The sequence below is a fragment of the Sorex fumeus genome, unplaced genomic scaffold (assembly GCF_029834395.1).
Source record: "Sorex fumeus unplaced genomic scaffold, SorFum_2.1 ptg000024l, whole genome shotgun sequence".
Classification (NCBI taxonomy): domain Eukaryota; kingdom Metazoa; phylum Chordata; class Mammalia; order Eulipotyphla; family Soricidae; genus Sorex; species Sorex fumeus.
In genome coordinates this window covers 24,003,605-25,157,037 of record NW_026606081.1, presented here as the reverse complement: position 1 = coordinate 25,157,037, position 1,153,433 = coordinate 24,003,605, and the positions used below count along the sequence as shown (strand labels likewise).

Sequence of the window (1,153,433 nt, the reverse complement as noted above, 5' to 3'; positions counted from 1 at the left end):
GTTCTCTCTATCCTTTTGGGTCTTCTGGTCAGCAAAAGAGGCATTGAGTGGCAAACATGTTCAGTCCAGTCTACTTTCAACCTGCATCTCCCCTCCTGGGAGGATCCTCCAAACACCCTCCATTTGGTGCTCTCTTCTCTATCTGAACTGTCCTTTCCCCTAGAACACCCGGCTGGCCTCTAAGCTATGGAGTAATCCTCCTGGTATTGATCTCAGCTATTCTTGGGTATTAATCTCATATTTTGTTATTTTATATCCCCCACATGAATGCAATCTTTCTATGTCTATCCCTCTATTTCCGACTCATTTCGCTTAGCATGATACTTTCCATATTGTACCACTTGTATGTAAATTTCATCACTTCATCTTTTCTAAGAGCTACATAGTACTCCATTGTGTAGATGTACCAAAGTTTCTTTAACCAGTCATCTGTTCTTGGGCACTCAGGTTTCTTCCAGTTTCTGGCTACTGTAAAGAGTGCTGCAATGAACAAACAAGTGCAGATGTCACTTCGACTATACATTTTTGCCTCTCTGGGATATATTCCCAGGAGTGGTATTGCTGGGTCAAATGGGAGCACAATTTCTAATTTTTTGAGGAACGTTCATACTGTTTTCCAGAAGGGCTGAACCAGTCGGCATTCCCATCAACAATGAAGGAGTGTCCCTTTCTCGACACATCCGCGCCAGCAATGGTTGCTTTTGTTCTTTTGAATGTGGGCCAGTCTCTGAGGTGTGAGATGGTATCTCATTGTGGTTTTGATCTGCATCTCCCTGACGATAAATGATGTAGAGCATTTTCTCATATGCGTTTTAGCCATTCAGATTTCTTCTTTGAGAAAGTTTCTGTTCATTTCATTGCCCCATTTTTTGATGGGGTTGGATGTTTTCTTCTTGTGGAGTTCAACCAGTATTTGGTATATCCTTGATATCAACCCCTTGTCAGATGTGTATTTGGCGAATATTCTTTCCCATTCTGTAGACTGTCTTTGTATTTTGGTCACTGTTTCTTTGGAGGTGCAGAAGCTTCTTAGTTTAAGAGAGTCCCATTTATCTATCTCTGTTTTCACTTGCTCGGCCAGTGGCGTGACATCTTTGAAAATAACCTTAATTTCAGTATCATGGAGGGTTTTGCCAAATTTGTCTTCAATGTACCTTATGGTTTCTGGTCTGATGTTGAGGTCTTTAATCCATTTTGATCTTACCTTTGTACATGGTGTTAGGCAGAGTTCTGAGCCCATTTTTTTGCATGTAGCCGTCCAGTGATGCCAGCACAATTTGTTAAAGAGGCTTTCCTTACTCCACTTCACATTTCTTACACCTTTATCAAAGATTAGATGATCATATGATTGAGGGGAGATATCAGTGTATTTAACTCTGTTCCATTGGTCTGCAGTTCTGCCTTTGTTCCAGTACCATGCTGTTTTGATTATTACAGCTTTGTAGTAAAGTTTGAAGTTAGGGAGGTTGATTCCTCCCATTTTCGTTTTCCCAAGAATTGTTTTAGCTGTTCGTGGGGGCTTATTGTTCCATATAAATTTCAGGAGTGTTTGCTCCATTTCTTTGAGGAATGTCATGGCTATCCTTATAGGGATTGCAATGAATTTATACAATACGTTCGGTAGTATTGCCATTTTGACAATGTTAAGTCTCCCGACCCATGAGCAGGGGATATCTTTCCATTTCCTCATGTCCTCTTTTATTTCCTGAAGTAGCGTTTTGTAGTTTTCTTTGTACAGGTCCTTTACTTCCTTAGTTAAGCTGATTCCTAGGTACTTGATTTTCTGGGGAACAATTGTGAACGGGAATGTTTTTTTCATGTAGCTTTCCTCTCTCTCACTGTTTGCATATAGGAAAGCCATGGACTTTTGGGTATTGATATTATAGCCTGCAACTTTTCTATACAAGTCTATTGTTTCTAGGAGTTTTTTGGTGGAGGTTATTGGGTTCTCTAAGTATAGTATCATATCATCTGCGAATAGTGAGAGCTTGATTTCTTCCTTTCCTACCTGAATACCCTTAATATATTTTTCTTACCTAATTGCTATTGCAAGTACTTCCAGTACTATATTGAACAGCAGTGGAGAGAGTGGGCATCCTTGTCTGGTCCCTGATCTTAGAGGGAAGCCTCTCAGTTTTTCCGCATTGAGGATGATGCTTGCTGTAGGCTTGTGGTAGATGGGTTTAACTATGTTGAGGAAACTCCCCTCTATACCCATTTTGGCTAGGGTTTTCATCATAAAGGGGTGCTGGATCTTGTCAAATGCTTTCTCTGCATCTATTGATATAATCAAATGCTTTTTATCTTTTTTTTGTTGGTATGATGGATTATGTTGATTGATTTCCGAATGTTAAACCATCCTTGCATCCCTGGGATGAATCCTACTTGGTCATGGTGTATGATCTTTTTGATGAGTAGTTGGATTCTATTTGCTAGTAGTTTGTTGAGGATCTTTGCATCTGTTTTCATCAGGGATATCGGCCTGTAGTTCTCTTTCTTTGTGTTATCTCTGTCTGCTTTTGGTATCAGTGTGATATTTGCTTCGTAGAAACTGTTTGGAAGTTATTTAATATTTCAATTTCGTGGAAAAGCTTAAAGAGGATTGGGAGTAAGTCTTCTTTAAAGGTTTGGAAGAATTCACTAGTGAATCCATCCAGGCCAGGACTTTTGTGCTTGGGGAGACTTTTTATTACCATTTCAATTTCCTTGATGGTGATAGGTCTGTTCAGGTATTCCAGGTCTTCTTGGTTCAGCCTTGGGAGTCTGTAGGAGTCTAGGAATTTATCCATTTCCTCGAGGTTTTGATGTTTCGTGGCGTAAAGCTTCTCAAAGTATTCCCTGAGGATCCTTTGAATTTCTGTAGTTTCTGTTGTAATGACCCCCTTTTCATTTCTGATTCGGTTTATTAGGGTTTTCTATCTCCCTTTCTTTGTGAGTTTTGCTAGAGGCTTATCGATCTTGTTAATTTTCTCAAAGAACCAGCTCTTGGTTTCATTGATCATTTGGATTGTTTTTTGGGTTTCCATCTCGTTAATCTCTGCTCTGAGTTTTATTATTTCCTTCCTCCTGTTGGGGTTGTGCTCCTTTTGTTGGTCCTTCTCCAAGTTCTTAAGCTGTGAGGTTAGTTTATTTATGTGGGCTCACTCCTCCTTTCTGAGGAATGCTTGCAGAGCTATAAACTTTCCTCTTAAGACAGCTTTTGCTGTGTCCCATAAGTTTTGGTAACTCGTGTCCTCATTTTCATTCGTTTCTAGGAATCTTTTGATTTCCTCTTTAATTTCCTGTCTAAGCCACTCGTTGTTCAATAGCGCACTGTTTAATTTCCAGATGTTTGATTTAGTTTTCTGTTTTTGTGTGTGCTTTACTTCTAATTTCAGCGCATTATGGTCTGAGAAGATTGTTGATATAATCTCTATCTTCTTAATTTTATGTAGGCATGTCTTGTGGCTCAGCATGTGGTCTATCTTGGAGAATGTTCCATGTACGCTTGAGAAGAATGTGTATTCAGATTTTTGTGGATGAAGTGTCCTGTATATATCTATTAAGTCCCTTTCTTCCATTGTTTCCCTCAGATGAAGTATGTCCTTGCTAAGCTTGAGTCTGGTTGATCTATCAAGAGGTGACAAAGTGGTGTTGAAGTCTCCCACTAGTATTGTGTTGCTATTGATGTCTTTTTCCAAATCTATGAGTAGTTGTTTTAAGTGCTTTGCTGGTCTCTCATTAGGTGCATATACATTTATTATTGTAAGTTATTCCTGTTGTACAGATCCTTTGATCAATAAGAAGTGGCCTTCACTGTCTCTTATGACCTTCTTCACTCTGAAATCGATGTGGTCTGATATTAGGATGGCTACCCCAGCTTTTTTATGGGAGCTGTTTGCCCGTAGGATTGTTTTCCAGCCTTTGACTCTGAGTCTGTGTTTGCTTTGACTATTGAGATGTGTTTCTTGCAGGCAGCAGAATGTTGGGTTCAGTTTTCGAATCCATCCTGCCACTCTATGTCTTTTAATTGGTGCGTTTAGCCCATTGACATTGAGAGAGATTATTGTTATGGGATTTTGTCCCATTGTTCTGTTGAAATTTGGTGTATTTGAGGGGCCTGTCTTGCCTTAAAGTAGCCCATTCAGTTGTACTTATAACCATGGTTTTGAGTCTATGAAGTTCCTGAGCTGTTGTTTTCTGTGAAACTGTGTGTTGTTCCTTCTATTATGAATGAGAGTCTCTCTGGGTAAAGTATTTTTGGAGAGGCATTTATTTCATTGAGGTTTTTTACTATGTCCCACCACTGTTTTCTGGCCCTGAGGGTTTCATCAGAAAAATCAGCTGTGAATTTTAAGGATGCTCCTTTGTTAGAGATTTCTTTCTTCGATCTTGCTGCTTTCAGATTTTTGTCTCTGTCTAATGTTTTGGTCATTTTGATAAGGATGTGTCTTGGGGTATTTTTATTCGGATTTCTTCTAGCTGGTACCCTTCAGGCCTCCTGGATGTGGTCACAAGTTTTCTTCAGCTCTGGAAACGTTGTAGCAATGATTTCTTTGACAGTTTCTTCTTCATCAAGGTTTTCTTCCTGTCCCTCTGGGACTCCAATAATTCTTATGTTACCCCTATTGGCTTCGTCATGATCTTCTCTTGCCATCTGTTCTCGAACTGATTGGGGTTGTGCTCCTTTTCCATTTTCTGCTCTTTTCTGGCAAGTCTCTGAACTTGATCTTTGAGCTCACTGATTCTGTTCTCAGCCGCTATTACTCTGCTGCTGAGGCCTTCCACTGAGGTTTTCAATTCGGCTACCAGGTTTTTCAGGTCCGACATTTCCGATTGCATTTTCCTCATTTCTGCCTTCAAATCCTCTTGTCTTTTATTGGCATTGCTTTCCATTGTTTCTTTTAGTTCCCTAAGCATCCTAAGTAGCTCCCTTCTGAATTCTTTGTCAGAGAGGTTGTCTAATGCTACAGTACTGTTGGTGTCTTCTGGGCTAGCCTCATGAATAAGAAAGTTTGGTGGGCTTTTGCATTGCTTTACCATTGTGATCAGTGTGGTTTGTTCCTTCACGTTCACTGTTACTATTCTGGTTGAGTGAGAGAGACTGCCAGGAGCCGTTCAGCTTTGTTGCTGCTACAGGGGCCTCTTCTACCGTTCTGAGTCTGACCTTCTTCTCAATCAGGCGTTATTCTTTGTTTTATAACTGACATTGAGTGAAACTTTTGGAGGAGGTGCTATTTAATACTGAGCTTGTACAGCTATTTTACAACAGGACTTTTGTTGGAAATGGAGTAGGCGAGTGGGATGTTGTTGAATTGTCGTAGAAGAGGTGAGAAATTTTTGGTTGGTGTTAGGTGAGAAGTTGATGAAAAGGATGAAAGGATGAAAGTCCAAATTGCTTGAAGTGAGTGATCTACCTGCGGCCGCATGAGCGGCCACCTGCCAGGAAGAAGGCCACCCCCACTTTTGGGAGGCCACGCCCCCTTCTTAGAGGCCACGCCCCTAGCCAGTCCCAGGCCACTCCCTCCCAGGATCCTGGATGGGGGTGGGGCGATGGACTGCTGGGCCGTCCCGGAGCTGGACACGTGGCGGGGCCTCCGCGCTGTCCTTTGGGGGGGATTGGTGGGCGGTGCGCTGCTGGGGTCAGGGGCGGGTCTCGGCTGGGCTCCTCCAACTCACCTGGATGGGGAGGCCGATGGACTGCTGGGCCGGTCCCGGAGCTGGACACGCGGCGGGGCCTCCGCGCTGTCCTTTGGCAGGGATCGGTCTGTTTGGCTCTTTAACCTCGAAAAACCTCTGCACTATTTTGAGTCGGTTTTACTCACTTGTACTGAGCCCCTCTCCTACCAGGCTTTTTCCTCCTATGCAAGAGGCCTTGCAATTCCTGAGCTCTAAACACATCCTGGGATCAGGAAAGCACTATAAGCATAGCACCCCCACATTCGTGTTGGTACTTGTGTTTCCACTCATGCATTCCCACCCTGGAAGGTGCCTCCTACTCTACTCTGCCCAGCTCCACCTGATCACCTGCTGGCCTTCCTGGAAATCAGACACCTGCCCCCTTAGCCTCTCTATCACCACCTCTTCGAGTATCTCATCCCTGGTGTCCCTTACTTTCACCAGCCCCTTTTAGTAATCCAGGTGCTGGGTCCTTTCTCTAATCGCTGTCTGTATATTGACACTGTCACAAGACTGAATTCATTCCATATGCAGAAGCTATTCAATATATGCTGAAATCTTTAAACTATTATCCAGAGTGCTTGGGGACACACTGATACCAAAGCTAAGAGGAGAAAGAGAAAAGGAGGTCAATGTATGGGTGTAAAAGTGAAGCTATTTTGGAATGACTGGAAGAACATTCTCACTTTTTCACTTGTGGAAAGAAATCACTCGGTACACAGTTAGCAACAACCATTATGAAGGATAGAAAATAGACTATTAATTTGGATGACAAAAAAGTTGATTTTCAAAAAGTCTTGCTCAAGACAACATATCTGGTAAATGGTAGGAACAATATGTATCTACAAATTTGTCACACACTAACTCTAGTGATATTTCCCCTCCCCAATAGAGTTTTAAAGTATCCAAACAAAATAGACTTTTAAAATGAAGAGAAAACAAGTACACACTAGACCATGACGTACCAGCTGTGTCTGAACTTTCAGCATGTAAAAGAAAGTTAGCCAGCCAGAATCCTTTCAAGCATCTATGATGTCAACCCTGTTGAATCTTCCTTGAACATTAATGACTAGACCACAGCTTCCAGCTGCCAGATAATACCTAGCTTCTGGGAAAGGAGCAGAAGCCACTGGAGAAAGTACCTAACCTTCCAGGTACTTCTAAGTCTTTACCCCCTTTCAAATATGCTCATGAGCAAGACAGTTTCTCTTTATTTTGAGTATCTGCCTCCATTTGAACTGAAGATGTCCTCAGATTGACCAAGGGTACCCGCTCCTGGCATTCTATGTTGTCATATAACGCTTATAGTGATTATGGAAGTAGGTAGGACATGCATATGGGCAATGGTAAGACAGGGAGGAGAAAACAGGAAATAAAAAGGCTCTATAATCCCAGACGGAGGCATCAAATCTTGTTTTGTAGACAACCAGGGGGAATTGATTGTGCATGAAGGTAATATTATTCTAAAAGGATGCCACAAAACCCACCAGATAACCATGATTAAAAGTCATTTGTCCTTACTGCCATCCCATATTATATTTGGTTGCAAAATTGGATCTAAATTTTTAATTTAAGAAGTATCAAATTTAATACTATTTGACTTTGGGCAACAAACTTAAACTAGATGCTGATGTTCACGTTTCTTAATCTTAAATACGCACAGAAAGAGTGAAAAATCCTTTCTCCCAGGCCTAGAGTGATAGTACAGCATGTCGGGCACTTGCCTTGCATGCAGCAGACCCAGGTTCAATTCCCAGCACCTCATATGACCTCCTGAGTCCATCAGGAGTAATCCAGGAGTAAGCCCTGAGACCAGTCAGGTGTAACCAAAAAAAGATAAAACAAAAGCCAACAACAAAATGTCCGGTCTCCTATCTTCCTGGGGTATTGTGGACTAAAAGGAATATGCAAGGGGAATACATGCAAAATAAATTGATAAGGAGTCAAATTCTACAGCACAAATATTTTGTACAAAGTTTGTTATAGATAAAAGACAAAAAAAAAAGCATGGGACAAGAAAAAATAAATCTCAAATTTCTAGAAATATTGTAATTCACTCCCTTTTACTTTCTTTTTTTTCATTTTTATTTTTGGGTCACACCCAGTGATGCTCAGGGGTTACTACTGGCACTACACTCAGGAATTGCTCCTGGCAGTGCCCAGGGGTCCATATTGGATGCTGGGAGTTGAATCCCAGTAGGCTGCATGCAAGGCAAATGCCCTACCCGCTGTAACTATCGCTCCAGCCCCACCCTTTTACTTTCAGAATTGTAATCTGCACCATGAGGGTCTTCTGGATGTGCAGAGAGATTCTTCCAGGGATAAGAAAAAATAAATGGTCTTCCAAATGGTCATAATCCAGATATTACACTCTTCAATTCTTGAACAATCTCAAAATCTTGTATTTTGTATGGGGGATCACATTCATTTGGCTGCTGTATTACCCCATGTCATTGTGCAGATCATATTCCTACTCTCCAGGGCTTGCACCTCTCGATCTGCAGCACTCACACAGCTGGCAGTAGTGCTCCAGGGATGGCATCATCTCTTTCAGTGCTGGGGATCTCAGCTAACAGAGCTGCCGGGATCTTTTTTGACCCATGTAAGTGGCTTCAGGCACTGAGCTTGGGGCCTTGTGTTCACTGCATCATGTCCTACTTTCTATTTTCAAGCCAAGTGACTTTAAAGTTTGAAATCAAGATTTCATTAATCCAGAGCCAGAGAGAAGGACCCTGAGTTCAGTTTATTAATCTTTCTGTATGCCCCAGGTAAAAGGATGCCCTCTTCCGGTTCCATGAGAAGTTAGAGATTGGTTCCATTTTCTTGTGTTTCTTGGTAGCCTGAGATCTGTTGGTGAGTAACCAGAAGGACCAGGCCAAGTCTTCAGACACTGGGAAGAATTGCCTCGTACAAAACCCTCACACTTTCCCCACCTTGATCTGTCTTCATTTTGCAACCCTTCCCACCCCAGTTAATCTGTTCCAGCTTTCTGTGTTTCTTTGAGCAATTGAACATGATAGAACTCTTATGTGTAAAACAGAGATTTACATCTCAAGTGGTCATGCATACTACTGACCTCTATCTCTGACTTCGGTCACCACCTAAAAAAGCACAGACTGGCCTGGTGGTGAGTAAGAGACCCTCATGGAAAGAAGCTGATTCATCTTATCATCCCTAGCTCATTTAGAAGCTCACCAAAAGTGCAGGAAGGAGCCCAGCAGAATATACAAATCTGCCAATCCCATGCACTCAGAAGAAATATTAAGTGATGGTTAAAGTCACAAAGTTTTCAGGGAACCTATTTTGCACCAATATTTGCTGGCTACTGTTGCATGCATGGGCAGCCTTCCTGCTGGGAAACCAGCAACAGACACGCTGGTGGTTGGCAAAAATGAAGTAAGTATAAAAGGACAAGACTGGAAATATACTGGGGCGGAAGTTCAAACTTCAGGAAAAGTTCACCGTGCTAAATAAAGGCTGGGAAAAGTAAAAGCTGTGTCTTAGGAATACTCATCCACCAAGAACTTGAGCACTGACCCAGAACTCTCCTTCCTAGTTCTTTGTGAGTCCCTTTTCCGTGTTGAGACCTTTCTCAAGAAGAGCTCTCAGCAGCAAGGAACTTGCACCCCTCCACGGTCTACGAGTAGACCATGACCTACTAGTTTCCACTCTGGTTTAGCCCCCTGCAGGGTGCAGTGACATACATCGAAAGAGTCGTGAAATTGTTCTCCCAAAACATTAGAAGTCCTGTAAACCAACATCAACTCAATTAAAATAACCAGAAAAGAGAAAGAAAATGAAAATCCCCAGCTCCCAGGATCCCAAGAAGCTCTTTGAATAGTTTCTTCTTACAATGATCTCTGTTTAGAAAATCCTCTTTCTTTTTCCTGATAAAAAGTCACTTCACCTCTGATCTAGTCTGTTCTAGTTCTTTGTTGTGAGACATAATGACCAAGATTCTTAGCTCTCAACACACTGTAAATTCACATAAAGAGACACTAGTCTTCAGGTGTTGAATCTGTTAACAAATGGGGGAGGGGGGAAATAAATGCTTTCTATAAAATGATTAAGTATTTATATCTTACTGTTCAGATATTTGGCCTGGAGCAATAGCACAGCGGGTAGGGCGTTTGCCTTGCACATAGCCGACCCGGGTTCGATTCCTCTGTCCCTCTCAAAGAGCCTGGCAAACCACCGAGAGTATTCCACCCACATGGCAGGGCCTGGCAATCTATTTGTGGTGTATTCAATATGTCAAAAAAGTAACAACTAGTCTCACAATGGAGACATTACTGGTGCCCACTCAAGCAAATAGATGAACAATGGGAGGACAGTGCTATAATCTAGTGCTATAATCTTACCATTGGTTCAACGAAGACTCAAATAATTCTGTGATGATGGCCCTAACACCATCAAATTGTCCCTAAAGTCTTCCCAACAAGGCTTGCTGTACACATACCTTTCACAAGGAGTGCTCCTCTTCCTTCTGATACAAAATGAAGCCACATCACATTAAACCCATCACATTTTTACTAGAATCCTATGGCACTGGTAATTTAGACTTTCTGTATCAAAGTCAGTCTGTCCTTCATGCATCACAATCATAAACTTACACTCTGTATCCCTTCCAGTCTACAAGCAGGCAGGATTTGATTCATTCAGTTCCCCTTTGAGCGTGCGCAGACCCCATGGTACACATCACATTAAAGTTGGACAAATATGTAAATTTTAAAAAGTCTTTGATTTCTGGTATTGGTCCTATCAAGTTTGTTCATGCTATACTTAGCCCATGTTTTGTTATTGTCCTGTTTACTACTCAGTTTTGCATGATATTGTGCCTTCTTTCCACCATTTTTCTGATAATGTGATTGTTTTCTTTTGTGTTATCTATGTACATTTAACAAGACTTACCATTGCTTCTCTTTTTTATTATATCTACTATTGTATGCAAAAGCAGGCCCACTGAAACATTTTGTGTATTTTCTTATGGACCTTCTTGGTCTAAGAATTTAGGTCATGTCAAAAGACATAAACACTGGTTTCTAAAAACACCGAATAAATCCTCACCTTCTGCTTTCTGCTGCACCATCCCAGGTGACGCTTGCCACCTACACTTATCCTCTGGCCACCTCTGGAATGGGTGGTAGGACTCCTTCCTACCTGGTGGGCACAGCAGCCCCCACCCCTGATCTGCACCATAATAAGGGTCCAAACCACAGCTCCTGAAGCACACACCCTCCTATGGGTCATGTGGCAGACCTACTCAACAAGTTACAATTCTGTTCCCAGGTACACGTTCTGGTGATTTTGTGAGAACAGGCAGAGAAGACAAAGAGAAACCTCTACCTAATCCCTTAGCATCTTCCAGGGAGGAACTTGGGGGTGGGCGGGAACCTGGGGACAGCAGTAGAGGGAAGAGGATCTTGGTGGTGGGATTGGAATATTGTATGACTGAAACAATTCTATTATGAACAACTTTGTAAACCATGGTGTCTTAATAAAAGTAAAAATGAAATCTGAAAAGAACAGTTAATAATGATACCTTTGGTGGAAAATATTTTTTTTCTTTTTGGGTCACACTTAGCGATGCTCAGGGGTTACTCCTGGATTTGCACTCAGGAACTACTTCTGGCAGTGCCTGGGGGACTGTATGGGATGCTGGGGATTGAACCCGGGTTGGCCTGTGCAAGGCAAACGCCCTACTTGCTGTGCTATCGCTCTGGCCCCATGGTGGAAAATATTTTAAATCCCTTAGAGGCCAACCACAAATCATCCAAAAGAGAAGCACACTGGATGCACTCTCTCAAATGTATATTAACAGGAGAACCACTATTAAAAGTAGCATCCTAGAAACTGTCTTCCTCAGAACACAGCTAAGACATCACTAGCAGTGATCTTGAAGCTGTATTCAAGTCTCACTCTGCTACACCAGCCTTCCCTCTTTTCACAGAACAACCAGCTCTCTAGGACTAGAGGGAGTAAGAAAATGGCTGGTAGAGTTACTATAAGGGCTCAAAAACAAAGTATGTAAGCAATTTATACTCTGAAGTTTTTTCCTTTTCTTTTCTTTAATGTTTCTTGAAAAAGATACCAGAGACCATAAAAGATGCATCTTTGAACTGCTAGTAAAGGCCCAAATCTTTCACAGAAAATGACTTTGCAGGGCTTTTCCCCCTAGTTATTTCTTGGCATTTGTTTCCCCTTTTTTCATTCTTGAACAAGGTCATGCAGTTTCTGTGTTTGGGATGAGTCACTGAAGGATGAGCGAGGGAGGCATAGTCATTTTCTACTACCATCACAATTAAAAAAAATTAATTCAGTAATATTATTCAGTAATTTATTTATTCAGTAATAAATCTGAGACCTACACCCATCTGATGATAGAGAAATATTAATGAGAATGTGCACGCATAGCAGTATTTCATATCAAGGACAGTAACGTTGAATTGAAACCCCTTCCCCACAAACCAACATACTGAAATCCTAACCCCTTCTCTTACCACCATCCCTCAGACTATGACTGAATTGGGAAATGAGGCCTTTGAGAGAGATCTTTCATCTCAAAGAAAGTCATGAGGTAGGTCCTGACCCCATCCAACCGGGTCTAAGGAGAAGAGACACAGGGCTGGGCAAGTGCAGAGAAAGCAGCCTGTGAGGATAAGGAGAGAAAGGCTGGAGAGATAGTAAAGCGGTTACAGCAGTTCCTTGCATGCAGCCAACTCAGGTTCAATCCCCAGCACCTCATAGGGGCCCCAGAGCTTTGCCAAGGATGATCCCTGAGCTCAGAACCAGCAGTAAACAGTAAGCACTTAGAAACTGAGAATCACAGGCTCGTGCTCTCTCTCTCTCTCTCTCTCTCTCTCTCTCTCTCTCTCTCTCTTTCTCTCTCTCTCTCTCTCTCTCTCACACACACACACACACAGACACACACACACACACACACACACGCATGCCCACTTGCCTTCTCTTTAGGCAAGAAGGAAGACCCAAGCCTATCGGTCCTTAATCTTGGACTAATTCCCTTCAGAACTATGGCAAATAGTATTTCTGTTGTGTGAGCCAGATGTCCCCTGGGCTGGAGCGATAGCACAGTGGTAGGGCATTTGCCTTGCACACAGCCAGCCTGGCCGAGCCGGGTTTGATTCCTCCAGTCCTCTCAGAGAGCCTGGCAAGATACCCAGAGTATATATTCAATATACCAAACACAGTAAAAAGTCTCAAAATGGAGACATTACTAGGCCCTCTCGAGCAAATCGATGAACAATGGGAGGACAATGTTTGTTTGTTTGTTTGTTTGTTTGTGCCAGACGTCTGTGGCATTTCTTTATGGCATCCCTAGCAAACTAAGATGGCAAGTAACCAAACAAAGCCCCAGCTTCTATGTAGTCATTTGGATTTTTTCCTTTTACTTAGACATAGACCTTCAAACCAGATTGCCAGTTTCATTAAACACTATTACTAACTGTAGAATCCTAACCGAGGTATTCACAGTCTCTCTCCATCATCAGTAACAGTGACTATTGTGAAGAGAAAATGAGATAATAAACAGGAAAGTATTTATTCAGTGCAATTTCCAGAAGAACTAACAGGAACTCAATAAATTATTCCTACCACCATTGTTGTTCTTATATTAGTAGAACTTGATAAAATCCCAAAATTTGACTTCTCTGTGCAATTCCTATCTTTGTAAGGCTTTAGAAAAATAAAGTGGCAGAAAGTCCCAACTTTAGACTGTTAGGGAGTTAGAAATACGTTCATTTGAATAAGTTTATGAAGGGGGCTGGAAAGATATCACAGTGGGGAAAGTGTTTGCCTTGCATACAGCTGACCCAGGCTCAATTCCCAGCACCCTTTATGGTCCCTAAGTCCACCAGGAGTGATCGTGAAGTTAAGAATCATGAGTATAAACCCTATGCACGACTGGATGTGACTCAAAAACGAACAAAAAAAGCTTGAAACATTTTTGATACCCAAGATCTACAAAACTCTCACAAATCTCAAGAACAAAAGTTCCAATGATCTAACCCACAAATGGAGTAAAACGATGAAAAGATGCTTTTACAGAGAGATCATATGGATGGCTAAGAAGCCTATTAAAAAAAGTGCTCATCTTCATTCATGATTAAGAAAATGCAAATCAAAATAAACAATGAGCTATCTTACGCTAGTGAAAATGACACATATAAAAATGTCCTGAAACAGCCAGTGTTGGTTGGAACTGTGATGAAAAAGGAGTCTCCATCCATTGTTGATGGGAACAGCTGTCTGGTTCAGCCTCAAGGTAAAGCAGTATGAAGATCTATACAAAAATTATGAATAGAACTACTGTACAACACAGTGAAATTACTCTTACCATCTAGTCCTATCACAAATCCATTAATATATACACACCTATATTCATTGCCATATTTAGTACAATAGCCAACATGTGGAAACAGCCAGTGTCTTTTGACACATGAATGGATCAAGAAGTTGTGACATAAAAACACAACAGAATACTATGCAGCTCTAAGGACAAAATCATGTAATTTGCAGAAACAGAGTACATTATGCTGAGTGAAATCAGTCAAAAGGAAAAGAGTAGATCCAGAATGATTCCTCTCATGTGTTGACCTTAAAGAACACAGCAAGGGAGCAGCTAAGGACCAAAAGAATCACAAGGAGAGAGTTCATCCACTTGTGAAGCTTGGCAACAGGCGCCAGAGCAGAAAAGACCTGTCCCTGCATAGCAGATAAGACCTGTGCCTGCATAGCAACCCAGTAGGGAGTGTCTGGGCGCATTTGACAAGCACCAGGTATCCAGCCTTGAGTCTCACCCAATCCCCCAAGAATTGTCACCTACTCAGCCAGCCATTCCTAATTGCAGCATCTAGCCCTAATTGGGATTGGGCTGTGGCAAAGCAGAGTTGGAAAGGTGATAGGTCAGTGATGCTAAACTCCATGGACTAGACCATCCTCTTAAGTCAAGACCTGTGTAAACACAAAAGGACAGCAGCGGTCTATCTCTCTCGCAGCCACTTCCAGTAGTCTCAGGCCATTTTTCCCACTCCAGGGAGGTCGATGGTGATGGTCAGGTGAAGGAAGGAAACGAGGGCCAGGCTGGTTGGTCTTAGTTGCAGTTTATTCCAATCCTCTGTCCATTCACTCCTGTCTCTCCTCTGCCTCCCCCAGCCCTCTCTTACAGTCTCATTATATCCCATAAAAGAAATGTATGTCATGGAGGGTTCTCTCAGACTTATCACCTCCAGGTTCTCTCAGACTGTCCCCCCTAGAAAGCCCTGAAATCTCCTTATATAGATCATGGTACCTCTAAAGGGCGCAATCCAGTGATGAGATCAAAAGAGTCACAGAAAGAACACTAAGTCAGCAAAACATACATTGTTTCTTTACATCTGAAGGCCAATAGTTTTGGCCTCTGAAAAGAAGATACAAAACCTGTACTGAAACCTTTCTTGGGCTACCAGCATTTGGATTTGCATCCCAAAGACTAGACTGGCTAGAACTAGGAATCTACATCTCCAAAATCAGGCCTGGCTAGCACCTGAGATCTGCATATCAAAGACCAGCCAAGTTTCTGTGAGAAAAGGAAAACTGCCTCTTAGAATAAACTGAAATTATTTACTGAAGGCAGTTTGAAGGGGAGAAATGTTCAGTCTCATCCAAACTAGTCAGGACACATAGGAAAGCCACTTCTAGGACAGATTCTCATTTAGCAGAGCAACTCACCCTGGAACGGAATCCCCTGGGTGTGTTTCTCCTCTCCTTGTCCAAGAAACATATAAGCATACATAACATAAATCATTTTGTATGGACACAGTAAGAAATACTTTAAGCTTATAGAATTTCTCTCCTAGAGTCATCTCGATCTCAGACTACAGTTCTCAGGCCAGATAGTCTTTCCTATCCCTAGCAGGGTCCTAGTCTCCTTGTTACTTTCGGATCATAACAGCTTTTGCCTATGATCAAACTCTTAACCTATGGTTAAGAATCGTGGCTCTTTGGCCTGGCCCATCTCCATGCCAGGGTAGCACACAGCTTACCGCTTGCCCTGGTTTCATCCAGTTCCTTGTCGGGACCCTGCTTTTGGAGGCACTAGGAAGTGAGTGCAATTAAGGCTTAAGTTGAAAAAGCAGATGCCCAGGAATGAACAATATTCAAAGGCAATTAAATCCTAAGTTACAAAGCATAATATTAACTGTCTTCCTGTATCTATACAAAAAAACACATTGCATTAAAGTAAACTATTCAAAAGACAAAAGGAGTGGAGAAAGGCTATATTAGTTTACAAAACAAGTTCCGTGTCCTAGAAGAATATGACCTTACAAATTAACAGATTCTGATTAGGGGAAAAGCTGATTAACTGGTTGGGGAAGAAAGCACAAAGAAGTGGTTACAGACAAACACTGACTGTGACTCGGGAGCACTGTGATGGGTGCAACCTGATATGCCTAAGCTCTTGTGGCAAGGGAGAAAAGGACAAATCAATTGTTATCCGACAAAGACCCTCTATAAAATATGTATGTAATTGGCAATAAAGTGAACGGCCATCGGCTGTCTCCCAGAGTGATTTCTCCAAATGCTGGTTATCCTTCACCCCATATCTACCCAGACCTGGTGCACAACGTGTTTGGACACGTTGAGGAAAACTGTTCCCAACACCACCTGACTGATTGTGGGGAGGGTATTGAACAGATGGGCATTTGGGGTCTTGGAAAGAGGTGGGTACACTGGTGATGGGACTGGTGTTGGAATTATGTGCAGGAGAAACTATTATTAACTGGTGCTAGCATTTTCCAAGTATCTTATTGACATTAAACTATAGTACTTGCAATGATAGTATAAGTAGAGTCAGCGATTATTTGAAAATATCTATGATCCAGCACCTAGTAGCAGTGTACAGGTAACACAGAATGTTGTCCTGAAATATGTGACCCCCTTCAAAAGAGTTCTGTAGGAGTTCACCTACACATTTCGTGTTTTGTCACAAACCTGTTACTGTCATAGTAAGATCAAACATGTCAATGACCAGACAATTTCAAGTGAAAGTTAAAATTTCAAGCGTGAGGTCATTGGGAAAAAATGAGAAATAGAAGGAATTTACTTTTAAAAGCTTCTTCTAAGCATTCTGGAATTCAGAGCAGGTCCAAGTTAGTGCTGGATGAAGAGTTTAAAATCAGTATCTTCCTTTACATAAAAGACATGAAGCCGAAAAACAAGGGCACATAATTTTAAAATGTGAAACTGCATGGCATCTCTCTTATTCAGAAAAAAACACTTATTAGATTTATTCTGAAAGCATGAATATGCTTAATTTTTCCCAAATGCTTCAAAACCTTTGTCATTGCTTCCAACCCACCACCCACTGGCCTTTCTTTGCTTTAGGTGAATCCTTAATTTAAGAGTCTGGAAATTGGGTCTCAATAGTCTATTTGAAAATCATCAAATACCATTCACTAGCTGTGTGTCATTAGACAACATTTATAGCTTTTATCAAGTACTCGCCAATGAAATAAGTGCAGTGAAGTAAGCTTACTTGTATAATGAAAATAACTTCATATTGTTGCCTCATACAAGTTGAATATCGAGAACATGGACAGTTTAAAAAATATTTTATAAGCATGAGAGATTGCTATTGTCCCTATACATCTACCCCTGACTTACTTACTACCTTTGATTCTATCACTTCACTTCTAGATACATTTAATATACACATTGGATCCTCTCCCCAAATATATCAATATGTGTTGATTTCCATAGATATTCTGATGTTAGCAAGAACAGTTATACTGATACATGGTTTTGGAGAATACTAGTACTCATTTTCTAAAGTGCTCAGAAAGAAAAATGATTAATTTAATTTAGTTTTGAGATTACTTTATTGACCTAAAGGTAATATAAATAGTGCCACCTTTTGAATGACTAGAATTATTTATAAAAATAAAACAGAACTTGGGGCTGAAGCGATAGCACAGCGGGAAGGGCATTTGCCTTGCACATGGCTGACCGGGGTTTGATTCCCAGCATCCCATATGGTCCCCTGAGCACTGCCCGGAGTAATTCCTGAGTACAGAGCCAGGAGTAACCCCTGTCCATGGCCAGGTGTGACCCAAAAAGCAAAATAAATACATACATAAATAAATAAAACAGAACTTCTAATTCCTTCAATTTGGTTTGGAGAATATACTTTTAAAGTTAGAAGATACTTTTAAAGCATCTTCCTAGAGAGATAAATCATAATAGAGAAAATCAACACCTTAAAAATTGTGTAAAAAAAACAGGTATTTGAAATGTAATATTACTTGAAGCTAAAACCACTGAATTTTCCTGAATTATTTTTACATTATCCTTTACTTTGTAACTTCCAAATTAAAAGACCCATCCCCCTGGGTGCTAGTCAGAAGATCTGGCTAACACATTTCTAATTGTCTTGCACGACTATGTTATGTTATAATCTACATTGTCAGAATTTACAGGAACAAACCACAGATATCTCTAATTAATTTTCAAGAAACTCACCACATGTGTCCTCCTTAATACAGAAATGACCTCTTCATGTCCCTGGTCCCAGTTCTTCAAATAGGCTTCTCTCCTTTCCTGAGAGCTAAATGTATCATTAAATCAACTAAGACATTCATTTGTTCTAAGTTTCAGTTGTAATTTATTTTCTTTTTACTTGTTTGGTCTGCTTTATTTTTAAATGTTTGGAAGACCACTTTTATTCTATTTTTTCCCAGAAAAGAACTCAAAGTACTTAAACTTCCCAGTCCTAGAGCATTTGCTAGCAATTACATTGACATAACTCATATATTTCTAAACAGCACTAAAAAAAAAACATTCACTAAAATTTACAGAATTCTAGTTGGTTATTTAAAATGAAACTGTTTCAGAATTTGTCTAAAACTTTCAAATTAGCTGGATACTATAAGATACAAGATATGCAATCTTTGGTTCAGTTAAAATAGATTCTGGAGTTAATGTGTTCACTTCAGTGTCTTCCACTGTCTGAAATTTTTCCCAAACCCATAACACATAAGATTATGTTTAAGATTAATTAGTTAATATACTTCAAAGACCTTTATTTTTTTCTCTTCAGGTTGCTGTTTTATTTTGTTGGTTTTGAAAAAGACAATTTATTGAATCACCATGAATTTCAAAGTTATAAAATTATTCACAATTGAGTTCCAGAAGTACAATGTTTGAGCACTAATCCCTTCCCTCTTTCAACTTCCCTCCACGAAAACACCAGTTTCCTTCCCGATTCCCCAGCCTGCCTCTCTGGCAGGCACTTTTTTCTTTATTTTTCCCTTTAGGTACTTTGGTTTCCAATACTTTTAAAGTATTGGAAACTCATAAGAGGATCATACATGTCACTTTTTTTTTCTTTTGGGTCATACCCGGCAATGCACAGGGGTTACTCTTGGCTCACGCACTCAGGAATTACTCCTGGCAGTGCTCTGGGGACTATATGGGATGCTGGAACTCGAACCCAGGCCGGCCACAAACACCCTAACCGCTGTGCTATCGCTCCAGCCCCCATGCATGTCACTTTACCTTCGTTCAGGTCCCATTCCTTGTCCAGAAAGGCAACTTCCCTCTCTTACTCTCATAGCTGTACCATCTCTGACCTATCCCCGTCTCCCCAAGTAGTGGCAAACTTTTACAAAGGACCCATTCCCCTGCCCTTTATTTCTATTATCTTTGTTCATTAATTACATCCTTACTATGTTTCTTTATAACCTACTTTCCACCACCCTGATAAGAATCATCAAGAAGATCCACAGGTTTGGAATTTGAGACTATCTGGGTTTGGTTTTGTTTTTAATATTTGGCCCACACCCAACTGTACTCATAAGCTACTCCTGGTTCAGTTCTCTAAGTTCAACTTCTTGCAGTGCTCTGGGGACCAAGCAGTGCTTGAGGAATCGAACCAAGTGGCCTGCATGCAAAACATATGCTCAGTCTTTTACACTGTTCTTCTCTCCAGCCTGCTGAAGCCATCTCTTTAGGGAATGGTTGGAATGGTTGCCTATTGGGGATACAGAAGACACAATGCAGAGAGAAATCAGGCTGCCTTCTGCAATGTCACCAGGTTGTGATAAACACAAAGAGTAAATATTTTAGCACAGTGATGGTAAGTAAATGGGCATTAAAACTAGCAGGAAAATATTCAGTGTTGGAGACAGCTGAACTTGACTAACTAGTCCTAAAGCAAAGTTACCCTGGATTACTTGGCTCAAATGGGATGATCAGAAACATTCTCCAGGGAGGCAGAGGGCGGAGAAGCAGCTGGCAGAGCAGAATTCAGTGGATACAAGAGGGGGTATGTGGGTGAGGACAGGAGAGATCTCCTTTGAGAAGTGAGTAGAACAAACTGAGAGGTGAAAGACCTGAGCTAGCCCAGAGGCTCTTTGAACACAAATTACTAAATTAAAATTTCTCTTGAAATTTTCATGTATCAACTGGCTACATGATAGACCTTTTAGACAGAAAACTATCTTTTGCTTCGATCCAGAGGTATGGTTAAGCACAGAACATGGAAAATTTAGGCAAAATATCCCACGATTTGCCACAAAAGACATACCCATTTAGCATTTTAAAACTCAAACTTGTTCATGCTCCCTACGGTTCTGGTCTCTCTACTGGATCAAGAGTCTGGCCAATGACCTGGCCTCATCCTAAATCTTCATCCTTAGTAGTATTCCACTCTCTTGAGCAAATGGTTCTGGGTGCGTTTAATACTCTGTGCAGTATGAAGAAGCTTGGGCACTGTCTGGAAGTAACTGCATCATGGTGGGAAGTTGGTGGGACTAAAAGGGTGGTGTTGCTGAGGTAGGGGGGACTTGTTGGCCAATTCTGCTCTCTGTGGGCCTAATATGATGGCTAATATGACACAGCGTGTCTACAGGGTTCCCCAGGAAGCAAATGCAAGTCACAGAAAACCTCCACAGACACGCAGGCAGCATTTTATTAATATTGCTGTCACAGGGTTTTCCCAGGTAAGTGGCAAACAAATACACAGAGCAGGGCGGTTATGTCAGAAGACAGAAGTAGACAGCAGCTGTTTTTGGAGACTAACAAACTGCCACTTTCCTTCCATTTTGAACTGGTTCAGCTAAAGCCAAAAAAAACCTTCAGAATGATGAGTGTTCAGGAAATTTCAGATCATTGGAAGTCATCTACTCCTTATGCAATATTCTAAGTGTCCTCCCGGTGTTCATCGATTTGCTTGAGTGGGCCCAGTAACGTCTCCATTGTGAGACTTGTTGTTACTGTGTCTGGCATATCGAATACATCACAGGTGGCTTGCCATGCTTTGCCTTGCAGACAAGATACTCTCGGTAGCTTGCCGGACTCTCCAAGAGAGACAGAGGAATCGAACCCGGCTTGGCTAGGTTGGCCACACGCAAAGCAAATGCCCTATCACTGTGCTATTGCTCCAGTCCAATATTCTAAGTAGTTTTTCAAAATTTAATTCCTACAACTAAAACATACATCTCATTGCTGGTGTTGTTATTTTGAGGCAAACAATGAATTTAATTGGTCATTGAGTCAAGAGTTACTTTTCTGGTGCTTTTTAAACCCACCAAGAGTTAATAGAACAAATCTCATCTTCAACGATGTATGTTTAAAGTGAAATGGGACTCAAAGACAAATCTTTACATACAACATCTGTTGCCTGATACGCTGAATGTAGCTAGATATAGACATTTACTGTAGCATTGTAGCACTGCCCTCCTGTTGTTCATCAATTTGCTTGAGCGGGCCCAGTCACATCTCCATTGTGAGACTGGTTGTTACTGTGTCTGGCATATCAAATACATTACAGGTAGACATTTACTATAGATATTAAATTATAGTCAAGAATTAAAGATAAATACATAAAAGTTTAATCATAATTCAAGACAAAAAGTAACCAACAAAGCCCTAACACAAATCAAAATGAAGAGAAAAAATACCAAGGAAAAGGCTAGCTGAAAATAAGTAAGGCCAAGTTGGCAAAAATACAGCATTTCAGAGAAAATCTTAATGTCAAAAAATAATTGAAGAATGTTTATTCATTAGACGATCACTGTTTTATTTACCCAAAATGAAATATGGATAGAACATATGTCAGCTTCCAAGTCTGTTGAATAAAATATGCCCAGAAACCTACTTAAGAAATTAGAAAGATTCTGAACTATTTGTCTTACTTATTAGTCTTGCAGTCTGACACTACACATCAAAAACTGGGGAGTTGAAAACCCACTTTCCAAAGTGCCAGACTGAGAAACATATGGCCCTTTCCAATCACCAAAGTCTGGTTATTTGTAAGTGGTGAAAATCTATTTGGGAGACTCCAATAGGTTGATGGGAAAAAAAATCATATGTTTACTTTCATGAATTTCAGCAAGAAGAAATTGACTTACAGCATAGATGAAGAGGCATTCCCTCTCTTTATGAAATGTGAGGATCTGCAGGTAATTCTTTTAATATGTTTCTTTACAAAGGACTGGCAGCACAGAACAAAAAGGCTCTTTGTGGGATTTTAAAATATTGAATATCTCACTGCTTTTTGGAAACTTGAGGGAAACTTGTGGTTAATATTTCAGTGCTTATCTCAATGCAAATAGAGTAAATAAAGTGTGCTATTGAGCAACTAGAGAATGAAACTTAAAGAATAACCTAGGGAAATAAGATAATTTCTTGCAACATTTTAAAATCTTGGATTTTTTTTTAAAAGGAGGGGTAGGGTCATACCTGGTGGTGCTCAGGGATAACTCCTGGCTGTGCTCAGAGCACAATAAGCAGAAATGGAGATTGAACCCAAGTCAGCTGCCTGCAAGGGGAGAATTTTATTTTATTTTATTTTTTTAATGTAGGAGTACTGTTATTTATTCAGCCACTGATTAGCTGATTGAATTGGGCATGAACTCCACCTTACTTTTTCTTTTCAGAATTTTATTTATTTATTTTTCTTCTTATCTTTATTTATTGAATCACTGTGGAAAAGTTACTAAGCTCTCAGGTTTGAGTCTTGGTCATGCAGTGATCAAACACCTTTCCCTTCACCAGTACTCATTTTTTACCATCAAGAACCCCAATATACCCCCCTCCCACCCCTCCCAATGCTTGCGAGGCAGATGATTTCCACTTAACTCTTCTCTACATTGATCACATTCATTATTTCGACAAAAGATGCACCATTATTGTTTAGAATTTCCCCCCGCCCCCCAACAATCAGAATTGCTGAAAAGGCATTGTGAAATACTTTGTTCTCTATAGCTGGTTATGAGAATCATATAATCTTGTGTGGCCAAAATAGCAGCCTTACGATTTTGGATTTCTGCAAAGAGCCAGATAATTACGAGATTGGTTTCTGTGCATATGGTGTTATGGCTGTGCCAGAGAGCCGCTTGTGGGGGGCAACTCGTGATCTTGGTAGGGCGTGAAGTACGAGCCGGTATGGCCCCCCCTTCCGGTGGGACTGCAGTTGCCCCATCAACTCCAGTTCATACCTGGCTTTTCAATAAGCTCTGAGGCAGCAACCACCTTGCTGCTGGGGGGTGGGGGTGGGAGGCGGAAGGGAGAAACACCCTTTCCCTCCCAGGTAGGCTTGGAGCTGTAGTTTAATGCATAGTCCATTCAATTTTCTGCCGCAAGCTGCCAGGCTCTGGATTAAGCCCTTTTGCCTCTGGAGCCATGGCAGTGCCAGAGAGTAGCTCGTGGGGGGTAACTCGTGACCTCTTAGGGTGAGAAGGATGAGCCGGTACCGCCCCCTTTCCCATGAGACTGCAGTTGCCCCGTCAACACCGGCTCATACCTGGCTTTCCAAGAAGCTCTGAGGCAGCAGCCACCTTGTATGCGGTCCAGATGCATTTCTGCCCAAAGCTGCTGGATTTCAAGATTTGTTTCTGAGTCTCTGGGATCATGGCTGTTAATTAGCTTGATCAGGAGCCAGAGAGGCCGTTTGTAGGCAGCGATTCAGGGTCTCGCTGGAATGGGGAGGAAAGGACTGGTTCCACCCCCATCTGGTGAGGTCCCGCATGTCTCGTCACTGCAGGCCCAAACCTGACTGTCCAGTAGCCTCTGGAGGATGGTGATCACTGGGCCACCAAGGGGAACAGGCCAAGGCATGAAACCTATTCCCATCTGGATTGGCCCAGAGCCAGTAACCTACTGCAGGAACAGGACACATTTTTGCTAAAAGCCTTTGGGTTCCAAGATTCGTTTCTGAGTCTCTGGGATCATGGCCATTAAACAGTTCGATCAGGAACCAGAGAGGCCATGCCTCCAATTACATAGCTGAGCCCAAGGTGGTTTGTGGGTGTCTCTCACATACCTAACTTTTGGCCATTTACTTTCTTGGTAAACTTTGCCCCATGTTTTTGGGGTCTGACCAAGGCACAGCAGCAATTTTGGGGTATCTGAAAGCCTGATAGTGCCATCAGGCTGCTAATGCACTCACCTCACAGGTACAAATGCTGGCGGCATCATACCTACCCCCCAAGGGGGGAGTTTTAGTCCCTATATAATCTTTCCAGCCCCAGAAAATCATAGTGTTTTTACAGCTATACTTTAAAAATTCTTGTTGTTAGGGTTTTAGTTAATATTGATTTGTTGTCTATTGTACATAGATTGCTTGAATTGAGGAGTTTGAGTCAAATAAATAACTATTGTGGGCTGATCTGTCAGACAAACATTAGTCATAGCCCTACAGTCTTCCAGGGATTCTACACTATACAAGGATGGATTTCAGAGCTAATTACAAGGTTATTATAGAAATATTTTTTAAAAACTTATGAAAAGACCCTTAGTGGATTTACAACAAATTTTAATCCTCATGTATTATGAATCTCATATTTGTCACATAATTAAATAACGTGTATTCCCTGGAAGATAAAGCCCATTACTTATTTTTGATCTTGTATAATGTGTGTCCAATCAATTACTTATTGTCTCTAGAGTGAGTGTGTGGGTAGTTCCTGGTACCAAAGGACCCAAAATGCATAACATCCTCAGGACCTTGCATTAAGCTGTTGGTCTTGTTGGTTGGTGATCTCTGGGAGAGGCTCATAGGATTCCTGTTTGGGAGGAACGTAAGAACAACATGTGAAAAATAAGAGAAGAGTCAAACTTTGAAGGATTCAGGAAGGCATGTGGTGCTGATGCTTTCTGGAGCACACACACTTCTAAGAATTTCTCAGAGGCTCGTCAGAGCGAATCTTAGTTTGCAAGGTGTGAGCTCAGAGCTTTCCGCTGTGGAGACCCACTTTGCTATACATCAGTCAGTCCGGGCACCACCAGGATTTCAACTGTTCAACCTAGAGTTTCTTGGAAACAAGTAATATTCACCTGGTAGATCCATCAACCATTCAATCTTGTCAATACATGTTCTCTATGACTTTTTGAATCTTGTCATTTATCTTCCTCGATTCTGGGAGCACAGTACCCAGGGCTGGGGGGCGGGGTAACCCAAAAAGCTGGAGTGCCAGAGTGCATGCCTTGTATGTGAGGGGCCCACACTCTGATCCCCAGTACAGGGAAGTCTCCGACGCTAGAGAATATGTCCACAGTGCCCCTGTCCCACTGGGCCCAAGCAGCACTGGTGTCTCTGGGAGTGACCCAGCAGCCCCTTGAACACTCTTCAAATAATTTGAGTTCCCCACAAATAAAAATCAGAGTTTCTGGTACATGTAACTTTCAAAATTTTGCATTGATTGGCTGTTTATTATTAATTATTGTTTCTTTCTTCAAATCAGGTTAGTAGTAGCACTCGGAGGAGTGAAAAGTTACTAGATTGCTGACTGTGTTGACATCCCTAATCGTCCTACTGCTCAATTTATTAGGAGATAGAGGACCCTGAGAAAATTAATTTCATCCTTGAGTCTCACTTTTTGCATGTGTGGACTAGAGTGAAAAGTGAAAAGCAACATACTGGTCTGAAGATTAAGTGAAAAAAGCATGGAAAACACATAGAGTAATATCTCATATTATACATTGGTGATTTTTATTATTACTCTGTTATTTATTACTTTAAAAATTCATATTAGCTGGAGCTGGCTTCCTACAATGAAATTATTTTCCCCTCTCAAAGTAATTCTATTTTTCAAAATACTCCAGTGACCATGTATGGCTTGAAAATATGATGGACTTTGAACTGAGTGAGATGTGAACACAGATGTCAGTTTTGATGACTGCTAACTGAGACATCTTAAGCAAGCTTTTAAAATGTCTGACGTGGACTTTTCCCAGTGAAATTCAGAGTTAAAGCTGCATTAATGAGCTGTGAGGATCAAGGGAAGAGGCATGAATAAAATACAAAACTACTGCTGATATTTATTAAATCTTCCTAAGTAGCATCAATTCTATTTATTATATGGTAACTATAATAAGCATATGTTGTACATAAAAATAAACATTATCATACTATCACTATCATGTGCTATAACACATAATGTGCACATGATCCAAGCTAACTGCAGAATATGAAGAAAGGACTAAGAAGCCTGCCAGATTATCACAACTGATAAGCAATAGTTTTGCTTAGTTTTATTTCCTACATTTGCTTTTCTATTCAACAATTTGACCACAGGAGAAGATGTAGATCCACCTATAAAGTTAGCCATTATTCCCTGGTTGATTTCAATTCAAGAGCTATAGTCAAGAGAAAAAAGTCAGAGATAAACACATATCGTTTTAGCAGCCATTTTGTGTAAAAGAGTGAAACACTGGACTTTGAGATAAGGCAACAGGGATAGTTCTTCTGAAAGCAGTCAGAGGGAGGAGGTAGAGGGTGGAGTCTGAGAGGCAAAGATGGAGGAATGTGAGCTTTATTGTGCTCCTGACATGTATGATGCAGGCTGCCTCTATTCATCTAAAGAGATAGAGTTGACTAGATACAAAAAGATTTATACATGGATGAACAAGAGACCAGAGAATAAATTTCAATTCAAATCTCATGAATTTAGAGCAGTGGTTTTCAAAGCAAGGTCTCCATTACCATTATATAAATCCACCCAGGGTCTTGATGGACATTGAAAGTTCTCAGCTCCCCTTTAGCCCATGGGGACAAAAACTGGGAGAGAAAGGAGGTGACCACAACCATCTGTGTTTGAATGAGTTCTTCAGATGGTTCTATTGAACTTCAAGAACCACAAGTAGAGAGAAAAGTTTTATCATCATTCTTCTCTTTAGTCAAACATACATTGTTGTCTTATATCACTGTGAAAGATATAAAGGGACATATCAAGATATAAAAATACAAAGATAAAGGGAAGGTCGTTCAAATGCTAGGAGACTGACAAAGACCTATCAGAAAAATTGGCAAATAATAGATCTGATGTTTGCAAATCATTTGTAGTAAAGTGAAAGTTACCATGTTTTAATTACAGACAAAACATTTTTAAACATAAAAGTACATTATTTATTTATTACTGAATCACTGTGAGATATAGTTACAAAGCTTTTATGTTTGAGTTTCAATCATACAGTGATCAAACACCCATCCTTCCACCAGTGTACAGTTTCCACCACCAATATCCCTAGTATTTACCCCCCATCCTACTCCTTCCCCTGCCTCTGTGGCAGACAATTTCCCCCATTCTCTCTCTCTCTACTTTTCAGCCAAACATCTTCAGACCACACAAGACTTTCACAAAAGAACAGATAGATTCATTCACTGGAATAAATTATCAATCCAAACAATAAAAAGTAAAATTCATTAAGGAAGGAGGAAATGAGGCTTGGTGAGTTGTAAAGTGAACTGCGAATCAGGTGTCTTTGACAGACTCTCCTGGGTCACCTGTGCTCGTGTTAGGGTTTCATCACACCACAGAGGGACATGGTTTGCTAACGCGCAGCTAACCCTAAGCAAAGAGGACACAGATTTTCTGCCACAGAGCTTCTTTTAACTTTTTTCTCATACCTTCACTAACAGCAAAATGACTGGCATTAGCAGAAAAGCAAAACTATACCAAAAGCAAAACTATTTTAGAAAAGCAAGAAGGATTGGAAATTTGCATCGGAAGCCTGGATGAGCACCAGAGGGTATTTCTACACATTGTGCCTCATTTTCTACCAAATAGCTTTTGCACTAGACTTTCTAATGGATGCTATGAAACGCTTGATTTTATTCACTATAACCAGTGACCTACATTCCGAGATGCCCAGTGCTTAGAAGATCAACTTTAAACTCATCAACCAAAAGGGGCATTTTCAATGTTTTTTCATGCATTAATGGGCCTCTGGCCAATTTAGTTCTAAAACCCTTGGTAAGGTGCCAATGAGAAATGCCAGTGTGGGTACCAGAAATTCCAAGCCAGATGACATTTCCTGTGTATTCCATCACATTTTCCAAGAGCATCCAATTCAAGGACAGTCATGGAGGGCGAATTGTACTGCTGCATTCTGTGGACATTGGATACTTGGCCTCTCTTTACATTAGTGGTACTTAAATTGCCCTATAAACTGTGGATGGCAGTTTTGAAACAATCCCTTGTCCATACCAGAATTGAATGGCTTGAAATTAAAAAGATGTAGAGTCTGTGTCAGTAACACAACTAAAATTTACAGCAAAGAACTGAGAATCAAGAACAACAAAAAAAGAGTCAGAGAAAATAAGGGCTCAATTATACAATGAAGAACAGAATGGATCATCAGTGCTTGAAAATATCTTCACAGGTGCCGGTTTATAACAAGGCACACCTGAAACTTACATTATAATGCACTGTTCCTCAATGAAAATTTACAAAAAGGTTAAAGCATTCACAAAACTCCTTGACACCATTTCTTTCAGTGGATTAAACAGGGACCGTAGGTTTTGTTTGGTTTGCGTAGGGTAATACTGATGTGTAGAGCAGGAAGGTTTTTTAGATTTGTTTTCAGAGTTAGGAATAAAGAATCCTTGCAGGACCATCTGATTGTAATTGGCAAGTTAGTTTCTTGGTCAAGAGTGGGTGTCAAGAATTCTTCCATCTCTCCAGTAAGCTGGAACAGTGAAAGTCAAGGAGAAAGCTAAAAAAACAAGGGGACAAATGGGGCATGTTTGGTGGTATAGAAACCCATAGACTCAGAGGAAACCCTCTGGGGAGAAAATGTGCAGAGTGGAGTCATCTGGCTCTACTAGATAAGAGGTTAGTTGCTCTACTTGGAAGCTCTCTTGGCCCCCTACCTGGTCTGGAACCACAGGGAGGATGGGATCAAATGCGGTTGGTTTATTTGAAAGTGGAAGCTGCAAGTTTGGGCACCATTGAGGTCTGCGTGGGCCTCAGGTCCCATCCAAAGCCCCTATTTTCTGCCTGCGTGTTGACACTGGGGCAGTCAGCACATGTTTTGAACGAGAAGAGGCAGGAAGCAAGGTAGGGTCACAGAACACCAACACTGAAGTGCCCTCCAGACTTCGGCTTTGCTGTTTTCTTTGAGGATGGGAAGCATTCTCAAAGAGATTTTTCAGGCAAGACCCTTGGCATGCTCAGCTCATCTCCCCCGCCTTTGTTTTAAGGAATCAAACAGATGGTCAGCGGCAGGAGGACAGAATATAGAGGACTGCGAATGCCCCAGCACGGTCTCTTCTATGTTCCTTTTGCTTAGTGAATAGACCCTGGTTTGACCCACTGGCCAGACTTTCAAAATAGACCTGATGATATCAAGCTCAGGGGTCACAGTCACATTCATGGTCCTCCCATTGTTCATTGATTTGCTCAAGCGGGCCCAGTAACATCTCCATCATCAGACCTGTTGTTACTGTGTTTGGCATATTGAATATATCATGGGTAGTTTGCCAGGCTTTGCCATGCGGGCAAGATACTCTCAGTAGCTTGCCGGGCTCTCCGAGATGGGTGAAGGAATCAAACCCAGCTCGGCCAGGCTGGCTGCATGCAAGGCAAACACTCTACCGCTGTGCTGTTGCTCCTAAATGAGTTTATTCTAGAGCTTGCTTGCTTGCTTGCTTGCTTGCTTGCTTGCTTGCTTGCTTGCTTTCTTTCTTTCTTTCTTTCTTTCTTTCTTTCTTTCCTTTTTTTTTCGGCTTTTTTGGGTCACACCCGGTAAAGCTCAAGAGGTACTCCTGGTTTAGCACTCAGGAATTACTCCTGGTGGTATTTAGGGGACCTTGTGAGATGGGGGGATATAACCCAGGTTGGAAGCATGCAAGTCTAACAATGCTCTACCCTCTATACTATATTGTGGACCCACTCCAGTCTTAGAGGCCGCTAATCTAGGGGATAGAGATATAGTACAAGAGCATTTGCTTTACACACAGCTGACCTGAGGTAGATCCCAAGCATTTTGCGTGATCTCCCAAGCATCACCCTAAGCACAGAACCAGAAGTAACCTCTGAGTGCCTCTGGGTGTGGCTCAAAAGCAAACGAAAAATAAATAATCTTTAATCTCTCTTCTCAGAGGAACAGTGTTATCTTTTTATTCTTTACAAAGTCAATTACCAGAGCAGAAAGGAGAGAGGCAGCAAGGTATTTCAATATCAGAGGCAGCAAATAAAACCACCCATGATGAATGTCCCCTCAAAAAGAATCTTATTTATAACAAATACAAAAATTATCTTCATTCTCCCCATTCTGCTTTATCGGGTTGTGATCATTTGCAACAGAGAAGCCATTTTCATTGTTTGTTCAAACCAGACACATGCAGTTCTCATCTCTGGCTTTCACATGGAGCTGACAGACATGATGATCTCAAAGGCAAGTGTGTCACAATTCTACCCACATATCACTAACTTGGAAAACAGAGAACAGCACCCTAAAACTAACCAGGTTCTTAATGGAGTGCTCAGCTCATACCCCCAAATGCCAGAGGTGTTTTTCTGACAACCAGTACTCCAGAATGAAGCCAAAGGACAAACAGGGAATCGATCTGGCTTGAGTCTCCGAAATAGGTGAATTCCTAGCTCTCCCAGGAATAAATGTCGCTGTACAGGTGAGACCTGAGACACTACAACCCTGGTTACCAAACACAATCTTCATTTGACGAGCTAGAAGGGCCTTTGGAACGCACCCTCTTCACTTTGGTTATAGATTGTGCAGAAGACCTGCAAGTTAGAGTCACACACACCTGGGGCACAGGGTGTCAGGAAGGGTGATGAGGAAAGTGTGAGCCTGGAGTATGGTGTTCTGGCGTACGGGCACAGCCTCTGAGTTTCACAAGAGGCAAATACTGAGATGCCCATTCCACAAATAGCATATTATCTCAGTTTCCCTAACGTGAGCCACCTAGGCATGTCTAAGACCTTTAGTTGGACAGATGACCAGGGTGCCCATGCCCAGGATCAGAGACAGAAACCCCTCCATCCAGGAAGCTCAACAGCAGTCTCTTCAGGAAAGTAATTCTCCTTAACTTATGCCCTCAGCTCACTGAAGCAGGAAGGTAGTCCTTTATGGACACTCTATGCTGCTACATTGGGTATCGGGTCTACTTGGGGAACTGACCACTACTCTAGAGTTGCTCATTCAACCACACCCAAGACGAGTCCTGGAGTAAATCCCATATACTTAGACTCAGTCATTAAAGAACTTTCCTTGGGATCAAACATGTCTAATGTCACTGCTGCATCCTCCCAAACTCTATCCACAAACCCAGATGAAGAAAATGAGTACGTTGTTCTGCTCTGGACAATGACTTCATGATACCAAAGTCTTTGAAAATTAATTCTCCCATCCTGACCCCTTTGACAATTAGCAGGTTCTGTGTCTTAATCACCTGGCTAGAACAAACTTTCAGAGAAAATTCAGCCAAAATGATCAAGTAGTTTTAGGTCTTTAAACACAGTTCAGGGAGCACAGGATAATGAGTAACTACAGTCCAATAAAAAATTGTAGGTTTCCCTTCTGCTTTGCAAATGCCTCAGAGATGTGTTACATCTGTCTATTTCTGGCACACTTCATGGCTTAGATGAAATGGACAAATTATTTATGTTTTAACAGCTCATTTCTCAAGTTGGAATCTGGTTACCACTTCACTGATCCATAGATCCAATGAAGTATCCAAGTTCTAAGTTCTCCACTCAGTTCTTTCTAGCTGCATATTTTGGGTATTTGTTTTTGTTTTGACTAACGCACCTCTTCTCAATGTGTCATTATTCTGGAACCCCTTCTCTCAATGGCTCCACTTGTTACAACACTTGTTCAGATGCATCTTTCTTTTCCCACAGTCACTGTTTAATTTTAAATGGCTATCCTATAGTCTTCTAAAGCTTTCAATGCTCTTGCAAGGTAAATGCATTATAAAATAGAGCCATTAGGACTAAAACAATTTTTATCCACGTGAATGAACTACACTTGATAGTAAATGCCAAGGGGATGTTATCCTTAGCTTAAAAGTCAGTGGGGTTTAGTTCGAATGCTGAATTCAACACCTGTTTCCTGCCAATGGGTATCCAAAGGGAGACATGTGAAACCACATTCTTTTCATTATCTGACAAACAAAAAGTACGCAGACTTCTCTCTGCAGCCTGTGCTACTTCCTGGAATGAAATGATGGAGTTTATGACATGAAATCTTGTAGAAGACCCACCAAATAAACACATCACTTCAATTATGCAATTGGAAAAATTCCAGTCAGACCATCCTTGGCAAAAGAAACAGCAGAAAGCTCAACCTAATGAAAGCATCTGGAAGAGGAGGGAGGAATAGGTAGTGAATGCCTCACCTTCTCAGGACATGAATGGTGAGGGAGGAGATCACCATCAATAGTGAACCCACAAACATCTACTAGAATCTTTCAAATACCAAATTCCTTAGACAAAAATAAGGGCTAGATACCTGTAAGATCTGGGTTCAGAGAAGAAAAAGATCAAGAGTGGCCGAGATTAGTACCAGGAGGTTTGCTCCATGGCTTGGAGGCCAGACAAATATGCTAGGGGAAAAGGGAGCTCAGATAGAGAAGGGAGCACCAAATAACGGGTGCTGGGAGGATCCTCCCAGGATGGGAGAAGCATGCTGAAAGTAGACTATAGACCAAACATGATTGTCACTCAGTGCCTCTGTTGCAAACCACAACACCCCAAAGGAGAGAGAGAAAAAAAGGGAATGCCCTGCCACAGAGGCAGTGTGGGATGGGGGAGATGGGGATGGGAGGGATACTGGGACCCATGGTGGTCGGAAATGGGCACAGGTGGAGGGATGGGTACTTGATCGTTGTATAACTGAAATCCAAGCACAAAAATTTGTAAGTCTACAACTGTACGTCATGGTGTTTCATTAATAAAAGTAAAAAAAATTTAAAAAAAGAAAAAGATCAAGACCTGTGAGAAGTCATTGCTCGTCCATACTGTATCGCAGGATTGCTGTCAGCCTCTGATTACAGTGTAAATATTCTAAGTTTTCAGTTGAAATGAACTTACCATTTGTTTTATTTAATTAGTCAACAATCATGTTTGTTCTCCTAACAAGGAGGGTTTTCTGCTATGATAGAAGTAGAGACTAAGAACAATTGTTTTTCCTCTCCCTGCCCTTGGCCATTTTCTCAGTGAGGGTGCATCTCTCTTCTAAGATGTGGAAGAGATTTTTACACTATAAAGTTTTTTTTTTCACATCTACATATACATTTTATTACACAGCAGAGCCTGGCAAGCTACCCATGACTTTTTCAATATGACAAAAACAGTAACAGTAGCAGATACTCTTCGTGTTCCTGGAGCAAGCATTGGCCTACACTAGCATGCGATTGGGATGAATGGAGACGTTACTGGTGCCCGCTCAAGCAAATGGATGAACAGCAGGATGACAAGTGATACAAGTGATACATTTTATTTATATATGTTTACATATATATTTTATTTCTATTTTTATTACAGTGTAGTTGACATGGCTACAATAACACGATGGTGCCCGTGACCTTGCACCTCTGTTCCTATGTCACCTCAGGTGGTTTCTTCCTTCCTTCCTTTTCACACACCCACTTCTTGGTAATCTGAGTTTTGCAGTTCAAGGCCATGGGGTTGTCATCTTATAATACAGAGAGTGTTTGAAAGTACTTTTGGAGAAGCTTACATGAGTCTTGTTTTTTTGTGTGATGGGGTTTTCTTATCGCTGAAGAGTCTGGGCATAATGCCTCCTAGAGATTAAATATTGAGAATAATACTCACCCAAAGACCTATTGTTGTGAGCAGGAAATGTGCCCTTTATAGCTTCCAAAACCCAGCCTATTGGTTAGATTACTCTTGATTACTTAAAGCCAGGTGAGTGCCAAACAGCTTAATTCAATGCGTATTTAAGTGATACTGAGCTGTTCCTTTATGTAAGAGCTAGCTCCCTGTAAGATTCTGGTTCAGAGAGGAAAAAAGATCAAGACCTGTGAGAAGCTTTCTCTCATCCGTACTGTATCACAGACATCATCCTAGCTCTCCTAACTCTCTGAAAAGAATAGGTGGATTCCATAAAGAAACATAACCAGAGTATTGACACTTGTCTGCATTTTGTTTTAAAATTGTATCTGTTTGATTTTCACCTTTAACCATGATCTAATCTTTTGAATCAACCTGACTTCCCAACAAGACATAAAAAGAAAAAAAGACAACTGATAAACAACAATCATAAATATTGAACAATAATCCAAGACAGGACTGTGATTCCGGAAAGAAGAAATCAAATGTATGACTCCTACAATTGCCAGGTTTGGGCATGTTAGAACTTTCTTGGTGACTGTGCAGGAAAAAAATCTATCCAATTTATGGTAAATATAAATTCTGATATTCACACTCATTTATTTCATCCCATAAGTTAACTTTTTCAGGGGCAGGGTCACACCCAGCAGTTCCCAGAACTTGCTTTTGCTCTGGGCTCAGAGCTCTTGTCTGGTGGTGCTCCAGGAACCACATGCAGTGCTTGCTGCTGAACTAAGGTTAGGTCAAGCCAGGCAAGTGCCTTCACCCATGGACTATTGCTCCACCTGCCAATTTAAAGTTTTTAGATGTAATGCTGCAGTGAAATCAAATCTGGTAAAGGAGAGAACTGAGTTTTCTGTGGTGAACTTACTGTAGGAGATACACAAATGGGCACAGCACACCTGAAAATTACATCAGGCTATGCATGTGACTCCAGTTTTAAAATTTTTAATGGTGGGACTGGAGAGATAGCACAGCAGGTAAGGTGTTGCCTTGCCCATGTGCAACTCGGATTCAATCCCAGGTATTCCCCATATTCCCCAAGTACTACAGGAGTGAACCCTGTAGTGTTCAGAGCCAGGACTGAACCCTGAGCACAGCTGGATGTGGCCCCCAAACCAAAATAATAAAAACAGTAATGAATTTAATTAAAAATGTATATGAAAAATGTTCAAATCCAAGAGGACTTAACATCAGAAAATAGTGGAGACAATAGATGATTTAAAAAAATACAGCAATTGATCGGATTCAGCAGGAAAATTGAAATATCATTCACCAAAGCTCTAAAGAAGTAGTTTTCAATAAGTTTTTAGGAATCAGAGATAGGACAGTGGTGAATGGCTTGCATGAGACAGACAACTGTTCTAGTCGCACCACAGCCGGGTGCAAGGCTTAAGAGAGCCCTGGGCACCCCTGGAAACACATGCCCTTGCATGGAACTATCCCCTAAATGAAGAAAGTATAAATAGAAAGCAATTATGAGGCATTAAAAAGACAGATAAAGTAATCAGTCAATGACATACCTCAAAACGGAGTTATTTCATTATCTTGAAGACCAAAGTTCTTCCCATTCGACTAGAGGTCTTCCATTAGAAGCAGTAATGTAAGACAAGTGTTCCTGTGGTCTTAGCTACAGTATTATTCTCGAGTAAATAAAATGTCTGAGTAAAGTGCTGCTTAATAAAAACCTGCATGTATATAAAAATTATCATTAAAATGTTGTAGATAAATAAGAAAAATCTATGTTTTTAATAGATTCCTAGTATTCAATTCTAAGAGTTACTTTTAGTTCACTGAAAATAAACTCTTCTAGAACAAAAAGTTAATAATATGAAGGGCTGGAGCAATAGCACAGCAGGTAGGGTGTTTGCCTTGCACGCAGCCAACATAGGTTCGATTCCCAGCATCCCATATGGTCCCCTGAGCACTGCCAGGAGCAATTCCTGAGTGCATGAACCAGAAGTAACTCCTGTGCATTGCCAGGTGTGACCCGAAAAGAAGAAAAAAAAAGTTAATGAGATGAAATAAAATATGGAAACTTTGATAAGTATTATTCCTGAGAAGTATAATACTTTTTATCTTACTATGTTCCCAAAATAATTATAAATTGCTTTATTATTGATATAATTACACCTATGTAAGACAAATTACTTATATGCATGCCACATTTCTTTTTTTTTTAATGTAGAAGTTCTGCTATTTATTCAGCCACTGATTGAATTGGACATGAGCTCCACCTTACTTTTTTTTTCATTTTTTATAATTTTATTTATTGAATCGCTGTGAGAGCAGCTACAAAGCTTTCGGGTTTAAGTCTTGGTCATACAATGAAATACCCATACCTTCACCAGTGCCCATTCTCCACCACCAAATACCCCAGTATACCTCCATTCCACACCCTCCCCCTACCTGTGGGACAGCTGATTACCACATTACTCTCTGTATACTTTGATCACATTCAATATTTTGACACCAGACTCACCATTATTATTTGGGATTTTACCCCAACATTCAGATCTGCTGAAAAGACAACAGTAGACAATGTGTTTTCTATTGCTGGTTAAGAATAACATATGATATCGCATGGCTGCAGTAGTGGCTGTGCGAATTTGAAATTCCAAAATTTTAACACAAATCTGGAGGGATTTCTGCCCAAACATGCCAGGTTCCGAGATTTGTTCCTGAGTCTATGGGATCATGGCTGTTAAGCAGTTCAATCAGGAACCAGAGAGGCCATGCCTCCAATTACATAGCTGAGCCCAAGGTGGTTTGTGGGTGTGTCTCCCACATACCTAACTTTTGGCCGTTTGCTTTCTTGATAAACTTTGCCCCAAGTGTTTGGGGTTTGGCCAAAGCACAGCAGCAATTTTGGGGTATCTGGAAGTCTGAAGGTGCCATCAGGCTGCTGATGCACTCACCTCACAGGTACAGATAGACCTGCTGGCGGCACCAAACCCCAACATGCCACATTTCTTAAAGTGGGCAGCACAGTAGAAATTGGGAGGTGCTGGAAAGAATTAAAAAGTGCAGTAGTCTCCATGGCAACTGGGGGCACTTTCTCTTTGTTCACTTAAAGGAACAAATATATTTCCATATATTCTAAGAACAGGCGAAACAAGGGCAAGGGGGACTATTCCACAGTTGGAAGCTTGATATAAGTGGGGTGGGGGCAGCAATTAGAATACAGAAGGGACCAGTATGCCAAAAACAGTTGGAAAGGTTCACTCTGGACAGTGATGAAAAGAAGTAAAGGGACAAACATGAAAACCCCTCAGTATCTGTATTGCAAACCATCAAACTGTCCAAAAGGGGAAAGAGAGAGACAGAGACAGAGACAGCGACAGAGACACAGAGACAGAGAAGCAGAGAGAGAGAAGAAAAAAGAAGTACCTGCCATTGAGACAGGCTGGGGCTAGGAGTCGTGGGAAGGAAACTGGAGACTTTTGCGGTGGGAAATGTACACTGATGAAGGGACGGGGTGTTGGCACTCTGACTGAAACCTACTTATGAGCAACTTTGTAACGATGTATTGGTTCAATTTTAAAATGTTAATAACAACAACAACAATAAAAGGTGGTCTATTTACAGTGGTAGCTGAATAATTGTTTTTCTGAGAAGGGGGTAGAGGTCAAATAAGAGGGTATCTCTGATGTATGCACAGCCTCGTATAAAAGAGACAATAAAGACCACTATATGCATGTCAATTTCTTTTGAGTGGTGACATGTTGAAGTGTGGGCCAGAACTATATTATTTAGTAATCAGTACACTTATTACTTTTGTGATTTCACAAATCAAATAATGTAAACTCATTCAGGACTTCCATAAATTAAAAAAATTAAAGTATTGCTATGCTTGGATTATCATTTACCAGATATTATAATGTTTTATAGTATCAACAAAAATAAGTTAATAATACAAACACATCACCAGAAATTGACACAATATTAAAATGGAAGCAAAAGATACGAGCAAAGCAAAGATTTGATGAAAAACCTATATTTCAGAGGATATAAAAAAATCAATGGCACTTATTTCAAAACACATAAAAAGAGGTGTTTCAACATGTTTTCAATTTGAAAAAGAGTCCCAGCAACAATACCAATTGCTGAAATTAAGTCAAGAACAAGTATCTCATAAACTACTCTGGAAATATAAAGTGCATCTTTTTTCTTGAAAATACTTTAGCAAGATATACATGGAGTCATTAATATTTCCAACTATAAAAACCAGCAAATCCCCTCAAATCTACCTAAATATACTTGAAATTAGCAATAGCACAGCAGGTACAGTGTTTGCCTTGCACGAGGCCAACTCGAATTCGATTCCTCCCCCCCTCTTGGAGGGCCCGGCAAACTACTGATAGTCTCTTGCTCACATGGCAGAGCCTGGCAAGCTACCTGTGACATATTTGATATGCAAAAAAAAAAAAAAACCAGTAACAACAAATCTCACAATTTGTTGTGAGATGTTACTGGTGCCTGCTCAAGCAAACTGATGAACAACGGGGGAGGGGGAAGGGGACAGTGCTACAGTGTTACAGTATTAAAAATAATGATGGCAAGAGCCAGAGATATGGCACAAAGGCTAAAGCACCTTGCACCAGACCATCCTGGTTCAATTCCTGATACTGACAGGAGAGATTCCTGAGCACAGAGGTAGGAGCAAGCCCTGAACACTGCCAGGTGTGGTCCCAAAATTAACAAAAATACTAATAATAGCTGCAGTACTGTTTATCATAGACATAATATCAATCTCAATAGGGCGATAATATATGAAATAATATGAAAACAGTACAGGCTACAGTAGCTTAAAATCATTGCCATTTCTACATTTCTATTGTCACCAAATTCCTTTTTTTTTTTCTTTTTTGCTTTTTGGGTCACACCCTGCAATGCACAGGGATTACTCCTGACTTTGCTCTCAGAAATTACTCCTGGCAGTGCTCAGGGGACCATATGGGATGCTGGGAATAGGACCGGGGTTATACAAGACAAACACCCTACCCACTGTGCTATCACTCCAGCCCAGTGTTACCAAAATCTTGACCTCACAGAAGGAATAGCTTCTAGGTATTTCTGAGCATCTCTAGTAAAAGGCAATTATACAATCTTTTGCTTTTTTTCCATCTTTCTGATCTGTTTACAGTGAAAGTCCTTCCTAAATAGATGGATGAGTTCAACTTTCTGACTTTTCATAGCTCTTTGGTCTGGGCTCTTAGACCTTCCCCAGAGACCTCTTGGACCTATAATTAACACCATGTCCCCAGAGAGTCATGGGCACATTACTTTTGGGCTATACCCAATGGGAGATTGACACATACACTGCAATACCATTTAAAAAACAAAAATACTATTTGGGTGGTTGGAAATATCACATATGAAGTCCTATAAATAAATCAAGAAATCAATGTGTTGATATATCACAGGGCCTAAAATTGATTATCTAAAAATGCTTTGGGTTTTATAGTCTAGACAACCACAGCTTTTGGATTTGGCAATGGGACTGACATTTTAGGCTTTCTGATTCATAGATTAAATTCTAAATGACTCGAACGTTTCACTGCTTCTTGTGGCAGGAGTAAAACTGCAGTGTTAGCTGGAAATAGGGTTTTGTGAATCATGGCCCTCTTGTACAAGGAGGACAAGACATGGCCATTGGCTCATCATTTGGGAAGCTTCAACAAAGCAGGTAGCGAACAGGATTTCATTCTTTGGTTTTTGAAAATATGACTGGAGACGTTACTGGACCTGCTCGAGCAAATCGATGAACAACGGGAGGACTGTGACTGTGACTGGGGGCTTTAGTTCTATGCATGAAATCCACTTTAAGTCAGCAAACTCCCTCAGTTAATGGCTGAATTAAAAACTAAACAACCACTGCTCAAATTCTTTAGTTGCTCACTCTCTGTAGAAAGTGACTTTTGACACTCTGATATTTAATACAAGGATCAAGAGTGTGAGTCAGTAGCCCAGAAAATGACTTGTAAGCAAGAAACCTGAGTTGAGTCTCTGTAAAAGTCAAAAAAGTAAGAGAAAAATGTAATACAAATGCATTTTTAGAGAAGGGGGGAGGTAAGTTAGAGCCAATGACCTTATTATTTGTTTCATTCTTATTTAAGTTGATTATGTTAACCTGTCTCCTGGACCTGAAATTATTCCATCACTAAAAGATTTTAGTTTTTCATAAGGTTTAACAAAACACTAAATATAGTTTAACAAACTGTATATTGTGAAAGATTTCTCTTTATTCTTCCTTTTTTAAATACTTGGTGTTCAGAACTATTCATATTCCTTCCTTAGTGGCTTGCTAGCTTCTCTGAAAATTTCTCCCTTGGTTCCCCCTTAATCATCCGTCAAAGCCTATTTAATTTATGTCCTTTTGCATATGCTTTTCCTGAACTGTGTAATATTCTATGTGTGCTCATTTACATGAGCTAAACTGTACTATAAGCTCAAATATAATTCTTTGGTTCCTGTCCACTCATTTTAATTTTTAGTTATTTGTTTTGGATTTGGGGGCCGCACCTGAAGGTCCTTGGGGCTTACTCCTGGCTTCTGCTCAGGGATTACTCTGGCAGAGCTCAGGGAACATACGTGTTGCCAGGGATTAAACCTGGGTTGTCCACGTGCAAGGCAAGCTCCCTTTACTCTGCACTATTTTCATGGCCCCAACAGTCCCTTTTTAAAAAAACATCCTTCGCTGTGTCCAATTTCCACAATGCGCCTCTGTAACATTCTCCTCAGCCACACTCAGAACATAAGTCTGGGTTGCCTCAAACTTGTTCCTACAAACTTTTGTTTTTACAATGTGAACTTCCTCCCTTATGTGCCCGCACGGGATCAGTGGGTGGAAATCCCTGACAGATATAGCCTGAAATTGAATTGCTTGGGTAGAATAGAGACACATTAACATTTCTAATTACTGCCAGAATGCTCTTTAGAATGATGACACCTGGTGCTCCTCACCCCACCCTGGAGAGGCCATAAACATGCTCTGAGGAAAAAGAGAGAAGAATGAAAGAAGAAGGAAATGAGAAAGCACGTATATATACTACCTCTACAGGTTTTCAAATCTGAAACAATGTCATGTGGGAATAGAAAAGTTATATAAACTAGAGTTTTAAAGTATGGAGAACTGGAATGTGAAAATGTCAAGAATAGGGGCTGGAGTGACAGCACAGCAGATAGGGTGTTTGCCTTGCACACGGCCTACTCAGGTTCAATTCCCAGGTTCGATCCCATAGGGTCCTCCAAGCACCACCAGGAGCAATTCCTGAGTTGAGAGCCAGGAGTAACCCCTGTGCATCGCTGGTTGTGACACAAAACGAAAAAAAAATTGTCAAGAATAATTTTGTTAAAAAAACTTTAATTTCTGATAGTGACTCATAACTAGTTCTGAAAGTTTTGATGGTGGAAGGGTATGATTGATTCCTATTTTCATCTATTGATTCCAGCTCACTGATAAAAGTGTAGATTGAGGGTCAGAGAGATTGAACAGAAGGCTCCGTCTCTCAAGGTAAGTGCAAGGACACTTACCTCGCACTTAGCCAATGCAGTCTTCATTCCTGCACCCCATATGTCCCCTGATATCCACCAGGAGTAAATCCTGAGCACAAAGCCAGGAGAAACCTTTATGTACTTCCCTGTATGCCTTCCTCTACACCCCCGGCCAAATAAATAAATAAAGAAAGAAATTTAAGGCTGGGATGTGTTTCTAGCTATGGAGCACAGTATGTGTTAGGTCCCTGGTTCCATCCCTGGCACTGCCTGGCTGCTTCCTGTTTCCTCAGACAGCTGGTATTATTCTACTCTGATTTTGTCAAGCAATAGGAGAGAAGAATCCCTTTTGGTGATACTGGAGAGTGGAATTTTACTCCTACCTCAGTGCTCAGAGAGGATTATCACATGCTGCAGTTGTACAAACCCTGAGGCTCAAAATGTCAGATGTTGTCAGAGTGTGAAGGTCCGTCTCTCAAGGTAAGTACACTGATGTCAGCTGCTCACACCACACAGCCCAGCTCTGATGGTTTTCATTCGGGCTAAGGCTGACAGCTCAGCCTTCTTCCCATGATGCTGCAGGAAGGACCGACAGGCCCAAACTGGTCCCCATAAATGACACACCACACTTTCTTCTCATGTCCAAAACACCAGAAGCCCATAAAAACAGGAGCAGTCGTGACCCCTCCCGTGCTTGGAAGAGGAAAGAGAACTGGAGCATGCGTGACCTGCAAGCCATAGACTTCGTGTTAAGAGTCCAGCCTTGAGTTCCTTTGATTCCTTGAATGGGAAAAAACAGATAAACAACAACAACAACAACAACCCTAACCCTCCAAAGTCCTTACAAATCAGACAAGTTTTTGCAAAACTGCAAATACGTCTCCTGTGCCATCAGTGGAAAATCTGATCTGAAATCTGCCAGAGAAATAAAGGTCCTTTCAGGTAGCAAGACTTGTTGACACATGTACCAAAGCAGAATTGGTATTTCTGTCTCTGCTCTACAACTGCGCTTGTGGAATAACACCACCCGTCAAGAACACAAAACAACAGTCTGATGACGATTGACATGGAACATTTCTGAGCAGAGAAAGGAGAGGTTGAGATGAAGAGTGAAATCTTCCTCAAAGATGGAATCCTGCACTTCTCAGCAACTGACACTCAAGAGACAAGATACTGACATGCAAAGTGCCTCCATTCTGAGGTGATGGGTGTCTCTACTGTAAAGAGTGATTATCTACCAGCCTGTCATATTCCTTCTCTCTTTCACACTGATGGAAAGAGAAACCTGCAATTCACGTCTGGCTCTGAATTTCTCTGCCCTGATGGTAGTGTTCTCAGACCATAGCTATGTGCTATTCCATCGATCCCTGACGCCCAAGAGAATGTCTCCCACTGCTAGTGAACAGTACTAGAACAGTGGGAATGAATTCTATACAGTTTCCTCCGCAAGATTGTAAATAATGGCTGGTAGCAATAAATTGTGATGCTCTAAAGAATCATCCCAGGATCACTAAGCAGTCAAAATATTTGAAGCAACATTATATATATATATATATATTTGAACAACTTAGCATTTTTGTTTGCTTCACGTCTTTGAACATACACCTGGTAGTGCTTGGGCTTCCCACTATCTCTGAGCACAAGTATGCATTTTTTAAGGGAAGCATTTCAAAATGAAGGCATTCTACAGCATTGCATAGCTAAATATTTGAGAACCTATTTTTTCAGATTTCTCATCCCTTAAATTGTTTAGGTCATATAGCAATTTGAATATGAACATCAGTTTAGACTGCAAATCCCTCTGCATCCAATTGACTGTGGTTTTAGTTACATTTGGCAAGACTGGTTTTTGAATGAAGACACACACACACACACACACACACACACATATATACACACACCCCTTTTGAGATGCTTTCATAATAACTTGAGAAGAAAATATTTTTCCTCCTCAACAATGTCACTTGCAGAGTGATTTCCATATGAATACATTCAGCTTTATCCTAACTTTAAATTGGCTGCACAGCACCATTAAACATTATAATTTATTTATGATTCTTTTGTCAACAGTCATTTGGACCTTTTCCAAATTTTTTGTATTAACGATGGTGCAATCTTTTAAAAATGTAAGGTAGAATTTTAATAGTGGACGTGCTTGGTCAAGGTGTGATAGAGACTATAAATTTGGTTGGCCAGTCGACCTCCCAAAGTTACCCACAACCCTTAGCCCCCAAGAGCCTTGACCTTCAAACTCAACAGCTTAAGCCAATGAAATGTGTGAATATATCATGTTTGTTTTCTCCTAATAACATAGGTTCACCTGTTTTCATTGTATGATCCTATTCATAATTAAAATTCATGTGAATTAAATAAGTGCAATTTATATTTTCTCACTTGTTTGTAGAACTAGGTTACATTTTCTAGAGAGTAACCTCTGTCAGTTAAATGATATAAATATTCATCAATATAAGGAATGTTTGTTTTGAATATGGAGCACTTTCTTATACAGATGTTTACATTTCTGTGTATTCAAGGTTTTTGTCTTTGTTTTGTATATTAATTAGGAAGACATCTCCACCCACTTTAATCCAGTAATCGGCATGGAAAGAAGGAATCAAAGGAGGAATGGCGAGAGGGAGGAAAGGAGGGATGAGGGGAAAGAGGGAGAAGGGGAGGGAGAGGGGAGGGAAGAAGGAAGGAGGGGAGGATCGAGGAAGGAAGGAAGGAAGGAAGGAAGGAAGGAAGGAAGGAAGGAAGGAAGGAAGGAAGGAAGGAAGGAAGGAAAAAGGGAGGGAGGGAAGGAGAGAGAGAGGAAGGGAGGGAGGGAGGGAGGGAATGATAGAAAGAGTAAATGGTACTGACCTTATGTTATAAATTAGCAATTTACATTCCTTTTTGGACACAAGTTTTTGCGTATGCAGGAAGCCTTGATGTCGCTCCCATGGCCAAGATGCTGAGCAGTCCTTCCCCGTGGTCCTTTGGGCAGTCCTGGGTCTTTCCCCAGTTTTTGATAACTACTTTCAGATTCTTATACTTCCATAGATTTGCCTCCTGTATAAAGACAAAAATCAACTATGCCACCTTTTCTATCTAGCATCTAGTTGCCTATATCCTATCTTCTTAAACTGTCAGTCACTACTCCTTATGGGGAATTATTTTAAAATAAAGATTCTTCATAAATTATCAGTAACTATTTTATTTGCATATTTATTCTATATACCAATATATCTGGGATTACTCTAAGTATTTTTTAGGAAAATAAGAGTTGCCAGTGGGAAAATATTAAGAAGATCTGGTCCTGACAGCAATTCTAGGTGGTAGGGATGAGACTGGGTTCAAAAGCATCTTCCTGCATCTTCGATTCCCTGGCCTGCACCCTGGCAGTTCAAAATTTAAAAAATGCAAGTTCCAGATAAACTTCTTATCAGTTATTTCCACTTTCTCCTAGTCTGCAACTTGCCTTTGTAGTCTCAAAAATGTATTATTTCATGATTAGATATAATGAATTTTGATAAAAACCCACATGATAAATTCACTTTTATGAATTATGGTTTTTATGTCATATCTTACCTAAGAAATCTTTGCCTTCCCCGCTGGTATAAAAGTTTCTATTATTTTTAGAAATTTACAGGATAGGTTTTATATAGAAATCAATGATCTAGTTTGACATCTGAGGTATGTAAGTTTGCAGGAGCTTCCATAACAAAATATCATAGGCTGGATGGTTGGACAATAGAATTTTATGTTCTGAGCTCTGGAGGGGCCAAAATAGAAGCATAAAAATGTATTTCTTCTAAGTCTCTGTCCTTGGCTTATCAGCAGTCACCTTTTTGCCGTGCTGTGACGAGAACTTTCTTTTGTGAGCTGCATCTCTGGTGTCCTTGGGTCCCCATCTCGCATTAGAGGAATGATGGGCAGCTTCGATTCAGACCCAGCCTAGTTTCCTACCTTTAATTTTATTACTTCCCTACTGTTCTATGTCTAGAAACCACCATATTCCAACTGATGAATGTAGAGGAACACAAGTGAGGTCATTATTTTTGATAATTCTTAAAAATTTTAACTGATACAAATGATTTTTTAAGTTCAGTTGTGTAGAGCAACACAAGCAAATATAACACTCAGATTTTGATATGGATGTCAATTATTCCACAACCATTAGTTGGAAATAATCTTCTTTCTTCATATTTATGGTGACTGATTTTTCTTATATTCTACACATCAAATCATATTGGCATCCTTCCTCGAAGAAAATTTCCTTTCTCAAAATTTCTGGCCACTGGGATCCATGGTGGTGGGAAATGGGCACTGGTGGAGGGATGGGTATTTGATCATTGAATAATTGAAACCCAAGCACAAAAATGTGTAAGTCTGCAACTGTACCTCATGATGTCTATTAAAAATTTTTTTAATAAAAAAAGAAATTTCTGGCCAGTTATATCTCCTAACACCTCATCTGGGTCTTCTTGAACTTACTTAGATATTTGAGAAAAAAAAATACAATTTTATAATTTCTTTCTTGTTAGGACAGGAAAAACTCTATAGTTTTTTCCAAATTTCTGTAATGATAGTTAAATTTCTTATGTCTGATGATTAAGAAAATTCAGATTCATTTATGTATTGTAATGTTTTATTTGAGAATGAGACCCATTCTCCTGATCCTGAAAGAGCCTCAAATGTGGCACTTTCTAAAATCTCAGGGCTAGGACGAAGGAGACGTTACTGGTGCCTGCTCAAGGAAATCGATGAACAACAGGATGACAGTGATACAGTGAATGTTTTATTTAAAATATTCTTATATTTTAAGATTTGGTCATTTAGAATGTAGATTTTCTTCTTCACTTTATTACTTTTAGCATATTATTTACTTTATTATTGCTCTAAATTAATCTGTATAGTCAGTGACAGTGATTTTTATAAATTTTATCTAGTACTTACTGAATTTTTTTATTGTCTAACATTTTACTAGTTGCTTTTCTTGAATTTTGCACTCTACTTATATTTGGGTTGTAATTTGTAGGACTTATTCTATTGCCATAACTTATGTGTTTTTTACTCCAATTTTATTGTATATATTTTGTTCATAAATCTGATTCTAGCTGTTTTCTCTTTCATAAGTATATGTTGGGCTTGGATTTTCCTATGCTTCATAGAATTAAAAACCTTTCCAGTTTTATGACATATACTTGCAGAAGAGAAACTTTAACTAAACGCCTGATTCTTTTTAATGCTCCTCCTGGATATTTTTTATGATGTAAACTTGTTGGCACATCAGAAATATTTTAGAGAGCAATTCTTTTAGGACATTTTCCAAACTAAATGGCATTTTAAGCATTCTAGGTAAACTTGGAGCTTTTAATAGCACCTTGCAAATGAGGTAATTTGTTGTCAAGTATGAACTCAAACCTGCTAAAAGATTTCAATATCCATTAAATTCTTCCTCTAATATGTTCATTAGATTTTCATATAAGGATAAGTCTATGTTCATTCATTGAATTTGATAGCTTTTTACTTCTAGAAAATTTTATCTAGTATGTAAATTATATAGTCCTTATAAGCTGCTAGACCATTCCAGGTAAATTTTTACTATAGCCAATGCACAGGATGATGTCATGAACTCTTCAAGCTATCTCAGAATATCAATAAGTGAAAAACTATCTAAAGCAAAATTCATAAAACATGTATGAAGTGGGCAAAGGGAAACTGCAGAGATTTTAGAGACTTAAATATCCTTTGAAAATAAAATTAATTCAAGGACAGCTGGGTCCATTTAGTATGAAAATTGAAAGTTTTATGCTCTTTTACTGTTATTTATTTTTAAATCATAGAATTGCTTTAATGAGACAAAGGTGCTGGTCATGCTAGAGGATGGTTTGTGTGTGTGTGTGTGTGTGTGTGTGTGCATGTGTGTGTTTCTTTTTGTAAAAACAGTTTTATGACTTTTGCTTTAGATAAAGTTTTTCACTTATTGACATTTTGAGAAAGCTCTAACATTTCATGACATCATCCTGTATATTTAACACTAAAGTGTGAGTGGAATGCAAGACTCAATATCATCAGATGCAAATAATGGCTAGGAGACACAACAGCAAGCATGTCTGTATCTGAAAAAATGGAAATGATCTCACAGGAAAGCAAAACATTTAAGCAATACTAAATAAGACAGTTCAGAAAAGCATTTTAAGTCAGTCGAATCCACATCCCAGCTTCTGTTTTCTTGAAACAGATGCAGACAAGACTGCATTTTTCAAGTTCTTTATTGTTCTTTCATCTTTAATTTGGGGGGTGGGTTCAGTTTGGGGGTGCCACGCTCAGCTGTGCATAGGGATTGATCCCAGTTCTGTGCTCAGAGATCATATCTGGCAATGCTTAGATGATAATATGTGGTACCAGGACTAGAACCAAGCCAATGGTGCACAAAGCAAATACCTTAGCAGTTGCCCTAACTTTCTAGGTCCATTTCATTTTTGAGTGTGAAAATCTCCAAGATGTTACTTCTTACAAAAAATCTTCTCTAAGGCTGGTATCCCAGGAAACATCGGAGAAGTGGACACTTTTGATACAGAAATGCCAAAGCACATTTAAAGAGCAGATAGATTGGATTGGAATGTCAAGTAGAACCCAACTAAGCTTGACTAATGAAAACATGAACACAGAAGGCTTCACTAGCAACAACAGCTTAGTAAACTCTCAGACAAGGGCTTAATATCCCCATGGTGAGATATAATTTTTACAAATTATCTTTTACTAAAGTATTTTTTCTCATTCCATTAGCCATTTAGTGGTAACAAGCCATATAAAATAAATTATTGTGAGCCTCCTATGGAGACAGGTTTGATGGTGGTTGGGAAAATGGGGACAACAGTGGAGGGAAGGTGACAATGGTGATGTGACTGGTGTTGGAATATCCCAAGTCTGTAACAAATACATCCTGAGGAACTCTGTAAACCATGGTGTTTAAGTGGGAGAAAAAGAAGAACAGATAGAAAGAATGTGTTTGAATTTTTTTTGAAAACTCTTTGCAGTATTTGCCAGCTCATAGTTCAATTAAAATAAAATATAATTTCTAAAAGTGTGATATTAAAATCCATACAACAGGGTTTTGTTCCCCCCAATTCTGCTAATAAAGATTATTTACAGCAAGTATAAATTGAATCAGTGGAAAAGGAGTTTAAAAATAACAATTTCGGTGCTAGATAGTACATCAGGCAGACTGCTTGCTTTGCATGCAGCTGAACTAGGTTCCATCCTCAGGACCATATATGGAGTCATCTTTGAGCACAGACAGGAGTAAGTTCTGAGCATCACCAGGTGTGATCCAAAAACCAAAAGAAATAATTTTCTGTGTTTTCTCTGGTCCTACCAATCTAGTAACAGTAAAGGCCTTGGGATGAGAGCCAGAAAGAAAGAACAGAGTTGAGGGCATATGTCCCCACATGTGCATGACCCAGTTTCAGGCCCAGCACTCCACATAGCCTGAGAACCACTGGCTGTAGCCCTGGTGGTCCCTGGGTATTGCCAAGAGAGTTCCTGGAGGTACCAGAACACCAACAACAGTGACCCTGATGGTGTCCAGCATTATGGGATCCAAACAGCATCATGTACTTGCGTCGTGGCATCCAACTGCTGGCCCCGTTTACTGAAAATCACTGGGCAAGGACCCGGACTCTCTGAGCACTATTTAGAAGGTCAAAGCAAAGCAAAGAATGCCAGATCAGTAGTCCCAGGTGCTCCAGGACAGCACCCGGCCCACCTGCCCTGCACATCTGCTTCCACCTGAATAAGGACCAGTAGAGTTGCTTTACACCCCTCTCAAACGGAACCGCAAGGACCCTAGACCTCTGCTCTCCCAGCGTGACCTGCAGAAGGTTCCCGAGCTCCGAGAGAAGGTGGGCATCAGTTTGATCATGCACCACTGTACCTCCTGCCCCTTTCCAACCCCAGTGGGCCCTTGCAGCTCCAGTTCCCCAGATCAGAAGCTCCCTACGCCCTAGTGAAGGTCTTTCCTGCGCCTCCATCCCGCACTCTTTGCTCCTGAGCCCATGAGAAGCCATCTGTGTTGTCAGTACGCCAGTCTGGGGACCAAGTCTGCTCCGATTGGCTTTTCCACCAGAGTTATTTTTGCCCCTAGAACTCTGGCATGCCACCCATCCTCCTGCACCCCTGATTCCTCTTCCAACAGTCCCGGAAATCATGGTGACATCCATGACCAAAGCATGCACCTTGTTCTCTCTTCCAGGGAAAGACTTTTACTGTGACACCTTTGGATTGCTTCAATACCACCGCTGCCACCCCTCCAAACTTTGCCAGCAGAACCCAAGCTATTTTGAAGCCAAAGGAAGATAGAGCTCAGATAAACTGAGGCCCTCCCTTCATAACATGGAATATCTTTAATCTCCTGGAAAATTAGCAGAGAAAATATGCAATAAGTAATCATCCTATTTGATCAGCATTCAGTGGAAATTTACATAGAGCAGGAACCTGATGGACCATGCGACAGTGATTCATTCTCAAAGCTGACTGATACCATAAAGCAGGAGAGGCGTGTTGGCAAAGTTTATGGGCAGTAACAGTTCCCTCCGAGTAAAATATGGCTGTGTATTCATTCTGGGACATTTACTGCTTTCTCCCATAAATACAATTAATGTGCTGAATTTATTTTCCAAGCACAAAGCAGAGTTATAACTTATCTCAAAGTTTTTCTGTGGAGAAGCATATAAAACAACTTCAAAGGAAATTCTTGGGGATTGGCTTAGTGAAAAATTTAACCAACATCTTCATTTTCCTTTTGGACATCATGGCACACAGACACAGAATTTCCTTACAGGATGTGGCACATTTTCAAAAGCAATAGACAGAAACTGGATGCTCAGTTACTGTTTTTCCTTCACTTTGTCATTTCTATTCCCTCTCCAAATCTGAGTTTGCTTAAATACTGCTTTTATTTTTTTCCCTCAAGAAGCTTTTCATCATGAATAAAACATGCTTATAAGTAACCATAAGCCATGGGAAACTTCTTAAATTAGTTTCCAATTATCTAAAAATATACATTGAAAAGGAAGTGCTCACAAAAGTTTACCTGAAGCCTGGGGGAATTTTCCAAGTACTGAAAACTTCAGCTATCTGCCAAGCTCTCTCCTTGGCCTTTGTCTTCCCTTTGTCTTTTATTTTTTAAATGCAAAGTTGTTGACAGAGATTAAAGCAGTTAAAGTGATAGGTTCACTGTGCCTGTATCCTACACATTGTCTTCCCTGTCTCTCACTCAATCCCATCAGAGAAGGTAGGCAGGTGTGGCTGGGGCCATCAGGCAAGTAATGGGGCATGCAGGCAGGCCATAGACCAAGTACTTAAGCATCCAGACACAACCACATGGCTGTGAATTGCTGTCATTACTTTCCCAAAGTTCCCTGGATGGTGCAGGATTGCCCGTGCAATCCTAATTACAAAGCAAGCTGTAGTAATCATTAAACAAACACTGCAACTTCTGCAGTCTTGAGCAAAGGGCTTGTTTCCCATCCGATAGGCATGTGCAGTATGGAATTAGCAAGCGGAAGGCAAGAGCTTCTATTTGGTTCATCTAACTCAAAGAGAAAGCAGAACTCTCCTGATGCTCATTCTTCTCCCTAGCAGTGACGTTTGCACCCTCATGATTCACCTGAGTTGGAATTTGCAAGAATTCAAGGTAAAGCGGAGGACTCTACAGCAAACTACTCAAGAAATTCGGGGCAAATTCACAATTGAGGATCCCATATGGGTGAAGTCCTTCCCCTGTATCTGTCTTCCCCCGGCGCCATGGTTTGAACTCATGACATAGCCACCACAGGCGTAGTCCCTATAACTAAAGTCTTTTATTTGGACAAGCCCTTACAGATAATTTTTGTTTGTTTGTTTTTTCTGTTTTGGGGGTATTTTTTTTGCTTTGGGGGTCACACCCAGCATTGCACAGGGGTTACTCCTGGTTCATGCACTCAGGAATTACTCCTGGCGGTGCTTGGGGGACCATATGGGATGCTGGGAATCCAACGCGGGTCAGCCACATACAAGACAAACACCCTACCCACTGTGCTATCGCTCCAGCCCCACAGATGATGTTTTGTGTGCCATTTTATTTCCAGAGAGGAAAGTCAAATTTGGAATGACAGTAATGGATGCTCATTGTGTGGGTGTTCACAAAGCATTCTAGATGAATGATTGCCTTTTAGTAATCAGAGTAGCAGGACCAGACAGACAGTACAGTAGGTAAGGCTCAGGCTCCAATGCATGCAGCCAACTCAGGCTCAATCCCCATCGCCACATACGATCTCCTGAACATAGTCAGGAGAGATCCTCAAGCTGACTCAGTTGTAAGCACTGAGCACAGCAGGAGGAGCCAAAATCAAAACGGAAAACAAACCAAAAGTACAGAATGCTTTATCAAGCCACATAATTGCCTCCACTTTTTTTTTTTTTTGGAGAAGGAAGCTGAGCTTCAAGGAGTGTGATTAGTAACCATTTTTCATTTCTAGCTCATGTCAGAACCATGATTCAGCATCATGACCAAATGGTTTTTTTGCAGGAAATCTTACTCTTGCTCTGCCCAGTGCTAGGAGAGGAATTAGGAGAGCCTTCTCAAAGACAATTAAACACTGTTGCTTGCACAGATCTTGCAAAAGTCAATCTAGCCAACCTGCCCCAGGAAGAGCACAGCTATACAGATTTATCACAGGCAAAGTTTAGCTCGGAAACACGACATTTATTTTCACATATTTCCTTGGCACCAAGTTGCCAAGTCCTCCATGAGATGTTGGTGAAACTGAGAAGAATGGGACGTGGTCCCTATGCTTGAACTTCAGTGGACAACTGAGAGCAGAAGGAATAGGCGAAAGAAAGAGGAAAAGGGAAAAAAATCTATAATGGGTGATGGACTTCTCTGATTTTCAAAAAGAAAGATGAACTTCTCCCCTAACCTTCCTCACTCCAGACATGGTCCCCAGGAGGTGAGCAAGACAGTGGAACCCCTGAGAAAATGCCTCACTGACAGAAAGGGGCACGACCTCGTTGCCAGCTGAGGTTTCAAGCGGAACCTTGTGAAGGAGGACACAGACAAAGGTAGACACAAGTCACAATGAAGAACAGTTTCTGAAATGCTACGTAGGTTGGAGGTCCACATAAGACCAAAGTGGACCTGGTAGGGTAAATTGGGACCAAAAGAACAAACATCTGGTGCAGGATCAACTCAGATTTTCAATGTCAATGGGCATTTGATTTCAAATGATCCTCATCTGAAACAAATACGTGATGATTCGGCATTGAATAAAAAAAAAGACTCAAGGTCAAAATCCCTGGGAGAAGCCAGTTCAATGACTGACTCTTTCTCCTGCCACTACTCCTGGAGGGAACAAGAGGATTCAATGCAAGCAAGTCCCCATGGTGGTAGAGAAAAGTCATGATAAATAACAATTTCTGGTGGTCCACCCTAAGACCAAAGTATCCCTGGTAGGGTAAATCAGGATGAAAAGAACAAATGTCTGGTGCAAGATCAACTCAGATTTTCAATGTCAATGGACATTTGATTTCAAGATCCTCGCCTGAAACACATGTAATGATTCAGTGTTGCTTAAAAACAAAAGGATAAGAAAGACTCAATGTCAAAATCATGGGAAAAATCAGTTAAATGAATGCCTCTTTCTCCTGCCACTCATTCTGGGAAAAGCACAAAGATTCTATGCAAGTAGGTGCCCACATGGTAACCGCCCTTCTTGCCTGTCCTTCCAGGCATTTGCTGTGGCTGTACATGAGAGCACGGGCACAGCAGAAGGCTAGATATAGTTACACATCTCACTTCTAGATAACAAGATTTAATCACTGTTCATTTATTTTATTTAGGCGCCATGACTTACAGATTTTCAGGGATTTGATCTGTCAGTGTCCGCCCATCAGTAGCCCAAGGCTCACACCCTCTCCCCATCCTGCCTCCTTATTAAACTAAGTTTTTTCAGATTTGCCTTATTATTGTTTAAGTCCCACATTTACAACAGCATTGAATCTTATGATTTTGATGTACGTAGTAACTTCACCTCTAAGTCTTGGAAACATTCAAGAGCCTGGATATATAAGTGCCTTTATATTATTACCAGTAGAGGACAAGATTATTTTTTTATTGAATCACAGTGATATAAAAGTTACAAAGTTGTTTATGATTGGATTTCAGTCATATAATGTTCCAACACTTGTCCCTTCACCAGTGTACATTTCCCACCTCTCTCTCTCTCTGCCTGTCTCTGCCTGTCTCTGTCTCTCTGTCTCTTTCTGTCTCTCTCTGCCTCTCTCTCTGTCTCTCTCTTTGTCTCTCTCTCTCTGTGTTTCTATCTCCTTTTGGTCTTTATGGTTTGCAATACAGACAATAAAAGGTTATCAGGTATATTCCTTTACCTACTTTAGATACTCAGTTCTTAGGATAAGATTTTTTTTAATTCCATTTATTTTATTTTTTTCATCAGTAATTAGAATGGCACAGCTCATGGTAAAAGTAACAGTGTTCCCTGCTAAATCTATCATCTCCCGAGCCTAGCCACCACCACAATGTGGTACCCACCTCTTTGTAAGGATGAAGCAGACAAGTTCTATTTTCTATCATGAGCCATAGGAGGAGTCTTTGACACAATAGATAATAAACATAAAATAAAACAAAAGCCTCTCAGAATTAAGTCTGGGTGAACTCCCTCCCAGGGGAGCACCGGTAGCAAGCTCAGCTTTGTCTGGTGAAGACTTCTGAGGAGCTGCACGCCATGAAGCCCTGGTGGCGATGTACATTGTGGTTGTCCTGAAATATCCACGGAGCTGCTCTCAACCCCTGCAGAAAATCCAGGTTCTTGCTGATGCAGTTCAGGTACCCGGCCTGCCTCTTCTTCTCTGCCCCAGCTTCTGGATTGCTGAGCAACCCACCCTGAACAGTCCCTGAAGGAGGTTTCTGTGCTGCCACTACCTACAGCCTCCTAGACTTCACTCCCTGGCTCAGTGCCTCACAATGCAGTGTAGGCATCTCCAAGCCCTGGGAGGATGCCTGTAGTTCCTCCCAGAAGAGAAAACTTCATCTGCATAGTTCCATCCTCGTTTAATTCAAGACACTTTCAGACGAGTCCAAGAGATAGTACAGCATGTAAGGCACTTGTCTTGCATTAGGCCAACCCAGGTTCAATTCCTGTCTCCTCTTATGGACCCCTGAGACATACCAGGAGTAGTCCCTGAGTACACCTGGGCATGACCCCAAAACAAATAAATTTTTCAAAAAGAATAGAAAATTATTTATAACCATGTAGAACTCAACTGTGTACCAGATCAATAGCTATCACACAGTTTGGGTCACACATCAATATGATCCTTTCAGAGAAAAAAAATGAAGCACAAAGGGCATAATTCATGTGCTGAAAATGCAGAATGAAATCTTGGAAGGGGTTGAAGGTGGTGGATGGAGTTACTTAGTACTCCACTCAGGGAAATTGAGATCCAAGCTGTGAACTTTCCCCAAAAGGAGGCAATATAAGATTTGCTTTCCAGGCAATAGCAAAAACAAGTTCAAGTGCCCTATCACAGAGTTGCTCAAATAGCAATCTAATTGCTTTCCGAAAGGCAGTCTGCTTTTTTTAAAGAGAAAAGTCTTATTCATCTTAGTGTCACTGACATGTATGCTAACACCCAGCAGGAGACATTCAGTAAGTGCTTGCTAAGTAAAAGAGAAAGATGACCCTCTTTTTAAAGGAAAATTTTACATGTTAATATATATATATTAAATAGCCTAATAAGCAAAAAACTAACCCAATGCTACAAATGTTATCATTTTTTGAAGACTACCTGTTTTGACTAAAATTATTAAAAATGTCATATAAGTGCCAGACAATATGACTCTGGATGTGACAATTTTGACCCGATTGTCCTACATTTATTGAATTGTGTCTACTGATTGCATTGTGTTGTAAAACTTTGAAGAAAGTTCAAAGGAAAAACTACCTTCTGGTGGTACTTGTGTACAGTAATGAACCAGCAGGGAATAAATCTCCATGAGACTATAGTCAAGGACTGTGAGAGCTTTGAAAGAGAACCTATCCTAGCACAAAAATAAATATGGAATCCAGTGCTAAGACGAGACAAATAAGGCCAAAGGCGTAGTGATGTCTGGCCCTGAAACTTGTCCTCAACCAAGAATTCTTGAAGCAATCAAATAGAGTATTGCAATTTGTGCATATGAGCAAAAACAATTTTTAAAAAATTTATTAAAACATTATGATTTATAAAAATTACTCATAATTGAGTTTTAGGCATGCAATGCACCAATTTCACCACCAGTATCAACATTGAATTACAAGTTGGAGACAGGAAATGGTACAGTTTATTTTAATAGTATAATATCTTTATATTATATTGTTAAAATATTAAAATTATTAAGATAAAATATTAATATTAAAAAGATAATATCTCTATCCAGGCATGAAGATATTGGTGAAAATTGAATGCTAAATCATGGTCCTATAAATTAAATGGATTGGGGTAGGGTCCGTTCATCTAGATCAAAGCAGACTAAGTATAATTTCTTGTGCTCTTAAGGTAAGTGAATCTTTAGTTCAAATAGTTTGTTTGTTCCTTGGGGCAGAGGCTGCCTGAGTAATAATATTCAGGAGGCCTTAGGATCACTCCCAGGAAGACTCAACCTTTCTGTGGCTGTCAGTCAAAGCTTTCTGGGGCCACCAGGGCTATGCCCAGTAATGCCCAGAGGATGATAAGATGCTGGAAATGAAACTTAAGCCCCATGTGTCCCAGGCATAGCTCTAGCCCTCTGACTACCTTTCCCCCCCAACAGATTTGTTTCCTTCCCTTCTTCCTTTTCTTTCATTCTTCCTGCTCTTCTCCTTCATTCTTTTCCTTCCCTCTTTCTTTTGCCCTCTTTGTCTTTCATTATTTTTCCTTATTCTCCTTTACACTCTCCCTCCATCTCTCTTTTCATCTTCTCTTTCTCTCTTCCTCTTTCCCACTTTCCCTCTTTGTATCTTTCCCACTCTTTCTTCTGTCTAGTTTTCCAAACAGTGCTCAGAAGGACTGTGGGGGGGGGGGGATTGATCCATGATTCTTGGCCAATTTGGCCAACTTGGTCAACTGGGAAGTCAGTTCAATGCAAAGGCTGAAAGACACGTATTGCCTCTCATGCTGAGGTCTCCGCAGATGCTACTAGCATTGCTTGGACATTTACTCATTATCACAACCACGACCATCCTGTTATTCATCGATTGCCTCGAGCAGGCCCCAGTAACGTCTCCTTCATCCTAGCCCTGAGATTATATTCAAGGCTCTTTAGGAGAATGAGACCCATCATTGTTACTGGTATTTGGCATATTGGGTACGCCACGAGGAGTTTGCCAGCCTCTGCCGTGTGGGCAGGTTACATTCAGTAGCCTGCCAGTTTGTCCAAAGTAGGAATGAGATAATAAGATGTTGAGTGGCCGTGAATGCGTCCGTGCACTTCTGGGAGCTGAGTTTTATAGTCTCTGAGTCTTGGCCGTTGATGGGATTACACAGTGCCAGGGGGCCAGTTGGTGGGTGTGACCCCCGCCTACTGGAATTTGGAGGATCTGGGTGGAGGACATTTGGTACTGGGAATAAAATCTTTGTCAGGCATATGAAATAGTATTACTTCAGCTAATATTTATGAGCAAATGGTGGCTATATGGTAAGATGTCTAAATCACCCGGGAAATTAAAAAAAAAAAGACATACCTTAGTTCTCTATCTACATTCTAGTGTTCTGTGATTACATTCCGAAGAGCGAAGATAGAATGTCTCTTTTTATGAAATATCCCTAGATGATTTTAATGATACATTTTCCCCCAAGCTTTTCATTTCCTACAGTGAGAACAGCTCTAATCACTCTGCAACATTGGCCTTGGCTTTGATGACGGCACAGTAAATTAGAATTCAAGCCATGAGCAAGCCTCGATAAGGCAGGTAAGTCCATCATGTTTCAGGCTATAAGTGGCAGCAAACCAAGTCACAAATACCTTCAAAGTCGAATGTGTTAATCACTGTAGAGAAAAACAGGAAGACTCTAGGGCAGCCTTAGAAACACACTAACTTCTTTGCCACGGCTTTCTGTGGCACATACACTTGTTCTTTTGGGCTGGGTACTCAGGGTAATGGGAAAGCTGAGACAGTTGTGTGTATCGTGAGCAAACGTAGAATCGTACAAAGGAAGTAATTCTGAAGTTTTATCTTGTGCATTTATTTCCTTTTTTATTAAGACACTGTGGTTCTCAAAGTTGTGCATAATAGAGTTCTTTCAGGCATACGATGTACTAAGACTAACCGTACCGCCAATGTCACCTTCCCTCCACCAGGCTGCCTCCTTCACAGGCATATTACAAATTTATTTAATTTTACTTGCTCCAACAAAACTTAAAGGAATTGCAAGCAGAATCATAAGAAGATCGATCAACAAAAGTCAATTTGTGATTGATTGCTATATGATTTTAACCTTTCTTAATCTAGTAGCAGGTGACCATAGGCACCATTAGTGCCATCCTCAAAACCACACATTGGGAAGTTGCTCTATCCTTTAAGAAGCTCTTTTCCTTCCTATAAAGGTAGTTTCAAGGCTATCAGTTCTCTAATATGTTGCCTGTAGATCCAGCTAGATTATCATTCAGATTTGAGGCATAATACAGAGCTTCATGGACCTCTTATACATTTCTTTGTATAAAAATGTCTGAATGAAAAACTTCAACATCTTCAACCACATCTGCCTTTATGTTGATTACAGGCTTTCTGTAAAAGCCCCATCCCAGTGAGGTTACTGGCCCAACCAAACAAGACCCTGTACCAGAATTAACAGGAAGTGGAGCCCCTGAGATCCGGGTTATATTCGAGGAGGGCGAATTGTGCCCAAAGGAGATTCTTAAAGTAACCAAGCAACCCCCACTTGTAGTTAAGGCTGTGGTTGAATCATGCTTGAACCTTTAAATACTCCAAACACCTGTCCCCACAGAACTCTTTGAATGAAAGCCGATTGTGTTAAGAAAGGATGAGATAGTACAGCAGATAAAGCACTTGTCTTGTGTGCTTTATAAATAATACACAGGTTTTATTCCCAGTACTGCAAATGGTCCCCCTGAGCACCACCAGGATTGATTCCTCAGCATAGAGATAAGAGTAAGCTCCGAGCACAGTCAGATGTGACCCCCAAAGAAAAGAAGGCGAAACACCGAAAGAAAGGAGATGAGAAAAATGGATATTTAGGTGGTTCACAAGATATAGCATGGGTATTTGGGGGTCCATGAAACAGATGAGAAACTTTGTTCTCCCCAAAACAAGGTATTAAAAAATCTTGGGCTGAAGTGATAGCACAACGAGTAGGACGTTGGCCTTGCACGCGGCTGACCTGGGTTCGATTCCCAGCATCCCATATGGTCGACTGAGCATCGCCAGGAGTAACTCCTGAGTGCAGAGCCAGGAGTAACCCCTGTGCATCATCGGGTGTGACACAAAAAGCAATATATATATAATATATGTATATATATTATATATATGTTATGTTTTGTTTCTGTGGTATCATAGAGTTGAACCCAGGACCTCATGCATGCATGGCATAAAAATTTACCATTAAGTCACATCCCTGCCCCCATTTTTATATGTATGATGACTAAAAAGTACATCTGTTTGAAAATGACTGTAGTTTCCTCTATAGTATTCATTCAAACAAAAATATTCTGATTGTCTCCCTCCCAAAAATAATGAAATTCTGAGATACTTAGGAGAAGGCTGGGTGCTGGCTTCCAGCAGCAGTGATGGTGGTGGTGGTGGCCATGTAACCTCGTGAGACCATGCTGTGAAGCTCAAGTTCCCTCTTCTCTTCCCCTCATAGACCTGGAGGGTTGGATACACAAAGGGAGGTCTGTTTGATAAGGGGAGGATATTGAATTTGCAGGGGGTTAAGCCCTAATCTGTGAATAATTCATTTCTCTCTTTGGAAAATTCATCAACGAGCTCTTCCTTTTCTTCTTCTTTCCCTTTCCTTTTCCCCTTTCTATCCACTTTCCCTTCCATCCCTTCCCTTTCCTCCCCTCCACCCTCTTTTCTCCTTCCTGTAACTTTCAGAAGTCCTGCATCATGGCTCTTCATATGTATACACCACACCCACTGCTATATCTATCATCTTCTTTCTACCCTCTATTTTTCCTCTTTTACCCACACTATTCCTCTCCTTCCTTCCAACCTACTTATTCTTAAGGTTAAAAAATGTATCACGTTTTAGAGTTTAAAAATGAAGACTCTGTTAAATTTTCTCTAATGCCTAGTGTGTCAATCACCCTTGATGATGCCTTTATAGCATTCCATTGCAACCCTTGATGATGTCTTTATAGTGTCCCATTGTGTCAAGATGAGTATTCTCATGGTATACTTATGTTTAGTTATGAGTAGCTTACTCACTCTATAATAGAAAAGAACTTAATTTTACCATCTCTTTGTCTCTTTGGTTATCTTGCAAAAGGAAATCTGAAATCTCAGTAAATGATTTTTCCGCATGGTCATTTGGTCAAACAATTGGGTTCGTCAGTTCCCACCTTCCAATATAACCAGATATTAACTGAAGAATCCTGAGAAGCCACATTCCTACACCAACAGGCTGAAATGAATCACCTCATCTTGGCTGTTCAATCATTATCCATTCCTCTCTTCATCAGAGTTAAGTGCATTGCTTTTGTAGATTTATAATATATTCTAAATGACACTTGAACAAGCTTCAGGTCATTTCACATTCTTTTCTCTGATCCACACAGCCTGATGGGCAATTTTTCCTTCACTCTAACCATCCCACAGATGAGAAAGCAAATGTCCAGACTGCTTGCAATTGAATAATGTTGTTTGCTGGAACTTACATGTTGAAAGCCAAGACCTAATATGTGTGCTCAGAGAGAATGTTTTTAGAATGTCTGAAAATCAGCATAATATCTGAGTTCTCTGAGTATTAAATTTCATTTGACAGTTCAGCACAAGCAGAAGTACCACCATTTGTCTACTCTTGAAAATCATAATATACAGGGAGAAAAATTAAAACCACAGCAAAGTGAACCCTGTTACATCTTGGTTCATGGTTTTCTAGACTTCCTTTCCTGCCACATCATGTACCAACAAAATTCTGATGCTTTTGTAGCTTATATTTGTATTTACCAATATATGAAGATCATTTTTCCATGTCAATAAATCCCTTTTCCCCTCTTTTTAAAATATCACAGTGGTCCTTTGTTTGAAAGCACTATAATTTGATTAACCAACTGAATTTAGGTGATTTCCAACTTTTGTTATTTCACTGTGTTCCAGTGAATATTCTTGGAGCTCAATCTTTCCCATGTCCTAAGTTATGTTCTTGGGAACGTTTCCCAAAAGTGAAATTACGGTGTCAAAAAAGCATGCACACTTTAAGTCTTTTGATGTATTTTGCCAAATTGGCCTCAAAGAAGGTTGTTCTAAATTAACTACCAGTCCTAAGCTCATGAGAACACAGCTTCCCCTTTATTGCTATGTACCTTACTTATTTATTTGGCTACTGGTGGATTTTCCCTGGCCAGAGTATCTCGTATTCTATATTCTACAAAAGCTCAATAAGATCACACAAAAATATCCTCTTATCAATGGGATTTGAGGATTTTAAAAACAAAATGGTACAGGTCATTCTACATATTATGAGATTCAGATCTCTTAAGGCACTAGCTCCCAGTGTACAGGGAGAGTTTGGTTTTCCAAATCATGTCAATTGCATCTAATCATGATATAATTTTAGTGAGGAGGTCTACATTCTAACAATATAAGCATATGCTTCAATTTATTTAAAAAGACAAAAGAGTGCATTACAAACCACTGAAGACAGAAGTTTAGAAGACTGACTAATGGGTGGTGACTTGGCTCCAGCAACTCCTTCCTGGAGTATGTGGGTGGCAAATAAAGGGGGAGAGGGCCAGGGAAGGAAAAATTTCTCTAAGCTACAGTCCCCAAGAAGCTTTTGCTAAGATATGAAGAAGGCATCATGGGTGCAGAGTCCAGAAGGCATCTTAAATTAATTTGATGTCCAGGTTCATACCATACTTCAGGAACTCAGACAATTTTAGTCGAGGTGAATCCTCTCACGTAGTCAGAATTTTCCTTTTTTTTTTCTTTTTTGTCTTTCACATACCTGCTTCTCTGTGTCTTTCTTAAATAGGGGTTGGTTTTGATTGATAACAAGAAGTCACCCCATCTCAATTGGCCCCACCTTCCCATCAGATGAATCATTGAAATGCCAATACACACAACCTAATGATTAGCCAAAAGGAGCACAATATCAACACATAGATCTGTTTCACTTAATCTCCTTATCTCAGAATCCCAACAAGGCTTCCCACCTTCCCTCTCCCACCTAGAACCCTTATTAAGGGACCATGTATCACTGCAAACCTTTGTGTGCCAAATTCTCATTCACCACAGTGGTCCTTTTAGAAGACATGCTAAGATCACCCATTTTACACACTAAAATACTTGAAGCACTTCTTTGCCAAAAATTACCTGAGAAGCAAAGAACCAATATTTAAACCTAAGTCTTTAGTCTTTAAAGTAGGAAGAAATAAAGAAAAATGTAAAGAAGGGAGAAAGCAGATTAGTGGAGTGGGAGAGGGGCTGGGGATGAAAGGAAGTATTCTGGCATATACAATGAGAGATTAAAGTGAATTAATAAAATATGAATGTGTTTTATTTCATTTTTGATTCTGCCAGGATATAATAAAAGGCAACCCAAGTGTAACAAACATCAAGGTGCTAAAGTTCAAGATACCCAGGTCAGCTGCAATCATTTCATAGGCTGTGGCCTCTCTACATATCTATTCTGCATTTTCATCTCTACACTTCATGACTCAAATGTGCAAGCAAAATCTTAAGAGCCCTAGTGGATACAACCAATTTTCTTCACTACCATTGTTTTCCAGATCAGGAAATGGAACAAAATAAGGCATAGTGATTTTTTAAAAATCAGACCATGGGAAATGTCTAGATATAATTTTTTTAAAGGGATGTTGCAAAATTCCTCAATCACCGAAAGATATGAACTGGGCTACCTCAACTGTTGCTGATCCCTCGGCATAATTCTTTTGTGAATATATTTTATTTTGAAATAAAAAAATTATACGGAAGTAAAATTTTTAAGAAAAGTATCACCAGGTAGATAATTTTTTGAGCTGTGAATTATTTAAGATTTGGAATAAACACCACAAACTGTCCCCAGCGCCATGTAATCTCATCAACGACCAAGATCCAGAGACTATAAAACAAAGCTCCCAGAAGAGAGTGACGCAGAATCTCCTGCCCCTGTGCCAGGCTGTCTTCACCAGGGCCCCTTGAAAGGTGGTGGGTTGAGTTTCCCTCCCCACCCCAAGCAGAAACCCGGCAGCTGAAAACCTCCAAAACCCAGCCACAGCCATGCTCAAGGCCACTCTCCACACACTTGGACAAGCCTCATGCATGAAGGAACTGGCAGAGGAACCCAGGTATGCTGGACCTGTGGCTGAGATCTCCAAGCCTGCTTGGATTGGGACTGGGCCTCCTCCACCCAGATCCCCGTTTTTTCAGTAGCTTGGCAGTCACACCCACAAACTGCCCCTGTCATGTAATCCCAGCAACGACCAAGATCTAGAGACTATAAAACAAAGCTCCTGGAAGTGTGAGGCTGCCTTTGTGGCCAAGTGACCTCTTATAGTCTAGCCCACTGATGTACCTAAAGCAGCACACATGTGTTTGGTTTTAACATACTTGCTTATATTTTCTTATATACGGGCTTAAATGGCCCCAGAATGAAATACAACAACCTTTAAGCACTTTTCTCTTATTGTGGTGGGAAGAGGCTCGCTGGTGGGGTGGGTGTTTGAATATTATCTGTAATGAACTATTGTGAATAGTTCATTACAGATATTGTGAATAGTTCATTACAGATAATAGGGGCTGGAGCGATAGCACAGCAGTAGGGCATTTGCCTTGCACACAGCCAACATTGTGAATTACTTTATGAAAATAAAATTTATAAAAATCACAAAAAAAGATTTGGGATAAAGAGCACAATGAATGAAATGGATTTAGACTCTTCTGCGCAAAGTCATTTTTGTCTAGAAGCAGCTGGTGTGATGTGTCTTACCTTATTCCTGGTTCGTTCTTCCAGCCTTCACTCAGTCTGAACCCATTTTTAACCTTAAAGTACTGTCTTCCACTGTCTTGTTTTTGTTGTTTTTGTAGACCCATGTCCTCTAATTGGCAATGCTACCTTCTTCCTAATATCCTATCACAACGTTGTCAGAATAAGATGTTAGATTTAGGCACGTTAAGTCAGGTTAGGTGGTTCAGATTAGAAAGTAATATTTGTTCCTAACTTAAACATGCAACCGATTCCTCCACAACATTCTGTCTTTTCCTTAGAATTAACTCAAGGAGGTGGCGGGAAGGTCACACACCTGAACAGGAGTATAGACTGAACCAAAGGTGGCTGTTTCTGCAACTTCCTGATACTTTGAGTGGCAAACTTACAACTCCAACCCCGAGAGCAAAATCTGTTAAATGCTTTGATCCTGTGGGGTTGGGGGTTGGGGGTGTTATATGTTCTGTTCTCCCTTAAAAGAGATATATAGTTTTATTTTTTCTTCATCTTGCAACTTCATTCTCCCTCCACAGTCTAATTTTGAAACTAGCTATGTTTTTTTTTTATTCATGGTTTAATTTTCCTATCATGCTTCAAGAGCCAGTAAAATTCTAAAGCAGACAGAAAATGCAAACCAGATGTCTGTTTAAGGCTACGGGCATCAACATACAGTAGACATGGCTTTTTCCCTATAATTTTAGTTTTTGCTTAAGATGGAGCTACAAACAACCAACTCAAACAACACCAAGGTAAATGGTCGAAGAGATGAAGAATGAGTATTTACCAGTGCTGATTCCTTCATTTCTTTATTTTAGTTGGAGAATTATTACAGCTGACTTTACCATGGAACTTTTCCCTATTATCACAAATAGACAAAAGTAAGGTCTCACTGAAACTTTTCTAGGACATTTGGGAGAATACATGAGAATAAAAAAAAATCACCACGTTTTGGAGACATCAGAGCCTGGCAAGCTCCCAGTGGTATATTTGATATGCTAAAAACAGTAACAATAATGGGTCTCATTCTCCTGACCCTGAAAGAGACTTCAATATGGCACCATTGGGAAGGATGAGTAAGGAGTAAGTGCTAAAACCTCAGGGCTGGGACAAATGGCGACGTCATTGGCGTCTGCTCAAGCAAATCAATGAACAATAGGATAACAGTGATACAGTACTGAAAACATACTAATATTCTTCAATCAAATCTAGTGTACCTATCATAAACTATTCAATGTCAGTGTCCAGTGTTTATAATATTAGCATGTCAATTTTCATAATCACATTATCTGTTACTCCCCTAGAACTCCATGACAGCAGTCTCTTCTTGAAGATATTTCCTTTCAAGAGTAAGTCTTCAAAGTACTTATGAAGGTGATGATGATGATGACATATTATGTTTGGCTTGGCCCAGATGATAAAATCTTTCTGAAACTGCTAAGAGCTGAGTTGTGAAATAGAATAAGACTTCCCTAATTCAGATTATTTGTGGGGAAGGCCAACATGTCTTGACAATAAGATTCAAATTGAAATTTAGTTTTGTCATCATGGGACTATAGACAGGAGTCACTACTGACTCGATATCAAAGCACTGCTAGGTTTCCTACAAGGTCTTTAATAATATCTTTAATAATACAATTACATATTAAATACGTTTGTTCCTTTCTTAGCAATCCTTTTCTCGCAGAGAATAAACTCTGTGCTTTAGCCCAAATAACACAAATAATTGTCATTTTATATTAAGAATATTAAAAAAATAAATATATAAAAACATTGAATGGGGGCTGACCCTGCAAAAGCTGTGTGGCCAGCACTTTCCCTTCAATCATGAGGCTGTGAATACAATTTCCTGTAGCACCCCACATGCATAGAGGCCCCGCATCTGAGATCTCCTGTGGGTACCACAACCAATTGTGCAAAAAAGAATAAATCATTATCACCATAATGATGGTCATGGTAAGTGTAGGATCTGGTGTCTAACTAAAGAATAACTCATTCCAATCTTCCAGAGTCTGTCCTATGTATCTTGTTGTGTCCTCTGTATGCAATTAACCCTGAGAATACACTTTGGAGATAAAGGTAAAAGGTAAAGGCCCTCCCATTGATCATCGATTTGCTCGAGCGGGCCCAGTAACGTCTCCATTGGAGACTTTGTTGTTACTGTGTTTGGCATATCGAATACGTCACGGGGAGCTTGCCAGGCTTTGCCCGCTGAGATACTCTCGGTAGCTTGCCGGGCTCTCCGAGAGGGTCGGAGGAATCGAACTCGGGTCGGCCATGTTGGCTGCATGCAAGGCAAACGCCCTACCGCTGTGCTATACTTTAAAAATGATGTTGTCCTCATTCAAACAGGTACCGCGTGGCACCTGGCACCAGAGACCCTTTCCGGGCATGCGCAGCTAACTTGATCCCCCTAGAACAGCCATTTTTTCACCCTTGATCTGCGCAGGATGGGAACTGAGGCACACCACAAGGAAACAAAGCTGAACTGCTCTGGGCATTCTCTCCTCACTCAAACAGGTATCGCCCGGCACCAGGGACCTTTTACAGAGCTGGGGCAACATTAGCGGCCGTGAATTATTCTCCCACTACATATCCCATAGGATCCATAAGTCACCCTCTTAGATGGAACCTACTCTCTGTTAGCACAACCACTAGAAACACATTAGCAAATAATTCATTAAGCCCATCTCAATGCATTCTGCATCTCAAGCAGAATAGTAACAGTGAATGTGAAGGTCTAAACAACACTGGTCACAATGGTAAAGCAACGCAAAAGTCCAACAAACTTTCTTATTGAAGAGGGTGTCCTAGAAAACACCAACAGTACTGTAGTGTTAGACAACCTCTCTGACAAGGAATTTAGAAGGGAGCTACTGAGGATGCTTAGGAGCAAAAGAAACAATGGAAAGCAATGCCAATAAAATACAAGAGGTACCAGCTAGAAGAAATCCGAATAAAAATACCCCAAGACACATCCTGATCAAAATGACCAAAAACTTAGAGGCAAAATTCTGAAAGCAGCAAGATCAAGAAAGAAATTTCCTACAAAGGAGCATCCTTAAAATTCACAGCTGATTTGTGTGATGAAACCTCATGACCAGAAAACAGTGGTGGGATATAGTGAAAAAACTCAATGAAATAAATGCCTCACCAAAAATACTTTACCCAGTGAGACTCTCATTCATAACAGAAGGAACAACACACAGTTTCACAGAAAAACAACAGCTCAGGAACTTAATAGACTCAAAAGCATGGTTACAAGAACAACTAAATGGGCTACTTTAAGACAAGACAGTCCCCTCAAATACACCAAATTTCAACAGAAAAATGCAACAAAACCCCATAACAATAATCTCTCTCAATGTCAATGGGCTAAACGCACCAATTAAAACACACGGAGAGGAATGATGGATTAGAAAATTGAACCCAATATTTTGCTGCCTGCAAGAAACACATCTCAATAGTCAAAGCAAACACAGGCTCGGAGTCAAAGGCTGGAAAACAATCCTACAGGCAAACAGCTCTCATAAAAAAGTTGGGGTAAACATCCTAATATCAGACCACATAGATTTCAGAGTGAAGAAGTTCACAAGAATCAGTGAAGGCCATTTCTTATTGGTCAAAGGATCTGTACAACAGGAAGAACTTACAATAATAAATGTATATGCACCTAAAAAGGGACAGGCAAAGTACTTAAAACAACTACTCATAGACTTGGAGAAAAGAAATCAATCGCAACACAATACTAGTGGGAGACTTCAGCACAGCTTTATCACCTCTTGATAGATCAACCAGACGCAAGCTTAGCAAGAACATACTCCATCTGAAGGAAACAATGGAAGAAAGGGACTTAGTAGATAAATACAGGATACTGCATCCTCAAAAAGCCGAATACACATTCTTCTCAAGTGTGCATGGAAAATTCTCCAAGATAGACCACATGCTGAGCCACAAAATATGCCTCCATAAACTTAAGAAGATAGAGATTGTATCAACAATCTTCTCAGACCATAATGTGCTGAAATTAGAAGTAAATCACACACAAAAACAGAAAACTAAATCAAACACCTGGAAATTAAACAGTGCGCTATTGAACGAGTGGCTTAGACAGGAAATCAAAGAAGAAATCAGAAAGATTCCTAGAAACGAATGAAAATAAGAACATGAGTTACCAAAACATAAAAATGGGGCACAGCAAAAGCAGTGTTAAGAGGAAAGTTTATAGCTCTACAAGCATTCCTCAGAAAGGGGGAGCGAGCCCACATAAATAACCTAATCTCACAGCTTAAGAGCTTGGAGAGGGACCAACAAAAGGAGCACAACCTGAACAGGAGAAAGGAAATAATAAAACTCAGAGCAGAGATTAACGAGATAGAAACCTAAAAAGCAATCCAAAAGATCAATGAAACCAAGAGCTGGTTGTTCGAGAAAATTAGCAAGATCGATAAGCCTCTAGCAAAACTCACAAAAAAAGGGAGAAAGAAAACGCTAATAAACCGAATCGGAAATGAAAAGGGGGTCATTACAACAGAAACTACAGAAAGTGAAAGGATCCTCAGGGAGTACTTTGAGAAGCTTTATGCCACGGAACATGAAAACCTCGAGGAAATGGACAAATTCCTAGATTCATACAGTCTCCCAAGCCTAAACCAAGAAGATCTGGAATACCTGAACATGAAATTGAAATGGTAATAAAAAGTTTCCCCAAGCACAAAAGTCCTGGCCCAGATGGATTCACTAGTGAATTTTCGAAATCTTTAAAGAGAACTTACTCCCAATCCGCTTTAAGCTTTTCCACGAAATTGAAATATCAAAAACACTTCCAAACAGTTTCTATGAAGCAAATATCACCCTGATACCAAAAGCAGACAGAGATATCACAAAGAAAGAGAATTACAGGCCAATATCCCTGATGAACACAGATGCAAAGATGCTCAACAAACTATTAGCAAATAGAATCCAACGACTCATCAAAAAGATCATACACCATGACCAAGGGATTCATCCCAGGGATGCAAGGATGGTTTAACGTTCGGAAATCAATCAACATAGTCCATCATATTAACAAAAGAAAAGATAAAAAGTATATGATCATATCAATAGATGCAGAGAAAGCATTTGACAAGATCCAGCACTCCTTTATGATGAAAACTCTAGCCAAAATGGGTATAGAGGGGAACTTCCTCAACATAGTTAAAGCCATCTACCATAAGCCTACAGCAAGCATCATCCTCAATGGGGAAAAACTGAGAGCCTTCCCTCTAAGATCAGGGATGAGACAAGGATTCCCACTCTCTCCACTGCTGTTCAATATAGTACTGGAAGTACTTGCAAGAGTGATTAGGCAAGAGAAAGATATTAAGGGCAATCAGGTAGGAAAGGAAGAAATCAAGCACTCACTATTTGCAGATGATATGATAACCCCTACCAAGAAACTCCTAGAAACAATAGACTTGTATAGTAAAGTTGCAGGTTATAAAATCAATATCCAAAAGTCCATGGCTTTCCTAAACAGAAACAGTGAGAGAGAAGAAAGCGACATGAGAAAAAAAATCCCGTTCACAATTGTGCCCCAGAAAATCAAGTACCGAGGAATCAGCTTAACTAAGGGAGTAAAGGATCTGTACAAAGAAAACTACAAAACGCTACTTCAGGAAATAAGAGAGGACATGAGAAAATGGAAAGATATCCCCTGCTCATGGGTTGGGAGAATTAACATTGTCAAAATGGCAATACTTCCCAAAGCATTGTACAAATTCAATGCAATCCCTATAAGAATGCCCATGACATTCTTCAAAGAAATGGAGCAAACACTCCTAAAATTCATAAGAAACAATAAGCCCCCACGAATACCTAAAGCAATTCTGGAGAAATAGAAAATGGGAGGAATCAAACTCCCTAACGTCAAAGTCTACTAAAAGTTACTAATAATTAAAACAGCATGGAACTGGAACAAAGACAGTGCTGCAGACCAATGAAACAGGGTTGAATATACTGACATCTCCCCTCAGTCATATGATCTTCTAATATTTGATAAAGGAGCAAGAAATGTGAAGTGGAGTAAGGAAAGCCTCTTTAACAAATTGTGCTGGCAATACTGGATAGCTACATGTAAAAAAGTGGGCTCAGATCTGTCCCTAACACCAAGTACAAAAGTAAGATCTAAATGGATTAAAGACTTCAACATCGGACCGGAATCCATAAGGTACATTGAAGACAAAGTTGGCAAAACCCTCCATGACATTGAAGCTAATGGTATCTTCAAAGATGTCATGCCACTGGTCAAACAAGTGAAAACAGAGATAGACAAATGGAACTATCTTAAACTAAGAAGTTTCTGCACCTCAAAAGAAACAGTGACCAAAATACAAAGACAGTCTACAGAATGGGAAAAGATATTTGCCGAATATACATCTGACAAGGGGTTGATATCAAGGATATATAAAGTACTGGTTGAACTTCACAAGAAGAAAACATCCAACCCCATAAAAAAAGGGGTAAAAATGAAATGAACAGAACATTTCTCAAAGAAGAAATCTGAATGGCAAAAAGGAACATGAGAAAATTCTCTACATCATTAATAATCAGGGAGATGCAGATCAAAACCACAATGACATATCATCTCACACCTCAGAGACTGGCCCACATCCAAAAGAACAAAAGCAACCAGTGCTGGTGCGGATGTGGTGAGAAAGGGACCCTCCTTCACTGCTGGTGGGAATGCCGACTGGTTCATCCCTTTTGGAAAACAGTATGGACAATTCTCAAAAAATTAGAAATTGAGCTCCCATTTTACCCAGCAATACCACTCCTGGGAATATATTTCAGAAAGGCAAAAAAGTATAGTAGAAGTGACATGTGCACTTGTTTTTCATTGCAGCACTCTTTACAATAGACAGAATCTGGAAAAAACCTGAGTGCCTGAGAAAAGATGACTGGTTAAAGAAACTTTGATAAATCTACACAATGGAGTACTATGTAGCTGTTAGAAAAGATGAAGTCATGAAGTTTACATATAAGTGGTACTACATGGAACGTATCATGCTAAGCTAAATGAGTCAGAAAGAGGGGGATAGACATAGAAATATTGCATTCATCTGGGGAATATAAAGTAACAAAATAACAGACTAACACCCAGAAATGGCCGATATAAGTACCAGGAAGTTTACTCCATGGCTTGGAGGCCAGCTGCACATACTTGGGGAAACGGCAGCACAGATAGAGAAGGCAGCACCAAATAAAGGGTGTTGGGAGGGTCCTCCCAGGATGGGAGTAGACTATAGACTATAGACTGAACATGATTGCCACTCAATGCCTCTTTTGCAGACCACAACATCCAAACGGAGAGAGAGAACAAAAGGTAATGCCCTGCCACAGAGTCAGGGTGGTATGGGGGGATGGGGTTGGGAAGGATACTGGGATCCATGGTGGTGGAAAATGGGCACTGGTGGAGGGATGGGTATTTATTTGTTGATTGTATAATCAAAACACAAGCACAAAAATTTGTAAGTTTACAACTGTACCTCTTGGTGTTTCATTAATAAAAATTTTTAAAAAGAATAATTTGCTGCTTCTTCTGTAGAAAAGATTTTGTGAAGGATGCAGGCAAAACTCTTATAACCAACCTCATGATTATACTATGAGATGGAAAGAGGGTTATAATCTGGGTAACTTTAAAATTCCAAATGGTAGTGATTACCTGGAAAAATAATAAAAACTGAAAGATTATTTTCCTAAGGAACATTTTGTATATTAAGCATTAGCACATAACCAAGTTTGAGTCAGAAATATTTCTTTTAAAGCATGTAAAGCAAACAACATTATGGCCATGCCCTATACTCAGGCAAAAGTGGAGACTCACATTTCACATCTATTTTCTGAGGCCAATGTGGCTCCTGGGAACCAATGGTCTTTCCAAAAGGAAAAAATGAAAAATAAGCCTAGAGTCTCTGCAAACCAATTAGCAGAACACGCAATCTATAATGGAGAACAAGTTATTGCCAGTGAGAAATAAATGTGAGTCCTCAATCAGGTAATATCTGCCGTCTTCAGTTTGGAAAACTGCAAAGAATATTCCTGTGGAAGAATTTCTAACTTCGGAACCTAACCTGTCCCTCTTTGGTCAAAGTCTCTTTTAAGATTGAGAGAATAAAAGCAGCACGATACTCATTCATTAATGTACACATAACATATTTCCCTTTATTATCTGGAAAAGTAAAGTAAGTAAAATCATTTGGAAAAATCATTTGAAGGAAAACTACATGCTCTTATAACGAAAGACTTGATCTGATGGGGTTTTTTTATGCGTACTTGTACTAAATCCCAACCTCCCCATCCCCAGCCCACTCCTCACGCACATAGAGCAACAACAAAAACACTAAAGGAAAATTGGTGTCTATGTTCAGGAAGGAATTAAAGAAACATTCTAATGTTTTGGGAAAAGACAAGTTGGTCTTTCAAAATAGGTCTAAGGCAGTTACAAAAGAACCGGACGAAACTGGCAGAGGGACTACATGAGCTCTGAAACAGTCAAAAACTAGCTCTCTCTCTCTCTCTCTCTCTCTCTCTCTCTCTCTCTCTCTCTCTCTCTGTCTGTCTCTCTCTCTCCTAGAGCTATTTTGTAGAGACATAAAACTTTTTAATCCTGATTCCTATTATCTTTGCCCCCTAACTTTATTTTCCCATTCTCTCTGGCTCATGTTCAAACATATATTGTCTTGAGAAGAACTTGGAGCATGCAGACGAGGTCCATGTTTGGAAATGAAAGTGTATGCCAAGGGAGCAGAGAGTGGAGTTGGAGAGAATATTTTCCTGCTTTTCTCTTCTTCTTCTTTTAACCTGAACTTTGCAAACCCGCAAAGCCACAGACAACAATTTTGTTGGTTTCCCCTGAAACATTGTTTGCCTTAATAGGCATAGAGGGCCCCAAAACATAATTTCCAAGGGTTTTAACATTCGAACATAAAACACATGATGAAAATGGAATGAAATTCACATAAAATGTACACAGCTTCCAAGCCATTATTTTTAATTTCACCAAGAAAGTAGAAGCAGTGCTAAATATTATGCAAAAGTCTTTTTTTCATGTATCACCAACACATAATTTATCCTATGCCTTATAACAAAACTATTTTACTTGTTGTCTCAGTCACTGTCACTGTCTTCCCATTGTTCATCTATTTGCTCGAGCGGGCACCAGTAACATCTCTGTTGTGAGACTTGTTTTTGGCATATCGAATATGCCATGGGGAGTTTGCCAGGCTCTACCATGTGGGTGGGATACTGTTGGCAGCTTACTGGGCTCTCCATGAGGGTCGGAGCAATCGAACCTGGGTTGGCCATGTGCAAGGCAAGTGCCCTACCCTCTGTGCCTCTGTGCTTTCGCTCTAGCCTTTTCTATATTTTTTATTCTTGTTTTATGTATTAATTTTATTTATTCTTTTGTTTATTTATGTACCACATGAGTGAACTCATTTAGTGTTTATCTCTATTCATATGACTTCACTCACAAACTATTAGACTCTGTAGATTTATCATGTTTTGCTTTAGTTATAGCACAGTGGTAGGGCGTTTGCTTTGCGCTCAGCTGGCCCGGCCTAGCCGGGTTCGATTCTTTTTTTTTTATCATTTTTTTTAATAGTGAAACACCATGAGGTACAGTTATAGACTTATAAATTTTTGTGCTTGGGTTTCAGTTATACAATGATCAAGTACCCATCCCTCCACCAGCGCCCATCCTCCCCCACCACGGGTCCTAGCATCCCTCCCACCCCCCATCCCACCCCCGTTCCACCCTGCCGCTGTGGCAGGGCATTCCCCCTTGTTCTCTGTACTTTTGGGTACTGTGTTTTGCAAGAGAGGCATTGAGTGGCAATCATGTTTGGTCTATAGACTACTTTTAGCATGTCTCTCCCACCCTGGGAGGGTCTTCACAACACCCTTTATTTGGTGTACTCTTCTCTATCTGAGCTTCCTTTTCACCTAGCACATGTGGTTGGCCTTCAAGTCATGGAGCAAAATTCCTGGTACTAATATCAGCCATTCCTGGGTGTTAGTCTCCCATTTTGTTGCTTTATGTTCCCCAGATGAATGCAATCTTTCTGTGTCTATCCCGCTCTTTCTGACTCATTTCGCTTAACATGATACTTTCCATGTAGTACCACTTGTATGTAAATTTAATAACTTCATCTTTTCTAACAGCTACATAGTACTCCATTGTGTAAATGTACCAAAGTTTCTTTAACCAGTCATCTGTTCTCGGGCACTCAGGTTTTTTCCAGATTCTGGCTATTGTAAAGAGTGCTGCAATGAACAAACAATTGCAGATGTCACTTCGACTATACCTTTTTGCCTCTCTGGGATATATTCCCAGGAGTGCTATAGCTGGATCAAATGGGAGATCAAATTCTAATTTTTTGAGAATCGTCCATACTGTTTTCCAAAAGGGTTTGACCAGCCGGCATTCCCACCAGCAATGAAGGAGGGTCCCTTTCTCGCCACATCAGCGCCAGCACCTGTTGCTTTTGTTCTTGTGGATGTGGGCCAGTCTCTGTGGTGTGAAATGATATCTCATTGTTGTTTTGATCTGCATCTCTCTGATGATTAGTGATGTAGAGCATTTTCTCATGTGCCTTTTTGCCATTCGGATTTCTTTTTTGCGAAAGTTTCTGTTCATTTCCTCGCCCCATTTTTTGATGGGGTTGTGTGATTTCTTCTTGTGTAGTTTAACCAGTACATTGTATATCCTTGATATCAACCCCTTGTCGGATGTGTATTTGGTGAATATTCTTTCCCATTCTGTAGGCTGTCTTTGTATTTTGGTCACTGTTTCTTTTGATGTGCAGAAGCTTCTTAGTTTAAGATAGTCCCATTTGTCTATCTCTGTTTTCCCTTGCTTGGCCAGTGGCGTGACATCTTTGAAGATACCATTAACTTCAATATCATGGAGAGTTTTCCCAAATTTGTCTTCAATAAACATTATGGATTCTGGTCTGATGTTGAAGTCATAAATCCATTTCGATCTTACTTTTGTGCATGACGTTAGGCAGAGATCTAAGCCCACTTTTTTGCATGTAGCCGTCCAGTTTTGCCAGCACAATTTATTAAAGAGGCTTTCCCTGCTCCACTTCACTTTTCTTTCCCCCTTATCGAAGATTAGATGATTATATGTTTGGGAGGAGATGTCAGTATATTCAACTCTGTTCCATTGATCTGCAGCTCTGCCTTTGTTCCAGTACCATGCTGTTTTGATTATTACTGCTTTGTAGTAGAGCTTGAAGTTAGGTAGGTTGATTCCTCCCATTTTCTTTTTCCCAAGAATTGCTTTAGCTATTCGTGGGGACTTATTGTTCCATATAAATTTCAGGAGTGTTTGCTCCATTTCTTTGAAGAATGCCATGGGTATCCTTATAGGGATTGCATTGAATTTGTACAGTGCCTTGGGAAGTATTGCCATTTTGACAATGTTGATTCTCCCCATCTATGAACAGGGGATATTTTTCCATTTCCTCGTGTCCTCTTTTATTTCCTGAAGTAGCGTTTTGTAGTTTTCTTTTGACAGATCCTTTACTTCTTTAGTTAAGCTGATTTCTAGGTACTTGATTTTCTGGGGCACAATTGTGAATGGAATTGTTTTCTTCATGTCACTTTCTTCTCTTTCACTATTTGCATATAGGAAAGCCATGGATTTTTGGGTGTGGATTTTATAGCCTGCCACTTTACTATACAAGCCTATTGTTTCTAGGAGTTTCTTGGTAGAGGTTTTAGGTTTCTCTAAGTATAATATCATATCATCTGTGAATAGTGAGAGCTTGATTTCTTCCTTTCCTACCTGGATGCCCTCAATATCTTTTTCTTGCCTAATCGCTATTGCAAGTACTTCCAGTACTATATTGAACAGCAGTGGAGATAGTGGGCATCCTTGTCTCCCTAACCTTAGGGGTAAGACTCTCAGTTTTTCCCCAATGAGGATGATGTTTGCTGTAGGTTTGTGGTAGATGGCTTTAACTATACTGAGGAAAGTTCCCTCTGTCCCCATTTTGGCAAGGTTTTTCATCATGAATGGGTGCTGGATCTTGTCAAATGCTTTCTCTGCATCTATTGATATGATCATATGATTTTTATCTTTTCTTTTGTTGATATGATGGATTATGTTGATTGATTTCCGAATGTTGAACCATCCTTGCATCCCTGAGATGAATCCCACTTTGTCATGATGTATGATCTTTTTGATAAGTTGTTGAATTCTATTGGCTAGTATTTTGTTGAGAATCTTCGCATCCGTGTTCATCAGGGATATCGGCCTGTAGTTTTCTTTTCTTGTGGTGTCTTTGTTTCCTTTTGGTATTAGAGATATATGGGCTTCATAGAAACTATTTGGAAGAGTTTCTGTTTTTTTTCAATTTTCTGGAAAATCTTGAGAAGAACTGGCAATAGGTCCTCTTTAAATGTTTGGAAAAATTCGCTAGTAAATCCATCTGGACCTGGGCTTTTGTTTTTGGGAAGACTTTTGATTACAGTTTCAATTTCCTTGATGTGAATAGGTCTATTCAGGTACTCTATATCTTCTTGATTCAGCTTTGGGAGATGATAGAAATCCAGGAATTTATCCATTTCTTCTAGGTTCTCTTGTTTCGTGGCATATAGACTTTCAAAGTAATCTCTGATGATCTCTTGAATTTCTTTAGTTTCTGTTGTGATATCCTCATTCTTATTTCTGGTTCCTTCTGCCTGATTTAGGCTCTTTCTGTTGATCCATTTCTAATGTCTTGAGCTGTGAGGTCAAGTTGTTTATGTTCATCGTTTCTACAGTCCTGAGATATGCTTGCCGAGCTATAAATTTTCTCTTTAATAGAGCTTTCGCTGCATCCCATAAATTCTGGTAGTTTGTGTCTTCATTCTCATTTTTTTCCAGGTATCTTTTGATTTCTTCTTCTTTTTTATTAGATACACATCCCTCCACCAGTGACCATTTTCCACCACCATGGATAATATCCCCCCCACCCCCATTCCCCCATCCCCCCCTGCCTCTGTGGTGGGCAATCCCCCTTGTTCTCTCTCCCTTTTGGATGTTGTGGTATGTAAAAGAGGCATTGAGTGGCAAACATGTTCAGTCCATAGTCTACTTTCGACATGCATCTCCCCTCCTGGGAGGATCCGCCAAACACCCTTTATTTGGTGCTCCCTTCTCTATCTGAGCTGCCCTTTCCTCTAGAATGCCCAGCTGGCCACTAAGCTATGGAGTAATCCTCCTGGTGCTGATCTCAGCTATTCTTGGGTATTAATCTCATATTTTGTTACTTTATATCCCCCAGATGAATGCAATCTTTCTATGTCTATCCCTCTCTTTCTGACTCATTTAGCTTAGCATGATACTTTCCATGTTGTACCACTTGTGTGTAAATTTCATGACTTCATCTTTTCTAACAGCTACATAGTACTCCATTGTGTAGATGTACCAAAGTTTCTTTAACCAGTCATCTGTTCTTGGGCACTCAGGTTTCTTCCAGTTTCTGGCTATTGTAAAGAGTGCTGCAATGAACAAACAAGTGCATATGTCACTTCGACTACACATTTTTGCCTCTCTGGGATATATTCCCAGGAGTGGTATCGCTGGGTCAAATGGGAGCTCAATTTCTAATTTTTTGAGGAACGTCCATTCTGTTTTCCAAAAGGGCTAGTCGGCATTCCCACCAACAGTGAAGAAGTGTCCCTTTCCCGCCACATCCACGCCAGCATCGGTAACTTTTGTTCTTTTGAATGTGGGCCAGTCTCTGAGGTGTGAGATGGCATCTATTGTGGTTTTGATCTGCATCTCCCTGATGAGTAATGATGTAGAGCATTTTCTCATGTGCTTTTTTGCCATTCGGATTTCTTCTTTGAGAAAGTTTCTGTTCATTTCATTGCCCCATTTTTTGATGGGGTTGGATGTTTTCTTCTTGTGGAGTTCAACCAGTACTTTGTATATCCTTGATATCAACCCCTTGTCAGATGTGTATTCGGCGAATATCCTTTCCCATTCTGTAGACTGTCTTTGTATTTTGGTCACTGTTTCTTTGGAGGTGCAGAAGCTTCTTAGTTTAAGATAGTCCCATTTATCTATCTCTGTTTTCACTTGCTCGGCCAGTGGCGTGGCATCTTTGAAGATACCATTAGCTTCAATGTCATGGAGGGTTTTGCCAACTTTGTCTTCAATATACGTTATGGTTTCTGGTCTGATGTTGAGGTCTTTAATCCATCTCGATCTTACTTTTGTACATGGTGTTAGGCAGAGTTCTGAGCCCATTTTTTTGCATGTAGCTGTCCAGTTTTGCCAGCACAATTTGTTAAAGAGGCTTTCCTTGGTCCACTTCACATTACTTGCACCTTTATCATAGATTAGATGATCATATGATTGAAGGGAAATGTCAGTGTATTCAACCCAGTTCCATTGGTCTGCAGTTCTGCCTTTGTTCCAGTACCATGCTGTTTTAATTATTACTGCTTTGTAGTAGAGTTTGAAGTTCGGGAGCTTGAGTCCTCCCATTTTCTTTTTCCCAAGAATTGCTTTAGCTATTTGTGAGGGCTTATTGTTCCATATAAATTCCAGGAGAGTTTGCTCCATTTCTTTGAAGAATGTAATGGGTATTCTTATAGGGATTGCATTGAATTTATACAATGCTTTCGGTAGTATTGCCATTTTGACAATGTTAAGTCTCCCGACCCATGAGCAGGGAATATCTTTCCATTTCCTCATGTCCTCTTTTATTTCCTGAAGTAGCGTTTTGTAGTTTTCTTTGTACAGGTCCTTTACTTCCTTAGTTAAGCTGATTCCTAGGTACTTGATTTTCTGGGGAACAATTGTGAACGCGATTGTTTTTTTCATGTCGCTTTCTTCTCTCTCACTGTTTTCGTATAGGAAAGTCATGGACTTTTGGGTATTGATTTTATAGCCTGCAACTTTACTATACAAGTCTATTGTTTCTAGGAGTTTCTTGGTTGAGGTTATAGGGTTCTCTAAGCATAGTATCATATCATCTGCGAATAGTGAGAGCTTGCCTTCTTCTTTCCTACCTGAATGCCCTTAATAACTTTTTCTTGCCTAATTGCTATTGCAAGTACTTCCAGGACTATATTAACAGCAGTGGAGATAGTGGGCATCCTTGTCTCGTCCCTGATCTTAGAGGGAAGGCTCTCAGTTTTTCCGCATTGAGGATGATGCTTGCTGTAGGCTTGTGGTAGATGGCTTTAATTATGTTGAGGAAAGTCCCCTCTATACCCATTTTGGCTAGGGTTTTCATCATAAAGGGGTGCTGGATCTTGTCAAATGCTTTCTCTGCATCTATTGATATAATCATATGCTTTTTATCTTTTCTTTTGTTGATATGATGTATTATGTTGATGATTTCCGAATGTTAAACCATCCTTGCATCCCTGGGATGAATCCTACTTGGTCATGGTGTATGATCTTTTTGATGAGTAGTTGGATTCTATTTGCTAGTAGTTTGTTGAGGATCTTTGCATCTGTGTTCATCAGGGATATCGGTCTGTAATTCTCTTTCTTTGTGGTATCTCTGTCTGCTTTTGGTATCAGTGTGATATTCGCTTCGTAGAAACTGTTCAGAAATGTTTTTGATATTTCAATTTCGTGGAAAAGCATAAAGAGGATTGGGAGTAAGTCCTCTTTAAAGATTTGGAAGAATTCACTAGTGAATCCATCCAGGCCAGGACTTTTGTGCTTGGGGTGACTTTTTATTACCATTTCAATTTCCTTGACGGTGATAGGTCTGTTCAGGTATTCCAGTGCCACGCCGTCAACGGTGTCGCCCGCGTAGCAACGTGCTATGGTGACCTGGGCCTGGCCCAGCCCCGCGGAAAGGGAGGTTCGTGACCTTTGGGTCTATGCCTCCGGCGCCCCCTTTTCTTATCCTGCCTTGTGTGCTCCCGCGGCACTTTGGTGTGTGGCTCTTCTGCATCCCGGATGGAGTTTATAATGGTTGCCTGCCAATTTTACTTATAAGTATAGTTGTCCCTTCTATGCATTTAGGTATTTAGAATTAATAGGTAGAAGTTTTGTAGTTATAGTTTGCTTTTAATCATTGTGAAATCTGTAGGAAACTAAGGAGATGTTAGGTTTGACAAAGGTCAGGAGTGATAGTGAAACCAAACAATAACAGAAGCCAGAAAAACCGTCAAATGTTGTGGCTGAAACAATTAGATTCTTAACATACAGTATAGCCCTTAATTTCAAGCAAGGGCGCCTAACATAAAAGAAAACAATAAGTTAACGTATGAGAGAATGAGGGACATTGTGAAACCTCTACCCCCCATACAAAAACTGGTTTAAGCACATACATCCTGGAGTTTATTAACAGAAAAACAAAGTGTTGCAAACCAATATATGGGAAGGTCTGAGACCCTTCCTGGATTGTGATGTGTGGTTAAGACCCTGTCACAGAAGACAGATGGAAACAAATGTTGCTGAAGAAAAACAATGATAGAGAACTCTGTAAAAGGGGAACCACAGTTAGACATTAAGTCCTGTGTGTAATCACTGTAAAGAATTCATAGGTAAATGTTTTGTCCTAACTTAAAGCAGGAAGTGTACTATGGAAGTGTTTTTGTCCCTCGATATTCTTGGAATATGTCACCAATAAGTAACCACGATATGATGTAATGTCCGATTGTATTCTGGCCCTTTGTTCTATGATTTTGCCTTGACTGTATAAAAAAGGAACTCTGTGCTCAGTAAATTTGCAGCAGCACTCAGCCTCACTTGTGTTGGTGTCTGTCTGCCATCGCCGAATCTCCTGCTTTCCTGCAAACCTTCTCCCCACGCTCCCTCAGCCTGGTGGTTCCCGACCGAGCCAGTCTGCGGCATTCCAGGTCTTCTTGGTTAAGACTTGGGAGTCTGTAGGAGTCTAGGAATTTATCCATTTCCTCGAGGTTTTGATGTTTCGTGGCATAAAGCTTATCAAAGTACTCCCTGAGGATCCTTTGAATTTCTGTAGTTTCTGTTGTAATAATGCCCTTTTCGTTTCTGATTTGGTTTATTAGGGTTTTCTCTCTCCCTTTCTTTGTGAGTTTTGCTAGAGGCTTATCGATCTTGTTAATTTTCTTGAAGAACCAGCTCTTGGTTTCATTGATCTTTCGGATATTTTTTGGGTTTCCATCTCGTTAATCTCTGCTCTAAGTTTTATTATTTCCTTTCTCCTATTCGGGTTGTGCTCCTTTTTTTGGTCCTTCTCCAAGCTCTTAAGCTGTGAGGTTAGGTTACTTATGTGTGCTCGCTCCGCCTTCCTGAGGAATGCTTGTAGAGCTATAAACTTTCCTCTTAACACAGCTTTTGCTGTGTCCCATAAGTTTTGGTAACTTGTGTTCTCATTTTCATTCGTTTCTAGGAATCTTTTGATTTCCTCTTTGATTTCCTGTCTAAGTCACTAGTTGTTCAATAGCGCACTGTTTAATTTCCAGGTGTTTGATTTAGCTTTCTTTTTTTGTGTGTGATTTACTTCTAATTTCAACGCATTATGGCCTGAGAAGATTGTTGATACAATCTCTATCTTCTTAATTTTATGGAGGCATGTTTTGTGGCTCAGCATGTGGTCTATCTTGGAGAATGTTCCATGTACGCTTGAGAAGAATGTGTATTCAGATTTTTGTGGATGAAGTGTCCTGTATATATCTACTAAGTCCCTTTCTTCCATTGTTTCCCTCAGATGAAGTATGTCCTTACTAAGCTTGAGTCTGGTTGATCTATCAAGAGGTGACAAAGCGGTGTTGAAGTTTCCCACTAGTATTGTGTTGCTATTGATATCTTTTTCCAAATCTATGAGTAGTTGTTTTAAGTACTTTGCTGGTCTCTCTTTAGGTGCATATACATTTATTATTGTAAGTTCTTCCTGTTGTACAGATCCTTTGATCAATAAGAAGTGGCCTTCACTGTCTCTTATGACCTTCTTCACTCTGAAATCGATGTGGTCTGATATTAGGATGGCTACCCTAGCTTTTTTCTGGGAGCTGTTTGCCTGTCGGATTGTTTTCCAGCCTTTGACTCTGAGTCTGTGTTTGCTTTGACTATTGAGATGCGTTTCTTGCAGGCAGCAGAATGTTCGGTTCAATTTTCTAATCCATCCTGCCACTCTATGTCTTTTAATTGGTGCGTTTAGCCCATTGACATTGAGAGAGATTATTGTTATGGGATTTTTCCCCATTGTTCTGTTGAAATTTGGTGTATTTGAGGGGCCTGTCTTGCCTTAAAGTAGCCCATTTAGTTGTTCTTGTAACCATGGTTTTTAGTCTATGAAATTCCTGAGCTGTTGTTTTTCTGTGAAACTGTGTGTTGTTCCTTCTGTTATGAATGAGAGTCTCACTGGGTAAAGTATTTTTGGTGAGGCATTTATTTCATTGAGTTTTTTCACTATATCCCACCACTGTTTTCGGGCCCTGAGGGTTTCATCAGAAAAATCAGGTGTGAATTTTAAGGATGCTCCTTTGTAAGAGATTTCTTTCTTCGATCTTGCTGTTTTCAGAATTTTGTCTCTGACTAAGGTTTTGGTCATTTTGATCAGAATGTGTCTTGGGGCATTTTTATTCGGATTTCTTCTAGCTGGTACACTTCGGGCCTCCTGAATGTGGTCACAAGTTTTCTTCAGCTCTGGAAACGTTGTAGCAATGATGTCTTTGACAGTTTCTTCTTTATCAAGGTTTTCTTCCTGTCCCTCTGGGACTCCAATAATTCTTATGTTACCCCTCTTGGCTTCATCACGATCTTTTCTTGCCATCTGTTCCCGAATTTTGAGTCTCTTTTCCATTTTCTGCTCTTTTCTGGAGAGTCTCTGAACTTCATCTTCAAGCTCACTGATTCTATTCTCAGGAGCTGTTACTCTGCTGCTGAGGCCTTCCACTGAGTTTTTCAATTCGCCTACGAGATTTTTCAGATCTAACATTTCCGATTGCATTTTCCTCATTTCTGCCTTCAAATCCTCTTGTCTTCTATTGGCATTGCTTTCCATTGTTTCTTTTAGTTCCCTAAGCATCCTAAGTAGCTCCCTTCTGAATTCCTTGTCAGAGAGGTTGTCTAACACTACAGTACTGTTGGTGTCATCTGGGCTAGACTCTTCAATAAGAAAGTTTGGTGGGCTTTTGCGTTGCTTTACCATTGTGACAAGTGTGGGTTAGTCCTTCACGTTCACTGTTACTATTCTGCTTAAAATGCAGTGTGAGTTAAGATAGGCTTAGGAGTTATTGGCTACTGTGTTTCTAGTGGCTGAGCTAAACTAGAGAAGTTTCCATCTAAGAAGGTAGTTTATGGTTCCTATGGCATATGAAGTAGGAAAATATTTCGCGGCCGCGTTAGCGGCCCTGGCTCCGGAAAGAGTCCCTGGCACTGGGCGAGGAGTTGGGAACGTCTCCTGGTTGGAATGAGGAGCCGTTCAGCTTTGTTGCCCAGAGCTGTGCCTCCGTGCGTGTCCCGCGCAGATCAGGGGAAAAAACCTGGTTTCTAGGAGATGGAGCTAGCTGTGCATGCCCAGAAAGGGTCCCAGGCCCCTGGGGGCGGGCTGTTCCTGGTTGGAATAGGAGCCGTTCAGCTTGGTTACCCAGAGCTGGGCCTCCGTGCCCGTCCCGCGCAAATCAGGGGAGAAAACAGGCTTTCTAGGAGATGGAGCTAGCTGCGCATTGTATCTTTTGATTTCATCCTTGACTTCGTTCCTGACCCACTCATTGTTCAGCATCGAGTTGTTTAATTTCCAGGTGTTTGATTTGGTTCTCCGTGTCAGTGTGTGATTCACTTCTATCCTCAGTGCATCATGGTCTGAAAAGATGGCTGATACTATTTCTATCTTACTGATTCTGTTGAGGTATTTTTTGTGTCCTAGCACATTGTCTATTTTGGAAAGTGTTCCGTACGCATTGGAGAAGAATGTGTATTATTTCATTTTGGGGTGTAAAGCCCTGTATAGGTCTATAAGCCCTTTCTCTTCTATTTCTTCTTTCAAAGCCAAAAATTCCATGCTGGGTTTTGTTCTTGTTGATCTATCCAGAGTTGATAAGGCGATGTTGAAGTCTCTAAGTACTATTGTGTTGGTAGCGATGTCCTCCTTAAAATCTGTTAGCAGTTGTTTTAAATATTTAGCTGTTCCCTCATTAGGTGCGTATACATTTAAGAGTGTGATTTCTTCCTGCTGTACGTATCCCTTGATGAAGAGAAAATAGCCTTCACTGTCCCTTCTAATCTTTTTCAACGTGAAATTAATGTTGTCTGATACTAGTTTGGCCACCCCAGCTTTTTTCAAAGAGCTGTTTGCTTGCAGGATTGTTTTCCATCCTTTGACTTTGAGTCTGTGTTTGTTCTGGCTATTGAGATGAGTTTCTTGTAGGCAGCAGAATATTGGGTTTTGTCTCTGTATCCATTTTGCCACTCTGTGTCTCTTAAATGGTGAATTTAGACCATTGACATTGAGAGAGAGTATGATTATGGCGTTTTGTGTCATCTTTCTGTGCGGGTGTGTTGTGGTTGCAGGGTTTCTCTTGTCTTATAGTAGTCCCTTTAGCCCTTGCTTTAGGTTTGGTTTTGAGTCTATGAAGTTCCTGAGCTGCTGTTTATCTAGAAAATAGTGTACTCTTCCTTCGATTTTGAGTGAGAGTTTAGCCGGATAGAGTATTCTTGGTGAAGCATTCATTTCAGTGAGTTTTTTTACTATATCTCGCCACTGCCTTCGGGCTTGTAGGGTTTCCTCTGATAGGTCTGCTTTGAATCTAAGGGGTGCTCCTTTGTATGTGATTTCCTTCTTTGCCCTTGCTGCTTGCAGTATTGTGTCTCTATCGGCAGCATCGATCATTCTAACTATGATATGTCTTGGAGTGTTTTTATTGGGGTCTCTTTTAGCTGGCACCCTTCGGGCTTCTTGAACCTGAATGGCTGCATTGCGGAGCTCTGGGAATTTTTCAGCTATAATTTGTTTGACGGTGTTTTTGTCGTTGGGATTGTTTCCCTGAGGTTCAGGTAGTCTCATGATTCTAATGTTGTTCCTCTTGGAATCATCTGCTAGGACTCTGATTCTCTATAAAGCTATTTTGAGGTCCCTTGCCACTGTTTGTTGTTGCCTGTTGGCTTGGTGCAGCTGATCTTCCAGCTCACTGATTCTCTCTTCAGCTGCGGTCATTCTATTTTTAAGAGAAGAAACTGAGTTTCTCATTTCATCTACGGAATCATTTAATTGTGACATTTCTGCTCTCATTTCTTTGCATAATTTGTCAATTTTTTCTGTGGTGTTACTGGCTGTTCGTCTGACTGTTTCATTGAGTTGATTGAACATCTTCGTGACTTCGTATCTGAATTCTATGTCAGAGAGGTCCCTTAGATGAGCTGTATCGACAGAATGTTCTGGATTGTTTTCATTGTCCTCCACTTGCGGTGGGGATTTTCTTTGTTTCTTCATATTGCTGAGTAGGTTGGGGACTAAATTCCTTGGGAACTAGGTTCCTTAGAATGGGTAAACAACCTGCGGCCGCGTTAGCTGGCCGGAAAATAGGCCACGCCCACTTCTGAAGCCACGCCCATTTCTGAAGAGGCCACGCCTCTACGGAAACCTGGGTTTGAGATGAGATGGGTGCCGCGTGAGGAGTGAAGCGGGGACGGCAGATGCTCACGGCTGCTTTTCTCCAGGCATCTGCGGGGACGCCTGAGGTCCTGAAGGGAGAGATGGAAGTCCCGGGGCCACGCACCTGTGGCTGAGCTGACCTGGGTTTGAGATGAGATGGGCGCCGCGTGAGGAGTGAAGAGGGGAGGGCAGACGCTCACGGCTGCTTTTCTCCAGGCGTCTGCCGCCTTTTCTATATTTTAAAAAAGAAATTTTTGCTTGATTTTGGGGTTGTCTCAAGACCCTGGCCCTTAATTTTTCTGAAGGGATATTCTTAGAAGCTATTGGAGACTTATCTAGACATATTAAGTTATACAGTTATTTTAGGGAATTTCCTTACTTTTGATGGTTTATTCATCCCTCCGTTGACCAGGTTGTTTTCTCTTCCTGACTTTGTAGGTGAGGGTGCAAGAGACTGGAAGAACATAAGTGAATCACTCTCTTTCTAATTGGTTACTCTGATCTTGGCAGTCCCTGAAACCAGATCCACAAGCTGGCTAAAAGCAAACAAGGGGTTGGAGAGGTAGTATGGCAGGTAGGGTGTCTTGGAACATGATTTTCAAAGTTAATTGAGAGGATGAATAAAATGGAAGGATGGAAGAAAATCATAGAACTGGAAATCTACAAAGTTAAAAGAAACTTAGTTCGTCTATACATGGAAGCTTCCCTGGGTATAAAGAAGGGTACCTGGGAGGGATCCTCAGGACACTGATGGAGGGAGACTGGAATTCTGGTGGTTAGTGTGTATTTAAATATTAAACTGCCAGGTGTGGCCCTCAAACCAAAAACATACACATCGATAATTATAAACTCAAACCAAAGATAAATAGATGCTAAATGAGAATTTTTTTTTTTGGAAAGTTCTTGCCATGTTGGTTGCTTAAATGCCTTTCCAAGTCTTACTTTCTGCTTCTTGGCAATTTCCTGAGTGCCAGAATGTACCACTTCAACAGCCTTCACAGAAATGAGGTGTGTAGTGGGAGCGCCTGTTTGTGGGTTGTGCTGTGACTCCAAACAAATTGGATCATTCCAATAATGTTAAGTCTTCAAGTTAGCAGCAGATCTTTCCAAGCATGAAGCATATGTATGTAGTTAGACTTCAGTAACCTTCAATCACAAAACTAAGTGAACAGAGGGCAAAACTATGTATGAGAGGTCAAAGGAAAGTCTGAACACATTCAGAAGGCCAGGGTCGACATCTGGCTAGGTCATATTCTGAATTCATGTGTGAGTGGAATCCCTGTGCCAGTTGAGTGATCCAACACATGCCCCAGTGGGGGCCAACTCACAAACCCCCTAAACCTTCAAAGTCTGTATGGGTTTTTTTTTTTTGGTATTAGGACCATATCCAATAGTACTCAGATCTTACTCTTGGCTCTGCAACCACGATCACTCCTGGAGTACTTGGAGGACCATAAGGTGCTGGGGATGGAACCCTGGTTGGCTGCATGCAAGGGCAGCGGCCCTCAGATCCTATGCAGTTTATTGTTCTATTAATAAATCAAGTCCCATTCTTCATCTGAGTACCTTCCAGACTGAGTCTCTTTCCTGCCTACCTTCTACTTTTGATAGGTTGTGTAGACTCTACTGTGTTCCTAGAGTAAACAGATTTTTCTTGGAACTAACAAGCAGAGGATGCCCTGAGAGCCTTTTGGTAAATGAAATAGGAAGGGGAAAGAATACACAGCAGGGTTTAACTGATAACACACAAGAGTGGCTTCCTTGAACACATTTCAAAATCCCACCCTAACAATCTATTCCGTTTTGCTACCCTCTGAGAAAATGCTCCTCTTTCATGTCTTTCTCTTCCTGTCTCTCTTTTTATTCTTTTTTTTCCATCTTTCTAACTATGACAGCATTCTGCTCCTCTGCAGCCAATATTGAAAGTAATTCCAGGCAATGGGATGATTAGAGACTGCATCATTACTCTAGGGATAAATGAGAAGCATTATATTGGTCGTTATCATCTTGCCCAAAAGGGAGAAAACACACTTAAGTAACTGCTGAGTTAAGCCATAATCTTCATTGCTGAGGCATTTGCTGTCCAAGCAGAGAGCCTCTCCTCTACTTATCTTCAAATATATATTAAGAGCTTAGTTTCATTTTCATTTCTGGTGATTATATCTAATCAGTAACCATCTCCAAGCCTTGAGAAAGCTATAATCCTTCTTAAAGGCTGATCATTGGGCAGGAATAGGTCTTCATCTATCCTGAATGCCTGTTAAGTATCCGTGAGATGAGGAGGAGACATTATCTCTGCTATATTGAGGTGATGAAATGATTTCAAACACTCCCAAATACTTGGGAATGTTCAGGACTGAGTATGAGTTACTTTTCTTTATGAGTTAAGAGATATGACACCTACTTAGAGACCCTGAAAAAATTGTTCTTGGGACTTCTCATTACTCCCCCAGCTCCTCTTGGAAATTATTCCTTCACTGGCTAATTTTACAAAGAATTAATACTTCAGTATTTAACTTGGGGGTTAAAATATAAGCCTAAATTTTTAAGACTATTAATTTCCCCCGGGAGCTGGATTTTATAGTCTCTGAGTCTTGGCCGTTGATGGGATTACACGGCGCCAGGGGGCCAGGTGGTGGGTGTGACCCCCGCCTACTGGGATTTGGAGGATCTGGGTGGAAGATGCTCGACTCCAGTCCAAGTAGGCTTGGAGATCTCGGCCCCAGAACCCGCGTGGCTTTGTCCCTCTGCCAGTACCTTCAGGTGTGCGGAGAGTGGTCTCAGCATGGTGGTGGCTGATCCTGGAGGTCGTCGACTGCCGGAGTCCTGGTCGGGGCGGGGAGGAAAGCTCAACCCGCTCCCCTCCAAGGGGCCTTGGCGAGGAACAGCCAGGCGCGGGGGCAGAAGACTGCACTGTTCTTGTCCGGGAGCTGGATTTTATAGTCTCTGAGTCTTGGCCATTGATGGGATTACACGGTGCCAGGGAGCCAGGTGGTGGGTGTGACCCCTGCCTACTGGGATTTGGAGGATCTGGGTGGAAGATGCTCGACTCCAGTCCGAGTAGGCTTGGAGATCTCGGCCCTGGAACCCACGTGGCTTTGTCCCTCTGCCAGTACCTTCAGGTGTGCAGAGAGTGGTCTCAGCATGGTGGTGGCTGGTCCTGGAGGTCTTCGGCTGCCGGAGTCCTGGTCGGGGCCGGGAGTAAAGCTCAACCCGCTCCCCTCCAAGGGGCCTCGGCGAGGAACAGCCAGGCACGGGGGCAGAAGACTCAGAAGAAAGTAAACGGCCAAAAATTGGGTATGTGGGAGACACACCCACAAACCACCTCCAGCTCAGCTATATAACTGGAGGCATGGCCTCTCTGGTTCCTGATGAACTGCTTGATGGCCATGATCCCAGAGACTCAGATGTGAATCTCAGAACCCAAAGGCTTTTGGCGGAAATGCGTCCTGTTCCTGCAGTGGGTTACTGGTGCTGGGCCACTCCAGGCGGGAATAGGTTTCGTGCTTTGGCCTGTTCCCCTTGACGACCCGATGACCGCCATCCTCCAGAGGCCACTGGATGGTCAGGTTTGGGCCTGCAGTGACAAGACACGTGGGGCCTCACCAGATGGGGATGGAGCTGGCCCTTTCCTCCCCATCCCAGCGAGACCCCAAGTCACCTCTCTGGCCCCTGATCAAGCTGATTAATGGCCATGGTCCCAGACACTCATAAACAAATCCTAAAGCCCAGCGGCTTTTGGCAGAAATGCATCTGGACCACAGACAAGATGGCAGCCGCCTCAGAGCTTTTTGGAAAGCCAGGTATAAGCCGATGGTGATTTGTAAACTGCAGTCTCATGGGAAGGGGGGTGGTACCGGCTCATCCTTCACACCCTACCGAGGTCACGAGTTGCCCCCCACGAGCGGCTCTCCAGCACAGCCATACCACCAGATGCACAGAAACGAATCTTGCAATTGTCTGGTTCTCTGCAGAAATCCAAAATTGCGCAGCCGCGATAGCAGCCACACGACATTATATGATCTCATAACCAGCTATACAAAATGAAGTACTTCACAATGTCTTTTCAGCAATTCTGATTGTTGGGGGGGGGGGGGAGAATTCTAAACAATAATGGTGCATCTTTTGTCGAAATAATGAATGTAATCAATGTAGAGAAGAGTTAAGTGGAAATCATCTGCCTCACAGGCATTGGGAGGGGTGGGAGGGGGGTATATTGGGGTTCTTGGTGGTGAAAAATACATACTGGTGAAGGGAAAGGTGTTTGATCATTGTATGACCGAGATGTAAACCTGAAAGCTTTGTAACTTTTCCCACAGTGATTCAATAAATAAAGATAAGAAGAAAAAAGAAAAAAAAAAGAATACCCACTGCATACTTTTTCAAAGTTGCTTTTTACAAATTGTTCTGAATTGGGGGTTCTTCTATGTAGATGTGAGTCGTTGTTACCCCAAGGTGGGTTGTAGTCCTGTTTTTTTCTCTTTCCCTCTTTCCCCTTTTTTGAAGTTGTTGTGTCAAGAAAGAATTCTTAAGACCCATGGGTTATACTGATAGTACAGATTGTAGGGCACTTGCTTTGCACATGGCTGACCAGTCTCAATCCCTGTCACCCCATTTGGTCCCATGAAGCCACCAGGAGTCATCCCTAAGCATAGAACCAGGAATAAACCCTGAACATTGCCACACCTGGTTTAACAAAAAATTAAACTAGGGAGGGAAGGAGGGAGAGAGGCAGGGAGGACGGGAGGGAGGGAGGGAGGGAGGGAGGGAGGAAGGAAGGAAGGAAGGAAGGAAGGAAGGAAGGAAGAAAAAATTTCTAAAATCCAGCAAATCATCTTAATGTAATTTGTGCACCCAAGGATCTCACCCAGCAAGCTCCAGAATATCAGAGGTAAAAATTACCAAGTTTGAGATAATAGAGTTAATAATCACGATGGCTTCAATTAGGGACATCCATGAAGAGAAGCATTTCCTTCTGCTTAATCATCTCTTCTTTGCATGAGTAAGTTATTTCTGGCAGCTGCTGCATTTCCCTACTTTATTTCTAAGTAGTTCCACCTGGACTGGATTTGTGAAGATTCATACAAAAAATGAGCCAAAAATATCTTGTCTCATAGCAAAATATTTGGGCAATGAAAGAAATGGAATCCCTGAACATAGTTTCAGTGAAATTCACAGCAGTGGTTCAATATTTTTTGGGAGTGTTCATTTTTTTCTCTTATAAATCAGTTACCAGAGGCATCCTGGGAACCAAGCCATCAGCCTTCCCTGCTACCAGTTTAATTTAAATGGGTTGTTCTGAATTTCATATCATTTTGCTTCATAAAGATAAAGTAAAAGACAACTCTGTCTCATTGCTCAGTTCCAAGATGAAAATCATTAGTCACTGAGATGGTCTTTGACATACTATCAGAAATTACTGCATTCTATCATCATTTTTCACTCATAACTAGTAATTCAGAGCATTTACTAATGATAATGCTTTCATTGATTGCTAATGAAGAAGAGATTTAGCACCTTAAATCTTCTACTTATGTTATATTGTAAAATATTGCTAGAATTTCAAATTTATCATAGCTCCCAAAGTTAGGAATCACTCTTATTTGAATGAAGAGCAGCTTTACTTAAACAGCAATTCTTTGTCTGGAATCATATTTTCATAGTAAATAGAACTTTAATATCAAAATGAATCAAAATAAATTGATTCCAGTCCTCAAAAAAAAATGGTCAGAAACAATGGAGGTTGTGATTCATAACTACTATTGTCTATCTCTGTACTGAACAGAAATATAAACAGAAAATAATTAATATATAATTATATAGGAATATTTCAGAGAAACAATATACTCAAATCCCAGAGTACATACTTACTTATACACTTCAATTCATCTCCAAATATATCCATAATATCACTGCTAGACAAAAATCACTGTCAAGTCTGACTTAGAAATTAGGATGATTCTGTGACATACAGAAGCCAAGGGAAGAGAAGAAACCACGGATCCAAGACCCAGCAACTGCTCCAGGTGGAATTCAAATTTACAGGCCCTAATTTCAGGGAATCTTAAGCAGAAAGAAAGAGAGCTGTAACTTAGTAATTGAAGTGGAGAAACAAAGTTAGGAGTAAATAAACTGCTTGGCCCCTCCCACCTTCCAGGACTGTTCTTAAACAACTAGCAACAAACCGCATGGTCATTCAGGAAAGCAGGAAGTGTGTGTATGTGTGTGTGTATCTGTGTCTCTATGGGTGAACCACGCACCACAACTTTCACAGACACCACAGACCTCCGGCCTTCAGCAACATGGGACTGGAAACTATCAAAGAAATCAGGAGAAACAAAAGCCAAGTAAACAGGCAAAAACAAATAGAAGAATTTACCTCCCTTCAGTCCCTCAAAAAAAAAAGAGGTTCCTTAACAAACAAGAGACTTTGCAGACAGTTGTTACCTTCAGAGAGATGAGAAGATTACTTCCAGGAGAAAGTGAGCAGAAACCTTGCAGTGTTAAAACGTGATGTTCAAAAGTTAAATGAGAGGATGAATAAAATGGAAAGATGAAAGAAAACTGTAGAACCGAAATTCTACAAACATAGTTAAAAGAAACTTAATCGATCCATACTTAGGAGCTCCCGCAAGGATAGAGGAGGGGACTCGGGAGGGGTTCTCAGAACACTAATGGAGGCGGACTGGAATTCTGGTGGTGGGTGTGTAATTAAATAATGTATACAGGAAACTATTACTAATGGTATTGCATATCATGGAACTTCAATTAAAAATAGGGGGGAAAGAGGTATGGCAGTTTTACTAAGAGATCAGAGAAGTTAGATGCAATCTCTCCCCACCCCCCCAACCCCCTTCAAAAAGAACCCTAAAAAATATTTTATATGTTCAAATGCTCTGGGGAGATATGTCCATTTTAAAATCACCTAACAAAATAGTGACGAAATGGTCCCAGATTTCTGGAATATCATCGTCAATTTCAGAATACAAAAAGAAACTGACAAAGCAGAGTGCTGTGTATCTCAGACGTCTATAGTAGTTTATAAATCAATAAATCATATCCACAAAAAAAAATAGTGATAGAAGATCTATAGTCACACAATAAACAAGCTCAATTGAGAAAAGGTATAGACCTTCCTCTTAAATGTACTTAAAAATATATCCTAAGGTTAGAATGAAATCAATAAAAATTTTATTTATTTCCTGAAGTTTTCAGTAACTTTTTCTAATCTGGCGCTGCCTCTCCAAACCACAAGTTTTACTGCAAAATACAGAAGTTAATACAGAGGAGAAAACATGAAATATAATTAGCATGTCCTAGTCTAACATGAAAATCACACACACACACACACACACACACACACACATGACAATTTCTCAAAATTCAAGATTTGAATGGGTCTTCCAGAGATAAAAACATACACACACACACTGGCTATCTTTTCCCAAAGAGTTCCAACAATATACAATATTCTCTTCTTACTTTCTCTATCAAAAAGAGAATATTGTTATATACAAAAATCCTGCATAGAAACCAAATATTTATGATAAACAAACCCCTTAAAGAACAACCACGCTCCCTGACTGGCAATCTCAGGAATGGAACAGAGGGTCCCTCTGATATGACAGACATAATTTATAGCGACAGACCACTCCAGGACAAGAACTCTGGATTCTCTTCCCCTACCACAAAATTTGAAGTGGTTCAATCCTATCAAACTCAAGTTGTAGAAGTTCCTATTGAGAACAGTAGATATGAAAAAAAAAAAAAATCACAGCCAGGCAGCTTTGAAATCAACAGGCCTGGGACTCCAGCCTTTTCCATTTGGTCTCCCTGATTGGGCCTCCTTCTCTAGACTTTCTCCAGAAAATGGTTTTTCAGCTTTATGTGGTTTCTGCATTACAAGAGACAGAAACCTTCAAATTGATGCATGACCAGAATCATCTAGCCACAGCTCATTGATTTTAGGTGAGTCAGAGGGAGAGGGAAGGGGATTTACAACTGAGAATTTGGAAGAAGTGGGTGTTTACTTTCCAACTGCCTGTGTTCCTTGGCATTTGTATATCCTAGAAGAGCTTCAGTACCACATTACTCAAAAAAAAAGGAACAAAAAAGTGCCCATCTGCAGAACAATCACAAAACTTTCAACACTGGTAAAAGAGACATGAATGAAATGGGGGAAAGGCAGCCTTTGAGGTGGTCAGAGAACCTTACACACACATAGGTTAGCTGCGTGAGGGCAAAACTGATGCCATAACCAGCTGCAGCTAACAGTAAGTCTCAACTAGGCCTCAGTTTCTGTTTCCCCGAGGCAGGACTTTCAGTTTCTGGTAAACTTCCAACTGAGAAATTAATCTAGATAAGAAACTGGGCAATTGGATCTGGTCAGTCATGAAGGGTCACCGCACCTTTTTTGGAAAGAACCCCAAACTGTTAGGGCACCCGCTGTCTAATTGCTGACCACTGATGTAATAGTGGTCACCAATTAGATGTTAAAATAGACCTGTATGTAAACTGCTCTTTACTCTGAAACCAATATAAACTGCTTGTGATTTGGAGTCAGGGTCCTTGTCAAGACTCCACTGTGTTGAATGAGACTTGGAACCTAGTTTGAGCTAGCTAGTAAAGACCCTTTGCTTATTGCATCACAACTTGTCTTCGTGTGATTCCTCTGGGGAGGTCTCAGCTTGGTTTAACAGTTGCAGACCTGATGTTCTATATTGTAAATAGGTTGAAAGAAATTTCTAAAAGCATTACCACTCAAAAGTGAGAGCCAGAGTGATAGTAGAGTAAATAGAGTGTATTTGTCTTTCATGTGGCAGACCCAGGTTGAATTCCCAGCTCCTCAGATGGTCCCCCCAAGGGTAAAACGTGAGCACTGCTGATGTGACCCTTAAAAACAAACCAAAAAATTCAAAATTAATCCTATATGATAAATTGAAAGATATACATGATATATAATGTATGATGTACTGTCATCAAATATGACTGCATATTAATAGCAATATAATTTTAAATTGTAGCACAGGAATTGTACCCAAAATTAAGCCCATTCTCTTGGATGATAGATCAAATGCAACACAAAGTTGGGGTTCTCAGTGCAGGTTCCTTGAAGTGTGTAGCAAAGGGACACAAGGACAAATTCATCAAAGCCATATGCTCTTTGAAATTATAGAAGTGGCTCTGTGGAATATGAGAATCCTCATAAATGATGAAGTTGGTCAATTTCTATACTATAAAGTCTGTGCCCATGGTTCTCATATGAAAGAAACACTACATGTTTGTTGATCCATTTGAAAGAAACACTAAGAAGAATGAAGAAATTGTCAGTGTCTGCTAATAATAAAGTATCAATTTAATTAAACTCAGTATCTGAAGTAAAATCACTGAGGAATAGCTATGAAGCTTTCTGAGCCCTGTAGTTCACAAGATAAAATTCTTCCACTTCCTTGATATTTAGTAGTGATTATATTGGTTTAAGTTATACTAGAAAAATTGTTGCTGTTAAGTTAAGGAAAGCATCAGAAAACACAAATAATAGAATTTAAGGGCTGATTAGACAAGGATGTTGGATACATGATAGAAGAATTGAAAAAGTATTTACAGGTACAGCCTAGGTATGACTTACTCAGGTTTTACAAAACCACTCTTAAGAACATGAACAACAACATAAAAGTGCATGAGGAAAACAGGAGAAATATTTTAAGAACAAATAAAAAAGAATATAGCTAGAATGACAGAAATAACTCACAAAGTAATAAAGTACAAAATGGGAAAAAAGCAATAAGAGGCTATAATTTTGTGTGTTAAAACTTAGGCGCAGCCAGAATAAAGCAAGTTGGGATAAAGAGTCATTTGCACTGGGAAGAAAGCTCTCCGGGAGGAAATGATTTGTGATTACAGGTATAAAGTGGCACATACCGGAATACAGAAGCACTCAAAGAGAATTCCAGCATCAATCTTTCTGTTTCAATTTACCCATAGCTATCCACATCTACTTTGAAAATATAGCCATATGCCATGAACATAAACATAGGCAGTTAGTTGCATTCCAGCAAGGAAAATCAACACTTACTTGTGGTTGACTTCAGTTCCAGCACCTACGGTTGACACAGGAAAAAAAGGTTGGAGAAACTAATCCACCAGTGACTCTTCTTCTCTGTATTGAAGTTGGTTCTTCTCCCTCTTCAGTCACAGTTGAGTTTGGCACATTGAAGTTCATCTCTATCCTTACCTTAGGCACAATGATAATTACTATAACCCGAGTTTAAATCTTCTCCCTTCTTCTACAGCCTCCAAACCCAAGATAGCCAAAGAAGATTGAAATCTCTCCAGTATGTTTGGCAAATGTGCTTTCTTGGATTTTTTTGTTTATGTTTTTTTTTTTTTGCTTTTTGGGTCACACCTGGTGATGCACAGGATTTGCACGCAGGAATTACTCCTGCCAGTACTTAGAAGGACCATATGGGATGCTGGGAATCAAACCCGGGTTGGCTGCATGCAAGGCAAATGCCCTACCCACTGTACTATCACTCCAGCCCCGGATATGCTTTCTCCTTATGTGCATCCATGTAATAAAGTGCATTCTTCTCATCAGTCATCAGTGGAAGATGCAAGCCTAGAGCTGGTATGATCAAAGTTTGAAAGATGTGAAGTAGAAATTGAATGGAAGGCAATTGCAAAGAAGCTGTGCTGTCTTGCACTCTCCTGGGGCTTCATCATTATAACCCTTAAACACACATAAGGAGGAATTGAGCATTTGAGAAATCAGTCGACTGACTAACTGCTAAGGACTTTTATTTGACTGTTAATCTGTGTGTTTTAGTGTCCCTTGGAGAAAAAATCGTTACTAACAATCATGCTCTGGAATCTCATTTTTTTTATCAGGGTAAAGACTGAAAGTTGAGACATGGTGTTGAATAAATATTAGTCAAAGGAAAAATCCAGAGAGAAAACAGGGACCTGAAGTCTGGGATCCCAGGTTACATGCTTCTTCCTGCTTTCATTTATACCCATTGCTGATAGTAATCAGAAAGAGTAACTTGAAGAGGAAAGGAAGATTCATAGCTGAGGAAATCTTATCTAGACACTTCCTGTTTTATACAGCAAGATCTGCTTTTCAGGAGGCCCGTTTTCTCTATGTGTTCACTAAAACCACTGTTCTAAACACCACATAGGTCAACATCATTATATTTTATTTTCATTGGGAAGAGAGAATCCCTTTGCAACATCCTTATGAAAGTAACTCAAACAACTCATTTTCTTCAGTGACAGTATACACATGTTTATAAAATTATTTAAATGGATACATTGGGAAGAGAGAATCCCTTTGCAACATCCTTATGAAAGTAACTCAAACAACTCATTTTCTTCAGTGACAGTATACACATGTTTATAAAATTATTTAAATGGATACATAATACAGCAGGAAGGATACTTGCATGTGGCTGACCTGACTTCAATCTCAGGTGCCTCATAAGTTTCCACTGAGCCCCATCAGTAGTGATCCCTGAGTTCAAACCCAGGAGTAAGCCCTGAGCACTGCTGGGTAGGAAAAAAAAGGAGAAATAATGGAATATTAAACAGGATTTTCTTTTGTTGTTGTTTTAGGGCCACATCCAGCCCTGCTCAGAATAGCTACTGTAAGCGCTCAGGGGCCCTGAATGAGCCAATGCGTGATCCTGAGCTTCCCACATGCAAAGCATGCTGTCACTATCTTGAACTGTCTCTGAAGCCTAGCATTCACGTGCACAATCCAACTTTCTTCATTCATATTAGTTCATTTTAAAAAATATTTTATACATAACTATAAGTCACACCCACCAGCTGCTGCCAGCGCCAGGTTGGTCCCATCATTGGCCAAGACGCAGAGACTATAAAACCCAGCTCCTGGAAGCGTGTGGCCACATTTGCAGCCGTGCGACATCTTATTATCTTATTTTTCCTTTTGGAGAAACTGGCAGGCTACCAAAAGTATCCTGCCCACACGGCAGAGTCTGGCAAACTTCCCATGTTGTACTCAATATGCCAAATACCAGTAACAATGATGGGTATCATTCTCCTAATCCTGAAAGAGCATTGAAATGGCTCTTTTAAAAATCTCAGGGCTAGGAAGAAGGAGACGTTACTGGTGCCTGCTCGAGGAAATTGATGAACAACAGGATGACTGTGATTGTGTTGTGTGAACTATAAGTCAAGGACTTTCTTTCATGGTCCGCATTCCCCAGAGAGAAAAGGAACTATTACAGATATATGAGCATTTTGGGCTTCCTGCTTAGCCTATACTGAGACCCTTCCCTCCACAAAGAAAAAATTAGGCAGCCATATTTCTAACATGGGACCCTCAGATTCTGACAAAACTACACGGACCCCTGATTCACGTTGGACATCAGGTATCTCTTCTCCAGGCCTCCAGAAATTTGTACAGAGATGACATAAACTGAGGAGAAGTGACCCAAACCATCATCTTGCTCTTTCTGTGTGCGTAGAGAATGAGGCTAGCGAGATGATGAGAAGGATGAAAGAGAGTGCCCAACAACTGGACAAAATGAAAAAAAAAACAGAAACATAGAGGATTGTGTTTGGACTCCTTGCAGCCTTCAGTTCTTTTGGGCTCTATAGGTTACCGCAGTTCATAAGTCAGAATTCTCTGGGTGTCAAGTGATAGAAATTATCACATTACGAACATCTGCTGAAGAAGAAAAGTTTGGGTTCTTTTATTTTAGGAAAACATGGAGATATCTCACAGAATGAATGGAACCGCTGTAGGAACAAGGGTCTTGGAGCAATAGAATTTAGAACCACCATGTGGCCAAGATGATATTTCTATATGCTCCCAGCTCTACGTGGCTCTGCTCTGCTGATGAAACCTCCTATTTTGTAAACATGGTCATTGGCAACTTCCAAATGAGCAAACCCGTCAATAACGGACCCTTTTTTCTAACATCTGGATTGTCAATTTGAGGCAAAGATTCCGATTGGCCTGCCAAGATCTTTGACATTCACTAAATCAATCCCTGTGTTTGTGAAAACAGGCACTGATGGACCAAATTGAATTCTGCAGCTCTACTGTAATTCTGTGGGAGATTATTTAGGGGGAGAGCGATAATGGCAGAAATCATACTGGGTACTCCTAAGAAATAGCGATGCAATAAAACTCTGGGTCTTCCATTTATAAATCATTGTTTTTGTTTAGAGTAGCTCAAATTGTTTTATTACAACAAAAAGGTTTTTAATTAAGACAACATTTATGGGAGTCAATTAGTTTGAGTTGTATAAAAGTGGCTACTAAATATTTTATTTGTCTAGCTGTTCGCCATTGAATAAAGTCAGAGCTGTATTTGTAATAATATTATCTTGACTTCACCTAGAAAATATTTAATAAGCTTATTAGGCTGTCTTCATTCACTCTTTTTCGGGAAAGTTAAATATGCTATTGTTCTCATACATAAGATAAAGAAGGGGAAAGTATTAATTAACTGCTATGTTCCTTTCAAATTTTAACTTTCTCTGCACCTACAATTCTAACTACATGGTTCACCAGTCCCAATGAAATGCTTTTTATTCTTTTGTCTGTTGCTAATTCCTTTGGTGACTCCAGATTCTCAACTAATTTCTCAGTACAATAATTTCTCCACTGATAGATGAGAACTATAAAAATATGGAAATAGCTTATATAACTACCCCACATATTTATAGTAGAATAATGTGAAATTACTTTAAAACTTGGTAAAGGCAAAGAACATAAACATTAGGATTCGGGGGGCTGAAGCGATAATACAGGAGATTGGGTGCTTGCCCTGTACGCAGCAGCCCAGATTCTATTCCTAATACCCCATGTGGTGCCCGAACATTCCCCCCCCCGAAGTTATCACTGAGTGAGTACCCAGAAGTAAGCCCTGAGCACACCCTAGTGTGGCCTAAAACAAAGGAAAATCAGGATTCAAAAACAAAGTGTAATAAGAAATTTTCTGTATGTAGTCTATTTATTTGTTTACTACCTATTAGGTGTGCAGCATAGTAATATTCTTTAAAAGCTGGGATTCAATAATTCCCATATAAGTCTTTTTCTCATGGGTTGAATGCTCAGGAGAAATAAATAAAAATTAGCAAATATACAACAAAATTAATTCAAGAAACAAGAAATGGTGAAGAGTAAATCACGTCATTAGCAAAGAAAAAAATGGAAGAAGGCTGGTTTGGGGCCATAACTGACTCTCATTCAAGGAAAACTTGCCCCTGGTGTTCAGGGGAATCATATGTTGTTGTAGGGATTGAACTAGGGTTGACTGTGGCTGCATATGATGCAAACATCTTACCAGCAAAATACATTTAAACATTAATTCTGAGACCAGGTATAGCTAAATACTGTTAGAGTGAGCAGTGTGAGGGAACCCCTGGTGGATAGATAGCTGGATTAGGTTTAATCCTCAATGGGTTCACAGGGCTCACAAATAGTTTTGATCACCATAATCAATGAAGCATAATTAGAGAAGGCATATTTCATAGTATTCAGATCCCTCATTTTGGGAAAAACAGCCACTGAGATAACAATAGTTGTAATGGAAAATACCAAATAAAAACCTCTGAAACTGCACATTCCATTCTCTATTCTCTAGACAAGATTATGCATCAAGAATAATGTTATATTCTAGGGAGAAAGGCAAATATTAGTGATACCTCTACTAACTTAAAACATGCAATGTGATAGACTTCGCCATCTCCTTTAAACCACAATGGCCTATCAGAAACCAGAGAGATCCCGAATGACATGACTCTACTGCCAACTCAACCAATTCATGACTGAAGCAGAATATGCTGTGACAAATGCTTTATCTTTCCTAGACTTTGGGTCTAGGATCACTTACATTTTGGGTACATGGTATGTGACTAATGACTAAATGAATAAATGAATATAGATAGTCTTTTGCATTGTTATCAAAGAAAGGTCAAGAATATTCATGGAAAAGAGACAAAGCTTATTGTTCTGACCCCTTTGTGGAATAAAAGAGGTCCTAATCTTGGCTTATAGATGTATCAGTTTGGTCTTTGGGTGAAAATCATAAATAGACTATGATGACAAGTTACTTTCACTCCAGGTAGTCCTAAAAATCAACTGATATGAAATTGTCCTCAGGGCAATAATTTAGGACACTGAATGCTGTCATATCAGCTTCTTGAAAAAGGAACAGATCAAGGTTATACAAAATCATAGAAAGGAGCAAATAGCTATTCGATCAGAGGTCTGGAAAATAGAGTATAAGGAAGGGTTAATTCAGGAATAGGGAGAGTAGACCAATGGAAGAACCTCATATTTTTGTATTACATGGTAATTTCTGAAATTAACTTCTTAAAAATGAGGAAATAAGCATCTGGGTCTAGGGATTAGCTCTTAAAGCACTACGCTTTCAAGTGTGAGGCCCTGGCTTCCATCACTGGCACTGAAAAAATATATAAAGCAACAAATAACTAAGTAAAATGATTTGATTAGTTGAAAAGTACCAGCATCTGGTATAGTAAGGGAAAATAGTACATAAACAGTTACCTTTGTGATAAAAGGAGACAAAGCTTGGAGCTCATTTCCTCAGACTTGTCTAGCAACTATCAGCTTGTTAGCAAAAGAGACCAACGCTACGTCTTCATTACAGCACCATCCCTTGATTTTAGCTAGCCAGTGGCTAGCAAATTGGTGACAGTCACCCTATTTGTCTAAAAAAAAATAACGTTAAGTACTCATCAATCATTATTGGAGTCAAGGCATACTTTAGATGTTCATTTGCTGTCTCTGCTCTCAAGGCTTCATTCAGTACCAAGATTTCACGGGCATGGTCCCTTGACATTAAAACCACTCTCAGTCCATTGGATATACTCTTCAACAGAGTAGAGTTGTTGAGGCAATATCATGGAACTTACTAGAACTGCCAAGAAGTTGCCAGCTTGCTAGAACAATTGTACCTCTTGCTGAAAGTCAATGGAGGTGCCATCTTAGATGTAATCCTTTACCATGGTGGAACCACCTGCTCCAAATCACTGGTTCTGTCACTGTCACTGTGCTCCCATTGTTCATCAATTTGCTCAAGCAGGCCCAGTAACATTGTGAGACTTGTTACCGTGTTTGGCATATTGAATAAGTCACAGGTAGCCTGCCAGGCTTTGCCGTGCAGGTGAGATACTCTCAGTAGCTTGCCGGGCTCTCTGAAAGGGGCAGAGGAATCGAACTTTGGTCGGCCATGTTGACTGCGTGCAAGGCAAATGCCCTACCGACTATCACCCCAGCCCACTATCTATCTATCTATCTATCTATCTATCTATCTATCTATCAGACCACTGGTTAACTGATAGATATCTAACTTGTATTTTTCCTAAGTGTTTAAAATAAGAGTGACTACATTTTGGGGCCCCACAGTTGAGATTCTGTATGGTCTAAAAATTCTGGATCCTCTGGGGCTGAAGAGATAGCACAGTGGGTAGGGTGTTTGCCTTGCACGCGGCCGACCTGGGATTGATTCCCAGCATCCCATATGGTCCGCTGAGCACCGCCAGGAGTAACTTCTGAGTGCAGAGCCAGGAGTAAGCCCTGTGCATCACCAGGTGTGACCCAAAAAGCAAAAAAAATAATAATAATAAAAATAAATAAAAATTCTGGATCCTCGTAGACTTATGTTTTCATTAGGAACATAATAAAAATTACATTGAAGTTTAAATTAGGACTTTTAATTGACATTTCAAAAATTTTGTGTCCAAGGAAGAGGAAACGAAAAGAAGAGTTCCTTATTACAAAGAGCAGTTAACTCATGTCTAAGGAAGAAGATACAGTTACAATCTGGTGAGAAAATCATATCTGGCATCAGGTGGCTATGTGAGGATCCTGTTATACGCATGTGTGATCTTAACAGCAGATAAATTCATGTGATCACCATGACTTTGACCAGAGATTCAGTTCTCTCACAAATGAGCATCTGGATTATCCACTAAGCTACCTACCTAGCAGTCTTCCTACATAATAGTAGAAAAGGGTAGCAATGAGCCTGAAATTCAATTTATTGGCATTATTCTTGTGAATTTTCTGGAGTAACATCAACCTACCCTCACAACCCCAAAGAGGTGCTTGCATTGTGGACCCCCAAATGACACAGAACTTTAGTGGTTCCCAAGGACTTCTCAATAACAAAGCATCCTATCCCCAGCCTTTGGAAGAAAGGGCAGCACCCAATCTATCTTCTCAAGTTTGCCCTTTGGTGAAGAGAGTCTTGAATGGCGTCATGAATAGCCACAGTCCATACTGAGTGTCACGCTCTGCCACTGATTAAAGTCAGTCCCTATGTCCCTATCCCAACCCTTATCCCAGTGGCTCCCTTGTCTCCTGGTGCAGGAGATCAATCTCACTCTAGAACATTCTATGGAATCATATGAGGGTTTCGATATGTTCACAGGGAAGTGCATCTTTTTGGGCTGGTGAGCCAGCTTCCCTCTGAAGCAGTTTCCCTATTAACTTTCTATGCACAGTTCCTACTCCCAACGTCCGATTCTGATGACAATGGAAACACAGACTTGCAGTCTTCCAGCTATTATTTTATCCTCTATTTAACTATAAAACACAGGTAGATGAATGTCAAGAAGCTCTTAAAACTCAATGTTGTTCTTATGCTGCCTCTGTATTTCAAACTGAAAGGCTGTGGCTTCAAAAGCAAAACAATCCTAAATACTGAGGAATTGTGAATCATTTTAGATTATTCACAATTCAAATGGCATGTGTACTATGTTTAAACTTTTTAAAAATGAGTTTTACTAAACCTGACATTAATTCCCTATATTAGTTTAGCCACTGTATGTTGAAACACATACAGTATATAAAATACGGCATCTGGTAAAAGGTTCCCCCCAAACTAATCAACTTTCTGTGAAAACATTTCATCAAAGAATACCTGTTTATCAGAATGATAAAGCATGAATTAAACCATTTGGTATTTTTAAGAATGTAGATAATCTCATATTATTTTTATTCTCCTCTTTGCAATCTTCCCTGAAATCTGAGAGCTTACAGAATTAACATATTTTTAATTTAGACCTTGGAAATATCCATTTATATCTGATTGAACTATATTCTGGCAGAAAATTCTCCTCCACTATCAAACACATTATACAAAGGGAAAAGTCTTTAAAATGTATCAAAAGCTCATACAGCTTACCAAAATTAATATTTTTACATTTCATTACTAATCAGGTATACTTTAAAAAGATCTTAAATGAAATACAGTTACCAAAAATACTTTTGCATAACTTCTTTCTTCTTGAGGGCTTATAGAATTTTTAGCAGAATTAAAACATTTCCAAAGCTCTTAAAACAGGTTTCTTTCCCTTAGGGATAAAATACCATTGTAATATCCAATTCTTTAATATCACAGATGTCTTTGGTAAGTGGAATCATGATAGAAGCTAAAGGATACATTTAAAATGATTATATTCTAGCATATTGTGGAATACAGGAGTCTAATTAATATTTAATTATCCTGAATGTGAACTAGATTGCATCAGAACTAAAGTATTGTGCACCTTAAGTACAGCTGCCCCTTATTATAAGAGATCCTTTGCCAACACATTTATTTCCTATAACAAGTGAACAAAACAATAGAAAGCCTTAAGTCATGATAATATTAATGAGTATTTAATGGGACCATTACTTCAATTCTCTGTATCTGAAATTGGTTAAAGCTAGGTATTTTAAGAAGAAAGGTTGTAGATTGTTCTCAGTTCATACAAAGCCATTTTGTTCAGAAAGCACATTAACCAGTTTAAGCTCCATAATTGAAATGTTGATGTACTCTCAGCCTTTTGCTGAAGGAGAACAATTTTTAGTAGTAAAAACTTCATGATAACTTTGCAGCTCCCTGGTCTCTTTTGGTTTCTGAACAAGGCATCACTTTAATAGCTGTGGGCGCCTTTCACCAATATTGGTTCAGTCGTGATCATTGCCAGTTAAGCACCTCTAGAGCCTTCTCTGTCCACACGGGGAGAGTTCTTTTGTATTTTGCTCTGAATCTTTCTTTTGATAAAGAGAAGCCCTAGGCAAAGATTTCCAGCACCACCATTCTTACTGCCTTTACTTTGGATTACTTATCCCTGGGATGAAGTTATGTCTCAATCTCCATATTCTGAATCATAATGTTGCTCTGACTTGTATGTGACAACAGACCAGCAGTAAATTACCATGATCACGATAAAAAATAGAAACCAACTAGACCTGACTAATATTCAAAAGGAACTCTTCCTTTTGGGTGGATCTTAACAAAAGAGATTTGTTTCCTCGTTTGAATCATTGTGAATAAGGACACAGCTCAAGGACACTGGTCTGAATCTCTTCCAAAATAACCCCATGAACCAATCTTACATGACAGCAAATCTTGTGGCTAACCACAATGCATAGTCCATAACCAGAGGGTTGATCCTAATCACCCTAAAGGGACATTGAAAGTCTGGCATTATCTTTCGGTTGAAGTCACCCTTAGTTGAGTTACTGAGGCAATTATTTCCATATTTGGCAAGGCATAATTAACTTAATGATATACAGAGTTCTGTTTCATTGTAACTGAGGTCTCAATATAAAATACATTGTCATTTTAGATCTCCATAGGATTATAAAATAGCTGACCTTCATCTTATTTGTCCTCTTTGAAAGAATAAACACCAAACACACACACGCCCCAAACACACACACATGTAAATGTGCTGTATAAAGACCAAAAGGAAAAAAAAAAGGATTTTATTTTTTCATGTAATATAAGTAGACTATTTCAATATACAAAGGATAGACATAATAGCAACATAAACTTTTCTCTATTTCTTAAAAGACAAATCCCTTGAAATTTAAAAGTATTGATTGATGCTTGGTTCTAAGCATCAGAAAAGTTTTTAATTCAACTTAATATGAAAAAAACTCCCTGTTTTCAGCAAAGTATCATATCTGCTCGATTTTTAGGTGTCTCATTGAACTTACCCATAGTAACTTCATGAGCGTTTGGAAGCTTTCTGGTTATGAGGCTCGGTACCTTTTGAGGACGGTGGAATGAAAACTCCTCCCCCACCATATGAAGAGGCATTCTATGCCTTGGCTTCAAAACCCAGCACCACAATTCCTCTGCCCTGCTGCCACAGTTCCTTATTTCAGCTCCTGTGGAGGAAAATGAAGTGAGTGGAGACCACGTAAGTTTTTATCTCCCTCTCTGAAAAAGCAGATAGACCTAACACCACTTTCCAAACTGCGAGCAATCTTATGTTTCTCCTGTCAGGCTTACTGTCTTTCTCCAAGTTTCCTGAGCTCGTAGTTTCTTCGGCCTAGCTGGGGGCCTATGTCTTCTTTCTCTGGCAAAGAGGGCATAATTCAACTTATGTGCATTGTCAAGTTTCGCATATGCTAGCACTTCCCCATCACCTTCTTGCTTTCTGGTGTGTATTTGAAGAGAAAAATGAAGCCCGTTGTACAAATATTTAAGAAACACCATAAAAAAATACTTATATTTTAGTCACCAAGAACTCGGATCCAAAGATGTGGTTCCTAGCCATAGGCCATGCCCTTCTGGAAATAATATATTGGATAAGCTCTTTATTTTTTTTTCACTGATATTGAGCCTGTCATTTTGAAGAACTGCTTTGTTCACTTCACCCCTGCTTCATTTTGAGTATGGTTTTAGTGTCAGGTACCATAGCCTATTCAAAATTCCTTTCAAGTGCCCCCTTGTCTGGGGACACTCAGCTTTCCGTCAGCAGTTTGCTCTTACAGGAAGAGCAGTGTGGTGAGTTCTGCTGCTTGAGTGAGGAAGTCCAGGATCCCTCCATAGAAACGTGAGGTTTTGTGGCTTTAAAGATAACTTTTGGCAAACTATGGAGTGGTTGTTGGCACTTTTAGCTCTGCTGACTTGTATTTTTAAGACAGGCCACACAGACCTTCGCAGAAAGAAGTAGTACAAGGAGGGAAGGAAGAAAAAGGGCAGAAAAGCCACAGCAAGGACTGATGTCTCCTCTGCGTGCATTGTTCCTCTAGAATCTTCTCCGCCTTGCAATACACTGACCTTTTCAATAAAACTTGTTTCTCCACTTGCCCTAGTTTGGTTTGTGTTGCATTTTAAAGATGCCAGCCTTGAGGAGGGAGGCTATTGGTGTGGAACCGCGAGACGACTAGGAACCCCATGACTCTCTCTTGCCGCCCGCGTTCAGTGCTCTTGTGCTGCTTCCCAACCTGGTTGGCCAATGCCATGGCCAGACAAAGGAGGAAACGAGGGCCAGGCTAGTTGGAGATCAGTTGCCATTTATTCTATTATCCCTAGATGTCTGTTCCAGTCACACTAAGCCCTCCATTCCAGTCTCACACTGCCCCTCATTCCTGTCTCCTCCTGTCTCTCCCACTCATCTCTGTGCTCCATCTCAAAGACTTGGTCTCTACCTACATCTCTCACAACTGCCAGCATTTGGGGTAGCACAATCAACATATCAAAGCCCTTCCTGATCAGGCTCAAGGGCAAAATACCACCTAGGGGTTTCTCTCCTTTCCTTAGTCCAATAACTTAATTCCATCTTAATTAACATAGTTATTTTGTATGGACACAGTAAGAGATACATTAAGCTGCAAAAGCGTAACTGTCTTCCTGTGTCTATACAAAAAGGACATTGCTCTGAATTAACTATGCAAAGGACTTAAGGAAAAGAGAAAAAGCAACATTTACAAGTTAAAAGAGTCTGACAGGAGATAAAGGTGATTGACCAATTGGGGAAGCTGAGCACAAAGAAAGAGGTTACAGATAAACACTGAGGAATAGGAGCACTGTGATGGGAGTAACCTAAGAAACCTAAGCTCCCTGTGGCAAGGCAGACAAGACAAACCAGTTCTAGCCTATAATTGGATTAGAGGCAGCTCTGGTACGTTCAGACGCACATCTTTGAAGGAGGCCAACTTCTTAGAGACTCAATTCCTCATTTTATGAGTAAGATCCCAGGTGTAGTAGAAATTGATGCTAAAAGGACAGTGCAGGCTCCAAAGTTCAATACAATGGTGCCATATGACTTGGTCGGCCTTCTGGCGAGTAATTTCTCCAACTGCTGGTCAATATCCAGTTGATGGCTTCAAACGTGAAGGTCAAAGAATCTCACTAGGGGATGGAGCAATAGTACTGTGGGCAGAGTGCTCCCCTTGCACCTGTGTTTGATCCCCAGAATCTCATATTGTTCCCTGATCCCGTATCACAGAGCCAGGAGTGAGCCCTGAGCACAGTGGCTATGCCCACCCCTACTCCCCAAACAAGAGTCCCATTGAGATTGTCTCCAAAATGCCTCAACAGCACTACAAAGCCCTCACAAGTGCTTTTCTGCCCACCCAGACCTTTGTCCAAGTGGGGAGGGAGCCCTAAGAAGAACTTCTTGAAAAGTGCTCAGCAGAGCTAAGGGTAAGCCATGAGAACTTCCTGGTGGGGCCCCAACACCAACCAAACAAGCAAAAATCCAGGAGGACATTAGAAAAGAGAGAGTCATGAACTTGAGAACTTTAATTGTGCACAGTCTTCCATACCACTCAAACTCCTCTTAATTGTCAGTGATGGTGTGTTCAGGAACAATGGTTTGTTCTCCAATCCTCCCTAATCCCTTGAGACAATTCTCCAGAAGGTGACTAAATCTCCCGGTGCTCACTGACAATAGTCACATGTTGATGCTTTAGCCTATGACTATAAATAATACATTCCTCAAAGTATTGAACTTCAAAGTAAAAAAATTAATAGTGGGGATTTATTTTTTAAATTATTGCTTCTCATTTTCAGCGTTTAATTTATAACAAACAATACAAAATAAATTATTTCAGTTCTGCTTTGGGGCAGGGGTTGGGGTTCGGGATGAAAACATCCAAAATATGATGGTGGGAAGGTGTAATGGTGGTGGGACGGTGTTCGAATATTAAATGTAACCAAATATTGTGAACTATTTTATAAAAATAAAATAAAATTTAAAAATAAAAAAATTTAAAAAAAAGGAAAGTGCTCAGAACAGTACTTCAGGGTTTAGGGCTTAGAATAATAATGTGTCTTACATCTGGACAAAGTGCTAGCAGAAACTCCGTGGCAATGATGACAGTGACATCTGGGAAGGGTGGGCATAGAGCTGTTTGCTTGGCACTGGTCAGAGGTAAAGAACTGTCACCACATAAGTATTTCTTATCCAAGTTTATCGGGATGCTTAATAGTAACACTCACATATGCTCACTCAAACAAAGCAAACTTTCAACGCCAGCACCTACCAAGAGAATCCAATACTAGAATTCCTAAGGTTCCACCTTGCCTCGTAGCCCTCCCCTCTTCCGATTTCCACCTTTGGTGGTTGGGGGTTGGTGGGCAGGTGGCGGTGGGGGTGGGGAAACTGGGACCAAAGAAGGGACAATTGAGCAGGGGGAAACACAGGCGAGGCACAAACACCAATCAGGGACTGAAGAGTGATGAGGTCCCAGCCTTGCAGGCACAGAGGTCCTGAGCTGGAAAAACACAACGAAGTTGGGAGTTTGAATTTCGTACTGCACTGCACACATCAATAGCAGGTAGTCTTAATGATGGAGGTTATCCCGTTGTCTGTGTCAGCAGGACAAGGCATCAAATCTACTCGATTATTTTTCAAGTGCACTACACACAAACCCTCCTGTGTTGTAAGAAGAAGACAGAGGGAAAATAAAGTTGCTTCCTAGCTGTACCCTGAAATATCCCACTTCTTTCCAATAGTCACATTGATACCGGTCTGAGGATTTCGGACCTGCTCAGCTCAAATGCAGACATACCCAATAGGGTTGCTCAGTGGACTGTGATGTAGAGGGATGGACCTTTTAGGCCTTTCTGCTGGGATTCCCTCAGGAAGAGAAGCTATCTTTTTTTTTAATTGAATATCACTGTGAGATAGAGCATTACAGAGCTGTTCATGATTGGGTTTCAGTTCTACAATGTTCCAACACCCATCCCTGCACCAGTGTAATTTCTCACCATCAGTGTCCCTGATTTCCCTCCCACTCCTCCAAGCCACCCCCCACTCCTGCCTACTTCTATATCAGGCACTCTCTTCTCTCACTCTTTTTCTCTTTCTCTCATTTGGTTTATAATACAGATGCTAAAAAGTTATAATGCATATTCCTTTACCTACTTTTAACGCTCAGTTCTTGACTTGAGTGATCATTCCCAACTAACATTGTCATAATGGACCCTCCTCTACCCCCCTTTGTCCTCCACCCTCCTCACCCTTGTGGTAATTTCCAACCACTGATCACGACGATCACGACCATCCTGTTGTTCGTCGATTGCCTCGAGCAGGCCCCAGTAATGTCTCCTTCGAACTAGCCCTGAGATTTTTTTTTTAAAAGTGCCATGTCAAAGCTCATTCAGGGTTAGGAGAATGAGACCCATCATTGTTACTGTTATTTGGCATATTTGTTACACCACGGGGAGTTTGCCAGACTCTGCTGTGTGGGCAGGTTACAGTCAGTAGCCTGACAATTTGTCCAAAGTAAGAATGAGATAATAAGATGTTGTGTGGCTGTGAATGTGGCCACGCACTTCCGGGAGCTGGGTTTTATAGTCTCTGAGTCGTGGCCGTTGATGGGATTACATGGCGCCAGTGGGCCAGTTGGTGGGTGTGACCCCGGACTACTGGAATTTGGAGGATCTGGGTGGAGGATGCTCAGCCCCGATCAGAGCAGGCTTGGAGATCTCAGCCCCAGGACCCGCATGCCTTTGTTCCTCTGCTGGTACCTTCATGCTTGTGAAGAGTGGTCTCAGCATGGTGGTGGCTGGTTCTGGAGGTCTTCGGCTGCTGGAGCTCTGGTCAGGGTGGGGAGGGAAACTCAACCTGCCCCCCTCCAAGGGGCTCCAGCGAGAACAGTCAGGCACGGAGGCAGGAGACTCTGCGCTGTTCTCTTCCGGGAGCTGGATTTTATAGACCCAGAGACTATAAAACCACTAATCAGTCAGATCAAAATGAATTAAAGACCTCGACATCAGACCTGAGTCCATAAGACACATGGAAAAAAACATAGGCAAAACTCTCCATGACATTGAAGCTAAAGGCATCTTCAAAGATGAAACACAGCTGACCAAGCAAGTGGAAGCAAAGATTAACAAATGGGACTACATTAAACTAAGAAGATTCTGCACCTCAAAAGAAATAGTGACATGGGGCTGGAGTGATAGCACAGCTGGCAGGGCGTTTGTCTTGCACGCGGCCGACCCGGGTTCGATTCCCAGCATCCCATATGGTTCTCTGAGCACCGCCAGGAGTAATTCCTGAGTGCATGAGCCAGGAGTAACCCCTGTGCATCGCTGGGTGTGACCCAAAAAGGAAAAAAAAAAGCAACCAAGATATAAAGACAGCCCATGGAATGGGGAAAACTATTCACCCAATGCCCATTTGATAAGGAGTTAATATCAAAGATATATAAGGCACTGGTAGAATTTTACAAGAAAAATAATCATCCAACCCCATCAGAAAATGGGAAGAAGAAATGAGCAGAAACTTTCTCAAAGAAGAAATTTGAATGGTCAAGAGGCACATGAAAAATATTCTTCATCACTAATCATCAGGGAGACGCAAATGAAAACAACGAGATATTATCACAGAGACTGGCACACACACGAATGAACAAGAACAACCAGTGCTGGCGTGGATGTGAGAAGAAAGAGACCCTCATTCATTGCTAGTGGGAACGCCAATTAGTCCAGCTGTTTCGGAAAACAATATGGACATTGCTCAAAAAAACTAGAAATTGATTTCCCATTTGACCCAGCAATACCATTTTTGGTAATATTCCCTGGGGGCCCAAACACACAGCAAAAACACTGTCTGCACTTCTATGTTCATTGCAGTACTAGTCACAATAGCCAGAAGCTGGAAACAACCTGAGTGCCGGAGAACAGACAACTAGATAAAGAAACTTTGGTACATCTGGAATATTACACAACCAAATACTACACAGTTGTTAGGAAAAATGAGGTCATGAAATTTGTTTATAAATGGATGGACCCAGAGAGTATCATGCTGAGTGAAGTGAGTCAGAATGAGAGAGACAGATATAGAATGACTGCATTTATTTATGGGATTAAAAAAAGAGACAAGCAGTATGAAACTAATATTGGAGGCCAGGGAAAACAGGTCGGAAGAGACACTATCTTATATTTATTTATTTATTTATTTATTTATTTATTTTGCTTTTTGGGTCTTACCCAGTGATGCTCAGGGGTTACTCCTGGCTTTGCACTTAGGAATTACTCCTGGAAGTCCTCGGGGGACCATATGGGATGCTGGGAATTGAACCCAGGTCAGCTGCGTGCAAGGCAAATGCCCTACCCACTGTGCTATTGCCCCAGCCCCCGAGACACTATCTTAAGTGAAAAAAAAAAAAACTTGGCCTGACTCAGTGATAAAGCTCTCAGATTCAAGATTAAGAGGTCATCTGAGTATGGTGCTGGTCGCAAAGATGTTTCTGCTGCCTCATTGGAGAAAAATACAATGAAGGAGAAGGTTCTATAGAAAGGAAAGATCTGTCTTCCCAAATTCCTTTTCCTTGCTCCTTGTCATCACTCACTGTGACTATTAGGGTAGACACTTCTCAGCCATATGACTTACACGGGCAATAGACCATGGGCAGGAGTTATGATGTTTTATGCTTAGGGGTATCAATTTCTGCTGAGGTCTCTAAAGATCCTGCTATTTCCATAAGAACTACACACTGTGGGTAGCTGCTAGACCCAAGGAGAAAACAAAGGGAGAAACCCTGTAGCCCCCAAGCCTAGGTAAGCCCAGCAGGGCCATCTTACAGCTGAACCCATGAGTGAAAAGTCAGTGCCCGCTGTTATCAGGCACAGGGATGTTGGCAGTGTTCCTGGGCAGGACTGTTACAATGGGAAAGAAACCTGATGAATGTTGGAAATTTCTATGAGAACACTGTCAGACACGACACACAAGCACAAAACATACTGGAGTTAGGAGGAAGCATCTCCTCCTCCTTTCTACTACCCAGTGCTCTGGCATCTTGTCGAACTCAAGCACTAGCAGAGGGAGGAGGCCTGGCAGAAACCACAAGTGCCTAGAAAGATGAAAATTCATCCAAAATTAATGTCCAGTGCCTGTTACCTGGCCATGCTCCCTGAATTCTGAGTTATGGAAGAAGTGGGACGTTAGGGCTGGAGATGCTGAGAGACTTATCACTGTATCACCGTATCACTGTCATCCCATTGTTCATCGATTTACTCAAGCAGGTGCCAGTAACGTCTCCATTCATCCCAGCCCTGAGATTTTAGCAGCCTCTCCTTACTCGTATTTCCCAATGGTATTGGAGGCTCTTTCAGGGTCAGGGAAATGAGACCAATTATTATTACTGTTTTGGGCATATCAAATATGCCACGGGGAGCTTGCCAGGCTCTGCTGTGCAGGCAGGATACACTCGGTAGCTTGCCGGACTCTCCCAGAGGCGAGAGACTTATAACAAGTGGAAAGGGGCAGATCTTCTATAGACCGCCATGATGTTTGTTGAGTAAACTTGTGTATGGCCAGACATGATTCACATCCTTTGGAGTCCCCCAGAGTCATCGGTTTCTGTCATAGCATTCAGAGTCAGAACAGTTATAAGTGCATTGTTACAATGGATGTATCACGATCACGATCACGACAACCCTGTTGTTCGTCGATTGCCTCGAGCAGGTGCCAGCAACGTCTTCTTCGTCCTAGCCCTGAGATTTTTTTAAAAGTGCCATATTCAAGGCTTTTTTTTTCAGGGTTAGGAGAATGAGACCCATCATTGTTAGTGGTATTTGGCATATTGGGTATACCACGGGGAGTTTGCCAGACTCTGCCGTGTGGGCAGGTTACATTTGGTAGCCTGCCAGTTTGTCCAAAGTAGGAATGAGATGATAAGATGTCGCGTGGCCGCGAATGTGGCTGCGCGCTTACGGGAGCTGAGTGTGATAATCTCTGGATCCTGGCCGTTGTTGCAGTTACACGGCAGTTGGTGGGTGTAACTGTCTAGTTACTGGCAGGTCCAGTCCCAAACCGTGCAGGCTTGGAGATCTCAGCCCCGGGTCCCACACACCTGGGTTCCTCTGCCAGTTCTTTTATGCGTGAGGCTCATCCAAGTGTGTGGAGAGTGGTGCCTGCATGGACTTGGCTGGGCCCCGGAGGTCTTCAGCTGTTGGGCCCTGGTGGAGACAGTCAGGCACAGGGTAGGAGACTCTGTCTTGTTCTCTCCCGGGAGCTGAGTGTGATAATCTCTGGATCCTGGCCATTGTTGGAGTTACACGGCAGTTGGTGGGTATAACTGTCTAGTTACGGGCAGGTCCAGTCCCAAACCATGCAGGCTTGGAGATCTAATGTATGTATATGAAGAAATGGATGTATATGAAGAAAAGAAAACAATTCTTGGACAAAGGTGACAGCTTGATTGAATGCATTGATAAATAGCTCAGGAAGGTGATGGGAGAGTTTGTAATTTTCTATGGGGCTAAGATTCAATAGTTCAAAGGGTGTGAACATGGTTGAAAATCAAGTGAAACTTCCGAGGATAAACATAGCTTGCCTTTAGATCTGGGCAATCAGATGACCCAAATCAGACGAAGGAAAGTGAAACAATGAGGAAAACTTTCAGGAAATGTCCTACAAGGAGTCCCTGTGAATTATACATAAAACTGATATAACCTTGCAGTGCATTCATAAAGTGAAATGTTGAAAGATGTAGTTTGTTCCCCTGGACTCAGCACTGAGTATAGTATGGGACTGTGTTAAATTAAATCCCACCAGCATTTATTTATCGACTTCATGCAAGTCACTCTGCCAGACATTTGGAGAGAGTTGTGTGAGAACATGGAAAAGCCCCAAAGTTCTACAACCAGGAAGGTCTGGTCTCAAGAAGCTACCACATGAAAGGAAAAAGATAGGCTTGGCGGGGGGGGGGGGGGGGGGGGGGGCTTGATGGGAAAATTTAAATGAGATACTGTCGAACTTTTGAACGCTGATCTTTGAAAGAAAGAATAGACTTGCTTGGTGTGACTCCAGAAATTAAGCCCAAGGAGAACGTCCTACACAAAGTGAAGGGAACATTACAATGAGGTCCACTGGGGAAATGAAGATGGCTTCTGACCAGAGGAAGATAATTTCTACCTCCCCGTCCTCAGTGATAAGGGGCCCCCTGTGCCCCGTGGGGATGAGCACCAGCAGCATTCATACGAGAATTTCCGCTTTACTGAAGCTCCAACCTGCCCACTTGGAACATTCAGACTTTGCCCCTTCAAGAGGGGAGAGTAGAAATCGCCCAGATGGTGTCTAAATAAGCTTGCCTTGGCTCACACATTTGTAATACTAGTGGCGAGATGGGATGGGTGGGTTGATAAATAGAGAAAAAGGGAATGAGAAAAGACTTAGAGGAGAAGGAAGTAGAAAGGAAGAACAGACAGTTAAGAGGGTTTGGGATCTCTTCCTTACTTGAGCCTTCTTCCTTCCCAGTCCATGGGATCCTGGTTTCAGAAAAATCTCCTTAAGTATTAAAAGCGAAGTCCTCAAGCATAGCCTAGCAAATAGGTTAAGCAAAGTAAACGGAATTATTGAGCAAAAACAGTAAGAGGTCAAAGCAGAATGAAGTCAGGAGAGGAACAAGATAGTGACCAACAAGAGAATCCAATGCCACATCCTCTTGCGATCCAGAAGGGGTTTACAAAATAATCATGTTTTAATTATCCTGCAAAGACAAACAAGATTCAACTGTGCAATCTTGTGAAGGAGTTTCATTAGAAGGTGAAACAACATGGATGGTGCCCAGTGGGGGACAAGGCTAGGTTGGGAGGTAACAGAACCGAGGAAGAGTTTGGAGCCTGGCACACACAGGAAAGCAAGCAGAGGCAGTGACAAATCAAATCCCACCAAGCTCCCTGAAATACTGAGATAGAAGCAGACTTTCCCCACAGGGTTTCCTACTTGGGTTACCAGAGTTTCAGCAATTGTATTTAAATGCTAATAGTCAAAGAGGTCCCTGCAGACAAGAAGATTCCAGAAGAAAGAGACCAGGGGCTGGCAACTGCTTTTAATCTTGGGAGAAAACAAAAGGCACAGCTTTTGCAAGAGGGCAGATAAATCCTCCCAGCCATCTTGAACTGAATAAGAGAAAGACACCAAGTCACAGTTTCTATTTGGAAAGTTTGCAGGCCAAAATTTATTGCTAATGAGAACTACAAGTACTTTGAAGGGAACCCAGTAAACGCCATTCATATTTCTGAGGACTTTGCAAAATGAGTTATAGGGAAAAGTGAATTGAATTATCTTATAAATAACTCTCTGTTCTCCAATTATTGGCAGCATAAGCATTATTTTGATTTTGATTATTCCCTGCCTAATGGACAGTACTATTATGAGAAAAAGTTTTTGGATGCCTGGATGAAATTTTAAAATACAGACATCTTTTATCAAAACAATCACTTCTAGTCATGGAAGATAACTTTGTTCTTCAAACATTTTTGGTTATTTTATTTTTTTATTGAGATGCAGTTACAAAGCTTTCATATTTGAGTTTCAGTCATACAATGATCGAATACCCAATCTTCCACCAATGCTCATTTTCCCCTACCAATGTCCCCATATCCCTCCCCCCCAATCCCACCCCTTCTCCTGCCTCTATGGCAGACAATTTCCCTCTTACTCTCTCTCTACTTTTGGGCATTATGCAATAGAGATACTGAGAGGCCATCATCAAATCTGGTTTAGTATCTACTATTTTGTAAGTTATCTTTTCTTCTCAGGTTATCTTATTAATGGTTCTGATAATAATTCTATTTAAATTAAGAGCAACACAAAATATAAAACCAATGTTAGATTTCCAGTAATGAAGCAGCAGATGAAATGGTGTTCATGTATATTTAGGCACATCACTTGGTTTATCTACACTTTTATACTAAAATATTTATAACTAAAGTGATATGATGTTTGGGATATTTTTTAACTCCTAGGAAGAAAAATGGAACATGATTATAGGTTAATGACAGTATGTCATTAACTAACCAAGTAACGAAATTAAATAATGGGTACTTGGAGATTGATTGTATTATTCTATTCGTTGAATGTTCTTGAAAGTTTTCATGGTAAAGAAAAGGTAGATTCTTCCCCTGCAGTTATTAATAGTTCAAACAAGTCAAATGCTCATTTTAGTAAACACATTAAATTTCTTTTGCTGGCTCTCATTGTCTTAAACCACTACTTCCACCAGTGAAGATCCTTGGAAATTTAAGAATCATGTGTAGATTTCATAATTTGTTATAAATAAAATTTACTTAGGTTAATATTATTGTTATTATTGCCAAACTTTTCAAAATCACAAACAGAAACGTGTGCAACTGCCTTGGATTGCTAAGAACTCAAGGAACCAAGGAGAAGAGAGCTTCAGGCTCAAAGAACTTGTTCAGCTGGATTCATTCCAAGATGCTCAGCAGATTCTGGGAAGAGATAACATTGGGCAGCCTCTCTTGTGTCAGAGTGAGGAATTCTCACAGAGACTTGCTTCCACCCAAACCTCCTTTCACATTGCAACACTTGGCTGTCCTCTCTCATACTCTTAAACCCCTTCCTCCCTTGACAGGCAATATAGATATATTCCATAGGTGAAGCCTGTGTTCATCTATAATCTACACTAAGAAGTTGAAAGCAGATATCTTTGTGGTCTCACTCATGACGTGATGATCAATCATAACTGATTTATTTCCAAATGTCAGTCCTTGGCTGATGTAGGTGAAAGGAAAAGGAATTATGTAGGGAATTGTGTTTGAAATCGTTCTATACATTATCCCCTTAATCAATCTGGAGGTCTGAGTAGAGTCTGAGATTGATTTGGTTTTCTTGCTTTCACTTTCCAGGTGATTCTAATTTTCAGACAACTTAGATATCTTCATTGAGAACATTTTAATAAACCCTCAGAAGATTTCTTCTAGGGTCTAATCTATACCAGAATAAAGAAGCACCAATAGCAAGAGAGACATGACTTTGGAACTCACTTCCTTAAAAGGAAACTCCATCCAATTCCAACCTAACACCCGTTTTAAGTCATCTTTTATAATATATTTGAAAATATTTCACAAAACACATGCCCTTCCAGAAAGCCCATTAATTTCACAGGAGGAACTGAGGATATAAGACAAAGCTTTCTCTTCAAGGCCATACAAGGAAAAACTGGCATGAGAAAGTAATAGTTTAAAGTCCTACAGACAGGCAAAGTTATTCCTGGGAAATGTACGCTGGTGGAGGGATGTATGTTGGAACAATCTATGACTGAAACATAATCATGGAGAGCTTTATAAGGGTCTATGTCACAGTAAGTAAAGTAAAGTAAAGGCCCTCCCATTGATCATCGATTTGCTCGAGCGGGCCCAGTAACGTCTCCATTAGAGACTTTATTGTTACTGTGTCTGGCATACCGAATACGTCACAGGGAGCTTGCCAGGCTCTGCCACAGTAATCCAATTAAAAAAAATAAGCAAAGGTTGCTTTTTCATCCTTCTTCTTTTCTTTTCTTGCTTCCATTCAATCACAGAAATGATACATGCTTGACAATATTTCAGAAAAAAAAGATCTTGAAAATGGGAGGATTTCTCCCTTGGCTCACCTTACCTCACCCCTGAAGGTAAGTAATTATGCACTATTTAGAATTTACTTGGAATCCTTCCATTTTGTCTTAGTTCTGGCTGATATGACAAAATACTACAGACTGGGTGATTTAACAGATATTTGTTTTTGACAATTTTGAAGGCAATTCTGAGATAAGAAATATTTTATTAGCTCTGAGATAAGAATATTGGCATGGTTGGTTGCTAGTGAGAGCTCTCTAGTTCTCTATCTGGCTTGCTGATGGCTACTTTCTCACCTCTCATGTGGGAGAAGGAGGTAGAAGGAGAGGGAGAGAAGGGAGAAGAGAGAGAGAGAGGGAAAGGGAAACAGAGACAGAAAGACAGAGAGAGACAGAGACAGAGATAGAGACAGAAACAGAAACAGAGACAGGGAAAAACCGAGCTAGGCTGAATTCTGATCTTTTCTATTCTATCATGATTGCCCTTGGAGAGGCATCTAAATTACCTTCCAGATCTAATTCTCTCCCAAAATTTCTACTTCCATGAGTTTTCAACAAAGGATTTTAGGGAGACACAAGCATTCACTCCATAGCACCTAGTTTCTGTGCTTTTACACATTTAAATAAACATTTTCTAAAACTAGAAATGTACTATATGTACCAGTAAAATAAAGATTTTATTAACTTAAATATAGATAAAAAGCCTGGCAAGCTACCCGTGATGTATTCAATACACCAAACACAGTAACAACAAGTCTCAAAATGGAGACATTTTTGGGCCCGCTCAAGCAAATCAATGAACAACAGGAGGATAGTGACAGGGACAGTAAAATATAGATAATGGATATTTTTCATCCTCATCTGGTAGATCCATCTGACTTGTCAATGATGGTGTGATGATTGCATAATAAAGGACATTTGCAAGATGTATTAAGACATTTTTCCATTGATTGGCATTTAGTTGACTTCTAATTTTCTCTATTTCAAATAATCTTGTAATGAACATACTGGGCCTTATGATCACTGTATCACTGTATCACTGTCACCCTATTGTTCATTGATTTGCTTGACCAGGCGCCAGTAACGTCTCCATTCCTCCCTGTCACATGCTGGTGTAGCTCAATGGCATATTGGGGACCACTTTCAGGGTCAGGGGAATGAGGACCGTCATTGTTACTGTTTTTGGCATATGGAGTACTCTATGGATAGCTCTCCAGGCTCTGCCGTACAGGCGGGATATTCTTAGTAGCTTCCCAGGCTCTCTGAGAAGGTTAGTGGAAATACTGCTGACCTTATGATAATAACATAACAGTAATTATATAAAATGGAACATGGGCCTAGGAGACAAATGAGAAGGGTGAACTCTGTGAAAACCTTAATCATCTGAAGGGCACTGCCAGCTGACCTTCAGAAAACTATCCCACCTTTACTTTTACCCACATGACCTCCTATAAGCAACCTTGATTAACAGATTATTAAAGCCCAGGTTTTACCTGCCATATTGTAAACACACAATGAAGAGTAGTTTGTGATGAAAAAATGCATCCTTTTAATTCCTCTTGCATCATGCCTGTCAGTATTTTGCTTTGTGATTACATAGGATGGTCCTGTATTAAAACGCTTTCTGTGCATGGAGCTTCCTATCAGGAGCTTATGTGACCCCTGCACTAGTACCACCCACGCTATAATTCTTGAAACTCTCAGAGTGCTTCGGGTCAATGAAGACCAACCATCCAGGAGAGCTGGACACGGCCAGTATGGTCTCTGCAATTCAGAACTAGCAGCAGAGCGTTGATAAACCATAATCCCTTCACAACTTTCTCCCTGAGCCAATATACCAAATTATGTGGGTGAAAAATGAGTGCCACTGGATGAAAAAAAATTGAGCAAAATATTAGCATAAAGGAACATCTGCTGTCATTGCACTGAAATATTGGCACATAGACTATCTTAAGATGACTTAACACCCACCAAAAGAAAACTAACATTCAGACAGAAGGCTGGAATTATTACCTCTGTGTACCTGTGCCCTCTCTAGCTGCTTGCTAGGAATCTTTAGCCCAAACCTGTGAATCACTGGGATTCCTGCAAAACTTGCCAGAGGAAACTCAGAGAAGCAGATGGTTCGCGGGGCTTCTGTCCAGATGCCAAAGTCCCAGATGCTTGCCAATCTGTATTTCCAAGAAGGCCCACTCTTCTTAAAATTATATATATTTCTTTTCCTGCCTTGTTCATTCTACCATAAGTAACAAGGTTCTAATATTTCCACCAGAAAAAAAGAAACACCACAGCCTCTTCTTCCTTCTATAAACAGGAAGGTGAAAAGTGAGTGTCAGACACCCGTCCATACTCCTGATGCTTCTAGCACTAAACTGCAACACTATTTGGGGTCAAATCAGTGAACTTTGGCAGTGCTTTTAGTGACTTTTTATCTTAGCTGAATCATTGTATTCCCTGGACTCTCCAAAAACCTCTTCATAGCAAAGATCACAACTCTCATGCCTTTCCAAGGCTATCAGCAAACAAAAGAATTTTTTTCTCAAAGGAAAACATTCAATTGCAGTGAATTGCATGATTACCAGAGTTTTTCATGTTAAGTGAAGTGAGTCAGAAGGAGAACAAACACCGGATGGTCTCACTTATTTGTGGCATTAGAAGAAAAAGAGGAGGAAGGAATGCAAGGTACCAAAGGGCGGAATACCCGGATTACCCTTGACCTAGATCAGAGATATAAAAAGGACAGGAAAGGAAATAAATTGAAGGGGGATAAGAAAGGCAGATCGTAGGTAACAGGAGCAGAGGCCAGGCTTCGAGCACATTAGTGGTGTCCAGGTGAGGTGTATGTATATATCTAAACCATAGAGTTGGGCTGGAGTGACAGTACAGCACAGAGGGCTTTTTTGCCTTACACACAGATGACCCAGGTTCGATCCCCAGCATCTCGTATAATTTCACAAGCACTGCCAGGAGTAATTACTGAGTGCAGAGCCGGGAGTAACCCCTGTACATTGCTGGGTGTGACCCAAAAAGTCAAAAATAAAACAATAAAATAGGGCTGGAGTGATAGCACAGCGGATAGGGCATTTGCCTTGCACGCGGCCGACCCAGGTTCAATTCCCAGCATCCCATATGGTCCCCCAAGCACCACCAGGAGTAATTTCTGAGTGCAGAGCCAGGAGTAACCCCTGAGCATCGCCGGGTGTGACCCAAAAAGAAAAAAAAAAGATTAAAAAATAATAATAAAGAAAGAAACCACAGAGCCAAGAATACTATGAACATGAGTTCTAAACTACAACCATCAAACTTAAAAATTGTGCCGGTCCAGGCCATACGCTCGGGGTGGGAGGGATCCTGGGGACACTTTTGGAGAAAGTCCATGCTGAGAGTGGGACTGATACTGGAATATTGGAGACCCCCAAATCAGCTAGGTATAACCGTGTACATCGCCGTGAGTTCATACTTTTTATACTGTCTTAATGTAAAAATAACTTTATTACCAAGAAATAAACAGCGTTTTAAATTTGCAAAAAATAATAATTTTACATATAATCTAAAAAAATGAGAAAAGCAAAAGGAAAGCCAGTCATTGTTAGTTTCCGGAAGCAGGAAAGAAAAGGGTGAGGATATAGATTCTCCACTTGAGATCAATAGTGGGATGTCTCTAGCCTTCAAGTTCAACTAGAAGATCCCTCCCCCCAGCTCCCACTAGCTACAGCAAAGGGTTGGGGACCACCCAAGAGTATGATCTCCTTAATATCAGCCGCAAGCACTTTAATCAGCCCCATAGGTCACCAGTAGCCCCAAAGATTAAAGTGTTTGCCAAATCCAAGCTGACCCTTGAGGGAGCTCCAGGAGGGCATGGCTCAGAGGTCGCCAGCTGGGGGTCAGCTTTGCTATTGATTTGTTTACTTGTGCCTGGACTGTTTACCACTCAGCCCTTGCAGGGTCTGGCAGCAAAAGGGCTGGGAAATGTTCAGAATTTCACAACAAGCCCTCAATTTCAGCAGCAGTCCGTTTGGCATTGTTAAACAGTGTCACTCTGTCAGGCTTGGAGGCTACCAGTCCTAGACCACATTCTTTCCCAGTCCCAGTAGTCATCATTGCATTGATGCCACTTGGGAAAGCCAACACCCTGCACACCCAACCTTCCAATAAAGCGGAACTTAATTGCTGTTAAGGTTCAGGGTTTGGTGCTAAGGGCTGGTGGGCTAGTTTTATTTACCATCTGAAACAATGGGGTTGGGGATTTGGGGTTGATGGAGGAACTCCTGATGTTTGAGAAGCATAGATGACACTGACTCAGTGAAATATGTGACTGAATCGGCAATTTCAAAGTAAGCATTCTGGCATTTTAATTGCGTTTTAATGATGAAGCCTTGGAAGTGATGCTGATTTGTGTCAAAATAACCTTGGAGCGAGCCTTTCCTGCAGGCAGCATCCTGGATACTGACAGAACAGAAATGGGGAAGAACAAAAAGAAAAGACTATTTTCATCAGGAGAACAACTGGCTTGTGGGTTTGCAATGCTTTCTTTTTGTTTATTCGAATTAGGGTTGATAGCCAGGATAGAAAGAGGCCAGGGGACCTGTGTCAGCATTAGGAAACCATGTTTGCATTTACTTTACAAAATAGTCAACATTAAGGAGGAAGAATTAATGACAAAGATTGTGACACATACTTTCTCTGTCCCTACCACCCCATCTACCCTCACAAGTTCCTATGTTTAGGTTCTGCTTGGACCAAATAACAAACAAAAACAAAGAAAGATAAGTTTGGAAGGATTTTCCTCATCAGAGTATTGAAAGTAGTTTAGGAAAATTAGATGCAAACACTGAAATTCCAGCAGAGTTTTCTTCACTGCAGTTTTTTTCCTTCCCTAGAAGAGATATGAACCCTCCAGAACTATAAATGACAAAAATGTTTACTCTGAAAATCTAACATTAATAAATGCTTAGTCTTAAATATGGCATTTAAAACATTGGTCCTTTATAAGAAAAGAACAGGGTAAAATAAGTACAAGTGTGGATGATGTAAAATGAATTGGAATGAGTAAATATTATGCTTGTGTTTAAAAGAAGTGTTTTAAAATGGCATTTTTTTGTAAATTTTGCTATAAGCTTCCTAATGATGTGTGTTGCTTCCTGAATTTAATGTGCACCACAATAAAGCTTTTCATTTCATAAAGTGTATTCTCCATGCCACTGGACCTTTGAGCATGCTTTTTCATTTGTGGAGAGTCTTCACTCACTTTAAATCACTGACACACAAAGGACTGGTCAACAATGAAGTTTCTTATTCAGAAGGAATGAAGAGAATCCAGACCAGGGTATAAAATAAAATTTTATATTTCCTATGTGGTTATTCAAATCAGTCAGTTATTGAATCTATAACTAATATTGGGAGAATGTGCTAGCTATCTGGAAAATACAGAAACTAGATCCCCTCAAACCCAGACTTCTTCAAAACTATATTCTAGAATTTTAACAGAGATAATGGAAAGCAAAATTATGTAACTATCAGAATATATATACACACACTATTTTGAAAAAAGTTTATAATAATCAGTTACAGTGGAAAAAATATGAAAAAAATGAATAATATGGAGCTCTTAATGTATACTAGAACTGTAATGCTCGAATGCTGCAGGTGAAGTTCAAAATTGTAATAATTAAAACACTATTAGATAATAATTCAATATATATTAAAACAATATTTTATATGTGTGTGTTAGCCATATCCCAGAAATTTTAGTTTGGGGAATCTATAGTATAGAAATTCTAGTACATGTCTAGAAATACACACATACAACTTTTCACTGCAGCATCATTTGATATAGAAATAAAATTATTTTGTTAAATTCAACTCACACAACAAAAACTTGACTGTTATTAAAAATCAGTAAGCATATTTATATTTACCCTGTAGTTACCATGTTATACCAGCATCCATGATCCACTTTTGTGGAAAAGAGACTGTTTCAGAAGAAGATGCAATGAGTACGCTTCTACACAGAAACACAAAAATGTAGTCTTGAAACATAATCATGGCAGCTGTACAGGGACCAGAGTTGCTGTCATAATTATGGATTGCTCCTGTGCCACATTCTCTGAGCCCCTCTTTATCCATCTCCCTATATTATCTCCACCTCGTACATTAATTCCGTATCTTGTGCCTCCACCTAAAATTCCACTATAACCACACTTCTGTTGTTAAGGATCAAATAAAGATTTAGAACTTTTTCAGTATGAGTAATTAAGATGCATAACTTTCACAACTCTGTGTTAATTTCTTACATCCCCTTATAGCATACTATGGGGGGAAAATCATGTCCAGGGCCAGAGAGTTTGCCTTGTATGTGGCCAACCTGTGTTAGATCTCTGTCACCCAATATGGTCCCCTGACTTCACCAGGTTCTATTGCTGAGCACAGAGCCAGGAGTAAGTCTTGAGCTCCACTGGGGGTGTCCTTCACATTCCCCCCCCCAAAATTCATGTGAAATCTTCCAACAATTACTCCAAGTCTCTCCTCCCCTGTGCTGGGACAAGAAAAAGTAGAAGAACAATCCACCAAGGTGTGCCCATAAGGAAGGCCCCTGACACACTCAGGAAAGCAGGCACAGACACGTGATCTGCTGAGAAACCTGCTCTTGTGATGCCCCATGTGTTCCCCATGAGCAATGCCAGAAGTTTTTTCTGAGTGCAGAGCCAGGAGTAACCCGAGCATCACCGGATGTGAACCAAAATGCAAAAAAAAAAAGGCAAGAAATAGAAAAAAAGGGAAAAAGGCAAGAAACACGAAGTATAGAGATAAATAAGTGCATAGGGTCTATTCATACCTACTTACGGGTTTATATTCTTAAAATAACTAGCTCAACTAACAACATCTCAACGTTGAAACACTCGGTAAAAGGGCAAAGTTATTCAAGATCTCTTACAAAGTTTCCATTATGGGTCACTAAAATCAGCTTGAAAACAACAGTGGCATTCTTCAATAAACTCCGAGAAATTTTCCTCCAATTTCCAACTTTTTCTAACTACAATGTTCCATTTCAAATTCCAAAGTTTACAAGTTTAATGTAATTCAGACTAATCTGGCATAGAATTATACTTTGATAGATGATAAAGGGGGTTATACACATATCCAACCACATACGTTTTAGAGATGTTCTGCATGTTAGTGAGAAAAAAGTAGAGTGTGAAAAAAAACCACAGACATATTCTTATCCTGTTATGTAATGCTAAGGTTATTTTTTTCTTGATGAGTGACAGACAGGGGAAGAAATGCTTGTCCAAGTGAAGTTGAAGTAAAAGATTCTCTCTCTCTCTCTCTCTCTCTCTCTCTCTCTCTCTCTCTCTCTCTCCCCCCCCCCCCCCACCTTTCTTGGTGGGAGTTAGGGCTTGGGCCACATCCAGATATGCTTGTGACTTACTACTGGTTCTGTGCTCAGGGATCACTCCCGGTGGTCCTTGGGGTAGCACAGGGGTGCTAGGGGTTGAACCTGGGTCAACCATATGCAAGGAAAGTGCCTTACCATATTGTACTATCTCTCCAGGCAAAGATATATATATTTTTAAATCCTATACGTGTCTCTTAGCGCAGTAGTTCTTGAAATGTGTCCTCTGGGTCAAATCACACAGTGTCAAATCACATGGTAATGGGTCAGAAACTCCAACACTGGGGCCTACATGAGTTCTCTGAGGGGCTCTGATGAGGGACGGAAGTCCTGTTCTAATAGTTGCAGTTTTATGAGCTCTGAGAGGCTCAATTTGGGGTAAATGAACTATTCAGAAAATTTTATTTTTACATCATGTTTCCATTGAGGTTCTTGGGCTCACCGGCCTCCTCAATAACTCAGGGTGCTCAGTGGTTCCACAGAGATGCACAGGAGTATTTTCCAGTGGGCAGGCCTTCACAACATGTAAACCACAATGATGATGGCAGATGTCAGCTAGTTCTCTCCACCCAATATGTAAATAATTAAATGGGAATACTTATAAAAGTATGACATTGAATTCACTGATTTACAGTTACCAAATTTTCTGTTGAGAAATCGCAGTGATTGAACTCAGGAAATTCCAATGGCATAGCTCAGTGGTCTCTGTTTTCATTCTGAAAGAAAGTTATTTGTACTGTCTCCTTGATTTCAATTTCTCTGCCACCACTCCTTGTAACTGTTGAAGCAGGGGATGCCTATCTTTGCTGATGCCCTCCAATTATTAACAGCTATTCCTGGAATGAGCTTTGAATTCACCATAGAGATAAAAATACAGCACCAAAATATTGCAAGTATGTTGGGAATAATAGTCCTCTTTCACAAGATAGTCAAGTTTTTCAGAGTCTCCAAATGTTCAAAACCCTAAGTGAATTTTGTATAAAACTGGGGTGTGAAGTCCATGCTCATATTTCATTGTCAGATAGTGCAGAGAAGGTTAATCAAAAAGATAGGACTCATAAAAATGTACATGTAAATCATGAACAATTGCCATAGAGGCTAAGAATTTTGAAATCACAAATAACCACCGGAAAATTTCTCCCCAGGCAACAGAATGGCCTTGATTATAGAAGAGAAAATTTTTACTCTAGTAACAGCAAGCACTTTAATAGAAACACTAATTGTACTATAATGTCATTGAAACGGGTCAGAAGTTCAGATGGTTGTTTACAGAAGCAAATGATGACAAAAATAACAAAAAACCCTCTGTAAATATAAAAGTATCTAGGACACCACTAAAGTAATTTTCATCTTCTGATTTTCCTAAATTTTCCTCAGTTTAATCTGCCTAAAATGAAGACTAAGTAATAAGATACTCACATAGGTCTCTGTTTTGCCTTGTTCTTCATCAGATCTCTTCAATTTACAGTTTATAAATGCTTTTCATCGATTTATTATTGGAATTCCACATTATGGAATTTCAAAGATTTGGCTTCTTACAACTCTAAGTGCTCATGCCACACCCAAATTCCAGCACCAGCCCCAAACCCAAACACCCTTTACCCATTCCTCCTTCTCCCTCCCCTCCTTCTCCCTCCCACAGCTTTCACCAAGTCTGCGTTGGTTTTATTGTGTTCTGCCAATTCAGTAGCTTTAGTTATTCATAGTTCACATATGAATGAATCCATCCAATAATTTTCTTTCACTTCTAACTTATTTCACTGAGCATTACCACCTCACATTCATCTGTTTTGTCCCTAAAGGGATATTTTTCTCTTTTTGGATGGCAGAATTCAACGTTTTTTTTAATTGCAGAAGCAAATCATAAACTTTACACTATAGCTTAAGCGCTCCACTGAATTAATTTTCATGCATCCTTCGCCTTTAAAGATTCAGTTAATCACAATTTTTCCAAAAGGAAATTCAAAAGTAAATCATTTAGTCATCACAACTAAGTTTTCTTTTAGCTAATATCTCAATCTAAAAATGTAAGCAGGAAATACTATTAATTTGGGGGGAGGGTGTTCTGCATGATTGGGTTTTGCAGAGAGACAGAAGTTCCTCAACCCCAATAAAGGATCCGCTACCTTAGAACAATCAACTCAGATAGGTGGACAAATGGCATAAAGAGATTCCAGTACGAACAAATGTCTCTCTTAATCTCTGGATTCAGCCTGGGTACCTTCTCCTGAAGCAACGTCTGTACTGGAGTCTGCTGGCTGTGGAAGAGGAAACTGCCCTAGAGTTTGTTTCTCCTCTTGGTCCCTCTTGGCCCTGTGTCTGACACCCTGTCCCCAGTAGCTCAGGCAGCAGACAGCTCCCACCTGCTGAGACCCCCAAGTTTGGGATTGGGGTGAAAGAGCAGGTATACCAGTGCCTCCTCCAAGCAGGTGGAGTGAACACAGGCTCTGTGAAATGCACATGCGTCTTTTCTAAGGCTCAATCAGAACACTGTAGTTCAGAGCACTCCCAGAATCCTCCGGGAGCAGAGAAAGCTCTGTCTCTTGCTCTTCCTTTTGACTAAAGGAAAAAAAGGATGAAGCAGACCTGCCTCAAATCCGAACAAATTTGAAGGAAACTCATTAGAAATCTGTGATTTAAAAGCTCCCAGAAGAGAATGACAAAGTATTTCCTGACCCTATGCCAGGCTGTCTTCACTGAGGCACCTTGGAGGGGGTGGGTGAAGTTTCCCTCCCTGCCCCAAACAGAACCCCAGCAGGCAAAAACCTCCAGAACCCAGCCTCAGCCATGCTCAAGGTCACTCTCCACAAGCTCAGATGAGCCTCATGCATGAAGGAACAGGCATAGGAACCCAGATATGCAGGACCCGTGGCTGAGATCTCCAAGCCTGCTTGGATCAGGACTGGGCCTCTTCCCCCCAGCTCCCCAGTTTTCCAGTAGCATGGCAGTCACACCCACAATCTACCCCCCTCCCATGCCATGCAATCTCATCAATGGCCAAGATCCACAGACTATAAAATAAAGCTCCCGGAAGAGAGCGATGCAGTATTTCCTGGAGCGCACAGCTGCAAATGTGGTTGCATGATTCCTTATACTCTAGCCCACTGATGTACCTAAAGTAGTACACATTTGTTTGGTTTTAACCTACTTGACTCTATTCTCTTATATGCAGGTTTAAATGGCTCCAGAATGAAATACAACAACCTTCACACACTTATTGTGGTGGGAAGTTGCTCGCTGGTGGGGTTGGTGTTTGAATATTATCTGTAATGAACTAAATGAACCATTGTGAACTACTTTATGAAAATAAAATGTATAAAAATCGTGAAAGAAAATAAATCTGTGATTTATCCCATGCTGTAAATACCAAATATTTCCATTTCAAAGCCAAAAAAAAAAATAAGGTCAGTAAAGGGAATAATTCACTGAAGCCCTTCCCACAGACCTTCTTTGTCTGCCTGTCGGTTATCTGGCTCTTTCTTTTTCTCTCCCCACTTGACTCACAGACTCTGCTTGGAGTTTGCCAGACTCCATCCTTTCAGTTTGCAGATATCAGAAGCCACATGTCACAGATCTCAGTGTCTAAAGACTCCTCCATCCTTTGGTTTGCTTCCAAAGCAATTTGAAGGGTTTTGTTTGCTTTCTTTGTCTAAAATCAGCAAGTATTACATTAAATGATCCCACCAAGATTTATTTCTGGGTTACTGTACTTAAAAAAAAGTCAATTTAGTATGTTTGGCAAATACTCTTGGAAAAATTCCTTTAAACTGAAGACTCTTTCTTCTGAAAACAGAGAAAAGATAGATGCTGTTTTTAAAGATGATTTTGTTGGGGGTGGAGGAGCTCAGGGAGGATCTGCCCTCTCACCTCCATGACCATGGAAGCTTTTCAATTTGGACACTAAAGAACAAGTCCTCGGACTTGTGGAAGAAGATATCAAAGCTGGACTGAGCAGTGAGGATGGGAACAAGTCTGTTCCCCAGGAGAGAGGAAAGTATGGAGAAGGGAGCACTTTTCTCTAGTGGTTCCATCTCTGCACACTCTTTTTTAAAATTTTATTCTATTGAATTACCATGAGATACAGTTACAAGTTTTCATGTTTGAGTTACACTCATAAATGTTCAAACACCCATTCCTCCACCAGTGCACATTCCCTACCACCAATCTCCCCAGTATACCCCCCCTTTCCCACCCTCCACCTGCCTCCATGGCAGATAATTCCCATATACTCTCTCTATACTTTGGGGAATTATGGTTTGCAGCACAGATACCAAGAGGCCATCACTTTTGGTCCTTGATCTACTTTCAGCACACATCCCCCATCCAGACCGATCCTTCCAACCATCATTTTCTTAGTGATCCCTTCTCTATTCCAGCTGCCTTCTCCCTCTGCTCATGAGGCAGACTTCAAACTATAGAGCAATCTTCCTGGCCCTTGTGTCTACCATCCTTGGGTCAGTCTCGTGTTATGTTATTTTATACTCCACAAATGAGCTCTGCACACTTTCAGCCAAGCTGATGCTTCAACTTCCCTTCCCCAGATGTGTGGAGCAGGACCTTCTGACACGACGTATCCGTAGGTCTGGCATCTATCTTGTTGCATCTGTTACAGCTGGAGTTGACGTGTAGAGCGCCAGGTGAATGTAGTCTGTCCCTTTAATTCTTGCCCACGGAAAGGATAGTCTATCAAACTGGGAGTGAATTGAAATAGATAAGGGGATGGCTGGGGGCAGAGTATGGCAGCAGGTGAAAGGAGGCCCCCAGCCAACTCTCCCTCTCTCTGGACTCCCTCTCCCTGCATCTTTCTCTCTTTTTGCACCCTGCCAGTCAACTGCAGGACCAAGTAGAGCTCCCCACCAGACCAATGGTCAAGGACAGCCAGGCATCAGAAACCTAAAAAGGGACAGGATACATCCAGGAAGGGCTCAAACATCAGGAAAAGTCGGATTCAGGCAGGGCTTGGATGTCAAGGTAGGGACAGATTTTGAGCACAGGGGTCTCACTCCTACACACATAGCCGTGGCCTGACACTGGGAAAGCCAGGACAGGGCTACAGAAACTGCTTCGAAAAGGCCAGGAGATAGGCATCTCACTGATGCTTACATGGCCATAGCCTGAGGCTAAGGAACACTAAGATGAGATGTCAGAGAACTACTGGGATAGAGTCCAGGATAGGCCCAGGGACATGGTTTCAGACTAAGAAAGTGTAACACAAAATAGAGAGCCACGTGGAGATGGGACCTGACCAGGGCACACTGGAGGTGAATAGACCTTGTGGAATGGGGCTGGGACATTGTACATCATACCTGGGACACGGGAGAGGTTGGGACATTTGGGGGGGGGGCGGGGGACCCAAACCCATTTACTGAAACTACACAATAAACACTAACTTTTAACCTCCCGAATTTTATATGCAACCCTTTCATAAACTTCTCAAGAATCCACCTTCTTGCTAACATATCAGACATGGTAGAAATAGTACTAGAAGGGCTGAATAAACAAGCTTTTTTGAAAACAAAACAAACACTGTCCTCCTGTTGTTCATCAATTTTGCTTGAGCGGGCCCAGTAACATCTCCATTTTGAGAATTCTTGTTATTGTGTTTGGCATATCGAATACGTCATGGGTAGCTTGCAGGCTTTGTCATGTGGGCGAGAGACTCTCAGTAGCTTGCCAGGCTCTCTGAGAGGGGCAGGGGAATAGAACTTGCCTCTGCCGGGCTGGCTGCATGCAAGGCAAATGCCCAACTGCTGTGCTATCGCTCACATGTAAAATTTCCACAGAAATCATGGATTGTCATTGTAGGCACAGTAATCCTAGCCTCCTGGAAAGTTGATGTAGGTTCAAAGATGAACTTTTCAATTCTTCTTGCTAGTTCTCCAGTTGATAAATTCACCCAGAATTTGTGGTCTCCATTTTATAACTATAAAACTCATATTTTTTTATTTTTAGGTATCATGCTGACTTGATGCCCTCATGATAATCACTCATGAAAGCCTGGTGGCAACAACAATAATAATGATAATGTAAACAACTTGGAAGATCAGACAAACAGAGAAGAGAGCTCCACTCCAAATATGGATGATGGGTTTGTGTTTGAGTGTCTGAATCTGCTGGTGTAATGATTTTTACAAAAGCAGTTGAGAGTGGAAGTGAATATCTGAAATAGATGTTTGGAGGGGAAATAGCAAATCTTTTGGATCTGGGCCTATTTTCTGTTTTGAAACTTTTTGCAAAGAATGACATAAGCTCCATGAAGCTTCATTACTAGAGATAAGAGTGACTATGGATAGCGACAACTCGCTGTTCACACACTACAAATACTTATCAATGTCTTCCAGTATAAAATAAATGTTGTTGCTGAACAACACTAAGGGACAAATTGTACCTTCATGTGTAGTAACCCTTGTCATAGTCTTAGATCTTTTCACCTAAGATCTCTTGACCTCTCTGCTAGAGCTCGCTTGTCCTTATACTTCCTATTGAGTTTGTGACCTTTTTTTTGGGGGGTCACACCCAGTGATGCTCAGGGGTTATTCCTGGCTCTGTGCTCAGGAATAACTCCTGACAATGCTTGAGGGACCATATGGGATGCTGGGTATTGAACCCTTGGTCAACCGAGTGCAAGGCAAACACCCTACCTGCTGTACTATCACTTCAGCCCCGAATTTGTGACATTTTTTTAGGAAAATGTGTCATTTGTAGAGAATGAGATCACCCTTTCCTTTCCAATAGTTCTTCTCTTTTTGTCTTATCAAATGCTTTGGGTATAGTGTATATGCTCAGGGATCATTCTCGACAGTGCTCAGGGTACCAAATGCAGTTCCAGTGGTTGAAATGGGGTTGGGTGAGTGAAAGGCATAGTCCCTTCACACAGTGTGGAAGTCACAATGAACAGCTGTCTTATTTCTCACAAAGAAGACTTCTAAGTTCCCCCTTTAGTGTGATGCTTGTTGTGGATTACCATTGGTATCTCGTCCCACATTAAGCCTCTTCACTCTGCTCTAGGTGAAATGTTTTGTATTTCTAATTGGTAATAGATTTTGTTATATATTTTATTGCAATGTACCAATGTCAATAATTATATGGGATTTCTTCCTTTAATCTTTTTAAATAACTGTATTATATTTCCTGATGAAAAATCTTAATTCCTAAGATTATCCCCTCCCACCAGCCACACCTTTAATATTTGGCTGCAATTTTCTTGGTATTAACTTACTTTGAGTTTTTGCATCTAGTTCATAATTAAATAACACCACTAAAAGCTCGCCCTTATGTGTTAAAATAATATGGCTTGGATAGCACTCTAAAACTAACCTTGGGAAATTAATTTGATATTTTTTTCATTTTTTGTTTAATCATCTGGAAAATCTTCTGAAACATGAGAATAAGTTTTTAGGAAACTTCATGGCAACCATCTGGCACCCATTCCTCTCTGAGAGGTTTCTGACTATATTTTTGATATGTATATATCAAGCTTCATTTTAAAAGTCTTTGCTTTGAAAGCTGGAGAGATAGCTCAGTGGAAATATGTCTTCATAGTCTTGAAATAACACAAGCACCTTTGGATTTCTCTCACTGTCCACAGAAGTGCCTGAGACTCAGTACCTCTATGGAGTGCCATTTAGAATCAAAGTATAAACTTCATTCAGTACAAAATATATTTTCTCCCTCCATAACCCAAGAGGAAGTAAAGGGCGACTCCTGAGTGTTCTGGGTGACCTTTGCCGCAATGAATGAAAATGCCCCCCAGATACTCACTTACTCCTATGAGAGGGGTCCAAGTTTCCTCAAGTGAGATATTTGGGAATGCTATCCTTTTTCTAACTGTCCCCCCTGCTCACTTACAGGACATAACTAGAACCCTCCTTTTTTTCTTGCTTTATTTATTTATTTATTTATTTATTTATTTATTATTAGTGAAACACCATGAGGTACAGTTATATACTTACAAATTTTTGTGCTTGGGTTTCAGTTATACAATGATCAAGTACCCATCCCTCCACCAGCGCCTATCCTCCACCACCATGGGTCCCAGCATCCCTTCCACCCCCTATCCCCCCCATCCCACCCTGCCTCTGTGGAAGGGCATTCCCTTTTGTTCTCTCTCTCTCCTTTTGGGTCCTGTGGTTTGCAAGAGAGGCATTGAGTGGCAATCATGTTTGGTCTATAGTCTACTTTCAGCATGCTTCTCCCACCCTGGGAGGATCCTCCCAACACCCTTTATTTGGTGCTGTCTTCTCTCTCTGAGCTTCCTTTTCCCCTAGCACGTGTGGCTGGTCTCCAAGTCATGGAGCAAAATTCCTGCTACTAATCTTAGCCACTCCTGGGTGTTAGTCTCCCATTTTGTTGCTTTATGTTCCCCATATGAATGCAAACTTTCTGTGTCTATCCCGCTCTTTCTGACTCATTTGGCTTAACATGATACTTTCCAAGTAGTACCACTTGTATGTGAATTTCATGACTTCATCTTTTCTAACAGCTACATAGTACTCCATTGTGTAAATGTACCAAAGTTTCTTTATCGGCCCCTCCAGTTTTTTTCCAGATTCTGGCTATTTTAAAGAGTGCTGCAATGAACAAACAAGTGCAAATGTCACTTCGACTATACTTTTTTGCCTCTTTTTGCCTAAATGGTTGCTTTGGGGTAGCCAATGACCCTCCTTTGGTGAAAGAGATCCTCTCTTATGTAGGCTAGAGTTCCCTATCAATGCTTATTACATACATGAAATACAAGGAGAAAGGAAAGACATTCCTGGTGTGGGGCCTGAGAGTCCTTGCAGGGACCAGTGGGTCGCAGAAGACCAGAAGACCCACAGACAGAGAAGAAACAGAGACAGGGCGGAAAGCACTGGAGTTGAGAGGGGACCTCTCTGCCTATGACACTTTAGCTTTGAACACACAGTTGGTTTTTGCAAAAAAGCCCACTGGCTTCTTATAGATATTCTCCTTCACCCTGCCTTGGATTTAGATGAGCCAAAACAGGATGAAGTGGAGGGAAACTTTTGCTTTTGTACAAGACTACTGACTTCTCTCTAATTCTGTGAACCTTTGTTCTTAGGGGTGTCAGGCTCGATTCGAAAATTCCACTGATGTTTTGTAAGTCCCAAGGTGGCTATACACATATTATTGAGTATGCGAGGCCATGCATGCTATAAGCATTAGACACAGCTAAGCCATGGAGTGGGTACTCCAGCGTGGCAAGTTCTAGCAAGAACTCAGGATATCTCCACTTAAAATTCCTAGTAGAGATCTCAATAGCTGTTTTTATGAACAGTACAGCTCCTGGAACATTCAATGATCCTCTTAATGCTATGGAATATGCAAATAAATCCATCTGCCTCACCAAGAATAGCTTTAACTGCCATTGGTTTAGGTATGTCAGAGAAACACACGTACAATACTTTTAGTGTTCATGAGAGGTAAAGGACAAGAGAGCTCTTCAAATAAGCTGAGCTAACTCCTCCCCTTCCATTTTTACCAGGCTTTAATTATTTCATTTTGGTATTCCTGCTTATTTGTTGCTGTTCTGTTTGTATTGCTCATTATGCTTATTGCATGTTTTCTCTTTAGTTTAACTTGAGCTGCACCTCTTATAGGGAATGTATTCAAATTGCTCATAGGCATATGTATGGGAGAGGGGGGTGTTCCTAGCTGAGATGCAAATCAATAAACTGATCTCTTTGGGAAGTCCATTAGGGAGTTCAAATGGAAAATGAGATTAACACACACTACAATCTTAAGACACAGCTTTGGTCATTTCAAGTGTGGCTCCAGTCAAAAAAATAATCTTAACAGAAGAAATTCGGAAACTCAATCCAGGATTAGTGGAAATGCAGATGGAGAACAGAGACTAGAGGCCCAAGGTCAGAAATATGTTGTCACTGTTATTGCTGTCTTGGGGTCCCAATGTAGATCCAAGTGTGTGTTGAATGATCCTGAGCTCCACCAACTGGCTCACTAGCAAAAACCTGATTTTGTGAACTATCTATTGTATCCATTACACACCTGTGCTTGAGATCAGCTATCTCCTTGGCAGGCCTCATGGTCACTGTCTGTCCACCAATATTGATCAAAGGCTCCTCTCTTTCTTGGAGTCATGAGTACCCCGATAGTGTGACCTAACACAAGCATGCAGAACAGTGCGAGACTCCAACAGATAGCACAGTTTCATTGCCACAGGGAGGTTGGCATTCACACGTCTTTATTTTTACTAATTGCTCAAGGTAAATATTGGGCTAATTAAAGAACAGACATATATTTTATAAAAGCCTCCATTTGTTTTGTTCAAAAATTCTGTGTCTTATGAACTAAATGGGCAGAGCGATAGCACAGTGGCAAGGCACTTGCCTTGCACGCAGCCGACCCAGGCCGACCCCAGTTCAACTCCTCCACCCCCCTTGGAGAACCCAGCAAGCTGCCGAGAGTATCGCGCCCGCAAGGCAAAGCTAACCATATTCGATATGCCAAAAAACAGTAACAAGTCTCACAATGGAGACGTTACTTGTGCCCACTCAAGCAAATCAATGAACAGCGGGAGGACAGTGCTATACAGTGCTATGAACTAAATATGAATGGTGTGTTCCTTTCATTTAGAAATGGTTCTTGACAAATCAGGAAATAAATTCACACACAAAAAAGTGATTTGTGGATTTTGCCCCAGGAACCACTTCTTTATTTCCAAGATGATTTATATTTAGCAAACTGTATTTTTTCTAGCTAGTTTTTACATGATAATAAGCTATGAGGAGGCACATAACTGAAACTGTCCAAACAAAGCCTCTGACAGCAGATTGTGTGAGAGGGCAAATCAAGGTTGACACACTGTGATCACAAAAGAAAACCCAAAAGACCATGGGCAGCTTTTGTGATTCCCAAAGGAGGAAATATTCTAGTTATATAGGCAATTTCTACATGTCAGGATGATCCCATAACTTTAAAAGGGAGATTATGTGACAGTCTTAGTCTGTGGTCTGCCTATGCATTCGTCACCTCATAATACTGTATAAAGTGGGACAAGGTCCTATAGAGAGGAATGAGCAGGGAGCCAATTCTCTTTTCAAACAACTGAAAAGACAAGATAATAAATTCAATGCAGAGGTATTTGCTCTTCAATCATCCTCCCTAAGCCCTCCAAAGCCTTCTCCCACAGCACCACCAAAGCAGACACTCTAATCAGCTAGGATAGTCATTACATGTACAAGCAAGCTCTTACTCAAGAGTTTCTGTTTAATTCTTATCTTTGGTTTTGTTTTGGAAACCATGGTGAGACCACAAACACAGTCTTATCTACTGGCGATCAGGAGAACTTTTCTCCCCTTTTTAGCACCTTCCCCAGTGCAGCTGCCTTGGATTGTCTTCTCTTAATAAAACATTAAATAAAATGGGCCTTGGGAGAAACTGCAGGGGAATAGATTGTTAAAGTGTTTGAAGGCAGATAGGAGGAATTACCAATTCTTATAGAGTTTGTGTGGTGACACATTTATGTGATAGCTTTGCAGAGAAGATCTTTCTAGCCAGCCAAGCCGACACCGAATTGGATGGAAACACTCCCGGATCTGGGAGACTCCTGCTCTCCTGCCAGCTGGCTGCCTCCCTGCTTAGGGAGGATGCAAAGGACTAGGGGCAGGAGGCAGGGAGGGAGTGCTTCTATATGTCCCTCGAAGGACAGGGCACAAGACCTCAAGGAAGAAAGTCCTCTGGGCATTGTCAAAGGCCCAAACTGCATGAGAACCCCAGCCTAAACTGTTGCACCTTGAAAACTCTCCAGATGTTAAAAAAAAAAAAAACTCATACCCGCAATCTATCACTTCAAGACTGGAAGCACCTCTGTTTCTCACTGAGGGCAGCCATGTTCAGCAGCCCCCTTTTTCTCTGAGCTCTTCCCTAGACTGGAAAGGGGTGGCCATTGACCAAGCACAGTAAATATATAACGAACACCAGCATCATTAGCCAATCAACTATTGGAAGTCCCTTCTACCTAGATTCCAGGAGGAATGGTCTTGCCTCTATGTAAGGAAAGACTTGTGGGGATACAGCAAATATGCCTTTGACCAGAAACTGTATCACTGTCCTTAAAATTAAGGCTGCTGATTCAGCAAGTTCCTTCAAGGCATCCCTATTCTACTTGAGCTGACAAACATCTTAGAAATAGCTACAATTGATTGAGGCGAAGTCAACAAGAGCAGGAAGTGATGGTAACACCCAAACCTAGTAGGTAAGAGGAACATATTTTCTAGGTTCCAATCTGGCTTTGCCAATGACAACATCTGTGAATAGAAGGAAGTCCTTAACTGCTCTGTGACTGAGTCAGCTGGAAATCGCACTACAATAATGGTGGTATTGGATAAACTTAAATGATTTCATTCCTATGGAGTGCAAGAAGCCTTCGGTATTTGTTAGTTGGTGGGAGTAAAGTCCTACATATCCAAATATCTCAAAATAGGTCACTCTGTTATAGCCATGACAATTAGCAGTTGGCATTATAATTGAGTTCCTCTAGCTTTTTGAAAGTTTCAAACTGCACATATTGATCTGCTTTTTCACTTAATGTACAGTGAACATTTTCTTGTGAAATTAAACATACAACTCATTCTATGGCCTTTTTCTGTCAAGCCCCTATTGTCACACAGTTAATTTCTTTTTCATTTTTGTTACTTATAGCTGGAGTGAGGAGAAAAAATATCAATATTAAATACAAACAAGAAAACATTCACAGGAGCCTTTTCTATTTGCTGGTAAATGATTCCTTCCTTTGGAAAACTGCTGAAAAAGTCTCTTGACCTGGAAAAGAGTGATCCCTTGATAGTCTGCAAGAAGAGGAAATGACAAAGAAGAAGGGGTGCTCCCTGCATCAGATAAAGAAGGGAAGTTTGCTTTACTCTGGCTGCTGGGTGGAGGCGAGTACAGGGCATAGGGCATGCGAGGCTTCACAGAGTGGAGTGGGGGACAGGAGGGGTGTGGGTGAGGCCCAATGATCAGAACACATGATGTAGCCTCTCACTGGATGGCAGTTCAACACAATTCCCTTCCCTCCAATATAGGAGACTATTTTCTTTCGTTATGGTGACATTTTATGCTGACTGTTGACCTAAAGCTTGTTCTAAAAACCATGTCATGCAATTCCATTGGTTAACTCTAGACCATTTTTTTTTTTTACAGACAATGCATATGGTTGATGATAATGGGGTTGAATGGGGGGGGGGGGAAGGGTGCTGACAGGTGATTCCTGAAAAGAGTAAGCCATGGGGAAAGGCCTTTTCCATACAGAGAGACTTTCAGGCTCTGACTAAGTCACTCTGCTTCAGTTTTCATCTCTCAAAAGGTCATCAAGTCACTCATTTCATTTATTTGCAGTGTTGTTGGTGTTGTTGAAGACAGAAACATGGGGGAAGGAGAGAGAGGGGCTCTGAAAGTATTCTGGGGGGAGAAAAAATACTATCTGGAACCTAAACCAGCCCCAAACTTAAGGGCTTTGACGCAAAAGACTCTTCCCAGGAACCTGGAAAACCACTGAGATTTAGAATTGCTGGTTAGCAGAGAGGTGAGGTGGCTGGACCCCCGGGAGGAGAGTCAGGTCTTGAACAAACGCCACACAAGACTAACAATAGGAGACCCTCAGCAGCTCCAGCTTGCCCCTAGGCCACCTGTCTTTGTAGGAAGAACTTCTCTTTCCTGGGTTCACACCTTGCAGCTCTCCTTGGTTTTCCATATAGGGTTTGTCTCTTGACTTGCCAGCTGTTAAAAAATGAGTTGGAAACATTTACATGAGCACCTATGGTTTGGATGAAGAAAAAGAGGCTTCACTGCAGATACAGACAAGCATATAGCCCAGGGTTCCCCCTCTTTTCAGCATCCAGGAGACGGTACACCTGGCCATAGCCCTGGACCTGCTAGAGGACTGTCTGAGCCCTAATGGTCTCTTTGTCTCCTGTTCATAATGCATGAAAACAACAGATCACAGTGTCTGTGTGTGTGTGTGTGTGTGTGTGTGTGTGTATTCACACGCTCATGTGCGTGCATTCACAGGTGCTCTCAGGTATACCTTTGGTATAAAAGAGGTTAAAAGAGGGAGAGGACAAAGGGGGAAAAAAGAGGTAAAGGAGAAAACAGTTCAAGTCATGCATGGTAAGGATCCTAGGGATCAGGCAGGTCTGATTAAGGCCCAGATTCCTGTGGTTATATGAGAAAGCTCATGGAGAATCTGGTTCAAGTATCACCCATCCTGCCCAAGGGCAGAAGCACCCAGTCCCATGGGAGGTTAAGCTAGGGAACAGGACTTCCAGGAAGAAGTGGTTTCATTTTCTCATCTTGTTTCTTTTCTAAGTCAACGAGAGCCTCAGGTTACAAGGGAGGCCTTCACAATATCTCCTGAAATGGTGTGGGGTAGCACTCTCCTCCTGTTCATCGAGTTTCTTAAGCTGGCCCAATAACACCTCCATTGTGACACTTGTTGTTACTGTGTTTGGCATATCGAATACGTCATGGGTAGCTTGCCAGGCTTTGCGATGTGGGTGAGATACTCTCAGTAGTTTGCCAGGCTCTCCAAGAGGGGCAGAGGAATCGAAACCGACTTGGCTGGGCTGGTTGCATGCAAGTCAAACGCCCTACCGCCCTACCGCTGTGCTATCGCTCCAGGGATATTTGTAAATAAAACGAATACAAGTTCCTTGCAGGGTCAAAAAGAATAGCTCAGTGATAGTTTATGTCTGCATATATGAAGCCCTTGCTCAAACATCTGTATCACCACACACACACACACACACACACACACACACACACAACACACACACACGGACACATGGACACACAGACACATGGAGCCCATGGGAGGCCAGTGTGATATGGAAGGCTGAAAGGCTGCAATTGAATGGAAGCTATCATATTAAGTTATCAACTCTTATTGAACATGGGCTCATGGTCTACCATCATATGTAGGAATATGATATTACAGTATTTTGAATATGTGAAAGAGAAAGTTATAACCAGTGCAACACTTTTTTTAACAAATACTATTTGGGATAAGTCCAAATGAGTAATATTTTGTTCTAAAATGAGGAGTGGCGTGGTGCAGTGAATTTACTATTTGGTTATATTAAGTAAAGAGTAATGTAAGATAGAAACCATGTAACACATGTGAAAGTGGTCCTAAGTAAACAAATAACTAACATTCCAGAAGCATCACTTTCTGCCGCTGGATGCTTAGAAAATCCTAAGAAGCAGGCATTACTCTATATCCTGTCAGAAACAAAAGTCCAAGGAATCCGGAACTCTCTCTAGATGCAGAGACAGTCTGGCTCCACCATCCTTTGTATGGCTCTGAACTGAAGCTGAGAAGATCAATGATCACCAAAGATACTACTTGGTGTAGGATTGCCCCAAACGCTAACCCTGTGTGATCAACTCTCTCCCACTGAGCAATCTGAGCGCCTCTTACACTGGGCATCATACAAAGCATACAAAGAGGCTCAGCTTACTTCAACCTTCTGGGAAACAATAGCCCAATGCAAGTAGCATTAATGTACCAATATCTTTGTAGTCCAGGGACCTGAAGGTAGTTAGCTCTAAATTCAGCAAAATGTCTGCTAATAATAGGTAATCCCTTGGAGATGTTCTTGACCATCGAAAAGATCAAAGAGGGGAGAAGAAAATCTGTTTGGAGTGGAGACTGCTGCGCTGGCGTCCACTCTGAACTCATTAACCAAGTTGGGTTAGGAAGCCTTTCCAAGCCACATCTGCCCATGAAAGCTTTAAGGGACGAGTGCCAAAGTGAAAATTAAATGAAATAAAGAAGCCAAAATACAGTACCCGGATGAGTTTGGTTTTATATTCACTACACTGAGGCTCTGCATGGTAAAGCAACCCCAGAGAGACATGGCCAAGTTGTGGTGGTTTCCCAGAATGCATTAAAAGCTCAGGTCGTCTCCACCATGTCTGCTAATGAGGTTTGCTTCTGGCTCATAAAATGACTTCTCTTTTAGGAAAAAATGCGTACGCAATCAAGGGTATCTGAGCAAGTGTGTCCCAACCAAGTACATGTGCACACCACATCAGATGTGCAACTCCTAGCACACTGCAACTAGGACAACATAGAAGAGGGATAAAACCTTAACTCCAAAATATACAGTTCCAGAGAATCATATGAACCATCAAAAGCTTTGTGATTAGAAAGGACTTTCTCTGCTCCATTCATTGCCAGTGGAAGGTAGAATCAAAAATCTTTAGTTCTAGATAAGTCTTACTTTATTACTTTTTGCTTACTTTCAATTATTAAAAAATTTAATTGAATCACTGTAAATTGCAAAGTTACAGTAACAACAAGTCTCACAATTTGCTGTGAGACATTAATGGTGCCCACTCAAGCAAATCGATGAACAATGGAAGGACAGTGCTACAAAGATATTTACGAAAGAGTTCCAGGTACATGTTATTTCAACACCGGTGCCCACTGCCTTCCATCAAAATTCTAGTTTCCCTCCTGTCCCCCAGTCTGCCTCTGTAGCAAGCACTTTCCCCCTCTGCTATCGTTCTAGTGTTCACTACCCTAACTTACCCCCTGCCACCCCTGCACCAGTGCCCAGCTTCCTATTGAAAACCAGTTCTCCTGCTACTTGTTTCTATTGCCATTGGGCATTTGGGATTCCCCTACAAATTCCACATATGAGAGCAGTAATTCTGAGTCTGTTCCTTGCCCTCTGTCTGATTTCACTTAACATGATACTCCAGATACATCCACATTGCAGGAAATTGCATGACTCTATCTTTTCATAAGGCTAAGTAGTAGTCCACTATGTATATGTACATAAGCGTTTGAGTTGTTTCCATATTTGGGCTTAGGTAAGTTTTATCAATGCCAAGTTGGTTCAAGTGTTAAAGTGCAAAGGAGTTTAAAAATTACTTCTGTAAGATATATGCAATAATAACTATATTTAATGTTGGAGTAGGATAAATCTACATTGCAAAATGTATCTGCTTTCCCCACTTTTGCTTCTAGTATCATTTTTTTTCCTTTTAAGTCTATGCAGAAATTCAAATGAAACCAAACTATCCCTAGCAACCTGGTTCAGTGGATAATAATAATACAAATTATTTCTAATTAGTTCCACAAAATATATGTAGCCAAAAACAGTTCGCTTGCTGGATTCCAAAGATATTTCTTAGCAAGTTATCCTTTCCAATCCTTGTTCAATGATCAGTAAAAACCTAAATGTGTAGACTACTGAATAACAGAGCTTTTAACAGAAACACTTAGAAAATCTGAATAAAATCAATTTATTTTTAATATACTGTTAACTTTATAAAAGTTAAGGGAGTTACTTAAGGAGCTAAACACCAAGAGGGGTCCACAACCAATATTTTATATGTGTGAAACAAAATACCAGCAATACTATTGATTAAGAATTTGGGGTTTCACGTTCATGTTCATGAAAAGTAGCCCTGGATGAACCCTCATCGACCTTGGAATTGGCAGCTGGTATCGCCTCTATGGGAAGTGGTATGGAAACCTATCAAGAGTAGGAATTGAGCTTTCCATAGAACCCAGCAATTCTTCTTCTTGAAATCTAGCTCAAGGGCCCAGAATGTTAATCTCTAAAGGCAGTTGCATTCTTATGTTCATTACAGCATTATTCACAGTAGCTGTGTAAACAGTTCATGTGTTCTAAGAATACCTGAACAGATAAAGAAACTTTGGTATATATACACACTGGACATTACTGTGAACTGCATTAGTGTGGATAGAAGTGGAGAGTGCCAGCATGAACTCAGTGATTCAGAAGGAAAGGGGCAAGTGCAGAATGATTTCTCATATCAACTGTCAACTGTCCTCTCGTTGTTCATCAATTTGCTTGAACGAGCTCAGTAACATCTCCATTGTGAGACTTATTGTTACTGTGTTTGGCATATCCAATACATCATGGGTAGCTTGTCAGGCTCTGCCATGCAGGCAAGATACTCTCAGTAGCTCGCCGGGCTCTCCGAGAGGGGCGGAGGAATTGAACTTGGGTCAGTTGCATGCAAGGCAAACACCTATACACAAATATATAAAGAAACATCATAAGGAAATGAAAAAGTTATTAATGGTAACAGAACTTGAGAGTCAGCCTAAGAGCTGAACTTGGCAAGGCGGTATAGTGGTGCTGGGAGGGAGGAGACCTAAAAATATGGGCACAGACATGCTGGTGGCAGGGGTGTTGTTGGAATATGATATGCCTGAAACACTAGTAGCAGTTTTGTATATCACGGCACCTAAATAAAAACTGGAAAAAAGAAAAGTTACATTGGAATCATACCTTGAGATTCCAACAAAAAAAATCTAACACCTGAATGGCAGTGGCCTGCCTCCTGAAGTTGTGGCTTTGGAGGGGAAAAGCTTATTTAATCCCTAGTGAGAACAGCTCAAGCCACTAAAACTAAAGTTAAGCAAATTATGCTGAAACTGTGTTAGTTTCCATTAAAGTAACACATGGGGGAAAAATGTACCCAAGCAAGAGTCAGGAGATATAACAACCAAAATTTGATTCCATAGAATTTTAAGTAGTACAAAGATAACTCAATTCTGCATGACCTGCAGTGGTTTGTGGCAGTCTTACTGTAAAACAACAAGAAAGTTATGTTTGTAGGTGTTTGGGAAGGACAATAGTTCAGTGAAACCTAGGTGGCTGTGGGTTTGGGAGAAGGTAGAACTATGGGAAAATAAAGTGATTTTTGTTTTTCTTTCTGGTTTTTTTTTTTTTGAGGCTGCTGCTCCTTTGGCCCAGTTGCTGTTTGGGAGAGCCAACTGAAAGGCTATGAAATTAGTTTTTTTTTTTTTTTGCTTGGGCAGAAATATCCTTCTATGAATAGAAAGTGATCAGAGATTTGGGTGATCTAAAAAGAGGAAGGGAAGAAATTGGGGCCTGATGATTCACTAATTGGATACTTGATGACTTTCTCCTCCAAACCTTTGTGAAATTATGAAGCTACACAGGCAGTTGGTTGAAGGTCAGTGAAAATAAAAGTACTAAGAAAGGCAAAAGAGAATTCTCTGGAAACTCATCTTGCCAAGGAGGAAAGTAGAGTGGTGGAAGAGGCAGGGAAAGATGTCCTAGAGCATAGCCTTGCCTCCTACTTGAATGCTCCAGAGGGATTTGGTGGGGCATCTGAGACAAATGAGAGATAGTCTGAACTCAGCCAGAATTGTAGTCCAATTTTGAGTCAATTTAATTCCTTATTGTTCTAATAGGCACTACCCCAACTCTGACTTCAGAGGAAAGAGCAAGTCCCAGTAGAGGAATCATAATTATAACGTCCCTATCTCTACAACGTAATATACATAATAGTTGGTAGTCCATCAAAAATAACTTGATTTTGGCTGCTACTCAAGGCTTTCCATATTCCTCTCTTGATAATAGAACATTGTTTTCCTAGTCTGTCCTCAAGACCAAAAAATTATCATGGTAACTGCTTTCATTTATTTCTGCGATAGCACAGCAGGTAGTGCGTTTGCCTTGCACGCAGCCAACATGGCCTACCGGAGTTCGATTCCTCCGCCCCTCTCGGAGAGCCTGGCAAGCTACCGAGTATCTCACCCACACGGCAAAGCCTGGCAAGCTACCCGTGATGTATTCAATGCGCCAAACACAGTAACAACAAGTCTCACGATGGAGATGTTACTGGGCCCGCTCATGCAAATCTATGAACAACGGGAGGACAGTGACAGTGACAGTGATCTTTTACTTTTCTTCTTCTATCTTCTTTCACAGATACTTGAGATTTTACTGGTCCTGTCCAGATAATCCAGAATAATCTTCTCATTAAAAAATCCTTAATTGAATCACATCTACATAATCCCTCTTGTGATGCCAGGCCATATATTACTGGGATCCTGGCTTTAGCCTATGACATAGTTGGTCTGTCATTGTTCCGTTATCATACAAGTAAAATAAAAGTACAAAGAGATCTGTTATACAGTGGGTAAAATGTGCCCTTGTCAACAGCAGTTACTAAGGAAAATGCAATAGGAATTTTCATACACTCTTGGTGAACATGTAGAATTTCACAGTCAGTTTGGAGATGATGTTGGCAATATATTTCTTTCTTTACTCTTTTAGAATAAATCTAAATTGTCCTAAAATATTCTTTTAGAGTAAGGTTTTTTTCTAGAACAGTAAAAAATATTATATATGTCAAAGGAGACAGCTTAAAGATAATTATTGCAGCTATTAATAATCATATAAAGGGAAATCATCTGTTTCTTATTAGAAGAAAAGACAGTGGGGCCAGAGAGAGAGAGAGCATGGGAGGCAGGGTGTTTTCCTTCCGTGTGGCCGACCAGGGTTCAATCTCTGGCACCTTATCTGGACCCTCAAGTCCTCCAGTAGTGATTCCTGAGTACAGAGCCAGGAGTAAGCCCTGAATACCTCCAAGTGTAGGTCCAAAACTACAAAAGAAAAAAGGTAAAAACATGATTTATTCATTCAGTGGGATTCTATACCTTAAATAAAATCAGTGAAATAATTTGTGTATATACATTTTAATGTATATATATGTTATGTATCAGAAATTTAAAAAACAGTATGGGTCTCCTGAAAACCCTTTAACAGCCACGGTGAGCCCCACATACCACATCACTAGGTCAAACACTGAACAGTTAGGCCTATGTCAGCGTGACTACCACTAGAATGGGTCCCAGGCTCTTTGAGCACTCTATGGGAGGCCTTCCCTGAAATAGGGCAAAAATGATGTTGTAGCATAGATAAATTTATGAAAAGTTATTCAGTGAGGAAACGGGAGCTAGCCCTAGCAGTAGACTTACATTCTTTGTCATTTTCAACTTCACCATTGTAAGATGAATATCTAATGGTGGTTTATTTTTCTCCAAACTCAAATCTGGACGCATTAAATAAGATCTGGCATTAGTTCCCTCCCTCCCATGACAGAATTTTCTAGTATCTAACTCAGATAAACAATACTTTATGGAATAACCCTCCCCATTTCAACCTATGTTGTCTCCCAAATCCAGCATGGTAATCAATCCTTTACCTTTCCAGAGACTTCTCTGTATGCTGCCTTCAGCTACAGCTCAGAAATTCAATGTAGAAGCAAGGCCCTCTGTTTAATGGCATAGATCTTGTCTCTTTTCTTTCATGATTGATGAAAGGGATAACTTGAGGGACTTCTATATGGTTATTGTGTTGTAAAATCTGTCACTCAAGGTTTGGAAAACCAATGTAGTTTATTTATATCAATTACATTCACAGAGCTTATATAAAATAGCCAGATAACAGCTTAGGGATGGCAATGAGCCGCCCATGAGCTGAATTAGGTCAAAATCTCTTTTATTGAACCACGTAAGCTTCTTTACTGACTGTAAGCCAAAGGGATACTCTGGGAGCCACGGATTTATATTCAGGTTTGCGTCCAACGAGGCCTAAAAGGTTGATCATTTTTCTTATCGTTATGTAGAGTCTGCTAAAATAGGACCATATATCCGTTGGGAGAAACAAGGTTTTTTTGTACATGCCTATATTTTAACCTATTCATTCCTTAGAAAAAAATCCTTTCCTCTTCTCAGGGACTCAAGTGTGTGAGTCCCTGAAAAGAGGGACTCTTTTATTCTTAAGGTTTTACAGTTGGGTGGAAAGTTATCATACTTAAGTCAGACTTTTGCTCACCAGACTTTTAAATATATCTCTACACTAGGATCCTGATAGGCTTCTTATCATCATTTCCAGGCCAGAGGATCAATAACCAAGTTTCCCAGCCACATATAACTGTGAGACAAACCACTCTAAGAACTACACTTATAGATATACCAAAGATCACAACCAAGTTCAGACTTCTGGTCTTTAAACACTATCAAAGAAACTTCCAACTGCGGACTGAACGGTGAACTTGAACATTAACTATTCATATGAACTCCACATGTGAACTGAAGTATTCCACAGCACAGTCTCTTACCAGCTCCTGAAATCAACAGAAACCACAGCTTAGAGCACTTTTCAAAGATGAAAGGCCACTGGCATCAACACATTGCTGAAGCCATTTCTAGAACATTCTTGAGAAACATGGATGGTGGTGTTGATGGTAAGTGAGCATGTTATATGTGATCAGTCCATTTCAAATTCATATTTCACTTTGATCTTTAGATTGCTTCCCAACCAAATCCCTAAATTTCACTCTAGAGACATGGCAGTTCAATAATTTTGATGTAACAGAGTGGCATTACCAGTTCAAAATTCAAATTGGATTTTATGTATTTCAGCCCTGTGACACCATGTCTAAAATATTCTTATCACAGAATAATTCTGTAGCTTTCTTTTATCCTGACCCAGAACTTCAGATTTTGAGCTTATAATTCATTTTAGGTTGTCAGATGTTTAGAAACTAGCATTCCTTCATAGTTTTGAAAATTTCTTATGCTCTTGCATTTGACGGTCTGGCTATGGCCTGGTTTCCTCAAAGAATCCTTTGCAAGTGCTTCATCGCAGGTGAACACAGATGAAAATCAGAAGCTGTTTCACATTGCTTGTCAGAGTCTTTTGAATTGGCTGGGTATCAATCTCTTCAGTTTGAATTCGACCAGATAAGCAGAACCAGGTAACTTCTAATTTACCAAGTCCTGTTTTCTAATTTTGATTTCTGGAATTAGTGTTAGATGAGTCGTGGCTATTAGTTAAAAGCTAAAGAAGCCCATTTGAGAGATCAAGAAACTTGTGTTTAATCAAGACACAGATAGCTGACAAAATGATGAAAGGACTGGAAGAATAGACTGGAGGCTGAGATTCCAGAAATAATGCCCATGATACATCACAGGACCGGTCCAATATAGAAGTCCCAACATTGGCATTTAGACCAGAGTTTCTAGGACCGAGAGTGGTAAGATTTTATCCACATTTGATAACAAGAAAGCTTCTGTACCAGGAATTTCCTAGAAGCAAAGCATCCCTGAGAATCAAATTTTTGAATACTGTGGGAGTATGAATAGTAACATGGATTTTTCCCAGCACCTTCTTTCATGCATTGCTCATTTCTAAACCAAAGTTTGATACCAAGGAGTTTAAAATTTATCTAGGTCATAGGCTGTGTCCAAATGCAAGAGAGGCTGACAAAATAGATTTTATGGTGTCTAGTCTGAAGATCTTAAACATGTGAGTGGAAAATTCTCCAAACAAAAGGACATTTTAAGAAATGAAACATTTTCAGAAAACCAGCCTATATAAGTTGTTTGTTATTTCTCATATGTATACCTATGTTTACAATTTTACTCTATGACCAATATTTTGTCTTTAGATATATTGGATATAAGTTTCCTTTCTGTGGTCTTACTTTCTTTAGGAACTCATGTTTTCTTGCTTGCTTTCTTTCTCCTTCCTCATATTACCATATTAAGTTTTTGTCAAGTGATTTTGCTTTCAGCATTTACATTTATATTAACTTTGAAAAACTGAAGCTATTATTTCTATATTACAATAAAAGAAAATGTTCCATCAGTAGGGTAAGAAATTTAGCCCATATTTATTTATTTTCTTCCACATCTACCTCACACTTTTCATTAAAATATTCTGGAAACTTTACATCAAAATATTGTATTTTCTATCTTTTTCAAACAATGTGTTTTGACCATTATTTCATAACTATGTTAATTTCCTTAATTATTATTTTTGCGTTATTAAACTATTTATATGATTTCTTTCATTGAGTATCCAGGAAAAATTTTCTAGCGAATTTTCCCAGGATGGCTGTTTAGGTTGCTTACTTCCCAAACCACTGTCTACCTGAAATATCCTTGTAAAAGCTTTACTCAAAAAATATAAATTGGGCCAGAGAGATAGTGCAGGAGGTAAGGAACTTATCTTGCACACAGATAACTATGGTTCAGTCCCCAAGCACTATGTATGGTCACCCAAGCACTGTCAGGAGTGATCTCTGAGCACAAAACCAAGAATAAGACCCAAACACTGCTAGGTGTGGCCTCAAAAGCCAACAAAAAGAAGCCAGGAAAACAGAGCAGAACTATTTAGAGAATTACATGTTCTGCTCTGCAGTAGAAATACTATGGGACCATTAAACTGTGGTTCTATAGAGCAAGGACATTCCCTAATAATGGGGGTGGGGAGAAGCCATTAAAAGGATTTGATGGTGAACCAAAGGAGGTCAAAGATGTAAACTGTATTATGAAGATAATAAAGTCTGAAACATATCATCAGTGCTTAAAACATCTATGCATAAGTCTCTCTCTATAATATGGAAAATAAGACTATAAGTTTGTGATCCAATTTGTGATTTTAAAGCTCAAAAAATCAAACTGAAAAAGAAAAATGATCAGACACTGTTCAGTCTTTTATATAGGATTATGAGAAGCACAGTCCTCCCATTGTTCATCGATTTGCTCGAGTGGGCCCAGTAACATTCCATTGTGAGACTTGTTGTTACTGTGTTTGGCATATAGAATATGTCATGGGTAACTTGACAGGCTTTGCCGTGTGGGCGAGATACTCTCAGTAGCTTGCCAGGCTCTCTGAGAGGGGTGGAGAAATCAAACTCGGGTTGGCCGCATGCAAGGCAAACGCCCTACCTGCTGTGCTATCGCTCCAGCCCACTAATTTACTATGTGTTTTATTATTTTTCTAAGCTGCCTTCTTAGTTTTTGTTTTTTGAATTTCTATTTTAACATATTGGATCTACAGGATTTGTCTCCTTAGACTTGTGTTTTTATTTAAACTTTTCCCACTATGCATACTCTATACGTAAGTTTCATTTAAACTTAGTATAAATATTCCACTCATCTTTGCTTTCGTATTATTTCATTTACTATTTCTGTTGTATGTTTCACTTCCATTTTGATTTCTTACCACCAATCTTCTCTCAAGCTCACTGATAATTGTCAATATTCTTAAGAAATCATTTTAAGAAGAAATTATAAAAATGACAAAGGTAAATAAGTGCTTTGCCAGGCATTATTATAGAATTTTGACAATAAATCTGTTGGTCATGAAGCTTGATCCAGCCTGACCATGACCTTCATTGGGAGGCACAGTTGATCTTGATTGAGCTTACCCAAGAGCCTGGAACTCAGGCTGACACTGGATGATTGAGGTGGCTCAATTGTTCATTTTTGCTCCTTGCATCTTTCTCCTCCTTCTGAGGTCAATGATCCAGCTATCAATGAACATTTCATAATCATGGTAAAATTTGAGGCCAGGGTGATAGCCCAAGGGTGGGGAGTGCATGTGTCAGGAGTGACATTTGAAGACCAGCTCAAACAACACCCCAGAAACACGAGGGTATCTCTGGTGGCCTCTAGCACAACTGGTACCTGAACTGCATCACACCAACAGGCAGAGCATTGAACTTGCCATGTCAGGTCCACTTGACATGTATGACAAATATGGAGGGAATGACCCATCCCCTCTAACTTCTCCCCATTGACCTCTTGAGCACTGCTTGAGAGGTCTTTAATTTCCCCCTTTCTTATCCCCCAAATTACAAGAGGTCAAACAGAAACATGCCAGGTTTCTTTAAGGCTGGTGCTGTAAATTAGCTCACTATGGATTCTTCAACTCACATGAATGAACTTAATCCAGGGAAGCAAGAAAACACAATTTTATTAGTAGAAATTACAAAACCACAGAGCAACAGGCGAGGATTTGGAGAGGCAAATCACTCAGATATGTCTCCTGAGTATTCATCGACAGAGCCTAGATACCCAGATAAAAGTTTATGCTTTTAACTAGAATTGACCAAAGACATTTCTAAAGTGTTCTTCTGATTTTTGCACTTTCTGTTCCTCAGAGGAAAATCCTTTCATTGATGCCTGTGATGGATCTGCTTGTTGGAATCTGTTGAAGATGTTTAGTACTCATGATCTTCCTCTCCTCTTGTCCCAGACTGGAGAAGGAGGGGATTTTTTGTGTCATACTGGAAACTGGGTCTGTTCAATTTTGTGTATGTATAAATAAATTCTATTTATTTTTCATATCACTGACACACATCACCATGTAGTTTACAGGATGATGAGCCACTAAATGAACATCTGGGAATACTTGGCACATAGTTGCAACTTCATAATTATCCTCCTCTAATTCCAAAGAGTCCCCTCTGCCTCACATAAATATGAACATTTATTTCAATGCTTCTCAAGTTTGCATCATCAGCACTACTTGTTCACAATGTCTCTTTCCTCAAGTTTTTTTCTTGTTTATTTTTTTGTTTAGGGTCATGCCAGAAATGGTGTCTAGGGTTTACTCCTGGCTCTGCACTGAGGGATCATTCCTGGTGGTACTCAGGGGACCATTTCGGATGCAGAGGGTCGAACCTGGGACAGCAGCATGCTAGGTAACCAACCGCCCTACCAGCTGTACTATTGCTCCATCACCGCTCAGTTTTCTAGTGCACCTCCTCGTACCTCCATCTTCTAGCAGGCTGATAGATACTGAGCTCTCAAGTGACACAGTATTTCAGTTTTTAATTCCATTAATTCCTCAGAGAGCTAAGCTCCTTTATAACTGCTTTTCTTGAGGTCACCAATATCTTCCATATTGCAACTCCACTAACACATTCTTTTGTTTGAAGGATCCTCCCAGGAGGGGAGATGCATGTTGAAAGTGGACTATGGACTGAACATGTTTGCCACTCAATGCCTCTTTTGCAGACCACAACACCCAAAAGGAGAGAGAGAACAAAAGGGAATGCCCTGCCACAGAGGCACGGTGGGATGTGGGGGATGGGGGTGGGAGGGATATTATCCATGGTGGTGGAAAATGGGCACTGGTGGAGGGATGGGTATTTGATCATTGTATAATCGAAACCCAAGCACAAAATATTGTAAATCTACAACTGTACCTCATGGTGTTTCACTAATAAAAATTTTTTAAAAAAACACACATTCTTTCCTCTCACTACTCAATCTCAATATTTTAAATAGTGAATTCTTTCCAGAAACTCTTCTTTTTCCCCATGACTAAGATGATTATTTTCTTTTTATCTATACAGTCATTCAATCCTAACATTGTTTGAAATTTCTTCTTCTCTTTTCAATCTGTAGCACTGTAGCACTGTCTTCCCGTTATTCATCGATTTGCTTGAGCAGGCACCAGTAATGTCTCCGTTGTGAGACTTGTTGTTACTGTTATTGACATATCAAATATGTCACGGGTAGCTTGCCAGGCTTTGCTGTGTGGGCAGAATAGTCTCTGTAGTTTGCTGGGCTCTCCAAGAGGGGCAGAGGAATAGAACCCGGGTCAGCAGTGTGCAAGGTAAATGCCCTGCCCGCTGTGCTATTGCTCTAGCCCATTCAATCTGTAAATAAATTAAGGTTTACACCTGGAATAGTTTTTAATTTTCATCATGCAATTTTTCATTACATGATTTCATAAGTTCCAATGGTGTTAGACAACTTTCAGGTGTTAAACCTCCCAAGAATTTATTGATACCTAAATCTTATAAACACCATATTTTCCCTGCCATAACTACTTGCACGTATCCATGTAAAAAGTCTTGATTCCTACAAATGTCTCCTTTGTTTAATTCTGATAGTCATTCCTTGGAGATGCATCCTAAATTTCCTAAATATCAATTTATGTTATTATATTGTCAATGCACATTTTTAAAAATCGAAATGGGGTCAGGAAGCCAGAAAAGTGGGTAGAGGTACATGAACAACCAAGCCCATCTTCATTCCTCACCCCGATGTTCACTTGAGCATCAGCAAGTGTAACCATGGATACCTTAAAGCACTTCTTGGTGTTGCCTTGTTTGTCTCGGAAGCAACATGGCTTTTGTCCCTTGCATTGAACCACTGACCCCGTTGGCCAAGCATCAACTCTGAACACTGTTTTTTATATAAAAATAACTGGGATGATTGTTCTTCCAATTTAATTGCAGCATGCTTATTTTCTATCCATCTTTTAGCCAGAGTTTCCTGTAGCAGAAATCCTGTCTGCATAGTTTACCATGTTATGAGTAGTTTCTAAAATATTTCTAAATACCTAGTAGTGACAGTAAAACTTCTTTGGATGAAAGAATAAGTGTTTTGTTGGTTTAGTTGAAAAAATAAGTTGAATTATACTTTTTAAAAATCTGTTAATTGTTAATAGTATTTCTTAACTATCCTATCTGCTTTGCAAACATTTTTTATTTAAAGTGTCTCATGGAATAATCATAGCAATGCTGGGGGAAGAAAAAGAACATAGATAAAGTATACTGTGACAAAAGGTTCTTACAGACCAAAGATGAGTTTTTTCTTTGTTTTTGGAATAACACCCTGCTGTACTTGGGTTTTAAACCTGACTCTGTGCTCAAAGACCACTGCTGATGGTGCTTGGGGGACCATACCAGTGCTGGTAAAAATATGCAAGGCAAGTTTTTAACTTCTATGCTAGCTCTCTGGTCTCTGAAGCTGAGTTTTGTTTTTTTTTAAACGTTCATCAATTTTTTTTATTAGTGAAACACCATGAGGTACAGCTGTTGACCTTACAAGTTTTTGTGCTTGGATTTCAGTTATACAATGATCGAGTACCCATTCCTCCACCAGTGCCCATTCTCCACGACCAAATATCCCAGTATCCCTCCCACGTCTCCCATCCCCCCCATCCCATTCCACCTCTGTAGCAGGGAATTCCCTTTTGTTATGTTAGTCTCCTATTTTGTTACTTTATGTTCCCCAGATGAATGCAATCTTTCTATGTCTGTCCCTCTCTTTCTGACTCATTTCACTTAGCATGATATTTCCATGTAGGACCACTTGTATGTAAATTTCATGACATCCTCTTTTCTAACAGCTGCATAGTACTCCATTGTAGAGATGCACCAAAGTTTCTTTAATCAGTCATCTGTTCTCGGGCACTCGGGTTTTTTCCAGATTTTGGCTATTGTGAACAGTGCAGCAATGAACATAGAAGTGCAGATGTCATTTCAGCTATACTTTTTTGCCTCTCCAGGATATATTCCCAGGAGTGGTATTGCTGAATCAAATGGGAGCTCTATTTCTAATTTTCTGAGAATTGTCCATACCATTCTCCAAAAGGGCTGAACCAGTCGGCATTCCTACTAGCAGTGAAGGAGAGTCCCTTTCTTGCCACATCGGCACCAACACCAGTTGCCTTTGTTCTTTTGGATGTGGGCCTGTCTCTGTGGTGTGAGGTGATATCTCACTGTTGTTTTGATATGCGTCTCCCTGATGATTAGTGATGTAGAGCATTTTCTCATGTGCCTTTTAGCCATTTGGCTTTCTTCTTTGAGAAAGTTTCTGTTCATTTCGTCGCCCCATTTTTTGATGGGGTTGGATTTTTTGTGTGTGGAGTTCAACCAGTGCTTTGTATATCCTTGATATCAAACCCTTATCAGATGGGTATTGGGTGAATATACTTTCCCATTCTGTAGATTGTCTTTGTATTCTGGTCACTATATCTTTTGAGGTGCAGAAGCTTCTTAATTTAAGATAGTCCCATTTGTTTATCTCTGTTTCCACTTTGATGGTCCATGGAGTGGTCTTTGAAGATACTGTTAGCCTCAATATTGTGAAGGGTTTTGCCAACATTGTCTTCGATTTATCTTATGAATTTTGGCCTGATGTTGAGATCTTTAATCCATTTTGACCTGACTTTTGTGCATGGTGTTAGGTCGAGGTCTAAGCCCATTTTTTGCATGTGGTTCTCCAGTTATGCCAGCACCATTTGTTAAAGAGGCTTTCCTTGCTCCACTTCACATTTCTTCCTCCTTTATCAATGATTGGATGTTCAGACATCCTGTTCCATTGGTCTGCAGCTCTGCCTTTGTTCCAGTGCCATGCTGTTTTAATTATTACCACTTTGTAGTAGAGTTTGAGGTTGGGGTGGGTAATGCCTCTCCATGTCTTTTTCCCAAGAATTGCTTTAGCTATTCGTGGGCCTTTGTTGCTCCATAGGAACTTCAGGAGTGCTTCATCTATTTCTTTGAAGAATTTCATGGGTATACTTATAGGGATCTCATTGAATCTGTATAATGCTTTGGGGAGTATTGCCATTTTGACAATGTTAATTCTTCCTATCCATGAGCAGGATAATATGTTTCCATTTCCTCATGTCCTCTTTTATTTCATGCAGTAGCATTTTGTAGTTTTCATTGTAGTGGTCCTTAACCTCTTTAGTTGGGCTGATTCCGAGGTATTTGATTTTCTGGGGCACTACTGTGAACGGGATTGTTTTTTTCTGTCACTTTCTTCTGTCTCATTATTTGCATATAGGAAGCTGAGTTTTATTTCCATTATGATTTTACAGAAGCCATAATGTAATATTAGTAGCACTGTAGCACTGTCCTCCCGTTGTTCATCAATTTGCTTGAGCAGGCCCAGTAATGTCTCCATTTTGAGACTTGTTATTACTGTGTTTGGCATTGCCGCATGGGCAAAATAGTCTCAGTAGCTTTCCAGGCTCTTCACGAGGGGCAGAGAAATCAAACTCGGGTCGGCCGGGCCAGCCACATGCAAGGCAAATGCCCTACCACTGTGCTATCACTCCAGCCCCTGTAATATTAGTAGGATTCATTTTAAATCAATTTTTGGAGTTCCACTTCTAGGAGTTATCTAGGAGCTATGTAATGCTGCAAATTGAACCTAGGGTTCAATTTCATTCTTCTGCATGAAGAATATACACTCCTACCTTCCAGGTCACCTTCCAGATATCCCCAGTTTTTGAAAATAATTTTAAACATTTTTGAAACTTACTTTTAATATGACTATGTAAATATCCAATAAAATATCTCAAAATGACCCCTTCCTAATTTCTCCAGTTGCCCATAGTCAAAGCATTAGTTTTAAATCATTCACAGAATTTTGTCGTCATCAAAAGAACACATTCTGTGTCTTTTGCCAATCATATAAGCCCCTTCAAGACTTTCTCCAAAGTAATCTGAATATTTAAAATGTCCAGTAAAATTTTCCAACATAGAAAATGTTATCCATTCTCCTACACAAAGCCTACTACTTATATTTCATTATTTTTCCACAACCCATAAATAGCTCATACCACTTAGCAATTTGTATGCTTAGCTGAACTTTCCATACTGCTTACATTGGTGTCAATAAGTAATTGTACGCTACAAAAATACTCTGGCCAAGCTAAACAAAAGAGAAGTTATTGTAAGTTTTATTGGAATTTTGGAACACAGTTTGAAGGTTGAAGGGTTAGGGTGGAATTTGTGCATTGAACAAACTAGATTGCAACATAGAGGATCAAGCCAATCCACCACCACCAAGATTAAATCTACTTCCAAACAGCCAGGTGGTTTGTCTCATAGATCAAGATGTAAGAGCATCTGACTAAGTCATCTTGGGTTATGTGCTGACCCTTGTGCAGAAACATGAACAATTAAAACATGCATAAGATAAAGAGGAAAAAAAGTGATTATTCAAGAATAAATTGACGTGCTGGTTAAAGAAAAAGTAAATAAAGCAATTATGCTCTATTGACAAAAACAACAAAAAAATTCGAGATGATGGACCTATTAAGAATTTAAAATTGATATACTCAAGCTCTTATACTTCCCACAATACCTCTTTACAGAACATTTTACCTATTTCCCCAAAGAGACAATAAAAATTCCTCTACATGCAAGTCCACAGTTTTGAACATTGTCTTTTATTATTCCCGTTCCTTCAAGATTACACACCAATTTTCCACCTAGAAACTCAATGGAAAATGTAAACCAATTTATAAAACTGTGAGTTAATGGAAGAAAGGGGTACTGGATATGTATTTAAAATCAAAATTTAATGGTAACTATTATTGCCATGATTATCTGACAATACACATAAATATTGCATCTACTACATATAACATATTACAGCTACGTATTGCATACAGATCTCCAGAGCGTTTAGCCAGTAACCCAGCTTGACTAAAGCCATTTGTTCTGTGATGAAGTCCAGATCATCATCTTAGGTGAGTTGAGTGCTACATATAGAACTGCAAGTCTTACATCAACTGTTTCTTCTAGACAGCTTCTAAAACAAACTGGTAGCCTAAATAATCCCCTTCCTTTCTATAAACCACCCTCCATATTCCCATTGTCCAGAGACCTATTTATCTTTGGCAAACAGGATAAATGATCCTATTACTATATGACTCTGTTTTCAACATCTTCCCCAGTTGCATGACAAAAGGAAAAAGTTTAGATGGTCATCTGAACCTCCAATACACTTAGCATGGCATATTCTCCAGTGGAAATAGTCTCCAATTAGAAGCAAAATTAAGACTCACATGGAAAATGTCACGGTGCCAAAAATAAAACATTAGCACCCTCCACTTATTTCTCTTGATTACTGAATCCATATTTTCTGACATTAGGAAAACTAAATTTCCTAAGATGATGCATGTAAAAAAATTATACTTGAATATTCAAGTGTCGATTCAACTATTTTCTGACTCCAGTTAATTTCATCAACATTCATGTGTTGCTTCACTTCTTTGTTTAAATCAAACTAAACCATTCATTGGAAGCAAGGGAGGCATGGATACCACGACAGGCTATAAGGAATCATATCAACATACAGTCATGATGTGAAGTTTGAGCCAATGCAGATTCAGATAAACTGTAGACCAGTGAGTGAAAACTGCAGGCACTTCCAAGTGTAAGGTAAAAGCAGATTGCTGCATGATTGTGGAGGTTAAAGAAAAAAAAATTAAAATCCCTTGTTTCACTTAGCATGATACTCTCCATGACCATCCACTTGTAAGCAAATTTCATGACTACTGAAACTCAAACATGAAAGTCTTGTAACTGTAGCTCATGGTAATTCAATAAAAGTAAAATGAAATAAAAAAAACATTCCCTTGTTAAAATTAATGGCTGCTTTCTCACAAGTTGAACTCTCAATAGAGGTAAGAGTTGCATAGTGAAAGATAAAGCTCTTGAGGACTTGGTGAGAAGCAAAAGCTCTTGTACTCCAAGTTCACCCACCAAATAACTCCTTCCTTTATGAACTCATTGAGGAAGTATTAGGATGGAGGAAGCATCCTGACTGAAGCTGACTGAAAAACATAACCAATATCTGAGCCACAAAATAGGATATTTTTGTAAGAAAATTGAAATAAATTTTTGATAATGGAGGCTCAGAAGAGTTCAGGAGACTATTTTGAAGAGATTTTTCAATATTTCCATTTACACTTCTTCCCACTTTCCAAACATGTGATGAAACTATTAGCTCTTACCCATTATTGAATATTACTTCGCACACCCAAGTAAGCCATCAGTCCTTGCAGGACAAGTTACAGTTCAAAGAGAAGAATTATACAATGGTAGGCTGGTTACTTATTGGAAAGAAAGGAGTGTGTGTGTGTGTGTGTGTGTGTGTGTGTGTGTGTGTGTGTATGTGTGTGTGTGGTAGGAGTGGAGGAGTGAGGGATTGTGCTGAGTGGCAGCTAAGCACTTTTCCTTTACATACAGTCCCTTCTTTTCACAAAAGTTACTTTCTCATTTCTCTTCCAAACTCTTCTTCAGACCACCTCATTTTAAATTATTTTGAATAGTTTCTTAAAAGTTTAAGTCAAAACATAAGAAAAGTGTGATAGTAGACTTTCATTTTGTTATTATCCTATTTTGCTTGCTGGTGTCCCATTTAACTTGTGCATATATGTATTAAATAGAAAAGCTCAAACCAGGAACAGACTATGCATTTGACCCAAACATTTCCTGTCATTTACTGAGAAGCTCAAGAATTGTCATTGAAAGTTGGAACCACATTTCTGTCACTGTCACTGTCCTCCCATTGTTCATCGATTTGCTCAAGCGGGCCCAGTAACATTGTGAGATTTGTTACTGTGTTTGGCGTATTGAATACATCACAGGTAGCTTGCCAGGCTTTGCTGAGCGGGCGAGATACTCTCAGTAGCTTGCTGAGCAATCTGAGAGGGGCAGAGGAATCGAACTTAGGTCAATCGGGTCGGCCACAGCAAGGCAAAAGCCCTACTCGCTGTGCTATCACTCACCATATTTACTTTTCAAAAATAACTTTAGACAAAATTAGGAGACTAACTTTAAAATTTGAACAAGCCAAATCATCAGATTGCTTTTACTATAGTATGGTATTGATTCTTGACTCTTATTGTTCACTATCATATATATGTATATATATATATATATAAAGTATCATAGGATATATAATATATGTGTATGTAATTCATTATAACTTGATTTTATTTTAAAAGGCTTGGAAAAAGAAGGCTTTAAAAACAAAATTGTGGGGCTGGAGCAATAGCACAGCGGGTAGGGTGTTTGCCTTGCACGTGGCTGACCCAGGTTCAATTCCCAGCATCCCATATGGCCCCCCCGGGCACCGCCAGGAGTGATTCCTGAGTGCATGGACCAGGAGTAACTCCTGTGCATCACTGGGTGTGACCCCCCCCAAATAAAACAGAATTGTTCTTAAAATTTCCAGAAATTTGTGCAGTTTATTCTTCACTGACATTCAGATGAATGCTATTTCTAACTATTCTAAAAATACTATCATGTGAACATAAATATGAATAAGAACATTAGTGAACTTTTAATTTTCAATTCCAACAGTGCACTGGAGACAGAAATTCCTTCTAGAAAGAGTGTGATTGAACTTCTATAAAATATGCATTGCATTACAAATCAAGATCACCAGTGGAAGTACATTATTAATCCTGCATAAAAGATGCAACAGTTATTATTGCTATCATGCATTCAATCCTGTCGGAGAAGCAGCTCAAATGCCCAAATTATAGGTCAGTTAAAATATTTCAGTCTACTAAGCATATTTTAATGTAATTTTTATATTTACTCTCATCTCTGATCATTATGGATTATTAATTTACTTCTGGTATTAAGTCTTGCCTTAAAGTTAGTTTTGTGTTCTGAAAAATCATTTCAATAACTGTCTTTATAATAGATTGCTGGAACCACTAGAAAGAAATTACATTTCACTACTTTTCTCTTAAATATTTGACCTGTTTCTAGGAAGGTGAACCATTTTCAAATTCTCACTGATTCAAATCTGTTACATTATTCTGAAATGACTGCGTGGAATGAAAATGGGGGATTTTTATCTATAAAATGGTGACATTTCACCCTAAAATATTTAGCATCTAGAAATGTCTGATTTTGCATATGAAACCTAATAATTAAAGACTTTCAAATAGATTCAATTTATTAAGTGACAATTCTTCAGAATGTATTGAAATTATGATTTGGCTTTCACTTTTATGAAGGGGACAGGGGTCCACAGTTTAAGAAACAAAGAATATAGTCATCTTAAGATAAAATACTTGTCTTGTATTCCACTTCTGCCTACTCCGAATTCTCTCTTGCCAACAAATCATTCACATGCATAGGAAGCAAACACCTTCATCCCTCACAGCTTTTTCTCTAGGTATTTACATCTACATTTTAAAACATACTGCTATGGATTACTCAATTCATACATAAAAGAGCAAGACTGTTACTCCTTCGTTCTTCTTTCCATAAATGAGCACAAAGCACACATATAATCTCTAATTTTCCCATAACTCTAATACTTTCAGGGTTAAATGAGCATAGAACTAAGTTACGTCACAGGTAGTATTGTGCAGTGAAGCCACAGGGTATGTTATGATTACATTTTCTTTCTTGTACAAATATTGATTCCCTGAAGACGTACTGCCTTGTATTCTGCATTTGTTTTAAATTGTATGTATACTGAACACAAATTCATTCCAAGTGCTACAACTTCCTTTAACTATATTTAGCTAAAGTACAAGCAATGGTATTTATTCACTGACTATTCATTTAAAAAAATCCTCTACCTACTTCGAATTGCATTATTTGATCTTCAAAGTTTAACCCAAAAGTTTCTTTAATCAAGTTCCCTGAGAACCTCCTTCATCTTTTCTTGTAATTTTACAAGAAAGTGTGAAGATAAGGGTACATCTGGAGGGGAAATATTCAAGGTTTTACATGTCTGAATCTGCCATTAGTTGGCATTCATGATTGATGTTTGGGGTGTCTGAGTAATGTAGCACAAGTTACGAATCACGGTTTCTCATGGTTTTGAAGTAGAGATTCTGTCTTTTCTAGTCCAGATGAAGGAGGCAGATATTTCGGGTCACAGAAACAGCTCTGTGGACTGAGAACATGCTTTGTATCCAGAAGGTCTAGGTTTTAAACGTGGAGCTGCAGGATCTTCCAGGCACAACTGCAGCAAAACTCAGAGCTGAAAAGAGCTTCCGGCACCACTGGGTTTGGTACCAAATAGCACAAAAGTAAATTAATTCCTGAGCTGGTGGGTTCTCGAGAATTGCGTGAAAGATTTGCATGCAGAACGCAGATGCTTAAGAACTTATTGTGTGTGGGAGCCAGAGAGACACGACCCCAGGTGGAAGACTTGCCTTATGCGCAGCTGGCCCAGGGTTGATCCCTGGTTCCCTGGAAGGTCCCCGAGTCCCACCAGGAATGATCTCCGAACTCAGAGCCAGGTACTGTAAGCGGCACAGCTGGCGTAGCCCCATCCTAAAATGCAGGTACATGTTTATTATAGAGTTTCAGTTGATGGCTCCAGGTCCCTGCCCAATGTCCAGACCTCCTCTTGACTCATGAACAGCCTCACTCACCCTGCCCCTCCATCCCTGGTCCCGATGATGACACCCTAGTCGTGCTCTTCACTGGGCACTGCGGCCTGGACGTTGCCTCCCACCGTCCTCTGTGCAGTTTCTGCTCCCGAGTCTGAGGTGTCCAGCTAGAATGCCGTCACCTGCCCTCTTGTTGGCGCCTGCTGCTCTGTATCCCGTAGGACAGGCCTCTTGGGAATTGTCCCCCAGTGATCCCTGTCCCCTCAGCTCAGTCTCTGCCACAGCCACTTGTCGGTGGGTTTAATCCCTGCTGTTCTCCGGACTGTCTCAATGAGGGGCATAAATGCATAGCTGGGTGTGTGTGTGTGTGTGTGTGTGTGTGTGTGTGTGTGTGTGTGTGGTGGTGGTGGTGGTGCGAGGGAGGGGGCGTATACTTTCTTTTCTCTCCTTCTCTCTCCCACCTCCTATATCCCATTATCTATTTTGACAAGAGGCTTTTTTTCAGCCGGCAAGATTTAAAATAACGGGAGTGGGGGTGGGGGCAGAGCGAATGTACCATGGATGCAGGTACATGTTTATTATAGAGTTATAATACTTGCCTTGCACGTGGCTGATCCTGGTACAACATGTGATTCCCGAGCCTGGCAGAGTGATTCCTGAATGCAGAGCCAGGAAAAACCCCTAAGCAACATTGGGTGGGGCACCCCCAAAAACAAACTCAAATATTTAAAATAGACAATTGAGCCAGTTCTCTAAGCATCCTTCAATTTCTATTGCAGCAAGGCTTCCCCCTAAGAAACACAAATTACAATAACAACAACAAAAACCAAGAAACCGGTATTTTAATTTTTAGGCTAGATTCATTGTAAGGTCTTTGCTTGATTCTGGTGTCTAGCTCAAAGGCAACTATTCTTTGTCAACAAATGGTGGTGATATTCTTGTAACATTTTATTTATAAAATCAGGTCATATTTTGACAGTTCTTATTCAAGATTCTGATGTTATTTAACACAATTATCATTTCTAATCCACTTTCCTTTAACATTATATGTTACTCTGTTTTTCTTCTCTGGAAATTTTGAGATTTGACAATTCTTCACTTTGCCCTTGACATTTGACAAGATGGAGTGAGTTTAAAGTGATATGACCATAAACTCACCTTGACATTTGAAACATGCAGATGATAAACTTGGTTGATTACTTGATATTTCTTGCAGAAAATTAGGTCAATTTTTTCATGGGAGACTCTAGGACAGGGAGCTTCTAAAAAAAAATGGACATTTGGGGCTGGATCAATAAATAATACAGCAGGTAGGGTGTTTGCCTATGTGTATATATACAGATATAGATAGATATAGATAGATAGTCTATTATAGTTTCCTATTTTATTTTTTTCTCATAGGTTATTTTAAAAAAAATTCCATTGCTATCATTGTATTAGGATTTCAGGGAGGTCCAATGTAAACAAATGTGTTAAATCTAACATGTTAATCTAACAAGTCTAAATCTAATTAGTTGGTTTCCCAATTTTAGAAAATTCAGATCAATATTAGATATTTTAAAATTACACCGGGTGTCTAAAACTGGACTGACTAGGCGAGGCTGCTGTAATCTGGGGAGAAGGGGAACTTTTATACACATACCTTCTCCTCCTAGGTGTGGGAATTACTCCAAGGTGGGGAAGAGTTTTGATGGAGACTCTTGAAATTCCAGGAGAAGATTTAGCACTGATGAGGTCTGCCAGCTCCAGGAACAGCCTAGTATTTGTTGCATGTGACTTTTAGCAAAGTCATATTCAAACCATACCAATAAAAAATCTAAATGACTTTTAAAATATCCAAATGATTCATGCAACCAGGGGACCTGACATTTCTGATATAAACAGGTCCCTAAACCCTTAAACTGCAGAGACTATGTATAATTCACCTCCTCATCAGCAGATTCAGAGCCCTCCGCTTGGTTCTTAGTTGATCCATGCTTAATATCTATTGTATAATTAACAAAGTCAATAAAATAATATTGAAGAATTAGCTCCCATTGAGAACTAAACTCTGATTTAATATCATCTTTGTCAGCAACTAAAAACAAAACATTTTTCCAGGGGAAAAAATATCAGCCTGCAACACTCAATAAAAAGATTTCAACCAGTAGAGAAGTTTGATCCACACAGTTCACACTGAAATGAAAAGGTCACAAAATGTCACCATTACCGCAGGTAAGACAGGATGGGAGAGATGGCTTGCTTTCTCCTACTGCCACCAGTGTGCCAATTTCCTCCTTGACAAAAATCGGGAAATTGGTAGATCTAGGAGAGTAATCTAATGGCCAAGACTGTCATGGGGAAAATGTCAAAGGATTATCTTTTCATCTTCCATAAAAGCTAAGAATGAAAAGAGTTGGGATTAATGTTCTTGAAAGAAGCATGAGATTTACAACACAGAGGTAGGCTTCTTTAAATCCTTCCTCTGCAGGGAATTAAGAGAACAAAAGTCGTCTCTGCTTTTGACTCTCTGTCATCCCCTGGCCAGTTTGTCACCTGTAGTGGCTGAGGCATCTTGGATTGCCTTGGCCGTGGTGTCCAGCACATCTGCAAGGGCTGGTTATTCCTGACTTAGTGGCCTCCAGTTAGTTTTTTTTTGCAGAGCCAGAACTCTGAACTCTCCCTTCCAACAGAGAGATTTCAGAGCCAGCCTGTCTGCCTGTTGGTGGCTTGGAGCCCGGTGTAGTTTTCAAATGTGTTCAGGCTGCCTGATGCGACACCGTCCCCATCAAATCACATCAAGACACTCACCTTACAGAACAGGTCAGCACAAACGCCTGCCTTCAAAGAAGGACCTGACTTCCTGCCAATTTGTTTGGCACCACTCATGTTGTCATCAATTTGAATTACTTGTAGATCATTTCAGGAGAGTGTAGGATAATTATTGGCTACTTGCAGAAAGGGTTGAATCCAGCAAAGCACTCACGGAACTTCCCTCTATAAATTGAGGAGCAGACACTGTATATCTTAAAACAATATAATTCATGTCATATTAATGCAGGCAACATTTCAGCTTATATTCTATAGTGCTACTCCTAAATCATATCATAGATCTGAATAATTTATCCAACTAATATTAGATGCATAAAGCCATATTGTATCTAAGAAAGGCTTGAACAGGGCTTTGCTGCATGCTTCCACAGGGGAGATAGCAGTGAATCAGTAACACTGGGTCACATCATAGTCAACAAATACTGGAAGATGAAGCTATAAAATTTACCTTTTAAAAATAAACATGCACACAATGACTGATAATGTAGACATCACCTCTACTCATCATGAAAAAAATCCATTATTTTTCAAAGATTGATTGACTAAACTGCCATTTTCCATAGAAAAAAGTCATAATACTGGACCCCCCACAATCTGGTTCTGTTCAGAAATGAGAGAGTAATACTATCTTCCTTACCATCATGGTACTGTAAAGAAATTTTACCCTTCAGGAAGATCCCAAATCTAAATCTCATCTCCTGTTATAATCTAGCAGGAAAAACTCTTAATCTCCATACCTAATTCAACATCTCAAGGTGCCAGCAGTAAGCAAGCCAAAAATCCCAGTTATCCCCCGAAAATCAAGCTAAATAGAAGTATAATGCAGATTAGCTTAATCTTCCATTGAAAAATGAAATTGTTCCCTAAACTCGCCAACTCCTCTCTGTGGACTTCAGTTTATAGTACAGTTATTTAGACCTCTCCTTTGAATTTGATGTCTCCCCACCTCCGACCCCTCAAATTTCTGATTTTGTATTGGGTTTACCACAGAACCTAGGTGGTCTTTAAAAGCACAGGCCAGAGTCCAATCCCAGAATCCTCAGCATGGCTCCCTGCTGGGAGACAGCTGTCCTGTAGCTTCCAGCCTTTCTGCTTCTCTCTGACAGTTCTCATTATGATATATTTTTTCAAAGTTGCTTGATTGTGAACAACCTTAGACAATAGTCCAAATATCTCTGGAGCAGGGAGAGTATTGATTTGCTGTCCAGTATAATAAAGATGTTTTCCACCTAGGACAGATGTTGTATGGGCTTAAATGGAGCCCATTAAAATGATGGCAATGTCCTCATGGTGGGGGGCGGGGGGCTTAAGCTGAGATACAAACCCACAGCATTCAACTGGATCTTCTGCCTAGAATCCCAGGTAATTTTTACTGGGGTGGGGGAATGTAGCCAACCAAATGTGTAATAGTTCTGTCTGATATGTATGTCCTGTATCTTTGATCCAAGAGTTCCGTGTGCATCCTATGAGAAAGGAATACATTTGCTGAGTGGAGGAAATTTTAGCCACAACTCTCTAGCACTGGCTAGAAAAGTGAGCTTGACAATGAACCAACAGATCTACAGAACACCTTCAGTTTTCACATCTGAAAATTTCACATTAGCAACTGTTTTATCTCACAAAATTGTGGAGCTGTTTATTTAAGATAATGCATAAAACCAAAGTGGGGGGGGGGCTGGACTCAACCGCAGTCAATTTGTAAGCATTTATTCTACTAGGATTTATATATATATAAAATACAGCAGGAAGGCATTTGCCTTACATGCGGCTGACTGGGGTTTAATTCCTCCATCCCTCTCGGAGAGCCCAGTAAGCTACTGAGAGTATCTTGCCCGCACGGCAGAGCCTGGCAAGCTCCCAGTGGCATATTCGATATGCCAAAACCAGTAACAAGTCTCACAATGGAGACATTACTGGTGCCCGCTCGAGCAAATCAATGAACAATGGGAGGACAGTGCTACAGTATAATATATATATACATATATACTATTAGGGCTGGAGATATACTTATTGTATATATATATATATATATATATATATATATATATATATATATATATCCTAGTAGAATAAATGCTCACAAGTTGACTGCGGTTGAGTTTTTACTTCTCATTTTTTAAAACTCTAAAATGCTTGACAGTAAGGAACCTAATGCTTCTCTTATATGTACAATTCATCTTTTTTGAAACTTATCCTCATCCTTTTGTTTTTATCATGTGAGAACTCGTATAAATGCAGAAGTTAAAGCATTATAAAACACAATGGAATTCAGGACCGCCATGCAGAGATATGCCCCGTAGGATAAAGGTACTTGCTAAAGCTTTGCTCTCAGGAATCAAAGCTGTGGGTTTAGTTCTAGATACATAATATAAGGAAGTTGTTATTTCAAAGAGAAAAATCCTAAACAAAAGAAATAAGAGCACCTAATGCAGAGCCTCAGGCACCGGCTGACTCAAGATTCTTCTCTGTGGCCCTAATATTCATCTGGGTCAAAAACTGATATTCTAATCAAATAGTTTGTCTTTCCTAAGATGGTAGTTGAATCTTGACTGGAAGTACTTGGAGAACTTTCGCAGACACACACACACACACACACACACACACACACACACACACACGGCTGACTATGCTTCACCTCTATTTTTTTGTTTGTTTGTTTAAGTGCTATAAGGGAAACGCCTGCATTTGGGATATTAAAAAACAACTCAGGCAATTTTCATCTACAACTATGACGTAAATAAAAGGAGCAGAAAGAAAGAAAAAACTCTTCCTTATGAGTCATCCAAGAAGTTGGGGCACGGAGGTAATTAAACCATGAAAATTAGGACAATAACCCCTTGCAGGGATTTTTTTTTTTATTAAAGTTTAAACTGACAGTTCATTTTGCAAAGATTTCTAATACACAAAAGAAGAGGACTGTGAGAATCACAAGCCCAAATCAACGGGTCTTGCTCTTAACTGGGTTCGGGGAGCCTCCAACCCTTTCCAAGACAAAAATTACATCACGGCACCTTGGATATTTCTAGGTAGATGATTCAAAGCATTGCTGGAGCCAAATATGCTATAGACATTAGTCAGCCAGCTGAAAAGACAAGTCTGTAGCTGAGCCTCAAGTCAGAGAGGTGTGTTTGCTCTGATGAAAGCGTCTTTGTTTCCTCACATCACCATGTTCCACCCGTGTATTTGTAAAACATGATACTATCCAGGGTAAGAACGTCAAAACAGGATTGGTATTGAATCATCTGCAAAATAAACAGTTTCCTCCCAAACAGTCCATTTTAGACCACACATAGGCAAAGGATTTTATAGGAATCCTTCACATTCAACATGAATGTTTACCCCACAAAAGCAGGGTTTAGTCGCAAATGCTGTTTAAAACATGAAAATAACTTAGAAAAGATTATTACTTCAACTTTGAATTTGGAGGTGGGGATGGGGAGATAGCTCAAAGCTCTGGAGTAGGCAGGTGAAGCCCTAATTTCATCCTTGGCATCCTATAGTTCTTTGAACACCCTCCACGCTTGCCCCTGGGGCCCTCTGAGCACTTTTGGCCCCCAGCAGCTCCACTGGTTGTCTCAAGCAGAGTGATCTGTTCTTCACAGCTGGGCTGAACATCACCAAGAGTAGCCCCAGGACCCCCAAACACTGTTCGGGAGGCACACACAAATTATTTTTAATTTAGAAAGCAATTGGTTTGTCAATAACTTCATGATTTTCTCTCCTCCAATCAAAGAAGAATGATCCCATAGCTCATTTGATTTCTTAGTTGTGACATTAAAAGGGATACGGCTTTACTGTCTGTTATCTCCTCTAGAGATGGCAGGTGCTTCAGTGGCATCATTTCGTTCTCATGCCCCCAATGGCCTTTTTCTGTGCTGTTATGACCAGAACACATGGAAGTTGAATTGCCTGGAGGTGTTTACCACCATGTGGGGTAGGAGGGATCTTTCTGGATCTTATGAAGAAATCTCTCTCTTTCCCATGACCTCATCTGGCATGAACAACGGACTCAGCACATGAGACACCTAATCAAGACGATATAAACTGAACTGTGTCCCCAACATTCACGTGTTGAAGCCCTAACTCCAAATGTGTTTAGAGATAGATGTTTGAAGGGTGACTGGGATTAAATGAGGTCATAAAGTGGGTATTTATCCCATATAACTGATCTTCCCATACGAAACAGAGGCACTTGGCTCTGTGTGCATGTGAGAGAGAGAGAGAGAGAGAGAGAGACAGACAGACAGACAGACAGACAGACAGAGAAAGACATAGAGACAGAGACAGAGAGACAGAGTACCCAGAGAAGAGATCACATGAGATCACTATGAAAAGGCAGCCAATTACAACCCAAGAACTGAGCCTTCAGCAAAGGACTGTCCCTGCTGACTCCTTCATCTTGGGGCTCTAATCTCTAGAACTTCGAAAAATCAAATTTTATCATTCATGCCACCTAGCCTATGCAATCTATTATGGTAATCCAAGATGATGAATACAGAAGGATATGACTCTCCAAATATTTTAGATTCCTTCCTCAGAGGTCTAGAATTCATGAACAAAAATAGCAAAGAAATCCCTGGACCAGGTTCTCCTTGGCATAGCAAATGCATCTTGAGCAGGCACAAAATTCTGAATCTTAGTTTGCTGATTTGTTAAATGGAGTTTGGTTATCTCTTCAGCCCACCCCTACAAGTCAAAGGTACTAACACTTTATGAATATAATGACCTAAACAAGCAGAAGGAAATATAAATGGTAAAATTCCAAGTACATGTGACAAGTAAAAGTAAGTAAGGCCCAATGGAGATGTGACAAGTACCCAGAAATAATCAATTTCTTTAGATGGACATGAAAAATATTTACACTATCAAGGCATTGAGTTGAGCTACAGTCCAAGTAGATTTAAAAGAACCTGTTCTAACATAAAATTCAAATTTCTCTGTCAAGTGATGGCTCCCCAGATAAAACTCTCAGACTTTCCTAGAGCCTCTGATTGAGTGTCTGAGGTGTGCAGAGTTATAACTCCTCATTACACATCACCAGTTTTTATATTCCTGGATTAGTCTCCTTCTCCCGGGATTGCTCCTCGACCTGTAGCATATTTTAAGTTTTATTTCTAAGCATCCGGGAATTAAATGTTCTGCATTCTTATTTTAGGTCGACAGCATCCTAACTATGGAAATCAGCACGTCTAACCCTCATGGACAGAGCCTCTTCCTGTCGAAAATGAATTCAGGGGCTATCCTTAAAGATTCCAAGTAAAATAAAGAATGACCAGTTAAATGTCCAGCTCAACTGAACAAAGAAAATATTAGTCTGTGTACGTTCTGTGTTTTTGTTTGCTAAACCTTATGATACTGACCACATATGACTTCAGACACTGCCAGGGTTGTGTAACTACTGAAGACCTAAAATACAGCCCTACCTGTGAGATTACTAATTCTAGATTTTTGCGACTCTAACCCTTCTTACTTCTCCAAAAAACCTTAGAACTTTTGAGTTTGGGAAAAGCTAAAACAGACGGGCCTAAGGTTTGTAGTTTAAGGATGTGAAAAGCTCTCCAGGGGAGAAGATGCCTCATGTTCTTGGCTCTGAATGGGCCAAGACAACACCTTTAGAATTCTTGGTACTGACACAGACCCCCAGCCCCCAGCTGGACTAGATCAGACTATGGAGACTGCTGAATGGAACCTTCTTCAATCTCCTTCACCCTTTCTCAAGCTACCATATCAAAAAAAAAAAAACCAACACCTCTAGATGTAGGATAACATTAGTTTGTCCTTTCAACTTAATTTTGAGACCAACTGCCTTAGTTCAAGGTCAACTTCACTGTAAAGTTTATTAACACAAGGTGGGGAGGAGCGAGAGAATGGAGGAAAATAAGACCAGAGAAATTATGTAAAGGAACTACAGGGCAGAGCTCTGAATAGGGGTGGTGAGAGGGAGAGGAAGGAGGATAGAGAAGAAGGAAGAGGAAGAGGGGAAGGAAGGGAAAGTTGCTGGGAGGAAAATGAGAAGAAGAGAGGGTAGAGGGAGGGAGGAAGAAGTGAAGAAACATGAGAAAGGAGAGGGGAACTTATTTGCTTTAACAGAAGATCACCCAAATAGGCTGGAGCAATAGCACAGTGGGTAGGGTGTTTGCCTTGCACATGACCAACCCGACTTTGATTCCCAGCATCCCATATGGTTCCCCGCGCACCACCAGGAGTAATGCCTGAGTGCAGAACCAGGAGTAACCCCTGTGCATCGTTGGGTGTGACCTCCCCCCCAAAACAAAGATCAGCCAAAGGGTAACAGAACAAAGGGACCAAACCGACTAACCTGGCACTCAAATCCTTGAAGAAACAACAAGTTTAATAGCTTAGGAACAATTTTGTGAAACCAACAGTGCATGTTTTTGGTTTTAATTTTAATTGTTTGCGTTTTTCACTGATCTTTAAATAACACGTCAATAAAATCATCCCCAAATGGAGGAATTTGTTGATACAACTGGATTTTTTTTGTTTGCTTTACTCATTTGTTTTTGTTGGAAGATGTGCTAAAGGCTAGGAGTAGTAGAATTTGAGATGGAGGAGTTGGAGAAAAGACCACTTCATTCTTTTATTCTCTGACTTTGAAAGAGTCCTATAATATACTCCTAGCTTAGGCTAATGTTTAACCTCCAGTTCACCTGACCACCAAGTAATCACGTTCAGACAATACCAATGGACAGACCTCGGTCACCGGCTAGGAGAAATGAGCTCCTGGAAAGCTTGTGTGGGCTAAAAATTTGTGCCAAACACACCAAATTCACTGAACAAAATTCTATTCCCCAAAGTGGTGGCATTAGGAGAGGTAAGGCCTGTGAGACTGATTTGCTCATGAGGGTCAAGTCCTTGGGAGTGGGATGTAAAGGTCCAGGGACCCCCTCACACTCCTTCCTTCTGTTGTTTGAGGAAACATCAAAAAGGTGGACAGCCAGGTGGGGGCTCTCTTCAGACTCGGACTTTCTTTCCATGCTTTGATCTCAAATTTGAGGTCACTCCAGCCCCAGCCTCCAGAAATGTGAGAAGTACAGGCATGCCATTTCGGCCACTCAGCATGCAGCATTTGGCAGGGGAGAGTGGGGTGGAGGTAACAGGGGTCACAGCAACCCTAATGAACTAAAGGACATTCATTATTTTGAATGGGACCCTATTTTACAAGCACATTGTAGAACGCGATTCCTTCCAAGGCTCCACTTGAAAAACGAGGAAGCTGAACCTGAAAAGATTAAATGATTACTCAATATTTTTCAGCTAATTGGATTAGCAGCCTTTGAATTTGCACCCAGTTTCTGCAAAATAAGTGCCCTTCATGTTGATCAGATAGCATTGCCTTTTATTATGGTGGCATTGACCACTGACAAGGGCATTGTTATTTCCATGGCTTGGCATGGTTTCTTTGAATTTGGTTTCCTTCGAAGCCAACAGTCCCCAAAGAAAACTTCTGGAATCATCATTTTGGCTTAAGCTTTGTTTCTGGTTTGCACTCTAGCAAAGATGTTTCAACCTATTTGACTTGTCAACAGAAATTCTATAGATACAATTTCACATAGTAAAAAACTAAAATACTTAAATAAATGATAATTAAGAGTTATAAAATACTTCTCATCTTTAAAGCACTCACATCACTCAGCCTATTAAGTTTCTGAGACTGCAATTATTTTCACAGGTGGCTGATGAGTAATCTTATAAGTAAAGAAGACAGTCATGGGAGAGCTCCCATTATGGGAACAAGTTTCCCACAGCATTATACAGCCTTGTGTGCCCAGCTCTTCACATAGGAAGTAAGGAGATGTGACCAAGTAGACATGGCGCATTAACCTTTCTTCCCTTACTAAGTCCAACTGGACTCAGACTCATGGGGAAGAAGACAGAAGGTGAATGCAATGCTTTCCCCACAAATAAGGAGATCTGATTCTTCAGTCAGCACTCATTTCAATATGTGTATAAATTTTAACACTGTAGCACTCTCTTCCCGTTGATCATCGATTTTCTGGAGCAGGCACCAGTAACGTCTCTATTGTGAGACTTGTTACTACTGTTTTTGGCATATCAAATACGCCACGGGGAACTTGCCAGGCTCTGCTGTGCGTGTAGGATATTCTCGGTAGCTTGCCAGGCTCTCCAAGAGGGATGGAGAAATCTAACCTAGGTCAGCCACGTGCAAGTCAAATGCCCTACCCACTGTACTATCACTCCAGCCCCATGTGTATAAATAGGAAGAAAAAATACCACTGAAATTTAAAAAACAAAAAAGCAAGCAAACAAAAAAACACCCAACTATGAACTACCATAGCAGTAAGTATGGAAACAGTGTGAAGATTTATTGAAGAAGAAATAAGTAACATACGTAGAAATCAAAATTCCTTCATTGATTAGACTTTTGCATAGCCATTGCCTAGGATTACTTGACTATGCTGAAACCATATCCCCCCAAAGAGGAGTTGATAAAAATCAACAGTGGATCAAAAAAAATAAAGCAGAAATGAGGGAATATTATTAATTATACGTTGGTAACAGTCCTATAAGCATGTTGATAAAAATCTAAGCCAAGTATGAAATGAACCTGAAAAACTTTCCCAGTGTTATCACTGACAATTATTTACTTACAATCCAAAAATAAGGGAGCAAAAATACACTATCATCTGTGTAGGCTTAAGTCAGATAACTGAGCCTTTTGCTTGGACAGTGGAGAGTAAGATGAGTAGCAACCAAATGCAAAAGATCCCAAAGGATTAGGCAGATTCGAGAATCATGTGGAATCATTCATCTAATCTCTATATTTGGAACTGTGGATATTAATAAATTGAGTTGCAATGCATATCCAAATCCCAAATTGCACCAAATTTCAATATACCAATTCTCGCACCACCAATATAATATAATATAAAGCCACCAAATGAGAGATGTCACCATTATCTCCAAAGTCTGAGAGTCCAAAGTCTTAGAACTACCCTGAAGTTTGACTGGCACAGGTTCTAGGATAATAGCAAGGTTCATTCCAGAGAATGTCTGCAACTATTTTTACTTCTATGGCTTCTGAGGGAATCTGGAGTATTTCCTTTCTATCATACACGAAACCAGAATATTATGATGTAAGTACATTCTGTATGGTTTTCTTAAGCAAATGAGCCATGAGGATATCTCTCAGAGCTATTCCAAGTTCAAGTCAAACGTAGCAATGAGTTCAAAACTGACCTAGATAAGAAGGATTGTTGTGATGTTTCATCAGATAAATACCAGTGGTTTCAATTCCATGCCAGTTTTGTCCTGGCTAGGCTAAGTAGATTTCAAGACTCGGGCATGAGGATAAATTAGCCACCTCCTTTAAGAAAAAAAAAAAGATACCATACGAAACACATTCCCCAGATATTTATTGCTAAATGCCAGAGCAACTCCAAACTCAATCAAAAGAAAGTTTAGCTGGTTCCAATCCCTTCTGTATTCCAAGGTGGAAGCCAATGAATAAAAAGTACATATCGTTTTAGAATGAAGTCCTGTAGAGTTTGATTAGTTTATTAGGGTGATTGGTTTTGAAAGGGGAACCAAACTGACCAATTTTCCATTCCCTAGCAGGATACAGAGAAGCAAAATTCATGATAAAACGTGTTCACTGCTGTGTCTTTCAAGCAGTGCACTCACCTGTGTTGTTTTTCTCTGCTTTAAAGTACTGTTTTCAGTGCATGTGTGGCACCAATCCTAGTTAATCATGATGGCTCCAAAGCTGCAGGACCAGCTGACACCAACTCTGTCTGTCATTGAATTCAATGGCACTAACACAGGCGAGAACATGGTGCAGCAAGAAGACAGGGCATTAGCAGAGGGCAGTACCCCCATGCTCCAGGGAGCAAAGGCACAACAGCTCTGGGCACTGCAAAGCCCTTAGTCGCAAAGGACCCATCCTGACAACAGAGGTGAACCCTTCAATTTTGAGTTCAATGTACAAAATGCTTTTTTTTTACCCTTTTTTAACTTTTAACCTTTTTTTTTAATTTTAAAAAATGAAAAACTGGGGCTGGAGAGATAGCACAGCGGGTAGGGTGTTTGACTTGCACACGGCCAACCCAGGTTCGATTCCCAGCATCCCATATGGTTCCCTGAGCACCACCAGGAGTAACTCCTGAGTTCAGAGCCAGGAGTAACCCCTGTGCATAGCCAGGTGTGACCCAAAAAAAGGGAAAAAATTAAAAATAAAAAATAAAATAAATTTAAAAAATGGCAAACTCATTTTGTTTAAAATGAGAATTATAACATCCTAATATTTACATTTTCATTCATGTTAAATGTATTAAACATCTAGAGGATATTTTACTGTTAGCCAATAATATTTCATTTGCTGTAATACATTTACTTCCTTTTACTCAGTTTATCCATCCTTCTCCCCCCCCTTTTTTAAGGTTTTGTTTTATTTCGTTAGGGGAACACACCCGGCAATGATCAGGGGTTACTCAGGCAGTGGTTGGGGAACCATATGGGATTCCTGGGACTGAGCCCAGGTGAGCCACATGCAAGGCAAATGCCCTTGCTGCTGTACTACCACTGCAGCCCCAAATGTCTGGGAATCATTCTCGTTAGCAGAGTCAGGAAAAACCCCTGATCACTGCTGGGTATGGCCCCAAACAAAACAAAACAAAATCTTTAAAAAAAAAAAAAGGAATGGGAAATGGATGGGCTCAGAAAAAAAATAATAAATGTATTACAGGTAGGCTGTGCATAAGATAAGTGCCTTCCCCTCTGTACTATGTCTCTGGCCCAAATTTTAAAGATATCTGTAGGAATCAGGAATGTGGTTGAAGTGCGAAGTACAAGTTTTGCATATGCAAGGCTCTGAGTTTAATCCCCTACACTAGATACCAATTACCATTAAATGTAACTCTGGTGACCCTTGAGCTCTGCTAGGAGTGACCCCCCCCAAATAAATTAATAAAGATGCTTGCAAGAATCTGTTTGTTCTATTGAATAGAGAGCTCATGGATGTGGCAAGATATTGGCACATTAGTATCACTACCCATGTGTTATTATTCCCAGATGCCTTTGCACTTTACGTAGCTATGTAGTAGATGACAGAATATACATAGCAGCACTTTATGTACAAGGAACCCTACTCCCAAAAGTCTTCCCTGTAGTTCCTCCTGCTCACTCTCCCTTCTTGTCTCAGAGACACACAGAGGCTCAAGATAAAGACTCAGGAATCACGGAAATGAAAGAACCTGGGGGCTGGAGTGATAGTACAGTGGGCCTTGCATGAGACCGGCCTGGGTTCGATCCCTGGCATCCCAGATGGTCCCCCAAGCACCATCACAAGTAATTCCTGAGTGCAGAGCTGGGACTTAACCCCAGAGTATCGCCGGGTATGACCCAGGGAGCAAATAAATAAATAAATAAATAAATAAACTTAAATTAAATTTTAAAAGTTAGAAAAGAAAGAATATGTATTGTGGAATTACTAAACCAAAGGCTGATAACCTACCAAACATCTGACTGGACTGTGCCATGAGCAAGAACTAGAACTTTATTATGAACCAGCTTTCCTTGGCCAGTGCATGGCTTACCTGAAATGTGCATCTTTTAGGTAAGAATTCAGAGGTTTCTTGCAGCCCCATTTTCCCTCTCTCTCATAAGAGCAACTCTAGCAGGAAGTTCAGGGAGCTATTTCCTGTCTATGCCATGGGGTTTATCCCAAGGCATGGCTTCTCTTGGGCTGCTCCCCATTGGAGCCAGGCTTTTCCTACCTCAGTTCAAGGACTGTCCATCCACAGAGCCTCGACTTCCTAAGACAATTAAGTCTAGAGTTGAACCTTTTCCTGGTTTGGTTGTTTCTCCCTTTCCTAGGTGTCAGTCTGCTTTTCGGTTCCAGAGACTTCCCCGACACCCCCTCCCTTCAGATATTCATGGGTATTTTTTCCAATGAATCTCTCACATCCTCCTCCTGTGAAATTTGCAACAATCCACATTATCTTCAAATATTTAACATTAGGATGAAAATATTTAGGTGTCTTTCTGACTCTCAGATAAAATACTTAAAAGAGATTCTTCAATAGGAACTTTTTTTTTTTTGGCTTTTGGGTTCACACCCCGGCGATGCACAGGAGTTACTCCTGGCTCATGTACTCAGGAATTACTCCTGGCAGTGCTCAAGGGACCATATGGGATGCTGGGAATTGAACCCAGGTCGGCCACGTGCAAAGCAAAATGCCCTACCCACTGTGCTATCGCTCCAGCCCCTCAATAGGAACATTTTTAGATTTCTTAGGACCTAAGGCTAAATGGTGATGGTGATCCCACTTGTCAGCTCTTTGCCCATGTCGATTACCCATGGAAGCATTCATATGACCTCATCCCCAGCAGAATGAAATGCTATTGTTCATAAATAACAAAACCTTTCTTCCTAATCTGAAGTGCAAAAATCATCCTCTCTAGCTGTTTTAGTATGCACTTTTTGTACCTAGTGAGCTTATTTCTAATTACTTATTTGTATATTCCCTGTATTTCCTCTTGCCCGGCTTTTCTCTGATTGCTCATTTGCCTCTTTGTAGGTCTTACTGTTTTTTTCTGTTGTGACATTTATTTTTGTTTGCTAAAATCCCCAGGTCTCCCTTAATTTCCTCTGGAATAAACTTTAAATGAATTTTCAATAAAAATAGAAAAACTTAACAGAAAGTGTTTCCTTATAAGTGCATGTGTTATGTTTGGCTAATGATAAACTATGAGCTGTTCTTAAATCGCACCCTTCTGATGTGTTATGAGTTCTTTCACAGAATGTCAACAGATATTCTTTGGCAAACTTTAAATGTTAACAATACAGTATGTGTAGAAATACCTATCATGGAAAAAACAAAAACCTCTGCTAAAGATACTTATGAAAATGTCAATTTATTTTTCAATAAACTGGCGCCTTTTTTCAGAGATAGCATTAACGCCTGTCCATTGCTTATCTTTCTTGTGTCAAAGAACTAAAATCATTCATAATGGTTCAACTTTTAAAGTGTTTTTACATGAAGAAAACAAGTGAAAAGATCAAAGGTTTTATTCGGAATCCCAACATACACACACACAGTGAGAGAGAGAGAGAGAGTTTCCAGTCCTTAAGTGAACAGATAAAAATATAGAAAATATTATGAACACCTATGCACCCCCCACCAAGCAAAGGAAATAAACATTGCATATGACATCAAGGCCCAGTGTAAAATTTCCACAGCTCTCTCCATTCTCCTCCCAAGCAGAACCATACTTTTATAAACAGGATATTTTCCCATTCTGACCTTGCTTTGGTGCTCTCAGGGCAGGGGGAAAAATATGAAACATTTTTTCTACACTTTTCAAATTTTATGTAAATTGTATACTGTCTCTATACTATTCTATTACTCATCTCTAATTCAAAACTCTTTTTTTAATAGTTATTTATCTTTAAAGGGGAAGCTCTGGGTCACTTGAACTTCTGGGTAATATCTAGCTATTCAAAGTAGTGTCTGTGCATCCTCTGGGGGCCTGTGGGAAATACAGAATTTCAGCTCCCACCCCAGAAATACAGAATCAGAACCCATTGATGATTATACCCCCACATGACTTGGATGCATGCTCAAGTTCAAAAAAATCCTGGCACTGAGTTTTTTTGCATCAAAACTCCACAGTCTAGCTATTACCCACTGGTGGATATTAAACTTAAGAAATGTTTTACCAACTCTGTAACATTACTGGACCCAAGACACACTGCTCAGGGCACCATTTCCCAAAGGTAATTTTGAACATTCACGGGAGCACTATTCTCTCCTGCTGTACAAGCATCACTCCGTGACATGAGGCAGACCTGGAGCATCTTATTTGTAGGCCTGAGACTGACAAAGCTCCAGGACCTCTGGATAGATGCTGGGCAGGGACGTTGAGCTACTTGAAGAACCTAGTGATTCACGTCCAAGTGGGTTCATACTGTGACGACCAATCACAAGGATACCACAGTAAGGAGAAAATTTAAGAAGCAGAACAGAAACCTGAACAGCAGCAAAGCCTGGAGTAAGGAGGCGGGTGGCTGAGCATCTCCTGGGAACTGCTGGCATAGGGAGTCTGCAGCAACCTGAGCTCTTGATTAAGTTCAGATAAGCCAGAGTTGGTGACCTAGAGTTCTAGTAGAGACCAGAGTTACTTCACCAGGGTGAAAAATCTTCCCCATAACTATTAAAAGTTGGGGAGTGGGGGGCTTCTACATCTGGGGATGTGGCCTAGTGACAGAACATGCCTCATACATGTGAGGGTCTGGATTTTATTTCCAGCAGCACTCTCCCCCCCGACACACACACACACACACACACACACACACACACACACACACACCCCTTCTACTCGATAAACTCCACAATTTTAAGCTCTCTACTTCAAATTTAGAAACATCTCTTAGTTTAAACATTACACATTTCTAACTAAAGACTCCCGCAGACCTTCCTTACTTGCCTTAAAGACTGAGTGAGCGGAAGCAATGACATCCGGTGGGAGAGCACACATAATAATTACAAGGAAACCAAAAAAACTAATACATCACTGTTTCTCTGGATGCTTTGCGTTTCTCTTTTGGGCTAGTGCAATCAGTCACTTAGTTTACATGATTTCACTTACAAAGTGTTAGATCTCCAAGACAGCTCTGAAATGAATGAGTGAGTGACCAAAAAAGGCTGTGTGCAGCCAAGCTTAGAAAAACTGAGTGACTTACTGGGATCTCATCATTTTTCTGTCCCTCAACTAAATTAAAGCACCACTCCTGGGGCCAGCACCTCCCTGTCATCTTCCTCAGTGCCCAAGACTTGGGTTGTAAGGTTGCACTGGTTGAATCTGCTGAAATATTCTTACTCACGAACTATATGTTGGAAAATAGACACAGGACAAAAATCTAGTGAAAAGCCTGCCTTGAGCTGGAAGGCCTGTTTCTGCAGAAGAAGCTAAGAATGGGATGCTTCCTCTTTGGAGGAGACTTTTAAAAATATATGGAACCAGCATCCTTATAATCCTGACCACATGCCAGGCCTCGTTTCAAGTGCTTACAAATCCTAAATTCTTTTGCCTTTATCACAGGCCAGAGAGAAAACTCCTAGACAGATGAAGACTTTGAATGTGAGAAATACAGATCCAGAAAGGAAAAGGCAGAGATATCCTAGAAACATAAGGAAAATTAGACTTGGGAAAGTAAGGAAGGGATTCCAGGAGCTCAGCATCAGCTGCCAGCCTGGTTTGCCAGATGCTTCTCTATGGATGCAGGCAATTTGACACGCAGGGCAATTTCCTCTCCTCATCTCTGTTTTAGTTGACATGGGGTGCTCACCAGCAGTGCTCAGGAGATCCAGGATCTCATCATTTTTCTGTCCCTCAACTAAATTAAAGCACCACTCCTGGGGCCAGCCAGGAGTGCTTGGCCAGCCAGCTAGGTGATCCAACACAAGGAGGTGAGGATTCAAAGCTGCTGCCCTGCCCCAGGGCCCCCCATGAATGCTCTGGGGACCCCACGGTGCTGGACTGGGACCGAGATCACGTGGCTGTGAACCAGTTCTCCGCCCGGCTCCCTTTCTTTAGAATTACTCTGCAAGAGCTGGCTGCTTTGGCCATTTCTGTAGCCTGGTCAGCAGTACAATGCGGAGACTCTACAAAGCCACACAAGGCACGGAGGGCATGGCTCTTGTCTGGACCAGCACAGCCACTAACCTCAGCCAAACATGACACCACCACCGAGGGTCTGGGCTGAGTTCTTGGCAGAGACCCCGGCAGAGTCAGCACCAACGGGAACCTGTGGCTTTGCTGACACAGCTTTGCCAGCCTCAGAAGGCTCCTGGGGTGTCTCTGCTTGGAGGGTTCGGACACCCAGGGTTGTAACGCTCTGCAGTTTACAGAACATGAACTTCCTGCTTTGAATTTTGCAGCAAGCAAAGGGGTTCGCGGCGTTGCATCTCTGTCCTTGAGTAACAATTCTCAACTGAGTACGAAGCAAAGCACCCAAGTGGTTAAGCTGTTCTTTAGGCTCCTCAGAGAACAGAGAAGTGACGGGATCAACTTGCCATCACCAGGGCTGCGCTCACTTCCAAAGCCTTTACCGAAATCATCGCTGGCCTCAGATTTCAGATTTTCCCTGGCAGAAGCAAACTAGAAAAAACACTCCTGGTTCAAACTGGGCTTGTTTTAGTTTAATGGCATGTAGAGATTTAACTGGAGGGGGAATTTTATACCTCGAATGTAAAGCAGAGAGGCTCTTGAGCGGTAGCAGGGAAACAGATTGGAAATAGATTGAGAATCCATTATGGACACAGAAACTTTGAGATGTTCTTTGTTGGCTTGTTAAGATATACCAATTTAGAATACTCATTTATTTATTTATTTATTTTCAGTTTTCTTGATGCCGGAACTGCTGCGATCTGTCCAGTTTAGCAAGAAAAACAGTAATTTCATGGCCAAATCCTCATCCTGGGGCAGACACTTGTCATCAACTTGGTTGTTTGATGGAGATTTAATATAGGTAGCATCTTTCTCTTTCTGGAAAGGCATCTCCATTTCAAAACACGGGATCATTTTATGCATTTAAAATCAACCCTGAGAATGTGCCTGCCACGGAGGTGGGGGGGGGGGGGGGGAATAGGGGGGATGGTGGGAGGGATACTGGGAACATTGGTAGTGGAGAATTGGTAGTGGAGGGATGGGTACTTGACCATTGTATGACTGAAGCATAATCATAAAAGTTCATAAGTCTGTAACTGTATCTCATGGTGATTCATTTTTAAAAAATTAATAATATAAGAAAAGAAAACACTGTTCTCCCGTTGTTCAGCGATTTTGCTCAAGCAGGCCCAGTAACGTCTCCATTTTGAGATTTGCTGTTACTGTGCTTTGGCATATCAAATATTCATGGGTAGCTTGCCAGGCTTTGCCGTGTGGGCAAGATACTCTCAGTAGCTTGCCGGGCTCTCCGAGAGGGGCGGAGGAATTGAACCTGGCTTGGCCAGGCTGGCTGCCTGCAAGGCAAATGCCCTACTGCTGTGCTATCGCTCCAGCCCATATAAGAAAAGAAAAAAATGTAAAAATAAATGAATCAAAATAAAACAAAAATGCTACCAAAACAAGATAAATAAATAATTAATTAATTAAAATTTTGGAATAACAGAGGAATCAGAGCAGATTCTGAGGTTCAAATAGGTATCTTGGGACACATTCAATCATTTGATGACAAAAGCCCACCTGCTGGGATTTACGGTGTTTTCATTGTGTCTAGAGACAATTTAAATGGAAAGACTTGAGGAGAAATAGGCAACTTCCAACTCTACAGAATGGTTGGAACAATGTGGGTTTCAATCCCCCGTCTATTCACGAAAGCACCAAGGTGACAGCTGTGGTTAAAGATGGCAGCTGGACAGTGAGTCCCATGTAGAAGCTACCTGAGTGGGGTTTCTTAGTGTCTGCTGCAAATAACCACCCATGGGATTTAAACTACCCATCAAATTCTGCCTTGAGTATTTAATGTGCTCCTTGTAAAATTGTAGCTCTTCTCCCGTATGGATACTCTTGAAGAGTCTCCGTTTATCTTGTCTACTGAGCTCATAATAAAGTCACTCACTCAATTACTCTGACCCAGGGAAGACTCAAGCAGGAAATACAGCATCACTCCAGCAAAGGAGGAGAAAATTTAATTCTAAACCATTGGTGGTAAAATGTCCTTAAACCCCCAACTCAATGAAGAGGGGTGAATGCTGAATGGTTGGAACTTCCCAGCATCAAAGATCAAGATAAATGGTAACAATTAGCCATCTGGCCAGATTGTCCTGTAGATAAGGCAGGTTGTCCCGGCAGGCTCTCAGTCCAACCCAGAGTACAGTCAGTAGAACATTTGCCGTGCATGTGGCTGACCCAAGTTCTATCTCCGGTACCCCATATCCCGCCAGGAGTAAGCCCTGAGCACCAAGCCAGGAGTAATCCCTGAGCACCACCTGGTGTTGTCTAAAAACCAGAACAAACAAATAATTCAGGGAGGAAAAGCATAGTTCCTACATAAAGATGTGCCAACACAGCTTGGTTACATAACAGGATTAAAATGGAACTTGTCTATGAGTATACAGTTTTATTCATCTTTTTATTCATACCCATTACATAAATCTAGGAATTTGTGTCATAATTAGGATGTGGTTAGCAAAATTCTATTCTATAGGCACAGAGGAGGAGCTTGCTCAGAGTAAGGAAGGCCTTCTCCATCATCATACCAATCACCTGGTGGGAGCATGAATTTAAGATAGCTGGCATGACCATACATTTCTTTCTTTTTCTCTTATTGAACATCAAATGCTGACTGTTGGTTTAATTACTGCCTTTTCATTGCACTAGACACTGCATTGTGACTTAACATTGCAGAGTAGTTCATGAAAACTGCAACATTAAGTGAAATGACAGGAAGGAACCAATTCAAACCTAGGCTCATGGGTATCCTCAGAACTTCCTACAGCATACTTTGTGATCACAAAAATATCATCATATTTTTTAAGACTCCAACCCCTGTAATATAGAACAATAATCTGTGCTCTTTCGTGTTTTCATTTTCCAATTTACTTATGCATGCCTAGTAGGAGTTGTAGGTGGCTGGAGTCTCTTCCAGAATCCTACAGTGTAAAGTGGGACCAAGTCCCAGACAGGTGTCCCTTCCATTACATAGCACATCATACGTCACCGTTGTGCTGAGACATGTGACACTCCAGTGAACCTGATGTGCCGGTCTCAGAAGCAGTGATGAAATGTGAGCCCTAGGAGCAAACCCAAAGGACTTGGAGGGGCGGGGGGGGGGGGGGGGGGGATGGACAGAATGTGCAAGTGTCAACAAAGATTCTGGTTGTATTGCAGATGATATTGAATAGAGTCACATTATTCAAGAACCTTCCATATAATACATCTTCCTTTATCTTATTTTATCTTATTTCTTCACTATAATTCAACTCTTCCCTACATCTACATTCACTCTGTTATGCTTCTATAGATCTTTCTAAAAGTCTGTATCCTTGTAAAAGTTGTAGGATTGGGCTGTGTGTATATCTGTATTTTCATTTCATTTTTGTATTTTCAGTTTTGGTAAACATTATAGATCACCCTGCATTTAAAAAATCTTTTTCCCTGATACAATCAGTACTTTCCAGAGTCATAATATCTGAAATAAGTTATAATTTCTGAAATATCTGAAACATGAACACTAGGCAGTAGTTCTAAATGCAAATATTGCAAACCCCTCTTAACTTTTAATTCTCGCCTCAACTATTTTTCTTAGAATCTACTCAAAGTCTTAAAGTCAACCTTTTAAAGATAAAACTACAGAACTTAAAGGAACAGCCAAAGAACCCTAGCCTATGGAATTCAACAGGAAAAGAGTTGGTTAGGGGACGTGAGGCAATATCTGAAAACATTTGTTTTGACTGTTGTGACTGCATCTGGTAGACAAAGATTCAAGAAGTGCCCATGCACAACAGGCCCTACAACCCCAAATGATTTGGTCTGAAATGTCAATAGCACTGAGACTAGAAATCCCGTTACCACAGGATTAGTTTTAGTTATGCAAATGTATTCCTGTTACATAATTTTTGAGATTTGATTTCCTTTGAGTTCCTTGTTTCTGCTTCCTTGATCTACATTTTCTCCTACATTTCCTTCCTGGTCTTTCCTGGTTTTCACTTCGCTCTATTTTGTGCCTCTAATTCCAACTACCTGTTCTGATAGGAAACTCCTTAGCTAATTCCATCTGCTCACCCCAAACCAGATCCATTGGATAGAGTGACTCTCAATCCCAAATCTTCCCTGTCCTCAACATCAGGTATTAGTACTTCTTGCTATAAATAACATGACTTTTTTTTATTTTTATAAAGTTGTTTATGGTTTATTACACTAATATTCCAACACCAGTCATACCACCGTTGCTCCTTCTCATCACCATTATTTCTAATTTTCCCAAGCACTGCCCAAGCCTGCCCCAATAGCAAGCCCTTAATAATTTATTTTGTATTGCTTGTTACGAATAATTCACTTTTAAATGATCAAAAAATTATTCCTTAAATTTACATACAAGTGGTACTACATGGAAAGTATCATGTTAAGCGAAATGAGTCAGAAAGAGCGGGATAGACACAGAAAGATTGCATTCATCTGGGGAACATAAAGCAACAGGAATGGCTGAGATTAGTACCAGGAATTTTGCTCCATGACTTGAAGGCCAGCCACATGTGCTAGGTGAAAAGGAAGCTCAGATAGAGAAGAGAGCACCAAATAAAGGGTGCTGTGAAGACCCTCCCAGGGTGGGAGAGACATGCTGAAAGTGGTCTGTGGACCAAACATGATTGCCACTCAATGCCTCTCTTGCAGAGCACAATACCCAAAAGAAGAGAGAGAGAATAGGGGGGAATGCCCTGTTACAGCAGCAGGGTGGGACGGGAGGGTGGATGGGGGGTGGGAGGGATGCTGGGACCCGTGGTGGGGGAGGATGGGCACTGGTGGAGGGATGGGTACTTGATCATTGTATAACTGAAACCCAAGCACAAAAATTTATAAGTCTATAACTGTACCTCATGGTGTTTCACTAATAAAAAAAATGATAAAAAAATTATTCCTTAGAAGAAGGGGTGTGAAGACCATTGTATCTCAGCCTGGAGCCATCAAGCCCTTCTATAAGAGACTACTAGAATGTTATTAAGGTTGAAAGTTGTGTGCTAATATTTTAATCAAGATGTCTCCTTCTACTCTATGTCCCATCCAATGTGATGTGCTACCCCTGGTACACCAGTACACCAGTACGGTACAGTATTCATGGCCGCATGCTTCAGGAATTCTAAAATTTTAAGTAGGGTGATAGAGATGTAGTTAAATTTTAAAGTAGATGGTGACTTTAGTATCTGGAAACATCTCTGCAGCTTGTTCATCTCTTCTGAGATTTACTTGTGAGTCTCTGAATCATAATATGTGGGGAAGAAATGCTAGTGAGCCAAAAATCTACATTCCACAATTCTTTCTTATTAATTGAACTACAACTTTGTTCCAGATGGAATCCATGGAAGATTTATTCTGATACCTCTTTTTAGTTCTTCAAGACTGAATACTTGGAAGCAGAAACTATTGGGTGAAATTTCCAAAGTGTTCCTTTAAAAAAAGAAGATCAACAATAACCATACTCGGTTTTTGCTTTCCCTCTCTTCTTTCTTATTTCCTCCTGGAGTATGGACATCATTTTTTGGTGCTGCAGTTGCCATGTTTGATCATGAGGCAAACTTGATGATGCAAGTTAGTGGATCAGAAAGAAAAAGATTTGGGATCCATAGTGATAGGGTAACCAAGTACCACTATACCAACCTGGTTCTCATTTCTGCCTTATTTCATGAACAAAATCTATCTTTTTTAAGAATGATCTGAGCTCAGATGAGCCCCTGAGATAGAAGGTGTTGTTTTCAGTGTATCGGCACATAAAATTAGAGCTTTATAAAGCTAAAAGTACTATTGTTCGACCATGCTAGCCTTGTGAGAGAGTCAATTCTCCTCTGGGTATCATTGTTTCTATCTGCCATATTTTTCAGTTGATAGATTCGGAGGTGCCCCACCTCAGACTCTTGAGATTCACACCATTTCAATACTTCAGAACTATTAACCCACAAAACCTTCTAGCAAGTTGCTGTTTTAAAAGGTGCTCAGCAAACATTTCCAGTATTTTCAAATGTTACTTAAGTGAAAATATTAGCAAGAAACATTAACTCATGAACTTGAAAAGATACTGATCTTCAATCTTTGACCAAAGGCACCAAATTTCCAAATTGACTAAGAAAATGGTCAAAAAGTCATTATTGATTTTAAAAGACTATTTTCAGGGGAAAGCATCTTTTGTTTTCCTTGGAATATATTCCAAATGCTTTGCAGTTTTCTGGAATTAAAGGAACATGTGAATTTTATTCAAGGAAATTTTTTAAAAGCTCAGTGTCAGAGGACATAAACCAACAGATGTGCATGTTTGTTCACTAAAGATCTGTTGAAGGATGAAAGATTAACATCACAAAACTTTGCAAAATATCTCTCTTCTTTCCCATAAAAGGAAAAGCACATATATGGCTCAAGCTGAGTTGTGGTGCTCTTGTATCTCTATTTATTCACTTCTAGATTGAAAGGAGGTTGTGCCATTACAGTTTGGCTCATACAAGGCCAATATGAAGGTGACACTGCCCATTTCCATAGGGATATTTTTGATGAGGCTGAATAGACAATAAATGTCATCCAGAGATAACCAATCTCCTAAGAATGCATTAGAAACCCTGAGGTTAAAAATGAAAATAATCCTTAGGACCCTCCAACTGCTGAAGGAAAATCAGCTTCATGGATTTGGAAATACCACTTTCATCACCTTATAGAGATCAGAATAGAATATCCAGTTACCACAGAAAGATTACTGTGTATACATCTTTCATTCCTCGGTTTCCCAAGTATGGAGAAGACCCAGTGCTTGAGAGGCCCTGGAGATGCCTGTCTCAGGATTGGGTGCTGAGTCACTGGTATCACCCAGAGCACTTTCAAAAATGTCTGATCACTGTACAATTTTTTTATATCACAGACATCAAGAGAGAACTTAGAAATAATTTTCAGGAAAATGAAGACATAACTAATAGCATGTTAGTAAGGAATACAGTGTGTATATGCATTCAAATATGTTTTATATATACATATACATATGTATATTGTATAACTCGAATGAATGACTGTAAATAGTTCAGTCACTTGGGAAAAACATTTGGGGGAGATTTCACAATGAGTTCTCAAAAGGCCTGGGGACCACGGCACGCCAGTGATTCTTGGCCAACTGGGTGGTAGTTCAATGCAAGGATCTGGGTTCTGTGTTGCTTGGGCCCCTCTGGTGTCAGGGATTCTGGAGCATCCCAGCGGTGTTGGGGACAAGCATCCAGAGCTACACACAGGAATGTCCAGAGGGCTATCTGGTGCAGGGAATATAATCCAGGTCAGGCATGTGGGAGGCATGGGTCTAATCCTTGTAATATCTCCCAGCAAAACCCCATTCCTAAAGATTTCATTGGAGTGCCTTAAACCCCAATACTGTTGTCCTTCCCACAATATATTTAGGGATCTCAGGAGTTTAGTCTTTATGATTGACTGTGCTTTCGAGTATTGACTTCTGAATTTCACCCCTCTGTTATGACTTTAATGTCCAGATTCTACACTCTACATCACCAAACTGAACATTATCTTTCTTTTTCTAGATACAGGACATAAGTATCTACCTCTTTACAGTGAAAGCAAAATGTCAAACTAGTTAAGTAACGTGCCTAGAGTCACCCAACTATAAGTTAGGAAACAGTGTTTGGGGGCAGCTTGCCATCTGGTTGACGAGGCAAAACATGACCATAACAAGCAAAGAATTAAAACAGAGAGATAGAAGGCAGCAATAGGATCGGTCCTCTATAACAGCATCCACAGACAGGAAAGACTGCATTAATCAGGGTCAAGGCTTGAGAGATACATAGACACTCAAAATTCAGGGGAAGGTGAGGGGAAGGAAATGTGGAAACAAAGACACAGCAGGAGAGCAGGGCAGTAACTTTAATCTCTAAACACGCCAAAGAGGCAAGGCAGACACAAGGATGGAAGGCTACTTTGGCAGAAGTATACCGTGCTGAGTTTAGGTTTTACTCTGCAGGAATCAGGAGGTCATAGAGGATTTTGAGCATGACTGAATTTGGAGGTTATGCAATGGTTGACCTTTCTCAGCTCAGGTTTGAACTACATGGGTCTTCTACACTGACAATTTTTTTCAGTAAATATTGCCAAGGCATGAGCTATTATACCTTTAAATAGACATCTTTCTCACATGATCTTTTTACCTTTTATATATAATGTAACATACAACACTTATGTTGTTTTGTGTCATGTCTGATAATGTTTATGTAGTTGTTTACAGAATATTCTTCTTGCAGACAGATGAACATAAACTTATGGCCATGATCAATATAGTCCAGAACTGTGCTGTACTCTCTCTATTTTCTTCATAACCTTTTCTTATCTTTCTTACTATATGTATTATACAATATATGTTGACCAACTATTCTTGTTACCAGTAAGACTTCTTGTTGACCACAGATTACTAGAACTTACGTTTGGGGGAGTTGAATGCTCTATGTCAACTGTGTAGGGAGTCAGCACCTAACTTTCATGCTGTCCAAGGACGATTAGGATTTGAATAAGGCCTCTACACCCGGCAGTGCTCTTGTTACCCCTGGAAATCCATTATGATGGAGCCTTTAAACATGGGTCTTTGTACTTATCATTGTCCAGCATTGGTGAAGGATGGTGGGAGAAAGCTATCTTTCCTTCCAATTATAAAGAAACCATTCTTTCCCCTCCAAATCTTTAGGTGCAAAGATCGAGCTCACAGTCATGTTCTTACTGATCTCATATACAACCTGATATGGTGAAAATAATTATAGCCCATAGGGGGCTGGAGCCATAGTACAGCAGGTAGGGTGTTTGCCCTGCACATGATTGACCTAGGTTGAATTCCCAGCATCCAATATTGTCCCCAAGCACTGCCAGGAGTAATTCCTGAGTGCAGAGCCAGGACTAACCCCTGTGCATCATCAGGTGTGACCAAAAAAGAAAAAATATATAGCCTGTGGAAGAAAAAAGGTCAAGGTCACCCCACCAGGTCATTGGCCCTTTACTACCCAGGATTCTGGTCTCAGTCGAGCGGTCCCAGTAACATCTCCATTGGAGACTTTGTTGTTACTGTGTCTGGCATATCGAATACTCTCGGTAGCTTGCCGGGCTCTCCGAGAGGGGCGGAGGAATCGAACTCGGGTCGGCCATGTCGGCTGCTTGTAAGGCGAACGCCCTACCCGCTGTGCTATCGCTCCAACCCTGATCTCAGTCAAGCCTCATGATTTCCAGTATAATTCATGATATATTTATTTTCTCTTACTTTTATGGAAGGTTAGTATGGGGAGATGACTCCCAAGCAGTGCTCAGGAACCCCAGAGGCCTCGTTGGTCATTCTCAGCCAACCAGACTGATAGTTCAATACAAGAGCCTGAGGATAGAATGTTGCTCATGTCTGCAGTGTTGAGGATTACTGGGGCCTCCCCAGCTGGGAGGCTCCCAGGATTGCACCCAGCAATGCTCAAATAACTTTACGGTCCAGGAATAAAACCTGGATCCAGAACACACTAAACATGTGCACTAACCACTGTTTGACCTCCTGGCTGTTCTCAGTTCCTTTTCCTTAAAAACCTTGGTACCCAACCAGTGGTCACAGCCTCCCCATGCAGGTGTCTGGGAAACCAATTTACTAGTTCACAATCATCAGTTAAATATATAAAATGCTCTTGAGAGAGAGACTTGCTGGTTCTAAAGCATAGTGTTGTATTAAATATGGTGGAAGTGCTCTTTTATAATTTATTGAAGATGTCACAAAGTTTCTGCCAACTCTGCGCTTTCAAATCCTAATCTCAAATTCAAAACTACAGCACCAAGCAGCAGTCATCTTAAAATTCTTCTAATCACACTGCCATAAGTAGCCTTTCTCCAAACTGTCTAATAACATACAAGTTTTCCTTCAAAGGAAATATTCCAAACTTCATTTCTAATATTTTGTTCCCAAGGCAGTTGAAACTCTTGGAAATGTACACAAGTTTCATAAAAGGAAAATAAAATTACCTTAGACTTTGAACTTATACTGAGTTTCTGAAGTCACATTTCTCCACCAGGATGAGCTTGAGGCAAAAATGCTACCACGGGAAATATTTGTGCATACCCTCTTGGTGAAATGTTTCTCAAGGATGTATATTTGGGGAGTCTGTACCATCATGTGATTGAAGCTGTCCTGGGGTGCATGTCCAAAAGTAATTTTCATCTCGACACTAATTGCTCCACTGCAGATCCTTGTCTCCTCTAGTTAAGACATGGCGAAGTGTATGTGGTGCAATCTGGTGAAACCTAACCTTGGTAATAAATATCAATGTGTTTCCATTCATCAACTTTGGGAGTGAGCAATCTCTGGGCACATAAGTCTTGAATTTTGCTTACAGTGTTTTTCTTTATCAATTATAGGCATGCCTGATAGACTTGAGGGGTAGGAGACAGGAAGTCCCCTAATATTTAATCGCTGAATGATTAAATGAGTACATGATTTGATTCCTCTTCACCCCTGCCAAAGACTGTAAGCTCCAGGAGAGTGCAGCCTAAGCCTGCCAATTCTTGTCACTGTATTTCCCATACAAAGTACAGAGCACATGCATGGAAATTATTATTGGTGGAAAGGAGATTAGATAAAATGGCCTGAAATGTGTTTGAGAGATGGACACACACACACACACACACACACACACACACAATGCCATGAAGAAAGGCTGGAGTGCTAGTCATCACTGAAGCAACAACACACTTGCCTTCTCATGCAGTGGGGCTGGTCTTCAGGCAGGCTCGTCAGGGCAGGTTTCTTGCCTTTGGATAAGATCTCTCAAGGATGCCCTACCCTCTGTACACAGACTTCAGTTAGGACACTCGCCAGATCCCCTGCATGCCTAGAGGTTCCTTAATCTTGGCACTGAACACAGGTTAATTCCTTTCCCATCTTCTCAACCCTTAAGAAAATCGGCTTAGAATAATATTGCTCAAGATCTGAGTAAGGCTTCATGATCTAAGCCAAATCTTCAAGTTTGCCTCTAAAGAGGGGGCTGGTCCAAAATGGGAGGGTAAAACAGAGACAGGAGGGGAGGAAGCTTGCTAGTGTTGCCTCCACAATCTATACGTCCCTTCTTCCAAGTCCTGGGAGTTCATTTGAGTATATGATGGGAAGCCTAGGGTACACACGTTTCCTTGCCCCCAGGAGTCAACAAGGGGCCTGTGTTCTCAATGTAGGAGAAAGTGATTTATGCAACATCTGTGCCATGTGCTGGACATCACAGCTAGAGTTTTCTCGACCCCTCTTTCCACTGAGAGTGACAAAGCTACCCCTACAAAGAAAATAGACAACACCCCAAGGAAAAATGACGAGAGAGGAGGGGAAAGAAATGAATGGGGAAGGGAGATGGGGAGGGAGGTAAAAAATGGAGGACAGGGTAGAATGGAGGTAGGAGGCGGATCAAGTTCCTTTCTTAAGCACTCAGATGAAAATCAACCACAGGCTTTTGTTAGAAAACAATGTTAACGATATTGTATTATGATTGTGAACATTCCTAGATTAGATCTTCAATAATTTCAGCACAAAAAATATATGGTAGCTACATAAAAAGGCAGTGGTGGAGCTGAGTGGTGTAATCACTTCACTATATATGCATGCATCTAATCTCACTACCATCCAACATGAACTTACACTTTACGTAAATTATATCTCAGTCAATCTGGGAAATGGGGGTAAGTTTAAGAAGCAACTGCAGAGTGATTACAAGCTAGATCAACAGAAGCACAAGAGAGCAGGAAGTACTTCAGGGATTTAGGCATTTGCCTCGCACATAGTGGACCTCAGTTTAATCACAGGCACTGAATATGATTCCTCCAGGCACGGCAAGATGTGATCCCTGAGCGCAGATCCAAGAGTAAGCCCTGAATACAGTCAAATGTGGTTTTCCCAAGCCAAACTCAAAAGAGAAAAATAAGACCTGCTCTGGATAGAAGAAATCTCTTTCCTCTGAAAGCCAAAAAACATTTCTGGCTCTCAATCTTCAGTGCCAGGGGTGGTTGTTAATAGATATTCAGGACTCAGTGCACTGAGAGTGTGATTTGAGCAAGGCTTTGCTGGTCATGCAAAGACCACATCACCACGTGGTCTTTCTTTCTTTCACCATGGCTATATGAGGCCACAGTGAAACAAAGAACCTGGAGATCCAGAGGATAGCAGAAATTTAGAAAACAATTCAGAAAAGAGCAGGTTTTTTTTTTATCTTTTACCTTCTAGCCAAAATCTACTGTAGGATACTCTTCTGAGAATGTAAGGTCGCCCGTATTTTCTTACATGGTATGAATTACATATGCATTTTTATAGGACTAGACTAAACTTTAACCTCTTTGTTGTTTACAAATTCCTGTGAATTCTTTTTTATTTTTGCTTTTTGGGCCACACCTAGTGATGCACAGGGGTTACTCCTGGCTCATGCACTCAGGAAATACTCCTGGTGGTGCTCGGCGGACCATATGGGATGCTGGGAATCGAACCTGGGTCAACTATGTGCAAGGGAAAGCTCTACCCGCTGTGCTATCGGTCCAGCCCCAAATTCCTGTGAATTCTATAATGGAACTTCATCAACTCCTATCTCCGAGCTTTCTACTATCCTAATTACAGAAGTCTAAATCAATGAAGTTCACTTTACCTCCTTCTATTTCAACTATATCATTCCTATAAAACTGGTGATACAAACTTCTTTTTAACTTAGTTCTTACTTAAATCAGAGTTTCCTTTTACTTAATTTACCTTTACTTTTACTTAAATCAGAATTGGCAAATAATAAACTTCTTATAAGACCATTTATTTTGATGCAGTTTATAACATTAAAAATGTGATGATTCAGTCTTTGCCTCAACTTCTAATGTTTATGGAAGAGTAGACTCAACCCACAGTTATCCTTCTAAGAGCTTATCCTACTTAAAGTCCTTTATGTCTGCAGAATAAAATTCTGACACCCTAACTAGTTTCATCAATGCTCTTTAGTATGTGATTCTCCTTCAGGACTTTCTGTCCTGATAAGCCAACGTCTTCCAGACTTCCATACTTGCCAAAGTCCCTTGGTATTTGCACATGATCTCTGCCTGGAATTACTTAAGCCTAAAACACTGATACAGGAAATACAACTGTTCTCTCTATTCACTAACACAATTTCCTTTTACTCTCTCACTCTTCAATTATTGTTCTCATCCTTGTATGACTATCCTGTAACCAAATCAAATCCTACTAATTTGCATCAACTAAGTAAAGTCTCACTTTCTTTTGATAGTCTCTTGTGATCATTCCTTGAAGGGTCTATTGCTCTGGTAAATGCACTGTGAGATAGACCACTTGCAAACCATTATAATTTATAAATATGATGCTCCTACTCCTGAAGACAGTGGTTGTATTTTTTCTATCAAGGAGTCCCCATAACCCTACCACCTTCTCTAGTTCTTGCTCCAAAGATTTTAAAAAATGCTGCTATTGTTTGATAAGACCAATGACGAAATAAACTGAGTCAATGAATGGACAAATTATGTCCTACATGGTAAAGAAAATACTTTGGGTTTGAAGTCATTTGTAATCTGAATTTCTATTTTCTGCTACTTTATTTTATAAGTTCTAAACAAGTGTCCAACAATCAAACACTCTGCAAATGGATGCCTTATTTGGTAATCACAGTGTTTAAAAAATGCCTAAATACCTTTAGTTGTGATGTCCACCATCTCTTCAGTATACAATGCCCTTCATCCATTCTTATCTTACTTCTACCACACATGCACATTCAAGTTATTTATGAAACACTTTATTATGAACTTTATTGCACTTTATTTATTCATGAAGCTATCATCATGTAGATGCATTAGATATACATCTATGTACTTTATTCATGAACTTTACAAGTTTATGCACTTTATTCATAAAGTTATCATCTAATCGCATCTACTTTTCTGGACCCTGGTCATTGGTTCCAGTTTCTAAACTTGAGTACACATATTCTCAGTTGCTGAAGTCTTTCCTCCACTTTCCATTGTCCTCTTTAGATACATTTGCTCACATTTCAGTGCTTTTATTTATTGCTCTGGCATTTCCCTTGGTTTCCCCGGATGAGTCTGACATCTGATGTCTTGTGAACTGGCACTAAGCAAGAGAAACAGCAGGGGAAAACTCAGTGGGGGAGTTCTCCTACCTGCACCCGAAACGTAGAATGATTATTACTAGGGCACAAGTACCAGCTCTGATACTCTCAAATGATGTGACCTTCAAGAATTTGTAATTCTGTGTCCTCCTCTGAAGTGGGAAATCATACCTTTCTTGAAGATTTTTTTGGGAAAAAAATGAAATGAGAAAGAATAAGTACAAAAAGATTATGTTGCTTTGGGGCAAATGAATAGTCTTTTATTAAGTTCAATCTTCTTCCAGTTGGTTAAGACAACATAGCTCAAATAACATCAAAGAGCAATAATATGAGTGAACTTCAACTATTAGTCTGCTCAGAACTATTAGTCAATGCATCCTTACAACCACATCCGTAAGCAGATACTGTTACTCTCACTTTACATAAAAGGACATTAGAGTTGAGAGATGTTAAAATAACTGCCCTTCATAATAGATGTCATACTCTAGAAAGTTATGATTTTGGTTACAAGCAATTCAAGTATGTTTTTATCTCTTAAAAGGAATCTGAAAGTGGATAACAAGAGGGCTAGGTAGGTGATTCAACCAAGTGGAAAACAAGGGGAGGGTTATTGGCATCTGGTCACTTGGTATCATTTCCTCTTGGTCAGAAGATAATTACACCAATCTTGTTCTTTCAGAGTCAACACATGAAGATGTTAAGATGGTGACAAAAGGAAAATGATGTTGTTCTGTGCTGTTCTCTAGTTCAGGGAAATAATTCCTAGAACTGCCACAGATGCATACTCTTCCTTGGACTTTAGAGAACAGAACCAGGCCGCACAGCCTATCACAAGGAAGGCAGGAGAGCTTTTTTCGACATCTCTGCAAAGTTGGGAAAAGAAAAGTCAGGTGTGCCACAAAGGTCTCATTCAGGGAAGTAGGGAAAACAGAGATCTGGTACAAGCCTAATGGATTTCTAAGGTCATACTCCTTTTACTGCTTCTCTCAACTACATCTTTTGTTACATAAACTATTTTAAAGAATTTTAACATATCAAATACCCAAACAAGATTTTTATGACCATTCTAAACTCCAAAGAAAGCCTGATTTCCCTCTAGCTACAATGATAAAAATGAAAAAAATAAATATTATAAATAAGCCATTGTACTTTAGGAAATAAGCATATTAACACTCTTGAAAATACATTCTTCCATTGATATAAAAAATGTGAGTGATGTTATAAAGGTAGGAGTCATCAAATTGGCAACAGACTTCAGATATATTTAGAGGAGGATGGATTATATGCTTTTAAAAGATCCATTTTATAGTTCTGATCATAAATTCATGTAACCTAGGTAACTTGTTTCCACTACATCTTTTGACTAAATATGTTTTCAATGATCTCAAATGGAAGCCAGAATCCAATTCCAAAAGGTTTTGTGTGTGTGTGTGTGTTTGAAGATTGAAGTCGCATCTTTACTTTAGTGATTCATTGATAAGTATCAAGATGTGAATATATCAAAGACTAGAGCACTTCAGTCACATTTTTAAAGATAAACATTTACTTATTAAATCAATTTTACTGTTGAAATGCAATTCAGAGCCAAGATTTACTTCAAAGTTAAAATTGCAACTCATACCATTTTGTAAAAAATACTGTAATTGCTTTATTAGAAGTAAATAAGAATCATTTTATCTAAAAATTAGCAAGGAGGAAGAGATGATCTGAGTTCATGGTTTGCATGCATGAGACCCTGGTTTTATCACTGCACTGAATGTTTCCCCAGTGTTAAGTGGTCCAAAATAGAAATAAAGAAATTAGCGAGGATGAGGCCAAAGAGATAGTACAGTGGCTAGGGTGTTTACCTTGTATTCTGAAGACCCAAGTTCATTCCCTGGCATCCCATATAAAACCCAGAGCAGTATCAGTAGTAATCTCTGAGCACAGAGATAGGAGTAAGCCGCAAACACAGCCAGGTGTGATCCCCAAACAAACAAAAATTAGTAAGGACGTTAATGACTTGAGAATACAAGAGAATGAACCCCTTTTTAAACTAAACGTCTAAAAATCACTATGATTAAATACATTAGCTGTCAATGATGAAGTCATTTCAAAATTTACATTTTGATTTATGAAATCACCACCTTGGTTCACAGTATATCAAAGTAGGTGGTTGTAAATATCATGTTTATATTGTTCCTTTAAGTAAAGTAAAGTAAAGGCCCTCCCGTTGATCATCGATTTGCTCGAGCGGGCCTAGTAACGTCTCCATTGGAGATTTTGTTGTTACTGTGTTTGGCATATCGAATACGTCACGGGGAGCTTGCCAGGCTCTGCTGTGCGGGAGAGATACTCTCGGTAGCTTGCCGGGCTCTCCGAGAGGGGCGGAGGAATCGAACTCGGGTCGGCCATGTTGGCTGCGTGCAAGGCAAACGCCCTACCGCTATGCTATCGCTCCAGCCCAATTTAAATTGTTCCTTTAAAGACATTAATAAAAAATATTAAATGATATTATGCAATAGCATGACATGAAATATTATGACATCTTATTATCTCATTCCTACTTTGGACAAATTTGCAGGCTATCGAATGTAGCCTGCCCACAGGGCAGAGTCTGGCAAACTCCCCGTGGCATACCAAATATGCCAAATACCAGTAACAATGATGGGTCTCATTCTCCTAAAGAGCCTTGAATATAATCTCAGGGCTAGGATGAAAGAGACGTTACTGGGGCCTGCTCGAGGCAATCGACGAATAACAGGATGATGAAATGAAATGAAATTATGCAATATCACAGAGGGTAGGGCATTTGCCTTGCACGCGGCCAGCATGGCTGACCCAGGTTCGATTCCTCCGTCCCTCTCGGAGAGCCTGACAAGCTACCGAGAGTATCTCGTCCGCACAGCAAAGCCTGGCAAGCTACCCGTGGTGTACTCAATATGCCAAAAACAGTAACAACAATTCTCACAATGGAGACATTAGTGGACCCGCTGGAGCAAATCAATGAACAACGGGAGGACAGTTGCAGATGCACTATCAACAGAGGTGTTAAAGCTCCTCTGTTCCACAAGACACAAAGGGTCAAAGATATGGATTAATGATAGAAAGCATGTTTTACAAAAACAGGAGACTCTGGATTTCATCTCTGGCCCCACAAAACAAACAGCAAACAAAACTAAGCACACACTTCTGAGGGAGGGAGGAGGAGAGGAAGGCAGGAAGGCAGGAAGGTAGGCAGGAAGGATAGAATGAAGGAAGAAAGAAAGGCAGGAGAGCAGGAAGGAAGGAAGGAAGGAAGGGAGGGAGGAAGGAAGGAAGGAAGGAAGGAAGGAAGGAAGGAAGGAAGGAAGGAAGGAAGGAAGGAGAAAGTGAGGAAGGAAGGACAGATCATAAGCATTCAGTAGGAAAAGTTTATACTGGGTCCAGTTCCAAAATAGTTATTAATCTCAGACTTGATGAGCAGCAAGAGTTTAAGCATACCTTCATTAGAAATGCATCCGGGGAATGGAGCAATAGTATAGCGGGTAGGGTGTTTGCCTTGTGTGCGGCCGACCTGGGTTCGATTCCCAGCATCCCACATGGTCCCCCAAGTACCAACAGGAGTATTTCCTGAGTGCAGAGCCAGAAGTAACCCCTGTACATCGCTGGGTGTGACACACACACACACACACACACACACACACACACACACACACAACGCATCCACCTCCTTGCAACAGAAAAGCTAAGAAAGCTGCACTATACACAGACATCATTTCATACTGCAAGAAATGGAAAGAAGGCCAACAGGGCCAAACATATGTCACCTCAGATGGGATGAGGGACCCATCTTCATCCACATGGTCCCAAGATAGCAGTCTCATCTGCCAAGTAACCAGGTGGAATGAAAAATAGAAGTGAGAGGAACTTTTGCCGGGGGATGGGGAGTGGGGGGGCTTCCAAGTAGTACCTGGGGGACCATCTCCAGTAATACTGACCCAGGTTGTGCTAAAGAGATTTTTCAATACTGAAAAAATGTTTCTTCTTTTTTTTAATTCATTTTAAAAACATTTTTTCTCCGACTTACAAACTTTCATGATTACATTTCAGTCATACAATGATCAAGTACCCATCTCTCCACCAGTGCCCATTCTCCACCACCAATGTTGCCAGTATCCCTCCCCGCACCCCCACCCTATCCCCCTGCCTCTGTGGCAGGTACCTTCCCTTTTACTCTCTCTCTATCTCCTTTTAGGTGTTAATCGTTTGGACTACAGTTACCAAGTGGCCATCATGTCCGGTCCATAGTTTACTTACAAAATTTTTAACTCAATTTCAAAACCATTGATTCTAGAATATCTTCAAGTGAGGAAAAAAAGCTTGTCCTAAGTATCCCTATTCCTTAAAATCCAGTCTTTGAACCGACACAGTTCCATTGCACTTTCCCACTTCTTTCCTCTCACCCCCTTCCCCCCCACACACACACATACTAGATTGTAGGCAATGCAACTCTTGGGACCTCTCCATATCCTGTGGGAGAAGGACTAGGAAACTGTGGTATCACTGACACAGAAGAGTCTTTATTGGTCGCATGGAGAACAGACATCAGGCATGCGCATACCATTCCTCACCCAAAGAGTCAGCTCAGAGTGTCTTGGCTTCAAAAGGTGGTGGCAGAAAGACCATCTGGCACGAGAAGGGACACAGTAGGGTGTCTGTGGAGGTTTAACGATGAGGGAGCAGGAGGTGGAGCAATGAAAATCTGACTCTGGTTAAAATGTGGAGCTCCAGGGGCTGAACTATGCTCCCTGATGGAGCCGCACCTGGGTTTGATCCTCAATACTCTCAACTCTGTGGTCTTCTGAGCATCTATTTTCCTATTTTCTCAGTTTTCTGCACCCCACCAAAGCACACAGACAAGTCCAAAGTTCTAGTGAGTGCACAGAGAGGCAAGTCTCAGTTATCACTGCCATGCAAAAGTGGACACTGCCACAGGTGCGAACTCACTCTTTCTGCCCAAGATGGAAACTGAATTCTGGTTATCAGCAGCTCTGGGTCACACAGCCCTTCCTTTCACGTGACCTGGAGCTGAGAAGGGAGCCTGGCTTTTTGCCCGATCACCACCCGCCCTCCCCCCCCCCCCCCCCCCCACACACACACACTGTGAAGCTGAGCTCGCCTGCTCTGGGTGACAGCAGATGGCCTCAGCATGCCTTCCTGCTTGGTCATATGCAGCTAATCTTGGACCAAAGGAGCAGGTGGCAGCCAGGGATTTGCTCACCTGACTTCCCTCCCCAGGGGTTCCATAACTGGGGTTACAGAAGACTTGAGATGGTCACAACATGTTAGAATCACCCCCTCGGCCTTATTTTTAATAACTGTCCTTCTCCTGCAAATGGAAATGAGGAGCCCACATTTGCTCTCCATTTCCCGAGTGTCAATGAGAGACTCCATAGAATATTTAAGTGAGCCATTGCTCACTTAAATACTCACTGGACAAAAGTAATTCTAAAATAGGACATTAACTCTGCATTTAAAGAAAAATTCATTAAATCTGAGCAGTTCATTACCATGGAATGCATTTGATTATACTTTATAGTATGAGGGAGTTTCCCTAGTATAAAGTATTCAGCCAAATGTTTTACAGATTCAGGCGCATTAAGAATGTAAATTATTCTAAGCCAAAGACAATTTCCTTCCTGGTTTACCCCTGTGCCTGAGAACTCACATCCTCCATGACTACCTGGAGGAAAAAATCCACTTTAGTATATTTCTGCAAAACCGTTAAAATTGCAGAAATACAAATTAGAACCTTAACTTTATCGCCTCCTGTTATTAAAAATGCCTGCCACGGTCAGATGCTGTTCGACAACACCCCAAAAAAGCTTTCCTCTCAGAGTATTATTTGTATTAATGAAAGCCATTTAACAATGAAATCCCATTTCAATTTACCTTCGTGTTTAGATTGTCATTCTGGCCAAAGAAGATAGGGGGGCGGAAAATAACTAATCCCTTCACAAATGAAAATCGCCTTCTTGTGTTCTGGATGAGTTTAATCGAAATTGTTGGCTCTACAGAAGGTGCATTGAGAATGGAGACGCCTCACCCTCCCCAGGGCCAGAAGACTAACAGGTTTGTCTTCCTTAGGCATCTGGTGGCCCAGTTCAGGAGGATTGTGACTCTGGATGAAGCGCTCTGAGCTCCGAGCCTGCAACAATCCCCCTTTATTCAATAAATTCTGCTGTGCAAAACAGTAAGATAATATGCTCGAGCCAGCGGAGTGTCCAAGGTAAATACTGAGCCACAACATAAACCTCTACCAGTTGGGAAGGAGCAGCTGTTCCCCATCACAGGAAGCTGCCTGGAGTTGGAGCAAAGGGACTTGGAAGACAACACCTTCACTTCACCCTGGGATTGCAAGGCCTTCCAAAGCAAACAGCTCTAATCGCAAGGACCACATCTGGTTTTTACTCTGTATGCCTGATGACCAAAATTTGTTGGTGAATTTCAGACTCAGCTCTGCAAAAAACAAACACATGACTGCTCACGTTTTGTACGGGAGCAAAATATTCAGTGGCTATCAGGGCTGGAGCTATAGCACAGTGGGTAGGGCATTTGCCTTGAATGCAGCCAACCTGGGTTTGATCTATTGAAGGTATCCCGCCCACATGGCAGAGCCTGGCAAGCTCTCCATAGTGTATTCGATATGCCAAAAACAGTAAGGACAAGTCTCACAATGGAGACACTACTGATTCCTGCTGGAGCAAATCCATGAACAACGGGAGGACAGTGATACAGTGCTACCATTGATCAGTCCGTCCCAGAGCCGTTTCTCCTTGTCAGCAGAAAACCTCCCACATCCATGCCTTACGTGCTTCTAGGTGAAACAGTTTTATATCTGGGATTCAGAAACCCCAAAACTGCCATTTTCTCAACCCACCTCCAACCTAGGGGACTTTCACTCCTTCTCTTCCTTCTTTATTGAGCTTGTAAGGATATCACAGATAACACCTTTTCAGCCACATGGTGCTAAAAGATCTCCTTCTAATTTGTTCGCTAATTTTAGCTGGGCTGCAGAGAGTCCTGGCGAAGATTCTCTGGTATCTCAACCCACAGGAAACTTCTCAGGCAAGTTTTCTCCTGCCTGAATGTTTGCTGGCTAACCTAAGTGAAACTTCTGTGGCAAGCAAGCTGTAGGGCAGGTGCGTGTCACTCGGTAAACCCCACGCGTAGCAGCAGTTCCTGCAGCTACTGGGAAGCATTCACAGAGCCACAGAGCAGCCAGGAAGAGAGAGCAGTGGGGATTCTTCTGCCTTCAGGAGACACAGCTCACCCCAGGTTGGTGACTAAAACGTTCAACCAAGTGACTGAGTACCAGACAGACACGAAAGCCCTTGGCATGCAGGGCTTGCTGTGGAGAGACTAGAGGGGCTGTCACCTCCACTATGAAGAGTTAGAACTGCAATTGGCTCCAATCCTGTCCTCAGGGGACTGGTGTGTTGACATAGGGTGACCATCTGCGAGCTGTTTTAAGCAGAAAATAAGGTCCAATGCACTCAAGGAGATCGTGTGCCTGATAGCTCCCTTCAGTGAAGTTGTCAATCTTGAAGATGCAGCTGCTGAGAATGGGACTGTGATGGCATTGGCCACCTGGTAAATGTCATGCTGGGAAATTTCTGAAGGTTCCTTTAACAGTCTCCTCATCTGGAGAGGAGTCGATAATACTCCCAAGACTTGTGTGTCAGGAGTCCAGGAGTAAATATAGAAAGCCTTCAGTGTAGCCACTGCTGCCTTAGAAATGTTCCCCTTTTTCCAATCAGATAATCAGCTTCCTCCCCCTATCTGAGGAGGCTGCAAAATCAAGAAGCTTTCCCCAAACATGCTGTAGCTTCATGGCTGGAACCTGTGAATGCCAAGGGCTTGCTTGGAAAAGTCTTTGCTAGGAAGAAAGGGTAAATAAGGTAAGGATCTGGACCATGAGGAGATAATCCTGGATTTTCTGATCAGTCTTATCCCATCATGCGCCTTCTCACAGAAGACATGAATAGAAAAGAAGGGTACAGTGACCACAGAAACAGAGATAAGAGGGATGAGGCCAAAAGTCAAAGGATACTGATAGTCACCAGGTGCAAGAAGAGCCAGGAAGGATTTCTGAAGGGACCCCGACCTACTCCCCTAAGACCTTGGTTCATCAAAACTGATATCAGTCAGGGCCTCCAAATCCAGGACAGATACTTTTCTGTGTCTTCAATGACTAAGTCTGTGGTAACTTATTACAGCAGCTCCAAGGACTGTGACCCCTACCGAACTTCATCATGTTCAGTTTCTCTACCAAACACTGGCCTGCTTCCCTTCAAGATTGCCAGTGATGCCTTAGTCCAGAAAGATGAATCTCTGATGTCAAACATGCTGTGCAGTGCACAGTGATGGAAACACCCTGATCAGCAATGTCTTTTGGCTTGTGCTTCACCTCGCCAATAACAAGAACCTCTTGGAAAGGGCAGGAGACACTTACCACGGATGATGTTGGTACGATATGAGGGTGCACCACTGGACGGTGTATTGATCAACTGTGACCATCATTACACATTTTCCTTCTTAAATAAATATGCTCTGCAAAACATAGCAACTCAATCAAACTGAAAGTCTGAACCAACATGGCAGATGGCCATAGTGAAGTTCATCTTCAAGAGCTTCAGTCAGGGACACACTCCAAAGATGGAAACCTCCATGAAGACCACAAAAGAGCAATTCCCCAAATTCCCAGACCATAAGCTGGGTCAGCAGCTTGTACTTACCCCCAGCTGCCTTCATAGATTCCTTGTAAATTCTTCCTGAAAAACCCAGTGTCTCCTGGAAAGCCACTTCTTGTACCACCTCCACACCAGATAATAAAGATGATCTTTGATGGAAAAAGGTGGATATAATTTTGAAGTCCAGCCATTATCTTTCCTGAGATTCCTGTTGCCATCCTTCTAGAAACACAAGGGGAGTTGGGACCTACATATTCCATGAAGATGAACTGTGCTCCTGCGGCGACCTTGTTCTAATGGTCACTAAAAAGAAATATGTGGTTTAGTGATCTCAAAACACTCAAGAGCCATGTCATTGCAGTAGTTCTTACAGAGAAAGCAAAAGCATGGCACTTTGGTCTAGTAATCATTCTGGTTCGTGGTATATGGTAATCCATCTAGGTGTTGTTCCCTCGAGCCACTATGATAGATTATGACAAATCTACATTACAGCATTTTTGTATATATTAATAATTTTACTCATAGTTAACAAATTCCAAGTGAGTATTATATATGCAGCTACATATTATCCTGTAACTTTTTTTAATTTCAATTATTATGACTTAAGGCACATGTTTAAAATAGTGTTAATGTTTTTGGTTTGGTACAGAGTTACCTCGCCATTACTAAACTGTCCAAGACCCCACAGCAATGTTCCTATGTTCCTTCCAGTCCCTCTCATCATTCCTCCTGCTCTTTCCAGCTCCTGACCCCCAGCTTGGTATACTCAGGGCCAAGGGTTTGATATCATTTGATGCTATTATCTTATTTAGTTTTTCTCTCTCTACTTTCTAATTCATAGGTGAGTGGGAGAAACCAGTATTTATTCTCCTCCTTCTGACTTATTTCACTTAACATGATGCTTTTCAGTTCCATCCAAGTTGCCACAAACTGCATGGTTTCATCTTTTCCATGGCTGTATAGTGCCTACACTTTGGTTCCTCTAATAGAAAAAGAAAACCATTTCTAATCTTTTGGACACTCAGGCTACACTCAGATAAGCAGGGGAAGTGAAGTTCCCCTCAGGTCTCTGTAAAAGAGTTGGTTTTCCCCATTAACCCCACACATAGAGTAAGTAAGTAAAGTAAAGTAAAGGCCCTCCCGTTGATCATCGATTTGCTCGAGCGGGCCCAGTAACGTCTCCATTGGAGACTTTGTTGTTACTGTGTCTGGCATATCGAATACTCTTGGTAGCTTGCTGGGCTCTCCGAGAGGGGCAGAGGAATCGAACTCGGGTCGGCCATGTTGGCTGCCTGCAAGGCAAACGCCCTACCCGCTGTGCTATTGCTCCAGCCAAAGGAGAAAAAAAAAAAAAAAAAACAAGAGATATCATCCCAATAGAGTAATCTTAGGCGAAACTCATCACTGAAACATCAGCATAGAAAACAAAGTCCCATTATAATAAGACACTACTCTTTCTCCCTCCCCTTCCTTCCTCAATTGACACTGGACGTAGGACGTAGGACAGAAGCTAGGTGCTCTGAGAGCAGCAGGCTTGGGGCAGCTCACTCAGGGGATGTGAGTATCTGTGTGCCTGTGCAAATTTCCTTATCCATGAGAAATCCAGCGCACACTATTAGATAGGAGAGGTTAGACCATCATGGAAACTCCTCTCCGTTCCCTGAGGAGCCCATATGCCTTGTCCTTGGCACTCGCTGGCCTTGTTACAGACACCCTGCTTACACCTGGACAGGTTTCTCTGCAGAGACCTTGATGACAGGCCTTTATCACAGTCGGGACCATCCCCAGACTGTGACAGCAGATGGTCCGCTTTCAAATCACCACTTACTCTCTGCAACCTGGGGCAAGCTACTAGGAAGCTATGGTTCTACATCTATAAGATGGGTAGCTATCATGGTAAGCTGATAAATCGTGACAGGATACCCCATTCAGATTTGCTGGGAAGATACATAACCAAAAAGTAAAGCAGCACTGTGTCTGGCCTGGGAAAGTGCTGAGGGTTGTATTTTTTTTGTTTGTTTGCTTTTGGGGAGTCATACCTGGTGTTGCACAGGGATTACTCCTGGCTCATGCACTCAGGAATTACTCCTGGCAATGCTCAGGAGACCCTAGAGGATGCTGGGAATCAAACCCAGGTCGGCCATGTGCAAGGCAAACGCCCTACCTGCTGTGCTATCACTCCAGCCCCAGTGCTAAGTATTATTCCCGCTGCTGTGAGTGTTGACCTGAACAGCATCGTTGAAGTAGGCTGTGAGGTTGTCTCACTGCAGGGAACATTCTCTCCAAAGACATTTGGCAAATGAGACAACCGAGTCTCGGGAAATAATCCAATTCCTTTATCTAGGTTCCCTACTTAAATACACAAAGTCAACATTCTCACTTTGAATTTCAGAGAAGTTCTAAAGTAAACAACACTCTGCTAGAGACAGTGAGGACTTCTATATGCTACTGAGATGAAACCCTATCACAGGAACCTTAGGGACCTACTCTCAGATGCTCTTCTCAACTGGCACCAAAGAACACTTAGCTTTGCCCAGCTTTAGGGCACTAAAACTGCTCTGGAGGGCAGCCTTCTGGAGTCTCTTTGAAATGAGTTAGGGTAAAACTCTTCCTGCATGGTTTTCCATGGTCTGTCTCTCTCCATGCCAGGCCAGAGCCTGAAGAATGAGGAGGGTCTCTGTCTTCCTTGTTCCTTCCCCTCTCCCCCTCTTTTTTTATTAATTTATTTTTTGTATTTCAAATACCCATCCCTCCACCAGTGCCCATTTCCCACCACCATGGATCCCAGTATCCCTCCCACTTCCCATACCCCCCATCCCACCCTGCCTCTGTGACAGGGCATTTTCCTCTGTTCTCTCTCTCTCCTTTTGAGTGTTGTGGTTTGCAAAAGAGTTAAGCCTAATTTTCAGGGAGAAATGTTGGAAGATTTACTTTCCATTTATCACTTTGTATATATAAGGAGATGTCACTTACATGGCCGCGCAGTTTGGAAAAAATGTCCTGGTTGCCGCATGCCTGAGCTATGCTTGTAGAGACTCATGGTCACCCAGGTTCCATCTGGAGTAGGCGGGATGCAGCACCTACCCCATCTGGGACCTCCTGGTGAGATCGGCTCTGTTTGGGACCTGGAGCATTCTCCAGGAGCTGTGGTACCCTCCAGCAGTGTTCTTCTTTGTTGCTCTCTCCCCCTCTTTCCCCTTCCCCCATCCTTCTGTTACTAGGAGCTTTGAACTTACTTTCCCTTCCAGTCCTCCTTTCACAGTCCTGCTTCAGGAAGTTTGGGTATTCCACCAGTTGATGGCCTGAAGGAAACCAACAGTAGGAACCATCTTCAGAGATTCAGTGGGGAAGTGGGAAGTTAATAACCCATTGTAGAGGGTTGGGAGCTAGAATGCAGGGACAGTACAGAAATCCCGAATATCTTAACTCATGGAACGTTTCCTGAGAACCCTTCCAGGTTCTCTGCCAGCACCATTCCGGGATAAAATCATGTTTCCACTAGAAATAAAGCTCTGATTCTGAATAATTACAAAGTATATCTTTTTTAAAAAAAAAAAGATCAGCTGTAAGATGGAGCAATATATTCAAAATAACCAATGAACCAAATTGGGAACAGCATGTTAAGAGGAACAACTGGGAGGCAGATTTCCCTACTGACATGTTCTGGAGTTCACAATCGAGAAGTTGTTTTTGTTGTTGTTGTTTGAACACAATGCCAAAAAGAAAAATAGCATATAAAAGAATCGCTTGGCTAATGGAAGAGTCCTCCTGTAATAAGCCAAGGTAGATCACAAACAGAGTTCAAGATCTTCTATTCAAACGTCTGCTGGTGCCAGAAAGCAAAACCTCTAAGTGTGATATAAGCTAAGTACTTCTGGGCTTCCTCAGCACCCCCCTTTCAAATAGAGACTATTCTATGGACTATCTGTGAATCTAGAAACACAATCACCCCAAACTAAACAGCTACAAATCCCCTAAGAACCACGTGTCAACAGGCTGCAATGTCTCCTAAGAAGTGTACGATGGCTAAAGGCTGAAGGCTAAATGGAGTTGTCCCTCCAATTGACATGGCAGCCACAGGGACATTATTTGATTTTTAGAAACTCAATGACTGTGTCCACACGTTTACTGAAAAAGTTTAACAGGCTCCGAGTCACGAAGAAAACTTTACTGATTCTAATGGTGGGGCTCTTTCTGTCCACAAGGTCATTCATTAGTTGTAATTTGATGAAAATGGCAGGCCTAACTCATTAAAACTATTGGTGTTTTTAAAATGGAAATGGTTCATAGCAGTTTAACAGAAGAAAAAAGCCCTGGGGGTAGGAAGAAGTTTCTTCATTAAAAGAAAATTAACCCTGAATTTGTAGCACTGTGATTTACTAAGCAGTTGTAATGTTTGCCCAAAATATACAAGATCAAAAAAGTACCATATGGCTTGATTATATGCAGTAATTAGTATAGAATTGAAAAGTAATAGAATTTTAGACCTGGAAGAGTTATAACAGAACATTTCAGCCAATCTTTCTCCTTTATTCATCCCAACCTCCCCATCTCTCTCCCCAGAGACATTTGGCAAATGAGGCAACTGAGTCTCAGGAAATAATTCAATTCCTTTCTCTAGGTTCCCAACTTAAAAGCACAAAGTCAACATTCTCATTTTGAATTACAAAGAAGTTCTAAAAAAAAGAAAAAAAACACTGAAGCAAAAATCTGCATTCTATAAGATGAAGAGTTAATATCCTTAATACATAAAGAATTCTCTACAAGCCAATAAAAAGCTAAGCGGCCCAAAGATAAAGGATATCAGTAACTTCCCAAAAGATATTCATAGGAATCCTTGATCAATGTTAAATCAGATTAGAACTCAAAGACTTGTTTGTTGAGATAACAAAATTATAAGTATACCTATGCATTGATGAAGATTTTTTAAAGGAAAAATGTTTCAAATTGCTTTGGGCTGGAGGTGGGGAAACCCTTAAACTCTTCAGCATCATACTGTCATTTCCTTCAGTGGAATAGGGTCGCTAGTTTACATTCCTCTAGCTCCTGATTAATTAGTAATCAGGACAGACTTAGATAGTTTTCTTCTTCAGAGCTAATGATTATCATTCCTGACACAGAATTCAACTTTTGGTAAGCAAGCAGCAAGTACACTGCGGTTGCCATTCTACTCTGCTCTATACTTTACGTTGTAAGGTTTTGTTTGGGAAAAAGAATCCTGGTGAAAACCTTACCCCAAACATACTCTTCTGAGAGTTGTTATTTTTCTTTCAACAGACTCCAATGTTCATAGGAGATATGACTGGCTCTCTAGTGAAAACAAAGAAGTTGCGGAACACAAATGTGTGTCTCAGGGAGATATTAAGCATTTTGAAAATTCAGGTGACGATTTTGAAAAGAAGCAGAAATTTTGAAAAACCAACTTTATTGTGAAAAAAAGATCCCTGTTTTTATTTTTTTTAAAGTCCCTGAAGTACCATGGGAAGATTAAAGAATGCTTTTCCCCTTTTCAGTTTTGAGGATTCTGCAACACTGCCTACGGTTTTTCTAGGGTCAATCCCATAGAGAGTTCTGATGGAAAAACACCTATTCTAAATCAATTGCCACTTAACTTTGGAAAACAAGGAACCAAATTAACAGAATGTCCATTTTCTCCACTCTCATGTTGGATGCTGACAGAATACATAAATAAAAAGTAAACAAGCACACACACACACACACACACACACACACACACACACACACACACATAATCCTGTAGCCCCTGTTGCTATAAGGGGCCTCACAGCAGAAACAGTGGGACCCTCCTGAGAGGCACAGAAGGAAATCACACTCACCGAGCATTGTGAGAACTCTGCCTGCCACTAAGGGCTGGCTTGCCCTGTGGGAACTATGAAAGGAGGTCCCTCTTTAATGACAGTGCCATTCCTTTGGTGTTCCTGGCATTTGCTGCCTTCTCATTAGGATTCTAGGGTATGACAAGACAGGCGGAAGTAGCATTAGTTTTCTTTTTTAAGTACTGTAAGCAATTTAGGAGTCTATGATCTACGTGGTCCTTTGCAAAAATCTAAACTCAAATTCAGGAAATAACTATTCTTGTGTGTGAGAGTGTGTGTGCGTGTGTGCATGTGTGTGTGTGTGTGTGTGTGTGTGTGTGTGTGTGTGTGTGTGTTTGGGCACCAGCTGGCTATGCTCAGGGCTTACTCATGGCTCTATGCTTAGGGTTCATTATTTTGTGGGTGCTCAAGAGACTATACTCAGTGCCAGAGGTGAGCTACACACAGGCAAGTGCTTAAGACCCTGTTTTATCTTTCTGGCTCAATTTTTTCATTTCTTTTGGACGCTGATGTCCCTGAGACAGGGAAGAAAGCAAAAGTGATGTTTTTTTTGCTCAGGAAAAAAACCTCACAGGGCAGAACTACAGGGCCCCTGAACTACAGTGGCAAGTGAGAGACAGAACTACAGTGGCAAGTGAGAGACAGATGACAGCAGGACCATGACTGCTCTAAGGCTCTGTCTTTGAGTAGGACAGAACAAAACACATGTGAGAGCTGGAAGTTTGACACGATGTCAATGGAATTACTGGAAAGTGCTAAGAAGATTTTAAAAAGTCAGGTTGGGATGGGAGTAAAGAAAACAGAGACAGACAGAAGTCTGCACACCTTCCCAAATGTGTCTAGTTGTCCATCTTCCAGAACCTTTCAGGAGTCCCAAGGGTAAACCATTTGACTATTTTTGGTTGACGGAAATCAAATGTAGCAGTGTCATTTCTATATCAGCATTTAGTTGCCAGTAACAGACATTCAAGTTCTCTTTTTCCTCTCTGGCGTAGTGAGTGGCCAAATACACACCTATCCTGTCAATCTGGGCGGGATGATTTACCTAATCCTCTGGATACCCAGAATACACATTAGTAGTGAAAAATAAAACCAGTTTATTTTAAGTCACAGATGTTTGGAGTTGTTAACTCAGCCTAATCCAATATCCAGAGTGATTTATGTGGTGATTTTTAACTGAATAGATCCTGATGATACAGGTTTTATTGGCCAATCAAGGAATGCTATATAAATTATAAAATGTATTTTAAAGAAAGCACAAGGGTCCAAACCACATAAAAAAAAAAAAAGGACAACAAAGTAGTCTTGAATTTGGCACTGGTGTGGGGGCGTGGGGAGGCAATCTACTGAAGAGGGAAAGAGGGATTCCAGAGCTACAAGCATAAACCCAGCCAATAGAAAAATCCTCTTGTTTGCTGCAGTTCATCAGGCAAAGTAAAAACCATCCATAGAATAATTTCTTTTCATAAGCACTGGTAAACAATTTCCTTACTTGTGGTCCATTGTTTCATACAAAAAATGCACCGTTCCATTATTCTGACACTTCTGTTTTATTTGTCCCTGTGAATTACCAATTTAAAAGCTCTAGGATCATGAGTTTAATATATAGATGAAATAAACACACCGCCAGCAAGTTCATCTTTCACCCTAAACCAATACATTACTCAAGAATAATGAGATTAAAAATAATCTGGAGGATGTGAATTTCCATAAAGCACTTCAATATGTCATTCTTTGTAAACAAAACATATTTTCCATACATTTTGAGAGAAATCATTTGTGTTACTTAGTTTTGTGCCTTCTACACAAGAGGGTATTTGAACTGCAACACCTACAATAGTCCCATTTCAGAACTGAAGAGAGGGCGGAAGCCCAGGAAGATTTTGACCAAGTCTTATTTAAGAGGGATCTATTCTGTGGTCATTTGCAAAGTTTCTAAAAAAATTTGATAATCATTTGGTCATGGAGCAAATACATAATGAGCGCCTGTCAGGTATCAGAGAATGGATGAGGAGGATAAGACATTATGGGGGGAGGCAACTAAAAAAACAGGAGGTATTAATATGTAAATGGTTAAATAAAATAGAACATTCTAGGCCTAAAGTTGGAGTGAGGGAGAGATGGAGGAATGGTGACCGTGGCCTAGACAATGAGGTGGATAAGAGGTCTGGAAGCAGAGAAGTGGGTGGGAAGCACATTAAAAATAACCCTGGGGGTGGCAAGGGGTGGAGGGGGGTCTCAGTGTTCTTCAAGCTAGAAGAGTGGTGAGTGAGAAAAGGATGCCATTCAGAGAGAAAGAACAGAACCAAGAGAATATGGACAGGCCAGATTGGGGAAGGACAGTTTAGGTCATGGGACTCTGAGGTCACTTACCTAGCACAGGACCATGGTCCCACCACTGAGACCTGGTGACCTTGAAGACTGGTCCTGACTGTTTTTGCCCCAGTGTCCTCCTTTACCAAATAGGGATCTAAACTGTACATACTCATTGGTTCTTTTGTGGTTCTAGAAATGCTTCAAGAAAACAGCAACTGTTAGGTTGCAAAGAAAAGTAAAGTAAAGGCCCTCCCATTGATCATCGATTTGCTCGAGCGGGCCCAGTAACGTCTCCATTGGAGACTTTGTTGTTACTGTGTCTGGCATATCGAATACTCTCGGTAGCTTGCCAGGCTCTCCGAGAGGGGCAGAGGAATCGAACTCGGGTCGGCCATGTTGGCCGCTTCTAAGGCGAATGCCCTACCGCTGTGCTATCGCGAGGTCAATTATCCAGTATCTTTGTGACTTTGGGAAAAGTAGTTCCATCTTTGCTTTCATATTGCAGGAATCTGAGACACGAGAGAGAAGAGAGATGGCAATTATGGGTAAGTCTCAGGGGGACAGAAAGAGGGATGGGGTCAAAGTGATATTACTGTGGATAGGGAGATTGTCTTACATAAGACCACCCCACATGGTTCCCTGTACCCTGCCAGCAAAAATATCTGAGCACTGATGGGTGTGGTAAAAAAGGGGGAGAAAGAGGAGGAGAAAGAAGAGAAGGAAGAGGAACATGAGGAGGAGGAGGAAGAGGAAGAGAAGAAAGAAGGGGGAGGACAGCAAGGAGAAGGAAGGGAAAGAGGAAGAGGATGGGGTAGAGGAGGAGAAGGGAAAAGAGGAAGAGGATGAGGAAGAGGAGGAGAAAAAAGAGGAGGTAAGGAAGAGAAAGAAAAATGAAGAAGAAGAAGGAGGAGGAGGAAGAAGAAAAGGAGGAGATGGAGGAGAAGGAAAATGAGATAGAGTATGGGGGAGGGGGAAGAGAAGGAGAAGAAGAAAAGAGGAGGAGAAAGAGGAGGAGGAAGTGGAGGAGAAAGAGAAGGAGTTCAAAATTACAAGGCAAAATCTAAAATACGCTTTGATTTTCAAGTGGTGATTTCTTGTGAATGGTTAAGGGCTGGTAGGACATAAATGCTAGGAGAGGGACACAGAAGGTTCAGGAGAGAACGGGCAAATGAACCAGAAGAGGACAGGAAGGGGATCCCAGAGCACAGCTACAGAATAAGAGACTGGAATAAAGAGGTTCTCCCAGGTCCTTCAAGAGTCTTCGGGATGCCTCTTTCTTAGTCAAATTGTTTGTTCGTCAACAGACATGCCACGCGTAAGTTCCCAAAAGAGAAATGAACGTGAATGAACTAAACAGTCAGGGTTGGCATTGATTTTTAGCTCCTCAGGACCAGTACATCCCTAGCCTTCACCGGGTCACCAACAGAGTCACAAATGGCCATAGTTCAAGACGTGCTGGTGAAGCAGGAAGAGGTACAATGCTAGTCACGGTGGAGGCAGAAAGATTTAGCAGCAACCGAGCCAGGAATGCTACACCAAGAAAACATAAAATTCCCAGTCAGTGAACTGAGACGGTGTATACTGATGAAATGAAAAAGAAACAAGTGTCTAGAGAGCACAAAGGTCAACACCGAACCAGAGTAGATTTTTTGCATGAAACATTTACTTGGATAGAATACTGAGCCGTGTGTGTGTGTGTGTGTGTTTTCTAAAAATGTACCATCAGAGCATCCCTGAACCTCTTCCTCTTTGTCCCCAACACTGTGCTGGTATTCTTCCCCTCCCAGGTCAGTTGACCTGTCAGTATTCGAACCCAGGACTTGACTTTCTCCATGTAAGCTCCCCAGGCATCCTCTAGGACCCTGGGACAAAAGCAGCCCTGAGCCTCTTCCTCTTCATGTCCAACACTGTGCGGTCCTCTTCCCCTCCCAGCTAGTACCCCCCCCCACACACACACACCCCAGGTTCCCGTGGTGGCGTAGCCTCTTCAGAAGTGGGCTTGGCTTCTGCAGAAGTGGGCGTGGCCTAATTCCGGCCGGTCAACACTCATGTGGCTGCAGGTAGTTTACTAATACCAAGAAACCTAGTGTAACATCTCAATTCCCATACCTACACACAAACGTGAAGAAACAACGCAAATCCATACCACGTGGGGACGAAGATGAAAAGAGTCCAGAAACCTCAGTAGGTGCTACTCACCTAAGGGTCCTCTCTGAGAAAGAATCAGATATAAAGTCATGAAGATTTTCAATGAACTCAATGAAACAGTGAGACAGTTATCCAGTAAATTAAAGGAGGACATGAAAGAAACAATCGAGAAATTATGGCAAGAAATGAGAGCAGAAATTGGAATGCTACACACAGAAATGTCATGAATCAAAGATTCCATAGATGAAATAAAAAACTCAGGCTGTGCCCTCAACAGTAGAATGACCAGAGCTGAAGACAGAATTAGTGAGCTAGAAGATCAGCTGCACCAAGCCAACCAACCTCAAAATAGCTCTAGAGCGAATCAGAGTCCTGGGAGATGATTCCAAGAGGAACATTAGAATAATTGGAGTACCAGAAGGTCAGAGAAATAATCCCAATGAAAAAGCCATGGTTAAACAAATCATTACTGAAAAATTCCCAGAGCTGGACAAGCAGCCATTCAGATTTAAGGAGCCCGAAGGACGCCAGCTAAAAGGGACCCTAAAAAAAAACAATTCAAGACATATCATAGTTAGAATGATTGATGCCGCTAATAAAGACACAATACTGCAAAGCAACAAGGTCAAAGAAGGAAATCACATACAAAGGAGGACCCCTTAGATTTACAGTAGACATATCAGAGGAAATCCTTGGAAATCCTCCAAGCCTGAAGACAATGGTGGGATATAGTGAAAAAACTCAATGAAATAAACACCTCAGCAAGAATACTTTCTCCAGCAAAACTCTCACTCAAACTTGACAGAATGATACACAACTTTATAGATAAACAAGAGTTCAGGAATTCATAGACTCAAAACCAAACCTAAAAGAAGGACTAAAAGGGCTCCTGTAATTCAAGAAGTAAAACATCCATTAAGCACAACAAACCTTTACAGAAAGATGGCACAAAACCCCATGACAATAATCTCACTCAATGTCAACGGTTTAAATTCACCAATTAAGAGACACAGAGTGGCAAAATGGATTCAGAAGCTGAAACCAACATTCTGCTGCCTTCAAGAAACTCATCTCAACAGTCAGAGCAAACACAAAGTCAAAGTTAAAGGATGGAAAACAATCCTGCAAGCAAACAGCTCCCTCAAAAGAGCTGGGGTGGCCATACTAGTATCTGAAGACATCAATTTCAGGTTGAAAAAGATTAGAAGGGACAGCGAAGGCTATTTTCTATTCATCAAGGGATACATACAACAGGAAGAAATCACACTCTTAAATGTATATGCCCCTAATGAGGGAACAGCTAAATATTTAAAACAACTGCTAACAGATTTTAAGAAGGACATTGCTAGCAACACAATAGTAGCTGGAGATTTCAACATCGCCTTATCACCTCTGGATAGATCAACAAGTACAAAACTCAGCAAGGAAACATTGGCTTGAAAGAAGAAATAGAAGAGAGAGGATAATACACCTAAACAGGGCTTTACACCCCATAAAGAAAGAATACACGTTCTTCTCCAGAGTACACGAAACATTTTCCAAAATAGACCATGTGCTATGACACAAAACATACCTCAATAGAATCTGGAAAATAGAAATAGTATCAACAATCTTTTCAGACCACAATGTACTGAAGAAAGAAGTGAATAACACACAGACACGGAGCACCAAATCAAACACCTGGAAATTAAACAACTCAATGTTGAACAACAGGAAGGAAGTCAAGAACAAAATCAAAAGATACCTGGAAGCAAATGAGAATGAAGACACAAGCTACCAGAACCTATGGGATGCAGCTAAAGTCATGTTAAGGGGAAAAATTATAGCTCTGCAAGCATTTCTCAGGAAGGAAGAAAGGGCACACATAAACAACTTGGCTTCACAGCTCAAGAGCTTAGAAAATGATCAACAAAGGAGCCCAAAGCAGGCAGAAGGAAAGAGATCATAAAACTCTTCAGAAATCAACGACATGGAAATCAAAAATCAATCCAAAAGATCAATGAAACCAAGAGCTGGTTCTTCGAGAAAATGAATAAGATAGATAAACCACTAGCAACACTCACAAAGAAAGAGAGAGAAAGAGAGAGAACCCTAATAAACTGAATCAGAAATGAGAAGGGGGATACCACAACAGAAACCAAAGTAATTCAAAAGATCATGAGACACTACTTTGAAAGTCTGTATGCCACTAAACAAGTGAACCTCAAAGAAATGGATAAATTCCTGGATTCCTATAATCTTCCAAAGCTGAATCAAGAAGATCTAGAGTACCTGAATAGACCATTAACATCAAGGAAATTGAAATTGTAATCAAAAGTCTTCCCAAAAACAAAAGCCCAGGTCCAGATGGATTCACTAGCGAATTATTCCAAACATTTAAAGAGGACCTACTGCCAATTCTTCTCAAGCTTTTCCAGAAAATTGAAGAAACAGAAATTCTCCCAGTTTCTATTAAGCCAATATCTCTCTAATACCAAAAAGAAACAAACTCTCTACAAGAAAAGAAAACAACAGACCAATATCTATGATGAATACCATGTGAAGATTCTCAACAAAAAAACTAGCAAATAGAATTCAACAACTCATCAAAAAGATCATACACCATGGCCAAGTGGGATTCATCCCAGGGATGCAAGGATGGTTTAACATTTGGAAATCATCAACATAATCCATCATATCAACAAAAGAAAAGATAAAAACAATATGATCATATCAATAGATGCAGAGAAAGCAATTGACAAGATCCAGTACTCGTTAATGATAAAAACCCTTGCCAAAATGGGTATAGAGGGGACTTTCCCCAATATAGTTAAAGCCATCTACCACAAGCCTACAGCAAGCATCATCTTCAATGGGGAAAAACAGAGAGCCTTCCCCCTAAGATCAGGGATGAGACAAGGATGCCCACTCTCTCCACTGCTGTTCAGTATAGTACTGGAAGTACTTGCAATAGCGATTAGGCAAGAAAAAGATATTAAGAACATTCAGGTAGGAAAGGAAGAAATCAAGCTCTCACTATTCGCAAATGATATGATACTATACTTTGAGAACCCTAAAACCTCTACCAAGAAGCTCCTAGAAACAATAGACTTGTATAGTAAAGTTGCAGACTACAAAATCAATACCCAAAACTCCATGGCTTTCCAATACACAAATAGTGAGAAAGAAGAAAGTGACATAAAAAAAAAATCCTGTTCACAATTGTGCCCCAGAAAATCAAGAACCTAGGAATCAGCTTAAGGAAGTAAAGGACCTGTACAAGGAAAATTACAAAATGCTACTTCAGGAAATAAGGTGCGTATAAAACCTCAAGGTTTTGCAAAAAAATGAACTCTGACCTCTGTCTACTGCCAAGAACAAAAGTCAGATCAAAGTGAATTAAAGAACTCAATATAAGACATAAATCCATAAGGTACATAGAGGAAAATGTAGGCAGAACTGTCACCCACGACATTGAAGCTAAAAACATCTTTAAAAATGAAACAGCACTGACCATGCAAGTGGAAGCAAACATAAACAAATGGGACTACATCAAACTAAGAAGCTTCTGCACTTCAAAAGAAACAGTGACCAAAATACAGAAAGAGCCTACAGAGTGGGAAAGAATATTTACCCAATACCCATCTGATAAGGGATTAATGTCCAGGATATACAAGACACTAGTTGAATTGTTCAAGAGAAAAAACCTCCAAACCCATCAAAAAATGGTCAGTAGAAATGAACAGAAGCTTCCTCAAAAAAGAAATACAAATGGCCAAAAGGCATATGAAAAAATGCTCTGCATGGCTAGCCATCAGGGAGATGCAAATCAAAACAACAATGAGATATCATCTCACACCACAGAGACTGGAACACATTCAAAAGAACAAAAGCAACCAGTGCTGGTGTGGATGTGGGGTAAAAGTGACGCTCTTTCACTGTTGGTGGTAATGCCAACTGGTCCAGCCTTTCTGGAAAACAACATGGACGGTCCTTCAAAAACTGGAAATTGAGCTTCCATATGACAACGCAATACCACTTCTGGGACTGTATCCAGAGGATGCAAAAAACGCACAGTAGAAATGACATCTGTACCTATATGTTCATTGCAGCACTGTTCACAATAGCCAAAATCTGGAAACAACCCAAGTACCCTAGAACAGATGAATGGTTAAAGAAACTTTGGTACATCTACACAATGGAATATTATGCAGTTGTCAGGAGAGATGAAGTCATGAACTTTGCTTATAAATGGAGAGTATCATGCTAAGTGAAATGAGTCAGAAAGAGAGGGACAGACATAGAAGGACTGCACTCATTTGTGGAGTATAAAACAACATGAGGCTGACTCCTAAAGACTGTAGATACACGGAACAGATAGATTGCTCCATAGCTGGAAGCCTGCCTCATGAACAAAGGGGAGAAGGCAACTGGAATAGAGAAAGGATCACTAGGAAAAAAAGATGGCTGGAGGAATCGGTAGGGATGTGAGATGTGTGCAGAAGGTGGATAAAGGATCAAACATGATGGACTCTCAGGGTCTGTATTGCAGGCCATGATGCCCAAAAGTAGAGAGAGATTATGGGGAATCATGTCTGCCATGGGGGCAGAGTGAAAGTGGGAAAGGGTGGTTATACCGGAAATCTTGGTGGTGGGGAATGTGTACTGGTGGAGGGATGGGTGTTTGATCATGGTGTGATTGTAACCCAAACATGAAAGCTTATAACTATCTCACGGTGATTCAATAAAATTAATTTTTAAAAATTTTTAAAATTTTAATAATAATATGGAAAGTTAAGTACTGTCATGGTTTTTCAAAAACTACATAGCAGCAAGTAAAGACAGCTCTTCACCTCTCTCCCACCCACCACTACTAGGTATCCCAAATAACCAGGTAGCCTTCCTGATGTTGGCAATGTCCTAACAGATTTTTTAAATATTGTTGAGTCCATTTTTTAATTTCATTTCCTTATATTGCACCTGGGGGAAATCATCCAGGACTTGATTTTTTTTCCTTCTCGGTTTACTTTGAGTTCCTTCTGTTTTTCTGCACATGGCAAAATTTGGATTTTTTTTTTCAGCTGAGTACTATTCCTGTGTGTGTGTGTGTGTGTGTGTGTGTGTGTGTGTGTGTGTAAATATATCTGTATCCACTTATCTGCTGATGGGCACTTCAGTTGCCCCCATACCCTAGATATTCTAAATAAGGTTGCAATAAACATAGCCATGAGTGCATTTCAAATCACAAAGAATAAATCCTATTAGGATAACACAAGCATTCCTGTGCAAGCAATTTTTTCTGATATATTGGATACTTATAATTGGACACAAATTTGGAAATCAAATAAATGCTGTGCTTGCTGATATACGTAGGAGTGAAGTCTACTAATATCCCGACCTTATTTGAAATGCATTCAAAACATGAGCTGTTCTGATGGCCGGACACAATAGTTCTCTGGGAGGTATGACTAAGCAAAACTAGAGAATTCAGCAGAATGTGCGTTAGGTGATATGACTATTAATCATTGTTTTTCAACTTTTCTGCCTATTTCTACATTTTTATTATAAAATATGCTCTAAAACTGAAGATTAATCCTTTGTTCACTCCAGTTTTGGGGTTCATAAACTCCCTTCCAGTTTAGGGATTTTTTCCTCAGTTAAAATTTTTTATTTTCTGTCCTTTATCAGTCCATCTCTCACTTTCTTTCCACCGTGTCTTTTCTTCCTGTAAATACTTTTAAGAGATTATGAATGTACTTGCTGGAAATAACAGAAATGTGTTTCAATTAGCCTCAGGGAAACCCAATTTGTGTTACAATTTGCAAGTTCAAGAAACACTGCTAGTGCAATTAAAGCAAAATAGAGAATTGACTTAACTCCAAAGTCCAGTTTCCAGAGCAGAGGGTAGGCCTCTGCACCTTCCTGAGAGAACTAGACCTGGGGGCTCCAACGGTTCCCACTATGTCTTCTTCAACCTACTGCTCTTTTATTCTGTCGGTGCTTTTTCACCTGAGTGAGATTAACTAAGACTCATGAGCATGAAGCAGAGAATTGTGGTATATCTTGCAAAATTGTCATTGAGAATTGTGGCATATACATTTTAAAAACGCCTTATTCTGGAAAAATTCCATTCTTGAATATCTCCTGACAATAGTCATGCACAGTGAAGACAGGAGCTGATAATTAGCCAATTTCTTCGTGCAAATCTAATGGTACCTACACAGTCCCGGGAGTATAGCCTATACCCACCAGAGAAGAACAGGACAAGTGACTGGGCCTTACATTCTTCTATCCTGTGCATCCTTGACTTCAAGGTGATTCTCATGACGTGGGACTTTTATTTCCCTTCTTCCTCACACTCAAACAATTCTTCCTTCCCTTCTTTCTGTAGAGATGCCTATGCCACAGTTCCAGTGATGCTGCTTTTATCAAGTAACTCATGACTTCCATAATGGAAAAGTCAGAAAAAATTTCCGCTCTCATCTTGCTGGCCCACTCTGCATCATTGAACTTTACTGATGACTTCCTTCTTGCTTTGGAATCTCCTGGTGGCAAACTCTGAGACAAGAAGTTAGATTCAAGGGCCACTGACACCCCCCCCAAAAAAAAAATTGTGGGTTCTGTATCTGTAGATGCCACCAATCCTGGATCTTAAACACAGGGCCTGGGGGTAATCCTATGATGACTGGATCTGGTCTGAATACACACCAGATTATTTTTCTACCCTTGCCACTATAAACAACACGCTGTAATAAATAGGTGTTAGCATTTATTTTTTATTAGGTATTATAAGCGACCCAGAGATCATTCAAAATATGAAGAAGACAGTGAGAAGCCATAGGCTAACACTGCCATTTTAGATAAAGGGTTTCTGCACCAGAAGACTAGATATCTGAGAAGGTTCTGGAGTGAGTCTTCCTAGGAATACTTGCAGTACTAAAGAAAAACTATAGTATGCTTGGGGTTGTGGTTAAGAAGCACACATGATAAAGCATCATGTGAGACAAGAAGAAATGCCAATCGAAAGCAATTATCAGAAAACAGCTTTCTGTTTCCATCTGATTGGTGTCAACAGTTCTCCAAGGGATCATCTGGTCTGTGTTTTGCTTCTAAGCCCCTTCTCCAACCTGAAATCAGGAAATTCTAGACAAATCTAACACAGCTACCCAAAAGCTATTCAGGATTCAGATGCTACGTGGGCAAAGGGCTCCTGCTTCTTAACCCTCATTTGTCTTTCTTGTTGATTCTTGTCCAGGTTTGGGGCTTTTCACATACCAGGCTCTTTCACACCTTCTGGTCTCTGCTCAGGTTGTGTATTCCCGTGCTTGGAACCCTCTTCTACTTTCTGATCCTCTATGCCTGAGAGTTTACACTCATTCTCAGTAGAATCCAGTTGCCTGCATCCATGTTCCAGTGCCCCTTGAGAAAACCCTCCTTTGGCACCATCATAGGCTGTGATAGCAACACAAGACATCTATTTTTCCATGTCCCACCTTAGAACAGAAAGATAACCAGAACAGAAGTTCTGTTTACTCTCAGTGAGTATGTGACAGTGAGTAGAACTGTGAAAATATGCCATAACTGACCTTTCAATTCAAGCAAATAAAATTTGATTTAGTGACAAGAATTCCTTTGGGAACCTATCGTCACAAGGGCTACTTATTATAAAATAGCTGGGTTTTTTTTTAACTTTTTTTTTAATTGAATCACCGTGAGCTACACTTACAATGCTCTCATGTTTGAGCTTCAGTCATACAGCAATTGAACACCCAACCATCTACCAGTACACATTTTCCACCACTAATGTCCCTAATATCCCCCTCAGCCCCTGCAACCTACCCCACCCTCTGCCTCTATGGCAGACAATTTCCTTCTTATTCTCTACTTTGGGGCATTATGGTTTGCAATACAAATACTGAGAGGCCATCATAAAATAGCTGTTTACTGCAGGAGGAACTAAGGAGTGCTCTTCAATGCTGTTCAATGCTGGGTGCAGTTCTTTTTATTACAGGAGGAAGTGAGTAGTGTTGTTCAATGCTGTGTGCAGTTCTCTTATTGCAGGAGGAATTGAGGAATGCTGTTCAATTCTAGGTAGAGTTAACCTGAGCTAGCCATGTTCCTTCAGTGCAGGTTCCTGAAGCTGGTGAAGGAAGAGACCAAGAGCCCCTCTCTGAGCTCCTTAGCTGAATTTTCATGCTCTTAGTGAACTTCCTGAGCTTTCCAAAATCTGTCATTGACTTCTGTCCCTAGGCTAAGACTGGATTTTGTAAAAAGGTGCTAAGAACTTTTCTAAAAGGGTTTTTTTAAATGCATTTTTTAAATGTAGTTGATGCTAGGGATCAAACCCAGGGCTTCACACGAGCAAGGCAAGAACTTTACTGTTGAGTTAATTCCTAGCAGGGTATCAAGATTTAAAACTACTCTGTAGCTCCCCTGCCTTAATCAGAGGTAAATTTCTACCCCTGAAATGCAAGCTGATCTCATTTGTTGAAAATATCAGAAAATCTACACTTACCAATATTTTGTTTTAATTAAAAAAAATGAACGAACAATGTCTCTTGGGGCCAACATGTTAGAGCTGGATTCCAAGTAAAGTCTCTCTTTATTTTGTCATTTCTCAATCCGAATTTCTACTGAGAGGTGGCCAATAACATGAGATTCTTAATTATATTTTCGCTGATGTTCTGTAAAAATGTACATATGTGTACAAACAGCACATAAGGAACAAGCCAATTTGAATTCTGGTTTGTCTCTGAACAAGAGATTGGGTCACTATTTGCAAATCAGAATGGCCTCATCTGGGAGTGTTACTGTGTTCCTCTCACATGTGCCATAACTTGTCTTCTGCTCCTGAACATGTTGTCATAAAATTTTCTGTAAAAATATTCTATAACGTACAGATTACTATGACCACCCACCCATTTCTGATTTACTACAAGTTCTCTCCAAGTGCAATTATGCTCACAGCTAAGGTCTTGGAGAGTAGAGAGATCCCTAACAAGGACAAAGATGCCAGGGATAAAGATGCAGGTGAATTCCAGAAGCATCCATGCTGAGACTCCCTTTGCCTCACACAGAGTGCTCCTCCTTTCGGCAGCCAAAACTGTAATAATGTGTGTAATGACCCTTCAATGAATCCCACTGGGCACTTTCCCCAAGATTTTCATTGGGAACTGATTGGTTACACATGAATCCCTGGTCTAGCAACCACTGAAATTCTATATTTCCAGAAATAAAACTATTAGTCAGGGTCCCAAATGGATTAACCAGTTGCACAACTTAAGAAGAGTTTCCCATTTGTTCAGGAATCAAGTTACTAGTCAGGTTCCCACCTAGCCACCCAGGTCAACCTTCTATGTTAGATCATCTAAGTCTTCTACTTGTTGCGCTAATTCTTCCTTCACAACTCTTTTGGCATAGTCCTGATTTTGTACATGAATAAGTACATCTGTAAAACAGGTACTGAGACAGAGAAATGCATCCTCTAAGAGCAGAACATTTCTAATTAAAAACTCTAATAAGAAAACTTCTAATAAAATGTTGAATTTCTAGTAGTCCTCACTGAAGTGTATTCATTTTCACTTCTACCTGCAATGCTGGAGAATGTTCTCCTAAATCCCCAAAAATGTAATGAGACAAATAGTTTAAGACATTTTCCATGATTAAAGCAATAGTCTAGAATAAGGGAGAGGAAACTTTTTCCTGCTCAGTGCCATCTGGATATTCATCACACGTGCAAGGCATATAACACAGGCAGATCATGTGCAGCCAACAGGAAGCATACGTGTCTGCATCATCATGCATCAGGACCAAACCACTGATTTTGTGGATCCTCTGGAGCCAATGAACCAGCCATTCCCCATCCCTCCTTCAGACCAAGGGAATACAGCATTAAACAAGACAGGGGCTCCTACCTCTCTGCTAAAGGATGAAAAGCAGAAAGAAACAAGTGAAGGAGTGAGTAAACCAAGGTATTTCAGATGATGGTCAATTGTATAAAAAAGTAAGTACAATTGGACCAGAAAAATAGATGGAAATAATTCTTGATCTGGGGGTCAAAAAGCTGAATCTGATTAAATGATATCTGAGAGAAAAGGCCAATTGGAAGTGGGGAGTCTCTCTTACAATGTTTTACCAGAGTGGTCAAAGAGAAGAGTCCATAAATCCCAAGCAAGAGCAGGAAAAAAGTTCCCCAAACTAGAATATGAACCAACAACTGTGGGAGGGCCAGTATTGCAGGGGACAAGTCATAGAGCACACCAGGTGCTTTCTAGGGCCATGGGAGAAGTCTTGGCTTTCTCTTGAGTGAAACTTTGGAAAAAGGTGTCATGCATACATTTCCTATGCCCCTCTCTCCCACATAAGATGGATCTTGAGTCTGAAACCCTCCCCAGTCAAGAGCCAGTGAGTTCCGGGAGGTTTATCACCTTGTATGGGAATGTCTTTCCCTGAGTCAGACCCACTCGTGTAGGCAGGTCCTACCATACTGACTCTCTCACGATGCCCGTCCCCTGCGGGCAGGGACAGGGACCTTCTGCTGCAGTACAGGAAGGGCCATGGAGGCCAAATGCCCAGGCTGAGTGTCTAGAAAGGGACACGCTGTCTGTGGAAAACCAGGCAATGAAAAGCAGATCCTGCTCATCCTCATCTCTGAGAGAAATGCTACTCCACACGGGACTTGCTCCAGTGACACCATGGGCAGGAGACAGGGACACCCATAGGTGACAGTGCAGGACATGCACAGTTCAAAACTTAGGCCAGAATTTAAGAAAAAACTTTAGTTGGAAGCTAAAGTGATGGGTTGGTACACTATTGAAAGAATGCATTTTAGAAAGAGGGCTGGGGAGATAATCCAAGGGGCTGTGCCTCGCTGTTGCCTGGTGCCACATGGTCACCACATGGAGATAACCCCCGAGCACAGAGCCAGAAGTAGCCTCTGAGCACTGCTAAATGCAACTCAATTGTTTTTATTATATAAGAAAGAAAAGAGAAGACAAGAGAGGAGCATGGAGAATTCGAGCATCATAGAGATGTCCCAGGTGAGAGGGAGGCAGGAATTGATGAAATTCTGTTAAGAACAATTGTATTAATAACAATCATACTTCATAGCCAACCAAAGTAGCTGAGTTTACACGTGTGTCACTGGGGGCTGAGAGCAACATCGGAGAGCAGACCCAGGTCCTCTCCTGTGTGCCAAACAGGAAGAGAACAAACAACACAACTTACCTAATGGTGCAGAGACTTGTGGTTTAGGAGAGTATAGAAGTCATCAGATACCTACTGACCCAGATTATGACAACGTCTCTAGGACAGCCTTGATATCCCTCCTCTCCAGTTACTATGCCATGAACCTGTCCAAGTTCAGCCATCTTAATGCCTTGTAAGACCTACCTTATACATTAGTCTGCCTGGACTAGGGCCATAGTAATAGTACCACGGCTAGGGCATTTGCCTTGCACACAACTGACCCAGGTTGGATCTCTGGCATCCCACATAGTTCCCTGAGCACTGCCAGGAGTGAACCCTGAGCACAGAGCCAGGAATAAGCCCCGAGCACTACTTGGTGTACCTCACCCCCCACAAACACACACACACACACACACACACACACGCATTACTTCACCTACTCCCTAACACTCTATCAATATCATTAATACCTTCCTTGTCTTTCCCCTCGAGATTCTTCCCAAGACTGTGGAGAAAAACTCTCTCCTATGCTATAGAAAATCTCCTAGGTTAGCTTTGCTTAAGCACCAGATTTTCCACACTATCTTTTGCAGAGTTTGAGGTCCAGAGTATGTTGGGAGAAAGCAGCAAGGTAAGAACTCTGAAAGATTTCTATGGGATCTCTATATAGTTGCAATGATCCCAGAATCTTAGCCTGTAATCCTGGGAAAACAAGTCCTGAATTTAAAGTCAAAATGCCTGGTCTCTGGCTAGCCCAGTGACTCAAATCTCTGAGAGTTTTATGTTTCTATTCTATTCACTAGTCTAAAGTGAATAAAGGAAATGTTAAACTCTGGTCTTCTTTGCAAAATTACATACGTAAAGCACTGAGTACCTGGAGAGGAAAATTAAACATAATGAACTAAAAAAGATACATTATTATTTTTTGACTGGACTGAAACTGTTTTTGTTTTGGGAGGTCACACTTAACACATCTAGCAGTGCTCGGTACTAGCTTAATTTATGTTAACTTTTAACCAACCATCTTCAACCATGCTCCCTTTGAAGTCGGAGATGAGATTCTGATTCCTCAGAAAGTGCCTTGAAACCAACGTAATTATGTTTTACATGGATTTAGATTCTATCAAAATAGGCAACAGAACTGGCATCTGGATGTTAATTTTCCTTCAAGCAGTAGCAAATAGAAAATAATCCCAGATCCAGCAGGGCCTTAAAAAAAATGGTCATTCAAAATTTCCCAGAATAATGAGAAACAGTACAGCGTCCAAATATTGGCAGATAACCATCTAAGACTTTATTCAAGCTATGCAAGTGCAAGTTTTAAATATGACTTCTCAAGAGAACCCAGGCTTGTTAGCCCACATAAGGTAAAGTTTTTGCTGACTTTGAAATGCAAAGAAATCTTTTGTTTTAAAAGAAATAAAAACAGTTCCACTCCTGCTTGGTTCAACATACATTCTTTCCAGCATTTCTCATCTGCTAATGGCAATTTCCTTATACACTGCATGCATCTAGTGCAGTGACAACGCAACAGCCTAACTCTTCCACGCAAACACAGTGATGACTCAGAAAATGAGGGTCTGAAAGCAGGGAGTTCCAGCAGACAGTCTTGCTAGCTCTAAATATAGTACTGGGTCAATTCCTTTAGGTCACTCCCTAGAAGTACTGGCCAATGCAGACAATATCTTTTTTGTGTTGTTGTAATATTTTTTTCCCTGAATATTTTCACCACCTGTCTCCAGGCCTGACCTCTGCAGGCAGTTTACAAAGGGAAGGAGGAGGAAAGCTGTCAAGTCCATCTGCAAAACTAAATCAGATCCAGGAGGCCAAATTCCTTCTGAATCCAAGAAAGGGCTATTTATAGACCTGTAATTAGTGATTAAAACCCCAGGGAGTGTGTTGTTTTTTCCTTTTAACCTTAAACTCCTCTTGCCTTCGAAGTCTCCTCATGCTCGACGTGATGCAGCAATGCTCTGCTGTTTATTAGGACACAGCCCGGTAATTATTGTGGGCCATGTGCTCCGCACAGCAAGAATGTGTTGCCTCCTGGATTTTCAGGGCCCAATTAGTCTTTAAAAATCAGATCATAGCTCCGGTATTCCCCTGTGGACCATCAGAAAAACCAACAATGTCACTCCACGTTGAAATCTGGAGAGAGATTAAAATAGGAAGTGCAACTTCTCATCAGGAGCAATATTTATGCTATGCTAAATGGAAGTCAGATGTGCAAAATGGCCTCTAGTTGGAGAGGCAGAAGCAACATCACTCCATCACTGCAGGTTCTATAAGTTGGGGTGGAAAGTGGGCTGATTGTCCCCTGTTCTGGATATTGCAGGACTATGTGTCTACTGAATTAAAATGGGCCCCATAGGAAGAGACACGTGACTTCTAGCTTTGAGAAATGCAGTCAGAGCACAGGAAGAAAATGGATTCATGCTCCTATGCAAAGAATTCCAAATCATTTGTCTGCTCTCCAGGGGAGAACGAGGGGTGACCTGGAACAGTGGTAGAGGGTCATGGGCACTTTGGTGGTGTTGGGGTGCAGTATCATCCTACCTTGATACCATGTACTTTAAATTAGTTACCATACTATATAATTTAGAGTGTATCATCAAAGAAAAAAGAGGAGCCCTAACACTCACTTCTGAACTGTAGGGTTCCCCTAGGGATCATCTTTCCAAGAGTACTAAAGGCAAGGAAAGCAAGAGTGTTACACTGCAGTAGGCAAACCTGACATCCCTTTCTCAGACCCAAGGGCTGTATCAATAGTGATTACGATGGCTGGCAACTCTGTCTGGTCCCATGTGAAAGGAACCATTCTTACCATCCGAATATTCCCACCACACCCCACTCCCACTATTATGAAAAAGGCAACCCAAACACAAGGAAAAGACCAAAAAGAGGAGCATCCCACGGAATCCCCAAGCCAGGATTGTTCAAAACCATTAAGATCATCAAACACAATTGGAGTCAGAGAGTCACAGCCAAGAAAATACTCATGCGGCTTCTCCGTGGGATGCCACGGGGCCTGACATCAGACCTGAATCAGAGAGGGGACACTAAGCAAACACTAGGGAAAGCTGAATTCCTTGTTGGGCTTGGGTGGAAAATGTATTGATTGTAACAAATATATCACTCTCACACAATATACTGATATTAAGACATACTGTGGGGTCCGTGAGTACTGGCTACTTTCTCAACTTAAGTCTACTGAAACAGCAATAGTAATAGATGTCAGCATCGTTAGGACCCACATCTTGGTCTCTTTTATCTAAAGTCCTTCTAATAAAGGACTGATTATCGAAATAAGCAAGAGGTAAAACACACACAAGGTAAACCACAATGATACATGAACATCAGAAGAATGCAGGGCCCATCTGGAAGAGCTCCTCATGATTGCATCATGGGTACAAAGGATCATTCAACTTTTGCCCCTTGGTGTAGAAGGAAAGCCGGAAGTGGCTTGCAGGCTACTGATGAACCAGACCCAGTGTTCAGTGTTGACTATTTGTGCTACACATCATCCAAAGCACTGTTTTGTGCTGTTGATGTGATCATCTGAACTTTCCAAACTTAGAAGCTACAGGTGAACTTGCCCAAGATCACACAGGGCTCAATAATAAACCAGGTTTTGAATCCTAAGGTCTTGAGTCCATTCTTTTACTTTTTCACTACTGCCATTGATCGAAAGTCAATCTTTTTTCAGATGACAAAACCAAATACAAATATTAGGTTTACTTTTAAACCTGAAGTTTAAACTCATTTAGAGCTTTTTTGATCAGATGGACTTTCCATAAAGAGCTATTATTCCTTCAGTGATCATGATGGGCAAACAACAGCCCCCTAATATGGAAGTGACCAAGACATTTCCTCCAATCTAGGTAGCCGTTGCTGCACTCTTCCTGGAACTGACACTTGCATCCCTGTGATAGCACTGAGTACTTATTCTTCATTCTAAATATTAGAGTGTTTCAACCTCATTTCTTACAGCCTCCAAGAGAAACCACTTCTATTATAAATTGATGAATAAACAGCAACTAAAACCTTGAAGTGAATCCAGGATGCCTCCTGCTCTTCCCAACTCCAATGCAGGAAATGCAGCAAATTCCCTAACTAAATAGGACCCCACCTGGGAACTTCTTGATGCCCAGTAAAAGCCTAAGGAGCAGAGGACACACCATATGAGAGTCCACACTGCTCCAGGCCCGTGTCCTGTACATCTACTATCTGCCTATCATGTGGTTCTGGATTACACTAGCAACAAAAAATGCTTAGCAGCCCACACAGATCTCAAACCAGTCAACTCTGCGACTGGTTATCACAGAGCATCAATACTCCCCATACTACGTTTGTTAAGTGTCAATACTCCTCATAATACTTGTGACCAAAACCCCACAAATATCACATGGTGTGTAGAATAACTTTGGGTTGTCCTTGCTCCCCTCCCCCCACACACACTGCAGAAAGCTTAGGTTTATTGAGTTACTCCCATAACAGTGCCCCTGAGGCACACTCAATTCCATCAAGCACTAATACATGCACATGATGCGTGCTTTTGCCTTTCCTTTTGGTCATTTGCATGGCTTATTTGGCAATGCCCTTTTTGTATAGACAGAGTAACACAGTTCATGCTACGCATTGTAACATGGGAGATAATTGACTCCAAAATAATATTTACTCCTGATAATCCATATTTACTTGACTTAAGCCTCAATTGCCCTTAGTTTCTAGCACTCCAAAAGCAGGGTCCCAATGAAGGGACTGGATGGATCCAGGGCAAGCTGTAGGCTACCCTGGCATCGAAAGGAGACAAGCTAAGCATCATAAATATAATAAATGAAGAGCATGATCATGGGACAAACTCTGTCATGACCCAAAAAGAAGTAACTGAATAAGGATATTGCTGGGGTTAGGAAAGACTGATCTGACCTGAGGACTGTGGTCTGGAATATATAGCAAGATGTCCCCAGGAAGAGGCAACCTTTAAGCTTAATATATCTCTTACTGTGTTCATACAAAATGAGTAGAAATATCATAAAAAGTAAATTCAGTATGATTGTTTAAATGGATTACTAGCTGAGGAAAGGATAAAGCAATATACCCTGAATGGAATCCCAACCATAAGCCCATCTCCTAGTAATATGGAGTGTTAAACCCTCAGGTGAGATTTTTGTCCTTGAGGTAATGCCCGAAAACTTCCCCTGAAGAAGGGGCTTTAACTCTGTTGTTATGATAATGTTCAACCCCACCTATGTGTACTCCCACCCTTCATGATTTCTATATAACTATGCTATAGGTGGGGACTATGATGAAGATAAGGACTGGACGAGAAAGAGAAGGACAATGAGGACAAGAATAAAGGAACTATAATGACTGGGACTACAACCATAACTATGACTATGATTGTGCTGTAAGGGGAGAAATAGGACTACACAGGGGAAGGGATAGAAATAAATCAACCAGCCTGGGGCCCAGTTCCAGTTTCTCCATTCCCTGGTCCTTCACACTGGTGGGTTGTTTCAGAATGTAAGATTCTTAGCCAAGTCTTTCTTCCTTTGGCCTCTTTTCCTGCATACATTCTCACCACACTTTCAAGTTCTTACCTGAGCCGTGTGTCCTGGAAAGCTCAAGTCTGGGGAATTCCATACTAGATGTTTTTTGGTTTTTTTTTTTTTTTCAACTCAGAGAAGGCATTTTCTCTTAGAAAGAAATTCTATTTGAGGCACTGAGTGATTTATAATACCGCTGATGATGGGGTTTCATGCATACAACATGCCATCCCCAACTAGTGTCTGCTTCTCCCCACCACTGCCCAAGACCACCCTCCACATAGTAAGCTCAGCTCAGAGATAGCATTGTTTTTCTATTGATATAGGCAGGTAGACAGGGAAAGGTCCACAGCAATAAAACTTAGGTCAACAGAACTTCTGAGAGGAATATCCTAAGATTGATCCACCATATGGATACAGAAAACCGACCTGATACAACCTTCAGCAGACCCTGAGGAGGTTGGACCCCACCCCCATGAAGTTCCTCAAACCCTTGAACCTCTCATTTAATCTGATTAAAATGTGATCCATCCTCCAGAAAACTCCAGAACTTTCAGATCAAGACAACCAGAAAAGAGTCTATGAAAAACACCTTGAACAAAGGAAAGGCACGCATATGCTGCTCAAGCCCATGAGCTGCTTGTGCCCATGTGGCCGAGCACATGCGGTACCTGAGCACATGTGTTGCCCGCATCTCCCCTCTTGAGATGTGTACTTTCATGCTTTCGTGTCTAATGCTAGGATGTGTGTAGGGACTCTCTCTGCCCTTGGAGAAGCCCACGTTCTCTCTTGAGCATGTTGCTCTGTCTCTCTTACTCTCCACTCTCTCCCACTTTTGTCTTTCTCCTTCCCTTCCAAACACCCTCCAAATAAAATCTCTTGACTTCACTGCTTGTCTCCTCCTCAAATTCTTTTCTGCGAATGAGACAAGAACCCTGAAAACCCTGGGTAAGACCTGGGACTGGTTTCTCCTTTCCTGCAAAGAGCAAATTCTCACTCCAGCCTGAGTCCGTGGCTCCCCAAGAAATCGGGTGGTTGGGATCAATTCCTGTTCCTGGCAGACCAAGCAGACTTCAGGTGTAGCCTGACGGCCACCTAGTGGGGCTGGCGGGACTCAGGCCCATGCTGAGCAGGGGCCCATGGCAGACTTTACTGGTCCTAGTTTTCCCAGCGGGTCTCGGGTGGCAGAGGCCGAGTGGAAGAAGAAAACTGTCCTCTCTTCCTGACTCACATGAGCCACCCATGGGGTAGGCCAACATCACTACCAAATCATGTTTGTTATTGAGTTTATTACTATTTAACTAGTCAACTTTGTGTACAGATATCTGATTTTTTTCTTTGTCAACTATCACTCCCTATTATAGGAAATAATTTTTAGAACTTTCTTTTAGTATGACCATTTGGTTTCTCATTTTCTTTGTAGACATAAACACTATCCATGGAAGAATAAACCAAGAAGCTGAAAAACACCAGACATCAGAATAGGTACAAAAAGTCTTCATATGCTGAGAATATATCTGCGCTCTTCAAACTTTAGCTTCCAGACTCAGAAAGTTTTGTGAGAACCAGGACTCTTACCCAAAAGGCTGGAAAAGCAGCAAACTCACTTGAGTTTCTTATCAAGTTCCAAGAAAAAGGTCTGCCACTCTAGATGATTTATGAGAGGCAGGGAGGAGGCTAGCACATCAGCTAATCATTTATTCTCTACATATATATTATGAAACAATTCATTTGTAATGTCTAGGTAAACAACTCATTTTTCTTTTTCAAGGGGGAGGGGGGAAGATCTGGCTAACTTCTAAATTAAGTCCCCATTTTTGCCGACCTTACAGGAATGAACAGCCATTGGGGGCGACAGAATTTTAAGTAGAGACTGAAACATATTATTTCTAATATTTTCCCAAAGTCACAGTCTGGGGACTTTCACTTCTTATGAGATAACCAAGAAGCTAACCCTGCAGAACTTTCTGGCAGTTTTCCACTCTGGACAGGAGTGGGAAAAGCTAGCCTGCCAATGCTGGAAAAAGCCATCTCCAGGGAAATTGTATGCTTGCCCTGCTTGGTGGGGTGGAGGGGTGGGGTATGCATGCAGGGGGTGGAGGGCAGGTCGATGTGAGTGCAGGGATCTAATGCTCTGCAGGTACTACACAGAGAGGGCTTGTTTCTCTAAGCCTTCCCTACTCTGCCTCAGGCTATCATTAGCTTATTAGACTTTTCTGGTAATTAAATGTCTGTCTTAGGGCCCACAGACACATGCCACCAGGAAAAATGAAAGCTCTGGGAACTCAGCCCCTGGATTTATAGCTGGCACAGAGGAATGGCCAGACAGAGATGGGAAGAGGCCAAGGCAAGGGAAGAAGCAATTGCAGAAAGAATGGGCAGAACTTTTCTGATCCCTTCCATGTCAACAATAAATCAGATTTTAGCATCCAGTGTTTCTCATTAAAACTGGATTATTTAAAAGTCATTCCCTTTCCTGTAACAACCCATCAACCTATTTTAGAAAGGATTAAACACAATGGTAGAAGAGATCGAGGACTTTCAATAGAGTGCTTTTAATATAATAGCCAAATACAAGCCTGGGTTCCCGAATAGAAAAGCCTGGGAAAGGTACATACAGAAAGTGACCAGCCTTAATATTGGATTTTGTGCAAATGATGTTGGGAAAAGTATCCAAACTGTCTCATCGATAAAATTAGATACAAGAATCCCACTTAGCTGCAATAAATTTTTAGAAAAAAAATTTTAAAAGATACAAAAAAACTAAGATTTGGTTGTTTTGTTTTTTTTTAACCAAGGAATTTATAGTCTGATAGGATATTAAAGAAAGCGCATTTTATGGTGAGGTATGGGGAGGAGGGTGTTCAGGGAGCCATTGGTGTTACAAGGAAGAGTACAGGCTTTGTTGAGAAAGCATTTTTGAAATAAGCTATGCAGGAGAAAGAATGTGGGGTTTTGATAGAAAAGTGGCAAGGAAGTGTGTCCAGGGAGGGGAAATGTCTACAAATCAATAGTTATTATAAAAATCAGAAACATTTTAAAAAAAAAGTCACTCAAGGCTGGAGCAATAGCACAGCAGGTAGGGGGCATTTGCCTTGCAGGCGGCCAACCTGGGTTTGATTCCCAGCATCCCATATGGTCCCCTGAGCACTGCCAGGGGTAATTCCTGAGTGCGGAGCCAGAAGTAACCCCTGTGCATCGCAGGGTGTGACCCAAAAAGCAAAAAAAAAAAGTCACTGTATAGAAAAGTTGCAGGCAATAAAATCAATACCCAAAAGTCCATGGCTTTTCTATACGCAAACAGTGAGAGAGAGGAAAGTTACATGAAAAAAAATCCTGTTCACAATTGTGCCCCAGAAAATCAAGTACCTAGGAATCAGCTTAACTAAGTAAGTAAAGGATCTGTACAAAGAAAACTACAAAACGCTACTTCAGGAAATAAAAGAGGACATGAGGAAATGGAAAGATATCCCCTGCTCATGAGTCAGGAGACTTAACATTGTCAAAATGGCAATACTACCGAAAGCATTGTATAAATTCAATGCAATTCCTATAAGGATACCCATGACATTCTTCAAAGAAACGGAGCAAACACTCCTGAAATTTATATGGAACAATAAGCCCCTGCGAATAGCTAAATCTATTCTTGGGAAAAAGAAAATGGGAGGAATTAACCTCCTGAACTTCAAACTCTACTACAAAGCAGTAATAATTAAAACAGCATGGTACTGGAACAAAGGCAGAACTGCAGACCAATGGAACAGGGTTGAATACACTGACATCTCCCCTCAATCATATGATCATCTAATCTTTGATAAAGGTGCAAGTAATGTGAAGTGGACCAAGGAAAGCCTCTTTAACAAATTGTGCTGGCATCACTGGACGGCTACATGCAAAAAATGGGCTCAGAACTCTGCCTAACACCATGTACAAAAGTAAGATCAAAATGGATTAAAGACCTCAACATCAGACCAGAAACCATAAGGTACATTGAAGACAAAGTTGGCAAAACCCTCCATGACATTGAGGCTAATGGTATTTTCAAAGATGCCATGCCACTGGCCGAGCAAGTGAAAACAGAGATAGATAAATGGGACTATCTTAAACTAAGAAGCTTCTGCACCTCCAAAGAAACAGTGACCAAAATACAAAGACAGTCTACAGAATGGGAAAGGATATTCGCCGAATACACATCTGACAAGGGGTTGATATCAAGGATATACAAAGTACTGGTTGAACTCCACAAGAAGAAAACATCCAACCCCATCAAAAAATGGAGCAATGAAATGAACAGAAACTTTCTCAAAGAAGAAATCCAAATGGCAAAAAAGCACATGAGAAAATGCTCTACATCATTACTCATCAGGGAGATGCAGATCAAAACCACAATGAGATGCCATCTCACACCTCAGAGACTGGCCCACATTCAAAAGAACAAAAGCAACCGATGCTGGCGTGGATGTGACGAGAAAGGGACACTTCTTCACTGTTGGTGGGAATGCCGACTAGCCCTTTTGGAAAACAGAATGGACGTTCCTCAAAAAATTAGAAATTGAGCTCCCATTTGACCCAGCGATACCACTCCTGGGAATATATCCCAGAGAGGCAAAAATGTGTAGTCGAATTGACATCTGCACTCGTTTGTTCATTGCAGCATTCTTTACAATAGCCAGAAACAGGAAGAAACCTGAGTGCCCAAGAACAGATGACTGGTTAAAGAAACTTTGGTACATCTACACAATGGAGTACTATGTAGCTCTTAGAAAAGATGAAGTCATGAAATTTACATACAAGTGGTACAACATGGAAAGTATCATGCTAAGCAAAATGAGTCAGAAAGAGAGGGATAGACACAGAAAGATTGCATTCATCTGAGGGATATAAAGTAACAAAATATGAGATTAATACCCAAGAATAGCTGAGATCAACACCAGGAGGATTACTCCATAGCTTAGAGGCCAGCCGGGTATTCTAGGGGAAAGTGCAGTTCAGATAGAGAAGGGAGCACCAAATAAAGGGTGTTTGGAGGATCCTCCCAGGAGGGGAGATGCCTGTTGAAAGTAGACTATGGACTGAACATGTTTGCCACTCAATGCCTCTTTTGCAGACCACGACACCCAAAAGGAGAGAGAGAACAAAAGGGAATGCCCTGCCACAGAGGCAGGGTGGGGGGAATGGGGGGGGATATTATCCATGGTGGTGGAAAATGGGTACTGGTGGAGGGATGGGTATTTGATCATTGTATGACCGAAACCCAAGCACAAAGATTTGTAAATCTACAACTGTACCTCATGGTGCTTCACTAATAAAAATAATTAATTAATTAATTAAAAAAAAATAAAACCCCCCCGCCCAAAAAAAAGTCACTGTCACTGTCTTTCCATTGTTCATTGATTTGCTCAAGCAGGCACCAGTAACATCTCACAACAACTTGTGAGACTTGTTGTTACTGTTTTTGGTATATCAAATACGTCATGGGGAGCTTGTCAGGATTTGCCATGTGGGCGAGATACTCTCGGTAGCTTGCCGGGCTCTCCGAGAGGGATGGAGGAATCAAACCCAGTTTGGCCGCATGTAAGCAAACGCCCTACCCACTGTGCTAGTGCTCCAGACCAAAAAAAATAAGTAATGATTTTTAAGATGAGCGCCTTCCAGCACAGAGATATTAGTCTTCACTAAGAATAGCAAGTTTAGCAGATGAATAAAGAATGCATGTGTGTAAATAAATTTTAAAATCTCATTTAATAATGATGGGCTGGAGCAATAGCACAGTGAGCATTCTGTTTGGAGCTGAGGCTGCTTACCAAAGCTGAGCCTGACTCCTGGACCAGCTGCAGAAATGTGAATTCTTCCAAAGAGATTCAAATAGACAACATGGGTAAAGTGAAATAATGTTCCTGCTCCTTCTCACAAAATCATGACCACCAGGGAAATGCAGGTCAAAATGGCAAAGACTAACTTTCCTCCCATCATCAGAATGCCCATAATCAGAAAGGAGAGAACAAATGTTGGTGAAGATGTGGAGGGAAAAGAAACCTTTGAGCACTGCTGGCAGAACTGTAGAGCCAGGCAGCCTCTCAGGCAAAGGTGGGGAACATTCTGTGTACCAAGTGAATATCTATAACATAATCCCTGGGCCATACAAAACAAGCAAAGAGGGATGCCATAGGATAACACTGTTCTGTCCTTCCTGTATAGCTTCAGGTAGGTTAGGTTTATTGGGTTGCTCCCATCACAGTGCTCCCATTCCTCTGTGTTTATTTGTAACTTCTTTCTTTGTGCTCTGTTGACTTGTAAATATTGTTTTTCTCTTCTCCCGAAGTCCTTTGCATAGTTTAGTCAGACCAATATCCTTTTTGTATGAACACAAGAAGACAGTATATGCTAGGCTTCTGTTAAGTGACTCTCAGTGATATTTCATTCCTGGATATCGGCTTTCTCAACTTTAGCCTCAGTTGTCCTCACTTCCTAGCGCCCCCAAAAGCAGGGTCCCGACGAGGGACTGGATGGAACCAGGGCAAGCAGGTAAGCTATGTGCTACCCTGGCATCAAGATGGGCCTGGCCAAAGCGCCATAATGCTTAAGTATAAGTTAAGAGCTTAGTCATGGACAAATGCTGTCATGATCCAAAAAGTAATAAGTAGATTCGGACCCTGCTAGGGTTATGAATGCTTAATCTGGCCTGAGCTCTGTAGTCTGAGTCTGTGGTAAGATGTTCCCAGGAGAGCTGCTCTACAAGCCTCAATGTTATCTCTTACTGTGTCCATACAAAAATAACTAGTATTGAGATGTTGATAGAGTTATTGGACTGAGGAAAGGAGAAAAACACCTTAGGATGTATTTTGCCCTTGGGCAGTTAGGAAGGGCTTTGGAATATCTTTTAGGTGGTGTTCCCTTTGAACTTGGGGGGCCCTCAGGAAGGGCTTTCTTATGTTGATTTTGCTACTGATTGGGTCAGTGTCAGCTCAGAATGCAGGGGAGTTGGAGAGACTAGAGAGCTGGAGGGGTGTGAAAGCAGGGTGGCAAGATGGACTGCAAGGAGGATAGAGAGAGAAGAATGTAAAAGAATACACGAGCAAGCATGTGGAGAGAGAGAGAGCCCAGGCTGTGAGATGGAGGGCAGAAAGATGAGTGGGAGAGACAGGAGGAGAAGGGAATGAGGGGCCCTGGAGACTAGAATGGGAGGCTCAGAAAGACTGGGACAGGTGCGGGGGGGGGAGAGTGGAATAAACGGCATTTGATTAATCAGCTGGCTTGACCCTCATCTCCTCCACCGTCTGCCCCATGGCCTGGGCTACCCTGGCTTGGGGAGTGGCCTGGGCCCACAATGAATTGAGGCCGGCGAGGGGGAGAGCCATCGGGTCTCCGAGAATTTTTTCAGGATGCCAGTCATTAGCAAGAAGCACTTGATTTCATGGAATACACACAACCCACAAGGTAGACATTTGCTACCCTTCATTGATGGAAAATTGTATGGAGGCTTGTCAAAAAAAAGAGAGAACTATTATCAGATGCAGCAATTTCACTTTTGAAAGTAATGAAGTCATTCTTTCCATTTTATGTTCACAGAAGTGTAATTTGCAATAGTCAGGACTCCATACAAACTAAGTGTCTATGGATGGTTGAATAAAAAACAGTGTGTGTATGTGTGTGTGTGTGTGAGAGAGAGAGAGAGAGAGAGAGAGAGAGATGTGTATGTGTGGTGTGTAAGTGCATGTATGTGTGTGTATACAGACACAATGGAATATTATTCAGTCGTAAAAGAGTAACCCTCAATAACATGAATAAGGACATTAATTTAAATGCAACACATCTATATGATCTCACTTATTTGGGGAATCTAAAAGTTATTTGAACTTATAAAAACAGATGGAGTTTCCAGAAGCAAGAGAAGGGGATCATTTATTCTTATAATAGTTTCTATCCCTATTTTCTCGTTTTAACTCTCTTATTTCAGAAATATCTTGATAGGGAAAACTCAAATCCTTTTATGAGGTAGTTGGAATCAAACAAGCATATGAATATTGTAAATATTCCCAGGTCTAGGAAACAATAGAGATGAAACTGGTTATTTCATAACAGATTGCCTCATAATTAAGGGATATTAGTACTCAGAGATGAAAAAGTTCTAATGATTCTTTCAGTAATTTAATGGCATATATTATAAAATATGCAGAAATAAACATGAGCTGAAAGAACTGATACTTGGACATACGGTGCCTAATTGCCATAATTTACCCAAGTTTTCTGTGATGGGAATGAATAAAATCTTTCAGTGGTAACAAAAGTACCCTTAGTTGAAAAGCAGAGAATAAAAGTATATGCTAGTTCTGATGTAGGCAGGTAGATAGGGAAAGGCTCTCTGCAATGAAACAAAGTCTCATAGAAGAAGAATTCTAGGACCGACCCACCCTGTGGAGACAGAGAATAAGGACTTGATAAGACCATCCCCAGACCCTGCAGATATGGGCCTCCTCCCCATGAAATTCCTCCTTTCCGAAAACCCCCTTTCAATCCGGTTAACTCCAGCGACCCAGCCTCAAGGAGATTCCAGGACATTCCAAGTCAGATGATTCTCGAACCCCCTTTCAATCCGGTTGACTCCAGCGACCAAGCCCCAAGGAGATTCCAGAACATTCCGAGTCAGAAGGATCTATAAGAACCAGCTCGAGAGCCCACTTGGCGCTCTCTCCACCCTCGGAGAAGCCCGCGTTCCCTCTGGACGCGTTACTCTCTCTCTCTCTCTTACTCTCCATTCCCCCGCTTATCTGCTTATCCCTTTCTCTCCCTCTCCAAAAGCCTCCAAATAAAACCTGTTACTTCACTGCTCGTCTACTCCTGAAATTCTTTTCTGCGAACGAGACAAGAACCCCAGAAACCTCGGGTAAGGCTTGGGACTGTTCTCTCCTTTCCTGCAAAGAGCGAATTCTCGCCCCAGCTTGAGTCCGTGGCTCCCCGAGCAATCGGGTGGCGGAGATTAACTCCCGTGCCGAGAAGATCAAGAGGACTTCAGGTGTGGCTTGACGGCCACCTTGTGGGGCTGGCGGGGCTTAGGCCCGTGCCGAGCAGGTGCTCACTGCAGACTTTACCGGTCCTAGCCTACCCAGGGTCCCGGGAGACAGAGGCGGGTGGGGAGAAAGTGACTGTCTTTCTCCTCCCCACTTCACATAAGTCACCCGTGGGGCCCACCGACATCAGTTCCACAGAGATCTGTCGCACTTGTAGAGACAGATAAGGTGATAAGGTGTAGATAAGGTGATAGGATTTGGCCTTGAGTCTGAAGATATTCCCTTTCGTTTTGTCTGGGACCATTTGAGGTTCCAAATCAGTGATGCTAGTGATAGATAATAACCCATCAAATAAAATGAGCTCAAAACTCTGTAAAGAAATGAACAAAGGGAAACTTTGATGGAAAACCTGAGCATTTGGTATTGATATTTCTTCTGACTTACTTTGCTTAACATGATATCCTTTAGTTCCAGCCAAGTTGCAGTCAACTTCATTATTTCATCATTCCTTGCAGCTGCATAGTATTCCACTGTGTCTGTAGCGCACACGTTCATTATCCACTCATCCATCACTGCCCACCTAGACTGATCCTATATCCTGGACAGTGTGCAAATCTGGACTGTAACAAATCTATGTCTTTTTGAATGAATGTTTTTGTGTCCTGGGAGTTGACACCAAGAAGTGGAATTGCCGGAATTTGGCATTTTTAGGAGGAAGAAGAGGCAGATGGAGGTAAGGAGACAGGAGGTAGGTAGGTACCTGGGCACATCAGTGGTGGAGAGGTATGGTTAGATAGATAGATAGATAGATAGATAGATAGATAGATAGATAGATAGATAGATAGATAGATAGACAGACAGATGATAGATAATGATAGATGATAGATAGATGATAGGTAGACAGACAGATAGATGATAGATAATAGATGATAGATAGATAGATAGATAGATAGATAGATAGATAGATAGATAGATCTAAACCACACAACCAACAAGACCAGAAGCAGGAGATCCACCCTACAACAATCAAACTTACAAACATGCCTGTCAAGGAGACAGGCTCGAGGACCTGGGGGAAGTTGGAACTGATGATGGGATTGGTGTTGCACCATTACATGCATGAAACTCAATTATGAGTTACTTCATAAAATGGTGCTTAACAAAAATATAAAATGATAACTAAAAAGCATAATATCTCCGTTTATATCTGTATCTCACAGTTATTTGATTAAAATTGTTTTAATAAATAAATCTTTAAGTATCTGAAAAAAAAACAAAACAAAAATCATTTATTAATTGTAAGAGGGGAAAAAATGGTTTTCTGGTGGAGGAGTCTAGCAGACACCACCCTAACTAAAACAATGCAAGTGAACATCACACATAAGATAAACTGAGATTCCGAGAGCCTCTGAGGTGGCCTTGAAGAGCACAGTAGCTCTCTGAGATGGTCCCATCCCAGAAACAGGATGGCTAAGTCTGTATGCATGAAACCTATGGACTGTTCTAACCCCCGTTGCTACAGTGAAAAGAGACATGTCAGACTGGAGAACTAGCATAGCAGGCAAGGCACTTCCCTTGTGCTTGTCTGCCCCAGTTTGATCTCTGATACTGGATATCGTTCACCAAGCACCACCCCTTGGACACAGAGCCAGGGAAAGGCCCTGAGCACTGCTGGAGTTGGCTCTAAACCAATCCACTCCAACCCTTCCTGGGGTTGGTTCCTGACACTGTGGCACTGCATAAATGACAAATGCTAGTATCAGGATTTGGTTCCTGGCAGAGTACTCCCTGTTTGAGTTGTTTGGTTTGTATAGTTTTGAAGGGGAAAGGAGAAGGAGGGCATATGCTATAAGATTGACCAGATGGAAATTACACCTTTGGTGGTTAGGTGTGATATATATAGATGTTAAGGTGTCACACTGTGTACCGGAAATCCATAGTGTGCCATAAAACCATTATCACAATTTTTTTAAGTTTTGATAATGATTTAGAGAAATGGGAAATTGGAACCTTCCTACATCACTGGTAGGTTATAAACAGTGCAGATATAAATGGTTACATGTAGCTACCACACATTCCAGAAATTCTTTTTTTTCTTTTTGGGTCACACCTGGCAATGGTCAGGGGTTACCCCTGGCTCTTATTCAGGAATTACTCCTGGCAGTACTCAGGGGACCATATGGGATGCTGGGAATCGAACCTGGGTTGGTCGCGTGCAAGGCAAACACCCTACCCACTGTACTATTGCTCCAGCCCCATTCCAGCAATTCTAAACTTACTCAAGAAAAAACAAAAAGGACATCACCACTGAAAGCTTGTAGATGAATGTTCCTTAAAGGCAACATGTGGGGGTGTCATCCTCAGGTTCATCAACTAATGAATGGAAAAAGGAGGCCCTTCCATAACTTGGAATATTATTCAGCAACTAAAAGGGATGATGTAACAAAAAGCGCTAGTGCATATTTCCACAGGACAGTACCTTGAAAACACCAAGCTAAGTGGGGGGAAAAAAATGTCTCCAAAAACCACAGACTATAATTCCACTAATCTTATAGGCAACCAAATAGGCAACAGCAATGACAAAATGCATGTCAGAGGTTACCAGGTTTGGGGAATAGGAGTCGACCACTAGTAGATCCAGTTTCTTTGTAAAGTTATGAAATTCTGAAATCGAGTGAGGTGCTGGATGCAGTTCTGTGTTTATACAAAGTCACCGAATTATCTATTTTCAATGGGTGAAGTGTATGATATATGAACTCCATCTCAACAGAGCTATTAAGGAACATCAAATGAGCCAAGGAAAATAGGCCTGCGGGCTCGATCCCAGCCCCTCCGTTGGTGCCTTTGCTGTAAACTTCTCAGTTGCTAAATGTTGCAGGATGGGCGTCCCATCAGCAAGACCGTGCTACCCTCACAGTTGGCTTTTTCCTCCAAGAACAGGATTTTATTTCTCACTAATCTGGAGCCTTGGAAGTCTAGATGAAGGTGATAGTGTGGTAGAATTTATGTTAAGGCTCATTCTCTTAGTTTGCAGTTACCATTTCTCTGTGTACTCAGATGACTTTATCCTTGTGATATTGGTAGGGGAGACAGAAGGATGAAGACAGGGTTGGAGGAAAAAGGAGAGAAAGAGGGAGAGCCCCTCTGCCTCTTCTCTTCTAGGGCAGTTATCTCACGAGCACCCTACTTCATAAACTTATTAAACCTTCCTACGGGTTTCAACCTAGAAACCTTCAACCTAGAAACCTTTCAACCTAGAAACCTTCCTAGATTTCAACCTAGAAATCTGGGGGCAGAAAAAAGCATCCATTACATAGCAAGCATGAGTTACTCTGTACTTTTAAAAATTTGCTTTAATATTTTTGCTTTTTATTTTCTTGCTTTTCAGTTTATTTTTAAGAGTTAAATTCATGAAACTTCTATTTCCTATAATATGTTTTTATCCTAAAGAGCATAAGTTTCATGAGGATGAAGATTTGTTCAACACTGAATTCCAGTGGTCTGATATACAGAGGTGCTGAAAAATAACTGTGGGCAGAGACATGGGAGTGAATCCCAGAAGACAGCAGCTCGCCGGAGATCTCTCGGGACCCTGCACTGAGCCAATTCCACTAGGGCACCTCAGATGGAGCTGGTGTGCCCTCTCCACCCGCTCCTTCCAGATGCAAACTCAAAAATGCGAGTTCCAGGTCTAAGACTCCAGACCTCGTGGTGGCAGCGGAGGCAGGCGTCCCTTACCGTCTCCCTGCTCACTTGGGGTCCAGACTGTCACATCCTCAATCTGCCTCCAGACACCATCTCAGCTCATCAACAGCCTTGATCCAGAGACTCCCAAATGAATCTCAAAATGTATTAGATCCCTACAGAGATGTCTCTGGACCTCAACCATTTACAATTTTAGAATTCCAAAAGTGGCCACTCCACCTCTCATGATATTCATAATAAGCAATAGAAAATAAATTATCTAGCATCTGCCCCTGCAGGCAGGCTTGAATGGTGGTGGGAAAATTTGAGCAAACCTTAATGCACCAAAGTAGAGAGTATGGGAGAAATTGTCTGCCATAGAGGTCAGGGAAGGGGTGCAGTCGGGGGCGGGGATACTTGGGACATTGGTGGTGGAAAATGTGCATTGGTGGAGGGATGGGTGTTTGATCATTGTATGATTGAAACTCTGTAGCACTGCACTGTAGCACTGTCCTTCTGTTGTACATCGATTTGCTTGAGTGGGCACCAGTAATGTCTCCATTGTGAGACTTCTTGTTACTGTTTTTGGCATATCAAACACACCATGGGAAGCTTGCCAGACTCTACTGTGTGGGCAGGATACTCTCGGTAGCTTGCAGGGCTCTCCGAGAGGGATGGAGGAATCAAACCCAGGTTGGCCATATGCAAGGCAAACGCCCTACCCGCTGTGCTATCGCTCCACCCATGAGATAAAAGAGGCTGAGAAAAGTTAACTAACTTGCTAGAAATCAGACAATTTAAGTGATGATTAGCCTAGCTCTAAAACTTTGCTCTTAAACTGTAGATAACTAGAACTAGAGGGTGAATTCAATGGGCTGACTGATTAATTTCTAATCTATGCAATATAGCCAATATTAAAGTGCTGAAGGACTTAAAAATCACTTGAAAAATTAGAAGAGCTGGTGTAATACTGATCTGCAAGTTTATGTGGCAACAATTTAGATTTAGTGTCTTTTAGAAGGAGCATGTACCAAACATGAAAATTTTATAACTGTATCTCGCAATAATCCAATAAAAGAAAAAACTGTGAAAAGGAAAGAGAGGGAGGGAGGCTGGGAGAAAGAAGGACAGGGGATTAGTGGGCAGGAGTGCTCAGTAAGGGAGAACTCTAGACTCCCAAATTTCACCTTTGTCATTTGGGTGACCTTGTCTGTCAAAGCAAACTTGATTTTAAAGATCAACAGTGGGATGTGGCACAGGCTTCTCCGTTAGGTACACCCATGCCCTACCCGGGCCATCCTAAGTAGCACAAATGCTTCCAGACCATTCGATGCATTCAAAGATCCACACGCTGGGGCTGGAACAATAGTACAGCAGGTAGGGTGTTTGCCCTGCATGCGGCCAACCCAGTTTGATTCCCAGCATCCCATATGGTCCACCAAGCACCGCCAGGAATAGTTACTAAGTGCAGAGCCAGGAGTAACCTCTGAGCATCCCTGGGTGTAGCCCAAAAAAGGGGGGGGGGAAAGTCCACACATTGACTCAGAGATAACCTAGCAGAGGAGGAAGTGGAGCTCACTGGGAATTGAACTGGCACATTAGTTCCCCTCTAGGGACTCTGAAAGTCTGAGGGCTGGAGTGAGAATTGGTGAATGCAGTCCAGGATTTTGCCTGAATCTCGGGTGCCTCATCTAAGTGCCAAGAGAGTGTCAGAATCTTGTGGTAAAGGAGTTCCCCATGCACCATCTAGCGACTCTCAAGATTTACAAAGTCTGTCTGGCCAGGGCACAGTGCACTCTTCCATCCTTTCCACCTCTCTTCCTGTGGTTAACGTTCAATTGTTTGATCCAACTAAAATACTGATATAGTGAGCACTTAGATGATTCTGCCAGCAGATCAAGCGAAGGACTCCACACCTGCTAAATGTTATTTCCAAGAAGCCAACAAACCAGTCAGGTGTCAAAGCTGCACTTTAATAGAAGTAATGCCTCATATCTAGAGAGTTCCTTCCATATTACAAAGCCATTCCAATGTAGCCCCCTTGATCTCCCTGTAAGATGCAGGAAGATTGGCGTCAAGGGAGCTGGGGGGAAAGAGGGGGAGGAAGGGGTGAAATACATCTTTGAGCCAGGTGGAAATTGAGGTTCAAAGAAGAGAGATCATAAAGATAGTGACCATTCAATGCTTACAGGTGCTTCTCCTAGTGTTCAAGGCAATGGATCTATTTCATGCTAACAACCCAGGTAGGAGAGAATTACCACCAACAGAAGAATGAGGAGGAACTAACTGTAATGCCTTGACTCAAGAAGTGGAGAAGCAAACCCACCTCCCAATTGTATTGTTTTGCCCACTGTCCTCATCCAGTCTAGTTTTAAAAGCCATCCTTTTGGATTCTAGAACTTTCTACCCCCTATTAGTCCAGATATGATGGCTAAGAGGGATTTAGCTAAAGTGAAATTTAGAAACCATGTGCATTTAAGGGCTGGAGCGATAGCATAGTGGGTGGGGCATTTGCTTTGTGCACAGCCAGCACAGCCAAGCCGGGTTCAATTCTTCCGCCCCTCTCAGAGAGCCCAGCAAGCTACCGAGAGTATCTCGCCCGCACGGCAAAGCCTGGCAAGCTACCCATGATGTATTCGATATGCCAAACACAGTAACAAGTCTCACAGTGTTACTGGGCCCGCTCGAGCAAATCGATGAACAATGGGAGGACCATGACCGTGCATTTAAGAACAGCAAATGATTTACAATTTTGAGTTTCTGGACCTTTATGTACTAAAACTAAGTTCTTGCACATATATATACATATATTACTGTGTGTATATATATATATACATATATATATATATTATTGCAGCAGGCACCCAGGACCATCTGACAATGTTGTTTTTTCTCTTTCTGTTCATTGTGTTCTACTGGCTCCATACAAGCTACAGTTCTGCAAGACTACGTGTACAAATTACAGTACCAAAGAGAATTCAGTCCACGATAGTTGGGGGAGTTGAACCACAACTGTCCTACAGAATTACAATTGATGGAAAAGAATATACTATCAATCTAGTGCAAAGATTTTTGCTACTATCAAGGCTATATTGAAGATCACCCAAAATCTATGGTCATCCTCAGCACATGTGCTGGACTCAGGGGCTTATTGCAATTGGAAAATGTCAGTTATGGAATTGAGCCCTTGGAGCCTTCTCTTAGTTTTGAACATGTTATTTACCAAATCAAACATAGGAATGTTGGTCTTTCTTTATATGCTAAGGAAGATACTGAATCGACAAAATTTTCTTACAAAACAAAATGTATAAAGGCTATTGAAGAGTTATTTCAGTACATAGAAATGCATATTGTAGTTGAAAAATATTTACTGGGCCTCCTCCACCCAGATCCCCCATCTTCCAGTAGCTAGGCAGTTACACCCACCAACTGCCCCTGGCACCATGTAATCCCATCAACAGTCAAAATCCAGAGACTATAAAACCAAACTCCTGGAAGTGCGAGGCAACATTTGTGGCCTTGCGGCCTCTTATTGTCTAGTTCTCGCTCTCAGAGAACCCAGCAGGCTACAGAGAGTATCCTGCCCACATGGCAGAGCCTGGCAAGCTCCCCATGGCATATTCAATATGACAAACACAGTAACAAGTCTCACAATGGAAACATTACTGAGGCCCCACTCCAGCAAATCAATGAGCAACAGGATGACAGTGAAACAGAGATATGTGTGTATAAATGTATAAACATACACACATATATATAAATATGTGTATATACATTTTTATGTATATACACTACTACTACTACTAATAGATTTCCTTATAATGCTAATTGAAATACAAAGCATATTTATCACTCTTTGGAGGAAAAGTATAATGTGCTGTCATCCCAAATCCCTTTAACAGAGGCCTCTCTGAGAGAGAGCAAGTGAATGGAACCTCCAAATAGGTTATCCAGGTATCCATTCCAAGTGTGGGTGCCTGGACCAGGAGCCACAGCAAGACATGCTCACTGAGCTTTCTATAAATCCTTAACTCTGCTAGCTCTGGAACAATACAAAGAGACCTTCTCAACTCTCTTCGCAGTTCTACAATAAATGGCATGAATTTCATTTATGTATGTGATTACTTACTGCCTTTCATGGGAGAATTTAAGCACTGTGAAAGCAGAAAGTCTCTCTTATTTATTCATGTGTCTCCACCAAGAGTTATGGTACCTGGACACTGGTGGGTACTCAATCAGTAAGAAATTCACACACAAAGGGCACTTTGGAGTAACAGTGAGGTTCCCAGTGGGAATAGCACCTGAATGCTCTAAGGAAAAATTAGTAACCTGACTTAGGAGGAAGGCAGACTCTGGAGTTTGGGTTAGACAAACAAACACTTATAAAATGAAGGTATATTTTTTGTAAAGCAATACAGACACTTCTCAAAAGACTAAGAACTGAGCTTACAGATGATGCAGAAAGTCCACTTCTCCAAGGGCCCAAAAGCTCTATTCAGAAAAGACATCTGCATTCTTGTGTAGCACTATTCACAGTAGCAAAAATGTAGAAGCAGTTCAAAGTGTCCAAGGACAGATGACTAGATAAAGAAATATTGTAACTGTACACAATGGAATACTACTTAGTTATAAGAAAAGATGAAAACTGGCATATCTGGCTCTATTATTCATTAAAACCACCTTTGTCTCTGACCTGGTCCCCTCTGCTTCTCATCCATCTCAGATCCCTGTCACTTCCACTCTTTCACTCCTTCTCCCTATACTCTAGGGCCAACGTTGAACAGGGCATCCCCCATTGAAACATTACATTCCTTCATCCCGTTATTCTAAATACTATATATGAGTGATAGTATTTGTTTATGCCTCTTCTTCTGGCTTACTTCATTCAACAGGATGTCTTCTAGTTCTACGCAAGTTCAGCAAATTGCGTGAATTTATCATTCTTTACAATTGTATAGTATTCCATTGTGTAAATATACCTCATCTTCATGGTCCACTTATCTTTTTTTTTATTAGTGAAACACCATGAGGTACAATTATATACTTACAAATTTTTGTGCTTGGGTTTCAGTTGTACAATGATCAAGTACACATCCCTCCACCAGCACCCATCCTCTACCACTTATCTTTTGATGGACATCTAGGTTGTCCATCTTAGCTTTTGTGTAGAGTGCTGCAATGAGTAATGGTGTGCATATGTTCTTTTCAATAAGTGTTTTTCTTCCCTGAAGATACTTAAAAATGGAATTCCTGGGTCATATAGGATCTAAATTCTGAGTTCACTGTGTACTCTCTGTACTGTTCTCCATAGGGCTTGGACCAGACAACATCCCCGACAGCCATGGATGAGGTTCCTTTTTCACCACATCCTTGCCAACGGAGATTGTTCCCAGTGTATTCGAAAGGTGCCATTGTCACTGGTGTAAACAACCTTGTCCCCAGAGTACAGGGAGGAGATGGAAAGAAAGAGTGGAGGGGAGAAGGAGAAGACACAAATGAGAAGCAATGGGGACCAGGTCCGGAGGGGAAGGAATAAAGGTGGTATGAAGGAATGAGAGAGACAAATATCCAAGGCACAGAGTCAACAACACTGAAACCAAGACACAGAACTCTAAGCAAACTTAGAAAAGGCCTGTTAAGAGGGCAGGTAGGAGGACACCTGCTAGGACAGGAGATGTGTAGGGGGGGACCTGGAAACACGCATGGAGGGAGGTTGACACTGGTGGGGATTGACTCTGCAATACTGTATGTCTAAGATCTTTACTATCAATGACTTTGTAAGTCATGGTGCTTTAAGATAAATACTTGGATAGAAAAAGATGAAACCGTGCTATTTCCCACTATGGGAATGGACCTAGAGGTATCTTGTTGAGTTGAGTGAGTCCAAAGGAAAGGGAAAGACAGAAAACTCTCTGGGGAGTATGGTGCTGCCAGCAGGTCAATCTGTACCTGTGAGGCGAGGCCATCAGCAGCCTGATGGTGCCTTCAGACTTTCAGATTCCCCAAAATTGCTGCAGTGCCTTTGGCCAGACCCCAAAAACTTGGGGCAAAGTTTACCAAGAAAGTAAATGGCCAAAAGTTAGGTATGTGGGAGACACACCCACAAACCACCTCAGGCTCAACTATATAATTGGAGGCATGGCCTCTCTGGTTCCTGATCAAACTGCTTAATGGCCATGATCCCAGAGACTCAGGAACAAATCTCAAAACCCAGCGGCTTTTGGCAGAAATGCATCCTGTTCCTGCAGTAGGTCACTGGCGCTGGGCCACCCCAGGTGGGAATAGGTTTTGTGCCTTGGCCTGTTCCCCCTGGTGGCCTGGTGACCACCAGCTGCTATTGGACAGTCAGGTTTGGGCCTCAGCGATGAGACATACGGGGCCTCACAGGATGGGGGTGGAGCCGGCCCTTTCCTCTCCATCCCAATGAGACCCCGAGTCATCGCCCACAAATGGCCTCTCTGGCTCCTGATGAAGCTACTTAACGGCCATCATCCCAGAGACTTGGAAACAAATCTCGAAACCCAGAAGCCTTTAGCAGAAATGTGTCTGGACCCCGCAGTAGGTTATTATGGCTGGGTCACCCCAGGGGGAAAGGGTGCTCTCCCCTCTGCCTGCTCCCCCTTGGCGGCTCAGTGGCTGCTATCCATCATAGGCCATTGGACAGTCAGGTTTGGGCCCACAGTAACAAGACATGTGGGGCCTCATGGGATGGGGACAGAGCTGGCCCTTTCCTTTTCATCCCAACGAGACCCCAAGTCATTGCCCACGAACGGCCTCTCTGGCTCCTGATCAAGCTGCTTAATGGCCATGAACCCACAGACTCAGGAACAAATCTCGGAACCCAGCAGGTTTTGGCAGAAATCTCTCCAGATTTTAGTGTTAAAACTTCAGAATTTCAAAACCGCGCGGCCACTACTGCAGCCAAGCAACTACATATGTTATTCTTAACCAGCAATAGAAAACAAATTGTCTACTGTTGCCTTTTCAGCAGATCTGAGTGTTGGGGTAAAATCCCAAATAATAATGGTGGGTCTGGTGTCAAAATATTAAATGTGATCAAAGTACAGAGAGAGTAATGTGGAAATCATCTGCCCCACAGGTAGGGGGAGTGTGTGGGATGGGGTCATACTGAGGTTTTTGGTGGTGGAGAATGGGCACTGGTGAAGGTATGGGTGTTTCATTATATGACCGAGACTTAAACCCAAAAGCTTTGTAACTGCTCTCATGGTGATTCAATAAATAAAATTATAAAATAATGGGGGGGGGAAGTAATGTTGGAGTTTACGCCCAATTCAATCAGCTAATCAGTGGCTGAATAAATAGCAGTACTCCTACAAAAAAAAATAAAGACAGAAAACTCTCTCTCTCTCTCTCTCTCATACGTAGGATAAAAAGAGCTATACTAAGGAAACAACAAATTCATAAGGCAACAGAAAATAGTTGAGAACTAGTCTTCAGTAGGAAGTTACCATGGCAGAAAAGAGAGGGGGGAGGAGAGACAGAGAGAGAGAGAGAGAGAGAGAGAGAGAGAGAGAAAGGGGGGTGGAGGAGGCGGGAGTGAGGGGTAGGATGAAGTAAAGGAAGGGACCCCGGGACAATGGTGGAGAAACTGGACACTTTGATGGAGGTGAGAGATGAAAGATTTTATATATAAACCTCCTTAGCATTAACAATACTGTAAATCATGATGTCTAAATAAATTTTTAATGTAGTTGAAGGAAGAGCAGGAGTCTTTCTAATGAGAAAACTTTGAGTCGAGGCCCAATGCAGAAATGAGTTTTGAATCAGAGAATTGGTCATATTATTACATATCATACTTTTTCTTGGCTTTCTCTTTCTATCACCTTATGGAGTCACACAAGTACCTACTAGGATTAGAATTACTCCTTGTAAGTCTGTGACCACAGGTATCATAAAAATTATGCAAATTGTCACTTTTCCATCGAGTCTGCCTAGGTCCTTAGCTTGGAGATTCACTAGCCAGCCAGATCATCTTGAACACAGTTTTTTGTTACTTATTTTTACCAGTAGAGAAATTCTAAAGTGTAGCCTATAAAATGCCACATCATGATTTAAAGGGTAAAATATTCAAAATGGTAAAGTATAATTATGTCTATGATTCTTTTTAGCAAGATCCAATAAGTTTTCTCTGAGTAGAAAATACAAAGGTAGCACCTGATGGACAAACTGGGTAGCCTGACTCTTCATTGTACACTCCTTCTGAAACGTGCAGGTGAATAGTATTGTGTGTTTGTTGTTATTGTTTAAAAGGAGGGGGAATCCACAGTAGATAAATGATTTTTATCTCTGAGCAAAGAACAAAGTGTATAGCTTTCTGGCTTCACAGCTGAAATTACACAGAGATAGCATTCAGCTTCCAACATCCTTGGATTCACAACATTTTATATCCTGAAAGAGAACTGTTGTTTCTCAGCACTGGATTAAGGACCTAAAATGAAAAAGTGACGCTGGAGTCTTTAATGTGATCCAGAGAAATGGAGGCAGAGACAGGCAGTAGAGGAATTGTGTTGGTTCACAAGAAAAAGGAGAATGTCAGAGAAAAGGATGGTGTATCAGTCTGCTACTGTTGCAATAATGCTGCCTAACAAAATACCTCCAAACCCAGGGATCACAGAGCATCAGTTTTGCTTATGTACAGGTGCCTAGTTTGGATTGAATGACTGCCCCAGTCAATGGAAGGGCTCCAGAGCCTAACTTGACACCAGGCAGATGGTTTCCACCTTCCTTGAACAAGTGGACTACTTGAAGCAGTATTTTCCTATCTACCTAAGGACTTTTGGCTGGAGCAATAGCACAGCGGGTAGGGCATTTGTCTTGCACGACCTGGGTTCTATTCCTATGCTCCTCTTGGAGAGCCCAGCAAGCTACCAAAAGTATCCCGCCTGTACGGAAAAGCCTGGCAAGCTACCCATGGCATATTTGATATGCCAAAAACAGTAACAACAAGTCTCACAATGGAGACATTACTGGTGCCTGCTCCAGCAAATCAATGAACAACAGGATGACAGTGCTACAGTACTACCTAAGGACTTTACAATAAATCAGAAATCAAAGGTGAGAAAAACAGACTTTTAAGATTCTCTTGAAAAGAAAAAGACAGATTCTCTCTCAAGATGCCACTCTGTCTAACGTTCATTGATTTAAAGAAGGCCTTTGATTCTGTTGAGAAGGAAGCGGTCATTGGAACCCTAGCCAATCAGAGTATTCAAGCTCAATACATCAAGATCCTCTGTGAGCTGTATTACAGATTCACTACCAGGATCTCACCATTCTACAAAGAAGTAATCATTGATGTCAAGAGAGGGGTTCGGCAGGGTGATACCATTTCACTGAAACTCTTCAGTGCCACCCTCGAGAACATCATGCGACGACTGGAATGGGAAAGAATGGGAGTGAAGATAGATGGTCGGCAATTACACCACCTCTGCTTTGCTGATGACATTGTTTTAATAACACCAAACATTAGCCAAGCAGCACAAATGCTGGCCAACTTTGACCGTAAGTGTGGAAAGGTCGGACTACAGCTGAATCTTATAAAGACAATGTTTCTGAGAAACAGCCTCGTTCCTGATGCCCCATTCGCTCTCAATGGAATGACCGTCTTCGAATGCAACAGCTACATGTACCTAGGTCGAGAAATCAACATGACAAATGACCTGGCACCCAAGCTGCGCAGGAGGAAGAAAGCGGCTTGGAACACCTTCAAGAGCTTCGAAGAAATAGCTAGAGGACAAAGAACCTCCAGCTCCCAGCACATCTCTTTGATTCCACTGTTCTTCCTGCATTAACATATGCCTCAGAGACCTGGGCCCAACCCAAACAGGATGAGAACACTATTCGGGTCTCCCAAAGAGGAATTAAAAGAGCTATGCTTGGAATATCACGTTTCACTCAAATGAGAGAAAGAATCTGGAGTTTCGACCTCCATCAACAATCAAGAATCAGGGACACTGTCTCGTTTGCCAAGGTGTCAAAAATCAGATGGGCTGGTCACGTAATGAGATTTAGAGAAGACCGCTGGACTAGAGCCGTTACCAACTGGATTCCATGGGATGTCAAAAGACCACATGGCCGTCCACCTACCAGATGACCAGACTTCTTTATCAAGATCATGAACGATCGGTTTGAGGCTCTTCATGTTCCTAGAGCGAACAGACGCCATTGGGCTACACTAGCATGTGACAGGGACAAATGGATACGTTACTGGCACCCACTCAAGCAAATCAACGATTAAAGGGAAGTCAAGTGATCAAGTGATGATTCGAAACAATTAGGAGAGAGGGAAAGAGAAGGGTTGTGAGGAGGGTGGGAGAGAGACAAACAGGGAGAAAGGGGTGGAAAAAAAGAGAAAATTAGATCATATGTTAAAGAAAAAAATTTCACTCGCAACTAACTCATTTTCCTAAATTCTCTATGACTTTTCATTACAGGAAATATTTGCATCCTACAAGCAGTAACGCTACTCAGTGAGAGGTGAGGGATGGAGATGAACTTCCAAAGTCCTAAGTCCTTTGCTCGGAGAAATGCTATAATGAAACAGAATTAGTAACATCTCAAAAATCACAACGGAGAGAATTTCTGAATATCAAGAATGAACCCAAAATAAATATGCCAACAGATCCTCCTGTGAAACAGTTGGTCCAAGAAAGGTTTCACTTCGCAGCTGAATTTCATCTCCCTGGGGGTGGTTATCAAGGTGGGGAAACATGTTAGTACAGGAAATCAGGAAGGACATGATTAATTTAAGGAATGAAACTTTTCTCAGAACCGGTTCAGACACTACTAGAAACTAGCCCCACCCTATCCCCCCAGAGCTCTCTCTTTATCTTAACTATATTTGATGGGTGAAGCTTCCTGCAAATTAGTGGGAGGGGTTGAAAAGGGGGAGCAGAGCTCCTTGAGGGGTGCTGGGGGTTTATTTGGCTTCAACAAGTGGCCAGGTGACATGCAGATCTCAGTAGACCAAACTCTTGTCCAACAAGGAAGCTGCGGTGAGCTTTCTACTTGCCCTGGGCTGGTGAGTAGCAAATAAGAAGGGAAGCCCTAGGCCTTGTTTTATGCTAACTATTGAGTAGGAGAGATGCTGCTATAACCATTAGCTTTGCAGAACTGAAGACTCCTGTGTGAAGCTCAGAATCCAAGAGAAAGAGGAGACTCCTAAGACTGCAAAATCAAATTAAGGAGAAGCGCCTGGGGAGCTGTAGACCCACCCAAGTGCACAAAAATGAAGTAGCCTCACAGGACCTGAAAAAAGCAAAAGACCAATGGCATCCTACTGCTGGAAACTGGTTCCCTGATCAGGTCTCCGTCCTCAGGGCCTTCTTTACAAGATGTGGAATGGAGTCAGACTCAGTGCCCCAAGTCGAACCACCTAGCCACCAGTTGCATGGTATTTGGCTATTTTCTTAGTTTTGTTTTCTCATCTGCTTATGAAATGGATGAAAGTAATTAGGTCTTCGCATGCCAGCCCATCTCAGGGTGGAACTTTCCAGAGAAATCAGCCCCACCCCTGAGCCCTGCCCTGTCAACTCTTAGCAGCAGGTGAAGGTGGTTAGAAAACAGTGTGGGAGCTTCTCAGCAAAGAGGAAATAATGAACAGGAAATAAGAATTTTCATCTTAAGGAGTGATTTCCTTCTCAAAAGACATGGCAAGTTATTGTTGTTCAAATTCCCTTGGTGTCCAAGAATGTGGCCTCTGTAATTAGAGCAAGGTTTCAACTTGGTTCCACCATTTATAGTTGCATGATCCTAAATAAGCTACTCATTTAACCCACATTTTTCATCTATGAAGCATAAGTAATTGTAATTTATAAGGTTATAAGAATTAAAGAAAGGTATGTATGTAAAGCTCTCGGCACAAGGTTTGGCACTATGTATTCAATCTGCTCACTATTATCATTAATAGTGGATCATACTCATGTGTTACAGGTTCCAGGAATTTGGAGAAGAGACATTCTCACTCAAGAAACAATGTAGGATGGCAGCAACTTCTTGTGTTCATGATTCATCTGTCCGTCAATCAACTTGTAATCCAGTCATATCTCCCTACATTTATCATCCATCCATCTATTCACTCATCTGCCATGGATCCATACATGTTTCCGTCCACCCAGGAACCTACCAGTCTTTGCTCCTACTACTCTTCCCTTCACAAGTGAACAAAATGTTGACTTCAAATAACAAGGGTTACACTTTCCAAAATTGGATAGAAATAATCACTAGGAGTTCTCATGTAAGGCCACTGGACTGCTTAAATAAGCAGGAAAGAAATCAAAGTTCCTCACTAGCATAATATTGACTTGTGTATCCTAGAACAGGGCTAAGCTTTAATATTGATTCAACTCTCTAGGGAAAAAATGAAAAATGAACCTTCACCCAACACTGAAGTGTACTTTTAAAGAACAAGCTTCCTTTATTCACTCTATAGCATAAGAGTCTACAGTTCACAGCTCATACATAAAAACGACTAGCAAAAGGAAAACCTAATTTCCTTTGAAAATTTTAAGCTAGGTTTCTACCCCTTGGATCTGAAACCTCTCCTCCCCTGTACTCAATGCAGCAAGCTTCCTAAATAAAAATGAAGCAATGCCAGAGGCAAATCTTTTACATTGAGAAGGGTAATAAGTAGTTGAGAAGAAAATAACAGGGATATTGCGGGTAGGAGTGGAGAATCTGAGGTTAAGTTGGTCAGGTTAGAATTAAAACAAAGGGTCACCGAGGACTTCCTCAAAATTATGTTTTAAAGTACCTCGAATTTCAAAGGGGTGCCCTACTAGGCCCAATGGGAAGTCCACAATCCGCAGAACACCTACGGGGAAGGAAAGAAGAAGTCTGGCTATTCCCTGTTCTTCCAGCACCTCAGGGAGGTAACCACAAACCTTGGCGTAAAATGCACATTGAAGTCCATGGGGAGATGAGTGGCAAAGGTTAATGAGACAGTCAATTCAGGAAGGCAACGCTGACCCAACGGTCAAAGAATCACTGAAGGTGAAGTGTGGGAAGGTTGAGAGAAGGGTGAGCAGAGATGAAACCAGAACAATGAAAAGAATGGACTCATGAACAAAGGCCCCTCCATCAAAGATGCCCCGCCAGACACTATTTTAGAAAAAGCAAACCAGTCTAAGGATTCCATTTTTGTGGTAACAAGAACATAGGAAAAACAGTTGATTCAGCTCTGCATGATGCAGCCTCTTTGAAGAGCACAATTTTTTTTGGACTAAAAGTGAAAAATCCCCATGCATTTCCATCTAGCATTTGAAGACTAGTTAAGGACCCTAAATAAACTCCTACCTGAGGACAAAAATCACAGGTAAAGATGAAAGCAACAGCATACTGATGAAAATTAGAAACAACCTCCTGTCCACAAAGGACAAGGCATTCTTAGCATGTCATGGGTTCTTCATTCATTCAAGAGTACATCACTTAATAAAGAAAATGACCCCTAGCCATGCATGAGGGATACAAACCTAAATGAATCAGGCTGTGTCATGTCACATTGCATAGCTCAAGGTTGTGTGTCTGCCTATCTATAAATCCACTCAAGGATGGTATAAAGTATAAAATATGAGTGAGGAATAGCAATAAAGGACTTCAAGAAGAGAGAGGGTCCAAATGATGGCGGCAGTAAGATAATATATAATTATGGGGTATGTCTGTGCCCCTAAACATAAACTGTCTTGGACTAGAGATATAGTACAGTGAGTAATACATTTGCCTGCCTGTACCCAACCCAGGGACCCCTTATGGTCTCTTGAGCTCTGCCAGGAGTGACCCTTGAGCTAAGTGCCAGGACAGGAGTCAACCCAGAGCACTGCTGAGGGTGGTGCCCAAAACATAAACAGTCTTGTACAGAAGTCTTACATCTACCAAAATATGTAGTTTTGTGTGCTATTTTAAGAAACTAGACGCAAGAAGAGTATATGATAGAAGTTGATTGGCATGGGTACACAAGAATTCTTTTTTTTTAAATTTTTATTAATGAAACACCATGAGGTACAGTTGTAGATTTACAGTTTTTTGTACTTGGATTTCAATTATACAATGATCGAGTACCCATCCCTCGACCAGTGCCCATTTTCCACCACCACGGATCCCAGTATCCCACCCACCCCCCAGCCCCCCATCCCACCCTGCCTCTGTGGCAGGGCATTCCCTTTTGTTCTCGCTCTCCTTTTGAGTGCTGTGGTTTGCATTGAGTGGCAAGCATGTTTGGTCTATAGTCTACTCTCAGCATGCATCTCCCATCCTGGGAGGATCCTCCCAACACCTTTATTTGGTGCTCCCTTCTCTATCTGAGCTGCCTTTTCCCCTAGCATGTGCAGCTGGCCTCCAAGCCATGGAGTGAACCTCCTGGTACTTATCTCGGCTATGCTTGTGTGTTAGTCTCCTGTTTTGTTACTTCATGTTCCCCAGAGGAATGCAATCTTTCTATGTCTGTCCCTCTCTTTCTGACTCATTTCACTTAGCATGATACTATTCATGTAGTAACACTTGTATGTAAACTTCATGAATTCATTTTTTCTAACAGCTACATAGTACTCCACTGTGTAGATGTTACCAAAGTTTCTTTAACCAGTCATCTGTTCTCAGGCACTCAGGTTTTTTCCAGATTCTGGCTAACGTAAACAGTGCTGCAATGAGCAAACAAGTGCAGACATCACTTCAACTATACATTTTTGCCTCTCTGGGATATATTCCCAGGGGTGGTATTGCTGGGTCAAATGGGAGCTCAATTTCTAATTTTTTAAGAATTGTCCATACTATTTTCCAAAAGGGCTGAACCAGTCGGCATTGCCACCAGCAGTGAAGAAGGATCCCTTTCTTGCCACATTTGTGCCAACACTGGTTGCTCTTATTCTTTTGAATGTGGGCCAGACTCTGTGGTGTGAGATGATATCTCATCGTTGGTTTGATCTGCATCTCCCTGATGAGTAATGATGTAGAGCATTTTCTCATGTGCCTTTTTGCCATTCGGATAAGAATCAATTTTCTTTAGAATAATGATATAAAAGTGTACATTTCAGTCCACATTTAAATTTAATGATCATTTTCAAAAAGGGGGGGGGGGCTGGAGCAATAGTACAGCGGGTAGGGCGTTTGCCTTGCACATGGCTGACCCAGGTTCGATTCCCTGCAGCCCATATGGTCCCCTGAGCACCGCCAGGGATAATTCCTGAATGCAGAGCCAGGAGTAACCCCTGTGCATCACCAGGTGTGACCCAAAAAGCCAAAAAAAATAATAATAAGAGGGGGGTGTGGAACCATAGTACAGCAGGTAGGGCATTTGTCCTTCACATGGCCAACCCGGGTTCTATCCCCTGAATCCCATATGTTCCTCCAAGCACCGCCAGGAGTAATTCCTAAGTGCAGAGACAGGAACAACTCCTGAGCATTGCTGGATGTGACCCAAAAAGAAAAAATAAATAATCATTTCAATCAAGCAGGATAAGCTTTTAAATAGTGAAAACTACTTACTGAATCAAAGTCAATGATTTGTGAGCAAAACTTAAAGATACTGTGAGATATTTGGGACAATGAAAAGTCAAATGTTTTGCAAATTTTATGAGCAGAAATCATTCTTCACAGAAAGCCTTATTCATCTGAAATGTGTGAGAAGAGGCCCCGAAGGAAACTGAGCACTTTCAATTTATATATTCATTTTCTTGTTAAAGCAGTGCTTGCTGCAAGTCCATGGGTTATGTTATATATAGTGTAGGGCTAAGTATGATGTAAGCCAATCGAGATGGGCCTTCATGAGAGAATCTTCTACAGAACAGACAGGAAGTTGATAGCACCCAGGAGCCTTGTTTATCTTCCAGAAGGTTTGATTCCACCTAAGGATGGGCCCAGGGAAAAGGAGAGACCCTTCAGGTCCTCCCAGAGTACCTTCTCAAGGCATCATCTTTACACCACTTTCTACTGCATTGACTTGCTTGTGATTGCACTAAAAGGAGCCTTGAACCCTTCCTGTCAAGTCCTCCTTCCTTCCCATCCTCTTGCTCTCTAAGTATCACCACTGGGCTTGGCAGTTTCCCCTGCTGGCTCCTGCTTCCTTGCCACTTATCCTTTCATAAGTGTCTTAGCCCCAGCTCCCTGCAGGACCTAAATAGACACAGGAGAGACAAATATTGTTGCCCCAAGAGAACTTTTAATCTATCATAGAAATCATAATAAATCAATTATATAAACTCTGGAGCGATAGCACAGAGGGTGGGGTGTTTGCCTTGCACGTGGCCAACCCGGGTTTGATTCTTCTGTCCCTCTCAGAGGCAAGCTACTGAGAGTATCCCGCCCGCATGGCAGAGCCTGACAAGCTCCCTGTGGCATATTCAATATGCCAAACACAGTAATAAATCTCCCAATGGAGAAGTTACTGGTGCCCTCTCAAGCAAATCGATGAACAATGGAAGGACCGTGCTACAGTGCTTACTATATTACCAAGGAAACAAATATTATTTTTATTTATTTTTATTTTTATTTATTTATTTTTTGCCTTTTTGGATCATACGCGGAGATGCTCAGGGGTTACTCTTAGCTCTGCACTAGGGAATTACCCATGGCGGTGCTCAGGGGACCATATGGGATGCTGGGAACCGAACCCAGTTCGGCCACATGCAAGGCAAACGCACTACTCACTGTGCTATAGCTCTAGCCCCCAACAAATCTTATTTTTAAATCAAGATTATTGGATTTTAACAAGCCATAGTTTACATGACTGTGTTTCACAACTTCTCAAGGCATACCAAAACTACCGAAGCACCGATATCCCTTCACCACATCCATCCGCTGGACTCAGCCTTTCTTCCCTAGGACTCCCTACTCCCTCTGCCACTGGTGCTGCAGTTGAGGTCACAGATCTAGTAACAAGTAACTTTTTAAATAACATTATGAGTATGACCACTGCGAAGGAAAAATAATGATAGCAGAGAAACGAGGTGTGGAATATTTCACAGGGAAATGAAATTGCAGATGAGAGATAGAGAATTGAGACTTCCAGCACAGATTCAAAATATACCACCCCCACCCCCAAACACTAATAAAATTAAATAACCCAATGAAGAATTAGGCTGTGTGATTGGCTCTTTGCTCAACTCTTAACTTCTGAGAGATTAATAGGTATTATTCACACAAGTCCATGTAAGCAAAAATATGGCACGACAACCAACATATTTGTTTATTCTATAAATATCTGCCATGCCATATGGACAAGGCTCACCTGGGTTACAGCACTTTTGGAAAGCAATAAAAATGAAAAAGAGATGAATATTCCCTCAAGGAGCTTAGCGTCTGCAGGAAATTCAAAATTATTTGAAAATTTCTATTTTACGACTTATATTTACAAGTTTTGTAGTGTTTGAAAAGTATCCAGAATAAGATTACATTTAGAAATTTAGGGGCTGGAGCGATATCACAGCGGGTAGGGTGTTTGCCTTGCATGTGACTGAGCCAGTTCAATCCCAGAATCCTACATAACCCTCCAAGCACTGCAAGGAGTGATCCTTAAGCACAGAGCCAGGAATAGCCCCTGGTTTTGAGGTGAGACCAAAAAAAAATAATAATTAAAAAAACTTTTTTGAAAAATAAAGGAAAGGTATCAAATTTTCAATGAAACAGATAAAATGCTCTATGATTACAGAAGCAGCAGCAATACTTGAACTGGACTAAGAGCAGAACAAGGGGTAGCATGGAATATTTCACAGGGAAGGTGGAATTTGAGGTGGGAGAGAGTCTGAGGACTTCAAGGATTTAACATCAGGCCCTACAATGAGAAGGAAGGAACTACGTAAGGTGAACAAAGGCAAGGACATGAGGAGATTGTTAGATAGACACACAAAATTCATGTCTTCTGGTAAAAGGGATAAGTCAGAGATAGAATGGGTAGGGCAGTAGAGGTGAATTGAGGCTGGATTTGGAGAGCCTTGAATGCAACCTAGAAGCATCTTATTTGATATCACGTCCAAGACCTCAAGCATGGAGAAAACGCACAGGTCTTTAACAGTAAACACTAAATTAAAATGTGAGAATTATCTTAGACTTCTGTGTGACAAATAAGCAAAACCTTTTCACATAGTTTGAAAAAGAATAGCCATAAAGGGGCTGAAGTGAAAGCACAGCTGGTAGGGCGTTTGCCTTACACACGGCTGACCCAGGTTTGATTCTCAGCATCCCATATGGTTTCCTGAGCACCACCAGGAGTAATTCCTGAGTGCAGAGACAGGAGGACTAACACCTGTGCATCACCAGGTATGACCCCAAAAGAAAAAAAAATGAATTTTTATAAAGAACACACAACTGTGTCTACTTAGAGATCCTGCTACAGAACCTGAAATTGTACTGAGCTTTTAGAATACATACTTAAGAGGCTGGAGAAGTAGTACAGAGATGAAGGCACTAGCACTGCAGCTGACCACCTGAGCACCACCTGGTATGATCCCTAAACAAAGAACCAGGAGTACTTCCTGAACACCTCCCCCAATAACCCAATGTATTTCTACACATTCTTTCATCCTGAAAGAAAAGTTTTTCAAAAACTTTCTTCACAAAATTAATAAGATTTTTTAATACCTGATGGCTACATGCAGAGAACATAGCATTTATAAAACCTCACTTGCAAGAATTCAGAAATTTATGTGCTAGATAATATTAGTAGGAAGGGTTATGCTCCAGGTGATAGATAACCTCGACTATCTTGTACAACAACAATAAAAATAACTGCCTTATAGAACTAAAGCTTAAAGGCAGAAATTTCCAAAATTGGTTCAACTTAACATCACAACATCTCCATTCAAATCTATGGTGACTTCCTTCTTTCTGCTATGCCAGCCTGAGTTTGCAGTTCCCATTCAGACAGTACAGTTCAATGTGATAAAACGGCTGCCTCACCCTAAGTGTAGACTTTCAGTTGCCAGTGTCTAGCTGACAGATTGCTGTATCTTCTTTCCCTGGGTCTACTTTCATGAACCCAGAACCTTTCTAACGCAAGACTTTCCGTTTCATTTCATCATGCTGTTGCAAGTAGACATTCCATCTGAAGACTGAGACCAATCAGGATTAGCTGTGAACCAATGAGACACGAACATCAAAACCCTCAGAATCTGCTTGTGTGGAATAATTAATGACCCTGGGTTGACAAGCAACAATGCCCACCAGTTTACTGTGACATGTCTATAGGGTTGTTCATGACCTTGAATAGACATTGGGACTCGGAGACATTGGGTCTTCATTTGCAAAATAAACAATTCCTTAAGGTCCACATATTTCTTTCCAATTTGCCACTAATTATCCTGCATGAAAAAGAAAGTATTTTCTTCTTAAAAATTGTCTCCTTTTAGTTGTGGTCCATGTTTTTATTTTGACTTGTTTCATTAGTGAGTGGGTAGCTTAAGGCTGTAAAATCCTTTCAGATGAAATTGTGATGAACAGAAAACAAACTAGTATAAAAAGAATTGCACACAGAAAAAGGGCTGATCTCAGTTCTTTGTATGAAATAAAGAGAGTTCTCTTCAATTAGAAATACAAAAAAAACTAATTTAAAAAATGGTCACAGTATATGAAGAAACAAATCCTGAAGGAATAAATACAAAATGAAAATAAAATGAAAGCATGGCAAGATACACAACATATTTTTAGTCTACAAATATTGGCTCTGCCTGTTGGTAATGCTTATGGTTAGTGCTAACACTACAGGAGAGTTACATAAAAGAAACAGGTAATATTCTGTTATGAAAACAGTACAACCCCAAATCACAATAAGAACAATCTGCTATAAACCACCACCTGCCACCATTTGTTACCTGTTCCACTAGCAACAAACCACCCCTTGGTAATGAGCTATCTGGTCAAACTTCAAGAAAGCAGGAACCACATGTGTGTTGTGTGTGATTTGAAGACTGGAGAAACTTGGCGAGAGGGAGAATTAACTAGCACTTTCCACAAATGCACATGCCTTCTGACCTAACAAGCTATCCAAGAAAAATTGTCCTATGGGGTGCCTATGGGAGCAGAAAAATTCACTGAACAGTTATTGGTCAGAACAAAATAATGGTAACACTTTAGCACATCATTAGAGAATATTTTAAGTGCTCAGCAAACATACAAATAGCATAATCAGGGTAAAAGCAAAGTTTTAAAAGACGAGGTACTAACACACCAAATCTATGTGAAAATATTTCCAAGAAACTCAGTCCAAAAGAATGTGAACTACTTTCACAGGAAAAAATGTAAATATATATTTTATTATTGTTCATATTTATATCAACTATCTCATGAAGGGCAGAAACAGATTTATTGATGGCTGGCAAAAAAATAAGAGGTCACATGTGGGGGAGAGAGTCAAGGAGAATGATTGATTTTCCTTGTGATAGGTTTGTTTATTTTCATTATTTAACTGTCATCTGCTACAATATCATTGTCTGTTGAAAGGTAGAAAATATTTTAATAGGCCAGAGACATCCTACAGGGACTAAGGCCACCTGATTGCTCCTAACCCCAACTCGAATCCTGGCATCTGCTCTGATCCCCAAGTACCAGTAGGAGCAATCCATAAGCAGAGACCCAAGCCCTAGGTACTGCTAGGTGTGGATCAAACACCAAGAAAAAAGAAAATAATAAATTTTTAATGGGAAAAGTGTGTATTTGAAATTAAAATGATGATTTTGAAAGTGATCCCTGAGAATGCGAAAGAAGATCTAAGATTCACCACTAAATCAGTTTATGAAGTCATAATAAAAAACTCAGGTAATATTCTCTAGTATAAAAAAGGCAAGATACATTTTTTGGGGGGGTGTAACACCCAGTGATGCAGAGGGGATACTCCTGGCTCTGCACTCAGAGTGCACTCCTGGTGGTGCTCGGGGGAACATATGGGATACTGGGAATCAAATGGGAATTGAACCCGGGTCAGCCACGTGCAAGACAAACGCCCTACCCACTGTGCTATCGTTCCAGCCCCAAGATAGATATTTCTTATTACAAAAAGATATGGGAGAAAAGGCAAAACGCAACCAAAATATTATCCATCCACATTATTAATTTTTGATCAAATTTTACTCTATTTATTATCCTGCTTGCAGGAAGCAGTAAATAGTTTACTGTGACAAAAAATATATATATACTAACAGAAAAAGAAGGTAGTAAAATGAAAATTAAAAACTTAATTGACTATCAAAACTTCAATTTTGATAGGTATTTTTTCTCATTGAAGTCCCTTAAAAGGTGTCTGCTTCAGAAGTGCTAATCATGATTAAGAACTCATCGGACTCCAATGGGATACAATGTAATAACCAATGACCACAAATCTATATAGTTCCAGTTGTAAGTGATGAGCTCTTTAGTCTATGTTGCTTCTAGAGAGAGCACATGAAGAAATACATCTGTATACAAAGAAAACCCTTGTGGGGGAAAACAAAACACTAAGTGACAAGATAGGAAATCTGAGTTTCAATTATACAGAACAATCCAGTGTAAGAACTCTCTCACCAAGTAGTAAAGCATTTTGAAACTTTAATTTTTATGGTTTCATATATGTTGGCAGCCTCTTGTTTTCTTTTAAACCCTAAAAACTGCTGCAACAAATAGAGGAAGCATCTGGAATTAAATCTAGAATTAAACACTCTGACTTGTTGCATCCCATATAACCAAATAGAAAAGCAAAGTAAATAAATGGCCTTCATCTACTCAGACACTTAAGCTCATGCAGACAATAATGACAGAGAACATAGCTGATAGTCAACAAAATTCTGAAATCAGCCAGTATTTTTTCTTCCCAGTTCTGTGGACAGGAGCTATGTAAGTCACAACAAGTGATCCAAGACATTCCTTTCTCCTAATGAGAATTCACTCAGAGCCACTCAGAGGTAGCTGAAACATGTGATCCATGTGACATCCCAAGTAATGAGAAGAGACAATGCTGGAGGTGAAGGAGGAGTCATTCCTCGGGTAACCTTTATGCTCAGGAGCATAAAGCCATCTCTGTACTTTCTTAGCCCCGTGGGAATGATCACTAGGTAAACTAAACCCCCGGTTCCAGCACTGGACCATCAGAGCAAAGGACATCAAGCTCACATCTTCGACCATCACAGCAAAAGACATTAATCCCAGCAAGCAAGAACAACTCTTCAGAAAGATCATCGCACCAGTTAACTTTCTAATCCAATCCAATCTGCTGCTCTCTCTTTGGACTTCTTAAAAACAACACAGCGTATTAGAAAGAACTCAAGTGTTGAGACAAGATGAGACTGGGTTTAAATCCAGTTTCCACTGCTGGCTCCACTGGGGATTATGGAAACTGAGGATTCCCAAGATATAAGTCAACAAACTAGGAAATCGGAAGTACTGAGAGAGGTAAGTTTCAACTCAACTCCAGCAGATTTCACTTCAGGAAAGTTCAGGTTTTCGTCTGAGTTCCAAGAGGGGGGAAAGGCGGCTGTTCATCTAGAGGGAAATGTTCCCTTCACTCCCAGGAAAATCAGAATTTTTTGTTGTTGCTTATTGTTCAAGTCAGGTCCTCAAATCAGTGGAAGAGGGTTGCACACAGATTAGAGGACACTCTACTGATTCAAATGGTCATCTCACCATACAGACCCTCACAGATAACAGCAGTATAGTTTTGTGTGTGTCTTTATTTGCTTGTTTGCTAGAGCAATAGCACAGCAGGTAGTGCATTTGCCTTGCATGTGGCTGACCTGGTTTCGATTCCTCCATCCCTCTTGGGGAGCCTGGCAAGCTACCAAGAGTATCCCACCCGCACCAGCGAGCCTGGCAAGCTCCCCGTGGTGTATTCAATATAACAAAAACAGTAACAACATCTCAAAATGAAGACGTTACTGGTACCTGCTCAAGCAAATTGATGAACAACGGGAGAACAGTGCTACTATGCTATAGTGTTTGTTTGTTGGCTTTTTTGTCACACCTGGCGATGCTCAGGGGTTACTCCTGCCTCTGCACTCAGGAATCACTCCTGGCAGTGGTTGTGGAATCAGATGCGATGCTAGGGATCAAATTCGGATCAGTTGGCTGCATGCAAAGCAAACTCCCTACCCCAGTACTATCACTCCGGCCCCAACCATATAATGTTTCACCAAATCCCTAAGTACTCTGTGGCACGGTCCAGTTGACGAACGCAGTTTACAGCCCAACTACAAAATCCCAGTGGTTTGTACAGCCATGCTGCTTAGATCAGCACCCAGAGCACTATCTCACAGCAATGGCAGAAATGTGAGAACCTCTTTGCTCATTTTCCACACATGCTCATCCGGAGAGTGAATGAATCCACATCATGTCTGTAGCGACCAGCTGATTAGCCAGAGGTAGCCAGTTCACTAATGGAAATAGACCTGCCTCTTGGATGGGAAACTAAGAAAGCCAACAATCAAATGGCCTGCAGTGGAGAGTGGCAAATGAGACCTTCAACTGTCCTCTCCCTGGGCCTGGCATATGTTAGTCCACAAAGTTTATTGGTGCATCTTTCTCACTCCTTCTAGACCAGGATCACTTAGCATTTTCCAGAAATGTTCACCTCTCTTTGCAATATTTCACATCAAATACAAAGATAACATTTTTAACAATTTGCAAATTGGGGTCAGAAAGTACAAAGGGGGGGAGGGGGTTAAGGTTCTTGCCTTGCATGTGACTGACTCCATTTCAATCCCAAGCACCTCATACAGTCCCCCAAGCACCATCAGGGGGCACTCGTGAGCCAGGAATAACCAGGAATAATTGAGCACTGTTCAGGATGAGCCGAAAAGTCGAAATAATGATGATAAGTAACACAATGCTCTTAATGAGAGAATGCCCTTTCACTCAATCTCTGGAAAGATTTCACATAACAGTTTTATAGATGAAGAAATTGTCGAACTGACCCACAATGCCTATTAGTTCATTTCCCTGAGAGCCTTTACAATCAACTAGGGATGTACGATGTGTCTCAGTAATTTACATCCAATTCTCCTGGCTCGTACTGACTATGTTGAATTTCACCTGCTATTATTTTGCTCAATTAACTATTTGTTCCACAATTATCTAGTCTATTTAGTATGTTCTGGGAGTCTTTAAAGCGCCTATCTCATCTCTGTCCTAACTAAATAATTTATCCTCTGACCCGTGAACAGCCTTTCCTCCTAGCCCCACTTGTCACTGGGCTCTTTGAAAATAGGAACATTTCACCAAGGTCACCAGTTGCCCCCCACGAGCAGCTCTCCGGCACGGCCATGGCCCCAGAAGCACAAGGACTTAATGCAGAAAACCAGCAGCTTGAAGCAGAAAAGCGAACGGACTATGCATTAATCCACGCCATCATGCCTGCCCGGAGGGGAAAGGGTGTTGACCCATTCGCCCTCTCCTCTCTGGAAAGAAAGATGGCGGCCGCATGGGAGCCTTGTGGATAGCAGGTATGAGCCGGGGGTCTGGGGGCGACGAAAACCTCATGGGAAGGGGGACGTTCAGGCCCGTCCTTCACGCCCTACCGAAGTCACCAGTTGCCCCCCACAAGCGACTCTCTGGCACGGCCACGACTCCAGAGCACAGAAACCAATCTCTTAATTATCTGACTTTTAGTAGAAATACTTCCAGGGTTAATAAGTAAAATAGCAGAAATCCAAAACAGCAATAGCAGCCGCGCGACAACATTTAATTCTTGAACCCAGCTGTTGAAAGTAAATCATTTCACAACGCTTTTCCAGCATGTCTGATTGGGGGGGGGGGGGAGGGGGGGTAAACTCTAAATAATAATGGTGCATCTTTTATCGAAACAATGAATCTAGTCAAAGTAGATAGAGTGTTAACTAGAACTCATCTGCCTCACAGGAATTGGGAGGGGTGGGAGGTGGGGTTTTATTGGGGTTCGTGGTAAAAAATAAGTATTGGTAAAGGGAAATGTGTTTGATATTTGTATGACTGAGACCTAAACCTGAAAGCTTTGTAACTTTTCCCACAGTGATTCAATAAATAAATGAATTATAAAAAAAATTTTTGTACAAATTCTGTCTCATGGAAAATTATGGGGTTTGACTCATGCTGCTCCTGTGGATTAAAGAAAAGTATATTCAGTCATCCTTAGTCTAATGACGCAATAAAGTTCTATGTATTTTTAACATACACACAAAAAAAAAGAAAATAGGAACATTTCAAGTCCCAGACTAGAAGCCTAGTGTAGAATAACACTATTCTGTCCTTCCTGCATAGCCTCAGTTAGTTTAGGTTGACTGGGTTGCTCCCATCACAGTGCTCCCATTCCTCTGTGTTTAATTGTAGGTTCTTTCTTTGTGTTCTGTTGACTTGTAAATATTGTTTTTATCTTCTCCCTAAGTCCTTTGCATAGTTTATTCAGAGAAATGTCCTTTTTGTATGGACACAAGAAGACATGGTTTTGTAATGTGATATATCATTCCTGGGCATCTGCTTTCTCAACTTAAGCCTCAGCTGCCCTCACTTCCTAGTGCCCCCAAAAGCAGGATCCTGACGAGGGACTGGATGAAACCAGGGCAAGCAGGTAAGCTACGTGCTACACTGGCATCGAGATGGGCCTGACCAAAGTGCCATAATGCGTAAGTATAAGTTAAGAGCTTGGTCATGGACAAATGCTGTCATGATCCAAAAAATAAAAACTAGATTAGGACCCTGCTAGGGTTAGGAATGATTAATCTGGCTTTAGTGCTGTGTCTGAGTCTGTGGCAAGATGTTTCCAGGAGACCTGCCCCACAGTCTCAATGTTATCTCTTACTGTGTCCATACAAAAATGGCTAGTATTGATATGTTGATAGTTAATGGACTGAGGAAAAGAGAAAAACACCTTAGGAGGTATTTTGCCCTTGGGCAGTCACTAAGGTCTTTAGAACACCTTTTAGGTGGGCCCTCAGGAAGGGCTTTCTTATGTTGATTTTGCTACCTGACTGAGTGCAGTGTCAGCCCAGACTGCAGGGGAGTTGGAGAGAGAGGCAGGAGAGAGAGACAGGAGTGAATGAAGAGAGGATTGGAATAAACTGCTACTAAGACCAACCAGCCTAGCCCTCCTCTCTTCCTTCCTCTGCCTTGGCAAACAGCCATCCTGATCCAGGCCACACACAGCCGCTCCAGAGCACCAAATGAGGGCGGCGAGACAGAGCCGTGAACACACAACCTTCCATGCGCATAGTTTTTTACAGCCAAGGAGGCTGCACAATTAATTTCTTTTCATAGAACAAGAAAGTTTACTTTTCATAACTTGCCTTTTCCCTAGCCCTTGTTTCACTAATCTTTGAAGTGTTTTTTTTAAACTCATAATAGAATTTCACATCTCACCACAATGCTGCCTGTATCTTTATAGAACAAACATGAAGATCTTATCAAGAAGTCAATAGTCAGTTATTATCTTAAGGCAATGTACAAATCACTCATAAAGAACAAAAGATTTTCAATAAAATTTGAATTTTTAGAAAATGATATTTAACATTTCCGTGTGTATGCGTTTTTTAAATTTGTTTTGTATTGTTTTTGGAAACAAACCTGGCAGTATTGGGGTTGCTCCTGACTCTGGGCTCAAGGACCACTCCTGGTGGCATTTCAGTGACCATATATGATGCTGGGCATTGGCCCCAGGTTGGCCACATGCACTGAAAACACCTCACCTGCTATACCATCACTCCAACCCTGCAGAATTTAAAAAAAAATTGTTGTACGACCTATGAAAATGTGACCATCTTAATTTGAAAATCAATTCCTTACCAGGTTAAAATTAGTGTGTGTGCTCATTCAACCAGGTACCTGGGCCAGGGCCCCTTCCTGGGCCTGCGCAGCTAACTAGATCCCCTGAGAATGGCCTTTTCACCCTTCGTCTACGGGGATGGGAATTGAGGCACACCCTGCGAAAACAAAGCTGAACCTCTCCAGGCACTCTCTCCTCATTCAAACTGGTACCCACCTGGCGCCAGGGCCCCTTCCTGGAGCCAAGGCCATGAGTTATTCTCCCACTACATATCCCATAGGAACTACAAGTGACACCTCTTAGATGCGACTTTCACTAGGTTAGCTTAACCACCAGACACATTAGCCAATAATTCATTAAGCCCATCTCAATTCATTCTGCATCTCAAGCAGAATAGTAACAGTGAGCATGAAGGTCTAAACTAACTGGTCACAATGGTAAAGCAATGCAAAGCCCAACAAGCTTTCTTATTGAAGAGGCTAGCCCAGAAGACACCAACAGTAATGAAGTGCTAGACAATCTCTCTGACAATGAATTTAGAAAGGAGCTACTGAGGATGCTTAGGGAGCTAAAAGAAACAATGGAAACCAATGCAATAAAAGACAAGAGGATTCAAAGGTAGAAATGAGGAAAATGCAAACGGAAATGTCAGACCTGAAAAACCTGGTAGGCGAATTGAAAAACTAGGTGGAAGGCCTCAGTGGCAGAGTAAGTTTCTGAGGACAGAATCAGTGAGTTCAAAGATGAAGTCCAGAGACTCTCCAGAAAAGAGCAGAAAATGGAAAAGACACTCACAAATTCAGGAACAGATGATAAGAGAAGATCATGATGAAGCCAAGAGGGGTAACATAAGAATTATTGGAGTCCCAGAGGAACAGGAAGAAAACCCTGATGAAGAAGAAACTGTAAAAGACATCAATGCTACGACATTTCCAGAGCTGAAGAAAACATGTGACCACATTCAGGAGGCTTGAAGGGTACCAGCTAGAAGAAATCTGAATAAAAATACCCAAGACACATCCTGATCAAAACGACCAAAACCTTAGATAGAGACAAAATTCTGAAAGCAGCAAAATCTAAGAAAGAAATTTCCTACAAAGGAGCATCCATAAGATTCACAGCTGATTTGTCTGATGAAACCCTCATGGCCCAAAAACAGTGGTGGGATAGAGTGAAAAAACACAATGAAACAAATGCCTCACCAAAAATACTTTTATCAGTGAGACTCTCATTCATAACAGAAGGAACAACACACAGTTTTACAGACAAAAAAACAGCTCAGAAACTTCATAGACTCAAAACCATGGTGACAAGAACAACTAAATGGGCTACTTTAAGACAAGCAGGCCCCTCAAATACACCAAATTTCAACAGAAAAATGGGACAAAACCCCATAAAAATAATCTCTCTCAACGTCAATGGGCTAAATGTCAGAGTGGCAGGATGGATTAGAAAATTGAACCCAACATTCTGCTGCCTGCAAGAAACACATCTCAATAGTCAAAGCAAACACAGGCTCAGAGTCAAAGGCTGGAAAACAATCCTACAGGCAAACAGTTCTCATAAAAAAGCTGGGGTAGCCATCCTAGTATCAGACCACATTGATTTCAGAGTGAAGAAGGTCACAAGAGACAGTGAAGGCCATTTCCTATTGATCAAGGGATCTGTACAACAGGAATAATTTACAATACTAAATGTACTAATGAGGGACCAGCAAAGTACTTAAAAGAACCACTCATAGACTTGGAGAAAGACATTGATAGCAACACAATACTAGTGGGAGACTTCAACACCACTTTATCACCTCTTGATAGATCAATCAGACTCAAGCTTACCAAGGATATACTTCATCTGAGGGAAAAAATGGAAGAAAGGGACTTAGTAGATATATACAGGACACTTCATCCTCAAAAAACTGAATACACATTCTTCTCAAGCTTGCATGGAACACTCTCCAAGGTAGACCACATGCTGAGCCACAAAACATACCTCCGTAAAATTAAGAAGATAGATCAATAATCTTCTCAGACCATAATGTGCTGAAATTAGAAGTAAATCACATGCACACACAAAGAGAAAACTAAATCAAACAACTGGAAATTAAACAGTTCACTATTGGACAATGAGTGGCTTAGAAAGGAAATCAAAGAGGAATCAAAAGATTCCTGGAAATGAATGAAAGTGAGAACATGAGTTACCAAAACTTATGGGGCACAGCAAAAGCAGTGTGAAGAGGAAAGTTTATAGCTCTACAAGCATTCCTCAGGAAGGAGGAGTGAGCCCACATAAATAACCTAACCTCACAGCTTAAAATCTTGGAGAAGGACCAACAAAAGCAGCCCAACCTGAACAGGAGGAAGGAAAAAATAAAACTCAGAGCAGAGATTAATGAGATGGAAACCCAAAAAACAATACGAAAAATCAATGAAACCAAGAGCTGGTTCTTTGAGAAAATAAACAACATCGTTAAGCCTCTAGCAAAACTCACAAAGAAAGGGAGAGAGAAAACCCTAATAAACTGAATCAGAAATGAAAAGGGGGTCATTACAACAGAAACTACAGAAATTCAAAAGATCCTCAAGGAGTACTTTGAGAAGCTTTATGCCACAAAACATGAAAACCTCGAGGAAATAGATAAATTCCTAGATTCCTATAGATCCCAAGGCTGAACCAAGAACACCTGGAATACCTGAACAGACCTATCACCATCAAGGAAATTGAAATGGTAATAAAAAGTTTCCCCAAGCACAAAAGTCCTGGCCCGGATGGATTCACTTGTGAATTCTTCCAAATCTTTAAAGAGGACTTACTCCCAATCCTCTTTAAGCTTTTCCACAAAATTGAAATATCAAAAACACTTCCGAACAGTTTCTATGAAGCAAATATCACCCTAATACCAAAAGCAGACAGAGATACCACAAAGAAGGAGAATTACAGGCCGATATCCCTGATGAACACAGATGAAAAGGTCCTGAACAAACTATTAGCAAATAGAATCCAACGACTCGTCGAAAAGATCATACACCATGACCAAGTAGGATTCATCTCAGGGATGCAAGGATGGTTTAACATTCGGAAATCGATCAATATAATCCATCACATCAACAAAAGAAAAGATAAAAAGCACATGATCATATCAATAGATGCAGAGAAATCATTTGACAAGATCCAGCACCCGTTTATGATGAAAACCCTTGCCAAAATGGGTATAGAGTGGAGATTCCTCAATATAATTAAAGCCATCTACCACAAGCCTACAGCAAGCATCATCCTCAATGGGGAAAAACTGAGAGCCTACCCCCTAAGATCAGGGATGAGACAAGGATGCCCACTCTCTCCACTGCCATTCATATAGTACTGGAAGTACTTGCAATAGCAGTTAGGCAAGAAAAAGATATTAAGGGCATTCAGGTAGGAAAGGAAGAAATCAAGCCCTCATTATTCGCAGATGATATGATACTATACTTAGAGAACCCTAAAACCTCTACCAAGAAACTCCTAGAAACAATAGACTTATATAGTAAAGTTGCAGGCTATAAAATCAATACCCAAAATTCCATGGCTTTCCTATACTCGTACAGTGAGAAAGAAGAAAGCGACATAAAAAAAAAAAAAAACCAATTCCGTTCACAATTGGACCCAGGAAAATCAAGTACCTAGGAATCAGCTTAACTAAGGACGTAAAGGAACTCTACAAAGAAAACTACAAAATGCTACTTCAGGAAATAAAAGAGGACACGAGGAAATGGAAAGATATCCCTTGCTCATGGATCAGGAGAATTAACATAGTCAAAATGGCAATACTTCCCAAAGCATTGTACAAATTCAATGTGATCCCAATAACGATACCCATGACTTTCTTCAAAGAAATGGAGCAAACACTCTTGAAATTCATATGGAACAATAAGCCCCCACGAATAGCTATAGCAATTCTTGGGAAAAAGAAAATGGGAGGAATCAACCTCCCTAATTTCAAACTCTACTACAAAGTAGTAATAATTAAAACAGCATGGTAGTGGTAAAAAGACAGAGCTGTAGACCAATGGACATCTCCCCTCAAACATATGATCATCTAATCTTTGATAAAGGAGCAAGAAATGTGAAGTGTAGTAAGAAAGCCTCTTTAACAAATTGTGCTGGCAAAACTGAATGGCTACATGCAAAAAAAAAATAAATAAATGGGCTCAGATCTCTGCCTAACACCATGTACAAAAGTAAGATCAAAATGAATTAAAGACCTCTACATCAGACTGGAATCCACAAGGTACATTTAAGACAAAGTTGGCAAAATCCTCCATGACATTGAAACTAATGGCATTTTAAAAGACGTCACGCCACTGGCCAAGCAAGTGACAACAGAGATACACAAATGGGAATATCTTAAACTAAAAAGCTTCTGTACCTCAAAAGAAACAGTGACTGAAATACAAAGACAATCTACAGAATGGAAAAGGATATTCTTCCAATATACATCTGACAAGGGGTTGATATCAAGGATATATAAAGTACTGGTTGAAATCCACAAGAAGAAAACATCCAACCCCATCAAAAAATGGGGCAATGAAATGAACAGAAACTTTCTCAAAGAAGAAATCCGAATGGTAAAAAGGCACATGAGAAAATGCTCTACATTGTTACTCATCAGGGAGATGCAGATTAAAACCACAATCAGATATCATCTCACACCACAGAGATTGGCCCAAATCCAAAAGAACAAAAGCAACTGGTGTTGGCGCAGATGTGGCGAGAAAGGGATACTCCTTCACTGCTGGTGGCAATAAAGACTGGTTTAGTCCTTTTGGAGAACTGTATGGACGATTCTCAAAAAATTAGAAATTGAGCTCCCTTTTGACCCAGCAATACCACTCCTGGGAATATATCCCGGAAAGACAAAATAACATAGTCGAAGTGACATCTGCACTTGTTTGTTCATTGCAGCACTGTTTACGATAGCCAGAATCTGGAAAAAAAACCTGAGTTCCAGAGAATAGATGACTGGTTAAAGAAACTTTGGTACATCTATGCAATGGAGAATTATGTAGCTGTTAGAAAAGATGAAGTCATGAAATTTACATACAAGTGGTACCACACGGAAAGTATCATGCTAAGCAAAATGAGTCAGAAAGAGAAGGATAGACATAAAAAGATTGCATTCATCTGGGGAACATTAAGTGACAAAATAGGAGACTAACACCCAAGAATAGCCAAGATAAGTACCAGGAGGTTTACTCCATGGCTTGAAGGTCAGCCACACATGCTAGGGGAAAAGGCAGTTCAGATAGAGAAGGAAGCACCAAATTAATCATGTTGGGAGGATCCTCCCAGGATGGGAGAAGCATGCTGAAAGTAGACTATAGACTGAACATGATTGCCACTCAATGCCTCTTTTGCAAACCACAGCACCCAAAAGGAGAGAGAGAGAGAGAGAGAGAGAGAGAGAGAGAGACAGAGACAGAGAGAGAGACAGAGAGAGAAGAAGAGGTAATTCTCTGCCACAAAGGCAGGGTGGGATGGGGGAATGGGGGTGGGAGGGATACTGGGATCCGTGGTGGTGGAAAATGGGCCCTGGTAGAGAGATAGGTACTTGATCATTGTATAATTGAAACCCAAGCACAAAAATTTGTAAGTCTACAACTGTAACTCATGGTGTTTAACTAATAAAAAATAATAAATAAATAAGTAATAAATAAAATGACTGTACTTTCAATGCACAAAAAAAAAAAATCGGTGTGTGAAAAATATCTCCCATACCTGTATCCAATTCATTCAGTTTATGTATCTCTTGTTTTCTAGTATCTCTAAATGCTTTTAGTTATGTTTATACTACTAATAATAAAATTTTATATCTCTATCTCCAACTTATGGATTTAGAAATCATATACATGCACTAGTTTGGTATGCTAATTTTTCCAAAAAGACATTTCTTACTTTTTAGGAAACAATAAGACTTGGAAGTGTTAATAGGTCTTCATCCATCGTCATGCAGCAAGAAGGGCACTTAGAGAAAAGGCTAACCCATCAGCTACATGTCCTCCCAGTGTTCACCTATTTGCTTGAGCGGGCACCAGTAACGTCTCCATTGTGAGACTTGTTGTTACTGTTTGAGGCATATCTAATACGCCAGGCAGGATATTTTCGGTAGGTTGCCAGGCTCTCTGAAAGGGACGGAGAATTCAAACCCAAGTCAGCCTTGTGCAAGGTAAAATGCCCTACCCACTGTGCTATCACTCCAACCTGCTGTGCTATTGCCCCAATCATCTCCAATATCAGCTGCATGAGATCCTCAATGTGTTATCCTAACAAAATCATGCAACTTGCCTTCACATGAATGAAACTAGAAGATATCACGCTGAGTAAAGGCAGAGGGGTGGGGGGGAGAAAGGATAGATACAGAATAATCTCACATGTGTGGAACTTAAGATACACAGCAAGGTAGCAGCAAAGGGCCAAAGGCAACACAATTACAGGTATCATCCACACAACTGAATTGGGGGGGTGGGGGTTGAGATGGAGGGGCATTGGAACTGTGTTGATGTAATATACAAGGGAAACTATCATTAACAGTATTGCAAATCACAGAGCCTCAATCAAAAAAATATCTTAAGTAATAAGATGAAAATAAAATGTAGGGGAAAAAAAGAATGTCTTATCCTCCTGGTGGAGTACAGATATGGGCAGGCTTTTAGAAGAATTGCGGCTAAGAGCTGTCTTTCTCAGAAATGATCAGCGCCAAACCTTTGTTATATTTCTCTAACTCAAAGTACCTCTTTCCCAAGAAAATCAGACTTCATATCCTTTTCCCCCACATAAGATAAACTTTCCTCTATACCAAATTTGTCTCCTGACCACAAAACTCAAGTCTCACTGGATGCACATAGGGCTCCAAGGAGGAACAGAGACTTCCAGATCAGAATTTCAGCTCTATGGCTGGTTAACTTCATTTCTTTCTACAAATCCTTCTTCCCTTTGTCTTTTTCTTATCATCTTGAGAAATTCTAGAATAGATCATGATGAATGATCCTGCAACTATCCCAATCTAAATAAGAGTGTGTCTGTGATTTTGTTGGTAAAGGTTATGCTGTAAAAAAAAATATGTGTAAGTCTGCAACTGTACCTCATGATGTCTCACTATCAAAAAATTTTTTAATAAAAAAAATAAAAAATATATATTTTTAGATAAACACCTTGGAAAAATAGTTTATTCATCTACTGGAGGGAACTCCAAAAGCTCTTCCTTCTTCTTCAAATCCCTTAGTAAAAGTGAGTGTGGATGTGGTTTGGTTTAGTGTGATGCCACATCCAAACTTATGCTGCTCAGTTGCTCCTACAAAATTCAACATCTATACATTTTCAACTCTTACAAAACCCATGCCATAAGAAGCCAATGGAACTCAAAGAGAGATAAAGACAATCAATTTAAGACTAATGAATGGTACAAGAGCCACAATCATAAATATACTTGGGCCTGTCTCTTTCTTTCTGCTCGGGAATGAGTTGAACTTGATTAAATTACAGAAATATGATTACAGGGAAGGTCAAGTAAAGGAGGGAGGGAAGGTCAGGGGCAGTGTAGCTCTGAGAAGAGCTGAGAATTTCAGTTCAGGGAAAAAAATAGCATTTATTTGTAAAATTACACGAATCACCTATAAATCATTCTGCTAGACATACACTGTATCTAGAAATTGCCTCTTGGGTTTTATCAAAGTCTTTGATATTTCAAAGATTATACTAATGTGAAAGATCGAAATAACTTATATTATGTAAATGGAAAATTCTGCCTTCAGATGGTAATTTTCTGCCAGAGATCAGCCCCTTTATCATCTGAATTAGATCAAATTGCCTTCCTGGAAATAAGCATTCTTATCAGAGATTGAAGCAGCCACAATACAAAAGAGAAAATTTAAATACTCTAGAGTTTCACAAAGCAAGTTTCTGGCTTCTCACTATTTACTACTTTGACAGAAAAGGAAAGAATGCAGACAAAATAAAATTGAATACATTGTAATGTGTATTCAGTAGAACTGGACTAGCATTCCTAAAGTTTTCTCCTTTGTGTGACTGCTGAAGGAAACTTCGTGAGCAAATGTTCCCTGTGAGAACAGTTTCTCCCTGAACCCGTGAGAACAGCAACTCCCTGAACAATCTTCCAATCTTCTGGGGAATAGGAGAATTGGCAAAGGTTTTCTCCACCATTGAAAGATAACATGCTTCACAGAAAAGGTCCTGATGCTTTTCTCCTCATTCTGCTAAGGAATTTCCCCAGCAAATACAGAATTCAGAGTTAAGGTATACCTCAAGTCGACATTTGAGTGCCATGATTGTTAGATGCTTTTAGGATATCATAGAATATCCTAAAAGCATCATAGGATATCCTAAAAGTTAGATGCTTTTAGGATATCATAGGATAGGATAACATAGATCCGACAAAATGACCCCCTTAACTGAGTCTGCTGAGGCTCAGGGAAGTGAAATAAGTTATACAGTTAATAAATAGCTAATGTCTCTTTATCCCAAAAGTTGCTCCATCATGCTAAAAGATGGACAACAGATGACATTCTATGTTCCAGATTGCCTAATCTATAATAAGGGTAGAAGAGAATATAAATTCCTATACAAAATTAGTACCAACTCTTGATTTGACTTTACCCAATTTTCACATTAAAATTGAACATAATCTTTCTCTCCTAAAATCAAATTTTTCCATTCATTACTGGAGACATGAAATTTTTAAAAAGTGAATTCCCCAAATGCTTAAGGAATCAGATTTTCAACAGAGTCTACAGTGTTTTTATATCACCTCATTATTTACAACGTGTTTATGAAATCTAATAATTATGTCATGACTAGTCAGTTTCCAAAGAGTTCTGGTTCTTAAGTAGCTCATCCAAAGTTCCTGACAGAGAGAAATATTTCTTTCTTGGACTCAGCAAAGTTTCCTCCTAAATAAAAATGCAATTCAGGCTCAGTAAAACAGAACAGGTAGGGCACTTGCCTTGCATGTGACCGACCCATGTTCGAAACCCCAGCACCACGTACATCACTCCAGTGCTGCCAGGAGTGATCCGGAAGCACACAAAGTCAGGAGAAAGCCCTGAGCACAGCCATGTATGGATCCAAAACCAAAACAAATTAAAAAAATAAATAAATAAAAAGGGTTGAACATCAACACACATACTAGAGATAAAGGTACTTCTAGCCCAGGGACTCTCAAAGTGAGTTGCATGCTGGAAGCACCTGAACAGACTTAAAACTGCTAATTCCTGCATCCTCCCCACCCTACACCCCAGATCACAATTTCAGTTTCAACCACATGGTTAGAAATATTAGCAGGACATCCGGGGGGTGGGGTGGGAGTGGGGTTAAGGGCTTGTCAACTGATTCAAGCCAGATTGAAGATTTAAGGACTTCTGTAGTACCCTGTCTCACCCTCATGATTTCATCCTTATCTTCCATTTTTCTCCAAGAAAATCAGGAACAAGGCTCAGGCACATTTCAAAAATACTCTTGCATGTGAATACATACATTCAGGCATACATGCCTGATTAAGTACTTAGTAGAAAAGCTACAATAACTTTCTGCATGTTAAAGCCTGGTGATTATGCAAGTCCAGACAAGATTTTGAGTCATTTACTCTGGGATTCCACAAACTGAATTTCTCACCATTTTCTCTCTTTAAAAGTCTGTGAGTGAAGCAACACAATTATACAGAATGGAGAAAGATGCTTTTCTCCTTACCTTTAAACATAAATAGGCTAGTGATTAGACTCCGAATTTCATAATGAAATTTGCCTCAGGAGAATTTCACATATTCTTGTCTCATCCAGCCTATCCTCAGTCAACTTGAGGATAAATTTCCATGGCATACAGGAGATATTAATTAAAAGGGGGACAAAGGGACAAAGGGATAGACAGAGATAGCTGTGGAGACACAAACAGAAGGAGAAGGATAAAAAGCATCAAGAGCTACCCAAAATACACTGTTAGGGTGCCACTCGAGTTCTGTTAAGGTACTGAATCTCCAACACCTGGTTTAACTACACCCAGTGCAGGCTGCTTCCTGTGTACATAATATCACTTTATTATCATGCAGATCACGTAGAGACAAATTCCCCACAGACTCTTCCTGAAGTACGCTGTCCTCCCTTTCATTGGTGGAAAATCTTGTGAACTTGAGGATTCTGAGAGAGAGCCATGCAACTGAAAAGGAAAGCCCTAATTGGAGTTCAACAGTTTCTTCTGAGATGAGAGAGATGTAGGTTTAATGACTTCTCTTCTCTGGACATCACATACACCATAGAGAACAATAAAGAGAAGCTGACTGGAGGCCTCTTTGTCTAGGAGTCCTTGGAGGGGCACTACAAGAACTTTCCTTTTTGTGTATCCTTGTGATGCTCAGTAAGTTCACCGGTAATAAACGTCTCCTCTTCTACATGCAACACACGATGATGGGCAGAACCCTGCGCATAATTCCAAGACTTGCACTTGATTTCTGAGGACTGTGGAACAAAATATTTTAGGATGAAACAACAAAATCATTGTCTTTGGAGACCAAAAATCCCATCAATTGCTTATTTCCACTGGAGGGTATGGGGGAAGAATCCACTCTCGCCCCCTCTACTTGGTCTGCAGACGTCAACAGATGGTTTCTCCCTCTCTTTGCACTGTCTCCCATTTTCTGTGCATTTCTGTGTCCAAATTTCCCCCTTTTAAGGATGATACCAGGGTGTATTGGCAAGAGGACACCAGGATAAATTTAAACTTGATCATCACTGCAAAGAAAGATAGCCTCTCCAAATAAGGTCATATTTTGTGATATCGGAAGTAAGAATTTTACGAATGATTTTTGGGTTGAACCCAATATATTGGATAGTATTCCCTTAATGTCATGTAGATGTTATGCAAATATTTCTAGACTTAAAGAACTGTGCCACACTTTATGCAGCAGTAACTGATCTTGGTGCCACCAAATTTTAATAAGAGGCTGGTGAGAATCACGGGGTATCCAAATTAGGTCAGGGCCCAATTTCTGGACTCCAAAGCAAACTGATCTCATCAGAAAACTGAATGCACATGCAGATTTTTAAAATAATAGCAACACAGTGTGCTTGTGATGTAGAGTAGGACAGAATTTTGAAAACTGAATTCTATTCTCCCAGTTCCTTTTGATTTTAATTATGCATTTTCCAGTGCAACCCAATCTGATTTATTTCTGCAGCCTCAGCCACAAATGCAGCTATGACTTACTTAATCAGCAGCCAAGAAAAAATAGGAAAAAAAAAGACTACAAATTGCTTTTAGGTATAGTAGAACAATATCTGAGCGCAGGTCTGCTAATATATCAGCAGAACATCTCTGCTAGATTTGCTACCATTGCCATCCTTGTGTTAGCAAGCAAAACAGCTGCTAGCCCTGACAAAAATTCTTTTCATTTGTTTTATTCATTTATCCAGCAATGAAAGTAGATTATAAATTTATAAATAAGGACAGAAACTCAGGATCCTTTAGCTGAACTGGTTAAGATAGTACCACAATTTGGTGGTAGAAACAGAACTAGACCACTGATGGGTTTCTCGCAGATGAAAGGATGTGAACCTGGTATGGGTAGCTTTGCTTTGTGTAATTTGTCAGCCAAGCCACCCCTGATCTAGGCAGCTGCCTCATAAATGTGTTTTGTGGGCCACAAGGGCTATCAGGGAAATGTTATGAGTAAGCCCATAAAAACAATTCAAAATGAGTGTTCTACTAATATTGGGTCAGGAGCATCTAGCCTTCTTCTTCCATGAGTGATATGCTTATAAATTATCTTGTAGACAGCAGCCCAAAAATTGGCATGCTTGTGACCCACTACAGTTCCCAGGGTCTGGATTTGGACTTTACAAATCTACAACAAATCTGCTCCACTTCCATGAGTTCCCATCATATTTTCCTATTTGTATGATCTTTATTCCTCGTAACTGTAAAGAACAAAGGAAGCAAAGAAATATAATGGAACTCTCAGTGGATTGCTATGCATTCACAGTGCTCCTCTTGAAAGTGGGAAGTCATGTATGAGGGAGAGAGCAGGATCCTGTGGGGTGACAAATTAGGCCCCAAGATAAAGCAACAGCCTCAGCATCCCCATAGATGAAATTTCATTTCCCAAATGAAATTATACCCTCCTTTCCTTGGGAGGTGGTTTCTAAGACCAGCAACCAGAGAGATGTGAGACAAAAAATTCACTTATTACTGGGACATGCAGTTCAAAATAATAAATGAGCTATCCACCAACTCATAATTCTGAGAATGGAATGTGTGAAAAAAAATTGGAAAAAGCAAGTGTTGGCATGAGTGTGGAGAAAAATTAATTTTGGTGTAGTGTTAGTGGACAGGCAAACTAGTACAACGGCCATGGAAATAAATGTGAAAATTCCATTAAAAAATACAAATCAATATTTTTTTCATTTTTAATTCCATTTTTTAAAAATGTTATTAAAACATAAAAATAAATTAAAATAAAAAATGATTTAGGAATATCCTTTTTAGATTTTCATACAAAAGGTATTAAGACACAAATTTAAAAAGATTTTTCATCCCTATGTTCATTGCGGCATTATTCACAATTGCCCAAAACATGGGATTCAAATAAATACCCATTCACAGATGACTGAATAAGGAAGCTGTACAATGCATAGCAACCACTCTGCCATTAAAAATGGTGCAGTTGTGCCTTTAGGGGCAAAATGGATAGAACAACTTAATGTGATGGCACTAAATGAAGTCAGGATATTAAAGAAAATTGCCAGCTGGTTTGACTCCGATGTAACAAGCAAAGCAAATAAACTAGAAAGGTCAACACAAACTCCTAAACTTAGTAAAAATAATGGTGGTTCAAGAGGTAAAAGGGGGGGTTATTAGTTTAACTTTGGGATGACACTGGAACCTCGGTAGTGGGACTGAGATTTTGCACAGAGATGTGAAGCTAAACCTGTAAAATTCTATATGTAAAGCAGTGATTACTAAAAAGGTGTGTTGTCTATTTCCCCTAAGTTGAAAGCTAGATGGATCCGATGATTGACTTTGATGCTTATTAAACTTACAACCTGTGTGTTTGTGCCTTTTGGGGATTCAAATACCATGTGCGATTACTATGGGAATGTGTTTGTCTCCTGAACACCCCCATCAATCTTTAGCCTTGTGTTGGTGAGATCATACATGCAGTCCCAAACTTCACCAGATTGAACCAGGGGGAAAAAACCTCCTGAGCAGAAGACCCAGCTGGTTCGTTTCACAGTGGATACCTACACACCAGGTACCCTTTCTAAAACACTACTATACCCCTAAATCCCTTGCTTGGATTCAGCCTCATTGCTACCTTCCCTGTAGCTTATGATTTATCAAATGAGAATCAATAACCTAACCTTTTCTTGACCTTCAGTGGTATAACTAGAGACAATTCGCCATGATTCAAAGCAGTTTGTTGAAAGGGCCATGATTTAGGAAAACAAATAATATTTTATCAGAAGTACATACTACCTTGCGGTTAAAATAAGAATGGGGTGGGGGGGGGTGGAATAAAAGGAGTAGAAAAAGAGAATGAGGAATGGGGGAAAGGAAGAAAAGAAAATGTAGTCAAAGGAGATGGAGAATTGATCATTATTGCTTTCATTAACCATAAAACTCGTTAACATTCTATAATAACAAAATTAACAATTTAATTTTTAAAGTGGGAAAAGACTTTTCATACATCACTCAATTTCTTAGAACTAAAACATAAATTGGTTCTGAGAAGATATGCTGAAGATGTGGGAAAGACGTTTGAAACTGATTTCTATGGAGGGCGTGGACAAGATTGGGGGTACAGCTGGGTAAAGCATCTGTTGCCACAGACAGACGAGGAAGGGTGCTTTTGGTGAGGGTCCGCAGAGGGAAAGAGAGCACTACAGAGAAAGCTTCTATCTGCTGGGAAAAAAAAATTGCAAATAACCATGGACAGAGTACCATGTAGAATATGGACAGGAAAAGTCATTCTGGTGATGTCTCTGATGAAAACAGAAGTGTGTTATCAGTAAGTGCGTTGTCAAGAAGGTGGTACTAGGAACAAGCTGGCAAGATATTGTTTGACTTACATTCCTGCATACTGTAAAAAGGAGGATATGTGAAAGATGAAGTGGAAATTTCACACAGAAATTCCCCAGCAGTGTTAAAGGTACAGTGAGGCTAGTCCCGAGATGCTTACAATAAAATGTGAAAAGGGAGAAATCCTATGAAGAGCAGAATTGTTAAGTAGAAAAAAAAACTAGACTATAAAGATATCTAAAATTCTCGGCATGGACTGGAGCAATAGTAGAGTAGGTAGGGCATTTGCCTTGCATGTGGCCAACCCAGATTCCATCCCCTGCACCCCATATGGTCCCCTAAACCCTGCCAGGAATGAACCCTGAGGACAAAACCAGGAATAAGCTCTGAGAACTGCTGGGCATGTCTCCAAAACAAAACAAAGCAATTCTCAGCCTGCCTGGATGCAAAAAGAAAAAAAAAAACTGCACTAAAGATGTGGCCAAAAGACTATTTGATATGGAGATTCCTGAGAGTTTCAAATGGGCCAATCTTTACACCAACCCCAAGCAGCACTGTTGACTGTTGGCCCATTCCCAAGACAGTGATGAGTGAGCATCAGAGTTAGCACAGCCATACACTCCCAGAGCCTGTGGTCTACAGAAATTAAGTGTCAGGACGAAAAGTAAAGATATTTTCTTTGTCACGGTCACAGTCCTCCCGTTGGGCCCAGTAACGTCTCCATCGTGAGACTTGTTGTTACTGTGTTTGGCATATCGAATATATCATGGTAGTTACCTAATATTAAAACTTTCAGTTCATTATAGCTACTCTACATGTGTTTGTATACACAGCAAGGGAAAACACCAAAATCTAGCAACAGCAAGAATCATTTCACTTTTATTCTCTGCATTATATTGTAAGTATAAAATATTCAAAATTTCTGTTATGTACATTTAGGTAATGAGCAAGATTTCAAGTTTAAAAAAAGTTTAAATAAAATTATCTATAAAAAGATTTGAGATATGGTCCATCCTTCACACCCTACCGAGGCCACCAGTTGCCACCCACGAGCGGCTCTCCAGCACGGCCACCACCCCAGAAGCACAAGGACTTAATGCAGAACCCAGCAGCTTGGAGCAGAAAAGTGAACAGACTATGCGTTAATCCAGACCATCATGTCTGCCCGGAGGGGAAAGGGTGTTGCCCCATTCGCCCTCTCCTCTCTGGAAAGAAGATGGCGGCCACATGGGTGCCTTGTGGAGAGCAGGTGTGAGCCGGGGGTGTGGGGGCGACTAAAACCTCATGGGAAGGGGGGCGTTCCGGTCCGTCCTTCATGCCCTACCGAGGCCACCAGTTGCCCCCCACGAGTGGCTCTCTAGCACGGCCACGACTCCAGAGCACAGAAACCAATCTCTTAATTATCTGACTCTCAGTAGAAATACTTCCAGGGTTAATTAGCAAAATAGCGGAAATCCAAAACCAACATTTAATTCTTGAACCCAGCTGTAGAAAGCGAATCACTTCACAATGCTTTCTCAGCATGTCTGGTTTGGGGGGAGGGGGTAAACTCTAAATAATAGTGGTGCATCTTTTATTGCAACAATGAATCTAATCAAAGCAGATAGAGTGTCAACTAGAATTCATCTGCCTCGCAGGCATTGGGAGGGGTGGGGGTGGGGTTTTATTGGGGTTCTTCGTGGTAAAAAATAAGTAATGGTAAAGGTAAATGTGTTTGATATTTGCATGACTGAGACCTAAACCTGAAAGCTTTGTAACTTTTCCCACAGTGATTCAATAAATAAATAAATTATAAAAAAAAATTTGAGATAAATAGGAGCATTTTCTACTCCCAAAAGCCTTAGTTATATTCTTATTGCTGTATATTTTTGTTGTGTTTATTGCAAAGAGAATACAACTTAAAACAATAATTGATATCATATATCATATTTTAGGAATCTAGAAATATCCAAATGTAGCATTGAATCGCCCAATTATTTAAATCTGCTCTCTTAGTCCAATGTAGGTGTTCTCATGAGTCTTGTTATTAAAACCAGACTTGAGTGCTTACCCCTGCAAACTGCTATCAACTAGGGGTATCTACCTTTTTATCAGTAAGAGTCAATATAACCCAAATGCTCATTTACTCTGAAACAATACTTAAATTCAGCATGATTCTAGGGGAGAGAGAAAAAAAACAAAAAACCTTGAGCCATTGGAATGAATACATTTGAGTACATTTTAGCCCCCCTCTTCTCCATACTCTCATTTCTTTGTTCTTTTCTATCAAAACCGATCCCCTCAGCCCTGACACTTGTTTTGTCCACAGCAGGAGTGCTGGATAATCAGGAGTATGGCATAATCTTGTGCCTAAAAGATAGCAAGCAAAGGATATCACACTTTTGTCCTTGGGAGATTTCATTTTGCCGGCTTCATTATGTCCAGAGTCAACTAGTCTTTTAATATTTATGTCCTTCGATTTCTCAATCAGAAGCCAGTCAAGAATAAAATATGAATTCTTTAGAGCACTTGCCAACACCCAGAACAACCCTTCAAACAGAACTCCAGATGAAAAGACCCATTAGATAGAGAAAAATGAAGGTTACCATTCAAGAGCTTCGGAGCAAAATAAGTCATCAAAGCAGAAGAAATCCTAGCAATCTTAGAAATATGGACTCCTTTCCCTTTCTTTGGGAAGACAAATTTCATTGTTTAAAGGTCCATATTCCATTAGCAGAGCAGAGCTCAGGGCCAGCCCCTTGGTTTAACCTCTTGCCCGAGAAGAACCGGTGCCAAGCCCCATGCTTCAGGCATGCCTCCCGAAAGAGAGAGCCACTTGACTTTGTGCTAATGCTGTGCACGGAGATTGAACCTGGAAAAAATAATGAACCTGATCTGAAGAAACGGGATGAATGCACGACTACCTATTTGACTAGTTTTCCAAAAGTAAATGCTTCCACTACACCACACCAACAGTGCTTAAAAAGATAAGCAATCTCATTTCACAACCCAGGCCAACAGAAGCCAGCAGAATCAAGAAGGTTAACAGTAAATGCTTCTACCGTAATTACTCAGAGGTCATCTAGCAATATTGGACTGAGAGTGAAAGGAAACCAAATTCCCTTCTCAGACACGCCCTCTACTACCTGTGCTAATTAGAACAAGCAACTAGAACTTCCTTGTTTACTCCTGTGGCTTTAATAATCCCTCTCGCTCTGACCACCCTCAAGGAATGGAGATTTGAATAAGAAAATGGTACAAAAGTGTTCTGAACCTCAAGAAGCAATATTCAATGATGATGACTACTTTCAGCTATGGGAAGTTGTTCCGGTACAGCAACTGGGAAAGAGAACCGCATACATTTGTACTCCATCAGCCAAAGAGAGTAAGAGAACTAGAAGAGAATGAACTGCTAGAACGCTCTCTCCTTTTCTCTCTCGCACAAATACACATGCACACACACTTGCACCACCCCTATTAAGCCGGAAGTGATTAAAATACAATATTCCACTTCTTAAATATGCAAATAGAAGTGATCAAATCAGAACTCTACCTCATACCATGCATCAAAATAAAATCTACATGACAAGGGATAGCCTGACCTCTGTTTGATGTGACTTAAACAAAGGAAGAAACAAACCAAAAAAAAAGAAAAAGATATAATAAACATCATATGATTTTCACCTTTGCAAAAAGATATATGTATATATAGACCACCCCACAAATCTACTTAAAGACTCTCAGATTTATCTCTGTGGGAATTATGGACTATTTCTACTTTCTTGTGTATTGGAAAGTATTCTCAATACTCCAATGCTAACGTATGATTTAAATGGTGAAGAATCTAAGTAATACACATATTTTAATAACAGGCTTCCCATACAATTTGGATTCCCTAGCGATTTAGCGATATTAAAGCCAATTTTCATAAGAGGTTTCAGATGATGTGTATGACCACCCAACATTTTAAAATTATGATTATAACCTGTAGGAAACAGCAATGCAAAATGTTTAACATGAATGAATTTAGGTGATAGGGAAGAGACGGCGCAGGATGAATAATCCGTAGACTTCACACAACAGCAGAAAAGCTGCTCTGGGTTTCTTGCAAATATCCAACCCAAGCTGGAAAGACAGCAGAGGGGCTATAGCATATGCTTCCCTTGCACGCAGCCAACCCTGGTTCGATCCCTGGCACTACAAGATGCTCAAAAAACACCAGGATTGGCAGGCTCTGTGCCCCTCAACCCCTAGCATGGTTGCCCCTAAGCATCACCACCATGGCCCAAATAATCAGCCCCAACATCTTAAGAAACATCAAGCCCAAGGCTAACTCTACTGAGGAGGATGGCAGGGATGGCAGTGACTGAAGATGACCCAACTCTAAAGTTCCAGCATCTCTATCTCCACTGGACTTCAGATGACTCTGTAGCTAAACAGCAAATGCACTGGAAAAAAAAAACCCTTCTTCTCCCCACCCCCCAGTCAGAATTTCTACAGGATTTTCCAAAATAGGATGAAAGGAATATAGAGCTTCTGCAAGAAAAGGACAAGATTGATCTAGACCCTTAGTTCCAAACTTTCTTGTGCAAATGCCAGGCCTAATAATGTGGCCCTTCGGGTAGGAGGGAGGTTTAGAATCGGAAAGAACAGATTCCAGCAGAAAACAAAAGCGCAATAGATTACTTTCTGAATGAGTCATTGAGTTCCTGGCCCGAGGCAGGCACTCTGTGTCTAAACAAAAAGTCTGTTTCTCACAAGTTTACAGAGCTTTCAAAACCAGCATTGGAAAGACCAAACATGATGGGCCCTAAGTATCTGTACTGCGAACCATAATGCCCAAAAGTAGAGAGAGAGTAAGACAGAAATTATCCATCATAGAGGCAGGGGAAGGGGTGGGATGGGGGATACTGGAGACATCGGTGGTGGAGAATGTGCACTGGTGGAGGGGTGCGTGTTTGATCATTGTATGACTGAAACTCAATCATGAAAGCTTTGTAACTGTAGCTCATGGTGATTCAATTAAAAAAAATGTCCACTTGCAAATATGTGTAGTAAAATAGTTCTAGAAAATAGACAAGAATGTTCCCTGCATGACATGACCCCCAACACACAAACACTAACAAAGGGGTGCTTGTTCATGGATAGAAAGGACTCTGAAAAGTGGATGGCTTGCACTGCTACATGTGCTCAATGAAATTTTAGGATAATCTAGAGTCACAGTTTTGCCCATTTTTGAGTCAGTCCATACCTTTACCATACTGTTATCTAGAGCACAGATTATGGAGAATACCCAGTATCTATCCTTGAACTTCTGATTGCAGTTAACACAAGATCTTCCAATTCCATGAAAGTTGCAGCAAACTGCATGATTTCATCATTTTTTGTAAGTAGTTAGGATTGCATTGTGTATATTTACCACAACCTCATTAATCACTCTTTGTCCTTGGACGCTGGATTGTTCCCTATCCTGACTATTTACTAAGCATTGCAATGAAGGTAGGTTTGCATATATTTTTTTGGATGAATGTTTTTCTGTCTTTGGGGTAGATATCAAGCAGTGGAATTGCTGGCTCATATAGATCATATGGGTCATATGGTCATTGTTTTAGCCTTTTTGTTTTTTGATATAGATATACACACACATATATATACATATATATATATGGGCTGGAGCGATAGCACAGTGGGTAGGGCGTTTGCCTTGCAAGCAACCAACATGGCCAACCAGGAGTTCAATTCCTCCACCCCTCTCAGAGAGCCTGGCAAGCTACTGAGAGTATCTCGCCCGCAGGGCAAAGCCAGGCAAACTCCCTCAAGCTACCTGTGATGTATTCGATATGCCAAACATAGTAACATTTGTCAATGGAGACGTTACTGGGCCCGCTCAAGCAAATCGATGAACAACGGGAGGACAGTGACAGTGACATATATATATATATATATAATTATATTATATATATATATATATATGAATGATAACATTGGTTTCACAGCCTCAGGTAGTTTAGATTTATTGGGTTGCTCCCATCGCAGTGTTCCCATTCTTCTGTGTTTATTTGTAACTTCTTCCCTTGTGCTCTGTTGACTTGTAAATATTGTTTTACTCTTCTCTGGAGTGATAGCACAGTGGTAGGGCATTTGCCTTGTGTGTAGCCAGCCCAGCCAAGCCGGGTTCAATTCCTCTGCCCCTCTTGGAGAGCCCAGCAAGATACCGAGAGTATCTTGCCCTCATGGCAGAGCCTGGCAAGCTACCCGTGATATATTCAATATGCCAAACACAATAACAAAAAGTCTCACAATAGAGACATTACTGGGCCCGCTTGAGCAAACTGATGAACAACGGGAGGACAGTGACAGTGACTCTTCTCCCTAAGTCCTTTGCATAGTTTATTCAGAGCAATGTCCTTTTCGTATGGACACAAGAAGACAGTATATGCTATGCTTGTGTTATGTGGTTCTCAGTGATATTTTCCTCCTAGGCAACTGCTCTCTTGACCTAAGCCTCAGCTGCCCTTACTTCCTAGTGCCCCCAAAAGCAGGTTCCCGACAAGGGACTGGATGGAACTAGGGCAAGCGGTAAAGTATAAAGTATGTGCTACCCTGTGATTGAGATGGGTCTGGCCAAAGTGCCTAATGCTTAAGTATAAGTTAAGAGCTTGGTCATGGACAAATGCTATCATGATCCAAAAAGTAAAAACTAGATTCGGATCCTGCTAGGATTAGAAATAATTAATCTGGCCTGAGCTCTGTAGTCTGAGTCTGTGGCAAGATGTTCCCAGAAGAGCTGCCCTATAAGCCTCTATGTTATCTCTTACAGTAACAAGTGTCACAATGGACACATTACTGGGCCCACTTGAGCAAATCAATGAACAACAGGAGACAGTGACAGTGACAGTGTCCATACAGAAATAACTAGTATTAAGATGTAGATAGAGTTATTGGACTGAGGAAAGATGAAAAACACCTTAGGAGGTATTTTGCCCTTGGGCAGTCAGGAAGGACTTTGGAGATGGTGATGTTTTTGCCCATGAGCCTGGTGGTCAGAAAAGGCTTTCTTATGTTGATTTTGCTACCAGACTGGGTGCAGTGTCTGATGCATTGGAGAGACAAGAGAGTTGGAGAGATGAAAGAGAGAGAGAGAGAACAGGGTAGAAAGATGGACTACAGAGAGACGAGCAAGGGGAACAGAGGGAGAAGAATGTAGAAGAAGAATACAGGAGCAGGCATGTGGAGAGAGACTGTCCAGGCTGTGAGATGGAGCACGGAGAGATGAGCAGAAGAGACAGGAGGAGATGGGAATGAAGGGAGTGTGAGACTAAAATGGGAGGCTCAAAGAGACTGGGGCAGGCACATGGGGAGAATGGAATAAACGGCAACTGATCAACCAACCGGCTTGGCCCTCATGGCCCGGGCCATCCTGGCTGGGGGAGCAGCCAGGGCCCACCCTGAATCCCGGGTGGTGTGAGGGAGAGCTGCTGGGCCTCTCCCTGACTGCCCCCGGAGCTTTATACATAGTTACTGCTTTCCACATGAGATGAACCAGAAAACACTCCTCCCACCCTCACCCCCCAACAGTACATCAGAGTGCTTTACACCACATCCCACCAATTCAAGTCGTTGGAAGATTGGGCTCATGGGTAGTGAGTGGGATTTGGGGGTGGGAACATTGTATGCCTGAAACCCTACTAAAAACGTTTAGTAAATCATGACATCTAAATAAAAAATTAATTCTTTTAAAGAAAGAAATTTTAGAATGAGAAAATTTGATGTTCGTTTTGTGCTTAAATGGGATTTTTCAAACACCATGCTTTTTAAGTCATTCATAATCACATATTTTTCTGTTTTCCAGCCAGGGCTGAGTACTATTTAGTTGTCTAGTACTTAGGTACCACAACTGAAATAACTACCACAATTCTACTTCCATCTACTTTAAACTATGGGTTGCATGATTTTTTCAACTAGCTTTTGGAAAGAAATTCTGCATTGAAACAAAATTCAAAGACTTCAGTTATAGCTCATCTATTTTATAATAACTGGTCATAAACGGTAATAAGGAACCTTGCCTTTTTCACAGAAAGCCAACATTAAGATGAAGTTTTTAATGTGTTAGAATATCTTGCTTGGTAATCTCCCTGCTCTCTTATTAATAGCCTATCATTTTTTAGTTACACTTGACTTTCTGCCTCAATTCTTAAGTGCAATTAAATATTTACCTTCATTCTGATAGAGTTTAATTTTGTGAAATGCCACTTCTAACTTTTAGATTTTCAGTTCTCATTAAAATAAACTGTTAAGAGAAGCTTTCTTAAGATAATTTACTTTGCATCTCCTTTTTATTACAATGGCCTTGGCTTCCAAAAGGTCTCAAAAATGTATCTGCAGGGTATGTTAATCCTTCTCAATACACAAAATTGCTTATTTTCTGCATAATGGTTCATTTCAACCAAGTAATAGAACTTATATGAGATTTGAAAAAGACTTTGCCAAACTTATTAAATCCAAAGGAATTTCTTTGTATTTATGCAAGAGCCCATAGATAATTAAGACCTTCATTTCATGTCAAAGAGACAAAATATTCTAACCATTTCTCTTTGGTTTTACTTCCTTTCCAAGTGTAGATCAAGCCCATATACAGAACTAGCCCTCCCACTATTTCCAGACACCAATGCCAACCACCAGGCCTCCCCACCACCAAGGGGTTATGTTCATTCACAGGAGGTGGCTGTCACAGGACCAGCCAGCTTTTAGCCAGGAGAGACTTACAGACCAGGTAACATCAGAGCACAGGGTCTTCAGAGAAGCCAGACATTCAGATTTATAAATAGTAATTGCAGGATATAAAATAAATTACTGTGGGCTGGAGCGATAGCACAGCGGTATGGTGTTTGCCTTACGCACAGCCAGCCTGGCTGAGCCGGGTTTGGTTCCTCTGCCCCTCTCGGAGAGCCCAGCAAGTTACCGAGAGTATCTCGCCCGCATGGCAAAGACTGGCAAGCTACCTGTGACGTATTCTATATGCCAAACACAGTAACAACAAGTCTCAAAAAACGTTACTGGGCCCGCTCTAGCAAATAGATGAACAACGGGAAGACAGTGTTTGTTTTGTTTTGTTTGTGGGTCCGCTATGGGGACACATTTGAGGGGTGGTTGGAAAAACGGAGACAATGGAGAAAGAAAGGTGACATTGGGTAGGATTGGAATTGCAGCCTGAATACCTGTTACAAATCATCATGAACAACTTTGTAAATCTTTATGCTTACAGTGTGTGTGTGGTGGTGGAGGGGAGGGGGAGGATATCATTTATGGGGGAGAAACAAGTAGAAAAAAAAACAACCAACTTCTGAGGGCTCAACCATCAAAAGCAAAACTAGCCGTAACCCCTAGCCAGCCACCACATGTTCCCCCCAGAGAAGGCGATTCCTCCAGCAAAAAACTTGACAGGAAAAACACGAATAGTCACAGATACGACAGATCTTAGTTAATGAAGTCAGGGAACGTTGATTCCAGGGCCTGAGAACCAGGACAGAGGAGACTGTTCATGCTTGCAAGCAGCTGGTTTGTTGAGTATCTCGTACCACGCAGTCTCCTCGACTTCCAAGGGTCTAAGCCCCGGAGGCCTGCCCAGTCCCCAGCAATGTCGTGATGGCCCAGAGGACAGCTCACACTACAAGTTCCCAGCAACACTGCATCCTCTGGCCCTTGCACTGAGTCAGTAACTGGCACGTGGTCCTCCCGAGCACCTCTTGCTCCCAAGAAAAAGGTGATAATAAACTAATTGGAATGAAATGCAAAGCAATAAGGCTTGAATCATGGTGATGAGGCGAGTGCTAAAGAAAGAGAAATGCCATTGATTATTGCAAAAGTCCAGATGAAAAGGGAGCAGGAGTTGGGGATTTTCCATGGGGGTGATGTGAATTCTAAAGCTTGGCAGGCTATAGGGGAGCAGAGACTCACAGGACCCGGAGGGAGGAATGATTTCTGAGCCCCAGGCAGCCCTTTCCCTGTAGGCAGACAGCACAGAGGACAGTGGCTAATGTTTATTCCATCCATCAAGTTAACATGCAGCCTGGTGTGCGGCACTCAAACACTGAAGAATCTTACGAGACACAACAAGGAATCAAAGCAAAAGAGGAATTTGAATAATATGGCAGCTGGAGGTTTTGGCAAGCCAATTTCTTTAGAAGTGTGGAGTCACAACCTAAAAAGTTCTCTGAGGACCCAAAGGACCCAGAGAGGCATGCACTGCCAGGTTCGAAGTCCCAGATCCCAAGGACCGCAGTGCCTTCCAGTCCCTTCCAATTACCTTGAGTCTCCTTGTTCCCATTCACACTTTTTTTTTGTGCTTGGGTTTTGATTATACAATGATCAAATACCCATCTCTCCACCAGTGCCCATTTTCCACCACCATGGATCCCAGTATCCCTCCCACCCCCATCCGCCCCCCCATCCCACCCTGCCTCTGTGGCAGGGCATTTCCTTTTGTTCTCTCTCTCCTTTGGGGTGTTGTGGAGACCTACACTTTCGATAATCCGCTTTAGTAGGCTCTATCTTGGGTGGGGTGGAGGGGAAATATTCCCTTACATCTCTGGGTTCCTCATGGGCAGTCATCAAATGAACATCAGATTCATCTGAGGGAAAAAAAATTTTTTTTAGCTATGCATGAATGGAGAGGATATAGATTTGTAAGCCAACGGGCGAAGTGAGGGTGTATATCCTGACACACCCAAAGCAAGGTGTATCGGGGTTCAAGAGCTAATAACCAGAGGTCAAGTTACCTGCCCTGCAAACAGCAGGCTCAGCTTCCATCTCCAGCACCCCATGAGCACTGCTAGGAGTGACCCCAGAAGTAAACCCAAACCCACCCAGGGTGGCCCCCACACAGAGAGCAACCAAACAATAGGATAGAGGGCTTTGGAGTAAGGCAGAGGGCTGGGCACAGTTCTGCAGGCTGGAGAACTGGGCTTAATGCTGGGCACGGCTGGGCACCTACAAACCCAGAGCTGGGAGCACTGTGCCCGGAATAATAGTGTCCACACATACCTGGGCCTTGTACACAGGTGTCTGCAATAGAAAGGTTGTTGCTCATAAAAGTAAGAATTCTGAGCACGACCTCCCATCCCTCACCACCCCTCCCCCCTTCACACACACACACACACACACACACACACACTTTCTTTCTTATTTCCAGTGCTCAGGAGAACTGGAGTCTCTAGCAGAACACAGGAGACCATAGGTGGTGCCAGGGGTCAAACTCAAATCAGCCTAGAAGCCTTACCCCTTGTACTACCTCCCCAGCCCCCGTTTTCATGCCTGTAAGTAGTTGAGGGAGCAACGGCTCTTGTATGAGCCCGTGGAGCCAGCAGGGAGCTCAGCTGCAAACACTTGGGGCAACTTCTTCTGTTGAAAACAGCCTTTCAAAACCTTGCTTTTCCTTCACCTTAAAAAAAAAAAAGTCTTGCAAAATGTCCTCTCAATTATCTTTGAATCTTGAAAAATAGTCCACATTGTCCCAATGCCCTCTCTGCCTTCCCACTTTCTGATGACAAAGGGGAATTTGCAGTCATTCGAATCATCTCTTTTAACGTCCATGGAGGGGTTCTAGGATTGCAGATCCCTGGCTGTGGTCAGCCAGGGCCAAGCTCTCTCTCAAGATTCCATCTAGGTCCTGCCGGGAACTGGCTCCCATCTCCTGCCGGCAGACACTCCCCCGAGCAGGGTACAAGGCCTGTGCCCTTTCTCTGGACCGTAACAGCAGAGCAAGGGTAGGACAAGGAAGCTGCTCCCACTCCCAGTCAGGCGTGACCAGAGAACAGCCCCGTGGCTCACACTGCTCACAGCACCGTCTGCCCAACTCGGTGCCCATGGGCGTTGTGGGGAGCTGGTGAGATGCCTGGGCTGGCTCCCCAGCTCAGTCCTCGCCCTCCACCAGGTTTCTGGGCACAGCTGTTGCAGCTGGTCAGCGGAGGAGACGCTTGGTGTCCCCAGGCTCCAAAGCAGGCATTTGAGACTTGACAGAAAATCCCCACAATTGCCTTTGAAACTTGAAATACAGTTCCAGTCTGAACTTTCCTTGGACTGCTTTGCAGTTTCCCTTCTCTCCAGAGCCCCCAGGCCCTGGCAGCGTCCCCTGGGACCAGGAGAATCACTGGCCCCAGCTGCTGGCCTGGCTCACCCCTCATGCTCTCTAGGTCTGGCCAGCCCTCCCCAGGACGCAATACTGACTACAAAGGCTTGTGAGCACAGGAAATGTTGACAGCTGCCGTCTGTGCTTGGCTGTCTCAGGCACAAGTCCCCGAGTTGGCTCCACACCCTTTGTCCTGGTGGCAGTGCCTTGGAGAACCAGGAGATTCTCTACCCCCAGGATCTCTATGTGATATGGGGGCATATCACATGGGATATGCCCCCATCCCATGTGGAGCTCTCACGGGCACCGGGAAAGGTTCAGCCTTGATGAGATGCACTGCCTTTGACAAGGGATGCTGGAGTCACCTGAAATCACTTTTCTTTGGCTGATCCTCTAGCTCCTCACTCTTTCTGGCAATGAAAACCTTCCGTCTGTGCAGGAGGCTCTTCTGACAAGGTGGGCTAGCCCCAAGTCTGCCCCTAGTACTGTTCATTTGTGTCTTACGAGGAATGAATGATTCTGGAGGACAGATGAAGCGCTGTTCCAAAATCCTCACGTTGCTTCCTGTTTGCCCTGGAGTGTGATTAGGTTAGAAACATCCAGATCTGGTGCCTTTCAAGTTCACCTGCCTGACCCCTCGGCACCGTGGTCCCTGTCCCCGACCCCAGGCGGAGATGCTGGCCAGTTCACTCGGGACCTGAGGCTGTTCAAAAGGTTCACGCGACTCTGAAATCCGATCAAGCTGGCAGTGGTACAGAGATGAATCAGGCGTAGAGGAATGTTCAGCTTCCAGCCGAACTGAGAATGTCTTTATCTAAATTCCATTAAGCCTGGCACCTTTCAGCCAGTTCTCTGACAGGACCAAACCTCAAGCAGCGTCTGCCAAGCTTCCCTTCTCTGAATAACCTTCAATTTAGGACCAGCCTATATCATCGACTTTGGAAAATTACCTGTCATTCCCTTTTTGCTTCATGTGTAATTCAGGTTTTGTTATAGTCAAGTTCAAGTATCATTTACAACGTACCATTAAGATGCCTCTCTGGTCATTATTTAAACCTTCGTAAACAGGAATCTCCATGGAGGAGAACAAGTTTTGAAGTTGAAAAGGCTTAGCAATTGCAAGATCAGCCCCTCCCAAACCAACACAGAGGAACCAACAATAGCACCCACTTCTAAAAAGTGTTTTGAAGCAGGGCTGAAGGCTGGGTCCTCTTTTCATTGAATAAAGGCTCCCTGTCTTAACAGATAAACCGTCAGTAGACGCAGAACAGGTCAAGTCAACAAGAAGTGAGCCACATCACTGAGCAATGAGAATTAAGAGCTGGTCCAAAAGGGAAACGAAAAAAGAGGCATCTTTGCCTGGGATTTCCTTCTTAACCACTAGAATGATTCTGATTACAGCTTCTCTAGCTGCTTCTTTAAACAAAGATTATCCTAATTATCCTAATGATTTTTTCAGCAATTGCTTAGGGAAACGTTGTCTCATTTTCCCAATTAAGCCTCCAAATGTAGGTGATGATTTTCCATAACAGGATGAAACTCAGCTACAGCCCAGGGTCAGCCACGCAGAGCACTGCTAGGCACAGACACCGAGGCTCCTCTCCCGAATCCCGAAAAGCCCAGGAAGTGGCGACTAACCATCCAGTCTGGAACTCACCATTTCATTGAGTTCAAAAACCTAAAACCATGGGGACTCAAAACCCCCAATTAAGCAGCAGGAGCCATGGAAGGGTCCTTCCTTCCCAGTCTCAAACTGAACCTCCTTTGAAACTGCAGGTTCTGTGGCTGGAGTGATAGCACAGCGGGTAGGGAGTCTGCCTCGCACGAGGCCGACCCGGCTTTGATTCCCAGCATCCCATAGGGTCCCCCGAGCACCGCCAGGGGTGATTCCTGAGTGCAGAGCCAGGAGTAACCCCTGTGCATTGCTGGGTGTGACCCCCCCCCAAAAAAAAAAACCAAAAAAAAAAGAAAAGAAAGAAACTGCAGGTCCCTGTCCCCGAGACCTCATTACCTATGGTGGCTAGGAATTAGCAAGGGATTCCACCACCGCCCCCCTTAGTTTCCAGCCTCTGGCTTTTAAGGAACAAGTAGGAAATGATCTGGGCTCACACACAGCAAGCAGGTGCTGGGAGATCTATGAATCCAGAGACTCTCTAAATCTCACACTCAGAGCTAGAATTCTGAACTAGCCTCTGGGTTTCACACCAGCTGCCTGTGTAGGGTGTGCAGAACCAGCAACTGTGGACTGATGCAAGAATACCATGGGGTTGCATCCCCAGTGACCTTGGAATCTGGGGAAACTGCTCTGGGCTAGAGGACCTAGAATTCTGCAGTCTTGGGGAGCGCAGAGGAGGTGGAAACCACCACCCTAGACAGGAAGAAACTCTGAAGAGCAGGAATTGTTCTGGGAGCCTCATCATGGACGAGTGGAGGGTCATTGTCTGTCAAAATGGAGATTTTGTGGGATCGAAAGCAAAATCCTTTCCCTAAAATTGATCCTCTTGTTTACTTTTTCTCCAAACACTTCTCTCTCTCTCTGCCCTTTGGTCCACAGAAAACCCTTGCTGAGCATTTGGTTGAAAAGGCACCCAGACCGGAACTGAGGATGGGAACGTTTGAGTAGAGAAATAGACAAGAGCCAACAGAATCACTTATGAATTTTGAAAGAAGAGAAGGAATGAAAGAAAGAATTGTAGACAGTTTGGCTCCATGACTTGAGGAACTAATCAAGTGCCCATCAGTATTATCTGTGTTTTCAAAGACTAGCTGTTTTTTGGAAATTGCCTTGTCTTAATTATGCAATACTGAAGGTTTTCCTTTCTGAAAATTACCATTCACAAAAACAAAGGCTATCCTAGGAGAAATAAGTGAAAACACTTATATTCTTGGACTAATATGAACTTGGTCTCTTAACTGAAAATACACTGAACTTAAAAGCAACTTTATACATATCTTCTGTCTCCTCATCAAAAAGTGGTTGAGAGGGGAATGACAAAAGCATTCTTTACTCCTCATTCAGCCAAAGCCATTTTCTGCCCCAGGCAAACAATTATTGGCCAAACTGACCTATTAAATTCTCTGATGACTCAGGACGAATTGTCAACAACATAATGCAAATATTTTCAAAAGCTTGATTACCTAAGACTAGCTCATGGATGAGAAGTTCATGGTGTATTTATTTAAAAAGACTGATGAATATTTAGGTTGATCAATAAAATATTAGCGGTGGGCTAGGTTTTCTAAGTATTTCTGGTGCAGAGCAGAAAAACTGTTCTTGCTGTTATAGGGTATTTTACTATTCAAGTCCTTTTACCTGTTAAGCAAGTCGAAGAGAACGTTAGCCAGGCATAAGGAAAGCCACACTCTAGATTAGGAAAAGCCAAGATAAATAAATTTGTTTTTCCTTAGGAACTGGATAGTAAATATTTAAGGGGTCACAGGTCACATGGCCTCAATGCAATCAGCTACACAGCAGCTGTGGAGCTTGGGAAACCACAGACTATAAACAGCAGCATACGTTGAGTGGAGATGCAGTACTGACTAAAACAGGTGACCGCCTAGACTTTCCCATGTGACTCCCCTTTGCAAAACTGAACCCCGGCCTACAAGTCTGATTCAACCATGTTGTCACTATTTCCCTAAAAAGAATGGTATTGAGAGTTTATTCTATCTGCATTTTCTAATTATACTAAACTCATGTTTTCACAAATAACCCGGAATGAAAAACTCTGATTAAGACTATAATCAGGTTAACAGTTTTTCAATAGGTAAGTGTTCATTAAACAAGAATGTGTCACATAATGGTAGGCTATTAGATTATGCTGAAAATTGCACAAAAAAGCAAATAATATTCTGCTAAAGCCTCATAATCAGAACACATTTCAGTATCTTAAAGTAATTCAGAAAGTATAAATACCTTCATTATATAATATTGCTAAAATACAATTTTCAAAAAGGCAAATCATTGCTCTCAAGCAAATAAATGAACATGTGTTAAAGATGTAATTTGACTCATTATTTAATGAGAGAAAAGGCAAGATGCCAAAATTAGTCCCCAGACTGTTTGAAAACAGGTATACATAAGCAATTTAACAAGAAAGTGTGTGGCTACGATTGCTAGGTTAAACTTAAAACAAGTTGATGCCCCAGGGATTATAAACTTAGGTTAAATGTCACGCGAGGCAGATAATTTGCACCTCTCCTTGACAAAAATCTCCAAGTTAACCTCTTTCCTACATAGTGTATTGCCCAGTCCACAGGGAACCAACATTGCACCACAGCACCCCGTAATCTCTCTGTGCTTAGCTCCAAGTTTGAAATCAGTTTTCCTGATCATTTTAGAGGATAACCTAACTCAGCATTTATAATATGTCTTGAAACTAAAAAACTCTAAATATGACCTTGTTGCTTTACATGTTTTCCCATCAAAGCAGAGGACTGGACAAAAGTGGGACCAGGAAATGAAGAAATAGGCAGCCATTCTGCAGGATAACACAAACGAGAGAGTTCAAATTCTCTGAGGAGATTCTGTGCTGAGCCTCTGGTTCTAAGCTCCCCAGCCCAGTATCTTTGGCTGTGCTGTTTGCGCCCAGGATTCAAGCAGCCAACAGTGGACAGCTGAACGGATGATGGTACATTAGCACCACGAATAACTGCAGCTGTTGTTATCATGTTCCAGGAGCATTTATAGGATGAAAACATGTTCACAATATAGCCATAGGTGAAAAACAAGCTAGGAAATGGTGCATGGAGGCATTGCCTGCTGGCTGTGTATGTTCCTGGTTTTCACGTTTGCTTTTATAGTTTTTAAAGTTTACAATTCTCTTCCCTGAGGAAAGACAGCACAGCAGGTGAGGAACTTGCCCTGCATACTTCCAACCTAAATTGGACTCTCAGGCACCGACTATGGTCCCCTGAGCACCACCAGAAGTGGTCCCTGAGCACAGAGCCAGGAGTAAGCCCCGCACACCACCCATGTGAGCCAAATGCCTACCTGACATCAAAAAACTAAAAAATAAAAAAATCTTTCCCATTCTTAATGTAGGCACAATTTCCTTCTAGAGATTACAGTATGGAAAAGGGGGCCAGAAGAATAATTTTACAATGGGAAATACTGACAAAGCACTGTCTCGGCCATGTGGTCACTCAATACCAACAGACCAACGGAGTTGATCGCAAGTTCCACTGATGGCTGTATCGGCATTTCACTGCTGTGGTCTTCCTCCTCAAAACCTCCAATCCAGTCTAATCATGCCAAAAACTCAGACTAAGTCAAGTTGAGGGACAAAATACCTGAACTGTAGTACTACAAGGGGTCAAGGCACCAAAAGTGAGAGAAGTCTGAGAAAATGTTACAACACAGAGATCCGTCAATTAAATGGAATAAAGTCACCTGGAACAGAGAGAAAAGGGGGAAATAAAACATCAGCCTAAAAAGGAAAGGCATATGATGCAAAACAGACTCACTCATCACCACAAATGGATCACACTTACAATGCTAGTGGTGGAAGATGATCCTAAATACAAGAAAGGGAGGCATATATTGGACTTGGAAGTATGTTGACAATTTTTTTTCCTGCAAATCTAAAACTATTTTAAAATAGAAACTCTATTTTTTTAGGTTCAAGATGGTCTATTTTTGCATCATTATTTTTTCGCTTCAACTTCTTTTAAAGTGCTTATTCTGCTTTACCTTTATAAAATATTTTAAACCAGGAAGGTATATTCCATGAACTTATGCTTCTCTATTTTCAACATTGCCTTCTCCAATCTCATAGTCTCCTTATTTAGAAAAAAATGAATTCATCTATATGCCACACACCCATTTTTCTTCACCCTTCCTTACTCACTTGAAGAGGATTCTATGCAAAAAAATAATTGTGACTTTTATATAATAAGATTTAAAATTCTTCACATGTCTCATATGATTGATTTCCTATCTCAAAAACTACCTTCTGCAATAATGTTTTGCTTTATGAATATCTCCTTAATGCCCAAGTCAAATCAATGAACTTGTAAAAGAAAGGAGAAAATGGTAAAATTATTAAATGAAAGGTCTGCTTTATAAACATGCTGGTATAGCCCTGTGTACATCACCAGAATCTGATAGATAATTCTGGGTTAGAGTTGATTAATGTATCTTAAATCTGCACTTAACAAATGTATGAAACTATGCTCCTAAAATACACACAATCCCATAAGCAATATCATTTCAATAAAAGGAAAACAATACATTAAACTGCCTGAGATGTCAAATTATCTGAAGTAACTTGAAGTATAACCTGATATCTAGGTGTGAATTAGCTTGAATCTCTGTTTGACACCCCAGCCGGATATCTGCCCAGCAGAAGGGTTTCATGTTGCCATTACTACCATTCTATCAAAATGTCAGAAGCCATTATGGAAATTTGTATGGGAGTATGTGTTCCTGAGCATAGGAAATATTTGGAACTAATTCTTTTTTGTTTTGTTTTGTTTTTTGTTTTTGTTTTGCTTTTTGGGTCATACCCGGCAATGCACAGGGGTTACTCCTGGCTCTGCACTCAGGAATTACTCCTGGCGGTGCTCAGGGGACCATATGGGATGCTGGGGATCAAACCCTGGTCGGCCATATGCAAGGCAAACGTCCTACCCACTGTGCTATCACTCCAGCCCCTGGAACTAATTCTTATGAGTGAAATAAATAGTGCTCAGGGGACTGGAGCAATAGCACAGTGGGGAGGGCAATTGCTTTGCACATGGCCGATCGGGGTTCAATTCCCAGCACCGCCAGGAGTAATTCCTGAGTGCATGAACCAGGAGTAACCCCTGAGCATCACTGGGTGTGACCCCCCCCAAAAAAAGCAAAAACAAAAACAAACAAACAAACAAACAAAAAAACAGGGTCCAGAGCTGTCTCACCTGGGCTAAGGGAAGCACAGACTGGCCGTCTTGGCTGGAGTATGGTGAGAAGCCTGCTCTCTGCTGCTCCAGGCATCCTGCACTCTTGGCTCCTGGAAGTTCCACGTGGCTCCTGCAAAGTGCTCTTGGCCTGACTCCCAAGTATGGTCTATGGGTCTGCTAGGGCAGTTCCACAGCAGAATGAATCCTTAGGATTGTCAAAGCCAACATCCTTCAGCACTGAGTACGTGTCCTGCATCGGTGGATGGTGGCACATACAGAAACACACATGGTCACCCAGGATCCTCTTATCCACGGGCACAGAGGCTGACCGTCTTGCTGCCGATGTGTGCTCATGAAGAAATGCCCCTGCACCCGACTTCCATTGCACCCAATTTTAAGAGGAAGTCAAGTCACATAAATGCCCTCTTGGCCTTGGCTATGTATACACACACACACACACACACACACACACACACATATACACATATATATTAGTATAATATAATATTTCTATATAATATATAATAATGCATTATTATATATTAGCTGTCAAATATCATATAATATATAATATAATATATTACAATGTTTAACTTTTATGATTTGCATGGATATACTTATCTCACCACTCCCAAAGTGTCCATGACCCCCCACCAGTGCCTGTGTTACACTATTGTAAATATATGATTTATACTATAGTAATAAAATTGGGCTGGAATGATAGCACAGTGGGTAGGGCGTTTCCTTGCATGCAGCTGACCCGGCCAACCCAGGTTCGATTCCTCTGCCCCTCTCGGAAAGACCGGGAAGCTACCGGGAGTATCTCACCGTACGGTAAAACCTGGCAAGCTCCCCGTGATGTATTCAATATGCCAAACACAGTAACAAGTCTCACACTGAAGACGTTACTAGGCCCACTTGAGCAAATCTATGAACACCAGGAGGACAGTGACAGTGACAGTGACAATAAAATTGGGGGGGGGGGGGGGAGGGAAGTAGTATAAGGCAGTAGACACTTTGGTGGTTAGTGAATAATTTTGTACATTCTAACTAAAGATGTTAACATTATTGTAACTATGTTACCTAAACTCCAATAAGAATAGCACTGTCCTCCCATTGTTCATGGATTTGTTCCATCGGGCCCAGTAACATCTCCATCGTGAGACTTGTTGTTACTATGTTTGGCATATCTGATACATCACAGGTAGCTAAAACCTTAAAATAATTATACATTTACAATATATTGAATTATGGCATAAGCCTTCAAAGTGATAGATTTCTTTGTTTTTCTGAAGTAGCAGTTCAGTCACTTTTGGTTTCAAACATCTAATTTATTTTTTAATTATTTTTTTGTTTCTGAGCCACACCCAGCAGTCCTCAGTGCTTGGAGTGGTTTCTGGCAGTGCTTAAGAGACCCATCGGGTGCCAGGGATCAAACCCAGGCTTTCTGTATGCAAATCATACATTCCAACCCTTTCAGTGATCTCACCAGATCCTCAAAGCTTTGATTTTAAACCATGTATCCGGATCACTTTTCAGATCTATGATTGGCCCTGTTTGTGGCTCTCTGCTACGTTCGCAAAATGTATTCTTTAATTGCTCTTAAACTGGAGTGCTAAAACAGGTTTGTATGATCATCTCTGGATTCTCACAGTAATGATTCCATCATTTCCTCCTACAAAGTGATAAGCGCCTTATCTTTCTCTTCCATTTCTGCTTTATACCTTGGGATATAGTCCTATACATTGGGGTATCCGGGATGGAGCAGACCCCACGAAAGGGGAGATGGTTCAGAAATTCTTTCATAAGCAAGTTCCCCACTGAGACGGCTTTTGGTATTTCAGTTAAGAATCCAAACTGACCTCATCTTCTACCATCTATCCTTCATTTTCTCTGCTCACCACATTGCATATTTCTCTGGAAGATCCCCAAAGTCAAGGTATTCATCTGTTGGCAAGATCCACCCTTAAAAATAAAAGCAGCCCTGGGAATTGAGCTCAGTGCTTACCACATGCATGGCAAAAGTTTTATGCACCAAGATCCACTTCTAATGGTGCTCAGTGAGGAAAGGGAGGTCCAACCAGTTCACTCATTTTTCAACCAAAGGGTCTCCAATCTTGCCTTTTGGTGGATAGAGATGAGTCCATGCTTTCCAGGATGGTGCCTAGGACTACAATGACCAGAAACATCTAAGAGAATATAGCATTTTTCTTGTTCTAATAAAAAAAGATACTGCCATTCTGGCCCTATAAATTCAGGTATTTATGAAAAGAACTAGCCAGAAGAAAGTGACTGTTTAATGCTCTCTCTCTCTCTCTCTCTCACTCTCTCTCATATCTAGAAAGTCTTACTGATACCTTACTGATAGAAAGCCTTACCAATACCGAGAGAGAAATGCAGGACACAAAGAGAAACAGAGAGAGAGAGAAAGAAAGAGAGAGAGAGAGAGAGAGAGCTAGAGAGAACATGGGGAGTGGGGGAGTTGGAAATGTCTCTCTAAAGAGCCTTACGAGAAAAAGTCTTGATTTTTATTCTTTAGAAGAAATTCAGGCCCATATCTCTTCTTCAGACTCTTAGGGAACAGAGGCCTTTTGAAACAAACCCTATGTGCTCATACTTTGTTTCTACGATCATATTTTACTGAGTAGTTGTAAGTTTTCAGATTCAGGAATGCCTGCAAAGTTTCTCTCCAATTGCTTCAATAAGATTAAGTATTCAAGATACTATTATTTAAGTTCCTAAAACTTCAAGAGATCTCCCCATAGAAAGAATAGCAGGGGTAGCGCCTTCACATATAGTAAATGGAGCAAAGGCTAATACCCAGGTAAAGTCTATTTTTCAGAAACAAATTCTTCAGTGGCCCATTTCCTCATTTTTAAATAAAAGGAAGGATATCAAAATAACTGCTATCCCCAGGTCAGTCTAAATTACCAAGGACAAGGAAATAGAGATATTCTTAGTTTAACAGAAATGAAGAGAAGTCCAAACAAGTCCAACCTTGAGCAATCTTTTGATAATAAGGCATTATTTTCTAAAGATTTATGCGATCTGAAGAGAAACCAGAGTAAAGGGCTGGAGTGATAGCACAGTGGTAGGGCGTTCGCCTTACAAGTGGCCAACATGGCCGACCGGAGTTCGATTCCTCCGCCCCTCTCGGAGAGCCCGGCAAGCTAGCGAGAGTATTCGATATGCCAAACACAGTAACAACAAAGTCTCCAATGGAGACGTTACTGGGCCCGCTCGAGCAAATCGACGATCAACGGGAGGGCCTTTATTATTTTCTAAAGAATATATTAGTTCAAAGTGATTGGAGTCAGAGAGATAGTACAATGGGTAAAGTGTTTGCCTTGTGCGCACCGAACCAGGATCAAACCCGACACTCAATATGGCTCCCAAGACCTGCCAAGAGTGAACCCTGAATGCAGAGTAAGCGCTGAGCAGGTGTGGCCTCCAAACAAACAAAGAAGTGATCAATAAAAGCCTGCTTGGATATTTATAAACTCTTCATAAAGTTGTTGAATTAGAAAAGGTGTCAAGATTTCCTGAAGAAATTTAAGAGCAGTCTGTTTAGGAAAGAATCACTCCAAATACACCTGCCATATAAAATTTCCAGTGTGAAGTGTATACAGTTGAAAAGCACAAAACACAACACAAGGTGAATGGACCCAAGACACTTGATCCCCTTCCCTTCTCTTTGCTGCTATTGGGATGACCCAAGGGGTGCGACAGTGCTGGCAAATCAACTCACAGCGGACACTCTCTGTCACTGAGCCAGTGCTTGGGATCCCAACCTCAGAGTATTTTGATTGAACCATAAGAGCTGGTTTTCCAATGAGAAATATGAGTTGGAACTAAAAATCAAAAGAATTCTTAGACTTTACTAACAGTCTGCATCTCAAAAGAGAAGTCGTCTTAAGTCTGGCAATGACCAGCAACCACCAATCATTAGTATTAGACTTGAGCTCAAGACCAGCACCTGAAAAGTGAATTAAAAAGGGGGCAGCTGGATATAACAAATGTCAGTTTGAAACCTCCAGATAGCAAAGACTTAAGTTCTAGAAAACTGGGGAAGGTTGACTTCATTGTCTCCCTCCTTTTTGGCTTCTCTTTTTGTTTTTGTTTTGGGGTCACACCCCCACAGCATTCAAGGTTTACTCCTGGCTCTGCACAGGGATCACTCCTGGTAGGCTTGTGGGACCATCTATTGTACCCAGGATTCCCAGTCCAGGTCAGCCATGTGCATGGCAAATGCCCTATCCACTATACTATTGCTCCAGCACTCCCCTTTCTTAATAAAATATTCACATCTTGTCTAATTCCATAGGCAAAACAGCTATAATAAATTTGAAGATTATTTTTTCCTTTTAGTTAAATGACCCTCTTAGGGAAAGAAAATTCTTCAGTAGGTGAAAAAAAGGCGAATGAAGAACCGTGTTCTTTCTTTATCCAGGAACCAACAAGAGGATTATGACTTTATTTGACTATTTGCCAATGATTAAAGTCCAAAATTCCTTAAGTTATTAACTCATAGAGAGCTGAGATGTTGCAAATGATTCTAGTTGGGTAGAGAAGTAAATTGTTTCTGCCCTGTAGAAAAAAATTGCCTCAAGGATTAAGATTTATTGTCTTGTTTTCCCCTTTACAATTTACAATTCTTATTTTAGTAATTTTGTTTGAATTGTCTTTTGGTCCCCATTGGCCTCCTATTAGTTTTCTCAAGAATGAGTTAACTATATCTTGGACTCATTATATATTTATATGGGAATTATGTTCTTAGCTACATATGCAGACTTCTTAGCTTTAAGTTTCAAACTGCAGTTTAATAGTATAATAAAAATGATTTTCAATTGGTTTACATTAATTGGAAAGAATACAATTTTATATGGTACTTTATAGTTACAAGTGCAATTGCTGTGAGATACAAAATTGGCAATCTTGGATACAGATTGTTTCCATGCAAGAATTTTAATTTCTGCATGAAAACTAAAGCCCTGACACCTTATGCAAAATGTCAAGTAAAACATGACATTTCTTTCTTCTGAAATGAATTGCAGTTGAAATGTGTTATAATTATAACCCTAGGTATTCTTTATCAATACTGTTCTAAAAGAATTTAAAATTATGTGATAAGTTAAAAAGTATCTGCATCCTTACAAAAGCTTCTACTTCCTATCTCATAGATAAAATCTTTCATATTTCCCAGTTCTGTTTTAAATAGATGACACTTTAGGGGTATACTCTGTGGCTGTTTCATAAAATTTGTGGTTGGATTTTGGAAATGATAAAATAAATTCATGCAGCAGGACCACAAATGAAGGCTGGGATTCCACCCAGGCCAAAACATCCAACTCCTATTAATCCCACATTTTGTGAAAATATCACATTGTCAAAAAATAGACCTATAACTAACTATATAAAATGCACCAATCTATAAAGACATCGATGTATCACAGTTTCCAACTCTGCTTTTGCTTACCTTACCCTCAAAGTAGAACACAGCAGCCTGATAAGTTATGAAGGAGATCTTTTTGTGTTACAAAATGAAAAACAGATTCCAGCTCAGAAAAATTTAACTCAATTTCAAAGCTTGAAAGATCAGGAGATGATTTAGCCACATTTAAACACGACTTTACCAAATACATAAGCTGTGGAGTCTGACATACTCAAACATATACGATTATATTCACATATTGTTTGCCTTATTATTAGTCAATAGTGTATGTATAATTATAATTTGTCTCATCAGGTATGCTATTGTTATTATAGATGATGTACAGATTTTCAAAGACTGGACTATCTTGCCTTTTTCTCTTATTTCAAAGAGAGTCAACATCTCTCTCCTAGTTGACAACTGACACCAAGGAGATATTAGGCGCTGAGGGCCTCCAACTCTGAAGAATTTCGATTTTCAGCAGATCATGTGCCAAAGGCCTCAAAATAAAAACTGGTGAACACAATAAAAGCAAAACCATACATAACATAATTATACAGCCACACAAATGCTACAGAGCTACAAGATGAGAACAATTTGACTACAAAATGTTATATTTATGAAATTCAAAAGCAAAAGGAGGGGCTGGAGCGATAGCACAGCGTGTCGGGCATTTGCTTTGCACGCAGTGATCCCGGTTGATTCCCAGTATCCCATATGGTCCTCCGAGCACTGCCAGGAGTAATTCTTGAGTGCAGACTTTGTGAATCGCTGGGTGTGACCCCAAAAAAAGCAAAAAAAAAAAAGGAAACACACAACAATGTTTGGAATCCACAAATCACAAATCATCCTGTTATTCGTCGATTGCCTCGAGCAGGCCCCAGTAACGTCTCCTTCATCCTAGCCTTGAGATTATATTCAAGGCTCTTTAGGAGAATGAGACCCATCATTGTTACTGGTATTTGGCATATTGGGTACGCCACGGGGAATTTGCCAGACTCTGCCGTGTGGGCAGGCTACATTCGATAGCCTGCCAGTTTGTCCAAAGTAGGAATGAGATAATAAAATGTCATAATAAGATGGAATTCATTCTAATGTTATTGTTGGTATTAGACTTTTATTTTAATCTTAAAACTATGCCACTGCGAGTGAAGGGAATAATTGTGTAGGCTGGGTTAGAAAACTATATTGTGTAGGAAGACCGTGATATTTTGGAATGAAGAATGAAAGCAGGAACCTGGTCCCAAAACCAATCTAACTGGGGCTGCCGTTGCCTGAGGTATGAGTCTGAGCCTCACAAACAGATCAATGTTCTAAAATTTCAAATCTCAATTCATTCTCTAAAAATCCCCCTTTCTTACTTCTGGACCAAACTGAGACCTTCAATGTCTTGCTGTTTTGATCCTTCACATGGAATGGAGCCTTTCCTGTTCTTTCAGTGTGTCTCTGAGTTTCTTTCTAAACCTCCATTGGCTTTATTTATTGTGTCCCTTGTTTCAAATGTGAGTTTTCATCTTCTTTTACATTTAATCCAATTTATTGTCAACAATATTGTTTTCCAAAAATAGACTAAATCATATTTGGGGGGTTTCTTTGTTTTTCTTTCTGTTGGGGGGTGGCCCATACCCAGCAATGCTCAGGAGTTACTCCAAGTCCTGCAGTCAGGTATCGCTAGTGGTGGTGCTTCAGGGACCATACGAAATGGGGAGGGTTGGACCCGGGTTGGCCCTACCCGCTATGCATCACTCCATCTCCCTAGATCATATTGAATACATGAACAACTAGGGTTTGTGACTTGAACCCCGCAGGAGATGCTGTTTCCAGGCCTTCTCCTACATGCAAGTTCCAGAACAAGAGCTTGAGCCGTTTCTAACAGGCTGACTTGTGATTATCAAGTGACTGTACCTCCAACACTGCTGCTTTGAGACATCAAGAAGAGAGAGTCAGCCTGTGACTTCAGAGCGGGGAACAGGTGCTGAGCCCAGGGCACAGAGAGGTGGGATCCAGAAAACCCCCCCCCCCAACACACACACACACACACACACACACACACACGCACGCACGCACGCACACCCCCTTGGAACCTGAATTTCTGGGTGCATTCTTTTACTTCTTTATTTCCTTTAATCAGGTGCTTTACCCATCCCCAAGCCTTGGAGCCCTCCTTTTGGCTCAGCATTCTACATCCTCACACACGGCTGCAACCGTGTGTGAGTCCTATGCTTGGCAGTCACAGAGATGTACCTGTCTTTTTTTTTTTTTAAATTCTTTAAAAAAAAATTTCTTTGGAGGAGTCACAATCAGTGATGCTCAGGGGTTAGTCCTGGTTTTGCACTCAGGAATTACTTCTGGCGGTGCCTAGGGGACCGTATGGGATGCCTGGGATTCAACCCGGGTTGTCAGCATGCAAGGCAAACTCCCTCCCTGCTGTACTATCGCTCCAGCCCCCAACGTTGCCTGTGTTTAGCCATGTGTCTCCTGGCTCATGTTCTGTTGCCATCAGCGGGATGCTGAGATCCGACCCATTCCCATTGCAGCTCTGACTTTGTTCCCTCACAAGCCCCGACCGACCGCACCCCATATCTTGTGCTGGGCTGTGTCAGCGGAGAGCCCTGGGGAGCCAGCAGTGGGGTCCCAGGTTCTCTCTCTGAGCCCAGAAGACGGCGGGATGGTGATGGAGCACAAAGGTGGGAGGGGTTGGCCCGGGTGTGGGGTCTGGGAAGGCACTGCTGGGAACTGCCCTTTGCTTGAGATGCAGAGGAAGTGATGAGGATGCCGCCTGGCCCTCTGGTTCCCTGTGGATGCCTGAGGTTGGGGCGGGGTTGCTTCCCTGCAGGACAGGGAGATGGCTTCTTTTCCGTTCCGTGGATCTGTGTTTAGTACAGTCAGCCCATGCTTCCCGTCTTATTTCCCCTGCCTCCATTTTTAAAATAGATTTTCCTTCCTTTACAATACTCAAGAGGGTTGGAGTGATAGCACAGCAGGTAGGGCGTTTGCCTTGCTCGTGGCCAACCCGAGTTTGATTCTTCTGCCTCTCTTGGAGAGCCGGGCAAGCTACCGAGAGTATCGCGCCCGCAAGGCAAAGCCTGGCAAGCTACCCATGAAAAACAGTAACAACAAGCCTCACAATTTGTTGTGAGATGTTACTGATGCCCGCTCGAGTAAATCGATGAACAACAGGAGGACAGTGCTACAGTGCTATTCTACCTCCTAGGAAACCATGGCCATGATGCTTGTCTCTCCTGGGATCCAGCTCGCACTGTATCCCACCAACTCTCCAGGAAGGATTCTAGGAGTGGCCTGGCTGTCCCATCTGCCCACCCCCTCCCTCCAACGCACTGCCCCCTTGCTGGTCTCTCACAACCCAGGAGGACAGGGATCACAGCCCTTTGGGTTTCTTTTTCGGCTGGAAATACTTTCTGGAGACAGAAGAACCATGATTTCTCACAGTTTCATTGTCCCAAGAGCCACTGGGGTCACTGAATAAAGATTTAAAATGAAAGAAGCAGCAGAAACTGGGGTGGGAGGGCTGGGGATAGAACTCATCTTTCCTGAGAAATGCAGGAAGTCAGCTGGGTGAGGCCTGGCCTCAGACTTCCTTCCACCATAGAACATCTCCCAGTTGCTGGTGGTAGGACACAATCCTGAGAAATGCCTGATACTTATGGAGAGAAACTAAGAATTGAATTGTGCCGGCTGGCTCTGGGTAGAGTGCCAGATGGCTTCACAACATTAAGATGCTTATGTCCATCAAAATTTGCTTGAGAGTCCAGGCTACTATGCCTTCAAATGGTTCAAAGAGCAAAAGGGTTTTTATACTACCTGTCTATGCACTTTAAAAATGACCATCTAGGGGGCTGGAGTGATAGCGCAGAGGTTAGGGCATTTGCCTTGCACGCAGCTGAACTAGGTTCAATTCCCAGCATCCCATATGGTCCCCAAGCACTGCCAGGAGTGATGCCTGAGTGCAGAGCCAGGAGTAACCCTGAGCATCACCAGGTGTGGCCCCAAATCAAGACAACATAATGGGTGGTGCCCCCTAACTCCAGGAAACTGGAGTTCTCTCTCTCTCTCTCTCTCTCTCTCTCTCTCTCCTTTTTCTCTTTCTCTGTTTGTTATGTCTGTATTAGCTGGGATATTTCAGATATTCATACCTTTATTAATTATTCCTTTTTCTGAGAGTGTTGTGGAAATGATCAAACCAGAAAATGTATAGAGATGACAGAGTTTCCAAAAGTTAAAAACCATTATTTAAGGCAAGAGATCTGACCTTTTTTCCTACTGAAGACCAGATGACCAATGAACTCCTATGCCCCATGGGGATGGTTCTGTTTTCCACAAACACACACATAGGCCTGGCTAGGCCACAGGCCACCCAGGGAGTGAGTCTGGGAAACACAGTAGAAACCCAGGGGCCAAGGATAGCACTCAGGGACAGGGGTCCTTGTTGTGCAAGCTCTGGAGACATAGTAACCCGGAAAAACAGCACCAGACGCAGCCCTCAAAGTCCCCAGCATTTCAGAGTAACCCTGTATTCTCTGCCTTTGCCCTGCATGTGCCTCCAAGATAGCCAAGTACCACCTTGAGTGACCCCCAGGGCCCCTGAGGGCACTTGTGAGCCCTTGAAATAAACCAACCCACCAAACTAACGGTCAAGTCCTCTAATGATCCCAGCAAGCAGTGACTCATGAAAACAGAATTATAACCCACTGCAGTTTCTGTTTGCTGCCTTCAGAACTATTCGCAGCTATGTGAGCAGCATGGGGCCAAGTCAGCCAGCTGGAGGCCACCAATCGCGGCTTTGCCAGGGAAAATGGAAAGACTCCTGAGAACAAACCTTTCCTAAGACTCGGCTTTCAGGGGGGAGCAAGGAGTGGAGCTCCCATGCAGTGCTCAGGAGGTCCCAGGACCCGTCCTGGGTTCTGCATGAGGACCCTAGATGTGGTACCACCGTTACGGCCCCCGGTGGTCCAGGGGTTACTGAGCTCCCCCAGCGACACTCAGGACTGCATCCAGCAGTGCTCAGGGGACCATGTAGTGTGGGGGGATCAAAACAAGGTGGGCGGAGAGTAAGGCTGTTCCTGAGGACTGCATACCCTCTTCTTCTCATGCCCTGCATCTGAGGGACGAGGGACAGAGAGTAGAACAAGAGCTCAGGGTGGGGTGCTGTGTTTGTGCTTGTGCACGGGGTGAGGAGTGGAGGCAACTGCATTTGCTTGCATCCCCTTTGCTGATCTTCAGGAATGTTTTCCACCTCACCCTGAAGAAAAAAAAAATAAGTTCTGCCTACTACTGGTTTTAAACTAAGGGCATTCTCTACTTTGACAAAGTAACTTCAAAGAAGCATTTAGTAGTACAACAAATGTAGAGCAAGTCAGAGTCCTATAAGCCATTCAAGGATTAGACTCTTCTTTGAAATGTATTTTCGAAAAAGTTCGTGCATTTTTGTTTGAAATTTCATGATCATATGAATATGGTCTTAATGTCAATGAGTCTTTAATATTTAAAAGTTATCCCTCAGGACCTGTCCGTGACAATTCCAATTCCTTTTCTTTTCATGTGAGATCAGAGGCAGCTTTAAGTGCCGAGGCTATTTTTTTTTTTGCATCAAAATTAACTTAAAAAAATATTTTAACCTCTAGACCAGAGCAATAGTGCAGCAGGTAGGGTGCTTTCAATGCATGCGGTCGACCCGGGTTTGATTTCTGCCATCCCATATGGTGCTCTGAGCCTGCCACAGGTGATCCCAGAGCACAGAGCCAGGAGTCAAGCCTGAGCACTGCCAGGTGTGGCCCCAAATAAAAAACAAACAAAACAAACAAACATACAACCAAAAACTTAACTTGCTCTAGGAAAAGTACAGGATAGTTGATGTGGTTTTCTTAACAAATAAATCACAGGGGAATGAAATAGAGAAAAGTATATGAAATCCAAGGATTGAGAAGTCTAAAATCATATTAACTGTAATGCGTGTGCCTGACTTAAATCACTTAAACTCACATAAAAATTCAAATAAGTACTAAAGAAAACCATGGTATTTGTGAGATGTTTGGAAATCAGAACACTGGATTGCTTTAAAAAAAAAAACAAATTTTGACAAACTGGAGAGATAATACAGTAGATAAGGCCTTGCATTTGGCTGATCCAAATTTGACCTCCAAAACCACATATGGTCCCCTGAGTTCCGCCAGAAATGATCCCTGAACACTGTTCCATAAGTAACCTCTGAGAACTACCAGGTATGGTCCCCCCAAATAAACACAAAAGAAAAGGAATTTTTTAAATTGTATTAAGAATAATGCTTCGACGGGATGTGTCTTAAAAAGAGGAACTCCTTTTAGAAACACATGTTAGTTTCTAGGATTTGCTTCAAAATAATACAGGAAGAAGGAAAGGGTTAAAGATTTTAGGAGAAACAAGATTGATCCTGAAAAAGAAGCAGAAGGCAAAGCTCCATAATGCCGTTGTTACTCCTTTTACAAACGTCTTGAAATTTTTCATGGTTCAAAACAATATGAAAGTCAAGGTTCTGATCACTCACTGCGCCTTGATATTTGGTAACATTTGTCTTTCCAGAAATGTAGGCTCGCATGTGCAACATTTAAGTGTATAAAAATATAAATCAGAAATAAAATATGAAAGTGTGAATAGAGTCTCAATGTGGGTGACATTCACTGTAGACTGGGATCCTCCAGAATTTGCACGCTGAAACCTGATGCCCAGGGTCTTAGCTGGGCAATGATCGTGGATCGTGTCATGGGTGCTGTGGGCTACAAGATAATATTTTGAGCAGAATTGTTCAGGTTGGATGACCCCAGGCACATTCTGTTCTCAGAATGTCTTACTGCTTCCAACACTGTGAAAAATCAATCAGGAAACTGTGCTGAGAAATTGTTTATATATATATATATATAAAACCATGCTACTTAATAGTTATAAAACCACCTGCAAGCAATGTTCCCATGCCCCCAGTCCCTACCCCTAGTGCCGATGACTTCCCCTCAGACTCCCATTGCGCTCTTGTACTCAATAAATCTGTTTCTTATTTGTCTTTTGGTGAATTGTTATACCCTTACAAAACTGGCCAGATGTGGTACTTGGTAAACTTTAAGAGGACCCTGTTCTCCCCCACCCCCCCCTCCAGCATCTGTCCCTTAATTGTGCACTACAAAAACCAAACAACATTGCAGGCATGTGACCAAGATACCTTCCTCTTCATTCATCAAGGTTTGGTAAGTGTGGGGACATTCTTGAGGGTTGTTTCCCCAATCTCCCCTTCAGGAGCTTCCTCATAGGGATGGCGGAGCTGTCTGTGTCCATTCCATGCCCTACTGGGCTCAGTTTATCAGTTTCAGGGCCATGCCATGGCTTCTTTGATCTCCCCTGTCAGGGCTTCACTTTGTTCTCATCACCGCCGCTGATTAGAGGAGAAAAATTATATGGTGGAACAAGCTCATCAACATGCTAACAAATTAGTAGTCTGGCATCCACATAATCACCCCAAGAGGGGATACCTGTCCCCAATTGCTAGCCAAGTGAGATTTGCAAGCTGGCGATCCAGCCTGAGATCACATGATCCCTTGCCTTCCACAAGGCATGAAATGAGGCAGCCATTAGCTACTAACTGATGAATTGAGAGAAGTCATTCAGGGCCCCAGTGAAAACCCAACCCTTTTTTGATCCAGACTTACTGAGGCCCTAGAAAACATGTTCATCGTAAATCCTGACTTAGTTGACGTTCACACTACATTGCTCACATAGTTAATGAGCGGATTCACCCTGAAAACAGGGAAAATGTATAAAAACACAGTCAGGGAATCACAGTTTTCATAACTGGACTGTTTCCTAGATTCTGCCTTCATGGCCTTAACAGCAGTCCAGTCTGCCAAGGAGCTGAGATTCCCACAGCTCCACAGGTTGAAAAAAAAATGGAGCATGCTTAGAAGAGACATGCAAGACCTATGCAAGGCTGTGGTTGTGACCAGGGTCTTGCAACTCAGACCCCCACCCCCAAGTTCCAGCAACCAAGCACCAAACAGGGGTCCACACACCACATTGATGAGGTCCTTGGAAATGTCCCTGAACGTGGGTATAGTCTGACCCTCCGAAGCCCAGCTAGAGACTTACAGAGAATGAGAACAGAGTCATTTGAAAATGCAGGCTAGTCAAAGCTTTCCTTGACTTTGGTGTTTTATAGGAATAAAGGATTTAGGTAAAAATGAAGGAAAATATATGTGTATGAACAATGTGTGAAGAAAAGACACATAAAAGAAATGTTCTTCTTTATTTTTTGGATGCAGAGGATAAATGTTGATTTCAAATTGAGAAAAGGAAAAAAAGAAAAAAAAAAGAAAGTAAGTTTCCAAATGCTAGGACAAGATGGAAGGAACCAGACAGATGGAGAAGGCACACTTACAGAAAAGCAGGCTTCCGAAGGAATGAATCTTTTGAAAAGAAATTCTATATGATCAGCAAAAAAACAAACAAGACATTTACCACCACTTCTTACTCTGTGATGTGTCACTTATCTCAGGGCAGGCTGGGAACCTTTACGTAACTATACCCTTGCAAGAGGTTTTTTGTTTGTTTGTTTGGTTTGCTTTCGGGGTCACACCCAGCAATTTTCAGGGCTGACTCCTTGCTCTGCACTCAGGAATTACTCCTGATAGTGCTGGGGGGACCATATGGGATGCCAGGGATTGAACCCTGGTTGGCTGCATGCAAGACAAACACCCTCCCTGGTGTACTATGACTCCAGCCCTGCAAGGACTTTTCAACTTCCTCTTGGTTTGTGTAGAGGACTTTACAGGATGAATTGAGGCCTTTTCCACTTAAACAAAAAAATCTTTTGTTGGAACCACACCCTTAAAAATCACATAAGCCCTTGAGTCAGACTGCCTCAATTCTGACAATCAGATGATAACTGGACTTGTCCCCAAAATCACACAAACTATTAGTAAAATCCAACAAATCCAGTATCACTTTCATACTACTTGACACCCCCAGTCTTCAGGTAAGGTACAAAGATCTCACCAAACAATTCAAAGGCTCCTGATCAAATTAATGTGTAAAACTCAGCATTCATGTATTTTCCAGCTACCGGTATATATCCTCAGGGCCAGATTCATTCCTAAAACGTTGCCCTTTTGAACTCTATGACAACCAATCTAACTACAGATACAGAATACAATTACTTAACACAATATATAACATCTCTCCGAAAGGCCATAGATGGCTTACATTATAATGCAAACAGCTATTCCTAATCTAGACTCCTGTCCTTAATCTTACCAGGCAGTTGGATTCTCAAAAAAAAAAAAAAAGAAAAGGTTCCTAGGATAAAATTCTTTTACAACCTGCCTAGATTGCACCACATCAAGTTTTTCTGACATCGCCCATGCAAGTTAAACTTCAAGGACACCCCTTGGAGATTCCTCTGTCAAGAATAAAACCTCCCTCAGGTTCATCCTCATAAAAGCAAGAAAACCACTTCCCAAGCCATACTTGTGAATTGGTAAATGACCTTCCATATTTGTTTCACAAAACTGCCAGGTAATGATTCAATTAACAATTTCTTTATATTTTTATTATCCTTGTCATGCCTCTTGGCATATCATCTGTGGTCCCCAAGCCTGTCTTTTGAATTATAAGACAGGGAACTATTTTCAAGAATTGGAAGTTCTTTCTCTATCCCTCGTGCCCTATATCCAGCCTTACCAAGGAGTAAACTTGACATTTGCTTCATGTCTTCTTAACCTAAACAAGGTGTGTTTCCGCTCATCTCCAAACCCTCCACCTACAGGCTGTGATTCAGCCAACCAACAATTTAGACCTACAAACCCAACATTTTTGTGCGGCTGCCTCACACCACAAGCAACATTTTGGGCAGAGACAGCTCCACGGCCATAATCAAATTGAACAAATTTCGGAAGCCTGGCCATCCTCCCCCTTTTCAGATTTTCATCACTGTCTCTCAGAAGGAAATACTACGGGCTATGGAATAATAATTGGAGCCAAATTGTATGCTAGCTGACCACAGGCACATCCTGTTCTCAGAACATCTTACTACTTTGGGCAGGAAGGAACGTTGCCTACTATTGAGAAACAACAGGAAAATGAGCTGAAAAAATCATTAAAACTGGGTTGCAAATTCATTGCAATACCACCTGCAAGAAACATCCTCTCTCCTCAGGTTATAGTATGCCTCTAGTAACCTACCCCCAGATCTCTTTCATCTTGACTGTTGCACCCATACAGTAGATTCAATAGATTTATTTTTTTCACTTCTTTAGTTTAGCCTTTGGTAAAATTTTTACCCATATGATACTAACCAGCTCCTCTGTGAATAAGTGAAGAGAACCCAGAGGGCTTCCTCGCTTCTCCTCCCACAGGATAACACAGCAAGAAGCTGACTGAAGCAGGAAGCAATCCTCCCCCACAATGTGCCAGCAGGTGAATCTTACTCTGCTAGAACTGTGAGAAGTAAACGACTGTGCCCACTTCAGACTCCAGCTGAAAATCTCAGGTCCTCAGCTGTATTCTTCTTGTACTTGGGAACCTATGACAAAGGCTCACAGAATTATTGAAAACCCACACTCACATTCACTACATTATTAGAAGGAAATGAACAAAGAGACCCCAGGTGAAATCTGGAAGGGTGTGTAAACTCACACAAAGGGGGCACGGCACACAGCGGTGGTGGCTCTATTTCTCCCGCCGCCTGCGTTCGGTAGTCTCACCCTTCTTCCCCCACCCCAGGGAGGTCGATGGCGATGGGTAGGCAAAGGAAGGAACGAGGGCCAGACTGGTTGGTATTAGTCGCAGTTTATTCTGATCCTCCATCTACACCAGTCTCCCTTCTCTGCCTCTGCCCTCCCTTGCCCATTCTACAGTCTCATTATATCTCTCTCCATGAGGAATTGGGGGGACAATTACACATAGGTGCGGTCACAATCAATAGGGGTAGAAATCTTAGTTAGCCTCAGGGAAAGCCGCTCCTAGGACAGATCCTTTCTCAGCAGGACGACCCACCCTAGAGCAGGATCCCATGGGTGTGTCTCTCCTCTCCTTGTCTGACAAGCATATAAGAATATATAATATAAATTATTTTGTATGGATACAGTAAGAAATATCTTAAACTTAAAGAATTGCTCTCCTAGGGCCATCTCGATCTCAGACTACAGTGCTCAGGCCAGATAGTCTTTCCCACCCCTAGCAGGAACCTAGTCTCGTCGTTACCTTTGGATCATGACAGCATTTGTCTATGATCAAACTCTTAAGTTATAGTTAAGAATCATGGCACTTTGGCCTGGCCCATTTCGATGCCAGGGTAGCTCATTGCTTGCCCTGGGTCCATTCAGTCCCTCATCGGGACCCTGCTTTTGGGGTGTTAGGACCTAAGGGCAATTGAGGCTTAAGTTGAGAAAGCAGATGCCTGGGAGTGAATAATATTCAAAGCCAATCAAATCCTAAATTACAAAGCATAATGTTAACAGTCTTCCTGTATCTATACAAAAAGGATATTGCTTTAAAGTTAACTGTTCATAAGGCATAAGGAGAGGAGAAAGGCAATATTTCACTCATACATATAAAATCATAGATTTCTGAGAAATCTAACCTTACAAATTAACAGAGTCTGATTAGGGGGAAAGCTGATTAACTGGGTGGGGAGGAGAGCATAGGGAAGACTGTTTACAGATAAACACAATGGAGTAGAAGTGCCTCAGGAGCACTGTGATGGGTGTAACCAGATAAACCTAAGCTTCTTGTGGAAGAAGGACAAAACAATGTCACCCTACAGAAGGGTACTGAGAATATGCATTTCTTCACCCCGGGTGCTGGGTTGCAATGCCTCCCTGGAATGTGGGTGCATTCACACCCTCAAAGTTCTCCAAACTCTGTTCTTGTGGGGTTTCTATGAGACTTTACCACATAGGTGTGGTCGATCACTAATTCCTAGCCATTCTCCCTTTCCTAGAAGATGAGTTTGGCTTACCTAGTGATTTTCTTCCCCTCTGAACTCACTATGAGTCCAGTGAGAATAACCTCAGTGGAACAAAAGCGATTCTTCTCGCCCAGAATATTCCACAGCACTTAGGAACTTGGGGTCGGGAACCAGGAAGAACAGGTGAACGAAAGACTAGAATTGTTGCAGTGGGGTTTGTGGTCTCATTTCTTGGGTAACTGGCAGGGTTTGGGGAGCTCTGTGCCTAGGCCAGGAGCAGAGACGTCAGCTTCATGACGTCACAGTCTCTGAAAGAATGAGAAGCTAGAGGTCAGCGGCATACAGTGTGCATGAATATTTTTTTAAATTTCACTCAAGATTAAAGATCTTACTTTTATTGGGAATAAAGGGTCTCAAGCAGATAGAAGAAGCCTGGAGAAATGAATTTGTCAGTCATGAGCGTTCTACTATCCCCTCTGTGCATTTCAGAAAATTCAGCCCCCCAAAGTGAAACATTCCTCAATTGTGCTTTCACGGTATCATGATAATCTCCAAATGAATTGCCTAATTCATGATCCAATCTATACTATTGAGAATCCTACTCAGACCAGTCTGATCACCCCATGCTCTGCCTTCACGGTTTCCAAAGAACATGCACCTTCAGGTAGAATGCAGAATTGCCCACTTCTGAGTAAATGTGGAAGGAAATTGTGTTAATTAAGGGAATATTCTTCAAACTTTAAGGGCTCTGCTTAAGCTAGATCGAAGCTTCTCTGCCAGCATATGGCCTCATCTCTGGTGTCTGGGGTTCAGATTTATGCATCTACCTGGTGCTTACACTGAGGTCTCTCCACCCTGGAGTACAGAGAGCCTGGCTTAACTCTGAGCATGCTGCATTTTGTCCAGCCTCAGTAACTATGCTTTTGCCTCTAAACCCCTCTGAGAAATACATGTTCTATGTTCTACCTCTCAGGACATTATTTTCATCCTATCAATACCCCTGACCAATATTAGGTCGGTAAAATCCCATGACTACATATGCACACTAGACAGGAAGGGACGCAGCAGACGGAATTCCATCTTGCACCGAACTGAAAGAAAACACTCAGGTCGGTGTGTCTCCATCCATCTGCTCAATGTGGACACCAAACTGCAGGCTGGACAGAAAAGCCCAGAGAGAGAACTTTATGATCAACAGGTTTCTAGAACAAGCAGTTTTACGCAGCTGCCTCAGGCAGCCGTGTTACATGGCTGTGTATAAAAAAAAAACAATGGGCAGTTTTAAAATAAAATCCAAATGTCAGGCATAAAAATGCATTTTTCTTACTTTACTCTGAAAGAATGCACCAGGGAAAAATTCAGCAAATAAAACCTGTTGAAAATATGAGCATTCCTGCCGGCTTATTTCCAGTGGGACATTAACAGGGCTTGCAGCAATACTTCTATTAACGAAGAGAATGTGTTCCAATGACACACTTACTCATCAGATATTTCATACACTGGGCAGGAAAAAAAAAAGATCAAGGCATTAGCTTCAGATCTTCCTGCAGGAAGGCAAAAAAATATTGTCTATAATATATATATGCCAAAATACCAAAGAAAAATCCATTGTAAAATATTAACTAGTCTTTCAAAGACTCAGAATGAAAGTATCGCTGGGGTAAAGCACATTAGAGAGAACCCCAGTAACAACTGTGCAGAGAATAAAAGCGGGAGATTTGGGGAGATCTTGCTCAGAGGGGACATCCCACTGATGGGGAAAACGGACAGTCAGTTTCAATAAGACTCTACTCCAAAACTCACAATTTCATCCCCAGCCACTGCTGTAGCCACCCTGGTAACCCACAGGAATGGGGAAAGGGCAAGATTAGGGAGACCGGAGAGCGGACCCCCAGCGACCCCAAGCCCAGCGCGCGTCCATCCAGAGCAGCGCGCCCGGCAGCACACCGGCCCCTCCCATCCAGGTGGGTTGGAGGACCCGAGCGGAGCCCCGCCCCTGAACCCGGACGCTCGGCGGGCCGCCCAGCGAGCGCAGCCCGAGGAGGGAGGAGAGCGGACCCCCAGCGACCCCAAGCCCAGCGCGCGTCCATCCGGAGCAGCGCGCCCGGCAGCACACCGGCCCCTCCCATCCAGGTGGGTTGGAGGACCCGAGCGGAGCCCCGCCCCTGAACCCGGACGCTCGGCGGGCCGCCCAGCGAGCGCAGCCGGAGGACAGCGGGGATCCCAGGATCCTGGGAGGGAGTGGCCTGGGATTGTGTAGGGGCGTGGCCTCTAAGAAGGGGGCGTGGCCTAAAAGTGGGCTTGGCCTGCTTCCTGGCGGGCGGCCGCTTATGCGGCCGCAGGTATATCACTCACTTCAATCAACTTGGACCTGCATCCTTTCATCCTTTTCATCAATTTGTTACCTAATACCAAACAAAATTCCTCACCTCTTCTACTACAATTCAACAAAATCCCACTCGCCTACTCCATTTCCAACAAAAGTTCAGTTGGAAAATAGCTATACAAGTTCAGTAGTAAATAGTAACGCCTCCAAAAGTTTGACTCAATGTCAGTTATAAAACAAAGAATAACGCCTGATTGAGAAGAAGGTCAGACTCAGAAAGGTAAAAGAGGCGCATCTACCAGCAACAAAGCGGAACGGCTCCTGGCAGCCTCTCCTCACTCAACTAGAACAGTAGCAGCGAGTGTGAAGGACCAAACCACACTGGTCACAATGGTAAAGCAACGCAAAAGCCCACCAAACTTTCTTATTCACGAGGCTACCCCAGACGACACCAACAGTACTATAGCGTTAGACAACCTCTCTGACAAGGAATTCAGAATGGAGCTACTCAGGATGCTTAGGGAACTAAAAGAAACAATGGAAACCAATGCCAATAAAAGACAAGAGGATTTGAAGGCAGAAATGAGGAAAATGCAATCGGAAATGTCGGACCTGAAAAATCTCGTAGGCGAATTGAAAACCTCAGTGGAAGGCCTCAGCAGCAGAGTAACAGCGGCTGAGAACAGAATCAGTGAGCTCGAAGATCAAGTTCAGAGTCTTGTCAGAAAAGAGCAGAAAATGGAAAAGAGACTCACAGTTCGAGAACAGAGGGCAAGAGAAGATCGTGATGAAGCCAAGAGGGGTAACATAAGAATTATTGGAGTCCCAGAGGGACGGGAAGAAAACCTTGACGAAGAAGAAACTGTCAAAGAAATCATTGCTACAGCGTTTCCAGAGCTGAAGAAAACTTGTGACCACATCCAGGAGGCCCGAAGGGTACCGGCTAGAAGAAATCCGAATAAAAATACCCCAAGACACATCCTGATCAAAATGACCAAAACTTTAGACAGAGACAAAATTCTGAAAGCAGCAAGATCGAAGAAAGAAATCTCTTACAAAGGAGCATCCTTAAAATTCACTGCTGATTTTTCTGATGAAACCCTCAGGGCCCGAAAACAGTGGTGGGACATAGTGAAAAAACTCAATGAAATAAATGCTTCTCCAAAAATACTTTACCCAGCGAGACTCTAATTCATAATAGAAGGAACAACACACAGTTTCACGGACAAACAGCAGCTCAGGAACTTCATAGACTCAAAACCATGGTTACGAGTACAACTAAATGGGCTACTTTAAGGCAAGACAGACCTCTCAAATACACCAAATTTCAACAGAACAATGGGACAAAATCCCATAACAATAATCTCTCTCAATGTCAATGGGCTAAACGCACCAATTAAGAGACATAGAGTGGCAGGATGGATTAGAAAATTGAACCCAACATTCTGCTGCCTGCAAGAAACACATCTCAATAGTCAAAGCAAACACAGACTCAGAGTCAAAGGCTGGAAAACAATCCTACAGGCAAACAGCTCCCAGAAAAAAGCTGGGGTAGCTATCCTAATATCAGACCACATCGATTTCAGAGTGAAGAAGTTCATAAGAGACAGTGAAGGTCATTTCCTATTGACCAAAGGATCTGTACAACAGGAAGAACTTACAATAATAAATGTATATGCACCTAATGAGAGACCAGCAAAGTACTTAAAACAACTACTCATAGATTTGGAAAAAGAAATCGATAGCAACACAATACTAGTGGGAGACCTCAACACCGCTTTGTCACCTCTTGATAGATCAACCAGACTCAAGCTTAGCAAGGACATACTTCATCTGAGGGAAACAATGGAAGAAAGGGGCTTAGTAGATATATACAGGACACTTCATCCACAAAAAGCTCAATACACATTCTTCTCAAGCGTACATGGAACATTCTCCAAGATAGACCACATGCTGAGCCACAAAACATGCCTCCAAAAAATTAAGAAGATAGAGATTGTATCAACAATCTTCTCAGACCATAATGCGCTGAAATTAGAAGTAAATCACACACAAAAACAGAAAACTAAATTAAACACATGGAAATTAAACAGTGCGCTATTAAACGAGTGGCTTAGACAGGAAATTAAAGAGGAAATCAAAAGATTCCTAGAAACGAATGAAAACGAGGACACGAGTTACCAAAACCTATGGGACACAGCAAAAGCAGTCTTAAGAGGAAAGTTTATAGCTCTACAAGCATTCCTCAGGAAGGAGGAGCGAGCCCACATAAATAAACTAACCTCACAGCTTAAGAACTTGGAGAAGGACCAACAAAAGGAGCACAACCCTAACAGGAGGAAGGAAATAATAAAACTCAGAGCAGAGATTAACGAGATGGAAACCCAGAAAACAATCCGGAAGATCAATGAAACCAAGAGCTGGTTCTTTGAGAAAATTAACAAAATCGATAAGCCCCTAGCAAAACTCACAAAGAAAGGGAGAGAGAAAACCCTAATAAACCGAATCAGAAATGAAAAGGGGGTCATTACAACAGAAAATACAGAAATACAAAGGATCCTCAGGGAGTACTTTGAAAAGCTTTATGCCACAGAACATCAAAACCTCGAGGAAATGGATAAATTCCTAGACTCCTACAGACTCCCAAGGCTGAACCAAGAAGACCTGGAATACCTGAACAGACCTATCACCATCAAGGAAATTGAAATGGTAATAAAAAGTCTCCCCAAGCACAAAAGCCCTGGCCCGGATGGATTCACCAGTGAATTCTTCCAAATCTTTAAAGAAGACTTACTCCCAATCCTCTTTAAGCTTTTCCATGAAATTGAAATATCAAATACACTTCCGAACAGTTTCTATGAAGCAAATATCACACTGATACCAAAAGCAGACAGAGATAACACAAAGAAAGAGAACTACAGGCCGATATCCCTGATGAACACAGATGCAAAGATCCTCAACAAACTACTAGCAAATAGAATCCAACTACTCATCAAAAAGATCATACACCATGACCAAGTAGGATTCATCCCAGGGATGCAAGGATGGTTCAACATTCGGAAATCAATCAACATAATCCATCATATCAACAAAAGAAAAGATAAAAAGCATATGATCATATCAATAGACGCAGAGAAAGCATTTGACAAGATCCAGCACCCCTTTATGATGAAAACCCTAGCCAAAATGGGCATAGAGGGGACTTTCCTCAACATAGTTAAAGCCATCTACCACAAGCCTACAGCAAGCATCATCCTCAATGGGGAAAAACTCAGAGCCTTCCCTCTAAGATCAGGGACGAGACAAGGATGCCCACTCTCTCCACTGCTGTTCAATATAGTACTGGAAGTACTTGCAATAGCAATTAGGCAAGAAAAAGACATTAAGGGCATTCAGGTAGGAAAGGAAGAAATAAAGCTCTCACTATTCGCAGATGATATGATACTATACTTAGAGAACCCAATAACCTCCACCAAAAAACTCCTAGAAACAATAGACTTGTATAGTAAAGTTGCAGGTTATAAAATCAATACACAAAAGTCCATGGCTTTCCTATACGCAAACAGTGAGAGAGAAGAAAGCATCATGAAAAAAACAATCCCGTTCACAATTGTGCCCCAGAAAATCAAGTACCTAGGAATCAGCTTAACTAAGGAAGTAAAGGACCTGTACAAAGAAAACTACAAAACGCTACTTCAGGAAATAAAAGAGGACATGAGGAAATGGAAAGACATCCCCTGCTCATGGGTCGGAAGACTTAACATTGTCAAAATGGCAATACTACCGAAAGCACTGTACAAATTCAGTGCAATCCCTATAAGGATACCCATGACATTCTTCAAAGAAATGGAGAAAACACTCCTGAAATTTATATGGAATAATAAACCCCCACGAATAGCTAAAGCAATTCTTGGGAAAAAGAAAATGGGAGGAATCAACCTCCCGAACTTCAAACTTTACTACAAAGCGGTAATAATCAAAACAGCATGGTACTGGAACAAAGGCAGAACTGCAGACCAATGGAACAGAGTTGAATACACTGACATCACCCCCCAATCATATGATCATCTAATCTTTGATAAAGGTGCAAGAAATGTGAAGTGGAGTAAGGAAAGCCTCTTTAACAAATTGTGCTGGCATCACTGGACGGCTACATGCAAAAAAATGGGCTCAGAATTCTGCCTAACACCATGTACAAAGGTAAGATCAAAATGGATTAAAGACCTCAACATCAGACCACAAACCATAAGATACATTGAAGACAAAGTTGGCAAAACCCTCCATGACATTGAGGCTAATGGTATGTTCAAAGATGACACGCCACTGGCTGAGCAAGTGAAAACAGAGATAGATAAATGGGACTATCTTAAACTAAGAAGCTTCTGTACCTCCAAAGAAACAGTGACCAAAATACAAAGACAGCCTACAGAATGGGAAAGAATATTCGCCGAATACACATCTGACAAGGGGTTGATATCAAGGATATACAAAATACTGGTAGAACTCCACAAGAAGAAAACATCCAACCCCATCCAAAAATGGGGCAATGAAATGAACAGAAACTTTCTCAAAGAAGAAATCCGAATGGCAAAAAAGCACATGAGAAAATGCTCTACATCATTAATCATCAGGGAGATGCAGATCAAAACCACAATGAGATATCATCTCACACCTCAGAGACTGGTCCACATTCAAAAGAACAAAAGCAACCGTTGCTGGCGCGGATGTGGCGAGAAAGAACACTCCTTCACTGTTGGTGGGAATGTCCACTGGTTCAGCCCTTCTGGAAAACAGTATGGACGTTCCTCAAAAAATTAGAAATTGAGCTCCCATTTGACCCAGCGATACCACTCCTGGGAATATATCCCAGAGAGGCAAAAACGTGTAGCCGAAGGGACATCTGCACTTGTTTGTTCATTGCAGCACTCTTTACAGTAGCCAGAAACTGGAAGAGACCTGAGTGCCCAAGAACAGATGACTGGTTAAAGAAACTTTGGTACATCTACACAATGGAGTACTATGTGGCTCTTAGAAGAGATGAAATCACGAACTTTACATACAAGTGGTACAATATGGAAAGTATCATGCTAAGCGAAATGAGTCAGAAAGAGAGGGATAGACATAGAAAGATAGCATTCATCTGGGGGATATAAAATAATAAAATATGAGATTAATACCCACAACACCAGGAGAATTACTCCATAACTTAGAGGCCAGCTGGGTATTCTAGGGGAAAGGACAATTCAGATGGAGAGGGGAACGCCAAGTGGAGGGTGTTTGGAGGATCCTCCCAGGAGGGGAGATGCAGGTTGAAAGTAGACTGGACTGAACATGTTCGCCACTCAATGCCTCTTTGGCTGATCACAGCGCCCAGGAGGAGAGAGAGAACAGGGGGGAATGCCCTGCCACAGTGGCAGGGGGGGGATGGGGGGATGGGAGGATGGGGGGGAGGGATATTATCCTGGTGGTGGAAAATGGGCACTGGTGGAGGGATGGGTATTTGATCGTGGTATGACCGAGATCCAAGCACAAAATTTGTAAATCTACAACTGTACCTCATGTTGTTTCACTAATAAAAAAGAAAAAAAAAAAAGATTAGGGAGACCATTCTCAGGACTGAAAATCAAGTTTCCTTCACACCTATCTTGGCAGTGGATGGGGAGGCCACACATGATGTACAGGGACTCTTCCTGGCTCTGTACTCAAGAGGGAAGCTGTGGGACCATCTTTGGGGCCAGGGATGGAACTAGGGTCAGCCACATACAAGGCAAATGCCTGAAGTCCTTTGCAAACTCTCTCAGCTCCTATTTCTTCTTCTTCCTCTTCCTCTTCCTCTTCCTCTTCCTCTTCTTCCTCTTCCTCCTCCTTCTCCCCCTCCCCCTCCCCCCTCCCCCTCCTCTTCTTCTTCTTCTTCTTCTTCTTCTTCTTCTTCTTCTTCTTCTTCTTCTTCTTCTTCTTCTTCTTCTTATTGAATCACCATGAAATATAGTTACAAAGTTTTCATATTTGAACTTCAGTCATACAATGATCAAACACCCATCCATTCACCAGTGCACATTCTCCACTACCAGTGTCCCCAGTATACGCCTCCCCCCACCCTTTCCAACCCTCCCCTTGCTTCCATGGCAATTTCCCCCCATACTCTCTCTCTCTACTTTGGGGCATTATAGTTTGTAATACAGATACTGAGAGGTCATCACGTTTGGTCCTTTATCTACTTTCAGCACACATCTCCCATCCTGAATCTCCCATCCCTCCAACCATCATTGACTTAGTGATCCCTTCTCTATCCCGGCTGCCTTCTCCCCCAGCTCATTAGACGGGCTTCCAACTACAGGGCAATATTCTGGTCCTTGTGTTTACTGTCCTTGGGTGTCGGTCTCATATTATGTTATTTCATATTCCACAAGTGAGAGCAGTCCTTCTATGTCTGTCCCTCTCTTTCTGATTCATTTCACTTAGCATGATATTCTCTATGCCCATCTACTTATAAGCAAATTCCATGACTTCATATCTCCTAACATCAGGTCCTATTTCTAATGGAAGTTCTTAAATCTACTTTCTAACCTAGAGTCCCTCCACTTGAGTTGACATTCTTGCTTCCCAGAGTCTGAAGTCCTTCCTATGAGAAACCAGTTTCCATCTCCCACCCCAGTACAAATGAACAGGAAAGAAACTTAAGCTTATCAAACACAAGTGTCATAGAGGGTATAAGTTGTCTGTTGAATTCAAGAGTCTAAATAAATGTCCACAGGGGCTGGTGGGTGACATAAAGAGTAATATAGATGAGGATATGGGGACAAGGGATAAGTGGCAGAAGACATCCCCTGATTATGGACTTCCAATGGGGTGACCAAGGACAATCTGGATGGTTTCAAACATTACAGCTGCTTCTTTCTGTTCTCAGAGTGACGTGGTTCCATCCCACTCTTACATAAAATATTGGTACTTTCAAACTTTGTTGATTTGCTTCTGAAAGTCAACAAGATACAAAAAAGGGTGAGAAAATGAAACCGTTTTGTCAGTCAAACTGAGGACACTCATGAAAACTTGATAATTTCCACACCAGAAAGTATCCAGTCCAACGGGGAAGGAGAATTAGCAAGGGATCCCGTTTAGGCAAACCAGAAAGTGACAACTAGGAAGATTTGGGAGTAGGAGGCAGGGCAAGGAGCTGGGTTTGAAAGCCTATAGTTTTGTTGATTGCAAAATTGTCCTTAGATGGGATGAACAGAACATGTAACATTTGTCAAGCTAACTGCATACAAAGCTACACTCCTCAAGGTTAGAACACTGCCACGTTCATCATAATGGAGATCAGTTCCTAGAGTTTGCACTAACTAGTCAAGCTAACATACTACATTTTTGGAGCAAAGTCATTCATGAATCACCTTAGGTTCTATCCTCTCTAAGGATGAATCATCCAATACAGCAGACCAAGTGTGGTTCGAATCCTGCAGCCCCAGCAACCACCAAGATCCAGAATTCTGGCACTTTTCAAGGAATTAAACTGGAATCTGCAATGCAGGAATAATTTACTGAAAAGCTTCCGGCAAGAAGTCTGCTGCAAATCGTCAGTCTGAAATGTTATTAACACATCAGCTATTGAGGTCACCAAAAGACACCACAGAAGTTTCTTTTACTGTTCTTAGATGGTGAGATATATAAATCATTTAGCTGGTACACAGAACTTGCTTTAAGCAAATAAATTCAACATTTGCTATCAATTGATTTTCAAGGACAGTAGGAAGCTGATAAACAGTGCTTGGGATAGTATGAATCTGAAAGCTTAAATTAGATAGCAAAAGTCATTTTACCATGCTATCCCAAAGTACTTTTGTGCCAAAGAGTAAAAAGAACCAGTCTGTGTTTGTCGGTATGTGCATGAAGCGTCTGGAAGTAGATGTGTGGGCAAAGTTCTCCTGAAGAAACTAAGAAAATTCCTATTGTTTCACTATGAAATTTTTTTTCATAGCAGTACTACTTGCTTATGTGAGAACACTTTGCACTCTTGTAAATTTATTTCTGTATAAATAAATATTATCTCATTACCAACCATCTCCATTAGAATCTAGCAGACCATGAAATAGGCTTTGCAAGACCTAGCAATACACTTAAGTCCAAAAAACACTTCTGGATTCTAGCTTAAGAACTCAAGGAGAAATAAAATTTTACATAAGAGCTTGGAGCAAAGGCACCACCTAATCCTTTCCAGTCAAACACTGCTCTCTGAAGGAAGGCAGAGTACTTGGGATCATGAACAATAAATGTTTTTCATTTAGACCCACTTCTTTGTCTACACTTCTTGTACATTTGTAGCTCCTATACTTTGAAGAATCCATATTTAAAAGAACCTATATTTTTCTAATGCAAACATAACCCAGGGCAAAACATCTTGAGCTATAAACCTACTAAGGTAAAGACTGAGTGATCAGTCTATTCTTCCATTTATTTCAAACATAGACCTTCCAAATAAAATACTGCTTTCAATAGCATAATACTCAAGACAAACTCATAAGACACATCCTAAACTACATTCTGAATAGCTGCTAAGGCATTAAAATATCTAACACATATGCTGCTAGTCAAATGATGACCTCTGACAACTGTCTCAAATACACACAATTTGGATACTGACCTTCATCTAAATCTTCATTTAATTTGAATTGCATAATCTCCAGAACTTTCATAAAGTCCATGTGCCCAGAATTTAAAGTTCAAAAGGAATATTTAAGCAAATTTCCAAAGAAATATTCAAATACTTTATTGTTTTGCTTCAGAATTTTAAGTGGCTAGGAAATACAATACAAATGTTTGTCACACACATGCACACAGTCTCACACACACACACTCATATACACTTGGTGCCACGTTTAGGAACTGGCAAAAACCCAGGGATTCATGTAAGAGCCTGGCATTGAGAATGGTCAGTTTTGATTGGCATAAGGCATGCCTTGTGGGTAAATCCAAGCAGACAAAAGCCCACTTGTCTTCCATGTCAGAGAGCCTCAGGAAAGAGGCCGGGTAAGGGCCTCTTCATGCATCTACAGCAAAAACCATTTGAGTTGTAAAGCATGAATAAAGCATATTATTATTTTTATTTAGCACAATACGAAAAAAATGTTAAAAGAAGTGAGCTCATTCTTGAGGAAAAATTAATCCATTAAATCATTTGGTCTAATAGAGTTTCCCTATTGCTCATTATAGGATATTGATTTGGGGCTGTAGCATCTCAAAGCTCAGGATATTGTTGGGGATGCTCTAAAGGATTTCTCAAATTAAGTATATTTTGATATGAACAGATACACAGGACTCGAGTGTCCAAAAAAAAGTCAAAAATTTTTAAATTCAGCAGCTCATGGTGCTAAGGCCTTACCATAGAAGCTGTTGGTTAAACAGGAAGAAGATGAGTGGGGAGGATCTGTCTGGTGCCTCTTTAACACAGGAATCACTCTTCACATGACCTTAGGAAGACCTTCTCAGTGGACACATTACAGGTGAGTGGCATCACACTTCAAATATTCAACCCAAATCTAATCATTCCTAAAGGTTGACTTCTGGTCTATAGGAAAGCTAGAGCTAAGAAGACCGGTGAAAGCAGTACCACCAGATAACAAATAGAACCTTTTCAAAAACAGGGCATTCTAAAACACAACTGGCTCATCTCTTATCTGCAAGTTAATATGAGAAGGTAGAGCGGAAAGTGGAATATTGGGAATGGGAATGGATTAGAGCTATTACAGCCAAAGGTACCATGTAACCCCCATTAGCATCCTATTTCCAGAACTGTAGCACTGTAGTACTGTCCTCCTGTTGTTCATCAATTTGCTCAAGCGGGCACTGGTAACGTCTCCATTGTGAGACTTGTTACTGTTTCTGGCATATCGAACACATCATGGGTAGCTTGCCAGGCTTTGCTGTGCGGGTGGGATACTCTCAATAGCTTGCGGGGCTCTCCAAAAGGGGATTTCCAGAACATATGAAACAGACTAGGGGTGAGGGGATTAGGTGGTACAAAGAACTTGTCTTTCTATGTTTGTTTAGTGGTGATCATATAACTGCATTCACAGGGGAAATTGTCTTCATGTCCACAGAAATCCATTCTAAAGACGTAGGAATAATGATGCCATGATGTTTGTGATTGACTTTTAAAAGACATCACCGGGGGATGGTAGGGCGTTTGCCTTGCACATGACCAACCCGGCTTTGATTCCCAGCATCCCACATGGTTCCCTGAGCACCACCAGGGGTAATTCTGAGTGCAAAGCCAGGAGTTGCCCCTGTGAATTGCCAGGTGTGACTCAAAAAAGCAAAAAAAAAAAAAAAAGTCACCAACATCAAGCCACCATGCCACTAAATTGTCCCAGGTAGATCAATCTTGGGGCTGAAAACTCACCGTCTTTTTGGAATGGGAGATTCCCCTTCCTTCCACATAGGTACAGTAGTGCCCTCCCTCCTGCCCTCAGCCATGGTGAGATAGAACAATTATCACAAACTGACTTTTATTCGTCTATTTTCTGGTCATTCCATTTGCCATTTTGTTGTAACAAGCAATACTAAGTAAATCTTTGCATGCTAAGGTCTAAGTATTGTGGGGGAATGGGAACTGGAGACATTGGTGGAGGGAAAGTCACATTGGTGATAGTACTGATATTGTAACATCGAATGCCTGAAACAACTATACTATGAACAACTGTGTGAATCATGATGTAAAAATTAAAGAAAAAAAAAAGAATCACCAAAACTTAGATGGAGCAAATGTTTTTAACAACTTCAAAATCTAAGTGTGGGTCTTGGGTTGTATTATATATCATCTTTTCTCTCTTCTGATCACGCTTAAAGCTCTTAGCAGTAAGGAATATGAACAAAACAAGCTATTACTTTTTGAAGCTGCATTTCACCTCATCCTTCCTTAACTTTAAATCTTCAAAGAAAATTAATCATTAGATTTCAGTTTATTCTCTTCCTGTCCCCCAAAATTCTAGTGAATAATTTTTGATCTTCTATTTACGTACATTTTTTAATGTTTTGCGAAAAAGTAGCTGGTGTCTGGTCCATAATTTAGTGATTTTTATAGAAAACATAGGAGTATATCCTGTTTTATCCCTTTAAATATATATTTAAAATATGGTATGTCTTTCCAAAAGATAACAGTGTGGTTGTAAAGAGAATGCAGTATGGTCTAAAAGTTTGGTACTCATATGACACACAAGCACTTCCTTCTTCTACACCTTTCTTTAATTTCACCTAGCTCATTATGTGCTTGACAATAAAGTAATTGCTCGGGGTAATTATATGTGAAAATTACTATTACCATTACAAAAATCTGTATAAGAATTTTTCCTTTGATCCCACTCAGATGCAAAGTATTCCACCGTTTATTCAGATATCAAATATTACGTACTCCCAAATAAAATGCATTTACCTGCATTACTTTTTTTACTGGGCTGGAGCAATAGCACAGTGGGTAGGGCATTTGCCTTGCAAGCAGCTGACCCGGCCGACCCCGGTTCAATTCCTCTGCCCCTCTCGGAGAGCTTGACAAGCTACCAAGAGTATCTCACCCGCACTGCAAAGCCTGGCAAATTACCCGTGACCTGTTTGATATGCCAAACACAGTAACAACAAGTCTCACAATGGAGGCATTACTGGGTCCGCTCGAGCAAATCAGTGAACAATGCGAGGACAGCACTACTTTTTTTCACTGAAAACTCACCCCACTGATCACTCTGTAGAAGTAGCATTAGAAAGTCTTCCTCTGTCATTTCAACTTTTGCATGTATTAATTGGTCATTTCAACTTTTGCATGTATTAATTGGTCATTTCAACTTTTGCATGTATTAATTGGTCATTTCAGCTTTTGCATGTATTAATCAGTTTTTTTTCACCAGTTCCCAAACAGATGGACATTTTAGACTTTATTTCTAGTCAGTAAAAACCATTTTACAAAAAATAGCCATATCTTTCTTTTTCTTTCTTTCTTTATCTTTCTTTCTTTCTTTCTTTCTTTCTTTCTTTCTTTCTTTCTTATAACCAGTAAGTAAGTCTCCGAAATGGATGCTTTGAAATTGGATTATTAAGTCACCTAATAATCCCAAATAAGGAACAGCACTAAGTTACAAACTCTGTTCTTATTTTGTAGGGACAATCATTTGAGGGATAGAAGGCCATGGAAGGAACCTTTCCATTACAGACACTAGTTTAATAATATAAAACATTCTCCTTAGTTATGGTTCTGGCCCTGGGTCAAAGAAGATGAAGGAACTTGAAATATTTTTAAATTAAATGGCTTTTGGCTTTTGGCTTTTTGGCTTTCTCTTTTGAAGTGCTGAGGCCTCATGCATGTAAAGCTCATGCTTTACCACTGAGTGACATCACTCACCCTCAGAAATTAATTTTATTTTTGTTTTGATTATAAAACTAATTCTGACTATAAAAGTAATTTTAGAGGCTTGAAAAATACTGAAAAGCATTTTAAAAGATAGCAAGTCTTGGGAGATAGTACAGGGCTTCACTTGGTTTGTTTTTCTTTCTCCAAGCCAGCTTCTAATCCTTAGCACCATGCATGGTCCCCAAGCACTGCCAGGAGTCACTCCTGACCTTAGGGCCAGGGGTCATAAGCTCCACTGGGGCAGTTCAACACCTTTCCCCCTCCAAAACAAGAGTAAGTTCCTCAGTAACATTATCCCCAATGCACACTGCTAAGGCTAATAAGGGGAATATCCTAATATTATTTTTGAGCACACATATTTTGAGATACTCAAAATATTGGTATATATTTGATTTACCTTTTTAGTATATTGTAGCAGAGCCAAAGTATGACAGCTGTTTGTTTGTGTGTTTCTCCAAATATCATCTTAATTTTTCTTAAAGGATTCTCTACAACCACAGGTTAAATTTTACCTCTAGAGAGCATTGGAGCATAGGGAAGAATTTAAGTCAACATTTCATTGTCAATTCCCATTAGAGAGATTCCTGTTCAGGAGATCACACAGAGTAAAACTGCAGTTATCACATAGCCACCGAGCTCTGGGATGATGTAGTCCCTGCTCCCAGGGCAACACTGTGTGGGTCCTGCCAGGGGACAGACCTCCTGCCTTTCAGAACTGCAGAATGCTGACCCCCATTTTGATGACTTGGAACAAATGGAGGTGACAGCAAACTCTTTTGCCTTGTGAACACGCTCCCTTAGGGAGGAAAATGGCACTGAGGAAAACAGCAGAACCTGAGGGCTGGGACTTAGCATAGGAGCTACGACGGGGTTCGGTTATGGCCAAGCACATGCCCTTTTTACATCCCTGGTAACACACATACACACACACCCAAACACATACGTACACACATACACACACAGACACACACATATACACACATACATACACACTCTCACACCCACACACCCACACATACACACATATACTCAGGCACACACACATACACAGATACACACACATACACACACATACTTACACACACCCACACATGCACACACCATACACACCTACATACACATGACTCACCCACACATAACACAAACACACACATACACACACCCACACACATACACTCACACACATACACACATACACACACATACACACATATACACGCACACACACACATGAGATTATTTCTGTGGAGGATAGCATGGCATGAACCTTTAAAGGACTGAGGCAGGTGTAGGTAAAACACGGGGAAAAGAATTTAACTGGAGAGGGGTGTAAAAGTGGGCACTTCTGTCAGCTACACCATGGCAGAGGCAAAGCATTAGGAACACACCGTAGACCAATGAGTTAAATTAGTGAGGAGAGTCTATTCTGGAGAGATTTGACTTGTATTTTTTTAAACCAAATGTTTTATACTGTCATATTTCAGGTAAAGCCCACTATAAATCAACATCTGTATTATATACAGTATTATGTTTATCATCAAAGGTATCATTTCCTTCCCTGTTTTCTTCCATGAATTCACTCTTCATTATCCTTCCCTTCCATAACCTTTTTTTTTTTTGCTTTTTGGGTCACACTCGGAAATGTTCAGGGGTTACTCCTGCTTTGCACTCAGGAATCAATCCCGGCAGTGCTTGGGGGACCATACAGGATGCTGGGAATCAAACCTGGGTCGGCCGTGTGCAAGGCAAACACCCTACCCACTGTTCTATTGCTCCAGCCCCCTCCATAAACTTTCATTCCTTTTGTTGTTGTTGTTTTGGTTTGGGGAACCACACCTGGATCTAATAAGGGCTTATTCCTGGCTCTGACTCAAGAATCAGATTCCTTTGGGCAGGGCTTATGGAACCATAGAGGTGCCAAGAATTGAACCCAGCAACTGCAAGCAAGACAAGTGCCCTCCCCACTGTACTACATCTCCAGTTCCCAAACCTCTTAATTTTAAAACCTACAAGTTCCTTTTTCTTCATTCCCTTTATTTGTTTCAAAACTTTATTTCCCACATAGGTTTGAGATCAAAGGGTATATGTAAAAGACCAGACTTATAAGAAACGCTCAATACACAACCTCAAAGATCAGAAACGGGTGCAGTTCAAGTGTCACAGAACATCACAATGGAAGCAGTGCCTGTAAAAGATAAACCTGACCCAGACACAGTGTGGTTCGCATGCAAACATCTAGCAACAGTGAGGCAGCAGGGGAGAGTGGGGATAGTACAGATGGGAAAGGATCTGGCGAAAGAAAGCCAACAGGCATCGTGGTTGATTAAATAAGAGAGATCAGGAGAGGAGAAAGAAAATGAGGATTTGCACGGAGGTCCAGCTCTGGGCAACAAAGCTGAACGGCTCCAATTCCAAACAGGTACAGCCCGCCCCCAAGGGCCTGGGACCCTCTCTGGGCATGCGCAGCTAGATCCAGCTCCTAGAAAGCCATTTTTCTCCCCTGATCTGCGTGGGACGGGCATGGAGGCCCAGCTCTGGGCAACAAAGCTGAACGGCTCCAATTCCAAATAGGTACAGCCCGCCCCCAAGGGCCTGGGACCCTCTCTGGGCATGCGCAGCTAGATCCAGCTCCTAGAAAGCCGGTTTTCAACCCCTGATCTGCGCGGGATGGGCACGGAGGCCCAGCTCTGGGCAACAAAGCTAAACGGCTCCTAATTGCAAGCAGGAGATGTTCCCAACTCCTCGCCCAGTCCCAGGGACTCTTTCCGGCGCACGAAATGTTTTCCCACTACATATGCCATAGGAACCATAAGCTACCTTCTTAGATGGAAACTTCTCTAGTTTATCTCAGCCACTAGAAACACAGTAGCCAATAACTCATAAGCCTATCTTAACTCACACTGCATATCAAGCAGAATAGTAACAGTGAACGTGAAGGACTAAACCACACCTCTCACAATGGTAAAGCAATGCAAAAGCCCACCAAACTTTCATATTGAAGAGTCTAGCCCAGATGACACCAACAGTACTGTAGTGTTAGACAACCTCTCTGACAAGGAATTCAGAAGGGAGCTACTTAGGATGCTTAGGGAATTAAAAGAAACAATGGAAACCAATGCCAATAGAAGACAAGAGGATTTGAAGGCAGAAATGAGGAAAATGCAATCAGAAATGTCAGACCTGAAAAATCTCGTAGGCGAATTGAAAAGCTCAGTGGAAGGCCTCAGCAGCAGAGTAAGAGCTGCTGAGAACAGAATCAGTGAGCTCGAAGATGAAGTTCAGAGACTCTCCCGAAAAGAGCAGAAAATGGAAAAGAGACTCACAATTCGGGAACAGATGGCAAGAGAAGATCGTGATGAAGCCAAGAGGGGTAACATAAGAATTATTGGAGTCCCAGAGGGACAGGAAGAAAACCTTGATGAAGAAGAAACTGTCAAAGACATCATTGCTACAACATTTCCAGAGCTGAAGAAAACTTGTGACCACATTCAGGAGGCCCGAAGGGTACCAGCTAGAAGAAATCCGAATAAAAATACCCCAAGACACATTCTAATCAAAATGACCAAAACCTTAGACCAAGACAAAATTCTGAAAGCAGCAAGATCAAAGAAAGAAATCTCTTACAAAGGAGCATCCTTAAAATTCACAGCTGATTTTTCTGATGAAACCCTCAGGGACCGAAAACAGTGGTGGGATATAGTGAAAAAACTCAATGAAATAAATGCCTCCCCAAAAATACTTATCCCAGCAAGACTCTCATTCATAATAGAAGGAACAACACACAGTTTCACAGACAAAGAACAGCTCAGGAACTTCATAGACTCAAAACCATGGTTACAAGAACAACTAAATGGGCTACTTTAAGGCAAGAAAGGCCCCTCAAATACACCAAATTTTAACAGAACAATGGGACAAAATCCCATAACAATAATCTCTCTCAATGTCAATGGGCTAAACGCACCAATTAAAAGACATAGAGTGGCAGGATGGATTAGAAAATTGAACCCAACATTCTGCTGCCTGCAAGAAACGCATCTCAATAGTCAAAGCAAACACAGACTCAGAGGCAAAGGCTGGAAAACAATCCTACAGGCAAACAGCTCGCATAAAAAAGCCGGGGTAGCCATCCTTATATCAGACCACATCGATTTCAGAGTGAGGAAGGTCATAAGAGACAGTGAAGGCCATTTCTTATTGATCAAAGTATCTGTACAACAGGAAGAACTTACAATAATAAATGTATATGCACCTAATGAGAGACCAGCAAAGTACTTAAAACAAATACTCATAGATTTGGAAAAAGACATCAATAGCAACACAATACTAGTGGGAGACTTCAACACTGCTTTGTCACCTCTTGATAGATCAACAAGACTCAAGATAAGCAAGGACATACTTCATTTGAGGGAAACAATGGAAGAAAGGGACTTAGTAGATATATACAGGACACTTCATCCACAAAAAGCTGAATACACATTCTTCTCAAGCGTACATGGAACACTCTCCAAGATAGACCACATGCTGAGCCACAAAACATGCCTCCATAAAATTAAGAAGATAGAAATTGTATCAACAATCTTCTCAGACCATAATGCGCTGAAATTAGAAGTAAATCACACACAAAAACAGAAAACTAAATCAAACACCTGGAAATTAAACAGTGCACTATTGAACAACGAGTGGCTTAGACAGGAAATCAAAGAGGAAATCAAAAGATTCCTAGAAACGAATGAAAATGAGAACACGAGTTAGCAAAACTTATGGGACACAGCAAAAGCTGTGTTAAGAGGAAAGTTTATAGCTCTACAAGCATTCCTCAGGAAGGAGGAGCGAGCACACATAATTAACCTAACCTCACAGCTTAAGAGCTTGGAGAAAGACCAAAAACAGGAGCACAACCCGAACAGGAGAAAGGAAATAATAAAACTCAGGGCAGAGATTAACGAGATGGAAACCCAAAAAACAATCCGAAAGATCAATGAAACCAAGAGCTGGTTCTTTGAGAAAATTAACAAGATCGATAAGCCTCTAGCAAAACTCACAAAGAAAGGGAGAGAGAAAACCCTAATAAACCGAATCAGAAATGAAAAGGGGGTCATTACAACAGAAACTACAGAAATTCAGAGGATCCTCAGGGAGTACTTTGAGAAGCTTTATGCCACGGAACATCAAAACCTCGAGGAAATGGATAAATTCCTAGACTCCTACAGACTCCCAAGGCTGAACCTGAACAGACCTATCACCATCAAGGAAATTGAAATGGTAATAAAAAGTCTCCCCAAGCACAAAAGTCCTGGCCCGGATGGATTCACTAGTGAATTCTTCCAAATCTTTAAAGAGGACTTACTCCCAATGCTCTTTAAGCTTTTCCATGAAATTGAAATATCAAAAACACTTCCGAACAGATTCTACGTAGCAAATATCACACTGATACCAAAAGCAAACAGAGATACCACAAAGAAAGAGAATTACAGACCGATATCCCTGATGAACACAGATGCAAAGATCCTCAACAAACTACTAGCAAATAGAATCCAACTACTCATCAAAAAGATCATACACCATGACCAAGTAGGATTCATCCCAGGGATGCAAGAATGGTTTAACATTGGAAAATCAATCAATATAATCCATCATATCAACAAAAGAAAAGATAAAAAGCATATGATTATATCAATAGATGCAGAGACAGCATTTGACAAGATCCAGCACCCCTTTATGATGAAAACCCTAGCCAAAATGGGTATAGAGGGGACCTTCCTCAAAATAATTAAAGCCATCTACCACAAGCCTACAGCAAGCATCATCCTCAATGGGGAAAAACTGAGAGCCTTCCCTCTAAGATCAGGGACGAGACAGGGATGCCCATTATCTCCACTGCTGTTCAATATAGTACTGGAAGTACTTGCAATAGCGATTAGGCAAGAAAAAGATATTAAGGGCATTCAGGTAGGAAAGGAAGAAATCAAGCTCTCACTATTCGCAGATGATATGATACTCTACTTAGAGAACCCAATAACCTCCACCAAAAAACTCCTAGAAACAATAGACTCGTATAGTAAAGTTGCAGGTTATAAAATCAATACCCAAAAGTCCATGACTTTCCTATACGCAAACAGTGAGAGAGAAGAAAGCAACATGAAAAAAACAATCCCGTTCACAATTGTGCCCCAGAATATAAAGTACCTAGGAATCAGCTTAACTAAGGAAGTAAAGGACCGGTACAAAGAAAACTACAAAACGCTACTTCAGGAAATAAAAGAGGACATGAGGAAATGGAAAGATATCCCCTGCTCATGGGTCGGGAGACTTAACATTGTCAAAATGGCAATACTACCGAAAGCATTGTATAAATTCAATGCAATCCCTATAAGGATATCCATGACATTCTTCAAAGAAATGGAGCAAACACTCCTGAAATTTATATGGAACAATAAGCCCCCACGAATAGCTAAAGCAATTCTTGGGAAAAAGAAAATGGGAGGAATCAACCTCCCGAACTTCAAACTGTACTACAAAGCAGTAATAATTAAAACAGCATTAAAAAAGGCAGAACTGCAGACCAATGGAACAGGGTTGAATACACTGACATCTCCCCTCAATCATATGCTCATCTAATCTTTGATAAAGGTGCAAGTAATGTGAAGTGGAGTAAGGAAAGCCTCTTTAATAAATTGTGCTGGCATCACTGGACGGCTACATGCAAAAAAATGGGCTCAGAACTCTGCCTAACACCATGTACAAAAGTTAGATCAAAATGGATTAAAGACCTCAACATCAGACCAGAAACTATAAGGTACATTGAAGATAAAGTTGGCAAAACCCTCCATGACATTGAAGCTAATGGTATCTTCAAGGATGCCACGCCACTGGCCGAGCAAGTGAAAACAGAGATAGGTAAATGGGACTATCTTAAACTAAGAAGCTTCTGCACCTCCAAAGAAACAGTGACCAAAATACAAAGACAGTCTACAGAATGGGAAAGGATATTCGCCGAATACACATCTGACAAGGGGTTGATATCCAGGATATACAAAATACTGAACTCCACAAGAAGAAAACATCCAACCCCATCCAAAAATGGGGCAATGAAATGAACAGAAACTTTCTCAAAGAAGAAATCCGAATGTCAAAAAAGCACATGAGAAAATGCTCTACATCATTAATCATCAGGGAGATGCAGATCAAAACCACAATGAGATACCATCTCACACCTCAGAGGCTGGCCCACATTCAACAGAGCAAAAGCAACCGATGCTGGCATGGATGTGGCAAGAAAGGGACACTCCTTCACTGTTGGTGGGAATGCCGACTGGTTCAGCCCTTCTGGAAAACAGTATGGTCGATTCTCAAAAAATTAGAAATTGAGCTCCCATTTGACCCAGCAATACCACTTCTGGGAATATATCCCAGAGAGACAAAAATGTATAGTCGAAGTGACATCTGCACTTGTTTGTTCATTGCAGCACTCTTTACAATAGCCAGAAACTGGAAGAAACCTGAATGCCCAAGAACAGATGACTGGTTAAAGAAACTTTGGTACATCTACACAATGGAGTACTGTGTAGCTGTTAGAAAAGATGAAGTCATGAAATTTACATACAAGTGGTACAATATGGAAAGTATCATGCTAAGCAAAATGAGTCAGAAAGAGAGGATTAGACATAGAAAGATTGCATTCATCTGAGGGATATAAAGTAACAAAATATGAGATTAATACCCAAGAATAGCTGAGATCAGCACCAGGAGGATTACTCCATAACTTAGAGGCCAGCCGGGTATCCTAGAGGAAAGGGCAGTTCAGATAGAGAAGGGAGCACCAAATAACAGGTGTTTGGAGGATCCTCCCAGGAGGGGAGATGCATGTCGAAAGTAGACTATGGACTGAACATGTTTGCCACTCAATGCCTCTTTTGCAGACCACAACACCCAAAAGGAGAGAGAGAACACAGGGGATTGCCCTGCCACAGAGGCAGGGGGGGATGGGGGGATGGGGGTGGGGGAATATTATCCATGGTGGTGGAAAATGGGCACTGGTGGAGGGATGGGTATCTGATCATTGTATAATCGAAACCCAAGCACGAACAATTGTAAATCTACAACTGTACCTCATGGTGTTTCACTAATAAAAAAATAAAAATTTTTTAAAAAATTTAAAAAAAAAAAGAAAATGAGGATTTAGGCATGTGTCCCTTGGTGACAGGACAAGCAGTGCCACCAACCAAGGAAGCCTGAGAAGAGGGAAAGAAAGTGCAAGTAAGCAGAGACTTGATGAGACAACTCCAAGTTTGGGTGCATTGAGGGGAATTCATGTAAAAATGCTCTACTGGGATCCAGGAGGGAATCCCTAACCCCAGAGTTCCAAGTGAAATCTGACATAACAGCCACGAGAAGATTTTCATGAAGGGTTTGAGCAACCATGTCCACTCTACCCCTGCAGTTATACAGTGCGCGTGAACACCGAAACACAAGTGAGAACCATCTTCCTCCAATCACTCACTTATCCCCCAAATCTGTGTGTATTTATCACAAATGACATGTTACTTTTCTTCGACATCAATGACACTCTAATCCTGCTTCCATTGAGAAGGCTTACAACTAATATTCAGGACCTAATGAGAGTCAACTTAGAATAAATAGAAGCTGTCTGACATCATCCACCATGCTGAAAATTAGGTATGGATTGAAAAGTCAAGTTGTTTTCATATCATGGAAAATATTAGTTCTATCTTCACAATGTGATAACACATCTTCTCTTTCCACAATTGGATAATTCATTCCATCCTTTTAAAAATGCCTGTTAGCAAACCTAGTTTTAAAATGCTGTTGCATTTTGGCAAGGGTTTTCATCATGAATGGGTGCTGGATCTTGTCAAAAGCTTTCTCTGCATCTATTGATATGATCATATGATTTTTATCTTTTCTTTTGTTGATATGATGGATAATGTTGATTGATTTCCAAATGTTGAACCATCCTTGCATTCCTGGGATGAATCCCACTTGATCATGATGTATGATCTTTTTGATGAGTTGTTGTATTCTATTGGCTAGTATTTTGTTGAGAATCTTCGCATCCGTGTTCATCAGGAATATTGGCCTGTAGTTTTCTTTTCTTGTGGTGTCTTTGTTTCCTTTTGGTATTAGAGAGATATGGGCTTCATAGAAGCTGTTTGGGAGAGTTTCTGTTTTTTCAATTTCCTGGAAAAGCTTGAGAAGAATTGGCAATAGGTCCTCTTTAAATGTTTGGAAAAATTCGCTAGTAAATCCGTCTGGGCCTGGGCTTTTGTTTTTGGGAAGACTTTTGATTACAGTTTCAATTTCCTTGATGTGAATAGGTCTATTCAGGTACTCTATATCTTCTTGATTCAACTTTGGGAGATGGTAGGAATCCAGGAATTTATCCATTTCTTCCAGGTTCTCGTGTTTCATGGCATAGAGATTTTCAAAGTAGTCTCTGATGATCTCTTGAATTTCTTTAGTTTCTGTTGTGATATTCCCATTCTTATTTCTGATTCGATTTATTAGGGTTCTCTCTCTCTGTTTCTTTGTGAGTGTTGCTAGTGGTTTATCTATCTTATTTATTTTCTCGAAGAACCAGCTCTTGGTTTCATTGATCTTTCGGATTGTTTCTTTGTTTTCCATGTCGTTGATTTCTGCTCTAAGTTTTATGATCTCTTTCCTTCTGCCTGATTTAGGCTCTTTCTGTTGATCCTTTTCTAAGGTCTTGAGCTGTGAGGTCAAATTGTTTATGTGCATCATTTCTATCGACTTAAGATAGGCTTGCAGAGCTATAAATTTTCCCCTTAATACAGCTTTCGCTGCATCCCATAAGTTCTGGTAGTTTGTGTCTTCATTCTCATTTGTTTCCAGGTATCTTTTGATTTCATCCTTGACTTCGTTCCTGACCCACTCATTGTTCAGCATCGAGTTGTTTAATTTCCAGGTGTTTGATTTGGTTCTCCGTGTCTGTGTGTGATTCACTTCTATCCTCAGTGCATCATGGTCTGAAAAGATGGCTGATATTATTTCTATCTTCTTGATTCTGTTGAGGTATGTTTTGTGTCCTAGCACATGGTCTATTTTGGAAAATGTTCTGTGCGCACTGGAGAAGAATGTGTATTCTTTCTTTTTGGGGTCTAAAGCCCTGTATAAGTCCATAAGCCCTTTCTCTTCTATTACTTCTTTCAAAGCCAATAATTCCTTGCTGGGTTTCTTTCCTCAATATAGTTAAAGCCATCTACCACAAACCTACAGCAAACATCATCCTTATTGCGGAAAAACTGAGACCCTTCCCCCTAAGGTCAGGGACGAGACAAGGATGCCCACTCTCTCCACTACTGTTCAATATAGTACTGGAAGTACTTGCAATAGCGATTAGGCAAGAAAAAGATATTAAGGGCATCCAGATAGGGAAAGAAGAAATTAAGCTCTCACTATTCACAGATGACATGATACTATACTTAGAGAACCCTAAAACCTCTACCAAGAAAGTCCTAGAAACAATAGGCTTGTATAGTAAAGTGGCAGGCTATAAAATCAATACCCAAAAATCCATGGCATTCCTATACGCAAATAGTGAAAGAGAAGCAAGTGACATCAAGAAAACAATCCCATTCACAATTGTGCCCCAGAAATTCAAGTATCTAGGAATCAGCTTAACTAAGGAAGTAAAGGACCTGTACAAAGAAAACTACAAAACGCTACTTCAGGAAATAAAAGAGGACACGAGGAAATGGAAAAATATCCCCTGTTCATGGATGGGGAGAATCAACATCATCAAAATGGCAATACTTCCCAAAGCACTGTACAAATTCAATGCAATCCCTATAAGGATATCCATGACATTCTTCAAAGAAATGGAGCAAACACTCCTGAAATTTATATGGAACAATAAGCCCCCACGAATAGCTAAAACAATTCTTGGGAAAAAGAAAATGGGAGGAATCAACCTCCCTAACTTCAAACTCTACTACAAGGCAGTAATAATTAAAACAGCATGGTACTGGAACAAAAGCAGAGCTGCAGACCAATGGAACAGAGTTGAATATACTGACATTTCCTCCCAAACATATAATCATCTAATTTTTGATAAGGGGGCAAGAAAAGTGAAATGGAGCAGGGAAAGCCTCTTCAATAAACTGTGCTGGCAAAATTGGACGGCTACATGCAAAAAAAGTGGGCTCAGATCTCTGCCTAACACCATGCACAAAAGTAAGATCAAAATGGATTTATGACCTCAACATCAGACCAGAATCCATAATGTTTATTGAAGACAAAGTCGGCAAAACTCTTCATGATATTGAAGCTAATGGTATCTTCAAAGATGTCATGCCACTGGCCGAGCAAGTGAAAACAGAGATAGACAAATGGGACTATCTTAAACTAAGAAGCTTCTGCACCTCCAAAGAAACAGTGACCAAAATACAAAGACAGCCTACAGAATGGGAAAGGATATTCACCAAGTACACATCCGACAGGGGGTTGATATCAAGGATATACAAGGTACTGGTTAAACTCCACAAGAAGAAATCACCCAACCCCATCAAAAAATGGGGTGAGGAAATGAACAGAAACTTTCGCAATGAAGAAATTCGAATGGCAAAAAGGCACATGAGAAAATGCTCTACATCACTAATCATCAGAGAGATGCAGATCAAAACCACAATGAGATATCATTTCACACCACAGAGACTGGCCCACATCCACAAGAACAAAAGCAACCGGTGCTGGCGCGGATGTGGCGAGAAAGGGACCCTCCTTCACTGCTGGTGGGAATGCCGGCTGGTCCAACCCTTTTGGAAAACAGTATGGACGACTCTCAAAAAATTAGAATTTGATCTGCCATTTGACCCAGCTATAGCACTCCTGGGAATATATCCCAGAGAGGAAAAAAGGTATAGTCGAAGTGACATCTGCAATTGTTTGTTCATTGCAGCACTCTTTACAATAGCCAGAATCTGGAAAAAACCTGAGTGCCCAAGAACAGATGACTGGTTAAAGAAACTTTGGTACATTTACACAATGGAGTACTATGTAGCTGTTAGAAAAGATGAAGTTATGAAATTTACATACAAGTGGTACTACATGGAAAGTATCATGTTAAGCGAAATGAGTCAGAAAGAGCGGGATAGACACAGAAAGATTGCATTCATCTGGGGAACATAAAGCAACAAAAAGGGAGATTAACACCCAGGAATGGCTGAGATTAGTACCAGGAATTTTGCTCCATGAATAGAAGGCCAGCCACAGGCTTTAGGTGAAAAGGAAGCTCAGATAGAGAAGAGAGTACCAAATGAAGGGTGTTGCGAGGGCCCTCCCAGGGTGGGAGAAGCATGCTAAAAGTAGTCAATAGACCAAACATGATTGCCACTCAAAGCCTCTCTTGCAAAACACAGTACCCAAAAGAAGAGAGAGAGAACAAGGGGGAATACCCTGCCACAGAGGCAGGATGGGACGGGGGGGGGGATGAGGGTTGGGGGGTGATGCTGGGACCCGTGGGGATGGATGACGGGCACTGGTGGAGGGATGGGCACTTGATCATTGTATAACTGAAACCCAAGCACAAAATTTGTAAGCCTATAACTGTACCTCATGGTTTTTCACTAATAAAAAAAGAAAAATAAAAAAATAAAAATAAATAAAATGCTGTTGCATCTAGATTCTGCATTGCATTTAACCTACTTATAAAACATTTCCTGGCCTCATCTTTGCTGTAACTGTCAATATTTCTCCATTCCCATTATCCATGATCTGATTAAGTCCCATTGAGTCTCTTCCAGCAATTTTACATCGTTATTCATGATGTCTCTACTATGTTTCTAACCCAGATGGGTATGAGGTCACATAATTCACAAAACTGTCTTAAAAAAGCGAATCAAAAAGACATTAGTGGAATGGCTTAATCTTGGGGGGAAAAAATTATTCCTGATTACTTCATTGCTGGTGAGCTGCCTTTTTAAGATATTTTCCCAGGGTATCAAAAAATTTTAAGGTGAACGAAGACAGTTTAAAAAAATTTTTTTCTTAAAGAGTTATGATTTACAAAGCTACTGATAGTTGGATTTTATGCAGACAATAATACAACATCTATCCCTCCACCAGTGTCAACTTGCCTCCACCAGTGTTCCCACATTCCCTCCCCATCTAAGAGAGTTCATTAGTGGGAGAAAGATCATATTCCCAGTATTTTGGAACCACTCCTTTTGATAGGGCTACATAGGAGCAAGAGGAAAACAGGAAGGGTGAGATTAGAAAGAATGGCTGAGAGGAAATTCCTGAGATGGGCCCAGCATATATACCCCTAATATATAGAAATGATGCTGTTAGCCTCCCCTTTCCCCAACTCTAGTCTTAAGCCTAGCACAGAGCTTGTTCATCTTCTCTGTAAAGATTGTAGAAAAGAGAAGCCTTTCCACCTTTCCCAGGCTTCCTACTTAAGGTTATGGCCCTTTCATATCATTGCCCCAGCTTCCCTATTTGTTCCTTCCAATTCTCAAATAAATTTTCTCCTGAATTTGTCAGTCTCTTCTCCAGCTCATTTCTTTCTCCCTGGACTGTCTCAGGAAAATACCCTGACTGGGCTATAACTATGTTCCACATTTCAGTCTTGCAAAATAAATATTATTCACTTAATTTATTAACGGGAAAACTGAGGCCCAAGGAAGTTACCATTTCACAGCGCTCTCTGAAAGGAGCTCAGAGGTCGTGTCAAGAGTCACGCATCTGGCATTAAATAGTGGATAAGTCTTGCATGTGGCTACATTATATTCAATCCCTGGCACTATGTACATTCCCTAAGCACTGCTAGGAGTGATCCCTGAGAACAGAGCTAGTAGTAGGAAGGTAGTAGTAAGTAAGATAGTAGTAAGCTGTGAGCATTGATGGCTGTGACCCGTGAACCAAAGAAATAAATAAATAATCACGTGGGCTGGAGCTATAGCACAGCGGTAGGGTGTTTGCCTGGCACGCGGCCCACCCAGCCCACCCAGGTTCAATTCCTCCGCCCCTCTCAGAGAGCCTGGCAAGCTACCAAGAGTATCTTACCCACACAGCAAAGCCTGGCAAGCTCCCCTTGATGTATTCAATATGCCAAACACAAAAACAAAAAGTCTCACAATGGAGACATTACTGGGCCCGCTCGAGCAAATCAATGAACAACGGGAGGACAGTGCTACAGTGCTACAGTGCTACAGTGCTACAGTGTCTAACTTCATAAATCAGGTGATTGCCATCACTTCACATATCCAAATGCCTAACAACAACATTTCTCGATGAAGAAGCCTCTGTTTAGAGCAATTTTAGATCCACAGCAAAAAGGTGAAAAAATTAACAGAAAGCAGTGGCTCTCTCCTGTCTCCTCCCCCTGAAGTCTCCCCAACATAAACATCCCCACCAGTGTGGATTAGTTTTCACAATTGTTCAGCTTGGTGCTGAGCTGCCTTTGAATCTTGACACGTGTGTAATTAAAGGCCATCACTGCAGAGACATACAGAATAGCTCCATTAAGGGCATCCAGGTAAAAGGTAAAGGTAAAGGCCCTCCCGTTGGTCGTCGATTTGCTCGAGCGGGCCCAGTAACGTCTCCATTGGAGACTTTGTTGTTACTGTGTCTGGCATATCGAATACTCTCGGTAGCTTGCCGGGCTCTCCGAGAGGGGCGGAGGTAGGAAAGGAAGAAATCAAGCTCTCACTATTCGCAGATGATATGATACTATACTTACAGAACCCTAAAACCTCTACCAAGAAACTCCTAGAAACAATAGACTTGTATGGTAAATTTGCAGGCTATAAAATCAATACCCAAAAGTCCATGGCTTTCCTATATGCAAATAGTGAAAGAGAAGAAAGTGTCATGAAGAAAACAATCCCATTCACAATTGTGCCCCAAAAACTCGAGTACCTAGGAATCAGCTTAACTAAGGAAGTAAAGGACCTGTACAAAGAAAACTACAAAACGCTACTTCAGGAAATAAAAGAGGACACCAGGAAATGGAAAAACATCCCCTGTTCATGGATTGGGAGAATTAACATTGTCAAAATAGTAATACTTCCCAAAGCACTGTACAAATTCAATGTGATTCCTATTACGATACCCATGACATTCTTCAAAGAAATGGAGCAAGCACTCCTGAAATTTCTATGGAACAATAAGCCCCCATTAATAACTAAAGCAATTATGGGGAAAAAGAAAATGGGAGGAATCAACGTCCTTAACGTCAAACTGTACTACAAAGCAGTAATAATTAAAACAGCATGGTACTGGAACAAAGGCAGAGCTGCAGACCAATGGAACAGGGTCAAATATACTGGCATCTCCCCCCAAGCATATGATCATCTAATCTTCGATAAAGGGGGTAAGAAATGTGAAGTGGAGCAAGGAAAGCCTCTTTAACAAATTGTGCTGGCAAAACTGAATGGCTACATGCAAAAAAGTGGGCTCAGATCTGTCCCTAACACCAAGTACAAAAGTAAGATCAAAATGGATTAAAGACCTCAACATCAAACCGAAATCCATAAGGTACATTGAAGACAAAGTCAGCAAAACCCTCCATGACATTGAAGCTAATGGTATCTTCAAAGATGTCACGCCACTGGCCAAGCAAGTGAAAACAGAGATAGACAAATGGAACTATCTTAAACTAAGAAGTTTCTGCACCTCAAAAGAAACAGTGAACAAAATACAAAGATAGTCTACAGAATGGGAAAGGATATTCTCCGAATACACATCCGACAAGGGGTTGATATCAAGGATATATAAAATACTGGTTGAACTCCACAAGAAGAAAACAACCAACCCCATTAAAAAATGGGGTGACGAAATGAACAGAAACATTCTCAAAGAAGAAATCCGAATGGCTAAAAGGCAAATCAGAAAATACTCTACACCATTAATCATCAGGGAGATGCAGATCAAAACAACGAGATATCATTTCACACGACAGAGACTGGCCCACATCCAAAGGAACAAAAGCAACTGGTGTTGGCGCGGATGTGGCAAGTAAGGAACTCTCCTTCACTGCTGGTGAGAATGCCGACTGGTTTAGCCCTTTTGGAAAACAGTATGGTCGATTCCCAAAAAATTAGGAACTGAGCTCCCTTTTGACCCAGCAATACCACTCCTGGGAATATATCCCAGAGAGGCAAAAAAGTATAGTCAAAGTGACATCTGCATTTGTTTGTTCATTGCAGCACTCTTTACAATAGTTAGAATCTGGAAAAAAACCCGAATGCCCGAGAACAGATGACTGGTTAAAGAAACTTTGGTACATCTACACAATGGACTACTATGCAGCTGTTAGAAAAGATGAAGTCATGAAATTCATATACAAGTGGTACTACATGGAAAGTATCATGCTAAGCGAAATGAGTCAGAAAGAAAGGGACAGACATAGAAAGATTGCATTCGTCTGGGGAACATAAAGTAACAAAATAGGAGACTAACACCCAAGAATAGCCGAGATAAGAACCAGGAGGATTACTCCATGACTTTGAGGACAGCCGCACACGCTAGGGGAAAAGGCAACTCAGATAGAGAAGGGAGCACCAACTAAAGGGTGTTGCGAGGTTCCTCTCAGGATGGGAAATGCGTGATGAGAGTAGACTATATACCGAACAAGATTGCCACTCAATGTCTCTTTTGCAAACCACAGCACTCAAAAGGAGAGAGATAACTAAAGGGAATGCCCTGCCACAAAGGTAGGGTGGGATGGGGGGTGGGGGGGAATACTGGGACTGGTGGGGGTGGAGAATAGGCACTGGTGGAGGGATGGGTATTCGATCATTGTATAACTGAAACCCAAGCACAAAATTTTGTAAGTCTACAACTGTACCTCATGGTGTTTCACTAATAAAAATTTAAGGAAAAAAATAAAAAGAATAGCTCCATCACCCCATGCTCTGTAGTCTACCCACTCTTCCAATGTGTTCTTCTACCCAACAACTATGTAATGAATGTTCTTCCATTGTCACCCTTCTGTCTTTTCTAGAATGTTCTGCAGTTGGAGTCATATAATACATGACCTTTTCAGCTAACATTTTTTCGCTTAGTAATAATATTTCTTCCACTTCTCTTCATGGCTTGGTAGTTTTTTTTCTTTTTAGCACTAAATAATATCCTACTGCCCTGATGTACATTGCTTATTTATGTCACCTCCTGAAAGACAACTGATCTTCCAAATTTGAGAAAATAAGAACAGAGCTCAAATACACCTGAGCAGACTTCTATATGGAAATAACTTTTCAGTTCCACCCAACAATTCTGAGTCATACTGAGTCTGAAGAAAATGCATTAGAACTACAACTGGGTCATAGAGATTTATTGCTAGCTCTCTCTGCATGGAATTTCCTGGGAATGTAAAAAATGTGTTAGAAATAAAAATTGTCAATTCATTATTTTTATATGAGTGTATGCAAAAAAAGGATGCAAATGCTTATTTTGGACTTCTTAGCACAAAGGGAACTTCTGAAATGTAGAAATCCAATTTGAAGACTGACTAATAGAGATTTATTTTCACTGTTCTTCAATGGATTGAAATAGAAATTTCAATGCCAAATGAAAACGGCAAAGGGTATTTCTTCCCCAAGAATCTTATATTCTAAAACCATCCATCCTTGTTGCATATTTTAGAGTGAACATACAAGGAATAAAGAGTAAGTGTGTACAAAATCATAATCACCTTTTCCTCTCAGGCCTTAGACTCTGTCCTCCCAGGGGAAGAGAAGGGTCTGGAGCCTGCAATATGGGAGAGAAATATAATAGATTCCAAATCATAAATTCTCCTGAGGGCTACTGTCCAATATGGGCTGAGACAATCATTTTAAAACAAGGGCATATAAAATAAATTCCTTTTTTGGTACAAGTTTGGGACTCTAATTTGAATTTGATGAATGAGGCTTAACACATATAAATTTTTATTATAGAGGTCGTGTTATTTTAGATCATTATTATAACTGGTAGAGATATAGATAAGAACATTTTGGAGGAAAAGAAGTATTTCATCCAGTTTATAGCTGATCATTTCTAGGTCACTGTGGACCATGGGTAACTAGGCAAGCAGGTTTAAAGAAAGAGCTTTGGAGTTTGACTCGGGGGAAAAGCGACTTCACCGTTAATATAATGTCAAAGATAATGACAATAAATGGAGCAGCCTGGTCAAGGAAATGAGCTTTGTCCTCCTGATGAAATTAGCACATAAAACAATTAGGTAGAGTAAATGTCTACCAGGTTTAGACAGGTGACAGATGAGGGCTAGGGCGTCTGGCAAAGGTACCCAAGGATTCCTCAGCTTCAACCAATTGCTACCTCAAAGAAACCAGCAACCACTTAGATAGATTTTGTGACTAGTGGATGATATTTTCATTTTTTTTGCCCATTTTTAAATATTGAGTTGTTTTCTTAGAGTATTGAACATTTGTATATATTCAGGATAGAAGTCCATGATCAGACATATACAGCAGAAATATTATCCCAACATCTGTGGCTTGTCTTTTCATTTTACTGACAACAATTTTTGAAGAGTGAAAGATTTATGCTTGATGAAGTACAATTTATCAGTCTGTTTGCTCTGTTTGGGACTGTAGCTCTGGCACTGTGCCCATGAACTCTTTCCCTAGCCTATATGACCACACATGTCCTCCTATGCATTCTTCTAGAAATTGGACGGTTTGGGGTTTAAGACTTAGAACTACAATCCACTTCAATTTTGCCATATGTTGTGGAGCAAGTCCATTATTTTTGGCATGTGGATTTCCAATTGTTCTGGAAACATTTGTTGAAAAAGATTCTTCTCTTTCCACTGAACCACTTCTGCCATTTTGTCAACAACCAGTTGTCCAGACTTTTGTTTCTAAGGAGAAACATGCACACAAAAACCTTCCAGAACTTCCTATATAAAATAAACAAAAGAAGACTTTGAACGAAGCAAAGAAGAGATATTTTTAGAGAATTCAGAGCCCAAGGAAAGACATAAGTGACAAGTTCTAAGGGTTTTCTTTTAACCCCGTGGACTCCAGACTTGGAAATAAAGAAGCCAGTGATCCGGAGAATCTGGTGAGTGCAGCGTAAGAAACCCTGGCAAAGACTGCGGATCTAACCAAAGGAGTTACACCGAGTTCTTTAGACAAAGATCACTCTATCCCAGTCAAACATCACAGAAAAAACTTACAACCCAACTGCATCCTTTCTAACAAAAGATGAACAGGTAGAACAGACCCCAATTTGAGGAGTTGTAGGGAGGGTCAAAGAAGCTAAGAAGGAGCCATGCAAGGATAGTTCCTTGTCTTGTATTATTTCTGGCAAGTCTGTTATCCATAGTTCAGTCTTCTCTTTATTAGTTTATTGCCGTTTTTCTATTTTTTCTTATTTGGCTGTTTTTCTGTGTTGTTCTGGGCCACATCAGGTGGTGCCCAGCACTTACTCCTGGCTCCCTGCTCAGGAATCACTCTTGGCTGGGCCCAAGTTACCCCACAGGGTACCAGGGATTGAACCCATGTTCAAGGGAAGCATTCAAGGGAAATATCCTACAGCTCTACAAGCTCATCAGCCCAGTTTGGCAATATTTTGGTTACTGTTCAGGTCACTGAATTATAAGGTGACTTGATATTGTTTCCTGTTGGGGTTTTTGCACATGGATTTCTTAGGTCTATGAGTTAAACCTCAAAAAAAAAAGACTAGAGATGGTATATAAATAGCTGGCTCATATACTTCACATGGAGAAGCCCAGGGTTTGATCTGCAGCAGCAAGGTGCACCCTGAGCACCACAAGGAATGACCCCTGAGCATCATTGAGTGAGGCCCCCAAATAAACAAAAATCTCAACAAATAGGAAAATCTTTGGTTATTACTTATGCCACTGTTTTCCTAAGTCCCCTTTCTCAGGGCCTTGAAGGTCACACACCAAGAGCTGCTTGCAGTTGTCTCCAAACACCCTGAGCTTTCACTGCGTGTTCTTTTCTCTTGGGTCATGGGATATAATTTTAAACTATGCATCATTTTCAACTCCACTAACCTTCTCTCCTGCAATGTTTCATCTGTTGTTTGTCCTCTTCCATTTATTTTTAAAACTCAGTCATTGCAGCTCCCTTCAGCGTAATTTTGATTTGGGCCTTTTTAAAAATAATTCACTTACTTAGCCCTTGAACATATGTATTATAGTTATGATAATTGTTTTAATGTCCAGATCTTGACCCAGTTCTTGTCAAGTGATTGTCTTTCCTCATCATATGGGTCTGCTATTCCTGCTTTTGTGAAGGTCTGGTAATCTTTGAGTGGCTGCCAACATTGTGCATTTTACTTGAGCTACTTACATATCCATTCTTAAGCTTTCTTTCCCAACAGAGATATTTGGGGAAAGTATATTCTTTTTGAATCTTGTTTTTAAAATTACTTAACTAGAGCTAGAACAGTGCTAGTATAGGGCTAATTAATGATTCTTCACTACTGAAACTCCTCTTCATACTTTATTCATTGCCCTATAATTATGAGGTGTTTTTTACGAGTGTGGTATCAAGGATCAACTTAGCTCTTCCTGGCCATGTGTGAAAACAAAATTCCATCACCTCTGACTCTGCTTGGATGTCTTCTTCCCTGCATAGCTCTCTCCTTCCAGCCCTTGGCTTTGTGAACCCTCCCTCCCTTTTATCTTTCTTGATTGTAAGCAGCATATTTTTAACTCAGGGAGGTCACTGTTCTGTGCCTCAGTTTCCCTTCTCTCCACCACATACTGGAAAGTCTCACAGGCAACTAAACAGGGGATAACAGGATGAATTTGAGGTGATTCCTTATTTCCAGAGTTCCCATCTTCCACTGCCTGATGATAAGTGTCTAAAAGGACATTGTTTGGGTACTTAAGTGAGAGACTACAGGAGGTAAGGCACTTGCCTTGCATTCTTCTTCAGTAACCGTGACCCTAGTTCAAATCCCTTACACTACATATGGTCCCGCAAGCATGACCAGGAGTCTCTGCTGAGCATAGCCCCTGAGCACTAACCCAACACACACACATTCAGCACTGTAGCACTGTAAGAACTGTCATCCTGTTGTTCATCAATTTGCTTGAGCAGGTACCAGTAATGTCTCCATTGTGAGACTTGTCATTACTGTTTTTGGCATATCAAATATGCCACAGGGAGCTTGCCAGGCTCTGCTGTGCGGGTGGGATACTCTCCGTAGCCAGACTCTCTGAGAGGGATGAAGGAATCAAACCCGGGTCGGCCGCATGCAAGGCAAACACCCTACCTGCTGTGCTATGGCTCCAGGACAAATTCAGTAAACATTAAAAACAAACAAACACACAAAAAACCATTGTATTCATGTATTTTGTTCAGTCTTATTTGTTTCAGTTGAAAGCAGAAATCTGAGGAGATGACCTTGAAAGAAATGAGACTGGAAAGTGAGACAGGCAGAAGAAAAAGGATTCAGACTCTTTCTGCTCTCTCTCGCCCTTCCTTCTGGGGGACTGGCATTCCAAGTACCACCATGAACTAATTTTCTTTTCTTTCTATTCCCCATGTTGGCTACTCCAAGAATCCTCTGGGACAAATGTTATTTGGAAAGAGCTCTATGTACTGGATGGACATCTGTTCCTCTGTAAAGGGTTTGAGTTTCTCTTTAAAACTAAACAAACACAAATAAACAACAGCGCAGATTCACCCAACCCAGTGTCACAGCTGGGAATGGAGTTTGCAGACTTACCATTAGGGTCTGACATTTCTCTCTTAATGTCTTCAAGGTGTTCTGACACTAATCTTCAGAAATGCATATGACCCAAGGTGCAAATTCTTCTAAGGAAAGAAATCAATGAGAAGGTTAACCAAAAGCTGTCCTTCCCTAATATCTTCTAAAAGAAGCAACTCTAAATCTCATGACTTAATACCCTTAGATTTGTGTGTAAATAATAGACTCATAAATATAGGGGGGGAGGGGAAAGTGTGGCAAAAGTCACCAGTTACTAAAGTTAGACTCATTTGTTTAGTCTGAGATTGCTGAAATTTGACATTCAGAAAGCATGTTTCCTGCCTAAGCAAAAACAAGTTTATTCTTAGAGCAAAACAATTCAAGAAATGGCCATTCCAGAGAAGATGGTTTCCAGTGGATAATATAGACGGACATGACACTCATGTTTTACTCAGTTACCAAAAATCTATCAACTAAGTTCTAGTGAATAAAAGTCAATACTTCTGAGGCTGGAGAGAGAGTGTCGAGAAGGCATTTGCCTTGCATGCAGCCAACACCCTTTCAAGCACACTCAAGCCCTAAGCATTCCTGACTCTCTCTGATCTCACCTTTTGCTTAAAGCTCGAGTCACGGGTCATGGTCCTCCCGTTGTTCATAGATTTGCTCGAGCGGGCCCAGTAACGTCTCCATTGGAGACTTTGTTGTTACTGTGTTTGGCATATCGAATACGTCACGGGGAGCTTGCCAGGCTCTGCCGTACGGGCGAGATCCTCTCGGTAGCTTGCCGGGCTCTCCAAGAGGGGTGGAGGAATCAAACTCGGGTCGGCCATATTGTCTGCATGCAAGGCAAATGCCCTACCGCTGTGCTATCGCTAAAGCTCACGTTCCAAAAATCACAGGAGTTTTCTCTTCCAAGCCACTGTCGAAGTTGCCTGGGCTGGAGAGGTAGCACAGTGGATAGGGCACTTGCCTTGCACACAGCTAACGTGGATCTGATTCCTGCCACTGTGAGGGCGAAACTGATGCCATGTCAAGCTGCAGTTAACATTAAGTCTCAGCTAGGCCTCAGTTTCTGTTTGTTAAAGCAGGAGTTGCAGTTGCTGGTAAACTCCCAGTTGAGTAATTTGCCAAGATAAGGAATTGGGCAGTTGGGTCTGGCCAGTCATGAGAGGTCACTGTACCCTCCTTAGAAACTGTTGTTAACCATTGCCTAATTGCTGACCACCATTGTAATAGGGCCAATGCTAAAAATGCTAAAAAATACTCAAGGGCTGGAGCGATAGCACAGCGGGTAGGGCGTTAGCCTTACAAGCGGCCAACATGGCCGACCCGAGTTCGATTCCTCCGCCCCTCTCGGAGAGCCCGGCAAGCTACCGAGAGTAATCGATATGCCAGACACAGTAACAACAAAGTCTCCAATGGAGACGTTACTGGGCCCGCTCGAGCTAAAAATAGACCAGTATATAAATTGCCTCTTAAGTCTGAACCACATATAAACTGCTTGTGATTTGGAGTCAGGGTCCTTGTCAAGACTCCACTGTGTTGGATGAGACTTGGACCCTGGCCCGAGCTAGTCATAAAGTTCCTTTGCTTTTTGCATTACCGAGTATGGACTAGGTCTCTCTGCAATTGGGATCTGAAACTTGGGCACTACATCACCACAGATGGTTCCCAGAGCACTGCCAGAAAGGAGGGAGTCCTAAATTCCACTGGGAGTGACCCACAAACAAACAAGCAAGCAAGCAAAAAAGAAAGAAAGAAAGAAAGAAAGAAAGAAAGAAAGAAAGAAAGAAAGAAAAGAAAAGAACAAAGGAAGAAGAAACTGCCTTTAGGTGTCTTCCCAGTTGGTCAATAGCCCTGTGTTCCAAACCCATGACAGGATGAAGCATTGGCCAGAAGTAAGGAGATAGCAAGTGATTTCCTGCACTGACCCCCAGCTCTTCCTGAAGCCTGGATGCAGGAACCTGTGGAGCAGAAGACTCTTGCTTTTGACATCAGTAGGTTTGAGTTTCTTGCGGTGAGTTGCAATCAAAGACGATTCACCGCGAGTCTCTGCCCAGATCCCCTGCTCTGAAAGCATTTCATTTGCACGCCAGCTCTGAGCCCGGGACCCAGTCATCTCAGGCTGGTGGCCACACTTAGGCAGCTTTCCCGTGCATTTTTGGCCCCGACAGTAGAGAACTTTCACTAGGCAGCTTGTCATTTCTTAAACGCCAGTGGCATCTTGCTGTTTTCCAAATATAATACTAGAATCATCTATCCTTCAAATCCCCCAACTGCTATTTATATCATGTGGCTGTACTCTGGGATAATAATGTGCTCATTTCCTGATTCTGTCATGTCTGCAGGTTTTGCTAAATGTTCAGTTGGACACGAGAGTCTCTTTCTTGTCTGTAAATATTTGAACAGATCTTCTGATAATCTTTGTCTTGATATCCTTGAAAGGTTCTGTTGGTGCATAATTCCCACACTCTCTTTTTTGATCAGTATTAAAGTGTAAAAGAAATGTCACATTTTCCTTCCCACTTGTTAACTTGGCCCAGTGTGGTCTGTCAGCTCTGCCGATGACATCAATTTGAATACTACAGGCAAAAGCACAACCAAAGCACAATCTTGGATAGATGCCAGAAGTCAGGAAGGAAAAATTTGAAAATTTGAAAAAAGGAAAAGCACTTAGAATCAGTTCTTAGTAAGAGCAATTTATCCTGAGAACACAAATTCTGTTATTATTGTCACCATTAGCATATTGACTTAGAATGTTTTCAATGGAAGGGAGCATTGTTGGAACAAATAATTGCTGGAAAGATTCATATTTTTAAGTAATTTATATAGTATGGGTAAATTACCCTCAGTTACTATTTCCAAAAGAATTTTAATAGTCTACCAGGGCTGGAGCAATAGCACAGCGGGTAGGGCATTCGCCTTACAAGTGCCAACATGGTCGACCTGAGTTCGATTCCTCCGCCCCTCTCGGAGAGCCCGGCAAGCTACCGAGAGTATTCGATATGCCAGACACAGTAACAACGAAGTCTCCAATGGAGACGTTACTGGGCCCGCTCGAGCAAATCGACGATCAACGGGAGGGCCTTTACCTTTACCTTTACCTTACCTAAATTTAATTATGCCAATCAATATCTTACATGAAAACAAATAGGGCCAAGATCCAGAGAAGGAAAACTCAATGGACTGAGCTCCTGCATTGTATGCAGGAGGTCTGGATTTGATTCCTACTACCACATGGACCCCCAAGCACAACCAGGAGCAAACCCTGACCCCAGAGTTGGAAGTCACCCTGAGCTCTTCCTGTTGCAGTGCCAAAACCCTGATGTGGCCTAAAATCTAATGGCCCCCCAATAAGAAAATAAAAATGGTTAGAATGTGGCTCAGTGGCAGAGAACATACCTTACATGTCTAAGAATCTGAGTTTGATCCCAAGTACTACAAAAATAAATCAATAAAGCAAGATATGACTACAAAGCAAACATTATTTAGATAAATGGCATCTAGTGAAAACAAATTTAAAGTGTCAAAAATATTTTGCTGTTTATATCCCAACAATGTATGACTTATAATCAAGTAAATTTACCTTTTTAAAACATTACCGCTCCTTGCATATAAATGGGATTGTCAATTTTCAATGCATTAAACCACCACCATTGGTTAATTATTTCCCCCACCCCCTTCCTTTTGATTCCTAGGACAGGATGGAGATCCAGCAGCCGTTTTGAATCGAATGAATGTACCTATTTGACCACTGCAGCTTGTGCCAAGGAGAAAAACTTTGAAGAAGCACGTGCTCTGTATAAAAAATTATTTCATGTTTGATGCTCTGTACCAAGTATCATCATTTTTTTTTCCTTTAAAGGTCATTTCAAGATCTTCGATCAGCATTCTACAAGTATAACGACAGTTTGGAAGGATTCATACCCTAATGTTCTTTCGTAGCCCTGCAGAGCATTTTATAATGCTTTACAGAAACGCTCCACATTTGTATTAGAAGCTAATAATTACCTGGGTGGCTGGTGACTTAGAGCAACAATCCAGCCAACAAGGATCCTGAGTTCCAATCCCTGTTAACCCAGGGCGGCGAGAGAGCTGAGGAGCAGGGGTGAATATCAGACAAGGGCAGGTCTCAGGTTTCATCCCTGGCACCCTGTGGAACCCTGAGCACAACAGAAGCAGCACTTCCACAATAATCCAGTAAAAGTAGCCCTCCCCCAAACCGCTGGTGTCCCACGTGCCTGGCATCTCTACCCCCTACAAGCAATTTATGGTTGCACTGTAAGCAGATGTACAGGCTCCCTGTGAACACAGCGAGAGAAAAGATGTGATGAAGCCATGTTCCCTAGTGAGCATGTGTGTGAGCACCGCAATGACTCGTGGGGAGCACAGCCATCACCAAACAAACGGCCACCCCCAAAGTCAGCAAGTGCCACACAATGGAAAGAGCACAGACCTCCTGGTGCAGCGCTGAGCAGGTGCAAACGACATCAGCTGGGCCACAGCTAGGCAAGTCCTCCAGCTACGGAGGCCTGAGCACCCCAGCCAGGCACAAATGTGAGCCCCAAGCACTGTGACATTGTCAGCAGCAAAAGGGAGAGGAGCAAATATAAAAAAAAACAATTTTTGTTAATTCAAAAAAGACAAATCGATGTCATCGTCTTTCATCACCACCACCATCTTCATTCATCATCCCGTTCTAGGCTCCGCATTCTTAATTTATTCGTTCCTTTTTCATCAGGAAATAAAACCAAGGACAAAATTTCCAGTGTGCATCTCATTGATCTGTCACGTTAATAGAGACTGTTTGGTGGCTGGTTTTAAGCAGGAAACATTCCATCACTGCCTTTACCAATTCTAGAATAGTCTCTCTTTTATTCATCCAAGTTATGCCTGAATGATTTCCGGGACAGCATTCTAGCAAACAGGAGACAGACCAGCACCCTTCAAGGTGCTCCTTTCACTCTGGACCCTGGGCCCAGGGCATCTACATTCAGGCCTCAGAGAGGACTATGGCATGCAGAATCTTCTGGCGCTCCTTGCTGAAGTGGCTTGTTCGCCCCAGCTGAGCGAGGGACGAGCTAGTCCAGGTCCTAGAATTTGGGATACTCAAGCCTTCTCACGGCCTTCCTGTCCCAGGGATACTCCCTGTTTGTCGTTTCTCTCCCATCTCCTCCTAGCCAGTCCCTGTGCTGGACAGGTGATGCAGGAAGATGCAGTCTTCACCTTCCCACCCTTTCCACCGTGGTTATTTGACTTTTCCTCTGTGGCAATGCTGTGAAACGAGCCTTTGGTCCTCTGTGCGAGAAGGTCGTTGCTGGCTGGGTTGTGGCATGTTGATTGTGTCTCTCGGAGGAGTAAGCTCGGGTTCTTCCTGCTCTGCTCTCTTTAATGTTTCCCCCAGGTCCTGTGGCCACGTGGGACAAACAGGAAACCAATTTTGTGAGAATTCCTGCCTGGGTAAGGGTGGCGTATGAGGGCGGGTGAGAAGTGGGATTAAATAAACCACATACACAGCACACAAAGATTAAACAGTGGTAGAGCAAAAAAATTTACCAAGCAAAGCACCTGGTCAGAGCCACTGGCACCATGCCAACGGGGAGCATTTATGGCCCACTTTACTTATTTATTTTATTATGCTCTATTTGAAATGGGAGGGTAATTTTATTTTACAAACAATGGGGGAAAATCTGATTGGAATCTTTATGAGTTTAGGAGCTAATAGAATGGATAGCTATTTTGAGAGTTGGAAGAATATACTCCCCCAAAATGCAATTTTGTAATACTTTAAAAATAGTTCCTGTTAAGATAAAAGTTCTTTCCAAATTCCAGAAAATAGCATCTGTTTATCAATAAAATCACCCCCCTACATTCAGCTCCATCAAAACCACATCTCATTTTAACAAAAAAACACATAAGCACAACATATACACACATACACAGACACACACACATAAACACAAACACACACACACACACACACACACACACTTATACACACCCCTCTGAAAACAAATTTCTTTCATTCAGGTACATGGAGAAGCATAGAAAATTAAATATATATATGTATAACCCAGTTCCTGGAAGCGTGTGGCCTCATTTGCGGCTGTGCAATATCTTATTATCTCATTCTTACTTTGGACAACCTGGCAGGCTACCGAATGTAACCTGCCCACATGGCAAAGTCTAGCAAACTCCCCGTGGCGTACCCAATATGCCAAATACCAGTAACAAGGATGGGTCTCATTCTCCTAACCCTGAAAGAGCCTTGAACATGGCACTTTTTAAAATCTCAGGGCTAGGACAAAGGAGACGTTACTGGTGCCTGCTTGAGGCAATTGACGAACAACAGGATGATCGTGATTGTGATATATTAATCTAAGTCTATCCTTTAGGCTTACTGTTTTCAATAACACATTTCTCAGGGTGTCAGCTCTGACCTACTATTGTTTACAAAACAAAAGATTCCTGTTCTGGTTTTCCCATCTCCTACTCTATTTACTGCATTTCTGGACATGTATTTCCCATCCCACTGAGAGACATCAGGGCTTTTACTTTTCAGTCCTGGGGATCAATCCCAGGATCTCAAATATGCAAAGTATATGTTCTACTCCTAAGCCACAACTTTGGTCCTACAGAAAATACTGGTAAGGTGTGTGATAGAGCCCATGGTAGAATTCATGCTTCTCAGATATGAAGCCCTGAGTTTGGTCTCCAGCACCAAATCACACTTGGGGGGTGGGGTTTGCACACACTGGGCAGTGCTCAGGACTCACTCCTGGCTCTCTGTAGGTGTTCAGGGAGCCAGATGTGGTACTGCAGTTTGAACTGGCTTGGCCACATGCCAAGGAAAATGCCTTAACCCTGGTACTATCTCTCCAACCCACCAAAATACAGTAAGTTTTTAAAAAATGCTTCTCTACTAACTTGTATACTGACTTAGTCATATTGTTTAGAACAAATAGCATTTACTTAGAGAAACAGCATTTATTATTTTTAAATAAAGTATTATATATGTGTACACTCTTCTTTTATGTGACATCGTCAAACCTCATAAATATTGAAGACTCAAAGATGTAGCAAAGACTGAAAAACCTTTATACATGGTTCAACAAAAGGAGCGATTGTGTAAAAGTGAGATATTTAGGAGGCCAAAGGAAATTAGGAAATACTTTAACCTAGTTGGTTTTTATAGAATTCTTTTGGTTTTGACTCTATTAAAGAATGTTTTATTTGCCCCAGTACCCAGAGAACAAATTTGACAGAGTTTTGAGGTTCTCAGAAAAAAATTTAAAAAGGAAGCGATTAGAAATTCTTTCTTGTATCTGCTGTTTTTTTTAAAATGCATTTTTTTTTCTTTTTGGGTCACACCTGGCAGTGCTCAGAGGTTACTCCTGGTTCTGCACTCAGGAGTTACTCCTGGCAGTGCTCAGGGGACCATATAGGATGCTGGGAATCGAACCAGGGTCAGCCACATGCAAGGCCAATGCCCTCCCCGCTGTGCTATTGTTCCAGCCTCAATGCAATTATTCTGTTAAATTTGCTTGCTTTGCAATTTAGGTGAGTGACTGTACCCTTCTCACTGTACAACTCTTACTCCTGTACACAACAAATATTTTTGAGGATTCTTAAATAAATACTTAAATAATGATGCTTAAATGTTTCTAAGGGCACAATACATTTCTATGCATTTGAAATGATAAAAAAAAAAACGGCTTGCAGCTGAAAGTGTCTTTCAAAATAATTTCATTGTATTGCCACGGAAGAGGAGAAAGCCGTAACACAAATAAAGGGCTTTGCCTGTGATTACTCAGCTCACTTGCGGTACAGAGGAGTTTCAATCCCAATCAACCCTAAATTTAAATCATCCCTCCTTTCTCTAAAATCTTGGTAAATGTCCTATTCCTTAACATTTCCATGCTCAGAACGATGACTCAGCAAGCTGATTTTTAAAAGAAGGGAACACACTCCGAAATGCTTAAATATGCGTTGAGGACGTCCGGAGCTAACCCTCCTTCACAGGCACTACCAATTTTATCAGAGCAGAACTGTAGCATTTAAATCACCCCTGCCCAGCTGTGCTGAACAGAAGCAAAACACAGCCTTCAGCCTGAGGGTGCGACTGTCCTGACCTTGGAGCACCCTTGTCCAAGAGGAAGACCTTGAGGTAACCGTGGAGCAGCTCCTAGCAAGAACATTTTATTCTGCACTCTGAAGAGCACATGCCGCCAGAACCAGGAGACGGCTCCTTCTGCAGTCCTGCAGCGTTTGTTGACCCGGGCTCTGAGACACAGAGATTATTCAGTGACTCAGCCCTGGGATGGCAGCGAAGGAGCTCCAAGGTGGGTACAGATGGAATTTAAATCGGGAACATGAGCACACAGAAGGTTTCCACAGAGTTCTTTTCAGGTCACGAGTCCATATGGAAATCACATTGGAAACTTTTCTCCTGGACGGCCTGCTGGCATCCTGCAGAGGGGAGCACATGCCGGAACTCTGCCTCCTGGTCGCCATCAAAGAACTGCTCTGGACGTCCTCTTCAGTTCCATCAACTCCATTAGCAGCCCAGCTCCTTTGTTTGCCAGGCTGTTGTTCCAAGGAAAGACGTAATAGGGATCTGGGCTTTTCTAAATTCAGTTTTGGGGTAGAGGTGATACAGGCTGGTAGACGGAAAGGCCCTCAGCAATGAAACTGAGGTCAACAAAACTTCTAGGAAGAAAATCCTAAGACTGATCCACCTTGTGGATACCAAAGACAGACCTGACAAGACCTTCAGCAGACCCTGAGGAGGTGGGACCCCTCCCCATGAAGTTTCTCAAATCCTCGACCTCTCCCTTAATCTGATTAGAATGTATCCAGCCCGAAGAAGACTCCAGAACTTCCGGATCAAGACAACCTGAGAAGAGCCTATAAAAGACACCTGGGACAAAGGAAGGGAACACATATGGTGCCCAAGCCCGAGTGCTGCTTGTGCCCGCGTGGCCGAGCACATACGGTGCTTGAGCACAAGTGTCACCTGCATCTCCTCTCTTGAGATGTGGACCTTCATGCTTTCCTATCTAACACCAGGGTGTGTGTAGGGGCTCTCTCCGCCCTTGGAGAAGCCCACATTCTTTCTTGACCACGTTACTCTGTCTCTCTTACTCTCCACTCTCTCCCACTATCTCTCCCTCCTTCCCTTCAAAAAACTCTCCAAATAAAATCTGTTTTGCTTCACTGCTTGTCTACTCCTGAAATTCTTTTCTGCGAGTGAGACAAGAACCCGGTAACCCTGGGTCCCGGGTGGCAGAGGCGGACCGGGAGAAAGTGACCGTCTTTCTCCTCCTGACTCATGTGAGCCACTCGTGGGGTCCACCGACATCACAGGGACTGGTTCCTGAGCAGTGCTCAGGGTATGTGGGGTGATTCTTAGCCAATTAGACTGTGATTCAGTGCCAGGACCAGGGGATGCAAAGATGTCCAGGGATTCCCAAGTCCCCTGCGCTGTGCTGGAGGTCTCCAAGGGTGTACCCTGAGATGCTTCTAACTTGTTAGAGAAAACCCATGGACTCGTGATGAACTAAAATTGCATTCTCTTTTCTAGCTCTGAGATGTTAACAGACAGGGCAGACAAAATGTGTGCAAGCTACATTTTTGGATTTGGCTTTTCCTTTCCTTTAAGATTGCTGTGGCCAGAGTGATAGTACAGTGGCTAGGGTGTTTGCCTTGCATGCTATTGCCCTGGGTTCGATCCCTGGCATCCCATATGGTCCCCTGAGCACCGCCAGGAGTAATTCCTGAGTGCAGAGCCAGGAGTAACTCCTGACCATTGCTGGGTATGACCCAAAAAGCTTGAACTATCTCATCGCTGTGCCCTGAGGACGTTCATCCAGGAGGAGAAATGCCCTCTGACAAAGGACAACCTCTCAAAACGCGGCCACACGCCTGAGCATATATTTTGTTCAGCTCAAGGTCTTGTACAAGCTAACTTTTTAGTGTCAAAAAATAAAATGGTGCAAGGCAGGCATTAAAGATCACATCCCAGACATATATTTTTAAAAGCATCAAGTTGTCAGAAACTTGCCAAGAGGAAACAAATATCACACACACAGGGGGAAAAAAAAACTTCGCCAAAAGATGACTTGAATAAAGTGGAAAAGCTCTGCAGCCCCATAAAACCTTTTGCCAGTAGCACCAAATATAACTTGAGGTGGAATGTAAACTGCAAAGCTAATCTCATCTGATGGCTTATTTCCTAACATGTGACTGAAGAGGATTTCAAAAGGAAACACAAAACAGATTATAAAGGCTACTTTTAGTGACTGTCAAATCTCAGATTTAGAATTTTTATTAAAACCATACAAGAAGGATAAATAAAAATCGAATGCTTTGAATTCATTGCTCTTAGAATCATTCTGCTTATCACGACAGAATAGAATACCAAAAAGGGAAGAAGTAAAGCCTGCTTAATTAAAGCAGTGCTAGCTTAGTTAAGATACTTAGGGAGTAAAGATTGTTGGGAATTTCAAGTGGGTTCCAAACTACTGAACTGTTTTTTTCTTAAAGGGTTTCTTCTCGAGAGGTATGACATAAATACATTTTTCTTCAGTGACAAGATTACCTAGATATGTTTGTGGCAGTCTGGACAGCTTGTCAGAATAACAAATGCATTGCTAATGATCTAGAGAGCTTTATAATTTTCCCCATGATTGCCAAGATTCATGTAGATTTTAGGGATGGCAGCAGCATACTTATAATTCAGAACTGAATTTTATGAATTCCATTAAGACCGAACAAATCCTTTTCTAAAAAATCAAGACAGAAATATTTGTACTTGAGAGAACTGTGCATCAGGAGAAGAAAATTAGAATCTAGTGAGAAATCAGCGATCCTGAAATGGCCCTAGATGTATATGGAGATTAGGCAGCTAAATAGATGCGTGGCAGATGGTGGCCGCTGGGTTTCAGAGGGCTGGAGAAGGAGGCTAGAGACGATAAGCGGGGAGGCTAGGCCAAACTCTTGATTCTAGAGATGTGAAGACAGCAGCAGCAACTCAGACTTCGCTGTGCACAGGAACAGAAGGATAAATATGCAATAAACTGTGGGGTAGTGCGTGTCCTTACAGCAATCCACAAGCAAAGATTTCCTAGCCATGTCCCTGGATTTAGAGGACCCCAGGAATAACAACACACTGTGGACCTCCATCTTGCTTTCGGTACCCTTCTTCCAAAAACGGATCCAATGGCGGAGGGAAGCTTACACTCAGGTGAAGGATGTGGTATTAGAACACTATGCGTGAAACCCTCTCATGAACACCACTATGATTCATGCACTTCAAGTAAAAAAGTACATTGTTATCTTACAAGCAATGTCATCCCACCTTCAATAAATACTGTGCTTGCAAAATCCAAACAGGAATCTCCTTATTAAGATGAATCATGCACTTTCAAAGCAGTTTTTTTGTTTGTTTTGTTGGGGGTTCTTTTTCTTTTTTCAAATAATTTTTTTAATTGAATCACCATGAGTTACTATTTCAAAGCTTTCATGATTGAGTTTCAGTCATACAATGACTGAACACCCATCCCTTCACCAGTGTACATTTTCCAGCACCAATGTCCCCCGTATCCCTTCTGCCACCCCCATCCCACCCCACCCCCTGCCTCTATGGCGGATAATTTCCTTCTTACTCTCTCTCTACTTTAGGGCATTATGGTTTGCAATAAAGATACTGAGAGGCCATCATGTTTGATCCTTTATCTACTTTTAGCACACAACTCCCTCCAACAATCATTGACTTAGCGATCCCTTCTCTATCCCAACTGCCTTCTTCTCCAGCTCATGGGGCAGGCTTCCAACTATGGAGTACTATTTCTGGCCCTTGTGTCTACTGTCCTTGGGTGTTAGTACCATATTATGTTATTTTATATTCCACTAATGAGTGCGGTCATTCTTTGTCTGTCTCTCTCTTTCAGACTCATTTCACTTAGCAATTGTTTAAAGAGTAGAGACCAGCTTCTTAAAAACAGGAAAAAAACACCCTCTACAAATTACATGGCCAACAAATTCCCTGGAAACATGGCCAGTATCCTTAGGACTGGTATGTTGAGGTCAAACACCGAGCTCCACTTCCTGAGTCCGGGTAACGCTGTCCATAAGGAGTTCGCCTCCCTAGCTTCCACAGAGACTGGTCAAGATTGAGGAGTTTGGGCACAAGAACTGGAAATTCAGGTCTTTTCTCTGTCACTCTCTCTTCCCTTTGGGAGATGACTTGCATATGAATCACCAACTTTCTGCTTCTCCATGTATACCTTGGGGGGGGGGGGGGATGCCAAAGGGAGGTCTGTGGTTTTCCAACTCCGCCCACGGTAGATGAGGGAATGATGAATTCTGGGAGGTCATATTCAGCAATTAATTGTTACTGGAAGGAAGGCCATGCTCTGCTGAGCCACAGCTCTCTTTAGCATAGCTTACAATTCCATCCCCTGACTCTTGACAAATCATGTAGGAAGGGAAGGGAAAGGTATTTGTTTTCTCAAGCCCCATAAGTTATTCTTATTTGTTATTATCTGGGTAGATGGGTTGGGCTCATGGGTCACTCCTGGAAGATGGGGCTAGAATTTGGGTTGGTCACAGCATGGCCAACCCCTTAACTCCTATGCTGTCTCCCAGGCTCTAGCTTCACTAATTATTCAGCAGCCACAGTATAAAAGTGAAGGGAATAGTATTTTACACTTTATTTGTAAAAAGTTAAAAAAAAATCAACAACACCCAGGGTTGCTGGACTTAAGCATATTTTCTATTCCTTACTGAGGGAACATAGTTTATAATAGTGTTAGTATTAGCACTGGGACACACCACGTTACTGCACCAGCCCACAACCAATGTGCCAAGAGCCCCCACCTCTGGCCCTCGGCCCCTTCCCATCTCCATGGTTCCCTCACCCTTGCCTTGGTACAGTCAGTTATGCTGGCAATGTCTTATATTTTCATTGGCTGCTGTCTACTCCCGACTTTGTCTCTTTTTATTCTACACATGAGTGAGACTCCCCATTATTTGTCATTCTCCTTTGGGCTTATTTTGCTCGCCCCTGGCACTCTGTAGTCCCATTCAAGTTGTAGCGAAAGGCACAACTTCATCTTTTCTTGTAACTGAGGAGTATTCCAGTGTGAACACAGACGCAGTAACTCCTTTAATCACTCAATCTGTTTAGTACTTGTTTTGAGATCTTGGCAATTGTAAATAGCAAGCAGCTTATTTTCTTCTCTTTTTGTTTTGGGTACGCACCCTGAGATGTTCAAGGGTTCCTCCTGGCTCTGTGCTCAAGAAACACTCCTGGGCAGGGCTGGGGGACTATACAGGGTGCTGGGGATCCAACCTGGGTGGGCTGTGGGCAAGGCAAACACCCAACTGGCTGTGCTTTATCGCTTCAGTCCCCATACACAGTCTATTTCCTATGTTGTCTGGGTAAGTGTTCATTGGAAAAGATCTTCGGAGAATTTGAAAATGATGTATTTAAGTATGTGGGCTTTTAAACCCGGCAAGTTCAATTACATTGACTTATTTATACACGTGCAGGGTTATTTGTATAAGCCTTAACAGACATATATAAAAGCAAGAAATCAGATATGATTACCTAGGAAATGGTCAAATTATTAACAGCAGTTACTTTTCATTCCTGGAAATTTTCATTTAATAAAGGCATAAAAAAAAAAAAAAAGGCCGGCCAAGACACAATATGTAGACTTACCCAGGGATTTGCCTCCCTGTACCTTCTGCTTCTCTCCTAAATAAATCCTTGTCTGAGATTTATGTTCTGCCGAGCAGTAGGAAAACTCTTCATTGGATTCTGTTTTTTTCTGGTACTACTGCTTCCTTCAATGAGTATGATAAAGACGAGTGCCACGTATTGGCTCATTAATACATGCTTGCTTCTTTTGACATTGTTAATTCCCACGAACTGTCAGTAACACTTAAGGCTCAACACTAGTTTCATTTAATTTTGAATAGACACTCTATGGAGGCCTCTAAATGAAGCCATGAGTCAAAACAAGCAACCATACTTCAAGTATTACGGTAACGTTTAATGTTTCAGTAAAAGGTGGAAAAATTTAGCTTCAAGTCTGAGAATCAATTTGACAATAGTCAAGAGTCTGGGAATTTTCCTTCTTGCCCCTCAAAGGCAGCAATTTCCCCCTTGTTGATTATAAATCATTATCCTCTGAAGCACAGCACACACACACACACACACACACACACACGCGCACGCACATACACACACATGCACACACACACACATACACAACCCTGGAAATTCAAAACTCTCATAATGAATCATGTCTTTGGCTATTTCATCTAAACCTCAGGAAGTTTTCTTAAAATATGCTGGTCTCTGAGCTATGAAGCTAGTTTAGTCTTAAGCAAAAATCATTAGCGACTGACTCACTGAGAGCTAGCAAGAAGCCAATTACTATAGCCTTGAGAGAAGTCCCTTGCTCTCTGGAGCAAGTTATTTGTTAACTTCTTAATGTTTATTTGCTACTATGATATACTTACAGCACTGCACGGCTTGTACTTCCCTCCAAGTTTCCCCATCCGCTCCATAATGTTGTCATGAAATCAAAGAGGAAATTCTGTGGCTTTTCCTGTGGATACTATCTCATAGAGGTTATGTAATATATTCAGAAGAACAATTCACAAGTGTCAAAAAACATCTAGTATTCAGGTTTCAGAGCTCAAATGGGTTTCTTTTTCCCCTCTGGAACTGCTAGTCCCAAAAGACTCCTGGGAAACGTTACCTTTTTCTGGGAGGTGAGGGTTGAGGGTTTGGTGTTTCCATTTATGACTTTATATTAAAGTCATAAAAGCAGATGATTTTCAAGAAAATAATTAAAAGAGGGGAGAATTATATTCAAAATTTCATTACAGCAAAGAGTTTATTTCATAATTATTTAGTGTCACAAGACCAAAATCTGACTCTTTTTTTTTTCTTTTTTTCATTGGGTCATACCCAGCAATGCTCAGGAGTTACTTCTGACTCTGCACTCAGGAATCACTCCTGGCAGTGCTCAGGGGACCATATGGGATGCCAGGGATCAAACCCGGGTCAACTGCATGTTGGGCAAACACCCTATACACTGTACTATCACTCCAGCCCCAAAAATCTGACTTAATTCTCACTATAGTCTTCTTCATTATACAGACATCTAGTGTTCTGTAATAGAAAAATCGGTCATAGTACTAAATTAGATTAATTTAAAAAAAACCCAAATTTATGAATTTTAGAACTGCTGCTGAGATCATTGAAGACACCTCTTAAAATATTAAAATTCTGGCCTTCTGCTTGCTGCTTCTCCATCCCAGATGAGGCTTGCCTTGTCCGACATCACTGGGCCTGTCCCTAATGGGAGGAAGAGCTCAAAAGGAGGCTGAGACCCTCTCTTCCGGGTGGGTCCCAGCAGCCGCCACACCTGACCACCCTATTAAGGACCCACAACACAAATCCACTCAACAAATTATATGCTGCTCAATTTCTCTTCCTATCATTCTTCGAGGATGGGTGGAGAAGAGAGAAGTCAGGGATTAACCTCCAGCTTAATCCCTCAGCATCTTCTGGGGGTGTTTAATGACAAAGACTGCCAATAAATATAGCAAGAATGGTAGAAAGCCAATGGGGAAAACACAAAGTTTTCCCACCAAACCCAGTGAGCAAAACCTATCCCTGAAGTCATCAAAAATACCAGTGAATCCTCAGACAGCGTCTTTAGTGACGTGACGAGGAGGATGTTCAATGAGTTCAAAGAAACAATAGCACAAGGAGTGAAGTACAAGAAAGAAGAAACTACTACAGTCAGAAATGACAAGAAATGAAGACCAGGGGAGGTGATTAAAAATGTCAATAAAATCTCAGAACAGAATAACAGAGGATGAACAAAAGATTGGGGAGTTCCATGATGAGGAGGTAACTGCTAGGAAACAGCAGAAAGTGGAAAACAGATGGAAAAATTACAGCAGATTTATCAATGGTGACTCTACAAGCCAGAATATGGAAGGACATAGTACAAAAACTCAACGAAGTGAACACCTCACCAAGAATGCTCCATCCAGCTAGATTATCAATCAGATTTGAAGGAACCACACAGAGCTTTATGGACAGGCAACAGTTTAGGGAATTCATAGTCATGACACCAGTTTCTTCAAGAAGCCTTAAAAGCGTTCTTTAAAGGACAGGAGAAAGGTCCCATCACGTGGCATTGGGAACGGCACTCACCAATGGTGCATACGGTTGTCCTCTACTAGATTAAGAGAGGTTAAAATCATATGACAGTTGATCATCACAAATTGACACTTAATGCTTTATTTCTGATAATTCTGTTTGCCATTCTATTTTTTTTTGACCAATAATATAAAATAAATTTGTTATGCCTACCAAGGGTGGGGGGGGGGTAGGAAATCAAGCTTCATTTATGACAGGGAAGGGCTGATGATTCCTGCAGTGAGATCCAAGTACAAAATAAAATTTAATGCAATATATTTTAAATGCCAGACTTGAAAACTTAGTTATGCAAATGAGAATAGGCAGTATAACATACTGCATTAAATGATTTGAATTTATTTACACATGTTACAACCATATAGTATTCAATCACTACAAATTGACTTTTATTGACTTATTTTTTGATAATTCTATTTGCCATTAAAGTTTTGTTGGAGTAAGTAATCTGAAATAAATGTTACGTGTGCCAAGAAGATAGGCTGGGTTTGGCAGGAAACGTGGGGAAGGAAGGGGACATTGGTGGTGGGATTGATGGTGGGACATTGTATGCCTAAAACAACTTTATTATGAACAACTTTATAAATCATGGTGTCTTAATTAAAAAAAAAAACAAAAACCATCTTATTGGAAAAAAATTAAAATTCTTTAAAAATTATCGGGACCGATTGTCTTTTATTCACTATTTCCTCCCCACCCACACAGTACTATTTATTCTAAAGTCCACCTGAAAAGTACTTAAGCTATTTCAAGTATAATGAGGATGTTCAATGAGTTCACAGTAACAATAGCACAAGGAATAAAGCACAAAAAACTAAGAGAGTTGAAAAAACTAGAGTCAGAAATGACAGGAAATGAAGACCATGGTAGGTGATCTTAAAAAAGTCAATAAAATCTAAGAACAGAATACCAAAGAATAAACAAAAGATTTGCACAGTTAAAAAAAAAAAAGATACATGACAAGAAACTACAACCATGAACTGACAAATTTTAGTACAGAAAGAAAAAAAAAAAACAGGAAAAGAAGTGAGACCACTTAAAGGAAATGGAGGGCCAGTGATTTTGTCCAGGATTAACTGAAATACTAAAAACATCATTGTTACTTAGCCAGTCCTGGTTTCATCTAGGAGCCTAAGTCAAGAAATGTCAATTTGTGATATCAATGGCAATGGATGACCCTTTCCCATATTCTTAGATAGCTGAGATATGCACACAAAGGAAAGCTAAAATAAACAAGAAATTGTGACGTCCTGTCAAATAAACATTGACCTAACATTCAGTCATCTGTCTCCTCAAGGTCTTTTGGGTGGGGTGGGGGGTGGGGGGGACGAGGTGATAATATTGGCCCACACCTCAGGAGCACCTCCCAAAGGCTTGGGGATCAAATCAGGGTCAGGGTGGAACCATGGTCAGCTGCACGCCAAGCAAAGGCTGTCACCCTATGCCATCTTTCCAGTCCTAAGGAACTCTTTCTTATATTCCTGTGTTCTTAGGAGTTAGAGGCACAGCCTTTGGGTTCAACAACCGTATTTGTGGGATAAAGGTGGTAGGAATAATTAGGCGCTGAGTCAAGTCTCTAGAGACGCAACTTTCTAATACTCATGATGGGAATAGCAGCTGAGTCAGCGCTGTTTAACCACCAGTCTGAGAAAAAATCGCTACACTGTCCGGGGCTACCAATGTGTTAGGCAGCCGTTATTCTGCAGGACTGGCTGCTGAAAACCAGTGATCTGTGTAACTGCAGAGTTATGCGAGCCCTCCATTTTTCTAGGCTGCTCCAAGGATGGAAGCAATACCTCACGTATGCAAGCCAGGCCTCTTCCTTTTCACTCTTTTGACATTTTACAAGCTTCCTCTCCTTCTCAGGTCCCCACCCAATTGATGAGAATTGAGAAAATATGTCTTTTTCAGTTTTATTTCTATGATCTTGCCCCCCATTATATGCCTTTGGGTTCCTGAAAGCTGCAATATGATATAGTAGTGAAAAAAAAATAGAGATAATTCCATTAAGTGTGGAGTCCCGTGTCTGTACCTAGCTGGTTTTTGTTTTTATTAGTGAGACATCATGAGGTACAGCTGTAGACTTACAAATTTTTGTGCTTGGGTTTCAATAATACAATGATCAAGTACCCATCCCTCCACCAGTGCCCATTTCCCACCACCACGGATCTCAGTATCCCTCCCAACCCCCATCCCCCCTATCCCCCCCTGCCTCTGTGGCAGGGCATTCCCTTTTGTTCTCTCTCTCCTATTGGGTGTTGTGGTTTGCAAAAGAGGCAATGGGTGGCAATCATGTTTGGTCTATAGTCTACTTTCAGCATGTACCCATTTGGTACATTTACACAATGGAGTACTATGTAGCTGTTAGAAAAGACAAAGTCATGAAATTTACATACAGGTGGTACTACGTGGAAAGTATCATGTTAAGCGAAATGACTCAGAAAGAAAGGGATAGACATAGAAAGATTGCATTCATCTGGGGAACATAAAGTACCTAGCTGTTTTTTGTGACCAGAAACTTTTCTAAAGAAAAGGAACCAAAATGTTGATACCCCCAAATTAGACACTATGGAATAAATATACGATTTAGTACAGAGTAAGAACTTTTATAGTTGTCACACATTAAAACAGGTGCAAGCCAAGATGAGGTACTCATGGCACAAGGTCTTCATTCATTTTTACCATTCCATTATGTCACTGTTTCAAGGCTTTTAACTCATTCTTTCAAACTAAGATACAAAGGTGACATTTTCATGTACTGACAAGCTTCTTAATCATTTTTATTGTCAAGGGTCCTGCCCCTTCTTTTCCTTGCAAATTGTTCAACAAAACCAAGTCTCTTAGCCAATCAACTGCCCTGTTCTGAGTTATTTTGGCCACCTAGGAAGTACCGGACATTTTTGAGTAGCACTAGAAAGAGCGAGATGGATGATGGTGTTCATGAGGCTATGTGGATCGGTCCACACAAATTCCTCATCAGCTTTTCAATGAATAGATTTGGGAGCCACTGATGATCACTGCAAATCTGTTGATTCATTAGGAACTGCAAAATGGCGGTAGTAACCACAAGACACTCTTAAGTTATTAAGTGGAAGAATACTTAATAGACTTAATAATACAAATCCTTCCCCTCATTGTTGGATTTGCCCAAGGGAAAGCAGGGCCAAAGCTTCCCCCCTTCACACACATCCTCACCCCACCCCCAAGTTATTGAGTTAAGGAGAAAAAAAAAAGTATCCGTTATTACAGTAGCCAGCACAGACTCTGGGGCTGTCCTCAATCAGTGAAGGCTGAAAGCGAGGAAAATGAAACAGAACAGTCGAAGTCAGAAAAGGCCTTGGGGAAGGGGAAAGGAACCTTTCTTTAAAGGTAGGGAAGCTCCCAGATTATGGGAGCAGTCGTCTAAGGATTCTAGAGGAAGATGGAAGACCGCCTCCACCTTTTCTTTTTTGGTTTCTGGGACACACCCAGTGATGCACAGGAGTCACTCCTAGCTCATGCACTCAGGAACTACTCCTGGCCTTGCTCGAGGGACCATATGGGATGCTGGGAATCAAACCAGGGCCCGTCGCGTGCAAGGCAAACGCCTTACCCGCTGTGTGATCACTCCAGCCCCCGCCTCCCCCTTTCATACTTTTTTTAACAAAGGTGGGTGGGTCAGCCTATTTTTATTATGTTAAGAATTTGGGCCCCCCAATTAATCAGCAAGAGAGGATGCTGATAAAACTCTTCCCGGGTGGAATCCAGCAAGGCCTCAGTCACCCAGGTAACCAAGCATCACCTAGGTCACCTAGGTCACCTTCAGGACCTTCTATACCAGATGATTCATCTCTCTCTGGCATGCTCCCCTTGTCCCTCTCTGTATTTGAGAAATTGTCTGCTTTGACAATACTGTGGTAATAATATTTTAGTTATAATTTTAGTTATAATCAGGGACGCTGTCTCATTTGCCAAGGCATCAAAAATCAGATGGGCTGGACACATAGTGAGGTTTACAGACGACCGAAGGACTAGAGCCATTACTGACTGGATTCCACGGGACATCAAAAGATCGCGTGGACGCCCACCTACCAGATGGTCAGACTTCATCAAGATCATGAACGATTGGTTTGAGGCTCTGCATGTTCCTAGAACGAACAGATGCCATTGGGCTACACTAGCACGCAACAGGGATGAATGGAGACGTTACTGGCACCCGCTCGAGTAAATCAATGAATAACGGGGGATCAAGTGAATATTTTAGTTGTAAAATGGTATGGTTTGGGGGAAGATGATGCTGTGTACATCTGAAAGGGTTTCTTCAGCTTTGCTCTAAACAACTGAAGTAAGCGTAGATTGGGGACAAATGAAACTCGTGATACTCAACTGAAGTAACATCACACTTACAAGTATCATACCAGTAAGATCATACTATGTTCAATAAAACGCAGTTGTGCAGTTTGACAAATTCCCTAATGAAGTTTTTAACAGTAAAAAGTAAACCACTGACTACTGGAAGAATTAAAACAGAAAACACACTAGCCCTTAGTTTAATTCACACCAACCAGTAGTTTCTAAAAACTTTATGAAAATATCTGCAAGAGGGAAAAATATATATCTATACAACCTTCCTTTTTACTCAAATATATTTGAATATTAAGTCAGGAGAGTCTGGAAAGTGTGGTTCTTAAAGTACTCTTTATTAAGATCATTAAAAGTTGTATAAACAACTTTATATTAATAAAGGCACAGGGAGACAGTTCTGGTAAAATATTCAAATTAAACAGTAACTTACAGTACAAAAGACAATTTTAATGCACATACAAATTTCAAATGTCTGATTCAAAAATATTTTACTGCGTCTATTAATGGGCAATGATTAAAAATATAAATTGCTGCTGTATAATAAATATCTGATAGTGAACATCTTGATAGCAAAATGAACAAAATATTTATTGCTTTTCACATACATATTTTTCCCTGTAATTTTAAACCCTTAACTCTTTTACTATCTTCTCCAACTTTCCAAAGATAAATGAAGATCCACATAATCTCAAGGGGGAAGTGGTAGTTATAAAAAAAAACCACCACAAGTAGCCACCACCGCTGGCTGTATTCTCTGAACTCCTGTTCCAAAGTCACCATCACTCTTCCTGAAAGCGAGATAAATGTTGGCTGAGCCACTGGAGGACAAGCCCTGTGTGAGTGGCCACGCTAAGGTCTATAATGAATACTTATCAAATATAAAAGGTGCTCCTCTTTGAAGATCAGTATTTTATCTGACAGTTGAGAAAGAAGTGAATATCTGATGAGTGATTTTCTCTTTTCCCCTCAAAATTTTTCCAAAGTTGTACAAACTCAGCTTGGTAAATTTCCAGCACTTAACTGTATTTTTTTAAAGGATTGATTGATGTGTATGTAATCTATTGATGTATACAAATGAACATAAATGCAATCTATTTAGTAACACAGAGCTCTTTCCCTACTCCTTCCGTTTTAAAACTTGGATTAATTACTGATGTCATCCTGCTCTTTTTGCAGCAAATGAGCTATAGATGGTATACATGGAACTTTTATCCCAACAGTAAAATAGCATGAGAGCATACTAATTTAATGAACGCTATTTGAACTTAAGAAATATCTACATTGAAGCATCTGAAAAGCACTGCAGTTATTAACCCACATGTAATGTTCAGACAGGTGAGCAGCAAGGAATGTACCTGGCTAAAAAAACTGGTACTCAATAAATAGTGGCTGAATGAATGAAGAAGAAAAACGTGACTTTGGTTGTGCATATATTTTAATCACTTTCTGATTTATAAGAATAAGATCAGTCTAGAAATAGATACTGCACACATACAAAAACCTGCTATAAAGAAAATTAGTAACTTCAAATGGAAAAACATCACCCATGTCACTGATAGTCAACTAACATGAACATGTTGTAACAGACTGTAAAAAGAGCCCACCAATTCTGTTTGTTAATTTTCATCACAGACTCAAATGTAATGTTTAACAATTAGGTAATGAAGACCAACTTGGGCTGTTTGGCCAAACTGTCTGCTTTGCAACAGAAACTTCTAGTTCATTATTAAATAAAATATTATGTTGTCCAATTAAACCTGACCACCAAATTAATTTTTCAAAGCTCCCAATGAATGAAAGGTTGAATACCCTTAAGCTACAAATACTTAAGAGCTATAGCTTTTCAACATAAGGGAGATTTGAATTTCACAATGAGGGGTTAAAGTACTAGAAATAGGATTGCAAGAACAAACAGGTGAGCAATTTTAAATTTTAACCATGGGACTAGATCTAATATTTCTTTGGAATATGCATTACTATCTTGGACTAGTTAGCATTTAAAAAAACACTTTTTTTTTCTCAGTCAAAATTAACATCGTGGTTTAATTTGCTAGCATAATCTTCAAGTATTTTAAAGGACAAAATGGTATTTTGCAACATATGCCAAATTTCCTGTTTAGTGTACACTAATATTGGCCTAGCGAGATGTAACTGGTAAATAACCCTACATGACCTCATGCGATGAATGGTAAAACCAGAGGGTGGGAAGAAAAAAGTATTTACATAATAAAATATTCCACTTTCTAAAAAGCAACAATAAACCTGGGAGTCCTGCCCCACAATGTAACAGCAACAGTCAGTGCGGAGCGCACAGCACTGAATGACTACGAACACCTAAATGAGCTAGAGTAACCCAAACATGTAAAATGTAACAGAAAACATAAAAATGAGGGGGGAAAAATACCCTACATATCAGGAGGAAAAAGAAGCCTATAAAACAGGCCGATCTAACTTGCCACTCAAAGTAAATGCAAGAGATTCACAAAATCATGATAGAAACGCAAACGAAGTACCAAGTACCCTTTGATACACAGGCCAACGGAACTATCAGACTCATTTCCAATAGCTTCACAATATCCATGAATCCACTCAGGCATTGGGGTGGGGGGGGGGGAGGAAGAAGCAGTCGATGACAACTCAAGTCTCCAGAGTGTGCGACCAAACTTATTTGCAGAAGCATGGCGTGAGTCCTGAAGGAACAAACGTCCGACGTGGATGACGGTGACGTGAGCTGCATCAGTGCGGGTGTGCCATCCTCTGCGCATCAGACATTCCCACTTCCTTCTCCAGATGGTTTTTGGTGGCCAGTGCTACTGAGGTGGAGAAAAAGAACCGCCATGTACATCGACTACCTCACATTGTTACTTAATTGTGCTAGATACTCCCGCAGTTCTTTCGCGGCCTGGAACCGGCCATAGCGCTTCTTTGGGTTGGCACACTCATCCAGCAAGGCCTCCAGCCGGCCGTCTTTGGCAATTTCACTGGGTGGGTCGTGAAGGAGTCCTCCGGAGGTGCCGCGCCAGGTGGCATGCCTGGACAGGAGGTTCTGGCAAACCGCGTAGTAATTGTGGTCCACGGTGGCACGGGCGCAAAGAATCTCTTTTGAGAACGACAGGCAAGCCTCCTTGTCACAGTCATCAAATTTACTCTCGTACCACACGTCCCAGTTCTCAGGTTTATCTGCGAAAGAGAAAGGCGGAAAGGGAAAACTATAGTTTTATTTTATTCTATTTGTGGGGCACCAGGGCTTGAACTCTTGGTGCTATTCACACAGAAGAGGCATGTGCTTGAGCACTGAGAGCCAGGGAAGAAAGATCCATGTTAAGAGTGTGCACTGCTTCAAAACTATGCCTTTCACTAATTAACACTATTTGTTCTCAAATTGTGCTATCATTTTAAACAACTGCATCGGTTTACTAAGCAATGACTGGGAGCCCACCAGCATCAGGGAAAAGAACTCGGTAAGGTTCCCCTTCAGAGTGTCACAACCACGGCACACTGTTGCACAAGTACAGAGAAAGTAGGACTTTCAGAAGGTCACAGAGGAAAAAATACCTGATCAGCCTTTTTTTTTTCTTTTGGGGTCACACCTGGCGATGCACAGGGGTTACTTCTGGTTTTGCACTCAGGAATCACCCCTGGCAGTGCTCAGGGGAACCATATGGGATCCTGGGAATCAAACCCAGGTCAGCCACGTGTTGGCCACATGCAAGGTAAACGCCCTACCGGCTGTGCTACTGCTCCAGCCCCTGATCAGGCTATAGAAAGATAAACAAGTCAGAAAAAAAAGAGGAAAGAAGAGTGTTTTGTGCCCAGGGCATATATGCAAATACTCGACTATATGCAAAGTATCGAGGGACAGGTCAAGTGGTTCTGGAAACAAAGAGAAGTTCACTGTGGCTGAAGTATGAGACCAGCACCTGGCCTGGAGGGAGAGACGAGGTCAACAGAGAAAATGGAGGAATTATGTGAGGGTTCTAACTGGACAACAGGTAGACACTCTGAATATAACTGCTCGATTTTAGAAGTAAATCCAGTAAACACAACGGGAACTATGGTGGGCAGGCAGGCACGCCCAAGATCAGAACTTCCTCAACTCCTTCCACTGGCAACACAGCCCTTTCACTGCCTGTTTGCTGAGAAATGCGGAGTGGGTGAGTACTGCAAGAAACATCCGGGCTCAGGGGCTGTTCACAGAGGGGTGGGGGGACACGGGGACAATGGGTTGGACTGTTTTACGCAGGAAACCCTACCATCAACAGTACTGTAAGTCAAGGTGCTTACAATAAAATCTTACCAAATCATTTTTTTTGGTTGTTTTACGCTCAGAAACTATTCCCTAGCTTTTCAAGATGCCCACGTTCAGTTATGGGGCATCACACGCGGTCATGCCCCAGCCTAAGATGCCAGACCCTGCAGGAAACCAGAAACAGATTTCAAGCCAGTGGCTGAGGGACAGCACACAGACTCCAGCCCTTCAGCATCTGCATGCCTGATGGCGTTAAGAGAAAACGTGATCTGTAGTGGAAAGTCCCTAACGCAGAGGACACCAAACAGACAGGGGGCAAAGCTCTGAAACTAAAGAGACTGGCAGAGGAGGTGAGTGGCAGGGTCCATTCAGTACATTAATTACTTGTCAATGTAATTTAAATGACAAGGTACGGCTACAGCATGCCAATGGTACACAAAACAGACAACATATAGTTCCTGCCTTCACTGGCTTCCAATCCAGTGTATGAAATAAAAAGGCATCGAGAAATAAGTGCTATTAAAACTTTGGCGGGAAATGCAATGAAGGAAGCAGCAGTTTTTAATGAAAAGTTAACAAAAGAAACAAACCTCTAACACTTAGTAATACAAAGGTATTTATTTATGGATACTGGGCAGATAGAGCAAAGAAAGGTGCTAGGTTACCAGCCCGGAAGAAAAATGAAGTGTCCTGCTTCCTATACGTGCAAACATTATTTTGACATAAAAAGTGTACAGAAAACAAACGGGAAAGTTGTATACTTACTTTGTCTAATTAACCTTTTGTCAGCGACCAGGACATTTTCGGCATCCACAATGATGACCTTCCCGTCTCGAGGACCAACTGCGAAGTTGTCAAAGCTGACATCCAAGAGGTAGAGTGCGAATTCAAAGTCATTATTCGTGAGCTGCTCCGCTATTTCCATTAACTGCCAGGCCAGGTCAACCCTTTTCTCCCAAGGTGCATTGAAGTAACTCCAAAGTTCCTCTCCAACATAATTCACGGCCACCATTCTCCCACAGGCTCCGAGATACTTTGCAAATGGCCAGCCTTCATCAGATGGAAAACTCTACAAAAGAATGATCTTATTTATTGGTTTATTTTTGCTTTTGGGGTCACACCCAGCGATGCTCAGGAGTTATTACTGGCTCTGTACTCAGGAATTACTCCTGGCGATGCGTGGGGGAGCATATAGGAGGCCAGGAATTGAACCCAGGTCGGCTGCATGCCAGGCAAACGCCCTACCCGCTGTACTATCACTCACCAAGCACATAGGCTGCCCAAGCCCATGGGTCGCCCGCATCTCCCCTCTTGAGATGTGTACTTTCATGCTTTCCTGTCTAATGCTGGGGTGTGTGTAGGGGGTCTCTCTGCTCTTGGAGAAGACCGGGTTCTCTCTTGTGCACAATAATCTCCACGCTCTCCCACTTTCTCTTCTTCCTTCCCTTTAAAGCCTCCAAATAAAATGTTTTACTTAAAAAAAAATCTTAATATTACTTGGATTGAATGAGGAAGATGCATTTGGTTTATCACACACCCTCCCAGAGATTGCTTCTAGGCATGAGATTAGAATTTTTCACAGTATTCAACATTTCTGTACTGCTACATTTGCTTTCTTTTCTAATTCCTTTCATTACTATGGGCCTCTTTTTTTAAAACATAAAGAACTTCATATGAAATCATTCTTTTTCTAAAACGAAAATAGAATGACTAGTTCTGCTACCAGAAATCTCAACTTGATCAACAAAACACCTGGCAGCACATTCTTTATTACCCAATCTCTAAATATGCACGTCTCTCCTAATCTCTGACTTGTTTAAAGTATAATCAACCAATTCTTTCTTTCAAATGGACAGCAAGGCATGCTTCTTGCCAGTAAGCATTTAATAAGCACCAGAAACGATGTATGCTATGTTGGTGCTCAGAATGAACTCAATCAAGTCTCTCTTCAGTCACGGGCTTGTGTTTTGGAAAGACAGCACACTTGTGCTTATTTATTTTATCAGGGTTACTTACCACAAAGTAGTGCAGGTCCTAAGGAAACAATTAAGATTTACGCACTCTAGAAGCAAGTTAAGGGTAAAATTCAGAGGGTGCTTGGTTAGTGTCTTTACCAACCAACACCCAAAGACTGCTAAGGAATAGTCTAAACAAAGCAAACTCAACTCCAAGTACCTCTAAGTTCTTACCTTCCACCACTAAGACACTAATGGAGTGTCTTCCTTCCCTTTCTCCACTACCACATTTTCTGTGCAACTTGGCTCACTTTAAAAATTATCTATTCTCCTAGACTAGTGGATTTTAAAGCAGGAGTATTATCATCCTAAATCTCCCACCCCAAACCCCACTGTTTTTGTTTGTTTGCAGCTTTCCAATCCTATTATGAAAGCATTCCGTACCTATAATGTTCTCTCCATCTTATTTCGTCTACTTTCCAGTGCTAAAATGTCACCCTCCAATATAAACAGGGGTAGAAAAGGATGGGTCTTAATGCTTCAAACAACTTTTGGAAGAACATGTGACCAGAAGTATGTTTAAAAAACCAGCGCCTATCCTTTAATAAAAAAAAAAACCTATGAAGTGATATTTAGATTTCATGGGAAATGAAACACTACAGAATATAAATGCGTCCTACTTCTACTGCTGAAAGCTGAACATCCTCATACATTAAAACAGACAAAGATGAGGTTCTTTATCTTGGGCTCCTTAATAGCATTAATCTAACCCTGAGCTCTGTAAAATATCCTTAAGAATATATATCCCTGGGGGGTGGGGAGGGCGCGAGCCGGGCCTGTCCTCCCGTCCCAATGAGACCCCAAGTCGTGGCCCACGAACGGCCTCTCTGACTCCTGATCAAGCTGCCAACGGCCATGATCCCAGAGACTCAGGAGCAAATCTCAAAACCCAGTGGCTTTTGGCAGAAATCCCTGCAGATTTAAGTGTTAAAATTTCGGAATTTCAAAATCACATGACCCTACTGCAGCCACGCGACATCATATGTTATTCATAACCAGCAACAGAACACAAATTGTCTACTGTTGCCTTTTCAGCAGATCTGAGTGTTGGAGTAAAATCTCAAATAATAATGGTGGGTCTGGTGTCAAAATATTGAATGTGATCAAAGTAGAGAGAGAATAATGTGGAAATCATCTGCCCCACAGGTAGGGGGATGGTGTCGATGGGGGTATACTGGGGTTTTTGGTGGTGGAGAATGGGCAGTGGTGAAGGTATGCGTGTTTCATTGTATGACCGAGACTTAGACCCGAAAGCTTTGTAACTGCTCTCACGGTGATTCAATAAATAAAATTATAAAAATTGAAAAAAAAAAGAATATATATCCTTGACTTTAGAACAAGATTTTTAGAATTAAACTTTATTCATAATTACCTATTTACATTTATACTATCTTTCAACTCTACAAATGCACATTGTTCTAATACATACATCCTATGAATACGTAACATATGTACTGTCACTGTCACTGTCCTCCCATTGTTCATCGATTTTCTCGAGTGGGCCCAGTAACGTCTCCAGTGTGAGACTTTGTTGTTACTGTGTTTGGCATATCAAATACATCATGGGTAGCTTGCCAGGCTCTGCTGTGCAGGCGAGATACTCTTGGTAGCTTGCCGGGCTCTCCGAGAGGGGCGGAGGAATCGAACTCGGGTCAGCCATGTTGGCTGCATGCAAGGCAAATGCCCTACCCGCTGTGCTATCACTCCAGCCCTTACATATGTACATATATATAAAATTATAGTTACAAAAACAAAGTAAAAATTTAAGATCAAAGGGTCACTAAATATGGTAAATGCATTAATTTTGTTTTTTTTTTCATTTTCAAGAAAGGGTATTTAATATTTCACACTAAACACTAATAATTTGTGGCTTCTTTTAAAGTATCACTCCTAAATATTAGGTTAAATATTTGGTATCCTGTGTGAATCATTCCAACACTATCCCCATAAAGAGTATACACACCTCACTCACTCAAGGATCCCAAAGCCCTTACCCTGCCAAATACTCAACTGTGTGGATCAGTTCTCCTGTGGTCCTGTTTTTGACCCTGGTTGCTCGCTAGCTGTGCATCCTTTTAAGTCATGCATTATGAGAGATCATTCTCTATCCATCCCTTTTCTTCTGACAAACTTCACTCAGCATGATCTCCTCTATTTTTTTCTATATTGCAGAAAGTTGAGTGATTTTGCTCTTAGATATACATAGTATTTGTGTGTGTGTGTGTGTGTGTGTGTGTGTGTGTGTGTGTGTGTGTGTACACCCCCAACTTCTAGGTCCATTCATAGGCATTCACATAGCTTTTCAACATTAATTTTAGTTTAGGACAATACAACAGATTCTTTTGGGGGTGGGGGAGTGGGGAAGGATTTGGGTCATACCAGCAGTCCTCAGGGGGCCTCTCAGTTCTGTCCTTAGGTCACTCTCAGGGGTTCCAGAGATCAAACTGGATTTGGCTGCAAGCAAGGCAAGTGCCCTAACCCCCATACCATCTCTCAAGCCCCCAATACTGTGGATACTGTGGATTCTTTAGCAATGAAAGGAAGTACTTTGATATCTGGTACTTGAGAACTTTTCTCTCTTTGGGCACTGGAGGAGTGACAGCCTGCTCAGATCCAATGTGAAGTGCAAAAACTATTGGCTAACATATACTATTTTCAACTTTTCCTCCCAAAAACATCCACGACCTTGAAAATCCTGACAAAATGATTATGAAAATCTTGAGTTTCCCAGAATTATTCATGTCTAAAGCCCAGAACATAAACATGAAAGCATTAAAAATAATGTGGAAATATATAAATTTGTTATGTAAAAAAGTACAACAAAAACCTCCTCCATGCATTACTGGTGTATTATTCACATTCCATAGTACAGGACAGATACAAACAAATCTTTGTGAAAATAAAATGGTCTTTGACAGCAGGAGAGAGAAAAGTGAACCCTGCCAGCATCTGCACAGGGACAAATGCCTCCTTGTCTTTGGAGCCTGTCCAACTGGCAATCAACAGTCAAATACACACTTCATTACCCAGGTCTCTTGCAGAAGAGGATGAATATATATGAACAAATGTCACATTGAGCAATTTTATGTTCAGTGATGTCTGGTAATGTTGACTGAAACCCAATTAGATCTCATTTTAAGTCACATGCTACCTCTCTTTCATAGAGTTGCTATCTAACTTTTCAGAAGAACTAAAGACTGATGTCTCATCACTGGTTTATAGAAGAAATATTTATAATCAAAATAGTCAAATTTATTTGAGACACAACTCTACTGAACACACTGTGGTATAAATACTCAAACATTTTTCCTTAAAAACTTTTGTCTATACTATTTCAAGTGTCAGTAGTTCATTGCAATAATTACAATAAATACAAAGCATGTACTTGTCTGAGGCAATCAGAAAACCCGCGTCTTAAGATTTGTCTTAAAATTTAAAAATGTGGACCGCAAAAATGACAACCTTGGCTACTGTCATATGCTGCGAAAATCTGAGAACGAAGTTCTGTTTCCTTACTGCCTGATGTATCCGAGTCTAAGCTAGGCCATTTAAGCATGTTACCAATGTCAAAATTAAAAATAACAAACATAGGTTAATGTTAAGATATAAATATCAAATGCTTTACTTTACAAAAATACTTATTTTGAAAATGAAACCAGATAAATTACCATGTGAAGCATCTTTTTCGTTTTTCATAATAGAAAACCAAAAGATACTTCTTGGATATTATAAAACTCAATTACTACTTAAGTCTTAAACATACTGACACAACTTAATGCCAAAATTTGAGGGAAAAAAAAAAATCAACAAAACCACCTTCCATTTTAAGTTGCATTTCATTTGAAAAGTCAATAAAATTACGGTAACAAGAAATGTCAATCAATCAATCCTAAGGTAAGCAATAGAAAATTTAGATAAGGTTTATGTATCTGATAATTTGAAATTCTTTTTATTACATGTAATTATGTATATATACTACCCATATGTAATTATGGGCAGTACAGTATTAAAAAGCATAATTAGCATAATAAGGACTTGGACTTATAAAGAAAACTTCATCTCTACTCTCACTAGGAGAGTGATGAGAAACAATGAAATCTTCCTCATTACATTAGTCTCTTCTGTGAAACAGATCTAGCATCTGTATCACTATGTTCATCAGAGCAATCAAAAGATCAAAGAAAAGTAGTATAAGAGGGAGCTAGTTTGAAATATAATTTGTAGATTTATAATGATTTAGAAAGAGTTTCTTACCAAACACAAGGAAGCACGCTTACTTTCATATTACCTATTGAAAGAACACTGCAAACAGAGAACCAAGAAATACTAAATCAGAAATCCACTTGTACTACCATCTAGTAGTTTCTAATGTATGATGGATAGATCTATTAGGAAGTTTTAAAAAGGCTAAAGCCATGAGAAACATTAGGACCAGAACACTAATAAACCAAAAAATTTAAAATGAGTAACATGTATGAACCTAAGCACACACAGTAGTGTATCTTGGTTTTCACTTATAACAGGTGAATGCACAAAGAAAATTCTAAATGCTGAAGTAACATATCACTTAACTACTGACTGAAACCATATGTCACGACAGTTTATGCAAGTGATACAGCGCGGCAAGGGCTATTAAAAAAATCGAGAGCTGGTGGAGGGTAACTGTGTTATAAAAGCAAGAGTTCAGTATCTTGTTGATAGTGAAAGGCATAGCCAGGGTAAGCCAGCATCTTTCCATTGTCATGGTTCTGGGGTTCGGAAAGGTAATTTAAGTATACGAGCATATACTCAAACTCATCCGGCACTTCCAGGAGAATCTCAGGCTGCATTCTGCAAGAAAAATGTAGACCATGGGGCCGGAGCAATAGTACAGCGGGTAGGGCATTTGCCTTGCATGCAGCCGACCCAGGTTCAATTCCTGGCATCCCATAGGGTTCCCCAACCACTGCCAGGATTAACTGCTGAGTGTAGAGGCAGAAGTAACCCCTGAGCATCGCTGGGTGTGACTCAAAAAGAAAAAAAAATGTAGGCCATAAAAATAAGCCTATGTATCCTAAGTGGAATAAAACACGTACATTACCTTATGCAATTCCACATTTGTTTTTAATTTCACCAAACCTATTTTTCTACAAGTTTTAGAACTGTGCAATTGCCAAGAAGACTGCAAGGTCATGCCACATTTCAGTGGCTCCTGTTAAACAGCTAGAATAAAAGGCAGTGAGAGGTCGGGGGGAATGAAAACACAAAATCTGAATTAAAAAAAAAAGAATCCCAGACTGAACCTAACTCCCTATCAAATATTCACCAACGTTTTCAACTAAAACTCAGTTCTCAGGAAGTCTTTTCGATCTGTGTTGCAAGACAGTAGCCGAACTCCTCAGTCACAAAATTTGTGGCAAACCTGGGAGAACTGGAGTATGCAGAGGGAAGCTATGGCCTGTCACGGAATGTGGTGAAGGACGGTCTACAAGGAAGCGCTTGTCAGGCGAGATGGGAAGGAGGAGCAGGATATGAAATTGGCTTGCGGGCCAGCCGGGATGCTAAGAACATTCCAGGCACAGTTGGAGTCTGAAGCTGAAGCTTTCAGCCCTCTCCGAACTGAAAAAATTGCCCAAACAGCTGCAGTAAAATGAATACGGAGAAACCAGTTGGGACTCAGAGAACAAAATACAAACTCTTCAGCATGGTCAACTACACGGAAGGAAAAAGCCAATACGCCAAGGCCTTCATGTTCTGAAACATCTTCCGTGGTAGGAGGAAGCTGAGGACAGAATGGAAATCTCAGAAGTTTCTACCTATGAATAGTTGGATCAATAGCCATTGTCCTACCGGATGAATGGATGAATATGGTTATCTGATGTTGGTCCAGTCAAGGAGGGAGGAAACAAGGAGACCTGGGTTTATGAGTAAGGATACATGAAATAAGATCTTTTGGCCTTTATTTATTTACATATAAACATGAAGCCAAACAATTAAAATAAGGTCACTCCGCAAGTGGTCAGGTTCTACTGCCTTTGGCTTCTCCTTTCATGACTCCAAACAGGGCTTGCTTGTACACCCAACTGAAAAGCTCCTAATTCCTAGGTCCGGAAGCTAGGGAGGTCACAGATGAGACCTGCCAATGTTTGGGCTCCTGAGCACCCAGGGTTGCAGCCCCAGAGGCCACCAACACTGCCAGGGAAACCCCACAAGGACAGAATTCCTCACATACCAGAAACAAAATATCTTGTAATCACAATTTCCTAACATTTTATTGAGAGGAAGATAGCTTTTGCTATTTGACTAAATGGATAAATAGAAGAACCACAGAGGTTAAGACTGTGTGTGTGTGTGTGTGTGTGTGTGTGTGTGTGTTTGTGTGTGTTTAAAGAAGTTCCTAGCAAAAATATACTTGCTTGGGAAATAAAAAACTTTAATAATCCTAGCGTTAATAAGTTCTGATAACCAGCCCCGATAGCACAGCGGGTAGGGTGCTTGCCTTGCAAGCAGCCAACATGGCCGACCCGAGTTCGATTCCTCCGCCCCTCTCGGAGAGCCCGGCAAGCTACCGAGAGTATCTCGCCCGCACGGCAGAGCCTGGCAAGCTCCCCGTGACGTATTCGATATGCCAGACACAGTAACAACAAAGTCTCCAATGGAGACGTTACTGGGCCCGCTCGAGCAAATCGATGATCAACGGGAGGGCCTTTACCTTTACCTTTTAATAATCAAAACCCAATCTATGATCTAGCTGTAGGTTGTCATAAATGACTAGCATCTCTGCACACAAAACATATTTTGTGTTTCTGAAAGTAAATGTCATTTACATCCTAGAAAACATTTAAAGGTTACACATTAAGTTAAAAAAAATATTTTTTAAACCCAAATTTGAACAGAATCCCATTGTAGTAACGCATGTTATAACAGCTGTTCATCGAGATTAGTCAACATGACTGGTGACAGACTAATGTGTTCACAGTTTTGTGAACTGTCTACAGGGGGAATAAAGTGGAATTACTAGGGAACAGATAGAAATTACTAGGGAATATAGCGAAATTACTAGGGAACATGGTGAAATAACTAGTGTGATTTTATGGATACCTAACTTTTACTAAAACTTCTCCAATACTTTAGCTTTTAATTTACATGGTCATTTAGTGGCCAAAATCCATCACAAATAATGCAGACTCTTCATAATCAAAATTTTCAAATTGTAGGCTCTCTTCCACTTCTTCACGAAATAATTTCTTGAATGCCATTTTCCCACCCACCTAGAATTCCCACACTATTAAGCAATGTCTTCAAAATAGCAAGGTTGTATCATTTCACTGAGTATTGTGTCCAACAGCTGTATCTAAAATTGGAAACAATTGTCAAAACATATCAACAACAAAAAGGACTACCTAAGTCTAATAGAAATGAATCCTCCTTTCACATGAAATGAACAGCAATCACTGGGCCACAAATTTTGCATGTGCTTCAATGTACTAGTCTCCATCACCATTTCCTTCCTACTTTAAGACCAGCTTTGGACCCATAACTCTTAAGGACCAGGACAAACACCAAATTCTAAACAAGTACAAAAAGAAAATGTCAAAGAAGGAGAAAAAAATCCTTTTTGATTGAGTAAGCTCAGACAGCAACTCTGGTAAGATAAGGCAGTCCTAACTCCCCTGGTTCTTTAAGGTATAAACAGAACTAACAGTCCTTTAGAGCAGCAAAATATCAGCTCAGCGGGAGCTGTGAAACACCGGGGTGGGGGGCGGACAGGCTTTAGATTTGCTTTCCTGGCGCTGCCTTACTAGAGCCAAACAATATTCTTGGTTTCCCTACCCCAAATCCATTCCTTCTGGAAGTTTCAGCATGATCATAAATTGTCACTCAGTAGTTGCTCAGATCAAATACCCAAGAGATATTTCTTTCTTTCATCTGGCCTGAACCCATGAGCAAGTTTTGTGTGTGTGTGTGTGTGTGTGTGTGTGTGTGTGTGTGTGTGTGTGTTTTAATTGAATCGCTGTGAGATACGGTTACAAAGCTTTCACGTTTGAGTTTCAGTCATACAATGATCCAACTCCCATCCCTCCCCCAGTGCATACTTTCCACCGCTAGGTTCCCCCACCCCATCTTACGCCCTGCCTCTATGGCACACAGTTTCCCCCATACTCTCTCTACTTTGGGGCATTACGGTTTGCGATCCAGATACTGAGAAGCATCATGTTTGCGCAAGTCTTGCCAGCTCTCTCCAAAACATAAAACCTTAAGAAAGGTCTCACCCCTCCTTTCTTAACCCACAGCCCCCTTAACGGAAACCATCTTACTCTTTCACACAAACTAGTAAAAAACTGCCTGACCACCCATTCTCCACAAATAAGACTGTTCAAAACACAGCTATGCTGTGTTTGCCATGGCTCTGAAAAACAGCATTAGTAGAAGGCTGTACCACCAGTGAGGGTTCTTGCCTGGCTCTGTGGTCCGTTCTGCAGTTGCCCTCTAATCCATGCTTGATGCTGTCTGTGGGCCTCGGACTTTGCCTTGCCTCTTGCCTAAACTTAAACAACACTCTGCCTTCAGAACTATGCAACATCAGCTTTTACTCATCACTCACACTTCAGCTAAAAGGTCACTTTGCCTGACCACTCAAATTTAAACTATTCTCTCTCTCTCTCTCTCTCTCTCTCTCTCTCTCTCTCTCTCTCTCTCTCTCTCTCTCTCTCCCCTCCCCCCCATACTCTATGGCCCCGTGGAGCAACATCACACAATTGTCATCTATTTCCTAGCAGCAAAACGCACCACAGCAGACCCTGCAGGCCGCATATCCCTGTCTTCAATCAGCTATGACTATGTCTTAGGGTAGAAGAATGCCCACCAACAACCCAAACTTACAATACGTTGTTGTTTGGGTTTTAAAAGTTGTTCTTCAAGTTATTAGTCATCAATATACATTATTTTTTAAAAAGTACTTTGAAAGTCATTATTTAATCAATGTACTAATAGATAACTATCAAGGTGTAACAGTGATTAATAGAGAAAAGTACAGCTTTGTATCATGGAATCCTGATCTGAAACCCGCATTCTTTTATTTTGTTTGTTGTACTTCATATGGGACAAATCCTTAATCCCCTCCCACAACCCCTTCAACTACTATTCCTAAAAAAAATTACAGCTTGAAGCAGCAGTTCCAAAGGCAGTTCGGATGCGTGTTTGTGTTAGGGCAATGACTAGCGCATGTTGGCCATAGGAAGACTAAAATTTATATTAAAGTATGCTCTAAGACATCAACATAATGCACTGAAGTGCACTGAAGACTTTTTCACCTATCATACCGCATAACTAAAAGAGGAAAAAGATGCTTCCCTAAGTAATATTAAAAAAAAACTTACAATGTAAGATATTTCACATATGTAATATGGGCAGTCCTGTCTCCTTTAATCCTTACAAAGGCCCCGTAGGAATATTAACATTTCCAGATCACTGAACATTGGACAGGAAACATTGGGCCACGTGCTCAACTATGGAGTAACTTCAGGGACGTTAGGCAGGATCTGGACTCGAAGAGGGCCCCTTCATTCTGCCTCTCATTCGGTTCCTCTTGGAACCGTCCCTGGCATCCCCTCTTCACGCAGAAACACCAGGCTGTCCCTCCCCAGTGAGTCATCTGACAGAGTGCTAGCTGCCTCTCTTCTGGTAAAACTTAATACCTCACATTGCAATTAGTCATTTATATCCATACCCTCATAGTAAATTTTTGGTTGCTTAGCAGATTCTTTCAATCCCAAATGCCTTTTAACGAACCCATTACCAGATGAGTAAAAATTTTCAGTTCTCTGGGCTTATATCCAGGGCTGTAAGTCCAAAGAGGGCTCTGTTACTTCACGACAGATAATTGCCTATCAATAATCTATTTTAAAAAGGCATCCAGGCTAGGATGTAGCTTAGTGAAAGTTGACCGCATTTTTTAAACCCGTGCATGCATGCCAACATGTACAAACACACATTGCATAAATTATATGACTGCATAATTTAAAACCAGACAGGGTCTACTGACTAGTGCCATCTTAAACTAGTAATTTAGTATGAAGACATTTACCAATCATCTACCAAAGTTTACTGCCTGTGTTTAAAAAAATGCAGTTGACATTGTAAGGCCATTATCAGTTTAATATGTACATAATGAGAGAAAAGCAAAAGCAAAAAATGTCAGCACTTTTGAAGAGTCAGCAGCAATGAGAGCGGTACTAGAAGTAGGTCAGGGTGAGACCATAAGCCAGAAAAAAAAAAAGAAGAAAAAGCCGTCCGAAGATCGCCTAAGATTGTAGTCACCCCTTCCAAAAAGCAAATCCTTATGCAAAAGTAATTTTTCCATAGTCTGAAACTTTGACGAGAGTACAGAAGGGGTTTCAGAGTACTAAAGGCCAAGAGACTGGGATACATTCAGAAAACAAGCAGTTCTGTTCCACTGACCTGAAGTGGACCTTCTTTAAGGGTGCCTGTTTCTAGAATTTTCCCGAAATAAAAGCAGCCCTCCTTTTTGAACCCAGGGACCGTCAGTATTATTTTATTATTGTATTTTTTGCTTTTGGGGTCAGACCCAGCAATGCTCAGTGGTTCCTCCTGGCTCTGCACTCAGGAATGACTCCAGGCAGTGCTCAGGGGACCATATGGGATGCCAGGGACCGAACCCAGGTTGGCTGCATGTAAGGCAAATGGTGTCTCCACTGTGTTATCACTCCGGCCACTATCTTTCGCTTTTTAATAAAAATGTCAATGAAACTTCAGAGGGAAAAAAATACACACACACACACACACACACACACACACACAAAGCATGGAGATGTTAGCAGAGAAAAGGTGCTCAGAATATGCCTGAATTCTGGAAAGCGGTCATTTCAGCAGCCAGAGACTTTACAAGCTCTTGCAAGGACAGACGCTCCTAAGCCCAACCTATCCTAGACCAACCTTCCTGGACACCCAGCTCACACAAGATGCACATCAACAAGTGAGGAACATTCTGAATTTCTTTCAAGGCAGTCTCTGGGTTTTGCTGTGTTTTCATCTTTTTTTAAGTGTGCAGGAAAAGGTGGTTGGTTGGGAAGACTAACAAAAGGTCATCTGCATTGGCCGCCAACCCAGAGCCAAGTAGGAACATATTCCCACCTCCCTGGCCCCTTTTAGAAGACTTTAAACGCATCAGTTAAAGTCAGACTCAAGAACACGATGAGGAATCTCTCAAGCTGAGTCACAGGTTATCGAGGCTGACAAGAAAAGGTTCTAATTTGGTAAGACCCATTAGGTCAAGTGAGTCCAACAAGAAAAAGAACCAAGGGGTGGAGAGAAAAACCATCAAGCTAAGCAGTCATAATTTTTTACTTCTAAAGCTGTATCTCTGGCAGTACATCTTAAAAATATATCCTCCCATACAAATTATTTTTAAAGACAAAAATAACACTTCAAGCAATTTGTAAACAGTCATCCTGTAACGTAGAACAAGCCAGACCAGTATGAGAGATGGTTGATATTACAATGATTTAACTATTTTTAAGGCAATCCATGCTAAAAACCAACTTACAACAAGTAATCAGATACATTAAAAGACACCCTTATTCAAGGTCTAACTCTGATAGAGTGATAATTGTGTATCAGGCACTGAAAAGTGTTTTGCATTTATTACGTCCTTTCAAGAACTGAAATAAAAGCTTGAAAAAAAGAGTTTAAACTATAGTTCATCATAGGGGGACAGGGGGGAAAAGTAAAGAATTTCTATAAAGCACCCGAATAGAAACGTTTTAAAGTTCTACAAACGCGGTAGAACAAATTTCCATCTCTTCTCCACTCAACAACCCAGAACTTTCATTCGCTAACTTTCATCTTTCACTTTCTCCACATCAGAAAGTGAAGAACCAGCCCAGGCTACGAGAAATAAGACAGCTTCTCTCCCTCACCCCACTCCCCCTCCAATAAGATTAAGGACAAATATTGGTAGAAAATTTAGCAGTGACACTACATCTACTTTAATACCTCCATTCTGATTTTATTATAATGTAACACAGAATGAACAGAGCCTTCCTCCCCAGTTTTTCCCACAGGGTTATGTTATACTTAAAATTAAAATCATACTTATAATTTTCTTTACAGTCAGACAACTGTGAAAGCTAGTATAACTACATGAAAGTGGGAGTTGTACTTTCCTGTCTCTTTCTACTCTCAAATCTCCATTATAAATCTAGATAACCTTATACAGTCTGTGTGTGATTTATAGGTCTCCTGTGAAGAGGCATAAGAAACTCTTTTGCTTATCATATGACAAGAGTTACTTTTTGGTGTTGCTTTTGGAATCATGATTTTTACATCAGAACTCTTACTAATAGCTTGATGAAGTCGACTCAGATGACTTTTTCTGTAAAGTAGCCAATGTCTGAACAATACAGGTAAGAAAAATACAGCTTGTTACCAACTGTCCAAAAATTCAATAAGTAGCTCCCTCTCCTGGAAAAAAAAAAAAATGTGGCTTGCTCTTCCAGTTGTAAGACACACACTTGTATGCTTAAAATAGTTCTGAAGCACTGGAAGAAAATGGACATAAACAGCCAAATTAGGGTTTTCTACTATTAATATTACTACAGTGTTTGGTAATATTAAATAATACTACCAAAACCTGCTACTAAAATTTTTACAGGAACCTGTGTAACTACAACTGCTCAAGGGTTTAACAAAAAATAATGACATCTTATTTTGACTGAGAAGGCTATTACTAGACCACAGAATTCTAAGCCACCTTTCATTTGAGTGGTTTTATATCATCATTAAACTTCATTTTTTATTGTCTTTTATTGAAGTAGCACAGCATAGTAACATAAGTTTCAGGTGTGCTTGAATTCTTTACAAATCAGCATGTGTCTATTAAATTCAACTCTAAAAGCCCAATTCCATCGTTTTTATTCTTCTTTGATTCAGCAGCTCCTATCAAAGATGAAGTGATTCTACAAAGTGGGAGCTCAATGAAGTTGTCTTTTACTAAAAACGGGTCTTCTTATTCTTATTCTACTAGCTATTCATCAGGTGAAAAAATAAATATTCCAGGATGACTCACTGGTACTAAAGACCCCAATTTTACCCGTCAGAATATATAACTAGCTATAAAGTATGATTCCAGAGAATCAGACTAAATTAAAAACGTAATTCATAAATGTCCTTCAGAAAATTTTAACACATGTCTCCTCCCAAATTAAAAATGCACTCCTATCCTGTATAAATCCAACTATCCAGCATTCTGAAGCATTGTGTAGCAGTTTAGATTACCACAGCAAGTGATACACATAGAACAACTTTAAAGTTGATGATCACTGCAGAAAAAGTGAGAATATGTTTAAGGGAAGAATCAGAAACCAAGACAAGCACACTAGAAATAGCAACAATAAAGTGAATTGATATTGCCAAGCCAACTTCTAACTTCTCAGACGGAGTTCCAGGACAGGGCACATTCATCCAACCTTACCCCAGCAAATGTCAAAGTTTCTGCTTCTCAAAGGCAGCGACTATTTTAAAAAATAAAAAAGAAGGGCACCGTAGTTAAAAGGTCCTGGTTCTAATGCTGGTTGCTTCTCAACCTTCAGTGCTCAGAAGCAGCTGATGAAAGCTGGAGCGATAGCACAGCGGGTAGGGCGTCTGCAATATATATATATATATATATATATATATATATATATATATATGGCTAACTACTAGGAGAGGCTGGATCCAATTCGGCCGTGGGGTGGGGTGGGAGTGCGGGTGTCTCTGAAAGTGACAGCTACTATCTTCTCAAACTAGCGCCCCAGCCAAGGCTTTCCACTGAAACTTACTGAGACACTGTTACGATTTTTATTTCCCAAAGAGAAAAGGCAGCTCCGGTGAGGGGTGGAGTAGGGGTTGGTAAGTTTCCACGCGAGCAAGCATCCCCGTAAAGATGGACTCACGCTTTGGGGCTGATTGGGAGCTCTGGAATCAAGTACTGCTTGCAAGGAATTTTCCCTCCTGGAGCGAGCGGGCAGGCAGCGTTGGGTCTGCAGCCGCTGGCGCAGCGAGAGGGACCCCGGGCAGTCAAGCCAGCGCGCCTGGGAATGCACCGAGCGAGCCCCCCACTACGCAGCTCGGGACGAGGACTGGACGGTGCAGAAACCCTGGTCTCCGCCGAGCTAAGGAAGGGGCTGCAGACACCTCCCAGCAGCGCGGCTAAAGGGTCACGGCCCGAGGCAACTGCGGTCCTGGCAGGAAAAGAGGCAGCGCCCCAGCCGAGGGTGCAGGGCAGACTTGGCGTCCCGGGCGTCCGGGGTGCGCGTGGTGGGTAGGGGACTGCAGCGCCCCAACTTTGCGCGTCGCTCGCGCGGGCAACTTTCCCCGCCGCGGGCAGGAGGGTCGGTCACCAGCCGCAGTGGCCGCCGCTCTGCAAGGACCGGGGCTCAGGCGGCCAAGGGGCCTCCTCTCCGGAGGGAAACGCAGCTTTTTTTTTTTTGCGGGGTGGGGGTGGAGTCGTCTCTGTCTCTCTCCCTCTGTCTCTCCTTTCTTTTTGCCACCACCAGTCAAGAGACCCACCCCCGTCCCCCCAGTAAGTGCAAGTTGCTCCCCTTCAAAGGAACAACTGGAAACAAAGTGGCGAGCACCAAGAACCTGCGCCCGCCCGGGCCGCGGATCTCTCTCCTCCCCGCGGCCCGGAGCAGGCGGACCCGGGATGGGGCTGCAAAGCGTCCGGAACGCTGTGCGACCCCCCTTACCCCGCGTACACGCCCTGATCGCCGTGGTGGTCTCCCCGACCGACCGACCGACCGGTGCCGCAGCCCCTCTGACCTCCGGCACCGAGGAGGGCCCGGGATGCCGGCTGCAACCGAGAGTGGGACGGGGTGGCCAGTCCCGGAGCGCGCGCGCATCCCCGCCCGCCGGGAGGTGCAAGGAGCCGGGGGGTGCAAGGGGTGGGGGAGGGTCCCGGCCCCGCGCCCCCGCCGCCCCCCTCCTCACCTGTAGCACCAGCGGCTCCGGGTTGAAGGCGAGCGTGAGCAGCAGCTGCATGCGCTCCGAGTCCTTGAGGTTGCGGAGCAGGAAGCTGCCCGAGTCGCGCGTCTCGGCGTAGCGGCGCACCAGGCGGTCGAGCAGGCGCTGCGAGGGGCAGTGCACCAGGTCGGACCAGCCCTCCACGGCCTCGGGCGTGAGCAGCCGCACGTCGCCGTTGAGGCGCGCGAACTCGGTGCGGGGCATGGCCTGCAGCAGGTCGCAGCGCGGCCGGCCCGTGGCCCGCTTGCAGATGCTCTGGTCGAGCTGCGCCAGCTCCCGCGGCGAGCCCAGGCGCTTGAGCACCACGCGGCGCCGGCCGCCCTCGCGGGGCTCGCCCGACTGCGCGAAGTACACGTTCTTCACGTTGAGGAAGTCCAGCAGGCGCAGGCGGCCCCACGCCTCGAACGCCACCTGCCCGCCGAGGAAGCGGCGGCACCAGCTCGTGCCGAAGCAGGCCGGGCACTTATTGAGCTGCAGGAAGCGCCGGTCGGCCAGCTCGTTGCGCTGCCAGGACGCCAGCAGCGACGGCGAGTGCAGCACCATCAGCACCAACAGGCTGCCCAGCGCCGCCAGCTTCAGCGAGCGGGACAGGCGGCCCAGCTTCGGGGGCACCAGGCGCCACATCGCGCCCGCGCCCCCCGCCAGGGCCAGGGCGCGAGTCCCGCGCAACTCCGGGGCCCGCGGCGCGCCGCTCGCCGCGCTCCGACTCCGGCGGCGCCGCCTCCCCGCCGGCCGAGTTATAGCGCGGCGGCGGCGGCGGCAGGGGGCGGGGGACGGAGCGCGGGGACCCGACGGCCGCGTGCCCGCGTGCCCGCCCGCCCGCCGGCCCGCCCGCCCGCGCGCGCACGCGTACGGCTCGCTCCCGGGGGCCCGCGGGGCGGGGCGGGGGCGGGGCCGCGGGGAGAACGCGCGGGCTCGGCTGCGGGAGGACTGGAGTCCAGGCGGGGCCGCTCCTCGCACTGCGGAAACGCCTCCCAAAAGAGTCAAATGGATCACATTTAAAAAAAAAAAAAAAAAAACGCGGATTCAAGGAGCAGCCCCGCCTCCTTGGGAGGCGCGCGAGGCGGGGCACTCCTCCCCACGTCTTCCAGGACCAGGCGGGGGAAAAGCGCGCCCGGGGGCGGGGCGGCGTGCTCGCCCTCCGCCCCCTCATTGGGCAAGAGCGGGGAGGAGGCGGAGCGGCGTGCTTTGCCCGTTCTCTCATAGGGTGAAAGCGGACGGGGGGCGGGGAGACGTGCTCTTCCCCCGCCCCCTTATTGGGGAAAGGCGGACCGGGGGCGGAGCCACGTGCTTGCCCTCCGCCCCCTCATTGGGCTAGAGCGGGGAGGAGGCGGAGCGGCGTGCTTTGCCCGTTCTCTCATAGGGTGAGAGCGAACGGGGGGCGGGGCGCCGTGCTCTTCCCCCCGCCCCCTCATTGGGGAAAGGCGGACCCGCGTGCGCGCCTTCCGTCCCCTCATAGGACGAGAGCGCCGCCAGGGGGCGGGGCGGCCAGCTCCGCCGCGCCTTACAGGACCAGGGGCGCGCCGGGGGGGGGGGGGGCGGGGCGAGGCGGAGGCGCGGCTGGCGGGCACCCGCGGCGGGGCCCCTGTGCCCGCGCTCCCCCGGGAGAGGCCGGGCCCCAGGAGAAGCCGGTGGGGGAGCGCGAGCCGTGAGCGGGGCGGGAGCCTCGGCCGGGGAATCGCTGCCTCCGCCGGCCTCCGCCCCGCGCCCTTCCGGGTCGGGGCTGCCCGGCGAGCCGGGCGCGCTGCGGCGGCGGTTGCTATGGTGACGGGCCGCAGATGCTCTGCCGCCTGGGGGCCCCCCGGGATGCAGCCGTGCCGCGCCTGGGGAAGTTGTTGGGGGCCACACTCTTGACACGCGAGCTCTGCGGTTCAGCATTTGTCGGAAGGTTTTTTTTTTTTCCTTTTTAATTTGGGCCCCAGACGACTGCAAGCAAACAGGTTATTTTTGTTTTGCTTTGTTTTGTTGGGGTTTTTTTGGAGGGGGGTTGTCGTAGGAGCGTCTAAGATGGATCAGGGTTGGACGCTTTTTTGATTTTTTTGCAGGACCCTGCCGACTTACCGACTTTTTTTGCAACCCTGTAAAGCCCGAACCGAGTACTTTGTGGTCTCAGATCCACCCCTCGGTTCTTCTCCAGGCCACCGTCCCCCGGAGGAGCACCGTCGAGGCAAATATTTTCTTCTTCGCAAGCGTATATTTGAAACTTTGAAAAGAGCCTTGGCGCACTGGCCAGCCTAGATGTGATTTCTTCTTGCAGACCGAGACACTGAAAGGTGCACTTTGCAAATCCTGGCACCAAGTGATAGAAACGCGGCTGCTCTTGCCCAGAGGGCCCTCTCCTTTGGGTCCTTTTCCTGGATAGGCTTGTCACTGGAAGTGGCCTTCTGGACTCGCAGGCACTGCCCGGGAGACCCTACCCCTACCCTCAACCGCCACACCTTCCCATGACCCAAAGGAAAAACTCCGGACTTTATGTCACTTTGGGCAATATTTTGGTTCCGTTTGCCCCCAGGCATCCGAAAACTCCATCCAGTGTGGTTATGAGCCAAATCTCAAGGTTTCCCAGGAAGGAGTGTGTTGTCATTGTTCTGCAGATGGTAGCTCTGCTGCCCAGTGGCAATTTGGTGCCATGTTTATACCAAACTGAAGCTTTAGGGTTTATTTTTATTGGGGTGAGGGGGGACCTGCCCCAGCAATGCTCCGGGCTACTTTTGTCTCTGTACGCAACTCCTGGTGTTGCTGGGCCAGGGATGGCCATTTGCTAGGCAAGTGTAGTACCATCTCTCCAGCCTATAAACTGAAGTTGGTTTTTTTTTAATTTTTATTTATTTTTTATCTTTTTGGGTTCTATCCGAAGATGCACAGGGGTTACTCCTGCACTCAGGAATTACTCCTGGTGGTGCTTGGGGAACGATATGGGATGCTGGGGATCAAACCAGCAAGGCAAACAGCCCTACCCACTGTACTATCGCTGCAGCCCCTGAAGCTGTTAATTTTTTGTACGTATATGTACATGTGTTAATTGAATCACAGTGAGATAAACGGTCACAAAGTTGTTCATGATTGGGTTTCAGTCACACAATGTTCCAACACCTGTTCCTTCACCTGCGTACATTTCCCATCACCAGTGTCCTCAGTTTCCATCCCACTCCTCTCTGACCAGCAATTTTCTCTCCTTCCCCTCCCCCCACCCTTTCCCTTTGGCATTATAGTTTGCAATACAGATACTGAAAGGTTATCAGGTAAATCCTTTTACAAACAAGCCTTTTAAGTCTTTCCTATTGCATAGATCTGGTTGATTGATACTAGATAATTCAAATCGGACTTTAAAACTATGAAAGTGCTGCACCAATCTCGATTGGTTTCTATAGTTAGGGTGAATGATTTTTATTGGCTTTAGTGACAGTAAACTGATTAAGCTAAGAGAATTGGGGCATAGGAAGAGACTATTTCTGTGACTAGTAACCGGATTACTGAGGTACTGTTCCCCTGTATGAAAAAGGTCTTTGAAGTTCTTAAACTATTCTCGACTTTCAAATCCTTAGAATTATATTAGCATCGTTTGAAGAGTGGAAGTAAAAGAATAAAGTCAATCTGGATAGGTTGAAATTGAAAAAAATATTTGTGTTGTATCTAAATATCTTCAATTTGCTTAAAAACTTTGATATAGAGAATATCAGATTGAATCCAATTTTAGATCAAGAAAAGTATTAAGAAGTTCTTCAGTCTTCAGAAGGAGTGAGCAGTCTTAGAGCAGTATAAGATAAACTGTATAATAAAGTACTGTAGGGACTTGGGGAAATACAGATTAAATGAATGCTAATGTACATTACCCACCAGTTTTATGAACTGTAGGATGCATTCAGCTAATGGCTTATAGAATTAACTTCTAAACGTTCTTCCCATAAGTTTAAATAATAGCAAATAATGTAATTTCCAGTGTGTTAAAAAAAAAAGTGTGGTCTTACCATAACTTGGTCTTTTAAATGTATTCAATAGAATTAAATATCCTGCTGTTTTGATTCCCACCACCATCCATTTTTAAAAAGTAAACTACCTCTTTAATAGTGAACAATTTAAATTTTATTGCTATTCCTTCTTCTACAGCAGTGTTTTTCAACTTGGGACTCACGGCCAGAGTGATAGTAAGAGAACATTTGGCAATACCTGGTGATGTTTTTGGTGTCATAAGCAGGGTAGGGGATAGTGACTTAACATCCTCTGTTGTACTAGACAGCACTCATCATAACTAGCAGGCCCCAGAAGTCATTAGTGCTACGACACTGAGAAATCCTCACCTACAGAATTCTGCTCTGATATAGTATGGTTTTAGGTATCAGGGTCATAAGTGTCACTTTTCACTGCAACAAAAATGTACTTAAACGTATTGCACACCATGTGATTATAACATTCTAAATGTAAAATCAGATTTTTTTCATTATAACAATTAGTGTATTGGTCGAGCTTTCCTCCCCGCCCCGACCAGGGCTACGGCAGCCGAAGACCTCCAGGACCAGCCACCACCATGCTGAGACCACTCTCCGCACACATGAAGGTACTGGCAGAGGGACAAAGCCACGCGGGTTCCAGGGCCGAGACCTCCAAGCCTACTCGAATTGGAGTCGAGCATCTTCCACCCAGATCCTCCAAATTCCAGTAGGCGGGGGTCACACCCACCACCTGGCCCCCTGGCGCCGTGTAATCCCATCAGCGGCCAAGACTCAGAGACTATAAAAACCAGCTCCCGGTTTTTACATCTTATTATGACATCTTATTACCTCATTCCTACTTTGGACAAACTTGCAGGCTATCGAATGTAGCCTGCCCACAGGGCAGAGTCTGGCAAACTCCCCGTGGCCTACCAAATATGCCAAATACCAGTAACAATGATGGGTCTCATTCTCCTAAAGAGCCGTGAATATAATCTCAGGGCTAGGATGAAAGAGACGTTACTGGGGCCTGCTCGAGGCAATCGACGATTAACAGGATGATGAAATGAAAATGAAATGATATGAGTATATAGCTGATGATGATGCCACATTCTTGAAGAAGTAGGAAATATAACATTTGCTTAAAAATTTTGTGGGAGGGGTCTGGAGCAATAGCACAGTGGGTAGGGCATTTGCCTTGCACACGGCCGACCCGGGTTCAATTCCCAGCATCCCATAGAGTCTCCCCGAGCACCGCCAGGAGTAATTCCTGAGTGCATGAGCAGGAGTAACCCCTGTGCATTTCCAGGTGTGACACAAAAAGAAAAAAAAAAATTCTTGCGGGAGGGATGGGCCACAGTGGACCGTGCTAAGGGCTTGCTCTGGTGCAGTGATCACTCCTGGTGATGGTACCCTGTGGGCCATATGGGATATTGGGGCTCAAACGGGTTCGCCCAAGAGCCTTACCCCTGTATTATCACTCTGGCCCTGAAATATATCCCTTAGCAGTATTGGGTTTATCAGTTAGCTTAACTTTCTATGGACGAATGTTACTTATGAGACTATTAATAGCTCAATCTTTTTTTATTGTTTTCCATTTTTTGGAGATGCATCTTATTATGATAAAAGAAGAGGAATAGGAACTGGAGAGATCCCAGAGTGGACAGACCCACTCTGTCCTTGGATGCAGCCAGTCCAGGTTTGATTCCCTGCATCCTGTATGATCCCCCAATCCCCACCAGGAATGATTCCTGAGCACCACTGAATGTTGCTGCCTCCCATTCCCCCCCGAAAAAAGTAATGAACAAATGTTAATATAACAACGTCATTCACTTTTTTTTTCTGAGCTGTATGCCCATCTCTTTCCCGGAGCGAAGAGATGCCATTGGGCTACACTAGCACGCGACAGGGACAAATGGAGACGTTACTGGCGCCCGCTCGAGGAAATCGACGACTAACGGGAAGTTAAGTGATTAAGTGATTAAGTATGCCCCAAATCATTTACCTGCAGTAATGACACACCACATAGGTCAGGTTGGGTAAGATCCCTTCCTCTCATAAAGGTGAAAATTGCTCTCTCTGTGTGCTTCTGTAGCCCTCAACTATCTTGACTTATGCGGTGTATTAGTTGTTGGATTCGATAGGTTAAACAAGAAACGAATATTTTAATTAAATCTCGTGATAATTCAAGCCGAAAATGATGAGTGATCAGAGGGAAGCTAGTGAGGATTGGTTTATTCTGGATATATTCTGAAAACTCAGAGACTATAAAACCCAGCTCCCGGAAGAGAACAGCGCAGAGTCTCCTGCCCCCACGCCTAGCCATCCTCACCAGGGCCCCGTGGAGGGGAGCGGGTTGAGTTTCCCTCCCCGCCCCGACCAGGGCTCTGGCAGCCGAAGACCTCTAGAACCAGCCACCACCATGCTGAGACCACTCTCCGCACACATGAAGGTACCGGCAGAGGAACAAAGGCACACGGGTCCTGGGGCTGAGATCTCCAAGCCTACTCAGATCGGGTCTGAGCATCCTCCACCCAGATCCTCCAAATTCCAGTAAGCGGGGGTCACACCCACCAACTGGCCCCCTGGCGCCATGTAATCCCATCAACGGTCAAGACTATAAAACCCAGCTCCCAGAAGCGCGCGGAACGCATTTGTGGCCGCGCAACATCTTATCATCTCATTCCTACTTTGGACAAACTGGCAGGCTACCGAATGTAACCTGCCCACACAGCAGAGTCTGGCAAACTCCCAATATGCCAAATACCAGTAACAATAAAGGGTCTCATTCTCCTAACTCTGAAAGAGCCTTGAATATGGCACTTTTTTTTAAAAAATCTCAGGGCTAGGACGAAGGAGACGTTACTGGGGCCTGCTCGAGACAATTGACAAATTCTGAAAACAGTAACAGTTTATTTGAGCTTTCGGTTGTAGAAGCAGAGCTGCTTCAGTTATTCGAGACTGGGGGAAGCTGAACAGAGAATGCGGAAAATCTGACTTCTGGTCTGTTTCCTTATGTGTCATCTTTGTGTTTCTAAATTTAACTGTTGAGATCTGTTGTTATCTATCAGAATGTTCGTGATAGTATATTCCACTCTGATTCAGAGGTCGCCCTGCTTATTTGACCTACTGCCCCCTTTTCAGAAAAAATAATATTGCACAGAATCCCCCAGAAACTTACCTGCTGTAAGTGAAGAAACAGCACCCTTTATTTGGCCCCAGGCTCCTTAAATGCTCCCCTGCATCTTTCTAGCTGCCCCTTCCCCCACCTTGTTGGGGGGTTACCCCCACCTTGCATTGGGAAAAACTGTAATTTAAAAGACCTGTGCATTTTCCTACAAATGATGAGTTTCTTTCCTTTGTTACTGCAGCTACTGGTCCTGCTCCCAGTGATACTGGAAGATCATGTGCTGGCCTGCTGCCTATAAACACTATCTAGACCCACATGTGGATTTTTTTCAGGATAGGTTTAGTATCAGCTCCTTGAACTGAAGTAAAATTAGACTTCTTAGGCTTCTAAGACTAATGTAAAATTAGACTTCTTCAGGTTTCTAGAACACCAGAATCCTAATTTTGTTTCGGTATACTGAATAATTACATTTTCTAACTTGATCAAAATAAGTGCAAATCAGTGCAGATGTAACTGCACTGTTACAGTTTATGATATTGAATCATTCAGATGAACATGGTTTTCCACTTTGACTAGGTTAAAAGGTAAAGGTAAAGGCCCTCCTGTTGATCGTCGATTTGCTCGAGCGGGCCCAGTAACGTCTCCATTGGAGACTTTGTTGTTACTGTGTTTGGCATATGAATACTCTCGGTAGCTTGCCGGGCTCTCCGAGAGGGGTGGAGGAATCGAACCTGGGTCGGCCATGTTGGCCGCTTGTAAGGCGAACGCCCTACCACTGAGCTATCGCTCCAAATGCATTTTTAAAACTTCTGTTTTTTCCACTTTGTTTCAGTAGGGATAATAATATATACCAAGAGAAAAAACTGGCATCTTTTCAATGATAGGTTATGTACACATTTGTTGTTGACATCTAAAAAGAACCCAAACATATACACCTGTATTAATTAACATTTTATGGGTCGGCATATAGAGTGAAAATGTCACTTACTCCACCCAAGTACAAGCTGTGGGCTCTCAAAGTTCACTGAAGAGATACATACCTGCCTCTTGGTCACAGTCTGTGGTTATGAGGCTTACTCCTGGCTCTGCCCTCTGTACTCAGGGGGTCCCTCCTGGCATTCTTAGAGGACTGTACATGATGCAAGGGATCAAATCTGTGTTGGCCACTTGTAAGGCAAGCAGACTTCCTGCAGTACTATACCTTTGGCCCCTTGACAACATGCATGGTAAATATTGTGATGTGAAATATAGTAAAAGGAGCATAAAGAAGAAAGAAATTCCTCTCAATGTGTTCTTTGCATGCATTCTTAAGTGTGTGGGTGCTGTACTCTGGAGGAACATTGCTTCTTCCTCCTTAGCAGCTTCATATCTCTCTGTCCCATCTCACTTCTGCTGACTGTGCAGATATTTCTGCTCTCTCTGCTGCAGGAGAGTACCGGAAGCCCACTGTGCTTTGTCAAGTGACATGCCAGAAACCCTGGAGACCCACAACTGCCCGTCTCAGAGCCAAACCAGCCTTGCTGGGGAGCTAATGCTTGTAATTCTAAGTATTGTTCTCAGGTTTCCTTCATGGAAGCAACACACGTGGATAAAAGGAAAAATAAAATTCTCAGTGTCTTCAGCCTAATAACGTTCATGATCATCCTGTTGTTCGTCAATGGCCTCGAGCAGGCACCAGTAACGTCTCCTTCGTCCTAGCCCTGAGATTTTAAAGATCCATATTCAAGACCCTTTCAGGGTTAGGAGAAAGAGACCCATCCTTGTTACTGGTGTTTGGCATATTGGGTATGCCACGGGGAGTTTGCCAGACTCTGCCATGTGGGCAGGTTATATACGGTAGCCTGCCAGGTTGTCCAAAGTAAGAATGAGATAATAAGATTTTGCTTCCAGGAGCTGGGTTTTATAGTCTCTGGGTCTTGGCCGTTGATGGGATTACACGGCGCTGGGGGTCAGATGGTGGGTGTGACCCCTGCCGACAGGAATATGAAGGATCTGGGTGGAGGATGCTCAGCTCCGATCCAAGCAGGCTTGGAGATCTCAGCCCCAGGACCTGCATGCCTTTGTTCCTCTGCCGGTACCTTCATGCGTGTGGAGAGTGGTCTCAGCATGGTGGTGGCTGGTTCTGGAGGTCTTCGACTACCGGAGCCCTGGTCGGGACGGGGAGAGAAACTCACCCTGCTCCCCTCCAAGGGGCCCTGGCGAGGACAGCTAGGCGTGGGGGCAGGAGACTCTGCGCTGTTCTCTTCCGGGAGTTGGGTTTTATAGTCTCTGGGCCTTGGCCGTTGATAGGATTACATGGCGCTGGGGGTCAGTTGGTGGGTGTGACCCCTGCCTACTGGAAGATGGAGGATCTGGGTGGAGGATGCTCAGCCCCAATCCGAGCAGGCTTGGAGATCTCAGCCCCGGGACCTGTATGCCTTTGCCTTTGGCTGTCCTCGCCAGGGGCCCCTTGGAGGAGGGCAGGTTGAGTTTCCCTCCCCACCCCAGCAGACCTCCAGCAGCTGAAGGCCTCCAGAACCAGCCACAACCATGCTGAGACCACTCTCCAGTCTAATAACTGTCTTTATAAAAGAAAAAAAGCCAGCCCTGAGAAAGGACCTTTAATGTTTTACATTTGGGTAGTGAATATTATATGGATTGGGTGTTTAAAATTCACAGTTGTTAGGCAGATGAATTCTAGTTAACACTCTATCTGCTTTGATTAGATTCATTGTTTCAATAAAAGATGCACCACTATTATTTAGAGTTTACACCCCCCCCCCAAATCAGACATGCTGAAAAAGCTTTGTGACTTTTCCCACAGTGATCCAATAAATAAATTATTAAAAAAAAAATTCACAGTTGTTGGGCTGGAGAGACAGCACAGCGGGTAGGGCGTTTGCCTTGCACGCAGTCGACCCAGGTTCGATTCCCAGCATCCCGTATGGTCCCCTGAGCACGGTCAGGAGTAACTCCTGAGTGCAGAGCCAGGAGTAACCCCTGTGCATCGCCAGGTGTGACCCCCAAAGCAAAAATAAATAAATAAAATAAAATAAAATTCTCAGTTGTTAAAGGTGCATTGATTATTTCTAAGTTTTTATTTAAGAGGACTTATGAAACTGGAGGTAAATAGTTGAGAATTCCCATTTTGGTCATGAGTCTCAACATGAGAGGCGTGTATATTCGGGAGAGCAGAAGCAAGGTTCACATACCATCAAGTGGATCTCCAATACTCCTGGGGTGTCTTTAACAATGCAGTTGACACTGTCTTCCCAGCTAGAGCTTTTGGCTTTATATAGAGGTTGAGGACTCAGTCCCACAGGACTGCCTTCCAGGTAAGAGGCTAATCGTAAACAGAGCCTGTTGCCAAAACCTGGCCAACGAGCTAGAAATCAGGTTCCAACCAACTGTAAATCAAAGATTCCCACAAGCCCTTCCTAGTGGGAATCTTCCTAAGCCTCCACGTCCCCCTCCAAAGGACATTTGCAAAACCACATTATCTGCACTGCTTACCACTTTCTTAGGTTCACTTAATTTGTTTCATCAGCTCACAGAAATATTTCATTCAACAGGTTAACAGTTTATTAGAAAAGATTAGAACTTAGGAACAGGAGATTGTCTGCTGAGAGAATTCAGCACAGGTTAGGGTTTGCGAAAAGGGTGTGGAGTGTCCTCTTCATAGGTCCCCCTCTTCCCAACTCCCTTTGTTCACCAACCCTGAGGTTCACGGCCCTGTCCTTTTGTGTTTTTATGGAAACTTAAATTGCATGGGCAATATAAGCTCGTGGACTGTTGGTGATTCAACCTCCAGATCTATTCTCGAAAATCTAGAGTTGGGACTTAACGTTCTAACCTCCTTTATTCACAATTGGCTCTGCTGAAAGCCAACCCCATCTTTAGATGCCAGTGTCTTTATATTGAACCTAATATCTGTTAATCCTTCATCATGGTATATCCTTTTCTCCAAGCTGCTTATTTTGTGATTGATCAAAATTCCAGAGGTCTTTTTTTTCATTGTTTTGATAATTGATAAACTGAAAATTCACATGGGTATATCAAGGGATAGGGATAGCCAAGTTAGTTTTGTAGAACACTAAAACTAGAGGACTTAAACAATAAAAACAGTAATTAGCTGATTTGTGGCAAAAATGATAGAGCTTTTCAGTGAAGAAAGATGGACTTTTCAGTAAATAATTGTGAAGTCATGTAAGACAAAGTGGAAAATTTGATTTGTACATGCATGTCGTTTGTAAAACTATAAACTTGGGGCTACGGTATTTATTTTTAAGATACTGCATGTTTCCCAGGGAGAATAGTTAAATATTCCATTTACATTTGCTTTACATAGTCATTTTTTGTGACTTACTTGGAAGAGAGAATCTATCTTAAAGACAAATTTAAGGTATTAAGAGGCAGACATAATTATGTTTTGCATGACACTTTCCAATCTAGTCAAAAAGGGTCCAAAAAATTGTGCATTGCAGCATATTGTGCTTTGACATAAATGTGGTATGATAGAAAAATATTTTTTCTTTGTTCTGAAACACTGGGAATTTTCTTAAGGATGAGGCAGACTTCGAGAACAGCTCTGTGGGGACTGGTGACCAGCTAAGCTGATCCATGATTAGAAGCATGACACTTGCAACTCTCTTCTCTTCCCCAAATCCTGTCTACAGAATGACACCTCCATCAAAAAGGAAACCTTAGTTGATGTTCAGAATATTTTCCAGTTGGTGAACTCAGATGCTGGGAGGTCCCCATTTGACAGCATGGATGGAAGCTCAACACCCTCTAACTGGTCCTCTGCATCTCTCCCATTTGTCTTTTCCTGCACTAAAATTTATATTATAAGCTAAAGGAAGAATATTTTCCTGGCTTTCTGAGTTGCCTAGCAAGTAACCCAAGTTAGTGAGTTTGGATGACCTCCGATTTTGAGTCGGCTGAACAGAAGCATGGAAAAACTTGCCATCCCTTCTGTGGTCTTTGTCTCAAGCCTAGTTGGTTGTGGGAGGCTGCAGCATATAGGGAGTCTGCTGCTGAGTTCAGAAGTTGTCAGGATGGAATCAAACTGTTAGACACCCATCTGGTATGAAATTTGTTGATAGGAGTAAAAAACTCAAAACAAGTATTTTTACCAGTTATCAGGAACTGAGTTGTGTTCCCTCCAAATAGATACTGAAATTCTTACACCTAGTACCTCAGAATGTAACTCTATTTAGAAATAGGAGCTCTTTAAAGAGATGATTCAGTTAAAAAGAAGCTATTCAGATGGATCCGAAATCATCTGATTGGTGTCCCTATAAAAAGAGGAAATATCCATCTATGAAAAGACACCTGCCACAGAGATGGGAGGAGGGGGGGAGGGGGGTGGTGGAAGGGATACTGGGAACATTGGTGGTGGAGAAGGGGAACTGGTGGAGGGATGGGTACTTCATCATTGTATGACTGAAATGTAATCATGAAAGTTTGTAAGTCTGTAACTGTATCTCACAGTGATTCATTAAAAACTTTTAAAAATTTTAAATTTTTTAAAAAGAAATTTTTAAAAAGACACCTGGAATATATATACACACACCAAGAAAAGATCCTTCTCTGGCTCCGGGCACATGTCTTTGATTCCACTGTTCTTCCTGCATTAACATATGCCTCAGAGACCTGGGCCCTACGCAAACAAGATGAGAACGCTATTCAGGTCTCCCAAAGAAGAATAGAAAGAGCTATGCTTGGAATATCACCTTTCACTCAAATGAGAGAAAAAATCCGGAGTTCCGACATCCGTCGACGATCAAGAATCAGGGACGCTGTCTCATTTGCCAAGGTGTCAAAAATCAGATGGGCTGGTCACGTAATGAGATTTAAAGACGACCGCTGGACTAGAGCTGTTACTGACTGGATTCCACGGATGTCAAAAGACCATGTGGCCGCCCATCTACCAGATGGTCAGACTTCTTCGTCAAGATCATGAACGATCGGTTTGAGGCTCTTCATGTTCCCAGAGCGAACAGATGCCATTGGGCTACACTAGCACGCGACAGGGACAAATGGAGACGTTACTGGCGCCCACTCGAGCAAATCGACGAAGTTAAGTGATTAAGTGAAGAAAAGATGGTGTGTGAAGAATCAGCAAGAGGTGACTAGCTGCGAGCCAGCGAGAGAGATCTCTGAGGAAACCAAAACTGTTGGCACCTTGACTTTTGAACTTCTAGCCTTTGGAAGTGTGAGGAAATAAATGTCTGCTTAATTCCTCCAGCCTATGGTATTTTGTTCTACCACTGCTAGCATTCTGACACAACACTTTATCAATTCTATTGACTGTGCTCTTAGAATTTTAAGAACACATTAACCAGTATTCCTGTCTGTCTCTGTTCCAACCCCCGAGGACTGAATCACAATTTTCAAACTTAAAAACTCAGCACATAAATCACATATCAGAATTACTAACATGAAAGTGAAAGTGATAAAACAATTCTTAAAGCACACATCAAAAATATTCGTGGGTGAGTGGAAAGTATGAAGAGAAGATCAGAGAACCGTGAAAAAGATCCAACAGTAAGTAATTGGAGTTCCAAAAGTAAGGAGGAATACAAGATGGAGTAGCATTATTTAATTAATTACACATTTTTATAGAAAAAAAACCTAAACTGGAGAAAAAATATCTGACAGCAGAATAAAAGAGCGCATTCAAGACTGATGAGGACTGTTATGGAAAATCATCTGTTTACGAAGAATGGCATGCAGAAAGGGAGAATTCCCAGTTGATATAGCAGAACAATCATAATAACAATTTCTTAACCCAGCAAGATTGTTTTTAAAAAATGTAACAAAAGCCAGTTGTAAGAATCAACAGAGAAAAATCTCATTGAGAAAGAAAAGAAAAGCCTCCACAAATTAGTAAACAAAAACCTGAAGTGCAGATTGAATGCAATTAAAATGAATCATAGAACCTATTCATTAATATATTAAGGATCTATCATTTTATTGAGATTTCAACTTTGTCCACTGTTGACATTTAATGTCATTTTAAAGGACATATTAGAAATAATTTAGTAAAATTTATGAATTTTAAGGGTTAAAAAAAGGTTTTCATAGAGAGAAAATAATCTTGAAAAGCAACAATTATCAGAACAAACTTTCTATTACTAAAACCAAAAGAAAATTTGTATCATTTACACTGAAAAAAATTGATCTAGTAAACCCAATGTAGCTAAGATATCATATAAATTCCAAGGAACGCTGTTTGAAAATATTTGGAGATTAATACAAAATGCATCACTTAATAGCACACTGGGAAGAGTGTGAAAGAAACAGCAACAGGTGAAAGAAAATACAGAGTTCAAGACACAGGAAGAGATTAATAGAAGCGTGATGGTTCTGACACATCACCTAAAGAGAAATCAGATGCAGGTTGCTGGGAATTTCTTTATAAATTGCATTCACACCTGAGAGTGCCCAGGGATTAGAATTTGAAAAATAAGTGATAGCAGAACCCTGACAAATAGTCAAATAAGAAGCAATTAAAATAATTGAATCCAGTTCAGGCCACCCAACAATATGCCAAAGTTGCATACTGATTGTTCTGAATTATATGGTGAGGAATATCCTCAACCTCACTATCTCCTAAAACCAAGGAATTTTTTCCGTTCTTTTCTTTTTCTACTGTTTTCTTTCTCCTGATTTCCCTCACTGTTCCCTCTGGAAGGAGAAAACAAATCTCGTTGAAAGGTACTGTCCCCTGCACAGAGATGGAGACACAGTCTTACTGTTAGATTAGAGACGGATAGGAAGTTAAATAAACGAGTGCTGTTAAGCTTGTTCAAGCCAAAACTTTTGAGAATTTCTTTGTCCTGTGTGCTTCACAGATGCATTGCCACCTTGTCTTAAAAAACTCTTAACTTTAGGTCATTCACTAAGTTCTCTATCTTACAGACTTCTATATGAAAATTTCTCCCCTATTATTTTTGCTCATGTATTATTGGACTAGCCAATGGAGCCAAAAAGAGAGATTCTCAGAAAAATTTCCCATCATTTCTGGTGAGCCTGTCAGGAAATCTTGGCTGGAGCCTGGCTTCTTCAAGATGCCTGCAGATGAAAGAAAACTGAGATGTTTGATTAATAGTCCACACAGGTACGATTCACTATGTCATCCTGGAGCCCCCTGTAGAGGTCCAGTGAAAACCAGTGGTTTAGAATCTCTTAATTCTCAGTAGATTGCAAGAAAAAACTTGTAGAACTAGTTCTTGGGTATTGTGTCGGTTGTTTTGAGTTTTCTTGTAGTTTTTTTTTCCCTGCTTTGAATGCTTTTGATTGATCCATTCAATTTAAAAGGTCTTTATCTTCTGTGTTCTTTCTTTTGTGTCCCTTGTTGAAGAAGGAAATTCTATTGTGCTGAGCACAGGCATAGGTCCAATAAGCCTGCTGTTTGGACGATATCCCAGACTGGTAGACTGGTGAGTTTGGGATCCTTACCAGACCAGTATAGAAATTTTGCCATGAGTGATGCGTTTCTTAAGTAAAAACTTTTGCTAAAGGTTGTGTTGGAAGGCGGGATAATTGGTTTTGGGAAATTTCAGGATTAGAAAACGATGACTTTGAAAAGAAAACAGAACTAGGTGAGGATTTTCTTTAGCTGTGCCTGGAGGAACTTGGCTTTTGACATCTGTTCTCTGCCACAGAGGAAGTGCTTACCAAGGAACACTTCCTCCTGGACTCAATCAAAAATGTTTGAGTGGTGGAAGGGGCTGTGATGGCTCAGCTGATAAAGCCCTTGGCTTGCAAGAGGGAGGCCTGGAGGTCACTGCTTGTTGCTGGGCATGTGCTGAGAGCAATTCTGGCAGCTCTGGGCTTAGTGCCTGGCAGCTTTGCAGACTGTGATCCCTGATGCTGTAATCCATCTCCAGCAGTACCACGGCCAGGTACATGCAGGCACCGTACTCAAGAGTGTGACTCAAGAACGTGTGCTAGCCCCCCAAACTAAAAGCGTGGTGAGCTCTGGTAAGTATTGTAGCTGGGGTGCAAGGACCTCAACCCGACGTGCAGTCCCCAATAAGTAGTACAACCGAGCATGTAGATGATCCCTGCCTGTCTCAGCAAAAGCAGCAGGAGGTGGCAGACTGTATTTTTATTTATTTTACGAGTTCATTTCCTCCGCCCCTTTCAGAGAGCCCTGCAAGCTACCGAGAGTATCTCGCCCGCATGGCAAAGCCTGGCAAGCTACCCGTGACATATTCAATATGCCAAACACAGTAACAACAAGTCTCACGATGGAGACGTTACTGGGCCCGCTCAAGCAAATCGATGAACAACGGGAGGACGGTGACAATGACAGTGAATAAGATCTGAATGCCGTCTCTGGAGCAAGCACTTGTTCTGAGATTCAGTTATGTCATGCTTTCAGGATGTCCGTTATAAGAGGGTCTGTTCCTAGTGGAGTTTACCATCCTAACCTTCCCAGCTTGTTGTTCCTGGAACATCTCATTCCATGGATTGCCTTCCTGTGCTTAGAAATTGAGTGGGTCTCTAACTGGTGGCATCTTTGGAGACATTCTTTTCTCTACGCAGTTCTTAATTCCCTTGCAGTGGAGATGTTCCTTTCTTAGATTAAAACTGGGGAAGGAAATTGGATCTTGTGTGATATGCATTTGTTTTACAACCCTTTGGGCTTCTGAGTTTGAGTTGCTATTTGAATTAGGAAAATGTTTTGCATGGAAACAAGTGGAATAAGGAAACAAAGAAGGTCCAGATAAAGGAGCTTGACACCACACCAAGCAAGTCATTGAGTTTTTCCTAATACATGAAAACAACAGAAAAGGAGTTCATAAAGGATTGAAGAAACAGGATAGTGGGTGAAGCTCTTGCAGCTTGACTTGCTTGGAGCCTACCAGTGTTAAATATTCTGCACTCCAGATGTCCCCCCAAGCAGACCCGGAGTGTTTTCTAAGTGTAAAACCAGAACAGAAGTAAGCCCTGAGCAATGCCAGGAGTGTCCCAAAAACATAAACAAGAAAGTTCATAAGACTAGAATACATATCTAATAAATCATCACAGTCACCGTCCTCCCGTTGTCCATCGATTTGCTCGAGCGGGCCCAGTAACATCTCCATCATGAGACTTGTTGTTACTGTGTTTGGCATATCGAGTATGTCACGGGTAGCTTGCCAGGCTCTGCCGTGCGGGCAAGATACTCTCGGTAGCTTGGATCTAATAAATCATTAATATTAAATCTACATAAAAATATTGATGGAAAAATCACTGTCACTGTCACTGTCCTCCCGTTGTTCATCGATTTGCTCAAGCAGGCCCAGTAACATCTCTATTGTGACAATTGTTACTGTGTTTGGCATATCGAATACGTCACGAGGAGCTTGCCAGGCTTTGCCATGTGGGTGAGATACTCTCGGCAGCTTGCTGGGCTCTCCGAGAGGGGTGGAGGAATCGAACTCGGGTCAGCCATGTCGGCTGCTTAATGATGTCAAATACAAATAACTGTAAGAAAAGAGAACAGTAAAAAATAGAATAACCCTTTGGGCAAAGGAGCCATATGAGAACTACACATTTAGTTTACTTTGCACAGTGAAATATACAATTTCAAAATGATCTAAAAGACATTAGGGAAAGGTTAAAAAAAATAGAGGATAAGAATCTAAAAATTAGCTTAAAATATCAGAAAAGAAAAAAAAATGATTTCAAAACTAGAAAACATGCAATATATCTCAGGCAAATAACCATGCCTAACAAGAAATAGTAATTAGAGGTGGGTATTTTTAAAAATATATTTAAAAGAGTTCAAAGAAAATGACATATTGAAGATGTTCAAGGAAATTTTAATGTGCATGTTTAGAAACCTCTAAAAATAAGAGCATACTGATGTCTCAACTAGAATACCACCCAGAACTACCAACATATGTTCTAGTAAAATTACTGGACTTTTTGGAGGGGGGACAGTATAGGAGACAGCACCTCTAGAGGTGCTCAGGGTATAATCCTGGCTCTGTGCTCAGGGATCACTCCTGAGGAACTTCCAGAACCGTATGAGACACCCAGGATCAAATCCAGGTCAGCTGTGTCCAAGGCAAGTGCCCTACCTGCTGTACTACCCAGCCACAAATTACTAGCCGTTAATAAAAAAAAAAATCTTTTTAAAATCTAGAGGGAAGAGTACAGAAAAGTACATGTTTTTAAAAGGCATCAAAATGATCTGATTTTTCAACAGTGTTGTTTTATCGAGAAGAGATGAAGTCATATATTTAAGAGACTGAAATGACATAACACTTGAGATAAAAGAAATGAATAATTGGGATGCATTCTAAAGCTCTCATCTCCCATAACCTTGAGAACCAGTGTTCTCAGTGTGGAGGAAAGGAGATACAGATATTGAGTGAAAAATGGTTGAAATACCCTACAGTCCTGAATTTGTGGAAATCGGGGGGGTGAGGAGGGGGGAGTGGGGGAGGATGGACACCAAACACTAGGAAATAGCAGCTCTATCTTGTTCCAAGTCATTATTTTGAAATGCTATTTTCTTTTCTAGGGAACTAGAACTTTTTAAATAAATTAATGATCTTAGGTTTAGAGCAGAGAAGACGGCACAATATCTTGAAATTCATTTTAACGGTGAATATTAAGGGTCATGTCAGAAGCATTCAAAAGTAAAATTGAGGTTTTTACTGTCACAAATTACATACAAATCACTGTCACTGTCACTGTCCTCCCGTTGTTCATCGATTTGCTTGAGCAGGCCCAGTAACGTCTCCATCGTGAGACTTGTTACTGTGTTTGGGATATCGAATACGTCATGGGTAGCTTTGGGGAGCTTGCCAGGCTTTGCCATGTGGGCGAGATACTCTCGGCAGCTTGCCGGGCTCTTGGAGAGGGGTGGAGGAATCGAACTTGGGTCGGCCACGTTGGCTGCGTGCAAGGCAAACGCCCTACCGCTGTGCTATCGCTCCAGCCCTATATACAAATAGAATGGATTAAAAGTAAGTTTATCTAAATTTATGAGTTCATAATAGTATTAAAGTAATTCTATTTTTAAACTTAATCAGTGCCGTAGGCCTTCAAAGATGTCCAGTGTCTGATACAGCACAGCATGTAGTGACTCAGGTTCACTCTCCAGGGCCACATACGGTTCCCCAAATTGCCATGAGTGACCCCTGAGCTCAAAGTCAGGAATAAGACCTGAGCACAGCTGGGTGGGCCCCAAAAGTTTTTCAGAAAGAACATCTTAGAAAAATAAAAAAATATATCACAACAATTTGCAATTAATCAGTTTTTGTTTTTGTTTTTTAGGATGATTGAAAATAATACCAGATGGAAATTTGATCTACACACATGTTTTAATGATCTCATTAAAAGGTAGAAGTTTTTAGAATAGGTTAAAAAACCCAGGCCAAACTTTTTGGTAACCACTATATCATGTCATATATAATCATAGATCTTTTGTCATAAAACAGCTACAGTGATATATTACTATCAAGTTTCAGATCAAATGATAACCAAAACAAACAATATCATCTCTGAAGATTAAAGAATCAGTTCATCAAGAGAATGTGACAAACAATTCTAGAAACTTATTCACATGATAACAGAGGTTTGAAATGCATGAAGCAAAAAATTGAGAGAACTGATAAAGAAATTAGTCTATAATCGAACTCCAGGATTTCAACACGGTAACTCAAGAAGTAAACTGATAAGATACCATGTTTTTTGAAGACATTAACAATATTATCTTACCTGATCTAACTGAAAAGTAGAACACTATAGCCAACAAAGGCACAATACATGTGCTCTTCTTGAGTGCACTGTATCACTGCCATCCTATTGTTCGTCTATTTACTCAAGCAGGGGCCAGTAACGTCTCTATTCCTGCCAGCCCTGAGATTTTAGCAGCCTCTCCTTACTCGTCTTTCCCAACGATTGGAGGCTTTTTCAGGGTTCAGGGGAATGAGACCTGTTACAGTTACCTGTTTTGGCATATCGAATATGCCATGGGAAGCTTGCTGTGGGATACTCTTGGTAGCTTGCCAGGCTCTCTATATTTCTCTCTATAATTTTTTGCCTATTGTCTGAACTCCGTCAAACGTGGTGTGGTAATTATGGAAAAATGGGTAGGAAGTGTCTTATGATGTGTCCGGAAAGAGGCCTGGAGCCTGGCGGTGGTTGGGTAGTGGAGGACGGCTGCTGGGGCTGGGTCCCTTGGGGCAGGGAGGGCTCTCACCCGCCCATCTCTGGGGCACCCCGAATGAAAACAACCTGGCATGGAGTCCAGGAAATAATAAAGATAGTTCAAATGTTGAGCCATAAAGTACATTCCAACAAATGCAAAGTAAATGGGCATAAATGATCAAAATGAAACTAAATTCACAAACGATGACAAAATTTATCTGTAAATAAATAGCTATTTGACCATTGAATGATACAGTTATAAATAACTTGTGGTTGCATAAAAGTAACATGGTAAATAAGAAAATACTTTGAGCTACATTAATTTCTGAACAACAAAGAAAATAATATATATAAAAACTTCTAGACATACTAAAGTGATTCTTATATATATTTAGCATTAAGTTTTAATGTTGGAAAAAAGAAGCATTTAAACATCGATAATCTAAGTTATAAAATTTTTCAAAGCTAATTCGAAAAACAAATTTAAATAGCATTTAGGTAGAAATAGATCAGAAATAGAACAATGAACTGAATAGAAAATAATAAATATATAAAATTAGTTGAAGTCAGAGGTAATTTTTGGAGATTAATTAAATTTAAAAGACTTATTGTTGAACTAAAGAGGGAAAAAATGGACAAAATTTCTAAAGACAGAAATGGAAGAGGAGAAAGCAGTGTATTCTATATACTAATAAAAACATCTCCCTCCATCACCACAAATACTTAAGACAGGAAATTCATGAAAAGTAAAGTGAACAAACAAAACATACATAGCAATATGTGCTTAAGAGTAAATCACTCTCCTATTTAAAAAAATGGAATTTGTTATTTAAAATCTTTTCCCAATTTTTGAATTTTGTTCTTGTAAATTCAAAGTAGATGTTAAAAGAAAACTAATATTAATTTTACAGTCTTTCAAAAAATAGTGACAACGAAACTGTTCCAACTAATATTATGAGGCAAGTACCTAATATTTTAAAATCAGGTAAAGATATTAACAGAAAACAAAATGAAGACCAGTATCCCTCAAGGACAAGCAAAACTTCTTACCAACATGTTGTAAATCAAATCTAGCAATGAAATTCATTTATTTTTTTTTACTTCAGCAGAATACCTGAACTGGAATTACTGAATCCTCTTGTTACATCTCTGGGTTCTTATGGATGGTGTACAAGATTAGCACACTGACCACCAGTGTTATCACTGTATCACTGTCATCCCGTTGTTCATCAATTTACTCTAGCAGGCACCAGTAATGTCTCCATTCGTCCCATCCCTGAGATTTTAGCAGCCTCTCCTTACTTGTCTTTCCCAACGCTGCCATATTGGAGGCTCTTTTAGGGTCAGGGGAATGAGACTGTTATTGCTACTGTTTTTGGCATATCAAATATGCCACAGCTAGCTTGCCAGGCTCTGCCATGTGCCATTTCTTGGTAGTTTGCTGGACTCTCTGAGATATATATAGAGAGAGGGAAAACACATAAAAAGATAATCTATGGAATCCAAAGAAATTTTAAGAAAAGATATATTTTCCATCTCCCCTCAATCATATGATCATCTAATCTTTGATAAAGGTGCAAGTAATGTGAAGTGGAGTAAGGAAAGCCTCTTTAACAAATTGTGCTGGCATCACTGGACGGCTACATGCAAAAAAATGGGCTCAGAACTCTGCCTAACACCGTGTACAAAAGTAAGATCAAAATGGATTAAAGACCTCAACATCAGACCAGAAACCATAAGGTACATTGAAGACAAAGTTGGCAAAACCCTCCATGACATTGAAGCTAATGGTATCTTCAAAGATGCCACGCCACTGGCCGAGCAAGTGAAAACAGAGATAGATAAATGGAACTATCTTAAACTAAGAAGCTTCTGCACCTCCAAAGAAACAGTGACCAAAATACAAAGACAGTCTACAGAATGGGAAAGGATATTCGCCGAATACACATCTGACAAGGGGTTGATATCCAGGATATACAAAATACTGGTTAAACTCCACGAGAAGAAAACATCCAACCCCATCCAAAAATGGGGCAATGAAATGAACAGAAACTTTCTCAAAGAAGAAATCCGAATGGCAAAAAAGCACATGAGAAAATGCTCTACATCATTAATCATCAGGGAGATGCAGATCAAAACCACAATGAGATACCATCTCACACCTCAGAGACTGGCCCACGTTCAAAAGAACAAAAGCAACCGATGCTGGCGTGGATGTGACGAGAAAGTGACACTCCTTCACTGTTGGTGGGAATGTCGACTGGTTCAGCCCTTCTGGAAAACAGTATGGACGATTCTCAAAAAATTAGAAATTGAGCTCCCATTTGACCCAACAATACCACTCCTGGGAGTATATCCCAGAGAGGCAAAAATGTATAGTCGAAGTGACATCTGCACTTGTTTGTTCATTGCAGCACTCTTTACAATAGCCAGAAACTGGAAGAAACCTGAATGCCCAAGAACAGATGACTGGTTAAAGAAACTTTGGTACATCTACACAATGGAGTACTATGTAGCTCTTAGAAAAGATGAAGTCATGAAATTTACATACAAGTGGTACAACATGGAAAGTATCATGCTAAGCGAAATGAGTCAGAAAGAGAGGGATAGACATAGAAAGATTGCATTCATCTGGGGGATATAAAGTAACAAAATATGAGATTAATACCCAAGAATAGCTGAGATCAACACCAGGAGGATTACTCCATAGCTTAGTGGCCAGTCGGGCATTCTAGAGGAAAGGGCAGTTCAGACAGAGAAGGGAACACCAAATAAAGGGTGTTTGGAGGATCCTCCCAGGAGGGGAGATGCATGTCGAAAGTGGACTATGGACTGAACATGTTTGCCACTCAATGCCTCTTTTGCAGACCACAACACCCAAAAGGAGAGAGAGAACACAGGGGATTGCCCTGCCACAGAGGCGGGGGGGATGGGGGGATGGGGGTTGGGGGGATATTATCCATGGTGGTGGAAAATGGGCACTGGTGGAGGGATGGATATCTGATCATTGTATAATCAAACCCAAGCACAAAAAATTGTAAATCTACAACTGTACCTCATGGTGTTTCACTAATAAAAAAAAATTAAAAAAAAAAGATATTCAGGAAAAAAAAAGAAAAGATATATTTTCCATGGTGATATAATCATAGAGGGATATATATTATATATATTATATTAATATATAATATATATCCCTCTATGATATATAATATACGATAGCACAGCGGGTAGGGCGTTCGCCTTACACGCGGCCAACATGGCCAACGTGAGTTCGATTCCTCCGCCCCTCTCGGAGAGCCCGGCAAGCTACCGAGAGTATTCGATATGCCAGACACAGTAACAACAAAGTCTCCAATGGAGACGTTACTGGGCCCGCTCGAGCAAATCGAGCAAATATATTATATATAATATTTATAATATAATATATATATCCCTCTATGATTTGTTGTCTACTGTCTGAATCCATCAAATATGGTGTGGTAATTATAGAAAATGAGTAGGGAGTGTCTTATGATGTGTCCAGGAATATGTTCACTCACATGTGAGGCTCGGCCCGAGCTTGTGAAAAGCGACCTGGAGCGTGGCTGTGGTTGGGGAGTGGAGGTTGGCTGCAGGGGTTGGGTCCCTTGGGGCGGGGAGGGCTCTCACCGGCCCCCCTCTGCCCCTCCCCCCCGTGAAAACAGCCTAGCAGCAGAGTCTGGTGGTATGGTCATGGGGGTCTCATTTTATGCTCCCTTCTGGGGGAAGTAGCTGTGAGTTATATGTCTTTCATTTATCAGTTCTTTCTTTATCCACTATACAGCCACAGAAAGAGCCACTGCACCCTGGATAGCAACCTCCATTGCTGCCCTCCCCCTCCTCCTCCTCCATACCCCGCTGCTTCCTATTAGACTCACTGCTCATCACTACTTGTCTCCTGGTCCTTTCCCACCCCACTGCTCTCTTCCCTTGGTACCCACTGCTCCCACTATGCAGCAATCTGGCTGTATCCAAATTACATACCCGCCCCTTAGTTACTTCTGCAGTTTGATTGGTGGCATCCTATGAGTTCATCCAATTGGAACAACAGTCAGATGTGTATGCAGATGCAGGTGTGGGCCGGGCAGTCAGACTGTGCCTGCTTTTATAAGGTTCTATTAAGATGATCTCATATGCTCTTATCCAAGTATGGTTTTTGTAGGATAACCAGTCCAGTCACATAAGCAAGTTAGGGTATGTGAGAAGATCTTTCTGATTCCTCCTTCCACATTTCCTCCATAACCTATAGAAGACCTACTTTAATTTTTTGGAAGTGCCAATTTATAATCTCACAAGTAGTGCATGAAAATTCCCTTTCTCCTCCACATTCCTTCCAGCATTTATCTTGTCTCTCTAATGATGGTCATTCTAAGAAGTGTGAGGTGATAGCTTTGTAGTTCTAATTTGCAGTTCCCTGATGATTAATGATATTGAATGCCTTTTTATGTACTTGTTGAAAATTCATATATCATCCTTGGGAAAATGTACTTGCTCATTTTCAGTTGGGTTATTTATTTCCACTATTGACTTGTGTAAGTTACTTAACTATTCTGGTTATTATCACCATGGAAAATGCATCTTTTCTTAAAATTTCTTTGGATTCCATAGATTATCTTTTTATGTGTTTATCATTTATTTTTGTTATATAGACATTTTTATATAGACCTGTTTGTTTGTTTAATTTTTGATGTTGTTGCTTCTACTTTATGTATATATAAAATATCACTGCTAAGACATAGTCAAGGAAATGTTTTTCTATACTACTCCCAGGAAGTTTTTGAATTTTTTGTTATTTTTGGTGCTGGGGTTTAAACCGACAGCCTCAAGTATGACGGATATGTGCCATTCAGCTATATTTCCAGAGTCTCCTTGAAGTTCTATGGTTTCTAACTTTTAATTTTAATCCTTTATCTCTTTACAGTTAATTTCTCTCTGTAGTATAAGATAGGTGTGGGATCACTTCTTTCTTTTGCAGGTAAATATCCATTTTCTTTGCCAGCATGGTTTATTGGATTTTTTTTCCTCCATTGTGAATTCTTGGTTCTCTTGTTGCAGGGGTTTATTTTGAGACACTCATTTATGCTTTATTGGACAATGAGTTTGTTCTTATGCCAGTCCCATACTTTTTAATTTATTATTATTATGGTCTATACTATAGCCTGAAATCAGGAAGTGCAATGCCTCCCTCTTTGTTCTTCTTTCTTAGAATTTTTATTTTTAAAACACACAATTAAGAATATGAAAGGCAAAAAAAAAAAGAGTTGGGGGTTCCAAGTGAAACTACATCAGGTAGGGCAATTGCTTGCACGTGACTGACTTATGTTTGTTCTTGGGTATTCCATAAGGTCCCCCTGCACTGCCAGGAATAATTCCTGGTGTAGAACCAGGATATGATCCAAAAAAGATTTAAAAAAAGATAAAGAAAATGAAAAGGCAAGCTATAAATTGAGAGCTATTATTGTATCTATCTACCAAATTATATGTACATGTAATTAGCAGATGATAGCTACTATCTTAGTATCTACCTCAGATCCTTACTATTTGGTATTTGTATTTTAATTTATTACATTATATAGGGCTAGAGTGATAGCACAGTGGTAGGGCATTTGCCTTACGCAGCCAGCCCAGCCAAGCCGGGCTCGATTCCTCCACCCCTCTTGGAGAGCCCGGCAAGCTACCGAGAGTATCTTGCCCGCACAGCAAAGCCTGGCAAGCTACCCATGAGGTATTCAATATGCCAAACATAGTAACAACAAGTCTCAATACGGAGACATTACTGGGCCCGCTTGAGCAAATCGATGAGCAACGGGAGGACAGTGTCTGTTTGTTTGATTTAATTATATGCACATAAATATATAAATTTATATGTGTCCAGTAAACACATAAGAAATGCTTACCATAGATAACCATTAGATAAATGCAAACTAAAATTCAAGCAAGTTATTGCTATCTGCCATTCCATATGATTAAAATAACTATAAATAACTAGAAATGTTAAGTGTAGCAAGGAAGCATGAAAATTCATATATCACTGGTAGGATAGTACTGTCATTTTTTGAGAACTAATTAACAGTTTTACAACATCTTGTTTTAAAACATATTTGTACAAATATGTCATTGTCAAGAAAGAGCCTATTTGAAAAGTAAAGATATGATTAGATAGAAATTCATCTCACTTTTACCTGTGTTAAAATACTGTAGCTTTCCCAGGACAAAAAAGAATATCTTAGGAATGGTGGTGCAAAATCAAATCATCGAAAAAGTTCAAAAACAATAGACATTTTAAATCTATAAAACTTAGAGGGTAAATCATATGTTAATTTAAGAAAACATAAAAATTATTAAAAACAAAATAATTAAAAACTAAGGGAGGAAACTGCATAGGGAACAACAAAAACAAAAGGAAGAAAACACATAATTTTACAATTTGTTAATTCATTTAAATTTGTATTGACAGTTATTTAAATTAATAAGTTTAAATGCTTGATCTTGCCTAGTAAATAACACCCAATTTGAATCATAAAATGAAGCACAAGTATAAACTACATACTAGAAAGTCATCTAAAAGCCAGTATAAACCCAAAATGATTGAAAATTTAAAGTATACATAAATATACCAACAAGTTCAAAAAAATGAAAAGAGGGCATATTTGTCCTTTCTTCTCTGTATCCATTTTTTCACCTAAATTGCTAAATGTTTACCAGCCTAAGGCTATTCTTTCCAGACTAAACAGCAATATGGATATAGTCTTATAACTGGATCCTGCCGATGTAAGGTAGAGATGTGTTTCCCAAAGTGAGTGACACCACCATGAGTGAAATCGGATAGCATTTTCTGTTTGTTGGTTCAAAGGGGTAGATTCTAGAAGCTTCTGGGAGATCTTTCTTTCCTGAAATAGTGGTTCTAGATCAAATGAGTTTGGGAACCTCTGAGGTAAAGGAAATAACCCCACGTTCTGACCTGACAATAAAATGTCGCATGCAGTGTTGCCTTTTCTCTTGATCAGCAGAAATCAGAAGCTCGAGCTTAAAATCCTTAGGAGACCATAGCAAATGGGATGGACCAATCTGCTTTTTTTTCAGGTACCTGTTGATAGTTTTTTACTACTTCCTTTTGAGTTCTTGTTGGGTCATTTCCTGTTGCAATGTAGCTCACTGTCTCACTACTATCTTAGTGTCTAGCTCAGACCCTTACTATTTGGTATCTGTAAGTTTCCAGTGAAAGGTAATGATCAAGTATTGCTGGGTAATTCAATACAAAAACCATTTTCATTATGCTGCTTTCCCCAGGTCAATGTTATGAGTCATCAGATTTTGTCAGTTGGCTGAATATTTATGGCAATGATATTTTCCAGTCTCTTCAACTAAGTCATAAGAATCATGTCCCTTTGTCTAGGTCGTTTCTTTTCTTTTTCTTTGGGGGAGGAGCCCACAAGGCAGTGCTCAGGGCTTAGTCCTGACTCTGTGCTCAGGGATTGATCCAGACTAAACTCAGGGACATTATGAATAGGTGTCAGGGATTGAGTCACATGTATGCATGGCAAGCCCCTTACTGTACTATCTCTCCAGCCTCTAGAGAGTGTCTTTTTCTGTATTCTGTAGCAACTCTTCACCTGTGATTATATCTTTTAGTTCTTCTAGCAGCTGATCTCTTCCTCTTTGGGATCTTCTGAACAATAGCTAGTTGCGAAGTTCTGACTGCCTTTTCTTCTACTGAATCTTATTTGTCTCCTAATGGGGGTGGCATTGCACATTTTTGAATTTTAGGTGTGCACCACTGAAAAATCAGTATGTATTCCCTTATCCCATTTATCACCTTCTCCTTCCCCCTTCCTTTTTGATAACCACCAATTTGTCTTACAGTCCAAAATGTATTGATTGATTTATTGCTTTGGTTTGGGGACCACACCAAAGTGGTGATCAGGGCTTATTCCTGACTCTGAACTCAGAGATCATTCCTGGAGGCGCAGGGAACCATATGGGGCACTGGGGATTGAACCTGGGTTGGCCACACACAGTGCACATGCCCAACTTGCTGTGCTAACTCTCCAGCCCCGTAAATTAATTTCTGTCTTATTCAATGATTATCATTTGATTAGTTTTTTATATATCATATGTGGGTGAAATCAGATGGTGTTTGTATTTCGCCATCTGATTTATTTCAGTAGGCATGATAGGTTCGTGGATGTTGTCACAAATGACAGAATTTTATTTATTGCTGAGAAATATTACATTATGTATCTATAACCACACTATCCTTATACATTCATCTGTCAATGGATACTTTGTTTTATTCTAGTTCTTCATGGATTTGCTCCAGCATGTCCAGTAACATCTCTGTTGTGAGACTTGTTACTGTGTTTAGCATATCGAATACATCGGAGGTAGCTTGCCAGGCTTTGCTGTGCGGAGGAGATACTCTCGGTAGCTTGCTGGGCTCTCTGAGATGGGCGGAGGAATTGGACCAGGTCATCCCGTTTGGCCATGTGCACAGCAAATGCTCTACCCGCTGTGCTATCGCTCCAGCCCTTAGCCAGTTCTTAGCCATTATAAATAGCGTTGCCATAAATAAGGGAGTACAAATCTCTCTTCAAATAAGTGTCTTTCTGTCTTTCAGGTAAATACCTTGGAGTGAGATAACTAGATCCTATGGCATTTCTAGTTTTTGTTTCTTGAGGAATAGCATCATGCTGCCCGTAGTGGCTTCACACAGGCTTACACCCCTGCCAAGAGTGCACGGGCTTAGGTTGTCTCCCTGTCCTATTTGACACTTGTTGTTTCTTGTCATTTGGATCTAACAAGTTTTACAGGTGTGAGATTGTTTCACTCTTGTTTTGATTTGAAGCTTCCGAATAAAGAGATCACGAACATATTTTATTCACTGGGTAGCTATCCACATATTTTTTTTAAAAATAAATATCTTTTAGGTCCTCTGTCCTTTTCAAACACCTGCCTTTTCATTGTTGAGTTCTATGAGTTCTGTGATTCTTTGTCAGACATCTGATATCTGAATAACTTTTCACTTTTAGTGCACGTCTTTTTATTCTGATACAAGTTTCTGTCCCTGTGCCAAAGCTTTTTAATTTGGTATCATATTATTTGTTTATCTTTGCTTTTGTTTTTCTCGCCTAGTTGTTAAGATCCTGCCAAATAGATTTATAAGACTAATCCAGAAGTATATTGTTCATTTTCTACTTCACTAGATCTTTTTTTTGTAATTTTCTCCTAAAATCTCTTTTAAAATATTTTCTTTAACCCAGATACTATTCTATGATTTTTCCTCACAAAAGGAAGTTTTCAGGGGTTCACATTTAAGTCCAAAGAATCTTTGCCTATGTTATTTATAGAATTTCCCAGCAGTGATAAACTGCAAAAATATATCAATATAATTAAAATTCTTAGTAGTAAAATAACATAACATTTTAAATTTCTAAGTCCTCTATAACTGCTCTAAAATCTCTTAACATTTTTCCTTTTGTTTGTTTTTGGGTCACCATGGGCAGTGCTCAGAGCTTATTCCTGGGTCTGTGCTCAGGTATCACCACTGGGAAACCATATACAGTACCTGGGTTAGAGCCCCAGTCAGCCACTTAGGATTCAGACTGCTGGACTATCTCTCTGGCCCCTAAAAATCTCAGTTTTAGCTAAGTCACTATTGACAAAATGATGGATCTCATTTTCATTTTTTTCATTTCATCATCCTGTTATTCGTTGATTGCCTCGAGCAGGCCCCAGTAACGTCTCTTTCATCCTAGCCCTGAGATTATATTCAAGGCTCTTTAGGAGAATGAGACCCATCATTGTTACTGGTATTTGGCATATTTGGTATGCCACGGGGAGTTTGCCAGACTCTGCCCTGTGGGCAGGCTACATTCGATAGCCTGCAAGTTTGTCCAAAGTAGGAATGAGATAATAAGATGTCATAAAAAGATGTCCTGATAAGATGTTGCGCAGCCGCAAATGCGGCCGCGCAGTTCCGGGAGCTGAATTTTATAGTCTCTGAGTCTTGGCCGTTGATGGGATTACACGGCGCCAGGGGACCAGGTGGTGGGTGTGACCCCCGCCTACTGGAATTTGGAGGATCTGGGTGGAGGATGCTTGACTCCAATCCGAGTAGGCTTGGAGATCTCGGCCCCGGAACCCGCGTGGATTTGTCCCTCTGCCAGTACTTTCATGTGTGCGGAGAGTGGTCTCAGCATGGTGGTGGCTGGTCCTGGAGATCTTCGGCTGCTGGAGCCCTGGTCGGGGCGGGGAGCAAAGTTCAACCCGCTCCCCTCCAAGGGGCTCCGGCGAGGAACAGCCAGGCGCGGGGGCAGAAGACTGCACTGTTCTCGTCCGTGAGCTGGATTTTATAGTCTCTGAGTCTTGGCCGTTGATGGGATTACACGGCGCCAGGGGGCCAGGTGGTGGGTGTGATGGATCTCATCCTCTAAAAGTTTCCTTGTGGCATTATTAAAAATTTCCACTGCTCACTTTGTCCCACATGTCTAGACTATCTCACTTTGTTGGTAAAAACCAAAGTCACTTTCTGTGACACTGATAAAATCTGGTTCATAGGCTTCAAGACAATTTTCTAGTGTTACTCTATATTTAGAATCATCTTCTTCTCTTTAAGTGAAAAACTAAAGGTGCTCAATTGTGAAGGCATAATTTTTTTTTCTACTTAAAGATTGTGCAACCTGATTCTTCTTCCTCCTTAGCTGCTTCTGAGACACAGGAAATGTAGCGCCTTAGCCAACAGGCCCAAGAAAACAGTAAAATCTTCCTAAACCAGTGCTAGGATTTGTTAAATCTAGAGAATTTACAGAAGAGTTTCTGCATCACTTGATCACTTGATCACTTGATCCCCCATTAATCATCGATTTACTCGAGCGGGTGCCAGTAACATCTCCATTCATCCCTGTTGCGTTCTAGCATAGCCCAATGGCATCTGTTCGTTCTAGGAACATGCAGAGTCTCAAACTGATCATTCAGGGTCTTGACGAAGAAGTCTGACCATCCTGTAGGTGGGTATCCATGCGATCTTTTGATGTCCCGTGGAATCCAGTCAGTAATGGCTCTAGTCCAGTGGTTGTCTGTAAACCTCATTACGTGTCCAGCCTATCCGATTTTTGATGCCTTGGCAAATGAGACAGCGTCCCTGATTCTTGAGCGTTGACGGAGATCAGAACTCCGGATTCTATCTCTTATTTGAGTGAATCATGATATTCCAAGCATAGCTCTTTCGATTCCTCTTTGAGAGACCAGAATAGCGTTCTCATCCTGTTTTCGTAGGGCCCAGGTCTCTGAGGCATATGTTAATGCAGGAAGAACAGTGGAATCGAAGAGATGTGCTAGTAGCTGGAGGTTCTTTGTCCTCTTAGTTATTTCTTCAATGCTCTTGAAGGTGTTCCAAGCTGCTCTCTTCCTCCTGCGCAACTCAGGTGCCAGGTCATTCATCATGTTGATTTCTCGACCTAGGTATATATAACTGTTGCATTCGGAGATGGTGGTTCCGTTGAGAGCGAATGGAGTGTCAGGAACAAGGCTGTTTCTCATAAGCATTGTCTTCGTAAGATTCAGCTGTAGTCCGACCTTTCCTCACTCACGGTCGAAGTCTGCATCACTTAAAAAAAAAAAACCTGCCATAATAAAATATCACAAACTGAGTGGCTTAAAAAAATGATCCCCGAAATCTACTGACTGCCAGTTCTGTAAACTAGACACCCCAATCCACAGTCTTAGGATGTGCTCCCTCCAAAGTCTGCAGGCGAATTCTCTCCGTGGCTGCCTTTGTAGCTTCTGGCAATTCAATTCGTCAACAGTTTCTGGTGTTCTTTGTTTGCATTATTCTGGTCCTCAGTTTTCACATGGTATTCTCCCTTTTATTTCCTTTTGGAAGCATCCCTCCTTCCCTCTACACTAGTGTTGCAGAAATAGGAAGCAAAAGTTCTGCTGGGGAAAAAAAAATTCTTCTGGGTCATTAGAGAGATTCGTGCATGGTGTCACAGTCTGCAAGAGGCTGCCCACATCTTCTCGTTCATTACCCAGTGTGCTGTGTACTTCTCCCATGGCCCTTGGAAGTAGTCTCTCTCTCCTCACTGTTTCACCTCATCGGAAGACCTTGAAAGTACATTTATTGCCTTTTTACAATAAGAAAATTCAGGCTTAAGTTAAAGATTTGTTTTTCAGTTATGTAAGTAGTTTTGTGTCAAATGTGATGCTCAAAGATTTTTCCTGCTAGAGCCCAGCAGCTTGCGGCAGAAAAGTGAATGGACTATGCGTTAATCCACATCACCATGCCTGCCTGGAGGGGAAAGGGTATTGTTCCCTTCCGCCTTTTTCCCTCTGGAAAGAAAGATGGCAACCGCTTTGGAGCTTTATGGAAAGCCAGGTATGAGCTGGTCGTGTCGGGCGACTGAAGCCTCATGGGAAGTGGGGCGTTCCCAGCTCGTCCTTCACGCCCTATCGAGGTCATGAGTTGGCCCCCACGAGCGGCTCTCCAGCACGGCCATGGCTCCAGAGCCATAATCTCATAATTATCTGACTCTCAGCAGAAATACTTTCAGGCTTAATAAGTAAAATAACAGAAATCCAAAATTGTGCTGCCACTTTTGCGGCTGCGTGACATCATTTGATTCTTGTAACCAGCTGTAGAAAACAAATTATTTCACAATGCCTTTTCAGGATGTCTGATTTGGGGGTATAAACTCTAAATAATAATGGTGCATCTTTTGTCGAAACAATGAATCTAATCAAAGTAGATAGTGTTAACTAGAATTCATCTGCCTCACAGGCATTGGGAGGTTTGGGAAGGAGGGTTTATTGGGGATCTTGGTGGTGAATAATAAGTATTGGTGAAGGGAAATGTGTTTGATAATTGCATGACCGATACTTAAACCTGAAAGCTTTGTAACTTTTCCCACAGTGATTCAATAAAAAAAAAAAAAGATTTTTCCTGCTATAACTCAGCTGTCCTAACAGTTACAAGCTGAAAATTCTCTAGTAAATAGAATATGTATGTATTAAAATATTATGTTAAAGATTGATTGATGTATTATAATTTTCCTTACAACATGTTAGCACTGAATGAGTAAAACCTGGAAGAGGTAAAATACGTTCACTTGGGGTTTTGTTAAAACTGTGGATTCAAGTCCTTGAGCTGTGGTCCAGGCTTTGGAGAAAGGAGGAGGTTAATTGAGGCTAAAACCGCCAAAGAAAGGTGGGTCAGTTCTCTTTCCACTATGCAAATTAGGTAAAAATTGTAACATGAAAATCAGTGACAGCTGGACTAAGGTGTGTTTGCCAATCTCTAGGCAGAGACAGGTGGGTGTTTCTGGGTTGTCAGTTGCCTGATAGTGATGGGTTTTATTCATACCAAGATTAACTTGGATCTTTCCAGAACACAGACATGTCTGAGCATGTCTGGACCTAATTCTCTATGGCTCCCTGACACGGATTTAGTTTCTCTGACTCAAATTATTCTACTCTATTCCTTACTTCTTAATCAAACTTAATGAAAATAGTACTTCTTATAGAAACCTCATTCTAAAAGATAAAATTGATTAAAAATCAAATATTCTTTATCACTTGGTCACTTGATCACTTGATTTCCCATTAATTGCTTGAGCGGGCGCCAGTAATGTCTCCATTTGTCCCTGTCGTGTGCTAGTGTAGCCCAATGGCGTCTGTTCACTCTAGGAACACGAAGAGCCTCAAACTGATCATTCAGGATCTTGATGAATAAGTCTGACTATCTGGTAGGTGGGCAGCCACGCGGTCTTTTGACGTCCTGTGGAATCCGGTCGGTAACAGCTCTAGTCCAGCAGTCGTCTCCAAATCTCATTAGGTGTCCTGCCCATCTGATTTTTGATGCCTTGGCAAACGAGACAGCATCCCTGATTCTTGATTGTCGACGGAGGTCGAAATTCCGGGTTCTTTCTCTCACTAACTTATTTTCTCTCTCTAACTTGTTCTTTATCACTAACTTATTTTTAAACATACTTAAACAACTCGGGTTGACCACATGCAAGGCAAAAGTCCTTCCCACTTTACTATCCTTCCAGCCCCTTATTTAGTTGCTTTTTTTCTTTTTTTTAAAAGTCCAAATGGGTTATGAGCAAAATAAGCAATCTCTGCCTATAGCATGTATAGCTAGTATATTGTGTTTGTACGCTGGTTGCTTTTCTGGGTTCAGATATACAAGTCTGTTAACCGCGCAAACTTAACTTCACCCACCAGAATCTTTGCATTAGCCTTTTATCCCCTAATAGTAGACAGCTAACAGCATCGCATTCCCATTTCCTTTTTCCTTCACACACTGCCTTTATCCTGCTGGCAAGAATGTTTGGGATTAACTTGCAAAGTATATCCTGAGTTCTGTGAATTCTGAAACTCTTTCTGCCACCTTCCTCTCACCTGGACCACGGCGGAAGTCTTCTAAACATCTGCCTAAACAACAGCCAGGGTGATGCTTCTGCAATGTCAAACAGACCATCTCTGTACCCCGACAGCCCAGAACAGGGCTCACATCCTCGATTTGCCATCCATGCCTTGTCCAACATGCCTTGCTGTCCAGTCTCACCTTGTACACGAACTCTCTCTGTACCCTGAGGTGAGAGAACTTGGCATGATTTACACATTCACACATTCTGCTGGGTGTCTAGGCAGATGTCCCCTAAGCAGCCTTTCTTGATAGCTCCTCACTACTTAATTCTTTTTTTCTTTTCTTTCTTTTTTTTTTCTTTTGCTTTTTGGGTCAGTCACACCTGGTGATGCTCAGCACTCAGGAGTTACTCCTGGCGGTGTTCAAGGGACCATATGGGATGCTGGGAATCGAACCTGGGTCGGCCGTGTGCAAGGCAAATGCCCTACCCGCTGTGCTGTCACTCCAGCCCCCTCTTCTTCTTCTTTTTTTTTTAACCTTTGGATTTACTTTCTTCATATTTACTTTCTTTTTTCTTTCTCTCTTTTTTTTTGCTTTTTGGGTCACACCTGGCGATGCACAGGGACCACTCCTGCCTCTGCACTCAAGAATCACCCCTGGCAGTGCTCAGGGGACCATATGGGATGCTGGGAATTGAACCTGGGTTGGCCGCGTGCAAGGCAAATGCCCTACCCGCTGTGCTATTGCTCCAGCCCCAACATTTACTTTTCAGTCCCGTAGTAACTGCCTGAACTTCCTATAGAAAGAGGTGGTTTGCCGTTTTCATATTCCCATCCCTAGAGCCTACACAATCTACTATCTACGATCTACTATTATTTGCCTACTATCTCATAGGCAAATAATTATTTTTCAGTGGAAAAATGCCCATATTCAAATATTCATGGTTTTAAAATTAATGCAAATTAAACATGTACACTAGCTTAAAGTGTTAATATTAGTTTGGGGGAAAATCACAGTTAAAACCTGATTGCAGGGCCTGGGTGAGTGTTCAGCGATCTGACTGTATGCTTTGCATGTAGGATTTGACCCCAGCACTGTGTGCCCTCCCGCGTGGAGAGGGATAGATCCCCACACACCCTTCCAGAACTGAACGTGGTCTTGGGCACACAGCCTAGTGAAGTGTTTAGAAGAAGCGTGCAACCCCTTTGCGCTCTGCTAGGATGCACGTGAACTTGGAGTGGGAACCATCTCGCCTGCACAGCCAACCACAGAGCATTAATAATAGCAAATTGGTGTTCACAATTTTTAACATAATTTGTGTCTCTGAAGAGTTTATCTGCTGAATCGACCACTGACAAGCACACCTGGTGTCAAGTGCAGACATTGCAGAAATCAGCATTAAAACCCACAATTTGTCTCCACTGACTGCAGTGATTCTCCACTTTGGTCATATTTTTGAAGCACTTGGGGGAAGATTATAGAAATCTGATGAGCAGGTCAGGCCCCAGGACTAGTAATTCAGAATCTCTAATAGTGTAGCTTCATTAAACTTCTTCAAGAAGTTCCCTCTCTGACTTCAATGAAGAATGATTAATCTCTAAGTAGAATATTTTTTGGTAAAACCATTCCCAATACATACAACAGTATAGGAAGCAGTCAAATACCTGTTAAATGAGCTAATGTGTGAGTGAGTAAATGTACTCAGTTTACAAGATGTAAATTTTGAATTTACCTGAAAATTGTTCAAAGAACTTGGCCTATCTACAGAATGGCTATATTTAGCAAATAAAAATAGGTGGGGCAGAGTCTCCTGCCCCCATGCCTGGTTGTCCCCACTGGGGCCCCTTGCAGGGGGTGGGTTGAGTTTCCCTCCCCACCCCGAGCAGAGCTCTAGCAGGCGAAGACCTCCAGAATCAGCCACAACCAAGCTGAGACCACTCTCTACACGCATGAAGGTACCGGCAGAGGAACAAAGGCATGCGGGTCTGGGGCTGAGATCTCCAAGCCTGCTTGGATCAGGGTTGAGCATCTTCCACCCAGGTCCTTCATCTTCCAGTAGGCAGGGGTCACACCCACCAACTGGCCCCCTGGCGCCGTGTAATCCCATCAACGGCCAAGACCCAGAGACTATAAAACCCAGCTCCCGGAAGCGTGCATCTTATTATCTCATTCTTACTTTGGACAACCTGGCAGGCTACGGAATGTAACCTGCCCACACGGCAGAGTCTGGCAAACTCCCCGTGGCGTACCCAATATGCCAAATACCAGTAACAATGATGGGTCTCATTCTCCTAACCCTGAAAGAGCCTTGAATATGGCACTTTTTAAAATCTCAGGGCTAGGACGAAGGAGACGTTACTGGGGCCTGCTCGAGGCAATCGACGAACAACAGGATGATCGTGAAAAATAGATGACGCCTGTTTTAAATTGAATCAACACAAAACTGTTTTTGGTAATGTACGCTATAAATATTGGAAGGGTATCCTTACAGTGGGCTGGAGCGATAGCACAGGACATTTGCCTTGCTCGCGAGTAGGGCATTTGCCTTGCTCGCGGCCAGCTCTGCCGAGCGGGGTTCGATTCCTCCACCCCTCTAGGAGAGCCCAGCAAACTACCGAGAGTATCTCGCCTGCACGGCAAAGCCTGGGAAGCTACCTGTAACATAGTCGATATGCCAAAAACAGTAATACCCAAGAATAGCTGAGATCAGCACCAGGACGATTACTCCATAACTTAGAGGCCAGCGGGTATCCTAGAGGAAAGGGCAGTTCAGATAGAGAAGGGAGCACTAAAATAAAGGATGTTTGGAGGATCCTCCCAGGAGGGGAGATGCATGTCGAAAGTAGACTATGTACTGAACATGTTTGCCACTCAATGCCTCTTTTGCAGACCACAACACCCAAAAGGAGAGAGAGAACACAGGGGATTGCCCTGCCACAGAGACAGGGGGGATGGGGGGATGGGGGTGGGAGGGATATTATCCATGGTGGTGGAAAATGGGCACTGGTGGAGGGATGGGTATCTGATCATTGTATAATTGAAACCAAAGCACAAAAAATTGTAAATCTACAACTGTAAAAAAAAATAAAATAAAATAAAGGGGAAAAAAAAAAACCAGTAACAACAAGTCTCACAGTGGAGACATTACTGGGCCCACTGTAGCAAATCGATGAACAACGGGAGGACCGTGCTACAGTGTTATCCTTGCAGTAAAGGATGTCATTATTATTTGCCCGGAATTGAAAGTTTACTGGGAAATTCTATATATTACCCAATAAAACTATCTACTGAGGAGGAAACAGTCAGGATTCTCTAAAATGTCCTCAAATTTAAAAAATATTGGGGCTGGAGCAAGAGCACAGCGGGTAGGGCATTTGCCTTGCATGCGGCCAACCCAGGTTTGATTCCCAGCATCCCATATGATCCCCTGAGCACTGCCAGGGGTAATTCCTGAGTGCATGAACCAGGAGTAACCCCTGTGCATTGCTGGGTGTGACCAAAAAACAAACAAACAAAAAACTTAAAAGATATTTAAAACTATTTACTATATGGACTGGGGAGATACCTCAAAGGGCAAGAATGCATTAAGGGTAAAATTTCTTCACCCTGAAATTTCTCCCCAGTTTTATGGTCCCTCTGACTAACCCCAGAGCATGGTATCAGGAACACCACAGAAAGAGACCCCAAGGGGAAAACCCTTTTATTGTTGAAAGATAACTTAATAATCTTTAAGCACAAAAAATGGTTTATTATTTATAGCGGTAAATTTTGCTCTTCAAAAATTTATTGAAGAAGCTTAGCTTTCAAGAGTGCACATATTTACCATCTGCATTTATTTTTAGGGGCACAATATTACCACACCACGTCTACCATCAGAGTGCAAATATTACTCTCGCTATCACTATCGGCAGGAAGTTCCCTTCAATGCCTCATTGCCTTTGGTTAACCTCAGTCTGTGGTTAAAATTTAAATGTGTGTTTTCATCAGACATTGTTCTTTATTCTTATTTATAGAATATTTGTGTGGAGTCATCCAGTAATTGTCTTTCTTTTGATTTATTTTGCTTAGCATCGATGACCGATCTATGTTGTAGCAGATGCCAAGATTGCAAAAGCAGCTCTCTTTTCTCCAGGCTCATATTATTCCGTTGTATCTACTCACCACATCTATAACCACCCAGCTCTTGCAGGGAACTGGGTTGTTTCTAGATACTGCTTAGTGTAAATAGCGCCACAGTGAACTTTTGTATGTTTTTCTTTTTGTCTTAGTATTTTGTGTTCTTTGGTTAGATACCTAGGAGTGGAATTGCTAAACTATATGGTAGCTCTATTTTTAATTTATTTTTCTGTTCATAAATCGTCCTACTGTTCTTCATAGATGTTAAACCAGTTAAAATTCCTACAATGAAGCTTCCCTTTTCTCCAACATCTCCACCAGCACTGGTTGCTTCCATTTCTGGTTTTATATATAGACCTTTCTTTCTGTGTGAGGTTTTGATTTGCACTTCACTGTGTTTTGATTTTCATTTCTCTGATAATTAGGAAGTGATACTGAGCAGTTTCGATCTACTTGCTGACCATCTGGTTTTTTTTTTGAGAAGTACTTATTACTTAGCTTTTCTCTCAAGTTTTCTGATGGTATTTTTTTTTCTTGTTGGTTTTGGTGATTGCTTTATATAGCTTGGATAGTAGCCCTTTATCTTATGGTGTGTGAATATTTTCTCCCATTCAGCATGATGCTTTTTTATTTTAATGACAGTTTTTTTTTTCAGGATTGTAAGTTTTTCAATTTGATGTGTTACCTTCCTCCTGCCCCCTTTTTGTTTCCTTGCTAATGGACTTGAAACACTGTTAATTTGAGAATCACAACACTGAAGTTAATGTTATAGAGTTATTTTTGTTTTATGAATTCAAGCAGAAAAATTGCATATCTTAAATGCAGTTGAGTTGTATGTGTGGTGTGAAATGGTGCATGGTGTGAAATAGTGATTCTTGTCATTTTATTGGAAGTAGTAACCTGGTTTCCCACCACCACTTGTTGAAGAGGTTTCTTTTCATTGTTTTATGGTTTTAGCTCCTTTGTCATAAATTGACTCTCCATATATGTGGAGGATTATCTCTAGGCTCTCAATTCTATTTCACGGATCTAAATCTCTTAGTTTATTCCGGTGCCATGTTGTTCTGATTACTGTTGCTTTATAGTTTAGTTTAATGTTGCATCTTTGTATCTGTGATACTTTGCATCTTCTTTATCCTCTTTATTCTCAAGTGAGTTAAGTGCTTGTGCAATATAGATTTTCCAAATGAATTTAGAATTCAGCCTTTTCCATTCCTGCCTGAAATCTCAAATCTTAATTTTAAAAAGTGAAATTATAAAAAAATTGGGCTGGAGAGATACCTCACACAGTGGTAGGGCGTTTGCCTTGTTCTCAGCCAGCCTGGCCGAGCCGGGTTCGATTCCTCTGCCCCTCTCAGAGAGCCCGGCAAGCCAGAGATACACTGCAAATTAGGAGTTACATTAAAGTTTGGTTCCTTGAATTATTTCTATACCCTAGAGAGTATAAGAGACAGAAATTGCTCAGACTGTAGACAACAGGTTCCCAAACCTATTCGTCCTCCAGTTCACTTACAGAAACAAAAGCACTCAATACCCCCTGGAAACTACCATCTTGTAAGCAAACAAATAGAAACAATAACAAACAATCCCCTAATTGCACCAGAGGTTAGTACCTCCTTCTGGATCATTTTTCAGTGATTCCAAGAGGAGGCATTATCACCCACTCTGGGAAATGCTGCTATGAACCTTTATTTCCCCCCAACTATTTTCTGTTCATCTATCAACTAACTAAACCTAGGATTAAATGGTAGCAATGAACTAGAACTTGACTTTAATGTTAAAAAACAAAGCAATTAAAAAATGAACTATAAGTGACTGTAATGTTGGGAAAATTAGGTGATTTTAACGAATTATAATTGGTGTTGCAAGCAAAGGTTCCAAAGATACTTGTTCTAAACAACTTGTGGATGACTAGAAAACCCCACTCTACCACCAGGTGGCGTACTCCCTGTCACTGTCACTGTCCTCCCATTCTGGCTCAGTAACATCTCCATTGTGACACTTGCTGTGTTTGGCATATCGAATATGTCACGGGTAGCTTGCCAGGCTTTGTGATGCGGGCGAGATAATTTCGGTAGCTTGCCAGGCTCTCCGGGAGGGGCTGAGGAATCGAACCCCAAATGTTCTGAAATTCTTCAGTGAGTGAGGGGTTGACTCAAGAAGTATCGATTATGGTTCATTCGGAAGAAGAAAAGAATCACTTGATCACTTGACATCCCATTACTCATCGATTTGCTCTAGCGGGTCCCAGTAACTTCTCCACTCATACTTCACTTAATCACTTAACTTCCCATTAGTCGTCGATTTGCTCGAGCGGGCGCCAGTAACGTCTCCATTTGTCCCTGTCGCGTGCTAGTGTAGCCCAATGGCATCTGTTCGTTCCGGGAACATGAAGGGCCTCAAATCGATCGTTCATGATCTTGACGAAGAAGTCTGACCATCTGGAAGGTGGGCGGCACGCGGTCTTTTGACATCCCGCGGAATCCAGTCTGTAACAGCCCTAGACCAGCGGTCGTCTTTAAATCTCATTACGTGACCAGCACATCTGATTTTCGACACCTTGGCAAATGAGACAGCGTCCCTGATTCTTGATCATCGACGGATGTCAGAACTCCGGATTCTTTCTCTCATTTGAGTGAAACATGATATTCCAAGCATAGCTCTTTCTATTCTTCTTTGGGAGACCTGAATAGCGTTCTCATCTTGTTTGCGTAGGGCCCAGGTCTCTGAGGCATATGTTAATGCAGGAAGAACAGTGGAATCAAAGAGATGTGCCCGGAGCCAGAGGTTCTTCGTCCTCTTAGCTATTTCTTCGACGTTCTTGAAGGTGTTCCAAGCCGCTCTCTTCCTCCTGCGCAGCTCGGGTGCCAGGTCATTTGTCATGTTGACCTCTCGACCTAGGTACACATAGCTGTTGCATTCGGAGATGGTCGTTCCATTGAGAGCGAATGGGGCGTCAGGAACAAGGCTGTTTCTCATAAACATTGTCTTCGTAAGATTCAGCTGTAGTCCTACCTTTCCACACTCACGGTCAAAGTTGGCCAGCATTTGGGCCGCTTGGCTGATGTTTGGTGTTATTAAAACAATGCCATCAGCAAAGCGGAGGTGGTGTAGTTGCCGACCATCTATCTTCACTCCCATTCCTTCCCATTCCAGTCGTCGCATGATGTTCTCGAGGGTGGCACTGAAGAGTTTCGGTGAAATGGTATCACCCTGCCGCACCCCTCTCTTGACATCAATGATCACTTCTTTGTACAATGGTGAGATCCTGGTAGTGAATCCGCAATACAGCTCACGGAGGATCCTGATGTATTGGGCTTGAATGCCCTGATTGGCTAGGGCTTCAATGACCGCTTCCGTCTCAACAGAATCAAAGGCCTTCTTTAAATCAATGAACGTTAAGCAGAGCAGCATCTTGAACTCCCGAGAAACCTCAATGAGCTTGGTTATCGTGTGGATATGGTCGATGGTGCTGAATCCTTTGCGGAACCCGGCTTGCTCGCATGGTTGTCCTTCATCTAGTGTTCTGCCAATCCTATTCAGGATGACTCGAGTGAACAACTTGTAGATGACAGACAATAGGCAGATCGGGCGATAGTTGCCAATGTCATGGATGTCTCCCTTCTTGAACAGTAGTATGGTCCTGCTGGTTTTCCATTGGGACGGAACCTTGCATTCAGACAGGTAGCAAGTGAAGAGCAGAGCCAGTGTATTGATGAGTACTGACGGCAGGTTCTTCAGGTGTTCAGGTCTGACCTTGTCTGGGCCGGGTGCTGTTTGTTTCTTTACCGACGAAATGGCGTGTCAGATTTCGGAAGGGAGAACGTTGGGAACGACATACCCATCCTGTGGAATTTGGTATGTCGGCAATTGGACATGGCTATCGAAGAGATTTGAGTAGAAGTCATGGATAATCTTCTCCATTGCCGTTCTGGAGGATGTGATGGATCCATCAGGACGTCGGAGGGCAGTCATCTTGGTCTTATAGTTGGCGAAGGACAGGCGGGCGTTACGAATACTTTTCCCGGCTTTTGCCGTATCTACCAGTACTTCTGCTCTTCTCTCTTTGAGATCTTCCCTGATCGCATCTCTGCACTGCTTTGTGAGCTCGGACGTTAGCTTGCGGTTGCCTGAGGCATGCACCAAACTACGCTGGCGAATTAGCTCAAGAGTTTTCGAAGATACTTAGCATTCATACTTATCGCGTGCTAATGTAGCCCAATGGCATCCGCTCATTCTAGGAACACGAAGAGCCTCAAACCGATCGTTCAGGGTCTTGATGAAGAAGTCTGACCATCTCATAGGTGGGCGGCCATGTGATCTTTTGATGTTCTGTGGAATCCAGTCAGTAATCGCTCTACTCCAGTGGTCATCTCCAAATCTCATTACGTGTTCAGCCCATCTGATTTTCGACGCCTTGGCATACAAGACAGTGTCCCTGATTCTTGACCATTGACGAAGGTCGGAACTCCGGATTCTTTCTCTCATTTGAGTGAAGCGTAATACTCCAAGCATAGCTCTTTCGATTCCTCTTTGGGAGACCCGAATAGCGTTCTCATCCTGTTTTTTTAGGGCCCAGGTCTCTGAAGCATATGTTAATGCAGGAAGAACAGTGGAATCGAAGAGTTGTGCCTGGAGCCGGAGGTTCTTTGTCCTCTTAGCTATTTCTTTGATGCTCTTGAAGGTGTTCCAAGCCGCTCTCTTCCTCCTGCACAACTCAGGTGCCAGGTCATTCGTCATTTCACTTCTCGAACTAGGTACACATAACTGACATTAAGAATAAGATGATGAAAACTCAGAACAAGAAAGAGTACCCCTTAACTAGTCACATTTCTAAACTTTTCTTACCACAGTGAAGATCCTTTCTGTATTAATGGCACAACATTCAGGAAACACCTTCCTGGCAGGCAGTGAGAAGCATTTTATTTTGATTTTATTTGAAAACTTTTTTTTTATTGCTTGGGCTGGAGCAATAGCACATTGGGTAGGGCATTTTCCTTGCATGTGGCTGACCCAGGTTCGATTTCTCCATCCCTCTCGGAGAGCCCAGCAAGCTACCGAGAGTATCCCGCCCGCATGGCAGAGCCTGGCAAGCTCCCAGTGGCATATTCGATATGCCAAAAACAGTAACAACAAGCCTCACAATGGAGACATTACTGGTGAACACTCAAGCAAATCTATGAACAACGGGAGGACAGTGCTACAGTCCTTTTATTGCTTAAAGACACATTCAGAATGTTTATATGTTTGGGGCTGGATAGTACAGCAGGGCTTTTGCCTTGCACGCAGTTAACCCGGGTTTGATTCCCAGCATCCCATATGGTCCCCTGAGCACTGCCAGAAGTGATTCCTGAGTGCAGAGCCAGGAGTCAGCCCTGAGCATTGCCGGGTATGACCCCAAAAAGCCAAAAAAAAAATGTTTAGATGTTGTAATAAAAACCAAACTTTCCAGAAATCTGTTTCTTGCCTGTCATTTTTTTACAGTCATTTTGGTAGCCATTTCCACTTTCTAAAGAGAAAAACAAAATAAAAATATCAGGAGAAGCAAAGCTCTATTTAGTCCATCTATATAGCAGCATTCTGTGAGTTTCACCTGTCAGGACAACCTGCATATTTTCTTCCACTGGTGCTACTGCCAGTGAGGATACAAGAACATAAGAAATCAAATGTCTTTTTCTGGCCTCAGGTACCACGCTCTGGTTGAAACATTACTGCACCTCACTTTCTCAGGGCAGATTATTACATAACTGAAGACATGAGTGGGAATAGCTAGTGCATATATGAACGTAATTTTGGAATACAACATTTAATATTTTGTGTCTAAAAGCCCTGGGGCTGGAGTAATGGTACAGTAGGTTGGCCACTTGCCTTGCATGTGCCCAACCCAATTCGATTCCCATCATCCCATATGGTTCCCAAGCACTTCCAGTAGTAATTCCTGAGTACAGAGGCAGGTGTAACCCCTGAACATTTCCAGCTGTGACCAAAGTAATAAAACAAAGAAAAACAAATTCATAGAAGCCTGGTTAAATAAATCCTGCAGAGGTGGTATGCTTAGTTCTACTTTACCTTTAGTAGCTTCCTCTTCTCATCCTTCTCAATGCTGGAATATTGGTGATGACTTTAGGGTCAGGGGAATGAGACCCATTGTAATTACTGGTTTTGGCATATCGAATACACCACGGATAGCTTGCGAGGCTCTGCGGTGTGGGCGGAATACTCTCGGTAGCTTGCCAGTCTTTCTGAGAGGGATAGAGGCTTTTGGGGCGACCTCTAATCGCCTTTGTAGGTGTTACCATATTTGAACCCTATCAAATATGGTACGGCAATTCTGAAAGATGGGTATTTAGTGTCCTATAAAGGGTCTGGAAATCGTCCTGGAGTGTGGCGGCGGCTGGGTAGTGGAGGTTGTGGAGGTTCCTAGAACAAACAGATGCCATTGGGCTACACTAGCACGCGACAGGAACAAATGGAGACGTTACTGGCGCTCGCTCGAGCAAATCGACAATTAATGGGAAGTCAAGTGATCAAGCTTCCTCTTATTTACTATAATTCAGTGTGCATAGATGGGTGTTCTTAGATCACTTAATCACTTAATCACTTAATCCCCGTTATTCATCGATTTATTCGAGCAGGTGCCAGTAACGTCTCCATTCATCCCAGTTGCGTGCTAGCGTAGCCCAATGGTATCTGTTCGTTTTAGGAACATGTAGAGCCTCAAACCAATCATTTAGGGTCTTGACGAAGAAGTCTGACCATCTTATAGGTGGGCATCCACATGATCTTTTGATGTCTCGTGGAATCCAATCAGTAATGGCTCTAGTCCAGCGGTTGTCTGTAAACCTCATTACGTGTCCAGCCCATCTGATTTTTGATGTCTTGGCAAATGAGACAGCGTCCCTGATTCTTGAGCGTTGACGAAGATCAGAACTCCGGATTCTATCTCTCATTTGAGTGAATCGTGATATTCCAAGCATAGTTCTTTCGATTCCTCTTTGAGAGACCCGAATAGTGTTCTCATCCTGTTTTCGTAGGGTCCAGGTCTCTGAGGCATATGTTAATGCAGGAAGAATAGTGGAATCAAAGAGATGTGCTCGTAGCTGGAGGTTCTTTGTCCTTTTAGTTATTTCTTCAATGCTCTTGAAGGCATTCCAAGCCGCTCTCTTCCTCCTGCGCAACTCAGGTGCCAGGTCATTCATCATGTTGATTTCTCGACCTAGGTATATATAACTGTTGCATTCGGAGATGGTGGTTCCACTGAGAGCGAATGGAGCGTCAGGAACAAGGCTGTTTCTCATAAACATTGTCTTCGTAAGATTCAGCTGTAGTCCGACCTTTCCACATTCACGGTCAAAGTCGTTCAGCATTTGTGCCGCTTGGTTGATGTTTGGTGTTATTAGAACGATGTCATCAGCAAAGCGGAGGTGGTGTAGTTGCCGACCATCTATCTTCACTCCCATGTTTTCCCATAACAGTCGTCGCATGATGTTCTCGAGGGTGGCACTGAAGAGTTTTGGTGAAATGGTATCACCCTGCCGAACCCCTCTCTTGATATGGATGATTACTTCTTTGTAGAATGGTGAGATCTTGGTAGTGAATCCGCAATAGAGCTCACGAAGGATCCTGATGTATTGAGTTTGTACGTCCTGATTGGCTAGGGCTTCCATGACCGCTTCCGTCTCAACAGAATCAAAGGCCTTCTTTAAATCAATGAACGTTAGACAGAGTGGCATCTTGAACTCCCGAGATACCTCAATGAGCTTGGTTATTGTGTGGATATGGTCGATGGTACTGAATCCTTTTCGGAATCCAGCTTGTTCACATGGTTGTCCTTCATCTAGTGTTCTGCTAATCCTATTCAGGATGACTCGAGTGAATAGTTTGTAGATGACAGACAATAGACAGATTGGGCGATAGTTGCCAATGTCGTGGATGTCTCATTTCCTGTATAGTAGTACAGTCTTGCTGGTTTTCCATTGGGATGGAACCTTGCATTCAGACAGGTAGCGTGTGAAGAGTCGAGCCAATGTATTGATGAGTGCTGATGGTAAGTTCTTCAGGTGTTCAGGTCTGATCTTGTCTGGGCCAGGTGCTCTTTGTTTCTTTACCGACGAGATGGCATGTTGGATTTTGGAAGGGAGAACATTGGGAACGACATATCCATCATGCGGTATGTGGTATGTGGGCAAGTGGATGTGGCTATTAAAGAGATCTGAGTAGAAGTTTATTTATGATCAAGCGATCATAAATCAAAGGATTTGAACCCACAACTATATTTTGTGAAATTCCAATCTGGTTAAGAATATTAGTTCTTGCAGATATAGAGCACGGTAAAAATGAAATGAATAGGCATTAGAAGTTTATTTTCCTATGTTTCTTACTAGCTGTGTAACATTGTCAAATTAGTTACCCTTTCTGAAACCTTAATTTCCTTGTATGAAATTATCACATTAGAAATGATAATGGCATCTACCTTATGTGGACTAATCGAAAAACTATAAAAAAAAAATGATGTAGGCAGATAGACAGGGAAAGGCCCTCCTGCAATAAAACTTAGATCCACAGAACTTCTGGGAGGAAAATCCTAAAACTGATCCACCCTGTGGATACAGAAAACAGACCTGATAAGAAAAGGTTGGACCCCTCCCCATGAAATTCCTCAAACCCTCAGACCTCGCCCCTTAATCTGATTAGAATGTGATCCAGCCCCGAGGAGACTCCAGAACTTTCGGATCAAGACAACTTAAGAACCTATAAAAGACACCTTGGACAAAGGAAGGGCGCACACATGCTGCCTACATATGTGCCTACATATGAGCCTTTGTGCTGTTTGCGCCCACGTGGCCCAGCACGTGTCACCCGCATCCCCCCTCTTGTTGTGTGTACTTTTATGCTTTCCTCTCTAATGCTGGGGTGTGTGTAGGGGCTCTCTCCACCCTGTTCTCTCTTGAGCGCATTACTCTGTCTCTCTTACTCTTCACTCTCTCCCACTTTGCTCTTCCTCCTTGCCTTCAAAAACCCTCCAAATAAAACCTATTTACTTCACTGCTTCTCTACTCCTGAAATTCCTTTCTGGGGGTGAGAGAAGAATTCTGAAAACCTTGGGTAAAGCCTGGGACTGGTTTCTCCTTTCCTGCAAAGAGAAAATCCGTGGCTCCCTGAGAAATCAGGTGGTAGGGATCGACTTTCATGCCGAGAAGACCAAGTGGACTTCACGTGTGGCCGGACGGCCACCTGGTGGGGCTGGCGGGGTTCAGGCCTTTGCCAAGCAGGGGCTCATCGCAGACTTTACAAGTCCTAGTCTTCCCGGTGGCTTCTGGGTGGTATAGATGGAGTGGGAAAAGATAACTGTCCTCTCCTGACTCACGTGAGCCACCCATGGGGTCCACCGACATCACCAACATGTAATAGGCATTAGAGGATGGGTAGTTGTTTTTCTAAGGGTAGAAAATTGGAGATAAGTTACCTCCAATTAAGTTATCTCTGAATTAGAGTTAATAACTGTACCTATATTTTAGACTTTAAAAAAATTTTATTAGTGAAACACCAAGAGGTGCAATTGTAGACTTACAAATTTTTGTGCTTGGGTTTCAGTTATACAATGATCAAGTACGCATCCCTCCACCAGTGCCCATTCTCCACCACTGATCCCAGTATTCCTCCCAACCCCATTCCCCCATTTTAGACTTTTGCTAGGATAAAAGAATGCGGGATATAGGATACATCAAGCTTACTGACTGGTGTATACTAAGCAAGTCAATAAATAAAGAAAACTATTTTATGATTATATTCTTTTTCAGACAGCAATATACCAAATTTCAAATAAAATATCACCATTATTTTATTGAGTAGAAGCTATGGTCCAGATAGGTGAGAAAGTCATTGGGCCATATAAACTCAGCCTTACTCCAAGCTCCAGTTTCTTTCCTGATGATTCACTTGACTCAAACACCGTTCTGTTATTAAGAGATCTGACATTGAGTACATGGAACATAATGTCTTTCAATTAAGTCCTACATAGATGGGTCATTGCTCATAACACTTTGTTGAGATTTTGCAATCTACAAGAGCATGTTGGTTATAGTTTTGATCCTTTAAAAATTATATGATCTTCTGTGAATTTACTGAATAAATTATGTTGAGCCTCGACCCGCGGTGGTGGTGCTCTCTCTCCTCCACCTCGTTCTGTAGTCTCACACTGCTTCCCAGATCCTGGGGAGGTTGATGGCGATGGATAGACGAAGGAAGAAACCAGGGCCAGGCTGGTTGGTCTCAAATTGCCGTTTATTCCAGTCTCATCTCCCTTCTCTGATTCTCCTGCTGCTTCTTTCCTTCTGCCCCCTTCCCATCTTACAGTTTTAGTTAAGTCCCAAAGCTTGAGGGGCAGGGGAGATAATTACACATAGTTGTGCTCATACAATCAACAGAGGTAAAATCCTTCCCTCAGGGGAAGCCTCTTCTAGGACAGATTCTCATTCAGCAGGACAACCAACCCAACCCACCCAAGAGTGGAATCCCATGGGTGTGTTTCTCCTCTCCTTGTCCAACAAACATATAAACATTCATAATACTAATCATTTTGTATGGACACAGTAACAGATACACTACACATACAAGATTGCTCTCCTGGGGCCATCTGGATCTCAGACTACAGTGCTCGGGCCAGATTAGACTTTCCTATCCCCAGCAGGGTCCTAATCTCGTCGTAACTGTTAGATCATGACAGCATATGTCCATGACCATGTTCTCAACTTATAGTTGAGTATGGTGGCACTTTGGCCTGGCCCATTTCAATGCCAGGGGAGCTCACAGCTTGCCCTGGGTCCATTCAGTCTCTCGTCAGGACCCTGCATTTGGGGAGCTAGGAATTTAGGGCAACTGAGGCTTAAGTCGAGGAAGCAGATACCCCGGAGTGCAGATGGTTCAGAGACAATTTACTCCCAAGTTCCAAAAGTATAATATTAACTGTCTTTCTTTGTTCATACCAAAAGGACATTACTACAAGCTATCCAAAAGAGGTAAGGAGAGGAGAAAGGCAATGTTAACTTAGATTACAAGTTCAGTGTCCTCAGAAGGATCTGACCTTACAAATGAACAGAATCTGATTAGGGGGAAAAGCTGATTCACTGGTTGGGGAGGAGAGCACAGAGAAGAGTTTACAGATAAACACAGAAGAATGGGAGTGACTGGAGCACTGTGATGGGTGTAACCCGATAAACCTAAGCTCCCTGTGTTAAGGGAGAAAAGACAAACCAATGTTATCCTACACCCATAACCCTAATAGCTTTACCAGCTTTTCCCAGGGTAAATTCCATGGAATGTGACCAAGCCACACACAAAATAAGGCTACTTATTTAAATAAATTTTGGAAGAATCTAATAAAGAGAGTTGAACAAGTCAGTAGTTACAGTACCGTGCAGGGTCTGTAATCGGCTTCTGTGCCCCGTGACCCTTGAGGATCAGGCCCTTGCATCCCCTGACCTTTAAGGCCAGGCTCCTGTGCCACATGGCCCTTAAGGTCAGGCTCCTGTGCCCCTTGACCCTTGAGGGTCAGAACCTTGCACCCTTTGACACTTAAGGTCAGGTTCCTGCATGCCCTGACCCTTAAGACCAGGTTCCTGCGCCTCCAGGCCCTTAAGGTCAGGCCCCTGGGCCCCCTGAACCTTAAGGTCCGGCTCCTGCGCCCCCTGACCCTTAAGGTCAGGATCCTGTGACCCCTGACCTTTAAGGTGAGTCCCCTGTGTCTCAGAACCCTAAAGGTCAGGCCCCTGTGCTTGGGGACCCTTAAGATCTGGCTATGGTGCCCCATGGCCCTTTAGGGTCAGGCTTCTGTGCCCCTGTGCCCTGGTGCTGAGTTTTTTCATCTCACCTCAACCTGTGATAGGTAGGAAGAAACGGTGAGCTGTCGCAAAGGCAGGCAGGGTGCAGGGGTGGCCTCCCCAGGCTCTTCCTGGACAACAGGCGGAGGATGGGCGACGGGAGGACTCCCAGGCGTCGTCTGATCTCTCCCTTTACAGAGGCAGTCCGCAGTCGTAGTCGTCGTTCCGGCCTAGTCTCGGTCAGCAGAGTTCCACCAGCCTAGTCTCCCCGTGGACCTCAAAGTCTCCAAAGTCTCAGTTTTCCTCCTCGTCTCCTAGTGGTCTTCTCTTTGTTGCTGTGCTCTCTTTCTGTCTTCCCTCTTGTGCTCTGCTTCTGTCGTGGTGCTCGTCTCTGTCTGTCTGTGCCGACCTTGTAAGGCAGCCTCTGACCTTGTAGCCCTTGTAGGCCTTGTAGACCTGTGAACTCACCATCTGACTTCTGCGACCTGTAACTTTCTCATGACTGACTCTCTGATTCTGGTGATTTTCTGACTCTCTGATCTCACCTAACTATCTGACTTCCCTAGCCTTCCAACCTCTTATCTGATCTGACTCACCTTCTGACCCTCTGACTTAGGTGACTTCCCCAGCTCCTTACAGCATAGTTTATATAGAAATCATATAGGGTGGGGATGCAAAGTGGGGTTGAACATTAACCAATCAACAAAGAGAGGTAAGACCACTCCTCTAGGAGATCAACTCAAGGACAAAAATCTCATCCAAGGAGATTATTCCATGGGGGCTGGAGCAATAGCACAGCAGGTAGGGTGTTTGCCTTTCACTCAGCTGACCTGGGTTCAATTTCCAGTATTCCTTATGGTCTCCTGAGTACTGCCAGGGGTAATTCCTGAGTGCAGAGCCAGGAGGAACCCCTGTGGATCGCTGGGTGTGACCCAAAAAGCAAAAAAAAAAAAAATGAGATTATTCCAGATTACTAGGAGATCTGCTTCAAAGGCGGGATTCCATTCAGGGTGTGTTGCTCTTTCCTCAGTGAGTAATCCACTTAAATAGTTGTAGTAAATTTACTTCTTACAATATTTCTAACAGCATCATTTTGTGTGAGAATAGTAAGAGATATATCAAGCTTAATGTTTGGTTCTTCTTGAGGACTGTACTGTAAAAAGCACTATCATCCCATTGTTCATCGATTTGCTCCAGCGGTCACCAATAATGTCTCCATTGTGAGACTTGTTGTTACTGTTTTTGGCATATTGTATATGCCACAGGGAGCTTGCCAGGCTTTGCCATGCAGGTGGGATACTCTTGGTAGCTTGCTGAGCTCTCTGAGAGGGACGGAGGAATCGAACCTGGGTCAGCCACGTGCAAGGCCCTACCTGCTGTGCTATCACTCCGGCCCAAATGTAGGAGTACTGCTATTTACTCAGCCATTGGTTAAGCTGATTAAATGGTGCTCAAAATTTTCTTTAAAAAAAATTAAATTTTTATTTTATTTTGTGATGGGTGTAACCGATAAACCTAAGTTCCCTGTGGCAAGGAAGAAAGGACAAACCAATGTTAGGTGTAAAATATTTAGAGCTATATTCCAACAATTTCCCTACAATGAAGGAGGGTCCTTTTCTCCTCACACTGTGCCTGCACTAGTTGCTCTTTTTTTTTCAATGTGTACTAATTTCTATGTCATGAGATGATATCTCTTTGTTGTTTTGATTTGCATCTTCCTGATGATTAGTGATATAGAGCATTTTTGTGCGTTTCTTTCAGCCATTTGTATTTCTTCTTTGAGGATTTTTTCTGTTCATTTCTCCTCCCCATTTTTTTGATTGGTTGGATATATATATTTTTTTGTAAAGTTCTACCAGTGTCTTCTATATATTGGATATTAATCCCTTATCAGGTAACACCAACCTGAGTAATTTTTTTCCCCATTAAGAAATTTTTCCCATGTTGGTCACTCTTATTTTCCCATCTTGGTCACAGTTTCTTTTGAGATGCATATGCTTCTTAGTTTACTGTAATTCCATTTCTTTATTTTTTGCTTCCACTTGCTTGGTCAGTGGTATTTCATCCTTGAAGATGCCTTTAGTTTCAATGTCATGGAGAATTCTGCCTATATTTTCCTCTATGTACCTTGTGGATTCAGGTCCAATATTAAATTCCTTCATCTGGGTTTTTTTTTTTTTTTTTTTGCTTTTTGGGTCACACCCGGCGATGCTCAGAGGTTACTCCTGGCTCATGCACTCAGGAATTGCTCCTGGCAGTGTTCGGGGGACCATATGGGATGCTGGGAATTGAACCTGTGTCAGCCATGTTGGCTGCATGCAAGGCAAACGCGCTACCCGCTGTGCTATCGCTCCAGCCCCTCCTTCATCTGTTTTGATCTGACTTTTTTGTCTGGCATTAGAAAGAGGTCTGAGTTCAATATTTTTCATGTAGCTGCCCAGTTTTCCCAGTACCACTTATTGAAGAGGTTTGTCTTCCTCCACTTCATATTTCTTGCTCCTTTATTAAAGATTAGGTGACCGTATATTTGAATGTCAGTACCAGGATATTCCACTCTGTTTCATTGATCTACTATAATGTTTACTCCTGGGTTTCAGTATTTACTTGAGTTAAGCCTCAGTTGCCCTTTGTTCCTAGCACTCCAAGAGCAGAATTCCACGAGGGACTGATGGGCCCAGGGCAAGCTGTGAGCTACCCTGGCATCTAAATGGGCCAGGCCAAGCACCATAATTTTTAATTCATAATTCTTAATTCATAATTCTTATAAAAGTTAAGGGCACGGTCATGGATAAACTCTCATGACCCAAAAGAAGTAACTGAAGAGTCAGAGGTAGCTGGGGTTAGGAAGACTAACCTGGCCTGAGGACTGTGCTCTGGAATATATAGTGAGATGTCCTCAGGAAGAATCAAACATTAAGCTTGATAAATCTTTTACTGTGCTCATCCAAAATGACACTGCTAGAAATATTATAAGAAGTAAATTTACTACAACTATTTAAGTGGAGTAATCGCATTTATTTTTTATTTATTTATTTATTTATTTTTTGCTTCTTGGGTGACACCCAGTGATGCACAGGGGTTACTCCTGGCTCTGCACTTAGGAATTATCCCTGGCGGTACTCAGGGACCATATGGGATGCTGGGATTTAAACCTGGGTCGGCCGGGCCACGTGGAAGGAAAACACCCTACCATCTGTGCTATCACTCCAGCCCCGATGGATAATCTCCTTAGATGAGATTTTTGTCCTTGAGTTGATCTCCTGAAGGAGTGGCCTTACCTCTCTTTGTTGATTGGTTAATGCTCAACCCCACCTTTGAATCCCCACCCTACATGATTTCTATATAAATTTACTCTGTAAGAGGCTGGGGAAGTCACCGAAGTCAGAGGATCAGAAGGCAAGTCAGATCAGATCAGAGGTCAGAAGGCGAGGGAAGTCAGATAGTTAGGTAAGATCAGAGAGTCAGTCATGAGAAGGTTACAGGTCGCAGAAGTCAGATGGTGAGTTCACAGGTCTACAAGGCCTACAAGGGCTACAAGGTCAGAAGGCTGCCTTACTGTTGCCTACTGACCAAGTAAAAGAATACTTGATTTTTCATTCCCCCTTTGTCCTGCTCAAAGCTGGGCAACTTCCCAGTACAGGAGGTTTTAGTTTGGGGAAAATGCACCCTCGTAAATGATTTGTAAATGATGTATGAGGAACAGCACAGTCTCTATGGATATGTCAAAGCTGTAACAAAGCAGGCCGCTCCGACCGGTAGCATTAGGTCGAAAGGGTCACCAGGTGGCTGACCAACGGTGCATGGCTCTATTCATCGTCCCATCCACTTTCCCACGTCCCATCCCCTTTTCCTTTCTTTTGGGTGGGTTGTGGAAACATACTTAAGTCTGTACCTGTGCTCTGAATAAATGCACACACGCATTCATGCCATCTCCTGAATGACGGAACCCTGTGTGACTCGAGTGCTGATTTCACCCTGACGGCCCTCCCCTGGCTCGGCCCCGCAGCGCCGGACGCGGCACCTTACAAGGTCGGCACAGACAAAAGACAGACAGACAGAGACGAGCACCACGACAGAAGCAGAGCACAAGAGGGAAGACAGAAAGAGAGCACAGCAACAAAGAGAAGACCACTAGGAGACGAGGAGGAAAACTGAGACTTTGGAGACTTTGAGGTCCACGGGGAGACTAGGCTGGTGGAACTCTGCTGACCGAGACTAGGCCGGAACGACGACTACGACTGCGGACTGCCTCTGTAAAGGGAGAGATCAGACGACGCCTGGGAGTCCTCCCGTCGCCCATCCTCCGCCTGTTGTCCAGGAAGAGCCTGGGGAGGCCACCCCTGCACCCTGCCTGCCTTTGCGACAGCTCACCGTTTCTTCCTACCTATCACAGGTTGAGGTGAGATGAAAAAACTCAGCACCAGGGCACAGGGGCACAGAAGCCTGACCCTAAAGGGCCATGGGGCACCATAGCCAGATCTTAAGGGTCCCCAAGCACAGGGGCCTGACCTTTAGGGTTCTGAGACACAGGGGACTCACCTTAAAGGTCAGGGGTCACAGGATCCTGACCTTAAGGGTCAGGGGGCGCAGGAGCCGGACCTTAAGGTTCAGGGGGCCCAGGGGCCTGACCTTAAGGGCCTGGAGGCGCAGGAACCTGGTCTTAAGGGTCAGGGCATGCAGGAACCTGACCTTAAGTGTCAAAGGGTGCAAGGTTCTGACCCTCAAGGGTCAAGGGGCACAGGAGCCTGACCTTAAGGGCCATGTGGCACAGGAGCCTGGCCTTAAAGGTCAGGGGATGCAAGGGCCTGATCCTCAAGGGTCACGGGGCACAGAAGCCGATTACAGACCCTGCACGGTACTGTAACTACTGACTTGTTCAACTCTCTTTATTAGATTCTTCCAAAATTTATTTAAATAAGTAGCCTTATTTTGTGTGTGGCTTGGTCACATTCCATGGAATTTACCCTGGGAAAAGCTGGTAAAGCTATTAGGGTTATGGGTGTAGGATAACATTGGTTTGTCTTTTCTCCCTTAACACAGGGAGCTTAGGTTTATCGGGTTACACCCATCACAGTGCTCCAGTCACTCCCATTCTTCTGTGTTTATCTGTAAACTCTTCTCTGTGCTCTCCTCCCCAACCAGTGAATCAGCTTTTCCCCCTAATCAGATTCTGTTCATTTGTAAGGTCAGATCCTTCTGAGGACACTGAACTTGTAATCTAAGTTAACATTGCCTTTCTCCTCTCCTTACCTCTTTTGGATAGCTTGTAGTAATGTCCTTTTGGTATGAACAAAGAAAGACAGTTAATATTATACTTTTGGAACTTGGAAGTAAATTGTCTCTGAACCATCTGCACTCCGGGGTATCTGCTTCCTCGACTTAAGCCTCAGTTGCCCTAAATTCCTAGCTCCCCAAATGCAGGGTCCTGACGAGAGACTGAATGGACCCAGGGCAAGCTGTGAGCTCCCCTGGCATTGAAATGGGCCAGGCCAAAGTGCCACCATACTCAACTATAAGTTGAGAACATGGTCATGGACATATGCTGTCATGATCTAACAGTTACGACGAGATTAGGACCCTGCTGGGGATAGGAAAGTCTAATCTGGCCCGAGCACTGTAGTCTGAGATCCAGATGGCCCCAGGAGAGCAATCTTGTATGTGTAGTGTATCTGTTACTGTGTCCATACAAAATGATTAGTATTATGAATGTTTATATGTTTGTTGGACAAGGAGAGGAGAAACACACCCATGGGATTCCACTCTTGGGTGGGTTGGGTTGGTTGTCCTGCTGAATGAGAATCTGTCCTAGAAGAGGCTTCCCCTGAGGGAAGGATTTTACCTCTGTTGATTGTATGAGCACACCTACGTGTGATTATTACCCCTTGCCCCTCATGCTTTGGGGTTTAACTAAGACTTTAAGATGGGAAGGGTGCTGGAGGGAGAAGCAGAGGGAGAATCAGAAGTGAATGGAGATGAGACTGGAATAAACTGCAACTAAACCAACCTAACCTTGCTATAGTCCTTTTGTCCTCTTTTCACCATCAACCTCCCCAGGGTTGGGGAAGCGGCCCGAGACTACCAAACACAGGCGGCAGAGAGACAGAGAGTTGTGTCTCTTTTGTAAATACACAATGAATTGTGGAGTCACTAGACAGTTTCCTCCTGTTATTGTCCAGTGATTTATTCAGCGTTTTTTTTTTCTGTCATTAATTTAAATGTTTGTGATTGCAATTTTTATTTCGATTCCTCTGCCCCTCTTGGAGAGCCTGGCAAGCTACTGAGAGTATGTCGCCCACACAGTACAGCCTGGCAAGCTCCCCGTGATGTATTCGATATGCCAAACACAGTAACAAGTCTAATGATGGCGACGTTACTGGGCCCGCTCGAGCAAATCGATGAACAACGGGAGGACTTATTATTTTATTATTATTACCTTTATAAGGAAAAAATAAAATGTCTGGTAAACAGCTTGGTTTACCTGCACCTCCTGTGAGATTGGGTCACAGCGTGTTTGAGAGCAAACTCTTCACCTGGGTCTAGTGTTCAACCAGCTACCTCCAGCTGGAAGCATGTTCCTCACTAAACCTGGGTCTGGTTGTATTCTCTGCCCTTTCCCTTTTTCTCCTCTCACTAAGTGATTTGCTTGCTCATCCCCATTCCCACTGGATTACAGGTCCTGAGGGCACAGATTGTTCTTAATTGTTTTTGTTCCCAATATCTAACCATACTTGATTATTAGTAGGTGCTTAGTAAAGTGAATGTCTGAAAATTCTACATAACTTATGTTACCTATGGAAATAATTTACACTCTCTCTAACTATTTAGGCAGCAGTATACTGTAACCACATCAGAGCACATTATCAAAATGATAATTTCATTTGTTGATGTTTGAATACTTTTGCATGAGTTCCTTACTGTTGAATTGTGATGAAAACATACGATACACATTGGCAAAAGGTACAAATAAAGCTTTTTAAATTTTTCTAAGAGCTAATTGTTAAGTATTTATCAGCATACTATGTAATAAGTTGGCTTTCATTCAATTTTTTATTTACTAACATGAGAATAATTTCACTAACAAAAGAAAGACACAACTTTTATAGATTTTTAAAAGGCTATTTTCAAAGAATGCTTTTTCCCTCATTTAAATGACAATTCTTCTGTACAATGTCCATAATTTCCTCAGTGGATGTTAACGAATCTATGAGCACTTGATAGATGAATTGTATGTGAAGAGGTTGGTATCCTAAGCCAAACTGGTTTAAGCAGTAGCAAGAGTGGGGTGGCTGTTGGGGTGTGCAGTGGCAATGTCAGATAGGGAATAAAAATACAAATATTATTTCAGTTGATCCTAACACTGAATATTTTGTTCGCGTTTAGGGTACACCATACATTATTTTTGGTACCTCATACAATGTTTGACAAAGTAGATATGCTCAGTAAATATCTGCAAATGAATAATTAATCAGCATGGGTGAGGAAAGGCTCCATGCATTATTTAAGTCTTGGAATGCCATGGAAACAGGCCCAATATATAAATAGACAAAGTAAATGTTCTCCAGACCTGTTATTTTCAGGACACTTAGATTTAGGAATCACTGTCATGCTGGATTGTCTCAGGAAGCACAGGGCCTTCTGAAACACAAACGCCAATATATCTCAGCTGTGCTTAAAACCAGAAATAAAAGAAAATAATTACACCACATAAGCAGTTAAGCTGATAGAATTCCATTTGTACTTACAATGAAGAGGAGGGTAGGAAAGAGTTATACTCTTGAATACACAAATTTTGAAAGTAAGATAAACGAAGTGTTGACCAGGATGCCTACAAAGACAGATTGACTAATGCTTAACATCTAAAACTTTAAGGAGTATCATTACTTGGTTTTAAGAGTTTATACCTTACATTTACATAGGTCTCTCCTTCCTCTCTCCCCTCTCCTTCCTCCTCTCTTTTCTCCCCTCCTTCCTCTGCCTCCTCCTCCTCCTCCTCCTCCTTCTTCTTCTCCTTCTTTCTTCTTTTTCCTCCTCCTCCTCCTCCTCCACTTCCTCCTCCTCCACTTCCTCCTCCTCCCCCTCTTCCTTTCCCTTCTTTGTTCTTGACAGAACATGGCACTGGAGTTGTTGGATGCCAGGTGAGTGCCTTACTAACCTGGCTCCTCTTGAAGTATTCAACATTAAGTGAAAGAGAAATGAAAACTTGAGAAAATTAATTTTTCAGCTTTCCCCTTGTATTCAACCCCACATATTCCCTAAGCACTTTCAGGAGTGATCCCGGAGGTCAGAGCCATGAGCAATCCCTGAGCATCATCATTGCAGCAGTAAGAAAAAAAAAAAAAGGCATATTTGGCTCTTTGGAACAAGGGGAAAGAAAGGTTAAATTAAGGCCTTTAGGAAAATTATTTCAGACTCATGAAAAATGCATGCACTTCAAGAATCATAGCTTCTTAAAAAATCAGTAAGATGGAATGAAAACGTGTGTGTGTGTGTGTGTGTGTGTTTGTCTGTGTGTGTGTGAGATGGTTGGATGGAACCCAGACCAAAGCATATGTTCTAGCAGTGAGCCACCTTTCCAGCCCAAAGTATATTCTAGTTTTATCACAAAATACTATTTCTTTACTTCTGGATTCCATAACAACAACAACAACAAAAAAGCTTTGTACATGCTGATAAGTGAAAATGATAAGAAAGTTTTGATAAGAAAGTGTTTTGGAAGTTGCTTCTCTGGTATTTAGTAAGTTGGTCCCTTTTTTTTGGACCCATTTACTTCTTAAATGAGCATTTTTCTATTTCGAAAGTATAAAACCTAGCAGAATAGAATAATAGGGGTAAAATCAAGTAGAAAGTGAGTGCTCCTCGCAGCCTGTTGTCCTGTGCAGCGGAATCTGATTTTGAGGAAGCTTCAGGTAGAGGCTTGGGGAGGGGCAAGGATTTATATCCTGATCCTTTATATCCTGTTTCTTGCTATCTTGGATCTATTCCTGTCAAACTTGTAGGAATTTTCTAAAAAAAGAAATTGAGTCCTAGCTGCTTATATATAATTACAGCCATATGATTATGTGTCTTGGTGTAATCCACTGTAATCAAAGTTGAACACTCACTGATTATGTATCCATTTGTCATATCAACCATGAAACAGTGGCTTGGACTATTCTTTTTTTCTTCTTCTTGTTTTTGAGTCACACCGGCAATGCTCAGGGGTTACTCCTGGCTCTGCACTCAGGAATTACTCCAGGCAGTGTGCGGGGGACCCTATGGGATGCTGGGAATCAAACCCTGGTTGGTCGCGTGCAAGGCAAATGCCCTATCCACTGTGCTATCACTCCAGTCCCATCAGGCTTGAGAACCAACTTCACTCACTCTCGGTATCAGTCCTTTCCAATATCTGCATGGACGGTAAAATCGTGATAGTAAATTGCTTCTCAGACACCCATTTTCCTCTATAAAAATATCATGTGCAGGATTTCTTTGGAGTCCCCATATTTTAGCACTATCAAAGAAGAATGAGAAGTCAGAGAGAGAGAGACAACCACAGAGAATTATCGTAAAGAAGAATTTTAAGGAAAAACATTCCCTTGGGCAGCCCTGTTTATGAAACGTTTGTGATTAACTCTAGTTACAAGTCTCATTGGCTCCCTCCTTGGGCTCCCATTCCAACCTGGGCTTTGGAGAAGCGTCTGGAAGTTCATATGCTGCATACCTCTCGTTCTATGCCAGTGGTCCAGGTCTGTGAAGCTCCTATTCAGGAATTCTTGGCTAATGTGACCTCAGATGTCGCGATCATTTAGAGGGTTCGCAGCTGGTGGCCAGAGCTTCTTCACTGCCTTTCAAGATGAATCCCTTATGTCTTCTTCAGGATCTTCGAGAATCTTACTAACGGTACCACTTTTATCCATGACTGTGTCCAGCCTTAGTAGTTCCTCCTCTGCTTTGCAGAGGACATTATGATATGAAGGCTGACTGTTGTGCAGCTATTATAGTGTCATGCAAAGGACAGACAGAGCCACAGTGCCACGCTGCGCCATCATCTTTCTTTCTTTCTTTCTTTCTTTCTTTCTTTCTTTCTTTCTTTCCTTCCTTCCTTCCTCCATCCCTCCCTCCCTCCCTTCCTCTTTCTTTCTTTCTTGACTTGAAAGGAAACCAAGAGGTCTACACACAAAGGATGCGAGATCCCAAACACAGGGCCTCCCTGCCTCTAAACCAGTGTGGCCGTTCTCAGAGTGCATGGCCAGGGCATGCAATAAAGCCACATCTGTCCTGGGCCAGAAACAACCTTTAGGAAATGAGCTACAAGGTGATTTTCATTCCCGAGTGCCCCGGCCATGCATGACTGGAATCTTTCAGAGATGATGGCCAGTGGCTTGTCTCAGGCTGGTGCTGAGCTGAGTGCAGGTGATTAGAGCAGCTCAAGAGATATGACCAAAGGGCCTGGGGCTGATGTTCTACCAGGCACCTGAGGAAGTAGGGAAGGGATACCCCAGCCTGCCCGCTTGGTGTCTCCCTAGTGGTCTTGGGCACTGCAGATCATCTTGAGCTCACTGTTGGCAGTCTTCCTTGTTCTGCCCCGCAAGAAGGTTCTGCTACCCTGCAGTTATCCTGAGCAGTCATGAAGCTTTCCCCAAAGATCCTTTGCCTACAACCCACTCCTGCCTTCTCCCCTACAACCCCACACAAACCTTTCATCTGGGCAATGAGCACACTGCCTCATGTGTCATCTTGACTTGGCTCCAAACATACAAACTTGAAAACAAACTGTCCTATAGCTAGAGCTTCAAATTTGTTCTAGATTGCAGAGCAATGCTAGGTAAAATGCAGGATGTCCAGAACAATGGATAATTTCTAGTGTAAATGCCTCATCCAATGCTTGAGACATGTTTAAACTTATTCCCACTTATACTTATTTCAGTGGTGATTAATTGTTTCCTTCTTTCTGAGAGGGGTTCTGTCAGGATCCTGTTACGTACCCAGTAGTTCATACCATTGCAAACCTCAGTATATAGTACTTAATGGAGACTAGGAAAAGGAATGTTAGATAAATATTTATATTCTGGACACTAGGAATTAGTCACTGTCACTGTCACTGTCCTCCCGTTGTTCATCGATTTGCTCAAGCGGGCCCAGTAACGTCTCCATTGAAGACTTTGTTGTTACTGTGTTTGGCATATTGAATACATCACGGGTAGCTTGCCAGGCTCTGCCGTGCGGGCGAGATACTCTCGGTAGCTTGCCGGGCTCTCTGAGAGGGGCAGAGGAATCGAACTCAGGTCGGCCATGTTGGCTGCGTGCAAGGCAAATGCCTTACCACTGTGCTATCGCTCAGGAATGTAGTACTAGTTAGTAATATATCTTGAGACTTGCATTTCAACCTGCATCCAAAAAATGTGTTTTCAAAAGAGTTTAGGCAAAAAGTTTCTGACTTTTGGTTCAGTGCATAAGATTACAAGTTGCCATTTTTTCTGATGAGTAAGAACTGGAATAAAATGAAGAATCAATAACTCTTTTGTAGAATCATCACAGCTATAATGTTACAGGCCCACTCTCCACTCTATTCAGTGCTAGTCTGTTTGGCGACTGTAACAAAATACAACAAACTGGTGGGCTTAAGGAATAACACTTAACTATTCTGAAGGTTGGGAAGAACAAGACCATGGACAGCAGATCTAGTGGTGGCCTGCCCTCGGGTTCAATGAAGCCTGTACTGTGTTTGGGCCTCCACATAGCAGGAAAGGGTGAGATCTCTGCGTTATCTTCCTAAGGGAACTAGTGTTTATAAAAGACTACTCTCACAACTTCAGTGCCCACCAAATATTCCCCCCTCGCTGCCTTCACACTGAGGGTTAGGATTCCAACATAGCACTTCTGAAGGGAAAGGTTATATTCTATCAGTATTTTCCCATGTATGGTAGTCCCCAAATTCTCATCCTCCTTATACATAAAAAATGATCATTCTCAATAACCCTAAAATTTTAACTGTTCCAGCTATGTCTCAATCTCACATCTTCTACAAATATCATTTAAATTAGATATGAGTGAGATTCAAGACAAAAAAAAAAGATTCTTCCTGAGGCATTTCCTCTTCAGCTGTGAACCATCAAAACAGACAAAACACCAAGATAGGACAAATAAACATTCCCATTCCCAGAGGGGGAAATAGGAAAAAAAAGGGGCTAAAGGACCCTAAGGAAGTCCCAAAACTAGTAAAGCAAATAATAGTAAACAGTGAGAGCCCAGGGATGGAGTGGTAGTACAGTGGGTAGGGTGTTTGCTGACCTGGGTTTGATTCCCAGCATCCCATATGGTCCCCTGAGCACCACCATGTCTAATCCCTGAGTGCAGAACCAGGAGTAACCTCTGTGCATCACCAGGTGTGACCCCAAAAACAAAACAAAAACAAAAAACAGTGAGAGTTCGAATAATCCGTTTAGGCTCAGTGACCTGCATTCTGCCTCCCCTGGGGTAGCCCCAGCACCCCAAGATTCGGTGGGACCCTCTTGCTGTCACACCATCTTCTCTGCCCTTGCTGGAGTTACTGTTCTGGCCCCACCATGGGACCCTCTGCAGGGCCTGCTGCCCACATGACCCCAGTGTGGTCCCTTTTCCCTCCACTGTCCGGGACTCTGGCTAACGTTTCTGCGGTAGAAGGTGCAACACCAAAGGTGTCTGAGCCAGCAGGAAGACCAAGGCTATCTTGTCCTGCAGAAGAGTATCTAGTTGTTGGCGCATAGTTCTAAACATGTAGGATAACATTGGTTTGTCCTTTCTCCCTGCCACAGGGAACATAGGTTATCAGGTTACACCCATCACAGTGCTCCCAAGTCACTCCCATTCCTCAGTGCTTATCCCTAACTTCTCTATGCTCTTTTCCCCAACCAGTTAATCAGTTTTTTCCCTTAATCAGATTTTAAAGCAATGTCCTTTTGGTATGGACAAAGGAAGACAGTTAATATTATGCTTTTGTTTGTCTCCGAACAATCTGCACTCTGGGGCATCTGCTTCCTCGACTTTAAGTCCTCAGTTGCACTAAGTTCCTAGCACCCCAAATGCAGGGTCCCGACAAGGGACTGAATGGACCCAGGGCAAGCACCGTGGCATCAAAATGGGCCAGGCCAAAGTGCTACGATACTCAAATCTAAGTTGAGAGAACATGGCCATGGACATATGCTGTCATGATCTAAAAGCAATGACGAGATTAGGACCCTGCTAGGACAGGAAAGTCTAATTTAACCAGAGCACTGTAGTCAAGATCGAGATGGCCCCAGGAGAGCAATCCTATAAGCTTAATGTATCTGTTACTGTGTCCATACAAAATGATTAATATTATGAATTTTTATATGTTTGTTGGACAAGGAGAGGAGAAACACACCCATGGGATTCCGCTCTTGGGTAGGTTGTCCTGCTGAATGAGAATCTGTCCTAGAAGAGGCTTCCCCTGGGGGAAGGATTTTACCTCTGTTGATTGTATGACCACACCGATGTGTAAGCCCCAACCCCTCATGCTTTGGGATTTAACTAGACTGTAAGAGTGGGCTGGGGGAGGAGAAGGAGAATGAAGTGGGATGGAGAAGGAGAATGAAGTGGGATGGAGGAGGAGAATGAAGTAGCATGGGGGAGGAAGAAGCAGGACAAAAATCAGAGGAGAATGGAGATGGGAGTGGAAGAAACTGCAACTGACACCAACCAGCCTGGCCCTGGTTCCTTCCTTCACCTGCCCATTGCCATCAGCCTCCCAGGGATGGGGAAGCGGCATGAGACTACCAAACGTGGGCAGTAGGAGAGATAGAGCACCCGTTGCCTTTAGTAAACACACACCTAGCTTTTGGGAGGTGCCAGGCACATCTTAGGTCTATGGTTGGTGGTTCAGATCCACATTCATACCCTTGGAAAACTATTTCTTGGCGTCCTCTTAGTATTCTTCGCCAATTTTCTCATTTTTTTAAGGATATGGGCTAGGCTGAGAAAGTTCTGAATCTTTAGTTCTGGATCATTTTGCTTAACAGTTCTAGCATTCTCTCTGTCACCTTGGACTCTAAACTGCCTGGAGAATCAGGCGTGTGTCTCAGCAGATTCCTTAGAGATCTCTTCAGCCAAATATTGTACTGCTTACAACCTCTATCTTCTATAAAACTCTGCAACACAACACGATCAGCCAGATCGGTTGGCACTTTATAGCAAGATTGCCTTTTCTCCAGTTTCCAATAATGCCCCTCATTTTCACCTGAGATCTCACAAGAATGGTCTTTACTGTTCTCACCAGCATTTTATTTAGGATTACTTGGGCATTTTCTGACATTTTCTTAATGTTAGATTTTTCTTTTTGTCCCCTTTAATCTCTATTATGTTCCTTCTGCATTTTCTCCAGAATTGCCTTAAATGGTAGGTTCGTGCTGTATATACAGCCTTTATAAAGCATGCATCTCAAAACTCATTCAGCTTCTATAATTATGAAGCTCCAGAATTGCTTCTATATTTTGGAGTACTTATAATTTGTTTCCATAATATTGAGTTCTGTTTTGTTAGAATTCTACAGGGAAATAGAACCAAACTATCAATAATCATTTTAGTCATTAGTGATATTTACAAACTAATAAAGTTAATTTACAGAGGAAGTAAAAAAAAGACAATATAGATTTTCTATAAGACATCCACTTTATTTATTTATTTATTTTTAATTTACAGTTGTAGACTTACACAAATTTTGTGCTTGGGTTTCAGTTATACAGTGATTAAGTTCCCATCCCTCCACCAGTGCCCGTTCCCCACCTCCAATTCTCCCAGTATCCCTCCCATCCCCCCGGCCCCACCATCCCACCCCACCCCTGTGTCAGGACATTCCCTTTTGTTCTCTCCTTTTGGTTGCTGAGGTTTGCAAAAGAGGCATTGAGTGGCAATCGTGTTTGGTCTATAGTCTATTTTCAGCGTGTAGCTCTCATCCTGGGAGGATTTTCCCAATACCCTTTACTTGGTGCTCCCCTCTCTATCTGAGCTGCCTTTTCCCCCAGCATGTGCAGCTGGCCTCCAAGCCATGGAGTCAACCTCCTGGTACTTATCTCGACTATTCTTGGCTGTTAGTCTCCCAATTTGTTACTTTATATTCCCCAGATGAATGCAATCTTTCTATGTCTGTCCCTCTCTTTCTGACTCATTTCGCTTAGCATGATACTTTCCATGTAGCACCACTTGTACGTAAATTTCATGACTTCATCTTTTCTAACAGCTGCATAGTACTCCATTGTGTCGATGTACCAAAGTTTCTTTAACCAGTCATCTGTTCTCAGGCACTCGGGTTTTTTCCAGATTTTTGGTCATTGTGAATAGTGCAGCAATGAACATTGAAGTGCAGATGTCATTTCAACTGTACTTTTTTGCGTCTCCGGGATATATTCCCAGAAGTGGTATTGCTGAGTCAAATAGGAGCTCAATTTCTAATATTTTGAGAATTGTCCATACTGTTTTCCAAAAGGGCTGAACCAGTCGGCATTCCCACCAGCAGTGGAGAGTTCCTTTCTCACCACATCCACGCCAACACAGGTTGCTTTTGTTCTTTTGGATGTGGGCCAGTCTCTGTGGTCTGAGATGATATCTCATTGTTGTGTTGATCTTCATCTCCCTGATGATTAGTGATGTAGAGCATTTTCTCATGTGCCTTTTAGTCATTTGGATTTCTTCTTTGGGAAAGTTTCTGTTCATTTTGTTGCCTCATTTTTTGATGGGGTTAGATGTTTTCTTTTTGTAGAGGTCAACCAGTGCTTTGTATATCCTTGATATCAACCTTTTATCAGATGGAAGACATCCACTTTAAACATGAAGATACATATAGGTTAAAAGTAAAGGTAAAGGTAAAGGTAAAGGCCCTCCCGTTGATCATCGATTTGCTCGAGCGGGCCCAGTAACGTCTCCATTGGAGACTTCGTTGTTACTGTGTCTGGCATATCAAATACTCTCGGCAGCTTGCCGGGCTCTCCGAGAGGGGCGGAGGAATCGAACTCGGGTCGGCCATGTTGGCCGCTTGTAAGGCGAATGCCCTACCCGCTGTGCTATCGCTCCAGCCCAAATTTAGCATACTAGTACTAATGAAAGAGAAGGGGGAATTACTATACTAATTTCAGTGTAGAGTAGAAATTAGTAAGAAATGTTATCAGTGATATAAAGAAATAAGATAAAGGGGTTCACAGACTGGAGCGACATAGTACATTTATTTCAACTGTAAAGATTCAAATACTCAGAAACACAAGATTTTGTTTATGATGTGGAAGCAAGAGAAGTTATAAACTCTAGTGATAATGAAAAATGGTGGAATAATTTTTCAGGATATTTTGACAGTATCAAATAAAACTTAAATTACTCTTTTCATTTATTATTTATTTTTCATGGTTTTAAAAAATGGAATAGAAAGAAATATATTCAGAAGCCTGTACATATTGGATATAACAGTTTTATCATAATTGGCCAAATTTGGAAGAAACCAAGACTTTTTTTCAGGAAGAAAATAGAAAATGGAACATCCATATGTTGGAATTTTATTGAGTACTGAAATAAATGAACTATCAAAACATGAAAAAACATAGAAAACTCTTTGGGACATATTACTAAGAAAAGAATTCAATATAAAAAGACTCCTGACTATAGGAGTCTCGTCTGTATAACATTAAAAAAATATAAAATTATGAAAATAGTCAAATGACGACTGATTGTTAGGGTTTGAGGAGGATAAGAAATACAGGACTTTTAATATAGTATAACTGTTCTGCTTATTACTGAAATACTAGAAATGTGTGATTATATGTTTGTTAAGTCCCATAGAATGAAACTTCATATTAACTATACTTCAATGACAATGTTAGTATTTATTTGCTGCTTATAAAAATTGTACCATATCACTTTTGTGGAAGATATTTATCATTAAAATTACTTTTTTGTGGCAACAGGCAAGCTATCCATGGCATATTTGATTATGCCAAAACCAGTAAATATAATGAGTCTCATTCCCCGACCCTAAAAGAGCCGCCAATACGGCAGTGTTAAGAAGGATGAGGAAGGAGAGGCTGATAAAATCTCAAGGCCACACTAGGCTGCTAAAACGAAGGACAAAAATGACTGTCTGTACTTTTAATGCATGTACGCTGGCATTGGATGCATCCATCAAGGACCTGATGGTGCAAGCACGAAAGATCAAGTACGACATCACTGGTCTGACCAAGACTAGAAGGCATCAATTACATCACGCCGTTTTTGACACTGGAGAAGAACTGTTCCTCGAAACATGTGACAAAAGAGGCATCAGTGGTGGCCGTGTCCTTGTCAACACAAACTTGACTATGAGCATTGATTCATTCAAATGTCTAACAACCCAAATCGGACGATTACAGTTGACTAGATGTGGCTCACTGCTGGCAGTTTCTGTCTTCGTTGTCTATGCACCAACACCCAATTATGATGAAGGAGAAATTGAGAAGTTCTACATGGCGCTGGAGAAGTTCTATAAAGAAGACCACACCTTCTACAAGATCATTGCTGGTGATTTTAATGCCAAGATAGGACCGAGAAGATCAGCCGAAGAACTCCACATTGGGACCTATGGCCTAGAATGGAACAAACAGGGTGAGAGACTGAGTTTATCATGTTGACCAAGACCATCCATAGTAATTCACAGTTCCAGAAGACTGAATCTAAACGTTGGGCATGGGAGTCTCCCAGTGGATGGTTCCACAAAAATATTGACCACATCATATTCAATCGATGATTTTGCCTGACCGATGTTGCTGTTGTCCCAAAATTCCAAACAGGACCGGACCACCATCTCCTTCATGCAAAATTCTTCACAGAGTGGCAAGAAAGGGCTGCAAGGTTTAAGAAGAGAACTCCCAGAACGACCATCAACTGGGAGCTCTTTGGCACTATTGCGGCAACATGGGAAGATGCTGTCATTGACAACATTGACAAGGAACACAATTGACTCAGCACCTCCATGATTGTGCAAGAAACACCGAGAGAGAGAGATAGCCACAAAAAGATGCCTGTCTTCGAAAACTCTTGAGTTCATTCGCCAACGTGACTTGGTGCAAGCCTCAGACAACCACAAGCGAATGTCCGAGTTTGCAAAGCAGTGCAGAGAAGTGATAAAGGAAGACATCAAAGAGAGAAGAACAGCAGTGCTGGCAGACACGGCAGAATCCAGGAAAGGCAATGCCCATCTGTCATTCGCCAACTATAAGACCAAGATTACTGCCCTCCAACATCCTGATGGATCTATCACATCTTCCAGAAGGGCAATGGAGAAGATTATTCATGATTTCTTCTCGGATCCCTTCGATAGCCACGTCCAACTGCTCACATACCAAATTCCGCAGGATGGATGTCATTCCCAACGTTCTCCCTTCCAAAATCCAACATGCCATTTCATCGGTAAAGAAGCAAACAGCACCCGGCCCAGACAAGGGCAGACCCAAACACCTGAAGAACATGCAGTCAGTATTCATCGATACACTGCTCCTCACATGCTACCTGTCTGAATGCAAGGTTCCGTCCCAATGGAAAACCAGCAGAACTGTACTACCGTACAAGAAGGTTTGACATTCATGACATTGGCAACTATCATCCGATCTGCCTGTTGTCTGTCGTCTACAAACTGCTCAGTCAAGTCATCCTGAATAGGTTTGGCAGAACACTAGATGAAGGAAAACCATGTGAGCAAGCCGGGTTCTGAAAAGGATTCAGCACAATCGACCATATCCACACAGTAACCAAGCTCATTGAGGTTTCTCAGGAGTTCAAGATGTCACTCTGTCTAACGTTGATTGGTTTAAAGAAGGTCTTTGATTCTGTTGAGACAGAAGCAGTCATCAAAGCCCTAGCCAAACAGGGCATTACAACTCAATACATCAGGATCCTTGTGAGCTGTATTACGGATTCACTACCAGGATCTCACCATAATACAAGGAAGTGATCATCCATGTCAAGAGAGGGGTTTGGCAGGGTGATGACATTTCACCAAAACTCTTCAATGCCACCCTGGAGAACATCATGCAATGACTGAATGGGAAGGAATGGGAGTGAAGATAGACGGTCGGTAACTACACCACTAGAGCTTTGTTGATGACATTGTTCTTATAACACGAAACATCAGCCAAGCAGCACAAATGCTGGCTGACTTCAACGGTGAGTATGGAAAGGTTGAACTACAGTTGAATCTCATGAAGACAATGTTGATGAGAAACAATCTTGTTCCTGACGTTTCATTTGCTCTCAATGGAACAAACATCTCTGAATGCAACAGTTATGTGTACCTAGGTTGAGAAGTCAACATGATGACTGGCACCTGAGTTGCACAGGAGGAAGAGAGGGCTTGGAATGCCTTCAAGAGCGTCGAAGAAATAGTTAAGAGGATGAAGAACCTCCAGCTCCAGGCACATCTCTTCAATTCAACTGTTCTTCCTGCATTAACATACACCTCAGAGACCCGGGCCCTACGAAAACAGGATGAGAACATTATTCACGTCTCCCAAAGAGGAATTGAAAGAGCTATGCTTGGAGTATCACACTTCATTCAAATGAGAGAAAGAATCCGGAGTTCTGACCTCCATCGACGGCCAAGAATCAGGGACGCTGTCTCGTTTGCCAAGGCATCAAAAATCTGATGGGCTGGACACGTAATGAGATTTAGAGATGCTGGACTAGATCTGGACTACTGGACTAGAGCCATTACTGACTGGATTCCACGGAACGTCAAAAGATCGCGTGGACGCCCACCTACAAGATGGTCAGGCTTCTTCGTCAAGACCTTGAATGATTGGTTTGAGGCTCTTCGTGTTCCTAGAATGAGCAGATGCCATTAAGCTACACTAGCATGAGACAGGGACGAATGGAGACATTACTGGCACCCACTTGAGCAAATGGATGAATAACAGGATGTCAAGTGATCAAGTGATCAAGTGTGGGGACAGCAGATATAAGGGCTCTCTTTACTTTCTGTTCAACTCTCTGTGAATTTAAAATGTCCCTATAAATGAAATTTATAGTAAAAAAATTTTTTTTTCCACTTACAGAGACCCGATTTTTCCCTCTTATCCATTTTTATCCTACAATCCTGTAACTTCTTTAGGTGACGATACAGCATTTTCGTAAAGCAGATAGAAAGAGTGGCCATAAAAATCCTCATCGAATAAATCCTTCGAAGGCACCTCTCCTTGTAGGCCCAGAAGCTCTGCCCTTCCATAGCTGAGACTCATTTAGGAACAATTCCGAACTAGAGGGTAAAACAGAGTAGATGAGGATTGACTCTGTGAAAGAAAATGAAGTCCGGGTGGGAGAGACAGTACAGTAGGTAGGGCACTTGCCTGAGACCTCCAGCTGTGATTCCTGAGCACAGAGCCTGGAGTAAGCCTTGAGCACTACTGGGGGACCCCCCCCCAACACAAAAAAGAAAGTGAAATAAATCTTTTGTTTTATTTTTATTTGTTTGTTTGGGGCCACACTTGGCTTCTCCCAGCTCTGTGCCTGGGGGCTCACTTCCAGTGGTATTTGGGAAACCTTGTGATTCCAGGAGTTGAACCCAAGTCTTCCACATGCAAAACAGTCACTCATCCTATTGAATGATCTCTCCGGCCTGTGAAGTGAGTATCAGAGAATTCTATATCTATGCAACACCTCGAGTAGGCAAATCTATGGAGACAGACATAAAGGTCAGAGTAAGGAACTCTAAGTGATGATAGTTAAGGAGAAGATAGAATTTTGAAGAGTGAGGAAAAAGTAAGCAAACTAAGCGTGAAAAATACCAGGAATTGCAAATGTAGAGAGGGCCAAGAAAGAACAAAGGGGAAACATTTTCTAGCTATCCTCCAACTTCCAATATTTAAGAAGAGTCTTTGAGTTTTAAAGAAATTATAGAAAAATGAGTCAGGTCTAATAAGGGGACTATTTGGGACCAGCCCTCACTCTAGGGGGAGATTTACTATAGGAAGATTTACTAATTAGGGAATTATCTATTTTCATCCATCTCGTTGTTCTAAGTATTTAAACGGATTATACATGAACATCCTCGAGCTGAGTACACATACTATGTTCTTCAGTTCTTTACTATATTAAGAAAAACTGCTTTTATTTCATTGCATTCTGTCATTTTTCTGTCTGCCTCTATTGAAGAATATATTGAAAACACAACCCTTGAAACTCAACATCTTTACTCTAGAGATTATTTCCATTGACCTAAATACATCAAAACTACCCCAGCTTTTATCACAGATGAAACCAGCTGGATTGAGACTGGGGTCCAGGGTTATGATTCTGTAGGTTGGCAGAGCATTGTCTATGTTGACAAAGACCCTCTTTCATTTCATTTTCCAGGTGAAAGCCCTACTCTTCCATTAGAAGAAACCATGCAGAACACCGCTCTCACTTCAGATCCAAGAACACTGTTTCTTGCAAATCACTCCAGCAAGTCCCTGCCCATCTAGTCTAGCTCTCCCACCAACACAGCACTAATTAATATATAGTGAAACTGATCATTTTTCACCATTCTGCTCTAACTTATAAGGAGATTGAATCAAATCAGGAGATTCATCAAAACCAAAATGTTCACCTATTTATGTGTGATGTGTTCTTGTTAGACCAAACCCATTTAAAAAATTATTTAGTCACCACGGATGACAAAGTTATTCATGTTTGGGTTTCAGGCATGTAATATTTCACCACGAGTCCTTTCACCAGTGTCCACTGCCCTCCACTAATGTCCTCAACCCTCCCCCTATCCCTAGCCTGCTTATATGACAGGTACTTTAATTACAAATTTAGGCACTGTGGTTTACCTTACTGTTACTAATAGGTTTCATGCTTATTACACTTCACTACTGTTCAGCACCCCTTACTGTTGAGTGTCCCTTCACTCTTCCATTATCGTAGAGTTCTCTTTCCTGTTCACTTACCACCTCCCACCCCATCTGGTTCTCATCTTCTTGGTTTCTATTGTCTTCGGGCATTTGCTCTTCCCCAACTATGTTTATTTATATGTATCCCATGTATGAAGGTAATGATTCTTGTCAGTCTCTTTGACTGACTTCACTCAGATTTCATCTTTTCTTATGTCAAAGTAATAATTCATTATGTATATTGTGGCTGGACTGAGTCATGAGGGTGAGCCCATGCAGACTGTACTGTACAAAGGGCAGGAACATAGGGACCCATGAAAATGGGTGAGATTTTTCATGTGTCCTGACTGGTTTGGATGAGACTAAACCTCTTTTTCATTTGGCTGCCTTAGTAAATTTTATAAATTTCAGAATACTGAAATTGTCAGTCCTTTTCTCACAGATCCCTGGTGCTTACTTAGCTTGTTTGTTGACAGTATACAAATCCTAGTACTTGTTTGTTGTCAGTATGCAGATCCTAGGTACTTAGCCTGTTTATTTTTAGTATACAGAAAAGCTTTCAGCTTTGTATGTTCTTTCTGTAACTCCTTTGTTGATGACCTTACTGTATTGAGTCCTTTATAATATGAACTGTAGGATTGTAATAAAAGGAGGTTTTGGGGCTCTCTACCTTTGTCACAGGTCTGAGAGAACCTGGGCCCTCAATGACATAATTTTCTCTCACGTTCCTTGTCTCAACGCCTCCGATTGAACGAATATTCACTCAACAGTATGTGTTCCACAGTTTTTTTTAAATCCAATCATTGTTTGAGCTGGAGCGATAGCACAGCGGTAGGGCGTTTGCCTTGCACGAGGCAGGCCCGGCTGACCCGGGTTCGATTCCTCCGCCCCTCTCGGAGAGCCAGGCAAGCTACCAAGAGTATCTTGCCCTCTTGGCAAAGCCTGGCAAGCTGCCCGTGATGTATTTGATGTGCCAAACACAGTAACAACAAGTCTCACAATGGAGAAGTTACTGGGCCTGCTCGAGCAAATCGATGAACAATGGGAGGACAGTGCTACGGTGCTACATTGTTTGGGGCATTTGGATTGTTTCTGTATTTTGGCTGTTAGTAATATTGCTTCAATGAACATAGGGTTGTAGATTAAACTAAACTCATTTTCTCTCCATTCCAGTTGCCATATTTTCAGTGATTTTATTATTTTTAATTCATCTTTATGAGCCACATTATTTAGTTTTGGCAGAAGTGAATATAAAGATAACACGCAGCTCTTAAAATAAAGCATCATGTTTCTGGAAGTCAAAGAAACAAGAACTTTACATTCAGCCCAATACCTTTCTTCTTTCAAATACAACAGTAGTGTCTCTAATGGGAAAATATGGCATATTTCTAGAAGAAATTGAATTTTGTCTGAAATACTTAGAGAAGAAACAAAGGCTCAGGAATAATAACTATTTGTCTAGAAAGTTATTCAAGGAGTGAGAATGCTGGGGCAAGAAGTTGAGTCAATTGATTCTCTGCTCAGTTCTTTTTTTGCCGTACCATTTAACTTATCATGTCCTCATCACTTATTGATTTGCTAATTCCTTAAGGCATCAATCCAGGAGGGTCCTGATCCTCATTCCACATGGACTTATGTTGCAAACACTAACCTGAGGATAGTACTCTGTATGACTGAAGACTTAAGTCCTGGTAGACTAGACCACATCGGGTTTGCACCTGGAAGAGATGGGAGCCGAGGGCCACAAAGTGATGAGTTATAATCAGCCAGATGTCCACAGGGGTAGATGTGGCTTCATCGCCAACTGGCTAGTCTGGCTTTCTTCCATGCTATCTCTGAAATTTTAGTGTCCTCTCTTCTTTCAGAGGGAGCACCACTTAGAAATATGAGAAGCGTCCTGTTTCTGTAGAGGGGCACAGAATGATATGTACATTTTCAAAGAGAAGACAGTTCTTTGAAGAACATTTTATTGATGGGATTATATCCCTTAAGAAACATGAAAGGTCTGGTCTGAGAAATGCAGATATATGGAATCATTCATACCTTGGATTCCCAGAGACCAAAGCATTGGCAAAATCTCAAAATTCAGAAGGGCAATTTATTTGTGTCATATGCCAATTAGTAAATGCCCTAAAATTGATTGTGGCTATGTTTAGTAGAAGAATTTCTAAGTTGTTACTCATAAAATGACGAATGGACTTGAAAAATACAGCAGTTGTCCTGGTGTCTCTCATCTGTTCTCATCTGAGCATGGTTCATTTTCTTTCATGTCTGCACACACTGATCCCCACCATCTTCATACTCACAAGCATCTCACTCTCATAAAGATACAGCTGTTCAATAGCAAAGCTTTTATATTTCTAGATTTGAAGGTCTCTTTACTAACTAAACACTGTCTGAAATTGCCTAAGTTCTCATAAATCTCATTAACTTTTCTCAAGTCACCTACCACCTGCCTCCCTAACAGAGAATAGGGAACAAATATGCTCGATGTTAACTTTCAGAGAGTTCAAAAACAAACCTCCGAGTCAAACGATGGATAATATGCATTTATAGCAGTTGTGTGAACAATTTGATTCAATCATGATGATTTTGGAATTTATGCTTCTAAGGGCCACCTGACCACCTTAGGGTTCCTATTATTCAGACTGATCGTGCTTGGACCTGTGTTAGCAGTTTAAGTCTTAGGAGAAATATTGGAACTGTGACTAAGTTAGACAAGCTGCCTTACTTCTCACAATCTGTTTCTCATCTCCAACTTTTTTATCTTCCAAATATATCAAGAGAACTGAAGATAATAAAGGTACATTTCTTAGAGTAGTGCCTGGCATATGATAGGAAGTTATCATTTCTTTATAATGAGAAGCCAGCTGCTCAAATAAATTTAAATGATCTTGATTGGCATTTTTGGCAGAAGCAAATGTAGGAACTAGTGACCCAAGACTTCTTCATTAGCAAAATTTGGTTTTGATGATCTCTTCTTTAGTAGAGTTTAGGATGTGCTACATCCATCTTCTTCCTTTCTGGTTGTGCATGGTCAGTTTTTGACCTTCTTCTGACATTTTGTGAGAACACATGTCACTAGAAATGTCTTATATAAAATAGACTTAAGTTTTAAAAGCTAGTTTAGTGTTTTGCCATGAGTCCTAAGCAAGCCTTTGTGCTGATGGTACCCCCTTTCTCCATGAGTTAGCACAACAGAGACCCCTTGTAAATCATCACAAACTTCCCAGAATTGGGAGTGGGGGACACAATCTCACCAGAACAGAGAGAACATTTGTTCCCCTTTGCACAATTGAGTTTCATATTCTATCTATAGGAATGAAAGCAATTCTGTCTCTATTTTCTTGGGAACAAGAAAGCTGTAACAAAAACAAAGTGGAACACATAATTTGCAGTGGAGGTCATCATCCTTTTTTTTAGAAATCATGGATAAAGTATTGGTGATATATCCTTATTTGGGTATATTTCACCTCAAAAATGATGTTTCTAAAATTAAAAGAACTTCACAAGGTCTATAAAAAGTTAATATGAAGGTGTCATGGTAGTGAGTTGAGGTTGCTGTAACAAGGATTACTGTTTACTTATTAAAATAGAAGTTTATTTGCCCTTAGTTCTGGAGGTTGGACATCCCAGGACCATGGTGTGGCAGGCTGAGTAGCTGGTGAGGGGTCCTATCCACCTTGTTTCTGTGACTTGGCATGGCAGACCCCTAGAAACTGACCTCCCCTCTTGCTGCCTCGGTCCACCTTCATCACACTCCCCCTGGCCAGCCTCTGTCCAGGAGCACCCAGGATGGGAGTTCGAGCCTGTGTGTGAATGGGAGGGGAAGACTGGCCAGGGAAAGTGTTTTTAGTCCAAAGCAGCGTGGCCAGTGGGAACAAAAGAGGCAGAAAAGGGGTAGGACTTTCGAAGTGTGTGAAGGGGCAATTCTGGCGTCTCCTCTCCGTTATTTTACTTCCTTTAGTTCCGAAAAGTAGAAGCTGCCCTTAAGTTTATGGACTCCAATCTTACTGCGACAACAATCAATAACCAAGGAAACATTTCCTGGCAGGCTGTCCCACAGAAAGGTGTGAATTCGCATCCTTTTCACAAGTTTCCATAGAATTCTCAGCTAACTGGCATTGTTATGGCAACCGGAGTGCCAATGGAAGCAGTCGGGGTTTTGTCATCAAGGATCACTATGGCAACAGGAGTCTCTGGAAAGTAAAAGAGAAAGAAAAAAATTCTTAAACCATCAAGAAGAATCAAAGAGGTTTGCTAGGGGGAAAAAGGCGGAGGCTGAAGTGAACAAGGGACTGGAGCAAGGGCCAGAACGAAGAAAAATGGCTGTACAGGAACAGAACAAACAAAGAGAAGGGGGCAAGGGGCCAAGCAGGGGACAGGGACTCGGCAGGGGGAGGAAATGACAAGCATGAAAGGTCAACACGTGTTTCCAGGGAGAAGGATTTGTAATATTTAATGACTTGGAGGCCAGAGATCCAGAGAGAGATAAACCTAGGCTCTTACAGTCTATATTTGTGTAAGCTCAGTGTGTTCATGAACATTTTTTAAAATCTTTTATTAGCGAATCACCATGGGGTACAGTTACAAACTTGTGAACCTTTGTGTTTGCATTACAGTCATACAATAATCATTTACCCATCCCTCCACCAGTGCCCATTCTCCCCCACCAATTTCCCCAGCATCCTTCCCCCCCATCCCTCACCACCCCACTCTGCCTCAGCTACAGGGAATTCCCTTTCATTCTCTCTCCTTTTGGGTGTTGTGGTTTGCAATAGAGGTATTGAGTGGTCATCGTGTTCGGTCTATAGTCTACTTGCATCTACTTTCAGCACGCATCTTTTAACACAAAGGGGTCCTCCCAACATCTTTGACTTGGTGTTCCCTTCTCTATCAGAGCTGCCTTTTCCCGCAGCACGTGAGACGGGTTTCCAAGCCATGGAGCAGAACTCCTGGTCCTTATCTCTGCTACTCTTGGGTGTTATTCTCCCATTCTGTTACTTTAGATTCCACAGATGAGGTTCATATTTGAAGGAATATTTAAATGAGGCCGCAGCAGTCAGAACGGGGAAACTAATCTACAGAGTGCATTGGCACAGCTTTTGCTGACTAGGAATTTGTGTAGGGTTTGGGGATCAGAGTCCCCGTGCTGGACCGTGGATCTTCCTTTATTGCCAGTGCCATGGCCTCAGACAGGGCATGTTGCCATCGAGTCCATTACAAATCTACATTTCCTTCATCAGATGCACTCAATGGATTTTTTTTTCCAGGAGAGAATTAACGTAATTAACTACAATACTGTCCAAACAAGTGGTGGTGCTCTTTGGAATAAAACATTTTTTTGTGTGTAATATTTTTCATTTTATTAGTGGTCAGGCAAACTGAAATTTCTAAGCACAGTAATGAATTCTGTGGAGAAAAAACTAAAACTGGATACTAAAACTTTGATTCTTTTTTTTCTTTTAGAATGAAGAAGTAAGATTTTCTCAATTTGGAATTTAGAAAGGATATTTTAATAAGAGAGAGATTAAATACGGAGGAGAGACAGTGAGGGAAGAGAGAGGTAGAGGAATAAAGAAATAAAGCAGAAGAGAAATTTTGAAAAGCCTGAGATGAAAATCTGGAAATAAAACCATTGAGAGATTTAGGTGTTTTGCGGAAACCCCAGCCTCATGAAATTTAAGAAAACTCGAACATCCCCCACCACCCCTCATTTTATATCTTAACGATTAGAATTTCTCACAAACTCTGTATTTTAGGTGTAATTTGGCCATTCCCTCCGTGCTCAGAGGCCGACTGGCTGAGGGCAGGCAGGAGTAAACCCGCTTTTCAAGCCCAAGTTCTCACTGACCAGAGCTCTCTGCTCACTCACACCCACCAAAGCAAGAACGGGCCAGGCCTCTGGTCACCTCAGAATGCATATCCATCTGTGTCTGGGCTCACTCCAGGATGTGTATCCCTCTGTTTTCAAGGGGTGATCCATCAGCTGGAATTCTATCCCAAACCACTTCTCTTCTACTGAATAATCTTGACTCTCAGACAAATTTAAGTGTTCTTAAAAAATTAATTTCAGTGTAATATATATATATGTATATATATATATATATATATATATATATATATATATATATATAGCACTGTAGCACTGTCCTCCCGTTGTTCATCAATTTGCTTGAGCAGGCACCAGTAACGTTTCCATTGTGAGACTTGTTACTGTTTTTGGCATATCCAATACACCACGGGTAGCTTGCTGTGCGGACAGGAGACTCTCAGCAGTTTGCTGGGCTCTCTGAGAAGGACGGAGGAATCGAATCTGGGTCAGCTGCGTGCAAGGCAAATGCCCTATCCACTGTGCTATCACTCCAGCATATATATATATATATAGATAGATAGATATATGTATATCTATGTATGTATATATATATATACACATAGCTGATTTCTAATGTTTTTAGATTCATGAGAAATGAGACAAAAATGAGCAACCATGAAAATAAGAGCGAAGGGCATTGTACTTTGGAAAAGCAAGCTTCTGCGGAGAAAGTCTGCATGAGCAGGAGAGAGACTGAGTGATCATCAGTGCAGCTTGATGAACTGCCGTGCAGGAAGCACATCTACTCATCACCCAAATCAGGATCCCGGGCATCACCCCCCGCCCCTTCTGCCTTCAGTGATTCTCTAGCAGTGAGACGAAAGAGGTTTTGACATGTTTTGCAACCACATCCATTTGTATTGTAAGAGAGAAAAGTAGAATGGAAATCTGAAAGCTTTGGTTCTGTGTGCAGAGAGAGACCCCTACTGGAATGATGTTTTGTTTTCAGTGAGAATGTCTAAACTATCCCAGAAACTTTGTGGGGTGTAAAACCCTGTGGGTAGGCTGGTTTTAATATTTCTTAACAAGCAGGAGAACCCCCCTCCCCCGCTTCGTGCACGCACACACACACACACACACACACACACACACACACACACACACACACACACACTTTCTACAGTGATGAGACTTCCGGCTGAATTTTGGTGTTTCTACTTCTCTATTTAATTTCTCTTGATCTCCAAGCATGGATTACAGAAGTAGCAAACTTTTTTTTCTGTGGCCTTGAACTCCATGTGCCAAGGGTGTTCTGGAAAGTCTCTCTGAGGCAGGTTCTCCTCCACTTTTCTGTGGTACTATTGTGTATGTTTGAAGTGACCTGGAGGCGACTTGACTGCCGAATGGAGACCACAGTTTCACTGCCCAACAAATGCTTGCCACCGGTGCTTTCTGTCAGGGATTTAATTAATTACAGAATTTGGCACCGTGTATTTCCCCTTTACTAGGATTCTCTTGATGGGTATGCTTGAGGACTGCTTACAGATGATGAAGACAGGAATTTTCAGTTAGCCTTTGGTGAGAAGTGTTGGCTGAGATAGGCAGCCAAGTGAATTGGGAAGAGGGTGATGCATGTAGGGGGTGTTATCCAGTCCCCCACCTCCCACCCACCCACCATGGGAAGGAAGCCGCCATGCTACTGTGAAGGCTTTGCTCTATACTGGGGATGTTCAGGTACACAGAACACGGGCATAGTAAAATCCCTGTCACTTCTTTTCCTCTGATTTCCATTTTCTGCTCCACATGTATTCTCCCTGTCTCCTCCCCTCCCCTCAGCGAAATGCTAAAAATGAGCTCCCCAACTCGGGCTGAAACACAGGATACCAACAAGGTTGCCTCCCTCTCTCCTTCATCTGGATCTCACAAAATATTCCCTTGGGCTGTTGGCCTTCAACTTTTAGCATCTTCTGTTTCCATCCATTCCTGATTTTCAGTGTCCCAGGCTGTACTGTCCATCAGCTCTTGCATCCTGACTGGTGTGACTATAAGAATGGCACCTCCCAGTCACCGATTCTCCAAAATGCAGGAAGGACAACAATGTTCTCTCATCATTGAAATATCCCGTTTTGGTCCCAGGTACTTCTGAGGTCAAAATGTTGTGGCCTAGTAAAACGAGCCCTTCAACATCTAGAACTTTCCTGAAGATCTTAGTTCCTTCCCTTGATAGTCCTTGGAATCCCTCCTGATACCCTACGAGCTGCCTGAGATCTTTGGGCGGCAGTGGAGACAACTGCAAGCTAGTGAAGGCGGGTGTGTGAGGAGATCCCGAAAGTGACGCCACTAGTTGGGCCCAACAGAACCACGGTGACCAGCAGCCCCATGCAGCAGCTTGATCCACTTTCATCCGCCAGACCCCTTTGATCTCTTCAGTCCTGTCTAGGAGCAGAAAAGCGCCGGCTGCACTCTGATGCCCACAGGCTGGACGGGGCCCACCCTGCACAAGTCAGGGTCTACATACGGGTCCTTTGTGAGAGGGAAGGGGGAGAGGAAGGGGGCCTGAAGTCCTGCAGTGTGAGAGGCACCTCCCCGCAGGCAAGGCTGGGGGACCAGAACATCACTCGGGCTGCTGGTTGAGTCATGCCTTCAAGGGTCCTGGGCGCTGTGACAAACATCGCAGCCAAGTAGACGACAAGCCCTGTCTCCCCTCACACCACCACACACCAGAGACCCCTGAAGCTCATCGAGGCCTATCTTGGGTGGTGTTTCATTGAGAAAGGAGGAGCGTAGATGTCAGGCCACCTTGACTAACCCAAAGAAAGAGCCCTGCTGATTGGGACAGCTCTCCCTCAGTCCTGCAAGGCGCCCAGCATTTCCTTTTTAAAATTTTTTTTTAATTTTTGTTTTTAATTTATTTTATATTTAAACCCAATTTTTTTTTCTTTTTGGGTCACACCTGGCAATGCACAGGGGTTACTCCTTGCTCTGAGCTCAGGAATTATTCCTGGTGGTGCTCAGGGGACCATATGGGATGCTGGGAATCGAACCCGGGTCGGCCGCATGCAAGGCAAACGCCCTATCCGCTGTGCTATTGTTCCAGCCCCAATTTATTTTATATTTAAACCCAAGCACAGAAATTTGTAAGTCTACAACTGTATCTCATGGTGTTTCACTAATAAAAATATAAAAAAAGTGGGGGGGAGAAAAAGATTCTGATGCATTTTGTGAAAAATTGGGTTATAAACTTGGGAACATCTGAGGCTCTAAGATCCTGTGTGTCCACTTAAAGACGCAATATAGAAGGAGAGAATAAAGACACAATAAAGAAGGAGAGAAGATGAGAATTGACAATTAGCTATGGAACTTTTCGTCTCTATTTTAAAAAATATAAATAAAAAATAATTTTCTAAGAAAAAATTTTTAAAAATTTTTGTTTTTAATTTATTTTATATTTTTATTTATTTTTTATTAATGTAGGAGTACTGCTATTTATTCAGCCATTGGTCAAACTGATTGAATGGCGCCCAGCATTTTCTTTTTTTAAAAAAAATCAATTTTTTAAAATTTTTGTTTCATTTTTAATATTTTTATTATCTATTTATTTTTTTAATTAATGAAGGAGTACTGCTATTTATTCAGCCATTGGTTAAACTGATTGCGTGGCTCCCAGCATTTTCGATTGGGCCAGAATTATGTTTTTTCCTTTGGCAGCAGCAGGAACCAGACTGCGGCAGGTGGGCAAGCTGAGGTTAGGCCTCAGGTGTAAGAGCCGACGTGCAGTGGGAAACTGAGTCAGCACTCAGTGGGAGTCTGGGAAGAGGGGTCCACAGGGGCTACGAGAGTTCTGGAGAAGCTCGACCCAGCTGAGGGCCCACAGCAGGTAAGCCTGTCTGGTCGAGGTCAGGAGGAGGAGGTAGAGACCCTAGGCTGATGCCGTGTAGAGGGGAGACATCCTCGGCATGGGGGACCCAATGGCTGGGTGGTTTGTAGGGAGCTCTTGCCCCCAGGACAGGAGAAGTGCAAGCAGGCAACAATTTCTGCAAAATGATTGGATTCATCGTTTGCTTACAATATTAGGGGATTTCAGGAGTCAGTCTCACACTTCTATGATTGCATTGTAATGAGCTCACCCAACACCACAGTTCAGCACCTGAAAGACTCCCTACCCATTTCTCACACCCAGCTCCTCTCTCCCCCTGGAAATCAGTTTTTAACGCCTTAGAGTTGGCCTTGTTGGTCTCGTTGTGTCTTTCTTTTTGCTTTTTGGGTCACATCCGGCGATGCTCAGGGGTTACTCCTGGCTCATGCACTCAGGAATTACTCCTAGCGGTGCTCAGGGAACCTATGAGATGCTGGGAATCGAACCTGGGCCAGCCATGTGCAAGGCAAACAAACACCCTACCCGCTGCACTATTGCTCCAGCCCCAGTCTTGTTGTGTCTTAGCTGGTTCATTTGCTTCAGTTAGTTACAGTCTACATGGAAGTGAAGTCAATCGGGTACGGCCTCTCACTGCCTTGCCTCCCTACCCATTGCTTCCTAAAGACACAGTGCCATCATTGGACGTGGGGGTCCACCCAGTTTTTGGCCCCACTGAGAATTCTGCCGTGTGACTACTTGCCAGCTCTGCTTCAAAACCCTTCACCTAAGTGCCTAGTGATATCGCTGAATCCTATGGGATTTCTGCTTTATTTTTTTCTTTTAAGGAATTCCACCCTGTTTTCTACAGAGTGATGGCAATTTCTATTCCCACCAACTGTAGCAGAGTTTTTTTTTCTTTCTCCAAACCCCTACCAGCACTTGTTCCCAATTTTTTGGAATGTAGACCATTCTCACGAGTGTGAGGTGGAACATCATTGCAGCTTCGACTTGCATTTCCCTAAGAATAGGCTATATTAAACTTTGGCTCATGTCTGGGGGCCATCCATGTCTTCTCTGAGGATTTATCTAGTCATCTTTAGAATATGTAATCATTTTTTAGGTCTATGCATTCTGTAAGCTGCTGTATTTATTTCCAATAAAAGAGCTTTCAGCATAAGTAGCCAGGATGGAATTTTCTACTTGCATCTGAAACACTTCATCTCCATTATAGTCCATTATCCTTTGGTTTGCAAAATGCCACATTCTATTTGCTGGGAGAAAGGGGGGGGGAGGGGCAGCCGATATATATAAAGGTTAAAATAGGTGAAAAAATATTTGTGTGCTAGAACAAATCACAAAACCATTTTGAAAATTATTTCATACTTTTAAGACAGTGTATTATTATATGAAGGGAAGATTAGCATTTGTTGGTGGTTACTCAATATACTATGTATTATATGTGTATTATTTTATTTAAATCTGAGTTAAATGGAACAGTTATGACAGTCACAGATCAGATACTCTCCAGTTTCAATAGAGCCAGAGTTCAACATAAAATACTGTTTCTCTATTTTATGTAAGATTCTCCTCTTTCTAGTCTCTTTATTTGTGTTTTGTTGGTGTCTTTGAGGTTTTACTGTATTTAATGTAATCTCTCTCTCTACAGCAGTCCTCAAAAGTGTTTAGCAAGTGAAGTTAAAGGCCCGTGCTATCAAAACTGCTTCTTACAAGGTTGTGAAAAGTTGCTTTGTATGCAAGCTGCATATTGTAGCAATGAAGTTTCATTTTTTTTTGTGGCCCCTGTGCTACATAGCAATCTTGATGTTTCATCAAACTTGTTAGGGAAGAATCTACCTGTCTGTATATGTCTGTGCGTGTATAATAAGTCTTTTGTTTTGGAAGACGATTGACTCTGATAGCTATCTGCAAATCACTGAAATGGCAGCTATATAATTAATGATCCTTTCTGCACTGGACACACAGTGATTCACATTGGAGTTTAACCCCTGGCATGCCATGGGCTGCTCTATGTGATGTATCCGTAGGCTTTCCAACTCCTTCATTCAGCGCTTGCTGGGAGCAGGGGTGGGTGGGGAGCTGGGTTCTGGTTGGGGTCCGGAAATTTGTAACATTCACCTGATCTCATGGGCCCTTTACTTTTATGTTAGCTACAAGGGTGTCTGAGCTGCTGTAACAGAGAACCAAGTCAGCCTTGGGTTGGGGAGGATCTTTCCTCTCAACTGGTGGGCCAGAATGGATGGGTCATGGGCTCCTCTACCTCACAGGTAACCACCACCTCTCTTGCTTCCACTTTAGGTGGCTGCCCTTGGGCTAGAGGGGTCCCAGGCACACCCCTCTTGTTCTGGGGAAGCATAAATGGGGAGGAGATGGGGCAGGGTTTTGAGGCCCCAGTGGTCACTCCGACCACCGCAGTGGTCTCCCCGGAGGCAGAGGGTCCAAATCAGGAGCCGCCGTGCAGGTCCAGCTGCTGGGAAGCTCTGTGCAGTGCTCAGCCCAGTCACCAGGTCCTGCCCAGGACAGGCGGAGTGATCCCAAGATTGAAGTTCCCCCTCAGCATCTCCAGACCAAGATGCAGACTGAGGTGAAAAGGGGCTTGGGTGGAGAGGTCTGTCTGGGGTTGGCTCAGTGCTCCTGGATGCTTTGCTGACTGGGTGGCCAGAGGGGCTAAGTTTAAGGACACCTGTTTGTTTACCCAGTGATCAGCTCTGGGGGAAGGTTCGGGCAGGGTGCTCCAGTGCTGATGCGGTCCCCAACTGACCCTGGGCCCTTGCCCTGATTGCTGCTCTCTAGTCATAGCGACTCCAGCGTGGCACCGGGAACCCTTCTGGCACTGCAGATGTCTGTGAGTCTCAGCATCTCGGAGCCAGCCCACCACCCTCACAAAACACTTGTCGTCTCAGGACCAAGTGGGAACTTCCGTAAAAATGATCATCCTTCAGTTGTCCCCAACAAAAGGCCATTTTCGCAGACACCAAAATGTTCCAAACAAATGTTCTAAAGCAGAAATACTTCCCACTTTCCACGCTCTGGCCCCAGTACAGTATTTTTCTGGAAGAGCGCTTCTTCCGGGAGACACATGTCAGGAGAAGCCTCCCAGATAGCTGGAGTATGCCACAGAAAGCTTTTGCTGCTCTTTTAAAATTACGCTTCATTTTGGCTTTCAATTTTTATTGACTGAAGTGCTATCAAAGCCAAGAATAATGTCTGTTTTTTTAAACTATTTTCTGGTCGTTTGTAAAACCATGGAAAGAGATGGTCAGTATGTTTAAAGGAACAAACAATGGAAGGGAAAGATCATATAAGTACAAATTACATAACCATTAGTTATGGATGGCAAGACAAACCACTGTGAAGGAATGCAAAAAAGTGACCCCTTTACAAAAGCAAAGTTTTCCCACTGGGTAATTTGTTCAAATGCTGCTGTACCCAGACCACAGCGATTTGAGGTAGAAGCAGTAGAGTTGAGTCTTGGCTAAGTCTAAGTTGAGTCTTGAGCAGAGACTGGCAGCACCTTGTGTTTTGCACCGAGCAAGTCTTTACCGTCTTTACTATCACACGCCCTCTGGGTGAGGTCTTTTTGGAGCAGAGCAAGCACCCATCCTTCAGAAAAGTCACACTGGGTTTTAGTTTTTTTTTCTTACAGACTTGGCTCAATACATGTTTGGTAGTTAATAATCTAGTCTACACCTCTAACAGATGCCTCAGGGACCATTCTTTTTTTTTTAATTTAATTTAATTTTTTTTTATTAGTGAAACACCATGAGGTACAGTTATAGACTTATAAATTTTTGTGCTTGGGTATCAGTTATACAATGATCAAGCACCCATCCCTCCACCAGTGCCCATCCTCCACCACCACGGGTCCCAGCATCCCTCCCATCCCCCATCTCCCCATCCCACCCTGCCTCTGTGGCAGGGCATTCCTCTTGATTCTCTCTTCTTTTGGGTACTGTGTTTTGCAAGAGAGGCATTGAGTGGCAATCATGTTTGGTCTATAGACTACTTTCAGCATGCTTCTCCCACCCTGGGAGGATCCTCACAACACCCTTTATTTGGTGCTCTCTTCCCTATCTGAGCTTTCTTTTCACCTAGCACGTGTGGCTGGCCTTCAAGTCATGGAGCAAAATTCCTGGTACTAATCTCGGCCATTCCTGGGTGTTGATCCTGTTTTGTTGCTTTATGTTCCCCAGATGAATGCTATCTTTCTGTGTCTATCCCGCTCTTTCTGACTCATTTCGCTTAACATGATACTTTCCATGTAGTACCACTTGTATGTAAATTTCATAACTTCATCTTTTTTAATAGCTACATAGTACTCCATTGTGTAAATGTACCAAAGTTTCTTTAACCAGTCATCTGTTCTCGGGCACTCAGGTTTTTTCCAGATTCTGGCTATTGTAAAGAGTGTTGCAATGAACAAACAATTGCAGATATCACTTCAACTATACCTTTTTGCCTCTTTGGGATATAGTTCCAGGAGTGCTATTGCTGGGTCAAATGGGAGATCAAATTCTAATTTTTTGAGAATTGTCCATACTGTTTTCCAAAAGGATTGGACCAGCCGGCATTCCCACCAGCAGTGAAGGAGGGTCAGGGACCATTCTTGTTTTCTAGTTTGAATTTTCAACAATTTTAGTAAAAGTAGTAGTTTCTAGCTCAGTCAAATCACCACTAAACCCCAGACCCTCCGCTTAAACAAAAGAATTTCATGGATAGGGGATGCTTCCAAATCAGCCCAAAGGTTTCTTCCCATCCAGGTCTTGGGTTTTTTCTTTCCAGGTTAAAATGTAGGGAGTTCTTAGAATCTGCTGGAGGTGGACTTGTATCCCATTTAACGCCCTCATTGAAATCATTAATTGGTGCTCTTAGGCTGGAGCGATAGCACAACAGGTAGAGTGTTTGCCTTGCACGTGGCTCACCTGGCCGACTCTGGTTTGATTCTTCTGCCCCTCTTGGAAAGCCCAGCAAACTACAGAGAGTATCACTCCCGCACGACAAAGCCTGGTAAGCTCCCCATGATGTATTTGGTATGCTAAACACAGTAACAATGAGTCTCACAATGGAGACATTACTGGGCCCACTTGATGAACAATAGGAGGACAAATAGGATGAGCAAATCAATGAACAAATCGATAAGCAAACAAATCGATGAGCAAATCGATGAGGAGGACAGTGCTACAGTGCTACAGTGCCATACATCAACTGGTGGTTTAAAGAACTGCTTTCTTAGTGTCTTGGAGCCAGAAGTCCAAGATCAAGTCGCCTCCGGGGTGGATCTGATGCGAGATCTCTCTCTGGTGACTTATGGCAGCTTCTCATTGGGAACACAGGGGTTCTCTGCTGCCCCTTCTAAGCAGGGCACTAGTGCAATCATGCTGCTTATTCCCCAAAGTCACCAGCTACTCAGGTGATTGTCTTGAAAGTTAGGACTCCAAGATAAGAATTTGGGGGAGCACAATTTGGTTCATAGCTGTGCTGCGGTCCTCCTCATTTGGTTGGTGGAAAATCACAGCTCAGAGAGGGCCGTGAATCAGTGGAGAAGCCAAGAATGGCAGACATTTGGTCTCCAGGTTCTGAATCCTATAAGGAAAGTGTGACAGTCACGGGGGCTGCAAGGGGATTCCAGTGCTAGCTGATGACCAGTCACTTGATTCGCAGGCCTTTGCTGCTCGGGTCTGCAAATTAAATTATAGTTCAACTGGATCTCTCCTGTCCCAGTCACTCAGGGTAGGGCCTCTGCTCTCCTGGTCAATCAGGCCTGACTGTCTTTTGTTCACTCAGGGTTGGTCTTCTCCTGTTCCGGTCACTCAGGGTTGATCATCTCCTGTTCACTCAGCATTAGTCTTCTCCTTCCCTGGTCACTCAGGGTTTGACCTCTGCTCTCCTAGTAACTCAGGTCTCATCCTGACCAGTGACAGCAGGCAACTGTCTCTGGTGTGCAGCGACTATTCATTTCAGTCATGTTGTCTCTCCTCAGGTCCCTGCCCCCTCCGTACCCTGCTGCCTCACACAGGGCAGGAGGTCTGGAGCCTTTAAGCTCCTTGGTTCCCCGCTGGGAATGTGGCTGAACATCTTCAATGTTCCTGGCACTGGGCTTTGTTCTCCCACTATGGGAGAAATTGAAAATAAAATCATTGAGGGATCCCATCTATGGGGCTGCAGATCATGACACATTGTTTGAAAAGGCTTCCGTCTTGCGATGTTGCAGAGTGGGGTCAAAACTTTTTTCTCCCCATTTTTTTCTGAGTGTATTAAGAAAAGGAGAACACCTGAAACTTCGGGGGAGGCAAAAAAAAGAGAGCTATATGTCCTTTCAGAATTTTAGGAGCCGAATGGTTCTCAACTAGGGACATTTTTATCTCTGTGGGCCATTTGTCAACAGATGAAGTCAAGCTCAGCTACCCCCTTTTGGAGCAGGGAGGCTTATTGGTGCCTGGTGGTTAGAGCTTGCTTGTGCCCCACAATCAACCCCAAGGTATACAGGAAGCTGACCTAGCCACACCTGCCGTGAAGACTGAGACCTAGAAGACCCCGCCTGGCTTGCCTGGTGAGAAATCACCTACTGCTCGTGGGATGTAGCTTTGACTTTCTACATCCTGCCGGTCACTTCTTAGGTGCTTAGACTGTATAAAATTCACTTGTTCACTTGTAGACAATTGATAGGTTGTAAATAAATTCTTCATACAGAATTTATTTACTTCCACTTCTAGTATGAAGGTTTTTGTTTTCCTTTTGTTTGCTGGCTGGTATTTATTTTATTTTTATTACTCTTTGGAAAAGGGATTACTACTGACTCTATGCTCAGGGATCATTCTTTTTGGGCGACCATATATGGTGCGAAGGATTGAATTGGGGTCAGCCCTGTGCAAGGCAAACACTTTATTCACTCTCTCTACACTCTCACTGGACTCTCTTTTTGCAATCTAACTTTGGATTTTCATGCCAGCATTCTTTATTTCTCTGAATGTTGTGTATGGTCGTTATCATCTATAAGGTCAATGGAGAGCCTGAATTCCTGAGCACTGATCCAGATCTCTTAGAGGAAGCCCAGAGCTGGTTTCTTCAAACTTCAAGTCACAGCATTTTCATCAATTAACCACTACCTGACCCTTACTTACGTGTGTTTCTGTTAAAGGCATTTGGTTGAATATGCATAGATTCATTAGCATTGAATATCATGAATTCATTAGCGTTGAACTCATGGCCGTCACGCTGTAAATCATGCCTGGACCAGCTGATGCACATGTGTTCCCTATCAGCACATCCCAGCTTCCCTGTGCTGACCAAAGACAGACAGTATTTCACACCCTGCGGTGGGAGTGATTTCAAGCAGTAAAATCATCGACAAACACAAACAGAATGGGGGAAAGTGCGATAAATAGAGCTTAGAGGGCTGAAACAAGAGCTGAGTGCTGAAGCAAGGAAGGCAGGGCTCTGAGTTTGACCTCTGCCAGCAACTTGTGTGCTGAGAGACTGAAGTTTATTTTTGGCCACTGGCCTAATGACCTCTGTAAGTTCCCTCGAACTCCTCAATTGACCGTGAAAGTGCTCTGCATTGATCCTGAGATTTTAATCAGAAAAATTAACATGCAAACAGTGTACAAGTAAGAGGTACTGCATTCTTCTAACTGGGCTGCAGGGGATGTTTGGAGAACCAAAGAAACTGATGCCTGTGGGCTGAGAATTCATATGTTGTACTTCTGAATGCATATAGAGATTTCTGCTTGGAGAACTTCATCATGGAAAAGACTGTTTGAAAAACTCAAAAGATTCTGTAGTATTTTACTTTCCTTTTCTTTCCCTTTCATCCCTTTGAGCAAACATAATTGCCCAAAATTATGGTCTTGGGGCAATTGTAGGGTGGTGTTTTCATCAATCTCAGAGGGATATTGGGGAGATGGGCATTTGAGAATATCTGAAAACAATTTTTAATTTTTTTTTTTTTTGGTTTCAGGGCCACATCTGGTGGTGCTCAGGGATTACTCCTGGTTCTGAACTTAGGAGTCACTCCTGTGGGGCTCGGGGGACTATATGGTGTGCCTGGAATTGAACCCCACGTTGACTGCATGCAAGGCAAGTTCTCTACCTGCTGTACTATTGCTCCAGCCACTCTGGAGACATTTTTATAAAGGTGGAGAGGGGGTGGTTTACAAGTCAAGTCAGTAGAACTGAGGATTTATTTCCTTAAACATTTAGAAAAAAATTCAGTTTAGGTAATATGGTCATAAAAAGCATTAAATTTTATGCATTGATGTAACATTGATATCTCTCTCTTTTGGCGTTCCTCACACATTCATGGAGGTGCTGAACCAGTCGATCATATTCCTCGTCAATGTTGTCAACAATGGCATCTTCCCATGTTGCTGCAATAGTACCAAAGAGTTCCCAGTTGGTGGTCATTCTGGGAGTTCTCTTTTTGAACTTTGCAGCCCTTTCTCCCCACCCTGTGAAGTAGAATTTTGCACGAAGGAGACGGTGGTCCGATCCCGTTCGAAATTTTGGGACAACAGCGACATCAGTCAGGCAAAACCGTCGATTGAATATGATGTGGTCTATTTCGTTGTGGAATCGTCCACTGGGAGACTCCCATGTCCATCGTTTAGATTCTGCCTTCTGGAACTGTGAGTTACCATGAATGGTCTTGGTCGACATGATGGACTCAGACAGTCTCTCACCCTGTTCGTTCCATTCTAGGCCATGGGTCCCGATGTGAAGTTCTTCAGCTGATCTTCTCGGTCCTATCCTGGCATTAAAATCACCCACAATGATCTTGTAGAAGGTGTGGTCTTCTTTATAGAACTTCTCTAGCTCCATGTAGAACTTCTCGATTTCTCTTTCATCATAATGAGATGTTGGTGCATAGACAACGAAGATAGAAACTGCAGGCAGTGAGCCACATCTATTCAAATGTAAACTCTTGAGCTAATTCGCCAGCATGGTTTGGCGCATGCCTCAGGCAACCGCAAGCTAACGTCCGAGCTCACAAAGCAGTGCAGAGATGCGATCAAGGAAGACCTCAAAGAGAGAAGAGTAAAATACTTGTAGATGCGGCAGAAGCCGGGAAAAGTATTCTTAACGCCCGTCTGTCCTTCGCCAACTACAAGACCAAAATAACTGCCCTCCAACGTCCTAATGCATCCATCACATCCTCTAGAACGGCAATGGAGAAGATTATTCATGACTTCTACTCGAATCTCTTCGATAGCCATGTCCACTTGCCGACATACCAAATTCCACAGGATGGATATGTTGTTCCCAACGTTCTCCCTTCCGAAATCCGACACGCCATTTCGTCGGTAAAGAAACAAACAGCACCCGGCCCAGACAAGGTCAGACCTGAACACCTGAAGAACCTGCCGTCAGTACTCATCAATACACTGACTCGGCTCTTCACTCGCTACCTGTCTGAATGCAAGGTTCCATCCCAATGGAAAACCAGCAGGACCATACTACTGTTCAAGAAGGGAGACATCCATGACATTGGCAACTATCGCCCTATCTGCCTATTGTTTGTCATCTACAAGTTGTTCACTCGAGTCATCCTGAATAGGATTGGCAGAACACTAGATGAAGGACAACCATGCAAGCAAGCAGGGTTCCGCAAAGGATTCAGCACCATCGACCATATCCACATGATAACCAAGCTCATTGAGGTTTCTCGGGAGTTCAAGATGCCGCTCTGTTTAACGTTCATTGATTTAAAGAAGGCCTTTGATTCTGTTGAGATGGAAGCGGTCATTGAAGCCCTAGCCAATCAGGGTATTCAAGCCCAATACATCAGGATCCTCCGTGAGCTGTATTGCGGATTCACTACCAGGATCTCACCATTCTACAAAGAAGTGATCATTGATGTCAAGAGAGGGGTGCGGCAGGGTGATACCATTTCACCGAAACTCTTCAGTGCCACCCTCGAGAACATCATGCGACGACTGGAATGGGAAGGAATGGGAGTGAAGATAGATGGTCGGCAACTACACCACCTCCGCTTTGCTGATGGCATTGTTTTAATAACACCAAACATCAGCCAAGCGGCACAAATACTAGCCAACTTTGACCGTGAGTGTGGAAAGGTAGGACTACAGCTGAATCTTACGAAGACAATGTTTATGAGAAACAGCCTCGTTCCTGACGCCCCATCTGCTCTCAACGGAATGACCATCTCCGAATGCAACAGCTATGTGTACCTAGGTCGAGAGGTCAACATGACAAATGACCTGGCACCCGAGCTGCGCAGGAGGAAGAGAGCAGCCTGGAACGCCTTCAAGAACGTTGAAGAAATAGCTAAGAGAACGAAGAACCTCTGGCTCCGGGCACATCTCTTTGATTCCACTGTTCTTCCTGTATTAACATATGCCTCAGAGAAATGGGCCCTACGCAAACAGGATGAGAACGCTATTCAGGTCTCCCAAAGAAGAATAGAAAGAGTTATGCTTGGAATATCACCTTTCACTCAAATGAGAGAAAGAATCCGGAGTTCTGACATCCGTCGACGATCAAGAATCAGGGACGCTGTCTCATTTGCCAAGGTGTCAAAAATCAGATGGGCTGGTCACGTAATGAGATTTAAAGATGACCGCTGGACTAGAGCAGTTACCGACTGGATTCCACGGGATGTCAAAAGACCGCGTGGCTGCCCACCTACCAGATGGTCAGACTTCTTCGTCAAGATCATGAACGATCAGTTTGAGGCCCTTCATGTTCCCGGAGCCAACAGATGCCATTGGGCTACACTAGCACGCGACAGGGACAAATGGAGACGTTACTGGCGCCCGCTTGAGCAAATCGACGACTAACGGGAAGTTAAGTGATTAAGTGTGATGTAACATTGATGCAACACTCAACCGGTGAACCCTCCACCACTATCCATATGTTACTTCCTGAACAAGGTTTTGAACACTCCATCTTTCTGTAAAGGATCCAACAGGAGGTGTGTTGGGTCATACTCTGTGCATCTTATCAACTAAGGTTTTAATATGACTGACCGTAGAGTATAGACAACGGAGTTGTCCCAACCTGTCTTCATGGACACTGTTAAATTAAACCTGGGCACTGTTAGAGGTAATGACCTCATTGAATAAACCAAAATATAAGCCTGTGAATTCCTCCCAGTAAGGAAATTGAGATGAACATTACAACTAATCCAAACCATGAATGGGGCTAGAAACTACTGGCAGTGACTAATCCCCCCTTCTACCTTTGGCTCTGAAGTCTTCCGTAGTCCATTCAGTGGAACATTCTTAACCACCTCCTGTTTGATGCACTCTCATGTAAATGGGGTCTTTGCAGAAGTCTACTCAACATTTTTAGGATTTTAAATGAATTTTTATATTTGGGGATGGTTTTCCTCTTAGTATCACTGGAATTTGAGTGTCACATAATGTTCCTGTGTCTCAAAAAATTATTATTATTATTATTATTATTTTGCTTTTTGGGTCACACCCGGCGATGCACAGGAGTTACTCCTGATTCATGCACTCAGGAATTACTCCTGGCAGTGCTCGGGGGACCATATGGGATGCTGGGAGTCAAACCTAGGTAGGCTGCATGTAAGGCAAACACCCTACCCGCTGTGCTATTGTTCCAGCCCTCAAAATATTATTCTTGACTTGATTATTTCCGACAATGGAAATAATCAAGGAAACATACAAAGGAAAACCATTCCTGGCCAGCAGCAATACAACCAGAGGAGATGGGCATGGTTGGGCCCACAGAACCGGCCAACAGAGAGTCTTTTGTTTCCATCTCTTTTCATTCAGTAAAATCATTTATTCCAAACCCCCCCACCACCACCACCACCACACACTTGCAACATTTTAAAGTATGATTTGTGTTGTGTGCTAAATCGCAGTAATTCAGCTCAAAGCTGTGTGTGAAGAATAGTCCTTTTCATGCAAGCAACAATGTTATGTTCTGGCCACAAAAAACTGCATTTTTAGTAGGCTCACAGGCTGAGGAAAATTAATCTTTTTTTTTTTTTGAGGACTTATGATTTGCTTGTTTAGGCTTGGTCTACTCTCCCAACCTTTGTCTTCTTTTGGCTGGGTGCTGGGTGTTCAGCAGAGCCCCAGATCTGCTGTAGGACTGAAATTTCACCAGGGTTGAGTTCATTCAGATTCTGGGTCATTTACATTTCCAGTCTGCAATTTGAGCTGATTGTCACAGACTAAAATGACATTAAGAGTGTTATTGTGAGGCTGAACTGGATAACCCATCCCAATGGCTGGGGTGGAAGCAGAAGAATTTGGGAGTCTAGAAGGGTAGTTGATTCCTTTTTCTTCTCAGCCGTGACATAGTATGAAAGAAATTTATAGACACCATTTCACTAAAAGCAGTAAAGAAAACATGCTAAAGAACTGAAAGAGGAGAAATACTTCCTGCCAGGAGAGAAAGAATGAATGGTAGGGATTATTACAGAACAGGTAAGACAGGCCTAAGAGAAGGCAAGGAATTTCTTCAATATTTTCTCCTTCAAGTGACACAAAGAATATTGAAACTTCTAGAGATTAGAGAATTTGTGACATTGACCAGATAGAGCATGACATATGAAAGAAAAATCAATAACTTCTCCAAGTGGACCTACTTGAAGACATCATAAGGAAAACAAAGATCCCATGACAGCAGAAGGCATGAAATTGCTAAGCTGCCAAAAAATATACAAAGCATGTATGATGAAAAGCTCAGAATTTTACAGAGAGGAGTGAAGATAGACGAGCTTCTGTGGGGAGATAAACTCTATCTGTCCAGGTTCTCTAGATGAAGCAGAGCCAGGATGAGTGACAAAGAACGAGGCACTTACCCTTGGGTCCGAGCTTATCCAGGGCACTCAGGGAGGACTCTGCACTGCAGCCCTGTCTGCATCTGGACTCTGAGCTCATGCTAGCTGAATTTGCAGATGGGAAAGAATGATGGCGTGCAGTGGGGAGGCCAGGGAAAGATCAGTGATTGCATGTCCGTCGCCTCACTGCCAGCCTCAGGCACAGTGGATGCCAGTGCATTAACCGTGATGAGTCTGACCTTGAGCCTAACCTTGAGTCAGAGACTGGAGAGAGAGTGTTAGCACTTATTAACTCAAGGGGCTGTGGCTCCTGATGTCACTTCACTTGTTCTCCTTCAAACCTTGCAAAAGTTTCTCATGTGGCAACCTCTACCCAAAGCCCAGAGGGGGAGAGAAAAGTGGTGGCTTGGCTCAGTTGACCCTATGCAAAATAATCATGTACATCATGAATTAATAACAACAACAACAACAATAATAATGAAGTAACAGACACAACTACACATACCTGGTCTCTAGATAAAAACAATGCCTGAATAGCAAACACTCTACTTGAAATTAGACAGTATTCTTGGCACTTCACATTAACTCATCATGACCCTAACTCCTTGTCTCTGAAGTAAGAATGATGACCAGCTTCATTTTAGAAATGAGGACGCTGAGCCTGGAGAGGGTAAGAGGCTGTCACAGAGCCTATAAGTGGCATCACCATCATTCAAACCCAGACAGCCTGCAAACACTGCCCATAAAAAAAATAAATAAAATGTCGAGCTCCCCCAGATTAATGTAATTTTCACATAACCTCAGCTAAAATCCTAATGAATTTAGTGTCCAGAATTTGATTTTCCTTGAGGGCCTTCTTCCCTTTTAATATGTCACTCTTCTCTGGGCTTTTTACTCAATTAATCTGTTTATTTGTCAGTCTTTGCCCTTCTCTGCTTTTTGTTATTGTGGTGGTGCCATTGGGAGATTGCGCACTTGTTTGGACACCAGTGCTGGTGCTACACAATGCAGAAGGTTTTGGAATCAAAATCTCAGGTCTCATGCTTACGACACAGGTGTTCTAACAGAAAGTCACGCCGGGAGCCCTTCAATGGGTCTCCTAAATGATGAGAGGTGACCACGTGCTCTAAAACGCCAAGAAATGCAAGAAGCACGTTTGCGTCATAGAAGTAAGGCACTAGGGAGAGCCTGCACGAGCTTCACCTGCAATCGGGAAACACAGAATTTGGCTCTGCGTCCAGGCCCCATTCATTCTGGGGAAGGATACAGAGAGTGGCCTGTGAAATATCTCCAAGGGGCAGTCAGGGGGAGGCCCCAACGTCTCTTCCCTAGCCCCCGCATTCGGGGTGGGTCCGGGCCCCTCCTCCAGTCAGGGTGGCCAGGGTCATGGGACAGATGGCGGAGGAATTGGGGGCCAAGCTGGTTGATTGATCAGTTGCCATTTATTCCATTCTCCCCACGTTTATCCCATTCTCTCCCAGCCTGCCCCAGTCTCCCTGAGCCCCCCATTCTAGTCTCACACTCCCCTTATTCCCGTCTCCTCCTTTTCTCTCCCGCTCACCTCTCCGTGCTCCCTCTCGCAGACTGGGCTCACTCTCTTCACGAGCCTGCGCCTGAATTCTTCTACAGACTTCTCCTCTGTCCCCCCTTGCTAGTCTCTCCGCAGTCCATCTTGCTACCCTGCTCTCTCTCTCATCCTTGCCCCTGCTCTCTCATCTCTCCAACTCCCCAGCACTCTGGGATGACTCAGTCTGGCAGCCAAATCAACATAAGAAAACCCTTCCTGAGGGCCCACCAGGTTCAAAGGAAACACCATCTAAGAGCTATTCCAAAGCCCTTTCTGACTGCCCAAGGGCAAAATACCTCCTAAGGTATTTTTCTCCTTTCCTCAGTCCAATAACTCTATCAACATCTTAATACTAGTTATTTTTGTATGAACACAGTAAAAGATACACTGAGGTTTTTAGGGCAGCTCTCCTAGGAACATCTTACCACAGACTCAGACTACAAAGCTCAGGCCAGATTAATTATTCTTAATCCTAGCAGGGTCCGAATCTACTTACAACTTTTTGGATCATGACAGCATTTGCCCATGACCAAGCTCTTAACTTATACTTAAGCATTACGGAGCTTTGGCCAGGCCCATCTCGATGCCAGAGTAGCACATAGCTTACCACTTGCCTTGGTTCCATCCAGTCCCTCGTCAGGACCCTGCTTATGGGGGCGCTAGGAAGTAAAGGTAACTGAGGCTTAGATGAGAGAACAGATGCCTAGGAGAAAACTATTAGAGAGTCACATTACAAAAGCATAGCATATACTGTCTTCTTGTGTCCATACAAAAAGGACATTGCTCTGAATAAACTATGCATAGGATTTAGGGAGAAGAGAAAAACAATGTGTTTACAAGTCAACAGAGCATAAAGAAAGAAGTTACAAATAAACACAGAGGAATGGGAGCACTGTGATGGGAGCAACCCAATAAACCTAAACTATCTGAGGCTCTGCAGGAAGGACAAAAGCGGTGTCCCTACAGGAGACCTTGGTCTCACCTGTGACATGGTATTGAAGGAAGGACTGATGTTCCCAGGCACCTCCATCCCTGCAAACTTGCAGGTGGGCCTATTTGGGGTGCTCCCAGGGTCTAGGGGTCCCATTGTTCATTTAACCATGTGGAGGCGGACAGATCCCTGCCACATAGAGTCGGATGGCAAGTGTGTAGCGCAGAGGCTTTGTCCAAGCGAGCATTCTTGCATTGACTTCTGCTTGCTCTCCCAGATGCTGAAGCTGGCTCTTTATCTTGTGTGTAATCTCAAGAAGGGGGCACAACACACAGCAGTGGTGGCTCTATCTCTCCCACTGCCCGCGTTCAGTAGTCTCACCCTTCTTCCCTCACCCGGGGAGGTTGATGGCGATGGGCAGGCAAGGGAAGGAACGAGGGCCAGACTGGTTGGTCTTAGTCTCAGTTTATTCCAATCCTCTCTCCATCCACACCAGTCTCTCTTCTCTGCCTCTGCCTCCCCTTCTTCCTCCCCCATGCTACTTCATTCTCCTTCTCCATTCCCCTTCATCCTCTTTCCCTGGAGTCTGGATTCTGATCCCTCTTTCTCTTCCTTCTGATCCCCCAGCCCACTCTTACAGTCTAGTTAAATCCCAAAGCATGAGGGGTTGGGGTAATAATTACACATAGCTGTGGTCACAATCAATAGGGGTAGAATTCTTTTCCTCAGGGAAAGCTGCTCCTAGGACAGATCCTCTCTCAGCAGGAGGACCCACCCTAGAGCTGAATCCCATGGGTGTGTCTCTCTCCTTGTCCGACAAGCATATAAGCATATATAATATAAATCATTTTGTATGGATACAGTAAGAAATATCTTAAACTTATAGAATTGCCTTCCTAGGGCCATCTCGATCTCGGATTGCAGTGCTCAGGCCAGATAGTCTTTCCCACCCCTAGCAGGATCCTAGTCTTGTTGTTACCTTGGATCATGACAGCATTTGTCTATGATTAAACTCTTAACTTATAGTTAGGCCTGGCCCATTTCGATGCCAGAGTAGCTCATTGCTTGCCCTGGGTCCATTCAGTCCCTCGTTGGGACCCTGCTTTTGGGGTGTTAGGAACTAAGGGCAACTGAGGCTTAAGTCGAGAAAGCAGATGCCCGGGAGTGAATAATATTCAAAGCCAATCAAATCCTAAGTTACAAAGCATAATGTTAATGGTCTTCCTGTATCTATACAAAAAGGGCATTGCTTTAAAGTAAACTGTTCATAAGGCATAAGGAGAGGAGAAAGGCAATATTTCACTCATACATATAAAATCATAGATTTCTGAGGAATCTGACCTTACAGATTAACAGAGTCTGATTAGGGGGAAAGCTGATTAATTGGGTGGGGAGGAGAGCATAGGAAAGACTGTTTACAGATAAACACAATGGAATGAAAGTGCCTCAGGAGCACTGTGATGGGTGTAACCAGATAAACCTAAGCTCCTTGTGGAGGAAGGACAAAGCAATGTCATCCTACAATCTTACAAAGGTTTTTTGCTTTATTTATTTGTTTGTTTGTTTATTTATTTATTCAACTGAATCAGTGTGAGATAGACACAAAGCTGTTCATGATTAAGATTCAGTTATACAGTGTTCCAACACCCATCCCTCCACCACTGTACATTTCCCAGCACCAGTGTCCCCAGTTTCCCTCCCAACACCCCCCACCCTACTTCCAGCCTTTCTCTCTCTCTCTCTCTCTCTCTCTCTCTCTCTCTCTCTCTCTCTCTCTCTCCCTCTCTCCCCACCTGGGGCATTGTAGTTTGCAGTAAAGATACTGAAAGGTTGTCGTGTATATACCGTTACCTACTATTAACACTCAGTTCTTCTCTAGCGTGATTATTTCCAACTACTATAGTCATGGGCTGGAGCAATAACACAGTGGGTAGGGCGTTTGCCTTGCACGTGGCCAACCTGGCCAACCCAGGTTCGATTCCTCTGCCCCTCTCAGAGAGCCTGACAAGCTACCAAGAGTATCTCGCCCGCATGGCAAAGCCTGGCAAGCTAACCATGATGTATTTGATATGCCAAACACAGTAACAAGTCTCACAATGGAGACATTACTGGTGCCCATTCGAGCAAATTGATGAACAACGAGAGGACAGTGTTCCTACTATCGTCATAGTGGTCCCTTTATCTTACTTATTCTCTGCCCCGCACACACTTGTGGTAGATTCCAATTTGAGTTGCACAACCTTAAGATTGCGTGAGTCTTTCCTGCCTGAGTCTTTCCTCTGAAGATCCTCCAGGGTGGAGCGTCCCCTGGCCTGGCCCCTGCCTCCATCATAGCCTTTCTCCCATTGGCAGCCCTGTTCTTTTGCAGGACTTCTTGGGCACAGTGGACAGTGGCCGAGTCAACCCCCTTTGCCTTGAGTTGAGGACTTGGCTAGAAAGGAGGATCCGGGTGGAAGACTGGCAATGCACAGGGGTTACTCCTTGCTCATGCATTCAGGAATTACTCCTGGTGGTGCTCAGGGGGACCATATGGGATGCTGGGAATTGAACCCGGGTCAGCTACACGCAAGGCAAACGCCCTACCCTCTGTGCTATCACTCTAGTACTGCCCCCCAACCTCAACTCTTTTTGTCATGATCATTTTCAACTTTGGACCAAAAAAAAAATTGTGACAGAAAAAAATCAAGAGTTTTGATATCATGCCTCATGAACCCATTAATTTTCCAGACGAGAATTTCAACATGAGAGGGGAGTTGAAACCATGACAACAATTTGCATAGACATGTTCCGACTTGTAAGACTCCCAGAGCATGGCAGAACAAGAGGGAGAGTCAAGAAGTCACCTGGGCTAGTCCGCGGTTCCCCGAAAAGACGGGAGAGACAGAGGATGCTCCTTGTTCCTCTTCAGTTTCCACACAGTGTGTGGCTTCCTGTTCTTCTCAGCTGACCCCTGTGTGAAGGACAATCGCCAAATCGCCACATCCGGAGTTTCTCATCCTGGTGAGGAGGTTGCATTAGCAGCTCTTTGGCCGAAATTCCCTTCCTCTTCTCCCACGCCCACTCCCACAAACTGTTCTGTCACCCTAGAGTGTGACTGATTGGGGATCCCTCCCCAAGCTAGATTTTAGCTGATGGCCGCAAAGCAAAAAGAATCCTATCTTATAATTAGATACATATTTCCTAGTGCAGGAACATGACTGCTAATTTATAGCAAACAAAAAGGCAAATAAAAGCCAAAGAACACTTAGAGTGGGAAAAATAAGCAGACGAATCACATTGCACTTGGATAGTACTTAATCACTTAATCACTTAACTTCCCGTTAGTCGTCGATTTGCTCGAGCGGGCCCCAGTAACGTCTCCATTTGTCCCTGTCGCGTGCTAGTGTAGCCCAATGGCATCTGTTCGCTCCGGGAACATGAAGGGCCTCAAACCGATCGTTCATGATCTTGACGAAGAAGTCTGACCATATGGTAGGTGGGCGGCCACGCGGTCTCTTGACATCCCGTGGAATCCAATCAGTAACAGCTCTAGTCCAACGGTCGTCTTTAAATCTCATTACGTGACCAGCCCATCTGATTTTCGACACCTTGGCAAATGAGACAGCGTCCCTGATCCTTGATCGTCGACGGATGTCAGAACTCCGGATTCGTTCTCTCATTTGAGTGAAACGTGATATTCCAAGCATAGCTCTTTCTATTCTTCTTTGGGAGACCTGAATGGCATTCTCATCTTGTTTGCATAGGGCCCAGGTCTCTGAGGCATATGTTAATGCAGGAAGAACAGTGGAATCAAAGAGATGTGCCCGGAGCCGGAGGTTCTTCATCCTCTTAGCTATTTCTTCGACATTCTTGAAGGCGTTCCAAGCCGCTCTCTTCCTCCTGCGCAGCTCGGGTGCCAGGTTATTTGTCATGTTGACCTCTCGACCTAGGTACACATAGCTGTTGCATTCGGAGATGGTCGTTCCGTTGAGAGCGAATGGGGCGTCAGGAACAAGGCTGTTTCTCATAAACATTGTCTTTGTGAGATTCAGCTGTAGTCCTACCTTTCCACACTCACAGTCAAAGTCAGCCAGCATTTGTGCCGCTTGACTGATGTTTGGTGTTATTAAAACAATGTCATCAGCAAAGCGGAGGTGGTGTAGTTGCCGACCATCTATCTTCACTCCCATTCCTTCCCATTCCAGTCGTCGCATGATGTTCTCGAGGGTGACACTGAAGAGTTTCGGTGAAATGGTATCACCCTGCCGCACCCCTCTCTTGACATCAATGATCACTTCTTTGTAGAATGGTGAGATCCTGGTAGTGAATCCACAATACAGCTCACGGAGGATCCTGATGTATTGGGCTTGAATGCCCTGATTGGCTAGGGCTTCAATGACCGCTTCCGTCTCAACAGAATCAAAGGCCTTCTTTAAATCAATGAACGTTAAACAGAGCGGCATCTTGAACTCCCGAGAAACCTCAATGAGCTTGGTTATCGTGTGGATATGGTCGATGGAGCTGAATCCTTTGCGGAACCCTGCTTGCTCGCATGGTTGTCCTTCATCTAGTGTTCTGCCAATCCTATTCAGGATGACTCGAGTGAACAACTTGTAGATGACAGACAATAGGCAGATCAGGCGATAGTTGCCAATGTCATGGATGTCTCCCTTCTTGAACAGTAGTATGGTCCTGCTGGTTTTCCATTGGGACGGAACCTTGCATTCAGACAGGTAGCGAGTGAAGAGCCGAGTCAGTGTATTGATGAGTACTGACGGCAGGTTCTTCAGGTGTTCAGGTCTGACCTTGTCTGGGCCGGGTGCTGTGTGTTTCTTTACCGACGAAATGGCGTGTCGGATTTCAGAAGGGAGAACGTTGGGAACAACATATCCATCCTGTGGAATTTGGTATGTCGGCAAGTGGACATGGCTATCGAAGAGATTTGAGTAGAAGTCATGAATAATCTTCTCCATTGCCGTTCTGGAGGATGTGATGGATCCATCAGGACGTCGGAGGGCAGTCATCTTGGTCTTATAGTTGGCGAAGGACAGGCGGGCGTTACAATACTTTTCCCGGCTTCTGCCACATCTACCAGTACTTCTGCTCTTCTCTCTTTGAGGTCTTCCTTGATCGCATCTCTGCACTGCTTTGCAAGCTCGGACGTTAGCTTGCGGTTGCCTGAGGCATGCGCCAAACCACGCTGGCGAATTAGCTCAAGAGTTTTCGAAGATAGGCGACTTTTTGTGGCTATCTCTCTCTTGGCGTTCCTCGCACATTCATGGAGGTGCTGAACCAGTCGATCATATTCCTCGTCAATGTTGTCAACAATGGCATCTTCTCATGTTGCCACAATAGTACCAAAGAGTTCCCAGTTGGTGGTCATTCTGGGAGTTCTCTTTTTGAACTTTGCAGCCCTTTCTCCCCGCTCTGTGAAGTAGAATTTTGCACGAAGGAGACGGTGGTCTGATCCCGTTCGAAATTTTGGGACAACAGCGACATCAGTCAGGCAAAACCGTCGATTGAATATGATGTGGTCTATTTCGTTGTGGTATTGTCCACCGGGAGACTCCCATGTCCATCGTTTAGATTCTGCCTTCTGGAACTGTGAGTTACCATGAATGGTCTTGGTCGACATGATGAACTCAGACAGTCTCTCACCCTGTTCGTTCCATTCTAGGCCATGGGTCCCGATGTGAAGTTCTTCAGCTGATCTTCTCGGTCCTATCTTGGCATTAAAATCACCCACAATGATCTTGTAGAAGGTGTGGTCTTCTTTATAGAACTTCTCTAGCTCCATGTAGAACTTCTCGATTTCTCTTTCATCATAATGAGATGTTGGTGCGTAGACAACGAAGATAGAAACTGCAGGCAGTGAGCCACATCTATTCAAATGTAAACGTCCAATTCGGGTTGTTAGGCATTTGAATGAATCAATGCTCTTGGCCAAGTTTGTGTTGACAAGGACACCGACGCCTCCAACACCTCTTTTATCGCATGTTCCGAGGAACAATTCTTCTCCAGTGTCGAAAACGGCATGGTGAGATTCGTGCCTTCTTGTCTCAGTCAGACCAATGATGTCGTACTTGATCATTCGCGCTTGTACCATCAGGTCCTCGATGGATGCATCTGATGCTAGCATACGTGCATTGAAAGTACAGACGATCATTTTTGTCTTCCTTCGTTGTGGCAGCCTAGGTCGGCCTTGAGATTTTGTCAGCCTCTCCTTTCTCATCCTTCTCAGTGCTGCCATGTCGGTGAAGCCTTCAGGGTCAGGTGAATGAGACCAGTTGTAGTTACTGGTTTTGGCATATCGAATACACAGCGGATAGCTTGCCAGGCTCTTCCATGCGGGTGGAATACTCTCGGTAGCTTGCCAGTCTTGGATAGTACAATGGCATTAATTTTGATCAGGCAACTTTGATCAAAGGTTGAGTCCACACAGTCCACACTCTGGTGACAACTCTTTCCTGCTCTAAAGGCCCCACTAAAGGAAGGGCAGACTTCCAGAAGCCTCTGCATGTGCCAATACAGTTCTGAGTTCCTCTAAGTTAGCGTTTGACGGTCTTCTGCTTCTTCCTCCTTTGGATATTGTTGTGTCCTTGATTCTTCCTTTAAGTCGCAAGAATAAAGAAATGCCCCTTCTTTGGGGAGTTGTTGGGGCCATGTTTACAGAGGTGACCCCTGGCCTTGTGCTCCAAAGCTGTCACTGGAAGTAGGAGAAGGACCAGGAGAAGTGCTCGGAGTGACCCAGGGTTAGCTGCACGTGGGGTAGGAGGCCTCCCTCCCTGGACAAGAAATTTCCCTTCTAGAATGTGCTTTCCACAGAGGCAGGTGGCAGGGGTGGTGGGGGGGGTTAAGGTGGGAGTGGCGGGAGGGATACTGGGAACACTGGTGGTAGAAAATGTGCACTGGTAGAGGGATGGGTACTCGATCATTTTATGACTGAAACGTAATCACGAAAGTTTGTAAGTCTCTTAACTGCTCATATGGTAATTCATTAAAAAAATTTTTTTAAATTAAAAAAAATTCCCTTCTAATCATTGGTTCAGAGGCATTTTCATGTTAAAATCGTGAAATTTAAAATGAGAGGAGAGTTTTCCTCAAATGTTCATCTCTATAAAGCCCTGCTCTTCTAGGTCATAGCTCTAGTACTCCCTCTGACCTTTGACCTCTACCCTGGGAAAGGCATTTAGGGTGGGACTTCCTTGCAGATGTGAGCTAGTGGGTCAAATATGTCTTGCTACCAAAATAGAAAATAGCGGTAGTCGTAATAATGCTACTAGTAGTAATAGTGATGGTATTGATAATACAAAATCTACACGTTTTAAAGTACCTTTTGAGGGCAAAGGCTATGAGCAGACCATTCACAGAAAAAAAATCTCAATGCTCTTAACAGACATGCAGAGATACTCAACACTGTTTATAACAAGAGAATTGCACATTTCTCAGATAATCCGATTTTCACCCACTACATTGACAAAGATCAGAAAGTCATCTAACACATTGTATCAGGGAACATTTTGGCAAACAGAAACACTTAAGAGAGCTGTTGAGATTTTGCTAAAACAGACTCAACTGCAACACATATAACTACTGACCCCTAAGTTCCCTTCCAGTAAATTCATGTCCAACTATCCTCCCACACATGCAAAGTACTTGATGTTGAAGATTGTTCACTGCAGTGTTGTTGGTAAGAGCATTTTATTTGAAACTATCATAAATATTTGTTTACAGGCCAAATGCTGTTACCAATCAATATATTCCTACACTTTAACACTTAGAAACCTTCAAAACACTGAGAAAATATACCTAGATACTCAATGAACTCTATAAGGGAAAAAACGGCAAAGTACTGGAGGGGACAGGTTACCATTTGCATAATCTTGTTGAAGGAGAGGTCTCTGTACGCACAATGTTTACACACAGCAGAGAAAATAGCTCTCCAAAGACTGACAGGAAACTGGTAACATATGCTACTCCCTCACAGGGTAAGAGGGGTACAGAGAATCAAGGGAGGCAGATTTTTCATTGTGTCTCTCTCTGCACACAGATTACTTTTTATATGAATGATGAACCATACGAATACATTATCTATTTAAAGCTGAAACTCATTCTGGGTTTCTACGTTGTGAATTTTTGTTTTTAGGTAATTATAAACTGATTTTTTCTCACAGCTCTTCCGATGTTTAATAGCTCATGTTTTCCCAGCACCGACACCAGCTCCAACTCTCTGGACACCACCAGCTGGGTGTGGAAAGGGTTCGGATTTGGAATAGTCTCCCCCAAATATGCCACTTCCGGTATTGCTCTCTCAATTAACACATGAGGCGTGCAGGGATGCTCTGCTCAGACTCTCCTTTTGCTGAAAGCAGGACCTGTCTCCCCTAGGAAAGAGTCTTGCTCTGGACCACAGGGGTTGATGGCTCCTTCCCATCACTAGTATCCGGGACTGAGACCAGAAGTCTTGTACCTGAGCCTTGTCACTTTTTTGCCATTTAACTCAAACGGCCTGAATGTCTTAGTTTTATCCATACTTCACAAATGTAATGTTTCCCTTCCTAAATCATACATCAGCTTCCAGCTCTGATCATCTCTTGGCGTCTCACATCTTTGTGGGAGGTGCCAGTGTATGCAGGTATTAGCTTGGTTTTTTTATCCTATTTATCTTTTTCTTCTTAAAGGATCTTAGGAACCTTGAAGAATGACAAAACAATTATTCAGCTCAATTCTGATACCAACTACTTGGAGTTTGCAGACTTTATTGATCTTTTGCCTCAGTCCCACAACATTGCCCCCCTTGGGATGCCAGATTCAAAAACCAGGTCGCTTGTACTCTTGACCAATGAGCTGAGAATTTGAGGGGTTCTCAGATTCACAAGTTTCCTCAAACATGTGGCAGAATTCAGGGGAAATACTGATGGTTTCTAGTTCATTATGAAGGATACAACGCGAGCCAGGCTGTCTTCACTGGGGTTCCTTGGAGGGGGGTGGGTTGAATTTTCCTCCCCACCCGAAGCAGAACCACGGCAGCTGAAAACCTCCATAACCCAGCCAAAGCCACGCTCAAGGCCACTCTCCACACACTCGGGTAGGCCTCATGCATGAAGCAACCGGCAGAGGAACCCAGGTATGCGGGACCCAGGGCTGAGATCTCCAAGCCTGCTCAGATTGGGACTGGGCCTCCTCCATCCAGATGCCTCATTTTCCAGTAGCTTGACAGTCACACCCACAAACTGCCCCCGTCATGTAATCCCAGCAACGGCCAAGATCTAGAGACTATAAAACAAAGCTCCTGGAAGTGTGAGGCTGCCTTTGCTGCCAAGTGACCTCTTATAGTCTAGCCCACTGATGTACCTAAAACAGCACAGATGTGTTTGGTTTTCACATACTTGTATTCTCTTATACACATTCTCTGTCCCTCTCGGAGAGCCTGGCAAGCTACCGAGAGTATCCTTCCCACACGGCAGAGACTGGCAAGCTCCTCGTGACATATATTCGATATGTTAAAAACAGTAACAATAATGGGTCTCATTCCCCTGACCCTGAAAGAGCCTCCAATATGGCACCATTGGGAAAGACGAGTAAGGAGAGGCTGCTAAAATCTCAGGGCTGGGACGAATGGACACGTTACTGGCACTCACTGGAGCAAATCAATGAACAATGAGATTATAGTGATACAGTTATACGGTGATGAAGGATACAAACCAGAACTAGTCAAATAGAAGAGATGGGCAGGACAGAAGGTAGGAGAGAGTCCTCAACTTCTCTGGGTCTGCTGCCCTCTCAGCATCTCCAAGTGTCGACACGTTGTTTAATGGAAGCTCCATTATGTAGGTGAGACTGAATACATCACATCACCGGCCCTTGCTGATTAACTTGATGTTACCTTCCCTCTCCTCCCCAGCAGGAGAGAAGAGACTGAGACTTCACCCCTCTAGTTCTGCCCTAGTCTTTCCAGCAACGTACCCTCCTGCCAGCCCCCCCCCCCCCCCCCAAGTTGTCTCCTGCAAGTAGCAGAGATGGTAGCTGCCTTGGCAGATTTACTGTGATGACAGGGACGTTCATGGTGGGTCCCTATCCAGGGATCGGGCATGCCCTGCTGGTGTCTCCTTTCTCCTCTGACAACCCAACTCTGACAGTGACCGGGAGTCACAAAAGCTGTCTTCTCCCGGGACAGTCCTCTATCCCGCGGCCCATGGGGACCAAGTCTGCTACTGCTGAGGGCCAGACAAGGTCAGACAATGACTAGTACAGTCACCCTGTAAAAATGTCACTTGGGGCCCCACTTGGCAGCAGGGAGGGCACTTGCCTGGCACACGACTGGCCCAGGCTCAATTCATAGGGTTCCCTGAGTGATCTTTGAGCAGAGACAGGAATAAGCCCTGAGCAACACTGGGTGTCACTCCCACCCCCCGCCCCCACCAGTTACATTATTTTTAAACACATCAGCTGGTTTTATAACTTCTTGTTCACCATTTCCACTGGAGCAGAAGGATTCAGCCCTACTTCCATCTCTTTCGTGCCATCTTGAGATGCTGCTGTTTTATGGCCTCTCGTTCTTTAATCTCACTTGGGCTCCCCAGGGCTGTGCTCAGCCCCCTTCCTGAACATGGCTCTCCTCACTCACCTTCCCCTTTTCTGGTCCTAGCAAGGGCCATAGATCCAGGTTTGGGGAACTCTGTGGCTTCTGACAAAGCTCTGCTTTTTCGCTAAGGAAACAGATGTGGAGTGGGGCTTCCTTCTTCCTTTCCTCCTCCCTCGTAAATAGCATGGCATGTGGAGCTATTGCGGTCATCCCGTGAGCAGGACAGATGTCCCGGGGAACACACAAAGGAGGTCAAGGAGATGGGTCTTTGATGACACCAGCAACCTTCTGACTCTGCCCCACTCCTTACCCTTGGGCTGTTCTCTCGTGACCACAGTCTCCCCTGTTTGTTTCAACAGGTGTCTGTAGGGGCTCTTATTCTTTGAAGCCTCATTAGTAATGTGATATGACATACATCTATGTATATGATATATATACAGACTCCTGGTTTGGAGAGTAACAACATAGGAAGCTACTTAGAAAAACTGCAGGGAAAAGCAATTAAAAAGAGAATTCTTTCCAAAAATCTTATTTTACAGAGTCTTGTGTTTTCTGGGTAGCTAAAGGTAGAATAGCTTTCAGTGCAATGATAAAAGATTGAAATAAATAAACCAACTATTCCTTTCCACCACTCAGATGCACACTCACTTCTCTCTTAAATTATTAATAAGCCCATTTAGTGCATTCAGAGTGCTTTGCCATCATTTGATACTTAATCCTTAGAATTTCCCTAGCAGATTGCGAGGTCTCATTTTACAAGAGACAAGGGAAAACACGAATTCTCAAAGACTTTCTCAGAGTCCCATATGCCTGTGGTTGACTTGGAATTTTAAAAAAGTCAAAGAAATGGAACCCTGGGGTATGATTGGCTTTCCCCTAACATCTGATTGGCGGGGCCTTGTACAGCCCAAGGGACCCCAGTCTCTTAAAGTTTAAACCTGAAGTGTCTAACCAGAGCACAGCCCAGCGACCTGCATGGGACCTTTTATGCTTGTGATTCGAGTGCTTTCATACACAGCATTAGGAGAGGGGGAATGTCCTTCTACTGGCCATGGGTGTAGATCTGATTTCACACAGCTTTAGACATAGAAGTTAATGGAAGGACATTGTGTCCCTCCTAAAATTCATCTCTTCTCCAGTTGTGCTGCTCTTTGGGGTGGGGCATCTGGGAACGGGGAGGCATAAGCTGAGCAGGCCAGGGAAGAAGACAGCAGCTATCGGTGTGGGTCCCAGGGGGTTTCAGCAGCCGCAGAGCATGCCAGTGCCCCGCCCTTTGCCTTTCCAACCTGGAAAGCCTCTTCTTTGTGCTGACGTCATCATTACAAGATCAGATTGCACCTTTGTTCTCTGTGTGAGTCGTTGTAAGTATGTGAAAGGATGATTCTTCTGGTCACACATGTTGGGGCAAAGGCGTGAAGGGTGAGGGAAGTTGTATAACTGCCTAGGCAGGAAGTGGATTTGTGTTCACTTTTGAAAAATGAAACCCAGGCCGGAGTGACCATATAGCGAGTAGAGTGTTTGCCTTGCACCTGACCAACCCGATTCCATCGATGGCATCCCATATGGTCCCCCAAGCACCGACAGAAGTATTCCTGAGTGTAAGGCTAGGAGTAAGTCCTGAGCATCGCCAGTGTGACCCAAAAGCAAAAAATAAAAAATAAATAAAAACTGAAACGAAGAATAGTTAGGGATCAAAAATCCTTTTAGTACCGTGGCACTCAGACACTTACATTCAACCCAAGCGACCATTCTGGCAATTTTCATCATGGTTTGTGGGATTAAACAGAAATTTGACCTTTCATTTCATTTATTGAGTTAATAAATTTGGCCTTTTCAAGAGTGAAATTAGGCATTTTGAAGCCTTTTATCTGTTCGGATTTAGTAAAATTTGCATGATCAGAAAAAGGAAAGGAAAAGAGACCTCCTACAGAAATGCAGAAACATCTAGAGTTTGTTGTTACTCTCATTTATTTCCAATCCAGAGAGATGACAGATATTCCGTGCCCTGGATTTCCTGCTTCCAAGCTCTGAGATTTTTGGCGAGTTAATCTGGCTCCCCTGTGCTGAGTACATGAGGGTACCTGCCTCACTGGGCCGTGGAACAGAGTGAATGAAGTAACCAGAGAACCATTGCGTTTGTTATCTCTGTTGTCTGCAGATGGCACCAAACAATGGGCACAGCTGAGAAATGATCCCAAAGGCACTGTTTTGCAGCTTGTTCACAGGGCAGGAAAGGTGGCTGCAACCTCCAGGATGGCCCTTCGATCTGTTTTCCAAATTTGCTAACAAGTTCATGTCAGCACCTTTGTCAAATCAAGGGGCAGACTTGAGAAATAACCAAGAATATGTTTTGGTCAAACTATTCTATCTTTATTCTTTGGGGACAGAGGGCAGTGACTTTTGAGAAATGAAGAGAAAAAGGGGAGTGCCCAGAGATAACTTTACATTGAGAGAGAGAAAATTATCACAGATTATTGTGGAATTCTTACCAATCACAAGGAGAAATGTATGACTGCTTAGAAATTTGCTTTCCAGAAAGTTCAAAGAGTAGCTCTCTACAGGCCGTCTTGATTTCCTGTGGAGACTTATGAGTTTTTGGGAATAGCACCTAGCTTAGGAAAAGAGAGTTCTGTGAGAGGTGTTTTAATATTTTTGTTGAAATGGCATTGCCGTGTAACATCCTATATTTCAGGTCTGTATCAATATAAATCAGTTTCTGTGTACTCTGAGAGCTCACACTGTCACCTGCTCCTGTCCTTGCACGTTTTATTTGTTATATGCTGCTTCCGCAGTATTAGACACTAAGAGGAACAGGGCAGCGGGGTTACAGTTCTGGCTTTAAGTAACAGATATTCCAGGTTTGGAATTCAGGAGGCGAAGGAGACCAGCGAGAGGGAATACTCTAGCTGGAAGAACTGGACCTGGCCAAGGCCAGGGAACACAGTGCATTAGACATAAATACGCATCCAAGCCTGAGTCCTGCTGTGGTTGGGGCTGACACCACCCAGCGCTAGCCTGGGCTCTTGTCTTTCGGAACTGGGGGGTCCCAAGAACACCCTTCCATTTCCCTTTGGCCTCCCAGTGGCTTAGCCCCTCCTGATTAGGCAGGGCTGGAAGAAGACATGCAAGGAGGGAAGGGTGGAGAAGGGAAGAGTGTGAGGTCAGAGGGGCACCAGGGCAGAAGACGGAAGGAGCGAGGGAAAGTGAACACAAAAGGAAGGAGAAAGCGGAAGCAGGTCAGTGAGGGTGATCGGGAAGAAGGGCAGCGGGAGAAGGACCAGACTGGACTCCCATGGCCTCTGGGCAGCTGGGGTGGAGTTGGAGCTAGAATGGAGAACTGTGGACTGGGGAAATGCCTCTGGGTCCTGCAAGAGCTTCCTGAGGATAGAGAGGAAGACGGAAGAAGGGATGGGGGGTGGGGGGTGGGGGAAGCAACTATCTATGGCTCCAGATGTCTGGGAGAGTCACTCGTCTTCATATGCCTCTTGTGTCAAAGAGCACGTACTGGGGAGAACCCCACTCAAGATCATTGTTAAAAAAACAAAACAGGCTAATTGAGGAGTGGAACTCATGAAGGGGAGGAGTCAGAGGAATGATGAGGGAGAAGACTGCCCTGGGGACCCTGCAGAGGAACCCAGGGCTGAACCCCAGGGACCAGTGATGCAACGCCTGGCAGAAGAGCAGGATGTTTATCGTCTGTGCGCACGGCACAGAAAAAAGGAAAGAGAAGAGAGGAGAAAGAAAGGAGAAAGAGCAAAATGGAACAAACAATAACTCTGCTACACACTTTTCCCCTTAAAGACATTGTTTGACAGAGGATTTATCCATGGCTGGGTTAATTAATTGCTACCCAAAGGCATTGGATTTGTTATGTGTGATATTATGTTCATGTCATGCTACACACCAATTATTTTACTATTTTTTTAAGCCAGACTTTAGCCCTTTTGTGTCTGGGGCTCTGTTCTTTTTTTCTTTTTCTTTTCTTTTTTTTGGTATTGGTTCTTTTGTAACCTTGTGATGAGTCATTTATTGCTTAATCTATCCATACATCTGTCAAGTCAAATCTTGGATCTCAAAGCAATTTTGAAACTTTGGTGCACATCAGAATCATTGAAAGGATCACTACACACAAATTTTTTGTTTGTTTGTTGTTTGTTTGGAGGTCATATCCAGTGATGTTCAGGGCTTACTCTTGGCTCTGCACTCAGGAATCACTCACGGGCAAGGCAAACACCCCACCTCCTGCAATGTCTTTCCAGCCCCAGTACATGTATTCTGAACCCAGTCCCTATGGTGTTTCTAATAGAATGGCCGGGGGCGGGGGGGGGGGGGGGGAGAAGCTGCGTTTCCAACATGTTTCTATCTAATCGGGTGCCTCTGTTCCAGTCTCCATGGTTGAACCTCTGGACTTGCCATACATTAGAGTGTTCATGCAAGAGTATTTGTGCCGTGTGCAGATACAATTACTGCTGGGATACAGAAATGGTCAGTTCTCTTTCCAAGGATGGAGGTACTGGATTGGCTACTGGAAATAGGAGGTCTTTAAGGAAGATCTGTGAAAAACATTTGCTCTACAATGATCTCAATAGTAAAGTTGGAGTTCCAGACTATTTTTCAAGGAAGGTGTCTGCAGCTGTGACATTCTCGTAGCTGTAGGTATCTCATTGTCATCTCTTCTTCCATTATAAATCCCCCACCTGGAAGACTGATGAGGGCATATTTCTCCTCTTCCTCACAGGATCGTCTCTTGACCTTCGAGAAGGACATATCAACCAACATGTGTATGCTTTTGGACTAGCCCTGGAAAGGGGCCCATGCTGGACTTTGGAAGTTCAAAGGTCCTTCTCTCTTGGCCTCCTGAGGCCCCCGGTGTGAACACGTTCTCCTGTGCAGCCCCTTCGTTAGCAGCCGGAGTCATTGGGGACTTTACCATGCAGGCTTTCCTTGCAGTTGGCTGGGCAGTGGACACAAAGCCATATGCAGTCTAGACATGGATGGAATATTAAATCTTTGATTGTTATGACAAAAACGAAGGAGTGCTCCCAAGCCCTCAAAATAGCCTCCCTCATCAAACTACAAAATGGGGCACTCTCTGTAGGCATAGCAAGGGAAACTTTTAGTCTCTGGGAAAGCCCAGCTCTAAATATGCATCTTCAAGTGGCTCTAAACTACTTTAATCAAAAAATCTGCTTTTGGTATGCATTTCAGAGACTCCAGCAATAGCTTCAATCACAAAGGGAGTAGTGGGTCAGGCAAAGGGACTTATGAAATTTATGCAAGAGTCTTTGTCATTTTCCTTGTTGGATTTGGGGCATAGTCAGTGGTGCTCAGGGAACCATTCTGTGTGTGGGGTGTCAGGAATCAAACCAGAGCCACGTGCACACAGGGTAATTGCCTTGACACCTGCACAAGTTCTCTGTCCTCCGTGTCATGTCTTTAAGCCAAAATAGAGCCCTAAACAAAATCATCCGTGTTGTAGGATTCAGTCAGTTGACAATGATGTCAATCTTTCTGTCCAGGACTCTTGTCATGGGGATTTTGATTTGCTTGTTTGTCTTGGGTTTGTGCTCAGGGCTCATTCCTGGCTCTCCACTCAGAAGTTACTCCTGGCAGGCTTGGAGGACCAAAAGGGGTGCTGGGGATCAAACCCATATTGACCACATGCAAGGCAAATGCCCTACCTACTGTATTATCTCTCTGGCCCCAAGGAGAAGGCAGTTTTTAAATTTCATTGTACTTGGTTACATATGATTGCGCATTACTGTGAAGACTTTGAGGAAGCTGACAGGAATGGGACAATTATAGATCGAAAGAGATCATTAAAAAGAAGTAAAACTACCAGCATCAATTTGTTCCTTTGGTATGATATTTATTCATTTATTTTTGGTTGGGGGCATACACAGTGATGCTCAGCGGTTACTCCTTGGCTCTGCACTCAGAATTACTCTGGTGATACTTGTGGAACCATAAAGGGATGCCAGGAATCAAACCTGGGTCAGCCACATGCCATGTAAGCACCTTCACCCACAGTACTCTCTCCAACCCCAACACTCCGATTTTGAAACACAAGTGTATTGGGAAAACTACTATTTTATGAAGAATGCTAAGAATGAACTTAAATTCACATTATCTAGTTGCTTAATAATTTACTTCCAGCAAACCTATCTGACTGTTTTATAAACCTATAAAACCTTGAATGTTCTCTCCTCAGCCTGCCTGTGGATTTGGGGTGAGATGGGAAGCCACACTTGGGGTGGTCTCCAAGCCACATTCTTCAGCATAATTCACCACAAATCTTGTCTTTAGGGTGGGACCATGTCCTTTCTCAATATTTTCTCTTGTTATTGACCACCTCTGGGTAAACTGGTGGAAGCACGAGCCCTGAGGTCAGGCTGCAGAGTCTCAAGCAGAATAACTCTATTTTCCACACACAGATCAGTATGTTCTAAGGGAGATTTCCGTAGACTTCAAAGCTATTTCATTCTTAAGTTGCTGACTAGCAATTGGTGATGCTCTTTGCAATTTAACATTTCACATCCTTGTAGTATACAAATAGACAAGGTTTAAGTAAGAAATTTCTAGTTAGGAAGAGATTTTTGCTTTTAGAAAGATGACTTCATTTAGTATTAAAAAACTATCATACATTTGTATAGATAATCTGTAGTAATAATTTATTGCACTTCAATTTTCGTGTTTTGTTTTGTTCTTATGTAACATCAGTGATTCTCAGAAGTTATCCTGGCACTGCACTCAGGAATTGCTCCTGGAGGTACTTGGGGGACCATGTGGGATGCTGGGGATCCAATCTGGATCAGTCGTGTGCAAGAAAAGCACCTTACTCACTGCGCTTTCTCTCAAGCCCCAGAATTTCAATTTTGAAGTGTATATCTGTTGAGAAAACTATTATTTTATGAAGGATGCTATGAATGAGCTTAAGTACATAATTATCTAGTCATTTAATAACATAGTGCCAGCGAACTTCTCCAGTTGCTGCTAAAATACTATATCCTCTACATGATAACCTTACAGCATGTGTATTGCAAACCATAATGCCTAAAATGTGTGTGTGTGTGTGAGAGAGAGAGAGAGAGAGAGAAAGAGAGAGAGAGAGAGAAGAGAGGTGCCTGCCATAGAGTCAAGTGGGAGTGGGGGGTAATTTTGGTGGGGGGAGGGAGGGAAACTGGGGACATTGGTGCTGGAAAATTACGCAGGTAGAGGAATGGGTGTTGGAACATTGTATGACTGAAACCTGATCATAAACAACTTTATAACGCTCTATCTCACAGTGATTCAATAAAATAAAAGAAGTTGCTACACATATAACAAATCTCAGAAAAAATATCCTTCCAAAGATTTCTCTATATATGTTGATATGGCATATTACATTAACATTTGATCACATTAATCTAGCTCCACATCTCTGGAATAAGTCTTCTACTTGATCATCATTTAAGATGAAATTTTAAACGTATTTTTGAGTGGTGTCAGGTAAATGCTGGCTTTATTAAAAGTGCCTGGAACAATTCCATTTTTATAGACCAAACACGATGGCCACTCAATACCTCTATTGCAAACGACAAGACCTTAAAGGAAAGAGAGCAAAAGGGAATGCCCTGCCACAGAGGCGGGATGGGGTGGGGAGGGGATGGAGTGGGGGGATGGGATGGCTACTGGAATGGAGAATGGGCACTGGTGGAGGGATGAGTACTCGACCACTGTATAACTGAAACCCAAGCACAAAAATTTGTAAGTCTACAACTATACCTCATGGTGTTTCACTAATAAAAAAAAATTTGAAAGAACTTGAGAAGGAGAGCTAATAGGTCAACTGCAAATACTTGGTAGAACAATAAGACCTTTGGGACCAAGAAAAAAAAATAAAATGAAAGTAAAAAATAAAACACTATGTCCTCTATTCCATCTCTTTCACACTGTTAGGTCCTGATTGTATCCTGGGTGCCATTTCTTTTCCATCTTTGTCTATCTGGGAGGGTCACTGTCACTGTCACTCTGCTCCCATTGTTCGTCAATTTGCTCAAGTGGGCCCAGTAACATTGTGAGACTTGTTACTGTGTAATCACACAAAAAATAAAAGGGCCGGCAGCTCAGGCCGTTTCCCCAGTCCAGGGAGGTCGATGGCGATGGTCAGGCGAAGGAAGGAAACGAGGCCAAGATGGTTGGTCTTAGCAGCAGTTTATTACATGGAAGAGATGTATGTCATGGAGGCCTCAGGAATCCTCAAGCACATGCACCTTTGTTCTCTCAGCTTCTGTCCTCAGCCCCATCTTCCCAGGTTCTTTGATGCATGTGTCCTCCAGAGAGCCCTGAAACCTCCCTTATATAGGTCATAGTACCTCTAAAGGGCACAATATAGTGATGTCATCAAAAGGAGTTACAGAAAGAACATAGAGGCAAACCATACATCGTTTCTTTACATCCGCAGGCCAGTAATCCTTTTACAAACTACAAGCACTTGGATTAGCACAATAAAGACCAGTCTGCTAGAGTTTAGAATCTAATCTCCTGGAGCCAGGCATCTACATCTCAATGATCAGGCCTGGCCTAGCACCTGGGATCTGCATACCTAAGGCCAGCTAGGTTCCTGTGAGATAAGGGAAACTGCCTCAATATACTGAAATCATTTACTGAAGGCAGTTTGAAGGGGAGAAAGTTCAGTCTCATCCAAGCTAGTCAGGACACACAGGAAAACTGCTTCTAGGGCAGATTCTCGTTTAGCAGATCAACTCACACTAGAACAGATTTCCCTGGATGTGTTTCTCCTCTCCTTGTCCGACCAACATATAAGCATACATGATATAAATCATTTTGTATGGACACAGTAAGAAATACTTTGAGCTTATAGAATTGCTCCCCTAGGGCCATCTCGATCTCAGACTGCAGTGCTCAGGTCAGATATCCTTCCTATTCCTAGCAGTAGGGTCCTAGTCTCATCGTTACTTTTGGATCATGACAGCATTTGCCTATGATCAAGCTCTTAACTTATAGTTAAGATTTGTGGCACCTTGGCCTGGCCCATCTCGATGCCAGGGTAGCACATAACTTACCGGCTTGCCCTGGTTCCATCCAGTCCCACGTCGGGACCCTGCCCTTGGGGTGCTAGGAAGTGAGGGCAACAGAGGCTTAAGTTGAGAAGGCAGATGCCCAGGAGTAAATAATATTCAAAGCCAATCAATTCCTAAGTTACAAAGCATATTAATTAATTGTCTTCCTGTATCTATACAAAAGGACATTGCATTAAAGTAAACTGCTCAAAAGACATGAGGAGAGGAGAAAGGCAATATTAACTTACAGTACAGCTTCAGTGTCTAAGCAGGATGAGACCTTACAAATTGGTTGGTGAAGAGAGCACAAAGAAGTAGTTATAGACAAAGTAATAGAAATGACTTGGGAGCACTGTGATGGGTGCAACCTGATAAACCTAAGCTCCGTGTACTCCAACAGTTACTGTGTTTAGCATATTGAATACGTCATGGGGAGCTTGCCAGGCTTTGCCGAACGGGCGAGATACTCTCAGTAGCTTGCCGGGCTCTTCGAGAGGGGTGGAGGAATTGAACTCGGGTCAGCCATGTTGGCTGCATGTAAGGCAAATGCCCTACCCGCTGTGCTATCACTCCAGCCCATCTGGGAGGTTATATCAAAAAATTTCATTAATTGGGTGGCTTGGACAAGATTGACTTCTCTCTACTCGGAGGATGGGAGGGAGGCAAGGTCTAGGATCAAGGTGGCCACAGGCCCTTGGAAGAGCCACGTTCAGGTCCATGGTCACCATTTTTTTCTGTCCACACTTGGTAGAAGGCCTGAGGGAGCAGCAGTCCTACCCTCTGTGCCTGCTCATGTCCCGAAGAAGCCTCCCTTCCGCCTAGCGTCATGTTAGGGTGAGGACTTCAACACCGAATGGGAGGCAGGTGAGCACAAACTTTCAATTTATTACACCCAGAGAAATAAGAACAAGAACGTGTTCCTCAGACGCTTGAATCTTCTAATCGAACAATAAAATCATTATTTCAGAATCCATATGTAGCCTAGGCAACAAAGAAACATTCCTGGTCTTCAACAACAACAAGGACAAATTCGCATTGGAAGCTTTATATTGCTTTGTAAATTTGTTGGTTTTCTCCACCATCCCCCACCCCCCACCCCCCACCCCCCATGGTGTTGTAGGTTAAATGCAGAAATAAAATCACGCTGTTCTGTTACAATGCCTGAAACCTGCTGACTGGATTAAAATGAACAAGCAGCCTCTTATTGTGGGTTTAAAATTTATTTTGAGGAAGTTCTTGGGGGTGTGTGTAATTTATGTATTTTATGTGCTCATAGGTCAGTCTTCAAAAAGTTCTAATGCAGTTTTAAACTTTTAATTTACATATTCTTTAGAAATGGCATCACTATCAGAAAATGATGTTTCAAAGGAAATTGAATTTTCTGTCCCCAGGTGATATGGAGTTTTAATTCTGCTTGCTATAGGGCATGGTTTACCTTCTTATCTGAGAAAACCATATTGTTTGTCATGGAATTTATTATGTAATTCAGTTGCTTTAAGCATAAATAAAATTCATATGAAGTGTTGTTGAGGAATCTTTTGGACATACCTACAAAATAAGTTATCCTAGTTTTTAAGAGCACAGACCCTACAAAATTATGGATGAAATGGAGGAATAAATTTGGTTGCAATGAGACTTCAATTTTTCTTTCTGAGAAATGTCTTCTACCCTTTACGCAAACTTTTTCACTTGTGATTCCTGGAGTCATCTTCTAAATAAGCCATCTGTATCTGTGTCTTTGTCTTGAACTCTGCATTTGAAGGAATCCACGTTGAGACATCTTCAACAAAGGCCACCTCAAAGACTGTATCTTGAAATTTGAGGAAGTTCCAAAATTAATTTCTGAAAAAATTTACTTGGCATTCGTTCATTTCATTTCAGAAGAAAATACCTTATTTCAGAAAAAGTATTTCCAAGCTGCTTCTTCTCATTGTGTTGGGTCTGGGCCTTTTCTTCTTCCCTGTCTCTTTCTCTCTGGAGAAAAATGTAGAAATTAGGGAAGGGAGGGGTTATGAAAAGCATGGTTCCTTTCCATAATAGTTCATATAAAACTTATAATAAAAGAGAGCTGTCATGGGAAAAAGTGACTTTTGGTTAATGAGATCAGAGCTATTAAGTTTGTAAATATAGAAGTTCTATTCTAAGAAAATATACATGTATGATATGGACCCTTAAGAGAAAATATAAAGGAAGTTTCCCAGCTCGTTGATTCTAGGAATTGTGAGTGAGAGCAGTCTGCAGCTTGGTGAGTCAGCATCCTCTTTTGCTCTTCATCTTGACCTGTCATTGCTCAGGGATTACTCTTGGCTGTGCTCTCAGGAATCACTCGAATGTGCTCAGGGGACCCTATGGGATATCCAGGATCAAACCCTGCCAGCTAAAGTATCACTCCAACACTGCCACCTATTTTCTGCCCCTGAAGTTTGCATCTGGCTTGAGGACGTGCCAGCATTAACTGACCTTGCCTTGTGAAGAGGCGTCAGATTGTGATTGGTAAGAAGCTGGTGAGTGGAAATTTTCTCATGTCTCAGCACTCCCAAGACGTACAAGACAGAAGAGGGTACCGAGGGATGGAGGTTAAGTATTTTGTCATGAGGAGCCCTCTCCCCAGAAGAAGAGGTAATCTGCCCTGAGTAAAAGGCTGGGAACACAAGGGAAATGATGACAAAGATCAGGGTCCAAACAGGCTGAAATGGGACGGAAGGGGTGTTCATCTTGTTCTTCAATACTCCCAAGAATACAGTTACGAAGCCATGACCCCTTGGGTAGCATAGGGGTACCCTGGTAAGAGCAAAGCCAGTCTGCACAGCTGTGGGGCTCTTCAGTGGGAACTGCCTATATGATCCATGGTGACCCAGTATGCATTGGGGGCAAGGCCAGCAGGAGGTCTGTAGTATAGCCAAATGAAGGACCCTCCACTCTGGGACCCACTGGATGAAACCTTCTCTTGTACTGGGCCACCGTCCAGGAGGCCTCACCCAGGAACTCAGTGGACTCTTCCTTATCAGAGCTTGGCTAGGACACACTCTATGGCATGGGAGGAGGAAAAGCTACTTATCCGGGCCTCAAATGACTGAGACCTTTAATTCTAGAAATCCTCTCATTTTCACCTGTGTGCATCATCTTTATTTCACTTTGCCACCATAATAATTATTTTAAAAAATAGCTTTCGGAGAGACATCTTGAGTTCCTGATACTCAGTTTCAGATGCTCGGATGCTGATAAGTAAGGCTAAAAGGAAAGACCAGACACGACACTGAATTGGAGTGGGGGGGGGGGGGACACTTAATACTCTGTTCAGATATTTATTATATAATTAAGCTCTACTGTGATGTGTTTCTATTTATCTCTGTAGCTTTAATTTATTTTTATTTATTTATTTTTTTAGTTTTGGGCTTACTCCTGAATATGTGCATAGGAATTACTTCTGGTGTTGGTCAGGGTAACGTATGCAGTGCTGGGGTTGAACTGGGGTCAGCTGTGTGCAAGGCAAGTACCTCAGGCCACGTACACTCTCTCCAGCTCTGTGAAATTTGTCAAATCTTATGGAAATTCACTAATGGGAGACATTCAACTTATTTAAGTTAGGGACAGTTTTATGCCTATGTTTGACTTCTTAAGAGTAGGAAGAACTAAGGTGTATTTAAAGGTAAACTGAGGCACCTTTAGATTGTCAGTAGTTTATTTGAAAACACATACATTCAGGCCAGGCAGCGCCAAGCTGAGTGGTCAGGAGCATTCCACCAGCAGGACCCAGTAGAGAGGCTTTTAGAAATGAAGGCAACTAGGAAATGATTTGATTTGTTAGAGTTTAAGCATTACCTGTTTGGAGAAAGCTTCGTTGTCTCCCTGTGATGGTAGCTTTCATTTCCTTGGATTCAAGTGCATTGACTCTGGCTTGAGTTTTGTTTTGCTTAAGTAGGCCAAGGCATTCCACCTACCACTGCCTAATTGACACCTCATTTAATTACTTTCACAGATGGATTTATGGAGGGCTTGAAAATAGAACATGGGAAAATTGGGGGGTTTGTGCATTGTGTTGTCTTCAAGTAAACTTAATTGCCATCCTACTCTGGTCTTTTCCCAAGCTTTTGGAGACAAGATAGAGCATCCCACTGATGTCAGAGAGGGATAATTAGTGGGGGAGAGGCCAAGGAAATGAGGCCATAGGATTTTCCTCCCACCCAGGGCCTGGGTTGACTTTCGCATTTTCTGTTATCCGAATATACTGGGTTAAAAGTGAGTAGGGGTCATGCACAATATCTCTCCTAACTCCAGAAAAGTTGCCTTTCTCAGTACTCCCACTTCTGAAATCTCATTCCCATCTCTGAAAAGAAAGCTCTTAGAGTCCAGGGTGAGAGCATAAAAGGTCTCCATCTTTGGACTGGTCATGTGGAATAGTGTTTCCCTAGAGTGGGAAGTTTGTCTCGTTTCTTTTCTGTCCTGGGGCTGGAGGGGCAAGCTGAGGCAGGGCTGAATGTGGCAGCATATCCAGCCTCTCCTGCTTTTCCCTCTGTACCTCACTGTGTTGCATCGAGTCATCAGAATCTTTGATTCAGTGACTAGTGGATGTAAGACTGGGACTGAGAAACCACCAGGGATTTCGCCCTGGGCTTTATGCTTAACTTTTCAGTCCTGTCCCAATTTTATCAGAGAACTTGGCTCTAAAGGACTCCCTGTAGGACTCTTGTAAAGAATAGTGATTATTTATGGCATAGGATTTGGAAATTTGGGGGAAATTTGGCTTTTAGGGTACCTACCTGTCTTTGTTTGACTGTGTTTGAGGAATTTCCTAGGATACAGGGCTTCCAGAACTCAGATCAGAAAAGTTGTTGTCAAGCCCAGTTGAGTTGCTTACTTCAGACTTTCTTCAGACTTCAACTGAAGTTGCTGCCTTCAGACTTTCAAAGCTCATATATAAATTTAACTCCCACTGTGTGTGCAAGTTTTCATATGTGACCAGTCCTCTCTGAATCTTATGTCTCTCATAGGTAGGAGGGGTTTCTAGATGTTCAGTTAGGTATTTAACTTCAACATTACATTTCCTACCAGAATTACATACCAAATTGATTATTTTAAAATATTTTTGAATATTTTGAATTCATTCTGTTTTACTGGTACAACAGAATATCAAATAATACTGTGATAATAAAGCACAACATAGGCATAACTAAAGCACTTTTTGGGGGTGAAAAATTCTGACTCTCCTTTGATTCTCAGCTTTCCATCCTAATATAAGCAACATTAGGCTGAGACACTTGGTTAAGGGAAAGTGCACTGTCAAGGGGAATGTTGTCTCTTGGAATATACCAAGAGATACACATGCAGGGTGTGTTTAGACAGGAGCCATCCACTATGAACTGGGTGGAGGCAAGTCAAGGGAAACTGGTTATTAATGGAGCATGTGACTCTTCAGCATCCATATGTTGTGAGGAGGCACCGGGATCAGATCTTAACAGTGTTTTAAGAGAAGCCATTATGTTTAAATATGAATGCTGTTGATTTGAATATGTTGGGATCAAATTTGACACTTTGACTCGCAGAACAATGTGTGAGCCAGTCAAAGCATTCCAGAGACCTTTAATCTTCTGCTGAGTTGCTTCACTGGCTAACAGGAGAGAACAATGAGATGTCAAAAGATGACAACCAAGGAAAGTTTATTCTACCCATAAACAGGAAACACAAGTAAACCAGTGATGACAAAGGTTGGAGTTGTGGGCAAAAGACACGAAATTGAAAAATTCTGAGTTTTGATTATCTCATAAATCTAACCACTCAAGACTAAACCTGTGGGACTGCAAGATTATAAAGGTGGAACCTGCTAACAAAGCTTCATGAAATGCTTGCAAGCATTAGATGACAGATTTCAAAATAGTCTGAATATTAGTCATCAAGAATATGTCTGCCAAAAAGGGTAGTGCGATAAAAGAACATCTGTAGCCCACATACAAACCCCGTGCTGAGTGAAACCCAGAGAGGAAATTAGCTTCTGAAGTTGCTGAAGGTGAAGAAGCTGAAACAGCACAGTTTTCTGTAAAACGCTTGATAGACTCTGTGGGTGAAGCTGTTTGTTGTTGAAAAGCTGGTTAGTTCTCGGTGTATTATATCTCTGATCTCTAGCTTTCGGTGCCAAGATTTTTGGAGGATATATTTGGACTCACCCTACCTAATGAATCACGCTGTACAAGTTGACTAATTCTGTCAAGTATGGGAGTGCTGGATTAACACTCCTGAGTTCAAATTATATCATGGGATGATTAAAAAAAAAAAACTCGCTAATCCTGTGTGCATCTAACAAGACTCCACAATGGATGGACTACAAATCTCAATGATTGGAAAAAAGGCAAGTCGATTCCAACATTGTTTTGCTTTGGCTTTTTTCAACTAGTATAAAAATATGTACCCAGACAGCAATAACCTGCCCACCTGGAGGTGACCTGCAGATTTCTCCCTGCTAATGTCCGTGCCCAGTGACCCTATGGTCCCCCTTCCTGGTGGCCAATCTGTCTGCAGAGCACCACCTTGTTTGCCCCAAGGACAAAAGAGCCTTGTGCTTTGCAGCAAATTCTAGTGAGTCCTGAGTATCTGAGCCTGAAACAAAAGCTCAGAACTGTTCAGAGAGACAGACACCCACAGGTGTGACATGGCTGAGGTTCCTTCCGTCAGAAAAATAAGTTTGGTTTCTTTCCTTTGATTGGTAAGTGTGTGTGTGTGTGTGTGTGTGTGTGTGTGTGTGTGTGTGTGTATTACGGGGCTGTATACCCCGCAGTGTTTAGGGGCTACTCCTGACTCTGTGCTCAAGTATGATTCAGGCAGTCCCTGGCAGAACCGTGCTTGTTGCTGGCAACTGAATGAACCCGGCTGGCTGCATGCAGGATAAGCGCCCTAACCCTCCTATCATCTCTCTGGTCCCTCTTTTCTTTTTTTGAATAAATATGTTCAAAACATCATAGCTGTATGTATGGGAACAGATTTTATTTTTTTCTTTCATTTTCCTTTGTTTTTGCTAAAACAACAACAACAACAACAACAACAACAGGCAATCAATTCAGAGTTTTAAAAGCTGCACTTAGGACTATATAAACCTGAATTGAGAGTCATCTACTAAATTCTTTCTAGCTTTTCAACCTAAGAAGCAAAATCACCGTGAAACCGTGTCAGGTCTATCCATTTAGTTAGGTTTATGCAAGCTATCCATTTTCTTTGTACTGGCAAGCTTTAGCGGAGAGGACAGACTTTTACATTAGCTGCCTTAGGTAATAATTGAGAACTCGCTTTTTGGACTTAGAAAATATGCCGGTGGTGGATGGAAGGTGATCTGTTTCATGATTAACCTGCGACTCACCAGCCGCACAGCTTCAGAAGTTTCGTTTGAAATGATCAATCAGGACTCAAGACCTCGGACGAACAGCTGGCAGATCTGCTCAGTAATTTGTGTGGCGTGAATCACTTATTATTTTTTTAATTTTTATTAGTGAGACACCATGAGGTACAGTTGTAGACTTACACATCTTTGTGCTTGGGTTTCAATTACACAATGATCAAACACCCATCCCTCCACCGGTGCCCATTTCCTACCACCACGGGTCCCAGTATCCCTCCCACCCCCCATCCTCCCATCCCACCCTGCCTCTGTGGCAGGGCATACAGGGTGAAACTCTTGCAGCAGCAAAAAGCTAAGAGAAGCTTGAGCCCAGGTTTTTTGTTTTTTTTTTTTTCAAATTAAAAAAAAAATTTTTATTAGTGAGGCACCATGAGGTACAGTTGTAGACTTACAAGTTTTTGTGCTTGGGTTTCAATTATACAATGATCAAATACCCATCCCTCCACCAGTGCCCATTTCCCACTTACTGACAGCCGGGTGGCATTGGCAGCCGCTCTGCTATCTGGAGTTGGGAATGAGACAGGGCTGCTTTAAGAGAGAAACAGGAAGTGGTAACTAGAAGCCGGCTGAATACTAAGCCCAGGCAGAAGCTGCTCGCGAAGTAGCAAGTGAAGTGGCAGCCTTTCAGTTCGGAGGTTCCCAGGCAGCCAGGATACCCCAGGCAAACCTAGAGGGATCTGCCGCTTGAGCCTGGGGATGGAGAGGCAGCAGAGGCTCCTAACCGAGGAGGATGCCTATCAGTTTCAGCATCAAGGGGCGGTGGAACTGCTGGTCTTTAATTTTCTGCTCATCCTCACCATTCTGACAATCTGGCTATTTAAAAATCATCGTTTTCGCTTCTTGCACGAAACGGGAGGCGCGATGGTGTACGGTGAGTGCAGAGATGGTCGCAGGGGTGCGAGACTTGTTGCTCGGGCAGTACTTAGAGACTCAGATGGCAAAGTCCCGGCACTGGAGGAAAAAAGGTGCTGATTGAAATGTCATGCGAAAGGGAATGCCCTGCCACAGAGGCAGGGTGGGATGGGAGAGGATGGGGGGTGGGAGGGATACTGGGACCCGTGGTGGTGGGAAATGGGCACTGGTGGAGGGATGGGTGTTTGATCATTGTGTAATCGAAACCCAAGCACAAAAATTTGTAAGTCTACAACTGTACCTCATGGTGTCTCACTAATAAAAACTTAAGAAAAAAAAAAAAAGAAAGAAATGTCATGAGCTGGATGAAAGGTTCTGCATGCTGGTCTCTGTGCAGACGAGCTGCCGAAATGTGCCTTGTCACAAGAGTAAATGTCACAGGCATATTCCCGGGGCAGCACAGAATGTGAGTCTGTTGACAGCTTGGAGGCCATTGTCCTGTGGGCAGGGGATCAGGAGGGCTGTTTGTTTTTATAAGGCTCTCATTTAGGAAGTCGCAAAGCACAGCCTTCTTTCACAGGAGGGCTGGAGAGCTGGGGAGCGTCCGAAAGTTCTAGAAATAACATCATTTCAAACTGCTTGGAACAAAACTTCTTATGTCAACTAGTCTGAAGAAGAAAACTTGCAGGAATAGACTCCACCCATTTTTATTGGAGTAGTTGTGTCCCAATTCATTTTAATTCTATGAACCGTGCTTTCCTTTTGCAAACAAGGATTTCTTCCTTACAGAGTTCTTTCTCAACCTGATTTCAGGCTTTCTAATTCATAATTATCAGTGTTATTCATTATCCATATTAACTTGTACAGACATGCATATATATATATGTGTATATATATATATATATATATATATATATAGTCAGGATGTAGAAAAACCACTTGTTTAACTTCTCAAAGTTCCGAGGTATTGTTTTTTCCGTGTGTGATTTAACCTATCATTCCTTTTGGGAAACCTAATCAAATGTGACAGAGATGATCCAGTTTGAGCTCTCGTCTCTTCATGTAAAATGCAAAACAGCACTGACAACTGATGTTCTTGATGAGGTGGTTCATTTTACCCCTCGTTTCTCAGCCTGCTGGGAAAGCCAGGAAAGCCCATGAGCTCTGCTGTCATTCTTAGTGCAGAGTAGCCTTTCATGGACGATTCCTCTCAATTTAGAGTCCTGACACCTTTATCCTGAGTTCCAGGAAACAGAGCAAACACGTGTCCTGTGTGAGAGCCATCCTCTCTCCTGGGACTGGCCCTGTGCGCTCATGATCAGAGACCATGAAACGCCCTGTGGGGGAGTCAGACCCTCTGTGGGACACATGAATCCAGGCGGATGCTCTAGGCTCAGCCTGTCCTTTCCCTCAAGAGGCTGATGAGCGGGATTCTTCAGTGCACAGACCTGATTCTCTTGAGTGGAAGGGTGTAAAGCACATAACACAGCTTTTGTTCTTGGGGGGGAAGTCTCATAGCGCGGTTGCAGAGAAATAGCCGCACAGAAAGAAGGAGATGGGGGAATTGTGATCCCCCGACTCCAGCCTCTGCGCCCCTTCATCCTCCATGAACCAGGCTCCTTCTCTGGACCTGTGGGGATCATAAATCATCAGAGTTGATGTGGGCTGCAATAGGAGAAGCCAGAAACAATGTGATTCTTGGCAGTAAATTTAGGGACCACAAATGATTTAGCCAAACAACACATAAAAAACAATTTTTAAAAAGACCAACCTTTATCTGAGGGAAATCCTGATCTCCTGCACCACTGTTGATCAAACTATGACTCATTTACTCTTGTCAGCTTATCTAGGATGGGGAAAGTGTTTTGTGAAACTTTCAATGCAAATGACATGTTAAAATCCAAATGCTGTATTCACAACACTGAGTACGTGTAATTGAAATGTTCCACATAACCTTTAATTTCCCTGAGCTCCTTGGAATCATTTTAAGTCGCGATTGAAGTAATAAAATATTAGTGTGTTACCTATTAGCCGACAGGGTGTTTCTCCAAATTGCTATTCTTCAGGCAGTTTAGGCTTAATATTAAAATAAAGGGATTCCATTAGGCTGATTTCTGTCTTTTAGGTACTTTTTTTATGGGAAAGGCCTGAAAATCAAGTTCTGAAATAGGGCAGTATAAAAGGAGTATCAGAACTGTGAGAACATGTGTATACATGAATAGCTATTTGATTATTAGAATTTTAAGCACCCTTGAATCATTTTGAACTCTATCTGTGAATTTATATGAAAAAAGAATTTCATTTTAGTGCTACTAAAGTTTTTATCGACATACAATCATAGTGGTTTGAATTTAAGGAGATTTTGGTTTTTATTATCATTAGCCCCCCATTATACAAAGAAATAATGGTTATCAGAAAAGGAGCTGTTTTTTTTTTCTTTTTCCACATCAGATGGATAATGTGTAAAATATGTAGCAAGATTTAAGGGAGGCACCTGTCACGCAAATGTGTGAATACCCAGTCATTATGCTTATGCACTGGAAAAGGATCCAAAAGGAGAACTTCTAAACTGAGTAACCACTCCAGTAGGAATCACATGCCTATTAAGGCTTATGTCCAGCTTAACTGAGTTTTCACTGATCATCTTTGAAACTAGTCCATATGGATGGATGGCAATAAGCATCGCAGATATTTCTTCTTCAGAGTGATCTAAATGTTTGTCACGCCTGAAATGTTTACTAGGTGCTATCTCTCTGTGTTAATAATGAGGTAGTCTGAAGCTATGCCAGAAGAGCAAGAGTGTACCATCTAATAAACTTTTAAAGGACATGCAGAAAGCAGATGTCAAATGAAAGAGCTGCTTGGTAGCTGTAAATGAGTTCGTAGATTGAGAAGGAGCCTTGACAATCTAAGCCCAGCACCCATGTTTTGCTGATAAGGAAATGAAGACTTAGGAGGGGAAGGTCATGGAATAAATTTGCGGCCGAGCTGGAATTTAGCTTTGGTGTCTTTACTGAGATACCAAGGATATTTTGAAGTAAATAAATTCCTGAGGGTTCATTCTGAAAAAGAGGACGTATCAGTAAGATCCAGAAACATCCTCAGATTGTTCATGCTCTCCAGACCCATCAGATAGGTTCTGTTTTCCAGGAAATACCAAAGTGCTATTTGACAATAAGATTTATACGAACTTCTTCATCATCCCAGGGTGAAACCCAGGGTTTGTGCCCCAGTCTAGCCTGTTCATCAATGGGCAAGGAATGAAATCTATGCAGAAGTTCATTTTTATGTATTTGATATGGTGGCCACACTAACCTGTGTGGTCAGAGGTTACTCCTCTCTCTGATGCAGGGATCAGTGCTGGTGGTGCTCCAGAGACCATTACAGAGTGGGGAATTTGAAGCCAGGTCAGTCATATGCAAGGCAAGTGGCCAACCTGCTGTACTATTGCTTTGGTCCCAAAGTTAAGCTTTTAAAGATTGCTTTGTTTTTAAAGAAGAGCCTTTGAGAGTCAAATGTACTCAGTTATCTCCATCCTATAGACAGATATGTTTTCTGTGAGATATATTTCAAGACGCATGGTGCTGGGAATAGTGCTTATCAGAGAACATGGCTAGTGGTTTCCTGACTTGAGTTGACAGTTGCCCTTGCTTTCATCCTGTTTGTGGAACAGTTATTTGCCTTTTTTTTAATGAAGACCTACTTCTTTTCCCCCTCAAGCACCAAATTTCGTGTTACACTTCAGCTCAACCTACCTTTTGCCTTTCTGCTAGCACCGTAAACATGTGTGTGTCAAATGTCACTGAAGACACAATCAATATTGATGCCTCTAGTAAGTATTTCTGAAAATACAATTAAAAATTCTAGGGAGCAGGGGCTTGCAAAATGAATATTCAAAATAAACAAATGTAAGAGGGTCAATTGAGCTTTTAAATGACTTTAATAGATCTTGTTAGAAAAATATCCCCAAATTTTGACGTTTTAGTTCATCCTTAGAAATTATTTCCAAGTTGTCTCCAAAATAATTTCCAAATAAATCCCATGCCAACGGGTATAAACTCCCAAAACCTCATGTGTTATGTTCACCTTGGCTCTGTGTTTATTGACGATATTTTAGATATTCTGATACAATCTGAGAAAAAGTTTTCCTCTGGGTATTAAGAGTCAGGATACTTTCAAGTGAATCATAACATTCATTTTTGCATCACCAGGTACAGTAATGGGCAATGATATCTCATGACACTCTATAGCTCTCATTATTTCAGACTTGAAGAATTAGAATCCAAAACTGGTTTAATACGTAAAGTATGGTGATACTCATTTAAATTAGCCTAAAAGCTTAAATGACTATTATCGGTCAAATATTGATTGACAGCAGCTAGGGCACTTAGCACTGCTCACTTAGGGCCCTGCATCCCTTACTCACTGTTCTTAAAAGAAAAATTGTTCCTAGTTCCTCGAGAGCGTTAAAAATTCCATTACACATCACTGGGGTCTCACTTTAAGAGCCTTCCTAATGCTCTTGGTAGGGCTTGGTAGTCTGAGCTTAAGGACAATGCAGATTACATCCCTTAGAGTTAGGCCGTGGTTGGGCTGATGTTAGTCTGAAGGACAATCTCTGAACCATATGGGGAATTTTGCCTACTGCTTAGGAGGTAGAAGCAAAGTTCAGGCTACAGAGCTGAGAGTTTGTGTTCATTAAACCATGTCCCATAAACTATTAAACTATTCCTTCTGCTCTGAAGTGTATGAACCAGATTCAGAGAGTTAATTTAGTTCACTCGGTCACTGCATTTTTTTCAAGACTGAAATTAGCTGTACCGTGGGTGAATTGCAGTTTAGCATCTATCTTTCTTGTTAAGCGCAAGGCATTGATTCATCCTGACAGGGGTTCAAATTGGGTGGTTGGGTGTGGTGCGGCTCCATCCCCTTGTTCCAGCCCAGCCTTGCCACCAACACCAGCCTGTGGACAGGATTTGTGCCCTGCCCCTGTCGACAGGGCCCTCACTACTAGGCTCTTCACTTACTCAGTTGCAGAGAGCTTTATGGAGAAAACCCTGGGATTCTCTTGTGGATTGGGTTTTTACTTAATTTGGAGGGGGCTCCCAAGGGCTGCTCTGCCCAGGCACCCTGGGGTCCACATGGGTGATTCTTGGACAGCCAGGATGGTGCTTCATTACGAGAGTCTGAGGATGCAGTGCTGCTCGGACTGTGTGTTGCTAGGGACCACCAGGGCTGTATCCAGTCAGAGAACCATGTGGTACCAAAGATGAAGACCACGGTTCGCCTTAATTGCTGTTCTAGCTCCTGGTCAAGGGTTTTGTGGTTTAAAATCTGACAATTTGTGTGTGTGTGTGTGTGTGTGTGTGTGTGTGTGTGTGTTTGGAGGGTGGGAGGGCGGGAGCAGTGTGGGGTTGGGCAGTGTTGGCAGTTCTCACCTGTTGCTCATTATTTTGTGATCATGAGTGAATCCTGCTGGTGCTCAGGGAACTGTATGTGGTGCTGGAGATTTGAGCCAGGGTTGGTGGGAGGCAGGCAAGTGCCTTAACCCCTGCACTATCTCTTCGAAACGTTCTTGAATTATTTTTTGCATTCAGATTAATTTGTTAATATCAAGGAACCATGATTTGCATACTTATACATATTGGAATTTCGGGTGTATAGTTTTCTGACACCAATCCCACCAACCAATGTCGACTTCCCTCCACCAGTGGTCCCCAAGTTCCCTCCCATTCCCTGGCCTGTTTCTTTGACAAACGTAGTTCCAAGTTTGGTTGTTGTGGTTTGGGTCTCACGCTTACATCATCACAGGTTTACTAGAGTCACTGCTATTTGGTTATGATCTGTCCTGGGCCAGACGATGGTGCCTGAGGAGCTTCACAGAAGGAATATGGATAGTGAGCTCTCTCACACTGTCCATTCAAGTTAATCTCTTCCACATCTGTGACAAATAGGCACCGTGTTCAGAAAATGTACTCTCTGCTCAAGACTGCTCAGAATAAGAAGATAAAATGCCATTTTTGCCTCGGTGCTCTCAAATTTTGATCATGGCTATCTTCTCGTAACTGTCCTTTGAAGCTACGAGTGGGAGGATATGGGGGAGAAAACAATAATAGTTCAGTTTTTCTTTACCTTGGGGAATGCTCTATTGTCCGTAGCAAAAGCCCAGCATGGAGGGGTCTTGTGAAAGTCTTTAGCTGGTTGAATCATCCAGGACAAAGGGATGGGGTGACCCAGAAGCACTTGCCCTAGCCTCAGAGAATCAGGCAGCAAGTTGACAATCACCCAGGTTGAAATAGCTGTGGCTGACAGAAAGGCTTGTGGGTGTGTATAGAGCTGGCACTAGCTCGAGAGGGAACTGATCCTATTCCTGTCATTTTTATTATTCGTTGGCTGAATTGTATGGCATTTGTGGGTGGGGTGATATTTGGTCCATACCTGGAAATGCTCAGGGGTTACTCCTTGACTCTGCACTCAGGAATTCCTCCTGGTGGTTCTTGGGGGGACCATATGGGATGCCGGGGATCAAACTGGCATCAGCCACATGTGAAGCCTTATACCTGCTGTACTATCTCTCTAGCCCCTGGATTGCATTTTGGTGGAAGTGTCTAAAGGCAGAATCATTCCTGGTGCTTCTGGGCTCCCAGCCTCATTTGCATGAGCTGGAGCCAACATGGGCTGCACAAACTTCATGGCTGGGACAGGCTCAGGGGATGGGGAGTGTTGTTGTCACTAGCGCTTCTTGTGGTACCGTCCCAGCGCCATTTCCAGCCACAGTACTGGAGAGCTTGTTGGAAATGCAAATACAATTTTGTGATCACTTCCCAGAGACCTGGGACGGGCCCAGCAATCTACATTTTAAGAAACATTCTAGGGATTTCTGGTAATCACACAGAAGTTTGCGATTACTTCACCAGGAAGATAAAATTGCATGGGCGGTTCCTACTTTCGTCTTTATTTATTTTGTCCCTAGTTCTTTCTTTCTCTTTCTAGTGCTTGCCTGTGATGAAGAAGGGTTGAGGAGACAGTCTCCATTTACTGGAGAATCCCTATCTTTCTCTTGTTGCAATACTATGCCGTGTTTCCATTCCTGGTTTGGGAAGAAAAGGAACTGTTTTGTGTCAATATTATAATGAAAAATCATCTTGGATTAGTCAGTGTGTGGCTGGATAGATAACTTTTATCTCTTTTATTCCTTCTGTAAACTTCCCACGATGATTGCAAGGAAGGGTGTTAGCTGTATGAGCTGGTGGCCAGGATGGTTTCTATGGTGCTATGTTAGAAATCCCCAAAGTTTTGTGAACTGCGTTGTGCCAACATGGTTGAGTGCATGTGTGTTGTAGAAGGGTGTATACGTGTATGTATGTGCTTGTTGCATTAACATGTGGCTATGCATGGCTATGTGCATGCATGTGTGCTGTATGAGTGTGTCTGCATGTTTACGTGCCCGCACATGTGCTTTGTCTGAGTGTGTAACTGCACACTTGTGCACACACTGATGTTATCTGAGTGTGCATGTTCGTGTGCAGGAAAGGGTGGAGGTGGGAGCGAGCACTGGGCTCCTCTCTGGTCTGACTGGTCTGACTCTCATTTCCCCTTTGCCCTCTCCTTGGAGAAGATTAAACTCAGAGTGACTTCCCCAAGACGGGCTAGCTCCCTGGTGCTCATTCCACCTTGGAGTGGTCTGGACACTCTTCCTGACCTGGTGTGAACCCGCCATGGGATTCTTTTCTTCTTCCCAGTCCACAGGGAGCTGCACTTCACAATAAACCGTGTCCCTTTCCAACACCCACACTTCCCTTTTATCCTTTGAATTTAGAAGGTTGGTGGGAGGGCAGAGAAAGAACAAAAGCCCTAAATAACCAGAAGTCACTGGATATTTTTACTTTCGGTTCTCCCTTCCCCAGACTCATCACAGGCTAAAAACCTCGGCTGTTAGAAGAGAAGAGAAAATGAAGGAAGAAGTATTTTGCCTTTGAAAATCACACCCATATCATCTCTGTTAGTGTTGTGATTAGGTGGGGGAGGTGGATGCGTATCAGGCAAAATATTAGGACTTTTGGAGCTGCCACCACTGTCCAAGCTCAGGACAATGAAAGAGCAACCCCTGCTCTCACTTTCTAGAATATTCTTCACACCATTTCCTCTTTCATTTCACATTGGATTTTTATTTGATTTATCTATTGGCCCCACCTGGGGTGCTCAGGCCTTATTCCTGGTTCTGCACTCAGGAAGCTGTCCTAGTGGGACTCACGGGACTCAAGGGGGTGCCAGGGATTGAACCCTGACTGGCTGCATGCAAGACCAGCACTCTTTTGGCTGTCCTATCTCTGCAGTCCCCTGAGTCCCTCGTTTATGGTTTTTGAACATGAGCAACTGAAATAAAATCACAGTCTCTTATGGGAAAAGTAGTAAAGAGACCCTTTCATCTCCAAAACCCTCTCTGCAGATTTTGCAAATTCTCCCTCGACCAAATGCTGACCGTTCTCATGTTCATTCCCTCTTTTTTCCAGTTTTTTTTTTCTCTCCTCAGTAAGACTTTTCTCCCCGTGTTACTTTTTCTGCCCCCAGTGACATCCAAGCTGCCTCTAGCCAGGTTCTCCTTAGTCCTTCCTCCAGACCTTCCTGCCGCTTCTCTCTCCTCTTGGACCCCATCTGCCCCCGAGCTGTGCCAGAGCTTCTTTCTGAGCTGCCGCTGTGCAGCTCTGGACCTTGGCTTCTGGATTCTGCATCCTACTCCTACTTCTCCATCGGACAAACTCTTCCTACAGGAAAGAATCATCTCTGCAAAGCCTCCCCCGTCTCTTTAGGGTCGTTTTGTCCTTCCGGGATCCTGTGTATTCACTTGCTAACAAAGAAAATCAACTTTCATATTGGCTTGAATGTCTTCACCTGCTGATCCCAATAATCCTGACTGAACCAGATTCAAGTGCTCTGGGCATTTATTGCCTCCATATGGAAATACAAAGTATGTAAGTGTGTAGGAGTCTGATTTCTAGTGCCCAAGCTAGCCCCAGCTCTACCACGAGGAAGAAGAAAGCTCTGTTCTCCTCTGCCTCTCTTCTGGACTTTCTATTTTTAAGAAATCCATAACAAGCTTCCCTTCACGTTGCATTGGCCTAAGTGGAGTCAAATGCCCCTTTAGAACCAGGATCAACAGGAGGACATTCCTGATGCAGAGTGATGCCACTCAAACCCCAACTGTGTGTGAGATGGTGGAGACCTGGGCGGTTCAGGACTTGGCTGACAAGAGAAAAACTGGGCCTGGTGCTGGACTGGCCGCCAGCAGTGCCCACTACACTATATCATTGTCATCCCGTTGTTCTTTGATTTACTCGAGCAAGCACCAGTAACATCTCCATTCATCCCATCCTTGAGATTTTAGCAGCTTCTCCAAAATTGTCTTTCCCAATGATTGGAGGCTCTTTCAGGGTCAGGGGAATGAGACCTATTATAGTTACTGGTTTTGGCATATTGAATATGCCACGGGGAGCTTGCCAGACTCTGCCCATGCGGGCAAGATACTCTCAGTAGCTTGCTGGGCTCATATATATGTATTTCTCTCTTTGATTTGTTGCCTGTTGTCGGAACCCCATCAAACATGGTGTGGTAATTGTGGAAAATGGGTAGGAAGTGTCTTATGATGTGTTTCTTTTGCGGCCATGTGGTCTGGAAAGCGGCCTGGAGCATGACAGTGGTTGGGTAGTGGAAGTAGGCTGCCGGAGCTGGGTCCCTTGGGGTGGGGAGGTGACTGGCAGGGTGTCGCTTAAGGGTGTGACCTCTGGGTCGCCAGAGACTGGGGGAAGCAGGCAGAGGATCTCTGCTCCCGGGTCCCATTGAGCCTCTGGGGAGGTTCAGGGTTCCAAGGTCACAAGGTTCTGCATTTCCATGGGATTTCATTCATGCATGAGGGATTTCATTCATGCCTGAGCATCCAAAAAGCGGTCTGGAGCGTGGTGGCAGTTGGGTCGTGGAGGCCAGCTGCCAGGGCTGGGTCCCCTGGGACAGGTCCTTCTCACCTACCCCCCGACCCCCGCCACTACACTAGCCAAGCTTAATCATTTAAAACAAACTTAATGCGAACATAACCATCTAAGGATGTGCCTTCCTGTTTTATTCAAGGAAAATGCCTCATTTATATAGACTCTTTTTTGTTGGCACAGACTGTGAAGGAACTACAAAACCCACTCCTCTGGGCTTCCCCATATTACCTACATTTGCTTTAGGCTGGTGAATTCTTTCCCAGGTCATGTAACTTATGAGCCTGTGTTAGTCTGATGAGGTTCCACTCAAGGCCTGGACCTCTGTGCTGTTCATCACTGTAGCACTAAGCAGAGAAACTTGATACAGGCGGTCATCTTGGCTTTGCCATGGCCAAAGAACTTTCAGGTCTGCATTTGAACATCGTTCTGAAATCCATTCATTAAAGATGATGCATGTATATGCCGATATATTCCTTGATGATTTGATCATATATATGATAACATTGATTTGTTCTTTATGCCTTGCCACAGGGAGCTTAGGTTTATTGGGTTACTCCCATCACAGTGCTCCCATTCCTCTGTGTTTATCTGTAACCTCTTTCTTTGTGCTCTGCTTCCCCAACTGGTCAATCACCTTTATCTACTAGTCAGACTCTGTTAACTTGTAAAGATTGCTTTTCTCTTCTCCTTAAGTCCTTTGCCTAGTTAATTCAGAGCAATGTCCTTTTTGTATAGACACGGGAAGAGAGTTAATGCTATGCTTTTGTAACTTGGGAGTTAATTGACTCTGAATGATATTCACCCCGGGCATCTGTTCTCTTGACTGAAGCCTCAGTTGCCCTTATTTCCTAGCACTCCAAAACCAGGGTTTTGATGGGGGACTGAATGGTCCCAGGGCAAGCTGTGAGCTACCCTGGCATCGAAATGGGCCAGGTCAAATCACCATAATACTAAACTATAAGTTAAGAGTATGGTCGTGGATAAATTCTGTCATGATCCAAAAAGTAACAACTAGATTAGGACCTTGCTAGGGTTAGGAAAGATTAATCTGGCCTGAACACTGTAGTCTGGGATCTATAGCAAGATGGCCCCAGGAGAGCTGCCCAACAAGCTTAATGTATCTCTTACTGTGTCTATACAAAATGACTAATATTAAGAAATAGAATTGCACTGCACTGTCCTCCTGTTGTTCATTGATTTGCTCGAGTGGGCTTCAGTAACGTCTCTGTTGTGAGACTTGTTGTTACTGTGTTTGGCATATCTGAATACGTCATGGGTAGCTTGCCAGGCTCTGCTGTGCGGGCGAGATACTCTCGGTAGCTTGCCGGGCTCTCCGAGAGGGGTGGAGGAATCGAACCCGGCTCAGCCAGGCCTGTCACGTGCAAGGCAAACACCCTACCACTGTGCCATTGCTCCAGCCCAAGAAATAGAATTAAGGTGTTAATTAAATTATAGGACTAAGGAACGGAGAAAAGCAATATTTAAAAGTTAACAGAGTCTGATTAGGAGATAAAGGTGATTGACCAGTTGGGGAAGCAGAGCACAAAGAAAGAGGTTACAAATAAACAGAGGAATGGGAGCACTGTGATGGGAGTAACCCAATAAACCTAAGCTCCCTGTGGCAAGGCAGAAGGAACAAACCAATGTTATCCTATAATCTTATCTTGTAGCATTATATCACTGTCCTTCTGTTGTTCATTGATTTGCTCAAGTGGGCTCCAGTAACGTCTCCATTGTGAGGCTTGTTGTTACTGTGTTTGGCATATTGAATATGTCACAGGGTGTTAGACAGGCTCTGCCATGCAGGCGGGATACTCAAGGTAGCTTGCCGGGCTCTCCAAGAGGGACAGAGGAATTGAACCTGGGTTGGCTGCACGCAAGGGAAACGCCCTACCTGCTGTGCTATCGCTCCAGTCCATAATCGTATATTATATATACAATATAGATGTTATTCTGTTATTCATCGATTGCCACGAGCAGGCCCCAGTAACGTCTCCTTCGTCCTAGCCCTGAGATTTTTAAGAAAAATGCCATATTCAAGGCTCTTTCAGAGTTAGGAGAATGAGACCTTTCATTGTTACTGGTATTTGGCATATTGAGTATGCCACGGGGAGTTTGCCAGACTCTGCTGTGTGGGCAGGTTACATTCGGTAGCCTGCCAGTTTGTCCAAAGTAGGAATGAGATGATAAGATGTCACACGGCCGCAAATGCAGCCGCGCGCTTCCGGGAGCTGAGTGTGATAATCTCTGGATTCTGGCCGTTGTTGGGGTTACACGGCAGTTGGTGGGTGTAACTGTCTAGCTACTGGCAGGTCCAGTTCCAAACCGTGCAGGCTTGGAGATCTCAGCCCCGGGTCCCACACACCTGGGTTCCTCTGCCAGTTCTTTTATGCGTGAAGCTCATCCATGTGTGTGGAGAGTGGTCCCAGCATGGCCTTGGCTGGGGCCCGGAGGTCTTCAGCTGTTACACATTATATTTATCACTGTCCTCCCGTTGTTCATCGATTTGCTCAAGTGGGCCCAGTAACATCTCCATTGGAGACTTTGTTGCTACTGTGTTTGGCACATTGAATACATCACGGGTAGCTTGCCAGGCTCTGCCGTGTGGGCAAGATACTCTCGGTAGCTTGCTGGGCTCTCCGAGAGGGGCGGAGGAATCGAACTCGGGTTGGCCTTGTTGGCTGCGTGCAAGGCAAATGCCCTACCGCTGTGCTATCGCTCCAGCCCATTATATGTATATTGTTTATAATATATTATATGTGAATGTATATATGGTAAATAGAACAGGATACGAAATCAACCATCTCTGACAACTGCTCTTCTCTGAACATCATTTGGTCATGAAAACACAACAAATACTCTTAGTGCTCAAGTCATATATATACATGGGCTGGAGTGATAGCACAGCAGTAGGGCGTTTGCCTTGCACACAGCCAACATGGCCAACCCGAGTTCGATTCCTCTGCCCCTCTCGGAGAGCCTGGCAAGCTACCGAAAGTATCTCACCCGCACAGCAGAGCCTGGCAAGCTACCCATGACATATTCGATATGCCAAACACAGTAACAACAAGTCTCACGATGGAGATGTTACTGGGCCCACTCGAGCAAATCAATGAACAATGGGAGGACCGTGACCGTGATATATATATATATATATATATATATATATATATATTATGTGTGTGTGTGTGTGTGTGTGTGTGTGTGTGTGTGTGTGTATTCCCGTACAAACAGTTATCTCAGAAATTCCCCTTTCAGGAAATTCTTCAGCCTCCCTCAGAATGAGTGATAGTAAGATGCAAGGGAACCAGTTATGCAGTGCAGGCTAATATGAGAATAGACTCAGGAAATACTCCTGCGTCTTATTTCTTACTGGGGTCAGCATCACAGAGCAGGGCAGGAGGTAAAGGTCTGGGGTGATTAGCTCTTTTGATACTCAGGGTCAGGAATGTATCTGTTCATTTTTAAAACTCCCACAAGTCCTAGAGCTTTGTGTGGTGCATCTGTGGTATAAAAGCCAAGTGATAGGGGAAGGGGGAGGGAGGGAGAGAGTGGAGTTCTTGACATTTTTCATGTGAGTAAAGTGAGAGTCAGTCCCCAGAGCGAAGGCTCACATCCCTGAATGCCTCTCCTGTTGGGTGTTCCTGGGTTCTTTCCTCCTCCCAGGTACACCACGGTGTCACCTGCATGCCAGGCTTGTCCTGCAAGCTCCGTGAATACAGCAACATCACGAGCTTCGAGGTGATGCTCTTTACCTGGGACTCTCCCAAACTCAGGTCTTTAGCTGCTGCATAAACCCAAAGGTCCACCTCTTTTTGACTTCATGGGAGTTTGTGGGCTGAACAAAAGCTGGGTTCCAATTCTTGGCGTGTTTAGCTTTGAGGAAAAGAGAAGCAGGGACTCTGCCCTAAATGAGCTCATTGTCTAGCAGGGAAACCAAAGCCAAGTCTTCAGGGCCAGCTGAACACTGGAGATCCTTATCAAACTGGGCCACACAGTGTCTGGTTTGAGCTGTGGGAACGTGAGGAGAGTTCCGTGAATAAAGCCTCGGCACAGATCCACAGCGTGGTGTCCACAAGTGGGTCTGGAAATGAGCTTTATGGACATGTAGAACCCAGAATAAATGCTTCATATGTGATGCCAGGGATTTGAACCAGAGTTGGTAGGAGGAGAGGCAAATGACTTAACCTCTATGTTATCTCTCCAACCTTTGTACTTTCTAAAATAAAATTCTATTGGTGTCCCATTAGTTTTCAATACTGTAAAGTGGGGAGTCCAACTCCATCCCGGGTTTATGTACAAGACTGACCACAGCCACCACCAAGGCATGCGAGCCTGCCCACTGACCAAATGACCCCTCTGTCCAGTGCTCCCACCCCCATTTCTTCCCCTTTCAGAATCTCCATGTTTGCCATAGACTCTAAAAGTGGTTTTTCTTGTGTCTTGCCTGTTGATTGGCTTTGGGTTTTTTTTTTTTTAAACCACTCGGTTCTGCTTTTCACTTTCTGACTCATTTCAGTGAGTTAGAATTCACGCCATTGTGTCAGGCATGGCTTCACCTTGTTTAACAGCTCAGTGAATGTCATGATGAAGGCCAGGGTGGGTGTCTGGTTGCCAGGCTCTGGGGCCTGATGGGTCGGGTTTAGTCTCCACTCACGGAGGCTTTACCCACGACAGTCAAGTGGCATGTAAATAGGCATGTGGTTCACTTACCAGGTGCCTGGGGAGGCTAAGGGCTCTTCTGGATCTCCCGACTTGGCCAAGAGCTTGCCTCCTCCCCACCCTGGGGCCTGGAAGACTCAGCACTGCTTCTGGAAAGAGCTGGAAGGAACTGGGAGAAAATGAGAGGAGACAAAGACCCTTCTGTCCAGCGTGTGACTCTTGTCCTTTGAGAACCAGATACTGGGAGGGTCAGGTGCTCTGTAGATTGACTGTGTCCCCACACTTGATTCCCTCAGCATCATGAGATCTGGGCCAGAAACATCCTGCCTGGTCACGTCAGGAGGGAGAGGAAGGAATGTGCGCCTTTGCCCCGGTGAGGTAGAGCAGAGCTTTCTCTTGAAAGGGCTAATTCAGCTATTTTCTGGTTTGCGCCACAGGCATTTTTAAGGGGAATTCCATTTTTTTTCTGATTGGTTAGTTATCTAAGTAACCATCTAAGAAGTGATAGATTACTTAGTATATCACAGATCACGTGTTTTCTAGAAGCATTTGTATGAATAGAAAAAGTAGGTAATTTTTTTTTGCTTTTTGGGTAACACCCAGCGATGCTCAGAGGTTACTCCTGGCTCCGCACTCAGGAATTACTCCTGGCAGTGCTCGGGGGACCATATGGGATGCTGGGGATTGAACCCGGGTCGGCTATGTGCAAGGCAAACGCCCTACCCGCTGTGCTATTGCTCCAGACCCAAAGTGGGTAATTCTTATCTCCATAATTTGTGGGCCCATTAGGAAGAAAAGAAAGAATATATGTAAATATTTAAGTATTTGGTGTCCTCCACAAAAATTTCAACAGTGCAATATTTTGAACTAGCATGGATAAAATGGATAATTTCTTGAGGCCGGTAATTTCTACAAATTTTGGTTATATATTTAGAAAATCCAATCGGGAATATTGCCTTTATTCCCTGAAATTATGTTTTCTTTCCTTTAGGACTTATAATGGGATTGATCTTACGTTATGCCACAGCACCAACTGATATTGAAAGTGGAACTGTTTATGATTGTGGAAAACTGACCTTCAGTCCATCAACTCTGCTGGTTAATATCACTGACCAAGTTTACGAATATAAATACAAAAGAGAAATAAGTCAACACAACATCAGTCCTCACCAAGGCAATGCGATACTTGAAAAGGTAAGGAGATCATCAGATGATATAAATACATGTATATTACACATAATTTATACAAATACATATATACATATATAATATATAAAATATATGTATATTTTCTTTCATTATATGTAGTTGCATCAAGTATGAGCTGCTATATATAATTCATTCACACACATTTAAAGAAATGGGTCTAATATAATTGTGTGTAAGCCACAGTTATATTAGGTAAAAATATAGTAATTCATAAAATAATTTAAAAGGTAATAATAAAATACAAGTAAAGTAAAGTAAATACAAAAAAGATAATAAAACTAATAGAAGACAAAATTAACAATGAATGCACCTTTCCTGACATTTGTGATTCGGAGGTGTTTTTAATGTCATTGTACCCATTAACTCAGCCTAAACCTCCTTTAAGCCAAAAGGAAAGTGGAGAGGAATCTTAAAAAAAATTTCACTAATAAACATTAATCATGGATGTCTGGTTCTTGGCAGCCATCGCAGAAAACACACCAGCCTTTCAGCTGTTTATCCGTACCAACAACCAGCGTTCTGGGGATCTGGCTGGTCCCTATCCGTTTAGTTAAGGCATCTTAGGTAGAAGAAGAATTCTTATGAAGTGACTTCTTTTTTTAAAAAAAAAGTTTTATTATTGTAAATTTGTGGACTGGGTCAAAAGGAAAAATTTTCGGAAGGAAAAAATTTGTTCTTTATGAGTCAGAAAACTGGCAAAGAAGAATAGTGGCAGGTGGTGATGCAAAGGGCAGGCGTGTGTGCCTTGCATGTTGGAGCTGCAAGGTTAGATCCCGGGTACCACGTGGCCCCAAGCACTACTAAATGGGGGCTCCCCTCACTGCTTCAAGGGAAACAGGCAGGATAAATTTCACTCAAGCTGCTTTGAGCTCTGAAAATAGACCGTAGACACAAATGCAGTGAAGAACCAGTATTTCAGTGATTTCTTCCAGACCCTTCGAATTCAGATTTGAGAATATTCTTGCTGCTGTGGAATATAGTTTCCCAATTTTCTATATTTTCTATATAGTTTTCTTTTCATATACATGAATACTTTTCCACTTGGAGGGGTTTGGAACAGGTAGGGAGATATGTATACCTTTAATTACAATGGGTAATTTGCAGCAATTGTTCACATTAATTTTCACAAATAGATTACCTAAGTGATATTAACATTATATCAATTAGATTAACACTTATACCTTTATTTTAATACATTAATAATTAAAACATTAATTAGATTAACACTTCACAATACACAATACACAGCACGTGGTGAGGATTCAGGAAAGTCAAACTAATTTTAATAACTGCTTAATTCAGACTTTGGGGAGAGAGTTGAAGCACACAAAAGCAAATTAAATTTCTGAAATAATTAGGAGCAAATTATGGCTTTGTGACTTTTACCTCTTTCAATTTCATTCTTTCACATGTAATAGAAACTTTGCTATTCTGAAGGAAATTATTTTTAAATGACCTTGTTAGCAGCACAGGATTTTATTAAAACATTGTTCAGCTTCACTTCTGGTTAGTTCCTAAATGTAAATTATTTTTCTTTTCACTCTCTTACTCATTTTTTTATCTGTATATTAAAATAGTATTTCTTAAAACAGGCTGATCACCCTAGAGATGCTAAATTTTTCTCTGTTACTTTAGCAATTTTTTCCTCTAGAGATTGACAGTCAACACTTGAGAAATTATGTTATTGCATGAATAACATGTCCATTTCTTTGTCAGGAACCAAGGTCAGGAACCAAACCAAAGTTTGCTTTTGAAAAATAAAGTCAAGAAACTGGGAAAACAGCCACTAGGTTTTTCAGTGGGTAGATTATAGTTTTGCATATAAAATGTTCCACTGACCTGACTATTTTCTGGATTCATTTATAAATCATTGATTCACTGAGTCACAAATAGCATTTGTTGCTCCAAGAATCCAGTGCTGACAAAAGACAACCAAATACCCTAGAGTCATCACTTCTGGTGGTAAGGGAGACCCACAACAATTTTCCTATTCCATGATGTTGAGTGGGAACAATTTTATTTATTAATGACCAGAATGTATCTTAGGTGACATGTGGGTGAGCCTGAGAAGTCTGTGAAAATGAGTAATCCATAGTCTGTCTTTCCATCCTGAAATTCTGCATTGTGTGCAACTATTTGTGTCAGATAACGCATTTCAGTTACAACAGTCCAAACAAAGTCGATTCATGTATAGGATCATAGAGAGGTGAAGAGTAGTGAGGAAAAGAATACAGGACCTGGGCCAGGGAGATAGTACAGTGAGGAGGGTGTTTGTCAGACTCTGCTGTGTGGGCAGGTTACATTCGGTAGCCTGTCAGTTTGTCCAAAGTAGGAATGAGATAATAAGATGTCATAATAAGATGTTGCGTGGCTGCAGTTCAGAGAGCTGGGTTTTATAGTCTCTGAGTCTTGGCCATTGATGGGATTACATGGTGCCAGGGGGCCAGTTGGTGGGTGTGACCCCTGCCTACTGGAATTCGGAGGATCTGGGTGGAGGATGCTCAGCCCCGATCCGAGTAGGCTTGGAGATCTTAGCTCCAGGACCCGCTTGCCTTTGTTCCTCTGCCGGTACCTTCAGGTGTGCGGAAAGTGGTCTCAGCATGGTGGTGGCTGGTCCTGGAGGTCTTCGGCTGTCAGAACCCTGGTCGGGGCGGGGAGGAAAGCTCAACCCGCTCCCCTCCAAGGGGCCCCGGTGAGGACAGCCAGGTGCGGGGGCAGGAGACTGCACTGTTCTCTTCCAGGAGCTGGTTTTTATAGTCTCTGAGTCTTGGCCGTTGATGGGATTACACGGCACCAGGGAGCCAGTTGGTGGGTGTGATCCCCGCCTACTGGAATTTGGAGGATCTGGGTGGAGGATGCTCAGCCCCGATCCGAGTAGGCTTGGAGATCTTAGCCCCGGGACCTGCTTGTCTTTGTTCTTCTGCCGGTACCTTCAGGTGTGGGGAGAGTGGTCTCAGCAGAAAGAAAAGACTAATATAATAATAATACAGGCCTGTATTTCAATCGCTTTCAGATTGAAGCCTCTGGGGACTGTAAGATTTATCAGACTCGTTGCCACAGATATGTGAGCATGGAAGAGATGTTTCATCTGACAAGCCTTTGAGGGGTGGCAGGAGTTTGGATAGGAATTGAGTTCACTGGGCAGCATGGTTTGCCAAGAGAAGCTCAAAGTGAAGGTGTGATTCTGTGTGAGTAGGAAGAGGCTTCAAGGATTCCTCAGGTCAACAGAAACTGCTTTATTATTGGAAGAGTATAGAGAGAAGTCTCTGGGGCCGGAGAGATAGTACAGCGGGTAAGGTGCTCGCCTTGCATGTGGCCAACCTTGGCTCAACCCCCAGCATTTCTCCTGGACCCCTGCGTACCGCCAAGAGTGATTCCTGGTGGCCATGGAGAGTATCATGCTAAGTGAGATGAGTCAGAAAGAGAGGGACAGACACAGAAGGACTGCACTCATTTGTGGAATATAAAATAACATAATATGTACTGACACCCAAGGACAGTAAAGACAGGGCCAGGAACATTGCTCCTTGGTTGGCAGCCTGCCTCATGAGCTAAGGGAGATGGCAACTGGTATAGAGAAAGGATCATGAAGTCAATGATGGTTGGAGAGATAGTTCCGGATGGGAGATGTGTGCTGAAAGTGGCTGGAAGTGGCCCCCAAACCAAAACAAACAAACAAACAAACAAAGGTCAAGCTTTTCGAGGAGTATCCAGATGGTTTTCCAAATTCGTTGAACCTGTAGACATTTCCACCAGCAGCAGATAAGCGTTCCTTTCCCCACACACCCCTGCCAACACAGATTGTTTTTGTTCCTTGTGATGTGTATCAGTCTCACTGGTGCGATGGTATCTCATTGCTGTTTCTATTTGCATTTCCCTGATGATAACTGATGCAGAGCATTTTTTCATATACTTGTTGGCCGTCTGTATGTTTTCTTTGCGGAAGTTTCTATTTATCTCTTCTCCCCAGTTTTTGATGGGGTTGGTTCTATTGTTTTACGAGTGATTTATGTAACTCTGATATTAACCCTTTGTCAGATGTGTGTGGGAAAATATTCTCCCCCAGTCTGTGGGGTGTCTTTTATTCTGGTCACTATTTCTTTGGTGGTACAGAGCTTCTTAATTTGATGTAGTCCCATTTGTTTATTTTTGTTTCCATTTGCTTGACCAATGGCATGGAGTCATTGAAAAAAACCTCTAGATTCAATTTCATTAAGGGTTCTGACTATGTTTTACACAACATGTTTTATAGGACTCTTGTCAGATATCGAGGCCTTTAATCCAATTTTGGACAGACTGGACAGACATGGGGTGAGATAGGGGTCTGAGTTCATGACTCAGCATTTCTGCTTCTGGGCACCTACCCCAAGGAGTCTAAAAACTGTTCAGAAAAGACACTTGCCCTCATATGTTTCCTGCAGTTCTATCAACGATAGCCCAAACCTGGAAGCAACCCAAGTGTCCAAGAATAGATGACTGAATAAAGAAAGTTTCTTTCTGATAAAGAAACTAGTAGGACCTATAGAGAGAGTCCAAGTAGTAAGGTGCTTGCTGACCTAGGTTTGGTCATTTACCAGTTATGGTCCCCTGAGCAGTGCCAGGAGTGATTCTTGAGTGCAGAGACAGGAGTGAACCTCAGGTGTGGCCCCAGAACCCAAACAAAACAAAATCAAAACAAAAACTATGGTATATGTATACAGTGGAATACTACTCAGCTATAAGAAGAGATAAAATTGTGTTATTTGCCATTATGTGGATGGATATAGAGAGTGTCATGCTGAGTGAAGCCAAACAGAAAGAGAGAGACAGATGCAGAACAATCTCTCTCAGATGTGGAATCTAAGGGTGCATAGTTAGTGAATAACAAATAGCCAAAGATAACAGAACCTGAGACGTCTACACAATTGAACTTACTTTGACAGGCAGACGGCAGTGGAGGTGGGGGACAAGGTGGGGGCTTCAGATGGGAACCTGGGACAGTGATGAAGGGAGGTAGCCACTCTGGTGAGAGGAATATTGTATAGAAGGAACCATCATTAGCAATTTTGTAAATAAAGGTGACTGAAATTTTAAGGGACTGGAGGCACAGCGGGTAGGGTGTTGGCCTTGCAAGAGGCCAACATGGCCGACGTGAGTTCGATTCCTCCACCCCTCTCAGAGAGCCCGGCAAGCTACCAAGAGTATTTTGCCGGCACAGCAAAGCCTGGCAAGCTACCCCTGACATATTCAATATGCCAAACACAGTAACAAGTCTCACGATGGAGACGTTACTGGGACCGCTCTAGTAAATCGATGAACAACGGGAGGACAGTGACAGTGACAATGAAATTTTAAGAAATTACAAATAAAGTGACAATATTTGAAGCCTGAACGGGAATGTAGCAGGATTTTCTCAAGATAGAGAAAAGGAAAATTTGAGAAGATGGGCACATAGAAATACCAACTTGAGAGCAGTAGAGACCCAAACTCCTTAAGCTGAATTCTGTCATCTTTTAGATGAGCAAGATAAGAAATTCAGCACAAAAAATGGACACTGGTGGAGGGATGGGTGTTTGATCATTGTGTGATTGTAATCTAAACATAAAAACCTATAGCTATCTCATGGTGATTCAATAAAATTTAAAAAATAAGTAAATAAAAAAATAACAAAAATAAAAATATGAAAAAAAAAGACAAAAATAGGTTTGAGTACTATTTAAGTACCTCCCCGTATTGTCTGAACTTTGACATCAGTTGAAACTTAAAACACTCTGAATGCTGTATTCCATGCCTGGACTTGATGATTTTATAGGTGCAAGGGATGACTGGGGCTTTTGCATTCTTAGATGAGCAGCTGTGCTCAGGCGAATGTGCTCATGGAGACACGATCTTGTGCCTCTTTCCTGCACCTTCATGATTATGGACATGCCAGGCCCTTTCGCTGGGTTCTGCTAACACACTTTCTAGCTTTGTGTTATACTTTTTGCTCAACATGGTCCAAATGTTTCCATTGGATGTCAGTCTTGTTTTTATCCTTCGCATCTTAATTTGAAATCTTGTTAGAGAGCGATTTTCCTTGTGAATTTTACACACCATAATACCTTTTCTTTTCTCTTATCTTTCATAGTGCATCTGAAGTTAAACATGTATTTCTTGCAAATTTTCATCCTTACACTGTTACTGTGCACTAGCCAATAAGTACCACAGGGCAGGGCTCACTGCCTCTTTTGACCAATGTGCCTGCGGTGTCTGTCACAGTGCCTGATGCATAGTTGCTGCTAAGTATATGATTGATAAAATGAATGAACCAAACTGAAAGACTCCGGGTGCTTAGTAGAGCAGATGCAGCTGAAACGTTTGAAAATCTTCATCTCAGAAGTTGTGGAGTTGTAGTGCCCTGGGTTCTTTATGCCTGAAATGAACTTACTGTCTTACAAGCAGACAGTCTATTTATGCTCAGAGAAATTAGTGAATGAGTACAAGATCCACTAGTCAGAGCAGAGGCAGAACAAGGTCCCACACTGTTTGACCTGAGTCTAATGGTTTATTGTCTTCTGCATCTCTAGGTAGGAGCCCTAAGTAAGCCTGTAAATTGAAAAGGGCAGGATGCTTTAACTATGGCTCAGGGCATCTCACAGTGAGATGCTCAAAGATGAGAACATGTGTTGGAGAGAGGAGGAAGGTCAGCAGACAGAGCGAGGTCTGGAATAACACAGTAGCAGTAGAGGATGTTTGCAGGAAGAGGAGGTCTGGTGTGGGGGAGGAGTTGGGCTCATTGATGTGGCCCACGGGGGTCTTTTCCTTTGTGGTGTAGATTGCAGAGAGTATTTGGCCTTTGTTTCTAAAATGAGCTTTAGAGGAAATGAGACTTTCAGTTTTAACAGTGTAGTTTAGAGAGTTGGATGAAATTCCTGACTACAGAATTTGAAGAGGCTGGAACGAATTCCTGTGCTTCGTAATTGTCTCCTGGAAAATTTTGTAACTGTGGATATTGCTGGGAAGGTAAAGCTGTTGCGTACTTGGAGACGGAGCCAGGCTTGAGTGTTCCCTGGGTTACTGCCATTAAGAAGGCATAAAAATGAAAACCATGAAAGCCACTAGCATTTTTATAGACCTCAGTGCACTGTGCTTTCATGCCATGTGTAAGCATGTAGAAATTCAGGACATGTTTCGGACACATGCCAAACTTGCTTTGTTCATGCTCCACACAGAGAAAATATTGAGAATAAAAATATTTCATTTAGATCTTAGTGAGATGGTATTTTCTACACATTCTGAACTGTTGATGGTCTCAAAACAACCTTCTGAGAGACTCAGTCTGGGTACTTTTTTGTTCTGTATTTATTCAATTAATGTTTCCAGGATTATTTGTCAGATTGCCCTGGTGGATCCAAGGTCACTTTACCCAAGGTAGGGGCTGTATTCTATTATACAATGGATTTGCAGCATGAATTGCTTACATAGAGTTAGGATTATCATAATAATTGCTAACCATTTCTAAATTTGATATTAAGAGGAAGTTAAAAGTACCTGCTTCTAAAGCGCAAATGATAAAACAAATTTCTCTATCATTTATTCCTTAATTCTTTTGTTCAATACACAGGAACTGAGTAAGTTCCACCCTTTCAATTGTGAAATAAGGTATGGTCTCAAGGAATTTACTGGTAAATCAGGGGAAACTCAGAATATGAATAAGTACTTTCCAAAATCAGCATAAAGGGAATGAGCCAAGACCTGCAAACACTCAGGAGACAGTAAGTATTTAATGTTATGTAGCACTGTAACACTGTAGCACTGTCTTCCCATTGGCACCAGTAATGACACACAACAAATTGTGAGACTTGTTGTTACTGTTTTTGGCACATCAAATACATCACCAGAAGCTTGCCAGACTTTGCCATGTGGGCGAGATATTGAATGGAAATATGTTGAAGGAGAGTTGGTGTGTGGTGATGATGTCTGGCGTGTGGAAAGGTAGGAAGAGGGTTAAAAAGTAGAAGGAAGATAATGACCTGGAGGCAGATAAAGGACTTGGAGTGCCAAGAAAGAAAATACTTCGAGTATGTCAAAATATGGAAGACCAGTGAATATCTCACAGGACTGGAAATAATGCAGAGCTTGCTTATAGAAACCCTAGTATGACACTGATTAAGGCCACTCTATTTACAGTCAATGGCAGAGTTTAACGTTGACCAGAGCAGAAAGTTGGTTAGGCTTGAGGGGACCAGGCAATAGTGTCAAGTTAAGGAGACAAGTGAAGCCTAAGCTTGGATGGTAACTGAGGGACAAATGGAAGAAAAGCAAGGAAGGACAAAGCCCTAGAGTTTGGATCAACAGGGCATGAGGTAGAAGAATACACGGCTTGCTCTGGGACCCCTTTGATTCCCTGAGGTTGCTGGGACAGAAACAGGGAAACTGAATATTAAGCAAGAGATTGATTTTTAGACGAAAATCACTACATATAATTCAAATCAGAAAAATGAATCCATCATTTTATCACTCACTTATTAATTGTGGTCCTACCACATTGCATTGTTATCATATTAAGTTGAAAAAGTCAACAGATCATTTGGTGGGTAAGAGCTTGCAAACCTAGTTGATTTTAGAAGGCTGTCAGCACAGTTAAATTTGTACTTCCTATCAGTCATAAATCAGTTGACTATAATGTGAAAAGTTAAAGGAAACTACTTGGCTATTTTGCCAAGTCTTCACTTCCTGTGTGACAAGTGACACTATCATTTGTTAAGGGAAGTTATTTTTGGGCAAGATACACTGCCCAGTAATCTGTCCTGTCTCTTGTTTGATTAAAGAGACTTGCCAGTTGCAAACCGGTCACCACTGAAGCTACTAGCCATTATGTGTATATTTTTGTGAGAGAAGCTTTAGGGAATATAGAACTCTTTTAAGAACCAAGATGGGACAACTAACTGGTCTACCGGCCACTTCCTGCTCTGATAGTCTACAGGCATCCTTATAGCAAGGGCTGCTCGAGTGACCTTTAAAAAAGAATGTTGAATTTGCTGCATTGCTATAGTGCCTTAAAATGTTGCTCATTAAAATTTTCCTAATCCCAATTTTTAACTTGTGATTTTGGGAATGTTAATTCTTGTAGGTTTCTTGATAAATTTGACTTTTCTTCCCATTCTCCCCTTTCTGAATTATCCTGGTAGCAGAGGTCAAGAGTCTGGAGCACTTTGACTAGAGAAAGCCACTGTCCAGTGACTGCGTTTGCAGTTCAGGCTGGGGCTCTTTGGGTGAGATAAGGAAAGAACTAGAAAGAAATCTCATCTGAAACGAAGTGCTCCCCTAGTGCCAGCATCTTGACAAATGAATCTTTGGGCTTGGGAGAAATTTTTGTAGGATCCTACCAGTTACCCCTCCATTCTCGAGAGAGCAGTATCTTGTCACTGGTGATTTTTTTCTCTGACAAGATTTCTCCTGACCCCAGAAGATGGTCTTGGGGAATTTTGAGCTTGACAGTGAAAGAGTGAAGCTGTTTAGACAGGCCTTGCTCCATTCAACCGAAACCTAGTGAGGAGATCTGTTCTTAATAAATTTGACAGTTTTGTTTTAGCTGTTTTCTTTTATCTCTGTTGAAACTTCTTTGCAGAAAGTTGACTTGAAAAATAAAAATTTTGGAAATGTTCTCTAAACCCCAAAGATTTTATAATATTTCTGTGAAACTTTTAAAATTTCAATTATTTCCTATTTTATGAGGATATAATTGATACTTATGTATTAGTTTAAGTGGATATTTGTGTATATGTGTGTTTCTATATGAGTGGTTTAGTTTTAACTAAGTTTACATTTAATGAATCAGTATGTTTACTAGGCATCCAGCCCCTTGCATAGTTAATTTTTTTCCCTTGTGATAAGAACTCTCTTGCAGTTGTATAATACATTGTTACTAGTTTTGACACTCAGCTGAGAATTAAAACAGAATTTACCTTAGAGCTGATACTTTCTGCTTTTGCCCAACTCTATCTACTTCCTTCTCCTCTTTCCTTCACTTCTAGCAGCAACTATTCTTGCAATTTAGTTTCCAGAAATTTTTATTGTTTAAATTTTTTAAACGAACATCTTCCTTAGCACAATCTCCTCGGGGTCATTCATGTTTTAACAAATGTCAAATTGTCTTCTTTTTGGAACTGAATCATATTTCTTTGTGTGTGTGTGTGTGTGTGTGTGTGTGTGTGTGTATGTGTGTGTGTGGTTGCTCTTTTGTTTTATTATTTTGTTTTGTTTCCACAAGTGTCGTTCACGATTTGCTTCTGGTTCTATGCTCAGGAGTCACTTCTGGTAATATGAGGGGGACCACATGTGGTGCCAATGACCAAACGTGTTGGCTGTATGCAAGGCCAAATATATATATTTGGTGCTGCTGCTCTGTCTAGCTTGATAGAACTCAGTAAGAGGAGAGTCACTGCAGGAGAACAGGGAATACTTTCCTGATTTGGTTGCTAGAAAACATCTCAGAACACCATGGGGAAAACTGGGACACTAAAGCAATCAGGTCACTTCGCCACCTTCCAATTTCTACATCCCCTATAACAATGATGACAACAATGATGATAATAATAATGATAATAATAATAACCCTCATCTTAGACCCTTTTGGGTCACCAAGAACATGATGATAATCCTTGATGTTTTCAGCCCAAGTGGTACCACAGATGCGTTTTTAGGAACAGTGCATTCTCTGGGCAAGTCTCTAGGGTGCCAAGGGGACTGTCACTCACCGAGGTAGCACAGGGTGGATTTCTCATAGCTGAACTAAGAAAGACTGTGTGACTAGGGATCTGGAGCAGTACCCTCTCTCCTATCCCTATCAGTTCACTATATAGTGACTTATGTTCAATGAGAGGGCAATATTTAAAAAAGGATCATTTTTGTTTTTCTCAATAAGTCCCATGTCTATATGTTGACCCAGGAAAATGCCTGCCCCCTCAAATAAACTTTACAAGACAAAACTACAATAGAATCTTTTTTAAGTGTGGGCATATATCTGGTGGGAATTAACTTGACTAAGGCAGCATTGGCCCTGGCTAGAACCTCACTTTGCCGGGGCTGGAGCTATAGTACAGCAGGTAGGGCATTTGCCTTGCATGCGGCCAACTCGAGTTCAATTCCCAGCATCCCATGTGATCCCCCAAGCACCACCAGGAGTAATTCCTGAGTGCAAAGCCAGGAGTAACTTCTGTGCATTGCCGGGTGTGACACTAAGGTTAAAAAAAAAAAAAAAGAACCCCACTCTGCCATCTGACTACCTGAGGTCAAGTCCCACATTGACCTTCATAGCCAGTGACCCAACCCTCCAGGGCTTGGTTTTGTCAAAAGAGACAGTACAGACACCATCCTTCAAAAGTTGTAGCAGAGGACTCAATGAAATAATTCATGTCAGTGACTCTCATTCTAGGCATGTACTAAATTCTCTGTCAATACATTTTTTTAGGCATCGGCTTGCTGCTACATATTTTAAAACATAGATTTCCAAACTTTTGATGGTGTAGCTCATCACTGAGACACTCTGGTGTGTCTGTACCCGGCGCATATACTATTTACAAGTTCAATGCAAGTTCTACTATACCCTTATGTCAGGGAAATTATAAGCAGGTATAAGACAAGAACGTTTAAAAGAATGTTGAGAGGCCGAAGTGATAGTGCAGCAGTTAGATGTTTGCCTTGCATGTTGTTGATTCTAGTTCAATCCCTGGCCGGATATGTGATCCCTTGATGCACCGTCAGAAGTAATATTTGAACCCAGAGCCAGGCAGAAGCCCTGAGCAACCCTAGTCACTGCAGAAAAAAATATATTAAAACAAGAATGAGGTGAAAGTGAAAGTAAAAGTTCTTTGAACACCCAAGTGGGTTATTTTGCTCACTCTGTTGTCTTCAGGCTTGGAGACATCAACATAATAGCTTGTATTTTGTTAACATTTTGTTTCAAAGTCTGGATCTCCTTTCTTCAGTTTGCTATGATCTCTATTCACTGCAGAAAACTCGTATTGCTCAATTGGACCAGTTTGTCCCAGGGCTCTGGGTTATTCTTTCTGCCCCAGCTGACATTGGGACTGAACAATACTCGCGGGTGACATACAGTGCTGCACCAGGAAAGACAAAGAGGGAAATCAAGCTTGGGTACCTCTGAGTCTGGCTTAACATCCAGCAGACCCAAGGCCTCCGACTGGGAAGAAGCCAAGGGTAGATCTACAACCTGGGACCAAGTACTCTGCAACAGTATGTTCTCTGAAATCACCCTCAAAGAATGAGCAGCTAAAGAAACTACAAATGAATTGGACTTTGCAAGCAATAGAAAACTATTTTGCAACTAAAGGCTTGCAACTTTAGTTGCAAAAGAAAGGATAGCTCCTGTAGTAGCAAAAGTAATTAAAAACTATATGTATTAGGTTATTAACTTAAGACAGTGCAGATTAAAAAAAAAACTCCTACATCTCAGTACCAAATCTCTTACATCTTATAACAACCCAGAAAATAATGAATGTGATACCTTTTTTTCCAAAGAAGATACATGAATTGCTGAATAATACATAAGACGATATTCAACATACTTAGAGTAATGCAAAGCAGAAACAAAATAGAAAAAAATTTAAGGGAGAATCAAAATAATTCTATAGTATTGCACAACTGCTATAAATTTTGCTAAATTTCCTTAACACTCTAGGGAAATGTATTTAATATGTTTGATTTTTTAGTTGTTTCTAAATGTTTCCTGGTGTAAATAATGCTCCAGTGAATCCCTACATGCATAAATATTTTTCTACGTTTTGAATTATTAAATAGGCTAGCTATAAGATAATAAATATCAAATATTTATTAGACTGAATGTCTTATGAATTTTTTAAAATGCATTGGACAGTGACAGTGGAGCCAATCAAAATCAGAGGGAAAGGATAAAACAAAAAACAAAATACATTTAGTCCTTACTTCACATTATAAAACAAATGAGATAGATTAAAGAATAGTAAACATCCAATTATATAACTGTAGAGGAACATATTTAATATCTGGCTAGGGAAGGAGTTTTTAAAGAGATTAAAGAAGCTGGAATCAAAACACAGAGATTTAATAAATTCTACTGTGTTAATGTAAAATAAAATTTGCCTAGGAAAGCCATCATTAGCAAATTTAGAAGGCAACAGTAAGAGGCTTAAGGAGGAGAGAAGAGAAAAATGTACTTAAAATACAAATAAACAAACCAGAATAATGACCTGATTGTACGAAGAATTAATGAACAAGAAAAAATTATGATGTGTGAAATGTAAGTTCTAAAAATTCACTAAAGAGATTTCATGAAAGGGCAATCTGTAGGGGAAAATGTGCTCACTTCACCAGCACATTTACCTGTGATACAAATGTAAATAAGCAGCAAACATCATCTTTTACTTAACTGTTTGAGAAAATTTAGAAATGGATCAATACTAAGCTCTGACGAGAATGTATAGAAATACTCTTACACTCTCATGTTGGAAAGTCGTAACACTGTAAGTTGGGCAGAACCTACTATGGTCCAAGATTTTTTTTATCTTATCATCCAGCAGTTCGGCTTCTACTGGAACTATGGCAGACACATCAAGAATATCTACAGAGAGATAGTACAGGAGATAGAGTGATTGTCTTTCACTCAGTGGCCTGATTAAATCCCTGACACTTCGTAAGGTCCCCGGACCACCTGCCAGAGTTTACCCTGAGCCCCGCGGAGCATAGAGCCAGGAGTAAGTCCTGGGCACCACTGGTTGTGCTTCAAAACCAAAACTCTTTTGCATTCTTTTAATAAGAGCAGAAAGTAGGTGGCAACATAACTGTCCTAATAGCACAGCGGGTAGGGCATTTGCCTTGCACGCAGACAACATGGCCAACCCAAGTTTGATTCCTCCGCCCCTCTCGAAGAGGCCGGCAAGCTACCAAGAGTATCTCGCCCACTTGGCAAGCTACCAGTGACGTATTCGATATGTAACAGCAAAGTCTCACCTTGGAGATGTTACTGGGCCTGCTCGAGAAAATCAATGAATAACGGGAGGACAGTGAAAGTGACAGCGAAGGGATAACTAGAATGGTATATTTGTCCAATAGAACACTGTACTGAGTTATAAGTGAACAGACAATATCCTCATGGATTCATGTTGAACACAAAGTGTTTGAACATAAAAGGATATTTATGGATGAATTGTTGATAATGGATAGACAATAATGTCAATGATGTAGTCTGCCTTGGTTCAATCCCTGGTGCCAACTAGGAGTAAATAAAACTTCCTAATTCAGAGCATCAGGTACTGGCGGACAAGATGGAGGGAGGGACTTGAATTCTGACATAGCATTTAATATTCATTTGATGGAAAATTAAGTAGAAGAACATAATGAAAGAGAAACAGTGTTGTATTAAGATTTGTGTATGCTATAAAGTGGTGCTTCTGAGTGACTTGGTGAATTGGGTCATATTCTTGAACTCCGGCAGATATGAAGTCAGGGCTTCAAAAATTTTTTACAGAGAACACCAAGGACACCCCAGCAGTGCTGAGGGGATGCCAAGTGCTACATCTGGTGGTGTTGAGGGTCTTAGATTTGTTCCATATCCTCTCCCACTTGAGCTCTTTCCCCAGCCACTTCCAGTCTTTTTCAGCGGAAGAACCCTATATTGGCATAAAGCCCAGTGCTGCCCTTGTGTATGAAACCGGCCAGGTTGCTCAGCCATTAAGGGTGCTGGTCCCCACTTCCCATCACCAGCATCACTTCTTCCAAGCCAGGATTCACAGACTCCCCCTGGGACCTAGAATTAGCAAAACTCAACCCGTGGGCAGGATTGGTGAACTCCCTTGTGGCAGTTAGGATTGGCAGATGCCTTCCTGGGAGCAAGAATTGTCAGAGTCCTACCTGGGGGCCAGGATTGGCAGCTTGGGGACCCCTCCCGGGAGTCTTGTCCAACCTGGCTGGCCCTCAGTCAGGGGTCAAGATTCGACGCTACTTGGGTCTGCAGTGCTGGGGATTACTGGGGTCTCCTGGCAATTGTGTGGGGGACTGTGAAATGGCAGGAACTGAAAAGGGCCTGGCCTCATGCAAGTCACGAATCCTCACTTCTGTACTATCTTGTTTTCCTGTTCTTTGTTTCTGTATGTGTGCTTTTCCTCTGCTTTGAGTTCTCTTGTCTACATCTCAGCTGATAAGTTCTCAGCTGAGAGTGTCAGGTGACACAGTTATTCAGAACTGTAATACTTACTGGGAAATCACCCCACTAAGAGGCCAAACTCCCCACCTCTACTTTCTTGTTTAATCCTGTTTCTGTAAAAGTCCTGAGTGTTCTCCATGCTCATGGGAATGGAGTTTAAATCCTTCTCCTGTGGGTGAGAAACATAGCCTGGCAGTGTCCACCGGCCTGGCCTCCCCTCTGACTCTAACCCTCAGGAGCCTAGCATCGGCCAGTCTGTTCCCTTCATATGTCTTACCCCTCTGTCTGCTGCTTTATATTTTCTTTCACCAACATCCAGGTATAGCAAAACCATGAGAAATAAGGGCAGGGGACCAGCTGGAACTCTTGACATCCACCTGGTGACACCATTGAACGGTTCCATTTGGTACCCAAAAGTGGTAAGTAGATGTATGCATGCCTGGCCAACTGATGCAAACTCAAAGGCTCAGAGATGTTAAGAAAGTGGCGGCCATCATCTCACTAGCCTGCACTCCATTTGCTGCAGGTCAATTGAATTGACCTTCATTGCCCCCTCCCCGCATCTAACACCAGACTTTACTGAGGACCCCTCAACCTTTCCTCAACTTTTCTCTGGGGGCCTCCCAAGTTTGCCGACCCCAAGCCAAGTTTCTTTGAAGTTTCCCATTGTCTTAAAATATAGAGAGAACTTGGATTTTTCTTTTGCCATGATTGTGTTTATGTAAGTATTTTGAATTCACCAAATTGACTTGTTAGTGAGGTTGAAGCTGCCAGCCTCACCCGTGTTTGGAGGCCTTTATTCCTGGACCTGGTTTCCATGTTGGGCCTCATGGGGAGGTTCCTCCTGCTCATCCTTCCAGAGCCAGAACTTACCTCAGGGTCCAAGACCCAGGTGATGCTTCTTTCCCAGAAAACCCTGAATAATTGCTTAGCCTGGGCCCAGGGCTGACGCCTGGAGCCTCCCACCTTGCCTTGCCTCCCTGGATTCTGTCTGTCACATGCCTTCAAGTTCTTTGTGTCAGGAACTGGCCTTTTAAACTTCAAATCATCTCAGTATTGAAGATTAAACATGCAAAGGCACGAAGCATTGCCAGAACAACTAGTCTACCTCTGAGTTCCAACTTCTCACAAATATCCCAACTCTCACTCTCCTCTTGGTCTGTTTTTCTCGTGGAAAACACCGCAGATATCCCCCGATTGTTCAAAGTTTGGGTCATGCTGCTCAACTTTTACAAGAGGCCAACATTAAGGTCTGTTTTTGCAAACCAAAAGAAATCCTGAGAACTTTTGTGTCAGTGACAGGAGGCCAGGTGGTGGACATTTGTCTTGGAGCAGCCTCTGAGACACAGGTTGAAGGGTTCCCGTCAGACTCTTCCTGGGCACTCCGTGATGTGGGCTTCCAGGTATCAGAGAATCCCTGCTTTTCCTCTGTGCTCATGTTATCTCAGCTTTGCATGCCAGTTGGCATGATTTAATAGTTGAATTTGGGAGTCATAGAAGCCTTAAAAAGAGTTTTCATAATATGTTTACACATTTGCTTCTTTTACACCATTTCCATTCATAAGAGGTGTTCTTGGAAGTACCTTGCACCCAGACAGTAAGGGGAACCTGAAATTATTTTCCCAAGACATGTGCCCTGGTGATACGCTAGTCACACTGATTAACACTGGCCACTCTGTCTGTCTTCTCCTGTCTTTGTATAAGGTAGTAATTGTGCTTGTCAGCTACCCTCAGTACGTTGTTCTGAAGCAGTTTGTCAAAGGCCTCTCTGGAAGGCCTTTGATCAGTATTGACCAGCTCCCCATGGGGAGGTATAATTTTTTTCCTCTTAGTTCCTTGTTCAGTCGAATATTGGTATGTCTTTCCAGATATATCCTATCAAGTGACTAGCAGTTATCACACTCAGGCTCAAACAGAATTCGGGGCTTTTGACCTGCTGAACTTGGGAATTAAACTTGATGTATTTTCGTTCTACCGTTAGGGACCCTCAAGTGAATTGCACCTGTGATTGAATGTCTGGGCCATTCCTAACCAAGTATCAGTGTAGCCAGGAGATAGCAGTTGCAATCTACTGCATTCTTGTGATCAAGCTGATCTCTCTCTCTCTCTCTCTCTCTCTCTCTCTCTCTCCCTTGTCTGCCAACAGCTTAAAAATTTATATATAACCTTTCAGCATCTGTATTACAAACCCTAATGACCAAAATGAGAGAGGGAAGAAGGGTGCCTGCATAGAGGCAGGCTGGGGTGAGAAGTAGTTTGGGGGATGGGAGGGAAACTGGGGACATTAGTGCTGGGAAATTACACTGATAGAGGGATGGGTGTTGGAACACTGTATGACTGAAACCCAATCATGAACAGTTTTGTAATACTCTATTTCATGGTGAGTGAATAAAATAATTTTTTTAAAAAATTTTAAATTAAAAAAAAACCTCACTGTGTTCATGAAGCATGCATTCCACTTCAGATCCAGTTCACCTGCTCTCGTTGGGCCCTCTCTGGACAGTGTGATAGACCAGCTGAAAAGGGGAATGGTGTGGATTCTTAAACTCCAGCTTTGTCTCTCAATGGAATTCCAGTGGCCACTAGCGCACCTGTGAAAATGAGGACTCTGTCCCTTGGTGGTCCACAGGCAGAGCAAGTGCTCAGCAACTCATGTGACTGACAGCCAGCAGCTTGGTCAGGACAGTTGGAAGCCATTGCCACCCTCACAGGAAGTTCCTTTGTACAGCACTGTCTATGGAACTTGTGTGTCCCAGGACTGATGTTTGTAGCTGCAGTGATTCTAGGCTTCCTCCTCTCCCCACTCAGTCCTCTCTGGAATTTTCCTCCCTCAGACATTAGTGAAAGTGTTAATATTCTGGGACCTTAAAAACCAAGCACTCCTGCGAGGCCATGAATATCTGAATTTGAGTACAGAGTCAGAGGGAAATGATACTTAGCCCCATGGTCTGGAGGAGGGCGCAGCCGCAGACTCAACCATTCTAGAGAAACTGTCTGGCTACGGAGTCACTCCCCGAGCTCTGAGTAAGCTTGAGGCAAGTCAGGAAAAAAACACAAATCTGAGGCCAGAGGAATGGTTCAGTGGGCAAGTCTTGCCTTGCCCACAGAGAACTTGGGTTCAATCCTTGCATTGCCTATGGTCCTTAGGGCAATGTCAGGAGTGAGCTCTGAGCACCACTGGTGTGTCTCTCCGCCCCCCAACCCCCCCCCCCCAAAAAAAACAAATCCCAAACTCAAACACGAGTCTGTTTTATTTGTGCAAATAAGTGATTGAAGGCACATGCCATTTTCAACCTGCCAATTCATCTGGCTTCTTTAGAAAGTGTTAACTCAGTGACCCATTATCCAACCTGTGTGCTGAGAATGGAACATCCAGATTATTGAGGGCTAGAGGGCTAGAGGGCTAGAGTAGAGTGCTTGGCTGGATTTTTTTTTTTTTTTTGCAGGAAAACTGCTGAGCAAGGGCTTTTCCAGGCAGGGTTCTGACTGCTGTATCTCTCCTCCAAATGGCCCCCGCTGCATTGCTTCGTCCCTCGAGCATTCAGAAATAGAATTCTGTGAAAAACTCCCAAATATGTCATTGTCATTGATCTAGTCTTCTGGGGCCCTCAGAAACAGTTCGATGGTGTTAGGTCAGATACTCTGAGAGTCAAAAACTGCACCAGAAGGAATTCTCAGGTTCTTGCCCAATTCCACACAGTCGCCGCCTTAAGGAACTCATTGCCAGGGCACATTTTCTTCAGTTCATCTAATTTAAAAACAGGGATGCACATGCTTCATTTTCTTCAGCAATAAACACTTGAAAGTGCAAGTGTCTGGTGAGTAGAGCTCAAAGGGCCTGGCGGATATTCATTCATTTAACATTAACAACAAACTTAAAATAAGGTGCACGATCATTTTCACTTTAAATGAATATCATTATTAAATATCATAATTTAATATAATAATGAATATCATAAATATCATATCATTAAATGAATGATCATTATTCCATTATCATATTCAGGGAAACAGAGAGTCGTGAATGGATCCTTGCTGATCTGCCTGATACTAGATAATACTGTCCGTGGGTGCATAAGGAGTTTTATGAGAGGCTGGTGGCTGAGTTAGGTGTCTCTTGCTTTCCAGACTCTCCTATTTCCAACTGTGGGTGATGGGAGTGAAGGAGTCAGTACGAAGAAGGAAGAGAGGGCTTGAGATGGCCATGTGGGCATCAAGTAGAAGACAGAACTAAGAGAAGCATCTCTTAATTCATACTTAGGCAATTGTTTGCATAATTCTTTCTGTTTTACTAGAGGTTGACTCTCAAAGACTCTCAAAGACATCATGTGTTCAGTTCAGTAAATGTATCTTAAGCAATGGGTTCCTGGGAGGAGATGAAGATTGCTGGGTTAACTGAGGGTAGGGCAGGAGCCATAGCACAGTGGTAGGGCACTTGCACGCGACTGACCTGGCCGAGCTGGGTTTGATTCCACCGCCCCTCTCAGAGAACCCGGCCATCTACAGAGAGTATCTCGCCCGCCTGGCAAAGCCTGGCAAGCTACCCGTGATGTATTCGATATGCCAAATACAGTAACAACAAGTCTCACAATGGGGACTTTGACTTCTTATGCACCCACGAATGGTTACTGGGCCCGCTCAAGCAAATCAATGAGCAATGGGAGGACAGAGCTATACAGCGCTATAATGAGGTTAAATTTAAATTTCCAGTTCACTCACAATCCTGCCGAGAGTGTGAGGAAACATGTAGATGCCAAGAACATCCAGTGGGCTGACACGCAGGGAAGAGGCAAGGACAGGCTGGTCTGGGGAGATGTCACGGCAGGTTTTAGAGCTGAGCCTCAAAGCAGCCTTCAAAGGGGAAAGTTAGGAATGATACACCGTGAAACCCATTATCTGAATGATTTTGATGATTACTAAATTGACCTTAGCAATGGAATAATAAAAGTCATTGTGCATGATTACATTCATGTGTGTGTGCATATGCGTGACAGAGATAGAACAAGTGAGAGAGAGGGAGAGAGAGAGAAACAGAGAGAGAGAGAAAGAGAGAGGGAGAGAGAGAGAGGAGGGTGCATAAGGAGGGAGGAAAAGAAGAGAATTCAATGAGTCTTAAGTTTCAAATGACTCAGAGAGTACAGCTATTGAATTCAAGAATTCCAGCACATTATTGCATCTTATTTCATCCTATTTAACGACGATCACGGTCACGGCCATCCTGTTGTTCGTCGATTGCCTCGAGCAGGCCCCAGTACCGTCTCCTTCATCCTAGCCTGAGATTTTTTAAAAGTGCCATATTAAAGGCTCTTTCAGGGTTAGGAGAATGAGACCCATCATTGTTACTGGTATTTGGCATATTGGGTACACCACGGGGAGTCTGCCAGACTCTGCCGTGTGGGCAGGTTACATTTGGTAGCCTGCCATTTTGTCCAAAGTAATAATGAGATAATAAGATGTCGCGTGGCCGCAAATGTGTGCGTTTTTATAGTCTCTGGGTCTTGGCTGCTGATGGGATTACACGGCGCCAGGGGGCCAGTTGGTGGGTGTGACCCCTACCTACTGGAAGATGGAGGATCTGGGTGGAGGATGCTCAGCCCTGATCCGAGCAGTCTTGGAGATCTCAGCCCCGGGACCTGCAAGATCCTATTTAACAAAAAATAATTTTGTGGGGGCAAGGTTAATTTTAACTTTTACTTAAAAACTAATAAAAATACTATAAAGATCCACTCTTACTTACCAATGTGTTACTTGGGGTCTGGAAAATATTTTATACACTGAAGTGGAATGAAATCGGGAAATCTAAGTCAAAATTTCTGAATATATTTAGTTGGAAAACCTTAAATAAATATTTTTCTGAAGATAAACTGATTGAGTCCATCAATTCTTTTGACCGGGAAAAGAATATAATAAAATACTTGAATTATAGGGACTGATAACTAATCAAATTCACAGAAAAAGGGTTTTATCCCCTAGTTGGCTTCAGTGAGGTGTTTCTATTGCTGTTGCAGGCTATAGAATGGAAGATTTTTCTACTTCAAAAATGACCATACAGTTGAACAGTACATTTAGATGTCTCATACAGTCTTTGGCAAGGTGGTTTTTAAAGTCAAGCTTTTTTTTATAAAAAAAAAAAAAAGTAGAAGAAGAAGAAAAATCCATGTGCTAGTGGTCCAGAGGAGCATGTTCTTTTGTTTGGAGGAGGTGGGGTTTGGGACTCACTCAGGGACAGTCAGGGCTTCTCCTGGGCTCTGGGTCCAGGGGTCTTACATGGTGTCAGCAATTGAACCGGGGTTGGCTGCATGCAAGCCACGTTCTAACCTCTGCATCCAAATTTTCTTGCAGATGACATTTGATCCAGAAATCTTCTTCAATGTTTTACTACCACCAATTATATTTCACGCTGGATATAGCCTAAAGAAGGTACGTTCGCAGCAATTATTTACTTCTCTTATCTTTATGTGGAAAATTTTACCAGAGCTGATGAAAAATCTGTTATTTTAAGGAAACACATGTTTCATTGGAATATCTTGTTTTTGATTCCATGATACAGATTCAGCTCTGACATTCTCAAAACTCCTCTCGATCTGTCTGTCTAATACACAGGACATCGGCTGCCCTTGGTGACAGAACCCTTGAGATTAGGCTAGCCTGAATCAAGATGCACTTCAAGTCTAAAATGTGCACTGGATTTTAAAACCTTAAGCATTTGAAAGAAGAACATGTCCATATTTGTTTTTAAAAAAGATTTTCCATGAAGTGATCATGTTTGAGATATATTTGGTGAAATAAAACATCAAAATTCATTGGACTCACTTGAAATCTGACTTCAGGATAGCAACTGAAGAATAGTAAGCACCGCCCGTGGTTTGCCTCTTTACTTCTCACAAATCACAAATCACAAATCATCCTATTATTCGTCGATTGCCTCGAGCAGGCCCCAGTAACGTCTCCTTCATCCTAGCCCTGAGATTATATTCAAGGCTCTTTAGGAGAATGAGACCCATCATTGTTACTGGTATTTGGCATATTGGGTACACCACGGGGAGTTTGCCAGACTCTGCCGTGTGGGCAGGCTACATACGGTAGCCTGCCAGTTTGTCCAAAGTAGGAATGAGATAATAAGATGTCATAATAAGATGTCGTGTGGCCGCAGTTCCAGGAGCTGGTTTTTATAGTCTCTGAGTCTTGGCCGTGGATTACACGGCGCCAGGGGGCCAGTTGGTGGGTGTGACCTCTGCCTACTGGAATTTGGAGGATCTGGGTGGAGGATGCTCAGCCCCAATCCGAGTAGGTTTGGAGATCTCGACCCTGAAACCCGCATGGATTTGTCCCTCTGCCAGTACCTTCATGTGTGCGGAGAGTGGTCTCAGAATGGTGGTAGCTGGTCCTGGAGGTCTTCGGCTGCCGGAGCCCTGGTCGGGGCGGGTAGGAAAGCTCAACCCACTCCCCTCCAAGGGGCCCTGGCGAGGACAGCCAGGCGCGGGGGCAGGAGACTGCACTGTTCTCTTCTGGGAGCTGGTTTTTATAGTCTCTGAGTCTTGGCCGTTGATGGGATTACACTGTGACAGGGGGCCAGTTGGTGGGTGTGACCCCGCCTACTGGAATTTGGAGGATCTGGGTGGAGGATGCTCGGGCCCAATCCGAGTAGGCTTGGAGATCTCGGCCCCGAAACCCACGTGGCTTTGTCCCTCTGTCAGTACCTTCATGTGTCTCTTTACTTCTATTGGGCAGATTTCCCTCGAGGATGGTCAGCATGGCCAGAGCTAGTCCACAGGGGTAAATTCAACAGGGTGCCCCTGTTCCGAGGCAGAAGGGCTGGTTCTGCAGGCCACTGGACTGACCAGCTTATTAGATGATCAGTTATTGCACCACTTCCGCCGGGCTCCCTCCCTCTGACCAGAGGGTTCTGTTTGATGGGCCCTTAGTTGTCTGAGTTTGGGACCACAGCCTTGGCTTTGAGAGGATGCGACTCTGTGCTCCCCTCTGCCCCAGAGAACTGCTCTCTCCTCCTGGAGAACTGCTCTCTCCTCCTGCAGTCATCCTGCTCCAGCACCCGGAGAATCACTCAGAGCATCCGTGGATTCTGTGTGCTCTAGGCTCCCTCTGGCTGCGGCTGTTGGCTCCTCAGCTCTGTCTGACAAAATTGAAGGGGAGTGTTTGCTGAGATTCAGACCAGACGGCCCTCTTCAGCCTCGCCCCAAGACTGGGCCTTGTGAAGCGTCATTGATGTGACTTTTCAGGTTTGGTTGCAGCACAGTCAGAAGAAATATGAGTCAGAGATTCATAGAAGTTGGGTTCACTAAGAGTCAGATTCAGTAAGAGTCAGATTCAGTAAGAATTAGATTCAGCAAGAGTCGGATTCAGAGAGTCAGGTTCTGAAATGTATTTGGAGGAGGGAGATGCCCAAACAGTAAATGAGGAACCGCGGACCATCCTGGAGATGCTCAGAGAACCAGGTCTTTGCTTGGGCTTCAGAAATGCCCTGGTGCTCAGGCCCGGGTACTGGAGGACCACCTGGGTCGTGTGTAGGGAACACCAAGAATGTACTGGGCTATACTGAGGGCTTGGACTCAACTCTTGCCTGGAAAGAAGGCACCTCTGACCTCTGAACTGTCACCACAGCCTCCGGATGGTGGTTTATAAAGTGGTGGGTTGGGGAGGGGGGATTCCATGGCCATGTGACAAGAAAACAGGTCTCTGCTTTGTGATCCCCAAAACCTGGTGGGTGGTTCCTTCACTCTCTGGGTTACTCACCCCCAGATCTGTTATACTAGACAGACTTTGCTTATTCCATGGAGAAGTCTCTGTCTCCAGTAGGATAAACGAACCGATGTCTCCATTTGCCAGTAAGGCCAAGTCTGAGCCCCCCCCCCCCCTTCCCCCAAGTTTTCTTCAACACTGAGGGAAAGGAGAGACCGGGAAAAGGCAGAGATCACGTTTTCTTGTTTCACTCATGACGGGAAAATGCAGATGCATCATGTGAATGGACTTTTTTTTCCCCCAGAGACACTTCTTTCAGAACTTAGGATCTATTCTGACCTACGCCTTCCTGGGTACCGCCATCTCCTGCATCATCATCGGGTGAGTGAGGTCGGGGCTGGAGGGCGTGCCGTGGGGAGGGTCGGCCTCCAGCTGGCAGCTGGGGGGGGGATGGCTCACACCGGCTGCACAAACACACTCTCTGTGCATCGCATCACAGTCACCTGCACAGCTGCACCTGAGCACGCTCACACCGGTTGCACAAGTACAAGCTCCTGCATCACCCCCACCTGCACAGCCACACCTGGGGGGTTCACATCGGCTGCACCAACACACACTCTGGCATCGCCTCACATTCACCTGCACAGCTGCACCTGGGCGGCTCACACCGGTTGCACACACACATACCCACCTGCACAGTCGCACACTCTGCACATCTCACCGGCATGCACGAAAACCTAAGCGCGCGCTCACATCAGCCTGCACAAACACACGCTTCGCATATCTGACCCGTGGCAGGCAGCCACACATGTGCACACACACCGTTGGGTGCAGGTGTCTGCTTTCTTTGAATGTGCGATTAGAAGAATATGAAACACTGCCAGTGACCTGCCTCCTGCTTCTCTTGGGAGGTGTGACACCAGAGACGGTCCGCACAGTGGGTGGGTGTGGGGGGCATGGGGCAGAAACACGTGCTGGGCCGCCCCTCACCTTGTGTCCCTGCTCAGGGCCAGCACTGCAGCACACCTGACCTTTGGGCGTTTTGGGTAGAAAATGAAGAGCCCAAGGCGCGCATCCCCGTGACCAGTTCCAGGTTGAAGGGCCACCTCATACGTGAAAGGTTTCAAATCCAATCGAAATTACTTTTGGTGTGTGTGTGGGGTCGGGGGAGGGTTCCTGTCTGTGTGTTTGGGGTTGATGGCTTTGGGAATGTGGGTGCCTTGGCTGGAGTTCTGCGAATCACAATGCAATCTTAAAAAATTGTCCTCCCATTGTTCATCAATTTTATGGAGTGGGCCCAGTAATGTCTCCATTGTGAAACTTGTTGTTACTGTGTTTGGCATATTGAATACATCATGGGTAGCTTGCCAGGCTTTGCGGGCGAGATACTCTCGGTAGCTTGCCAGGCTCTCCGAGAAGGGTGGAGGAATTGAACCCGGCTCAGCCATGGCTGGCTGCGCACAAGGCAAACGCCCTACCGCTGTGCTATCGCTCCAGCCACCAAAAATTATACATATATATTTGAATAATGCAGAGAAACGTGCCCCGTTCTTGTCCCTTCTTCCTGTTCTTCCTGTATGGCTCTACCGGGGTCTAACAGTAGCACTATAATAACTGTATCTCAAGGTTGGCTTGTTATTGTGTTTTTTTTTTAAGGGAAGTTTTCAGGAGAGTAGTCTGAAATACACATCTCCAGACCTCACTTAATGCTGGGATGCCTCTTTACTCCTACACTGTTGAAAGCATACTTGCTTTCTTCTCACTGGTTTGATTAGTTATACTGCTAAGCCCCATGTCTAACCATATAAACCCTGGCTTACAGAGTTCCATCATACGGCGGAAGGTGGTACAAATGGCAAAGCCTGTCCAACTCACTTAAAATCCTACCCAAGGTATCGAATTTACTGCATTGCAGAAAACCTGAGCGATTGTGCAACTGTGCTGGTGTGGCTGTTCCCGGACAGCTGAGGCAGCCACCCAGCTCCCCCTGTGAGTTTCACTGTCACAGCTGTTGCAGCCCACACAGGGAACTATCTAGAGGCACACACCCTACTTACCCAGCCAGCACTTCCTTATGTTTTTAGCATGTGCTGCTGCCAGGCTAACAAATACTGAGCCTTGGACCTAGAAGCAAGGGAGGTTTATGTTGAATTCTCTGTTAACTTTTTATTGACTTCAGCCCTGAGTAACTAGGGCTGTGTTAACTGAGAATGCAGTGAATTAGGCAGCGCAGAGAGAGACTGGAGATGGTGAATTCTGGAAGAAGAGCCCACAGCCATTCTCACTGGAAGTCCTCAGGGATGGATTTCTAAGAGTTCTTTCAACTGCTTGTGACACCAGCAAAGAGACACAATGGACTCTGTCCTTCTCAAATCCAGAAGTCTGATTTGCTTGGTGGGGATGCTACAGCCAAATACTCCCTATTTAACGTCGGCTCAGGGGCTGGGGGATCTGCGTGTCATCGAAACCCCTCATTCTGAAGCGGAGGGAAAGTGACATCTTGAAAATGTAGTTCATTGGTTCTATCTCACACATACAGGCCATGATCAGGATGTCTCAGAATGTCACTTCCTGCTTTAGAGGGCTTAAAATTCTCCTCTGTCCTCAGTTTCTCTTAGTTTCCTGTACATTGTTCCTGAGCATCCAGGCAGGGCTCTGAGCTGTGTGGGCTTTCAACAAACACCTGGCAGCTTATAGAAAAGATAGAGTTTTAGAAGTTTTGTGTTTTCTAATTTGTAGTATGTCCAAACTCTAAATTTGTGAAAAATGTTGAATAGTTTTCACTATTATTCAGTTTCCTTTATAAAACGTATAACCAGTATAACCCAGCATACTGGGTTATACATTTATATGCATATTTTCACTAATATAAATCATTTATGAATCTACTTTAAAAAGTACAGTGATATAGAATACTCATGTTATCTATAATTGACTTATTTTATTTTTAATAGACTTATTTTTATAGAATTTTAGTTCTAGCAATTCCATGCTGCTCTTATTGGAGTTGAGAGCCTATTTTTAAAAATTGGTTTTAAGGCTACAGTCCATGATTTATCATGGGAAGTACTTTGAATAAAAAGTGCAATGCTGCTATAACTTTCAGGGCCACTTTCATGGTTTGAACTGAGCGTAATCTGGCAACAAAACTTGCAAGGTACTTTCATAACATGGGTCAGAAAGGAGAGTCCACTTAAGGATTTTAGGATCTTCTCTAACGGGGTAAGGGAAATAACTGAAGAGTGTTTTGAGGGTCCTTCCCACTCATCCGCATCACCACCTCTTAGCTGAGTTCTGTCACTAGAGCTGGCCATTTATTATTGCTTCTATTTATTTATGTCCTACATATGAGAGAAATCATTTTATGTTTGTTCCTGTGCATCTGACTGATGCCACTCAATACAATAGCTTCCACATCTAGTCACATAGTGGCAAACTGCATGAATCCATCTTTCTTAGAGGGGAGGAATTGTGTGTGTATAGCACAGCTGATTTGCTCATATTTGCGGGCACTTGAGTTGTTTATATCTCCTGGCTATTCTAAATAGTGCTGCAATGAACTTGAGATATTGTAATTTGAGAATCCTGTTCAAAAGGAATTTATTTATTTTCTAAATTATTTTTGTTGTTATTTATTTATTTTATTTTTATTAGTGAAACACCATGAGGTACAGTTATAGACTTACAAATTTTTGTGCTTGGGTTTCAGTTATACAATGATCAAATACCCATCCCTCCACCAGCGCCCATCCTCCACCACCACTGGTCCCAGCATCCCTCCCATCCCCTGTCCCGCCATCCCACCCTGCCTCTTTCCCTTTTGTTCTCTCTTATTGGGTGCCGTGGTTTGCAAAAGAGGCAATGGGTGACAGTCATGTTTGGTCTATAGTCTACTTTCAGCATGCTTCTCCCATCCTGGAAGGATCCTCCCAACACCCTTTATTTGGTGCTCCCTTCTCTATTTGAGCTTCCTTTCCCCCTAGCATGTGTGGCTGGCCTCCGAGTCATGGAGCAAAATTCCTGGTAGTAGTCTCGGCCAGTCCTGGGTGTTAGTCTCCCATTTTGTTACTTTATGTTCCCCAGATGAATGCACTTTCTATGTCTATCCCGCTCTTTCTGACTCATTTTGCTTAGCATGATACTTTCCATGTAGTACCACTTGTATTTAAATTTTATGACTTCATCTTTTCTGACAGCTACATAGTACTCCATTGCATAGATGTACCAAAATTTCTTTAACCAGCCATCTGTTCTCGGCCACTTAGGTTTTTTCCAGATTCTGGCTACCATAAAGAGTGCTGCATTGAACAAACAAGTGCAGATGTCACTTCGACTATACTTTTTTGCCTCTCTGGGATATATTACCAGGAGTGGTATTGCTGGGTCAAATGGGAGCTCAAATTCTAATTTTTTGAGAATCGTCCTTACTGTTTAGGGGAAGAAGGACTGCCTGGGTTTATGCAGAGGAGAGTCTCATACTTGGAAGAAATAGACTTGAGGAAGGAGTGGGACTGTCACTTAGATTGGTCTCTGAGATTAAGTCAGAGAAGCAGTGGATTCTGGGAGGTTGTTGATAATAGAGAGGTGAGGGGTAGGGATTGTCTGAGGAGGCTTTGGGGACCACCATGCTGAGCTCTGGGTTGAAGAGGTTTCATGGAGCTGTGTAGGAGAATGCAGAAATGGAAATGCTGGGTGGAGAGGTTTTAGGGCAGACAGTCCTGACCCATGATCAGAAAAGCCTGATGGAGTGATTGCAGGAGGGAAGGGCTCAGCTGCCAACTTGATGTTTTATAGCTAAAGCTCTGTTTAATGTAAGGGCAGTTTGACTTTGGAATCAGCACCGTAGCACTGTCCTCCCATTGTTCATCGATTTGCTTGAGCGGGCACCAGTAACATCTCCATTGTGAGCCTTGTTGTTACTGTTTTTGGTATATTGAATACACCCCGGGGAGCGGCAAGCTCTGCCATGCGAGCGGAATACTCTCGGTAGCTTGCTGGGCTCTCCGAGAGGGGCTGAGGAATCAAACCCAGGTCAGCCATGTGCAAGGCCTTACCCGCTGTGCTATTGTTCCAGCCCAGGCTTTGGAATTGTATTTGGGAATTAGGATCACTGGGTACACTTGAATGAAAGAATTCTTTATTCAATTGTATTAAGTTCACACCTCCTTTGGTTGCCTTCTCCCTCATTTTATCACTTTAGAAATATTACCTTCAGTGAATTTCTTTCAAATAAAGCCCATGTTTTTGAAATATCTCTCAATTTATGCCTCCTAGTTTTGGACACCCCTTTATCTTTGACCCTGTAACTCACCCCTCTGTGCTGTGTCATCTTGTCTGCTGACCTGCTAACCTCTAGGTCCCAGAATACATAGATAGTCCTAGTTCTGGGATTTTCATTGCTCTTTCCTTAACTAGGGGGTCATATGGTAAACTTCATAGCCTTAACATGCTTATTCCAAAACCATGAAGAACGAACACATCTGCTAGCCTGGAACAAAACATATGATGTTTAGTTACTAGATGAGGCTGAGTGCCTTCGTACTTCAGTGCTGTAAACTATAACCCTGGAAAGATAATGGCCAAGAGCAAACTTTCTCATCCTGGAAACCAGACCCTGAGATGGTGCAGAAATTATGTTCAGAGCGGCAGTTTTGTTAAGTAATTATGCGTACATTTTTCCTGGGACTGAGTCTACATAGATTTCATGGTTTCATTTGATTCTTTAGGAAATTACAATAATAAAAACAAAGACTCAGTATGTTTGAAAAGCTGATAAAAGAAAGAGTTGGGATAGAAAATTTTATATATGTCTGTTTTACTAGAGTTGACAAGATCACTAGTCTTCATTCAGGCTGGCCATAAAGTTGGAAATATGCATGGTATTATTTTATCATGTGCTTTCCTGAAATGGCAATAAGTCACTATTATGTATTTGTCTGTATTCCCAGATGTGGTAGCCATCCTGAGTGGAAATGCCATATATCCCTGAGTAGAAATGCCAGGCTCTAATATCTACAAATGACATCATGCCAAGCTGTCCTTCAAAATGTTTGCCAATCTTTTCTCTTATTTTTTTAGCAGTCTGTTAGGTATATAATGAAATTAGTCTATGGTCTTCATATTTCTTTTCCTGATGGTTATAAAGTAAGTACTGTATATTTTTATATATCTATTGGAGATTTATGTCCATCTTTCTAGCAAGTTGTTTTATTCTCTTTTAATTGACTTGTCAGACTTTATATATGTCCAATATAATAATCTGTAGTAAGTTTCAAATTTTTTCAGATATTTTCTCCTAGTTTGTGTTTTTATTTTACTTCCCTCATGATTTTATTTTATATTTCTTTTTTAGGATTATCATTCTTTACAATTTGCCAACAAATTCCTTTCCAAGGCCAGAAAGAGATTTTCTTCTATATTGTTTTTAATTTTCTCTTTTTTGTTGTAAATCCATTAGTTAAAACTTCGCTTTATATGGTAGTCATCCAATTCATTTTTTTTCTCTATAAAATATTTGTAGCAACACTGTTCGTAGTACCAGAAACTTGGAACCAATTCAGATTCCATTGATGGAACAGGCTAATAAATCTACACAACTTGATACAGCTCTGAAAAAAAAAAAGAGTATCTAAAAAATGTGGTTGACTCCTAGACATATGATACAAGGTAAATAAATCAAGGCCCATGAGACTAAAGTACCATGCCATAACTTTCATAAGGTTCACAAAAGATCAAGATGAGATAGCATTATTCATAAATATGCCCATGTAGATGAGAAGACATACATTTGTGCGGTAAGAATGAAAAGCACAGAATTTAGTATTGTAATACTAAATTATTATATGATTAGGTACTTGAGTTGTTTGGAAAGGCTAAGTAGCATTTTCTAAGTCGTATTTTCTGGGGACAGGGAAAAAGAATGGGAGAGCAAGCAATATTTAAGAGATTGATTTTTGGTAACATCTCCTTGTGGGTTGGTGTGGAGCGTGTTACCAGATAATCAATACAGTGTTGTGATTATAAGTTCCCACTATTTTCACTGTACACTCTCACATGCATTAATTAAAGCCCCCAAAACGAACAGGAATGGAAAAGCAGATGGAAGATCTTCAGTGCCAAGACTCTGCTGGGTAATCCTGGCCCTGCTCCCTGCCCCTCCCATTTTGGGCAGAGTCAGACAGATGGTGTCAAGCCCAAGAAAAAGGCCCTTTGCCTCCTCCTTGCATTCATTTACTCTCTGGAGTTGGAGCTGCCATCGGCTGTCACTGGTGTCATAGAAGAAAATAAAACCACATTGCCCTGACAGCCAAAGAAGGAATAAAAAAATCCCTAATGTGTCCAGTGGGGTGCTGCTCCATGGGTGGTGTCTCCTGTCTGCATCACAGCACACGGCAGAGAGGAACTCGTGGTCACTCAGGAAAGCAGTCAGTGCAGCCTGGAGGCAGCGAGGCTACTCGGAGGCCACGGACCTGTCTGAGCAATTGTCACGAGTCTTCTTCCTCTGAGCTATGCTTGGAGTATCATGTTTCACTCAAATGAGAGAAAGAATCTGGAGTTCCGACCTCCGTCGATGATCAAGAATCAGGGACGCTGTCTCGTTTGCCAAGGCGTCAAAAATCAGATGGGCTGGTCATGTAATGAGGTTTAGAGACGACCGCTGGACTAGAGCTGTTACCAACTGGATTTCACGGGGCATCAAAAGACCGCGTGGCTGCCCACCTACCAGATGGTCAAACTTCTTCATCAAGATCATGAGCAATCGGTTTGAGGCTCTTCGTGTTCCTAGAACTAACAGACTTCACTAGCATGCGACAGGGACAAGTGGAGACGTTACTGGCATCCACTCGAGCAAATCGACGATTAATGGGAAGTCAAGTGATCAAGTGAAGTGATCTCTTTCTGGCGTCATCCATCCGAGAGATGACAGAGATTGAGGACAAGCCGGGACAGGAAACTGGGCAAATGCAGAGTCAGAAGCAGAGGCAGGGAAACCTGCCTTCATGCAGGAGGGGAAATGCTGAAAGCTGTTGGAAGAGAAAAATCGATGGGATGGTGAAGAGAGAGACTGGCTTAAGTAAAGGAATAAACCTACAGAAGGACGGAAGCATCTACTCGAAAAAAAGCAGATTTAAGCAACCCGGACTAAGGACCCCAGTGCTGGAAGCCTGTTCCAGGGAAACGCTTGTCTCTTGGAGTCGCCCACTCACCATTCCCTTCCAGCATCCTCGGGCACAGTGTGACAACGTTTTTCTCAATTCCTCCGCCACTCTCCGAGAGAATTGGCAAGCTACCGGAGTATCTCGCCCGCACAGCAAAGCCTGGCAAGCTACCCATGATGTATTTAATATGCCAAACACAGTAACAACAAGTCTCAAGATGGAGACGTTACTGGACCGGCTCGAGCAAATTGATGAACAATGGGAGGACCATGACCATGACAATGAGATACATAGTTACAAAGTTGTGCATGGTTGGATTTTGGTCATACAATATTCCAACACCCATCTCTTCACCATGTGCATTTCCCACCACCAACGTCCCCCAGTTTGCCTTATCCCAACCCCCATTCCCAGTCTGCTCTATAGCAAGCACTTTTCTTCTCTCTCTCTCTCTCTCTCTCTCTGTTTTTTCTTCTAGGCATTAATGTTTGCAATACAGGCACTGAAAGGTTATCATGTCCATCTATCCCTTTACTTCCTTTCTGCACTCCATTCTTGTCCAGAGTGATCATTTCCAATTACCATAGTCATAGTGGTCTCTTCTCTATCCTAAATGCCCTCTCCCTCAACCTATGGCAAGCTTCCAATTGAGGGTCAATCCTTCTGGCCCTTGCTTTTACTGTTCTTGAATATTAGTTTCTGACTATGTTTTTGATATCCCACAAATGAGTGCAGTCATTCTATGTCTGTACCTCCCCTCCTTACTCATTTCACTTAGCATGATACTCTCCATGTCCATCCATGTATAAGCAAATCTTAAACACAGAGCCACTTGGCTGGAGCTGACAGATAGTTGGGGGCCAGAATCCCCTGCACGTGGCCTTAATCAGGTATGGAGAAATCAAGGCACTGTGACTAACCCCTTTCTTCCTGCCTTCACCCACAGCTAGCTCTGGAGTTCATGGTCATTTGTAATCATTTGGCCCTTGGCTCCAGCCCTTCACATGCGTTGTTCACATACCTTCACATACAGCCCTGCATACCTTGGTTGTTGCTTCCACCTCAATTTATCCTCTTGGGTGTAAAGCCGTTCTTTCAGTAGAATCCATTAAGTGTATTGCCAGGCGATTCAAAGGTTTAACAATGTGCTTCAAGAAATGGAAAGCTTTGAGCTGACCAAGAGTCAGTAGAAATAACAAAAGTTATAAAAGCAAGCTTTGGGGGATGCATTTTTTTTATACTCCTGACCTCAAACTGACTCTCCTGAATTCATTATTATCACATGCCACCTTTCCCAGCACCCATCAGAGTCAGACGCATCCCTTGGTCCCTTTTAACAAGCGAGAAAGCTGAGGCATCACTCGCCTACATCACCCTCTACCCCTCCACAGTGCATGTGATTGAACAGCTTGCATGGGAAACTCACTATGGCAAGTTCTCTTGCCTCACTGGGTCTGCAGCAGCAGCAGCAGCAGCAGCAGCTGTACATGGAGCTGGTGAGAAATGCAGAGTTCAGTCACCCCAGACCTCTTGCAACCCTGACCTGCATACCAACAAGAGTCTCAGGTGAACTGAATTTACTGTGCTTCATTCTTACGCTGGGAGAGATCAAAGCCGCTGAAGATTTAGTGGACAGACTATAGGACTGAAAATCATTTTAACTTGTGTTTAATTCACATTACGTTGGCATCATCGGAACCAAACCAGTAGAGTTAGTCTTATCATTTATGTCCACACACTCTGTACGGCTGTCTGTCTGGTCGAATACTGCATATCTGTTACGTAGAAGATAATTGGTTCCTATTGTGAGTCAGGCACATGGAGTTGTCACAGTGCAGAACGCCCGGCGTTTTGGTCCAAGGGTTTTAGCGGTGCCCACGTGGGAGGTGCTCAGTCTGATGTAGTAATTATGGTCTGGTATCATTAAAATGAAATGGCCCCAATAAAAGGACTTGAAGTCGATCTTGACTACAGCCCCAAGGTGCTTTATTACTTTATTTCACCCTTACTAACTAATTTTCACTGCATGAAGGTTTCCAAATGGCAAGCTGCATTATCAACAGAATCATGAATATGAATGATGACATCATTTTTGAGCTTCAGTGAGCAAGTATAATTGTCAAGGTCATTGCTGTCAGGTGACAGATGCCCGCTCCATCTTTCCATGCAATTCATGAACACTGGCTCCTTGGTTGCATTTCCCTCCTTCAGAACGTGGGGAGCAGATTTTCACATCACCTGTGGACTTTCCACTGGAAATTTCTTGGAATCATCATTTCAGGACTCCATGAAATAGATTACTCAGTATTTTCCTCATTTTGTCCCTCTCCTCATTTAAGTTCTTCAAATGAGAGAAATGCTGACTTTAATAATGACGGATGCTTGCATTTATTTAATATTTTCTTGGTCACTAGTCATTGCTATCCACTTTACACCCATTCTACTTATTCATTCTTCCCATCTTCCATTTACAGATTTTTCTTGTCCTAAGAATATATGTTTATTTCAATAACAGTATTACCCCAATGTAATGAAACAGTTTTAATTTTTTCCTTTGAATGCTAATTAGTTCAAAAATATTTTATATATGCTCATATTTATAGAATAAGCTCTTGCTTTTATAGATGTTCATATTTATAGAATAAGCTCTTATTGTTATAGATAGCATATTTATAGAATAAGATTATAGAATAAGCTCATTGAACATTTTGTGAATTTACATTGACAGATCAGGGTTTTTAATAAAGATTATGAACCAAAGGACAATTCCTAATATAAAATGTGAACTTTAGTTATTAATGATGTATCAATATTAGCTTGATCACTTGATCACTTGACCACTTGACATCCCGTTACTCATTGATTTGCTCGAGAGGGCACCAGTAAAGTCTCTATTCATCCCTGTCGTGTGCTAGTGTAGCCCAGTGGCATCTGCTCACTCCAGGAACATGAAGAGCCTCAAACCGATCATTCAGGGTCTTGACAAAGATGTCTGACCGTCTCGTATGTGAGCGGCCATGTGATCTTTTGATGTCCTGTGAAATCCAGTCGGTAATGGCTCTAGTCCAGCGGTCATCTCCAAATCGCATTATGTGTCCAGCCCATCTGATTTTTGACACCTTGGCAAATGAGCCAGCATCCCTGATTCTTGATCATTGACAGAGCTTGGAACTCCGAATTCTTTCTCTCACTTGAGTGAAGCGTGATACTCCAGGCACAGCTCTTTCGATTCCTCTTTGGGAAGCCCGAATAGCGTTCTGGTCCTGTTTTCGTAGGGCCCAGGTCTCTGAGGTATATGTTAACGCAGGAAGAACAGTGGAATCAAACAGTGGAGCCAGAGGTTTTTTGTCCTCTTAGCTATTTCTTCAACGCTCTTAAGGGTGTTCCAAGCCGCTCTCTTCCTTCTGTGCAACTCAGGTGCCAGGTCATTCATCATGTTGACTACTCAACCTAGGTACATATAACTGTTGCATCGGAGATGTTGATTCCGTTGAGAGTGAATGGAACATCAGGAACGAGACTGTTTTTCATCAACATTGTCTTCATGAGATTCAGCTATAGATCCTGACCTTTAAAAACTCACAGCCAGCATTTGTGCCGCTTGGCTAATGTTTGGTGTTATTAGAAAGATAGACAAAATGACTGTCTGTACTTTCAATGCATGTATGCTGGCATCGGATGCATTCATCAAGGACCTGATGGTGCAAGCGCGAAAGATCAAGTACAACATCATTGGTCTGTTCAAGACGAGAAGGCATCAACCACATCACGCCATTTTCGACACTGGAGAAGAACTGTTCCTCAGAACATGCGACAAAAGAGGCGTTGTTGGTGTCAGTGTCCTTGTCAACACGAACTTGGCCATGAGCATTGGTTAATTCGAATGCCTAACAACCTGAATCAGACGATTACACTTGAATAGATGTGGCTCACTGCTGGCAGTTTCTATCTTTATTGTCTATGCACCAACATCCAGTTATGATGAAGAAGAAATATTAGCTTATAGTAGGGAAAAGTGGGTAAAGGAGAGGGAGGATCTTTGAGGGTTTTTTTTTTTTTAGTATTTTCCAGTCAATATTTCTGTCAATACCCAAAATTACTTCAGAAAACCTATTAGTTAATAAAAGGAAATCCATGTTACAATGTTTTACCTAGGAAGCTTTATCTGAGATACAGTTGAAATGTCACATCATATTGGTTTCATCTATGCAACATGAATATTAGCTCTTAGTATATATTGCATTACCAGTCTTCCACACAACCTGTACCTATGATACTAAGTTGTCTCTGACCTCAATATTCCAATATTGGATGAAAGATGGAGCCTCTAATCTGAAAACTTTTAACTCTTTTTAGGCTTATGGTATCCTTAAGACCCGTCAGCTTGATTGGCTAATGGGATAGCTGCCCCATTGCCCTCCTTCACCTCTGTCAGTGTACCTGGGGTCGAAGGACAAATGGACTGGAAACTAGACTCTGTATATCCGGGGAACTTTTGCCTCGATTAGTCTCACCTGTGAGACAGCCTCTGTCTCGGTTCCTTAAGAAAGTTGTTAGGAGACAGTGCTTTCTTTTTTTTTGTTTATGTTATTTTTATTTATTTGTTAGGTTAAGCACAATAGTTTTTTTTTTTTTGTGAAACACCATGAGGTACAGTTGTAGATTTACAATTTTTTGTGCTTGGGTTTGATTATACAATGATCAGATACCCATCCCTCCACCAGTGCCCATTTTCCACCACCATGGATAATATCCCCCCCACCCCCATCCCCCCATCCCCCCCTGCCTCTGTGGCAGGGCAATCCCCTGTGTTCTCTCTCTCGTTTTGGGTGTTGTGGTCTGCAAAAGAGGCATTGAGTGGCAAACATGTTCAGTCCATAGTCCACTTTCGACATGCATCTCCCCTCCCTCCTGGGAGGGTCCTCCAAACACCCTTTATTTGGTGCTCCCTTCTCTATCTGAGCTGCCCTTTCCTCTAGAATGCCCAACTGGCCACTAAGCTATGGAGTAATCCTCCTGGTGCTGATCTCAGCTATTCTTGGGTATTAATCTCATACTTTGTTACTTTATATCCCCCAGATGAATGCAATCTTTCTATGTCTATCCCTCTCTTTCTGACTCATTTCGCTTAGCATGATACTTTCCATGTTGTACCACTTATATGTAAATTTCATGACTTCATCTTTTCTAAGAGCTACATAGTACTCCATTGTGTAGATGTACCAAAGTTTCTTTAACCAGTCATCTGTTCTTGGGCATTCAGGTTTCTTCCAGTTTCTGGCTATTGTAAAGAGTGCTGCAATGAACAAACAAGTGCAGATGTCACTTCGACTATACATTTTTGCCTCTCTGGGATATATTCCCAGGAGTGGTATTGCTGGGTCAAATGGGAGCTCAATTTCTAATTTTTTGAGAATCGTCCATACTGTTTTCCAGAAGGGCTGAACCAGTCGACATTCCCACCAACAGTGAAGGAGTGTCCCTTTCTCGCCACATCCACGCCAGCATCGGTTGCTTTTGTTCTTTTGAATGTGGGCCAGTCTCTGAGGTGTGAGATGGTATCTCATTGTAGTTTTGATCTGCATCTCCCTGATGATTAATGATGTAGAGCATTTTCTCATGTGCTTTTTTGCCATTCGGATTTCTTCTTTGAGAAAGTTTCTGTTCATTTCATTGCCCCATTTTTGGATGGGGTTGGATGTTTTCTTCTTGTGGAGTTTAACCATTATTTTGTATATCCTGGATATCAACCCCTTGTCAGATGTGTATTCGGCGAATATCCTTTCCCATTCTGTAGACTGTCTTTGTATTTTGGTCACTGTTTCTTTGGAGGTGCAGAAGCTTCTTAGTTTAAGATAGTCCCATTTATCTATCTCTGTTTTCACTTGCTCAGCCAGTGTCGTGGCATCTTTGAAGATACCATTAGCTTCAATGTCATGGAGGGTTTTGCCAACTTTGTCTTCAATGTACCTTATGGTTTCTGGTCTGATGTTGAGGTCTTTAATCCATTTTGATCTTACTTTTGTACACGGTGTTAGGCAGAGTTCTGAGCCCATTTTTTTGCATGTAGCCATCCAGTGATGCCAGCACAATTTGTTAAAGAGGCTTTCCTTACTCCACTTCACATTACTTGCACCTTTATCAAAGATTAGATGATCATATGATTGAGGGGAGATGTCAGTGTATTCAACCCTGTTCCATTGGTCTGTAGTTCTGCCTTTGTTCCAGTACCATGCTGTTTTAATTATTACTGCTTTGTAGTACAGTTTGAAGTTCGGGAGGTTGATTCCTCCCATTTTCTTTTTCCCAAGAATTGCTTTAGCTATTCTTGGGGGCTTATTGTTCCATATAAATTTCAGGAGTGTTTGCTCCATTTCTTTGAAGAATGTCATGGGTATCCTTATAGGGATTGCATTGAATTTATACAATGCTTTCGGTAGTATTGCCATTTTGACAATGTTAAGTCTCCCGACCCATGAGCAGGGGATATCTTTCCATTTCCTCATGTCCTCTTTTATTTCCTGAAGTAGCGTTTTGTAGTTTTCTTTGTACAGGTCCTTTACTTCCTTAGTTAAGCTGATTCCTAAGTACTTGATTTTCTGGGGCCCAATTGTGAATGGGATTGTTTTTTTCATGTTGCTTTCTTCTCTCTCACTGTTTGCATATAGGAATGCCATGGACTTTTGGGTATTGATTTTATAGCCTGCAACTTTACTATACGAGTCTATTGTTTCTAGGAGTTTTTTGGTGGAAGTTATTGGGTTCTCTAAGTAGAGTATCATATCATCTGCGAATAGTGAGAGCTTGATTTCTTCCTTTCCTACCTGAATGCCCTTAATATCTTTTTCTTGCCTAATCGCTATTGCAAGTACTTCCAGTACTATATTGAACAGCAGTGGAGAGAGTGGGCATCCTTGTCTCGTCCCTGACCTTAGGGGGAAGGCTCTCAGTTTTTCCCCATTGAGGATGATGCTTGCTGTAGGCTTGTGGTAGATGGCTTTAATTATGTTGAGGAAGGTCCCCTCTATACCCATTTTGGCTAGGGTTTTCATCATAAAGGGGTGCTGGATCTTGTCAAATGCTTTCTCTGCATCTATTGATATAATCATATGCTTTTTATCTTTTCTTTTGTTGATATGGTGGATTATGTTGATTGATTTCCGAATGTTGAACCATCCTTGCATCCCTGGGATGAATCCTACTTGGTCATGGTGTATGATCTTTTTGATGAGTAGTTGGATTCTATTTGCTAGGAGTTTGTTGAGGATCTTTGCATCTGTGTTCATCAGGGATATCGGTCTGTAATTCTCTTTCTTTGTGGTATCTCTGTCTGTTTTTGGTATCAGTGTGATATTTGCTTCGTAGAAACTGTTTGGAAGTGTTTTTGATATTTCAATTTCATGGAAAAGCTTAAAGAGGATTGGGAGTAAGTCCTCTTTAAAGATTTGGAAGAATTCACTAGTGAATCCATCCGGGCCAGGACTTTTGTGCTTGGGGAGACTTTTTATTGCCATTTCAATTTCCTTGATGGTGATAGGTCTGTTCAGGTATTCCAGGTCTTCTTGGTTCAGCCTTGGGAGTCTGTAGGAGTCTAGGAATTTATCCGTTTACTCGAGGTTTTGATGTTCCGTGGCATACAGTTTCTCAAAGTACTCCCTGAGGATCCTTTGAATTTCTGTAGTTTCTGTTGTAATGACCCCCTTTTCATTTCTGATTCGGTTTATTAGGGTTTTCTCTCTCCCTTTCTTTGTGAGTTTTGCTAGAGGCTTATCGATCTTGTTAATTTTCTCAAAGAACCAGCTCTTGGTTTCATTGATCTTTCGGATTGTTTTTTGGGTTTCCATCTCGTTAATCTCTGCTCTGAGTTTTATTATTTCCTTTCTCCTGTTCGGGTTGTGCTCCTTTTTTTGGTCCTTCTCCAAGCTCTTAAGCTGTGAGGTTAGGTTACTTATGTGTGCTCGCTCCTCCTTCCTGAGGAATGCTTGTAGAGCTATAAACTTTCCACTTAACACAGCTTTTGCTGCGTCCCATAAGTTTTGGTAACTCGTGTCCTCATTTTCATTCGTTTCTAAGAATCTTTTGATTTCCTCTTTGATTTCCTGTCTAAGCCACTCGTTGTTCAGTACAGCACTGTTTAATTTCCAGGTGTTTGATTTAGTTTTCCGTTTTTGTGTGTAATTTACTTCTAATTTCAGCGCATTATGGTCTGAGAAGATTGTCGATACAATCTCTATCTTCTTAATTTTTTGGAGGCATGTTTTGTGGCTCAGCATGTGGTCTATCTTGGAGAATGTTCCATGTACGGTTGAGAAGAATGTGTATTCAGCTTTTTGTGGATGAAGTGTCCTGTATATATCTACTAAGTCCCTTTCTTCCATTGTTTCCCTCAGATGAAGTATGTCCTTGCTAAGCTTGAGTCTGGTTGATCTATCAAGAGGTAACAAAGCAGTGTTGAAGTCTCCCACTAGTATTGTGTTGCTGTTGATGTCTTTTTCCAAATCTATGAGTAGTTGTTTTAAGTTCTTTGCTGGTCTCTCATTAGGTGCATATACATTTATTATTGTAAGTTCTTCCTGTTGTACAGATCCTTTGATCAATAAGAAATGCCCTTCACTGTCTCTTATGACCTTCCTCACTCTGAAATCCATGTGGTCTGATATTAGGATGGCTACCCCAGCTTTTTTTTGGGAGCTGTTTGCCTGTAGGATTGTTTTCCAGCCTTTGACTCTGAGTCTGTGTTTGCTTTGACTATTGAGATGTGTTTCTTGCAGGCAGTAGAATGTTGGGTTCAATTTTCTAATCCATCCTGCCACTCTATGTCTTTTAATTGGTGCGTTTAGCCCATTGACATTGAGAGAGATTATCGTTATGGGATTTTGTCCCATTGTTCTGTTGAAATTTGGTGTATTTGAGGGGCCTTTCTTGCCTTAAAGTAGCCCATTTAGTTGTTCTTGTAACCACGGCTTTGAGTCTATGAAGTTCCTGAGCTGTTGTTTGTCTGTGAAACTGTGTGTTGTTCCTTCTGTTATGAATGAGAGTCTCGCTGGGTAAAGTATTTTTGGGGAGGCATTTATTTCATTGAGTTTTTTCACTATGTCCCACCACTGTTTTCGGGCCATAAGGGTTTCATCAGAAAAATCAGCTGTGAATTTTAAGGATGCTCCTTTGTAAGAGATTTCTTTCTTTGATCTTGCTGCTTTCAGAATTTTGTCTCTGTCTAAGGTTTTGGTCATTTTGATCAGAATGTGTCTTGGGGTATTTTTATTCGGATTTCTTCTAGCTGGTACCCTTCGGGCCTCCTGAATATGGTCACAAGTTTTCTTCAGCTCTGGAAACGTTGTAGCAATGATGTCTTTGACAGTTTCTTCTTCATCAAGGTTTTCTTCCTGTACCTCTGGGACTCCAATAATTCTTATGTTACCCCTCTTGGCTTCATCACAATCTTCTCTTGCCATCTGTTCCCGAATTGTGAGTCTCTTTCCCATTTTCTGCTCTTTTATGGAGAGTCTCTGAACTTCATCTTCGAGCTCACTGATTCTGTTCTCAGCAGCTGTTACTTTGCTGCTGAGGCCTTCCACTGAGTTTTTCAATTCGCCTACGAGATTTTTCAGGTCTGACATTTCTGATTGCATTTTCCTCATTTCTGCCTTCAAATCCTCTTGTCTTCTATTGGCAGTGCTTTCCATTGTTTCTTTTAGTTCCCTAAGCATCCTAAGTAGCTCCCTCCTGAATTCCTTGTCAGAGAGGTTGTCTAACACTGCAGTACTGTTGGTGTCTTCTGGGCTAGACTCTTCAATAAGAAAGTTTGGTGGGCTTTTGCGTTGCTTTACCATTGTGAAAACTGTGTTTTAGTCCTTAACATTCACTCTTACTATTCTGCTTGATATGCAGTGTGAGTTAAGATAGGCTTATGAGTTATTGGCTACTGTGTTTCTAGTGACTGAGTTAAACTAGAGAAGTTTCCATCGAAGAAGGTAGCTTATGGTTCCTATGGCATATGAAGTGGGAAAATATTTTTCTCTTCGGAAAGAGTCCCTGGCACTGAGCGATGAGTTGAGAACGTCGATGGAGCTAGCTGTGCATGTGCACAGAGGGTCCCAGGCCCTTGGGGGCGGGCTGTACCTGGTTGGAATAGGAGCCGTTCGCTTGGTTGCCCAGAGCTGGGCCTCCGTGCCCCTCCCACGCAGACCAGGTGTAAAACCAGCTTTCTAGGAGGTGGAGCTAGCTGGGCATGCGCACAGAGGGTCCCAGGCCCTTGGGGGCAGGCTGTACCTGGTTGGAATAGGAGTCGTTTGCTTGGTTGCCCAGAGCTGGGCCTCCGTGCCCGTCCCACGCAGACCAGGGGTAAAACCAGCTTTCTAGGAGGTGGAGCTAGCTGGGCATGCACACAGAGGGTCCCAGGCCCTTGGGGGCGGGCTGTACCTGGTTGGAATAGGAGCGGTTTGCTTGGTTGCCCAGAGCTGGGCCTCCGTGCCCGTCCCACACAGACCAGGGGTAAAACCAGCTTTCTAGGAGGTGGAGCTAGCTGGGCATGTGCACAGAGGGTCCCAGGCCCTTGGGGGCGGGCTGTACCTGGTTGGAATAGGAGCCGTTCGCTTGGTTGCCCAGAGCTGGGCCTCCGTGCTCGTCCCACGCAGACCAGGGGTAAAACCGGCTTTCTAGGAGGAGGAGCTAGCTGGGCATGCGCACAGAGGGTCCCAGGCCCTTGGGGGCGGGCTGTACCTGGTTGGAATAGGAGCCGTTCGCTTGGTTGCCCAGAGCTGGGCCTCTGTGTCGACAGTGCTTTCTTAACTGTCCAAGTGCAGTCTTAATTCTTCTCGTTTACAGAATGCATTAGCCATCATGTCATCCTCACTTCCTTTTAGGCGGCCAAACTACACTAACCCTATGGGCAGACTCATGGTTAGATAAAAAGTCATCATCACGTATCGTGAATGTCTAATTGACTTATTAATTAAAATATATTTCTGAAGATAATTTCTCCAGAATTATGATCTTCATTTTATTTTTCAGCTGTATGTAATTCAAAATGCATTCTTTCTCCCAAATACTAAGAATAATTTTATCATCAATTTGTTTTTTTCTGTTTGGGCCTCTTGCCACTTCTGTCTCAAAATTCCCTCGTTTTCTTAGTCTTTGCTGCTAATGTTTATTGCCTAGTATCCCCTTATATGGGTTGCTTCTATTCAGGTTAGTCCATGCCTTCTAACATGGGTCAATAAATAGCTCACATGACTGCAACAGTGTTGATTTTAATTTGCAGTAAAAAGGCGTTTGCGATTACAAGTTTACATTCTCATAGAAATTAATGACCTGATTATTTAACAAGTTATCCACCGCATTTTACAGGGCTAGATATAATTACAATCTTATCAGAGAAAATTAAAAGCAGAGGGTAGTGTGAACCCCGTGGTCTAAGAATGAAAAATGAACGAGAGATTTTTTTGGGGGGGGTAATAAAAGTGATTATTGTGGATTGCACGTGCACAGAAGAAAACCTGAATTAAGTCATGTATGTGCAAAGGGTACTGAATGTCAGAAAGTGGGCAAAATGTATTCTTTTCATAGGTTTTTACCTGCTTCACAATTCTTTCACAGAAATTATTATATTTGCTTTTCACAATTGTCATATTAGATGGGCAAGGGCATAGATGATTCTCTTTATGGACAATAAAATAGAATATAAGACAAAGCTTAGTTACTTCCTCAACTACTTTTCATTAGTATTCATCAAACAGAATAATATCCATTTCTTTTAATTCCCACGCCTTCTCAATTTTTTTTTTCTGATCAAGGGTGTATTCCACCTAGTTTCTTGTTAATCACTGAGTACGGCAAGTGAAGTTGAAGATTTATCATAGACATGATAAATAATACCATTATTTTATACTTCCTCTATAGCTATACCTGGCATAGATGGCACTTTCAATTTCTAATGAGTTTTTTTTAACCTACTATTTCAGTTGCCCATCAACCTAATAGGCATATGAGGTTTCCTCTGAAAGATAGTCCCAACTCGGATCCAGAAATGCATAGAAAACCAGTGAAATTGCCGAGCTACCGAAGGTTATAATTTCATGTCATTATAAGAGTCCAACATTGGTATTAGAGCCGTGCTCACAGAAGTTTGGGGATGGTATTTTGGTAATCTCTCAGGGAAATCACATACACAGAGCAGGCAAGGCAGCCAGCGTTAACTCATTCAATCGCAGCCCTAACTAGACCTTACAGGAACTAGCTGGGTCTCTAATCTTTTCTCAGACTCAGCTGATCTATTGCTTCTTCTGATGGGCATGCAGACTGGCCACTTATCACCAGTAACTTTCTGTAAGAAAAATTAGTTTTCCTGTTGAAAAAGGGAAGCACTTTTCCCAAAGACTTTTCTCTTTTCTTCCCTCTAATTTTCCACGTATCCAATTAGGAAATTACTGCATTAAAAAGGCATCTTATTACATTGTTGACTGGTTATCCCAAAAAGCCCGCTTTACTTCCATCTTTACATGTTGAAGAGTTTCAGCATTCAATAAGTTTTTGTTTTAAAGCTCCCCTAGATGAAAAGGACATGACTTGAGCCTTTAGGTTTCCTTCACTTTTTAGGTATTTTGAAACATATCGAGTAATATTACCATTTCAGGCAAGGTAGTTCTGCAAATATATTAAATTTTATTCCAAGTTTGCTGTAAGAAGAAAGGCCATTAGCCCAAGACAGCTGAAAGTGCTATGTAGAAACAAGATCAAGAAGAAAAAAAGAGAAATCTCATATTGTTGGCTCAATTTGGCATCCAATGATATTTGCAATTTTTTTGATTAATTAGAATTTCAGGATTTTTTTCTCAGTAGGACAGTTTTTGAAAATACACAAGCTTGCAAAAAGTCATAACTTTGGCTTAAATGGTGTTTTTCCTCCTCTGTCCTTTTTCAAACAAATAAAAAGATTACAAGATGCATTCTTGAGAATGGAAAAGAAAGTTGGCTTTCTAATGGTTTAAAGGTTATTTTCATCAACTTCAATATTCAGTTTCTTTGTTTTCTCACTTAGTTACAACTGCAGCATGTAAATCTATTGAATCATTGTCACAAACAGCTCCATGTCAAGCGGTTCGTCCTGTTCTTAATAAACTTTCTTCTTCTTCTTTTTTTTTTTTTGCTTTTTGGGTCGCACCCAGTGATGCTCAGGGGTTACTCATAGCTCCTCACTACTCCTGGCGGTGCTTGGGGGACTAAATGAGATGCCGGGGATTGAACCTGGGTCAGCCGCATGCAAGGCAAATGCCCTCCCCACTGTACTATCGCTCCAGCTCCAGCAAACTTTTATCTCAGCAGACAGAGGGAAAGGAATCTATTACTGACCCAAAGACTGAGTTTGTTGATGATAATCTTTATACCTGTACCCGTAGATTGGGGGAGGGGGTGTTGGGACACACCCAGTGGTACTGAGGATTTACTCCTGGTCCAGTGCTCAGGGATCACTACTGGTGGTGATCAGGGAGTCGTATGTGATGCCAGGAATCAAACCATATTGACCACATGCAAAACAAGCATTTTACACACTGTAGTACCTCCCCAGCCCTCTCGCACCTGTTCCCTCGGAAGGAATGAATAATTCATTGTGGTTATATTTGAAGTCTCATTTTATTTCATTTTTTTTTTAGCACTGCACTGCACTGTCCTCCCGTTATTCATCGATTTGCTTGAGCGGGCCCAGTAACGTCTCCATTGTGAGACTTGTTGTTACTGTGTTTGGCATATCGAATACGTCACGGGTAGCTTGCCAGGCTTTGCTGTGCAGGCACAGCGGTAGGGCATTTGTCTTGCTTTTTTTTTTAAAAAAAAAACGTTTTTATTAAGGCACTATGGTTTAAAAAGTTGTTCATAGTTGAGTCTCAGGCATGCACTGTTCCACACCACATCTATCACCAGTGTCAACTTCCCTCCACCCATGTCCCCAGGTTCCCCCCCACCCCTCAGTCCCCGCCCCTGCCTCTCCTCCCCCAGCCGACCTCATCTACGTATATTTCTAAGCCTGGTTGTTCGGCTTTGGGTCTTCTGCTTTTGGGTTATTGATCTATGGTTTGAGTATTTAGCTCTATCCCACCCTCTCTCAGCCTATACCACCCAGGTAGCCATTGACCCCTTACCCATTTTACTTCCTGTCCACCTCTCCTTCTTTCCTATCTGCCTCTTCTTACTTCCCCCTCGATTTCTTTCCTTCCCTAACCTCCTAAACCCCACTCTCCATTTAGTGATTGGGATTTCACAGACTCTGTGTGCTTTGCTGCAAGTTGGGAATCCTAAAAGCAGGATTATCTGGGACTGTGTTGGACATGTGTGGGACGGTGCCAGGGATTCAACCCACAGCCTCGAGTGTGCAAGGCAGGTGCTTTGGCTACTGAGTGGTCCCTTAACACCCTCTTCTCCCCATCTTATATTCTAACGTGAAAAGGAGCCCTATTTTTTTTTTTTTAGTGAAACACCATGAGGTACAGTTGTAGACTTACAAATTTTTCTGCTTGGGTTTCGATTATACAATGATCAAATACCCATCCCTCCACCAGTGCCCATTTCCCACCACCACAGATCCAAGTATCCCTCCCACCCCCATCCCCCCCCACCCCACGCTGCCTCTGTGGCAGGGCATTCTCTTTTGTTCTCTCTCTCCTTTTGGGTGTTGTGGTCTGCAAAAGAGGCATTGAATGGCAATCATGTTCAGTCCATAGTCTACTTTCAACGTGCATCTCCCATCCTGGGTGGATCCTCCAAACACCCTTTATTTGGTGCTCCCTTCTCTATCTGAGCTGCCCTTTCCCCTAGAATGCCCGGCTGGCCTCTAAGCCATGGAGTAATCCTCCTGGTACTGATCTCGGCTATTCTTGGGTATTAATCTCCTATTTGGTACTTTATGCCCCCCAGATGAATGCATTCTTCCTATGTCTATCCCTCTCTTTCTGACTCATTTCACTTAGCATGATACTTCCCATGTGGTACCACCTGTATGTAAATTTCATGACTTCATCTTTTCTAACAGCTACACAGTACTCCATTGTGTAGATGTACCAGAATTTCTTAAACCAGTCATCTGTTCCTGGGCACTCAGGTTTTTTCCAGATTCTGGCTATTGTAAAGAGTGCTGCAATGAACAAACAAATGCAGATGTCACTTCGACTATACATTTTTGCCTCTCCAGGATATATTTCCAAGAGTGGTATTGCTGGGTCAAATGGGATCTCAATTTCTAATTTTTTGAGAATCGTCCATACTGTTTTCCAAAAGGGCTGAACCAGTCGGCATTCCCACAAATAGTGAAGGAGTGTCCCTTTCTCGCCACATCCATGCCAGCATCAGTTGCTTTTGTTCTTTTGGATGTGGGTCAGTCTCTGAGGTGTGAGATGTGTATCTCATTGTGGCTTTGATCTGTATCTCCCTGATGACTAATGATGTAGAGCATTTTCTCATGTGCCTTTTTGCCATTCGGATTTCTTCTTTGATCCATTTTGATCTTACTTTTGTACATGGTGTTAGGAAGAGATCTGAGCCCAGTTTTTTGCATGTAGCCGTCCAGTTTTGCCAGCACCATTTGTTAAAAAGGCTTTCCTTACTCCAGTTCGCATTTCTTGCTCCTTTATCAAAGATTAGATGATCATATGATTGAGGGGAGATGTCGGTATATTCAACCCTGTTCCATAGGTCTGCAGCTCTGCCTTTGTTCCAGTACCATGCTATTTTAATTATTACTGCTTTGTAGTAGAGTTTGAGGTTCAGGAGGTTAATTCCTCCCATTTTCTTTTCCCCAAGAATTGTTTTAGCTATTCGTGGGGGCTTATTGTTCCATATAAATTTCAGGAGTGTTTCCTCCATTTCTTTGGATAATGTCATGGGTATCCTAATAGGGATTGCATTGACTTTGTACAGTGCTTTGGGAAGTATTACCATGTTGGCAATATTAATTCTCCCCATCTATGAACAGGGGATATTTTTTCATTTCCCAGCATTCTATTTTATTTCCAGAAGCAGCGTTTTGTACTTTCCTTTGTACAGGTCCTTTACTTCCTTAGTTAAGCTAATTTCTAGGTAGTTGATTTTCTGGCATACAATTGTGAACAGGATTGTTTTCTTCATGTCATTTTCTTCTCTCTCACTATTTGCATATAGGAAAGCCATGGACTTGTGGGTATTGATTTTATAGCCTGCAACTTTACTATACAAGTCTATCGTTTCTAGGAGCTTCTTGGTAGAGGTTTTAGGGTTCTCTAAGTATAGTATCATATCATCTGCGAATAGTGAGAGCTTGATTTCTTCCTTTCCTATTTGGATGCCCTTTATATCTTTTTCTTGCCTAATTGCTACGACATGTACTTCCAGTACTATATTGAACAGTAGTGGATACAGTGGGCATCCTTGTCTCGTCCCTGATCTTAGGGGAAAGTTTCTCAGTTTTTCCCCATTGAGGATGATGCTTGCTGTAGGCTTGTGGTAGATGGCTTTAACTATATTGAGGAAAGTCCCCTTTATCCCCATTTTGGCTAGGGTTTTCATCATAAAGGGGTGCTGGATTTTGTCAAATGCTTTCTCTGCATCTATTGATATGATCATATGCTTTTTATCTTTTCTTTTGTTGATATGATGGATTATGTTGATTGATTTCCAAACATTAAACCATCCTTGCATCCCTGGGATGAATCCCACTTGGTCATGGTGTATGATCTTTTTGATGAGTTGTTGAATTCTATTTGCTAGTATTTTGTTCAGAATCTTCACATTCGTGTTCATCAGGGATATTGGCCTGTAGTTTTCTATTTTTGTGGTGTCTTTGTTTCCTTTTGGTATTAGAGAGATATGGGCTTCATAGAAACTGTTTGGGAGAGTTTCTGTTTTTTCAATTTCCTGGAAAAGCTTGAGACGGACTGGCAGTAGGTCCTCTTTAAATGTTTGGAAAAATTTGCTAGTGAATCCATTTGGACCTGGGCTTTTGTTTTTGGGAAGACTTTTGATTACAGTTTCAATTTCCTTGATGTTAATAGATGTACTCAGGTATTCTATATCTTCTTGACTCAGCTTTGGGAGATTATAGGAATCCAGGAATTTATCCATTTTTTCTAGGTTCTCTTGTTTTGTGGCATACAGACTTTCAAAGTAGTCTCTGATGATCTTTTGAATTTCTTTGGTTTCCCTTGTGATATTTCCATTCTTATTTCTGATTCGGTTTATTAGGGTTCTCTATCTCTGTTTCTTTGTGTTGCTAGTGGTTTATCTATCTTGTTTATTTTCTCGAAGAACCAGCTCTTGGTTTCATTGATCTTTTGGATTGTTTCTTTGGTTTCCATGTCGTTGATTTCTGCTCTACGTTTTATGATCTCTTTCCTTCTGCCCGATTTGGGCTCCTTCTGTTGATCCTTTTCTGAGATCTTGAGTTGTGAAGTCAAGTTGTTTACGTGCATCCTTTCTTCCGTCCTGAGATATGCTTGCAGGGCTATAAATTTTCCCCTTAATATGGCTTTCGCTACATCCCATAAATTCTGGTAGCTCGTGTGTTCATTCTCATTTATTTCCTTTTGATTTCATTCTTGACTTCCTTCCTGACCCACTCATTGTTCAGCAGTGAGTTGTTAAGTTTCCAGGTGTTTGATTTGGTTCTCCGTGTCTGTGTGTGATTCACTTCTATCCTCAGTGCATCGTGGTTTGAAAAGATTATTGATACTATTTCTATCTTCCTGATTCTATTGAGGTATGTTTTGTGGCCTAGCACATGGTCTATTTTGGAAAATGTTCCGTGCGCACTGGAGAAGAATGTGTATTCTTTTTTTGGGGGGTGTAAAGCCCTGTATGGGTCTATAAGTCCTTTCTCATCTATTTCTTCATTCAAAGCCAATGTTTCCTTGCTGAGTTTTGTTCTTGTTGATCTATCCAGAGGTGATAAGGTGATGTTGAAGTCTCCAAGTACTATTGTGTTGCTAGCAATGTCCTCCTTAAAATCTGTTAGCAGTTGTTTTAAGTATCTAGCTGTTCCTTCATTACGTGCATATACATTAAGAGGGTGATTTCTTCCTGTTGTACGTATCCCTTGATGAAGAGAAAATGGCCTTCACTGTCCCTGCTAATCTTTTTCAGTCTGAAATTAAAGTTGTCGGATACTTGTATGGCCACCCCAGCTTTTTTGAGGGAGCTGTTTGCTTGCAGGATTGTTTTCCATCCTTTAACTTTGCGTCTGTGTTTTCTCTGATTGTTCAGATGAGTTTCTTGTAGACAGCAGAAAGTTGGTTTCAGTTTCTGGATCCATTTTGCCACTCTGAGTCTCTTGGTACATGCATTTAGACCATTGACATTAAGAGAGATTATTGTCATAGGGTTTTGTGCCATCTTTCTGTAGGAGTTGGTTGTGTTTATAAGTGTTTTCCTTCTTATCTTGGAAAAAAGAAAATGGGAGGAATCAACCTCCCTAACTTAAAACTCAACTACAAAGCAGTAATAATTAAAACAGCGTGGTATTGGAACAAAGGCAGAGCTGCAGACCAATGGAACAGGGTTGAATATACTGACATCTCTCCTCAATCATATGACCATCTAATCTTCGATAAAGGAGCAAGAAATGCGAACTGGAGTAAGGATAGCCTTTTTAACAAATGGTGTTGCAAAACTGGATGGCTACATGCAAAAAACTGGGCTCAGATCTCTTCCTAACACCATGTACAAAAGTAAGATCAAAATGGATCAAAGACCTCAACATCAGACTGGAATCCATAAGGTACATTGAAGACAAAGTTGGCAAAACCCTCCATGACATTGAAGCTAATGGTATCTTTAAAGACGTCACACCACTGGCCAAGCAAGTGAAAACAGAGATAGACAAATGGGAGTATCTATTTTTTTTTAATCTTTTTTTTCCCCTTTATTTTATTTTATTTTTTTAAAGTTGTAGATTTACAATTTTTTGTGCTTTGGTTTCAATTATACAATGATCAGGTACCCATCCCTCCACCAGTGCCCATTTTCCACCACCATGGATAATATCCCTCCCACCCCCATCCCCCCATCCCCCCTGTCTCTGTGGCAGGGCAATCCCCTGTGTTCTCTCTCTCCTTTTGGGTGTTGTGGTCTGCAAAAGAGGCATTGAGTGGCAAACATGTTCAGTCCATAGTCTACTTTCGACATGCATCTCCCCTCCTGGGAGGATCCTCCAAACATACTTTATTTGGTGCTCCCTTCTCTATCTGAACTGCCCTTTCCTCTAGGATACCTGGCTGGCCTCTAAGTTATGGAGTAATCCTCCTGGTGCTGATCTCAGCTATTCTTGGGTATTAATCTCATACTTTATTACTTTATATCCCCCAGATGAATGCAATCTTTCTATGTCTATCCCTCTCTTTCTGACTCATTTCGCTTAGCATGATACTTTCCATATTGTACCACTTGTATGTAAAGTTCATGACTTCATCTTTTCTAAGAGCTACATAGTACTCCATTGTGTAGATGTACCAAAGTTTCTTTAACCAGTCATCTGTTCTTGGGCATTCAGGTTTCTTCCAGTTTCTGGCTATTGTAAAGAGTGCTGCAATGAACAAACAAGTGCAGATGTCACTTCGACTATACATTTTTGCCTCTCTGGGATATATTCCCAGGAGTGGTATTGCTGGGTCAAATGGGAGCTCAATTTCTAATTTTTTGAGAATCGTCCATACTGTTTTCCAGAAGGGCTGAACCAGTGGACATTCCCACCAACAGTGAAGGAGTGTCCCTTTCTCGCCACATCCACGCCAGCATCGGTTGCTTTTGTTCTTTTGAATGTGGGCCAGTCTCTGAGGTGTGAGATGGTATCTCATTGTGGTTTTGATCTGCATCTCCCTGATGATTAATGATGTAGAGCATTTTCTCATGTGCTTTTTTGCCATTCGGATTTCTTCTTTGAGAAAGTTTCTGTTCATTTCATTGCCCCATTTTTGGATGGGGTTGGATGTTTTCTTCTTGTGGAGTTTAACCAGTATTCTGTATATCCTGGATATCAACCCCTTGTCAGATGTGTATTCGGTGAATATCCTTTCCCATTCTGTAGACTGTCTTTGTACTTTGGTCACTGTTTCTTTGGAGGTGCAGAAGCTTCTTAGTTTAAGATAGTCCCATTTATCTACCTCTGTTTTCACTTGCTCAGCCAGTGGCGTGGCATCTTTGAAGATACCATTAGCTTCAATGTCATGGAGGGTTTTGCCAACTTTATCTTCAATGTACCTTATGGTTTCTGGTCTGATGTTGAGGTCTTTAATCCATTTTGATCTTACTTTTGTACATGGTGTTAGGCAGAGTTCTGAGCCTATTTTTTTGCATGTAGCCGTCCAGGGATGCCAACACAATTTATTAAAGAGGCTTTCCTTACTCCACTTCACATTACTTGCACCTTTATCAAAGATTAGATGAGCATATGATTGAGGGGGGATGTCAGTGTATTCAACCCTGTTCCATTGGTCTGCAGTTCTGCCTTTGTTCCAGTACCATGCTGTTTTAATTATTACTGCTTTGTAGTACAGTTTGAAGTTCAGGAGGTTGATTCCTCCCATTTTCTTTTTCCCAAGAATTGCTTTAGCTATTCGTGGGGGCTTATTGTTCCATATAAATTTCAAGAGTGTTTGCTCCATTTCTTTGAAGAATGTCATGGGTATCCTTATAGGGATTGCATTGAATTTATACAATGCTTTCGGTAGTATTGCCATTTTGACAATGTTAAGTCTCCCGACCCATGAGCAGGGGATATCTTTCCATTTCCTCATGTCCTCTTTTATTTCCTGAAGTAGCGTTTTGTAGTTTTCTTTGTACAGGTCCTTTACTTCCTTAGTTAAGCTGATTCCTAGGTACTTGATTTTCTGGGGCACAATTGTGAATGGGATTGTTTTTTTCATGTTGCTTTCTTCTCTCTCACTATTTGCGTATAGGAAAGCCATGGACTTTTGGGTATTGATTTTATAGCCTGCAACTTTACTATACGAGTCTATTGTTTCTAGGAGTTTTTTGGTGGAGGTTATTGGGTTCTCTAAGTAGAGTATCATATCATCTGCGAATAGTGAGAGCTTGATTTCTTCCTTTCCTACCTGAATGCCCTTAATATCTTTTTCCTGCCTAATCGCTATTGCAAGTACTTCCAGTACTATATTGAACAGCAGTGGAGAGAGTGGGCATCCCTGTCTCGTCCCTGATCTTAGAGGGAAGGCTCTCAGTTTTTCCCCATTGAGGATGATGCTTGCTGTAGGCTTGTGGTAGATGGCTTTAATTATGTTGAGGAAGGTCCCCTCTATACCCATTTTGGCTAGGGTTTTCATCATAAAGGGGTGCTGGATCTTATCAAATGCTTTCTCTGCATCTATTGATATGATCATATGCTTTTTATCTTTTGTTTTGTTGATATGGTGGATTATGTTGATTGATTTCCGAATGTTAAACCATCCTTGCATCCCTGGGATGAATCCTACTTGGTCATGGTGTATGATCTTTTTGATGAGTAGTTGGATTCTATTTGCTAGTAGTTTGTTGAGGATCTTTGCATCTGTGTTCATCAGGGATATTGGCCTGTAATTCTCTTTCTTTGTGGTATCTCTGTCTGCTTTTGGTATCAGTGTAATATTTGCTTCGTAGAAACTGTTCGGAAGTGTTTTTGATATTTCAATTTCGTGGAAAAGCTTAAAGAGCATCGGGAGTAAGTCCTCTTTAAAGATTTGGAAGAATTCACTAGTGAATCCATCCGGGCCAGGACTTTTGTGCTTGGGGAGACTTTTTATTACCATTTCAATTTCCTTGATGGTGATAGGTCTGTTCAGGTATTCCAGGTCTTCTTGGTTCAGCCTTGGGAGTCTGTAGGAGTCTAGGAATTTATCCATTTCCTCGAGGTTTTGATGTTCCGTGGCATAAAGCTTTTCAAAGTACTCCCTGAGGATCCTCTGAATTTCTGTGGTTTCTGTTGTAATGACCCCCTTTTCATTTCTGATTCGGTTTATTAGGGTTTTCTCTCTCCCTTTCTTTGTGAGTTTTGCTAGAGGCTTATCGATCTTGTTAATTTTCTCGAAGAACCAGCTTTTGGTTTCATTGATCTTTCGGATTGTTTTTTGGGTTTCCATCTCGTTAATCTCTGCTCTGAGTTTTATTATTTCCTTTCTCCTGTCCGGGTTGTGCTCCTTTTTTTGGTCCTTCTCCAAGCTCTTAAGCTGTGAGGTTAGGTTACTTATGTGTGCTCGCTCCTCCTTCCTGAGGAATGCTTGTAGAGCTATAAACTTTCCTCTTAACACAGCCTTTGCTGTGTCCCATAAGTTTTGGTAACTCGTGTTCTCATTTTCATTCGTTTCTAGGAATCTTTTGATTTCCTCTTTGATTTCCTGTCTAATCCACTCGTTGTTCAATAGTGCACTGTTTAATTTCCAGGTGTTTGATTTAGTTTTCTGTTTTTGTGTGTGATTTACTTCTAATTTCAGCGCATTATGGTCTGAGAAGATTGTCGATACAATCTCTACCTTCTTAATTTTATGGAGGCATGTTTTGTGGCTCAGCATGTGGTCTATCTTGGAGAATGTTCCATGTACGCTTGAGAAGAATGTGTATTCAGATTTTCGTGGATGAAATGTCCTGTATATATCTACTAAGTCCCTTTCTTCCATTGTTTCCCTCAAATGAAGTATGTCCTTGCTAAGCTTGAGTCTGGTTGATCTATCAAGAGGTGACAAAGCAGTGTTGAAGTCTCCCACTAGTATTGTGTTGCTATTGATGTCTTTTTCCAAATCTATGAGTAGTTGTTTTAAGTACTTTGCTGGTCTCTCATTAGGTGCATATACATTTATTATTGTAAGTTCTTCCTGTTGTACAGATCCTCTGATCAATAAGAAATGGCCTTCACTGTCTCTTATGACCTTCCTCACTCTGAAATCGATATGGTCTGATATAAGGATGGCTACCCCAGCTTTTTTATGGGAGCTGTTTGCCTGTAGGATTGTTTTCCAGCCTTTGACTCTGAGTCTGTGTTTGCTTTGACTATTGAGATGCGTTTCTTGCAGGCAGCAGAATGTTGGGTTCAATTTTCTAATCCATCCTGCCACTCTATGTCTTTTAATTGGTGCGTTTAGCCCATTGACATTGAGAGAGATTATTGTTATGGGATTTTGTCCCATTGTTCTGTTAAAGTTTGGTGTATTTGAGGGACCTTTCTTGTCTTAAAGTAGCCCATTTAGTTGTTCTTGTAACCATGGTTTTGAGTATATGAAGTTCCTGAGCTGTTGTTTGTCTGTGAAACTGTGTGTTGTTCCTTCTATTATGAATGAGAGTCTTGCTGGGAAAAGTATTTTTGGGGAGGCATTTATTTCATTGAGTTTTTTTACTATGTCCCACCACTGTTTTCGGGCCATGAGGGTTTCATCAGAAAAATCAGCTGTGAATTTTAAGGATGCTCCTTTGTAAGAGATTTCTTTCTTCGATCTTGCTGCTTTCAGAATTTTGTCTCTGTCTAAGGTTTTGGTCATTTTGATCAGAATGTGTCTTGGGGTATTTTTATTCGGATTTCTTCTAGCTGGTACCCTTCGGGCCTCCTGAATGTGGTCACAAGTTTTCTTCAGCTCTGGAAATGTTGTAACAATGATTTCTTTGACAGTTTCTTCTTCATCGAGGTTTTCTTCCTTTCCATCTGGGACTCCAATAATTCTTATGTTACCCCTCTTGGCTTCATCACGATCTTCTCTTGCCATCTGTTCCCGAATTGTGAGTCTCTTTTCCATTTTCTGCTCTTTTCTGGATAGTCTCTGAACTTCATCTTCGAGCTCACTGATTCTGTTCTCAGCCGCTCTTACTCTGCTGCTGAGGCCTTCCACTGAGCTTTTCAATTCGCCTACGAGATTTTTCAGGTCTTACATTTCTGATTGCATTTTCCTCATTTCTGCCTTCAGATCCTCTTGTCTTTTATTGACATTGTTTTCCATTGTTTCTTTTAATTCCCTAAGCATCCTAAGTAGCTCCCTTCTGAATTCCTTGTCAGAGAGGTTGTCTAACACTACAGTACTGTTGGTGTCATCTGGGCTAGACTCTTCAATATGAAAGTTTGGTGGGCTTTTGCGTTGCTTTACCATTGTGAGAGGTGTGGTTTAGTTCTTCACGTTCACTGTTACTATTCTGCTCGATATGCAGTGTGAGTTAAGATAGGCTTATGAGTTATTGGGTACTGTGTTTCTAGTGGCTGAGCTAAAATAGAGAAGTTTCCATCTAAGAAGTTAGCTTATGGTTCCTATGGCATATGTAGTGGGCTGACGCGGCCGCGGCTCCGGAAAGAGTCCCTCGCACTGGGCGAGGAGTTGGGAAGGTCTCCTGTTTGGAATTGGAGCCGTTCAGCTTTGTTGCCCAGAGCTGGGCTTCTGTGCCCGTCCCACGCAGATCAGGGGTTGAAAACCGGCTGTCTAGGGGCTGTTTCTAGTTGCGCATGCCCAGAAAGGGACCCAGGCCCTTGGTGGCGGGCTGTACCTGTTGGAATTGGAGCCGTTCAGCTTTGTTGCCCAGAGCTGGGCCTCTGTGCCCGTCCCACGCAGATCAGGGGTTGAAAACCGGCTGTCTAGGGGCTGTTTCTAGCTGCGCATGCCCAGAAAGGGACCCAGGCCCTTGGGGGCGGGCTGTACCTGTTGGAATTGGAGCCGTTCAGCTTTGTTGCCCAGAGCTGGGCCTCTGTGCCCGTCCCACGCAGATCAGGGGTTGAAAACCGGCTGTCTAGGGGCTGTTTCTAGCTGCGCGTGCCCAGAAAGGGACCCAGGCCCTTGGGGGCGGGCTGTACCTGTTCGAAATGGGACTATCTTAAACTAAGAAGCTTCTGCACCTCAAAAGAAACAGTGACCAAAATACAAAGACAGTCTGCAGAATGGGAAAGTATATTCGCCGAATACACATCTGACAAGGGGTTGATATCAAGGATATATAAAGTACTGGTTGAACTCCATAAGAAGAAAACATCCAACTCCATCAAAAAGTGGGGCGACGAAATGAACATAAACTTTCTCAAAGAAGAAATTTGAATGGCTAATAGGCACATGAGAAAATGCTCTACATCATTAATCATCAGGGAAATGCAGATCAAAACAACAATGAGATATCATTTCACACCACAGAGACCGGCCCACATTCAAAAGAACAAAAGCAACCTGTGTTGGCGTGGATGTGGCGAGAAAGGGACCCTCCTTCACTGCTGGTGGGAACACTGACTGGTTCAACCCTTTTGGAAAACAGTATTTTTGATTCTCAAAAAATTAGAAATTGAGCTCCCATTTGACCCAGCAATACCACTCCTGGGAATATACCCCGGAGAGGCAAAAAAGTCAGAAGAAATGACATCTGCACTTCTATGTTCATTGCTGCACTATTCACAATAGCCAAAATCTGGAAAAAACCCGAGTGCCCGAAAACAGATGACGGGTTAAAGAAACTTTGGTACATCTACACAATGGAGTACTATGCAGCTGTTAGAAAAGATTAAGTCATGAAATTTACATACAAATGGTACTACATGGAAAATATCATGCTAAGAGAAATGAGCCAGTAAGAAAGGGATCGACATAGAAAGATTGCATTCATTTGAGTAACATAAAGTAACAAAATAAGAGTCTAATACCCAAGAACCACTGTGGTAAATACCAGGAGGTTCACTCCATGGCTTTGAGGCCAGTCACACACTCTAGGGGTAAAGGCAGCTCAGATGGAGAAGGGAGCACCAAATAAAGGGTGCTGGGAAGGTCCGCCCAGGATGGGAGATGCATGCTGAAAGTAGACTCTAGAGCGACCATGATTGCCACCCAGTGCCTCTTCTGCAAACCATAGCACCCAAAAGGAGAGAGAGAACAAAAGGGAGTACCCTGCCACAGAGACAGGGTGGGATGGGGGATGGGGGTGGGTGGGTGGGACACTGGGATTGGTGGGGGTGGAGAATGGGCACTGGTGGTAGGATGGGTACTCAATCATTGTAAAACTGAAACCCAAGCACAACAACTTTTAAGTCTACAACTGTACCTCATGGTGTTTCACTAATAAAGCAAAAAATAAATTAAAAAAAGAAGAGTAAATTAAAATACAATTTAATACAACAACTGCTGAAGACCAGTTGATAATGAATGTGAGCAAAAATTCTCAAAAAAAAATGTGTTTCAATAAGCAGATGTGAAAAGCCATTTTGGGAAAAATTATTTGCGGACTTCAGACTCGGGTAACCCCCTAAAAATACAAGAGTGTGGGTGAGTCACACGAGAAGTGCCACATCCAGGTGGATTGAAAGTCTCAGAGTGGGTGAACAGGATAGACTAGGCACGTTTTTATTTTATTATTTTTATTTAATTAATTTTTTAATCCAGCCACAGTTCGAAAGCTTTCATAACCGGGTTTTAGGCATTCAATGTTCCAATATACCATTTAACAGCAAAGTGGGTGCTAAACAGGAGGGAGCAAGGAGCGCCACCCCGGAAGCAGAACGGGCGTTCCAGAGTTGGTGGTAACACCCTTGGGTCCAGCGGCACCCAGCTGCAGCGTCGCCATCCCGGGCGCCTCTGTCACGCGCCCTCTGCTGGGAAAACCGTGAATCAAAACTTCAACCGTTTTTTTATCCTACTAAATCAGAAATTACATTTTAACATATCTATTTTATATTTTAACACATTTACATATATGTTAATTCTTTCCAATTTTGGATTTATATTTTTATTTTATAAAATAGTTCACAATATCTAATTACATTTAATATTCAAACAACAATCCCACCACCATACACCTTCCCACCCCCATATTTCAGGTGTTTCCATCCTGAGCCCCAGTCCCTCCCCAAAGCAGAACTGAAATTCAACCATTTTGAGCTGAGCTGATCAAGTCTGTGGTTTTTCTCTCTGGCCCTCCTTCATGTATAATCAAACTGAGCAAAAGGAAAAATACACGATAACTTTTGAGGAATAATTGTATTAGGTATTAACTAACCCAAGCCTCCCCACACTCCCCCCCCCCCCCCCACACACACACACATCATTCCTACCTGGATTGAGTCAGACTGGAAAGAAGCAAGTGGTTGAGCAATTCATTTTTCCTGTGTCGCAGAGAAAGTATTCATTATTGATCCCCCACTATGTGTTAGGCAACAGAGAAGTGTCATTGCATGAGCTCATTAGTGCTGAGTTACCCGGTTACCTGAAGGGCTTCCCAGGGTGGAATCCCTCTCTGGTCTGTTCAAACCCACCAACCCCAGCTTCAGCATTCCCTCCTTCCCACCCCCTTCCGACAGGGGCTGGGAGGGCAGGGCTGACCCAGAGGTGCTGTTGTACGAAGCTAATGAGCCCAGAGACCCGAGGCCTGGGTCCTTCCCAGGAGACAGCCCTCACTTAGGAAAATCCAGCTGTGGGTCAGTAACAGGCTGGGCCAGTAACAGGCTGACAACAAGAGCCTTGTGGGGGCATGGGCAGCTGAAGAACAAATGAAGCCGCAGAAGAGGGGAGAGAGGGCTGGCAGGGTCCCAGAGCAGGGCACACACATATTCTCTCCTTGTTGGCATAAAGCAGGGGGCACACACAGGCGTATTCACTCCTTGTTGGAGTAAAGTCACACTTGAATGGCTCAGGCTGGGCAAATAGGAGAGACTAGGAAAGTTTCTGTTTTATCATTTTTATTTAACTAGTTTTTTCAATCGAATCACTGTGAGCTTTCATAATCAGGTTTCAGGCATACAGTGTTCCAACACCCACCCCTCCACCAGTGCACATTTCCCACCACCAATGTCCCCAGTTTTCCACACTGCCTTTTTGTATACAGGCATGTATATATGTGTGCCAGGATCAAACCCAGGCTCTCATACACACAAAGTATGTGCTTTCCCACTCAGGAACATCCTCTCAACTTTGGGTTTTAGAACCTAACCCTCCTACAAACTAACTTTTTATACCCTAACCTTCAACGTTAGTTTTATAAAAATTGGGGTTTTGTCCTTTATACTCTCTGTACATGATGCTCACAGTTAATACCACTAGATATTCTTTTGTGCGTTGTGTTCCACATATGTACCTGAACCTGGTCAGCCCTAACACATACATATACTCTAAAACCGTAAGTATTGTCCGCAGTTTGTCGGTGAGAGCAGGGCACACACATATTCCCGCAGTCTTGCAGGTGCAAGAGAATAAGCACTGTGCCAGACTTCACAGGGCCCGTCAGCCTGTATCCCAAAAGAGGGGTCCATACCGACAGGAGTTAGGAAGCCCCCTAAAGAACCCAGCAGTTACTAAGACCTTCAGGGAGCAGGTCCCCACGCCCCCTGGCTCTTCCCAGGCAAGGGCCAAGCCAACCAGTCGCCGACTGTATCTAGTGGACTTTCACACTCTGCCGTGGGCTTGCTGGGTGTTCCAGGCCAGCAGTGGGATTTGCAACTTGATTTACTGAGGCCAATAAAACCATTTCTGGCTTATTTGTGGGGATCGCCTCCCTGTCGACCCCTTCATTGGTCTCAGAGAAATCTGAGACTGTAGTTCGTTTTCATTGGGAAATGTTTCATAAGCAGTAGTTAGTAAAGAAATTAATTCATTAAAAGGAATGACATCTTTGGTGTCCGACAGCAGCAAGTGACCAGCTAGAGGTACAAGGACGTGAGAGACCCTGGTAATGCTTTTGGGCTCCTGGGAGCCCGCTGCCAGCCAGCCAGCCATTAGCAAAGATTAGATAGTAATGGTGGAATTTTTAAAATTTTATTTGTATAAAGTTATTCATAATAATTTATGACATTCAGTATTCCAACACGAATTCCACCACCAAAGTTAATAGTGTGTGTGCCGTGCCCGTGTGCATGTGTGTTCCTGTGTCTGTGCGCACATGTGTGTGCATGTGTATGTGTGTGCGTTTGTGCATGTGTATCTGTGTGTGCGTGCGCGCATGTGTACCTGTGTGCGTGCATCTGTTTAAGTCATCATTAAGGTGCCAGCAAGCCTCGGTCAATCTGGTCACTGCCCCACTGCTGTCCTTTGCTACCCTCCACACACTCCATGCATTTGAATCAAAACCCAAACCTGAACCACCATCGTCATAAAGGAAACCACCATGGCTCTACCCCCAGGCATCCCCCGAGGGCCCCTGGTGTGTGCAAAGAACACACCTTTCCCTGCGGCTTGCAGCTGTTCTTCAGTGGCCCTGCTGTCCTGTTGTACCATCACCTGACTGGGGGAGCAGCAGACACTAATTGTTTGTGTCCCTCCAGAGGAAAGGGGACAAGTCCCATCCCCAGTGCCGGGGCATCTGGAGATGAGCCTTTGGGAGTGACTCCATCCAGACGAGGTGGTGGTGGGCTCGCTGGGATGAGTCAGTGTCCTACAGGAAGAGGGAGAGAAATCAGAGTAGAACACCCCCCACCCCCGAAATCCTGATCTCTCTCCCTCCCCATCGAGTTCCCCACCCTAGGAGTCAGAGCAGGCTCCCTGCAGCAGGAAGGGGTCTCCCCAAGAAGGGCTCTCTTCAGGGAAGGAGGTTTCTTCAGGAAGGGGTCTCTCTCTACGAAGGGGTCTCTCTACAAAGAGTTCTCTCTAGGAAGGGGTCTCTCAAGGAAGAGGTCTCTCCAGAAAGGGATCTTTCCAGGAAGGGGTCTCTCTAGGAAGTGGTCTCTCCAGAAAGGGGTCTCTCCAGGAAGAGGTCTCTCCCAGAGGGTTTTTTCAGGAACTGAGTTGCCAGCACATCAGTCGAGAGCCTCCCCCTCTGACAACCCTGGGAATAAGCGCCTGGTCAAGCCCCAGCGTGTGGCCTTCTGCGCCTACCCTGGAGCTCAGGAGACTGTATGTTTGCACACAGAACCACACAGGGCAGGCCTGCTCCCTTCTTTGCACCTCTGCAGTTGATCTTCTCTCTGTTAGGTGGATTGGGTAGATTCCGAGATGGACAGGACAAAGGAGCCTTGGTCAAACCCCACAATCTCACAGAAGGTCACCACCAGGCTGCCAGAAGGGGCAAATCTGGAATTTTTGAACCAAAGTCAACGGAAGACCAAACAGAGCTGACTCTGTTTGGGGTCTCCAAGTTTGTCTTTGAACACCTCAGAAGAATTGGTATAAATTCAGCTGGTGAGCAGCAGAGACACTTTGTTCTGGACTTGCCAGAGGCCCCAAACTCACTCAATGATTATTGGCATAAATTGTCATCACATTCATGCTGTGGTTTTCCACCCTACCCCCCAATCTAAGAGAAGTGTGGGTACCCAGCCAGCATGGACGCAACTTACTCAGTTCTATTCATCTAACCAGCAGTGACCGGGTGGGACAACCCAAATCAGGAAATAATCTGAATATAGAAAGTGGAACAGAGGCCAAATAGGGGGTGTGTGCTCTGGGATCCTCCCCCCCACCACCACCTTAGCCTGTCCAGAGAGCGGGAAACATCACACTCTGAGCATCGCTGGGGCTGCTTGCCTTGGGGCCCGCGTTGATCCCTTTCCAGGAAAACACACATAGGCACTTCCCAGCTCCCAACTGAGACACTATGTGGGTAGATGAAAAAACTTCCTGTAGGGCTGAAGGAGCAGTACATCAGGCAGGGCGCTTGCCTTGCAAGCAAGTGAATCCAGCTTTGATCGCCAGCACCCCGCATGGTTCTCTGAGGTCCACCAGTTGTGACCCCCAAACACAGATTCAGTAATAAACCCTAAGCACTGACAGGTGTGCCCCCAACTCTCCCCACAACCCCCTCGAAAAAAGGATCTCTAGCTTTTGTTTCCATTCTCTGGGAAGACAGAGAAGCCTTAAATCTGTTTCAGAGACACGTGCCCTGTCTTTCCACAGACGGAATTCATCTCTCTGTTGTCTTTTTCTGGCTGAGTTTTAGGAGCTTTTTGTGCATCTATTCAATCTTACACCTAAATGATCTAGAACTACATTATTTTTACTGGGACTGCATTAGATTTATAGGTTAACTTGAGCAGAGTGAATATATTTATGAAGATGAATTTTCTCATTAAAATGTGACATGTGGCAAGTCATTTATTGTGAGCAATAAAGTGTTAATGAGAGATGATTATTTATAGGACTAATTCAGTTAGGATGAATTCATTGCAGGCTACCCACGGCACTCACGTTGGCTAACTTTCAGAAACACCTGCTCTCAAACCAAAGGAAAGGGACTGTGAAATCAGGGCCCTCGGCCTTTTCTTATCCTGGGTTCCAGGGAGTGGGCCCCGGGTGGTACGTGTCTCTTGAATCCCTGCGTCAGGGAGAGGCAAGCAAGAACTCTGCTGGTCCGACACCCACTGCTGTGTGTTTCACTCACCTTTCCCGGAGTGTGTTGGCCCAGCTTGTTACTGTGTTTTTATAGTTTTCCATGTTTGCATCTTCTCTTTATTCACCACCTCACAAGAAATAACAAGTGAGCATCTCTTCCTGGAGATTCAGAGGCCAAAACGTTCTCTTAACAATCCAGAGAGCATCCTCCGTAATGGTCTGGGAACAAATCGTTCTTGTGTTTGTAAGTGTTTTCTCCTGATTTGGCTTTTGTTTTTGACAAAGCGCTCAGGGACAGAAGAAGAAAACATGAAAGAGGCTGGGATAGTATTAGCAAGTGAATTCAGTGCGGGATTTTTTTTTTCACTCCCATGAACCTACTTAAGGATTGTGTAAATCCACCCAGGGAAATAAACAGCACTTGGAGTGTCTGGAAAAGCAGGGCCAAGAGCGAGGCCAGGTGCGGGGAGGCTGGAAAGAACCACTCCCGCTCTTACAGGGTCTGAGATGCTGTCAGGCTTCCTTTGCTTTTGGGGCTCCTTCTTCCATCTCTCATGGCTAGTGGTGACAGCATCTCCTTCTTCTGGCCTGACCCCTGTGGCCAGTTGCCAAGTGTGGAAAACAGCTTCTTTCTAACACCGTCCCAGGTCCCTCGCAGTGTTTCTCTCACCTGAAGCGGGAAGAAATCAGACTTTGTAAAGTTTGTAATTTACCAAAGTCACCCCAACAGGAAGTGAGGGAGCCTTCATGGGTGAACAATACAGAGCTTGAAATTTACATACTAGTGGTACTACATGGAAAGTATCATGCTAAGCGAAATGAGTCAGAAAGAAAGGGATAGACATTGAAAGATTGCATTCATCTGGGGAACATAAAGTGACAAAATAGGAGACTAACACCCAAGAATGGCCGAGATTAGTACCAGGAATTTTACTCCATGGCTTGGAGGCCAACCACACATGCTAGGGGAAAAGGGAGCTCAGATAGAGAAGGGAGCACCAAATAAAGGGTGTTGGGAGGATCCTCCCAGGATGGGAGAAGCATGCGGAAAGTAGACTATAGACCAAGCATGATTGTCACCCATTGCCTCTTTTGCAAACCACAGCACCCAAAAGGAGAGAGAGAACAAAAGGGAATGCCCTGCCACAGAGGCAGGGTGGGATGGGAAGGGATGGAGGGTGGGAGGGATACTGGGATCCGTGGTGGTGGGAAATGGACACTGGTGGAGGGATGGATATTTGATCATTGTATAATTGAAACCCAAGCACAAAAATTTGTAAGTCTACAACTGTATCTCATGGTGTCTCACTAATAAAAATAAAAAAAAATACAGAACTTTTGGCAACTGACTAGAAATACTTTATTATTTTTCATTATTATTATTATTATTATTTTCTTTTGGGGGGGTCATATCTGGTGATGCTCTGGGCTTATTACTCCCTGGTGGTGCTCAGGGAATCATATGGGATATGCCTTTTTGATGAGTACAAGCTCATGTCACAGAGCCGGGCTGCAGAATCTGTGTGTCTTATGCACCTGTTAGGAGTTACTTACTTATTTGTTGAATCACCATGATATACAGTTACAAGGTTTTTGATGATTGGGTTTCAGTTATATAATGTTTCAACACCTGTCCCTTCACCAGTGTATATTTGCCACCACCAGTGTCCCCAGTTTCCACCCCCTTGCCTGCCTGCCTCTGAGGAAAGCACTTTTCTTCTCTCTCTCTATCTCTCTCTCCCTTTCTCTCTTCCTGTCTCTCTCCCTCTCTCTTCCCCTGTCTCTCTCCCTCTTTTTGTCTCTCTCCCTCTTTCTCTCTCTCTCACTTTCTTTCTCTCTCTCTCGCTCTCTCTCAATAGGAATTATTTTACTGAATGCATCTCTTTGGTACTTTATTTTTTTTTATTAGTGAAACACCATGAGGTACAGTTACAGACTTACAAATTTTGTGCTTGGGTTTCAGTTATACAATGATCAAGTGCCCATCCCTCCACCAGTGCCCGTCATCCATCTAGATGAGGCCCCTACTCAGTTCCAGGACCTTATAGAAACAGAGCTCTATCTGCAGAGTCACCTGCTCAGGGGGATGCAAGACCTCCAATTCCAAGAGAATAGACTGTCATGGCTTTACAAAGAGAGAACATTTTTTGCACATCACTCCGGGGAACAGAATACAGGGTAGGTGATTGAGAAGATTCCATGAGTGAATGGATGTATGTGAAGTTCTCAGCATGATGCCTCATAGGGACATCTCCAGTGGGATCTTTGATTCCATCATCCTGGGCATCCCCAATGGTTAGGAGCTGAGAAATGAATTTGTTTCCTTTCTCTTGGTTGAGAATGTCGAAGAGGAAGGGACTTCTCTTGTTTTCACCTTTGGTGCCTGGCAGTCATGCCAAGAACAAAAGCAAGAAGAGCAGCTATGCTGACATCTACGGGGGAAGGGAAGAGTCAGAAAGGTGGGAAAATCCAACTGGAAGGCTGAGGGTGCTCAGGAAGGGGGACAGTAGCCAACATCAATTTCCCTTTCAATTGCCTGGTGCAAGCTTAGCCAAAAGAGCAAACCTAATTCAGAGCCACACTCTTCCAACTTATTTTGATCATTAAAAAACTCTGAGGGAGTGCGCAACTGGAGAGCTATAATTACTGTCTGTGGAGTTAATTCTAAATCATTAGGTTTCCCCTTCCTAATCATTTGGTGAGAAGATGGAGAGGTGTCATAGAAATGCACAAAGCCATGAAGATGATCATGGAACCAGATACCCCAGTGGCCTTTCCTTTTAAAAAATAGACTTATTTTTAAATATCCATTGAACGTGTCAAAAATCATGCTGTAAAAGAGGAAGATTCATGTTTACTGCCGAAGCAATTCTAAACCTCTTTGCCTCCAGAATATCAAAGCTGCACTCAAAGTTCTTTCAACAATAGAGCAGCGGTGAGGGTGGGTGTTTGTGGAGTCATCGGCGTCGATTCCGACGGACTTAGTAGCGCAGGTGGGTAGATGTTGGTAAGACAGTCTCCGAGGATGGGATGCTTTTCTATTTGACGCTAGTGAGACACCAATCCTGTCCGTGAATAGGTCCCTTGAGGAATTTAGTTTCCTTTCTTAAAATACACATGCAGTTTCTATTGCGCTAAGCCAGCTAGCTGAGGGCCAGTACCACATGCTCACAGGAAGACGTAAACCAGAGTGTTTAGTAGCTCTGTAGCATTGTCCTCCTGTTGTTCATCAATTTGCTCGAGCAGACACCAGTAATTTCTCCATTGTGAGACTTGTTATTACTGTTTTTGGCATATCAAATATGCCACAAGGAGCTTGCCAGGCTCTGCCGTGGGGGCGGGATACTCTTGGTAGCTTGCCAGGCTTTCTGAGAGGGACAGAGGAATCAAACCCGGGTCAGCCGAGAACAAGGCAAATGTTCTCCCCACTGTGCTATCACTCTGCACACTCCTCCTGAGTGTTCAGTACTTGGGTAAATTTACTGAGTGTCCCTGGAGCTCAACCCACACTTCCCACTCCCGGCCTAAGATACCCAGGCATGAATCACATGCAGGAAGCTCGTCCATGCTACTTTCTTCACTGTGAGTCCCACAGAAACATCTAGAGATTCCTTCAGGGAGAGGCCTCTGGAATGAGCTGTCGGAGCTCCTCTGTCACTCTCAGGACAGATGTCTTAGCTGGGCCCGCCCAGCTCACAGCTGACATCAACCACACACAACAGCAAGGACCACAACACTGGGAAACTGCAGTGGGGTGGAAGGGGCTTCGGCACTGGGAAACTGCAATGGGGTGGAAGGGGCTTCGGCACTGGGAAACTGCAGTGGGGTGGAAGGGGTTTCGAGCCCTGTGACCCTCCTCCCCATTTAGCATCATGATGACCAAGTCCCAGTGGCTGCCCTGCTCTTCTGGCCACGCACTGATGGGGAAAGCAGCCCCCGGAAAGACTTGCCCGTCCAGGAAGGGCAGTCGCAGGTAGTCTGCCTTGCCCACGTGCCACCGAGCACGTTTGCGTGGACAGCAGCTGTGTTTGTGTTCTTTCTTTCCTTCTCATCATTTCTAAAACGTCAGCGGACCCTCCACGCCGAACTCTCTCCCGCCTCTCCAGGTGCCAGGCTGAAACTCCCGAGGGGTCAGTCAGTCCTGCTCCCATGCGGTCACTGCAGGGCACCTGCCTGCCCACTCAGGGCACGTTCGAGGGCTGTGGCATCCTGAAAACCTGCACTTCCTCCTCCAGCAGTTCCACAAGGGAGAGTCTCCTTGGCCCCGAGAACTAGGCGGGTCCCTTGGGTTATGACTGACCCACACACAGCCACGCCCCGACCTTTACTGTGTCCATGTTTGGATGAGAATTAATGGATAGAAGAAAAATGGCCTCTTACTACCCCATGAAAAAGTATTTTTAAGCAGATTTTTAGAGCAGTGGCATCCTCCCCTGCACTATACTGCACTGTCCTCCTGTTGTTCATCAATTTGCTGGACCGGGTCCAGTAATGTCTCCATTGTGAGACTTCTTGTTATTGTGTTTGGCATATCAAATACATCACGGGGAGCCTGCCAGGCTTTGCCGTGCGGGCGAGATACTCTCGGGTCCCCTGCTAGAACCTCCAAACAAGCTCTCAAGGCATCCTCCCCTGGTGGCTGGAAAAGGGGAGCAGGAAAATTCACAGCCCACCAAGTGTCAGAGAGCTTAGTAAAGTAACTGCCAGTGAGCATCAAGGAAAGGTGGACTCTCCTTTATAAAGGAAACTGTGGTTTATGTTCCAACTTCGGCACACATTTGGTGTGTTTAGGGGGGGGGTGGGGTGATGGAGGAAGTCACTCATTCGTCTGAGCCCTCATCCCTTAGTCTGAGGGTTTACAACAGAAATTTCCACTAGGTGGCGCTCCTGAGCTATATTTCATCGTTTTTGTCCACCGTGAAGAAAGCTGGAAAACATTTTATTTTGCTCATTTGCTTCCTTCGCCCCCACCCCTTTTTATGGCTTTTCTTTCTTTTGAAAGATTGCAGAGTGGAATTATTTATTGGTTAGTATATTAAGGAAAATCTGGCATGTACAAACAAGCACTTCAAAGGTTTTTAGTAGCACCTATCTTGGGAGCCTGAGTCGATACCTGGAAGGCCAAGTATAAAATCCGCCACCGTGTTTTATCACAAAAGAGAAGGGTAGGAGTTTGTACCTTCCTTTGGAAACCTGGTGGCCAAATGACACACCCTATTCTTTGAACTGATGGCTTTATAAAGACATTCGCCTAAAACCAGACGCTGGGACTTGTTTGCAATGTTGCTGTCGATTGTCTCCAGGAAGAAGAAGGGAACATAGAAAACAAACAAGAATTCTCGAAGGTTTGTGACCTAACCCTCGAAGGGTCATCTACAGTGTTGAAGCTAAGTGGTTCTTTTTACCATGACGGAACAGATTTCTGAATGTCAGTGTGGATTGTATCTCATGCACCTTGTCTGCTAGTGAAGGAACGGCACGTCGGACACTTTTTTGTTGTTCTATTAAATTTCATTAAATTTTAAAAATACCGTGATTTAGAAAGTTGTCCAAAGTTGTTTCAAGCATTCGGTGTTCAAACACCACCAGCATGATCTTCCCTCCACCAGTACCCCCAGTTTCCCTCCCAATCCCAACCTGCCCCGTAGATGGTGGCCACTGAGAGCCCAAGAGCATGCATTTCCAGTTTTGTCCAGGAAATCAAAAAGCCACACTCTGCTGTGAAACCCTGATGGGGTTTTCCACCTCTGGGAGAGGCACCAAAGGACTCACCCCCTCACCTTTACACAGGGAACCCCAAAGTGCTGCTGTGTCAGAGGCAGGGCTGCTTCCCGGGGTCTGGTCATACTGCCAACCATCTCTCTCTGCCCTGACCTGAGTCCCTAGTTATGAACTCACCTTCAGGGGTGACAAAACCAGCAAACTGAGGGCCGGAGCAATAGTACAGTGGGTAGAGCATTTGCCTTGCACGCTGCCCACCCAGGTTTGATTCCCAGCATCCGATAGGGTCCCCTGAGCATCGCCAGGAGTAATCCCTGAGTGCAGAGCCAGGAGAAAACCCTGAGCATCGCTGGGTGTGACCCAAAAAGCCAAAAACAAAAACAAACAAACAAACAACAACAACAAAAAAACAGCAAACCGTATCTTGACGACTTCTCAAAGATGGCAACGCAAGGAAGTAGCAACCTTCAGTGGGGGCATGGGCAGTCCAGCACTGACCAGACCACTGGCTGTGTGCTCCTGCTCAGAGGCTCCTGGAAGGGAGAGAAGCAGGGAATAATGTCTTCCTGTGCTCTTCCCAAGTAGTTTCTCTCTTTCAGGCAAGCCCAGAGTCCCCTGAAAAATAATCACAGCTCATCTCTTGGCCTCGTCTCCCTCTCCACCTGGGAAAATTGCTTCAGGGATCATCACACTAATAAAAAAAAACCCAATGAAAAGTTTTATTTGTGGATATAGAAGTTAAACGTCCATGGGGGGGGCGACTTTAATTATTCATTAAGAGCCGCTGTGGAGCGCCACTGTAATGAAGCTGGGAAGCTCACAGAAGAGTTCATTAAAATCAGAACAGCAAAATGTCAAAATACCCTTCCAAGATCCCCTCTACCAATATAAAGAGGTGATGGGAACAGTGGGTATTACACCTCTTAAAACCTTCCAGAAAGCTGGGGCTGTTTTACCCTGTTTTTCTAGTGTGAAGTGCATCAAAGACCATGTCCCAAAAGGGATCTTGGGAGCTTCTCAAAGAGAAGTTCCTGTAACGGCATTGCCCAGAGTGTCAATCGCCGAAGTGTGCTAGCCCCGGTACTTAGGGCCATCTGATGACAGGTTCCCGGTGCAGATGGGTGCTGGGGTATCCAGTGATACTGGGTTTCGAGGCGCATTTTCTTCCCCATCTTCCCAGAAGGAAAGGGATGTCAGTGGTAGTCTCTGTTCCCCAGGACTGAATCTCAGCAGGATTTAGGAAAGAGTTGTTCAAGTGAAAGGAAAAAAGTGAGTGAAAGAGTAGCACTGTAGCACTGTCCTCCTGTTGTTCATTGATTTGCTCTAGCGGACACCAGTAACGTCTCCATTGTGAGACTTGTTACTGTTTTTGGCATATCGAATACGCCACGGGGAGCTTGCCAGACTCTGCTTTGCAGGCGGGATATTCTTGGTAGCTTGCCAGGCTCTCCGAGAGGGGTGGAGGAATCGAACCCAGGTGGTTGCATGCAAGGCAAATGCCCTACCCGCTGTGCTATCGCTCCAGCCCAGGACTGGATTCAACTGTAGTCAACTTGTAAGCATTTATTCTACCACACTAGGATTTATGTATATATAATATAGCACAGAGTGTAGGGCATTTGCCTTGAGAACCCAAGAGTACCCTGCCCGCACGGCAGAGCCTGGCAGGCTCCCCGTGGCATATTCGATATGCCAAAAACAGCAACAATAAGTCTCACAATGGAGACGTAACCAGTGCCCGCTCGAGCAAATCAATGAACAACAGGAGGAGAGTGCTACAGTGAAAGGGTCAAAGGCTTTAAAAACCCTGATGGGAGATGGTCTTAGTTATAACTCATTCCCTTCAAGTGACAGAAATCAGTCAGTTTTCATAAATCAGGCCATTTATTATGAGCATCCAGGATATCTCTGAACTCAGCCTTGGGGATGGACCCAGAATAAGAAATGGATGTCTGGAGAGTGTACTGCTGGGCTCTCTCTGCTTTCCGACTTTCAGTAGACCCTGGGAGAGAGTTGGGGGCGGGGGGGACAAGCCGCTGCAGGGACTCAACCCAAACACCAATTCGAGCGAGTTATTTCCACTCTGACCCCAGATTATTTGTGAGGAGACTGAATCTTTCTGGGTCAGTCCCTGTGTGACTCATTCAGGAATTTTTCCAAGTCTGTCCACTTGGTTGAAATCGAGGTGTTGCAGTGACACAGGTGAATGCAGGTGAAGTTGATGCCCACTGCCTCAGGCGTAACTGCTGGGTCATAGTCAACTGTGCCACAGTCATCAGGATAGGGTACAGCTGTTTGGGGGAAAGTTCTGCGTTACTGTGAGTCAGTTTCTGCAGGAAGTGGTTGGAAGTTCTACTGCAGGTCACCCTTCTGTGTCAGTAAGCTTAGACGTGACATTTACAAGCACTCTTGATCTTGCCTGGCCGCCCCCCCCAACACACACACACACACACACACACAGTGGCTCTCCTGCTTCCAGCTCCCTTGCTTTTGTGGACTACACTGAGGTCAACGTCACATGCACCTCCCGAACTCTGGCGCCCTGCATCTGTCACTTTGTTCCATCCATCTCTGAGTTCCTTTATTTTGAACTTTTGAAATTCACCTCGATTTTCAGCCCCCCACCTGGGCTAAGTTTCTTTTTTCTGTCAACTGTTTCAGATGTCTTCAAGTCAGCCTGCTTTCTTCCCTTCTTGAAGGATGAGAGGGTCATGACTCCAGCAAGGTGGGGGGGGACCCATAGAGACTGCGAGTTCCCCTCAGTTGCTACCTCCTCCTCTCAGAGGCTGCACAAAAGCCCGACTCGGGGAATTGATGGCAGATTTACCCAGGACCCGACAACATACCATTATTCAAAAGTAATCCCGTTTTTGTGAACGCAGCACAGCCGCGGTGCATTTTGCTAACTAGGTTGACTGGCCCGTGAACAATGACCTGGAAGCACATCTGTCCTACTTGGGGTTTTCATTCCAGGAAGCTAATTATATCCATAACGGCAGCCTTGGGTCAGCGTGGTCCGTTGACCATGAGTTGGCAATGGCCTCATTATGTAGAACGCCTTGTTATGAATGGTGGTCATTAAGACTGGATTCTACCTTTATTTAGGGGCCAAAGATACCAAAGCAAAGTTCCCAAATTGGGCCTTCTGGGAAAGTGCCAGGGTGATGGAAGAGGATGAAAGGGCCCGGCTCTGAGAGATGGAGCTGGTGGCATCTCAGGGCCCCAGGGCCGGCCTTCCTGCCTGCATACTTGCCTGGCTGTCCCCTTTGTCTGGTGATCAAATTGCTCCCCCTTTGGGCTGGACCTCCTCCTTCCCCTTTAATTATCTCCATATTTTCTGCCAAGCCCGCATACCCTTCCTAATCGAGTGATCACAAAACAAGAGAACCTACTATTTTACTGTCCCTCTTAACCCTGAAGACCACACTCTGTCTTTCGTTGAAGAAGGAAAGCCAGGAAGTGGGATGGCAGAGTGCCAAGAGAGGGGTAGATGAGCATGAATCCAGACTCTGGCTCTGACACTGGGGCACAAGGGACGGGAGTCGAGACTTGCTGGGGATTGGAGGCTTGGTAGTTGTCTGAATGGTGCTTGTGAGAGAGCAGCTCTTTATTAACTTGCAGTGCCGGCAAAGTCCCACACAGAGGACGTGGTTCCATTCCCAGGATGCAGTTCCACTGTCAGGAAGCCTATCACGGGAGGTGGCTGTGCAGAAGAGCCCAGATAGTGTCTGAGAGCGACCTCGGGGTTTGCAGTCTGACATCAGACGGCAGAGGAGGGAAGCCACGGCTAAGGTGTGCAGGATATGTGTGACTGTCGCGTATGTCAGAAGGATTTTTTTTTTTGGCAGGTAGATGAGAGGGTCACGCTTCTGGAGTGGAAGCAACTTGGCCCTCGAGACTGCAGCAGCATAGCTGTGTCTCTGGGAAGAGGGAGGAGGGTTGGGATACAGCCGTGGCGAAGCGTACACTCCAAGTGGGAGAACAACATGGAGCAATGGGTGGTGTGTGTTGGGGCAGATGTTTGAATATCTGGATGATGAGTTAACGCCACTGAGCGGAATCAGATCACCATAATGCGGATAGAGCCGTGTCTGCAGTACGCAGCAGAGGTGAGATTTTAGTGGGTGAAGGGACGCCTACGGCTTTGTGTAGACAGAGGAAAGAAAAAAAGAAAGAAAAGAAATGTGTTGTTGAGATCAGGCTTCATCACAGGACCATTGTGCCACCAACTGTAGTCAGCAGATGTGTTTTGTTTGCCGCAGGTGGGTTTGATACAGATCTCCATGTGAGTGGTGAGGAGGGGTATTTTCCACCTTCCAAAAGAACCCACCACCGGGCCCAACACTTTTCAGCTCCATGCTTGTTTATACAGACACTTGGAACCAGAAGGCACTGGACTCTGCCCAGGGCTTTTATTGAATGTCACCAGTGGGTGTCGCTGAGCAGAGAAGCCAACCCCGACTTCTCCCTGTCACTGGCTTGGCTTCCCTTCCTCTGACTTTTGTGAACTTGTCTTGGGTTATGCATTATTTCCCAGGGGCGGCCCTTAAGATATTACCATGATATTCATGCTCTCATTTCTCGTTTGCGGTGCTAGGGCTCTTTTGGTTCACCCAAGCCCCTGGACAAGACAAGAAGGCTTCCCCCACTCACCCCTCTCTGTTTTTCACTTGTTTGTTTTGCTCTGGGGCCATACCCAGCAGAGCTCATGGGTTACCCCTCACTCTGCACTCGGATATCACTCCTGGCAGACTTCTGAGACCATATGGAATGCCAAGGGTCTAACACAGGTCAGCCACATGCAAGGCAAAAGCTGTACCCACTGTACCATCTCTCTGGCCCCAAGGAGAAAGCAGTTTTTAAACTTCATCATACTTTTTACACATGACTGTGCTTTATTGAAAAGGCTTTAAGGCAGCTTACAGGAGTAGGACAATTAAAGATAGAAACAAAACCATTTAGGAGATCAATTAAAAGAAGTAAAGCTACCAGGTTCAACTGTTTACTTTGGTCAGAAATTATTTTGTTTTTGTTTTGGGGGGCCATACACAGCAATGCTCAGGGGTCACTCCTGGCTCTGCACTCAGGAATTACTCATGGCAGTGCTTGGGGGACCATATGGGATGCCGGGGATTAAACTCACATCGGCTGCATGCAAGGCAAATGCACTATCTGCTGTACTATCATCTCTCTGGCCCTGATGTCACATACTTAATTTCACGCCATGCTTCCTTGGTTAAACTAAAAATAAATGATAAAATTCTCATTGCCAGTTTTGTCCAAAGATATACTCCTCTTTGGGCTGATATTAAGCACAGTTTTCTTATACAAATGCTTATATTCTTCTTCACATTTTAAGCCTAGATGTATTCATTGCTACAAAAATGGATTTCCTGACCAGCACACCAACACTCTTTCCAGAAAGTTCTGGTTTCTGATGCAAATGCACGAAGGCCCAACAAAGATTTCTGAAAAGATGTTCTTGGAACACTCCTTGAATTGAGATATAGTACTGTAGCACTGTCCTCCCGCTGTTCATCAATTTGCTCGTGCAGGCACCAGTAACGTCTCCATTGTGAGACTTGTTGTTACTGTTTTTGGCATATCAAATATGCCACAGGAGCTGGCCAGACTCTGCCATGCAGGCGGGATACTCTCGGTAGCTTGTAGGGCTCTCCGAGAGGGATGTCAGAATTGAACCCGGGTTGACCGTGTGCAAGGCAAATGCCCTACCCACTGTGCTATTGCTCCAACACAAATTGAGATATACGTTGGACAATTATTTTAAAGCAAGTGGATGTTTGTACCCAAGTTCATCAGTCTATTGTGGGCACAGATATCTTTTTTAGAAAGACCACTAAGAACATGGCTCTCAAGTTGTCTCTTCGTGAATTAGGTAGTGTGTGTGGATGATAGTCATAGGTAACTGGGATTCCAAAATTAAAGCCCTTGCCTGCTGAGCCAGTGGCTTTAATTGGTTTATTCCACGGCTTGTTGGAGCCTCCTCGTGCCCCTGCCCCGTGAGGAGAAGCTTCTCTCCTGAGTCCCGGATCCAATTACTCGGTTCTGGCCTTCATGTTTTGTGGCCAGAGGCACGGCAAGGCGCGGAGATACTTTTTCTTTATGAGACAGCGTGATGGATGAAAAGTGATTTGTTAGACGTTTGTGAGGCTGCAGAAAGGAGGAAGAAGACTTGATGAGTATGAAATGGTGATTTACCTGCTGCCATTGTGGTCCCTTTACTTGGTCCCCAGGGCCACCAGCAGGTCACCTCAGACACTTGCTGAGTGACTTTCACATTGGAAACTGAATTCCAATTTATATGGTGCTTGTTATCTCCTTCTCTTTCTTCCTTCCTTCCTTCCTTCCTTCCTTCCTTCCTTCCTTTCTTTCTTTCTTTCCTTCCTTCTTCTTTCCCTCCTTACCTCCCATTTATCCTTCCTTCCCTCCTTTCTTCTTCCTTTCCCTTCCTTCCTTCCTTTCTTCCTTTCTTCCTTCCTTCCTTCCTTCCTCCCTCCCTTCCTCCCTCCCTCCTTCCTTCCTTCCTTCCTTCCTTCCTTCCTTCCTTCCCTCCTTCCTTTCTTCCTTCCTGTCTGAAAGGTCAATAAGAAATTTAGAGGAAATTTGCTTTAACACAATTTCTAACACAATTTTCTGCCTCTCTTCAGATACACATGTATACACACATAATAGGACAGAGTTGATATTATATACACATGGACATCTCATGTATATGCTAAAACAGTAGGTTCTAATTGACCTCAGTCTCTCTTTGGAAGTCAGAGACCTATGGACTGTGAATAATAGACTCATGAGAGAACATCTTGAACACTGTGAACCATGTCATGTCTCGTGAAATCTTAATACATTTTAAAGGCAGATCACACTCATTGGAATACAGCGTTGGCCTGACCAAGGTCGCATGCTGGTTCCGGCATTCCTCTCAGAGGTGTGATGTGGAAAACTGCCCATTTCTTGGAGATGCTTGGAAACTTGTGAAACATGGGAAAACACTCACAGAGTCATTACTTGGGGCAATCACAGTCTTGGGGGAATCAGAACGTCTTAAGAGATGTGGATCCAAATGTGTTCACCTCTGAGGCAGCAAGATGGTGAAGCGTCCTGAGCTCTAATGGGCAGGAATTTGGAGGCATCAGGGAGGAACTTGCCAGGGTCCCCCCCGTCCCCCCACCAGCTCCCTCATACCTGCTCTCAGAGAAGGGCTGGGTTCTCCTGTATCAGATCCTCGGTCATCAGCAAGTTGTGGGTGTAAGACTATCTGTCCGCCACAAGCTGCTGATGTGGCTGGAAGCCACTCACGTGTCTGCCTGGGTTTGCTCATCCTCTGGAGTGGGGCTGCCTTTCCAGTGACCACTCCCAGGAGGCAGGAACCCCCAGGGCTCCCAAGTCACTCAGCAGATTGCCAGCAAGGCTAATACCCCTGGGCGTCCTGTAGGAGGACAGGACAGCTGGGAGCTGGGAGGAGAGGCTGGATGTGGTGGGCAGGAGCTTCCTGCCCCTAGCCCACTCCTGTACTGAGGGGTCAGGGTGAGAAGATGACCCCAGGAGGTCAGGCCTGCTGGAGGCTACTAGAACAGAGAACCAGGTGAACGTTCAGGAGAACCAGGTGGTCAGGAGAACGTTCCCTCTGCCTTTCATGGTTTTCTTTTTCCTTTCTTTTCTTATTTTTTTTCTTTTTGGGTCACACCCGGTGATGCTCAGGGGTCACTCCTGGCACTGCACTCAGGAATCACTCCTGGCGGTGCTCAGGGGACCATATGGGATGCTGGGAATCAAACTCGGGTTGGCCGCGTGCAAAGCAGATGCGCTACCCGCTGTGCTATCGCTCCAGCCCTCTTTCCCTTCTTTTCCGCAGTGTCCCTTCCGTTCTCACAGTCCCACCTTCCCGTGGTCGTAGATTCTGCTGCCCTCTTTTCTTTTCTTTCTTGATTTTTTTTTATTGAATCACCGTGTAATACAGTTGCAAGCTTTCATGTTTGAGTTTCAGTCATGCAACGATCGAACACCCATCCCTCCACCAGTGCACATTCTCCACCACCAAAGTCCCTAATATAACCCGTGTTTCCAACTCTCCCCCTGCCTCCACGGCAGACAGTTTTCCACATACTCTCTCTCTCTCCTTTTGTCTGCTGCCCTCTTTCATCTCGCCAGCTGTGTGTCCCTCCTCCATAGCATCCCCTCCAGAACCTCTCAGAACTTGGGGCTGGAGCAATAGCATAGTGGGGAAGGCATTTGCCTTGCATGCGGCCAGCCCAGGTTTGATTCTCGGCATCCCAGGGGTCTCCCGAGAACCACCAGTAATTCCTGAGTGCAGAGCCAGGAGGAACCCCTGAGCATCACCGGATGTAGCCAAAAAGCAAAAACTCAAACAAACATGTAAAAAATAAAAAATTAAAAAAACTCCAAAACCCCAGCACCTCTCAGCACTTTCTCTGAAAGACCTGGCCAAACCTGGGAAGGCAGTTGGGCTGCAAGCCCTGCCTTGCCCTGGACCTCCAGGAGGAGGAGAAATGAATCCTGAGTGGTCCAGACAGATCCAATGCCGAGGGAGCACCGCCCCCACTGGGCAGGAGCTCTCTGGGAAACTGTTTATTGACTAACTTGGCTTCAAAAAATCTTCCTAAGGCCCTTGGCCTTACCCCTCTCCAGATAAAGAATCTGAGAGTTAATCTTGAGACCGGCTCTCACCTTTCTTATCTGCCGCTCCGGAGGGCAGTTCTAGAACCCACCATCCTGAGAGACTGGGGAGCCAAGGCTGGAAGCCCAAGAGGACTGTTCCCTCTGAGTTTCACTGTCCCCTCTGTGAGGGTTCATCAGGGGCAGCCACAGCTGAGTGTCGCCTCCATCTTTGACACCCCCTGAGCTGGCCCAGGCCCGTGCCCTCACCCACACCGACACACACAAGGCCCAGCAGAGGGCAAAGCTCCTGGCAGGCACGTGGTGCGTTGGCTCTCTTTAAGGGGAAGTCCTGCCTGATTCTCTCACCCATGCCAAGAAGGGTCTGGAGTGCCGGGGGTGGGGGGGGGGTGGGGGGGGGTGTTAGAGTGTTGGAGCACCCAGGGGGGGTTAGAGTGGGATTGTGGGAGAGGAGGCAGAATCTTGAGTGTGTTTGTGGGGGTGTGTGTGGGGGGGGGAGTTCACACAGCTCACTAGTGAGGGAGTGAAGTCTTAAGTCTCTCACTCTGCCGCACCACTGGGTCAAGTTTCGGTTTCACAAACTTCCTCCCACTCCCAGGGTGGCCGGCCCAGGGGCCAGCTGAGCTTTCTGGGAAGGCTCAGGGAAGCTTCTGGAAGCCATGCCGGTCCTGGGGCTTCCAGAAGCCGAATGAAGGCCAGAACATCAAAGAAATGGAGAGGAAACAACCCCCTGCTCCGATTTTAATCTTTCCGTCAGTGGCTTTTGGGGCCGGGGTGGTGGGGGGAGGGTGGGGTGCCTGGGTGAGTGGACTGTTGATAAATCAAAGCTTTTCAGAGAAGGCCGGGCGGAGGCAGCGGGGGAGTGCCTTCCCCCAGGAAGCTGTAATTGGAGGGAAATATTAATTCCAGAGGAAAGCCTGGAAGCCCAAGAAGGGCTGGTAACAATGTGCCTGCAAGGGAGCCCTTCAGTTCCTGCCACAGGCCTCGGAGCAGAGTGTGGGAGCACAGCTTATCTCCCATTTTTATCCGTTTCCAACAATGCCAGGCCTACAGCGAGTTAAACTGAGCTGCCTTAAGCTCAACACAAAAAGCTCTTTTCAGGGCATCTAGCTGATAACTTTCAAAAAGGCAAAGGGGCCTTTTCACACAACTCTCCGAGCGCCTTTCAGGAGCGGGGCTGTGTGCAGATGGCCACGGTCTTGGCTCTGGGGGACAAAGGCCTCTCCGAGCCAGGGGTGTTCGGTCCCCTTCCCATGTGTCTCCCCCGCTCCCCAGGCTCTCCTTCACCTTCTGCCTTTCTCATGTGTCTCCCTGTCCTTCCTCAGACAGTCAGGCCCTGGTTGGGGGCAGCGCCATGTCCCCCTCTGTGTCCAGTTGGGGTGAGCCAGCTAGGATACGTATGCTCACATTGGCAGGCGGGGGGCGAAAAGGAACATTCCAGAAAGGACAGTGGTCAGGGCCCACAGGACCTCTGGGAAGGGCCGTTTCGCTCGGCCCCGAAGAGCTGTATTCCCAGATGTGTCCACACTGCTGCCCAGCAGTTTTGTGGCCGAGGACAGGCCTGGGAACTCTGGATCGTATTTTATTTAATGTATTTATTTATTTTTTTAATCTTGTTATAAAATATTTATTTGAATAACTTACTTCTAGAAAAATAGGCATGGGCGTGGCTTATCATTTTACTTTATTATTTTATTTTTAAAGTAGGTTCTCATATTTTTCTTTTTCTTTTTTCAATTATTATTATTATTTTTTTTAATAATTTATTTCTTTATTGGATCACTGTGGGAAAAGTTACAGAGCTTTCGGGTTTAGGTCTCAGTCATGTAAATATCAAACACATTTCCCTTTACCAATACTTATTTTTAACCGCAAACCCCAATAGAACCCCACCTCCCACCCCTCCCAATTCCTGTGAGGCAGATGAGTTCTAGTTAATACTCTATCTACTTTGACTAGATACATTGTTTCGATAGAAGATGCACAATTATTGTTTAGAGTTTACGACCCCCCCCCCCACCCATCAGACATGCTGAAACAGTGTTGTGAAATGATTTGCTTTCTACAGCTGGGTTTAAGCATAAGATGATGTCGTGCGGCCGCAATAGCAGCCGCGCAGTTTTGGATTTCTGCTATTTTACTTATTAACCCTGGAAGTATTTCTATTAAAAGTTAGATAGTTAAGAGATTGGTTTCTGTGCTCTGGAGTCGTGGCCGTGCCGGAGAGCCGCTCGTGGGGGGCAGCTGGTGACCTCGGTCGGGCGTGAAGGATGGCCCAGAAGGCCCCCCTTCCCATGAAGTCCCTGCCGCCCCCACCCCCGGCTCAAACCTGCTGTCCACAAGGCTCCCGTGCGGCCGCCATCTTTCTTTCCAGAGAGGATTGGGCGAATGGAGCAACACCCTTTCCCCTCCGGGCAGTCATGCTGGCGCGGTTTCACACATAGTCCATTTGCTTTTCTGCTCCAAGCGGGTGGCTTTCTGTGCTAAGTCCTTGTGCTTCTGGGGCCATGGCTGTGCCGGAGAGCCGCTCGTGGGGGGCAGCTGGTGACCTCGGTTGGGCGTGAAGGCAATTATTATTTTTTTTAACAAATCACCATGAGATACCGTCACAGACTTACAAACTTCCATGCTTACTGAGCATTGTTCAGTCCTACAATGCTCGAGTACCCATCCCTCAACCAGTGCCCATTCCCCACCCCCAATGTCCCAGTATCCCTCCCGCCACCCACACCTCTTCTCCCCCACCCCATCCCCCTGCCTTTGTGGCAAGCACATTCTTTTTTTTTTTTTCCTTTTTGGGTCACACCTGGCGATGCACAGGGGTTACTCCTGGCTCTGCACTCAGGAATTACTCCTGGCATTGCTCAGGGGACCATATGGGATGCCGGGAATTGAACCGGGGTCGGCCGTGTGCAAGGCAAATGCACTACCCGCTGTGCTATCTCTCCAGCCCCTGCACATTCTCTCTTACTCTCTCTCTCCTTTGGGTGTTAAGGTTTTCAACACAGGTACTAAGCAGACATCATGTTTGGTCCATAGTCTACTTTCAGCATGCAGCGTATTTTCAAGATCTCTGAACGTCACTTTGAAGCCAGGCTCCTTTGAGGGACATGAAGCCAGTCCTGAGCAGACTGAGAGCCCAGAGGGGCCCCACAGAGCTGTGGGATCAACACTGGCCCTCTCCCCAGCCAGTGCCCTCCCTCCCATGGAGGCTGCACTTCTGGGCTCAGCTTTGGTCGCAGGTGGGCTCAGAAACAAGGTCTCTGGTCCATACTCATCTCCCCTCAGGCTGGGAGAGCAGGGACTCCTTCATCCTCGTCCTGAGGCCGGCTGCTTTTCCCAGCCCTCTTCCTCTTGCACCCTTTCTGCATGTGCCTGGCCACACCAGACCCTCCTCACTGCCCTGCTGTCCGCTGCTGGCCAATGTGGGTTTCTTCCTCTGGGAATGCTGCGTCCTTTCAGGCCCGCCTGAGTTCAGGGCCCCCTCGGGAAGGAGAGTGACTCCCGGGCAAAGCTCAGTCCCGAGATTAGGGAGCACCATTGATGCAGACAGAGGAGGTGGGGGGAGGATGGAGGGAGCGGAGAGGGGAGAGTGGCCCCTTGGCCCAGGCCCCAGAAAGCCCCCGGGTCTTGGGTCAAGCTGACCCTGCAGAGTGGCCTGCTGACAGGAAGCACCGGGGAGTTTGAGTTCGTGTGCTCAGGCCACAGCTGAGGCTTTTCTGCCGCCTTGAGGAGCATGTTAGGTGCAAATTTCAGATCCCTCGTTGTGGAGAGACCAATTCCACACATGATAATGCAAAAGCAAAGGAACTTGATTGCAAGCTCAAGCTAGGTGCAAGTCTCATCCAACACAACGGAGTCTTGACAAGGACCCTAACTCCAAAGCACAAGCAGTTTACACAGTGTTCAAATGATCAGAGTTAAGCAAGCACTGTGGCAACAGTGGTCAGGCAACAGCTAAACAATAGTTTCCAATAATAGTAATGGTTCTGTGATTACATAAGCTACCTATTCCTTACGGTTAACAAAAGATAATTTCTGGGGTACAATAACTGAGGCATAGTGATTGATGGGGCATTTACTGGGCCCAGGAGCTCCCCAGGTGGGTTCAAGTTGGCTAGTTACGCATTGTTTTATTGCTGGGGAACTAAATCTGTTTCAGTTCCAGGAAATGAACCCTGGTCCTAGCTAATTTTGCTGATTTTCTGCCTCCTATCATGGCGTCAGCTACACCCTGACATGCACACCCACCTTCCTGAAGGGAGCAGAGGGCCCTCCTGTCAGATCATGGTGGCTCATCAGGGAGCCTGACTGAGCCAGAACCACCTCCTGCCCTCTCCTGCCCCTTCTGCTCCACCCATCCCAGCTGGCCTGGGTCACACCAGGACAGTCCTTTAGGGTGACTTCCCAGCTCAAGGCAGCCAGTGGCCGTCTGCACTGCTTGGCCAGCTAGAGGGACAAGAGCCCCAACGTTCAGACTCAACAGGAAGCCTGGATTTCAACAGAGGCAAAATATTATACAGGTATAAATATTCCTTCGCCACAGGCTAAAGGCAGCCCCGGGGCCTGAGGGGCTTGTCCAGGGTCCCTCCTTCTCATACACATGTTTCTGTAATTAACTGACTTTCAATTCTTTCCTCCGTCCTCCTCCACAGGTTTATTTTATTTATTTATTTATTTTGCTCTTTGGGCCACACCCAGCGATGCTCAGGGGTTCTTCCTCCTGGCTTTGCACTACACTCAGGAATTACTACTGACAGTGCTCTGGGGACTCTATGGGGTGCCAGGCATTGAACCTGGGTAGGCCGTGTGCAAGGCAGATGCCCTATCCACTGTACAGTTGCTCTAGCCCCCATGCTTATTTTGTTTAACTTGATCACTTGATCACTTGACTTCCCGTTAATTGTCAATTTGCTCGAGCGGGTGCCAGTAACATCTCCATTTGTCCCTGTCGCGTGCTAGTGTAGCCCAATGGCATCTGTTCACTCTAGGAACATGAAGAGCCTCAAACCGATCGTTCATGATCTTGATGAAGAAGTCTGACCATCTGATAGGTGGGCGGTCACACGGTCTTTTGACATCCCATGGAATCCAGTCGGTAACGGCTCTAGTCCAGCAGTCGTCTCTAAATCTCATTACATGACCAGCCCATCTGATTTTTGACACCTTGGCAAACGAGACAGCATCCCTGATTCTTGATCGTCGAAGGAGGTCGGAACTCAGGATTCTTTCTCTCATTTGAGTGAAACGTGATACTCCAAGCATAGCTCTTTCAATTCCTCTTTGAATAGCGTTCTCATCCTGTTTGCGTAGGGCCCAGGTCTCTGGGGCGTATGTTAATGCAGGAAGAACAGTGGAATCAAAGACACGTGACTGCAGACATTTTGTTTAAAAGAAGAACCAAATAGGGACAAACATTATATGCATTCATACCCATTATGGAGAAGGTCAATGTATATTCTATCAAACATAGACATCTCTGCTGCACTGACAGTTCTACATGTTGTGCGTCTGTTAGACTGTATTTGGCCCCTCTCCTGGGCCTTCTCCCCATTTCTCTGGAGAACCGGTGTTGGTGTTCTGAGACATCACCAAACAGCATCCGGAAGCATCTCTGTGTGTCGCCGTTCCAGGTCAGCAGGTAGATTTGCTGGTGCAGGTGAGGGAAGTGGAGAGCTGAATTATTCAATGACTTTGATTAATGTTTATGTCAGAGCAGGAACTAATGTATCAGTAATGGGGAAGTTCAATTAGTGTTCTAATTAATGAGACTCCTGTTTTTAGCTCTATTGTGAAGGATAATTATGTGTTCGTTTTACTTAGGACCTGGGTTAAGGCCTTGATGACAGGTGGGGTTTCCTGAGGTGGGAGAGTTTTGAAGAAATGTGATGCTTGTATGGACGGAAAATGGCAGTGGAAACTCAAGCACATCTTCATGTGCTAAAGTCATTCAATGAAAGTTGGAACAAAGTTTAAAATAAAAGGTGGTAACTGTGGGTGGGAGTCTGAGTGAGATCTCTTTGAGGCATTGTCTTCCGTGTGAATTTTGGGTCACTTGCAAAACAGTAGAACACACTCCGGTATTTACCTTAGAAGCTGATCTGAGAGGTCTTTGTCAAGTACAACATGTGACCCTTACCATGATAAATGGACTAGCCAATAGTTTTTGTTGTTTTTCTTTTGGGGTTCCACCTAGCGATGCACCGGGGTTACTCCTGGCTTTAAACTCAGGAATCACTCCTAGCAGTGCTCAGGGGACCATATGGGGTGTTGGGAAATGAACCCAGGTCGACCGCGTGCAAGGCAAATGCCCTACCCGCTGTACTATCGCTTCAGCCCCTAACCAATGTTTTTATCATGGAGGTTTACCCTGAGAACAGAATGGAGCAACTATCACAAGGAAGTTTACATATTTTCATTTTCTCCCCCTCACCACCGGGGTTGAATCATATCTGAAGAGCAGAGTCAGCGTGGCATATAAGTAGTACCTGCTCACATCGTGGGGTTCCTTTCCTCCCCTCTTTCAGTCGAGCCGGCCCTCAGCTTCAGCATGTACCAGCCTCAGAGTCGAGGCATGAGCTCTTGAAATCAGGATAGTTGCACCTTGTGGACCAATTAAGTGATGTTCACGGCCAATTTTGGCTGACTGGAAATACAATAGGAAGCATTTCAACTATTGAAGCACTTAGAAACACTTAGGTCTGAAAATCAACTCGAGAGCTTAACCTCTTGCTCAAATAACCTTCCTCCGCTCTGGCTTCAAGATGTGACATAAATATTAGACTACTGATATTTGAAGTATTGAACTTTATGAATGACCTGATTTTCACTTCTGAATGAAGTTACGGGCACTTAGCATGAGCCCTAGAAAGTAGGGCTCAATCTTTGTTATCTGGGGATATTTTCCTGAGTAGGAGAGAAAGAATTTCAATTATGCCTACTGAAAATGGATTTCTGTTCTCAGTCTTTATTCTCTAGTGTTTTGCTGTGGGTTGGAACTCTTTCAAATTATTGTGGAAGATGATTTTACAACTGATTTTCTTCTTCACTTGAACGCTGGATATGGTTTTTGGAGAATAAAACAAGAGTAGAGAGAGAAAATATATAAAAATGTATGATAAATAATAACATTATGTTTATACTTGTTTTTAATAATCTATCAGTGGAAATGCCCCAGAAATAGCATAAAGAGATGTGCAGCATATATGAATACTTACTGAAAACATTTTCAAATTAATAAAACCATTTATTTGCTATATTGAGACCAGAATACCTTAAATTTTCTTTAAAAATTGGGGGCCACCACATTCAAAAGAACAAAAGCAACCGATGCTGGCGTGGATGTGGCGAGAAAGGGACACTCCTTCACTGTTGGTGGGAATGTCCACTGGTTCAGCCCTTCTGGAAAACAGTATGGACGATTCTCAAAAAATTAGAAATTGAGCTCCCATTTGACCCAGCAATACCACTCCTGGGAATATATCCCAGAGAGGCAAAAATGTATAGTCGAAGTGACATCTGCACTTGTTTGTTCATTGCAGCACTCTTTACAATAGCCAGAAACTGGAAGAAACCTGAATGCCCAAGAACAGATGACTGGTTAAAGAAACTTTGGTACATCTACACAATGGAGTACTATGTAGCTGTTAGAAAAGATGAAGTCATGAAATTTACATACAAGTGGTACAATATGGAAAGTATCATGCTAAGCGAAATGAGTCAGAAAGAGAGGGATAGACATAGAAAGATTGCATTCATCTGGGGGATATAAAGTAACAAAGTATGAGATTAATACCCAAGAATAGCTGAGATCAGCACCAGGAGGATTACTCCATAACTTAGAGGCCAGCCGGGTATCCTAGAGGAAAGGGCAGTTCAGATAGAGAAGGGAGCACCAAATAAAGGATATTTGGAGGATCCTCCCAGGAGGGGAGATGCATGTCGAAAGTAAACTATGGACTGAACATGTTTGCCACTCAATGCCTCTTGTGCAGACCACAACACCCCAAAGGAGAGAGAGAACACAGGGGATTGCCCTGCCACAGAGACAGGAGGGGATGGGGGGATGGGGGTGGGAGGGATATTATCCATGGTGGTGAAAAATGGGCACTGGTGGAGGGATGGGTACCTGATCATTGTATAATTGAAACCCAAGCACAAAAAATTGTAAATCTACAACTGTAAAAAAAAAAATAAAATAAAGGGGAAAAAAATGAAAAAAAAAACAAAAAAAAATTGGGGGCTAAAGCAATACTACAGTGGTAAGGGCATTTACCTTGCACACAGCCAGCCATGTTAGATTCCCAGCACCCCACATGGTCCCCCGGGCACCATCAGCAGTGATTCCTGAGTGCAGAACTAGGAGTAACCCCTGAGCATTGCTAAGTGTGCTACCTCCTCATGAAACAAAAGAAAACTCTTTAAAAAATCTTTACTTTTACCCACAAAATAATTGAAAGTCTAGAAAAAAAAATCACCTTAAAACTTTGAAATTCAGTCTGAAATAGATGTACCATATCCAGCTATTTTATATGAAAAGTGGTAATTTTATGACTTTTAATTATTGTATTACTATATGCCTTCTTATATAATCCCATAATGCATATCTCTATCCTGCTTGTTTTTTGGTTTGCAATTTTAGTTCTATTCTTATCTTCAATTAGTAGCATCCTTACATATCTATCTTAACCCACCCATTTCTTTCAACAATTTAATGTAGTTGAAATAAATGAAATGAATGTTCTGTATTTTACATTACCCCTTTAAGATTAATAGCATATTTTTATTTTTTATAAAGGGACTATCTGTGTGTGCGTGTTTGTGTGTGTGTGTGTGTGTGTGTGTGTGTGTGTGTGTGTGTGTAGGTCGCAAGTAAGCAAAGAAACAAAGACGCTTTAAAATCATATAGGTATATACAACCCTGTTCCTCCTACATAACTGAGCTGAAGGAACAAACCAGTGTCATCAGGCAGAATGTCATTGTTAGATTTTCTATGGATGAAGTGAACGTACTAAATAATCCTCTCCATTTAACTCAGTGGATATGCTTCTTGCTTGCTGGGAAAGTATGTGATTGGTAAGAAGTGTTTTCCTGGTGCAGTGGGGGAGGAGCCAGGCAAAGACGAGAGGCTGGAGTCTGTCTTTTCTTCCAAGTGTGATAACCAGTGACAGGACTGTGCCTTGCAGGCGTCTGGTGTTCAAGGAAAACCCGGGCTGCGCAGTAGCTAAAGATGTCAGAATGTATTTTACCTAGGAACTTGGCAATAGGTAAAGATTGACCCCATTATAGGGTGAGGCTCGACTTCGCGTGCAAGAGAAGGAAGACTGTCAGTGGCTGGAAAGTTGTAAGGGGGCTTCTGGTGTTGTTCGTTTGTTTGTTTCATTGAATCACTGTGAGACACACAGTTACAGAGCTGCTCATGGTTGGGTTGCAGTCATACAATGTCCCCAAACCCATGCCTCCACCAGTGTACATTTCCCACCACCAGTTTCTCCAGTTTCTCTCCCGCCACCGGCCTTCCAAACTGTCTCTATGACAGACATTTTGCGCCTCTCTCTCTCTCTCTCTCTCTCTCTCTCTCTCTCTTTCTCTCTCTCTCTCTCTCTCTCTCTCTCTCTCTCTCTCGGGATTTATGGCAGATACAGGTACTGAGAGGTTATCACGTTTGTTCCTTTACCTATTTTCAGCACGCAGTTCTTATCCAGAGTGACAATTTCCAACTATCTTTTTCACAGGGGTTCCTTCTCTATCCCAAGTATCTTCCCCAACCAGCACTTGTGGGAAGCATCTAACCACGGGCCAGTACTCCTGTCTCTTGTTTCTACTGTCATTGGGTATAGTTTCATACTTTTTTTATATCCAAACTTCATAACTTCATTTTTCTTAATAGCTGCATACTACTTCATTGTGTAGATGTACCATAATTTTTTTAACCAGTCATGTGTTCTCGGGAACTTGGGTTGTTTCCAGATCCTGGCTATTGTAAATAGTGCTGTAATGAACATAGAGGTGCAGATGGTGTTTTTGGACCCCCCCAGGGCATATCCCCAGGAGTGGTATTGATGTGTCATATGGAAGCTCAATTTCAGCTTTTTAAATAATGCCCATATTGTTTTCCAAAAAGGCTGGACCTGTCAGCATTCCCACCAACTGTGAAAGAGAGTCCCTTTCTCCCCTCATCCATGCCAGCATCAGTTGCGCTTGTTCTTTTTGATGGGTGCCAGTCTCTGTGGCATGAGATGATATCTCATTGCTGTTTTGATTTGCATCTACCTTATGATTAGTGATGTGGAGCATTTTTTCACGTATCTTTTGACCATTTGCATTTCTTCTTTCAGGAAGTTTCTATTCATCTCTTCTCCCCATTTTTTTGATGGGATTGGATGCTTTTTTACTTGTAAAGTTCTACCAGCACCTTATAGATCTTGGATATCAACCCCGTATCAAGTGTGTATTGGGTAAATAATTTTTTCCAAGCTTTGGGATGTCTTTATATCTTCGACACAGTTTCCCTGGAGGTGCAGAAGCCTCTTAGTTTCATGGAGTTCCATTTGTTTAATCTTTGCTTCCACTTGCTTGGTCAGTGGTGCTTCATCTTTGAAGAAGTTTTTAGCTTCAATGTCATAGAGGTCCTGCCGATATTTTCCTCCACATAGCTTATGGATTCAGGTCTAATATTGTGGTCTTTAATTTGTTTTGATCAGACGTGTGTGCTGGTGTGAGAAAGGAGGGCAGGTTTCTTGTTGAAGTGGGGGGCAGGGGGTGGTCCTGATTAGCTGCCTATAGGCTCTTCCTCCTTCCTGAGGACAGACCCCAAAGCAGGCCTAGCCTAAGTAGGCTTTAATCAAGGAAAGAGGTGATCTCTCTGTGCAGAATGCTTAATCTTGTTCCCCATCCTTCTCTACCCAAATTCATTCCTGTCCCAGGACTTTTGACCCTATGGTTTCCTTCCTCTGGTCCTAGCTTCCCTTCGCCCAGGCAGCTAGGTGGTGCCTTGGCTAAGAAGCATTCCTCTGACTACCTGATCCAATGTGGTTCTTTTCATAGCTAGTCTCAATTTCCAAAGCTATCCTCTCTGTTTATTTTCTATCTTTTCGAGTGAAATCCAATTTTCTTGAGGCAGGGACCCTGTTAATCATATACAACAGTTTATCCCCATTGCTTGTCACACAACAGATGAAAACATTGGCACCTGGCATGATATGAAAATGCAAACGCTGTCCCGCGCAGAGTCTGGGCTGCCACAGGAAGAATTTCCCCACCCGCCGGAAACTCTGTCCTGGGCACTGGTGACAGCACCTGGAGTTTTCCAGGAGGGTCCAGAATTGATCCCATAAAGGCCGAGTACACAGTTGTAAAGCCTGCATGAAGGACGGTTTTAGTGTTCCCCCCAGGTGCTCAGGCTAGTCACTGAGCTAGAATTATGACAGGATAAAAACTGATGTTTTAAAAAAAACAACACAGCAGCGTTTTCAAATGAGAATGGTCTGAGAGATAACATTGTGATCATTTGAATTGGTGCTGTGACAATCCTGCTTCTTTCTTTCCCTGGAACCCATTTCCTGTACATCAATAATGAAAATACCCAAGTGCTTGGCCACCAGAGAACACTCCTAGGAACAAAGCAAACCCACACCAAAACACCTCTTGGTGGCTCCCAGATGCTCAGTGATCAGTGTTTGCATTCCGTGGTCTCTGTGCGGGGCTTTGTCTGCAAGCCTCCTTTCTCTCTGAGTATTTCTTGGGCAACAAAGTGGTATACTTTGTATGACAGCCAGAGGAATTTCCGGGTGACCCTAGCAAAGCTCCTCTGCAAAGGTCAGGCTGTCTTCCGCAAGCTCCTGGGCTGCCCAGCTGCAGCAGTAAACAAAGAAGATTATAGCTGCACATGAGGGCCTGAATTGGCCTGGAGGGAGGCTGAGTTTTCGGGGGATGCTCACTCTGCGGCCAACCCACAGGTGTCAGCCAAGTACCCCCCTTGGCGGAGGGCTCTGCTGTTGAGTCCCCTGCAATTTCTTTCTCCGGAAAACTTCCTCTGGCTCTGCTGCGGTGTTCTACCTGGGCAGTGAAGCTTCCCCTGGTTCACACCCCTTTCCTCTCCTTTTCCATTTAATCAGACTTAATCAGTATTCATTTGCCTAATTCAGGAAACATTTAAAGCTATTTTTCAAGTAATCATTTTGACTTAAAAAGCTACTAGACCAGTGGAGATATTTGAAGCCTGTGCAAACCATTCGAGCATAACACGGTGAGTTCTAATTATTATCTAAATAAGCCGGAGCATGGGGGAAGACGCAGGAAGTTCTTTTCATGATGAGACAAACGCCTGCCGCGTCTGAGGCGGCTGGTGAGGGAGCAGAACTGGAGCCCGGAGAGAGGGGAGGGAGGGCGGGGTCTCACATTTCTGGGCTCTGCTCTGATGGGGTCTTGACCGGGGCACTCAGTCAGTGCAGGTAGCTGTCACCTCTGCTTGCCTGGAGCCCCTGGAGGCAGAGGACTGTGGCTTCCCCGCCCGCAGGAGGGAAAGTCGTGCCAGGCTCCTGATGAGGGCAGGGGTGGTGCTGGTGTCCAAGCCCCAGAAGCTCTCCAGGTCCCATGTGGGATTTAGCACATGGAATGCTGCACGTGTTCTCCCACTCATTATTTAGCGCCGAAGTGGGTTCACTTTCACTCTGGCCGTGTGGTCTCGGTATTTGGGTCCCTTTGGGTCCCATGATGTCCAGGGACCCGGTGTCCCATGGTGGTAGTAGGTCTGGATTTTATGATGTCACCATGTCCAGTGTCTCACGACATCCATGTGCCACAAAGTCTAACCCTGAACGCCCAGTGCTCAGAAGCTGTGTGGACTCTCCTTGCTGATGCTCGCTGTTCTTTGCCCCTGATGAGTTCGTCTTTGCTCTGTTTTCGGGAGGGAGTGTACGTGTGTCTGTGTGTGTGTGTGCATGTGTGTGAGAGTGTGTGTTCGTGTGTAATATGTGTGTCTGCATGTGTGTGTGCATGCATATCTATGTGCATGTGTTTGTGCATGTATGTGCGTGTGTGTCTGTGTGTGTCCATGTGTAATATGTATGTCTGCATGTGTGTGTACATGCATGTATGTGTGCATGTGTTTGTGCATGCATGTGCATATGTGTGTGTCTGTGTGTGTGCGTGTGTGTGCATATGTGCGTGTGTGTGCGTGTGTGTCCCTGTGCATCTGTATGTGTGTGTGCACACACTCCTTTTCTCCACTGACCCTCTGCATATAGCATGTACCCAAAGGAGTAGCCCTTCCAGGGCCCTCCTTTGATGTCTTACTCACTCACCCTCAGCTCTTTCCACTGTCCAGCCGGCTGTCCATGGTAGGTGACATGGGAAAAGAACAGTTGGTTTGATTAGCTCACCTGGCCGCCTGGAACCCTCCACTTCCCAGCAGGAGCCCATTTACTCCATCCTCGTTAGGTCAGAGAACTCAGCACCAAGGGCGCAGCCACGTGCAGATTGGGAGGAGTGGGCAGGAGCAATGCCAGGCTGTGGAGAAATGCCTTTGAATTTCTCATAGCGATTCCTGGGGCATGCTCAAGGATTAGACAAACCTTAGCAACGTCTACTGCTCTTGGTCACTGTCGAGACCCAGAGAGGCAGAATCCCCAGTGGGTCTTGTGGTCCAAATCCTATCCTGTCGGGCTTACAGGTGTCAGAAGATGGTTAAGCTGATTGTCTCTCTGCATTCTCAGGAAAGAATTGTGCAGCCTGCAATACAGTCCTGCTCACATTCCTGAAATAATTGGGGATGCCACTGGAAGCCAACAGGCCAGCTAGCGTGAGCTAATGGCTTTCTGCAAATCACAGCGAGCTGCCCCTGGAGGGCAGGTCAGCTGCCTTTGTGGACTGCAGGTCTTCCAGCAAAATGCATGTGGAGGGAGGTTTGAGTTCCGAACCAGCCTCCTTTCTAAGCTGACAGAGATTGGCATAACCCCAACAGCAATCTGATTGGGATGAGCCAAAGCAGACCTCCTTTAATATATTTTTTTAAAATAATAGGCTATATTTAAGCTGTACATTTACAGAAAACTAGAGCAGGTGGTGCAGAATTCTCACTGCCACACACTCATCACACTTAAATGCAGAGTTTTCTTTATGATTAACACCTTAAATTAGTTTGGTCCAGACTGTCATTTCAGTCAGTAAAGGGCCAAAGTCAATGCGTATTGTTAACTGGCATTGAGAATCTCTAATGAAATACCTCCCCTTTTTTCACCTTGCCTCATTTTTCTGTTCCAGGATCCCATCCTGAACTTCACTATTAGCTCCTGTGACCGTGACCATTTCTCAGACTTTTCTCATTTTTGATGACTTTGACTATCTGAAGTGCGACCGGGTTGTAGAATTCCCTTCTTCAGGAACGTGTACCACTGTTCCCTCACAAGTAGACAAAGTCCCGGGTCTGAGGGAGGAAGCCCCAGAGGAAATGTGCCGCTTCACCCCATCACACTGAAGACCCTCACTACGCACTTGATGTCTCACTTTTGATGTGGCCCTTGGTCGTGGTGCTTTGGCTTAGGGTGGGTGTACTTGTCAGATTTAGTCCCCGTGAAGCTCCTTTCTCTCCCCCTTTCCACCTGTGCAGGAGCTTCCCCTCTGGGCTGGGGCATTCTCTCTGCCCTCCCTTACAGCGGAGTCATTCTGTGGCATCCTTCCTCTCAGAACCGTTTCCCTCCCACCTACTTGGATCAGTTCCTTTATTTTTGTTACGTCAGAATGGGTCCACGAGTACTTGCTTTATACGTATTTTTGCTCACATGATTTCAACTTTGGCCACTGGCCTCGCTCTCAGTCGGCTGCTGTGCTACTTTACTCACTGCGGGGTGTTTTGGGGTGTGCAGTGAGTGGGAATCACTCCCTTACTTTGTGGTATGTCAGGATGCTCCAGGCGCATGTGGTATATTCCCCACACCGTGTGAGGGTCCGTTATTTCTCTCAGGGACCGCAGTTCTGTTTACAGGAGAATGTGAGATGCCAAGAGCTGAGAGCTGTGTGCACTACTGGTTCCCAAAGTCCGTTCTCTCAGGCCTCTCTGCTGAAGGTGTTGAGAGATCTCTGGGTGGGCTGTGTGCGGACCAGTAGCTGTCCATGCTAAGTGAAACAAGAGTGCTTCCTAGTATTTTCGGCTCTAGGCATGAACACCTGGGTCATGGTCATTGGAGCCTTGTCCTGTTGTTGATCTCTAAGCCCCTCTCCCACAGAGAGAAACCATTCATCTGCTCCCGGTATATGATGTAGTGCTGCCCACCAATGGAAGACGATCTATCGACTAGAGGATAGTGCTTCTGTGCACTTCCCTTTTGCCATTAGCCTCTGAAGTGTCTTACTGTTTTATTTATTTATTGAATGTGTTTGTTTGTGCCATGTCAGGGATGGAACCTAGGGCTTCCCACCCAGACTCTATTTCTAATTTTTTTTTTCATTCAGTCCCTTCCCTCTGCCTTTGCCATAAAATTGTTTCATAATCTGTTGTACAACGAGAGTTGCTTGTCATCATTTTCATTCGTTTTTTCTGGGACTCCCCAATGGGGAGATGCTGTAATTTAATAATAAGCGAATTTCGTGTTTACCGAATCATAGCGCTGAGGGTATGCAAGATGGGTTTTAAATAGACTTCTTTGTTTTAATGAACATGCAGTTATTTTCATTTGTACTGGGGAAAAAAAGATGTAACTAGACTATCAAAACTACAATTTCGTTAATATCGTTGCCTAGGATAAAGGTCTTTTAAATGTGAAAATGGAGACATTCATAAAAGTGGACAGTGACTGGGAACAGCTAAAGTTTGGTGGAAAATTAAATTGATCGATACATAAGAGTCATCCACCTCCTATCCAAGTCTACATTTCTTTTGAGTTTGAGTTTCTCTCTCCAGCTGTGCCTGGAGCCAGCAGGCCTGTGGCTTGGGTGTTGGGGCCCAGTGGTTATCCTCCGTGGGCTTGGAGGTTGCTGGGGCTCACCCAGTAGTCCTGGGTGGGGACACTGAAAGATAGAGAAACAATGACAGCACCATGACAGGCCCATAAAGAACCCAGAAGAAGCTAGGCCAATGTTTCGCTTCCAGAATTCCTGGAATTGAGCATAGATATCAGAAATTGAGTCATGATTTTCCCAAGATGGAATAACCTCAAGGTGAGGTCAACTAAGGGTTACCAATCACATGCGGTAGGGATGCCCCCAGTACCCCCCACCATAACCCTTATGTAAATCCAATTTATAACCAATCAGCTAAGTACAAGTAGTGGAAAACCCCTCAGACTGGGGCCAAAAGGGTAGTCTATGAAAGTCCCCGATATATAACGCTCTAGTATAAAAGCCCCTCACTCCTGAGATGCTCATTCTGAGAAGGCTGCCACTGTGTTGGTGAGCAGGACTAGGGCCCTAGATAGAGCTAGCTGAGCTAGCCAATAAAGACCCTCTGCTTATTGCATCACAACTTGTCTTCATTTGATTCCTCTGGGGAAATCATGGCCCTGTTTAACAACATGATGGGATGCTTGTAGGACTGGAGGTGTTGAGGTGAGGCAGATGCTCCAGCCCTTGGCCCTCTTTCTCTGGGCCACCCAAATTTCCTCTTCATGTATTGCCTGCTGAGAATTCTATTTCAGCTTCAGCTCCACAGATGATGTTCTTGGCACTTCAGACAATAGCGTGGCCCGGGCTGCCTCCCCTCCTTGGTTATTCACCTGAGTTAGAGACGTTGCTCTCACTCTGATCCAGTCTCATAGAGTTTTATGCCACATGAAGCGGCGGTTGATCTGTAACTAGCCAGCTTCCCACTGAATTGGCAGCTTCCTCAAATGGCATTATCCAGCAAACGCCAGGATCTCCTTATAGAAAAAACTGGATTTTGTCAGCATCCCGAGTAAGAGGCTAGGCTCTCAGAGTCCGTGCCCTGATTCAACTTTGAGATACCCAACCCAGGTATCTCAAAGGCCTCCTGGACTGGAGCATAGAGAAGACTGAGTTATCTTGACATGGACAAGAATAGATATTTCAGATGAATCCAAACAACAGCAATCCCCTCCACTGAAAAAGAGGAAAAGAGACATACGACTGAAGTGAAGCATTTTTCTTGCATGTGACTGACCCAAGTTTAGTCTCTGGCACTACATATGGTTTCCTGAGCACCACCAGGAGTAATCCCTGAGTGTAGAGCCAGATGTACCCCCTGAGCACCACAGGGCGTGGCCTCAAGACAAACTAAAAAATAAAACAGAACAAAAGAAAACCTTGGAGGACTTATTAAAACACGGATTTCATGACACATCTCCAGAAAGTCTAATTCAGTAGATCTAGATGAGCCCCCCTGAGCTGCATTTCTAACAAACTCCTGGAAGTGACTGTGATCAAGAAGTGTGGAGTTAGATGTTTGGGGAGAGACTCTGAGAAAGAAAAGGGGACCAGTGAGCTACATTATGGTAAAGAGCATCACTTTGGGGCCAAATCCTCAAATGAAATGTCAGATTTCTAAAGTGAATTAAACTTAAACCTTGGAGTTTTCTTTCTTTCTTTTTCTTTTTTTTTTCTTTTTGGGTCACAACTAGCGATGCACAGGGGTTACTCCTGGCTCATGCACTCAGGAATTACTCCTGGCGGTGCTCAGGGGACCATATGGGATGCTGGGATTCGAACCCAGGTGGGCCGCATGCAAGGCAACTGACCAACTGTGCTATCGCTCCAGCTCCAAACCTTGGAGTTTCCTTAACTTTGCTGTGATCCTTGATCATTAGACCAGGCACACTGAGTAAAGAAATGGGAACCTGTTAAGTTTAATCAAAATGACAATGGTCGACTTCATTATCGTGATTGACAATTTTTAAATTTTTATGACAAAACACCTCATATTTTTAGTAAATATTGAATAAATAGTATTTCTGGGTTGAGCTTTTTAAAAGCATGGACATTTTATTCTTTTTTGAGGTGGAAGTTGTTAGGAGTAAATAGTTTGAGTGGAGAAGAAAATTAAATACATTTTCATTTTCTTTAGTTGGAAAACATCCCTCAAATTTGCTTCATTTTTTGTTTGTTCATGTGGGTGTATATTAAACATAAATAAATGCAGGGCAAGGAGGAGACAGTCCAGTGCTGGGCCTGCTTTGTGTGGCGAGATTTAGGCTGCAGTTAGCCACGGACTTCAGTCCTTTCTAGTGTGTGGTCTGAAGTGACTTTATTTATCTCTGTCGGTGTTTCTTTATGAAATGAGACCTGTGATACAAAGAAAACTAGACCTGGCCTTTACTCTGAATGCCTGGCAAGAGCTCCTAAATCCCTTGGAATTTTCTGGTTGAGCGAACTGTCTTGTTACTTATACTAAGTCTCGTTCAGCCTTACCTGAGCTTGTGCTGATGGGGTCATTCTGAAGAACCTCCATGTAGCTCCAGGATGGGAGCTGGCCTTCAGGAAGACCATTGCATGACTAGAAACTGGAATGTTTAACTGTACCTACCCACAGCTATGATTTAATCAGTTACGCCTGGCTAGTAGCACTTCCCCGCCCTTCTTTGTCCTCCATTCACCTTCCTTCTCCTCTCCTCCCATGTCCTTTCTTCTCTCCTCCCCTCTCCACCACTCTCCTTTCCTTTGCTTTCATTTTCTCATCCCATCCCCCACCCCGTCCCATTCCAGTCTTTCATATTCCATTGAATCCTGTTCCATTCAATTCTGTTTTATCTTTGCTTTATCTACGGCACTGTCATCTACCGCCTTCCTTTCTGGTTTCTAGCCTTATCCCACTAGAGGGATAAGTAATAAATAGTCTGTACTGAGAAAAAAAGTAATTAAGGATTTACAAAATTTGGGGGAAAACTGAAAAAATAAAATAAAAAGGATATTACCCGACTCAACCTGTTTCCCAGAGAGAGATGGAGATGCCTCCCAGGTGAAGAGATACACAGGGAAGCTTGCTGCCACCGTGCTTCTGCCTCACCCCCACCCCTCAGCATTTCACTTCAAAAAGCTTTAGAGGCCATTGCAGATGAATGTTTGCCTCTGCTGGAGGAAGAAGATGGTTTCTAATTCCCTCTTGTCTCCCAAATCCAGTGAAAGAGCCTGTGGTAGATGGCAAACGTGAACAGCAGGCAGAAGTGCTAATGGGACATAGAGGACATAGTTCCTGGGCTTCCAGTCTCCGTGCTAAAAGGAAATATGTTTTTTCAAAAAGCACAGGAATAAATGCTTGACCACTTAAAAAGGGTTTTAAAAATCCAGCATACTCTCAGGGCAGAGGACTGGAAGGTGAAGATGAAATGAGAATGCATGTTCTATATGAACAGAGCGTGTGGAGCTAATTTAGTTTAGGTAAATAGAAGCATTCTTGATTATGCACCTGACAATGAGGAGGGAGATAATAAAGTCATAAACTATGACTCATCTCTTCCTCTATACCTACACATAGAGGTTAGCTATTTTCTAGGGCAAAATTTTATTGCATATCTAGAGAAAAGTAAGTGTCATCACAAATGCCAGGACATCGTATTTTCTTGAGGCGTTTATGGAACATTAGAACAGGAGAGAATACTGAAAGCAACTATACTAGGAGCTCATGAGCAAAGTGTGGTTTCAACATGAACTAAAATTATCAAGCTTCATCCGACATGTGTGGAACTTGAGATTGTCCTCCACACACTCCTGACCTGCTGGGCTCTTCATAGGAGTTTTAAAGATCTTTTCAGTAGGATGCATATTAGGGATTGAATGCATTCTGAAGCCAGCTTTACTTCTGTTCACTTGATTACTTGATCACTTGACATTCTGTTACTCATCGATTTGCTTGAGCAGGCCCTAGTAATGTCTCCATTCATCCCTGTCACGTGCTAGTGTAGCCCAATGGCATCTGCTTGCTCCAGGAACATGAAGAGCCTCAGACTGTTCATCCAGGGTCTTGACAAAGAAGTCTGACCATCTTGTAGGTGGACGGCCACACAATCTTGATGTCTCATGGAATCCAGTCGGTAACAGCTCTAGTGCAATAGTCATCTCCAAATCGCATTACGTGTCCAGCCCATCTGATTTTCGACGCCTTGGCAAACAAGACAGCATCCCTGATTCTTGATTGCCGTAGGAGGTCGGAACTCCGGATTCCTTCTCTCACTTGAGTGAAGCATGATACTCCAAGCATAGCTCTTTCGATTCCTCTTTGGGAGACCCGAATAGTGTTCTCATCCTGTTTCCATAGGGCCCAGGTCTCTGAGGTGTGTGTTAATGCAGGAAGAATGGTGGAGTCGAAGAGATGTGCCTGGAGCCGGAGGTTCTTCGTCCTCTTAGCTATTTCTTCAACGCTCTTATTTCTGTTATTCAAGTTTAATTATTCTACCTGCTGTCTTCCCAAAATAAAAATGCTTCCAATTTCTGTGAGAACATCTTGGTAAAAATTGGAAAAGGCAAATGACTAACAGGAAGAACATTAAGTATACCTGGAACATAACGAGTAATAGGAAAATGAAAAGTGCTAATTTCTCAGTGAATCCAGGGAGACAACTGCAGCTAAAGGGCTAATTAAAATACTGGAGCAGAAAAATGTTGTTTTCCTGATGAAATGATGTAAAAGACCTCGAAAGCATGATTCTTTCAGAACAAATCTTAAAATATGACATCCTGTCTTGACATTTTTAATGTGGCATAACGCCTATTGAATTACTACTATTTCCATGAATCTTTAATAATATAAAATATTGTAACTTGGTGTTTTAATCAAAGACGATTATTGGAATGAGTCAATACCCAACTCAGGGTATTAAAACTATTCTTTCAAATACACCAATTATGATTGTCAAAGTAAGTGGAAAATAATTTATTTAAGAAGTAACCACATTCTTAATATTCTCTACCCACTGACTCAGAGCTGATTAATACTTTACAAACCAGATGTGATTAGCTGGCAGCCTGGCTCGGAAGAGTCATCTCATTACTGGCCCATTATTGTGTTAGCCCTTTGCTCAAAAACTGATTAGTGAGCCAATTAACTACCCTGCCCTTGGTGAGCAGGAGCTTGGAACTTGGTGTGTTTGCCTTTTGCAGACACCCCCGCTGCAGCCATGTGTTTTGAATATCATGAGAACTAAGGGTGAAATAATGGGACACTCCTCAGTCCGGTCTTCACACTTGTCGAGTCACCAACAGCCCCAGCAAGTTAGGTAAAGAGTTAAAAAGAGGTAAATGGTTACTTGCAAACAATCCTTGGTGTAGCATATGTTATGTCTGTTCAACGTTTATTGAACCTCTTTTTCTTACTAGAACAGAAGTTCTCAGAAGGCAGTGTTTTTTTTTCCTTTGGTGTGTGTTTGAATCCCTATGCTGAGAAGCTGAGAATTGTGCCTGGCATGGAGTAGACACTCAAGAAGCAGCTTGTTGAGTGAATAAATGAAAAGTTGACAAGATGCTAGTGTTTAAGAACAGAAAGAACATGGTTTTCACTTTTGAAGAACTCTGAGACTAGCAGAGAAATGGCCACAAACGGATATAAATTAAGATGTGATGAGTTATTTTAATAGCAACAGAAGGAAGAGCGTGAGATAAAGGGATACTAAATGTGATCTCAGGAGGGATAGCAAGAATGGGCAGACCAAACGTCTCAAGCAGCGGGCACAAACACTTCCAGGTGTTTCTCTCCTGGAAGGGAGCACAACATGATCCTCACCGTAACCACGCCACTGGACCCCACACCAGTCTGTCTCACTCAGGGTGCCATAGAGAGGGGTGGGTGGAACCCCTCCCCACCCCAAGGACTCAGCCCCAGCAGCCGAAAACCTCCAGAAGTCAACTGTCGCCCTGATCAAGGCTGCTCTCCATATGCTTGGGCTGAGCCTCACCCAAGAGCGAACCTACTCCTGGACTTTGAGGCTCTTCATAGGACACACCCTACCCATACTCTAAGAGTACCACACAACCTCTGATGCAATCGTAGAGAGAAATATTTTATTCTTTTTACATATATATGTATATATATATACACATGCACACATATATAATATATATTTTATTCTTTTTTACATATATATGTATATATACACTACACACACACACACACACACATATATATATATATATATATGTATGTATAAAGCACACAAGGCTCAACATTTGACATGTTAGGGATTTCTTATAGAAGCACTTAATGGCCCCTGGGTGATATACAACAATCTTCACATCCTTTCCTCTAAGGATACTTTTTTGTAGCATTTTCAGTGGTTTTTCATAACAAACAATACAGAATATATTATTTCCATTCTGCTTTGGGACAGGGATTGGGGTTTGGGATGGAAATATCTGAAATATGATGGTGGGAAGGTGTTATGTTGGTGGGATTGGTGTTTGAATACTAAATGTAATCAAATATTGTGAACTACATTATAAAATTAAAAAATAAATAAATAAATAAATAAAGACTTTCAGGTTAGCATTAGAAACAATAAAAGGTCCAGTAAAAATACCACAGCATCATCAAAAGAATTTCTTTATCTTCTATTTTCAGCGATATGAAAATCAAAATAGCAGTGAGATAACATCTCATACTTGTGAAAATGGCCAATATCAGAGAGACAGGAAACTTGTGCTGGGGGCTTTGTGGGGAGAAGCGAACCCATGTCCTATGGGCAGGAGCATGAATTGTTCATTTTCAGCCATTGTGGGAAGCAGGATGAAAATAATTTGGAAGTAAGCATCACCCAAAACTGAAATTAGTCATTCTGAACTACAGTTATCCCAGTTCTGGGTATTTACTTGAGAATCTCAAAACCCCAGTTGAAAGAAATATTTCCAATCTATATGATCATTGCAGCATTATTGACACTAGCCAAGATTTGGAAACAGCCCGAGTGCTCACAAGCACTAATTGAATAGAATCAAGAAGATGTGATACATTTCTGTGTGTACATACTCACCCACACACACATTGGAATACTATTTAGATACAAAAACGATAAAATACAGAATCCTGTTATTTGGGGGTAACATTTATAGGGTATTACTCTTAGTGAAGTAAGTCACATGGAGAAAGACAGATACACTGCAACCATTCTAATTATATATAGAGAAGTTATAAAATAAAAAATGTGAAGTGAAAACCAAAGTCAACTTCTAGAGTATAAGACCAAATTAGTGGTTACCAAAAGGGATGGGAGAAACGAGGGTGGTTAAATCACAAAAAAAGGGGGGGTCAACTGTATCATGCAGGATCAAATTGGACTTTATGATGAAATTAATGTACTTATAATTATACACAGCTTACAAATCTTACAATACAAAGTTACTATAATAAAAATAGTTTAATGGTCCCATAGCTACGGTCTCAATGATATGTATAACAGTATCTAGTTATTTCCATGAGGCATCACCCAACTATCTTAAAACTGACTAAAAAGAGTCTACTCCATGAATAGCCCCAAAGTTGCAGAACTATATTTTGAATCTAATTTGATACTATACAGAAAATGGAATTTAATCATTGGGGATGGAGTAATAGTACAGTGGGTAGGGCACTTCTTGGTATGTATCAGACCCCTATTCAATCCTCGGTACCCACATGGTCCCCCGAGCCCCACCAGGGATGATCTCTGAACACTTTCAGGTATGGTCCAAAATACAAAGAAAAATCCGGTTATCAACTGCAAAGTTTTTATTTTATTTTATTTTGGTCACCATGCTTTACAATTTTGTCACATCATAAATGCTAAGGTTTCATGCATACAATCTTCTGATGCCACCTTCTCCACCAGAGTGATCATTTCTCTTCACCATGGTCTCAAGGTCACTGAAGAAACAAGTGAGTACTCAAAGGCTTACTTGGTGATCAGGAAATCTAACAAAGGTTGCCTATACTTCGAGTGATGTGACAGAATCTTTCTTTCCTGCTTCCTTTTTATGAAATGATGCTGTTCGTTCAGTCAGCAGTTCCTGAGTGAACACCGACCTGATGTACTAGAACTATAACAAGACAAGAAGAAAGGTCTTCATTAGCAACCTCGCTTACTTAGGCTCACTGCATGCTAACGAGCATCTAGATCATTTACTCTGAGCACACCTTGTTGTTAAAGATCTAACATCCTGGATACTGAACAAAATATTACTTGTTGAGCAATTCCGAGCGTCCCCAAAAGGTTGTAGCGATTTTGTTTTCAGCCTTTTGGGGTGCATTGTATCATTTTCTGCCTTACATTGTGGATCACAGAGGAAGCTTTGATCATTCCTAAGATTTTAATTTAGGTGGTTGGTGCTCAAGAGGCACTCCAGTGGAGATCCAGAGGTATAGTACGTCAGTAGGGTGTTTGCCTTGCAGGTTCCCAAGCCCAGTTTTATCTCCAGTATCACAGAGGATCCCCTGATCTGAATTAAGAAGATCCCTCATCAGAGAGCCACAAGTAAACCCTGAGCACTGCCAGGTGTTGCCGAACCAACTAACAAACAAAGCAAACTATTCCAATGTTCGTTTCTTGTTGGGAAATGGGGAGAAAGAAGAGTTTGCTTACATTTTAATTTTGACAATAAGTCAAGAAGTGTATCTCCACTTCTCTGTGTCAGTGTTGAGCTTCTCAGGGACAATCCTGTGTTGTAGTAGCTAGGATCTTCCTGCTTCTCAAACCAAGCATTTGGGTCTGTGCATTAGCATAGGTATCGTGGGTCCAGTTGGGTTAGAGCCCATCAGCAGAGATGCACTCACAGGCTGAGCATCTGTATTCTGATCTAGCCAACACATCCCTCACCTGGGATTTTCTTTCATCGTCTAGAGGAAGGAAAGAGCATGAACTATATCACTTAGCCCACTTCCCACCGCCTCTCACCTGTGACTTGAGCACACTAATGAATCAGAGGCTCCTTATCTGTGAACCTGCCCAGCCGACTATGCTAGCGGTCAGAGTCACCCACTGCACTCACTTGTGAAGTAGCCAGAATGTAAGTGCTTGGTCAGTGCTAAGTGCTGATGTGGTTGCTGAGTAACCGTGGCTGTCTTACTGGTGGTAAAAGAGTGTCTCAGCACAGATTTCTGTGAGGACATTTGGTAAAGGGCAGATTAATTAGAGTGTTGAAGAGGGAAGATTTGAGCTTTGAAAGGAAAGATTTGAGCATTGAACATTTAGGAGATTTGAGATGAGTGGGAGAAAGATAATGCTATCATGCACTTGAGCTCTAGGAAGGGTTATAACCTAAAGATGGCCACTAGCTGTTTTTTCTTGAACTTAATAGAAAATGGGAGGGGTGGAAAGATAGTACAGGGAGCAAGGCATTTGCCTTTCACATGGCCAACCCTGGTTCTAATCCTTTGCCTGACATAAGGTCCCACAAGCACCATCAGAAAGAAGTGACTCCTAAGCACAGCCGGATGTGGCCCTCCACCTTCTCCTAAACACCACACACACACACACACACACACACACACACACATACACACCAAGAACATGGTAAAATTGGGGCCTACAATCTGAAATACAGAGTAGATATTGGGTACTCTGTTCTTATAATCTTTCACACACTGAACTTGTCCCACCCTTTGCATGAAAGCCAAAATTAACGAGCAAACATAAGCCAGTTTCCCAGTGTTTGTATTGCTTGCACATTTGTTTATCACTAGTAGGGTTTGGGAATCTCCCCTATATAGAAGCCGATGCTGGAAACGGGTCGAACTGTGTGTGTGATGTTTGATTTCTAAGCTCGGTAGATATGTGCTTCCCATGCGTTTCTGTTGATTTACTCCTATGTTTTTGGAATATGTTAAACATTGCCTAGAAAGTCCCAAAGAACCCTCTGAAATAGATCCCATCATCTCAGAGGCTAAAATCCTTTGGTGAGAGGCTTAGCTGTGAGAGGGGTTAGGAGAGGAAACAGCTTCCTCAGTGTTCACTTTGGCACTGCCACTTTGGCACAGGCTGCTCAAGAGTCACTGCGTGATGCTGGTCCCCATTGCTGTGATCTGTCTCCTTGGAACAGAGGCTGCCCCAGGGGTTGGAGTGGGAGGGATTCTTCTGGAAACCACCTCTGCTCCTGGCTGGGGCCCACAAGACGCCAGGTCAATTGTGGGCCTCTGGTCTAAGGGGCTGTAGGGTCTCAGGCTCTCCTTTCAGAATCCCATCCGTGTCGTGTCTGTGGTAATGGCTCCTTCTATTTAATCATCAAACACCAATGCTCAGAGGTCATTAAGCATTGAGAGAGCGAAATTCCGACAGCTTTCTAACTGATGAAAAATAAGAGAATAGAGACATTTTAGTGGTGACCAGCATTGGGCATTGTGGAGTCAAGTAGGATCTCATCATGCTAATTCTACTAGTCAGTTGCTATTCCTTTGACTCCAATTTGATCCATTGGCTGGGGTGATTATCTAGAATGCTCTATTCGGTAGTTTCTGTTGGATCCAGAGATTATATAAATGAAGAATCAAACCGAAGACAAGTTCTTCCCTTTTTCTTTCTTCTCTGAATTGGGAATTCTTTGACAAGATGTTCTATAGCCTGGTGACTGTTTTTCTCTCCTTGCTCCAGATCTCTGTCAAAATTTTCCTTGTGGCCAATCTGAGGATGAGAAACATGAGCTGTGTAGGGACAATGTTTATATCAAAACAATGTGGTAAAGTAGACATAATATGAAACTTACCACATTAACCAGTTTCAATCATCTGACTCAGTGCTGGTGTTTTGGCAGTCACTAGCACCATTTTCAAAACTTTGTAATCACTCCAAATGGAAGCCTTGTAACCTCATTCTCGACTCCTCTGAGATCTCATGTCATTTCTAATCAATTTGCTTGTTCTAGATTGTTCATGAAAGTAAGATTCCACAGTCTTTGTGCCTAGTTTAATTCTCTTATCACATTGTTCTCATGCTATGTTCTTGTGGGAGCCTATATCAGAACTTCACTTCTCTCTATGATTGGTTTATTTTTATTTAGCGTAAGTCCATGGAGCTCCCCCATTTTCACAGTTCTGGATTATGAAGAGAAAGATGAATAACCCTTGGCATGTGTGCTCATAATGTTTCCATAGCATGGTGAGGAAAGGACCCAGAGGGTGGGATGCAACCAAGTAAATCGGTCCTCGTTGGTTGTACTGTGGCTGAGCATGTTCTGACTGCAAATCACACACACACACACACACACACACACACACACACACACAGACACACACACACACATGCACACATGCATGCGTATACCCACATATGCACACAGACAGTTCAGAGTAGCTTATAAAGTAAGTGGCTTTTGTGTCTTAAATAACTGGACATGTGAAAGCATCACAGTTGGTCAGCTGAGTCTCTAAATCCAGCAGTTGTGCTCCACCATCTCCAGACCCTTCCATCCAGCTCTCCTGCTGGTTGGGGGATCCTTGAGTCTCCTTTGATAACCTCAGAACCTTTGCCCAAATGCCCACCAGCACCTTCCCCCAGAGTTCACTGGCTAGAGCTGCCATCCTTGCCCACTGCTTTGGATTCTCAGGTTTCGCCCTAGGGCCTTGCCTGGCCCCTTTGCCCTGAGGCCACTGAGAATGACTTCCTGAGTGGCGGCAGGGCGTGTGGGCCAGGAAGATGGGAAGTAAAAGGTATGTGATGAGTATCCCCAAATCCCTACTACTGCTATACCATCCCAAGTACTGCTGGGGTCTTCGGATTGGCCTTGGAGTATGAAAGGATTTAATGGGATCTTCTCTTATTCACGTTCCATTTTCTCTGAGGCTTAACATTTCTCTGCTACTTGCTCCAACTTCTTTTTCTCTTATAACTAATAGTTTTATTTCTGATATTAGAATCCACATGGTCCTGAGAAAAACATTTTACAACCAAAAAAAGCATATAAAGTATTCATTAAAAATGACAGTATTCTTCCACCCAGTAGTTTTTCGTTTGCCTTCTTTTTAAATAAATTATACATAGGTGAATATATTACCTGCCAACAACTCAGGTGTGGAAGTCATGGATCTTTATCTTCAATAACTCAGATTACGAGTATGTAATAACAAAATCCTGATGAGTCACATTAAACTCAATCAATTCAAGGCTTTCTCAGTCAACCCCAAGTAACTGTGTTTTTTTTTTTCCGGGGACTTCTCTCTGTTTCTGGTTGAGAGGGTGGTGTCTGGTCTCTTGCCCTCTGCTCCATTGTCATCATCTGTGTGGCTTCCTGTCACTAGCCCAAGTGAATAGTCAGGGCCATCATCCTGGGCACAGCAAGGCCGGGTGGGTCTGCTGACCTGTATGCCTGGCTCTCTGTGAAGAACCGCACCAGACTTTGCAGGGAAAGAGGGTCTAGATCTTCTGTGGGCACCTTTAGTCTGTCTCTAGGTATGCCCCAGCAGGATCCAGGCCAGTCGGACCCCTCTGGGGCAGACTGTAAGCCCCCATTCTTAAAAAGCCCCCTAATCCGCAGGGGGATTTCTGTCCCCTGAATGGAGTGGCAGACTACTCTATACAACCTCTTCCTGCCCCTCTTCCCACCTCCACTTTGTTCCCCCCCCCTCCCCCCCGTGGCCCCCGCTGGGAACATTGGCTCTGACCTGGGTTGTGTGGTGGGTGTGTACCGGCCTGGCCTTCCCTACCCAAGCATCAGATCTGGGGCCCCCCAATACCTGGACTCTAGCAGTCAGACATCTGAGCGTTGGAGCAAACTTCAAAGTCATTGTCTCTCCCACCTTTGTCTGCCTCAAAAGTTCGAAATCTGAAAACATTCCATTCAGAGGTTGAATTGAGTTGAGACCAAAAAGAAGTGAAATAGTTCACAGGATCGATGGACTTTTGGGGGTAGGCAGGGGTATCACATATTAAGCAGAGGAGAGAAAGGGGCAGTGCCTGCACTTGGCTCCCTGGCATTTGTGTTGAGTGAGAGGTCAGCCCCTGGGGGCTCCCGTGCCCCCTCCCAGGCCTAGTCATCTCCTGGCAGGTCAGTGGAACATAAAGTCCACTCTACCGGCAGTCTCGCTACGCTCTGGCAGGGTCATGGAGGACAGTGAACACTCTACCGGCCGTCTTGCCATGCTCACCACTTTTCCTATCTTTCAAATGAGTGCCTTTCTCTGGAGCTCAGGCACTGGTCACGGCTTTTTCTGGTGCCCGAGAAATGCTCCCTCAGGGAAAAGAACTCAGAGGGACCTTCTGCGCCCCGAGGTGTAGCTGAGAGGCGGTTAATGAGAGTAAGTCAACGGACTTCACAGAGACGTGGGTTTGTCTGTTGTCAAATTGGACATTAAACACTTGCGTGATGGCTTGGTTAATGAGAAGTTCAAGTCACAGTGGCGGGAGGCTGGTCTCAAACTCTCACTCATGACTCCCCGGGGGGCTACACTGAGCCATTTGCACACATCGTTGGAAGCAGTGAGGCGGTGAGTTCGACACCTTAGAGCTTCCCTGCAAATGAGAAATCCCTTGTAACTCCTGGAGGAGGGGGTATATTGATCACGTGGGCAGAGGGTACCGATGAGCTGCCCCCCTTTTGCAGACCTGCCTTCGTCCCCCAGTAGAGCACACGTGAAACAGACCAGGAAGGCACAGATGGGGTCCCAGATCAGACCTCAGAGGGAAGTGAAGAGAGACGGGCACATTCCTATCAGAGGCAGAGACAGCCACCAAGTCTGAGACTCCGCCAGATACTTTACATTCATGGCGCAGCAGGCTTATCTTTTGAGGTGTGACATGTGGGCCTTCTGTTGTCATCAAGCTCACTCCCTGAAATCAGTGACACATGCTCCAATAAACATCAAGTGACAGCTCACAGTCACTCGGCAACCCAGGCTTCCTGGAGCATTTCCAGTCAGTGGCAGGGGGACCATGGAAATAAACTCTGTCGGGCAGGTCACGCGCCAGCGGCCAAGCAGACTAAGACATCAAGGCGATCCCTGGACATGTCCTGTGGTGGAACAGATGGCAGGAGAAGACAGCGCCAGGATCAAGGCACAGGGCTCCGAGTGACAGCCCCCATCCTCCAATCGCGCACCACAAATCTGAGCGCCTGGGTGAAGGGCACTGGGGTCTGCCTTGAGAAGGGTACTGACAATGGAGGGGGGATGAACACTGGGGCGCCAAGGCCAGGGCCTGGACCACGAGGGAGTCCGTCCCAGCTTCTAGTCTCACAATCTGGGACACAGCATCCTGGACCACCTGACACTATGAGCAATAAAGAGTGGTTGTTTGGGGGCCAGCCATATCCAGCCCTTCTTGGCTCCAGAGTGCTGCTGAGGCCACGTTTTGGGCAGAGCCTCTGGCTGGGGAAGATGATTGAGCAGGAGCTGGGTTGCCACTGAGTTCAGAGATGGGAAGACCGAGTCAAGAAAGTAGCATGCAGGAGTGATGACGACACTAACCTCACCACATTCTGCGACATGTAGGAGTGATGACCACGCTGACCACACCACGGTCTGTGACACATAGGAGTGATGACCACACTGACCATGCCTCAGTCTTTGACACACAGGAGTGATGACCACACTGGCCATGCCACAAGTGATGTCTTCACTGAAGAAGATGGGCTACAGACCATACTTAGAAGCAGCATGCATTGAGAGATGCGTTATTAGACAGTTAACAGTTTGATTTCTCCGCCCCTCTCGGAGAGCCCGGCAAGCTACCCAGAATATCTCGCCCGCACAACAAAGCCTGGCAAGCTACCCGTGATGTATGCGATATGCCAAACACAGTAACAACAAGTCTCACTATGGAGATGTTACTGGGCCCACTCAAGCAAATCGATGAACAATGGGAGGACAGTGACAGTGACGGTACATGTGATCAAAGTGTTAAACTACGTGTTGATTTTGTTGACTTTTAAGATGAGCATCAAGCTATCATCTCTGTCAAACTACGGGTCCCCTATTTTCGGGTTTTTTTTTGGTGGAGGGGACTCAACCAGTTTGCTCAGGGCTTACTCTTGGCTCTGCACTTAGGGATCACTCCAGTGGTGCTTGGGGGACTCTAAGTCATTGATGCTAGGACATTGATCAAACCTGGGTTGTCCTCATGCAAGGAAAGAGCCTGAACTGCTGTCCTAGCTCTCCCATGTATAATTAAAAGGTTCCGCTTTAAAGCTAGCATTAATTAATGAGTGCTAAGAAATGTTTACCCTTTGGAAATGCCTCTTTGGTGGAGAGAGGCAGCATTTCCGTCATCCTGAGGGCTTGCTGGGTGCATCGTTACACTTTGCAGGCCTCACTCTCACCACAGGCAACCACTGATCAGATCTTTACCTCTAACTTGGTCCTCATCACTGGGCAAGAATGAAGGACAAGACCCCTGTCCTGCCTTTAGCATCTTCCTGCTGTAGTAGGACAGATTTGCAGCATGACGGCACAATACTGCAGGATGGCACAGTCCAGGCTCAAAGGACTGCTGTGGATTCTTGCTTGCTGTCACCTTGGTATCCCTCCTGTAACACGAGGCACGGGAAACACTTTCTGGCAAAGGACCCTAACATTTCACACCTAAGGAGTGTGTGATCCCCACCCCTCACCACCCCTTGTGCCATGGTTGGAAGTTCTACAATTTCTCCATCCTACAGAATGAGACTGGCTGCTCTTCCCACACGTTTTCATCCAGGTTAATTCTTGTTTTTTTTTTTTAATTTTTATTAGTGAAACACGATGAGGTACAGTTCTAGATTTGCAAATTTTTGTGCTTGGGTTTCGATTATACAATGATCAAGTACCCATCCCTCCACCAGTGCCCGTTTTCCACCACCATGGATCCCAGTATCCCTCCCACACCCATCCCCCCCCATCCCATCCTGCCTCTGTGGCAGGGTATTCCCTTTTGTTCTCTCTCTCCTTTTGGGTGTTGTGGTCTGAAAAAGAGGCATTGAGTGGCAATCATGTTCAGTCCATAGTCTACTTTCAACATGTGTCTCCTCTCCTGGGAGGATCCTCCAAACACCCTTTATTTGGTGCTTCCTTCTCTATCTGATCTGCCCTTTCCCCTAGAATTCCCAGCTGGCCTCTAAGTCATGGAGTAATCCTCCTGGTATTGATCTCGGCTATTCTTGGGTATTAATCTCCTATTTTGTTACTTTATGTTCCCCGGATGAATGCAATCTTTTTATGTCTATCCCTCTCTTTCTGACTCATTTCACTTAGCATGATACTTTCCATGTGGTACCACTTGTATGTAAAATTCATGACTTCATCTTTTCTAACAGCTACACAGTACTCCATTGTGTAGATGTACCAAAGTTTCTTTAACCAGTCATCTGTTCTCGGGCACTCAGGTTTTTTCCAGATTCTGGCTATTGTAAATAGTGCTGCAATGAACAAACAAGTGCAGATGTCACTTCGACTATACATTTTTGCCTCTCTGGGATATATTCCCAGGAGTGGTATTGCTGGGTCAAATGGGACCTCAATTTCTAATTTCTTGAGAATTGTCCATACTGTTTTCCAAAAGGGATGAACCAGTCAGCATTCCCACAAACAGTGAAGGAGTGTCCCTTTCTCGCCACATCCGTGCCAGCATCAGTTGCTTTTGTTCTTTTGGATGTGGGCCAGTCTCTGAGGTGTGAGATGGTATCTCATTGTGGTTTTGATCTGCATTTCCCTGATGATTAATGATGTAGAGCATTTTCTCATGTGCTTTTTTGCCATTCGGATTTCTTCTTTGAGAAAGTTTCTGTTCATTTCATTGCCCCATTTTTTGATGGGGTTGGATGTTTTCTTCTTGTGGAGTTCAACCAGTATTTTGTATATCCTTGATATCAATCCCTTGTCAGATGTGTATTTGGTGAATATCCTTTCCCATTCTGTAGTCTGTCTTTGTATTTTGATCATTGTTTCTTTTGAGGTGCAGAAGCTTCTTAGTTTAAGATAGTCCCATTTATCTATCTCTGTTTTCACTTGCTCGGCCAGTGGTGTGACATCTTTGAAGATACGATTAGCTTCAATGTCATGGAGGGTTTTGCCAACTTTGTCTTCAATGTACCTTATGGTTTCCGGTCTGATGTTGAGGTCTTTAATCCATTTTCATCTTACTTTTGTACATGGTGTTAGGCAGAGTTCTGAGCCCTTTTTTTGCATGTAGCCATCCAGTTTTGCAACACCATTTGTTAAAGAGGCTTTCCTTACTCCACTTCACATTTCCTGCACCTTTATCAAAGATTAGATGATCATATGATTGAGGGGAGATGTCAGTGTATTCAACCCTGTTCCATTGGTCTGCAACTCTGCCTCTGTTCCAGTACCATGCTGTTTTAATTATTACTGCTTTGTAGTAGAGTTTGAAGTTAGAGAGGTTGATTCCTCCCATTTTTTACCCCAAGAATTGCTTTAGCTATTTGTGGGGGCTTATTGTTCCATATGAATTTCAGGAGTGTTTACTCCATTTCTTTGAAGAATGTCATGGGTATCCTTATAGGGATTGCATCGAATTTGTACAATGCTTTGGGAAGTATTGACATTTTGACAATGTTAACTCTCCCGATCCATAAGCAAGGGTTATCTTTCCATTTTCTCATGTCCTCTTTTATCTCCTGAAGTAGCGTTTTGTAGTTTTCTTTGTACAGGTCCTTTACTTCCTTAGTTAAACTGATTCCTAGGTACTTGATTTTCTGGGGCACAATTGTGAATGGAATTGTTTTTTTCATGTCATTTTCTTCTCTCTCACTGCTTGCATATAGGAAAGCCATGGACTTTTGAGTATTGATTTTATAGCCTGCAACTTCACTATACAAGCCTATTGTTTCTAGGAGTTTCTTGGTGGAGGTTATAGGGTTCTCTTAGTATAGTATCATATCATCTGAGAATAGTGAGAGCTTGATTTCTTCCTTTCTTACCTTGAATGCCCTTAATATCTTTTTTCTTGCCTAATTGCTATTACAAGTACTTCCAGTACTATATTGAACAGCAATGGAAAGAGTGGGCATCCTTGTCTCGTCCCTGATCTTAGAGGGAAGGTTCTCAGTTTTTCCCTATTGAGGATGATGCTTGCTGTAGGCTTGTGGTAGATGGCTTTAACTATGTTGAGGAAGTTCCCCTCTATACCCATTTTGGCTAGGGTTTTCATCATAAAGGGGTGCTCGATCTTGTCAAATGCTTTCTCTGCATCTATTGATATGATCATATGGTTTTTATCTTTTCTTTTGTTGATATGATGGATTATGTTGATTGATTTCCGAACATTAAACCATCCTTGCATCGCTGGGATGAATCCTACTTGGTCATGGTGTATGATCTTTTTGATGAGTAGTTGGATTCTATTTGCTAGTAGTTTGTTGAGGATCTTTGCATCTGTGTTCACCAGGGATATCGGCCTGTAATTCTTTCTTTGTGGTATTTCTGTCTGCTTTTGGTATCCGGGTAATATTTGCTTCATAGAAACTCTTCGGAAGTGTTTTTGATATTTCAATTTCGTGGAAAAGCTTAAAGAGGATTGGGAGTAAGTCCTCTTTAAAGATTTGGAAGAATTCACTAGTGAATCCATCCGGGCCAGGACTTTTGTGCTTGGGGAGACTTTTTATTACCATTTCAATTTCCTTGATGGTGATAGGTCTGTTCAGGTATTCCAGGTCTTCTTGGTTCAGCCTTGGGAGTCTGTAGGAGTCTAGAAATTTATCCATTTCCTCTAGATTTTGATGTTCCATGGCATAAAGCTTCTCAAAATACTCCCTGAGGATCCTTTGAATTTCTTTATTTTCTGTTGGAATGACCCCCTTTTCATTTCTGATTCGGTTTATTAAGGTTTTCTCTCTCCCTTTCTTTGTGAGTTTTGCTAGAGGCTTATCGATCTTGTTAATTTTCTCGAAGAACCAGCTCTTGGTTTCATTGATCTTTCGGATTGTTTTTTTGGGTTTCCATCTCGTTAATCTCTGCTCTGAGTTTTATTATTTCCTTCCTACTGTTCAGGTTGTGCTCCTTTTGTTGGTCCTTCTCCAAGCTCTTAAGCTGTGAGGTTAGGTTAGTTATGTGGGCTCGCTCCTCCTTTCTGAGGAATGCTTGTAGAGCTATAAACTTTCCTCTTAACACAGCTTTTGCTGTGTCCCATAGGTTTGGGTAACTCGTGTCCTCATTTTCATTTGTTTCTAGGAATCTTTTGATTTCCTCTTTGATTTCCTTTCTAAGCCATTCGTTGTTCAATAGCACACTGTTTACTTTCCAGGTGTTTGATTTAGTTTTCTGTTTTTGTGTGTGATTTACTTCTAATTTCAGCGCATTATGGTCTGAGAAGATTGTTGATACAATCTCTATCTTCTTAATTTTATGGAGGTATGTTTTGTGGCTCAGCATGTGGTCTATCTTCGAAAATGTTCCTTGTACGCTTGAGAATGTGTGTATTCAGCTTTTTGAGGATGAAGAGTCCTGTATATATCTACTAAGTCCCTTTCTTCCATTGTTTCCCTCAGATGAAGTATGTCCTTATTAAGCTTGAGTCTGGTTGATCTATCAAGAGGTGATAAAGTGGTGTTGAAGTCTCCCACTAGTATTGTGTTGCTATTGATGTCTTTCTCCAAATCTATGAGTAGTTGTTTTAAGTACTTTGCTGGTTCCTCATTAGGTACATATACATTTAGTATTGCAAGTTCTTCCTGTTGTACAGAACCTTTGATCAGTAAGAAATCGCCTTCAGTGTCTCTTGTGACTTTCTTCACTCTGAAATCGATGTCGTCTGATATTAGGATGGTTACCCCAGCTTTTTTATGGGAGCTGTTTGCCTGTAGGTTTGTTTTCCAGCCTTTGACTCTGAGTCTGTGTTTGCTTTGACTATTGAGATGTGTTTCTTGCAGGTAGCAGAATTTTGGGTTCAATTTTCTAATCCATCCTGCCACTCTGTGTCTTTTAATTGGTGCGTTTAGCCCATTGGCATTGAGAGAGATTATTGTTATGGGGTTTTGTCCCATTGTTCTGTTGAAACTTGGTGTATTTGAGGGGCCTGTCTTGCCTTAAAGTAGCCCATTTAGTTATTCTTGTAACCATGGTTTTGAGTCTATGAAGTTCCTGAGCTGTTGTTTGTCTGTGAAACTGTGTGTTGCTCCTTCTGTTATGAATGAGAGTCTCACTGGGTAAAGTATTTTTGGCGAAGCATTTATTTCATTGAGTTTTTTTACTATATCCCACCACTGTTTTTGGGCCATGAGGGTTTCATCAGAAAAATCAGCTGTGAATTTTAAGGATGCTGCTTTGTAAGAGATTTCTTTCTTTGATCTTGCTGCTTTCAGCATTTTGTCTCTATCTAAGGTTTTATTCATTTTGATCAGGATGTGTCTTGGGGTATTTTTATTCGGATTTCTTCTAGCTGGTACCCTTCGGGCCTCCTGAATGTGGTCACAAGTTTTCTTCACCTCAGGAAACGTTGCAGCAATGATGTCTTTGACAGTTTCTTCTTCATCAGGGTTTTCTTCCTGTCCCTCTGGGACTCCAATAATTCTTATGTTATCCCTCTTGGCTTCATCGCGATCTTCTCTTGCCATCTGTTCCCGAATTGTGAGTCTCTTTTCCATTTTCTGCTGTTTTTGGAGAGTCTCTGAACTTCATCTTCGAGCTCACCAATTCTGTTCTCAGCAGCTGTTACTCTGCTGCTCAGGCCTTCCACTGAGTTTTTCAATTCGCCTACCAGGATTTTTAGACCTGACATTTCCATTTGCATTTTCCTCATTTCTGCCTTCAAATCTTCTTGTCTTTTATTGGCATTGCTTTCCATTGTTTCTTTTAGTTCCCTAAGCATCCCAAGTAGCTCTCTTCTGAATTCCTTGTCAGAGAGGTTGTCTAACACTACAGTACTGTTGGTGTCTTCTGGGCTAACCTCTTCAATAAGAAAGTTTGGTGGGCTTTTGCGTTGCTTTACCATTGTAACTTCATGTTTGCTGTTACTATTCTGCTTGATATGCAGAGTGAGTTGAGATAGGCTTAACGAGTTATTGGCTAATGTGTTTCTAGTGGCTGAGCTAACCTAGAGAAGGTTCCATCTAAGAGGGTGATGTATGGTTCCTATGGTATATGTAGTGGGAGAATAATTTGCGGCTGCATTGGCGGCTGCAGCTCCGGAAAGGGTCCCTGGCGCTGGGCTCCGGCAATACCTGTTCGAATGAGGAGAGAGTGCCCGGAGCCGTTCAGCTTTGTTTCCGTGAAATGTGCTTCAGTTCCCCGTCCGTCCTGCACAGATCCAGGGGGAAAACCGGCTGTTCTTGGGGATCAAGCTAGCTGCACATGCCCAGAAAGAGTTCCCGGCTCTGGGCGCCGGCAGTACCTGTTCGAATGAGGCAGGTTAATTCTTTTTAATGTTTAGTATATTAGGCTCATCTCATCAGAAGCAATCATCGGAATTTTATTTCAGTCTATTTACATAATTTGAAATAATTTGTAGGAGCAACTTTTGAGCTCGGTTTTGAGAATTATGTTAATTTATGTTTTCTAGCCAGCAAATAGCTCCAAGAGTCTGTCCGCAGCTTTCAGCCTCTCCCCTGGCTTCTTTTCCCAAAGGTGACTTTCCACTAAGTTATGTTTCCGGAAAGTGACAAATCTGCACTCGGGGAAGGGCCAAGGGATGGAGGAGACCAGATGCAGGGGCTCTTGCACCAGCCTGTGCTGGCAGTGACAACCCAGATACATAGCTGGGCAGTGATTGAAATGTCATAGCATCAATGACCATCAATAGCCAGGGCTTCTCAGATGAATTTTGGAGAGACTAACCTTCTGGGAATTTTGTTCAGATACCCAGTTCTCAGATGGTCAGTCTGTTTGGGGGATCAGGACTTCGTGTTTTTAACACATTTCCAGGTGGTGAGTCAGACAGATGACAGAGTGGGTCGAGGCACTGAGCCCTCCGCTACCCTGATCAGCTGGCCAACTGACCACTCTGCTTCTGGTTCTTCGTGTGATAAAGTGCCCACAGTTCAGAAACATCAAGGGCTGTGCTTCCAGGTGGCTGAGCTCGGAGTCAGCCTCTGACGGTGTGGAGAATGTCACGGAAATGCCAGTCAGATCGGAAGCCCGGGCTTCTGTCTAGGACATGCTTTGTCCTTTGGATTCCAAGGAAAGTGGGTGAGCACCCTGCCACGCCCCCCAAGGCCTCCCCTCCAGATGCAGTTTCCCTCGCCATGCTGGGTTCTCGCATGTTTGGGGTTTTCTACCTGGAAACCTTCACTGGGGCATTGAGCAGCCAACTGTACATGCGTACAAGTTGGATTAGATTTTTGTCCTGACCTTGCTTCTCAGGGACACAGTTTGGGAGGGTTTTTGTTTTTTATTTTTATCCCCTCTGCTCATTGGTGTGTTGATTTCTCAAAGCAATCTTTGTTCCATCAATCACAAACCTAGGCGACATATCATTTTTATCACCTAACCCAGGTAGATAGTGAACCTCAGAGCAGATTTATGTGTGGTGAGTTTATTTATCTGCAGGGGCACCTGGACTCAATCAGCCTGTTGGGTTGACGATAGAGAAGTGAAGTAGAGAGTAATCATCCAACCTGAGTCTGGGGCGTGAGGGGAAAATGACAACTTGAACATTCTATGAAGAGACTCCGCAGCATCAGCAGTTCCCAGACAGAGCAGAATGTGGTGGGCTAAGCATTTCACAGGCGCTCACTGGAAATGAGCTGGAGATACCCAGGACACGGCCAACTATTGGCATCCTGAGCCCTGTTTGTGCTCAGCAAATATGAAAATACCAATTATCAGAAATAATTGCGCCTGAGGAATTGATAATGGGCAAATAAAGAGAAGATGGTCCAGGAAAATACAGCACAGAGGGCAGTTACTTGGCCATAGAAAGCAAACTTGGCAAAAGGTGAGAAGGAAATTCGAGAGGAGTTGGAGAGAGAAAGGATGTCCTTATGCCCTATAGTTGCAGACCAGTGGAGAAAGAGAGGGGAGGATTTGTCCCTCCCTGGGGAGGAAAATGTCCCAATGCTCCGGTCAGCAGTGTGTGGGTCATGGGGAAGCCAGGTTTTGGTGCACTGGCTGAAGTCAGGGAGCACCATCAATTTTTATTGATGATGATGATGACTCATTGGAGTCATCTGAAAGCTTGTGCATTCATTTAAAAAAAAAAGACTGGTGTTGATGTGTGGCCCAGTCACTCTATTTCCCCATTATCATCCCATACACTATGCTTACTCCCTCATACCACTTGACCCTCTATCATAATGGTCTTTTCTGTTGACCTCAGTGAAAACTGGTTGAGTTTAAAACACCTTTGGTGCCGATTTTCAAATATGACCTTTTCTGTTGGACACTGCTTTATCGATTGCAAAAGACAAAAGCAAGTTGTAGTGTGGAGACAGGTGTTTGGCCGGGCTACACTTCGTCAGCCTCCCCATGTGTGGTTCGACCTCCCATGCTCAGTCACCCCAGAACGAGCTTCCTGCTTTCTCTTCTTGTTGGGAGTTGCCCCACAGTGTGGTCTCTGTCCCCAGGCTCCCCAGACAGGCCTACTCCCCTCATTGCTCAGAGACGGAGATCAGAGAGCCCAGCTGAAACAGTGCCCAGTGCTGAACACAAACTTCCTGGCTTTCCTCAGCCGTCTCTTGCCACCTCAAAACTCAGAAAGCGGGGTTGACACACATGGCATTCCAGGTAGAGAAATTTTAATCAACGTTCAAGGAAAAGGAAAGCATTGGCCCAAACACCAGCACTAGGTTGTCTGGTCTGGGGCACAACTGCAGAATGAGCCTGAAAGGCTTGCTGGGGCGTTAGGAAGAGCTCAGGGCAAGGGCAAACTGCCCATGGGCCCGAGGGGAAGACTGGGAAGATGAGGAACCAGAGACTCGCCTCTGTGAGAGGTCAGCTCTAGGTGAGAGGTGCTGGGCTGTGGGTCCGGAAGGAGGTGACTTGAATCTGGTGCCTTTCATGCCAACCTTCTCCATTTCACAAGAGCAGAAATGTTCCCTCAGCAAGCACGCTGCTTGTGCTGCAAATACCATTTCAACAAAACACGAAAGAATTATGCAAGGGAAACATTTCCCCCTGAGTTTCTTCTCAAAGTCTTACGTGTGGGGGAGAGAAATATGTAAGGAGAACAGAAAGAAAGAAAGAAGTAAATAGTGCAAATCAAACCAGTAGGCGAGCTTGCACAAAGATCGCAGGGAAGAAAAAGGAGTTATTTCAGCTTTCTGTTGTTTGCTCTGAATGCTTCTTTTTTGTTCTTAATGTTTTCAAGTCACAGGCTTGTAAACTTACCAATTCCCATGAGAAGGCTTAGGTAGGAGGCATTATCTTTCTACTTTTTCTTGGCTTCGGTTATCCTTTCCCTTCCCAACCACTTAACTCACCATAACCTATTTGATCTTCAACTTCTGTGGCTTGAATTTTCTATCACCATCTGGATCTCTCAACTGTCCTTGAACATGACTGTCCTGTTCCTTCTTAGGCCATGAAAATACTCTACCCACAATAGAGTGAGTGGACCTACTAATCCCATCCCTGTTCATTGCTTTTGTATTTTCCCGTTCATTGCTTGTCTGCAGAGAGGCAATTCCATCTTGCAGTAGCAAATAAGAGTTTTTTTTTTTGTTGTTGTTGTTGTTGTTCACTTGTTTCTCCAGTCCTCCAGCCCCTGTACCTGGTTTTCCGAATTTGAGAATTGTGTTGATTGCTAAAAAGAACTTTGTTGGAAGTGAGATGCTCTTGCCTCTTGGTTCGAACCAGTATGGCAGAATTCACAAACCCGGAGGGAAAGAGGAATGAGTCAGGGACTGTAACAGCTGGAAGTCACTGGATATAACTGGAGCTTGGACTGTGTGAGGGAGAAGCCATCAACTGGGCAGCCTCCAGTCAACTTCGCTGGGTGTTGTCCCCGAGAGAATGGGGGCTCCTCGTTGTCAGTCTGTCTTCACTCTTAAAAGAATCAGACAGTCTGAAGCATCCATGGCCCTGACTGTTAACTGCTCATCCGGACCTGTCTCAGTGCACCCAGCTGTCCTCTGCAGCCAGCTTACTTCCTCTGTGGTGGCAGATGAATAAAAGAGAGAGATCACCTTTCTTGTCTCGTGACCAGTGTCATTTGTCAGAATGATTGCCCCTGTGTTGTACAGGCCCCGGCTACTTACCCATGGGGCCTGCTGAATATTCCTGGGGCTGGATCTGAATCCTGAATCTTGGGCTCCAGCCCACTACTGCACCAAAGTCAGAATTTAAACAAGGGCCCAGGGTGATGGTCTGCAAGTGGCAGTCAGACCTGATGCTTGGCCTGAGGACATCCATCCTGAGAGGCAGCAGAGGCCTCATGGAGCTCAAGGACCAGCTTAGAAAACAGCCAAATGCTCAGAACCATGTCCTGTCCTGCCCACGGCCCGTCCTCCTCCTTGGTCCCCTTCTGGCTTCTCCAGGTGGTCAGTGGATGGTATTCTGCTTCCCGCTCCTTTCAGGCATCCAAGTTTACAGTGTAGAATGCCATGTCCAGGGCGGAGACCTTGCCTGCACACACTCTGGAGCCTCTCAGCTGTCTCCCCTCCGCGGCCTGCACCATCCCTGCCTGTCACTGCACATCGCTTGCTTCATTGCCTGTTCAACCTTTGTATTTCTTTCTTTCCATTTTTCCTTGCTCCTTTCCTGTTACTATCGGAAGGACAATGGAGTTTGGAGTGCTCTCCTCACTGTGACAGTGCAGAGGCTGCTTTGAGTGTCCTTCCTCTTGGTTTTCACATTCTCTTTTCAAAGGAGAGTCTTGCCCACGTCCCAGTCCTGTGTCCTTTGTGGGCCCCCATGCCTGCAGGGGCCACTCCTCTCTCTTCCTCATGGGTCTGGAATGAGACACATGGGTCTCTGCTTTGGTGGCACCTGATCATTCCCAAGTAAGACACTACAAAAAATGAGGCAAGTGCTTTCCTCATGCTGAGTCTCGAGGGGGAAAAAACAGCATTTCTCCTTTGAAAACAGCTTGGTGTGATGCCTTTGTCAAATTTTGTCACATTGCAATGGCCTGTGGTGGCTTGGTCTACAGTAAGACAGAAAATGACTTTTTTGTTTTTGAAGGGGGGTGGAAATAAATGTCTACTTTTTTTTTTTTTTTTGCTTTTTGAGTCACACTCGGCACTGCACAGGGGTTACTCCTGGCTCTGCACTTAGGAATCACTCCTGGCGGTGCTCAGGGGACCACATGGGATGCTGGGAATCGAACCGGGGTTGGCCGCGTGCAAGGTCAAGGCCCTATCCACTGTGCTATTGCTCCAGCCCCAAAATGTCATTTTTTAAAAATGCACTTAATTGAAGATACTCTCTTTGACAAATAATCTTCATCAAATGTTCCTGCTAAACCAGTTTTTTAATTCCTATTTTGCCAATTTGATCCTTCCAATAAGAGGACATTCTGCTGTCCCACTTCTTGGCCTGGCACTGTGGAAGCCCCTGGTGGGGCTGCTCTTGTCACACTGACCAGGGTACTCCCATTTCTTCCTTCCCTTCCTCCCTGCATCGCCCTTCTTTCTACACTCCTCCCATCCATTTGCTAAATGGCTACTGCACTGGGGCTGGAGTGATAGCACAGCGGGTAGGGCATTTGCCTTGCATGCAGCCAACCTGGCCGACACAGGTTCAATTCCCAGCATCCCATATGGTCCCCCGAGCACCACCAGGAGTGATTCCTGAGTGCATGAGCCAGGAGTAACCCCTGAGCATCGCCGGGTGTGACCCAAAAAGCACAAAAAATTAAAAAATTAAAAAATAAAATAAATGGCTACTGCACTCCTGTAAGTGATGACTCCCAGGAGCTGAATGGCTGAGATACAGATGATCCTCATTGGCACAGCAAAGGCTGACTCTAGATGTTAGATGACAGAATTAATCCTTCCATTTTATGATGAGGACTGGGCAACATAGGCATTATAAAATCCATCCTGAAGCAGATATGATTCTTATAGGACATTCCAGAATGATTTTCTTGAAAGAGTGACATGTTAAGACAATTTAAGAGTTTGAGCTTTCACAGGAGGCCTACACGCTGTTGTTGTGCTGCCTCAATGTCTCTAGTGATCCCCGAGAAGTTCCAGCACATTTTGCGAGTACTCAACACCAATATCAATGGGCAGCGGAAAATAGCCTTTGCCATCACTGCTATTAAGGGTGTGGGACAAAGGTTTGCTCATGTGGTGTTGAGTAAACCAGATACTGACCTCACCAAGAGGGCCGGAGAGCTCACTGAGGATGAGGTGGAACGTGTGATCACCATTATGCAGAATCCTTGCCAATACAAGATTCCTAATTGGTTCTTGAATAGACAGAAGGATGTCAAGGATGGGAAATACAGTCAGGTTCTGGCCAACAGTCTGGACAATAAGCTCCGGGAAGACTTGGAGAGACTGAAGAAGATTCAGGTTCACCAGGGGCTGCACCACTTCTGGGGACTTCGTGTCAGAGGCCAGCACACCAAGACCACCCGACACCGTGGCCACACTGTGGGTGTGTCCAAGAAGAAATAAATCTGTAAGCCTGTCTGTAATAAAGTTTATACACTTATGGAAAAAAAAGAGTTTGGGAAGGACAAAAACCCCCTAAGTTGTGCTGCCAGGGCTAGTCCCTATGGGCACCACTGTCTGAAGGAGAAAGGAGTAATATGATTCTAGAGCCCAAAGAGGATCAGCAGCACGGAACACAGATTATCCTTTGAAGGACAAAGAAGGCCAGGAGACCCGGAAGGGAGGGAACAGGAAAAGTGAATAGGTACTTCCTCTCCCACCTGATGCTCATCTCCTGCCACTGTCCCTTTATTGTATTGGTCAAAGCTAACCCACATCTGGGAGAAGAGGGAGCCAGCCCTATGATGGAACTAGACAGGTCAGCCTTTGGAGGCTTGGAGCAGGGTAGTGAGGGTAGCCAATGCATCTGGAAAGGCACAGCTGCTTGAAGTACTTTGACATTCAATTTCAGAGCAATGAGAAGTCACTAAAAGATTTCAAGCACTGTCATGGTCAAGTTCTAAAAGGATAATTATGTTGCCAGAGAGATAGTACATGGGTTAAGATGCTTACCTTATGTGTGGCTGACAAGAGTCCCATCCCTGGTGTTGCATATGGTTCTCTAAACAATCTGAGGAGTGATTCCTAAGCACAGTGTCAGAAGTAAATGCTGAGCACCAATGAGAGTATGGCTCATCCTTCCCCTGTACCTGAGTAGAATGTTCACTCTGGAACAGGTTGGGAAATGAGAGGGTACTGGGGAACCATTTCTGCAACAGTGAGAGGCCCAGAGATGTGGGTGCACTTTAGATATTGGATGACATTGAAAGCAGGTCTGCAGTAAAATGGTAGACTGAGAATGGATTGGTTATGGGAGAGGCATCGTGAGGAGGTAGGGATCTGCCCAAGGTGACATCTGGGAGGGAATTGGCTCCTTTGAGGGGGGAGGGAGTTGGCTCCTTTGAAACAATGTAAAAATCAGGACTGTACCTAGGTTTGCATAAGATTCTGTGTTCACAGTTAGAGCTCATGAGTCTAAAGAGTTTATACATTTTTCTGGAAGTCAGAATGGGATCTTGGTGTTGAATCTGAGGGGAGGGGGGAGGGTTGGTCGTTCTATTAAGGGCCATCTGAGAAAGCAAAGTAATTTCCTCTCTCCTGGGAGGGTCAAGGTTTCAACACAGACCAGGGAAGCATCATCTGTTGTGTTATAACGTCAGATTAAGCATTTAGGAAGAAACTCCTGTCCACTTAGGAAAAGAATGTTGGCTAATAAAGTCATTTCTGGTGCCAGAAGTTAGGGCCTGTCACACTTGCCTTTATTCTTTCTTTGATAACTGACTAAATGCTTGAAAATACACGGTCAACTGCAAAGTTTTCCATCTTCCTTTCTTGGGTTCTGCTTTTATTTTTCTTCATTGGATTTCTCTAAAGTCAGAAAGTTCTAGATTTTGAAATCACTTTGAAAAGTCTTTTAGTTACAGCTACCAAATTCACCTCCTCAAATACACCTGGGTGTTTTTTTATAGAAGAAGCAAGGATTCTTTTTATAGCGTTCTTGAGGGTTACTGAGCTCTCAGGGAAGGAAATGGTGCTTCCCATGGTAGAGCATTCCCATGATGTTCTTCTGGGTGGGTTTTTAGCGGACTGATCTGAATCTTCACACTTTACCTTTTTCTTGATTTTCTGGAGCAGTCCAGAAAGAATTTCATTCCTCTCCCCATCCTAAACTCTGGCTGCATGCTGCTTCTTCCCTGAGGTTGCAGACCCAGCTCCACGTCTCTCAGCTGTCTACCATGTTTCTAAATGCTCAGTATCAAAAGAGACATTTTCTCAATGGGGTGTTCAAGCCAGGAACTCCTTCCGCTGAGATCCGACCAACGTTGAAGACATTGGAAATTCATGTCACAAGCTCCACTCAAATATACTTCGGTTCACACAGGTCGCTTTCCTCACCAAGGACCTGTCTTCTCTTATCATCTTCTTGTCTCTTCGCAGGGCCTTGGGGATTCTGTGGTGTTTTTCTGAGTATTGTCCTTTATATGGGTTACTAAATATAGAAAGATGTTTGTGGCTTTCTAGCAAGCTTGCTCTCACCGTCTTCCACATGCCTGCCTGCTTTTATTTCGGGGGCACCTTTTCAGGGGGACTTTTTCCAGGTTTTTTTTTTTTAGAATAAATGAGGTAGTATTAGAAAGAGGGTCCCTCTGAGGGATGCCTCCAACACCAGATCCACAGTGAACTGTCTGGTGAGGTATAATCTCTTCCAAATGAAGTCTTGGAAGTTTTCATTTCAAAAATTCAATGAAAGATCATCTTATGTTGGAAACGGCCTTTAAAAGATTTCTTGACAGCCCTACCCTGGCCCTTTCTCGGTTCGCTGGTTCTCTAGGAAGATGTTTCTGATCACGAGCCTCTTGTGTTGTCCAACAAAAGTGAGAGCAGAGGAAATCGAGTCACTTAGCAGTGGTTGTCTGAAGGTGGCGCTAAAGGGGGATTACTCAGGGGCTGGAGCGATAGCACAGCGGGTGGGGCATTTGCCTTGCACGTGGCTGACCTGGGTTTGATTCCCTGAGCATCACCAGGAGTAAATCCTGAGTGCATGAGCCAGAAGTAACCCCTGAGCATCGCAGGGTGTGACCCAAAAAGAAAAACAAAAGGTGGGGGGTGGGAATTGCTTGCATGCCCAGGAAACTGAGGGTACAGTGATATTGGGAACTTCCCTGTGCTCAAGAGTAGGAAAGTGGCCATCACAGGTAACACACTAGATTATAGTAGTGCATTTGAATACTAGGCATCCCTGGACTAGCTCTTCCTTTTTCTTTTCATTTGTATGCCCTACAACCCTCAGTAGGATGCTGGCCATGGAGAAGGTATCATGTGATTTCATAAACTAGATTCTTGCTCATCCTCTAATCCTGGTTCTTAAACAAGATTATGAAGTCACTTCTCTTAAACACTTAAGATTTTTATTAACTAAGTGTTCCCCCTACTTTTTGCTGTTGTCCATGCCCAGGTTTCACACACCTGGTTGCGGTCGGCCTGGATTTTGGTCCCTAAGGAATCATACTCAGTGTAATGGGGTGGTGCCAGGGACCCAAGTCGAGGCCTTGTGCATGGAAGGCCGGTGCTTGGTGGCTGAGCCATGTCCCAGGGCCTCACTTTTATCCAAAAAGCACCTATTCCTCTATGTGTCTTCAAAGATAAAATCACACTTGACAAAGAATAACCTGTACTTTGCTCTCTAAGGGCATGGAATTGTGAAGAAATCAAAACTTTTACCTGTTGGCCCAGTTATTTGGCCACTGTCAGAGGATGGTTCTGTCTTACCACTGCTCCGATTCAGTCCACATCTCGGGGCAGACACAGAGCAAACTTCATTTCCAGCAGCACCTGGTGATATGTGTGGATTAGTCACAGGAAGCTGAGGCAGAGGAGAAGCAAAGGCCCTACCAGTGTCAGATGAGTGCAGACCTTCAGGGCTGTTCTCCAGACAGCTCTGGTCCCTTCAGGATCTAGAGTCTATTCCATTAGCAGCATGTCAGGGACCCCAAATCACACAAAGTAGCCATCCAATTCACCAATTTTCCCAGAAATACATACTGAGGGCCCATGGAATGGAAGAAGAGGGCTCTCAAAGCTGGAAACTATAAGGCAATACATCTACCACTAACTGTTTATTGTTTTCCTACTCTCCAAAGCATGTGGGTAATTTCTTCTTAATTTGATTAGTGGGTAAACTCTGCCATTGGAAGAGAAGCCCATGAGAACAGTGCTTCTGCTCTAGAAAGATTTGAAATGATACAAAAGACATTTACTCTGCCTCGACAAAGGAATTTCAGGTAAAAAGATTTATGATGTGTCACAGGGGCCATCCGGAGCTCCCTACTTCTGGATCAGAAAGTTTTGCAAAGTACATCAACATGGTTGAAAAGGAAGTCTCAGGACAAAGAATTAATGCTGGATTTTCATCATCCATATGATAAATGGCTCATTCTATTTTGTCCCCAATAATGAGAATAGATTTTAAAGTCATCAATCAAACATAAACAGTGTATCATCTTAATTTGCACTCAATATGTCTCAAGTATATACATTGTGTGTGAGCCTGCTGCTTGCTGGGAAAGAAAGCTGACTGGGAAAAATGAGAGTTGCGTTACCTTTTTTTAATTTTCATTCAATTGCGGCCAACAGTTGGATTTAGGGTTCCAAATGGTGCAGCTGAAGAACATGAATACTCTTTAGGGACTAGCATAGGGACAATGTCACATTTTCTAGGAGTGAGAGATGAGACCAGTTAAATTCAGATTGCAAATTTCATTCCTTTTGATGAAATCCTAAAACAGAGTCTCCAAAAGCTGCTAGTCCCTGAAGCCTCAGGAGAAGCCTCAGGAGAAAACTATAGTTTCTTTCTGACTCCTGCAGTGGGGCTGTGTGACTTTGACAGGATATGAACTCAGTGGGCGTGAAAGCTAGTACAGAAGTGAAGGCACTTGCCTTTTACACGGCTGATTCCAGTTGGATCCCAGCATCACTTGAGGCCCCTCAAGCACAGCTATAAATGACGCCTGTGCACAGAGCCAGGAGTGAGCCCTGAGCACCACTGGGCATAGCTGCGGAGTCTTTAGCTCCCCCGGGTCTAAACAATTGGTTGCATGTGTTGTTCTGTTTTGTGATGAGCAGAGTGGAGCAAAGACAGGAGGTAGTGGGTGGGGCTTCAGGAGCCTAGACTGTGCCTGTGAAGGAGGAGGAAATGTCACCTGACATCAGCCACTTCAGTGGGGGGTGTGTTGGGAGGGGCGGGGGTGATGCATGAGGGAACAATTGTGTGTGTGTGTGTGTGTTTGGTTTGGGTTACATGATTTATGGAGCCAGGGACAGATTCCAGGGTCTCTACTGCTGAGCTTCAATTGCCACCCTGTTATGCAGGCATTTTTTGGAAAGTGAAATGTAAAAATTAGGGGGCAAGACTTGGCCATCCAGGGCTGGGAGATTCCCTCTTACTGCTTCCTCCTGGATGAAGTCCATACTGTGAAATCTTTTGCACAAACTTTCTTCTCATTAAGATTTGATGCAGGGCTGGAACAGTAGTACAGTGGGTGGGGCATTTGCCTTGCACACAGCTGACCCAGGTTCAATTCCCAGCATCCCATATGGTCCCCCGAGCACCACCAGGAGTAATTCCTGAGTGATGAGCCAGGAATAAACCCTGTGCATCGCTGGGTATGACCCAAAAGAAAAAAAAATGATTTGATGCACATGGGCGTACGTGTGTGTGTGTATAACAGATACATATGCATGCATGCATGCGCGCGCGCACACACACACGCTATGGATTGCCAACCATCTTTGTTGAAATAACAGCACCCAAAACAAGGAAATCTGTAGTTTTATTGAACTTGTCAAATATCTCTTTAACAAACATAATTTCTGGTAGGATTTTACCCATTTCTTCAAGAATTAGAGCTTGGGACTTCTCTTTACTACTACTGGAATCTCTGTAGGTCAGGACAAGCACCACCCAGCAGTGGGGTGAAACAAAGCAATTTCCCCCCGCCCTCCCCCCCTTTTCTCCAGCTCTGCCCTGAGCAGCAGGGCTGTGCGGAGCTGCAGAAAAAGGCATAAGGGGGTGCAGAAATGTACGTTTGAAGGGAGCAACCTTCCTTCACTCCCTTTTCTCCACCTTTTTCGCATTTCCTACTACAATGGAGAGGAGAGAGGACCGGGCCTGGCTCACCACTCTTCTGTCACTGCTCCTCTTCCGGCTCCAGCAGGATGTTGGCATCCCCGGGCAGTACATATGAGGTGTGTGCCATCCTGGGAGGCTCTGCGTGCCCTTCGAGCTGCTGTCTGTGCTGCCGCCTGAAGGACTTGCCCAGCAGCCAGAAGTGCGTGGAGGGCGAGTGGCCTCACCTAGTCAGTCTCCTTCAGTGTTTCCTACTTGAACTGGGACCCAGCACAGGGCTGGAGGGGAGGGCATTTGCCTTGCACGCGAATGACCCGGGTTCAATTCCCAGTGTCCCATAGGATCCCCTGAGCATCGCAGGAGTGATTCCTGAGTGCAGAGGCAGGAGTAACACCTGAGCATCACCAGGTGTGACCCAAAAAACAAAAAAAAAGTAAAAAAGAATGGGACCCCGCATCCCATAATGTGGCACTGCCCTGAACTGCCCCATGAGGGTGCATTGTTATGCAAATGGATCCAGTCCAGAGAGTAGGGGAGAAAAGTGATTTAAAACAATTGTCCTAGTCCCACGGGCTATAGCGATAGCACAGTGGTAGGGCGTTTGCCTTGCATGCAGCTGGTGTGGCTGATCCTGGTTCTATTCCTCCACCCCTCTCAGAGAGCCCCACAAGCTACCAAGAGTATCTTGCCTGCACGGCAAAGTCTGGCAAGCTCCCCATGACGTATTCGATATGCCAAGCACAGTAACAACAAATTTCACAATTGTAGACGTTACTGGGCCCGCTCAAGCAAATTGATGAGCAACGGGAGGACAATGCAGTGCTAATATTCACAGTGCAGTGCAGTCTTAGTCCCTGAAGGCACCATGGAACAATGGAGGAATTAATAACCATTCCAGGGGCTAGGATGAGATAGGGCCATGGCGCACCTCCTAGGCATGTGCCCAGCCCTGGTTCAGTGCCTGGAAGCGCCAATTCCCTGAGCATCACTGGATGCAGCCCTGGAGGCCCTCAGTAGCCCCGAGGGTCTAACCTGGCACCGCTGATCACTAGTACTATTGGGGCCCTAGCATTTAACCAACAGTCTAGAGGGCCAAGCCACCTGAGCACCCCGTCCCCGCAAATCAATTCCAATTCCTGGGATACAGGCAGTAGAGACTGCAATGGCCTTGGTGTAGGTGTAGCTGAGCCAAGCTTCCATTGTGGATCTATTACACACGCAGCTTTATTCACAAGACACCAAGTTAGACTCGTCCTGCAGTAGTCGCGGCAGAATCCACCCCACTTCCTCCACACTCCCGTTCCCATCCCAGGTGTCACCACACCTTTGTTCGAGTGATCCATGTTCCCCTAGGCCTCACTCTGATCACAGCTCTGCCTCATCTCATCTGCCCTTGGTGGGGATATAAACACCCTCTCCCACTTCCTGGGCCATGGCTCAGCCTTCCTCTACCCCAGCACACTGCTCTTGGCAATCTTAACACTGTTCCTTCCTTCATGGCCTAGCTGAACATGCCCAGACCTCATTCCCTCTGCTACTCTGTGAGCTGCTGGCGGCCCAGCCTGGTTATCCCTTAGGACCTTGCAAGACTGGATAACATGGGCATGAGCGAAGATGCACATGAGGAGTGCAGAGACAGAGACAGAGACAGAGACAGACAGAGAGTGGAGATGTGCTGACTCTGCAGATGAATCAGGTCAAATGGGCCCCCAAAGAACACACAGGATCAGTTTGGAATAAAGGGGACTCCCTGCAGGGCAGGCAGGCAGCACAGAGTGGGGACCCAGGTTGGAAGGGGGGAGTCGGGACAAAAGTGAGTGTGTCTGGTGAGCACCAAGCATGAGGGAGTAGGTAGGGTCCCCGGGGGTGGGGGGTGAGGAGCTGAGGTTACCCAAGTGTTTTAGGAACCAAACATCCAGATGCTGTGGACTCGGCATCTAGGGGGTGGCCAGCTAGAGCCCCCCCTGCCTGGTGAAGACAAGCGACCCGAGGCCCAGAGCAGTCCTGCCCTGGGTGAGCGTGTCGTCCTACTCCTTCCCCCTGCCAGGTCATTCCTGGCAATCCAGGCCATAGGAGAATTCCGCTCCTCTTTCCTCTGAGAGAGCCTTGGAGTGCTTTGCTGAGGGAGGCTGTGGGGGGAGAGGGGGTGGTGGGGCTGCAGGCAGCTCTAGGGGCGGCTGCAGAGCAGAAACTGGTGCCAAAGGTGCAGAGGTGAGTGATGGCTCCAGGGCAGACCCGGGAAGGCAAGTGGGCAGTGGAGTGTGTGGGAAACGCATTTACTTAACATCGTTCCCAAAATCCCCAGGGCCCCAGGGCCCCGGTTGTGATGGAGAACTGTGTATTTCATCACATTCTCCTCTCCTCATTCCAGTTTTTTTAAAAAATGGTGGACCCCACTGCTAAGACCTCCGGGAAGCCAGAAGAGAACTGGATTAATGGGAAAATCCTGGAGTGCTCGCTCTACTCTCTCATAATCCACTTCTCTGGACCATCCTGACCCTGAAGAGCCACCAAAGGACATTCTAGCAGAAGATAAGCCAATACAAAGAGAGTTTACTTTTTCTGGTGTTTAGTAGTAAAAAGTAGAAATAATGTTCTTTATCCCTAGTTGTGTTTCCTTGTTTATAAAGTGAGAATCACGATGGCTGCCCAGCAGTGGTGTATGTGTCCGTGTGTGATTTTAAAAATACAGAGAATGCCCCAGCATGGGCCCTGGCACACAGTTGAAGCTCAACAAATGTTAGAATGTCCACTGCCTCCCTTCTCCCCTAGATAATTTTATTCCTACCATATAATATTCTTTTTTATCATTATTACTGAATCACCGTGAGATATGGTTATAAGCATTCATGTTTTAGTTTCAATCATGCAATGATCAAACACTCATCCCTTCACTAGTGCACATTCTCCACCACCAATGTCCCCAGTATAGCCCACCCCCTTTCCAACCCTCCCCCTGCCTCCATGGCAGACAATTTCCCCCATACCTTCTCTCTACTTTTGGACATTATGGTTTGCAATACTGGAAATTGAGCTTCCATATGACCACATGATAATCTTAAAGGCTCAGTAACAGAGCCCCTTACTCCAAACAAATAGGTTCTTGGAGAAGAAGCAAGGGTCCAATTTGGGTATTTGGATCCTGAAAGAGCAGAGGACCGGGATTGTCAACCAGGATTGAGAGCAGAGAATGTAGTGGATTGTAGCTGACACAGCAATGTGGCTGCCTCCAATTGTTTTTTTTTATTTTGTTTTGTTTTGTTTTGTTTTGTTTTGGGGTCACACTCAGCTTTGCTGAGGGATTACTTCTCTGTGCTCAGGGATCACTTCAGGCAGTGCTCAGGGGCCCATGGGTGGTATCTGGGATCAAATCCCAGTTGACCAAACAAACACCCTACCCGCTGTACTATCACTCTGTCCCCTGCCTACTACATTTTTGAAATCAAGTGCTCTGGCTCAGAATTTCTCCACCTCAACACACATGCTCACATGTGTGCTCATGTCAAGGACAAAGAGATCGTAGTCTGCATGGCTCCTTTTGTAATAGATATGGAAGCTATACCCAAATGAGGATATATGCCTGATCCAGGATGAACCTGATTTGGAAACTAGACAGGACCTTTGGGAGAGGAAGAATTGTACTCATTGATAATTTATTGCATGAATGAGCTGAAGATCAAGTTAATAAATATATGAGTGAATGAGTGAATGAATGAATGCCTGAATTTTACTAGACTTCCTCATGCCTTATGAGCTCTGCATCTAGAAATCGAATTTGCTTGTAGAAACAGGGTATGCATGAAGGTTTCCAGGAGGGTAGGAATAAAAACAGGGAGTAGTTTGAGGAAAGGTAGGCAACGGATATTGCAAGGAAACAACAACAACAAAATATCTTTGACTCCATACTGGGGTCTGCAGAGGCTGGATGGATAATCAAGTCAGCATCAGGAGGGTTGATAAGTAAAGAGAAATTATAGTAACACACGTATAGAGAGACCCAGAAAACCAACTCATCACTATCTTCCAGGCATAGCTTCAAAATCCTTAAGCAAAGTTCGTCAGGGAAAGAGAAAGGTCAGTCACAGGATTCCAGAGACAGCAAAAGTTTGCCAATGCCTATTCCTTTGGGCTTGCACTTAGAAGAGAGATTCAGAGTCCGAAAAAAGGACTTCTCAGTGAATTGTGGGAGATACTGACAGAGAGAGCCCCATCTTTGAACACTCAAACCCCCTTCTCAAAGATGACTCCATCAGACTTAAGAGCTCTCCCCATTAAATCATCCTTTTGCCAAGGACACATTTTTGGGGTGGCATATTTTTGTTCCCCTACAGAGCAGGCTTATAGAAGATTCTGTTTCAGGGAGGTGCTGCTCTGCCTGGTATATATACCACTGTAAATAAAACTGTAATCCCTATCTGAAAGTTGCTGAGACAAGAAATTTTAGAAGTTCTCACCTTATGCACACAAATGGTAATGGTGAGATGCTGGATGTGTTAGCTTGATCATGGTGATTATTTTATAACACATTGTGTAGCACTGTAGCACTGTCCTCCCATTGTTCATCAATTTGCTCGAGCGGGCACCAGTAACATCTCACAACAAATTGTGAGATTTGTTGTTACTGTTTTTGGCATATCGAATACGTCACGGGTAGCTTGCCAGGCTTTGCCGTGCAGGTGAGATACTCTCAGTAGCTTGCTGGGCTCTCCAAGAGGGGCGGAGGAATCGAACTCGGGTCGGCCACGTTGGCTGAGTGCAAGGCAAACACCCTGCCCACTGTGCTATCGCTCCAGCCCTTACAATACATACATATACCAAAACATTCCATCATAAGCCTTAAACATGCACTCTGTTACGTGTCAATTATACCTTGCTCTATAATACACAGTATGTCTCTAAGCAAGAAAAGAAGACTTTATGAGTTCTGCAGTGGGGTATTAACCTTGATTGCTTTCTTCAGGAGAAAGTGAGCTTGAAACCAGAGGCGGAGATGTTTATTTGAAGGGAGACATCTTCAGTATAGAGCAGAAATCTGGACACAGATGTCCTCTTTCCTGAGGACTTTGCCCCTCAGAGTGGGCACCATATCAAGTGCAATCCCTTGACTTGGCTTTGCGCTTAACAAAACTGCCTTAGAGCTTATTCTTGGCGGGGGATGGGGTGGCGGGGGGGGGGTAGGAAAGTCATTTAAAAAAATCAAACAAGCCTGAGATTAATGTGAATGCTTAAAAAAATCATCAAAGCAATGGAAGCTTCTGGAACCTTTTGTTTGGAAACAGATCACTCTTGACTTTAGGAGTGAGATCCCCAGAACTCTGCTTTTCAAGTGGGGGTTCGTTGAATCCATGTTGCCAGCAAGTCTGCTTTCCCAGACTCTGTTCGCCCTGTCCACCCTGTATCACTGACCCCACCCCCAGGGGCTGCTGCCTCCACAGCATTACATGCAGTGAAATTCCTAGCACCCCCTTCCCCAATCCCCCACTGTAGATTCTCAGCTCTCCTGTCCCCAGAGCCATGCAAATGCTTCCAAGGACCACTCTGAGAGTAAAACTCCCAGTTAGTAGACTTATGACTTATTTTATTAATAACAGCCTATCAATGATGACAGTAGCTACCAGTTGCACTGAAAAATGTCTGCATATAACACGGACAGGCGACTGACTGACGGTCACCACCGATAATGACCACTGTCAGGAGTGACGGTATGATCATATTGAGCTCAAACTGAACATGTATTTTATCTCTTCTATAATTGCTATCATCTCAAGGAAAATTGTAATTATAGTTATTTTTATATCTAGAAGTTGATTTGAAATATGTAAGCCACTTTTAAATCTAACGTTGTGAGTAGGTGTGTGTGTATACACAATCACACACATGCACACATTTCTCCTGATCTCAAGGCCCCTTTTTTTTCTTTTTGTGTCACACCTGGCGATGCTCAGAGGTTTACTCCTGGCTCTGCACTCGGAAATTACTCCTGGCAGTGTTTGGGGCACCATATGTGTTGTAGGGGATTGAACCCAGTTCAGCCACATGCAAGGCAAACATTCTACCTGCTGTACTGTAGCTCCAGCTACTCTGAAGGTACGTTGAGAATGTTCTAGAATTGGCGTTTTAGTGTTTAGGCTTTAGTGTTCAACTGACTGGATTCATATCTAGCTCAGGTCAAGCTAATTTCCATGATCTGAGGCCCTTTCCTAACCTTCTGGGTCTTAGTTCCTCAGTTATAGAAACAGACAATTCAGATGACTGGTTAAAGAAACTTTGGTACATCTACACAATGGAGTACTATGTAGCTGTTAGAAAAGATGAAGTCATGAATTTTACATACAAGTGGTACCACATGGAAAGTATCATGCTAAGCGAAATGAGTCAGAAAGAGAGGGATAGACATAAAAAGATTACATTCATCTGGGGGACATAAAGTAACAAAATAGGAGATTAATACCCAAGAATAGCCGAGATCACTACCAGGAGAATTACTCCATGGCTTAGAGGCCAGCCGGGCATTCTAGGGGAAAGGGCAGCTCAGATAGAGAAGGGAGCACCAAATAAAGGGTGTTTGGAGGATCCTCCCAGGATGGGAGATGCATGTTGAAAGTAGACTATGGACCAAACATGATTGTCACCCATTGCCTCTTTTGCAGACCACAGCACCCAAAAGGAGAGAGAGAACAAAAGGGGATGCCCTGCCACAGAGGCAGGGTGGGATTGGGGGGATGGAAGGTGGGAGGGATACTGGGATTAGTGGTGGTGGAAAATGGGCACGGGTGGAGGGATGGGTATTTGATCATTGTATAATCGAAATCCAAGCACAAAAATTTGTAAGTCTATAACTGTACCTCATGGTGTTTCACTAATAAAAAAAAAAGAAAAAAAGAAACAGACAGTAATAATACTAACTCATGGCTTGGAAGAACTAAGTGATACAGTGGGTGTGTTTTTTTTTGTCACATAGTAGCACTTACTACTGTACCTTATTTTTTTTATCATGTCAATTATTTTTAGAACTAGAAAATGTAAAAAATCATTAACAAGGAGTCACATTTAATTTTACCATAAAACCACTTTGAACATCCTGGACTAAATGTTTCTAGACTATCTTTGTTTTTTCAACATGCCTAAGTATATTTAATTTTGTAGAAACAGGGTATGCATGAAGGTAGAAATAATTCTTTAAACCACATTGTCATTTGCTTTAGTAATTTATTTTCTGTGCCTGATTAGTTTTGTGTGTAGCTCTCATAGTTTCGTGTTGGCCCATCATGTGTGTGTTGTTCAATTTATTTCCTGGGTATTTAGATTGCTTGGCATTTTTTTGTGCTTATAATTAATAGCAGTCTGAAATTAGATGAAAATGCACTTTTTGTATATGTAATTATTTCAGTTTGTTATTTATTCATTCAAAACCATTCGTAGTTGTAGAAGATAATTTAATACCTTTGAAATAAACTTCTGGTACAGCAGATAGGACACTTGCCTTGCACATGTCTGGCCGGAATTCAATTCCCAGCACCCCATATGGTTCCCCAAGTTCACCAGGAATGATCCCTGAGTGCAGAACCAGGAATAAGCCCTGAGCACTGCTGGGTAATGCCCAAAATCAAAACAAAAAAAAAATGTCACGTTCAGAAGGACTCTAATTTCATTTTCATGAATGGTGTAGAAGACTTCTAATCTTAACATAACCTTGCTAAGTTGCCAAATCTGGTAGTATATATAAAATTTGCCCAGATTAATAGCTCTTATGCAATAGGGGGCAAGTCATTTTCACTCTGAGCCTCAGACTCAAAACCACTTAAATAAACTAATGGGCAGAAAAGTCAGAATCCAGTCACAGATGACCCTGTGTGAGTTCATTGCAAATTCTATTGGTTCTGTTGTCTAATTTAAATGAGCAAGTCTGGTTTAAACGAGCAAGGTCTGTGCTGAAGGTGGGCTGACAACAGCAGGGACTGGAAGGTCTCTAGGAAGTGGCCTACCTCTGTATGCTTAGTGTCCATCAGCCCTGCAGGCCCCAAGTCAGAGACTCGTGCCCAGAGACGCTGCCATTTGAATTGGTGATGATTTTTATTTCTCTCTTGCTAAAAAGCATAACCATAATGGCAGGGGCCTTTGCTTTGTCTAGACACATCATAGCCACCAAGCACGGCTTGTCACATGGTTAACTTCATGAATAAGTGTCTATTCAGTGGATAGATAAACTGAATGAAACTATGCTACCCACCTACATCACGAGATGGGCTAGCAGAAGACACCCTTCCTCTAAGTCCTCCCCCCAACCCACCAGCCCCCAGGACCAGTATGGATGAGCTGCCTCTAGAGCTTGCTGCTTCTCAGGATCATTGCATATCTAGGACACAATTCGTCCAGTCTCCCTGCTAGAATCCATGCTCTTCAGAGCACAATTGAATTTCTGCTCCAGTCCATTATGGAATTCAGCTAAGAGAGGAATGTTACTTCTAAGTTTCTAGGGACCCTCCCTTGCTAGCCTTTTGGATCAAAAGAATATCCATCTTATGGGGAGGGTTACAAATATATTTGATATACATAATGTAAAATATAGCATCTAGGCAATAGTATTTAAAAGTCATATTCTACAATAAAACCCCTTAGTTCAAACCTGAATTTCACAATTTACGAGTTTGAGCTAGTTACTTAATTACTTAATTACACCCTGTTTGATTTTCTCTTCTTTAAAAAGCAAATAAAATCCCTACCTTATGGGGTCAATATGTTGATTAAGTGAGTTAAGACATGCAAGCATGTAAAAATAATGAGTTAAAACATGCAAACACATTGAAATAATAAGTAAATGTTACCTGTTTTAATATTATTATGAGACTTAATAATAATGTCGTTGAGAATTTACTATGTTCCTGAAATTGAATGTGTATTATCTCAGTGACTCCTTAGAATTGTGCAACCGACAATTATTGCTTATCTCTACCTCATGAATAAGGATATTAAGACTCAGGAGTTTAGTCATGCTCTGAAATCATATAGCTATTGTGTGGTAGAAACAGACTTTAAAAGCAGATATGTCTGAAATATTATCATGGAGAAAATTTTCATAACGTAATTGGAAGCATCTGCATTCTTATTGACATTATACTTTCTAGTCTCTGTTTTTTAGCCCTTTTCAGGCAGGCTCACAACCTTTGAATATTTCTCAAGAAACACATTTTATCTTTATCTGCTATTTAATTACTTTCATGGTGCTGGGAATGGAACCCAGGGCTTCATTCATGCCAGCAAGTGCTCTACCGCTGAGTTATATCCCCAGCCCTCAGAAGCCAGCTGTGACTGCATGTGAATGCTAAAGCATCCCTCCCGTTGGCCTGTGGGTTAGTGTTTCTTAGGACTCATCCTGTCACTGAGAGTGATTTTATGCTCATCCAGATCACCATTTTCTCTTGTTTCTTTCACTGGGATTTTAGACAAAAATAACCATCAATGAAGTCATTTAAAACAATTTAAAAGCGATGAGCTGCCAAATCATGACCCAAATGGCCAATTTGTGTCCCACGTTGTGGGGTTGGTAAACCCACAAACCTTTTAGAATGATGTGAAAAATACCTTTTCTTGTGCAATCAGTATTAACCAGTTCAGATTTCATTTTCGACGGTGTTGGAAGTTACCTTCTCCTAACAGCAGTTCTCTACCCAGAATCCAAATGTCTAGAACCCAAGGGCAGTTGAAAAGCTGTTCAGCAACTGGGGGCGACTGCATGCTTGGGAAGAGACCAACACCTCTTCCCTTTGCAGTGGCAGTGAAATTAGAACATTTCAGACAGTCCCCAGTAGAAGACACAGTAAGAACTGCAAAACCCTCCATTTACAAATGCCAATCCGGCACAGTGTCCGTGGGCAGCGTTCGCACCGCCATATTTGACAGATTGTTTTTTATGTCCCGGAGATTTATTTTGTTTTCATTGACGTATGTGATAAAACGTTCTGTTACCTTTGGCCAGGTGGAGCTGTGGGTCAGGGAAATCTGTCTTTCACGGGCAGGAGAGCCCTACAGTGTGGTGTGCTGATGCCCAGGGCCGGGAGGTGGCAGAGTGGGGTCCAGATGGATAGTCACAGTGTACCTTAGAATGCTGGTGACAACAGCAGGGGTTTCAACTGTAGGTCTAAAGGTCATCTTTTGTCTCCTCAACAGGTTAATTATGTATGGCTTTGTGAAGGCTATGGTCTCTGCTGGCCAGTTGAAAAATGGAGACTTTCATTTCACTGACTGTTTATTTTTTGGCTCACTGATGTCTGCTACAGATCCAGGTAATTGCTCAAATAATATGTTTTCCTCCTCTTAAGAATCCCACATTTAAATGGAATGCTTCTCTAAAGACCTTCCCTGGAGTTTACATCAAATGATTCTTTATTCCTTTCCCTTTGCAATTGACGTTTCTATCAGTCATTACAAGAGAGAAAAAAAGAAAAAGAAAAATTCTAGGTGCATTTGTAATAGCGCTCAAGAAATAGATGCGGAAGCAATTTCAGTAGTGAGAAAGACTCTTTAAGAGTGATTATAGTTTACTTCTCTGGAATATGTAGCCGCTGTGAATGAGAGCCCCTAATTCTTTCCCCCATTCAGTTTACCTCACTTTTCTCAAAAGTGATCTATTGCGTTTGATGAAGAAATATTTTTAAAAAAATCCTTTGTTATGGAACTTCCTAAACATATTGAAAGTCGAAAAAGACCTAAAAATTTTGTTATATGCCTTTACATCAATGTACAAATGTGGCCAAAGGTTTGGATTTTATCCTTGATACCATTACTGTTGTGGGGCCAAGGGGTGACAGATCTTGTTGAGTGGCCAAGGATCTCACAAGGCAGTGCCAGGGGTCACACTCTACCTCAGCCTCAGAGACGCCTGCAGGCACAGGAAGCGTATTGCCACCTACCTCATCCTTGAGCCTCTGGATCAATATCCCCCCGCCCCCCAACCACTCTGTCCTCCATATCCCTTTGATGGAATTATGTTAAGGCAAATTCCAAAAGTCTTAGAATTCTATTTGAAAACATTTTGAATTCTGAACATGGTCATCATGAAATTAAAGACTATCATAACAAGTGTTAAAAAATGTTACTGTTTTTATAACAATGCCTTATTGTTAAAGCAGTGTGTTCAAAATGGTGTTGGCATTTATTGGTCTTGGCCTATGGCTACCTCCCCTCACTGCCACGGATGTGCCCAAGACTCCCCCTCCCCCCATCCAATATTCATTTTTAAACACCAGCCAGAACCTGGTCTGTTTTTCTTTTTCTTTTGGGGCCACATCCTCTGATGCTCAAAGATTACTTCTGGCTCTGCACTCACGAATTACTCCTGGCAGTGCTCGGGGGAGCATATGGGATGCAGGGGATCAAACCCGGGTTGACTGCATGTGAGGCAAGCACCCTACCTGCTGTACAACTGCTCTGGCTCCTAGTCTGTTTTATTATTCTAAGTCCTCCTACTTCCTTGATTGTTTCAGTAGCGTTGTATGTCTTGATCCACCCTGGTGAATCACCACGTCCTGTGGAAGACCAGAGTGGTCTTGATGAATGGACACTGTTCTGTGAAACTGTTCATGTCCCACAGCACAATTCAGTCCAGCTGATCATCCTGGATGCCTCCCAAATGACAGGGACCAGTCTCCATTTTCTTAGCATGGATCTGGAACCAGCAGCATTAGTGGGGCAGTGTGGCTTGACATAAAAACAGTATCTCAGGCTCAGCCTTAGAACCACTGAATCAGCTTCTAGAATTTAGTAATATCCTAAGTGATTCCCGCACACATTCAAGTTTGAGAAGCTCTGAATTTTAGAGTTCCCCTGCTTGCCTAATGGTTTTAAGTACCCACTGACCATTACTGCTTAGTCCAATATTTATTACAGGTCACAAATTAGTGCTGTGCTCATTTTAATCTACCTACTGCTTATCATGAACTGGTATTTCTCCATGAAAAAGCAACGTTCCAGATCAACTATTTGGATAGTCTGTGATATAACTTTTTATTTTAAAGCAAAATAAGCCATTGGTTCTTTTCCTTTATTTGCTAATTCCCAAAACAATGACTTGTTTCCATGCAATACTCCACAGCTACCCATAGAGTTGCTTAATATTTATAGAGTATTAGAGAGAGTGTGAGGACAGAGGTTTAAGTTCTTGCCCTGCATGCAACTAACCCTTGTTCCCCCAATTCAATCTCCAGTACCACCTACAGTTCTTCAAGTATGACCGGAAGTGACCTCACTGAATACATAGTTGGGAATAGCTTCAGAGCACTGCCAAGAGTCACCCAAATTCATATTACAGAATCTGGGATGTGGGCTCACAGTTAGCTGCATGCTTCATAAAGTTGAATGCTGTCACTGCATAATAATAATAATAATGATAATAATAAGTTAAAAGTATATTTAAACAAATTAAAATATAGTGCAGATGCTTCATTGCACTGTTAATTGCTAACATTAATCTTTTCAGTGATCAAATGATTCCATCTTTGATCAAGTTTCTCTTGCATCATTTTGTCTTGAATTGATGGTTTGGGGTAGGACAAGGTACAAGTCCCAACATTCTTATGTTTGTTTCCTACACAGACTTGGTTTTTTCCAAAGCAGTCTTGGTTCTTTCTAAGAGGAAAATTTATTTTGAGAATAATCTGGACATGAGAGATTTTCATTTCTCCTGGATTAGTTATATTCTAGATAGCACTGTTTGTTCTAAGGAAAATTAATATAAAAATTCTTATTAATATTTTCAACTAAAATTTAGAATTATAAAATTTTACTTAAGTATCCTACATTTTATTTACATTAAATTTTTCCAATTTTCTTCTTCGTATTAGACTTTTGTACAATATCTTATTTAAGATACCTTTCCAAAATTACACCCACTATCACTAAAAATGAGTGTTGAAAACTTGCAAGATTTTATTGTGACTCTTCTTAACATTTGGTTATCTTTTGCTAGACTTAAGCAGTTTAAATTACTCTTGTTTTGAAAGCTCTTGAAATAATTCTGGGTGGTTATGCCACAAATCAATATGCGCTCATAGTGCTCATTTGCTTGATTTTGCTTTTGATTTTTGTTATAAAACTAGATTTTCTATGCACACAATTCCCAATGAAAACCATAGGACAGAATAAGAGATACCTAGTTTCTATCCCTACTGTGTGTCCCTTAATTTTCCAGTCATTTTGGCTGGTTTTCAGCTGGCCTTCTGTATTTAGACCTGAGCATTCATCGGTGGGTAAATGTGCTCTTCTGTGCTATTACTCTTGGTTTTCTTCTTATTCTTCTTTAATTAATATGAGTTTGGAGTTGACTTCCTAACACTGAGTGGAGTTCTGTCTTGTTCTCTTTCATAACTGCCAAGTACTCTATGATTTACTCAACCCCGTCTTTTGATAAACATTTGAGTTCCTTCCTTGTCTTCTACAATTCTGAATGATGTTGCAGACCATGACTTCGAAGTTAGCAGCCTTTCACATTCTGCCAATGTCTCTTTGGGTAGATATCTAGAAAGATGTTAAAAGGCAAATATATTTGTGATTTTCGTGATGGCAAGTGTGTATCGTTTTACATTCCCACTAGCAATGTAGACAGTCTCTGTTCTTCACAGCTTTGCCATGCAAAATTCTGTGTCACTCTGTGAACTTTGCTTATGGGGTAGGTGAGGATATTTATCTCTCCCTAGTCCTGAACTTAGCACGTCTACCATGTGTATGGTTGAACAGCAGCTTATATGTTTATGGAACATTTTCTTTTTCTCTTTTCTGAAAAGCAACTGTTTATAAGATGCCCATTTTAGGAGTGTCACAAATCCTTTGCTTTTAAAAAATACCTTACTCTATTATGGATATTAACCCTTTGAAATAAGTGTAGGTGTTTCCCTACACTTATTTATCTGCATTGATTTTGTTTAAATCAATGTTTAAACAAAGGCATGCGGGTCCCAGGGCTGAGATCTCCAGGCTTGCTCGGGTCGGGGCTGAGCATCCTCCACCCAGATCCTCCATATTCCACTAGGCAGGGGTCACACCCACCAACTGGCCCCCTGGCACCATGTAATCCCATCAACAGCCAAGACCCAGAGACTATAAAACCCAGCTCCTGGAAGCGCGCATCTTATTATCTCATTCTTACTTTGGACAACCTGGCAGGCTACCAAATGTAACCTGCCCACACAGCAGAGTCTGGCAAACTCCCCGTGGTGTACCAATATGCCAAATACTAGTAACAATGATGGGTCTCATTCTTCTAACCCTGAAAGAGCCTTGGATATGGCACTTTTTAAAAAATCTCAGGGCTAGGATGAAGGAGATGTTACTGGGGCCTGCTCGAGGCAATCGACAAACAACAGGATGGTCGTGACAGGATGGTCGTGATCATCGTGATTTTGTTTATGGTATTAGGATGGCAGTGGATGCCCACTCCTGATAGAATTCTCCAGGCTCTTTGTCAAAGGTCTCTCCTGGCAAGGATTAGGGGACTTGATTGTGTTTCTGGGGATCAAACCATGATAGCCCACATGTGAAGTGAGTACTTTAACCCACACACTATTCCTTAGACCCCGGGGTTTTTAAAAATAAATGTTGCTATCTGATATGGAGCTGTAGGGTGGATGAAAGGAGCAGAGGGGGCAAAGAGGCTGACAGCCCCTTCGCCAGCATTGTGAAGAGGTTTTGCTTCCCATGGGCACAGCCCTGGGGGAATTCAGAAATCCTTCTGCGGCCTTGGGAAGCATGAGTCTGGGCGAAATATTTTTAACTCATCAGTGATTTCTCCTCAGGGAGGGTTCTCTCCTGCCACAGATGGGCATTTTCTTACTCGTGGTCCGGTTGCATCAGGCACCTTTGCACAAAAATGCATGTTGAAAAACATTGAATTCATTGTTTTCCAGTTCCATTTCTGAGGACTGAGTGTGCTGTGTTCTATTGAGTGATTCAGCCAGCTCCAAGGACAATTATGTTGTGTTCAAGCTTTGCTCCTTCTGCGGCTGGTAATATCCCCGAGGTTATGTTTACACGATACAGGAAAACTGATTGAAATAGGAAAAAAAAATCCAACTCAATAATATGGTTATTTATCTGCATTGTGTCAAGCTACTGAACTGGCTGAAGTTTTTTTAAAAACAAAAAATGAGCTCGACCTTCAAGAGAATCCTGGGAACCAAGTTCCCTTTCCATATCTGACTCAGCCCACCGGTGCAGCAGAGGGAACCCACTCAACCTCCCTTGCCTTGATGGGTTTAGAGAAGTGGAAAATGTCCAGTTTCATCTCTGCCGTCCCCTTCATTTTACAGATGAGGAAACGGACTTTTCATCTGTAAAATACAAGTTTCAAGTGGAGCCTTTTCTAGCGCCCATATTCAGTGGTTCTTATTTCTATGAGATTATCTTTTTATTTTGAAAAAAAAGCTTTTTTTTTCTTTTTTTTCTTTAAAAAAGTCGAGTCATCCCACTCCTCCCCTCCGCCCTCTACCAGGCATTCTAGGGTTCTAACCTCCCCCCAAGACTAGTGGTTCCTCAGCAGAGACCCCCACATTCAGAGGAATACTGTAGCTTCCTTCTCTCCCTGAGACCTAATTGCTATATTAAAACTCTGAACCTACTCTCTGCTAAATTGGTGCAATTTAAGATCTTCAACAACCTTAAAACACCTAGTTAATCTTACTCCACAATTATTCATTTATTGCTTAAATTATTGTGACTTACTAATTTAGGAAAGAGAACCTCTGCTCTCCAGGTCTGCTTTTATTTGGCCTTCTTTAAATTAATCCTTTTATATTTTGCCTTCACTAAATCTTAGCGAGGTCTGATTATCTATTCCGATTTTTATTTTAGAGATACACATTTGCATGTAAATCTAATTCTTCCTGCATCATTCAGAGTCTCTTCAACCAGTTTTCAAGTTTACCTCCAGTTAGGATGATGTGACTCTGATTTATCTGCTTGATTTTATTTCACCCTGGCCTCGCTGGTGATGTCAGGACAGGGCCTCGGCCGAATGCGCGGAGAGAGGCTAGGTAAAGGCAGGGCCAAGGGTGCTGGGAAGCAGGAGAGGAATTCTTCAGAGACAACTCATCTTTAGGGAGGTTTTGACAGCACAGAAGCAGCGCAGGGGAAAAGAGAGAAAAGAGAAAAACAGATGGCGGTAGAGTAGAATGCTTCAGTTAGCATCCCTCTGTTCCCTAGTGACCAAAGCCCCACTAGAGAGCCTCAGGCCCCACATTCCTCTCCTCTCTCTCTCTCTCTCTCTCTCTCTCTCTCTCTCTGCTTTTTTAGGTCACACCTTGCATCGCACAAGGGTTACTCCTGGCTCATGCACTCAGGAATCACTCCTGACGGTGCTTGGGGGACCATATGGGATGTTGGGAATCAAACCCGGGTCGGCTGTGTGCCAGGAAAATGCCCCACCCGCTGTACTATCGCTCCAGCCTGTCTCTTTTATCATGGACTTGGGTCCCCGTTTGGCACATTTGGATGTTCCATATAATGAGTTTTATTGCCTCTTTATATGGTGTGAGTGAAATGAAGGAACTTGGTGGATGAAGATATTTGGAAACTGTGTCTATCTGGATGCTGCCTCTGAAACAGCCTCACTGCAAGATTCAGGACTTTTTACGCATGAAGGCTCCTTTCCCAGCTTCCCATAGTTCTCCTCAGCAGCCTGCCCTGACACCCACACCCACCCCACCTCGTCACAGTGTCCCGATTCCCTATCCCAGCCCAGTATTCCTCTTCAGTGCGAATCGCTATTCATCTGCAATTTCATCTGCAATTTATTGCTTGACTTATTTCTGGGCCGGCTATAAAAGATGACATTTATTTTTGCTATGTGACGGAGAGTTTTCCTTATCTTTTCACGCTTGTATTTCGATTACTGAGAACAGTAGGTTTTCAATGAACACTTGTTAAATGAATGAAGTGCAATACATTTGTGAAAGAAATTGTCAGAACAAAATCGGAGGCCTGATAAAAAGGCATCTAAGCTTATACGGGGGCCAATAATGGTTTCTGACCTCTAAAAAAAGATACATATAATAAAAACAAAAAGAGGTGGCTTTCTTCCTGCTCATCCAAACAGCCAATGTTATTTCCAACTTGTTCACCAGGTGGTCAGTAGCTGAACATTTTACAAAGAGCACCAAGTCCTGGATGGCTGATTTGCATGAATGGTAATGAAATACGGTGGGGTTTTCTAGGTTGGAAAAAATGCCACAAACAGGAGCTTCCTTAAGGAAAAGGGAAAGTGCAGTACTTTCTATCAGGATTGACTTTCTATCTACCTAGAAAATGAAGAAACTCTTCCTGGTATTTCTAGCACTGATATTTCCTCCAGGGTTTCCAGGAAGCCCCTTGTTCCTATAGTCCAGCCAATCCTCACTTGTTAAATTCCTTTCCCTGTTTGGGTCATCTTGTCCCCATTGTGTAAAATCTGAACACTCTGAAGGTTGCGTGTTCGAGGGCTCTCTGGATGGCTCTATCTCACCGCCTGTGTTCGGTGGTCTTGAGCCTCTGTGTGTGACCTGGATCAGGACGGCTGTTGACCAAGGGCAGATGAGGAACAAACGAGAGCTAGGCTGGTTGATTTTAGTTGACATTTATTCCAATCCTCTTCACTCATGTCTCTCCTCTGCCCCTCCTCTGGGCCCCAATATGGAACCCTTTCTCCCTCTCTCTCTGACTCTGGAACTCTGGAGCCCCGAGAGTCCCCTCTGAGCTTACAGTCTTAGTTTATATAGCAATCAGGTAGGGTGATGACAAAAAGTGGGTTAAACATTATCAACAAAGAGAGGTAAAACCACTCCTCCAGGAGATTAACTCAAGGATAAAATCTCACCTAAAAAGATTACTCCAGATTGCTAGGAGATCCACTCAAGGGTGGGATCCCAACAAGAGTGTGTCCTTTCCTCAGCTAGTAATCTACTTGAATAGTTGAAGTAAATCTACTTCTAATATTTCTAGCAATGTCATTCTATATGAGTTCAGTAAGAGATATAAACTTACAGTTTGGTTCTACCTGAGGACATCTCACTATATATTCCGGAGTCCTCAGGCCAGGTGAGTCTTCCTAGCCCCAGCAGGGTCCTAGTCTCGTCGTCACTTACTTTTGGATCATGACAGCATTTGTCCATGATCATGTTCTCAATTTATAGTTGAGTATCATGGCGCTTTGGCCTGGCCCATTTCGATGCCAGGGTAGCTCACAGCTTGCCTTGGGTCCATTAAGTCCCTCTTTGGGACCCTGCTTTTGGGATGCTAGGAACTAAGGGCAACTGAGTCAAGAAAGCAGATGCCCAGGAGTAAATATTATTCAAAGTCAATCAACTCCCAAGTTACAAAGCATAATGTTAACTGTGTCCATACAGAAAGGACATTGCTTTAAGGTAAACTATTCAAAAGACATATGGAGAGGAGAAAGGCAATATTAACTTATAGTACAAATTCAGTGTCCTAGAAAGATCCGACCTTACAAATTAACAGAATCTGGTTAGAGGAATAAGCTAATTAACTGTTCGGGGAAGAGAGCATAGAGAAGTAGTTACAGATAAACAAAAGAATGGGAGTGACTCAGGAGCACTGGGATGGGTGTGACCCAATAAACTTAAGCTACCTGAGGAAGGACAAAACAATGTTATCTTACACCCATTGTGCAATGCAGCTGCGTGAAGACTCAAATACAGCCACATTACTCTTGAATTGTGGAAGGGCTGGCCCAGTGTTTTAAAACTGGAAGAAGATTCTGCCTTCATAGACTTGTCCTGAACTCAGGAAGCACTAGCCTATCGTTTTAAAAGAGGAGAAGATAGGCCAGAGGGATAGTAAAGTAGGTCGGGCACTTGCCTTGTACTCGACTGACTTAGGTTTGATACTTGGCATCTCATGTGATTCCCCCAAGCCCTCCTAGGAGTGCTCCCTGAGCACAGAGCCAGGAGTAAGCCCTGAGCACAGCCAGGTGTGGTCCCAAAACCAAATAACATAAACAAAATATGGAAAATAACTTTGAATTCATAGACTTGTCTTGTTTGCTCACATCCACAGAATAACCTGAGTTGTATTTGTCCGGATCTAGGTAACCTCATGTGGGGTATTCCAGAGCTGTTCTGTTCAACTTAGTCATACAGATGTCATGTCACCACTTGAAATGTGGGTAGTTAAAATTTATAGACTGAGTAGATCTCGATTGTCATGACATAATATGAAAAATAAGAGATCTCAATTGATAAATTGTATATAGATTAAATTCTGAAGGGATAAAATCTATTTAATATCAAGTTAAATAAAATTTGCCATTTAGTTTCACCTCTTTTTATTTTTCAGTACAATTGTTGAAAATTTAAAGTTACAGGTGTGGCTCATATTATATTTTATTGAATGGTACTGATATAAAACAATAAAGTTATGGAACTGTTATAAGCTCCATCCCAGAGATATTTTTTATGAGTCATTGTGGTTTTTTTTATTTTTTTCTTCATTTTACACAGAAGAAAATTCAAAAGGGATTGTTTTTTAAAATGTTAATAGTCATTTATCTAATCAGATTATAGGACATTTCTTTTTTTTTATTAGTGAAACACCATGAGGTATAGTTGTTGACTTTACAAGTTTTTGTGCTTGGGTTTCAGTTATACAATGATCGAGTACCCATCCCTCCACCAGTGCCCCTTTTCCAGCACCACTAATCCCAGTATCCCTCCCACCCCTCCCATCCACCCCCCCCCCCCATCCCATCCCACCTCTGTGGCAGGGCATTCCCTTTTGTTCTTTCTCTCCTTTTGGTTGCTGAGGTTTGCAAAAGAGGCATTGAGTGGCAATCATGTTTGGTCTATAGTCTACTTTCAGCATGCATCTCTATCCCAGAGATTTTTTAATTTCAATTTCATTGAGAAGCTACTGACTTGATACCTATGAATATTTGATATATACAATGTGATGTATATATTGCAAAATGATTATCACAATAGGATTAGTGAACGCCTCATTCCCTTCACATTGTCACCTTTGTAAGTGTGTGAAGCTTGCATTTCACATCTTCTCTCATAATAACTTTTCAGTATATCAAAATATTATCAGTATTGCTAACTACAGTCACTGCCCTTTGCCTTAGCCTCTCAGATCTTACTAATCATACAGCAGGAAGTGTGTCATCTTTGTCCAAAATCTCACCCTGCCACTCATCTCTGGCAACCACCTTTCTAAGCAATTTCACTCAAAAATATGAGCCAAAATATAAATGGAGCCACAATAATTTATAATTGAGTATAAAAATTAAGCCTAGATTCAAGGCACCACACTGTTTAAATCATTTGGTAGAGAGCAGACAAGTAAAATAAGATTGAATTGGTACCTCTAAAATTTTTCATCTAAAGTCTCTTTTCTCATCTTATTCTTCTGCCTCAGAACATAATAACCCATAAACTAGTTTCTATCCATGCTTCAAAAGCCAAGCCAAGGGAAATGAGAGTAAATATCTGTACGATTTAAATTTCATGTATGTGCCATTCAAAACTCTAAATACTGCCACCTCTGACTTGAGAGAAGCAGAGTAAATGAGCTCCCATCCAGATGTCTCGGCTGTGTTCTTGTTCTTAGAGGAACATAAATAACAAGTTCTAAAAGCCTGACAATCTCAGAGTTGTTTTTTGAATGCCCATTACTGTTTTGTTTTATATAGCATGTCAGAAATCCAGTAAAGTTGACATTTATATTTTGTTAGCCCAGTGTTCAAAGAATGCTGACACTTTTAATGTTCCTAAATTGGGTACTCAAATTTGGAAATAAGTATTTATCTAAAAGGAGTAAGTGGAGCTCACCTATGTAGCCAATGGGGAAGTATCATTCATAATTCTATTAAATTTAGAGCTTAAAATCTAGCTGATGTAAATAATTAGTGCATTTCTCCAGCAAGTCAAAATATACAGGATGATGTTAGATTTGCTCGAGCGGGCCCAGTAACGTCTCCATTGGAGACTTTGTTGTTACTGTGTCTGGCATATCGAATACTCTCGGTAGCTTGCCGGGCTCTCCGAGAGGGGTGGAGGAATCGAACTCGGGTCGGCCATGTTGGCTGCGTGCAAGGCAGACGCCCTACCCGCTGTGCTATCGCGATGTTAGATTAAATAAGTAGTGGTTTAACATCAGAAAGTCATGGGATCATTTACAGAAAGATACTCGAAGTAATTTTTGACAACCTTATTTGCACAAACTCAAGTTTAAAGACACTTTTGTCAAAGTTAACATTAAAATTATTCTCAGATTTGATGAATTCAGCAAGGAGTTTGGGGGAAGTGATTACTCTAACTTGGCTTCCTTGCCTTTTATTACCTACTCCAGTTGATTGCATTTTACTAAAATGATACAGAAAGATGCCTCAGATGCAGTCCAATACCAGGGAAGCCACAAACTTCTCTGAGTTTGCACAGAAATCACAGAGAATTTCTATTTACGTGGGAAGTAGGAGCAAGTAGATGCCAGGATGCCAGCCTGAGGAATGTCTTTGGATGGAATCTGGAGCACTGTGACTCCTGAAGAATGATCTGCATAGCAGAGGTCAGTAGTTCTTGAGGATAGAAAGGGAAGAATACGTTACCATTGACCCTCCGTGAGTTACTTTGACCTCCTTGGTTGCTGCAGTCACCCAAGAAGACTTCTGTATGTCTAGCTAAGCAATTCAACTGTGTTAACAATTGAGACGATTTTACACTGCTGACTAGTTAACACTCACATGATGCCCTTACAGAGGACAGTGCTACAGACAGTTGAAGCCCTGGTAAGCCAGCCTAGAACAACAGAAGCACAAGACTTTCCGGCATAGTGGCAGGGATGGAGCCTGTCTGGCCTATGGGGCACAGAAGGCCTGGTACATGACAGAGACACATGCTTCTCGTCAGCTACCCACAGCTCTTCTGCCTATATTGTGTGGCCCAGAAAAGATGTTCTAAATATCCAAATGGCGCTTGGCAGAGTAAAGATTCCTCACTCTCTATAGAGAAAGTTCTGTCTGAACAAAGAGCATACACAGGAAATAAACTCCTGAAGTACTCAGGGGAAATTTGAATAATCACTTTATATGAAACTTTGGAAAGGCCAAGAGCAGAGAAAAATTCATGATTTTCAAATAAGCAATTGAATAGACAAGTTAAAGAAAAGAATGGCACATTCAAAGTTATTGTGAAAAATTAAATGGAAGAACTATTCTAAAAGCACAAAAATATTCAAAATTATAATAATGAATAAAATGCATAAATCCAAGAGACATCACAATAAATAATACAAATTCCAAGACTAGAAAAGGAACAGGTAGAGAATATGGAATAATTAAATGCATGAATACAAGTTTTCTAAGCTAAGAGAAAAGCCTGAGCATAACAGAATAAATTCATTTGAACTGAGCTAGTCTTTGTCAAGTTTAATGAAAAAAATTCTAAAGTATATACTGAGGGAAAATTCTTAAACTCCGGGGGGGGGGGGGGAGAAGGGAATTTCAAGAGGAAAATTAGAGAGAACAATTTTGTAAAATTATTTTAAAGGAAGCAAAAATTCCATAGACTTTCTTCTGTAGCTCTTGATATTAAGAGGACAGAATGTGGAGTGATATTTTCTAACCACAAGCAAATGTAGCCAATGCTCAAATGTGCCTCTGTTGTGCGTGAACAAGGAATGCTTGGGGTAAATCTGAATATCATCTCTGAAGAATGAGCACTAGAAAACTGTCTAAAGAATTGAGTCATTTTTTTCCAGGAAGAGTCTTCTGATTGGTTAAAAAACAAACCTACACAAGTAGGTTTGTGAAATCCACTTAAGTATTTTTAAGTCTTCAAATTAATGTAATAAGAGACACCAGCCAAATGCAAATACAAAGAAAGTCAATTAATAATAATAATAATAAAAAGCTGTAATTTAGGTGAAAAATACTACATAGAAATAAGGATATCATAATGTGTCATAAATGGAATTATTTTTTTAAAAAAGGCCATCAAATTGTGTGCACCAAAAATGTGAATTGCTGATGTGTTAAAATTTTAAAAAAACAAGAATTATTAAAATTATTAAAGTGCAGTTAGAGTAGGTATCTTCAAATAAAAGTCATTTAGAATTAGACATTTAACGGAAGATGAGAGTAATAAGTTGAGTAATATGTTAATTTGATGCATCAGAAATTTAATAAGAGGGACTAGAAAGATAGTACAGCAGATAGGTGCTTGCCTTGCTACCCAGGTTTGATCCCTGGCACCTCATATGGTCCCTTAAGCCCTGCCAGGAGTGATCCCTGTGTGCAGAGCCAAGAGCACTGCTAGTTGTGGCTCCCCAAAAAGGGAAGGGAGGGAGGAAGGAAGGGAGGGAGTAAGAAAGGGAGGAAGGGAGGAATAAAAAGAAAGAAGAAAGTAAGGAAGGGAAGGAGGGAAAGAGGGAGGGAGGAGGGAGGGAGGGAGGGAGGGAGGGAAGATTTCATAGACCTTTACCCTCCATTAAACAATGAAAAATTACTTTTATATATCCAAGAAATTTCTTAAAAATTTATCATATATATATATATATACTCCATAAACAAAAGATCAAAAGATTTTACAGAATAGTGATCTTACTGGAAACATTTTATCACAATAAAAATAGCAACATAGAAAGAAAACAAATATTCCAAATTTTTTAGATAAAAAATGTTAAAAAAATGATTTAATGTCTAGAATGCAAAGCAAAGAAGTAGCTTTTATATCCTAAAAGATCAAGAAAAAATAAATAAAATGTGTAGAAATAGCTTGTTTACTAAATGTACTTTTTATTAAAGAAGACAAAATAGAAATTTAAAACTTCCATAAAACATAAACCTAGAGCTAGAACCACAAAACAAATCCCTAAAACCAGGATTAAGATATGAATAAAGACAAATGCTGAAAATAATAAATAAACCAAAAGAAAGAAAGATATATATATATATGCATATATATATATATCCCCAAAGCTAATTTTCTGGAAAGACCACGAATAGATGAAATCTTCCCAGATTTGATTGACGTGAAAGAGAAAAACACACCAAGAATCCAGCAGTGTCCGTGCAACAAGTCAGAGGCTTTGTTCTCTAATAAATAGAGCAGAGATTTATCTGAAAGGTGTAGATGTAAAAGAACTACCACAAACTAGCCCCATAAGAAGGGATTTAGTAGTCGCCAGATATTTCTCACCCGAAGTCCCAGGGGATGAGAAGCAAGACTGGTTACTAGAATTTAGGGGGAGAAACCCGTGGAATCTGTTACCTGAGTGCAATGACCTTCTCCTCAAGCTCATTCACTTCCCAATCAGGCAGCAACTACCCACATCTTCCGTTTCCCTCTCTTAATAGGTGTGCTAATTAAAGCTCCCCTTTTGGCAAATTTTATCTGAAGCTGGAGGGTTTGGTCATCCTCTGGTTCAGAGTTTGTGTTCCAAGGTGCAGAGAAATAGGAAAGACGAACAGGGGGAGACGCAAATAAAACGTGTCACAGGGGCACCAGCAAATGCAAGTATAAAATAATGTTTTCAGAAAAAGTTTAAGGGGCAGAAAGATTCAGGGGTACAGGGGACTTGAGAGGTTAAGGCACTTGCTTTGCACATGACCGTCCTCAGTTTGGTTCCCACACTGCATGTAGCCCCCAGATCACCAACAGAAGTGATCCCCGAGCACAGAACCAGGAGCAAGCCCTGAGCACTGCCGGATGTGGCCACAAAACAAAAATAGAAACGAAGGAATTTTTTTTATAGTCTCTTGGATAATAGCCATTCTCACTGGTGGGGAGTAATATCTCTGTTTTTCTGATTTGCATCTCCCTAATAATAAGAGATGAGATGGTGAACACTTTTTTCACAACTCAGTTTGTCATTTGCATGTCTTCTTTGGAGAGGCATCGATTCAGAGTCTCTGCCCTTTATAAATTCAGGTTTTATGATGTCATTGTTGAGTTTTGTGAGTTTTTTAATGTATTTTGTATATTAATCCCGTATTGGATACATGATGTGCAAATATCCTTTCTTCCATTCAGTAAGTAGGCTGTTTTTTTTTTTTTTTCATTTTAATGATAGTAGTTTCCTTCACATTACAGAAGCTTTAGTTTCATTTAGATACAGTCTCATTTAGTTATCAATTTTTCTGGCTTGTTACTAAGAGTTTCTAGTAATTGATTTCAGAATGATCTGATTTACCATTTATCTAATTCATTTCTTTTACTTTATTATTCTATTTATTCTATTCGGTATGTTCTTTTACTCAGCTGCTATATTTTTTCATAACATTTTCATTTTTACCTACCTGTGTCTCTTTAAGTATATTTAATGTACTTATCTAACAATTTCGTTATGTCTATCCTAATATTTGGTTCTATTTGTTGCTTTTTTTCCTGTAAGTGGTTAGAAACCTCAGGTATCTAGTTATTTTCCACCATTTGAATATATTCCTAAAAGAATATCAGCTATGGAATTAGTACTACATATTGGAGAAATAATTCAAAATTATAGACATCACTTTTCATTTCTCATCATAACATAACTCAGCGGTTCTCAACTTAAATAAACTGACTCAGGAGACATTGGTCAATGGGTGGAGGCATTTTTGATGGTCACGACTGTAAAGAGATTTGCTCCTGGCATCTTGTGGGGAGAGGACAGGAGGAAATGAAGAGGACAGATGACCACTGAGCCCCAAATGTCAGTAGGGTCAGGATAGGAAGACCTTTCATCAAGTCAGGGTTTAGGACCCTTAGGGAAAAGCAACCCAGGACTCATGGGAACAGAGATGGCCTCAGGTTCCCAACTCCCCTCTCCAGGAGATCTCTGAGGTAGCGGAGGCACTGGAGCTGCCACCTGGGACCTAAAGGGTCCAAGTCATGTGCTTGCCCACTGAGCCACATCTCTGGCCCCAGAGGTTTCTTGTATGTTCTGACGTTGCACCCTTGAACGTCTGTTCTAGTGTTGTGTGCACTTTGTAAGGTAAGCATCGATCATTACATGGAAGTAGAAAGGAAGCCAAGGGCAGAATATTAGCAGTTCTTTCTAATGTGTCTTTCCCTGCTTCATACCATCACCCTTGACTGGAGTCTGCTCCCTCATGCCCTGCCGTAAGTCGCACCACAGAACAAACTTCCTTTTCCCCAAGCTATATGGACATTCCTTCAAAAACTAGAAATTGAGTTTCCATATGACCCCACAATACCATTCCTGGGAATATATCCGAAGGGCGCAAAAAAGCACAATAGAAATGACACCTGTACCTATATATTCATTACAGCACTGTTCACAATAGCCAAAATCTGGAAACAATCTGAGTGCCTGAGAACAGACGACTGGTTAAAGAAACTTTGGTACATCTACACAATGGAACACTATGCAGCTGTTAGGAGAGATGAAGTCATGAAATTTGCTTATAAGTGGGTAGACATGAAGAGTATCATGCTGAGTGAAATGAGTGAGAAAGAGAGGGACAGATATAGAAGGACTGTACTCAGTTGTGGAATATAAAATAACATAACATGAGACTGACACCCACGGACAGTAGACACAAGGTCCAGAAATATTGCTTCGTAGTTGGAAGCCTTCTTCATGAGTGGGGGAGCAGGGGTAGGGGGCGGGGAGAAGGGAACTGGGATAGAGAAGGGATCACTAAGAAAATGATGGTTGGAGGGATCGTTCAGGACAGGAGATGTGTGCTGAAAGTAGATAAAGGACCAAACGTGACGACCTCTCAGTATCTTTATTGCAAACCATAATGCCTAAAAGTAGAGAGAGTATTTGGGGCAAATTGCCTGACATGGAGGCAGTGGAAGAGTGAGTAATGGGGGGGGGGAGAGAAAAAGAATAAAATAAACCTTCCTTTTCTCCAAAGAGCTGCCCTGGATTTTGCTGATGTAATCATTGCTGTTGGTTACTTCCCCTCTCATTTTTCTTTACACACATTCTCTGTCGTTGGGTTTTGGGAGGAGGCCAGTGCCCCAGCTGAATTATCAACTTAGAAGTGACGAGTCCCATGATGAAAATGCCACTTTCCCCCAATTAATAGAAAAATTTCATAAAGTAATTTCAATGAAAGTCTAATTCTTCAAATTTTTGACCTGAATAAAATTATCTCTTAAGTTTATAAGGCAAAATAAAAGCTTGATGGAATTGCCTCAGCAGATCAAAGGGTATATTATAAAGTCATTATTATCAAATAAATATGGTAATGGCCATGAGATAGAGAAACTAGTGGAAAATAATAAGGGATCCAGAAACAGATCCCAGTAAAATGAGAATTTTACTGCAGTAGCACTTCAGCTCAGTAGGAAATGAATATTTAACAAATATTTAATAAGTGGTGCTGGCACAACTGATTATCTATTTAAAAAATGATAACAATTGGACACACACCCAACCAATGACGACAACAACAACAAAAAAAAACATTTAGAAGAATGAAAATGTCAACTTAAAAAGGGCAAATCCTCCTGCAGGAAAATCTGTAAACACATTTATGATTATAGGTATAGAAATCCTTAATGAGAGTGGAAACCTGAAATATAGAAAATATAGACCCGTCCGACCACACAGAAAGGAATCACTTTTTTTTTTTATCTTTTTTTTTTTTTAATTTATTTATTTATTTATTGAATCACTGTGGGAAAGGTTACAAAGCTTTCAGGTTTATGTCTCAGTAATGCAAATATCAAACACATTTCCCTTTACCAATACTTATTTTTTACCATGAAGAACCCCAATAAAACCCCACCCCCCCACCCCTCCCCGTCCCTGTGAAGCAGATGAATTCTAGTTAACACTCTATCTGCTTTGATTAGAATCATTGTTTCAATAAAAGATTCACCACTATTATTTAGAGTTTACCCCCCCCCCCCAAATCAGACATGCTGAAAAAGCATTGTGAAGTGATTTGCTTTCTACAGCTGGGTTAAAGAATTAAATGTTGGTTTTGGATTTCTGCTATTTTACCTATTGACCCTGGAAGTATTTCTACTGAAAGTCAGATAGTTAAGAAACTGGTTTCTGTGTTCTGGAGTCGTGGCCGTGCTGGAGAGCCGCTCGCGGGGGGCAACCGGTGGCCTCGGTAGGGCGTGAAGGGCGGAGCGAAACGCCCCCCTTCCCATGAGGTTTTAGTCGCCCCCACACTCCCGGCTCATACCTGCTGTCCACAAGGCACCCATGTGGCCGCCATCTTTCTTTCCAGAGAGGAGAGGGCGAATGGGGCAACACCCTTTCCCCTCCGGCAGACTTGATGGGCTGGATCAACGCATAGTCCGTTCACTTTTCTGCTCCAAGCTGCTGGGTTCTGCATTAAGTCCTTGTGCTTCTGGGGCCATGGCCGTGCTGGAGAGCCGCTCGCGGGGGGGCGACTTGTGACCTCGGTAGGGCGTGAAGGACGGACCGGAACGCCCCCCGACCCATGAGGTTTTAGTCACTCCCACTCCCCCGGCTCATACCTGCTGTCCACAAGGCTCCCATGTGGCCGCCATCTTTCTTTCCAGAGAGGAGAGGGCGAATGGGGCAACACCCTTTCCCCTCCGGCAGACTTGATGGCCTGGGTCAACGCATAGTCCGTTCACTTTTCTGCTCCAAGCTGCTGGGTTCTGCATTAAGTCCTTGGACTATGCGTTAATCCAGGCAATCATTTCTGCCCAGAGGGGAAAGGGTGTTGCTCCCTTCCACCCTCCTCCCTCTGGAAAGAAAGATGGCGGCCACATGGGAGCCTTGTGGACAGCAGGTATGAGCCGGGGGTGTGGGGGCGACTAAAACCTCATGGGAAGGGGGGCGTTCCGGTCTGTCCTTCACGCCCTACCGAGGTCACCAGTCACCCCCCACGAGCGGCTCTCCAGCACAGCCACGGCCCCAGAAGCACAAGGAATCACTTTTAAGTGAAAGTAATAGATAACATAAAGCCAATCAGGAGACAATACAGGAGGGGAAAACACAAATACAAACAACACTTTAAACTGCCAAGCTGGCAATAATAGAAAAATGGTCACAGCCTCCGTGAGGAGGCAATTCATAGAAATGCACATCCATCTGCACCACAAATGCAAAAAAAATTGTTCAAACTCACCAGAAGTGGTAGAACTGGGAAAGAAAGTCAGAGGCAATCATCTTACCCCCCACTGTTGGGCAACGCTGTAACACCAAGAGCCATTGCTGGCTGGCAGGAGGGCAGGGAAAGTGGGCTCTCACTCATTGCTAGAAAAAGCTGAAATCGTTGCCAGACCTTTTGGAAAGCTGTTTGGTGAGAGGTCCAAGGACTGTACAACCACAGCCCTCCTTGATCCAGTGTTCTCTCAGGAGAGTTCCCCACTGGCTCCTAAGGACGGAAAAACAAGGACGGGTTTTTGAAACTTTATTTTTATTTTATTGTTTAACTTTTTTATTGGATCACTGTGAGATGTACCCTTACAAGCTGTTCATGATTGGATTTCAGTCAGTGTTCCAACATCCAGCCTTATTTGTAAATGGAGGGGAAGAAAATCCAAGAAGTCAAGTGAGTCCAAAATAAATACAAGACAGAAAGCAGAGTGGAAAAAGGGAATTGTGGACGGGGTTGCCATGTCTCTACACTATCATGATACTGAGAATCAGGGCTAGAGCAATAATTAGGACAGTGGGTGATGTCTTGCAAGCAGCCAAACTGGGTTTGATTCCTGCACCTCCTAAGGTCCCCAATCTACTCTAGGAGTAATTTCTGAGTGCAGAGTCAGAAGTAAGCCCTGAGCACCTCCGGCTGTGGTCCCCCAAATAATAATAATAATAATAATAATAATAATAATAATAAAATGAAATAAAGGGTTAGGGAGAAGAAAAAGGGAAGACTTCCAACTCCCAGGAGTGTTTTGAAAGAGGTATTGTAGATGAGGAAAAGCAGGTTGCAGAAAACTATTTGAAATAGGATTTGTCATTTGACTTAAAAAAAAAAACACTGGGGGATGGAGCAATAGCACCGCGGGTAGGGCGTTTGCCTTGCATGCGGCCAACCCAGGTTCAATTCCCAGCATCCCATATGGTCCCCTGAGCACCACCAGGAGTAATTCCTGAGTGCAGAGCCAAGAGTAACCTCTGAGCATCACTGGGTGTGACCCAAAAAAGAAAAAAAAAGAAAAAAAAGAAAGAAACTGATCACTTCCCATGTATTTGTGAGTAAAAAAAAACAAAACAACAACTACCCCCACCCTCCCTGCTGTGCTTCCATGGTCCCTTTCAAAGGGTTCCGTGGGGGTGTGGTCTCCATGGCCACTTCCTGCATAGAGAGCTTCAGTGTTGAAGTTCCAGTCTGAGCTCAGCCGTTAACACACCAAGCCCCAGCAGCTGGGCAGTGGAGCATGTTTGCTATTTAAGGCTCGGCTGGGGATGGCGAGTTCCCTGCTCCTGGGAGAACAGGTGTGCTGAGGCTTCTCTCTTTCCACCCACCTCACCAGCCCCCCTTAGGTACAGTTTCCACCTTGCCCCTCCAGGGGTGGCGAGGGAGCAGGGAGGGAGCCTTTCATTGATCTTTCATTGAAAGACCTTTCATCCATCAATGGCCGCCGAGGCAGTTGGATGACCACAGACCACTAAGTTCTGGGATGAGCGTCAGTGTCTCACTATCTCCTCAAGTTCCGGCTTCCCCATGCCATGGTCTCCCTTCTTAAACTGTGGGTTTTGACCCAGATAGGGGCATCTCCCATAGAGTGAAGGGCTTATGAAACATCTTAAAATTTTGTTTTGAAATAAATGAAGTTACTAATGCCAGTGAATGCTTGTTCTGTATGCTGCTTTTTGTAAACTTCTGTGCTCAGAGGGAACACAAAAATGTTCCGGGTGAAAAGGACTTGCAAATAGTAAAAGCTCAAGAAGTCTTGCTCTGGGTAGGAAGTCTCTCAGGGGAAGGGCAGATTTGCGGACCCCCTGTCCTCCCATATGGGGGCTCACCCACTGTCAAACAAGTACTTCCTTCCAAAAACTTAACTTAGGGGCTAGAGGCTGGGGAGCCTTTCATATTCCTCCTGTAGGGATGAGGTTGAAGGGAATCTAGGAAAGTGATTTGGGGCTAAGTCCTTGGAAATTGTGTATCATGCTGTAGGAAATGTCATTTCCTCCATGCTCTTCTCATTTTAAACTCCTGATTTAACCTGTTACATGTGCAATGACCTCCGGAAGACTTTAAGCCTAAAGAGATTTTGTTCGGACCCATAATCTATTGGGGGGGAAAGTTAAGGACATGCTGGAAAACAAAGTAGAGAAAATAAAAGTCGACTACAAACAGGAAATACGGAACACTTCCAGTGGAATCGCAGTTCTCTGTTTCCATGAAGGCACATCTCTATAAGCTGAGAGAAAAATGCAAACTTTCATGAAAATATGAGCCAGTCATCTTCATGCCATGTTAGAAAATCACTATGAAGTAGAATGAGGAGATTTTAAGAGAAGTCATCAAATTCATCTGATGTTATGCATGCATGATGTGGAAAACATGAAATGAAATTCAGTGACTTTGCATATTCCATGAAAGCCTCACTCCTTGACTGGCTCCAGAGGCGAAAGTGTGTTCTGAATCCCCGGGCACTGAGCGTTGGCTTTCAGAAGGAGACAACTGCTTCATGGTAATTGAATTCAGAAAATTCACTCTGGCATTATCCTGTCTGGAGCCTAAATTAAATGCATGGATGATAATCCATTTATTGAAATTAGAAGCCAAGAGGAATATAGACATGAAGCCAGACTCAGCTTTTCTGCTGTCAGGCCCCGTCAGCCTCTTCTTGGCAACTGTCTTATCACCCTGGATTCTCCTTGTTGGCTAGAGGAAGTCTGGGCCAACCCTAGCTGCAGAAGAGTAGGGCAGAAACCCTGGTTGGGTGTTGAAGTGTTGGGGGCGGTGCTTACCTTTCCGGGTTTAGCTTCTCACACCCCCTAGAGGAGTCTGGGTGATCATTCAGTTGATTTCCTACTGGCCATCAGCTGTTCCTCGCCACACATACAACTCTCTTAGAGAGCCTGTTAAAGCCCAGTTCCTGGGTCCACCAGCACAGCTGCGGATGGTCATCTGGTTGTGCCCAGTTCTGATCCCCAGTCACGGAGAGACCAAATCTACATGCGATCATGCAAAAGTAAAGACACTTGACTGCTAGCTCAAGCTAGGGTCTGAGTCTCATCCAATGCAGTGGAGTCTGGACAAGACCTCGACTTCAAATCACAAGCGGTTTATATAGGATTCAGAGTCAAGCAAGCACTATGGCGACAGTGGTCAGGCAACAATGGTCAGTAGTTAGACAATAGTTCCCAGTAACAGTGACAGTGTGTGTTTTCATAAGCTACTCCTTCTTTGCGGTTAGCAAATGACAACTTCTGGCACGTGGTGGTTGACTGAGCATACTTGCTGAACCCAGGAACTTTCCAGGTGAGGTCAGGCTAGCTAGTAACATGTTGTTTGGTTTCTGGGAAACCAAAACTATTTGGGTCCCAGGAACCGAACCTGTGGCCTACCTGAGTTTTCTCCTTTCTGCTGCCTGTGGTGGAAGCTCCCTTGTTTATTGTGTAACTCATCTCTCCCGTCTCCTATGGGGACCTGAAATTGCCTTCACACAAATGCCCACTGCTTCAGAGACCACTGAATTGATGAGAGGGCTGGAGAGATAGTTGAGGGCTTAAACTCTTAGGTTCCATGATACCAACTCTATCTCAGTCCTCAGCACTGTGTGGACCCCTGAGCACAGAACCAGGGATAGCATCCAGGCTCCACTGGGGATCAAGCCTGAACCTAACTCAGCCCCAAGGCATTAACAGGAGAGCACTTCTGAATACATGCAGTGAAAGAAAGACAATGGACTGGGTGTCCATGCTTTAAGGCCAAGGTGCGGGATCGGTGCCCATGGGATCTGGGATATGATAAATGTCCTCCCAAGTTTATGTGAGGTCTGGCATGATCCCACACGGAAAAAAGGTGGAACATCTTTTAATACAATTGCTACCAAGATTCAAGCCCCCAACCCCACTATGCATCCTTCCCTTGGTGATGTAAACTGCAGATATCCTATGGGCCAGGAGATTGCAGAAGCTTGGAAAGTACTGGAAAACCTGGAGCTTGGACGCTTCAAGTTCAGGGAGCTAGGAGCTGTTGGAGGCCCGCTCCAAGCATTTGGGAAGCCCTAAAGTCACAGCCAGACATCACTCCACTTCTGGGCAGATTCGTCCTCAGGGTTCAAGACAAGGGCACTAGCTCATTAGCTCCTCATTTGCATTCCAGTAGCTAGGCTTGCTCCTGGGCCTTCCTCTCCAGCAGGGATCACAAGGGATGAACCGGGGGTTTTTCAGTCCCCAAACCAAGTGCCACCAAGATTAAAATCTTCAAATGAAATTGGTGAGTTGCCTAGATCTGAGTCTCTTCCAGTGGCTAGAGCCTAGATTTAAAATGTCTGTTCAGGGACTGGAGCGATAGCACCGCGGGTAGGGCGTTTGCCTTGCACGCAGCCGACCTGGATTCGATTCCCAGCATCCCATATAGTCCCCCAAGTACCGCCAGGAGTCATTCCTGACTGCAGAACCAGGAGTAACCCCTGTGCAACGCCGGCTGTGACCCAAAAATAAATAAGTAAATAAATAGAAATAAAATAAAGTTTCTGTTCAGTAAGGCCACCAGGAGCCTCGTGAATCAGGCTACATTTCTGTGTGCTCACCTCCATGAGCCCTGCTTCCCACACCCTTCACTGCAGGCACTGCAAGATCAGGAGATCGCAGACCCGACCTTGGACTTCTCCACAGAACCTGGTTAGCATCAGGAGATGCTGTAGGGAACATCCCTTGTCGTTTGCTAAGTATTATGCAATCAAGTTTTGCTGAGAGTCAAGGCATTTATTGGCTGTCCAGGCAGCTCTCCTTTGTTTATAATTAAACATGAAATTGCCAGAGTCCCATTGTTCTCTTCCATAGTCACGATGAAATCGTTGTGTTATTGTGACATTTCATTGCTGACTTACTTCCTCCGGCAAATTTCAAATTTAAGAAGATAAAGAGTAGGGACAGGGGAGGGGGAGAAAGTGTATTTATTTATCCGCATGTGATGAGCCACTTTTTTGGTAATAAAACTCAGGCTAGCGTCCCTCCATTTCCAGAGGGCCTCTCGCTGACACTACCCATATAAGGACATGTTGGTAGGAGCTTCTGATTGAAGGGTGACAGGGAGCTATGCCTGCCTTTCCTGTGCACCCATCCTGCCCCTATCTTGCCTTCTACCCAGAAAGCCAAATTCAGATCTGCATTTGGGTGCTAACTTCAGTTTTGTGTTGTTTTCCTTCCACCAGCCCCAGGCCTCTATTAATTAAGGGTTACCATCCTTTGTTAATTTGACTCCCAGTGGGGTCCCTGGCTTTGGCTGGTCTGGTGTGGTGATGTGTGTCTGTCATTGCCCTGGGCCTGGGTCATCCTCCACTCAGACATTAACACAAAATACGCTTCTCCTCTCTCTTGGGGTGCCTGAAAAGGGGGTTCCCCTCTAGCCAGTACCCCAGTTTGGCAGCACCATGATCCTGGTCTCCTGGGCATAATCAGAGAGAAGCACCGGAGAAATGTGTAGCCCCGGGTTCTCATCTTTTCTATTCTTAACACTTGACGGTAATCAGAGTGTTCCAAAATGAAAGGCGTTTTGTGTATACCCTACTTGCAAGTCACTATTTTCATTTAACATTTAAGCAGTAGGGGGAAAAAAAGCCACCTTTATCCTTTCAAGTTTGCGGTGGTGTAACTATTCCAGAAGCCCAGCAACTCCCTTACCTTTGACGGTGGTGATAAGCTTAAGACCCTTTCTATTTGGGGTTACTATGGTTACGGCTGCACGGGTGATGTGTGAGCCGCACTGCTGTTTTGATAAAAATAGGTATTAACTACCAGTCATAGTGCTTCTCATTTCACAGGAGTTCTTGCAGAAGAGCAGCATATTAAAAAAAAAAGAAAAGAAAAAGAAAATGAACGAGAAGAGTGAGCACAAACCTTTCCAAAGAGCATGAGGGAACATCTGCATAAATAATGGTGATTGGTCATGTGTATAAAATATTTTTAATTAAATTCTTTTTAATTAAACAGGGCATTTTGCTGAATCCTTTTGTGTTATTTGCACCGAGCTTAGCCTTGAGGAAGATGGCTGATTAACAGACCCAAAAAAACCTATAATTAAAAGCAGAACTGTTATTTTTGGAGAAAAGCCTCTCCATGAAGGGGAACTTAATTGGGCTGTCTCTCATAGTTTTTCATTTGTCATTGAACTCTCGGGTTGGAATTTTCATCTCCCCCTCCCTTTTATTCTTTTACATGGGAGAAATAGTGACGGACAGTGTCCTAAGCTGAAAGGGGGTTTTATTCCCTGTTTCTCGACCCTCACGTCCACTTGCTCACATGCTTGGTTATTTTCCTGTGTTTCATCGTGATTCTCTTTCATCGGATAGGATCCTCTTTGCAAAGTCACGCATTGAGATTCCTTCTCACCTCAACCTCCCACCCCCCCCCCCCTTATTTCAGACCTGTGTTTGTGGTTTCTTCTCTCTACCAGAAGCTAGTAACCATCCACCCAGGAATTGCAGAGAAAACTCACTTTCTATTCCCCGACACAGAACAAGATGTCTTTGCAAAGCAGTTCCTTCAGTACCAGGGCTGGCGGCTGGCGCAGAGAACAAAGACAACATTCATGGACTGTCTTGCCCAGTCGCAGAGAGAGATATGAAGAAGGTTTCTATGCCCAGATTCTGGGCTTGAGGGAGGGGTAGTGCTGGAGGGAAACTGGACCCAGACAGAAAAAAAAAAGTTTCTTATCTCTGAACCACTTGCCTGGCTTTCTGCAGAGAAACTTGTCTCTCTTTGAGTAGCCAAGGAGAAGTATTGTGCTAGTCCGGGCGTGGGAGAAGAAGGGAACAGGGAGGGAATATTCATTCTTTTCATCGACATGCATTGAATTCCATGGGGCCAGTGCCTTGCTGTGGCAGTCCCTGGGTATTAGAGCCGAGTCCTTCCCATCGAGACTGCAGGCTGCAAATTCCCCTTCTGCAATTTGTGATCCCACCCCGCCTGGCGTGTTACTTAACAGCGCCAGGCATTCTCCCCATCCATCCAATTTCGCGTGCCTCACGCCGGGCGAGCATCCGTTTCAAAGCCTCTCCATAAACCCAGGACTATAAAACACCATCATGTAAACCCAGGCTCTATTCTTGAGCAAATTGACTCAGAAATAAAAGTAACAGCTTGGATTTAGACTATGTATCTCTCTCAAAGAACTCAAACATCTTTCTCACACACTGCGGCTCAGCTCTCTGCCCTTAATTTTTCTGGGCAGAGAAGATTCACTTTTTTTCCAGCTTTTTGGGTCACACCAGAGATGCACAGGGGTTCCTCCTGGCTCATGCACTCAGGAATTACTCCTGGTGGTGCTCGGGGGAACCTCTGGGATGCCGGGGATTGAACCCAGGTTGGCCACGTGCAAGGCAAATGCCCTCCCCGCTGTGCTATCACTCAGGCCTCAAATTCACTCTGTTTTCTTGTTGTTGTTGTTGTTTTGTTTTTTATTATTGAAACACCATGAGATACAAGTTTTTGTGCTTGGGTTTCAGTTATACAATGATCGAGTACCCATCCCACCACCAGTGTCCATTCTCCACCCCCACCAATCCCAGTATCCCTCCCACCCCCCATCCCTGATCCCACCCTGCCTCTGTGGCAGGGCACTCCCTTTTGTTCTCTCTCTCCTTTTGGGTGCTGTGGTTTGCAGAAGAGGCCTTGGGTGGCAATCATGTTCGGTCTAGAGTCAAACTCACTTCTTAAGAGAAATCACTGAAGCACCGAAATGACCTTGGAGTTTTTCCAGATTCTGTGGTAAATCAATGAAAGGATGATACAAATAAGTAAAGGCCAGAACTTCTATTTCTTGAGCCGACTAGATGGTGTTTTTGCAAGAGACGAACACCGATGTGATCAAAATTCATTAGTGACCAGCTCACTTGCATTCAGCTCTCAAATCGAAACGTCCTTATTTCAGTCATCAAGGCGACACTGCTCTTGAATCAGTGTTTAGGAGCCATCCGAAGCCGCCGTTTGGAAGCAAATTAAAAGCTCCTCACGCATTTTCCTACCTGGAGAAAGTGTCATCTGGTGAGAAAAAAACCCATTAACTAAGTGTGTACATATATATCATCTGAATTTGATCATCACCGCAGCCAGGCAATTATCTGCATTCTCCAAAGCGGAGGTTCAAAATACTGAAGTGGTTGGTTTAAGGTCCTGGGGGTTCCTAGGTGGCAGAGATAGGAGGCAGGGGAAGGCCAATATCCTTCGTCCGACATCACTGCTCGTTCTCAGACTGGAGCGGTGATGTGTCAGGCGGGCTCAGCAGGGCGAGAGCCCGGACCCCAGTTGTCCTTCTGGGCCCAGTTTTAGACAGCACACCCTTGTTTGGCACCTGCCCAGCATTAGGGGCCATGGGGAGGAGCTGGATGTCTGCCCAGCCCTCGAGGAGCTCCATCCTGGCCCAGGAAGAGGATCCCGGGTTTGACCCCCAACTGTGTGTTCCCCAAGGCATTGCCTAGAGCAGCCCCTGAGGGTAGAGCTGGATGCACCAGTGGCAGGTGTGGACCCAACCCACTCCAGGAAGCTTCCTTTGCAGGTGAGTGTCTGAGTGACAGCAGGAAGTGAATTGGGAGGCTAAGACAGAGGGAGTCAAGGCAGATTTGGGGGTGCAGAGCAAAAGTCTCCCTGGAGCCCTGGGTCCCTGTGGGGGGTGGGGGTGTGGTGGTTAGTGGTTAGCGTCCTGGTGTCCCTCCCCTGATGGCAGAAACCAACATATGTCCTAGAGAAACTGCACCCCCTTCCCTTTTCCTGTAAGGGGTCGCAAGCCAGAGGAGGTCTCCTGCCACTTGGAGTCACAGATGATGGTGGCCACTGGTGTCAGTGAGATCACCCTGAGTTTAGAACCCCCCCCCCGCCCCTCCCCCTGCCCCGGGAGGGTTCCTGACTCAGTCATCCGGAGGGTCGGGCTCAAGGTGAGGCAATCACTTGCTGCTGGGCTCAACCCCCCCTCATCTGTGCTGGGGCTCCCCATGCCCGAGCTGTGTCCCAGACACTCCCCTGCCCTTGCCGTTCTGCCTCCAGGGCCTCCTACCCCCAGCACCCAGAAGTGCCCGGGAAATCAGGGTGCTCTGCAGTGGGAGCCCAGAGAGTTAGGCCTAGGAGCAGGGGCCATAACCTCGGAAGAACCCCAGGGGCGCCTTGTTCAATCTCCCCCTTCAGAGGAGATAGTCGACACACGGGAATAGGCCTCGAGCTTTCCTATTCAGGGGGCCAGTCTGGGGAGAGGGAGGGGGGAGGGTGGCCATTGCCTCCCTGGTCCCCCAGCCTCTATTTCCCTGTCCCCGTGGCCACGGGGAAAGCCAGGGAAGGACTCACTCTGTTTTCGAACCGTCAGATCCCTGCTTTGGGTGGCCTGAGAGAACCGCCACGTTAGACCCCCATGACTGAGCCACACCACATCATACGCTTGGCCTAAAATGTCTCCTCTCATCTTTCTCCCCAAAACATCATGCGAAGGAGGGGCTGTTTCTATCTCCCCTTGGCAGATGAAACTCCCTGGAAGCTTCGAGAGGTGCTAGCATCAGTTCGCCAGGTGCACCAGCATCCCAGCTGGGATCTGAAACCTGGGTTAGTCGGCCTCATCCGGGTCAACTGCCCCTCCGGTGTCTCTGCTCCCACAGTTCACTGGGAAGAGGGGTGGCCGAGGCCTCAGAAATGGCCAGAGAGGTAGGACAGCTGTGAGGGCACTTGCCCCGCACGCAGCTGACCTGGGCCGGATTCCTGGTACTGCGCAGTGTCCCCTGAGTGACACGAGTGACACTGGAGCACAGAGCTAGGAGGAAGCGCTGAACGCCACCAGGTGTGGCTTAAAAAACATGAGAGAGAGAAAGAGAGAGAGAGAGAGAGAGAAGTGGGAGAGAGGGATGGAGAGAGAGAAGGGAGGGAGAAAGGGAGGGAGGAAGAGAGAGAGAGGAGAGGGAGAGAGGGATGGAGGGGAGAGAAGGAGGGAGGAACAGAGGGAGGAAGGGAGGGGAGGGAGGAAAGAGGGATAGAGAGAAGAGGGAGGGAGGGAGGAAGGGAGGGAGGGGAGGGAGGGAGGGAGGGAGGGAGAAGGAGGGAGGGAGAGAAGCCAGGTGTCTGCGGATGGGATTTCAAGCATACCCTCCGGGCCAGCTGGGGAACAGCTGTGCTCCTGGCTGCTCTCATTCCCCCTGGGGGAACAGCGCCTGCCCCAGTGCAAGCCTGGCTCTCTCTGCCCCACTCAAGGGCCTGAGGACAGAAGTTTGGAGAGCCAGGGTCCGACTCACGTGTGCCACTTAGGGGTGCAAGGAGACAGAGCACAGTTGGGCAGATTGGATGCTAAACATGCAGAGCGAGAGTGTCATTCTAGGGCAGGCGGCCAGACTCACCTGAGGCTTCAGCTTGGTAGGCTGCAGGGACCAGTCCCTCTCAGGCTTCCGGTTCCTGGGGGAGGCCTCCTGGGGGCTGAGATGCCCAGAGGAGCCTGGAGAGCATCTCTAGACTGGGGTTGGGTCCTTTGGCTCTGAGAACAGCTTCGCGCCTTCTCAGTTGAATCAGGCCCAGGCCTGCCCTTCCCCACCCGCAACTGCAGACAAAAAAGCTTTGCACTCTTGGTTATTATTTGGAAGTGCAAAGGAGATGATTCCCACTCCCGAGCCCTGCCAGGCCAGAGGGGGACACAGAAGCCACTGACCACAAGGAGAGAATCCCATAGGGGCAGGAGCCAGCCCCATGGTGCGGTCCAGTACTCTCTCCTTCCACCCTAGATCTCTTCATCCACTGTGTGCCAGCAGAGGGCCAAGGCAATGGCGAATGCCTAAGTGAGCAGCAGACACCCACCTGCTGAGGACGGTCAGCTCTCTGTAAAGAATAAAAACGGGATCGATAGCACAGTGAGTAGGGCGTTTGCCTTGCACACAGCTAACCAGGGTTCGATTCCCAGCATCCCATATGGTCCCCTGAGCACCACCAGGAGTAATTCCTGAGTGCAGAGCCAGGAGTAACCCCTGTGCATCGCCGGGTACCACTGTAGCACTGTCCTCCCGTTGTTCATCGATTTGCTGTAGCAGGCCCAGTAACATCTCCATTGTGAGACTTGTTGTGACTGTTTTTTGGCATATCAAATACGTCACGGGGGAGCTTGCCAGGCTACACCGTGCGGGCGAGATATTCTCTGTAGTTTGCCAGGTTCTCCAAGGGGGGTGGAGGAATCAAACCCAGGTTGACTGGGTTGGCCACATGCAAGGCAAACACCCTACCCGTTGGGCTATCGCTCCAGCCATGCATCACCGGGTGTGACCCAAAAAGGAAAGAAAGAAAGAAAGAAAGAAAGAAAGAAAGAAAGAAAGAAAGAAAGAAGGAAGGAAGGAAGGAAGGAAGGAAGGAAGGAGAGGGAGGAAGGGAGGAAGGAAGGAAGGAAGGAAGGAAGGAAGGAAGGAAGGAAGGAAGGAGAGGGAGGGAGGGGAGGGAGGGAAGGAGGGAAGGAAGGAAGGAAGGAAGGAAGGAAGGAAGGAAGGAAGGAAGGAAGGAAAGAAAAGAATGAAAACAGAAAGACTTGTTTCCCTGGGTCTTTTTCTTTCATGCTGCTGCTTGCAAGGCTGGGAAGCGTTTCTCTGCAGCCAGACTTCTGCCTTCTTCTCGTCCTCACGACTTTGAGCAGCTGGTTCCAGCTAAGGTAGCTGATGTAATCCAGCACCCTGGGCTGCTTCTTTTTACCTTTCCTCCAGTGACCTTGTGAACTGCTGAGCTGCAAAGTGCGCCTGGCCTCTTGACCAGAGACTCTGGGAAGCCAGAGGTTTGTCCCACTGCAGATGAGACAAGTCCCAGCTGGCTTTTGGTGGGGGAGGGTGGCTCCCAAGCAGTGCTCAGGGGACCCCCTGGGCGAGACTCAGCTGGCCCGAGACTGGGGGCTTCCAGAGCCACATCTGGCAGTGCTCAGGAGCCTCCAGGATGCACCCTCGGGTGCCCAGGTAGTGCAGTGGATTGAGCCTGAGTCGAAGACAGTAAGGCATGTGCAGTAACCGCTGTACTATTCCCCCCCCCCCCCCCCAGCATTTTAATTCGATCTTCTTGTCCCTTTTGGAACCACACCCAGCAGTGCTGCAGGCTCACTCATGGTGGGGCTCAGGGCCACACACAGTGCCAGGTCAGCCAAGCGCAAGGCAAGTGCCTTGCCCGCTGTACCATCTCTCTGCCCGTCTGTCTCACTATGTCCTAGGACAAATATCAGAAGATTCATGGCTGAGTCAGGTGAACATTTTGTTCGTTTGTTTTGGGGCCATATCCAGGAGTGCTCAGGGTTTTGACTCCTGGATCTGTGCTCAGGGTCCGTCCTGGTGGTGCTCAGGAGACCCCGTGACATGCCAGATATTGAACTGGGATTCGCCACACGCAGGGTGGGCCTCTATATCTCCTACACCATCTCTCCAGCCTTCCCCGCAGCATTTTTTCAACATACACACACACGCACACAATGCGCACACACACACACGCATACATACACACACACTTGCACACACACGCACAACACATGCACACGCACGCACACGCACGCACACACATACACACATGCACACACAGTTGTATAAACATATGCACACACATGCACACACACATGCACACACGCAGGCATGCACACATGCACACATGGACACACACGCTCACACATACACAGATACATGCACACACATGCACACAAATGTACACACACATGCACACACATGCTCACACATACACAGATACATGCACACACACATGCATACACACTCACATACATATGCACACACAGACATGCACACACATGGACACACATGCATACACACAACATGCACACATAGGCTCACACATACACAGATACACATATATGCACACACACACACATGCACGCATGCATGTATGCACACACACACACATAGGCAGGCTCTTGGTCTGACAGTGATGCCATTTCTTAGAACTGGGGGTTTAGGACCAGAAGCAGTGATGAAGGGGCTGGTGAGGGCTGGGGAGACTGGGGATACCCCCTAAAGGCCAGTTTGTAGGGGCCACTGTCAGGGTGTCCCCAAGAGCTTCGTGTGCTGGCTTCGGTGAGGTCACACACACCTGCTGTAGAGTCCCTGGTGGCACCAACCTGGACTCTTGACCTCCAGGGGAGGTTACACACACCTGCCGTAGACAGAGGAAGATGTGGGCAAGGGGAGGAGGGGCTACGTGTGGTTGTCCTGCAGCCTGGGCAGAACTGGGGCCTGAGCAGGGCTTCGTCGGCCTCCGGATTCAAGGGAGGCTTACACAGGAGGCCGAGGGGCACTGAGGGGAGTCCCAGGATCCAGGGGCTGACACTGAGGAAGAGCCTTGGAGAGGCGGGGTGGGGGTCACCTGATCCCAGAACCCTGTCCGGTCTGAAAGGGAGCTCAGACACCAACGGGCCGTCCTGTGGAGGGCAAAACGCAGCAGCCCAGCACCTGGGAGGAGACTCAGAGGTCCATATTTCATGCCTTCCTTCCATTTTGCTATTTTTAAGTGCTTTTTGTACTTTTGGTAAAAGTAATATGTGTTTATTGCAGAATATTTATCAAAAAAAGCTCACAGAAGGCAGATGGATATAGCCATGGTTTGCTTTGTGCTTACATTAAGCCCATACATGTAGCCATGGTTTGCTTTCAGCTCAGGAAAGGCACATACATGCAGCCATGGTTTGCTCTGAGTTCACACAAGGTGCCTACATGTAGCCATGGTTTGCTTTAGCTGTCCCAGGGCCTGTGGCTCCTGCAGTGAGCTCATTGGCTGTACACACGCCGGTTCCGTCCTTGTTGAGATTCTGTGGGTCCTGTCCCAGCAGCAGGCGGCCCGGGGCGGTGGGTGCCCTCCTAGACAGGACAGGTCCTGGTGAAAGCCCTGAAAGCCCGTGTCTGCGCCAGTGGTCAGGGCCCGTGAGGGTGTGGAGGCTGACTCGGGTTCAGCTATGCAAGGGCCACACAGCTCTTGGAACCCACATTCTTCTCCTGCACCCCAGGGGTTCCCTTACAGAGAGAACCTGAGAGCTAGAGGTATCTGCTCCACAGCCAGCGCCCCCTGCCTGAGGGAGGAGCCCCAGGGACCCTCCCAAATACCCCTTAGAGCCCAGGCCCCAGCCTCACAACTCAAGAGTCCAGGTTGGTGCACCAGGGAATCTGCTCTGGATGTCCCCAGGCTGGCAGCAGGGGGTGGGACGATCCAGGGACATGCTCTATAGGCAAACCCTCCTGAAGGGGGATCCAGGCCCTATTTCCTGCTGCCTTGGTGGTCGACAAGGTCACCTCACCTCCCAGGGCCTGCAGGCGAAGCTGTTCCCATGCTGGAAGCTCCTCGAGTCTGCTTTCTCTCTCTCTCTCTCTCTCTGTCTCTTTGTCTCTCTGTCTCTCTTTCTCTTTTTTCTCCTTCCTTCCTTCCTTCCTTCCCTCCTTCCTTCCCTCCCTCCCTCCCTTCCTCCCTTCCTTCCTCCCTCCCTCCTTCTTTCCCTCCTTCCTTCCTTCCTTCCTTCCTTCCTTCCTTCCTTCCTTCCTTCCTTTCCTTTCCCTCCCTCCCTCCCTCCCTCTTTCCCTCCCTCCCTCCTTCCTTCCTTCCTTCCTTCCTTCCTTCCTTCCTTTCTTTTCTTCCTTCCTTCCTTTCCTTTCCCTCCCTCCCTCCCTCCCTCCCTCCCTCCTTCCTTCTTTCCCTCCTTCCTTCCTTCCTTCCTTCCTTCCTTCCTTCCTTCCTTCCTTTCTCTCTCTTTCATTCTTTCTCTTTCTTTTCTTTTCCTTTCCTTTTTTTATTTTGAATCTCCCATCTGTCTTCTCTTCACTGTATCTGTCTCCAGTTGTTCCTGGTGCTAAGGACGCTGATGTGGTTCAGTGGGACCCTGGGCGAGATCTACAGAGTCCCAGGGGCCTCGTGAGACATCTGCCCCGGCCCAGGACCCCACCTGGGCATCTTTGGGGCTATGACACAACCAGCCCCAATGAGGATGGGAATGAGGTATTTGAGGCCTGACTTCACTCCTCCCAGGTTCTCCCCTTGCTCTTGCATAGGCCTGGATTGACTCTTCTTAGCATCTCCCTCATTCAGCATCAGCAGTCCTCCTCATCTCAGAGAACAGGGATACCCACCCTCCCCTTTGAAACGTGTCTGCACATCCATCTGGTCCTGATCCATAGTTGGGAGGTGGTGATATAAGGAATCTGTCTATGTCTGTTGGTTTGGATTGTTTCCAAGACAACCCCCACTGTGCTCAGGGCTGACTCCTGACACTGTGCTGAGGGCTGACTCCTAACACTGTGCCCAGGCATCACTCTGGAAGTGCTCACGGGACTATATGTGGTCCTAGGGATCTAACTCCGCTTGGCCATGTGCAAGGGCAAGCTCCCTACCACTGAGCTACCCTCCAAGAACCTCATCTGCGAATTTCTAAACATTCTGTCACCAGAGAAATTTTAGTGTGTGCGCCATGACTCACTCAAGCATTTCTGTGACCTAATGTCTTTCCTGACTACTGTTACATTTAATGGGTCACAGAAATATTTTTATTTCCAAGTGTTCATTCTTTGGCAGCCCATCAAGCCCATCGTATCCCTCTAAGTTCTTCCCTGCACTTATTTCGTGACCGGCAGGCAATCCTCCCTCTAACACTTTCATTTTTTAAAATAGAAAGATGGTCTAGTCAAAATGCAGAGAGGAGAATGCACTTATGACAGGGCGAATCATCCTTACCCAGACACGGGCTATTCTGCAAAGATTCACCCATTAAACCGCACCTTAGCTCATTAAACCCCATTGGTGGGGAAATTGGATCTTTGTTAAATGTTTATGTTTTTTGCTAATGTTAAATTTAGAATATTCCTGATGTAGGTACCTTTGGGGGAAATTTTAAAGCACTTGCTTTAAATGCCAGCAAGTTTTAGCTCCTAAATTCCCAGGTACAAGAGCTGGAAGATACCTCCCCACAGACACACATCTGAATTTATACTCAGGTGTTTTCCATATGCATATATCTGCACATACATGCGTAGCTATGTAATTATTTTTCTTTGCTTAATGCCAATCCTCATGACCTTCTCCTTTTTATACTGTCAGTGACTGTATTTCTGGCTCTTGAATAAAGGGAGAAGTAGATTATTTTGGAACACCACTTGGCATTACTTGAAGTCAAAGGAAGGATAAGAATTATCAATGACTTTATTATGTATCCATATGTTGAAGAGGCATTCTCTTCCCACCAAATGCTTGTACTCCAAAAAAGAACTTTGATGCAAACACTAATGACTGAAAGGTGATTCCGGAAACGTGCCTGTGGAGTGGATCTGAAAAGAAGCATTTTCTATAAGTTATTAGAAATTCTGTAGATGCAGGACAAAAGACCCCAGTGGTCTTTTGTGTGGCAAAAGATATTAAGGTCTAGGGTTTTTTTAAATCATAAACCCAAAAAAAGAATTAAGTTCTACAGAGATGACTTTTTAAAATTGTTTTTAATTGAGGCATAATTTACAAATGATACTATGTTCATTTCAGGTACTGAATAATTTTTTTCCCCTTTGACCCTGAAAATTATTTAAAAGACTATTTTCACATTTCATCCAAAGATGGTGCTTAGCTAGTGTAAGTCCCAATCATAGGATGTACTCTTACTTTTAACAACATAACAGCTACCTTAGGATAAATGTTCTCAATTTGTTTGATATCACAATGCCTTTAAAATTCCTCAAAATTATAGATGACCAAAGGAATTTTTGCTTGTATTTGTCTATTAATATGTTTATAGTATAACTTAAAAATTAAAACATATTTTTATTACTTGATTTAAAATCAAAGTCATTGGGGCTGGAGCAATAGCACAGCAGGTAGGGTGTCTGCCTTGCTCGCTGCCGGTCCGGGTTTGATTCCCAGCATCCCATATGGTACCCTGAGCACCGCCAGGAGTAATTCCTGGGTGCATGAGCCAGGAGTAGCCCCTGGGCATCGCCGGGTGTGACCCAAAAACCAAAAATAAAATAAAATAAAATAGAAGTCATGCTACCAATGGGTTCATATAAATAATGTATTTTTATGAAAGAGACATCTATTTCCAAAACAAAAAAATGACGGAGAAGAGTAGCATTGTTTTACATTCTAAAAATCTTCATAATGTGGCATAATGGAAGGCAGCTGGATTCTCACATCAACTTCTGCATTCAATTGGACAATCACTCATTATAGCCTCTGGAAAATTCCACTGTACGTAAATGGAAGAATAGCAAAGAAAAATGCAAGTGATATTTTCACATTACTCAGAAGATGATTTTGACCTTGGGACTCTCCCGAATAGGTTTCAGTAGCCAGACCACTGCACTTAGTGCCTGCGGCCTTGGTTTCCCCCAGGACCCCTGCAGAAGACCAATGATCCTGTGTTCCATTGGGAGTTTCCCCCCACAACTGACACCGACTCAACATTCATACAAATACAGCCTGGCGATGGTGTGGGGAACTGCGGGTGTTAGACCTGCTTCCTTCCTGATGTTTGGGTGACTTCTCACACAGCAGCCTCCTGCATTTAACCTTAGCACATGGTTGGGTTTGGCAGTATCTCTCTCAACAATTCGGGAGACTTGACTTTGCTCATTGCAGTTTCTAGGTTAGGATTGGCTGAACGGGATTTTCAAACAAGCCGCACTTCTGTAGGCTGCTGATTGTTGACCAAAAAGGTTTGGGCTGACTCTGTCTTCCAGCCTGACCTGGGACACCTTTTGTTTAGATGCATCTCATGGAAATCTTATCAAATAGCATCTTTTATTGGACAAGCTCGGGAAAGGCTGTAGAGAATTTCCTCCTCCCTCTTTTCTCTGAGGGAGTGAAAAAGAAGGAGAAGGAAGAAAAAAGTACACCGTTTCACAATAATCGCTTTAGGAAATGGAAAAATACTACTTCAATTATGAAAATATCAGGGTTCTTCACCTGTCAAGCCTGACACAATTCAGCGGCAGGAGCCTGAGCCATTGCTGATTCTCCAGGTGTCGGGGACAAGTGTCACAAAACTGATTTGCACAGAAAACCACAGACTGCCCTCTCCAGGGACAGCCCATGTCCTGACGAGGAGGAGTGAACTTAGAATTTAGAACTTAGAACTCACGGGAAAGAGCAACTGTGCGGTAGCACCCAAAGACCCAGGCAGGGCTCAGGATGGGGTTCTGAGAGTCACATTAAAATACGATTTGAAATTTAAATTTCTCCTAAAAATGTCTGAAGAATATGGGTCAGGGAGCAGCTGGTGGAGATTGTGGGAAGGGACTGTCACCCTGCAGGCTGTAAAGGGACTGCAGGGCCGTTAGGAAGGTGACCAGTTGAAGGGAGCAGAGGAAACAAAGCAAAGCATCTTTTAGGGGCTGGGGCTTTGAACCCCTCGTGGGTCAGATGCCATTACCTGCATTCTCTCCCCAGGTACAGTTGGTCAGTGTCAGTTGAGAAAGGATTCATTTCAGTACTACAATAGATTTCTAGTAGGGGACAAGACTCTTGCCACGATGATGATGGAGAAATTCATCAAGATATCATGTCACTTGAGTGTTAGGGTTTTACTCCTGAGGATGGAGAAGGATCCTGTCTTAGACCTTAGCAGCCTTTCCTAGCCCTCTGTGGAGCTTGGCGATGGGCACTGGAGCAGATCAGACCCAACCTTGCAAAGCGGTCCTGAAAAGAGTCACCGCGAAAGGGAGTATCTAGGCAAAGTTGGCCAGAACAGGTGTTGGCACCAGGTATTCAGCCTCGAGCCTCTCTTGACCTCCTAGTCACATGTGCCAAAGGCACAGAAACTGTCATGAACGCTTAGCAGGCCATCCTAACCACAGCATCTAACCTTAAATGGGATTGAACTAGGGCAAAGCAGAGTAGGCAAGGTGATAGGCCCAAAATGCTGAATTTTATGTGACTGGACCTTCCTGTAAGCCGAGACCCTCTATAAAATATGTGTGTATTTAGCAATAAAGTGAACAGCCATCGACTGCTCCCAGAGGGGGTTTCTCCACCCGCCCATCATCCTTCACCCCATGTCTGCTCAGACCCAGTGCACAACGTTTCTGGGCACATTGGGGAAAAACTGTTCCCCAAAAGCCCTGGTCGTCCTGGTTAAAGAAACTTTGGTACATCTACACAATGGAGTACTATGTAGCTGTTAGAAAAGATGAAGTCATGAAATTTACATACAAGTGGTACTACATGAAAAGTATCATGCTAAGTGAAATGAGTCAGAAAGAGAGGGATAGAAATAAAAAGATTGCATTCATCTGGGGGACATAAAGTAACAAAATGGGAGATTAATACCCAAGAATAGCCGAGATCAGTACCAGGAGGATTGCTCCATGGCTTAGAGGCCAGCTGGGCAATCTAGGGGAAAGGGCAGCACAGATAGAGAAGGGAGTACCAAATAAAGGGTGTTTGGAGGATCCTCCCAGGATGGGAGATGCATGTTGAAAGTAGACTATAGACCCAACATGATTGTCACTCAATGCCTCTTCTTCAGACCACAACACCCAAAAGGAGAGAGAACAAAAGAGAATGCCCTGCCACAGAGGCAGACAGGGTGGGATGGGGGATGGGGGTTGAAGGGATACTGGGATCCATGGTGGTGGAAAATGGGCACTGGGGGAGGGATGGGTATTTGATCATTGTATAATCGAAACCCAAGCACAAAAATTTGTAAGTCTACAACTGTACCTCATGGTGTTTCACTAATAAATATATATATGTATATATATGCTTATATAAAAGCCCTGGTCATCACTCCCACCCACACCCCCAAATGTGTTCTGGACCATTTTAATTCTCTTTACGTCTTCTCGCAGAAAGCTCTTGCGGGGCTGAGAAGACAGCTCTCCTTCATCCCCTAGGTTCTATGCCCATGATCCAGTCCTTTTTCTTCTTTGGTTCTGTCTTTCACCAGGCTTGTTCTGCAAACCTGGAAATAAAAATCTCAAGAGCTCCCCTTGCTCACTTTAGACCCCTGGATTTTTGCCTTTATTTGCTTTAGCCTCTCTCCTTCCCTTAGCAGATTCTCACAAATGCTCCTCACCACTGCCTCATCCTTCAGCCCGATGTTCCTGCTGCTTGGCAGCTGGCTCCATTTTCTCAGTGATTCTATGGCATGTCCTAGTCATCCATGACTCACCCAGGGGCCAGGGGGGATGGGGAATGTGTGTGTGTGTGTGTGTGTGTGTATGTGTTTATTGTAAGCACTTGCATCCCTTATTACCAATTTGGGAGAACAAGTGACTGTTTCTCTAGTTAAACTGTCAGGAGAGGGGTGTGGTGACAAATCCTGCAGCCCAAGATGGAACATTAGTTCTAGCTTCTATGAGATGAGTGGGAGCGAAGGATGCCAAAGGCAAAAGTGACCAAGCTCTCTCATCAGAGTGGAGGACAGAAAAATTGAATCATGTCATCTCCTCCTCTTCCTGAAGTGTCTAGAATGTTCTCTCACACTGCTGCTGCCAGTAGGTTCATCTAGTGGCATTACTTCAAGACCTTGCCTTGGGTGGGCTTGGGGAGTCCTGACAGGCCTGGATAGGTGTGGGAGCAGCTGGGGTTGGTCTGTCCACAGCTATTTCAAGAGCTGTTGTCCCAGGAAGTAGCCACAGAGAGTCTTGCACATTGTGAGTAAGACTGAGTCCTGCCAGCAAGCTAATTAAATGAGTTTTTTAAAAGCTTCAAGCTTGCCAGCCACAGTGGGTGGTTAATTTCCTGACTCACCTATTCAACTCATTTGTGGTCCCAGCAAATGGTCCCTCTTGTAGGACACACTGCCCGGCTTTATTCGGAGGCTGTTCCATTTCTTCACAGGGTAGATGAGAATGTGCAGAGTAATAGCGTTCTCTTTTGTGTGGGAGATCATTTATGAAGTAGAGTTTAGTTCTTTGTACAAAAGGACAGTCTGAACCGCCTGGGGGTGGGGGCTGGAAACCTGGCCATTCACTGGACAACTTCCCCTGCCAAATATGCCCCCGGGGAAGAAGCAGAATTTCACCCCTTGGAGCCCCTCCCACCTCGCCTGTGGAAATACAGTGGGATAAGCCTCGTGTCTGGAGCCCCCATTTATGTCCCCAGAAGTCGCTCCAAGTGCAGTGGAGTTGCAAGCCGTCTTCAGAGCTGTGAAAATATAAATAAACAACCACAGAGATGAAGGCTGGTGGCAGAGCTGCCACGATAGAATTTTCTGGTTTAAGGAATGACTGTACTTTCATGTCATCTGATTCTTGCCAAAGGAAACTGCCATCATGCTAAATCCCAAATTGCAGACTCTTTGTTGGGCTTAGATAGGGGTCTGGCTCTATACAAGGAAGAGAAAGGGATTCCTTGGTAGAGGTTATTGCCTCCCCCCACCACCATCAACACCCGTGGGGGGGTCCGGGTGGCAGCCAGAGTGAATGGCTGAGCTCTCCCAGAGCTGCTCCCTGCCATCCTGCTATTGTGATTAGGGATCCATTCAGCTCGAAGAATGGAACTGATTCTATGCCTGGTAAAATGAGATCTGGCCAATTGTCATGCTAATTCGGGACATTTTACTTCAGTAGTTTCTTCTATCCCCAAGCTAGTGGTTGTATTAAACATCCCTTCTTCTGGGACAATTTTTCACAAATGGAAATCTATTTACAGAATGTCGTGATAGACTTTAGGTTTTCAGTAGGCTCCACCATGCTTGTGGGCAGATGTGGCAAGTGCAACACACGGATATGCCGTGAATCCACCTACCCCCAGCCTTCAGCTGTAAGTGTCCGTTAGGGATCTCTAATGAAGTCTCAGCTTATACATGTCACCCAGGCCCTCTCATCTCGGCTTTATGGTTCATCTAAATGCCTATAATCTCCCAATTCTTTCTCCTGACTTAACTCAGTAGAGTCCCAGCCTTCTATTTCTTACTGAAATTTCCACTTCACATTCCAACTGGATATTTGTGACGTGTCCACAGCCAGCTCTCCTAGATTTCCTGATCTACAAATATTCCTGTCGACTAACTGCCCTGCAGCGCAGTCTGGAGTCCCATGTTGCTTTCTCTAGCTCCAGCTCACGTGCCAAGTACCTTGCAAGTATGATCTCCTCGGCTCTGTCCTGCCCAGTGATACCTTTGCTCACTCGGTAATGGTCACCTGGCTAATAGTCACCTCTAACCAGCACTAAGCACAGGGCGAGTTGCACAGAGGGGAGAAGAGAACAGTCCAAAGCACTATGATCATTGACCATCAGTATTGGGGGTAGGGGTGGGAGGGGAGTACAGGAGTTTGGGGGGGCTGAATCCACACCTATTCCAGTCTCGAGGCGCCCACCTTATGTCATCTCTTGCACCACATGCACGTTTCCCTGTGGCGTGCTGTCCAGGGTCATCCCCAGTTCACACCCTGGGTTGTGCCACATCTCAGATGACCCTTCCCAGGCTCCCCAGTGAAATCCAGTCTCTCAAGCCTACTTTCAAACCCTCAAACTCTGCCCTCCCCACCCCGTCCCACCCCTGTACCCTCATATATCACAGTTACTAAGCAACAGAGAAGAGCAGGGGTGAAAATCCTCGCACTGCTGCACTCATTACATCAGCATCATCGCAGTCAGCCTGGTTCCACTTTGGCAATCAACCTGTGGGATCATTTCCCCAATGATTGCTGTTCACGCTCTGCATGACGATTTGAAATATCAATGCTGTGAACGGGGCTGATGAATAGAGATAATCAGTGTGTGGACACTCGCTTCCTGATGTTTGCCCTGAGCCGCCCCACAGCCCCTACACACACACACACACACACACACACACACACACACACACACACACACACTCACACACACTCACAAACACACACAGGCCATTGGAAACTGAGCAAGGCCTGAGATCCCGTTTCTCAGAACAGTCACCCCCTCTTCCCACTGAGTGTGGTTCCAGGGGAGAATGAGACCACGTACTGAGCTCCCTCCCTCAGGACTACACTCCTTCTATCAGTCTGTCACTCAAGCACGGGTTGAACATCTAAGGAGCCTGCCTGGCCGAGATGAGCCTCCAGGCTCTCCTGGGCTAATTCCCACCATTTGATCCAAATGCTGGCATCATAAAGGAGTTGGCCAGGTCTCTGCTGAGAGGCTTTTAAAGAGCGAGTAAAGGTTTACTGCAGCAAGAACTATAGTCAAGGGTGTGCATGTATGTGTGTGTGTGTGTGTGTGTGTGTGTGTGTGTGTGTGTTCTCTTAAAGAATGGAGAGAATGGTAGTAGGTGCATGAAAATAAATTAGTGGCCTGGTAGGTGATCTAAGACACAAAGGTAGTTTTAAAAATGTAAAACTCATGTGGACCTGGAGCAATAGCACAGCGGGTAGAGTGTTTGCCACGCATGCAGCCAACCTGGGTTCAATTCCCAGCATCCCATATGGTTCCTGAGCACCACCAGGAGTAATTCCTGAGTACAGAGTCAAGAGTAACCACTGTGCATCACCAGGTGTGGCCCCAGAAAAGAAAAAAAAATTGCTCATGTGTTTGGGAAATTCTGGCCAGTCCAGTGTTTAGTTGAGCGAGGAAGGCAGAGCAGGATGAGGAGAGGGAGATGGCAGGAGGCAAGTAGGGTGCTGATGACAAGACGAAGGAGTTTAAACTTTCCCTGTAAACCATGAGGGTTCCAGAGAAATCTGGAAGCAAGGGAGACCAGCAGAGTTTGTTTTTTGAACAGAGGTGTGGTTTAGGGGAAGAGGATGAACTTGAGAAGAGAAGCATTAGGAAGTAAAGGCTTTTGAGGTGATCAAAACTAAAGCCAGGTCCATGGTTCATTGATTCAGTGTCGCTGCTAACTGCAGGCTGTGTTTCTCCTAGTGACCGTGCTGGCCATCTTCCACGAGCTGCATGTGGACCCTGACCTCTATACCCTGCTGTTTGGAGAGAGTGTCCTGAACGATGCGGTTGCCATTGTCCTTACCTAGTAAGTACTAAACCTCGGCCGAGACTTCTCTGGATACAGAACTAGACCTCACCTTCGTGGTAATTCCAACTGCTTTCATGACATGGAAATAAAGGAAATTTCTAGTTTTTAAGGAATTTTTATCAGAGAACATCTTCAACAGTGGGTACAATTCATAAGCACCCAATTTCTAACATTTTTGATGAGTTTCCAGTTCCACTCTGTTATAAGATATTGTGCAAAAACTAGCAAACATCTCTCTCCCCCTTGACATCTAGATTTAGCAGATTCCCTTAGGCTTCCTTAAAAGTATATGAATATGTCTTATTCATTTCAAATGACGCCATTTAATTTGTTCCTCTGTAAGTAAAATTAGATAATAGGCAAATAGACACTGCTGTCTTGGTAGTAAGTTTTGAAGAGTGGTGATAGAACTTGAGAGTCAGCACTTCCTTTTTATTTCTCAATGCAAATGCAACGTTTTCTAACACACATGACCTCCACATCCACGTGACTGGTGCAAGCATGAAGCTGGGCTCGGAGCTAAGGCCATTTCCCCTTTCTCCTGGAAGAATTTCTTTCTGAGAAATGAGCCACACTCTTCCCTCACCTTCCTCTCACACTCTTCCCATTCATATTTAATAAATACCACTGCGGTAGCTTTCAGGATGTCAGAGGTCTCTTCTTGTTTGAGATGAAGAGTGACATCTTGGGCAACTGTCAAATATCCCAAAAGAAAATAGCATTCTGATCTGAGTGCCAACAGGTCCCATTCAGGCTGTTAATTACTGCAAATGCATTTGAAAAACTTATAGAGAAGTGGCAAAGTATTTCCAAAAGTCAGATCTTACAGAAGGGAGTGAATAGGACACTGCTCTTTTCCTGCCAGCTGACATTTCTTAAGACTGTCACCCCAAGTTGCCACCAAATCCAGCAACTTTCCACAGGAGCCTCCAAATAAACACGTTTCACCGTGTTTCAGGGATGTGCTTTTCCTCCAGGGGCTGAAAATGTCAGTGGGTGCAAGTTAAGGGCAGAATCAAGACAGATTCACAAATGCTAGGAGATGCTTTTAAAAAATATGCCAAGTACAATTAATTAGGGTACCAGGAATCTCCGTGCAAAGAAACACTAGTATTAAAGGAACATTTGAAGTGAAAAAAAAATTTAAATCTGCTGAGTCTTTCATTTTCACTTTCTGAGCTGCCAAGTTGTAAAAGGCCAAGCCAAGCAAAACCACTAAAGTGCAAATGAGCTTGGGAAAGGAGTCTGCGCCAGCCTAGGGGTGGGGGTGCTGGTCTTTCTGCTGCTGCTTCTCACAGCAGCTTTCTGCTGGAAATGCAGACTCCAAGAGTGGGGGGTGAGGGCACTGTGCATGGACCAGGGGGGTCCAGGGGAGGTCCATGGGAGGTCCAGGATGTCAGTTTAGTAGCTCCTTGGATTCATGTGGGTGTCTCACTCCCGCGCATGGCAGGTTATAAAATGCGGTGTTTCACACCGTGGTAAAATCTGTTTTTTATTAATTTTTATTAGTGAAACACCATGAGGTACAGTTGTAGACTTACAATTTTTTGTGCTTGGGTTTTAATTATACTATGTTTGAATACCCATCCCTCCACAAGTGCCCATTTTCCACCACCACTGATCCCAGTATCCCTCCCAACCCCTTTCCCCCCATCTCACCCTGCCACTGTGGCAGGGCATTCACTTTTGTTTTCTCTCTCCTTTTGGGTGCTGTGGTTTGCAAAAAAAGCATTGAGTGGAAATCATGTTCCCCTAGCAGGTGCGGTTGGCCTCCAAGCCATGGAGTGAACCTCCTGGTACTTATCTCAGCTATTCTTGGGTGTTAGTCTCCTATTTTGTTACTTTATCTTCCCCAGATGGATGCAATCTTTCTATGTCTGTCCCTCATTTTTTGACTCATTTTGCTTAGCATGATACTTTCCAAGTAGTACCACTTGTATGTAAATTTCATTACTTCATCTTTTCTAACAGCTACTAGTACTCCATTGTGTAGATGTACCAAAGTTTCTTTAACCAGTCATCTGTTCTTGGGCACTCAGGTTTTTTTCAGATTCTGGCTATTGTAAAGAGTGCTGCAATGAACAAAAAAGTACAGATGTCACTTTAACTATACTTTTTTTTGCCTCTGGGATATATTCCCAGGAGTAGTATTGCTGGGTCAAATGGGAGCTCAATTTCTAATTTTTTGAGAATCATTCATACTGTTTTCCAAAAGGGCTGAACCAGTTGGCATTCTCACCAGCAGTGGAGGAGGTTCCCTTTCTCGCCACATCCGCACCAACACCGGTTGCTTTTGTTCTTTTGGATGTGGGCCAGTCTCTGTGTTGTGAGATGATCTCTCTTTGTGGTTTTGATCTGCATCTCCCTGATGATTAATGATGTAGAGAATTTTCTCATGTATCTTTTTGCCATTCAGATTTCTTCTCTGAGAAAGTTTCTGTTCATTTCTTCACCCCATTTTTTGATGGGGTTGGATGTTTTCTTGTGGAGTTCAACCAGTACTTTGTATATCCTTGATATCAACCCCTTGTCGGATGTGTATTGGGCAAATATCCTTTCTCATTCTGTAGACTGTCTTTGTATTTTGGTCACTGTTTCTTTTGAGGTGCGGAAGCGTTTTAGTTTAGGATAGTCCCATTTGTCTATCTCTGTTTTCACTTGCTTGGCCAGTGGCGTGACATCTTTGAAGATACCATTAGCTTCAATGTCATGGAGGGTTTTGCCAACTTTGTCTTCAATGTACCTTATGGTTTCTGGTCTGATGTTGAGGTCTTTAATCCATTTTGATCTTACTTTTGTACACTGTGTTAGGCAGAGATCTGAGCCCATTTTTTTGCATGTAGCCATCCAATTTTGCCAGCACAATTTGTTAAAGAGGCTTTCTTTGCCCCACTTCACATTTCTTGCTCCCTTATCAAAGATTAGGTGATCATATATTTGGGGGGAGGTGTCAGTATGTTCAACCCTGTTCCATTGGTCTGCAGCTCTGCCTTTGTTCCAGTACCATGCTGTTTTAATTTTTACTGCTTCGTAGTAGAGTTTGAAGTTAGGGAGGTTGATTCCTTCCATTTTCTTTTCCCCAAGAATTACTTTAGCTATTTGTGGGGGCTTATTGTTCTATATGAATTTCAGGAGACTTTGCTCCATTTCTTTGAAGAATGTCATGGGTATTGTTATAGGGATCACATTGAATTTGTACAATGCTTTGGGAAGTATTGACATTTTGACAATGTTAATTCTCCCGACCCATGAGCAGGGGATTTCTTTCCATTTTCTTGTGTCCTCTTTTATTTTCTGAAGTAGCATTTTGTAGTTTTCTTTGTACAGGTCCTTTACTTCCTTAGTTAAGCTGATTTCTAGGTATTTGATTTTTGGGGCACAATTGTGAATGGGATTGTTTTTTTCAAGTCACTTTATTCTCTCTCATGATTTGCGTATAGGAAAGCCATGGACTTTTGGGTATTGACTTTATAGCCTGCAACTTTACTATACAAGTCTATTGTTTCTAGGAGTTTTTTGGTGGAGGTTATTGGGTTCTCTAAGTATAGTATCATATCATCTGCGAATAGTGAGTTTTATTTCTTCCTTTCCTACCTGAATGCCCTTAATATCTTTTTCTTGCCTAACTGCCATTGCAAGTACTTCCAGTACTATACTGAACAGCAGCAGAGAGAGTGGGCTCATCCTGATCTTACAGGGAAGGCTCTCAGTCTTTCCCCACTGAGGATGATGCTTGCTGTAGGCTTGTGGTAGATGGCTTTAACTATATTGAGGGAAGTCCCCTCTATACCCATTTTGGCAAGGGTTTTCATCATAAACGGGTGCTAAATCTTGTCAAATGCTTTCTATGCATCTACTGATGTGATCATATGGTTTTTATCTTTTCATTTGTTGATATGATGGATTATGTTGATTGATTTCCAAATGTTAAACCATCCTTGCATTCCCGGGATGAATCCCACTTGGTCATGGTGTATGATCTTTTTGATGAGTTGTTGGATGGTAAAATCTGTTTCTAAGGCCTAGGATTCTTGCCTATCAGGCTCATATCTCATCTTCCATGCTTGATCCTTTCTTAGGTTGTGTTGTGTGGTCCCCCAGAGTATTTTACCTAGGAGACTAGGGATCCGTAGTCAAAGTACATGACACAGAAGCACCCTCACTTCCACGCCTTCTGCCCAGTGCCTTTGGGTCCTACTAACCACCTTCCATAAGTTCTGGGGAATGGGAGCTATATAGGGCAATGTCCAACAAGGCATCTGGGCTCTGTCCCTTGGGGCCAGTGGCTGCTGCCATCCATCCCCACCTTCTACAATTTTTCCCAGGTTCAGCCCTAAACTTTCCTTCTCATCAGTTTGCTTCTTAAACTTCATTTTAAAAACACAGAACTCTCTCTCTCTCTCTCTCTCTCTGTATCTCCATTCACTTATAGACATATCTTTTATCCTCTTAATGTCTTATTCTCACAATTTCTAAAGATCACTGAAAATTTTTCCACTAAAATTGGGGGGAGCTCAACTTTGTTCACACTGAGTGAGTCAGTAATAGTAACCACTGCCTGTGAGCTGGGCTTCCCTTTGCCTGCTCCACAGAAACCCTGACTCACTCACAGGCTTAGGGAAGAGTGTGGCAGAGCACTTCGCACTGTAGAGGATATTTCAATCTAAGAAAAGTCGTCATTGTTCAGATTACCATCCTCCCCAAGCCACCTATACCTTCTTAGGACTTAGAACTAGCACCACTAGAATTAGGATGGCATCATAAAACTCTCTGGGTAGCCAAAAAAATGTGTTTTTTGTTTTGGAGCCTTACTCAGCAATGCTCAGGGGTTGCTCATGGCTTTACATGCAAGGATCACTCTTGGCAGTGCTCAGTGGACCAGATGGGGTGTTGGGGATTGAACCAGGGTTTGCCATGTGCAAGGCAAGTGCACTACTTACTATATTATTGCTCAGGCATCTAATCAAAGAAATTTTGAGCAAAAAAAGATAAGTAAAAACAAGATTGTGTTGTCCAACTTTTAATTATATTATAAAACTATAGTCATCCAAACTGTACTGTAGGGCAGAGTGACACAGGAAGCTGGGTGCTTGTCTTGCCTGCAGCCGACCCAGGTACATCAAAACCATAGACATTAACACAGCTATAGCCATGTTACCTAAAGTACAGTAAAAAGGAGAAGGCATCCTTCAGAGCAAACCTTTAGTGGAAGATTTATTTGACCTATGAACTTACAAAATACAAACCAAACACCCTCCTTTAACTTGCTGTTTAATGCCAAGCCGTATCCATTTCCCTTTGAGGTAGTTCTTTGCAAAAGAAACAATGAGGAAACTTCAGTTGGAATGAAAATTAAGGTTGTTGATGAAAAAAATGCTTTTATAAAAAGCAGGGGGAAATATTTTTATGGAGGAAGAGAGAGAGGAGGAAAGAGGGAGAAAAGAGCTTGAATAATAATGTGAAGAAGAAGAATTATAATAATAATAGGTATATGATTCTGAAGTGAGACTCTTACAGAGAAAAACAACTGGGTGAAATGTGAGAGGCTGACTGAGAGGGAGAGAGAAACATGATGAAATCTTGGAAAATATGGGACCAGGGAGTAAGGGGAAAAATAACTTTTTAAGATTGGTTATGGTGATGGGTGGAGAGTTTCCATGACTCTCAGCCAGAATTTCACCCATTTGTCTCCCCACTTTTTCTCCATAAATGCACAGAGCTCTCTCCAACACCCTTTAGCAAGTTTTGTCATGCCTCTGGACTCTGAGCTCACCCTTCCAGTCTCTGTCTGTCCAGCTGATGGAGTTTTCCACCTCTTGACACATCTCCTTTGGGATCCAGTCACCTACATGCTGAGTCACTATTCAACTGTCCTTCATTTTCTTTCCAGCAAACCCTTCCCATCTTGGGTGAATGGATAGACACGCCTCTTTAGATGGTTGCTTTTTGAAAACAGAGTCGCTGGAATGCATCTAGGAAGAATTTAAATCATTTTTGTGTTTTTCCTTCCTTAATTCTACCTTTGTGTGGTTGTTGAACTTTAAGGACAGTGATCTAGCACTTTCTATACTAGGGAAAAGAAGTTAGAGTTTCAAAAAGTTTGAAAAATCAAGTTATACTTCAGAAAAGTCAAGACTAATAATGAACCCAGAGTATCAATCACTGTGGCCTTTGGCAGAGCTTCTAGGGCCCCTTGAGAATGGACACACTTTCCAGTTGCCTTCTGATTCTCTCCTCCCAGCTCACTCCTTGCTTAGAACCATTCTCTTCAGTCTTAGCATTGAAAATTCTTGATTTGTTTCATCACTGGTATTGTCAAGACCGTGTGTCCACTAGTCGTGTAAGAATGTGCTGAAAAAAAAAGGGGAAAGGAGGCATGACACAGGGGCTTAATCCTGAGCAGAATTTTCGTTTAAATGTATAGTAATTTAGCCTCATTTTAGTTAAATCAGCTTCCAATTCTTGTCTCACAGGCAAATAAATAATTCTAATACTGTTTCTCAGGTAGAATTGCCTCTAAGTTTCAGCCAACTAATTTATAATTAACATTTGTGACCACATATCTTATACCAACAGTAGGGAAAGATGGTTTGTAGCTCTGAAAATGAGCCAGTATCCTTCATCTAAAAAAATAAAAGCAAATATGCTTAATACAAAGTTGTGAAATTAACTATCGTGATGCCTGAGCAAAGAGTAAGGAGTAACCTCTGTCCAACTGCTCACCATCACCAACACCATCACCAACACCACCCCCTAACAAAGAGAGAGACTGCAGTCTACACTGGCCAATGTAACTGAGCAAATGAAGTAGAAATAGATCAGGAAGAAGCTGGAGAAACAAGAAGGAGTCTCTCTTCATTCAGTTACTCTGGACTGGCTTCCACGTTGGATTTGAGATTTCTGCCAGTGCTTCTCAGGAGCAGAGGCAACTTCCTTCAGGAGAAGAAAGCAAGAAACTTGGCCCCATTATTCTCAACCAAAGTAAAAATTAGTGGCCATCTTTACAGCATACAGCCAAAGAGAAGGGCCACATGGAGGGCGGGGATCCACAGCTCCCGAAGGGAAAAAAAAAACAGGTTCCAAAAAGAGCCGAGATCATCGGGAAGTCCCAGATGGGGTCGGTACCGCATCCTGCCTCCCCCAGATGGAACCCCGGTGACCAGAAGCCTCTACAAGCACAGCTCGAGTATGCGGGAACTAGGACTTTTCCTCAAATCTGCCGGAACTACAACTCCCAGGTAACCTCTGATTCCGGAAGTCATGCCCACAGCCCGCCCCCCAGCGCCATCTTTACAGCATACAGCCAAAGAGAAGGGCCACATGGAGGGCGGGGATCCACAGCTCTGGAAGAAAAAAAAAACAGGTTCCAAAAAGAGCCGAGATCATCGGGAAGTCCCAGATGGGGTAGGTACCGCATCCCGCCTCCCCCAGATGGAACCCCGGTGACCAGAAGCCTCTACAAGCACAGCTCGAGTATGCAGGAACTAGGACTTTCCCTCCAAACCGTGCGGCTGCTTATGCGGCCGCGCGACATCTCTCTATATACAAAGTGATCCATGGGAAGTAAACCACCCAACGTTTCTCCCTGAAAATCAGCGTTAAGTTTGGAGCACAGCCACAGCCCCAGAAACACAAGGACTTAATGCATAACCCAGCAGCTTGGAGCAGAAAAGTGAAAGGACTATGCGTTAATCCAGGCCATCATGTCTGCCCGGAGGGGAAAGGGTGTTGCCCCATTCGCTCTCTCTTCTCTGGAAAGAAGGATGGCGGCCGCATGGGAGCCTTGTGGACAGCAGGTATGAGCCGGGGTGTGGGGGCAACTAAAACCTCATGGGAAGAGGGCGTTCCCGTCCGTCCTTCACGCCCTACCGAGGTCACCAGTTGCCCCCCATGAGCGGCTCTCCAGCACGGCCACAGCCCCAGAAGCACAAGGACTTAATGCAGAACCCAGCAGCTTGGAGCAGAAAAGTGAATGGACTATGCGCCATCATGTCTGCCCAGAGGGGAAAGGGTGTTGCCCCATTCGCCCTCTCTTCTCTGGAAAGAAAGATGGCGGCCGCATGGGAGCCCTGTGGACAGCAGGTATGAGCTGGGGGTGTGGGGGCGACTAAAACCTCATGGGAAGGGGGGCGTTCCGGTCCGTCCTTCCCGCCCTACCGAGGTCACCAGTTGCCCCCCACGAGCGGCTCTCCAGCAAGGCCACAGCCCCAGAAGCACAAGGACTTAATGCAGAACCCGGCAGCTTGGAGCAGAAAAGTGAACGGACTATGCGTTAATCCAGGCCATCATGTCTGTCCAGAGGGGAAAGGGTGTTGCCCCAGTCACCCTCTCCTCTCTGCAAAGAAAGATGGCGGCTGCATGGGAGCCTCGTGGACAGCAGGTATGAGCCGGGGGTGTGGGGGCGACTAAAACCTCTTGGGAAGGGGGGCGTTTCGGTCTGCCCTTCACGCCCTACCGAGGCCACCAGTTGCCCCCCACTAGCGACTCTCCAGCACGGCCACGACTCCAGAGCACAGAAACCAATTTCTTAACTATCTGACTTTCAGTAGAAATACTTCCAGGGTCAATAAGTAAAATAGCAGAAATCCAAAACCAACATTTAATTCTTGAACCCAGCTGTAGAAAGCAAATCACTTCACAATGCTTTTTCAGCATGTCTGATTTGGGGGGGAGGTAAACTCTAAATAATAGTGGTGAATCTTTTATTGAAACAATGAATCTAATCAAAGCAGATAGAGTGTTAACTAGAATTCATCTGCCTCACAGGGACTGGGAGGGGTGGGGGGTGGGGTTTTATTGGGGTTCTTCATGGTAAAAAATAAGTATTGGTAAAGGGAAATGTGTTTGATATTTGCCCTAAACCTGAAAGCTTTGTAACCTTTCCCACAGTGATTCAATAAATAAATAAATAAATAAAAAATTAAAACAAAAAAACAAAAAAAAAAACAAAGTAAAAATTAGTATAGATTCTGATGCTTCCTGCTCCAGCTCTTCTTAGAATGAATCCCTTATGGCCAGGGAAATGTACTGCATTTTTTGGCTTTGGTCTCCATTGCATGCTTCATGAATTCCAAGAGCTCTCAGTGGTTTTCACTTGAAATTTTGTGAAGACTGGCTCTTGCAGTCTGGTACAGATGAGAGGAAAGGTGAGCTAATTGTTCAGAGCAATGTTGCTCCCTATAAGGCAAGGTAGATGCTGACAGAAACTCAACCCAACCTCAAAGGCACTGCAGTGACTTAATATAGACACAAACTGTCTGCGCTTTTTCTTTATCTAGAAGATGTAAGCAGAGTTTGTTGATATACATTAAAAATTATTCTGAACAACAAATAAAGCAATATAGTTGGAAAGTTGCTCTAACATATAGGATCCACATAACAATGCACAAACTTATAATGTATAACATTTATATCAGCAGCTTTTATTCTACTCCGCAGTTCTCTCTGGTTTTATTAAAATGAGTACAGATAGACCTGTTTCTTTTGAAGCATTCCTTCATAAATATGGCATTTTATGATGCAGGAATAAAGAGTAACTATTTTTTACATATGATTTCCCCCATTAGAAATAAGACCCTTATTAAGACTTACCGTGTAAAATTGATAAATCAAGAAATCGAGGCTGAAGTACATTCCTTAGAGTTATAAAAATACTCACAACCAAAATTGATATTCCTTGTGGTGGAGGGGAGAAAGAAACAAGGAATAAGTTAACTAAAAAAGTCAGATCTACCATTGTTTTAGAGTCACAGAGAGGCTGTCAGAAGAAATAAAAATCTGAGTAGTTCAAATAATTTTACTCCATGGAGCCATGATTTATGCAAAATGGAAAGAGAGCATCTATTTTATATCCTTCTATTCTGTTTAAATGTCTGTATGTGTTTGAATTATATTTATTTGAACCTTCTTCAAGTTATAAAGATACCAAAGGCAGAAGTCAATTTAATAAAGAAAAGTCAATTTATTTGATGACAACAGAGTTCAGGAATTCTACCAAGAGAAAACAAACGACTGAAAATAAAACCCGATGATGGAGGATAAACCAACAAAAACATCCTTACTCAACATACTCATTGATTGGCTAACAATCTTTATAAAATACACAATGAATTATTAGTCTCAATTTATGTAAGAATTGTATTAGGTAACTGATTTAACCTCTCTATATATATCAGGTGTCTTATTTGTAAAATATAGATGAGATTAGCACCTTATCTCTTTGGGTAGAGCAAACAAACACAGAATTCCTAAACAGGGGCTGACTTATGATACTCAGTAAACCTTAGATATTAGTTTCCTTATCACTTCTGATCTCCAAGATCAATAAGGTAACCATAGCATAATAGGAAAAAATGTAGGTTATGAATACAAAACAAATGGCCAATATCTCTACTAAATAAGATCTGCTTCACTAAGAATTAGAAAAAAAAATAAATTTAACTAACAGCAGAGTACCATTTTTTTGCCTAGAAACTCTTCAGAACCCCAGAGATAACCATCATTCTCGGGTGGGGGTCCAGTTTGGGGGATATGGAAACCTCCTGCTATGAGTGGTGAGAGAGAAAAGTGATTGCGCTCTTACCAAGACTGTTTGGTGTTAAGTCAGTTGAGTTTACAAATGTTTTGTTTTATTTGGGGGCCACACCCAGTGATGCTCAGGGCTTACTCTTGGCTCTGTACTCAGGGATTACTCCTGATGGTGCTTGGGAGACCGTATGAGATGCTGGGGATCAAACCTAGGTCAGCTGTGTGCAAGGAAAGCACTCTACCTGCTTTACTGCAAACACCCTACTGTGGCCCCAAGTTTATGAATTATTTGACCCATCTATTGCATTTCTATAAATTTATTTTTTTAAGCAATTAAGGGCATATTCAGTCATTTCTCCATGGAAATGAACACATCCTGATGTGTGCAAGAAGTTATACATAAGAGTTACTATATGGCTGACTAAATGACAGTATCATAGTATCAGGGAAGCCCCAGCAGGGCAGAGCCTAGCTTGGATCACATCCTCAGGCCTTTGCTTCAAACCAGTGATCCAGTTGGTGAAAATGACTGAGGGGAGGGGGCTCCCAGGTCTCCTGAGTGGTTGAGGAGCTCTCCCCCAAAACATAAAATTAAATTTAGAAAAAATATATAAATGTTAAAATATATTTACAATATTTTTAAATTCAAGAAAGTTTTAGATGCACTTATACAATAATGTGCTTAGACAAAAACCAAAGACCTATTTTGGTTTTTAAAAAAGCACAGCCAAATTTGTCTGTGTGTATAGATACCTATATGCATATAAATGATTTTAATATGATTTATGAACAAAATTAAAGTACTAGGTGGGACCGCTGATGCTGCTTATCTCCTTATTTTGGATTATATAATTTTGTTGGGTGGAGTATGCTCAGCCCCTATCCGAGCAGGCTTGGAGATCTCAGCCCCGGGACCCACGTGCCTTTGTTCCTCTGCCGGTACCTTCATGCGTGTGGCGAGTGCTCTCAGCATGGTGGTGGCTGGTTCTGGAGGTCTTCGACTGCCGGAGCCCTGGTCGGGGTGGGGAGGGAAACTCAACCTGCTCCCCTCCAAGGGGCCCTGGTGAGGACAACCAGGACACCCAGATCCTCCATATTCCAGTAGGCAGGGATCACACCCACCAACTGGCCCCCTGGCGCAGTGTAATCCCATCAACGGCCAAGACCCAGAGACTATAAAACCCAGCTCCTGGAAGCACACATCTTATTATCTTATTCTAACTTTGGACAAACTGGCAGGCTACCGAATGTAAACTGCCCACACGGCAGAGTCTGGCAAACTCCCTGTGGTGTACCCAACATGCCAAATACCTGTAACAATGATGGGTCTCATTCTCCTAACCCTGAAAGAGCCTTGAATATGGCACTTTTTAAAAAAAAATCTCAGGGCTAGGATGAAGGAGATGTTACTGGGGCCTGCTCGAGGCAATCAGTGAACAACAGGATGGTCGTGATCATGATTGTGATAATTTTGTTGGAATCTAAACTAATGTGATCCAGGAATGTCCCATTAATATAGTTGATTACTGGCAATCTCCCTTTAAAGTCAGGTTGTCCAGTGGTTTAAGTCTGATTTTTTTTTCAGCTCTGAAAGAGCAGAGAGAGGGGTTGAGTGTTCTCAGCTATTTCTCTGCACACCACACTCCCAGGATTGTACTGCAGTGTGTCCTTGTGACAGCACTCCACAGTGTGCAAATGCCTGCAGTGTTTCTGAGCGATAAGATAAGCTCATTAAACAGCTGGATCTTGGATGACAATAAAGACACACAAGGTGTCTTTATTCCCTGTTACGCACAGGCTTCTAAGAGACCCAGTGTAAACGATGAACGCAAGGGAGAGAGGGAGCACCAGTCTCCTCTCTAACTAAGAGCACCATGCTGCTCAGAGGGTCTTTGGAGAAAATGTCATTTCAAATGTGATACTGGCGACTGCTTACACTTAGAGTGAGTGACATTTTGAAAGAGCACATTTCTTATAGCCTGAGAATCTTGAGGGAAATGGAGGATGGGAGATAATAGGGTGGCGCCAAGACTCAGGGCACCATGCAGCCACGGGGAACTTTAAGATATGATCCATCCACTCACCGCAACCAGCTGCAGAAACCTCCCCTGTGCACAGGGACAATATCTGGAATGAGAACACTTATCTCTCTGCGCCCTCAGCAGGGGCTACAATGGGAGAGTCCATTTGGGCATCTGGGCTTCCTCGAAGGAGCATTCTAGAAAATATCTGTGTAGGGCTCAGTTATGGACATCTATCACTCAGAAACTCAATATCTTCATTGGTACTGTCAATCCCCTTGAAGGCAAGTTCTAGTCTCCACACCCCTCTTCCTCGCAGCTAATTATTTGGAAGGCTCTCCGCTAATTACCAAAGAAGGGGATTAATATGCCCCTTCAGAGGTGGGGGCAAGTATTTGACTAATCCGCTCATTAAAATGTATTCCAGGAGATGAATGCTTAATATTCTTCATACTCCTTCCTCCACATATTCGAAAAGCCTTCTTAGCCATCATCATTAGCACACTCTTCTTCTCCCATTTGACCTAGTGGGATAAACAGGGGTGATAAGGTGTCTTCTTTTGATGAGAAGAAACCCAAACTGTTATTATAGCCCGCGAGTGGAATATTTCTCACAACTCTGCCTTGCTTAAAAACAAGTTTCTTCTCTCTTGACACATCTCTCAGAAGGCAATTTGCTTTGATATTTGCCTTGGAAACTGATCATCAGCATGAAACTCAGTTTGATGCCTGTCTAGATACTGCTGTGATACATAATTAAAAATTAAAAAAAAAAGTCTGGTCCTTTGTGCTGAAGGACCGTTTCCTTCTGCCAGCCCGCTCTGAGCCGCCTTCCTATCTCTTCCTATCTCGACACCAGGTGGCATCACCAGGCCGGGATGGGGAGGAGGCCAGGCATCTGGGAGAGGCGTCCAGGAGCAGGGCTGAGCTGCCCCCGGTCACGGCGGTCCACACCCCCACCTGCTGTGGCAGCCTGGTCTGTTTGTTCTCATTCCTGCTCCCAGTTCCTGTTTCCTGGCTCTGAGGCTGGCATCTCGCTTACTCTCCCCATGAATGTCCTTTGCTCCGATGACTGGGCACTGACCTTGGCTTTCTCCCGTGACAGTGCCTCTTGTTCTCTCCGATTAGATCTGCATGTTCTCACTCCTGCTCCGCCACCCAGCCCCATGACTTCAGAGTCACTTTGTTCTGCCAGGACGCTGGTGATCAATTAGTCCACCAGAAATAAATAAATAAATAAATGAGAGAAATCCAGGTGAATGGTTTCTTTGCTCAGCTTTCTCAGACTTGGATTTTCTGATGCCTAAGTTCGATGGAAGTGACAGAACCTTGCTTCAAATTAGCTTTGACCAAAGGAATTCACTGGCCTGTTTAATAGGGATCAGATCGACTCTGGGCATATTGGGACTCTGGGATTCCAACCTGGCTGTCCATTTATTTTTTTAATTTTTTTCCTTGTTTATTTCTTGGAGCTGATGATTTCCTCTGAGTGCTAACCTCATTCTTTCTTAGTGCAGATAGATGACTTACTCCATTAAGCAGGAGAGGGTGACTAAGTGACATCTCTTAGCTGATACTGTTCTTCCTTAAAATAACACTTCATGCCCTCTGGTATTTGCCTATTAGCCACAGAGAAGGTCTCCTATTGGCTCGATCAGTTCTATCTTCTGCCAGTCACACAGTACTCCAACCTCCCAGCGGTCCAAGGCAATGAAACATGGTGATTGTCCAGCTCTGAATATCATGTCCCCTTCCCGGTGACCAGTGGCATGAGACTATTCAAAGAAGAGACGGGACAGAGGCTGAGTGTAAGGAATATCTCCAACTGTAGCTACCATATTTCATGTTAGAATGTTCAATTGAAATAACCCATGCTAGATTGAAATGAAAGAAGGTAGATCCTGCACCAAATGCAAAGAATTTCTTTGTTTAAAAGGGCAAGAAAGCTTTTCTAAAGACAGAATTGATTCTGGCGGTAAAAGAAAGGAATTTCCAAGGTTTGAGAAACAAGGGAGACTCTGCCTTTGAGAAACAGGGGAGAGATCACAGCAAGAGTGAGAGATTGCTCTTATAAAAATCGAGTGGTCACGTGATTTTGTGTAGGCTCTAGATGGAGGGCGTTTAGAACCAGGGTTCTATTTCTGTGTGGAAATTACAGGGCTTGGCTGAAAACAACGGTGGAGAGAGCTTGAGCTTGAGAGTTTTCTGAATAAGTCCTCAGTCACATGACCTCTGTCTCCAGCCTTAAGAAATGATGAGAAAACTTGTTACTTATCTGGCAACTATGAGCAAAATCCCCAGCCCAGACAACTGTAACATAGGATATGAGTGCGAGCTGATAAATTAAAAGTTTTCCGGACTCATGAAATCTCTGCCCCAGCTTCATTTCCACTGACTTATTCCAATTATGCAAAACAGCTCTGAAGTGATACTTTCTTAACCCAGGCACATGGAAATCGCACAGAACAAAAAATGATAACTCTTCCTGAAAATGAACTGAAAATCGACATTTGTAAATCATAAAGTAAAATAACTTGACCGTGAAGAGAAGCCAAAAGATAAAAGTAAATCAAAATAAGTTCTGTAAAGAGCTAAACAAAACTCTGAGAACAATTTTAAATTGAGCATCTTAAAATATAGATATAGGAAGAAAAGAATAGAGAATTATTAACTATAAAACAAGTAAAAAATCTTCAAGTAGAAAATATTTTTAACATTAAAATCTGAATGAATCAGATAAATATATTGAATCCAGTGGACCAAAAGAATCGATATATATATATATATATATATATATATATATATCATGGAGAATAGCATGATTAAAAATTGCAGAATGTACTAGCAAGAATTCAAATGATAATTGACTTGTTTATTGAAAAAGTATGGGAATATATCTATATCAAGTAATTGATGATGACTTTTCAGAATTGAGGAAATAAATTGAAATAACCCATTATATTCAGAAATGGATAAATTAAACTTTGTATACAGCTAAATCCATTGACATGAAATGTGAGCTTACCAAAGGCAGCATAGATATTATAAACACAAGCATGGAGGAAAGCAATGTCACTTGAAGAGGATCATGGAAAAATGATCCGAATATATAACTGATATATATATATATCAGAAATAACTGATAACATAGGAAAATAATGGATAACATGGTTCTAAATTCAGCTAAAATATTATTTAAAGATGAATAGGAAAGTGTTTTGGGGTAGGCTAAGTTTACCATTCATTATTCATTTTTTTTTATGTTTTTTGGGTCACACCTGGTGATGCGCATGGGTTACTCCTAGTTCATGCACTCAGGAATTACTCCTTGCAGTACTCGGGGGATCATCTGTGGTGCTGGGAATCAAACCCGGGTCAGCCGCGGCCAAGGCATATTACCCAATGTTCTATAGCTCCAGCCCCCTAAGTTTACCATTCATAGATCATTCAGTGATAGAACTTTCAAAGAATATGATTAGGTTAGAAATATAGGATATAGAATTCAGAAATCAGTGGGAGACAAGAAATGGTGACAAAGGACTTGCTGAGATGACCGTAACACATGTCTGTTGACAGTAGTGACAATTATGACAAATGGAAAGAGGGTAAAGTAAGGTAGAACCAAATACTCTGTAACCCACTACAGTATCCAAAGATGGTGGACATCAAATGGTACTGGAAGGAAGAGATGATTCTGTGTAGAGAAAGGACAGAGTCAAAGGTGGGTTTATTACCAAAAAGTCCAATTTTTATTTCTGTTGCTGTACTCATTGGAATGTTTCCCAAAATGGTGCCTAAGAGTCTGAAAACAGGAAACGTTTTCCAAATTGGTTGCAGAAATGCTGCAATCAATTTATAACTGTTATTAATTAAACTTCTAATTAATTAATTAATAAAATAATCAAATTAATAAAATTTGAACTTTTAATAATAAGTTCAAACTGTGCAAAGAATTGCTCTACATGGTGAAGTTACTGTATTCCTTGGGATCTCTCCTCTTTTCACTCCAAGATTTTAGAAATTGTCACTTGCTATCTACAGGCTGTCTTCCAGCTATTCTGTTGTCTTCCTAATTTCCTTTATTCCTTCTCTATATTCCTTCCTGGTCTCTCATTGTCAGATTTATGATTCACACTAGGAATCCATCTGGTCTATCCTCTCCAATCTCTTGGTAGAGGTTATCTCCATGGAAAGATTACCCCTGTTTGGTTCCCTATGCTAGTGAGCCAAATGATGTTCTGTAGTCTGAACCCAAGTAGACAAGCTACAGTAGGGGATCAGATCATGGTTGGCACTAAATTGAGGACACCAGTGTGCTGAATCACCAGAAACACTGGCCTGAGGGCCAGACCATCCAGGCAGGCCTGATGAGCTTATTTTCTTTCCATAGACAAGTTATGTAGGAAGCTTAATCATGATCAAACCTCACTTTATTAATTCACCCCAGGAAATTACTGGCACTGGGATTTCAAGTACCCCAAAGATCATAAGATAAAAAGCAGTGTTTCCTGTAAGCAGGCCCACACATGAAAGAAAATAATATCCAGCAGGTTGAATAATGAGCATGGGGAGAGGTGATAGTGGAGATTGATGAATCAGGTATTTGTCTGTATCCTTCACACTTTACACAACATTTTTGTTATTACCCACCCCCCTTCCCGTGGGACTAGAAGTTTGAAGTGTTCAGTAACTACTCATTGAATCACCCTACACAAAATGGGAATGGTTCATTGCCATGTTTGCTCTTTCATATTCATATTCTTCCTTGATAAAATGGTTATTCTTGTAATTGAAATTCTACTTTTCTCCCTAGACTTGAAATCTTTTTGAAATATATCTGAATACCTTTTATATCTGGTCAGGGGTTGAAGATGACTTCCTCTCCTCTCTCTTGTGGCCAGTGGCCTACGTTCATAGGTTGGAGCTTAGTCATAGGGTAGATCAGACCTGGGTATCAGGGCCAACTATGAAACAAACCAATCATGACCCCCAGGAGGTAAGATCCCATAGAGTGTCAAACTAGCTTCTATTAGTACCATGATCTAAAACAGGACACATTAAACTTTGGAGGAGAAATCAACAAGGTATTTTAGAGTCTAAAGTAAGTTTTGGCTTTTTATTTGGGGATGGGGTAGGAGATAGAAAGAGCATCTAGGGGCTGGAGCAATAGCATAGCGGGTAGGGCGGTTGCCTTGCACATGGCCAACCCAGGTTCGATTCCCAGCATCCCATATGGTCCCCTGAGCACCGCCAGGGGTGATTCCTGAGTGCAGAGCCAGGAGTAACCTCTGTACATCGCTGGGTGTGACCCAAAAAATAATAAATAAATAAATATGTAAAAAAAGAGCATCTAAACAAAAAATTATATTGTATGTAATATTAGGAGCTCTAAATTAAGATTTCTTTTGAGATATATTTTCTTTTGGATGTACTTAAGTTGAATTATTCCAAACAACCAAGAATATGCCCTTTATTTAGGTGATCAGCTCTGAATTTTTTCCAACAAAATTTTTGTTTCCCAGGAAACAGTCAGATCAATATGCAATCATAATTTTGGTCTAAATTAAAAGCTCCCTCTTGGCAGAGGGAATATAATATGTTCCTTTTCCTTGGATTCCATAATGAGTTTGCATGGCAGGCTTATTGCAGGTTTTATGTGGGCTTTGCCTTCCTGGGACATGTAATGCTCAGGGAATTTGACTAAAACTTTGGGAAAGAGCAGTTGTCAGCTATAGAGAGAGAACTCAGGGCCCATTTTTCAGAGCCTGGCTCCTAGGTCTGTCACCCTCTCCAACTATTGAATGATAAATGAACTGTCTTTGAATGCCCAGCTCCTGTGTTAATAGCTTTAAAATATCGTTTGTTTATGGGGAAGAAGTTGAGCGCTTATCAATTTTCCTGTCCCAGGTTTCCTCAAATACATCATTTTTTTTCAATGCTAGGATGGCCAATAATGTTAAAGGGAAAATGGAAAACTCCTTTCAGTGCTTTGGTTGTTCTTTATGTGTTAACAGTAAGATTTCAAAAGATAGTAAAACAAGTGTCCAGTGAGTACTATTGAAATGAAACACATGGATTGAGACCACACACGTGCTGGTGTCATCCTGTATTATCTGGATCATAGTGTGGTTGCATCTCATTTTTCTGAAGGTCCGTAAAATAATCTGAGTCTGTGCCAAAGAGCTTATTTCCAGAATAGCAGTTACAGACTCAAACTCGGTCTATTGCCATGAATGTGAACACGTGAGGTTGAATGCTGTTAAATGAGACTCTAACCCTAATACGTCTTGAGCTTTATTATATTTTATCAGTGTTCCCATGCCAAGACTCACCTACCTATTGCATTTTTATGAACATCAACATATATTCTGAGTAGAGTTAACCCTTCATCATGGGATTGGGGACCATTTTAATTTGGGGAACTTGTCCAATAGTTTTCTAATAGCAATCTGTTTTTAGTCCTTTTACTTCATGCATATAAAAAATGTCATCCAAAATAAGACAAAAGCATAGAATGTCAATACTCAATGTTATTTTTCTGTACATATCTGTGTGGTATGTGTATGTGTTTGTATATATATATATATATAATAGCATAGCAGGTAAGGTGTTTGCCTTGCACATGGCCAACCGGGTTCAATTCCTCTGTCCCTCTCAGAGAGCCTGGCAAGCTACCAAGAGTATCCCGCCCTCATCGCAGAGCCTGGCAAGTTCCCCGTGGCGTATTCTATATACCAAAAACAGTAACAACCAGTCTCACAATGGAGATGTTACTGGTGCCCCCTAGAGCAAATTGATGAACAATGGGAGGACAGTGCTACAGTGCTAGAGTGGGCACCAGTAACATCTCCATTGTGAGACTGGTTGTTACTGTTTTTGGCATATCTAATATGCCATGGGGAGCTCGCCAGGCTCAGCCGTGCGGGCAATGTAGGAATACTGCTCTTTATTTAGCCATTGTTGAAGCTGATTGAATTGGGCATGAAACTCCACAGTGCTACTATATATAATATATAAAATAATATATAAAATATATTATACATATTATTATAGATATTTATATTTAAAGCTTTGGTGGGAAAATTTTAATTTTAGGGCAGACCTGGCCTTTGAATGAAGTGTTTTGCTTTTCTGAGGAGAGTAAGTGCAAGGCTTGGCATCTTGTTCTGCCTGTGCCATTTGCCCGTTTTATATACTGAGCAAGGCAGGCAAACTTCCCAATTCGTCTCTTCAACTTCACCAAGATGGAAGCCCTGGATGCTATGCTCATCCCAAAACCAGAGAGATCACAGGATTTCGAATTTGAGAAGTGAACTTCCATTGCAGTTAAAGATGATGAAAGCCCATCCATTCAATCTCCTAGGGAAACAAAACTGGAGAGAATGAAAGCCCCAAATAAGTACCATTACTTGTTAAGAATGTTATAAAAGGCTATTTTGTCCATGAATCAGGAATAAGTTGAAATTAAAAATAAAATCACAGAAAAAACTCCATAAATAAGTTAATAAGGATTGTCTGTTTAAAAATACAAGAGACTCGAATGGCAGAAAGCATTGGACTCAGAAGTCTGTCTTGGCAGTGATTGATACACCAAACCCAGAAGTTTCCTAGACCTCAGCCACCATGAATGACAAAATGTATTGGTAAAATGATTGTTTTCCAAAATAAAATCTAAAATAGAAGGGCTGGAGCTATAGCACAGCGGGGAGGGCATTTTCCTTGCATGCGGCCAATCCAAGTTTGGTTCCCAGCATCCCATATGGTCCCTGGGGTACCACCAGGAGTAATTCTTGAGTGTAGAGACAGGTGTAACCCCTGTGCATCGACGGGTGTGACCCAAAAGCAACAACAACAACAAAAATCTAGGTCTGAGGAAAAAAATCTTCATTTCATATAAAAGACAAAAAAAAAAAAGACATGAGTAGACCTGTCATGAAATAACATGGAAATAAAACACAGTATTTAGAAACAACTGCCCCCCAAAGAAAGGCATATATGTTTAGTGCCTCCCTTTGAAATTCTCAACAGATTTTAAGACCTGATACTTAAAATTGTACAGAGTTTCTGCTTAAGATCACAACATAAAATCTATTCCTGAGAACTGACTCCCTCAAAATAGATTAAAAAAAAGAAAAAAGAAAAGAAAGTAGATTGGAAAATTAGAGAGAAAACCTCATAGCCCATGAAACTATTCCAGACCATACTCTTGGAAGTCTTTTGACATCTCCCTGCCAGAACGTTTGAATTTCCCAGAGATGAGAGGATGCTGAGGCAGGAGCCCTCCCTCAGAGCTGCCACAGAGGCCCAGCTGAATCTTGCTTACAACACAGGGAAGTCCTGGGGGTATGGGTGCAGAAAGCTCTGGAGGGTGGCCGGCAGCGATTCCTGAGCCCTCGGAAGGTAAGATGACTGGAAACCAGGTGAACCCACATTCTTCTCCCCTAGCGAGGATTCTGGAGGAGGTTTATTTGTACTGGGGCAAGGACCGAGAATTCCAAATCAAAACACAATTCATCTGTACCTTAGCGGGCTTTTGTCTGTGCCCACCTTGACTGGCATGCCAGGGCCTCCAGAAAGATGTATTCCAGAAGGAAGGAGCCAGAGGTGGTGGCAGATGTTTCAGATGGACAACCTGTCTCTTTGTAAAAGCAGAACCCCCCTCCCACCCCGCTTTTTAAACCCTCCCTCCTCTACCCTGTGAGTCTGGGGCAGCAGAGTTGCCAATGTTCAGGTTTAGACCTTTAGAAACTACCAGTTTCTACTCCGTGTTCCTGGGAATACTTCCTCCTGGGACTTACCTCTTGGCCACCGTGGGAAGGTCACAGCCCAGGCAGGGTTGGGTGGGTGACGACTGCCAGGAGCGGGGGTGGGACATCCTTAAACGGGGTCCTCCTTCCCTATTAAGTGTGTTTCAGATTTCTTGACTCACTTTTTCAGATTTCTGAGCAAAGTTACAGAATGTTGTTTTAAGCCTCTAAATTCTGGAGTGGTCTGTTAAGCGGAAAGAGTGAGTGAGAACAAACATGTTCTTCAAAACTATAGGCACTTTATAAAAAACATATTTTAAACAGAGAGGAGGGCCCTATCCTTAGGCATGTTCCTAGAGAGGTGCAGAAAAGTTTAGGCAAAAGGTTCCCCAGTCATGATGAAGGACACATACTCTTGGTAGAGATAGTGTGTGTGTGTGTGTGTGTGTGTGTGTGTGTGTGTGTGTGTGTGTGTGTGTTATTCAGCCACTGCCACTATTCAGAGAAGAGAGTCAGGACTTCATAGAAGATCTATAAAATAGGGGCTGGAGCAATAGCACAGCAGGAAGGGCATTTGCCTTGCATGTGGCCGACCCAGGTTCGATTCCCAGCATCCCATATGGTCCCCCAAGCACCACCAGGAGTAATTCCTGAGTGCATGAGCCAGGAGTAACCCCTGAACATTGCCGGGTGTGACCCAAAATATAAAAAAAAATCTATAAAATAATCCAAGGAGACTAAAGTGTTCTGGCAGAACTCAGAATGGAAGTAGAAGAGACAAGCAAAATAGCCCAACTTTTTTTAAAACAGCATTTTGTTTTATATATTTTATAAAAGATACTTTAGAAGCAACCGAAAGAAATTTGAGTAAATCTCTCAAAAGCCAAGAAGTTGAAAACAGACTTGAGAAAAACAACCCAAAACAAAGTAAACAAAGTGAAAGGGACAAAGCATTTTGATGACTAGGGAGAAATGAACAGGCAGTTGGGTGACTCGGAAGAAGTAAGAACATGGCAAATGTTTGAAAAATATGACCCATCACTTTTCTTCCCAAATTAGAGAGTAAGTAGATTCAAAGATAGGAAGTTCCCCTGGATGCCAGGAAAGTTCCATTTAGAATCACTGACCCCAGAAGACAACTGGGAAATGTGACTGAACTTCAGATTTTAAGAAAGAATTATGGGGGCATCTAGGCAGAAAACCCAAGAGCAGAAATAATCAGACCGGCCTTGAACTTGACCACAGTGACATTCAATTTCAGAAGATGGAAAGGCAGCACATTTCCACTTCTGAGGAAAAGAATGTGACACCCAAGTCAGATTGTCTTTCCTATATCAAGGCAATGGATTGGGTGTGCTAATAGAGCATGGGGCAATTGGCTAGTCCTTCGGGAGAAAAGAACTAAACTCCTAATTCACATCATTCCTGAAAACAAAATCTATAGGGGTTAGAGAACTAAATGTTAAGGAAAAGCACTAAAAATATTTGAAAAATATTTCTATAATTTTGGGATATTAATTATGTTAACCTGTTTAAACATACACATAAAAAATAACAACATAGTTAGAAAATAAATGACAGACTAGAATAAAATATTTGTCACATCCTAAGTAGTCTAAATATTTGGGTGGTTATATGCAGCAGTGCCAAGGTATTACTCCAGGTTCTGTGCTCAGGGGTCCATCCGGCAGTTCTTAGGGACTACATGTAGTGCTAGGGATTGAACCAGGGTCAGTGACCCATACATTACCTCTCTGGCCCCTGATCTAAATATTTTAAACACACAAAGAATACCTGCAAATCAATGTGGAATGGAAAATTCAATTGAAAATACAAATTTAGGAATCTAAAACTGCTCTGTGTTTGCAAGTGTATACAACTGGTGTGTATTTACAAGCAGGAAAAGAAAGATGTAAATGAGACATTGTTTATCCATTCAATGGGCCAAATTTAAAAAAATTCTATTCATATTCAGAGCAGTGTTGGTAAGAGAAAAGAGAATTGGGCACTCTTGCACACTTTTTTGTTAGTATTGCCACAGATTTTAAACACACCCAGCAAACCCTTTTTCTACTCTACCTTGTATAGACAAGGATACTTATACACTGCATTTTTGTAATCACAACAGAAATGTAAACAACTGATTGATAAGGAAGACATTAAATATAGTATACTATATACGAACTATGGAAAACTTCAGAACTTTTTCAGAAATAGATGACATAGAAAAATCTCTAGGGCATTTCTGGGTGCCAAGTAATGCCTGAAAAAGGCATATGTATAGTAGCAGCTATCAAAATAATGACATTTGAATCTAAGTGCATGTAATTGTAAGTGAAGAGTTTCCCATTTTACTCTCATATACATTTGCTTTGCCTTGATTTTTAATGCAAAGAGTGTATTTCTGTTTTACTTCCATAATAAAATTAACTTAGGTAATAAATGCATTTTTAATGGGAATAAAATGATCTCTCCTGCTTCCCTAACAGGTTTAAGTTACATCCGTTGATATATTCCAGCACCTAAAGCTGGCTTACTACCTGGCCCTCTATCGTTGGTAGGCCTAGTCTAAAGAATGAACGCAGATGAATAGTATGTCATGAGTAGCCAGAGGGAAGTGCTGTAAAAGAAAAACAGCAAAACCCAATTTTAAATGATCATAGAAAACCCCTTCCTACTTATGTGTGTGACCGCAAAACCTGATTTTGATTGTGAGACTAAATCCCATTCTATGCCTATGACTCTGTGCTGGGGCAATTGATTGGAAATGGAAGTCTTTGATGAGCCAGTCAGTTCTTTGACTGATGAGCTCAGAGATAGGGGCCCTTCCGTATCTGACTAGGCTCACTCTGGCCTGAGAGAGCCCTAGTACCACCCCAACCAAATGCAACGTCGCATCTTTCTCCTAGAGCATGGGTACAGCTGCTCACATCAGCTGTGAGCTCTCTTAGCTTGTGGGACACCTCCCCCCCCCAAATAGAAACAGAACACGCCTCTGGTTTCAAAACAAACTCGAGTAGTTTTTCAGTTGGAGGGACAAATTCCTAACCGTGCAGTATGTTTGATAGACACTGCACCATAAACTTGACTCAGGAAAAATAATAAATATACATTAAGCCAAATACTTCCAGTGTAGAAGACTTAAGGCTTTGGGGGAGTCAGTTATGTAATGTGAATTTGTGATTGTCCAGGGGTCAGGACTTGGTGAGGATGGTGGTCCAGCAGAGGCATGAGCTCTCTGTGTGCTGCAGTTCCAGTTCTGACCAACTCTGTGTGCTTCCAACCCCGTTGCAGAGTCCACTTGGGCAGCCCGGTGAGACTGCAGCAAGCTTGCCACTTTCCTGAGGTTGTCACTCCCATCCCAGGCCATGCACCTTCACTCTTCTGCCCCTGGTATTCTGTCAGCCATCACTTCCCTCTCCAGCTTTCTCTCTAAGTGATAATCCTTTTCGCAACGCTCACATCACCTCCTGCTTCCCCAACCTCACTCTCAAGAACCTTCTGCTGTTGGTCCCCATCTCCTAATCCCCAGGAAGGCTGAACTCGGAACCACAGATGCTCTGAGGGAGTTGGGGGTGTAGAGATCAGCCAGGCCAGTCCCCCAGATCAGCGTGCCTGCCTGCCCTCGCAGATCTGTCAGCATTCAGACCTGCACCCTGGTCCAGTCGTGAATGAAGTCTTGTGCTGCCCTCCAGGGCTCCCCACACCCCTGGGAATCAAATAGAAACTACCAGCATGGTATGCTGTGCTTGGGCTGCTCATTGCAGACTGCCAAGTGCTTTATTTGGGGTGCGGTGGAGAAAGAGGGGATGCCAAGGTTTACAGTCAAGAGAATTAACATGAAATCCTAGATTTCTGGTTTTTCTTTTTTTTCTTTCTTTCTTTCTTTTTCTTTTTGGGTCACATCCGGTGATGCACAGGGGTTACTCCTGGCTCTGCACTCAGGAGTTACTCCTGGCGGTGCTCAGGGGACCATATGGGATGCTGGGAATCGAACCTGGGTTGGCCGCGTGCAAGGCAATTGCCCTACCCACTGTACTATCACTCCAACCCCGATTTTTGGTGTTTTTTTTTTGGGAAGAATTAGAAGGTCTATCTACTGGGAGAGTGCAACTATCCCTTGCTGGAGAGAGCTGGACTGGTTAGGGCCACCCTCCCCAAAATCTGGACACTGTGTTCATCTGCTCGATTCTCCATACTGCCCCCCACCGAGCAACCCCTACCCCACAACTAAGCCAGGGGTCTCTGAGTTTGCAGTGGCATTTTCTGGGTCGATAAGAAGAAAGATGCCATTTTCTGTGTTTCTGTCTCTTATTAAAGGAGGGAAATAGCTGTCTTATGGGTTTACACAGCCTACCTGGCTTCTGTGAACCCAAATTTGCCACCCTGCATGTAGAAGAGGGACACCTCTCTTCCATGGGATGTTTCCCTCTAAATATTTGTGGAAGAGAACCTTCCAAAAGGATGAACTATCTCTGCAAATCCTAGCTTCTCAGAGTTTAACATTACTCTGAGGCTGTTCATTCTCCTGTTGCTTTCCTCTGAACAACTTTGGTCTTGGTTTTCAGAAAGGCATTAAAATTCTGACCCACATGTGGGGATTATTTTAATCCTGACTACATTTTGTTTGGATTTATGCAAAGCTCTTGTCCTCTCGTCAGAAGCTCATGGACTCAAATGGAGAACTTAGAGAGAGATAGGGGCACAAGTAAGTAATGGGGTGTTGATTTAAGTAGCTGTAAAAGCTCTTTGTTCCCCCTGATAGTTTGTCAGAGCTCTATTTAGGAACCTATTATATTGAATAATTTTACCAATGACTTGAGACCAAGGGACAGATTGTGGCTTGTCAAACTTAAATGAATACAAATTTGAGAGGTAGAGTCAAAGTAGTCAAAACATGTTCAGATTCTGGAAGATAGCAAGAGGCTGGAGAAATAGATTAGCACATTTACTTTGGTTAGCTGGACATAATTGGTCTCTGGATTATTAATTATCATATCCAATCATCCTGTGAGATATTGTTTTAGGCTATTAACTAATGAATAACCCTAGGTAAAGGCATTTCCAAAGAAATATTTCTTAAATAACATCTGTGATATTCATAAACTATACTGAAATATGAATCCATTTAAAAATTAGTTTAAATGAGCAAACTAAAATGTGAGCTGTACTTTAAAATTTCATCTTTCCCTTAAATTTTTACAAAATAGACTTAACCCATGGCCTAAAAGCTAATTACTGATTATTTATCCCTGTGAACTTCATTATTATTAATAAAATGGAAAGATCTCACAGATAATTGTCAAAGCAAAAAATGTATTTACCTTAGCTTCTGGAACAGAGAAATGGCTCTGTGCTATTATCTAATTACTTCTTTCCCCAAATAAACTGATGTTACAGGCAAAAAAGATAGCTTATTGGCGTAGAAGGGATTTGTGGTCAACCTGGAATATATCAGAACATGGAAGCTTTTCTAGAATATCTTTTTTTAATTGTATTTCTCTTTTTTCTTTCCCATACCCCAACACACACACACACACACACACACACACACACACACACACACCACAGGTTGTTTGGGTTAGGCAGTTATTTACTAAAATCTCTCTAGAAAGTGCCTATAATTCTTGTTGATTTGGGAATTTGGGAGTAATCCAAATACAGTTATTGTAAAGGGTGACAGAAAGTTCTTCACCTTCCACTCCATCTAAAGTGAAAGAAATGATCATTAGATTCAAGCAAAATACATATTTTTGTTTTTTCATTAATCCTTATATTAGCATCCAAGAAAATGAAATGGGATGGTTGGATTATCTTTCATCCCCTTGGTCAACAGAACATCAGTCTTATCCATCTTCATTGGTCTTTTAGACTGTTGGGTCCCGGGATAGTCAAAGCCTATTGACCGACTCATGATAGAAGCAATATATACTTGAATGAATGAACATTTCGGGGCCTTTGAATGTGTTTTCCTTTGTGTCTGGAATTCTCCAAAGTCAATCTTAGAGTAACATCCTGCCACGTAAATCTTTTCCTTGACATCTTCCTGAGCTGGAGCCATAGCACAGTGGGTAGGGTATTTGCCTTGCAGGAGGCCGACCCCAGTTTGATTCCTCCATCCCTTTCGGAGAACCCGTCAAGCTACCGAGAGTATCCCGCCTGCATGGCAGAGCCTGGCAAACTCCCTGTGGAGTGTTCTATATGCCAAAAACAGTAACAACAAGTCTCACAATGGAGACATTACTGGTACCCGCTTGAGCAAATCAATGAACAAGGGGAGGACAGTGAGAGTGACAGTGGCATCTTCCCATCATAAGTAAGTAAAAGGAACTTGACTCTCCTAGACGATATATCTCTTCACTGCCTTGACCCCAACCCACACACTATTTTCTATACCAGTAGGGTTGCCAAATTTTGTACATAAAAAATCCAAGATACTTGTTTAAACATGAAGCTTAAAGGGCTGGAAAGAAAGTGCAGCAGGTAGGGCGCTTACCTTGTGCAAGGGTGACCTAGGTTTAATTCCTGGCACCCCATGTGGTCTCCAAGCCTGCCAGGAGGAGTGATCCCTGAGCACAGAGCCCTAAGTAAGCCCTGAGCACGGCTGGGTGTGGCCCCAAAACAAAAAATAAAATAAAATAAAATTCAGATGAAAATATGGACATTTCTTTGAGTGTTTGTAATTTCAATTTGGAAGCTCTAAATATTGTGTCCTAATTATAACACGTACTATAAGTTGCAACTCTAGAATTACTTGCTTTTCAATTATTATTTAATCCTAGCACAGCGGTAGGGCGTTTGCCTTGCATACAGCCAACATGGCCGACCCGAGTTCAATTCCTCCGCCCCTCTCGGAGAGCCCTGCAAGCTACCGAGAATATTCCATGTGCCAGACACAGTAACAACAAAGTCTCCAATGGAGACGTTACTGGGCCCACTCGAGCAAATCGATGATCAACGGGAGGACCTTTACTTTTACTTTACTATTCGGTAAACTCTAGGGATGGGCATGGGAACCAGACTCTTTTTTGGGGGTGGGGGGAAGGGAACCAGACTCTTTAGAAGCATATGATCATCATCAATCAGTACAGTTCCTTGCTCTCTTAGACATTCAGTACCTATTAGTTGAGTAAGTTGAAGGTCAGATGATCTGTTTTAACAAACAATGAATTAAAAAAAGCTAACACATGGCTATTCGTTCATTTATTTGAGTAAACACACTATAGGTGATAGCTAATCGTCAGTTTTTTTTTTTAAGTGAGATTCTGGGGCAGGAGTGATAGCACAGCAGGTAGGGTGTTTGCCTTACACTCAGCCAACTGGGTTTGCTTCCCAGCATCCCATATGGTCCCCTGAGCACCGCCAGGAGTAATTACTGAGTGCATGAGCCAGGAGTAACTCCTGTGCATTTCCAGGTGTGACCCAAAAAGCAAAAAAAAAAAAAAGTGAGATTCTGTGGTTTACAGTGCTATTAATAATGGTTCTTTATGCACGAAATTCCAATGCCACCAGTGTACCTCCTTCCTCTCCCAAAGACCCCAGCCTGTCTCACCCAGTCCCACTCCCCAGTTGAACTGTGGGGATATTTTACCCATTATGTTGCCTTTGGACCTGTGTTGCTACTTTGCTGTGTACTTCTAAGTCCCACATATAAAACAAATCACTCTCAATCTATCCCTTTTCTTCTGCCCCCATCAGTAACATCGAAAGAATGCCTCCTTCTCCTTGAATGATATCAGCATAGTGCTCCACCGTGTGTAGATGAACCGAGGAGAAAATGAGGCAATGACCAAGCATTAACCCAAAATAATTTAAGTTAGTAAAACACTGGGGGTGAAGCCCCATTCCTGGTGGTAATTATGTATTTTAGCATGTTAGCACAGCGGTAGGGCGTTTGCCTTACACGCGGCCAACATGGCCGACCCGAGTTCGATTCCTCCGCCCCTCTCGGAGAGCCTGGCAAGCTACCGAGAGTATTCGATATGCCAGACACAGTAACAACAAAGTCTCCAATGGAGACGTTACTGGGCCCGCTCGAGCAAATCGACGATCAACGGGAGGGCCTTTACCTTACCTTAGCATGTTTGGCAAAAGGGAAGTACTTAACTAAGCTGCTTTCTTTATTTAGCAAAAGATGGAATTTGACTTTATTAATCTTGGAAAAAATAAAATAGTTTGACTGTGTCCATTTGAACATACTCTTTGGGCATAATTTATGTCATCTGTGAAATGAGAGTGTTGATTGATTAAATGCCTTCTATTTTGTGTAATGTAGCTCTTATACCCCCCAAAGAACAGTTCAGAAAATAATTGCCCAGCAGAAATAATTTCTTTAAATGACTTAAATAGGCCTCTATATTTCGTCTGACTAACAATGAGTGTTAAAGAGTGAGTCATGTCATAAACCAATGTTACCTTAATAAAATTTACTTAAGAAAATAGAGAAAAACAACACCACCACTACCCCCCGAGGAAAAAAATTTTTTTTCTGTTTCTGGCTCTGCCCTTTTTCCTTCCCCATCGTCCATTTGTCTCTATCATATACCCTTGATCACTCACATTTTAAGCATTGTACTTCTCAGAGGTCAGAAATAGCGAGAAAATAGCATTTCCCTAAGATGGACAGATCATGCATATTCTGGGAGGGCACTGGGGAAGAATGCAGACTGCTTTAGGCTAGATAACTAAGTTTATTAATGTAGATATGGCACTTTCTAGTACTCCACAGTTTAATCCGGAAAGTGTATGTCCCTTTTCACCTGAGCTTATGTTGCCACCTTCCTGTTTGTTTCAAGCTTCTCACATCTATTGAGTGTTTCCTCTGGGTGAGTCACTTCTGAGTGACTTACCTCCCATCACAGTCACTTCTTCCAACAGCACATTGTGATCGAGACTCCTTGTCCCCATTTAATCAACCATAAAACAGAGGCTCACATAGGTGGAGCTGTTTTGCTCAGGACTCCTCTGCTTAGAAGTGGCAGAGGGCAGTTTCTATCCCACTCATCAGGTAGTGGGTCCAGTGTCAAAAAGAAGAGACACTGCGGGAGAAAATTTCTTCCTAGAGATGAATCACAAGATAGACCATGTGAGACACGGGAGCCACTGAAGGGAGGGGCATTTGCCCAGCCACACTGCTCTTCTTGGCTCAGAGGTTCGATGACAAGGTCAATAGGGGTCTTTGAGACCATCTGGCTAACTCTCACCTCTGCCACTTTTGAATGATCCTGCACAAGTTACTCAATCTATTTTGTCCTCATTACTGTCACACACACTCACACTCACACACACACTGTTTTCTGACAACACGGAGCTGAGATCGCTCCTTGAATGTGCTTGAACATCCTGTGAATATCCTTTCTTGCATGGCCTTTTTATTGATGGGGTAAGAGGTGGCAATGAGTATTAAAGATTGAGTCATGTCATGCAATGAATTTTTAGTGAGGCAAGGCAACACAGTGTACATGTGTATGCCACTAAGTAAGGAGTTCTGCAAAGAGCTGAATTTTCGGATACTTGGCATGAAAAGTGTGTGTGTGTGTGTGTGTGTGTGTGCTTTATGTATAATAAAATGCAAATGTTTGCGAACTTTAAAATTCTGATTCTGTTGGGTAAGAGTTATGTTTCCAAATTGAGTAAGTTTTCTTTCTAAATATTAGTATTTGGAAATATATTTTCTCCCCTCTCTCCCTCATTCCCTCCCTCCCCCCGCCTTTTCTTCCTTCCATCCCTTCTTCTCTTCCTTCCTCCACAGAGCTTTTGTCACACATTTGCTCAAATCCTGAGCATTGTCTGGAGTTTTGCTTCAGAGCTGGCAATCTTAACAGTGACAGCATTATTTTAGGTTTCCTTAGTAACATCGCTGCTTTTCCTCCTATCTTCCACTCACTCCGTGTGGATTTCTTCGGCATTTCTCAATGACATTAATAAGATGCAGGTCTTCGTCTGTTACCTCAGTGACTGCTCTGAATGAGTTAGGTGGAGGTAGGGGCGGGGCAGGAGGGGGATTTGCTGAGGAGTCATCCTTTCTCTCTCGAGGAGAGTGTATCTCCTGGATAGGATGTGAGCTGGACTGTGGAAACTGTCAGCTTTCAGAAGGCAGGGTTGCCATCCCTTTGATGCGTGGCTCCATGGAAACCACCACGTCTCCTTCCCTCGGAGAAATGACCCCAACTTCCTCTGTCCTTCACTCTCCGTTTGGAGGACATGAGGCCAAAATCTATAGGAAATTCTATGAACCTGTTTCCCCCACTTCAGACAAAGAACTATTTTTCAAGCCAAGTTCTTTCTGTGATCACAAGTGAAAGTAGCATTTCTGTTCAGTCCTCCTTAGTGGAAGAGGGGTCAGGTTCCTCTATGGAGGGTCTTATCAGCCAGAAAAGACTTTCCTGCTGTGCATCTCAGAAGGTTGAAGAGAAGGACGTATCCCCTGTCATGCAGTTAGTGGGTGCTAAGCGCCCCTCTCTTCCACCATCCATCAGCAATGCCCGAGTTTTAAAGACAGAATTAGGAGGCCCTGGGGAGCAGCTCAGGACCCCGCCCTCTGTACAGAGTTCTGTAGGACTTTAGATCCAGCTATATCTTCCAGTTTGTACAAGCTTGAGCTGCTGATTGGACCCTAGGCTTCCGTCAAAGTCACCTCATCCTCCCTGATACTTCCTGTGGTGTAAGACCACGGCCACTTGCCCCAGACTGGTTTGTGCAGTGTCTTCCAAAGAGCTTCTCTGTCCTATAGCTCCATCCCCCAGGAGAAACTCTCTTGAGGCTGGATCAATTGATCAGCCACACAAAGCAGGTTCTTTGGCTTATTGTCTCACAGAGAGTGGAGGTTCAGGAGCCAGTTGCTGCAAATGCTCTGCCCACAGCATCTTGGCAATAGCTCATGGTTAGCTTTGCAGTCTAGTCTCAGTCGCGGTGTCTCTCTTGGCTGTCATGCAAACTTCCTTGGTATCCGTCTCCTCTTTGCCTTTCCTTTGACACAATATTAAGATTTTTCAATCTGGCTGCTTCTAAAGGCTCCTCACAGGGCTGGTTCTCTCCAGGGTCTGCTTCCACCCATGCATTCTTCCAGGGGCATTCAGAGTCCTACTCTATAAAAGGCTGACCCCCTCCCCAGAGGGAGTGAGTCTGTGGCAGATCCTCCCAGGATGCCTTTGAACCTCAGGCTCCAGTCCCAGCTTCTCGCTTTGTCTGTCCTAGCTCTTTGTTGACTTTCCTCCGCCTTTACCTCCTGCTTCTGAAGCCTGTAGACTGGTTGCTCTCTGCACAGCCGAGAGAGGTGGGCACTGGAAGGAAAATGGAAACTTGGACACTCATAAACAGGTTGTCATCATCCCACTCTAACTATTATCAGGCAAAAAGAAATAGGTCCCAAGTTCATCCAACTACCTGTTTTTCAAAAGAAGGGAGGAATCTGGACTTTTATGTGAAATCTCTTCATACTTGAAGGACAGAGATATTTATTTCTCTTTAAAGACACCAAAGAAAAGATGAGTGTCAGGAGATGCAGTGCCCACCTGAGTCCAGAGCCAGTCTCCCTGTGCTCCAGTGCAGAGTCTGCAAACATTAACTTTTCAATTGCCAAATAAATATTTTAGGTTTTTTTTCCCCACCATATGGCCTCAGTGGCAACTGCTTAGCTGTCATTATGGTACAAAAGCAGCCATATGTACCCTGGAAGCCATGGGTGGTACTGGATTCCAGTAAAACATCGGTAATAAAAACAAGGTGTGTTACTTTTTTTTTTTAATGAATCACCATGAGCTACAGTTACAAAGCTTCCATGTTTGAGTTTCAGTCATACAATGATCAAACATCCATCCCTCCACCAGTGAACATTTTCCACCACCAATGTCCCCAGTATCCTTCCCCTTCCCCTGAAGCCTCTATGGCAGACAATTTCCCTCTTACCTTCTCTCCATTTATGGGAATTATGGTTTGCAATACAGATAATGAGAGGCAGTAATGTTTGTTTTTTACAAGGTTTTTTTCTGATTAGGCCCAGAGGTTGCTGAATCCTGCCTACTCCAGTGAAAGCATCTGGTCAACCCTGCAATGGCTGGTTCATTTCTTAATTCGCAGACCCCTTTCTCTCTTCATTTACCTGGCTCCTTCCTTCCTGGGATTGTCGAGACTGATCTCAGGAGCTTACTGTGCCTGATTCTTCCTCAAGCCTAGCTGTGCTGGGTGTCCTCTGGGCTCCCAATTTGCCTCAAGAATTCACCCTTTCTGTCCCAGATTATCATTTTTATTTCCCTGTCTCTTTGTGAAGCCATGATCGTGTCCCAGAAAGGCATTCATCAAATATATGGTTTCCCAAGCAAAAAAGAGTGACAGAAATATTAAATACTTAATATTTAGTCTCTAGTGCAGCAATCTCTCATCAATGATGAGATTTTGGTCCTTTTTCTGTGTTTTTGGAGCAGCATCTCAGGAAGCAGCTGTCACTGACACCATCAGAGGAAGGAATTCGGAGAATTGGCTGCTGATTTCAGGAGTCAGGAAACCAGAGTCTCGGCCCAATTCTACCATCTTCTGACTCTTGGCTATTTGTATCTGCCAAATCAGCTCAGCAAGATGGTCTCCAAACCTGCCTTCCACCCTTAAAATTCTCCAGGAAATTTTTCTCCACACATTAAAGCCAAAGACAGTACACACAGTTGAACCCCTTTTTCAATGCCCAGAAATATTTTAATATTTTAATATCCAGAAATTATGGGTGTGAGGGGTTGGGGTGGGCACAGGGTTTAGAGAGAACAGTTTGTTTCATCACTCAGTAGTTTTTTGATAGCTTTCTTTTCTCCTTGAATTTCAGTTCTAAGTTTTGGGGCTTTTAAAGTTTTCTTGACTCTTTAACTTGCCACTTCTAATATGTTTTTATATTACAAAGCTGCAAACCAGTTTCTCTGGGCTCCTTTGAATTATAAAGAGAGTCACTGTGAACAGAAACAAAATACAGGAAAGAATGCAGACTCTCAAGTTAATAGGATGAAGATCCAGTTCCTACCTCTGTCACTCACAGTGAGCGCACTCGGAAGGGAACCAGCTACCCTACCAGAACAACCTCTTCCCTCATTTATAAAATGGGGGATAATTCTGCTTTACTCATGCAATTGTTAAGTCAGTAAGGATCGATTACTTAAAGCTGGAGAGATATCACAGCCGTAGGGTGTTTGCCTTGCACGTGGCCGAGCCGGGTTCGATTCCTCCGCCCCTCTCCGAGAGCCCAGCAAGCTACCAAGAGTATCTCGCCCACACAGCAAAGCCTGGCAAGCTCTCCATGATATATTCAATATGCCCAACACAGTAACAACAAGTCTCACAATGGAGATGTTACTAGGCCCGCTTGAGCAACTTGATGAACAATGGGAGGACAGTGCTACAGTGCTACAAGACATAATAATAATAATAATAATAATAATAAAACAGTGGAGATCTCTATGTGTATTTGACTCTTAAGATGGATCTGAATTGTTTCCAGTGATTATTTTATTATTATTATTATTTGAAAAGTAGAAAAGTTTATTGGAAGGTAGAAGTGAAAAGAAATGGAACTCTTCATTTGGGAAGGAACTTAATACAGGACTGATTTCTCAGTGATCATTTTAACCTTTCAAACCTGTCCCTTCCAAATGTCTAGACTCATGGTTGTCTTTTAAAAAGTTGAAATTCCCCTATAGTGAAATAGGATCTTAAAGAGCCCCAGGTGCCCCGTCTGATGCATGAACCCCCCACCATAAATGTGAACCTGAATTGACAGTTCCAATTCCCATCACAGAAGGGGAAGGTCTCCAGTGCCTTAACTATAGACAAAACCATTCTTACATGAATAAAGAGTCAAAATCACTTATCACTTAATCACTTAACTTCCCGTTAGTCGTCGATTTGCTCGAGCGGGCGCCAGTAACGTCTCCATTTGTCCCTGTCGCGTGCTAGTGTAACCCAATGGCATCTCTTCACTCCGGGAACATGGAGGGCCTCAAACCGATCGTTCATGATCTTGACAAAGAAGTCTGACCATCTGGTAGGTGGGCGGCCACGCGGTCTCTTGACATCCCGTGGAATCCAATCAGTAACAGCTCTAGTCCAACGGTCGTCTTTAAATCTCATTACGTGACCAGCCCATCTGATTTTCGACACCTTGGCATATGAGACAGCGTCCCTGATCCTTGATCGTCGACAGATGTCAGAACTCCGGATTCGTTCTCTCATTTGAGTGAAACGTGTTATTCCAAGCATAGCTCTTTCTATTCTTCTTTGGGAGACCTGAATGGCGTTCTCATCTTGTTTGCGTAGGGCCCAGGTCTCTGAGGCATATGTTAATGCAGGAAGAACAGTGGAATCAAAGAGATGTGCCCGGAGCCGGAGGTTCTTCGTCCTCTTAGCTATTTCTTCGACGTTCTTGAAGGCGTTCCAAGCCGCTCTCTTCCTCCTGCGCAGCTCGGGTGCCAGGTCATTTCTCATGTTGACCTCTCGACCTAGGTACACATAGCTGTTGCATTCAGAGATGGTCGTTCCATTGAGAGCGAATGGGGCGTCAGGAACAAGGCCGTTTCTCATAAACATTGTCTTCGTAAGATTCAGCTGTAGTCCTACCTTTCCACACTCACGGTCAAAGTCGGCCAGCATTTGTGCCGCTTGGCTGATGTTTGGTGTTATTAAAACAATGTCATCAGCAAAGCGGAGGTGGTGTAGTTGCCGACCATCTATCTTCACTCCCATTCCTTCCCATTCCAGTCGTCGCATGATGTTCTCGAGGGTGGCACTGAAGAGTTTCGGTGAAATGGTATCACCCTGCCGCACCCCTCTCTTGACATCAACGATCACTTCTTTGTAGAATGGTGAGATCCTGGTAGTGAATCCGCAATACAGCTCACGGAGGATCCTGATGTATTGGGCTTGAATGCCCTGATTGGCTAGGGCTTCGATGACCGCTTCCATCTCAACAGAATCAAAGGCCTTCTTTAAATCAATGAACGTTAAGCAGAGCGGCATCTTGAACTCCCGAGAAACCTCAATGAGCTTGGTTACCGTGTGGATATGGTCGATGGTGCTGAATCCTTTGCGGAACCCTGCTTGCTCGCATGGTTGTCCTTCATCTAGTGTTCTGCCAATCCTATTCAGGATGACTCGAGTGAACAGCTTGTAGATGACAGACAATAGGCAGATCGGGCGATAGTAAGACTCTCAAAATAATAGAAGAGTCAAAATAATAGAAATTAAATCCTCTCGGATCCCTATTGAATAGCGTGTAAGCAAAGACATGACCCAGTTGAAGCACTTTCAGGGCACACTCGCTTCCAGTTTTATTAAACAATCATAAAAATGAACTCCGTTGTGAGCGGAAGAGTGTGAACCAACACCCCAAAGATCTGGATGGAGTTCTGCAGAGGCTGTTTGCTTCCGAGCCAAGGTACCTCTGAACAAACTTCATGACTTGGAGGTCAGAAACGGGGCGAGCCAGAAAGGCTGATCAGAGAACCAAAGGCACCTCTGACCCAATGATGCCTAGCAAGAGTAAGACCAGAGAGGGGAGTTGGAGTGAATGCAGGTATTCGCCACCCATGAGCAAAGGGACTGCGTAGCGTAGAGCAGATGCTGAAAGCAGGAACAGGACACTGGGGCCAGGCACAGCTAGCATCCGCCTCAGAGAGATCTCCCCACCATCACACATGGCTTGTTGAAGACTCCAAGGGAGACAAGGGAAGATCCCACTCTCTCTCTCTCTGAGGACCCATGGATGCAGGACTGAGAGCATGCAGGAAGGCAGCTGAGGACACAAGCAGAGGGCAGGCTCAACATGTCCATTTCCAGTCGGGACTAATCTATCACTTCCTTCCTGCAAACACACAATATTCAACATGCTAATTCTCCCCAAATCAATTTTAAAATGTAATCCAATTCCTCCAAGTAATATGACCATTTTCTCCCTAAAATTGGATAGAATTATTTCCACTTCATTTGGAAGGATAAACGAGTTACAATAACATCTAAAGCAATCCTGAATGAGAATAATGAAATGATACAATTACTATAATTATTGCAATATGTTATCCATAGAGAATAGATGGGTCAAATAAATAAAATAATTAGAGCACCCAGAAATAGGGAGTCTGAATCTATAGGGCATGCATGCCCTTATATTATAGGTTAGAAGTAGTGTTATAATTTGGTGACAAAGTGAAGTTGGGCCAGTTAGGTGAGCAATTAAAAGAACACAAAAGGCAATTAAAAAAAAACTTCTTCTCTCAGACCTTCCACAAAAACAAGTTCCAGCTTATATATTTCTTTTTCTTTTTTATAATTTTTATTAGTGAAACACCATGTAGTACAGTTGTAGACTTATAATGTTTTGTGCTTGGGTTTCAGTTATACAATGATCGAGTACCCATCCCTCCACCAGTGCCCATTCTCCACCTCCAGTGCTCCCAGTATCTCTCCCACCTTCCCAACCCCCCCATCCCACCCCACCCCTGTGGCAGGGTACTCCCTTTTGTTTTCTCTCTCCTTTTGGGTGTTGTGGTTTGCAAAAGAGGCATTGAGTGGCAATCATGTTCGGTATATAGTCTACTTTCATCATGCATTTCTCACCATGGGCAGATCCTCCCAACACCCTTTATTTGGTGCTCCCTTCTCTATCTGAGCTGCCTTTTTCCCCTAGCATGTGTGGCTGGCCTTCAAGTCATGGGGTGAACCACCTGGTACTTGTCTCAGCTATTCTTGGATGTTAGTCTCCTATTTTGTCACTTTATCTTCCCCAGATGAATGCAACCTTTCTATGTCTGTCCCTCTCTTTCCGACTCATTTCACTTAGCATGGTGCTTTCCATGTAGTACCACTTGTATGTTAGTTTCATGACTTCATCTTTTCTAACAGACCAGCTGATAATTTTCACTGTGAAGAAAACAGCACCTAAAATCACCGGTAACACTAGTTTTACCACCATTTATTCCTCCTGAGTCACATGTAATAAACATTCGGGGTGGTCAGAAATTTGATCACCAAGCTGAGAAGTTCCAGAGTATTTTAAAGACTTTGGTTTCCAGTGTCTCCAGCATATTAAAATGACAGAATGTTTCACGAATTTATCATGATCTGTCCTTAATCTTCTTTTCAGTAAGTTAATTGTCTCCCACTGCCAGAAAGTTAGTCACTTGCTATTGGTATTTGGAATTCCTTTTCCAAATCTACTTAGAGGTATTTTGGAGAGAGAAAAAGTGGGTGAGACAGAGACAGAGAAAAACAAAGACACAGAGAGAGGCAGAGAGAGGGGAACGAATGAACATCCTTAGCCTCTGCACTGGCGGCGAACTTCTGGACTTTAGCCACTACATGTCACCCAGAAGACAATCCAGCAAGCCCAGTTCTCAGAGCTCCTGTGGGAGCCACTTCCTGTTTCTCAATCCTTCCCTGGGTCCAGGAGTCCCGGAGAGGTGCAGTGGAACATTAGAACAAGGGCGGTTGGCACAGCCCTTTCTAGACTGTCACACTGTCCAGCCCCCACTGTGTTCTTTCATTCTTTTCTTTTCAACATTAGTAGCAGGGTTTGGGGTGGGGATGGGGGGGTGGAATCGTGGAATCTACACTGGTCTGGTTTAGCTTTCGACTTTCAAAGGCAGTTCTCTGAGTAAGTTACTGGTAGTGCCTTTGTTTTGTGTGTAATCATATTCACATCAAAACCCCCAGTGCCTCGGGTGAGGCAGGCTGGGACTCAAGGACCCGTCTGAAGGTGGCACCCTCAGTAAGGGAGGGGCAGGCTACCTGGTATCCATCAGCATGCCCTTCTCTCTGTCGCTTGGCAAGTCAGCTCAGACCAGCGGCAGGTATTTTGTTGTGTTGCTGTTTAAAAAAAAAAAGGATCCTGTGGGGGTGGAGGTTTGATATATACACAAGTCTGGGTATCTATGACGTCACCTCATTGATGCAGCATTCACCCCCACCTCCTGTCTAGCACCCTTACTCCCAGCTTCCTCTTGCATTGACAGCTTCCCTGTCAGAGCACCAGGGCACCCCACCCCAAGGGCAGCGTGACTGCAAGCCCCACTCATCCCTATAAAAACTATACCCTGAGAAGAGACTCCCAAGGAGCACAGAGGGTCCACCCTGCAGACAGTGTTCTGCACTCAGGCAGTGCTCAGGCAGTCTCAGCTGGGGCTTGGAAACAACAGGCTTCAAGTGGAAACTTAGGCTGCCCTGGCATTACCCACTGTGGTACCACCTCCTCTTCCAGCTTGATGCTGCCATTCGTAGTCACTGCATGCAGATACAGGCCATGTAATCCACCCCACACGGAACTGCCATGCTTGGAAGCCAGTACTTCCTCTCTCTCACAGGCTTCCAACAGGGATGGTTGACCCAAAGCTTGGACTGAAAAGTATCTCAAGTTTAAATTCACAGTTGCTTCCTGTCGACTTCTCTATCCTGGTCCCTCTTTGTTTTCTACCCAGAATCCACCTGTAATCTACTGCTCTGTACGTTTTCATGTTTTCACATTTTTACCCAAGGTCACAGGCCCTCAATCACTTCCTTGTCATCTTGTGCCAGGGGAGTCACTTGCAAACAATTTTGAAAACCAATTCGTTGTAAACAAATTAGTTCATTAGTAATGTTTCACACAAGTGAATATTCTATTCCTCCATTGTATTTTCTCAGACATCAATTTGATTTTTGAAATGCCATGGGTGCATTTCATAATATTTTATTTTTTCTTTGAAATTTTCTTTTTCTCTGTGCTTTATTTTTGCCTTTGTTTGTTTCTTCTGTTTCTACCTTCTTCAAAATACATGGGGACAAAGGTTTAAGAGTTATTTATTTATATAAAAAAAAAGCTACGAGTTGGGTGGTTTTGCTAGGATTGTCTGGGAAGGTTTCTAATCATTGAGTTTTAAAAGTTATCACAATGCTTCCCTTGTGTTATATTAAAATTGCTGTATCAGGTCTGGAGTAATAGCACAGTAGGGAGGTTATTTGCCTTACACGCGGCCGACCTGGGTTCAATTCCCAGCATCCCATCTAGTCCCCTGAGCACTGCCAGGAGTAACCCCCGTGCATCGCCGGGTATGACCCAAAAAGAAAAAAAAAATCACTATGTCATGATTTTAAAACTTTGTATAAATGGTACATTGTTGTATATGAAGAGAAATAAAATCGTTTTATACTCAAATTATAATGTATTCAAATAAGAATTAATTCATATTTTATCCATAAAATCTGCAAGACCCCCCAAAACTTTTTCATCTAAAATTTTTTAGTATTTTTCTGCTTTTGTGTTTTTATTGATTTCCACATTTGAATAAAAATCACCTATGCAATAAATTGTGTTTTCTTAAAAATCATAAATTATTCATAAGCAAAAGTAGTGCAGTAAGTCCATATGTAAGTCCATATGTAAGTGCAAAAACATGTATCCTTTATTCATAAATTATTTTGTTTGAGAACATCTAACCTATCATCTAAATAATCTATTGTTGGATATTTGTCTCATTTCACTGTGTGCTAGTAAATTTTTACTAACATTAGTAATTTTATTTCAAATGGATACAGTCATAAGTAATAATAAATAGAAATTTGAAACCTATTAAATAAAAAGGCAAGAAAAGCTACTCTGGCATTGACAAAAATATCTAAAAACTAAACAATATAAAAACAAACTAAATGAGCCACCCACGTTACCTTTTCATATATGAAAAACATATGTTGTTGAAACCTCTTTTCAATAATTTATTTCTCTCGCTAAATTATTTTATTTAGTATACTTATTGAGGAATAATGGCTCCCTGCACCTTTAGTGGACCCCACTGAAGATTTTCACTGTAAACACCTGACTTTCATGAGAATTCAAAGAATCATTCTTTCTCAACCCCAGTGTTGTATCCCTGTGACATATTTCAGATTCATTTCTCGCTCCTGAAGCTGCGTCTACCCTCCCTCCAAGTTTCTCCTCTGGGCACTGATTTATAGGAACACCCTAGCCATCAATTACAAGTTCACTCTTACACAATCAACCATTCATACATCATTGTCCTGGCCTTTATTTCTTAATCTTTTCACTAGTTTCAGCTAAATCTTTGTTCTTCCTAGTTGGAGAAAATGCTTTCACTTGGCTTCACTGTGTCTGCCTTGAGACTTCTTAAACTCACCTCTTCCTCTGTTATGTGGTATCTCTTCCAGATCAGTGCCTCTGTTATTTCTTTCAGATATGTCTGTACTTCCTCTTCTCCAGTAGTACTTCCTCTTGTCCCTGCTATCTACTTTCTTTAGTCATAGATGTCTCTTCTTCATTATTCCACCTAGTAAATGAGTTGTACTAATTCACTTTTTCATATTCCTCCACCCCTGTAAACTAACTTCCATCACACAGACTCAATTGAGGCCACATCCATATTCCTTCCATTCCATTCATCTAGACCTTCCTTTTCTGAAGGATCAAAGATCTGCATTCCCCTTACTTTGTCCGCTTTCCCCACTTCATCCACCCTCAACACTGCACTCATTTAGTTTTGTCTTGTCCTGAGCAACTCACATTTTGTCTAACTGCCCTTAGCTCCAACTCCCCTTAGCTACTGAGGAGAGAGTCTCTATTCTTGCCTCTCTTCTCTCTTGTCATTTCCTCCTCCCTGTGATTTACTCCTCTCCATGATCGATCTGCTTTCTGATTCCTTAACCTTCCACTATTTCATCTACCTCATGCTTTCATGGAGCATGCTTTTGGTGAATTTCTACAACGGGAGCATAATGATCAATTCCTTTGAGAAATTATGCTGAACATGCCTTCATTTTCCTTTCAGGCTGAAAGTAATGCCTTTGGAGGCTATAGAAATTCTAAGTTAGAAATCATATTACCTTAATGTCTTAAGACAAGTTAAGTTGTCTGGAACTTTCCGGACTGCTCTCAGAAATTCAGTGTAAGTCGTATTTTTATTTCTTTCAGAAATGAAATGAAATATTTACTGTCTTTTCCTTGAATGTAACAAGAATAAGTCTTTGTATAAGGTTCTCAGTCACTGTGTTTCCTCTTTGGTGGCCCTACAGTTTAGAAACCTATGTCCTGTGGCCTGTAATACTTTTCTCATATCTCTCTGATCATTTCATTTGTACCTTTTTCTTATCATTTTATGGAACCTATTTAATAATTCTGTCAGACTCTACCTGAAGAACTCATTTTCTCATTCTCTTACCTTCCATTTTTTAATTCTTTTAAATTACCAAAACACCTCTTCCCAACGTTTTCTAAATAAACTGGGGGTATGAGGGAAGTGATCTGACCTGTTCACCGTGATGTTTTCATTTTGACCTCATGCTTTTATTTCCAAAAACCTCTTCTTCCTTTCTGACTTTCTTCTCTCATGAATGCAATAATCTTGCTTCAGAATATTGTTCGTGGGTTTCCGCAGAACTTTTTTCAAGTGCCTCTTGGGAGATGGTGCCAGGATCACCCCCAGTGCCTAGAATGTGAAGGCAGGGGTTCCACACTGAGCAAGGCCCTTGCTCTTCCCTTCCCCCTTGTCTCCCCTTGATCCTCCCCAGGGACCCACATGTGAGTGTCACTTGATCACTTGACTTCCCGTTAATCATCAACTTGCTTGCGCGGGTGCCAGTAACGTCTCCATTTGTCCCTGTCGCGTACTAGTGTAGCCCAATGGCATCTGTTTGTTCTAGGAACACAAGAGCCTCAAACTGATCTTTCAGGATCTTGATGAAGAAGTCTGACCATCTGGTAGGTGGGCGGCCACGCGGTCTTTTGACATCCTGTGGAATCTAGTCAGTAACGGCTCTAGTCCAGCGGTCGTCTCCAAATCTCATTATGTGTCCAGCCCATCTGATTTTTGATGCCTTGGCAAATGAGACAGCGTCCCTGATTCTTGATCACCGTAGGAGGTTGGAACTCCGGATTCCTTCTCTCACTTGAGTGAAGCATGATACTCCAAGCATACTCTTTCGATTTCTCTTTGGGAGACCCGAATAGCGTTCTCATCCTGATTTCGTAGATCTCAGAGGCATATCTTAATGCAGGAAGAACAGTGGAATCGAAAAGATGTGCCCAGAACCAGAGGTCCTTCATTCTCTTAGTTATTTCTCTGACGCTCTTAAAGGTGTTCCAAGCCGCTCTCTTCCTCCTGCACAACTCAGGTGCCAGGTTATTCATCATGTTGACTTCTCGACCTAGGTATACATTCTCAAGGGTGGCACTGAAGAGTATCGGTGAAATGGTGTCACCCTGCCGAACCCCTCTCTTGACATTGATGATTACTTCTTCGTAGAATAGTGAGATCCTGGTAGTGGATCCATATACAGGATCCGTAATACAGCTCACAGAGGATCCTGATGTATTGAGTTTGAACGCCCTGATTGGCTAGGGCAATGTAAGTGTAAGGGGAAACATTCAACAGGTGCTGGATGTGACCTAGAGACAAGTGCTAGACTTGTCAACTAGAGGGCTACCTTGTAGGGTGGTTGAGGGGCCCTGGTCTTTGTTGGGGCAACTTTCAATCTAAATATCTCTTAGCCCATCAGTTGCACTAGTTACTCTTATAGGAGGGATGAGATCATCGTGTATGTTCTTGGGAGCCCCAATAAGGAAAGGTTCACCAGTCCACGAGGCCTTGCACTTAATCCATCACAATACATTGTTCTTTCTTTGCTCTTCCTTCCCTATGCCTGTCACCCTCTAGTCCAGAAACTTCCAGATTACATTTACTAGGGAGCTTAATTCACCTGAGGAAGGATTGCACATCCTTCCTCAGGTGGTTAGGTTGCTCAGAGAAACAAAATGAGTATTTTATTTTTATTTGCAGGGGGGGGATGGTTGAATACTTTATTTTTATTTGCCAGGATGAGGGGATATTGGGACCACACTCTGCTGTGCTCAGGCTTTCTCCTGGTTTTGTGTTCAAGGATCACTCCTGATAGGGTTCAGAAAACCACATTGGGGATCAAACACAATTTGTAAGTGCTTTCCCTGCTGTACTATCTTGCCGATTTCCAGATTGGATATTTTAAACATAACAAATGATGCCAATGTTTATCTGAAAAAACAAAGGTTTAAGAATAACAAGAAAAATTTAAAAGGCCTAAGTAATTTGGGGAGAGGAGAGTCTAAAAGATTCCACCAGATTCCAAAATTGTATTATTATGAAGCTCGCGCCATCAAAATTTGGTGCTTGCAAAGGGAAAGCGTGGCAGGTTTTTGAAAGCAAGTCAGGGAAAAATATCTAAACACATGGGAATGTTGAGTATGATAAAAGTGACTTCTCATATCTGTAGGGAGAAAGCTGAATTTTATCAAGATATCCACTGCCACATTGCAACATTCTCTGCAACATATGAAAGCAACTTGAATGTCCATCCCTGTGGAACTGGTTTAATAAATGTAGTAACTTCGCACAACATTGAAACTGTTCAAAAGAGTGAGATAATTTTCTGTGAACTGATTTGGAAAAATGCCCAGTGAAGTTGAGGCTTTGAGTCTTGACTCTGAGTCAAGGTATTTGAACCCAGTTACAAAGAAGTGTATTGAATGATGCATATGCAATTATCTTATATATGTCCTTAGAAGAAGTGGTACAATGGCCTGAGAGATAACATAGGGTATTTATTTGTTAGTCTATGCATGACTGTTCTGGAGTCATAAAAAGTATTGACAGAAACTTCCCTCTGGGGTGTTCAGGGAGTGGGGAGTGTTTCTCTTTACTCTTTGACCCTTTACTCTCTTCATGTTTTTTTCTCTTTTTTATCCCATGACAATATATGCCTTGAATAGATAAAATTTTGTTAGAATTAATAACTACAACATTTCTAGCGAGCCAGCCAAATACTAGATTGTGTAAACAGATTTAAAATGTAATTGGAAAAATATTGATTCATGGCTGGCCTTCCCTCCAGCGACTTAGCCAGGAGCTGGGATTTCTTCAAGCTTGTCATCATCCCGTATCTTTGCCCTCATCAACCCCCAGTGCCAGTCACTCGACTTGCTGGCTGGCTTTCGACGCACTTGTGTGAAGTTTCTGTAACCCTTACTCCACAGTTTTTATTTATTTACCCCGTTGCAACAGGAAAGTTTCCCGGATGTCAGTTCTTTCAGGTGATTTGCTAGCAGTCCAGTGAATACGGATGCAGAGTGCTCCGACAGAGAACACACATCTCTGCCCTGCAGTAAATGGGTGGGTTGGGGAAGAGATGAGATTAAGACATCCCAAGCGCCTCCTCACAAGGCACATGACCCTTGCCCACTATAGTTATCGGGAAACCTTACCTAATTTCAAATTTCTTCAGTCTGTCCTAAAGAAAGGAGAGCTATATGCATGTATACAAAAAAAGGACAAACCTCAACAATAACATATTCTTGCCACTGGGAACTTTTTAAAGCTAGTTCTTACTTTAAAAGGCTTCAAAGGAACAAGACTGCTGCTTCTCGCTCTGCTTCCTTCCCTAACAACCTCCGCTAGGAGATACTCGGTATCCTAAAGTGAGTGTCTAGCCTTCCTGACCTGTCTTTTGGGGGCTAAGGCACCCCTGGTGGTATTTGGGACCTACTGCCAGCCCTGTTCTCAGGGGTCCTTTGATCGAACCCGGGCATCCTGCACCTTTTGTGGAGCTGTGTGGTATTGACCACTTACTACCTATCCTATATCTATACAGAGCTAAACAATAAAGAATATATTTCTAGGCCTCAGGAAATTTACATACATGGCATATACTGGCCATATTTGTCACAGTTAGATTACATTCAGCTACACGGAACAGAAAAAACCCTCACCTATTAACTAATTTAGAGCACTTGTCCCATACATTAAGTTGAGGGAAGGGTGGACCCGTGCTCAGATTACCAGTGTTAATCAGTGGTGACCGTGGTGTTGTTGGGTCAATCTGCTCTTCTCTCTTAGTGCAGAACTTTTCTTTTTTTTTTTTTTAATTTTTTTTCTTTCTTATATTTTTATTAGTGAAACACCATGAGGTACAGTTGTAGACTTACAAATTTTTGTGCTTGGGTTTCAGTTATACAATGATCGAATACCCATCCCTCCACCAGTGCCCATTCTCCACCACCACCAGTCCCAGTATCCCTCCCTCCCCCCATCTCCCCATCCCACCCTGCCTCTGTGGCAGGGCATTCCTTTTTGTTATCTTTCTCATTTTGAGTGCTGTGGTTTGAAAAAAGGGCATTGAGTGGCAATCTTGTTCGGACTATAGTCTACTCTCATCACACATTTCCCATCCTGAGAGGAACCTCCCAACACCTTTTATTTGGTGCTGCCTTCTCTAGCTGAGCTGCCTTTTCCCCTAGCATGTGCGGCTGTCCTCAAAGCCATGGAGTAATCCTCCTGGTATTTATCTCGGCTATTCTAGGGTGTTAGTCTTCTATTTTGTTACTTTATCTTCCCCAGATGGATGCATTATTTCTTTGTCTGTCCCTCATTTTCTGACTCATTTCGCTTAGCATGATACTTTCCATGTAGTACCATTTGTATAGGCTATAAAATCAATACCCAAAAGTCCATGGCTTTCCTATAAGCAAATAGTGAAAGAGAAGAAAGTGACATGAAGAAAATAATCCCTTTCACAATTGTGCCCCAGAAAATCAAGTACCTAGGAATCAGCTTAACTAAGGAAACTTAGTGCAGAACTTTTCATCTGCTGGTGACAAACTCACTCCCCAAACCCAGGAATTCACATGCCAGGGAAGGGAAACCAGTCACCATTTCCTTGTTCAGTTTTGCCTTCCAGCTACAAGGGAGAGCAAGAGTGAACATTTAGGCCTTCCAGCTTCTTTAGTAACGAATGATGCTGGGTAGGAAGGTTGTTAATCAATTAAGACCTTTCAGTAGCCGGTCCCGTGTCTGCTAGGTCATTCTTCTACAAATTTGCTTTTATCCAATTGCCAGTATCTTGTCTACAATTTATCCAAATTTGTCGCTGTAGACAGAATACATTCATATTAACTACAGTCTAGTACCCCATTGCATATACATTTATAACAATTTGTGGATTTTCTGTTGATCCTTTAAGTTGTTGCTACTTTTTCTATTTCAAGAATGTCACAAGAATATCACTTCATGTTCATATGAGAATCACATATCTGTATATTAGATATATATAATGCATAATAGATTATATATGTAATATATGTATATATTAGCAATACCTATTCATGGTGTGTTATATGTAATATCATATACTTATCTAATAATACATTTTCTATGATATTATAATGTAGATATAATATGGTTATATCATGTATCGTACAAATAGTGAGAAGTTATAGATATATCATTTCTTTCTCCCTCTCTCTCAGTCTCTCAGTCTTTCTCTCTCTCTCTCTCTCTCTCTCTCACACACACACACACACAAATACACACTTGTCATAGCTTGGGCTTCTAGTGCAAATGCTTTTTTCCCTGTTTTGTTCTGCTTTATGCATTCATTTAGATTATCAAGTTCTCTTTGTTCTTTTCCGTTGCTGTTGTTCTACTACTGTGAAGCAATTCACTCTAGTTTAGCAATTCACTCTAGTTTGTTGTTTTAGTCCTTATCCTTACATTTTAATGCAGAATCCACATGGTAAACCTACTTAACAAGATCTGAAATAAATGTCTCTTCAGTCATCTCAAGTCCCACTGATAAATTAACAGCTTGGAGTCTTCCCATTCACTGTCGACCATGCTGCTGTCAGTTTTTTGCTCTGCTTTGCCTTAGCTTTATCATTTTCACAATTTCATATGAAATTGGATTTATCTACATCATAGGATTTTCTTTGCTTATCATAAACCTGTTCATTCCTGTGTTCAGTTTTCTTCTTCATGAAGCTTTTCTTTAGTGAATCTTTTGCTAAATATGTGACTGGCAAATTATCTCGTTAGTAATTTAGCAATACAATATTAGTTTGGGGCTTGAATTTTTTTCTTCATACTTCCCTCACTTTTGGAAGATATTTAATTTGTATGGTCTAGAATACAGAAGTGAATAATATCCTCTGAAAGAACTTTGTAAACAGAAAGTTGTGTTTGATCTTTGTTACTATTGAATAAAAATGTGCTCTGGAATTGTTCACTTTTAAAAATAATCTGTCACTTCTCTCTGATGCTTGATTTCTTTTACAAATCTAAATTGTTATTACTTTTACTTTACTACCCTGAAAGATTGATATGATTCTTGAATTATACCCAAGTTCTCTGAGTATTGTCTACGTTTCACTTTCTTTTGTAATGCTAAAAGAGAGCTGCTGTATCTTTTCAATGCATTCACCTGCCTTATAACATTTCCTTTGTATTTTTCCTCTTTGCTTTCCTGTGTTCTAGGTGATTTCTTCTAAGCCTCTTCTCTAATTATTTTTTGAGCTGGGCCAAAAGAGTTGTAAAATTTTTGTTAAAGCCCAGGGTTTACATTTTAGATTTTTCTCTGCCTCTTTTCCAAACTAGCTAAGCGGATTCATTTTATTTCTCATTTGACACTGATGGAAGGAAGCTGGTTCCTTGGTGATGGGATTGAAATGATGTATGCCTGAGAAGTGGGATTAACCTTATTATAAATCCTGGTACCTCACTAAAAATGGTTGAAACTTCTTTTTCTTTAACCAATTAAATGTAACTTGTTCTGGAGGGATTAGGTTGTGCTGCTCTTTCTACTTCTTATGTTTGCTGCTAGTCCTTTTATTAATTTTTTACTTTTTGCCTTTCCCCCATAGTGGTTACTGATTTTATTTGGGGCATAATATTGTTTGTGGGAAACAGAGGGAACCAGAGGGTATTTGCAGCTATTGTCCTTTAGGTCAGTTAAAAGTATCTGGGGATTCAACAGCTTCAGTGACTGGAGCTCAATATTCTCAATATTCTTGTTTTGAGTTTTCTCTTTGCTTCTGACTCCTGAGGATTTCCATTTCTTCAGGTGGAATTCAGTGATGTGTTTGAAAGTTATTGCAATAGACACACAAGATCAGGTGCACAAGCACTGTTTGGTCTGTGGGGTGGGATATTCTGTCTCTGTGATCACTAGCACAACCATGAATGATTTTCTTAGGACAGTTTGCTCACCTGTGATCCTGCCAGCACCTTGTGATGCCCAACAGTCATGCAAAGCAAACAGAGGTCTGAAGCATGGATTTGGGTAATTGAAGTCTCTGCCTGAGTCTCTCCCAGGGTCCGGAAATAGCAGAAACCACCCTCAAAGTCAATTGAAAAAACCTAGAGGGAAAAAAGTCTGGTGCCTCCTGACCTCCCAGCTGGTCTGTTTCTCCTTTTGGCCTGGATGTGATTCCATCTCTGAGCTGAAGGTGCCTTGTTTCCTGTGTCCAGGATGTCATGCCATTCTCCCTGTGCCACAGTGACCAGCTCTTGTTGACAGTCTTCCTTCCACCATCACTTCTGTAACCAAAGTCATTGCAGTCTGTAAAGCTGCTCCCAACCATCCTGGGGAGCTGTGCTGTGGGTGGAATCCCACTCTAGGAAGAGGCGCCCTCTTCCTTGCCCACCCACTCTTCTCTGTAGGATCTGTACTTCCTGGTGGCTGAGATTCTCTTTCCCAACCCTCTTGGGAAGAGGGTGAATGGGGATAACTGACTCCTCGGTTTGCAACTTGCCTCCCCCTTTCTCTTCACTCTTTCACTTTGTGCAGACTCTTGTCAATCTTGATGATATTCAGTGATGCTTTGGTTTCTGTTTCCTTTCCCATTGTCCACGTGCTCCAAAAACAAAACAAAACAAAACAAAACAAAAAAACCAAAAATGATCCGTTTCTTTCACTACTGTACTTAGAAGGGATAGATGGGAAGGACTAAAATTCTGTGGAGAGGAAGGTCGGAGGCACATCCATAAAGAGAAAACCTCCTCCAAAATGATTTATAGACATTTCCCATACAGAGGTCCTGGAGACACTATCTGTTCTTTGGGTCATCTAACACTGAGGCCTCAGATACGTGGGTCACAGGCCAGGTTCCATCTGCAGCCTTTTATTTAGGTCAAACAATGCTGCAATCTTTTATATTCATTTCCAACATTTTTTAAAATGACATCTTTCAGTATCTCTTTTTAAAAAAAGCACCAATAACAGAAAGTCACAGCTGTCACTGCATCAACAAGAGAACCCTCCCTGCCACGTCTGCTCTCCTCATCTGTGTCTTGACATTATAGGTGTGGCCTTGCTGGCACCTGATCTTCCATTTTGGCCCTACACGATGAAAAGCTTCACGGGGCATCAGAAAGCAGCACTGAAATGCCAGGATAGCTGTGGGGCTGTCATGGTCACGTGACTGTAGCTGCCAGCACAGACGCTTTTCTGCACACCAGCGTGTGAGCAGAAAACCATTCCAACCATTGCCGTACACACCGACCATTTGGAGGAGACATCTGAGGTCATTGAACAAAACCCTGGGTGCTCCCTTAGCATGTTCACACCCCGCGAGTGCTGATGCAGTGCCGCGGGCAGGAATGAGGTTTTCCTTTCCAATTTTGGGGGAGTTTGTGTATACCAGGAGTGGATTAGAGGCTTCCGTGGCAGCAGAACCTCCAGAACACAGGTTCTAGTTTCTACCAAGGGGCCCCTGCTTGGGAAAGTGATGGCATCTGTGAGTGATTCCTGGGAAGTGGACACGCCACCCAGTCTCTGTGATTCTTTATTCCTAGTTCTGCAACTATTCCATGGTATCACCATGGAGTGGAACGGTGGCACACTCAGGAAGACCTGCTAGGTCAGTCCTGGCTACATGGAAAAAATAGTCTTTATTACGTGGCGGCCTCCTCCATAGCCACCGGGTCCCCAGATTCTCAGAAGCGAGTTGTTTGTGTTGTTACCTGTCCTCCACCCTCTTCTGCCCTTACAACAGACTTCCCACCCTGTCAAGATGAGTCTTGTTTCCGGAGTCCTGTGGCCAGCGTCTCCTTGCTTCTCAAGTCGGAAGTGGCATCTCTTCCTAATGCTCCTGTCCTGCTTAGTACACTCTGGGCCATGGCTCTCCTCAGGTTTGGGGGGGGGGGGTGATTCCCCACCTCATGGTCCATATCTAAGTTTTGAGCTTTTTAAGAGCAAGCCTGGGTTCTTGTCTCACTCACATGGTGTTTCTAAAACCTGGAACTTGGTGGTCACTTAACAGGCACTCAACAAAGTCCTGATGTTTTGCATTAAATTTCATTCCTTCCATGAAAAATGGGGGCTCATCTGAAGAGAAAATTTCTCAAATGGCTTGAGAAAAATCTGTTTTGGCAAAGGATAAATGAAAACCGATAAGATACCTCTTAAAAGAAACAAAAAATGGTATCTGATATAAATTAGGTCCTTGATTAACTCTACATTTTGTTCATGGTTTCCTGACAACAAATTGAAATAGGACTGACGTAGGTTTAGATGGTTTTACACCTTAGATAAACACCCCAATCAGCTTTAAATGTTATTTCACTTATTATATAGAATATAAATACATATTTATATATGATGTATGTTTATACATAAATATATTTACATATTTATTATATATATATGAATGTTATCTCATCGTTGACCACTGTGAGGTGGCACAGTCCCTATTGTCTTGATTCCAGAAAGTCACAGCTGTCTTCAAATAGATCTTCTGTAATATCCACCAACAGATGTGAGCACTTTCAAGTATTATAGGTAAGAAGACCATTCAGAGTTGACTCTCACTGTTGGAAGTCGGTATTTATGCGGTTGATGAATGAGCGTTGCATATGCTTCTGTCCCAGGAGACAAACAGGTTGGTAGGGCATGAGAAGTGCTGGCCTGGTTTGTGACTGTCTCCCCATGTTGGCAGTGATCAAGTCAGCAGTCTGTTCTGAAGGAGTTGGAACGGGCTCAAGGACTTCAAAGAGCTGCACATAAATTCCTGCACAAAGAGTATGACAAAGACACTCTTTACAGCTTCCAGCTCACATGCAGTCACAGGCATTCTTCCCCACAAGTCTTGGAAACCCCATTTCAAACGTCAGGTTTGGGTACCATTGCCCTGTAAATGAGCCTCAGAGAGAGGATGGAGCCCAAGAGACAATTGTCTGGTCCTGTTAAAGGGACTCCTCTGAAGAAAGTCACATGTGGGGCTGGATTAAGTAACAGACACAGTATTACAGAGCTAAGCATCAGATAGTCCATTCCACCAGGAGAGGAGGTCTCAACTCCTTTTGTACTGCGTGCTGAAATACCTCTCTCCTTGGCCTTATAAAAGAAATGATGAGCACATAAAAAATGAAATATGAATTAATAGAAGCACGATAACCATTATTAAATAGAGTTAAAGTGTTGTGCACAAATATGAAGAATGTCTAGAGGCTGAAAGAATTGTCCAAATGAGATAAGTTCTTTTATTGGCACCAGTAAATGTTTTGAGCAGCTCTCTCAAAGACAGCCGTCTTCCTTCCAGGGGAAGAGGTCTTCAGGGCCAGACTGGAGTGAGACAGCACCATGGGGCTCCTGGAGGTATTGACCCACTGCTTCTGGGCCTGAGCCAGATGCCTGGTGGGGCGAGGAGCACACACATGAGTGGGCAGGGAGCCCAGTGCCAGCTCTGCTCTGTTGGGCCCACCACGAACAAGCCAGGAATCTGTCACAGCCCAAGGATTTAGCACACCCTCTCTCTTCCTTGGCTTATGGATGCCTTGGAAAATTCAATAATGCAATAGCAAAATTAATTTTTATTTTGTTCAGGGGCCACCCTGGCGGTGCTCAGGCCTTATTTCTGGCTCTGCGTTCAGGGATTACTCCTGGCAGTGTTCAAAGTACCATATGGGGTACTGGGGATCAAATCCTGGTGGGTCACATGTAAGGTAAGCACCCTGCCTGCTATACTATTGCTCCAGCCCCCAGGAAAGTTTAAGTTTATTTTTATGTGCCATTGTTAAGGAAGAAGAAAACTTGTAAGAGTGGTAAGTTGTTTTTTACTTTTTGTTTTTAATGAAAAAAAAAGGCACTGACTGCAAATTTCAAAGGAATGGCAAAGAGGACATGTGTTGTAGCTCAAAGGAACTCCAGGGTGGATGGGCCTTGAGAGGGGGTCAGGGGCGTGTGAGAACAAGGCATGGTGGGCAGTGAAGGCAGATGCCTGGATGGACACTGGAGATGGTCCTTCTTGAATCTCAGATACAAATACTTTGAAGACAGGAGCAAGAAGACCTCTCAGGGATCAGAGCAACACTAACTCGGCAGGTCAGGCACTTGCCTTGCACAAGGCCAAGCCAGGTTAGATATTCAGCACCACATGTGGTCCCTTCAGCCCCTCCAGGAGTGATCCCTGAGCTCAGAGACAGGAGTAAGCCCTGAGCACTGCTGGGTGTGGCCCAAAATAAACAAAACAAGACATAAGACCTCTCAGAGTTGACTTGCATGGTTAGAACTCTACATGGGTATTATTTGAAAGATCTCGCTCAGGAAGTATTGGCAGGAGCATAAACTCTCAGTGGGGGTGGGGCTGCGATGTAGAGTGAGGAGGGAAGCAGTGAGGGTCTAAGACTCTGGGAGGGGGGAGGGAGCTGAGAAAAGTGAGAGGGTCTTGGGCTCAGCAAGGGGGAAAGTACAGAGGAGCAAGACTCCCGGGCAAAGAGAAGGACACGTTCCCTTTGACCGAAGTACTTGGGAATTCTGACCAACTAGCTCTTCTTTTCTGGGTGATTCCCAGTAGGTCCAACCACCAGCCCTTCAAATGTGCTTCCCAGGACTCCGGGCACGAGACCCCAGACTGGTCTGTTTGCTGAACTTGGATCAGTCCCTGCCACTGACCCAGCATGTCAGTAGAGTGCATGGAAATGAGAAGGATCCTGGTTCCAACCTTTCCAGCAACCTCTATTCCCGGGCATTTCTTTCAGTGAAAGTGGCTCTTTGCCATTCACATTTATCAGACTGGGTCATCTTCATGCAGCCCTAGGTTATAAGCTGGACTAACTTCATGATCACCCACTTTGGACAGTTTTTTATACCCCCCCCCCCTTTTATAGGCTAAGATCTGTGGTAGTTTCTGGGTGGTGCGTGTGTGCTGGGTACTGATCCTGCCTCTCCCGCACCCCCTACTCCATGGATCTCTATATAAACTGGACTTCGGGACATTCCTTGTCCTGTAGCTCATCATCTACTGGGGGATGACAGATCCCCCAGTCCACATGTCCTCGTTTCATCAGCACAAAATTTTGAACCCCCGGAAAAGCATTGAATCTTATCAACATGCAGAGTACATCGGCCAATTTTATCTCCCATCTTTGAACCTCTGAAACAGATTGGCTATACCTATCCAGCTCTGTGAGATGCATGTTTTAAAAGATTACTCTATGCCTGACTCTTGTTGGAAATTGAATACTTCTCCAGCAAAGAGGTGGGGGGAGGGTCACATTTTATCTTCTGAGTATCTACCTCTGACCCCCAACACAGTTGCCACTCAACCCATTTCTGGACGAATGGAATCACTTAGTGAGAGAGATGCAAGTGTAACCCAGGCTTTTGAATTCTTAATTGCTCAAATTACCTTTCAATAGATTCTTTATTGTAAAGGTAATTTGAAATCTATGGTTAACATTGAAATTTATAGTTCGAGAAATTAGCAGGAGGGCAGGAGGGGAGGTTCTGAAGTATGTGGATTTGGAGGGCTGGGTTGGGAAACTGTACCTCGGCACGTACCTTTTCTAAAGCAAGCTCTGGAAGTGGAATGACACTGTGAAAGTAGGACTTTGAAAGAAAATTCTTGTGGATCGAAACCTGGGTTCCTCCTCTCACTTGTTGAAACGGATTTCACAAAGTTCTTTAACTATCAATTTTTTCTACCAATATACAAAACGCAGCTCACTACAGGGCTTAGTTTGTAGAAATAGGATATGTTTCTGCTAAGCTATTGTTGCTGGTGTCACTGTATCATTCAAATTCTGAATTACTTTAGATCTTGGTCAGGGAAGGGTCAGAGATATCTCCACTAACCCAAGACTTCGGGTTGATCTGAATCTTTATTGTCTCTCTCCACCTGAGTCTCCCCAGTAGGTTCTAGAGGGCCAGACACTTAGTAGGGACTCTGAAAATGTACTGGAGTGAACCAGCATGACTCCCAGTAGAACGGAAGTAATCACACTGATCACACAGAGATTTCACCCAAAATATCTTTTTTATTTTATGACTTACAAAGTTTTTAATCGTTGAGTTTTAGACATACGATGTTCCAGCACCAATTCCAAGGCCAGTATGGTCTCCGGGGTTTCCAGTTTCCCTCCCTACATCCTCCCACACCTCCACCCACCCCCTATACATGCATAGATACACACACACACACACTCACACACACACACACTGACACCTTAACAGGCGCCTTTTTAAGTTTGGTTGTTGAAGTTTGGATCTCTTGTTTCATTGGTGTAAAAGAGTGGTATAGCAAAATATCCAAACCACAGAACGATCAAAAACATTTTGAAAAATCACTCCCCAGTGAGTTGTTGAGACTCTCTGTCCCCAACTTCCGGAGTCTAAGGGAATGAAAAATGTGCTAAAGCTACCACACTTGCAGCATCCATTTGACCCTGCATCAGCATTTACACCTGGTTAAGCTAAATCACACAAGCTTCTTCCTGCATTGTTTTCAGATCTTCAGCGAGAGCTTGGTCAGGGGTGAGAAGGCAGACCAAGGGGTCTCTCCAGTCAGCCTTGGGCATGAAAACAAAACAAGATTTGAAGTAGTTGTTGAAAGCATTTGTGAAGAAAATATTTCATCCCTCTGGTACTGAATAGTCCATAACTCTATTTTTAAAAATATATATGTATCTTAGTTGCTTCAGAACACTTAAAAATGATTTCCAGTTTTCCCAATATCCATGGTTGCTAAGTCAAAGTGGGTGTTTTACATGCTGGCCCAGTTTTACGGTTTACCCCAGGAGTGAAGTTTTGGAAGGGTGATCTCAAATCCTCTGGGGAAATAAAAATGACACCCATCTCTGTATATCATTATTATCTAGGAATAGCAGCATCATTAGCTGTCAGGGTGAACTCATTGGTGTTAATATTTTAAACCTAATACATTAATGATTTTTACTGCTATTTATTTTTCAAATGCTTCTAGAATTCTAGGCAATCTGGAGGAAACTTCTCTGTCTTTGTTGCAAAACCTCTAGAAATAACACAGGGCAGGGAGGAAAGAGGCCAGAGAAATGAGTGGGTTAGTTACTGGCATTCACCTTGGGTGAGTGATTTCACTTTCCACATTTCCTTTGGTTTCTGGGTTTTAAAAAAATGCAATCATAATTTCTAACTTTGAGAAATGCCAATGGGAACCATTATGATGCACTGATTTCTTACGATCTTGAGATACCCCAAAGCTCTGTGTTGCACCCCTGTTCTTCAGTGGTCTGTTTAATTATACATTTCATTGTGTGTGGCGTTTTGACAGTTAACAGCACTGATAACTGAAATTTGGATTCCTCTCTTGTCCTAGCACTGTTTGTCCATAATTAGCTTGTGTACCGTTTGCCTTGCAATAGAACCAAGGAGTGGTATTTTGCTATTTACTCTCTGACATTTTGCAACAGACAGAGGGTCAGTGGCAAGGCAGGGTCAGGCACAGACCAAGTCTCAGGGCGTCCAGTGCCTCTTGCCCAGGTGGCGGCTCAGCCTCTATTGAGGAGGAACTCACCCTGGCACAGACTGCAGATGCGCCAAGGGGTGATGCTCAGCCCTCTCTCTGCAAACAAACGCCTCCTCCAGGAATAAAAGAACTGCTTACGCTTTCCAAGCAAGGCTTCTATGACGAAGGTCCTGGGTATTTGGTGATTTAGAGCCTTTTCGAGTACACTGCCCTTGGTAAAGGGAAATGAGCTTTTAACTGATGGGTGGGGAAAATAGAGAGAAATCTAGAAGCATGACTGGTTTAGAGGCAAATGCCTGGATGAGCTGAGAGAGAAGAGGAAATTACAGGGATTGCATCTTCTCGAAGCCATGCCCGTGACACTCAGTAGGAAAGAGGCCACTATTTAGCTGCCAAGGTTGCACTGCACCCCCGTGACACCCAGAACAGCTCTTCTTGGCCAGTGGTCAGAGTGAGTGTGAGTTTTGTTTCTACAAGGACTTGAGGGCACAGCCCTTCAGAGGGGTGTGCTGTGCTCACGTCACTTTCAACATCCAGCTGCCACATCCACAGAGATGCTGTTAAGAAGCAAACAGGAGTACTAAGAGCAAGGAGCCCTGCTCCCGGAGGAGGACATGCTCATGACGCAAGCAGAGGCAGCCCAACAAGTCCCTTTTGTTCTTCCTGGTCCCCTGAACTCCACAGAGAAAAACCAGACTCGAGCAGTTAAGGCCCCAGAGCCTTAACTAAATTTCCCCAGGGCTGGAAAGTCAGAGAGGGATGTGAGAAGGAGCAACCTTTAAACATGTGTTGCCTTGTTCGCAGCAATTAGGGGACCATAGAGTTTGCTTCTGGAATGTTCCAAGGTAGCATGTGGAGACCAAGGGATGAGGGAATCTTTTTCAAAGGCCACTATTGAGGGAAGGGGCTGGAGCGATAGCACAGCGGGCAAGGCATCTTCCTTACAGGCAGCCGACCCTGGTTCAATTCCCAGCATCCTATATGGCCCCCCAGGAGTAATTCCTGAGTGCAGAGCCAGGAGTAATCCCTGAGCAACACTGGCTATGACCCAAAAAGCAAAAACAAACAAACAGAAAACAACAACAACAAAAAAACTATTGAGGGACGTTTTGTGGACCGCGTGAAAAGCAGTGACCCCCCAGGTGAGCATATCTGCTGAGAGGATGGGGTGGACGCAGCCTCCCGAGCTGGGTCTGCCCACTCCCTTTGGCCTCCCTGGTGGTCAGCGGGAGCCCATGTGCAGAGTGGGCAGAGCGGCATCGTGAGTTCTGTTTGGATTTACAGCCGAGGCCCCTTCCTGCTGCCAGTCGGCGGAGGCATCCTTACATCTGGGCTTGTTTTATGATGCCTCGTGGAAACAGCTGCACCGCCTGTCTTTGTGTGGAGACAGTTTGATAAAATATGAAAATCGCCATGGCAACAGCCGCAGCCACTTATTACTGAGTGGGGCGTGACGCAGCTGCGGGAGAAGGGCTGGGCGCGCCGCATAACGGCGCCCCTGCCAGGGAGAGAAGCTTCTACAGCTGACCTTTTCTGACTGCCTGGAGGACTGGCAGGGCAGGGGGTGAGGGGATGCGTGCAGAGGGGATTCAGCAGGGCACCCCGGAGAGCCCCAGGCACTGGGCAGTGGGCCTGGAGCCTGTTATCTGTGCTCCCCAGATAAAAATACGACTGTTTGATCCAAGCCCTGAGTCCTGGGGGTGCCAAGGCACCTGCCCACTGCCTGCCACCCCACTGTCAACGCCCCAACCCACAGACCCGGGAAACGAGAGTGCAAACTGAAATGATCGGGACCCAGATGGTCACCCCCATCCTTACCCACCAGCCTCTGCTGGGGCCGCCCCAGGCGGAAGGGTCCTGTTTGCTGACATCACATTGGGTCCATCTGAAGTCGTTGGGATAAGCTTCAGCCTGTGTTGTACTCCGTTCTGAGAGGAGTGGCATCATTCAAGGGCTGCTCTGAGATGTTCTGGCACTTTCTTGGTGCTAAACATTCTGAGGCCAGGGACAGGCTTTTCCATCATGGGGGTGGGGTGGGTACTGAGTTCTTTTTTTTATTATTTTTTTTCCTTAAATTTTTATTAGTGAAACACCATGAGGTACAATTGTAGACTTACAAATTTTTGTGCTTGGGTTTCAATTATAGAGTGATCAAATACCCATCCCTCCACCAGTGCCCATTCTCCACCACCACGGATCCCAGTATCCCTCCCCCCCCCCCTTCCCCCCATCCCACCCTACCTCTGTGGCAGGGCATTCCCTTTTGTTATCTCTCTCCTTTTGAGTGCTGTGGTTTGCAAAAGAGACATTGAGTGGCAATCTTGTTCGGTCTATAGTCTACTCTCATCACGCATTTCCCATCCTGAGAGGAACCTCCCAACACCCTTTATTTGGTGCTCCCTTCTCTATCTGAGCTGCCTTTTCCCCTAGAGTGTGCGGCTGTCCTCAAGGCCATGGAGTAATCCTCCTGTTACTGATCTTGGCTATTCTTGGGTGTTACTCTCCTATTTTGTTACTTTATGTTCCCCAGAAGAATGCAATCTTTCTATGTCTATCCCTCTCTTTCTGACTCATTTTGCTTAGCATGACACTCTCCATATAGGGTACTGAGTTCTTACTGAGGTTTCCCTCTTCCCTCTGTGATGACACATCACCTTTCTAAGTCCACAAACCAGGCCTGTGACAGTCACCAGCTAGTACTGCCACAGGGAGTTTCTAGCTGGGAAAGAACAGAAAAAAAAACAAAACAAAAAAAAACCGCAACCACTATTGGCTAACTTATGGATATAATAAAACTTCACAAAGCCATAGTTCTTTAAGACAGAAAATAGACAAGCTACGAACAAAATAGATAGATCCATTAAAACCCAAATCCTTCCCTTACTTCCATGGCTCTCTGACGCACAGGAAATGAATAATATGTGTGTTTGTATGTGAGTGTGTATGCGTATGTGTGTGTAAGAGATTAGAACTTATATCATCTGCTTTATCTCTAATAAGGTTCAAATCCCTTAAATAACTCTTTTTAATACATAGTTTTGGGTCGTGGGTTCTAAAGCTTTATGGATTTTACCATTGTAATTACATTTCATGTGACCTTTTCTAGTCTTTCTGTGACCCAGTTTGTTTTCCTCTCATCACTCAGAAGATGGGAGAAACCCACAGAGAAAGTTTCTGCCCTGGGCTATCAAAAATATATTGCAAAAAGGCTCCATCTCATCTTATTCCAGAAAAATGACTTGAACACAAAAACCTCACCGGCCTTTAGCCTTGCCACGGGGGCTCATTTTATTTGTTTCAGAGGATCAAACAGCCTGAGAGGATTTGCGGGTAGCGTTGGGGTCCCTCTCTTCTGAGACCCAAGGTTGTTCACCAATCAAGCCAACCAAGTAACTAGTCGATGTGAATAAACCAGAATCGGGAATCAGAGCATCCCCATTCCCACCCTGATGGAATCTCGGAAGAACTCTTCCTGGCTCTTTTATTTCTCACATTTGTCACTTGGGTCCCTTGCGCTGGCAATCAGTGGTTACTGTCCCAACCAGAGGAGTTTCTGCAGGGTCCTTCTGGCCCCCTGACTCTCCTGGCCCCCTGACTTTCCCCAAACCACCTTGGTCAGGTGTTCATGGCATCAACCCACATCATGTTCCAGAAGGGCGAGTGACTCCAGCAATGCTATTCTCACTAAACTAGGCAAGAATACAGGACACATGCATTGATTAAAATCCTGCAGGTTGAGATGGTTGGGAGGAGATAATCATTCTCTTCTGAAGAAGTTAAGCCATTTTCTTGATTTTCATAACCTCAAGCAGATATTTGATAAAGGTCGTTGTTGGAGGAGGGCTTGCCATCTGCCACGATATGCATCTGAGTATAATTAATTCTCCTTGCATCGTGGCCAATTCTGGAGCCAAAGGCAGTATGGTTCTGTCAGGAGCATTCTGGAGCCTCGCAGGGGCTGGTAGCTCTCCTCACTGCCTTGGTTGGTTGGTTTCAGTTCCAGCAAACAGGGCCCCAGTGCCTCGAGGGTTTGAAAGTGCACTGTGGGTTCAGAGGAATGCATCACAGGACCGTTTCTTGGGACCTGTGCACTTGCTCATGTTTTTAATCCACTTTGGTGGCATGCCCACCCCCATTTTGCTCCCCGAAGAGTTTGCTTTTGGCACTGCGTTGCATTCCATGTAGATCAAAAATCATGTTTCCCTTCTTCATAAAAACCTAGTAGCAGCCAAGGACGAGATACGCTACTTCCTGCCAGATATCAAGCAAAACATTCCACCTTTCAAACATAAACATTTTCTTAAGCCTGGGGAATGTCTGGAGGAAAGCTAACCCAGTTCCATTTCATTTCCAAGGTTCTTCTTTCTCAACATCACCCGGGGGACTACTGTTTTTTTCTTTATAATCTGGTGTGTTATTAAGTAAACACACAAAGAGAGACCTAAAGAAATACGCAAATACAAGTTAAACGAGATACTTTAAAGACCTCACCAGTAGAGACTAGCTAAGGAAAATGCTTGCCTGTTGGGACCACCAACATAACCAGCCTCTTCTTGATGCACAAATTTGCCAATTTACAGTTCATCGATGGGAGGGAAGAATGGAGAAGTCCACCTTAGGAGCCTGAAATGGTCTCTAATGCCAGTTTCCCATTATCTGTCCCTGGAAGATTGGCCTTGTATCTTAACCGTCTGTTCCCTTGGTTTCTCCTGGTCATGAGTGCTAGCATTACCCCTCCCAGATTGTTGGGAAGATTATAGGTAGCAAGTACAGAATGCACATCGAAGTTCTGGCTTGCAAAGCGTCCCTGGCAAATGGCAGCTGTCCACCCTGCAATGTAGAACACAGAGTCCAAGAAATTGTAACGTTAAGCATTTTGCAGCCACAGACCATAAAACTCTGCGTTGGAGACTAAAATTAAGCTGGCATGGCACCCAACAATCATTCAATTTACCAACAAACCCTCTCTCTCTAGCCTTCTAACTGATTCTGTTCTGGTTGAAAGAGCCAAGGATATTTCTTTCTCTCTGTCTCTGTCATCAGCTGGGGAATGTACAGCTTGAGTTTCTTCCGGGAAATCCAGAATGGGAAGGGCCAGGTTGCATGTAAACAGTTTGAGGGGCCTGGATCTCTCCTTCTCCGTGGCCACCTGCCTGGATTAGAGCAGCCACAGTATCTGGGGTTTTTGGTTCCCTGAAATTTCCTCATCACTTCCAACTTCCCTTTTAGGAGGATTTTCCTTCTTTTCTGGTGGTGAGTTACCTCATGCTCACAGTGCCCTAATCTCTGATTATGCAATGACCTCCTCCTAAGGATGTCTCATTAGCATCAAGTGACAAAGCAGGCCCTTCACAAATGAAAAGCAGGGATTTTGCTGCTTCTTAGCATAAGGTATTAATGACTCTTCCCTTCCAACCCTCCCCCTCCCCAACACACACTTAAAGGATCTGAAAGGAGCCAGTCCTCTCTTTCTGCATTTAAATGGCTTTTGCCTCTCCTGTCACCCACCAGCTCACCTCTGCTTGCTTCCGGAAGTTTCCTAACAATGGCTCTGAGGCATTTTATAAAAACTGGATTCTTCCAAGCCTGTGGTAATAGGCTTGAATAAAAATGAATGCACTTAATTCTGAGGACACAGGGAACCCTAATTATTGAGGTCTGCCCTTTCTCTCAAAGAATCTGCAATTTCTGTATAACCTTGGTGCTACTTTCGAGGTGAAGTTCAACCCTGAATGGTGGCATACCCATTAAATAGGGGAGGATGGTTAGACAGAAAGATCTTACCAAAAAAAGCATAAAAACAAAAGCACAAACAAAACACAAAACAAGAGAAGACGAAGAAGACTCTCATTGTCAGGGGGGTCCAAGGAAACTATCCCCAAGTGTCTCTGCATTCCAAGGGATCTAGCCCATCTCTAGGTGCCTAGCACCTCCTTCCTGCCCACCCCACCACCTGTCACCCTTTAAGAACTACAAATAACCATTTGGGGAGGGTTTAAACCATCTCAGAGACAGAGAGAGAGAGAGAGAGAGAGAGAAAGAGAGAGAGATCTCCATCCTAAATCTTGTTATCTGGTTTGTAATTTAGCCCTCAAGGGACTTTGCCCCCAGCTTCCTGTTGCACATCAGCAGGTGTTTCCAGAACACTCCCCAAGTCTTAGAGACCCAGCCCCAGGAGCACTGTGCTCTCACGCTGGGCCATGCGGGACCCAGGCCAGGAGCTACTGTGTCCCTTACAGTCGGTGACCTCCTGAAAGCCAAGTCTTGATGGCAGTGGCATGGCCATGAGCCCTGGCAGATGACTATGGCACCAGTAAAGTGGACACCAGCTAGGCTGAGTAAAAAGTGCGGATAACGAAGAAGGTGTTGGCTTCCTGGTGTGACCAGGACACTTCCTGACCCTGTCGGGGAACTCCTGGGTAAATGCAACCCACAGCTGGATGGATTTGCACTCTGACCCATCAAGATTCACCAGTGTTGGGCCGGAGCGATAGCACAGCGTTTGCCTTGCACGCGGTTGACTTGGGTTTGATCCCCGGCATCCCATATGGTCCCCCAAGCACTGCCAGGAGTAATTCCTGAGTGCAGAGCCAGGAGTAACCCCTGATCATCACAGGGTGTGACCCAAAAAGGAAAAAAGGAAAGGATTCACCATCATTCAGCTGCCACCATCTGTGGGCAGCATGTGGGACCTGGCCAGCTCAGGGTCTGACCACTGCACCTTGCACCAGCAGCAAATGCTCCCTCTGGGCTCACCTCCCGCCAGTCACTGACCTTTTGACCATTTGTTCTGTATCTTTGGTGCCAGCATGGCCTGACCTTAGGCCCAGGCCCTGAGTGCGCAGAGCAGACGTGACTTTGCTGCAGGGAATCTTCATACTCACTCTCTGCCTCAGATGCCAAGTGAAGTACTTGTCTTTACTGCTTGGGGGGGCAAGGCCTGTCGAGGGCTTGAGTTTGGGCTCTCTGTTCTTAGCAGCGAGAGGGTTTTAGAGATTGGATCTGCAGATGCCACCCGTGATCTCTGGCCCTGCATGGTCCCTCTGCCCATCACTGTCAGGAGTGCCTCGCCATGGCTGGAGATGGAATAAAATATACCTTAATGCCCACTCTTATTCTGGGGAATGCTGTCACAGTTTACTATGAGAAATGACTCTTCTGTGGAACTCAAACATTCTGGGATATCTATTTTGTAGCAACTTCTAGGCTCAGCAGTGTCGTTTCGAACATTATGCGGAAGCCAAACCCTCTTTGGGAAGATTTGTTGTTCTGTGGCTCCAAGGCTTCAAAAACAAAATGGAAATCTATGGGGAGAGGCCAGTGCATTGGTAAAACACAATTTCTTTCCAACGATAACTGTGTGCGTTACATCTAAAGAAAACCTCGGACTTAAGTGCCGACATATCTGCAACTCTGAAGCACTGGATGCAGATTATTGATTAATTTAACAACTGAATTGGTGACATTACACTGTGATTGAGCCTAGATGCTCATTGATAACAAATGGAAGAAGAGGAGAAAGTGACAGCATGGTTGCTGAGTGGGAATCCATTGATCAGGACAAATATTTCCTGGAAGTTGGCTTGTCACCAGGTAGAACTCCACTGAGACATCCCAGGCAGCTGTTTTGATAGGAAGTGGGGCTTATCTAATTTGTATGAGAAGGCACCCTGAGGTCTCCAGCCCTGTCTGGGAATACCGGAGTTTCATTCAGCCACCCCTGCCTGTCCTGAGGGGCCATGGGCAGATTCACCTTCTCTGTGGAGCCCACTGCCAACCATGAATTAATACCATGGAAGTAATTCCCACTAGTTTCATGGGTTTTCCTTGAAGGTCACTGGTTGGTGGACAGTTCCACAGAGCATCAGCAGACAACTTCTGTTCCGAAATACGTTTGCTTCCGGCGCTGGAACCGACTTTCTGTGTTAGCCCTGCCTTGGTGTCACTTCCTCTGACTGGGCTGCTGGGAGCTCAGCCATGTTGGATTCGCAGGACAATTGGGGCTCTTTGGGGCTTAGCAGTTGTTACCAATTCCCATGGCTCTTCCGGTTTGATACTCTCCCACTCACCTGTTCTAGAGGCCTCACAAAGGAAAAATACAGATGCAGATTGGATCCAACTCTAAATATATTGCTCATTTCATCCCCAAAGATTCTTTCATTTTTTATGATTTCCTTTTGTTTTGTTTTGTGGCCACACCTGTAGGTACTCAGAGCACACTGTATTTAGGGGTCCCCTGTGGCACTGCCCGGGGGAATATGTGTCACGACCTCAACAGCAAGCTCGGCAAGCGCCTTAACCTTCACACTACCACTCTGGCCCCGAGATTCTTACAGTGCTCTGACTTATTAACTGAACTTCATAAGTGCTTCTATATGTTTAGGAATTGGCTCACTTTTTATTGTTTCCCTTTTGAACAAATGGTGAAAGATACAGCAATCATTCCGACAATAACATCAATGCAAATAACAGTACCAACAATAGCAGCTGTCATTTTGGAGTTTGAAAGTGTTTTCTGTGGTTTCAAGTAAAAATCCTGTCTACCTGAACACCAGGCCCATAAATTATCATAGCCACTTTTTAGATGACGAAGCTGAGACACAAATGAGTGATTGCTATGGAGAGAAGATGGTCACCACATGAGAGAATAGAGGGAAGGAAAGTGAGGTGACAGACCTGAGCTGAAGTTGCGATCAACACTAAGAACCAAGAACTGTAATTTTGTGTTAACCCATTCAACATGGCAGAAGTGTCATTGTGAGGAAACCCGAGCCTGAAAGCATTCTTTACTGTCTGCAGTTCCTCATACTGCAAGGACGCACTGACTGATGTGCATATTCCGTAAGTTAGCACAAGAAACCCTGCTACCTTAAACTTCCGTAAGTACTTTGCCTTAATCCTTTGAAGGCACAACATTTCTTCACTTATTGATCCAATAACATGAATGGTTGATAAAGGGATTCCCACTTCCTAGCCTGTACTGGATGCAGTATTTAACTGGTAAGGCCTTAGCTACAAGAAAAACTGCTTCTCCGTTACTAGGAGGTTACCCTTGGGGGAATGATTCAAAGTCACAAAGTCTGTTTGCCTCTAAAATGCAAATACATTGGTCATGAGATTGTTGGAAGGATTAAATGAGGAGAAGTTTACAAAGTCATCCAGTCTCTCCAGGCCACGGTGCCCTTTGTGAGATCTGTAAGAGGAAAATAATAATAGCAACCACTTCACGGGGTCACTACCTGAAGCCAATGAGATGTTTACAAAAAGACTTAACCCAGCACTTGACACATCAAGAATATTCTATGAGAATGAATCTGAGCTACAGTCTCCTGAGTGTTCAATAAATGTTGGGGAACCTGACCCTTTCTCCATTTTCAACCTTGGGAATTAATGCTGGTCTTCTTGTACCTCTTCATGATTATATTTTAGTTTTAACAAGATTTCATCTTTAGTGGCTATTAGCCTACTTTTCTATATCTTTTATATCTATTATGACTAAAAGTTTCACATATCATTGTATTCTTTGGTGCTAACGTTTCATTAGTGAAAATTGAACTGAAAAGTTGAAGAAAGGGTTGAAATTCCCATTAGATCATAAGAATTATTCTCTCTCTCTCTCTCTTTCTCTCTCTGTGCCTCTCTCTGTCTCTGTCTCTGTCTGTCTGTTTCTCTCTCTCACATACACACACATGCACACACACGCACACACACACACACACACACACACACACACACACCAGCTCCCAGTAGTGGGATTTAAATTCCTTTTTGCAGTTTTGAAAGAAAGAAGGAAAAAAAACTGCAGTAAGTATTTGCAAGTTACTTTCATGTTAAGGACTATCTCAGATTCACTTTTCTCTCTCAGTATCACGTTCAGGAGGAAATTTTTCAAAGCCTACAGACTAATTCAATTCTGACAAGACTTTTCAGGCTAAATTGCAAAGTAATTTAAGATCTCCTTTCAAAGAAAATGCACACATAATTCATAACAAACCTCCTTTAACTCTTCTTTCCTTTTAACCAATTTGAAACTCAGAACTCTCTTTGTCACCTTAAAGTTGGAACTTAATGGGCCAGAGACACTTAGGAATCTGTCAAAGACTTTATTTTCTGCTGGAAAATGTAAGTGTTCTAAAGGTTCCGACCCCGGCTAGAATCCTCCCTCCATCATTGGGGCCATCAAAAGTCCTGTCCTTTCCTGAGGGCCCTTCATTGCAGTGACAGGCTTTGCATTGGCACGGAAGCCAGGCACCCAGCACCCTTTCCTGGTCATCCTGGAAGGTTGAAAATCAACAGTCAGTGGCCTTTGGTATGAAGAGGCTCAAAACCTCTAATGCACAAACATTCCCCATAGCACCCTAGCAAGGAATGCTCTTTCCCAGGTGCAAGAGTCTAAATTAGGGACCAAGGAGGTGGTACAGGGGTTAGAGCACACATCGCGTGTGTACCTGACCCATCTTGGATGCCCAGCACCACTTGCTCTGCTGAGTACCGGTGAAGATAGATCTGAAGGTCCTCAGATACAGTTGGACGCACCATGTCCTTGGGCCCTTGAGTATCACAGGAGGGGCCCCTTAACCCCCTGAGGCATGGCAACTCCTTCTGGCTCCCACACATCCAGACAACAAAATCTAAAGTGACAGAGAACTCGCCACCTTTCATTGGAAGCCAGTCCCCTGCCCAGCCTCTCTCAGAGCTCTAAACAGAGGTAGAAGAGCCGCTGAAAGACTCCCTGTGGGATGACCCCCTCGGGACTGCCTGGGTTTCCTGGGCAGATTGCAAACCCTGGTCTATCTGCTCACTGTGGGGGGCCCGCCAGACTACTCTCCGGCCCGTGGAGGTGGCCCTAGGATCCGTAGGTGCAAGGAGGGACCAACCAAATGAAGACACAAGACACAAGAGACAGAGTACAGTTTAGAAACAGAGATAAAAGAGACAGGACAGGACTTTATTCAGGGAAGCAGGGGTATTATATACTTTCTGACACAGGAAACTATGCTTACATCACAGAAGGCAATTACATCACTAGGTCATATCATATATTGTTAGGAGAGTTACAAAAACTACATGTTCCATGTGCTTGATTAGTCAGTGTCAGTTACTTCTTATTCTTGGGCTAGCTGTGACAAATGTTTTCAGCTGACCCAGGTTCAATTCCCAGCATCCCATATGGTCCTCTGAGCACCACCAGAAGTAATTCCTGAGTGCAAAGCCAGAAGTAACCCCTGCGTATCATCAGGTATGACCCAAAAAAGTTTTAAAAAAAAAAAGAAAAGAAAAAAAAGGCAACAGCTTTGAGACCTGCACTATCACTCTGGCCCTCTACTCTTCCGTGCTCAAGCCCTGGCCCTCAGTCCCATCTTCTGCTTGCCACCTGCCTCTTGGTCCACAGGGTCAGGCCTCTGGGGTGAAGAGGAGGGCCCGTTTGCTCTTCCCCACTAGAGTGCAGTGGGCAGGGCTGGTCACCTCCAGCTTCTCTACTGTTATCCCAAAGCATCCACTGGCAAGAATCCACACCACCATGTCCCCTGGCCAGCCCTGTGGGGTCTGGCCCAGACCTGGCCCAGTGGCCCCATCTCCCATCACTTGGCTCTCCAGTTTCTCAAAACCCAAGGGCACATCCAGCTTCTGGAGACAGGAGGTACCCCACTTCCTTTCAGAGGGAGTCATGCCATCCTGCTTGTCTGGCAAGACTTTCTGGATGTGTCGGGTTTAAATTTCAGATCCCCAGTTGCAGAGAGACACACGATCAGGCGAAAGCAAAGGAACTTGATTGCTAGTTCGAGGTAGGGTCCAAGTCTCATCCAACACAGTGGAGTCTTGACAAGGACCTTGACTCAAACTCACTAGCAGTTTATATAGGTTCATGTAAGTCTCAAAGTTTCAAAGTTTAGCAAACACTATGGCAACAGTTATCAGGCAACAGCTAAGCAATAGTTTCCAATAACAGAAACGGTTCTATGATTACATAGGTTACCCATTCCTTGGGCTGGAGCGATAGCACAGCAGGTAGGGCGTTTGCCTCCAACATGGCCGACCCGAGTTCGATTCCTCCGCCCCTCTAGGAGAGCCCGGCAAGCTACCAAGAGTATCTCGTCCACACGGCAAAGCCTGGCAAGCTACCCGTGACGTACTCGATGTGCCAAACACAGTAACAAGTCTCACAATGGAGACGTTACTGGGCCCGCTCGAGCAAATCGATGAACAACGGGAGGACCGTGACTGTGACCCATTCCTTACAGTTAACAAAAGATAATTTCTAGGGCATAATAACTGAGGCATAGTGATTGATAGAGCATTTATTGGGCCCAGGAACTTCCCAGGTGGGTTCAGGTTGGCTGGTCACATATTGTTTCATTGCTGGGAAACGACATCAGTTTCAGTTTCAGTTCCAGGAAAGGAACCTGAGGCCCAGCTGATTTTGCTGACTTCTGCTGCCTGCCACCCTGTCAGTTACACCCTCACAGATGTCCTAACTAAAGCAATAGCTCCTCACTGTCTACCCCACCCTCATCTCGTACCTCACTGCCTCTCGGTCCTTGCAGTCAGCCTCCCCCTCAGTGCTCTGCCTCCTCCAGCACATAAGGCGCCTGGGGTTGGCGGACTCTGAGCTGCTGCAGCCTGAATGCCCAGAGCAAGGAGAGCACCGAGTGTGCGCTCAGTGAGGGCTGATTCCCTTCCGTGAGCTGATTGAAGATTGGATTGTCCTGGGGTACCAGCCGGGATGCCCCTCACCCTGTCTCCTTCAGTGGAATCCCTTTGTCCTTTTCCTTGGAGGTGCGAGACATGGCAAAACCGTCTTTTTCCAGGATTGGAGACGCAGGCTCGGCTCTGGGTGCTTAGGGGGCAGTAGTTCACTGAGCATCTTTGGGAAGCTGGAAGGATGTGCTGACGTACCTGCTCATCGTTCCTTGCCCTGTGGACCCTCCGGTGGTGAAGCCCTACGGGTCCAGCTCCAGCCCTGCAGCTGTGCTGGCAGAGCCTCTGGTTCTTGAGAGGCATTTCTCCCCCTGCAGGGCGCCTGGAATGCCCCAAAGTCCCAAAAGTCTCTATGTTTTGCACTGGGTTCTCGCCTCAGAGCTCGTGGGTATTTGGCAGAGCTCACAGCCGCAGAAAGAGCAGGCGAAGGCCGGAGTGAATGGCGATGCATAAACGCACGGCTTGGCCCATAACAATCAACTCCTTTCTTAAACATTGAGTCCCTGTGAGAGACACAGTTCAAAGCTGTTCGTAATTGGGTTTCAGACAGACACTGTTCCAGCACCTGTCCCTCCACCAGTGTGCATTTCCCAACACCAATGACCCCACTTTCCTTCTGGCTACACCCCCCCACCCCCAGCCAGTCTCTATGGCAGGTCCTTCTCTCTCTCTCTCCATCCTCTTCCCTGTTTCCTCCCCTCCCCTCCCCTCGCCTCCCCACCCCCATTCCCTCCCTTCTACTCCCCTCCCCTCCTTCCTCTCCTCTCCTCTTCTCCTCTCTCTCTCTCTCTCTCTCTCTCTCTCTCTCTCTCTCTCTCTATCTATCTATCTCTCTCTCTCTGTCCCCAGAAGTGGTATTGCTGGGCCTTATGAAAGCTCATTTTTTATTTTTTGAGGAATGCCCATATTGTTTTCCAAGATGGCTAAAGCAGTCGGCATTCCCACCATCAATGAATGGGAGTCTCTTTCTTCCTGCATCCATGCCAACACTGGTTGTTCTTGTTCTTTTTGATGTGTACCAGTCCCTCTGGAGTGAGATGATATCTCACTATTGTTTTGATTTCAGAACAAAAGGTAAATAAATTTTTAAAAAATGAATTATGACTTCAAAAAATCAATTCCTTATTCGTAATTGAGCAAATTCTTGATAAAGGACAGGTTGGTACAGTTATTAAAAGATAAATAATAGATAAGGATCTGCTTGTTTGTTTTTTTTAAAGATAAGAATTCTAAACATAAAATAACACTGTAATTAGTGGCCTGTGTGCATGCATGCATGTGTGTGTGTGTGTGTGTGTGTGTGTGTGTGTGTGTGTTTTCTTTCACTTACTTGCGTTCTTACCCCTGACACTCAGGCCCAACTGCACCCCAGAGAAGCTTCTATGAGTGCGTGGTTCTTCTATGTCCGTCAGGTTTTCCTCAAGTGGGTGGGTTCTTAAGAACAGAGTGACCAAGCCCCTCTAAGGAAGCACCCCAACCTCAAGGGCTCCAGAGCTGTCGCCTGGATGGTGTCTCCCATTTCTCTAGAAGAACCTTAACTCTCTCTGTTCTGCGTAGAACCAGGCCTGGAGTTACTTAACAGCTCAGTTAGGCTCAATGTCTCAACTCTGCACCCAGTTGGGGCAGTAAGGAATTGGGGGGTCATCCTTGGAGGAAGTGTGGTGTTCGAGATGTGAGGCTATGGGTGCTGTGGGTGCTCCTTTCCCCAGGTCAGGTGGTTCTACCAGAGGCACCCAGACAATGTCATCTGTCAACTTCCACAGAGGAAGCCAATCTGTGCCCCCAGGAAGGAAACTGCAGAGGGCAGAGGATCCCCAAAGTAGGGCGAAGGAAGGGGCTCAGCTCATGGCCATGGGCAAGAATATAGACACAGGCTGGCCTGTCTGTGCCCCCAAAGCTCACCCGACTGGGCTGTATGGGGAGGGGGGGTTGGGGAGCAGAGCTAGCCTAGCGACCTGTCACCTGTGGAGGGTGCTAGAGGAAACCCCAGATTAAGGAGATTGGAGGTCAAGAGAGGGGTGAGTGTCCCGGAGTTCCCCCAAGTAATAGCAGGCGATCCAGGTCACAGAAAGAAATGGGGTGGGGAGGTGTGCAAAGATCGTAGACTAAGTGACCCCAGTGAGGGGGTTCTCAGCCAAGTGTCAGCAAACGAGCAGGAGTCTGCAAGAGAGGGACAGGGCAGGAACAATGGCGAGACAGCTGCCCTGTGGCTGCCGCTAAAGACTTTCCCTGGAGGAGATCTTGGCCCCACTGGGTTTTGCCCCCAACACCAGAGGGCGCGACTGAGTGAGAGGGAGGAGTTGGTGGAAACTCACAGATCTCATCTGTGCCTTTTCCCTTCCAAATCATCCCACCTGCAGCTCTAGAATGATCTGTAGGGAGAAAAATACTGCTCAAATGACTTAGACCTTAGGTTCTGGAGCGATAGTCTAACAGGTAGGGCATTTACTTTGCACGCTGCTGACCTGGGTTCAACCCCGGCATCCCATACAGTCCCCTGAGCACCACCGGGAGTAACTCCTCAGTGCAGAACCAGGATGCTCAGTCATACCTGAGCATCACTGGGTATGACCCAAAAAAGAAAAAAAAATAAAAATATTTTTTAAAAAAGATTTAAACTGGTCTGCACCACGTTTTAATAATTGCAAGGAGCTGGAGATCAGGATTCGACCAAGAGGGCAAGCATTCATGGAACTACATACCCAGCTCCAAGAGGAACCTGTTATAGTAGAGTTGGAAGCAATAGCTGAGAAAATGAAACCATTTCTGATAGAGATGTTCCTCGACTCATCAAGAATTTTAATAAATTGGTGCCAGTGGTTAGAAATTTTGTTTTGTTAGGGATTAATGAGTTGGCCACAGAAATAGAAAGTTCTTTTGTGCATCTGTGGCTAGAGTAACTTTTTTCTCTCATTTTTTTTCTCTCTAGTTATCACATCCCTAGAAATCCTGAAAGGGCTGCAATCTGTCCGCTAATGCTTTCTTTTAAAATGTTTTCAAGAGGCATTGCCTTTGGCTGGATGTTCACAAAGAGAGCAAGACCAGACTTTCTGTGGTCTGGCAGACTTTCTGTGGTCCCCACATAGTGCGGAAGTGGGGGCTGGGGTGACCTGTCAGAGGAGAGAGTTAGGGGGGGAGAGCAGTCCAAGAGTAAGGCTTCTTGGGGTGTTTCTCTGAGTAACAGTGCAGCAAAGGATGCAATGTTGGCAGTGAAGAATGACAGGAATGGGCAGCATTGAGAAAAACTAAACACCGGAAGAGGCAGATGACTGACTCAGTAGGAGCCAGAGTGGGGAGGTGGCTAGAGTTGGGGAGGGGCTGACATCAGGGAAGCGATGGCAACATCTACAGGACTGGGGAAGACCTGCCCCACGATACCCTGTGGACTGGCCTGGTCCATGATGGGGCAGATGCATGTGCTGCTCATCTGATGCCTGTGACCTGTATGACTTGCGGATGTTATTTCACATCCAACTGAGCCTTGCAGGCCTGAGAGATAGGATCACAGAGAGGGCACTTGCCTTGCACAATGCTGGTTAGATCCCCGGTTTCCCGGATGGCTCCCCAAGCCATTACAGGACCAATTCCTGAGCAGAGAACCAGGAGTAAGCCCAGAGCACTGCTGGGTGTGGCCAATAAATCCTGTCCTCCCGTTGTTCATCGAATTGCTTGAGCGGGCCCAGTAATGTCTCCATTGAAGACTTTGTTGTTACTGTGTTTGGCATATCTGCCAGGCTCTGCCATGCGGGAGAGATACTCTCAGGAGCTTGCCAGGCTCTCCTAGAGGGGCAGAGGAATCGAACTCGGGTCGGCCATGTTGGCTGCATGCAAGGCAAACGCCCTACCACTGTGCTATATAGTGGCCAATAAACCCAAAAATAATAATGAATTGGGAAAAAATAATCCTTGGGAAAAGGAAGTTTCCTTTTTTGATTTAAAGAATACTTTTTACCTCTTCTTATTGCCTCTTCTAAAAGAAATTCCTTCTTTTCTTTTCTTCCTCCTCCCCTCCTCCCTCTTCTCCCTTCTCCTTTCTTCATCAGTATGCCACACAGTATTTATCCACGACATACAGCACTCTGCACAAAATAAGAAATAGTCTCACATGATCCCTGTTACCCAGAGACCCAAGACCAGGCATCTGCCAGAGTATTGTAAGCAGGAGACTCAAGCTACAACAATCACACTTAAAAATGCACTTGTTAAGGAGGTAGACTGAGGGATGGGGGGGGGGGGGCGGGAGTGAACCTGGGATATTGGTACAGGGAAGCTGACTCCGGCAGAGAGATCAGTGCTGAAATATTGTGTGTGTGGCTGACACTGTTATGAGAGACTTGATAAATCATGCTGCCTTAATTAAGAAAATTTTTTTAAGAGGAAAATAAACACTAGCAGTTCTAGTTGGTTTCCACTAAGGTGCTGATTGGACATCTAGCTTAAAGGGCTTCTTTCAGAACTAAACCAACTCTCGGTTTAAGAATGAGAGGAAGAAGTAGAGGAGAGGGCCAGAAGAGTGGGAGGAAAGAAGACAGGCTTCTTTACAGGATGATTTCACGTAGGAACATTTACTAGTTCTTCCTGTGTGCCAGAAAGCATTTCACATGCTATACACACATTGACTCCTTGAATTCTCATAGCACCCATATATGACCGACACAAATGCTCTCATCCTCATCCGAAACTGAACTTTATGTAGCTTGAGTTACTGAATCCAAGCCACACTGCTAGTAAGTGACAAAGATTTGTACCCTGATTTTCGATTTTGATTCTCAACTCAAAACAAAACCTAAGCTGGCAGCAGATGGGTTCCCCGCAGGAATGTTCTAAGGATGAAAAGATCTGTTGTAGAGAAACAAAGGAATCACAGTTTTGTCCATGGATCTTCAAATAACATGGTGCGCAAAATAATCTTCATTTGCGTCGTTTTCATCAAAGGAATTCAGGAGGTTTTATGCATTTCAAGAAGTTGGAATAAAAGATGCTGAAGCATTTCTTTCTGAGAAGAGGTATAATACACCATCATCAAACTCATTTTTGCTGAATAATCGGTTCCTGAACAGAACGAATCAATAATCTGGACTTAATTCCAATTTATGAGATGAATATTTAAACAACACTATGTATTTTTGCTCATGTCCTTGCCAAGGACATTGGTTCCTGCTGTGAAATCTGGGGACAGGATATCCATGTTCACCGGTTTGTGCTACAACCAATGCCTCTTCCCTGCCAGGCCCTCAAAAAGTACAACGCAGACTGTCCTTTTCCTCTGCTCCCTTTCTCCCTGCTGGTGTTTGCCTACACAAATGGTCCAAGCATCTCTCTCACTGCTGAAAAGAAGTGTTTCACTATTTATGGCCAAAGGACTAAAATTGTTCAGATATGAGATTCTTCCTCCCTTCAGTTGAAGAGAAAAACCCTACATGGGCAATCTGAGTGCATGTTGTTTCTGGAAAACGCCCTCTGAAACTGCTGCTCTCTAATCCAGAGCTTCCTCTTTGCCTCTGAAAGCTAGATCCGAGGTTCAGAGCCTGAAGGAGTAAATCCTCGGAGCAGGGGGAGAAATGCCCCCGTTATGCCTCCGAGGTCCCTTGCTTGCTTGCTTGCTTTCACGGTCGTAACACTGGTTTGCGGTGTCGTTCTAGGAGACCAGGCTCAGGCCCTTCAGACATGTAATTCCCAAAAGTCTACCACTGCAGTCTGTTGGACCCTCTCCTCCCTTTACACGAAACCCTTGACACTCCTTTACCTCACCCCTGCTGGAGTATCAGACTTCTACTGTCAGAATTCAAGGGTTTGCTTTCATTTGGCTCCACTCAGTCCTTGCTTTGTTTCTTTGTATCCCACACATGAGAAAAATCACCCATTGTCTCTTTCTCCTCTGACTGATTTTGGTTAACACATCCCCTTCTGGTTCTACCTCTGTTAACACAAAAGACAAGATTTCATCTTTTCTCCTGACTGATTCCATGGTCATCTATAAACCTCAGCTTCTTGTTTTACCCACCTGTTGTGAGACACTTGTATTGTTTCCAAATTCTGACTCTTGTCCCTAGGACTGCAACAAAGAAGAATGGCGCCTGCATACTTTTGAATCAGTTTTCATTTAAAATATAAATTTTGGAGATATTGTAGTTTACAATCACTTAATCACTTAATCACTTAATCACTTATTCCCCGTTATTCATCGATTTATTCGAGCGGGTGCCAGTAACGTCTCCATTCATCCCGGTTGCGTGCTAGCGTAGCCCAATGGTATCTGTTCGTTCTAGGAACATGCAGAGCCTCAAACCGATCATCTAGGGTCTTGACGAAGAAGTCTGACCATCTTATAGGTGGGCATCCACGTGATCTTTTGATGTCCTGTGGAATCCAATCAGTAATGGCTCTAGTCCAGCGGTTGTCTGTAAACCTCATTACGTGTCCAGCCCATCTGATTTTTGATGTCTTGGCAAATGAGACAGCGTCCCTGATTCTTGAGCGTTGATGAAGATCAGAACTCCGGATTCTATCTCTCATTTGAGTGAATCGTGATATTCCAAGCATAGCTCTTTCGATTCCTCTTTGAGAGGCCCGAATAGCGTTCTCATCCTGTTTTTGTAGGGTCCAGGTCTCTGAGGCTTATGTTAATGCAGGAAGAATAGTGGAATCAAAGAGATGTGCTCGTAGCTGGAGGTTCTTTGTCCTTTTAGTTATTTCTTCAATGTTCTTGAAGGCATTCCAAGCCGCTCTCTTCCTCCTGCGCAACTCAGGTGCCAGGTCATTCATCATGTTGATTTCTCGACCTAGGTATATATAACTGTTACATTCGGAGATGGTGGTTCCATTGAGAGCGAATGGAGCGTCAGGAACAAGGCTGTTTCTCATAAACATTGTCTTCGTAAGATTCAGCTATAGTCCGACCTTTCCACATTCACGGTCAAAGTCGTTCAGCATTTGTGCCGCTTGGCTGATGTTTGGTGTTATTAGAATGATGTCATCAGCAAAGCGAAGGTGGTGTAGTTGCCGACCATCTATCTTCACTCCCATGTTTTCCCTTTCCAGTCGTCGCATGATGTTCTCGAGGGTGGCACTGAAGAGTTTTGGTGAAATGGTATCACCCTGACGAACCCCTCTCTTGATATGGATGATTACTTCTTTGTAGAATGGTGAGATTTTGGTAGTGAATCCGCAATAGAGCTCACGAAGGATCCTGATGTATTAAGTTTGTATGCCCTGATTGGCTAGGGCTTCCATGACTGCTTCCGTCTCAACAGAATCAAAGGCCTTCTTTAAATCAATGAACGTTAGACAGAGCGGCATCTTGAACTCTCGAGATACCTCAATGAGCTTGGTTATTGTGTGGATATGGTCGATGGTACTGAATCCTTTTCGGAATCCAGCTTGTTCACATGGTTGTCCTTCATCTAGTGTTCTGTTAATCCTATTCAGGATGACTCGAGTGAATAGTTTGTAGATGACAGACAATAAGCAGATTGGGCGATAGTTGCCAATGTCGTGGATGTCTCCTTTCTTGTATAGTAGTACAGTCCTGCTGGTTTTCCATTGGGATGGAACCTTGCATTCAGACAGGTAGCGTGTGAAGAGTCGAGCCAATGTATTGATGAGTACTGATGGTAAGTTCTTCAGGTGTTCAGGTCTGATCTTGTCTGGGCCAGGTGCTCTTTGTTTCTTTACCGACGAGATGGCATGTTGGATTTCGGAAGGGAGAACATTGGGAACGACATATCCGTCATGTGGTATGTGGTATGTGGGCAAGTGGATGTGGCTATTAAAGTGATCTGAGTAGACGTCATGAATAATCTTCTCCATTGCCCTTCTGGAAGATGTGATAGATCCATCATGATGTCGGAGGGCAGTCATCTTGGTTTTGTAGTTGGTGAAGGACAGGCGGGCATTACGAATGTTTTTCCCAGCTTCTGCTGCATCTACCAGTACTGCTGCTCTCCTGTTTTTGAGGTCATCCTTGATGGCTTCTCTGCACTGTTTTGCCAGTTCGGATGTTCGCTTGTGGTTGCCTGAGGCATGTGCCAAGCCACGTTGGCGAATAAGTTCAAGAGTGTTCGAAGAAAGACGGTTTTTGGTGGTTATCTCTCTCTTGGCATTCCTTGCACAATCATGGAGGTGCTGAATCATTCGATCGTATTCCTCATCAATGTTGTCAATGACGGCATCTTCCCATGTTGCCGCAATAGAGCCAAAGAGCTCCCAGTTGGTGGTTGTTCTGGGAGTCCTCTTCTTAAACCTTGCATTCTTTTCTCCTCATTCTGTGAGGTAGAATTTTGCACGAAGAAGACGGTGGTCTGATCCTGTTTGGAATTTTGGGACAACAGCAACATCGGTTAGGCAAAACCGCCGATTGAATATGATGTGGTCTATTTCACTGTGGAACCGTCCATCGGGAGACTCCCATGTCCAACGTTTAGATTCAGCCTTTTGGAATTGTGAGTTACCATGGAAGGTTTTGGTTGACATGATGAACTCAGACAGTCTGTCACGCTGTTTGTTCCATTCCAGGCCATGGGTTCCGATGTGGAGTTCATCGACTGATCTTCTTGGTCCTATCTTGGCATTAAAATCACCGACAATGATCTTGTAGAAGGTGTGATCTTCTTTATAGAACTTTTCCAGCTCCATGTAGAATTTCTCAGTTTCTCTTTCACCATAACTGGATGTTGGTGCATAGACAACAAAGATAGAAACTGCCGGTAGTGAGCCACATTTATTCAAGTGTAATTGTCCGATTCGGGTTGTTAGGCATTCGAATGAATCAATGCTCGTGACTAAGTTTGTGTTGACAAGGATACCAACACCACCGACGCCTCTTTTATCACATGTTCCAAGGAACAATTCTTCTCCAGTGTCGAAAACAGCATGATGGGATTGATGTCTTCTCGTTTCGGTCAGACCAATGATGTCGTACTTGATCTTTCGCGCTTGTACCATAAGGTCTTCAATGGATGCAGTAGATGCCAGCGTACGAGCATTAAAAGTACAGACAATCATTTTTGTTTTTCTGTGTTTTGGGAGCCTATGTCTGCCTTGGTGTTTTATCAGCCTCTCCTTCCATATCCTTCTCGACTCTGCATATTCAGGGTTAGGAAAATGAGATCCATTTATTACTGGATTTGGCATATCAATTTGGTCTATTTGGCATAGACCACGGATAGCTTGCCAGGCTCTGTCGTGCGGGTTGGATATTTAAGTTACCCTGAAAACTTAGAGAAAAGTAAATAAATAGTCGAGCGGCCGCGAATGCGGCCGTGCGCTCCCGGGAGCTTGTTGTGATAATCTCTGGATCCTGGCCGTTGTTGGGGTTACACGGCAGTTGGAGGGTGTAACTGTCTAGCTACTGACAGGTCCAGTCCCAAACCGTGCAGGCTTGGAGATCTCAGCCCCGGGTCCCACACACCTGGGTTCCTCTGCCAGTTCTGTTATGTCTGAGGTTTATCCAAGTGTGTGGAGAGTGGCCCCAGTAAGGCCTTGGTTGGGGCCTGGAGGTCTTCAGCTGTTGGGCCCTGGCGAGGATAGTCAGACACAGGGTAGGAGATTCTGCCTTGTGCTCTCCCGGGAGCTTGTTGTGATAATCTTGTAGTTTACAATATTATTAATTTTTATTGTATTACTATTAATATTGTATTTGCTCGAGCGGGCCCAGTAACGTCTCCATTGGAGACTTTGTTGTTACTGTGTCTGGCATATCGAATACTCTCAGTAGCTTGCCGGGCTCTCCGAGAGGGGCGGAGGAATCGAAACAATTTTTATTTTTATAATTAATTTTATAATTTATAAATTTTATAAATTTATAAATTTATAAAATATTTTATAATTTATAATTAATAATTAATTAATTATTGATAATTAATACAATATTATTAATAATTGTTTCTCATGCACATAGTCCCATCTTTCTCACAGGTGTGAGAGAGATCTCATTTATAAACCTATTTAAAAACATTAGCTCCCCATTCTTCTATCTCTATGAATTTAAAACCACTCTAGGTGCCATATTTGAATAGAATCACACAGTATTTGTGCTTTGGTGACTGCCGCCACACAGGTGGAGGTGAGACACACCCATCAGCAGTGTACCCATCTTCTTCCCCCAAAGACCCCGAGACCTCTCCCTCTGCACCCTCCACTCTCCAAATTAATTGTGCAGGTCAGTTCTCCCATTGTGTTATCTTTGGATCATTGTTGCTACCTTGCCTTGTGCCTTTGAGTCCCATATATGAGAGATAATCATTGTGTGTCTGTCCCTTTCCCTCTAACTTCACTCAGCAGAATAGTCTCTAGTTCCATAAAATGTTGCTGTAAATTGCAGGATTTTGTTCTTTGTCAGCGTTGCATAGCATTACATTGTATATAAACTACAACTGGATCCACTTATCCATAGCTAGGCATTTGGGTTATTTTGTATCTTTGCTACTATACTAAGTGCAGTGATGAAGATATATATATATATATATATATATCCTTTAGGATTAATGTTTGTGTGTTTTGTGTGTTACCAGATGGTAAGCAGTGGTATAGTCAGGTCATAGGGGAATTCTATCCCTGTTCTTTGAAGAACCACCATATTGCTTGGCATAGAGGCTAAACCAGACAACATTCTCACTAATAGTGAATGGGACACATCCACTTTCTCACCATAACCCCACAAAAACTCACTATTTCCAAACTTTTTGATATGCATCATTCTCCCAGATGTGAGAGAGATCTCATTTATAAACCTATTTAAAAACATTAGCTCCCCATTCTTCTATCTCTATGAATTTAAAACCACTCTAGGTGCCATATTTGAATAGAATCACACAGTATTTGTGCTTTGGTGACTGCCGCCACACAGGTGGAGGTGAGGCAAAGAGGGTCCTGGTGTATGGGTGAGATGTCCTGTAAATAGAATTAGGAATCCACAGAACTATTCACAGAGCAGTGCCACTGTGCTGAAAATTTAGTTTGTTGGAAAAGCAGAATGCAAAAGTAGCATCTCTCATCCCTATTATTTCTCTGTGGGCATGAAGGAATAGGCTGGGCACAGCAGCTCCTACCGCCATGCAGCTTGGCAGCTGTGGGCACTCATTGTCACAGTAGTTGGAGGTATGAGACACTCTCTCAGGACTGTCAGCTACCAAAGACCCAAATCTGGGCTTGCTTCTCCTTTTTTTCTGCAGAGCACACTTTATCAACAGCAAAACACTTCAAAAGCAGTCCTTGACACGCATACATTTAGGGCTCCAATGGAGACTCCCGTGCATCTTCCTTATCCAATTACATGATCAAAGCAGAAGCATTGGCCTACTTTAGGGGTCTAAAGACATCCAGGGGGAAACGGAGCACATTTCAAACTCTGCTTTTCTGTGTCACACAACTTCCTGGAGGAGAAATGGAATCCACACCCCCTGCTCACTCTTAACTGGTCCTTGGGTACGGAGAGTCAGGTCAGAGCGTTAACGGGCCCTACTCAGAGAACTAGAAAAGACTCAGTGACATCTCTGCCCAGTCTAACCCAACCTCAAGTCACTGTGTCCGTGACTCTGATCTCTTCCAGAACCCACCAAGCTGCTCTGTTTTTAAGAGCTCTCACATGAATAAACACTGCTAAGGAAGCAGCCGGGAACACCCACCCCTGCTATGTGACTGCGTGGGTCTTTCTTGGGGCTGCTGCTTCTCACACTTCTGTTCCTGGAATTCCTTCACATTTCCTACAAGACAAAATTGCAGGCCTTACCTCAACAAGCCAGGATTTGAGGCCCTGATGACAGAGGGAGAAAAAAAGAACAAGCAGCAAATACTACATCTGCTGAGATCTTTAAGTGACCTGATTGCCTGGTGGTGGGTTGATTCTCCTCTCAGTAGAGGAAGCTGTTGGCTGCCACCAGGCTGGGGGGGGGGGGGTGGCGGCGGATGACGGATTGCTGGGCAGCTGCTGCCATCAGCCTAGTGGGGAAATGGGGGCTTGGTCTCTCCCCGGGGGTTAGTCTTGTGCCACAGCCAACTGTGTGCAGGGCTGTTTCCAAAGGGAGACACTATCGAGGAGCAGGCTTTGTGGTTTATGACAAGATCGCAGCCCAGGATTCGGGGCCGGCTGTGATTTGTACTGCCCATTTATACATAGGCCATAAAGTGCACTTTTTATCAGGAACATTTGTGAATATATAACGACACCAAAGACATATGGCCACTAAATAATTCACAGTTATCTATCTCCTCAGCAGATCTCTCACACACCTACCATGTTTTAATGCCTAGTTTGCTCAGAAACAATATTCTTTATGACCCTTCCAATATAAAAATGTTTACTGATGGGCGTAAATATATGGGTGCCATGGGATTGGACTGTAAGGGAAGGGAGAAGCTTTCTCTACCTCTCCCTGTCTCCCTGGGCCCCCCAGAACTTTTCCAGTCAGGCCCTGCCCTTAGGGGAGAAATTTTCTTCCTCCCCCAAACAGATGCTAATTCTGGCTTGGTACTTGGGTCCTGAGAGCTGCTGGAAGACACTGATAAAACCTTCCTTCTCTTCTCTTTCAGCTCTATCTCCATTTACAGTCCCAAGGAGAATCCAAATGCATTTGACGCCGCCGCATTCTTCCAGTCAGTGGGGAATTTCCTGGGTATCTTCGCAGGGTCCTTTGCAATGGGATCGGCATACGCAGTGGTCACAGCGTTGATATCCTTTGCACACAGGTACAACTTGGGGGAGTTGTCAAGAATCCCCAGTGTCACCAGAGGTTGCTGAGGATGAATCATCAACAGGAAATGGCTTCATAGCCTCTGGTTTAAGGGAAAGCAGGATGCTTCTTGGATCCTCTTGGTTCTCGGTCAACTGGAGGCCTAGGTAGGCACTGGTGGCAGAGAGACCCAGTTTCTTCTCCAAAATCATTTCTAGCATTGCTTCAATTTTCTTTTTTTTTTTTTTCGGGGAGAGGGAGGTTTAGGGCTTTTTGGGTCACTCCTGGCGATGCTCAGGCATTACTCTTGGCTCTACACTCAGGAATCACTTCTGGCAGTACTTGAGGGACCATATGGGATGCTGGGGATCAAACCAAGGTCGGCAATATGCAAAGTAAACATTCTATGCACTTTTTTTTATCGCTTTGGCCCTGCCTTGCTGGCATTTTCTGATTCTCGGTTATCCACCGTATTTTAGAAAAATGTCACCAAAGAAAATAGGTCATTGGGGTATCTGGACATGCTATCATAGGGTCGAGAAGGAGATGAAGATTCAAAAATCAAGAATGAAACAGTCAGGACTGGAAGCTGAATCATAGGGAAGACACTTTACTTGCTACTGACCTAGGAGTGATCCCCATCACCACAACTGGTTCCCTAAACACCGCCAGGAGTGGTTCCTGAGCACACAGCCAGGAGTCAGCCCAGAGTATCACTGGGTGTGGCCTCCAAACAAATAAGCAAGCACACAAAAAAGACAAGAATGAAATAGGCTTAACTAGAGAGTAAAGCAAGGTATTCTTTGTCCCAGGTGTAAGCCTGTGTCGATTACTAGCCCTGGACAAAGTCACAGGTTACTGTGAATCTCAACAAGCGTCTGTAGGTGTCTGGGCTACTGGATCAGAAAACTGCAGAAAGAGTATCTTTTCCATATCTCTGCTTTGCCGTAGGAGAAGCAAAGGGGGCCCTAAAGTCAGGGAAGGGAACCCTCCTGGGAATGCCCACTGGGAGCAGGTGGATGCAGCCGAGTTAGGACTGAGGAGGAGGCCAGAGGCTGAAGTCATGTGTGAGGTATTAGAGGCCTCAGCGAAGAGGCTGAGGAAAAGGTCAAGAGCCAGAAATCTTGGCGAAGATAAGATGAAGATGTGTGGAAGAGCATCAGGGCCCCGAGCAAGGAAAGAAAAATGTTTGGGTCTTTTCTTCCATGCTCAGAGATGGAACAGCTGCTAAAAGTTTCCGTTAAGCGTTTCTAAGAAGAGTCAGAAGATGAACAAAACATGGGCCCGGCCTTCAAGCAGTGACAGTCTCGGAAAGACCAGCTCCACAGTAAGAGTTGGGTGAAGAACATGTGCCAGAGCCGCAGCCAACTTATTAGAACGAACGTTTCAAAGGAGGACAAAGCTGCATGTCTGGACAGTCCAAGAGACTCATGGCGGGCACCGTAGTTCTGGAAATAGATTTGAAAAGCAGCTTTCTAAAAGGCAGAGCCGGTTGTGGCTTGGGCGGGACAGATTGAGAGGACGCAGCACAGAATGAGCACTGAGTTGGCCATAGAACAAGACCAGCATTCATTAAGGTGTGGGGTGGGGTTGGCATGACACAGGATGCCACGACAATCAGAGGACGTGGGCTGGTGAGCCGTGGCAGACGAGGAGACACAGGTAAGATGGATTCAGCGTGGAGCAAAATCTGCACTGCTTTCTTTAGGCCCTCATGAGCTTGAGGGATTCTCTTCTGGAAAGAGACAGACACACCGGGAATCCTATTTCATAACCTCAGCAAAGAGCTGCCCCTGTGGGATGATTCGGGAGAGGGTTCGAATCCTGGAACACCAGTGATGAGGAATTGTGGGGGAAATACCAGGAGGGAGGAAGCGAGAGTCTCTGGGACCCCAGGACTGGGTGGTTCATTGTGAGAGAAAGCAGAAGAGAATATTGAAGGGCAAAATGTCTTCAAGGAAAATCCTGGAGGATGCTAATTCCTTGATAAAGTTAATCAGAAGAGGTCACACTGAATTATGACTCCTGCCCAGAACCGGAGCACTTCCTAATCCCTTCTCCAGCCCCTTGCAAGGAGGCTCTCACTTCTGAAGGACCCCGCTGCGACCACATTGGCCTTGCTTTGGCTTTTCTGAGGGGCATCCCTGAAGGCTGATGCCAAAGGCAAGTGATTGTTGAACCCACAGTTTGTCGATGTCCTTCTTTAGGCAGTACCATGAAGGGAACCCAGGCATGAGCCACTCCTAGGCCCCGTTGGGTGACATTAACTGAGACCCTTGCCTCAATAGAAGGCAGACTGGCGACTTTAGCTGCCTCTGAACAGGGTCCCAGCCTCCCTGGGCAGCTCGGAGGCAGCTCGAAGGGTCCCTTTCCTTCCTAGTGAGCAGATGGTGCCCGGAGGGCAATGGAGCTGTGGGGATCTGAACTGTTTTCCTTAATGCATCTCCCCCACCTGACCAAGTTCACCAAACTCTGCGACTTCCCCATGCTGGAGACGGGCCTCTTCTTCCTCCTGTCCTGGAGTGCCTTCCTGTCCGCCGAGGCTGCGGGCCTCACAGGTCAGTGCCGGGTGCCAGAGTGGCCGTGGGCAGGCTCAAAGCCGGAGTGCCAGGGCTGTCTCCCCACGCCAGGATAATGGGTGCTGCTGATAACAGAGCCCCTTTGCCCCGAAGCTTCCGGGAAGCCCTTTGCTCCTCTCCCCTTCCCAGTCTGGAGGGGATAGTGGAACCGTAAATGACCAACTTGGCTGAGTTGCCCGTGGGTGGGAGGAAGCAACTGTGCAGTGCTCTGGAGAAAGTGGGGAAGAGGAGTGACCGTGCTTGGCCATCCACACCCAATATCGGCATTGACACCTCCCACCAACCACTAAGTGGGGACGTTCCCCACATACCCAGAGTTTGGTATTTGTTCTGTGTCAGGTTCTAGAATGAAGAATTAGTGTGGCAGCAGAGTCCGGCTGATGGAGGGAGTGAGGGGCGCCCCTCCAGGACCCAGGGCCAGGGCCTGGGGTAGAGATTCTGCAATTCGATTACCCATCCAGAGCGGCCAAGGGTTGGCTGGCTGGCACAATGGAGTGCTTTCCCATGTCGGAGAATCATTGTGGCTCTGAGCGAAAGGCCAGAGCCGTTGTCTCCTCTGGCCACTTTCTAGTTGCCCCTGGGTTGCCTTCCTGCGGCCTTGCCGCTCTCCCAAGCATAATTAACACGTAAGGGGCAAGTCTCGCGTCAGCTGGTGTTAGGTGAACTCCCTGAGGAGGTGGCACTTTAAGTAAGAATAAACGTCACCTGTTATTGAAAGGGTGACCTAGCCAGTCTCACTAGTTGATGGAAAGACTCACTTGGGTACTAACTGTGCCCAGTTTACCAGCCAACAGGAAGGGGCAGGGCAAGGATTTTAAAGTCAGGGGATGTGATCCCAGGGCCTGGTCTCTTGGGTGCCTCATGTTGCTGACTTGAGGGTCTTTCTTTGTAGGGGAGGTTGGGCAGGCCCCCAGCTGTCAGAAGACACTTGGAACCCCCAGAGCCTGCTGACTCCTAAGCTCATCTTGGCTCTCCTGGGAAGCCCAAGGCAGAGCTCTTGGGTAATGAAAACCTATAGTTATGGTCAGCTGACCCAGTTGCTACCCAGATCCATGGCTGTTCCCATGTTTTCTCCTAGACTTTCAGAAAGCCTCCTGCCATTCTTATGTCATGACAGTCTAGGCTATTACCTGGCTACACCCTGCTAGCCATTTTATCCAAATCTCTCAACATCACCCCATTAGCACATGTCTTCAAAACCATCTCAGGAGGGGTCATTTTGTATTTGGGAAGGAACAAATACTAGGGTTCCTCGGTTAAGCTCGTGGAGGTGAATAATTCACATCCATCAATGAAAATAATGTGGTTTTCCTCTCCTCCACATCTATGCCTCATTTAGCACTTCACATAAGGTAAAAGCACCTAAGTAATGTTAGCGATAAGAATAAATATTTGACCTTCCCAAAGATAGAGAAGGTTCTAAACTCGCCTGATATTTTGTAGCCCAACTATTAGATATTATAAACACACACACACACACACACACACACACACACCAATGCCCAAGAATTCTTCAGTTCTTGGTGTGAAAATTTTGTCTTTCTATTTCATGGTACATTTCAGCCAGATCTTGTTTTATTAACTACTTTAAAGGTTACAGTCCGTGTATGAATGGCTAGTTTATCTACACCTTGATCTTTTACTGCCCTTTTCAATGGGGTATCTTTATTGGATGCCATTCTAGTCCTCTCCCAAGATAGCGGCACAGTGGAAGAGGGAGCACAGAGAGAGCCTCAGTCACACAGTTCCCCTCTCTTCTCTCACTCCAGAGCAATACTCCACGTTTGGGCAATGCGCCTACCAAACATTTTCTACGAACCAAGCCTAAGACCAGGCCTCCACAGTCCAAATTACTTATGTGTTTGTTTGTGTATTGTTTAATCCTTGCCTACTTCCAAGTTGGATTTGAGACAACTCATAATACAAGTCATGCATAGCATGGGACCATTTAGCTGAGGGTAAACACTCAAGAGCTCTGGGATGGAATTTTTCTACAAAATTAGGCAGCTGTTCTTTGCTGTGGTTTGGCAATGAAATAGCTCTGAGCTCTTTGGCAGCCAAAGCCAAAATGGAAACATGATGAGTTGTATGGGAATAATATAGCATTATAAAAGGAAGGCATACTTATTTATAAAAATGGGCAAACTTTGTTTCTGGTACCAAAATTTTAGAGGCATTGATCAGAGATGTCCTTCCATAAGTATCTTCGAGCACCACAATAAGCGAATTGTTTGCTAATACTTCGAGGAGAGATGTATATTCATTATTTGTGTCATTATTTCCCTTAGCAAACTTCAATAAAATCAGATGACATCAAATCACAATCTTCTAGGGGTCTTCCATGTAATGACAAAATCCCCCCAGTTCTGTCTGTAAGTGAACTCATCTCATGCAAAATTAGCATCTAGAAAACCTTTGGGAGGCAGCAAAGCCGGGTTGAACCACACCCAGACATTCTTTCCTTGGCTGTGCTCAGGGAATAGATGCAGTGCGGGGGGAGGGGGCCACAGCAAACCTGGCCACACACAAGGCTGATGCCTTAACACCTATGCTATCTCTTATGAAAAAAGGTGTGTGTGTGTGTGTGTGTGTGTGTGAGAGAGAGAGAGAGAGAGAGAGAGAGAGAGAGAGAGAGAGAGAGAGAGAGAGAGTTGGTTTTGATTCCACACCCTGTGGTGCTCAGTGCTTACTCCTGACTCTGTGCTCAGGGATCACTCCTGTATCACTGCGTTATTTCTATAGCCCCTGAGAAGATGTTTTAGCAGAAGCTCAACTTAGAATATGAATGACTCTGATGAATTAAATTGAACAAGCTGTTCTGGCCTATGAAGAGTTACTAAGATGGTCACTCTCATGAACCTCTCCTAGCCTCACCAACTGGCCCTTACATCACCCCTTAGGTTAGTGTTTATAGGCCACTTTTTCTCAGCAAAATTTCCCCATTCCTGGCCTTTCAAAGTGGAGGTTCCAGGGTGTCCCTTGAGTGACACGAAGCCAGCCCTGTTACTCCAGGTTTCCTTGTATTACTTATTGGTCCCATGAATTGGGTTTTTCACATACATATCATTTGAAAAAAAATCTCTGTTTTCCTAAAGCACATATTTTTCCATTAAATCATTCAAGCAGTATTTACTCATTCATATTCATAAATACACACAGCACCTTCATTAGCAACTTCAAGTTTCATCTTCAGTTTGAATGTGAAGTATTAACAGAATCTTTTTCCTGTCAAAGTACAGGATACAGACTAAACACAAATGATACCTACATTTACCTCCTTGAAGTGAAAAATAGGTCATTGGATGGATTGGAGAGATAGTACAGGGGAAGGTGTTTTGTCTTGCATTTAGAGCTACCTTGGCAATACGTATGGTCCCCCGAGGTCTGCATGGAGTGATCCCTGAGCACCACCGAGTATAGTCCCCTGAAAAGTTACAAAAAGATTTTTAATTTTTTAAATTTTTAAGTAATTAATTAGAAATAATATTACATACATTTTTGCTTTTCCTATTGCATAAAAGCACATCTGTTTTTGAAAATGTTTTTATCTTTTTACTATCAAAGTAATGTTGTATGCTGTAGAAAAAGTTAGAAAATGCAGATTCACTGAAGCAGCTATAATTTTAATTACCTGTATTCTTATTCTAATAGTGACTTTTAAAAATATTTGGTCATATATCTAATTATGTATATTTACACATATAATCATCCTTTTTATACATATCACATATATGTAATTATATTTTTCTTATTCAACTGAAAAATTTTTTACAGTGGGATGTGGAATGTAACAGTGATTTGATTTTCTTCCTATATGGCCACTGACTTAATGTTCTAATATCCTTCAGCCTTTCCCTATATTTTTGAGTATTTTGTCATTTTCAGTCAAAATTTATAATGAGTGCTTTTCTTTCATTTCATAATTTTTATATAATTATTATAATGATTGCCATGCACTACATCACAGTCAGTTTACCGTAATTTATTCCATCAACCTTCTGACCTTTCCTAGTTTTCTGTTAGTAATATGATTGCCCAGCAAGCTACCGAGAGCATCAAGAGTATTTCGCTCGCACATCAAAGCCTGGCAAGCTACCCGTGACATGCCAAATACAGTAACAAGTGTCACAATAGAGACTTTACTAGGCCCATTCGAGCAAATTGATGAACAACGGGAAGACAGTGACAGTGACAGTAATACGATTGCACTAATAATCGTTAATATTAATACATGTCTTATGTACCCACTAGAAAGTAAGATTTCTGGTTCAACAGTAAGACTAAAATTTTAGGGGGGCAGAGCTATAGTACAGCGGGCTGGGCATCTGCCTTGCATGTGTCTGACTGGGTTCCATCCCTGGCATCCCAGGTGATCCCCTTGAGTGCATCAGGACTGATCCCAGAGCGTGGACCCTGGAGTATGTCTAGAGCACCTTCGGGTATGGCCCACCCACCCCCAAACAAAAATAGCTAACATTTCAGTATCCTGAAAAATTTGTGCAAAGTACCCTCCAGAAAATTTGTGTCCCTCTATACTTTCACTGACAACATAAGAGGGCCCTTTCACACATCTGTTCTCCACCCTAAATTTCTTTTGTTTTTGTTGGTTGATTTAATAATTAAGTTGTATTTTTTTTCTCATTTAAGTTTTCTAGATTTTTGGGCATATCCTGACTCTATTGGTACGTTGCTCCAGATGGTACTTAGGGAACTGTGTTAGAGTGGGCTTGTGTCTGGGCCTTCCACACGCAGAACATGTGCTTCAACCTTGTGAGGGATCCCCAGCTCAGCTTTATGTGTCTTGGAGGAAATCATTCTAATTAATGTCATCAGTGATTTGTATTTCCTCATTGGGGTGCTACTCATTAGACCTTTTTATTTTCTTTATTTTTTCCGCATCTCTGCTGAGATTCTTGTGTTTGTCACTTGGAGAAAATGGTTGAACAAAATTAATCTTTTGATTGCCAAGTAGGCGATCTATATATACTTTCCAGCGTGCACTTTTATCTTTTAAGCATGTTAGATTCTGTTTGTCTGAGTAAAGAAAACAGCAGGCAAGGGCATTTTCAAGATTTATGTACTTAATTTTATCTCCTCTTTACAAAGAATAAGATTTTATTAATTTCTACCTAGAAATCCCAAGAGTGTTTTATTTGTTCTTTTGTTTGTGTTCTTGGGTCACACCAGGCCATGTTTGGAGAATACTCCCAGCTCTGTGCTTGAAGGTCAGTCCTGGAGATGCTCAGGATGCCAGCAATTGCCAGAGATCCAGCCGGGCCCATGCCTGCAGCCTGCTGGGTCTCTCTTTGGACCCTGTATATTTTTTTTATCCACTTACATTTTCTGCATTGAAAATCATCCAAAAATTATTATATTTTTGCTGCGAGGTGAGGAATATAATAGTGATTTTATTATCTTCATAGATGCTTAACGTTCATTGATTTAAAGAAGGCCTTTGATTCTGTTGAGACGGAAGCGGTCATTGAAGCCCTAGCCAATCAGGGCATTCAAGCCCAATACATCAGGATCCTCCATGAGCTCTATTGTGGATTCACTACCAGGATCTCACCATTCTACAAAGAAGTGATCGTTGATGTCAAGAGAGGGGTGCGGCAGGGTGATACCATTTCACCGAAACTCTTCAGTGCCACCCTCGAGAACATCATGCGACGACTGGAATGGGAAGGAATGGGAGTGAAGATAGATGGTCGGCAACTACACCACCTCCGCTTTGCTGATGACATTGTTTTAATAACACCAAACATCAGCCAAGCGGCACAAATGCTGGCCGACTTTGACCGTGAGTGTGGAAAGGTAGGACTACAGCTGAATCTTACGAAGACAATGTTTATGAGAAATAGCCTTGTTCCTGACGCCCCATTTGCTCTCAATGGAACGACCATCTCCGAATGCAACAGCTATGTGTACCTAGGTCGAGAGGTCAACATGACAAATGACCTGGCACCCGAGCTGCGCAGGAGGAAGAGAGCGGCTTGGAACGCCTTCAAGAACGTCGAAGAAATAGCTAAGAGGACGAAGAACCTCCGGCTCCGGGCACATCTCTTTGATTCCACTGTTCTTCCTGCATTAACATATGCCTCAGAGACCTGGGCCCTACGCAAACAAGATGAGAACGCCATTCAGGTCTCCCAAAGAAGAATAGAAAGAGCTATGCTTGGAATATCACGTTTCACTCAAATGAGAGAACGAATCCAGAGTTCTGACATCCGTCGACGATCAAGGATCAGGGACGCTGTCTCATTTGCCAAGGTGTCGAAAATCAGATGGGCTGGTCACGTAATGAGATTTAAAGACGACCGTTGGACTAGAGCTGTTACTGATTGGATTCCACGGGATGTCAAGAGACCGCGTGGCCGCCCACCTACCAGATGGTCAGACTTCTTTGTCAAGGTCATGAACGATCGGTTTGAGGCCCTCCATGTTCCCGGAGCGAAGAGATGTCATTGGGCTACACTAGCACGCGACAGGGACAAATGGAGACGTTACTGGCGCCCGCTCGAGCAAATCGACGACTAACGGGAAGTTAAGTGATTAAGTGAAGATGACCATTGCCTTAATGTCCTAATTCCCTTCAGCCTTTCCCTATGAACTTAAAACAAAACACTCATATGCTCAGTCACATATCCATGTATGTGCATGACGAGGTTTCTGTTGTGCTGATCTTTTGATCATCTTTTTTTTTATTATTTTAACTATTTTATTATTATTTCGGAGTCCATTTTAAGAGCAAGTTCTTCAACTTTCCACCATCCCTCCCCATTTTCAAGAGCTTCTTTGTTGTACTCACATATTTATTATTCCAGATGGCCATGAAAGTAACTTTGTTAGTTCCAAACAGGAAACAACTTCAGGGTTGTGATTGGTGTAAAACTACACTTCTAGACTGATTTGAGGAGAGGAGGTGTGAATTTACAAAGCCCGAATCCTCCCACCCAGGAAATGTTATGGCTTTCCCTATATTCAAGTCATATTTTATGACCATCAGTAAATTTTTATAGTTGTTTTACAACAGACATACGAATTTCTTGTTAATTACTTTTAAGCTGTTTCCTTTGAGGGGCGCAGGTTACAATGAGTAGAAACCTTTTCCATTATCATTTATATTATAATTTTTGAAGGGCTAATGTACATACATGCATGCTTAGATGTGCTGCACTGTTTGGTCCCCTCAGTGTGGGACAGAAACGTAGATGTGGCACTGATGTGCCTCGTTGGGATGGAATAGCAGACAGAGATCCTGCTTGACCATCACGTCAGTTCTATTGAGTGGTTTCAGCTCCCAATGCAAAAGGCGAGTCTTTATTGAGCAACAAGATGAGTTTTCACTTGAGGAAAGGCAAGCTCCCTAACTTTGAGTGATCAACTGCTCTGTGAGGAAGGGAGTCCTCTGTGCCCAGTAAGATTCCACTGATGATGATCCAGATTTCAGTAAGATTCCACTGATACAGAATGGAGTCAAATGACAACTCGCAGAGGACAATGGATTCATTCATCCCAAACTCCATCACCCCAACTAGCAGGTAAATGTAGAGATTTACCTGTTCATCTGCGGAGATAGCGTCCAGTCGAGAGAAACCTAGTGAATAGACTTTGGTCTGACTGTCCAGCCCTCAGCCTCACTGTCCCTGCTGATAACATCTACCATTTAGGGAAATGACCCATTTCCATGGGTGCCAACATGTTCGTGAGGGTGCCTGTGTCTCTCCCACCCAACAGGGCAGGGAGAGTCGGGGCGAAATCACCCAATCCTCTTTTTCAGCTGATAAGAGGAAGAAGGCGATCAAGCTGTTTGTGGCAGGTCTTTCCAACACCAAAGGCCTGTTGAGGATCTATTTATTCCAACTTCAGAGCTCTTTTGCGCGCTCATTTTGGGAACTACTGTGTTTCCCTCCAGTAGATTCCTTTCCAATGATGGTAGTGAGAGTCACTTTTTAATCGCTTACCAACAAAAAGACCTAAGTGGTAGAGGAGAAAGGATAATTCAGGAGGAATTTCGGCCAAAGAAAACTACATCACTTGGTGACATCTCCGAGGGGAGAGAGGCTCAAAGATGCACAGCCTCCTGATTGGAATACTTGGGACTGCCCTCCGCCAGGTGCACCTTGAAGCAGGAAGCATCCAGCTTCTCAAAGGAGCTTGCACGCTCGGTGCTCACCAGCTTTCTCGGGTTGTTTTCTCACCAGCTTCATTCTGAGCACTTCAGCATGAGAGCAGCTTGCTGATTCCACTTCAGTTCTTCCTAATTTGATGATGATCATTAGATTTATTTTGATCGTCTTTTCCTTCAAGGGCTACATTTGCAGCTCGCAGTCTCGTCTCGGTGTCTCTTTCTTTGGGAATTTGCACCTGCATGAGCTCAATAGTCACATGGAAAACTTGGTCTTTGTGGGAACAAGTGGCTCTTCAACACGCAAACGAAGGACGGTATTTCTGTGCCACCCAGGTCTGCTTCTCCGTAGTTGTAAATAGCCCAAGTGCAGTTGGAGGAAGCGAGGCAGAGTGGCAGGTGTCTGTGGGAGGTTTTACAGAGGAGGGACATGGTGACTGGAAATGGGCTTTTGGGTATTCTTGCAGGCCTGGGGGATGAGACTAGGGCGTGGATACAGGGTCTGCCCCTTGTGCAGAATCAGCCACCAAGGGTCAGCTCTCTGCTTTCTTCCTTACATGGTCTCACTCTGGCCTGGAGTAAGTCATCCTATTAATGATGGTCTCAGTTTTCTTTACTGCTCAGTCTACAAGAGGCTCTTCTGTGATGGAAGGTCTCTGCACACAGCTGATTGACTACATGGCCACAAGGCAGCTGTTACCTTTGCATTCTCTCTCTCTCTCCCTTTCTCTCCCCTCTCTTTTCCTCTTTCACTTGCCTCTCTGTCTCTCTCCTCTTCTCCTCTCTCTCTCTCACACACACACAAATACACACACACACACACACACACACACTCACACACACCCTCTAATCACTTAGGATTGCTTCCTAAAAATCCTTAGGTTCCTGCGTCATTATTTTCAATTGAATATCGAAAATAATTCAGCGGTATTATTTATGGCCTAATCTCTAATGCTGTTGAATCCTGCCTGTGAACTCTGTCCACTGCTTTTCATTTTAGAGAGATCACCAGAAAGCACAGCTGGACAGGTTGCTCAAACATGCATTTTTATCATCTGCTTCCCAGCTGAGACGTTGAGGGTCAGGTTTTAGCCAGAAGCAAACTTTCAGGAACTGTCAGTAAACACCCGAAGAGTAAGATTGAAATGGCAACCTTGATGTGCCTCTATGGAGTGCCCACTCACAGGTATTTCTGGGGTAGCAGAAACAGTCTCCAAGTCAGCTTAGGGCTGAGTTTTCATCCGCTGGAGGCTAAGGGGGAGTGTGGCCTTGGTCCTCCCTCTTTTTTTCATATGGAAAGTTAAACTAGATAGCCCAGGATTTACTCAGCTTACACCCATTTCCTGTAAAGGAGCAAACCTGAAAAACTCAGGTTGAAAAGGAAGTAGTGATTTCAAAGCAATGCTCCTGGCCTTCCAGAAGATTCTAGTGAGTAACACAGACAAGGGAAAGCTGAGCGGCATCAGGCCTGTTCACTAGGAAACTGACCGTGATGTCAGAGAGAGAGAGTGGCACTGGGCACCCACAGGCCTTGGGCACAAGACAGGCAGTTAATTCATCTCACACCCATCACCCAGCATGCTCTCCACCTGGGCAGAGATGACAGGGCCTAATTACATTGCTGTCCAAGGAAAATGTGACACTTGAGGCTCAGTCCCTGCTTTATCTGTCAGGTCAGTGCCTGAAAGATTTTGTTGTGGTTTTTTATTTTTTTATGAAGGCACCTTGATTTACAGAGTGATTCATAGCTGAGTTTCTAGCATACTATGTTCCAGCACCCATCCCTGCACCAGAATTGCCTTCCTTTCCCCAGTATCCCCAGTTTCCTCTGTTACCTCCCCCAGCCTGCCTCCTTGACATTTCTTTCTTTCTTTCTTTCTTCCTTCCTTCCTTCCTTCCTTCCTTCCTTCCTTCCTTCCTTCCTTCCTTCCTTCCTTTCTTTCATTGGATCACCGTGAGATACATTTACACAATTTTCATGTTTGAGTTTCAGTCATACAATAATCAAACACCCATCCCTCCACCAGCCCACATTCTCCATCACCAATGTCCCCGATATTACCCCCCGCCCCCTTTTCCAACCTTCCCCTGCCTCTATGGCAGAAAATTTCCCCCACACTCTTGCTCTACTTTGGGGCATTATGGTTTGCAGATACTGGAAGACCATCATGTTTGGTCCTTTATCTTCTTTCAGCACACATCTCCCATCCTGAACAATCCCTCCAAGCATCACTGACTGAGTAATCCCTTCTCTGTTTCAGCTTCCTTCTCACCCAGCTCATGAGACAGGCTTCCGATCATGGAGCAATATTCCCAGACAGGCCCATTTTCAAACATGATTGTTGGGGTTTGGATCTTGTGCTTTCAGTTTTATTGCTTCGGTGGCTTAGAGATAAAGAAAAGCCACACCTCTCTACTGCCTAATGTTCTATTTTTGTTTGGAGGCTACACTCAGCTGTGCTCAAGACTTATTCCTGGTTCTATGCTTTGGGGTCATTCCTGACAGTGCTCAGGGGACCATATGTCGGGCCAGGAATCGAACTGGAACAGATCATGTGCAAGGCAAGTGCCTGACCCTCTGTCCTTTCCCTCCAGCCCTTGAAAGATTTTACTAGAATAAATATTCAAAGAGGAACTTGGGAGAGTCTTTTCCACAATATACAAGGAGGAAAGATTTTTCAGATGAAAGGATTATTACAGGCCAGGCTGATATTTTTCTTGATCTGAGTGAGTTGGCTTATTATTTCTCATCTGCAGTCCTCAGCCCCATCCTCTCCCTGCTTGGCAAAAACATGCCTGAGACTCTTAAGAAAGCTTTTAGCTCAGAGGTGAATGTGTCCCATTTGGCTCACCACTGATGCATTGCATGGCTGGATGGGAAATATATTTTGAGATCTCAGTAAATAAAACAAATCACCAGGAGAGGACTTTGTTTGAATTGTTTCTCAAGACAAATCTGGTGAGTTTCTGCTCGAAAGTACATGCCATTCATTAGCTGGCATCTCAACTCAAGACGACACCCGCTTTCATATTGACAGTACCATGGGAATCGACTTAATTAGTCAACAATTCACCCACCAATGAGGTGCACTGAGTATTTTTCCAAGCCCAAAATAAAACCTGGAGTCTCACACTATGAGGTATTCAAGCCATAGTAACAGGTACTTCTAATTCTCGAGGGGATTAGTTAACCAACACCCTGAGCCCTGGGCAAACACGTCGCGATGTCACCTCAATAAACACAGGTGTAAAGAGCATCTCCTCACATAATAACTCATTAGCTCACACCTGCACTCGCGTGAACCCAGAGCTCATCAATTCAGCATTCCATTTAGCACGTGTACCTGCAGTGGTGGACAAATTTACCCTTCTTTCATCACTGGAAGTGTTTTTCGACATTATTTAATCTCTCCTCATGGTGCCAGGAGGCATAGAGAAAATGGAAACTTCTTTTCTTTCTCTGTAACCTATATTCTGCGCTGGCTTCTAGGAAGGTATGGGTAGGTGGGTGGACTAAATAAGTACCACAGCGGTGGAGGACAAGCCCCAGGTCCCTCTGATGCCTGGAGCCAACCGGTCATTTCCTCAAAATGGGGAGCATGTGTGAATGAACGTTGGCAGCTGGAAGGGAGTTCATTAGGAAGACTTCTGGATTCTCTGCCGGTGTGGACACTCCACCCGGAAAGGTACAGGGGTGACATTGCAGAGTAGAGATTCAGGGATACTGTGAAGACTGTCTCCCAGGAGGTGAAAAGGCCAAAGAGAAGCCAGATGCACGATCCTGTGGAAATGGCACTGCTCGGCAGCTGAGGGAGAAGGGACATTTGTTTGTGCCTCACCCCCCATCCAACTGCCATCCTCACTCACTACTATATTGTGGAGACCATCTTTTTTTTTCTTTTGGGGTCACACCCAGCGATGTGCAGAGGTGACTCCTGGCTCTGCACTCAGGAATTACTCCTGGAGATGCTTGGGGGACCTTATGGGATGCTGGGGATTGAACCCAGGTCTGCGGCGTGCAAGGCAAACGACCTCCCCGCTGTACTATCACTCCAGCCTGACCATCTTTTTTTAAGTGGAAATGTATAAGCCCTGCATTCTAGACATGTAGTAGCATGTAAACATGCATGTGGTAAACGTGGATCCCTGCACTCAGTTCTGGGACAAACCAGAGAGAGGAGCACAGGTCTTGCGCTGTTTTCAAGCTTGGCTTTCTCGTGTTCCCCTAACTCATTCTTCATTTCTTAGTTGTGTCATTACCAGCAATGGTGAACTAGATCACCATTGTACTCTCTGGAAACTTGGAGTTTTTCAGATTCCCTGAAGGAGTTTTTCAGGTTTTTTTTTTTAAAAAAAAAACTTTGACTTCTTTATTTCAGGTTCACTTTCAGCCATGGTGGTAGGAAACCTGTCAGAAATGTCCTTTTTTACTAGATCAAAAATAAATAAAAGTGTGGCATGGAAAAATAACCCAGCAATCTTAAAACCCCTCAGAGTATAGACTGAGAGTAAGATGCATTTTTTCCCTTCTAACTCTCTCTCTTTCTGTGTTTGATGATATAATCAATATTTCCTGTCCAAAATGCAATATTCTGCCATCTTAGGAACCCCTCAAGTCTGCATTTAATGTCAAAGAAAATCATGCTCCATGTGACAGACGGTTATTTTTCAGCTTCCGTATCTGAAGGCTTCATCAGCTTTTAATGAGAAAAGAACTACTGAATAATGTTATCAGTGGCAGAGACTCCATGACGATAGTTCAGAATAAAAGAAATTTAAATATTTGAAGAAAATGGACCCACACTAATAAATCCAGATAAATATCTATTTGTACGGCTGGATCAAAAACCAATTTCTCCTGTGTTCCTTTTCAAAGTCGATAAATATTTCTTGGTGTAAGAATCTGTGGGTTTGACAAACCTGCATCTGGGCAGGTGAAGGATGTCCTCTGGGCTCTGTTCTGGGGTGACAACAATGCAAAGAAAAAGGACAGAGAGCCACTCCTGGACAAGGTTGGGGTCAAGGCAGGGAGACCAGGAGGTGTGGCTGAGAGCAAATCAATGTGAAGTGGCAGGGTCCTCTAGAATTCGTTACATCCAGGATGCAGACTTTGAGCACCTATAAAAACTACTTGTTGGAGCTGAAGCGATAACACAGCGGTTAGGGAATTTGCCTTGCATGTGGCAGACCTGGGTTCGATCACCAGCATCCCATATGCTCCCCTGAGCACCGCCAGGAGTAATTCCTGAGTGCAGAGCCAGGAGTAACCCCTGTATATCACCAGGTGTGATCCAAAAGGAAAAAAAAAGAAAGAAAACTACTTGTCACCCTTGCTTAAGGTTGGACAGTTCTTGGAGGTCATTGAGAGCAGAACTTGGCAAGGTTTCTCACCACTTGTGATACGACAAAGAAGGTTGAACATGTGTGCCCACTTGCATGTTCTTTTAGCCCAAAGGGCACTTATAGATTTGAGAATACCCCCGGGTTCTAGTTAAAAAATTATCAAAAACTCTTCGATTTTCTTCCATCTTCATTGGGTTTTCTTATAGATCTCCACATAAAGAACACAAAGCATGCCCTCTTCTCTACTTCTCTGAGAGGAGAACAATGGGTCAGGAATGGGTCAGGCAATGAGCTTAAATGCACAAGTGGTCAGTTATGTGACCTCTGACTAGATAGGTCCCCAGACCCAGCGGAGCCCTTTTTGGCTTAGACTGTAGCCAAATGCACAGTGAGCCTTGGATGTGCCCACATCTTTTCACATGGCACTAGTTAGCCCTACTACTGCTCTCCAAGAGGAACCCACGGTCGTATTCCAAGATTCTAGGACCAGTGATATTCTGTCCATCAAAAAATTAATTGTCCTCTGAACACTGATCTTTCTGAAAAAAAAATTATGTGTCAGCCGAATTACTATTTTTTCCCAAAGAGTTATGGTTCTCTTCTTGCTAGTTCTATTCCTTTCTGTTAATTAATTTGATTTTAGCTGTTGGTTTTTTGGGGTTTTTTTTCTTTTTGTTGGTTCTTGTTCTTGTTTGATGATTTCCGGCAGCCAGTCCTAGGGCTCACACACCCCTTTGAAACCCCACTATGCCCCCCCCAGAAGGCAGACTTGTGCATGCACACACATCTGAAAATCTTCCCTTCCCTGTCCATTTCTCAGTTTCTTTCAGAGTTTCTTCTTGACTTAGGCCCCCAAGATATCTTTGAGTTCACCCTATCTAGCTATGTCTCAGAGGAATGGATGAGATTCCATTTATCATTGTCACTCCACTCCAGATATACAACTGGACTCCGAGGTTTTACGTATGCAACATAAGTGATTGTACTTACCAGCGCCTGCTTTTCCAGTAGAGGTGGGAACAGAATAATTCAATTGTATTCTTGTTAGAATAGAAAATGAAGGGAGATTCTGTCAGCAGAAGTTAACATACTAGGTACTTCATATTTCTAATTTTCAAATAAGACTAGAGCTACTAAAGCTACAACAGAAACAAGCTATTGTACTATTTTAGGAACGGGCGGGTTAGGAACCAGAAGACCCATGTCCAAATCCAGGCTCTTTCTCACTACTAGCTCTGGCCCTAACCTAATCCTCCCCAAGGTCACAATTAGAGAGCCAAACTCCTAATACGGACCACTTTTTGTTTGTTTTTCTTCCCTCCTCCTCAACTGTGCTTAGGGCTTACTCCTGATTCTGCTCAGGTATCACTCCTGGCAGCACTCATGTAGGTATTCAAAGCACCCAGGATCCAAACAGACTGCAAGGCAGGCTCTTTACCATCTGCACTTCTCTCTAGCTTTACTCCATGCCACTTTTTAAAAGAACACTGATGCCGGTGGTGAGTAGCATTGGCGTGAGCTTGAGTTCAGTCCTCTGGGACTTTGACGGCTTCTCTGTGGCCACAGGCATTGACTCTTATAGAGGAGGAGAGGATTAGCTTGACAAACCTTCAGGAGTCTGAGACCCATCGACATTTTGGGAAGTGAAGACCCAGAGAGCACTCGGTGGGATTCTGTCAGCTGATGACTGAAATTTAACGCAGGAAATTGGGGGAATGGATGGAGAGATGAAAGCCGAAGGATGTGGAGCAGCCAGGGGGATTGTCACAGGAAGGAGGTGCCCCTGGGACGGGGGCAGCAAGGAGAAGGGAATCTAGGAATTCCCAAAGAGATTCAGATCACTAAGGGTGCTTGCTGCCGACAGGAACAGCTTTCTCTGAGAAGAGGCTCAGGCTGGATGTGCAGGAAATAACAAAACAGGAAACAGGAAAAGAGGCTCAGAGCAGCTGACCAAACAACCGGAAACCAGAAGGTGCAAGGTCTTGCTCCCGCTGGCCTTTCCCGCTGGGTACCCCACAGACTCCAGCAAAGGCAGGTGCTGAGTGAAGGTGTCTGACCCAGCATCACAGGTGGGGCACAGATGAGACCCTAGCTTGCTGATGAAAGCCAAGAACACTTGAGCTGGTCACTGCCTTTTCTTCCCTGACACGTGGAGTTTGTGTGTGAAGGAACAGCAAGCCCCATGGATCAGAATGCAGCAACTCAAAGCTTGCTCTGCAAGGGAGAAGTGTGTCCACTCTGAGTCAGAGTGGGGGGCTGAAAATGCGTGGAGAGTGAACACATTTGGAGAAGACATTTCAAAGTGTGTTTGGGCTTGTAGAAGTCATCCTGATTACAGTAACGTGTGTGAGTCTTATTATACTCTGAGTTATAGAATATAGTCCTGTCTGCTGATACATCAAGGTCAGGTCAGCCTGGCTGCTTTCTTTTTATTTCTGCAAGCTCTGGTCTTACAGGCATACTCTTCACTGTTTTTTGCTCACGTGATGGAGCCTTACACAAAACTCACAAATCAGTGGCAGAAATATTGTCTGACAGGGCGCTGATAGAGGCCAGGAACTGGAAATCAGGGGGGATAGGAGAGGGAATGATCCCCAATGAGAGGTCCAGCCAGCTCTGCAATGTCAGCTTCATCACATCACCGACTATGGCCTGGGGGCATCAGAAATGATATTTCTTGCATAGTGCAAGATTTCCTTCGAATATTTATGGATGGTCTGTCCTCGACAGAAAAGCTCAGGAAGTCTGGCACTGTCCATCTCAGTCCTACCATTTTTCAAGGTGATCTTAAGTCAATAACTTTGGTTCCTTACATGAAGATGGGGAGGTTCAGTCACTGATTCAACAAACACTTGGTGGGCACCTCCTGTGTACTTGGCCTTGCTCTAGGGTTAGAGAGCAGCGGGTCTCACTGGGACTCAACGGGGTGGGGGAGAAGAAAGTCCTAACTGGATAAACAGTGAGGTGGTGTAAGGAATCGAACAGAACAAGATAGCTGGGTGGGAGATAATAAGAGGAATCCTTTTGACAACAGGACTGAGAAGTGCTAGGAATAGAACCCCCTTAGAAATAAGGAGGAACCGCAGGGACACCTGGGGAAGTGTCTTTCAAAAGGTGTGAACCAGGGTACAAGACTCCTTCTGCAGCTAGGGCTGGAGCCATAGCACAGAGGGTAGGGCGTTGCCTTGCACGGGACCAACCCGGGTTTGATTCCCAGAACCCCATATGGTCCCCCGAGCACCACCAGGGGTAATTCCTGAGTGAATGAGCCAGGAGTAACCCCTGTGCAATGCCGGGTGTGACCCAAAAAGAAAAAAAATAAAGAACAGTGGATAATAAAGTGTGGGCATGACAAGGGATGGGGTCAGGCCATAGGGAGGGGAGAAGGGACCAGATCCTGCAGAATCTGCTAGGCATGGGGATCCCTGGGAAGCAGTGTGCAGAAATCTTGACTGTTCTAGAAGAATCACCATTGGTGGTGTGGAGACCGGAGGCAGGCAGGGGGAAGCAGGAACCTGTCGCTGTAACCCAGTCAGGGCAATGAGAGTGGCCCAGAAATGGGCATTAGGGGTGGAGGCATTTGGGTGTGGTCGTTTCCAGGGTGCATCTCCAAAGGCAGGTCACCCAAATGGCTAGTGTCCATGGAGGGAGACCAAAGGGGGGGACGTCTCGGTCTGGCCCAAGCTTCAGGAAAAGTAGGGGTGACGTTATTGAAAAGAATAGTTGGTGGGAGGGGTTGAGAAATTGTGGGAATAAATCTGCCAGGATACAATAAATCCATATAAGACAGCAACCAAATTAGGTCCTTCATCCACAGTAGGCCTCAAGCCATCTGATCGCTTTTTCTGCCCTGCTCAGGGTTTGTCCTGAGAATGATTTTTGCACACCTAAGTCTTCTGCCCACACTCCCTACTCACCACCTTCTGTCCAACACCCTCCATACCCCCATACTCTCTTGTACATAAAAATGTGGTTAAGTCCAAATTATCTGACAATCGGTATGAGAAGGATACAATAGAGAAACCTAACCCAGAAAATCTCCCAACAGAATAAGTAGGGAATCAGAGCAGAGTGCATACAATAATTCTCAACCATAAAGTGCTCCAGAAACCTAAGATTTTCCCTAGGATTGGTTATTTCATCAGAGAAGGTCTGTAAAGAGTGAAATATAATATTTTGTAAGTGTTGTTTCCCTAGAATGCCTGAAGAAAGGATAAAGAATTCCCCCAAAATCAATAGAAATGCCTACTGCACTCATACTTCTTAACAAAATATACTATTTAATTTTCACCTAAAATTTTGAAGCATATGATTAAACAGAAATAAGTCATATAAAGTCCTGATTTTCTTGCATTTTACATAAGTACGTCAGCAGTGTTTTACCCAAAGTCACCCCACTCAAGAACCAGTATATAAATAGAAACATATACTCTCCATATTAAAAATATGCTTGGTTTTTTAAAATTCTTTATTGCAGATTCATTTAGAATGTCAGCATTCAGTCCACATATCTCTATACTCTTAAGAATCATCAGCCTTTAATTTATGAGTGTTTTTCATTGGGAAGATTCTGCTGCTTAAAATTCAACTTAATCCCCCTGGTCTGAGTGGAGGAATACTTACATCTTATGTTTTTCCCAGCATCTCCTTGATGCTTAATTTCCCACAATTAATCAAAAATCTTTCCTTTGAAGGAGAAAGCAGGTCCCACCCTCATCCCTAACTCAGCCCGGGGCTAATAACATAGAGAATCACAGAGCCCAGGACCAAAGACACAGAATTGCCAATGACACAGAGAATCAGAGAGCCCATGGCCAATGACACAGAGAATTACAGAGCCCAGGGCCAATGACACACAGAATTACAGAGCTCAGGGTCAATAATGCAGAGAATTAAAGAACCCAGGGTCAATGACACAGAGAATCACAGAACCCAAGGCCAATGATTCAGAGGATCACAGAGCCCAGGGCCAATGACACAGAGAATCACAGAACCCAGGGTCAATAATGCAGAGAATTACAGAGCCCAGGACCAATGACTCAGAGAATCACAGAGCCCAGGTCCAATGACACAGAGAATTACAGAGCCCAGGGCCAATGACACAGGGAATTACAGAGCCCAGGGCCAATGACACAGATAATTACAGAGCCCAGTGTGTGTGTGTGTGTGTGTGTGAGTGTGTGTGTGTGTGTTTATATAGCCAGCAAGCACTAAGAGCCAGCTTCCCTCGGAGAGTGTGTGTCTTTCCAAGATTCAACAGATTAATCAGCAGGAAAAGGATGATCCCACAGACCCACCCATCAGGGGGCACAGGAACCAACAAGGGCCTCTTTCTCGCTTGACTAGAGGGGCCCAAGCATGAACAACCAAGCTCTTGTAGATTCTCATGGCTTTGCCTACTAAATGAGGGGAGGCAGGTGTCATGCAAGCTCTTCAAGGTTGCAGTGAAAGCAGCATGTGCAGAAAAGACCCACATTTAGTATCAGTTCAGCCAGCTCATTCCAATGGCCAGAGAAGGCCCAAATTGAAGCCCAGATATTGCTCCTGTATTGCCAAGGTCATAAGTTCAAGAAAATCAGTGGTGTCCTCAGAGGACCCACTCATTGCCTGATCCCAAAGGCCTGTAGTAAAGGTCTACAGAGAGGCCACACCCAGCATCGAGGCAAGGATCTAGGTGGACATCCGTCATTCCCATGGCCACTTGCCAACAGGCTGAGCTCTGCTCTGTGCCTTTGACAGGAAAGGAAATTGGTTTTGACTGGTCTGTGTTTGCATTTTAGGTATAGTCGCTGTTCTCTTCTGTGGAGTCACGCAGGCTCATTACACCTACAACAATCTCTCGCTGGATTCCAAAATGAGGACTAAACAGGTAAAAGCATAACACCCCCCACCCTACCGCGCGGCTGGTCTCTCCACCCGGTGCGACAGTGGAGAAGCTATTCCGGTGGTGCTCGCGGGAAGAATTTCATTAGTGAAGGAAGAAAGTAAGCTCGAGGCTTCATTATGGGCTGGATATTTATAGATTTTTTTTCTTCCTCTAGGATAACCATTAACAATTCTCTTGGTAAGCAAAAATATGGTCATAATAGACTCTCCCTCCTGAGAAATGTGGAACGTAGACTGTCAGTCTGCAAGATGAAAGGGCCACAGTGGGTAATAATTCGCAGCCACTTACATCTAAAAGCATTATAAAGCCTGTGAGATTGGGTAGTTACTGAGAGGGAAGGAAATGAGGAAGAGAAAGGAAGCCAAGCTTGGGCCTTAATTGGGTGCTTTCACTCCCAAGGAAACTCAACTGCCAGTTGTCACCCATCTGCCCAGTAGGCAGCTGCTGGGCCTGGAGGGTTCCAGGGTATGCTGAGATTCCTGCCACCAACGTTGGCATCACACACTCCCGAGCCAGTGCTGTGCTGGATACCAGGGCATGAAGGAGATACGGGCTCCTTCCCAGCTCTGCATAGGCTCGTTATTGAACCTGACTGGAGCTGAGGATAAAGACGGGGAAGGAACAGTCCAGTGGCCCCATCAGTATCTCTGCCCAGGCCCAGGGCTCATTCTTGCAAAGCTGGGAATGGGAAGGGGGTAGAAAGTTTCTGAGTTTCTGGAAGATGAGTTCCTGCTGGAGGTGTGCGAGTCCTACCTGGTGGGGCTCTTTGAGGACACCAACCTCTGCTCATTCCCCACCAAGCGCATCACAATTATGCCAAGGACACCCAGCTGGCGTGCCACATCCAGAGAGAGAGAGAGAGAGAGAGAGAGAGAGAGAGAGAGAATAAAGTTTATGATGCTAAAATCTCAGGGCTGGGACAAATTGAGACACTACTGGCGCCCGCTAGAGTAATTGATGATTAACGGGATGACAGTGACAGTGACAGTGAGCTCCTGCCTGGCACACTAAGGTAGATGCTAACTGGGCAAAGATATGTGATCAGGCGGGAAAGAAAGGTGACAGGAAGGGCTCCCCCAGAGCTGGGTCAGACCCTGTGCTGTCAGGAACGGGCTGGCTGAGTGAGTGGGGCTGATGCCTGAGCTGCTCAGAGAGATCTGTCACGGTCAGCGTCCTCTGCGGAATGGATCATGCCAGTCTCAGAGGCTACACACTGGGCATCTGGTGACCCAAAGTTGGTTCTCACTGGTCGCTGGAGGGAGAAGCCAGTCTTCTCTCTCAGCCCTGGGCCTCTCTGACAGTACTTATCTTCTTGGCTTGTGGCTGACCTCCTCCTGGCCTTTGACTTCTCACCCACTGGTGTGCGTGTCCATCTCTCCCTTTCTCCCTGGCACTGGACACTGGGCATGTTAGATCTGGGTCTGGCTACCCCACAGGTTCTCTTTTGTTTATTACTAGGCATCTGGGCCTCCTTCAGGGAAGGGATGTGGTCCTGCCCGTCTGGAACCTCTTCACTCCTCACCCACTCCTCACATTTTCATTCAACCACTCTTGTTTTCAATGACTCGATTTTCAAGTACAGTCACATCCAGGGGTACTAAAGATGAAGACTTCAACATATAAATGGTGGGGGAGGGGCAAATAGGAAGTCATTACAGTGACTTCGATAAAGTTCCAATAGGTTCATCAGAATCCTGCTCTGGGAGACAAAGGGGTAGGGACCAGAAGTCACTTGTATCAGTGAGTGTGTGCTGTAGATGAAAGAGGCATGCAAAACCCATGGTGTCCAGCCAGCAACAGTCACTGAACTCACGTTTCTGCCTGGTTCTGTTCCTCTGAGCTGTGTTGGGCTGCATGGTTCCCACTGGTCTCTGCCACTCTGGTTCCTCTGTGTCAACCTCTCTGAGGGGTTGGCTAGAGAGTTGTGTGTCTGCCACCTTCTCTTGGCAGAATGGTAACCCCACCAGTCAAGCCCATTTCAAACCTAAGCTAATTTTCTAAAATTTCCTCCCAGACACTGAAAGTCACGAGCCTGAACCCAAGGCCAGGATACTAGAAGGTTGCCTGGTGAGAGAAGCTGTCAGGGTTTTGGGGCACAGCGTGATGGAGTCAGATGGCTACAGGGTCCCCCCCAAGGAAGATGGAGGCGGAGCCAGTCTCACTGGGGAGACCAACACAATCTCAGGGGAGTTCCAGTAGAAAAAGCCGAACTAGTAAAGTAGAGCCGGCCACTGAGTTCGTCAGCTGGAGGCTTGGAAGATTCCCCTGAACAGGGCTGAGGATGTGTCCCAGTGCTAGAGCATCTGCCTTGCATATGTGAGACCCTGAAAACCATCCTAGCAACACACACACACACACACACACACACACACACACACACTCCGCCATCTCTTCCTTCCTCTGTCCAGGCTCAGCTGGGTCTGTCCCTGTCTGCCAACCCTTCAGGGATTCTGTGTGGTCCCCTCCCCATGTGCTCGACAAAGGAAACACAAGAGCCATTTGTAGAAATTGCAGGAACCCCTGTTTAGAGCAATGAGCAAAGAACTCAGACCCCAAATGCCTAGGAAACATTACACACTCTTCAAGGACTCTTTGAATTCGGGGGCCTGGTGGTCTTCTCTGGGGTGCAGAAGAAACATCTAGGGCCCTTTTCCTTGACCTTGGCTGCTTGGAAACATTGGCATTCTGGGAGTCCGGCTCTGCTTAGGGACTTGCACTTTCAAGTCTTGCATCTCCAGGGCTTGGCAGAACTTCAAAGATAACTCACCTCCCAGGAAGACGGCAGCCCTGCTCCTAGGGAAGACAGAACCCAAACCCAGGCCCGCAACAGCCTCTGTTCTCCCTCCCGTAGCTTGACAAGTGCCCCCGCGGACCCCTAACTGTCCTCTAACGGATGTGGCTTCACAATCTCCCGTGTCCCCACCCAGGCAACCTAGACATTTTGTCTTTGTTCCCACCCTGCCTTCCTTCCTGGGGGCGTGTTCCTGGTGGAGAGGCTGTTTGGGAGTTGGGGGAGCCGCACCCAGCCATGGTCTGTGCTCAGGGACCCCTCCTAGAAGGGCTCAGGAAACTGTGTAATGCTGGGATGGCATGCAGGGTGGCCTGACCCCAGGGGACTATCTCTTCAGTCCTACCTCTCTTCATTTCTTTGCTTTCTTTTTAAAAATAAGTAAATCAGGGGCTGGAGTGATAGCGCAGCAGGAAGGGCATTTGCCTCGCACATGGACAACCCAGGTTCGATTCCCAGCATCCCATATGGTCCCCTGAGCACCGCCAGAAGTGATTCCTGAGTGCATGAGCCAGGAGGAACCCCTGTGAATTGCTAGGTATGACCCCAAAAGGAAAATAAAATAAAATAATAAAAGTAAGTAAACCAATAAGTTCGCCGGAAAGCGTTTCCTTTGGGGGAGGAGGGTCACACTGTTATGTTCTGGGCTCACTCCTGGTGGTGTTCTGAGATGCGATGCCAGAGATGGAACCCAAGTCAGCCAATCCTAGGCAAGACCCTTCCCCACGACACTGTCTCTCCAGCCCCTCTTCACATCTTCTCTCTCAGTTGACATCCGTCAACTCTCTACTGCGGCACTCCTCACAGGCTGTGCATGCCGAGTGTGTGTACATATTTACAGAGCACACCTGCCAGTGTGGGCACATGCCATCCAGCTCTTCAGTCACCTTCACAGATCACAGACTTTGGCTCTGCCTGCTGCCGTGTAGCGAGGAGCATCCACACTCCGTGGGGGCCGGGGAGCTGGCTTAAGGAAGTGCATGCTTTGCGTGCAGGAGCCCGTGTTCGATCCCCAGCTCTGTGCCCCGGGTAGGGAAGCAGCTTCTGCAGAGCAGACGCAGAGGGGCCAGGTGTCACCAAGCTGCTGGCTCTGCTCAGAAATGGGGTAGGTTTGGAGCCATGGGTATGACGCAGGCACCGAGCACGTGCTTCCTCCCCCAACCACATCCCCCATCTTCTTCTCACTGTCACCTGGAAAGGAACATCAACTGCCACCTGCTCTGCTCCCCCCCCCAACTACTTACCAGAAGCCAAGGAAGGTGGTCTGTGAGATCTGGAAATCTGGGGCGGGGCGGGGTGGGCAGGAGTCCTTAGAAACCAGTGCTGGATTGGAACAGGCAAAGTTGACAGTTACTTATGGACGCTTGAATCCTAGCATGTGCCTCTACCGGCTACTATACTGTATACTGGGAATCAGGTGCAAAGACTCTGAGACCCATATTGCCTTTAGAACTTCAAGAATCAGACCAGTAGCTTTTCTGCTTTAGAATATAGTTTGTAGCCGCTGATAAGCACGGAGATGGGCCTGGTTTGCTTTCTGCCTCCCACCCATAAGAGGCCAGGTTATCGCCCATGCACTCAGCCCCGTGGTGACTCCGCTGCCGAGCCCATCTCAGGAGAAACTTGGCAAACAGCTGGGCACTCTACTCCCAAGACCCTGGCACACCCACCCAGCCCTGGTCCTGGACTCAAGCGCCTGTTTGCTTCCGCACGTACAGAGCCCAGCCCTGCCTCTGGTCCTGGAAATAGGCTCCCTGCTAGGAGACTCCAGGTGAAGCACAGCTCAGAGCAGCTTGGGAGGCTGAATGCTTGTTGCCTGTGGATCTGGTACCCCACACACACCCCACCTGCCTCCCCACCCCCTCCCCGGGCCCTCCACCCAAGGCAGGCCAGACTCCAGTCTGTTTCCATCAGCTATCTTTGTCTTGCCTGAGGCTGAGCTTGTAAAACCTTGTGCTTTTGTTCCATCTCTGTGAACAAAAAATTCTCCTTCCCTACCCTCAGTTCCCACCCCAAAACTAATCCCAAAAGATATCCATGGGCAAATGATTTTAATCAAAATGATTCCTATTTCTTATGCATCACCACGTATGGGGTACTGGTGACATTTTCTTTGTCCTGGCCTTTTCCGGGTAGTCTTTCTTAGAATCACAAATCTCTATTCACTCATTCAGAGAAGAGTTTTTAGGAATCACAGCTGTGCAGGCCACTGTCGGCTATAAGAATAAATTAAAATAAAAGTTCTAGTAGAAGGGACTTAGAGCAATTAAAACAAATAAAGCATCAAAGGCCGGAGCGATGGCATAGCGGGTAGGACGTTGCATGTGGCCGACCTGAATTCGATTCTTCTGCCCCACTCAGAGAGCCCGGCAAGCTACTGAGAGTATTCCTCCCACATGGCAAAGCCTGGCAAGCTACCCATGATGTATCTGATATGCCAAAAAAAAAGTGACAAGTCTCACAATGCAGACGTTACTGGTGCCCGCTCGAGCAGATTGAGGAACAACGGGAGGACAGTGGACAGTGCTAAAAGCATCAAAAGTACTTGTAGTAAGTCCGGGTTACAACCCAGAAAAGGAACCTAGAGAATGTATATGGGAACAAAGCTGCCACCTTAGGTGAGGCACCCAGGGACTGCTGAGAGGGGAAAACGAATCATGAAAAAGGAAGAGAAGGAAAGATGGAGGCACTTGGGGAAAAACTGTCTAGACGCTTGAAACATTCAATACGGATGTTCCCACTGATGACTGAAATAGGGGAAGGGTGTGTCAGTGGTGTCAGTGCAGTGAGAGAGGGGTGACACAGAGCACACATGTGAGTTTTTACTTCCAGACAGGGCAGAAGGTGGTTTAAATGGTAAAAGAAGAGAGGCACCAGGTAAGCTGAGGAAGACCACAAAGTTGCAAGTGTTGATTTATTAGATTGGGGGCTGTGTGTCAATAAAGGTGAGCTAGAATCTGGTTAAGTTGCTCATTGGACAGAAGAGGATTCTAGAGTTTAGAAGGGTGGTCTTGGCCCGAGTTAGGATTTTAGAAGTTGTTAGCTAGGGATGATACTAAACATGTGAAATGGGATGAGAGCCCTGAGGTAGTGGGGGAGAGGTTCTCAGGCCAAACCTTGAGGCAGGCCAACAGGGAAAGGTCGGAACCAACCAAGAAAGATGAGAAGTGTCTACAGGGAGACAAAAGTCAAGAAACTATGGTGTTCTGGAAGCCAAATGACCAAGAAGCACAGCAAATGACACCTCCAAGGAAGAAAGACCATCACGGGTGAGACATAGAAGAACTACACTGGTGGCTTGTGGAAAGGCAGGGCAACATCTGGTTGTGGTGAATTCAAGGGAGAGTGTCAGGGAAGCAACTGGAAACCACTGTGTATGTATAGATGAGACTTTCAAAGGTGTCTTGCTGTGAGGAAGAGCAAAGATGGCATGAGCGCTGGAGTGAGAAATAAAGAGGTCAAGGGAAATCTTTTTTATTTCTAAGCTGGGAGAAAGAATGGGGCTTTCGGACATTGGCGGGAATGATCTAGAAAGGAGAATACTGTGTATTAGAGGATTTTCCACGATTTATGTAGTGGCAGCGGCAAATTATAAACTTGGAATTTTTTTTTTACCTTGTAACTATTTTATGTGATTAGTAACTGGGAGCTAAAATTATAAGACTTTTCATCATTTATTCAGTAAACATTTAATTGTGGGCAGATGAATGAATGAATTCATGAATCGCTATCTTTACTTTCAACTGATTCATTTAGTCATTTTTCCTGTATTTCTATCATCTTTGAGAATCAACAAATTTTAGTGCCTTTAATATTTTTACTAATAGACACTCTGGGAAGGACAGAAATGCCTTCCTGCATATGTTTTTGAGAATCCAGATTCTCTGTCTAGAATTTATGGGCAAACAATGACATCTTCATTATGGCTCATTCTTTTCCAGATGTTTATTTTATTCTAGCCACCCTCCACTGCTTGCACCGGTAGTATTTTGAGAGTTTATCACCATTGACTGGAAAAGCAGCACCGTACATTCAGATTAAACATTGGGGGGGAGGGAGAAAAGAAGATAACGGGAACCAAGTTGAATATGCATGTGTAAGAGGTCAGAAGATGTGCAGGGACCCTTGGTGAGGAGTCCAGAACCTTGGGTTTTGCCCCAATCTTATGGCTTGGATCAAATAGGGCCTTGGGTTAATCGAACAGCTTCAGCTTTCTTGTCTGTGAATTGGATGATTGATCTCTGAGTTTCGTTGATTATGCTCTAAACCTAATTTTTGGCAATTTGACCAAGAGCCCAAGAGAACACATTAGCTTCATTTCCGCAGACTAGGCTTGGGAAGGAACCACTTGCTTGCAGGCTACAAACACACTAATGAGAAAAGGAGCCAGCATCGGCCATTAATCTTGAAGACAAGCCATTGAATGCACCATTCCAGCAGACTGTCTTATCAAACCCAAGCGTGTGGCATCCAAGTCTGGGTACATACACAGTGAGGAGTTGTACACGGAGGCCGGAGTCCCCTCTCCTGGGGAAATTGTGTGCTTCCGCATCTCTTCTAAATGTGTCTGCATTCTTGGGTTGGAGAGTCGAAGTATTGGGACCACTGAGGTTGGGATGTGGCTCTTTGACTCAAGCATCACCTCCGTGTGGTCTCTGTGATTGCTTGGCAGGCACCAGGCTGAAAGCCAAGTAACAGGAGCAAATAAAACATTGTTCTTGCCCTCAAGAGCTCCTCATATGACAGAGGAAGCACACACCCACTCACACACATGTGTGTGCACATACAGACATGCACATAGACATACACACAGGCACATATATACACACATGCACAGACACACATTCACACACACATACACACATACACATATGCACACACGTGCATACACACACACACACATACAAATGCATATACACACGCACACACATGCACATACACACACGCACACATACAAATGCACACACACACTCACACACACACCTGCATACAGACACATGCACATACACACACATGCACACACAGACACACCTGCACATACACACAAACATGTGCACACATACACGCACACACATACACACGCGCGCACATGCACACACACGTACAGCAACTCCATGTGGCCAGTATTGCCCACAATGTGCCCTGAGAAGCAGATGTCGGGGTTGTGTTCTGGACGCAAGTATGACTGGGAAGGGGAGTGCGGCAGGCGGCCTTGCGGAGCTGGGGGTAAAGGTTAGGAGATTATCAGGTAGATGCCCTGCAGTGGTGGAGAGCAAAGAGAATTCAAGAGCATAAAACTGGAAAAGAGCTTGACATGTCCCAGAAACAAAGGGGGCAGCGCCATCCCTCAGGTCCAGCCTGCTGTCTCTCAGGGAAGCCGGTCCAGGCTGAGGGCAGCAGAGGGAGGGGAAGAGAAGACTTGGAGGCCAGGGTGGAGCGAGGTCAGGCTCAACCTTGTAGGTCGGCCTGTGCTCCTTTAAGAACTGTGTCCTACAAGGGTAATTGCGTGGAGGCTTTTAACTAGACGCCATAATCTCTTCTTTGTGTCTCCAGAGATTGCATTTTCTTAGAGAAAATGACATCCATCTGTGAGCCCGTGTCCTGGCTCACCACGCTTCCTTTTGATAAACCACTTACACATGAAACATGGAAATCCTTCCATATTTTTGACCTAGCTCACCTCTTAGGATGATGTGGGCTGTATGAAAAGTTGCCATTGGGTTTTTGCCTTGAACTTGGGAGTACACGAAATTCTTGCTGAATGACTAAGTGAAGGAATGAAGGAATGAATGAGGATTCTTAGCAGTCCAAGAGGAAACAATAGAAGAAGCCATACATGCTAATGAATGGCTTTATTTCATTCTGGGAGGATGCATTAATTTAAATCAAGTGAGTTGGATGCTTCCAGCAAACGTGTAGGGCAAGTCTGAGATAGAGAAAGAAAGATTAAGTACAATTAATTCCATTACTTGCGCGAGTTTCCTGCAGTGTCTGTGCCTTATGCCTTATTGATTTGCATTACAGTGGCTTGTGATTATGGCTTTCTGCAGTCTTTCTCAGTCACTCTTCACAAAAGCAGCCCGTTCCATCCCCGTTACCTGCTCCCAGGCACCATGGAGAGTGTGAGATGGGCGACAATACCTCCCTGGCTTTGAGAAGTTAGATCAAAGATATCTTCATAAAGCAGAAAATCGCCTTTTTTTTTTTTTTGGAAAACTCTAATTACATTTCTTTTGTTAAGATTTCTCCCACTTTTCTTCTTCCCTTCAAAGTATCTTTAAAAATACCATCATAGGAGGGTTGAATTTATAAATGATGGCAAAGTGTTTAAATTTCTCCTTAGCTAAGCTGGTGATTCTTTTCAATGAAACTCATTATATTGTATAAAAGACATTTAGTAGTGCAGCTAATAAGTGTTCTCTTTTAAATGCTAATGAGAGTGGCGCTCCCACAGCATTTCCAGAACATCCTGCACTTTCTCGGTGCCCGGAGAGAGTTCTTTTCTGTGAGGCCCTCGTTAAGAAGCCTCACTCCACAGCCAGCCAGCTTATCATGGGGCCAACGAGGACCAAGGGACGCTGAGGCAGTGGGGACCCCCCTCTGCTCCAGGTACAAAGAGGAGCGAGACAGAGTATGCTTTCCCTTGAAAATGGGTCCTGCGATTTTGTTTCTGTTAAGCCAACAGTTGTACCATAAACTTCACTAGAGCTCAGTCAGGTTCTCACGCTCGCGTCTGGGTCAGTTTGTCGTAATGCATCCTTTCAGCCCAGGATGTTTTTGTTTGTTTGGGTTTGAGGGCCACACCTCACGGTACTCAGGGCTTACTCCTGGCTGTTTGATCAGGAATCACTTCTGACAGGGCTCCGGAACCATCTGGGGTACCAGGGAACTGGGTCTGATGCATGCAAAGAAATCACCCTAATGCTGTGTTATTACTCTGGTCCGCCAGAGGAAGATTTTAATTTTTAAGATCCACAAAGTTCAGAGTCAAATGGCACTATAAACTTGGAAGCCTGTGATTTTTCTGGAGGAGACTAAAGCTAAAGGGAGTTTGATGACTGAGGAGAAGTGGACGAAAGTGAGAGTCCATTCTCCAGTTCAGGACTTGGACTAAGCACAATTGTACTCAGTTAAAAATGGGTCATTTCTTACAGGTTATATCTTAGCGACTATTCCAGTCATTTAATAGTTACCAAATACAGTCCACGTAACAAATTATTTCCACATTTAGCAGCTGAAAACAACTCGTTTTTAAGGTTTCGTCCAGATGTTCAGGGATCTGAGTCTAGGAGTTCTGGAAAGGATTGAGGATCCTTCAGGAGTTTGCAGATAAATGATGACCAGGGCTCAATTCTGAAGTCTGGGCCTGAGGGAAGGATCTGCTCTGGGAAGTTGATGGCTGCAGGTGGAGCCCCCCAAGGCGCTGAGATAGAAGAAGACCCTGGCATCTCTTAGTAACCAGCCTCTGAGCCCACATTCTGCTCTTTCCATTTAGATTCTGCTTTCCAGAAGCAAGTCGACTGAGACACTGAGCACTGACCAGAAGGGCAACAAAGTGCCTCTGTGTCCAGGACAGAGGGAAGACTTATGAGTGTCTTCTTGTTTTGTTTTGTTTGATTTTTGGGTCTCCCATCCAAGTACTAATGAGACCTGAGAGATAGCACAGCGGGAAGGGCCTTCGTCTTGCACGTGGCCGACCCGAGTTTGATTCCTCCATCCCTCTTGGAGAGCCTAGCAAGCTACAGCACAGAAAAGCTTGGCAAGCTACCCATAACGTAGTCGATAAGCTAAAAACGGTAACAACATGTCTCACAATGGAGATGTTACTGGGCCCGCTCGAGCAATCGATGAACAACAGGAGGTCAGTGCTTTTTGGGTCACACCCAACAATGCTCAGGGGTTCCTCCTGGCTCTGCACCCAGAAATCACTCCTGGCGGTGCTCGGGGGACCATATGAGATGCTGGGAATCAAACCAGGTCAGCCAAGTGCAAGGCAGACGCTCTGCCCTCTGTGCTATCACTCCAGCCCCTTATTTTGTTTCCTTTGGGGATCACACCCCCCTGTGCTCAGGGCTTACTCCTGGCTCTGTTCTCGGGGGTCACTCCTGGATGTGCGGGATGGAACCTGGCTGGACTGCAGGCAAGGCTAACTCCCTACTCATTGTGCTTTCTCTCTGGCCCTGCCAGTGTATTCTGAACCACCAGCAGTCTGATGTCAGGTTGGGAAGTTATGGGTCCATAAGGTTCGAGTTGAACATTCAGATTTTTTTTTCCTTCTACAGTCACCTTTCTTTTCCTAGTAAACCGTCTCTGCACTTCAGAATGTCCAAAATTGTAATAACAACTTTCAAGCACTAAATCATACCAGGCACTGAAAAAATAGATGTGTCATATAAACGCGCCCAATTCATAGTCGTCCCCACCTCCATCAGAGAAATATACTCCTATTTGTGAACTTTTGCCAACCTTCAAGAGGTAAATGCACTGAGTCATGAATCACAGTCAGCTCTGATTTTTGGTGGTTTTTCTATATGTGGATTGAAACTTTTCCTGTAGATAACCATGCGTATGTGCTTTCTCCCCCTGCCACCTTTTTGTAAATACAGGCAGCTGTGTGTGTCTGACTACTTATTTTCACAAATGACACTTAGATTCATTTATCGATCCTAAATCACTGGTTCCTCGGTGTCACTCCCAGTTCCCATGATCACGTTCTTCTTTCTCTCTTTCTGTTTCTTGTTTCCGCTCCTCTCTCTTTTCTCTACCCCATCCCTCTTCACGCACCCTCTTCACTCCATCCCTTCTTCACCCCATCCCTTTTTCATCCCATCCCTTCTTCACCCCATCCCTTCTCTACCCCATGCCTTCTCCTCCACCTTGTCCTTTCTTCTCCACCCCATCCCCCTTTCTGCACCCCATCACCACTTCTCCCCCCATCCCCTCTCCTCATCCCTTCTCCCCTACCCAGTCCCCCCTTCAGCCCCTATCTCCTGTCCTGAGGGATAATGAACTCGAGGACCTTGTCCCTGTGACCACCACACTTTTTTTCTTTACTCCCTCTAAATGTCTCAGCTTTGGCCCAAGAGGGCTTGAGTGAGTGGAACCAAGATGTCTGTTCTTTTCTTCCTTAAAGATTGATGCCTCTCTTCTCATTTCTATCCCATTTGCCCCTTCATTGTGTGACAGAGCTTGTATTTTGTCAAGCCTAGGTTTCTTCCTCTTGAGCAACACTCCATTGTGGTGAGGAGTAAGGGAATCTATTGTTGTGAGGTTTTCCTCATATGAATTCACTTTTCACTTTCTTGCCAACAAGGTTCCAACACCTCCACTTAATTTTCGTCATTTTCTTCTTCCAAAGTCTCAAGAAGGTATCTGTGCCTCATTCAACATTTCCCAAGATTTATTTTCCCTCTGCTAATGGATTAGTCCTTTTCATCACTTTATAGAGTCTCAGTCAGTAAAAGGGAATGTGCTTGCCACAGGGGTGGGATGGGGTTGGGGGGTAGGATGGGGGGGTAGGATGGGGTGGGGGTGGCGGGAGGGATACTGGGAACACTGGTGGTGGAGAATGAGCACTGGTGGAGGGATGGGTACTCAGTTATTGTATGAATGAAATGTAGTCACGAAAATTTGTAAGTCTGTAACTGTATCTCACAGTGATTCATTAAAATTTTTTTTAAATATACAAAAAAAAATATAGAGTCTCAGCCTATTAGAGAGATACCCGCCCCACCCCGTCTTCTTTCTTGGGCAAACATATGCTCTTGTTTCTCTCCGCCCTGCCTCCGCCTCTCATTCTTTTCACCTTTAGGAAAAAAAAAAACACATGCCATTATTAACTAGTGGATATCAGCATGTAAATATATATTATCCATGTCCTTCCACGAATCGGTCTGATTTGGTGCCCAATGGAAAACTTAATCTGAATAGGATTGAAGAAATCAGCTGGCTTGGTCCTGGCTCTGTGGCGTTCAAGACAGATGGTCGCCCATTATTACCTTAAATTTCTGAGGGTGTCAGCAGCATCGCCCCCTTAAATAGCCCATTACAATTTTTATCACCCTGCCTGAAAGGTGCAGGTAGGTAGGGAGCTGGTCTCAGAATGGCATTTGGATATGATAGATAGAAATGACTGTAATTTTTTCCACTCATTTTAATTAAATTTTATTGATGCAGCACAGGAAAACATCAAGGCTTAATACATGTGCTCAAGTGTGTGTTTGTTAAAGAACGTTGCCAAATTGAAGGATGCCATTTCTTTGATGGTCTTGAAAGATGCAGCAAATGGATTTAATCAAATGTTAAACCTTTGCTCCATTCCTTCAGAAGAGAAAATGAATTACTTCTAGAGCAACCCAAAGAATCCCATTAGTGAGGAGATGATAGAGGCTGTCAAATGAAGCTCCCAAGAGAGAAATGTAATCAATGAGAATAGATTATTGATCTGGGTTTAAGAAGTTACTGAATGGGGAAATCATGTGTTGTATTGAGACACTGCAGAATTGGATGGAGAGCAAACACATCTGTCCTTGAAGGAGAAGAGAATGTCCCTTAGAACAGAGAACCTGGAAACAAGCTTTTTCTAATCGTTTGTCCCCATTTCCCCTTGCTTTTAAAAAATGATGCTTTGAAATGTATTTCGCTTCTCTTTTTGTACTGTACCTTGAACCATTCAAATTAAATGTTGGAGGAAAAAGTACCAGGGCTAAGGGACCTGAACAAAAAAAAGGGAAGAGATTCTTCCATTGAAGAGGAAGGCCCAGTCTTCTTTTTTGAGCCACTGTGGGTACCTGCATTCAGGCTGCTCTGCTTTTCCCAGCAGTCTGTGGAAATGTGAGTCCCAGATCTGGACAAAGTGTTCTTTGGGCTTCCTAGGATGATGATGTCACCAGCACCTCTCTTGCCCTCCAGTTTGCTCGTCCTTCCTAGAGATGCTACTTTGGTGCTGTGGGTGACAACCTCCAGAGTAGATGATCCTGGAACGAGACAAGCAGAGACACACCTGCGGGAATGGGAGTGGGCTGAGTTCTGGTTATGGCATGGCAGCTTTCTGGACCGTGAAATTGGTCATCTGAGGTCTTCCTTTGTGCCGTGAAGGGAGCTGACTCTATCTTGAGATTTTGCATCCCAACATAGTTGCTCTCAACAGTCATTGGCAGGCCAACATTGTGGTGATGTTTGGATTTTGTGACATTGTCCTGGCCCATTTTCTGTCATAAATGAATGACATTCGACCCAACGAGAAACACAGGCGCAGGGCTTGGTTTTTGGCTTGTTCTCTGGGTCACCACTTTGGGGTGGTGTTCTCCAGGAGGTTGCGTAGTCCGAATATATTTGGGATGAAAGCAGTTCAGAACCACATGGCTGTCAAGCAGAAAAATGACCTGATGTGGAGGGAACAGAGCCTGTGGCATGATGTGGTTACATTGGTGCCAGGACCAAGATCCTGTGGCATCAAATCTCATCTTTGCGACTTCTGATCTTTGTGTATGATAACAAAATTCCTATGTTGAGTGAGAAAATAACTATTTATTTCCTTTTACATTTTATACAATTTGTATTGAGATAGCTGTGGTTCAGAGAAATGGATCAAGAAGTTATGGTATATATACCACAATAAAATATTATACAACACATAAAAGGGCAAAATCATGCAATTTTCTGCATCATGGAGAAAATTCCTTTTTAAAGTCTTCAGAATACAGTGGCCTGAATGATATCATAGTGGGTAGGGTGCTTGTCTTGCACATGGCCAAGTCGGTTTAATATCTGATACCCCATTTGATTTTCAAGCACCAACAGAATTGTTTCCTGAGTATAGAGCCAGGAATAAGCTCTGAGTACTTTGTGTGTCCCCCATAAAAAAAAAACCCTAAAAGCTCCAGAATGCAAACGCTCTCATGGTGTGTAGCCCTGGTTCCTGATTTGTCAAAAGTCCATGTACCCTAAGGAAAGGGGTTTTAATTAAGACCTAGGCAAGTGGTGATGTGATGTGTGAAGAATGGTTAAATGCAAGAAACTGAGACGCATGATAACTAAATCCTCAAGAGAAAGATTCCTCTCCTGGGTCAGAATCCAGCCCTGTCAGGTCTGGCAATGATGGGGGCACTCCCAGCCTGCCCATCTGGCAGGACTCACTGAGAAAGCTGAGGTGCTGAAACAGAGTTATTTCATCTGGAACAGCAGCCACTCTGCTGAGCCTTTTCTCTCTCCCCAGTATATTGGGCAGTGAACCATGTTCAGGTCATTCTACTTGGACCATATCAAAAAATAAATAAATTAATGAAAAACCTGGGCTGGAGCGATAGCACAGCGGTAGGGCATTTGCCTTGCACACAGCCAACATGGCCGACCCGAGTTCGATTCCTCCGCCCCTCTCGGAGAGCCCGGCAAGCTACCGAGAGTATCTCCCCTGCACGGCAAAGCCTGGCAAGCTCCCCGTGATGTATTCGATATGCCAAACACAGTAACAACAAAAGTCTCCAATGGAGACGTTACTGGGCCCGCTCCAGCAAATCGATGAACAATGGGAGGACAGTGACAGATAGAATGAAAAACCTGCCCCATGAAGTATTTCCCTCAGGGTTGGAGGAAAGAGCATTGGCCAGGAACGAGAGGCAGAAGTGGAGTTTCCAGTGCTCGCGGCCAGTACTCAGGGAGAGAGGTGAGCAGGGAACTGCAGGTGATGGGGTCTTGATGCCAGGAGCCGGGAAGAGAATGATGCAGTGGTGCAACTGTGCTGAGCACCCAGGGCTGCAGAGTCGTGGAAGGCACCATCTATGCCAAGTGCACACCCGTGCTCTCTGCTTGAGCATCCGGAGCTGGACTTCTTCTCCCCAGGGCTGTGAGAGTCACCCAGGAACTGTGACAAGCCCTGGCGGGCGGGGCCCCATGCCAGGGACTTGGGGTTTATCTGGTCCACGTTGGGGGCTGGGATGGATATTGGTGGCTAAAGCTCAGTGACTCTGGTGAGTGGCCAGAGTGGGCGGGGCTGACCGGATAGAGGTGCTGATGTGTGTCAACAGGTCCGAGGTGTTGTCCAAGGGATTTCACATGGGCACGGAGTGCTGTAGCTCCCCCGCGCACCCCAAGCAGCTGCCACCCAGGGAAGCGGGGGAGCTACAGCACAAGGGCACCCTTGGGCAGCAGCACCCCAGCTCCCAGGCTCCCCTTGTGTGTGGCTCTTAGAAGCTGGGGCCGGGGGGGGGGGGCAGTCAGGCCCTTCACCAAGGCACCTTTGGGCGCTCCTGGGCATGTTTAAGGAAAAGGACGCTGAGAGGGAGTTTGTGAGAGAACTGTGATGAGGCAGGTGCGCCAGGCCACAGGCAAGGCTGGCAGCAGTGATGCTGTCAACCGAAGGGCTTTCTGTGGCTCTCAGAGGCATGACCCCGTCCCAATGCCCAGACAGACAACATGGGCTGCAGCGTCCACTGCAGCCAAGGGAGCACTTTAAGGTTGTGAGTCAAACAGAGCCGGATTCCAGCTGGCTTTTGTGAATGAGGTAGCCCCAGGGTCACGGCTTCCGTGATGAACTGGGGATCAGGCCTCGAGAGGCACAGTTCCTGAGCACCGTATGGGACGCATATCCAGTGCTCAGGACAATGGGGAGAGACCTTGCAGCCCTTGGCCTGAGCGGGCAGCCCGGGGCAGCAGTGGGGACTGACCTGGGATCACCCTGGCTCTGCAGTGACGGGAGGGGCACCCACCGCAGAACCCCATTTCCCAGTGGGCTCTCAGGCGTGCATGGGGTGGGTCTCGGGAAGCATATTTGAAAGACGCTAAGTAGAGAATTCAGACGAATCCATACTTTTGTCAACACCAGTCCAGGCCTGTGGAGAGTTGTCGGAGAAAGAAATGCTTTCTACTTTTCCTTCCCTGGAAATGATTTGGGGTGCCAATAAATAGCTCCAGCTCACAGTCGATAATACTCTTTTATTATTATTATTTTTATTAGTGAAACACCACGAGGTACAGTTGTAGACTCACAAATTTTTGTGCTTGGGTTTCAGTTATACAATGATCGAATACCCATGCCTCCACCAGTGCCATCCTCCATCACCACCAGTCCCAGTATCCCACAGTCGATAAATCTCTTGAGGCTGGAGAGGTGGGAATCAAGTTGCTGATTGCATCGGTTGAGCAGGTGGTGTTTCGAGATGTCGGGGAGGTGTATGGGGGTGACGGCAACAGGCAGGGAGGGTGGGGGAGCAGGCCAGGTTTCCTGCTCAGCAGCTCTGCTTCAGGCAAACCCCTCACTTTAGAGAAGGGGACAAAAGCAAAGCAAAATTTCCACAGGATGTGTCAGTAAGAATTAAAATGTGTTCTTTAAGTGATAACACGATAAAGCTATCATGGCTGCACATAGCACACACACTTACATGGGAAACGTCACAACGCGTGTCTAGGCAGAGGGGGATGGGTTAGATCCCAGACCTCACACGTGCAAGATATGGGTTCACCAATGAGTACCAGTTTCAGATTGGGGTTCCTGAATTTCAGATCTGTTGTCATCCTTCAGAATTTTTACCTCGGAAGACATCCTCAGGATCCCTCCTCAACAAAGGTGCACTCCTGAATCAGTGCTCTGAAAGCTTGTTCTATCACAGCCAGCCACTTGGAAATTGAAAATGAAAATCCTCTGTCCCAAAGCATATGTCAGTGCTTAATTTCAAGAAAGCCACACAGTGCTTCAGAGTTAAGCCAGAATAAAGACTGCATTGATCATATCCCATGAGACATGCAGATCTATCGCTTTTATCATCGGGGGAAAGGGATCAGCTAGACCTCACTCTAGGTTTCCAATTTGCATATTTGGGCCACACCCAGATGTGCCCAGGGCTTAGTCCTTGCTCTGTGCTCAGGAATCACTTCTTGGTGGTACTGGGACTTAAACTGGGGGCTACCAGGTGCAAGACGATACCTTTATTCCTGTACTGTCTCTCTGGTCCCTTCTCCCTTGAACATGGATATTATTTTTAAGCCACAATGTCCACTGGTGGATTTTGTGATACAGAAAGTATCCCAGCTTACAAGACAGACCACTAAAGAGCTTTCAGCTCTCTTTAAGGCTTGTTCCAATCTGTATGTTCATCAACAGCTTAATCTTACTTTGGCTGGAATATATAGATATATACATATGCATATATATATACATACATACCTAAAATATGCCTTCTCAGCACTTTTAAGTGCTTGATAGTGATTGACTCTTCTCCAAATGTTTTCCTTCGTGATGATTTATGATGATGATGTAAGTGGTATGCTACAGGAGTTAGGCTTCAGATCTGTTTTTATTTTTTTTAAGTTCCATTTCTATTGTATACTGAAAATTCTGATGATCTATGCAATCAGAGCTGTTTTCTCTATAATTTTTTATAAAGAGCTCAACCTAGGAACTCTATTTGAAAAGAAATTACTTGATTTAAATTGCATCAGAAGCTTTAGCATAGCCTACAGAACACAGAAAGTATTGTTTCTTTGAAGCTTTATTTTTGAAGAGGGTAGGAGTATTGGGTGAGGGTAAGGGTACTGGGCCATAAACAGAAGTGCTCAGGGACTACTATTGACTCTTTACTCAGTACTGACCCTGGCTGGACTCAGAAGACCCTACGTGGTGCTAGGGATTAAACCAGGTCAGCCACATACAAGGTAAGAGCTTTACTCTGCACTAGCTCCAGTCATTTAAGCTTTACTTTTGTTCAAAGGGGAAAATGCTAGGTATACTATTAATTTCTCAGTGCTTTAAGTCAGGGTTGCAATTCAAATGAGAACTCAGGCAGGGCTGAAAGCATTTGCTCCCAAATCTGTTTTTCAAATCCTACTGTTTCTTTCAGAGTTCTCAAGGTCGAAGCCAGCAATGGCGAGGAGGCAAAGAAACATTTATCCCTCCCCTGCTGGCCATCACAGGGAACTCAGCTCTGCCTGATGCACTTTCTGAGAGTAATCCCGAGCTCCGTGGACTAAGATGTGGGGTTGCTGGATGCTCTATTTCCCATTTGCCTGCAAAGACCAGCACAGACAAGCAAAAACATCCCAACCTTCCCTACTGGTCAGGGTGGTGCCATTCACATCTCTGAGGGATGCGTCCAGAGCAGTGGGATCCCAAGAGAGCCACTGATGTACAAAAGTGACAGTAAACACAGTCACATGTCACTGCGAGTGGGAGTTCCTTGAGTCATATTTGACCTTTGAAATGTTGACCTTGATGAGCAGTGATCTAACTTGATGTGTGACTTGACTGGATAGGAGTCCCACCTCATGCAAAAATGACTTTGAGGTTTATTTTCAAATGTTCATCATCACCCTTTCTGTGGTCCTTTGATTTCTGGGTCCACCTGATTCTTGAAACATCATCATCTTTTAATTACTGTGAGCTGGCTTTTGAGTTTTCAAAGGCTCATCTGATAGCTGCACTAATTTTCAATATGTAAAGTGGGGACTTTCTTCCCCTGAAAGGACCTGCTTCTTTAAGTGAAATCAGAGCCCAGTAATTATTGCATTTGCTTTATACCATAGGAAATCTTTTCTTAAAAAGATTTTCTTTGCCAAGTCTTTGTGAATTGTTCCAGCCCACAATGTATGACTCAATTTCTTTCCAGATGCTGTGTTAGAAATTGCATTATATTTTAGACAATAGTTTAGGTGGACTAAACCCAGACATTTATTGCATTACAGGAGAGATCGACATTATTATTTTTTGAAAAAATATGCATAATAGCTCTTCATAAATGTTCACCTTATTAACAAAGAAATGCCATTTCCCTTTCACTTCCAAGACCTTCCCTGGCAGAAGCACATTTGCTACAATGGACTATTTGAATTCTCTTTCTCCCACTCACAAATGCATTTTAGAAATACCTCTCTCTCCAAATGACTCAAATGTATCTGCTCTCTCTCTGGCTGGGGAGCCTTTATTTTTTAATGGTCCTGGATCGGCAAGACCCAGAAAGGTCAGCTCTGCTATGTTTGCAGCTCTCTGCAAGTCACTGAGACTGGACCATTCCCATTTACTTTCCCTGGCTGTGCTTTTCCACCTCTCGGAGTGTTTGTCCTACACAACACCTTCCGCTGGGTCGGCCCATGGCTTGGTCAGTTATTAACACCTAGACCTGTGCCTTCTAGAAGTGAGAGATCACGGACTGAATTTGCCTGCGTGCTTTTCACACCATGGTATCCGGGAAGCAAAGCAGCTAGTTCACAGGCACAGGAGAGGGGTGACATGGGCCCTTGCCCTGGCTCATGTGTTTGTACGGTGCTGGGGGCACAGTTCTGGGTGGTTACTGGCCGTGAGAGCAGGACTTGATCTCGTTGGTATAGTTCAGCAGCAGTACCCACACAGAGGTGCTCACTTGTCATTGTATGTTTTATGAATGAATGTTTTATGAATGAATAAATAAATGCATGAATGGATAGATGGATGGGTGGAGAGATGGATGGGTGGGTGGATGGATGGATGGATGGATGGATGGATGGATGGATGGATAAATGGGTAGTTGGATTGATGGTTGGATGGATGGATGGATGGATGGATGGATGGATGGGTAGTTGGATGGATGGATGGATGGATGGATGGATGGATGGATGGATGGATGGATGGATGGGTAGATGGGTGGATAGATGGATGGATGGATAGATGGGTAGTTGGATGGATGGATGGATGGATGGATGGATGGATGGATGGATGGATGGATGAATAATGAATGGATGGATGGATGGATGGATGAGTAGCTGGATGGATGGATGAATAGCTGGATGGATAGGTAGATGGGTGGATAGATGGATGGATTGATGAATGGATGGATTGATGTGTGGATGGATGGATGGATGGATGGATGGATGGATGGATGGATGGATGAATGGATGGACATCTCTTGATAAAGTGCGCTGCTCTGGAAAGCAAGTTTCATACACACATACCGCACCCTTACACCTTCCCTCACCTACACACCTATGCACACTGTGTTCCCAGGAGTACCACATATTTCTCTGGTTTCTCAGTCACCGAGAACCCCACTAGCCTGGGTGAGTGGTGGGAGGTAGATGAGGCTCTCTTGACAAAAGGTCCTTTAATCTAGAGAGTAGCTAGAGATGTAAGACAGCAGGAAGCAAGGGTATCACATAGGTGGGAGCTTCTGACAAGGAAATCCCATCATTGAGTGGCTGAAGGGCCCTGGCACCCGACAGTGATTCTCTCACTGGGGAAGGGCAGGGCGAGTGGAACCTTCACTGCTTCCTAGAGTTCTGGGGCCAGAAGTGCTTCTGACTCAAACGGTTTCCTGGTGGCTGTGTTTCACCAGCTTTACCGGGAGGCCCAGGGATTTTCTGGCAGGCTCTACACCTTCACATGAATATATTCTCATTTTGTTTGAATTCCAAGTAGCGCAAAAGCTAACGAAGTAAAATTCATGTTTCTTCACCCTAGAAATAATCATTTTGTATTTTACATTGAGTGGAGATTATATGTGAGTAGCCTTATGGATACTGGTAGAAGCTACTCAGCCCCCTGAAGTGTTGTGTCTGGCCTGAGTCATTTCTTGTGGTTTCTGGAAACAGTAAAGCCAATCCTGAGTGCCTTTCCCTGCTTCTCCTTAGTGGGGGCTGACCTCAGCCCTGGTGGGAGCATTTACACTAAGCTCCTAGGCTCACACTGAAAATAAGGACCCCGCACCTTGGGATGTTGTGTATTGCCCAGCACACCACTGATTACGGATATGTGTGTATCATACCAAACACAGTAACAACAAAGTCTTCAATGGAGTGTATCATACAGAACTTTAAAATGAGGACTTTTGAAAAATTTGTTTTTAAGTAGCCATCATAAACCCATGTGTTAATGGAGATAACACTTTTTATTTATCTTTGGAAAGTGCCTTGGTGTCTGCTTTCCTCAAAGGAAGCTGACTTCTCATACCTGTTTCTCCATTCCATCTGTAGTGATATCACACATTTCATAGCCTCTGGAACCTTCACCCTGGGGTCCTGAGCAACTGAGAAGGTGCAAGGCAATATGTCTTAGTGATGTTTCAACAGTCCACATGGCCCCAGGGACTGCCTTCTGGTCCTGGGGATTCCCAGAGCACTGGCACACACAGAAAGAACTATCCCTCTAAGAAGAAAATTCTTTTCTTTTCCACTATATTGGTAGGCTTTTTATTTTAGATTTAGTATGACCTGGGAGCTATTCCAAGCTACAATATAAACCTACTACATTAAAACGTACATTACTTCTGTACACATGTTGGGTGACAGTTACCTGGATCATTTGGTCTTGTTTTTGCCATCTCTTCTCTTTATTTATACCCATATTTTGTATTTTAAAGAGACTCAGGGTATCCAGGAGAAAAAATGTATCTGGGGGAGAAAGGGTTTTTTAGATTTCCTCCTGATGGAAAATTTTCAGGTTGAGTTTCAACTTATTCTGTCTAGCCTGAGTTAGTGCTACTTTCCTCAGGAGGATGGGCCACGGGGTCATCCATGATACTCCCTCATCTGAAGAAGTCCCTTCAAAAGGACATAAAGACAAGCCCTGATTATACAGACAGAGTCACCATGAGATCTGTAGAGTCCAGAGCAGGGAGTCCAAAAGGAGACATATGGACCATGCTGGCAGACAGTCAGTGGTGTGCTAGAGGCCTAAAATTGGGAAACTCGCTTTGCCTTTCTTGCCAGGAGTGCACTGGAAATCTCAGGAGTTGCATGATTCCAAAGGGACTCATGAGGAGTGAGTCACATTGTCTCATGAATGAGCATGATGAGAATTCCTTCCTTATAGGAGCAAGAATCTATAGCAGTACTCACCAAACAGCTCTCCATGAAGGAATAAGATGAGGGGATAACTAAATTACTTTTTTTACACATTGGTTTCTGTGGAGTTCACATTAGGTTCTGTTTGGTTTATCTTGTTCTGTTTTGTCATTTTCCGAGTGGTAGAATCGGGACACATAATTACATTTTGCAGTTCAAACCTCTGGTCTACCACAGGAGCACCTTATTTCATCCACCCAAATGAATAATGCTGAAAGAAGATGGGTTGAGGAAGCTGGTATTAAATCACTTTCTGAATTTAGGTAGTAATGCCCTGCCAGAAACTGGTCAGATCAAAAAACACCTACAAAATTTGTAGACCAAGCCTTGCCCCTCCCCTGGCTGAATCTTGTCTGTCCACTCCATGTTGCAACTGTTCTGGTTCATGTTTTCAGAATTATGAGTGAACTTGAGAAAATGCGTGGGGATGGAGGGAGGGGGTGCTTTTTACCTGATCAGAAATGAAAAGGCTTGACTGGAATATAGAGCTGGAATATTTGACATGTATTCTACTTCTTTCTCCGCCCCTCTCAGAGAGCCCGGCAAGCTACCGCATGGCAAAGCCCAGCTAGCTCTCCATGGCATATTTGATATGCCAAAAGCAGTAACAAGAAGTCTCACAATGGAGATGTTAACTGGTGCCCGCTAGAGCAAATCGATGAACAATGGGAGGACAGTGCTACAGTGATTCTACCCCAATCCATTTGCAAATTGGGTATAGTCCATTTGGTTCCTTGGAGGCAAGAATTCCTGCCTGCATGGCAAAGCCCAGCTAGCTCTCCATGGCGTATTTGATATGCCAAAAACAGTAACAACAAGTCTCACAATGGAGACGTTAACTGGTGCCCACTAGAGCAAATCGATGAACAATGGGAGGACAGTGCTACAGTGATTCTACCCCAATCCATTTGCAAATTGGGTATAGTCCATTTGGTTCCTTGGAGGCAAGAATTCCTTCCCTGAGCCTCTGCAGGATGTTACAGACTCAACTAACATGAAATGCAATAAACCAAACTTATGCTAAGGACACAGGGTCTTCCTGGGGGTAAGATAGGGGCATGTGGATGAGATGCCAGGCACAGCACGGCCCCAGGTGCCCCTTCTCACAGAGTCTCCATCCTGGGGAGACTCCGGTGAGGAGATAAGGGAATTGTTCCCTTTTGTTGGAATCCAGAACTCAAGCAGCTGCTTCTTTGACATGCTTTTCCCACCTAGTCTAGGAATCACTTAATCACTTAATCACTTAACTTCCTGTTAGTCCGCGATTTGCTCGAGCGGGCGCCAGTAACGTCTCCATTTGTCCCTGTCGTGTGCTAGTGTAGCCCAATGGCATCTGTTCGCTCTGGGAACATGAAGAGCCTCAAACCGATTGTTCATGATCTTGATGAAGAAGTCTGACCATCTGGTAGGTGGACGGCCACGCGGTCTTTTGACATCCCGTGGAATCCAGTCCATAACAGCTCTAGTCCAGCGGTCGTCTTTAAATCTCATTACGTGACCAGCCCATCTGATTTTTGACACCTTGGCAAATGAGACAGCGTCCCTGATTCTTGATCATCGACGGATGTCGGAACTCCGGATTCTTTCTCTCATTTGAGTGAAACGTGATATTCCAAGCATAGCTCTTTCAATTCCTCTTTGGGAAACCTGAATAGCGTTCTCATCCTGTTTGCATAGGGCCCAGGTCTCTGAGACATATGTTAATGCAGGAAGAACAGTGGAATCAAAGAGATGTGCCCGGAGCCGGAGGTTCTTCGTCCTCTTAGCTATTTCTTCGAAGTTCTTGAAGGCGTTCCAAGCCGCTCTCTTCCTCCTGCGCAGCTCGGGTGCCAGGTCATTTGTCATGTTGACTTCTCGACCTAGGTACACATAGCTGTTGCATTTGGAGATGGTCGTTCCATTGAGAGCGAATGGGGTGTCAGGAACAGGGCTGTTTCTCATAAACATTGTCTTCGTGAGATTCAGCTGTAGTTCTACCTTTCCACACTCACGGTCAAAGTCGGCCAGCATTTGTGCCGCTTGGCTGATGTTTGGTGTTATTAAAACAATGTCATCAGCAAAGCAGAGGTGGTATAGTTGCCGACCATCTATCTTCACTCCCATTCCTTCCCATTCCAGTTGTCGCATGATGTTCTCGAGGGTGGCACTGAAGAGTTTCGGTGAAATGGTATCACCCTGCTGAACCCCTCTCTTGACATCAATGATTACTTCTTTCTAGAATGGTGATATCCTGGTAGTGAATCCACAGTACAGCTCACGGAGGATCTTGATGTATTGGGCTTGAATGCCCTGATTGGCTAGGGCTTCAATGACCGCTTCCGTCTCAACAGAATCAAAGGCCTTCTTTAAATCAATGAACGTTAAACAGAGCGGCATCTTGAACTCCCGAGAAACCTCAATGAGCTTGGTTATCGTGTGGATATGGTCGATGGTGCTGAATCCTTTGCAGAACAAGGCTTGCTCACATGATTGTCCTTCATCTAGTGTTCTGCCAATCCTATTTAGGATGACTCAAGTGAACAACTTGTAGATGACAGACAATAGGCAGATCGGGCAATAGTTGCCAATGTCATGGATGTCTCCCTTCTTGAACAGTAGTACGGTCCTGCTGGTTTTCCATTGGGACGGAACCTTGCATTCAGACAGGTAGCATGTGAAGAGCAGAGCCAGTGTATTGATGAATACTGACGGCAGGTTCTTCAGGTGTTCAGGTCTGACCTTGTCTGGGCCGGGTGCTGTTTGCTTCTTTACTGACGAAATGGCGTGTTGGATTTCGGAAGGGAGAACGTTGGGAACAACATATCCATCCTGTGGAATTTGGTATGTCGGCAAGTGGACATGGCTATCGAAGAGATTTGAGTAGAAGTCATGGATAATCTTCTCCATTGCCGTTCTGGAGGATGTGATGGATCCATCAGGACGTCGGAGGGCAGTCATGTTGGTCTTGTAGTTGGCGAAGGACAGGCGGGCGTTGCGAATACTTTTCCCGGCTTCTGCCGCATCTACCAGCACTTCTGCTCTTCTCTCTTTGAGGTCTTCCTTGATCGTATCTCTGCGCTGCTTTGCGAGCTCGGACATTAGCTTGTGGTTGCCTGAGGCATGGGCCAAACCACACTGGCAAATAAGCTCAAGAGTTTTCGAAGATAGGTGTTTTTTCGTGGCTAGGAATAGAGTCTAGGAATAGAGCATCTGATACAATCTATCTAGCCTTCCATTTGTGAGTACCATTACAAATATTTTAAGTACTACATGCTTTCAGCTACCTATAAAATACATCATGGACCACTCTGGCTTCTCACTCTCTCCCTAGACATCCCCCTTCGTAGAACAGAGAGTCCACGGGAATTGGAATCTGTGTCTCTGGTTCTCCTCACACACATGGATTTCACATGCTCTGGAGAGTTGAAGGTTCCCATGCCAATATGTGCACTTTCTGGGATACAAAACTCTTGGGAACAAACAAAGGGTTCGAGTCTGAGATCAACTCCCAGATGCTTCTGAGGGTGACTTTCCCTAAGCAAAGCTTCATATTGCCCTTGTTTTACCATACCCCCTGGAGACGATTACATAACAGACAGTTAAACCATTTCAGTTAAGTGGGGCCCAAATACCTCAGATCAAGTCAAACTCCTCTAGGTCTTTTCTAAAAGCCAAAAATGAGCTTGGGCCTCCTCCATTCTCTCCCCTGTTATTATCAATTCTCTTTGAAGTAGAAATTGTATAGGGTTTGTTTAGGGTTGGTTTTTTGACTCTCAGTGTTTTGGCTTAACAGCTTAATACTGGAACTGTAATTTGTGCTAATTAAGCTACATTGGCTTAATGCGGCCAGCGTGGTACATGCCAACATCAGTGTGTTACGCCTTAAGATGTGGACTCCATCCAGGAGGGTGTTTCCCTCCATGACCCAAGAGGTTCAAGATGCATGACAGGGTCTCTGAGCTGAGAGTTGGGTGATCAGGCCCAGGCCGCTTGTTCAGAAGCTTTATCTCAACCCTTCACAATCCCGGTTCTACCCTTCTCAGTTTTGAGATGTACATGTTCTACTCTGGGCTATTTTCTTTCTTCTTTAATGATTTTCTTGGCTTCCTGTCTCCACCATTCCATGGGGTAATTCTGCTGATTTATGAATCATGCAGATCAACCTCAGTCAAGACAACAAATGACTGATTTATTGCATCTTCCAATGCCTGGCGCATGGGGCTGGAGTGATAGCACAGCGGGTAGGGCATTTGCCTTGCACGCGGCAAACCAGGGTTCAATTCCCAGCATCCCATATGGTCCCCTGAGCACTGCCAGGAGTAATTCCTGAGTGCAGAACCAGGAGTAACCCCTGAACATCGCCGGGTGTGACCCAAAAAAGAAAAAAAAAACCCAATGCCCAGCGCAGAGCAAATGCTTAAGAAATGTTACATTGCTTGTTTGTTTGCTTACTTCACTTGCTTTTTCTTTCTTTCTCTCTCTTTCTTTCTCAGTCTTTCTTTTCTCTCTCTTTCTTTATCTCTCCCTCTCTTTCTTTCATTAGAAGGACAAAAATGTAGCTGAAGGACAGATCACAGATGGCTCCTCTCTCCTTAGCCTTGTCCTAGGTATGTCTGGACTTTTTACAAAGGAGGAGCAAATGAAATCTCTGCTTCTTGGTTCTGTGCTCCCCAAACAGCAGTCTCTAAAGGTTCACCCACAGGCACGCTGCCACCCAGCGGAGGTCTGCCTGTGAGCTTCCACAGGCATCTCAGGTGAAAGCCAACCCTTCTAGCTTGCAGATTACCATGCCCCAACCTCTGGGATATGGAACAAGCGCCCAGTACTCTGGAGCTACTTGTTCAGCATGTTCATGAGTATAAGGTCAGATTCTGCTTTTGTACTTTCTCATTGCGTCAAGGGAAAAAACCCAATTCTTCATCACAATAAATACATTATTCATACATTATTATATATAATAACTAGCTGCATATTAGTTAGCAGTTGCATTGGGAGGCTTGGGAGTCAGAGAGGTAGCAGCTGGATGGAGAGGGTGTCACTGCCCTCCTGCTTGGCCCACTGCCCCCACCCAGGACAGGGGGACAGGAGACAGGGGGACAGGGAGGTGGGGACCAGAGACAGTCCAGCCTACAGGGCAGCTGGGAGAGCACTGGCCCTCAAGGCCCCTGAGCGTCTCTTGGTCTCCGTGGCACAGGACTTGGTCCCCAGCACCCTGGTCTCTGGGGATCTGTGGCTCATGCAGAGTCCAGGGAAAGGAAAGTCTGCCCTAACCCACACCAGCCTTCCCAGTTTGCTGTCTAAAACCTGGGAAGAAGAAAGAAGTACAGGAGTCGAGTAATGGAGTGAAAGAGTCCTAATCCGGGAGCAAAAGAGGCAAGAGTCTGACACTGCAGTGGCATCACAGGGAGATGCAGGAAAGTCTGTGAAATAAGCCTGTGCGGGGTGGGGAGAGCTAAGCCTGGAGCGTTGGCTTGGCTCCCCCCCAGGTTCAGAGGCCCAAGCATTGCTCGGGTACCCCAGATCAGAGAGTGTCTCCCCCAGTGACCCTACCCATGTCCGGGGCTGACCTACTTACTACCTTGCAGAAGGCAATGGTTGTCTCTGACCAGATCTGGGGTTTACTGGGGCACCCCGCAGGAGGCTGGATCTGTTTCTCAGGACATGCACCAGCAGCGAACTTTCCTTTGGCAGCCCCCAAAGTCCCAGCACCCCTATGGCAGCTGACCCCTCGCTCCCAGGCTGCCCGCGCTCTTATCTTCCAAGGCCCACAACCCAGCCAGCAACCACTATGGGTCCGGAATTGGCTTTGGGGGTTAATGCGAGAGAATAGGAGGGTTTCCTCACAGCAGGCTGGAACTGAATAAGTTCTTCTCTGTGTCCTTAGAAAGGGGATTGACTGTGGGGGTGCGGGCTGCCCGGGGGACCAGGAGAGGTGGGTTCCAATCTGGAAGGGTGGAGGCAAGTCAACAGGGGTGCTGGGGCCAGTGGGTTTTTGTTCTCTGTGGTTGTTGGCAGCTCGACTGCGTTCTACCTGGTGTGCAGCCTGAAAGCCAGGAAGTGAGGGGGTTCACCTAGACTTGTGGGGGTTACTGCAGTGACCTAACCATTATCCCGGTTTCTTTCCTGTCCCCGGGGATCTGCTCTGCGCACCCCCGGGCACTGTGACCTCAGTGCATGCACCCTCACCCCAGAGTCTGATTCTAATCCAACAAGGGAGCTTAGGGGAGCCAACTCCGGGTCTCCCTCTCTGCCCACCTCGGCCCCCCACAAACAGGATTCTGAGGTTCTCCTGGACACTGGGAAGATCCAGTCACCATCGCCTGAGGGGTGGCTTGGACCTTGAGGTATAGGTATGTATGATTGTCGCCCTCCGTCTGGAAATCACAGGTCTCCTGTCGTACATCAGCAAATAGAAAGCAGAATAATGAGGCTACAGGTGCATCCTGCCGCCTCGGGTGGCGCCAGGACTGCAAATGTGTTGGCATTTTTCCTTCCAGTCTTCTTTAGCTATTTTAATTTAATCAAGAATAAACCATGGGCACACTTTCATCTCTAGTGCTGTCTGCCTGACAGTTATAAACAAAGCGTTTTCCCTCAATTCATCCTTTTTCTTTTGTCATTATTGGCCAAATAGATGCTTCCAGGTACCATCCACGTTTCTTCTCCTACAAGGCAGGGCTTCACATCGTTTTATTCTCTCTGACTTCTATCTCTGTTTGTGCTAGCATCTGTGACCCCTGGACACCAGCAGGCATGCAACAGGAAATCACATACATAGGTATACAATAGGAAAGGGTGTGCTTCATTTCGTTTTTCTAATTTTATTTAGACAGCATGATATACAGTGCTATCGCAGTTTCATGCATACAGCTTTCTAACATCACACCCCCTGTGAGAATGTGTGTTTCCTTCCACAATGTCCCAGTGTGTGGTAAGTTCTCTAGTTCTCTCTCTCTCTCTCTCTCTCTCTCTCCCTCTCTCTCTCTCCCTCTCCCTCTCTGTTTGTCTCTGTCTCTCTCTCCCTCTCTCTCTCTGTCTCTATCTAGGCCTCTGTCTCTCTCTTTCTCTTGGCCTCTCTCAATATCTCTCTCCCTCTCTCCCTCTCTCTCTCTGTTTCTGTCTCTCTTTCTCTGTCTCTCTCTCTCAGTCTATTTCTCAATCTCCATCTCTGTTTCTGTCTCTCTCTCAGTCTCTCTCTCTGTCTCCATCTCTGTCTCTGTCTCTCTCAGTCTCTCTGTTTCCATCTCTGTCTCTCTCTCTGTCTCTGTCTGTCTGTCTCTCTCTCTCTCTCTCTCTCTCTGATACACACACACACACATCCTGGTGTGGTAAGTTCAGTCTGTAGACCGATTTCAGGTTCCGTTGCCTTGGCCTGTGGCAGATTTCCTTCCTCTGTTTTCTTTGTATGCCACGTGTGAGAGACCATCGTGTGTCTGCCCCTCTCCTGACTGACCTGCCTCAGCACGACACTCCTCAGCTCCATCCACGTGGTGGCAGATCGCATGACTTCAGCCAATTAGTCTTCCACTGTACATAGTCACCAGTTTCTTTACCCGTTTGTCTGCTGTTGGGCTGTTTCCAGACCTTCGCCTATTGTGAAGAGTGCTGCAGTAAACACAGTGGCACAGATCTCTTTCTGGGATTGAGTCTGGGGGTCTGCGGTATGGTAGGTGCCTAAGGAGGTTTGCTAAAGGGATGCCGTGTTGCTCCACCCTCCCCAGCACAGAACAGTGCTCTGAGCCTGGAAGACAGCTGAAAGGTGTTTTCCTAGAAATGAAGAAGCAGTTCCTCCCAGAGCCTCTCAGGACAGAGAGAAGAACAGCATGCCCCTGATTGTGCCACGTGGGCTTGCTAGACTCTCCGTCCCTGAGCCGATCAGCTGAGCACCCACTTGTCTCAGAATTGCCTGCAGTCTTGAGTATGTATGTCACTGCACCCTCCTGAGCTCTCAGCCCCCACCTCTACCCGTGCATTCCATTGTGGGCTTGAGCATAAAATCTCACCTCAGTTCCCTTCTTTTCCCAGAACTGATGTAGCAGAACTAAAAAGAAGTGAATGTGTGCAACAGACTAGATTGTTATTACCTCCTTCACCATAGGTCCACACAACAGACACAGCATGTACACAATAGTTGTTGTCCTCCAACTATTGATCATTAAGGTCCCTGTGTGCTAGACACAAGGAAGTCATAGAAAAATACGGCAACTGCTACTTCACTGAGCTTATATTTGCCAGAAGCGTTATATGACAACAACCTTGCACAGTAGGTATTAAATTCCCCAATTTTACCTGGAATGGTTACTGAAGCTTTAAGTTTTCAAGTTCAGGTAATGTGTAAGCAAAGAGCTTCACTTCAAGCTGGGGCTTCCTAACTCTGCACGTTCTTTTCCGTGACTCAACAGCAGATAATAGAACAGTTCCTGAGAGGTGTGTTTATTTTTGATACAGTTAATTTCATAGCATTATAAAAAGTTTCTTCTTTTTCTAACACTAAAACCAAAAGGAAATTCTGCGGTAGTTGAGTTTGGTAAATGGTGACAAATGAGTCCCTTCTATCCATAATTTTTCATTTTCAAATCTATTCCCTCCTGTCTTAGCAAAGTTCTTACATTGGAAGAAAATATAAGCATCATTTTATTTTGGCCATACAATCAGAAAAGCTCGATGCTTGCCTTTTGCTGATTGTTTCCTGAAGCCCATGGACTTGGAATTTTGATGTGGAGATGCTGATGCAGTATCCCCTAATAGGTGGCTAATGGTCCTTTGCCTTATTCTTCTTGTGGAATTATGGGACTGGGAGAGCCCCTGGGGTGTTGTCTCCTAGGTAAAAATAAGCAACATTAAGGAAAGGCAGTGAAATTGAGCCTTCGCCCAGAGGACAGGAGGTAGAGGTGGTGACTAAGAGGTGACTGTAGGCCTAGGAAAAAAATCCAGCCTCGGTCTCTCCCTGAGCCCTGCCCTGTCTCTCGGGATGGTGGCTGGGAGTCTCCCCCGCCCCCCTTCCCTCTCCTGCTTGCACTCGGGCCTCTGGCTTTTAGTGGAGCATCAGGTCACGTTGGGCCCAGGTACCCCGCTGCCCAGGAGACACAGGTGGAATGAACAGCCCAGGGAAGCTTTGAGTGTTTCCATGGTACCCCTGTCTTCCCTATTGCTGGAAACAGGTTCCCTTTGATGGGAATACTCCTCAGGCCATTCCTATAAGACTAAACTGTTGTATGGTTACTGGCTAGTACAATATTAGCAGGAGTGAGCAACTAGTCAAGAATTGGAGATCAATGGGAGTTGAATGAAGACATAATGACAGTGATTTTAAACAATTTCTCTTCTTTTCTGTGGAAAACACCTACGAGCGATACTCAGGGGATACAGGAAACACCACCACTAGCCCTCAACTGATGCTCAGTCAATGACTAGATGGTTCATTGCTCAGGCCATTAATACAATGACGCTCAGGCTCAGAGGCAGTGGGGACCACCAGGGTCCCCCCCAGTGAAGTGCAGGCATACCAGTGTGGGCTGGGGATTGAACTTGGGTCCTTCTGGTGCAAGATATGCACCCCTCACCCCTAGACCTTCTTCCCAGCAACTAAGCTATTTTAGAATTTGATTTACAGGCTAGTTCTGTCTAGTAGATTTTTCTTTTTTTTTCTTTTTTTTTTTTGGCTTTTTGGGTCACATCCAGAAATGCTCAGGGGTTATTCCTGGCTCTGCACTCAGGAATTGTTCCTGATGGTGCTCAGGAGACCATATGGGATGCCAGGGATCAAACCTGGGTCAGCCGCGTACAAGGCAAACACCCTACTTGCTGTACTATCACCCTGGCCCCTAGTGGATTCTTCTTAAATATGAGCATGTCCCCAGAAATATCAGGAGATTCTAGGGAAGGGAAGATGCATCCCCCGAGAAATACCATCTCCCACTTGGACTTAGGAGAATTTGTGGTTTAAGCTCATCTTGCCCAGAAAAGTCAAAAGACCCAAACTTGAAAATATGTCTAAAATACAATAGGAAGTGGAAACCCCTGGGAACAGCTGTCAGAAACCCAGATAAAGCACCTCTTCAGACTGTACCTGAGCCAAGGCCATGCAGAAGCCACCAATCGCTACGTCCTTATCAGCACCAGCCCAGAGGCCCCAAACTATAGCACACAAGGAAACAAACATCATGAGGGAAAAAACAAACTGAGAAATAGCAAAAAAACAAGAAGGTTTTGAAACTCCCCAAATTTTCATACAATGAATTTTGAAATGTCTATATTTTAAGAGACCAAAAATTGGTAGATTTAAACAAACGTGTGAGAAAGAAACACAACTTATTACCCTAAAGAACAAATAGGAGGAACTTAAGTCACTCTAAGAAGGTATTGACAGAAATTTGCTCTAAGTAAAATATGGGTGTTATCTTACAAACAAAAGCATATATTCTAACCCACGGAGAAAAATTTGATTTTAAAAGGAAGAGTTCAGGGGCTGGAGCAATAGCGCAGCAGGTAGGGCATTTGCCTTGCATGCGACTGACCTGGTTTTGATTCCCAGCATTCCATAGAGTCCCCCAAGCACCGCCAGGAGTAATTCCTGAGTGCAGAGCCAGGAGTAACCCCTGTGCATTGCCCCCCAATGCACAGGGGCAAGGAAGAGTGCAAAGGCCACGACTGCTTTTGAGGGGCTAGAAATGCTTCCTGACTGGGTGCTGGTGACGCAGTGAACTCCGCTTGTGAAAATGTTTAGCCAAAACTTCTCTACATTTTTCTTTACGTGCATTGTAATTTCACTGAAAAACTGACGGTTTCAACCTCCTTTTGTGGGGGTGTCCCAAGTGTTCAGGAAGCCTGAAGACATTCCTGGGGATTCTTCGAGAACCAGGAGGCACCCTGTGGCCTTCAGAAAAAGGCCCCCCCCCAAAAAAAAAGAAAAAAAAGAAGAAAAGTCTGTTAGTCCCCCCAAAAAAAAGAAAAAAAGAAGAAAAGTCAGTTAGTCCCCCCCAAAAAAGGGGGGGCAGGGAATGTAAACAACAGAGAGGCCCAAAGTGTAGAAAAGGTGCAGTGATTTGCAACCTCTGGTGGAAATAAAGGCTATGTGTCAACAGTAAGCAAAGCTGCACACGAACCAAGTTTATGTGCTGGGAGGAACTGTCGGGGGCTAGAGAGAGAGCCTGGGGATGAAGGTATTGCCGCTCATAGGAGTCCCTAGATTAGTCCCCAGACAACAAGCTCTGCTGGGTGTGGTTCTGAAGGCCACAGGGTGCCTCCTGGTTCTCGAAGAATCCCCAGGAATGTCTTCAGGCTTCCTGAACACTTGGGACACCCCCACAAAAGGAGGTTGAAACCGTCAGTTTTTCAGTGAAATTACAATGCACGTAAAGAAAGTATGAGATTAATACCCAAGAATAGCTGAGATCAGCACCAGGAGGATTACTCCATAACTTAGAGGCCAGCCGGGTATCCTAGAGGAAAGGGCTATTCAGATAGAGAAGGGAGCACCAAATAAAGGATGTTTGGAGGATCCTCCCAGGAGGGGAGATGCATGTCGAAAGTAGACTATGGACTGAACATGTTTGCCACTCAATGCCTCTTTTGCAGACCACAACACCCAAAAGGAGAGAGAGAACACAGGGGATTGCCCTGCCACAGAGACGGGGGGATGGAGGGATGGGGGTGGGAGGGATATTATCCATGGTGGTGGAAAATGGGCACTGGTGGAGGGATGGGTATCTGATCATTGTATAATTGAAACCAAAGCACAAAAAATTGTAAATCTACAACTTTAAAAAAAATAAAATAAAATAAAGGGGGAAAAAAAAATGTAGAGAAGTTTTGGCTAAACATTTTCACAAGCGGAGTTCACTGCGTCACCAGCACCCAGTCAGGAAGCATTTCTAGCCCCTCAAAAGCAGTCGTGGCCTTTGCACTCTTCCTTGCCCTTCCACGGCCTTGACCCAAACAGCAGAGGGTTTCTTTTTATTCTAAATTAGATCAAAGATTTGCTCGAGCGGGCCCAGTAGCGTCTCCATTGGAGACTTTGTTGTTACTGTGTCTGGCATATCGAATACTCTCGGTAGCTTGCCGGGCTCTCCGAGAGGGGCGGAGGAATCGAACTCAGGTCAGCCATGTTGGCTATGTGCAAGGCAGACGCCCTACCCGCTGTGCTAAACTTTCAGAGGACAGTCTGTGATCTCAGAGTTTAGAAATACTTTCTTTCATAGAAATATATAAATACACACATATAAATGTGTGTATCTATATATATGGTATTATTGATATATACATACACTATTCTCTCTATAGGAAAAATTGATCAATCTTAATAAATCAATTGAACTAAAACAGCTTTTACCAAAAGACACTGTGGAAACAACAGAAGGTCCAGCACAAACTGGAGAATATCTTTTCAGTTTGACATGTCATTCCCGGCAGATTCACAATCTGTAAAGAATTCCTGCAAATGAACAAAAAAATGGTTGAGGAAAAGAGACCAATGCACAGGTATTTCATTCCACAGTAAGTCTTCACCATTTTTATCATACCACCCAACAGTCCACATGAATGTCCACTTGGGGAATTCAGATGAAAACCGGAACCACCGCAGTGTAGCACAGGATTGAATGGATGGCGTGGTGGCTTGGGGTCCATGCTCAGAGTCAACATCCCAGATCCATTTACTAGTTGCTAATAGGTCAGTGAGTCGACTTCTTTGGCCTCTGGTTACCTGTCCTGTAAAAGGACTTGATCCTCCAACCTCGATCACGATCACAACCATCCTGTTATTCGTTGATTGCCTCGAGCAGGCCCCGGTAACGTCTCCTTCGTCCTAGCCCCGAGATTTTTTAAAAAGTGCCATATTCAAGGTTCTTTCAGAGTTAGGAGAATGAGACCCATCATTGTTACTGGTATTTGGCATATTGGGTACGCCACGGGGAGTTTGCCAGACTCCGCTGTGTACTTTCGATAGCCTGCCAGTTTGTCCAAAGTAGAAATGAGATAATAAGATGTCGCTTCCAGAAGCTGGGTTGTATAGCCTCTGAGTCTTGGCCGTTGATGGGATTACATGGTGCCAGGGGGCCAGTTGGTGGGTGTGACCCCTGCCTACTGGGATTTGGAGGATCTGGGTGGAGGATGCTCAGCCCCGATCCAAGCAGGCTTGGAGATCTCAGCCCCGGGACCCTTGTGCCTTTGTTCCTCTGCTGGTACCTTCATGTGTGCGGAGAATGGTCTCAGCATGGTGGTGGCTGGTTCTGGAGGTCTTTGGCTGCCAGAGCCCTGGTCGGGGTGGGGAGGGAAACTCAACCCGCTCCCCTCCAAGGGGCCCAGGCGAGAACAGCCAGGCGCGGGGGCAGGGGACTCACAGAGAACTCCTCCAACCTCACAGAGAACAAATCTCTCCTCCTTCCCTTTGAGCAGAGCTGAATCCTGCTGGCATTTGTGACTCGATCCTGGATGGATCCTTTAGTACCTCGTCTCACTTCTGTTTTAAATATATATCCTGAATTTAGCACTGAAGCTGGTACCGCGGGTAGGGTGTTTGCCTTACACCCAGAAAACTTGGGTTCAATCCTTGGCATCCCATATGCCCCTAGCTCCCCAAGCACAGCCAGGAGTAATTCCTGAGTGCAGAGCCAGGAGTGACCCCTGAGCATTGCTAAGTGTGACCCAAAAAGTCAAGATATATAGATTTGTATATATATTTATATATATATAATTATATGTTTTATTATCACTTCACTTGTATTACTTGTCATATCATTGTTCATTGATTTGCTCGAGTGGGTGCCAGTAACGTCCCTATTTGTCCCTGTCACATGCTAGTATAGCCCAATGGCATATTGGGGACTCTTTCAGGGTCAGGGGAATGAGACCCATTATTGTTAGTGTTTTGGGCACATCGAATACGTCACAGGTAGCTTATCAGGCTCTGCCTTGCAGACAGGATACTCCCGGTAGCTTGCCAGAATCTCCCAGAGGAAGAAACTCTTCCAGGAGCTTTGTTTTATAGTCTCTGGATCTTGGCCATTGATGCGATTACATGGCGCCAGGTGCAGTTTGTGGGGGTGACTGCCAAGCTACTGGAAAATAGGAGTGTCTGGGTGGAGGACCCCTCACCAGGCTGTCTTCACCAGGGCCTCTCGGAGAGGGGCGGGTTGATCTCCAGAATTTCTTCTCCTTTGCCCCATGGCAAGCCCTGGTCCAGGCTGACTGAAATCTCCCTCTGGACTATCTTATAATAATGTTTATCTTATAATCTTGTAGCAATTTCAGGCTTCTCTGTTCTAGCCGGTCCCCTAGATCCTCAGTTTCAGAGTCGAGGCTGAGAGTATGAAAATCCTATTCAAAGACAGCGTTGGGTCCCCCACATCCTCTGATGCTTTTCCCCCGAAAAAGCCTAGAGCCTCTCTGAAGAGCTGCAGGCTTCTACCACACCTGGCTCCATCCTACTTCTTTGCACTTACCTTGCTCTGGTGCCTGCTGCTCCAGGGAGTTTTGCCTTCTCCCAGAGGCCCTCCTGGGCTGCTCCTCCTCCCCACTCTTCCTCAAGGACTTTATTTAGGAGGCTTTCACTTGGACACTGCCTAAAGTGTTTGTACCTACCTGGGTATTTTGTAACAAACCATCCTCTTAGCTCTAACACTCTATTGGAGTTATTTACCTGGCTTATTCTCTCCGCTATAGAATCTATTCCAAAAAGCAAGAGTTATTGTCATGTTTGCTTATAACCAGATCCCCAAAACCTGAAACAGAGACCTGCAACCTCGCAGGTGCCCAACCCTTTTTTTAATTAAATGAATATGTGAGTAATGAATGAATGAATGTCCAGTGTGGACAAGGATGTGGAGCAACTAGAACGTTTATTTACCTACTGCTAGAGGAAATATAAATTGGAACACTTTTGGAAAACCTTTTGATGGTATCCAGTCAAACTAAAAAAAAATGTACTTTCTGGCCTTACAGCTTCCTTCTTGGTAAATACTCTCTGGTTAAAGACTTTGTATTTGCATACGGAAGCAGGTACAAGAATAGTCCACATGCCACTGTTTGCAGTAGCAAAGAACTGGAAACAACCCAAGCACTCATCAACAGTAGAAGGGATAAATACATTTCCATTTATTTACACCATCTAGCAGGGAAAATGACGCGTCGGAAGTACAGCAGAGCAATGCTGATGAATTTCAAGAACAATGTAAAGACAATCTATGCAGCAAGATTTCATCTATAAATTTGAGAAACAAAACCAAAGCACTCTAATGTTCAGAGCTAAGAGATGCAGCAAAAGGTATAAAGGAAAACTAGACAATGAAGTGCACAAAATTCAGGGCGGAGGCAGAAAGAAACGAATAAGATCCTGAGATGCTGAGGCCCTAGTCTTCAACTATGTGGGAAGTATGGCCGTGATATTATTATATTTATTTTTATATTTTGTATTTATAAATATTCTGTTAGTTCTATTCAGTGTATACATAGAAATTTTAATTTTAAAAGAACAGTTACGGATATGGGTAAGCTACTCATTCAGTGGGAATTTCAGTTGGTTAAGAACATGAGTGATTGCTCAGACTCACTATTAATCAGGGGCTACAAATTAAAACAAAATAATAAAATATTGATGGCATCGGGGAAATGTTAAATGTTCTCCATATTAGAAATTCATAAGGTTTTGGGGAAACATTCCAATAAACTGCTTATAGTAAAGTAAAACGATCTGCTCATTTAGGGAGTAATTTTATAGTATCTAGTTAGTTAATTATAAATCTCCAGTCAGAAAAATCTCTAAACGAATGCCATTTAAGAAAATTCAGAGACTGTTTTTATGAGCCTATCTCTAGATGATAATGTACCGTGATGGGAGCACGAAGGATCAGGAAGGCTTGTCAACAAGGACTCTCAATCTGCAATATTTTGATTATTTTTAAAGCATAATTTTAAAGATTAATTTGAAAACATATTTAGGGGTAGCTGTCTTCATCGTAATTTTATCAAAGAGCTGCATGCCAAGATTGGTGCAGTGCAGCTAATGAAATGTCCCTAGAGGAAATGAAAGAGTAAGTGTCCTTTAACATTTGTGTTAAGACCTACAGAAGAATTAAATTGGATGAAGATCCTTGTGGGGTCAGGAGTGATAGCATTAGGAAGCAAAGAAACTGAAGAAGGTGAGGCTGATCGTGATCCTTGCCCTAGTGCACCATCTCTTCTGTCTTCTGTGTCTCCAATCTCCCAGGCTGGTGGACATTCCCTGGAGATGATCTAAGGACGTTACTATCTGCAGGCAATGCCGCCTCACCCTGAGAATCAGCCTTGCAACATTCTGACACAGAGTGAACAGCATTTACTTTAGAATCTGATGAGAATGTGATGACGCTGAGGGCTTTCCTACCTTCTAAGAGTCTCTAAGAGAACATGCAGTTAGTGGGACTTTGCTCGCAATATTGGTGCAGGATTGTCCCAGAGAGAAATGCGCTCAGTGGTCAAAATCACAAACTATTCAATAAGTGCAGAAAAATGGGGATCAAAAACTGGATATAGAGCATTGGAGGTAACACTGCACTGTAGCACTGTCTTCCTGTTGTTCATTGATTTGCTCGAGTGGGTCCAGTAACGTCTCCATTGTGAGACTTGTTGTTACTGTGTTTAGCATATCGAATACGTCACGGGGAGCTTGCCAGGCTTTGCCATGCAGGAGAGATACTCTCTGTAGTTTGCCGGGCTCTCCGAGAGGGGCTGAGGAATCAAACCTGGGTTGGCCGCATGCAAGGCAAACGCCCTACCACTGTGCTATCGCTCCAGCCTGGATATAGAGCAAGGAAGCAAAATTACTGAAACAGCCTGACCAAAAATATGAAATCAACATAATTAGTATTCTTAAAGGGAGAAAATAATATGAGTGACAGGAAGCATGTACAAGAAGTTGCCCAGAAAAAGGAGCTTAATCGAAATGTTAAAGACAAAAATAGATATAAAGTATTAAATGTGAAAATAAACAGGCACTCAGTTTTGTCCAAAACATAATAAGAGCTTTTCCATGAATAAAATAGTCATTTGGAAGAATTTTTACAAAGGCACAGATGCCTCCAACATTTCATTGTCACCAGGTATAAATTCATATCCATTTGCCAATCTTTCCACGAAACCAATGCTTTCACTTTGACTCCTAGGTTTTTGGGTTGTCTTTCTTGCACAGAGCAACCCAAAATATGTAAGAATTTCTCATTGTTGCTAATTTAATCCAAATCAAATTATTATAAGTCATTGATAAAAAAATGTAAAACTTTTTTCGGTCTTTAAATATATTCAACATTTTATAGTGATCCTGCTGATTACTCAGTGATTTTCACAAATATCAACTAAAGCACAATATCCATGGTGGTGGAAAATGGGCACTGGTGGAGGGATGGGTATCTAATCATTGTATAATCGAAACCCAAGCACAAAAAAATTGTAAATCTACAACTGTACCTCATGGTGAAGCACAAAAATATTTTTAAGAAGAAGACTGATGCATGTTAAGCCTAAAAATCCATGTGGGAGGGGCAGGAAGGTATGAGGCAGAAGCTCCTTGGTCCCTGGAGGGTGGGTGTCAGTCACAGAGACTGTTCCAAAGGTCTTGGTTCCTGTGCTTTACAAAAGGAACAGAAGGTGGACAGTAAGCCAGGGATGTGGGGTGATTTCTGAGCTGTGAGACCATGCCTCTTCAGGCTTGCATCTATATAGGTAGAGGGTTTTGTTTTACATTCAAGCTCCGTTTGAACATGACCCAGAATATACACTATAGCCATAAGAACTTTCTGAGGGACTTTTGTGTGGTATGCTTGAAGTACCTCAACAACTTGGAGCAAAAACAAAATTAGTTCCAAACCACCAAAATAAGTCAAAGCTGAAGTCTCATTCAGAACTGAGTTATGCATGTATGGTTTTATGAGAAAACTGATCTGCCTCCCTTTGAAACAAAGAGAAATACAGTCTTGGTCTGCAGTTATTCATACTTTTTGACATTTTGTCTATATTTTCAAGGATATGCAGTAGCTTTAATACAAAGAGGCTTTAAGGAAGAGAGCTCTATAAATCTTGTTAAAATGAAAACTTACCAAAGTTAATCAGTATTAAAGAAGCTTTTTCTGGGGATTCAATATGAGCACTGCAATCTATATTCACTACATGTTGACTGTCCACTACAAAGGAACAAGACAAGCAAACTTAATTTTTATCAGCTACTGATTCATTAGTATTTATGCCTTCATAAAAATCATTTGATAGCTGTTCTCTGATTGAATGGCATTATTCAAATGCCATATATTTTTTGTCTTTCATTTACATTGATTTCTCTGATTTATAGACTCTTTCACATGCTCCAATTTCTCATCATTCTTAACAGAATCAATGTTTTTATTTAGGCTCAAGCATCAAATTGAACCATACTTCAAAAATGAGTCAAAATCTTCTGCATCATGAAAATTTTTAACCCTTAGTTATGATTTTCTTCTTTCCTTTGTCAGCCAAATCAATTAAATCTGTTGCTATCTAGAGCAGAAAACGTTAAGAGTTTGAACATTACTTTTCAGCTGTATTATAAAATGAAATGTGCCATGCATGTATTAGAGAAAATACTATTGAAATATATGAGAAAATATATGCACCTCTTTAACTTCTAAATAGCAGTTTCTACTTTTGTATATTGAATAAAATGTGACCTCAAAGCAAAGGGAAAAGTTAGTCAGAGAACTGGTTATGGTAAATAATAAATTGATTGAATTAATTCTCAAGTTTCATTCCTCATAAATAGGCAATGGAAGGAGAGAGAGAAGGAAAGAGAAAGAGAGAGAGAAGAAAGATAGATGATAGGTAGGTAGATAGATAGGCAGATAGATAGATAGATAGATAGATAGATAGATAGATAGATGATAGATAGATAAGAAAAGTTCATGTCATAGATGGAGGGTTGGGAGGTGATGGGAGGGAACCTGGGGACACTGGTGCTGGGAAATGTACAATGGTGGAAGGATGGACGTTGGAATACTGGATGACTGAAATCCAATCATGAATAGCTTTGTAAGGGTATATCTCACAGTGATACAATAAGGTTTTTTTTTAAATAGGCAATGGGGGACCAGAAAGATAGCACACAGGGGAGGGCTCTTGCCTTGCACATAACCAACCCGGGTTCGATCCTTGGCATCCCATACATTTCCCCAGACCTAACCCTGAGCACAAACCTAAGCACTGCCAAGTATGCACCTCCCTGTACAAAGAGGCAATGAAATAAGGATGATACGAGAATTATTTTCTGAAAAACTTGGATGATTCTTATGTAATTCTTATTACAGAAGAGTATTCCAAAATCCCTTATTTAAAAGCTTATTAGAGGAATGTGAATATGGAAACTTAATCAACGCATATTCCAATATTCATTAGAATTAATGTAACAGGCAGCAAAGAAACTCTTGGTATCTTTAAGCTAATGGTAGAACTAAAATGTTACTGCAAGTGTGGTCCACCTTCTTATTTTGAGATCCAGGAATCAGGGCTTTTGAGTTCCACTTTGAGCCTTGAGTTGCACCCTCACCCCACCATTCTTCTGCATTTTGTGGTGAAATAGTGGATCGCAAAACTTCACTGACTCCATAAGATCCTCCTTCCTGCGTAGTTCATCCTGAAACACTCTCATCAAGGATATGGGTTGGATTGAAATGTCAAATACTATACAAGGGGGTTTTGGTTCTCTTTCAAACGTAGTAAATCCTTATGTAGAATGTGTATGTGTTATTCTCACAGTGGATGTGCAGTCTGTCCTCAGATACATATGGATGAGTATACCTCGGTCAGCAGTGAGAACTGAGACATTGGTATTCAACTCAGACTCCTGAAAACTGGCCTCATTAGAAGTTTCCCAGTTTTGTTTGTGTACCTGCTTCATATCCCACTCCAGGAAGAGTTTAACTTAGGCTAATTACAAAGGCAAAAAGACCCACGAAATTAATAGGAAAGCAGATTAAGAATAGCTAAATAAAAAAAGGGTGGAGGTAACTCCACTACCCAGCCGCCACCACGCTCCAGGATGCTTTCCAGACGCTCGGGCCAAAACTCACGCACGAGTGAAGCCCCACAGAACAAAATAAGCGGAACTCTGAGGCCTTGGACTCCAGGCTCAATGGACCCGGGGACAGAGATCCTCTGCTTGCTCCCACCAACCACAGGTGACAAAGAGATTAAAACCAGGAGCCCCACCCTACCCTGCCCTGTCTGCTTCCACCAACCTCTGGAGGCCAGGGATTGCATTATGAACAGAAGACCCACCCTACCCCTACCAGTACCAGATAAATACCTCAAGAGCAGACCTCCACTACCTCCACTACCTCCACTACCCAGCTGCTGCCATGCTCCAGGACGCTTTCCAGACAGCGCGACACATTATAACATACTTAATACCCATCTTCCAAGATTGCTGCACCATATTGATAGGGTTCAAATATGGTTTCAACCATAGGAACACCTACAAGGGCGATTAGAGGCCGCCCCAAAAGCCTCTATCTATCCCTCTTGGAGAGCCTGGCAAGCTATCGAGAGTATCCCGCCCTCACGGCAGAGCCTGGCAAGCTATTCGTTGTGTATTCGATATGCCAAAACCAGTAATTACAATGGGTCTCATTCCCCTGATCCTGAAGGAGTCAACAATATGGCAGCGTTGAGAAGGATGAGTAAGGAGAGGCTGATAAAATATCAGGGCCGAACTAGACTGCCTAAATGAAGAAAGACAAAAATGATTGTCTGTACTTTCAATGCAGGTACACTGGCATCAGTTGCATCCATCAAGGAGCTGATGGTACAAGCACAAAAGATCAAGTACGACATCATTGGTCTGACCGAGAAAAGAAGGCATCAATCACATCACGCCGTTTTTGACTCTGGAGAAGAACTGTTCCTTGGAACATGCAATAAAAGAGGTGTCGGAGGAGTCAGTGTCCTTGTCAACATGAACTTGGCCATGAGCATTGATTCATTCGAATGCCTAACAACCTGAATAGGACGATTACACTTGAATAGATGTGGCTCACTGCTGGCAATTTCTATCTTTGTTGTCTACACACAAACACCCAATTATGATGAAGGAGGAATTGAGAAGTTCTACATGGAGCTGGAGAAGTTCAATAAAGAAGACCACATCTTCTACAAGATCATTGCTAGTGATTTTAATGCCAAGATAGGACTGAGAAGATCAGTCGAAAAACTCCACATCGGGACCCATAGCCTAGAATGGAATAAACAGGGTGAGAGACTGTCTGAGTTTATCATGTCGACCAAGACCATCCATGGTAACTCACAGTTCCAGAAGGCCGAATCTAAACGTTGGACATGGGAGTCTCCCAGTGGGTGGTTCCACAACAACGTTGACCACATCATATTCAATTGATGGTTTTGCCTGACCGATGTCGCTATTGTCCCAAAATTCCAAAAGGAATCGGACCATCGTCTTCTTCGTGCAAAATTCTACTTCACAGAGCGGGAAGAAAGGGCTGCAAAGTTTAAGAAGAGAACTCCCCGAACAACCACCAACTGGGAGCTCTTTGGCACTATTGCTGCAACATGGGAAGATGTCATCATTGACAACATTGATGAGGAATATGATCGACTGGTTCAGCACCTCCATGATTGTGAGGAACACCGAGAGAGAGAGCCACAAAAAAAAAAAAGACTGTCTTCGAAAACTCTTGAGCTTATTTGCCAACGTGGTTTGAGCATGCCTCAGGCAACTGCAAGCAAACTTCTAAGCTCGCAAAGCAGTGCAGGGATGTGATAAAGGAAGACCTCAAAGAGAGAAGAACAAAAGTGCTGGTAGATGTGGCAGAAACCGGGAAAAGCATTCGTAATGCCCGCCTGTCCTTCACCAACTACAAGACCAAGATGACTGCCCTCCGACATCCTGATGGATCTATCACATCTTACAGAAGGGCAATGGAGAAGATTATTCATGACTTCTACTCAGATCTCTTTGATAGCCACGTCCACCTGCCCACATACCAAATTCCGCAGGACGGATATGTCGTTCCCAATGTTCTCCCTTTGGAAATCCAACACGCCATTTCGTCGGTAAAGAAACAAACAGCACCTGACCCAGACAAGGTCAGACCTGAACCCCTGAATAAATTGCCGTCGGTACTCATCAGTATGCTGGCTCAGCTCTTCACACGCTACCTACCTGTCTGAATGCAAGGTTCCGTCCCAATGGAAAACCAGCAGGACTGTACTACTGTACAAGAAGGGAGACATCCACGACATTGGCAATTATCACCAGATCTGCCTATTGTCTGTCATCTACAAGCTATTCACTCGAGTCATCCTGAATAGGATTGGCAGAACACTAGATGAAGGACAACCATGCAAGCAAGCTGATTTTCGAAAAGGATTCAGCACGATTGACCATATCCACACAATAACCAAGCTCATTGAGGTTTCTCGGGAGTTCAACATGCTGCTCTGTCTAACATTCATTGATTTAAAGAAGGCCTTTGATTCTGTTGAGACAGGAGCAGTCATTGAAGTCATTGAAGCCAATCAGGGCATTCAAACTCAATACATCAGGATCCTCCATGAGCTGTATAGTGGATTCACTACCAGGATCCCACCATTCTACAAAGAAGTGATCATCGATGTCAAGAGAGGGGTTCGGCGGGGTGATATCATTTCACCGAAACTCTTCAGTGCCACCCTCGAGAACGTCATGCAATGACTGGAATGGGAAGGAATGGGAGTGAAGATAGACGGTCAGCAACTACATCACCTCCGCTTTGCTGAGGACATCGTTCTAATAACACCAAACATTAGCCAAGCCGCACAAATGCTGGCTGACTTCGACCTTGAGTGTGTAAGGTCAGACTACAGCTGAATCTCACAAAGACAATGTTTATGAGAAACAGTCTTATTCCTGATGTTCCATTCACTCTCAACGGGTCAAACATCTCCGAATGCAACAGTTATGTGTACCTAGGTCGAACGAACAGTTATGTGTACCTAGGTCGAAGTCAACATGACGAATGACCTGGCACCTAAGTTGCGCAGAAGGAGGAGAGTGGCTTGGAACGCCTTCAAGAGCGTTGAAGAAATAGTTAAGAGTACGAAAAACCTCCAGCTCCGGGCACATCTCTTTGATTCCACTGTTCTTCCTGCATTAACATACACCTCAGAGACCAGGGCCCTACGAAAGCAGGATGAGAACGCTATTCGGGTCTCTCAAAGAGGAATGGAAAGAACTATGCTTAGAGTATCACGTTTCACTCAAATGAGAGAAAGAATCCAGAGTTCCGACCTCCTTTGACGATCAAGAATCAGGGACGCTGTCTCGTTTGCCAAGGCGTCGAAAATCAGAGGGCTGGATACATAATGAAATTTGGAGATGACCGCTGGACCAGAGCCATTACTGACTGGATTCCATGGGATGTCAAAAGACAGTGTGGCCACCCACCTACCAGATGGTCAGACTTCTTCGTCAAGACCCTGAACGATCGGTTTGAGGCTCTTCATGTTTCTAAAACAAACAGATGCCACTGGGCTACACTAGCACGCGACAGGGACAAATGGAGACGTTACTGGCGCCCATTCAAGCAAATCGATGATTAACGGGAATTCAAGTGATCAAGTGAAATGGAAAAAATGTTAAATGGAATATTAGCCTTTAAAATTATTTATAATATATAGATCTTTCCTACCAGAACCAAATATTAGTATCATTGCTTCTCTTAGTTTATTTATTAAGTACTTTTTTTTAAAGGAGAGTTTTAATTTATGCACAGATAATATATTGTTTCCACTTGCGAATTTTCTTTAGCTGGTAGTTATTGGCAAAAGCACAGACAAATTAAGTTCTGCTTTAATTTTTCAAGAATTGGCGCTATTATATTTACTGAGAAAATATTCTGGAAAAACTCTTGAACAGCATTCTGCCTGCCATAGCCCCAGCCTTTGCAATAATTCTATGTAGGAGCCCACAGACCTGCTAGAAACTCTCAGCAAAATGGTTGCTTTCAAGACTCAACAACACTTAAAAGGGGCAGTAGCTGACTGGACCCTAGGACTGCTTACTAACTGGAGCTGTGCCCACAGAAAGCCCCTCTCCACTGTCAGTGAAAGCATTATGAAACCAAATGGATTCTTATTTGGCTTATTTCATATGAATTAAGGAATATAGAAGTGGATGAAAGTGATAGAAAACCAAATTTCAGCTCAGCAGAAGGAAGAATTTCCTAACAGATGGCCGGACCTGCCGTTTTCTTTGTTGGAAGCAGAGAGGTTTTCCTGCCTTTGGTTTCCAATTGCAGACTAGTTGGTCCCTTGACAAGAGAATTAGAGTAACCAAGCCTTGGTCATGTGTCTAGGCTACATATATTTCAAGGTTATTCTACCTTTTATGATCGTGTGAGCCATATATGTGTTTAAGAGTGTGTATGTTTTCATCAAAGTAGATCCACAGCCACTTGTATTTGGAGACCAATATTTCTTAACAATGCCATGAGGATAAACACTCTGTGAAATTGAAGACTCAGGACACTACACTTAATTTAATAGCCTGTTCCATGCAAGCTTACAAAACCCTGTACTTTAAAGTAGTTAAGAAAGAGGGAGAAATAAAAAGTGGAAAACTTCCAGAAATAAGAACATTAATATCAGCGTTTACTGAATAAAGTTAATTTTGCAATTTTGCAAATTTGTGGAAAATAACCTTTTGTTTAAGTTATAAGCTCAAGAATTTCAAGAAAAAAAATCTGGTTGCAGTATTTATTCAGTGAAATGAAGCTCAATTCCTTGTAACTGTAACTACATTTATTTCCTATATTAACTTTATGTACTTAATGATGCCTATTCATCTTCCTAAAATGTGTTGTGTTGTGTTTTTATAGGTTTTGCTTTTGAAAATCTCATGTTTTTAAAAAGTCAAATGAAATTTCAAAGAAGACAAGGAAATGCAAGGGGAGGGCTGGAAGAGCAGCCAGGAACACAGAAAAAAACAAAGATTCCCAAACAAAGATGCACAGGACAAAAGAACCGTCCTCTGAACACTCTAAGTCAGACACTTTAGGTCTGGAGTCCACCTACTACAGGCAAAGACAGATGTACCAACTTCAAGATTTGTCTTAGTTGAGAACATACAAAAATATATATCCATAGTGTGTGTGTGTGTGTGTGTGTGTGTGTGTGTGTGTGTGTGCGCGCGCACACGCGCATGCGCATACACATGTTTGTGGAGACATAAATCATGGCATCACAGTGCAAAGTCCTAAATGTCTATTAGGAGAAAACCAGGCTGTGAAGAAGATAATTGGGAAGGACATTTGTCTTGAGACAAGAGCTGTGATTTTACTCTCTGGGTTTTTGTTATTTGGGGCATTGTGGGGGTGGGTCAGGAGTATGAGGGAGGGATGGGACATTGGTTTGGGCGATTGGGTGATAACAGATACTGGGAGAAGGTAAATATCTCTCCTACCTGGCATCTCTTATACTTCCATTTGTTGGGTACAATTTTACCTTTCAGGATCCTTAAAGTTGTGAGATATATATATATATATATATATATATATATAGAGAGAGAGAGAGAGAGAGAGAGAGAGAGAGAGAGAGTAAAACTTCTCTGCAATAGGAAAAGGTGAAATCTTTAAGTTACAAGGAAAAAGACAGGTACCATATGACTTTATTCAGAAAGTGTCTGAAAATACAAAGCAAGTGAGTGGACAGAGGAACACAGCCTGTAGACCGACCACAATTACCTATGAAGCAGGGAAGGGAAATGCTCTTTGAACAGTGGTGGAGGGGTATTGGTGCTTTGGTGGTAGGCACGGTATGGTGACATCACAGCCCTAAAATGTGCCAACATTTATACTTTTGTTTCACTGTCACTGTCGTTATCATCCCGTTATTCATTGATTTGCTTGAGCAGGTGCTAGTAACGTCTCCATTCGTCCCTGTCAGGTGCTAGTGTAGCCCGATGGCATATTGTGGGCTCTTTCAGGGTCAGGGGAATGAGGACCATCATTGTTACTGTTTTTGGCAAATTGAGTACGCCACAGGTTAGCTTGCCAGCTCTGCCATGCGGGCGGGATACTCTCAGTAGCTTGCCAGGCTCTCCGAGAGGGATGGAGGCTTTTGGGGCAGCCTCTAATCACCTTTACAGGTGTTCCCAGTCAGGCATATATACACTCTTGTTTAAAAAAAAATAAAACCTCAGTTACAGGTATCTTCCCCACTAGCCTCCAAGTTGCTTTGATAATTAAACAAGACATACGTATGAAACTGCACTTGCAAACTCTTAAGAATCATAAATATTTGTAAATAAGGAGCGATAGCACAGCGGGTAGGGCGTTCGCCTTACAAGCGGCCAACATGGCCGACCCGAGTTCGATTCCTCCGCCCCTCTCGGAGAGCCCGGCAAGCTACCGAGAGTATTCGATATGCCAGACACAGTAACAACAAAGTCTCCAATGGAGACGTTACTGGGCCCGCTCGAGCAAATCGACGATCAACGGGAGGGCCTTTACCTTTACCTTACCTTATTGTTGACAATCATCTTCTGCCCCCAACTATGAATATTGTGCCATGGGGAGGTTGCCTAGTTAAACCTTCCCATTGTACAATAGTTATACAATGTGTGTGTGTGTATATATTGTATATAATGTACATTTTACATTAGTCTAACAAAATTGATAACCAACAAAACTCCAAACAAGTCTCCTTTCCCTGCACTGTTTTACTTAGACAAACACACTTCCAGCTGTAAACTGGAAATTTTGTCAATTTTCAGATTCTCTGGACAAGCACAAACTATTACATTTAAAAGTAGGTGAAAAATCTCTAGTCCGTCCCTTATCACAATTTTAGTCCTAAGAGTATGAATCCCATTTTCATTATTCTTATTTTAGAAGTAATCAGACTGATATTATTCCAATGCCCTAAATCTAAAAAGAGCTCCGAAGAGTACACTCGTACCCCTTTGGAACTATGAAGCCTCGTCTTAACATCAAGGTTTTCCTTCTGAGAACCCTGACCTCATCTGATAATAAGGCCTTGAGACTACTTATGCGGTGGGGGAAACTCTAGGTGTGTGATACAATCCACCCCCTTAGCTCCGCTGAACCTCGTAGGGACAATTGGATGTGCTCAAACGAATTACCCAGTATTGGGGATTAAGAAAATATTAGAATCCCAGGAGACGACATTTATAATTACAGTAGAATATAAAATGTTTGTTTGCAGATCCAGCACAGGAATAAAAATTATTCAGCTTGTTCAAAATATAAACATACTCATTAGGGCATAAAAATGAAATCTAAGAAATTCTCTAAAGAAAACTCCCACTTAGGAATCAGGACAAATTTTAGAAACAAACCGAAAAAAATGAATCCAGAGCAAATCTGTGAAGAAAATTACAAGAGCATGTTTAGTTCTTGTTTAATTTTGTTTTTATTACAGTTTTGTAGATTCTTTGACATCTCGATTAAAATGAATTCCAGTGAAGCTCTTGGACACATAGATGAAAATCAATGGATTGTATCCTACTGTATTAAGACAAACACAAGTCACAAGATGGTTGTGTGGCTTTAATTAGGATAATTTAGCAGGGAATAGTGAACTACGGTAATAGTTCGCTCTGGGAATCATAGCAACATGATGAAGTTTCATTCTTTTTCTAACAGGAGAAAGAATGTCCAACAAAATTAGTGATTAACATAACTGTAAAGTAGATGCACTTTTAAAATTTTTACTTTCTAGTTTAAATGTAGTTAAAAAAAACTCACAAAGCCCAAAGCATCCAACAGGTCTTCTAGAATATAGTTTACTGAGAGAATTAGTTGCTTCATAACATGTGAATGGTTATCATGAACTTCCAGAGTTTTTAAACAGAGACTGTTCTTTCATAATGTTTGAACATTTCCTGGTCTTCTTTGTACTAGGCAGTTGTTTTTTTTTTTCCTGAAGAAAAGCTTTGCTAAGCAAAGATTACTTTTAACCTGAGGCATCTCCAAAGGTTAACCAACTTGGAGTTAATGGAATCAAAACAAATGTTGTTTACTGTACAGGATAAATAAAATGTTGAGTCAAGTGAATTTTTATTGGCCCTGAGATGGGAGGAAGGATTTGGGGTTATTTGGATCGACACTGAATTAACTAATTTGAGATTTTGTTGTTCTTGTTCTTGCCGCTTCTGCTGTGACTGGTTTAGGGTGGAGCATCGTGGAGAAGGTCATCTGTCTCCTGAGTAATTGGCTATTCTGAGCCCCACTTCAGTCAAAGTGTTTGTGTGTCAGTGTGAGGCTCCTTCTGAAACACGTCTTCAGGAGACGTGTGCATGTGAAGCAAGATTGAATTCGCCCACATATTTTCATTAAGTGCCCCACGAAGGGAATGATTATGAAGCCTGTTCATTCGAAAGGAATGTTGTTGTATGGTAGAGATAGACCAAGGGAGTGCTAATCACAGCCACCGCATTGCTGAGGGCACCTTTTCTGAAAATGCCAACAACCATCTAGGATTGCAGAGAATGGAGTCTTTCAGATTGTCAGGGTTTCTTTGCAATTGATAAAAACTAACTTTGGCAGGAGAGTGAGGAAAAGAAAACGCTGTGCCTTTATTAGTGATGCAAATAGATTTCTCTGAAGGGCAGACGGGTGGTGTGTTGAAACAGAAAATCAATGTATCCTCTTGGACAGGAGAAAGTATTTCACATCGAGGAATTTTACCTAAAGAGCAATCACTCACCTTGGGAGAGATCTATGTACCAAGGTGCTGGATGAAGTATTTTGTAAGAGGAAAAAAATCTAGAAACAACCAAATAGTGAAGGGGCAGAGTGAAATAAATTTTGGTAGGAATATACAATGGGACATTGTGTTACTATTAAAAATTGCTCAATAGAGTCATACTGATTTTATGGAAAGAAGCTTAAGGAACTCTATAGCCAATTCTAGTAAGTTATATTAAAATATGGCCAAATTTGTAATAGACATTAGAATACATATCCAACATTATAATAGACACTGTGTATTATACATTATGTACATTGTCCAATTTGTCTACATAGCTCTGGTCTACTGAAAACAGCTGTTTCATGAAAAAAGCAAGTTTTCATATTTTTTGCACAGCTAAAAATTATTTTAAAGAAATATAGGAAAATAGCTCAAAGTAGGTAAGAATGTTTAGGAAGTTCCTAAAATAAAAAATGAGGAATTGCACTTAGGTAAGTCTAATATAAGAAAACATTTGGAATTTCTTTTCCTATTCAAAAGTGTTTGTTCTAATTTAATCTAGTTTAATTAGTTTGTTCTAATTTAATCTAGTTTAATCTAGTTTAGGCTGGAGCGATAGCACAGTGGGTAGGGCGTTCGCCTTACAAGCGGCCAACATGGCCGACCCGAGTTCGATTCCTCCGCCCCTCTCGGAGAGCCCGGCAAGCTACCGAGAGTATTCGATATGCCAGACACAGTAACAACAAAGTCTCCAATGGAGACGTTACTGGGCCCGCTCGAGCAAATCGGCGATCAACGGGAGGGCCTTTACCTTTACCTTAATCTAGTTTTGAAAACTGTGAAGCTAGTACAACTTCATGGTAAAAGAATTAATGCAATGTTCATAATGTGAAATGCAAGTTGGGTGCATATATGTGAATGCTAGTGCATTTAAGTTGTTTCTGACATAGCTAAACATCTTTTATTTCTTTAACTTTGTAATATTTAACAATATACCTTGGATAGCTATCTATATCAAATTATATAGAACTCCATAAAGTATGTATTATAATTGAGTTCACTAAAATTTATTTCTCTTCCATTGTGGATATTTGTTCCAGGTTCTTACTGACACAAATTTTTTAATAATTCTTTCTGATCAAATATTATATACCGAGTTACAGATTACTTCTTGAATCCATGCATTAGTGGGTTTTGTTTTTCTATTTTAGTTGATTATTCTGGAATTTATTTCAATGTGAAGAATGAGTTGGAAAGCCATCTTTAACTATATTTTCCTAAATTTTCAACTTTTTCTGAAATCTGTCTTAATTTCTGGATGCAATATTGACAAAAATACTTACCTGGAAAAAAAGATCATTAATTGTCTTTATAGTAAAACAGTTCTGATTTAGAAAGCAAATGGTAAATTAGATAAAATTCAGAAAAAGCAGTTATTTAAAGGAATTTGCAAGCAATCACAGTATTCTGAATTTACATAACTAAATAAAAACAAATTGAAGCTATTGCACCATCAGATTGTAATTCTGTAGACCAGAAACACTCACAATGTTATAAACAATGTTACCTCTGTAGATAAATTAATGGAACAGAAAGGAAAAAGTATAAAACAGAAAGCCAACAAAACCAAGTTGACTCTTGGAAATACTCATAAAAACTGATGGCTTCCAAACAAGATTTATCAGAAAGAAAAGAAAAAAATTGCCAATATGAAACAAAACTTATTAGAAATGAATGCAGAAGCAAATCCTAATTCTGATGAACCCTCTATTACAATAGCTGCATAGAGCAATTTAAAATACTGCTCTAAAGAAAAGTCCTCAAGCAGATTTCTAAGCATTTGGGAATAAAATAGATTGTAAAACTTCAGCACCTTTTACAATACAAACTGGTAGAAAGAAAACAAAACTATACAAGAAATGAGAATTGTGAACCAATATTACAAGCTTTACTCCAACAATATATAAAAAAAATAAGAATAGTATGACAAAGTAGAGTTTTGTTTGTTTGTTTGTTTGTTTTGCAGGGGCTTTTTTAGCATTTGGAAATGATTTATGATAATTAATAGCATTAAAAGTGCCTAAGGCCAATCGGATTGGCTCTGACCCCCTGGGGCTCAAAAGCAGGAAATGAGGTAAAGAGACACATAAGGAGACAAACAGTTCACAGGCTGACCATTTACTCACTATAATATTACTCCCCAGTTTTATAAAAATGTGGTATTGGTACTAGAAACAGTGCATTGGAACAAACGCAGAGCAAAGTAGGCCTAAAAAGATGAACTTTGTATTAGATGTATTTATTTAGGTTTGGGGGTCACACCCAGTGATGTCCCGATGTCCAATTGCTCTGGCCCCAACCTCTTTTCTTTTTCTTAAATTTTTATTCAATATCCATGAGGTAAACCATCACAGAGCTGTTCATGATTGGGCTTCAGTCACACAATGATCCAACACCTATCCCTCCACCAGTGCACACCTCCCACCACCAAGGCCCCCCTCCCCCCCCCTCCTTCACAGGATCCTCCGACATTCCCCTGCCCCAGCCTGCCTCTGTGGCAGGCACCCCTCCTCTCTCTCACCTTTTGTGCCTTTATGGTTTGCTGCCATAAGGATCCTTATTTGGCTCAGAGGACATGCACCCCATCATGTCAGAGGTATTCATACTGGACTGGTACCCAGGTTTGGAGTCATGAAATTCCGCTTCTGGGCTGGAGTGATAGCACAGTGGGTAGGGTGTTTGCCTTGCACACGGCCAACCCAAGTTTGATTCTTCCATCCCTCTCGGAGAGCCTGGCAAGCTACTGAGAGTATCTCGCCCGCACGGGAGAGCCTGGCAGCTCCCTGTGGCGTATTCGATATGCCAAAAACAGTAATAACAAGTCTCATAATGGAGATTTTACCGGTGCCCGCTCGAGCAAATCAATGAATAGTGGGAAGACAGTGCTAAAGTGCTACAGTGCTGTTCAGCCTTGTGCAGGTTCGAGCTTCACTGGGGCTTTTGATCTTTTTCAACATTTACTTATGGGTCTCTGAAGCAGGACCAGTGGAAGAGCTTATATGGTGGAGCTGGAATTAGTTCATGGGGGTGACTGCCAGTGCTTCCAGGAGTACAGGGAAGTTGGGGGAGGCAGCCCATCCCAACTCCGAGGAAGCCTGGAGATTTCAGTCGCAAAACTCGCATATCCAAATCTTCAACAGTCAGCCTCATTTCACTGAACATCCCAGCTCTACTCTGCGGACTAACTTGTTCCACATGCTCAGGTCCAAGGTGAATGTAACTTAGAAACAGACTGGACTGTGGGGTTTTGGTCTAATCTACTGCACAATGAATGGTTAGCAAGACCATTGTTTGCTTCAGAAGCAGGTGGGATGTATTTGTCACCAAAGAAATACAATGAAGCCTTTGCAATGATGGCGGGAACAACAGAGACACCCCCTGCCTTCCCATCCCCCCACTTTCCACTGGACAGAAAAGTAGAAGGAAGCAGAACATAGAGTCGAAGGGCGTTGACTGCCAGTTTGCACCCACAGAAACTGCAGAGCAAGAAACCACATCAGTATGACTCTGCTTAAGCTCCTAGAGCAAATTCAATTCTGGGACTTTTGAACCCGACACCAATACATTCCTTTGGGATCTGAAGTAGGGTTTCCATCAGTAAAAATTGTACAGGATCTTCTACGATCCTGCAACAGTTTAAAGGCCACAAAACCAAACTTTTCTTTGACTCAATATAGGTTTTATAATAAAGTATGTGTGGCCAGCTCTTTTGTTGGTTTTCGGACTGTAGGAAAGTCCAGCCTTACTCCTGTCCATCACCAGCACTAGCTCTAATCCATCCCTCATCTGGGAGGGAGAAGAGAGAGGAGAGGAGAGGAGGGAGAAGAATGGGAAAGCCTGCTGGTGTAGACGGGAAGGGAGGAGGGAGATGGGCCTTTGGCCTCTGTTTTGCATGGGGGCTTGTGGTATTAAATATTTGGTTTCAAGCTTTAGGTAAACTGGCATTCAACTTGTTTTTGACCTTTTATTGAACTCTAACGCTGATCCAAACTACAACTATTTACATATACATGGTAGAAAAGTTTCATTTTCAGGGCCAGAGAGATTGAGTGCTTGCTTTGCACACAGCTGACCTGGATTCAATCCTTATACCCCATATGGTCTCCGAAGCCCGCCATGAGTGACCCCTGAGCTCAGAACCAAGGAGTAAACTCTGAGAACCCCCTGTATGTTCCCCAGCGCCCCCACCCAAAAATTAAAATACTGAATGGATTCTAGCTGGGAAAACATTCCCTGGGGGTTAAAATTAAGCTGTGACTGGAACAGGGTATAGAGAGACTTTTCCTCCTCCGAAATTGGGCTTTTGAAGCCCTCCTCCCCAGAATTCAGGGGGTGGTGGGCTTGGGCCTTCTAGAGTAGAACAAGCACCTTTGTAAGAAGAGACAAGAGAGGTCATGACCTCCTGCGTCCTTCGAGCACGGCCAGGAAGCTGCTGTTTACAGGCAGGAAGAGAGGAGCTTAGTATGCAGGTACCACCTTGGTCTCAGCCTTTCTAGCCTCTGGTGCTGTGAGGAAGAACTGAGTAGATTGAGTCAGAAGCCACTTGCATCTCAAATCTCACTTTTTGAAAAATAGACATAAAGAGGTAGGAAAACGGTGCTTGCCCCGACTCAGCCCACATCCCACACCCTTGTGTACCCCACCCCCACCCCCATTGGTGAGCGTTTTATGCAGCTCTCTGGGTGACGTGTCTGTTTAGACCAGCTGGCCTAGATGACAAAAGGTGCTCTCAGGATAATCGACGATACTGCCACGGCTGACAACCATCTTGTCCCCAAGGAGCTGCGTCTCATCTCTTCTAATCCTTTCTTTCTGTGGCTGGTTTTCAATAATGCTTCTGACAAGATCCTGCTTTTCTCTTTCCCCTGTCAACTGTCAGCGAATAGGTCTTGGACATTATTTGTAGGGCTATAACCACATTACATGAGAAAAATAATGGGTCCTTTAAAAAGTCAAGAGAGACAACACCACGGCAAAGATGCGTCCTCACATGTCGCCAATTCGGATTCAATCCCTGGCATCCTATAAAGTCCCTGCACCTAACCAGGAGTGATCCCTGAGGGCAGAGTCTTCAGGACGTGACCCCCAATCACACAAACAGACAAACAAACAAAAAGCAGAAAAACAAAGTCAAGAGAGATGCCTGCAGATTGCCTAATCTAAATGAGTGCAGGCTGCAAAGAAAATTTCCCGAACTTCCACATGAAAAGACCCAACGGAATCTCTACTGAGCCGGTCTGGTGGCAGCCCCTGGACACACCTTCTTTCTAGTCTGGAAGCTGGTGAACATTTTTCATGTTCAACTGAAATTGTTTAGTTAATGGTCTAAGAATAACTCTCAGGGACATCCCTCAGCATAGCATGTTATTACTCCTTTCCAATGATGGAACTTGATGTATCCATTGTATTCTTACTGCATAAACCTATCCTTGGGATTAATCATTTCCCTTTTACCGGCTAGAAACTAGAGACGTTTAATGGATATACTACATCAGTCAATTTAATGAGTCTCATTGTCTAGGGATTGAAACATACTGATCATTCTTACGTTAAAATATAATCGACATTCATCCTTTTCCCAAGCTTCAAGTTTTCCAGATTTGTCCCTCTGGCCTGCTTGAAGAAGGAAAATTAGCTGAAGTTCCGTGTGTGTGTGTGTGTGTGTGTGTGTGTGTGTGTGTGTGTGTGTGTAGGACATATGTGTGTGTGTGTTTAGTTTTTAAGAGCTTGGGAATTTCATTGGACCTTCTGAGTGATGTGTTTTCTTCCATTTCTGAGTCAAATATTCTGCTATAACCAGGATCTTCTTCATAGAGGAGGATTCTGGCCTCTGTGAGCAATGGGGGTATTTCCAGCAGCTTTGAAGTTGGGGGTAAAAGGAGGGATGTTGGTGTGGCTGTTGCCATGGATCTGTCACCAGACCTGACAGAATAGGACAAGGCAGAACCCCATGTCCCTTCAGCATCTCAGCACCAGGCTAAAGACCTTTCCAGATTAAAGAGGGCCGTGCAGTTGCCAGATACGGTTTCAGGACATTAAATGTACTCAACTCTGAGCCTTAATTAATGATGCTTGTTTCTGTTTTGTTTTCAGTTGTTTGAGTTTATGAACTTCTTGGCTGAGAATGTCATCTTCTGTTACATGGGCATGGCACTGTTCACATTCCAGAATCACATCTTCAACACTCTTTTTATACTTGGAGCCTTTGTATCCTTTGAAATGCAGAACATGGGGTTTGTCTCTTTACTGATTATCTTGTGATGTTGTTAGAATAATTTACTCTGCTTGACTCTAAGACTCAAATTCAAGGCAGTGATGTGATTTCTAGTTGAAGGAAGAAAGCACCCTGGAAATTGGGGATTTATTAAATGCTTATGGTACAGGATATGTCATTTGCGAATAAAGGAGAGAGGAAAATTGCATTTTTGAATATAAAAAATACGTTTACAATTTATGAATCATTTACGTAGATTGTTCAAGCCATTCTTTCTGGAGAGATCTGTTTCATCTGCATTCCAATGTGTCTGAACACAACCAGGAGTATTACACTTTAGACATATTTTCGTACAAGATGATACAATCATTTTCCCAATGAGTATTTTGAGAATAGGATGATGAAGTTAAGACCGAGATAAGTTACATGGGAGTGCTTTTTGGAGGCTCTTTGGGGGCGGAGGGGAGCCTCTGAAACAGCACTGGGTTTCCTGGGGCGACTCCCAGCCACTCTTCACCAACCGTGCTGGTGGTTCAATGATGGGCTTGGACCCTGTGGTGTTGAGATTGCTTGCCCAGGCCACCCCAGGGTGCTCGACGTCTCTGAAACCACACATGGCAATGCCAGGAGTGGGGATACAAGTGAGAGGACAGATCAAATTGAGGTCCCCCTGACAGTAGCTCTTCTACCTCCAGGATGGGCTTGAGGCTTGCCCCTGGAAATGGGGTCTGTCCCCTGAGTGGGTGCTGGGACACTCGGCTATCCTCTAGGGCAATAAACAGCTCTTGTCCTTCCTACTTGGAAAATTGAGCTGATGTTTTTCAGGGTCACGGGCAGCAGAGAACCCGAACGGCCGGGAGGGCTGGCCCTTCTGAAAGCCTCTTTCCCAGACAAGCACCAGCTTTGGTTACCATCCCCCTCCCCATTTTCTCCCCCCCCCCCCCACACACACACACTCACACCTCATCTTTATTTCAGGGGATTGGGGGGCTACATACTCATGGATAACTCTTGGCAGGGCTCAGGGGGCCAAGTGGGGTCTCATGAGGATTGAATGTAAGTCGGCCCCATGCAAGGGAAGTTGCCTGCCGTGCTCTCTCTGGCATGGCTTCTACTCCATATCCTGATGGAATCTTAGCTTTCATAGCAAACCTGGACCTTATGTTTGAGTCCCTTGTCCCAAATCTTTCTGCCCCATTTAAGGACCAGCTTGACTAGAGAGGCTCCGAAGAACAAAGTCAGATAAGAGCCAGAAGAAGAGATGATCACGCCCATATTTGCATTGATTTTAACCCCAAAGGCTTCAGTTTTGGTTGAAAGCCTCTTAAGACAGCATCCATAGTGTAATTTGACAAGCAATTCCTCTCGAAATTAAATCTGCTGAGAGGAAAATCAAGCGGGGCTGCTCCATACAGGGCATAGACACTGATGGACAATAAGGGGTAATCACGAGCCTAAGGATGTTCATCCTGGGGCTGGAGCAATAGCACAGCAGGGAGGGCGGTTGCCTTACATGCGGCCGACTGTGGTTCGATCCCCAGCATCCCATAGGGTCCCCCGAGCACCATCAGGAATAATTCCTGAGTGCAGACCAGGAGTAACCCCTGAGCATTGCCGGGTGTGACCTCCCCCCCCCCCCCAAAAAAAACAGGATGTCCATGAAAAGAAGCTGCCATGGCCACTGAGCGATCCCCGCCACAGTAGAACTGGACTCAGAGTCCATCACTGTCCACACAAAGGCCATGAGAAAATGTCCAGTGTCAGAAAGAGCTGCGGGCTAACACTTTCAAACCAAGTTCTGTCCCAGGGAAGGCCAGGCCTCTCTCGTTCCCGGAAAAGAGTCAAAACTGAAAGATGAACTCTGGGGCTGGAGCAATAGCGCAGCAGCGAAGGCATTTGCCTAATACACGGCTAACCCAGGTTTGATTCCCAGCATCCCATATGATCTCCCAAGCACCGCCAGGAGTAATTCCTGGGTGCAGAACTAGGAGTAACCCCTGTGCATTGCCAGGTGTGACCCAAAAAAAAAGCAAAAAAAAAAAGATGAACTCTGAAAGCAAGTTGGACAGATGTGTATTGACACGGGCACCCTGTTTTCTGAGTCAGAGTGTAGAGTGACCCAAGAATAGGGTATTTGGAGCCCCGGGACTCAACCATCCTCTCAGCCATGTTTTCCTCAGCATCCCCTCGGCTGAACTCAGCTGGCCATCTTTGTGGCCCGGGCCTGCCACATCTACCCGCTCTCCTTCCTTCTGAACCTGGGCCGCAGGCAGAAGATCCCCTGGAACTTCCAGCACATGATGATGTTTGCAGGTAAGTGGTCGCATGGCTGGTGGTAGGGAACCCTCTTCCCCGCCACGCACAGCCCCTGAAAGCAGAGAAGCTGGAGGCCTGGTCAAGCAAGTCCGAACCCCTTAAGTCCCTTCTGCCCAGCACCACGCAACACTTCCCATGTTCTGAGCGATTGTGGGATTTCTCTTTCTGGAAGGGACTCTTGTTGGCAGGGCTCAAGGTAGACCAGTTGACGGAACCTGGCCTCATGGGCCTGGGGCTTGCCCCTGGTCAGCAGAAGGTCCGTCTCCATAGCTGAGCATCTGAAGGCTGATTTCATAGGAGCGTTGTCGGGCAAATGGTGTGAGCGGGGACACTGTGGATCATGGGCGCTCTCACACGGCCTCCCAGTGCTCATAGCCCAGCCAAGCCACTGTATCCCCCGTGCTCGGCTTCGCCACAGCCTCACTGTGGGATGTGAGAACTTCTAGGCTCGACGGTAACACCAGTCAGCCTCCTGCCCTCTAGAAAGTCCTGTTCTCTTTGCTGAAACCACGCCTGAAGGATTCTTTTTTCCAAAGAAAAGAGAACAAATGAAAGTGCTGGTCCTGACCTCCTCTTGGGTTATGGTTTCCCTCTCTGCTACCTAGTTTTCTGCTGTTGGCCTCCCCTGGTTCGAGACCTTTTCCCAATGTGCACTTATATCATGTGCCGAGGCGGCTTCCTCCACGTAGACAGAAAGAGAGAGAGACAGAAAGCCAAGAGAGCAAATGAGTAAATCCTGGGTAGGCAGGGGCTTGTGGAGACCTGAGATCAATTGTCATTGTATTGGCATTGCTTTTATTTCCCCTCTCTCTCCCTCTCTATCTTCCTGTCCCTCTTTTCCTCTCTTTCTCCCTCTCCCTCTCACTCCCTCCCTCTCACTCCCTCCCTCTCTCTCCCTCCTTCTCTCTCTCCCTCCCTCAGTCTCTCCCTCTTTCTCACTCTCACTCCCTCTCTCTCCCTCTCTTTCCCTCCCTCTCTCTCCCTCCCTCTCTCCCTCTTTCTCACTCTCCCTCCCTCTCACTCTCTCCTTCCCTCTCTCCCTCTACCCCTTTCTTCCTCTTTGTCTTCCTCCCTCTCTCCCTCCCCCCCCCCCTCCCTCTCTCTTCTAAGTTTAAAGAGAGGAAGAAAGACAACCTCATGTCTCAGTAGAGAGGAAATTGATTCTGGAGCTCAGGCCCCTTGACATATCACAGAGCATCTTCACCACTGAAGCTGTGAGGAGCAAAGCAGGCGGGTCCCCATGCAGTCCAACCTGACTCTGGACTATGCGCTCAGCATCCTGCCCCACCTGGGTCACAGCAGCTCCCCACCCCCGGCCCCTGCTCCTATTCCACACTCAGAGTGAGGAGATGTTGGGGTCTGCCCATGTGCAGGGTTGCCTTTTCCTGCCCCTCGGGAATGCTCTAGCCGCCCCTGTGGTGTTTCCTCGTGAATTCTGACCTGCCCTGCTGCACTCCCAACCTAGTGGCTTAAATACGTGAGCCAGGAAATCAAATTTAAAAGGTCAGCATGAGACCACATAAGCCAGAGGAGGAGGGAAAGAACCCGATCGAATGACACGCATCTTGGTTTTGCCGCCATGTGGAGACAGCTCCTCCTGACCCCAGGGGTGAACACCAGCCCCTTGGTGGACAAGGCTTCTTGATGCAGTCAGCGGTCATTAACACAGTTGTTAACGGTTCTGGCCCTCCTCTAAGGATGCCTGGGAGGCCTGTCAGATGGTCTGGTCATCCCATCTCCCTTGTCAGCAAAGTCAGTCTTTGCCCAGTTCTTGACGGTGCTCAGGGAGGTCTCTGGCTGACAGGGGGACATTTGAGTGGGTTTCTGGTTCTCTCTGTGGCGATCACCAGTTATTGGGTCTGCCCACGCAGACATGCTACCATGGGTGGGATTAGAGGGGACAGAGACCGGGCTGTGGGACCTGTTTCTGAGGAGGTGACAGCTTCGAGAGAGGTCGGTCCTGACCACATCCCTCACAGGGTGCCCAGCCCAGGCTCCCTGGGTGCAGGTGAAGCCAGCAGGGGCCCTGCAGGCAGAGCGGATTCCCAGGAGATTCACGAAGTGAACCCAGGCTCCCACAGGTTCTGGGTCTCGCCAAGGTCCCGGGAGGGGCCCGAATATGCCCTCTGGTTCTCAAAAGGCTCATGACAGACCTATTACATTATTTCATGACACTTTTCCTAAACCCGGTCCCTAAACTGTCAGGAGGTGGAAAAGGAGGACTGCTTCTCACTCCTCTCGGTGGGACCCTGGGTTGGTGAGCACCAAAACAAGAGCATGGAGCTGAGTGGAAGGTTTTGGATCAGTAGTTCCTGCGGATCTCATGCTATCTCTGTGCTCCCATCCTCCCATGGGCCCCTTCCTCCACCTTTAGCTGTAAGACACACAGTGAAGGTGGCATCTTTTGTTTTGTTCGTTTGTTTGTTTGTTTGTTTATTCGTTTTGCTTTTTGCTTTTTGGGTCATATCCAGAGATGCTCAGGGGTTACTCCTGGCTCCGCACTCAGGAATCAGTCCTGGCAGTGCTAGAGGACCATTTGGGATGCTGGGGATCGAACTTGGGTAGGCCATGTGCAAGGCAAACGCCCTATCCGCTGTACTATTGTTCCAGCCCCCACAGTGAAGGGCTTGCTAGAAGAACCCCCCAAATTTCACGGTCCAGGTTACAGATTAATAACCTGCAGACACTAAACCTGGGAGCTAAGAATGAGGAAAGGAGTTGCACTTCTCTGCCGGGAGAGGGTTTGGGGAGAGATAAATTCTGGTCCCGGTAGTGACGCTGCCGTTCTGAGCTTCCTGCTGCCCAAGTTCATCCTGACCAGTCTTAAGACCTTAACATTCAAGAGCAGCAGCTGGTAGGTGCCACTGGGGCATGTGACTCCCACGCCAGGCCCTGGGAGAAATGCAGAGCCCCCAGAGCTGCCCCTCCTTCCCTACCCGCTGCCAGCTCCGAGTGCCTGCAGCGAGCTGCCCACCCCGCACTCACCTCCCCTGAAACCCCAGAGGAGAGCTCCATGGTTTGGACTGAGGGAGGAGATGTGCTGCCCACAAATTCGCTTATGCATTGATATGGCGTCTCTTCCCAACATCAGGCCTCTTGTTTTCGTCCAAACCCACGTACTGCAATTTTTATTTAATTTAAAAACAAGCCAGAGCTGGGAGTTGCTGGAAGGAGGGGAGATGCCGAGACCCACTGAGTCCTGGCAACCTTCCTGGACCCGCACAGATGCCAAAGGCCCCTCTGGGCTCCAGAGCCACCCTGCAGGGCCACACTGCAGAGCTCAGCTTCCAGAAGCCTCTGGAAGCACCTGGAGACCACAGCAGGCCAAGGGACAGACTTGTCCAATGTGTCCGTTTCTGCTGCTCTTTGAAGAGATGTGGCAGGCCAGGCATGCTCAGTCCCAGGCCCAGAAAGTGCGTGGACCAGGAAAACGCAACTGCAGTGCCCAGGAGCAATAAAGGCCCTCACCCAGGAGCACCCAAGGCCAGCGTAGTCACGCTCTGCTGCTCAGGTTTTTCACTTGTCCGTTACCCACTGGTGCTCAGCACCAAGGGATTTAGAGAAAGGTGTCAAGGAAAAACCTGCTATAGCACAGCGGGTAGGGCATTTGCCTTGCACACGGCTGATCTGGGTTCGATTCCCAACATCCCATATGGTCCCCTGAGCACCGCCAGGAGTAACTCCTGAGTGCATGAGCCAGGAGTGATCGCCGTGCATCACCAGGTGTGAGCCAAAAAGCAATAATAATAATAATAATAATAATAATCACGGATCACAGTCCTCCCGTTGTTCATCGATTTGCTTGAGCAGGCCCAGTAATGTTTCCATCATGAGACTTCTTGTTACTGTGTTTGGCATATCGAATACATCACGGGTAACTTGCTAGGCTCTGCCGTGCAGGCGAGATACTCTCAGTAGCTTGCCGGGCTCTCCGAGAGGGGCGGAGGAATCGAACTCAGGTCGGCCATGTTGGCTGCATGCAAGACAAACACCCTACCCCTGTGCTATGAGCTCTGCACCCAATAATAATAATAATAATAATAATAATAATAATAATACCATTAGCATGCCCCCCTCCACTCCTCCCGCCATCAACCCCCCTGCCGAGGGCAGCTAAGCTGTTCCAGTTTTAGGGAAGCTGCATCCCAAGCCTTAGAGCCACATGTTCCAATAAAGCTGGCTTTTCCTGGACGCTTGGGGGAGATTCTCTCAGGTTGTGGTCAGTTGGAACTTGACCCCAGAGAGACCTCTGAGAGCTGGTGCCCAGCCAGAGACAGGGAGAGCGCAGACGGGATCGGTGAAAGAGGACCGGCATCAGGGCCTGGGGTTCACGGACTACCGAGGCCTCGGCATCCACCACCAATGGCCAGGTAAAGGGGACAATTCCGTTGAGGGGAATGCGGTCCTCAGGACATCAGCCTGGGGTTCTTGGGGGCTCCTTAGAAACAAGGAACCAAGCTCTACACTGGAGCAAGCAGGGGTTGGTGTGCGAGAGGCTCCTGGCACAGTGCTCGCCCTCTGACATCCGTCCTAACTCACATCCTCTCCCTGCCTTGCTCTGTTTGCCTGGACTCCCAGACGCCGAGCTCACCACTTATTCTCCACGCACTGTCCCTCAGCAGGGCACTGCTGGCCCCATCACTGCATCTATTGCAGTCCCTGCAGGATGCTGGGGCTCTGACCTCACTGATCTTCCTCTTCACCCACATGGGGCCTGTGCCCACAGCCCTTCCCACACCGGCCCACCGGCACTTCCACTGTGTCCTTGTACCCTTCTGGTCTGGGGGCAAAGATCACTTCCTCTGGGGAGGCTTGGTAACCCGGGCAGTCTGGGTTAGTGTTCAGTCTCTGTTGGCATTTCCATCTTTCCATGCTCTCTGCAGTGTCCTGATTTCCTGTCTGCCAGCCCAGACGCTCTCTGGAAAGGAGCCTTGGAAAGCCAGATCTGTTGGCTCACTTTGGGCTCAACACCCATCACCCCACTGCAACGGGAGAGCCTCCCAACGATTATGGTGAGAGGACGAGGGAATGAATTGGCACTGAGTCCCCAACTGTGATCAGACATCCCATTTTTACCCACTTCAGTCCCCCCATCCCTGTGCTGTCCGCCCTGGGACCTTCTGATTTCGTTGTCCAGTCTCAGTACCACCTTTGTCCAGTTCCAAAGGTAGAATCTAAGTTGTTTTAAGGCAAACATCAACAAGTAAAGCATATTTTTTTTGAGTGAAGGAAAACATATCCCCTACTGACTTTTGCCTAAAATCCCTTCCCTGGGTATGGATAGCAGTAAACCTTGTTAGTACTTCTTCAAAAGGAGCATTTGGAACCATTTCTATCTTTGCTTGCTCTGTGTTGGGGAACTGGGAGGTACATGTCTTATAATTAAAAACCCGAGGATTCATTGAAAATCCTGGGATGTTTTCATGCACCAGGTGATTGTAATCAAGAATCAGGCGAAAGACACCATCAGACTAGGAAATGCATATATTTTCCAGTGATGTGTATACACACACACACATACACACACACACACACACACACACACACACACACACACACACACACATATATATATATATACCTGCATAACTCAGGTGCCAGGTCATTCATCATGTTGACTTCTCGACCTAGGTATATATAACTGTTGCATTCGGAGATGGTCGTTCCGTTGAGAGTGAATGGAACGTCAGGAACAAGACTGTTTCTCATGAACATTGTCTTTGTGAGATTCAGTTGTAATCCAACCTTTTCACACTCACGGTTGAAGTCGGTCAGCATTTGTGCCACTTGGCTGATGTTTGGTATTATTAAAACTATGTCATCAGCAAAGCGGAGGTGGTGTAGTTGCCAACCATGTATCTTCACTCCCATTCCTTCCCATTCCAGTCATCTCATGACATTCTCGAGGGTGGCACTGAAGAGTTTTGGTGAAATAGTATCACCCTGCCGAACCCTTCTCTTGACATGGATGATCACTTCTTTGTAGAATGGTGAGATCCTGGTAGTGAATCTGCAATAGAGCTCATGGAGGATCCTGAGGTATTGAGTTTGAACACCCTGATTGGCTAGGGCTTTGATGACCACTTCCATCTCAACAGAATCAAAGGCCTTCTTTAAATCAATGAACGTTAAACAGAGTGGCATCTTGAACTCCCGAGAAACCTCAATGAACTTGGTTATCGTGTGGATATGGTCGATGGTGCTGAATCCTTTGTGGAACCCGGCTTGCTCGCATGGTTGACCTTCATCTGGTGTTCTGCCAATCCTATTCAGGATGACTCGAGTGAAGAGCTCGTAGATGACAGACAATAGGCAGATCGGGTGATAGTTGCCAATGTCATGGATGTCTCCCTTCTTGTATAGTATCGTCCTGCTGGTTTTCCATTGGGACGGAACCTTGCATTCAGACAGGTAGCATGTGAAGAGCTGAGCCAGTGTATTGATGAGTACTGACAGTAGGTTCTTCAGGTGTTCAGGTCTGACCTTGTCTGGGCCAGGTGCTTTTTGTTTCTTTACCAGTGAGATGGCATGTTGGATTTCAGAAGGGAGAACATTGGGAACGACATATCTATCCTGCGGAATTTGGTATGTGGGCAAGTGGACGTGGCTATTAAAGAGATCTGAGTAGAAGTCATGAATAATCTCCATTGCCCTTCTGGAAGATGTGATAGATCCATCGGAATGTCGGAGGGCAGTCATCTCGGTCTTGTAGTTGGTGAAGGACAGGCGGGCATTACGAAAAAAAATGGATCTCATTCCCCTGACCCAGTAAAAAAAAATACACACACACACACACACACACACACACGATGCTGTGAATAGAGTTTATGCAGTGGGGACCATCTTCTTTTTCTCCTCCCTTGTTTAGACATCCACAAAGAGGCCACCAAGAGTTCCCTGCCCTGCCTCTGCTGGGTACTTGAGCTCCCACTTGAAGTCTTTTTCCTGCCCCAGGAATAGCTTCTTCGATTAATTATACCACCATCCCCTCCTTTAGAAAGGGGCCACTAGCTGCCTAATTGCAGAATTTGTTCCCCACAGTAGAGGAAGTTCTAGGAGCTCATTGGCGCAGAAGAGGGGGCAAGGGTCTTCTGGGGTCTCCCAAACAGACTGAGTTAGCCAGAGTCTCCAAAAGTCACAAAGACGCTCTCGCTCTTGCCGTGTGTCAAGTACCCTTGAAAGAGTTACCCTTGCATCCAGCCACGAGTAACGTGCATATTGGGGCCATGCAGAGTAGCTAAGCAGAGAAGGTCTCTGTGAGCTGCAGACCCGTTGAGTTTCAAAGTAGAGCAAAACTTATGAGGTTGCAATGAATCTGGCACACCCAGGAACTAGTTTAGCCCTCTAGCATGCCATCACAGCTGTTCTCTTCTCTAATCAGGGGGAAAACATTATCATCCTTCACTTATCCCCAAATTAATTTACTATAAAAATGACTAGTCCTTGAATCCAACCCTGACTGGGTCCCCCAGCACCTTATATGATCCCCATACACTGCAGGAATGATCCCTAAGCAGAGTCAGGAGAAATCCCTGAGCACTACTGAGTGTAGCCCAAACTACCCCCCACATTCCCACTAAAAAACGTGAAGCCAGAGAGAATACAGGGAGTAAGGTGCTCGCGTTGCCTTTGGCCAACCCTGGTTTGATCCTTGGGCATATGTTTCCATACATATGTTTCCTTGAGAATCAACAGGAGTGATCCCTGACCACAGAGCCAGGAGTAAGCCCTGAACACAGCCAGGTACAGCCTCCAAATAGCAAACAACAAGAAGCGAAAACTGGCTAGCCCTTGAATTTTTAAGCAGCAAGTTAGATTTGTTGTCTGCCCTCCTCCCCCCGCCCCCCCCCCCAAAAAAAAACCAACTTTGTAAGCAGGCACAATTGTGTTGGCATATATTCAGGCTTTGGAACAGACCCATCCACATGGAGTGACAGACTTGACTCTCTTCAAACCTCAGCACCCAAGACTTTAAACTGGAGACAGTGCTATGTACTTTACACAGTGTTGAAACCCAGCCTGGAAAAGTCTATAAAATGCCTGGCGTTAATGCCTCCCCGTAAGGGAAAGGATGTTGCTCCCTTCCGCCTTCTCCCCCCCCCCCGCCCCCCCCCCCGCCCCCAGCAACAAGGTGGCTGCCACCTCAGAGCTTATAAGAAAGCCAGGTATGAGCCGGCATTGACAGGGCAACTGCTGTCTCATAGGAAGGGAGGCGGTACTGGCACGTCCTTCACGCCCTACTGAGGTCTTGAGTTACCCCCCACGAGCAACTCTCCGGCATGGCCATGGCTCCAGAGACAAAAGGACTTAATCCAGAGCCCAGCAGCTTGCAACAGAAAAGTGAATGGACCATGCATTAAACTACAGTTCCATACCTCCCCAGGAGGGAAAGGGTGTTGCTCCCTTCCACCTTTTTCCACCCGTCAGCAAGGTGGCCGCCACCTCAGAGCTTATTGAAAAGCCAGGAATGAGCCAGCGGTGATGGGGCAACTGCAGTCTCATGGGAAGGGGGTCGGTACCGGCTCATTCTTCACGCCCTACCGAGGTCACGAGTTGCCCCCAACGAGCTGCTCTCTGGCACAGCCATAACACCAGATGCACAAAAACCAATCTCGTAATTATCTGGCTCTTTGCAGAAATCCAAAATCTCAAGGCTGCTATTGTGGCCACGCAAGATTATATGATTCTCATAACCAGCTATAGAAAACAAAGTATTTCACAATGCCTTTTCAGCAATTCTGATTGTTGGGGGGGGGGGGGAATTCTAAAAAATAATGGTGCATCTTTTGTCAAAATAATGAATTTAATCAATGTAGAGAAGAGTTAAGTGGAAATCATCTGCCTCACAGGCATTGGGAGGGAAGGGAGGGGGGTATATTGGGGTTCTTGGTGGTGAAAAATGAGTACTGGTGAAGGGAGAGGTGTTTGATCATTGTATGACTGAGACTTAAACCTGAAAGCTTAGTAATTTTTCCCACGGTGATTCAATAGATAAACATAAGAAGAAAAATAAATAAATAAATAAATAAATAAAATTATGAAAAAAAAGTAAGGTGGAGTTCATGCCCAATTCAATCAGCTAATCAGTGGCTGAATAAATAGCAGTACTCCTACATAAAATAAAAAAAAATGCCTGGCGTTAGATCTGTCACCCAAATAATGCTCCACACATGTGATCAGCCTCTCACTCTACAAACACCATAGACAAGACTCAAAAATGCATAAGTGCTCTCAAAAGCCCTTTTCATATCAGAGACAAAGGTTTTCAGGAGCTGTGGAGATAGCCCAGGGGACCATGAGCTTGTTTTGCGTGCAGCCGACCAGAGTTCGATCCCCAACATCCCATATGCTTCTCTGAACACTTCCAGGAGTGACTCATGAGTACACAGTTAGGAGTAACCCCTGAGAATTGCCAGGTATAACCCTTCCCCCAAAAATGGAGGGAAGGAAGGAAGGAAGGAAGGAAAAAAAGAAGGAAGGAAAGAAGGAAGAGAGACAAAGGTTTTAAGTCCAAAGGAATTTGACTGTTCAAATCAGTTCCCAAATCAGTCCAAGGCCAAGTGCAGGTGACTGAGGTGTGAAGACCAGACTCCAGGTGCCTTTCTCTTCTTCCTCTCCTCTCCTTCCTTTCAAGGCAGTTGTTGGCATCCTACTTTGAATTCCTGACACTGGTATATGATGGACATGGTGTCTCTCCAGGTATCCATTCCTGTGAGGGAAATGTACTGTGCCCTTGTGGGATAATTGACAGCTGTACGATGCCTTGCCATACTGAGACGCTCTTGGGGTCTTGAGTGTTACAGGATTCCACAGACTCCAAACCAGCTCCCAGACTCCAGCAGCTCCCGAGAGACACTGAACATGAAAACGAGTGCTGTGGTCTCTCCCTGTGTCTCAGAGAGAACATTCTAAAAGGATCCAGGAGCTTCAGGCACATTTAGGTTTTGCTGGACATCACTCTGTCACCCATATCCCAAATATCTGGCTGACGGTTTTAACTAAATTAGCCTGCCCCTTGAGGTGAACAAATGAGCTACATTCTTTCTCCCATTTTCTGCTCAAATGTGCTTACTAATTGCCTGCTTGTTTGGACACGAGGTAGACACAACCTTAGAAAACTACCAGCCCATGTGAACTAAGTTCAAAATCAAGTGTGTGCCAGGCCCAGATCCCTCTAATTCTGCCCTTGAGTTCTGCGGGAGAGTTCAAAGGAAGCCACTAAGATCGACTCCACTAAGTTACATGCGCATGAGTGGGAGGCAGCTCGGATGGAAAATGCCTCAGCTCTGTTTCCGTCAGGCCATGAAGTAATGTGAGAATTTTTGGCCTTGGTTCTCATTGACTGGGAGGGTCGACGTCTGGGCAGCTGAGGCACTCAGAGACTGACCAAACTCCTGCGAGGAAAGCTGAGTCCCTGCCCAGTGTTCCTGCCTCCTGCTGGGAGGGCAGCAGGCAAGTGTTCTGCCAGAGAAGATGGGCTTTGCTTTCCCTTCATGAGCCTCTTTCATCCCCACTTGCCTTCGTGCCTCAAAACTGCCCTTCAGGGGGAGAAAGAGAGAGATGAAGGGAGGTAAGCAGGGGAGGATTGGAAACGGGGTGGGGGGACAAAGGCAAAAACAATACTTGCAAATATTCCCTCTGATTCCTGTCCCCAGGAAAGAGGAAGGGGGAATCTTCTTTTTCCTTAAAACGCAAATACTTTTTATGTTTTGGTGGGTTTGGGGAATTCGGATCATACCCAGGCCTGCCCAGGAATTCCTCCTGGCTCTGCACTCAGGAATCACTCTCAGTGGCTTGGGGATTATATGAGAAGCCGGGAATCAAACCTGGGTCAGCCTCATGCAAGGCAGGTGCCCCACCTGCTGTACTCTTGCTCCAGCCCTCTAAAACTCAAGTTCTTAACTACAGTTCTTTATATTTGTTCACTGTATCACTGTGATCCTCTTGTTCATCGATTTCCTCGAGCAGGGACCATTAACGTCTCCATTTGTCCTAGCACCGAGATTTTAACAAGTGCCACATTGGAGGCTCCTTCAGGGACAGGGGAATGAGACCCATCATTGTTACCAGGTTTTGGCATATCGAATACGCCAGGAGGAGCTTGCCAGACTCTGCCGTGCGGGCAAGATACACTCGGTAGCCTGTCGGGTTCTCCAAGAGTGAGAACTAGACAATAAAGGTCATGTGGCCTCAAATGTGGCCATGTGCTTCCGGGAGCTGGGTTTTATAGTCCCTGGGTATTGGCCGTTGATGAGATAACATGACGCCAGGGGCAGTTGGTGGGTGTAAAGCCTAGCTACTGGAAGATGGGGGATCTGGGTGGAGGAGGCCCACTCCCGATCCGAGCAGGCTTGGAGATCTCAGTCCCGGTCCCACACACCTGGGTTCCTCTGCCGGTTCCTTCATGCGTGAAGCTCATCAGAACGTGTGGAGAGTGGTCTTAAGCATGGCTGGGGATGGTTCCGGAGGTCTTCAGCTGCTGAGGCTCTGCTCGGGGCGGGGAGGGAAACTCAACCCACCCCCCCCGAAGGGCCCCCAATGAGGACAGCCAAGCATGGGGGCAGGAGACTCTTATATTTGTTATGGGTTAAAAATCGAAAGGGGAGGGGCTGGAGCATTGGTACATAGGGTAGGGCGTATGCCTTGCATGCAGCTGACCTGGGTTCGATTCCCAGCATCCCATATGGACCCCCAAGCACCACTAGGAGTAATTCATGAGTGTAGAGCCAGGAGTTACCCCTGTGCACTGCCGGGTGTGACCCAAAAAAAAATTGAAAGGGGAATTAAAAAACAAGTTGAAATGATAAGCCATGCCACTTATTAGGAAGATTTGGTCACCCCACCCTCCAACCCCATTTTTCCTCAGCTGTATAAAGTATATATTCTGTGATTCTTCAGACATTGCCAGGTACTCCCTGGAGAATAAAATTGCCCAAACTGAGAACCACTGTTCAGTCAGAAAATGTGTCAGTTGACCTTTGGGACGCGACTGGCCGTAAACTGGGCATTGCTCACGAAATGTTTGACTTGCTTCTGATCTCTGTAAGCCTTCCTTTGGAAGTCCTGCGTGGAAAAATTTCAGCTAGTTCTAAGAAGCACTTTGCAGTTTACCACCACTTCTGTCTGACCTACATCAAAATAAACTTCCAGTGCCAGAGGCGTTAATGCATGTGGAGTAGGAGCTCTACCTGAGATAATCCGATTACAATCACCCTTCCTGGGGGCCTGTGGCATCTCAAAACAAACTTCATTTTAGGGGGAAAAAACGCCTGTTATGTTGCATTCCTTTCCAGTAGCCTTCTCTTGAAATAGTTTGAGTTCAGGGAGGAGGAGGGACGAGAAAAGTTTCTGCCTATGTCTCCCAGACTTGGTTTCCAGAAAGACACAATTCATTGTACTTGGAGAGAGAGCCTCTATGCTGAAACAATCTGTTGGTTTTGCCTCTGTGTGATAAAATAGTGTTGAACTGAGCGGGGAACTGAGTCTCCGCCTTGTCCTGTCCCGGGAAATGTATTCTGAAACAAGACTGACATTTTTGACTGAATGCCATTATCCCGTGCAAGGTCAGGGGACTCCAGCCAGAGGAAAAGCAATACATGATTCAATTTTCCACCCAAACCAGTGCTTGATTTCTCAGATAAATGATAAGAAGTGTGTTAAATTTTTGGATCGAAAACCTTCACTGGGGCTGGGAGTAAGTCAAAAGAACACACAGAGCCAGGAGTAAGTCAAAAGAACAAACCACAGAAAAGTTGCTAGGTTCGGGGCGGGGTGGAGGGGGAGCGGGGTTGCAGAGCCTTGAGGAAAGGCCATGGCTTCGATTCCAGCTGGAACCAGGCACAGCAAAGAAACTCTCCTGCAGGACATGTTTTCTAAAGAATGGTCCGTTTCTCTTCCGCTTCTATATACACCCCTGCACGCTCACTGCTTATTTTCCTCGAGATTCTACTTGTGTTTCAGGGGAATAGTATGCCACTTCCCACTTCCCATGTCCGTGTTATGGCCATTCTGGCCTCCACCCAGTGCCTGAGCATCTCTCGAAGATCCTTTGCTGCTGTGGGCTTATATGTCTCAGCTCACTTCCTGGTAGAGGAAAGAGATTGCAGAGATCAAGAAGCAAATCTGAACATCTCTGATGCCGTTGAGTTCTCGCTGATGGAGCACAGAGGGGCTGAGTCAAGGTGGGTCAGACTTGCTGGAGTGGGCTGGCGGCCACTAGAAAGGGTGCTGGAGGCAGAGACACACTTGACCCTAAAATAAATCTTCTCTTCTTACATTTTCAAAGCCTCTGCCTTTCCCCATCTCCCCACTCTCTCCCTAATAAAGCACATAATGTCCCCTCTGAATAGTTCCGCCCACTACCCAATGGAGAACGGAGAATGGGGTGCAGGTACCTTGGGAGTCACATGACCAGAGCACACTTGCTCTCACTAACCAGGCACACTCCATCCCCCCCACCCCCCATGTTCCTGCATCTCCCAATCATTGGGCTAGGAGCTGGCTTAGTGGTAGAGCCTGTGTTTCAACTAGATGAAGTCCTGGCACTGGACAGAAAAGAAAAAGCGTCAAATTTCTTAGTCACTAGGTTTTTCTCCTATCCCTCCTCCAATTCACAAATATTTGTGTATTTGGCAAATATTTTGGACCTCAATTCCAGCAGCTCTCGTGTGCCCACCCTGTTTGGCCCCACTTCTTCCCTGGACTATGCCTCCTTCCTTGGCCCATCTTTATAGAGACTCTGGGCGCTTCTCAGAGTCAGATGTCTCTTTTCTGCTATCCCCATGAGCCGAAGTGGATAAGGAAACAAGCGAATGCATGTGAGAATATTGCTGGGATAAGAGAGATAGTACAGCAGGCAAAGCACTTGCCTTGCACACAGCAACCTGGATTTGACCCCTTGCACCACATATGGTGCAGGCACTGTTGGGAGCGATCCCTGAGTCAGAGCCAGGAGTAAGCACTGAACACAGCCGGGCACAAGCAAATAAATAAGACATAAAAACAGAGGAATGTCACCATCACAGAGCTAGGTGGGCAGGAAGGAGCACTGCGGTCATCCATGTGGGAGCACTTATGAAGGATCAGAGATGCTGCTCCCTGCTAGAGCATAGGCCGTGATGTGTGAGGTCCCATGTTTGATCCCCAATATACCACGTCTCTGTCTTTGTCTTTCTACGTCTCTCTATCTGTCTGTCTGCCTCTGTCTCTCTGTCTCTCTTTCTCTCACACACACATACACACACACACACACACACACACACACACACACACACACACACAGAGCACATTTCCTGATCAGAGCCTGGCTTATGCTCTGGATATTCTGAAAGCCATGAAACCTGTGTGAGGAAGCCCTAATTCCAGCCCTTTAAAGGATTAAGACAGGGAGATCAAGAACAGGCTGCATTAAGCTTCAGATTCCTTACAGCTAATAGTGCACGTGGCATGAGCCACATACATGTTCTGGGAAGCCCTCGTGGGAGTGGCCTCGAGGCAGGGCAGACTGGAGAGGGTGCTGGAAGGGAGCCAGTTTCTTATGGGAAGACCAGAGACCCTCGAGCTGGTGTGGAGACATTCCCCTGGAAGAAGAGCACTGAGTAGAGAATGTGTGTGAGGGACTGACAGGACAGTCTCCTGGGGGTTGGGATAAGCCACGGAGGATGATGGTGTCCCTTCACGGCCTCTCAGAGGACAGCTAGAAGCAACTGTCCTGAGGCACGTGGGCTGTCTGAGGGAGAAGAGGAGGGGCACTGGGAAATGTCTGAGGCCAGGGAGCCAGTCAGAGGCACAGGTCAACTCTGAGGTGATGAACTCCAGGCCAAATGGCGCAAGGGAGCTGAGGGGTGTCCACCAACACATGAGCCATTCTCTCATGCTAACATCAAGGCCCCCGTGGCCTGAGTAGCTTCATGGCTGAGTCCCACATGTATGTGCAGTTAAAACCCCAGATCGACTTCTGAAATCTCCATGGAGAGGAGAGGATACAAATCCAAACAAAGCTGCACACCTTAGGCGTGTTCACTCGTGACGCTCACAGGGTATGCTCTGTATGCTCTGAGGGTGGCCAGGTGATGGGGAATGATGCCCCAAGTCCCCAAAGGTGCCAATTCAATTGGCTTTATGGTGGTCCAGTGTCATATTTGTTCCTGGTCATGGTCACAGCCCTCCCGTTGTTCATTGATTTGTTCGAGCGGGCCCAGTAACGTCTCCATCATGAGACGTGGTTGTTACTGTGTTTGGCATATCAAATACGTCACGAATAGCTTGCGAGGCTTTGCCATGTGCGCGAGATACTCTCGGTATCTTCCCAGGCTCTCCAGAGGGGCGGAGGAATCGAACTCGGGTCGGCCATGTTGGCTGCATGCAAGGCAAACGCCCTACCCGCTGTGCTATCGCTCCAGCCCATATTGATTACCATCTCTGTAAACTCATAGATGAGAGGGATCCTCTGCTATTTGTCCTGCTCCTTCTCAATTGATTCACCTAACATCAGCACTAAAGTTCAAGTCCAGTTACAGCAAGTTAAAGGATATCTTTTTGGTGGTTACATTAATATTACACTGCATATATATTCCATGACTTCTTTATTCATCCATCTTACCATATTCTGGCTGTTGCATTTGGTACTGCAATGAACTTATGGGTGCATCTTCATTTTTGAATTAATGTTTTTATTGAGGGGGGGAGGGAATGCCAAGAAGTGGAATTGCTGGGTCATGGGGAGGCTCTGTTACTGCTTTTCTGTTTTTTGGATACTGTATTCCATAGAGATTGAACCAGATAAGATTCCATCCAGCAGCAAATGAGGCTCTCTCCCTCATAGCATCCCTACCAACACTGGCTGGTTTTTATATCATTCCCACTGGTGTGAGAGAATACCTCATTTTTGTTTTAATTTGCATCTAGTTAGCACTGAACACTGGTTCATGCATCTACTGGTGTGTCCTCTCTGGGGAAGCTCATCTCCTCTCTTCATTCTTTAATGGGATTATTGTGTTTTTTTTTTTGTTATTGTTGAACTCTGTGAGTACTTTATTTATATACCTTGGATATGAAATTGGATATCTTGAATATTAATGCTTTAATAACATATGGTATATAAATATTTTCTACTATTATGTAGGGTATCTTTTGGTATTAGCTCATTTGTTTTTTTACGATTTTAACCTTTTTAGTTTGATGTAGTCCCATTGGCTTATTCTTGGTTTTGTTTTCTTTGCCAGGAGAGTTGAAATCATTGGAGACTTTTCTGAAGTCCACATCCTGGACGGGGCTGCCTATATTTTCCTCAATGCATTTTATTGATACTGATGTCCTCAGTCCACTCTGAATTTTATTTTATGGATGATGCAAGATATGGATCCAATTTATGAGATTTATGAGACATAGATTCCTTTTTTCACATGTAGTTATCCAGTTTTCCCAGCGCCATTTGTTGAAGTGGCTTTTCTTGATCTACTTAATGTACCTAGCTTCTTTGTCATAAATTAACTGTCCGTATATCTGAGGGATTTTATCTGGGCTCTCAATTCTGTTCCATTGGTCTGAGAATATGTCTTTGTTCCAGTACCACACATCATTGATAACTATAACTTTATAGTAGAATTTAAAGTCAGGGAATGAAGTACCTTCATCTTATTTTTTCACAGCATTGCTTTGGCTATTCAAAGAACTTTATGATTCCATAAAATTGTTAATAAAGTTTGAAGTCCTTGAAGAATACCATTGGAATTTTTGATAGATAACTGCATTGAATGCATAGAATGCTTTAGGTAGAATGGTGATTTTGACTATCTTAATTTTTCCAATTCATGAGTATAGACTATTTTCCCATTTCCTGGTGTTCCCGTGAGTTTTCTGATTTCTGGCAGACACAGATGCCTAGGGAGGATTTCTTAAGTGCTTGAAGGATCTACTGACATCGATGGTTCTGAGTCGTGTGTACCTGGCTGGTGGCAGGGAGTCTGTGGCACAGAGCTCTGTAACTGCTCTTGGTTTGCTGACCCAGAATTCATAGTTGCTGATGTCTGGTGGTCGAGTTGGCATCACAGTGCAACTGACTCAGACAGTGAGTGGAGATTGTGGTGTTAGGTTCCCTTTAACAGCTGCTTTTCACGCTGATCTTCACAGCTCCAGGAGGACTTTTGCATTTGATCATACAAGATTGCTGCTCTGAACCATGGTCTGACGGTCCAGGCTGAGCCCTCTGGCCTCTCGGATGGGAATGCCTGGGAACACCCAGCTCTGGGAACAGAGGCAGCCTGTCTGTGCGTGGCACTGCCAGTTCCCACTCTGCTCGTGGCACAAAAGTGGAGCAGGCACAAAAGTGAACAGCTTTTATGCTTGTGTAACAATGCAGACAGCTGGCTTCTGGCTTTGGGGTTCTCGGGTGCACCAAGGAAGAGTAGCACGTCAGTCACAAGTTGTCTTTGATGCTCCTTATCTACAGCTCACAAGAGGTTGACACCAATGACAGGAGACCCCAAAGCTCCCTTTCAGCAGCAGTTCCTCCAGTCTCTTCCCATGGATGGCTGCTTCTCAGCATCTCACAGTAGCATCCTTCTCTTCTAGGACTACAGAAGCTCAGAGCCTATGCTAGACACTTGCGTTTCGCCAGCCCCAGTGCCTGAAGGGCTGTGCCCTCTCTAAAGAGGGTGGGAAAATGGATCGGTCTGATGTGTCGCACAGAACAATTAGATCAATCACCTAGATCAGGGCCCAACAGGCTGCCCTGTATCTGCACCACCCAGGTTGTTTGTAGAAAGGCACCTGCCTCCTCCCCTTACACTGCAATGCTGGGTGACTTCCATCTTAGGCTGGAGGTACAGTCTGCTATGCCTTGTTGGGAAGACTTTCTTAAGTTCTGTGCCAACTGTGGCCACAAGTCCATCAGCTCGCAAGGAGGCTAGCGGGTGGAGTCACACATGGAACCCTGTCCAGAGAGTGCCAAGACTGGGACCCCTGTGGGGTGGAGCCAAAGCTAAGCCTCTGCTGGATGGGGTTTGCCTCAGCCTGGGCCAGGTGTGGCTGCCCCCTGGGTGGTGTTTCATCAACACCAAGACCCTCCACCTCAGTAAGTGCAGGTACAGAACTGAGTTCTGTGAGGATCTTTGCACGCAGACCCCAGCACAAACCTATGTGGTGGAGAGAGACATACCAGCTCAGGCATAGTCGCGCCTGCAATCCCTCATGCAAGGCTCAGCACAGGAACAGCAGCTCCCCGCTCACTGTTCAGTTCAGCAGTGCCCCGGCCTTCCTTCCAATGCAGTGAACGCCAGTGTCAAATCGAAGTTCTGTATGTAAATCCTCTGCATTCACTAACCTGCCTGTCTTCCGTTGGCATTTTATGTCCGGTATCAGCTGGTGCTTTTCTCTTCCAGCCTCTTCCTTGCCCCTCCCCCCACCCAGGGGGAGTGGTCCTTCCATCTGAACTCCTTTGCAGTTCTGCCTTCTGCAGAGTCAAGTCTCCTTGGGGCTGTGACTCTGTTCTCCAGTGAATTTTCTCAGTGAAACCGTTGGTGGCGTTCTGTTTGACTCACTCTCTTGCATTCTTTGTGTTGATCCCGCAGGAATACTCACAGAACTGTTCTCTTTCAGCAACCTTGGCCCCACCCTCTCCCCATGTGTCTCAAAGGTGCTCAGTGAATTAGAAAGAGCAGAAACTGAATTTCAAGGATCCTATTAAACTTGGAGGTATCATTCACTTTTACACAGGTACTCTCGAATCATGAAGAATTAGGACTTCAGTCATTCACTTATCGGTTCAACCAGTGTTTACTGGGCTTTTCGTATGTGCATTGGCTTGGCCCTAGGTATCATGGGTAAACAAAGCCAGCCAACTGCAATGGAATCTCAAGTTGCACAAGAGTATAAGTCAGCCACCAACCCAGGCTCAGATCTCAGAGGACACTCCAGAGAAAAAAGCAGTGACTCAGCTCCATCTCATTTTGGCTCAGGGCAATGGTAGAAAGGATGAGAGAGAAACTGAAAGGGGCAAGGGAGGATGATTCTGACTCGGGAGAATATGTACAAGACATCTTTTCTCTCGCTGTTGGATTTTCGGTGCCTTAAATTCATCATATCTGTGGACCATGGTCCTGACTTTGACCCCATGAGATTTAGTGATTTATTTTTCTTCATCAGACCATACATGTGAAACAGACTCTATACATCAACTATAATGTTTCACAGTGCATATGTTCACAGTGACTTTAAGAGACTCTTTGTAGAATCATGGGCCCTGGCATAGAGGGGATCAACTTTCTCAATTTCCTCTATTAGGACATAATCTGGAGAGATAATGTTTAGCACCAACCGAGCATTCCACAAATGTTTGGTTTTGATTCTGACTTTGCAGCATCAATAAAAGTGTTCTAGGGGATACTTACCTTCCTGTGATACAAATGTGGCTGGTCTGACCTTCACCAATTCTGAACACATTTGCAAGTTATAACAAATGAAGCTTCACTTGGATTGCTTAAGACAAACAGGAAACTGCACATTTCCAGCAGCAGGGGTCCTTGCTAGAAAGCTTTCCTTGGTTCAATAGTCTTCTATTGTTATGAATAGAACATCAACATAATTAACATAAGAATCCCTTAGAGGCCAATTTTAAATGAAACCACATTTAATTGCAGGTGATTCTTTTATTTCCCAAGATGATTCTAACTTTCAAATGGAGTATGTGAATATGTCAAACCTTTACAAAGTAAACCCCTCTAAAATGAGATGGTACTATATAATTATTTCAATTAACAGACCAAAGGAAAAAGAAAAAGAGGATAAATCAAGCAGAGGTCCCGAAATTTACTTGGCCTAGCACCCCCTCTTCAGGAAAGGAAAGGTGGCATTCAGCACCTCTTTGGAAATCTGCCCTCTTTAAGCAAACCGAGAGAGCCCCCCCCCCGCCCCAGATTGGTCCGGCACACTCTAGGGGGTGGTACCCCCACTTGGGGAGACACTAAGCTAACGGGTTCCCTTACCCATAAAAGAAAAAGAAACACAAGTTTTGTCAACGAGCTCTGCATTTCCTAGGTTTCTGGGCACAATGATATGCCTCTTTTGGAAACAGTGATTTCCAAAGGCACGTCCTAAGGCAACATTAATTTTTTGTTTCTAGTATTTTGCTGGACACCTGAGTAGTGTAGCTCTCTCTTAAAGTCCTCCTTCTCAAGTTCATGGTGGTAAGAGTATTGATGTCGGTGGGCCCCACGGGTGACTTATGTGAAGTGGGGAGGAGAAAGACGGTCACCTTCTCCCCACCCGCCTCTGCCACCCAGGATCCAGGGTTACTGGGTTCTTGTCTTGCCTTGCAGAAAGGAATTTCAGGAGTAGACAAGCAGTGAAATAAACAGATTTTATTTGGAGGATTTTTAGGTATGGAGGGAGAGAGAGAGAGTGAGAGAGAGTAACGTACTCAAGAGAGAACATGGGCTTCTCCAAGGGTGGAGAGAGCCCCTAGACACATCCTAGCATTAGACATGAAAGCATGAAAGTACACATCTCAAGAGGGGAGATGCGGGCGACACATGTGCTCGGCCATGTGGGCGCAAGCAGCACACGGGCTCAGGCAGCATATGCGCACCCTTCCTTTGTTCAAGGTGGCCTTATAGGTTTTGTCCAACCTTCCCCCACTTGGGGCTTCTTCCTAGGTAAATCACTAAAGTTAATCAGATTAAAGGGGAGGTCCAAAAAGAGGAATTTCATGGGGAGGAGGCCTATATCCTCAGAGTCTGTTGATGGTTTTGTTTTCTGTATCCACAAGGTGGGTCATTTCTAGAATTCTTCTTCCATGAAACTTTGTTTCATTGCAAAGGGCCTTTCCCTATCTACCTGCCTACATCAGTATCTGTGTATGAGCAGAACCGGCACACAACAAAATCACATGCTGAAGTTCCCCGCCCCCCTCACCATGTGATGGCATTTGGAGATGAGACCTGTTTCCAAGGTGCCATCCCTGGGGATATTAAAAAGGGAGATAATTTGGAGCCCTCTCCAATGCAGTGGTCATCAGTCCATACCTGAACCTCCCTGATAGCACCTGAGTGTCTCGGGTGAGGATAAGCTTACGCTCTTTGAAGCTGTGGGAGAAGAGGAAGAAATGAAAAGAAGACCTTCACCCAGGGTCTAGGCTCCGGTCTCCATCCCGGAAAGAGTTTAAGGGCTTGAGCTTGTGTGAGGAGAAAGCAGGATGTGCTGAAGTGAAAGTACACACTACCGGGAGAGGCAGGGTTTCCTCAAGTTTCACCCACAGGTCTGGGGGAAGCAAATGGCTCTGAAGGGCTTTTTCTCCCTTATAATACACACATCCTGTGAGGGGGATGCTGGGCTGGTTGTTTTTTCCCCCAGGGCAAGTAATTCTTGGAATTGTGCCTCCTCTAAATATCAGGTGCTGGTACTTAGCAGCTCAGTGAATATAAAGCATTCAGCATTATAATGAGATTATAATGAGGAGCATGAGACCTTAGGACAACTCCACAGCCAGTTGGTGGCGGGACCTGGTTGGTGTCAGCTCAAGCTCCTGTCTCTCTCACAGGCAGCCCTGCACAGCTCATGGCCTCCTGTCTCCCTCCTTAACCTGCCCCAAGGCCTCAGGAAACTGCAGCTTTAAGTAATCACAGTGTGTGTGGGGAGGGAGGGGGGGCTGTGATGACTCAGTGCCCTGATAAGAAGAGAGAGAAGAACTTGAGCTCCTGGAGTAAGAAGAAGCCTTCCACACGTCCGGAGCAGAGATCTTGCGACAGAGCCTGACCTGGGTGGCACCCTGCTCTTGAGCTTGCCAGCCTCCAGAACTCTGAGGAATTCCTTTGTTTGAGTCCCCCCAAGACAGGTGTTGTGTTGTGTCGTGGCGGCCCAGGTGGATGGAGACATATAAATAGTAACTAGATGTGGCCCTTGAATTGAACATTCAGTGGCCCAAACCAAATGTCCTCTCAGTAACTGGATAAGCCTGACTATGGTGGGAAGGACTAAGGCCCTGGTTCTCCTCTGGACTCCAAATTACCTTCACAGTGTCCCCTTAGCAAGCGAACTTTTCTCAGTCCCTGACACCGGCTGCCCAATCATCTCAGAAGTGGCACAGTTCCTACCTGTGACCAGGGCCACAGACAGATGCTCCGACTTTCCAGTGACCCTTTATGAAACAAGAGTCCTTTCATCAGGGTCCTATAGTTGGCCCTTATTAGTCTTTCAGCCTTCAAGAGTACAAGGAAGTGGCTGTCTTCTTCTTTTTTATTCTCCGAGTTCTCTACCTGTGTCTCTCGTAAACATACAGTGCCATATAAAAGATATATATTGTTTAGAAGACAGAATTACAGCTCTCTCTTGAGTATATTTTTAAACAAAAAACTGCTCATGTGTCGATGATTTAGATTTAAGAGCATCGTTATGCTGGTTTTACATGATAACCATACATTATTAAACATCTTTAGGAAGATCAATGATCGCACACTCCCTTGCCCTTGATATTCCACAGCAAAGTGCTTACAGGAAGCGTGATGGAGCTAGTCTGAATTTTTATTCCACTTTCCTTCCTTTCTCTCCAAGATTCAAGATATGAAAGAGCAAAATGAATATTCAATATTCAACAAAGTTGGTTGGTTTTTTTTTTCAAGATACTTAGTGGCTCATTACTTAATGCCCCCTAATGTGGGATCCCAGAGTTTTATGTAGGTTTCTAACAGTGTGAGTTGGGGGGGAAGAGGAGGTGCAGCGATCACCTCTGTCTCTCCAGTCTCCAGCTGTGGCTGGGCGCGGCAGGGGCTCTCGCCTGGCCCATAAACTGTGTCCTTGGATGCAGTCATCTCTGCAGTGACAATTTGCATCTGCAGGACAGAACATTATTAAAGGATCCCTCAGTCTTTGGGGTGATTAACACCCCACGCTCTGACCCCTAGCTGAGTCAGAACCTACCAACATCTGTTGGGGGCAAAGGGAGGTGCTTTTCTTCCCAAACACAGCCCGTCTCCAGTGTTCTGAATTTTGCCTATGTGGGAATATTTTTTCCCATTATTAATCTCCACTTCACATGTTGCCCTCCTGACCTTCAGACCACATCCTTGTCTATGTGGAGATTCAGAATGATTTCCTTCCTCCATGACATTTTGTTCCTTGGAGGTGTTTAATAATTGGAGAGCTCATTGTTTTCCCTGTCCAAAGCTTCCTGGTTTCGGGCAAAACCTACTAAGCGAGTCTTGTCTGAGCCCTGCATCTCTCTCGTCAGACCAGCAGCGCCTGGTGTTCTGCGTGGAGATAAGAAGGAGTGTTAGAGTCTAAATTGGGAATCTTGGACAAAATCCAAAAGGGTGTACAGTTTCGTTCTTCCTATTCCATATTTAAATTTCCTTCCATATACAAGCAAAGAGCTAGAAACTGGGAAATCTAGATACCATAGTAAATACTGTAAAAAAAAAAAAAGCAGATCCTTGAAATTTTATGTATGTGATTTAAACCTTCTTATAAAAATACCCAGCTCTGTGACTTGAACCTGCTGTCGTTGACTTAGACCTGCTGTCATTATAAATGTTTATTTGTTCTGTTAGGTGTAATAACTCGGCCTATAAATGTCTTGGAGGTCTGTGTTGGCCAAGTGAGACCTTACATTTTAACCTTTTTAATTTCTGCTTTTATTTACTCTTCTTGAGTCTCCATTTCTCTTTTTTACTAATTCTATTATGTTCCTTTCTGAGATAGCAGCATTTAATCTGCAATGCCTGTTAAAAATATATTAATATGGATTCATAAAAATTCAATTAGCATACTATTTCAAACAAAGAAGATAAAATAAGAAAGAAGCAAGTTTTAATAGGTTAGTTTCAATAACAGAGTTTGGAGAAGTATTATTTCATGTGGAACCACTTTGGGGGGAACCAGAGCCATAGTAGAGCAGGTAGGGTGCTCGCCTCGCACATGGCTGATCTGGATTTGGTCCCCAGCATCCCTTATGGTCTCCTGAGCCCCGCCATAAATGTTCCTTGAGCTCAGAGTCAGGAGTAATGCCTGATTGTGGCCCCAAAAATAAAAGAAAATAAAAATAACAAACAAATAATTCTTTTAGGGGGGAGGAGTCTCCCAAACAGTGCTCAGGAATTCCCAGCCAGAGCAGCAAAGGGTTCGATGCTAGGGTGCAAGGGCATACCTGGCAATGCTAAGGGGCCTCCAGGGCTGCATCTGGTGATGTTCAGGGGACCATCAAGTGTCAGGTTGGATCAGGGGTTGGCTATACGTAAGACAAGTGCCTTCATACCTGTATAATCTCTCTGGCCCCTGGAATCATTCTTACTGCTATTTAAGTTTGTATTCATTTCCAGTGACTTGAAACGCTTGATTTTGAATTGCGTTGTCTTTTTGACTCATTTGGAGTTTTCATTTGTTTGTTTTGAACCCTACCCAGCAAGGCTCAGGAGTAATTCCTGACGCTGTGCTCAGGAGTGACTCCTGGGCTGCACTTGGGGGCTCATATGGGCACAAGTAGGGTAGGGGGATTTTGAACCAGGATCACGGCCACCACAGACATGTCTAAGGCAAGTGGCTTACCTCCCCTACCCTATTTCCAGAGCGTCTGATTTTCTTCTGTTTTGTTTTGCCACACCCACCAGTGCTCAGGGCTTATTCCTGACTCCGTACTCAGGGATTACCCTAGTGGGGATCAGGGGACCATATGGGGTGCCAGGGATCGAACCCAGGTGGGTCTCATGCAAGGCAAGCGCCCTACCCACTCCCACCCACATTTAAATTTTTAATTAATTCTTCTTTCAAGTGTTTCCCCTTTCCTTCCCTTATTATCATCTGGATAACCCAGGTGTTCACACGCTTGCTATGGGCATACCTGGGTTGTGGGAAAGCTTCACATTTTAGAGGCAGTGCTTGTAGTGGGGTGTTGTGCTCCGGTTAACAGGCTTTCTGGAAGTCATAGGCATCATAACAGGCCTTTGCCTGTGCTGCTCCCATTTTTTTTCTTGTACCACTGAGGATTTAACACGCCATGCTGCTGGCAACACATTTGACATCTGGATCAAATTTGTGCTTGCAAGGAATGTAGTCTTTTCTGGATGGAGCCTTTTCTGGACCTTGCATTTGGTTTTTCAAAATTAGACGTATGAAACAATACTACTCAAATCTGATAATATTTTCAAGCGAGGAAAAGTGAATTATAAAAGATAGCTCCCCAAAAGTAATTGACCACAGAGGATTTTTTTCTTGATATTAAACAATTTCAACTGTGTGGGAAGGCAAAAGGTCTTGAGGACTTGAAACAATTTTAAAACAAAAAATAAGGCTGCAAATATCACCCTTTCCAATGTTAATAATTACTGTCTACTGTCTTAAATCAAAAGAGTGTGTTTTGAGTGGAAAAATAGGTATATACATAAATAAAGCAGAATAGAGGACTCAGGAATTATCCACAGAAACATACTTAACTGTTTTTTGACAAAGATGCAAAAGTAATTAAGTTGGGGGCGGGGGAGTGGGGGCAGAGTGATAGTACAGTGGGTAGGGTGTTTGCCTTGCATGTGGCTGATCTGGGTTCGATCCCTGGCATCCCATATAGTCCTCCAAGCACCATCAGGGTAATTCCTGAGTGCAGAGCCAGGAGTAATCCTTGTGCATCACTGGGGTGACCCAGAAAAAAATCACTGTATCATTTACATCCCACTAATCGTCAAGTTACTCAAGCAGGTGCCAGTAATGTCTCTATTCATCCAAGCCCTGAGATTTTAACAGCCTCTTCTTACTCATCTTTTCCCAACATTTGGAGGCTCTTTCAGGGTTAGGGGAATGAGACCTACTGTCATTACTGTATTTGGCATATCAAATACACCACAGGGAGTTGCCAGGCTCTGCCAGAGCGGGCAGGATACTCTTGGTAGCTTGCCGGACTCTCCGAGAGGCATAAATGGTTAGGAAGTGTCTTATAATGTGTCTGGAAAGTGGCCTGGAGCTTGGCAGTGGTTGGGCAATGGAGATCGGCTGCCGAGGCTGGGTCCCTTGGGGTGGGGAAGGCTATCACCCACCCCACAGCCTGGCTTAGAGTCCCAGAAAGAAAAAAAAAGTAATTGGTTTAATTCAGTATCATTAGCACAAAGTAAGTAAAATTCAACCTAAATCTTGTGCCTTATATTAACTCAAAATTATCATGGATCTAAGTGATAAAATCCTTAGAGCCTAAGTACTAAGGACAGAGTTCTTGGACTTTGATGAAAAGAAAAATCAACACACTAGATTTTATTGAATTAAAACCTTTCACTCTGTTAAATATTTTCTCATTAGGATTTTTTTTTAAAAAACAGGCTATACATTGGGAGGAAATATTTACAAGCTATCTATCCAACCAAGGACTATTTTCTGGAATATATAAAGAAATCTCAAAACTCAACAATTAAAAAAAACTAAAAATCCAATTATAAAATGAGGGGGGAAAATGAAGAGCCATTTCATCCAAGAGAGTAAAGAGATAACAAATAAGTACATTAAAAACTGTTCAACACCATTAGCCATCGGGAAAATGCAAATTAAAACCACAGCGAGCTATTGCCACATACCTATCAGGGTGACTAAAGGGAAAATGGGGACCACAACCAAGTGCCGGCAAGGCTGAGGAGGAGTTAGCTACGTGCCGGCATGAAATGACATGGGCTCTCTGGAAAACATTTTGCTGGCTCATTTTTTTTTTAAATTTTTATTAGTGAAACACCATGAGGTACAGTTGTAGACTTACAAATTTTTGTGCTTGGGTTTCAATTATACAATGATCAAGTTCCCATCCCTCCACCAGTGTCCATTTTCCACCACCACGGATCCCAATATCCCTCCCACCCCCCACCCCCCATCCCACCCCACCTCTGTGGCAGGGTGTTCCTTTTTGTTCTCTCTCTCCTTTTGGGTACTGTGATTTGCAGAAAGAGGCATTGAGTAGCAATCATGTTTTGTCTATAGTCTACTTTCAGCATGCATCTCCCATCCTGGGAGGATCCTCCCAACACCCTTTATTTGGTGTTCCCTTCTCTATCTGAGCTGCCTTTTCCCTTAGCATGTGCTGGCTCATTTTTTAAGCAAGCAAATATCACATGGCTTCATGATGCGCTCCTGACTTTCTCTCAGAGAAACCCAAACTTGGGTCAGCACACAGAGCAACCATCTTTGTAAGAGCCCCAGCAGGAAACAACTCTGAGACCTTTTCCTAGACAGACAGACCCACAAGCTGTGTAACACCTCCACCTGGGCAACAACTCAACAGCAATAACAGCAAACACACCTAGCAGCACCTTCGACAGCCTGTTTAATCTCTTGAAAGTTCAGCTAAGTGGAAGAGGCCGATTCCAAAAGGCTAACTACAACGTCAGGATTTCGTGTCTATAACATTCCTGAAATGACAGAACCATCAAGAAAGAGAACTGATGCACGGTGGGCGAAAGTTAGAAGGAAATTCAAGGGAGAAGTCGAGGGGGTTTGAACCCAGTGCCATCTTGGTTGGACAGTTCAGGGATGGCCTGGGGCCACATCCTACTCCTGACTGCCTTGGCACGAAGCTGCCACCCTTCCTCCTTACTATTGTGTGTGACTTGCAGTGATCCCTTGTAAGGGCAAACTGACGGCATAACAGGCTGCAGAAATCAGCAAAATCAGCTAGATCTCAGGTTCATTTTCCCAGCAATGAAACAATGTGTAACTAGCCAACCTGAACCCCACTGGAAAGTTCCTGGGCCCAGCAAGTGGGCAAGTGTGCTCCATCAATCACAATATGCCAGAAGTCATAGAGAACGTACCCAACAACCACAAACTTATCAGAGTCCAACTCATACCCTAGACACTTGCCAAAACACCTTTTTTTAGTAGTTAAGTGAGACTTTTTTCTGAAACAGTAAGACACATACTGCTTATGTAATCAAACCCTATATTAATTGCTTGCACCTGAAAATTGGGGTCGCTATCAAAAGACTACTTTGTGGGTGAGATAGTTGACTCCAGTCTACTGGAATAAAACTTCTACTGCTTTTGCATTATTGACTTAGTGTCTCTGTCCATCTCGCTGCTTGGGAACCATAGTCCCGCACTTAGCACCCTAAAGAAAGGCTCCTTCAGAGAAGCCACTATCCCCGGCAGGCAGTAACGAGGAACTGTGTGACAAGAGGAAGGTGCTGAGGAGGTGTTTCTTTGCTCTCTTCCCTTCCCCTGTCAGGTTTGCGAGGAGCCATCGCATTCGCCTTGGCCATACGCAACACGGGATCCCAGCCCAAACAGATGATGTTCACCACCACTCTGCTCCTGGTGTTCTTCACCGTGTGGGTGTTCGGAGGCGGGACAACCCCCATGCTGACCTGGCTTCAGATCCGGTAAGGAGATCACCCTCAGACTCAATCAACTGTGTCATTTTGTTCTGTTTCTGCCCTTGTTAACTTGACCGGGTGTCCAAGAGAAGGCTGGCCACGTGTTCTCCCCAGGGATGAAGCCAGCCATCATTACCAAGGGGAAATGGTGTGATCCTTTCAAACCAGAGAGACTTTTCCAAGAGTCCAGGACATCTCAGGGCCATGGCTGGTTACAGTCTGTCGTGAGAAATGAGTTGGTCTGTGAATTCCTCCTGTCCAATGTTATGTGTGCTGTACGTGGAGATGGGCTATGCCACAGAGTTTATCGGAAAGAATAAGACACTTTGGATACTATTGATCCAACAGAACTTATCCAGAAAAAGAAAAAAGTGACATTGAGGAGAAAACAAATTTGTGTCATTTTTCATTAAGCACAAGTAGGGTTGAACTAGGGCCATAGACACACTTGTACATTCATGAGCCATTGTTTTATCAAGAGGGATGTTCTAGACAGGATGGTTTCTCCAAGGAAAGAGGAGCTGGAACATCAAGAATCCCTGCTAGGCAATGGTTGTAAACTGGGAAAACTACAAGTTAATGAATGATTTGGCAAAAATAGGACTCGTGACAGTTGTGCAGAGAGTAAAACTATTTGAAGATGTTGTTGTCTCTGTGTTTCTTTGAGCTGGCATATCCTTTCAGATCCCAGCATGCCTCAGTGCTTTCAAAAATCCACTTCTTTTCTCAATGCCTCACTTCCTAAGGGGTGTGTACTCCTCCTCATCCCCATCCATTCTCTGTAAGACAGATTGTTCCAACAGCAAAGACACAACTGACCCAACCCAAAAAAGGATTTCCAGAGGGATCCACACAAGGACCTCACTCCAAGAGAGCGACTGGTACATGGTAGGGTGACTGACTCACTGCCGTGTGAATGATTCCATGAAAACAGTCATGCATAGAAGTTGCTTTTGTCAAGCATTGACAGGTGACCTTCTATTCATTTGATCAAGAGGAAACAGAATCAGGGAAATTTACTCCGTCATGCAGCAAAACTAGACACTGGTTCATCCTCAGTGTTTACCTAACCCGTGGATAGTGTTTCTAAAGGCCTTCATTGATTTTAAGTAGACATTGTAGCCGATGAGTTTTGCTATCTTGATTGGGGCAGTTTAGGGTTTGGTGTCTAAAACTGGAATTTCATGGAGGACAGAACGGTTCCTTAGTAATAGGACAGGCCTAATCAGGGGAGATCAGATGTCAGCCTTAGGATTCGCAACTTGAGGCCCTGAAGGACAGCTTAGACCAGTGTCATTGTCAGCTGCTATGGGACACTGCATGGGGCTGCCAGGCTAGAGCGGCACCAATCTCAGTTGCCATTCTGAGTCCAGCTAAGAAGGGAGAGAGAAGAGGGCAGGACTGCATTGAATCTATGGAAAGAGCTGACCGCCCAGCCGGCAAAGTGGAAATCTCCACTGAGCACTGCTGTGTCCATCTGAAATAAGCCAGAAAAATCATCAGAGACCAGATGCACCATGTAAGGAGACCAGGGAGGGGCAGGGAATTCATGGAAAACTGTCCCTAGGAAATCAGTTGGAGCAGACAATATAGAAAGAAATGGGACCATGCTCGGAACCAATGGCTCTCAAATATAACTGAGTAAGCCATTATAACCCAGTAGAGTTCTGGGCCTCTATTCCGATTCCTCAGCGAGGAGGAGGAGAGGAGGCTGCTAAGACCTTGCATTTTTCTACCACATTCCAGGCAAGGGGGTTGCTGTCTCCAGAGCAGGCTTGGGATTCTCTACTGAGGCTCCCTGACTTAAGTGGATATGCAGATAATAGTAAATTCTGCCAGATTTACTGGGATTATAAATCCTACGCAGCCAATGCTAGAGGGAGGCAGGCACACAGGGGTGGAGGGGGGGGGGGGGTGGAGAGTCACAGTGCACTGATCTGTGGAAGGAAATAGAACACAATAGCCACCAAGAGTCAGCACTGCGGTTGGCAGGCGAGCAGATGCACACAGGAGCCTGACATAAATTTGGTGGTGGTGACACTATCATATTCGCTTCCCTGTCAAGGCTCACATTATCACAGAAAGCATCAAGTTCATACTTGAGTTTTTAAATAATGGTTGTCCATCATGGAGACTGTATTTAGCAAGGCTGAGTTGTTTGCAGAGTAACATCTCATTAACCAACTTACATGTCAGACTCTTCCAATAAAATACCAGAATGTGAGTAAATTGGAGCTTTGCTAAAATGACATGAGGAATACAAGGAACAGAAATGCAAGTGTTCGGTGAGCTCAAACATCCGCGTGTGCAGTATTATTCGTCGATACACTCGCACTGCCTTCTCTTCTAGAATTATTTTTAAATTCCACAATTTTTTTCTTTTAAATTATTAGGTATGTACTTGTTACTTTTCTGTCCCTACAAAATTTGCCATACAGTCAAAAATTACCGTGGTAGGATACAAATAAGATGTTTTATAGAAGGTTTTAAAATGGTGGTATTAAAATAATTGCACTAAGATGGAAATAACTAGAAAACAGCAATAATCCTGTGCTTAGAGAAACTCAAAACGATCTTCACTTATGAAATAAGTTTTCCATTACTTCAGTCTTATCCTAAGCACATTCAAATTTCTTGTCCTAAACTGTTTTCTTTTCTTTTACAAAATAACAAAAAATGTTTTACTACAACATTTGAAATAAATCACAGTCTTTTGTTTCTCAGAATTCTAGAGAAGAAAGGATCCTTTGATATTAGGAGAATTTCATGTAAAAGAAAGCAGAATGGTTCCTTGATTGGGTCTCCTTTATTCTGCAGAATTCATTACTAATCATAATAAGGAAGACTCAATCCTCAGGCTCTCCAAAGCCTGGCTCCCAGTTAGCCAGGAAACAGCAGATCAAAGATCAAAGGTGTCAGGCTTTGCCCTACAGGGGCCAAGTAAACAGGATTATCTACCAAATGATCACTTGAGTTTAGAAAGAAACCTCAAAGGCCAACAGGCAAAACCCTCTGGAAGTGAAAATGAATTGGGTTCAAACCCATCCTAGGGTACTGATGACATAGCTCAAAGGGCTGAGCACACGTTTTGCATGCAGGATTCAGGAGTAGCTCCCAAACAGTGCCAGCTGTAGTCCCCGCTCCTACTCCTCCCAAAGCAAAAATCCAGACCCACTCTTGGTTTAGGAAGAATCATCACCAGAGGCTAAGAAAGCACACGAGATGGGAGCCCAGACCACCAAGCAGAGCTCCTGGACTCCTCCGGAGAAGAATACTCCACCATCCCTTCCAAATATCAAGTCCATCCTGCAGTAAGCCTGCGCCCCAAGTCTGAACCAGCCTTCTGCTCCAGGTGACGCTAGAGAACGCCCTCAGCACCACCCCGATCTCTTCTGATGGGGCCTCCCAACATTCCAATAAAAGGAGCCAAGTTTTGCAAACTCGTCGCTCTGCGCCAGAGATTAGATAATCCAGTAGGAGGCACATACTCCCGTGAGCCCACTGATTATCTCTAGACAGGAGGCAAGTGTGGGCGCTCTGCCTAGCAACATGGCCCAGGGCCCCACCGCTGTCGGGCCAGCCACAGAGCCTCACATCCTGGGCCCTGTGTCCATCGTGTCGGCTTCCTTCCAGCCCCAAAGCAGGAAGCTGCTTCCTCACTTTGCTACCTTGATTAACAGACCTGATGGGGAAAGAGACATGCTTCCAGAAGCAAGACAGGTCTCTTGGAAACAGACCCGAGACAACTTTCATCCATCGAGAGGTGTTGAGGCCTGGAGATTTGGGGTATAGGGTTTCTCTGCACCCACACAGGTAAAGGAGAAAAAGACTAGCCAACCCTGCTCCCTGGGTACGTTGAGGGAAGTTTGTCTTCCTCACATCCGTACCTGGTCGCCCTCATGCCCACCTCGCAGGCCCATTCAGACCTAAGGGTTCAGGCTCAGCTGCCCTCCCGGATCAGCTGAACCCATAATGCACACAAAGTTTGTTTGTTTGTTTGTTTGTTTGAAGTCAGGTCTTCTTTTGCTTAATATATTTTAATGAATTAGTAATAGGAGTAAATAAACCCTTTGAAAACCACACAGGTATCTTCCCTCTAGCTGGAAGAAAATTAAGTGCAAGTATTATTCTCTGTGGTAGAAGGGAGACAACTGCTGATGTCCATGGCGCGACAATTCAAAGACAACTTGGACACTTCTAAAGCCACTTCCAAATCAATGGCAACAGGCTGGGACCCAGCAACTTCAAGGATAAAAGGTCTCTACGTGGTTTCTAACAAGATCGAGATGTACCCAGGTGGCATGACATTCTTGTCTTAGAGGGGAAAACACAGTCTTTCCTGTTTGCACCAGTTTTGAAAACGTTCTGAAATAAGGCTCTCTTAAAATAGATTACTACAGTACCCGTTATCCACGTGAGATGGATAAGAAAGACAAATACAGGTTTTCATGGTCACTTTTTGTTGTTGTTGATTGGGTTAATGAAGAATAAATGCAGGCATATCTATTTAACAAGACTCCTAGGGACATCAGAATGGAAAATAGAAATTGTCCTAACATACTCAGACCCCCAGACCGGAAAGGCTGAGACAAAGCCAATGTCAGCTTGATTCTTTCTCTCCCACCGAAGCTCACACCTCTGCCCTAACAGAAAGGCACTCCAGGAGGCCAAGGTATTCCGCTCATGTGCTTCTTCAGCCTTGCCTTGGGAGTATTTTCTTGTTAGCTTAAAAGGATCAACTGTCAGGGACAGGAAGCATCGCTGAGGTAAAAAATACTGGGATAGGGGTTGGAGTGTGTGTGAGCAGACAGAGGAGGATCAAACTACTTGCCGACCTCATCACAGGCTAAGATTAGGTTGACTTTGGCTGTTCTCAGAATCCCTTATCTTTCTCCAGAACAACTACTCGTGTTGTGGTTCTCTCTTATATAGCAGCATTCCCAGAGAGACGGCACATGCTGTCTTGGCAGAGTCAAATATAAGATTCCCCCCACCGCCCGACACTGTCTCCGCTGTTACTATTTTCGTGAAATCTTTACCTGCTGCTTTGGGTTTCTAATCCAGCCCCCTTTCATGCCATGGTAGAGTGCTTGCTTTATCAGTTAGACCCACAAGCTGCAGGGTTTCCAAATAGCCATGACCAGCACACACAGTACACACAGTCATATGTTCTCATCTGAGGTCCCAGCAGTTAAGCCCACCTGCTTGTGCAGAGACTCGTTCTATTATTAAACTCAGGACACGCCAGCTCAATAGGAGGGAGGAATATATATGAATTCACTCTTTCAGTATCTCACGGCTCCTGCTGGCTTCTTTCCTTCTGCCCAAGTTCTCCTGCATGCTTTTGCTTCCTTGGTGTATTAATATTCTTTCGCAAGCATGCTTCTGTTCCCTTAACTGTATAGTCTTTGCATAGGCTCTTTTCAGAATTTAATTTGCGCAATTTCATCAACTTCTATATTTTTTATTATTTTGCACTGCTTTGGTACCTCTTGATATATTTTTCATCAATTTGAGCCAAGTGGCAGCTCTAAGAAATATCTTTTTCCTTGAAACATGGAAAACTAATCTATGCATCTAAATAATAGATTTATACTTTATATTTCCTGTCCCTGAACCCCACTTAAAATTATGGGGGTTTCCTCCAGTCTATTCTTAAAATGTTTCGTGAATCTAAATATTTTTTGCTCAAATAGATCTCGTTTGACATTTTCTGTAGAGATATTGGAAGTCAAAGGTGACCTGAAAAAATTCTGGGTCTGTGAAAAGTCCTGTGGATTAACTTTTCCTAAATTTGCTTCCAGTACCAGCTGGGGTCTTTAAAAGGCTTTTCGTTCTATGTTGAGAATCTTCCTAGTTCCAGAAACTAGAGTCCTCGACTGTATAACTTCCTGCTACCTTCTATTAAAAATGTTCTTGTTCATCTTCTCTAACAGCTGTTGAGATGATCAATATCAATAAGTTTCACCGATTTGTTAAGTTTACAAAACAAATAACATTCTGCTCTGTTGAAGAAAATGTACTAGCTGGTTATCTAAAAATGTATCAGCCAATACAGAGCTTTATTCTAAGTAATAGATGTGGCTTTACTTTGGATAATAGATGAAGTCTGAAGAACGTCATTTTAATTAGATGTATTAAATAGAAACTGATGTTCAAGCGAGCTGTGTGTGTGGGCAGAGTGGGGGTCAACTCTGGTCAGAATAGAAAGAGTATCTTTACCTCCTAATGATGCTTCCACTAGACACAATTTCCAAGCCTTAGATGAAACGTATGTAGCAGTCGTCTGAGAAATCATACAAGTAAATGGCAACAGATATATTGAGGAAGGTTTGTGAATTCAGGGTACCATGGAACCAGGGAAGGAAAATGGGTCAGAGGGAGTGGAGGACATGCCCGGCATGCATATGGCCCCAGGTTTGATCCTCAGAGCCCTAACACCTTTTAAGCACTGTCTGGTGTAAGCTCAAATGAATGCCAGCATCCTTGGGGAGCCCTGCCCCCAAATTCCAAGACACAATAGTAAAATAAAATGAGAATAATTGGAATCTTATAAAAACTGGTGCTGAGGTTCCCCTTTTTGTCCTCTCTGGAATCTCTTGTTTTTGTTTGTTTTCCGGGCCAAACGCAATGATGCTCAGGGCTTACTCCTGACTCTGCATTCCTGAATCACTTCTGACAGGGCTTGGGGGACCCTCTGGGATGCCTGGGATCCAGCCCGGGTCACTGAGCACAGGGTAAGGCAAGTCCCTGCTGGACTGTCGCTCCTGCCCCCCTTCTCTGGAACTGAAAGCATATTCCAGAGACAAAATTATGCAACAAGGAAGGCAGAAAGAACTACAAGTTAAATTCTATTTGGAGGGCACAAGAAATAGAAGAGAGAGAGAGAGACAAAGACGGGATTAGGAAGTGAGAAGGGAGAGGAAAATCTCTGGTTTGCTGCTGCTGTTTCCTTCTCTCTCCTCCCAGTGCCAGTCATTAAGGAGGAATTAGAAGCGTTCAAAGCAGCCCATTTGGGCAGACCCCTAAAGAGAAATAAAGGAGGAGAGTAAGAGAGTTTGTGGGCTTGAAGATTGATTATTAGCATCATCTCATTAGTGCAAAAGCAAGAACGAAATTTTCACCAGCAAACCCTTTAAAAAATGACAAAAGACATCGCCCACGAGAGGCCTCTCTGGCTCCTGATCAAGTTGTTTAACAGCCATGATCCCAGAGACTCAGAAACAAATCTCGAAACCCAGCGGCTTTGGGCAGAAATGCGTCCGGGTTTTTAACCCCGCAGTAGGTTACTGATGCAGGGCCACCCCAGAGGGAAAAGGGTGTTGTCCCTCCGCCTGCTCCCCCTTGGCGGCTCAGTGGCCATCATCCTCCAGAGGCCATTGGACAGTCAGGTCTGGGCCCGAAGTGACGAAACTTGTTGGGCCTCACAGGATGGGGGTGGAGCCGGTCCTGGTCTCCCCATTCCAACAAGACCCCAAGTCATTGCCCACGAACGGCCTCTCTGGCTCCTGATCAAGCTGCTCAATGGCCATGAGACTCAGGAGCAAATCTGAGAGCCCAGCAGATTTTGGCAGAAATCCCTCCAGATTTAAGTGTTAAAATTTCAGAATTTCAAAATCACATGGCCCTACTGCAGCCACATGACATCATATGTTATTCTTAACCAGCAATAAAAAACAAATCGTCTACTGTTGCCTTTTCAGCAGATCTGAGTGTTGGGGTAAAATCTCAAATAATAATGGTGGGTATGGTGTCGAAAAATTGAATGTGATCAAAGTAGAGAGAGAGCAATGTGGAAATCATCTGCCCCACAGGTAGGGGGAGGGTGTGGGATGGGGGTATACTGGGATTTTTGGTGGTGGAGAATGGGCACTGGTGAAGGTACGGGTGTTTCATTGTATGACTGAGACTTAGACCCGAAAGCTTTGTAGCTGCCCTCATGGTGATTCAATAAATAAAATTATAAAAAATGGAAAAAAAAGTAAGGTGGAGTTCATGCACAATTCAATCAGCTAATCAGTGGCTGAATAAATAGCAGTACTCCTACATAAAAAAGAAAAACGACAAAAGAATTTATTAAGACAAAATAGATAAAAGCCACAAATCAGCATTGTTAACATACAAGCTAAACTATAACTATATTACTATATTTATATATGTATATATATATAAATATATAGGACTGGTGGAGGATCTCGGGCACTTTGTGATGGTATAATAGCCTTGTATGGGAGCCCATAAAATAGTAATATATTATAACCATTTAACCTAAACTATATTTAAAAACTTTAAACAACAAGAATGAAGAGAAACAGATAATGAATTCTGTTTAGTATAAGAGACTATTGCTTTCCTCTTGAAATCTTTAAAATATATGTTACTGAGAGGTGGAAATGTTTCACAATCACAATCAATCACAATCATCCTGTTATTCGTCGATTGCCTCGAGCAGGCCCCAGTAACGTCTCTTCGCCCTAGCCCTGAGATTTTTAAAAAGTGCCATATTCAAGGCTCTTTCAGGGTTAGGAGAATGAGACCCATCATTGTTACTGGTATTTGGCATGTTGGGTATGCCACGGGGAGTTTGCCAGACTCTGCTGTGTGGGCAGGTTACATTCCGTAACCTGCCAGTTTGTCTAAAGTAGGAATGAGATGATAAGACGTCACGCGGCGCTTCCGGGAGCTGGGTTTTATAGTCTCTGAATCTTGGCCATTGATGGGATTACACGGCATCAGGGGGCCAGTTGGTGGGTGTGACCCCCGCCTACTGAAATTTGGAGGATCTGGGTGGAGGATGCTCAGCCCCAATCTGAGTAGGCTTGGAGATCTCGGCCCCGGAACCCACGTGGCTTTGTCCCTCTGCCAGTACCTTCATGTGTGCGGAGAGTGGTCTCAGCATGGTGGTGGCTGGATCTGGAGGTCTTCGGCTGCTGGAGCCCTGGTCGGGGCGGGGAGGAAAACTCAACCCGCTCCCCTCCAAGGGGCCCCGGCGAGGACAGCCAGGAGCGGGGGCAGGAGACTCTGTGCTGTTCTCTTCTGGGAGCTGGGTTTTATAGTCTCTGAAATCCCATCAACGGCCAAGATTCAGAGACTATAAAACCCAACTCCCAGAAATTTTTAACATTGTTTTATTAGGTTTTCAAAGAGAGATCAAAACAGGGGTCTGAAAGAGTTGCTTTCTTCATTTGAAGTGATAAATATTAGTTCAGGGTAAACTGTGAAGAGTTAAATTGCTATATTGTAATTTGTATATCAGTCACTAAAAATGTTTGAGAACAGTGAGATATTGGAAAAGAAAATCCAATAGAAACATATGAAATACAAAGCAGAATCAAATAACCTCTCAGAAGGCAGGAAAGTGAAATAGGAGGGGAAAAACCTAATAAAATGGAGTAGCTTCAACTATAAACATATAAATAATCATAAATTTAATTGATATAAAGGCCAGGATTTAAAGAAAGATTATTGGAGCCAGAGATATTATTGCAGGTTGGACACATCCTTAGGATATGCCCTTCCCTGGCTTGACCCCTGGCACTCCAAGATTCCTCAGGTGCAATTCTGGAAGCACCCCCATCCCCTGCACTTCTTGATGTGGCCCTGGAGATGCCCAGCACCATGGGATGGTCCAGGTATCCCCTTGGGTTCCTCGGGGATCAACAGGTCCAGAGCAGCATGGCATCCTTGGACTTTTGCATTGACCTATCAGCAAGGTTGGACAAGAGTCACAGGCGGGGCCCCCTGCCTTCCTGAGCAGAGCTTGCAAGTCCCCTTCTCCCCTCCCAATAATAAAATGAAGATCATTAAAGCAGATAACAACCAAGACTTGGCTATTTGCTGTCTATAAAAGAGTGCAGTTTCCATATAATGACATAGATTTATGGAAAGCATACCTCATGCATCCTTCCATGAAACATAAAGGATGGACAACGGTATACCATGGGAGCTTAGACTGAATTTTGTCCAATAATATAACTAATATTATCATAGGAATATTAAAAAATAAGTTTTCTGAGCTAGAAAATATCCCAGGATAAGACATTACATAGTGGTAAAGAGTCAATATTCCAGGGAAATCTGACTATATAATCTGTGTGCATCAAAAATATAACCTAAAAATACATGAAACAAAAACCAGTAAATCTGCAAAGATAATCTCATAGTTGGAAGCTGCAGTACTCATTCCTAAATTATCTATATAAGTAAGCCTTGCTTAAATGAAAGCAAGCATATGAAGAACACATTCATAGATCACTTGACCCCAGAACTACATAATACACATTTTTTCAAGTACACACAGATATAAAAAAATAGGCAGTATCTCAGGTCCAAAAGAAAATCTTATAAACTTAATATAATTAAAATTATATGGTGTGTTTTTTCCCATCGTAATGGAATTCAACTGGAAATAAATATCAAAGGTAAGTGGAAAATGTCCAAATATTTGAAAATTGAACAATAATCAGTTAAAAGATAGAGTATCACAGGAAATCAGAAAAGAACTTGAAGTAAAGTAAAATAAAAAATTCAACCTACCAAAATTTGTGAGATCAGCTATAACACTGCTACATAATATTTTATGATATGAAATACTTATATTAGACATCAAAGGTGTTCTCAAATAAACAATCTGAACAAGATTAGCAGATTAAGAGAGCAAACTAAACCCAAATCAAGCCAAAGGAAGCAGAATAAATGATCTCAGGTAAAAATCAATGGAATCAATAGCGAAAGAAGAAAGAAAAATCAATGACAAAAGTCTGTTTCATAGGGAAAAATCAACAATATTGCTACATTTATAGTCAGACACACACACAAAAAGATACAAATTGCTCATATTAAAAAAAAATGAAAGAACAGTATTAGGATGGCCCTTGGAGACATTAAAAACACAGTGAAGGAAACTGAGCTATGAGCATCTAAACTGAGTAGTGCATCTAAATAGAACAAGCTGTGGAAACTTACCAGTCACCTATAAATGCCAAAATTGATTCGATAGTAGGTGAACTAAATCTTTCTATATCAATTAAATATAATTTATAGTTAAAATCCATCCTGAAAAGATTAAAATCCCCATGGTTTCTTCACCTTGGAAAAAGAGATCAGAATTACGTCAGCACCAAATTCAGTCAACATCAGAAGAAAATTAGCTACAAACCAGTATCTTTCATGAGCACAGATACAAGACTCCTCAATAAAAAATTAGCAAATAAGACTCGTAAATACATAAGTGACTGAATACCACAACCTAGTGGGGTTGATGCCAGATATGCAAAATATGCAATTCCAGTCTTCAAATATCAATCAATGAAATCTATCATGCTAACAGGTTAAAAAAACAATAAGATCGTATCACTTGAAAAAAAATTTGACAAAAGTAAATTTCCTTTAATGATTTAAAAAATAAATGCTTATAGAGCTGAAATACAAAGAAAGTCCTTAAAATGATACAGAGCATCTATAGAAACCCGTAACTAATATAATATCAAAGGGAAAAACTGAACTTAATATTAGCATCAGAACTATTAAGTGTCCTCTTCACCACTTAATTTTCAACCTTGTATTTGTAATTCTAGCCAGTGCAATTCGCAAGAAAAATAAGCGATTCATACAGCTTGGAAAGGAAAAAATGTTAGTCAATGATAAAATTGTTAGTCAATGATAAAATTGTCAGTGAAAACCCAAGGATTCTGTAAAAATTAAACTTCTAGAAATAGTAGGGTTGCTAAGTTTTAGGATACAAGGTCAACTTTCAAAAATCTAAGGTGTATCACATTGTAAAAATCAAATAATTGGGAGCAGAGATCAATGGAAATACTCATTAGTTTCTCTGACGCCACTATGTAAGCTCATCTACCAGTCTTGCTCCAGAGACACATAAATAAATCTCGAGAGAGATCAACAAACCGCAGAAAATATTTCCAGACACCCACTCATGGCTGAGACAACTTGGGTGCCCTAGAGTGGGGAATATCAGTCCAGTGTCTACCCAAATACAGCCCCAGCCACCCCTTACTCCCACTCTCCAAAATTGCCACCATGTCCATGCTGGACTCTCTTACCTCAGGATGAATCTCACTGAGAAATTAACCTGCTGAAAATTCAACTATGCAGGTTTTGTAACTAAAATCTCCAGACATTCTCAGGGTCAGGATGGGCTACCTCGCCCCAGCTCCCTGTACTTCTGGAAGCCTCAGCAGTCACATCCACACCCCAAAGCCATCACCCAGTTAAAAATTGAACTCCAGCTGCATCACCCCATTAAAATTCTGAACTTCCCTGGAGCTCACAGCAGATTTGAGGTTGTGTGGCATCTCAAACTCTACAATACTGATAAGCCAGTAGTAACACCACAGATTGGATGGGACGTAACATAGAAGGCAACCAATCTCAATGAACAAAACACTAACACAGAAGGCTTAACCTGTAACAACATCTTAGTAATCTCTCATACAAGAATTTAATGTGTCTGGGGCTGGAGCAATAGCACAGCAGGTAGGGCATTTGCCTTGCACGCGGCCGACCCTGGTTCGATTCCCAGTATCCCATATGGTCCCCCAAGCACCGCCAGGAGTTATTCCTGAGTGCAGAGCCAGGAGTAACCCCTGAGCATCGGCTGGGTGTGACCCCAAAAGTAAAAATAAGTAAATTCAAAAAAAAGAGTTTAATGTCTCCATGGTGAGAAACATCAATTTACACTAATTTTTTTTCTAAGGAAATATTTTTGATCATTTTGTTAGCAAATTTTTGATAGCAAGCAATATAAAATAAATTATTGAGGTTCTGCTGTGGGGTCAGGCTTAAGGGGTGATTGGGAAAATTGGAGACAATGGTAGAGGGAAGGTGTAATGGTGGTGGGATTGGTGTTGGAATGTTGAATGCCTGGAACAAATCATCATGAACAACTTTGTAAATCAGTGTTTATATAAGGTAAAAGGTAAAGGCCCTCCCGTTGATCGTCGATTTGCTCGAGCGGGCCCAGTAACGTCTCCATTGGAGACTTTGTTGTTACTGTGTCTGGCATATCGAATACTCTCGGTAGCTTGCCGGGCTCTCCGAGAGGGGCGGAGGAATCGAACTCGGGTCGGCCATGTTGGCCGCTTGTAAGGTGAACACCCTACCCGCTGTGCTATCGCTCCAGCCCCTTATATAAGGTGTAGGGGAAAATTTACATATGTAGGCTTTACCTATTTCATGAAACTCCACAATATATTAACACAGAATTGCTTTAAATTTTTTATTGAACAGATGAGATATAATTATTACCATAATGAGATCCAAGTATTAAATAAAATTTAGTGTAATATGCTTTAGATTCCAGAGTTGAAGACTTACATCCAAATGAGAATAGGCATTCTGTTATGTTGTATTAAATGATTTTCATTTTCTTATTTACATAGGTCAAAATCATACAATAATCACAAATGGGCTCTTACTGATTAATTTTCTGATCATTCTAGTTACCATTTCTTAAAGCTTTGTTGTAATAAGAGTATAAAATCAATTTGTTATGTGCTTAAGAGGGCAGGTTGGGATTGGAGGGAAACTAGGGATATTGGTGGAGAGAATGTCACACTAGTGGTGGTGGAACACTAAACATTTGAAATAACTATAAAAACGACTTCATAAATCACAGTGTTTTTAATAAAAATTAATGAAAATAAATCAATAAAATACTCCTTACAAGCCAAGGAGAGAAGTCAGCAGTGTGGCCTGGTGTGTGCCATTATTCAAGTTGTAATCTTAGTCTCACCTGGCCCCTCAGAGTCCTGCTAGGTGAGACTAAGATTGCAATTTGAATAATGGAAACCTGGAAGCCCTCAGTTACCACTAGCCCATGGGTACCCAGGATGCAACCCTGGTGCCCTGTGAGCTCCAGCACCTCTCCATCCTACATCTTGGAGCGGAGCATCAAACCGTCCAGCCGCATTGGCTAGGTGTTGGTGGTGGTCATGGCCGTATAGCCGTAAGACTGGGCGGTCCACAGCAAAAGCTTTAAGATGGTAATACTAGTTGCTGGAGAGATGGCACAGGGACTAAGGTGCCTGCTTTGCGTGTAGCCGACCTGATTTGATCCTCAGAGTCACGTGATCCCCTAAGGATTGCCAGGTGCAGGCCTGGAAGCCACAGGATAGTGGGCGCTGCCGGGCCCAATGGCCAACAGCAACACACCCTCATACCCTCGCCTGGCACCAGCATCCTGATTGGCCAAGACTCACTGGAGGACGCCCCAGCCCAGTTGAACGCCAGTTGCAGCCGATAGGCCGGAAATACACCCAGTGCAGACAGAGGGACAGAGATGAATGAAAGTGAAGAAATAGGAGAAGATTATTGGAGTGTGCTCCCAGTGAACCCTACAAACTTCCGGTGGGCTGGAGTAGAGCCACACCTTGTGGAGACTAAGTGGGGTTTTAAGTTGTTCTGGGTGGGAAAAGGGAGCAGAGACCTGTGGGACTGGTGTCTTTGGTCTGGCCTCTGGATGTGAGGAAGCATGAAATGCCTCCTGGTGGCTTCCTGGTGCCAGGTGGGTCATAAGTGCTGTCTTCTGCACTGGGAGGCATGGTCATCTTTGATTCTGGGACTGTCACTATTTCATCCACCAGCTGCCATTTGGTCGAAGCAAACCTTATAGCAGCCTCTAAAATAATAGTCATTTACACAAACCTAAAATGATGAACAACTTAAAATGATGCTTATAATGACAGCAAATATTTAAAAATAATTCTAGTCAGCCATCATGCAAAGTATCTGTATGCTGAAAATTGCAAAACACCAACAGAAGAAATTAAGAAAAGCTGGCCTAAGCCGGGTATCCTAGAGGAAAGGGCTATTCAGATAGAGAAGGGAGCACCAAATAAAGGATGTTTGGAGGATCCTCCCAGGAGGGGAGATGCATGTCGAAAGTAGACTATGGACTGAACATGTTTGCCACTCAATGCCTCTTTTGCAGACCACAACACCCAAAAGGAGAGAGAGAACACAGGGGATTGCCCTGCCACAGAGACGGGGGGATGGGGGGATGGGGGTGGGAGGGATATTATCCATGGTGGTGGAAAATGGGCACTGGTGGAGGGATGGGTATCTGATCATTGTATAATTGAAACCAAAGCACAAAAAATTGTAAATCTACAACTTTAAAAAAAATAAAATAAAATAAAGGGGAAAAAAAAAAAAAAAAAAGAAAAGCTGGCCTAAATTGATAGCATGCTGTGTTCATGGATTGAAAGAGTCAGTAGCATTAGGATACCAATCCTCATTATTGATATATAGATTAATGCAATTATAATGGAAATCCATGCCGAGTATTTTATAGACACAGACCAGCTGAGCTAAGATTTGAATGTATAAAGAAAGGCAGTGGAACTGGAAATAGCTAACCCAACTTTCCAGAAGAATTAAGTTATAAGATGTACACTGCGTGATTTTAAGACTGACTCTGAGGCTGCGATCGCCAAGAAATGTGGTATTGGAAAAGAACCAGACACTCAGATCGACAAGAAAAAGAAAGGGTCCAGAAATAGAGCTACACACGTAGGACCTATTGATTTTAACATAGAGGTTGTAAAGGGTGATTTCATTAAGAAGGGATAGAGTTTGCCACATTAGATGCAATCTCAGAACACATGAGTATGGGTGATAGAAGGAATTCTAAAATGACTCCGTAGAACACCCTGCATGGTCCTTGCACTGGGCTGGCTCAGGTTCTTGTTCTACCGAACACAAAAGTGCTGTCCAGTGGATGGTAGATGGCCATGAGGTGCAAGTCGGGAAAACAGGAAGACAGGAGTGGAGCGGGCAGGAAGGGCTGCTCAGTGAGTAAAGCAGAGCACACAGCAGAAGCCAGCGGCCTGCTCTGCTGAGGCGGCCCGGAAACCCTGCGTTTTCTAAACACACTGTCTTCAGTGTGGTCCTGTCAGGCTGAAGATGCACAGTAATGAATTATGTGTGGATTCCTACAAGATTCCCAAGCCTTACTACTCCTCTCAGGCTCTGTCCACCCATGAAAGTTCTGCATTTAACGAGATGCCAGCAAGACAGTCTGTTTGAGTGAGTTTTCAATGAAGTTGCCACGTCGTAGAGGTTATATCTGGGTGTGGGTCAAGCCAGTCGCAGGCATCTGGCTATAGGGACCCGATTGCTTAAGAATGTCGTCTGGTCCACAGCAACCAAAAGGAGAGATAGAACAAAAGGGAGTGCCCTGACACAGAGGCAGGGTGGGTTGGGGAATGGGGGGTTGGGAGGGATACTGGGATTGGTGGGGGTGGAGAATGGGCACCAGTGGTGGGATGGGTACTCGATCATTGCATAACTGAAACCCAAGCACAACAACTTGTAAGTCTACAACTGTACCTCATGGTGTTTCACTAATAAAAAAATAAATAAAAATAAAAATAAAAAAGAATGTCGTCTGGGAAGTGTAGGGAGTGTGTGAATGGGGACAGAGTTCCTAGTTGTGGTCTGGTCCCACTGTGTGTCCCAGGACCCTCTGGGAGTTGTTCTGTCCCTAACGCCTGGAACCCTCTCGTGCTGAGGTGCTGTTGCAGATGCCTGCTGCAAGTCACACCGAGGCTGTCTCTGGTGCCAGGGCCTATCTGAGTCTTGTGACAGGGGAGAGATTTCTCTGGCTGGTCGTAGGAGAGAGGCCCAGAGGATGACAGCTCCATGATGACTTGGTGCACCATTGCTGTTGGAAGGTGGAGACACCCTGTGCTTTTGGATAGTGTGTCCCCAGCTAGCAAAGTCATGCTGAAGATCCTGTGCCTACAAGCTTCCCTGTGGACATGGCAGCTGAATTCTGCCAACAAAAAAGAACCTAGAAGCATATTCTCTCCCAGAGCCTTCAGACAAGAACTTCACTGGCCTGGTGCAGTCACGCCAAGAACCAGACACACAGCAAGGCAGAGCCTCGGGCCTCCAAATTTGTGACCTTCTGTTCGAAGGCACTAACCTAGACCTAACCCAGTAGCCACAGGCCAGACTTCAACCTCGACCTGAACCTCATACTGTGTTCAAAATAATATCTCCAAGTAAAGCACATTGTCAAAATGTAAAATATGAAACTATAGGACTCCTAGGAGAAAATCTCCAAACGTTTTATAGATATTATACCAAGTATGTCATCTATAAACAGAAAAGAAAATTGGTAAGCCTGGAAATATAGTACATGTAGGGAGTTTGCCTTGCCCTTAGCCAACCCAGGTTCAATCCCCAGCAATTCTTAGGGAGGGTCCCCCAACCCCTGCCAGGAGTGATCCCTTAGCATACAGCCAGGAGTAAGCTCCAAGCACAGCCAGATATGGTCTAAACACACACACACAAAAGTAAAAATTGTATATTGGACTTCATCAAAGTGTATTTTGTTCATCAAAAGATGGTTTAGAAAATTAAAATACAAGCTAAAGATAATGTATCATTGGTAGAATGCAAAAATGGGATGCAAACCTGCAAATCACTTGAGCAGTTTCTTAAGAAATTAAATATATAGCTATGACTTAGCATTCTCCCTTCCTAGACATGTACACAAGGGAGTGGAATGGGCCAGGATGGCCTCCATCGCTGAGGATTGATTTTCTGAAGATTAAATGTGATTCCATGAGAGCAATGTGTGGTCAAGTTCTTCCTCAGTGCTGAGCACTCCGTCACCCTATTTTACTCAGATTTTATTTAAAATGTTGGGTTAATTTGAAACATATTTTTAAATATATTTTGTGTAGATCATGTCAGTTTTTCCTATAATTTATTGGTGTGATGAAATATATGGCTGACTGTCCTGAGATCAAATTATCCTGCTCAAAATGCAATTTTTTCCCTAAAATTTTATATAAATTCATCACTAATAGCTACAGATAAATTTATAGTTTTCTTTTCCTCTTTGGGAGGGGAAGAGCTGCCTTTGGGGGTTAGATATTATTAGGGCCTTGCTCGATGCACAGCAGGAACTAAGGACTTTTCTATTTTTTCACCGTCTGAAATAGCAGAGCTCAGAAATGATGTCGTCTTTAAAGGCCAGTCAGACATCAGCTGTAAAACCATCTGCTTCCCGGGTTCACTTTAATGGTAGGTCTTCACTCACTTTTCCTGGGGTGATTGGTATATTTGAATGTAAAATTATAATTTTTAGTTCAAGTACTGATGAGCATATAAGGTTCAGCTTAACCGTAAGGTGAATATCCATATAACCTTCAGTTGGTTTTTCCTGTATTTATTTATTTATTTATTTAATTTTTGTGGGGGGGGGGGTTCTTACCCGGCGATGCACATGGGTTTGCATTCAGGAATTACTCCTGGTGGTGCTCAGGAGACCGTATGGGATACTGGGAATCGAACAGGTCAGCCAAGCAGCAAGGCAAACTCCCCTACCCACTGTACTATCCCTCCAGCCCCCGTACTTGTCTTTAATGATTGGTTCATCTTGCTTTCTCTCTCATTCTTTTTTTTATTTTGTATACACAGATGTATGCAAATAAACTCAATCTGAAAGTTTTAAATACATTATTTTTTATGAAATCATTTTAATATAACGATAAATTCGATCACTTCTGTTCTGAATACTGAACCATGAAACTTGCAAAACCTTCTCTTAGATCATCAAAGACTGTGACTGTGCCTTAAGAATTTTAAACAAGGGATCAGAGAGATAGTACAGAGGGGTTGCCTTGCATGCAGTCGACCTGGGTTCTACCTCATCATCCCATATGGTCCCCTAAGCACTGCCAGGAAAAATTACTGAGTGCAGAGCCAGGAGTAACCCCTGATCATGGCCAGGTGTGCCTCCCCACAAGTAAACAAAAAATATTAAAAATAATACTTTCATCATTACATCTTAGATTTCCCTAGTTATTTCCTCAAAATTTCTCTTTCATCATAATGAGATGTTGATGCGTAGACAACGAAGATAGAAACTGCCAGCAGTGAGCCACATCTATTCAAATGTAATCATCCGATTCGGGTTGTTAGGCATTCAAATGAATCAATGCTCATGGCCAAGTTTGTGTTGACAAGAACACCAACGCCTCCGACACCTCTTTTATCGCATGTTCTGAGGAACAATTCTTCTCCAGTGTCGAAAACGGCATGGTGAGATTCGTGCCTTCTTGTCTCGGTCAGACCAATGATGTCGTACTTGATCATTCGCGCTTGTACCATCAGGTCCTCGATGGAAGCATCTGATACTAGCGTACGTGCATTGAAAGTACAGATGATCATTTTTGTCTTCCTTGGTTGTGGCAGCCTAGTTCGGCGTTGAGATTTTATCGGCCTCTCCTTTCTCATCCTTCTCAGTGTTGCCATGTCAGTGAAGCCTTCAGGGTCAGGTGAATGAGACCAGTTGTAGTTACTGGTTTTGACATATCGAATACACAACGGATAACTTGCCAGGCTCTTCCATGTGGGCGGAATACTCTCGGTAGCTTGCCAGTCTTTCCGAGAGGGATACAGGCTTTTGGGGTGACCTCTAATCGCCCTCGTAGGTGTTACCATATTTGAACCCTATCAAATATGGTACAATTCCGGAAAATGTGTATTTAGTGTTTTATGATGTGTCGTGCGGCCGCTTTGCAGCTGCGCGGGTCCAGAAAGCGTCCTGGAGTGTGGTGGCGGCTGGGTGGTGGAGGTAGTGTCGGTAGTGTCTGCCAGTGGGGAATTTATCTGGTCCCGGTAGGGGTAGGGTGGGTCTTCTCATTATGATGAAAGAGAAATCGAGAAGTTCTACATGGAGCTGGAGAAGTTCTATAAAGAAGACCACACCTTCTACAAGATCATTGTGGGTGATTTTAATGCCAAGATAGGACCAAGAAGATCAGCTGAAGAACTTCACATCGAGACCCATGGCCTAGAATGGAACGAACAGGGTGAGAGACTGAGTTCATCATGTCGACCAAGGCCATCCATGGTAACTCACAGTTCCAGAAGGCAGAATCTAAACGTTGGACATGGGAGTCTCCCGGTGGACGATTCCACAATGAAATAGACCACATCATATTCAATCGACGGTTTTGCCTGACCGATGTCGCTGTTGTCCCAAAATTCCAAACGGGATCGGACCACCGTCTCCTTCGTGCAAAATTCTACTTCACACAGCGGGGAGAAAGGGCTGCAAAGTTTAAAAAGAGAACTCCCAGAACGACCACCAACTGGGAGCTCTTTGGCACTATTGCGGCAACATGGGAAGATGCCATTGTTGACAACATTGATGAGGAATATGATCAACTGGTTCAGCACCTCCATGAATGTGCGAGGAATGCCAAGAGAGAGATACCCACAAAAAAACGACTATCTTCGAAAACTCTTGAGCTTATTCGCCAGCGTGGTTTGGTGCATGCCTCAGGCAACCGCAAGCTAACGTCTGAGCTCGAAAAGCAGTGCAGAGATGCGATCAAGGAAGACCTCAAAGAGAGAAGAGCAGAAGTGATGGTAGATGTGGCAGAAGCCAGGAAAAGTATTCGTAACGCCTGTCTGTCCTTCGCCAACTACAAGACCAAGATGACTGCCCTCCGACGTCCTGATGGATCCATCACATCCTCCAGAATGGCAATGGAGAAGATTATCCATGACTTCTACTCAAATCTCTTCGATAGCCATGTCCACTTGCCGACATACCAGATTCCACAGGATGGATATGTCGTTCCCAACGTTCTCCCTTCCGAAATCCGACACGCCATTTCGTCGATAAAGAAATGAACAGCACCCGGCCCAGACAAGGACAGACCTGAACACCTGAAGAACCTGCTGTCAGTACTCATCAATACACTGGCTCGGCTCTTCACATGCTACCTGTCTGAATGCAAGATTCCGTCCCAATGGAAAACCAGCAGGACCGTACTACTGTTCAAGAAGGGAGACATCCATGACATTGGCAACTATCGCCCGATCTGCCTATTGTCTGTCATCTACAAGTTGTTCACTCGAGTTATCCTAAATAGGATTGGCAGAACACTAGATGAAGGACAACCATGAAGCAAGCCAGGTTCCGCAAAGGATTCAGCACCATCGACCATATCCACACGATAACCAAGCTCATTGAAGTTTCTCGGGAGTCCAAGATGCCACTCTGTTTAACGTTCTCTGATTTAAAGAAGGCCTTTGATTCTGTTGAGATGGAAGCGGTCATTGAAGCCCTAGCCAATCAGGGCATTCAAGCCCAATACATCAAGATCCTCCATGAGCTGTATTGCGGATTCACTACCAGGATCTCACCATTCTACAAAGAAGTGATCGTTGATGTCAAGAGAGGTGTGCAGCAGGGTGATGCCATTTCACCGAAATGTGCCACCCTCGAGAACATCATGCGACGACTGGAATGGGAAGGAATGGGAGTAAAGATAGATGATCGGCAACTACACCACCTCCGCTTTGCTGATGACATTGTTTTAATAACACCAAACATCAGCCAAGCGGCACAAATGCTGGCCGACTTTGACTGTGAGTGTGGAAAGGTAGGACTACAGCTGAATCTTATGAAGACAATGTTTATGAGAAACAGCCTCGTTCCTGACGCCCCATTCGCTCTCAACGGAACGACCATCTCAGAATGCAATAGCTATGTGTACCTAGGTCGAGAAGTCAACATGACAAATTACCTGGCACCCGAGCTGTGCAGGAGGAAGAGAGCAGCTTGGAACGTCTTCAAGAACGTCGAAGAAATAGCTAAGAGGATGAAGAACCTCCGGCTCCGGGCACATCTCTTTGATTCCACTGTTCTTCCTGCATTAACATATGCCTCAGAGACCTGGGCCTACGTAAACAGGATGAGAATGCTATTCAGGTCTCCCAAAGAGGAATTGAAAGAGCTATGCTTGGAATATCACGTTTCACTCAAATGAGAGAAAGAATCCGGAGTTCCGACATCCATCGACGATCAAGAATCAGGGACACTGTCTAGTTTGCCAAGGTGTCAAAAATCAGATGGGCTGGTCACGTAATGAGATTTAAAGGCAACTGCTGGACTAGAGCTGTTACCGACTGGATTCCACGGGATGTCAAAAGATCGCGTGGCCGCCCACCTATCAGATGGTCAGACTTCTTCATCAAGATCATGAATGATCGGTTTGAGGCTCTTCATGTTCCCAGAGCGAACAGATGCCATTGGGCTACACTAGCACGCGACAGGGACAAATGGAGACGTTACTGGCGCCCGCTCGAGCAAATCGACGACTAACGGGAAGTTAAGTGATTAAGTGATTCCTCGAAATAAACATTTTATGTATTATTTAATTTAGGCTCTAATAGAAGTTATATGTTGGATTCAGTTAATATTTTCTATAGTTTCTTTAGATTCATTTACCTTATTTTTTTCCTCTGAAGGTTGAGTTTTTAGAGAAAATCAGGTCAGCTCTTGCACACATTCTGGTCTTGTTTATTTCCTCTTACATCAATTAATATATTGTTTTCTCTGCTGCAAATCCTGTAAGCTGGAAATTAGGTCAAAGCTTAAAATTGAGGTTGGCCATTTGGGGTGAGAACGTTGCTGACGTTTTCTGCTAAATGCTGTGTACCCCAGTCAGGACACACTCAGATCAGGCTGCCCCGCTGGTGTGCTGCCGTTTGTTGTGTAGTCTTATTAGCAACCTCTAGAGTAAGGGAAGAGTTTGACCTTTCTACCACATTCTTAATCTTTGGGGTGATACTGCATCAAGAGATTATTTTCCACAGACTTCAGTCTACTGTTTTTAGCATTCATCAATGACTCTTGCCTCATTCAGTGAGTTTATCTGGGCTGACTCAGTTCTGCTTTTGTTTTAATAGACAACTGTGGGATGAGAGTTCCTTAGTTTACCAGATGACTATCGATTTTGATCACTTTATTTCTAATTTATTGAGCTCTGAGAATATAATCAATAAAAAGTTGACTGTTCAAGCATAAAATTTTCTTTCTTTCTTTTTTTTAAGTAAAACAGATTTTATTTGGAGGTTTTCAAAGGGGAGGAGGGGGAGGTTTTCGAAGGGGAGAGGGAGAGAAAAGTGGGAGACAGAGAGCAGTAACGCGCTCAAGAGAGAATCGTGGGCTTCTCCAAAGGTGGAGAGAGCCCCTACACACATTCCAGCATTAGATATAAAAGCATGAAGGTACACATCTCAAGAGGGGAGATGCAGGTGACACATGTGCTCAGGCACCACATGTGCTCAGCCACATGAGCACAGGTAGCAAATAGGATTGGGCAGCATAGGCACAAACATAAAATTTTCTTAATAATTCAATGCATGACTAATTTGGGTATGTGCTCCAGAATCATGAAAAAGATCAAATTTGCTTGCTATTTTAAAGAATGTGTGATTGTGTGCCAGAGAGATAGTATGGGAGTAAGGCACTTGCTTTGCACACGACTGATCCAGACGCGTTCCTGGCACCACATACAGGCCCTTGAATAACCCCCCAGGATGGATTCCTAAGCACAGAGCCAGGAGTAGCGCCCGAGCACTGCTAAGTGTGGTCCCACCTTCCACCTCTCTCCAAAGAGGTTCTATCATTAATTGGATGCGTTTGTTGTTACTCAGTTTTATTTTCTTCCTGTGACTTTAGTCGATGTGAGATTCTGAAAGCAGTACATTTTATTTCTTACGTGACTTTATAATCAATGTCTTGCCTTCTGATTTTATGTATCCTCTTAATAATAACTGGTGTTCGTGCATGATTTGCTGTAGCTCTAGATCTTCTCATTTGCCTTTGTGTGTGCGCTGGGTATGTCCTTCTCATTCCAGTAATAAAGCCTAAAATAGCCCCGTCTGTCTTGTATGCTCACATTCCTCTTCTCTCTCAGTAATGTGGAATCCTTAAATGAAAAGGGGAGACATGTACTTGGTAACCCTTACAAGCACCTGACAGTGGGGTCTCTCTCTCTTCCCATTCCACTTTGGCTTGTTGCAAGCTGTGAGCTGGTGATATTGCTTAAAATAAGTTTCTATGTTTTGATCAACATCATTTAATTCCCTGGGATCCTTAACTTTCCTTCAAAAAAAAAAGTCTTCATTTTCAGTCTATTAAACTATTTTACCTGTTAGTCCGCATGTTAAGCCTTAATGAATCCATGTAAGAAAAAATTACCACAGAAAATTCGAATACCTGCAATAAAACTCCCATTTTGCATTACCCCGAAGATCAGCCACGTGGCCAAAAGAGGGGGTTTTAACTCAGGTTTTTACAAATAAGTGCTGGCTTGTCTCACAAGAGTCACTTAGGAGAAATTGCTTAAGGCTTGGAATTGCCCATTAGAGGCAAAATATGCTTTCAAGCATATTTCACTGTACTTGGGACAGGAGCGTTCGAAAGAGTATTCATTCCTTTTATTTTTGTTAATAGGAAGAGTGTTCCACCCTTGGCAGAGCTAGATTTGCAGCGTAAGTGTAATTGGCCAGTAATGAGACAGATCGTATTGGAGAGGAGAGTTCCAAAGCTTCTCAGCAATTGGCTCCTTCGTGGGACCAGCTGCATCCCTCCTCCACTACCCAGAATCCAATTTGGACACCAGAGTAACCTCATCTCCCTTTGGGTTTACTCCTCGCCTTTCTCCGCTGGCACAGCACCCGAGCAAACAATAGTCTTTGCTCAGAAAGTTCTAAGTGTCTGTGGGAAGAGCTTGGACCAATCCACAGGGGAACCCCAGGGCTCAGCCTGCCCTCTGCTGTGGCCATCCTTAGCTCTACCGCCCAGTAGAGCACCGGTGGGGGAGTTGGGGGTTGCCAGCGCCAGCAGCCTATGTCCACATGGCTACTGTTTACCCTGTTTTAGTCATCCAAGGAACCGCACCTTTCCCTGTAACCAGCTGCCCCATGGTTCTTTTCATGCCTGTGAAGCATTCTTGTTACTTCATTGGAATCCTCAAAGAAGAGTGGCAGGCAGAGGTGGAGTGGGGTTCAGGTTTGAAACAGAAAGCTTCATGCTGTCTTCCTCTAACCAGTACCGGACACTTAACAGGCACTTAGTTTGTATGTGTATTTCATAACATTGGAGTTTTGAGCCTGGCAAGCTCCTTGTGGCATACTCGACATGCCAAACACAGTAACAATAAGTCTCACGATGGAGACATTCCTGGTGCCCGTTCGAGCAAATTGACGAACCATGGGAGGATAGTGCTACAGTGCTATATTTTATTGAAGTGCTGTGACTTACAATACTGTTAGTGGTAGTATCGTGCATATATTGTTCCAATACTAATAGAGGGCTTCTTTCTCTCTACCATGTTCCTCCCAGATCCGCCCATCTGCCTCCACCCTCACCTCCTGGGTAAACTAAGTTCTCTGGACCAACTGCCCAGTTCTGCTGCTTTTGTCCACTTGTTACTCCCTTACTGGGTATCTGTATAGCCCTTATGGGAGATAGATCATTCTGCATCTTGTCACTTTCATTCTAACTCTAGTTCGAACCCACAGATTTCATGGTTTCATTCTTTCTGACAGGTATATAGTATTCCATGTTGTAAATATACCACAACTTCTTCCATTAACTCACAGTTACACATCTGAGTCGCTCTACATTTTGAATTTTGTTCTAAGAACTATAATGAACAGTAAACCCATCCAAAAACAGAGAGAGGATATAAGTAGAAATTTATCCGAAGAATATATCTGGATGGGTAGCAGGCATCTGATAAAGTGCTTGTCATCACTTATTAGTGAGAAGTGCAAATAAAAGCAATGATGAGATATCTCACACTAGTGAGATTGGCGTATATCAAGAAGTTAGGAAATAACCAATGTTGGTAGGGATACAGTGAGAAAAGAACCCTCATTCACTGTGGTGGGAATGTCAGCTTTTTCAAGCTCTATGGAAAGCTATAGAGAACACTATTCGGGTCTCTCAAAGAGGAATCGAAAGAACTATGCTTGGAATATCACGATTCACTCAAATGAGAGATAGAATCCGGAGTTCTGATCTTCGTCAACGCTCAAGAATCAGGGACGCTGTCTCATTTGCCAAGACATCAAAAATCAGATGGGCTGGACACGTAATGAGGTTTACAGACAACCGCTGGACTAGAGCCATTACTGATTGGATTCCACGAGACATCAAAAGATCACGTGGACGCCCACCTATAAGATGGTCAGACTTCTTCGTCAAGACCCTAAATGATCGGTTTGAGGCTCTACATGTTCCTAAAACGAACAGATACCATTGGGCTACGCTAGCACGCAACCGGGATGAATGGAGACGTTACTGGCACCCGCTCGAATAAATCGATGAATAACGGGGATTAAGTGATTAAGTGATTAAGTGATGGAAAGCAAAAATGTTTGAAAATGTCCATCTCACTGTCTGTCCTTTAAACATGGAGATAATGCTAACACAGTACATTTTTCTATACAATTTTTAGGTGCTAAAGACTTAAATAAAATTTACTTACTTTGTCAAAATTTTTATCTTAAAAATATAGCATGGTCACTTTCTAATTTTTATTAAATGCCTCTTGAAATTATGTATTTAGAGACTAGCAAGAGCATATGACTTATTAAGGTTGTTTGCTTAACTTGGTCCAATGTTGCACAAGAATCATTTAAGCTCATTGTTATAAACGACACCATGATTATTTCATGCAGTCATACCCATAGGAATGTGTTATAACTCTGATAATTTTCTTAGATAAATTTCTAGGAAGAGGATTCATGGACCAAAGGGTAGACTTGCATACCCTTAATTAAAGTCTTCTAAAATTCAACATCAATTTTCTTCAGATTACTTCCTACCTAGACAGATAATTTTCACATCAATGGTGGTGTATGTCCTTTGCTTGGTGTCTTCCCAACCTGTGTCTCAGAGTTTTTGGTTATTATATGTGCTTGAGGATGCTTGATAGTTTTCTGAAACTTTGTCCTAAGTCTAGAAACTCATTTAACCTGAGTCTTCAGAGAGTTACTCCTTTACCTCTCATTTGCAATTTTTATTTATTAATACTTATGTGGAGCTGAGCAACGAACCCAGACCTCCTGCACACAGGGCTTACACAGCACAGCACTGCAATCAGCTCTGCAGTATTGGAGTCTGGGTGAACCTTTCCGGACTGAGCGTTGCTGCAGAGAGGTGTGGGCTTGTCCCAGGCAACCCTCTGTTCCCACCCGGCTCTTTCCCACACCCTGGCCTACAGCCTCTCCAACAAGTTCGTCTGCAGCGTTTGTAACCCAGTCTCTGAAGAAAGCACCTATGTGACTTTGAAGCTCTGTTCTCTATGTGTGTAGACCTAACTCTTGTCCTCACTACTTAATTCCCATGCTGCACAGTCTACTAACCTCACCCCCACTCCCACCATTGCCGTTTGTTTTTCTGTGGGCTTAGACCTCCCAGATAGCACTCCTTCATTGCCAAGGCCAGCTTCAACCCCACCCTTCCCTTCCTTCTGGATGTTAATTCAACAAGTATCGGTTGAATACCACTGTGTCACATTCATCAACTAAAGCACAGAAGAGAGCAAAGCCCTTGCTTGGTGTAGCTGGCACAGCACCCAACTTACCCTCTGGCCTTGTGAGCTCTTTCTAGAGGCATTTTTGTTGACCAAAGCCCAAGTTCTCTCAATGGGGCAGGTTGTGGGGCTATAAGCAGAGTAGGAGTTGTGCTACCTTGGTATTTGAGAGGTAGGCAAGATAGCTCGTGGCTAATCTAAAAATTGCTCCCTCAGACTTACGATCACTAATAATTCCTATGAGAAACGAACACTATCTTGCCTGATTTGGGGGATGTAAATGGCTTTTGGAGCAGTTTCCCACTTCTGGGGCCGCTTAAGCATCTTGGAGGGACTTTCTCAGGGCTTTATTAGGGATGGCTAACTGGAAACCATGTAGAAGGGATTTGCATGGCCATTTGCAAACTATGACTTGTATTTCCATTTATCAAGGACAATTTTTAGCCACTGTTTTGTCAGAGAATGTTTGTGTGGGCAACAAAATATAAAACTGCAGGAGGACATGTATTTGGTGAAGTTATTGATGTAAGTCTTTCTGCCTGGATCATCAAGACAAACATTTGGGAAGATGGTTTTTCAGTTTTTGGTCTTTGTTCTCTCAGTGAATCACAATTCTCAAACTCTGTAACTCACAGTAAGAGCCCAAGGTGCAACAGAAGTCTGACCCTTGTTGGCAGCTTGCAGTGAACTTCCCATTGAGTTGTTCAATGTGTGCTATACCTTCCAACACACGCTATTAAGAGAAAGAAGAGCACTGTGATTCTGGCTTTTGATGGGTGTATTTGCAGTGGGGTTGGAAGGGAATTAAAGTTGGTGATGCAAGAGAGGGAAGTGCTGCTGATCACGGTCTCCAACACAAAGGTGTCAGGGACCCTCTGGTCACACACACACATACCACTCTTCCAGCCATGTATGCACTTGTCTCCATCTAGGAAGACCAGTCTCACACACACACACACTCACACACACTCACATATACACACATACATACACACATACAGACTCACACACATACACATACACACATACATACACACTCACACATACACACATATACACACACTCACACATATATTCACACACACACATACATACACACACATACAAACACACTCACACACGTATACACACCTGAATACACACTCTAAACGCATAGACGTTTAGTTGGGGGTCAGCTTCAGGGTACTTGACCGAGCTGGGCTCTCACTCAGCTTGCCTCTGCTGGGCTGCAGGCTGGTGGTGGGCCCTGCATCTCCTCACCCATCCCAAGACCCAGGCTAAGGGACAGTCCATCTGGAACATGCCAGTCCCTTATGGCAGAGGACAGGAGGAAAGAGGTTGAAACTCAGCAAGTGCCTAATAGTTGGTGATGACTGTCATGCCCATTCATACTGTCCTGGCCAAGTACATCTGTGAGTCAGCTCTCATACGGGAAAAATAACATAGGCCTGATCCTACGGTAGTCCCCAGAGGTGGGACTTCAGTGAGACTCTTCAGGCTTGTTATGTAAATGTGGTGCATGTATATAACATGTGTTGCATATATCTGTGATGTGTGGTATGTGGTGTGTAGATTATTATGCATGTATGTCTAATGTGTCATGTGTGTATTCATGGTGTGTTGTGCATATGTGTGCAATGTGATGTATGTGGTACATTCGGTATATGTATGTTCATGTGTATGCAATGTGTGTGTATGTGTGTGCATGGCCTCTGTGCAATGTGGTGTGTGTGGGTGTGTGCTGGGCTGTCTCCTTGGCCCCCTGTGAGCCACCGCTGGCCTGGCGGGCTCTACTCCCCCAAGTCCGCAGCCCGCACCCCTGTTGGGGTTCTCCATGTTAAGCAGTTACCCAGTGACCTCCCGGGTCCTTGATTGGCTATGGCCCCTCTGACCTGTTTACGAGGGAAATCCGGGCACCCAGTCAGCTCAGGTCCCAAGCCCTTTGCTCCGGGTGTTGAGCCCGATTTCCTTTTTCCTTTATAAACGCAGTTAGAACTGATTCCAAAGTGTGGTTAGGAAGTCAGTAAAAACATTTAGGCGACGCCACTACTGTTTAATGAAATCTCTTCTATTGTTTTGACCTTGCCTGTGCTGAAATGCGGAAATAGTTTGGGCGGCCGCGGCAGGTGGAAAGCCTTGGGCCTGAACGCCCCCAACTTGGAGTCCGGAAGACCCAGGCCAAGGTCCATTTCCGACTCTCTGAAGCCAGGAACACCTCTGAGGGGGTGACTGGGATCGTGACTCAGACCCAGAGCTGACTTTGTAAAAATTTTTTTCATGGCCGGTTAAGACCCCAGTGGAGGTAAAGCATCAGGCTTCCAATGACTCTGTTGCTCCTTCTGAAGAACCGTTGGGGATATGATCAAGCCTTGGAAATTTTACTGTATTTACTGTAGTTATGGGCTGGAGCAATAGCACAGCGGATAGGGCGTTTGCCTTGCACGTGGCCAACCTGGGTTCGATTCCTCTGTCCCTCTCAGAGAGCCCGGCAAGTTGCCAAGAATATCCCGCCCACACAGCAGAGCCTGGCAAGCTCCCTGTGGAGTATTCGATATGCAAAAAAAAGTAACAGCAAGTCTCACAATGGAGATGTTGCTGGTGCCTGCGCAAACAAATCGATGAACAACAGGACAACAGTGCTACAGTGCTTTATTGTAGGCACTGTGATTTCCAACACTATAAATGGTAGGTTGTGTGGTTATAATGTGTCAACACAGTCTCCCGAATGCCCACCTCCCTCCTTGATTGTCCCCCACCACATGGTTCTGGAGACCAGTTCTCAGGTTTCGTGGCCTTGACCACATTGGCTGTTTCTTTACATCCAACATATGAGAGAGATAATTCTATATTTGCCCCTCTCCTTCTGGCTAACTTCACTCCACATAATAACTTCCAGACCCATCCATCTAGCAACAAATAACATAATTTTTTCTTTATAGCTAAGTAGTATTCCATCATGTATATCATATAATCTACAATATATATAGTTTCTTTATTTAGTAATCTTTTCCTGAACACTTATCTTGTTTCCATATTTTGCTACTGTGAATAGTGCTACAGTGACTATAAGGGTGCAAATGTCTTTCCGGAGTAGAGTGTTTGGGCCCTTGGGGTAGATGCCAGGAAGTGGAATTTCTAGGTCAAATGAAAGTTCAGTACCCTTTGGAGTTTTTGAGGAGTCCATGTTGTTTTTCTGTAAAAGGTTGGATCAATTGACCAACAGTAGACAAGATTCCCTTCCCCCCACATCCCCTCCAACATTGGTTGTTGCTCTTTTGGATGGGTGACATGAGATGATATCTCATTGTTGTTTTCCATTTGCATTTTCCTGATGATACATGATGCAGAACATTTTTTTCATGTGCCAACTGGCCCTCTGTGTGTCTTCTCTAAGGCAGCTTCTGTTCATTTCTTCTCCCCATTTTGTTGAGGGGCCAAACGTCCTATAACAGCTTCTGTATTGCCACCCAAGACCTTTTTGGAGGGTTCACTGTTCCAGTAGTTTTGCTCCCACCAAGACTTGGTGATAATTCTAGAATTTTCCATTGAGACTATCCCTAGGTTCAGTAAAGACTCTTCCTCGGGAAACCCAAGTTTTCAAGGACCTCAGTGCACCACTGTGGGTTCCTATGGCTCATTTGCTAAGTAGTTCTCGGACCCAGCAGGCTGTGTCCCGACCTAGCACTAAACACCAGGGAACTTCCCCAATTCTAGCAGCCTTAGTGCAGGATCTTTAAAATGCCTTCCAGCCTCCGTGTCCCCCAGCAGGACGCATGATAGAACTCTCCCTGTGTTAATATTCAAAGCTTGTCAGTCCTGAAGGCCGGGGGGGGGGGGGGGGGGGGGAGGGGGGGAGGGTCTGCAGAGGAAAGTGGTAAACCAAAGACAAATCAGTCCTAGGCTGCCCCCAGTGCCTGCACCTCTGCTCGTGACTTTCTCTCATGGGCCAAATTGGCTCTTCCTGCTACAGCATCATTTGAATCTGACTTAGGTGGACGTGAAGACCAGGCAACTTGCCTTGGATTATTCCGCTCCAGGGAAAAGCTGGAGTGTCGGGGAAGACTGCCCTGGAATCGAGGGGCCTCAGACTCCTGGACCCTCAGAGCCCTGAGGTGGGGGGCTGACTTTCTCGCTCCGTTCCCCTTCTCACTCCACCATCCCCCCTTCCTTGTGCTGAGTTGTGGTTCCTTCTCTTTTCTGATGCCACACAGCAGCCCTGCTCTGGGGTCCCCAGGTCCCCTCAATCTCCAGGCACAGCAAGTTCAACCCCAACAAGCCAGGGGTTGATGGGCCTGAGGACAGATGGATCCGGGTTTTCTCCTGAGCTGCATGGCTGGGCCATTGCTTTACCCACCTGTGTCTCTGTTTCGTCATCTGTAAAATGGGCACCCTATGCCCACTGACGCTGTGGTTGTATGTTGTAGCAGATTGGCTACGGATTCCTCCCTACCCCCGCTGCCCCACAAGGAGCAAGCTCAGCGTGCCACCCACATGAGGTGCCATGATGGCCCTGATGTGCCTTCACTTAGCCTCTGTGACTCCCCAGAGGACAGCTGCCCCTCCTCGGCAAAAGCTCAGAGCGGGGCATCCCCAGTCCAAGTCCCCCGGCATGGACCAGTCTGGGGCTCTAGAACTCTGAGGCTGGAGCAAGTGCCATAGTGCTTTCCTCGGTGCTGGTAGACGAGAGCATCCACACAGGCTTGGCCCCACGGCCACGGAGCACTGGGAAACAGCTGCCTCTTGTCCTCCTGTTAAGCCTGGGACTCTGGGTTCCCAAGCAACAAGACAGACAGAGACACTAACTCAATAATGCAAAAGCAGTAGGAGGCTTTTTGTTTTTGTTTTTGTTTTTGTTTTTGTTTTTGTTTTTGACAAACTGGCAGGCTACCGAATGTAACCTGCCCACAGGCAGAGTCTGGCAAACTCCCCGTGGCATACCCAATATGCCAAATACCAGTAACAATGATGAGTCTCATTCTCCTAACCCTGAAAGAGCCTTGAATATGGCACTTTTTTAAAAACCTCAGGGCTAGGACGAAGGAGACGTTACTGGGGCCTGCTCAAGGCAATCGACGAATAACAGGAGAGGCGTGATTGTGATCGTGATCGTGATTGTGTTTTTGTAAAGTGTGGAGATCCATGCTTCTGTATAAATTTATATCAGTGATTTTCGGCACTGCGCTCCACACTGCTCCTTTTTGTTTTGTTTTTGTGTGATGGACTACACCCGTCCGTGCTCAGGGCCTACTCCTGGCTCTGCACTCAGTCATCACTCCTGGAGGTGATGTCGGTGGGCCCCACAGGTGACTTATGTGAAGCGGGGAGGAGAAAGATGGGTCACTTTCTCCCCAACCACCTCTGCCACCTGGGACCCAGGGTTGCTGGGTTCTTGTCTTGCCTCGCAGAAAGGAATTCAGGAGGAGACAAGCAGTGAAATAAATACATTTTATTTGGAGGATTTTAGGTATGGAGGGAGAGAGGGTGAGAGTAACGTACTCAAGAGAGAACACAGGCTTCTCCAAGGGCGGAGAGAGCCCCTACACACATCCTAGCATTGGACACAAAGGCATGAAAGTCCACATCTCAAGAGGGGAGATGCGGGCGACACGTGCTCAGCCCACATGTGCTCGGCCACATGGGCACAAGCAGCACATGGGCTCGGGCAGCATATGCACCAGCAGTGAGAGTTTTATTCCAGTATACTGGGGTCAACGATCTCACTCCCAGAGTGGTCTCTTGATGGCAACCCCGACTTCAGGCAACAAGCAGTTTATATAGGGCTTGATGACATAAGCAGTACAGGCCTTATTGTTTCAGTTCACAATAAGGCCTAGTTAACAAACAAAGGTGTTTGGGCAAGTGTCTAGGGTAATAGTGGTCAGGCTGTAACTAAACAATCGTTTCCAGTAACAGTTCATGGTGACATAAGCTGCTCATTCTTTTAGGGTTACAAAAGACAATTTCTGAGGCGTTTTGACTGGGAGCAAGCATAGTGATGGATTGAGCATTGATTGGGCCCAGGAACTTTCCCAGGTGATTTCAGGTTGGCTAGTTATACAGTTTCAAGGCTGGGAAACCGAGATGGTTTCAGTTCCAGGAATTGAACCTGAGGCCTAGCTGAGTTGGCTGATTTCTGCCGCCTGTCGTGGCGTCACTTTTACTCGTATACTCCAAGCCGAATCACCTTGTTCAAGCCATGTGGGGAACTGAGTTGTCAAAGAGCAACCACCTCCAGCCCCCAGGGGCCTGGGAATCTCGGACCACTTTCCAAAGGATGGGGAGACCAGGCTCTTTCTCGGGCTGCCCAGGGGGGGCCACTTCTTTTCCAGTCACTGTCACACTCCCTGCACCACCCAGCACAGCTGCCACAGCCACTGCCCCCCCACATACTTCTGCTCGATCCACAGCACTGCTGGGGGCACAGGACGCTCAGACCAGGGCCCCCCACAATCAATCGACACATTAGGGACCCTCTTCATTATTCTGCCAAGGAGGCACATTTCAGTTGCCCATTTGTCAAGCTGAAGGAAGGCGGTTTGATCAGAGGGGATTTGATTCGTGGCCTGGTGCCCGCCTCTCCCTTCCTCTCCGCATCTGCATTACGCTGGTGTCATAGCTTTCCTGGAGGGCAGGAAAACAATTTCGTGGAAATGAAGGCTCCATTGATTTACGAATGGAAAAAGGAAACACCCGACTCCCAGCCCCCCTCCCGAAGCTCCGAGCGACCTGAAGCGGGCCTGGCTGCAGACCTGGACAGCACCCGAGGCCAACGGGCTCACCCTGAGTGGCTGCACATTACAGCCTCGTGGCTGGATTGGAATGACTCCGCCCAGGCACATGCTGGTTCGTGGCCCTCATGCACACCCCGTGAGTTTATTTGTCTCCCCTGAGCACGCCCAGACGGTCCCGCTAAGTTGAGCCCTTTCATCGTCTCCACCTGCAGTTTGGTGACTGGGGGGTAGAACGAAGAACCTCGCAGTGGGCCCGTGACAGACTCCCAGGGCTCCCAGGCTCCCCACCTGGTGTGGTGTAACATCACCTACTTTCCGAGCTGCCTCAGTCCCAGGTTCTCCTGGTAGAAACCAGCTGTTCGCTAGTCTCTGCTCCTGAGCACTGTGCACTGAGTCCAGGGCTTGGCAGGGGGGGGCTGCTGGGAGGACAGGGCCCCTGTCTTGCTCTGCTGGACCCCCTTCCTCCCAGCCCTTGCATCCCAGGCACTGAGCCCTCAGTTGGGAACAGCCTGAACCACTCGCTGCCCAGTCTGGGGTTTCATAGAGGGAGCAAGGAAGCGAGTACCTGAAAACTGGTCAAAGAGGGTCCCTGCATTGGCACAAGCTCTGTCACCTCTGAGAGCCTAGACTTGCTTCCCCGGCCTGGAGTTGGTGATTCTCCCACTTAGCGTATAGTGAGCGCTGGCTAAGGAGCAGTCCCAGTACTGAAGTTCAGAGCATGGCAGAGGAGCAGGAAACGCTGCATGCGTCGTGGTCCTTCTACGGCAGGCTGCCGTGCCACCCTGAGACACAAAGGGGACGTGTGGGGAGCAGGAGCCCGCACACATGCCCCCACTGCCAGCTTCTCTCCTGCCTCTCTGCACAGCAGCTGACCACCAGCTGGGCACCCACAGGCATAGGTGTCAGTTAACCACCCAGCCCGAGCCGCAGGGAGGGAACAGGTCCCCAGCTTGGCCCGGCATCCCTGTCTGCCCTTGCGTCTGAAAGTCAGGGCAGGGACACAGCCTGGGTTCTTTTTTTTTTTTTCAATTTTTAATTTTTATTTTTATTAGTGAGACACCATGAGGTACAGTTGTAGACTTACAAATTTTTGTGCTTGGGTTTCAATTATACAATGATCAAATACCCATCCCCCCACCGGTGCCCATTTCCCACCACTACTGTTCCCAGTATCCCTCCCACCCCCCACCCCTCATCCCACCCTGCCTCTGTGGCAGGGCATTCCCTTTTGTTCTCTCTCTCCTTTTGGGTGTTGTGGCCTGCAAAAGAGACATTGAGTGGCAATCATGTTAGGTTCATAGTCTACTTTCAGCATGCTTCTCTCATCCTGGGAGGATCCTCCCAACACCCTTTATTTGTTGCTCCCTTCTCTATCTGAGCTGCCTTTTCCCCTAGCATGTGTGCATCCTGGGTTCTGATCTTGCGAGATGGTTTGACCAGGCGGGGCAGGGGTGCTGGAGAAGGGCTGAAGGCGTCCAGTAACAAGGGATGAGGACAGGCCTCAGGCCTCACGTGGATCCAGGCACCAGTTTCACAGGCCGTGAGTGAAATGGGCATGGGGTGGGGGGCTGCTGAGGCCCTGTTTTGAGCCTGCTACCCACCCCAACACAGTCCTGGGCAGACTTGGGCAGCCCTGAGCCATTCCCAGCACACACAGGGGGCTGCAGTGGGCTGACTGGCAGGAACTTGGGGAAGAGAAGGGCAGAGACCAAGATGGCCAGGAGTCAGGGGACCTGTTGGTCTAGAGACCAAGGTATCCAGCTGGTACCATCATGCACGGCAGTGACTTCCGTTTCTATATCAGTCCTCTAAGTCTACCTCCAGCCCCTTGTGGCCCTCAGGGAGGGAAGGAGGAGGCAGAGGAGAGGGCCTGTCCTGTTTGTGTCTGTCACGTTAGCCCTGCAGCATGCTAGTGGTCTGACCCAAAGGAGTGGTGTGTGCTGGGGACTGGGATCCCTGGGGGGAGAGCACAGGTGGGGTTTCCCATCCCCCCCCTCCGGGAACTGCCTCCAGGCTCACATGCTTCAAAGCTCCTGAGAAGCTGTGTGTCACTGACCCCTTCCTACAGGACAGGTGAGTGGCAGCCCTCTGTGTTGGGCTGTATGTCGGACTTGAGAAACCCTTCCCTGACCCAACCCGCTGAGTTTCACGCACTTCCTGCAGAACATCCTCCCATGTAGAGCCGTAGGCTCTGTGCGGAAGTGGGAATATAGAAGGTGAACATGTGGTTGGTTGGTTTGGTAATTTTTTCCTTTAAGTGATGCTTACACCTAGCTCTGCACTCAGGAATTCCTCCTGGCAATGTGCAGGGATTATATGGAATGCCAAGGCTCAAACCTGCGTCAGCCACATGCAAGGCAAGTGCTCTTCCTGACGGACTATTGGTTTTTCTTTTCTGAAATGATTACTTGAAGTGCTCATTTTGAAATTTTGGCTCTGTTATCTTTGTCACCTAAAAACTATAAGGCTGTTGGATTTATTTATTTATTTATTTGTTTTTATTATTATTTTTGCTTTTGGGGTCACACCTGGCAATGCACAGGGGTTACTCCTGGCTCATGCACTCAGGAATTACTCCTGGCAGTGCTCAGGGGACCCTATGGGAAGCTAGGAATCAAACCTGGGTTGGCCTCGTGCAAGGCAAACGCCCTACCCGCCGTGCTATCACTCCAGCCCCACAGGCTGTTGGATTTAAACTCTCACTGTCCACAGACATTTCTGTAGAGAATTAAGGAGTCTTTGGTTTAGAATGGGGACAAACTTTTTTGCTTATGAATTGTGGGGGAGACAAGCAGAGCTTCTCGGGGCTTACTCTGGCTCTGTGCTCATTCCTGGGGATTATTCCTGGGGTTGCTCAGAGGTATGCAGTGCTTTTTTGATTACCTGAAAGACAAGTACCCAACCCTCTGCACTACATTTCTGGAACCCAGTGGGGGGCAGGGGATTTAATTTAAAAGCCAGACCACGTGGGTCACAGACCCTTTCCTCCAGATGCTTTATAAATAGCTGAGACATTCAAAGATACATTAGTAATAGACAATGTCTGAGATGTATAAAATACTTCATAATACAGGGGAAATGAGATCACGAGGGGTGGATGTTTTCAAAGGTGGCAGTCCACAAGAGGTTTTCTGCAGCTGCAGAGAGGAAGTTTGCTAATGAAGGGCACCCGAAAGCCATCAGAATCTAGGGTGCAGGTGATGCTGTGTGAGAGTGGCATGACCCCTGAGCATGGTGAGGACAAAGCCCAGGAGACAGGAGAAGATGCAGGCAAGACAGGTTCCAGAGAGGACAGGGACCATGGGGATGCTGGGGACCGTGGTCTGCCACCAGGGACATTGAGATGAGGTGTTCTCTGGAAAGTGAAATTGACCCAAGGGCAGAGGTCATAGGTCAGATGAGGGGAGAGGGACACTTATGGGGCTGGATGCAGGGTGAGCAGATGAGCACCCACCTCAGGGAGGAGCACGGGGAAGGGGAGGAGAAGCAGCACCCACATTTTCTGCAGGGGAAAAGGCAGGGAGGAATTTTCTTTTTACCTGTGTCCTCTGGCTGGGCAATTCTGGCCAGAAACTGACCAAACTGGTTGTCACAGGATGCTGGAAAATTCCAGTACAATCCAGAGGCGGGAAACACAGGTCAAGGGAGTTCCCTCGCAAGCACGTCTTCAGATTCAGGGGCCGTAGGAGACATCAAACAGAGGATTTCCAAGTAAGCAGGGAGGATAAGCTCTGAGCGTGCACTTCCTCTTCCCCTTCTGCTTGCTTTTTAAAAAATAATAAAAGTCATCAGTCACTTATTTCTCTGCTGGAAACAGGAGTGACACGAAGAAGCCCTTCCCTGCCCTCAAATGACACAATATGTTTTCAGGGACAGTTGCGGCCACCTGGTCCCCTGTCCTGGACTGTGCTCGCTCTGTGGGTGACATCCTCTGTCTCCTTCCGGCCTTTCTGCACCTTGAGGAAAAGGTGCAGGAACTTTCGTGAACTTGAAACATGGCTTGAATCGGGAGATTGCTTGTATGTGGAGGAGACACGTAGGCTCATGCTACTCCCTGTGCCATGCATGAACTTCGTGTTCTCATTAATATTTTATTGCTCTTGAGGGAACACAATTAACATCGGTGCTTTTGAGGAGCAGAGTCAAGGTGCTTCCACCGAAGTGCCTCCACCGTTACCCTCCTGTCACTTTAGTCAGCCTCTTTCGTCCCCGTCCTCAGCCACCCCCACCCCCTTCTGCCACACTCAGTAACCTGGATTCTGTTGCATTTCATGCTGTCCACTCCCTGCTGTGTTTCACCTATGCTCAGGGTCATCCAGCACCTCTCTCTCTCTCCCTCTGACTTAATTCACTTAACATGACCCCCCTGGTTCCACTCAAGTTGTAGCAAAAGGCGAAGATTCCATCTTTTCTCCCAGCTGCACCGTCCCATTGTGTGTCAGGACCACAGAGCTCTATCTACACAACTGCCATTGACGTTTAGATGGTTCACACAGTCCGACGATTGGAAGCAGTGCTGCAGTGCACGTAGGTGTGCAGATATCTTTGTGGATTCGTTCTTGGATGGATGCCCAGAAGTGGAAGCCCACGGCCCCTGTAGTGGTTGTATCTGACATTTCTGCGACGGCTCTGCACTGTTTTCCACAGGGGCTGAATCAGGCATCGGTCCTGACCAACAGTGACACAGGGTCCCTTTCCCACCACGTCCCACCAACTTGGCTTTCCCAGTCTTTAGGATCGAGGCCATTTTTACCATGAGGGGCCTCTTGTCATCTTTTGCTTTGTAAGTCCCTGATAAGTGACGATGAACGTTTTTACATGCGCTTAGGCAGCACCTATAGCCTCCTTTAAGGAACCGTCTGTCCCATGGGTTCCCACTTTAGAAAAAAGGGAACGAAAGCCAAAGAGATTAAGTGCCATGCTGTGCATCTCACAGCTGAGGAGTAGCCAAGCCCAGGGCTTCTTTGCAGGGAGGAAGTCCCCCATCAGGATGACTCAGGCTGCAGGGCTGTTGAATCCATAGGACTCTCAACTTCAAGACCACTGAGACACTAATGGTCTGACGTGCCCCTCCCAGTTAACTTCCAACTGTATTTTTAATAAATATTTCTAAGCAATCCCTTCTGCCTCTAGAAACGGCTCCAAGTTTGGGAAGAATGTCTTACAGATTTGCGGGGAGGGACCCAACACTATTTCTGCGTTGCTCTGGGTGGCTGCCTCTGGGCTGCCTCTGGGCCTCATGGGGTTAAGAGCCACCCAATGTCTTCTGATAGCAGCAGATTTTGATTAATCTGGCAAATGCTATAAATCAAGGGACAGTGCAAAATTGGATGCTAAATGTATTGGACATTATTATAAAAAGAGAAATTGGATAATTTCTGCTCATTTCTATCTGAAAATGAAAAACCGCCAGGGTAATGAATTTCCTTGATCTGCTGAAATGCCTATCAGTTATAAAGTACTTTTCCATCAAAGAGATAAGCCAAATCACAACACACAGTAAAGATTATTCAGCACAGGACTTTTGAATGAGAGTAAATAAGTCTGCATGCAGCTTAGGGAACAGTCCCTCCACCGCCCGCCCCAAAGGATCAAGCTGTATCTCTTCAAAAATGAGACACACTCCACAGTCAAAGGCCCACGAGCTCTTGTTGCCAGCACACATTTGAATAAAGGGCGGGGGATATTGGCCGCCAGGTATGATTGGTTGCCATTTCAAACAGTGCAGAGCAAATGCATCCAGGATGGAGTCCAACACTGGGTCCAGATAGTTTTGAAAGAAAATGAATGGCAGCCCGCAAGTTCCATTCCAGTTCTCCCTTTCATGAAGAACCCAAGGGAGCTGGTGGTGGCTGTTGGTCTGACCCATAATATCTTGAGTCCTCAGCCAGCTGTGAAAAGGTAAGGAGCGCTTTCAACTGGGATGAAATGTGAGCAAGACTGGGCAGCTTGTTTTGAAGTTGTATTACTATTTATATTATAATGACGGAGGCATTCTTATATATAGCCTCCCCACAACATTGAAAGTAGGAACTCATTCTCAGAATATTGATGTGGTTTGCATGCCATGCCAAAGGCTTCCTTCAGGGGGCGCCCCAGAGCCCAGTCTTACTTGCCCTCTCTGGCGTGAATTCCCAAATAAATATAGGAAAGTAGCTCTCCACAAAGCCATGCGGGGATGTTGTTTTTTGGTTGGTTTGGGGGTCACACCTAGTGGTTCTCGTGGCTTATTCCTGGCTCTGCCTTCAGGGATCATTCCTGGTGGGTATGGTGGACCATACATGGTGCCAAGGACCAAACCCTGGCTAGCTGCAGAAAGGCACCTTATCTGCTATACTATTGCTCCAGACCCCAGAAAGCCAGGTTTGAATTCCCTCTCTTTTTCCAGTCCATGCCCTCTGCCTGTTTGTGTCCATGAGTAACTGCTAGGAAGTGGTACAGGAGCCGAGATGGAATCTCATGCCAGGCCCATCACAAGGACCAGAGAGAGATTCTAGAGCCTCACAGCCTCATGGTGTTCCTGTGTGAACTGGTGTGCTCCTGCCCTCGATCAGAATGTGTATACCGAGCACTGTTTCAGATGCTTGGGATATATGTCAACTCAGAAGAGACAAAAATGTCTCCTCTTGGGAGCTTTGCTCTTCTCAAGAGGAAACAAGCCTAATCCATCAGCACAGGATCACACGGCAGTTTCCATGCTGTGCCAGAAGGTGCCGGCGCTCCGGGAAGGGAAGAGAGGGAGCGCAGGAAGCAGGAGAACCACTAGGCCAGGAAGCAGGGACTGAACTGGGTTGAGATTTGTACTCATGGATGGTCCCGGTCTGCACACCAAGGTGGGGTCTCATGAGCAAAGACTTACAGACAGCAAAGGGGAAGCACATTTGTAGTAGAAACAGTTAGATGGAAAAAGGTCGAGGGGGTCAGGGTATGTGCATGAGGCAAAGGCTGAGTGCGGGCCAGTGATGTTGGGAGTGAGAGAGGAGACCAACTACTGGAACCAGGACACGTGGCACCCATGTCCTCACTTGGTGCCAAAGGCAGGGCCCAACTGTAGCTCCGCATGCATCCCTAAGTGTTCCAGAACCTTCTTTTCCCAACCACACCTCATCCCCCTCACTCACTTTCCTTCCATCCCCAACACTTTTCCTTGCTCAGCAGCTGACTTTTCATGTCAGGGCTCTCAGTCTCTGTCTTGTAAAAAGTTGGAGAGAAATCAGGAGTCACAGAGCCAGGATTGGAGGCCACGAGCCCACACCTGCCCAGAGGAAGTCGAGAGAAATACCAGTATGTTTAACTGTGTCCAGCTACATTCTGTTATCGTGTATGTAATCGATCACAGTGAATGACTATAATCATAGAATACGCAAGTGTCACCTATTTTAAACTAACATAGCAATAACACATTTAAATTATAATAGTATATACGTTAAATATATTTAAACATACATATATTTATGGGCTGAAGCAATAGCACAGCGGGTAGGGCGTCTGATTTGCATGCAGCCAACCGGGGTTAGATTCCTCCGTCCCTCTTGGAGAGCCTGACAAGCTACTGAGATTATCTCACCTGTATAGCAAAGCCTGGCAAGCTACCCATTAGGTATTCACTTGATCACTTGACATCCTGTTAATCAACAATGTCAAGTGATCTGTCAACTGGAGACAGGGCGCCAGTCATCCCTGTCTCCATTCATCCCTGTCGCGTGCTAGTGTTGCCCAATGGCGTCTGCTCATTCTAGGAACACAAACAGCCTCAAACTGATCATTTAGGGTCTTGACGAAGAAGTCTGACCATCTCATAGGTGAGTGGCCATGCGATCTTTTGACATCCCCTGGAATCCAGTCAGTAACGGCTCTAGTCCAGCGGCCGTCTCCAAATCTCATTACATCCAGCCCATCTGATTTTCGACACCTTGGCAAACGAGACAGCGTCCCTGATTCGTGACCATTGACGGAAGTCGGAACTCCGGATTCTTTCTCTCATTTGAGTGAAACATGATACTCCAAGCATAGCTCTTTTGATTCTCCTTTGGGAGATCCAAATAGCGTTCTCATCCTGTTTTTGTAGGGCCCAGGTCTCTGAGGCGTATGTTAATGCAGGAAGAACAGTGGACTCGAAGAGATGTGCCCAGAGCCAGAGGTTCTTCATCCTCTTAGCTATTTCTTCAATGCTCTTGAAGGCATTCCAAGCCTCTCTCTTCCTCCTGCGCAACTCAGGTGTAAGGTCATTCGTCATATTGACTTCTTGACCTAGGTAAACAAAACTGTTGCATTCGGAGATGTTCATCCCATTGAGAGCAAAAGGAATGTTGGGAATTGAGACCATTTCTCATAAACATTGTCTTCATGAGATTTACCTTTAGTCTGACCTTTCCACACTCAAGGTTGAAGTCGGCCAGCATTTGTGCTGCTTGGCTGATGTTTGGTGTTATCAGAGCGATGTCATCAGCGAAGGAGGTGGTATAGTTGCCGACCGTCTATCTTCACTCCCATTCCTTCCCACTAGAGTCATTGCATGATGTTCTCGAGGGTGGCACTGAAGAGTTTCGGTGAAATGGTATCACCCTGCCAAACCCCTCTCTTGACGTCAATGATCACCTTTTTGTAGAATGGTGAGATCCTGGTAGTGAATCCACTATACAGCTCATAGAGGATCCTGATGTATTGAGTTTGAACGCCCTGTTTGGCTAGGGCTTCGATGACCACTTCTATCTCAACAGAATCAAAGGTCTTCTTTAAATCAATGAACGTTAGACAGAGCGGCATCTTGAACTCCTGAGAATGGGTTGGTTATCGTGTGGATATGGTCTTGGTTATGAGCTTAGTTATCATGTGGATATGGTCAATTGTGCTGAATCCTTTTCAGAAATCGGCTTGCTGGCATGGTTGTCCTTCATCCAATTTTCTGCCAATCCTATTCAGGATGACTGGAGTGAACAGCTTGTAGACAACACACAACAGGCAGATCGGGTGACAGTTGCCAATGTTGTGGATGTCTCCCTTCTTGTACAGTAGTACAGTCCTGCTGATTTTCCACTGGGATGGAACCTTGCATTCACACAGGTAGTGTGTATTGATGAGTACTGATGGCAGTTTCTTCAGGTGTTCGGGTCTGACCTTGTCTGGGCCGGGTGCTATTCGCTTCTTTACCGACAACGAAATGGCATGTCGGATTTCGGAAGGGAGAATGTTGGAAATGACATATCCATTCTGTAGAATTTAGTATCTGGGCAGGTGGACATGGCTATTGAAGAGATCCGAGTAGAAGTCATGGATAATGTTCTCCATTGCCCTTCTGGAAGATGTGATAGATCCATCAGGACATTGGAGGGCAGTCATCTTGTTCTTGTAGTTGGCAAAGGACAGGCGGGCATTGCAAATGCCTTTTACAGCTTCTGCCACATCTGCTAGCACTGCTGCTCTTCTCTCTTTGAGGTCTTCCTTTATTGCTTCTCTGCACTGCTTTGCGAGCTCAGATGTTCGCTTGAGGTTGACTGAGGCTTGCTCCAAGCCACATCGGCGAATGAGCTCACACGTTTTCGAAGACAGGCATCGTTTTGTGGCTATCTCTCTCTTGGTGTTCCTCGCACAATCATGTAGGTGCTAAACCAGTTGATCATATTCCTTGTCAATGTTGTCAACAATGGCATCTTCCCATGTTGCCACAATAGTGCCAAAGAGCTCCCAGTTGGTGGTCGTTCAGGGAGTTCTCTTCTTAAACTTTTCAGCCCTTTCTTTCCACTCTGTGAAGTAGAATTTTGCACAAAGAAGATGGTGGTCCAATCCTGTTTGGAATTTTAGGACAACAGTGACATCGGTCAAGCAAGACCATTGATTGAATATGATGTGATCAATTTCATTGTGGAACTATCCACCAGGAGACTCCCAAATCCAACGTTTAGATTCGGCCTTCTGGAATTGTGAGCTACCATGGATGGTCTTGGTCGACATGATGAACTCAGTCTCTCACCCTGTTCGTTCCATTCTAGGCCATGAGTCCCAATGTGGAGTTCTTCAGCTGATCTTCTCAGTCCTATCTTGGCATTAAAATCACCCACAATGATCTTGTAGAAGGTGTGGTCTTCTTTATAGAACTTCTCCAGCTCCATGTAGAACTTCTCAATTTCTCCTTCATCATTATTGGATGTTGGTGTATAGACAACGAAGATAGAAACTGCTGGCAGTGAGCCACATCTTTTCAAGTGTAATCGTCCGATTTGGGGGTGTTAGGCATTCGAATGAATCAAATCTCATGGCCAAGTTTGTGTTGACAAGGACACCAACACCACAGACACCTCTTTTGTCACATGTTCCAAGGAACAGCTCTTCTACAGTGTTGAAAACAGCATGATGTAATTGATGCCTTCTCATCTCAGTCAGACCAATGATGTCATACTTGGTCTTTCGTGCTTGCACCATCAAGTCCTCAATGTATGCATCCAATGCCAGCGTACGTGCATTGAAAGTACAGACAATCATTTTTTACTTTCTTCGTGTAGGCAGCCTAGTTCGGCCCTGAGATTTTATCAGTCTCTCCTTCCTCATCCTTCTTAACACTGCCGTATTGGTGGCTCTTTCAGGGACAGGGGAATGAGACCCATTGTATTTACTGGTTTTGGCATATGGCATACACCACAGATAGCTTGCCAGGCTCTGTGTTGTGGGTGGGACACTCTTGGTAGCTTGCAAGGCTTTCCTAGAGGGATAGAGGCTTTTAGGGCGGCCTCTAATTGTCCTTGCAGGTGTTCCCATGCTTCGAACCGTATTTGAACCCCATCAAATATGGTGCAGTAATCTTGTATTAAGTGTTTTATGATGTGTCATGCAGCCGCAATGTGGCTACGTGGTCTGGAAAGCATCTTGGAGCGTGGCAGTGGCTGGGTAGTGGAGGTAGTGGAGGTAGTGGAGGTAGTGGAAGTCTGCCATGCTGCTGGGAGCAGGCAGAGGATCTCTCTTCCCGGGTCCGTTGAGCCTGGAGTCCAAGGTCACAGAGTTCCACTTCCCTGGTTCTGTGGGGCTTCTCTCTTGCGTGAGTCTCAGCCCGAGTGTCCAGAAAGCATCCTGGAGCATGGCGGCGCCTGGGTAGTGGAGGTAGTGGAGGTATTCAACATGCCAAAGACAGTAACAACAAGTCTCACAATTTGTTGTGAGGCGTTACTGATGCCCTCTGGAGCAAATCAATGAACAACAGGAGGACAGTGACAGTGACATATATTTACACATTACTCTAGGTGATAACATACGTATAATCTGTTTATAAATAGTATGATGTAATCAATGTGGGTTATTGATAATATGTAATAATATTCTGTATATTACACATTTAAATATATAATTATAATCATACCTTATCGATTACTCATTGCCGATTAATAACCGTGCATGTCAGCAGGTTGAATGTGTGGGGACTCTGCCAGTGGGATCAGGTCCAGGACAAAGTTCTCATTCCAAACGCCCCCTCTTGGTATTTGTGTGTAAACACCTGGGGCGGACAGAACAGCTGGAAGTGCTCAGGCAGCAGCAGCCAGAACACCAGAGCCCTTGCGTGCCCCCTCAGCTCCTGAACCTTCTCTCTGCGGCCTGGGGCCCCTGTTCCCTTTGGAATACAAGGAAAACACAGAGTAAGGCACAGTGGGTGGCCCTGGTAAGGACGTAGTAAGCTCGGACGTGACTGCGTGTGTGGTGTGTACTTGATCCTATGTGTGTTCACGCTTCTCGCTGTGACCGTTCACTTCCATTCTCGTGAGTCTTCAGAGCTTGGCACTGTGTAGCCCCACAGCAATGAGCCTCCTGCGAGAAAGTGTACCACATAACAGGCTCTTAAAATGATTCCTGGACCTCACACTAGCCAACCGGTTGCTTTCTCCTCACTATACACGAAAGCTTGTGTGTGTGTGTGTGTGTGTGTGCATGCGCACGTGTGCGCGCACACATGCGCATGTGTGTACAATTGGAAATGAGCTAACACAGAGCTAACCACACTTATTTAGGGATGAACAACAGCAAAAAATGGGAGGCATATAGGTAAGAAAATCGCAGCTCATTTTCCAGAAATGGAGAATCAATGAACTGATTTGAGCTGAATAGTTTAAGAAGAAAACAGATAGCCTTCCGCAAGATGTTCCTTCCAAACCAACACCGTTTTGGAAATTTCCAGTGTCTTTAATTGTGAGGGGCTAAAATGGTTCCACACTGGTGGCTGAATATAAAAAGGTTGATTAAAGTAAGTTTCGAGTAGTTCATCTCCTTGAAACTAAAGTCTCGGCTACAACCTGAGTCGGTAATAGCCAGTAAACAGCTAATTACATTATAACGTGTGTTTCCTAATTGTTAATTATAATAAAAGAAGCAACAGCCCAACAATAATTTCCCAGTCGTACATCTGTGAAGTTTAAATGGGAAAATTGCCTCTTGTCTCAGCAAGGATGTAATTGATTCTGGGGCACTTAACGATATAATCCCAGCCCCTGCCTCTTCTTCTTTCTTTCTTCAAAGAGCTGACACCATTATGTCACCGATACAACTGACATCTTGAAGGTGCATCAAAAATTCTCTGCAAATTGCGGGGGGTGTAAAATGCCTGTGTGGGTCTTTGGTATGGAAGTGAGGAGGGGTGACTATTCAAGTCAGCGTCTAGAAGTCAAGTTTAGGGGTCAGCCCTAAGTGGGTCTTTTCACTTTTTTTCTGTGGGGTGGAGCCCATTTTGTCATGTTAGTGCTGCTCTGTGAAAACCTCACAAATGTTTTAAAGGAACGTTTTAAAAGTCTGTCAGATGAGGCAGCAGAAAGGCTTTGTCAGAGTCCGTCTGCTCTGGCATCAGGCAAAGCCAACTGGGAAAATAACATGGTCCTTCAAGTGGAATAGCATGAATAGAGACAAAAAGCATCAAAAGATCACCTGTGAAATATTAGTCTCACTCGCCACTCCTCAGGTGCATTATTGTAGCTTGATCTCATGGATCCAAGGGATAGGAGAGGAATCAATTTAGAGAAGGAGTATCAAAGGGCTGCCTATCTGTATTTCCTTTCAAACCAGAACAGTTTGCAGTTCAGTTCTGAGAAGTCAAAGTTTAATTGACTCAGCTCCTTTTATTAGTAGATGTTCTTTATTCATCCGCGACTGGTGGGAATGTTGACTGGTGCAGCCCCTGTGGAAAACAGTATAGAGACATCTCAAAAAATTAAGAATTGGGCTTCCATCATACCCAAAAATTCCACTTCTTGCCATCTACCCCAAAGGTCCCAAAACACTTTCCAAAAAACATTTACACGCCCATGTTCATTGTAGCTCTATTCACAAAAGCCAAGATCTGGAAACAACCCAAGTGCTTTAATAGATGGCTGGATTTAAAAACGATGGCTCATAAACCCAATGGAATCCTTAGTTATAAGAAAAGATGGAATGCGGAATTTGTCACCAACCAGACAGAGTTCGAGGACTTCACGTTAAGTGAAGTCTGTCTGAAGGACAGGGACAGACACAGAATGATCTCTCATAGATGGCATGGAAGGAAAAGTAGTGAGGGAATAACAAATGGCCAAAAAACAACAGAACCCGAGCTTAGCCTACAGTGCTGAGCTTACCAAGGTAGGAGAGAAGGAGGTAAAAAGAGGGTCTGATGGATGTTGGTGGGGGGATACTGACAGAGGTGGGTGTGGTGGTAGAACACTGTGTATATGATACCATTATTAGACAGGGTTGAAAACATAGTGCCTCAATAAAAATCGGGAGAGGAGGATGCTTGAAACAGCTTATGCTGATCATTTCCCTTCATACAAACTCCTAGATTATTCCCCCACAGTGTTTTTTTTCTGACATAAATATTCCACGTGGTTTTTTTTTCATTTTTGGGGGGTCACACCTGGCGATGCTCAGGGGTTACTCCTGGCTCATGCACTCAGGAATCACTCCTAGCGGTGCTCGGGGGACCATATGGGATACTGGGAATCTAACCTGTGTCGACGATGTTGGCTGCATGCAAGGCAAATGCCCTACCCGCTGTGCTATAGCTCCAGCCCTCCATGTGGTTTTTTAATAAAAAAAAATATATAATCCTGTTTGTGTACCACATTAAAAATTAAGGGTATATCCAAAGCTTATAACATGATGGCGTTATTTTATACCTTCTCAACTGGTGAACCTTACAGCTATTGGCCGGAGTACTCAGACTGACCATCTAGGAAATATTTTCTTGCCGAGCTCTATTTCTAGCTGAGTCTGAAGGAACGCACTAGATCTTTCTCCAGAATATTCACCCTGCAGGGAAATTGGATCACAGGGAAGCACACTGTCACCGAATACATAATAAAGATAACCAACAGTATTCAGCACTGAGGATGGGTTTTGTGATGGGGAACCTGTTGTGTTGCCAGCTCAGTTAAATCCATCAGGCTCTCCCTTTGAAACGTTGATCGCCTCAGCTCACAGACCAAGGCAGCAAACCTGGGTGACTGAAGTCTGCATCACTGGTAAGTGGCAAAGTTAGGGTCCGCACCAGAATTGTTTTCTCGCCACTTAACTCTCAGTACGTGCTTGCAGCACCCCAGTTTTATTTTTTCTTGCCCTTGTTATTGTGGAGCAATAGCACAGCAGTAGGGTGTTTGCCTTGCAAGCGGCCGGCCCGCCGAGCCAGGTTCAATTCCTCTGCCCCTCTCAGAGAGCCTGGCAAGCTACTGAGAGTATCTCACCTGCACTGCAAAGCCTGGCAAGCTCCCTGTGACGTATTCGATATGCCAAACACAGTAACAACAAGTCTCACAATGGAGATGTTATTGGGCCCGCTTGAGCAAATCGATGAACAACAGGAGGGCAGTGCTACAGTGCAATTCCCTTGTGTGTGCTGAGGACATTTTGTTGGGAAAACGCCCCTGGGGATGGGGTCGGGGATTATACCTAGCAGAGCTCAAAGGCTGCTCTTGGCTCTGTGCTCAGGAGTGAGCCCTGGCAGTGGGCTGCCATGCTGAATGCCAGAATTGGAACAGGCTGCATGCAAAGGAAGATCTCTGACCTTCAACGAGTGACCCAAATGCTTGGATTTGCCGTGCATCCTCCTAAAAGATGAAGTTCATAATTCTTGTTGCAGGCAGCTGAAGAGGAGGGGGAGCGGAGAGCAGAGGGTCCAGGGTCAGGGTTGTTGTGACTTGCACCTGCTGTGTGGCCTTGAAAATGTGACTCAGTGTCTCCAAGCTCTTATTTCTTCATCTTTTGTCGGGCTCCCACTGAGTTCCGGCAAGCTACCGAGAGTATTCGATATGCCAAACACAGTAACAACAAAGTCTCCAATGGAGAGTTCCCAAGTAGTCAGGGTATTTAAATGTAGGTGAAACTGTTTAGTGCCCATGCCTGGTAGAAACAGCCAACCAAGAGCCATTCCCATCACTTTTTTCTTCCCACCCTGTGGAGATGTGTGTTGACATGAACAGTGCAAACAGCCACTTGAAGAATTGGTCTAGTCCAATGAGGAGTTTCTAAAGGAGCAGTAGAGTAGAAATTGCATTTCTCTGCTGTTTTTACTCTCCAGAACATTCCCCAAGGGAAACATGCTATGACTGCTCCAACAATAAAGGATTTATTTGGGAGAGGAGGCAATGATTGGGCCTCACCTGGGCTGCATGTGGTGCCAGAGATCAAACCTGAGTTGGCCACTTGCAAAGCAAATGACCTACCCTCTGCACTCTCTCTCTAACCCCAATAAAGGATATTTAAAAAAAAATTTACTGAATTACCGTGAGCTACAGTAACAAAGTTTTCATGATTGAGTTTCAGTCATACAATGATCGAACACCCATCCCTCTGCCAGTGCACATTTTTCACCACCATTGTCCCCAGTATCTTCCTCCCCCCTCTCAGCCCTCCCCCTGCCTCTGTGGCAGAAAATTTCCCCCATACTCTCTATCCACTTTGGGGCATTATGGTTTGCAATATAGATACTGAGAAGCTATCACATTTGGTCCTTTATCTGCTTTCAACACACCTCTCCCATCCTGAACGATCCCTCCAACCATCGTTGACTTAGTTATCTTTTCTCTATCCCAGCTGCCTTCTCCCCAGCTCATGAGGCAGGCTTCCAACAATGGAGGAATATTACTGGCCCTGTGTCTACTGTCCTTGGGTGTCAGTCTCATATTACGTTATTTTATATTCCACAAATAAGTGCAGTCATTCTATGTCTATCCCTCTCTTTCAGACTCATTCCACTTAGCATGATACTCTTCATGACCAACTATTTATAAGCAAATTTTATAATTTCATCTTTCCTAACAGCTGCATAGTATTCCATTTTGTAGATGTACCAAAGTTTCTTTAACCAGTCATCCGTTCTCGGGCTCTTGGGTTGTTTTCTAGCTATTGTCAACAGTGCTGCAATGAACATACAGGTGCAGATGTCATATCTACTGTGCTTTTTTGCACCCTCAGAATATATTCCCAGAAGTGCTAATGTGGGGTCATATGGAAGCTCAATTTCTAGGTTTTTAAGGAATGCCCATACTGTTTTCCAAAAAGGCTGGATCAGTCAGCATTCCCACCAATAGTGAAAGAAAGTCCGTTTCTCCCCACATTCACACCAGCACTGGTTGTTCTTGTTCTTTATGATGTGTGCCAGTCTCTGTGGTGATGATATCTCATTGTTGTTTTGATTTGCATCTCTCTGATGATTAGCGATGTAGACCATTTTTTTCATGTGCCAATAAGGGATATTTTTAAGAAGCATGTGGCCGTAAAGATTTAACTGTCCTGCTTCACTATGTCATTGTAATACTGACTTTGGTTGAATAAGGCCTCCTATTATTTGTGGTCCTTCACCAACCTGTTGCGAGTCCAGACCAACCCTGGGGAAGGAAAGTGTTCCTTTCTCCATTTCATCAGTGTGAAGGCTAAAGTTCAGAGAGCTTCTGTGTGTTCCCAGAGCAGGGGTCCAGAGTAGACGCAGGGTAGGCGGATCCTAGGTCTCTCTCACTTGAATGCTGCCCTTCACAAGAAACACATACAGAGCGTGACTTCATCTACCTCATTGGTGCAGTTCCCACAAGGTCCATTGGACTAAAGAGACCAAGAGGCTAAATACCAGCTCAGACTCTCATCTCTGATTTCTGGCACCTCCAACTTCCATAGTTTGCCTATTCAGGAAACTCCAGAGCTTCCAGCTCTTGGCCTGGTGTTGCCAGAGTCTTTTGCCCTCATCACCAGAAAGGTTGACCTCTGGAGATCAAAAAGCTCTCCCTGCAGTTAAAACAAATTCAACAATTGTGTGTGTGCAGCTTGTTTAGACAGCAGCTCATGTCACAGATGTTTGTCTGTGTCTCCTGTGGCCCTTTTCCTGGGGATATGTCTGATCCATCTCAGAGAAGTTCCGGGGTTGCAAGGCAGGTCTTTGTCTCGATGCCAAACCAAGACAAGTCAGAAATGTCTGAGCGAACTGGCTAGACAGAAGGGACACTTTTCTCCTTAATGGCTGGGGATGCAGAGGTCATATGTGTGTGATGGAACGGTGAGAGCTGGCTCCATAAGCAGTCAGAGGGTCTAATATAAATATCCTCAAGCAGTAGATAGTTTAGAGGGACAGAAACTTCTTTTCCAGGTACCTTTGAGATGCGTAAAGGCCCAGAGCCTGCAAGCCTGCACTGAATCCAAGGTGAGACGGCCTAGGTGCCTCTCAACACAGGTGAGGTTCTGTGATGTCCCTGTGGCCAAGAACTGCTGGGGAAAATTAGTGAGCACCTATGGGAGGAGGGGGAGCTCAGAGCTCCACAGACCCAGAGAGAGCTTTGGAACCATGAGCTTCCGCCAACACCTGGGGCCTTTGTCGCTTTGGCAGAGATGAAGACCCCCATCGGGAAACTAAAAGAAAATCTAGTACCCCAAGCCACATCAACTAAGGATGTGGAGTTCTTTATCCAAAGTATTCCACAAATTAGATTACTATAAACTGGTGATTTACACAAGTTTGAGCAAATGCAAATGGAACCGATGCAGCAGCAAGGTGAGAAGCTGCTAATGCAGCTGCTCTCCTCGTCATCAACATAGCGTGTTGTGGAGAAGATCAAAGATCCGCCTGTCACTGTGCGGAAAGGCAGGCATTGGGCGCAGGCGGGGGCAGGGGGAGGGGGTCACTCAACCCTGCTAATGGGGACAATCGATAAGAAAGCATCTCCCGGGCCAGCTCCTGGCTGCTGGAGTTGGGGGAAATTCACACTCCAGCTTCTCTGTTCACTTTAAATTCATGATCTCGCGGCTCAAATTGGCATTCAGTATTGCTCAGCAAGCTCACTTGGTTTCTCTCGAAGGTTCATTTTCTCCCTCTCCCGGACATTTAATTCGTTTCTTCTTCATCCCTCACAAGCCTCCCTCCCTCCCTCACACTCCATCAGTAGAGGAGCTTGTCGCACCTCATCAGGAGAACAAACCCCCAGCACACAGGTGCCCCGTCCACCACCTGGCCTACCCAGTGCTGCCCCATGGCCACTATTCCCACCTGCTCCTGGCAAAGCACTTCCTTCGGAAGCAAGAACGGAGGGCCACACTGCCCATGTGTCTCTCGGGGAGTGGCCCGAGGGCCCAGCAATGGCAGCCTGAGATGCGAGGAGTTGGCTGAAGTGTCAGCCATGGACGTGTGGGGCAGCTCTCTGGGGTCTCTACGCAGCCCACAGGGGACATGGTCTTGCTGTACTGTGTTCCCTGTAAGGAAACGCAGACCCGAAGAAGGTTGGAAAAAACTGTTCTGTCCCCTGGGCTCTCCAAAGGCTCAGAGTCATTACACAAGCCACAGGCTGACTGAGCAGAGGGAGGAGGGAAGAGAGAGTTTACTAAAAAGAAGATGGCTTCTCCTGTCTCATGAGCTGGGGAGAAGGCAGCTGGGATAGAGAAGGGATCACTAAGACAATAAATGACGCTTGGAGGAATCGCTCGGGATGGGAGATGTGTGCTGAAAGTAGATAAAGGACCACACGTGATAGTCTCTCAGTATCTGTGTTGCAAACCATAATACCCTAAAGTAGAGAGTATGGGGGACATTGTCTGCCATGGAGACAAGGGGAGGGTGGGAAAGGGGGGCACTATTGAGGACATAGGTGGAGGAAAATGTGCACTGGTGGAGGGATAGGTGTTCGATCATTGTATGACTGAAACTCAAAAATGAAAGCTTATAGCTGTATCTCTGGTGAAAAAGGAATACGCTTCTGTCCCCCTGGGAGGGACCCAGTAGGAATAGTTTAGCCAGGAAGGCCAGGGACGGTTGTGACCAGGGCAGGTGCTGCAAACCGAGCCCTGCCTTATCCACAGGCAAGCGTTATGTCTTTGGGGGCAGCTTTCTTCAGGGACCACTGTGAGCAGAAGCAGAGTCTGAGCCCCACCCCCACCCTATCGTGTGGCCTAGCCTGAGGGGAATCAGCTGGCAGCTGTCATCTGCCTCCCAAAGGGGACATCCTCTCCTGAATGGGCACAGGGTTATGAAATATGACCTTCTGGGGAGCCTTGGCAGAAAGTGGGGCCCTCTCTGTGGTGTGACAGGACCCAGCCAGCCTCAACGGGGCCCCCAGTTCCCACCTGAGGGAAAGTGGCAGTTCTCCCAGCCCTCACAGCTGACTTGAAGGAAACCCCCCATGGACGGGCCTCCACAGGGAGCGACACAGGGAACAATGAAGGGAAAACTAATGCCTCAGAGTCCCACCACGGGGAAGTCTGTCACCAGCAGGAGAGCAACCGGCCGCTCCAGAGGAGCAAACCCAGAGGGACAGAAGGACAGATGTTCCTGAGAGTGATTAAAACAAAGAAATCATCAGAGCCTGGCAAAAGGCTTTCTGGAATTAACAATGACCTTTCAGAATTTACAGAATTTTGTGGAAAAATGGTGAGGGTCCGGGGAGAATAATGAATGCTTCAGGCTGAGAATTGGATTCAGAGTTGGGAAGATTAAGTTAAAGAAACACCACAAGAGCTAAAGATGGAGAGGAAATAGAGGAAGTATCACAGAAGAGAAAAACTGCCTCAGAGAGTCGCCATGTCAACAATGGGATTGCCAAAGGGTGGGAGGTAACAGGTGTGTGGAGAGTCCGGAGCAAATAACATTATAAATAATATTATGTATTTGCTTATCTGATGAAAAGACTCACTGAGTTTGGGAGCAGATGGATTAAAAGCTTAGAAAACAACAATAAATGCTCATACCAATGAGAATTCTGCATTTTCAAGATAGAAAGAAAATCTTCAGACCTGACAGAAAATATCAACTGCTTATTTATAATCTGAAATACTGGAATCTGAACACCACCAGACAAGTCCTACAGGGAGAAGAGTCACGAACAAGAACATCATGGGAAGGAAATTCTAGTCAAAGACAGAGGAAAGAATAATATGACAAACGCTGCTCTCTGATTAGAATTGAGCTACGGTATTGCCCAAGAAAGTATTTTAATTGCTTTTAAAGTATCTTCCTTCGAGCGGGAAAGTACTGGATAATGTGTAACGGTAGCTAGAAAGTAAGAAAAAGCAAACATCTCATACCAGAGTCCAGGACGTAGCTAAAGCTGTATAAAGATGTATAGTTTTAAGGGCTTAAGTAGATGAGAGAAACTTCATTGATAGGGAAAGGAAGGCTGAAAATGAATGCTATCTGCCTATTCAACTTAAAAAACGGGCCAACTACTAACGGATGTAAAAGAAGACTATCTGGCCACCATGTCCGGGACCAAAAAGGGAGCCATAATTGTGCACAAAGACAGGAGAGGAGAGCCTGAAACTCACAGGCAGCTGACACAGAAAGGAACTGGATTGAGAGGAATAGAACTGACTGGCCAGCACCTGAATGCAGAGAAGAGGAATGAAGGAATCTAAGGGAGGAAGCCGCACGCAGCGATGGTACAGTGGGCAGCGCCCTTCCCTTACACCAAGCCCACCCAGGTTAAACCCCCGGCCTCCCCTAGGGCCTCCCGAGTCATCCGGGAGTGATCCTGAGCCCGGAGCTAAGAGCAAGCCCCGAGAACAGCAGGATGCAGTTCCAAAAGAAAGGAGGAAAACCAGGAGGAAGAGTGGACAAAGATGATGGACTCAGCCAGCAGGAGAGCAGAGCAGGAAGAGCAGAGCTAGGTGGGATAACACGAAGGTCAGGTCCAGCTACACCAGACCCTGAGGTGCTGTGGTTGGCACTGTGTGAGACGGAGAATTCACCAGACATCCGAATATGCCCGCTCACCCCCAATTCCTTTGTCATTCCTTGGTCATCATGTGGCATACGAGATGACAAGCCAAAAGCATCTGGTTCATGCGGGCTGATCCCAGTCACGTCCAGCCCGGGCTCCAGGCCCCGATCTCCTCTGCTGCCACTCAGGATTGTCTTAGGAGACTGGACGAGGTTGGAGACAGACAAGCCAAAAACGACATTTCCTAGAAGCGAGGGCAGCTCCTTGTTCCTCCAGTAATTGAACACAACCCCACCGGCCCACTCAATGACTATTAACTCCGACGTAAGCTCTGGAGCTCAAGTTGTTTTGTTTTGTTTTATTTTGTTTTGTCTTTGCTCTTCTCCCCTTGTCCCTCAGCCAGAACCCCAGGAGACCCATCACGGAGAATTCTCGATCTTGAGACTCAAACGAATGAATTCCTGGTTAAGATCTGTTAATACTCCTAATACAAATAGCTCTTTCAAAAACGAGTCTGCTAACAAATGCGCTGGCTTCTCTCCAAGTCAATCTTCCTGCGTAGCTTCTCGGAAAAAACCCTGGTCAGAGGTAATGTTAACTTGAAATTTAAGAAAAAAAAAGAAGAAGAAAAAGAAGAGTCCGAACCAGGCAGAGAAAGTTTAGGAGGAAAAAAAAATAGTCTTCTGTCCCATGGCTCAGCTTAGGCCAGCTGGCTTTTCTCTTTGATGCAAAGGGTAGCTTCAGGCAAAGCGTATTACTGCTTAATCCTCTCCCACTGATGTGTGCCATGTTAACTTAGTCCTCTGTGAGAAGGCTTAAACTGTGAATGAAATGGCAACTGAGTGCAGCAGCCGGTTTTAATCGACCAGCTGTGGCACGGGGTGCTGAGCAGTGGGGCTCAGCCTCACTTGGAGATGCCCAAAGATGCTCGGGCAGCGCCTGGAAGATGTCTCTGCAGCTCTCGAACAGGCTCACCCAAGTTTAAGCCACCGGGGGTCGACTCATTTCCAGCCAAAAGAAATAGTGCAGGATACCACTCTGTCCAACTGAAGCCTCCAGAATTTGGCTCTGAGGATGGTCCATTGGTGCAACAAGTAGGGCCTCTGTGGCCTGGCCTCACGCCAGATGAACTCTAGCTGAGCTCCAGGAAAATCAAGGTGCCGATGCTCAAAGCCATTCCGAGGGGCTTGGACATGTCAGGAGAGACGCTGGCGTCCCTGAGCCCAGGAGCATTGGGAGGCCACTGCCGACGCCCATCTGGACAGATGTTTTTTCTTTTTCTTTTTCTTTTTCTGTCTTTAAGGCAGATCTTTTGTAAAAGTCTACTCTCATTTCTCCCAGCTGACAATGCTCATCAGCAGTCCAAAAAAAATGATCACCAATTTGATCCTTAAAAAACAAAAAAAAAGCTCCATCTCGCTGCAGTTAAAGTGGTACAGATTTGGAGATGCAGGCAAGGTTCTCTTTCTGTGCTAAAGTTACTTTTCCCATCTGGTGCAATGCCATTGCCTCTTTGCGTTAGCTGAAAATGAACTTTCAATAATGTGCCACAGAAAAGGTCTCTGGTAATAGGCTTTCGGATTGGGAGGGGAAACATGTTTGATCTGGAAAACACCTGATGGAGGAGAGAAAGTCCAGCTACTTGAAGATATGATTCATGGCACTTTCACTTGGCAGCATTTGTTGAAAATACAGCTGCCTTTGTGGGAGTCTCTTTGCATCTTTTGTGTTTGGGGGAAGACGTCTTATACATAAATAAGGTGGTATGCTAATGTTGCCATCCGCATGGGCTCCCCCAAAGCCTTCTTACCATGATGAGTTGTGTGCCATGCCACTGATCACTGGAAACCCCCACTGGAGCTGCAGCAGAACTGAGGTCTCTGGGAACACTTCTCTGATATAGGCCCCATTATTCAAAGGCCAGTCGCCATTTTATCACCCGAGAGCTTGTTAGAAATGCAGAATCTCCGGTCTCACCCCAGCTGCTTACATGGACGAAGTTGTGTTCACCTCCTACTGCAAGGAATGTATTGAAGTTCTAAATCCCGAGTGATTGTGTTTGAAGACAGAACTTACTATGAAGCAGTTATGGTTAAGTGAGGTGATAAGCACAGGACCCCGATTTAGTAGGATTAGTGCCCGTCTCAAAGATGTAAGAGTTTGTTCCCTCTCTGTCTCTCCACGTTGACAAAGAAGGGGCCTTGTAAGCCCAGGGAAAGGAGAAGCCATCTGCATCCCAAAGCAAATTCTTGCTGCTAACCAAACCAGCCAGCATTTGACCTCAGACCTTCCAGCCTCCAGAGCTGTGAGAAACAAATATCTGGATGGGTTTTTTTGTTTGTTTGTTTGTTTTAGTTTATAATTTTGGGGACTTTTCCAGTATTCCCATTTTTTGTGTCATGACTAGGGAGACAATGAAGAGGATTCATTCTATCATATGAGACTGTACATGAATTCAGCTAAAATTGATATATAAAAATTTTTTTTGAATTTTAACGTTTGGGATTGTTTTGTTTTAGAGCAATAACTGATATTACTGTTCCCTACTGTCTCTCGGGGTTTGTTCCTCATGGGGATTTCCACGTCCTTTGCTTTGGTTCTTTATACTCTGCATATGAGCAAGTTCATCTGGCTTTTGTTTTCTGTTTTCTTTCTGATTCACTTCACATAGCTTAACAGCTTCTAATTCTATCCAAGTTGCAGTTAACTGCAAGATTTTATCTTTTCTCATAGTTTATCGGTGTTCTGTGGCCAACATATACAACAATTTTTTCTTTTGTGTGTGTGTGTGTGTGTGTGTGTGTGTGTGTGTGTGTGTGTGTGTATGGAGGGAGGAGAGGAGGGAGCCATGCCCAAGAGTGCTTAGTACTCTTAGAACTTACTCCTAGCTCTGTACTCAGGGATCACTCCTGGCAGTGCTCAGGGGACTGTATGGGGTCTGCAGGGGATTGAACCCCATTCAGCCACATGCAGCATAAACACCCTACCCACTGTACTATCACTCTGGCCCCAGACCATAATTTCTTTAAGCCCTCATGTGTTACTGGACATTGTGTTGTTTCCGTATCTTGGCTATTGTAAAGAATGCTCTGATGAACATAGGTGTGCATATGTCCTGATTCGTGCTTTTGTGTTCTTGGGGTAAAAGCGAGGAGTAAAGCTGCAAGGTCATATGGAGTTTCTATTCTCAATTTTTTAGAAGTCCCCAACTCATTTTCTAAAATGGCTGAACCAGGCAACAGCCCCACCTGCAGTGAACCAGAGTTCCCTTCTCACCCCATCTGCATTTGCACTTATTGTTGCCAGATGTCAATATAGAGCATTCTCACTAGTGTGAGCTCATTTGTCGTTTGTCATTTTGATTTGCATTCCCCTGATAGTCTGTGATGATGCTTTTTCACGTGCTGTTGACCATCTTTGTGTCATCTTTGAGGAAGTGTCTGTTCATCTCCTCTCCCAAACATTGATGGTATTTTGTTGTGGCTCAGCTTTGCAATGCTTTCTGTATCTTGAATTGTGGTCTTTCTCTTAGTCAGTAGGGTATCTTTTTATTTTAGACTTGATTTCTTTTGCAGTGCAGATTTTTAATTTGATGTAGTTCCATTTTATTTCTACTTTTTTTTCTTGTTGGGTCACACTGGCCATGTTCAGGGCTTACTCCTGGCTCATGCACTCAGGAATTACTCCTGGCGGTGCTGGGGGGACAATATGGGATGCTGGGAATCGAACCCAGGTTAGTTGCATGCAAGGTAATTGCCTTACCCACTGTGCTGTTGCTCCAGCCCCTTATTTCTACTTTTTAAATGTACTTTATAGACACATTTGGTGGATGTTGAGGCATTTAATCCATTTTGAATTCTCCTTTGTGTGCAGAGTGAAATAGGGATTAGATTTCATTTGTTAAAGTTTGGTTATCCTGTTTTCCCATCATCATTTCCTAGAGAGACTATCTTGTTCCACTGCATGCATCTAGTCCCTTTATTGTAAATTACCTGTCCATACATTTGAGAATTAATGTCTGGGCTCTTAATTCCATTTGATTGGTCTGGGAGTCTGTCTTTATCCCAATACCATGCATTTTTTTTACTATAGCTTTGTAATATAAAGCCTAAGGATGCATTGCCTTCCATATTTCTTTAGCGTTGCTTTGACTCGTCTGAGTTATATAATGCCACATGAATTTTAGAAGTTTTAGTTCTATGTCTTTCAAAACTGCCATGGAAATTTTTGTGGGTATTGTGTTACATCTTTAGACAACTTTGTGTAGGATGGTCATTTTAACAGTGTTGAATCTCCCAACCCATGTACCAGGAATATGTTTTCGTATTTTTGTGTCTTCTTGTACTCCTTTCAGAAGTGATTTATAACTTTTGCTATTTAGATAGCTCACCTCCTTTTCAAAATTAGTTCCTATATATTTGAGGGTTTTTTTTAAAACCTATCTTATAAATGGGATAGGTTTTTCCCTTTCTCTCTATATCATTGTTTTCATATAAAATGCAGTTTATTCTGTGCATTTATTTTGCAGCCTGCTACTTTACTAAATGTGTTTATTGTTTCTGGGATATTGTTGTGGAGTCTTAAGGGTTTCATGTTGCCTTGTGGACAGTAATAATTTGGCTTCTCTTCCTATTTGAATTCCATTTATCCCTCTGTCTTGCCAAATTAATGTGTCAAAGGCTTCCAAAATCATACTGAATAGTACTAGTGAAAGTGTCTTTTTCTTGTGCCTGATCTCAGAGGAAAGGCTCTCAGTATTTTCCCATTTTAATGGTTTTGTTGTATGTGACCTTTATAATATTGAGATGGGTTCCTTCAATATCAGTTTTGTGGAGGGTTTTATCTGAACGAATATCGAATATTGACTGTTTTCTCTTCATCTGTAGAAATATGTTTTTGTCTTTCTTATATTAATGTTGCATATTATTTTAATTAATTTGTCTGTATTGAACCATTCTTACATTAGTAGAATAGCTTCCACTTGATCATGGCTTGTGCAATACTGGAGAATTAGATTATGTAGGACATTTTCTGAGGCTCTTTGCATCTATGTTCATCAAGGATATTGGTCCAAAATTTTCTGTTTTAGTAATGTCTTTCTCAGATTTTCCTACTTGAATTCTATTTATTTCTTCATCTTGCCAAATTACTGTGACAAAGGCTTCCAACATCATACTGAACCAGTCATACTAAATAACAAAGCTTGTCAACTTTGATTTAGGTAATATTGGTCTCATAGAAACTACTGAGAAGTAATAGGACAGTTCCCATTTCTCCAGTTTCTTGAGGAGCTGGAGAAGGATGGGTAGAATGTCCTGTTGGTTTAGAAGAACTCAACTGTGAATCTGTTTGGTCCTGGGCTTTTGTTCATAGTATACTTTAACTGCTGTCTCAACTTCCTTGGTATTAATAGGTCTATTGAAGTTTTCTATTTCCTCCTGACTCATTTTTTGAGGTTGTAAGAGTCTAAAAATATATGTGTTTCCACTGGTGGAGGGACGGGTGTTGGAACATTTTATGACTGAAACCCAATCATGAACAACTTTGTAACTGTGTATATCATTGTGATTCAGTTAAAAAATTATTGTAACAAAAATAAATAAAAATATATGTATTTTTCTGTGTTTCCAAAACACAAAGTTGTTCATAGATATACCATATATTCGTATTTCTGAGATAATTGATGTAATTTTGCTCCTTTCATTTCTAATTAAATATGTCATGGTTTTCTGTTTCTTTCTCTGTTATAGTTTTACTAACTTCATGCTTCTACATATTTTGGGCCCCTTAATATAGTTTCATTTTTTAAATTTTTTTATTGAATCATACCATTACAAAGCTGTTCATGATCAAGTTTCAGTCATACAGTGTTCCAACACCCATCCCTCCACCATGTACCACCAATGTACATTCCAGTGTCCCCAGTTTCCCTCTCTCCATCCCACAATAATCCCATCCCAGCCTGCCTTCAGGCACACTTTTCTTCTCTCTCTCTCTCTCTCTCTCTCTCTCTCTCTCTCTCTCTCTCTCTCTCTCTCTCTCTCTTCTTTTGTGCATTATGGTTTGCAATACGGATACTGAGAAGTTATCATGTATATGTCTTTACCTACTTTAACACTCACTTCTTGTTCAACATGATCATTTCCAACTATTATTGTCATACTGCTCCCTTCTCTATCTTACTACATTCTGAGAACAGACGACTGGATAAAAATACTGTGGTATGGCCACACAATGGAATACTATGCAGCTGTTAGAAAAATTAAGTCATGAAATTTTTCTATAAATGAATAGACATAGAGAGTATTATATTGAGTAAAATAAATCAGAAGAAGAGGGACAGATATAGAGTCACTGTATTCATTTGTGGTTTAATTCTTTAAAAATAGTATGAGACTAATATCCAAAGCTAAGGAAAACAGGAGCCAGGAGGACTGGTCAATGGTTGGAATCTAGTTTCTTAACATGTGCAGTTAGATTATTTATTTGCACCTGTAAATCCTTATGAATATAGCTTTTACTGTATCCCATAAATTCTTGAAGTTCATGTTTTCATTCTAATTTATATCCAGGAATATTTTTATTTCTCTCTTGACTTTCTCTCTAAACCAGTATTTGTTCAGGAATGTGTTGTTCAAATTTCAGATACTGGACTTTTTCTAACTTTCTCTTTGGCTTATTTCCAATTTTAAAGCGTGATAATATGAGACAATAAAAGTGTATGATTTCTATTTATTTAAATTATATAGAGACTTGTTTTTTGTCTCAGCATGTGGTCTATCCTAAATAATCCAGGAGCGTTGAAGAAGAATAAGTACTCAGATTTTGGGGCTCTATAAATTTCTACTGAGCCAATGTCTTCTATTTCTTCCTTTAAGACTGCCATTACCCTGCTGGTTATCTATTTGGTTGATCTATCATGTTTTACATATTTTTATGATCCTTTGGTACTTATATATTAATATTATATAGTCCTTTGATCATTATATAATATCATCTCTGTCTTTTATTATATTTTAGATTAAAGTTTCTATTATCTGATACAGGTATAGGTTCCACAGCCTTTTTTAGATCATTGTTTGCTCTATTATTGTTTTCCAGGCTTTTATCTCAAACCCATTTTACTCCATGTCCATCCATTTATAAGCTGATTATTTCTCTTATTGGCAACAGAAAGTTGGGTTCAGTTGTCTGATGCATTCACCCATTCTTAGTCTTTAGATCGGTGTGTTCAGATCATTGCAATTAGATTACCTTATTGAAATGAAGGAATGTAATACCATCTTTCTGTATAGGTTCTAAGCCTTTTACTTTTTTAATTGAATAACCATGAGATACAAAGTTACAAACTGTTCATAATTGGGTTTCAGTCATACAATGTTCTAACACCATCCCTCCACAGTATATATTTCCCACAACAAATGTCCCCAGTATTCCTCCTGCTACCCCCCTCCCCAGCCTGTCTCTATGTGAGGTGCTCTCCCTCACACATGCGCTCTCGCTCTCTCTACTGGGCGTTATGGTTTGCAATACAGGTACTGAGAGGTGATCGTATTTGTTTCTTTACCTACTTTCAGCACACGGTTCCTATCCAGAATGGTCATTTCCAGGTATCTTTGTCAGAGTGGTCCCTTCTCTATCCCATCTGCCTTCTATCCCAGCACTTGAGGCAGGCTTCCAAACATGGACCAGTCCTCTTGGCCCTTGTTTTTACTTTCATTGGGTATTATTAGTCTCATATTATTTTTTTAATATCCCACAAAGAAGTGCAATCATTCTGTATATGTCTCTCTCTTTCTCACTCATTTCACTTAGCATGTCCATCCATTTATAAGTGAATTTCCTAACTTCACTTTGGTTCTGAGCCTTTTATTTGAGACCATTTAGTATATTTTGCAGTACTGATTTAGTGACCAAGAACTTCTTTGACTCCTGTCAGTGGAGTTTGATGTCACCCCATTGTTTAAATGATAAGCTAGTTGGATGAATTACTATTGCTTGGATGCCTATTTCATTCAAGATTTTCAGTATACCATACCATTTCCTTTCAACCTTTAGAGTTTTCTTTGAAATATCTTCCATGATTTTTATGGGCCCCCCTTAGAGGTAATTATTGACTTAGCTCTCACTGCTCTTATGATTGTATCCCTTTGTTTGATGCCATTTTAATTATGATGTGCCTTGACATTTTCATGTGGGGGTTTATTTCATTTGGAACACTTTGCTCTTCCTGGATCTGGTTATCTAAGTCAGTGCAGTGCTCAAATAGCACAAGTTTTTTTTTTCCTTTTTTATTAGTGAAACACCATGAGGTACAGTTGTAGATTTACAAATTTTTGTGCTTGGATCTCGGTCATACCACGATCAAATACCCATCCCTCCACCAGTGCCCATTTTCCACCACCAGGATAATATCCCTCCCCCCCCCCATCCTCCCATCCCCCCATCCCCCCCTGCCACTGTGGCAGGGCATTCCCCCCTGTTCTCTCTCTCCTCCTGGGCGCTGTGATCAGCCAAAGAGGCATTGAGTGGCGAACATGTTCAGTCCAGTCTACTTTCAACCTGCATATCCCCTCCTGGGAGGATCCTCCAAACACCCTCCACTTGGTGTTCCCCTTTCTATCTGAATTGTCCTTTCCCCTAGAATACCCAGCTGGCCTCTAAGTTATGGAGTAATTCTCCTGGTGTTGCTCTCAGCTATTCTTGGGTATTAATCTCATATTTTATTATTTTATATCCCCCAGATGAATGCTATCTTTCTATGTCTATCCCTCTCTTTCTGACTCATTTCGCTTAGCATGATACTTTCCATATTGTACCACTTGTATGTAAAGTTCATGACTTCATCTTTTCTAAGAGCCACATAGTACTCCATTGTGTAGATGTACCAAAGTTTCTTTAACCAGTCATCTGTTCTTGGGCACTCAGGTCTCTTCCAGTTTCTGGCTACTGTAAAGAGTGCTGCAATGAAATGAGTCAGAAAGAGAGGGATAGACATAGAAAGATTGCATTCATCTGGGGGATATAAAGTAACAAAGTATGAGATTAATACCCAAGAATAGCTGAGATCAGCACCAGGAGGATTACTCCATAACTTAGAGGCCAGCCGGGTATCCTAGAGGAAAGGGCAGTTCAGATAGAGAAGGGAGCACCAAATAAAGGATGTTTGGAGGATCCTCCCAGGAGGGGAGATGCATGTCGAAAGTAGACTATGGACTGAACATGTTTGCCACTCAATGCCTCTTGTGCAGACCACAACACCCCAAAGGAGAGAGAGAACACAGGGGATTGCCCTGCCACAGAGACAGGGGGGATGGGGGGATGGGGGTGGGAGGGATATTATCCATGGTGGTGGAAGATGGGCACTGGTGGAGGGATGGGTATCTGATCATTGTATGATTGAAACCAAAGCACAAAAAATTGTAAATCTACAACTTTAAAAAAAATAAAATAAAATAAAGGGAAAAAAAGAGTGCTGCAATGAACAAACAAGAATAGCACAAGTTTTTAGCTATTATTTTTCTTCCTAAAAGTGTCTTCCCCAATGTTTCTTTACTCACCTGAGATCCCTATAATTTGGATTTTGTTTCTCTTGAGGCTCTCTCATAAATATCAGATGTTTTCTTCATCTGAAAAAATAATTTTATCCTTCTTTGGCTCTTTTTGAATGGTTTCCTGCATTTTTTTTCTTAGCACACACTCATTTGTTGCTTTCCTTGTTCATTCTGCATATTCACTCCTTTGTGGTTTTCAGTTCTAATATGCTCTTCAGATTGGTGATTTCTTTTGTTGTTGTTTATTTTTGTTTATAACCAGCTTTGCTCACAACTAACTCCTGACACTGCACACAGGGATCTTTCCTGTCTAGGCTCAAGTGACATTATGCAGTGTCATGAATTGAGCCTGGTTGACTCAAGACACGGGCAAGGCAAGCGTCTTACTCACTGTACTATATCTCTGGGCTAGAGATTGTTGATTTACAATTGAAGTCTTTTCATATTTTCCTTTTCCTTGTTGGAATTCTCTTTTATTGTTTTTCTCAGTTCAGTAAACAGTTTATTGTCGCTTTGAGTTCCTCAGCAAGGAAGTTAGTGATGATTTGTCCACTTGGGGTCTTTCCATGGCTTTCATTGTCATTCATTAGTGCAAATGAATCCCTCCACATCTTTATCATGTCAGGTGCTGCGAAGGCTCAGTGACCTTCCTGCCCTTTGCTTCTCCTCCTTGTGCTGGGGGTGGAGGTTGCCCCCTCTGACTGATAACACTCTGGCACTCCCTGAGTATTTTCTGTTTATAGCAATTGATCAGTAAATACTTGCTTCTTCTTTCCGTTCTCCTTATTATCAGTAACACTTGGATAGATCAGATGTATAGTCAGCACACGATTAATAGATAGATGTCTCTTTCTCAGAAAGCACTTTACAAATATGAGTTCTGTGTCAGGTGAGAGGCAAACAAACAATGCGTGTTTACTATGAGCTGGTGCCAGAAGAACCCAGATCCAGTTCTGCATTGGGAGCAAGGATCTCTCCTCTCTCTTCACCCCTATTCAGAGGGTCTGTCTCTCAGCCAGGATTGCCACCTGCTTCTGTATGGTGCGTGAGAAAATAATGATATTTTAAATAGCAGAAGAGAGAGGTTTTTAAAGGAAAGTATGTCTTAACATGTGAAAATTACAGGAAATTAACATTTTACGATGCACCATATAGTATTAGTGGGATACTTTTAGTATTAGTGGCACAGAGCCAAATTCCTTTGTTTGCAGAGTCTCCTGGTATAGCCGTGGAGCTGAGTACTTGTGACCAGGTCTTGGCTACATCACTCACTACTAGCCCTTTATAGAAAACACTTGCCCTCGGGTATTAAAAGAGGTGAGGGGACAAAGCAACCTCAGTTGCCTCTAGACGGGTCTGGGAACTGCTGGTGGTTATCTCTGGTGCGCGTGACACTGCTTTTAGTTTGGGGTTTATTTTGAACTATGATTGGATTGTTCAATCTTAGAAGCAATTTCCAGGAATAGGCTTTTGGTACCAAACAAAGTGTGACTTTTACATATTGCCTAGCTCCAGAGGAGAGACAGTGATTCCTAATTCCTCTGATGGCTCGCCCTGTCTTCTGGCAGGCTGTGAAGCATGTCCTCCTCCGATCAGAGGGGGGCCTGTCTGAGTCTCTCCTTTGTTTCGCTCACATTAATAAACCCCCAGAAAACATGGCGAGTATCCCTCCGGGGTCCCTGTTATTTCTTTGTCATCACTTTGTTCTGTTTTCTTGGTTAGTCTTGAAAGCAAAATAATACTCTATCTCGTGGCTTTCATTTTCTTCTGAAGTCTGATAATGAAATTGTCAGTGGGCAAAGCCAAGAAATAATCAAATGCTCTCTGGTCAGAAAACAAAGCGTTAACCTTCCAACAGATATCTTCAGCGCTGAAGACCCACACGTCATCGCTCTGACATGTTCTGTATTGGGGGTTTATAATAGCAAGACAGCAGATCCAGAGATCCAGGGCTCTATCTGGTCTAGAAGTTTGCACACTATTTCCAGAATATAAATCTTCCACTTCCCTTTCATCCATGCATCAGCACTCCTCTTCTCCTAACATTTTTTTATTTTAATTTTCACAAATGTCTTTATATACACACACATACACACAAACACACAAACACACACTGTGCTTTTGCTTTTCCTATATTCATGATGTTTCTTTGGAGTCAGACCTATTTCTCTTTTTCTCTATTAAACATAATCCAGTCGTGCATCCTACCTCAACACAGGGTATCATTACCAAAGAGAAAAAAAGGAGAAGTCAACACTTACTGAATCTGTACTGTCTCACAGGAAGCATCAAGGTGCCTGGTCTACAGCAGAGCTAATTCCATAATCCTCATCTTGTAAGGGAAGAACTGAACGCCACTAACATCGCAGAAGGGAAGTTTCTTACCCTTGGTTACAATAGCTAAAAGTTCTGCAGACAAAATTCAAACCCAGTTCTTCCTCATTCCAAAACTCTCAGGTATTCTAGCACATCCCTCCCCCTGAAGTGTGATATACATGAGTATTGAAGTATTTTAGAGGGCACAGAATAAATTTTGATTTTTTTTCCCTCTTTTTGGAGTGACCACTCCTGGCAGTGAGTAGAGGGCCATGTAGTGCTTAAGAGCGAATGAAGGACTTTCCCTGAGAGAAAGCAAAGCATTCACCCCAGCCTTCTGAGACATCTTTCAGGGCCACAAGTTAGGCATTTATAATTGACTCATACCATACCAGGAAAAATAGTCACCACCCTTTGCCACTAGCTCCAGTGCACCTTTATTTCTTATAGTTTAAGATGTTTTATGATTTTTAGAAGAATGAAATGATAAAATTTTCATAAATTTTATTTATTAAAGCACATCAAGCACAACTTTTGTTACATTTTCTCTTCCCACAAAAGAGTGAAACCAGAAATAGAGAATGTTTAGCAAGTTCTAGATTATTATTACCTCTCACTCTTCTTGCACTTACACCACCATCAAAATGAAAAGCAAAAATTTATTGAAGCTTTGAATACCCATAATGATGTATTATTTTTCAGAATAAAAACATGCTATTTATTTCACATTACAAAGCACCTCCATTTTAGATCACAGATAAATTCTTTTGAATTGCCTTGCTCTTCTTTCAAGCATCTTTGAATATGTACCTGACTCAGAATTTGTTCACTTAGAAGTTACGGTGCATCACTCTGACACAAAAAATATCATGAAAGTGAAAATAATACTAGCTATGTCTCTTCAGAACCTGTGATGGTCCAAATTCTTGTTGCAAAATATTGCATAGTAAAGGTCTTCCTGTTCAAGGACTATAATGAATGAGAATGCCACGTTTCCTTGTTTCTCTTAGAGCAATGTTTGCCACTCACTGACTCTTGAGTTTAAAACCATTCATCAAGGATACAGGTATCTGAAGAGCTATGGTCTAAGATTTTGCTAATATAATCAATTTGACCATCATCCTTATAAAGTCCTGCTGTCCCTTTGCATTTGTGCTCTCATTTGTCTAATAACTGTGAAATGTCTTTCTTTGCAAATTCTATTCTTTTTGCCATTATGAGTGAGAAATGGAAAATGGAGAATCCTCACTTGTGCCCAATGAAAGCTCAAAGTCGACTATGAACAGAGTATTTTCTCTCCTCTCTTATTCCTTTTGACAGGTTATTCAGTGTTTTGTGCAACTTAGTAAAAAGAAACCTTAAAGATGATCAAGTAATGATGACTTCATTCACAACTGTGTCTAGGTGATCCCTTCAGCTTCGTTGTTTTCTTATACATTTCACACTTTTTAGCATCACTGGGAATAATTATGACCTCAATTATGACATTGTTTCAGGATAATAAAATAACAACTGTTTTAAGACATAAGAAAAATAATATCATTTAGGTGTTATGCTATAGCCTGGCTATTTAATTTATTTTTTTTAAATGGGAGAAGTAACACCTTTTATTTATTTATTTTTGCTTTTTTGGGGGGGTCACACCTGGCGATGCACAGGAGTTCCTCCTGGCTCTGCACTCAGGAGTTACTCCTGGCGGTGCTCAGGGGACAATATGGGATGCTGGGAATCGAACCTGGGTTGGCCGAGTGCAAGGCAAACGCCCTACCCGCTGTGCTGTCTCTCCAGCCCCATAGCCTGGCTATTTTGGAATTCAGTGGGGCTTGGGAGCAGAGAGATAGAGGAGGGGCTAAGGCACATGCCTTGCATGTGGGTGAACATAGTTCAACCCCCTGGAACCAATCATTTCTGGGACAGTCCTGGAGGTCTTCAAGCACCTCTGAGCATGGTTCTTTCGACACTGAAACTGCAGGGGTGACCTGGTTAATCCTGACACCACAGTGCTGATGAGGAAATTTAAGACAGTTAATTGTATATTTCCTTTCCCTTTTTCGCTTAATTTATTAAAGAAAGATAATAACAAATTTCTTTTTCTTCTCTTAATTTATTAAAGAACCACGGGAAAAACAATATCTATAAAATTAAGTTGAGAGGTCCATAGCATATAAAGATATATGTTTGTAATAAGTGTATACTAAAAAAAAAGAGAAAGCAAGGAAGAGAAGGGAGATGCTCATTGGAGTACTCAAGAAAGAAAGAGGAAAAAAACATATTAGAATTGAAAACCTTTACTATAAAAACTCGGTTCACACATTTTTCTGCCTTCTCAATCTCAAATACAGTATTTGTAACATCAGCATGATGAATATTACAGAAACTAAGGAGCGGGGGAGAAAACAGAAGTAAGCAAATTTTCTTTATCTCACAATTCAGTCAAGTGTGACTCTAGGGATATGTTATCCCTGAAAAAACTGCTCTTGGATAACACTGGGTTGTTCTTGCTCCTTCCCCAGGGAGCTTAAGGTTTGTTTATTGAGCCACTCCCCAACAGTGCAACTGAGACACACCCAATTCCATCAAGCACAAATAATCCTATATTGCTTTTCTCTTTCCTTTATGTTATTTGCATGGTTTATTTAGCAATGTCCCTTTTGTATAGACACAGGAAGACAGTTCATGCTATGCTTTGTAACATGGGAGTTAATTGACTCCAAAATAATGTTTACTCCTGGGCATCCATATTTACTTGACTTAAGCCTCGGTTGCTCTTACTTCCTAGCACCTCAAAAGCAGGGTCCCAACAAGGGACTGGATGGACCCAGGGCAAGCTGTGAGCTACCCTAGCATAGAAATGGGCCAGGACAAGTGCCATAATACTTGACTATTAGTTAAGAGCATGGTCGTGGACAAACTCTGTCAATGCCCACTTACCTACCAGGAACCTGACCAAGATTCGAATCCCAGCGCTACATGGTCCACTGAGCATTGGCCTGTGTGGCCCAAATGGGCTTAGCAGCATCACGTCCTTGGACCTTGCATTGAACCACTTGTCCAGGAGGCTGAGAATTGCCAATGGGACACCCCCCCCCAGACTGATTGAGTCCCACTTGGGAACCACCCCCCAAAACACACACAAATAAAATCAAGATTCAATGAAACAGATAGACTAAAGTGCAAAGCATGAGGAGAGATCAACCAGGAGGACAGTAACTGTTAGAGAGCTGGACCCACATATTTATAGACCATGGGTTGTAACAGACACACACATTAAAGATGTTTTTACAAAAACAATCACAAATATGTATTATGTAAGTCGGGTCTCAAAATACCTGAAGCAAAACTGACAGAAGATTATAAATCTAAACACTGCACTATAGCACCGTCCTCCCTTTGTTCATTGATTTTCTCAGGAGGGCACCAGTAATGTCTCCATTATGAGACTTGTTACTGTTTTTGGCATATAGAATACACCACAGGGAACTTGCCAGGCTCTGCCCTGCAGGTGGGATACTCTCGGTAGCTTCCCAGGCTCTCCAAGAGGGGCGGAGGAATTGAACCCAGGTCAGCCGTGTGCAAGGCAAACACCCCACCTGCTGTGCTACAGTTCTAAATCTAAAGGAAATAAAGAAATCATGGCAGAAGTGGCTTTCAGCTTGTAAAGAAGTCACAGTGATAAACACTGAGCCAGAGGTTCGAGTTTGACTCAAACATACACACCAGATTAGACTGTTTTCAGATTTCAATTTCAGGGCCAAGGAAATGGCTCCGGGGATGGCGCACACAGTTTTGCATATGGGGACCCCTGGGTCCAGTCCCTGCTGAGATGGGGTCTCCATGCATCTCTGCTGTGACTTCCAATCCCTGAACGGGAAATAGGTCCTGAGTACTGCTGTCTGCGGCCCAGAAACCAGAAAAGGAAGGAAAAAAATCAAAATTCAAATTTACTCTATTTTCATGTACTGACAAGTCTTTTCCACTAATCTCTTCCCTTTAATCTTTCCTTCTCCTAAAAGTTCATTCTCACCAAAGCAGATGTAAGTTTTAGCATCTTCCTCATCATTTGTTCAAGTGAAAGAACTTGCAAAATCGAAAGGAAAAGATTAAATTTAAAGACGGATTAAAGTCTGGGTTCTATGACTCCTAAATAACCTCTGCCAAGCAGCCCCATTTGAACTTCTGAAATCCACCTTTAAATTTATCTTCTTCAGGGCTAACCTGCAACCTCCAGAAAAATTTCTTAACATCTCTCTAGAATCCAGTCACTTAAATTCAAGCTCTTAAAAAAAAAGCAATCATTATTATTATGTTAGGTAATAAATATTGACTAGATTTATTGTGGTGATTAACTCACACTATAAACAGATATCGAGTCGTTATGTTGTAAACCAGAACCTAATATAATGTGTGTCAACTCTACCTCTTTTTTAAAACAAGTAGATTTGCCTTTGGGTATAATAGTGAATTAATTCTGTTCTCGATCAACTCTCTTCCTCTTGTTTTAAGTCCTCTTGGTCTTGTGGTAGTCTCTATACACCCTCTACCACCTCGGAAGATGTCACAACTGACTGTGAACTCCCCAGGAAACTTGCCCAGCCTAGGGTGAGGACCAGTTAGTGTCATAGTGGGTGTGAGCATTGTTGGGTGTGAGCATTGTTGGGTGTGAGCATTCGAGAAACTTTGAGAAACAACTACAAAAAGAACACACACACACACAATTCTAGCTGTAGGACGAGGCACAAAAGTCTCTTCAGGTCTTCATAGTCAGGAGTTTCTGAAGAAGCATTAAGTACCGGCCATCTAGAAGCCCCCAGTTCTAGCCAGAACTTTGTACAGAAGCACACTTGCATCCACTGCCAGGCAGGGGGTAGGGGGCATATTTGAACTGGCCCATTTACCGAGAATACAAGAGGGGAGTAAGTAGCAAAGCTCTGGGCTAATTTAAGAAAACCAACAAGGTATGGGACCATACAGTTGGGGGTCCTCCCCACGCTGCACCCCTGTACCCAGACAGAGGGACCGGAGAATGGGAACAGAGAAAGTTGCCTGGTAGTCGCTGAAGCTTTGCAAGAGGGACAGACAGACAAGATTGGGCATGGCCGGGAAGGTTGTCCTCACTCTTCTCCAGGGCCTGAAGTCAAGAGTGCAGGGGTGAAGGGACAAGGTGTGGAAATGTTACGTGACTGAAACCTCCATGGTGAGCCTCCAGATGCCAGGGCAGCACAGGAGAAGGCAGGCCCACCAGCTGCCAAGCTCCAGTGGGCACAGTCCTGACCTGTCCACCCAGGCTGAGGATGAGGGGTGGCCCCCAGGCAATGAGTGGTACAGCTGAGGTGGCAAGGCAGGACCTAGAGAGCACACAGGCAGCCCCATGAGCCAACTCTGATTTGTCTCAGAATGTGAGACTTGTTTTGCTTGCAGTTGGCTTACGAATGGGAATAAATTAGTTTTGAATCTGTGAGGGGGGATGGCACCAAACATTTTGGCAAAGGATATTTGTGTTTGTTTTTTGGCTCATCCCTGGCAATGCTCAGGGGTTACCCTGGCTCTGTGCTCAGGGCTTACTCCTGGTAGTGTTCAGGGGTCACTCCTGGTGACACTCAGGGGTTACTCCTGGTGGTGCTCAGGGGATTGAGCCCAGAACACTGTGTGCAAGGCAAGAGTGTATTGCTGTACTATCTCTCTAGCCCCTCGATAAACAAGTTTTGTTTTCTGCTGATCACATTATAAATTATTGTTTTAGTTCTTTTTTAAAATTTTTTTTAAAAAAATTTTAAATTGAATCACAGTGAGATACATAGTTACAAAGTTGTTCATGATTGGGTTTCAGTCTACAATGTTCTAACATCCATCCCTCTACCAGTGTACGTTTCCTATCACCAATGCCCCCAGTTTCCCTCCAGCTCCCCCCCGGCCCCCACTTTACCCCACTTTAGAATGTCCCCTTAAAGGTCAGGCCACATTCCCCTTCCACATAGGGACTGGGGGTGGTAGGGTGAGGTGGGGTCCTGCTTGTTTTCCAGCTCTGGGAATTTGGTATATGGTTGTTTCCCTGTGAATGTGGCATTGGTTCTGCTGTACTTTTTTTTTCACATTTAATATTTCTGAAGTCAAGATGTGTCTTAAGTTCAGTGGTGTCAAAAATTCTATTAGCAACAATTTCCTCCTTAAAGTCTCTGAAAAGAATAAGGAACCCAATGATTGGCACCTTCCAAGAATCCCGTGGATGAATTTTGGGGTCGTCTGTGGGTTCTAACACCTTCTTCAGGCCTATGACAGTGCCCTGAATGAATGATGGTGATGTCGAGGCTGCCAGCATTTCCTGAATGAATGAATGAATGGGTGAAGTGTCCATCTGTCCACACAGATATTTACTGTTAAGATTCAGACCATCTGGTGTCAGGGAAATATCAGATCGTATTGAATAGCTGTTTAAACAGCATTGTGATCTTCCGGAATGATAGACTGGAAACGCTTGCGTGTTGCATTAGCCGTGAGCATTCGCTGAACTCTCATTATTTCATTTTCTGCCAAATTGATGCTAATTCTGTCCCCATGCTGTGCGCGTTCTCTCGTCTTCATTATCGTTGGAAACCCTGTTTCACGGCTGATTTTTACCCGCTCCCTCTCCTCGTCCTCTTTCTCCTCTGTTCTCAGACATCGCCTTCCCACTGACGTTTTCATCAATTCTCTACTCACTTCCCTAATTTTAACCTTCAGATGCCGAAATCAAGGGGCAGCTTTCAGTGTTTTTCTAAAACGAGTCATGAATTATTTTCCTTTTTAGCATTGGAGCAGCCCTGCTACAAGCATAGACTATGGGTCCATCAATCGGAGCAGTCAGCTTGTTCAGAAAGGAAAAAAAAAATCATTATTTTTCTAATTATTTACTTAAAAACCTCTCAGCAAGAAACACAGGTTTTTTCTTGCTTTTTGATGAGTCATGCCGTAGCTGCTTCCTAACTCACCCCTTATCTCTTCCTGTCAATTTCCCTTTGAAAGTTAAGATATTATTCATTTTCCGGGAAAAAAAATGGCAAGATAATGCAAGATGAAAACTGACATTTCTTCCTTAATTCTCCTGAGAATAGGGCAGGGGTGTTTTTGTCGTTGTTCGTAGAGTAAATGCCCATCTATCACAAGGTGCATATGAATTATTCATCACATCACGTGAGCCAGCAAAGTGGTAAATATGCCTGAGAACCGCCCATTGGACTTGTTCTTAGATAGTGGGGCTCACAATCGCCTTCCAGTTGTGGGCTTGAAGAATGGTTTTGGCAGCCCCTCTTTGTCCCCATGTCACTTTAATTTCAATTTTAATGATTTATTCGTGTTGAAGAAACAAACTTCCTTGGCAATTTGTTTATGTTTTAAGTCGACGCTGCTAATAACTCTATTCCGTCTACGGGATGTGAGTGATGAATCGCCAGACACACGAAGATTTACTGGCACAGGATTGTTACAGAACCCAGTGGCAACAGTTTTTTAATAGCTAACTTAAAGAAATTGGTTGTAAATCATTTTTTCGCATTTTTGATTACTAAAATGCATGGGACTACAGTGATAACTCCAGATTCTCATCCCTGCCTCTCCCTCCATCTGCCTTGGGTGCCACAGGACCTGACTTCACTGGAACCCTCTGTACACACAATCACCCTGGGTGTTCACTGGTGCTCCTTATTGTCCTTCTGCTCCTCCTACTGCCTTTTCTCCCTCAGGTCCTGCCCTGTGATGCCGAGTCAGTGGTCCTCGCCTCTCTTTCCATGCTCAGGAGTCAGCCCAATCCTGGCCGACTCCATCCTACTTTATGTTGAGTAAACACTTTATAAACACTCTACTTTATAGAGAGTAAACACTGCCTCTCTCCCAAGTTCTTGACTTGTAGGTCTCATCTTCGATGGGGGAGGAAAGACTTTAGCCTGTGCCAAGGAAGCTCTGGCTTTAGAAGTTAGGGAGAGACACCATTCGAGAAGGTAGTCTTCTCGAAACATCTTGCTGACTTGCTGCAGATACCCAACCACCAGGTAAAGCCCCTTGGGGGAGGAGGATTCAGAACTCCCTGGGGTTTGGCCCTGGCCATCCTTGATGCTGGAGGCGTCACCCTCTTGGTTCTACAAAGCTTCGCAGTTGCCCCTCTTTGCATTGTTTCCAGAACACTCCCTATCAGGGTCTGCCGTCTGATGTTGATGCTGTGTCCACTTCTCTTCTGCGGCCCCAGGCGGAACACGGTGGGTCCCAAATGGATGTGTGGTCCTGTCCACGCCCAGTCAGAGCCCTCTGCCCTGCACACGAAGTCTTTGACAGCCTGCCACATCCTTCATGTTCCTGATCCTACCAGCTAAGCCACTCCTCGATTCTCTCTCATTCTAGATCTGACCTTTCTACCTCTTGCCCTGTCCCTTGATTTATCTGAAACTGCATTTGGTTTCACAACCAAGAAAGCAGTTTCCCGCCACCATTTTATATTCAGTGACCTTATGTCTCTTTTTTCCCCTATCCAAGTCACCTTCTGCACAACACTGAGGACCCGCCCTACTCCCCGGTGACACACTAGAATTTAAACAAATGGATGGAACCCAAGTGATGGCTTGTTTCCACAGGCATTCAATTCTGGACTGCCCAGCCAGGGCCCCCGGGGCAAAGTTTAGGGGAGAAAGGCAGACTTGTGATATGCTGGTTCTTACATCTGCCTTCGCACCCCGAAAGGGTGTCAGCATGACTTTGGCTTGGGTTAGAAGAAATTAGTCTGCATAATGAGCCTCAATCCAGTTTCTAATTGACTCTTATCTGTAGCCTGAAATTAGCTGCCTCCTGGCAGAAGGAAGCACTCCCAAAACAGGGAAGTTTTGCCAAACCTACAGAACAGGATGTCGTTCCTTGTTTGTGTCTGCCACACGTCCTTGTTTGTTGGAATTGCTTTCCAGAGAACATACTGTTTACGGCATTCTGCATTCCCCAATGCCTCTGAATTGTCAGACATCCTGAGCACTGCCCTGAAGCTTCTCCAGCCTTCCCGCTCACACCCACTCTTCCCCAGCTCCCCTGGAAAGAGATGTCAGGAGGAAAATTGACCATAAGGTGGGGACAACACAGCTGGTCTGCTGCAGAAAGACTCCCGGCCCATCTTGACTAGGAGGCAACACCAACTGCCCCCCAAACAAGAAGCTACACCTCTCACAGGCCTGTTTCGCTCCCCTAGGAACCTGCTCCTTTACATTCCCATCTTCCGGTATGGGGTGTGTGTGTGTGTGTGTGTGTGTGTGTGTGTGTGTGTTCAATTGATTGAGTTTCTGTAATCCACAATATTATTAATGATGGTTTCTCATGCACCTAATTCCATCACCACAACTCTTACCCATGACCCACCTCCCTTCCCCAGAGACCCCAACATCCCTCCCTTTCAAACACAGCAAACACAGCTGTGTGTCTCAACAATCCTGTTGGGTTGCCTTGGCCCTTTGTTTCCGCCCTGCATCCTGAGCGAGATCATCCCCTATCGACCCTTTCCTTCTGACTCACTTCACTCAGTGGCACATCCTCTAGCTCTACCGTGTGGCAGCAAATTGCTTGGTTTTCTTTTTAGTGCTGCATAGTATTCCACTATATGTGTATATACCACAAACTCTTGATCCATTCCTCTGTAGCTGAGCATTTGGGCTGGTCCCCTATCTCTGCTGTTGTACTCAATGTGGTAATAAGCACACATGTGCTCATTTCCTTTCTAGTCAATGTTTGTGTGTTTGGGAGAGAGAATTCTAGGTCATTTGCGAGTTCTCTTCCTCTCTCGAGGCTTGGTCTCTGGATTGTGTCCATGAAGGCTGACCCGGATGATGTTCCCTGCCGTGCACACCCACTTCTCTGTCAAAGAAGGCCAAGAACAGCTCCACGTGAGCAGTGGAGCAGCCTAACCCCGGTGACACACCCTACATCTCTGGTTAGCTGCTTCCTAGCACTTCCAGAACCTTCTTTAGCCTGAGGAGCATACTCAGGTGCCAGGAAACCTGTTCTGTCTCCAGAATCCCTGGAGAAACCATAAATGCCACCCAGGCAGGAAGGGCAAGTGCACCCTTGGCCAGCCCTTGGGGGATCACACAAGTGTCGGGTAAGGAAGGGAACCTCAGGTACTTAATATGCCAATGTTTGCCATCAGTGACTTTTCTATAATATAAATCTAAGGCATTACAGCCCCACTGCCCTGTTGCCTACAAGAAAGAAACAAACAAAAACTCTTGCATCAACTAATCTTTTAAGGTCTTCCCTAATTTGACCTCAGAGGACTTTGGATCTCACCCACAGTCTCTCTGCCCAAGGCGCATTCACAGCCATCACCCTCCAGCCACGAACCAGCTAGATGCCAATAGTCTCCACCTGCCTGATTTCTTTAACGCCCTTATCCCTCCCAGGCCCATCCTCTGCCTAGAGCCTTCTCCTCCCCGCTCAGCGTTCATTCCCTCCATGCTGGGCATGACCAATCTGTTGGCAGAGACACAGGAGTCAGGAACCCCTGACACTCTGGCATTCCTCCTAGGTAACCAGCCTCCCAGCCCCCAAGAGTTCCCCCCAGCAAAAGCCCAGGTTGTGGCCAGACCAGCCCCTTGAGGTTCTGTCATGATTACAAGACACACTTAACACAACCCGTCAGGGGACTTGGAGGAACGGGATTTATTTCTCACAGGTCATGGGGGTCCTTGACAGGCAGAAGGCCACACAGGATGGGCAGGACAGGGAGGCAGACTAAGAAGTTGGGTCATGTCTTTCTTAGGGTGTGAGGGTGGGTCAGAGGTTCTCACATGTTCACTCATTATTGGCTCATACGGAGCTTAACGGCAAGAATTAGGGCACAGAGAGGGGAAGCAAGGGCCCTCAAGGGGTCACTTATGCCTCTCTTCGCCAGTGCTTTTTTCCTTTTTGGGGGGTCGTACCCAGGATGCTCAGGGGTTACTCCTGGCTCTGCGCTCAGGAATTACTCCTGGTGGTACTTGGGCTTTTTACAGAGAGCTTTGTCAGGGGGACTAATTCCCCATGTGGTGGTGTTGCTAGTAACTTGTCAGGCAGCTGGCATAGGCGTATTCCAGATAGATGTCCTCTGAAACGGATGCCTGGGCAATCAAGAGCTTAGTGTCACTCCCGAAGCTTACTGTCAGCCCACTCTATAGTCATTTTCCGCAGGAGCTCCTCTGGGAGGCGAGGAGTCCCTGCACCCTAGACCCCTCGTGTCCCAATGCTCCATCAGTAGAGCACACTTCTCTGTTCCCAGCAGGAACCCTGTCCCTGACCTTTGACCCCAGTGCCTATCATTAACTTGGCTTCAGTGCACAGTGCATACCCGACCCTTTGTGCTGTGTCACCTTCTCCTAGTAATGACACCATCAGGAACAACAGTGTCAGCTGATGTGTCACGGGCGCTTCCCAAGTGGCAGCTGACAGCTTGCACATCACAGCAGGAAGAACTTATTTCACCCTTTGAAAAACCGTAACGTGGCTGTCAACTCATCCCCATTTCATAGTGGAGAAAACGGAGACTTCCAGAGGGCAAGTCATATGCCCTCACATTATGACCAACTGGATGATGGAAGAGGGGTTTGAACCCCAAGAGGTTCCGGATCCTAACTGCTGCGCCCAATGAAATCACAAAATGGAAATGAGCTCATTTACTTATGCACACAAAACTGAACACAGCCAAAGGCTGACTGCATCAGGTGCCATCAGACCTGACCAGCTCTCTCTCTCTCTTCAGTACAGTATTCCATGCTGAAGCGATAGATACTAGGGGGTGGAGGTGGGAAGGGGCCTGTGATGTTTGTTTTCATGGCTCCCCAAACCTTGCTGGGTCCCCTTCAGACTCCTTGGTGACCGAATGGATTTGTGTACTCAAGATCTAGTCCCTGTGGGCTTTCCTTAGCCCCTTTGTCCCCTTATAAGAAGGAAACTCAACTGAGAGAGCAAGACCAGTCAAGTGTCTTTGAACAGTGGGGTTCGCCGACCCCAGGTTCTGCAGGCTCGTCCCAGGTTTTGAGTTCCAGTTGTGGCTGGTCAACCATCCCCACACGAGCCCAGCTGTACCACGGAGTGAAGCCACCAGTGAACGCCAGGGAGTGGGGGGTTAGCAGAACAGAGCAAGGTCACAGAAGAGGCCACGCAGACAGGGGCAGAGTTGCAAATGGGCAGCTACTTGCAAACCAAGTCGGAGATTCCTGGTGTGGGTTTGGAGAACTGGAGAGTGGGTGACGGTGCAGCAGGGAGGGTCAGAGGGAAGGGCATGTGTAGGGAGTTCTGGAAAAGGAGGGAGGGCATCCCAAGGACGTAACACATGGCTGGCTGGAGTGGGCTGTGAGGGGCTCCATCAGTCAGCAGTGGGCAGTGCTGGGCTCTGTCAGACAGCAGCAGCGGGCAGGAGGGAGTTTGGTCAGCCAGCAGGGACGTCCTGGCAGCTGAGGGCAGGGCTGGAGCTTGGGACTGCGCTGGATGCTGGGGCCTGGGATGAAGAATAAGACTGGCATCAGGTCCCCATCAGAAGAGCAGGAAATGAAAGACACCCAACCCAGGTATGGGGCCAGGGAGCCTTGGGCATGACCTATGAAGGTCAGGCTCCAGACCCTCCCTGTGACCTAGTGCACGTGGCACCATAACCCTGGATGACGTTGTCTTTTATTTGCAGAGACAAGGGGGGCAGTGGGGGGGGATGCTGGTCTACACCCAGCAGTGCCCAGGGCTGACTCCTGGATCTGCTCTCAGGAATTATTCCTGGCAGGCTCTGGGGATCACACCCAGGTTGGCAGCAGGCTAGGTAAGCATCCCGCTCGCTGTACTATGGCTCCGGTCCCCTTATGTCTTCTTTCTAATAACCCCCAAGAATCCCACATGGGGGGCTGGAGCAATAGCACAGTGGGTAGGGCATTTGCCTTGCACACGGCTGACCCAGGTTTGATTCCCAGCATCGCATATGGTCCCCCGAGCACCGCCAGGAGTAATTCCTGAGTGCATGAGCCAGGAGGAACCCCTGTGCGACGCTGGGTGTGACCCCCCAAAATAAAAAGAATCCCACATGGCCTGAATGCACTAAGGGACGTGGGCTCTAGATTAGGCCTAAGCAAATGTCACTTTTACAACCAGACTTGCTTGCTCGGACATGCTATAGCAACTGGCCTGTTCTGCTCAGCCCTTCAGAGACCATATGCAGAAAAAGCAGCCCTCTAAGACCGGAGGGGCTATATCCTGGTGTGTGCAGGGGACACAGAGAGCATCCGACTGTGAGTTCTTTTGTGGTGCTGGTTTACTGTTCTGTTCCATGTGTGTGTGGAAGGTGTGAAAAGAACGCATGTCACACCTGATGGTCAGCTATCAGTGGAAGGCTGGATGAAGAGGCGGGGCAGGGGGATGGAGGCTCACAGGTTACTGCAGGCAGAGTCTAGGCATACTCGTCAGCAGATGGAAGAAATTGTAAGAGGAAAAGCACAGTAGCCGGGGACCCAGGTGTGCGTGAAGGGGTTTGCGCTCTCAGAAATCAGATCACAGCCAGTATTGGCCTTTCTGAGCCTCGGCAAAGCTGAGAGCTCCCGGTCCCCTCTGTGGTGAGCAGCACCAGACCGTGAGTTTCAGCTCAATTTTTATCCAAAGGAGTTAAAAGTCACACATGCAAGAGGCATCGCTCTCCTGTGCACTTCCGCCCGGGTGTTTCAGGCTGATAAATGGCCCGAGACTTTTCTGGTAAGGCCTGCCAAGCTCCTTGAAGGAAGAGGCAGTGGGGGGCCCCACGAGGCATTCACTCAATTCCCAACCTACGAGAAGGGCAGCCAGCTCTGGGGGAGAGGCGTGCTGACCCCACCCGAGTATCCCAACAGCAAAAGCCAGGCTGAGAGCTCAGATCCGCTCAGAGGGCCTGAAGCAGGCCAGGCCCCTGAGGGGGACCAGAGGCCTCCTGAGCTGGGCTCAAGTCAGTGCCTGCAGCTGCCTGAGAGGCTCAGCTCAGCCTCCCTCTCCTCCTTCCCTATTTCCGCCCCCTCATACCCTGTCGCTCCACCCTCCTTACCCTCATCTCTTCTCTCCTTCCATCTCTTTCCTCCCTGATCCCCGCCCTTCCCTCCTCCCTTTCTGCCCTCTTCCCTCACTTCCAGTGAAACCCATCAACTCGCCTTTCCTACTCTTGGAGAACCAGAGGGTTTGCCCCCTCCCGAGGACCAGCCACACCCGTTCCCCCCCGCCCCCCCCCCCCCCCCCCCCGCAAGCAGAGGGCTGGGAGTTGGGTCATTTAGGCCAGTGTCTCGCCCTGCTCTCTCACGCCCTGCTGGGGCTGCCGTTCCGCAGGGTAGCACACAACTTCCCGACCGGGAGGGTGGAGCTGCTCGGGACCAAAGTGTTTCCAGAGAGAGAGAGAGAAGGAAAGACCCTCAAGTCCTGAAGATCTTGGGGTTCACAGGAAAGGCTTGACATGCCCTCCCCACATGCTCCCCAGTCCCCCTGCATGGGGGAGGTGCTCTGAGGAGGAGCTCAGGCTCCCTGGCTTGAGGCCTTCCATGACCTCGGAGACAGCCTCTGCCTATGAGTCCCATAACCCGTCTTCAAATTCGATTTGTCCCCAAGGAAGGTTCAACTGCTCTTCGTCCACTCCAGGATTCCCCCGCAATCTCTCCTTGGGTCAAATGGTCTGTCGGAAGCTGCACAGAGGACGCGTTGAGTTTGCTGGTGAGGTGGCACTACATGGCTGATCCAGTCATTTCTCTATTTGACCAGTGTCCGGAGGCATCTTTGCAGCTGGCAGCTGCAGTCGACGAGTAGTAGAGAAACCCCAAAGGCGGGACAGGCGTTGAGTCAGAAAGACACTTTGGTACATCTACACAATGCCATACTATGCAGCTGTCAGGAGAGATGAGGTCATGAACTTTGCTTATAAATGGATAGACATGGAGAGTATCATGCTAAGTGAAATGAGAGGGGCAGACATAGAAGGACTGCACTCATCTGTGGAGTATAAAACCATATAACATGAGGCTGACTCCTCAGGATAGTAGCTACATGGGACAGGAAGATTGCTCCATAGCTGGAAGCCTGCCTCATGAGCAAAGGGGAGAAGGCAGCTGGAATAGAGAAGGGATCACTAAGAAAATGATGGCTCGAGGAGCTGGTCGGAATGGGTGATGTGTGCAGAAAGTAAATAAAGTACCAAACATGATAACCTCTCAGTGTCTGTATTGCAAATCATAATGCCCAAAAGTAGAGAGAAAGTATGGGGAATATTGTCTCCCATAGAGACGGGGGAGGGGGGGTAAGGAGGGGTATACCAGGGATATTGGTGGTGGGGAATATACACTGGTGGAGGGATGGGTGTTTGATCATTGTGTGATTGTAACCCAAACATGAAAGCTTGTAACTATCTCATGGTGATTCAATAAAATTTTTTTAAAAAAGCCATTTCCAGCCACTGAATGTGAAGCATTCAAAGTGGAAGGTTCCCTTTTCGACACGCCTCCTGCAAAGCGAAATTCAGTGCATCCAAGTTGCAGCCTGGGCTCTGATAAATGCCGGGAGCATTGTTTATGAGAAATGCAGGCAAGGAAATCGATCGGGAACCTCATGTTCATGGGGCATTAGCCTGAGCAGGTCAGCACAGAGTGCCAGCGTGCCTGTGTGTCAGCGGGCCTGCTTTATCACCCAACTATCAATTATTCGGATCAATCTCACTGGGGGGGTGGGGGGATGACTGCCTTATCTGCCTTTTCTCTCTCCCACAAAATCAGTGGTGTATAAGGAGGCTCAGAGCACGCAGAAAACTTAGAGGTGCAGCAGGCAGTTCATTATAAGAGTATTTCTGTTTCCCGGATGTTGAGGTGTCTGTGGCATTTGTCAGATTTGAAAAACACAACTTTTAGGACTGGCAAAGAGCTCAGATGGTGGAGGGGACTCCAGGCACACAGGAAGCTTCAGTTCTATTGATCCCTGCTTCCATTCTTGCAACAGGAAGCCTGAGAAGCCCCCTGAGCACCATGGGCGTGGCCCAACAACAACAACAATAACAAATTTATGTTGTTGATTTTAGAAGAGTCACCATTGGAGTGTGACTGGGGCCTCCCAAGCAATGCTCTGGGAGTCCAGGTGCCATTCCCAGTGGCGTTCAGTCCATTGAGGCAAATGGTTCAAAGCTCAGACTGGGCAGTGCTCAGAGGCATCCAGGGATACAGCCAGTGATGCTGAGGGCACCATACCGTGCCAGGAGTAGCACCTTGGGGTTAGCCTTGCATGTCTTCCAGCCACAGAAACTCTCTTCTGGGCCCTGAGAATGTCACTTTCATGCCTGATTTCACATTTGCATTTTTGCATCAATTTTCTGAAGAAGAATCTTCCAGAATATGTAGATCATAGCCAGGGTCTGCCCTAGCAGCATTCTCAGTGGGCAGCTGAGCAAAAGAAGGTTATCAGGGTCTGGGGGAGCAGACACCAGCCTGAGTAGTGGCCAGGAGGCCAGCAACAGCTTTTGCAGAGTTCCCACGTGTGCAGCTGTGCGTGTCCTGTCCACTGTCCTGTGTCCCAGTCCCCAGCTCTCAGACCCTTGTTTTGCCCTATTAAGGTAATAGTGAGTAGCTGGGGGTGGGCAGAGTGGAGGCCCAACTGGTGTGGTCACCTTGAAGAAGCAGATCAGCTTGACTCCAACCTCTGTCCAGGCAGATTCATCACATTCGGTCCTGGAGCTGAGGGGGGGGTGGTTAGATTGTCCTGACCATCTGCCCAAGAGTCTTACACTCTGCTGTCTTCTCTCATAGAGTTGGTGTTGACCCGGATGAAGATCTGAAGGAAGAGCCCTCCCTGCAACAGGCAAGTCAGACATCACCAAGAGAGGGGGCGTTCTGGGTTGTGGAAGGCTCTGTGCTAAGAGGGTGCAGAATAGGGGCTGTTGTGTGCCATGAAGTAGTCAGAGCTAACCCAGAGAGTTTAGTACATGAGGCCATGGAACGTTCCATGCTGATAAAAAGAGGGGTCTCGGGTGAGTAAAGAAACATTGGGGAAGACACTTTTGGGGAGAAAAAAATAGTAGCTAAAAATCTGTGCTATTTGAGGATTGAATTAGGTAACCAGATCCAGGAAGAACAAAGTATTCCAAATAAAATATCCCCCAAAATAAAAATGTCAAGACACATCATAATTAAAATGGCAAGAACCAAAGGGATACTGTCATAAGAGTAGCAAGAGCTAAGTCAAGAATTACCTCTAAGGGGGTCCCCATAAAAATCACGGAAAATATTTCAAAGAAAACCCTGAAGGTTGAAAGGAAATGGTACAGTGTACTGAAAATAGTGAATGGAATGGGCATCCGAGCAATAGCAATTCATCCAGCTAGGTTATCGTTTAAACATGGCCGCTCTGTGCCTGGAAATACTCTAAGCCAATACAGAGAAAGAGCATGGAACATAGCCTGTGGTGTTCTGTGTCACAGAATATTCCACGATGAAGCAGAGTCAAAAGCAAAGGGTTCTGGGTCAGAGAGTGTTGGACAGATAATGCAGAATACAGATCAACATGAAAAGTTGTGGGTCATGAAATGTTCAAGGATTATTCAGAGAGTATAGAACACGGGATGTTTTGCATCATAAAATGTAAAATACAGAGAGTATATATAGCCCACAGGGATTTCTAGACCATGGAATGTTCCAAACAAATACAGGAAATCTGAGGCATGGAGAATTTGGGGCCAGAGAATGTTGTAGGCTAATGTATAAATTCTGGAACATAGGGTGCTCTTTCTCCTGAAAAGCTCCATGCTGGTCCAGAAAGTACAGAGCATGGGGTATTCTGTGTCTTGAAATGGTCTGTGTTAATGCAGGGCCAAGAGCACAGAATGTTCTGTACCACGAAATGTTCTGTGTTTATGCAGAGTATAGAATATGAACGGTTCTATATGGAAGGTTCTGTGTTAATGCAGAGTATAGAATATATACCATGGGAAGTTCTGTATTGATGCAGAATATAGGGCACCGGATGTTCTATGCCTGTCCAGCATCGCAGTATCAACTCATTGAAATGAGCCTACTCCCATCAATCACATAAATCAGATGTGTATAATAACCTCCGGAGACCTGAGATTTAGCACAAGTGGTTAACACAGTCCTTAATGTGTGAGGTCCCAGGTTTGATTCTACAGACCTGTGGCCCCAAAATACCACTGTATGTGCCCCACCCCCCCAAAAAATACTTAAGAATTCGGTGGCAACAATCTTGGCATAACCATTAGAGAGATCTTGAGGGCTTGGAGCCAATAGACACTGTGCGAAGGCTGGACACCGCAGGGCAGGAGAAAGGCTCACATCTTGGAACCTGACAGACAAATCCCTGCCCAGGAACTTGCTGAAGAGGCCACCTCAGGGACATTCACCCACTGGGAGTCCTCACTGGAAAAATATGCCATGGTGGCCACCCAACAAACGGACATGTTTCTGTTTCCCCTGCTTGGATTCTCCTTAATCAGTTTGGGGTGGACAGAAATACCGAAAACTCAAATATTTGCTCAAGCACAACAAACCAGGGCAGATGAACCCTTCCTGACTTAGCCAAGCAACATTCTTGACAGATCTGAGTGTCCCAAAGGAAAACTGAGGGGCTCTGGGGCTGGAGCGATAACACAGCGAGTAGATTATTTGCCTTGCACAAGGCCAACCCAGGTTCGATTCCCAGCATCCCCCCATATGGTCCTCCAAGCACCGCCAGGAGTAATTCCTGAGTGCAGAGCCAGGAGTAACCCCTGTGCAACCCCAGAATTACTCCTGACCCAAGAAGAAAAAAAAACCTGGGGGGGACCATGTGCTGTTCCCTCAACCACAGGACATATGCGCTCTAAACTCTGCTCCTAGCCTGACACCAGAGGTGACTCTGGCATTGCTTAACTCAGTGATGGGAGCTCTTAACTCAGTGCTGGGAGCTCAGTGCTGCTATTGGGCCAGCTCACACAGAAGCGTGACATTGTAAAGAAGTCAGGTGTCTTGGTGAACTGAATAACGGTCACATCTGGGTTTGAAGAGGCTTCATCTCTTTGATTTCATGGGGTGTTTTTGTTTTTTCTTTGTTTGTTTGTTTGTTTGTAGAACGCTATTGAACAACCATAGCTTATCATACTGCTGGGAGAGATGCAGACTTTCTGGTTTAGAGACACCAAAAGAGAAGGAGCTGAGCTATACCCATAGGGTTGGGAAATGAAGTTGCTGATGGTGCTGGCTCACAGCAACTTGGAATGATTTTGCCATCCGTGTTCCAAAGTCAGGCTGGAGCTCTTTCCGCAGACCCCATGGTTCTGGGAGCCACTGGGAGCTGAGGGCTGTGGACAGCAGGTGCTGGTCCTCGGCCTGGGGCCAGTTAGTGGCCTTGGAGACAGATCAAATCCCAGATTGCTGTCCTGGCCAGTCATAATGAGTAGATAGTGAATTCTGCATGCAGCTGATTTTTTTAAAAAGCCAATGCCATCTAGGTCAACTAAACCACTCTTCTGCCTTCAAGCAAAACTTCGATCTCAATTTTCTTCTCCTGTAATATCCTTCCCTTTAAAATAGAATAAATTCATCAAAGAAAATCCCTTCATCTTCTTCTGACTTGACAATAACATACAATTATGAGTAAGATCACCCTTTAGCCTAACTCCTTTATACAGTAGAAGTTTAGTTTACTCTAGTTCATTTTCACCACTGTTAACTCAGTTCTGAATTTGACAGAAGACACTTATACTAGTCGAAAGCAGTTTTCTTGAGCTTCTGAGAGACAGGAGCACTTACTACATTAAAGCAAAGTGATGAAACCAAATTGATAACCCCTAGTTGGAGTTAAAGCATTTGCTCTGCAGACATCTGACCTCATCTGACCCCTGGAGCTGCAAGTGATCCCCTGAGCACCTTCAGGAGTGATCACTGAGCACCAACCCAGGTGAAGCTCTGAGCTCAAAGATCAACAACCCCCCCACACACACCAAAAATGTGTGTGTGTGTGTGTGTGTTAAACTTGTCCTATCTAATGAAGGATTTGAGGTACTTTCCCAAATAATAAAATAAGAGTAAAATATTTTAAGGTGTCTAAAATTTAATTTAAAAAATAATGAGCATAAAGTAAAATCAAATAACTTAAAAGAATCATGAATAAGTTAGGGGCCCAGCGGGGAGGGCGCTTACCTTGCACACAGCCGACCCAGGTTCAATTTCCAGCATCCCATGTGGTCCCCTGGACCCCACCAGGAGAGATTTCTGAGTTCAAAGATAGGAATAACCCCTGAGCACTTCTGGTGCCCCCACTACACACACACACACACACACACACACACACACAAACACACACACACACACAATCATCATGAATAAGCAGATAATAAGGTCTGAGTTTGCTGTGGCCAGCTCACAAGAGAGTTTCCTGGTAGGAGAGCACGGGGATTCTACCAGTTCACTGTCATTAGAGGCAAAGCCAGACTCTCCCTTCAAGCAGAACAAAACCTCACAGGATGCTATATTTTAGAATAGATTTCTAATGTAGGGCTGCCTGTGGAGACACATAGTTATCTAACCGTTAACTAACCTCATTATAATTTACACAGTTCCCAGGGAACTGCTGAGGCTTAGAAGTCATTTTATTGTTTGGAAACATTCTGATTCATGATGAAGTTGGACTGCCACGGAAGCACCATTTCAGAAAGTGCCTCTCCACTGGGGAGAGCTTCTTATCTTCAGAGCAGGTCCAGCATAGCAAAACACACCCAGGCAGGATGTAGCAAACCACAGTGACTGTGCGGCTGCCCCTTGACCTGGCCAATTTTTTTGGTGCTTTCCAGAACAGGGCACAAGAACTCCTTTGTCCTCATTTTCCCTGACACCTCTTTGCTTATTATCAGCATTACTGGCACACCAGACTGCAGACCATAAACCTTAAATCTTTGGAGGATTGCAGGTTGCTCAACTGGGGTTGCATGAACAAACAGAATCATCTTTGCATTGGTCAACCAGGAGTTAAAGGAAAAGACTTAATTCTTACTTTACCAAAAGCTGAATACAGCATGATGGCAATTAATGACCATAGCCCTCTAAAGAAATAATAAACATAAGTAATGGTGATGCATATTGTTAAAATGGCCGGTGCATAGTTCCTCCTTCTCTGTAACCTTGGGGAAGTATAAATACTGAAGGTAGCTGTGATTAACCAGATTTGATTTTCCTTTGCATCTTGTAACACCCTTAGGGTGTGAATGGTTTTACACTCTTACTCTTGCACCCAGAGGTTTTGCAAAGCAGGTCCCCTTTTGCATGGTGACAGCCATTGCAGCAGTGCATTTGGCAGGTCTTAAATGTACCCAAACCAAACTCCCCTTGGAACCTGGTCCCTGTCCTTGGAAGCAGAGCATCGCCAAGGTGAGAACTGCTGAAGCAGCCACAGTCACCATCATCTTCTCCTTGATAAAAATCCCTGATGCCCCCAGGAGGACCGTCAGGCTTGCTTCTATTTTCCTTTGTGGCCATTGTCAAGATCATCCCAATATTTGCACAGCACTTATTACAATATTTGCTACCTATGATCGTGGGCTCTTAACAGTGTCCTATGCACCTTATCTGCAGTAACTTAATTTCCCAAAGTGTCCCAAAAGAGAGTCCTGTTATTATCCCTCTCTTACAAATAAAGAACCTGTACACAGAGAAGCCCAACAACTTGCCAAGGACACAGAGTGGGTGGAAGTAGAACTTGAACACAGGCAACTTTGATTCCAGAACTTACACTCTTCACTGACACTCGTGTGTTCATCCATCATCCATCTTTCCATTCCTTCAACAAATATTTTTTTTTGACCCTCACTCATGTCAACCACTAATTTGATGTAAGAAAGATGAAGCAAGGACCAATTGCAAGGCCTCATCTGCACAGAGCTCTTTTTTTTTTTTTTGCTTTTTTGGGGGTTACACCCAGCAATGCACAGGGATTACTCCTGGCTCATGCACTCAGGAATTACTCCTGATGGTGCTCAGGGGACCATATGGGATGTTGGGAATCGGAACCTGGTTGACTGCGTGCTAAGCAAATGCCCTACCCACTGTGCTATCACTCCAACCCTGCAGAGAGCTCTTGGCCCAGTGGAGACACATATTCTAAAAGGTCCAACAACTGCATGGTTTACATTCCCAGAATGGTGACATACAGGTGAGGAAGGAGAAGAGAGAAGAAATAAAGACAATTAGGCAGAAGTGGCATTTGCTCTGGGGCCTGGGTGATGGGAAATCCTAGAGGGGCCCATGCTGGATATGGCTCCTGTAAGTTCACGGTCTTGGAGTCCACACTACAGTAGGATGGGTAGGAGTGAGCAAGAGGAGAGTGTCCGGAATGAAATGGGGGCACCTGGAAGGGCCAAATCCCTGGAAGTGAGAATGACTTGATTCCACATGGGATGGTGGAGGGAGGGGGAAAATTCTTGAGGGACTGGAGCTTGGAAGTAAAAGCATCAATCCTCTTGAGCAACTTGTTTTTCTCCCATCTCCTGCCAGCTGTTACTATTAGAGCTGCTCATTTTCATCTTTTCAATCTAATTTTATTTTTTAGCACTATGCTTGATTTTCTATGTGTGTTTTTTGTTTTGTTTTTTTTTTAACTGATAACCTCCAATTTTTTAATTTGTTTACTTTCCTTACTTCCACAAATCGCTTCGTTGAAATTTTGGTGTGTGTGTGTGTGTATGTGTGTGTATAAACGTGCACATGTGTGAGACTTTGTGTGGTGTGTGACTTTGTGTGTGCTTGTATGTGTGTGTGTGTAACCTATGTAGATCATTTCAAGTAAGGCAGCTCAAGAAACTCAGAGCAGAGCTGACAAAGTCCCAGAGAAGAACAACTTCAAAAATTGAGCAAAGAGAGAAAAGGATTAGGGTGCCTTCAGAAGAAAAACTAGTGGTAAAAGGAATTCAAAGAAATATCTACCAGTACAGGAAAAGCGTGAAGAAAATGCAGAAATATGTTTACCAGAACACCTTTGAAACCAGAAAGAGTGCATTTGAGGAAGCATACAACTTTTTGTTCTTCTGCACAATTGATACTCATTACTCTTGGTCATCTGGAGTTGCAAGAGTTGTAAATCTAAGAAGGTTCTGGAGAGGAAGAAATGAATTAGCAGATGGTAGACTCATATGGTTGTTGAAATTTAATTTTTCCTTGTGACTATTTTCAAAGATTCCTAATAAACTCCTAGAAGACAGAAATGAACTTCCCACATTTAACAATTATCACATCTTCCCATATTTGCCCTTATGTGCTTGAAGTTGGTCTCAGAATTTAAAATCCATACTACACCCCCACAGATATTTCAGAAATAGAATGCTAGGTTCTAAGGTTGATCTGACCTGCATGTGGGGTTTGTTTTGTTTTGTGGTCACATCTGTTGATGCTCAAGGATTACATCTGGGTCTGTGCTCAGGAATTACTCCTGGTGGTGTTTGGGGAATCATATGGGATGCCGGGGATCTGATCCACGTTGGTCACACTTGCAAAGCAAATGCCCTACTTGCTGTATTATCTCTCCAGCCCCCATGAAGATTTTTTATGTTGCCTTATAATAATATTTTTGAAGAAATAAATGACTATTTAAGAGAAAATGTCTTCTCCCCTAGCCAACATCATTTATATTTATTATTTTGATTAGACTCACTGTGGCTTAGACACCCTCACTAACTTTTTCCTTTTTGAGACTGTTTCATTATTCTGGAACCTGACATTCTGCAAAGATATGCCCTAGAAAGTAGAAACAATAATGAGGATGAGGAAGGAGAGAGATGGCTAGGCACTTTTCATATATTAGATACCATATATCTGGTCAAAATTAACCTTTAGCTTCATCCGTCAAGATACCTATTAGAGTTTTGTTTCATTTTTTTTCACACACATCAAATATTTATTGGCTTCTTTTATATAAGAATGAATGTATGCATGGCTCTATTTTATAAATAGTGAAAGTGAGGCCAAAAGCTAACTCTCCCAAGACAATAAACGTGTGATGTGCTGAGCCAAGACTGCCCAAAGCTGTTCCATTCTTACCTGGGCCCTCAGACCTCCCTTAGGCAATTCTCCCAGCCTAGAAACACGTCTGTTTCTTTGCAATTGGGAAGACAGCTATCACTTGATTTGAATATCACCTTCCTCTATTACCTCTTGCCTCTAGACCATCATCCCAATTCTTAAGCAATGTAAAACATTCTCATTTCAAGAGGTTGGAGCATATTCCTCACTGTGCGCCTTGATTACCTCCAGGTGGATTCTTTCCAGCACCAACACTCGTGAGTTCTGATACATGGCCTAGGAATTCCTTACTCTTCTTCCTTACTTACAGTACTTACCAAGCTGCAGTGCACCAAGCTCTGGGATCCCTGGGTAGTCGAAGACCCGACTTTTTTTTCCTCTGCTTAACACTTTTTCCTCAGCAAAGATTGAGCCCTAAGCCAATCTGAATCTTATTCATTTTTGTCTGTAAAAGGAAGGCTGTCCTAGACAGGGCAAAGGCCCTGAAACTGAAATATGCTCAGTCTGTTCTGAGAAACAGCCAGGGAACCAGTGTGACTGGAGCAGGCCGTGGGGAGCACTGTAGGATGTGAATCAGTCAGAGACAGAGACAGGAGCCAGATTGTACCTGTTATCTATTATCACACTAGAGCTGCACATCCAACAGCCCTGAGTCTCAAAGGGCTGGAATGTTAAGCATTATTTGTCTCACACATCTGTGGGATTCAGCTGCTCAGGGCTGGTCTTGCTCATATATTCATGGCCAAGCTAAACAACTCTACTGGGTTGGGCTCATGCACATGCCCTGGACTGGGTGGCTCTTGAGTGCTCGACAAGAGCATTAGTTCCAATGACTTTGCTGTACTCCATTGGATTATCTTCAACCTGGGACCAATGGACAGCCCTGAGCTTTTACTTCCCCTGGAAATGTCTCCTGCAGCTTTCTCCTAAATTTCTTTCATGTCTTTCAGGAGCTAGGTTAAAACAAAACACATGCAAAATTTTTTAAGGACTAGCCTCAGAAATGTTCTATTGGTGACTTGGTAATGTGCTTATGACCAAAGAAAGCTACAAGGCTGGAAAGACAGGTATGGGCCGGCAGTCACGGGGCAACTGAAACCTCATGGGAAGGGGGGCGTTCTGGCTCATCCTTCACGCCCTACCGAGGTCACGAGTTGCCCCCCACGAGCGGCTCTCCAGCACAGCCATGACTCCAGAGCCACAGAAACCAATCTCGTAATTATCTGGCTCTTGGCAGAAATACCTCTAGGCTTAATAAGTAAAATATCAGAAATCCAAAATCACGCAGCCACAATAGCAGCCACGCGACATCATAACTAACTGTAGAAAACAATTTTTTTCACAATGCCTTTTCAGCAGTTTTGATTGTTGAGTGTAAACTCTAAACAATAATGGTGCATCTTTTGTCGAAATAATGAATGTAATCAAAGTAGATAGAGTGTTAAGTAGAATTCATCTGCCTCACAGGATTTGGGAGGGGTGGGAGGGGGATATTGGGATTCTTGGTGGTGAAAAACAAGTACTGGTGAAGGGAAATGTGTTTGATCATTGCATGACAGAGACTTAAACCTGAAAGCTTTGTAACTTTTCCCACAGTGATTCAATAAATAAATATTAAAAAAAAGTTACAAGGCTATTCCAAAACAACAGGTGTACAAATAGGCAGTTCTTTTTTATCAAAAAACTATAGAATCACATGACAAAGTCCAAGAACACAGGGAGAAGGAGAAATAAGTACCCCTGTAATGCAATTAGTCTCCGATAGCGATCATTTTGGCCATAATCTGTAAGGTTTCACTCCTTTGAAATGTAGTAAGCTACTTAATACTATTAATGAATTACTCCAATTGATCTATCTAGTTGAATATATTCCATGTATACTTAAATTAACATGCATTCTTTCTATTATAAATCATTATTAATTGTTTATCTATTACTATGCCAAACTGCAAACTATGGTTGATGTGTGTTCAAGAAGTATCAGTTATGCCAAGGTAATTTTTGTTCATTTCACCTGTCAGGTACTAATAAAAACCCCAGCTATTACTGGGTACTTGACTATTTTTCTCTACTTATGTCAGATGCTGCTTCCGGTATTTGAAAGTTGATTATTATGCATGAAATTTGGGTTTAATAATTACTTACTAACCTTTGAATATAGCATCTCATTGTTTTCTGGCCTTCATTGTTTCTGATCAAAAGTCAGTATCATTTTAAACAATTTTCCTTGACTGTATCTGCCTGATATTTCTCTGGGTCCTTAAGCTCTTGAAAAGGTCATTCTGTTTATTCTTATCATCTAGCAGTTTGACTCCTCTATCTCCAATGAATTTGCTTCTTTATATTTATCCTGACTTTCGATCTCTTATCTAATATTTCTCATTGAGGTTAGGATGTATTCAACCATTGATTCTTGAAACATTTTTTGGTTTTTCACATTTCTTCTGCTCTCTTTGTAGCACACCGCTAATGTTTTCTCTCTTCTTCCTCATATGATGTTGACATGATTCTAAATCATCCCCTGTGTTCTACAAATTGGATCATTTTAATTGATCTCTCTTCAAGTTCACTGCCAGTTTCTTCTGCCACATCCAACCTGCCCTTCAGTCAGCCCAGCTTATTTTTCATTCTAGTTTTGTTTTAAGTTCTACAATTTTTATTATTTTATACTACTCATCTATATTCACAATCCCCATCTGTGTACTCATTATGTCCATTATTTAAAAAAAACTTTCTAGCATAGGTTTATAGCTTTTTTACAGCCAGTCCTCAGTAAAGGACATAAGAAAACTCAGAATCCTAGGGACCCTCTCTGCCTACTTCTTTCCTCGATGCATACAAAATTTCATCCACTTCAACAATACCCAGACTCCAATAACTAGTTCCACAAGTCAAAGAGACTGCTGTGCTTCGCTTTTACACTATTTCCCTGCACTACAATTTTTAGAAACTAGGGCCTTTGAGCAGAAAGCTAAAGAGAGTGTAGGATTCACCCCATGGAGTTCCCGCTCAAAACCCACAGTACTTTTCTCTCAGTTACCCAATACCTGAATCCACTCATATTCTTACAGCAGTTGTTCTGTTATAGCCTATTGCATGTTTCATAAGTAACTTTGTAGTGGAAACATTGTCTTGTTGTGTTTTGTTTTGTTTTCAGACAAAAGCAGAATACTTTAAAGTTGAATGTTAAGACCAAGGTGAGACTTGTTCTCTGCAATGGTTTGGTTTGCTGTTCTTAGGTCATAGAATGTAAAAGGATCCAGGATCTTCTTGATTTAGGTGTGTTTTCCAATAGGACACATGTAGTTACAGATATATGAATGAGTTACTTAGCACACTAATTTACTGTATAAATCAGTCTCTGTATCAGAATGGCATGCATGGTGAGGTGATGCAAACATACTCGTGCCTTTGAGTTGGTCCATCATTTTATGTCTTTGTATTCATTTTTTAATCTGAAACATCACACCCTGAAACTAGGACATATTTTAAGTGGATGAAGACACCTTCTACAGCACAAATATGTTACCTTTATGAATACACTTAGCAAACTATAAAAAGCTGCACCTCATCATTTTTTCCTTCCCAACTTCGTCCACATCCAGAATTTAGGATTTCAGAATACAGTTCATTGTAAAAGCTTTCTACTGTCATATAACCAATGGTCTGCCAAATTAGCAGCTAGAGCAATGACTATTTACTAACTCGTAGTTTCCGTGGGACAGAAATCAGAAAGTAACGTAGCTGAGTGTTCCAACTCAGCGTCCATGAAGCACAAAGGTCAGCCGAGCCTGTAGTCAGCTGAAGGCTTGACCAAGAATGGAGAGTCCATGTCTGTGCTAATGGGATGTTCCATTCCTTCCTTTGCTGGCTGTTGGCAGGCAGAAATGAATGCTTGCCACAAGGATCTATCCATGGAGCTTCTCACATGTTCTCTCAACATAGCAGCTGCATTTCCTCAGTGCAAGTGGCCCACAAGAGACAGTACAGGAGGGACCCGCCATGCCTTCTGTAGTCTGATCTCGTCTAGGGTACCATCACTTTGGTCCCATTCTGTTGATTTAAAATTAGTCACTAAGGACCTTCCTAATGGTAAGGGAAATTAGACTCCATCTTTTAAAAGTATCTAAAAGAATTTGTGGGTGTATATTTTTTGAATCACCACAGATCATTGTACTTATCTGAATGCGAGCCTTTTCTTTATCCCCTGAATGAATTTATAGCTCCTCTTAGGACAAAAGTACTTGAAGCAGACCCTTTCTTTGTAGCTAACACCATGAGGTAAGCCCATGTGTAAGGATATCCATGATCTGCATCATCTTAATGGTTTCTTAAATCATTCCTGACAAGCTGTCTCCTTCATATTTCCCTCCTTTAGCATTCATGTTCTGAGTACACCCATAGGGAGCATTTACAAATATAGAATGGCACGGAGAAGGTGAGAATGTTTGTCTAAAGTACTTTCTACAGGCAGGCTAATAATTAATGATAAACCTTCTAAAATATAAATATTTTAAATATTTTATATTTTTAAATATAAGGGTCAAAAAAATATTGACCCTTGTTAGATTGTGCTTATTTTGAGAATATAGCAATCTTTTTCCTTGAGGGCGTACTCTCTGGTCCTCTCCCTTATAATTAGAAAATCAAGGCAATAAATTTTAAATGATTATATAAATCCATCCCAATTTGGGAGCAAATGGTAGAGCAAAATTCTGCTATTGAATTCCACTCACATACACTGCCTGGAAAAGTATGTTCTGGAACCCAGGAGCTTGTTGGATTTATCCTTATTTGTCTTTGTTCAGATTCGGTGCAGATGCCACTGATATTAATATTGAAAATGAAATCTTGAAAATAGAAAGGAAAATATCCCCCTCCTTTTCTGTCTTCCCCTCTTAATCCACTGAATCCCCACAGAAATGAGAAGCAACCCAATAGGATTATCCCAGGGCCAAGTTCATCCAGTTCACTTAGCAAAGGCCCCACATTTGAATATTGACAGAAGAATGTATTTACATTTGCTTAGTTAGTTTCCATTAAAGTTCACACAACAAACAATTTCTTCTAGCTTCAGTGTCTGGTTTTCACAGATTTCTGGCCAGAGCCTTTGTTTTCTCCAGGGATCCAAATAAGCATAAAATAAAGAGTGCTGTCATAATCTTCCCTCACTCACTCTCTAGGGCAGAGCTAACCAGGAGGGGGGTCACTTAGAAGACAAATACCCCCTCCCCTGCCCTGCTGTGCTCAGTCACTTCCCAATCTCTGGTCTATTCCCTTGCTTAAGGAGAAGAAAAAAGAGACACCCAGGCCCCAGTCTTGTTTACATTCCCCCCTCCTAAACAGCATAATAAAGGAACCAGAAATCAAATCGCAGGATATTAAACATTCTGCTTCTGAGAGTATCCGTATCGAGGGAATGAAAGCGAGTTGAGATTCGGTGCCTTTAAGTGCCTAGTTCCCATTTACAGTACCAACCATAAGGCTCGGAGTCAGCCTGTGTGTCCTTATTCATCAGTGGGAAACAGTGAACACTCAGAATCCCAATGTTGCACTCCTTTCTCTGGAACCCACGCAAACCACTTTCTCCCTGAGAGGCAGGAATCAACAGAGCAGGAAAAATTATTAGTGATAAAGAAAATGCCACCAAGTCCCCCAGCTTCTCCTTCTGGTGACTGTTACCAGCCACTGTCCTCTGAGGTGAGCTGATCTCTGCTTCCCAATCACCCAGGCTCCTTCCCAGACGACCCCTTCCTGTTCCAGGGTGAAGGCAAAGGCTGGCCTCTCCTGGGCACATTTATCTTCAACCCCCAGTGAACAAGCTGAGCACACAGTAGACTAACTCATTTATTTCTACTCATTTATTGATGGTCTTTCATAACCGAGTTATTAAGTCATCAATAACTTCAGGGAAATAAATGAATGGGTCCAGAACTGGGCCAACAGATATTGAAGATATACCCTGGAATTTGTATCTAGGGTCAGCAGAAAAGTCCAAGCTGGGGGTCTTCAGGAGCGTTTTCCTCACCTAGGAAAGTGGGTCCTTCTGCTGGTCTCATTGGAACCCAGTGTACTGTTCTACTGTAGCACTGGCATCCCATTGTTCATCAATTTGCTTGAGCAGGCACCAATAACGTCTCCATTGTGAGACTTCTTGTTACTGTTTTTGGCATATTGAATACTCCACGGGACACTTGCCAGGTGTACTCTCAGTAGCTTGACGGGATCTCCAAGAGGGATGGAGAAATCAAACTCGGGTCGGCCGCATGCAAGGCAAATGCCCTACCTGCTGTGCTATACTCCAGCCAAGTATTGTTCTACAGGGTAGGGAAATGAATGGGTCTGGCCCAGTCTCCAGTGAAGAGAAGTTTGAGTCAGTTCACAAATTGTCACCCAAGGTGGGTTGTTACCCAATGTGGGTTATTATCATTAGCTGAGCCAAACAGCTTCCTGGAAGCTTGGTTCAAAATAAAAGATAAGCTCTTTCAGGAGTGTTGTAAAGTTGGAATATCATCCTGCCTGTGAGGGGAAAAGATAGAATAAGGGCTAAAGGACAGCACAGGGTGAGGCACTTGCATTGAGGGCAGCTGACACCGGTTCTGCCCCCAGCGCGCCCTGAACTTGTTCACTCCTGAGCACAGGGCCAGGAATAACCCTGAACACCACCAGGTGTCACCCCCAAACCCTTTCCCTAAAGAAGAAAGAATAAAAAGGGCAGGGAAGAAAGGAGGAAAACCGGGCTTCTGAGATCTTGGGAACCTCAGAACCAGTGTCTAAGGCCCTGAAGTTCATAAACCTAACATGAAGAAGGGGTTTCCCAACGCAGTCACTGGCTGAGGAGAATCTGGTGTTTTCATTGTTTGGGAGCATGGTGGCTGCTGATTTAGTTCTACCTTTAAAGCACCCGCATATTCTGATCCCATCTCCCTGTTCAAATATCTTTGCCCTAGTTTCTTCCTACTGTTGCCTCAAAACCCCATCTGGGTTTTGTTGGGTTGTTTGCCTTGAAGCCAAGGGCAGTGTGTAATGTATATAAATATATGTGTATGCCATACTCATTGCAGCATTATTTACAATAGGTGAGAGTTAAAAACAGTCTAATTGCCCATTGACAGCGGAATGGATTAAAGAGCTGATGAATCTGTAGCATTCCACACCATGGAATGCTACAGAGCAATTTTTTTGAAGGATTAAATTCTAACATTGGCAACATTAATGGACCTAGAGGGTTTTATGCTGAATGAGTCACACAGAGAAAGACAAATAAGCCATGATTTCACTTAGGTGTGACACAGAATGAAATGGAACATAGGGATTAACTAAAGAAAAATAAAATATTACGTGATGAAGAAAAAGTTTGGTAACATTGAACTCATTAAATTTCATTTAAGTTACCCTATGAAGCACTCACTAAGTATCTCAGCCTGGAATACAGAAGAGGAAGGCTGGGAAACTAGAGAGACACTTGACCTCTGCAGCTGCTAATGTGGGCCCCGAAATGGGTTGCAGTCACAAAAGAACACAGAACTCTACAGCTCTTGGAAAAGCATATGTAGGTTGTTAATCATTTCTTAAGTTCTAAATTTATATCACACTAGAAATGTATCCTAGAATTTTCAAATAAATAGTTCATGTTTAAAAAAAAAAGAAAAGAAAAATCCGATTGAAGGCATGAAGCTCATCCTTCCCTGAATGACTGGCAAAGAACTTCCTTCCATGCCTCTCGGAACCGTGACTTCTCTGAGGAAACCAGACAAGGGCTGACTCAGAGGCCCAAGATAACCCATGAGAAGGGCCGCCAGTTTGGGTCTTAACTAGGCACTAGCAGCCTCTGCTCCCACCTTCGCACACGAAAGACAAATGTCTGCTGAGAAATGGATCCCCCACTTGTGCTTCTGCGCTCCCAGGGCTGCTGGGAAGGCAAGAGCAGCATCTGCCAGTACACATGTTTCTGAGAGAGAATACAGCCCTTCGTGTTCAGCTATTTATCACGAACCTTCAAGGGACTGGCTGGAAACGAGTCGAAGGAGTAAACAAATGAAAGGGAAGCAAGTCCATCCGGTGCTTCCGTAGGATAGCTCACTGACCTCTAAGGTCTGCCATAAACCCCTGTTGTCTTCATGGACCCTTGTTAGCCCACAGACCACCACTGCCTTCCGGGGATCCACGTTGTCTTTCATGGAACATCATTATCTTCCATGGACCCCTGCTGTCTTCCCTGGACCACCATTGTCTTCCACGATCCCTGACAGAGTCATAACCATATTCGGATGGTGAACTTAAGTTACCATGCAGGGTTGGGAACTGAGCAATGCAATGATGTCACTCTTAAGAGAAAAGCGTGTTTCATGCTGGCATCACAACGGCCGTGGCTAGATTTTGCTTTTCTTGCCTCTCTGCCGCGTTCACAAAAGCGTTTGACCTCTTGCCATTTTCTCGAATTTTCATCCTCTCCTCTCCCATAAATGCAGTTCAGATGCATTCATTTTTGTCCTTAATTTCTTTTCTTCCACCCTCTGACTGTAGCCCTTTTGAAAAAGAAGAAATGAAACATAATTATTGCAAGTTTCTGATCAGACATATCTTTTTCAAAACTCTCAAATATGAAAGCAGGAAGCTGTCAAAAAATAACTGTCACTTTTGGTTATGATCTATCCCAAATAAAATGAATGAATAAAAGCGGGTTTCTTAGTTGTTAGACTGTATTATCCCAGAAATCTTGACCTTCTGGTAAATTATAAGGAAATATCATCCTAATTTGACAGAAATAAACTGTAAAATTCCCACAACAGCAATCTGACAGAAATATCATTTTTATTGATGTCAAAAGTGGCATTTCTTAGCTCATTAATAAAATGGGGACTATTAAGAAAAGCCAGTGTTGAATTATGCCATAAGAGTTTCATTCACATGGTTAAGATCCATGAGGTAATTTGCTTGTCAGATTCTTCATCATATAGATAAAAATGCTCAACCAAGAATGCGATTAAATTTAAATGTGATTAAATTTAATCTGGTTTGACATGCATTTTTATACTTTTTATACACCATCTCTTATATATACTCATGTTGATGTCCTTAGATCAATATTTTCTATGGATTATTTATCCAATGCCTTTTTTCTCTTATCTTTCTCCAGGAAGCAAATAACATGGATAAAAGCCGGACAAAGACAGAGAGTGCTTGGCTCTTCCAGATGTGGTATGGCTTTGACCACAAGTATCCTTTGAATATGCTTCTTCCCTAGTTTGGCCGCTGGGCGGAGACCCGACACCCACTTGCACTTTTTCCTGGAGCCACGTGCCACCACTCTTCAGGAAATACAGGTAAAGAATTCACAGTCAAATTATAAAAATGAATGATTTTCTCCCAAAAAGAAAAATTGTGTGGGCCACACTTCAGTATTCAAAGAGCGGAAGCAAGTTCCCAGAATGGAATGAACCTGAGTTATCCTTGGCAATCTCATCTAATGCGACGGCATAATCCTCACATCTCTTCATTCTGTTTACTCTTCTTCCTTTTACATGGACCTCAGGTGTGGCTGTGGAAGGTCAGAATGCCCAGACAAAGCTTCTCACCCGACTCAGCAGTGATTTTATCTCACGCTGAGAAGCTGGAATCTGAGGGAATTGTGCTGAGTGAAATAAGTCTGAAAATGAAAGATAGGAACCAGTGGTTTCTCTCCTATGTGAAATATAAGTGAACCAACAAAACAGAACAGAATTATCTCTAAGATGTTGTGAAAAATGTGATGGTTACTAGAGAAGGGATGAAAGGGGGTGGGAAAGAGAAGAACAGAGAGGCCATATTTGGTCACAGAAAGCACTAGAACTTAGGGCTTGGGACTTGAAACTTGTACACCTCCAAAGAGGTAATTCCAAGCTCTGGACAGCAGTGGAAGTCAGTAGGTCAATACAATTTTAATCAAAGCATAAAAACATGGAAGTGGAGAGGGAGAAGTGGGTGAATAGGCCCCAGAGAAGAGTGAGTCTGGTGGTGACATTACAAAAGAAGCTTCCTTCATGTTCCAGACAGATGGGGGTAAGTCAAGAGCAATTTTTTCCAGTAAAGAGCAATTTAAATGTCAATCCGTGTTAGCGACTCTGACATGCCTCCGAGCCTGGTGACTGGCAGGGCTGGGGAGTCAGGTCTGAAGCGCTTGTCGTTAGGAGGAGCAGGAAGCAGCCCAGCTCTAATCCCAACCCAGAGCCCCTTGGAAGAAAGGGAAGAACTCACGGGAGACAGGGTGTATTCGGTCTTTGTGGTTCATTGTCCACAGTCGCAAATCCCTGTCCTTCCAGAGATGCGACGTGAGTCACTCGGTGGTTTTTAAAGCACCTCAGCAATAATTAGAACCGTGGCAGACCAGTAGGTGAGAAAGAAGGATTAAGGACAGAGGAGAGGAATTCAAAGAGCTTTTAGAAAGATGGGGACTGGAGTGATAGTACAGCGGGTAGGGCGTTTGCCTTGCATGCGGCTGACCTGGGTTCGATTCCCAGCATCTCATATGGTCCCCCAAGCACCGCCAGGAGTAATTCCTGAGTGCAGAACCTGGAGTAAGCCTGGTGCATCACCAGGTGTGACCCAAAAAGAAAAAAAATTAAAAATAAATAAAATTAAAAAATAAATAAAAAGATGTAGGAGTGGAGAAAAGGTGAGAGAAATTGGGGGAAATCATAGTAGGGATGGAAGGGAGCACGTAAGAGGAAGGAGTGGGAAACAGGAAACAACATTAGGGGAGGTGAAGGCAGCTGGCATTGCCAGAGGAAGTAGAATGGAAAAAAGAACGTGAGCACTGGAAAGAAATTCTGCCAAGGAGAGCATCCGGGGGTCAGCGACAAGGGAGAGGCCTCCCAGCCATGGTGCTACCACTGCTTACTCTGGGGGCAGGACTTGCCTCAAACAGTCTTGGGTGTTTCTGGAGAGTCTGGGTTAACCCACCTTCGCAGTAGGTCAACTGGAGAGCCTGTCATTCTGTCTCTCCATCTGGTCTCCAGAGGGGGGATGGGTTTGAGGTGGTTGCTGCATGAGGTTCCTGGCTGATTTCTGTTCTGGAAGCCCATTGTCCCAGAGCTATTGCTTCAAGGCCCCAATCACCAAACGCGCAGGAAGCTATACAGATCTGATGACAGAGTAAACGCACAGACCACTAGATCTTGACAAGAGGGCCAATAAGAAAAGGCAAAAGTGGAAAGGAGATCAAAGCTGCTTTGTTCAAATTTTGCACATGCCATAAATAATGATTTGTGGTGAGAGCAGGGGGGTGAAGTGGGGGGAAAGTCACTTGGGGACATAACTATGAAAGTCTGCCCCCACCCCCCCTTTTAACATAGCGCAGAGCTCTAAATTTAGATGACAGCATGGTTCAGGTCGGCTGTCCAGTAGGGTTGATTTCCATATGATTACGGACAGACTGGAAGAAGGAAGGCAGATTTACACTCTCAGTAATATCTCTTCTCGCCGTAATTTGTTCTCCTGTGCATTCAGTCTCGAAATTGCCTTGCCACCACCACTGCCCACATATATTCCCACTTAGCTAGCAAAGTTTTTATATTCTAATTATGTTCCAAATGTACATCCGGAGAGTCACAGGCCAAACAGTGTCTGTGACCTTTGAATACATCTGGATTTTGGGAGACAGATGATCCACTTGGCATTTATGTTCATTCTATTGTTTGTCTGGAACCCCGGGGATGTACCCAGAAACCTCCTACGCGGGCACTGCTTACTGTCCTGGGTCAGGTCGCCTGGCAGAGGCCAAAGAGAAACTGTGAGCTTGTACGAAACTGTTATTCAGTTTGGAGCTGCTCAAATTTTATTTCAGTACAACTGAAATGCATCATGCAAATGAGGCTTCATCAAGATTTACTGACAAAAGAAAAAAGAAGAAATAAGCCTTCATATGCTATACTTGTATTGGTCAGAATTCTTCAGAGAAATAAGAACAGAATCAGTAGGAATACATATAAACACATGCAAATACTTATGTATACATGCACACGTATGTGCATGCTTAGAGATATATGCCTGTACACATTATGTGCATATACATCTGCCTTTACATGCATAAACACATATACATGCATGTAGATATGTGATGAATATACATCAACCTGCATGCATTTGCATACATATCGTATATATCGATATGCATTTATTATGCACATGCATGGCAATTATATATCAACACAGAAATGCATACATACTAATGAAATGTACATTTCCATGCATAAACACATGTAAATATCATGTAGATGAATTTCATATATATTTATAGCATGTATCTAGTGACATGTGCAGACGTGCATACAAATATACATGCAGAGATTTGTTTTGAGGAATTGACTTGGCAATTGAGTGGGCAATTGGGTGGGGTGGCAAGTCAAAATTCACAGGCCCTTCTCAGTACAGAAATCCCCTGAGGGCTGAAACTGGGGTTGTGAGATCAAATTCCTTCTTCTTCTGAGAAACTTCCTTTTTTTTTTCTCTTAAAACTACCCAACTGATTGTCAGGTTTGGCTCATGTTACCAAGGATGATCTCCTTTATTGTAAATCAGTGACTGTTGATGGGAAATGCTTGTGGATAGCAACCATTAACAATCAATCTGCAATGCACCTAGATTAGGATTAGAACGCAGAACCAGGACCCTGAGCCAAACTGATTCATAAGACTAAGCACAATATATTCCACTCACGTTCTATGAACATCTCTGGGATAGAAGACCCTGGTAATTCCCTGCCAGTATCAATAGAACATGCTGTTATTCTAGTTTGGTTTGGTTTGGTTTCCCTGTTCACAGCATGGGTAATATACATAACACATTTGTGTCAAAGGGTTTCTGAGAACTACAGGGGAATACAGATAACGTCAGTCAGCATTCAAGGTAGACAGCAGTGGCCACGCTCTGCATGGCAAGCTTCACCTGTATAATCTCACTTCACCCTCCTGGCTCTGTGGAGAGAACTGTGGACACACAGGGTCTGCGTGTGGTGTTGGCTCTGCTCCAGGTGCGCTGTGAGCCCTGTGTGATAGGGGCTCATCATGGGCCCATGAAGATGCCTTATGACTCGAGGGGGACTTCTGGGGGCATGCACCACAACAGAGCAGTTTAGAAGGGGAACTCCAGACCAAGCTCCCCAACTTGGTATATTCTTTTATTAAACGGTTAGAACGACCCTTTTTGTTTTGTTTAGTGCATTCAGCCACCCTCTCTGAGACCCACAGAGATGCCTCAGAGGCTGTCCGTGAGTCTCTTAGGGATTCCAGGGATACTTTTTCTCTTCCGCATGCCAAGCAGTGGTTTGTCTTATTTTGCAGCCCAGACTTACTTGACTCTGTATGCAAAACCCCAAAGTGTTTCACTCTACACACTCACCATTGCAGCAACAAATCCTGAGAAACAACAACCCATTAGATCTCCAGCTCCTCTTGGGGATCCAAGAGGTGGTAAGATTTGGGAGGCGTGAGTGACTCAACAACACCACACGCAAGGAGTTCTCAGACTTCCAAATCAAGTCCTCAAGTTTTCAGGGACAAACAGTTCAATATTCCCCAAACTTCAGAATGTGATACTCCCTGCCTGTATTTTAGTCAAGGCCAAAGAAAGAGTCACCTGCAGAAACCAAATGCCACGTTCCAGAATCAATATGCAGATCCACATGGGTAAGAGGGTTCTTTCCCAGCCCTGAGAAAGTACAACTTGTCATCTGGTTCCTAGAGTTGTCCTGATCCACCCCCTCGCCTCCCCACTTCTGCACTATCCCAAGCACTGCCTCTGGACCTTTGCACCAGTTCTTCACTCTGCTGAGCTGCCTTCTTCCCCGATGTCTCCTTGCCTCCACCTTTAACTCTGGGAAGCTTCCTGGCTCTATGTTTAAACAGTCAGTCCCAGTAGAGCTTCCCTCATCTCTTCTCTGTTTCCCTTGCATCATCCCATCACCCCACCCCCACCACCCCCACCTCCTGCACTGTGGACTTTATTTGCTTGTCATGGTCTCCTTCAACCAAGCTAGAAGCTTTCTGCTGAGAGAGAGTTGGTTCATTTGGTCTGGGTTCATTTTCTGCTGTGACCTGGGGCATAGAACAGTATCTGGCATATATAATAGGCACCAATGGATGTTTGTTAGAGAATGAAGGAACAAATGAATGAATGAGGCAAGGAATGTGTTCTATCCAGGGAATCTCTGTTCTAACAGACAAAGCAGGGAAATCCAATCATCTGAGACTTGTGATGCCTAAAAGCAGATCAGAGCAGAGTGAATAATCTTGAGGCTCTCACCTCATGAAACATCCATCTCCACCCCATCCAGTCTCAACTCCTTCCCCTGGGCAGGACGACAGGTGCCTGTCACTCACCTCCTTCCCCTGGCTGGGACCTTCCTTCCTGAGGTCTGCTTTAGCGCCTCTGAGTCGAGCCCCTCAAGCTGACGCCCACCGAAAAGGCCTCCTCCAGCTGAAGGCTCTGTGTGCATTTAGCGTCTTAGTACCCAACTAAGCATCTTCACAAGAGACCTCAGAGTTTCAGAGCTGCCCTCATGTCCTGACTGAGACTGATAGAGGCAGAATTGATGCCCCCCCCCATTCCAATGTCATGATCTGATATGAAATGATTTGCTTAAATAGTCATGTTGCAGCTGGAGCGGAGTGGGGGGGGGGGGGTCTTCTGTGGCCTTATTCATAGGTGACTAATCATCCTGCCAGCTGCCTGCTCCTGACAGTCTCTCTCATGCCATCATTCGTCACCTCCCTCCCTCCTCCGACATGCGAGTTTATTAGTCCTACAAATGTGAATGACACCAGATAAGAATGACCTTTTCCAGAATATAAAGGGCAGCTGCGACTCGTTTACACCACATCCTGTGTGCCATCAGCCAAAAATAAGGAGCCGTGTGCTCGCCAGCCTCTGAGAGATGCGTCAAGAAAGGGCCTAGATGACAATGAATTGGCAAGTGGACACGCTGATGGGCTCAAACCTCCCGCAGGGACACTTTCTTCCCATCACTGGTCTACAGCACAGCATACATGGGGGCTGGCCCAGGCACCCAGGCTCCTGCCAGTGTGTATGGTCACTGCGGCCCTGAGTTTCCCATCTCACAGGCTGGCACCCAAGTGACAGAGGGCAGAGCGCCTCTGCACTGACGTGCGGCAGGTCCAGACAGCACTCCGAGCCTTTCAGAACAAGTCATTGCCAAAAATGGACTGAGGCCAGCGTGTGGTGTACAGGAAAGGGCAGCCGGCAGCCGCTCCTGTCCCCTGCACTGTGTGGATTTCATTCTGTCCCACACAGCCCAGCATTGAGTCAGGCACACATGGAAATAGCAGAAACAGTGATTTCCACTTTGAATGATTACCACCACAATGCCTGGCTGGGGGGGGGGGGGGCGGGGGGAGGCATCTTTTTCCTTATTCCAATATGAAAGCATCCTTGAATGATGCATTGAGGTCTGCCTGAGGCCCCGTGAATGACTTGCGTTGACCTCTCCCCCAAAGCTCTCCCAAAGAGGAGCCAAGATTATTTGCATTGTGATTCCCCTTTGTAGCCATTGGGCTACACCAGCACGCAACAGGGACAAATGGAAACATTACTGGTTCCCGCTCGAGCAAATCCATGAGTAGCGGGTTGTCAAGTGATCAAGTGATCCTCTTTTGCAAGTGAGGGGAGTGTACCCAGAACGGGTCCAAGGCACACCAGGAGATCTGGAGGGGCATCTGCCAGCCTTCCTAAGGAACACAGGAACCCACTGTGTCCCCCCCCAGAAAAGCCCAAGCACCTGTGTGGCTGGCCTGCCCCTGAGCTCTGGGTATGTCGTATGGATGTAATGCAGTTAGTGTTGTGTGCTGGCAACCTAGCTGAGAGCTTTATGGGATCGTTCCTGCCATCACTCAGCCAAAGCAGCACCGGCCTTGGGGTGGGGTGTGTTTTCCTCTCAGTAGTCAGCGGGAGGGCTGGCAGAGGGTGTGAGTAAAAAACATTCACCCCACAGATGTGCTCTGCCAGGCCAGATGCAGAGTGCCAAGGGCCCAGCCGTAAGCAGGGTGGAGTGGTCCATCCTCATCAAGTCTCGCTTCTCTGTCTCATCCATCAAATGAGTCAGGGCCCCAGAGCCTTTGACACAACAAAGAGAGACAGTTCTGTCACCCTGGATTAAAAGGGGGACTCCCCTTCTTTCTCTGAATCTCTCTCTCCTTTGGAGCATTATGGTTTTCCAGACAGATACTGAGAAGTTATCCTGCTGGTTTCTTTCCCTCCTTCTTGCACACAGTTCTTATCCAGGGGGATCATCTCCAACTGCCTTTGTCAGAGTGGCCCCTTCTCTATCAGGAACAGCATCATCACTGTGAATCTCACAGTGATTCAATAAATCAATTAACTAATTAGAGGGGGAATCTTTCTGGAAGGCCTAAATTCAAACCATTCGTAGTCCTCGTAGTCCTCGCTTGCAAAATGCAGCAGGTAACTCCACAATGGCTTCAGGCAGCCCCATCCAAACTTGGAACTGTGTGAAGCAAACCTAAGTAGTCAGTTTTCTTAAAGACTCTGGACCTACACACTGTGTTTCCCACAACAAGGAGTGCCCGGGAATTGGCTGCAGGGGGGAGTGGGGCACACACGCGCCACTGCCCCAGCCACGTGGGCCAGACTCTGGGCAGCCACTCAGCATGTGGTCATCCTCATCCCCATTGGTCCATGGTGTCTGGTCATCCTTGTCCCCACGGGCCCTGGTGTGGAAAGGTCACATAGCTAGTCCTTGGCGTGGCACTGAGATGAAATGAGATGAAAACTCACTCCATGATGACACCAGCTTCCTGGACCCTTGTGTATCCTTATGTAGCCCTGGGGAAAGATTTGACAGGCATACACGCACCTAGAGATAGGAATTGCCTTTAGAGCAGGCCATAATAACTCCAGTAGGCCCTGATTTCTTCCTCTGTATAGCGGGGCTGATCAATGGCGATCCTCTGTTTTGGCTCAATCTACTGGAAACATTGGCTCGCGATAGAAAAAGCTTCCTACTAAAAGTCTGTTGTTCGTTCTCTGTTCAGACAGAAACGTATTTAAAACAGTTCCAGGGTGTGGTTTTCTCGAGACCCTTCAGCCCGAACCCACTGCAAAAATCCCAGCTTCCCCAGAACTCTGCTGTGAGCGCGAGATTGTGGGTTGCTGCCCGGACATGCTGTCTCCCCATAGTGAATGCAGAAAGCCAAGGGTCCTCGGGTGATGATAATTGGGTTTCTGACAAGAACCCCAGGATTCTGCCTGGGCGCTGGCTGCCCTGGTTTGCTTGGCCTTTCCCTCTCAAAACTTTCATCATCTTTCTCCAAGTGAGCAATTTCCTCGCTGAAAGTGAGGATGAAATTGGGGTTTATACCAATGAGAAAACAGAAGTTACCTTCTCCGCCTCCCGAATCGGTTCATCCGGAAATCCCTCCCAGGCCACTTTCAAAAGCACCTGCTGTGCCTGCGCTAGGCTTCCCTGTGTAGTTTACGTATTTGTTTCTGGAGGGGGTGGTGGGTTGAGTTATACCTGACAGGGCTCACTGCCTGCTCCTAGCTCTGTGCTTATTGCTCACCCCTGGCTGCACTCAGGGACCAATGTGGTATTGGAGACTGGACCAGGATCAAACGCAAGCAAGGCAAGTGCCCTAACCCCTGCACTGTCTCTCCAGGCCTCCTCTTGCCTTGTGTTCATCAGTGTTTAGCCAGACTGCATCCCTGGCACCAGGACGTGGTGCTGACAAGCCTCACGTAGCTGCCTTCCCAATCTGGTCCTGTTTTCCCATTTCTGATGGACAGATGTCTCTCCGGAAATCTGACGGAAGTCTAAAAATACACGTAGGCTGTGCCCCCACTTTCTATAGCAAGGAGAGGAAATTTGAGCTCAGAAACCAAGATCTACCCAGGTAACCTACCTTACCCGTGCCTCCAGCTCCTGGCAGCTGAGTGGCCTAGCATGTTCATTTGTCAGATTAAGCGAATTCACACAAAACACTCAGAAACGCTTGGCTATGTTCAATTATTCCTTCCCGGGGGCTTCTCATCCACTACAGGGAGACTCTGTATAATGGGTCTGGTTTTTCTTGTCATCTAACATCACCAAGGAACCAAAATAGTGATTATTTCAGATGCGATTGCATATTTTAGTTGCAACCACATATTTTTATTCCATAAATTCTTCAGGACCCATAAACCAGAAGCTTCACGGGTCTGCACATGAGCTGTAATTCTTCTGACATACTTAGCGGTGGCAGGTATGGCCAGAGGGGTTCTGGGACTCGGTTACTTTTCACCCACACCCCCTTATTACGTGCACGATGGTCCTCCTTAGGATTTTTCTAAATTAAAGTCCATCCTCCCACCATTGTTTTTTCTAAAAATCATACCTCAAGCGGGCAATTTTGAGTTGATGAAGGAGTGTGGCAATTTGGGGGTGCCACAATGGAAGACCGGCTCTGAGTCATTGATGATAATTATCCTCTGGAATCTTCCAGGAATCAACGGAATCTTCTGATTGCACCTTTCAGGGGGAGCCTTTATGTTTCCTCATTAGCAGTGTGGGGTGCTGGGGCAGATTTCCAAGACATCCTGGAATCATTTTATTAGGGAAAGAGAAGGAGAAGGAAGCAGAGGATTAGGCTGGTAAAAGCCCACGCATCACCCCATACTTGCCTGTGGTGGGGTTAGCTTGAATCTTTCTCCCCTGGAGGAAGAAGGGTGTTTGGTTTCAATTTCCCTGAAGTACTGTCTCAAGGCTCCTCATCCAGTGCCCTCAGAGGCCCCCATGCCCCCATGAGTGGGGTCTGGCGGCAGGGACAAGCACCCTCCGCTCCTTGGCCCTGAGTTGCCTGAGAGTTGAAGTGTGGGGCCGAGGGAGGCACCAGTTGATCCCCAGCCACTCCAACGGCGGAAGGAACCAGGAGCCAGTGCGCCATCGTGGGTGGGGGGAGAAATGGCTGGAGAAGGAACGGCAGCTCTGGAGACCCACGGGGAGGTCCCTGCCCTGAGCACTGAGTCTGCCGACCTGGGAGCCCAGAGCGGGCAGCTCTCACGCCTGCCTTTGCCCCGGCATTGGATCCTCTCTGACTCTCTGTGCCCCTTGCATCAGTGTCTGACCTGTGTCCAACTCTGACTGTGTCCCTTGCCTCCGTGGTGCCTCCCATGCTAAGGGCCACATGTCCTAGGGAAAGGAGCCTTTCGAGAGTCCTTTGTGGTTCAGTGAGCGTCGCCCTTAGGACAGTCTCACCCTCTAACTTGTGCTCCCAGGGTTGGGATTGTTTCTGCTACTCCTCCCCCCCACCCTCCCACCCCCTGGGAATAAAGTGCCTCTGGCCCCTCCAGAAGCCAGGGGGTGGGTAAGGAGCCTGAGTCCCTGCAGATGCTGGCAGCTGCCTGGGCTCTGAGAGGCATAATCAGGTGTGAGCAGCATGTCAGGGAAGCCCCAAGGGACACGGGCCACAAGCCCTGACCCCCCATCGCTGTGGAGCCAGGTGGGAAAGTATCAAAAGGACCACCCCAGATATTCAGGTGTCTGCAGGGGGCCATGTCTCGGCTCTGTCGGACCCAGGAGGTGCCAGAGGGGAGGGTGAGTGCAGGCACTCTGGGCTGCTGGAGCATGTCTCTTGGCCAAGGTGATGGGTTTCATTGTCGCGTCTCACACACACACACACACACACACACACACACACACACACCAGTGCAACCCTCCAACACACTCCCCCCTTGTCGCTGTGGGCCATGAGGACAGATGTGTGATGGGGGAGCAGTGAGTCAGCCCCAAGCCCCAGCAGAACCCCAGTTGGACAACACTGGGGCAGGAACGTTCTCCCCTTGGTGGCATTCACTGAGCATGTCATGAATGAGCACCCCTGTCCATGGGTCTGGGTGGGGACCGGCTCAGTGGCAGAGCACTCCCGTGCCTTGCATGCATAAGGTCCTGGGTTCAAACCTGGCACTGCAGAAAGCAGAAAAAAAATGGAGAGAGGAAGGTGGAGAAAGTGTGTGTGTGTGTGTGTGTGTGTGTGTGTGTGTGTGTGTGTGTCTTCATTAGGAAATAAACTCTCCAATTTCCTCATAGGAGAATGAGCCTTTGTGGGGAGTGGGCGGCGCCTTCCCGAAAGTTGCTGGCCAGCTCAGTCTCTGCCCCCTGGCTCTGCCCTTCCGCCCTCCTATGGGGCAGACTGGGGTTCAACTGCTCTAACAGAGAAAGAGGCCAGAAGAGCCCCTCTCCAAGGCAAGGCTTTGTGCTCCTAACCTGTCAGCCCCGGGTGGGGGGCACAGCGGGGGCAGGCAGCCCTCCAGCATGCTCAGCCCCAGGAGACCACCCCTCGCCAGCCAGCACTGTTTCATGCCGGGAGACGCGTCAGGCGAGCTGACCTTTCCCGGAGGAAACAGGCACATCCTCAGACTGCCTGTGACATCCCTTGTAGCCATTTCCATGGGTTTCCTTAAAACCCACCCTTCGATTCTGTTTGCCGGTCTCCTGACCTGCTGCTCGTAAACAAGACGAGCGGATCTCAGGCCTGGAGCGGCTCCAGCTCTGCCGTGTGCAGCCGGGCCGGCCTGCTTCTCCCCTCCCCACCCCTGTCCCCTCCTGCCACCAGGGCAGTTGCCAAGCCCTCAGCCTTATTGTTCCTCTGCCCCAGCGTCCAGCTGTAGTCAGAAAAGAGGCCTGCGCTCAGCCACAGACCCTGGAGCTCCAGGAAGAGGGGCCCCTTCTTCTCAGAAGTGGGCCCCCCCTTCTACCCCCCACTCTTCCACAGCTTTAACATCTCAGGAAGTGGGCCCTTAGCTTGACAAATTCTTTTCCCAGATATTCCCCCCCACACACACACCCCAACCCAACCCTTCACCTCTTTGGCTCCTTTTCCAAAGCCCTCAGACCTCCTCTGGACCGAAGCGTGCAGGAGATGAATGGGATGGTAATTGGTGACGGGCCAAGGGCTTTTGCAAACATCCAGTGTTCCATAAAGCCAGGGCGAGCCTAAATTCAGTGACAGGTTTATAAGCCCGGAGGCCATCCCCCTTGCTGTGCACAGACCAACCCAGAATTGTGCAGCATTTTAAAAATCATTTCAGAAAGCAAGCTGATGTTCTGCTTTACTCAAAATGATGACTAGTACAGACGCCTCCTTTGTGTGCCCCCCGGCACCACTCGGAAGCTCCCCTGCACTGTCTCCCAGTTAACTCCCCCCCCCCCCCCCCCCCCCCCGCCAGTCACACGGAGAACAGCATGCCTTATCCTTGAAAGACTCAGCACAGGATTTCCAGGAAACAGGTAACCCAGGGAATGAAGAGGACTATAGGAGACCTCTGGGGGATGCCCGGGGCTGTCTCTTGGGGTGGTTCTCTTCTAAACCAGGAGGACTTGCCGGTTCTCACCAGGGAGAGGAGACAATGCTTGTCTCCAGTATTTCTGTTCCATAGGGTGGAAGGTGCTCATGTGGTGTATGGAAGATCAACAACCATCCTGTTCATGATTTGGGGCTATATCTTTTCTAGCATCTAGCATTACTTTGGGCTGGAGCGATAGCACAGAGGGTAGGGCATTTGCCTTGCAAGCGGCCAACGTGGCCGACCTGAGTTCGATTCCTCTGCCCCTCTCGGAGAGCCCGGCAAGCTACCGAAAGTATCTCGCCCTCACGGCAAAGCCTGGCAAGCTCCTCGTGGCGTATTCGATATGCCAAACACAGTAATAACAAAGTCCCACAATGGAGACGAGAAAATCAATGAACAACTGGGGGGGGGGGGGGTTGGGGGGGAGGCAGTGACAGTGACAGTGATGGCATTACTTTAACACAAAGCACAGATAAAAGAAAAGAGGAAGTAGATAGATGGTTTCCTCAGGCTGAGGTTTTGGGGCAAGGGGAGATGCTAGCCCCCAGGGCACAGCTCACACACACATTCTGGGATCTGGCACAGGAATTCCAGCTTCTAAAAATGCAGTGCTGCAACCTTGGTAGTTGTTAAGAAATAGATCTGGAATGTTCTCTCTCTCTCTCTCTCTCTCTCTCTCTCTCTCTCTCTCTCTGTGTGTGTCTGCGCGCTCACACGCACAGTAGCTTGATTGTGAGCATCACCACCCAGTGGACATCCAGTGGACACCCTCAGTGGACACCCTCGCATACACCATAAATCTATGCACTTGTCTTTTATGCATCACACCGTCAGTAGAGGTGGGGGTGGAGTCCCTGGCCTTGACCTTGCGGCACCTAGAGCCGGGGCTCCCCAGCCCGGGTCCTTCCTTCCCGGACAGGCCATTGTGAGGCTGCCGAGCTTCCCAATAGGAACTGCAGATAACCCCCTGAGGAGGCAACTCTCTCCTGTTAGCTCCCGCTCCCCTCCTGCGTCTTTGATTGAGATCGTCAGATAAAGACTTCATCCACAGGTGAACACAAGAGTGTTCAAATAATTGAAACCCAAGCACGAAAATGTGTAAGTCTACAACTGTACCTCATGGTGTCTCACTAATAAAAATTAAAAACAATAAAATTGCTGATCCAGACTCCTGAGCGGTTCTCAACATCCCTGGCTTCGGTTCTGAAGCTGCAGACAGGAGAAAGCGGCCCGTGGGGCGCAGTGCCAAATGCGGACGCTCAGGTGGAATGTGACAGAGAATGTGCTGTTTCTCTCTCCTTTCCTTGGAGACGAAGTGTTTGGGCCACGCCCAGCAGTGTTCGGGGCTGACTCCTGGCTCTGTGCTCAGGGATCCTTGCAGGTCTCAGGAGACCACATGGGGTCCCGGGGATTGAACCTCAATCAGTCTCTCTGCTATTCTATCTCTCCAGCCAGAAAACGTGTTTTTTAACATGGGCCACAACCCAAAAGCTGGAAATCGTTGGTCTGGCAGGGATTATGTCCCAAACTCCCCGGCCTTCTCCCAGGCGTCTCTCAGAGACGGGGCCTGCAGCGAGCAGGTTCGGGGGGGGGGGCATGCTTGGGGGTTATTCAGGGAGGGTTGGGGAGGCTTTGAGCAAAGCTCCATCACACAAAGAAAACTGGGAAGAGGTGAGAGGCTGAGATGGAACCCAGCCACCGGGATCCCACAGTCAGCCCACTCTTCCTGAGCTTTGAATCTCTAAGATGAATCCCAGCTTCCCCGGCGCACAATGGATACTCGCCACATACAGGAGGGAAGCTGGGGGCTGGGGAAGTCCAGGCCTTGAAGAACTTCCGGGCAAAGTGACAGACTCGAGACAGGATGAGAATCAGGGAGTGTCTCCAGGGTCCTGGATAAAGTCGGGTGACAGTGGGGAGGAGACAGTCAGTCACAGGTGGGGGGATTAGAGAAGGATTTGGGGAGGGGACTGAAAAGTTCATGGAAATTGCTAAAAGGATGAGTGTGAGGAGGGGGTCTGGGTTGGAGTCAGGAATCCAGGGGGCCGAGGGAGGATGTCTTGTTGAGACGATTCTGACACCATTGACGGGGGAAGTCTCGGGGCTGAAATGACAGGAGTGAGAGGACCAGAAGGGAAGGGCCAGAGCCAGCGGTGGGGGAGGGGGCCTGTTTGTGCCATCCACAGCTGTACCAGTGCGGCAGGGAAGCAGACTGGCCCAACACAGGGGCAGATGGGCGCTTGGTCCGCCCAGGACACCCCTTTAGAGAAGACCCCCACAACAATCTTGCAAGTCGGTCCTTTGGCTCAGCTATACCCCCACGGCCACCACTGTCCACCCAGAAACACCTCCTTCCCTCCCCCAGAAACCTTGGGCTTGTCCCCTAGTTGCCCTCGCAGGGGTGATGCCCCCCACGCAGAATGTCCTGCTGGGCACAGACCCGAACTCCCCCCCCCCCCCCGCCGCTTTCCTGGTGTCGACTTCAGGGTGATGCACATTAGAAAGACGGAAGTGCTGAGTCCCTGATGCCCAGGTAGGGCAGGAGCCACTGTCCAGGCTCCTCATCCCACAGTCCCATGGGACCCTGGCCTTGCTACTGGCCCTCGCTGAGCCCCGGTTTCCTCATCTGCGACATGGATGGGGCTTATAAGCATAAGAGCAGCACCCTTCAACGTAACATGCCTGCATCTAGGGCTTGGTGGGGGATGGGAGGCGGGGGGAGGATCCTGGGGACTGGGCCACCATCATTGTCTTGGGTTCGGGGGGAATTGGTGTTTTGTCTCTGTTCCCTGTCCTTTCTCTTCCCTCTGTCTGTGTGGTTGTTCCAATGACCAAAGGCCGTCCTTGGCCATGGTGCTCACACACTTAGCTGTGGCCCAGTTACCAGGACTGCAGCTGAAGCTTGGGCAGCAGAGCTGTCACCTTCCTCACCCAACTCAGCACACTGGGCAGCACTAGGACTCAAACCCTTGATCTGGATGCCTGCCAGGCAGATGCTCTAACCCCTGGGCTACCCAGCCCCCAGCCCCAGTTCCAGGGCTAATGGGCACCCTCATCCTTCCCATCATGCCATAGCTTTGTCTAGTGCCACGCACCAGGCTAGCATCCAGGGAGAAGAATTCTGGGGTCGACCGACAGTGCCTGTCTCTGTGGCAGCCAGAGGACTCACCCTGGCCAGTCCCTCTCAGGGAACACCTCTGCCTGCCTGCAAGGTCTTTAGAGAGGAAACGGCTTTGCTCCAGTCAGTGCTCTGAAATGTGTACTTTCCGGGGAGTGTAAACTGCCCGCTGCGCGTCCCCTTGCTGGACTGGGGAGTTAGGGTGAGGACCAGGTCCCCGGGGGTCCGGCTCCCTGAGCCCCCAAGTATCTGGCCTCCTCCCGCCCCACGTTCAGAACCATCCCTGGAGGCCCCCTCTGGCCCTGAGCATTGGCTGCCTGTTTTCTGAGCATAGAAGTCTGATCGCAAGCACTGCACTTAAGCCATTACTCCAGCGACTAGAAAAATCCCGGGGAGCAGACCCAGCTCTTCTCGGGAGAAACCAGAAATCATCTTCAAGGAGCACGTGGGTCCCAGGTGCCCCAAGGCAGCGGAAGTTGGCATGGAAACTTCTGGTTGGGAGGTCCAGCCCAGCTGGTTGTGGGAGCCTCTTCTCCCCCCGAACCTGGGTTTCCCCGTCTCTAAAGGAAAGGGGGTGCCACTTCCTGTGCTTTGACAGGAGAAGAGACCCCTGGGAATGTTCTAGAACCCAACACCCTGATGATTCATGATGCCACCAAATTCTCCACCTTTTCTCTTTTTTTGTTTGATTGTTTTTAATAGACGCCAGAATGAAGTTCATCTCTGTCCTTTGTCTATTTAGGCCGAAACCAAGACTATGTCACACACTGAGGGTGCTTAACCCAAATTCTAGGGGGATAGTTTGGCCGCAGCACGGTCCTTGGAGGAGACGGAACCCCTCTCTGCAGGAGAGGCACCACTCAGGCCCACTGTATTTCTGGAAGCTTCCACACATCTGGCTCGTTTTTGTGGGCAGACCTGGAATGAAGTGCAGGGGCCCTGCTTGACAGCGCTTGGTAACTGAAGACGCTCCCTAAGGCTCTGGAGATGTGAATCTCCGGCACCATTGCTCTGGGCCCCGGAGACATCCGCAAAGCAGAAACAGGTTGAGGAGGTGGAGGTGGGGCCAGCAGCTACCTCAGTGTCTGTTTCCAGTCAGGAAGGACCTGCCTCCACACTTTTCCTCAGAGACACAGGGGACATGCTCGGACGTGGCTCCCAGCAAGCCCTGAACCCCACCCAAGGGTGCTTCAGACCTTGCAGATCATTTGCTTCAACCCAGCCCCCTCCATCGGCATGGCTCTGGACTCATTTTTTATAGGACAGTAGGTTAGACACAGCAGCTCGCTCCTGGGGGGCTCCTGGGTCCCACGTGTTTGAAAGAAGGCTGGGACGGGGCTGGAGGAGTGGCACAGTGGGGAGGGCGTTTGCCTTGCATACGACTGAACCGGATTGGGTTTGCAGCATCCCAAAGGGTCCCCCGAGCATCACCAGGAGTAATTCCTGAATGCAAGAACCAGGAGTAACCCCTCAGCATCGCTGGGTGTGACCCAAAAAGCAAAAAAAAAAAAAAAAAAAAAGAAGGCTTGGAAGGAGAGAGCTGTCCTCCGGTGCGGTGGCCAGAGAGGTTGGACTCAGCTGGATTTGTCTCTCATGTTAGCAGGGCGCATCCCTCTCTTCATACAGGGGGGAACTGAGGCTCTGCTGAGCTCAGGCGAATCCCCCTTCCCCCCATCTTATCCTTCCTAACTCTAGACTTCACCTTGATGCATTTTCTATGGATTTCTGGGTTCACAGAAAATGCCTGCAATGTCTCAGAGCGACTCCTTTTTGGAGGAAAGGCTAGATTTTATTTTAATTCCTTTGAGGAGCGGACTTGAGTCACGTCCCTTTCTCTCCCTCAGTCTTTCTTTTGCTGTAACCAATAGACCTCTCCCCACTGCTTTCCCTCACTGTCATGGGCAGTCCATCAAGACCATGGACAGACCACCCTGTCTGCCAAGGCTCAGAATGATGCCGTGTGCCCAGGTCTCTGAACTGGACCGACCACATTCACTAATGAAACTTGCAGAGGTGCTCCGGGTTGGGAAACGTGAGTCATTCTTTTCATCGGCCCCTGGATCAGCGCTTTGTGGAGTTCTCACACAGCTTCCGTCCAGGTCTTTCTTACTCTGCCCAAGTTCAGGGCCTTGAATTGTAAGATGCTTTTTGTTGATGAGAATGTGAGTTGGCGAGGAGAAAAATCCCATTTCCTTTCATTTTCTTTTCCCGAATCACTGCTCATTTTCCTCTCTGGGATAAAAAGAAAGAAAAGTTAAACTAGCCACTGGTTGTGATAGTATATATTATTAGGTGGAAGAATTTGACAATAGGTATCTAAAAGAGAAAAAAAAAGAAGTTTGCATTGTAAGTCCTTGCTCTCGCTATTCTTTCGGTCTCCTGTTGTTTTCTAATAGCTAGTGTTATATTTCTTTCCCTTTTCATTTTATCCAAAGATCTTAATAAAACTAAAGTCATGTACAAAGGCTACTTGATACAGAAAAAAATCCACATGACTGGAGGATGCTTCTTTTTTTATTTTTATTTTTTTAATTTTATGAAAGCACCATGATTTACAAAGTTATTCATAGTTGCTGTTGCTCCCGCATCCGGCCCGGGTTCAATTCCTCTGCCCCTCTCAGCGAGCCCAGCAAGCTTCCGATAGTATCCCACCCGCACGACAAAGTCTGGCAAGCTCCCTGTGATGTATTCTATATGCCTAAACAGTAACAACAAGTCTGACAACGGAGACGTTACTGGTGTGCTCTCGAGCAAATCAATAAACAACGGGAGAACAGTGCTACAGTGCTATTCATAGTTTTCTTTCAGACACCTGATGATGTTCAGGCACCCAGCTCCGGTGTGGCCCTCCCCTACCAAGGTTCCCAGGTTCCCTCCCATGTCCCCCCCTTTGTGACAGGCGCCTTTCGGAGTTCAGTTCAAGTTTCGGTGTCTTGATTTCAGCGTTGCTGATCCTGTGGTTTGGATGTTTGGCTCCGTCATTCCTTAACACGTTTTTGTGCCTGACTTCCCTGGCCTGGCCCCCACGGCTTCTTCTCTTTCTCTTCCCCCCTCCCCTCCACTCTTTCTTTCCTTTTCTGCCCTATATTCTGGGACCAAGGTTCGTCTAGGCAACGCCCTCCCCCCTTTAAAACATGGCATTCCCACCTGAGTGCCCGAGAACAGATGACTGATTAAAAAAACTTTGGGGGCTGGAGCAATAGCACAGCGGGTAGGGCGTTTGCCTTGCACGCGGATGACCCAGGTTCAATCCTCAGCATCCCATATGGTCCCCCAAGCACTGCCAGGAGTAATTCCTGAGTGCAGAGCCAGGAGGAACCCTGGGCATTGCCGGGTGTGATCCAAAAAGCAAAAACAAAAACAAAAAACAAAAAACAACTTTGGTACATCTACACAATGGAATAACATGCAGCTGTTAGGAGATGAAATCATGAAATTTGCTTATAAGTGGATGGCCATGGAGAGTATCATGCTACATGAAATGAGCCAGAAAGAGAGGGACAGACATAGAAGGACTGCACTTATTTGTGGAATATAAAATAACGTAATATGAAACTGACAACCAAGGACAGTAGACACAAGGGCCAGGAATATTGCTCCATAGTTGGAAGCCTGTCTCAAGAGCTAGGGGAAAAGGGAGCTGGAATGGAGAAGGGATCACTAAGTCAATGATGGTTGGAGGGATCGTTCAGGATGGGAGATGTATGCTGAAAGTATATAAATGACCAAACATGAAAAAAAAAACATGGCATTCCCTTGTCCAGTTATTCTAAATGCCACTTATAAGTGCTATTAAAGGATTCTCCTTTTCAAGTTTATTTTTCATAACATTTATTCTGTTAGGAATCACGGGAAAATTAAATGAGGTTCCTTTTAAGTAAGGTCTGGCTCTCATCCTCCCTCCTCGTTCTTTTCCTCACTGGGCTTCAGCTCTTCTGACTCTCATTGACGCTCCTTTGCTCTTGGAAGAGTTTTTTCTCCCAGCAGCATTTTTGTGAGACTGGGAACATTCTGACCGCGTGCTGGGAGGGCTATACTCAGATAATACAGACAAGCCTGAGCTTATCCTAGAAATTTGTTTTCTCGGTGCTTGTGCCCTCCTAGAACTTGGAGGTTTGAGGTTGGCAAGGGGGTAGTTAAAATGACTTAGTTCTCTTTTGTTCTTTAATTTAAAAGAAATATTTGATGCATATTCAGCATCCTTCAAGATTTATAAGACACTGTTTTTGCTTCATCCTAGAGATGAATAATATTAAGGGTGTCAAGGAAAGGAGGCAAGTCTTCTTGACTCTAGGTAACTTGAATTCATTAAGATCTATGCTCACTCCACTCCCTTCTCTCACTTGATCATGTGGGTTCTGACCCACATGCATCAAGCACTCTAGGTTCCTTCGCTGTTTATCTTTGGGGCATGTCCCTCTGGCAAAACCAATCTTGAGTAGCTCAGCCAAGCTTTGGGAGCCCTCAGGGGCTGAGTAGCTATGGAACTACTCCCCATAGCTAAGCCGTGGTTGTTTCCTATCTGTGAAGATTGGCCCCTTAGAAATGATTGATCACTAACCTCAAGAGCTCCTCACCTCCCCATGACCCTACTTCACATCTCTCAGTGCCTTTATCGTTGATTACTTTCTCAAGGCTATACCTGCTCCCTGTAAACCTCCAACTGTCCACCTTCCCATCTCTCTGGCTCTTAAAGACCTCACCACCTACTTCACAGAAAGAGTAGGAGCCTTGAGGTGGAACTCTAATGGACAATCTGCCAGACATTAATGTCAATTTCTACACATTCTCCTTTTTTATTAGGTCAGTCACTCCTCCTGGACTAGATGCTCGGAAGGGCACTTAAACATGTTTAGGTCCTAACCATTTACTAACACTATATATATTTTTTAAAAATACAAAACTCCAGTAAACTCACAGCCAATCCTCACCTACTTTCCAGTCCCTTCTCTTCATATTCAAATATCTCAGACAGCTACATCATTTCCGCCTCCTCTTCTCCTCATCCAGCACTTTCATCTGACTTTTACCTCAGGCACTTGACAGAGGCAGATATTTAGGTCAAGCATGAATAGCCTACCTCCAAACCAGATTAAATATTTTGTTTTCTTCCATACATCTTATCAGTACAAAACGCAGTGCCTGCTCCTTCCTTAGAACACTCTTTCTCTGGACTTCTCTGGCTCACCTCTTCTCCCCTCCTTCTCCCCACTTCCCCTCTCTCTCTCTCCCTCCCCCTCTCACTTCCTCCCCTCCCTCTCTTTTATCTCTCTCTCTCTCTCTCTCTCTCTCTCTGACTAGTAATTATCTTTGCCTGAAAATGGCTTCCTCCAAGAAGGGGTTTATCTAAGACCCTCTACTTTTCCGATTTCAATCCCTTAGTGATTCCTTCCAGACTTTTGAATTACAATAACATGGAAACAAATGAGTCATAAAATCATATTTCCGTCAGATTCCAGACACACAGATGCAACTTCCTGACATCACCATTGAATGTGGCTTAAAGACACGTTGCAGCCGACAAATCCAAAACCATACTCAGGACTCCCTCATCCAATCTGGACCCATGTCCACTATATCCTCTATTCAGTTCTTCAAACAAAGGCTCAGCGTTTTCCTGGATACTCACCCTTTCAACCAAGTGTTAGGTAAATCATTCCTCACTAGTTTTACTAACTTCAGAACTTATACTCAGTATGAGTAGTCTAGAATATCATGACTGGTGTTGTTTGGTTTAAAAAAATTTAAAAGATACTGAATGCTTTTGTTTTTTACTTCAATACACCGAAACAAGAAGGAATCGGAAATGGGAAATGATCTAAGTATAAAATACTGCACAGGGCCAAATATATTTGAAAGAAAAAGAAACAATTACATACCAGGAAATTTTGTAAGAGAAACATCATTAATGGTAGGCATTATTCTTGTTACCTTGCCAAAGGTGGGAATTACTAAATTGCACTGCCACATTAAGGCATATCAAGAAATGCAAGTTGCATCAAGAATTTCAGAAGATCTCAATGGATCTATAGTGCTTATGTTTGGCACATTTGTAAAACCAAGTCTTAAAACCAATTTGCTGATCATAATAACTTGTAAGTGGGCACCTTTGCATTATATTTCTCAAGAGATCTGTTACTCACCCTATAAAGAAAAGACTTCTCTCAATGAATTTTTCAATCCTGCCTTTATTTTTTTTAAATTTTTTAATTTTTATTAGTGAGACACCATGACATACAGTTGTAGACTTAAAATTTTTGTGCTTGGGCTTCAATTATACAATGATCAAATACCCATCCCTCCACCAGTGCCCATTTCCCACCACCACGGATCCCAGTATCCCTTCCCCCATCCCCCCATCCCCCTCCCCCCCTTCTCCGCTGCCCCCCCCAGGGCATTCCCTTTTGTTCTCTCTCTCCATTTGGGTGTTGTGGTTTGCAAAAGAAATCCTGCCTTTATTTTGAACAGAAAGAATTACAGAGTTAGAGTGGACATTTCACCCTATTCTCTCTTGGTCCTGGAGATCTATACAGCAATAAGAAAAAGGAAAAACAATAGATTCTTCTGCAAAGCCTCTTAGAACACTAAAGACGCACTCTCTCTCTCTCTCCTTTCCTTCCTTCCTTCCTTCCTCTCTCCCTTCCTTCCTTCCTTCCTCTCTCCCCCTCCCTCCCTCTCTCTCCCTTTCTCTCCCCCCTCCCTCCTTCCCTTCCTCCATCTCTCTCTCTGTCTCTCTCTCTCTCTCTCTCTCTCTTTCTCTCTCTCCCCTCCCTCCCTCCCTCCTGTTTCCCTGGCTAGTAATTTTCTTTGCCTGAAAATTACTTCCTTTACATCAGGATATTGAATTATTTGGAAAAATAAAAACTGCATTTTTGCAGATAAACCCTTGTACCTGTATTGAAAGCTCAACATTCATAGGCACTTTCCCAAATAATATGCTTCCCTCTGCCAAAATACAAAGCAACCTCCATCAGTTAATAATGAGCATGACTAATTATCCACCTGAACAACAGATGACATCAGAGAAAATGAGCATAAATTATCCAAAAATGAATTGCGAGGGAATCTGTCCATTTAATGAATCAAATTTACATGCTTCTTCCCCCTGCTGCTCCCTTCATAAATAATCTTTCATTTAGACCGTTTTCAGCCCCAAAACTAGACTCGCAATTTTCCAGGGGTTCTATGGGTAGATGTGGAGGCCATTCTTTAAAGCCTTAACTGAATAGTTAAGTTGATTGACAGACCATTGATCACTGTTCTCCAGTATTAGTTTAAATAGAATAGCACTCAAGGCCTGTCTGTAACCCAGGTCAGAGATGTCTCAGATGGAAAGAGAGGAGGGGAAGTGTCAAGGGGGCTCCCCTCCCCTCCTTTGGTATTGGGTCTCCATGAGGGCTGCACAGCTGTGACTTGTATTAAGGCCGGGGCCATTATCTCCCCTTCTGGGGTCTAGACTGCCCACCTCAGTCATTTCTGCGAATGAGGGAGTAAGGGCTAGAAAACAGGTTGGCTGAAGATTTGAGAAACAGCGTAAGTGCTGGAGCTGTGATGGCACTGGCACCCTCTGTACCATTATTGTCATCTGTATATTTACTGGCATATGGGAACTTTATTCCCTACTCCCGAAGTTTGCTTTGGACAGTCTTTCCAAAGGAAGACACTCGAGGAATAATGTTCTTCCAATCAGATGTGTGTGTGGGGGGGGGGAGTGGGGGGACTGCCACACACAGTTTGAGCTCACACAGTTAACCTAACACCCCACACCCACCCAAGTGGCTAAGTAGATTCCCTGGGAGGAAGTTTTGCAGCTAGTTCTCAGTTGTTTCCCTCCCCTCCCAGAAATTGAGGTGATAGGTCACGGTGTCCCTTAGGGGATGGGTCAACCAGAATTGTGTGGTTCCAGCTCTCTGGAGCTCATCTTGACAGTCTGGTTTTCAGCAGCTGTTTGGACTTGAAAACTGTTTTGTTTATGAGCACTGTTCTAGTGGGTATGTGAATGGCATTATTGGACAGGGTCCTTTAAAGCATAGGTGGATAAGAGGTGTCAAGAGGATTATTTGAGTTCAGTCATCTGGATGGGAGCCAGCTAGTGTGCAAAGTGGGAACCCTAGAAACATCTTTCTGCCGTCTCCTCCTTCCAGCCTCCTACTGAGGGGCAGAAGACCCAGTCCCACTCCTGATGTGGAATCCCCCAACACATCTCTAAGTTACAGAGGTGGGGTCACTGGGATTCAGCAACACATGCTCTCAGAGCTTCATTCCAGAAGCATCTGAGGGAAACGGTTTTGTTTATCCTCAGACATTGATGTTCCAGCTCATCCTTCAAGCCCGTGTTCTCCCTTGAGTCTCACTTGCTTGTCTCTCTGCTTCTTGGCTTGCATACTTCCACTCTGGAAAAGCCCATGTTCTCCCCTGAACACATACTTCTCCTTCTCTCTCTCTCTCTCCCCTCCCATCTTTCTAAATAAAACTTTCTTTGCTTTCAAAAACAAAGACAAACATGTTGACATCCCTTTTCTCAGAGGCCTCACTTTCCAAATTGGGGAACTTTCAGGTTCCCAAAAACCTGGACCTCGTTTTGTCTATGTGAATAAGCACAGCAGAGAAAATAAAATCAAGTTATTGTCTTACCTTACATCACTGTATCACTGTCATCCTATTGTTCATCGATTTGCTCAAGCGGGTGCCAGTAACATCTCCATTTGTCCCAGCCCTGAGATTTTAGCAGCCTCTCCTTACTCATCTTTCCTAACGCTGCTGTATTGGAGGCTCTTTCAGGGTAAGGGGGATGAGACCTATTATTGGCATTGTTTTTGGCATATCAAATATGTAACATATTACATGATATTTAATATCATGTGACATATTACAGGCTGGAGCGATAGCACAGCAGGCAGGGCATTTGCCTTGCAAGCGGCAGCCCTGCCAACCCAGGTTCAATTCCTCCACCCCTCTTTGGAGAGCCCGGCATGCTACCGAGAGAATCTTGCCCACACAGAAAAGTCTGGCAAGCTACCCATGATGTATTTGATATGCCAAACACAGTAACAATTGTCACAATGAAGACGTTACTGGGCCCGCTCAAGCAAATTGATGAACAACGGGAGGACAATGACAGTTACAGTGACAATGACATATTACTTGATGTGACATATTACATGATATTTAAATACTGTTACAGTATAGTGAGTCCACTGGTAAAAGGTCCCAATCCCCTGTCATGCACTTTTCTGCCTTTGCTTGTGGGTATGGTTTTAGTAAATGAATATATTCTCAGTTCATTTGAGTAGGGTTCACAAGCTCCTTGGGAAGTTTAGATCCCAGTTTTGTAGGAAGTTCCAGCAGCCCTTGCTTGGCTTGAGATTTGCTCTTTCCCTTCTGGCCTGAAATATCCCTCCCGCCTCTTCCAATAACCCAGCTCAGTTCTGTGGTAGGTGGTTATCTGGACATTTTACTAGGGATCTCTCGGACCATAGACCTTTAACCTTGGGCATTGGAGACTCCAAACTGGCCCCCATCCAGGTATGCATTCTCACAATCCCGGTTTCCAGGGGGTTCAGCTAGAAGCCCTCTGCTCCAGGGAGCTGCTCTCAGCAGCCCTAGAGCTCACAGAGAAGATCCTGATTAAAGAAAATCACCTCACAGCCGTCCCAAGTCAGTGCTATTGAAAGATCAACCCAGAGCAAAAGATGGGCGCCCTTCGGTATATTATGTCAAGAGGCATTTGGGAGTCCCCCTTTGCCACGTAAATGATGGCAGGAGGGATGCTTTGAAGAATTTTGCTTAAAGGAGTTCTTTCAAGTTTCCCTTAAAATTAAATGCCTGTTTCCATTTTAATTTGTAAATAATGGGATTCGAACAGCCCTGTCCAGTTGAGTGATGTGAAAAGACTTCTGCCTGTTTGATCACCTCTCTTCTTCTGGTCCTCGTTCCAGCCCATTCAGACTCTCACTGTAGAAGGAGCACTAAAGAATCTCTTCAGAAAGGTGCTTGCTTGCACCTTAGGAGAATCTTGGAGGAGCACAGGTAGAATCTGAGCTACCTTTTCTGAGCCTTCCCTAAACAGCAAACCTCAGACTATTGTAAGGACAATGGAGGGCCAGGCCAGGTATCTGAGAGAGGGCCGGGGTCCCTTCCCTCGGAAGTCCTAGAGAGAGCACACACAGAGCACATGACCCTGCCCGGTTGAACAGTTACTTCCTTAAGAACTTCCCCCAAAGGGCCCCCCAATTCCATGCGGCTGAGATGGGGTCATTTGTTTCCTCTGGGGACCTCATAATTTACCTCAAGGAACTCCAATCACTCCCCATCTTCTGTTTTCTCACCGTGAAAGACTCCAGGCCTAGGGCCTGCACAGGGCAGGTATGGTACATATTGGAGCAAATGTCCACTCTATGTTGAATCTGATTAATTAAGAGGGTCCTTGGCTTAACGGACAGTAAAAGCAGCAACCAGAACCCCTTCAGCCCTGCTCAGTTGGTGGGCATTGTGTTTGCAACCCTTCCCACTGTTGGATTCACTGCTGCTTCTTTGCTTCTGCGGTTTGGCGTGGCTGTGCACAGGATCTGGTCCCGGGCCTGTCCAAGGCAGTCACACCTGAAATGATCCTCTGAGGGCTGCCAGTGACCAGGCGTGCCCAAGAGACTAAGTCTGATGGAATGAAAGCTGGGCACTGACTACTTTCTATACAACAATGTTTCTCAGTGATGTGAGGGGAAAATGGGAGACGGGTCTCAGGAGAAGTCAGTTGCGTGTACTGGGCAGAGAAGGAATGAAGCGTGGCGGGGAAAGGCCAGCCGCAGGCCGGATGAGAGCAAAACAACCTGGGTTCAAGCAGAGACCCCCCCCCATGTCCAAGGTTTTGGGGGATAGGAAGCTGGAGAGCGCAGTGGGCATTGGTTCTCACCAGCCCCTCAGCTCTGGGCCACTGTGCAGATTTGCAGTGACTGACAAAAGAGACAGCAGTGCATGTGTGTTTGTGTGTGTGTGCGTGCACACGCCTGTGCGTGTGCATGTGTGTGCACATGCATGCACACGTGTGTGTAAGTGTATGTGTGTATTTACATGCATGCATGTATATGCATGTGTGTGCGTTTGTATATGTGTGTAGAGAATGCAGGAGGCACTACAGGGACAATGGTGTGTGTGAGTGTGTGTGTGTCGGGAGGATGCAGGGAGGCACTGCAGAACATTCAGACTTAATGGGGACTTTTTCTTCCCAGGAAATCTCATTAGTCTCTTTTACTAAAACCACTTCACTGGGCTCTAGAATCCCTTCTGGGGCCAGAATAAGCCCTGACCACTGTCTCAGTCTCATCTCTGGGCACATAGAACTCACTGGGTCCCCCTGATCCAGGCTGGGGTGGAGGGGAGTGAATAACACTGTAGCACTGTACTCCCGTTGTTCATGGAATTACTAGAGCAGGCACCAGTAACATCTCCATTGTGAGACTTGTTACCGTTTTTGATATCGTGAATACGTCATGGCTCTGCTGTGCAGGCGTGATACTCTCGGTAGCTTGCTGGGATCTACAAGAGGGGAGGAGGAATCGAACCCCGGTTGGCCACATGCAAGGCAAATGCCCTACCCACTGTGCTATCGTTCCCTTCCACAAGTGCCTGAGCACTTTCTGGAGTCCTGGGAACAGCGACTGACACCGGACAGCTCCCTGATGAACATTTGAGATTCTCCCCATTCTGGTCCCATCTAAAGAAAATGGTCTTGCCAACCATAGACGCTTGCCCGGCCACACTGGACTTCAGAATTCCAATCAACTTCCTGTGTCTGTTGTCAAGAAGGCAAACACACTTCTCCATCCCACCCACCCCAGGCAGCTGCTGGTGTAGGGAGGGATTCCAGCAGGTTCTCTGGGCTCAGCAGGCAAGAGCCTCCGGCCTGGGGGACATGAGGTCAGAAAGGAAGGGAGGAGATGGGAACTTGTGCGCCTCAGCCTGTGCAGCAAAGCTGGTGCTCCAAGCCACTCAGGAGACTGTCCCGTCAACTTCTCCAGATGCCTCGCCGGGCTGAGCCACAAGCTTATCTACAATCAGTTGCTGATTTTCTTCTTTTTCCTCCCCAAGCATGACTTTTTCTCTCTGCTCCGGTTGGCTCCCACTATTCCTTTGCCATGAATGGCCTTGCCTCCTCCCCGTCTTAATCCTCTAATCCCTCTCGGAGAGGCAGGCTGAATGTCACCTTTTCTGGGAGAACGCCTAGGACTGTGCCAGATATAATTAGTCTCTGTCTCCACGTCTCCGCTTGCAAGGCCTTTTCTCCTATCTTTATAACTGACTTTGTCATCACGCCATATGGTAATTTACTCTGTGTTTACGTATGTGAGCTTCCTACCACACGAAGCATATCACCCGTGTTCAGGAAATGATCAATGAATGACTGAATGAATTAGTGAATAAATGAACAGGTTCTGAGGTAGCAGCCTTTCTGACTCCCTTATCTTCCTCCTCCTCAGTGCCCAGTGCCTTGCTGGTGGCTGACACATAGTAGGGACTCAGGAGGCCACCAGGGGTGCTGAGTTGGTGTCTGCAGGGCCCGCTGCCGCCCAGCTGGCACGGTGATCCAAGCTCACTCTGAGTCACAAATCACAATCTGCCAGAAAGCTTCCATCTGGAGCCACCGCTCCCTGCAACAGTCTTGCTTCCCCTCATCGCTCAGCCTGCTTTGTTCCTTACTCAACAGGAAACCATTGCATGCTAGCATGGACTCCAGAATAACCAGGGAAGGGCCAGGGCGATAGCACAGCGGGTAGGGCGTTTGCCTTGCATGCGGCCAACCCAGGTTCAATTCCCGGCATGCCATATGGTCCCCCGAGCACCGCCAGGAGTATTTCCTGAGTGCAGAGCCAGGAGGAACCCCTGAGCATCGCCAGGTGTGATCCCAAAGGCGAAAAAAAAAAAAAGAAAGAGAAGAAGAAGAAGAAGAAGAAGAAGAAGAAGAAGAAGAAGAAGAAGAAGAAGAAGAAGAAAAAGAAGAAGAAGAACAACAACAACAACAAGAACAACAACAACAACAACAACAACAACCAGGGAAACTATGCCTACGGAAGGGGGGGCGCAAACCCCCAGCCTCTCGTGCTGGGCTGCATCTAGATGACTTATGCCCTTTGCCAGGTGCTCCCCCACCCCACCCCTGCCTCTCCTATGCAGCTCAACCTCCCCAGATTGGTCCCATGGCCTGGGAACCGGGGAACAATGAACGCTCAAGGCAGCAAAACTCACCCAGTCTAGAATGTGCTCAGGGGCCAACCTACTCATCTGTGTTGGCAGGAAAAAGGATTGCACCACTTCCTCATCCTGTCTTGCCCAAAACATGACTCTCAGATACTCTCCATGGACCAAAGATGACGGATGCTCCAACACCAGCTTTCTCCACCCCTTGCCCTTCACTCAGTTCAACCCACGTGGCTGCAGAGCTGCAGAACTGAACCGGCGTCCTCAGCCAAAATGAGGTGTCTGTGTAGACGGCCATCCCAGTGGACACCAGCCCCCCCCCCCCCAAGAATTAGCGTGTTCTGCGGACGTCTGAAGAGTTCAAAGGCAGAGTGTCCCGGCAGATGTGGTGATGCCCCAGTCTAACAGACTCGGCTACAAGTGGTGTGCAAAGCCCACCCAGGGACAGGGAATCCATGGTCCAGCACGGGCCCAGCCACTGTACGCAGAAGGAAGATAGTTTATGATCCTCAGGAAACACCCCCTGCTTGACACCCAAGCACCTGCAGTCAACCTGAAATAGTCCACATTAATAAGAAGTGCTTTGCTTAAAGAGACACTTTCAAAATAATGCCCAAACTGCTTAACCATCTACACTTAAATGAAGATGAACGGGAAAGAGATACTTTCAGGAGCCGTTCATTCCACCATTGGGGTTTGATTCGCTGATGGTTGGGCATGTTCTTTAGAGAGGGACAGAGACTGGCCTCTTTCAGTCACCGATTACCTACTTGTCCACAGCACCTGGGATCCTCGAGGTGAATGAAGCTTCCAACTGCTGGTCCCTGAACGGAGACTCCAATATCAAGCTTGTTCATTCACAAACACCTGGGCTGCCCAGCTGGAAGGCTCAACCCCTGGGCTGCCCATCTGGAAGGCTTTATCCCTGGGTTTCCCATCTAGAAGGCTCTATCTGTCCCTGAGCTGACTGTCTGCCACATTGGCTGAAAGTGCATCCAGGTGGCTGTCTTTGCTCTTGACTCTTGTTACGGGAGGGTCAAGGAGGTCACCTCCATCCGGGTCCCCAGGTCTCAGCCAGGCCACTCAGTGTCCATGAACAGCACCTCCAAGACGTCCCTTAAGTATTGCAAAGGTTGTTTCTTGGCCTTCCCTCCTACTTACCTCCCTCCTGGAATGGGAAAAAACTCACAGGTCAGACTGGAGGCCCAGGGCATGGCCCATGATGGGATTCGGGGTGGGGGTGGGGGGAATCACCTGAGCTGGGGGGAGCAAGGGGCCCACACCTCAATGGATCTCCTGGCATAGGGAACAGAATGGGGCCACCATCAGAGATCACACACACACACACACACACACACACACACACACATACACACACACATGCGCGCATGTGCACGCACACACCAACATGTGATGGGAAATGGGGCTGTTTTCTAATCGGATGTGTTATGCTTTGTCCATTGAGGGGCATCGTGTCCTTTACAGGTTTTGCAATTTGATTGTCCTTGTGGCTGATTTTCACTCCCTGCACCCAGGCCCCACATACTTACTTATTCAAGGGACAGTGCGTGACAGACCTGTCCCCATCAGGAAGTCCCAGGCAGGCCCAGGGAGCACCGCCGAGGAGACGCTCTTGAGACTCTCTTGAGGTCACTGCGGTGCCAAGTCGCAGACACACTTCCTCTTTCTATGTCGGGACACACAGATGCTCTCCTGGTCCTTGTCATAACTTCCACCTGTAGAGGCCACCCAGAGGGCGACATTTGAAGCCACAGCTGGTGTCAGGTTCTATTCATGGGCTCTTAGACAAGTAAAATGCAGTTGTAGCTGAAGCAGGGTTATCTGTACATGAAAACCCCACCTGAGGAGCAATCCAGAGAGGAGGCTTCCAGAGCCTTCCTTTCCTTGATTAGAATGGCTTCTCCAGGTTGACTCCTTTGAGTGGGATAGGAAAGGCTGGGAATGGATTCATCGGCCTCAGAGTGACAGGAGTGAACTGGGTGAGTTGGCTTCTCACCAGCTACTTCCCATAGAAGTCCCAGTGCTTGAGAGTCTGGAAAGTCTCATGCAAGCACATTCTAGAGCAGTGCTGATGCACTCACATAAGTGTGGAGACCATGGCCCATGAACCCTGGAACCACACTCAGAGCACCCTGTGCCTCAGGACCAGTACTTTTTCACCTCCCCAGGGGGGGTCCAAAGGAACAAAAGAATTGGGAAGGACAAAAACACTCTTGGGGAGGGGAGAGGGCAGGATGTGGCAGGCAGGAGGGTCCCTAAGTTCAAGTCAGTGAACACAAGCAAGCTTAGGGCATCAGGAATGGAATCAGTCTACTGCTGGGGCTCAGAGGCAATGGGGAGCTAAAAACAGACAGAAGCTAGGTCTTCTTTCCCTCTGTGTGAAAACCCTTCTGCTCCCCTCCACACAGGGTAAAGGACTTCTCCTTTTGCACCCTCTGCTCCGGAGCCCAAGCTGCCTTCCTTCCCCCTGCTCCCCACATTTCAGAGTTCCTTTTATGTCTGTTCCTTCACCTACTAGACTCCACACACCAAGGTCTGCACAGATTTAATTGTGGGAGGTGGTGAGACTTGAAGGGAGGAAGTTGAGCTCTCTCATTTCGCAGTGACCATTTGCCATTTGGGGATCAGCGACTTCCTTCCTCTTCCTGTCCTGTCTGAGTTCTCTTTGAACCAGGAGAAACACCTCCTCTGTCTCCCACCGCGCTCTCAGAGTTCTTGCTGTGACTGTGGTTGGGTTTTTGTCACTGGGGTCAGCCCAAGAAGATTTAGTTTTGAATGTCTCTGTGGACAGACTCAGGAACTGCTATTGTGGGTGGCGGGTTGTGGATCAAGACATCAACCACAAGACTTGTGTACGTCCCAGATGCAGCCACCCTTTGCCCCTCCTGGTTTCCTGCTCACAAGGCACCAGGCACCATGCTAAGGGACCGGGCCCTGAACCCTGCAATCTTGATGTTCTGGTCTTCCTAGGTGCAGCTTTGGGAGGTGGGGATAGTTCACTTAAGAACGCGGGATCATCGCACACTGCGGTCACCAGTCTCCATGCCAGAGGATAACTGTGGTGGGGAAAGCTCTGGTACTTGGGAGAGGTTTCCTGCAACTGACAGAGAGAAGGAGCTTCATGAGGAGCTCAGAGTAGTGTGTTTCAAGAAGAGGGACTCACCTACGTGAGGCCAGGCAGATGCTGGTGGAAAGGATGGCCTAGAGGCAGGAACTTGGCGTCTACACAGCACTGCGTAGCGGGGAACACCACGGTTTGGCCAACCAGAAACCACTGCGGTAGGTGATGCTCTGAGGTGGGGCAGCGAAGTGGGTAGGGGGCCAGGGAGCCCCAGTAAGTGGAAGCTGTTGTGTTAGTGCAGGTCAGAGGACTGGAGGAAGGGTCATGTGGTCCTAGGAGCCACAGTCGTCCCTGTCCAGTTAAGACTGGCCACTTGGATATTGGAGTGAAGCCACGGGTGTTTGTCAGCCTGTAGCTGCCCAGGAAAGGTGGATGGAGACAGCCTGAGAGGGAGTGAGAGGGAGGGTGTTTGCATGTAGCCGGGCAGACTTCAGTTTCTGCAGCACTGGGCTCCCCAAGTTCCACCAGGAGTGATCCCTGAGCGCTGCTAAAGTCAACAAGGCCACCAAGGAGATCCCTTAAGGGCCCGACCTTGGAGGACGTAAGGACAGACCCTGAGAACAGCAAGATTTAGACCAAGGTTAAACCGGCAACTGAGCAGGAGAGGCGCGTGATGGGGAGCTGGAGAAGGGTGGGGGCATCCTGAAAGTTCAGAGATGGGAGAATGTGGAAGGAGCTTCCTGTGCCACAGCAGCTGGGAACCCAGAGAAGAGGTCATTGGTGGCCCTGACGTGCAGTTTAGTGGCATGGCAGGAGCAAAGGCAGCTGTGGGGGAGAGGCTGGGCGGGAACAGAGCTGATGCTGGGGCAGCCGTGAGCTACCGCCTCCTCTCAAAGCTCCTCCATGGTTTCCTGTGCTAGCGCAAGGGGCAGGGTTGGAGGAGGATCTGGATGGTGTTTCTGTGTCACAGTGGGATGATTCTAGAAGAGGGAGGTGGGCTGATGGAGGAGGGATCTAGTATTCCCTGGAAAAGATTCGGAATGGCAGGATGGAATCTGGTCCTTGGACAGTGAAGGAATGGAAGGGAGGCTGAGGAGCAGAGGGCAGCTTGGGGTGGGCGGTGGGGAGTCTCACTGCCCTGGGGAAGGAGGACTGGAGACATATTCTAGAATTTCTGTGTGTGTGTGTGTGTGTGTGTGTGCACGCACACACACGCCTCTGTTCATGCATCCCCATGTGTGACTGTGTGTTGCGCATCTGTCTTGTGTGGATTTCCAACAGTATCTGTGACAAAGTAAAGCAAACTTTATGGCTTTTTTTTTAAGTTTATTTTCTAGTCAGAAACCCATCTAGAAAAAAATAAATAAAATAAAATAAGTAGTTCTCCCCATAAAGTCGTCACTAGAGTCAAGGGTGAGACCCATTTGGCCTGTTTCCTGCAGCAGGACTTGAGCAGAGAAATGGCTTATTGTGAGACACCAGAGCAGGGGGCTTAAAGCAGCAGCTGCTGCCTGCAAACCTCCCCCTGCACCACCACCAGGGGGCCCCCACCCCAAAAGGCTGACCTCGCTTCCGGGGGGGCAGGAACACCCACTAGAGGACTGCACGGCATGGGGGAGGGTCCCTGGATGCCTAGAAGCCCAGTGGGGCAGGTGGGAAGTTGTCAGGACTCAGAGCAGAGGGTCCTGTTCCTCGCGGGACTCCTTTAGTGCAATTGCACTGCCTGCCGAGGGTGCGGTGCCCCTGCCTCTTGCTTCTTCTCTCCTGGCAGAGCCAGAGTTTTAGGCTGAGCAGAGGCAAGGAAGGAACTTCTGCACAGATTATCCCTCCACCATGATCAGGCTCACAGATACCATATGAAGAAAAGGGGGCATGCTGGGACCCAGCTTATGGCACCCACTCCATTCTGGGGGACCCAATGTCCATTTCCTGCACACAGCTGGAGGCAGGGAGCAGCTGGTGCCCAGACCTCTCCTCAAGGTCCTGGCAACATGTGTGAAGATCGGAGCAGAGAGACTTCTCAGGGAGCCCTCTTTCTCATTTCCTCTGGAGGCCCCCAGCTCTGCACAGGTGAAGACCTCAAGGGCTGCCCCTGGGGAAAAGCGAGGCCTAGATCTGCGGGGAAGAATTAGTTCACAGGTGGGAAGGAACAAGCCTCTCACTCTCTTCCTGGCCCCATTTCCCAGGGTTCTCCAGAGACTCGAAGTAAAGACGTGAGATCTAGAAAGATTTATTAGGCGGAATCAGCATGCATGGGTAGGATCCCTGAGAAATTCTCAGATTTGCAGTTGGTGAGCTGGAGACTGTGGAATGGGGGCAGGCCGAAGGGGTCAGGTCCAAAGGCACAAAGATGTCCTCATCCAGCCAGAGACCATCAGCGGCAGGAAGCTCCTTTCGTCCTGAGACAGTCGGTCTCTCCTCCACCCAATGGGGACAGCCTGCTGCTTCCCTGCGACTGTCCTTTCAAATGCCAATCGTTCAGAAAGACTTCAGAGCGAGCCCCAGAACAATGGTTGACCAAATTCTGGTGTCTGGTCACCGAGTCAAGTTAATACATCAAGTCTCTGCCAGCCTAGTAATATAAGGAAGACGGAAAAGCAAACATGGGGGGGATGTCAGGTAAAACCAACCAAAGCTAGGGCTCCACCACCAAGAAGCTGAGGCCCTGCATGCTTCCTTCTCTCCCAAGAAGTCACTGCCACTTCTCCAGACACACTGAGCTGAGGGAAAAGGTGAACCACTGCAGTAGTGGAACCTGCTCCGTGGCACACTACAGCATCATCTAGATACGTGTGGTAGCATCCTTATCAAGGGGCGACTCCATGACATCGTTGGGGTCCACCCTCTCAATGAGATACAGGACCACTCTCTCTCCTCAGGAGGGAAGAGTCTCCCTAAGGTGCCACAAATCAGCACCAATGACCACGAATATTCCAAACGTGTCATTCGAAGTATCTCAGTGGTGAGGTTGAGACTTGAGAGCAGTGGATGGCTCATCCCTACAGCACCTCAGGGTCTTCTGGTCACTTGGGCCACCAGACCATGGCACAGCCCAGGTCTATTACCCTGGAAACAGAATGCAGAATGCCAGATGCGCCCACAAAGGCCTAGAAACTTCAAGATGAGGAGCAGCCATTGGATACGTGAGGGGGATGTCAGTACAAGAGCCTGCAGGTGACACAAGTTCTCCAGGGTGCCACATTGAAGCCAGGTCGACCAGTCAGGGTCCCAGGTTGCTTGGCATTAAGTCAGGGCCTCAGAAAGTCAGATAAGATTCATCATCCTCCAAGAGGGCTCCAGCAACAATCAACCTGTATCCATAGAACAAGCTGCAGCAAAGATCTTGATGACACAGGCACAGGAGCCAGCCCCTGCCCCTACAGTGTGTCAGGGAAGTCAAGGGACAGCCGAGGACCATCTACACATGTCAGTCAGGAGAACAGAAACCCAGGCGGGCATTTGCCCCCAAGGCCTCCATCCTCCGTGCTCTCTGCCACCATTTTACCTAAAAATCTCTCAGATGTTTCTTGCAACGTTTTCCGTTTCAGCAATAGTCCTCCGTGGCTCGCCACCCCCTCCACATGGCTTGTCCGCACCCCCACGCCCAGCACATCTCCCCTTTAGGAATCAGCAACTTGCAACAGACTGCCAGTGTCAGCTGCAGGGAAAAATAAATGATAATAATACGCTGGGAGTTGCCGCTTCTAACTCACAGAAGCTGTTTCCAGAACAACATTGCCTGCTAATTAAACCAGCCCCTTTCTTCTGAGAGATGAAAACCTGGGTACGATCTGATGCCATCAGCCACTGGCCGTACTCCACTCCAGGAGGGGGGCACATCCTTTGGAGGGATTGATGCCCAGAGAAGTCGTTACCAGAGGCAGAGCTCTGATCTCAAAAGCCCTTGGCAGAGGTTGGCTACTAAAACCCCCACACCCCTTGTGGAGGTGCCGCTTCTCAGCTCTGTGGGCAGATGGGCACCGAGAGGCAGCAACCAAACTGTTTACACCAAGATCAAGATAAATTGTGAGGGACTCCTCCGGAGAGAACCAAGGAAGACTTTATAACCCGAAGACCCGAAAGACCCTCCATCCAGCCAGGTGCTGGAGGCACAGCCAGTAAGCAGTGATGGATCCGTTTGGCTATGAGTCAACTCCTGTTGGGGACAACTTCCCAAGCCCAAAGCTGAGGCATTTTCCATGACCTCTAAGAAGATCTTTTTTTATAACCTGAAAGTAGAAGAGATCATTATTTCTGATGAGAACACTAAAGGCAAAAAAAGGAGCCCGCCCGTCCCCCCCCCCCCCCCCCGAGACAGGAATAGGAGAAAGCAGAAGCCGTCCAAGTCTCACTGCACATTACTGGGTACCAGGACCGTCTCCACCTTCTCTCCCACCATCTGCTAGCCCAGCTACAAGGTCAAGTTGTGCCTCTTCCCCCAGGAAGCCCTCAAGCCCCTTCGTATATCTCCTCTCTACCTCGCTCTCCTTAACCTGCCCTCTGGCCTGTACAACTATGCTCAAGGAAGCCATCCACTACCTGGTGTCAATGGGGGTCTGGAACTTTGCCCTCCAGAGAACACGGAAGCCAGCACATTCGGGGAGTGAAGGCTGAGATGCTTACCCTGGAGAATTGGTGGGTTCAGCTCCATAACAGGCAGCTATCCTGACCCACAGGTTTACTTCAGTAGGACCCCTGCGTCCTTTTGGGTGGGTGACGATTATAGACACTGGCTAATTATGTAGTTCTTGATGTCAAGAACTACCTGACTGCACTGTGTGTTCTGAAGAAACAAATCATCCCCTCTTCTCCACATTTGCTTTCATTTGAGAAAAAACACACCCGATCACATTTGTCTCATGTTTACATCAGTGTCTACTGGATGGTCCTCTGAATCCCTCACAGAAATCCAACTCCAAGGCCAGCTTCTATTTCTGGCTTTGACGGTGGTAGCCATGACAGAAATTCACTAATTCAGTTTTATGAGCATCATCCTGGCCTCGTTGTCAAATGTTCCCAAGCACTGAGAAACATTTCTTAGTCGATAGTGAAACCACCAGAGTGTGTGTGTGTGTTTGTGTATGTGTGTGGGAGGGGTGAGGGCAGGGGGTTGAACATTGATTGTGAGAAAATTGATTGTGTGAGGAAAAAACAGTTAAACAGATAGAAGACTGTATGCCAGCATCTAGCCCTACTTCCTGTGATGGATTAGAACAGTCTCTTCCAAATCCCATTGCGTGGCGAAGACCAGGAAAGAGATTGGGGTGCAAAAGATGAAAGGAGAGGGAACATGGAACTTTTCTGATCTCTAGGAATAATGAGTTGGGTTGGTTTAGACTGGCTTGCTTCCAAAGAAAGAGCGTGGAGGCTTACCGACCCAAGTTTCCAAGGCCAATGCATCCTACTTTTTTTTTCCTTTTCCAAAGTACTGCTATTTGTTCAGCCATTGATTAAACTGATTGAATTAAGGCCAGTGCATAGATTAAGCTGATTGAATTAAGGCCAGTGCATCTTAGAATCTCTGGTGTGAGAGTGACAGACCTCTGCCACTGTCTGCCACCCCCCAGGACCTCAACTACCCCTGCTGGGGTGGAAATTGGGTGGATTCTGAATCAGCCTTGATGATGCTGAGTCATCCTGTATAGGAAAAGGGAGGGGAAATGGCGGGCAGTCTCCTCGTGGCACCAGAGCATCCAGTGGACCCATGAGCTGGGATCTGACCCCAGGATGCCTGTGTAGCCATGGGCTACATTTTCCCCAGAGCCCTACGCCCTTCTGGACAGAGAAGGCAGACATGTTCTAGCCTCAGCTCTTTTCTCCCTCAGGGGCTGATAATTAGCGCCTTTAACCACTGAGGGGTCTGGCCCTAGGTTTGGTATTTCGCTACTGGGGGTGTGAGAACAGAAGCGCACCACTGTGACAGCTTTCCCCAGCTCTGTGCTGGAGGACCTGTGGTAATTCCACGTTGTTGTTTGTTTGCTCTTTGGGTTACACCTGCCATGCACAGGGGTTACTCCTGGCTCTGCACTCAGGAATTACCTCGGGGGACCCTATGGAATGCCGGGAATCGAACCAGGGACGCCCGTGCAAGGCAAACGCCCTACCCGCTGTGCTATTGCTCCAGGCCCCAATTCCACGTTGTTGATGGTGGCAGATGAATCAATAAAGGGGAAGAAAACCTGCAACCCCCAGTGATCACAAGCTCACTGTGATCGTGCCCCTGGGGGCTGGTTTCCTGTTTGCAAAGATGGATGGGAGGGGGTCGCCTTTGCAGACTCTGCAATGCCTCCCTGCCCCCTCGTGGTTTAGCTGCCAGGCCTTCTGCTCCCCCAGGATCCTAGCCCTGCCAGAAACTCAGAATTCTAGAACCTTCTGGTTTTGGCTTTGAGCAAGAGGACTCAGTGGCCGCCACTCCCCACCCCTCCCTGATTCTTTGCACGGGCTGTCCTCCGCATGCAGTGCAGTTCCCTCCTCTTTAACCCTTTCCGCCGCACAGGGCCTTGGGGGAAACACTCACTCACCCAGCCCAGTGTCCCCAATCTCCGCAAGCTGGCCAGGCCCCCAGGAAGCTCCCACCACGGGCTAATTTAACTGCCCAATTGGGAATTGTTCCAAATAAAGAAGATAGTGTAGCAACCCTTGAGAGCTTGTTTGGAGGGTCTAGCAGGGGTTGGCTGGAGCCATAGCACAGCGGATAGGGCATTTGCCTTGCACGTCCCTCTCGGAGAGCCCAACAAGCTACCGGGAGTGTCTCGCCTGCACAGCAGAGCCTAGCAAGCTCCCTGTGGTGTATTTGATATGCCAAACACAATAACAACAAGTCTCACAATGGAGAAGTTACTGGTGCCCGCTCCAGCAAATCAATGAACAACCGGAGGACAGTGCTACAGTGCAGTGCTACAATGTAGCAACCCAAAGTAGAGCCAGAGAATAAGAGTCATCTTGGATCTTTGGCCAAAGAACCAACCAGCCCCTGGGACCCGGCCCTGGGTCTCAGCTCCAGAGTCACATCCCCTCGCTGGCCCTGAAATACGCTCCAAAGCAAAGTTGGCACTTTTCAATTCTTGCTGGAGGCGGCCGGAACAGTGCCTGAGCCAGCCAGGCCTGACTGTGCTTAGCCACAGAGGAAGAGGAGGTGGGTGCTGCCTGCTTAGTCGCCCAGGCCATGTGGCAGAATCAAGACTCGAAAGCCGAGCTGAGATGAGCAGAATCCACCAGCTGGAGCTCACACCCCTTCCAAACATGTGGAGCCCAGTCGGTCTGCAAAGACCTCATCTGAGAGTGAGCAGAGACCGGGGGAACATCAGCCAGATAAGGCCTAAAAGGTGAGGTCCGGGGCTGGAGCGATAGCACAGCAGGGAGGGCGTTTGCCTTGCACGGGGCTGTCCCGGGTTCGATTCCCGGCATTCCAGAGGGTCCCCCGAGCACACCAGAGGTAATTCCTGAGTGTAGAGCCAGGAGTAACCCAGGTTCGATTCCCAACATCCCATATGGTCCCCCAGCACCACCAGGAGTAATTCCTGAGTGTAGAGCCAGGAGGAACCCCAGTGCGTCGCCAGGTGTGACCCAAAAGCAAAAAAGAAAAAAAAACAAAAAAAAAAACAGGTGAGGTTCCCCCTGGGTCGGCTGACCAAACTCCAAGCTGAGTCCAGCTTGCTTTCACCGGAGCCTGAAAGAGGAGGCATTTTTATCTAATTTATTCTCAAAGCATTGATTTTCTTGATTTGATTTGCCTCTCCTCCCTGGCTTTCTGCTAAGACAGCCCATTGGATGGTCATTAATAACCGCAAGGCTCCCTGAAGTCGCCCGATGTCTCTCCGTGGGTTATTTGTTCCCACAAATTAGATTCCTCGTTCTCCACTGAGCACACTGCAAACACTGGACCGCATTTTAGGTGGGAGTCCCCAGGGCTGAAGCTCTCCTGGGATAACCCTCTGGCCTCTAGGCTTCTCCCCATGAGAGGCTAAGCAGCCCCACTTGGGAGAACCCCCAAGGGGGCACTGAGGCTCCTTGCAGAGCAAAATCAGAATGGCGACACTGAACCCTCCATCCCCCCCAGGCAGCGGCCCTTGAGGGAAATGCTGCAGGCCCGAAAGCTAGCAGAAAGGAATTGGGAATGGTCACATGTCTGGGCCGAGGACAAGTGTCCCGGCAGGCCGGCCAGCAGGGGCAGCAGGAGCAGAGGAGATCCTTTGATCGTTAGCTGGAGAAACTTTGCTGGCTCAGGCTGGTCTGGAATGACCCTGACGGACTCATTCCCATGGGGGTTGCAGTTCCTCGTTCATGAGTAGTGAGCTTGGCTCCTGACTCTAAGAGGAAACAGCTACTCTGGGTCACTAACCCAGGCCCCCCTGAAACGCCCTCCTCCCCCCCCAGCCCCAAACCTCCCTGGCGTTTCCGTGCATACACACTAACCTTTACTCCCGGGGGGGGGGGGGGCGCTCTGTGGAGACACAGGGAAGGGCTGGCCCCCTCAGGAGTGGGTCCCCAGAGGGGACAAGGAATGAAGCAGCAAGTGGTCTCGGCAGCCAGAGCGTGAGCCATGCAAGCTCGCGATGGCTCTGCTCTTAGACACTCCAGAGTCCCTGTGCAGACTCTTGGGGTTCCCGTGGGAACCAGGCACCAGCCCCGTGTCTGGGGCACGGCACATCCTTCCCACTGCACGCAGCTCAGGGCTAAATGTGAGAGAGGTGTGCACAGGAATAACAGGGCGCAGGCGTGCACATCCTCCCAGTCCCCAGAGACAGGGCTCGGCAATAGGACATCTCCTTGGAGAGGCAGGCGTATGCCCATTCAGCGGATGATGCACATTCAACCCCCATCATCCACGGAAACCACATCCTTGCTTGGCAGTTCTTGATCAGTCGTCTACATCAGGCCTTGGGAATTGAGGTTTTTTTCCTAGGATATTTTGATTTTCTCTTAGGAAACAAATTATGAGCCAGAGAGAGTATAGTAGGGAAGATGCTTGCTTTGCATGTAGTTGATCCTGGTTCTACCCCCTGCCTTGCCAGATGTAAGACCTGAGCACCACTGGGTGTGACCCAGGGGAGAGAGAGGGAGAAAGAGAGAGAGAGCAGGGACTAACACCTCACAAACAGACATTCACAACACAAAAGATGCTGTATTCTTGCAAATTGTTAAGTGTCAACCATTAAGTGCATGCTATTTCAATACTTTTGCACCACAGCATCTGCCAACTAAGCGAAAGAGAAGAGTGTAACTATCAGGGGAAAATAGGAGCACCGATTTGCTCATGTTGAGTTCTAAGGTCCCATATTAAAGTCCCAGAATCACTTCCCGACCACGTGGGGATTCCCCAATATGGACGTTGTCTTACAGAGCTAGTTCCCAGTGTCTCTCCTACATAAATCCATCTCTTCACAAACCCTCCTACCTGAGAGAGAAACGTGGGGGAGAGGCCTGACTGCTACTAGCAGGGCCCGGAACCCTCCGCCTTTGCTGTGAAAGAAAGTCTGCCACTAACAGTGGGGTAGCTTAGCGGAAGTCTTGACTGAATTGCATGGAAATGTACCGGAAACCATGTTGGTGACACAGCCTCGGCAAATCACCTATTTAAGGTCTGAGCATGTGTTTTCTGATCTCTACAACAAGAGGCCTGAGGGTGCCCAGAGAACACCTGGGTCTGACTGAGGCTGTCTGAACACTGTTGGAGGACTTGACGATGTGTGGTGACTTCCTGGTGGGGAGGAGGCTGACCTCCTCTGTTTACTGCTGTCTACCCCCTCCCCAGCGCTCACAGGTCCCTCCGGAGAGCACCCGCTCTCGGGCTGCCCTTTCCGCTTCCGGCTTTCATGCCTGCCCCTTCTCACTTCACTTCTTGGAGTTGCCCCTTCAACTTGCTCATCTCAATCAGCTCTCTGCAGCCAGAGTGACCCCCAGGATCCAGACTGTGGGCAGGAGGCAATGATGGTCCGTTTCTGGGTCATGTCCCTCCTGAGGAGGGACTAGAGGACAGTGTGTCAGTCTCTCCACTTCTGTGTAGCCAGGGCCGTGTCACCCCCCACGTTTCTCTCTGCCCCGAGGGAGGTTCTAGTTAGTGTGTGGGGAGCAGCAGGATCCCAGGTAGCTGCTGGCTCTGCCCAGGATCTTGCTGGCGAGTTGTGCCTCTGAAGACTGGAAGATGATGTGGGCAGGAGGGCAGAGTCAGTGCAACAACCAGTCCTCTGCCAGCCTGGGACCACCGCCCGACCATGCAGTGCCCACACACACACACGTGGCCACGGCCGGGTGAGTGAGAACCTCACCGGAGCAGTGAAGGCCTAGTGGGACAAGGAAAACCAGCTCCGGGTCGGCACCAGGGAGGCCTTGGAAAGGAGCATCTGGACAGACACGGGCAGACACGGGTGTCAGGCGCCAGAGCAAGCTGCCGCCAGAGCAGGCACCAGGGGAGATTCCAGACCATTCCCAGTCAGCAGGAGTTGGACCAACACAGACACTGGCGGCTCGAGAGGGCAACCAGGCAGGAAAGGGGCCCGTCTCGCGAGTCTTGCCGGCCTGCTTCTGGTTAGGGACCCTGTGCCCTGTTTTCCCGCTTTCTTATTTTATGGACTGATGGGCACAAAATAAGATCCGAGGCATTAAACTTGGGCTTCAGAAACCAGATTTTCCAAAGATGGCTCCACTCTGTAGTGCACGTAGCATTTTTCTCATCAGTCAGTTTCCTCTTCCTGACGTCACCCCCGACCCCCACAGCACCCCTGCCATAAAGAGAGGGAAACCCCGGGTTGTTGTGAGCTTTGATCAGGACAACAAACTGCCCTGCAGACTTGACTCTCAGGGTGTGGGTTCTTGGCGGGGTGGCGGGGGGGGGGGGGGGGGGGAGCTGGTGTAACAGCTCCAGAAACTTCAGAAACTTGGGCTCTGGCAACTCTGGGAAATAGGCGGCACCTCTCTGGACCTCGCTTCCTGAGCTGTGAGATGGTGATGCCTGCCCCGTGCAGGAGGGCTGAGGGGTAAGAACAAGGCAAGGAGCACTCAGGGCTGGGCATGTAGAATCTCTGTCCTCACCGGCATCTGCAAGACGGCAGGTGATGGCAAGGGAGGACGAGGTTTAGGAGGGCCACCGAGGCGGCCAGTAGTGGACTAGCCAACCCAGCTACCCCCAGAAGTGCCCCCTACTCCTCCTTTCCAGTCTCCTGGAAAGGTCCCCCCAGCCAGCACTGAAGCACATGGCCGAGGCTACAATAAACCCCATCACTTTCCTGAGCAAAGGAACGAGAATCTTTTTCCTAGTTCCCCAAAGGAAGCAGAGTATAAACATCTGGCCCAGGATCAGAGAGCAAAGTAGAAAATGTTCTCTTGTTATCATCGACAGATGCCAGTTAAGGTGTGGATCCGGAGTTTGAAACTACGAGCAGAGCTGGGTGGTCACTAGCAGGTGGCAATGAAAAGGCCAGCATCTGGGGCTAGAGATAGGTACCGGAATTTTTTTGCACTGCTGCGGCTAAAGCAGTGGGGAGTGGGGGGGAGTGGCTTGTCATGCGAATAGCTGACCCGGGTTGAATCCCTGGCACCACGTATGGTCTCCTGGGCCTTCAGGAGAGAGTGTCTCTGAGCTCAGAATAGGAATCAGCCCCAAGCACCACTGGGTGTGCGCCCAAACAAACCAACAAACTAAACGCCAGTTTCTGTGTGCAAGGATGTGTGTGCATCTGTGTGTATGCTGTGCTGTGCATGTGTTGTGCATGCCTGTCTGTGTCTGTGTATGTGTGTGTGCGCGTGTGCATGTGTGTCTGCGTGCTTGTGGGTGGGTGTATGTGAGTGTGTGTGCATGCATGTCTGTGTGTGTGCATTTGCATGTGTGCATGTGTGTGTGCGTGTGTGTGCGTGTGTGTGTGTGTGTGTGTGTGTGTGTGTGTTTCGGGAGGCAGGCAGGATTGTGACCTGAGGCTGGGGTGCTCCAACCCAGGCCTGCAGTGAACAACCTTCAGAAATCTCTGTACGGTGGCTAATACCTCCAGCCTCAGGCTTTACCAGCACTGCACCGAAGGAAAGGAAACACATCCAAGGGGAAGATGTTAATGTTAGAAAGAAAGCAACAAAAATATAAATAAACAGTAGAGCATTTCAAAGACATTTAAAAACATCCTTAGTAAAAATAGGAAGTGGTGGATTTTGGCCCTCTGAGGGGCTGAGGGAAGCATCTGTGCTATTAGGGCCTCTGTCCAGAGAACCCCCAAGGAGAGATTCTGCCTTATCAGCAGGGACACTCAAATTTATTGGCTTCTCTGAAGACGAACCTTGGGAGTCTCAGTGACGAGCCTGCTCAGCCGGTTTGATCAAGTCTGCGAACTTGAAGCCAAGTCCTTGGCCAGAGGCCTCACGGCCTCCAAGAGGAAGGAGTCTGAAGAGGCGTAAACTTCACTCTCCTGCCCGAGTGATTAAGGGGCTCCACTCTCCTCTCCATCCCTGAACCCCAGACTGCACTCAAGAAGTGAGCCCTCGAACAACTGGGCCATGCTCTCAGCTGCTCGTGCTGCGGCTAAAGCCTCCTTCACCCCCACTTAAGGGCTTCTTCACACCTTCCTTCATCTTCCTGGCTCCCTTCCTCATCGTTTGTTGGTACAGAGGAAGTGATCGGTGACTTGTAAAATAGTTGACACAGAGCAACATAGTATATATGAGTCCATGTATAGGCACGATGTTTTCTGGTATAACAAAAATGTAGGTGTATATATGAATTTATTATGCAGGCTTACAGTCTAATGTTTCTATGTACTTCAAAATGAGTGCCGCAGTCACTCTATGTTAGGATAGCACTGTAACACTGTCCTCGCATTGTTCACGGATTTGCTCGAGCGGGCACCAGTAATGTCTCTGTTGTGAGACTTGTTGTTACTGTGTTTGACATATCAAATACATCATGGGTAGCCTGCTAGGCTTTTCCATGCGGGCGGGATACTCTTGGTAGCTTGCCGGGCTCTCCAAGAAGTACAGAGGAATCAAACCTGGGTCGGCCACATGCAAGGCAAATGCCCTACCCACTGTGCTATCATTCGAGCTCATTAGGATGTGATTCAAAATGTTTTCCTTGTAATGGGATCATTTCTGATCTTGTCCCAGCAACCGTGAAACCTTTCAGGACCTGTTTCTGAGCTGCTTCCCCATGGGTTGTTCCCAGATGTTAACACCAGCCAGACAGCCACTCACGGGTCTGAGAGAATTGTCAGCTAGAGTTGTCGAGCACTGCATGAAGGAGCCCCTGCTGGGTTGAGCTCCAGACACTTCATATGGGGGACCAGTGTCTCCTGAGGAGTGAAGACTCACAGGCTCCTCCTGGGACCAGAAGTAGTAGGGCTGAGCAGGGCGCATTGTCTGGGGAAGGCAGTCTGTCAGTTCTGACTGGGCATTAGGGAAGCCACTTGTTTGGTTTTTTATGCTTTTTTGGGTCACACCCAGCGGTGCTCAGGGGTTAATCCTGGCTTTGCACTCAAGAATTACTCCTGGCGGTGCTCAGGAGACCATATGGGATGCTGGGATTCAAACCCGGGTCTGCCGCGTGCAAGGCAGATGCTCTACCCGCTGTGCTATTGTTTCAGCCCCCAAGAGAAGCCACTTGGACCAAAGCGAGCTCCGCGCTTGGCCTGGGTCCAGGTTATGCTTCCATTTCCCCTTTGCATTTCCTCGAGTTGTTTGGAGGCTCTGAGAGATTTCTTTTTTCACCAAACACGGGGCAGGGGCCTCCAGCTTTGATGCTCAGTGTCTCTGGCTGAGAGTGACCAGAGCAGATTCAGTTTTGCTCATCTTTGGAAACTCAGTTCAGATACCCCTGAGTGTGAGCCCCTCCCACAAACACACCTCCCCCTGCCCCTGCCTCTCTACCCCTCTCCCTCCCTCTGCCCACCCTCCTGGGTCTCAGGGTAGGGTCCTCTGAGCATGGATTATTTTCCAAACTCTCCAATCAATTCACAGCCAGCTCTGAGAGCCTGAGTCACCTCCCTAGCCCCCCAAAACCCTGAAGGCTTCTCTCCTGTCCCACAACAGCGCAGGCAAGAGAGCATAGGATGAAGCCCAGAGTCTGGAAGCAGAACGGCAGCTCCTAAGAGGAAACCATCTCTCATACCTGCCCGCAGGCTGGACGTGCCCGGTCACTGCATGCCCGCATCACCCGGTGTTTTCTCTTGAGGTTCCCTGCAGCCTGGGAGATGCGGATGAGTTCTGTGCCCATTTCCCTGCTGACCAAACTGAGTCCCAAACCTTCGTAGGCAGTGCCAAGACCACACAGACAGGCAGAGGGAAGGTTTTGCCGAGGTTTCCAGAACTCGAACGCATGTGCTATTAGCCATGGGGTCGCCACACCCGGCCACTCTGCCCAGCACTGTGCGTTGCTGGGAAGGCGGTGGATTTCCTCTGCCCTGTCCACCCAGCTGACCCCAGGCCTCTGCTACAGGAAAGTGAATGAGAAGCTCTGCCACCCCCCCCCCGGTCTCCTACTTCCAGGTGATACCCTTGCCCATCGCTGGCCATGGGCAGCTGTGTTTCCAAGTGCTCTGAGAAGCAGGATGGGCCTCTGTCGACTCAGCCGTGGTCCCCGTGAAGCTGCCAAGAAATGTGTGTGCTGGGGCCGGAATGATAGCACAGCGGGGAGGGCGTTTGCCTTGCACGCAGCCCGGGTTTGATTCCCAGCATCCCATATGGTCCCCTGAGCACTGCCAGGAATAATTCCTGACTGCAGAGCCAGGAGTAACCCCTGAGCACCACCAGCTATGACCCAAAAAAAGCCAAAGAAAGAAAAGTATGTGCTCAGGTCCTCCCAGGCCAGAATGCTGGAGCAAGCCCTCCAGGGGACCTGGCAATTATCTGAGAATTGTCTCTTGACATCACCTGCCCTGTGGCCCTCCTCACACTTTGGCACTAGCTGACAGTCCCGGGATCCAAATGCCCATCATAGACTACAGCTTCTCAGGCCAGAAAGTTCTAGAAGGGCCATCCCTTGGAGCCACGCTGCAACCCGCATGCTGATCTAATCTGCTCAGCGCCTTCTCTCTCCAGAAAAAGGAAAGCAAATAAGGATGGGTAGCGAAAATTATCCAACATCCTTTCCGCGCCTTCAATCAAATGCCTGGGCACTGGACAGGGGAAAGAAAATAGATGCGTACTGTATATACGGTGCCAGGCACATGGAGTACAAGCGCACATTTTTTCCCTCCCATCTCCTAGTCTAAGAAAAAGGGACCTGGGGTGATGAGAGAGGGCCATGTAAAGCTGGGAGGATTGTGATAGAGAATACAGTGTTATAAAGATCGTGCGACAGCCACTGTGGTTCTGGCGTTTGTCGGTACCCGCTGGCAGGAAAAGTGCAACCTTGCCACAAATCAGAAGTTGGAAAGATTCCCGTTGAAGAATTCCCCAGGCCAGTTCCCAGAACAGATCCACCTACTCAGAACTCCTGGGGGCCCCATTCAACAACCCTTTCCTGTGGCTCTGGTTCTCACTGATGTCAAAGTACCAGAATAGGGGCTGGAGCGATAGCACAGAGGGGAGTAGGGCATTTGCCTTGCTCACGGCCGACCTGGGTTCGATTCCCAGCATCCCATATGGTCCCCCAAGCACCACCAGGAGTAATTCCTGAGTGCAGAGCCAAGAGTAATCCCTGTGCATCACCGGGTGTGACCCAAAAAGCAAAAAAAAAAAAAAAAACCAGAATAAAACAGCCACAGAAAGTGGACTGGCTGAGCCATGCCCTAGCAGCATGTGGCACTTGGAAATCAGTTCTTCCCCAGCTGCATCTGTGCCCAGACAGGACTGGCATTGCCAGTGTCTGCTGAGCTTCCTGGGGCGTTGCCTTTTGGGAGGCCCCAGAGCCTCTGCCATCACTGACATCTCACAGCTGGACTCTGCAGCGAAAGGTATGGCCAGGATGCCGGGGGAGATGCTTGGGAGCTATTCTGGCCCTTCACCCTGTCCAGCAATATTCTTGCTGCTCAGGGAACAAGAATCCGAGCTGGGATCCCAGGTGAGAGCCTCCAGGATTCTGGGTAAACTCGGGAGCAGGACTGGGCTTCAGGTCAGAGCTGCGGCTCTCTCTGGACTTCTATTCCCGGCTGTTTGCCCAGGAACCTCGCAACACCCACTTCCCAATCACCCCAACCTGAGCCCAAGATAAGGGGATTCCCACTAAAGCAGCAACCCTACAGAGGACTCCACCGGCAGAATGACTGTCCACCCCACCTCCACTCACCATACTCGGGGATGGCCTGCCCCACTCTGAGGCATTTTATTTGAATTGACTCTAGGTCAGCTATTTTCATAAGCAACTCCCAAGTCTATCCACCCTGGTTTGACGCTCAGTAGAGCCCACTGCGTGCCCCAGCATTGCTGTTGTTTGACACCCTCGGGACTCCGGGTCCCTCCCATTTCCCTCCCAGGCATGCCTACCCCCTGCCATGGAGTTGACTGCTAAAGTGTATGCCTGGACACTGGTTCCTGGTCGCTAACTGACAGGCCCATGAAACTCCCCAGTGACTGTGGAAACTCCCCAGCGGTGAGCACCTGGCAGAAAGGGTGGGCGTCCATTTCTCAGTGGGCAAGGAAGGGGTGCCAGGAGCAGCTGTGTGAAGGGAAGCTGGGGAGAGCAGGCAGGCGTCTTCATGCCTCGCAGCTCAGTTCTCCATTTCATACTCTGAAATGAGGGCAGCATCACTGTGTAACTACAGTCCCACTGGAAATGGTCTGGAAGACAATTAAAATAACTTGGCCAGAGAAGGAAGGAAGAGAGGCAGAAATGGTCTAAAAGGAATGACAGAGTATATGGAAGGTTTAGGTGCGTGGTTGGCTGTAGCATCCTTTGTGGTTTGGACACTATCCACGGTATCCACAAGGTGGAAGAGGGGCAAACTTGCTTTGAGGAAGCCAACAGGAGGACACGGAACTATAGGCTTTTTGAATGCAAATCTCTCTAGTTTCTACCTATCCCTGTCAGGAACCAATGCCCACTCCCACACGTGCTCACCAAAAATAAATAAATAAATAAAATGCCTACAGGGTCAAAAATAGACAATGCAAGTAAGGAGGGCTGCCGAGAGAGAGAGAGAGAGAGAGAGAGAGAGAGAGAGAGAGAGAGAGAGAAATAAGTCAAAGCAATCAACATGTGGACATGTGTGCTCAAAATCAGGGAATCTTTGCGGCTCCTGGGAACTAGGACAGTGAATGGTGGGGCCCCAGAAATATTCCGCCCTCTGATTGGTATGCGGACCATTTACCACAACTATTGGTTGTTCTGGAGAAACTAGAAGTCAGAATGTTATATATGCTTTCCTGCTTGTTGATATTAGCGCAAATTAAAAAAAAAAAAAGTCTGAAGTCATCAGACGGGCAAAATAAGATCTACCTGCAAACCAAATCCAGATCCTGGAAGTAACCTCAACTTTCCTAAACCGGTATCCAGGTACTCAATTCTCTCATAGCTAGAACCCCGGCAATCTGCTCACCAACTTTCTCCTGCAGAAGGAAATAGTTCACAGGAAGTCATGGCAACCCCACGGTTGTAGCTCTCAATCCTCTTGGAGATGCTCACTCGTGTCTGCCTCTATTTCTGACACAGGTCGTGTGGGGGAAAGGCTTGTGATCACACCCATGGGGGTGCGCCCCCCATCCCCATTTCCACTAAGTAGGACCTGTGAGACTTGGCCTCGGCTTATTATCTGCGAAAGGGAGATGCCCACCTGCGGACTGTGAAGCCCAGAGATGATTGCAAGAAGGCAAGTGCCAGAAATGACGGGACACAGGCCCATTCAGAGGAGGTCGGTCAAAGCCAGAACGTGCCCACGGCCCCTTCCGTCTTGTCTGTGAATCTCCCTTTGTTCACTGTCTGGACAGCTCACTTAGCATCCAGCCTATTTCTCCCCTGTGTTGGTGTCAGATAGAAACCGGAAGTTCCAATTTAGTCCAGAGTCATCTCCCCTACCTCTGGGCATACTTGTCACACACTTACTGGAGCCAAGGGTAGCAGGGGGCTCCTCTGGCATCAGATGGATGCCCTGGCCTGGTGGGGGTGGGGGCGCGTCTCTAAGAGAAGGCAGGAAACCCAGTTTCCCCCACTTAGCTGCCTGCGTACAGACCGTCTGTTCCCACTGTAAACACCAACAATTATCAGAGAGGAGAGGCGATTTGGGTTTAGTTTTCTCCCGTTTTGTTTGAGGTTAACTGAATCCCACAGCAATGAAAAATCAATACTGTATTTGGCCAGATAGATATTATTAAGGCACCCAGATTAAATGGAACATACATAATAGCCCATTGATTTTTTTAGCCAACATTTTGTAATTTAGTGTACAAGAAACAGAATTATTTTCAATGCACCAAGCGCTCGACTTGTCTGAGTCTATTCCACAGCTTTTTATATGAATTTATATTTCATCATCTCTTCTTATTTGTTCTATTTGTTTTTATAGATGTGTGTAAAAGAAGAGGTTCATAACATGTTTCTTCTCTCACTATTTTTTTTCCTCTCTGATTCCTAATGAAATGCTGGTTTTAACAACAAATTCCTTCTTGGAGTTTGAGGTTTTCACAACATGGACTTTTGTGAAAATACAGGATTGTCCAGCACTAGTCGGCACCGTGGGAATGACAGTTTAAAAGCCGGTCGCGAGATTAGCCCCCCTTCCAATTCTGAGACTGCCCATTTTTCAGAGTCATATTACCCAGGAGCTTTCAATCCCAGTGGACTCCACTGGGCTCCTGAGACCCAGCAGCAGAGAACTCACAGCCACCCGCGTCAGTCTCTGATAAGATCCCGGATCAGGGGCCAGAGAGATGGCACAGGGCAGCGGCTCTCACGTGGCACGCAGTCTACTCCAGTTCCATCCCTGGCACCGCACCGGGTCCCCCAAGCACTTCCAGGTGTGATCCCTGAGTATAGCCAGGTGTGGGCCCCAAATAAAACTTCACAGAAACCCTGGCCTTGGGAGTCTCCTGCACTTCCCCTTGTGAGGGTGATGATGGAAAAATCCCAGTTACAAAAGAGAACAGGACAGCCACCAATGGCCATTCCGACCAATCTGTTAAGGACAGTCTGGCCTTCTAGATCACAGAGCTACGTGTACGTGTACACACACGCTGATGGCAGGCAGGGGCACAGAGTGAACCAGGGGATACTAAGAGGAAGATAAAACAAAGACTCTGGCAGGCTGCCAGGCCACTGGTGAGATCTCCCTGACCTGCCATGGACCCGGTCACATGAGCGTCAGCACACAGTAGGGCAGCAGATCTACAGGAGGACCCCCCACACACAAACACACCCAGGCCAGCACACAGTAGGGCAGCAGATCTTCAGGAGGACCCCCCCACACACACACCCAGACCAGCACACAGTGAGGCAGCAGATCTGCAGGAGGATCTACACACACACACACACACACACACACACACACACAGACCAGCACACAGTAGGACAGCAGATCTTCAGGAGGACCCACACACACACACACACCAGACCAGCACACAGTGGGGCAGCAGATCTGTAGGAGGATCTACACACATACACACACCCAGACCAGCACACAGTAGGACAGCAGATCTTCAGGAGGACCCACACACACACACACCCAGACCAGTGACACCCTTGAACCAGGCGCCTCTGTTTTGTATTAATGCATAAGCAGAGACCAACAGGGAGCAGAATGCTTCCTCAGTGAAGACAGATCAGACAGGAGCTCTACACTCTCACACTCCCCAGTGGAAAGTCTCCACCACTGTGTAATCACCAGGCAGCTGGGAAACCCCTCGGCTCTTTCTTGCTGCCTGTTTGGTGGTCTTGGAACCCTTCGCCACCTGAGATGGCCGATACCCTGGGTGGATGAAGGAGGAAATGAGGGTCAGACTGGGTGGTGATCAGTTTCCGTTTATTCCATTCTCCCCACACACCTGTTCCAATCTCACTAAGTCCCTCATTACTGTCTCCTGTAGTCTCCCTAGTTTGTCTCTCCGTGCTCATCTCTCCACACCCCATTCACCACCTTGGTCTCTCTCTAGTATCCCCCAACTCCCTGAATTGGGGGTAGCCACCACACCCTGTCAGGTAGTACAATCAACATTTGAAAGCCCTTCTTCTGCTCAAGGGCAAAATACCACTTGGGGGTGTTTCTCCTCTCCTTAGTCCAATAACCTAATTAACATCTTAATTCTACTTCTTAATATTAGTTGTTTTGTATGGACACAGTAAGAGACACTCTAAGCTTGTAGGGTGGCTCTCCAGGGGACATCTTGCTATTGATCCCAGAGTTCAGTGCTCAGGCCAGATTAATCTTTCCTGACCCTAGCAGGGTCCTAATCCAGCTGTTACTTCTTGAATCATGACAGAGTTTTCCCATGACCATGCTCTTAACTTATAGTTAAGTATTATGGCACTTTGGCCTGGCCCATTTCGATGCCAGGGTAGCTCACAGCTTGCCCTGGGTCCATCCAGTCCCTTGTCGGAACCCTGCTTTGGGGCATCTAGGAAGTAAGGCCAACTGAGGCTTAAGTTGAGAGAACAGATGCCCAGGAGTGAATATCATTCAGAGTCAATTAACTCCCAAGTTACAAAAGCATAGCATTAACTGTCTATCCACAAAGAACATTGCTCTGAATTAACTATGCAAAGGACTTAAGGAGAGGAGAAAAGCAATATTTACAAGTTAACAGAGTCTGATTAGGAGATAAAGGTGATTAACTGGTTGGGGAAGCAGAGCACAAAGAAAGAGGTTACAAATCAACACAGAGGAATGGGAGCACTGTGATGGAGTAACCCAATAAACCTAAGCTCCCTGTGGCAGGGCTGAAAGGACAAACCATTGTTATTCTACACACCACCACCCCAAAAAGGAAGAGAGTCTGAGCTCTGGTTCCAGCTCTGGGACTGCAGTGTCATTAGCGTCTTCCACTTTGTCGCTGGGCTCCTGGTTCCCTTATGACCCCCTGAGCTGCCATCAGATTGGTGCTGCCTGGGCCTGGGCATCTGGGCACCTACGATGCCACTTGATCCAAAAGGCACCAGGCTCTTGCCTTTGGGACCAGATCCCCAGAGCGGGGGGGCACAGATTTCTCCTCAGCATCCACTGGGGTGAGCCCTATGTCAGACAGGGGAGACAGGTTTGTGCCCATTGCAGTGAGCCCATTTGGAGGTCAACTGATCCACACTCCTCAATCTACTGCCCAGGGTCCTCCAGCTTAGGGGTTCTCCATGGACTCAGGGAAGAGCAAGGGGCCTTCTCATGGGAGGAGGGGGCGGGGTAGCAGAGAGAGAATGGAGCTCTGGAACAATGCCTAGCTGGGTTCCAGGGACTGGACCCCTGGGCCTGGCCTTCCTGAGTCCTGCTCTGCTTGTCTGCACCACCAGGAGGGAGTGGCAGTCCATGGTTGAGGCTGCCCAGGTCTCATTAATCTTGGGGGTGGCAGAAAGCCCCACAGGGCCAGCACAGGGACTCACTGGGCTCTGTGTCTGCCTCCCTCAGGCTCAGAGGATGAGACAGGTCGGGCCTGCTTTTGCCTCTGAATCCACTTTGAGGCTTAGCCACCACGAATTATACTTTGGGATCCCTCGACCTGCTTTCATCCAAATGGACTTTGAAATCTGAAGATTTGAGGGATATTAGCCAGGTGATCTGGAGCACCCTCTTTTCTGAACTAGGAACTAGCTGCTATCTAAATTCTTAAGCTGCTAACTAGTTGCATAGACGTTGTCAAGGTTGTGGTGGTTAATTAAATGATTTGGCCTTGGTGGAGAATGGAGATGAGAAAGTCAAAGGTCTGACTCATGCCCAGAAGTGGGTTTTGGAGCACTCGGTGAGACGGGGAGCAGAGAGGGAAGAGGGGGATTTGGGGAAGGGAGGCAAGGAGGCCGGTTTTGGCCAAGGCAAAAGGGAAGGGCCCTCGTGTATTTATTCTAGAGCTTTCAGGCATATGAGAATCTGGACAAAGGGACATTTACAAAGAATTGGTCCAGAACCAAAAAAGCCAATGAAACAAAAAGTCATGTACAGTGTACATGTGGCATAGCGTGTCTGTGACTGAGAGTGGCAACCACAGCCTGCCGTGGTTTGGGAGGCAGGGATGGAGCTTCCTTACCACGCTCTTCCGATTAGCCCTGCAACCGAACAGGGCCTGTGGGAGCCCCAGCCCCAGCCCAGGGACAGTACCCCGGAAGCAGACCTAGGACCCCTCTGCCACGGAGGCAGCAGGCAGTGGGGAGTTCAGGATGCCATTCACCATCCCGCAGAGCCAACCATCCCCTCCCGCTTGTCCCCACAACCGTTGCACGCAGCTGGAGGGGAACAGAGCCAAGGAGCTTGACTTGCTTGGGTCAAGGAGGAAGAGAACTTTCCACCTTGGAGGCCACCCTGGTTCTGCCAAGATCTTCCCAAGGTCCCCACACTTGGCTTTAGGTCCTGGACTTCAGGGTTTATCAAGAGATACAATAATTCTAATGCTTGAATATTAATAATGAAGTAATGTTCATTGTCACCATGTTGGTCAGAGACTACGAAGCTCAAGTGACTACTCATCTGTAAAAGTTCTGCTCCTTCCAAGCAAAGAAAAAGATACGTCACTCAATAAACTTGGTTACCAGGAGGCTTGTGCCGGAAGGCACTGCCGTGGCCAGAGGAATGCCCTGAACAGCAGCTGTGGACTCAGGCGGGATCTGCCATGAGGCCCGGATCTAGAGCCCGAGGCTCCCTGTTGTAATCCCAAGAACAAACTTTGGCATACAAATTTTAAACTCGTGTTCCACTTCTGAAATGGTGACAGTCATCCAGAGCCAAGGTGGCCCTTTCACAACTAGCCCAAATAGGATCCTGGCCCTGAGCGTGAGGCTAAGTGGCACAGGAGCTGTATCTTAGTATTTTCCCTCTCAGTCCCCAGAGTCCACCAGGGATGTAGCCATTTTCTGAGTGTGACAGTGCAGTTTTAGCAAGAGTCCAGGCTTAGCTTTTCTCCCAGGCTGTCTCTGTGTAAAGCTGGACGCCCAATCATCATAATCAAGCATTTAAGCAAACAAAAATAATCATTTGAAAGCTATTTTCTATAAGCGTTTTAGTTCTCAATTCACTACAATTCTGTCCAGAGGAAGTGTTCCATTTTTCCGTATTGTAGTACTGTCAGCCGTGGAAGCGATCAGGGCTCTGTGTATAAAATTAATTCCATGTCAGCTTTTCTGAATAAAAGCAAATCAATCTAAAACCTAAATCCATTTTTCTTCCAGGAAGACATTTTTGTTTCTTCCAGGCCAGAATCTATTCACACACACGATCCTAGTCCTAGTTCTGCTCCAAAGTGAGCCCCAGGACTGAGTGATTTTAGCATTCCAAAGAGAGATCTCTGGGAAATGGTCCATCGCCCTGTCCCCTGTGGTCTCCACTTCCCGCGATTCTCCATGAAATCCCAAAGTCTATGGACACGGGGATTTTATAAACTACCTCTCCGTGACCCCCCAAAGGCCAGCCAGGCCCGGAGCAAAGAGTGGGGGTGACCTGTTTGACAGACAGCAGTCAGAGTGCGGCCACACGGGCAAGGTTGAGCTGCCCGGTCAGTGCCTCCAGTGAGTGGGCGGAGAGAGCATGTGCAGGGCACCTTGGAGCACTGCCTCATGGGCACTGACCCACGCATGGACACTGACCCACACATGGACACTGACCCACGCTTGGACACTGACCCATTCATGGACACTGACCCATTCATGGACACTGACCCACGCATGGACACTGACCCATGCTTGGACACTATCGCATGGACACTGACCCTTTCACGGACACTGACCCATGCATGGACACTGACCCATGCAAGGAGCCTCCTTGGCCCCTCATGATGCTGCGTTAGAGGCACTGCCTGGTAGCAGAAGCCCTAGGCCTCAAGGAACCCAACAGAAGGTGCCTGGCCCCCGCATGACCTCAACGTGGATGGCACATGCTTCGTGCAGCCCAGGACCTGCACCCTCAGATGCCCCCTCCCACCCCAGTCCCCTAAGCCAGGCCCAGGGAGAGCAGCAGGAGGGGGAAAGGGCCTTGCAGGAGTGGGTGGGTGTCAGATGCCCAGCTTCCCAGGGCAAGAGTCTCTAATGGCGACACCCTCGCCTTGGTTGAAAGAACAGAGACTGTCCTGTCACATGACACCCTTCTGGAGTCCAAACTCGTTGGCTTGGTAACAGACCAGGCCTCCTGCTCCCCCACTGCCCGTCCAGCCCACAGCTACCCCAGGTACTGCAGTTCCTGAGTAGAACCTCAAAACTTCAGCAGAAAAGAAGGAAGTGCACTTTTTGTCCTCTTCTCTCTCTCCATCCCTCTCTTCCTCCCTCTTCCCCTTCCTCTCTCCCTCTCCCTCCCAGCCTCCCTTCCTCACTCTCTCCCTCTCTCTCTCTCCTCTCTCTCCTCTCTCCTCTCTTCTCTCTTCTCTCTGTCTCTTTCTGTCTCTGTCTCTGTCTGTCTATCTGTCTGTCTGTCTCTCTCTCCCTCTCTCTCTGAAGGCCCTCCTGTCGCCTGTGCTCCCCATCTCTCTCCTCCAGGAAACTAGGACACAAATACTAGGACAAAATATTCCAGCTCAGCCATTGCCCCGGGTTCTCTCCAGGAGGCTGCCTGCTTGCCGCATTGTGGGTGACTCTGGACCCAACACAACCCAGGAGGCAACCCACTCCTTCCAAGGCTCTCTTCCCAGGCACAGCTAGCAGCCTCAGCCACTGATGGTGCCAAGCAGCCTGGACAATGCAGGAAAGTGAGGGTCTTTCTTCAAAGCAGCGCTGAAGACTTTCTGAGGCTGGACTGGGCTGTCATCCCCAAGCCCCGATCCGAATTTCCCCCTGCAGTCCCCAGTCCCAGTCCGAGTTCCTCCCTGCTGGACAGTGTGATCACAGGCTGGCTCCTTCTCTGTTTCCTCACCCATAAAAGGGGGTGAAAGAGGGAATGATAAAGCCAGCTCCTAAGTTAAAGGAAATTAATCAGGGAAAGTGCCTCACATACCATGTCCCACATACTTCAAGCCTGATCGATGCTGGGCACCTTGGAGACCCCAGATGTGAGGCAGAGGGTCGGGTTAGCCCAAGACAGTTGCCTTTGTTTCCAACTCGGGCCTAAAAGTCAGCAACATGACAGCTTTTGAAGGTGGAGAGGTGGAAGGGGAGTGGGAGGGGTAGAGGGAGCATCCAAAAATGGAAGAAGGGGTGAACAGATATCTCCCTGAAGAGGACCTGAAATGGCCAGTAGACTTATGAAGAAGAGCTCATCAGTGATTACCAAGGAGAGGCAAATCAAAATGACAATGAGGCCTCATCTTGCTCCAGTGGGATGGTCTATATCAAAATGACGGGATGGATAACAGAATGCAGATCTCTCAATAATGTAAGAACAAAAGTTCCGTAGGACCCAGAAATCCCACTTCTTAGCATCTGTCCCCCAAACACAAATGAAGCCTGGGCAATTCATTTGAAAAGATATATACATACTGTTCATTGCAGTGCTGAGTACAACTGGCAGGAAATGCAAACAACCCAAATGTCCAAGCACAGGTGGATGGATAAAGAAAGGGTGGTCTACACACACAATGAAATAGCATGCCGCAGTCGTAAGAGTTGATATCTTGCCGTGTGCTGAAACGTGGATGGAACTGGAGGTCATTGTGTCAACCGAAATAAGTCAGAGGGTGAAGAACCAATGCCAGATGATCCCATTCATCTATGACCTAGAGAGAGGCAAAATAAAGGAACAGACAGTAGCAAACAATGACAAGCACTTTGCCTTGCTGTACAAAACAGATCACCAATCTCTGAAGAAAGGGACCGGGAGGAAGAGACAGGACAGAAGGACCAGAAGAAGGGAAGTGTGTTTTGAGTACTCCAGCAGTGGCGGTGAGGTGCAGTAACTATGCATCAGAACCATAAGCGTTAACTCCATTCTAAACTACTTAAACTGTTGCCTGAACTACAATCATAAAAAACAGAGATTTGGGGCTGGGGGTGCAGGACTGGAAGGCAGTCCTCTGTAGCACAAAAGGGATTGTTCTGTTAACACGCTCTTGCTTTACCCCCAACTTGTCGCCCATCAGTCAGCCGCTAAGGGTGTCTAAAGCCTTTTGTTGAGCGAAGGAGTCACTCAGTTTGCCAGCAGCAAGTCCCATGGCTTTGGCCCGTGGTGCATGAATGATCACTTCCATGGGGGGGTCCCCCTAATAGTCTGGCTAAAGAGCAATTGCACAATGTCCCCCAAAGGCTTTGTCTAGGCCTGGGTCCAGTTAGGTCGGAAGAACACCCCAAAGAACTGGAGTTCTGCCCACAGTGCAGGTGCTAAGGTGCAATGGGGCTGGGAACGTCTTCAAACCATCTTGCTTCTGAGAAACTGCTTTCTTCCTTCCCAGCCTGGGCTGTGGCCCCCAGGTACCAGAGGAATGGAAATGAGGGCATGGCTAGTTCTGCTCAAATATTTAGAGAGGAATCCTAACTGAAGGTCACAAGCATTTCAGCCTTCCCGATTCCTGAGGGCAATTTCAAATCGGCTTTCAAAAAAAAAAAAAAGAGGCCAGGAAGTGAATCCCACAGAAATTTCTTGGGCTGGCATTAAATGAATCTTTCACAGAACTCCTAGCAGTGGTCGGGTATTAACAAGGAAAAAAGAACAATTATCGTAGGGGACTCCAAGTGCCACTTTATGTCACTTTAAAGAATGAATAGACTTCCAGCCACACTCGGCTGTCTGCTCACAATTACAAAGCAATGGTAAATAATCTTGGCAAATGGAAGGTTTGATTTAGGAGAGTGAAATTGTATTACGAGGCTGTGCTTTCTCTTCCTTACCCTCAGCCGAGGGACGGCTTCTGCTTCTGGCTTGGCTGAAGTCCAGCTCTGCACCTTTCAGAGCACACGGCTCCAGAACTGCTCATTAAAGCGGGTGTCCAATCACAGCAAACCCACCAAAACATCACTTGCGATGTTTTTTAACAGGGAAAGAATAATCGTGAAGCATGGAGGGCTTTGCTATGGTTTGGTCAGATCCGGTGTGCCATTTGTGAGTGAGCTTACTGGGAGCTGTAGCTTTCAAAAAAAGATTTTCTTTCTCAGCACCCTGGTTTCTGAGGGCACCAACACAGCTCTTCCCCCCTCCACGAGGGTGGGAGTTCCGGGAGGGTGGGTCTGGATGGGAACCCCTCCTTTTCTCACCGTTAATTCAGTGGCAGTGGGGAAGCAAGTTGGAGACTTGTTTTGACAGGGGTCTAGATGCCCCTGAGTCACGAAGACTTTGGTCTCAAGCCCCTAGAGCATCTTGCCCTGATGCACGATCATTTCACTGTGCAACCCAAGAGAGAGGGGCTTTCCCAACGCGGTTTGACCACGGGGACGGGCGTGGGGCACATGGAGGGGAGCCAGTTATCTGCGATACCCAGTCTCCAGGGAGGGCCTGAGAGCTTTGTACCCCCCAGAGCTTTGTACGAAGAAGCAGAAAGGCCGACGGGGCTGCCCACAGAGCCCCTGCTGGGCTAAAGCCTGTGGCTTGTCTTCCCCACTTTCCTTCGGGGGGCCTGTCCAACCCTATTTGCCTTCCGCAGGCCTGTCCTCAATGCCCCCCAACCCAGTGTCATTTCCTTGGCTTGATTTCTAGCCAACAAAATCCCAAATCAGCTCAGATTTCAGATAAATCCCTTCTCAAAAGAGTTTTCATGTTAACAGAAAGCTCTGGGCCTTTCTCAAGCCTCAGTTCCATTCAACAAACATTGGGAGTGCTCCGGCTCAGCCAAGCAGGCACAGGGCACTAGGGGTCGAGGACAGCGAGAGGGCCCAGGGCTGAGCACAGGCCCTGCCCCCAGGGCCCCAGGCTTGGTCTCTAGCGCCGCAGACCCCCTCCCACACCCCCCAGGAATGGCCCCTGAGCTTCAAGTCAGGAACAGCCCAAAGCACAGCGGGGTGTGGCCTCAACTTTTTTTTTTAATTTTAAGCAAGGGCTGAGGCCCTGCCCCTCCTTTGGGGAAGTTGCAGTCCAAAAGGAGAGATGAAATGTAGACCAAGAATTCTGCTAGATTATGATCACTGTAAGCAGAGAGAGCTTCATGAACGCACGCAGTGGCCCCTGTGAAGAAACCCCCTACTTGGCATAAAGCATCAGGACAAAGGAAAGGTATTGAACTGTGCATCCATTTGTAGTATGTTTGCTTGCTTAGAACCAGAAGGAAAAAATAAAATCCAAATAACAACAGCCTCATTAAAATCAGGCTTTAATTCCCTATAAAATAAGGCTGGCATAAAGGAAGTAACAACTGGTGAGAGAGTTCTAGGATCCATCAGTTAAGCCTTGGTCCTGTCTTTCTTCTCTATGACCTTTAGACGAATCTCTGTCTTCAGATTCCCTTCAAGGCCCCTCATTGCCACTGGAACTCCAGAAACTGCATCCAAAGTCCAGGGAAGAGGAGGCCTAGGGCAGGAGGAGGCTTTCCTCAGGACCCTCTTTAGAAGTGTCCTCAACAAACATACTGGGTTTTGTTATGCATCCAACTCCCATTGTGGGGATGAGCCTTGGGCAGAAAAGTCGTAATCTCTCCCATCAGCGGCTGTATGGAATCAGAGGCCTCCCAGAGCAAGGGTGAGGAGAGGCCACCAGCCCTGCTGGGGGAAGTCGAAAGGCAAAGAGAAAGGGCTGGGAGCACTGTGTGGAGAGCAGAGCGTGAGGGAGCCCAGAACAGCCTTTCATGCTCACCTTGTAGACAGTTTTGTTTCCTCAGCCAATGGCAGCTTTCAGACGTTGGGGATGTGGTGGCCACTGCTGTCCATCGGAGCTCTTCACTTGGGTGGGACACCCTGTGTGCACAGAGAGGGGGCTGTGGTTTAGACTCTGAGGAGAAGCACTGTCTGCCAGCCCTGGAGGGGTCCCCTTGGCGGTCTTCATTCTGTCACCTGGCGCCTCTGTCACTGACGCATGGACTTGGTGTGAGCATGCTGTGTGAGTGTGTGTATGCACGTGTATGTATGCATATACACATGTGTTCTGTGTGTTGTCTCCTCAGAAAGGCACGGTGTGCGGCCTGCTAAGAGACTTGCCAACTGGTTGGGCAGAGGTGTCCCTGGAAGGTAGGGTGTTGGGGCAGCCTCGGGGACATCCGGGACAGGAAGAAAGCAACCTGAGAATGAGAAACTGTCACTGCAAGGTGGCAATGCCTCCGACACCCACAGCACCAACATGTCTTCTGCAGAAGCACCTCACCACTGCTGCGGGGCAGAGAAATTTCTTGTCTGGTGGGATTCCCGTGGCCAGGGAACCATGGCAGGGCCTGTGGGCCCCAGCATGGGGCACCCAGGCTCCCCTCTCCGGTCTCTGCACCTGCACCCACACAAGGGCCGCGAGGAGCAATCCAGGCTGTGCTGGGTGTTTCCAGGTAAATCGAATTGGGATGTTTGAAATACATTCCTAATGCTCAGGGCTCCTCCAGGGATGCAGTGAAAAATAATGACACTGTTAACTAACATTTATTGAGAGCTTATTATGTCGTAGGAATGATGCGAAACTCCGTATTTATTTTAATCTCATTTAATCCTCTCCCTTCTGAGGTCAGGACTGCAAGTGCTTTCCATTTATGGGTGAGGAAAATGAGGCTCAAGAGAGCAGGGAATTTGCAGTCATAGAACCGAGGAGCAGGGCTGACAAACACAGCCTGTCGCCGACAGTCACAGAAACATGAGGGGGTTGAGACGCGTGGAAAGTTAGGGCTGTCAGGGAGGGCCTGTGGACTCTCACCCAGTACCTCGACTGGAAAGAGATTTCGTGCAAATGTGGTTTGGGTGGGGTGCTCTGTATCAGGGTCCCCTGTGGCCAGTGAGATGCTGGCGAGAAGACACAGATGGACAGGGGTGGGGGAGAGCAGGGCATGGGGGAGCATGGAAAGGAGATGAAGCTGGGGGGGCAGGGCCACAGCCCAACCCAAGGACAGCGGGAGTTAGGCTGCACAGAGCTGGGGCAGGCCCTGGGAGCCCCCACAGAGTGGGGGAAGATCCCTGGGAGCAACCAGAGTGGGGGGAAGATCCCTGGGAGCACTCCCAGAGCTGGGTAGAGCCCTGGGAGCACCCACGGAGCTGGGAAGATTCCTGGGAGCACCCACAGAGTGGGTACAGATTCCTGGGAGCACCCACGGAGCTGGGCAGATCCCTGGAAACACCCACAGAGTGGGGGGAGATCCCTGGGAGCAACCACAGAGTGGGGGGAGATCCCTGGGAGCACTCCCAGAGCTGGGTAGAGGGGAGGTGTCCGGGGCAGGTGGGACAGTGGACAGTCCTGTCCCAATTCCAAGCTTTGGGGACACAGGAGGAGCCTCGGCCACAAAAGGGCCAGCACTGGACCACGGACTCTGCTGTCACTCCCCGCACAGCAGACGTGGCACCTCCGCATCGTCCAGGGCCTGCAGGGGACCAGACGCCATGGGCAGCACTTGGACCAGACAGTTAGTTCATTTTCCTAGATTCTATCGGGTGGGGGGAAGTTTGAAATATAGATTATCAGTCTCCACCCTAGGGGGCCGGGAATCTGCATTTTGACACACCAGGGCTCGGTTTGCCTTCCCTTGGACAAGTCCCAGGCGTAGAATTTCTTCCATTTTCAGAGCCAGCCTGCGGCCGAGGTGACGTCTTGGGCTCCCTCCCACTGCCCGTTCCAGTCACCCCGGTTATCTGTGTGCTCACTTGGCCTACTTAAGCAGCTGGTCTTGGCAGCCCGCCGGGAAACCATCCCGCAAACCCCGCTGCTCTCTCCATCCCCCAAACTGTCCCTGGGAGCCAAGACACCCAGTGGAACAGTCTTACCATCTGAGAGGTATTGTTAACCTCAGTGGCTCCTACCAAGCAATATACATAGGATCGCGTGACACGGCTCTATCGGGCTCTCATCGGCCGTCCTCCTGAATTCTTGATCACTCTGACCCAAGTTTCCTAGCTCAGCGCCCAGGAGACGAAGGGATACGGACGGTTTCTGGATGGGTACACCGTCTGCAAATGACAAGCACACAGGCACTTTCTCGTAGATTGAGTTCTGGGCCAGGTAAGAATCCTGAGCTCTCGGGGATGGTCTGAGTCAGGCGTGTCTGAGCAGGGAGCTCACACGGACCGAGCAAATCCTGGTGTAGACTTGGGAACAGTTCTTGTAGAGTTCCAGCAGGTGACACAGGATGCAGAATGCACTTAAAAATCTAATCAGACCCGGGACTGGAGCAATAGTACAGAGGGTAGGGCATTTGCCTTGCATGCAGCCAACCCGGGGTCGATTTCCAGCATCCCATACGGTGCCCCGAGCACCGCCAAGAGTAATTCCTGAGTACAAAGCCAGGAGTAACCCCTGTGCCTCACCAGGTGTGACCCAAAAAGCAAAAAAGAAAAAAGAAAAAAAAACCTAACCAGACCACCTCAGCATTTCAGCATTTAGAACTTCTTTCTGTCCCTCCAGCCCACAACACCAGATGAGCAGGATGCTGAGGTCAGAAATCCAAATTCCCGCAGACACATTTACAGCAAAACTAAGGGGTATGTTTTCTCAGAAACCTCAGAGTCGAAGTGGGCAGGGACTAGTCCGCCGGAGAGCCAAGTGTGCAGATGGGAGGAATGGGTCACAGTCGCCCCAAAGGGAGGCACTGAGGATGCAGGGAAGATGAGCTCGATGGAGGAGGGGCTGAGGGACAGGAAAGCTCAGGGCATGAGCCACACTCGCTCACATAAAAGGGACATAAAAGGGAGGGACCTGTCACCCTTTCAAATGCTTAGCAGGGGGGCTGGAGAGACAGTACAACAGGAAGGGCACTGGCCTTGCATGTGGTTGACCCCAGGTATCCATAAGGTTCCCTGAGCACTACCAGGAGTGATCCCAGAGCTCAGAGACAGGAGTAAGCCCTGAGGATCACTGGGTAAGGCCCCAAAACAAAACTAAAAAATTTACAACAGAAAAAGAGAGTCAAATCCATGTAGAGTTGGTAGAAAGGGACAAGAATCAAATATTTCCCTATATGTAAGACAAAGACAGAAGACAGCGCCCCCTTGCCTCGCTCTCTCTCTCTCTCTCTCTCTCTCTCTCTCTCTCTCTCTCTCTGTCTCTCTCATACACACACACACGCACACACACACACACACACACACACATCATACACATCCGGTTCAAAAAATATATACCAAACAAACACCATAAACTGGAATTCAAAAAAATGACTCTGAAATGGTTGAGTCTAAGAGGGAAACTCTGAAGCGGGGAGGTGGACATCTAAACGGACACGGAGCTCAGCCCCAAATATGGTGCAGTTACCTGGGGAAGTTATGCCAATGAGAGCTAGGACTAGGCGTGCCTACCTGAGTCGTAGCTCTCTGTCCTGGCAGTGCATATATGCCTTTCCATTACGTGGGAGGCTGTGTTTTCAAAGGGTATGTTAGACTGGAGAAGTTGGGTGTGTAAAATGTTAAATATTATGCAATTACCGTGGGGGTCATGTCACCGTCATTCTCACTCTTATACTAGATAAACAAGTGAGTGATTCTGGGATGTTCCTGTCTTCTCGTTCCCTGTGTCCTTGCAAACCTGAAAGTGTTGAGCCAGTGTTGGAGGCATGCAACAGGAACTCATGGGGCGCAGGGCCGATTCAAGTGGGCAAAGAACAGAGTTTCCCAAGCGCGTGTTCAGTGACCTCTCGCCAGTGCTGTGAAATTAGCCACAGCAGGAGGAATGACATCAGGGAAGCTGAGAGATGCTATGAGACAGAATTCTTTTAGGGAAGCCTTTAGTTAAACTTCTACCTGCACACAGTGCATATTGCGAAGCTTGGTGTCCAGCTTGTGCTGTTAAAATACCCAGCTATAGCACTCCTGGGAATATATCCCAGAGAGGCAAAAAGGTATAGTCGAAGTGACATCTGCAATTGTTTGTTCATTGCAGCACTCTTTACAATAGCCAGAATCTGGAAAAAACCTGAGTGCCCAAGAACAGATGACTGGTTAAAGAAACTTTGGTACATTTACACAATGGAGTACTATGTAGCTGTTAGAAAAGATGAAGTTATGAAATTTACATACAAGTGGTACTACATGGAAAGTATCATGTTAAGTGAAATGAGTCAGAAAGAGCGGGATAGACACAGAAAGATTGCATTCATCTGGGGAACATAAAGCAACAAAACGGGAGACTAACACCCAGGAATGGTTGAGATTAGTACCAGGAATTTTGCTCCATGACTTGAAGGCCAGCCACATGTGCTAGGTGAAAAGGAAGCTCAGATAGAGAAGAGAGCACCAAATAAAGGGTGTTGTGAAGACCCTCCCAGGGTGGGAGAGACATGCTAAAAGTAGTCTATAGACCAAACATGATTGCCACTCAATGCCTCTCTGGCAAAACACAGTACCCAAAAGAAGAGAGAGAGAACAAGGGGGAATGCCCTGCCACAGCGTCAGGGTGGGATGGCGGGGGGGGGGGGGGGGATGAGGGGGGGAGGGATGCTGGGATCCGTGGTGGTGGAGGATGGGCACTGGTGGAGGGATGGGTACTTGATCATTGTATAACTGAAACCCAAGCACAAAAATTTATAAGTCTATAACTGAACCTCATGGTGTTTCACTAATAAAAAAAATAATTAAATAAATAAACAAAAAAAAGTGCTTTAAAAAAATACCAGTTCATGCAGCAACAACAAAAAAAAAAAAGAAAAGAAAATTCTGGAGACATTATTGTTTTGCCATCTGAACCAGGCAGAGAAAGACTTGTCAGACAGATGCCAGGAAAATAATCAAAGACGTGACACCATGTGGGGATAAGACTTCACTGACCAAGGGCCGGTCCACTTGGGCTTCAGCTATGGTACCATTAGTGTGTATTAATATTGGAAGAATCAACCGTCTTCAGAGGTTGATAAGAAAGCATTATCTTGGAAACTCATTAGTGGCTGAACTAAATCACGTAGTTATCCTCTCTTTCCTGTTCTGGCTATTCTGCTGACCATCCTCATGGAATTCATGCACAATGTCTTCTTATACAAGTGGGGTGTCATTTTTGGGGGGTTAGCTCACAGGACTAGAGCACATGCCTTGCACACATGAGGCTCTAGTTACAACCCCCGACATCACATGCTACCCCGACCAGCACCACCAGGTATATCCCGATGACTCCCAGCAGCACTGGACCCCACCAGGAAACCTGAACTGCCCACTCTGTTATCTCCAGGAGGGGCCCCTGAGCACTGTTGGGGAGCACTACACACACGCCTCCAAAGTCATTCTTTCTACCAAAATAACCAAAAAAGGTCAAACTCGAATCTCACCATTTTCAGCCTACAGTGAACAAAGGGACCCTCTCCATCCATGGCTGCTCAGTCAGGATGCTGGGCCTTTGCAGCTCTGCCAAAGGCAGAGAATAGGTCCTGAATCTGCTCCAGGCCCTGGGTCCAGCTGGCAAGTGGCAGGAACACCACGAACAGAATAGCCTCACCGCGCTGCACACGAGCGCACAATCAGCATGTTTCAGGTGGTGGGAACGGGCACGGGCCAGACAAAGTGTCTCAGGAAGGCGTGAGTTCTTTGTCCAGACCCCAGTTACTTCCCACAACCATCCCCTGCCCTCTGCATGCAGGGCAACACCATGTGAGCTGAGAGTGAAGCTGGAACTCAGAGCACCTTAGGGGACAGGGTCTAAGCCTGATCATGGGGCAGATGTCTATTCCAGTGTCCGCCCTGGGTGTAGGGTATTCCTACACCTCCCATCCATGTCTTAGCTTGTCCTCCGAGACTTGAGCAAGAGCCTACTGGTTCGGGCCACTCACAATGGACAGACCATGAGGATTTAAAACAACTAAAGCAACGACTAACAGAGACAGAAATCAATGTTTCTGGGGCTGGAGCGATAGCACAGTGGGGAGGGCATTTGTCTTGCACGGGGCCGACCCAGGTTCGATTCCCAGTATCCCATAGGGTCCCCTGAGCACCACCAGGAGTAACTCCTGAGTGCAGAGCCAGGAGTAACCCCTGTGCATTGCTGGGTGTGACTCAAAAGAGGGGGGGGGGGGGAAACTCAATGTTCCCGAGACTGGGATTCCCGCTCTCTGAGCACTCGGTCTAGCTACAGATGGCTCAGGCCAGAGGAGAGAAGGCATCTGTTCCTGTATTTCCTGTTCAGGCACGCTCGGCTCCAAGCAGAGGTCCAGCCTTTATTTCTACCTCTTGCCCCAAACCGCTATTCCTGAAGGAAATTCCTTGAAAGATGAGGAAACTCGTTGTGCTTTTATCCCCGAGTTTCAACCTTTTATCTCAAAGCATTCCTGGCTTATTAGAGAAGCAGAACAAGCCATCCCCAAATACCCAACGGGGACTCTCCCTCTCCAAACTTAAACTAGACCCCGATGAAATAAAGAGCCCCTTTTCCAAGTTCAGCAATTGGGTTACTGGGATGGTTTTAAGATCAAAGGAGGTTTCATACTTCTACAATTCCAGTAATCTTGGAGAACCAGTCACTTTTCAGATGTTTCTTGGCAAAGAAGGCACACAAGGTCACCAAATCCCTAATTCCCGATCAGTCATCAATCACACAAGATCCAGAACTCTGAGTCGCTCTCCCACGAGAAGACCCCAGTGGTGTGGGAATGTCCTTGGTATTGGGCCCAACTCTGATTGGGTTTCATCTAGCAAGTCACGTTCCCCTCTGAACCTATTCTTTTCTTCTCTTTTCCTTTCTTTTTCTTATTTAGACATTCTAAGTTCAAAGTTGTTGCAGAGTTTCAGGCACACAGCGTTCCTGAATCCAGTCTTACCACCAGTTCAGCTTTGTGTCGGGTAGATCAAGCACTGTGTCCAGGTGACTACTGGGGACCGTCCTGCCCTCAGGGAGTCCCTAGTCCAGAGGCAAAGGACCTCCCTACCTACTGTACTTGCTCCAGTTCCTGGACAGCTGCCTTTCCCCAGTCCCTCACTGGTTTGACATGTCAAAATCAAAACCAGTAACAAATAGGAAGGAAGGAAGGAAGGAAGGAAGGAAGGAAGGAAGGAAGGAAGGAAGGAAGGAAGGGGAAGGGAAGGGAAGGAGGGAGGGAGGGAGGAAGAGTGAAACACAAACATTACGTCACCCACTTTGTTTCACACCTTCCCCATCCTTTTCCTACTGCTCTGTCCAATACCTTGGTCCAAGAGGTATATCTTTGACTTGACCTTTTGGAACATTTAGGGGCATCTCTTTCCTTGGCTATTGAGGCACGTGGATTTAGAGCATGATGAAGTCTTCAGGGTGCGTCTGTATAAGTCAGCATCACACACACCCCACCTCCACCCTGTGTCCTACAAATGACTCCTCTCCCTTCTCTCTTTAAAGTCATTCCCTTGGCCTTTTGTTCTCAGATTATTTTTTATTTACTTGGTTCATTGATAATCTTTATGATTGTATAAGAGTGAAATCATAGGGGTGGTTCTCGGGTGGACTTATTTGTCTGAGCATAATATCCTCTCCGTCCATCCAGGTTTAAAGTAGAAACTCCATACCCTCCAGCGCTCACCTACGGAAAAGTCATTGGAAGGGTTGGGAACCACTCCCTTCAAGAGACATGTGCACCCCCACATTTACTTTCATGTTCTTGACCACAGTTGCAGGTTAGAGATCATCTAAGTGGTATGTACTTGCTCCACAGACAACGGATACGTGAGGTTTTCTACTGTGGGATTGCACTTGGCTACTAAAAAGGATGCAACCCGCCACTCATAGATACTTGGAAGTCATTGTTCAGTTGTCTCCTCACCTCACACAGGAGCTGTGTGCATGGCAGTGAGGCTTTGCCACGGCTTTGGCAGGGTCTGGTTCAAAGCCAGAAGCCCCCAACTTCCAGTCCCCAAGGAGCCAAATCTTCCTCTGTCACCGCCAACTCAGGGCATCTCAGGAAGGCCAGACCTGTCTGCCCAGCGGTGGCAGGGCTCTGATGGAGCTGCCTCCCCGAGCACCCCCACCCTGATGGTCCCCACCTGCCAGCCGGTGTTAACTGCTTTTCATCTTTCCTCTCTCACTGTTTATTACAGCTTTGTGGGAAATTGGTGAGGCGAAATATTCTTCTGCAGAGGAAATACTCTAAAGGGTAAATGTCATTTCTGATGGAAAGGTGAAATAATACCCTAAACTTTCTTTCAGCAAAAAAGAAAAAAACCTGTGTTTTATAAAAAAAAAACAAAAACGATGAAAGTGGTCGCCATTATTGGTGGGCTGGAGGCTGGCATCTGGGCTCCAGGTGAGCAGCCCTTCTTTTCTGCACTCCTGAAAGAAGCGTCAAGAAAGGCAGATGTGGGACAATAGAATAAACCCGGTACCCACTAATTTACCTAATTTTGTATCGTGATGTCTGGGTGCATAAAGCAAGACGTGACTACAGGGAAGAGAGAAAATAAAGCATTTTGGAAAACAGTCTAGACTGGCTACCCAGCTCTAAAATAACCCAACATTTTATGAAGGGGGGAAAAAAACACCTCTTGCCTCCTTGTGAAAATTACAGGTGGTTTAAGCTGGCTGTGCTGTTTTAAGAAAACAGTCTGTCATACTCTGATTTAAGATCATTCTGAAGAGCTTGTTCTCTGGGCTGACAAGGTGCCGAGTGGAGGACGCTGAGGCTCTGTGAGGTTGGTGGGGCCTGTGGCCAGTTAGAGGCGAACTAAAGGGCTGCAATGGGTGTGGACAAGATTCTCGGCCACAGCTCCTGCAGGCTGAGCTGCCTCCCTGGGAAGGGAATCTCGGGGGGACCAGCTCTGTCTTCAGTTGGTGCAGCGGTGGCTTGGCACTGTGTTAGAGAAGCCACGTTTATCTCCCGCCCCTTGGCGAGTGTTCCTTAACAGCCCGCAGGTACCTGAAGCCCATCCTAACCCACTCAGGCCCTCCGCTGACCAGCACGTTACCGGAATGGTGTGGACCCATCTCCAGGCTGCTCACCAGTCCTCAGGCCTATGGGGTGAGTAAACAACCCCCCCCCACCCGTGGGACAGACCCAGGTTATTGATGAGTCTGGAGAGCCGGGGAAGCTCCAGCTTCCTTGGAATTCACTGCGCCGAGCACTGTCTCCCCCCCCTTCTCCCTCGCTGCGGAGGTTGGCTCCTTCTTCTTTGAAAAATGCAACTTTTTATGGCCACCAATATTTTTTAACCAGAAAATGGATTTCGAGCATGTAAAGGAAGCCATGTGTCCTCAGCTAACTGCCGTGCTTGGAGCTTTGGAATCTCAAGCCGGGGTTTTATCACTCAAGGGAGTGGAATGAGAGAAAAAAGAGAAAAATGCCGAGAAGCAGCTAGAATTATGGCCGACAAACTGTAGCAGAGGAGAGCAGAGAAGAGCAGAAGTTTGGGGTTCATGGACCACTCCCACTTCCAGGGTTTCCAGCTGGGCAAGAGAGAGCATGGCCAGTCTAGCACTGCGGCCTTGGAACATGACCCTCAAAGTGAGGTCCCCAGCCGCAGCCTGGGAAATGCAGGCTCATGGGCCCTGCCTCCAACACGGAGAGTTGGGGTCCCGGAGGCCCCTACCCAGTGCCTCCCACCATGTGACCTCAGCAGGGCTCACGTGAGATCAACACCAAGGTTGGCCACCCAGAGATGGTAAAGCCAGAGGAAGAATCCAGAGGTTCTCAAGGCCACCCCAGTCTGAGGAACACGGGCGTCTCACATCTGCCTTGGGCCTTATGGCGACTTCTAACGCTTTCCTTGTTTTTGCTTTTTTTTTTTTTTTTTTTTTTGGTGGGGGGAAGCACTAGCTTACTCTTGGCTCTGTGCTCAGGGCTCACTCCTGATGGGGCTCAGGGCACCCAGATACAGTGCCAGGGATCCAACTGGGGCTGGCTGCATGCAAGGCAGGCACCGTGGCCAGGACTGCCTCTGTCACGTCCACTCCCTTACCGTCTTGTTATACACCCGCGCAGGAACAGACACACTCCAACCAAACATCACTCACCCGCAGGCAGGAAGGTTGTGCCTCCTCTGTGAGTTTGGGGGACTCAGAGGCACGACCCCAGCAGCCTTGTCAGTGCAGCCAGGGGAGGCCACACTCTCTCACGGTGCAGGCGAGTGTCTGAGGCACCGGGCATCCTTGCAGACCCTCTTCTCTGAGCGGAATCCCCTGCATGCATTTGCCCAAAGCCGGAGAAAGCATCGTTGGGATAGGGGCACCCAGGAGCATCTCAGTCAGAGCTCAGCTCCCCTCGGGCACCACTTCCTCTCAGCCGCTGACATGTCAGCGTGGGAATGTCCCCGGCTGTCCCATTGCTCCACCCTCCACCTCAGTCCTGGGATCGGCAGGAGTGTGGTGCAGGTTCATGGGGAATCTGCTCCCAGGACCCCCGACACCTCACTCCTCATCAGGCGCCAGGAAATCCAGGGTAGCCCTCCCCCACCATGTCCTGTCCCCAGCCTGGTTCAGCCTCATCTCAGGCAGGGACCCCTGGGGACTCGGGGAGGGGGGCGGGGGAAGGGGTCCTCAAAGCTGACCTGGGAAGTGGAGGCGATGGTGGTGGCTGTTGCTGAAGCTTCAGCTAGGGGCAGCTAGGAGGGACTTGAGCTCCTTACCCTGGCTCTGTGCAGAAGGCTGAAGTGGTAACTCTCTCTCGCTCCCTCTTCCTCTCTCCCTCCCTCCCTCTCTCCTTTTTCTCTCTCCCTTTCTCTCCCTTTCTCTCTCCTTTTCTTTCTTCCCCTCTCTCCTTCTCTCTCCCTCTCTCCCTTTTTCCCTCCCCCTCCCTCTCCCTCTCTCCCTTTCCTTCTCTCCTCCTCATTTTCTCTCTCTTCCTCTCCCTCCATCTCTCCCTTTCTCTCTCCTTCTCTCTCTCCCTTTCCCTCTCTTTCCCTCCCTCCCTCTCCCTCTCCCTATCTCTCCCTCTCTTCCATGTTCTCTCTCTCCCTCTCCCTATCTCTCCCTCTCTTCCATCCTCTCTCTCTCTCTCTCTCTCTCTCTCTCTCTCTCTCTCTCTCTCCCTCTCCCTCTCTCCCTCTCCCAGGAACAGCTCAAAGAAGATGATGTGGAGTGCATTGTCCACCAGGACGAACTGGCCATGAATGTCCAGGAACAGGCCACATCCCCCGGCAGCCCGGGTGTGGGGCTGGGTCTGAACCAGCAGCCATCGCCCCAGACACCCAGCAGGGAAAACATCTACGAGGGGGACCTGGGCCTTGGGGGCTATGGTCTCAAGCTCGAGCAGGCCCCGGGGTCTGCCCAGCTGAAGTGACGGGCAGGGCGGGGTCAAGGATGGAGTCCAGGAGGCTGAGGACTGGGGCCGCGGGGTGAGGGGACACTGGTCTCTCCCACCCCCTGCAGAGATGGACACGTCCCTCTGCCTCCCACAGGGACTGGATGTCCTGCCCGCAGCCAGTCCTGCTAATGCACCGAGGGGAGGGGAAGGGGACGGAACAGGGAGGGGGCAGCGCCTAGCTGATGTGTCTGTTCCCAGGGCCCTGGATGACTCTGCGATGCCCTTTTTGCCCAGGGTCCAGGAGGCTGTTTCTGGCGTCCCCGCTGCTCGATGCCACTGGGCCGGCTGCCGCCTCTGCCCTGCACCCCCCACTCCAGGCTCTGTCCCCCCTCAGTGAGCTCTTGGCATCTGTGCTTCTGGGGGGCTCCCACTTAGCCTCCCGGATACCCCCCACCCAGGCGAGCTTGTCCCTTGCAGAGGACCCCTTCCGGTGAATGCAGGAGTCCTTGCTCGCTGCCCTGCCCTGCCCTGCCCTGCTGGACCAGGAGATGGACCTCCCCAACCTGCTGGCCGTGGTGTTGCTCCTGGGTTCTGTGGCAGATCGCCCGAGCCCCAGGAGGAAGAGCCTCCACTGCCTCTGGACCCCAACATTGCCCCCAGCAGCTGTGGCGAGGCAGGAACGGGGGCCAGCCCCACTCCAGAGCCGAGAACACAGCTGCAGGAACCACGCCTTTATCCACTGTCGAGATACCTCAAGCCCAGCACCCCCTCCAAACCCAGATGCTGCCCCCAGAAAGCAGACTCAAATCTCAGGGGCCCCGGCTAGGACGAGCCTGCTTCTGAGGGGGGGTGGGGGCGTAGCCATTGCTTTACTGGCCTGTCACAGGGCCTTATACTGACCTGTGGAGGTAGGGGGACACCCTGCCGTCCCCCCCTAACTGCCACCCCGATGTCTGCCTTCCCCAGCTGTAGATTCCAAGGGGCTGCACTGGTTTAGCTTCTGCCAGATACCTCCTCCAAAACACAGTGAAATACAGTGTTTTCTAATATGAATCTTAATAAAATTTTGATCGGAACCTGATGGTGTCAGCCTGTGCTTGATGTCTGACATCTCTTCTGTCCATGCGCACGGGCAGCCCTGAGTCCTGCATCCAAGAGCCAGGAACAGCAGAAAGTTTCTGTGAGGGACACGCAAAGGCCCTGTGGCCCTCCAGCAAAGCAAGTGGCGGAAGGAGCAAGGAGAGGGGCCCAGGACTGCAAGGACAGACTGTGGGGAAGAGAAAGGGAATCAGGGAGCATGGGCTGAGGAAGCGGAGACTCGGGGCACCTCCCATGCTGAGGGAAGGGCCACAGGATCCAAACCAGAAGGAGGGAAGGAGAATGAACCTCTCCCTGGCTCTGTGGATTCTTTTGTATGCAGAAAGACAGAGCAGAGTAAGGGAAAGCTCCCAACACACACACACACACACACACACACACACACACACACACACACACACACGCACACACACGCACCCACACAACCCCCCTTTCCCCAAAAAACAGACCAGAATTAATGGGAGAAAAGAAGGAGAAAGGATGTATCCGATGGAAGTGAGAGGAGGGGACCCCAACTCACAAAAATATTCTCTGGGATCCTAGAAAAGCCCTCTTGTCCTCAGAACCAGGACCCCAACCATGCAGAATGGGGGCAGAGGGCCTTTCTGGCCCAGGACCCGAGCTCCACCGACTCAGCCTGCAGCAGGAAGTCACTGAGTCAGTCAGCTGTGAGAGGATGTTCCCATTTCAGTTCTCACTCCAGCCTCACTCCCTCCCTCCAAACTAGTCAAGACCCAAACAGAGGCCCGTGTCCCCACAAGAGGTAAGAAAAGCAAATTCCCTTCAGCGCCTGGCATGAAGGCTGGTCGCTTATGGTCTCATACACAGCTGGCCCAGATTTACTCCCCAGATGGCTCCCTGAGCCCGCTAGGAGTGATCCCTGAGAGCAGAGCCTGAACGCCACCAGGTGAAATTAGGAGCAAATCTGTGCTTTGATTAGCAGCATCAAGGCTGTGAAATGCAAGCCTGTTCTTTACTTCTAGCTCCTAACAGACAGTCGAGGCAAAGACGTTTTCTTCAAACTATGCATGCAGACCTTAATTATCAGAGCTTCAAGGAGGACTCCTTGGTCAGTGGCTATGGTGCTTCGTGAACGTCTTACCCTGTTGGTCCCATCCATAGCCCTGGTTTCTGAGGCCATCCATGTCTGAGCAGGCTTGAAACCTTGAAGTGAGTGTCCCTCAGGGTCGTAATTGGGGAAGTTTCTAGAAATTTCTCAAAATGAATGGTATAAATTGAAGCTCAACAAATACCCTTGGATCCTGCATGACTTTCATTCTGGATATTGGAGTTGACTATACGTATTGAGGGTACTTACTGAAGTCACCAAACTGCCTTCCAGTCATCTAAAGCCTGGCACGCCGTCTCATGAATCAGCATCACGTGGATCAATATTCAAGTTCTATTATTAAATAAAATCTCCCGGTGCAAAGCTGCGGATGTGCTGGCTCTCTGCAAGGTCAAAGAAGAATTTGGTGGGGCCACAGCCTCTGAAATAGTGAGAGGGGGCTCAGCTTTTCACTTTTGCATCTTTGGAGATTTGTACTCTGTGTATGCATGATTTATTCACAACCAAATTAAATAATAATAAGATCCTTATGAAATAACTCCCTGAGAGTTCCAATCTACAAGAAGAAATGGGGAAATGCCACAGACACGTGAATTTTCGCTGTGATCTTTGAGACATTAGGAAGACAAAATGTAGCCCCCAAGGGCAGCTGGATTTCTTCATAGGCATCATACTATTCTCAAGAAAGCAAATGAGGTAAGAGGTCTTTGAATTTCAGTGACAGATCAGACACAGTCTCATCCATATCTAAGAGGAGATATCTAAGAGGAGAATACAGGCAACAGAAATAATGGTTGGTTTTATTTCAGTACCAAAAACATATGATAAAGCTACAGGAACTAAAGCAGAGTAGTCCTGAGCCAGAAATAAGCAGAGAAAGATCCAAGCATAAATATAAAATGCCATTAAATTTCTTTAAAATTCCTTTAAATTTGAGGGTGGGGATGAATGGACTATTATTCAATTAGGAATATGAACCAGTTGACTTTCAAGTAAGAAAAAGAAATAAAATTGGACAATACCCTCCAACAGAAACCAAGCTAAATTGCAAGTAATGTGAATAGATAAGGTAAAGACTATGACCATAGGATAACAAAAATAAGGTTAAATGAACTGAAACATGTAAACAACTTTGGTGTATAGATAGTCTTTCTGAAAAAGACACAAACCAAAATGAAGAATAATAAAATTCACTACTTAAAAATATCAAATGCCGGGGCTGGAGCAATAGCACAGCAGGTAGGGCATTTGCCTTGCACGCGGCCAACCCGGGTTTAATTCCCAGCATCCTATATGGTCCCCTGAGCACCGCCAGGGGTGATTCCTGAGCACAGAGCCAGGAGTAACCCCTGTTCATTTCCGGGTGTGTGACCCAAAAAGCAAAAAAAATACATATATATCAAATGCCTTATGATAAAAGATACAAGTGATAAAGAGAAAAATACATACTCTTTTTTGTGTCTATCAGAAAATTTTTCAGATTATACAAGAAACTTACCAATGTACAAGAGAAGGAAATTAAAGCTACCAAGTACAAAAATATGTCAAGAATGTGTAGAATCAGGCCACAGACATAATACAATGGGTTGGCACTTACCTTGCACGTGGTAGACCCAGGTTCAATCCCTGGTATCCCAGATGGTCTTCTAAGAACTGCTAGGAGTGATCCCTGAGTGTGGAGTCCAGGGTAAGCCCTAAGATTCACTGAGTGAGACTAAAAAACAAACAGAAATATATATATATTATATAATCAAATACATATACACCAATGTTTTGACATCTCTGTAGAAAATAAAATACTTGATACATATGCCTAAGGAGGCATACTGAATGCTTTTCATTTGTGGCACTTTGATTCCACAGTCGGGGGAGGGGGGGGCGCAGTGGGCCTCTCCATCACACACAGAGGAACTGTGTATACTACGGTGCACTCTCTCGGGACCAGCCCACAGCACTGGGATTCTAGAGACAGCTCCATCTGCATGTCTTCACATGGAAACGTTTCCAAGACAAATTGTTGGTGGGGGAAAGTCTGGAATGATCCACAGCAGACCCATAACCAAAAGTGGGAAGTAGGATTAGGTCTGGATCCTGAGAGACTTTTGGCTTATCCGTGGTACTTTTAATTTTTACAATGATGCCATATTCATGCACCATTGACCCCAGGGTGTTTCTGGCTTTATGATGGGGAACAGAGGAGTTCCTCATCACCAAGAACATTTTCCGGGGAGAAGTGACAATTGAGTGAGGGGCCAAAAGATGAGAGGGCTGGACCAAGAAGGCATGGCTGGTGCTGGTTTACAGATCCAGGTGGGCAGAACCATTAAATTTCAGGAAGAGGGAAAGCACAAACAGATTAAAGGGATGTGAAACCACCTTTGAGGAACTTCAAAGGGTTCCACGTGGCTGGGGTGCTGATGTGTAGGAGAGCTGAGGAATGGAAGAGTCCATCGATGAGGCATGGGTCAAACTAAGGACTAAGGGCAATGGTCCTGTGCGAATGTGGAATTATAGAAAGACGTCCCACAAAGAAGATATGTGCGTGGATTGTGGGAAGATGAGGTGGAAGGGAGGCCAGAGGTGGCCATTGGGGGTCCAGCTGGCCCAATGTCCTAACTTGCTTAGTTTTAGCATTCAGTTGTTGGAATGCATTTCAGTGGCCCACATTAGAGAGCCGGTGAGTGACATGTGGAAACTGGAATCAGGGAGAAGGAGGGGTGGAGGATAGGTTCTAGGTAAGTTTCAGAGCAATAACCTACTAAGTTGACCCCGATTGGATATAACAAGTGTGGAAGCTGGGGAACAGCCCAGAGTGACCCCCCACTTTTGGCTTAGATGAAAACTGAAAGTTGGGTCTAGCCGTTGGGAGAAACGGGGAAGAGCCACAGGCTGGTAGAAGCCCAGGGAGTTTCGCTTTGGGGTCGCTGACTCTGAAGAGCAACAAGAGGGGCACTGGGGGGACTCAACTGCCACAGGCGACCCCCTCACTTTCCTATGACTTCTGCGAACAGTCTAGCTATGTCCTCCCCACCTGAGGGCCACATCAAACATGTGTGGGAACGAGCATCTTTCCTCCTCACGGTCCATGGATGACTCTCAGCCAGGCCATCAAGGAAGCCCTTGACCAGAGGGATGGCGGGGTCAGAGCACAGAGCAGGACTCCCTCCCACATGGACAGGGGGGTGCAGGGGAGGCAGCCGCCTCACGGCACCCCCTGCTGGGACATAACGCTGACTGGGCATGACTACTGTCAGGGAAGTGAAGACACCCTGGCCTCTGCACAGTGCTGGGCCCTCAGCTTTGAGGGCCCATGTCACTCGCCTACTTGGCCACGGGGTTAGTAAATAATCCACAGTTGTTCAAGCCAAACACTAACCAGGGATTGCTGTGAGGTATATTTTAGAGATATGATTAATGTCCCGATGAGCTGATTTTAAGTAAAAAAGATTACATCGCCCGCCTGGGTGGGCCTCGCCTCATTGGATCAGTTGAAAGGAATTGAGCAGAACTGAAATTCAAGGAGGAACTCTCTCTCTCTCTCTCTCTTTCTCTCCCTCTCCCTCTCTCCCTCTCTCTCCCCCACCTTCTCTCTCTCTCATCTGTCTTTCTCCTCTCACTCTCTCTCCCTCTCACTCCCTTTCTCTCTCTCTCCCTCCATCTCTCTCTCTTCTTCTCTCTCTTTCCCCCTGTCACTCCATTTCTCCAAGAACAGAAGAATTCACACGAAAATAATCAAACTGTCTTAGGGCACCTTCCAGCTGAAACCCAGGACACACCAGGGCTAGAGAGAGAAACCAACTGGATCTAGTGGAAACAGAGACGTGGCTAGCCCAGCTGGAAGCGCTAGGCAGAGGTGGGTCATCTTGATGCTGCTTCTCTCTCTTTCCCCCTAAGATCACCGAATGGGGATCACAAACCCCCCGGCCCCACAGCAAGGCCAATAGTTGGAAGGAGAACACTCTGAACTGTACCCTCCAGGCTCCAGAGACAAGCTGGCCTGGCCCAGGGAACAGTTGTCTTGGGGAGAATCCAAGGATGCTGAGTGAGGTTTCGGAGAGGTCCCCAAAGGAAAAGAATCGGAGTGCTGGCTCTCCACTCAATCGTCCTTCAGACTCACCTGGAGAGTTCCGGATATTCCTGACATACAGCGAGCCACATGCTCGAACCCTCACACCCAACAAGTGGCTCTGTTGGGCACCCCAGGGCTCCCAGAATGATGTGGAGCACCTTCCCCAAACTGCTCCTGCCTGAGCCCAAGATTCTGACTTATGTGTCCTGGGCTGAGGCCATGACATCAGAAATTCTTCTCATTTGTTTGTTTTCTGTTTGGGGGGGGGGGGGGCGGGGTCACGCCTTGTCAAGCTCAGGGATCACTCCAGATAGCATGCAAGGGAACCCCTGTCCTCTCCTCTGACAGAAGCCCGAGTTGAGAGGCGCTCACTCAGTCCAGAGACTTTCTGGAGGAGAGATGCCAGCTAGTTGCAGAAGGAAATGGGGGGAGTGAGCTGCAAAAGCCGGCTTGGGGAGGGGCGTGGGGTCTGAAGTCCAGAAGCGGGGAGCGGGGACACCAGCAAGTTGTGAGAACAGGCCCCGTGTGTCATGGGTCCTAGTAAGTGAGGACTTGGCTGCAAAGTCACTGAGAACGAGCACCCAAGGACCCGAGTTCTCGTGCTCCGGGTTGCATGCAGGGACCAGACGGCTCGCTGTCCAGCTCCCAAAGTGTCCACTCACGAAACCCATGACTCATGAGCTCCTGATGACTGATGGGCACACACTCGGGGCAGCATTTATAGGGAGCTACAGCTGCACCCGAACAAAGGGATAGAAAATAACTGCCCCCTCCCAAGCCCTTGGGCCCAAGCTACGTCATCTGCCGAATCATTTCAAATTGTCTCTTTTCCAGAACCCCGGATCCCAGAGAACAACCACATTGAGAGGCGCTCCACGGCCTCAAGTGCAGCTTGTCCTGCCAACCCCCTAGCCAGCAGCCACCAACCCCACCCCATGGTCAGTTTAGGCTGAGATGCAGCAGTGACCATGGACCCACACTGAAGTTGAGGTTGTTAATTCTGAAAGGCCAGGGGCTGGAGAGATAGCACAGCAGGGAGGGCATTTGCCTTGCATGTGGCTGACCCGGGTTCGATTCCCAGCATCCCATATGGCCCCCTGAGCACCGCCAGGAGTAACTTCTGAGTGCAGAGCCAGGAGTAAACCCCTGTGCATCGCCAGGTGTGGCCTAAAAAGAAAAAAGAAAAAAAAATTCTGAAAGGCCAGCGCTGTTGACCTGGGTGTGAGTCTGCTCTGCAGAAAGATGCTTGGGAATGCCCCAGGGAGCTGGTGCCAATTTGGGTTGGAATTCCACGGGTCTGGGTGGGGCAGGGGGAGGGAGGGCCGCTGGGCCAGGCCAGTACGCTGGGCCCGGCACCAAACTTGGAGTAACTGGGAGGTGTGCTGGATCTGGACTGAGGAATTGGTTTGCAGGTCTTTAACTCATCAACAGAGTATCTGCAGGCAGTCGAGACATTCAGTGGCAGGAACATTTGGCTTCCTGCTCATTCCTTGGAAATGTCTTCACTGTGATTTTCATCCCCTCCAAAATCCTTTGAACTGTTGTTTGCCTTTATGTTCGGCCATTTGAGGGTACTGAGTCACACACAGCAGAGCTCAGGGGTTCCTCCTGACAGTGCTCAGGGAACAGTGTGATGCAGGGGGATCAAAACAGGTCAGGCAAGGCAACTGCCTTAACCCTGTGCTGTTTCTCTGCTCCCCGCCAAATTCTTCTCTTTTTAAAGTTTGTGTCTGATCAAGACCATGAAGTGGTATTGTCCATTTGTCCGTACTGACCTCGAGATAACAGGTCAAGCCAGTCTTCATTCATGAACTTTCTCCTCATTGTGTGTCCAATGCGTACTCTGGTCTGCAATCTTGTGTCAGTAAAACAACTCAAAAGTAGTTGCATGGCGCATAAAAGCTCAAGTGCTAATAGTCCTGAAAGTGTTGGTGGGAAATGGCTTCTGTGGAGAGGCTAAATAGGACCCACCAGGGGTACAAGAGGAGGTGCAAGGCCAGGGAGGGTCCCATGTGGGAGGGAACAGCCAGAAATCCCCAAAGTCCCTGGGTGTCACCTGCTCACCCTTCTGTGAAACTTGTCGTAGGGGGTCACACAACTACTGCTTCAGAGCACAGAGGAGAAAGGCCCTCGGATTGATCTAGAATGAATAGAAAACACTACTTGCCAGTAGAAAATTGGCAACTTTGGCCCATAACTGAGGAAGGACTATAAGCCCCAGACTTATCATTCAGAGTTGACTGCCTAACAGAAACATAAATGGCTGTGTTGGAGCTTTTATTAAACCAATTCATCAGACATTACACTCTGCCCAGAGAGAAACCGGGAATGAACTTGAAGACAGGACTTTTGAGGTGAAGAGCCCTTGGATCGGGTGTGTTTGCTATTTGGACTTTTACTTCTTGGGCTCAATAATAGACCCATGAAGAGAAGAGTTCGTGGCTCCTCGTGATAAATGAGGTGAAAATGCTCTGTCACTTTTTGGTGTTTCGTGGTTGTTCTCAAGGGCCTTTTCTGCAGAAAATTTTCCATTTTGAACGTGGAAAAAGTTTCCATTCTATGCCCGATGTAGTTACCCCAAGGCCTGATGTAGTCTCTTTGAAAGAATGCCATCCCTGTGGCCAGGAGGCTTTCATGGGGTCCCTCAGTGGGTGCTTAGCCCTGTTGGTCTCTATGAGAAAGACACCAGCCAGTGAAAACTTCCATCAACACATCCTGAGGAGGCCTCTTGACTGAGTGATCCTCTGGGACAAACAGACTTGGGACCTGGAATAGTCTTCCCTGGAAAGTCATTGATTTTAAATCACGAGCTTGATTTTTTTTCATTTAAAAAGTCACATAAGAGCTGTTAGAAAAGATGAAGTCATGAAATTCACATACAAGTGCTACTTCATGGAAAGTATCATGTTAAGTGAAATGACTCAGAAAGAAAGGGGTAGACATAGAAAGATTGCATTCATCTGGGGAACATAAAGTAACAAAATAGGAGACTAACACCCAAGAATGGCCGAGATTAGTACCAGGAATTTTACTCCATGGCTTGGAGGCCAACCACACATGCTAGGGGAAAAGGGAGCTCAGATAGAGAAGGGAGCACCAAATAAAGGTGTTGGGAGGATCCTCCTAGGATGGGAGAAGCATGCTGAAAGTAGACTATAGACCAAACATGATTGTCACCCATTGCCTCTTTTGCAAACCACAACACCCAATAAGAGAGAGAGAACAAAAGGGAGTGCCCTGACACAGAGGCAGGGTGGGATGGGGGGATGGGGGGTGGGAGGGATACTGGGATCCGTGGTGGTGGGAAATGGGCACTGGTGGAGGGATGGGTATTTGACCATTGTATAATTGAAACCCAAGCACAAAAATTTGTAAGTCTACAACTGTACCTCATGATGTCTCACTAATAAAAATAAATAAATAAATAAAATAAAGTAAAAAACTTTTAGCAAATAAATAGTGTTATAAGTCTAAATTTTCCCCATGTGAGTAGCAAATAAAATGTCTCTATATTCAAAAAATAAATAAATAAAAGTCACATAAGAAAAGTTAAAAAAAAAGTCACGTAAGAAGTCAAATTCTAGGCCTCTTGACACTCTCCAACAGAGTGTCAGCCACTGGCCAGATACACTTGTGGGTCTTTCTGGGTATAATGAAACAAAGGAGCTTGCCTGCCTTTGAAAAGCTTCCTTTCTAGTTGAAAACGGTGCATGGCAACTCAGGAGACTCTTTCACCGAGAGAGAGAGGGAAACAGGGCAGAGGGCAGCGACTGAGAAGACAAAATGGTGCGGTGGCATGAGGCAGAAGCAGGGGATTTGGAGAGGATGATCACAGAGGACCTCAGATGGTGTTTGAGCACAGTCTACAGAAATAAAAGAGCAGAGCCGGGAGAGAACGCCATACCAGGATGGCAAAGCCACGTGTACATGCCACACAGAATGTGCAGGGAGCGCAGCTGTGCAGGATGAGGGTGGAGACGCTGAAGGTGAGGAGAGTTGGCCCTTCCTGCAAGTGTTTGCAAAGATCTGGGCCTTGGTAAGAGCAAGGAGAGGATCAGTGCAGGTCATTGCAATGCCGCAGATAACGGACCGAATCAGCCTATTCAGAGGATCCCTCCATCTGTGGGGTTGAAAATAGACTCTGGGGAAACAAGGAGCGAGAGAGCCTATTTGGGTCAGCTACGGCTGCCTAACAAACAGTGATGGACCTCAGCCACACACACAGGGTGTGGGCATGGAGCACAAGAGTCTGTGCATCTGGAAGAGCTGGGGGGAACCCACTGATTTTCCCCGGGGACTAGCCCCCCTCTGCAGCCCACCCCCCTCTGGGACCAGCAGCCTTGAGACCTAGAATTGTCTTCCCAGAAAAAAATCATTGATTTTAAGTCATGGGCTTGATTTTTTTTTTTTATTTAAAAAGTCCCATAGGAAGTCAAATCCTAGGCACCAAGCAGGGTTTCTTTGCTGAGAAAAGAGCAGTGAGTCTTCGCCTCACTGACAGACTCTGAATGTCAAAGGGAAAGGGGCTGGTGGAGTGTTTGCCAATGGGTGATGCGATGGAATTTTTCATACTTGATGACTCTGGGTGCCAGTTGACACTCCTCTAACCAATCATTTCGACGGTGATGTTCAAGAGTGGATCACAGTTGTATATTTAGTGTCTTGAACAGACTGAACCCATCGCTTCAGAGCTGAAATGCCATCTTTTTCATATTGGAAATAAGACCTCAGGATTTTTTAATAGACTGGGGTGCAGACAACTCTCTCCCTGGCAGTGTCTGCTGCGAAATTTTTTTCCTGAGGGGTGGGGAAGGATGTAAGCAGAGAGCGAAAGAGTGGTTTCTTAGCAGACATCCTTAAAAGTTACATCTAAATATTTTTAAATAACGTAAAGACAACGTACAACAACATCCAAAGAGTGAGTAAGGAAGCCATTCACTCCCACCCATCGTTCTTGCTGGAACATCTGTATCTGCACAGCAGGACTAGCTTATGAATGAGGAGAAATGCAAAGGAAAATGCAATAGACTGAGGGAAAGAGCTCTGTGGCTCTTTTCTCTGTTTCTCCCTGGCTGGACCCAGCTTCAGGAAGATCAGAGCTCAGTCCTGTGTTTCCTGATGACTCAGCAGTCATTGTCACTATTTTCATTTTCGTTCCTCCAAACTAATTTTTTTTGTCTTTTTTATGTCTGAAAATAGTGGTCGACCAAAAACTCTCACCAAGAAACCATGAGTCTTCCAATCTACCTACCAAAGTCCAATTACACCAAGTGCTTTGGACAGTAATGGATGATTATATGCATATATATATATATGTATATACACACATACAACTGTGGTATATATACAACTGTGATCCATTCTTTGGACAGATCCTTGGAAGACCTCGGGGAAATTGCAGGCGAAAAGAAAAGGAGTTCAGAACTTGCAGGTATGAAACAAAGTATGGCCAGAAAAAAGGGAGACCCCCTCCATCCTCAAAGGAAAAACTACGCATGTCCCAGTCAGTGGCTCAACACAGATGACCTCAAGCTACCATCACCCCACAGAAGATGAAAGACTAGCTCTTCCTCCCAACCCCCACCACTGCCGGCCTTGAGGCTGGGGGGCAGGAGTAGGGGGTATAGAAGCAATGCGGGGAATCAGGAGCTATGGATCCCCAGATTCCTGCATTTTACAAGCTCTCATAAAGGCTAGTGTGACACAGAGAGCAGGTCAAGTGCAAGTGTCCTGAGGCAGGACTCAATGGTACACACACTCTATGGTAAGTAAAGTGTTAGGGATTTTAGCACACAAAGCTGCTATACCCCAGTATCTTTGCTTTTCACACTTCCTGGGAGATCAGGGACCCTGATTCACAGAGGAGAGAAGAATCCGGAAGCCACACTGTCTCTCCATGAGGTCACTTCCTTGTGTGTGATAGATTTCCATGTGAGGGAGTAGGCTCTTCCCTTGAGGATGGAATGTATTCCAGACATTCTTCCTCTGCCATCAATTCTTCCTGCATCTAGTCTGCAGAGTTGGTCTGCATAGGTGGTTTTTTTTTTTCATATTTTTGCCACTGTATCACTCTATCACTGTCATCCCGTTGTTCATAGATTTACTCGAGCGGGCACCAATAACGTCCCTATTCCTCCCAGCCTGAGATTTTAGCAGCCTCTCCTTAATTGTCTTTCCCAAGGATTGGAGGCTCTTTCAGGGTCGAGGGAATGCGACCTGTTATCATTACTGTTTTTGGCATATTGAATATGCCATGGGGAGCTTGCCAGGCACTGCCTGTGCGGGCCAGATACTCTCGGTAGCTTGCCAGGCTCTCCAAGATATATATATATATATATATATATATATATATATACATATATATACTATATATATATATTTCTCTATGATTTGCTGCCTACTGTCTGAACCGCATCAAATATGGTGTGGTAATTATGGAAAATGGGTAGGAAATGTCTTATGATGTGTCTGGAAAGTGGCCTGGAGCATGACAGTGGTTGGGTAGGGGAGGTCGGCTGCCGGGGCTGGGTCCCTTGAGATGGAGAGGGCTCTCAACTGCCCCACTCTGGGGCACCCCAAGTGAAAACAGGCTGGCGGGGTGGAGTCCGGTGGCTTGGTTATGGGAGCCTCATTTTATGCTCCCTTCCGGGAGAAGCAAACATGAGTTCTCAAGGGTGGCCGATGAGGAGATTATCTGGTGTCAGCAGGGAGTGGCTTATGTGTGTGACTCCTGGGTCACCGGAGACTGGGGGAAGCAAGCAGAGAATCTCTGCTTCTGGGTCCCATTGAGCCCAGAGTCTAAGGTCACAAAGTTTCGCATTACCTGGGTTCTGTGGGACTTCATTCATGCATGATGCTCCACTCCAGCATCCAGAAAGTGGCCCAGAGCATGGCGGCAGTTGGGTAGTGGAGTCGGCTGCTGAACCTTGGTCCCTTGAGGCAAGGACGGCTCTCCCACTCATGGCTGCTTCTCCCACGATGGAGCATAAAGTGAGGCTCCCATGACCATGCCACCGGACTCCACGCCAGACTGTTTTCACTATTTTTGCCAATCACCCACAAATGTTTGAACCTCTTGTTTGAAAAAGAGCCAAGTGTAAATGAAGCCACATGGCCCCAACCCGGGTGGTTCAAGAACAAACTCAGAGAAAGAAGCCAGCCAGCATCTGCGCAACAGCCGTGACTGCGGGAGGAACTCGGCTATTCCTGAAAGGGAAGTGGAAGTGTGAGGGAGAAGGGGAGGAAACGGAAACAGGGGTGTGAAAGAGGGAGGCAAGTGGGGGGGTGGGGGGGGCATCAGGGAAGCTGTTTGGAAAAGATGGAGTGGCTTCCAGGGAGGGAGCAAGGAAGCACTGCATGACACACGTAGGGCCCTCGGCATCTGGGTCTGTCCCCCACAGGCCAGCATGAAGTGGACACGCACGGCAGCAGTCCGAGGGCTGCACGTCTCTGCTCTTGTACTGACCCCTCTGGACATCAGGGCCTGGCCTTGGCTAGAGGTGGCGTTCTCCAGCGCATAGAGGAAGCCTGCCTGGTCGCAAAGGGCACGCTGAGAAGGGGTCTGTGGCCAACCCTGAAGGAGCCTGCTGTCAGGGTACATTGGGCTGGTTCTGCAGAGATGCGTTGGGCCTGGCAGTGCATTCATGCTGCCCGGCCTCGTCTTGTTAAGGGACTAAGAGACTGCCACCTCGGGGAGGTGGGGCGGGGCGGGGCTGGGGGCTGCTGGGTCCTTCCAAGACCCTGTCAAGCTCAGCCAGACATCAGCTCTAAGTGACTTTAAGACCCCTAAGAACCAAATGAAAAAGCAGGCATGGAAGTGAAGGCGGAAGTGGGAGTGCCCCCTAGGTAATCCATTAGACCCTCCTGTTCTCACCCTCATCACCACTTTTGTATTCCATTTACAAAGAGTAAAACATGCAGGAGGGAGTGGGGAGATGGCCCGAGTGCTGAGCATTTGTCAGCACAGGCAAGGCCTTGAGTTCTACCCCAGCACCACAAAGCGTGCCCCTATTACACACACACACACACACACACACACACACACACACACACACGGACATGCAACCAGTGAGAAGTTAAACTGCCTCCAGGTTTGAAGATCAATGCTGTGAGAAGTAGGCTGATCTGAGCTAATGATTGGGAAGTCTGAGCAGTCTGTTATGAAGCACCTCCGGAAACACACACACACACACACACACACACACACACACAGAGGTGCGCGTGCGCACTTTCAAAGCGCACGGAGAATCCACAATGATACATATTTATATGACATTTTCTTTCGGTTGCACAGAAACAGTAGGTCATGACAGAAAGCCTACGGAAAGAGATGTAACTCATCTTCATTCATGGGGAAGCTGGACATAGGACAGCTAGTAAGATCCAGGGGAAAGATGCCTTGGCACCTTAGCCTTTGTTCTTCCCAAGCCCCCCCCCCCAAGACACACACACACACACACACACACACACACACAGAGATACTCACACACATCTTCCTTCACACCCAACCCATCATGTGGTCCAGGTTAGAAAGACCCAAGACTGCTAACCCTCACCCAGGCTTGGGAGAGGGTGACTTGAGACCCAGGAACCAACAGCAAATTTCAGAACATGAGGTCCATCGGCTTCAAGAGACCCTACACGTCTTGGAGCTGGATCGATAGCACAACAGATAGGGCGTTTGCCTCGCACGCGGCCGACCCGGGTTCGATTCCCAGCATCCCATATGGTCCCCTAAGCACCTCCAGGAGTGATTCCTGAATGCAGAGCCAAGAGTAACCCCTGATCATCCCCCCTCACACCAAAAAAAAGCCTTCATCCATCTGAGGTTTCATTTTACAAGTACTCCTGGAGGCATATCCCCTTTCATTTCCTTCCAGATGCATAACCTGTTGTGCTCCCAATATTTATCTGGGAAACCACCGTTCTTCCACCAAATCGAACACTGCATTTTCATCTTTTAAATGCTCATATAAAATAGGATCTATTTCTAAATCGAGGCTGCGCTTGGCTATCTGCGGCTCTCTCCTGTCAGTGGCGAGGGAATGTCTGTGTCATACTGAGTGATTGTCGTGTCCGGTTAGTCATGAAGCCCCAGGAAAGTAGGTCTCCACTCATGAGACTTCTTTTCACACTTTCCTGGCTCTTCATGGACATTTTTCCTCCATATGAAATTTAAGATCATCATAATCAAATATTCCCTCAACGGGTCTCATTGGAATTCTAATTGGAATCACATTGATATATTAATCTTGACATAATTGATTTTCTATGCAATGAGCTATTCTACCCAGAATGTAAGCTTTGCCACTTATTCTGATGTGGAACTGCATCCTTCCACCTCATTTTCTCATTCACTTTACAGAGGTTCTGATCTTCCCTTCCCCATATTTTTTAAAGTTTTTATTAGTTTTATAAATGAAGGTCTTGGCCATTTACCTAACTAGGTGGTTAGTCTAGATTAAAAAAAATTGTGTCAAACATTACTATTTTTTTTATTTGTTCTGGAAATGTTTGGTGTCCTGGCTTCTCTAGATATAGGATTGTATGCTTAGTTTAGCTCTTTTTCCTTCTAATGTTTATACAGAGTGCTTTATGATCATTTATTTTACTATAGTCAATAGAACCAGAACCACCCAACTGTTGAATAATAAAATAATTGTTGGCATTTCACTCATGAATTTCACTGATCTGCCTTATCATCTCACTACTTTACCAGGCTTCCTTTTTTTGCTTTCCAAGGAAAATGGTCTTCATCACAATCAAAGATTTTATTGTCATTTATTTTAGAAATTTCTGTAGGAATGATTTCTCAAGTATTTTTTTTTATAATTTTATTTATTGAATCACCGTGAAAGCAGTTACAAGGCTTTCAGGTCTAAGTCCCGATCATACAATGAAACACCCATACCTTCACCAAGTGCCCATTCTCCACCCCCAGCAACCCCAGTATACCCCCATCCCACACCCTCCCCCTACCTGTGGGGCAGATGATTTCCACATTACTCTGTCTCTACTTTGATTACATTCAATATTTTGACACCAGGCCCACCATTATTGTTTGGGATTTTACCCCAACACTCAGATCTGATGAAAAGGCAACAGTAGACAATTTGTTTTCTATTGCTGGTTATGAATAACATATGATGTCGCATGGCTGCAGGAGTGGCCGCGTGATTTTGAAATTCCAAAATTTTAACACTTAAATCTGGAGGAATTTCTGCCAAAACCTGCTGGGTTCCAAGGTTTGCTCCTGAGTCTCTGGGATCATGACCATTAAGCAGCTTGATCAGGAGCCAGAAAGGCCGTTCATGAGTGATGACTTGGGGTCTCATTGGGATGGGGAGGAAAGGACCGGCTCCACCCCCATCCTGTGAGGCCCAAAATGTCTCGTCACTGTGGGCCCAAACCTGACCGTCCAATGGCCTCTGAAGGATGACGGCCACCGAGCCACCAGAGGGAAGCAAGCGGAGGGACAACACCCTTCCCCCCCCGGGGTGGCCCGGCAACAGTAACCTACTGTGGGGTTTGACACATTACTGCCAAAAGCCACTGGGTTTCGAGATTTGTTTCTGAGTCTCTGAGATCATGGCCGTTAAGTAGCTTGATCAGGAGCCAGAGAGGCCATTCGTGGGCGATGACTTGGGGTCTCATTGTGGTGGGGAGGACAGGACCGGCTCCACCTCCATCCCGTGAGGCCCTGCGTGTCTCGTCACTGTGGGCCCAAACCTGATTTCCAGTGGCCTCTGGAGATGGTGGCCACCAGGCCGCCAGGGGGAACAGGCCAAGGCACGAAACCTATTCCCACCTGGGTTGGCCCAGCACCAGTAACCTACTGCAGGGACCAGATGCATTTCTGCCAAAAGCTGCTGGGTTTCGAGATTTGTTTCTGAGTCTCTGGGATCATGGCCATTAAGCAGTTCAATCAGGAACCAGAGAGGCCATGCCTCCAATTATGTAGCTGGGCCAGAGGTGGTTTGTGGGTGTGTCTCCCACATACCTATATTTCTTGGTAAACTTTGCCCCAAGTTTTTGGGGTCTGGCCAAAGGCACAGCAGCAATTTTGGGGTATCTGGAAGTCTGAAGGCACCATCAGGCTGCTGATGCACTCACCTCACAGATACAGATTGACCCGCTGGCTACACCATACTTCCTAACTCAAGTTTTTTTTAATCAAATGTCTTAGCCTTTATTGTTCTGATTCTGTAGCTTTTTTCTTAACTTGTTGATATGAAAAATATTGATATGCTTCCTGATATCCAACCACTCCTACCTTCCCCTCTTGGTTGCAATGTACCCGTTATTTGATATTTTGTATGCTTCACTTTAAATTTCTATAACTATACCCATAAGTGATGTTAACCTAAATTCTTTTTTACATAGTTATTCTGCAACAATTCAATCTAATTCTTATTGGATTATCATATTCTGGCTTCACATTCAAGAAGCTTAACAACAAAAAATAATCCTACAGTCCCATCTAAGAATACACACAAAGTTTATAGGCATTTGAAAAAGTGTTTATCATCACTTATTATTAGGGAAATGCAAATCAATGAGATATTATATAACACCAGTAAGAATGGGCCTATATCAAAAAGTATGGAAATAACCAGTTGATGACAGGGATTTGGTGAGAAAGAAATGTGAAAGAAAATGCATATTCACTGTTGATAGGAATATCATCTGGTTTAACCCCTATGGGGTTAAACAGTATGGATATTTAAGCAGTATGGATATTTCTCAAGGAAAAGTAAGACTAGAACAACCCAGTAATATACTGCCAAAACACAAAAACATTAATTCAAAAGTACTTATGCACACCTATGCTCATTGCAGATCTATTCACAATAGTTAAGGTCTGGAAACAACCCAACTTTCCAATGGCAGATGAGTTGAAGAAGAAGAAATGTACACAATGAACTCTACAGTTGTTGTAAAAAGGGATAAAATGAAATGCAATTTTCCACTACAAGGATGGAACTAGAGGATATCACACTGAGTGAAGTCAATCAGAAGGAGAAGGATAGAGACATAATGATCTCTCTCACATCTGAGGTATAAAGAGGCACAGTAAGGGAGCAACAAATGGTCAAAGGCAGCCAAAGAATGAGTTCAAAAAATTGCATTTGCAGGGTGAGGGTGTTTCAATGGGAGGGAGCTTTGGTGGAGGGAGGTGGGCAGGCACCCTGGTGTCAGGCATGGTGTTGGAACCTTGCATGCAGGAAACTTTCATAAATAGTATTGTAAATCAGAGTAGCTCAATCAGGATGGTAGGCAAAGCATACATTGGCTTCGTTATATGACTCAGAGCTTTCCAACTCATTTGAATGCTCAGGAAAAAAATTTGCTATCATCTAAAATCACTCTGTCTTTTTATTTGTTCTTTAAAGGTTAAATATTACCCAACTGTGAAATCTCCTGATCTTGGTGTTTTCCATGTTAGTATCATTTTTAGTGTCTTTCTAGTTTCTTCCACCATAATTGTTCTGTTCAAGTTAACCACTTCTTTTCACGTCATTTTTGAAAATTGAATTTGTCTTAGAAATTATTTTCTGCTTCTAGATCAGATCAAAAACGGCATGGTGAGATTCGTGCCTTCTTGTCTCGGTCAGACCAATGATGTCGTACTTGATCATTCGCGCTTGTACCATCAGGTCCTCGATGGATGCATCTGATGCTAGCATACATGCATTGAAAGTACAGACGATCATTTTTGTCTTCCTTCATTGTGGCAGCCTAGGTCGGCCTTGAGATTTTATCGGCCTCTCCTTTCTCATACCTTCTCAGTGCTGCTATGTCGGTGAAGCCTTCAGGGTCAGGTGAATGAGACCAGTTGTAGTTACTGGTTTTGGCATATGGAATACACAACAGATAGCTTGCCAGGCTCTTCCGTGCAGGCGGAATATTCTTGGTAGCTTGCCAGTCTTTCCGAGAGGGATAGAGGCTTTTGGGGCGACCTCTAATCACCCTTGTAGGTGTTACCATATTTGAACCCTATAAATATGGTACGACAATTCCGGAAGATGGGTATTTAGTGTCTTATGATGTGTCTTATGAAAGTGTCCTGGAGTGTGGCGACAGCTGGGTAGTGGAAGTAGTGTCGATAGTGGAAGTCTGCCAGTGGGGTATCTGGGTAGGGTGGGGCTCCTAATTAGAATCCCTTTGTCACCTGTGGTTGGTGGGAGCAAGCAGAGAAGCTCTGTCCCTGGGTCCGCCGAGCCTGGAGTCCAAGGTCTCAGAGAGTTCCGCTTATCTTGTTCTGTGGGTCTTCAGTCGTGCGTGGGTCTCAGCCGGAGCTGTCACGCGGGTCCAGAAAGTGTCCTGAAGTGTGGCGACGGCTGGGTAGTGGAAGTAGTGTCCACTACTGGAGAAGTGGACGTTTTCGACACTGAAGAAGAATTGTTCCTCGGAACATGCGATAAAAGAGGTGTTGGAGGCGTCGGTGTCCTTGTCAACACAAACTAGGCCAAGAGCATTGATTCATTCGAATGCCTAACAACCCGAATCGGACGTTTACATTTGAATAGATGTGGCTCACTGCCTGCAGTTTCTATCTTCGTTGTCTACGCACCAAAATCTCATTATGATGAAAGAGAAATCGAGAAGTTCTACATGGAGCTAGAGAAGTTCTATAAAGAAGACCACACCTTCTACAAGATCATTGTGGGTGATTTTAATGCCAAGATAGGCCCGAGAAGATCAGCTGAAGAACTTCACATCGGGACCCATGGCCTAGAATGGAACAAACAGGGTGAGAGACTGTCTGAGTTCATCATGTCAACCAAGACCATTCATGGTAACTCACAGTTCCAGAAGGCAGAATATAAACGATGGACATGGGAGTCTCCCGGTGGACGATTCCACAATGAAATAGACCACATCATATTCAATCGACGGTTTTGCCTGACTGATGTCGCTGTTGTCCCAAAATTTCGAATGGGATCGGACCACCATCTCCTTCGTGCAAAATTCTACTTCACAGAGAGGGGAGAAAGGGCTGCAAAGTTCAAAAAGAGAACTCCCAGAATGACCACCAACTGGGAACTCTTTGGTACTATTGCAGCAACATGGGAAGATGCCATTGTTGACAACATTGACGAGGAATACGATCGACTGGTTCAGCACCTCCATGAATGTGCGAGGAACGCCAAGAGAGATATAGCCACAAAAAATCGCCTATCTTCAAAAACTCTTGAGCTAATTCGCCAGCGTGGTTTGGCGCATGCCTCAGGCAACCGCAAGCTAACGTCCGAGCTCGCAAAGCAGTGCAGAGATGCGATCAAGGAAGACCTCAAAGAGAGAAGAGCAGAAGTACTGGTAGATGCGGCAGAAGCCGGGAAAAGTATTCCTAACGCCCGCCTGTCCTTCGCCAACTATAAGGCCAAGATGACTGCCCTCCAACGTCCTGATGGATCCATCACATCCTCCAGAACGGCAATGGAGAAGATTATCCATGACTTCTACTCAAATCTCTTCAATAGCCATGTCCACTTGCTGACATACCAAATTCCACAGGATGGATATGTCGTTCCCAACGTTCTCCCTTCCAAAATCCGACATGCCATTTTGTCAGTAAAGAAACAAACAGCACCCGGCCCAGACAAGGTCAGACCTGAACACCTGAAGAACCTGCCGTCAGTACTCATCAATACACTGGCTCGGCTCTTCACTCGCTACCTGTCTGAATGCAAGGTTCCATCCCAATGGAAAACCAGCAGGACCGTACTACTGTTCAAGAAGAGAGACATCCATGACATTGGCAACTATCGCCCGATCTGCCTATTGTCTGTCATCTACAAGTTGTTCACTCGAGTCATCCTAAATAGGATTGGCAGAACACTAGATGAAGGACAACCATGTGAGCAAGCCGGGTTCCGCAAAGGATTCAGCACCATCGACCATATCCACACCATAACCAAGCTCATTGAGGTTTCTCGGGAGTTCAAGATGCCGCTCTGCTTAACGTTCATTGATTTAAAGAAGGCCTTTGATTCTGTTGAGACGGAAGCGGTCATTGAAGCCCTAGCCAATCAGGGCATTCAAGCCCAATACATCAGGATCCTCTGTGAGCTGTATTGCGGATTCACTACCAGGATCTCACCATTCTACAAAGAAGTGATCGTTGATGTCAAGAGAGGGGTGCGGCAGGGTGATACCATTTCACCGAAACTCTTCAGTGCCACCCTCGAGAACATCATGCGACGACTGGAATGGGAATGAATGGGAGTGAAGATAGATGGTCGGCAACTACACCACCTCCGCTTTGCTGATGACATTGTTTTAATAACACCAAACATCAGCCAAGCGGCACAAATGCTGGCCGACTTTGACCGTGAGTGTGGAAAAGTAGGACTACAGCTGAATCTTATGAAGACAATGTTTATGAGAAACAGCCTTGTTCCTGACGCCCCATTCACTCTCAATGGAACGACCATCTGCGAATGCAACAGCTATGTGTACCTAGGTCGAGAGGTCAACATGACAAATTACCTGGCACCCGAGCTGCGCAGGAGGAAGAGAGCGGCTTGGAACGCCTTCAAGAACTTCGAAGAAATAGCTAAGAGGATGAAGAACCTCCGGCTCCGGGCACATCTCTTTGATTCCACTGTTCTTCCTGCATTAACATACGCCTCAGAGACCTGGGCCCTACGCAGACAAGATGAGAACACTATTCAGGTCTCCCAAAGAAGAATAGAAAGAGCTATGCTTGGAATATCACGTTTCACTCAAATGAGAGAAAGAATCTGGAGTTCTGACATCCGTCGACGATCAAGAATCAGGGACGCTGTCTCATTTGCCAAGGTGTCGAAAATCAGATGGGCTGGTCACGTAATGAGATTTAAAGATGACCGCTGGACTAGAGCTGTTACCGACTGGATTCCACGGGATGTCAAAAGACCGCATGGCCGCCCACCTACCAGATGGTCAGACTTCTTCGTCAAGATCATGAACGATCGGTTTGAGGCTCTTCATGTTCCCGAGCGAACAGATGCCATTGGGCTACACTAGCACGCGACAGGGACAAATGGAGACGTTACTGGTGCCCGCTCGAGCAAATCGATGACTAACGGGAAGTTAAGTGATTAAGATCAGATCAACAGGCAGTGGTTCACACTCCTGAAATGTCCATTTTCTATAGCAATTGAGTGAAGCACTGTTCATACATTTTTAGGTGACTGCATTTGGAATGGTTACATTTCTACATAGTATTCTCTATTTACCTCTTAGCTTGCAAAACCTAAAGTATTTCTTTCATGCTCTCTATCAAAAGTTCACCAACTCTTGTTCTCAATTTGCAAACATATTATTGGGCTGGAGCAACAGCACAACAGATAGGGCGTTCAATTCCCCTGCCTCTCTCAGAGAGCCCGGCACGCTACCAAGAGTATCCCGCCAGCATGGTAGAGCCTGGCAAGCTCCCTGTGGCATATTTGATTTGCCAGATACAGTAACAACAAGTCTCACAATGGAGACGTTTCTGGTGCCCACTTGAGCAAATTGATGAACAATGGGAGGACAGTGCTACAGTGCTATTGCCAGTTAGTTGTATGTAATATTTTCTTACTATCTTACTATCTAAATCACGGTTTGGGACTGGACCTGTCAGTAGCTAGACAGTTACACCCTCCAACTGCCGTGTAACCCCAACAAAGGCCAGGATCCAAAGATTATCACAACAAGCTCCCGGGAGAGCACAAGGCAGAGTCTCCTACCCTGTGTCTGACTATCCTCGCCAGGGCCCAACAGCTGAAGACTTCCAGGCCCCAACCAAGGCCTTACTGGAGCCACTCTCCACACACTTGGATAAGCCTCAGACATAACCGAACTGGCAGAGGAACCCAGGTGTGTGGGACCCGGGACTAGATCTCTAAGCCTGCACGGTTTGGGACTGGACCTGTCAGTAGCTAGACAGTTACACCCTCCAACTGCCGTGTAACCCCAACAAAGGCCAGGATCCAAAGATTATCACAACAAGCTCCCGGGAGAGCACAAGGCAGAGTCTCCTACCCTGTGTCTGACTATCCTCGCCAGGGCCCAACAGCTGAAGACTTCCAGGCCCCAACCAAGGCCTTACTGGAGCCACTCTCCACACACTTGGATAAGCCTCAGACATAACCGAACTGGCAGAGGAACCCAGGTGTGTGGGACCCGGGACTAGATCTCTAAGCCTGCACGGTTTGGGACTGGACCTGTCAGTAGCTAGACAGTTACACCCTCCAACTGCCGTGTAACCCCAACAAAGGCCAGGATCCAAAGATTATCACAACAAGCTCCCGGGAGAGCACAAGGCAGAGTCTCCTACCCTGTGTCTGACTATCCTCGCCAGGGCCCAACAGCTGAAGACTTCCAGGCCCCAACCAAGGCCTTACTGGAGCCACTCTCCACACACTTGGATAAGCCTCAGACATAACCGAACTGGCAGAGGAACCCAGGTGTGTGGGACCCGGGACTAGATCTCTAAGCCTGCACGGTTTGGGACTGGACCTGTCAGTAGCTAGACAGTTACACCCTCCAACTGCCGTGTAACCCCAACAAAGGCCAGGATCCAAAGATTATCACAACAAGCTCCCGGGAGAGCACAAGGCAGAGTCTCCTACCCTGTGTCTGACTATCCTCGCCAGGGCCCAACAGCTGAAGACTTCCAGGCCCCAACCAAGGCCTTACTGGAGCCACTCTCCACACACTTGGATAAGCCTCAGACATAACCGAACTGGCAGAGGAACCCAGGTGTGTGGGACCCGGGACTAGATCTCTAAGCCTGCATGGTTTGGGACTGGACCTGTCAGTAGCTAGACAGTTACACCCTCCAACTGCAGTGTAACCCCAACAAAGGCCAGGATCCAAAGATTATCACAACAAGCTCCCGGGAGCGCGCGGCCCCATTTGCGGCCGCGCGACTATTTATTTAACTTTCTCTAAATTTTCAGGATACCTTAAATATCCTTAAATATCCAACCCACACGGCAGAGCCTGGCAAGCTATCCGTGGTCTATGCCAAATAGACCAAATTGATATGCCAAATCCAGTAATAAATGGATCTCATTTCCCTAACCCTGATTATGCAGAGTCGAGAAGGATATGGAAGGAGAAGCTGATAAAACACCAAGGCAGACATGGGCTGCCAAAACGCAGAAAAACAAAAATGATTGTCTGTACTTTTAATGCTCGTATGCTGGCATCTGCTGCATCCATTGAAGACCTTATGGTACAAGCACGAAAGATCAAGTACGACATCATTGGTCTGACCGAAACGAGAAGACATCAATCCCATCATGCTGTTTTCGACACTGGAGAAGAACTGTTCCTTGGAACATGTGATAAAAGAGGTGTCGGTGGTGTCGGTATCCTTGTCAACACAAACTTAGTCACAAGCATTGATTCATTTGAATGCCTAACAACCCGAATCGGACGATTACACTTGAATAAATGTGTCTCACTACCAGCAGTTTCTATCTTTGTTGTCTATGCACCAACATCCAGTTATGGTGAAAAAGAAACTGAGAAATTCTACATGGAGCTGGAGAAATTCTATAAAGAAGATCACACCTTCTACAAGATCATTGTCGGTGATTTTAATGCCAAGATAGGACCAAGAAGATCAGTCGATGAACTCCACATCGGAACCCATGGCCTGGAATGGAACGAACAGGGTGACAGACTGTCTGAGTTCATCATGTCAACCAAAACCTTCCATGGTAACTCACAATTCCAAAAGGCTGAATCTAAACGTTGGACATGGGAGTCTCCCGATGGACGGTTCCACAATGAAATAGACCACATCATATTCAATCGGCGGTTTTGCCTAACCGATGTTGCTGTTGTCCCAAAATTCCAAACGGGATCAGACCACCGTCTTCTTCGTGCAAAATTCTACCTCACAGAACGAGGAGAAAAGAATGCAAGGTTTAAGAAGAAGACTCCCAGAACAACCACCAACTGGGAACTCTTTGGCTCTGTTGCAGCAACATGGGAAGATGCCGTCATTGACAACATTGATGAGGAATACGATCGAATGATTCAGCACCTCCATGATTGTGCAAGGAATGCCAAGAGAGAGATAACCACAAAAAACCGTCTTTCTTCGAACACTCTTGAACTTATTCGCCAACGTGGCGTGGCACATGCCTCAGGCAACCACAAGCAAACGTCCGAACTGGCAAAACAGTACAGAAAAGCCATCAAGGATGACCTCAAAAACAGGAGAGCAGCAGTACTGGTAGATGCAGCAGAAGCTGGGAAAAACATTCGTAATGCCCGCCTGTCCTTCACCAACTACAAAACCAAGATGACTGCCCTCCGACATCATGATGGATCTATCACATCTTCCAGAAGGGCAATGGAGAAGATTATTCATGACTTCTACTCAGATCTCTTTAATAGCCACATCCACTTGCCCACATACCACATACCACATGATGGATATGTCGTTCCCAATGTTCTCCCTTCCGAAATCCAACATGCCATCTCGTCGGTAAAGAAACAAAAAGCACCTGGTCCAGACAAGATCAGACCTGAACACTTGAAGAACTTGCCATCAGTACTCATCAATACATTAGCTCGACTCTTCACACGCTACCTGTCTGAATGCAAGGTTCCATCCCAATGGAAAACCAGCAAGACTGTACTACTATACAAGAAAGGAGATATCCACGACATTGGCAACTATCGCCCAATCTGCCTATTGTCTGTCATCTACAAACTATTCACTCGAGTCATCCTGAATAGGATTAGCAGAACACTAGATGAAGGACAACCATGTGAACAAGCTGGATTCCGAAAAGGATTCAGTACCATTGACCATATCCACACAATAACCAAGCTCATTGAGGTATCTCGAGAGTTCAAGATGCCGCTCTGTCTAACGTTCATTGATTTAAAGAAGGCCTTTGATTCTGTTGAGATGGAAGCGGTCATGGAAGCCCTAGCCAATCAGGGCGTACAAACTCAATACATCAGGATCCTTCGTGAGCTCTATTGCGGATTCACTACCAAGATCTCACCATTCTACAAAGAAGTAATCATCCATATCAAGAGAGGGGTTCGGCAGGGCGATACCATTTCACCAAAACTCTTCAGTGCCACCCTCGAGAACATCATGCGACGACTAGAATGGGAAAACATGGGAGTGAAGATAGATGGTCGGCAACTACACCACCTCCGCTTTGCTGATGACATCGTTCTAATAACACCAAACATCAGCCAAGCGGCACAAATGCTTGCGGACTTTGACCGTGAGTGTGGAAAGGTCGGACTACAGCTGAATCTTACGAAGACAATGTTTATGAGAAACAGCCTTGTTCCTGACGCTCCATTCGCTCTCAACGGAACCACCATCTCCGAATGCAACAGTTATATATACTTAGGTCGAGGAATCAACATGATGAATGACCTGGCACCTGAGTTACGCAGGAGGAAGAGAGCGGCTTGGAATGCCTTCAAGAGCATTGAAGAAATAACTAAAAGGACAAAGAACCTCCAGCTACGAGCACATCTCTTTGATTCCACTATTCTTCCTGCATTAACATATGCCTCAGAGACCTGGACCCTACGAAAACAGGATGAGAACACTATTCGGGTCTCTCAAAGAGGAATCGAAAGAACTATGCTTGGAATATCACGATTCACTCAAATGAGAGATAGAATCCGGAGTTCTGATCTTCGTCAACGCTCAAGAATCAGGGACGCTGTCTCATTTGCCAAGACATCAAAAATCAGATGGGCTGGACATGTAATGAGGTTTACAGACAACCGCTGGACTAGAGCCATTACTGATTGGATTCCACGAGACATCAAAAGATCACGTGGACGCCCACCTATAAGATGGTCAGACTTCTTCGTCAAGACCCTAAATGATCGGTTTGAGGCTCTACATGTTCCTAAAACGAACAGATACCATTGGGCTACGCTAGCACGCAACCGGGATGAATGGAGACGTTACTGGCACCCGCTCGAATAAATCGATGAATAACAGGGATTAAGTGATTAAGTGATAAGTGATCTAAATCAGCATTCTTTGTAGCTCTCTTTCCTTAATCTTACCTAGCATATTTTTGCTTTCACTTTTGTTCATCTCAATCAGGCTTATGAAGAGTTTATTTACTACTGATCTTTGAAAACCTTCAGTTCTTACTTTTATTTTCTACTGAAGTAACATTGCATTAATATTCATAGTTGTCAGGTGTACATCATTGTAAGTGTATCCGTATAGACCACATTAAATTGGCCACTGAAAATCTAATTTCTTTATATACTCTACTGTTTCAGTTTTAGCTTTTAGCTAAACTTTACCTTTGACTACTATCGATTTCATCATTATTTGGGGTACCAAAGCACTTTCACATAATCTAGGACATAGAACTTCTCATCACTTACAATGTTTATTTTGTATTCATTAGAAGAGCACTTTTAGATTTATTTAGATGTAAATTTTGTTTCATTTCTCTTCTGCATTCATACAAGGAAAACATAAAATTGCTTGCAGAAATTCTAAATTGCCTTCTCATTGTGAATCCAGCCCTTTTCATCACTGTTCCTTTTTCTTTCATGTGCCAATTTCCCATACAATAGCATCCTTTTCATGACACCAGTTCTTAAATGCGTCATGAGAGGGGCCAGAGAGTACCATGGGTAAGGCATTTGCCTTTCATGTGGCCAACCTAAGTTTGATCTCTGGCACATGATCCCTGGAGCACAACAGGGTGATCCCTGACTCAAAAGGCAGGAGGAAGTCCTGAACACTGCAGGGTATGGTCTAACTAGTCTTTTAAATCACTATTGTTTCTAAAGTTTCCTTCAAAATGGCTGGTCCTTATTCTGCAGGTTTCAAGGTTCATTCTCTTGACACTGGAAGTGTCATTCAAAACATTTCCGACCTCTGCCAGTCCTCATATTCCATCCTCAAATGGTGCTTAAATGGGTTTTTGACTGACATGCCCAAGGATTTCAATCCTGCCACCAGGAATCAGAACCAAGTTTTTACATGCTCAGGTGATAACAACAAGGTCATACTCCTACAGCATCAACAGAAATTGAGGACATGTTCTGACTTCAGAAATGTCAAAATAAAATAGAAAGTGGGACTCAGAATCGATGAAATATGGTAATCCATTCTTCCTAGTTTATTTTGGTTTACTGAATTGTTTCTATCTTTAAAGAAGTATAATGCAATTACCTTCAATCTTTCTTCTCTAATAAAGACATTTAAGATTGAATTTTTCTGAGCCTAGCTTTATCATGGTTGGAAGGTTTTAGTATAAAGCATTATTTCCATTACTTTCACATAGTTTGATTCTTTTTTATTTTACAAAGTGTGAATACAATTTGCCTCACAATATCTCTCCCTTTAAAATAAAAGTAATAAGATACCTTTATGATAATGTACATAAACAACTTTATAATTTGCTATGGAAACTACAAAAATATATGTCCGATTTAAAGAAAACTAAACTAAGAGAAAATCCATTAGGAATTGAAATAAGTTTGCTAATTAGGTCATTCAGTTCCTTGTTGTCTTAATTTACTTTTCTTCTAATTATAAAAATTAGAAACTAAACATACAGGATTCTGGGGTTTATAGATAATATGTACTCAAATGGAATTTGGGGAATGAGGCATTTTAATGGTCACTGGGTACTCTGGGGTCAGAGGTCAGGATGCTGTGACTCCTAAGGGCTGTGGTCAAAAAAGGTCTAGAAGATTGATTTAGGGTTCTGGTCAGACTCAGCATGTGTGCCTGCTCTTCCTTTTGTGTGCTTGATACATGGAAGACTGCTTTTGTGAAAATGGTGCAAATTTGCACGTTTACTTTCGTATGTTATTGACTTTTAAAAGTTTGTTTCATTCAACCTCAAGGTAAAGTTCTCTAAATCCTTTCTTCTCTCTGGCCTTATTCCCTGTTCTCTTCAGTAACACTGATCTGAAAGAAATATTGATTCCACCTGTAGACCTTGGTTGGCACAGACTGCTTCATATTCCTGCCTTTTCTTTCTTCCTCATTTTATTCCCAAATAGGAGTCAAGGAACTTTCCCCTCCAGCTTAACCCAGTCTTTCTAAATGGCTGAGCTTGCCCCAGTGAAGCACTCTTGAGGTGCGGAAAACCCTCTGACTCGTCTCCATCTAGAAAATGTCTTCCCTCTGCAGCAGAGAGAAGTCTGGAGAGTCTGCCTGGAGTCCTAGAAAGGACCAGAAGTGCTGGAGGTTTCTGTTAACTCTGCCATTCTCTAACCACCAGAACCCAGATGCCCAGCCCCTCTGCAGACACCCAGGAAAGGCATCGTCATTTTTTATGGCCACTAGCCTTAAGTGGCCTGGAACAGGCTCCTCATGCCAACCCTGTGATCTTCACGACTGTTCCTGCTGTCCCTGAATTCTGCGAACTAGCTCCTTAACTCATATACTTGGTGTCTGATTAACCCCTTGTTCATCACAAGACCAAATGCATTTCTCATTGTTAAGAAAGCAAATGGTAGGGGCCGGAGTGATAGTACTTGCACATGGCAGACCTGAGTTCAATCCCCAGCATCCCATATGGTACCCCAAACACCTCCAGGAGTAATTTCTGAGTGCAGAGCCAGGAATAACCTCTGAGCATAGCTGGGTGTGACCCATAAAGCGAAAGAAAGAAAGAAAGAAAGAAAGAAAGAAAGAAAGAAAGAAAGAAAGAAAGAAAGAGAGAGAGAATGGTTTGCTTCTAGTTATGTTAAAGGGTGTCAAAATAAGAGTTTTGCTTACCTATCCATTTTTTTAACATCTCTAATTTTTCCTGGGTCTTCCTTAACGTATACCATTTTACCTCTGATGTTCTCATTTAAGCTTATTAAAGAGAATTAGTCGCAGGAATAAAATTTATAGATGCCTTGGCATATTCTCCTACTATTCCAGCTTATTCTAAGTAGCTAATTCTTCCCTTGCCTACACGATGAGACTCTAGACAAGTCTCATGGTTTGATGGTCTGCCATCACTAATTTTTTTTTAAATATGGAACGCTTCACGAATTTGCGTGTCATCCTTGCGCAGGGGCCATGCTAATCTTCTCTGTATCGTTCCAAGATCACTAATTTTTTTCAAATGTTACCAACTACTTCTCGTCATGAAACCAGTAATGAGTTCAATCATTAAACTATCCTTAGTCTGATGTGATTGTCACAAGACTTGAACCCCTTTCAAATTAAATTGCTCTCCTGCCCTTAAAAGGGAATGTGGTCCACCCCTGTCCTGTAAGTTTCTGTCCTCCTCAGTTCATTAGTCTCTGTGACACTGTTTGGGGATATGGTACAGGAAGAAGTGAAGGGCAAGAAGTTCTGACTAGACAGATCCAGCTAGATCCAGCTGGTACATCATGAAGACCAATTCAGCAGCCTGGCATCCCTCTGTAGGTTTTAATCAGATCAGAAATGTACCAGCATATCTCTGAGTCCTGGCCAAGGCACAAGCTGTCACTTTATAACCACAAGTCCCAGGAGCTTTGGGTGGCTGGTGCCCATTTATCAGAGCCACTTGTGATAGCACCAAGGTTACTTATGTCCCTAGTCTGGGGTGGAGATTCCCCGAAGTCTCAGCCATGGAGGCTCGTTGTATTGCATTGCTGAGCCTGTGTGAGCAGAAGCTGTAAGAAACCATGGTGAAACTCAGCCAGGGGTCCCTGGGTCCTTAGCTATTCTGTGCACACCTCTGAGCTTCCTGCTCTGAGAGAAGGTGAAGCCAGGACCTCACGCCATCCCAGAAGGAAGACAGTGGTACACCTGGGCTCCTGGGCTTATACCTGGCTGCTGTTGGCACCTCTCGGTGAGGTGGCTTGAGGCCAACATGCAGACACTCGCTTTAATTCTCATGCTCTTGTTCCCCCTTTCCAGCAACCCGGTGGATTTGTTGGCACTGACTGGAGGATTCCTGTGAAGATTTTTTTTGTCCTCGTACCCCTAAAGGCACTATCAGTGCCCTTGACACCAGCCCTTTTAAGATGAGCAGCTGCCTCTAGTGCTGAAGGGCGCTTTTGTGGGTTCACTAGCTGTGCCTGGGAATAAGGCCTGCCGGGACACAGGGGCACTCTGGGCTGGGTTCTTCCTTCCAAGACATCTTCGTAGGTCTAAGAAACCCTTGACCAAATCCTCACATGGGCAACAGCTGGTCAAGGAAACAAATTCTTTGCCTCAATCAGCCTGAGGAAGAACAGACAAATGGATAAAGAAACTATGGCACATCTATACAATGGAATACTATGCAGCTATTAGGGAAAATGGAGTCATGAAATTTGCTTATAAATGATTGGACATGGAGAATATCATGATGAGTGAAATGAGTCAGAAGAAGATGGACAGATATAGAATGACTGCATTCATTTGTGATATATGCAGAAGAATAATATCCAAGGCCAGGGAGCACAGGGGTGCTAGGATGACTGGTCAATGACTGGAATCTACCACAAGTATATGTTTGGGTGGTGGGTGCGCAGAGGGTAAGTAAGATAGAGAAATTACCAGCATGACACTAATAGTTGGAAGTGATCATGCCGGACAAGAACTGAGTAGGTAAAACGATATACATGATAACTAAAAGGTTATCTGCATTGCAAATCACAATGCCCAAAGGAGAGAGAGACATAGAGAAAATAATAAAAGTGTCTGACATAGAGGCAGACTTGGGGGGGGGTTGAAGGGATGGAAGGGAAACTGGGGGCACTGGTGCTGGAAACGTACACTGATGTACGAATGGGTGTTGGAACATTGTATGACTGAAATCCAATCATGAACAACTTTTTAAAGGTCTACATTACAGTGATTCAATAAAAAATCTTTTTAGAAAAACTTTCTAACTTATTATACTGAGATAAGTGAAAAATCCCATCTACCTGGTTCAAAACTCCAATCTTTTATGCCAACCTAAGGCTATGTCAATCAAAGATGTCGTTAGAACTTCTTTGCTTTTTTTGAATCTTCCTTTGGTCCTCGGAGACATGCCTTTTCCAGATGGGTATATGCCATGCCCTCCTCTTCTCACTTACTTTCCCCTCACTTTATCCAGGGATGAAAGTCAAAGAAATTCACTGGCTTTCCTTTCCTTGATTAAGTGGCAATGATTTTCGTTAGCTCCTAATTTTAGTTAGCCCTCTCAGTAAAGAATGCTATTTTCATCTTTGTCATATGATCATATTCATTTCTTGTAGTAACACGAGGTACAGTGAAGCACACACACATTCACACTCTCTCACACACACACAGAGTATTTTTCTCTGTAAGTTCTAGAAAAGGCATTTGAAAGTTCTTGCTTCTGGTAATCGACTCTGAACCTTGTGATTTCAACATTCTTATTTGCAAATAAGGGTATATCAGTCCCTATGTGACTCTTTCTCTGTGTCCTGTGGGTGTCATTGTGTTTATTGTGGCAGTAAACTGCCGTTTCTCACACCCCCTCTCACTCTGAGACTCGGCCACATGGCCAGCTGGTTAGAAGTCAAGGGCACAGTGTCTTTCCACGGTTTAATTTTTCTCATTCTGTCCACGTTTTCCCACAACTGCTCCACCACAGAAGCAAAGCAAGAAACAATCATGTGTACAACACAGTTTCCTTAACGAGAGAGCTATCCATATCCCCAGTAGGATTTATCTAACCAAAAGCAGGGAGGGGCCATCAGAGGGTCCCCTTTTAAATGATCTACACACATAAATCCCCCAGGAAGATAAAGTATCCCATCATGACACAAAAGAAACCAACCCCCCCCAAAAAATTCTTCAAGTGAAGACTTTACTTTTTTCTTTTTCTTAAACTCCACACTTTATATTAGCCCTTCATATTATTAGCTCCTCTTATTTCAGTAAGCTATTAAATCACTTTTTCTTTAATTATTGTTAAGAAACATTTTGTTTTATTTTTAGTAACTGTTAATTATCTAAGTAACAAAATAATTGTACAGTAATTTTTGGTTTTTATATGTAAATGAACTATAGAAGAGAAAGAAAAAGATAAATACCATTTATGGTTGTGTCAAAAATTCTACTAATACCTACAAATCAACAAAGAAAGTGAAAGACATAGCTAGTATAAATTAAAGGTTATGACTGAAAGAAAATAAGATAAAAGAAAATGGAAACATTTCTTGTTCTACTTGAGATGAAGGGCTGGAGCGATAGCACAACGGATAGGGTGTTTGCCTTCCACATGGCCAAACTGGGTTCAGTACCTCTGCCCTTCTCAGAGAACCTGGAAAGCTACTGAGAGTATCCCACCTACATTATATTGTTTTTCTTTTTCCCTAGATACTAACAAATATTAAGCAATTACGTTTACTTCTTGATTAATAAAAAAAGAAGTAAACTTAATTGTTTAATAAGACACATCATGAGACACTTAATACCCATCTTCCAACATTGCCACACCATATTTGATAGGGTTCAAATATGGTTTGAACCATGAGAACACCTACAAGGACAGTTAGAGGCCATCCTGAAAGCCTCTATCCCTCTCAGAGAGCATGACAAGCTACCAAGAATATCCCGCCCGCACAGCAGAGCCTGACAAGTTACTATCCATGGCATATTCGATATGCCAAAACCAATAAATACAATGGGTCTCATTCCCATGACCCTGAAAGAGCCACCAATACAGCAGTGTTAAGAAGGATAAGAAAGGAGAGGCTGGTAAAATCCCAAGGCCGAACTAGGCTGCCAAAACGAAGAAGGACAAAAATGACCGTCTGTACTTTCAATGCACGTACGCTGGCATCGGATGCATTCATCAAGGACCTGATGGTACAAGTGCAAAAAAACAAGTACGAAATCATTGGTCTGACCAAGACAGGAAGACATCAATCACATCACTCTGTTTTCGACACTGGAGAAGAACTCTTCCCCGGAACATGCGACAAAAGAGGCATCAGTGGTGTCAGTGTCCTTGTCAACACAAACTTGGCCATGAGCATTGATTCATTCTAATGCCTAACAACCCAAATCAGGCAATTACACTTAAATAGATGTGGCTCACTGCCAGCAGTTTCTATCTTTGTTGTCTATGCACCAACATCCAATTATGATGAAGGAGAAATTGAGAAGTTCTACATGGAGCTAGAGAAGTTCTATAAAGAAGATCACACCTTCTACAAGATCATGTTGGTGATTTTAATGCCAAGATAGGACTGAGAAGATCAGCTGAAGAACTCCACATCGGGACCCATGGCCTAGAATGGAATGAACAGGGTGAGAGACTGTCTGAGTTCATCATGTCAACCAAGACCATCCATGGTAACTCACAGTTCCAGAAAGCCAAATCTAAACGTTGGACATGGGAGTGGGAGTCTCCCGGTGGTTGGTTCCACAACGAAATTGACCACGTCATATTCAATCGATGGTTTTGCCTAACCTGTGTCGCTGTTGTCCCAAAATTCCAAATGGGATCGGACCACCGTCTCCTTCGTGCAAAATTCTACTTCACGAAGCAGGGAGAAAAGGCTGCAAAGTCTAAGAAGAGAACTCCCAGAACGACCACCAACTGGGAGCTCTTTACCACTATTGCGGCAACATGCCGTCATTGACAACATTGATGAGGAATATGATCAACTGATTCAGCACCTTCATGATTGTGCGATGAATGCCGAGAAAGATATAGCCACAAAAAGATGCCTGTCTTCAAATCTCTTGAGCTCATTCGCCAACATGGCTTGGAGCAAGCTTCAGGCAACCGCAAGCAAACGTCTGAGCTCGCAAAGCAGTGCAGAGAAGCAATAAAAGAAGACCTCAAAGAGAGAAGAGCAGCAGTGTTGGTCGATGTGGCAGAAGCTGGGAAAAGTTTTCGCAATGCCTGCCTGTCCTTCGCCAACTATAAGACCAAGAAGACTGCCCTCCGACGTCCTGATGGATCTATCACATCTTCCAGAAGGGCAATGGAGAAGATTATCCATGACTTCTACTCGGATCCCTTTGATGGCCACGTCCACCTGCCCTCCTACCAAATTCAGCAGGATGGATATGTCATTCCCAATGTTCTCCCTTCTGAAATCTGACATGCCATTTCATCAATAAAGAAGTGAACAACACCTGGCCCAGACAAGGTCAGACCCGAACACCTGAAGAACCTGCCACCAGTTCTCAACAATACACTGGCTTGGCTCTTCACATGCTACCTGTCTGAATGCAAGGTTCCATATCAATTGAAAATCAACAGGACTGTACTACTGTACAAGAAGGGAGACATCCATGACATTGGAAACTATCACCCAATCTGCCTGTTGTCTGTTGTCTACAAGCTGTTCACGCGAGTCATCCTGAATAGGATTGGCAGAACGCTAGATAAAGGACAACTATGCAAGCAAGCCAGGTTCCGAAAAGGATTCAGCATGATCGACCATATCCACACGATAACCAACCCATTCTCAGGAGTTCAAGATGCCGCTCTGTCTAACGTTTATTGATTTAAAGGCCTTTAATTCTGTTCAGACTGAAGCGGTTATCGAAGCCCTTGCCAAACAGGGCATTCAAACTCAATATATCAGGATCCTCTATGAGCTGTATTACAGATTCACTACCAGGATTTCACCATTCTACAAGGAAGTGATCATCCATGTCAAAAGAGGGGTTCGACAGGGTGATACCATTTCACCGAAACTCTTCAGTGCCACCCTCAAGAACATCGTGCGATGACTAGAATGGGAAGGAATGGGAATGAAGATAGACGTTCGTCAACTACAAGACCTCTGCTTTGCTGATGACATTGTTCTCATAACATCAAACATTAGCCAAGTGGCACAAATGCTGGCCGACTTCAACCATGAGTATGGAAAGGTCGGACTACAGCTGAATCTCACGAAGACAATGTTTATGAGAAACAGTCTCATTCCTGACATTCCATTTGCTCTCAATGGAATGAACAACTCTGAATGCAACAGTTATGTGTACCTAGGTCGAGAAGTGAACATGACAAATGACCTGGCACCTGAGTTGCTCAGGAGGAAGAGAGTGGCTTGGAACACCTTCAAGAGCCTCGAAGAAATAGCTAAGAGGACGAAGAACCTCGGCTCCAGGCACATCTCTTCGATTCCACTGTTCTTCCTGCATTAACATACACCTTAGAGACCTGGGCCCTACACAAACAGGATGAGAATGCTATCCGGGTCTCCCAAAGAGGAATCGAAAGAGCTATGCTTGGAGTATCACTCAAATGAGAGAAAAAATCTGGAGTTCCAACCTCCATCAATGGTCAAGAATCAGGGACGCTGTCTCGTTTGCCAAGGCATCGAAAATCAGATGGGCTGGACACGTAATGAGATTTGGAGACGACTGCTGGATTAGAGCCGTTACCGACTGGATTCCACAGAACATCGAAAGATCGCGTGGCCGCCCACCTACGAGATGGTCAGACTTCTTCATCAAGACCCTGAATGATCGTTTTGAGGCTCTTTGTGTTCCAAGAATGAGCAGACACCATTGGGCTACACTAGTATGCGACAGGGATGAATGGAGACGTTACTAGTGCCCGCTTGAGCAAATCCATGAATAACAGGATGTCAAGTGATCAACTGATCAAGTGAATTTTACTTCTTATTAATACTTGCAATTATCTGGATAAACACAGTAGGAGATATAGATTCCAAAATTTAGTTCTCTGGGCTCTGTGGACAAGCAACCCTTTTACCATAAATCCCAGACTAAGTTCTCAGGCCGGTTTAGCTCTTCCTTACCCGTGGGGATCCAGCTTCTTAAGTCATAATTACTTGTATCAAGACCATGCTTTTATGTTTTCTAGACTGTCAAGTTTAATGCCAGAGTAGCTTCACCGCTTGTGAAAGATCCATCCCGGTCCCAAGGTAGGACCTCCCTTTGTGGGATGTTAGGAACTAAAGCAACTGAACCTGAGTCAAGTAATTATGATGGATGCCCAGGAGTAGATATATTTCAGAGTCAATCAAATCCCAAAGATTACGAGCATAGCATTAACAGTCTTTCTGTGTTTAAGCAAAAAACATTGCTCTACAGTAAAGTATGAAAAGGCTATAGGGGAAATAGAAAATCAAGCAATTAACTACAAATACAAAGTCCAGAATCACCAGAAGTTTTGACTTTAAGGAACCAGGACTGATTTGTGGGATGCAACAATGAGAGGTAAAACACAAAGGAAATGTTAAAGATAAACTCGGGGGATTAGGGCTGCTCAGAAGAGCACTGTAAGCTTCTCTTGGGGAGAGGAAAAGGGTAATTTACTGATGAAGCCTAAAACACTTCGAGTTAATATCAAATACTAACCTGTAGCCTTAAGTACACAGAGAAACAGGCAGAATGATCTATGATATTGACCTCAGAGGATTCTTTAGTGAGACACCTTCGTTGTCAAAAGGAGCAATAAATGAGGAGACAGAGAAAGAGAGAATACTGAAGGGAAGAAGCTTGCCTTGTATACATCTGACTCTAGTTCAATCCCTGGCACATCACAGGGTCCCCTGAACAACACCGGTGTGACCCAAGAACCAAAGCAAACAAACAAAAACAGCCAATGAGACTATATCAAACTGAAAATCACTTAATCACTTAATCACTTAACTTCCCGTTAGTCGTCGATTTGCTCGAGCGGGCGCCAGTAACGTCTCCATTTGTCCCTGTCGCGTGCTAGTGTAGCCCAATGGCATCTCTTCGCTCCGGGAACATGGAGGGCCTCAAACCGATCGTTCATGACCTTGACAAAGAAGTCTGACCATCTGGTAGGTGGGCGGCCACGCGGTCTCTTGACATCCCGTGGAATCCAATCAGTAACAGCTCTAGTCCAACGGTCGTCTTTAAATCTCATTACGTGACCAGCCCATCTGATTTTCGACACCTTGGCAAATGAGACAGCGTCCCTGATCCTTGATCGTCGACGGATGTCAGAACTCCGGATTCGTTCTCTCATTTGAGTGAAACGTGATATTCCAAGCATAGCTCTTTCTATTCTTCTTTGGGAGACCTGAATGGCGTTCTCATCTTGTTTGCGTAGGGCCCAGGTCTCTGAGGCATATGTTAATGCAGGAAGAACAGTGGAATCAAAGAGATGTGCCCGGAGCCGGAGGTTCTTCGTCCTCTTAGCTATTTCTTCGACGTTCTTGAAGGCGTTCCAAGCCGCTCTCTTCCTCCTGCGCAGCTCGGGTGCCAGGTCATTTGTCATGTTGACCTCTCGACCTAGGTACACATAGCTGTTGCATTCGGAGATGGTCGTTCCATTGAGAGCGAATGGGGCGTCAGGAACAAGGCTGTTTCTCATAAACATTGTCTTCGTAAGATTCAGCTGTAGTCCTACCTTTCCACACTCACGGTCAAAGTCGGCCAGCATTTGTGCCGCTTGGCTGATGTTTGGTGTTATTAAAACAATGTCATCAGCAAAGCGGAGGTGGTGTAGTTGCCGACCATCTATCTTCACTCCCATTCCTTCCCATTCCAGTCGTCGCATGATGTTCTCGAGGGTGGCACTGAAGAGTTTTGGTGAAATGGTATCACCCTGCCGCACCCCTCTCTTGACATCAACGATCACTTCTTTGTAGAATGGTGAGATCCTGGTAGTGAATCCGCAATACAGCTCACGGAGGATCCTGATGTATTGGGCTTGTATGCCCTGATTGGCTAGGGCTTCAATGACCGCTTCCGTCTCAACAGAATCAAAGGCCTTCTTTAAATCAATGAACGTTAAGCAGAGCGGCATCTTGAACTCCCGAGAAACCTCAATGAGTTTGGTTATCGTGTGGATATGGTCGATGGTGCTGAATCCTTTGCGGAACCCTGCTTGCTCACATGGTTGTCCTTCATCTAGTGTTCTGCCAATCCTATTCAGGATGACTCGAGTGAACAACTTGTAGATGACAGACAATAGGCAGATCGGGCGATAGTTGCCAATGTCATGGATGTCTCCCTTCTTGAACAGTAGTACGGTCCTGCTGGTTTTCCATTGAGATGGAACCTTGCATTCAGACAGGTAGCGAGTGAAGAGCCGAGCCAGTGTATTGATGAGTACTGACGGCAGGTTCTTCAGGTGTTCAGGTCTGACCTTGTCTGGGCCAGGTGCTGTTTGCTTCTTTACTGACGAAATGGCGTGTCGGATTTCGGAAGGGAGAACGTTGGGAACGACATACCCATCCTGTGGAATTTGGTATGTCGGCAAGTGGACATGGCTATCGAAGAGATTTGAGTAGAAGTCATGGATAATCTTCTCCATTGCCGTTCTGGAGGATGTGATGGATCCATCAGGACGTCGGAGGGCAGTCATCTTGGTCTTATAGTTGGCGAAGGACAGGCGGGCGTTACGAATACTTTTCCCGGCTTCTGCCGCATCTACCAGTACTTCTGCTCTTCTCTCTTTGAGGTCTTCCTTGATCGCATCTCTGCACTGCTTTGCAAGCTCGGACGTTAGCTTGCGGTTGCCTGAGGCATGCGCCAAACCACGCTGGCGAATTAGCTCAAGAGTTTTCGAAGATAGGCGACTTTTTGTGGCTATCTCTCTCTTGGCGTTCCTCGCACATTCATGGAGGTGCTGAACCAGTCGATCGTATTCCTCGTCAATGTTGTCAACAATGGCATCTTCCCATGTTGCCGCAATAGTACCAAAGAGTTCCCAGTTGGTGGTCGTTCTGGGAGTTCTCTTTTTGAACTTTGCAGCCCTTTCTCCCCGCTCTGTGAAGTAGAATTTTGCACGAAGGAGACGGTGGTCCGATCCCGTTCGAAATTTTGGGACAACAGCGACATCAGTCAGGCAAAACCGTCGATTGAATATGATGTGGTCTATTTCGTTGTGGAATCGTCCACCGGGAGACTCCCATGTCCATCGTTTAGATTCTGCCTTCTGGAACTGTGAGTTACCATGAATGGTCTTGGTCGACATGATGAACTCAGACAGTCTCTCACCCTGTTCGTTCCATTCTAGGCCATGGGTTCCGATGTGAAGTTCTTCAGCTGATCTTCTCGGTCCTATCTTGGCATTAAAATCACCCACAATGATCTTGTAGAAGGTGTGGTCTTCTTTATAGAACTTCTCTAGCTGAAAATCATCAACACTATTTTAGAAAATGATGCCTAAAATCAAGACATCCTTGGGCCCAGAGAGTCAGTACAGTGGGTAAGGTGCTTACCTTGCACACAGCAAGCTCAGGTTCAGTTTTTGACACCCCATATGGCCTCTTAAGCACCTCCAGGAGTAACCCCTGAGTTCTTGACATGACCCAAAAATAAAATAAAGATACTCCCCTGAATGGTAGAAAATATTTGCATGCCATGTATCTGGCATGTATTTATCCAGGAAACCCACCCCCACCGGGAGGTCCAGCAGCCCCAACCCACACCGACATCATCTGGCATAGAAAGGACCCAACTCCACAACTAATCACAAAAAGAATGCCAAGATGTTGAATTATCTCACGTAGGCCTGTCCTGGCTGAAAACTCACACACTTTGGGAAAGTTTCCCCCCTTCTCGGAATGGGAGTGGCAGATTCCCCTATCACCCCCCCCCCACATCCAACATCTTCAGGTATAGAAAGGGCACAGCACCACAACTGAATCTCATCAAGCCGCCACACCACTAAGTGGTTCCAGCACCATGGCTCCTGGAGCACGACAGACACCTCCACCTTTCATGGCACTGACAGCCCAGTATGACTACCAGCAAACCTGATGGGAAAGTTGTGGAGAGGACCACCAAGCTCAATGAGAGAAAACAGGTAACAGAAAGGCTCACCTAGCACCAACAAACTCAGCAAATCTTCAGACAGAGGCTTTAGTTACGCCACTGTGATAGATAACAATTATCACAAATTGACTTTTGTCGATTTTACTACTTTTTGATAATTCCATTTGGGTTTGTGTTGTAACAAGCAATATAGACTAGATTGTTTGTGTCTGCTCGGGGGACAAACTTAGGGGGTCAGTGGGAAACTGAGGACACTGGTGATGGGATTAGTGTTGGAACAATGAATGCCTGAAACAACTGTATTGTGAAAAATTTGGTAAATCACAGTGTTGTAATTTTTTAAAGTGTTTAACTGGGACATATAAAATACCCACAAAGTTCTGCAACAACAAATAACTCATCCAAAATAGGGAGAGAAGAGGAATAGATGCATCCTCAACAAAGACATAGAGATTGCCAACAAGCATATTAAAAAGGATTTGTCATCAATGATTATCAGGGGAGAAGCAAATCAAAATGGTGATAAGCTGTCACATCATACTGTGAGAATGGTCTAGATCAAAAAATCTGGAAGCCATCAGCACTAGCAGAGTGTGATGAAGAAGGAATCCTCTTGCACTCTTTGTGGGACTGTTGTCTGTGTTAGTCTTTATGGAAACTTTCAAAACATTAAAAGTAGAGTCTGTACTGGAATAGTTGACCTCAGTCTTCTGATCATTGCCCTTGATAGATTCTGGTTGTGCAGTATGAGCGTCGTTTGTTCTTGTCCTTCAGTTCTTAAGACTTCACCTGGTGAGGTCATACATTTTCCCAGCCTCCTCCATACTCTCACCTGTCTGGCCTGCAGGCTACAAATTTTAACTTTGCTGCTCATTGCTATAATTGGATCTTCCCTGGTCTAACCGTAAATACTATTTGCCTAATCACTACCATCCTCCTGTGCTTTCACTGAGTTCAGCACTATGTTAGCATCGTCTACATCGTCCCTGGTCTCCAGAACACAACTAACAAGAAGGTTCATAATGCAATACCCATGCAATGTGGGGTGTTTCTTTTTACTTGCCACATTCTCTCTAGCATGCCCACTTTTATGAACCTTTCTCCCTTCTATCATCAGCCATGTTTTGCTGGCACTTCTGTTTTATTTCATGTAGACCATCACTTCCACTAAGGACCATGCGCTAACAGCAAAAAAAAAAAAAAATATCCTCCAGGACCTTGGCCAAAGTGTTGAGTCATACCTCTCCCCATCTCCCTGTGCTTCCAGGAGCCTAAAGTCACACCCACAAACTGCCTCTGGCGCTATATAAGCTCATTAACAGCCACGATCCAGAGACTCATAACTAAATCTTGGAAGAGAACAAGCTACAAAAAAATGCCTCTAGACCCCAAAGTCGCCATCCAGTTAAAAATTTAACCCCAGCTGTATCATCCTATTTAAAATTTTAGAATTCCTGAAGCATGAGGCTGCAACATCCCATGCCCTGCACCACTGACATACCAAGAGTAGCACACTACATTGGATGGGATGTAAAGTAGAAGGCAACAAATATATATAAATATATATATTATATAAGCACACAAGGCTCAACCTTTAACAACATGTTAGTAATCTCTTACTTACAGAAGGGCTTAATAGCCCCTGGGCGAAATACAACAATCTTCACACATTTTTTGGAGTATTTTCAGCAGTTTATCCATAACAACAATACAAAATCGATTATTTCAGTTCTACTTTGGGGCAGGGGTTGGGGTTCAGGATGGGAACATCTGAAATGTGGTGGTAGGAAGGTGTAACGGTGGTGGGATTGGTGTTCAAATATTAAATGTAATCAAATGTTGTGAACTACTTTATAAAAATATCTAAAAATTAAAATATATCAACTTGTAACATCATGTTAATAATCTCTTATACAAGGGCTTAATGGCTCCAACGGGACATACAACAATCTTCACACTCTTTCCTCTAAGGACTTCTTTTTGGATCATGTTGAGTGATAGCACAGCGTTCGGGTGTTTGTCTTGCATGCAGCTGGCCCTGCTGAGCCTGTTTGGATTCCTCCGCTCCTCTCGGAGAGCCCAGCAAGCTACCGAGAGTATCTCGCCCACACAGCAAAGCCTGGCAAGCTACCCATGACGTATTCAATATGCCAAACACAGTAACAACAAACTCACGATGGAGACGTTACTGGGGCCACTCGAGCAAATCGATGAACAACGGGAGGACAATACTATAGCGCAGTGCATTCATAACAAGCAATACAAAACAAATTATTTAGGATCTGCCTTTGGGCAGGCTTGGGTGGTGGTGGGAAAATTTGAAATAATGGTAGTAGTAAGGTGGGATTGGTGTTAGAATATTGAATATAATAAATTATTGTAAACAACTTTATAAAAATTTTTAAAAATTAAAGTGTTGAGTCATGCATTCTGGGAGAGTGTTCCCAGGTCACTAAGTTCCTTTTTAGCCAGCTGTGTAGTTCCTCATCACCCATTCCCCCTGAGCTAGTACCCCATTCCTACCTTCCAGCTCCAGAGACCACACTTGAGATCACATTGCCCTTTCTCCCCTCGTCCCACCCAGGTCATTCTGCAGCCAACCTCTAGGTACTGCCCTGGAGAAGAGAAAGAGCTAGAACTTGGAGATGGGTGGGATATCCATGCTTGTGTTTCAAGTCAAAGGTCTCTACCTTATCTTCAAGAAAGCGGTGAAATTGCCCTTAGCTGTAAGGAGTACGATTTCTTGCACAGACTTAGAGAACTGGGAGGACTCTGGGATTAAGATTTTCTGTGATTTTTTAAGTTAGTAGATTTATTCTTTCTTTTTAAAAAATGCTTATTGATGGGGATTCTGTAGTTTACAGTACTGTTAATGATGGTTTTCCATGCCCCTGATTTCAACACCTCATTCATCACCAAGTGTCCCCACCTCCCTCCACCAACTCCCCTCCCTTTAAATCTCCCTCCCCAACTAACTCAACTGTGTGAATCCCCCACTGCATTGCCATTGGCCCTTTGACGTTCCCTTGAGACTTCAAACAGGAGACTTCAACATCTGTCCCTTTTCCTCTGACTGAATTCGCTCTGCTTGAAACAAGATCAGGATTTTTATTGATGTTAACCCAGAGGACCCCGTCGCACAACTTGGAGCCTGATCCTGCCGTTAGGGTAGTCAACAGGCCAGGTTTGAGAAGACCCCTCTCTTCTGGGGCTCCAGTGAGGACTTAGCCTAAAGTCCGAAGCTGGAAGCCAAGCTTTCCTGTCCTTGGGCTGCTGGAAGTGAGAGGCACTTCACATCCTGCCACGGAGTATACCTTTTATACTTCACCATAAATGATTTATTGTGTTGCTGGACGCCTTGAAAGCAAAGTCTAAAATGGAAGCTTCTTAAGCAGTGGGATATGTGCAGCAGGGGTCTTCTTGAGAAAACTGTAAGCAAGAGAGGGAGTGGGTGATGGGGAAAGTTGATTCAGTGCCCATAAAGAAGTAAGCACATCTTAGCGTAGATCTGAACGCAAAAGCTCTGTAGAAATTACCATTATGGAAGACGTGGGAAGGGATACCGGGATCAACTTCTTTGGTAAGTCCCTGTGTCCAGGACATTTCTGAAGAAAGACACAATGTCACATGCCAGTCCTAGGGAGGTGAGGAGTATCAGGAGTCTCTCAAGAGTTGGACTGCTTGTCACATCATCACCTCCATAGCCCAGAGAAGAGAACTTCGTTTTTGTTTGTTCATTCTCTGTTTGTTTGTTTGTTTGTTTGGGGGCTACACATAGCTATCCTCGGGGCTTACCTCTGGCTCTGAGCTCAGGGATCACTTCTGTTGGCCTTGGGGGACCACTTGGGATGCTAGGAATCAAACCTGGGTCAGCTGTATGCAAGGCAAGTTCCCCGCCCACTGTAGTATTGCTCCATCCCGGGGCAAAGATATCTTTTTCTTTTTGAGTCACACCCGGCTATACTCAGGGGCTACTCCTGGCTCTGCACTCAGGAATATTTCTGACAGTGCTCAGGGGACCATATGGGATGCTGGGGATGGAACCCAGGTCAGCCAAGTGCAAGACAATTGCTCTACCTACTATACTATTGCTCCAGACCTGGAGAAAGAATTTCTAACCATTTACGTGCACTTAAGATACAATCATGAGATCTTATGAAAGCATAAGAATATCCAATGTTGCTTCAGAAGCTGCCGTGAGCATATTGCATTAATATCACATGGGACAAAATACAAGTGGTTTAGAGAAGAATACAGCAAATACAAAATGCCTAAAAGCCTCAACCTCCAAATCACAAGGCTAACAAGAAAAACACATTAAAAGATAGACCCAGGGCTGGAGTACATTAGGTAGGGCCTTTGCCTTGCATGAGACCCACCTGGGTTTGATCCCCAGCACTCTATATGGTCCCCTGAGCACTGCCAGGAGTAATTCCTGAGTGCAGAGCGAGGAGTAACCCCTGAACATTGCTGGGTGTGACCAAAAAAATAAAAAGGAAAAAAAAATTTTTAATTAAAAATAAAAATAAAAAGTAGACCCAACACCAATCATGGACAAGAGGTCTGGTTTAAATCACCTTTTAAAAAGAGTTTCCAAGGGGCCTGGAGCAATAGCACAGTGGGTAGGGCGTTTGCCTTGCATGCAGCCGACCTGGGTTCGATGCCCAGCATCCCATACAGTCCTCTGAGCACCGCCGGGGTAATTCCTGAGCGCAGAGCCAGGAGTAATCCCTGCGCATCGCCAGGTGTGACTCAAAAAGCAAATAAATAAAATTTTTAAAAAATAAAATAAAAAGTTTCTAACTCCAAGCCAAAGCTCTGCTGGCACATCCAAGAACCTGCTACCTATGCTGAGTGGGTCCAATTGTGACTGCCCTGGGAAGGGATGAGAACAAGAATGAGACAACACCCAAAAGGAGAGAGAGATTTAAAGGGAATGCCCTGCCGCTGAGGCAGGGTGGGGTGGTGGGGGATGGGTGCGGATGGTGGGAGGGATGCTGGGAACATTGGTGAGGGAGAACGGGCACTGGTGGAGGCATGGGTAAACAATCATTGTACGACTGTAATGCAAACATGAAAGTTCATAAGTTTGTAACTGTACCCCATGGTGATTCAATCAATAAATAAACAAATAAATAAATAAAAGAACAAGAGTGAGAATGAAGATGTGGGTATGAATATGGACCGAAATCTGAGGTGTACATCTAAGGACAAAGCCAGCACTTGTTATGATGATGTGTTTCACCTGTGTTTACAAATCTATTTTATCTCCTTTTGACTGTGTTAAGAGCACTTAAGGGGATATGGTACATGGAACTTGCAAAAATTAGCTCTTTGAAAGTTTCATGAATGAAATGTCTTAGTTTGGGAAAGGAAATAATCTTCACAAGCTCATTAATGTGGGCTCTTTGGGTTTAAGACTTGTGTGACTCGTGGAATATTATGTCTAAACTTATTAAATAAATGTTTAGAGGGAAAAAATTAATAAACTGAGCATCAAAGAAAATACAAGTAATAATACAAGCTCCTCTCTGAGCACCAAACCAAATGAGATGAAATCACAAATGGGAAATTGCCTTATGCCAGGCCTACACTTTATATATATATTGGTGTTATTTTGATCATAAAATCCCCCAGGTTCAGGGGCCGGAGCAAAAGTATAGTGGGTAGGGTGTTTGCCTTGCACACGGCTGACCCAGGTTCGATTCCCAGCACTCACAAGCCCACCAGGAGCACCCAAGCCCACCAGGAGTGATTTCTGTGCGCAAAGCAAAAGGTATGCCCTGAACAAAGGTGTGTGTTCCAAAAAAATACAAAAATCTCCCAGATTCAAAAGGCAGTACCAAACAAAAGGCAATCATTGCTGAATAGGAGTAAATTGGCACTGTCACTGGTTTTACCCTTTGATATGCCCTTTCATTCAGCAGACAGTTGTGCAAGAATTCTACATGCAAAACTGTTCATGGCATGCTCCTAGCTCTTTGGTGCTCAATCAATTCCTTCCATTCTTAGTTCTTCCTGCAAGCCAGCAGGGAGAGATGTTCTAGGGTCCCAGCAGGATGTCAGACAGAACTGGTCATTATTTAAGATGTTTTTTCAAAGTCGTTCAAAGTCAGTGGCCCAAGAAGACAGCTCTATTTCCAGGGTGGAAGAAAATCCGTAAAACTAAAAAAAATTCAGATGTATTGGGAGATGTTACAATTCACAGAAGATGCCAAACTCTAGACTCTTCAGAAAAGAACAAAAGAGATTCAGGTTTTAAAGACAAGCCCTCCTCAAGTGTACTTTTTTTAAAAAAATATGAATATATTCAGATACTTTGATTTATTTACTGTTAATGATGGTTTCATACAGACGTCATGCGCAAACCATGCCCATCATCATGGGTAGAGTGCTCACTTCCCTCTACGCAGATCCCAAAGTTCCTGCCCATTCAACCCACCACCACCATCATAAACAATTCTATGGACTTACACTCCAGTTCCATGGTCTTTGGCGTCATTTGATGCCCCTTTTTGTGTATCTCTAAGTCCCACATATGAGAGATCATTCTGTACCTATCCCTTTTCTCTCACTGACTCACTTAGCATAATGCCTTCAAAATCTATAATTTTATAGATCAAGTTACCTAATCTCTTCCAGCCATCTAGCTGCATAGTATTCCATTGTTGGAGTGGAATAATCAATAAGCACAGCTTATTGATTTATTCGTTTTTTGTGCTGAGGCATTTGGGTTCTATCCATATCTTAGCTATTGTACTACGCACAGAAACAATACATCCTGTGTTTTTAAGTACCCAACACTTCCAAAACGCAGGCCCTACATCAGAATAACCTTCTTGAAGTGTTCCAGAAAATTCCCATGAGTCAATTTCCTTCTCTTGGGAGCACCTTTAAGCACCACGTCAGCAATGCACCAGCTCCATGCCTCACTAACCTCATGGAGGTCTTCAGTAATGACATACACAGCACACAGATGTCACAGATCCTGGGCTCAAGTCAAATCTCCTGAATCTTGGAAAAGGACTTTCCCGTGACCCCTCTGTTCCCACGGATTTGGTTCGGGTTTCGATTTGTTTTCAGGCTTTCTGTTTCCCTCTTACATTATTTGTTCTGTGGTTTCGTCTTGAGGTCATATGTGGCAGTGCTCAGGGCTTTCCCTGGCTCTGTGCTCAGAGATAATTCTTGGCTTAGGGAACCATGTGAGGCGCAGGAGAGTGAACTCAGATCAGCCACATACCGGGCAAGAACCCTAACTGCCGTTCTCTCTCTAACCCCTCCTCGTGTTGCGTGGAGTTTGTATTTACTCGTAAGTCCTGAGCCAGCAGTTACCACCCCACCCAGACTGCCCTTCTGTGTGCATGCAGCTTCTCCCTCACCTTCACAGAGCAAGCAGGCCACCCTCGACCAGCACCCGCGGTGCGTGAACTCTAGAGGTTGTGCTTGACATGCACCAGCTGAGTCAGGAATGTCTTGAGCAGAACCCAGGTACATGGGTCACCTCCGTGTGACATGTCTAATGATGCTGGGGCCCAAGTTTAGGGCAGAGACAATGTGACTTTGCCTGGACTCCCCTCTAACCAGCCTCTCCTTTCCTCTCCTCTGCACTGGGTTCTCAGGACCACAGAGGAAGCAGAAGAGAGGTTCTAGTTGGTGCACAGAACAGACCTCAATCACTTTCACCTTGAGGCTGGAAATGGAGGGGGAAGAACTGTGTGTCTTTCTGCCTCCCCTCCCCATGCTCACTCCCTTTACCTAATGGTCGTTGGATTGCTTTCATGAGAGTGGAAAGCGAGAGGCATGATCATGATCGCTGATTGCTTACAGAGCGCCCGGACAGGGGCTTTCTCTGTGCCTCTCTCATTTGCCTTCCCGGCACTTGCCGCTCTCTAAAATGATTTCATTTGGTCGCTCCTTTATCATGTCTCCTTCCAACAAATTCTGGCATGATGTGGCCTCGAAGCTCATAGGTTTCATTCAGAGTTCTTTCTCCAGCACTGAGAATGGTGCCTGACCCACAAAAGATACTCTCCAAGTACTCAGAGTGAATGATTGGATATTCACCTAAATTCAATGACGGAAAGCATTTTATCCTGACTTTGCAAATGAAGAAACACTGTCAGAGCAACTCCGTATTTCAAAAGCAATTTGGTGGCCAAACCAAATTTGAGCCTGGATTTTTAAAACCAAATCCAGAAGCAGGACTATGTGTCTATTTCACCATGTCAGAGACATCCAAAGAAAACAGCATAAGACTGGTTGGGGGTCCAAAGTAACTACCTGGCTTTCTCACTCACGTTTCTGAGGCCTGAGTGGGAATGTTGGGAAGGCTGGACTCAGCAGAGAGTGTTAACCAGCTCTACGCCTATATGCAGAAACATCAACGACCAGTCAGGAAATTTCAGTTGAAATTCTTGGATGGCCCAGTGCAAATAAACTCAAATAATAAGGAAAGTATATTCTTTCAACAACAGAAGGTGCAATGGCAGTGGTAGTTTCAAGATTGAGCATCATCATGAAAGACACAACTTCTCCATCCATACCTTCAGTGCGTGGTTTATCCCTTTGGAATAATGTCACCCCCTCCCCCATAGTCCTCAGACTAAGTTACCCGAGGTAAGGTAACAACATGCAAAGGCAACAGCAAGAACCACCCAGCCATGTAAACTTTATTGCAAATAAGGGGAATTTTTTTACAGCATCCCCAACAAACTTCTCCACTCATCACACTGGCCAGAATAGCATTTCTTGCCTACCTGAACATCACTGTCACTGTCCTCCTGTTGTTCATCGATTTGCTCAAGCGGGCCCAGTAATGTCTCGTTGTGAGACTTCTTGTTACTGTGTTTTGGCATATCAAATGTGTCATGGGTAGGTTGCCAGGCTTTGCCGTGCAGACGAGATACTCTCGGTAGCTTGCCGGGCTCTCTGAGAGGGGCAGAGGAACCAAACCCGGCTCGGCCGGGCCGGCTGCATGCAAGACCAATGTCCTACCGCTGTGCTATCGCTCTAGCCCTCAGCTGACCCAGGTTCGATTCATCTGCCTCTCTCGGAGAACCCGGCAAGCTACCGAGAGTATCCCACCTGCACAGCAGAGCCTGGAAAGCTCCACGTGATGTATTCGATATGCCAGACACAGTAACAAGTCTCACAATGGAGACATTACTGGGCCTGCTCAAGAAAATCAATGAACAATGGGAGGACAGTGCCTACCTGAACATACAGCAAGAAAAATATGATCATAATTGCCTTAAATAAAAAATCAAATATTCACACACATACACACACACAGCCTCTCCTCTGGAATATAAACATGCAGACCTAGGTAGACAGTTGTGATTCTATTTGTGCTCTGCTTCTGGTCTTGCTTACCTTCAATATCTTAACCTTAATACCATCGTAGTACCTAAAATATGATCATTTTGAAATGAAATTTCTGTACAGTTAAAACAACAAAGATTAATTGTCCTCATGGATAATTTGGAAAAGGCACTGAAGGATTCAGTAATTTTACTCCTAAGTATCAATTCGAAGACAATAAAATCACTAATTGGAAAAGATGTGCCCGCCTAGGTTCACTGTGCCAGCTACAATGGCCAAGGTCTGGAAACAATCCAAACACACACACACACACACACACACACACACACAAATACTACTGCAATTTCTTGTCAATTAAACCATATGCAAGTGTGAGCCACGGTGTCAGCATGTTGAACTGACGTGGATGAAACTGGAGGGGAATCTAGTAAGTGAAGCAAGATCAAAGGGAAAAGATGATTTTGTTCTTTTTGAGAGCTGCATCATATTCCACTGTGTATATAGACCACAACTTCTTGACCCACTCATCTGTAGGTGGGCATTTGGATTGCTTCCATGCCTTGGCTATTGTACTATGTGCGGTGATACACACAGGTGGTATAACCCAATTTTATCTTGATTTTTAAAAATAATTAACCAAAATTAAATGGATAAGAGAAAGGGGGCACCAAAAAAGAGAAAGGGACACAGAAGAGATGCCTAGTCTCTCTTTCATGATGCCTGGGGCCTCTGGAAGGAATTGTGAACTGGATGGTGGGGGTGGAGAGGCTCAAAATAATTATCCAGAGGTTCCTTCACTTGCCTGGGGGTGCCTAGAAGCAGAAGGGGTGATGGGAAGGCTGGGCTCAGCTAAGATGGGTAACCAGAGAACCAGTATCTCACTTCCCAAGTGCTTAGGATTTACACAGTATGGAAGTCAAGCATCTCCCAGGGTTCCTGGGCTCTCAATGGGAATGTCCTGGTGAGCAAGAAGAAAGCTGAGTCATCGTTCACGAACCTGCCTGGGAAGTTGTCAGGCCCAACTTGCATGATTCTCTGCTTGTTGGATGGGTCACCAGCCCACCCTGCCTCAGGGTGGGGATCGCAGAGACCCCATGTCTCTGTGGAAGCAGCACCAAAAGTTCAGTGGCAACAGTGTTAAGCCATCAGTGTTATAAATAATAATAATAATAACAAGCAGACAGTGCCTGCTTTCCAGTGGGAGATAAATTATATTTTCAGGAGGAGACAGAATAATCACTGCTTTTGAAAAGTGTCTTGCAAACTTTTCCTGCAGCTGACCCTCTGTCCCGCTGTGAGGCTGTAACAGAGCCCACCTGCCCATTGATTTCATCTATAATTTAGCAACCCATAAAGCTGGGGCTTTCAAAATATATTAAGAACATGGTCTCTGCTTCCTAGGAGTTGGAAAGTTTAATGAGAAAAAATGGGCTGGTGGACAGCTCCCCTGTTCTTCTCCATCGGCCAGAAGTCCTCTCTGTTGTGCTTTCTGCCTGGCTTTGCCAAGTCATGAGCCGTGGAGCCCTGTGTGCTATTTGCTCCAGCTCAGCCATCAGTAAAATGGAGCGAGTCTTCCCTGGGGAGCGGCTTCTTGGGACCCCCTTGTTCTATTCACAACAGACGTTATGGTCCTTGGAGACTGTGCTGCTTAAAATGCAAAATATTGTGACCATCCTTTCATTATTCGGCAACAGAAGCAGCCTAAGGATGCTGCTCTACTCACGTTGCTAGGAGACCAAGAGACACCCCCCCCCCCACACACACACACACACACACTCCCCGTTTACAGTAAGCTGCTCTGATATACTACAGCGTCCCTTAGTTCGAGACCAGGTGGGAGACAGAGGTGTTTGACCCAGAGTCAGATGCTATGAAAATCACTGCAAGAGAAGGTAATTACCTACTGGGTACCGCCACTGTGTTCGCCTGTCCTCCGAACCCAGCTGGGTGTGTGTTATCAATGCTGGAGAGATGGTTCGATACCCAATTGATGGGCTTCGATACCCCAGAATTCCAGCGATGTCCCCAAAGGAATCCCTCAGTTTCGTCTTCCTGACTCATTCCAGGAGTCAGGGATGAGGTCCTCCAATGTGGCAAGCAGATGCTAATGCCTGAACCCCTCTGTCTGTGCCCAAGGCATGACAACACCCTTCAAACACATTTGCCCACATGGTTGAAAGGGGAGGGGAGCCAGCACGTGCTATTAATACGGGACCATTCGAGATCTTTCCAGGGCTGTCCCCAGGCAGAGGCTATTGTAAATGTCTAACGGGAGATAAGCTCTCCCAGATTTGACATTTAGATACAGTGACAAGTAATTACACAGCCACACACACAAAGGGGCTCTTGCTCGGCCTGAGGTGAGCACTGTTGATTGTCGTTCCCTCCTGCTAAAGCAAACTTCCCGGCAGCTCAAGCCGCCAAGCCTTTGTCTCTTTAATAATGATTTAAACCTGACAGCAGTCACCCAACTCTCAAAAATCCAGGGCTGTTTCCTCCCTGGCCATGGAACCATGAAGAATAATTTTAGCAAATTCTGAAATGAGCTCATCAATGGGACGGTGCTCTTCAGTATTCAGCTGAGAGCCTCTCCCCATCTGTTGCTGCCTAGAGCTGGGGGGGTGGGGGGACGAGGCAGGGAGGGGGGCTTCAGGCTGAGGAAAGCCGAAGTTGTTGTTGTTGCAAGCAAGCAGGGGGTGGGGGAGAAGAGAAGGACGGAGAGGGGAAATAAAAAAGTGAAAAAGGAGGCAGATGGAAAGCAAGCTGTTGGCAGATTCTGCCCGGAGAAGGCAGGGGCGTGGGGTGGAAGGCGGCCGTCTTCTCAGAAAAGCCACAAAGTTGACTCGTTTGCCACGGAGGGTTTCCTGGGCACCTTTTCTAGGCTGATCCTGGGTCCGTGAGAAGCATCATGGAGACTGACCGGGCTGGTGTGTGTGTGTGTGTGTGTGTGTGTGTGTGTGTGTGTGTGTGTGTGTTGGGGGGGCCAGTGAGAGGACCCATGGCACTGGGTAGGGGCATGCGACAGCCAGTGGGGGTATGCAGGAAACCCCCAGGATGCAACGCTAATGCAAGGGGCACCTCATTTCAATCCAGGTCAGGGTGGGCATTTGCTCTTGAGAAGGAGCTTGTGGGTAAGGCAGCTGGTTAGTAGAGGGACCAGACTCACCCACGGTCATCTGAGCAGTATCGGGGCTGAGACCTGCACCCCCCTCCCACCCGCCCCCCCCCCCATCCCTGTCCCGGAACTCCAGAGCGAGCATCTGTCCTGTTCTGTGTGCAATAAGGTCTGAATAAATTCATTTTGGTTTTCTAATTTTGGCACGTTCCCCTTGTTTCAATCCCTGTCACTTTTCCTAGCATTTTCCTCGCTCTTTTGTCCTCGTGAAATTCCCCCTCCCGGGCTATATCATTAAATGCTTTTCCCGGAATTGGCTGTAAAGGGATTGCTATGCACACAATAATATGGGCAGGAATCTCCCCCTGCGTACAAACTGAGTGAGTCTGTGTCCATCTAGCTTTACAAAAGAAACCTTTCTGGTGCTGGGAGAGAAGTCCAGAACTCTCTGAAGGTTGAAAGAATCCGTAAGCGGACAGAAATCTCTAGCCAAGCTACTTCAGTTAGGTGCAAATTAAATTTAAACCATGTCACTGTTGCTGGAGAAACAGTGTCCTGCCCTCTCCCTCTCGGGCAACTTTCCCCCATGGAGCTCATACCCCAATTCCAGATGCTGGTGGCCTGAATAGAAACGGGGGATGGGGGGGGGCAACAGTCCCCAGAATGGATTCTGGCTACTCTGAATCACGTTTTGGTCCTGCAATAAACATTCTGTATGCAGATTGCCTGGAGTGATGCTCCAGAAATTGACTCGTTCTTACACTGTATCTTCACGCCAACAGAAATTGAAAACATTTTTATGGCTTATGTCCACAATACATTCCTTCGGTGTGTGCTGTGTTTTTATCTGCCCATGTATTAGGCTCTTCTCTTTTAGCGCTTGCTTTCTGGCATCCCCCAGTTCGTGTGTGTGTGTGTGTGTGTGTGTGTGTGTGTGTGTGTGTGTGTAAGAGAGAAAGAAAGAGAATGCAAGAGAGAAAGAGAGAGAGAGAGAAATTTCAAAAATATTCCTCCAACCGAGAGCTATTATTGGCCACCCTCAGCTGAGCTGACGCTCCATTGTTCTTGAAAGCAGAATTGTTTCAAAGGCAGTAGGAAAAATCGTGCAGATTTAAACGATTTAGGATGTGGGAACAGAGCGAGCCCCAGCTTCCTAAGGAAGCCTCAGGTACACCTAAGGCCCCGATGCGAGTTGTTCTGTCATAACCAATAGAAAGCCTGGACCACTTTGTTGCTAAAGAATTTCCATCCTACTAAAGGGAACTAGCAAAGCCTCCGCTGTTCTTGCTTTCTGTTTAATGGTGAGATGAAGAGGATCGTGTGTGTGTGTGTGTGTCTGTGTGTGTGTCTGTGTGTGTGTGTGTGTGTGTGTGTGTGTGTGTGTGTGTGTGTAGGGGGGGTGTTTGGCGTGGGGGTGGGGATGAAGGTTGTGAATGCTTGGTCTTGCTCTTTGAAGCCTCCTTTTTCTCCTTATCCTTTGGCTCTTGAGAAGAGTTTGGCAGGGACCTTCAAAGCTGCTGCTGCTTTTGTTTCCTGGTCCTGGAGTTTTGCAGGATGTTGAGCGCCCAAAGGCCAAACCTCTCACCTCCTTCCCCTGGGGGCTTCCTCTCTCAGGCTTTCAAGCCTCCACTGAGGGGTCATGAGTGGTTCTAAGTGTGTTTGTATCACAGCACTGAAAAGCACTGAAAGCTGGAAATGTCGGAAATGAACGGAGTCGCTTGTACACGCAGCTCTCGTGGTCCCTGGAGACTCAGCTCCCAGGAATGGTGGCAGAAAGGTTCCCAACTGCAAATGCCCAAGCCAGTGGCACAGAGCTGCAGGCCTCGTCTTTGTCAGTCAAATTTTGCTTTGTGAATCGGATGCTTGGAGAGAAGAGGCCTCAAGGGGTGCTTCCTTCGCCCTTCTCTGTGCTAAGATGGACACACAGAGACGGAAGATCCTCACTGTCCACAGTTCATGCAGCCAACCGGAGCCCAACTGGAACAAAACGTTTGGGTTTCAGAATTTCTAGTTCAGGACTTCTTGGCCAAACCACTTTTCTGCCTGATTTGGTGACCCTATTAAAGAGATTATATAGCAGTAAATTTACAGATTATAACAAATTTGTTATTTGAATAGATGAGACAGTAATTTTCAAGTGAAGGAGAAGCCTGGGTTAATAAAGATGTTAGCTATCTTCAAATGAATTTGCAGGCTGACTAGTTCATGACTTGGCAAATTAGGGATAAGAAAGAGGCTGATTTAGTTATTCTGAAATTCACAGAATAAATAGGCAAGAATTGTTTTTAATTTGGGGGGAAGCGGGTGCTGGAAAGACAGTACTCAGCTAAAGCTTGCACATGGGTCCCATGAGTTCTATCCCTGGCATCCTATTTGGTTGTCTGGACCCTGCCAGGCTCTTCCCTGTGAGCAAATCCAGAAATAAACCATAAACACTGCTGCTGGAAGCTGCAGGGGGAAAAAAAAAAGAAAGAAAATATTTTGAAAAAAACAAGTCATTGACAGTTTCAGTGCTACAGATAGGAAAATACCAGAAAAATAGAATAATTGGAATAATGTGGCAGGGCATCAGTAACAGATACAGAGCTGGGAAAGAATTAACACTCGGGGAACAGATCCGAAGGCATAGGAAAACTCAGTACGCTCCAAAGGCAACACTTCAGCTGGGTGAGTAAATAAAATTGCAGTCTGGATGGTGTTAGTACAACTGGCCATTGGCTTAGCAAAATAATCAAATTGAATTTCTAGAGCATATTTGCACTAAAGTAAACTCTATTTCAGGTGACTGTAGGATTTAAATTTCAAAACTGTCAAGGAAACAAAATTCAAGAGGATTCTTGTAAAAAACAAAAAACAAACAAAAAAACATTTAAACTTCTTTTTTTTAATTAAATTTATTTATTTTGAATACCCATCCCTCCACCAGTAACCATTTCCCACCACCACGGATCCCAGTAACCCTCCCACCCCCCATTCCATCCCCATCCCACCCTTCCTCTGTGGTAGGGCATTCCCTTTTGTTCTCTCTTTCCTATTCGGTGTTGTGGTTTGTAAAAGAGTTAAGCCTGATTTTCAAGGGAAAACGTTGGAGAGTTTACTTTCCATTGACCACTTTATATATAAGGAGATGTCACGCGGCCACGTGGTTTGGAGTGAAAGTCCTGGTTCCCACATGCCCAAGCTATGCTTGTAGAGGCTCATGGTCACCGGGGTTCCCTCTGGAGGAGGCGGGATGCAGCACCTACCCCATCTGGGACTTCCCGGTGATCTCGGCTCTCTTCGGACAGGGAGCATTCCCAGGAGTTGTGGAGCCCCCCCTCCCCCCACGGCCTTTCTTCTCTGTGGCTCTGTGCTGTAAAGATGGCACTGGGGGGCATGTTGTGGGCGTGACTTCCGGAGTCAGAGGTTACCTGGGTGCCGGGGCAGTCCCAGCAGTTTGCAGTGAGAGTCCTGGTTCCTGCATAAGAGAGCTATGCTTGTAGAGGCTCATGGAAAACATTTAAACTTCTTATGTTAAAAAATATTTTCAGCATGTCTGACTTGGGGGGGGGGTAAACTCTAAATAATAGTGGTGAATCTTTTATTGAAACAATCTAATCAAAGCGGATAGAGTGTTAACTAGAATTCATCTGCCTCACAGGGACGGGGAGGGGTGGGGGGTGGGGTTTTATTGGGGTTCTTCATGGGAAAAAATAAGTATTGGTAAAGGGAAATGTGTTTGATATTTGCATGACTGAGACATAAACCTGAAAGCTTTGTAACCTTTCCCACAGTGATTCAATAAATAAAAAAAAAAAAAATATTATCCCAAGCAGCCTGAGCAATGCCACATCCTCCAGGACCTTGAACTGAATCATGGGCTCAGAGGGCCAAGAATCTCCTCTGTCCCATTTCATACCCTCCTCCTGAGCACTGCTTGGGAGGCCAAAGCAGAACACAAACTCAGGATTTTATTTTACAGCATAATACCGTGGTTAGGGCACAGGCCAGGCACTGTGTGTGGGCTTTGAATCCCCAGAACCACAGAGCTGGGACAGTAGCACCTCCTCGAACCCTGGCCTTGGAACAAGACCTCTTGGACCAAGAATCCCAGGCAGGAAGCCCTAGTCTCCTAGCACTGCTAGGGGGCCCCCAAAATGCAAGACTAAACAAGAAATAAAAACAAAACTATGAAAATTGAAATAATTTAAATCAAGCCAAAAAGAAAATCAGACTTTAAAAATTGTCTGATTTTCTAATTTTATGATTTTAATATGCAAATATAACCACTCTCTTCTGTATACCTGAAATAAATAAGTATATGCTGATGGGTATACCAAAAAAGAATTCTTAATCCTTAGAGATCTTAGAAGTAAATTAATAAATGAGAATGACTAACAGGAAAATAGTCAAAAGATCTAGAGACAATTACAAAAGAAGAAATGTAAATGGAATAAAGTTATAGTCAGATGTTTGATCTCCCTTAGAATGTTTCAAAAGCATGAAAAAACATTGAAAAACACTTCCTCCTATCATGATGATAGAAAATCTGTTTTACTCAGTGTCTTTTTAAAAACTAACACCAAGATGCTAATTCAGTTAAGAGGCAATTTCTAAATGCTAACATAAAGTGTATCTAGAAAACAACCTCAGCAGAGACACAATTTAACATTCCACCTTTAAATCTTTAATATATGCTGAAATGCATTAACTGTTTATTTACCATTCCAAGAAATTATCCAAAGAACTAAGAGGTATGTAAAGAAAAGAAGTTTAGAGCTGATTCTTCATAGTAGTAATCAAAATAGTAAAAGTGTAGAATTATCCCAAAAAATCAGACTGCAGTACAGTCACTCAAGTGTCATGCAGCTATCTAGGATTGTGATTTTTGAATACTACTTATAAACAGGATCTGACAATGTTTTAAAAGTTAAAGAAAAACTATATATTATAATATACATTATGTACATATATACATGGCATGCTGCTACTTCTTAAAACAATGAGAAAATATATACCAAACTACTCCATGTTTCACCTGAGTGGTAGATTGATAGATGATATTTAATATTTTAGCTTCCAATTTTTTCACATTATATTCACCAGAGAAGTAAAATATGAGTATCAGTAACACAGAAACCCAACTGAAGCAAGGGTCGGTCCATGATCAAACCCTTCTCCAAACACGCCAGTTCATGGAGTTGTTCTCTAGTCTGAGCACTGAAGGTGGGCTATGCTGCTGACGGCCCTTGCTCAGTAGACTTTGGGAGACTCCCCAAGGGCAGCAGGACAGCCTAGAAGGTTCTGCTTCCGGATTCTGAGTGCAGAGAGAAAAAGAAAACAAATTTAGCATGACTAAAAACCCTCTTGGTGGAAAGTGATCAAGATATCCTTCCATAAAAAGGCAGCTCAGATAGAGAAGGGAGCACCAAATAAAGGGTGTTGGGAGGATCCTCCCAGGATGGGAGAAGCATGCTGAAAGTAAACTATTGACCGAACATGATTGCCACTCAATGCCTCTTTTGCAAACCACAGCACCCCAAAGGAGAGAGAGAACAAAAAGGAATGCCCTGCCACAGAGGCAGGGTGGGATGGGGGGCATGGGGGGTGGGAGGGATACTGGGATCTGTGGTGGTGGAAAATGAGCACTGGTGGAGGGATGGGTACTTAATCATTGTATAACTGAAACCCAAGCACAAAAATTTGTAAGTCTACAGCTGTACCTTTTGGTTTGTCACTAATAGAAATTTAAAAAATAAATAAATAAATAAAATGAGTGGGGAGAAAAAAAAGAGATCCTTCCATAGCTGAGTGGATAACTAGTTCTATGCAGATAGTGGAATATGATTCAGCACTATAAAGGAATGAGCTATCAAGTCATAAAAAGATATGGAGGAAGCTTAAATGCATGCTATCGAGTAAAAGAAGAAAATCTGAAAAAAAACTACATACAATAGACAGACAGATAGAGATAGATAGATAGATAGATAGGTAGATAGATAGATAGATAGATAGACAGACAGATAGACAAACAGATAAGATTTTGACAATGTGTCATTCTGCAACAGGTAAAATTATGGAGACAGATCAATGGTGACAGAGGCTGGAGGGATTGAGAAATGTGCAGGTAGAGCACTAAAATGACTTTGTGAGATACAATAATAATGGATCCATCTCATTATACATTTGTTCAAGCCCACAGAACACACATCACCAAGAGAAAAATATGAACTACAAAGTTTAGATGATTCTGTGTCAATGCAGACTCATCAATTATAGCAAATTCTCTGACAGTGGATGTTCAGTATGGGGGAGGCATGTCTGAATGGAGGAAAGAGATCATCGGTGAATCTTTGGACTATCCCTTTCGTGTTGCTGTGAACCTTTAAAAATTAGTCTTAATGGGGCTGGGGGCTGGAGCGATAGCACAGCGGTTGGGCCTTTGCCTTGCACACAGCCAATATGGCCAACCCGAGTTCGATTCCTCTGCCCCTCTTGGAGAGCCCGGCAAGCTACCGAGAGTATCTCGCCCACACGGCAGAGCCTGGCAAGCTCCCCGAGACGTATTCAATATGCCAAACACAGTAACAAGTGTCACAATGGAGATGTTACTGGGCCCGCTTGAGCAAATCGATGAACAATGGGAGGACCTTGACCCCAATGGGGCTGGAGCGATAGCACAGTGGGTAGGGCGTTTGCCTTGTCTGTGGCTGACCTGGGTTCAATTCTCAGCATCCCATATGGTCCCCCGAGCACCGCCAGGAGTCATTCCTGAGTGCATGAGCCAGGAGTAACCCCTGTGCAATGCCAAGTATGACCCAAAAGGCAAAAATATATATAATAATAATCTTAACAATAGTTGGAAATAAAGGCCCTCCCGTTGATCATCGATTTGCTCGAGCGGGCCCAGTAATGTCTCCATTGGAGACTTTGTTGTTACTGTGTCTGGCATATCGAATACTCTCGGTAGCTTGCCGGGCTCTCCGAGAGGGGCGGAGGAATTGAACTCGGGTCGGCCATGTTGGCTGCGTGCAAGGCAGACGCCCTACCCACTGTGCTAATCACTCAGGACAAGAACTGAATGTTGAAAGTAGGTAAAGGGATATACATGATAACCTTTCACTGTCTGTGTTGCAAGCCATAATCCCTAAAATGAGAGGAAGAAAGAGAAAGAGAGAGAGAGAGAGAGAGAGAGAGAAGAGAGGTGCCTGCCATAGAGGCAGGTTGGTGAGGGGGTGGAGCATTGTAGGACTGAACCCCAATCATCAACAGCTTTGCCATGCTCTATCTCACAGCTATTCAACAAAAAATAAATACATTTTTAATTAGTCTTAACCTTTAAAAAAATAACAAAATGCCACTGTAGTGCTCCCTCATCCATGATCAACCACATTGCTGCCTACCGATGAGAGAACCATTACATAAGACAGGAGTCTCACTTCTTCCCATTTGCCCCTCAAGTTCCTCAAGACTCTTTAGGGTGCCTTTTCCTTGAAACATGACCATACTTATATTTTTCTGCTTTCATGTGAGAATAAAAAGCATAGATTCAGATGTGTGGAGCAAATAGTATGAATTTCCCCTGGGTATGAACAGCTCAGAGACCCCAGGAAGAATGATGAGATCTGAGAGAGAGATACAGATCTACCAAACTTGAGAAGAAACTTACTCTAGTGACCCATGTTAGAGAAATCAAAAATTATTTATTGTAAATAGGAACAGAAGCCAAGGCTGAATGAACATGTGAGGGAAATCAACAGCAGGAAATAAGTTCTAAGGTAAATAATAGAATGGATAGTCCAGTCTGCATATGCAGATTCTGAAAGAGATTATGCTCATCCAAACCAAACAAGATACGTGAATATGGTCCACTACAACCTTTGGAAACTGAACACGTAATTGTCACAAGGAACATCACCAGAATACTATAAGACAGTTTAAGAAGTGTTGTAAATTAAAAAAGAAGAAAAAGGGAAGAAATTTTTGGAAGAGAATTTTAAAGTAGCAAACTTAAGCAACATGATGAATCTAACTTCAGCTTAGGAATTCGAACACCAATCCTACTTCTGGACTTCCAGAAGATGATAAAAATGAAAGCACTGAAAGGAAGGAAATTGTCAAAAAAATAATGAAAAAGTCAGAACAGAAAAAAAAAAGCACACTTTGTGGATAACACCTATGCTGAACAGAAAGACCCACAAGCTAAATATATTTTTATGGCGTTTTGAAACATGAGGGAAAAAGAGAAGACCATAAAACTTCCAGAGGGGGAAATATCTCTGGTAAAAAGCCAGCATTCGATTTTACTTCCACCATTCTAGGTGCTAGCAAAGTTCTGATAGAAGAATATTTTTAACCTAAATTCTATAGCTCGCCAAACGATCGCTAGCTAGTGTGGAGGACAATGAAATGGAAGAGCTTCTTGAACACACAGGACTCAAGAATCTTACTTTCTGAAAAAAATAGACTTGTCATTGTTTACCAGCAAAAACCTAAATGAGATCACAGAAAGAGGAAGGCATGTGACCAAGCAGAAGCGAAATAAAGTACTTTTGAGGTGATGGCTAAACAAGTAATCAGGATTTCCCTTCCCCCAAAACTTATCTTATTGTTAAAATACAGACTCACTACAACAACAGCATAATCAAAAAGCTGAGTACGCTTTCTCATTGGGGAGGGAGATCACAATGAGATTACTAGGTTCAAATTACAAACTAATTTGTCTGCAATCTTGGGAAGTGGCCTAAATTCTCTTTGGCTTGAGAGCATGCTTTGTGTTCTGCTTTTCAGTTTTCTTGCTTGAAAAGGGGGTATAAAAATATTCTTCACAGGGTACTAGTGAATATTAGGTGAAATCATGCAAAATATTTAGCTTCTGGCCTTCAGAACCTTCTCTAAAATGGTTTGGTTTTTATAACTTTCCTACCAACAAGAAAAAGAAAGAGGCAATTAGAGACTTGGGAAAGACAAAACAAAACTGTGGAGAAATGTCCTATGTCAAATCAAAGCCAATTCAAATGCAGGATGATTTTATGCAGCAAGAAAGGAATATGAAGTGGAAAACTGAATTCATTTGACCTTGAAGATTAGATTTCTTCTATGAGCGCCATGGGTTTCAGAGTTTAGGATATTTTTCCTTCTCTAGAAGTCTAATCAAACTACTGGGTTCTCTACTGAATAATATTTACATAATCATAATTTCCAATTGCAATTTAATGGTATTTGATTTTAAGAAACTAACCTATCTTTGAAGCACAGAAGACTTAATTATAGTTGCAGATCAGAATGTAAATGCAATAAACCTTGATCATTTAAAAGTAATGACCAAAACGGAGAGAGGAGGGGCCAGGGAGAAGGGAAAGGAAGTGTGTAGGGTGAATGTTTGTTTTCTCTTTTTACATAATGGGTACCCAAGAAACTGGGCAAATGTATGCTAGCTGTGATTATAGCATTTGCTGAAAGAAGACATCTTTTTATATTTTTGGCTTTTTGGGTCACACCTGGTGATGCTCAGGGGTTACTCCTGGTTCTGCACTCAGAAATTATTCCTGGCAGTGCTCAGGGGACCATTTGGGATGCTGGGGACTGAACCCAGCTTGGTCATACTCAAGGCAAATGCCCTACCCACTGTGCTATCACTCTGGCCCCCAAAGAAAACATCTTAAAGACTAATATTTTGTCTAAAAGTGAAAGAAGAAGCAAAGAAGAGTGGTTAATGTGCTAGATTCTATCACTTTCAAAGCCAACTTTCATCTTGAGGGAGAACCAGATGGTAGAAGTCCTGGACTCAGAATAAACAATGATTTTACTTTGATCTATGTCTTGACGCTATTTGGACACTTTTTAAATACATTTGAATCACCTGTATTATTCAGTAAGCCAAATTGTCCATATTTGTAAAGTACATGATATGTACCAGGCTTTGTCTGGGTTTTGGGAATCAGCAAGAGAAAATCCTTGTCCTAGAAAAATCTAACTCTCTGCTGACTAATATTTACAGCAAACATGGAAACTATTGAATTAATAAGTGAATCTTAGTGATTCTTAGAAAGATATAGAGTAATGTGATATGGGATGTTTACAAAAGACTTGAAATCTTATTATTCTAGGGCAATCACAGGAGGCTTCCAAGAGGAAGTGATTTGTGAGTGAGATGTAAAGGATAGGAAAGTAATCAGGAGAAATGTTTGCAAGAGGTGTCATCTGCAAAGTTCTGAACTGTCAAACACTTGGGGTCCTATTGGACTAGAATGAAGGTTGGTCATTTAGAACTAAGTAGGAAAGGGAGTGACAATAGATATAGAGTTCAAACAGCCTGTCATTGGTTAGATCTTACTGAACCTCCTGAGCCAAGAATAAATTTTGATCGTGTTCCACTCTGAATGTCTCATATTCGTTTTAATAAGTTGACTCTCTCTTTAATCACTTTGTCACCTGAGCTATGGAGTCTGGTGCCAAAAGCTCTGGTTTTAACATGCTGCAGTGTCTTTGACAAAATGCTAATAAAATAAGTGCTTTAACCAGTGCAAGTGAAGGCAAGATGGGCAATTAGTAGCTGTGTGGATAAAAGTGATAGCAGTGGGTAGACAGATTCAGAATATTTGGGAGTGGGATGAAAATAGTTGAAAATAAATGAATGGACAGGAATCGGGCAATGGGAGTATAGATGGGTACATGAGTGGGTAATGGATGGATAGACATAAACATAGTGTGTATAGAAATCAAGAAATCTACTAAGATTATTAGAGTTTTGTCCTGAAAATTTAAATGATAGGTGGTGCCTTAGCTCAAGTGGGAATATGAGAACAACTTAATGTAGGACTAATAGAAGCTAAAATCCATTATTCTGTTTTTGCCTTGTTAATTTTTGAAACGGTGATTAGATATTCAAGGAGAGATGTGAGGCAGGCAGTGGAATATAGAGCTCTGAGGCTCAGGAGAAAAGCCTTCTCTAGAGATAAAATTTAGGAGTCATTGAGAATGGATTGCATTTTAAGCCATGGGATTAGACGTGAACAGGAAGAGAGTACAAATTGAAACTAGATATCCCAAAGAACAAGGAAAATCCATGGTGCTGGAGAGAGGAGAGAAACATGAAGGTGTGGTAAGACAAGAGAGAAGGTGGAAGATGCATGTACCAGTGGGAATGCTCCCCTTGGATGGGCTCAGGGATGCTTTTTCCATTTCAACAGAATGGAAAGCAGGGGTATGAATTCATCTTGTGTAAATTAGTAGAAGGTACAATGGGGAAATGATGTACCTCTCAGCTGACTGTAGTCATTAATTGTGAAGTGAACTTAACCCTGCTGTGTGTTGGAGGAGTTCTGTTGGGTATTTAAGAAAAGAGAAAAGTCAGAGAGATGGTACAGTGGATAAGGTGCTTGCCTTGCATGCAACCAACCTGGGTTCAATCCCTAACATCCCATATGGTCCGTTGAGTTTTGCCAGCAGTGACTCCTTACTGCAGAGTGAGGACTAAGTCCCAAGCACATTTGAGTATGGCCCAGGAACCAAAAGACAAAGGATCCTGCTGATGAGAGGGAAAGTGTATGTCCAGAAAACGGTTAGAATTGTCTCAGAAACCAGTAGATAATCATACTCATGTGTCTATGAGACTCGTTAGACATTGTGTGATTTTTCACCAGGAACATTCAGCTACTCAGGTGCAAGCATAAAGTCCATTGCTACTTGGGTCTGACAAGGTTGGGAATGTTACCAAGCAAAGAGGAAGGAGGAGGATATGAGGAAGGTATAGCACTTGCAAAGGAGAAATTGTATGTTGTGTGACAATCGGTCTGTGTTTCCAAAGGCAAAAACAATAATACCCCATATTCAACACTGATAGTACAGTCTTGCCACTCATTCTCCACAATTGGAGCCTATTTCCTCTGTCTTTGGATATGGGCTTACTAAATATCTTTTGTTAACTAGTAGAATGCAACAGAAGTGGTACTGGGTAACTTGTGAAACAGTGCCTTAAGAATAGATAAATGTCAGAGAGATAGCACAGTGGATAAGGTGCTTGCCTTGCATGCAACCAACCTGAATTCAATCCCCAACATCCTATATGGTCCATCAAGCTTTGCCAGCAGTGACTCCTGACTGCAGAGAAAGGAATAAGTCCCGAACACATCTGAGCATGGCCCAGAAACCAAAAGCAGCTTCTAGCTTTGTGATTAAAATCCTCATTCTAGAAAAAGTTGGCAAAACCCTTCATGACATAGAAGCTAATGGTGTCTTCAAAGATGTCACACCGCTGGCCAAACAAGTGAAAGCAGAGATAGACAAATGGGACTATCTTAAACTAAGAAGCTTCTGCACCTCAAAAGAAACAGTGACCAAAATACAAAGACAGTCTACAGAATGGGAAAGGATATTCGCCAACTACACATTTGATAAGGGGTTAATTTCAAGGATATACAAAGTACTGGTTAAACTCCACAAAAAGAAAACAATAAACCCCATCGAAAATGGGGAGATGAAATGAATAGAAACTTTCACAAAGAAGAAATCCGAATGGCTAAAAGGCACATGAGAAAATGTTCCACATCATTAATCATCAGGGAGATGCAGATCAAAACCACAATGAGATATCACTTCACACCACAGAGACTGGCCCACATCCACAGAACAAAAGCAACAGGTGCTGGCGCGGATGTGGCGAGAAAGGGACCCTCCTTCACTGTTGGTGGGAATGCCGACTGGTTCAGCCCTTTTGGAAAACAGTATGGATGATTCTCAAAAAATTAGAAATTGAGCTCCCATTTGATCCAGCAATACCACTCCTGGGAATATATCCCAGAGAGGCAAAAAAATTTAGTCAAAGTGATATCTGCAATTGTCTGTTTATTGCAGCACTCTTTACAATAGCCAGAATCTGGAAAAATCCTGAGTGCCCGAGAACAGATGACTGGTTAAAGAAACTTTGGTACATTTACACAATGGAGTATTATGTAGCTGTTAGAAAAGACGAAGTCATTAAATTTACATACAAGTGGTACTACATGGAAAGTATCATGTTAAGCGAAATGACTCAGAAAGAAAGGGATAGACATAGAAAGATTGCATTCATCTGGGGAACATAAAGTAACAAAATAGGAAACTAACACCCAAGAATGGCTGAGATTAGTACCAGGAATTTTACTCCATGACTTGGAGGCCAACCACACATACTAGGGGAAAAGGGAACTCAGATAAAGAGGGGAACACCAAATAAAGGTGTTGGGAGGATCCTCCCAGGATGGGAGAAGCATGCTGAAAGTAGACAATAGACCAAACATGATTGCCACTCAATGTTTCTTTTGCAAACCACAACACCCAAAAGGAGAGAGAGAACAGAGGGGAATGCCCTGCCACAGAGACAGGGTGGGATGGGGGGTAGGGGGGGGTGGGAGGGATACTGGGATCCGTGGTGGTGGGAAATGAGCACTGGTGGAGGGATGGGTATTTGATCATTGTATAATTGAAACCCAAGCACAAAAATATGTAAGTCTGCAACTGTACCTCATGATGCCTCACTATTAAAAATTGTTTTAATAAAAAAAATTAAAAAAATAAAATCCTCATTCTTGGGATCTTGAAGCCATGTGAAGAACCCTAGAATAGATATCTAGAGGTAACCTGATGTAAATTAAAGGGAAGGGTAGCAAAGAGAGGTAGAGAGAGGTCCCCAACGTCAGCAGCCAAGATCCAGTTACATGAGAAAAGTATTTGATGCTCCGACTCCATCACCATCAGTCTTTGGTAGAATCCTGCTGAAGCCTACGGGAGCAGAAGAACCATCAAGCCAAGCACTGCCAAAGTGTCTCCCACAGAATCATAATTGTGAACAAGAGAAATAAGAAACCACATAGAAGTTTGGGTGATGTATTGTGGAGCACAGATAACGAAGTACTCCAGCTTGTGACCATCAACCAGTGAAAGAAAATGAAGACTTTAAAGGGGGAAAGGGTGGTATCAAAATTTAAGTTAAATCATACATGGCCAGTGGTGTTGGGGTTGAGCTTCCTGTGAGACCGAGCAACAACTTAAGCAGAAAAGTAACAAATCCTGGAAAGACAAGAGGTGAGGCCAGAGAGAGGAAAACTTAACTCACTACTTTGACAGACCACTGCCATAATGGAAGGAAGGCTTGTAGCTGTGAGCACAGGAGAGGGTAGGCAGAGAGGCTAGGGGGTAAAAGGGTCTGCTCAGCATTCAGGTTGCCAAGAACACCCACTGGGAAACAACTCAGTCCAGCACTCAGCACACAACCTCCAGAGCCAGGCTATTTCCAACCCTGATTATCCGTGCAATCCTAGGCAAAGCAGATCTGTACTTGCACCTCCGTCTAACCATCTATGAAGTGAAAACGCTAGCAGAACCTGTCTTGCACTAGGATGGGAACGGCATGAAAGAATACTTTGCGGAGTGGAGAGAGAGGACAGCAGACAGGGGGCCTTCGAGAACATGTGCTTGACCCAGGTTCAGTCCCAGGCAAGCCACTGGGTTTAGGTCCCCAAACCTGCTAGGAGTGACCCCTGAGCACAGAGCCAGGCGTCAGCCCCCAAACAAAAACACTTTTCAGAGTGCCTAAAAGAACTCTTGGAGAGACAAGGAAGGTGCCTGCCATAGAAGCAGGTTGGAGTGAGCAGTAGTTTGGAGGGTGGGAGGGAAATTGGGAACATGGGTGCTGGGAAATGACACTTGTGGAGGGATGGGTGCTGGAACATTGTATGACTGAAACCCAACCATGAACAGTTTTGAAATGCTCTATCTCACGGTGATTCAATAAAATAAAATATAGGGGCTAAAGTGATAGTACAGCGAGTAGGGCAGATATCGGGTAGGAGTAGGCTGTCTTGCACGCAGCCTACTGGAGTTTGGCTCCCAGCATCCCATATGATCCCCCCAAGTACTTCCAGGAGTGATTCCTGAGTGCAGAGCCAGAAGTAACCCCTGAGCATTGCTGAGTGTGACAAAAAATTAAAAAAGAAAAAAGAAAACAAAATATAAATATATTTTTTTGAAATATAAGATTTTTTTTGAAATAAGAGAAGAGAGGGCCTCCAGCACACACTCACTGATGTTATCCATCCTCTTGGCAGGAGAGAGGGAAACAGTCCAGCAGGTGCCACAGGCAGCAGGGACCAAGGTCAGTGAATGGCAGCCACAGGTGAGGTGGCAGGTGGCCACCTCTGATGATGTGCTTCAAAAGGGCTGAGGCCTTTGAAGTGGGAGCCACAGGAATCGGAAGCAGTAGAGCGAGTAAGGAAGAGACTTTTGCAGCTGGGGTCCCGCGGGGCCTGAAACCAGAAGTCTCTGCTTGAGAGCGAGGCAGAGGAAGGGCTTTGGGGGGGAGGGGGGAGGGGGGCGGGAGGTAGCGAGAACATGCAGGAAAGGTCATGGGAATTGGTCAGAGATCCGGTGCTGGGAAGGGTCTGGTGGAAGAAGGGCTTGACAGGAGGAGAATGGAAGGAGTGTCCGGTTTCAGGAGGGACCCAAGGATGAGTACAGGGTCACTCTGGGAGGCCTTATCTCATGGGGATTGGGGGACACAGAGCAACACTGCACACTCACAGGAGCTGGGCCTGGGAGGGCTCTCAGGCTGCACCATAGGAGAATCCCAAACCAGCTGCCATCCTGCTCAAAGTGGAACGTGCAGGATCTAGCTTGAGGGGGAGCCTTGGAATTAATGGGGAGCATTTTCTGTTTACTTAAAGAGAGGATTTTTTGAGTCTACCTTCTTTTATCAAATCACTTAACTTAATCACTTAACTTCCCGTTAGTCGTCGATTTGCTCGAGCGGGCGCCAGTAACGTCTCCATTTGTCCCTGTCGCGTGCTAGTGTAGCCCAATGGCATCTGTTCGCTCCGGGAACATGAAGGGCCTCAAACCGATCGTTCATGATCTTCAGGAAGAAGTCTGACCATCTGGTAGGTGGGCGGCCACGCGGTCTCTTGACATCCCGTGGAATCCAATCAGTAACAGCTCTAGTCCAACGGTCGTCTTTAAATCTCATTACGTGACCAGCCCATCTGATTTTCGACACCTTGGCAAATGAGACAGCGTCCCTGATCCTTGATCGTCGACGGATGTCAGAACTCCGGATTCTTTCTCTCATTTGAGTGAAACGTAATATTCCAAGCATAGCTCTTTCTATTCTTATCAAATAACGTGGAAAAATAAAAACATAGAGATAATATGACTTATGGGAGCGTGGTTAAGTACAACTAGATACATGTCTTAGTTTTTACATGGAGAGCAGTTATTTGAAATGTGTCTTCATTGCTCTTTTCCAAAATTGTTAGTTTTTCTATCGATGCCAACTTCACATGATTAGTGAGAGGAACTAATGTAATGACATCTGGAAATCTAAGACACTTCAGGAATTCTGACAAAATATTCATCTGCACATGTCTTTGGGCTAACCACTATTTCTGAATAATAAAAATAAATGTTAAATTTTTAAAAAATAAAAAAGGGATATTTCTGGGATGGAGCACTGAATGATTTGTTTTTTCTGGAAAGGGGATTGTTGGATAAATAAGTTTGAGCGACTTTGGTCTAAAGGGTGGTGGGGTTCTCAGGGCTGTGTTGCTGGAAACTCGCTTCCCTGTGGAGGAGGAGGGGATGGAGGGGCAGTTATTCTCACCTCCCCAAATTGAAGGGCAGAGAGTGAGAGTACCCATTTACATTCCTCTCATGGAACTCTGAAGAGCAATTATCTTCCTCCACCCACCTTCACCTCCCCCTTCATGCACGGAGACAAGAACTCCCCCCCAACCCAGAAGTCCTTGTATTATAGCCAGAATCAAGAAACAACCCGAGTCCCCGAGAATAGATGACTGGCTAAAGAAACTTTGGTACATCTACACAATGGAATACTATGCAGCTATTAGGAAAGATGAAGTCATGAAATTTGCTTGTAAATGGATGGTCATGGGGAGTATCATGGTAAGTGAGGTGAGTCATAGAGGGACAGGCATAGAATGACTGCATTCATTTGTGGAATATAAAGTAACATAATAGGAGACGGACACCCAAGGACAGTAGAGACAAGGGCCAGGAAGATTGCTCCTTTGTTGGAAGCTTGCCTCATGAGCAGGGGAGAAGGCAGCTGGGATAGAGAAGGGGTCATCACTAAGTCAATGATGGCTGGGGAGGTCCCTCGAGATGGAAGATGTGTGCTGGAAGTAGGTAAAGGACCAAACGTGATGGCCTCTCAGTATCTGTATTGCAAACCATGATGCCCAAAAGTAGAGAGAGAGTAAGAGGGAAAATGTCTGCTATAGAGGTAGCGGAAGAGGTGGGACGCAGTGGGAGGGAGGA

The 1,153,433-nt window shown here is 43.8% G+C and overlaps 3 protein-coding genes, 2 non-coding genes and 1 pseudogene across 5 annotated transcripts; 2 read left to right on the top strand and 4 right to left on the bottom strand.

The window, feature by feature from the left end:
• Positions 1–376,998: 376,998 nt before the first annotated feature.
• DIPK2A (divergent protein kinase domain 2A) lies at positions 376,999–398,598 on the bottom strand. The gene is made up of 3 exons (XM_056114047.1): positions 397,916–398,598; positions 381,699–382,002; positions 376,999–379,864 (listed from the first exon to the last, which is right to left on the bottom strand). The coding sequence occupies exons 1-3, from the start codon at positions 398,570–398,572 to the stop codon at positions 379,533–379,535; spliced, it is 1,293 nt and encodes a 430-aa protein (XP_055970022.1). The 5' UTR covers positions 398,573–398,598; the 3' UTR covers positions 376,999–379,532.
• A 124,331-nt stretch (positions 398,599–522,929) lies between these two features.
• SLC9A9 (solute carrier family 9 member A9) lies at positions 522,930–1,082,997 on the top strand. The gene is made up of 16 exons (XM_056114177.1): positions 522,930–523,171; positions 538,789–538,991; positions 560,509–560,586; positions 563,171–563,247; positions 675,766–675,881; positions 718,447–718,552; positions 800,614–800,752; positions 803,206–803,311; positions 822,584–822,672; positions 880,118–880,231; positions 882,440–882,551; positions 910,732–910,885; positions 994,752–994,802; positions 1,011,138–1,011,221; positions 1,080,517–1,080,622; positions 1,082,651–1,082,997. Exons 1-16 carry the CDS (start codon positions 522,997–522,999, stop codon positions 1,082,876–1,082,878), a joined length of 1,938 nt encoding a protein of 645 aa, XP_055970152.1. The 5' UTR covers positions 522,930–522,996; the 3' UTR covers positions 1,082,879–1,082,997.
• Positions 525,598–525,701, bottom strand: LOC130023831 (small nucleolar RNA U13). Its single transcript, XR_008792500.1, has one exon. It is a non-coding gene; the product is annotated as a small nucleolar RNA U13 (small nucleolar RNA).
• On the bottom strand, positions 550,916–551,147 carry LOC130023675 (cytochrome c oxidase subunit NDUFA4-like; annotated as a pseudogene).
• Positions 659,444–659,984, top strand: LOC130023610 (40S ribosomal protein S18-like). Its single transcript, XM_056114176.1, has one exon. The coding sequence runs from the start codon at positions 659,478–659,480 to the stop codon at positions 659,934–659,936; it is 459 nt and encodes a 152-aa protein (XP_055970151.1). The 5' UTR covers positions 659,444–659,477; the 3' UTR covers positions 659,937–659,984.
• A 30,056-nt stretch (positions 1,082,998–1,113,053) lies between the features above and the next one.
• Positions 1,113,054–1,113,159, bottom strand: LOC130023861 (U6 spliceosomal RNA). The gene has a single exon (XR_008792523.1). It is a non-coding gene; the product is annotated as a U6 spliceosomal RNA (small nuclear RNA).
• Between the last annotated feature and the right edge of the window lie 40,274 nt (positions 1,113,160–1,153,433).

Coding starts and splice junctions, on each gene's coding strand:
- DIPK2A (XM_056114047.1), bottom strand. CDS start 398,572: ATGTGGCGCCTGGTGCCCCCGAAGCTGGGCCGCCTGTCCCGCTCGCTG. Junction 382,003..397,915: donor CGGAGCCGCTGGTGCTACAG/GTGAGGAGGGGG, acceptor ATTCTTTTGTAG/AGTTTTCCATCTGATGAAGG. Junction 379,865..381,698: donor CAAAAGGTTAATTAGACAAA/GTAAGTATACAA, acceptor TCTCTTTCGCAG/ATAAACCTGAGAACTGGGAC.
- LOC130023610 (XM_056114176.1), top strand. CDS start 659,478: ATGTCTCTAGTGATCCCCGAGAAGTTCCAGCACATTTTGCGAGTACTC.
- SLC9A9 (XM_056114177.1), top strand. CDS start 522,997: ATGGAGAGGCAGCAGAGGCTCCTAACCGAGGAGGATGCCTATCAGTTT. Junction 563,248..675,765: donor ATCTCCTGCATCATCATCGG/GTGAGTGAGGTC, acceptor TCTCCTCAACAG/GTTAATTATGTATGGCTTTG. Junction 882,552..910,731: donor GCACATGATGATGTTTGCAG/GTAAGTGGTCGC, acceptor TTCCCCTGTCAG/GTTTGCGAGGAGCCATCGCA.